The sequence below is a fragment of the Adelges cooleyi genome, unplaced genomic scaffold (genome assembly GCF_023614345.1).
Source record: "Adelges cooleyi isolate 19-005CV unplaced genomic scaffold, UGA_ACOO_1.1 ACOO_flye_CR_arks_rails_tigmint_CR_PRNA_23, whole genome shotgun sequence".
NCBI classification, from domain to species: domain Eukaryota; kingdom Metazoa; phylum Arthropoda; class Insecta; order Hemiptera; family Adelgidae; genus Adelges; species Adelges cooleyi.
In genome coordinates this window covers 14,056,424-14,921,352 of record NW_026095893.1, presented here as the reverse complement: position 1 = coordinate 14,921,352, position 864,929 = coordinate 14,056,424, and the positions used below count along the sequence as shown (strand labels likewise).

At 29.4% G+C, this 864,929-nt stretch overlaps 63 protein-coding genes and 4 long non-coding RNA genes across 118 annotated transcripts; 35 read left to right on the top strand and 32 right to left on the bottom strand.

The window, feature by feature from the left end:
- The first annotated feature begins 7,668 nt into the window (after positions 1-7,668).
- On the top strand, positions 7,669-30,079 carry LOC126835403 (LIM homeobox transcription factor 1-beta). Of its 3 annotated transcripts, none has more exons than XM_050567976.1 (6): positions 7,669-7,956; positions 26,958-27,147; positions 27,897-28,135; positions 28,200-28,544; positions 28,811-28,912; positions 29,723-30,079. In XM_050567976.1, the coding sequence occupies exons 2-6, from the start codon at positions 27,026-27,028 to the stop codon at positions 29,974-29,976; spliced, it is 1,062 nt and encodes a 353-aa protein (XP_050423933.1). In that variant the 5' UTR covers positions 7,669-7,956; positions 26,958-27,025; the 3' UTR covers positions 29,977-30,079. The 3 variants fall into 3 exon arrangements, with proteins under 3 accessions (XP_050423933.1, XP_050423930.1, XP_050423932.1); XM_050567973.1 differs by lacking the exon at positions 7,669-7,956 and adding an exon at positions 20,537-20,750; XM_050567975.1 differs by lacking the exons at positions 7,669-7,956; positions 28,811-28,912 and adding an exon at positions 20,537-20,750.
- A 2,911-nt stretch (positions 30,080-32,990) lies between these two features.
- On the bottom strand, positions 32,991-36,017 carry LOC126835984 (U6 snRNA-associated Sm-like protein LSm2). The gene is made up of 4 exons (XM_050568903.1): positions 35,788-36,017; positions 34,038-34,105; positions 33,881-33,971; positions 32,991-33,541 (listed from the first exon to the last, which is right to left on the bottom strand). The coding sequence occupies exons 1-4, from the start codon at positions 35,788-35,790 to the stop codon at positions 33,419-33,421; spliced, it is 285 nt and encodes a 94-aa protein (XP_050424860.1). The 5' UTR covers positions 35,791-36,017; the 3' UTR covers positions 32,991-33,418.
- Positions 36,018-36,254: 237 nt separating this feature from the next.
- On the top strand, positions 36,255-39,971 carry LOC126835980 (uncharacterized). Its single transcript, XM_050568895.1, has 6 exons — positions 36,255-36,753; positions 36,822-37,077; positions 37,168-37,290; positions 37,709-37,870; positions 38,022-38,257; positions 38,384-39,971. The coding sequence occupies exons 1-6, from the start codon at positions 36,557-36,559 to the stop codon at positions 38,577-38,579; spliced, it is 1,170 nt and encodes a 389-aa protein (XP_050424852.1). The 5' UTR covers positions 36,255-36,556; the 3' UTR covers positions 38,580-39,971.
- Positions 39,972-40,882: 911 nt separating this feature from the next.
- On the bottom strand, positions 40,883-43,983 carry LOC126835979 (60S ribosomal export protein NMD3). Of its 2 annotated transcripts, none has more exons than XM_050568894.1 (9): positions 43,846-43,983; positions 43,649-43,731; positions 43,162-43,582; positions 42,990-43,098; positions 42,098-42,248; positions 41,865-42,007; positions 41,651-41,802; positions 41,224-41,519; positions 40,883-41,134 (listed from the first exon to the last, which is right to left on the bottom strand). In XM_050568894.1, exons 2-9 carry the CDS (start codon positions 43,690-43,692, stop codon positions 40,945-40,947), a joined length of 1,506 nt encoding a protein of 501 aa, XP_050424851.1. In that variant the 5' UTR covers positions 43,693-43,731; positions 43,846-43,983; the 3' UTR covers positions 40,883-40,944. The 2 variants fall into 2 exon arrangements, with proteins under 2 accessions (XP_050424851.1, XP_050424850.1); XM_050568893.1 differs by having other exon boundaries at positions 43,802-43,967.
- Positions 43,984-44,156: 173 nt separating this feature from the next.
- On the top strand, positions 44,157-48,035 carry LOC126835981 (uncharacterized). The gene is made up of 6 exons (XM_050568898.1): positions 44,157-44,407; positions 46,387-46,685; positions 46,753-46,949; positions 47,028-47,106; positions 47,182-47,307; positions 47,370-48,035. The coding sequence occupies exons 2-6, from the start codon at positions 46,392-46,394 to the stop codon at positions 47,784-47,786; spliced, it is 1,113 nt and encodes a 370-aa protein (XP_050424855.1). The 5' UTR covers positions 44,157-44,407; positions 46,387-46,391; the 3' UTR covers positions 47,787-48,035.
- LOC126835983 (glutaredoxin-2, mitochondrial-like) lies at positions 47,869-50,568 on the bottom strand. Of its 2 annotated transcripts, none has more exons than XM_050568901.1 (4): positions 50,285-50,568; positions 48,409-48,626; positions 48,231-48,335; positions 47,869-48,154 (listed from the first exon to the last, which is right to left on the bottom strand). In XM_050568901.1, the coding sequence occupies exons 2-4, from the start codon at positions 48,541-48,543 to the stop codon at positions 48,059-48,061; spliced, it is 336 nt and encodes a 111-aa protein (XP_050424858.1). In that variant the 5' UTR covers positions 48,544-48,626; positions 50,285-50,568; the 3' UTR covers positions 47,869-48,058. The 2 variants fall into 2 exon arrangements, with proteins under 2 accessions (XP_050424858.1, XP_050424859.1); XM_050568902.1 differs by having other exon boundaries at positions 48,409-48,526; positions 50,285-50,547.
- Positions 50,569-50,671: 103 nt separating this feature from the next.
- LOC126835978 (Golgi-specific brefeldin A-resistance guanine nucleotide exchange factor 1) lies at positions 50,672-60,207 on the top strand. Of its 4 annotated transcripts, none has more exons than XM_050568892.1 (35): positions 50,672-50,920; positions 50,992-51,087; positions 51,377-51,476; positions 51,572-51,676; positions 51,749-51,976; positions 52,048-52,148; positions 52,230-52,322; positions 52,457-52,562; positions 52,625-52,735; positions 52,809-53,017; positions 53,118-53,295; positions 53,351-53,466; positions 53,550-53,691; positions 53,757-53,869; positions 54,049-54,251; positions 54,321-54,444; positions 54,505-54,713; positions 54,774-55,010; positions 55,087-55,186; positions 55,274-55,450; positions 55,516-55,639; positions 55,708-55,850; positions 56,429-56,544; positions 56,640-56,799; positions 56,861-57,059; positions 57,116-57,249; positions 57,312-57,495; positions 57,563-57,708; positions 57,791-57,949; positions 58,037-58,234; positions 58,304-58,417; positions 58,504-58,684; positions 58,748-58,991; positions 59,065-59,159; positions 60,056-60,207. In XM_050568892.1, exons 2-35 carry the CDS (start codon positions 51,001-51,003, stop codon positions 60,103-60,105), a joined length of 4,986 nt encoding a protein of 1,661 aa, XP_050424849.1. In that variant the 5' UTR covers positions 50,672-50,920; positions 50,992-51,000; the 3' UTR covers positions 60,106-60,207. The 4 variants fall into 4 exon arrangements, with proteins under 4 accessions (XP_050424849.1, XP_050424848.1, XP_050424847.1 ...); XM_050568891.1 differs by having other exon boundaries at positions 52,230-52,358; positions 53,763-53,869; XM_050568890.1 differs by having other exon boundaries at positions 50,674-50,920; positions 50,995-51,087; positions 52,230-52,358.
- Positions 60,208-60,250: 43 nt separating this feature from the next.
- Positions 60,251-64,032, bottom strand: LOC126835982 (proteasome inhibitor PI31 subunit-like). Of its 2 annotated transcripts, none has more exons than XM_050568899.1 (6): positions 63,895-64,032; positions 62,297-62,462; positions 61,285-61,434; positions 60,861-61,081; positions 60,585-60,743; positions 60,251-60,517 (listed from the first exon to the last, which is right to left on the bottom strand). In XM_050568899.1, exons 1-6 carry the CDS (start codon positions 63,930-63,932, stop codon positions 60,397-60,399), a joined length of 855 nt encoding a protein of 284 aa, XP_050424856.1. In that variant the 5' UTR covers positions 63,933-64,032; the 3' UTR covers positions 60,251-60,396. The 2 variants fall into 2 exon arrangements, with proteins under 2 accessions (XP_050424856.1, XP_050424857.1); XM_050568900.1 differs by lacking the exon at positions 63,895-64,032 and adding an exon at positions 63,483-63,598.
- Positions 64,033-65,485: 1,453 nt separating this feature from the next.
- On the bottom strand, positions 65,486-74,786 carry LOC126836207 (transcriptional regulator ATRX homolog). Of its 5 annotated transcripts, XM_050569409.1 has the most exons (9): positions 74,151-74,735; positions 67,966-68,105; positions 67,627-67,877; positions 67,421-67,556; positions 66,917-67,022; positions 66,671-66,847; positions 66,420-66,606; positions 66,128-66,351; positions 65,486-66,050 (listed from the first exon to the last, which is right to left on the bottom strand). In XM_050569409.1, exons 3-9 carry the CDS (start codon positions 67,847-67,849, stop codon positions 65,991-65,993), a joined length of 1,113 nt encoding a protein of 370 aa, XP_050425366.1. In that variant the 5' UTR covers positions 67,850-67,877; positions 67,966-68,105; positions 74,151-74,735; the 3' UTR covers positions 65,486-65,990. The 5 variants fall into 5 exon arrangements, with proteins under 5 accessions (XP_050425366.1, XP_050425367.1, XP_050425365.1 ...); XM_050569410.1 differs by having other exon boundaries at positions 66,128-66,306; positions 67,627-68,105; positions 74,151-74,741; XM_050569408.1 differs by having other exon boundaries at positions 67,627-68,105; positions 74,151-74,734.
- A 6,847-nt stretch (positions 74,787-81,633) lies between these two features.
- LOC126836208 (dynein light chain Tctex-type protein 2B-like) lies at positions 81,634-88,025 on the top strand. Of its 3 annotated transcripts, none has more exons than XM_050569412.1 (6): positions 81,634-81,882; positions 84,150-84,260; positions 85,593-85,726; positions 87,312-87,448; positions 87,721-87,803; positions 87,881-87,995. In XM_050569412.1, the coding sequence occupies exons 1-5, from the start codon at positions 81,854-81,856 to the stop codon at positions 87,766-87,768; spliced, it is 459 nt and encodes a 152-aa protein (XP_050425369.1). In that variant the 5' UTR covers positions 81,634-81,853; the 3' UTR covers positions 87,769-87,803; positions 87,881-87,995. The 3 variants fall into 3 exon arrangements, with proteins under 3 accessions (XP_050425369.1, XP_050425368.1, XP_050425371.1); XM_050569411.1 differs by having other exon boundaries at positions 81,637-81,882; positions 87,927-88,025; XM_050569414.1 differs by lacking the exon at positions 81,634-81,882 and having other exon boundaries at positions 84,007-84,260; positions 87,927-88,025.
- Positions 88,020-90,297, top strand: LOC126835910 (tRNA-uridine aminocarboxypropyltransferase 2). The gene is made up of 4 exons (XM_050568783.1): positions 88,020-88,025; positions 88,161-88,279; positions 89,152-89,338; positions 89,567-90,297. Exons 1-4 carry the CDS (start codon positions 88,020-88,022, stop codon positions 89,849-89,851), a joined length of 597 nt encoding a protein of 198 aa, XP_050424740.1. The 3' UTR covers positions 89,852-90,297.
- Positions 90,298-92,304: 2,007 nt separating this feature from the next.
- LOC126835756 (mannosyl-oligosaccharide alpha-1,2-mannosidase IA) lies at positions 92,305-98,415 on the bottom strand. The gene is made up of 8 exons (XM_050568550.1): positions 97,361-98,415; positions 96,362-96,580; positions 95,819-95,998; positions 95,529-95,742; positions 94,276-94,500; positions 93,349-93,632; positions 92,726-92,842; positions 92,305-92,661 (listed from the first exon to the last, which is right to left on the bottom strand). The coding sequence occupies exons 1-8, from the start codon at positions 97,853-97,855 to the stop codon at positions 92,536-92,538; spliced, it is 1,860 nt and encodes a 619-aa protein (XP_050424507.1). The 5' UTR covers positions 97,856-98,415; the 3' UTR covers positions 92,305-92,535.
- A 2,037-nt stretch (positions 98,416-100,452) lies between these two features.
- LOC126836162 (STAM-binding protein) lies at positions 100,453-105,670 on the top strand. Of its 2 annotated transcripts, none has more exons than XM_050569329.1 (10): positions 100,453-100,560; positions 100,845-100,943; positions 101,274-101,442; positions 102,312-102,478; positions 103,356-103,457; positions 103,796-103,958; positions 104,068-104,205; positions 104,290-104,402; positions 105,348-105,453; positions 105,531-105,670. In XM_050569329.1, the coding sequence occupies exons 2-10, from the start codon at positions 100,867-100,869 to the stop codon at positions 105,588-105,590; spliced, it is 1,095 nt and encodes a 364-aa protein (XP_050425286.1). In that variant the 5' UTR covers positions 100,453-100,560; positions 100,845-100,866; the 3' UTR covers positions 105,591-105,670. The 2 variants fall into 2 exon arrangements, with proteins under 2 accessions (XP_050425286.1, XP_050425285.1); XM_050569328.1 differs by having other exon boundaries at positions 100,457-100,766.
- Positions 105,671-105,909: 239 nt separating this feature from the next.
- On the bottom strand, positions 105,910-108,104 carry LOC126836161 (uncharacterized). The gene is made up of 2 exons (XM_050569326.1): positions 107,406-108,104; positions 105,910-107,335 (listed from the first exon to the last, which is right to left on the bottom strand). Exon 2 carries the CDS (start codon positions 107,318-107,320, stop codon positions 105,944-105,946), a length of 1,377 nt encoding a protein of 458 aa, XP_050425283.1. The 5' UTR covers positions 107,321-107,335; positions 107,406-108,104; the 3' UTR covers positions 105,910-105,943.
- A 91-nt stretch (positions 108,105-108,195) lies between these two features.
- Positions 108,196-112,611, top strand: LOC126836160 (golgin-84). The gene is made up of 9 exons (XM_050569325.1): positions 108,196-108,434; positions 108,504-108,678; positions 109,608-109,752; positions 109,823-110,060; positions 110,128-110,376; positions 111,640-111,952; positions 112,029-112,083; positions 112,164-112,324; positions 112,382-112,611. Exons 1-9 carry the CDS (start codon positions 108,319-108,321, stop codon positions 112,439-112,441), a joined length of 1,512 nt encoding a protein of 503 aa, XP_050425282.1. The 5' UTR covers positions 108,196-108,318; the 3' UTR covers positions 112,442-112,611.
- Position 112,612: 1 nt separating this feature from the next.
- Positions 112,613-132,460, bottom strand: LOC126836164 (uncharacterized). Its single transcript, XM_050569331.1, has 4 exons — positions 132,043-132,460; positions 131,883-131,988; positions 116,651-116,757; positions 112,613-114,418 (listed from the first exon to the last, which is right to left on the bottom strand). The coding sequence occupies exons 2-4, from the start codon at positions 131,983-131,985 to the stop codon at positions 114,191-114,193; spliced, it is 438 nt and encodes a 145-aa protein (XP_050425288.1). The 5' UTR covers positions 131,986-131,988; positions 132,043-132,460; the 3' UTR covers positions 112,613-114,190.
- A 292-nt stretch (positions 132,461-132,752) lies between these two features.
- Positions 132,753-139,401, top strand: LOC126836163 (spermatogenesis-defective protein 39 homolog). Its single transcript, XM_050569330.1, has 13 exons — positions 132,753-133,094; positions 134,226-134,268; positions 134,400-134,483; positions 135,017-135,069; positions 135,188-135,331; positions 135,400-135,536; positions 136,257-136,284; positions 136,351-136,474; positions 136,549-136,751; positions 136,816-136,992; positions 137,333-137,437; positions 138,430-138,506; positions 139,293-139,401. Exons 1-12 carry the CDS (start codon positions 133,026-133,028, stop codon positions 138,448-138,450), a joined length of 1,188 nt encoding a protein of 395 aa, XP_050425287.1. The 5' UTR covers positions 132,753-133,025; the 3' UTR covers positions 138,451-138,506; positions 139,293-139,401.
- Positions 139,402-143,819: 4,418 nt separating this feature from the next.
- Positions 143,820-144,184, top strand: LOC126835965 (uncharacterized). Its single transcript, XR_007685263.1, has 3 exons — positions 143,820-143,836; positions 143,906-144,001; positions 144,067-144,184. It is a non-coding gene; the product is annotated as an uncharacterized LOC126835965 (long non-coding RNA).
- A 3,234-nt stretch (positions 144,185-147,418) lies between these two features.
- On the bottom strand, positions 147,419-152,105 carry LOC126835515 (DNA polymerase delta subunit 3-like). Its single transcript, XM_050568166.1, has 7 exons — positions 151,771-152,105; positions 150,973-151,028; positions 149,941-150,376; positions 149,777-149,869; positions 149,255-149,534; positions 148,426-148,569; positions 147,419-148,253 (listed from the first exon to the last, which is right to left on the bottom strand). Exons 1-7 carry the CDS (start codon positions 151,816-151,818, stop codon positions 148,021-148,023), a joined length of 1,290 nt encoding a protein of 429 aa, XP_050424123.1. The 5' UTR covers positions 151,819-152,105; the 3' UTR covers positions 147,419-148,020.
- A 491-nt stretch (positions 152,106-152,596) lies between these two features.
- Positions 152,597-155,987, top strand: LOC126835516 (N-alpha-acetyltransferase 40). 2 transcript variants are annotated; one of them, XM_050568167.1, is made up of 3 exons: positions 152,597-152,744; positions 152,988-153,355; positions 155,340-155,987. In XM_050568167.1, exons 2-3 carry the CDS (start codon positions 153,036-153,038, stop codon positions 155,668-155,670), a joined length of 651 nt encoding a protein of 216 aa, XP_050424124.1. In that variant the 5' UTR covers positions 152,597-152,744; positions 152,988-153,035; the 3' UTR covers positions 155,671-155,987. The 2 variants fall into 2 exon arrangements, with proteins under 2 accessions (XP_050424124.1, XP_050424125.1); XM_050568168.1 differs by lacking the exon at positions 152,597-152,744 and adding an exon at positions 152,802-152,923.
- Positions 155,613-158,830, bottom strand: LOC126835517 (uncharacterized). The gene is made up of 5 exons (XM_050568170.1): positions 158,593-158,830; positions 158,294-158,518; positions 158,089-158,220; positions 157,916-158,022; positions 155,613-156,258 (listed from the first exon to the last, which is right to left on the bottom strand). The coding sequence occupies exons 1-5, from the start codon at positions 158,633-158,635 to the stop codon at positions 156,148-156,150; spliced, it is 618 nt and encodes a 205-aa protein (XP_050424127.1). The 5' UTR covers positions 158,636-158,830; the 3' UTR covers positions 155,613-156,147.
- Positions 158,831-159,200: 370 nt separating this feature from the next.
- On the top strand, positions 159,201-161,605 carry LOC126835538 (polycomb group RING finger protein 3). Its single transcript, XM_050568198.1, has 5 exons — positions 159,201-159,527; positions 159,611-159,763; positions 159,823-159,968; positions 161,092-161,235; positions 161,300-161,605. The coding sequence occupies exons 1-5, from the start codon at positions 159,242-159,244 to the stop codon at positions 161,423-161,425; spliced, it is 855 nt and encodes a 284-aa protein (XP_050424155.1). The 5' UTR covers positions 159,201-159,241; the 3' UTR covers positions 161,426-161,605.
- Positions 161,606-162,827: 1,222 nt separating this feature from the next.
- On the bottom strand, positions 162,828-164,172 carry LOC126835909 (DNA-directed RNA polymerase III subunit RPC7-like). The gene is made up of 2 exons (XM_050568781.1): positions 164,165-164,172; positions 162,828-163,515 (listed from the first exon to the last, which is right to left on the bottom strand). The coding sequence occupies exons 1-2, from the start codon at positions 164,170-164,172 to the stop codon at positions 162,828-162,830; spliced, it is 696 nt and encodes a 231-aa protein (XP_050424738.1).
- A 4,497-nt stretch (positions 164,173-168,669) lies between these two features.
- Positions 168,670-201,149, top strand: LOC126836159 (probable E3 ubiquitin-protein ligase HERC1). The gene is made up of 62 exons (XM_050569324.1): positions 168,670-168,881; positions 169,904-170,273; positions 170,337-170,508; positions 170,568-170,741; positions 170,814-171,061; positions 171,134-171,542; positions 171,625-171,801; positions 171,876-172,153; positions 172,216-172,368; positions 174,179-174,342; positions 174,609-174,731; positions 174,799-174,930; positions 174,991-175,141; positions 176,415-176,567; positions 176,644-176,778; positions 177,794-177,914; positions 179,745-179,897; positions 179,954-180,148; positions 180,219-180,495; positions 180,554-180,660; positions 181,345-181,474; positions 181,968-182,091; positions 182,199-182,297; positions 182,365-182,762; positions 182,837-182,980; positions 183,052-183,298; positions 184,332-184,458; positions 184,520-184,684; positions 184,806-184,941; positions 185,643-185,850; positions 185,906-186,055; positions 186,177-186,496; positions 187,391-187,511; positions 187,585-187,769; positions 187,830-188,075; positions 188,144-188,345; positions 188,412-188,643; positions 188,706-188,827; positions 188,886-189,354; positions 189,466-189,567; positions 189,641-190,233; positions 190,315-190,426; positions 190,486-190,628; positions 191,853-192,019; positions 192,102-192,295; positions 192,375-192,590; positions 193,041-193,165; positions 193,229-193,397; positions 193,466-193,788; positions 194,051-194,354; positions 194,434-194,550; positions 196,483-196,659; positions 196,723-197,375; positions 197,439-197,597; positions 197,651-197,839; positions 197,908-198,126; positions 198,199-198,459; positions 198,796-199,003; positions 199,065-199,258; positions 199,352-199,638; positions 200,512-200,665; positions 200,723-201,149. The coding sequence occupies exons 2-62, from the start codon at positions 169,920-169,922 to the stop codon at positions 200,930-200,932; spliced, it is 12,777 nt and encodes a 4,258-aa protein (XP_050425281.1). The 5' UTR covers positions 168,670-168,881; positions 169,904-169,919; the 3' UTR covers positions 200,933-201,149.
- Positions 201,150-201,567: 418 nt separating this feature from the next.
- LOC126835423 (mitotic checkpoint protein BUB3) lies at positions 201,568-205,393 on the bottom strand. The gene is made up of 6 exons (XM_050567999.1): positions 204,972-205,393; positions 204,395-204,464; positions 204,162-204,313; positions 203,711-204,015; positions 202,165-202,304; positions 201,568-201,845 (listed from the first exon to the last, which is right to left on the bottom strand). The coding sequence occupies exons 1-6, from the start codon at positions 205,170-205,172 to the stop codon at positions 201,727-201,729; spliced, it is 987 nt and encodes a 328-aa protein (XP_050423956.1). The 5' UTR covers positions 205,173-205,393; the 3' UTR covers positions 201,568-201,726.
- Positions 205,394-210,092: 4,699 nt separating this feature from the next.
- On the top strand, positions 210,093-219,742 carry LOC126835736 (U2 snRNP-associated SURP motif-containing protein). Its single transcript, XM_050568518.1, has 19 exons — positions 210,093-210,481; positions 210,914-211,030; positions 211,163-211,256; positions 211,326-211,512; positions 211,622-211,698; positions 211,754-211,848; positions 211,921-212,086; positions 212,170-212,336; positions 213,227-213,286; positions 213,570-213,613; positions 213,763-213,867; positions 214,786-215,176; positions 215,242-215,321; positions 216,422-216,611; positions 216,678-216,900; positions 217,905-218,139; positions 218,208-218,376; positions 219,031-219,188; positions 219,255-219,742. Exons 1-19 carry the CDS (start codon positions 210,455-210,457, stop codon positions 219,496-219,498), a joined length of 2,829 nt encoding a protein of 942 aa, XP_050424475.1. The 5' UTR covers positions 210,093-210,454; the 3' UTR covers positions 219,499-219,742.
- An 869-nt stretch (positions 219,743-220,611) lies between these two features.
- On the top strand, positions 220,612-226,125 carry LOC126835647 (calcium and integrin-binding protein 1-like). Of its 2 annotated transcripts, XM_050568375.1 has the most exons (5): positions 220,616-220,852; positions 224,221-224,255; positions 224,373-224,620; positions 225,655-225,856; positions 225,979-226,125. In XM_050568375.1, the coding sequence occupies exons 1-5, from the start codon at positions 220,802-220,804 to the stop codon at positions 225,998-226,000; spliced, it is 558 nt and encodes a 185-aa protein (XP_050424332.1). In that variant the 5' UTR covers positions 220,616-220,801; the 3' UTR covers positions 226,001-226,125. The 2 variants fall into 2 exon arrangements, with proteins under 2 accessions (XP_050424333.1, XP_050424332.1); XM_050568376.1 differs by lacking the exon at positions 224,221-224,255 and having other exon boundaries at positions 220,612-220,852.
- On the top strand, positions 221,261-224,170 carry LOC126835646 (uncharacterized). Its single transcript, XM_050568374.1, has one exon. The coding sequence runs from the start codon at positions 221,872-221,874 to the stop codon at positions 223,918-223,920; it is 2,049 nt and encodes a 682-aa protein (XP_050424331.1). The 5' UTR covers positions 221,261-221,871; the 3' UTR covers positions 223,921-224,170.
- A 4,834-nt stretch (positions 226,126-230,959) lies between the features above and the next one.
- On the bottom strand, positions 230,960-232,184 carry LOC126835188 (transmembrane protein 186). Its single transcript, XM_050567559.1, has 3 exons — positions 231,708-232,184; positions 231,481-231,626; positions 230,960-231,412 (listed from the first exon to the last, which is right to left on the bottom strand). Exons 1-3 carry the CDS (start codon positions 231,851-231,853, stop codon positions 231,108-231,110), a joined length of 597 nt encoding a protein of 198 aa, XP_050423516.1. The 5' UTR covers positions 231,854-232,184; the 3' UTR covers positions 230,960-231,107.
- LOC126835186 (pre-mRNA-splicing factor ATP-dependent RNA helicase DHX16) lies at positions 231,250-243,369 on the top strand. Of its 3 annotated transcripts, none has more exons than XM_050567548.1 (14): positions 231,250-231,452; positions 236,248-236,374; positions 236,448-236,631; positions 237,070-237,388; positions 237,450-237,566; positions 237,647-237,826; positions 238,024-238,315; positions 238,888-239,174; positions 239,238-239,378; positions 239,786-240,004; positions 240,063-240,193; positions 241,218-241,542; positions 241,605-241,921; positions 243,138-243,369. In XM_050567548.1, the coding sequence occupies exons 1-13, from the start codon at positions 231,441-231,443 to the stop codon at positions 241,911-241,913; spliced, it is 2,643 nt and encodes an 880-aa protein (XP_050423505.1). In that variant the 5' UTR covers positions 231,250-231,440; the 3' UTR covers positions 241,914-241,921; positions 243,138-243,369. The 3 variants fall into 3 exon arrangements, with proteins under 3 accessions (XP_050423505.1, XP_050423507.1, XP_050423506.1); XM_050567550.1 differs by lacking the exon at positions 231,250-231,452 and adding an exon at positions 236,053-236,190; XM_050567549.1 differs by lacking the exon at positions 231,250-231,452 and adding an exon at positions 236,054-236,177.
- Positions 242,936-246,368, bottom strand: LOC126835187 (enoyl-CoA hydratase domain-containing protein 3, mitochondrial). Of its 7 annotated transcripts, none has more exons than XM_050567558.1 (7): positions 246,308-246,368; positions 244,468-244,595; positions 244,268-244,403; positions 243,935-244,116; positions 243,707-243,867; positions 243,371-243,485; positions 242,936-243,283 (listed from the first exon to the last, which is right to left on the bottom strand). In XM_050567558.1, exons 2-7 carry the CDS (start codon positions 244,587-244,589, stop codon positions 243,184-243,186), a joined length of 816 nt encoding a protein of 271 aa, XP_050423515.1. In that variant the 5' UTR covers positions 244,590-244,595; positions 246,308-246,368; the 3' UTR covers positions 242,936-243,183. The 7 variants fall into 7 exon arrangements, with proteins under 7 accessions (XP_050423515.1, XP_050423513.1, XP_050423509.1 ...); XM_050567556.1 differs by lacking the exon at positions 246,308-246,368 and adding an exon at positions 245,505-245,889; XM_050567552.1 differs by lacking the exon at positions 246,308-246,368 and adding an exon at positions 245,331-245,463.
- A 1,391-nt stretch (positions 246,369-247,759) lies between these two features.
- On the top strand, positions 247,760-254,400 carry LOC126835988 (protein smoothened). 3 transcript variants are annotated; one of them, XM_050568913.1, is made up of 12 exons: positions 247,760-248,099; positions 248,176-248,397; positions 248,458-248,580; positions 248,869-248,979; positions 249,513-249,728; positions 250,406-250,473; positions 252,047-252,162; positions 252,230-252,656; positions 252,761-252,937; positions 253,002-253,165; positions 253,239-253,591; positions 253,648-254,400. In XM_050568913.1, the coding sequence occupies exons 1-12, from the start codon at positions 248,085-248,087 to the stop codon at positions 253,990-253,992; spliced, it is 2,337 nt and encodes a 778-aa protein (XP_050424870.1). In that variant the 5' UTR covers positions 247,760-248,084; the 3' UTR covers positions 253,993-254,400. The 3 variants fall into 3 exon arrangements, with proteins under 3 accessions (XP_050424870.1, XP_050424868.1, XP_050424869.1); XM_050568911.1 differs by having other exon boundaries at positions 247,761-248,099; positions 250,301-250,473; positions 253,648-254,398; XM_050568912.1 differs by having other exon boundaries at positions 247,762-248,099; positions 250,301-250,473; positions 253,002-253,147; positions 253,648-254,397.
- A 996-nt stretch (positions 254,401-255,396) lies between these two features.
- Positions 255,397-258,027, top strand: LOC126836243 (uncharacterized). Of its 4 annotated transcripts, none has more exons than XM_050569479.1 (7): positions 255,397-255,550; positions 255,609-255,703; positions 255,784-255,872; positions 255,942-256,053; positions 257,314-257,383; positions 257,536-257,679; positions 257,749-258,027. In XM_050569479.1, exons 3-7 carry the CDS (start codon positions 255,796-255,798, stop codon positions 257,853-257,855), a joined length of 510 nt encoding a protein of 169 aa, XP_050425436.1. In that variant the 5' UTR covers positions 255,397-255,550; positions 255,609-255,703; positions 255,784-255,795; the 3' UTR covers positions 257,856-258,027. The 4 variants fall into 4 exon arrangements, with proteins under 4 accessions (XP_050425436.1, XP_050425433.1, XP_050425434.1 ...); XM_050569476.1 differs by having other exon boundaries at positions 257,533-257,679; XM_050569477.1 differs by lacking the exon at positions 255,397-255,550 and having other exon boundaries at positions 255,557-255,703; positions 257,533-257,679.
- A 76-nt stretch (positions 258,028-258,103) lies between these two features.
- LOC126836241 (serine-protein kinase ATM) lies at positions 258,104-292,249 on the bottom strand. 3 transcript variants are annotated; one of them, XM_050569472.1, is made up of 51 exons: positions 291,971-292,249; positions 288,614-288,772; positions 288,419-288,539; positions 283,700-283,861; positions 283,502-283,625; positions 282,022-282,127; positions 281,329-281,421; positions 281,013-281,240; positions 280,819-280,946; positions 278,785-278,922; positions 278,613-278,717; positions 277,364-277,568; positions 277,022-277,292; positions 275,732-275,915; positions 275,432-275,646; positions 274,982-275,086; positions 274,695-274,798; positions 274,430-274,574; positions 274,216-274,370; positions 272,994-273,092; positions 272,792-272,926; positions 272,559-272,715; positions 271,854-271,978; positions 271,653-271,793; positions 271,197-271,445; positions 270,997-271,121; positions 270,154-270,619; positions 269,949-270,089; positions 269,288-269,531; positions 268,993-269,216; positions 268,766-268,916; positions 268,432-268,531; positions 268,256-268,357; positions 267,975-268,077; positions 267,733-267,892; positions 267,205-267,509; positions 266,514-266,842; positions 265,525-265,669; positions 264,788-265,125; positions 263,522-263,748; positions 263,339-263,445; positions 263,114-263,255; positions 262,933-263,043; positions 261,671-261,777; positions 261,491-261,607; positions 261,262-261,417; positions 259,390-259,535; positions 259,212-259,318; positions 259,030-259,144; positions 258,810-258,967; positions 258,104-258,708 (listed from the first exon to the last, which is right to left on the bottom strand). In XM_050569472.1, the coding sequence occupies exons 1-51, from the start codon at positions 292,076-292,078 to the stop codon at positions 258,530-258,532; spliced, it is 8,367 nt and encodes a 2,788-aa protein (XP_050425429.1). In that variant the 5' UTR covers positions 292,079-292,249; the 3' UTR covers positions 258,104-258,529. The 3 variants fall into 3 exon arrangements, with proteins under 3 accessions (XP_050425429.1, XP_050425428.1, XP_050425431.1); XM_050569471.1 differs by having other exon boundaries at positions 258,105-258,708; positions 268,993-269,225; XM_050569474.1 differs by lacking the exon at positions 291,971-292,249 and adding an exon at positions 290,250-290,374 and having other exon boundaries at positions 258,105-258,708; positions 268,993-269,225.
- LOC126836242 (39S ribosomal protein L46, mitochondrial) lies at positions 287,342-288,397 on the top strand. Its single transcript, XM_050569475.1, has 2 exons — positions 287,342-287,430; positions 287,535-288,397. The coding sequence occupies exon 2, from the start codon at positions 287,562-287,564 to the stop codon at positions 288,360-288,362; it is 801 nt and encodes a 266-aa protein (XP_050425432.1). The 5' UTR covers positions 287,342-287,430; positions 287,535-287,561; the 3' UTR covers positions 288,363-288,397.
- A 283-nt stretch (positions 292,250-292,532) lies between the features above and the next one.
- Positions 292,533-295,677, top strand: LOC126835488 (protein phosphatase 1 regulatory subunit 7). The gene is made up of 6 exons (XM_050568115.1): positions 292,533-292,754; positions 292,860-292,984; positions 293,455-293,651; positions 293,739-293,901; positions 293,977-294,285; positions 295,345-295,677. Exons 1-6 carry the CDS (start codon positions 292,733-292,735, stop codon positions 295,516-295,518), a joined length of 990 nt encoding a protein of 329 aa, XP_050424072.1. The 5' UTR covers positions 292,533-292,732; the 3' UTR covers positions 295,519-295,677.
- Positions 295,662-300,767, bottom strand: LOC126835487 (U3 small nucleolar RNA-associated protein 14 homolog A). The gene is made up of 7 exons (XM_050568114.1): positions 300,493-300,767; positions 300,200-300,398; positions 299,307-299,546; positions 298,681-299,031; positions 296,976-298,108; positions 296,684-296,906; positions 295,662-295,943 (listed from the first exon to the last, which is right to left on the bottom strand). Exons 1-7 carry the CDS (start codon positions 300,606-300,608, stop codon positions 295,752-295,754), a joined length of 2,454 nt encoding a protein of 817 aa, XP_050424071.1. The 5' UTR covers positions 300,609-300,767; the 3' UTR covers positions 295,662-295,751.
- Positions 300,768-305,233: 4,466 nt separating this feature from the next.
- LOC126835782 (26S proteasome non-ATPase regulatory subunit 6) lies at positions 305,234-310,222 on the top strand. Its single transcript, XM_050568598.1, has 2 exons — positions 305,234-305,397; positions 308,745-310,222. Exon 2 carries the CDS (start codon positions 308,752-308,754, stop codon positions 309,955-309,957), a length of 1,206 nt encoding a protein of 401 aa, XP_050424555.1. The 5' UTR covers positions 305,234-305,397; positions 308,745-308,751; the 3' UTR covers positions 309,958-310,222.
- LOC126835907 (EKC/KEOPS complex subunit bud32) lies at positions 308,086-308,385 on the top strand. Its single transcript, XM_050568779.1, has one exon. It carries the CDS (start codon positions 308,086-308,088, stop codon positions 308,383-308,385), a length of 300 nt encoding a protein of 99 aa, XP_050424736.1.
- A 7,740-nt stretch (positions 310,223-317,962) lies between the features above and the next one.
- LOC126835525 (uncharacterized protein ZK1073.1) lies at positions 317,963-344,496 on the bottom strand. Of its 2 annotated transcripts, none has more exons than XM_050568182.1 (9): positions 344,176-344,496; positions 322,185-322,235; positions 321,789-321,852; positions 321,599-321,716; positions 321,274-321,484; positions 321,118-321,192; positions 320,883-320,998; positions 320,642-320,804; positions 317,963-319,620 (listed from the first exon to the last, which is right to left on the bottom strand). In XM_050568182.1, the coding sequence occupies exons 1-9, from the start codon at positions 344,242-344,244 to the stop codon at positions 319,393-319,395; spliced, it is 1,095 nt and encodes a 364-aa protein (XP_050424139.1). In that variant the 5' UTR covers positions 344,245-344,496; the 3' UTR covers positions 317,963-319,392. The 2 variants fall into 2 exon arrangements, with proteins under 2 accessions (XP_050424139.1, XP_050424140.1); XM_050568183.1 differs by lacking the exon at positions 344,176-344,496 and adding an exon at positions 325,526-325,748.
- On the top strand, positions 339,340-341,425 carry LOC126835526 (uncharacterized). The gene is made up of 3 exons (XR_007685218.1): positions 339,340-339,868; positions 340,232-340,404; positions 341,294-341,425. It is a non-coding gene; the product is annotated as an uncharacterized LOC126835526 (long non-coding RNA).
- Positions 344,497-347,122: 2,626 nt separating the features above from the next.
- Positions 347,123-372,985, bottom strand: LOC126835720 (SAFB-like transcription modulator). Of its 2 annotated transcripts, XM_050568483.1 has the most exons (22): positions 372,867-372,985; positions 371,132-371,472; positions 368,576-368,655; positions 368,373-368,512; positions 368,146-368,311; positions 367,875-368,066; positions 363,192-363,405; positions 361,792-362,363; positions 361,011-361,106; positions 357,969-357,993; positions 356,705-357,059; positions 354,614-354,651; positions 354,408-354,514; positions 352,433-352,582; positions 352,156-352,357; positions 351,825-352,024; positions 351,375-351,508; positions 351,058-351,306; positions 350,798-350,992; positions 350,157-350,287; positions 347,752-347,947; positions 347,123-347,665 (listed from the first exon to the last, which is right to left on the bottom strand). In XM_050568483.1, the coding sequence occupies exons 3-22, from the start codon at positions 368,591-368,593 to the stop codon at positions 347,473-347,475; spliced, it is 3,573 nt and encodes a 1,190-aa protein (XP_050424440.1). In that variant the 5' UTR covers positions 368,594-368,655; positions 371,132-371,472; positions 372,867-372,985; the 3' UTR covers positions 347,123-347,472. The 2 variants fall into 2 exon arrangements, with proteins under 2 accessions (XP_050424440.1, XP_050424441.1); XM_050568484.1 differs by lacking the exons at positions 367,875-368,066; positions 368,146-368,311; positions 368,373-368,512; ... (1 more) ...; positions 371,132-371,472; positions 372,867-372,985 and adding an exon at positions 364,912-365,264 and having other exon boundaries at positions 347,131-347,665.
- LOC126835723 (SH2 domain-containing protein 4A-like) lies at positions 371,402-388,678 on the top strand. The gene is made up of 9 exons (XM_050568486.1): positions 371,402-371,596; positions 384,137-384,315; positions 384,382-384,538; positions 384,651-384,849; positions 385,098-385,245; positions 386,417-386,516; positions 386,601-386,731; positions 388,041-388,238; positions 388,351-388,678. Exons 2-9 carry the CDS (start codon positions 384,144-384,146, stop codon positions 388,473-388,475), a joined length of 1,230 nt encoding a protein of 409 aa, XP_050424443.1. The 5' UTR covers positions 371,402-371,596; positions 384,137-384,143; the 3' UTR covers positions 388,476-388,678.
- A 2,491-nt stretch (positions 388,679-391,169) lies between these two features.
- On the bottom strand, positions 391,170-391,866 carry LOC126835725 (uncharacterized). The gene is made up of 2 exons (XR_007685243.1): positions 391,574-391,866; positions 391,170-391,519 (listed from the first exon to the last, which is right to left on the bottom strand). It is a non-coding gene; the product is annotated as an uncharacterized LOC126835725 (long non-coding RNA).
- Positions 391,434-397,701, top strand: LOC126835724 (ras-like GTP-binding protein Rho1). 4 transcript variants are annotated; one of them, XM_050568487.1, is made up of 3 exons: positions 391,434-391,540; positions 391,611-391,728; positions 395,779-397,701. In XM_050568487.1, the coding sequence occupies exons 2-3, from the start codon at positions 391,723-391,725 to the stop codon at positions 396,358-396,360; spliced, it is 588 nt and encodes a 195-aa protein (XP_050424444.1). In that variant the 5' UTR covers positions 391,434-391,540; positions 391,611-391,722; the 3' UTR covers positions 396,361-397,701. The 4 variants fall into 4 exon arrangements, with proteins under 4 accessions (XP_050424444.1, XP_050424447.1, XP_050424448.1 ...); XM_050568491.1 differs by lacking the exons at positions 391,434-391,540; positions 391,611-391,728 and adding exons at positions 392,005-392,830; position 394,316 and having other exon boundaries at positions 395,939-397,701; XM_050568490.1 differs by lacking the exon at positions 391,611-391,728 and having other exon boundaries at positions 391,523-391,540.
- Positions 397,702-399,386: 1,685 nt separating this feature from the next.
- On the bottom strand, positions 399,387-402,689 carry LOC126835722 (WD repeat-containing protein 37). The gene is made up of 6 exons (XM_050568485.1): positions 402,137-402,689; positions 401,896-402,068; positions 400,455-400,662; positions 400,239-400,377; positions 399,887-400,148; positions 399,387-399,796 (listed from the first exon to the last, which is right to left on the bottom strand). Exons 1-6 carry the CDS (start codon positions 402,519-402,521, stop codon positions 399,674-399,676), a joined length of 1,290 nt encoding a protein of 429 aa, XP_050424442.1. The 5' UTR covers positions 402,522-402,689; the 3' UTR covers positions 399,387-399,673.
- An 85-nt stretch (positions 402,690-402,774) lies between these two features.
- Positions 402,775-409,540, bottom strand: LOC126836009 (nucleolar complex protein 3 homolog). Its single transcript, XM_050568950.1, has 14 exons — positions 409,374-409,540; positions 407,572-407,856; positions 407,334-407,508; positions 407,047-407,267; positions 406,811-406,967; positions 406,613-406,746; positions 405,977-406,177; positions 405,712-405,900; positions 405,467-405,648; positions 405,072-405,280; positions 404,790-404,971; positions 404,420-404,551; positions 403,096-403,196; positions 402,775-403,021 (listed from the first exon to the last, which is right to left on the bottom strand). Exons 1-14 carry the CDS (start codon positions 409,380-409,382, stop codon positions 402,847-402,849), a joined length of 2,352 nt encoding a protein of 783 aa, XP_050424907.1. The 5' UTR covers positions 409,383-409,540; the 3' UTR covers positions 402,775-402,846.
- A 693-nt stretch (positions 409,541-410,233) lies between these two features.
- Positions 410,234-412,471, bottom strand: LOC126835617 (erlin-2-like). The gene is made up of 7 exons (XM_050568313.1): positions 412,032-412,471; positions 411,879-411,959; positions 411,705-411,813; positions 411,230-411,336; positions 411,015-411,166; positions 410,751-410,932; positions 410,234-410,672 (listed from the first exon to the last, which is right to left on the bottom strand). The coding sequence occupies exons 1-7, from the start codon at positions 412,137-412,139 to the stop codon at positions 410,470-410,472; spliced, it is 942 nt and encodes a 313-aa protein (XP_050424270.1). The 5' UTR covers positions 412,140-412,471; the 3' UTR covers positions 410,234-410,469.
- Positions 412,472-412,594: 123 nt separating this feature from the next.
- Positions 412,595-414,616, top strand: LOC126835616 (WD repeat-containing protein 43). The gene has a single exon (XM_050568312.1). The coding sequence runs from the start codon at positions 412,772-412,774 to the stop codon at positions 414,407-414,409; it is 1,638 nt and encodes a 545-aa protein (XP_050424269.1). The 5' UTR covers positions 412,595-412,771; the 3' UTR covers positions 414,410-414,616.
- Positions 414,617-419,072: 4,456 nt separating this feature from the next.
- LOC126835621 (uncharacterized) lies at positions 419,073-541,558 on the bottom strand. 6 transcript variants are annotated; one of them, XM_050568319.1, is made up of 26 exons: positions 541,501-541,558; positions 512,261-512,290; positions 450,715-450,742; positions 432,853-432,959; positions 431,861-432,052; positions 430,549-430,836; positions 430,329-430,462; positions 428,354-428,514; positions 428,102-428,261; positions 427,542-427,755; positions 426,859-427,026; positions 426,453-426,791; positions 425,363-425,457; positions 424,579-424,674; positions 424,137-424,207; positions 424,011-424,066; positions 423,779-423,906; positions 422,987-423,502; positions 422,736-422,914; positions 421,796-421,951; positions 421,320-421,741; positions 421,060-421,248; positions 420,304-420,487; positions 420,082-420,220; positions 419,456-419,999; positions 419,073-419,374 (listed from the first exon to the last, which is right to left on the bottom strand). In XM_050568319.1, exons 1-25 carry the CDS (start codon positions 541,522-541,524, stop codon positions 419,948-419,950), a joined length of 4,128 nt encoding a protein of 1,375 aa, XP_050424276.1. In that variant the 5' UTR covers positions 541,525-541,558; the 3' UTR covers positions 419,073-419,374; positions 419,456-419,947. The 6 variants fall into 6 exon arrangements, with proteins under 6 accessions (XP_050424276.1, XP_050424274.1, XP_050424277.1 ...); XM_050568317.1 differs by having other exon boundaries at positions 419,874-419,999; XM_050568320.1 differs by lacking the exon at positions 541,501-541,558 and adding an exon at positions 534,628-534,874 and having other exon boundaries at positions 419,874-419,999.
- LOC126835627 (farnesol dehydrogenase-like) lies at positions 436,179-443,574 on the top strand. Its single transcript, XM_050568333.1, has 6 exons — positions 436,179-436,383; positions 437,619-437,787; positions 438,292-438,421; positions 440,462-440,591; positions 441,121-441,258; positions 443,388-443,574. The coding sequence occupies exons 1-6, from the start codon at positions 436,252-436,254 to the stop codon at positions 443,427-443,429; spliced, it is 741 nt and encodes a 246-aa protein (XP_050424290.1). The 5' UTR covers positions 436,179-436,251; the 3' UTR covers positions 443,430-443,574.
- LOC126835628 (farnesol dehydrogenase-like) lies at positions 447,111-663,843 on the top strand. Of its 2 annotated transcripts, XR_007685228.1 has the most exons (7): positions 447,111-447,348; positions 447,697-447,859; positions 448,685-448,814; positions 449,504-449,636; positions 449,919-450,056; positions 450,913-451,013; positions 663,834-663,843. XR_007685228.1 is itself a non-coding variant. In XM_050568334.1 (6 exons), exons 1-6 carry the CDS (start codon positions 447,217-447,219, stop codon positions 450,952-450,954), a joined length of 738 nt encoding a protein of 245 aa, XP_050424291.1. In that variant the 5' UTR covers positions 447,111-447,216; the 3' UTR covers positions 450,955-451,311. The 2 variants fall into 2 exon arrangements, 1 of the variants encoding a protein (XP_050424291.1); XM_050568334.1 differs by lacking the exon at positions 663,834-663,843 and having other exon boundaries at positions 450,913-451,311.
- LOC126835629 (farnesol dehydrogenase-like) lies at positions 460,343-463,166 on the top strand. The gene is made up of 6 exons (XM_050568335.1): positions 460,343-460,576; positions 461,202-461,373; positions 461,659-461,785; positions 462,052-462,187; positions 462,353-462,487; positions 462,953-463,166. Exons 1-6 carry the CDS (start codon positions 460,445-460,447, stop codon positions 463,004-463,006), a joined length of 756 nt encoding a protein of 251 aa, XP_050424292.1. The 5' UTR covers positions 460,343-460,444; the 3' UTR covers positions 463,007-463,166.
- On the bottom strand, positions 556,742-563,122 carry LOC126835622 (uncharacterized). The gene is made up of 16 exons (XM_050568324.1): positions 562,926-563,122; positions 562,486-562,831; positions 561,836-562,049; positions 561,479-561,765; positions 561,277-561,421; positions 561,044-561,171; positions 560,814-560,960; positions 560,617-560,741; positions 560,302-560,547; positions 559,849-559,957; positions 559,549-559,775; positions 558,769-558,931; positions 557,953-558,219; positions 557,501-557,839; positions 557,317-557,428; positions 556,742-557,234 (listed from the first exon to the last, which is right to left on the bottom strand). The coding sequence occupies exons 1-16, from the start codon at positions 563,015-563,017 to the stop codon at positions 557,032-557,034; spliced, it is 3,150 nt and encodes a 1,049-aa protein (XP_050424281.1). The 5' UTR covers positions 563,018-563,122; the 3' UTR covers positions 556,742-557,031.
- Positions 564,798-569,669, bottom strand: LOC126835623 (transient receptor potential cation channel protein painless). Of its 2 annotated transcripts, XM_050568325.1 has the most exons (4): positions 569,440-569,669; positions 568,344-568,423; positions 567,727-568,283; positions 564,802-567,666 (listed from the first exon to the last, which is right to left on the bottom strand). In XM_050568325.1, exons 3-4 carry the CDS (start codon positions 568,263-568,265, stop codon positions 565,359-565,361), a joined length of 2,847 nt encoding a protein of 948 aa, XP_050424282.1. In that variant the 5' UTR covers positions 568,266-568,283; positions 568,344-568,423; positions 569,440-569,669; the 3' UTR covers positions 564,802-565,358. The 2 variants fall into 2 exon arrangements, with proteins under 2 accessions (XP_050424283.1, XP_050424282.1); XM_050568326.1 differs by lacking the exons at positions 568,344-568,423; positions 569,440-569,669 and having other exon boundaries at positions 564,798-567,666; positions 567,727-568,281.
- LOC126835905 (uncharacterized) lies at positions 574,962-577,084 on the bottom strand. Its single transcript, XM_050568778.1, has 8 exons — positions 577,013-577,084; positions 576,837-576,945; positions 576,533-576,662; positions 576,303-576,452; positions 576,016-576,241; positions 575,399-575,678; positions 575,196-575,335; positions 574,962-575,138 (listed from the first exon to the last, which is right to left on the bottom strand). The coding sequence occupies exons 1-8, from the start codon at positions 577,082-577,084 to the stop codon at positions 574,962-574,964; spliced, it is 1,284 nt and encodes a 427-aa protein (XP_050424735.1).
- LOC126835626 (neuropeptide CCHamide-2 receptor-like) lies at positions 591,171-699,395 on the top strand. 3 transcript variants are annotated; one of them, XM_050568329.1, is made up of 4 exons: positions 591,171-591,353; positions 636,435-636,512; positions 692,117-692,471; positions 695,820-699,395. In XM_050568329.1, the coding sequence occupies exons 3-4, from the start codon at positions 692,119-692,121 to the stop codon at positions 696,598-696,600; spliced, it is 1,134 nt and encodes a 377-aa protein (XP_050424286.1). In that variant the 5' UTR covers positions 591,171-591,353; positions 636,435-636,512; positions 692,117-692,118; the 3' UTR covers positions 696,601-699,395. The 3 variants fall into 3 exon arrangements, with proteins under 3 accessions (XP_050424286.1, XP_050424287.1, XP_050424288.1); XM_050568331.1 differs by lacking the exons at positions 591,171-591,353; positions 636,435-636,512 and adding exons at positions 656,054-656,096; positions 657,434-657,601; XM_050568330.1 differs by lacking the exons at positions 591,171-591,353; positions 636,435-636,512 and adding an exon at positions 656,022-656,096.
- Positions 633,369-638,132, bottom strand: LOC126835630 (uncharacterized). Its single transcript, XR_007685230.1, has 5 exons — positions 638,118-638,132; positions 637,161-637,439; positions 634,574-634,718; positions 634,211-634,313; positions 633,369-633,562 (listed from the first exon to the last, which is right to left on the bottom strand). It is a non-coding gene; the product is annotated as an uncharacterized LOC126835630 (long non-coding RNA).
- Positions 699,396-707,954: 8,559 nt separating the features above from the next.
- On the top strand, positions 707,955-713,480 carry LOC126835624 (protein croquemort-like). 2 transcript variants are annotated; one of them, XM_050568327.1, is made up of 9 exons: positions 707,955-708,489; positions 708,900-709,053; positions 710,151-710,311; positions 710,467-710,608; positions 710,689-710,907; positions 710,984-711,198; positions 712,400-712,682; positions 712,745-712,818; positions 712,893-713,480. In XM_050568327.1, the coding sequence occupies exons 1-9, from the start codon at positions 708,440-708,442 to the stop codon at positions 713,122-713,124; spliced, it is 1,530 nt and encodes a 509-aa protein (XP_050424284.1). In that variant the 5' UTR covers positions 707,955-708,439; the 3' UTR covers positions 713,125-713,480. The 2 variants fall into 2 exon arrangements, with proteins under 2 accessions (XP_050424284.1, XP_050424285.1); XM_050568328.1 differs by lacking the exon at positions 707,955-708,489 and adding an exon at positions 708,577-708,832.
- A 3,381-nt stretch (positions 713,481-716,861) lies between these two features.
- LOC126835903 (cytosol aminopeptidase-like) lies at positions 716,862-718,472 on the top strand. The gene has a single exon (XM_050568776.1). It carries the CDS (start codon positions 716,862-716,864, stop codon positions 718,470-718,472), a length of 1,611 nt encoding a protein of 536 aa, XP_050424733.1.
- Positions 718,473-722,017: 3,545 nt separating this feature from the next.
- Positions 722,018-724,843, bottom strand: LOC126835465 (kelch domain-containing protein 3-like). Its single transcript, XM_050568076.1, has 8 exons — positions 724,536-724,843; positions 724,263-724,469; positions 724,036-724,194; positions 723,508-723,689; positions 723,220-723,433; positions 722,839-723,144; positions 722,678-722,774; positions 722,018-722,605 (listed from the first exon to the last, which is right to left on the bottom strand). The coding sequence occupies exons 2-8, from the start codon at positions 724,414-724,416 to the stop codon at positions 722,440-722,442; spliced, it is 1,278 nt and encodes a 425-aa protein (XP_050424033.1). The 5' UTR covers positions 724,417-724,469; positions 724,536-724,843; the 3' UTR covers positions 722,018-722,439.
- A 2,020-nt stretch (positions 724,844-726,863) lies between these two features.
- Positions 726,864-729,046, top strand: LOC126835414 (serine/threonine-protein phosphatase 2A activator-like). 3 transcript variants are annotated; one of them, XM_050567991.1, is made up of 7 exons: positions 726,864-727,360; positions 727,454-727,525; positions 727,609-727,812; positions 727,875-728,092; positions 728,208-728,332; positions 728,427-728,635; positions 728,701-729,045. In XM_050567991.1, the coding sequence occupies exons 2-7, from the start codon at positions 727,457-727,459 to the stop codon at positions 728,875-728,877; spliced, it is 1,002 nt and encodes a 333-aa protein (XP_050423948.1). In that variant the 5' UTR covers positions 726,864-727,360; positions 727,454-727,456; the 3' UTR covers positions 728,878-729,045. The 3 variants fall into 3 exon arrangements, with proteins under 3 accessions (XP_050423948.1, XP_050423947.1, XP_050423949.1); XM_050567990.1 differs by having other exon boundaries at positions 727,421-727,525; XM_050567992.1 differs by having other exon boundaries at positions 726,864-727,529; positions 728,701-729,046.
- A 448-nt stretch (positions 729,047-729,494) lies between these two features.
- On the bottom strand, positions 729,495-738,824 carry LOC126835961 (kinesin-like protein KIF20A). The gene is made up of 25 exons (XM_050568865.1): positions 738,459-738,824; positions 737,385-737,606; positions 737,235-737,308; positions 737,008-737,162; positions 736,739-736,935; positions 736,376-736,643; positions 735,723-735,906; positions 735,484-735,612; positions 735,139-735,422; positions 735,024-735,076; positions 734,350-734,456; positions 733,682-733,793; positions 733,437-733,568; positions 733,286-733,348; positions 733,114-733,224; positions 732,962-733,045; positions 732,574-732,777; positions 732,429-732,492; positions 732,300-732,360; positions 732,103-732,229; positions 731,993-732,034; positions 731,776-731,843; positions 731,678-731,697; positions 729,932-730,053; positions 729,495-729,860 (listed from the first exon to the last, which is right to left on the bottom strand). Exons 2-25 carry the CDS (start codon positions 737,589-737,591, stop codon positions 729,786-729,788), a joined length of 2,943 nt encoding a protein of 980 aa, XP_050424822.1. The 5' UTR covers positions 737,592-737,606; positions 738,459-738,824; the 3' UTR covers positions 729,495-729,785.
- A 5,171-nt stretch (positions 738,825-743,995) lies between these two features.
- LOC126835614 (zinc finger protein 664-like) lies at positions 743,996-747,400 on the bottom strand. The gene is made up of 2 exons (XM_050568307.1): positions 746,876-747,400; positions 743,996-745,392 (listed from the first exon to the last, which is right to left on the bottom strand). Exons 1-2 carry the CDS (start codon positions 747,118-747,120, stop codon positions 744,369-744,371), a joined length of 1,269 nt encoding a protein of 422 aa, XP_050424264.1. The 5' UTR covers positions 747,121-747,400; the 3' UTR covers positions 743,996-744,368.
- Positions 747,401-749,985: 2,585 nt separating this feature from the next.
- Positions 749,986-758,747, top strand: LOC126836055 (zinc finger protein 883-like). 2 transcript variants are annotated; one of them, XM_050569032.1, is made up of 3 exons: positions 749,986-750,325; positions 754,623-754,907; positions 756,270-758,747. In XM_050569032.1, the coding sequence occupies exons 2-3, from the start codon at positions 754,624-754,626 to the stop codon at positions 757,819-757,821; spliced, it is 1,836 nt and encodes a 611-aa protein (XP_050424989.1). In that variant the 5' UTR covers positions 749,986-750,325; position 754,623; the 3' UTR covers positions 757,822-758,747. The 2 variants fall into 2 exon arrangements, with proteins under 2 accessions (XP_050424989.1, XP_050424988.1); XM_050569031.1 differs by having other exon boundaries at positions 749,989-750,468; positions 756,270-758,744.
- Positions 758,748-765,528: 6,781 nt separating this feature from the next.
- Positions 765,529-795,786, bottom strand: LOC126835587 (neuropeptide F receptor-like). 2 transcript variants are annotated; one of them, XM_050568263.1, is made up of 5 exons: positions 795,493-795,786; positions 771,070-771,259; positions 770,411-770,818; positions 769,064-769,316; positions 765,529-765,929 (listed from the first exon to the last, which is right to left on the bottom strand). In XM_050568263.1, exons 2-5 carry the CDS (start codon positions 771,220-771,222, stop codon positions 765,568-765,570), a joined length of 1,176 nt encoding a protein of 391 aa, XP_050424220.1. In that variant the 5' UTR covers positions 771,223-771,259; positions 795,493-795,786; the 3' UTR covers positions 765,529-765,567. The 2 variants fall into 2 exon arrangements, with proteins under 2 accessions (XP_050424220.1, XP_050424221.1); XM_050568264.1 differs by lacking the exon at positions 795,493-795,786 and adding an exon at positions 772,741-772,843.
- A 45,186-nt stretch (positions 795,787-840,972) lies between these two features.
- LOC126835902 (sodium channel protein Nach-like) lies at positions 840,973-843,190 on the bottom strand. Its single transcript, XM_050568774.1, has 8 exons — positions 843,122-843,190; positions 842,814-842,947; positions 842,649-842,733; positions 842,491-842,589; positions 841,952-842,135; positions 841,396-841,507; positions 841,211-841,332; positions 840,973-841,136 (listed from the first exon to the last, which is right to left on the bottom strand). The coding sequence occupies exons 1-8, from the start codon at positions 843,158-843,160 to the stop codon at positions 840,973-840,975; spliced, it is 939 nt and encodes a 312-aa protein (XP_050424731.1). The 5' UTR covers positions 843,161-843,190.
- Positions 843,191-864,929: the final 21,739 nt, after the last annotated feature.

The window sequence follows — 864,929 nt, the reverse complement described above, 5'->3', positions numbered from 1 at the left end:
AAGCATCGCAGCGGCACAAAAGCTCCCGTATACGTTTATATACACATAGACACTGCGACGACGGTGACGGCAGAACCTTTGTAATTGTCATTTGACTCCGAACTCGTGCAGCTGTGGAAGATCAGTGGAGGGGAATCTATAGGGGAGGAAGCATAGACGTGTTGTTTAACGCTCGGTTGGGCCCATTAAATTCTCTTTCCACTACCCCCAATCATCACCTCCCCTCTTTTTCTCGCTCTTCACACAAACGATCCCGGGCAAAGATGGTACACGTATATATTTTATCTATATAGACCTCGCTCGATATTATATTTTAACGTGGATATATACATTTATGTGTATATAAATATATATATATTTCATTCCTTTTTCGTTTTTATTATTACTTTTTCACAGCTACCGGGCGCACTCGCCCCAACCCAAAATAACGATGTGTCAAATTATCTAAATGTTTATGTCTTCTCGCGTAGGACACTTAATTGCGAAATACAAAAATGAAGACTTATTTTTTTTTTCTAACGCTGGACCAAAATATACTGGACCGGCGATTTATCTCGAAAACCATAATAATTGTATTTAACCTTTATACATAGAACACACATTCGCAACACGTCTTGTCTTCGATTCCAAAATATACTCTGCCATAACTCAGGACTTTATAAAACCGTAAATTAAAATATACAGTCCAATAAATATTTGTTAAAAAGACTTATTTACACTTTTAACGACTTTTCTCCCTTCAGGGGACACAAAAAAACCATTGATGGTTTTACTCTTAATTTATTTTTGTTTAAAGATCCACTATCATAATTTCATTTTAAGGCCCCTGAATACCGACAGTTTTATTCAACCAAAACACATCATTTTTTGATCATTGCACAGGCCGAACCCGTGATCCGATAAGCAATCTAAAAACAGATTTGAATTAGTCATGAAGTTTAATTGAGATCGGTCAGAGTATTTTTTTTAATTTTTTAATTTTAACCCTTTCCAAATTGTATTTTAAATTTTGAAATTTTATAAAATATTCAAACGTGTTTTATGCGTAGTAGAAATAAGATATCAAAAAAGTACGCTGACTGAAAGTAAGCTTCATGAAAAATTCAAATCTGTTTTCAGATTACTTATCGGATCACTGGTTCAGTCTGTGCGATGGACAAAAAATGTATTATTATATTAACTAAAATGGCATTTACTCATAGAAACAATGATTTAAATTAAAATATATACTATGAAACTTATACAAAATAACCGGTAAATTAATTGACATGGTCGAAATTTATTAAAACCACTTTTATCTTAAATATTGCCTACACAAAACTCCTTAAAAATCGTCGCACTGGTGAGAACACCGGTAGATGAAGTTAAGTCGGGAGGATTAAGTAAGGAGGCCTAACCTAACTCATCGCTTCTGAATCTAACCGAACACCTACTTAATTGCAACAAAACGCATCAGTGTTTAAAACGCATAACGTCGCAGAGTGAAATTTTTTACTATCTGAAAATGATTTTCGGATGACTTTTACATTTGCCACTTAATGTTGATTTTGTATTTTTACAATACATAATTATTATGGTTTTATCGGTAACAGAATTATCGTTGCTCGGACGGATTGCCGTACGCGCACAATAGGATTTACAGGGTAAAGTACTGGAGGGTTACCGTTTATTATTTGCTCTGGCGTCGAGAATTTCATCCCCCATTACGCCTCCGTTTAACGGCTGATTATAATATATTATATGCTAGTGTGTGTGTGTGTATGTGTATGTGTGTTGGGTTGTGTGTATGTGTGGGCGAAAAGGCGCAAGGGTAAACGACGGTGACGACGATGTACGGTGTAAGGGATGTTGTGTATGCTCGATATGGCGTATACGGCGCTAGCAAAAATTCCTCGGCGTGACTAACAGCTCGGAAACAGCTGTCTACCCTTCGTCGAGTCTTTTGCGACCCCTGACGATATTAGATACAGCTCGTTTTGCTCGTGACGGATGACCCTCGACATTCCTGACCGACTGGAATTCAACGCCACCGCGCCCTGTTCTGTACACGTGATCGTCCCTGCATCCAGCTTGTCCGACCTACCCCGAGCAGCTTTTTTTCGCTTTTTTTCCATTTATCCGGCCTCCTTTTCGCGTAGGTTACGCTGGTTCAGTATTTTAGAAATACTGAACGCACGGAAGAAACTAGAACGCACGGCATAACATTTGAATACCTATATTGTTGTATAAAATATCGCTCGCGTTATGCACATTTCGAATCGGCCGTAAAATAAATTCGATTTTCCATTATGACTAAAATAGTTTTTCAGTATTTAAGAAATGTTGCAGTTTTGTAGGAAGTTTGATTGTGCGTGATTTTATTTTAAATAATTTCCAAGAATAAAAGCAATAGTAATAACAGAAACTAGTGATTTATATTTTAAAACACATTAAACTCGATTAAAATATCAGTTCATAAAAAAAAGAAGAAAAATAGAAAGCGTGATACATAATATTCCAAAACAACTAACATGTGGACCATTTACAATATATTACTTAATATTAAAATAATTGTATTATTAAAAATAACAAACAAAATAAAAAAACAATTATACTCTCGATTAGCATTATACACACTTCAAGGAACATTAAAAATGAACATAATGAATATACTATAATGCGACAATACAATCAAATACTAAATAATCATAAGACATTTTTAACATCATGTTAAATTTTTGCCATCTTTAATACCTAACGTTTTTTTCTAATGTTTTTAATGTCAGCTATAAAATACTATTTTGTTCCAGTTCAACAAATTAGGTACACGTTTTTAATAAATACAAACATTTTACATTTAGAAAATACAGATTTTGTTTATCCATTTTTGTTATAAACTTTTAAATAACGTATTAAATCAGTCGAGAGAGAAAGCGAGCCACACAGCGTTTTCCTCAATCGTTTTTGCCGATTTGTTAACTGCAGTTTCCCTTTTCCATTCCGACACATAACTACCCTATTGCGTGGCCTTTAAAGTAATCTGTGTATGTGTGTGTACATAAGAAACGGCCGTAATTTCTCTTTACGGATTTTTCGTATCCGGACAATCGGTTTTGTCCCGACCCTCGACTACTGTGTGTGATTAATGATTGAACTTAATTAAAAAACGCGTACACCTTGAGAAATTATCAAAGAAACAACACGTGGTACAGAAAAGGAATGGTATCAATTTTAAAAAGAAAAATCACCGCCAACAATATCTCCGCTTTATGAAATAGTTCCAACATATTCAGAACATTCATCGTTAAATTTAATAACGGGTACAACTTAATTAATAGGTATTAGATACAAATTACAATTACTTATATTATGATATATTTTTAAAATTATAAGACAGGCAAGTATATCGATTAAATAATAGTTAACATTATATTAAATATTTTAATTAGAGTTAGCCAGCGGACGTTGTGCAACAAGATTTCTAGCATAAAAATATGAACAATATAATAATAATGTTTATTAGCTCCGAAGTGGATACAAAGCAAAATCACCTGCAATAAAATCGAAAGAAGATGATATTTTAGAGGAAATGTCATATCGGTTATTAAAAAATGTCTTAGACAAAAAAGTTATAAAATATACCTCTTTCAAAATTGCATACAGGCCAAATAATGAATATAATTAAAATCGAATATGACATTCTTTCCTAAATGGCATTATCTTTCGACTTAACATAAGAGTTTTTGCTTTTAAATCATCATGAGCCAAATAAAACGCTACGTGTGTAGTTATATTATAGTAAAAAAATAATGAAATGCCGTTCAAAAATGTTACTGAACAATAACTAGCAATAAAGAATCCTAATTACTGTACAAATTAATTAGTTTACACAATAGCTTTTAATTTCAGTTTTATGGAATAATTGCTTATGTCGAACTCTTTAGTACCCCGTACACGGGAAAAACATATAGTTTAAATAAAAACACAATAACATTTTTATTACATTTTTTGTACATGATAAATTTATATTTACAAGTCAGTATCTACTATAAAAGAACATCAATTATATACATTTATATCTTCTAGGACAAATCCCTAACAGCACCACAATAACAGAAGTTCCCACAGATTCCCAAGAAGGGTAAATGGGATGGCACAGAAAAAACTTATGTTGGATGGTACAGACTTCTTAATCCCCAAATAGACGTTAGGAAGTAGTCCGGGCACGTGTAGTTCAAATGTTGAATAATATTTAAAATTATATATGTATTTGTTATAAACAAGGTGATCAACTTATCGTGAACCATTCAATATCTCACTGAGTTTAATAAGAAACTTAATTTTTTCTTTACATAGTAATTTTATGCACTGTGATCTCATTTTTTTTATTTTTACCCCCTCAACTTAGTTTTTTTGATACTAAATAGATATCTTCAGCTGGTTATCGACCAGTCAACATTTTTAGTACATTATTCTCAATTAAAAAAGTTAATGAAATGTATGCGTTACCATTTAAGTTTCTAAAGCTGCTATCAAAAAAACTAAGTTGGGAGGGGGGTAAAAACAAAAACAAATTGTGAGAAATTGAGATCACATTGCACAAAAACATTATGGAAAAACAAATTAATTAATTAAACCTAGTGAGATATTGAGTGGTTCGCGATAAGATGATCACCCTGTATATACATTTAAAGTAAATACTTATTAATTTAATGGAGCATCATTTTGTTTTTTACTCTAAAATGAGGTGTATTCCTCTATAAAAAAAGAATAAATATAATATAAATATATATATATATATATATATATTAATACATTTTATATATTTATAAATATTATACATAAAATGTATAAATAAATTAAAAAATATAATATTATATTGCTGTTTAAATATAGAGAATACTAAAACCATAATTATTATACTTTACAATAATTCTATATACCTCCGTACAAAATATAATATTTAACAATAATACTCATATAACCCAAATCCTAAGAAACCTCAAACCGAACCTTTTAGGCAGTGTATCGGTAGGTACGATTATCTAGATTAGGTATCTAGAAGTGCTATCAGGCGCGGATTCCAGGCTCGAGAGGAAATCATGGCCACGTAAATGATACATTTTGCATTTTGTTTATTGTTACAGTCTAATTTGGTAAATCCAACAATATTATAAAGTTATGTTGTGAACTACAACTAAACTTTTTAGTCAATCCAACCATAATATACAGTTGATCCAATTTTATATAATTAACTATTTCAGTTTAGTACTCCCAACTAAAAATATATTATGTCTCATATTAACCATAAATCATAGTTGGAATAACCATAATTATGGTTTTGCCAACTTAATATATAGTTTTATTTTGCTGTGACAACGTATACTTAATTTATATTTATATTATATTTTAATAAATAGGTATTATAAGAGAAGTAAAATAACTAATTTTATATTAGCTTATTTTATTTGTATTAGTCCTCGATTAAATCAATTATGCAAGTAGAAATACGTTAATTTAATTTATTTTATAAAAACTCAAATTTTAGAATTTACCGGATTAAGTTCATCCCCACTTATTTTGATCCACTTCGATCACTATTCATCGAAAAATAATACACCCATTAGGTACAAGCATTATACTATAAATAACTAAAAGTAACCAATGTGTACTACCATTTTGTATTGTCTGCACTCTGCAGAATGCCTATAAATTTAGAATCACGAGTATTCTTATAGAAAATAAAATTTAGTTGAACAGAAATTTAAGTGAATGAATTGAATATTTGTTTTGATTTTAAGGAATTATCTGGATTAGCATATTAACAGAATTTGTATTGATGTGCTACTTCACAGAAAGGCGTACATTATTATATATTATATTATATTATACATTCCGAAGTACTTGGAAAATAATACTTAATTGAACTAACTAAAATTATGGTTAATATAAGAACACAATAAATTTATAGTAAGAATAACTAAATAAATAGACCGACCAATTAAATACTTAGTTAAAGCGTATAAAAATTTTGTTGGTACAACAATGTATTTTTTTCCGTGCACGTGCCGTTCTATAATGTTAAGTACAGCCAACTGTAAATTGAAGAAAATATGGTTAAGGTCAAACTAAGAAGGAAAACTAGAAAGAAGGTAGTTATTAGATATCGTATTTAAAGTCTATATAGGTAGAAAAATCTAATCAAGTAAAACTAAATAAAATCCATTTGATAAGTAATCAGACCTTGGCATATGACCTTGGAAATTTATGGTTAGCAATAGTTATATATTCGGTAACCTTAGGTTTATTAATTGTTTATTATACTATTATTATTATTATTTATTACTTAAAATATATTATAATTAATTAATTATATAATTTGTTTAAAATATCAAAATATAATTTTAACTTAATTATAATAATAATAAAAATTGTATTTACGGAATTAATAAAATTTACATTAACTACATAAATAGTTAGAAAATTAATTATAGATAAAGTAATATATTAAAAAGTGTAGGAATTTGATTTTCTGTCTCGTATCTGCCGATTTCACTTTCTAAGAACACATATTTTGTATAAAAACGGTACAATACCGTCCTTTTTTTACACTTAACAGAATGCCGGATATACTGGTATGATATATTTCTAGTTATATTGAAATTCCCAGTTTCAATTAAAGTTGAGATTTGAGCAGTAGAAATTAAACTATTCACAATAATGATGACTTTAGTATGATGTATCGATTAAAAACTACATTGAAATATTCTATATAAATTGTATAATTTTTAAACATTTAATTCACAATATGGATTATTACAAGATGAATATTGGATTGTTAAGTATATACTTTAAAATTGAAATAGTACTTACACTGGCATTATACTCTAATGAAAATCAAAAAATACACGACACGTAGGTAAACTTTGTAAATTAAAAAGTTACTTACTTTAAATGTTAAGCATAACGCTTACACTACCTTTTCGCGATGATATTATGCTTGTTTTTTTATAACATTATACATAGATTGGATTGCCTGACAATTGAATTGAGGTTTTATTTCTTTATCCATTGTAAAAATCCACATTTTCTTTGACATTTACGAACATCTCGCTACCGGCAAAAGAGCGTTGTACAGTTAATTCGTGAGCCGCACCGTTGAGTAAAACAGTTCTATTCACTTGGCCCGTCCTCGAAATAACATTTGAAATTCTGTTGTGTGTATTCTGTAAAATGCGTTAATCGGGTTTTAGTTGTATAAATGTTGTTATGACCGTTTAATACCGTGCCATTTTTTCGTTTTTAATGAATAATTTGTGGCGTGTGACATATTATCGTATTGTAAATTCACATTTTGGGGAAACAAAACAATAACAATTAACAAGCGGTAGTTACAGATGATTACACGAAATCCATAGATAATAATTAATTATACTATAATATTATATTAATATTTATTAATTATATTCAAGGTGAATGTAATACACCCACCTTGATTATAATAATTTATAACACGTTAGATTATATAATCAATGTTATTCGTGAAAACATAACAAAATGTGTAGTTTATTAGGATATTGTGTTCCAAGAGAGACCATGGAGGAAAATAACCGACGGAAATGTTATAACACAGTAGGTATAATAGTTTCTACTTTTACACTCGTTTGGTTCATTTGCGGTACTTTAGATATCCCTGCATTTAGGTTTGTTGACCAACGCGGTTGTATTTTACTTTTACAACAACAACCGTGCGTAGTTTTACGGGCACGGTCATATTTAAATTTACATGATTATTATCAGTTTGTTTTTCGCGCGTTGTACATACAATTCTCTCTTAATCAGGAAAACTCATCAAAATGTTTACAAAATCGATGGCAATGATACAATATTAAAATACACAACGGCACCGGTGTTAATGCCAAAGTCCAAACAAATTATGCCTACACTTTACCGAAGCATAGCTTCTCTGAAAACGTGGTAAGTACATAACATTTTTAGAACATCAGTATCAGATAAATCTAAAATATATATTTAAATACTCGATGACCATCGAGTTAAAAACTAAAATGCAAAGTATAACTGTCAAAATATGTTTATTCTATTTCATTTAATATATTTTGGATATCATTGGTAAAGTGTACAACAATAGTGCACCCAAATTCGTGGTAACCGAGGATAGTTCGTACCTTTGACTATGCGGTACAACCAGATTGTTTACTAGGTATAAAATATAAATAATGGTTTATTTAGCTTTGAATACTCGGGAGTTCTGTGAATGAATGTTTTTTAACGGTTAGACTAATTAATAATATTAGGGTGCTCTAAAAAAAAAACAAATGATAACAATTTATTCCTTATACTCCACACCCCCCCCCCCCAAAGTTATTCTATATATACGAGTGTGTGTATATATGTATATTATGTTTTATAGTTAAAGCTCGTAATAGTTGTACAATATGGTATGTATAGAAATTAAATTTTCTAAAATTATTATTATATAATATGAGTAGTCACAAAAATTATTATTGTACAACGAAGATAATAATTATTGTTTATTCACTACTAATAATAATTGGGTTAGGAAGTCTGTGTTTGATCTTACTTAACTTAAACATGTCGCATCGATTTCAGTTTTAGTATTGGGAAAAGAAGTAAAAATATTACCCTGTATTAAGAAGAAATCATCAAGATAAAAAAAGTACTCACAATATATATGTGTAAACATCTTATTTCGGGTCCTACATAAAATAACATTTAAAAATAGAGCTGAACTTATCATATCCGAGAACTTTATTGAGAAACGATTAATACTTTAATATTATCGGTTTATGTTAACTATAATAAGATACATAAGCACGAGACTGTAAGTTGTCTAATTTCCGCTGGAATACTGCATCTATGACTTTGCCTGATTGTGTAGTACTCACTTGTCTATCTGAGTTTATCTGGTGGTTAAAAGTATATTTCAGAAATTTAATAAGACTCTCTCCTTCTGTGTATGACAGTAGTACAAAGTGGAGAAAATCTATTACTGATTGTACATGTTGGTTGAGCGAAATGTATACAACAATCATAAGTATTGTTTGACCATTTAGTATACTCATAGCTGATAGGCCTTATGGCGCTCTTCATATTTTTTTGTTGTTCTGAGTGTGTTAGGCATAACTTAATTAATGTTACAAAAGTTTTTTTTTTTTGGTTGAATCGGAAATCGGAACTCCAATTTATTTATTTTGCGTTACGACCTAAATAAATCTATTTTTGTCTATTCTTATTTATTTTTTTTTTTAATTTAAATATCAATTATATGTAGTTGTAAATTATTTAAATTTAATCACACAAAGAATTTATTAAAGAAAAGGGAGAAAAAAACAATTTAGTTAAATTGGATACAATTTTATTACTTAAGTACAATATATCAATTATAATCAACAAAAACAATTGTTTTTGGTTTTGTTACGGCATAAATGTTTTTTTTATAATTTTGTAATCTATTGATGTATTCACTGTTTATTAAAATTTAATTTATAATCTTTTATTAAATAATTACCTATTCATTTTATGTTACGATCTCTATAACGTATAATATATTATAAAATATTATATTAAGTATATTATATAATTCTAATTTTCTATTCTATTCTATTTATTTAATAAAATACTTACTTATATTACAATTTTTACATTGTAATAATAATAAAATTATTAAATAAAAAAACTTTACACTTAACCCTAGTCTCGTTAGGTGATGACAATATAAATAATAAAATTGTATTGACATAGATTTTAGCCCGTCTTATTACAAATACAGAGGTACCGCCAAAATTGGTTCAGCGTAATTTTCTAGTGTATTTTACATTGTCATTTCTTGACAACTTGTCACAAATTAATCACATCTGTCATATCAATATCTATGTTGTTTCCGTCAAGGTATTATACAGATTGTAAACTGTGGGTATTAGGGTAGTTAATAATGTGTTATCTTAAAAAAAAAATTTATTTCGGTTGAATAAATATTTTTGAAATTGCTGAAGCAGATTTTCAAGCGGACATGCTCATATTGGGGGGGGGGGCACGTGACTGGACGGGGACCCCCCCCGGGAATTTTTTCATTATGTTATTATTTTTAAAAAATAAGACGTCATGGCTTTATTCATTATTTTAGACTACTCCCAAAAAAAAAAGTTTACATACAACTGTCAAGTAGAAGAAATAGGAGGATAGATGTATTATAATTTATATTTAGATTAACAATAACTTAATGGAACATATTTTAATCTCCAGAACGTAAAAAATATTTTTACTATTTTAGTTTGTAAAGCCAAATTTGTTCTAGATTTTAATGTATTCAGCTGTATGTAATTGAAACTGCTTATATTATTGATTTATTGGCTAGCCTAAAACCCAAATGATCGCCCAATACATATTATTATTAGCTTTTTATATTTATATATATATATATATATATATATATATATATATATATATATATATATATAATATATACATTTTTACGTTTTTAAACAACTCTATTTATTAACATCTACCGTAGTGTAAATAGGGGCTAAGATTTTCTAAAATATAGTTATCTACTTAAATTGTATTATAGCGAATGTGAATAAGTTGAGTAAGATTTTCAGTGAAATAATTATGAGCTATTAAATTAGTGCCTACTACTAAAATTGTATATTAAAAAATTATGGGTGATCTATCTATGAGTATGTATATGATTTATGAATACTATGCTATTTTATACTATCAGAAAACTTGGGAATCGCAAACGTTTTGTTAACTTTAAACATGCAATTTCATAAATAATCATTTACATATTGTTGTTTTTAAAATGTATCGATATTGTATTTTTTGAGTATTTGTAATATCCGTTTAGTTATCATTCAATAACTAAACTTATAGTACGTTCAGTCACTTCAGTGTCTTGGTTAAATTGTATTTTTAAAATACAACTATAAGGCGTGTAGGATGCTGAACATGTTCAATTGACTCAACGCTTTTAAATACACTCGATTGTTGCGTCAATGTTAATTTAAAATTAAACATTTTCTTGTATGTGTTTTAAGATGGTCCGAATATAGTTCAGTAATGCCAATTTTAAATTGGCATTATAAACAAACCGTTATTTGTATTAAACAAAAACATTAACCCGTTCTTGGTTATTTTTTTTTTACCATACTGCGAAGTAGATAATCTACGATTATGTTTTACCTTTATTTTACTCTTTCTAAATTCTATATATAATATATTATATTGTATAGCTCATATTGTTAAGCCAGAACATAAAATAAAAACGGCGTGTTAAAAATATCAAACATATGTCTTAGAAAGTGCAACCATACTGTTATGTCAAGTGCGTTTTACTTGTATATAGTAGAAAACGACAAAAATAATTTAAGAACTCCCTAAGTTTTAGATTTTTTTCCAATATATACAGGGTATGGTTAAAAACGAAGATAAATTTTTAAGTTCTAATTTGATTGTTGTTGCGTGACAGTAGCATTGTGCAATTACGTGATTTTCGTTTAAAATTCGTCGTAATAAAAAACTAATTAAGCAAATTCTGGCTGCATGGCATTTTATATACTATAATAGTACATACCTTATAAACTTCGTTCACACGCTGTGACCGTTGGGAAAATAAAGATACATATTTAAAAAATAGTACAATTTTATTTTGTTTAAATTATGTTCAGTTGTACCATTATAAAACACATTGGCTTAAAATATTAGGATCAGAACAATAGCAACTTACTTTTGGTTAAGTATTATATTCTTGTAAAACAATTGTATTTTAAACATTAATTGGCACAGGCACAAGCTTAGAGCTTTGGCATGATAAGTACCTATCCCTACAATTAATTTTTTTCTTTGGCTTAAGCTGTTTGGCAAGGAGGGAAGGATTAATATAGTTTTAATGCACCTATTTTTTGCGTACGTGCCAATTTGGTACTATTTATTTTAATTGATGTCGTGGGAAAACATATTTGATATGGTAGAAGGACTTAGTCCGTCCTAAATTAACAGTGAAACTAGCCTCTTTCTCGCCTCTGTAATTCTAAAAAAGGAAGCATTAGTTGTGAAAAATATGCTGTTAGAAAGTACTTAAATTTGTATTTAAGTACTTAAATTTGACTATATAGCTGATATTAGTGCGATTCACTTAGCACTAACTTTACGACCAACAAAGGTTGTTTAAAATATCTTATATATTTGTATACCAATTTACCTACGTAATATTTAGTAATTACATTAATTTTTTTTCTGTATGAGCGCGTTCGAAAACTGATGTAGCCATGTTTTCTATATATCCCCTCGTGCAGGTGAATGCCCCATCTATACATTCTACAAGCGTATAGCATTTTAAGGAGTTATACATAAATTATGCCGTTCAGTGGAGCATACAAAAATGTAATCCAACTGCTTAGCAACCGAATGGGTTTAACAGTCAAAATAAGAACATACAAGGTGACCCAAGAGAATGCACAAATTGAAATATCTCTTAAAAAAATAACATTTTTGACATTTTTTTTTACTAAATAATAAATTTAACTATACCTAGAATACAAATATTTTATGTTTTTAAATAGATAAAAGTAATAATACAATTTTAATGACAACTTTGTAGTTTTTTATAACAACTAAGTAATTTAATGCTTTTTGTATCTTTTTTTTTATTTTCATATCTTTTTACTCTTATATTGAAAATATTGAATATAAATATATCAGCCAATTATACATAATTATAATTTATACACATACGTCTATCGATATTATTTAGTAAAAATATATTTAATTAAATATAACTATGTTATGGATATATATTATATATGTGTATGTTATATACCTATACTTTTAAAATACCATTGCAATACAACTAAAAACTATGAAAATATATAGGTATTAGAAATGTATAAAAGATATTAACAAATGTGTATAGACACTATTGACAAATATTTGTCTTATGCGGCCAAACATATTTTATACGTAGACACTTTTTTTTAATTTTTAATGGAGTACCTAATATTGTGTGTAGAACAAATTTAGTATTAGAACGTGAAATAAAATAATAGTTTTTTTAATTTTGCTATGCTATTTTGTTATAAATAATATAACCATAGATCTAAATATAACATACAATTGTATGAAATCTAATATAATATATTATACATACTATTTGTGCAAGACCAATTAATTCTACTAAACTATTTGTTAATTACATTTGTGATACATTTTGCTTTATATGTAGTACTACTTAATATGAAAATAATTTTTTACTATAAAGTATTTATTTTAATTGAATTCTGTATTTATAAAAATATAAAAAAAACGTTGTTTAGTTAAATTCCTACTTAAAATATGTTGCATGTTTTTTCGGGGAATAAATAATTGTATTATTAAAATATAAAAACCCTTTCGACAAAAATATTTCACTTTAACGCGAATACGTATTTCAGCAATTATGATGCCATTCAGAGCTAACAGCAGACTACCGGGAAAACTAGGGTTTTTATTTTATAATAATAAATTCCACAAATGACTCAAAGTTTGACTTCGTCGTAATTGATTTTGTTTATATTTAAAATTACGTGGTAAATGGTAATTATGAGGGCTTTGCTACTATTTCTACGTATTACTTACAAAGAAGTTTAAGGAGTTTTTAGAATAAATATGAAAAAATATATATGTGCCTCGATTTTTGATGATAGGTCGTTGCCAGTAGCGAAAAAAGTTTTTTTTATAAAATTACAATTACAAATGAGAATAGCAATAGTTGATAATTTCGTAAAAAGCCAGAAAATACAATGGCTGGGAAATGTAATGCGGCAAAGTGAGAATACCGAAATTCGTTATTTCATAATAGTACTGTGTTTTCAAATATAAATTATGCAAAATTTAAAAAACAACTTCCCATATTGACAGTTTTGAGTAAAATTTTATTTTTTAATAATAAATTTGTTATTTTTTGTAAAAAAATTGTTTTAAAAATTGTAATACTTATAAAATTAATTAAACTAGAGTAACTATGTGTTTTACTACCAGTAATAGTTGTTATTTTTAACAAATTAGCAATTCAAATTAGAAATATTCCGCTGCCTATGTTAGATGTTAGACATTTGTTACTAATATATTCAGTTACACAAGGTAATAATAATAATATTATACATATTTTAGATCTAAATGATATTTAAATATATATATTTAAATTGTTTCATATTTTGTTAAGATGTATATTTTCACATAGTTAATAATTCTACCAGAATTTAAGAATAACTGATGATCTTGCAATTTGTTATCTATCTATTAAAGATTCGAACAAGTTATGCAAAATATTAGTTAACGGAATACAAATATGCCTCTGACCTCCAAAAAAAAGGAGTACTAGTATTATGAGTTCTCATACAAGTTAACATGTAATTGTAATCCAAGGTCGAATGCAAAATATTAAATGTACCTATCTAGCATGGTTTAGACATATCTATACTATCATAGCAAAAACAATATTAAGGCGTTGCTATAGGCAATTAGCGTTTTAAAATTAAATACTATTACCATAAGAAAATAGTTTTTTGTAAATATTGATTAATTGTAATAGTCGTATGATATTTACATAAATGACTTATCTAAGTATTGATTCCAACGTCCATTTTAATAATTAATAGCTTAATATAGGCGGGACCTCGTGTATGCCCCAATAACCTGAAATCCAAAAGCCAATAAATTATTTTTAGTAGGCACACCTTTTTTTACAGTTTTCATTTTGTTGTTTTATTAAACAACAAATTGACTATTGTACAACTTGAAAATCTAAAGATTTACACGTTATTACCACACTTAATATATGCATTATATTTATAAATAGTTTAAGTAGGAGACCAACTAGTCTTCCACTTAAACTCTTAAAACTGCCTGATGTAACAAACAGTAGTATTGAAGAATTACTTACAAAGAGGATGCAAAAAGCATTTTCCTGCCAATTTTTAGTAAATGGGAGAAATCATTTTCTTTTGATCGTCCTGAACAATTTTAAAAAGTGTACTTACCTATCTGGTTGGTGCAATGAATCCGTCAATTATAATTTATGGTTACATAAGTACGGTTAAGGTCATTCATTTTTTTCTTGAGAAAATTAGACTACTTTAAAAATAGGGTTCTTTAAAATTATGAGCTAAGGTGTTAAATTACTAAGTAGTCTATGGTTAGTACTACTAGTTTCAAAGTGAAGATTATTTTAATATAATAATTATAATGGAAATATAACGATATTAAATTTGATTTTGTACACGTTTAGGTTATCTGGTAGATTTCATTTATTAATACAGACATTTAGTTTAAACAAATGATCGGCAAATAGATTAAATATAGATATTTTATAATAAACTGTAAATGTTTTTTAAAGTACGCCATTTTTCTGTTTTATGTAATTTTATATTTAATAATAAAAATTGATTGTAAGTATCTGGAAAATGGCTAAAAACTAAAAACTTAAATGTAAATATTATACAAAAACCTTGACACTATATCCTGCGGTGTAATTACAATTGTTTGTAGAGATCTAAATATTGGAAAATCGTTTTATTTTTCTATATTTTTAGAATGTAAGGGTTCCTATTATAACTCTTTATCAAATTATCAAATAATAACAAAATTAAGTAGCCTAATTTATAAAATTTGTTGCAAAACTCTCATGCAAAGTATAAGGTCGTATGGGTTTTTAAAATTTTAATTGTATAATCCTGCTTCAACCCACGATAGTCGCGTGGGACATTATTTTGTGTGAGAATTATGCAAGAAATTACGTAGTATAAGTAAGTTTTACATTAGGTAATTATTTAAATATTGTATATTAAACAATTTTTAATTTTTAAATGGAAAATAGAAAACTAGTTGGCAATTTTTAAATCCGTCTAACATAGTATGAAAAAACTAAGAGTAATATTACTTTCAGATACCTACAGGCTACACCCTTTACAAAATTCCATTTAGTAGGGAACCGGAATTCTAAAAGACTTGTACAAAATTCCAAAGAACTTGGACTCCCGAGTTATACTTTGGGATACTGTAAAAACACTACACCGCACGCCATTCAAAATTGAAAAAGTGCAAAGCGTATCTGAAGTAAAAGTAAAATCTGTTTTCAGATTTCTTATCGGTTTACTACGTTGGCCTGTAATAGTTGGTATCTAGAAAATTTCCCTAAAACGATGTAGCATTCCGCGCGTGAGGTGGACTGTAATGTTATTTTTATTCACGAGCACAACTCATCCGCTATTCATTCCACAACTACAACTTTTAATGCAAATAACTTCATTAGTATTATTTAAAAATTGGTTATCGATCAGTCATTGTTTTTAGTACACCATTTATGCTTTAACAAACAAATAATAGATGTTTAGATTTGTATAAGTATATTACCATTTAACTTTTAAAAGCCACCCGTGTAAATAATATGTTTTTACATTTTAGCTTCAATTCGGAGCTAAGAAGGTGTTAATTTTACATTGATTTATTTTTAGTTTTATGAGGACCAACGTTATTTTTTAAACCGCTGAACCGATTTCTTCGTGCAGCAACTCTGTAGGTCAGAAATTTAACCTGAAAGTTACATTATTGGGCCAAAAACTAAAAAAATATCACCTTTTCCCCTTCAAAATCGAGAAAAATACCCAAAACATTTACATATTTTCAACTTAAAATTATGATGCTCTTTAACTTTCTTAAAAATAGTCTAATTAGTACCAATTTTGTATAGAATAATTTTTAAATATCGGTAGTCTTACCGATAAACATTTACAAACCAAAAAAATATCATAAACCCTTTTCTTCAGAAGAGATATACATTATTTTCTTTATTTCACTTTTTCAAACAGTTTTAGGGATTTAGGTCTGAAAATTAGACCTAAGATCTAAAATCGAAGTAAATATCCAGGTTGCTGTGTATGAGTGAATCAACAGTCAATGCAAATATTTTCATTATATTGTTAAGGAATCCACCTGCGCGCGACCCGCTTCAATAGGCTAAACACGTGCATACGAAAAAACTCTCACTCCTCGTAGAATAGTCCAATTTTAAAAATTTTTTTTTTTGTTGGAAAGAGGAAGATGTCCTACATCGTGCATTGAACTTCGATTTTCAAAATTCTATTACTAAACGCTATAATATAAATTTAAATATGTCCAATTTGCGCATGTTTTAAATAATAATAATAATGAGAGTACGGGTCAAAGAATTAATATTATGTAGGTATAAAGTGTATCAATGAAAAAAATCCTAGTATAAATCCAAGTATAGTCCTGGTATAATAAAGGTTTTAGCATATCATTTTGGGTCGTACTATTTCTGTCAATAAATGGTTTCCATTTAGCGCTCTAAAATGTCGTCATCTCGTTAAATTTGATCTACAAAAATATTTAAATTATAACACCAGTTTTAATTTTATGTAAAAATGACATGTCATGTATTTCACGCCAAATCGTTAATTGACAAATATTGTAATTACACTTTAATTCATTTTTGTATCCAATGTTACAGTCTACACTGATTTTAGCTCCAATGCAAAACAGTTTTTCTGGACCTACGATAACTCCTAACCGCTGAATCGATTTCTTAATATAGCAAGCCCATAGATTAAAATTGGTACCTGAAAGGTTCTTTATTGAGCCAAACCGAACCTGAGTTTTTAAAATCGAGAAAAACATCCTAAGAACTACTTATTTGTCAACTTAAAATTTCGACACATTACCGATTGAAGGGTCCAGTGCAAGAACCGGCTCCACATTTTGAAATTGTTTAAGACCCTGGACGGTCAAAGAAAAACCATTGTCCCATTTATCATGCGGGGGAAAATGCGTTTTGTTATATATTTGTAGGTAATTCTCCACTTTTTATCAAATAGTCCGATTTTACTATTTGATAAAAAGTGGAGATTGCCGGAGCCTTCAAAATAGTATAACAGTTTCGAATTTATAGGAAGTATTCTTTAGTTAAGATATAGTACGCTATCAATAACCGTTGACAAACCAAAATAAAACCAGTACAGTGGGATTGGTACATAGTGAGAACAGATCATTGTGGGGAGGAGGAGGTCACGGGTCTACAGAAATTTGACTATAAATTATAACCCAAAATAAAAGTTTTACTATAGATTATTGAGAAAATTTGATATGTTAGTGCCCCACACTAGATCTATTTTGTCTTATTGACAATAAGACAGGCTTTAAGTCCTAAAAGCTTACTTGAAAAAAATAAATAAAGAAAAAGTTTCTGTTCCTTATAACAGAAAGAGTTTTTGATATTTTTGGTTTTTTTTTAAGTACATCGATATTACTTTATCTGAAGAATATACTACACAAATTTGGAATTAATTCATCTATTTTTAAAAAGTTATAGTGCTCCGTAATTTAAAGTAAAAAAACATGTAAATTTAATTTGTTGGGTGTTTTATCACGTTTTAGAAAGAAGAAGGGATGAAGTTTTCATTTTTTGGCTCAAGTACCTATCAGGTATTCATCTCTGATGAGTCTGATCTATAGAAGTGCTACATGAAAAAAAAACGGATCAGTGGCTTAAAATATATTGTGGTATGTTCCGATTTCCGCCAAAATAAATAAAAATGTATTACCTAATATTTTTTAAGAACCCCTGAAACTAAATATATATATATATATATATATATATATATATATATATATATACTGCTTTTCGTTTACAGGCTGAATTAATAATTTGTCTATCGACAGCTTCGGGCGACCCACCGAGACGCCTCACGTCCCAATCGCCGGTGTTGCACTCAAATCATTGTTATTTGTACCTAATGAAAGAGCATTGTACATACCTATGCTTTTATTGATATTTGTATTTTTATCTGTGAACACTGGACCTCCCTAACTTACTTATGTATAATACACCGTATGATGCGCATTTGTAACGAGCACCTAGGCTTCTCTTAAAATATTTTATTAATAGTACTGCAATCTGTTATTACTACTTTTTACCTTATGTTTACTTTTTTTTTTTTTTTTTCTTTATTTTCCATATAATTACCATTTGTTTATTTGATCCGTTGCATTGTTTGGTATTTGCTTACTTTAATTATTATGTTATATTGTTCATATTTATTACTATAAATTGTATTCTACTATTGGGCTCCTTGGCCGTTCATAAATAAATAAATAAACACTTTCTTACTGTGCTTGGTTTGGACTGTACTGATTTGAACATACTATCCACAGATTCGCGTCGAAGCGTTTATTTAAAGTGATTTTAACACTTTCAGTTATAATAATTCCTGTAAACCTCCCCGTCCTCACTATCTCCCACTGCACTGACTTTTTTTCTGCTTTACAATAAATTGTTGTAGATTAAACGAATATCATAATTGCAAAACATTTAATTAAAGTAGTATTTATGTTGCAGCAAAAATAAAAAGAGACGAAAAAAAAAATTGTATTTTTAAATAACTAATAGAGAATCTTTTAGATTTAAGCTTATTAAACAAAATATGTATTGAGACTAACCTACAAATAATTTACGTACCTACGTCGGATCCTAAAACCCACAAGTAAATTATAATAGACCATCTCTCATGGTTAAAGTCGTTATAGTAACTGATCTAATGGATAAAGAAAAAGTGGTCCACTACCAATGATAATTGTAAAAATTCGGGTGCATTTGAGTCAATGTTTTCCAGCGTTTTCTACTTAAAGGGGTCGTTTTCTAATGGATTTCATTTAAATTTTATTTTAATTGAGTAACGCCTCTGAAGTCCAGAAGACCTTTTAAAATTAAAGTTATGACGATGATTTTGTTATACTCGAAGAAGTTTTGTCTTCCAGGATAGCTGTACATTTGTACCTTCTAAAGTTTAGAAGGTAGAATCTAAACAGAATGAGTAGGTAGTATTAGTTATTACCCATGATGAAACCACCATATAGGTACCATAATACCAATCTACAGTGAAATATCGTACCTACACGTCAATGTATAATATAAAACGATCTGAGTAAATGGTCGTTTATCTGTCTGTGCACGCCTGGTGAGTACACATGTTGGCGCGACAGACCGAGGAGAAGCACATGATATTTTATTATTTTTAACATGGGTGTAAACGGCCGGGCACCGGCGCCTACAATTTAGTGTACCTAGGTGTCTCGTCGTACATCGTGATCCCGCTCTTGGGGTACCTAAACGTCAAGAAAAGAATAATATACATAGCATGCGGTATATACGCATATGTACATATTGCAAGTGAAGGAAGAAGAGGATAATTTAAGAGAAGTGTACACAGCGCGCACACGCCACATACACGCGCGGCTCTATGCCGCTCTACTGTCGCGGCGTCGTGCCGAGCAACTGACACTTCGGCGAGAGGAGCGCGCGGCACGCGAATCGGCCATTCGGCAATGTGGTTGGACGCGCTGCCGATCGATGGGTCGTGCCTACGACCAACGCGGACGCAGGAGGGCGGGCGCCCCGGCGTCCGCAAGCGCCATAGACGCCCGCCGTCTCAAGGCGGCCGAGCACCGCCGAGTAGTGTACCGTCAACCGTGGTGTTCGATCGCACGTCCGACGTCGTTGCTTGTGTGATCCCCTCGCTAATACCGTCCGTGCATTGTGGGCCCAACTACTATTTATATGTATATATATTTATGATAACGTCGCAAATCTCGAACTTGTAACCACATCATTCTAATGATGCTCGACATACTGCATCGGCAAGTCGTCAGAGACATGGACGGGTTTCCCAGACTATCCAATCGTAAGTAATTAGTTACCAATACACTGTTACCGAGTATACCAATTATGCCTTAAACATATAAGAAACAAAACCAGGGTGGACAAGCACGAATTCAAAGGGTCGCGGCGTGTCAATTATCAGTTCTAGATGATTAGACTGCAATTTGCAATGTTCATGTATGCAAAGTTATATATAAGAGCCCTACAAAAACTGTGCACGCGCGTAATAACCAAAGTAAACATGATTAAGTACTACCCCGCCCATTTAAAACAAAAATAGTAGCTAACGGAAACATGGTAAATGTACACCTAATGGTAATAGAGCTGCTACCACACTTAGTATACAATTTATCTAATTTTACTGACGCGAGGATTACTATTTCGCACTATTATTCTAGTCTTTATTATTAGTCAATATGATTCCCAACCAAAATCTATCGTACGAGACCCAACACAATCAGAATAATTTTTACCATCATTTTGAATGAAACTGATTTAATACATATCATAAGTACGAACCAGACTTCCGACGAGATCGAGTCGAACTAGCACAGTTATCTAGTTGGTAGGTACACATTTATTTTTTTTCATACCTATTAAACTAATTAGTAATTACTAAATATATACATTTCTATTTTATTATTAATTTGTTTGGGAAATAAATACAATAAAGAGAAGTTTTACTTAATAATAAACACATTTTATTTAGTTAAAAAAAAAATGTTTTTAAAATAATTATTATTGTTATTACTACAATACTAATAATAATTAACGTTGCTCCCTAATAATTAAATTTAAAAAAAATATATTACAAAAAGTTAACATAAAAGATTACAATAATTATCTAATAATCTTGACCAGTACATGGTTAAACCATGATGGTTTCATAAAAACAATAAAGATTTATAGTTCTCGATTCAGGGAGAGAAGCGCAAGAAACCCAGTCCCGGGCTTATCATCTTTCGATAGAAATATATTTCTTCCACTATATTTTGTATGAAATAGTAGAGAAAATCATAATTCAAAGAACATATCAAAAAAGTATACCTAATAACGTAATACATATATAAATTATCATCAAGCATTTAACAAATGTTTAATTTAATCTCTACTAAGAATAATAAAGTAAATAATGTTCGTTTTAAACTGTACTCCATAAGTGTTTAAAGTAAAATATTTAACCTGTTATTTTTTAATAACAATTAAAATATGTGTTATGTATAATTATTGACGATTCAATAGTAATTGACATAACCTATACTGTACTTAAATCATATTTTTAATAATCTAGCAACTATGTAAAAAATAAGAAATAAGTGTATGATCAAAATGTTTGGATAATATTAACAAGAACTATTGTCATTGGTGTGATATTAATTTTATAGCAATATGTTTATGGAACGTACATTTTTATTAATTATATACGTTTGTAAACTTAATAATTTGCAATTTAAGCTATATGTTTATAATATGACAAATGACATCTAGACAAGAGTCTAGACTCTAAAGGCAAATGCAATAAGATAAAATTAGTATGTTAAGGGAAACGGAAAGCGCTATTTATTAAGGGACAGATGATAGGCAATATTTGACAAAAATTAATCTAGTAGCCATTTTTAATATGCCGATTAACTATTTTAAGGTGAAAAAGTATTATGTTTTTCTAGTTGTAATACTTTTAAAGTTATTTTTTCTGAGTTATGGCGAAAGTTTGATAAAAAAAATTCCTCGTACAAATAATTTTCTGGCGTATTTATTTGTCGGATTAAAAAATTTTTTTTATGCGAAGTTTACTATTTTTTCTATTGGGGCGAAGAGGCCGATTTTTTACTTAGCAATAGTTAGATTTATTAGAAAAAAGTAAAAATATAAATGCTTATAAAATTTTTTTGGAAAACAACAGTACAAATTCGGCCTTTTAGCCCCTATAGAGTAGATGTTAAACTATATAACAAACAGTTGAAATCGGTTCGGTAGACAATTGAGAAAATAAATTCGCTAATTGATGCTTTCCGTTCTCCTTAAGAATAATAAAAACTAAGTTGTTAATATGTTTATAACTTGTTTTATTAGATATTTTATTTTTCTAAAAAAAAATGAGTTCAAAGCATACCTCTTATATTTGGTAAATAAGATATTTTCAATCGCTTAATCCTAATTCCAGCGCATTGTTTTGTTGTAAATAGCTGCCCGAATAAATTGTATGTTGTCATGTGGCTAAGTTTCAGACAAACTTTTAAATATTTATTGTTTCCGATCGTCAACTTTCCAAAAGTATTTGGCGATATTCTATTAAAATAAAATTGAATTAGTAACTAAAATGTTTAGCAAACAAATAAATAACGCTAATTTCTTCAGAAAAACATTAAATATTGCCAGTTTATCGCTTAAAATGTATACAATTTAACATAACATAAATACATTGATAAACTATTTTTTACTGTGAAAAAATGAAAACAGATATGTTAAATAAATAAGTTGAACATATATTTTATTACCTTGGTTTTTTGATAACTTACAGAAATTCCCAAGGGGATGTACATAAGCAATATTTAAGAAAAACGTGGTTTTAATAAATTTCGACCATGTAAATTGTTTTTTAGATTAATTTGTATAAGCGCCAGGGTATCATTTTTAACTTAAATAATTTTTATACGAATAAAAGCCATTTTGTTCCTACAAGGACCTATTTAGATCTACAAGCCTAACAAAATTATGCTTACTTAGAATGATCGGATTATAATTCTGTTAACATATTTGTGCTCATCGGCCTTTCTTTAAGGTTATTGTAAAATTAGATTATGAATAACTGTGTCATTAACTTAAAATAGACAATGAAGAAATGCTAAGTATTCGAGAAATTGAAATAGAATTTAAACACAATTTTAATTAAAATATTAAAAATCGATTCCCACAATAACGTCGTTCATCGTTCTACCATATTTACTGTTTCGTTATCTAACATGACATTCTCAAACCATCTTCATATAGGTATTCCGTTTGAGTTTTATTTTTTATCAGATAATATGTCAATGTATTATTTATTCATTCCTTCTATCCCTTCCCCCTATTCACGCTACCACTCCATCTTATAACTTTTTTATCTTACTGTCTAGCTCCGACTAGTATGATAGTAAAATACCTACTATTGTTTGCCTCAACTCCATTATTTTCAAATCTGCCCTTTAATGCCTTAAATTTAAAAGTATTCATTCATATAAAGTATCTATCAAAAATACACATGTTATTTTAAAATATTGAAAAAAAGCTAATGCAGAAGGAGTCGGGGCATATGGAGAGGTCACAGGTCTACAGGAATTATTATAACTGAAAGTGATAAAGTCCCTTTTAGATAAACACTTCGATGCGAATCTATGGGTGGTATGTATAAACCACACATAGCAACCTAAAAACTTACTACGGTCAAAGTGTAATTTTCCTCTAGTTTTTTGGTTTTTTCTTAATAAAAAAAAAATGTTTGATAAAAGATTTTTGAGAAAATTGTATATATTATAACCCCATTTTAGATCTACCTTTGGTCTAATTTTCATACCTAAGCCCGTAAAACTTTGCATGAAAAAGCGAAAGAAAGAAAGTCCACACCTTCTAAGAGAAAGGATGTACGATAATTGTTTAGGTTGTCAGCGTTTGTCGGTAGTATAAATATTCTATACATATTTGGAACTAATTGGACTATTTTGAAAAAATAAATGGAGCGCCGTAATTTTAAGTTGAACAAAGTTTTAATTGTTCGCGGGTTTTTCTCGATTTTGAAGGGGAAGGGATGAACTATAAATTGTTGGTCTAATAAAGTACCTTTATTAGGTACAATTTCTGACCTTACGAGCTGCTACTCGAAGAAATCGGTTCAGTGGCTTAAAAGATATCGTGGGTACAGACACAAAAATATAAAAATAAAAACACATCAATACTAAGTACAATGTACTATCAGATATATCGCATCGAAGCTAAAACTAATACACAAATTTAGAATCGATTTCTTAAAATAAAATAAAAAATGTACACATTTAAATTAGTATTTTAAAACAATATTTATTTAATGGATCACCAAAGTTTTCTGAACTTGTTGAAGAAAGTTTTCTTACTTGTTGTTTTGATGACTGATGTTTTGGTTGATTTTTTTCCAAAGCAATTATCTCACAGTTCTGGTGATAAAATATGCTGTCTGTTAAGTTCAAAGATGTAAAAATTCAACATTCCTTATTTTTTAAATATTTATCATACCTGTAGGGAAATGTTACTAGCGAGCCTAGTGATACCATCGCCAGTGATACTTTGATTTTTGAGTGTTATAGTTTATTTATTTATTCTTTTTTATTTATAGGAGGTCTCTGCACCATTTCCTTTTTAATCTACTTGGCCGATTATCTGGGGTATGATTAGAAGAGAAGTAGTTTATGTTAGGGTTAGGGTGAGTTGAATTTAATATGAAGTTTTTGGTAGGCAGTTTTGGCGATCTTGTTTACATAATTAATTTGGAGATCAGAATGAAGGGGGTTTTTTTAAATATACCAAGGGGAATTTGTTAGTGTGTGTAGGCAAATGGATTGAAATGGCTGGATTTTTGTATGTTGGATGGAGCGGCACAGCCCTAGATTTGGATACCGTAATACCATAGGGGAAAGAGAAGAGTGTTTTGAGTTCTCATTCTTTATAAACATATTTATTTTTTTGATTTATAGTATTGAAAAAAATATTGAATCGATTTAAAGCATGCTTTTTTTGCAAGCAAGGTCAACGTGGGGCCATGTGTGATGGGAACCTATCAAAACTTTCTACGCTTATTAAATCTTCTTCAGGCGCTCTTGCAGACGCCTTAATTTGAATTGTTTTAAGTGTCGAAGTCGAAATCGAACTATAAAGCTTCGCCTTGTCGCTTCAACTAATCTTCTCTGTTATCTGCATAGGCGCAAATACGGGGGGGCTAGGGTGGGCTTAGCCCCCCCAAACAAATTAGGTTATACATACAATTTTGAAATACAAAAATATATTTACTTATATATGTATATATATATATTTAAAAAAAAATTCCAGCCCCCCCAAATAAAAAATTGAAATTGCGCCTATGGTTATATGCTAGTCTTTTCATGTCTTTATAACTTGCTAGAGATAATAGCTTCTTCATATTCCCCAGGTTTGTTTCGAAATATTATATTGATGATTAAATTATTATGTGCATTGTAGGTAGATAGTAATACCTAACGCCATAGGATATTAGGGTCTCGAACACACTTTTAGCTTCGACGCGGAGCTGAGAAGGTATTATTTTTACAATGATGCGTTTTTATTAATTTTTTTTTTGTCTGGACCCTCGATATCTCGTAAACCGGTGAACCGATTTCTTCGTGTAGCAACTCTATAGATCAGAAATCATACACGGAAGGTACTTATTCAGCCAAAAATTAAAAAAAGTCACCCCTTCCCCATCAAAATCGAGAAAAACGCCCAAAAAATTTACAAATTTTTCAATTTAAAATTACGATGCTCTATAACTTTTTTAAAAATAGTCGAAAATGTTCCAAATTTATATGAATTGTTCTTTAAACATAGTACTATCGATAAACATTATTTTTATTAAGGAAAAACCCCCAAAATAGGGTAAATTTACACTTTGGCCGTAGTCAGTTTCTAGGTTGCTATGTGTGTGAATCAACAGTCAACAGGTAATGAAAATATTTTCATTATATTGTTTATTACGATGTATGGGTAACTATGACAGTACATTTGTATAGACAGACGATCAACCCTTATCGTATCCACCCTGCACAAGACTAAATATTAAATTTTAAGTACATTATTGCTGGTCCCACGGTATGTTCTAAACCACTATAACTATGAATGCGTTGAAACTTTCGCGGATTGAAATATCACATAACTATAACAAGTTTGAACATACTATCACAGATTCGCATCGAAGCGTTTATTTAAAAGTGATTTTATCACTTTCAGTTATAATAATTCCTGTAGACTTGTGACCTCTCCGTCCCCACTATTCCCCGACCCCGCTGTACTGGCTTTTTTTTTATTTATAGTATTGAAAAAATCATCGAATCGATTTAAAAGCATGCATTTTTTGCAAGCAAGGTCAACGTGGGGCCATGTGTGATGGGAACCTATCAAAACTTGCAGACGCGTATTAAATCTTCTTCAGGCGTTCTTGCAGACAGCTAATCAGTGATTTATATATTTTGTCAAATTATTGTTGCAGTGGACAACGACTGCGATGGTCCGGCGTGCTGCGAAGGATGCGGCCTGAAGATTGTCGACAGATTTCTGATGCGCGTAGGCTCCAGTAGCTGGCATGAACACTGTGTCACGTGTTCGGCATGCGGCATCCCGCTGTCCACGTCGTGCTACTACCGTCACAACGGGTTGTACTGCAAAAATGACTACGACAGGTAAACAAAAAAAAAAGAAATAATAATAATAACAACAACGACAAAATTAAATATTGTCGTCGAGTAGTCTCTGGGTGTGCAACGAAAGTATGCACGAGATGTCTCCGAAAAGTTGTCTGTTGCCAAAACGAGTGAAAAATCATTCCTATTGTTCACAGTCGGAGGTCGAATATAGGCTCTCCGGGATACCGGACATAATAATATTGTTGTCCCGGTAGGCCGTTTTTCGCGTTAACCTTTTTTTTTTAACTAAAAATTGTACTCCGTATGATGTATACTGTTATATTATAACTTTAAAGTCTTAAAACGCATTTTGTATTTTAGAAGACGTATGTTAAAAAAATGTTTTCATTTCACTATTAAGGCGATTGGGTACCGGCCTTAATTAAGGAGTTGTGGGTAGTAAATGAACATTAGTGTGAGTGTTGTTATCTTACCCTCCCGTCCTCGCACCCGTCTAATTCATTGTTGAAATGACTCTCGTACAAGTCGGTTAAAACGGCTACTGTTCATACAATTTTATGCAGCAAAACTACCCGTTTTCCTTCAATCGGTCCGATCGTCGTATTGATGCGATAAGACTTCTGAAAATCAATTTGAGTTCAGTGTGAAGTCTACTTGAGATCGGTCAGGCCACTTTTCACTACTACAAGATTTAACATTTTTCAACAAATTTAAATCAAACTTGTGGTATTTTGAGGTGTCATAGACTCACCACCCGGTCTGGTTATAATTTTTTTTTGTTGCAGATTGTTTGGCGTCAAGTGCGGTAGATGTGGCGACCCGTTGGGCCCCAGGGAGCTAGTGATGCGCGCCGGACCCAGTCATGTGTACCACGTGGGTTGTTTCGCGTGTGTGGCTTGCATGCAACCGCTGCAGAAAGGACAGCAATACGTGGTCAGGGCAGGCGGAGGACAGCTGATCTGCAGAACGGACTACGAGAAGGAGATCTTTTTGATGCAACAGTCGGCGGGAAGTCCGCAAACTGGTAAGTGTTGAGACTATTTCACGAAAAAAAAAACACCGTAAAATATATTCTCATCGCATTATAGCGGACGACCCACTGACCACAGATGAGAACTGCAGACCACGGGACGGCCGCCGTGGCCCCAAAAGACCTAGGACCATTTTGACTTCGGTGCAACGGCGGCAGTTCAAAGCGTCGTTCGAGGTCAGTCCTAAGCCGTGCAGGAAGGTGCGAGAGGCGCTTGCCAAAGACACGGGTCTGAGCGTGCGAGTCGTCCAAGTGTGGTTCCAAAATCAGAGGGCCAAAATCAAAAAGATCCAAAGGAAGACCAAGCAGGACGACAAAAACACCAACAACAACAACGCGATCAGCACAGACAAGAACGAGACTGAACACGCCACCAATACCACGTCCAGCGTTTGCTCTGGAGGTAACGTTACATAATATATACATTTCAAATACGGTTGCTGAATTGCACATACAAATGTAGCTAAAATATAATGCAAGGTACTAGGTAGTGAAATCAGAGTAAAGAGAGTAGTGTAAAGTAAGTAACGAACAAAAGTTTAAGGGATAGATGAGATAATTAAGATAGAGATGACCTCTGCCTCGTAAACGATTCCCCGTGTATAATGTGTCAGCAAAACTTTAGGAGCCATAAATTATTTATAAAATATGTTCCGATTGTGTCCCTAGATCACTATTTGAGCTTAAGCACGCTAAGTATGCATGACAGCAGCGACTCAAACTACCAGAACAGCCAGCCGCTTAACCCTAACAACCCGTACTCGCCCGAAGGTAAATCCAAAAAACCCAACACGTCTATGGTTTATATTAAAAAGACTCATCTAACTGAGATATGGACTGCGCGCAGAGAGATTAACTGGATTTTATTAAAGATCAATTCTAGTCCCGAATTACGATTATTTTCTATTGTCTGTTTTTTGTTTTCTACACCCAAACTGAGGCTCGATGTTAGGTGACCAGTTTATTTTTCTATAGTTGTTACAGATATTCATAACTTGAAATTTTCAATTAGACCGTCTCTGATTTGTTTGTCATAAAGAATTTGTAAATAACATTCATCGATACAGTGGTACAGGTCAAAGTTGTTTAGTTATTTAGAAAAAAATGAGTTAACGGGTTGTAAAAATAAAATCGAGTACCGCCTACTTAACCATACCAAAGAAACATTGCTAATAATCTGTAAGACGGGAAGTACTGATTTTATAAAATTGAAAAACATTTTTTAAAGGCTTAATTTAACTAAACATGAAATCTTTCTGCATGATTGAATTTAGTATTAGTTACTCAATATAGTTTGAATGTTGAGGCAATCTGGCATCGGTGTTGGAAGGATAGTTGGTGGAGGTTTATATTGATAAATTCACAATCTCCATGGAGTCTCATTAACTGTAATCAATTAATATTTACAAAGCATAGCCAACCCCTAGAAAGGTGTGTGGAGTGCGCAGTCCGTTTTTAGTGTGATGTTTCTGTATAAATCATAGGCATTTTGTCTAAGTACTTACTGTATTTGTACAGTAAGGGTTTACTACCCTTACGAACATACACCACAATAGTACGTTTAATATTACCATGTTTCAGGTACTTACATCGGTGACCATTCAGTAGACAGCTTTTGCAGTTCGGACGTGTCGCTGGACGGTAGCACCACAGCGGCGGACGAAATGGGTTCGGACACCATGTCACTTGATCTATCAGTGCACGGGACGCAGCAACATGTCATGCACCATCATCATGCGGGTAGCGCGTCCGTCATGTCGGGCCAACAGGTCAACCCCATCGACAAGCTGTACCTGATGCAAAATTCATACTTTAACGGTACCAACGAACACTAGTCAATGTTTTCCGGTAACGGAAAATCCAAAAATAAAAAACACGATAATTGTATTTTCTTCTCGTTCCCTGTCTATTATTATTAAACCTAAGTATATTAAAGTTTTCTGTTGTCTGTCGTTTATTAAAATATTATTGTTATATTTTATATGTAAATCGCCTTGCTCGAGCCCACGTTGCAAACCGTGAAGTAAACTGTAAAGTACATTTACATACAATGTCACCAAAGGGTATACATTTGCATTATCTCTCTGTACACTCAATGTCGGTGGCGTGACGAGCTATCAATTTTATAGGCAATTGCTTCTGACGTTTTTGGAAGCTTTTACATTAGGAATTTTGGGGACATGTTGGGCGTGGTTATTTGGTAGGTAATATTGAAATTTGTCTCCCTATATTTTTGGTTTCGTCACATCATTGGCCCTCAGGAATCACGGATTAGTAGTTACACGTCATAGTTATCCGACAAACGTTTGTACAAATTGTAATTTAAATGTATAAAATCAATATTAATATCAATTGTGTATTTATGCAAACCGGTTGAACTCGAAACGCGAACGCGTGAACGCATGTATTGAGTACAATTATTATAATTATGTTTAGCTTGCGCATTTCTCGGTCAAAAGTTATTTATTAAAGCAGGTATTTGAGAAAACAATCTTACTACATTAATTATGTCGCTTTAGTATTTATCGTGTGTACGAAAAGAAAAAACTCCTTCTGTATCGGTTGTCTCTACCGTATACAAATTATATTGACGTTTGTCAATGAAAAACAAATTGCTCTATTAAAATTTAAAACAGGCATACAAAATTTAAGTTTTTAAAAATATCGTGTAATCACAATAAAATATTTTACCTACAATTGCTTGAATCCAGAATTTATTAGTGTTATTTTATGAAATAATATTTATATGTATTCATTTTTAATGTTTACACGCGGTTTTTTTTTTTGTTTAATATAAATGCTGTTTAATTATTTTACTTGTGTAAAATAATATTGCGAGTCTATGTATTAAATTATTTGTGTTTGCACACTTATAACATTATATTTTGTAGAAGAATAATGAATGTTTACACTTTACAGTTAATTGTTACCAGCAGTACCATGATATTCGTGGATTATTCATGCCTCATTAAACCTCTTATATATTATAATAAAATTATTTCTTTGCTACTCTATATTTTATTATCCAATTATTAAGTATATTATTTTTGTTCCTAATATCGAAATTATTCGATTATTAAAAATTAAAATGCAGAGTGACGTTGTAATTTATTAGAAATTTATTTTGTCTTGTACTAAAATTATATTATAATCGTTATACTAATAAATAAAATATAGGTACAAACAAATGTGCGTGTACTCGTAGGGAGCTGGAGACATTAAACAAATGTATTTTTCATCTAATTATTTTCTCTAGAATTTTATCAAAACAAATAGGGTTTTTTTAGTTAGATAGAAATATGTGGATTTTGCCCGAAACTTTATCCGGGGACCTACCACCCATTGTTCATTGGGTAACGTTTTCTACATTTTTGACTTGACTTAAAATTGTATTATTTTGTTGATATAATAAATTATAACCATTTTACTTTTAGACATTACGTTTAATAATCTAAAAAAACTATGAAAGTTGTTTTCGCCTTATATTATACACCAAATTTCTAAATAGATGTCAGTTAATAACTTAACTATTGTAAACGTAGAAATGTAGATTATTATTCAGTTATTCCACTATAAAATACATATAACTTTTTAATCACTACCTTCTCAGTTGTCACATGATCACATCAATGCTAACGACGACATGTATATTATTATTTATTAACAAAAATCGATAACTTCATCGAAGATTTCAGGTATATCTAATAATTAGGTATCCGTTTTTTTTAAATAAAGTATAAAGCCTGGTTAAATAATTCATGTATACTTGATTAAAACGTCAGCGCATGACTATAAAACCTAACCTAATACATATCGGGTCTTGTAGCCATATATGTTTTAATCAATAGACGTTCAATATAGGTGTATAATTATGTATTTACCTAGTCCATATAAAGGTAAATGTTGCACAATAAGAAAAAAAAACAAAAGGACTTGGGTAGGTAGTTATTATAATTGAGGTCGGTTTGTTTTCCTGTCACCGTTTCGGTAAAATTTCGATATAAATAATATATATTAACATATTTCGTTAATCCAGATAAATTTGCTATTTGTTAACAAATCATTTAATAATTAATTTTATTCGTGGAACTATAATGAACCTATTTTAATGTGATGCAATTAGGTAGAGATAGCACAGATTATATGATCATATTAATCTGTCATCTGTGGTACTATCGCAAGAGTACTTTCAATTTTCATTGTGTAAATGGGCCTTTAGTTATACATCTAATAATTTGTATTTACTCAATTGTAATATATTTAACCAGGGATTAATTTACAGTATTTGTTATAAATACAACAAATGTTTATTACAATTAGTAATAGTATATTTCAATAGCTTAACCGAGTTTAAACTTGACTGGCCAACCCTCATAACGTGTATACATATATATATATATATATATATATATATATATATATATATAATTACTAATATGGAAAATATGTTATTTCATCTAAAAGTGCTTATTAAAAAATAACGTGAAACAACTTAAAATACTATTTTGTCAAAAATTGTCTTTATCGAGCCCCTTAATAAATATAACATCCTCTTAACCTTTGGTAACGTGCGCGGGGTACAAATTCACCCTAGTCACATAATATAGTTGTGTGACTAACGTGAAAAGTTTACCTGAGTCACACTTTATTGAAGTGGGACTTCTAACCAAAATGGCATTTATGTCCATGGATATTTGTTGAGGTTTTGTCATAGCACCTTCAATATATCAATGGTTAAGCCTACACATACTATAAGTACAATTTAAAAAATCTATTCCATGTTTAGCAAAAAGCCACTATATGACTATGTGTTTTGAACCTGCAAAATCAATAAACAATAAAATACAAATTCGATAAAAATTGTTTTATTTTTAACCTGTTTTATAATAATTTTATAGAAAAAAGCTATAAATTTGACCAACATGTATTTAAAAAACCCGGTCGCGGCCTTATTTTCGGCTTAAAAACACGACCAACGAGGAAAAAAATGATGGCATTGAGAACTGGATATTGATTTTTTTTTCTAGAAGAGATCCTCTAATTTACATTGATTTTTGATTTTTTTATTCAAAATTTAATTTTCTAACAAATTAACATCTCATATTTTGTAAGTATTTAAGGACCAATGCACAAAAACAAGATGCAAAGTTAAGTAACACAAATAACTTAATTTTCCACACCAACTATCAATGATGAAGTAATAATCTCAATTTGTTCACTTAATTAGTATATTACTTCTTAAATATTACATATTATTATAGTTTACAAACTTATATATTATCGAGCTATTGTTGCTTCTTTACGAGCAGCGTCTTGCAATAACTGTGTGTCAACTTCATCAGCAGGCAATTGTACATATCGAACCACTGACCCACGTATAAAACAATTTCTCACAGATGCCTGAAAAAACCATTGCTAAGAACTTTAACATTTCTTATGGCAACAAATTACTATGACTTATAATATGTTTTATGTACTTTCCATTTTTCTTTTAACCCTTAACATTAAATACTATTTTTTTTCTTCAATAATTACACGTGCAGTGGTATACTACACAGTTAGTTTTATTTATTAACTATTCACTTAAAAAAAACTTGATTTTTGTTTTTATAATTAATTATAACAATTTGGTTAATGAACTAACCAAATGAATTAAAATAGGGTAAATAAAAGTTTAGTGGATAAAATACACCAGCGCGTGTGGTTAAGGGTTAATTGTTTTAAATGTTTAATATTTACCATATGTGGGTATTTCTCAGGATCGGTGACGCTGATATCAACTAATTTAATATTCAAATACTGATCTACTGAGTGTAATGTTCCGCAAATACTGGAAAAATACACATAATACATATTTAATAAGAAAGAAAAAAAACAGATATTTGCAGTTACATACCTCAGATCATTTTTCAATTCAACTACAACATCCTTTCCAACAAGCGACTTGAAAAACGAATAAAACAACTAGAAAAACAGAGCACAATGAATATTATTGAATAACATTTTTGAAGATTGAAGACTATTTTTAAATACTTAATAAGAAGAGGATGTACATATGTATTTTTACAGTATAAAAACATGAGTTGGCTTCCTTGATACAGCTTTTCCAAAAATTGTCTTGCAGGACAGATACTTGTATTGATCTTAAACTTACAAAATTTATCTGTGTCACCTCGACGAGTCTTTTTTAATAACGCGATTAGTTTTTGATTTACATAAAGGTAAAAATGGTTTTTAAAAAAATGTTTTAATTTTCTCATTTTCGATTTAATAATTAAGTTATTATAAAAATCTGGTTGAGGCGATACAGATAAAGTTTTTATCTTTCAATCTTTCAAATTTATAAGTAACTCCCCGTCTGACAACTTTTAAAAGAGCTGTATTAAAAGCCAAGACAGTATTTTCTAAAAAAATTGAATATTTTTCATCGTCTGGATTGCTGTGATAGTCCGATATATATATTTTAAAAAAAGAGTCCTAATTAGGTACTGAACTAATTATACATAACAGATTACCTTTAAATAAAGAGTTTGCAAAAAGTTGCCTATACCTAACTCCTTAATAAATAGGGTATGCAACGTTTTCAAAATTTTAAATGATGTATGAACAGTGTTGCAACGTCATAGGAGACATTGATGGATTTTAAAATTCAGTAGAAATTAACAATCTACTAAGCTATAAAAGTACCTACTCATAAAAGACTTTATTATTTATTTATTTATAAGTTGACACTATAAAGTGCAAAGAGTACAGGTAGTGTTAGTTATACAAATAGAGAATTAATGATTTTTAAATACATTCGAAATAATACAAAAACAATTAAAAAGAAATATATGTAAATATAAATGCTTTAATTTTTTAAAAGGTAGCTTTCTATGGTGGCTAATGAATCAAAATAAAATTGATTTAATTATTAATTTATTCATGTATCCAGCAGACGTGAAAAATTTGGCGGCACTGGGCCAAACTAGTAGTTCTAAATCAAAAGCAACTACAGTCATAAGACCATTTATGACATAAGGTGATCTAAAAACATTTTGAGATATTTAAACATAAATCATTTACAACACACCAGTTGTAAAATCTGTTCAAATCGTCCTATAGATTGTGACTATCAACAACTGAATCAACACTTAAATATTTTAATATCATCAGCAAAAAGCAAAGAGCTAGAATGATGGAAACATCAGCAAGATCATTCATAAATATTAAGAATAGCAATGGAGATAGGTGCCCCTAGGGGTACTACAGGGGTCACATGAAAACCGGAAGAAATAACATTATTTATCCTAAATTGCTGCCACATACCTGAATGGTACGATGCAAACCATTTAAGTAATAGGTTCTATACTCCAATATTTTTTAATTTATCTATTTGAACAGCATGATTTACTGAATAGAACGCTTTTTTTCATTGTATCTACATGCACTCCAGTCGCAACAGTAGAAACAATATCTGAATACAAGTAGATTGATAATAGTTAATTTAGACCCAGAAAACAAGGTTGGCAGTTATTTAAGACATTTTTAAATGTCGATGATAATTTGGGTTTTAGAAGCTTCTCAAATAAGTGCACAATTTAGATATAGGCCGATAATTACAGATGTCAGCTTTGGCACTAGACTTAATAATATTATTATATTACCATTTTTGTATGTACGTATGTAAACTGATTCGTTCTTCTGGTTCAATTATTTTATTGAGATTAATTAGTTGGTAAACATAAAACTTGTATACAATAATAAAAATAAAATTACAATTTCAAGATATAAACCGACAAACGTATGTTAAGTGTAAACGATAAGTTAAATATTAATAATAAATAATAACTATTAACTATTGTAATTCAAAATTCGTAGGCATCATAAAATGAGATAAATCTAAGTTTAAGAGATTAACAACAGACAAACATTGAACTGCTATCACAGGAAAACCCGGCGCAATATTTAATACATGGGTTGTTTTTATGGTCCATATGGTGACACTGTCTTTTTATCATGGTTGGACTAAAAACTAAAAAAAAATACAAAAATATTTTTTAATTTTATGTACTCTACTATGGGTTGGACCTTAATGCTATGTTATAGTAGTATATTATAGTGGTATAATATAATGTGTTATCAATTTACAACAAAAATATTTATAAAGTACATACATTTTTAGTTTGGAATTTCGACGACTTGGTTTCAATTTTTTACTCCCTTTTTCTCGTCATCTATTTTTTTCCATTTTACTTTGTTACTGTAGTATATAATTGTATATAAATCTCGTACGCTATGGCTGCCGAATAGGTAAAATTATAAAGTGATTAGTTTTCTACTTGTAAATTATTCTAATCACCACAACCTGCAACGTTCCAATCGAGTACGAACCGAATAAATACCTAGTGGACGTCAATCAGAAACTTTTCAAATATGGATTCCAATAACAAAAGATCAATTGAAAATGATGAATATGATGAAAACGATTCGAAAAAATTTAAAGTTACGCATGAGCCCTTCGTGTCATGTGTGGAATATCCGACTGCCGTAAACCTAACAAGTCTTTGTGACGACGTGATCATGCATATATTCAAGTTCCTGACACATGACAATCTTGCCAATATGTCATTGTAAGAATACTTAAAATTTCATTACACCTGGATCATACTTTTTTTAATTGATTCGTTCATTGTTCTAGAGTATGTCGTTCATTATCACGAATCAGTAAAGACTGGACTCTTTGGAAAAATGTGTGCTTTGCTAAATATGAAAAATCTATGGAGAATGTATATATGAACTATTTAAAAGCATGCACTACCAATTTGGTTATAAGAGGTATGGATATTCCAAACTATGATGCTTCAGTTTCAGACAAGTTCATATCACATCTAGAACTCAGATGCCCCGAGTTGGTCAGTTTGAATTTACACAAACAAAAAATTGACAACAACGAGGTAATCATAGCAAAATTGATTGTAGAGAAGCTCTAGATGTTTCATTTATTGTACACTAAATAATTATATTAGAAAAAAAACTGTTTACAGATAAATATTAAATACTTTCATAGAGGTCTCAAAATATTAAAAATTAAACATACGACAGTAGAAAACATTCCAGAGAGTACATCATTCTTAAATGGTTTAAATAATTCTTGTCCAAATTTAGAAGTAAGTAAAAGTGAAATAAAGTCTCCATTATATGTTTCAAAAAAACTAATATAAATTGCCAATAACAGTAATCATTTGTTACAATCGTACAATTTACTTTTTTATAATAATTGTTTATTATGTTTTAATTGTAATAAATAAACTTTAAATACTTAAAAATGTATTTAAATAGCAATTTTGTTAAAAAGAATTATTGAAATGAACATATTAGCATATTAACATATAATCATTATTGAATGCATGGGAAAAAAATCATTTTCATTTTGTTCTTTTGTATTACTTTTTTCACATTAAATATAGCATAGGCCATTTTCATACACTCCAATTTTATGACATTGAAAGAGTAAAGAAAAATAATTATAAATTGTAGTTGGATTAATATTTTAATTGTAAATTATTTTTTTTATTATTATTGTAGATAGTCAAAATGCAATACAACGATTGGTTTATGCCACCATGCCTATATGCATTAGCTAAATTAGAAAAACTGAAGTACTTGAGTCTTAAAGGATGTAAACATTTTAAAGATTGTATTCCTTATGCTAGCGTTACTACTATTACAGGCTTTAAATTTTTGGAAGTAAGTTATGATGTAATCTTATAAATAAATTAACAAAGCTATTATATTTGAACGTTAATTTATAAATCTTTTTTTTCTGACCACTAAGCTTTATACAGCCCTCCTAATCTGTTATATGTTTGTATTTATGTGAATACCTTATGTTTTTCAGACATTAGATCTCCGTTTTACTCCGATTAGTGATCATGAATTGGTTTGCTTTCAAAGGTTAAAAGAACTAAAAAATGTTTATTTGGAAAGCCCACCTGACACTGATCATAATAGTGATGTGACAATTAGTGATTTAGGTTTATCCAGATTTTGCAATGATTTATTTAGTTTTCATAACCGATATATTAGAATATTAATTGGAGGAGGAGAAGTTAACGTACATCGTGTTCACGACAGGTAGGTAAACCAATTTGCTACTATTTTGTTATAAGTAAAAATTCATCAACACAATTTTATGATATTTTTAATAATATTTCTTTATTGTTATTTGTAATTAATTGATGGAAACAATCGATTTTTCAGAATCGATCAAATTGACAAAAGCAAACTGAAGAAACTAATTGTACGTAATTATCCAAAAGTAACAGATGCATTTTTGATATCTGCTGCAAAATCATGTCCATACATAGAAGCTTTAGACATTACTGGTACATCTTGTTCACTTGAAGAAATTGAAAGATATAAAGCTCAAAGACCTAAGGTCGATATAGTGTATTAAATATTCAGAAAAGACTGAGAACTATATTTTGTAGTTGAAATATAGTAAATATATTACTGTTTACACTAAAAATTGGTGAAACTAAAGCATTTAGTCTAAAGGATAAGGTATGTGAAAGAATTGGACATAAATTAACTCCAATGATGAGCTAGTTTACCTTCCGGTATATTATTTTAGATGCACGTTTCATTACAAATGTTAACCAATTTGAATTTTTTATGACCAGTGTTTTAAAGAGTTGGTTCCTAATTTCAATGTCTGTATTTGTTCCTTCTTGATTTACTTTCTGCATAATCAACTAAATATATTTAAAACAAATTTTAATCCTTATTGATATGATTGTTATTTTGACGTGTATTACCTTTTATTTTTTATTAATATTTAATTTTATTATTTGTTCAGAGTATATTATTAGTGCTTTTGTATTTAACTATTTTGTTAATAGAAAAATAGTATTTAGGTAACATTTTTTTAATGAGAGCAAATTTTATTTGTAAAGTATCTACTACTACTACTACTTTTGAGCGTTACAAGCCATAGTGGAAGCCCTTGGCTTCCAAAATAATTCTTCTCCACTCATCCCATTCTTTAGCAGCGTTTCTCCAGTTATTTATACCCATCTGTTGTATTTGTGTAGTATCAAAATAGCATTAAACAACTATTTTCCCAATTGCTAATAAAAACTGCGTAGTAAAATAATTTATTTGTTAAAACAATTAAACCGTTTGATATAAATTATCAAAACTAAATCATTGTGTCAAACTAGTCAATAAAGCCATATACTGTTGAATTTTTGTTTAAAAATCCCATTTTTACTACCAATACCAGTAATACATATAATAATGACCTTACTTTTTTTTTTCTTTTAAGATATTTATTTTGTTCGATTCAATACATTTAGAGCACTGGTTTTTCTGTATTATATTAATTTAATATAATTCATTAGGAAATTTGATTAAGATGTGATTAGTGTTAGCTAACCAGTTAAAAGATAACTATTGTTAAATATAAGACGTATGTAAATTATTTAAACAAATTGTAATATTTATTAATTGAAACACTTGTCAGTTTGTAATTTTATACTCACTTAAGTGAAACTGGTTATAATTTATTTACATTCTATTGCATTCTTTTGAAAGGGGGAAAGTAGAAAAAGAAGTTCCAAGTTGTTTTTGACTTGGTTTGTACATATACAAAATAAATGCATTATAATATGATAAGAAAAGTGACATGATAATATTTTTTCCTATCTAAATTGTATACTGTAGATAATAATTGTCTTTTTAAACGTATATCTGCCTAAATAAATAAGTTTTAATTAATGTAACTATCACATTATAATTTGATCTATATATTATTGTCACAAAAATTTAAGTACCATTTTATTGAATTAATATATATATATAAATTAACAAGTTGTTATACATTTCATATTTTACAAAATTAAAGTTTAATTTTTCATTAAAAAGTACTAATTTATATATCTTTTATATCCTTATTACTAAGAAGTACACATTCATCTTCTCCTTCGCCTTATCCCAACAATTTGAGGTCGGCCACCCTTGTCCTAAACCTCCACTCGACAAGATCTTCATCATTTTCGCATACACCAGCAGTACTTGTATCATATTCAATCTTATCTAACGACCTTTTTTCAGTCTTCTTTTTCTCCCCACTATGTGAATTTTGTCCGCTACTAAAGCCATGCCAATGCTACATCTTACGTATTTGTTCCTCATCCAAATTCACTCACCAACTTGAACATTCTAATTTCCGCCAAACTCATTCTCTGTTGTCTACCGCCCAACACTCTGAAATATACAACACGTCTCACCAGTCACCACACTCTTGTTCAACTTACCTTTAAGTCTCGTTGGAAATCTCTTGTCACATAAAACATTTGACGCATCTCCTCACTTGATCCAAGTTTCACATCCTCATCAAAGCCACTGTTCTTTTGTACTCTCAACCTCACCGCTTATTGTCATTACACACCTTGGCACATCAACCTTTATTATTCTTCCTCCAAACTCATAGTCTATGTATTATGTTTTATTTCTCCACTCCTCAAGCCTATTATTGACTTTTTCAAATTTTCTCATACCAATCCCTGTACTACCTTCATAACTTTATCTATTACATTTATCTTTTGTCATTCCTTATTATATTCATTGTTTTTTTACTCACTATAAAGAAATACACATTATTAATTAAAATGTATCTATTAAATCTATCTGACTACTGTATGAGTACAAGGTAAAAAAGAAATAATAAACACATTTGTGATTTTTCACAAAGAAAAATAAATATAATTAAAATTATATACTTCAAATGTTATTTGTTAAACCAAAATACAAATAGTGATTTACTCATAGACCTCCATAACATCATCTTCATAAATATATAAGTCTTCCATCATTTCTTCTAAATTTATTTTAGGCGTTTCTGGGTCATCTTGTACAGGCAATGTACCCGCATCAACATTTTTGTAAATGTTAACATTCTGTCGTAGATCTTTGTCTTCTTCTAAATCATCCATGAATTCATCCATATCACTACAAAAATAAATCATTATAAATTGAAAATAAATATTATTTACTAATAATTTATAAAACTTAAAATGTAAATAAATATAGTCACTTACTTATCATCACTTTCCAAGTTCATTTCTGTATCCGTTGTCATCCGTTTCAGTTTCCAATTACGTTTACGATGTCTAGGACGATCAGGATAGTGTTTTTTAATAAGAATGACATCTACCAGAGACGCTTTGGACAATTTATCAAAATTAGAATCATTAACATTACTATCAGCAATTGCATATCCTAATACAGAGTCCATTGGTTTTAGAATGTGTCCCAAATGTGAACGACAATGTATTGTATTTTCTGTCAGACCAAGATCAGAAGCTTTGATTACCCAAACATCAGCCAAAGTATGCTATACATAAACACAAAGAGTACCTATTACTATTGTAATATTTTTATGTTAAATAACTTAACTCAATTATTATTTCTTATTTCTGTGGGGACTATTAATTGATACATTATAACTTTGTGAAATAAACTAACTTTGTAAGAAATTTGGCCTTGTCCAGGGAATAATATTCTATCCTTGTCCATGATAGGCTCAATATCCATCACTATGTACTCCGTCAATTGTTTGCTGTTAAATATACTTTGAAAACTATCACGCCAATACATAGCACTACTAACATCTGCCACTGAAATTAGATTACAAGCGATTTAATGTTAAGTTCTTTTACAATATATAATGTCGTCTTACATTGACCAGTAGAAGGATCAATTAGTTTAATTGAGTTAGTAACTCTATAAACAATACTCAATGGACTAATACCACCTAATTGTTGGCTCATTTTCTTAGACAAGCAAACAACACTATCTTTCATAATTGGCACAATTTCAACGCTAAAAAGACAACAAAAGTAATTGCATATTTTATCAAAACATTTTACTAAGAACTTATACTTAGAAATGTTCATTTAAGTCAATATTTACCTATAAGTAAACTTGTAATTATAAACATTACTGTGAATGTCATGTGATAGCAATTTTTTAGAATGCTGATGACGACATGGCAACACAGCCGACATAAAATCAACAAGTTTACGCGCTTGAGATTCTGTCGAGTAAAAGAAATCCAAACCACCTAGAAACATAATAAAAAATATAAGCACAAATGTTATTGTTTCATTTCGTTTATGTCAAATTTATTTGTGTATTACAATTGAGTATAAATATTATAGATAGCCCACAGAGACAAATTTCAGTTCTGGATGTCGACACGGGACAGACACTAGTAGTAAAGAAACTGAAATTTGTCACGGTGGGCCATCTATAATATTTAATATAGCCCATAGAGACAAATTGCAGCTTCTTTACTACTAGCACCTGTCCCGTGTTGACATCCAGAATTGAAATTTGTCTCCGTGGGCTATCTATAATGTTTATAATCAATTGTATTACTACAACTAGAGATCCTTAAGAATAAATACATTTCATTTTATTAAAATATAATAAACTAAATTTAAATAAAATTAGAAAAATTCAGTGTGTTTTATTTTAATGCTATTGGGTACTGGCCAATTTTTCCGTCAAAAACTACCCAATAAATTTCAATTGGTCTGATCATTGTATTGAAGCGATAAGACTTCTGAAAACAGATTGGAATTCGACATGAAGTCTACCTGAGATCGGTTAGAATATTTTTTTCAATTTTGAATTTTAACTATTTTTTAATTTGGAATTTTATATAATGTTCAAACGTGTTTCATACATAGTAGGAATAAGATATCAAAAAAGTACTCCGACCGATCTCAAGAAGACTTCATGAAAAATTCAAATCAGTTAACATAATAATATTGTTAAAGATTATAAAGATATGCCTTACTTGGCTCCGGTTTTATAGATAGAGTATTTTGATGAGCCTTGTGTTTTAACATCAACTGTTCTAAATAATAAAATGTTTTCTTATTATCTGCTTTCTGTCTAACTTGAACCTAATATCAACATTAATGCTATTAAACATTTTCACTTATGATTTGACAAGTTAAACTATTTACCAAAGCACGCCAATAGTCTTGTGCTTCTGATCGATGACAATCATCACACATCTGATTGGCAACGGTAAACTCAACGACAAAGACTTGCTGTAATGTCATGCCACTTATAACTTCACCATGAACAGTAAGTTTAACCTTAATACGTTTAGAATGAGGTTCAGTCCAAATAAATCCAGCATCAACCAGTTTTACTTTGTTCAATGACTTTAGTTTACGAAGGCACAATCCTAAAAGTTCTTTAGATTCCAATGAACACGATATCCATTCAAATGGAGGTTGCAAATAACGTTCACAATTACGGCAAAACATCAGTGTCCCTTGTTTGGGTATATCTTGAGTGATGTCAACATGAGTACGCAGACACGACACACACATGTTAGCCGGATTTGGCTCCATGGCCACTCCACACTGACAACATAGTCTAAAAAATAATTAATGCTAGCTGTATCAAGATTAAAACAAATACTAAATACAGGTGAACACTTACATTTTGGCCACGGTCGCTGACACTGTGGTCGGAGTATAATCCATTATGGTGGCGTTCGATCAACTTTCTCATACAGCTAATCACTATATCAAACAAAATAATATTACAACAAAAGTCATCTAAATGCTGAAGCACATTTTTCTGTAACCACACCTGATCAGGATGTTGAACTTAGGACTTGACTAATGACTACTTACCAGTCCGGTATTCGGTATCACTAATCTAAGACCTATAAAAGAAAAAATAAGTATAATATACATTGACAGACACAAATGCAATTCACGTGCCACACTTTATCATAATTCAAAAAGGGAACACAATTGTAATAATTATCTTAGATCGTACATAAAGATGAGATGGGGCAGATACTGATAGTAGCACACAGGGTAACCAACAGACAATAGTTTGCCTGCACTGCTTTCTAATAGCGTGTTGTTTATGTTGCTACTCTAAACATGGTTTACGGTATGTTTGGACTCCCGGCAGAAGTTAATACTTAATAGTCGTTGGTTAATGATTAATGAATTTTATACAGTATACAGAGTTGTCGAATTTTCCGATTACAATTTACAGTTTACATTTTATACCAATTGGCCGCTTTTTCACTGTCGAGTGCTGTTTATTTATGAACGGTTATCTAATATTTAAGTGAAGTTTACTTTGTTTACTACTATTAATACCATTGACGATCGCTAAGCATTGTATTGCGTTGCATTTGACCATTTACTGACAATTCTACTTTTGTTTACAAACAATACGGTGAGTTAATCATATATACCGCCATTAACTATTTAAGTAATAAACTGTAATAATAATTAATTTTGATCTGTAAAGAAAGGGCATAGATTTCGATATCCTAACATAATGCCTAGCATTATAAAATAATAAGCAATTATAATTACAGTTTATTCCACCTATAACTTTCCCACAATTTTTTTTAACTAGGTAGGTCCTAACGTAATGCTAAGTATTATAAAATAATAAGCAATTATAATTACAGTTTATTCCAACAATTTGTTTTTAACTAGGTAGGTACTAAGATAAGGTTATTGGTTTTTCATAAAAACATCTGCAACTTGAACATTATGAAAATAAGATCCATTAATAATACATGTTTTTTATACTAAACTATACTTTTTTTATTACATTTTTAACCCGTTTATTGAAGAACACGATTGCTAAACTGAGCGCTCACGTTACTTTTTCCATTATTATTAATTACTCTATAAACTCAGAACATTGAATCTTACAAAGAAATATGTATCTTTTTACTCACTATCAATTGGTAATATATTTTTTGTAATAACTATCATTATAAAATAAATAAAAATAAAAAACTGCATTTTTTTTTTTTTAATTGTACAGTATAAAATAAGGTATAAGTGTTCTTTACCGGGCACCCTTTTTTTTTCGATTTTTTTTTTTTTAATCGATATTACGTTTAATGCTGATGAAATTTTGCTAATGAATTTTTTGCCGTACGAACTTAGTTTCGGAGTTACATACGTTTTAAGTTTGCGATTACGGCCGGGCGCGCACTATACAATAACACGGTTACAGCGTGGTGGACTACCTGCTCTCGCCCGTCGTGGTCTTTTTTTTTTTTTGCTGAATACCTTGTAGATATTAATATCATACTATATTTTACTTAAATTTAAAACTGTGACCTCCTCCTAGACTGTAGCCTGCAAACCTAGGATATTTTTGGTTTAGCGGAGCGAAGCGACGGCGCCAAGCGAGTGCCAAAATACTCGGTAACCTGCCATCCTTATTCACGACTTTAAGTTAAATCAAGTAGAATATTAATATTTATACTATATTTCTGATCGCGTCGCCTTGCATTACAGTTAATAAACTGTGAGCGCAGCGCTCATTTTATAGGTACAGTCAACTTTGTTCACTAATAACTCCCGAGGAAATTTAGTTTGCGGCTTCTTTTTTTTTTTGTAATTATTTGTAAACTTATTGTTTGAAGGTAATAATAGAATCAAGCTAATTAACAAACATTTATGCGACTGGCGTTCAAAACTCTATCTGTGTGAGCGCCACGCTCACATGTTTACTAACGACGTGTTAATAATACGTATTAATTACGTTTTTACAATATCAGTATCTAATGGGTTTTGAAAATAAAGCTCTTTAAAAAAATATTGTCTTATAAAATCAATTTTATTATAGTTTATAAGCATTAATTAGAGACTATCGTACTGAGAGCAAAAATTATATTCCAGGAACTTATCTATAAGCAATATTTAATGTTTTAGAAGTTCTTTTTATAACTAACTATTTAAACTATTTACAAATTTTGCGGTTACTTTCACTTGAAAAGATTGACTAGTCGGCCAACGGTTGGGTCAGTCTATAGACAAACATGATATGAGCAACATCCAAACCACAGCCCTGAAGATTGAATGTGCAGCTGGCAAACCAGTCAATCTATTCAAGTGGGAGTAACTGCAAAATACTCAAGTTTCAATATTTTTTTTAACAAATGTTTTTTTTAACTTTTGTACAACATACTTAAAGTTTATATTAGGTCTGATACCTATATAGCTATATCATGGTTAACATGTAATACGGAACGTTCATCTTAAAATTTGAATGAAATTTGTTACTTTCTTAGTAAATTAACTTGATACAAAATATTATACCAATTAATGTGTTTAAGCTTTAACACATAAATTGTATTTGTTTTATAAGCAATTTTTTTTATTTAAAAGATTAATTTTTGTTTTTAGACGTAATGGGTATTTGTTTTCTGTGCGATTCTAAACTATATGGGGAAAGAACACGCGTGTGTTCAAGCATTACTCCTCATAGTAATGTGCCATATCCTGAAAAAATAGCCGAACTTATGGGTGAAGAGTTTGTGGTTATTGTAACTCCTGCTGATCATATGTGCAAAAGATGTACATCACTTTTGACACACATGGATAAACTTGAAAACGACTTGAAATTGGTAAAAAATGCTATGTTATCATACATACAAAAGAAGTATGGAGTATTGCCGCCTGATCAACCAGTTAAAGCCCTTGATGTATGTAACAGTTTGCAAACAATATAAATACATTTGTATTATTTTTTTTACATTATCTGTCATTTAGATTGTTAACGGTCATTTGAAGACGGATGAATTAGAAGTAGGTCAGAGGAAAGTACCAAGTGGTTTAACTATCAGAGATAACTCTGTTAGCACTCCTTTAAAAATGCTGAAAACACAACAACAAGATAGTGCATCTAAAATGAAAATATATAAATGTGGCTTTTGTTCATTCCAGTCTAAAGAACTTGGACACGTTCGGTTAGTACTTAAACATTACTTTTATCAACACTCCATGCATTAGCTAGTATTTTCTTTTTAATATTAATGTTATTTAAGATTCCATATGCGTACTCACATGAATAAGAAAGGAGATGGTGAAAAAGTTAACCAGACAGTTGCCAAGACATTAACACCTGTTAGTAACAAAAATTTGAATTATTTGTTCCATTAGCTGTGTAAATTTTAATATTAACGTTTTATTTCTTTTCAGGCTACACAACAGAAGAAAAGATTATATAGATGCCAGGTATGTTCAACATCATTTGATAGCAGAGTGAGTTGTCTTGAACATATTCAAAAAGATCATAATCAACAAGCAGCGCAACCAGCTAATGAGGTATATTTACAGCTACAATAAATAAACTTATTTATTTATCCGTTTTGGGTTGCTTTGACCAGGAAAAAGAAGCTGAGGAAAAACAAGCAGAGGCTGAAGGTAAAGATGCTGAATCTGAAAATCATGCTACTGATCAACAATCTGAAACTCCTTTAGATGTTCCAGAAGAACAAGAAAAAGGAGCAGTTGATACGGACATGTTATTAAACGAAAATGTCCCAGCCGATGAGCCTGCTACTTCTGAACAGCATGAGCAAACACACGAAACTGGAGGAGCTCAGGAGCAAGAAGAAAGTATGCAAGTTGATCAAGAGCATACAGCAGAAAATTCTGAACAGAAAGGAGTGGAAGAAGAAATGGCTGCAATCAGCGAGGAGAACAAAACTGGTGATATAGATATAGAGTCCATGTTAGCTGCTATACACAATGATGCTCCAGCTCAACCCACGGTCGATTCAGATACTCAAAATATAGTCTAAAATCATTTTACCTTTTTGGTTTTAATATTATTTAAATTTTTTTCAAATTGAAATAATTTTATTTTAAGGAAACAACACACAGTTACAATTCTTCAATTTAAATGCATATAATTTTCAATATTTTTCTTACAATTACTATAATGCCTGTTCATTATGAAAATTAAACTTAAAATAATATACGTGTTACATAGTAATTAAAGCATTTAAAATTTTGCACATGGGAATAATAAATAACTAATATGAATATATAACTTGATTGACTTTTAATGTTTCTACTTGATCATCTCTACTAATTTTCCTGATGTATTCAACTTCTTTATATCAGATCCTCCGCCAATGAATTTACCACTAATAAACACTCTAGGCACCTAATTAATTTTAAAAATAAAATATATAAATATTTATGAATTATAACGCAAAAACAATAAGACACTAAGAACTTACTGAACGGGCGCCAGTAATTTCTTCCAAAGCGTTTTGTATGTCATCCATATCATCTCTATTATTCAGCTCTATTGCTGTATAATTAGCTTTGAGTTTATCAAAAATCTAATTAACAATTATAAATATATACATCAATAATACTTTTTAAATCAATAATTAAAGAAAAAATTATTTTTACTTCTTTTGTCATTTTACAGTAACCACAGTCAGTCTTGGAAAATACAACAATGTGATTGTGAGCAATTGCATCATTAACAAATTCTTTTGCCGCCATTGTAACTGGAATCAGTCTTTTGCTAGAAATTGAACCCATTAATTTTTATTAGTAACGATAGCAAATACTAAATGGTTCTATTAATATAGTTGTATAATCCACAATGATCTTAATCAGCCAGTCTGTTAAAACAAAAACTATTATAACCCATAAATTGTCAACTACTATCCGTCACTAAAATAAGATATGGAACTTATATTATTAATAATAATAATAATTATTAAATAAATTATTCTTTCAAGCACAACATTGCATCTCCCCAATGAATATAATAGATAGTGCATATAATATTATAAATAGTTTTAAAAATGTTCAGTTTAAATAAAAATAACTATTATAAAACAAAATTTATTTTAAAGTGTGTACGATTTGAATACAATAACACCTAAATGTCAAATAAATAAATATTTAAATAAACTCTTAATCCCAAAATTAATTCTCTATAGCGTATACGTATTTCAGCAGCAATGTTACCATCATCAGCATTTTATAATACACAACCACAAGAGTTGTACCAAGTTTGCCACCTTTTTTTTGCACAATTTTTATTTATATACTGCAACAGATAACTGCTACATTATTTAATATGTTTGCATTAGTAAAGAGTCAATAACAAACTTCAAAAAGCAACTAGATTCTACCCTTAGTATTCCAGACAACCACTTTTTTATATATAAAATGTAAGTTAGTTTTGGCTCAATACATTGAATGTAAATAGATTCAATATTCAAGAGCCATTCTTTAAAATGTATAGAAAAAATGCCTGTATATTTAAAATATATTCTAATTATAACCTAACCTAACCCAAGAGCAAAAAAAAATGTTTTTATAAACAGCTTATTGTCAATGACTTTTCCAAGATTTTTTACCCTTATCAAAAAACACATACTTAATAAATGATAATCAATAAATTAGTTAAAACCCTAAACATCCTACCCTACTACTAATAATAAACAGACTATCAACAATTCCAATATAAATAGATTATTAACAATAATAATTTTAAAAAAAACCCAACATCCTACATTTATATAAATATGTTTAAGCTAAAAGACTTAAATACTTATGAGAATACAAAAAAAATATTTTAAAAAATATATTGAAAATAGAATAGCAATAAAATTTAATTAAAAAGGATATTAAACATGCTTATTGAACTAAGTTATCCTATCAATAGTTGTAAAGATAATAAGTACAATAACATGGCCATTCAGTAAAAACTCTTTTAACATAATATTTTACTCTTTTAAAATATGTTATATTTTGTTGAACACCCTATACTATAATTTTTTTTTATATACAAATGCTTAATTATTTGTCTTGCTCAGTTGTCAAATGGGCGGTTCAATATCCATCTATTACCTACAATAATTTGAAAGTTTAAGGATCTAAAATGTAGACAAATAATGTCGTTAAAGTAGTATAGTGTACCAAGGAATACTATAAGGGTATGCTGCTTAGTGAAATTTCTGAAATATTGGATAGTGCATCCCTATAGATTTTGTCTTTTGGTAATGCACTAACAACTGTTTATATTTTAGTTAAAAATTAACTAAAAAGCGTTTTATTTATTTATTTTTTATTATTTGTAGGGTATATAAACCATTTTTATGGCCAAAGTTTAAACAGCTATAACTTTTGATCTAATGGAAACACTGAAGTGCTGAACATTTCCGATATCAAAATTCAAAATTTGCTGGACAATTTTTATTATTAAAAAAATGGATGTCCGGCAAAGTAAATTTGTTCCATACCTACTTTAATTTTAATAATAACTTACTTTAAAATTGAAAACAATTATACTTTGTTAGTGCACTCAACAACTTTAATACCGCACGACATACAAAACTACGCCAAAGATGGTTGCAAAATTAATTTCTAATCCTAAATTTCAGATTTCACGTATCATATCTATAGGCAAAATCACGATGTAGAGAACATTGATGACGCCACTCAACTTCTTATCAGTAGAAATCTAGAACACGATGCCTACTAAGCTGTCATGTGTCCCACCGTGGGACCTATACAACATTTTGAATGAATTATAAAACGATAGTTTATATTACCTATAATTTATTATAACATTATATTATGTTTAACTACATTTTGTATAAAGAATTTAAAAAAAATTAGCTTTGGCCCAAGTTCCAAAGAGGGTACAAGTTCAGCATTACAAAAATCCTTGTTTAATACGTGTTATCATTATTGACGTGTTATCAAGATATCAACCCATCCAATTCCTAATTATTAATTATTCAAAACCAACTATTACAACAAACTATAGTGATTACTTTTGAAGCATAGGGTGTTTCGACTAAATATTTTTATTTTAATACAAAAACAAATAGACAACAGATTAGTTCTTCACTATATCATGTCAAAGTTTTGCTAGTAAGGAGGAAAATAAAGCTCAAAAGTAATTGAATTGTTTAATATACCTAGTGTTTGACTTCCATTATTAACTATAGTTTTGTACTTTTTTTGAAGAAGAAGAAAATGTATGCAGCAAATGGATTGTACATTGTTCAGGGTGAGCTGTTGTCATTAATTTCTGCTTTGAAGAGAGACCATAATTCTTACCAGGTTAGTTATACTAGATTGGACACACATTTATTAAGAACCCATTATTATAAAATAAATAGTAAAGAATACATTTTTATAAACTTTTTTTAATTTAAATAATAAATGTCTTGACTCTGGTCATTGGCATTAGGTTTGGGGTACATGTATTGTACAGTCTTAAAAGATAAATCCTAGTATAATGTATCTTTTCTCAGTAAATTATTATTTCTTCTGTTAAAATGAATGATTTTGTTACTAAAATAAAAACTATATTTTTTTATGTGATTTTACTTAGTTGACTCATTTTTAGGATGAAGAAAGGTATTCTCCTTGTAAGAGATTGTTTAAATTACGAGATGCTACCAATCAAGTAGAAGATTTGATGTCACTTAATTTTGATCATGTTATAGGTAATTCTTAATTACTAATTAATGTAGTATAATTGTTAAAACTGCTTTAGATTTTTTGTAACTTAAAATACAATAAATTATTTATTGTTTTTTAGAACCATTTTTAGATGTCATTCGTTGTGAAGAAATTACTGGTCCAGTAACTAGCCTAGCTTTGATATCCATTTACAAATTTATCAAATATGGATTAATTAAAAGATGTATGATTTTTAATAACTTAGATATCACTGATTTTCATTTTAAATTTTTATCATAAATTAATTTTGTTTAAGGTGTTCCTGAAGTTAAATTGCTAACAACTGTGGAAAATATTGCGGACGCAATTACACACACGAGATTTTTAGGCACAGAAAAGACTAGTGATGCTATCGTTTTAATGAAAACATTACAAGTTTTATATTGTTTGATAATGTCACCAGAAGGGGAGTATCTCCCAAATGAAAGCGTTTGTGAAATAATGATGAGCTGTTTCCGATTTTGTTTTGAAGTCAGACTTAGTGGTGTGTAGAAATTATAATATACTGTAAAAACTTGTATTGATGATGTTATTTTTTAATATTACTCATCATAGAATTTGTTCGGTCATATGCTGAATACTGCCTAAAAGATATAATTCAACTGCTTTTCTCAAGATTAGTCATCTTAAACAAAGAACATGGCAATTTCCCAAAAGTTAGTTTTCAATTAAACTAACATAATTGATAATTTACATTATAGTATTTAGCAATAAAATTACTATCTATGATTTTTTAGAGATTAGGATTGAACATGAAAAATTATAGTGATCCATTGAGAGAACACAGCAACAGTACTGAAAATGTGCAGACTCCTGTTGACACAATCTCTGTTAAGTTATTAGACCATGATGTTCCTATTAATCATGTAACTAATATTTAATGTTTATATCCGATTACTAATAATTGTAGACATTTTCTTGGACAATTTCAATAAAATAAGCTTTTTTTTTTTTTTTATTGTAGTGCAATGTTACTTTTGGTAATGAATCTATTGAACCACTTCCAGAAAATATAAATTCTCAAACTATTAGCATTCCATCAATAGATGACACTCCTTCACTTAACAATGGTAAACAAATTATAAATGTTTTAAATTATTAATTTTTTTTATAAATTTTTTCTTTTTTTAAGGGGGTCAAACAAATATTAACAGAGACGAAAATACAATTGATAATGAAAAAAAAGAATATATAAATGGTCAAGGAGTAAGATTTACAACACAGGTGACAATGCCTTATACCAGTAAGTTGCTTAATTTATAATAATTATAGTATTTGAAAAAGTATTAATACATTCAAATATTTCACAACTTTAGAAGTTCCATACAATAGTGGTTGTGTTCTGGAGCTAATCAAATTTCTTGTGGACGCTTGTGATCCTCATGATCAGCAGAACACTGAAGTTATGATAGGAGTTGGACTCAATCTGTTGGTGATAGCTTTTGAAGTAGGAGCTTATGCTATAATGTGTCATCCTAATATGCACTCCGTCATAAAAGACCAACTATGTCGTAATATAATTTCTGTAAGTTTAAATGGTTTCAAACTGTTTATTTACTAAGATAAAAGAAATATCAAATTTATAATTTAGTATTTCACTAATTATGCACATATTCTTTTTATAGCTGTTATCTTATGAAAAAATGCCGATATTCAGTTCTAGTCTCAGACTGGCTTTTTTAGTATTTGAATCTATGCGTCAACTATTAAAGTTTCAATTGGAATACTACTTGTCTAGCCTGATCAACATAATTGTTAATGATAATTCAAAAGTACCATATGGAAAAAGAGAACTAGCCTTAAGTATATGTTTTATTTTAAAAATATGTATATTGGTCATAATGTATTTTAATTTTAGAATGTCTTGTAAAACTTTGGAAAATACCTGGACTTGTAACTGAACTATATTTAAATTATGATTGTGGGCTTTATAGCTCAGATCTGTATGATGATATTACTAAACTACTATCTAAAGTAAGTTAACAAAATATACAAACTGTATCAAGTTTAAAGATCCTTATGACACTTACCATATTGATTTTGGATTTTTCTTTTAGAATATTTTTCCAATAAGTGATATATACAGTATACATTTACTTTCAATGGATGCACTTCTTGCTGTGGTAGATTCCATTGAACGACACTGTCACAATCGAACACAATTTACTCAAAAATCAGAAAGTAGTTCAACTTATGATAGTAAGTTATAATTTGAGTAAAATAATTATAACATTTATAAATATAAGCAATTAAAACAATTTTAGTATCAGATGATCAAAAATCAGAACCTGAAACACGTGTAGAGAAATGGCAGATGGATTTTGGCATTAACATTCCAAGTCATGAAGAACTAATGGCTATTAAAAGAAAGAAGAAGGTATTATTTTTATAAAGATATTTCATGTTGATACTTCTTTACAAGAAGTGTAGTGAGTCAAAATAATTATCATACAATACATATCAAATATAATAATAAGATACTATTAATAAAAATATTTTTAACCTGTATTTCATTAAATCATGTAATGTAGACAATATTATTGTTTTATATTACAGTTATTGTCTTCAGGAACAGAAAAGTTTAACACAAAACCTAAAAAAGGTATTGAGTTCTTACAAGAGCATGGTCTTCTTTCGACACCATTAAATCCCACTGAAATTGCTACATTTCTAAAAGAAAATCCACTTTTGGATAAGAAAATGATTGGTGAATATGTTAGCAACAAAAACAATGTGGATGTTCTAAATAGTTTTATAAAGTACTGATTCAAAGTGATGATTAATTTATTTTTCTATTTTTGGTGATTAAATTTGTCATTTTTGTATAGCTCTTTTGATTTATACGGAACCCGTCTTGATGAAGCATTAAGAATGTATTTGGAAGCATTTAGACTACCGGGAGAGTCACCGTTAATATCATTTGTATTGGAACCATTTACAGAACACTGGCATGTAAGATTATTTTAATTTTTTCTCTACAGAATTATATAAAAATTAAGTGCAATATTTCAGAAATGTAATGGAGAACCATTTGCAAATGCAGAATGTGCGTTTTTGTTAGCTTATGCAATTATAATGTTAAATGTTGACCAGCACAACCAAAATGTCAGAAGAATTGATCAACCCATGACACCAGAGTCATTTAAACGTAATCTAAAAAAATTGAATGGTGGGGAAGATTTTGACCAAATTATGTTAGAAGAAATCTTCAAAGATATAAAGTAAAACTTTAATACTTGTTGGTTTTGCAATCAGTTCAATTTATTATATCGTTATTCTAGATCAAAAGAAATAGTAATGCCAGCTGAACAAAGTGGTGCTGTATTAGAAAATTATTTGTGGAAAGTGTTATTGCGTCGTGCAGCTGGCAAAGACGGTACATATATACAAGCACCTAGTGGTGTTTTTGATCATGAGTTATTTTCTATATGTTGGGGTCCAACTTTATCTGCTCTGAGCTCTATTTTCGACAAGTCTAACCATCAAGCTGTTTATACTAGAACTATTTTGGGTCTAAGGTATGGTTGATGAGACTAGTTTATTTGCCATTCAAAATTTTATAATTACACAAAATGTTTTTTATATATATTTTAGAAAATGTGCTTTTATTTGTGCACATTATGGTATGTGTACAGAATTTGATAGTTTGATTATGTCATTATGCAAATTTACTAATTTGCAAAATAATCCAGATGTAAGTATTTCGCAGTGTTTGAGTTACATTAAAATGTATTTACTTTTAGTAATAGTTACTGCTAAATTTTATATTCAAACTTATTAGTGTCCGGAAAATGTTACAATACTGTTTGGTAGTAATCCAAAATCTCAACTTGCCGCACGCACCCTTTTCAGTGTTACTCACATGTATGGTGATATTATTCGTGAAGGGTGGTCAAGCTTGTTTGACATAATTTTGCAACTATATAAATGCAACTTGTTGCCGACTATATTAGTCGAGGTAATAATTATTTTATTCATTGTTTGTGACGAAACGCTTAATATGATATATTTTGTGTCTATTAGTCTGAAGATTTTTTGGAATTAAGTGGCAAAGTTTCATTAATTCGTGAAGCAATCCCTCCAGGATCTCAAAAATCAGAATCCGGGTTGTTTAGTTCTCTTTACTCATACATAGCTTCTGGAGGTGGTAAGTTACTTGCAAGTCATCTTTACTGATAAAAACCAAAACTAATTTATATTCTTAATTTTAATTAGAACCAATTAGTCACAAAATACAAACACCAAATGAAGCAGAACTGATTGAGGCTTCTAGAATATGTGTGTCCGAAAGCCGTTTGGAAAGTTTGATTACTGAATCAAAATTTCTTACCATAGAGTCTTTAGAAGCTTTAGTTAAAGTATTTATTTATTTATATATATATATACATTTTTTATAATAACTTATGAGTAATAAACAGGGTCCAGCAAAAAAACCTCCCGTACTTCGTGGTGGTGCTGTGTGAGTTGTGGTGGAGGGAGTATCGATTGATAGCGGATCCATGCCATTTTCTCCGATGTAACCTAAACCAGTTTGCTTGGAACCATGAAGAGAGAGAAGTCTGGTCCCAACAAGACGAAGCAACAGCTCACACACGCGGCAAAAGTTCCTCAAAGTTGTCCATAGCTCTTCGTGTCATTTCCAATGTAATGGCTGATTGCCTCCTTAAGTCCCCAAAGACAAAAATCACAAGGTGATAAATCGGGTGACCTTGGGGGCCAGGTTACGTCTCTTCGCAAAGATAGAAAACGTCCAGTAAACAACTCTCTCAAAATTGCTTCATGGTTCCTAGCAAACTGGTTTAAGTTAGGTCGGAGAAAATGGTATAGATACCGCTATCGATCGATACTCCCTCCACCGTTGTACCACCATCTCTAAATACAGAAGGTTTTTTTGCCGGACCCTATATAAGCACAATTTAAAGTTTACATTTTTTAGGCCCTCGTTGGAACATTTTATAAACCTGATGGAATATTATTATTGGGGTCCCGAGATAATGAAAACTCTGCTTGTTTTTTATTGGAAATGCTTCTTAAAATAGTTTTACAAAATAGGTATTGATAATAAATAACTAAGATAAATATGATTAATAATATTTAAATAATGACCGTTTCATTACTAAAAAAAATTTAAAAAACTAAATACACAGAGATAGAGTCAACACTGTGTGGGATCAAGTGAGACAACACTTGTGTAATCTTATGATGGGTGCCATTGAATATAAACACAAATTTCTTTTAGAACGTACAGTTGTTGGTCTAATGAGATTAGCATCTCGTTTAATGAGACGAGAAGAAATCAGTTCAATGGTAAATAGATTTGTTGTTAATAGCCTAACCATATTTTATCTCTCATTTTTTTATTTTTAAGGTTTTACAATCGCTAAGTATATTACTGAAGCTCAATACAGAGTCTTTACAAATTGTCGGTAGACAAATAGCATTTGGAATGTACGAATTATTAAAAATGTGTGCACCAAATATTCATTCTAAAGACGATTGGGCTCTAATCTTAACAATTTTAGAATATGTGGGTGCAGGTGTCATACCTAATAATCAACATCAATTAGGTACCTATTATAAATAAATATCATTTCTAAAAGAACTATACAACATTTTTTTATAGACAGCCGAATCGATAACGACCCAGTTAATGTAAGTGATAGTAATGATGACAGTGGACTAGATGTTCAATCAGTGAATAATATACCTACACCATCATCTTCCCCGCCTGATAAAAATCAAGCAGAATGGTCAAAAGTAAATATACACGTAATATATATAATTATTTTATGAAATTTGTTCATATAAAGGTTTTACAGAATGAAGGAATGTTGGAAATTTGGGCTGAAAATACTATATTTACTCGTCATGATCCATTTTCATTTGTGAAGTGTTGTGAATGTTTGTCATTTTTGGTTCGTAATATTGCACATATTACACCATACAACTTTGCCAAATGTGTTTCAGTCCTTAAAAACTTTGCACGAGCTAGTTTGCAAACAAGTATGTATAATATGAATAGGCTCTATTTTAAGCAGAAGTCATAAAACTAATATTGTTTTTTTTATAGGAGATAAGAATATGCGTCAAAAGTTAAGTGAAAAGCCAAAACGCTTGCAACAAAAATCAAATAAGTCTAAGAATTCTAATCCATATGATGCCGATGACAGCGATTCTGAAGATATCCCCAGTAGTTATACTCAAATTTCTATCCAAGTGATTTTAGTTTATTATTATTATTATTTTTTTTAATTATTCTTGAAAATAAAGTGTTAATTACAAATTAACATACTAATAGCTATTGGATCTCATGCATACATTACATACGAGCACTGCTGATATTTACCGTTATTGGGCAGAAGAAAATCCTGACGTAGAATTCATATCCTTATGGAATCACGGTTGGTGTCCACTTCTACAAGGAATCGCTAGCCTCTGTTGTGACTGTCGTCGTGATGTGAGATAACAAAAAAAAAATATCTAAATAACAATACTATCATTGTTACTTAGTTGTAGTTTTTATCAAATCTCATTCTGTTAATAGGTAAGAATGAGTGCAGTAACTTACTTGCAACGAGCACTATTAATGCATGATTTAGTAACTTTAAGTGGTGATGAATGGGAAGCGTGTTTCCGCAAAGTTCTATTTCCATTGATGAACAGACTTTTGGTATGTGGTCAAGATATCGATCCAAGTGGATTAGATGAAACGAAAATGCGATCTGCTACACTCCTTTCTAAGGTACTTTAAATAAAATGACGTAAATATAATCTAATGACGTATATATAATCTCATATTGTCATATTGTAGGTTTTCTTACACCATTTAATTCAACTACAATCGTTACCAACATTTGTGGATTTATGGACTACAGTTTTAGATTTAATGCACAAATTTATGATTTCTGATAACAGCGATACACTGGTAATTAGAGAAGAAGACATTGGAGTAGTTTTTCATATTACAATTATCTTTATTTTTTATTTATATTTCAATAATTTTAATCTCAGAGTGAAGCTATTCCAGAAACATTAAAGAATATGTTATTAGTGATGTTAAATGGTAAAGCAAATAGCAAAGAAGAGTTGCACAGCAAGCAAACATTCTGGGATGCTACGTGGACCAAAGTTAATACATTTTTACCAAATATGTCTGAAGATTTATTACAGCATTACAACAGTAGACAAATAGGTAATCCATCAAAATATTTTTTAAAACTATGAATTTTTCTTTGTGTAATTTAAAAATTGTTAGATCCTCAAAATCAAATTATATCAGCGGTATCAGTTTTATCTGATGTATCAAACCCTCAAACACCCATTAATCCTGATATCACAATGACACCTCAGATGCCTTTGTCTTTGGAAATTTCCCAGAGAAATCTAGCATCTCAAATGCCTATTCTTCCACAATCTAATGATATTCATCGGCGATCGGTAGACATTCACTCTGAGATACCTGTTTCTAATATTATTGATAATAATAAGCATTGCATTGGGTAAGTACTAAAAAAAAAAAAATATTTCATTTTTTTAATAGAATATTTATGATATTGTATTATTACTCAAAAGGGATGATCAAAATGATGAACTGGTTGCTGTAATAACAACTGTCCCTATTTCACAACCATATATCCCTGTTAAAAGCGAGAATGCTAATGAAATTGGTAAGTAAAATTTTTAAAGTGTTTTTATAAAAAAATAAAGTATCTATTCTATTTGTTTTGTTAATTATTTAATATATTTAATGAAATATACTTACTATATAACAATAAATGTTAATATTCATATTGTAATATTTACTGTGTATACAACTAATAATTGTATAGTACAACAAAAGATGGTTATAATACTAATTAATTACTCTGAAATTCTAATTTTTTAATTTTTAATTTCCTTATTTAAGTCTTTAATATTTTCATTTTTGAATAAAATAAACTGGAAGTTTTATACACTTTAACCTATTAGCGCCTAGCGTTGCTATATGGCAACATCCAATTTTTTCAAATTTTAAAGTACACAACTTTGTGTTTTTTTTATTCTAAAAATAATAAAAACAAGCACCCAAGACACCAATTATTTAAAAAAAAAAGAACTCCGGCGTTAATGGGTTAAAGCATAATATATTTAGCTAAAAAAAATCAACGAAAAAAGGGACAAGTATTTAACAAAAGTTATGGTTATAAAATATTGTCCAAACTTTTCTAAAATAATCGTCATTGTTCTTTTAAATTTGAAAACATCACCAAAATAATTGTAATTCAATGTTACCATGATACGTATAACACCTTTTTAAATAATTAACCTATGTAAAATGTTATTTATAATATGTCAAGTCGACTATTTGAAAACTCGGCTAAATTTTTTTAGCTGATTTCAATATAGACATATAATTGCACATTTTGATATTTTGAAATGCATAATGTAATACATTTAAAGTCATTAACATCCAAGCTCTACTTGTTATTATAGTCATATTTTTACAGATCGCTTAAAACCAGTGTATCAAACTAAAATTTAGTGTTATATTTTTCAATCAAATACCATATGTTATTTATTTTAGATAACCAAACACAAGAATACGGAAAAAAACAATATCCGCCATGTGATTAGTAATCGATTTACAATTTTTTATTTATAACTTAAATGTTCAAATTTCATAATATTATTATTATTTTTTTTTTTGTGCGTGTTCATATTTCTTAATATATTTTACAAATGAGTTATTTATTGTTTTGACTTCCGTTTAACTAATGCATTTTTTAAAAATTAAAAAGATTTATTGAATCAGTAAGAAATTAAACACAGTTTAGTTACAAAATAAAATCTTAAGTAATCACAATTTAATTATTACCTAACAATTTATGTGAAAAATTGAATTAAAAAATACGTATCACAGCCATCCTACATGTACAAATTATCATCAAAATCTGGTGGTCTCATGTGATCAGGATTTGGTCTTCTATTGCCAAACAGACCTGCATTTGGTGGATGTATAGGATCAAAACGTGCACTTGGGTGAACTCTAATGAAATAGAATTATTAGTAAAATAAATATCAATCATATGTGATCATGAAAGTTGGTGATTTACCCAGGAAACATTCCTGCTCTGCCATTTCCTCTTGGGACAGGATCAAATAACATTCCTTCGCCTGGTTGACGTAAACCACCCAACGGATCTATATCTGGCATGCCATAAGTTGGATAAGGATCTCTACGCCCAAACCCAAACGGTGGTGTTCTTGAAATACTAAAAAAAGAACAAAATATCATTAATATCTAATTTTTATTGGAAAATAAAAAATAATTATTCACTTCTCGGCCTATCGACTAAGATAATAGTACAGGGTATTAAAATAATAATTACAGGAGAGGTGATTCCGTAGATTCGTATTCTTTTGGTTGTGTCTGAGTTTGAGTGCTTGCTGCTTTTCTATCCTCATACACTTTCTGCATAGGATCAACTAAATCTTTTTGTAACAGACCAACAATATTTAAAAAATATTCTGTGTTCAAATCACTGAGACAGTGTACAGTTGTATCAATATTTCCAAGAGCGGCACTTGATACTTGTTTTGTTTCTACATCCTTAAAAATAAACCACAACTTAATAATTTAATGTTTAACATTATTTTCTAATCAGTGCATAAATACAACAGTATGGTTAAAAAAAACATGTAAGACCAGAAGAATTTATATATTGTAAGAATATTATAATTATTGTGCTATTTTTTTAATTTATAATTTAACAAATGTGTGCAACTTAATAAGACAAATTAGTTTAAACTTACATAGAAATTAAAAATGAGACTTTCTCCTGCTTTAACACCATTTAAAATGAACAACTTCTTGTCGCGAGTATAACGAAGTTTATACGTTTCTCCATGTGACCAATTTTCTGGCAAAATATCTGAGGGTTGATCATCATCATCTATTCCATTCTACATCATAACATGGAAATAATAGATTAAAATATTAATTTTTCATAGTATGGACCAACCACTAGCCCTGCTGGGTTCTAATATAGATAAATAGTCGAGAGGAGAGGTGACTAGTTCGATGTAGAACGAGGATGTCAATATGCCTCCAAAGCGGCAAATTGTGGTCGAAAGCCAGGTGAATTGAGTAGTATAGGATGACTGAAGTGAGTGTTGGGGGCGGCCAACTAACACCCAGTCTGCGGTTGGATTCGTGGGAGCGGTCTCTATGATGGAAAGGACTTGCCTTCATGAGGAAACGAAAGTGATAAAGATCGCTTGCTGATCACACAAAACTTTTCAGTTGAGGTGTTAATTCCTGGAAGACTAGAGACTATAACATCTGACGGTTACAGTGAACCAAATCACTAGCGATTTGGTTGTGTCGTGGTATGTGAATTAAATAAATAAATAAAGCATGATCAATGCTAGGATAATATTTAAATAAAACAGTATAACTAATTGTACCTAAAAAAATTGTTTTAAAACTATGTCTAGTCAGTCATTTACCCTCCTTGCATTTTTTATTAGCACATAAATAATGTTACGGTGTGCTAAAGTTGTGTAAAACTTAGTACTAGAAGTATCAGGGTCAGATTATACTACACTGTGTAACAGACAGATAATCTGCTTATATGGTAAGGTATTAGAAATCAGCAGTGCAGGATTGGAAAAGAACAACCCACCAACAATCAGAAGAAACGTGCATAATTTATTACCCAAATTAATATACAAGAGGGATTCAATGTTCATACAAATAACCTATGTTATTTAAGTACTTTTTATAAAATATTTTTATATATCAACAAAAAGTTTTTAAAAATACCTCATTGCCAGGGTTAAGAACTTGAAAATCATTCTGTAGTAGCAGCCAATGTACTAGTACAGTTAAATTATCTTCCGGTTTTTTAAAATCTTTTTTGAAATAATTGGTTACTAAAGACCAAAATCTAGTATTTACTTCCGCCATGCTTCTTGATTGTTCACTGGGCCTATGTAAAAAAATTACTTATTAGTAGAAATAATTCATGGATAAATTATAACACAAAAACAAATGGATTTCAAAAATATTCTAAACATATTTCGACATTTAAAAAATGTGGTACTAAGTACTATAACCAAAGTTGTCAATCACCCTAGATTAGCTGGACTACTATCAGTTAACACAATAAGTTGTCTTGTTCCTCTTAAATCATAACCTGCGTGTGAAAGTGCAGTCCAGATCTTAAAAAAGACAATTTTAGGAATAAAATAAATACATTTCTTTCTGAGATGTGATATTAAAAATTCTTATGTACAAGAATTCCGAATTTCATAGCCCACCTGATTTTTTTGATGGTATCCATTAAATCAGTTTTTTAAATCAAGGGTTCGGAACTAATTCTAGAACAGGTTCGTTTATGACTCCCTGTAGTAATCGTTCCGGAACAAATAAAATGTAATTGTTCCTTGTTCATTAATGGAGCAAAATGTATTTGTTAAATACATTTTAAAAACTTAAATGACTTATTATTTGCAGTTTTTTGAAAGTACACATTTTTTTCATTATGAAAATGTTTACAGATTATAACAGTAGTAACTAATATCCATCAAAACGACCAATCTATCAGTCATGAATTTATAAAGTAAATATATATATATATATATAAATTAATGTATACAAGCTATAACATATGACTAATTTACTGTATGTTTTATACACAACATTTTCATAATAATATCACAACATTGAACATGTATTACTTTAAGCACTTACTAGAACCTATTAGCAAGTTAAAATACCTAATAAATAATAGAAAACAATTCAATAAGAATTGATTGATAAATGTATATAAATAATTACTAAATTAATAAATAAAAATAAATTAACTACCGTCATAAGCTGTAAACAGTTGTAAACATTTTCATAATAAAAAAGGAATTATAGTGGAGGATTTTGCAATAACTATTTGAAACCAATTAGAGGGTGCATTTCTCGTAATTCAAAAACAACTTGAATAAGAGCCACTCACCTATATATGTAGATCTTCTACAATATAAAACTTTAGGTTATTTATTTATTTGATCATACTACATAATACAAAATTTATATTTAACCTTTCTTGGTTAATAAGAGTTTTCATAACACGTCCCTAGAGCCTAGTGTACAATTTAAATAGCTTGCAACCCAACTAAGACTCCCAAACACAGAATAAGAGTTCTACTTTGTAATACTAGCAATTAATATAATAAATATTATATAGATTTTCCATTTGTTCGATCATTTATTTTAGGAGATACTATCCAGCTAAAATCGAAATTTACTTATTCCTCCATTGCAAGTGCAATATGTCGTAAATATAAAATGCTGTACTTTTAGTTATTTTATTTTATAAAGTTACACATTCACAATAATTCATACAGATGTACGCTACATATACATACCAGTGAAATGTTATGTTAAGCTTTGGAGTAAATAACATATACGTACAAATTCATAGGACAAAAAGTACTTTTTCACGAAAGTATAAATACAGCAACTAAACGTTTAAAACCGAAATGCCTTATCACTTATCAGTTATCACGTTAAGACGAGTCATTAAAATAGTCGCTAATCAATTTATGAATTGGAACATTAAGTAATGACTAATCAAAATTGACCGGTACAGAACACTAAACGATGATTCGTCATTCGAGGTTAACATTAAGGATAATATAATTGTAGACAAATGAAATATTCTCTTTCCTAAATTATAATTAATAATTACAGTACAGAATATGCATATTTTCTTAATATTATATGAATATTAAATCGTATTATTATTACGTCGTTGCCGCGAAAAAACCTCCCACTTGCTAAAACCTAATTGTTCAGGAGACGCTGAAACTTGTAAAACCAAAACGATTTATAGTAGGTAATACATAATGGGTTTTATTTTAGCTTCGATGCACAGCAGTGAAGGTATTGGTTTTACTATGATGTGGGCTTTTTTTTATCTGTACACACTGTAACTTTTTTAATACTGGAGTCTGGACCAATTCCTTTGAGTAGTAACTCTATAAATCACAAATTTCATCTAGTTGATACTTGGGTGGGGGGGGGGGGTAAAAGTTGAAAAAGTTTACTTCTTCACAGTTAAAATTTGAAAAAACATACCGAGTTTTTAAGTTAGCTTAACTGGCTATAATTTCGAGAAAAATAGTCGGATCGAGTTGAAATTTATAAGAAATATTTATTCGGTATGCGCCCGCACACGTCAGTTGTATCAAATTTAAATTATATCTATTTCCCATCCTCCTAGGGGGTGCAAGATTTTTATTTTTTGGGTTTTTTAGCCGTAGTTTTAAGACCTTTAAGTTGAAAATTTGTCAGTAGTTAGAACTCATATGTATTCATAACATATTAAACGAAGGAACAATTCGGCACTACATTCTTTCTTTAATTGCCGGAAAACTGTGTTTATCGCAGATTTCGTATATTTTAACAAAAGTGCCTAAAATCTTAAAAAATAATTATCAAGTCATTACAGCCATTTTATTTAGAACTATGCAGAATTGATACTCGAACTAGTATTAGCTTTTAATTTAATTAATTTTTTTTTGGCTGAGTGAAATTGAAAAATAATATTAAATTTGCAATCACCGACCCCAAAAACACATAATTTGGCCACTTGAAGTCTTTTACACAAAAATCCAGAAAAATATTTCAGCTTCGATGCAAAGCAGTGAAGGTATTGGTTTTACTATGATGTGGGCTTTTTTTTTTATCTGTATACACTGTAACTTTTTAAAATTTTTATTTATTTTAGAATAGTACAATGGAGATAGCACGTTGGAGATTTTATCATACGATAGTTTATTTTTTTCTGTATCCAGAGATACCAAAACCTCAAAATCGTAAAATTGGTACATAAAAGGTTTTTTCGCGGCAACGACGATTTTTTATTATCTATAGCTCATGGCTCATAAATATTTAATCTATGCCATGGTTTAAATAAACGGGGTTATTGGAGTAGAAATGCAATAGAAAGACTGGTTGCAGTTTTTTAATTATATATTTCAACCATGGCTACAAGAGTTCTTAATTAAAAACATGAAAAAGTCAGTCTCTGGTAGCGCTCCTTGTGGATCTTATTCTTAATATCTTAATTATCTTTCACTTATGATCCTGGTTTTATTATTCAGTTGCATTTATGATAATAGTCGGTTTATCGTGATTTGATCCACGATTTATCCACAGAGTGCTACCAGTCACGACTTTATTTTTTTAGAACTCTTGGCCCATCACTGAACTGAGTATAAAGTATAAAAATACATATAACTTTTTTGTATACACACTAATAATCACACATACAATATCATGTAATATATAAATTATAATGATTTAATTTAAATATCTCTTAGGTTAGATCAACTGTTTACTGATGAGTGATGGATATTAAAAAAAATGAATACATATGTAAATTTAATTAAAAAACAAAATATAATGTAACATTGTTTAATATCTGCTGACTATTATTTTTTATAATCATAATCTGTAACTAATAATTTTTTATGAGAAGTTCAACATATGAAGTTAAATTTGCCACATGAATCTTTTCCTGAAACATATTCATTATATTTTTTATAACAGCAAAAATTCATAGTTTAAATACACGTTATACAATTTATATTATACCTCTAGAGTTGTTTCTATACTCCTAAGCCCCATAATTCCATTTTCTAATGTAGACTCACTCAACACAGCTGTATAAGGTATACCAAGACAATCAGCATCAGTAAATTGTGTTTCAAGTGATTTTTTTGCTATGTTGGGTGCAAGCAATGTTGATACACCAGATTTTTTTAAACCTAGGCCTAGGTAAACAGATAACTGTCTCAACTCTTCAGCTTTTTTAGCATCTATTAAATAATCAACTCAATGATTATTATAATCTATCAACATAAATTCTATTTAATTATTTATTTACTTGACAAAGATGCAGCAAATGTAATTTTGTAAGGCGCTATTTTTCTGTGGAAACGGAATGTTTCTCTTCGTTCATTGTGATATGGTAAATCTGCATAACCATCACACAAGAAAACCATAGATGCTTTTTCTAGACTTGTTTCACTTTCAATTATATGTGGTAACAACTTTTTTTTACCTGCTCTCGCCTAAAATTTAAAAGACAATTTAAATCATAATTATAATAGTAAATTTCATTAACATTAAACTTACAAGAAATTTTTCTCGATCTGTAGGATCAAGTTTATCAAAGAATTTCGAGCCAACATTGCTGATGGTTTCAATAGTTTCTTGGCCCCAATCAAATTCGGCTCTAATTTCAGTACACTCTTGTCCAGTATCATCAGTCGATATTTCAGTTAATGAAAATTTTCCAGGGTTCGCTGAGAACTAATAAAACACAAGAATTACAACTAATATTAATTTAGGTCAATCAAATTAAAAAAAAATATTTATTACTTTACGCCACCAAATCTTTCGCTGTCGCTGCCAATGGTAAAAAAACTGTAGACCTTCTTCTGGTATACAAAATGCAGTACATTTGAGTCTTGTATAATGTCTGGGACTAAATTTATTTATAACATAAAACTATTATTATAAGGAATAGTTATGTATGTGTACGTTAATATTTATTAAATCCATATAGGCTTAAAAAATATAGGACAATGTTGACCTTACTGTAAAGTTAACTTTAGTACTCCAGTTATATAATTTACTACTATACTCATATGTAATTTAATTTAACAGGTTTTAACTAAACTATCGATCTGTTTATATTATGTTAAAACTGAATAATCTTTTTTTTAATTAAAGAAATATTGTACTCAGACCTACCCTGAATTAGAGTATTTTGGGTAATGTCTGAAATAGATAGGCAATATTTGGGTACCTATGACTTATAAGCTTCAATATAAATTATTGAACTTAAAAAATATGTTAAAATAATTAGGAAACATAATTTACTTGAAAAATTTGCTCTCTTCATTAATTATAGTATTATCTGCTATTTTTTGTTCACATTGACTTCTAGAATCAGTAATATTAAATGGTAGTTGACTGTTACAAAACAGTTTTGCATTTGTATATGGCTCTTTCAGACCTTACAGAAAGTAAAAAAATTATTCAAACTAGTTACATAAATAAATATACACTTATGGCCCATGTCTTACTTAATAAATCAGCAAACCGGTCTTTTTGCATTCCATAACATGTTTGAAAAACACTTTCATCTCTACTGGTAACATTACTGTACAACCATTCATTTCTAATGTTTTGACGTAACAGCTCACCAGAGGCACCATATTTTACAAAATCAACATGATTATTGGTCATGACTGGCCTTATAAAATCATATGCTTCACACATTGATAGTATTTTATTAATTAATCTCATATTGTGATATAAATAGAATGAAAATGAACTATAAAAGTAAGCAACTATTATGAAGATTTTTGAATATAGTTGTACAACATAACTATTTTTAAGTTTAATATTCTTTTATAAATAACCTAAAAGTGTTTAATCTTCTACAGTTGTTGTTTGGCAGGCAGGCGCAACAAAGTAATCTTCTTCAACTAATGATGCATTCAGTAATATATCTTTTCTTGTAGTTTTATCTGATGCTACATCCTGTCTAAGCGGCGTGTTCCTGTAAATTATATTTTTTATTGTAAATCAGCTTGAAACAAATTTAGGTACGTGATACAAAAGTTGCAGAACAAGGGACATGTCTTTACTCCAATTCATTACTAGATAAACAAAGTTAAAAGGAGATGCGTATTTTCAAATGTCACATATTTATTTGTTTACTACTTTGTAACAATTTCTAAGATAATCAATGAGAGCAAAGACATGTCTCACGTCAACAATTAAAAATTATAAAAATTACGATTTGTTATGTAATAAATTGCAATTAATTATCCAATTATATAATTTAATTTTGGAGTAGGGAAAGAAACTTTTGTTTAGTCTGGTTAATTTTTTTAAACTCATACTTTATTGGTGTATTTTAGTAGTTAGAAAAGTACATTAAGTATATACAAGTATTTATATATTACTATTATTATTAAACATTTTATTATTATTTTACTTTGCTAAGAGAATATTATTTGACTACTCATCAAACGTATTATTAAGTTTCTAAGTAGAGTGTAACTATATAAATCGACTAGAAAGAAATTTTCTGACTATTTACAAAAATAATATCCACAATCCTACACCACTGCATACTTATCTGCATTGCTAAAAATAAAAAATCTCAGTGTAGATGCGAAAAAAGTTAATCACAAAATGTATCATACAATTTAGATTTAATCCTACAACCTACACTACAGTGTGATATAAATAATATTATAAGAGTGCAATTGTAGAATGAATATTTTTATTTTAGGTATAAATGTATTTTACTTCATCCTACAGTACAAATAAAGAGAAATTAGTAAAATAAATAAAAAAAAAAATATATGTAGTGTAGAGTTTAAAATTTAACTTAATTCAACTCAACATTCATTTAGATTGAATTTCCTGTTATACATTGTCGTTTTTAAAAGTACTGTTTTTCTTCTTAACAACTACAAATAATTAAACTTTAGTATTATTTTAGTAAGTAGCTTTAAATCAGCAGTGGTATAACTAGGGTAGAGAATCTCATATATTTTCTGAATAGTTTAACACTAACACTAGCTCATACATTGTATTTGTTTATTCTATTTATAAAGCTAATATTTTTTGGCCTTTATAGGTACTCTTAATTTTTATATTTATATAAAAATGTGTTAATTTTAGAGATAGAGACCTAACCTCACCCTATTAAGAGTTCTATACTTCTTTTTTTGGAAAATTAATAAATGTTACCTAATATAGTAAAATCAAAAATAACGCCACTATAGTTTTTTTTTTTTGTAGTAGTAGTTTAGCGCAGATTGAACTATACAACTACTATTCACTCATACAGTCTTAATCAACACTTTTTTTTTAATATAAAATGTACCCATAAGTATTTTAACCTTTACAAACATTTCAAATAAAACATTTAAGTAAATACTGAATACAATAATATTATATTATAATAAAACAGCTGAAGAATATACAAAACCTTAATGAATGGTAAATAAAACTTATTCTACTTTTGAATTGTTTTTTGTATTCGAGTACAAACAACAAATATATAAACAGTATAATATTATGGAATATTTTACAGGTGTGCTTTGAACGTAGTTAAGGAAAATATACATTATTTGTTTAAAAAAAAAATGTATCAGTCTTCTTTTCATCTGGAATTTCCAGAACGATTATGAATATTATTGTTGTAATGTGTACGATTGTGGTAACTAGTGTACCGACTTTGATGCCCACGATAATTATTAGTCTCCCGTGATGGTCCATTTTCTTGTTGATTAAAAACTCTTGACAGATTATTTCGTTCTTCAGTTTGCTTGAAATAGTTTCTGGGTTGAATGTTTACTTCCGGATTCTGATTAACTGCTCCTCTTGCACTTGTATTTTGGTGATGTCTAAATGTATTTTTCGGGTGTGTCACAAATGGAAATTTTTTGTGTTGGCTAAAAGTTTTATTTTGAAAATTTCTAAATTGGTTTTGTATAGGTTCATCAAATGATCTATTTAAATTATCACACGCACGATAATTTGTATGAGTTCCAGTGGGTGTCGATAATTTTTTTCTATTAAATTCACTACAAGATGAATATGAAGAAGAACTTTGGTTAAAAAACTGTGGTAAAGGAACTTGTTCCAAGTTGTTCTGTGATATACTAAGAAAATCATTAGTTTCTAATCCAACACCAATATTTTCTGGGACTTTTATTCCCATAACTTGTTCAATTTCTTGAAGCATTGGACCTTTAAATTTTATTATTTTTGAACCTAATTCATTATTTTTATACGCCAACCAAATAGCTTTTCTTTCTTCGCTTGTTAACTGACTTTCCATAGATTCTACAAACATGGAATCATGTTCTTTGACATTATTAATTGACCCTAAGTTACATCTGATCAGCTGATTTAAAACAGGATCTTTAGTATTAGGTACTAGTGTGTTATAGCGATTAGACGAATCAAAGGTAAATAAATCATTAGTTTGACTAAATGAAACTTTTCTATTGAAATGTTGCAAATCAACAACACTACTTGCCATTCCAAGTTTTGAAATTTGCCGATAATATGCTTTTGGCTCAACAGTTCCTTTAGCTAAAACTCTATTTACAAACACATTTTTGGTTTGTCCAAAACGCAAACATCTATAAATTGCTTGTATGTCTACACTTGGGTTCCATGAAGCGTTGAGCAATAATACTCTGTTTGCACCAACCATATTATATCCAAGACCACCAGTACCCATTGACAATATAAAAACTCTAGCAGGATTTTCTGGTGTATTGAAAGCTTCGCACATTTGATTTCTAATAGATAACGGAGTTTTACCATCCATGCGAAAATATTGTTCTCCTAAAATCCAACTTTTTTCTTGTTGTAGAAAATACTCCAATGCATCCATGGCAAGAGGTGATTTCAGAAAACAAAGTAGCTTTTCATTTCTCTTTTGACATTCATCAATTATAGACAACACAAAAGTAATTTTATTACTCTGTCTAGCTTCAAAAAATCTTGGATCTTCTTTATAATCACTTACCCATTTCAAACTTTTAGTTAAATTTTCATCAAACTTTGTCATCCCCGGATCTGAGGCTTGCTTACAATTTTTGAGATGTATAAGTCTATATAATGTTAAAGGATGCAATGTTATTAGTGTTAAGACATGCAAACGCCAAAATACATTTGATTTATCATTTGATTTTTGATCATAATGTAAAAATTTCTCATACAATTCACACTGAAATTCAGACATATTAATCTCAATGGTATATTCAATTTTATCTGTAAATAATGGCTTTAAGTTCCTGTCATCTATGCGGTGCACCGTATTTCTTAAAAGCCTATGCAGTATGAATGTTCTTTCCTTCATTGTTTTAACAGCTTCATCACTGGAATCTAGAAATTGGCCAGAATCAATAGGTTTGATAAATATAGATACAAAATCATTGTAATTTCCTAAGATATTTGGTTTAACAAAATCTACCAGAGTAAAATAATCTTTCAATGAGTTTTGCAAAGGTGTACCTGTCAATACTATTCTCCTTTTGGTTTTTAACAGCGATAGATTTTTCAACAGTTTTGTTTGAGTATTTTTTATGTAATGTCCTTCATCTAGGATGACAACATCTGGTCCAGGGTCAATTAAAGTGTGACAGAAGGCTTCACGTAAATCACTTTCTTTGCAATTAACCAGTGATTTAAAGTTTTCATAACTAAGTACAAGTACACCACCTTTTGTCTTCCAAGTAGCTATATTAGTAATGTTGTATAGTTTGTTGGTTTTCGGTAAATCGTACACTTTCAATATTTCACTTTTGTCAATATCTTTCAACCATTTATATATTTCATCAATCCAATTATAAATTAATCCCGGGGGACAAATTATCAAAAATGTCTTAATATGTATTCTTGGTTCACAAAGTATTGTATATATTAAAGCAATTATTTGTAATGTTTTACCAATGCCCATACGATGAGCCAAAATACAACCAGTTCCTTCAGTCAAATTTGTTTTTTCTACAGACTCAAAAACCATATCCCATAAAAACCTAATACCTTCAACTTGATGTGCTTTTAATACTTTAGCCAATTCCTTATTTATAATAATAGATGGCTTCTGATTTGCTATATCAAATTCTAAAACAATATCATTTGTTTGAAGATTCAGTTTTTTTACAATATTCAAAATTAATGAGTTTTGTTCTTGTAAACGTTTTCTATGGTGGATATCTAATTTTCTTGCTTCATTTATTGCTTCATCAGATATTTTGGGTCTAATTAACTTTTTAGACGTTTGTATTGGTGTTTTATGCACAGAGACAGATTTTGGAACAGTACTTTCACGTTTTTCTATTGTTGGTGGAGTTACATCATTACAACCATCATCAGATAAAATTTCAGTGAAATCTGATCCTATAGCATAACTTTCAAGATCTTCAGCGTCACTTTTTTTTGGTTCTCCCCATAAACTTCTCTTTATATACTTGTCATAATACCTAGATTCATCAATTTCATCATCTGATGATAGTACAACAGTATCTTTTGAACCAAATATGCCCTTCTTCTTCGTCAAATTAGTATACATACTTCCATTTTTAGTTTTGATTTTATCAAGCATAGGATAATCATTATTTAATTCTGCTTGCGACCTAACTCTGATAGAAGCAGGTTTTTCAAAATGTAAAGGTATTTCATGATTTACATGATTTTCTTTAGATAAAACTGTTTCTTCATTCTGATTACTATTAATGGTGTTAATAGGATTAAAGCAACGAGCAAAAGTCAAAAAGGTAGATTCATTTATATTTAACTGTTGCACTACATGAGAAAGATTTATAGCAGTACTCTGTATTAATCCTCTAATCTTATAATTAAGATTAATGGTTTCAAAAATATTTTGAATATCAACTTCTTGATTTTGTAATTCTTCTAATTTTCCCATAAGCATTTTTATTATATTAAATACATCAGTTAATGTATGTTTATATTTATTAGAATATAAAACATACTCAAATGTTTGTTTCAGTTCTGGATGCTTTGTCACAAGCTCAAGTACAGCACTATCAGTTGTTTCATTGGTATCTTGAGCAACACCCTTTGTATTATTTATATTCTTAGTATTCTTGAATTGTTTTACATTCTTAACTTTTGCTTTTTTAGATTTTGTTGTTATAACTTTAGCCTGTTTAATTTTCTTTTCTGAAGGTTGTGCTTTATGTTTTCCCATGTTATGTGTCCAAAATCTGAATAACAAAAAAGTCTCTTATAGTATATAAATCATATTATCAATGTTCTCTAAAAATATAAACGTAAAAAATGTTTTGATCTTAAATAATTGTAGGTAGTTAATATATAATGCTATGAAAACTTAATAATAATTTTTTTTATGAGCTTAACGCCTTGACAAAATAACTAAGAAATCACTTAAAATACAAAGAACTCTTAAGTGATTATTAAGAAGAAATAAAAATAAAAATCTTATTTTTGTAGTGCCATTCATTAAATAGTTAAATACAGGTTTAGTGTTTACCATTTACTTATTTTTAGTCATACAAAATTGAAATATTTATAGACTTATAAACTAAATAAATAAATATACAAATTATTTTAACAACACCCTTGCTTAATAATAACTTAAATTAAAAATTGCTATAAAATACATTTTTTTTAATAAGAATTAAAAAGGTAGGTATACGATAATTACTATGATTATTTTGTCTCAAGCATAGAAATATTTTAGGTATAAACCATTAGCCAATATCATATATTACCATATAAAACAAATACAGATAAGAATTATATAAGGACAATGTCACCAGTTCGACACATAGTCATTGGCGATCTCTCTTTCTCTGGCAGGTGACTTTTAAACCAATTCCCAGTTAAAAATAATCCATACGATAAGAATAGTATTAAAAAAGTACTATTCACTATCAACTAGATTTTTTTATCATAAATATTTTCAAAATTGATGTAGGTATAATCTACCAACCAATATTTGGTTTTTAAAATATAAATGTGGTGCCACAAATACTAAAATTATCATAATATAGTAAATAAAAGTCAAAATATAAATACAAACCAAGTTTCTAGTACAGTGATTAGTGGCTTTACTCCTTTGGTATCTATTCGCGTTATGGAATCTGCGAATTCAATTGATGCACTTAAAACGTCAAACCCACTACTTTCTGAGAAACCGACCAACGAAACGGTTTCTAAACGTTTAACTAAATCTTCGTTTGGCGATACACAGTTTTTGATCACTGTACTACTGTACAATCGCACGCACGTGACAGTCTGTTTTAATATAGACGATAGTGTTTTGGACATGATTCAATATTATACTCATTTAAACGTGCATCATTTTCCACGCTGAAGCCGGTTAACTTTATTTACGTTAAAATTGGAGTATAATTCTAATCAGTTGATCAACTTACTCTCACACGAAATCTATATAATAAACGAACTGTAGTCTACTAGACTAGAAGTAACGCGTGAAGTACGTTTGATTTCATAATTAATATGTTGTTATTTGATAATGATTAATGAAACGAGAATCATCATGATGAGAAATGAGATTTTTTTGGGAATTTAGCATCTCAATATATTTCGACAGTGTGTCTGATAAACCTATTGATAATAACTACTGCGTTCTATGCTTGTATATCACGATGTAGAGAAGATAAGGTGACGCTACTCTAACCGAAACACAGATATATAATATAATAAACTAGATTGCTAACTAGCGATAAGAATTGAAGCCGACGGTCCGCCATCCTGGTGGGATTTATGTGTGTTATCAATGCATTTTATATACATATGTATATAATATTATATCAATATTATATAAATCTGTGATTGTTATAAACATGTATTATTCTCACGTGATAAGGCTCTAATTCCCACCAAGATGGCGGAAATTGGCTGCTTCAATCTTCTCTATTGGTGGCATGTACAGAAGTTCCGAATGTGGACACAAGTCCTACACCCCGGCTAAAGGTCTATGAGATTTCTCTCGTTACCCCAGACGGAGGCACCAGCTTCCTAAGAAGCCGGCATCGCCACATGAGACTGACGGCTATTGCCGGCAGCCGCCCCCGAGAACTCTATACTTATTTAAATTTATAGAACTAATCGATACAAAAAAATTATTGGGGTGTTAAGCTCTCTTAGCGTTCCTTTTCCTAAGAGTTACGCCTATGGTTTTGTAATTGTTATGTTAACATACCTTATACAAAAAAATCTAAGTATAGACTTATAAAAATCCCTAATAAGTTTAGTATTCTACGTATGTAATATTTAACAATATAAAACCGTGTGTTACGAGTACGTGCGTGGGAAGTGAAAATTCTTCGGTATTTTTTGAGAAAAACAAAAAACAAGTAGAATTAATATTATTTTTATTTCAGTAAGAAAAAATCGATTTCTAAGAAAAAGTTAATATTATCATTTTATTTTTTATTTTTCTATAATTATTATTTATTGTAATTCTTCAATGCCCATTGCAGAAAGAAGGCTAAATATGAACAGATATACATATATAGATCTAGAAAAAGCAATCAACACCGTAAATTAGAACTCTTTGATGAACACCTTGAAAAGAATTGGCGTGGATTGGAGACAGAAGAATTATTATGGAACTATACAAAGACCAAAAAACAATAATTAGAATAGAAGACTGTATCCACAGCCAGAATCTGCAGAGGAGTGAGACAAGGCTGTTACTTTACATCCTACTTATTTAATATATTCATAGGAGAAGTTGTTCAAGAACTCAAAGTAAAAGCTAAAGGTGTAAAAATAAATGGAAAGGTAATCCAATGTATCAGATTTGCTGATGACATTGCCCATGGTAACATAGACAGCGAAAGACATGCAACAATCTCTGGCTACATTTAAAGATTAGTATAAAGAAAACAAAAGTCATGGTAGTAAGTAAAGAGAGCAGAGTCCCCATCATTAATATACAATTGAATAACATAACAATTGATCAGGTACAACAGTATAAATATTTAGAAAGTACACTAACTAGTGACAGTAGATGTTTGGGAGAAATAAGACACCGGATAGCCGGATAGAAGATTAAGACCTATATAGTACCTACTATTTTTGGTAGTAACTGTACATTTCTTTTTTAATATATATTTTAATACGTTTTTTAAACACAAAACATAATATACAAAATGTTGTACGAATATTTATTAAAATATGGAAAAATTGGAAAACTGTCTTCCTATATAATGCCGCCCTGGGAAGATAACAAGAATTTCTTATTAGCTACCCAACTTCCAATTATAAAATCCTTGCTTAAGAACCATCGTAGCATATCTCAGTTTCCCCAACTTTTCAGGTGGAACAAAAAACTTATTACCAATAACATACTATTTTACATAACTTGTAAACCCTACTATAACAAACATCGAAACTAATAAAACAGTCGCACGCGTCTTGATAATACAAAACTATTGGTTTATAACATACAATTTCAAAATGTTTGCTTTAGGCCATGAAATGCGTGAAAATGTGTTTTACATTTACTGAATCACTAATATTTATAAACCATACTTGTAAAAACAATAACTTCTCGCCTACGAACTATAGCTAATAAAAATACACCATTATGAAAGCAATACCGTTTTCGTTTTGAATCGAAGCTATAATATTAGGTATAATTAAATTATTAAAATATGTACTTCATAAATAACTTAATTCATTGGTTATTAAATAAAAATGTTTTTGGAGAGAATTATCAAAGAAGGAGTAAGGGCAGCTTGTGTATTATATATTTGTATTTTCGAAAGACCTCATTACTAAACAATTTTTTTATCCTTTAAAGATATAGCGATTGCCGATGACACAGTTTGTACCTATGCTATGTATTATTGTATACAATATTAGTTCTAGAGTTTACGTCACTAACAACATTCATTGTCAACAAATAAAGAAAAATTATAGACTTACGTTCAATTCACATGTACAAATATACAGATTTGTTTTTATGTTTAGTATTAGTAGTAACTGTAAACATACTGTACGTGTATGCAGTAGAGATGATAACATTGTTTGTGCTTTATGTTTTAAAACTATGTTTTTAAAATGTATTGTGTTCTTGTTATTTAAATTAAATTATCATCGTGTAAAATAGTATACTTTTCATTACTCTGCAATACTACAATCAATGTAAATATTTTATATCCAGTGACCGCATTAAAAATTTAATTTAGAATAGAATATTATTATACACTACATAACCTGCTATATGTTCATTATTCGTATACGTATTACCTAACTAAAAAAAATCAGTTCAATGGTTAAAAAATCGGCAAGTTTTAAAATAATTTAGCCTTATACATAATTTACAAGCACTGAATTATATTATTAAAGACCACTTCTGTGTCGACTGTTGATTTTTTTATTTTATTGAGCAAAATTTCGACAAAAATATTAAGTACATGGCTAAAGCTAGGATTATAATTATTAATTACATTTATGAGTATATTTGTTTGATTATTTTATAGATTTAAGATGCATCAGCAAATTTGGCCTTATGGTTTTATTGCATTTTTGACAATTGGGTATTTTACAAATAATTTATTCGCGTTCAAAGGTAAGTTTTACTTAATAAATTATGTATAATATTATTATACCTTTCATTTGTAATTAGTACTATACTAGTTACTGGTTTATTATATAACTGTATAAACTATAAGCTATTACATAAAATCGTCTGCTTATAAATTAGTTGTAATATGTTTTATGTTGAGCAAATAAACGATAAAAAAGTACAGAAAACTACGCAACATCTAATATAAAATATTGAATCTAAAGCTCACGCAATTTTAATGACGAACGCTCCAAAAACTGAGGGATTAAAAATGTATTATTTAAATTATTAATTAAATTTAAAATTTATTCTGGACTGTCGCTGACAACATATTAAATAAATATTACATTTTTGTGAATGTTTTTTACAGCGTCGGAAATAAAAGAAATACAAAGCGGTAATTATACAAGCATAAGCATTTGTTATTGTTTAATAATAAATATACTAATGCTAAGTTTCACAAGACTATTGGTTTCATAAACCCTTATCATAGAGCACGCTATACTAATTGATCCAAACTACGGATTGCGCAACCAATAATGTTTTGTTAAAACAAGTGCAACAGTGGCGTAACTCTAAAATTTGGGCACGGGTACAAAATGTATGTTGAATTGATATGTAACATGATTTTTTGGTATCATGCATCCACAGGGTGGTCACCGAGTGGCCGTTATGTGACTAATACCATCATAAGGCATTTAATATAAAATAATTCTAAGGACACCACTGAATTGAGAATAACATTTTAACCCTAAATGATGTGTCGCATGCGTTATGGTCACATGCCAACAAGATTTTTTCTCTCGAATTCAATTATTCTATAATTATTTTTTTCGTAAGTCCATTTTTTAATAAGATACGAGTTCTATTTTAAATAGTTTTAAAGTTAAAAAAAATGAATATCATTTATTATTGCACCAATAGAGCATCCTAAATGTCCATTTAAAGCTCGGTAGAACTTTACATTACATCCTGTATATATACTTAAAAAAACTAGTATAGCTTTCGGGCCCCTAAAACAATTGTACCCTCTGAACCCACTTATTTACGCTACTGAAGTGCAACCCAACAAGAGAGAACCTCACGAATAGCGATTCTAATTTCCAACAGTATGACACGATGTGTGATCCGATTATGGTTATGAAAACGTCTATAGATTCTTTAAATTAGAAAGGAAATTCAAATTTGATTTTAAGTTCAAATATTAAATTAACACTTGCGTATGCTAAAATTATGTGGAAGATCGTGTCGAATGAAGGTTTAGAAGAAGGGTGGTCGACTCCAGATAGTTGGAATGAAGGCAAAGGAGAAGAAAAAGACAAATATTTAATAAACAAAAAAGAAATAGAAAATTACCACGATTGATTGCTTGTGGATTTCGGTTAAAGGAAAAAACTGTGTTGAAACGCATATGTAGCCAGGGTCGTCGTTAGGGAGGTGGGGGCTAGGGGTGATCATGTCCAGGATCTTGCGGTTAAAAGTTAAAAAGAGCATCAAAATCCAAAATAGTAGCAAATAACTTGAAATTAATATTTTCTGGAATGTAATCATACTTTAAAATGTTGGGGGAAAACATGGTGTCGACTCATCAAATGGTGTTTTCGGATGAGGCTGCCGTCGCTCTATAATGAATGCAGTGCAAAAAATCATTCACCATCTACACTCAAAATATGAAAAACCCATGTCCTAATAATAAAACAAAATTTGTTTTTGTTTACTTTTTAATACAGTGTCGACGGATCTAACCTATTTTTTTTTAAACATTTTTTATTTAAAAAAAAACAAAAACGCTATATATATTTAATAAATATTTATTGTATTAAAAAAATAAAAATAAACATTGTCATAGTAAAATGTGATATTATTTTTGGTTTAGGAGTAAAACGATAAAAACGATTTTCAAAATAAAAACTCATCCTATTTTTGAACATAAACAAAACATTTGTTTAAGTGTCGAGTTCCATAAAAATGTTCCACTCAATTTCAAAATATATAAGATCGCGGAGGAATATAAGAATTAGTGGAAAACTTTCAAAAAATTAGGGGTTTCAATTTAGGCCAAAACGAACCAAAATGCTTGTAAACCATTTATTTGTGCATGCGTGGTGCACAACACTATAATGTTCTCGCATCACTGCTCGTCCGCTTTCAATTATACTGCTTAAATATACAATAAACTTAATAAATACACTTAATAAACAATATTTATGTTTCCCGTTAATCAGCTGTAAACTGTATTCAAAAATGTTTAAGGTACTGTTGGTTTACTGTGCGAGAAGGTATCGGTTTCCGGTGAAGACACTAAACTATTGCGCAAAGAAAGAACGTGGAAAAAATGCGAACGAATTCGAAGTGTACTCAGGAAAAAAATGCTCGGAGTGGTGTACGAAGGAAAATCTGAAGAAGTAACCGAAATGTCTGATAAGACGGAATTGGCCACATGTTATAGAAGGAATTACAAAAGAAACCATGAAATATTAGAACTACTGAGTTTCTGCAAAGACATTCCGATAACTAGAGTATGTAGGATACAATTTTTTAATCCTATTAATGACGCAGGTCATACGTGGTTCATTATCGAGCCTAAAAAAGGGGAATTTTTCTTTCACAAGCCGCCGTGGACCATTAATTTTGCCAGTACAAACGATTTCGAAATGCCCGATTCTGAGTTCCGTTTCGACAAATTAATACAACCTAATGTTATTTATTTTAAAAAATTGTTTCGTCTACAATCTTTAATGGAAAAAAGGAATGCCCCACATTCAACTAAACATGATAGTCAGTTAGAGCATAATATCAATAACATTATTGAAGATATTTTTAAACACGACGATGATAATCTTGAAGAATCTAAGCAAACCGATTTAATAACAGCTATTGATGATGGTTTTGATAATGTCAACGATTTCAAAGAAGAATTTAAACAAAACAATTCGGCAATTATAGGTAATAGTTATGGAAATTATGAAACAGATGTTGAAGATGAAAATGATTCTGGCATTAAAGATTTCAATGTATTAAAACCCACTAAACCATAAGAAATTGGATAATTAAGAAATAATAACTTAATAAACGTAAACTACAATTATAACAAATGTAAGGCCATAAACACTTTTGAGTTATATTGTTTTTTTACAAAAAAAAAAAAAAAAATACATTGAGTATTACCTAAATCTACTTCTTTTTATTTATACATTAAAAAGCATAGTAAGATAGTTAGCAGCAGTAATTAATTAAACTAAAAGTGAATACAATATATTACAAATATACATACCTAAACTTTCATTATAAACATAGTACTATAGTACTATTTTTTTTTCATAGGACATCCTGTACAATTTAAATAATAACAACTAAATTAACTACTTATAAAATGTACAACTGATTTTCAAATTTTAATAATAATTAATCTATGAACATAATAATCACATTTATGGTTTAGGCAGTTTAGGAGTTTGGGGGCGTAAGCCGCCATCCTGACGAAGTCAGGTTATACCTGTAACAACTGTGAATAAGTGTGTAAGTCGATTTCAGTGATTTTACAGGGGAGCGATTTTAAACTGACCAGCTGCCAGAAATCAGCATGCAATAATCAGGAACTCACATTTCTCTCAAGGTTTTCTTGTTGGTCCAACGAGTTAAGACATTTATTCAAAGTGTGCTAGGCACTTCGAACTACATCCTAGCGTATTTGTCAATTTTGACCAAACTTCGACTTACACACTTATTCACAGTTGTTACAGATGGCAAATATGCCACAGTATTCATTTTAAAAAGGAATTTTTTCCTGTTCTAATCGAACGTAACCGTTTGTTACCGTACGTAAAATGATTATTGCCCTGCCCTTCGTAGTCGTTATCTTACTACAACTGAGTTGGTATAATATTTAATCATGATAATTATGATCATGTTAATTTGTTGATAACGAATTGGAAACGAAAAGCTGTGTTTTTCAATCGCGATTCGCGTCGCCGACAACAGCTGCATGGTGTTGCGGCCACCGACCGCCGCTACCGCTACTGTTATGTACGTGGAAAAATTCAAAGTTCAATTAGCTATAACTTTTGAACTAGAGGAGTCCGCCAAGTTCTGACTTCAGATTCGTAATCAGCGTACAAAACACCTCGAAATGACAAAATAAGTTTGACCAGCCCGTAATTATATTAATCACACCATGGTGGATGGCCAAAGTATATGAAATAACTAATAAGTAATAACTAAATATATTGAGTAATATGCTAATATTTAATAATTCCCGGCCCGGCGGACAAATGAATCACGGTATATGGGACGGCCTCTAGCGGTAGAAATTATGATTCATGATGTTTCTTAGGTTACCAGTCGGTAACTACTGCGGTCAATACTAAAAATCGTTATCATAAAAATTGTTAGAATTGAATTGCCATAGTTGTAGCACAGATTATATGAAAACAGATTGTTCACTCGGGCCTTTAACAATAGGACTGCAAATAAGGCTCTATGATTGGCCCGCCAAAATCAGTATGACCGTCTGAAGGGAATTTGTTTTTAAACGTGTTCGCGGGCTTTCGCATTTGTTAAATAATTGAGTTAAACAGAATGTTTCTCTTGTATTTACCAAACATTTTATAAATATTAATAACCATAATGATAATAATAATAATTTAATAATATTATTCTTACAATTACAGTTGTTTTATATTATCTTACGCACTATATAGTATGACTTATCCAAGGGCAATAATTTTAATTTTAATAATAAATTACAATTAATAAATAATAATACATTTAATAATAAGACATTTTAAAATTCCCAATAAGTAAAAATATAATGCGTTATAAACAATAAACATAACATATCCATACTTATTAATATACAATTTTAATTATTTCTAACATAGAGAAATAGTAAGCTGTCCACCATAGGGCATGACAACTGACAGAGCATTAATCAACTATGAATAGTATTGACACGCAGTATTTAATTACATTGTTATTGTAAAAATAATATCAATTCAAAAATAATAAACAAAAAATAATTATAAATAAAATAATACAAATTATTATAAAAAAGTATTGCATATTTATATACCTAGTTATACGTGTTTTAATATAACCAATTTTTTATTTACTCTAATTCTATAGGCTACTCAGATAAAAGTCGTGCCTTTAAAAGTATATTTGGCGTACAAAATGCGCATACGCGCCTGCTAATAGGTTAAAATAAATAAAAAATAATGAACATGAAATAATTAGTAAAAATTAATAAATCACAAAGTTCACATAAATAAAATAGTATAATTGTTAGTAAAATAGTATAAAAAACTGAAGTGCCGAATTGTTTTCCGTTTAACATGTTACGGATACATATGAGTACTAACAACTGACAAATTTTCAACTTAAAGGTCCCAAAATTATGGCTTAAAAACAAAAAAAACTTGTAACCATCCTAGGGGGTGGGAAATGGGAGTAATATAAATTCGACACCAGTCCATTTTTGGTCGTTTAAAAAAAATGTTTTGCCAGAACCATTTCCATTATTCTGAAAATGCAAACTGTATAAAAGACTTAGATGCTATTTTAAGTATTATGAATGAAAACAAATTTAAAAATAAAAATATGTTTTAATAATTTTAATTTTTTTTGGTCAGAATAATAATGTCAACCAAAAGATCACCTTGTATAAACTACAGGTGATTCATCTGATGTAAGACATTCGTTTTTTCAGAAAATTAATTCCTTTAAAACTGTTTAAAAAATGTTAGTAATTGATTATTTATTGTTCATCAATCTGTTCATTTGCTATGAAAAAATGTATAAAATATATCATAAATTAAATATAAATTAGTAAATTACAGTCAATTAAAAATTACTAAATTGCCATGAAGTGTTTCTTTTTTTAGAATTCATTCACATTCCGACATAAGGTTAATTAATTCCCATTCCTCATTCCTTAAAACTAAATGTAATACATTCATGATTGCATTCCTCTAAAAAGGAATGAAATCCAATAAATGCAATCTTTCCAACACTGATATATATATATATCAGTGTTAGTAATGAAATGTCTTTGAGATAATGATAGAGTGTTATCGACGGGATCAATATTATTACCGATATAACATTTATTATTTTTTTAACATTTAATTTGATAAATACACAGATTATATGAAATAATCATATAATTTGTGATTATATGAAATTATATGAGATTATATGAAATAATCATATAATTTGTGGTAAATACAAGTTCGATAATTTCGTTCCGGCTGACATGGTCACACTGGTTTCGGTGGAGTGCTTATCAGCTCATTTTTTGTTTACATCGAGAGTGAACAATCTGTTTTCATATAATCTCTGGTTGTAGTTTCAACTTTCATACGTTATTTAATAAGTCAATATTCAATACCTATTTTATTTCTTTTGTAGTCAAAAATCTATTATTTATTTTTTTGTTTATTATATTGATCGTATATGCTGTGTTTTATAATATTATAGTCCTTTTCAAATTATGTCAAGTAAATCTATAGTAAATGGCGAAGAACTGGTAAACGATAATCAGAAAACACAGGCTGACACTTTTCAAATCAGACCAACTCAAAATCAAAAGTAAGTTTTAAATCGAATCTAATGATTAATTAACTAGTAAATATATTATTTTATTGGAATAGGGTAGATGTGCCAGTTTTAACCACTGTGCCAAATACCATTAGACAATAGTAGCTCTTTTAATTTGTTTATTGATAGATTTGTTTAAACTAAAATTGTTTCAGAAAACGGGGTTAAAATAGTAAAGGGTATATAATTTTATTCTTCATATTATGAAATATTACAACATTGTATTTGATGACACTTTATTATCATGTAATGCCTTTTTACAACCGTTTTAAAGCTAATATTATTCTTTTTCATTTTTTAAAATAGGTACCTTTATTTATATAGCATATTTTTAATATGTATTAATTTTAATTTTGGATTTTTTTTAAATTTTAAATAAAGAAATATGGACAAATTTATATTTAAGTTTAACAAAAATGCATAGTGTTAAACATTTTTTTATAAAAAAAGGTCATAAATGAAAGGGCACACTCAAATATAAAACTCTAGTTCCGCCTATGTATACTATCCCGGGACAAATTTACTTAACCAGACAACTTTTTTCATCCAATTTCATTACTATTTTGTAATATTTTCATTATGAATCTGAAGACATATATCCGCGGAATCCTCTTGTTAAAAATTTATAACTACTTCAACTTTGAAAATAATTGGTGCTTAAAACACCTGTAATGCCATATAATCCCAGTATGCTGCATTGATCAACATTGTGATAGGAGTACATTATACACATTATATACATTATACTATTAATGTAATAAAATGGTAACATGCATTATAATAATAATAATAATAATATGATAATTTTCGAAGTAATAATAATTTTTATATTATTGTATTGAATTATTTGTATTCATCTGTTCAATTTTTTTAATATTAATTTGTTTTAATTAACAATTTGGGGGCACGTGATCAACAGCTCCACTCATTGTTTCTGTATGAAGAAAAAACCAGCAAAAGCAATATTGATCTCAGATATTTAATAGCTTTTAATCATAAGCCTCTTTTTGTTAAACTTAGAAAAAAATAAGTTGGTTGTAGATACCTATTACCTGATAGGTACAGCTGTTAATCTAAGAATACACAACCACAAATGTGAATGATTTTATGTAAGTTTACTGCCGTCTCAAATATCTCATCAATCATTGCAAAAATAGAATCTGGTATCAGCATTCCACCCATTTAAGATATGAATAAGAATCTCTATTGACGGCAAAATATACTCTTCAGTTAGTAGTTACTTTATTTACAGAAATGTTTAAAGTTAATGATTATATCAAATGTTTAAAAAATAATTCAGATCATTATCATTCTTTTTTTTAGGTTCAAAACCATATTAGCTAAAGAAATAATTCAAGAAACCTTACATAAACATCTAAAAGATAAAAATTATCACCAAATTAAAGCTGAAACATTAAGCAAGACGATTGCCAGTGAAGTCAAAGATCGCCTTAAAGGTAAAATATTTATTTCCCGTTTTTATTTTGATTGAGTCAAAAACTATATTATTATTAACTGTTGTATTTTTATTATGGGAGCTCATGCTCATGAGCAATAATCACAACCCCAACCAATATAAAATAATAAAATGGTGTTCCAAATTATAATACATAATTTAGATTTATAATTTATTTATAGTTAAAAGAATGAAAGAGGAAGTTATTGGTCACTGGATTTTTTTTTGTATCTATGTATCTTTAACCTATCTGTGTAATTCCTCTGGCTGAACCAAATTTTAATACAGTCTTTGCATATGAGAATTTTTTTCTTATTTTGATAGTTTATAACCCTTTCTCTTCCCAAACATCTTAAAAAAAACTCGGATAATTCGGATACGGATATCCGAAATCCGGATATCAAATAATATTTCAATTATCCGTAGAACCAAAATTATCCGAATAGTTAAAAACTATCCGAATAGTTTCGGATATTCATTTAATTTTTAACCAGCCGAATATATTTTTTTGAGTACTCAAATTTATGTATTTTTTGAAATTTTTACGGGTTGTAATATCACGTGGATGATTTTCAGATATATCCGTGTCAGTGGTTATTAACCGGCAGCGAAACAGTCGTGACAACTCTGCAAAGAGTCCGAATAGTCGGTTAACAACCACTGACACGGATATATCTAAAAATCATTCATGTGATAGTAAAATTTAATTAGGTGTCATTATTTTATTATTCGGTATGTTTAAAAACACTGTATATTATTAAGAAATATTTGTCTTATAAAAATGAAATGAATATCCGAAACTATCCGGATTTCGGATATCCGTATCCGCATTATCCGGATAATTCGGATATCCGAATAGGCCCAACCCTAGTTTGTAGTTGTACAGGCTATTATGATCAGCAAAAAAATTGAATATGCGAAGACTGCACTAAATGTTGGTTTAGCCGTACCATAACCCCTTTTTATCATTCTGCATTTTTTGCACTAAAAAGCAGTTACAATGAGAATTTGACTTGCTTTCCAAATTACTGGAAAACACAATTTTTTTTTTAAACTGCAAATACTTTTTTGTATTGTTTGTTTTTTTTTCAAGTTTTTTATATTGAAAATTTAAGTGAATTTATAAACTTAATAAAATTAGTAGTTTTTAAATTATTAAATAAAAATGAATTTTTAGAATTTTTTTTACATTTTTTAACGTTCTTAGGTTGCTTAAAAAATATGTACTAACACTTATATAGTTTAAAAATTGACTTTTTTGGCAACATTTTGTAATCCTTCAAACCTCAGGGCTCCGCTCTTGATCTAATGTTTCTCAACTACTAATGCCTGTTGGCCGTGATGTATGTTTTTTTACATACATATTTTTTTATTTTAATCAAAATCTTTGTGACAACTTTAAATAATACATAATATAGTTTTTAAAAATTATTATTGTGAATATTATTTTTGACTATAGTTTAAAAAAAAATAACATACAAGACAATTCAAAAGTAGTGAAACAAAATAATAGGAGCTTTTTTGCTCCTAATATTCCAGCTCTTTTTAAAGTTAATAATATCATACTAATTATTTTATTAATTTAGAACAATGTGTCGATAGTCGTTATAAACTGATGGTACAAGTGGTCCTTGGTGAACGTGCGGGTGCAGGTATTAAAGTCGGTGCTCGTTGTATTTGGGATTCTGATACCGATACTCATGTTTCTGATCAATTTTTGAGTGTAAGTATCTTAATCTAATTTTTTATTATAATATTATGTCTAAAATTTTCATTACTATTGATTAAAAATACATAGAAGACCACGGCAAATACTTAGATAACCAATGGACTCTTAAAATGTAAAGTTGTATGTAGTATCTGGTCCAAAACGGCACTGCCAAAAAATCTAATGGAACAGTCTATCTATTTATTTTTAATCTATGTTGTACTTATAAAAAAAATATATTGAACTAATGTTTATAGTTTAAGAATAATAATTGCTGTTTATTTTAGGAAACTATATTTTGCATGGCAGTGGTTTTTGCTGTATACTTTTATTAGTTTAAATATAAAGGAAATTTTAATTTAAAAAACCAGTAAGGCATAATACATTTTTATTTTATTTTTTTAATTATCATAATATGACTATTAATGATACATTATAATTTTCAAGGGATTTTAACTTGTACACTGTAAGAAAAGATTATTTGTTATTATAGGAAGATGTCTTTTAATGAAGAAGCTGATAATGTTTGGAGCGATATGTTAAATTTACCAGCAGATCCACCTGAAATGCGGCAAATTTGTAGTAAATGCGAGTAAGTTTTTAATTTAAATTCTTTAACTACTATCTATAATAATGTACATCATACCTACAATTCTCATATAATAAATACATTTTGTTTTAGGAGGCCTTCAAATGTATGTTGGTGTGGCTATTTACCCAAAGTTAGATTGAAACCAAAATACAAGATAATTCTGTTACAACATCCAGCAGAACAAAAAAGAAGTCTACGGACTGCTCCTATGCTTACATTAGGTCTGTCGGAAGAGTGCTGCATTGTTTACAAGGGTAAAAAGTTTCCCACAAAAAAGTATGTGATAATGATTTCTATTAGAGCCAACGATTCTACACGTGTATTTTAAATATACGTGTAGGACAAGGTTCGTGTAGTTCGGATTCACGTGTAGAAGTTAATATGTGTAATTAATACACGTGTAGGACCCGAGATTCCACTAACTTGACCCAATGGCCATAATACTTTATCTTAGTGACAACCATTAATTAAAGAATAGTATCACGTAAAATTTGAGGTCTTATTAAAACTAACAAACAGTTGTAAGAATACGTGTAGTTGCAGGTACACGTGTACTTATAACTACACAAACTTCTACACGTCAATTCGAACTACACGTGTTACACGTGTATTTACTTACACGTGTAATCGGTAGCTCTAATTTCTATTAGCACAAGCATACTAATGAGGTTCTCTATTAGCTGTTAATTTTTTGCCTTTTGCAATTTTTTTTTTCCCTTAATTATTGGTGTCTTGGGTGCTTGTTTTCTATTATGTTTTGAATTAAAAAAAAAAAAAAAAAACAACACAAAAATTGTGTACTTCAGTTTTGAAAAAATTTGATGTTTGATGTTTTTATAGATGATGTAGTCCAAATAAGTCTTAGTGTATTTTTTTTTTATGAATTTTACAAGAACTGTGTTTGAAAATAAAGTTCTGTTCTCCTATATTTATACTAAATATAAAAATCGTATAATGTTCAGTTTAGATAAACATTTTTAGATATGTACCTATACTAAAAATATTTATGTTTTACAAAATGTATTTTTATTTAAAATTGCTCTTTTAAAACATTTATTTTCATAATAATAATATAATTTAGAAGAATAATCATTTATACATTTTATTCATAATGTATTTTTTACAGACATGTAGGTCTTTGGGATATTTTAAATTCAAAACAATCCATATTATTGTATCCATCATTGAAAGCAACAGACATAGTAGATTTTCCAAAAGACGCAGAAATAAGAAATTTGATTTTGCTTGATGGTACCTGGCCTCAAGCTAAAGCTATTTACAACAATACACCATTACTTCATTCAATCCCCCACGTTAGTATTAAACATTTTTTATTATTTTAACATGGATATGTTATTGAGCTAGCACAAAACTGACTCCAGATCAATGGCCTAGTGTAGCCTAGTGTATGGCCTAGTATCTTAAGTACGACCGATTCAGTTCAAAAGTTTTCTTATATTATATGCCCATTTAGAATTTTATTTTACAAAAAATATATTCTTTTTATTTATATATTTATTATAAAATGTTTTTGTATATAGGTAAAATTGATGCATAAATATGTGAGTCATTATATTATACGAACACAACCAACAGATGGTTGTCTCTCGACATTGGAAACGGCTATTGAAGCATTGACTATTCTTGAAGATGACCAATGTTACAAAAATTTGCTTTTAAAGCCATTGAACGCTTTATGTGATTTCCAACTCGAGCATGGTGCTGTCACTCATCAAAGCAAAGAATTTCGAAAACGCAATCAAACTTATCCTAAACTAATTGGAAGACGTCTTCGGCAAAGTTTAGATATCAATGATGATTACTAGTTATGGTTTACAATAATACATTTCAATAAATTGTAAAGAAAAATATTATCGAAAACAGCAAAACTTGTTTGTAAAATAATTTGTCACCCGATTCTTATTAAAATGCAATGTAGTATAAACTTGACTTTTCACAAGAAATCTAAAAAAGCAGAATTTTAAATTCCTATCAATGCAATTATACTCTTTTAGCATAGCTTCAGGTAACACTCGCAGTTTTTGGGGGCAACTCATATTATGTTTACTTTCATGCGTAACCAAACTACACAAACTTCAAATCTAACCAATACAATTTATCAACAAGCAAATAACCATTAATGGCTTTTTAAAAAAAAATATATAATATGGGTCATTGTTTTTTCTGCTTGGGCGGTATATTATTTGTATCAGTACTTATTTTCTTTTTTTCAATTTAGTTTCTATACTTAATAAAAAAAAATTTGAAAACTAAATAAAGCATTTTACCGAGTACATGTAACATTTTATTAACAGTATAATATATATATATGTATGTATAAACGGATAAACCAAATAATAAATTTAAATATTAGGATAAGAACAAACTATCATTTTATTTAATAGTCTTGTACTTATTTATAAAACATGAATTAGGTTTTTTAAAAAACAGATCAGAGTATGAAAAAATTGTACAAAAAAAAATGTAGCAGAGTTATTAGTTCATATTTAATTCATGTAAATTCAATAAACTCTCCCATCTTCTCTTCATTTTTTGTAAAGTAAAGAGCAATTACCATAAATTAGTTATTAGTGATAACAAAATTTACCAAGGAAAAATGTATAAAAACAACGATTTGGTCGAAATGCCTTAACTTTATTTTTTTGCCAATTACTAAAAGTATAACAGAAACAACATTCAAAGGTACATATCATTATTTTAATGATCATGTTTAATTACAAAATTTTAAGGATATGATTATTTTGTTTTGCTATTTGTACCAATTAGATCAACAATAGCGGTTTTCTTTACTATAAATTTGAAATTCATATACATTACATTTTGAGTGGTTTATTATTTTAAAAAACAAAACACTATTTGTAATTAAAATACTTAAAAATTAGTTGGTCTTAATAGTTTAAATTATAATATAAAATATAATATTTTCTACCCAACACAATAAACGCTTAATATGTACATAATTATCAGCATTACAAAAAATGTTATCGCACACATCAAAACTATATTTGAAGAGTATAAATAATAATTTATTAAGGGGATTGCATATGGTCTGTTTTTTTTTTTTTTTTTAGACCCAAAATTTCTACTTAGGATAGTCCGATTTCAATTTTGTAAAGATATACCAGTTCATTGGCAACTTTACTAGATGAAAAACCTTTTTAGTTTTTTTTATAAAAAAAATTGCAAGTTTAATTTTTTTAATTAACAGAAACTGACATTTTTAAATGAAAATCAGTTTCTTTCATAATAGTTAAGTAGCCAAAGAACTCTTATCTTTTTATAAAATTAAAATTGGGCCATCCTATGTAGTCGCCATTCTGTCTAGATTTTTTGTCCAACATGGCTTTTACTCAAAGAAAAAAATATTTAAATTAAAAATGAAATCTTGAAACTTTAATACAAATTAACCGGTGAACTTTTTATCATAGTCGAAATTTATTAAACCAATTTTTTCTTAAATATGAGATATTTAAATAGAAATATAAAAAGAAGATTTAACATGAAAAATATTTTTTTAAGACTTTTATTAATTACCTACATTTATACATCACTAAATATAATATTTCATAAAATATTATTTTTAATTTATTATTCAACATAAAACAATAAGAAAAAATCCTTGATCAATGGTATTAAATAAAACCTTTTTTGATTTCTAATCATAATTTGTTTAGATAGATAACATAATTATAATTGTAATTAATCATAGTTATTATTTTGCTAACAACAATACACCTAAACCTAATTAGCTATAAAATTACTAATTAGTAATTGAAGAAACACAAAACAGTTTATTAATTTAATATCAGTAATAACATAATCGTTTAACTATATATATATATTATAGTTAGTGTTCAAATTCTTATTTAAAATAGCATAATACCAAATGTAAGCATTTGGCACATCATATCAAAAACAACAACACGGTATATTATTAAATAATAATTTAAAATATCTAGAATTAAAATTTTTAATTAAATAATGAATATATGTTAACATATACAACAATATGTTAAAAATTGGTGAACAAAATACATAAATCAGCCTTTAGAGATTTATGTTTTAAGACTGTAAGTTGGCAAATAAAATATTTAGCAAACAATAAAAAAGGCAATAACACAACATTTTTATATCTGAATTAAAGCTAAAGAATAAAATTAATTTATTATCACAGAAAATTAAGCATAAGCAATTATCATTACTGGGTTTTTAAAATTAGTGGTTTATAAAGAAACAACAACCAGTATAATAACCAATATATGTAAGTTAATATCCATGTATATAATTATCTAGTGAGATAAAAGAACATAAATAAGTTAACACAAAACAAATTATTTTGTTACCTAATATCATTGACTATATAATATAATAATATACAATATATACTCAATGCTAATATAATAGTTGATTTTTAAATGCTATCACTACAATGTAACAATTAACATTGTACCATCTGCATGTCGAATAGTTTAAAAAAATTGTAAATGATTTAATCCTTATTATAATGCCTATACATTTTATTTCGTACTTTAACAGGCAGGGGGTGTGCTTCAGAATTGAAAACCCAATTTTCTAATGGAATAAGTGTGTCGTCACTGAATATTAAATATAAGTACTGAAAATAAATAACAGAAATTAAATTTAATTTAAAATCAAGGTAATAGAGTAGGAAAAATTACTTTGAGTGTTTCTGCAAAAAAGTAACTTTGTTGCACATCATCTTTTAATGAATCTAGTTGATAAACATCCTTAATTCCGGTATATCCTCCTGAAACCTTGCAGTGTTTCTCAAATGCCTAAAATAGTTCTTAAGTTAGTTACATAAATAACAGTTTTATACGATAATCTCTGCCGGCGTCGTTTAACTTTATTCGGCCCTAGTCCGGTTGTCAAGTAGAGCGCATGGCATTTCTGCCACACTTTGAGGGGGAGGTGGTAGTCTCTTCTCCTGGACAGGTTACCCTGCTCAGTAAGAGAGACCACTTGTGACCGGATTTGAACCAGTGATGATGTGTGTAAGCAATGCCGCCTTAATCTACTCGGCCCTCTGTCCTCTTCCTCCACAGATTAGACAAAACATAAAAAATATTTTCTATCTTATCTGTGATCATACTATAAGTGTAGAAAAGTTACTAATTAAAAGATTCACAAACTTCTTCAACATAATCTACTCAGATAGTAAATTATTAGAAACTCACTCTATTTTTATCAGCTTAAAATACTATTACTTGTTAAATAAATAAAAGAAGATGGTAAGAGCTATTTCAGGTCTCATTTAAATTTTAGTAATTGAATTACTTACTTGAACAGCTTCCCAGGCCCAGTCTCGATATTTATTATTATGAGTCAATCTCCATAACACAAAGTATGATTCAACTGTTTCAGGTCTAAGTATATTGTACTTTTCTGTGCCTCGTACTGCTACAGCTTCATAATTTTCTGTAAATCTAAAAGCTTCAGGACCCAATTTTGTAGCAGTTTTGTCATAGGCAACATGGCAAGTTTCTGTTAATTGAGCTCCAAGTTCAGTATAATGTTTGGAAGAATCACTACCCAGTGTTTCACCAGCAAGAGCAAACATACCACCTACAAGGTATAATTGAAAATATTACACAGGGGTATGGAATTATTTTTTAAATGTAACCAACATATTATAATTTGTTCTGTAACAAACACATTAAATCATGTATTTTGACATAATGAAAACATTAAAAATATAAAACTATTAATAATCCTGAGAAACATATGACAAAGAAGATATTGACAGTTACACGGATAAAAACGGGTCTAGGCATGTTGAATGCACTATTGGATAGAGAAAAATGTTTTGCATGCAATTCACATGCGCAAAAATAACTGTGACAAACAATTAAAATTTTAAGTTTGCAGTATTAACAAAACTTTATACATTTTCTCCTCAAAAAATGGAATCTTTATGACAATACTAAGGAAAAGCATCAATAATAATGTAAAATATCCTAATGAGAATTAGTTCCTGAATACTTATTAGAACAAAACATTTATATCTAAACACAAATCTGCATTTTCTTTTTTGGCATAATCCAAAATTCTGAAATTGTGTACATTTGTTCAATTTTTACAAAATATTTATAATCTGAAAATTTGGTAAATAAAATAAAATAAAAACTGTATAAAATATTAGGTGAAACAGGATTATTTATGAATAATAATAAACTTGGTATAATGTTAATATAACATTTTTATTTACCCGCAAAACATGACAAATGATCCATTTTATGTTCAATTCGTTCAAAACGCATATCAGCTAAGTATGTAAGTCCAGAAGCAGACGTTTGAACCAAATTGTCCATAACACTAGCCATAGCGTCATCAAACATGTCACGTGCTATTGTATCTTCTCCATTCGATTGAATGTAGGCTTTTAAGAGATATTCATAAAAGCTATCGCCTAATCCTCCAAGAGAAACATGACCTGAATATTACAAGTAAATGTTATCATAATCGTCATACAAAAATTATTACTGTATTTTGTAAAGTTGATTCACATAAATATAGTTAGAAACTAAAGCATTTAATTTTTCTTTAATTTAGCAAATAAATTCTTATTTTCTTGCTAAACTAAAATTTCATTTCAAAAGTGTTGCAGTATAATTATGTTTATTGCTTTATAATTATTAACATTTACTTGAATCAAATAATTGTCAAAAACCGATTTAAAAAATGCAAATAATATTATTAACATAATATCGGTTATTTATAGTTTTAAGTAACAACAATGCAACATAAGTTGAATACATAATTTTAACAAGTTTCAATCAGACAATAGAACGTTTTGAATTTCAGAACATAATATCGCCGCCCCGGCAGAACAATGACCTAACTGCAAAATTTGGTAAAATGGACTAAATGCTTCAATGTGTTTAAATATATTGAACACATAAGATAGCAAATCAATGTAACTGTAGTTGTAATAATTTCCCAAGTACTCCCATTCCATTAAAGTTACATTCCATAACATTTTAGTGAAAATAATTTGATTTTTTCGTTCTCCTATAAAATTTCAATTTTTGCAGTTTAATCTTTGTTCTACCAGGGCGGCGATATATAGAAAAATAATATATAGAGTAACGGCACCAGTGATTGGCACTATAATCCAGTCTTTGGCAATGCAGTGTTTTTTATATCAGATAAAAACGTTTACATATTTTGTATTTTGAGTGAAACAGAAATATCAGGAATCAATTTGGATTAATGCCAGGAGGGTCAACAACAAAGTCAATAATTTGTTTAGGGTATTATTAGGAAATACGAGTGTTAAAAGTATGTGTTGCACAGAAAATTTTCATGTTAAAATAAGAGTTTATTAAACATAATATACCCTTAATATAATGCATCAGTTTTAAGCCCATACTCATTTGCTTTAATAATATGGATAACATATATTTTCAATACTAAATTAAAAATATTTACTCTAAAAAACTATAATTTTACTATACATACGTTGTCCCCATTTTCCAGATACAGGATTTAAAAAGTTTGGATATAAACCATTTGGTCGATCTAATCCTCTGACAAAATCTCTAATATGTTCAACTTTTTGTCTGTATATGTCGTTTCCAGTAATATCAGACAAATAAACAAATTCCAAATGTAATGTACCGAATTCGGATAATATACTACTTCCTCCACTTGCCCAAAAGTAATTTTTGCTACTCTGAAATAAAAAAATGAATAGAAAAGATTGTAAATAATTATACTTTGAACCAAATAAATCTTAAGTCAATACTTACACCAGTTTTTAAATTGACTAACGAATATGGAATACCAGTAGGTGTTTGAAATGCAGGTAATAATTTGTTTGCTACATATACAGCTTTATCTCGGAAAATAGTATCACCCGTCATGGCATAACATGACAAAAAACCACCAATATAACGAATATTTGTCTCAAAAACCGAGATGTCTACTCTCTAAGTACAAAAATGAGTATATTACAATTTATTTTTTTAGTATACAATTTATTAGCTTTGATGCGAAGCTGAGAAGGTATTGACTTTTTTTTTTTCAGGTATCAGGAATATATTATAATTTTGTTGTTATTTACGTATGTGGATAACAACGGCAACAAATTATTATTATAAACAGATGGTCAACCCTAATTGTATCCACCATAGTACTAAAAATACAATTTTAAGCACATTATTAACAATGATTTAATATATATCTACAGCTTTGCATCAAAGCATTTATTTGAAAGTTATTTTTTCACTTTCAATTTAAAAAATTCTTATAGGCCTGTGACCTTTCCATAATTTTTTAAACAAATAACTTACCACATTATCAAGAGTAAAATTATTAGCAACCCAATCTCGACCACGCTTGTACTCATCATTTAAACCCATTATGAGTAATGTATCTAATGAATCCACAATAGTTGCACCTATGCTTGCTGAACCAAAGACACTTCCAGAATGCTCACGTTTTGATACTGGTTTCAATTCATTTTTACCCCACGCATATTTAACGTAATTGTCCCAACCATGTTTCATCATCTAAACAACATAAAAAGAACATTTAAACTCTACTCTCGTCATTCAATATTAAAGCTTTTTTTTTATTATAAAAAATGATTTTAAAAAGTCTAATATCTACTAAGATATTGACTGGGTCATAGTTAACCAGTCATCCTGTATATTCAATTTTCAATTCCTGAACACTGTAAAAGATATTCTAGCTACCTTTTTCACCACTATTAATAAGCTCTGCTTATATAGATGGCATAAGATATTAGAAATATCATCAAAATATTAACAAATTATAGTGTACAGGTGTTATACGTGCAATAGCAGTAAATATCTAATAGTATTTAATATATTACAGTATGAATTATTACATAGTACAAATATTGGAAGCCAACAACTTAAATGTGAACTGTTAAAGACCAGTAAGAGTTTATACAATACATGGAATAATAAAGCATAATAAATCTCAAAATTATAAAAAAAAATGCACTTATGGCATCTAATATTCACACAAACAAATAATTTTTTATGCATTATACAATTCACAAGAATATTCTCTAGTTCTCTAACAGCTAATAAACTACTTTACGTTTTGGTATTAAATAGTACTAATACTATGGTATTGAATAATGTACACATAAATATGTTGCGTTTTTGAATAGGATCTGTCTTAATATTTACACAACTTTTAAGCGAGGTAATTTTATAAAAATAAATACATACAGCTGTTTAAATAATCAAATTATACCATGACTAAATAAACAACATTTCCTTTAAAAGTTTATTAATTTCTTATTGTATTTTACTTACTGCTTTAACTGTGTTCCTTTTCTCATTTAACATGTTATCGCCATAATTTAGACTAGTTTCTACATGTTCAATAGCTGTTTTGAGACTTGTACCTGTAATATTATTTAAACTGAAAGCAATGCCCAAGTCTGGTCTCTCCAAAACTTTTTTTTTATCGGAATCCTCTTCTTCGATTTTGGCTGACAAAGCTTCCTTGTCCCATGCAGCGTGAGGATCTTCTAGGACTCCGTCATGTCTAGCGTTGCTTCTCGCTGGTAACAGCAATTCAGGACCAGCATTTTGTATTTGCTTGTAAACATTATTCAGTGTACCACTGTAGGTGGCTTTAAACTCGGGCAAATAAAATAGAGCTCCAAAACAGATGACTGACAACGATATAAAAACCAATGCCACCAAGCACAATTCACTGTTTCTTCGTGTTCGACGACTAAACGGAACAGGAGCACCGTTTAAATACTTATGGTATTGAGGCAACAGTAAAGTTGAGTTAGTCATTGTCGTTTTTGTGCGGCGGCGATCCAAAACGAGTAAACAGTTTCACATAATAACCTAATCGTGGCTATGGGAAATAGTTTTACACGTATTATCATGAAAAGCTGTAGCGACGTTTATTGCTTCTGTGTATGCGTGATGCGAATGAGATATAATTTAATTACGGTACAAAAAAAAAAACTACTCGGGCGACGAGATAAAGCGAAAATTTCCAACAATAATTATGACTGGATGAATATTACAATAATAATACTATCAAATACCCATCATAATTATTTTTTTGGATAAGTACCTATATAACACGACTATCAACCCGGTGTACCCCAAATTTCACCAGTCCATCAAATAAAATATTAAATCGTATTAATTAAGGTTCAAGTACTATCTCTGTACTGATCAATATCTACCTAGACATTGAATGTGATTGCACTAATAGCCGCTCACATTAAAAACTGCAGCTGCGACAAATTAGATGATAAATAATAACAGGATTCCCGAAACCAAATACCGTATAGTCTGTACTGACTGGCGAGTGGTGATTGCGCTGATGCCTGAATTATCATTTATCACAAAACAGTAAAAGTGATTTTTTAGAAGTCCACCTCTGACCTCATTCGTGATAACTCAAACAGTGTTCCAACAGCAGTTTGCTGAGATCAGGGTTGAGTGATCGAGTTCAAGTCGAGAGGTTCTATATCATAGAATAAAGAATGTTCTGTATTATTATGTTTAACTGAAATGGTCATTGGTCAAATTCCGATTAGACTAACAAATTATAATAACTTGTAAAAAAAAGGTAATATTAAGGGTGAGGGTGCACCGGAGTTCACCATACCATTCATCAACATTGCGATTTAATAAGCTTTTACGCAAGTTGGTCAAACAAAAGAAGGTGAAAATAAAAATTCCGCATTATATCATGGTGTTAAGCGACTATTATTGTATTATGCAAAACAAAAATGTAAAGATGTGACGAATAATAGTTAAGTTATAATTTTATTGAAATCAGGACTAATCAGTAAAACAGTGTGACAAATGAAAAATATTCATGAATAGATAAAATATTCAATATCTGTAGAATACACTCGGAATAAATTTGTATTCTTGTTAAGCTTTTACTTTTAATTTTTACTGTTTTGCGTGTTAAACAACGTATAATACAAATTATAAAATCATAAGTACATTTCAATTTCAACCTAACCTAACCAATATAATGGTTTTCTTATACATTGATTCAATCATATTCATATTAGTCAGAACAGGGAAAAAGGGATTAGAAAAAAATAAGACTAATAGAGAAAATAACTTATTATTTTGATTACTTCGAATAAAACAGGACGGTTTTATATTATTCAATTTCTATTTTAAAATGTCGAATTCCAGTCTTCTGTAGGCTGAATGCATAAATATATATTAAAAACGAAAATAGTATTTTCCTATTTATAGAACTTAAAAAGTCTGAAGTTTAAACTTAAGGCATTTAATGCGACCTACTAAAATATATACATTTTTAAAGTTATAAATTATTTTATTTCTGAGAACTACTAAAATTTAAACAAAACAAATTATTTAAATAATTATTAGCAGAAGCTAAAATTAATATATTTTTCTGTAAGCTTCTATTAAGTTTACCTACAACTTTTAGTAAAATACAATTAACAATTTCAAAAAAAAATTGTGTGGGTCTTGGAACCCGCGGCAAAAGTGAAACTTCTAAACGGTTGAACTCGGTGTTACAAAAATTGTGTAATAAAATATATGCTAATGTAAATTAGCAAAAACAAAAATGTTTTTTTTAAATAGATATGTATAGTATATCGGTAATAAATACTTAAAAAACATTACAATTTCATTCAGATTTTATCAATGAGAACCTTTTGTTCTACTTTTTATAAAACGTGTAAGTATGTTTTGAAAAACAGTTTTTCTTTACAAATTCTATAGATAATTTATTGTTGGTAAATTATTATTATAGTAAAATACAGTTAATATTGTTTTACATACTATTAGTACCAATTGGGGAGTACCAATGCGAATTTCATAAAAGGAAATTGACAATAGATCAGTTGTCGGTGATTGGGCAGATTATATAAAAAAAAGTTTGAATACAAACAAAATGTGTGGCAAGTGCCAGGTATTTGTCGACTTAAAAAAAAATCAAATGGTTTGGGCACTTAATAAGAAGGACAAACTCAAGAGTACCTAAAAGCGGCCGTCGAGTTCCAATTATTACATTGGAAAACCATTATAAGAAATTAAACTGATGACAGTCCTATATTTACTAAGATGAATTAAAACATTTTAATATAAAAATTTCGTTATCGGGTATTACCATATTACTATTTCTCCATGATATAATATTTTTTATAATATTCTTCTATGCCATACCTAACCACTCTTTCTAACGATGTCGATATTCGGACCTCTCTCTCTATCAGTCCATTTCTTTATAGGTCTATGACATGAAAGCGTAGTCCATTGATAATAGCACAGATTATATGAAAATAATCTGTGATAATAGGATGTCAATGCAACATATTATAAGGAAACATCTTATCTTATGATATATTTTATCAGTAATAATTTTATCTTTATTAGAAAATATAAATTAATATTTAATATTGAGACGAGATTTGATAATTGAGTGTATAATTCTTTTTAATTATTCTTGTTTATATAATGATTTTTTTTAAATAGGTATCCAATAGGTTAGTGTAGTTTACTATGATATTTTAGTATTTCTCTTTTTTTACCTATACATCAAATATAGTTAAGAATTTATCGAAAAACATATTAACAATTCATACAATCTTAATGAAGCAGAAACAATCATGTTAACGCCGGAGGAGAGGATCAAACAACTTTCTTTGTTTAGTTCAAAAATCGATTTAAATCCTAATATTGCTGCTAGAAAGTTAGAGGATTGATATAAATATATATACAGTATACTCTTCAAAATGACAGCGATGATACATATTTTGGGGTTTTCTAGGTATTATCGATCAGGACAAGAAATGATACGAATGGCTGATGTATATTTAAAGGAAAACAACTTCGAACAGGCATATATTCTGTACATGAAATTTATGATGTAAGATAACTACAATATATTTAATTTTACACTGATTTTTTTTCATATCAAATGATCTTTTTTGTTGGAGTTGTCAAAATAAATTGAATTACATACTAGGGTAGTTTACTCTTTTGAAAATTACTATATTTGTAAATTGTAGTGAATATAAAACTATATTATAATATCTCATTAGTCTGTGATCACTGTTTTTTTTAATTTTAATTTTACCTTGATCAAGTATAAAAATATGTTAACCTAACTTAAGTATTTATAAATACTTCTTAATTAAAAAAATAATATTAATACTTTATAGTGATACAGTATAATTATAATAATATATTTGCTTAGATTATTCTTAGAAGCAATAACTGAACATCCGGATTACAAGAATGTGACAGTTGAAGAACGTAATTTAAATAATCAAATACTTCGAGGTGTCCTTCCAAAAGCTGAAAATTTGAAAAATTTATTGAAAGCACAATATACTAAGGAGTATGAACTGTATAAGGAGCAAAAAGTAAATTGTATACTATTTTTTTTTTTTGTATATTTTTATAAACAGTTAATAAATCCATAAAGTTATATTTATTAGGTTTTTTTTAACGGGTTAGGGGTAATTAGAAGGTTAAAAACTAGTCATTTCAAATATTTTTTAAAAAGTTGTAAAATGTTTTATTTTTACGTATAATTTCTAGTTTTTACACATATTTTAAGAAAATTGTAAATACATTTCATATCAAAATATGAAGTCTGGACCAACTTAGGTATCAGCTTGATTGTTAAATGCTTTCTAACAGATAAATTTTAAAAACAAATCTACGATTTTCAATGAAATTTATACAACATTTTTTAGGCATGAAAAACTAGTGCTAATCAAAGTTTTTTCAAATTTAATAAAATGTGGCCTCTAAAAGTTTGTGTATGCATTTTATGGAAAAAAGTCCCATGTTTATTGTTTATAAAAAAGTTTTGATCCACAAACAAATTCTTTGATTATACACTAGTTTTTCATGCCGAAAATATGCTGTATAAATTTTATTGGAATCCATCGAGGGGTTTTTAAAATATAGTGGTTACCGTCTTTAAAAACATAGTTTTGAGAAAAATGTATATCAAATTTCACTAAATGCATTATAAATTATGCATTTATAAAATTAAAAAAATAAATTTTTGAAAAATCCAAGTAATTCTAACCCCTTAACTTCGAAGGCAATAAATGTGACCAAAAATGATTCTTATGTGTTAACAAAAGTGGTTAATATACTAACCACTACCCCTTAAAGAGTTTGTAAGCTGCTTAAGGTAAAGTCCGATAAGTATTTATAAATAAGATACTTTAGTAACTTATATATTATAAAGTATGTAATACTACCTTTATTTTTGTAGGCAGTTCAAGACCTGAGAGATAGAGAAGCTTTAGCTCAAGGAAAAAATGACACTGGTACCATGCCATCAATTAATACTGATAAAGTCACAGAGGAATATTTAAGTACTATTGTAGATAATGCTCATCCAGAATTCAGCAATAGTTTTTCAAAAAATGGATCATCAAGGTTAATATTACCTATTTATAAAGATATTATTTGATTTTTCAGTTTTGCATAGCATTTTATTTCAACAATTAAAAAAAAATACATTTTTAAAAATGATAATATATGACATAAGAATAAACTATTAAATACCAAAAATAAAATTACAAAGCTAGTTTCCAGAATAAATAAAATAATTCCTTTAATAATAGTCTTACGCTTAGAATTTTTATCATTGAAGGAATGATAGATTTTACCAGTCAATATAGAAAGACATACCAGAATACTTAACAGAAACCCTCTCTTAAGAATTTTGCCTTTAAAACATTATCTAGCTGAATTAGTTGAATTCAAGTCACCAATCAAGACTCGTTTTAAGTATATGTTAAAATATATAAGATAAAGATGAAAAAAAGACTATAGGACAGAAGAAAGTGTTAAAATTTGATTTTGGATTATGAAATCTATGATAGGAAGAGCAAGGATAAGAAATTAGCTAAATTAATAAAATATATTTGTAAACATTAAGAAGATAATCTAAGGTGTAAGTAGGATCATGACTCACTAAAAGGAGAAAATATGTTGTCAAGACCAGTGGCAGAGGAGCGACGAGATAAGAAAGCATACCTTAGTATAAATAATATGAAAAAGAGAAATATTTTTTAATTAAAATGTTTAATTGGGATAGTAAGGTTAGTTGCATTGTTGATATATCAGTGAAAAAAAAAGATATAAAACAAAATATATATTTTTAATCATGAAAAGAAATGGAGTTCCAGTCATCTTTAAAGATCACTAGATTAATAAATATTATTAATTTTTAAAATATATTAAAATTATTTTCTTATGAATGATGTGTTAACAATTAACGTCAATGAAATTATTTTATGTTATGTTTTAGTTATAATCATACAACACAAAATGACTTTGAAATCAACAGTCCAACTAAAGTTATCCCGCCAAGTACAACAAGCTCTTCGTATTCCCAAAATAAATGTTCCGAGTACGTAAACAATATAAAATTGAATAAATTTACAAGTTTTAATATATTTTTTTTAATGTAAAAATCAAAATATTTTAGCTCAATGTTACTTTGCTTGCCAAGTTTAAACATCCAATGTTTTTATTTATTTCCTATTAAATACAAAAGTTGTTTAAATTAATAGGTTTTAAACTAAAAGTAGAAGATAAACAATGACTATCTCATTTAATAATTGACTTGTTTTAGAAACTCTAACACCAAGCACAAACATTGTTGAACGTATTTTGGTTATTTTTATGAATTCTTATAAAGTAATTACAAGTATAATAAGCAAAAAATTTATTTGTATTTATTTTCAGTGATAAACCTGTTGTTGACAGAAGTACAAAGCCATTGTCAAAAAGTCCATATGATCTGCGTAAAATAATAGTGCCAGCAGATTTAACGCAAAGATTCTTAGATCAAGCAAAAAGCAATACTATGAAAACAATAGAGACATGTGGAATATTAGCAGGGAAATTGGTAGGTATCTTATAGTTTGTCATATACTTTTGTAAAGCCATGTTACTTAAAAAAAAAAAAAAACAAATATTATATTCCTGATTTTCATTACATTTAATTTTCTTACAAGAGTTCAAATAGTCTAATAATAACACATTTGATGATTCCAAAACAAACGGGTACCTCGGATTCGTGCACAACTATGAATGAAGAAGATATTTTTGAGTTTCAAGATAAAAAAGATTTAATCACCTTAGGATGGATTCATGTAAGATTAAAATTTTAAAGTTACTAATTTATTTAATATAAGAGAATGAAAGCATTATAGTTCTACATAATTTTTATTTTTTAGACTCATCCAACACAGACATCATTTATGTCTAGTGTTGACCTGCATACTCACTATTCTTATCAATTGATGATGCCAGAAGCTATAGCTATTGTTTGTGCACCCAAATACAATAGGTAATATAATTGGCCTAAATCACAAAGATCTTACTCCACATTTTTTGATTTTGGGGCGATTTATTTTTTAAAAGGGCAAAAAAACCGAACAGTTTGATAAAGTTGAATGTCAACAGTATTCTCTTTGAAATTGATTAAGTCTTTTCTGGCTTTTGTTAACTAATAAAAACAACTTAAAGTTATTTTCGTCTCCTGAAAAATTTACCTATTTGGACATACGACTTTGCGATTTAGGCTGATGATATGTGTATTACATAATTCAATTTGTGCAGTTTTTGTTGTAGGGTAAATGCTGTGTGTACCCTGACAACAATGCCACTGCAACATATACAGGGTGTTTCACAAATATATGCCATATATCTTTTGTTCTAGTGAAGTATTTTTTAAAATTAATTTATACTCATTTATGCTATAAAACCCACATCTAATATTGCACAACTGTTTTACTTTTATAAATATATTTTTTTTGTTTTCAAGATGTTTTATTAAGAATAATTTGCTGAGAATGTTGACTGGTCGATAACCAGTTTTGGATTATCACTTTGTAAGTCATTAAGGTTAAAATTTAATACTGGAGGTGGAGTGAAGTGTGTTCAAGTAATGCTCGCAGATAAAAATAACTCTACGCGTATTACTCTACCACACTTTACCTCCCATCCTAAACTTTAAACATAAATAGCTTTAAAAGTAATTATCCAAAACTGGTTGTCGACTAGGCAACATTTTCAGCAAATTATTCTTGATAAAATGGTAATTTTAAATGAAAAAAAGTAAAACAGTCGAGAGCAATACAAAATGTGGTGTTTATAACGTAAATAATTATAAATAAAATTTAAAAAATCATAAATACTCACTAGAAAAAAAGTTATTTCGTTTGTATCTTTGTGAATTGACCTGTAATAAATTAATTTATATTGTACAACATTATTTTTGTTAAATTACTAGTAATAACATTTTCTACTTGACTCCTGATCATGGCCTTCAAATCATTGCCAACTGTAAATTTGTACGTGGTTTTCATACTCATAATACAGATGGTAATATATATACGGTAAGTTGTAGATCATTACAAAGCTTAATAAAAATGTATGGATGACACATAATCGAAATACGATTTTATTATTTCAGGTTGCTGAACACTGTATACTGGACAACAGTTTACTAGTTAATTTAGTAGACTTTAGATAATGATTAAATTATAGAAAACACTAAACACTATAACCGTTGTGTAATATTGCATAAATAAATTTAGTAAAATGTAAATAATAGCCATTATAGAAATTTGTTTTTATTTACAGTATACGTAAACATTTTTTTAGAATTATTAGGTAACATCAAACATTAACTATTTAGGCTAAAAGAGGACAAAAAACTATTTATTTATACACTTGCAATCAGTTTATTAATTTAAATTTATTATAAGTTTTAAAATACTGATAACATTTCAATTTTAATTTATTATAATACTTATATATAGGTACTGATTAATGTTATTTTTAGCGCCACAATATAATAATAAATAAAATATATTATACATCTATTTAAAGTTTTAATTTAATTTTGTTTTTTTGTAAGAAGTATACAGTAATATAAATTACACACGTGTATAGAGATAAAAGTGCTAAACTATTAAAATTGTTCATTTTCAATGTATAAAAACACATATTTACAGCACCAGTCATAAGATTTGAGAACAAGAAAAATGGTAATAAATTTTTATTCACACCTTCAATAATTAAAGAAAACCCTGTAAATTCATTAAACATTTTATATTTATGCAGCAGCACAGTAATAAAGTTTTCTATAAAAATTGACATAAATAATAAGTATGAAGATATCGATAATATCCAATAAACGTAACCAGCATTTGCTAGCCGCCTAGAAACACCAAATAGACAATCCATACTAATAGTAACAAAAAATAATGTAAGAGCAATAATAAAATTCTCAAGCAAAAGAAACAAGCTATTTATCAAGAATCCTTTTTTTATAAAATGTGACATGTGCCATTTGACAGACAAGGTATATAAAAATATTGCTTCATAACCAAAAGTAGACATGATACCCTCTCGATTTGCAGAAAAGAATGTATCTCTAGGTGCATCACTCATAATCCAGTCCCCTAGACCAAAGCTCAAAGATAACTGATAGAAGACAACTAATACTGTTGCTAAAATAGGGAGACAACACTTGCTAATAAATGGTAGTATCATTAAGTTTATAATTTTAAGAAATGCTAACGTTATGAAGAAATTCCAATGAACACCATACTCAAATACATAATGATTGTAATCTACCTTACTTACAAAATAGCTACGACCAATGCCTAAAACGAGTAATGGTAACACTTGTTTAAAGATTTTTAAATAATAATTAAGAAAATTGTGTACTTTTGGTGTATTGTAGAGAAGTGCATTGGAACACACGTACAATCCAACACCAATATCCATTATACTGTGACCATATTTCTCGGTTTTAGCGAATCGTCTTGGAAATATATTAAAGTCAACAGCAAGAATACAAAACACTGTGTAAGTGTTTAGCATAAATCTATATAAACTTATATAGGGAATTCTTTTAATTTTAATGTTGATTGATGACAAATAATTATGGTTTAATAAAAGATAACAAAATGGAAATAGAGCAAAAATAAAGTAACTTATAAATTGAGTAGTAACATAATTAGAAAAAATTGTGAAATTTAAGATAATTGGAAATATCAATATCATAAACTCAAATAAAAACTTTCTGATTGTTAACTCATTTAAATGTATGCAGTAATCAGTGGTTATGGATATCCAAGCAACTAAAATCACATGAACAGGTAGTGAAAATAGTGTCATATATATTTCTATTAGTGATGAACCTGTTTGGTTGGATATTGCTTCTCTGTGAAGATCTTTGTATTCAATGTCCATATTTCTTTAATATTACTAAAAAACACAACAGAGATATTAACCAGTATTTTATAAGAAATGTATAATAATATATATAAAAATTTACCAAACAATGGCATTATCTACATTTTGAAGTAAACCGTTACTTATTAAAGTACATAATGGAATTCGATCTTCTACAATAGGTAGAGGCCTTAAATCTTCTAAGGCCTTGATGGGTAGCTTAAACTTGTAGATAGTTGACGAATTGCCGATTGGTTAACACTTGACACAATATGCGTGATAATATAAATTTACATGGGAATTTATGGGATAATAATTTTGAAATACGACTTTATAAATCTATAATATAATGGTTGCTACTTTCTTAATGAGCTAACGGTAAACGGAGCTATAAAAAAAGCGGTCACTATAGAGTTCTTATATAAAAATATAAGGAGTAAGATACTGCCACAGATATATATAATAAACTAGATTGCTAACTAATGTATTTTTTTATAATTTACCAAAAACTATTTTTTTCATAGATATAAATAAAAAACTTCACGTAGGAATAGTGCTGTTGATTGGTATTTATAAACTTTTTAAAATGTAAACAATTCCAAATGACAGTTGATCCAAGTAATCGTTTTCCAAAGAACAAAATGCCTTGGGTATAAATTAAATTTGAGGTATACAATGTATACGTTGATCCATCGACCATTTTTTCCAATATCAAATTTCGCCATAGAAGGTTAAGCAGTTAATAGATTAACTGGTTGTTGTGGGAAAAAGTGTATAATGGAAAAAATGGTCCTTGGTAACACGCATGCAAATTGTAATTTAGTAAAAGTGGTGTTATCCCTTGACCTATTATCTCATTTCGATTCAATTGTGTGATAAGATAATTGTGTTATCAGTAAAATTTCACAACACGGTAGTAAAAGTAAAATTTAATAATAAAAAAATATATTTTTGAGTTATTAGGTTGTATTGAAAATCTTTTTTGTATATTAAGTAAATTATTGTTGAATTTAGATATGTCTTGGCTCAAAGACTTAGCTGGCCGAGCGGAACAATACCTTGACAAAATCGATCAAAGTACTGCCGTTGTTCTACAAACTCAAAAAGAGAAACTTGAAAAAGACATTTTCCAGTAAGTGTCCTTACACGCTTACTAATTCAATTTTAATCGTTTATTTTTATATTGATTTTAATTTTAAAGAGTACCGTCCGTCACAGAAAATGTATCAATTGAAATTGACAATAAACCTGTTGCATTAATACCAAGTTCACCTGCCACCAAGTCTTTAATGAAAAAACCTAAGCAAGATGCTCGGGTGTCAGATGAACATCTTCTGCAGTATTTGAATGGCCAAGAAACAACTATTAAATCACAAGTTTGTTAATATTATTAATTTGTATGGCATTATAAATAAATATATAAATATATGTGCATGAGTAAAGTACAAGGCAATATGCAAATTTTTTATCTAATTTGAGTAAGTCTTATGAAAAAGGTTATTTTCAAGTAATTCTGATATGAATTTAATTACAAATAACTATAACTTAATGTTTAGTAGAGTATTATCATAGCATTAAAATATACATTTTATGAGTTATTATTATTTGTCAGCTATAACATCCTATTGTGTCAGTTGTGAAGAAGCTTTAACTTATTAATTACTAAAAACTCTAATTCTAGTTAAAAAAAATAACTAGTTTTATCTAAAATACCAAAGTGTGGCGTTATTCATTAACTAATATAGATAGCCAACACTCTGTTTATAATTTACCACTTTTTGAAAGGTTTTGAAGTGGATGGATGTTAACAGGAAAAATATTTTCAAAATAATATATTAGTTTAATAAAAGATATGTATGAAGACTGAAGTGTAGCGAAGATGAAAAACTTAGGTGCATAGGAAAGGAATGAATACGCAGCATAGGCATGGCTTCGATAGTGGACAAAATGAGACTGAAATGGTTTGGACATGTTATGAGGAGAAAAGAATCAGAAGCAGTAAGAATGGTAGTGATAATAAACCCAAGAGGAAAAAGAAGGCTGAAAAGAGGTAGTTGGATGCAATTGAGAATGATATGAGGCCTGCTGGTGTGTGCGAGGATGATGGGGAGGTTGTGTCAAGTGGAGGTTTAGAACAAATGTACAAAAAACAATGGTAGTATATAGAGAAGAAGAAGATTGTCTATATTTTACCCCTTAATAATGTATGCTGTGTTCATGTTATAAAATGAAATTTGAAAAAATAGATGATTTTCTTTTGGAATTTTTGTATTATAATTTTATACATTCTAGATTTTGTTTTTAGTATGAAGGATACAGCATTGGAGTTTCATCTAATGACTCAATATCTGTATCACTGACAGAAGAAAATCTGATGCTTAAAAATGAAATTAAAACATTAAATAATGAAATGTCTTTACTTCAATACAAATTAAAGACAGCCGATAAAGGTGAAATTTAATTTTAAGTTTTGTTTTTGTTAGTTTACAATTTAATGTAATTTGCCATTATTATTTTTAGATATAAGCCAAATTACAACAGCATTGGAAATAAATAAAAGACACTCAGTTAATTTAGAAAAAGAATTAGAAGAGGCTCAAATTCAGTTAAAAAACATTCAAGATGTCATGTTTAACCTGAAAACAAAATCTGCTAATTCTCGAGAACAAACTATTGATGAAGGTCATATTAATTTTAACAATAATTTAGTTGAAGAAAATGAACTGTTAAAACAAGAAGTTTCTAAATTGATAAAAATGTAAGCTTGAATAATTAATAAGCATTTGACAATATTCTATAATATTAACTCCTTTTATATAAATTAGAATTGAAGTTGATGAACATAAGAAAGATGCACTTGCTGCCGAAAAATTAAACTTAGAAATTGCACTAAATAATATTCAATTTCAAAATAAAAGTTCTGTACAGTGCGAAAAGCTGTTAAACTTGTTTATTAATGAATGTGATGCAATAGTTATAAACTCCAAATCTGATCTAGGCAATGTGTCACAAAAAATAAAAGAATCTTTGGATGAATTGGAAATGATTTATGTCCAAACAACTAATCAAGATGGGTAATTAAAATTATCTTACAACAATTTTTTTAATGGCTCTTCAATAGTTACGTTAGACGATGAGTAATTTTTTTGTATTATTTTTCAAATATAGAAACTAAATGTTATAATCAACAAATCTATATAAGATTTGATTTTTTTTTGTAAAAATATATTATATAATTTATTAGGATGGTCTAAAAAAAAATAGTTTTTTGAAAAGTTTTGTTCTTATGAATGCGTTAAAACTTTTGTGGGTTGATATATCAACTGAGTGAGTTTCGGATATATCCACGTCGAATGTTTTGTGCCAACTTTTCGGACTCTGCAAAGAGTCCAAAACGTTGGCACAAAACATTCGACGTGGATATATCCGAAACTCACTCAGTTGAAGTTTTGTTCTTACCCCTCTTAATTGTTCTTTATAGTATCAAAATAAAAATTATTATTTCCCATAGGATGATAAAAAAAATTAAAGAAATATATTTTCTAAAATTTAAAAGTAATCTCTGAAATACAAAAAAATTGATACATGGACTTATTTCTAGAGGACATGTGGCCAAAGAGGCGAGACGTCATTGTGTAGTGCTCACTGTCACTTGTTAAACATTCCATCATTGGGCACTCTCTCCATGTAGGAAAATGTCTAGAAAGAGTAAGGCCTAGTTCATATGGGGCCACCATGGCGGCACCACTTTTCTGGTCGCTCATGCTTCTACGAGTGGCACGGCCAACTTAGTGGCGCTACCACGTGTAAAAACCTTAATTTAATTGTTAATTTTTTTATGGTGGCCCGTTGGAAAGAGGACTAAAACAAACTCCTAGAGGCGAGCAGCCTAGGCCTTTAACTAGCCTGTGCTTGGTTAAGAAAACCAAACATTTATTTAACCTCAATTCAAAACTCTAACCTTAACCTCAATCAATTAACCTGGGATTGGCCAAACATTTTTTTTTAAACTTAAACTTACTTTTATACTATAAAGAAAATTAAGTGGGGTAAGACCAAAACGTATCAAACTATGTATATATTTATATATTAAGAGCTTTATGCGTAGTTAAAATTATAAATATAGTATTATATTTATTATACTGCAAAAATAAAATTTGCTTGGGGTGGGATTTACAATTATTAAGGAGAGTAAAGCAAAACTTAAAAAAAAAAAAATTTTTAGACCACTTTAATGTTGAATAGAAAATTAATTTATACTGGTTATAAAATAGTAAGTTATACTTACAGTTATTTTATTTTTATAAATTAAAAATGTTTCAAATTTGTTCTTTAAGTACTGCAAATGATTTAGAGTTGAAACGTACCAGTACGTTGGCCAAATTAAACTCTATGAAAAGCAGTTTACTTTCTATCGACTGTGGAGTGCAAAAATCATTTCACGATATTGTCAACTTCAAAGAACGGTTAACCAATCTTAAAGTTGAATCTGCAATTGAAAACACTTCTTATAACAGCTGTGCTAACCAAAAAGACTATAACAATGAACAAATGATGTCACTCCAAAATGCTTTGACTTGTAAACAATCTGAAATAGATCAAGTGTTGGCCGAAAAAAAAGCTATGGCTATACAAATTGAGAGTTTAGAGGTATTGCTTGTTATTATTGTAAAATATAATATTCAAATACATTATTATTATAAATTATACAAGACGAACATTTTAGGCAAGGCTGAAAAAGGAAACGAGTTTACTCATTAACGTTAACGACACTGATGATGGTTAGCTATTGTTACTATATAGTAGAATACATTTTATTGTAGAAATATACAGTAAAGTACCTAATTGCTGATTTTTTCAGCTAAAGCAAAAGTGCCCAAGTTCATGTTGGAAAATGCATTTAATACAGGCGTAGCAAGAAGAGTAAAACGTGCCTTCTCTAGTATAGATTCTATTGGCCTAAGAACAGGGATGTATCTTCGTCGATATCCTCTGCTAAGAACTCTTTTATTTGTATATGTGGTAAGGTTTTTAAAATAGTCAATTATTTACAAAGAAAATAAGTCATTTTACTTTTAGGTAATTCTCCATTTTTGGGTTATGCTGATACTATTTTCATACACTCCAGAGACGAACTAAAACTAACCAGGTTAAATTGTTCATTTGATAATTTGAGTAATCAACACTCATTTAAGACTATTGTATCAACAATAAACATGTTATCGATATTATAATTATACAAATACGCTTTATATTTTTGTACAAACACATTTATTTAGAATTAAATCGAGGAACAGTGTGATTTTTTTTATCTATACATAATATATTATTAATCCTTAAATTTAGCATTCAATACTTATAATACTAGTCAGCAATTAGCAAATCCCATTTCCAATTATAATAAAGAAATAGCACTTTAAGTAACAATTTTTAATATAATTAAATTAATAAAATAAAAACAATTATTTTAATAAAGTTGTTAAGAATAGGCGTTTAACATCAATGTATGGAGGTCTACTTAAAAATAAATTACAATTAAAATATTATGTAGAACATGAGGTAGACATACATATTCAGGAAATTATAAGTTTCACACCTTCCTTGCATTTTAGTGCAATATGTTTCTTAGAAAAATAAGTATTATCTAGAGATAAGGTGATATGCGAGTTAAGCATTGACATGAATCATGATTGTCCATGACATAATCCAAGCAATCACGAAAGCTATAATTTATGTGGTGTCATTTTTTTGTGATTTACATATATAGATTGTCTATGAATTTATATATTCCTACCACATCAATTTTTATTAATTTAAATAATATAAAACAAATGTAGGACAATATACTCTACATAATTTCATTTTCAAAGACATATTATTTTATTATTAGTATAATATTATTTAAACTTATTAATAATTTAGGTATTTGAAGGCTTAACATGAGCAGTATTTAAGCTTTACATTATGTTATGTTTAATGTATACAAACAAATTAAAATATTTACTTCAAGGAATTCTGTAACTAAGTACAGGTTTTCGATCATTAACATTAAACTAAATCCCCCCTATCACATATTCGGCGATACAATGAAAACGCGCCATAATTTCTATAATTAGTGACAAAAAAAAAATATTTATACATATAATTTTAATCTAAGACTTAACTCGGCAATTGTTTGACAGCAATTGCTGGAAGTTAGTGTTAAATAATACCATTGATACTTGGTTTTAATTTGTCGTACTTATAATAAAAGTACAAATTTTCTAGAAATATTATATTAAAAGTATGTAAAAAAATTAATACATAGCTATACATTAGAATTTCCTACAGACATTTTAAGGACTTAAGACGTTGCAACAGTACAAATATAAATGTGTAGAATTTTTACAAAATATTAATTATACATATAATAATTTGTTATTATAATATAATTTTTAATAAATATAATTATATGGCAAAAAAAAATAAAAATAAAACAGCCGTTCTCATCCGTATTATTGCCTTATTATCCTTTGGAGTTCTGTTCACAACCGTATTCCTACAAATTATATTAGCTAATAATATAATATAATGCTTAACTAATAATTAATAAATGCTCATTGGTATATATTATTTGGTCTAATTTCTCCCTAGCTTGCCGTTGCGATTATTCGCTGAACGTGTTATCACATACATTATGATGAATGATCAGAGTTGATTATTCGTCTTTAATTGTCATTATTATTGTGGTAATTTGTTCGTTGTTTCGATTATCGTCGGAGCGGAATCGCAAATTATACATTCAATACAAACAGTAATAATGAGAGAATAATAAGTATCATAAATATTAGTAATTTGTTTTATAAATTAGTAGAGGTTATTTCGTTGTACGCTTATGAAAATATGTTTTCAATTTAAATCCGATTCTTCGGCCGTCTTCTTTGGATTAGCTCCTAACATCAACACTCTTTTTTGCAATTCATCGAGTTTGTTCTGCAAAACTTTATTGTGGTGTGACAGCGTCATGGTCTGCATGGTGATCAACAACAGGGCTTGTCGTTTTTGTAGCACGTCTAAGTGGTCATCCGTTACCGCCTCGTTTTTGAAGCTGCATTCAAGCAATTTCCTGACGTCAGACTGTAACAATACAAAAATCATATTGACAAATGACAACCATAATTTTAAGCTTTATTATTATTTACATAGAAGCATCATTGGCACGTGTCCCTTAAAAACATATGACATTGTACTATTTAGAGAGCTAAGCCCCCCCCACCCTTTAAATTACATTACAACTAAAAAATATTTGATATGAACGTTATTGTTTTATATTAAAAGCATAGAATAGATGGAAGCATAAGGGTAATTTTTCAATTTTAACAAAAAAGTGACGGCTATTCTATAAAATCTATTTAGTATTTTATGTAATATCTATACACAAATAAATACTAAAAATAATAATGTATATAGAGTAACCTGGGATAAAAGTGCGCATGAGGTAAGAGGTAAGAGTCCAATTTCGCTATTATAAATTTAACTTTCAATAATGGTCAAACTGTTAATTATTTATTAATGAATATTTTATCATTTTTCCACGCACGTGCATCCGTTTGCACATCGTTGGAACGTTATTTTGTTTAATATGAGGTAAGTTAAATTATTCAATCATCTGATGTTATACTCCAGTTTTTTCTATTAAGTATATTTTGTATACTAAATATACAAGAATACATATCACCATAACGCTTACTTTTAAACCCAACCCTTCTTTCCAGGCGCGTAAGGAGGGGGATGTTACAGGTGTTGTAACACCCTCCATTGGCCTCTGTTCCACACAATTTACTGTCGTTCAGTAAATAAATAAATTATAAATACTACAGACATGATTATGGGATAATATGGATTTGCCATAATAAATAAAACTAGCTGTGGAGGTTCTGAGGGCAATAGAGTCACTACGTACGGAAACCGAAGAGTAGTTGAAACATTTCACTCGATAGTTGAGAAGAACTGTGATTCACCCATTTAGGTATTAGAATTGTATTACATAGACTAGCTAATCATCAACAAATGGCGTTGATTCGACTTTTAAAATAATATTAGTAACTTCACCGTTGACAACAGTAAGAAGAGAAAGATCGTTTTCTACTCTACTACGTCTGAAAACTTATTTGAGAAACAACAGATGAAAGTCGTTTGAAAGGTTTGGCGATAGCGAATATTCATCATGACATAGATCATAGTAATATCTACAGAGGAAAATAACAATTGTAACTAAAATATCTTATTTTTTAAAAAATAAGGGGCTAAACTCTTTAGTAGTTCTTTATTTATATTAAAATGTCTATTTCATATCGTCGCAGCGAGACTCTCGATTGAGTGATAATATACATCATAATAATATATTACATTATCTTACGGACAAGTACGCGTGTGGCGTGTACTCCCCATGACTCATTACTAATTTATTAAAGGTAGATTTGTAAATGTAGTAATGACTGCTTATTTTTTACTTGTGTCGATAACCGTTAATTTATGGATATTGATGGCGGCAGTATAACATATTATAATATAAAACCAATTTCCCAGGAAAAGAAAAAGACACGTTAGTGACTAAGCAAAAAATACATTAATACGTAAACCCCATTTATTCATACAACGAACGATTGTTCCTTGTAAATCATTATGAAAATCTTTGTTGCTGAATATACGTAAAACAATGTTGTCATCTTCAGTGCAAACGACAGACTAGTCTGAGAGTGTATTATTATTATTATGGTCAAGGGTTTGAATATTCATTTCTTTACTACATTACGAAAACTTACCCGTCTCAGTCTATTTAAGAGACTCTGTGGTACAGGTATCGGTATTCGTAGGAAAATCGTTGCTAAAGAACGCGAGAAAAAGTTAACGTTAACACAGCCATATGCCAAGCACAGTGGAAACGGAACTTGCATGCTAGTTTCAGTAATAGCCAATTTTTGCAAGAAAGACATGCTTCAACGCGAATTTTGATTTGTCACACCTCAGCTCTTGTATTATTAATAGAACTAAAACTATACATTGCATTTATTAAACATAAGTTGATTAAGTTGTATTCTCAAAAATGTTTATTTATTTTTTATAATTGTTGAAAATATGTGAGAAGCGTCTAAATGCAGTAATGGTAATGTTAAAAATATACAGAAAGGTAAAGTAAATGTGTAATTAAAACAATAGTTTTTTTTTCTGTATAAAAAGAAGTACCTAGGTCTAGCGATAAAATATTGCGCCATTGCGGGAACAGGCCTAACAAAACATAATATTATTTATTGTACAACTTTTTTGAGCTTAGCATCCAAATATCTCATCTGCTATACAAACGCTTACCTTGTTGATAGGTGTCTTGCACGTGTTGGTGGCTCTAATGTTGAATTTAGAATGGTTATTCCGATGTACCCATGACTTTGTCCACGAGCTAGTTCGAGGTATTGAAACTGAAAAATCAAAACAAACATGACATCGACTTTGAAGTTTAAATTAATAATTGAGTTTACATCACTATCAATAAAAGTTATGTTATAAGTAATAAGAAGAGTTGTATGCTGTGCAGTTTGCATTAAAAACCGGGCGCACATTGAGACGCAGGCGACGTAGCGCAGCATAGGGCAGCGCAGCGTAGTTTTCTGTAATCCAGTAGTTAAAATCTACGAGCATATTGAGAGGCAGGGCAGGACAGAGCAGTACTGTACCTATGTCAGCCTGCGTCACGTAGTGTTCGCGACACAGTTTACTGCACACGTGCGGCGTGACGTGAACTTTAATTAGACAATTTGAGTCTTATTTCAATGTTTTAATAAAACTAACATTTTTTATTTGAAAAATCTGCGATGGAAGAACATTTAATTAAAGCCGTTCGACAACATAGTATTTTGTTTGATACTAGTCATGTAGACTATATGAAGGCCAAGCTAAAAAACGATTTGTGGGAAAAGAAATTTTTTACGTTTAGTTAACGAATATAACAAAATAAGTTCATTAAATTCAACATCAGAATCTGATTCAGAACTTAAATTTATTAAATTTTCAGCAATCATATCACTCATGACTATGTTCACGCTATGAACAGTGACACAAAACTGCATGTTAATAAGCGCTCATATGGGTGACGTAGTTTTTCCTGCTCTGCGCTGCCCTATGTCGCCTACGTCTCAATGTGCGCCCGGCCTAAAAGTAGAAAATCTTGTATTATGAGAAACTGTGGATAAAATGTTTAGAAACTATTTGGCCAAAATTGTACGATAAATAAAAATAAATACTCTGTGTAATAGTTAATACAATAATGTGTTTTCTAACCGAATTTATTAAGGCGATTGGATACCGATTATTCCCGTCTGTGTATACCTCACGCGCAACATAAGAATTTGGACGTATTTTAACCGATCGATAAACTGATGCGATAAGAAAATTTTAAATGATTTGAATTCGTCATAAAGATTACTTGAGATCGGTTTTCTTTACTTTTTTCAATTTCGAATTTTAACACTTTCTGAATTGGATTTTTTTTAGCATCATACTACGGTGTACCTAACATCGATGATGGTTGTTTAGCTACCGAAATACGTTTATACATAAACTAGTGTATATTTTTGGTTAAAGGTTGCTAAGTTTTTTCCGGCGGAGTACGATTGCGTGCGTTGTACCTTTTTGTGTATACGATTGCGCGCGGTGCCGGAATAACAAAGAACACGGTTTTGACCCTTCAAAGGCGTACTGTTGCGCGTGAAATTGGATGCAACGTTGCCGTTACACAGATAAATAATTAAAAAAGTTAAGTTTAATTTAAATTTGATTTAACATGTGACCTCCTCCTAGACTGTAGCCTGCAAACCTAGGATATTTTTAGTTAGCGGAGCGAAGCGACGACGCCGAGTGAGCGAAGCGAGCGAGTGCTAAAACACTCGGTGACCTGCCGTAGAATATATCAGCTGTTGTGGCTAATTTGTTATCACATGTGTCAGAGAGCCAATCAGAACTCGCGATTCTCTACAGGTCCTCTAACAATGTTTGGTATGCTTATATGCGTACAGATTGCTACAACTCGTATGGATATTTCTTATTTACCTAGGATATACCTATGTATTTGGCAACGTTGCATAGAAGTACACATAATATAGCGCGCGCAATCGTACGCCTAAAAAGGTACCGCCGATAAGGACCGCGCGCAATTGTATTGCGCCCGTTTTTTCTATACATCATTATATAGATTTAAGAAAAATATTTTTTTTTAGGTCGAGTGGAATATAAATTAAATGTAGCTCCCTATATGTATAGCTAAATATTTTGGCTGCGATATCTACGAAGCTCCGGTGGTTTTAAATTTATGACAAAGTATCCACACTATAAGCGGATACATAGGCACAGATGTCTTATGACCGTTTTTTGACATTTTAGACTAAAAAGCCAGACAACATTTTTAACTACTTAGGATGATTAGATTTGAATTCTGTAAATATATACGAGTTCTTTGGCAACATAAGTAGGTTATGCAGGAAACATTGTTTATTTTTTGCTTTTTTTATATAAAAAAGTTGGGTTTTAATATTGAAAAAATTTTAATTTAAATACAAGAAACTGACATTTTTAAATGAAAATAGACTTCCTACATAACGTATTAAAGTAACCAACGAACTAGAATCTTTTTACAGAATTGAAATTGGACCATCCCCATGTAGCAGAAATTTTGTCTAGCTTTTTGGTCTAAAATAAGCCAAAATGGCTTTTACTGATAGAAAAAAATATTTAAATTAAAAATTATACCATGAAACTTATACAAATTAACCGGTAAATTTATTGACATGGTCAACATTTATTAAAACCACTTTGTCTTAAATATTGCCTATACGAAACTCCTTAAAAACAGCATGCATCCCTAAACCATACCCTTAAACCTTTAATGTTGTTAAATTTAAGTAACCGTACGATTCATATGTCGACATAAAAATTATACTACTTCTTACAAAGTACCAGTTAGATAGATAGATTTCGAAAATATTAAATTAACACTATTTAATTAGCAAAAAGTTTTTTAATTTACAAAAGATCAAAAAGTACAGAGCAAAAAAATAGTTTCATTTTTTTAATAGTAGAAAAACAAGTGAAAACAAAATACAGCATTGTTAAATGATTATTTATTTAGTTTCGCTTATCGTCTACAATTATTATTACCGTCAGAGAACAGTTCATGCAGTACGTGGCCACCTAATTATAATAGTAGTATCCTTGAATTCATCACGTGTCATAAAAATAATGATACTATAAAACATGACATTGTATTTCAGTTTTAGCATTACCGTTCACCTATACTTATTACTTTATTCATATATGACCGCACCTACTTTAATCCAACTGAACAGGATATACTGAAATTTCGCTCGATTACTCGACTACACGGCAGGGACAGCAGGGTTCCGTGATTTTAACCTCTTCGGAGGTATGTTAGGTGAACTAAGATATTTATCCGATTCTCCCTTTAGGTTCATCCACTTGCTTAATATATGTAAGGAGAATTTTCGCAAAAACTTGTAACCAAGGGATAGGAGTCAATTCAAGTGTTCAGGAGATGCTTCTCAGGGCTCGGTTGAGCAGTACATCTATTTTTGAGGTGTGGCGAATGTTTAGCCACACCGGACTACAGTATTCAGCAGTGGTGTAAGCTAAAGCTAGAGATGCTGTTCTCAATATACCAACGTGTGTTCACCTCCCCAACCGGAACCAGCTAATTTAGAAATAATATCATTACGCGCTTAATTTTAGATCTAGATCAGATTTAGGATGTTTTTATAAATTGTATCGCTAAATTCAGAAAAATAACGGTTTCAATAAAAAAAAATCCTGGTTTTCCATAGTTTTATGAGAACGCACACGAGCGTTTTAAACTATTTTTAATAATTAAATATGATTCAAATACATACCCAATTACCCAACACTAAAAATAAACTGATTCATTTGTCTTATTCCTCTTTAGTCTTTGTTTATTTATTTATACATACTTATTATTTTATATTTTTACTGTAAAGTAAAAAAAATGCGTGTTACCTACTGATTTTTGCGATTGAAAGAAGTCCTATCTAAACATTTCATGCTTGCAGTGGCGTTTGATATTTTCTGCCCTGACCCGCAAAATACAAAACAAAAAATTTTCTTATGGGCTATATAATATCTTCTTCGTCTTATCACATACCTACAAAAAAGCTTGCCTAGCTAAATACTATTACGTTTACGATACCGAATTTATAATACTAATCAACTATTTTAATAGTAGCTAGTTTAATATCATTTAATGCGAATAATAAACAAGCTATTGTAAGCAAGCTCCGCGCATTTGGTTATGTAACGCTTTTATGGGAATTATTATTATTTTTATTTAAAAAACGTTTTTACGTATAATAACTGGTATATAACTTATAAGTTGTCAATATTATTATCATTATAACCAATTAGGGATTTATAAAGACTGACAGGGTTGTTGGAGAATAAATAATATTATAAGTGTACTTTATGAATTTACGATTTATTAAAATTTTTGTACGTTAGCCTTGTACACGTAAAACGGTTTTTTTATTTATATTTTTTGCATTTATAAGCAACACGTGCATTTTTCAAGATAGTAGTTTTATGCACACGCTGCAGCAACTGAAGAAGAAGCGAGACGGTACAAGTTTAACCTTAAGATGCATAATTTTTTAATTATTTTCACGATTTACTTGGTGATTATTCACAATTTTGCCAGATAAGTATTAACCTAATTTAACGTATATTTTGTTTATTCTTATTATTTTACAATAATTTGAAATCATAACAATATATATGTATATATTATAAATATATAGGCTATTACCAAGGCAATTTATAACATACAAAACATCTGTATTAATAATATTGATGTATACTCTTAAAATATGATTAAATTTTCAAATATGTATAAATTATACATACTTTGCTTAATGCTATTTGGGTTCAATAATAATTTTGTCTACGTTGTCATAACATTATAATCATGGTCAGGTCCAATATTAAATCGTAGTATGAAAAAATTGCAGTTCCAAACAACAAAAGCCAAAAAAATACATTTTAACCGGTCTCCGGTTAAAATGTATTTTTTTTTTATTTTAGAAAAAAACATAACATGTAAACTAAATATACAAAATACTTATTGATATCTTTTTTCTTAGCTAATCAACTTTCTATAAGTTTATAGCGCTCTGGAAATACTAAAAAAGTTAAGTAAGTATTAATTTTATATTTCTAATACTATAGTAATTGTCCAATGCTTCATAAATGAACTATACGAGCATTCTACATTCCTTAAGCCTTATCCGAAACTGAACAGTTGTTTCGGGACAACTCATAACATTAAGATTGTTTGGTAGTTATTTACATATTATATTTGATATTTCTCTATTTTTAAACAAACCCTTAACATTTGTCATTTTAAATTTTGCTCATGAAATATTTTATTTAATTCTTTGGTTGTATATTATTACTATAAATTATAGTTTTTAAGGCTAAATGTTAAGTTTAGGAATTTGAATTTGTTAGAAATAAATAAACAATTAATTGGAATTAGAAGTCTTTTAGTTAATATTTTGTTATGGGCTCTTAATGCCTTAGTGAGAATTCATAAAGACAATAATTTAATAGTGAAGAAGTCAAATTAAAAATTTCTCAATAATATGAGAAATAAATAAGGTTGAACAACAAATGGTGATAGTGGCGGAGATCAGAAAACTTTAATTAATTTCACATATTAAACGGTACAATGTTTTAAGTATAATGGTGGGAAAAATAAATGGGAAAAGAAAAAGTGGAGTGTGGATGACCGAGAGTTACACGAATAGGATACGAGGAAGAAAATGTATTTTGCAACAAGTGACGGAAAAATATGAAGATTAGCAAACGATAGAGATTACTGATTAGAGAACAATGGTTGGTTGTAACGACATATGACAATGCGTAACCATTAGTTGAAAATAAAGTGAAACTATTTAGAAGCAAACATTAACTATATACTTAAAGATAAAAATCTCTTATAATATTATTAATTGGTTAATACGATATATTTTCATAATAATTGTAATCAGTAAGTTAAACCATATCATTATAAAATGCGTATTTTGTTTGCTGCGCGTGCGAGAGATAACATAGATAAATGTTTTGCGTTCTTAAAACTCGTACATAGCCAAATATGTCATATATGAAGTATCTATAATTAATTGCATTTATTAATGTCACATCAATTTTACCGTTGTTAAAAATCGTTTGGCATTGCATAGGTGTTATTTTATAAACTGCTATCTGGTGCAATCGATTCCCCATCTTTGTTAATGCTGCTTAACTTTAGAGTCCCGTCTCGTTCAACTCGATTTCATGCCCCTTTTGTTGTCCCTTTTTCATCCACTAATTATTCCTTTAACTCCCCTATGTCTCGTCTCATGCTTATTGGTAATGAGGACCCATCGTTTTCAATGTCTTAAATTGTACAGCTTTATTTTAGTATTGCTTCTTTTTGTAAAAAATATAAATATAAATATTACTGTTAATTTTGTTTTGGGCACTTGTGCCTGTTAAGTAAATAAAATAAATAAATTTGGGCTATTCCACGTTTTGAATCGAGACATAAAAATTAAGTATCGATAAATTTTAATTAATACATATTTTATTCCATGGTTTATTGAAAATATTTTTATTTGTTTTTTTGTGGAATCCGATTTCAAGAATCAAGAAGTTGGACCGAGTTTTGTTAGTGCTTTGTTCATGTCACTTAAGATAATAATTATTTATTTTCATATGGCATATGTGACCGAGATTAGGCCCTATTCAGGTCTAGTTCGGTCGCCAACGGCTAACTGGGTGTATATTATATTATATTATTATATATGCATAATAAAAGAAACCTAGTAGTTTAATAACTAATAGCTTAAATTCTACAATAAAAAACATACATTTATTCCTGTTTTTATATAACTACACATAAATAATTAAATTACGTAGCGAAGAGCAGGTCAGCGCAGCTTTATATTGTTTATTTCAATAAATGACAATATTTGAAAGTCAAAACTACAAATCCAACCGCAGAGATAAGGAGAGCTAAACTTTTTTTTAAAAAAACACTCAATTAAAATCGAAAACATGAAGATTTAAAAAAAATAGTAACGACGTATAACAATATTGACCACGCATTAATGTTATCGTTTTATTAATGTTGTTATTTTTCTCCTGTACAATTATTTTTACTTTTATTTTAGCATGGGTTAAATAGCATAAAATTGTGATTTTCGATAAAGAAATATTGAAGGTTCAAGGTCAAAATGCTAAAAAATCTCTTTTGTAGAAAATTGTATTAGCTTTATTTTTGTATACCACTATCATAACCTAACCTAACCGTATAATCAATAGAAATCGAGATATTTGTAAAAATTCGATTTCTACGACCTTTGGGGCTATGTTTGTAATTACGCGTACAACATTCGAGAGACGTCCGGAATGTAAAGATACAAGCCCCTCCACGGCCGTAGGGACTATTGTTTTTGCTATGTCGGCCACATTGCCGTGTAGCTTAACTTCTCCCCTTCAAAACAAGACCAAAATGAGTTCAATACGTTGAAAACTTTGGTCACAGGAATTTTTCTCGCGAAACATGTCGATCGAGTCTACACGGCAATGTGGCCAACATAGCAAAACAATAGTCCCTACGGCCGTGGAGGGGCTTGTATCTTTACTTTCCGGACGACCCTCGTAACAATGGGGACTTTTCAGGATTCGTTTAAGACATCGAATAGAAGATAAAAAAAAATGTTTTGGGAAATATTTCTGACTCAAATCCCATATGTCTTGGACTAAATATTAATTTAAGTGAAACACGATAATTTGTACCTAAAATTCTTCTCGCGTGTCAAATTTTCGGGATTATAACATATATTTAAATAAACACGGCAATAGCTATAAATTAATACTAACTAGTTTAAAATTATATAGCGTGGGCCCCAGCGCATAATTATTAAATACATCCGCTATACCATTATCAATGTAAATTGGGTAATAACTTAATAAACATATTTTACCTTAATCATACGTAAAACGTTTGTAATAAGTGTAGAAAATTAGGTACTAGATAGTAGATGTTGTAACCAGTAGCCGTACAAGTCTTTTTTTTTTAATCGCTAGTCTAGATTAATATTATGAATAAACATAATTTTAGAAATTAGTATTTTTTAATGAAACCTATTAAAAAAAAACACATACAGCTCATCAAAGTATTATAGAGAGCGATTGAAACTTCACTTAAACTGAATTAAACTGAACCTACAGCCTCTCCTTGTTAAATTCTATGTGGGTCTTAAAAAGGCATTCTCTTTGGCTAGTCTTAGGTCTACTCTAATGTTTGAATGTAGGTACAATGTCAGCATTTCACGAGATATTAAAACCCATTTTTGTATACTATCATTGAATCATCCGTACGTTTAGAGAAAACTAAAAATATCAACATATTTTTAGTGAAAGATTAGTTGGAAAACAGATTAGTAATTAACCAGAAGATTTTTTGATAATAACATAACATAACATATAACATGAAATATATAAAACATAAAAGAAAAGCTTTCTTCCACGTGCAGTTCAGGCGATGAAGAGAGTGGGCAGATTTAATGGTTTGCCTGAATGAACTACTCGTGTGCGAGGGTAGAACGTAGTGTCACGACCGACGCACGGCTTATATCTGTGCGTGTCATGTATTCGGCATGAATTGCCTTAGTCGAATGAATTAGGTGCAATAAACGTTTGGCGCAATAACGTCATGCGCTTATCGGCACGGCGCACGCCTATCGCGTGTAAGCGTACGTCTATGCAAGCGTTGAACCCCGTTTTGCGTTTGCTGCGGCCCGCGTGTGCGGTAATGGCAGTACCGCGCGCGGATTTCGCAAATAGAGCGGTCGGAGAGCGCGCGGGTGGGAGGGCCTTCCGCCGGCACTTCGGGTTTGGTGACCGCACGGAGCAACCGCCACTCCACCACGTGCGACCTTGGCATGACAGGCCCGTAACGCGCGCGCTGACTGATCGGACGCTACCAAAGAAGACAACGACGTTGACGACGGTAGATCAACAAGGCCTGGGCGGGTAAAAAAAAAACCGCAGTAAAAATATTACGCGGCAGTATAAACACGTTTTATATTTTTTCTCTGACGATTTAAATAAATAAATTCGCTAAAAATTTGTTAAGCTATTATCGAGGAGGAAAACCGAAGGCTAGTCGTAAAAATCGACACGAGCAGGCTGTTGGTTTGCCGCGACTACAGACGATTTCACGGCACGTAGCCACGGCTTATGATATTTTTTATGTCTCCACGCGAAGGGTGCGAAATAAAGTCCACGTGTAGCGGACACGAGAAGTGAGTGACGTCACAGCCGCCGTCCGTTAAATGGGGTCGGGAACTAACGGCTCACTAAACAAACATGCGCGCGCGCGCGCATCGTCAACAAACGCACGTGTCATCGATTATTGCGACAATATTGTTAATTATTATTTTTTTAAATTAGTATTTAATTGTTATAATTATCGTGAGTTCCACATTTAGCCCGGCGTCGTTGTCATGCTGCGATCGCCGACGCCACTGCCCACCCGGAGAGCAAAAAAAAAATTGCGAGACATTACAACATTTGCTTGCAAAATAAAAAAACCTAACCGAGTAAACGAAGAAAACTACCGAAGTTTCGCTATTTACCTAATAAATATTTCGCTGAATTTTCTGTGCGTGTGTAAAAATTAAAATTTACCTATTAGCTATAGCCTATAAATACTAGTTTTACAACGCCGTAAAAAAAAAAAGAAAAGAAACAATACCGAAGACGAAAAATAAAATCATTCTACATAAATAATAACAAACATGTCGACACCGCGAGAGTGGTACTTGTTGGTATGTAGGTTAATAGTAATAATGTTATACTAATAATGGATGAATTCATGAATAACAGTAGCCGACAAAGTTTACATAGATAAACCGGGCCCCACGTTTCATACAAAATACGCCGCGCACACGAGCCGAGGATCGTATTGCCGAAATTCGGTGACGTCACAATTTTGTGTTCCACGTGGGGCCACGTGCAGTGAAACGCACACGCCGAACAGTGTCGGTGCGGTGGACGGTTGACGACACGACGGAGGGGCGTGGAAGGAATGAATGATGAGCGAGACGGCCGGTTTTTCGCGAACACCGTGTCAAGCGTATATGAAATAAAAAAAAAAAAACAAAAATAATAAATAACGACATGGCGGGCGGGTGACCTCTTTTCATCAAGTACGCGTATGTACGTATGTTATACACGTATAGAGTACGCACAGTCCACAGAGCCCGTATCCGTAAATCAAAATGTACACAAGAAGCCGTACCTCGTGCGCTCCGAGTCGTGCCAGTGAACTTAAACCGTTGCCGCAGCCGATCCCCGGTGGTTTAAGCACAGCATTTTATGTTTAAAATATACCATCTATAATAGGCAATAGCAACAGTGTATTGAAAACACACCTACATATATTCACTGTATCGCAGTGTATACAATAATAAAAGAATTCATAGGTGCGTATAAATTGTTATGTGTAATAGCATAGAATCTATGATATTATATGATCATATATAATACTCATATCCTACCGAAAACAAACCATAACATAAAACATTAAACGCGATGTGCATAACACATATTACGTGTCTATGGGAGACAGAAAAATATCGTCATATTATATAAGTGGATAATGTTCTTCGTTTATACATTTATATACGAAAGAAACGACTTTATTAGGTTTTAACTATGTTTATCATCTAAAAAAGGTTGAGTACATTTTGTTTTTCATGACTTACGCTGGATACAAGTTTTGAAGCACTGTTACATTTATAAAATATTAGCACCGCCAACAGAATAACAGTATAATAGAAAAATAGTAACATTTTGATCTTCCCCAAATCGATTCACATTGAGTACTATGAGTTATCTACACCGAATATACATCAATTGAACATGCTATCTCAGGGAAGACAGGCACCATTGAGAGAAGACAGACTAACGAAGTCTCCGCTTTTGAATTTGAGTTTTGTGCATTTTAAACATGCACATTGCGGCGAATTTCTTTATACAGTAGGTATATCAAATATTTACTCAAATAGTAAAACCAACAACACTTCGATTAGCTACAATCCATTGAACCGAATAATTGGCTATTAAAAACCCGTGATACCTATGCTTAAAATTATTTATACGTCATTGATTTAATCCCAGTAAACTGATTTAGTATATTACTGGGAGTCGATAGTTTTGTTAATTCTTTTCCTTAAAAACGATTACTACTGGGTTGCACCCAATAATATTATTATTAATAATTATTATTTTGTATACGTATAAATAACTCCCACTATTTAATTTTAATTCAATATTTATGCTCTTGTACGTTAATGTCCTTTAGTGAAATTTTCCCGTTTGCTTTAGTTGATAAAATACAATTTCATAATATTTTTTTATTAATAAGCCTTGTATTATTTGATCGAGTGGCGCGACTCTATTAGGTTGCTTTAAGTTTTAACTATGGACTAGCAAAACTGCTAGGATCTAGATCTTTATCGAGGGAGCTTAAGATACAGCTATATACGACATTACTGCGTCCAGTTATAACTTACGGAGCGGAAACGTAGCCACTACGAAAAGAAGATGAAAGAAAGTTGATAGTATGGGAGAGAAAAGTTCTAAGGAAGATTTCCCTTCCAAAAGCCGAATATATTGGAGACAGTAAGGAGTAAACGACTAAAGTGGGCTGGGCGTGCTTGGCGTAGTCAGAATCCCTTGTTACGTATAGTATTAGAAAAAGATCTAGTAGGGAAGAGACCACTGGGAAGACCTCGTATGAGATGGGAAGATCTGGTTAAAAAAGATGTAAGTGCCTTAGGTGGAGGATCAGATTGGAAGGTCCGAGCATCCGACAGAGATGGTTGGAGGGAGGGGTGTTTGACGGGATGGTCCTAGCGTCCGTTTACCCGAAGAAGAAGAAGAAGTTTTAACTGTCATCAAGTATCAACGAGAGTTTTTGAATGAAATCGTAGTCGGTAAGCATAAGGGGTCAATGTCACAAACAAAACTAAAAAATCGGCGATACAAAAGAAATAGAAAAAGGTTGAATAACTTTAATGACTTAATCAATATTATAAATATTACCTCTACTCTATAAACTCTATTTTTGATTGAATCCCAACATTACTAAGTACAAATACATTTCAAATGACCTAAATACATATTGGTTTTGTGATCAAAGAAAGTTTCGAAAGTAAAGCCCTTTTTTGATTTTAAACATAATATTTAGCTCAGCCAATAATATATGTATATTTTTTTAGAGAGAATTTTTTTTTGCAAAAATTATTATTCTGATAATATACGAAATTAACTGTATCATTGACTATGAATATAAGTGTTTACACTCAATGATATTATCGAAGGATTTTTCAATCAGTATAAAAGACGAAATACATAATATAAGTTACCTAACTCTAAATTAAATTATTTATTATTACAAATTAACTAATTTGATCCTTAAGAGATGTTGCTTAAACCATGATTGGTATCGCCAAAAGATGTCTTACCTATTTTTGTGAAAATTCATTAAAGAAAAGACTTCAATTAAAAAAAAATATATTCTTATCTCATGTTCTTAATTGATCAATTAAAAATGATGATAGTTGTAATAATAATTATACATTATGATAGCAACACAGATGTTTAAACGTTAATAAGCTAATATAACCGCAGTAATATAATTTAGTATTATTAAATTGATCCAAATATTTTATGGTGATCGATACATGTATTGCAAATTTTAGAAACGCTTAACCATTTTTAAACTGAATATACCGTTAAATAAACATCTTAAAATTTGGTATTGTCAACATTATGTTTAGGTATGTTAGTATGTATTTGTATACAACATAATGGGTTTTAATTAATACTAAAGTTAATTAAGTGTAATCAGAGTTTATAAAGTAAAACAATACTACTATGACTAATTAAAATATGGTTTTATCTCTGAAACATTAACTTCTATATTTATTCTTATGGTTATTAAAATTTAGTTATATTTATTAATTAATTATTACTGTTCAGTGAAAAGGTTAATTTTACAGACAATGTTTTGTTTCGAACAGATTTTTTTATTTTTCTCTTTCGATTATAAAACTAATGTAATGTATTACATTACAGTACATGAAAGTTGAAACAAATAAGAAATGTAAGAAATTAATAACACTTCTGCGGATATTTCTCTGGCATTTAAGTGGATCGTTAAAACTAGTTGCAATTATAATTTAGGAATAAAAATACAATTCTAATATCGGATTAAAATAAAAAAAAATCATAATTTATTAAGTGAAAAGAGACAGAAAATACTAAATAAAAATTAACATGATATAAAAGTAATATTAAGTATTAGCTAAATATTGCCTATACATAAATGATGGTACAACTTTTGCACTACAATAAATAAAAAATAAAGGTTGGAATTTTAAAGGTAAACCAATAAAAAAATGTGGAATTGATGTACCCATTACAGTTGTATAAAGAATAAAATATGAAAATTAGTGAAATACTTATACGTCTCATTTCACTTTTGACAAAGAGACAATGCGACAAGTTTCAAAACCCTTATTTATTATTTTGGTTCCGTAATTCACAATAGTTATTATTTTTTTCTATTTAAGGTTGTGAAAATTATGATAATCGTGGTAATTTTATTATATTGAATTATTTTTAAACTTTACTTAAATACGTCGAGAACAATAAAAACCATAACTAGTTTTATTACAAATGAACTATAGAGACTAATTACTATTAAATAAATAGGAAATGAAACCCTAATACAATTCTACAATAACTGCAAGTACCGTCTAGTCTAGACTATTGATGAACGGTTATTCAATTAATGTACTATACGATTATTTTAACAAAAACAACTCTTTTTAAATATACTTTTTACAACTTATTGTTAGGATAAATACAGTTATTATTTGTATTCCAATAATTTTTTCAATATAAACGTTTTTCATCATTGTAACAACGTTTGTCATTTAGAAGTAAAAAATAAGAGGACTATGTGCTTATTGTGTAATGTGTTCGAATTAGTATTATTTTTTTAAATAATGGTCAAATGATCAAAAATAGCAATATGATTTTTAAATCTGTAAAATACCATTTTAGAACTACTTGCAAAATAATATTGGAGCATATAAATACAAATTCGATTTGTATATATTATATATATTAACCTATTCTGTCAAGAGATAATAATGTGCTGTTAGAGAAAGTAAGAGTGGAACAAAATATTATAGCACAGATTTCACGGGTTCAACGATCTGAATCCACGCAAACGCATAACTACTCACGTGGTCTTAAATGATTACATTTATATAAAACAGTTGTTAAAATATTTCAATCGTTTTTCCTAAAAGGTTAAAATAATGTTCCTATCAAAAACGATTGAGAGGAAGCTTTTTCAAATAAATGATTTCTTTTAAAAAACAATTTAGAATTTGTTTAACGTATATTAAATATTAATTTGCATTGTATAATGGGGTATAGTATGGACATTATTTATAATCAACGGTATTGAGTATGAACGCAAGATATCCTTAATATTATATTAGTTTAAAGAGAGATAATTTTTTTGCATTAAAAAAAATTGAATACCATAAATATTTTAATTTAATTTGTTTACTGCCTAGTGCTTTTATCATATATGTACTTTTAAGCGGAATAAAGCGGTCTAAATGTTTTAGACGAAAAAGCCTGACAACATTTTGACCTCATGATCTGTTTTCAATTTTGTAAATAGATACCAGTTTATTGGCTACTTCACTAGGTTATGTTGAAACGGATTTTTTGGTATTTTGGTGTACAAAAATTGCGTTTTAATATTAAACAATTTTTTAATTTAATTTATGTAGTTACAAAAAAACCTTAGTTTTAAATGAAACCCGGTTAAGAACCTAGGAAAACAGGCCAACAAATTCTTATTTTTATACAAAATTAAAAATTATACCTGCGAATATTTTCCAATTTTGTCACAGCGAAAGAATGTTTACTATCAAAATGGCTTTTTCTCATAGAAACAATTGCGTACGTAAAATATAATATTTTAAAGCTTATACAAATTAACCTCAAAATAATTTATCATGGTCGAAATAAATTAATTTTTTTCTTAGAAATATTGCCTGTGTAAAATTCTCCAAATCCCAGCTTTCAATCCTCCAACACATAAACTTTTATACTTAATAACAAAAAAATGTGTATTAATAAATCTGTTGTCTAGGAGCTGATTAATGCGCTAATTTCCCTCCGATGGGAATTAAGTTTTTTTTTTATCTTAAAAAATTCTACAAATCTTTATATTTGTGTGGGTACATTTTTTAAATTTTAAATCTTGAAACGATTATTTTATATTTATTCATAAAATTTGATAATTAACTCAATTTGTCGAAAATTACTTAAATTGCGTTTATACGTGATAAAGGTAGTATTAATTAAACATTTAAATACTCACTGTTATTTGAATTCCTGTTGTTTGCCGTCTGACTTTCGTAGAGAAACAAATTGCATAGATCAGTAGGCGGCATAGATGGATCTTCGACATTTTGTATGGTCATTTTCTAGGCAAAAAAAAAAAATTACAACAGGAAAAACAACGATAGTTGTTTTTCTACCTTATGTTTTTAATATAAAATTGAACGAAACGTTTTAATTGCGATTTCATTCACGATTGAATTTCAGTAGAAAGTCATTTGGCATAACAGACTTTTATTTTAAACACGCGAAATTTGATTTTTTTATGAAATACTTGGGAAACCCCGTCACTGGAAAGATTTATTTAGATACTAGCCTTTGACTAAGTTAAACGTGTTAATTTATACGCGTTATTTGATATTATTATTTTAATTAACAACAGTAATAATTATATTATATTATTTAAATGGCAAGAGACTGATGTACGCACTAACGCGTGCTGTGGTTGTTACAAATTGACAAGGTGACTACAGTCTACAGACGTCTGACTGGTAACTTGGGGAACGATACGATTGAAAACGGAGAGCGGAATGGCGAATTTGTAAAACGTGCAGCGCGCGCGAACTCTTCGGCGGCCACCGTCACCACGCGCGTGACGGCCCAGTGGGGAAAACAATAACAATAATAGCATTGATTAAAGAGCTAAACATGGATGGCCCAAATGTGTGGGATTTGGGAACTCGTCGTATAGCTACACAGTTTACACATAGATGTCTCGCACGCCAACGTCGTTATCGATTTGTCAAATGCCATGTAATTAGTAGCCGGTTAGCGGTGCGCCCGTTGGCACAGATTAGATAAAATGTTATCTTATCTGTTATCAGGTTAAGAGCTACAGCTGCTGATTGCTGAAGCCTGCACACCACAAACTAAGAACGTTATAATATCTTATATTAATTATTATTATTCTTCTATCTTAGTGCGTGCTGCACAGTGCACACTACTCCAACAGGCAGTCGAATTAGGCGGCGAACGATATCTTATTTATTGTATTGTATTATTTAGGAGTTTTGTCGAGCTGATAACGTTAATTGGTAACAAAAATTATGAGTTAACGACCACTTAGTTTGAATTGATTGGAAGCTTTTGATTTTGCTATAATATTAGACAACTGTCATTTACCATGAATTCGCCGGAAAATGACGATTATTGGAATGAAAAACTATCGGAAGGATTCAGTTTTGAAGATGAAGTGAGTATTTATTTTTATGAGCATTTTTTAACAATGTCAGTATACGCCGTGCAGTCGCCAGTTTTTCGTTTGACTAGGCAGAAGTAATTGCAATAACAGTTAAAATAAACAACTTTTAATTAATTAATTAAACTTATTGTTAAATATCTTCTTCTTCTAGTCTCCGGCTTTGAAGACCAGACTGATAAAGCTAATTCCACCTCTCTCTATCTCTTGCCTCTAATCTATACCTGGATCTCTCCTTACTTTCCAATCAGATCTTCCTATCTTGCACGTGGGCGCCCTAATGGTCTTTTTCCTAAAGGATCGTTATATTGTTCGAACATTATCAAAGAACTGTCTTTCCTCCATAAGTATCCTGCCCATTGTAGTTCAACATATGGCTTATGATATGTTTGTTCAAGTTCTTTATTTTTTCTGATCCTCCACTGACCTGTATTTAAATTAAAAACGGATACAACGATTTGTCTTAAAATCTTTTTGTTGAAGATTAGCGACTTATGTTCATCAGTTACTTCAAATCCAAGCCTCACAGCCATACAATACAATCGGTCTGATTATAGTATGGTACAATTGTACCTTTAAATTCTCTGATAGTGTCCTTGATCATAATCACTTTGTTAAACCGAAAAAACACTAGCTGCTAGGTTGCACTCCCTCATTAATTTCTGTTACCATTTCATTTTTATGTGTAATGACTAATGAGTGAGCCCAGGTTTCAAATTTGTTAATCCTTTTAAAGTTATATCCTTAGTGCATATTTTGATTTTCTGAAATATGATCTCTGCAATATCATAAAAAATGTTTTCTCTTTATTAAATTGTAAACCAATTCTCTTTGCTGTAGCCCTGAGTTTCTTCGCTCCATTGTTTAGGCTTTCTCATCTTCTTCTAACAACACTAGATCATCCGCATAAACGAGACTACTAATTTTTGGTTATAATAAAATAACTAATTAATTATTAGGTATAAAGTCTGAAAAAATGTCTTTAAAAATATAACTTATCTTTTAAGCAATAAAAAAAAAATAGAAGTAATTTGCCTACTGGTAATATCACAGAAATACAGAGCTCACTGAGCAATTGTTGTTCCAATAGTTATTTATTTATAGTTAATTGTATTTTTTTTTCAGGTTAAAGAATCAAATTATAAGAAAATAAATCCTGAATGTGAAGGTAGGCTCTAAACGCTATTTTTAGTTACTTTTATGAAATAATGTTTTAAATATAGGAAATTTTAAATAGTTTGTTTTTTAGAATCCTATTTTTTATTATAAATTTCTATTTAAAAAATTGTGTTTTTATAGGTTTTCAAATTGGTTTATCAAAAACTAAATTAGAAAATGTGATTTCATTGAATAATATTTTACCAAAAGAAGTACTAGATAAAAGTAAGTTTTAGTTTGTCATGTGAGATAATATACCTTTTACATACAAAGTAGGGCTGTAATTACCCGAAGTTTGGTATTAAACCCAAAAAAAATGTACAAGAACTTAAAACCTGATATTTTTAAACTACTGGTAATCAATGGTGTGGCGAAAAGGGTAATTGAGAGGCCTCTGACTGTTTCAAGGGATGGTGAGTGGGCGGGTAATGAGAATAGCTGATGGGTAATAATTTAGTTTCATAATTATGAATGTAGGGATATAACACACAAACAAATATGTATATTGTTATTGATAAAAGAGGTATTTGCCATTTGGGCATTGGAAATATATACTTGCTTCTAAAAATATTTGAGTTCGCCACGCCGCTGCTGGTAATATGACAGTTCTTTTGCAAAGTTAAGAAAGTATAGTTTTGGTATTCCTCAATTATTTTTTTAGCATTGGAAGATACTATCAATTTTTTGTTTTAATTCTGAAAAAAATATAGTAAATACTTAAACAATGTGTAATACAATTTAAAATTCCCGTTGTTTAGTCTTTGAGTCGAAAAAAACGCAACATATGGCAAGGAAACCAAAAACATCTCAGGTAATTTTCTTATTAGTATTATGTGCAAATTTATACCAATCTCTCTAATGAATACATTTTTTTTTTTTATACATTTATATAATTTCTCGATATTTACAATTTATTATGTATTTTACAGGAAAAAGAATTAGACATCAAATCTACAATAGAAAAAATTCTAATGTCTTATTTTTACTCATTAGAACCATATCATAGCCTAGAAGATAAAAAAATGTTATTGAAAGAGTCTTTAGATACTGAAGATGGTAACACTATATTAACTGTATGACATATTTACCACAATATTATTATTTGTAGTTATTATTTATTTGAAATGGCAAATCATTTTAGGTTGTTATATTTTTATCGAATACTCTTAAAAAAAGTATTTTCCAACGTATTTTACGAGAAAATCCTGTTGCTGCCACTCATTATGTTCATTATTTATACTCTAGACAATCTATAGAAGAATTAGTTGACACATTAGAGTAAGTAATTGTTTTCATTTTTATTTCCTAACAGGGTCTCATTTATACGTACATTTTTACTAATTAAAATTTAACTTTTTTAAATATTATGATTATAAATACATCATTATCCCAATATATCATATTAATTATTATAAATAACACTGTACTTATATAACTCATAATAAAGCATAGGTAAAGTACAATTAATCAAACATTTAATAATTACAACTGCTAAAAAAAAACATAATGTAAAATAATTCAAAATTAAAACCTTAATTTTAAAGTAATCATAATTCTTAAGAAAATAATTTGCATACTATAATAACATTTCTTGGTTGCTGGCCATTATTCTAGCTGGGTGGGCAACCGTCTAGTTAAAGAAATGGCCACACGTTTAGTGAGGAAAGCCACGAGAAACTTCACCATATCCATTCCCCAGGATGCAATTCTTGTAGATAAAGAGTTGCAGTGATGAGGGGAAGCCTTTAGATAGAACAAATTATATATATAAATATATTAATTAAATTAACAATTGACTCTTTTAACTTGTCTTTTGGGGTAAAAGTTTATATTGCGGACACAATTATGTGGCCAGGGGGCTGGAAAGTGCAGTCCATTAGTAATTACCAACACGTATCTGACAAGGGTCTCCCTAAAATATAGGGCCCGGATCCCTTGGCCCATAGTAAATATGAGTTTGTTTCCTAATACTATATTTACATTATGACACCATTTCAGAATGTTGGGAAGAACAAAAGATGCCATGGTAAGTTGGTAGTTGCCTCTTTTATGAATTAATTATTATTTTTTTGTTTGATTTTAAATGTTTTAGATGATGCAATTTAATTTTGCTTGTCGAAACCCACAAAATTGCCTTCAGCGATTTAATGTCTGTTTCAATTTAGCAGATGATCCATATGATAAACAAACAATATCACAATATATTAAATTAATTGGTAATTAACTTTTTAAAATTATAGAAATACATGATTATTTTTATTTTTTGTATGACTTGATATTTTTATAACAGAGAAAAGTGACCCAAAGAATGCTCATTTGACATCGGTTGTTAGTTTAGTAGCTCAGAATTGTAAAGAGAAACAAGACATTAATTCGTGTCGTTTATTGGCCAGTGAATTTAATCTTAGTGCAAAACAGTTGGAAGCTTCTTTACTGATTACTTTTTGTCAACTCCAAAATTGGATTCAAATAGATGATATTTTTATAAACAAAGTAGTATAATTAATTGTGAAATCTAACATATATTTTTTAATATCATTGATTACAATCATTTTAGAACTGGCTAGGAAAAAATAACTTAGCAATATCATTACCTATTGGGAAAACTGTTAAATTATTGCATAATAATGGGGCACCGTCTTCATCATTAACCCGATATTTAAAGATGATTAAAGACTCGGAAGAACGGTTAGAGTTAGCCAAAAAGTTCCACTGTCATCATATAATAATTGATGTATGTAATGCATGAAATCAAATTTATGATAACTATTGATAAAATATAGATAGACAACAATTTTACCTATATTTCTAGATTCCACATTGTTAAAGTTATTATGAAATTAAAAAAAAACATTTAAGAAGAAGACCAAAGAAAAGATGGAATAGAGAATGATATGAGGATAGCTGGGGTGATTGAATGGGATGTAGAAGATTGAGCTGTATGAAGATATAGGAATAGGGTGCATATATATATAATAATATTTATGGGTGCGTTGTCTATCTATAATATATTTCTTAATCTATTTTACATTTAATTGTAATCGTTATTAATGGTTTTTTTTTTTTAAACCTAGGATTTTGCTTCTAAAAAAGATCGTAGAGGTTTATTAGTGTATAGAACTATTTTGCAGAAACAGACTGAAAGTTATTTTTATGCTGATACGATTTTAAAAAGTCCCGTAAGTTTTATTTATTTCAAATCAGAAGCAAAATAAGATATGTTGATGTACAATATTATAATATCTTGATATTGATGGCATAGTGCACAGGTATTGTGAGTGCATTTTTTAAGAATTGGTGTTATGTGTAGGCAGTAGACACCTACTATTATTTTTTTAAAGAATTACACATATTGTAAACATAAAACTTCAAATTTTTGTTCCGAAAGCTCATGCCAAGTTCATAGGCGCAATTTCAATTTTTAATTAGGGGGGGCTAGAATTTTTTTAAAATTATATATATATATATAAGTAAATATATTTTTGTATTTTTAAAATTGTATGCATAACCCAGTTTTTTTGGTGGGGCTATGTCTAGCATTGGGGGGGGGGGTGGCTAAACCCACCCTAGCCCCTCCGTATTTGCGCCTATGGCCAAGTTCATTAAGTACATGGAGTGATAAAGTGTTATACATTTTAAAACATTTTCGTAAAATTATTCAAAAATAATACAAATGTGTATTAAGCCATTAATAGCTATGTAGAATACATTTTACTGTGTTTTATAGAAAATTACTTATTTAAAATCAAAAATAAGAACATTTCAGAAACAATGTCGTATCCAATTTTGAAAATAATAATGTTAAAAAAGTTAGTTTTAAAAAAATGTAATTTTAAATGTTAAACATAAGGTTTATAAAAAATAGGATATGACATTGTCTTCAAAATCTTGCCATCTTTCATTTTGTTTAGGTATTCTTGCTCTAAAATCATCTCGGAGTGAGTAAAACACATTCTGCTTAGGTATGTTTTAACGCTAGAGAATTGGGTGTATAAGATTCTCTTAGTTGTTTTTTAAATGATTCGTCTTGTATGTTTTAAAAAATTACCAATTATAGCTTGTTTTACTAGTTAAGCTTTCATTCTTTTGTGTTTTCAATTAAATTTTCTATTAATTAACCATATTCACAATTACTGTTCTATCCTAATTAATTATTAAATTTGCATTTCAGATTATCAAGTGGAAAAATTGATGTTATGTCAATAAAGAAATTAGTGAAAACGTTAGAAGAAATTAAGACTGAATACAAAATGTTATTAAATATTCAGAAATTGTATTTAAAAATGAAATATAAAATTATTTTTTTATTTTCTGTAATTTATGTTGTAACATTTTGTTTATACAAATTGTATTTTTTAAACTTTTGATGTAATTGATAAATTTATAGTAAAAATTCCCTTGATCATAGGAGGTAATCATTGGCCATTGGCTAATGTTTTTAATTGTTCACCATGACACTGCATTCTCTAAATTATATCATTGTGCACCAAAAGTATACTTTATTAGACTTATAATTAAGTAAGCAAACGTAAGCTACTATATTCATCTTTCTGCTTCTTATCGCACCGGATTTTACAATACCTGTCCATCTGCCTTGTCTTATCGCCAACGAGCTGCGTCTTTCATTGTTTTGCCACTCAAATATTACAGATTCGCATAATATTATATTAAGCGATATACTCGCATATACAGAGTGTGCCCAGTGCAGTGGTCTGAGTCATACTTTTTTATACTCCCATCTATCATGCAAAAGTAGGATACTCCAATAAAACCTGTAAATGTCGCATCCGGCCACAGCAAAAAAGCTGTTTCTATTTCAAATGAAGATCTGATGGCCGCTCTAAAGACTTTCAAAGGGGAAATTTTATCCTCCCATAAGTCTCTATCAGACCTCCAGGCATCCCAATATAACGACCTAAAAGCCGACATCTCTCACGTGTCACTTCAAATGTCTGAATTGAAAGCTGAGAACTCTACCCTTCGTGCGGAAATTGACGTTCTCAAAGGAAAAGTCGCATCTTTGGAAGGTTGCAATTCGGTCGAACAATCGCAATCCATTATTAATCTAGTTCTTCAAGAAACATTCGAGCGTGAAAGATGTCAGACGAATTTGATTACCTTTGGGGTCCCTGAGTCTTCTTCTTTGGATATTTCCTTGCGAATAGAGCATGATAAAAAAACATTCTGCAATATACTCTCATCCCTTGGTAATGCTGTCCCTTCAAACTTCAAACTAGTCCGAATTGGAAAGTCAAGTACTTCTTCTTTCCGTCCACTAAAAGTTATATTCGATTCCAAAGAGGTGGCAGCTCACCTATTATCCACTTTCAATGCAGCTAAACGCTCTGGTACTGTATTCATGGAAAATTTTCGTATGACTAGTGACAAAACACTTTTACAACGAAAACTACTTCGTTCATGCCATGCCGAACTCGAGCAGAGAACCAAAGGCGGAGAAACCGACCTACGAATTGTTTTTGAAAATGGATTACCTGTAGTAGGAGTCACCAATCCAAAAAACGGAGGAGCTCGTCGTCACCATTCAAGCAAACATCCTTAGCTGATTCTACCAATTTCGCTCCGCTAACCGGTTTTTACCATAACTGTCGTGGCCTAAATACTAAATTAACTAATTTTAAATGTAACGCATCACCAGTGAATTATAATTTTTCCAATGATAGCTGTACATTTTGTTCCCATTCAAATTCAACTTTTACTCTATTCTTGTCTGATTTTAATAATTTTAAAAGAAAAATGGCTAACGAGCCAAATAATCTTTATACTAATAGTTTAAAATCACCTGTTTTGTATAACCAGCTAAATATTTATTATCAAATTATTCGTGGCCTTCGCACGAAAATGTTTAATTTACATACTAATTTTGTAACTTTGTCTTATGACGTATACATCTTAACTGAAACCTGGCTTTCTAGGGATATTACTGATGCTGAGTTGGGACTAGAAGGCTTCGTTATTTTTAGAACTGATAGAAATGCTTCTACTAGCAATTGCCTGCGCGGGGGTGGGTCATTAATTGCTGTGAAATAAAATCTATGTCCCATTTTAGTTGTTTCAAATTATGATAGTGTCGAACAAATATTTGTGCGTATTACTCTACATGGTGGTGTTTCTGTTTTTTTAGCGGGAGTTTATCTACCTCCAACTACGGATCTTATTGGCTATGGTTGCCATACAGACTCGATAGATCAGGTTTGGCGAGATAATAATTTCGATATTGGCATTGTTTGTGGCGATTTTAACCTTCCTAACGTAAAGTGGACAAGTAGTATTTCCGGGCCGGAGTACAGTGGCTCTATTACTGATAAAGTTCGCTCAATTGGTGATCAGTATGCTTTACTCGACTTTCATCAAATGAATAATACAGCCAACAGTCACGATTATTTTCTTGATCTTGTCTTCTCTAATAATGAGAGTGTTACAGTTGATCAGTCTCTCGATCAACTTGTACCATGTGATCCCTATCACCCAGCGCTATCCATATCGTACAAATATAATTCAGGTGTTTTAGCGCTTAATGATCAACATAATTATCGTGACTTTAAGAATGCGAGCTATGAAGAAATTATCAATAATTTAGGACATATTAATTGGAATAATAATTTAGACATGTTATCATCTGAACAAGCTGCTAATTTTCTACAAAATACTCTCCTAGATGCTATTCATAAGTGGGTTCCCTTGCGTACCTTTCGTACTTCAACTTTTCCTCCGTGGATGTCAAAAAGTCTAAAGTATCTTTTGGCCAAAAAGAAACGCGCCCATAAAGCTTACAAAACCCTAGGCGGTCCTAATCGCTACCATACATTTTCTTTATTGCGCGCTCGTTGCAAGGCTGAGTCAAAACGTTTGTACAGAGATTATATGCATACCTTACAGAACAAATTGCGTACTAATCCACGTTCGTTTTGGTCTTTTGTTAGTAGCCGCCAGAAAGGTCACGCCATTCCTGAAGAAGTACACTTAGATGCTGTCAAGGCTTCGGGCAATCAAATAGCTACTTTATTTGCCTCCTATTTTTCATCTGTATATAAAGCACCCACAATCGTCCCTAAAACCCTATTGGATGAGTTTACCCCAAGTCAATTTTCCTTCCTTCCGTCCTCTTTATCTATATCCATTGGCGAGGTAAACGCTGCTCTTAGCTCATTGGCTACTACTCTCGGTTCAGGGCCTGATGGAATTGCTGCTCAATTCTTATATCGTTGTCGCGATATTCTTTGTTTACCTGTCTGTTTGATTTATAATAAGTCGCTTTCTGAGGGTGTTTTTCCATCAGTTTGGAAAGTTAGTCGAATCACACCGATTTTAAAATCGGGTGATCCGACTAACATTAGAAACTATCGGCCCATTTCTGGGTTGCCCTTTTTAGGTAAAATATTTGAATTGATTGTGCTAAAAAACATTGACCGACCTCTTTTGTCAACTATTTCAATTGATCAACACGGGTTTATCCCGGGTCGCTCAACAACTACTAGCGCAGTCGATTTCACCTCCTTCGTTCACGAGGCGTTTGAATTAAAGTAACAGGTTGACGTCATCTATACTGATTTTAATAAAGCATTTGACTCTATCGACCATCGTTCTTTGATATATGTTCTGGATCGTCTTGGAGTTGGTGAACCACTTCTTTCATGGTTGAGATCTTACCTTATGGAGCGCAGACTGTTCGTAAATCTTTTTGGAAATGCATCAGATTATTTTCAAGCGCTGTCCGGAGTTCCTCAGGGTAGTCATCTTGGTCCCATTCTGTTTAATATCTTCATAAACACCGTTTATTCCTTTGTTTCCCCATGCCGTGTTCTACTTTTTGCTGATGACGCCAAAATGTTTTATGCAATTTCATCGCAGGAAGACTGCCTTGTACTACAAGCCGTTTTGGATAAATTTTCAATCTGGTGTAATTTGTTAGGTCTATCACTGAATACTAATAAGTGTAAAGTCATGTCCTATTATCGTACGCGTGCGATGTTGACATTTAACTATAGTCTAAATGCGATGCCTCTCGAGCGAGTTTACCAAGTAAAGGATCTCGGATTTTTGTATGTCCCTACTCTAGACTTTCGGCCCCATATTGATTTCGCTATCAGTAGAGCATTACGAGCTCTTGGGATTATTAGGAGACATTCGTCTGATTTCAATTCTACCGAATGTCTGTCTGCCCTATATAATTCCCTAGTTCGGTCTAACCTAGAGTACGGTGCAGTTATTTGGGCGCCATATACTGCAGGTGACAGACAGAGAATGAACCGTGTACAGAATAGGTTTTTAAGTTTTGTTGGGTATCGCTTAAAAATCTTACACCCACCTCATGATTACAGTCCCATTAATAATGTTCTTGGACTGCAACCACTATAGCAGCGGCGCAAGAACCTCTGCTCTCGGTTTATTTCGGGTTTGTTAGACGGCCGAGTTGACGCCCCTCGCTTATTGGAACAACTTAGTATTCGGGTCCCGACTAACACCAGACTTAAAAAGTTCTTTTATCTTCCTACCACCAGATCCAATTTCACTAAAAATGCACCTCTCATTCGTATGATGGGAATTTTTAACGATTTATGATTTATATTATTTGTGTTAAGGCCACACCTCTCAAAATTACCTTTTTATTATGTATATTTTTTGTTGTTTTGTTTTGTTTCGTTTTCTTTTGGTTGATTTGTGTATTTTAAATATCACTACATATATATATATATTATTGTCTAATTTATAAAAAGCCGTTAGGCGTAAATTACTATAAATTACTGTAAATTAAATTACTATAATTAAAACATTTAATTTACATCGTCAAGTCTAAAAAAAGACACTAAACGATTATATTTTCAACTTAAAAATATGGCATACCATAAAATAACAAAAATATAGTACTATTTGATTGTACTAACGAACCAGACGTCCGATTAGTTTCAAGTATATTTTGAGGTCCCCTTTAGATATAAAACTACAGATACGGTTGTGATCAGAATCAGATTACTCCAGACCTACGTTATTACTGTACTTCTGTATTTGTGTTATATTTAGAAGATTATGTTATCATTATTCATTCTATTACATGATCTAGAAAAAACTTGAGCAACTTATGGTTATACGTAATAAAATAATATTTAAAACATAAAATAATACACTCTCCGCGTATACGTAATTCACCAACAATGTTGTCATCTTCAGTGCGAACGACAGACGACAGTCTGTACTATTACATGATGTATAATTAATAATTCTAGTTGAATGAATTTATTCAACTTTCACGTGGGTCAATGAAACCTTAATACGGCACACGATACGGGATCTGTTTATGTTACTACAATAACCGTTTTACTATGGCTTCAACGCTCTATTTTTTTTTCTACTTGCAAAGTTTAAACATGAAAATCCGTTTTGGTAGATAGGTTATTGTTACATATTCATCCTGAACGATAACGTTTGCTTCTTTGGCAATATATATTTTATGGATATAAAAAATGATAAGTTTGACTTTTCCGTTTCCGATGAGCGTCGTGAAAGTGATGTTACAACTACATCTTCCTACAAAAGGACTGTTTTCGGTCGACAAAAAACCAGTAAATACAAATAATATTAATTATATTTTAATTTTTTTTTTCTAATATATTTTTGACGTAATGGTATAGTATCGGAGGCTTCGATCTACAACCCCATTAATCCAGAACTTCGAAATAGGCGAAGGAGTAAGTTTTGTACATCTGCAATATTACAATTTATAATAGGTACTATTGTCAGTAAATCACAACAATGCGCAATAACTTTTGATTTTTTTATTGTTTAATCATAGAATTTAGTCTGGCGGATAAGACTCTAGACTGCATTACTCAATGTTTTTGGCAATGTTCATCTTGCTACCAGTGCAATGACAAACATACTTGAATAAAATATTGGTATATACCAGCGATAAAACTCCTTAAGGTTTAAAAAAGAAATTTAATTATTCAAGTACCCAAATATTAAAATATGTATTCAAATTCTATAGAAAATCAGCCCTGTTGTTTATCTTAAAATGTTTTTATTTATTGCCTTATTTGAAATTTGATTTGAGATTATTATTTTAAACATAAAATAGTTTTTAAGTATTTCAAAAATTACAATCAAGCATCTTGATTTATGATTTATATTTCATATATTGATGTACCTATGTTTAAATAAAATATCTATATATACAAACATGTACACTTACAAGTATAATATATCTACTTATATATACATTGTATTTTATTGGAAATATAGATTAGAATTAAAATTAATTATTTTAGTAAATAGCGACCATAAGCAAAATTTGAGGGTGCTCTGCATTTAGATATTGCAGATAATGTTTGATTTACAGTTGCTTCTAGCACTGGAGTATCTTTTACGATAGCAATAATTGCTAAATCGTCTGCGAACACTACCAACTTGTCAACTTCTGGGATAGTGATCCTGAGAAGATTATTGTAAAATACGTTCCACAGTGCCGGCCCCAATACTGAGCCTTGGGGAACACCACTAGTTATACTCCGTTGTTGGCTGCCATTTCTGACCAGGAGAGACCAGTCTTCCATGTATGACCGAAGTATTCTCACAAGGTACTCGGGCGCTTTGCTTTCACAAAGCGCAGGGTCGATGTGGTGCCACGGGACAGAGATAAATGCGTTTTTAACATCCAGTGCTACTAATAAGCATAGTAGCTTTGGGCGCGTTACAACGCTAGCAGCAGTGTGAGCCATGTCAAGTACCTTTTGAATAGCATCTTCGGTGGATCGACCCCTTCTGAAACCGTATTGATTTTCGGCCGTATCGTTTTATGTGTATTTACAATCTAGATTAGAAGGTCTCTGCACCAAGATCGTTTCAGGCGTCGAGTAGGATTATTTGAAGAGTCCGAGTGCCGAGCTAGGTGACGAGATTTTTAGGGTGGTTGAGTAGCTTACTGTGGTAATTGGTATCTGTTTGTAGTACAAGGAGGCAACTTCTTTAACAGATTTTATTCTTAAGAGGGCGTCGCACCGCTCATTTTTAAGGAGTAAAGTATAGGCAATTTTTTACAAAATCTTAATTTAAAGGTTAGACTGTGGTATGTAATTATTATTAACTCTATTTTGGTAGTTCATTAATTTTTTGGACTATCACAGCATCCTTGAAAGCGATTTAAAAATGTTTTTTCATCTCTACATGTTTACGCAGACTGAAAATAACTTGCTTAATTTTGGTTTTAGAGTGAAAGCACCCATTATAAAATTAAAAGAGAACAATATTCCGGAGGGCAAGACGGTGCTTTTTTTTCATTATTCCATGTATAACGCTCAATACATAGTTTAGAAATAACGACTATTTTAACACTTTTAAATGACTAACTTTTCAAAAAATGAATTTTTTTAAAAAACGTACCGTCTTGCCCTCCGGAATATTGTTCTCTTTTAATTTTATAATGGGTGCTTTTACTCTAAAACCAAAATTAAGCGAGTTATTTTCAGTCTGCTTAAACATGTAGAGATGAAAAAACATTTTTAAATCGCTTTCAAGGATGCTGTGATAGTCCAAAAAATTAATGAACTACCAAAATAGAGTTAATAATAATTACATACCACAGTCTAACCTTTAAATTAAGATTTTGTAAAAAATTGCCTATACTTTACTCCTTAAAAATGAGCGGTGCGACGCCCTCTTAAGAATAAAATCTGTTAAAGAAGTTGCCTCCTTGTACTACAAACAGATACCACACATAGGCGGACTTAGGGGTGGGCTAAAGGGGCATTAGCCCCCCCGAACCTAATTGGTTTTTTTATTTTAGTAAAATTCTTATTTAATTTTCTATTACCTAAAAAAGTATAAAAACCATTTTTTTTAATATATATTTTAATACTTAGTTTTTTTTAGACTAGTTGGATAACGTTTGATTGTGGTTTATGTGTCATTTTACACAAGACAACTTCTAATGTTTTATTATCTTGGCGGCTGACCGCCAACCGTCTAGTGGCAAGACCTATTGGGAGGGTGGGGTGAAGGGTTGTTATTATCATTGTAGACTACTTTTCCACAGCTAAGTATAAACAAATACAAAATATAAACATTGTATATTTATCTATATATAAAGCGAACTTATCGCAGATAATGTGCCAAATTTCACGTTTCTACCTATACGGGAAGTGTTTTATGATTTTGATGATGAGTGAATGAGTGAATCAGTAACAAAAATGTAAACTTTGAAATTCTCCCCTTTTAAAAAGGGCTCAAATTTGTACAGTATCCTAAGTTATTCAAGCTTATGTATGTTTCAAAAGCTTATACTAAGAGGAAATAGAGATATATGGGTTAGAATTCAACTCCTCTTTAAATTCCACCCCTAAGAGGGTAAAAAGGGAACACGTAAACTCGAAACAACACAAACTCTTCGTTAGATAGGACCAATTTCAAAAAAAATAAACATATTGCATAACCCCTGGCGAAGCCGGTCAACACAGCTAATTAATAAAAAATTAATACTTTTTTCAGAAAGCTGAGATTATTTTACATTAGAAACTGATTTTTAATCATTTATATTGATGACCGAAGATACTATAAAAAAGAAGTGTCAAGAAACATATGACGACCATGCAGTGTAATTTTCAAAAACACCCTCGGGGGTCGCTCCAAACGTTCGTTCGTATTTGACGTTTTCACCCATATAAATTATAATTATAGTTGGCTTCTTCTTGAAATAAGAATTAATTTGTGTTATAATATCTTCTGTTATGCCGTTATTTGGCTCAATCATAGTAGGAAAGAGTAAAGTAAAATCGGGTAAGCCGGTCAAACCTTCCCTCTCCTATCCAAGTTTCAGATATCAAAATCCCTCGATTCGAATCTTTTTTAAAAATAATTTCGTCACCTTAGATTTTAAATATTTAATTTTTTTGTACTTTAAATGGGTTTCTTTACTTTATCCGACACAAGTAGAGTTTGACAATATTTCTTGTTCCAATTACATGTATTGTTCTTTATTTTCATATAAATTAATACCATACACGATTCAACAGTTTTATACCTACTATAAGAGGGCATGCAAAAATAATTGCAAAGATCAACGGTATTTAAAAAAAATAAATTAAGTACTTATCAGTATTCAATACGTATAATACAAAAATGTACGAGTTAAATATGCTGATATATTAATTATAACAAATAAATTCATCACCTAAGTCTTGAATCGTAGAATAAAAGATGGAAAAGATAAGATCTGTGCTTTATCTTTAAATTAACAAATTTTTATTATTAACTGCCCTGAATTGTTTGTAGTATGATACTTTCAAGTTCCAAGTCTTAGAACCTGACAGTTAAATACTGTTTATGTGCTTTTCAAGAGTTCAAACTATTGTCTAAATGCCCCTAAATTAGATTAATGCTTGTAAATAATTTTAATTTTGACTTGTATGCTAATAATTTAATGGATTCTTACAATAGATGTATCTAAATAGTTGATTAGAGAAATTCTTGTATGATATTTAATTTTAAGATATATTTAAAATATAAATTTTGTATACTTATTGTTGTATAATACTACTATAGTACTTAGTCTTATATTAACACTAGACTTAATTTCAAAATGTTAATTGGACGCTGCCCATAAAAAATACAATAAAATAAATTCCAGAAAAAATAACTTAAAAATAATTCAATCATATTATAATACCTATTTTGTTATTATTATTATACAATTTTTATAAAATTATTACCAAGTTCTTAAAACATATAATTGATAAATATATATGATAACTATTTAATTGACTTTAAAAAAACTAGTTAATGATGTTTGTTTTTTGCCTTGAACCGATGAATTATTTTTAGCCATCAATTTTGAATGTGATTTTTTTTTATTTATTTTACTCGTAACATCTGCAGGTTCACTCGTTTTCATATTTTTCAAGGTTGATTCGTTATTCACATTGATGGACTCAGTTAATGCATCATCTGGTATTTCATTTTCTACAATTTTTACTTCTTTGTTAGTACCTTGAAAATAACCAAACGAAATATATAACAAATTATATTAAGTTCATTATTTTATTTAGTTAGTAAACAATTACATTTTTTTAGATAATTAAAAATGTCCTAATTTTAATTCATAGTTGTGATAAAAAGTAATATTATTATGATCGTTCACATAATGGATATTTTTACTTACATACAAAACCATCATCATCAATATAAGTGCTTGTTGTTACTTGTTTTTCTTTTTTAAGATTTTCTCTTATTGTTGGGCGTGGTGGTGTAGGTAAGACAAAATCAACTTCTTCGTGTTCTTCTGTATATTTAGATCTTTTATTATCTAAAAATTATTAAATGACCGATTACAAAACAAAATTAAGAAAGAAAAAAAATATATTATATCAATTAGTATGTCTAGATAAGTGACAATTCAAATTTTTTAAGGTATGATAAGCAACTTTTTGCTTTCCAATCAACTACAAATATTTCTTGTTTTTTCAACAGTTTATAGAGTTATAACAGTTTATAGAGTTTATTATAATATTTAAGGCAAAAAATTAGGATTTATTTATTAAACTATTACTCTAAATAGTGGTTTTTTTTACTTTATTATTTAATATTAAACTAATTGACATAAATATATGTTAGGTATTTATAAGTTTAAATCAAATAAAACATTTTTGATAGTGTTTAACAAACAAACTTATAAATATAGTATGTATAGAATCATGATTCAAGTCAGGCTCTAAGTCCAAAAACTGCCCTCAAAAATGTTATAATACAAATTCTATTCAGTTAACTATAACATGGGATTTTTGTTTATAAATCAACTAACAAATAAAATTAAAATATACTAAGTAGCATGATAAAACTAGTCCCAATGTTTTTATGCAACAATCATAAGTCATAACCCTACTAGGCACTGTCCGTATATGACAACACAAAAGTAAAATTTACATATTTAATTCTATATAATAAATCTTAGTTAACAATTTTTTTAACTCTAAACAATATAAAATACAAACCTTCTTCTTCACTGTTTATTTCTTCTTCATCTGAACTATTAAATGTTTGTATACGCTTCCTATGTTTTTTTAAGCTTTCATTATTTGCTTTTCTTTTCTTAGTTTTATCTTTTTTAATGACTTTTTTTTTAATATCAGTTGACTGTGACACTGTTTCATTATCGTACGACATATTACATACATCTTTTTTGTTTTGCTCTTTTTCCATTGATAATACATCCTTATTTTCACATTCTGGACTTTTCAATTTAATAAAAAAGTCTGATGTTGAAGAGTTAGTCTGAAATAAAATAATTAAAAAGTATAATGGGTAAAGATGTCTTGGATTGAAATATTAATTTGATAATTGTCAGGTATAACTAAATATAACTATGTAAATAATGTAACTAGTAATGTGTTAGTTTATTAAATAATTAAGATTATGTTCTTTAGTATTTTCCTAATAGTACTAATTTACATAACATAAGGCTTAAATCAATTTTTCATTTCAAAGTTTGCTAAATAATCAGATTTAAATTTTACCTTTTTACATTCCACCATCTTCTTATTGATTGGTTCAACTTCAGTTTTTTGTGTGGTATTTGTTTTAAAGAAATCATTTTTATTTTTTTGAGGCTATAAAGTACAATTTAACTTATTATTTTTAAATTTAAAAACAGCCTAAAAACTACACAAAAATTGTTTACTTTTTTTATTGTTTTTTTAGATTCACTGGTAGAAAATATTTCTTTTAAATTTTCTTCTTCTTTGCATTCATTTTCTTGTTTTGTTTCTTTATTTTGTGTTTCATCTATTTCCATTGGTGTTCCTTTAACTGAATCGTAAGCAATTACCTTTTTGGTATTTTTCATTCGAATACTTGAACAAATATTAGTAAAGTTCTCATCAATTTGTTCAGCTAAGTATAAATCATTGCTGAGATCCGTAAACCGACCAATAGGCTGAATACTATAAATTTGTTCAAAAAGTATATTTTTAAAACGGCGTCTGATAGTTTCAACATGATTGTCATAACTGAGTACAATACAAAATTCATTTTTTTCTTTTAATGAACCACCAATAACTACAGTTACTGAGTATTTCTTGCTATCTGATATTTTGCAAATATAATCTTTTAATAGCCTAGAAAATAAACAATTTAATAAATTACTGTTAGTTTAAGTGAAACACAGACATAAATCTGAAGTTAGGCTAATCAAAATGTATAAAAATAATAAGAATAAATTAACATACTGTTAAGCTGCCAAAAAAATGTGAAGCATAGCACATTAATTAGAATAAATCTACACAGGGTTGGCCTAGCTAGGGTCATGAACATAACCGGGGCCCCCAGCTATGTTGAAGCCTTTAAAGCCTCGTAGGCCCTAACCGGGCATTCAACCTATTAACGCCCGTAACTATTTTTTTTCCTAATTTTTGAGTCTCAAAGGGACCACCGGGCGTTAATAGGTTAACACAATATGTACGATTTGCTAAGGTGAAACAACTGTAAAATTATGTAAAATGTAGATACAATTTTTTTATAGGGGCCGTTTAGAGATTTAGTGTCCGAGGTCTATGCGCCAGGCTGACCCTGTATCTACAAAAGCATATAAATACTTCTTATAAAAATCCTTATAACTGGAAAACAAAGTTTTATTAAATGTTTGTACATCAAAGAAATTAATCACTATAAAAAAAATATTACATTTTTATTTTATTTGTATAAATAAACTTACTGTTTTGCTTTATTTGGATGAATATTCAACATTTTTGTCAGAGTTTTGTAAGTAACCTAAAAAAAATACAATCATATAGTTACTTCTGGTATCTTTAATAGTTAAAAAAATAAACCAATAATTAATACGTAATTAATGAAATATTTAAATGACTCTCTACCACAAAATTATGTACATTATAATAGTGTATGTGCATTTTTTTTTTATTAATGTAACTATCATCATTGCACACCGAAGACTGATAGTAATATTGTTATTGGAAGACAAGTATACTGTTGTAAATATCATTTTTTGGATTCACTTTATTTAGGGGTGACCAAAAATCAGGTAACTCAAGGAGAATTATGCATATTAATACTGGTTTCCACTACATACTCAAATTCCATCCATCCTAATAAGAATTGTTAAATATTTATCTACAGAAACAGAAAGAACACAATGAACCACACACATATCTCTGAAGATCAAAGACGCATGACTTCCAAAATATTAAGAGAATAGTCCATTTTTACATATAGGAGTATTCTTAAGTTTAGTAAACAATGTAAGTGATACATTTTTCAAATATTTATTTTCACTTTACAGCGAAGCTGAGAAGGAATTATTTTATTACTAAGTAATTAAACTACTTTTAATAGATTGATCCAACACTACATGTACACTTATAAGGTATAACTTATAAGCTTGTGGTGGGAAGGCGTAAAAAAACACACATATATATTATATACATTTTTTTTAAATCTAAATTAGGTCTTTTTAATTAATACCACTACTGATAGAAACAAATATATAGCTTACTATTTGTTGTTTATCTTCGAGTATTTCATCAATTAATTTTGTTTCCATTATTCTAATTTTTAGTTAATGATTAAATGTACACAAATAAAATATATAATATAATGCAAGTGATATTAAAAAAAATCGTATATTAAGCATAAAACATTTTAGGCGAACATCGAAATCAAAATGTGAATTGCAAGTCCAAAACAATGAGTTTATCTTATGTTTTTCAATGCGTTATGATCATAATATAATTGTAAATATATGTAAGCATATTAAGGTCCATACACTATGGGTATGACAAACTAAAGTCTATAACTAACTAAATACATAATCTTTACATTTTTTATCTTTAGTTATAGAATAATCACTCATTATCATGATAAATGATAATAGTACAAAAACAAAACATTTTTTTGCCGCCAAAAAATTATGATTATCCCATTTAACCACGATGTAGAGAAGATAAGTTGAAACCACTCAACTTCTTATCAGTAAAAATCTGGGTTCGAATGCTTCAGGCATTTTGGTAGTTCAGCTTCGCTGTACAGGTGGCGCCACCATTTGCCCGGAGGCCGATGTTTTCTATGCGGCTTATGGACGATAAACGTTTTATTTTTTATTTTTATGTTAATTATTCTTTATTTGGAGTTTTTATTATTTTTATTGTCTTATTTATTAATAGTAATTATTTTGTTAACTTTTTAATTGCTAAAACTGTGTTTTACCCCTATATATACTAATAGTATATTACTTAAACGTGATTTTGGAGGGAAATAACCGATTATAATTTATATAAAAAAAAGTTGATAATAAAACATGTGCGCAAGGAGATTACGAATTATTTTTATGTATAAAGCCATAAATTAAATATGGTGTAACGATATATTATACAGCTTTCTTATCAACGTTCATATTTCAATTTCAAGGGAGCTGTGTTGAAATTAATAAGCGTATCCTCAAATTTTGTAAATAATATTATGGAACCCTATGTAAGTTTTAACCATTGATTACTAATACATAATTAATCAATTTTTCAACCAATTTTTTAATAGTGTTATCACAGTAAAATTCAACCGTATGGTAAAATCACAGATTATATGAAAATTATTTTTCCTTCATCATTTGCCTATTTAGATAATATATTATGATATTGTAATTGAAATGATTGGTATACTATTCTACTTTAAGTGTGAATTGTTGGTTGTAGGTAATTTTTTAAATATTTTTTCTAGAATCATTGAAGTATACAATAGAAAATCAAATGTAAAATACATAATACAATGGCAGATTCTAAAAAAACTCAGATTAAAAACGATTTAGCAAAATTAGAATCTTGCTCTGATCTGGAAAGAAGCATCCAATTAGCCAAGCAAGCTAATGAACTGTGTGATCCAACACTGCCATTCTTACATAGTATGCAATATACAGAAGGAGATCTAGACCTATCATTTTATTTCTCAAAGTCTTATAATCTCAAAAACATACACAAAGAGGAGATATTTTCTTTATTTAAAGCAAACATGTACGAATCTTACAAAAACTGTCCCTGGGGATGGAGGGAGAAAAAAAAACGTTCCGAAATGTTTCATCAAAATGCTAGGTAAGAACAAAATAGTATTATAATAAAAATGTTGCCTTTATAGTTAATTGAAATTGATCAAAACTGTAACAATATGAAACCATATTGTTTCGATGAAATTCGTATGGATTTTTTTTTTAGAATTTATTGACCTAGAATGGTCCCATTTTAATTCTGTAAAAATATTTGAGTTTATCAGCATCTAATATTAATAATAATAATCTTTAGTGTAAGGTTCAGAAATTCCATACAATAACATTTTTTACATATATGAATTTTAAAATAGATGATGCTACCTTTAAAGCTTGTATGTGAGTGTAGCAAGTTCATTAACAATAGCAAGGTCGGCCTGGCACTCAAAGGGCCCCGGGTTCTAAATCTCTTAAGGGGGCCCCATAACAATTTCCTCAAAAATAGACTCTAATTTAAAAACCAAAAATGAACAACATTATACAAAGGTGATTTCCCCTGAAATTAATATATCACTTTGCCCTTCCCCCAAGTCACGACCAATTTGGAAAACAAAATATATTTATTGATGGTTAACTACCAACTATAATTTTTTTAAATATTTGTTAGGTACATACATGTTTTTTTAACAACTTTAAGTTGAAAATAGTAATTTTTATGAATTAGCTAAACATTTCATGGATTAAACGAAAAATAATTAATTTTTTATTAAAAGGTGTCAAGACTGAATATAATAATCAATTTCCGTTTGTGCCATTTTTATAACATAAAAAATACAAAATTTTGAAGAAAAAAAATTCAAACAGTCAAAATTCACGAATTTATTGCACTTAAAAAAAAAAAAATAAACAATGTTTTTGATTACAACTTCAAAAGTAAGTCTGACTTCACTATCGTCATCAGCATTAAAAAGCACACATTTTGAAAAACGTGTATAATATGTTTCAATCAAGCTTTCTAATGTTTCTAACATAATTTGTCAATTTTATCTACATACAGACAATGCTTTCATTTCAAGGGATATCATAGATTGAACTTTTGGTTCCCATTGTTTGTTTCCCATACATCTGTGAGCCCCGGCCACGTTCGCGGCCCTGGCCAGGCCGACTGTGAACAATAGTGCAGTTCATTAAAAAAAACTAAAAGAAAGAAAAGTAACAATTTTACTAACATAAAACTATTTATACTTAATAGGTACAATGATTTAAGTCAAGATTATTTAATAAGTTATTAAAGAAGTACTTATTTCTTAATGAGTCAAGATTAATACTTAACAGTTTACATAATTTAATTCCAAAATGTACTATCATCCTACTATTCTCTGTTCACCGAAAGAATGTGTCCATCAGCCAACCAAATCTCTCATATATTCCTGCGCATCCCACCCAAAAAACATGCTGACGTGCCCACTGAATGCTCACATTGAAACCTACCAGCAGCCGTATGGTGGGGGAAATTTAGCCTGGAGACAATACCGTTATGTCATTTGGATGCGCTACGTGGGATGCATTCTCTCGGTAAACGGAATATACCAAAAGATTAAGAAAACATCTCTTCTAAGTTATTGTGGGAATATATTTTTTATATTTCAAGTGACATTGTGTTTAAATCCCATTTTAATTTCTCAAATTTTAAGTATTTACTTCATTGTCATTTTTAAGTAAATGAAACAGTTATTCAAAAATCTGGAAAAATGATTAAAATCAAATATTATTACAGAATTAAAACCCGATCATTCTAAGTACACATAATTTTGTCTGGTTTTGTGTAGGAATAAAATGGCTTTTATTCTTGGACAAATATTGTATAGGTTAAAAATATATCCTGGAGTTTATACAAATTAACCTGAAAATTAATTGACATAGCCAAAATTTATTAAAAACCACATAAATACAAAATATTGCTTATATAATACCACATAAAAATTCCCCGCTTTCAATCCCCTTATTTAAATGGTAATAAATTACAATATTTTTTTATAAATATTGCCGTTATGATTTTTGTAGTATTCAATAAAAATAATTTTGTATTATAGGTATATTCTAGTTCGTCAAACAAGCAGCAAGAAAGTACTTGTAGCTTTTGTGCACTTTCGTTTTGATATTGAAGACTTAACAGAAGTGTTGTATCTTTATGAAATTCAACTAAAACAAGAAGTTCGTAGTAAAGGTCTTGGACGATATTTAATGAACTTTTTAGAAACAATGGCAATCTACTATAACATGAAACGTGTTGTATTAACTGTTTTAAAAAATGACAATAAAGTCATTAATTTTTATTTATCACAAAATTATAAAATTGAATCGTATTCTCCCAAAAATTCTTTTTATTATATTTTAAGTAAACTACTTATAAAGAATGTATAACTAAAATAATAAGATATATTAATATAACTCAATTCACATTATTTTAGATTTATAATTAATTAAAATGTATTAAATTAAATATTCGGTAATATTAAGGTAACATTTTTTTTGTATTATTATTCCTATTCTAAGTTCAGTTAAAATATAGATAATTTGATGGTAGTTGTTTTGAAAAAAAGAAGGTAAACAAATCACAACAAACGTCTTAGGAACTTAAGTCTATAAACAACAATAGTTTTAATAAAAAAATATAAAGTGTTTTAAATAGATAAAATGTATACTAATCAAATAATACTAATAATTAAAAAAAAGAAATTTGAATGATATATACATAATAAAAAAATAATACTTGTGAATACTGTTAATAATGTTAAGCTTAAAAGTAAAATAATGTTTAAACATGTGTCATGTTAAAACATTTGTTATGCTATATAACACCAAGAAAACAAAATTAATAACTTAGAGGCTGTTACTTCTTTAAAGCTTTGTATGTTTTACGTTTTCAGTCCAATAATTTTGAATTGTCATGGCTTCTAAACTGTTTAGGAATGAATCGTTGTCCAAACTGTACATTTCATCTGAATTTTCCTAAAATAAATGAATTCTAAACTATTATCTTAGAAGTTATATTTGATGTAAATTAATTAAAAAGTGAAATCTTAAGATAAATTTACTCCAAATATTCTTTAATCTTTACTATAGACCTATATATTCTCAGTTTATTATTATTATTTTTTTGTAGTTCTATTAAAGGACAACTTACTTGCATCCATATATTGACTCCAAAGAAGAATATTTTACTTTTATTTCTAAATTAAATTCCTCAATGACTTTACACCTATTGGCTATTACTAATGAAGAGGGAAATTATTTTATTGATTAACTTTCCTATTTTCAAGTGTAAAAAAGCAAAAATCAAATTGCAATAATTCACAAGAAATTTCCTTTTTTTTTTCCGAATTTTTTTTAACTACACTGTGTACTATACTCTATTTAGTTTAAGATTAAACCGCTCAGCTGACTGAAACTTGCCAAAACTGCGTATTCTGCCTCTAGATAACCTGTGCCTAGGCTTAGACAGTTGTCGTCGGTGATTAACGACCAATTACAGAACGTATAGCAATCGCCAATAGGGTCCAACTATCCAATCTCGGTTTGTATATGCAAAAGTGGTTTAATCTTAACCTGAATAGAGTATAGTAATTTTTGTAATTATGTATTCTATAACAAAAAATAAACATGTAATGAATTGGTTAGCATTATGTATTACTATACAAGTTACAATATGCATTTAACATTTTTAAAATCAAACAGTGTAATAGGGGAAAAGTCATCATCACGTGAACTTAACAGGCCTATAGGCCAAACGTTGCCATCATTACATGGTTATTAGACCATTTTTTTTTTTAGTCGAATTTGCTATTCAGGTCAGCTTATCCGTCTGTTGCCAGAGAGGGGACGGATGTTCGCTCCTTTCAGACAATTGCTTGCCCTTGACCAAGTGTCGGACCAGCGACAATGAGCTTTAACACACTGCCGCCTTAGCCACTCCTCCTCTTTATATAGAGAAAAAATAGCAAAACATAATCATACAGTAAATAGCAAAGGCTACTCAGGATACCGAACAAATCCTGGTAAGCCCTTTACTTGGTAGGCTTTTTCTATATTTATATAGTATGCAGCGTTCGTCTCTCAACAAAACACATATACAAAAGCCAACCAATTTTATTAGTTACAGTAATTATGAATTTATATTTAACATAATGTTCATAAAAATGTATACTGGTAAAACCAGAAAAAAAAATTTGCACAATAATTATTCCTACTCTATACAACATTTAATTATTTCTCTCATGCGATGGAAATGTTCACAAAAAAAAATGATACTATTGTTACATTAGTATTTTGTTAACTACAGAAAAAAACTAGTAGTACTTAAGAAGAAGTGGTTCAAGGCAATTTTTAACAAATGTTCCGAAAAGAAGGAAATGTAATTTATTATAAAAAAAATTGTATTCTTTTTTATTATTATTCTATTGTGTAATCAGATTTGACATTATTAATTGGACTAACATTATTATATTTTTTAATTATTCACTTATTAAATTGTGGATAATATATTATATTATACTTGGAATTTTATACCGTTTACTATTATAACCTATTAAGCTTACATAAAGCACTAATTATCTTGAATGTTAAAATGTTAAGACGCCTTATTAAAAATGAATTATTTTATACTCACTTTAAACATATCATCTAAGTAACCAATGGAATCTGCATTGCTACAGTGATCTAATGCTTGTGGAGTGTTCCATCTACTTCTCTTGTACATTATGTATCCTAAAATAACTTTACAAAAATTGTATTTTAGGACAATAGACGGAATTAGTTACTATAGAACTCGGTTGCTTATACCAAATGATATAATAGCCACACAGCCAACAATCGATGCACCTGATATTAGAACAATTTGAGTGGTCATGTAGTTTGATAATTCAGGCAATGATGTAATATTTGCAATTGTGTCGTTCAATTTTATACTTATATCTATAAATAAAAAACACATTAAATAAACTTGATAGAAATGCAGTTTACATTATTTAAGTCCATCCTATTTAACCTGTATCATTTTGCAATTTGTATGGTTCTTTAATAGCAAAATTGGCGTTAATGGAAGAGTTATCTTCTAACAACACAATCTCAGATTTGTTAGGTAAATGCACTTGATTAATGCTTTCAAAATCATCTTGTGTAATCTTCACACCATCAAATGGTGTACTGCGAGTGATCCTAAATAATTTGTAGGACGAAATTACACTACTAGATATACCAAATGGTATAATACCTAAAAAATAATAGCATGTATAACTAGACAACCTTGTTTAACTATTTAGAAATATGATTATAAAATTGCTTTACATTTTAAGTAACTAGCCAAACATATGTAACAAATAAAGTGCATTATGTTAATAAAGAACACCAAAACATTTTACAACTAATATATTAATGTATTAAGTGACATTTTGTCAAAGCTAATACTTATGATAAATACTTGACTCTAAATACCAGTCAGCTAATATTTTTTTTTTTTCATAAGTCTTAAGGAAATTGATAGCTTGTAAAATTGAATAATTTACATTTTACTATTTTAGTATTCAACGAGTATGAAACTGAAGTATTGATAAATGAGTAATGATTACTAAATGTAAATTTTCTTATTTATAATTTGTATGATAACAGATGGCCAATTCTTCAAATGGTATAATCTTTGATAACAATTATTATAGATAGCCCGCCGAGACGAATTTAAGTTCTGGACGTCGACACGGGATTGGCGCTAGTAGTATCAATATCATTGAAAACGATACTACTAGCGCCCGTCCCGTGTCGACGTCCAGAACTTAAATTTGTCTCGGTGGGCTATCTATAATATTTATAATCAATGGTATAATGTGCTTATAACCATGGCTTATGTAGCCATGGTTATAACCTAGAAAAAAAAAGACCACGAAGGGCGGAGTCATTCCGCAATCCAAATTAGTCGATTCGTGGTTGATGGTTATGACTTATGTTTTGTTTAATATTGTTAAGAGCCAAGAGGATCCAAAAACCTAGATTGTATGAGTCTGGACTCTGGGTACTGACTAGTGACCAATACCAAGTACTAAATACAAACGCTAATTACTACATCGTACACTTTACAGTAGTTTTTTTATACATTTTAATCATAACATTATTTGTTAAAAATATGGAAAAACTTATAAAATTAAAAACTTTAAATTGTCATATCACTTGTAAAATATGCAGAGGATATTTAGTAGATGCTACGACGGTCACTGAATGTTTACATACTTGTACGTATAGCCGTGTATGACATTATCTATTTATTTAGGATAACATTATTTGTACAATTTCACTGAATTGTATTACTTTGTAGTTTGCAAAAGTTGTCTTGTAAAACACTTGGAAGAAAATAACAGTTGTCCTACTTGTCAAATTGTTATACATCAATCGCATCCTTTACAATACATTAGTTTTGATCGGACAATGCAAGATATTGTTTTTAAATTAGTACCTGGACTTCAATTAGGTATTTAAAAGTTCTTAATTACTTGAAATTGTCTTTTCAATAACAAATTTAATTTCTAGATGAAATTAAAAGAGAGCGAGAATTTTATCGAATTAGAGGTTTACCTTATCCAAAAGAGGTTCCAGCTGGTACTGAAATTGATGATGAAAAAGTGGCACAAGATCAAGCAGCAGTAGATTCAGATTTTCACAGAACTGATGAACAAGTAAATAATTATAGACCTAAAATATTAGATTACTGAATTTAAATTTTTTCTTATTAGAAATGGTCTAATTATTTTTCTTCTTTGCCTTCATCCCAACTATTTGGGATCGGGCACCCTTATCCTAAACTTCTACTTAACACTATACCTCCCACATCATCCTTGCACACCAGCAGTTCTTATATCATTCTCAATCGCAACTAACGACATCTTTTTTGGCCAAGTTCCTGTTTTTCTCTTAAGTTTATTTTCATTACCATTCTTAATGCTTCCGGTTGCTCTCTCCTTATAACATACCCAAACCATCTCAGTTTACTTTCTCTCATTTTGTTTGATACGGAAGCACACTACCTCTTATGGATTCGTTCCTTATTCTATCTTTCCTCACATCACTCATCACATTCACCTTATTATTCTCTTCTTCACTACACTCATTATCAGTTCTATTTTCTGGTCTTCTACCTAACACTACAAACCATACAACATAGTCGATCTCACCACACTCTTGTAGAACTTACCTTTAAGTCTCATTGGAATTCTCTTGTCACATAAAACAACTGAGGATTCTTTCCACTTGATTCAACTGCACCTGATCCTACGTGTCACAGCTTCATCAAAGCCACTATTATTTTGTACAAAAGTTCCTAAGTACCCAACCTCGTCTACTATGTCACCGCTTATTGCCAAAAATTGTTTTTATTATTTTTTATTTATGGATTTGAATTTGTATGTCTACTGTATAGGTATACATACTTCTTATGTAATAAATGCGACTAACGATCTGTTTTTTTGTTATGTTTGCAACAAAACTGGCAATAAGCAAACCCTCTCCCCCCCCCCCCAAAAAAAACTATTGGGTTATTTATTTTCATTATGAGTAGTATTTATTTTAACTTGCACATTTGTAAAGCCAATATTTGCTAAGATAGCAAATACTTTTTTAGTTCCATCTGGTCTGGGGTTAATAATCTAATTTTGGTAGTAGTTGGTCTGAATTACAAAATCATATTTTACGAGTTGCTCTGGTCCAGTTCCATTTGTTGAGGACCATTTTTCTATTCCTTTATTTTTAAAAAATATAAATATAAATTACTTTTTAAAATGTATGATTTATTCCATTTTTTAGGTTAATATTGGACTAGAGTGTGTTGCATCTCATTTAAAATCATTGAAAAAGAAGTTCTTAAGAGTTTCATCACAAGCAACAATTACACATCTAAAGAAATTTATTGCAGTTAAAGTACTAGATGGAACAGATAAATATCGAGATGTAAGTTCAAAATTGTATTTCTAACTGAAATAGTTTTTGACTGAATTGTGTTTTATGATTATAGATTGATATACTGTGCAATAATGAATTATTGGGAAAAGACCATACACTTAAATTTGTGTATGTAACGAGATGGAGATTTCGAGAACCACCATTAAAACTTCAGTACAGGCCAAAAATAGATTTATAAAAAAGTTTTTTTGATAAAGGTTCTTTTATTTGTGTTTGTATGTGTTAATAATTTATTAATATATTTTTTGTATATACGTATTTTATTGATCAATGATAAATATATAAAAATTATTAATACAATTTTAAGTATTTAAATTGTATATATACAAATGCTAATAAAAATTAAAATTACAAATTATGTATACAAAAAATATCTATAAAAGGGTGTTCCAGCATGAAAGGTAAGTAATAGGTGATTAAACATCTGGGGGACCCCAAATAAGCCCCCCGTTTTCATTTTATCTATTGAAGATTTCGACAGTTAAGTAAAAAAATAATGACTTTAAAAAAAAAAAAAATTATACCCTGTTATTCAGTGCAAAAAGCTCACCTTAAAAGAGGGGTCACATAATTTTCAGTCCCTTTCGGCTCCTAACTCAAAAAATGATTAGAGGCCAGAAATAAATGACAAGTGATAAAAGATAAATGCTAAGACATAATTGATAAGAGATAAATTGAGAGATTAAAGATAAATAATTAGAAACGAGATCAGAAATAAATAATAAAATATTAGTGATAAGAGATAAAAGATTACAGACTAGAGGTCATAGACTTATAATATTATAAGTCTGTGCTAGAGGTAAGAAAAAAATGATAAGAGAAGAGTTAGGGGCTGAACCCGGACCCCCCCAAAATTTCCTCGAAAAATATTTGTATTACCTTTCTTTTATGTCTTTGTTCCATTTTTATTTAAAGTATTCCTGAAAATGATGTAAAAAAAAAAAAAATATTTTGATGTAAGTTTTCTTTTAACTTTAAAGCCTAAAGTAAAAATAAAAACGTGATATTATCGTTATCGTCTGATTAGGCTTATGGACACACCAATGAATTTTAGTTTTTTCGAATTTCGTTGGTGTACCTTATTGAAAGACGTCAATAAGGAGGAATACATTACTTATACCAAATCAAGCACTAGAAAATTGTCTAGAACTAACAAACCAGACATATAAAAAAATGTTATTTCAATTATTTTATTTTGAATTAAAATAGTAAGAATTTTACTGAGCAGAGAAACTTAGTACAATTATTTCGTCTGTAGTTAATTCCGGACCCTTACTGCTGCATATAATTTAATTATTATTAATATTTAAAATAAATTACTACATGTTTTGCTTACCGGTTACTTCGTATTAGGGATTGTATACTCGTTTCCAAACCACCTATGAGGTAGAGTATTTGGCTCGTTTTTTTTAATGTGGTATCTCCATTTACGATGATGCTCAAATTGTATTTACTGTACAACCACCAGAAATGTGTGGTGGGGGCGTTTCAAGCAATTGTGGACTTACGATCCACAAAAACATAATATGATACATAAAAAAAAATAAAGCTCATTACACAAAAATAATAGTTGAATCGTATTAGTAGATGGCGTTATTATCATCCAAACCATCATCCTCATCAAATAAATATCCTTCCCCGTTATCAAAATAATTTGTATTGTAGTTAGTTCCATCATTTAACTCATCGTCGACATCACTTTCCAACTCATCATCGATATCTTTTAGTTCTCCTTCTTTTTCATCTTCCTCTTTCTTTTTTGGTTCTTCGCTATCTTCGACATTAATGTCTTCCTCTTCCTCGAGTTCTTTAACAACACTTTCATTAAACAATTGTGAAGTGGAAGGGCCGTTTTCAGTTTTTACCTTCTTTTTACTGGCTGGGTTGAGGAAATCGTTTATTTTGGTTTTCGTGGTAGTTACAATTTGTTTTAACGACAAATAAACATGGTTGGCTACTTCGGCTTTTAATTTATCCATCCACTGCTTGTCTGTTAACGGTTTTTCATTTGGTGAAATTTTCTTTTTTTTTGGTAGCAAGGACGGAGGAAAATAACTATGTGTTTCTACACTCTTGAGGTACGACCAAGGACTAGTAAACTCATCTTTAAGTATAAACGATGGAGCACTATGAAAATGCTTGGCTAATTGTTGTTCGAATGAAATTAAATCTTCGTCTTCACGGTTTTCTTCAATTTCGGTAACATTAGCTCGTAGCGGAGGAAAGAGTTCAAGTGCTTTGAAATCGAGTGAATCGTCTGGTTCAGTTCTTTCAGTTCGATGGATACGTGAGGTGCTTAAAATTCGATATAGGGGGGGGGGGGTACTGTTGAGGACAATTTTTTTCTTTTATATAATACGTATTATTATATTGTATGTATTGTTATAAAAGGATAGTCATCGATCGACCAAAAACGTCTTTTGTGGAATAGAAATTAGAATAAATAATACATTTAATTAGACTACATATACGAATATTGTGGTTTTTAAAATAATATATAATCAATTGTCCTGTATAAAATTAAATTACATGTAATATATTTTTATTTAGCAATAAAAATGACAGTAACGTATAATAATATGTAAAAAACCCTATTAGTTCCATATAAAAATCGGCCTCCGGACGAATGGTAGCGCTATCTACGTGACAACATTTTACTACCAAAATTCCGTAATTTTTTGACCCACTGATTTAGTTGGAGTGGCGTCACCTTATCTTCCCTACATCTTCCCTTCATCGTGGTCCTATCCATATTTTTATTATCAAGGATTGGAAGGGGTTGCTACAGTTACCACGAATGTTGCATGCCACGACTTGTAGTTACTCCGACATTGCTTTATCAGTCATTTGCCACGAATATAATCTACTTCGAATATACAATTGCTACGATTAGACGGTTAGTCCGAATTTAACATACTCCGACATCGTAAAGTAATTAAATGAATCATACAACAGTTTACTCGATATTGTGATACCATGAAAGTATTTTACTTCGACTATACATGATAAGAATACTTGACCACCGGGCACCGACTATTCCGTGAATTCTATGATTGTATAATGAAAATATATTATATATTATTGTCAGTATTTGTATGTCTTAGATTTGGAACTCGTTTGGTGTACAAACAGGGAAATTACAAATTACTAATTAAATATAGTTGTCGCTAGTACTGTATTGTGGGCCGAATGAGTTAATTTCTATAATGGGCCGAACACTGTCCATTCCGCAACTAAATCCAACTCTACACAAAAGTTTTTGACTAACTACTGATAAATTTAAAGACAGAATCGGGTTATTGTACATAATGAATTTAATGTATTAAATTCATTAATTACGTTTTATAGTGTATTCTTTATTATCAATTGCACATTTTAATTTACAGTATATCTTTCTTTTAATTATTGGTTAAAAACCTTTGGCAAGGGCAACAAAGGGCATTGTAAGGGTTATATTTAATTAGTTGACATACATAATTGAATACAGTAGGCTATACATTTGAAATAGAAAAGTTATACAAAAAAGATAGAAGAATTTTATAAACAATTTTTTTTATGAATAATAAGTATAAATCTGATTGTAATATATAATTTAGAATGTAGGTGATTGATTCAAATTAAGTCCCAAGGGTTTCAGATAGATTTTTGAATATATATATTGTTGTTAATCCGTTGTGACTGGTATTATAAACAATTTTGAGGTTTTGTATGACACTGAGAGACGAGAGTCACTTAAAATGGACAATAACTTACAATATAAAAGTTGGTTTTTAATTACGATTAATATGTGAAAACACTCAAATTGGTATTATAAAAAAGTAATAATATTGAATAGTTTGGTTCCTAAACCAGTGTTTAAATTTTAAATCAACGGTATAGAGTATAGATTATACCTTTTTTTAATGACATTATTAAGTGGTAAATTAAAAACATTTATATTATGCTGTTAAATTTCTTGACTTTTGGATATCTGCTTTTGTTTATCAAAAGTGATACAAACCATGAAATTATTTCTTGTTACTTTTCATCTTCTACATCAATGTTGTGTATCAAATATTTGTTCAACACCCCTCTAAACATTTTTTGTAGAATCGTCTCTGATATAATTCAATTTGTATTTTGTATTTGTATTGACTTTTGGCTTCAGTGATTGTACAAATAAGTAAATATTAACTAGGCACTATATCGCAACATAATGGATTAAGGGATACCAGAAAGGACCATGGCCCGCTCACCCAGGGCTCACAACATCATGGGATCTTTCAAGATCGAAAAAAGACAATTAACATAATTAACAACATTAAAATGTAGCTTTATCCCATTTAGTGATTAGATAGTGTAATTATTTTTTAAATATTCTGTCGAGGTTAGAGCAAACAAATTTTAAGCATAATATATATATTTGAGATTTTTAAAATCATTCATAAATAATTATTACATTTTTAGTACTTAGGAAATATCATTAACGGCCGTTTATAGTAGTTTGGGTAAAATTTAAGTACAGTTTAGCCTATAATTTTAATACTGGTTAGGAATAAAAATATTTGGTTTTTTTTTTTGTCAAAACAGATAATTTTAATAATATTATTAATTTCTGAAAATAAAATGATTTTATTAGTCGTTTGCGTGTTACAATGTACGTGGCGGTGGCAATCACGTTGTATATGATTATGTATTTACTATTTATAATAATAATTCTATCAAAATTAAAATGAGAAATCTTACAGAATCTAAAATATATAGATTATAGAGAATTTGTATAGGTTATTATATCTACATATAATCTAATTTCTAAAACAAAAATTGTTATAAACAAAACTGAATCACGGACGTACAATTAAAATATTATTAAATTGTTAATATTTTTTAATTTATTATTATAATATTCATTATTGAAAATAATAAGTATCAGTAAAATGTTATCATTTCTACAATCATTTATTTTGTAAATAACAAATTATTATAAAGAATATGCGTGTCCATGGAGATGCATTTTAATTTTATATTATGTTGTCTTTTGTAAAACTTACAAAATGTTACTTGGTATTGTTTTTTTTAACGCTCATACCAATTTTAATGGTGAGCCCCCCCCCCCCTAACAACCTAACGGGAGCCCCACTCCTCCATAAATCCGGCCCTGTGTTAAAATGTTAACAATACAAAATGCATAAATCACATTAAACCTACTAAAATTTTGTTAGGTCAGTCCTTGAATATGCTTTTATTTTGAATTATAACATAGTCTCCTTAGCAATCTGTAAAATCGATCCAGAAACTATTCCTATATTTTTTACTTTTTAAAGTTTTAAGAAAATAAAGCCAATTGTTGAATCGTCTATAAAATACTATGTTGACAGAATTTAAATGATATATTTTTAAATATATCATATAAATAAATAACTATATCATAAATTATATAAATATAAGACTGTTCTGAAAAATGATGATTGGATTCATTTATTGTACTAAATATTAGTTTACGATTTTATACGCAATTTTACGTTTCTACACAACGACAAATTTATCTCGGTCCAGTAAACCGAATTATAACTCGTGTAATTCAATTCAAAATGTTGGCTTATTGAGTGCTCTCAATAAGCACTTTTAACTTAGCTTATTTATTATTTACATTTTTTATTTATAGTCTTCTATTAACTCTACAAGTTTTTTATACTTATTTTATTTTTCTCTACAATTTTAGTTGTAATTGGTAAATCATTTGTCAAGTTTATTGCATATTGTTGTAAATATTTAAATAAATTATTGTAAAACTTGTTGTAAACAAATTGTAAATTGCCTCATTAGCGTAAATTTATTACTATTATAAATACATTATTGTTAAGGACAATTTTATCATTCGGTGGTTAAAATGTCGTTTATGTAATCTCGGTTTAAGATTAATCGGAGATTAAAAAAATTCTGAATTTATCAGTCAAATTTAATCCTAGCTTAAGTAAAGTGGGTTTTACAAACAGAAGGTTTATTTATTAATAATTATTAATTAAAGTATGTTACAACGTTAAAATAAAAATGTTGTTAACTTTATATTGGTAAATATCATCTGCTAGCGGTGCTTAATTAGACATACTTCCCAATGTTGGATTTTAATTTTTAATATATGTATGCATTTTTCGACAAATTTTCTAGGTTTTTTAGGAAGTCAATTTGCAATTTTCTCTTTTGAAGATCTCCAAAATTATTTTTTTGAAAATTCAATGATAATTTATTCCCGAATTGCATTTGAATTTATTTTAGGCATAACATTTTAAATAAAAAATTGAAAATATTGGTTTATAATATAATCTAAAAAATAAACTTCTGCGTCACTATTATGGTCGCTACTACTGCTACTAATCTAATTATTTCAGTCATCTAGAATTAAATATGCATACAATTTATATCAAACGTGTAGGTAATACAATATTTATAATTTAAGCATCCGTTTTGAATTGAATTGGTAGTTACATTGAAATAACTACCTACAATGTAACTGTTAATTCTATGTTTTGTTACATGCAATCATAAAGTATACCTCATCACTATAATTCGATAAAAGGTTTTAAGTGTGTAAAAGCAAGCAAATAACTAATAATAATATAGGAATATTATATTATAAAACAATAGATAGTAGATATTTCAGTAAAATTAAATATTACTTGATAATATTGATACTAATCTCAATTCTCAGTTTAAAGTTTTTAACTAACTATAATATGCTAACTAACTGTGATTAATATTCAGCTAAAATTTAACCGAAAGAGTCAAATAGATAAAGTCAATTTTTTAGTTTAACAACGATTAACATTAAATAAAGTTTAAATTATTTTAACAAGCAGTTGATAAAATTACCTTAAGTATACTATATTTGTATCGATAAAGTAACAGAGTGAATAAGTATTACAATTTTACAGTTTATCAATTTATTATTTATAGTTTTATATAAATTAGTTGTTGGGTCATGTCAGTGTAAATGGAATTTAAGGTCCATAAAATGTTTATCAATGTAAATGTCCTTTAAAATAGCGAAATCATAACATTAAGATATTTTGATAAGTCATGTCGATGTAACTGGAATTCGAGGTAAATGTAATTCGAAGCAATAATTAAAAATGGAACTTCGATGTAACTGTAAATCGTGGCATAAAAAAAATTAACGAAAACTTATTTTCGTTGTAAATGTACTCGTGTCAATTGTCGTCGATGCAATTGTCATTCGTAACAAAAATGTCGGAGTAACATAACATCGTAGCACGCAACATTCGTGGTAACTGTGTTACCCCGATTGGAAGTGACCCCTACTGCTTTTATCGATTCTGTGGTTCATAAATGATAAAGTGATAGTAATATTATTTTATGATAACATAACATTTTGTAATATTGGTAATAATTGTTAAATGGTAAATGTTATGTGATGGAAGATGGTTAATTGATCTTTAATCATTTAGTCATGATATACTGATTTTTTTTAATAGTAGAAATTTAATGTATACGTTTTGTTTACGTTTGTGTTATTAAGCTATTACATTTTTAAAGGGTTTAAAATAACGATAGTACTATGAACATTTCCAAGTGTCCATTTTGAAAAAAGCAACATTTTATTGGATAAAATTGATTGTTGGTTCTATAATGTAAAGGTAAATATAGAAATTTATGTATTAAAAAGTTAGCCGTGAAATTTATTTTCCTTGTGTATTATTTGTTTGGTAGTTTTTATATTATTCAACTAACAATAATACATATTATAGATTAAATCTAAAATATGTATTATCTATTAGATTTATACATTTTAGATGGTATTAAATTAGGTGTTAGTAATAACTAATTGTTACTGGTTGTATTTACTTAGTAACCTTTGAAGTTGAATTTTAATTTAATAATCTAATTTTTAAGTGTCACAGGAAAATCTCATCACTTATTTTCTATAAAATTTTTATAGTTCTTTTATTTGATTACCGTCCAAAATCCCGACAGACCATTTTCCCGACAGACCAATTACTCGACAGCACTTTTCCTGACAATAATTCTCCCGACAACAATTTTCCTTTCAAAATACTATAGCGAAATCTATGTGGAAGGTAAACTAGCCAAGGGAAGACTGGTTGCTGTTTAGGGCGGTTGGTGAAAGCAACGCTAAAGAAAAAGTGGCAAACAACCCAGTCTTAAATTAGAAAAATTGTTTTGTAGTACGAAGACTATAAGGACGAGGGCGAAAACTCTTGAGTTCCTTGGCATCTTGGCGCACACAATAGTCCTATAACCAAACTTAATAAATCATTTAACCAAAAAATGGATTTTTTGTCAGGGTAATAGCTTGTCGGGTAATTGGTTTGTCGGAATTTTAGATTCGGGGAAATTGCCGCGAACTCTTATTTTATTATAAACTAAAAATTATGGTTGTATACTTAACAGCAATCTGATTTTTTACTAAATTAATCATTTAATTTTCAATCCGGGGTAATATAGGAGTCATTATTTGGAGGTTGTAGTATAAGCATATAGCAAATATGAGTATAGTGTTAGAATATAGTCATTCATTTAATTTTATAATGATGTTTAAATATTTATACATAGCTAGTTTAAACATTTATGGGATGGTGAGTAAATTGTTGTTCTATTATTTTAATAAAATTGTGTTTTACTGTTAATAATGTTATAGATTTTCAAAAGTGAAAATGGAAGACATCGATGTAAATATATCAAAGATTCTTTCAGCATTTAACATGGAATCAGATGCTGAAATTGCTTCAAAGTTGCTTAACTTTGAACATTCAACATCTGATGATAATATAATGGAAATATTGAGTAGTGTTAATGGAATTGGATATGAAATTGATGAAAATGTATACTCGTTGCCAAGTATGTCAATGGATAAGCTAGTCGAACGAAAAATAAATATAATTAGAAGTCATCATGAGTTAGCGCAGAGATACTATGACAGTTTAACATTTTCAAAAATGTTACAAAAAAAACTATCATTGTTGAATCATTTATATGATTTACTTATTGTGAAATATTATTCGTCAAAAGTAATTTGAATTGAAATATTTTTATTAGTTAATTTTTCTAATAACAACTTAATTATTGAATAGGAAAACAAAAATGTGCAAATAGTAATTGCACCACAAAATTCAATTGATGAGACGGTTAAGCCTATTACCAAGTTAACTGGTTCACAAGTTCTTCTACAGATAGCAGTAAAAACAGGTCTTACTATGTTCTTTACTTTATTGAAGCAAAGTTGGGAAAACAAAAGCACTCATGGTAATACTATATTCTGGAAACTTAATAATATATAAAAAAAAGGTTATTTTTGTTGTCAGATATCAATATGGGTTTAGAAGTCCTTAGTACAGCATTAAGTGTAATGCGGCAATTAAGCCCTCTTTCCTTAGGCAGCAAAGCAGAACTGTCACAACTAGGTTTGGATTGCTTGGATAATGTCATGCATTTTGTAAAAGAATGTATCAATGCTGATTACATAACAAATATTCAAGGTATATATTTTGTTCATCAAAAACACTACACTGTTTTTTCTATTGACTATTAATAATCTTCTATTTTTACAGTTAAAGAAAAACTTGCTGAATTATCATTGTTACTAGCTTATCAACGTGAATCACTAATTTATTTGTTGGAATGGATTGATATGGCACTGAATATTACTGATGTATGTTTGCCATTTGAAAAACTTTATCATGTATTGGAAGAAATGTCATCAATATTAACGTTTGCTTTTGGATCGGAAGAAATTGAAAGTTATAGATCTAAAAATAATATACCCTTAAAAGATGTTGCTTTATTATTGATGAAAAAAGTAAATTACCATATTGAAATATATATTCTTATTTGTTTTACTATTATAAATAATGAAATTTTAATGTATTAGCTTGTAACTTTTGGTGAAACTTCAGTAGTTCGCACTCCCTTAAATCAAAATTGTGCTGAACTATCTCAACCAGTAAGTGAAGTATTCATGTGGGGAAGCAACTCATCAAATCAACATGCTGAAGGTGCAACAGAAGTTACAGATGTACCACGTCTTGTTAGATCACTGTCTGATGTACAACAAGTGGAAGCTGGACAGTATTGTACATTTATCATTGATACAAAAGGTTGTGTAAGCGCTTGCGGGAAAAACAGTTATGGCCGTTTGGGCTTAGGCAACTCGTCAAATCAACCAGTTCCCAAAAGGATTAATATTAATTGTAAAATAAAACAAGTATCTTCTTCAAAAGGATGTGACGGACATTCTTTAGCATTGAGTGGCACTGGTGAAGTTTATAGCTGGGGAGATGGTATATAATTTTACAATATAAAAATAAGCAAAAATGTATGTAAATTATATTTATTTAAAAAATTATAATCATATGTGTGTAGGTGACTATGGAAAACTAGGGCATGGAGATGTTGTAACTCACAAAGAACCTAAGTTAATTGAAGGGCCTTTTGTTGGTAAAGTTATAGAACTTGTTAGTGCAGGTTATAGACACAGTGCTGCAGTGACAAGTGATGGACAATTATACACTTGGGGTGAAGGCGATCATGGACGTTTGGGTAGTGTTATAAAAAAAAACAATAAATTATAAAAAATTAACATTAATTGGGAAAAAATTCATTTTTACTTTTAGGTCATGGTGATTGCAACCCGAGACTTGTACCAACTCTTGTTAAAAGTTTAAGTGATTTTCCTGTTGGTTATGTTGCTTGTGGATCTACTCATACATTGGCATGTTCGAGAGATGGCAATACTGTTTGGTCATTTGGTTCAGGTGATAATGGCAAACTAGGACATGGAAATACATTAAGACTTTATAAACCACAAAAAATTGAAGGATTACGACATTATAAAATAAAAAAAGTTGCTGCTGGCATACATTTTTCTGTTGCACTTACATGCACTGGTGAAGTAAGTAACTGGAATTTGAAGCATTCATATGTATTAACTAAATACTAAAAATGTGAGCATAGGTATTTACTTGGGGTCAAGGATCAAATCTTGGATGTGGTTCGGCTGATATAACACTATTTTCACCTGCAGTTGTTGAAGATCTCATGCAAACAATGATAATTGATATATCAGTTGGCGATTCTCACTGCTTGGCGCTAACAAGAAATTGTGAAGTAAGCCATCATAATATGTAACATAAAAATTATTAAATAAGGTGATTAATTTATAATTAGTTATTGAGTATTTTAATGGTACTCATTAGTTAAAAAAAAAAAAAATTATATATTAGCATTAAATAACTTAATAATTTATATAATTAAAGACATGTAAGTAAATTTTGCACATGCTATGCCTAAATTTGAATAAAAACAGATTTGTAAAAAAGAAAAATATAGGTAAATTAAATAATAATTTTTCAATGTTTTAACATAATTATTGTGTCAAAACATTTGTTATCACAACACAATTCATCATCAGTTACATGACAAAAGGATCTAAGTGACAAGGTGTGTATAATTCAGTCACTTAAAGAAGATACCCGGGCGGCAGACCGAAACTCATTGTCTGCCGCTCAAGTCGTATTTTAATGCACAGTAGGCGGTTCCGAACTACAAGTTTTATTAGTATATAATATTCGTCTATATACAATATTAGGGTTTATTCAGGTTATTGCTATTTAAAAAAAAAATAATAATAAAAGTCACAAAAAAACGTTTTTAGCTCTCCTGAAAATTACGAAACATATTGCTTAGACCCTTTTGCTATCTAACCAACAAAATTATGATATTATTAAACTGTAAAAATGTAATCATAGTTTAACATTTATTTTGAAAACAAAAATACAATACAGTACATGACTGAATGGAATAATGAATAAATGAATCTAATAAAAAATTAGAGTAATAACTAGGTTACATTTTCATAGGAGGTATTCTGATGCCAGAATGTACACGAAATTTTGGATTTACCCTAGGTTAATAACATAACTATGTGAAAATATATCAATAAAATTCATTAATTTAAATTGAAAATTTCTTTGCTGCAATAACATAATAATAAAATAACTCATGACAATTAGCTGTTTTAAAATCTATTCTTTGTTTAATATTGTTATCTGAAAGCGTAATTAATTCTAAATAGTGAGCTATGTCATCTCTACAGATAGTCTTAACCATTGAAATAGTTGCCGGTTTAGTTAATAAGTCTCTTTAATGTGATTTGCAATTTTCCAAGCAATGTCAAATGATGCTTTTGTAGTTTTTTTAATGAGAATGTTAGTGAGTTGGATGATCAATCTTTGTACGTTTTATTTTATTTTAGTGTTCCTTCCAAAAATATTATGGCTTATTAATCAATTTCGTATGATTAGAGTTAAGATGCCAATCAATATTTTCTTTCTTAGATCTGTTTAAAAAAATGTGCAGAAAGAACACATTCACGTCATAAACAAATTATAAGTTGTACCGACTATTTATATTTTCTTCCTCAATTTTTTTTTTCAAACTATTTTAGGATTTTTTTTTTTAATAATTGTAAAAAAAAAATCATACTGAAAAATAAATGTATATTATTTTTGAATAATTTGTTGCGACTCCAATTTGGGTCGAGAACGCTGCTGTATATAAATAAAGAGTTGAGAATTATTTATATAAACATTTTTTTTTATCTTTATAGTAATAACTTAGAATATTTTAAAACTAATACTTTTTCAAATTTTAATATTAAAATTATTATTTTATTCAAATTGAAGGTAAATAGTATTTTTATTTACTTTTTGTAAATTAAAGTTGGTACGTGACGGAGTGGGGTAAGGTGGCAGTGTATCAACGCACAGTCACCAAAATATTTTAAAACGAATGTTTTCAACAACAAAAACTACAAAATTGCAATTATTTTAAGAGAAATGAGTGTCTTACCCTTAATGAATCACTCTATTACTGCAAAAAAAGAAAAAATGGTTAAGATGAATGTGTATTTTTTTAGGTGTATGCATGGGGTTCTAATGGCAAAGGACAATGTGGACAAGGCCATTCCACAAGTCCTGTGAGTCGACCAAGTAAAGTCATTAATTTAGAAGGCAAACAAATTAATCAAATTTCAGCTGGCACATCACACAGCGTTGCTTGGACTACATTGCCACCAGACAGGTATAATATATTATACCATCATAATGCTTAAATAAAATATTAATAACCAATATGATTATAGTAATGTGTTGACTATCTAAAATTATTTTTCTCTCCTTATATTTTTTTAAGAACAGATTTTTTAATAATAAGTGTGTTAATTTGTAATTTACTTCAATAAAAAAAAACAAAGAATGTATTAAAATCTTTTTCCAAAAAAATAGTATTTGCTTTTATTCTTAATTTAGGTAACAATTTTTAATTCATATTATTTAAATTTGATATAGACAAACAAATGTTTGGCATAGTCCTTTTTGTATTGATCTGCACGAAAGTACATTCAAGTGGTTGAGACAATTTATTGAAAAATATTGTGAGCAAATTGAGAACCAACAGTCATCACAAAATGAGTTAGTATAAGTATATATGTATATATAAAATTTCTATTAATTGATTTCTGTAATTGTTATATTTTAGACTTAATGAAGAAATGCTAATTTTAAGTTTAAATATGCTCAATAATCATTTATACTTTGCTCGTGTGTCCGGTCATAAGTTTTCCAAACTTTTGGGTAATGAAACAAGCCAACTACGTACCCTTCTTCTAAAGTAAATATATGTTATGAAAATTTATTACTGTAATTAAATAGAATGTTTCTATTGTTTTAGGCTTGTGGATTTGCAAGTAAAGGAAATTGTAGAAAAAAGTTTAATGGATTGTTTGTCAACTGGTGCATCTCTTCTTTTACCTCCACTCTCAGGCCGGCTTAACATACTTAAGTCCCTTCTTGCACAAGACACAAAATTATCAAGAGGACAAGTAAATTAAAAAAAATAGATTAATTAGACAATATAAATTGTTAAATTTGTATACAAACAAATAACAAAAAACCAGTACAGTAGGGACGGAGCATATTGGGGCAGGAAAGGTCACTGGTCTATATGAATTATAACAACTGAAAGTAATAAAATCACTTTCAAGTAAACGCTTAGATGAAAATCTGTAATAGTTGAATTACAAATATCAATAAAGGTATTGTAGTGAGATAACGTGTTGTAAAATGTTTTTTTAATAAAAGGGTGAATACGATTAGAGTTGACATTCTGTCTATAATAATTTATTACTGTTGTTACCCATACGTCGTAATTAGCATTATAATGTAAAGATTCGCAATACTTGTTGACTGTTGTTTAACTCTTACATAGCAACCTGGAAATTACTACGGTGTAAGTGTAATTTCTTCTTCATAAAAAAAAGTTTGACTACAGGTTTATAAAAAAATTGTATATGTTATAACGAGGGGTCGAATGAAACAGTTAATTTTTACTTATACATGTTGATGTATAAAAGTTTTTTTATAACTTTGTTAAATAAAAGTTTTTTTCAAACAGTTATAGTTGAACTCATTTGTAAAAAAGTTTTTCAGCCGATTATGCAACCACAAAAGAGCATTTTCATGTCTGAATGAATTACCGAATAAATTTCGCTCCTATCTCTTACCCCTACCCTAATTCCCAACCCCCTATCTCATAACTCCTATATCTTACCCCCTACCCCCTATCTCATACCCTATCTCATATCTCTTACTCCTACCCCAAGCCTATTCCCACCCACAACCCCATTTCATCCCCATCCCATTCCCATTCCCACCCCAACTTTATTCCCACCCCCAACCCCATCTCCTTATGCTTTTTTTGTTACCAATTTGTTTGTAACACTTTTTTCGGATATGTGCCAGAGTTAAGACATGAAAATGTCAAAAAAAAAAAATTGTTTCTATTGTTTCTATTTATTGTTCCCTGGTTATAACCATTTTAAATCTTCCTTCAGAATAATTTTCAAACTTTAATTCCTAAAATCTCACCTAAAAATCGAAAAAAGTTCTACCCCTTGTAAGAAAAGGGCTAAACATAATCATAGTTTGGTTGGCAAAATTAATCGGTAGTACTATTTCTAAATTTCTTAAAATTTGGAATTTATTCAAGTATGTTTTTAAAAGTTATAGAGCCCCTTAATTTAAAAATAAAAAAAATATATATGATATGTTTATTTGAATTATAATTTATAAAATAATATAAATATTTGGTTTCAGAAATTGCTCTTAGATGTTACTGTATCAAGTTTAAATGATAATAGTCATGTCAGTTCATTATTTCGTGTTAAATCAACCGATTTATATGGAATTCATTATTCGTCCATTGAAGAAGTAATGAAGTTACTGTTGAAACATTTGACTGATAGTACTGTAAGTTTTAAATTAAACACGTGTATAAAAAAAAAGTAAGCATTATATTTTATTACTAATTACACTTTATTTACAGATTAACTTATTACGTTCAGATAATTATACTGCATTCAAAAAAGGCAATAAATTGGATACTATACTTTTTTCTTTGCACAAATTGCTGTTGTCACACTTATTAGTGTATAATTTAAAACCTTGTCATCATAGTGATGTATGTATTTTTTTTATTTTTGTATTAGTGATATATTTTTTTACTTAGCAAGTTTTTGCTTATACGAGCATAATTTATTGGACTCATTTTTTTAATTTGTATTTTCAAGCTGATTACTTTTATACAAAAATTAAGCATTACTCGCTATTTATTGTTACAATATTTTAAAGTTTGTGCATAATAGTGTGATACTCTGGTGACCTTTACTCTTATTCAACTGTCTACCAAAATAATGTTATTAAACCATAATGTTTATTACATACTTTAACTATATATTTATAATTATTTTTGGTCTAATACAAGCTAAAACAATCTAAATCTAGAGTGCATTCTATTATGCTCAAATTATAAATATCTAAAAACGAATTGCGAGTAGCACTGATTTGTTGCATTTTCGTAACTAGGTTTAAATAACTAGCAATAAAAATTAAAAAGAAGAGTGACCGGTAAAGTAGATATTGAGCCTTAATAGGCAAAAGGGCGTAAGCGACTCTTTTGGCTAAATTGACCTTTTGATATAAAAAATTCAGAAAAATCAGCTTTATCCACCATAAAAAGATGTAAGTGACTACTAGATTACAAATGGCTTATTTAAGCTTTATAAGTTTTGGGATAAACACCTGGAGTTATATTTGTTGTTAGCGTAAATGGTGTAAGCGACATATTTCAATAATATAATGAAAGTAATTTTTTTTATTTAAACTTATTTCAGATCAAAATATACAAAGTTCAAAATAAAAATAATTAACATCCATCAAGTACTACATTTTTTAAACGTGTTTTTGTGTGCCTCAACAATTACCAAAATGTCCCTTACGCCCTTTTGTCTATTAAGGATCAATTTATTCTTAAATTTTACTTAAACTTATGTAGAAATTTTACTATGGATTACGATTTTTTTCCATTTCATCCTTAGCTTACATACAATTGTGAAGCTAATATATCAACCTAAATTAGCAGTTAATTATTATATGAATGATGTCTTTGATAAATTTGTTTGTATTATTTATTACAGTTTTGTCTGAATTTAAATAGTTTGTTAGTAAGTCATTTGGAATTATATTTGGTGTTTGCTGAAAAACTATTTACAATGGCTGCCACTTTATATAAAGATGGAAGCTATCCATTCTATGATGGTAAATACTATATATTTATTTTACTTTGTACTTTATTATGTCACCATATTTGGCGCAGAGGTATAAGGCATAAAACTTGGTACCTGTGGAATTGAGTTAGATTTTTGGGGCTCTGTGTATTATACATCTAAATCCACTACACACAAGTTCTGCTCATTTTAAGGGGGGGGGGGAATGTAATAAATTTTAAATTAAAAAACATGTGTACAAAGCGCTGTGGGTATGGTGTCATGTGAATTTCCTCATACTAACAGAATAATAATATGTATATGTTTTATTTAAAAAAAAAAAATATATATATTTATGTATATTCAAGGCGGTCATTTTGACACCTAAAATAGAGGTTTTAAAAATAATTTTTCAAGAAACATCAATTTCGACCCGTTTAAAATGTCTGCAATTCTTATCATCAAATCAGAAACTTCAATCAGTTGTTTTGATTTAGTTTTGGGTGTTAAGAACCCCTTATTATTCTGTTATATTATAATATTATATACTGTATAGAGTATATTGAGTCGCCCGACTACAGTTGGCCAATTGGAATGTGCTGACCAAGGGTTTTAGCATGACACCTGACCAGCGGTCCCCCGTCGTCCAGTACCCTTCAGTCAGTTGCTGTATTGCTATTCACTTGTCTGTACTATTGTACCATTCGACGTCTTAATCTAATATTTTATACTAATTCATTTATATTATTCTATGTCGTATGTGTAATTAACATATTTGTGTCGTGCATATTAATTTAAATTGTAATACATTTATTCTATATCTTAAAAAAAGCAAGTGTTGCGTTCCCTTATTTATTTTGATAACCTTGGGTTCCTAGGCTCCGCATAACACAGGAATAGGCCGCGGTTCATTTCTATTTTTTTTTTAGAAAGGAATTTTTTTTTCTTCAAAATCTAAAAATAATATTTAATTTCAATTTTTATTATTATTTAAAAAAAAAAAAACCCCTAGTAAAGTTTAAACATATGAAAAATCTATTTTTATAATACAAATTCTATCATATTAAATAAAAATAAATGTTGATTGATTCCAACTAATAGTTCTTAATTAGGGCAAAATACTTAGGCTAGTAGTTCACCTTAAAATTATTATATTTAGTAGGGATTTCAATGTCATTTTTGTATATTCTATCGTAATTTATGTCAAAAACATAGCCAAATTTCAAGTCCCAGCAAAATTCATATGACTAATTCCTGTTCAGTACTTGGATCTAAATAGAACTACTTAATAGAATTACTCAAAATTTATTTTTACTTACAATTTTAGGGTTTGTTATAAAAATAGATTTTTACATTTTTGATGTTTCACTTCATTTGTATTTTGTTTAAATCATAAAATCAGCGAGATATTGTTTTTACCTTTTATATAGATTCCAATAAAATTATATCTTATAAAATTTTAATTTAAATCATCGATGATTGGTATTATGATTGGCGTTTCGAAGGCTTTGAGGATTGGTGTTTTTATTCTTCAGTTGAAGTTAATCATACTGATATTTTTAAAGATAATAAAAAAATTAATGCAGAGCTAAGTACAACAAATTAAAAAAGTTAGAATAAAGCTACCCTGTCTACACTGTGAAGGAATAATTTCTTTATTAGGAAATTTGAATATTAAGCTTTGAATACTTGTGCAGATAACTTAAATATATCTTCTTTAATTTAATTTTTTCCCTTCTCATTTTTTTTCCTTTTCATTCTACCAGTGGAGTTGGGCAGCCAAATCTGTTCTCTCCACAAATCACGTATCGCACATCAAATTAATATTATTTTTTGTTATTAGAGCGTAAAAAATAATTATAATTTTACTGTTTTGTTTTAGCTGTTTTAGCACCTTCTATAGTTGGAGAGACAATGATCAACACAATTAATTCTCTAATTTTTATCCAAAGTTGTCATATTCAACCAATTGTTGCTGCATTAATTAATACTGTTCAATCGTTACATACATTAAATACAAAAATGTGTCTTGAAGGCATGTATTTGAAATTTGATTGCAAAACAAATATTATAATATTCATATCTACTTAGTTACAGGAAAGACAAGCTACTATTCGGTTTGGTTTATTGAGTTAGAATCATCATTTTGTTTACTTATTGGTCGTTTGATAAGTCACTCGATAATTAGTTCTCCTTTATGCCCTTCTGAAATAAGCAATGAACAGTGGTTAAAAGATATATTGTTTTCTTCTGGCATTGAAAAATTAGATGACAATAGTATATTTGGTAATTTACATATTTTTATCAAGTAATAGTCATATTTTCATCAAATAAAATTGTTTTTTTTAAATATCAGATGATGTAGAAGAACATTTACAAAAAATCATAATAAATGGGTCATCATCAATAGATTGTGAACTTCGCTTTATACCACAGCCATACGTAGAATTGTTAAAATACATTTTAAATGAATGTGAACAAAATGAAGATGACTCAATAATATCTGTATGTAAAAATTTTAAGGATAAATACGATTGTTTCTTAAATGACCAAAAATATGGTATGATAATACGCTTAACATTGCCGTTATTTTATATTGCTCTGATTAAAATTGATGGAAGGCAACTTAAAGAGTAAGTTATAAATAATTTGAGGATTTATTCCAAAACAAGTAATTTTTTTTTTTTTCAGTTTTATACTAAATAAAAAACTTGTGTCATTTGTGAATGAAATGTGTGCGAAAATGTATTTTTCTCTTGTAAATAGTTCCGAAAAAACGGCAGTGTTCTCTGAACGTAGTAAGTGACAATTTAGATTAATAATACTTTTCTATTAAGTTGTATCATCAGAACTAAAACAACATAAAAATGTATTTTGTAATTGTCCCATTCCACGTCAATATGTATTTTTATAATGCCATATGTTATTCTTGTCTGTAATTGATTGTAATAAAAAATTCCATGGAAAAAATATTATAATTGTGTATTTTCACTAAAAATGTTTAACTAAGCTTTCTGTTTAGTTAGTTTCTATTTTTTATTGAAATTATTAATCATAGTTTTTCATTGTTTTTCTCCAAAAAAAAATATAATTTTACTAAAACAAAGTCTCTTTTTCTTTTCTCTGTCTCTTCATTACAAGAAACCATTATTAAAAATGAATTACGAACACAATATTTTTTTATGAGATGATGTATGAGTATCTAAATGTTTAAAAAAAATTCATAAATTATAATAATGTCCATTTATTTTTGCTCTTAATTTTAAAATATTTAATGTCACAAAACCTTCCAAAAGATGGCTGAAAAATTAAAAAAAATTAGGGGTATTTTTTAGGTCTAAACAAATCAAATGTCCATTGGTAATCAGAGTTCCACAGGGTCAGGCTCCATGAATTGACGTGGAATAACCCATTTATATACTTTGTTACTAAAAATGAATTTCCTTAGTAGTACTTAATTTTATTTTATTGTGTTTTTTAAGATAAATTTCCAATTTCAGTATTGGATGAACAACAGTGTTTAAATATTTCAAGTAAATGTTGTTTTTTATTGACTGCAGTCCGTGGAATGCACAGTGATCCTTCAATACCTAATAAACATCTTTTAAAAGAGTTAGTTTCATTTTATTAATTAATTATAAGTATTTGAAAGTTATTATTAAAAATATTTTTTTTCATTATTATTATTTTTAGTTTTTATTAAGTCACAACTAAATTAGTTATACATCCATTTTCTTTTTTTTTTAATGGAAATTAAAATTTTAGGAATTAAGTAGATTATTTCCATCTTCCCACTTATTTTGATTCACTACGACCACTATGTCAGAGTTAAAATGTTCACAATAATTTTTATCTGAGCTGACATGTTTTATAATTAAATATAATGAAGACATAGCTAAGTCAGTTAACATGGAAGTGCTTTTCTACAAAATTATTGTAAATATTACAAACATTACATATGTGACACATCTCTAGTTTTAGGAGTCAATATATTTTAAATAAAAAATCTTTTTCTAATTTTGTGGGTAGCTTTTAAGTTAAACCAATGTCCTTTGTAAAATTAAGTTAAAATTGTTTTGTTGTACGTATCCCTTTTTTTTTACAGCGATATATCTCCTGCCAATAAATCACTTTTGGAATCCGTGTTGAATTTTGTTTTGAATTCTAAATCAGCTACCAATCCATATACCTTAATACAAGCATCGGAAGTTGAAGAAATTAGAGCACATGTTTGTTTATTTTTTAGTTAATATTCATGTTTCTTCTAACTAAAATAGTTGATATTTAATTTTTACTTTAAAATATTTATCTTTATGTGATTAACAATTGTTTTCAGGATCGTTTAGCAGCTCTTAATAGAGTTACAAGAATGCTAAAAATTATTGATTTTATTCAAGATCCATCAGATGTCAATTCAATATCACATATGTCTAATGTAAGTAATAATATATTTAATAAACACAGTTAATATATCTAACTTTTTTATTATTAAATTAAATCAGGTTTTTGAAGCATTTACTTGTGGTTTACTTGGTCTGTACCACTCGCAATATGTTGATCATTATAATATTAGCCATTATTATTCAGCTATTAATACAGTACCTAAATCAATTAAGAAACACATTCAAAATGCTGTACTTAACATTTATAAACACTTCGAAATATATTTACATATGAGTGTACCAACTACCCATATATTTCGCTTACAAATATGTATACTATCATTACTCAATATGCATTTTACATCATCAGACTTTGAGTACTTATTATCCAATAACTTACCTCAAATGTTGGTAAATACTTGTGAATACCATATTCCGTTCATTTCAACTGACCATTATTCATTGGTTTTAATGAAAATGAGTAGCAATATTTTATATATATTAGCTGCATCTGGATGGTATGTTTTTTTTATAAATACATATTTTATTAGAGCAATTCGTTTTATTAATGTTTTTTTTAAAATTTATTTAGCAATGTAAATGTCAGCATTGAAAGTATAAAAACAGTTTTTATAAGCATACATAATTTGTTAGACACTTTAGTTAATGCAACAAAATGCACCATAATGGAACTTACTTTTCCTGAACTTTCAGGTAGCGGTATACTAAATGAAAGGTAAAATAAAAACCAATAATTTTGTAGACAAGAATTATAGTTTTTTTTTAATGTATGTATAATTTTTTTAGGGATATTCCACAAGAATCGTATCCAGTTCAAAATTATATTTGTGATTTACTATCCTTTGTTCTGCAATGTACTTCATTTTCACCGTTAGGTATCAGTTCTCAAGAATGGTGCGAAACACTTTTAAGTTTAGCCCAGTGCCCTAAAATTATGTTATTAGCTGACAATTTTAGATGCAAATTATTAATATTAAGATTATTACGTCAAATTTTGCCTAACATGAATTCAACTAGCAGTGACCGGAAAAAAGTATGTATTTTAATTGTGTTAATTTTGTATTAACTGGCTTTTATTAATTCACTAATAATTTATTTCTTATATCACACAAATAAAAAAATGTAATTATTCTCCTTAATAAGTTTAAAATTCTATATCATAATGTAGGATGGGTATTAATTAATTTTTGTTTCAAAGACAAATTTATGTTGTTTGAAACAACAGATTTTTTTGTAGTAGTAGCATACTTCTTATGTAGTTATTACTATGTTAATATGAAGCAATTAAAATTGTATGAAATTAAACTGTTTACAAATATTTTAAAATATGTGGAATCTCATAAACAATGGAGTGTAAGGGTAGATCTTTCAAAACGGTTAAATAATTTAAAAAAGGCTGAGTGTCATTTATATGGTAAAAATTATTTTGATTTTTAAAACACTAATCATTTCATATTAATGTTGTAAAAATAATCACATAACCACGTTGAAAGAGAAAGTTTATTAAATTATATAGGTTAAAACGATAAATACAAACGAATGTTTGGAGCGACCCCTGGCGGATTTTTTTAAAAATTATACTGCATGTCTGTTAATTGGTACAATGAAAAGAATGTTCTCAAATATTTTTTTTCAAATACTTAAGCCGTAGTCATAAAAAGTACGAAAATTTACACATTTTATGTTAACAATTTTTAGCTTTTTTTTTATTTGAACTTAGATTATGGGCTACACGAAAAAACCAAGTTTTTAGATTATGAGCTCAATTTTAATGACTTTTTGTTAAGCAAAAAAAATTGATGTAGGTAATTTTAATGCTGAGATTATTTTACATAAGAAACTTTAAACAAATTATTAAAAGAAGTGTCAAGAAAAAAACTAAAAACACCTTTTACGATCATGGTAATAGTAATTAAAAACAAATTAAGAACATTCTAATCATTGTAACAGACATGCAGTGTAATTTTCTTAAAAAAATAAGAGCCCTTTACTAGGATGTGTTGGGCTTTCTACAATAATTAATTAAAACTATATGAAAAATAGCTGTATATGTTTAAATTGTTTAGATTGTTAAAACATTACTAGAACAATTAGCTGCTAATATGTGGGTAGTTCCTCAAGAAGTGGAAAACATGACTGCTCTTATGAAACAAGAAGACTTGGACAAACAAATGGGAAATATTTGTCTAAATGGTAAATTATATAATAATTAATTTTTTTTAAAAAAATTTTTGTACTGTAAATAACTTTTTAGATCCTAATGAGACAAATATTAGTTCTCAACATATTGATATTGGTGACTTGCCATTTTCTTTCCACGAGGAAAAAAGTTTCAATTGTATAATAGAAAATGGTCATACAGTTATTCATGCACATGGAGGAAGGGCATATGCACTCGGCTGTACACCATTTGAAAATGGTAAATACATAATATTTAAAAACTGAAATATTCAGAATAAAAATCTTAGATAATCAAATCTATGTTGGTTAATTACTTATTCCTGGTTCCCTCTTCAGTATTAATATTAATGTTCTTATAGGTGTTTACCAATGGAAGTTTTTCATATTAAAAGAACACAAAGGCAATGAAGGATCGTGCATTGGTATATCAAAATACCCAATTAAAGATCAAAATTATAGAACTACCTCTGATATGTGGCTGTATAGAGCTTATAAGTTTGTATACCAATAGAATTTAATAAGATAACTTCAAATTAATAACTTTTTAATTGTCATTTTTCTTTTTCAATTGAACTCTCAACTACTTTGGAACCACTAATTATTAATTTCTAAAAAATCCGATGCTCCATACCCTCTGCACCTATACCTATATATTAAATATTACTGTTAAATGACTAATCATATTTTTTAATGTTTTTTTTACGGTTTCACCTGTTTTTTTATCCTATACAGTCTTTATTGCTATATTGTGCATTTTTTTTCTGGCACGCCATATAATTACCAATCTTAACAATTTTTATTATTGATGTGACTTAATAAGGTATGTCTTACATATTTCTTTATAACTTACTAATCTAGTCACACCATTTTTATATCTTAAAATACTCATTTCTGTTACAATTATCTTTTGTTCTGTATTTTGTACCCACTATTTTACAATTTATTTTTGAGAATTTACCTAAAGTCCGTTAATACTACACTAACCTAATTATAATATTTATTTATTACTAGTTAATACCCTCTCAAATACATCATAATACAATGTGTGCCCTTCCCTCTCCCTTCCCATGACTAAAAACAGCTTAAGTCCTAGTCAGGCTTCAAAAAAACACACTTTCACATTTATAATATTAAATTATTTATAATATGGATTAATTTATATTACTTAACAACAAATGTTATTATTAAACTTTTAGTGGTAGTTTATATCACGGAGGCCAAAAACCTCTTGTATTAAAGACATTCACTCAAGGTGATTACATCACAGCAATTTTAGACTTGGAGTCTAAAACACTCAGTTTTGCAAAAAATAATGATTATCCAGTTGTGGCATTCCAAAATATTGATACTAAAGCAAAACTTTACCCTTGTGTACTATGTTATAGTACAGCAGCTGGACAGAAAGTATAAACATTTTTTTTTTTTAAGAAACAATTTAAACAGATAAAACATTTTTTAGATTAAAATTAGTGATTTTAGAGCTGAACGAAATAAAAATTCGGAATTATTTACTGGAGAACCTTACTTAGCTCCAATGTTCTCATGCATTACAGAAAATTATATTATAATTATTAGAATTTTACATAATCTTGATCACTGGCTAAATGAGGTAATTTTTAACATATTATTTAATTTAACTATATGTTAAGTTCGATTTGTTAAATAATTTTATAGTATTATTAAACCTTATTTATATTGACATACATAAAATAAAATTTGTGATTGTATAGGTTAATGAATGCTTGCTGGAACAGCTGTCATACCTTAAAGAAGTTTTACCAAAAGTACAATTTAAAGATCGAAAATTAGACATTTCTGGGTCTTATCAAAAAGAGCCAATTTGTGAAAGTGTTGAAGAAATTAATGTTAACTTATTATGTGAAAAAGTTTGGCCAACATTAGCTGTTATTGGTGGATTTGATCGAGGCTTACGAGTTGATGGAAGATGTTACGATTTAGAAATAAAATCATTTGGCACAATTTTAGGAACATTAAAAAAAGGTTTTACTACAGCCAAAGTGATGTGGGAAGATAAAAAAAATACCATCGGGTAATTACATTTTAGTTATAGTTAAAAATGAATATATAATAACTGGGATAGTAAATATATATATATATATAAATTGAAGTAAATATAAAAATTAAAATCTACTAGGTTATTTTATCTGTAACATGCTTATTACAATCGTCATAAAAAAAACAATTTACAGATTGTATATAAATAAATAAACAATAAAATAAAAGTTATAATGTATAGCTATGAAGGTGTTAAATGTATTATACAGGATGATCCAATCATTTTCAAAGAAAATTATTGCAATTTTGTAGTTTTCACTTACATGGCATCAGCTTTGAAAGGTGAACACAGCAGTTCTTCTATGTACTAGTCGTGGTACAACACTCGGTTAGTTTCTTCTCACTAGGCAGGCCACTTTCTGGTATTAGAAATAGTCATCTAACTGGTATTTAAGGCAATGTGTAGCCACCGCACCATAAATTCCTTTCTCAAGTCACTATTGTTGACTGCACAGTCCATTTTATGAAGAGAGTTTTCACTTGGGGAGAGTGTGATTTGATTGATAGTTGCAGATAAATATAATATTACACACCATCATTTTCCTCGCATCCTAAATTTTAAAAAGTAATAACCATAAAAGAAATTATTCAAAGATGGTTATCTACTAGTCAAGATTCCAACAAATTAATCCTTAGTTAAAATTTGAAATAAATGTTTTCATAACTTTTAAGGGTAATAAGTCAATAACGCTCTGGAAAATACCAATAAAGGTATACTTGGCAATTTTAAAAATGTTAAACTAGTGTAAATAAAATTGGTTTCAAAAAGAAAAACTACAGAACTGTAATTTCTTACTTAGTTGATTGCCTTTTAGATGGTACTGAGATCATATTTTTGATAAAATAATAATAGTTTGTTTTCTTACAGTGACATACTGTTTCATACATTACTACCCTGTAACAATGTGAAATTCAATCCTACACGCTTGAAGCGCATACCATCTTTAGAATTGTACTCAATTGGACGATTAAGTGGAATTACAAATGAAGTATGTAGTTACTTACATAAATTAAATAAACTGAGTATTAAATAAAATATAAAAATCTTATTTAAAATTTTAGATAGTATTTGAAAATGGTACATTAAACAAAATGTCTGAAAATGCTCCAGAAGAAAACAATTCTAAATCATTAGATATGTTATCTAGTCAAATGGTTATGAATATCATGGATCAAATATCTGAAATAAAAAACACTAACCAATGTTCTAATAATGTTAATGAAACAGTTCCCATTATAAACATAAAGTAATATTGATTTTTTTTTAAATTTCAAATAATGTAATTAATTTTTTTCTGTATGCTTAGAGATACTTATAGTAAATTTTTAATTCATGAAACAAGAACGTTTAAAATGTGTGTTTTACAAACAAGTGCATTGAAAAGTTTAGAGATTATTATGAAAAGCTCTATGTTTATTGATATGCTAGTTAATCCAGTGCATTCAAATTTTTCAATCGATGCTAATAAAAACACATTAAAAGATTGTAAAAAAAATGAGGAGAAATTAAACAATGACGATGACACTAATGAAATATTATTATTTCTATTTAGGTAAAACATATTTTTTTTATAATAACTACATTTATAATGTATTAAGAAATTGTTATTTACTACTTTAGATGTGCTTTTGAAAAAAGTTTACATTCTCAAAATTTAGTAATCGAAACGGACATGATTGAATGTGAAAGACTATTAAGTATTCTTTACAATAACTATCTCAAAGAATGTGCAGAGAATAAGTATAGGATTCCCGATTTACAAAATCGTTTAAAAACTCTTATAAGTTTTCAAGAAACTAATAGCTTGCAACGTAGAGAATCTGTAAGTAATATTATAAATGATGATTTAATAATAATTATGAAAAAAAGTTGTGTTGAACATCAAAAGGTATCAGGAGAAACATCTAGAAATACGGATGATCCACCAAGAAGAATTGTAAGATCTCGTCGTAATATGCTGCATCGATCTAACACTATTTATATGTGTCCAAGTAATAGTGTTGCAGGAAGTAGTAACATTCCATCAAATGAAAATAATGAAAGAATTCCACCTATTGCTACTCCTTTAATTGAAATGGGATTTTCTGCTAGACTAGTTCAAAGGGCCATAAATGCTTTAGGTAAGAATAATATATTTTTAATTCTTTGTTAAAATATTTACGTTGATTGATTACCTGTTAAGGTAATACTTGGGAAACAATGCCTCGAAATGTCGCTATTAACAGTTTAGCTACCTGGATGATAGAACATCCGTGCATTCAAGAAACAAACTTTGAGGCTCCTGATAATAATATGGAAAACCAAGTGAGTATTGGAAATAAGAACTAATTTATTAATTTAAAAAATATATTATTCATTTTAGGTGTTATCGACTTCAGCTTTAAGAACATCAAACTTTGTATCTCGTAATGAACATCCAACTGAAGAAAGCACGGAGAGTCCTTTAGAACTAATTACACATAGGCGATTAGTAGCATCACGAAGACGTCAAAGAGAACACTCTACAGATCATACTACTTATAGAGTACCCACATTTTATGTCAATAGTGAACAACTAACTGAAGATTCTATAAATCGCGTAATGGCTAGTATGCATGCAATGACATCAGACGTAGAACAGCCAGAATCACCACCAGAGACTCCTCCACGTATACTTTCACCAAGTTTAGATGTGGCAACAGGAGTATATTTTGACCCTTATAGATCTCGACTTGATAGTACGATTTTGCCTTCTGTAAATCGAAACTCTGGATTAGGCACTCTTAGTGAATCAAGACAACCCACTGAAATAATATATCCAGAAACCACTAATACCCCAATTCAGAGATCTTGTAAGTATAATGATTTACAATTTCCCACATATATATATATATATATTTATATTATAATAGTAGTAAATTGTATACAAAGATTATACATGTATAATCATTTTTAATTTGCAGCAGTTGATGTTTCTTGTGTAAATTGTCAAGAAAAAATTGAAAAATTAAAAACTCTTGACTTTTTTAAATTAAAAAAGTCTTTATTGACAGATTCTAATCAAGGTAACTTAGAAATTTAGTACTAAATACTATTAATTTGTTAAAGTATTAAAATATGTTTATTTTTTGATTTTAGTATCAACATTATTGAACCATTACAACTACACTGATAAACCATTCAATTTAGAAACAGTTTATGAACAACTGAATTCTTGTCAATTTACACCAGATAGTGTAGAAGATAATACTATGGATCAACTTGGCATTGAAATAGTGCCACCTCTTCCTGCTAATGAATGTAGTGCAAATGATATTTTTCAAAACACTCCAATATTTCTCTCTGAATCATTGTCTTTGGAAGTTGCTTTAATGACCAATTCAGAAGAACGCAATAGAGCTATTAATCGAGTTTTTTCTACAATGTCAAATCTAGGATCAAGAAGTATTGTTCTTAACACAATGATATCCCTTATAAATTGGTCATTTGAGACTGAAGATGTAGTGGCTTGGAAATTAGATGAACTAGGTTTAACAAATGTTTCTAAAATTGTTAATTTCTTGAGACTTCTGCTTATTTCAAATGTTTGGACTGAAAGGGAGTACAAAGAAAATCAAACTCTGCCAAATGTGTTTAAAAAAAATTATCTTGCACTGCTTCCACGCATCATAGTTGCACTTGCAGATCATTTCCGACCAGCATATGATCTTGCAATATCTATTCCAGTTCAGGTTAGTAAAAACTGATATTTAGTGTATTTAATAATATATTATTATAAATTAAACTTACTAAAATCATACAACACTATTTAGGATCTATTTACTGTTGCAAGTGAAGGAAATCTGAATTTACGCCATAACTTAAAAGTTACTAAATTAATAATTGATGAACTAGTAAAGAAACTTGATATTTTGTCTAAACAGGGTATGTTATGATATTATATTATTAAGAGTATAAAAAACTATAAAACATTTTGTTATAAGATTTTTCAGAAGAATATAGTGTTGTTAGTAGTATTGAAAACGACAGAAAGCCATCTGGTAAAATGCTCATAAATGCTTTATCTGCTTGTATATTATCACATTTAGTTAGCAACGATATCAAACATTGGGCATGTAAACAATTAGTAAGTTTTAGTTATTCAATAATAGTTATTTCAATTCATTATATTATTGGACTACACTGTATTAAATGAGGAAATACAAATTTTTACAAATAATACACATGAATATAACGAAAATTGTTTCATTCCTTATTTAAATTTTGTAACATTGATACATATGTACATATTTATTCAATTTATTTTAATTACAAATGCTTCACGCCCCTTAAATCAGCTAAGCGTGTGTGAGGTGATGACAGACAAAAACTGTTTTGCAATGTTGCAAGAATTCAACCCATTAGATTGACAAATATGTGTAATACACTGAATACATAATATAATATTTAGTGATTTAAGCAGTAATGCTTACTTTAACAAGTCAATAATATGTGGTCAAGGTCGACAGAAAGGAAAGCTAAATCATTAAATTAAAAGTAAAGTGTTAAATGCACTCCATTAAGACAATAATCATAGCTAAAAATTACACGTTTTTGGTATTTATTTATTTATTCGTATGGCCAGAAACAATACATAATACAAAGTAATCATACATTATCAGGGTAGAGCAGTAAAGATGTCAGAGTACAGATTACAAATTATAAACAGCACACAACAATCCTAGTCGTAGATTGATATCCAGACTCCGCTTCCAACCAATAGCGTTTGAAGTTGCGTTTACAAAGTCCTCAAGTGTTCCGTTGAATTTACGTTTTGAGCACTCGCTTATGATGTGTGAAATAATCTGGCTATATGGGCCACAGTTGCATTCTGGAGCTGGGGTTAGACCCCTTTTGTACATCAGATATCCATATTTCATGTGTCCCGTCCAGATTCGATTAAGGGTGGTCCTATCTTTACATGATAGTGGTACCCTGAGATTTGGTAGCTGCCGACTTTGTAGTGATTTTGCGGAACCAGCTGTGATGCTACCCAATCTTCTCGCCAAGCTTTTAGAGTGTTAAAATTTGAAATTTCGAGTTCTATGGCACTTTTGAAAGGCACTTAAAAGGGTTTATTGTAAAAAATTAACAGCTTTATTAGTCAACAACAAACTCGATCTCAGACCAGTTGATAGAACTTAGTTCAGCATTATTACTAAAGTCCCGATATTTGTGCTTCATCTCGAACGCAGGAATGGTAATTTAACTAGAACAGGATGATCTTATATAATTATTATTTGAAAACTTTTATCTAAAAACTTTAAAAAATAATCATTAAAAATGAATTTATAAGTAACATATATTACAGGTGAACATTTTAGTAAACAAATCTATATCTCACAAGTTAACAATCTTACCAAATGAATCAGATTTTCCTGGATCATTGAAGCGCTGCCCAATAGTAAAATTAGAAGGACATGAAAACCGTATAAATCATGTTATATGGCAGCCAAAAATAAAATCCCTTGCATCCTCGTAAGAATTCCAAATGAACAAATGTTTACTATTTTGGAAATGAAGGTGAATTACTCATTCACAATTTTTTTTTAAACTTTAGTGGATTTGATGGAACAATGAGATTATGGAGTACTGATCTATGCTTAGAAACTACATTAATGTTTTTCAAATCATCGCAAATTTATGGTAATGACTTGGATGGAGAACTTATATCAAAACTTGCTTGGTCACCATCAGGGTTATGTATAGCTGCTTCAATGGAAGGAACTCTAAATATTTATACAATTAAACGACGTTAGTAGTAAACTAAAATGATAATTTTAAATTGGTAACTTATAACTAAATTACTATAATTTCTATGAATTTTTAATAGATGTTTTTAAAGAAGATGAAACTACTTTATCAACTCACACTAAAGATGCTTGGATAACTGCATTAGCATGGTCTGGAGCCGTAACCAAAAACTCATATGATTTTCAAACTCAGTACTTATTAGTTGGGGGAGTTGATGGATCAGTTAATATTGCTACTGTTGAGAGTTTATCTAAAATAAGCTATGAAAAATTAAATGACTTCTCCTGCCCCGGAGGTAATTAATATTTTAAAATAAAGCTAATAAAACATTTCAATCAGTCATTTAAGAAACCCCATAAATTAGTCAAACATTTTTTTTTATTGTTTTTGATTCTACAAGTGTAGACACACAGTCTATGGAGAAACACCTCATGGTCATGGAGTTTTTTCCCGTTCTGAATAGGGATTTGGATTTTCTATTCACAAGGCAAACACCATTAGTCCTGTTTTATGGTGTTTCTGCAAATAATGCAAAAATTTGTCTGTAATATAAACTACTTTGATTTAGGGTACTAAAAAAAAAATGTGTGTTTTTAAATACTTTCTTCCTCTGTTATTACAGAATGTACTAATGTAAAAGAAGTTTTTTCCTAGTCCAGTAAAATTTAGATTTTGTGACTTAAGACGTTTTTCAAATAACCGATTTGTTATTTAATTTATGCAGTAAATCATTTTTATGTTTTAGTTCCTGTATCTCATATAGCATGGCATGAAGATTTAACACCATTTGCCATAGCGTTTTCATCTGGTGCTATCACAATCGGTCAAATTCAGCACTCTACTCAACCAGAAGTGTTAACAATATGTCAGGTAAATCACATAATTAGATTAAATGATTATTGTTAATTTCTTAAGCTTTATGTACTTTTTTAGAGCCCTATAACAACATTGCAATGGTCTAAAGTCTTTGATATATTATCTGTTAGTAATGTAGAGGACACAACTATAAAACTTTGGGTAAAAAGACAAAATCATTGGGAAATATTTCATGAACTTAATCATACTAATGAACCAACTTGTGTGGTTTGGTCTCCTGTTGTTGGTAATAATATTTTGCTTATAATATGAATCTATGTTCATTTGTAAATAATAAACATTATTTTACTTTAGGCAATAAAGGGTTGTTACTTTGTGTTGGAACTGTAGTGGGTTCTATCAATGTTTGGTTAATTCCATCACCTTTTTCTAAACAAAAACCAAAAATTCTATACTCATTTCAAGGACATATGTTTAATTCAGTTACTTCAATGGCTGTTCATGATAGTGGCTTAGTACTAGCATCAGGCTGTAGTAAAGGAACCAGTGGAGTAATTAATATTTGGTCTCTTTTTGATGGCAGTTTACTTAATACTCATACTGGTTCTGGTGGTGTGGATGATTTGTGTTGGATGGATGATCAACTTGGCCTTGCTGTGTGTTTTGCACGATCTAAAGTATATAAAAACATAAAATAATTAACTACTAAGTTTATATAAAGGGATTAAACCGTTTTGAAAACTGAACTAGTTTAATACTATATGAACAGTTTTAAACTGTTTTAAAATATATAACGCTGCTTTAATTAGTAAGTAATTTCTATCCGTTTTGATTTATTTGAAAATGGGTTTCAGTTTCAAAACATTTAATCGCTTCAAATAAAAGTAGTAAATGCATTTGGATTATGTTGCAAACCCTTTAATATATTATGAAATATAGGATGTTACAGTTATTCAGTTCAGCGCTGACAACCTAATGCATAATCGTTTTGAATCAAATGCAAGAAGTACATTATACCGACGTGGACTTCATACTGTTCAGTATTTCCGAAAATTTGTCAATTCATTGCCTGAACTTTTGCAACTTCAAATAAACTACGAAAAACATAAAGTTTTAATGGGTGATCGACTTTTATATAGTGATTACTTAAAAGGCTTAATTGCTATTGCATTGGAAATTTGGCCTGATCAAACTTTTTGTTTTCCTTTTGTACCACCAAATTCTAGTCACAGTGTTGAATTTTGTAAGTATAAATTCACTTTCTGAAGAAATACATAGTATTTAATTATTACTTTCATATTATTGATTATTTTTTCATAAAGATGAAGAGTGGCAATGGTTACAAAGGTTAATAATAGTTTTGAATGTATCTAAAGCATTACTGACAAGAAAAAGTTTCCCAGAAACATTCATTAATTATTTTTCTTCTGGCTTGAATGGTAAGATATTAAATTTAATATTACACCCAAATTAAACAGAACTGAAAATGTGTAAAATTTCTGTACGTTTATAATTAAAAAAACATTCAGCGGTTGGTGGTATAAATCTAGTTTTATAAAGAGTATACAAATGAAGGGCTGCGGGGAAAAAAGATCAATATCAATTTTTGTTCGTTCTGAGAAAATCATGTTTTTAATTTCAAAACGTAATACATTTTGCCTGTATGCCTAAACTTTCAGTGGTCGTTACTCTCGACTAATCTGTTTTTTACCCTGGTTCGAGCGCACAAAAGATGCAATACGTCAATACAAATAATTTTGTATCAAAATCTCATTTTCAAAAAAAATTGACATTGATCTTTTTTCCCCGCATCCCTTTATATTTTTAGCGATTTTCATTTAGCTTAAATAGTTTTTTCTTTATCATAGTTCTGTACTCAAGAGCCTAAAAATAAGAAGAACAAAAAGTCGATTGGATTCTCAATGTGTGGTTTTAATTTGTAATTGTTTGTGTAAAAACTGTAGCAATACGTTTTGCCTAATAATCTAACTGTTACGTGACAAAGTTCAGCAAAATACCTATAGGAAAAACATGTTTTATGTTCAAAAACTGAAAAATTACTTATAGGTTTTTACTTCTTAAAATAAAACCTATTTATTTAAAATACAAATAGTACATTTGTATTTTAAATAATTCAAATAATTTAATTATTTTTATGAATTTTAAATATTGTAATATTATATAGTTAAACTGTTATTAAAGTGATTCATTTATTACATTTTATTTTAGATAATCAGTAGTTTTATAATCATTAATAAAAGAAAAGAACACATTTCTTTGCTGTTCAAACATAAAACCTCAATTACATGTTCTAAATATTAATATTATTAGACTTTTTATTAATATTTTAGTTAATAAAATTAAACTTTGGTAACTAAGAGTACATTGAAATTATTATAAAATCAAACTAATAGCATTTTAATAAATTCTGTTCTGCCAATTTTACTGTCCAGACTAGACTTTAGCAGAACACCCACTAAAAAAATTAGTACTATATCGCCTAAATCAGGATATCTAGTTACACTACATTTAACCTATCTTACATTTTATTTTATTTTCATCGTTGTTCTAATTAAATAATTGTCTAGGAGAATGAGGTTTTTGATTTTTAGGTTTGTTATTTCGTTGCATGTGTTTTGTCAAAAATGAGAATATGTGTGTGTTCTTGCTTTTTTATTTTATTTCAATGCTCTAAAATATTACATACACGTATTCTAGGTTTATGATGCATCACCGCGACAGAAAAACCAAACATTATTTATTTATATGAACACGTTGGGTTTGCTGCCCTTCTACACCTATTTGTTTAAATGTCTAACAACTCCTTAAAAAAGCAGAGCTTGTGTAAAGTGATGGCGGACACAAGTACCAGTGCACAGGAACACGGGGGGGGGGGATGCTAAAAGTGGAGGTACAATTAACTGTGAAACCTAGGGCGACTGGAAAACTGGGAAAGCTCCTGTTGGGGCAGTACGGGCCTGTGCACACCCAAAGATCTACTCAAATTGCACCTATGCCAATATTAAAAAAATATTCAAGTGCCCTTTTAAGCACTGAGTAGTCAGGCGGAGCAGACTGACATTAACTTTGAGTAAAGAGTTATAAAACTAGGACTTATTTACAGTGGTGTGACCAGTATAAAAAAAACCTATTAGTTTTTTTTAAATTACAGAATTATTAATTATTTTAGTCTATGATTTTTTGTCAAAAATGAACTGAATTTGGAATTAATTATTATAGCACAAGAAAAAATATGGCTGCCAATGCACACCGTGCCAACCCCCAACTAACACTTCCTGAAGCTAATATTAAATTAGCCCAAAAATATCCATAAACAAATTATAAATTATTTTTAATTTTTAAATATTTAGAAGAGAACCCTGATTGTTATTTGTGGTCGGAAGCAACTAATAATAGTGCATGGACAATTGAAGCAGATCAACAGATTATTCAATGGTTTAACACTGCTCCTAATGATTGGCAACCATATACAAAATGTGATGCATATCTTTGGGGAAATGGACGCAATGGACAGTTAGGAGAATTAGGTAAAGTAGTATGACTATGATTGTATGGTATATTATTATAAAATGTATACTTTGTGTGTTTAGCTATTGGTCAATCTTTGTGGACACCAAAACAAATGATCAATTTTAAAATAGCTCAAAGGATAATTTGTGGTCAAAATTGTACATTTGTTTTAACTAGTCAGGGCACAGTATTCTCATGCGGAGAAGGCAATTACGGTCGCCTCGGTCATGGCCATTCCGATAGCCTATCTAATCTTACTATGATATCAGCTTTACAAGGATTTGTTGTTACTCAAGTAGCTACATCAATTGGTTCTGATGGACATAGCTTAGCTTTAACTGAAACTGGGGAAGTATTTTCTTGGGGAGATGGGGATTTTGGTAAATTGGGACACGGTAATAATGAACGCCAAAGGAAGCCAAAGCTAATTGAATCACTCTACGATGTAGTTGTTGTTCAAATAGCATGTGGACATAAACATAGTGCTGTATTATCTCAAGATGGCGAAGTTTATGTTTTCGGTAGTGCAGAACATGGGAAATTAGGGTTAGGAGGACAGTCCAATAAAAAACGGCCAACAAAAATTATCCATAAAGGTTTCTTGAATGTTAAACACGTAGCATGTGGACAAAACCACACAGTTTGTGTTGGAGAGAATGTTGTTTGGTCATTTGGTGAAGGAGAAGGAGGAAAGTTAGGAATTGGAAGCAAACAAGATAGTTATATTCCACAAGTAAGTAATTTAATTTAATTTAATTTTTAAACTCGAAACTAATAAAATTATTTATTATACTAGCCTATAATTTCATTAACGGGTAAAAATATTAAAAAAGCATTTTGTGGAAATCGCTTTTCAATGTTCCTTTCTGAAGATGGTGAACTTTATTCTTGTGGAATGGATAACTTGCAGGATTCATTAGAAGTTTTATATTCAGAAAAATTGTACCCAGAAAAGGTAAATTGTTTTTAATTATTATGATTTTTTTTTAAAACTAATTTATTTTGCAGATATTTGAGTTTCAAGGACAAATTGTAACAGATGTTGCAGCTGGACCTGACCATGTACTAGTATTAACTTCTCATAGCGATGTATGGGCTTGGGGCAGTAACTGTGAAGGTATTCTTGGACTGGGCCATAATCTACCTGTTCATAAGCCTGAAATCATTCCTAATTTATCTAACAAAAATATCAAACAAGTAAAACACCAATTTATGTTTTTTATTTTATCTTCTATTTATAATAATGATTTAAAAATGTGTTTTAGATAACTACAAGCCGCACGCATTGTGCTGCTTGGACAGCAGAACCTTTTGCTAGAGATTCTACTAATATTTTTCACAATGATCTACCCACATCCATACCTTACCAATATGGACATCTTCAAGACTATAAAGTTACCTCAATATCCGCTAGAATGAGATGCTTACAACAGTTTTCAAACTTATTGTATACATGTTGGCAAATGATTCCATTTAATACTGCTGTAAGTAAAGTACATAAATAAAAAAATAATTTTATTGAATTATGTTGTTTTTTTATACTTCAAACTTTGTAGGATTTTGATTGGAGTAACATTAAACGATGGCATTGGTTATCAGACAAAAGGCTTAAATATTTATTTACAAATAAAATTGTTAAGCTTCCATTGATGAAAGTTATTAGTAGAACAATGAACCAAGGACAAAATTATGGACCTCAAATAATTGTTAAACGCTTAGGTAGTAATGGCACCACCATGTCTATTTTTGAACAAGTGGCAAAACAAATTGTTAACCTTAATGCTGAATCACTGAGACTACCATCAAGAGCTTGGAAGGTATATTTTATAATTATTATTTACTTATTTATGAGAAATGTTTAAAATAAATATTATTTTATAGAAGTAAAATATGCAAAAATAATACAATAATTCTATAAATTACTTATTACTTATAAAAGAAATAACAGGGGTTTAAAATAATAAATTATAACGTTTTCAATTCTATATATAGTTTTGTTTGGTCTATAGACATATCATGTTTGTCAAATAGAAAAAAAAAGTATTAATATAGAAGATTATTGAGGAATATGAGGATAAATGTCAATTTATTGGATGCAGTTGATTAGATCATTAATGGTTAAAAATTGAAAATATCTTGTATGTACTATTTAGGTAAAATTGGTAGGTGAAGGAGCAGATGATGCAGGGGGGGTATTTGATGATACCATTGCTCAAATGGTTGAAGAACTTCAAACTCAAACTGTTAAACTATTAATATTAACACCAAATGGACGGAATGAAACTGGTTATAATCAAGATCGATTTTTATTGAACTCTAAAATGAATCAATTTAAGCATCTCCAGCAGTTTCAGTTTCTTGGTAAGTGCAGATTATTTTTAGTCAACTACGTAACTTAATATAACTATTTTATTTTAATTAGGAATATTATTTGGCGTTGCTATCAGAACTAAAAAACCTTTAGCACTACCTTTGTCACCAATGATATGGAAAATGATCATAGGAGAACCGTTAAATATTTCTGACCTTGAGGAAAATGATACTTACTATGCCCAAAACTTAACCAGTATACAAAACATTCATCAGACAGGGGTCACTGAAGAAAATTTTGAGGAAGTATGTTAATATTAGTATGAATTAATACACATATTATACAATTTTGCTTTTGTATAATTACTGTTGATACATTTAACATTGACATTTTAAAAGGTGATACCATATCTAAACATGACTGGTACTGATTGGACTGACAATATTGTTCCATTAATTCCAAATGGCCAATATGTACCTGTCACATATTCTAACAGATTGAAGTTCTGTGAGTTGGCACTAAATCAGAGATTCCATGAAATGGATGAACAAATATTAGCAGTTCGGAGAGGCTTGGCTACTTTAGTTCCATTGCCATTACTTACATTTCAAACAGCAGACAACATAGAACGTATGATTTGTGGATTACCAAACATATCAATACCTGTATTAAAAACAATTGTTAGGTAATCTTGTTTTTTTAATAATTTATATAAATATGTGGAGTGCGATAGAGTAAGCGCGTAGAGCTATTTTTATCTGCGCTTATTAGTCTACTGCACTACACCTCCTACCCTTTAACCTTTAGTAACTTAAAAAGTAATTATCCAAATCTGGTTATCGACCAGTCAACATTTTCAGCAAATTATTCTTAATAAAAAATGTAACAAAAAAAATCAAAATAACTATTTAAAAAAGTAAAATAGTTCAGTGCAATCAAAAACGTGGTGCTTATAGCGCAAATGAGTATAAATTAATTTAAAAACAAATTTTTAAAAATATTCACTTAACAAAAGTTTTTATTGGTCGAATCATTGTGGGACACCCTGTATATATATATAAAACCTGGAACATAAAACTTGCTTGTTCTCCGGTTCACGGCAGCGTTTGGTTACCAATTTACCTGCGCAAAACCGGCATATTCTCTTGGCGGACGGAGACGAGTATAGAACTACTTCATTTGATTAACATTTTGTCTTTAAATTAGAAAATGGAAGGAATTTTAATTAAAAAAAGAGAGGAACATGACGTTTTATACAATAAAATGGTTCTCATAATTATCGCCTCAAGCGTTTGTGTAAACGATAAAGAAATAACTGGTTAAATACTGTGTAATGGTAAATGAAAAAAAAAAGCACAACAGTTGCGTATTCCTAAACATGATATCACGGTTTAGATTTGTCATCGTGATAGCACGTGAGTTCACATGACGTCTGTTTGCAGCTTTAATTGCATAACAAATTGTTGTTTTATAGAATAATTCAACATTTATTATTATTATATTAAATCAACAATTATATTAACTACTGTTTATAGTCAGTTTTTTTTTTATTTTTTAGATATAGAGAAATGGATGAAAATTCTCTAGTAGTTCAATGGCTGTGGGAAATTTTAGAAGGATTCTTAGATTCTGAGAAAGTATTGTTCTTGCGTTTTGTTTGTGGTCGGTCTCGTCTTCCATCAAACTTATCAGATTTTTCTCAGCATTTTCAAGTATGAAGTAGTGCAATGTTATTGATTTTAAATATAAAATAATATTATTACTTCCAGATCATCAAAGTTGAAGATAAGGTAGATGGCCTCCCAACTGCTCAAACATGTTTTTTTCAGTTGAGATTAACTGACTACAGTAGTCGCACTGTGTTTGAAGAAAAGCTGAAATATGCCATTAACAATTGTCGCACAATAGATATGGATAATTATATGTTATTCCGAAATGCTGATGTTGACTCAGATGATGATCTAGCCTTTAATCTTTAAATTTGCATACTTGAAAATATGGAAATACATTTTATTAATATTTAATTAAAATAATGATATAATTATATATGATTATATTGCTAACATATGAGATAAACATATATATTTATACATAAATACAAAAAATAAACGTTTTATGTAAAAACTAAAAGCCATTTTAAATGTATTATACAAAATAACGTGCAATATAAATAAACAAAATTAAATTTTACAGAAATTAGTTGTTTTCTTAATTACTTGGTTAATCTATGTAAGGCCGTGGATAAGGCATCTTGGTTCTAAAGTTACCGATTTAGATTCGTTATCCAATCTCACACACAAGGTGCACATTTTTAAATGAATATTATAAATTAAAAAATAATTGAAAAAATATTATGTATGTATCAGCTATACATATGTATAGCTGTGGTATAACTGTTTGTTCTTAAAACGTGTGAACAATTTTTTTAATATTTAAAAAAAAATTGTTTCCAGCTTGACAACACCTATAATTAAGCAAAATAAACAAACTTTTTGTATTATAGATTTTTTCAAATTAAAATGAATAGAATATTGTAATCATAAAAAATGTATTTCAAAGTAAAATAATACACAGCAAAACATTACTTTTTTAAAGTGACAATAAAATGAACTAGAGTATTCTTAAATGTAAATTGAGACATATGTATAGTTCTTAACGTTAAGTTATGTTATTATCTAAATCTAAATAATTAATAAACTTATTTATTAATCATACAGATTGAATAATTGATTTTTATTCACAAAAGTTACATTTTACAAGTTTTTACTTGAAACTATTTTGGCTTAGTTTCTTGATCTGTAACATATCTAATATAAACATTATTTTCTGGTATTGGATCTGGGTGCACATCTTGTTCAAACATATAAGAACTTCCTATTGCTAATGAGGAACCTATAAAAAAAAAAGAAGGACAATAATGGCATTTTGACTGAAACGCAAATAACAGAATTATTTATTTTCAAAGATTTATTGCAGGAATATGCCAAAACAGTAAACAATTATGGTTAAATGGTTTGGCAAGTCAAAGTTTAAACTGGAAACCTCTTTAATTTATCAAATAATTAGAATTTTTTATTGTAATACACTTTTGCTTAAAAAATTGTATAAATTGTTTACTTAAAGGGAGTGTGTATGTGCTTAGCAAATGTGTTAAGATAGTTTGTTAATTTCAGTGATAGGACATGTTATTATAGTTATTTTTATAACTTACCATCATGACTGAAACATAACGAAGTTATTCCTGTGTTGTAGCGATGAAACTGGCACAATCTTTTTTTATTAAACCCATCCCAAATGTTGACATATCCATCGGATCCTCCAGTAGCAAAAGTATTGAATCCTTGATGAAAACTATTGAATAAAATTAAAAAATAATAAAATTAAACTTATGTGAAGTTTTATAAGCAACATTACAAAATACGGTATAAAACTACTTTAGCAGAGACCTTTTTTTTAAAAAAAAAAATTTATCGATAGTACTTTTAATGCTGATTACATAACGACATACATCGACATAACGGCCGCCTATTATACTGAATACGCACATTAAGTATATTTTGATGATGCTCGGAAAAAACGGGCTAAGTCTAAATTTATTAAAATAAGTTTATGTCATACCTAGATAAAAAAAATTATACGGTGTTTTGGGTAAAACGACCAATTTAAACAACGATTCTATCAGTTGTTATACATATGTGAAAAATAAGACAGTATATTATTTCTTATTTGCGTTTGAACTTTAATTTTTGAATATGGAAAATTCCAAATTTCAGACTTGGTCGGTTTTTCCCGACCAACAATTAAATATTTTTTGCGTCTGAAAAAAAAAAAAAGGACCATGACGGGCCGGGAGGCAGGTAGTTGAGGAATCCGATCATAATCGACGGACTAACCGACTAAGTTCTATCGATTAAAAAAAAAAAATTTTTTTAAAAAGGGTGTCCGGTAAAGAAGTTTTGTTCCCAAAATATATTAAAATAGTTAGGCATCTTTGTATAAATTATTAAGCTTTGTTTATTTATAGCAATCTTAAATTTATGTATTATTATGAAAAAATAAATTCCTATATAAAAAAATGAGTTTGATAAAGAACTTATGCAAATATTTTTTTTAGATTAGTTAATAAGCATTAATGGTCAAGGGAAGTTAGAACAGCACGCTCAGTAGGAGGGACAATGAAAAAAATTATAAGATCGGGTATGGTTTATTTTCCAGGTATTTCAAGGAGGGTAAAAAACATTTTTAAAAATTACTGTATAACTCTAGTTGCATAGAAAAGTAATAAATTAAAATCTCTATTAGGTAGTACCAAAGATAAAATAGGGGAAGAGGAAAAATCCGGAATTTATAAAATACAATGTAAAGAATATGATAAATTCTATGAAGGTCAGACAAAACAAAATATTGGAATTAGGTTTAAAGAACACATAAGGAACATTAAAAACCAAAAAGTACACAAATCTTCTGACTCAGTATGTCGTTAGCGCTGAAGATGACAACATTGTTGCCGAAATATATATGCGTGAAAGTTTATTATTTTATGGTTAAGGATTTTTAAATATTCTTTATTATATATAACCATAAGTTGGTTAAGTTTTTCCTAGATCAAAACTCTTGTTTAAATATTTCAATTTTTCCATCTTTCAAAATATTCAAAAAAATCTCCAACCTATCTCTCATTTTACTTTTGCTAATGGTACAACTCTGAAATATTATCTTCATTGATGCCTAGATGCTGTATAAAATGAATACCTTACCTAATTGCATTAACTGGATAAATGCATTCAATTTCATTATCTTTTATCCGATGACATTTAAAAGCATATTTCTTTCTCTGCACTTCAGGTGCTGTATCAAAATACTCAACAGCTACTCGGCCCTCAATACTACTTAAAACATAGCCTTCTTTATTAGGCGAACATCGTATACATCTTGTTTGATACTTCAGATTTGATTCCCGCCTTTGCATTATGTAGGCTGTGTTTCTCAAGTCCCATACAAAAACTTTACGGCCAGCAGTGCCTACTACAAGTTTTTCACCTACATTGCTCATAGTGAACACCTATATTAAAATAAATAATAGGTTTATTAATTTATTTTTAATGCAACATCAAATACACAATATTACTAAAGGTCAGTGTATGTTTACAGATAGACTAACTAAATTCCATATTGATACAACTCAGTGTAAGACTCAATAAAACTTGCCTTATCGGGTTGTATTAAATTTCCCACACTTTGTGCCGTTCTTGTATCCCACATTTTAACATTTCCATCCCAGCCACCAGATAGTACTGCATTTATTTGATTAGAATATTCTACACATCGTACTGCATTATCATGTGTACCCAAAACACTTTCTGGAATATAAAATTTTACATACTAGTTGAAGCAGTCATTTGAATTCTTAATAACTGTTCCAACATATAAAACATACTTACCAGAATTGCTATTTAAGTCATACATTTTCAATTTGTTGTCAAGACCTCCACTAAAAGAATGAACTGCATCCTATAAGTAGTTAATTATACTTATAAAACCAAATTAAATTTAAATAGTATGTTATAATTAAGCCAGTACAGTGGAGTTGGGACAGTGGGAACAAGTTCTATGGTAGTTATTATAACTGAATGTGATAAAGTCACTTCCAAATGAATGCTTTGAAGCAAATCTGTAGATAGTAGAAAAACAAATAACGATAAAAGTGTTGTAAGGCAATAATGATCTTAATGATATAAGTGCGGTGATTTTAAGTTAAAAAATAAGTAAACTTCAGGACCTTTTTCACACATTTTTAGAGTTAGAGGTGAATTATTTAGATATATTGGCCCAATCTATGATTGAACCTAAATAAAATTAATTTTGATAACATAGAACTTTAAAACATCTTTCAATACCAAGAAAATTAATTTCATTAACTCAATAAGATATCATAAAATTGTGTTTAATACTAGAAAACTATAGTCATGATTCTAAAACTTGCATAATATTATAAATTGTGTCAATAATTTAATTTACCTGGAAGCTGACATCTAATACAGGACGATCATGTGTGTATTTTGTACGTATACTATTAGCTTGCACATCATACAGTCTAACAGTACAATCCCAAGAAGAAACCAATAAAAACTGTGAAGAACTAGGTCCGAATTTAACTGATGATATTCCATCTTCTGGCGGATTTTTTAGGCTGAACTCAGATCTGGATTCGCCAATCATAATTTTTTTAATATAATAAAGCGACTAGAACTCAATAAACTCAAATCAATTTTTTTTTTAATTTACAATTTTTTATAATATCTTATGACAACAATTTCTTTTTTTTTTTACCAACTAGCCTACTAGGATAGTTTTTAAATGCTAAAGCTGTTTATAATAATATTTGTGCCATAATTATCTGATTTTGTACTTTAAAGCTAAATGGTAAATATATGAATGTTTTGATAAACAAACCGAAATCCAAATAAAACGTTACGATAAAAAATTGATTTCAAAATATTTTAGGTTATACCAATGATCAAGGTTGAAACCATAGACCTTATACTACTAGATGGGGGGTAACACAGTTACCACGAATGTTGCGTGCTACGATGTTATGTTACTCCGACATTTTTGTTACGAATGACAATTGCATCGACGACAATTGACACGAGTACATTTACAACGAAAATAAGTTTTCGTTAATTTTTTTTATGCCACGATTTACAGTTACATCGAAGTTCCATTTTTAATTATTGCTTCGAATTACATTTACCTCGAATTCCAGTTACATCGACATGACTTATCAAAATATCTTAATGTTATGATTTCGCTATTTTAAAGGACATTTACATTGATAAACATTTTATGGACCTTAAATTCCATTTACACTGACATGACCCAACAACTAATTTATATAAAACTATAAATAATAAATTGATAAACTGTAAAATTGTAATACTTATTCACTCTGTTACTTTATCGATACAAATATAGTATACTTAAGGTAATTTTATCAACTGCTTGTTAAAATAATTTAAACTTTATTTAATGTTAATCGTTGTTAAACTAAAAAATTGACTTTATCTATTTGACTCTTTCGGTTAAATTTTAGCTGAATATTAATCACAGTTAGTTAGCATATTATAGTTAGTTAAAAACTTTAAACTGAGAATTGAGATTAGTATCAATATTATCAAGTAATATTTAATTTTACTGAAATATCTACTATCTATTGTTTTATAATATAATATTCCTATATTATTATTAGTTATTTGCTTGCTTTTACACACTTAAAACCTTTTATCGAATTATAGTGATGAGGTATACTTTATGATTGCATGTAACAAAACATAGAATTAACAGTTACATTGTAGGTAGTTATTTCAATGTAACTACCAATTCAATTCAAAACGGATGCTTAAATTATAAATATTGTATTACCTACACGTTTGATATAAATTGTATGCATATTTAATTCTAGATGACTGAAATAATTAGATTAGTAGCAGTAGTAGCGACCATAATAGTGACGCAGAAGTTTATTTTTTAGATTATATTATAAACCAATATTTTCAATTTTTTATTTAAAATGTTATGCCTAAAATAAATTCAAATGCAATTCGGGAATAAATTATCATTGAATTTTCAAAAAAATAATTTTGGAGATCTTCAAAAGAGAAAATTGCAAATTGACTTCCTAAAAAACCTAGAAAATTTGTCGAAAAATGCATACATATATTAAAAATTAAAATCCAACATTGGGAAGTATGTCTAATTAAGCACCGCTAGCAGATGATATTTACCAATATAAAGTTAACAACATTTTTATTTTAACGTTGTAACATACTTTAATTAATAATTATTAATAAATAAACCTTCTGTTTGTAAAACCCACTTTACTTAAGCTAGGATTAAATTTGACTGATAAATTCAGAATTTTTTTAATCTCCGATTAATCTTAAACCGAGATTACATAAACGACATTTTAACCACCGAATGATAAAATTGTCCTTAACAATAATGTATTTATAATAGTAATAAATTTACGCTAATGAGGCAATTTACAATTTGTTTACAACAAGTTTTACAATAATTTATTTAAATATTTACAACAATATGCAATAAACTTGACAAATGATTTACCAATTACAACTAAAATTGTAGAGAAAAATAAAATAAGTATAAAAAACTTGTAGAGTTAATAGAAGACTATAAATAAAAAATGTAAATAATAAATAAGCTAAGTTAAAAGTGCTTATTGAGAGCACTCAATAAGCCAACATTTTGAATTGAATTACACGAGTTATAATTCGGTTTACTGGACCGAGATAAATTTGTCGTTGTGTAGAAACGTAAAATTGCGTATAAAATCGTAAACTAATATTTAGTACAATAAATGAATCCAATCATCATTTTTCAGAACAGTCTTATATTTATATAATTTATGATATAGTTATTTATTTATATGATATATTTAAAAATATATCATTTAAATTCTGTCAACATAGTATTTTATAGACGATTCAACAATTGGCTTTATTTTCTTAAAACTTTAAAAAGTAAAAAATATAGGAATAGTTTCTGGATCGATTTTACAGATTGCTAAGGAGACTATGTTATAATTCAAAATAAAAGCATATTCAAGGACTGACCTAACAAAATTTTAGTAGGTTTAATGTGATTTATGCATTTTGTATTGTTAACATTTTAACACAGGGCCGGATTTATGGAGGAGTGGGGCTCCCGTTAGGTTGTTAGGGGGGGGGGCTCACCATTAAAATTGGTATGAGCGTTAAAAAAAACAATACCAAGTAACATTTTGTAAGTTTTACAAAAGACAACATAATATAAAATTAAAATGCATCTCCATGGACACGCATATTCTTTATAATAATTTGTTATTTACAAAATAAATGATTGTAGAAATGATAACATTTTACTGATACTTATTATTTTCAATAATGAATATTATAATAATAAATTAAAAAATATTAACAATTTAATAATATTTTAATTGTACGTCGGTGATTCAGTTTTGTTTATAACAATTTTTGTTTTAGAAATTAGATTATATGTAGATATAATAACCTATACAAATTCTCTATAATCTATATATTTTAGATTCTGTAAGATTTCTCATTTTAATTTTGATAGAATTATTATTATAAATAGTAAATACATAATCATATACAACGTGATTGCCACCGCCACGTACATTGTAACACGCAAACGACTAATAAAATCATTTTATTTTCAGAAATTAATAATATTATTAAAATTATCTGTTTTGACAAAAAAAAAAACCAAATATTTTTATTCCTAACCAGTATTAAAATTATAGGCTAAACTGTACTTAAATTTTACCCAAACTACTATAAACGGCCGTTAATGATATTTCCTAAGTACTAAAAATGTAATAATTATTTATGAATGATTTTAAAAATCTCAAATATATATATTATGCTTAAAATTTGTTTGCTCTAACCTCGACAGAATATTTAAAAAATAATTACACTATCTAATCACTAAATGGGATAAAGCTACATTTTAATGTTGTTAATTATGTTAATTGTCTTTTTTCGATCTTGAAAGATCCCATGATGTTGTGAGCCCTGGGTGAGCGGGCCATGGTCCTTTCTGGTATCCCTTAATCCATTATGTTGCGATATAGTGCCTAGTTAATATTTACTTATTTGTACAATCACTGAAGCCAAAAGTCAATACAAATACAAAATACAAATTGAATTATATCAGAGACGATTCTACAAAAAATGTTTAGAGGGGTGTTGAACAAATGTTTGATACACAACATTGATGTAGAAGATGAAAAGTAACAAGAAATAATTTCATGGTTTGTATCACTTTTGATAAACAAAAGCAGATATCCAAAAGTCAAGAAATTTAACAGCATAATATAAATGTTTTTAATTTACCACTTAATAATGTCATTAAAAAAAGGTATAATCTATACTCTATACCGTTGATTTAAAATTTAAACACTGGTTTAGGAACCAAACTATTCAATATTATTACTTTTTTATAATACCAATTTGAGTGTTTTCACATATTAATCGTAATTAAAAACCAACTTTTATATTGTAAGTTATTGTCCATTTTAAGTGACTCTCGTCTCTCAGTGTCATACAAAACCTCAAAATTGTTTATAATACCAGTCACAACGGATTAACAACAATATATATATTCAAAAATCTATCTGAAACCCTTGGGACTTAATTTGAATCAATCACCTACATTCTAAATTATATATTACAATCAGATTTATACTTATTATTCATAAAAAAAATTGTTTATAAAATTCTTCTATCTTTTTTGTATAACTTTTCTATTTCAAATGTATAGCCTACTGTATTCAATTATGTATGTCAACTAATTAAATATAACCCTTACAATGCCCTTTGTTGCCCTTGCCAAAGGTTTTTAACCAATAATTAAAAGAAAGATATACTGTAAATTAAAATGTGCAATTGATAATAAAGAATACACTATAAAACGTAATTAATGAATTTAATACATTAAATTCATTATGTACAATAACCCGATTCTGTCTTTAAATTTATCAGTAGTTAGTCAAAAACTTTTGTGTAGAGTTGGATTTAGTTGCGGAATGGACAGTGTTCGGCCCATTATAGAAATTAACTCATTCGGCCCACAATACAGTACTAGCGACAACTATATTTAATTAGTAATTTGTAATTTCCCTGTTTGTACACCAAACGAGTTCCAAATCTAAGACATACAAATACTGACAATAATATATAATATATTTTCATTATACAATCATAGAATTCACGGAATAGTCGGTGCCCGGTGGTCAAGTATTCTTATCATGTATAGTCGAAGTAAAATACTTTCATGGTATCACAATATCGAGTAAACTGTTGTATGATTCATTTAATTACTTTACGATGTCGGAGTATGTTAAATTCGGACTAACCGTCTAATCGTAGCAATTGTATATTCGAAGTAGATTATATTCGTGGCAAATGACTGATAAAGCAATGTCGGAGTAACTACAAGTCGTGGCATGCAACATTCGTGGTAACTGTAACAACCCCTAGATGGAACTGTGGCCTATCTATTTGTATTTAATGGTGATAGCAATTGTTGTCATAGATAAAACATGTATTTGTTATCTAAGTAAATTGTACAAATCTTAATAATAAACAAATTTAATTACTATATAGCACAGAAGAGATAAAAGCATTTTACATACTTATCTATGAATAAAAGTTTGTACTGTCTAGTCTTTAGTCAGTTACTCGGTGAAGTTCTTTAAATTACGTGTTCAACATTGAACTTGGAGTTTAATATAAAAGTGATTTAGTAATTGTAGCACGACACGACTATGTAGCTTGTTGTTTAATGATTATCATTAATGTACAATATTAAATACTATCTAGATTTTAACTAGTCTGATAAATATTTCGATGCTTGTTGTATTAATTTATTGTCCACTCTGAAAATTAAATTTTGAATTGTTTAGTTTCATATACTTTATAATGGCTGATTCGGGACAGTTTAAAAAAGTATGTATAAAATGATGTAATATTTTTAAAATTTTATATTGCTTTAAGATAAGGGTTATTTCAGATAAATAATTACCATTTGTTTAATCTTTTAAATGTGTACAATATTGATGTTAACATAAAACCATTGCATTTTATTATTAACTAATATGTACCTAGTTATTGAATCAACCAAAATTTCAACTTGTTATATGTTAATACTGCTAGAGGCAGTGGCGTAACTAGAAACTAAAGTGCTTTTTTTGCACCCTACATTAGATGTTAACTTTTATAGTAGACCATACAAAAACGCCCTAAAATAGAATGCGCTAAATAGTAGCTGCCCACCTTGCACTCACAGTATAGCTACGCCACTAGCTAGAGGCTACTTAAAAAAAAAATTATTTTTACTGTTATAAGGTTTATTATGTGTTAATATATATATTATTATAGTTTATTGCTGAGCAAAAACTTAAGGCATTTTCAATTGGCGCAATGGGAAAAACACAGCCGTCCAAGAAAGAGCTAAATGAACAAAAAAAAAAAGAAGAAGAGCATGCTGCTGCCCAAGTAAAAATTAAATTTTATTTAAACTAATAAAAAAAACACAAATTGATTAATTAATTTAATATAATAATATAAAGTAAGGAATACCTGTTACCAAAACACAGTAAACTTAACTTATAATTTTTCTATTTATAGGCTTTTGAAGAATTTGTAGCAACTTTCCAAAATGAAGGGAAAAAATCTAGTAAAGTCTGGGTTAAAGCTGGAACGTATGATGCTGGGAAAAGACGTAAGAATAATTAGTTATTAATTTAACTATCAATTTTGTAATACTAATATCTTGTGTATTTTAATTTAGAGGAAGATACTCGCGATAAAGGTAAATTATACAAACCACAAGCAAGAGGAAACACAGACAATAGTGATAAAGATGATCTAACCCGATTTATGGGTGAACGAAAAGCAGACAGGTCAATATCAAAAAAAAAGAGAGAAGGTGAAAAAAAGAAAAGCAATCTGGAACTATTTAAAGAAGAACTTAAAATGTAATATATTAATAAAATAATAGTTATGTTTAAACAATTTTTACTTCATAAATATGACTTCTTAGATTATATCTTTTAGCCATAGTAAATATTTATGGTATTATTACAGGATTCAAGAAGAGAGAGAAGAAAGGCACAAATTTAAAGGTGTCTTGCAAAAAACTATTGAAGATCCAGAGATCAAAAGTAAAACGGTTCTTGTATTAATATCTTATATATTACAAAAACTTTATATTTTTAGACTTGATTATGGTTGAACCCGATGAAATTAAAGGTTCATTTGATTCTGGTGATCCAAACACAACAAATCTATACCTTGGAAATTTAAATCCTAAAGTAATTTAATTATATTATTACTCAACATTGAATTTTAAAACTTAGTGATGTTTTATTTCAATTGATATATAGATTACTGAACCTCAATTAATGGAAGTTTTTGGAAAATATGGACCATTAGCTAGTATTAAAATAATGTGGCCTCGCTCTGATGAAGAAAAAGCTAGAGGTCGAAATTGTGGCTTTGTAGCATATATGAGTCGTAAAGATGGTGAAAGAGCATTAAAAAATTTAAATGGTAATTTGACTAATATATCAAAATTCAAGCAATATTTTTAATTATATAAAAATAATAACCAATTACATGTTTGAATTTATTAGGTAAAGATGTTATGTCATATGAAATGAAAATGGGTTGGGGAAAAAGTGTGCCAATACCCCCCCATCCTATTTACATACCACCAGCACTATTAGCAATTACATTACCACCTCCACCTTCAGGATTGCCATTTAATGCCCAACCGATTTTATCTTTTAAAGACAAAAAGGTAATATTTAATTTTAAGTCGCATTAATAATGAGTTTTTTTATATAAAGTTGTGATAACCAATTATAAAAATATGATTAATTGATATTGTTTTCAATGACAAATTTTCTCCTAAATTCTACTAAAAAATTTATTATATTTATTTATAAATTTAAAGTTATACAGTGTACATGAAATAAATAACATTTTACGGGTGGTACTACTCCTGAGGCCCTAAGGATAGATTTTATTAAAAATATATTTTGATTTGTTTATTACATTTTTTTTCATGAAAAATTTCCCATTATCTAATTTTACTGTGAAATACTACTATTTTTCTAATAAGATCATTTAGTAATTAATAAAATAATTAATCCCATGAAAATCTCTAAAAAATGTCCATACTATTTCATGTGTCACACCAAAATCATGATTTGGACATTATTAGTAAAAAAAAGCGGTGTATCATTATTACAAAAAAAAAAAAACAAGGGACCCTTTTTTTTATAGAAGAATTTTTATACAAATTTCCATGGTATAAATTATTTTTATTTTTGACGGATATTTCACAAATAAGCCCAGAAAACCCCAAGGTTTAGACATAAAATAAAATTTAAAAAAATCTATTTTTAGGGTCTTTTATGTACCACCCGTATAGTGCGACTTTTGACATTTACCTCTGGTACACCTATATATTATATTAAGCAACAGCTCAAAAAATAATTTTCAGACATAAGTGCATACATTATGTACACAAATCATGCATACTAATAAACTATAAGGCTATGAGTAAACTTATATCTTTTTCCATTTATTTTAATAATATTAATTTAATGATAATATTTTCCAAATTGTTTAATTATTTTTAAATAAAAAAATATCAGTTAAAATAATATATTCAATTACATACAGAGTCATGGACGTTTTCGTCAAGATGGAGGAAATTTTGACAGAAACCAACCATTAGAAAAGGTAAATGTCCTAAACTAATAAGCTTATTTTAACTTGGTGTCATTTGAGCTCCAAAATTAATAATTAATTAATCTAGTCTTACATACAATAAATCCTTTTGTATGTTCAGATTTACTTAAATATATATTTATAATATAGTCGAAATGTAGACAAATTATGAAGTGTAATATTATATATTAGTACTATAATTAAGAAAATTAGTCTATTGCACAACATTCATTTTTACGTTTTTAATTTATTATTGTTAAGTACTTTTTTTTAACATTTTGCTTTTTTATAACAGATTTTACCACAAACAATCATTAAAGTTGTTATACCAACAGAAAGGTAAAAATTATTTTGTACAACTTAATATAAACTACTCTTACTTTGATTACTTGTGAGGTAATTTATATTTATGATATATAAATTTACTAAAGTAATCTAAACTTACTTGTACATAAACTAGCATTTTACCATAAATAATAATGTTTTAGGAATCTTCTGATGCTAATACATCATATGATAGAGTTTGTTATACGTGAAGGTCCTTTGTTTGAAGCTATGATCATGAATAAAGAATTAAATAATCCAACATTTCAGTAAGTATTTAAATTTAATTTTTAGCATCAAACGTACGTTTGTACAGGTATTTTTCAAATCTTCCAAAATTAATTTAAACCACTTCTCAATATCGTAGAAGGCTGAAGTTTAACCCAGACACTCATTTTGGATGACAATACAATGTTCCGTCATAATATTGGGACCCAGACATCTAGGTCGCAAATGCCGGGGGGTCAAATATGGGACATTTCACTAAAATGTTTTGTTTTTTCAAATCTATCAAAATGAATTTAGTATCTATTCACCAAGTATTAAGTACCTTTAATAGGACTAAAAAGTAAAAAATAAAATATTAAATTAAAAAAAACTTTTTTAAAACATGCTTTTCTAAAAAATAGTAAAAAAGTGAACTAAAAAGTAAAAAATAATTTTACTATAAGAACATTTTATCAATCAATTGTAGCATATTTTATTTAAAATTTCAATTAATTTGAGAACAACCAAAAATTAACTACAGTTTAAAAGTATAATGTTAAACATCTTCATTTTTGACTGAAAAGAAAAGCATGGGCCCTATTAAACAAAGTCCAAATTCATTAACTATTATGAAATGTATGTGTGACATACTAAAATTTAACCAAATTTAAATTACAAAAATACTTACAATATAAAACATTATCTGAAATGTTATTTAATAAATTAATTAGGGACTTTGTTAAATAGGGCTTACACTTTTCTTTTTAGTCAAAAATTAAAGATGTTTAACATTATTTAAAACTGTAATTAATTTTCTTTTGTTCTCGAAGTAATTGAAATTTTAAATAAAATATTCTAAAATTGATTGGTAAATTATTCTTGTAGTTAAATTATTTTTACTATTTTTTATTTAGAAAAATGTTCATTAAAAGAAAATTGTATTAAATAAAATTTTTAAATAAATTGTTTTTTTTTTGCAGATTTTTGTTTGATAATTGTTCCCCGGCTCATTTATACTACAGATGGAAATTATTTTCTATGTTACAAGGTGATGCTACTAAAGAATGGCGCACTGAAGAATTTTGTATGTTTAAAGGTGGATCAGTATGGAGACCTCCACCTATGAATCCGTACACAGCTGGTATGCCAGATGAGTTACTTCCCGAGGAAGATTTAATAATGAGAACAAAAGGGACCTTAAGTGTCTCACAAAGAGAACGTTTTGAAGAACTTATTCGAAATATGACTCCTGATCGACTTAAAGTAGCTGAAGTTATGGTGTTTTGTGTGGAACATAGTGAAGCAGTAGAAGAGATATGTGATTGTATTCAAGAATCCCTTTCCAATATCAATACTGCATTACATAAAAAAGTAACTAATAAGCAATGTTACTATGTAAAAATACATTTTTATTATTTAACTATTTGATATTTTAGATGGCCCGATATTATTTAATATCTGATGTCTTACACAATTGTGGCCTTAAAGTTATAAATGCTACACATTTCAGAAGAGGGTAAGTATTAAGTACACATTTTTTTGTAAATTTTAGTTGAAGTATTAAATAGTAAATTAGTTACACAAATACTTTTTAATGTGGGACAGAGGGAGTTTAAGATGGCCAAAACTATTTTTTAACAGATAAATATTAAACCCTAAAAAATTGTACCATATTTTGACCCGACGCCCCCTAAAAATTTTCTAAATATAATAATGATAAAAAAAAATATTTGAAAAGTATTAATTTTAACCGTGCCCCACAAATTACAATGGTTGAAGTTTAAATGGGATTTAACATAGGACACATTTGCACAAATCAATGCATAACTTTTTTCCTACTCCTTAGTTTGAGCTGACATTTTGGTGGTTTTATATAGCTTATGAGTCTGCTGAACTCAAACACTTTACCTAAAAGTTCCCACCTGTCAAAATTGCTGGAGAAAAATAGGTGTTTTTTAGTAAATTGAATCAAAGTTATCAGAAAAAAGTATAAAAGTGAACTTTTGAGTAAGGTATTTGTGTTTAGCAGATTTGTAAACTATAAAACCACTAAAACTTTAGCTTAAACTAAGGAGTAGGAAAAAACTTAAGTATTGATTTGTGCAAAAGTGTCTTATGTTAAATCCCATTTAAACTTTAACCATTGTGGGTCACGGGTTAAAATTAATATTTTTCGAATTTTTTTTCTTTCTTATTTTTATTGTACTTAGAAACTTTTTATGGGGAATCGAGGTTAAAATTTCAAAATCGACTTTTTAGGAGCACCTTATTCAGATACATGGAAGAAATAATTTTAAAAATTGTAATAAATTAAAATGTATAGCAAATATATTATACACAAATGTATATAAATGTTTATTGCTGATATATCTTTCTAACTGTGGAGTCCATCTCAAAGTTACTGTGGCCAAATGCATTCTGTAGTTAGTCAACAAATGTCAGCAAAATTTAAATAACTAGGTCAAAGAAACACTTGAAATTGTTTCAAATATTTTTTCATTTTTCAAAAACTTTAAAAAAAATTTTATTGGCTAGAGTTAGTACTATGCTGTTTAGGTTAGGTAGTCTTAACTTAAGTGTTTTGAATTTTTATCTAAATTTGTATTTTAATTCTAGATTTGAGACTAGATTAATTCCTATTATGGACGAAGCATTAAAAACCTACAAGACTTTAGATTCAAATCAAGCGGCAGGTTTTAAATATCGTATGATGCAAATGTTTCAAGCTTGGGAAGATTGGGATGTATACCCAAACGAATTTTTAATTAAATGCCAAAACACCTTTCTTGGAATTTCAACAAATGAAGTAATTATTTTATTAGATTTTATACAATTAAACAAAAAGGACACAAAAAAAAACTATTTTTTCTAGTTATCCCAAAAAAAGTCAACAATCGTTCATGAAAAATCAAAATACGATACAAATTCTAGTTTTAAAGCTAATGATGTGGAAAATATAGATGGTGCTCCTTTATCAGATACTGATAATTTAGAAAATGAGGACTTGGATGGTGTACCATTAGATGGTGCTACACTACTTAAGCATGTTTATGATGATACTACACCAGGCGATACAGATATTGATGGTGTACCATGTAAGTTATTTTTTTAAATTGTATTCATTATTTTATATAGTGCAACATAATTTATTTATGAAACTATATTTTATTTACTTTGAGTACTTAGTTTTTTATTTATTTATAATGTAACATAACACAGGTTATACGAAATAATACTAAAAAAAAAAAGCCACTACAAATTGAATGGGGGAGATCACTGGTCTATTATTACGACTGAATATAATCACTTTTAAATAAACACTTGGATGCAAATCTGTAATGGTAGAAATACAAATATCAATAAAAGCATTGTACGTAATGACAATAATATGCTTAAAATTGTACTTTTCGTATTAGGGTGATATATTTAGGTTGATCACCTGTCTATTATAATGTCTAATAATTGATTGCCTTAGTAATTAGTTAACCATATATTATATTAACAACTAATGTAAATATTTACCTAACCTAGAAAATTGACTATGGTAAGTGTAATTTTCCCCTTGTTTTGGTTTCTCCACAATAAAAAAAAAGTTTGGCTACAGATTTTTGAGAACATTTTGTATGTATAAATCTACTATTGGTCTAATTTTCTCAAGCACTAAACCTTCACCTAAAATAGCCTAATAAAGAAAAAAGTTCTACACTTTCTAGGGGAAAGGGTTAATGATGTTTGGTTTGTCAAAGTTTATCGGTAGTAAAAGTCAAAAGAATATTCCATACAAGTTTGGATCTAATTTGACTATTTTTAAAAAAAGTTACAGAGTGCCATTATTTTAAATTGAAAAATATGTAAACAATTTTGGTGTTTACCTTGATTTTGAAGAGAAAGGAGTGAACTTTTTACATTTTTGGCCCAATAAAGTACTTGCGTGTACAATTTATGATTTATAAAGTTGCTACTAGAAACACATCATTGTGAAAACAATACCTTCTCAGCTCCACATTCAAGCTAAAATAATCCATAATATGAATGTTTATATTATTGTATAATATTCAATAATTTTAAACATTATTAATTTATTAATTTTTTATGTTAGTGATAGATGAAGATATTGATGGTGTACCATTATCTAGAGAACCTTTAGAAGAAAATATAAAGGCAGCCGCATTTGTTCCCTCCAGATGGGAAACTGTAGATCCTCATGAAGCAGAAGAGCAAGCAATGACTACTAGTAAATGGGAATTACATGAAAGAGAAAATAAAATTGAAATTGGGGATTCAGCTCGATCTCTAGGTCATGATTCACAAGATGATGATGTTAATGAAACAAGGTAATATCAAAAAATTGTAAGTTGATAATTATTTTTACTTAAACAAATATTGTACAATGTATATTTAGAGAAAAAGCTGATGATCGTAGAGCAAAGTTAAGGGAAATAGAGCTAAAAGTTATGCAGTATCAAGATGAACTTGAATCTGGTAAACGAGCTTTAAAAGGTGGTTGGAATATCTATCAACAAGTAGAACATTATAGACGAAAATTACTGAAAAAAGTTAACAAGTCTCCTGTAAGTAATAAATTCTTAATTTATTTTTTGTATAAAAGTAAAATATAGAACTCATTAAATTAATTTTGCATGAAACAACATTCCCTTTTTATATATTTGTTTACCTAGTGTTAGTAATATGATAAGCACAAATCCTTTACTTCTTAAATTAAATGTTTTCTTTTTATTAACTTCATTGTATACAATTATTTGTGAATACTTCAAATATAAATAATAAATACACACTTTCATAAATCAATTTACTTATTTTATTTCTTAGATTTATATTTATAAAAAAAATTATAAAAGACTCCTTTGACACCTGTAATATTTATAGCTATTTTGGTAATTTTGAACACTTCATTTGCCATCATAAAAAAAATCTACATTTAATAAATTCTTTTAATATTTGTTTAAATAAATATTTCTTCAGTGTTCTTTCAGTTATTTTAAAATACAAATTAAATAACTAAATCAGGAGTATTAATAAATGTAAATCCTCATATGTATAATATAACATATATTTATATTAATATGAAATACATTTGGCTATTAAAGAAATCAGTAAATTTGTGATTAACATAATTTAAAAAAAATACCAATAGTATAAACTAACAAATTCCAAGAGGTGCTACACATACAAGTCATTACTCATTATTTTATTTATATAAATAGGAAAAAGAATTGAAATTCGAAAAAGAAAAAAAAGATAAAGAAAAGACAAATAAAAGATCAAGTCCAGATGACGATTTTCGTGAAAGTAAGAAAAAGAAGAGATCTCAGAGCCCTACACATAGTCCTGCTTATAGTAAATGGTCATCTCATAGTATAAGGTACTAAAATAAATTGAATATTTTACCATGTTTATTACATAAAAAAATGAATTATATTTATTATAGAAGTGAAAGTCCAAGTCCACCTCCAAGGAAAAGATTAAATTCTCCTCAAAGGAATAGCAAAAAATCAAGAGCATCTCCAATTGATTCACCTCGCTCAATATCAAGAAGAAGAGAACGTGAGCGAGAAGAAAGACATGGTCACAGGCACAAAAGATCCCATTCACGTTCTCCTTATCGTCACCGAGGTCGAACACCTCCATCACCTTTGTCACATTCGTCCAGAAAACATAAACACAAATACTAAATGGTTAATGTATTTCAACTTGCCCTTAATATTGGGTTGGTTATAATGTGTATATTATATTATGATGTATGGTAGGTATGTGACATTTTTGGCAATTTGCTTAAATAAAATCATTAAATAAATCTCTATTATTTACTTTTAAGGTTTACATTAAAATTGAGTATTAAATATTAAGTGTTCACTGTTTTCTGAAGACTATGTAAACATTGAAATTATAATACATTAACATTCATTAAAATCGGCTTGCAAATTTAAACTCAGCATATTTTATACTTAAAAAAAAAAAGTTTTTAATTAGAAAACCATAGATTTAAATATACTGTTAGGAACACGAGTTTTTAACAACACATTACGATAACAGAAAGCTGAAAAATACTTCATATTTTTTTAACACTATTAATGTTACACTAATATTTAATAATAGGCATTTTTTTATTTTTTATTGGCGATTATGACACCAGAATTTGTTGTAAAATAAGTACTATGAAAATCGTATTGTAGACCTATTGCTGCAACTTATAGTGCAATATAACGCTTAATATTGAATGTTAATTTTAATAAAAATTGAAAATGTATAAAACGTTCCTCTAGTAATTTATCCGATAAACCTTGACAAGACGGGTGACAGTGTTTTCTATTAGTTATAAAAATGAATTTCCCTTCTAATAAGTGGTAATCAATAGCTGGATTACAATTTAAATTACAATCGCAAGCTGCTAGACGCGAGGTGTATCATCACCTCAAGGCTCAACATCAATAGTCTATACTCCATAGACAAGTATACAAAGCACAGCTGATTGTAATAAATTGATATTATCAATACACAGACTTAGCTAAAAGGTAGCCAAGAGTGTACTCAGTTGACAGTTCTGTGTTATTAGGCATATTATGGTAATAAGTAATAGCTATTGTCTGCGTGAATATTTAATTAAGAATCGAGATGTTCGTATTTTATAATTTTTATTTAGTATTTACTAACAATGCCACCATTTTGAAGTTTCAATAAAAACACAATACTATAGCGTAAAATAACACTGCAGAATAAGACAGCAGTTGGCAATTTTGTCAAATAATTTCCTCCATGATTATTGATCGTCTACCCTCCACTTATCATTATTTCATAATAATTATTTAATATTTATATTAATCATAATTCATTCCAATTGTGAGTAGTACTTATTTAAAGAAGATTCAAAGAAAATTGAGTAAATTTATCTTTTGAACAAAATGCATCTCTACAGAAAATATTATAACAGTTAAAAATAACAACTGTATTAATTCGAACATTAAGGCCAAAGCCCAAATGGGACAAAAATCCAGTCAGTTTTCAGCTGAAGAATTAAATGACTATCAGGTAATTTTAAAATGAATTGTTTATATATTTTATTTTAAATTATAATTGATTTCTAATTTGTGTATACTAATCTTCGTATACATGTGTATGATTTATGTTGATTTTCAGTTGTTATTTAATTGCTGTAAAATGTTTAATAAAGCTGTGGGTAATACGTAATGTTCCTATTTATAATAAACATTGTGAAAGCTATAATGAACGTATATAAAGTTCATATAAACTGTATCAAGACTAATTAAAAACCTAATGTTCTTTTAATAATATACTATTAACATTTGTTTGATTTATTATTTTTTATTTAAATGTTATTAACGTACAATATTCATAAAATGTTCTAACTTTTATTACAATTTTTGCTCAAGTTAAAAATTAAAATTAAACTGCTATTTTCTCGCTTCGTCCGCTGTACATTAGAACGCGGTGGTTCAATATTTAATTAAATGTGTATAATTACAGTAATTTATTTTATTTCTTATTTGATATGAAGGATGAAAACAATCAATAATCTGATTTTATGTTCCATGCCGGTTTGCGTGTACAGTTGGTAATCGTGTGACAACACGTAACTCCGAGAAGAAAGCGACCGTGTTTTTTTCCATTATTATTATTATGCGTCTGTCTCGTTTTAACGCTAGTAAACGGAACTGTATGAAATAACCCGCGTTTCCAAACTAATTGTAATCGGTCTCAGTACGGCAAGTTTGAAGTGACAAAATTAATTGTTTTGCTTGAAATTGTATTGTAAACATTATCAAATTGAACTACAACGGAAGCTTGAAGATTGTTTTCTATCAACGGGCCTCATGGTATTATATTCATAACAGCGTTTTGGATGGGTGGCGGGCGACATATGATGTAAACATAGTCGACCAACAAACGCCGATTGACTGTAAGTACGGTTTTCAACGATATTTTACTGATCTCCTTACATCAGGACTCGGTACCTTTCGGGCAAATGTGACACAAACACCGTCATTACGGATGAACGGCCTCCGATTAAGCCTCTCCGGTGTTTTGTCATGGCATCAATATTCGTACGTGTGGACGTAAAACGGCGGAAATTAATTGTAAAAATTAGATTTTCGTCTATGAAAACGTCTGCAAACGAGCCTTCCTTATTAGCGGTTACTCTACATAAAGTTCGCATGTTCAAGGAACCAGCCATGGATGACAATCCACCGTTGAAGAATGGCGATCCTATGGAATTGTCATCCGACGATATTCTGGGTGTGATGAAGAATATATCGATGGTTAAAAACGGACTTATGTCTTATGAAAATGATTCTGAACAAATTGAAATTGGTAATGGAGATGCTGATGCCATGTTTGCAATTGGAGATAATGATTTATGCTCTTTTGAAAGAGATCTACTTGACAATGTTATTGGAATAGCCGAAGAAGAAGTGGTTACTCAATATGATGATACACCGACAGTAAAAGAAAATTTTGACATGTATATGAACAAAGGAAAAATATTAAGAGAACGGCTTCAAAAAATAATTTCTAAACTTCAAAATATACAATTGAAAACAATGGGGAAATGTTCTACTCAAGAGATTTATAATGTTTTACAATCTCAAAAAAGTAGTGCTATAAAAAATATAAAATCAACATTACTTAAAGTTCAAAAACGGCAATCTAATCCATTTCTTAAAAGTTTATTATCTGATGAAATTAAAGATGGTGAAAAAGTCTTTGGTTTGCTAGAATCCCAAATAAAAACATTAAATGAAGATTATGATTCTGAAGCAACAGCCAGTGACTCTGAAACTGATACATTAGGCGAGTCGAGTGAAGAAGAAATTCAAGCATCAAGTTACCCTATAGAAGAAAGAACTGAATGGAAATGGCTTCATGAAAGAGCTGGAATAGCGTATCGACTAACATGGTTAGTGAATGTTATGTCTGACATAGAATTCAAAATTAATTTTTATAATGAAGCATTAAATCGATACACTACACATTCATTTATACAAGACCAAGAAGAAGAAACAGCCAGAAGAGTTCATCCTTATGAACCAAAAATACAACATAGAATGTTAACACAACCACCACTTATTAATTTGGCTGCCGCATGGAAAAAAGGTGACAAAGCCAAATTTAATCTTATTAATCCTTGCGATTGCTATGGTATTGATTCATGCCCTACTTGTGTAAGTCTTACCCACCACACAGACAATTCACCCCATCGTTTTAGTGTTACTTTCCATCCAGTTCTGTCTGACTCGAAAGATACATCTATAAACGTTGCACTATCTAATGAGCTAGGCAAATCGTCTTTTCAGCAAAAACAAAAAAATAAATCTAAACCTGATACTGATTTTAATAAATACTTTGTGGATAGAACACCTGAGCAAAGTCCTACTATTAGACAAGTTCAACCAGTAAAATTACAAAACGCTTGGCCAAATCGAAATGAACCGATAACAAAATTTAATCGAAATCCTAGACAATCAAGAAAAAGAAGAAGAATGAGATATGGTAAACATAAAAGAAGTCGAATAGATGAGGATTATAAGTATAGCAGTCGAAGAAGTAGTGAAAGTATATGTGATGATGATGAACTGGATGATGTTTATGAAGAAGATAATTATGACTCTGATCCAGATTACAGTCCATGGTTCCCAAGAACAGGTGACAAGACTTTTAATGCAAAGCGTGAATATGACATTGACAATATTGTAATACCATACAGTATTGCTGCTGCATCGAGAGTAGAAATGGTAAAATATAAAGAAATTGTAACACCCAAGTGGAGGATTGTCGAAGAATTAGATGTCGATCCAACAGAATTTGCTGCAAATATTCCAGATCCAGAACCTGAAGTAGTAGAAGATTTAGATGATGGAAAACGCAGTGCCCACCATGAAGCTTGTGAAATGGAAGAACGAAAAAGATTCAGAACAATGAAAAAGCAATCTGAACGAACTCATAAAAATAGTGGACATTGTAGCAGTGGCGAAAATACCTCTGAAGCTATGTCACCTCTCTTTGAGAGTCGTTCTCCCATGCCTACAGTTGAAGAAGAACCAGATGCAGGTCCTAGCAATCAAGATTGGAACCCATAAATTAATTTTTATTTATATTTAAGTAATAAATATTGTATATTAACAATTGTAAAAACCAAAGTTTTATGTTTAGGTTAGCTACATATAAAATTAGTGGTCATACTTAAGTATGTTATTTTTATGTAATAGTTATTGCTAATGTAAAATGTTTTCTTAATCTTGTTGTATTATACAAATTGTATAATAAAATATAGCCTGGCAAACATATACATTAATTATTAAGTAGAGAATTCTATTTCATTAAGACAATTTTTTTAAATGAAAAAAATGGTTTATTTTTTTCTTCTTTTTTATTTTTAGGATCTCACATACTTCACAAAAAAAGAAGTTTTGATGTGAGTATATTTCTGAATGGTTGGGTGAACATTCTTTATAAATATCTATTATATTGATTACATATATATATATTTTTTTTTTAAATTGTATTCTAAGTAATATATGAAAATGTTTAGTGCACATGAAAAGTTCAAATCGTTGGCTCCTGAAAAAGTCGGTCATAACAAAAATGCCAAATTGGCACTTAATAAAGTCCTAAAACTCCCTGAATTAGCTGCCAATCCTTTTGGTGAGCGTATATGTCAAGTTTTTAGTTCTAGTCAAGATGGTGATTGTACATTTGAAGATTTTCTGGATATGATGTCTGTATTTAGTCCTATGGCTCCAACAGATGTAAAAGCTGAACATGTCTTTAGAATTTTTGGTAAGCTTAACATATTGTTTTACGACACTTAAGAATAGATCATTGTAATAATAATTCTAATTACAGTAATGCCCATAAATTATTAAACATTTTTTTTTTGATAATCATTTTTATTTAAGGGTTTAAAAACTTGCACTGTTATATTTATACAACCTTTAGTAAAAGGGAAATTCTTAGCCTAATACTTGTATGCCTAATGCCGGTAAGATGAGCAAGAGAATGAACTCCGGTGAGCTCATGATCCTGTGTCAGTGTTTTGCTTAATTCGATGGACATGAGGCAAGAGTGTAATGCCAGCATTAGAGTACTCACAACCTAAGGTCTACAAGCGCCTGCCTCATATACAGAATAATTTCAAATAAAAATATATAAAATTTGATTTTTTTCGTGACTGAATTGTGAAATTAGACTTTAGAAGGGGGTAGTTGAATACACAGAAGTACAAATATCCCAAAATATGATGTTACTTTTACAATAATATAAAATAATAATTCAGTTTTCGTTGGTTATTAATTGAATCAATATTGGCTTAAAACTATATGTCTCTTTATATAATGATACAATGATAAATATACATTACATGTAAATTAAATGTTGCTAAATAACAGGAATAATATAGGAACTCACCTTTAATATTATGCCAATTCATGTTTATTTATTATTAAATCACTATATTGACATATCCAGAAGAGGAGGTAATATGGCTCTTATGCAATTTAAATGTCATGAGAAGTTGAACTTGTTCTTATTTCATAATCAATAATGTATTTCATTTATATAGATTTTAATAACCTCCTTCGTAAAGTACTTTTAAATACATGACTAAATAACTTAAATAATATAATATTATAGTCGTCTCCATACATTATTTTTTCTTCATAATAAAATATTTTCAAAAACTTGTAAATAGATGTTTAATGTTATTGATTTCTCATTATAATAAAAAATTGCCATTTTATTACCTTCTGGGTTATATTTCCTAATATAAATTGGTAATTAATTTTATAGTTAAATTCGTTCTTTTTTTTTTAAAGATTTTGATAGTGATGACATGTTGGGCATTGAAGATATAAAAAAAGTAATACGATGTTTGATTGGTGAAGACACCTATTTTAGTGACAACGATCTCAAACGCTTGGTACAACAAATATTTGAAGAAGTTGACTTTGATGATGATGGTGCTTTATCATTTTCTGAGTTTGAACATGTTATAGATATGTGTCCTGATTTTGTCAAGTTAGTGTACAATTTTATATTTTTAACTAATTATACAAATAGTGCAACAAAATTGAAATATGTATTTCATTCAAAAATAAAATTACTAACAAACATATTTTATCAACTTAATTTGGTTTCAGAATGTTTAGTATTAACTTGTAAAGAAAAGAGAACTCGAAGCTCTCAAATATGACATGAATGTGAATGATGGAGAAAAATATATATTTTTTCGCATAAATATAATTTATCTATTAGTCTTTGTAAAAATATATATTTGGTTAACTGAATTGTATTTTTTTCCCTAAACTTTGGCCCAGTAGTAATTGTAGGGTTAAATTCTAAATAAAAAATTATTATTGGGATTGATAAATAAATTATAATCCTATTTAAAATTAAACTGAGTAAATTTACTGTATACACAGAAAGTCACTTTTTAAACCCAATATTTACATTTAATATAAATATTTAAGTTAGAATTAAATTAAATGTAAAAAGTAATGAGTTAATTATGTATTTTAATTTGTGTTTGTTATTGATAGCTTAGTAAACAAGTGCCATAACAGTATTTTTTTTTTTTTTTTTGTTAAATTGAGTCATTCGGTAGCTTTCTGCAAATTGTATGATAAGAGAACATTTCTTTTTATATTTATATATTATTACTTTTATTTACTTTTTTATATGTATTTCCAATATATGTAAATGTAATGATATGACATTATTGGCAAACAACATTTCTGGAAGCATATTATAAAAAATAAATCTACTGTTAATATATTTTTATTAATTTTTACCTTACAGATTTTAAAATCTATGTTTTAATTCACAGTAATAAAAATAAGTGGTATACAAGAACAACATAAACTGATTTTATATCTTTAAATAAAAATGTATTATATTTGGTATATACTATAACAACATAAAAATTCATACTTAACAAAAAAACTTAAATAATAAACATATACAGAACATTGTCTATAATAATTATATAATATCAATTTACATTTTTATTCAAATACATTATTAAAGGCGTTAACCATAACGTTAGTTAAACCATTTGATGTTTCTATTTTAGTTCGATATTTTCCAATAATAATAGCTATTTTAGCAGCTAAGACATGTTTGCAACATAGTGCTTTATCTTTTAACACTTGATATTTGAAAAAATCACACATACAAAAATTAACAGTTTCCAATATAGTATATATATCACCTTTCGAACCAACTATTTGAAGAACACGGCGTTGCTGATATTCAATTAGATACACACTGTCGTCGTCGATTAACTGTAGGGCATTTTCTATAATTAATGAACTAAACAATGAGTTTAATCCCAATAATAAATCGTCAAGGCATTTATGTTGCTCATAGTCTTGCTTTAAAGCTACTAATGACTCGTCTACTAAAGTTGGCAATACTTTATTGGTCATTTAAATTGTCTAAAAAATAATAATACAGTACCAAAAATTATATAAAAACTGAGATAGCTTTAAAAAAATAACTTGTACACTTATGTTTAAAAGAAAATATATTTACCCAAGTACCTATTTAATTTAGTTAAAATGTATGATATTAAAGAATTTGCAAGTTTAAAGATGCTGTTAAATCTATAAAAATTAAAGCGATAAATTTGCTTAGTAATTTTTATAAACTATCTGTTTGAATGTATATCACCACATAAAGATCAGTTGAAATTACTAATTTGCCAAAAATTAGTTGAATTGTACCAACAATTACAAACATTAAAGATTTTTATTTTGAAAATCTTTTCTTTTTTTGTTATTTTTCAATAATATAAAATTACCAAATATTTTATTCAAATGATTCTACTTAAAATTAGTTAATTAAATATATATGTTCCTATACAAGTTTTAAAAGTTGATAGCACTGGAAAATACTAAAAAAAGTAAATATTTGGTATTTGATAATAGTGCATCATATAACTTAAAATGTTTTCAAAAAGAAAAATGAAAAAATTGTAATTATGTTCCAAAGAAATAAGCACAGATGTGAAATAAGTTTCTTACGTTAAATTTATCAACCTGTATTATATAGTATTGATTTTATCTTTATCTAATACATGGGCTCCTATGGGACGAGATAAAATCATGTCCGACATCTTGAAAATGATCGAGAAATGGGCAGTGCTGGTGGATGTAGGCAAATTCTCATGTTTTGTTCATTCTGGCTAAACTGTTCACTGGACAAACGCGGGAAATGGCGACGACATTTAATAAACGAAAAGTGTAGCCATAAGTCACAGAAAAATTAAAATAATCATTGATTAAATATACATAGATAGCCCAAGCTGTGTTACAAGCTAGCCGCTCATAAATGGGAGCCAGAAATTGAGTAGTATGGGAGCCGAACCATAGAGAGCGCTAAATCTGTAGCTCATTCGATCGAAAATGGTGCTCTGACACACGACATACCGGTTCAAAACTGGGCGGCCAATACACTTTTTTTGCAACTTTTTCCTTTATTTTTAAAATTTTTATTTACATTATACTTTATTATAATTAAAGTATAACTATTATAATAAAGAAAAAATAGTTTTTTTCGTATAAATTATTATATATTAATATATTTTTTTAATCATGCATAAATACAATATTTAGTATATGTCATGAGTTCTTGTGAATTTGTACGCACATTATTACCAATTTAAATTATATTTCTTAAATTTACATACTTGGTTATTTATATTAACCTACCTTTCGCCCTCAATACACCATTGTTGCTGTACGTAATTGGACTACAATATTACTTATTAGTGAATAGTTTAATATTAAAAAAAATATAATTACATAATGCCGTTTGTAAATATAATAAAAATATCATTTTTCCACCCTTCGAATCTAATTGGTAGGATTTTTTTACACAATATGTTCCCTCTCTTCCTGTACTCTCTTATACTACGGACGTCGGACATCGACGTAGACGACGGAGCCGTGACTTGTGTCCAAGTCTTATGATTTGTTGTTTTTTAAATACAATACAATATAATGTAATAAATAATAATAGTACAATAAGTAAATCGATAGCGTCACTAGACATTCTTTTGTGCGTTTTAAGCAAACAATTTTGTTTTTTTTTAGTCATTGATCTACTTTTTTTAAACCTTTATTACCACCACAGTTTGTGTTGAGCGTTTTAAGAGTCCTGAGCTCCTCTAGTCAAATTGTATATTTTATTCGTCTCTTTAATTTTTATATTTTATTGTTTTAAAATGTCTCGTAAATGCGGAATTAGGTACGAGTATTTTAACTGTGGTAAAAGCGCAAGTGATATTGAAAATCTTAAATTATATCGGTTTCCAAAAGACCAATCATTATGTTCAAAATGGGTTTCTAACTCAGGTATGAAACTAAATATTTTCATAAGCTTAAGAATTCCTTTAGTCTCTTGGATAGGTACCTTATTAGGACCAGGAAGTTGGAAAGTTACAAAAAAAGGCGAATGGTCAAAATTGAGTACATTCGGCATACGTAGGGTAGTCGGTAGTAATATTGGCTTCCTATTTTAAAAGTAAAAATAAAAAAAGTGAAATAAATAGATAAATTTTTTTTTTAAAAAGCTCACTTTTTTACTATTTTTTAGAAAAGCGTGTTTTTTAAAAAAAATGTTATAGTTATTTTTTTTTTTTTAGAAATCTGACAGCTCGTATTTTCTGGACGACATTTCGTATCAATGTTAAAATAAATCTTATGAGACCGTCTATATTTTCGAACTGCGAAGCAGATAATGATACTCATTTATTGGACAATGATAATCGCTATGAAGCAACCATGCATATTGAAGATACTAATGAAATTTTAGATAGCTCTTCCTCTGTATCATTGTCATCTATTTCGTTCACTGAAGAAAGTGATGATGGTTATACACCTAACGTAACACTAGAAAAATGTTCAAATACTTATTTTTCAGGTTACTTAGGCAAAAAATGTGTAGAAAAATTTAAGTGTAGATAATGTGAAAATAATTTTTTAAAAGAAACTAACGATGAGCAATTTAATGAAAATGAGTTTCTCATATTTCGTAAAAATTATGATTCTGAAAGCTCAAAATTGTTTTTAAGGAGACCAACTGACTCATTTAAAAAGTTTATTACCAACGCTCAAATAAATAATTATAAAAATAGTAGAAAAAATGCCTCATGTTAAATTAGTCTATATTTATAACTGTTTTATTTAACTAATAGAACTAAGATTCTAAATTTTGTTTGCAATAAACAAAAGCTTTAGACATACAATATAATTAAATTCTAAAAAGAAAAATATCTGAAATAATCTTATGGATAAGATTCATTTATAAATCTTTTATAATTTGTAAAAGTATAATAATTATATAATCTCATTCCGATAGCAAAACCGGTTTTACTTTGCGCATGACGGGTGGTCGCGGCCGACCGGCCGCGGCGGTGTCTGAAAATACGGCATAACAAAAAATATTATTTTGTAATATTGTACGACATCTATGAATAGTATAGAACACTAAATAACGTGTTTCCATATTTTCTATTGACATGAGCTATCTATGTATATTTAATCAATGAAATAATGAAATATCTGTGCTCAGGCGTCATTTCTCAATATGTCTGACCATACCCTATAAAGAAATCTTTATAGGTCTATGTGTCTGACCGTTTTTTTAATAACTCCAAGATTCCCTTCTGTTTATTTTGTGATAGTACTATCGCAAGAGTACTCTCATCGTGTAAATGGGCATTATCCCATAGGACGTTTTCTAAGCTTTTCAAATATATAAGTTTAGTTAGCAGACTCGTTTTTTCTTCCAACCGAAAAAGCTAGTCTTAATATTTTGCACAACAAATAATAATCATGTAAACTACTAAGAAACTAAAGAAATAAGACCGGTCTACAGTTATAAACAAAGGAATTTTACTAATCCTGTACTTGGAAAAATATTGTAATCGTCATTCGTCTATAATACAATTTGATATTAGGCCTAATAATAACGTACAGACCATATATAATTAAAATATTCAAATTTTTAAAAATTACATAACTCAACTACATGATTTTTAAACTTCAATCACAACCCTAGGTTATAAATTCAACAACAAACCACTGAATACATCTACGTGAAGAAGTATACAATAAGTAATCAAAAATAATTTGTATTAAATCTATTATTGATCATTAAACATTCTTTAATTTATAATATCATTAAATAACAGCAAATAAAAGATTAAAACACATCTATTTGTTTTCAATAAAACGACAAAAAGCAATTTAAAATATTAATTAAATTAAATAACCTCATCACCAAATAATATTCTAAGCTTTGCATTATTCATTATAGTAGAATTTGGTAAAACAATTTTAAAAGTTTTATTATTATTTTTTATTTTTACTTTGTTATTGAATATATCTAATTTTGAACACTGAATAGGTTGTATATCATCAACATTGCAATATAATTCTTTGCGGGCACCCCAAAATGAAATGTATGACATTCTACATTTCTTCTCGTCATCGGAAATATAAACAAATACTACCAAGTAATCTGAAAGAATCCAGCTAGAAGTGTACAAACCAGCTGTTAATCCAATACCTGAAATATTTGGAGTATATTATTATATATGTTATTGAAGGTATTATAAATAATTATTATTACCATACCTATTAATGACAAATACATAACTTCTGTAAAGTTTAATAAATCAAATACTTTTAAGCCATATGTTATTGGTAGAATAATAATATTAGATATCGTTTGTATGGTTTTCAATTTATTCAAACAAATAAAAATTGGCATGTTTGATGTTCTGAAAATGAAAATTGTTTCAAATTAATATTTAATTTTCTATAAAAATAATTATATGTTTATCAGTATTCATTAAACTTACTGAAATATTGGCTTATAATTAGTAATGCTTTCATTTAAAGTTTGATCAGTTTTTAATGTTTTAAAAATAGGTGTACTATATTTTAGAGTTTTTACTGTAGAGTTCAATATACGTTTTGAACTACTACTATGATATAATTTAAACATGTTAGTACTTGGTGGCTATTGTTATGTTCTTAAAAATAAATGGCACAACTTTTATATTATAAAATTTATATTATTAAGTAATATCTAAATAAATATTTTAAATATAAAGTATGAAACATATTGTATGAATAACAATAATTAGCCTCACTAATTTATAAAATAATTATGAAAATACAAAATTACGGTGTAAAACTCGTAGACCTTTTACCACGGAAAAAAAATAACATTTATTATTTAATCTGCGATTACTGCTAGTTATTAGTTACAGTTTACACCGAATGAGCATCCAGCTGGAATGCAAGCGGTGGGGCATTCGGTCATAAACTTCCAAGTTACCATAGTAGTTACTGTTATCACAAATGTTATCATAACCGTTATCACAAAATGTTAATGTCTTAACTTTTCAGCTCTCACACCGGTTACACCTCAAAGAGCCACTCGAAGGGGTACCAACATATACAATATTTATAAAAAATGCACGATTATTATTCGTGTATGTTGTGCGGCTAGTATTGTTTATTTAAAGGGGAAAACTTGTACATTTCATAATTAATGCAATAAGGCTTGAACTATTTTTAATTCACTGTGTGACCTGTCTCCTGTTTTGAGTTTTTTTATTTAAGTTATAATCAAATCAGTATTGAAATTTATATTAAAAAAACACTGAAAGTATATGAAACAATATTTACAATATTATATTATAGTGATAATTTACCAACAATAAATTGTCTCTTGAGTTTGTAAAAAAAATGTTTTTCAAAACATACTTACACGTTTTATAATAAGTAAAGCAGAATGTTCATTGATCAAATTTCAATGAAATTATACTTTGTTTTTAAATTATTTAATACCGATGTATTATACCTATCTATTTTAAACAATACATCGTGAATACCTCATACGAAACTATTCGATACCCGACAATAAAATTAAACACATTTACTTAAATACTTTACAACTTCCAATAGGTAATAACACAATAATAAATTATAGTTAAATATTATTTAATTCTGTATTATATATTTTCATATCTGTGTATTAGTTATCATGCTATATATATTAACCGAAAAATATTTAAGTCGAAAATAATATTTACTAAAACTATTTAGGTCGAAAATAATGTCATCGAACGTATTTTAGCTGACACTTGTTATTTGAACAGAACCTTATAAGTTATAAATTATAATAGTATACAAAAACACTGTTACGCGCGCCGTGTGACCGCGTTGTGTCTACTGTCTACGCTATTTTTATAACATCTGTGATAAGTTCCATTTGTTATTGAAATATACAGCTATTTTTTATTTTGTGGTTGACATTTTTTTTTCCATATAAACTACCAATGCTTAATTGTTAGTATTTGTTTATACTTAGCTACACAATAGTAAATTCAAACAGGGACAACCTATGGTAGACTGGCGCCTTGCCGATGCTGAATAAAATGTTTATATATTATTAAGCTGGCAGTAGTTTTTTGGGGTCTAAAATAAGCGGTATGGTTCTTTTGGATCTAGATATGATACACTCATCAGATTTATCACTAATGTCCAGCTAATATATAAAATAGATCACTCCAGTTTATGTGTAAACAAGGTCAGATACAAGGGGAAGGCTGGAGTTAATAGTTAATAGTTTATAATACAATCTATATTAAAATAAATATAAACCAAGTCAAACTATAACGAATTTATGAGTAGTAAATTCACATGACTTCTTAAAAACAATCCAAATTAACTCAGGTGCTATAATATAATATACATAATATTATCATTGATTATCATTAATCAAAGATATTATGTATAAATGCACAAACAACAAAAAAGTTCAAATATATTAAATTTATATTTATAAACACAGATTTCCTTATTTCACACTATTATAATATACAAGTTAAAAGTTAGCTATAACTTAAATTTAAGTGGCATGTGTACTGGCGTTGTCGATTGCATTATCTAGATGTTTTTATACATGTGCATAGAGTACACAAGGGTTTCACAAAATGATTGATACTTAGTGTGTGATATTATAATTAACGTGAAGTGGGTCTCATACGGTTAAAATGTTATTAACGAAACGTTAATATTACTAAGTTTACTATGGTCAAGTTTATACAAACTAACGGTTGGTTACCAACTGCGGCCATCCATCACTGATGTTAAATAATTATGAGATTCGAGCTATCAAAAAAAATATATAATGGTTCAACACGTTGGCGGTGGCCGGTACTTAACAAAAGACTGCAAAGAAATAGTTTTTACTAAAAAAATTGATGATTTTACGTTTTATCTATTTTTAATGTTATAATTATTAAAATTTATTTTATTATTGACCACGATTTAATAAAAAAAAAATTGTTTGGCTTAAGTATTCTAACAGCCTTGACAAAAATGTATTTTCTAAAATGATTATGTACATGTTTATTTTTAAAAGTTATTATCAGCAGTAATAAACATTTAATATTAATCATTTGTTGAATAAAAACTAATAGTGTACATATTATGAACACAACGGATTTCATACAAGTTATTTTAGTATTATAGTTAGAAACAATTGTGCATTATTAAAGAAAAATACTAAATTAATATAATCAAGTTTATAAAAAATGTTTACTAAATTATTGCCACTAGGCTTATAGTTTTTAAATTTTGAACATAGTTGGAAAAATAACAAAATATAGTTAGAACATTACAAATAATTATGGTATAAATCTACTTTACCGGGCACCCTTTTTTCGATTTTTTTTTAAATCGACAGTACTTTTAATGTTGATTACGAATATGTAAAAAATTTGCGCCGCTCGCACTTAGTTTGGAAGTTACAGACTTTTAAAGTTCGCCGAAATCGACATACGTGCGCGCCCGGCACTGCACGTCTACCCGCGCCCGCTGGGTACTTCGTCGGTCGATCGCTGCTCAATTATCATCGGATTCCTCGTCTACCTGCCTCCAGCCCGTCGTGGTCCTTTTTTTTTTTGCATCATAATTTCATCACGCTAATAATTGACTTGTTTGGGATTTTGCTATAGCGAACAATGAACAATTTTTGGCTCGCCCGATGCACATTGTTGAGACTTGAGGATGACTTAGTAGTAAATATTAATGTTTTATCGCGCCCCGCTAATATTATAAAGTATTACGGGCTATTATAAAGCAATACATGTTAATCATTTTTTATAATTTGGTTATTCATTTATATTTTATGATTCTACATATATTAACACAAAATAAATATATAATGCTGTTTTTCTACAAACTCTGATGAAAATTGTGAGGGACACACACACATACATTCATTTATATATATATATATATATAGATAATAAAAATAGAAATAATTAATCAGATAAAAAAATCCAATTTATATAGATGGCCTATAGCATAGGCCAAATGGGTGGAAAATATACACATTTGCCATTTAGCTAAAAATGTACTTTTTTTGGATTTTTATATCGGTATTTATCTAATTCTAACCCTCTGCTTCTGAGTTTTTAATAATTAGTTCTAAGTCAATAAAAAGTAAAAACCTTTATCAAATACTTTTTAGTTGTATTTATAATATATACATGCATAGTTCATTCCGATACTCATGAAAATGCACACAAATTAAACAATGTTCAATAACTTCATTTGTTTTATATTTAAAATATATTTGTAATTTAATTGGAATACATGAAAGCAAGTTAAAATATTATTCAATTAATATCGTTGCAATATACATAATTTTTTTACCTATGTATTATAAATAAGTATCAATAATATAAAAATGTATAATTATTTATAATAATAGAGTAAAAGTATTTAGAAACAATAATTATTATTAATAGCATGAGTTAACAATAAATCCTGTTGAGTAAATTGAAATGTTTACAATGAACATAGTAACAATGTCTACTATACAATAGGGGTTTTAATAAAAATATAATATTTTCTACAAAGTTACTGTTTTTATTTTTATTGATATACAATTTGGAAATTACATTTTTTGCTATTACTCCGTTATAATATGTGGTGTCGGTCGCACAACATACACAAATAATAATCGTACATTTTACATAAATAATGTACATGTTGGTATCTCTTCGGGTGGCTGTTTGTCGAGTGGCTCCGTGTCGATTTTCGGTGGCTGTTTGTCGAGTGGCTCCGTGTCGTGCTCCCGCTGAAACTACATCATTTTTAATGCGTTATCACTACGGCTTTGGTGATATGGCTATCATTTGGAAATAGAATGTTTTGCTTACATGATAAAAATAAAAATATAAATTATTTTGTCATGATTTGTTTACTGTTGTGAGTTGTCTGTTAGAACTTAAAACCTGAGTCTTGAGGTGTTGTACTGCGGTCTGCATTATATATATTTGTAATTAATTGAAATTTTATCGAAACTCAATATTACAGCATTTTTTAAGAATCAATATGGTCTCCAGTGATAGCGACGAGGATCGTAGAGAACGTGACAAATTTTCTGAAAGACTTAAAAGGAAAGATAAAGATAGAACGCGTAATATTGCTATTCCTCGATCAGGTACTAATGTTGAACATGAAATTTCTTCTTTTATAATTTTTAAGCGATGTAATTAATATTTTTTTTTAATTAGATAAAAAAGCTTATGAAGAGGCTGCTAAAAGGCTAAAATTGGAAAATGATCGTGAAAAAGAAACTGTCATTCCTAGATTACGAATTGAATCACGTCGTAAATATCTTGAAAAAAGAAAAGAAGATAAAGTTACTGAACTTGAAGCTGATATCTTAGATGATGAGTATTTGTTTGATGCTGAAGAGTAAGTATTTTTATTTATTAAATTGTCTGTACATTTTCTTTTACAATAAGTTTAATGAGTAAAAATTAAATTGCCTTATATGACATGAGTCCCTTTTGAACTTCAAGACATTGGTTCCACTGTTTTAATCAGTAGGTCACAATAAAATTAGCGTTTTGGCTGTTTGTGAGGTCACCAGGAATATTAGCTGAAGAAATTTCAGCTACTAGGTTTACGATGATTATGTAGACAAGATTTTAATGTTTAAAAAACATTTTTACAACATTATGGACTAACAACATAGAGAGATCATTGTGGAGTGTAAAAAATATTGTAGCATGTTTTTTTTTTGCAAGTTGTGCATTGTTCTAATATTTAATATTTCTATCTATTTTTTTTCAAAAAACAAGTTGATAGTTTACAGTTTGAATTATTTTTTGACTACATATTTTTTTCTAGTTTAACTAAACGCGAGCTTATTGAACGTGAACATAAAAAAAAACTATTAAATCTTGCTAAAGAACATGAAAAAGCTAGAGAACTTGAGAAAATTCAGCGGTATCATATGCCACAAGATCTTAAAGATGATCAAATGCAATATGAAGTCGATATTGACAAAGCTCCAACTACCGAACAGCAAAAATGGGAGGAAGAACAAATGTCTTCGGCTGTTTATAGATTTGGTGCTAAAAGAGAAGAAAAAGAACAGTATGAATTGTTGATTGATAATCAAATAGAATTTGTACAAACTGCTAATTTACCTGGTACACACGAAAAGGTATAACTTATTTCAAGCTTAAAGTGAGTATAGTATATAATAAATACATATATATCTTTAGTTGGAACCAGAAATAACTGAAAAACAACGCAAAAGACTGAATATTGAAGAAACTCAAAAGAGTTTGCCCATATATCGTTTTAAGAAAGATTTAATAGAAGCTATTAATGATCACCAAGTAATGACCATTAAAAATTAATTGATTATTAATAATGTTCAATACCTTATAAAATTAAATAATTAATGATTTTATTTTAGATACTGATTATTGAAGGTGAAACTGGTTCTGGAAAAACTACACAGATACCTCAATATTTATACGAGGCCGGCTACACTGAAGATAATAAAAAAATAGGTTGCACTCAACCAAGAAGAGTGGCTGCTATGTCAGTTGCAGCTCGTGTTGCTGAAGAGATGTCTGTTAAACTTGGAAATGAAGTAATAATTTATAAAAAGTTAATATTGAAATTAAGTTATTATTAACCCTTTGTTAATTGCCCAATGTTTAGTCTTACTTTATTTAAGTGTAACTGACCTACATTTCTTACCCAAGTCACATTGTGACTAAATTTGACTGCGAACATTTTGACCATAGTATGATTAACAGCGGATTAATAATAACATTTTTTTTTTAGGTTGGTTATAGTATACGTTTTGAAGATTGTACTTCGGAACGAACAATTATTAAATATATGACTGATGGTACCCTGCACAGAGAATTTTTATCTGAACCAGATTTACAGTCGTACAGTGTGATGATTGTTGATGAAGCTCATGAAAGAACACTTCATACTGATATCCTTTTTGGTTTAGTTAAAGATGTAATACGGTTTCGACCTGATTTGAAACTGTTAATTTCTAGTGCAACATTGGATGCTCAAAAATTCTCTGAATTTTTTGATGATGCTCCCATTTTTAGAATTCCCGGTGAGGCCTTTCTTTGTGTTTTCCACTTAACTAATTTTTATGTAATAAATAATGCATTAGTTTTAGAAAATTTAATTACATATACTGCTTTAATTTTATTACCACACTATATTGGTATTTAGGACTTTCACCCATAAACTTTAATTTAAAACAATAATGTACATTAGAGAAAAATTTTATATTATATATTTATATATTAATATATATATATATATAATATATTTATATATTTATATATTAATATATATATATATAATATATTTATGTATTATATATATTTTATATTATATTAAAATAATAAATATTCTGTCTTCACTGTGTTACAATGGCATATTGTTTTAGTCTTGCAAAAAGTGACCAAATCTTAATTGGCAACTATCCATTGTTGTTGAATAGCAATCAAAGTTATATTTAAAAGTATACTAAAATAGTATTTGGAAAATTATATAATAATGTATAGTTTTTAAACCTCTTTAGATAAAATTACATTTACTGAATTGTACTAGTCTTAGAATCTATAAGTTGAAGCAGAAGTCAATTTTAATTTTATTATTTTTTTGTGCTACACATAGGTAGAAGATTTCCAGTAGATATTTATTACACGAAAGCACCAGAAGCAGACTATATTGATGCTTGTGTTGTATCGATACTTCAAATACATGTTACTCAACCATTAGGAGATATTCTTGTATTTCTAACTGGTCAAGAAGAAATTGAAACTTGTCATGAGCTTTTGCAAGAACGTGTTCGTAGACTGGGTTCCCAAATTAAAGAGCTTATTATACTACCTGTATATAGTAATTTACCTACAGATATGCAAGCAAAAATTTTTGAACCAACACCTCCAAACGCAAGAAAAGTATTACCATCTAAAACTTACAAAATATAACTAATTACATTTTAATAATACCTAATTCTTTAGGTTGTTTTAGCTACTAATATTGCGGAAACATCACTTACTATTGATAACATAATTTATGTAATTGATCCAGGATTTTGTAAACAAAATAATTTCAATTCACGCACAGGCATGGAATCTTTAATTGTAGTTCCAATATCTAAAGTGAGTTGGCATACCATATAATATTTATAGAAATTATGGTTTAAACATTTAAATTGTGTGTACTAGTTAGTACTACTTAGGGTATAGCAAGGTGTTAAAATGTATATGAATATTTAATATGTTTATATGAAGCGATTAAACATTTTGAATTTAAACAGTTTTTAAGTATTACAAAACAATTTTAAAATCATAAATTACCCGGAGAGATTATTTCCAACCTTTCAGCTTAGAATTGTTTATAGGGTTATTACACCTTACTTGAAAATTACTATTTTAATACTCATACTTGTTCTAAAATAATTACAATTGGGCCACAAATCCCTATTTCACAAGAAAGAAACAATACTTTTTTGTTCAAGTTGCACTGCTGCTCTTTCAGTTTATTAAAGGTTTTATTGTTATTTTAGGCAAGTGCAAATCAAAGGGCTGGCAGAGCTGGTCGAGTAGCCGCTGGTAAATGTTTTCGTCTTTACACATCATGGGCTTACAAAAATGAGCTTGAAGATAATACAGTTCCAGAAATACAAAGAATTAATTTGGGTAATGCTGTGTTAATGTTGAAAGCACTCGGAATAAATGATTTAATACATTTTGACTTCCTCGATCCACCACCACATGAGACATTGGTTATTTAATTAAATTTTTTTAACCGATAATATATTACTAAACTAAATAATTTTTTAGGTACTTGCACTAGAACAACTTTATGCTCTGGGTGCATTAAATCATAGAGGAGAGTTAACTAAATTAGGTCGTCGTATGGCTGAATTTCCTTTAGATCCAATGATGGCAAAAATGCTTTTAGCTTCTGAAAAGTATGTTATTAGTAACGCATTCTGTAATAATAAATACATTCATATATCCATACCTCAGAGCAAGTGTATTAAGTCAAAAATTTAAATTTCCCAGTTTTTTGGCTCACCTAGATTTAAAATTTGCACTTATTCACTGATCTATCTTTTATGACGTGTGGAATTCTAGATAACTAACTAGCATAATACAAATATTATATAATATTATTATAAACAGTAAGAAATCTACTTTGCTTCTAGAGCAAAACAATATGTTCTTTATATCGCATGTATTAGGTCCACATACAGTTCAAACAAACTTTTTTTAATAATTTAATTTAGGCATAATTTTGTTCTCCTTTCTCCTGTAAAATTTACATTTTGTGACTTAATAAACATTTTTTCTGGGGTACAGATATATAAATATATTTAAAAATTTATCTATTTTTATAAATGTAAAAATAGAATCTTTATGATGAATTGGCTCTGGAACCACTTTTTGGATTGGCCTGAAGGTTTTTCAACTTATAGAGCATACTAAGGAGCAAGTTTAAAGTTATAAAACATATGAAGGGCTGCGGGGAAAAAGATCAATGTCAATTTTTTTTGAAAATTAGATTTTAGTATCAAATTATTTGTATTGAGGCATTGTATCTTTTATGCGCTCGAACCAGGGAAAAAAACAGATTAATCGAGAGTAACGACCGCTGGAAGTTTAGGCATACAGGCAAAATGTATTACGTTTTGAAATTAAAAACATGATTTTCTCAGAATGAACAAAAATTGACATTGATCTTTTTTCCGCGCAGCCCTTCATATGTCTGTTCATCTGGGTTAGTAATGTATGACCGATTCTGAGCCTAGTAATGTCTACTATAATATATAGATAAATAATCCTTAATATATAATCTCATTATTTTAAAATGGAGAGAAACTAAGATTTTATAAAAGAAAAAAATCTATTTTTAAAATACAAAAATATAATTTGCTTTACATTATGTAATTTATCTTTTTTAATTTAATTTGTAATTAAAATATTGTTTTTTAGGTATAGCTGTTCAGAAGAAATAGCCACTATAGCAGCAATGTTAAGTGTAAATAGTGCTATATTCTATAGACCTAAAGACAAGCTCATTTTAGCAGATACAGCTCGTAAAAGTTTTTACTCTCGTGGAGGTGATCATTTAGCTTTGTTGAATATTTATAACCAGTGGGCTAATACTGACTTTAGTACAAATTGGTGTTACGAAAATTATATCCAGCATAGATCAATGCGAAGAGCTCGGGATGTTAGAGATCAGTTGGTTGGCCTAATGCAACGAGTTGAAATGGAACTAGTTTCAAACCCTACAGAATCAGTTAACATACGTAAAGTGAGACTACACTTATTTTTATATAGTGTACATTATATTTAATTTTAAACTTTATTTTTAAGGCTATAACTGCAGGTTATTTTTACCATATTGCTAGACTTTCAAAAGGTGGTCATTATCGAACTGTAAAACATAATCAAACTGTTATGATACATCCCAATAGCAGCTTATTTGAAGAACTACCAAGATGGGTCTTATATCATGAACTAGTATTTACTACTAAAGAGTTTATGAGACAAGTAACGGAAATTGAAAGCAAATGGTTACTTGAAGTAGCACCACATTATTACCAAGATAAAGAACTTGAAGACTCTACAAATAAACGATTACCTAAAACTGTAGGGAAGACAAAGGCCGAACTTAAAAATTAATTTTAAAGGTATGTCAACACAGAACAATCAATAATTTATATATATGACATTTTCTCAAAAGTTGTATGATAGGTTTAAAAAAAACAATTTTACTGAATGCCCCAGAATGGGGTTTATAATCTTAAATTATTTTTTAGTTTTCCGTACAAACACTGTTGGATTCCCCTTGATGTAGATCCGACTAGCAAAGATATTTTTCAGAGACTTTATGATGTAGGCAACTGAAATTTGGAACGGTTGTCGTAAATAATGGCCCAAATATGACTTTCAAAAGTGGAATTTTGACTTAGGGGGTTATTCTGACACGAGAATTTTGGGGGAGTTAAATGAGTCTTGTGGAGATTGTGCAATTGGGTTTAGCCGAAGAAAGGATGTGGTTGACTTGTCCCTTATTTAATTAAACAATACTACATGTTGAAAGTATTATTTAAAAAAATAAGTCGACTTGATTTGAGCTTGTTTCTCCGGAAGATCACTTGTAAATTATATTTCGAGAAACTCCTGGAATGCATACAATGAGTGATGTTGGACACTGGGTGCAGAAGCAGAATTTGCTAAAACTTTGTCCTCACACTTTTTAAATTGTTCAAAGAAACGCATTCGATTATTAACCCGTTAGATATGCTATATTCTAATATAAAAATGTAAATCTATTAACTATACTTATGTAAACAACTAATTGCGTTTAATACAATTTGCACTTGCATGGTTTTTTTTAATAGCAACTCAGATTTGTAGTTTAGGGTTATAACTATTGGAATGTTTGTATGTGGAAACACATGTGGTAGGGTCATCATATGGGTCACTTATAAAATCCTAGGGGACCCTGTCTGGTTAGGATAATGATGGTAACAGCTTAAGTCCAGAGGTGCCAAGTGTTACTAGAGGCACACAAAGCCATTTGCAGTTTCAGCATAAAATTATTGTAATTTGAACATTTCATAAATACATAGAAGTTTATTTTGCCTTTATAGGGTTTGGAATATGCCAGTTTTAAGAATTCATAGCCGTCTGGTTGCAGCTTTGTTACTATTACAGACTTTATTAATAAATTAAACATTGAATAATTACTTTACATTCAAATAAAAAAAATTTAGACTTGTTTATTCTGCAAGGGTGTAAAGTATAGAAAATTATATAATATGCCCTTTTCGAATAAACAGCCTCAATTATATTATAATAGTATATAATAATGATTTTTGGAAATTTCTCCTTTTGTTTTAGTTTGACTTTACAGTAAGAGCGAGAAATACGACAACTTTTTCGATAATTAATTGGACCAGTTTGGTTTCCTCTTCTCGATGAATGATTGAAGACCTTCCTTACAATCATCAAGTTGTAAGTTTTCTAACATCGCTTTTTCTCCATTCCTGTACATTCAAACACATAATTTTACTGTATTATACATGTAATGACTGATATTTAGTTTAAAAATAAAGATTGCAATTAATTATTACTTGTAAGCTGTTTTTATATCAACATCTATTTGCTGGTTAAAAAATGTTTTCCCATGAGTAATTACTTCACGGCTCTTTTGATCAATTAACAAAGTTAGTTTATCAATTTCATCATCTAAAATATATGTAAAACATACCAAATATATCATCATTATAAAAACTATTATTAAAATGGAAAACGAGAGAAAGAGATAGCTAAAAATTAGTCTTTTAGTAGATAATCTGAAAAATAAAGCCTGAAAGTGAAGAGTTTTAATTACCAAAAAAGAAAGAAGAAGAAATTTATAATTTAGAAATTCATATAGTGTAAGAGGAACACTAATTTACAAGGTTTACCTAATTCCTTTGGATGTACAACCTTACTAACAAGACCATTTCTAAGGGCTTCTTCTGCATTGATTGATTCTCCAGTAAATAACATATAAGAAGCAACTTTTTTTGGTATACATCTACTCAACGGAATTCCAGGAGTGGAACAAAATAAGCCAAGGTTTACACTAGAAACAAAAAATTAATTAAAAATAACATAATGTTAATGAATACAATTCAATAGATGAATCATACCCCGGCGTTGAAAACGAGCTACGATTTGTACATATAGCTATATCAGAAGCAGCTACAAGTTGGCAACCCGAAGCTGCAGCTAATCCATCTATAGCAGTAATAATTGGTATTGGACAATCTAACATTGCATTCATTAGTTCTGTAGCCAATGAAAAAACTTTTTGCTGGATTTTCATGTCTATCTATAAATTAAGTTATACGTATAGAAATGTAGAAATATACATTTTGTTATTAAAATTTAATCTTATGGAAAAAATAGAAATGTAAACTTATCCATTTAAATTGTGATAAGTAAATAATTTTATTTATTTAAATTAACTAATATTACATTACAAGTTCTTTAAGGTTGTGTCCAGCAGAAAAAATTGGCCCATTGCCATTTATTACAATGCTTTTTAATGACTGGTTTTTACCAGCGTTTTTAATTTCATTAATTAAGTGTTGAAGCATAGTAACTGACAAAGAATTCCTTGAATAATCAAATGGTATTTATTATAAGACATTAGATAATGAAGTAATAATTTATTATATACCGTGTTTTAGGATTACATAAAGTAATTCGATGTGAACTGTTAACTCTGATTGATGTCAACATATGTACATGTAATGTAGTAGAAGACATAGATCTGTGTACTTGCCAGATAAACGATTTCATAATTTCCTACAAACAAAAAAAGTATTTTAATCATTAACAAATTTTATGAAAGTATAATCCGTCATTACTATAATTAATTCCAATTATTTAAAAATTAATTTAGTAATTATATGATTATAATATAACTATGGAAGTTATACATTGATTTTATCATAGGTATTTGAGTGATTGTAAGTTGTTATAAGTTCTTGGGATGGTTGATAATATTTCGGTTATCCGAATAACTAATAATATACAATACACATATTCCCGATATTTGTATCGGGTTTATAAGGTTTTTTTGTAATTCGACGATATAAAGGAGTTTACCTATTAAGTTTTTAATTTAATATATTTTTTTAGAATTCCGATTACGTTTTAATAGTTAAGTGTTAACCCGTGAAGCATTGAATAATTAATGGAATTGTAATTTGTAAGTAAATACTAAATAGGCATTTGATGTACCTATACTTCTTATCTATGGTATTTGCATAGAAAAGAGAATGGGTATTTAACGAGCTCATCGTTATCAATTATATTTAACACGAAAAAGTTTTACAAAACCTTTTAGTGCGACTGGTGGGATTATGGTGAGACTCAGTTCTTAATCGATTTTTTCAGTTCGGATAACAGATTGACTCTAACGACTCATACATTCATTTGAATATTGAACACATTTTGGTGTTTTTATAAATAAAACATAGTCTATAAGGTATAAATCTAGTTTACTGGGCACTCTTTTTTTTTTAAAATCGTCAGTACTTGTAATGCTAATTATGAATCTCCAAAAATGTTGCGTCCTTCGCACTTATTCTGGAAGTTGCAGACGTTTAAAGTTCGCGCGGTATACTGATTAGCTGATGAGTGATAACAGGCGGGCGCGCACTACACAATAAGTAATAACTAATGACGGTTACAGCCGACCCGACTACTTACTTGCTCCGCCCATTGTGGTCCTTTTTAGTTTTTTGCCGTACACGTGAAATACTGATAATGCTTTTGGCACACTTGACACTGCACACAGACTAAAGTACTCATAATTCATAACTCGGTAAGAAGTCTGTGGTGCGGCATTTAAAGGGTCCACACACGATCAGTTAAACTGCCTGTAAAACTAGTCCACATTCTTCTGAGCTCCATTCTTTAAAATCGTACAAATTTATAAACGTCTCTGTAGCCATTTTGAGAGTCGTAATCCGTATAGGTAATTGGTAAAGCGTTGTATTGCAGTAACAATAATTTATTTTATAATGTATTAAAAACGTAATCTGGAACAGATATTATTTTGGGATCTCGCCGCGCGTAGTATCACGACGTCTTGCACTTAAACATCTTTAACTTCCAAAATAAGTGCGAGCGGCCCAAAATTTTTGCAGTTTCGTAATCAGCATTAAAAGTACTATCGATTCAAAAAAAAGGGTGTCCGATAAACTAGATTTGTTCCCCCGTGTTCACTTTTATCAGTGTCCGAGGCCTGGTTTACCCATATAGAGTATAGACGGTAGACCTTCAAAATTTGATTTTATCGGCATTGAAAATTTGATTATCAGTCACTAGCCGCCACATAATCATACAATAATTTTTAAACCGTGCACCATATTTCTTAAATTAGGAACTCAAATGCGCATGATCAAATCGCCTCACGAGTCACGACTCACGACGTCATCGAGTGCTGCCGTCAGCAGTAGTATAAGGTCTATGGGTGATAAATTAAAATTTTGTAAAAAAATTAACTATACCTCCTTAATAAAAAGTAGTAAGACTAAGGAAAGAGGTAGTAAAAGGACTATGGTCGGTCCTCTAGACATCATAGACTATTTAGAAGTATAAATATAAAAAAAAGGTTGCTATAGCTAAACTATAATAGTGTTCATTAGTTTTATCTTTCACTCCATCCTAGTCATGACTGTCTCCCACTACGCTTATTAATTCAGTTGAGGTCTTAATCTTATTTAATTAAGAGCACATCACGTTTCTCGGTTCTACCATAGGTAATTAAATAAATTTAATTTTTCAGTTTATTTAGTTAGTTTAGATTATTTTGTCATGGGTTCTATCACACGACTGTAGGAAAATAGTGTATATATTTTTTATATGGTCTGCCCATAATCCAATGAATATTCAGCCTAACAAAATATTAAAACACTTATGTTTACTTATGCCTACAGTTTACACATGCCGAGGTACATAAAAAATTATAAATTGAATAGACCTATCAAGTGCCACTAAGTTATATTTAACAAACCAATAAACATCTATACATTTTGCCTGTATGTCTAGCTTCCGGTGGTCGTTACTCTCGACTAATCTATTTTTTCCCTGGTTCGAGCGCAAAGATACAATACATCAACACAAAAAATTTGATACCAAAATATCATTTTCAAAAAAAATTGACATTGATCTTTTTTCCCCGCAACCCTTCAAATAGTACGTAGGTGGTAATATGTATAGGTAATGTCCTAATATTGTCCGTACTCCTAGCTATATATGTAGCCTAGTTCGCACTTCGCAGTTGCCAAGTTAGTGGAGTATATTTAGATGTAATTTTCTGCGTAGTTTATCAGGAGTTGTGGCGTTCAATTTCAGTAAATATTCAGTTAATATTCAACTATGTACACTAGATAGAACAATTTTTTAAAATAATTTAGAATTTAGTTATTAGTTAAATACATTGGTTGATCACTTAATTTGATTATGTCATAATAGTAATCATGTCACGCTGCGTGGACAATTACTAAAAATAAAAAATATACACATTTACTTAGGATTACTATTCAATTGAATTGAAATTTAAGTGGCAACTGTTGGATGAAGATTGAAACAGGAATATTAATTATTGTACTTAGTAGTTTATAGATACTTAGGTATCATCTGGTATTAGTATTATGTATCACAATTCACTGTTCACATAAATCACAATATGATTATTTTATAATTCAAAAGGTTTGTTTTGCCTCTCGTGCACGGTCGACAATATTCGTTGATCCGGCCCGATCTTCTATGAGCCAGACGGGCTATTCCGACCAGCCATCGGTAACAGAATCTCCCCCCACTCTGCATGGACATTCCGATTACATCATGGTGCAGGTGCGCTCGTGTTCTATTAAATTACACGCAGTGCCATGGCCCATGAGACATAACAATAATATATATATATATATATATATATATATATATTATATAATTATATTGTAACATTTGTAAGGGCATCCGGCATATGCGATAGCGGGTGGACCACACACGTGGTCTGTACTCTCAGTCTCCCTACCCGTCAACTGTTGAGCTGACGGCCATTGCACAGTACGTTCAATGACGGCACTTGTCGTTAAGTCAATGTATTGATGTTTGCTAACTTTATTGTTTCGACCAGTATGTTAGAATTTGCTAATTTCATCGACAATAATCATTATCATGGATATCCTAGTGCGTTGTGTTGTAAGATAGTTTTGGCAGTGGCCAGTATTACAGTTAAACGAGTTACACATGTGCTGAAGCATCTTTAAACAAGAGTCGATTATGAGGATCAACAAAGTGAGTAATTCGAAAGGATTTGAAATTTTTTTATGTCGGCATTGATTATTGAAAGAATCTCTTTAATGATTTTCAGTTGAAACTGTTAAATTACCATATCGTTTTTTTACTTCAACTTCTGATATGCATTCCTCAAGTATGGAGTTTGCTGAAATCCAAAAGCAAACTTCAATACTGCGAAAAAACTCAGTCGAAATGTGTAGTTACGAATTATACGATGTGTCTTGGTGTAAAACTACCATACAACTCAACTTCTATAGATCTTGTTTCAGACGCTGATACTCTTGAAGAAGCTCAAGTATGTGTGGTTTTTTGAAGATTTTAGGATATTTTAACATCTTGTGTGAATTGTTCTTAGGAAAAGTTACACTATTGGCAAGGACTCAAGAAGGTTCCAAAATGCTGGGCAGCTATTCAACCACTTTTATGTGCCTTGTACATGCCTAATTGTGAAAACAATAGCATTCATTTACCACCTCAGGTATATGTTATTATCTTTATTGGGGTTTTGGTATAATAATGAAATACTTTAATTAAAATTCCTTAAGTGTATTCCATACTTTATTAGCCTACATAATCTTTTCTCCTGTATATATTGGCATCATACCTCCTACCGTGTAATCATTCCTAATTCTATCTAACCTAATTACTTTATAGTTATTCTTACATTGGTTATAATTATAATATACTTATACTCAATATAATTTAGAGTTTTCTATTATAAGTTGTTTGCATAAATGCATCTGTAAAATAAAATTTATCATTTTAGGAAATGTGTAAATTGATTGAAAATCATTGTCAAATATTGAAAATAGAAAATTCTTGGCCATCAGAATTTAATTGTGACAATGAAACTTTGTATCCTCCAAGATTATGCAAGGTCAGTTGAGAAACTTTAGATTTAAATATTTAATGTAGATACAATAAATAAGATTACATATAGCAACCTGGTAATTTAATGCATTCTAAGTGTAATATTCTCCATTTTTTTTTTCTTAATAAAATTAAAGGTTGATTACAGATTTTTATGAAAATGGTACATGTTAAAGCTGCACCTTAGATCTATCTTTAGTCTTATTTTCAGACCAAATGTCCCAAAAATATGCCCAACAATTTTTTTTTATGGTTTTCTCTATTTTAAAAGGGAAGGGGAGAACTCCATACATTTTTGGTTCAATAAAGTACCTTTTAGATAAAATTTCTGATCCATAGAGTTGCTACATAAAGAAATCAGTTCAGTAGCTTAAAAAATATCATAGGTCCAGACACAAAAAAAAAAAACTGATCCGTTGTCTTCTTAGCATTAAAGCTAAATTAAAAACTTATTGCAAAAACAATATATTTTTAGCTCTGCATCAAAAATAAAATCATATTAGATAAAACTAATACTTTTCAATTTTTATATTTTAACAGAACGATATACGTGAATTAAAATTTAACTCTACTGCTGGCCGATGTGAATCCCCACTTGTACAGACTTATAGACCCGAAGCATATCATTATCCTAATTTTGAAGGCTGTGATCTTCAGTGTTATGATCCTTTATTTTCAATGGATGAACATCGGCAAATACATAATCTAATAGCGTGGACTGCCACAATTGCTGGCATATGTAATACTTTTGCTATTGTAAGTATATTCATAACATGAAGCATTTAGAATTGTATTTATATTCTTTATACTTGTTATATTTAAATAATAAATATAGGGTTGGGTTATAAGACATCTCAAATGTTTTGAAAATACTAGTGTGGGCGGTATTGGTTAGGTGGGACTTGTAAGCTAACATAGTTTTACCTATAACCACAATTAAAAAAGTTTGAAATTCTTTAAGTTTGGTTTTTTGTACAAGTTAGCAACAACTCACATTGCAAGACGCACTTGCATCATTAAGAGAGATTTTTTCTGGCCTAGTTTCAATATGTGAAGACGTCCCTTGACTAAGCTTGCCACATATTATTGCATCTAGAGAATTTTCCATTAGGGGTATCTAAAAACTGAGGTATGCAAACAACGTACAAAATTTGAAAGCCAATAAAGCGGCGATTTGACTTTGCTTAAGCTTTGGAGTACGCCTAAAATAAAACATTTTATAAAATAAAAGTGATCGAGAATTAAAAACAATAATAGCTTATATTTTAAATTAATATATACTTCCACTCATATATTTACATATTTCTGTTTTATGTACTTATTTGTAGCTCACATTTATGATAGAATGGCAATCTTTAAATCGTTATCCAAATATCGTCATTCTTTATATAAATGTTTGTTTTCTGTTCATTTGTTTTGGATGGTTATCTCAGTTTTGGTCTGGAGCAAGAGATGATATAGTATGCAGAAAAAATGGAGCAAGAAAAACATCAGAACCTAGGTACTATGATCAATTTTTATCATTATAATTGTTAACTTTCTATTAGCCACATAAATAACAAATCAATATATGTATTATTTCACTTATATTTATACAATTTTAATTTTAGCCTAATATTTTGGTTGATACATTTTTAAATAAGTTTTTTTTTATTATTATTATTACCCTCGGTTATTGGGCTACATTAGACTATATTAACATAAAACATAATGCAATTTTTTTCATCAATTTATTGTTGATATTTTTATTATAAAAATAAAAGCAATATAATTAACAAATTAAAATTGTACTTTTTAAATTTATTTATGATACCTTAAGCAAAAAAGGTATTTTGTCAATTTTTTTTTTTATGTTTAATAATTACATTTTTATTTTTATATTAAACTAAAAAAAAATCACATAACATTAAAACACTCTAGACATAGTTCTATTAAGTAATTTTTGCATACTAGTGTTGCAAAACTTGCATACTGATGTTGTTTATATGTCACACCTAACTATAACAAAATTGGCATCACGGTTCTACTAGCGTGGGATTAAAATTTGTGGAGCTCATAAATGCACACTTCCAATAGTAGTATCTAACATACTAACTGATAAAATAGCAACACAACTTAACAGTATCTTATATTGATAAATTAATAAAAGTCGGCTAAAATTTCAACTCCTTTATTATCATCCTAACTAACATAAAAATATATTTTAAAATTAATAGGGTTGGGGTCAGTGGGGTTAATAATTATTAACTCCACTGAAAGATGACATTAATTTTGATAAACTTGTTTAATAGTTATAATTTACGAGGTGTGGCAATTAAATAACAAGAACTTTGTTAGAGCGCCTCATATGGTAAAACTTATGTTGTTGAAATGAGCTTTTTATAATAGTCTAGGGTTGTTACAGCAGTTTATCAAGTTTAAATGTGATGAAAATTAATTTTTTTGCTGTACAAGTTTTTAAAGTTAATGGTATTGTAATGTGTTGTCGGAAAAAGTGATTGAGGCAAAAAAAAATTGCTAACAAGTTGTTATTAAGTTTCTTGTAAAATCCTGTGATAAACCGTCCATAATGTTTAAAAATTGTAATATGTGTTTGGTAATGAGTGTCTGACCCAATTATACACATACGAATGGACTGTGCGTTTTTATTATAATTGCTCGAAAACAACATGAGACCAGTGCAACAGTTTTTAACCAGAAATAATAGCTCCCCCCCTACAGTTCTGATCTGACTCCACTGAACGTCTAGCTATCCCTCAAGCTCAGAACTAATGAAAGGTCACCACTAAGAGTATTTGGAGTTTGTCCAAAGTGCTGTGATGCCTGCTTTAAAGGGCTTAACTCCGGAAGCTTTCCAGTGATGCTTACAGAAATGGGAAGAGGGCTGGAACAAGTGCATCAGACTCGGGGAAGAGGGTATGGGTGTTGTGAGGGTATGAGTGCATAAGACCATATAAATGATAAGTAACTTGTTAAAACTAAATTTCTTGTTATTTAATTGCCACACTCTGTATATAAACATTTTTGTGATTATTTTTAGTATACAGTTATAATTTATATTTTGTTTATTTCAGTGATGAAGACTTATCTTGTGTAATCAATTTTATATTTTCTTATTACTTTTTGATTGCTGCATTTATTTGGTTTGTAATTTTCACCTATTCACTTCATACAACATTTCAATCTTTTGGTGAGTTACTTTTTATTAATAGTATATTAAATATTTGCATGGTATTTATGTATTATGATTTTTGTAGGTAAAATACAAGAAAAAGTTGATAAGAAAGGTGGATATTTTCATTTATTAGCTTGGTCTATACCATTAGTGTTTTGTGTCGTCGCCATGGTGATTGGAGAAATTGATGGCGATAGTGTTACAGGCACTTGTTTTATTGGTGTCAATAATAAAATATATAGACTTTTATTTGTCCTTGTACCAATATCAATATCAGTGGGAATTGGATTATTTTACTTAATTCGTGTACTATTTGGCCTTCTAGCATTAAAAAAAGAAAGCACTCAAGTTATTTCTAAACTAGCTAAGTCAAAAATTCATTCAGCAGCAATTAAAGTTGTCATGTTTATGATCCTCATTATAATATTTATATCATCAATGTTTATGTGTTACATACATGAATATAGTAATGATCAATTATGGAAAGATAGTCTCAGAAAATATATTGTGTAAGATATAATTTTCTTCTATATTTAATATAGGTCAAAGTTTTATTTTATTAAATATTTTAAAGTTAATTCAAGTAATCATCAAGTAATTGTTTCTCATTTAGGTGTAAATTAGGAATAATACCAGACACAGATGTTGCTAGTTGTCATATTGAGTTTAGGCCTAGTGTTTCAAAAAAACAATTGTATATTTTAGTGCTGTTTGGTAATGGAGTACTCATGTCATTTTGGGTATGGACAAATCAAATTGGAAATGCATGGCGAGAGTGTTTGATTAGATGGTTTGGATACAGTTTATTTTAGATTAGTTATTGTTTATAATAATTATTATATCTTCTATTTTAGGCTTAAAAAGTGGCGAGGGCAAGAGCAAAGAAATCAAGATTCAACTAAATATAATAAACATAAATTAATTGCAAGTGCATTTGCAAAAAGACATCAACTGAATAGTGACGATTTTACTGTTACTTTTTCAAAAGAAGATCCTTTTGGTAATTTATTCATAAACGGTTAAGCAAAAGTATATTATTACAAATTGTTTTGTAACTTTGGTTTGAACTTATTAATGATAATTTTATATAGGGTTGGTCTTTGGTCTAAATAGCAATTTAACAGACAATATTAGTTCTACTTGGGCTGCAGCATTGCCTAAATTTATACGACGTCGCGGTGCTCTGACTGGTGAAGAACAACTCTCAAAATCATCTTCATACATGCATTCTGATTCAGAGATTAGTTATAGTATGTGTAGAATTTCAGTAGAATCTCGAAGTCATTCATTAGACTCTACTATATCTGTGAAAGCATTTGAAATGACAAGAAAAGTACGTCGGTTTTCTAAGCATACTAAGAAAAAGCATAAACGTGGTAATAAGTTGGTATGTAAACTACCTTCATCTCAAAAAGGTAGTGTTACGTCACAGGATATAAATCAAGTAAGAAGTATTGTAAACAATTTTTTCTGTGTTTAATTTATATTTTGTTTACCTAGTTAATGTTGACGTTTCCTGCATTCCAAAATGTTTTTTCATTACCTGATGTCACATCTCAAGCAGCTCCTGTTCCTAATTTAGAAAGGAGAGAAGCATCAGCGGGCATTGACGAGGGACTTAAAGAGCAAATGAAAACTTTAAGAAATATTTCTATGTCATCTCTTAACTTAGTAAATAGTAAATTGCTACAAATGAGCCTTAAAGGATTAAGTGGTAGTGATCAATCAGAACAGTTTATGCTAGAAGACTACTTTAAATGTGATAATAATAGTTTGTACAAACCAGTAGCATTGATGGACAGTGATGATGGACAGAAATTATCTGACAAAACTGACTCTGATTGAAGTCATGGATGTATTTTTTCCTAAATTAATTAGGAATATAGTTCCTAAATTGAACGAGACTGATTGTCATTAACTATGTGCTCAATATTTATTGCTTTTGTACCATTGAAGTAACAATTTTCAGAATTGATTACAATTTGTATTAAGATTTTGTATAAAATTGATGGGACATAATAACTTGGCACATTTATTTTTATACTACCATTTATAACTACCCCCCCCCCAATTTTAAATACCTTTAAAATTATAGGTTGTAGTGATTTTTATACCTAAGTTAATAATTGAACTTTTAAATTGTTACTAAAAATTATGGTTATTTAAGTTATAATAATTGATTTTAAAATAGTTTTGTTCAAAAATGTTTGCTATATTATTGGCTACTTGATTTTATTAACACATTGTAAATATGTGGCTTGTATTTGGTATACATAAATTTGTTTTATTATAAACTTTGATTTGAAGTTAAAATGATAAATGGGTTTTACAAAATGATGTTTGTATTTTAGTGTCTAGACTGGTGAATAACTTCTTTATCACTGGACAACATTTTTCTTGTAGCAGGTCTAGAGATGAGATATTGTACCCTAAAGATACTTTACATGGTCAAAAATTGAAAAATCAAACCTATCCCTTCTCTTTTGAAATAGAGAAAAATATTTAATGTACACATAAAATAACGGCATTATAACTTTTTTGAAAAATAGCCTAATTATTCTTGAATTTGTATCAGGTTGTCCTTAGATATTGAATTATTGATAAACAGTGAAACTAACAAACGAACAGTACATTATAGATTCGTATTGCTTTGAGTGTAATCATTCGGTTATAATAATAATTCTTGAAACTGCGACCTACCCAAACCAAATATGTGGGTTACGTATTGTCCATTCTGTGCTAGATTTTAATTATTTTTTTTCAATATTAATAAGTATATTAAAAACGGGGGAAACGCGCTCTGCGTTATAGTGGTCTATTCAGTAAATGTTTTTGCCTTGTGTTAAGCGGGCAACTGAAAACGATGGTATTGACTGACCTTATCTTCTAAGACCGTGCATTGAATGGTCAATTTCATGATGTAATTTATTTCATTTTAATAAATCTTACCATTTATTTTAAAAAAAAATTCTGGAAAAACGGCTTTTTACACGACCCTCTCCCCCCCCCCTTAACATATTTAATACAGTCGAAGATATTGAAGATAAACTAAACAATAAATAGACTTTTATTATAAAATACAATCATACATAACCAAGTCTTATTATAATAATATGTAAAAAAAGCCCTAATAGCTTCATATAAAAGTCGGGCGAATGGTGGCGCTATCTACATGACAAAATTGTACTACCAAAATACCGTAATTTCGAGCACCACTATTTTGGTTGGAGTGGAGTCACTTTATCTCTACATCGTGGATTTACAGCCGTTGATGAAATATCACAAAAAATTATGGAGGAATCGGGAACATATCAATATAATATTTAAAGAATTGGTAACGGAAATGGAATAATATTCTTATCTCATTGACCAAACCTGTTATTATATAATGACTATTTTATAGGTATGAATAAGATAAATAAATACTAAATACTTCATAATGTCCATATATTTTTATTTAGATCTTAGTGGGGTAAAAGTGTGATCTACTATCTAGTCTATTTCATTTGATTTACGGAGTCTGAGTTGAGAAATTAGAGAAATAGAACTTGATTAGGTATCATCCATTTATTTCGTTTTTAAATGTTTTAATTTAGCACAGATAGTATTTATATTTATTTTTAAATACTTTTATAGTGGACATAAGTTATGGTGTTAGATTTAAATCAAATCCCAGCCGTACCGGCCAAAACTGCTTTTGTCATACATTTAATACTCATTACTTGGTAAGTTTTACGAGTGTGTAATCGTCTCATATTATTGTTTGGAGGAAAAAGACATTTTCTATTTTACAGGGGCGTACAAGGCCGATGGAGTCCAGACTCTTATCTGTTTTATAATGTCATTTACATGGGATGTTTTTTATGGGCGATGCATAATACAGAATCGGATAAACCAGCACAACTAGTATGTGAATTTCTCTGTTTCTATGCTATAATTTTATATACCTAAAACGGTTTCGTAGATAATGAGGTTCTAGTATTTCTGTGTAAAATTGAGTTTCTGCACATGTTTTCTTTTACTGATAACTAGATGGCATAAGTTCAGCTTATTAAGAAATTGAGTTAAGTATTCTAATATATATTGAATAGCAAACTTCTTACTATTGTGTACAAATATTTGTCAACAGAGACTCATAAGGAACAAACCTATTTAAGCGCCCAGCAATTTTTTTTTCACTGATAGTATTTGTAGACTTTTCTGGTCATGCTTTTTAGTTTTTAAGTTATAGCCATAAAATGTTTAAGAATTAGGCAGAGTGTCCGGAAAATGCAGCGGATGGCGATTAAAACAAATACTGCTGATTTCTCGCATTCCCTCGTCCTGTGTTATTTTTTTTTTAATTCCTCGAGAGGAATTAAGTATTTATCATAACCACCGCATTTTTGCGCCACATGCACTAATAATTTTCATAGGTTATTTTTGAGAGTTTACTCTAAAACTAAGTGCGCATTACTAGATTTTTACCATTAATTTTTTATGTTTACCAAATAAGCACAACTTGTATGTTAGTGAAAAAGGACAAGTTTTATTGTATTATAGATTACATATAAGGTGCTAGACCTTTTAAATCAAAGCTTAATTTCATTGATGCCATCATAACTTAAAAAAATTAGTGTAACAAACAATACATAGATTAAAACATCGAAGCTATTTTTATGTATTTTATATTTAACAATTTTACTATTAATCATGTATAATAAAATTATACATGAGATTGATGTGGTACAGTGGTTACTTCAGGTAGCGCTTGGCACCTGAGATTAGACTGCGTCCATAGTTGCTTGATCTTGGTTGGGTGACCATCGAGGATTAATTACGACTCATTATATGACATTTTCACACGTTTATTATGTTACCATACTTTTTAATTATATCTCATATTTCAGACGTAAGAGATCAAATAAATATTAAAGAAAAACATATTATGTGAAATGAATTTATGTCATAGTACCTAACATATGAGTAATACATACCTGCTGATATCAACTACGCTTATATTATAGATAGGAAAAATAAGAGAATTTGAGTACATTTTGTACAATAAATATGTAAACTTAATTTTGTTGGTTTTTATAATTTAATAAATGTATGATCTAAAATAGATATAATGATGTATACATTTTAAAGTGCATAATACTTATATATTATTGTATTTTATTATAGACAATTTCAGTAAATCTAGCAGCAGTATGTTTAGACATAATGACTGTGTTTTGTTTTTTGCCAAATTTCTGTAAGTATTTATATTATATGAATGAAATATATTATTTAGTTAACAAACTAATAGATTATGTTGATGAGGGAAAATGACTAAATAAAATATAATAAGAAAAATTAAAATAACATGACTTTATTATATGACAAATATTTTATAATGTTAAGTAGCTTTAGGTGAAATGTTCAGTGTTATAAGTGCTATGGGAAATCTGGTTCTACGTTTTGTAACATTATCAATTCTCAGTCGCATGTGCATCGAAAGTAGCAATGGAGCAAATGATGGCATTCCACCTTCTCTGCAAAATTTTATTAGTAGGAGTAGTTATTAAGAAAAATTTGATTGTTTATATTTTATTCTAATATATAAATTATGCATTAAAGGTAGAGGAACTGCCAATCCACAGTCATATGAAGACATAGACCAACCACAAGTTCTTCCACAACAGCAAACTCAAAGCAATGCTCCATTTTTTACACCATACCGTTAAAAACAAAATTTTATTTATTATTACAAATTAACAAGTAATATTTGTTTTTTCACTGTTGTAAATTACAGGAATTAATCTTTTTTGTGTGTCATATTTAACTACCATATTTTGTTTTATATAAATATATTTATTTAAATAATAAGAATGTATAATTATATATTTTCATACTCAACTTATTATATTAAATTTATTTTAAACAATTTAAAAAAAATGATTTATTAGATACATATTTTTAAAATAAATATCCTGAAAACTGCATAAAAAAGTACACAACTCCAACCCTTACAAAAGCTGAAATAGTTTGGGCATGATTAATTTCAGCCATTTTAAAAGCAATTGATGGAAATTTTTGACAATTTCTTTGTAAATATGTAATGTGTAAAAAACTTGTTCAAGCTTTGGAGTTTTTTTTATTTCAAGGGATAAAACAATATTTTTTTCAACTTTGGATTACTAAATCATCATTTAGTTTTATATTATCTGATTAACAGAGGTTAGGTTAAGATAAAGGTTTTGATAATTAGAACAAATAGATTAAATAAACAAAATAAGTTTTACTTTAAAAAATAAACTTTCTTTTAGCTGCATGAAAGCTAAAAAAGCTACATTTTATTATAGCACCACAATATTTTGAAAAACTTAAAACTACACATTTTAGAAACTTTTATTTTTGATCACAAATGTGCTTGCCAGCCATGGAATAGTAGTGACAAATTTTTAGGATCTCTTGCTTCTTGTATAAGTCTGTTGACTTGTCCACTAACGCTGCTTGTACTTCCAATATCTTCTATTCCGCATAACTTCACACGCACTTTGTTTAAAGATCTTTCTGCTAACTTGTTTACTTCATCAGCTTTTTAAAATTATATTACAATATTTTTTATTAATAAGTTATATAGTATTATTTTTATAATACTGTTTGTAGTATTATTAGTACTTAGTTACTACACTTACGGTTCTTCAAGTTTGAAACGATTGAGTGATCTTGTATTTTAGCTGCTTTTTCTGTAGTCAGTGTCCATTGATAACATGGATCATACAACAACACTTCAATTACAGTAACTATAACTTCTTGATTTTGTCTTAAGACCGACATTGTTTTCTCACAACATCTATACATAGGTATAAAAAAAAATGAGAAATCACATTTTGAAAAAATAATAAAAATGTATACTTTCGGAAAGTTCCTTCAATGCCACAAATACCCATGCCATCTTCTATATCTCTTGTCAGCCTAAAAGGCACAGTTTCTGGAGTATTTAATATAGAACCTTGATCAAATGCTATACCTATACAATAATATTAAAATGTCATAAACTGTTGTTTCAAAAAAAAAAGGTTAATAATATTCATTACCAAAATCAATGTGAATGAGTTCAGCTGTTTTATCATCAATTAATATATTTTGTACATGTCGATCACCTAATCCTAATATATATCCAACCATAGATGTAGTAGCGACACTAAACATAATTTTGATGGTAATATATGTTAGACTATAGTGTTATTAAATTTCAAATAATTATAACAGTACCTGTGAATATATGCTTGTCGTCTTTCAAACCAAATAGAGGGATACATAAATTTTTCAAAGAAAAAGTAACGAAATACTGGTTTAAAATTTTTGCACACTGCTAAATATTTTTTCTCTCTAGCAAAATTACTGTCTTTACGTGAGCTCTATTAGATACAAATAAAAAAAGTTATACAATTTAATACCAAATGTACAAAATACAAAATTGTATTTTATTTAATATATTCACAGCCATCTAAAAATTACAAAATAAGTAATATTGTAGATATAATAAGCATAAATAAACATTGTATATTATACCCAAATCTTAATTTTAGATACAAAATACATTTGTTATACAGTTTAGTATAAAACTGAACTAAGCAAAAAACCAAACAATTCAATGAAATAATGACAAATAATGCTAGAATTCTTTCTTTTATACTATACTTGAGAGAAATAAATACCCTCCATGTTATTGTACAAGCAGTGTGTGTGTGGGGAGAAATTAATGGAATTCGCAGGACGTCCCTACTATACTTACAGAACACCGTCGGTTAGAATAATATGGTATACAATATTGATCGTGTTCAAGACTAAAACGCGGTTCTGTTGGACAGGAAACAGCGTCAGGAATAATACCATTTCGGGTGTATCCAGTTACCAACACCGAACGATGGAGTCGATGAAATTTTATAAAAATTAATTGGACGTTTGTAACATGCTTAGCAAAGGAGTGAGAATCCCATGGGACACACGGTCCACCGTCTTGAATTATAGTAATACACGTATATCTATGTTTTCCAGGGAAGGCCTAGATTAGAATTCAATACTGCCAGTGCAGAGTGATGACCACTGATGCATTTGTTTAAAATTATAGCCAGTTGTGACCGATACATACTCCACAAGATGTGTACAAAACAATAATGTTTTTAAAAATATCGATCGTTAAACCATGCTTTTCAGACATTTACACATTTTTTGAAAACCTCAGAATGCTAGCAAATTATCATTTAACTGCAATTTTCAGCATTTATGCGTTAATTTTATTACAAATTAGCCACACAGGCCACACAGAAACCAAAATAATAAGTAATGGCTTGAGATTATTTAGGTCGTGGTCCGAAGATGGTTGTATTTCAACTAGCCAAACAGACACGTTACAATTTAGCAGAGGCGCCGGGCACCAAATTGTAACGAGCCTACTTGGCTAGCTGGCTAGAATAAACAGAGCGGTCGCCGATAGGACTAAATAAACGGATCTCTAAAAGAGAACGGGTGGTTAGCCTGTGTCTATGCTTAAATAAACTAAAAGTCCCTTTTTTTTTATATATCGCCCGAGAGGCTAAACGGGCGGTCATACCTTTATATGATATAACTCTAAAGTATACAACTATAAAGATGTATTTACAGGATAAACTAAACATATGTGTATATATATATATATATATATAATACACTTCTACTTGGGTCAGCTGGTCCTGGAGAAGCGGAGTTGAGCGAACACACACAATAAAATATGGAAATTGTAAGGCGATATAGCATGACTATAGAATAAGATTATATTATGGTATTTAGTAGTTGATCACGGACTGGTGGTGGCAAGGTCTCAACTGATTAGATGCGACGGCACCTAAGGGCATTGTGTGTGTCCACTGTCTTCCCTACCTATTGTCTAATTGACAAGTGCTTAGTAAAATTATTTAGGGCGAGTGGTAACGGGTGGCTGAATGTATGCGTTACACTTCTCTCATGGGCCGAAGTATATTTACGTTATAACTAACAAATATTTTAGTATTATTTCATAAATTATTTAGTTATACAGTTATTACAGAAATACGTAAACAAACTATATATGATATATACATAATTATTTATTTGTTTAATATTTACTTGAATAATACTTCTTGCTTCTCCCGGTGGGATGTCGTCAGGTCTATATTTTTGATGAGCACCTGGTTTTGAGTTTCTACCAATTAAATAATCACCAAGAGACATTGTATCCGTACACCATTCAGCTATACCACTTTGTTGTGAACAAGGTACAACCTAGAGTACCAGGATTAGTGATTACAAAAACTGTTGACAATAGAATATTTTCCTAACAGCGCAACTGATTTACTTTGTATGTTCTAATTGTTAATTTTCTCTGTGATGTTGATTTGTTTGCTTTAAGAAGTCTGTTCATCAAGACAAATACTTGTTGCATAATTGCATCTTGGCGCATGTCTTCATTCCCCTAAAATAACTCTACATATTTTAAAAAACAAAATAATTTAAAAAAAAAAAATTGTTTTTATACTTTTAACAAAAGTGGTCTAGTTTTGCCATCAGAACATATACATTCTATTTTTTTGGGTTGATGTATACCGCCAGCATTCATAAACGAGTTTTTAAAATTGACAACACCTAATAATAATAAAACAGCTTGATACAATTAATATATTAAAAAACAATACATTGTATTTTAAGTGTCTCATGTAAGCAGTGGCGTAACTAGATGTTTTGGCACCTAAGGTATAACTAAAATAATATTATGATACCCTGCTTGTGCCCCTTAGAATTTATAACACTGTTTTTGAAAAAGACTATAGTGAAATCACTTGCACTTTATTTTTCTAAACATAATTTTCATACCTAAACTTACATACCAGGTACATTAGTGATTTTATATTCATTTTTATCAATATCATGATTACCATCCTTAATAGACAGATTCATAGAAGTAAAAAAAAACAGTTTGTATGAGTGTACATTTGTGTATTCAGACATACCAAAATATTTGTATGCGTGTGATCACCGTAGCACCTTAGTTTGTGATAAATGAGTCTCTAAAGTGCGACTTTAATGTTCAATCAGAGTTAGATAATACAAGACCTTTTTATAAATTGTATCTTATTATTTACAAATTCCATAAAATAAGTTTTGGTGTTGAAAACTAATATTTTTTAATGAAACAGTTACTTTCATGTTAGTTTTCACATTTTTTAAAGAGCTGTAACTTTTTTGTTTGATAATTTTACAGAGAAAAACAGCGCGATGTCCTTGAAAATGTTCTCCTCATTAAATTTTCTCATTTGTACTAAAACTTTAATTTCTACCTAAACGCCACATATAAAATTCTATGTAACATAATTTTGCTAAATTGCCAGTTTGTTAAACTGAGACAGTAAATGTGGCGTCTTTTTAATGTAGGAACAATAAATATGAAGTCGTTAAAAAAAAGTGCTCTTTTGTCTGGTGCCCTGCTGTAAGTACCCACAACATACCCCCTAAATGCGCCACTGAATGTAAAATAGAATAAAATCATTCGAGACATGTTGTGAAAAAAACAAACTTAAAACCTATATAGGTATTATTTGTATGAACCATAACAATGAGATGCACTTTTAAGGTTAAAATTACCTTCTAAAGTTTAGAACAAATAAAAAATGAAAATGTTTAAAAATAGACTAGTTGGGACAATTTATTTATAATCTATGATTATATATAAACATTGATTTATAATTTAATATATACTAAATTTAGTTTATTATATTATTACAATAAGCTAAATTTACTTACTAATAATAATTGGATATTGTCCATTTTTATTTAATGGCAGTGTAACAGCAGGACATAGTGCATTACAATTTTTAATTTTCATAAGAGCTACATTATTGGGAATTTCAGCTTCTAAAAACCAAAAAAAAACAAAGTAGCAAATGTTGTTTTTCAAAACAGGTATTACAGTTTAAGATCTTACTTTCACCAGGAGAGCTTGCCAATTTAGTGTATGCTAAATTTATTAAAGCTTCATATAATGTCTCAATAGCAGTTACTAGATAACTAATATCTGAGTCATGTTTCCAATTAGACATTAGCAGTTTTGCAGCATTTATCCTAGGCTAATTTTCCAAAGAGAATAATAATTTATTAGAAATGCTTAGCACACAGAGAATATCACATCATATATCAACAAAAAAAATACTTCATCTACAGATTCTTGTCCTTCAATATACTTTTGATCTATACATGAATTGGCAACAGCATAAACAATTGGAATTGTCTGGTGAGGGTGTTCTTTAGCACAGCGATCTATAAAACAAAACAAAAATTATAACATACATATTACGATATATATAATTATTATTTTGTATCATATAAGGATTACTTATAAGCCTTTCTATTGTAATATGAAACTGATGTTCGAGATTGGTAGATAAATGAGCAACTAGTTGAGGAAGTATCGAAACAAACATATATGATGGGCTTTTCTCAAATCCCTGATTCACCATTAAGTTTATTTCAGGACTATCTTTGTTTTCCAACCATAATGATAAAATCCTGTAGATTGGCAGTTCACCCTCGCTCTCTAATGCGATTAAACGTAAATAGTTTCTACAGACAAATAAAAATAACTATGCAATAATATAGTAACAATTAACATGATAAAATAATCAAGAAACATTATTTTTTTTTGTTTTTATCAATATTTAATTGACTTTATATTGCAAATTATATAATATTTATTGTTTTGGTAATAAATATAACCATTTACAAATTATTAATATTGGCAGGTGGGTGGCTGAGGGAGATAATACAGTAGTGTAATACCGCAGTTGCTAGTTTTAAGTGTTAGGTCAGCAGCTAGCTGTAAAAACTCCTAAAAAACTGCAAAATCTGTGTATTTTGAAAAGGTAGGAATATAGGGGGGGGGGCACATGTAAATATAAAATAAATGACCCTCCCACCACTTCCTCGGCGCTTTAAAGAAAATGTTTTGTGAAAATTATAAAGGATGGCCAATTTGCCATACACGCGAGTGGATGAAGGTTAAGATTTCTGTTTTTTTTTTAAATCAATATTTTTGGTCAAATTTTTTTTGGCAATGTTGTGTTTATTGGTCCTCATTATTTCAAAATATGCATGTTAAATGAAAAAAAACTATGGAAATTATAAAAAATCACGGACGGCCAAATTACCACAGTCGCGAGCAGTAGTGTTACTTTAGAAAGCGCGAGCGGATAAAGATTAGTACCAATACTCTTTTTTTTTAATAATTAATAAGTGATTATGTCTTATAATTAAATACTGAGTGATATCTTTTTAAGTAATTATGAACAAATATATATACAATACAGTAAATATATTTTATTTCTTATTTAATTTTTAATTTTATAAGCTTGATATTTATTCTGTTATTAAATTTCAACTGTGTGTTTCTATTATAAAATATGATAGTATACATAATTTATTTAATATTTAACTTTTTTTTTAATTTCAAGACTTGAATGAATTATTTATTTTTAAGTTTAGCCATTTATTCCAGGAACACTATGTGAATATAAATATTTTAACTTCCATTCATACCAATTACTAGGATATGAGCTTGTTACTAATAAAAAAAAAAAACAGTTATTTATAATCGACATATTACCGTAGTGCAAGTTTTAAATAATTCATCCGTTCTAAGTTTGTGTTGCTTATATCACTTTCATCTATACAGCTTTGATTCATTAGCAAAGCACCAGCTTTAAGTTTTTCATTATTTTTAGTGGATTTAGCCACATTAATTAAAGCTCTAGCTTTTTCTTTAACTTCTTCTACTTCATGTAATCTCTTTTCTAGATTTTCAGTTTTTATATACTTTGATACTTGTTGATATAATGTATCAGTATATCTGGATAAACGTTTATGTGCATCTGATAATACTTTTTTGCACTCAAGCCCAAATTCTTCTTGTTGATCCAATTCAAAATTAAGTAATTTAATAGCCTATAAAACAAACAAAGATAATAAAGAAACATAGTTAACTACAATTTGGTTTAGTTTAAAATTTGAATAATTACAACTATTTGAATTGTAGAACATAAATATTTTTATTGTACTCGGTAAACAATCTTGAGATTGTAGATAGAAGGGGGGGGGGGAGAGCTAAAGGAAAATTTTAGAAAGACCCTTTATTTAAGATTATGTTTTAAATTTAAATTATAAAATTTGAATAATTACAATTTTTGAAAAGTTATTCAACTATACACCTTTTGTCGAGTAAATATAGAAATAAAACAAAAATACAGAAATAAAAACACATTACTATCGTATGTGCAGACAGAAGTAATGCATTTTTGTTTCAGAGTAATCATTTTCTCTCGCCAAACAAAGAATAAATATTACCTTTTCGAAGTATCTTTTTATTATATTTGAAATATTTTCAGATTTTGTTTCTTCAATCCAAGAGCCATAAAGTTGTAAGGCTAAAGAGTTTAAAAATGGGTATTCATAGTTTTCTAGTTCTTCAACAACATATTTTAATAGTACACTGAAAATACAAATATGTTAATTAATAAAACAATTAATTATGATATTTTAAAACTAATAACCATAAAAAAAATGTATTTTAAAAGAATAATACATTATCAGGCCAAAAAAACTGTGGTAAAAGAACAAAAAAAAAAAAGAAGCAAATTCCTAAACACAATTTTTTATATTGTATAGTTTCTTCGATGTAAGATCTAAAAATATTGGTTGTATAATTTTTTTCTTGCAGACTACTTATTTCCTTGAGTAGCATTTTGATCGATCAAAAATTGTATACAATTAGCATTTATAAAAAATTAGCTGGTTTTTTAACTTTGAGACAAATATGATTTGGAACATTTGTTAGGCATGCCCCTTATCGTTAATAGCTTTAAGCCAACATTTTGCCCTTCCTCCACGAGGGAAGTTATTTTATTATTTTTAGTTTTTAGGAGCAATTGTAGGATCAAAGAGCAACTGAATGTTTGACTAAAAAAAATATGTATACAAAATGCCAAATAAAACTTCTAAGCGTCATAATAATTTATTCAATTGTCATTTAGAAATTATTAGTAAAAATACCATATTAGCTAAGCTGTTTTTCTGTGGAAAATAGTGAAAATCACATTTTAACAGCAATATTTATAATATTTGTTTCATGTTCTATTTATAAGCAAATGTAATATGTATTTCTTATATTATCTTTATTGGTACAAGTAGTTTAGTGGTTTACTCACAATTGTTATGTTAGTGTTAAATATTTGTTTTAAAAAGTTTTTTGAAGTTTAAAAATTGAAGTACTCACTTTAATAATTAATCAAGTTTTATACTTTTAAATACAAATTTAACAACATTTTTAGTTATACCGTGCTATGTGGCAATCATTTCTTAGCCACAAAAGCCTTGCTTCTTCTACTTTGGCCCATAGAGTTGTGTGTATTTGATAGTTTTGTAAAGACACAATGGTTGCTAAATGTCTACCAGCTTCTTGAAGTCTGTCATCTTCACGTGCAAGTTCTGCTATATTTATTCGCAATATACCAGATTTATCATCACCATTAAAATCTAGAAGGACGGAGCGCTGTATGAGAATTTGATTGGAATGCACAAAATCATTTGTCCTAAGTGCTGTTCGATTACGCCAATTTAGAGATAAAGTACTTTTGTCTTTTATCATGATGTAGTCTTCAAGATCCTAGAAAACATTAATTTATAGATGAATTATTATTATACGTTGTTAATAATTACAAAAATAAAGGAATGATATAATACTAGATCTCTTTGTTTATTTAATTTGTTTAAATATTTGGTCTCTATAGTTGAATATGTTAGAGACATAAGTAAATTAATACTACAAATAAAAAAGGCTTATTTTTTGAAATATTTATTATATTATTAAAATTTACTTTTATTTGATAAATATCATGGAAGAAGTCGAAATGACAAAGTATGATAAATATACAAAACGGTGATTGAAATAATAATAACAAATTAGTGAAGTATCAAGTGTTTTAGACGCGGCTATTTACTAATCTACAACTAAAAGCATATATTTACCTCAAGCATTTTTAATTTCACGAGTGGAACATAGATAGTTGCTGTTGATTCTAAACTGGCGCAAGCTAGAGATTCAACTACTGCCAGCCGAGCTTTATTTATGAGTGGAATAACTCCTTGTTGATTTTTCTGGTAGATGCATTGCATTGCGTGATAGTGCAATGCTTCAAAAGAACTATCTCCTCTATCTGGCAAATTCCAATTGCCAAGCTGCCAGCAACATTCATATTTTGGACTATCACTTTGTACAGTTAGTGAGTGTGCTATGTTTTGCAGTCCAGAATTAGTAAGAGCACTCAAATAATCTAAAATAATAATATAAAATGACTATTTTACAACAGAAAAATAACCAAATATGTACATCTAAATGTATTAATGTGTACAATATACATTAATTTGTATGTTATATTTATATGTTTATACATAGCTCATACATGTATCATTACACTTAATACAATTAATTACAATTACTTACAATTCAAAAATTAAATAATAATTAATGTTAAAATATCTATTAATAATGTATACCTTGGTTTACTGTTCTTGAACAAAGTTGTAAATCACAACTTTCCATAACCCGATCCCATTTTCCGAGGAGCTGATAATAATGTGTACGAGAAGGAAGAGTGAGAAGATGAGCTGAACCACATCCTTCAATAGCATCACAATCACCAATATTTGTGTACGCCTAATTACAATTTCTATTATATATGATACACCACATAAAAATAAAAACTATTGTAAAGAATATTTCACTAAATTTATCTTACTTCATTAAGAATAACTTGCAGCAAGAGACCATCTTTAGGTAATTTTTCAGTGATTACATCTACAGGGTTGAATGACATGGTCCAACGATCTATGCTGATATTTCTAATAAAAATTTAGTATTATTATAATTATAATAATAATATGCATTTCATTTTTTTAATTTGTATTAGCAAATTGTTATTAAAAACCTTATTTAAAATATTTGGTTAATTATAAGATAGTTTACAAATGTAAAAATTAAAACATAAAACATATATAACATTTGTATGTAATTACTTACTCTGTTTCACACCAAATTTCTAAGTATAATATAGATGTGAAGTATGCAGAACAAAACTGTGCAGCCTGGGCCACATATAGATAATTGACATCTAATATATTTCTAAAAAAAGAAAATTGAAATATGATAATGATATTATTAACAAATAATGTAGGAACAAACACATTGCAACTTACTGTAGAAAATTGTTTTGTTGTAGTCTGACAAAATTGATTACATTTAAAATACATTGTACAGCTGATCTATTCCAGTAAATGTTATTTTCATTTTTGGCAACTAAAAATAAAATAGGTATAACACTTTTATTTATTAAACTATAAATTTACAACATGGTCAACACCATTCAGGATTTTGACTTATTTGATAGGCATGTATTAATCATAAATTCAAGCCTTATTGTTGTACTTTTTGAAAAGAGGCTTGAATTAATTAGGATTAATTGATGCCTATCAAATAAGTAAAAATCCTGCATGGGGTTATACATACAGTACATAATCTGCATAGAATTACCATTGCAACATCCATTAGTCATTACATTTCTTATTTCATAGTGCTTAATGAAGAAGTTATTCAAGTGTTTACTGAATACAGCCCTTGTTTGAATATTGCATTTTAAAATAAATAGAACTAGATGTGGTAAAATTTGTTCACAAAAAATTGGCTAAAAGTATGTTTATATTTAATTTTTTCAACATTTAATAATTTATTATATAATATTTTATACTCGATTTAATTACTTTATGTTCAGCAATTGGCAATAGGCTCTGACAATAGCCTTCGAAGGTACTAAGAAGGGCTTTTGTTATACGTGTAATCCAAGTATCAAATGAAGTTGAAACTATACCAGATGGGCACCAAATATTATTTTCATCAACATTTTTATTGAATTCTTCAAAGCTAAAGTTATTAGGAACATCTTCTGTTGTTTGAGTGTAATTAAATGGATATAAGCGACTTGCACCTATTTCCTCTAATAAAAAAATACTTGATGAACAAAACAAGAATCTTTATTTCTTATTTTATTTTCATTACCATACAAAGAACATCTTTCTTGAGTAGCCATAATTTTAATCAATGACTTGTTGCTTGCTTCCATAACAGAAATGTTACCGTCACTTAAATAATTTAATAACAACTCAACAATATGCTTAAGAAATGAGTTTTCTGGATTAGTATTTGGTTTAGGTTTAAATATTTCAGGTTCTGGTTGCAATATAAGTGTTGTTAACTCAGAGGGACCCAATATTCCAAGACAACTGGCTGCTAAAATTTTAATCTACAAAAAAAACAATTTGAGATTTTGAGTTAAAGCTGAGCTGTAGAAGCATGATATTGTTTTGGTTAGGGAGGAGAGGTGAATGGTGGGATGGAAAGGTGAAGGAACGGAGGAGAAGTGGGATTAAGCGTGACAAAAAAATGTTTCCTAAAAAAATCTCATACATCTTTTTGGTTACCTTCCAGCTTTAAAACATAATCATGTTAAAAAGGAATATGATTATATGATATAATAAAAATAAAACAAGTGAACATTTTGGAGCTTGAACAAGGATCGAATTTTGGTTTCCTGCTTGTCAGACTACTAATATTAAACCTGGGGCCTTACTTTTTACTAGCATTTTTGCACGTTTTAAACTGTTGCTAAATTTAATAATATATATAAAGTAATGATTGAAATTTGAAATATTAACCTTACCTCATGGTCAGCGTCAAACGAATATTGAATAAGTGAGCAAATAAGACAATGCAAGACACTTTGAGCACAGTCTTCTGAAAATCCCCTCATTTCATGTAGTTCTCTGTACATAAGTTGTAACTCATCTTCAGAAGCTTTTAGCTTTAAATTAATACAATATAAATTATTATAAAATTAAATATATGTAAGTTCCTTAATTAATTACTTTGTGCTTTAATAGTTTTAAGCTATGAATTGGATCAATATTTTCTTTTTTTTTAGAAAGAAAATCAGTAAGAGCTTTATGCAAACTACATATATTATTTGGATTCGTAGTAGTAATAGTGTTTGTGTTAAAGCCATTTAATTCTCGAAGAACATTTAAAATTTTAAACGATATTTTTCCAATAGCCGACGGTTTATTTGCATTATTTCTCAAATTACATGATAAAAGTTGATTAATATAAATATTCTTCTCATTTAATAACACTCGTTGTTGACTTATTACAAGCCACTCTAAATATTCAAAAACAAAATGTTGAATTTCAGAATAATTTTGATTTGTTAAAACTACTATTGCTTGAATTGATTGGTAAACAAGAAAAGACAAAAAGTTATTTAATTCATTGTCCTTTGTTAGTAGATCAATTAGAAGTTTCATAAATTGTGTATACTGGAAAAATGACTGGAATCTGCGAAAAGAAAAATTTCGTGCAACTAGTAAATAATTTATAAGTATAGTATGTGGTTTATTTAACACGTTCACTTCCGTATGTAAATCTCCGAACAGGCGCCAGTAGCCGTGATTTCCGATAAAATTTTGCTCGCGCTGTTCTGCGATCTCGTGATAAAAAATTAAACCAATCGCATAAATTTAAGTATAGACACATACTTCATAGCCGATGTAAAAAAAATGGTCGTTCCCGATGGCCGAATCATTTATAAACACATTTCTAGATATGTACCTAGTAACGATCACGGATCGGTGGGCAGCACCAGTGCCCGACTACTGCTGCCGATTAGAGATCAGTAGCGGAGGTGAACATGTTAATAAATCTTTAAATATTACCTTAAATCTTTTGATGTTCTTTTGTAAATATTAACATACAATGTATGGACAATCGTCTGGATAAGTTTAGGTTGTCTTTTTGACATGATTATCAAAAATGGAATGTTATTTTTAACATATGTTATCTACAATAAAGTTTATAATATGTTTATTATAAATTAACATAATAAATAGTGTATCTAAAAAATTAATTTTAATACTTGAAAATAGTCAAAAATGCTTAATAATTGTTTTTTGTCAATTTGCATCGGACAGTCTGTTGGTTCATTAGTGACAACCATTTTAATGCATTGTAATAGAATATTTGAGAACTGCATTTTGATTAGTTCATTAAAAAGTAGTTGGCCTAAATGATTTTCGACGAAAAATTGTATTTTTTCATAATCTATGCTAGTTTTATCTCCTGTTTTAATAGCCATTAAATGAGCATATATTACTGAAAAATGTTCCTGAAATTGTTTAAAAATTGTTAACCATTTATCTAATAAAAAAATAAGTATCATAATATATGTACCACATATATACATCATTACATGACAAACACAGATATTAATATTAAAAAAAAATAAGTGATAGATACATAATGACCCTGTAAAAATAATTATGGCTTTCAACTTATATTGTAAGACTAAAATTGTTAAGTTACTTATACTCACTTTTATTTTGTCATCTAGCATGTTTAAACAGTTTAATGATGCAATATCATTTCTAACAATGAAAATAGGCATAATATTGTACAAGTATTTATCATAAAACTTGTCTAAAGTTGTGCAGTTAAACAATACAAACGGAAATTCCTGAAATATTCAAATAACAGCGATAAAACAGTTAATTAAATATAATAAAGTAAAAATTACCTTTAGACTAGAATATTTAGAATGCCATTCCCACAGCAAATAATTTAAATAATCTTCTAACAAATCTAAATAACATTTTATTTTTAACTCTGTTTCTATCCCTTCAAATACACTGTAGACTAAATCTATAATTATAAATAATAATAATTCATTAGTTTATTAAAATTGAGATCGACAAGTCAAATAAGTAATCTCTTCCAAAATTCTCTACCTATCATTATTATTTGTTTAATTAATATCAAGAATCTCCTTCGATTCTAGGTGTCTTTATCTACATCCACTTACTTGATCTTTAGTCTAACTCTACTTCTAATTGCAGGGCCGGTGCAAGGTACAAGCAACATCAGTTTATTTCCTAGAGTGGCATTTTACAAAGGCAGCCATTTTTTTTACAAATTGAAAATTGTTATGAATTAATAATTGGGAAGGCCGCAAAATTGGAGTTTGCCCTATATTGAAATATTGTCTAGTCTTGTCTGGCCCTATCTAAATGCCTATACATGCATGACGACCCTTTATCGAAAATCTTACCCTTTGCTATCCCAAAAAAACATGAACATAATGATTATAAAACAAAATCCACAACGTCTGAATCTGATAACCCTCAAACCGAAGTCCAATACCATTGGTAGTAGAAACCACTCTACTTCTCAAATTTGAAAACTTATAATAATATTTTTATAAAATTATTATTTAATTATTTACTTAAACTTAGATTTTTGCTATTAACAGTATGTAGAATCTCAAACAGACAACGTTTCCTATATGTATTGCTTGAAACTATTAATGCTTGCATACACAGCATATATGTAGAAATCCGATTCATATATTCATCCTCCCGTTCATCTTCAGAAATATTACCCTGTATGAACAATTACATTTTTCAAGACCAAACTGACGTTTCAATTTATTTACGTATACAACAAATAAAGTATTACGTCTACAATGAACCCTTCTTGGAGATTTTCTAATATAATTTCAATCATCTCTTTGTAACTGATTTTGTAAGCTTTTGAATCATTTTCGTAGGCATCACATATTATGTATAAATATTTAATTACTGTAAGTCTAACCTAAATAAACAGAATGAACAGAATTAAGCAAAACAATTTATTAAGTTTGATTAAACATTTTACTTACTTCTAAGAATGAACTTTTTAAATAATTTAATATTGATTTAGGACTCAACGATTCTATATTTGCTGTAGACCAATTTGTACCAAAACTTCCATTGATTGGCTAAATATTACACAAATGAAAAGTATAGTTATAACTAAACACAAATACATCTGATTTTTTTAAACGAAAATTGTTATATGGTAATTAGTAGAAGTGTTCTTGATAAATATAAAGTTAAAAGGGTTTTTTTTTTTAAATATTTAACTACAAATTTTTAAGACCCCAAATAAAAACTTTTAGAAATTTATTTTCATTTTACTTTTTTTTTGCGTATGGCTTTAATGTTTGGGAGTAGGCCCGAAGGTCTAGTTCGGATGCCTGCTTGGCAGAATGGGCTGGTCACCCATAGGTTTCTGCAAAGTTTTTGGTGGGGGGATGGCAGCTCTTTTCCCTAGACAGTTATCTGCCCTGGGAGAGATGCTGACTGTGGCCGGATTCAAACTGGTGACAGTGCGCACATTGGAACCGCCGCCTTAGTCCACTCGGCCACTCCTTCCCACATTTATTTTACTATAATTTTTATTCAACCATTTAAAAAAAAAAATAATAGTTAAAAATATGATGTAAGATATACCAGCCACAAAAAAGTAAAACATGAAAAATTAAAATTAATTAATTAATTTTAATTAAATTAAGAATTTTAATTATTTATTAAAATGTTTATCGTAGGATTGCACAAGATGATCTGTCACTTCTTTCAACTTTCAGGGAAATACAACTTAATTGATACTAAAATTCTAAAATTTGTTTGTTATTTGATATTTCTATAAATATATTCCTTATAATACCAGTAATTTAAAACTGAACCAAAAATTAATTTTTTGAGGTGGGGGAGAAAACTAAAATTAACAAAAATTACACAGCAACTTTTATCTTCCTGCCACAGATATAAAGTAACAATAAATATGCTAGTGTTTGTATTTAACATTAATGTATAATAGTGTTAAAATATTATGTATACTGAAAATCATCTGTTGTTTACAAATGTTAAAAATATTCGATTTTCTTAGGAAATCTAATGCAGGCTAATTGGCGTAAGCACCAAAAACCCAAATTTTCCACGAGAGTGTTCAACTATGCATCATAGTGTCGCGAAAATGACAAGAAGTAAATTTCGATAAAATGATCGCTTACGCCAAATTGCCTGCAAACAGTCGTAGTATAGAATATCTTAGATGCTTACAAATGCAAAGTGACCAAGAAAATTGACAAAAGCACAAATCATTGTTGGGCCACATTTTTTACCAATTGATACTTTTTGTATAGACTGTATGATCATTAATAAATTACTGGTACACACTTTATTTGAGCTGTATTGGTTAATTCTAGTTACAGCACCTAAAAATAAAAAATTAAAACGTTTAAAAATGTAACTGAACACTAAATTTAAAACATACCCTGTAAAAGTTGTACTATCTTAATGAATCCATACTGGTGATTGCACCAATGTTTAGCAAGTTGTTTAATGAGTTTGTTTGTTTGAAGTAACATTTGTTCTGGTAAATTATTTATACTTAACACACCATGAATAAAATTTGATACCTTAAGTTAAATATTAAATAAAATACACATTGTTAAAAGATTTACTATTGTTTAAAATATTACAATTGTTTTATTAAAAAAGTAGTAAAATACTAATCTATATTAAAATGTAATTATTACTTTGTAAAAAGTGCAAGGCTGAGAAAATAAATGATCATCCAAGTTTTCAAATATATCAAGGAGATTTTTAAGAAATGATTTTTCATGATCAAAATTTGTACGACCTACAATAATACATATTTAAAGAGTAATTCAGTATGTGTAATGCTAATCACTTTTTATTTTACACTGTAAAAGTAATTTGTATTTATTATATTTAACAATTATATAAATATAGCATAAAATTTGCAATACTTTAGACTGGCACATTTGTATAAAAGACAAAAGTAGTTTACTTTAATACTTACATTCAACCAAACATACTTTTAACATAACTTTTGTGGCTTCTATACTCAATACTTGTTTTTTTGTGAGTAAATTGTAATCTAATACTTTAACAGTCTCTGTTGAATCTAATAATTTAATAATACAATTTATTGTATTTTCAAAATAGATTAAAACTTAATATATAAATAATAATAAAAGAATAAACATAATACCAAAAAATATCACATAAAACGTGAATAGTTTAAATAATTAAACTTTAAAAGAATAATAGATTTTACACAGTCTAATCACAAATTATGCCGGTGAAAAGCATAGAAATCTTGTGGTGTTTCTTTGTGATTACCGGCAAGTTTTCATGATGTTGACTATAGTCCCGATACTAATATGTTACTTATGTAGATGTTACTTTATTTAGAATGTTTTTCTAAATAAATTCCATACAGAAAAATGCATTTAACTAATTTAATTACCATTTATATCAGTCAAGCTATAAAGTTTTTTCATTATGTGTTTGTTTGAATTGTGATGTTTAATTTTATTTAATATTTCATTGTTAACAGAATTTAATCTTTCATAATATAAAGAACACATATTCACAAATTCCTTATTATCATTATCATTGAAATTCCATTCTTGTTCAGAAAATACACTGTTTAATCTTTCCAAACACTTTACTTTAAGTGGCCTAAAAAAAATGTATAAATATAAATACGTAAAATTATATATGTATATAAATATATATACATATATTACAATACAAATAATCTCACTCGAAAGATATAGGATTAATATCCAGCTGCATTAACTGATTTTCTACAAAGCACACAAAATTTGTATGAGTTAAAATCATTTCAAGGTATTTTATTGCTTTAGGATCCTCTTCAAATAACAACACTTCTTTGAAAAACTTTGTTAATTTTTGACATGTTAAATCATCAAATATTTGCTTTTCATCTAAAAATATGAATAATAATTGGCAATCACATTTTTTATTTTATATAAACACCATTTTATTGTCATTCATAATCAGGGGTTCGGAATTCGTTCCTATTTGACTCATTTCTCTTTTATGTTCCGGAGCAAATACCCGGAACTCGTTCCTCGAGATATTCGTTCCAATACAAATACCCGGAACTCGTTCCTTGAGATATTCGTTCCGGATCAAATACTCGGAACTCGTTCCTCGAGATATTCGGTCCGGAACAAATACCCGGAACTCGTTCCATTGATATTTGTTCCGGAACAAATAAAATGTAATTGTTCCTTGTCATTATTAATAATTTATTAATGGAGCAAAATGTATTTGTTCTACGTATTATGTTGTTTCGTTCGAGTTTATTGAAGGTGCACATTTTTTTTGTTACTTTAGCCTTTGTGTGTGGTATTTTAGAAACAATAGACACATTAATGTAAGTTAAATATTAATTAATTTAAGTTAATTGTAATTAATTTACCAAAAGATTATAGTTAATGCATTTAATATAACAATTAATGTTATTTTCAGTGTACATAAATGTATATAGTATATACATGGTGAAAATTAACAGAGTTATTATAATATATTTTTACATACTGAGAAAAATGTATGCAAATAATCCATCAAAACCATCAGTCCTTTAATTATAAATTAAACTTGCAAAGTTAAAAAACACTTAATTTATATTAATTTAATATTTTTTTGGCTAATTATTTATGATTAATTTTCAGTGTATTTTTTTTACACAGCATATACAGGGTGATTCTTTTATCATGAACCACTCAGTATCTCATAGGGTTTAATAAGAAATTAAAATTTATTTTTTCATATTGTTTTTATACATTGTGATCTCAATTTTTCACAATTATTTTTGTCCGGACCGAGTATCTCGAGGAACGAGTTCCGAGTATTTGCTCCGGAACGAATATCTTGAGGAACGAGTTCCGGGTATTTGTTCCGGAACGATTACAACAGGGAGTTATGAAGGAACTTGTTCCGGAATTAGTTCCGAACCCCTGTTCATAATCACGTTACTATATCATAGTACGAAATTCCTAACATCCTTAATACTAAATATTCTTACTAATAATTTCTAAATGTTCAATTGATTTTGGCATAACTCTTGGAATATCTTGAAGTTTCAGATAAAAATAAATATCCATCAAATAATTTGATTTAGTTTCTGCTGCTAAATAATGGTTGTTTAAAAATAATTTGTTGGTCATAATATTTGTCATCATATAGTAAACTATGTGTGAAAGTAGCTCAGGATCAATTTTTGAATGTGGCCAAGATAAGAAAGGTTCAACAATTACACTTGTAGGTAACAACCATTCAAGCAATATGTCTTTATTCTAGAATGTATAAAATTAAAACAGTGTTTCGAAAAAAAAAACATTTTTTTATTTTTATTTATTATACTTACAGACTTGTTAAAAGCTTTGTTCGAATATCCTCTTTTCTTGAATAACACAATTAAAGTTTTCAAACTGTTATCATTTATTTTAATTGTATTATTAAAATAAGGACGTAGTGTGTCAATATATAATTCATCATGCCAGTGATCCGAAATAATGAGAGCTTGCAGAAGGCTATGAGATGATTCCAAGTTTTCATTTGATGCAATGATTCTACATAAAATGTCTTACATGAATATTTTGTATTATATATATATAGGGTGATTTATTAAGGACGACACTCATTTTCTCATAAAATAATTGTAATTTTATAGTTTTTCTTTTTGAAAAAGTTTTTGTTTTTTTACAATATTACTAAATATTTACATTTTTTAGTATTTTTCTACTTTCAACTTTGGAAACTTATATGGGAATGTACATGTTTAACCAACTAAATTAAGAATAATTTTCAAAGTTAGAACAAGTCGTGTAGTGCAGTTGACTGTTAAGTAACATGCACAGATAAAAATAATACTGTCCCTTCTTTCCGTTCTTAACTTAAAACTTTAATAAATTTAAAAGTAGTTATCAAAAACTGTTAATAGACCATGCAAAATGTTTAGCAAATTATTCTTAATTTAGTAAGTTAGTTAAATACATACATTCTTATTTAAGTTTCAAAAGTTGATAGCACTCTGAAAAAAATTATACGAGATAAAAATATGAATATTTTTTTTTTAACAAGTTGATTGCCGAGCTAATTTTGATGTGGTGGTTATAGGTGTCGTGAGTACCAATAACGACGCTCATTAACTTTATCAGTTAGGTCGTCACAAATGTATTACGTGGGGCCCCAGAAAGCTATAAGTACCAAAAGAAAACATATTAAGATGTTTAAAAGAGTTTCCACTTTTAAAATTACATCATCTTTTAAAATTTCACCATAACTTAAAGAGAAATAACTTTAAAAGTTTTATAACTAGAAAAAATTAATATTTGTTTACCTTAAAAATATATTTAAAAAGGCTACTAGATCAATTTTTGTTAAATATTGACTATCTTTTGCCCCTTGATAAATAGCTCTTTCGAATCCCCTTAATTTAATAATTATAATAAATATTTTAAGTACCACTATTGTGAACACAACTAATTTAAAATGTAACTAGTATTTTTTTAAATTCTGATTTTTAAAAGAGTATTTTACTTGTTATCAATTATCAGCAAAAATATGTTTTACACATTATATATATAAATAAAACTATACAATATATTATTTACTTAAAAGCAAAAATCCAAACATTTTTGTAGAAAGTGTCAGTTTGACTAGAACTTGAAGCGGTTAAACACATAATTTTTTCAGCTTGAATTACAGCTTGACAACACCTACAAAAATTGACAATGGTTTGAAAATGTTATAGATATAATTTATCAAGTAGATAGACTGACTCACTTAAGGAGCCTTTCAGTTAAAATCTTATCTTTATTATATACATTTAATATTTTTGTGATGTATTGTAGTAAATTGAGGTATTCATTTTCACAGAATGCTACTAAATTACTGCCAAGTACTTTTATGATTATAGTGAGCCTGAAAAGTTAATTTGGAACATGTGAACATTTTTTTTTTATTGTCAATAATTAAAACACATTATTAAAGTTAAAATAAATAACTGCCTCTTATAATTTTATTTTAAATTGGAGTTATACATCCAAGGCCATACTCGGTGAGTGGATAATATCTTAAGTGTACGGAATTTACTGTCACAGGTTTGTAGTCGGTCACAGGCAGGTTTATTTACTGGGTAAATAACCGTCTATGAAGAGAATCTGCCATACCTCTCCCCTGTGATGGACTAATGAACCATACTATGTAGCAAATTCATTTAAAATCCTTATCCTTTAAAGAGGCAGTGATGAGCCACTTAACCTATGTTTGGTTGCACAGTGTCTGACAGATCTTTTTAAAAGTATGACCAATCAAGGGTTAAGCTAAAATATAATATAATAATACACGAAACTAGTCCCATTTATATCCCCCTCTTGTATATAGCCTTAGATGTTTAATATTTATAACTACAGCTAAAACATGCATAGATAGACAAGGCATATACATAATAGCTTTATAGCAACCCATTTTGATAACGAATGGACCTTGAAAATGTAGCTCAATATGAAAATATAATTTAATACAGCGTGATTAGTCCTATTTATGATAGCCTCATCTCCCAGAGCTTTTCTTCCCTTTTTTATTCTGACGACATTGTTCTCTTCTCCTTACACAGCTTCATCTCCAAAGAGATTTTCTTCCTCATTGCTTTTCTTACACTCCTTTCTTCTGATCTTTTGTCTTCTTTTTCCACAACGGTTATGTTTAATTATTCATTTATGATAACTCTTATCCAGCTCTGATTTCTTTACTTATAGTACATAGTACATATTTTTCCTTTTTTTCTTAGTCAAAAAAGCAAAGATACAGAACTGTTTTTCTATTAATGTTTAATCTACGATATTATTGAAGAGTTTATCAGTAAATTATTATTATTTTAAGTATCCAGTCAATACAAAAAAAATTAAATATATATATATCAGAGGGTGCCTTTTATTTTGGACTTTTTCGAAATGTTGTGCTTCCAAGGTCTCAAACTACTCTACCCAACTGAGTATTGGGTTGAAAAGCCCTAAAAGTTTCACTGCTTTAACTCAATATTTCCCCGTGCCTGTACGACAGTGAAGTTTCCCATTTAAAAAACACGGGATTATCGAAACTTATTTTTATTTTTCAGAAGAAATCTTAAGATTATAGCACCAACGTGAGTTGCTTGTGAATGACACATACTTTCAATGAAAAATTAAAAAATTAATTAATCAGAGAATATTTGAGAGGTTTTGTGATGCTTGGATTAGTATTGATGTAACAGTTTCATTCGTAGGAAATGATAATCCTACCTATATACGTTTTAAAAAAATTATAAAATGAAAAAAAAACTCAAAAAAGCGGGAAAACTCATTATTTTAACTGCATGCGCAAAATGGCCAACTAATTTATTTTTTTATTTTTCATTGAAAGTATGTGTCATTCACAAGCAACTCACGTTGGCCCTATAATCTTAAGATTTTTTTTTTATATCTTATGAAAATATTAAAAAAAAAGTTTTGATAATCCAGTGTTATTTAAAAGGAAACCTTCGTCATCGTCTTATAGGCACAGGTAAATAATGAGTTAGGGCATTACAACTATTAGGACTTTTTTTCCCACCCACTAGAGTAGTTTGAGACATTGGTATCATAACATTTCAAAAAAGTCTAAAATATGGGATAACCTTATATATCCTTAAATGGTTTATATAAGATATATCACACATTTTCATATAAAATATATAGATGGACAGTTTATCTACACAGTACACTACTCAATAGTATGACCATGAAAAATTATTACCCATTTAAAAAAAACTCAATGATTTAATAATATAGTAATATTTACCAAATACATTTTGTTTCTGTTGTTTTTAAAGGGTTCATGTTGTCTACAAAGTTTAGTAAATTAATATCAAGCTTTTGTCTTTTTGGCGCAGAACAACCATGAGATGTACTTAGTTTGCTATTATATACCTGGTTAAAAATAAATTCAATTACAAACTTTAATTATTATTGTTAATATAAAATATAATTAATTACCGCATTAAAAACTGTAATAGCTAATTTTGAAACATATTTTTGACAATTTTGAATGGAATAATTTTTTATTAGTTGAATTTCTTGATACACAAATTCATATATTTCAAGTAATACACGAGTCCAATTATTTGCATTACAGACGTATGAAGCTTTATGTCCAATACCCACAGATTTTGGGTGATGGATTTCAATGAATTTGGTTAGTAATTTGTACAAACATTTTTGAACCTGCATTGATTGCTTCTATAGTATGAAACTTTATGCTTCATATTGTAGAAGCATAAAGGTAAAAATACTTTTACATTTTAACACCAACCTTTTTAAGTCCACCGGTCTTATACAAATGCATTAAAGTGATAGCATTTTCTTCAGAAAACTGACATAATGATATGCGACATTCAACTCCCATCTTAATATTTGATTTAACAATAACAAAATATTTTATAATACTATAATACATAATAATCTATAACAGATTATTTACTATGGAATTTATTTTTTTGAGTAAATAGTTATTAAATTATATACTTTAAAGTACTGATGTATCATAAGTAAAGTCATAATTTGTTGGACAAAAAAATGTCTTGTAAGTATTCAATTAGTTAAAAACAATATACAAGATTGTGATTTTCGCATGTACATAAAAATGTGTGTATCTGATGGTTTTCGCTTGCAACAGGAGTAATAAATTATAAAGTTGAGATCATATTAAATAATTGTAGTCATTTTAATGAAGGAAATCTACTATGGTAAAATAGATTAAATGTATTATCAATAGTACCACAAATTAAAATTGAAATAATACTAACATAACATTCAAGTAATTTTTACAACATATTGGAAGTTCAATACATCCTGTAGGAAATCTGCTTTCAAACAAAATACCAATAATCAAAATCTGATCACTATACCCATGTATGGGCAAACAAAAATGTCCCTCTGAATGTCTTTGCTTAGGTACATTTTTTATGTACCTATATCCTATTTATTCAATACTAAAAATATTTACCGTTTTAAATGTTGACAATGTAAGACTAATAACATCTTCTCTGAAACTATAATCCTTGTTAATTTGAATACTATCTTGAATTGCTATTTTCAAGTACAAAAACAATCTAAAATACAAAATTTAATTAAAATTAAAAAAAAAAAAATGTATAAAACTAAAGATTTATTTTATTATTATTAAAACTGTATTCATATAACTAATATGAACCAAACAATTTAAAATTTTTAAAATATTTTATTTTGAACAAAAACCCATTATTTTTTTGTAGTCTCCTTTCCATTATAACAACACTTATCAGATAAAAATGAATTGGTTTAGAAGAAACCACTCAAATTTTCAGTTAAAAAAAAAATGTATAATATTGTAATAATAATAGTAGTGTTATTTATAATACAATTTTTTTTTTTTTGACCTCGATGTCAAAGGCTTATTTTTTACGACAACCCTATGGTCTTTAGTAAAACTTCATTTTGTGTTGATTTTAGTATATTACCAATCTCCTTTAAGTTGGGAGACATTTGGGTGGCATTGAGTATACTAGTTTATGGTGTGTGGATATCACTTCTGGCGAGTAGGTCCCTAGTGGGAGAAAAGGTGTAGTGTAATCGAACAACGATTTGGACAACGGCACTTGTTACTACAAGAAATATTACAAGAAATATTTGTCTGGGCTAGAAATCAAGCTGATGAGTGTATTACTAGCCTTTCTGAGTTCTCTCAAAGGCTAGTTTGATGTAAAACAATGTTGTCAATACCTCCGATGATGCTTCCAAAATGGCAAACTCATGCCATACCTGTGGTTGAAAGCCAGGTGAAATGAGTACTATGGGACGACAGAGGTGAGTGTCGGAGGGTGGCCAGCTAACACCCAGTCTGCAGTTAGATTCGTGATGGCGACTTGTCCGACTTGCTTTCGGTGAGAAAGGCGCCTTGAGAATCCGGGCCTCTCTGAGCCATGTAAGGGGAGAAATCTTATACATGGAGTACGGTGGAGTAGGGGTCAAATCTGCTTAGAAACTTCTGTACGCATCGTAGCCTGCTGTATGACCACTCTGCTACACCAGCTCCACATTTATATTATAATGCAAAAAAATAAACCTATAAATGCATTTTTATAATTTTGTTTATGATTTATTTTATAAATCCACTCCTAAAAAGCTCAAGTATACATCAAATTAGCTAATGTATCATACTACTATGTTTCAGTTTGGTAAAACAAAGTAGTGTCACTCGACACCCCCTATAATCAATCCCTTATATTTAGTGCATTAAAATAATTCTTTGGCTTATTGTATTGTTTATGTTTACAAGTTATAAAATATTTCTATTAAAAAAAAAACCATCATTAACAACAGCCAATATAATAATATAACAACTACAATTGATGCAGACCGTATTTACAGACAATGGTACAATTAAACGTCAAACATTAAATGTGACAACTAAGTATAACATAGTTAAATTTCTAATAGGTACTAACTTTTTTTTAGCAGTCAAAGTGATGTTAGAGTGATTGTGTCCTCTAAGTATAACATGATTCATAATTTTTATGGATATATTTGTAAATTTTTTTGTATAAATATCACATGCCAAATTAAATATTTCTATAAAAAATAAAGGTAAATTATAATCACATTTTTTTATCAAATAAGTTTCATATAACATATAAGTTACTCACCATTCCAATTCTCACCCAAAATTGGCCAATAATAACTTGGTGACAATACATTTTGTTCCAAGATTTTATAGTAAATTTCTCCAGTATATTTTTCATAAATAGTATTTCTAGATACATCCGTAATACAATTTAATAAGTCTCCACTCCGTAAAAATGGCCTTACTGTAATAGACATTAATAATTTCATATTAAAAGGACATTATACCCTTTAAAAATAATCGTAAAAAAGGGGTTTACGGTAAAGCGTGTAGGTCAAAGCGAATTGGTCATAGAATAAAAATGTTGGTACCATTAAAAAGAGGAGAACTTTAACTAGGTTCTCTCGTCGGTTTTTATAGAAAACTTTAATTTTATCTTAAATACAAGCCCTTAAAAAATATCAGAATTCAAATATAAATTGTGAATGTTGGGTTAATAATATCAAAAAAAGCAGACGAGAGAACCTAGATAAAGTTCTTTTTATTTTAAATATGCAAAAAAAATTGTCTACGATTGTTATTTAGTTGATAAGAAAGAATATGCTTAGCCAGTTTAAATGAAATTTCTTTTTTTAAATCGCTGTGTCAAGGATGCTGTGACATTTCGAAAAATAAATAAACTACCAAAAAAGAGTCAAGATTACTTAACTAATAATTAAACATCACAGTTTAGCCTTTATATTACGTTTTTACAAAAAAATTCCTATACCTAACTCCTTTATAAATAGGGGGTATAACGTCATCTAAAAATACATGTTTATATTATTAAATTGTTTAAAAATTAATATCTCTTAAATCAAATTAAAATTTTAAGTCAGGATTTAAAGGTCAGTATTTCATATTATAAAAGATGCGTAAATCTATACAGGGTGTTTCACAAAGATATGATAAATTAAATTACTTTTGGTCTAGTAAATATTTTTTTTAATTCATTTGTGCTATAAACAGCACGTTTTTTCAGGGTTCCGTTAACCGTTGTTTATTTGTTCAGTTCAAAATTATGTTCATGAACGTAAACTAGAAATAACGTTACAATTTTTTTTACCCCGAGAACGTTATTCCGAATAACATTTTTAATTTATTCGCTCCGAGAACGTCATAATTTGTTTTACCCCGAGAATGTTAAAACGAATTTTGCTAAGTTAGGTTAGGTTAGCAAATATAGTAACAAAAAACATTTTTCAGCCGAGTCTGCAACCACGAAAGAGCATTTTCATGTCTCGTTGAAGTACCAAATAAATTTAGAGTAGTGGTGGGATTATAGATAATATGACCTCCTAAATTATTAAATTAATGTTCTAGTTCTAGTTTGAAGGTTGTGAATACAACATATATAACCCCCAAAAAAATTATAACGTTTTTCGTTATAACGCTCCCGGAGCAAATAAATTAAAAACATTTTTCGTTACATCGTTTTCGGAGCAAATAAATTTAAAATGTTATTCGGTATAACGTTCTCGGGGTAAAAAAATTTTTAACGTTCACTAAACATATTATGTTATGTTTTGTGAACTTTATTTTGGTGAACGAAATAATTAAGTTTATAACGTTATGTGTATTTCGTTACATTACGGAACCCTGGTTTCTTTGTTACTCTTAACTGTTATACTTTTTTTTTTTTATTCAAGATAGCCATTTTATTAAGAATAATTTGCTGAGAATTTTGACTGGTCGATAACCAGTGTAGTAAACCCACTTATTGCACATGTGTCCCTATAAGGGCATGTCCTCCTTGAGTCTATGCATTGTTACTAAGACGTGACCGGTGGGTGTCCCCTTCAGTATAATTTAATTATACTTTTATTGTTTTAATTGCATTATTTTATTATATTCGAGTAGTGACGGCGTCGTTCAGGCAGTAGTCGATTACCAATCGATCATTGCACTACTCAGTTTTTATTATTATATTAACTGCAAATTTACTAAACATTTATTATATTGCTAACGTATTGGATTACTTATTGTAATACCAACCAATTACTCTACCATACTTTTCTTATAATTATTATATATATTACAATTAACTAAAAAGTGTTCAACTTCATTCAACAAAACTTACTCCTAGTTTTCCGTTACAAACGTTGGTCGTTTACGGTGTTTTGTACGCGGTCATCCGACCGGTGCACTACACCAGCTTTGGAAAATTACTTTTAAGTTATTAAAGGTTGTTAAAATTTAAGACGGGAGGTGGAGTGCAGTAGAGTAAGCGGGTAGTTATTTTTATCTGCGCGTATTACTCTACCGCAATCCACTTCCTGTCCCAAACTTTAAAGGAATCCATAATTGGTAGTCGACAAGTCTAAAGTTCCCAGCAAATTAATCTTAATAAAACGAGTGTCTTAAATAATAAAAAAAAAAAACTTAAAAAAGTAAAATAATTAAGAGCAATAGTCGTGTTATTTTTAGTGCAAACACCCACCTATAAATTAATTTAAAAAAAAAAATCTTAAAAATATTCACTAGAACAAGTTATTTTGTTTGTTATATATTTGTGAAACACCCTATATATTCTTAAAACTGTATAATGCCTAATTACTGGGATGAATAAGAAAAAAAACAAATTTATTAAATGTCGTCGCCCTTTTCCGAATTTGTCGAGTGAACAATTTAGCCGGAATAAACGAAAAATTAGAATTTCCCAACTCTGTCCATTACTCGATCATTTTCAAGATGTCGGACATAATATTATCTTGTCCCATAAGACATAGAATAAATACATAGTAATTTAATCTATGCATAAGAGCCCATGTAAAAATTGTATAGTTTCTTTTCTGTTTATTCTGTGGTAGTATCATCACAAAATAAATAAAAGCAGAAGGGTCATTTTTAAAGTAAACAAAAACGTAACGGCCATGTTGAATGGGCATACAATGACCGTACCCATACCTTTTCTTATCTATTTAGTACTATCAGTTATTTTATAATAATATTAAATTTATTTTTGTATTTTGTATTTGTATTATGTATTTTATGAAATATATTTGTTTAAATTAGTTGTAACTTAAATTTTTTTATTGCTAATACATATAAAGAGGGCGTCGCACCGGTGATTTTTAGTGGTAAAACATGTTTACGCCAACTGAAAATAACTCGCTTAATTTTGGTTTTAGAGTAAAAGCACCCACTATAAAATTAAAAAAGAACAATAGTCCGGAGGGCAAGACAGTGCGTTTTAAAAAAAAAATCAATTTTGAAAAGTTACAGTCACTTGAAAATGTTAAATAGTCGTTATTTCTAAACTATGTATTGAGCGATAAACTTGGAATAATGAAAAAACATTTTTAAATCGCTTGCAAGGATGCTGTGATAGTCCAAAAAATAAATTAACTACCAAAATAGAGTCCTAGTTATTGAATCAATAATTACACATCACAGTTTAACCTTTAAATTAAGATTTTCTAAAAAATTGTCTATACTTTACTTAAAAATGGGCGGTGCGACGCCCTCTTAAAGCAATTTTTCTAGTCATTAGATCAATTATTGTTTTGACTTTCGTATAAAAATTATTTTCTACATTTAGTTTTACGAAAATGGTCACACTGCGACGCTCTAAAACTATGGCCGTCGCGTTTTTATGTGATAAGTATCTTCCCCATGTGAATTTTTATTAGTGTCCGGGGCCGGTATCATTCCAATTTCCAATGAACATTTAATAAAAATTGATAATAATAATTACTATGATGTACTATGTAGTACTCTGGTGTCTGATATCTATAGAGAATAGATATTGTACGTCTTATACTTAGACAACTGGCAAGTATACCAAAAAAAAAAATTAATCATTATTAACTATTAAGTGAATCTTTGAATAGATATTAAATTATTGTAAGGCATAAATCTTATTTTTCATTTTGTAGATTTATGAAAGTTACATAAACTAAACTATGATTAGCATAAGGCATATTAGAGTTTTTAAAACAGTATACTGTAAGTTGTACACAACAAATCAATCCAACTGGGATATAATGGCAAGTATCTGTCTTCAACGAAAACCAATAATTACCAGATCATTGACAGATATTGATAGAGAATATCAAAAAATATTGCATGAAATTGAATTTGAAAGAAGCTTGAAATCAGGTCATGAGATGAGGCATGATAAAGATATTAAAAGAATGGAAAATTTAAAAAAAGGTAAAGTTAACGATTTGGATATTGATCAAGCAGCTAGCATATCGGCACAAGATTATGTAGATATGAATAAAGAAGAACTAACAACATTTAAATTTGCAAGTCGCATAACAGAAGCTGATAAACAAAATAATTGTAAATCTCTCAATAGAAAACTAGAAAACAATTTGATTTTGATTTGTAAACAAAAACTGGGTCATGACAGTTTTTGGTTATTACCTCAAGGTTTATTGAAAAAAGGTGAAACTTTAAGGCAATCAGCGGAAAGAGTTTTAAAAGAGTCTTGTGGCGACAATTTAAAAGCAAGATTTTATGGAAATGCACCCTGTGGGTTTTATAAGTTTAAATATCCAAAAGAGAAACGAGAACAATCTGGAGTTGAAGGAGCGAAGATATTTTTTTATAAAGCAAGATTACTGGAAGTCCAATTTGACAACAAATATTCCTGGGAAAATTATGAATGGGCAACAGAACAGGAAATTGTGAATAAATTTGTTCAGCCTTACATAAAAAGTGTAAAATTATTTTTATCAAATAATATTGTAACAGTATAAATTAATTAGAAATAAAGTAATTGTTAGAAATATAACTCAATTGTGTGTATACTTACTTTTATTAGCTTTGTTAATAACATTTTTCAATAAGCTAGAACAAGCATCCAAATTAGGTTGTTGAATTTTAATAGTAGTTTCTCCAGTTTTTGACTGCTTTTTATTTTCTTTTTCAACTTCCTAAATAATAAAAAAATATATATAATAAACATTGATGTAATTAGTAATTCATTTATTACAAGAAATATACTAACTACAATTAAACATCTATGGCAACCAAATAAAAGACTTTTCCATGTTGTTAAATTTCCATCAATATTATCTGAGCTTTGAGATTTTTGAATACTACTATTATTTAGAATATTAATGACGTCATCACAATCTAATAGATTTTGGAGTTCTTCTCTAGTAGTCTGTAAAGTAAATAACAGGTAAAATTATATCATAATTTACATTTTAGAACTACTTTTACTATTTATAAAAAATTCAAGAACAATAGGTGTTCTAATTATTAGAATCTGTTTACCACAATATATCGACAGAGAGACTGCAATAGCATAAGAGACTATTTTAATAACTGTTTGGTACTAAGGCATTGATGATATTTTTCTCCAACTATTGCTCTTACTATTTACTAAATTTGACGCTATCAAAAGATAGTAAAAATAAAATAATATTACTGAATAGCAGGTAAACTATATAAAGTAGAGATGGAAATTAAATTACTATTATAATAATTCAAAAAATTATAATTTTTAATTTGCATACAAAATTGTATAAAGGATAAGTCTAGTAAAGGTCTTTGAATGGCTATCCATTCAAAGATCTTATCCAGAACCTCTCAATTAGAAAAAAATTAGTATTCAAACACAAATACAACATTCAAATACATGCTAATAATAAAATTTAATATTATTTTGCATATAGCTTAACGGGTCTTGAAGGCCCAACACTGCCATCATAAGATGGTTTCTAGACGAATAGCTATCTGGGATGACTTGTCGCTAGAGAGGGGGATGTTGGCTCATTTTTACAGAACAATTTCTCTCCCAGCAATCGGAGCGCCCGAGACTGAGTGTCAAACCTGATACCTTAACTACTCGGTCAATTGTCGTCAAATTTAATATTTAAATTTGTAATATAAAAATGTCATAAATAATGAATATTAAAAAAAAAATTATTTTTTTTTTAGTTGTTTTACGTTTTCTAAATTTATTTGCAGCAAATATCTTTATTATGTAGCTCTTCAAAATTCATAAAATTGAGCAACTAAATTTACACTAAAACATCCTAAACTCAAAATCTTTTTATCTGCAATAGAATTGCTTAAACAATTGTTTGCTCTTATTTAAAATATTGGGAGCATTTTCAAATACACTTTTAGTGATGTGTCTAAGTATAGAACCATTATTGAAATCATTATCATTTCTCTTGAATTTTTTTAAATTTTGCTGGAGATTTATCTTTTTTATATTTTGTTTAATAAAAAATTGTTCAACAAAAATGCATTAGGTATTCACTTAATTTGTTTCTAGATTATTACAGTATTTACCAACTAATTTATTAGCTCTTTCTTATATTTCTTGTGAATGTAGTAATTTTAAGTCTGACAAAAACCTTAAAAAGTCATATAAGTTCATTGTAAACTTTTGACCAATTTGATAATTCCATTCTTTACATGTCAATTATGACAAATATATAAAAAAATTTCATAACTCATCCTTTTTTCCATCAAATTCAGTTTTTATATGATAAAAATTGATCATCTTATTGGACACCCCTAGCGACCCTACATAACTTTATTACAAATCTCGCCCTGATTTAACAATGCCATAATTTAATTCCTATAATTAAAATTGATCACGTTTGTAATAAACTGTAATGAAATACCTTAAATGCGTATTTCCACATATCTGTGACGGGTCCGGACCATTCGGGAACCCGGAGACAGAATTCTCTGGAACAATATTTTTTTCATCCCAGATTTCGAACGGACACCTGAACTGGAACCCCGGACTAGTGTGAATTTTGTATGTGTCACTTTTAATATTAATATGATAATAATTTTATCTTTTTCGACCGGACCTGTCATGGAAATGTGGAAATATACCTCAATTAAGTTTCTAAGTACTAATGGAAGTAAGGAAATTAAGAGGATGGAGGCCAGTAATTTATAGAAATTACTTTTATTAGAAATTATAGGAAATCACAATTGTGAAATTAGAAAATGAAAGGTCTAGGGGCAAAACTACTTTACAGCAATTTGTCTACAATTTTTTTTTATATTTTGATTTTGTGAATCATGTTATTTAGCATACTTCTTATAAACAAACAACTTGTACTACATAAATAAAATTAGTCAAGATGTTTAAGATAAGCTTTACATACATTTACATGTTTGAAACTTTCATATCAATGTTTCAAGTTGTGTGCTATAAAGTGGGTTTGTCCCTAAACCCTTCAAATGATCCAGTGACAATGCAACATAAGATGGACACGCATTTGACTTCAGGTCTCGGGAGCAGGCCAGTCATGATTCATCAATGCTCAATCTCTCCATTATTTATTTAACTAGGCATGTCTTATTTCCTAAAAAAAGGTTTAAAGGTTTGACCTCTTGCATGTAATGTGCTAGACAGGTAATAAATTAAATGGAAAAATAAAAACGGAAAACAGGTGTTATTTTTTCTAACCATTTCTTGCCAGATGGGACTTTTGAATAGGTTGCCAAATAACAATTGTATGTCTTAACTTTTTTTTTTAAAAATAATTTTCAGATTTTTCAGCAGCTGACTCTTGTCATACAGGAGCATTGCTAAAGTTTTATTAGTTAATTATTTATTATATTATATTATCAATAATGTAATATCAAAACTGTATTGAACAACAAAATAATTTTCTTAAGTTTTAAAGTTTTAAGTTTGTAAATCTTTGGAAGGAGGAGGAGGAGGAGGAGGAGTGGCCGAGTGGGTAAGGCGGCAGTGTGTTAGCGCTCACTGTCGCCGGTTTGACACTCGGTCACAGGCGCACCGTTTGCTGGGCGAGCAATCGTCCGGTAAAAAGGAACCGCCATCCCCCTCTCCGGCGACGGATTGACGACCCGTCCCGGAAGCGAATTCGTCAAGAAACCATTTCATGATGGCAGCGTTGGGCCTTCATGGCCCGTTAAGCTACATGATGATGATGAAATCTTTGGAGCTGATTTAGCCCCTTGGGACTCTCTGTTGAATGGGCCCCCAACCACCAGATAAAAAAAAAGCTTGCCTAAAGGACTAAACGAACCTAACCTACCGCTCCGGAAGCGACCTAGTGAGTCCAAACCTATCCTTGCGTCGCTTAAGTATAGGAAAACAATTATTTTCAAAAAATTCATATTTTCTGAGAAAATTAGTATTACATCAAATTGATTCACCCTGTATGTATTTATTTGTTTAACCACAATATTAAATTTTATTAGTTAATTTTTTTAAATTCAAGTTTTTTTCATCTATAAATACCAATTTCTATATTACGATCAGTAAACAGACTGGTTGCAGTTAAATATAATATATTATGCTATATTTTTAAACTAATAATGAAAACTTATCAATAAAAAAATATGCACAAGGTACCTTCCTTTCTGTAATTTTAGTCGAGTCCAACATTCGTAAACAATTACTTAAATCTTTATTCAGATCTTGTATACTTTTAGTATTCATTTTGTAATTATTTGTATACATAACATCTAATAACTATCGCAAAAAATGTCTATAACACACGTAATACATACACAATACACATTACACAATAGAACATAGAAATTAGACTAATAAAATATATGTAATATGTATACATTAAAATAAATACTTAAAAGTAATCATTCCTAAATCCTATCATATTTGTAAAAATTATTAATTGAAATTCACTAAAATACTAAAATGTGTGATACCGCTGATTACCGCCTATCGGATACGGTTCTAAAACCAAATTTAATTTTGGCGCTCAAATATAAACTCCTTAAGCTAAGTCGGAACTAACTTCAAACCAAATAACTATAATAATAATTAATAACCATAGACCTATACAAATTGGTCTTTGGTGTATTATAAGGTCTTTGAAAGCAGCTTTAAATTGTATTATAGCTTGATAAAAATTGAAAATAAAATATAATACTATTATATATCACTGTATAGATAAAGAAATCAGATTTAGGTTGAAATTTTAAATAAATTAAAACAAATTTAAATATTGTAGTACAAACAACATAATATAAATAATAATAATAACATAATACAAACATAACCTCTCGTATAGCCATTGATAGTGCATTTATTTACTTGGGAGTTGGGATACTTTATTCTTTTTAATTACTTTAGTATTTTATAAATTTTAAAATGGAAATAGATGAAAACAGAGGTAATTTATTATGTATTTGTAGTTATAAACGGTCTACAAATTATTTTAAATATTTTAACCTATAATTGACTACAATTAATTTTTAAATTTCAATTATTTAATTAGGCGGAGAAGAACCCCAGAAAAAAGTTGAATCCTTCGCTGAAAAAGCTGCAGAATGTGTTGATGAAAATGGTATTAAATATATTGAATATGAAGAAACTCCTGTAGACATCGAAGAAGATGCTGAGGTATTTTTCTTTACAAATTTCAGTAAAACATTTGTCCCTTACTCTTTAGTTATGAATTTTTCAAAAATATCCTTATTGTGATTGTTCAGTGGTAAAACACTATAAAGCTGTTACCATTTATTATTATGTATATTGAATTCTAATGTCTAGGATACATGCCTAGCCGTGACCATCTTTTTTTATGCCATACAAATTTTCTCAGTGGTAATTTACTAATAAAAAATAAATCGTTTAGATTCTTGCTTCATTCTTTCTATGTTATTTTATTACCTAATGTTACTGTCCTAATAATAGGGTTCCTTATAGTGATGTTTCCTTGTATTTTTATTTATATTCTCTACACTATTACACTACTTATAATCATTAAACTTCTTTGCTAATATTTAAACAATATTTTGCTATTGTTAAAAATGTTTTAATACATGTTGATTCATAATTTATAATAATATATTATTATTTTTTTGTTTAAGGAATTGGATTTAAATCACCAACAAATTGATAAAATTGAAAATTTTGAACGCATGCATAGTTTAAAATCATTATGTTTGCGCTGGAATCGAATTAAGATAATTGAAAACCTTCAAATGCTTGTTACACTTAATGAACTTGATTTATATGATAATCAGATTACAAAAATTGAAAATCTATCTTGTCTTACTAATTTGAAGTAATTTTTTCTTTTATATTTTATACATATACATTGACTAAATTGAGATTCTGTATCTTGATTTATATTTTTCATATTTAAATATAGAGTTTTAGATTTATCATTCAATCGTATAAGGGATATTGAAGGCCTTGAAGACTTAAACAATTTAGAAAAGTTGTACTTAACAAGTAACCGAATATCTAAAATCACCAATATAAATCATTTATATAATCTTCAAATGTTAGAGTTGGGTGATAACAAAATTAAGGTAATAAGCAATATTAAAAATTATTGATTATAGATTATTTTAAAGATTTTCTTAATTAATGACTTTTATTTTTAGACAATTGAAAACATTGATAAACTTACTGGTTTAAAAGAATTGTATTTTGGTAAAAACAAAATTGATAAAATACAAAACTTGAATTCTTTAAAAAATTTGAAAATTATAAGTTTGCAAAATAATAATTTGACTAAAATTGAAGAAATCGATCAGTTGGAAGCACTCGATGAATTATATTTGTCAGAAAATGGAATTACTGTTATCGAAAACCTAGAAAATAACAAAAGTCTTGGCACACTTGATTTGTCAATGAATAAGATTGTTACTATTGAAAACCTTTCTCATTTGGAAAATTTGAAAGAATTTTGGGTAAGGAGTGGTTTTATTTAATACCCTATGTCGTAGATCCAATTCAACTGATGAGGGATATAAATTAGTTTATAGACAAATTGTGAGAGGCACTGTCTTCAACACTTATTTTTTTGTAACCAATATTTATGTATATAAAAAAAGTACTTGTTGACTAATTGATATGACACATGATATTTTTTAGTAACATTCTTTTTTATTGGGAGGTTGTTGCACTTACATTTGAGTTTCATTTATGTGCAGGGATTTTATTATCAATTTTATGTCAACTGTGATGTCCTTTTAATGCAATCTGCATTATGTTTTACTAGTATTTATTTCCATGCACTACAATAAGTGTTATTATATAAATATAAACCTTTGAGCGCGTGCGGCCGGTATTTACCTTTAAAAAAACAAAACTCACCTAATTTAAATTATTGAAGTCAGCCTGGCAATACTGTCAAGTATTCTCTAGCTGAAAAAAAAACACTAATTGAAGTGCAAACATTTTCTCAATTATACAATGCGAGTATGAAAAGTCAAATACAGCCATGTAAACGTTAGTCTAACTTTCAAGCACCCAAGTGTTCAAAGGTTTTTACTCCAGCCTTATTACTTTATGGCGTTCATTATAATCCGCTCAGTCTTAAATTATGGTAAAATACCATACCCGGGGACCAATTTTTAATACCAACTATTTTAAATTGCATTCGACAATATTTTGTGGATGTGTTTCAAATAGAAAAACGTCTTGTCGTAAATTTATTGTTTTTTTTGGGGGAAGGTTATGATGATACGCAATAGTTCTTCAGGACTCGGGTGACACTCGAAATCTGAAATTAAGCTGTGTTTGTTGCTGTTTCACCCCAGATAGGGGTAATTGCTTAGAAGTTTTAGGGCCAGCCCATATCATGTTTCTACTTCATGTACCAATCCTACACAACCCAAAAACTCAAAATAAAAACTGATTGCTATAGTTTCAGATGTTACATACATTTTTTTTTTATAAATAACTTTGTAAGTGCATTATTAGTATTATTGGAAAATACCAAAAAATTAATTTTTTATGATTTACAGCTCAATGACAATCAAATAAACAATTGGAGTTGTATTGAAGTTTTGGGACAATTAAAAAAATTGGAGACTGTTTATTTAGAACATAACCCAATTAGTAAGGATAGCGCATACAGAAGAAAAATAAAGTTAATTATTCCATGGCTTATACAAATTGATGCTACATTAGCTAAATAAGCATACTGTCTGTTTTTAATAATGTATTATAATTTAGCGTAAACAAATAATAATAATAAAGTATAGTTATAAATTAATTTTTTTAATTGATAATATTAGTTAATTTTTAATTTATGAATTTTGTAATAAACAATAAAAAGGAGTTTTCTGTATTATGCAATTTATTACTATATAAATGCGTGTATAATTTATCAATTATAACTATTTTAAAATAATAAACATCATTATTATTATCAATTATTTATTTTAAGTTTTACAACAGAATCCTCATTTATTGGATCAATAACCTGGCCCATTTCTGTAATGACGGGTGGTGCCGTTAGCTTACGGAAAACAGTTTCAGGTACCCATGTTTGACCAACTGGCAATTTGATAGTTTCTTCATATTCTTCAACATCTCTAAAAGGATATGGTAATTCTGACACCTAAAATGTTTATTAGTTTTTGAATAACATTATTTATTATATAATATATTAATCTACATTATAATTTGTCCCATAAAAGAATGGTCCTGCATTGGAACTAAAACGCTTTACTCCAGTCTGCGCAGGTGCATATGAGAGTAATGCGTTACAACATTAATGCCTACATCATTACTCTACTGATGGAATAGTGCAAGGGGACATAGTTGACAGTTGTAATATCAAAGGATATATAGTTTATTAATGAACATATAATATGGCATTAATACATATAGCATTATGAATTTTCAACCACCTTGTAGTATTATTAAAAATGCCCTCAAGAAATTTGTTCATCATGCCATAAATATGATTTCAGAAGTTCCAAATTAAAAAAAATTTTTAAATCTGTAAAATATTAAAAAAGGTCAGTGAAGTATCGCTTTACCCCTCCTCGGAAACACTGACAACCCACCCATCCTGGAGAGCGAGGAGTTAATGCATTTAGAAACTACTTTCTTCGAAAGCTCTTTCGATGGCTCTTAATGGGCTAAAATGGTACTTAAACTCAAATAGAATAAACTTAGGAAAAACTACAAATTACAACTTATTAAATTTAACAAAAAAAGTTTGTTCAATAGACAAAAAAACTCGACTCATACGAAAAATAATATTGTTTAAAACAAAATTTACGACTAATTTTTATGAAACATATTATATCACAGTTAAACAATGTTTCCTATAAATGTTTAAATTTGACATACCATATGACATTTGATTGAATCATCAGATTTTTCATGAATTATTACTTTCTCTCTATGGAAATCCTTACGAGGTGGTTTGACAGGTGTTCTAAACATACCCATATTAGTCCTTCTTTTAAAATTTTTTTTTTTTTTTATATTTGGACCAGCCCAGCTTCCCCATCCAGGAAGTTCCGTTTCATTTTTTGGCTTAGATTCTTCTTCTAACTTTTTCTTTTCCTCTCTTTAAAAAAATAAATACATTTCATTAAATATATAATGTAAAATATATTTAAGTAAAATAACACAATACTTGAATTCATTAATTAAGTCATCATCAGCAAACGCTTCAGCAATTAATTTTTCTTGTTTTTCTCCATCGTCAATGCAATCTTCAATTTGAGCCAATTCTTTAGTATCCAAGTGAACAGGCGTCACTTTTAGAAACTCAGTAGGGTTAATATTTTCATTTTCCTTTTTTTTGTTTTCTATATTTATATTCAATTTTCCACTTTCTATATGGGTTGTACTTAATTCACTTGAATTTATTATATTTTCATTTAAAGGTTCATCTATTTTAGTTTTAGGTCGTTTACTATGCATCTTCAAATATTCTTCATCTTCTCTATAATTTTTACTTTTACCTTGAATATTTTCTTCATTAATTGGTTTCTTCTTTTCTAATCCAGTCACTTGAAGTTTTTTACTAACACTATTAAACTTTTTATCAATTTCATTTCTCAAGGCTTTTTCAACAGATTGAAGAACACTTTCAACATCTTTGTGTGTTTTTTGTTTTGTTTTTTTATATTCAGATGAAACGGTCCATGTTCCTGAAGGAGTATGAATCATTTCAATTTTATTACAAGATTTTTCAGGCATATGTATTTTATTATTAACTTCTGTTTGATAACAGGATAAATTATTGTTGTCTTTTAACTTTGTAACATCCTCTAAAGATTTATTGTTTTTTATCTTGACATCCTTAATTTTTAGAACTTCAACAAAACTTTCTTCTTCATTGAGGTTATCCAAATCTTCAATTGTGATTGTTTTTAGCTTACTTTTATTGCTAGTTTTACATTTTATATTTTTATTTGGCTTTGTAATTTTGTTTTTATTTGTACTTAATAATTTAGTAGGCGTTTCTTTATTAATTTCTGGTAACATTTCATTATCACTTTCACTTAATTCATAGTTTATTTGTTCATTTTTATCCAAACAATTTTTCTCATTATCTTGAACAAATTGTTTATATCCATCTATGAAATTGGTAAACTCTTTTCGTTCTGCAAGCCATGGATTGTTAGGATCAATTAATTTTTCAGAGAATTCAATACCATCTTCACTTGAATCACTACCACTATCTTCTTCATCCAAAGATGGCCCTGCTTTTTGTGTCAAATCTTTACTTTTACGTAACTGTTCTGCTAAAGCTATTCGACTCTAAAAAGTAAATAAATACATATTACACTTAAAAATTTAAATATTAACCATATAAATAGGGGTCTTTACTTTAATTAATCAAAGTCGTAACTTATGTTATCAATATTATACACATCTTTTTCTGCTTTACTTTATCCTATACAAATAGGGTAGGCCAGCCAAATACTCACTCCACATTTATCTATTCGTCACCATTTACTACTACCTTAGATTAAAAATACTATAGATAAACAATGCATATGGAATGGCTGGAAGCTCTTTTTGTAGTTAGTTTTTTTATCAATAAGGCTCAGAATAGATTTCAAACATATGCTTGCCTGAGAATCACGCGCGTTTTATTCTGTCTTTAGCTATGCCACACATTTTCACCATCCTTGCCACCATTGAGCGCTCCCAGTGTCCCAAATTCACAATAAAATATTTGTGTTGTGTGCATTTCATTTTATAACATGGGCATCGTTTATGTATAGTGTATTTAATCTATGCTACTACATACATTTCTTTGTCTTTATTTATAGTTTTTACTTTTTGAACTTATAATAAGATACAATTTTAATTTATTTTTTAATTACTTCTTTATCATATTTGGCTCGAATGACATGATTTCGTGCCCATTGCCCAGTTGATTTGTGCCTCAAGCTGGCACGTTCTTCAGCTCTGGTTTTTTCTATTTCATTAAGTTTTTCTAATGCAGCCACAGGATCTGTGTCTTGTAGTTTTTCAAATTCTTTTATTTGTTCTTTAGTTTTTTCTTTTCTCAACAACCTGTGATATTTTTTACTTTTGATTTTATTCTGTCTGTGTGCTTTAGCGTGCCTATAAGATTCTTGAGCTCTAAATTTTGCCATTGTTTTACGCTTTTCTAACAATTCTTTTAATGTTAATGGATATTTTTCTTTCTCTTTTTCTATCCAAGACATTTTCTTAAAAAAAAAAAAAAATTATGTAAAAATTACTGTTGTAGCTTGCATACATTGACTCTTAAATTACTTCTCAAGTTTTCAGTAATAACCAAAAATCCATGTTTTCTTTGTTTAAAAACTGATATTTAAAGTTTTCAAATATTAACACTGAAAGATACACTAAGTAAAAGCCAGTTCCTAAACAAAGACAACATGGATAAATTGATTATTTCGAAAAACTTCAGAAACAAAAAAATCACTTCTTATAAGTTTTTAAACATGAATAAATTATTCACTAGATCTTTTTGATGTTTTGAAGCTGTTTCACTAGACTGCAATAAATTTGTGATACTTTTCTGCAAATCTGTGGGCTCTACAGAATTTCTAGTGAAATCAATTGTGCGATTATCAAAAACTTGTACCTCGGAACTTCTCAAAGGAAACTTTAATTGATCAGCATCTTTATTTTTCGCTACTACAGCGGACCATCGACTTATATGTTTTTTAAAGTTCTCATACGCCACAGCCCTTTTTATCTAAAACAAATACAGTTGGTCAAAAAAAAAAAAATTACTAATTTCATACATCCTTATGCTACGACTGTTGAATAATAATTGACTGACACCCTTACAACAAACAACACTTATTTAAAAAAAAAACACAATTTAAAATTTAACATACTGGACTTTGCACCCAATTGTCCATGAAATTAAATACCTGTTTAAATCGCAATAAACCATAACCTATACAATCTATTTGAAAAAATGTCTACTAAACCATATTTACCTTTTAAAAAAAAATTGTGCATATTGGCATATATGTATACATGCCAGTAGGCCGACTATGATAATATTACAAAAAACAGAAATCAGTACTTGTGTAACATATTTTACTAATTTTATTTTTTAATTAATATGAACTGCTGTGTACAATTTATTATAATTAGTGTTGTGAAAAATAAATGTGTTTTAATATACTAAGTATGAAATTAAGTACCTAATTATTTATCACAATTTAATTGATATATTAATTATACTGATGATTAGATGGTTATTTGATGCATGTCATATTGGCCCTACTACTCAGAAGAGAGGTAAAACATTACAATTTTTTTTAAATTAAAATGTTACTTTATGTGACAGAAACCACAGAACATAATATAAACTATAATAATATAAATAAAATTTACTTTATCAGCATGAACTTTATCTAATGGCTTTTTTAATGCCTGTTTAGTAGATTTGGCTACTTGGATTTTTTGCCTGATTTGTGGTGCCTTTTTTTTCAATGCATCAGCCAAATCTTTGACATTTGTTGATTGCTGTCCACATGAAAGGTGGAATTCCGAAACTTGTAAACTGGGCTCGTTACGGACACTAGGTTGGATTCTAAAAAAAAAAAATTATTATTGTATAGTAGTTAGTAGGTATATGGAATGGATTGTAATTAAACTATTAGTAGTTAATAATGTTATATATTTACTTTCTGCTTGTTTTAGATGTAATTTTTTTTAATAAATTTCGATGTTTCTCTTCCGAAACATCATCGAAGTTTTCATCCATAAAAGGATCATCATTTTTGGTCTCAACAACCATCATGAATGATGAGAATTTAAATATTTATTTCTTCAAAATTAAAACACAAAATTGTCTAAATAAATCATTACAATCAGTCTTCAAGATTTACGAGACACGAGACAGTAATGAGTATATAGACACTACACAACGTGTTTACCATGATATATCCATAGATGAAATATCATGGATAATATACTTAGTTATATTATCAGGCCCCGGACACTGATAAAAATTAACACGGATAAGATATTATCGCACAAAAACGCGGCGGCCATTTTCTCAAGACCGCCACAATAATCTATACATATTATATTATTATTGTTTATAGTCTATAGGTGTAACATAATATAATAATACTAAATAGGTCATTACAAAATGGCCGCTACTTTTTTGCTTACATTAAAGTGACCCTTCTGGTTTCATCTATCCTGTGGTTATATCATGACTTAGACAAGACAGTTATATCGGTTACACCTCAAAGAGCCACTCGACACGGAGCCACTCGACAAACAACCACCGAAAATCGACACGGAGCCACTCGACAAGCAGCCACTCAAAGGGGTACCAACATATACAATATTTATAAAAAATGCACGATTATTATTCGTGTATGTTGTGCGGCTAGTATTGTTTATTTAAAGGGGAAAACTTGTACATTTCATAATTAATGCAATAAGGCTTGAACTATTTTTAATTCACTGTGTGACCTGTCTCCGGTTTTGAGTTTTTTTATTTAAGTTATAATCAAATGTTTCTATTATTGAAATTTATATAAAAAAAAAACTGAAAGTATATGAAACAATATTTACAATATTATATTATAGTGATAATTTACCAACAATAAATTGTCTCTTGAGTTTTAAAAAAAAAATGTTTTTCAAAACATACTTACACGTTTTATAATAAGTAAAGCAGAATGTTCATTGATCAAATTTCAATGAAATTATACTTTTTTTTTAAATTATTTAATACCGATATATTATACCTATCTATTTAAAACAATATATCGTGAATACCTCATACGAAACTATTAGATACCAGACACATTTACTTAAATACTTTACAACTTCCAATAGGCAATAACACAATAATAAATTATAGTTAAATATTATTTAATTTTGTATTATATATTTTCATATCTGTGTATTAGTTATCATGTTATATATATGCCAAAAATAACAATTCCGAAAATATTTAGAACCGAAACATATATTAACCAAAAATATATCGAAAAAATAGCCGAAAAATATTTAAGTCGAAAATAATATTTACGAAAAATATTTAGGTCGAAAATAATGTCATCGAACGTATTTTAGCTGACACTTATTATTTGAACAGAACCTTTATAAGTTATAAATTATAATAGTATAAAAAAACAGTGTTACGCGCGCCGTGTGACCGCGTTGTGTCTACTGTCTACGCTATTTTTATAACATCTGTGATAAGTTCCATTTGTTATTGAAATATACAGCTATTTTTTATTTTGTGGTTGACATTTTTTTTCCATATATACTACCAATGCTTAATTGTTAGTATTTGTTTATACTTAGCTACACAATAGTAAATTCAAACAGGGACAACCTATGGTAGACTGGCACCTTGCCGATGCTGAATAAAATGTTTATATATTATTAAGCCGGCAGTAGTTTTTTGGGGTCTAAAAAAACCGGTATGGTTCTTTTGGATCTAGATATGATGCACTCATCAGACTTATCACTAATGTCCAGCTAATATATAAAATAGATCACTCCAGTTTATGTGTAAACAAGGTCAGATACAAGAGGAAGGCTGGAGTTAATAGTTAATAGTTTATAATACAATCTATATTAAAATAAATATAAACCAAGTCAAACTATAACGAATTTACGAGTAGTAAATTCACATGGCTCAGGTGCTATAATATAATATACATAATATTATCATTGATTATCATTAATCAAAGATATTATGTATAAATGCACAAACAACAATAAAATTCAAGTATATTAAATTTATATTTATAAACACAGATTTCTTTATTTCACACTATTATAATATACAAGTTAAAAGTTAGCTATAACTTAAATTTAAGTGGCATGTGTACTGGCGTTGTCGATTGCATTATCTAGATGTTTTTATACATGTGCATAGAGTACACAAGGGTTTCACAAAATGATTGATACTTAGTGTGTGATATTATAATTAACGTGAAGTGGGTCTCATACGGTTATAGTTATTAACGAAACGTTAATATTACTAAGTTTACTATGGTCAAGTTTATACAAACTAACGGTTGGTTACCAACTGCGGCCATCCATCACTGATGTTAAATAATTATGAGATTCGAGCTATCAAAAAAAAAAATATAATGGTTCAACACGTTGGCGGTGGCCGGTACTTAACAAAAGACTGCAAGGAAATAGTTTTTACTAAAAAAATTGATGATGTTACTGTTTAATAAATTTTAATGTTATAATTATTAAAATTTATTTTATTATTGACCGCGATTTAATAAAAAAAAAATTGTTTGGCTTAAGTATTCTAACAGCCTTGACAAAAATGTATTTTCTAAAATGATTATGTACATGTTTATTTTTAAAAGTTATTATCAGCAGTAATAAACATATAATATTAATCATTTGTTGAATAAAAACTAATAGTGTACATATTATGAACACAACGGATTTCATACAAGTTATTTTAATATTAAAGTTAGAAACAATTGTACATTATTAAAGAAAAATACTAAATTAATATAATCAAGTTTATAAAAAATGTTTACTAAATTATTTACACTTGGCTTATAGTTTTTAAATTTTGAACATAGTTGGAAAAATAACAAAATATAGTTAGAACATTACAAATAATTATGGTATAAATCTACTTTACCGGGCACCCTTTTTTTCGATTATTTTTTTAAATCGACAGTACTTTTAATGTTGATTACGAATATGTAAAAAATTTGCGCCGCTCGCACTTAGTTTGGAAGTTACAGACTTTTAAAGTTCGCCGAAATCGACATACGTGCGCGCCCCGGCACTGCACATCTACCCGCGCCCGCTGGGTACTTCGTCCGTCGATCGCCGCTCAATTATCATCAGATTCCTCGTCTACCTGCCTCCCGCCCGTCGTGGTCCTTTTTTTTTTGCATCATAATTTCATCACGCTAATATTTGACTTAATTGGGATTTTGCTATAGCGAACAATGAACAATTTTTGGCTCGCCCGATGCACATTGTTGAGACTTGAGGATGACTTAGTAGTAAATATTAATGTTTTATCGCGCCCCGCTAATATTATAAAGTATTACGGGCTATTATAAAGCAATACATGTTAATCATTTTTTATAATTTGGTTATTCATTTATATTTTATGATTCTACATATATTAACACAAAATAAATATATAATGCTGTTTTTCTACAAACCCTGATGAAAGTTGTGAGGGACACACACACACATACATTAATTTATATATATATATATATATATATATAGATAATAAAAATAGAAATAATTAATCAGATAAAAAAATCCAATTTATATAGATGGCCTATAGCATAAGCCAAATGGGTGGAAAATATACACATTTGCCAATTAGCTAAAAATGTACTTTTTTTTTATTTTTATATCGGTATTTATCTAATTCTAACCCTCTGCTTCTGAGTTTTTAATAATTAGTTCTAAGTCAATAAAAAGTAAAAACCTTTATCAAATACTTTTTAGTTGTATATATAATATATATATGGATCGTTCATTCCGATACTCATGAAAATGCACACAAATTAAACAATGTTCAATAACTTCATTTGTTTTATATTTAAAATATATTTGTAATTTAATTGGAATACATGAAAGCAAGTTAAAATATTATTCAATTAATATCGTTGCAATATACATAATTTTTTTACCTATGTATTATATTAATAAATAAGTATCAATAATATAAAAATGTATAATTATTTATAATAATAGAGTAAAAGTATTTAGAAACAATAATTATTATTAATAGAATGAGTTAACAATAAATCCTGTTGAGTAAATTGAAATGTTTACAATGAACATAGTAACAATGTCTTCTATACAATAGGGGTTTTAATAAAAATATTATATTTTCTACAAAGTTACTGTTTTTATTTTTATTGATATACAATTTGGAAATTACATTTTTTGCTATTACTCCGTTATAATATGTGGTGTCGGCCGCACAACATACACAAATAATAATCGTACATTTTACATAAATATTGTACATGTTGGTATCTCTTCGGGTGGCTGTTTGTCGAGTGGCTCCGTGTCGATTTTCGGTGGCTGTTTGTCGAGTGGCTCCTTGTCGAGTGGCTCCGTGTCGTGCTCCCGTTATATCTTTTATTGATTATATCTTAAAGCATGACACGACCCTAGAAAATAAGGCAGTGGACGTAAAAAAAAGCCGTTTGTAGTTGCGGGGGGGATACTAATGTGAGGGGTACAGGTACCACGAGTTGCCAACTTTTGATTGGTTACTGAAGTCGTTGACCACATTTGATTGGCTACAGGCCAGTTGCCCAGTTGTCAAATCCCCGCAAACTGGCTTCCTCTCCGCGACAGAACGCCCCGTCACGGCTTTCCTATGTCTATGGTGACTTGTTGTTTCATGTATTTTACTTTTAGGTTAGTTCATTCAATGATAATGTAGGAATGACAATGCAGAAAGTAAACAAAAAAATTGGTTTCAATTATAAGTTTTTATTTCTTTAGAACAATTTTCGTTTAATATTTTTGTCTTGATCATTAAATTCTTATTGAGTTTATAAATTTAGCATTCATTAATCATTTGTTTATTATAATCGGTAAGTTAAATACCTAATTATTATTTGTTTGCATTAAAACTAGTTAAATATGTATTTAGTGTTCAAAAATATAAACCTTTATTTGATAGTTCTTTAAAATTGTAAAAGAAAGAAATGTTAATTAGTTTAGTTAAGCTGTAAACAATGAAGGTCAAAGTAAATTATAAATTTATTTAGAATTATCAAAATTTTAAATTGGTGGAACGCATTAACATTTAGTAATATTCAATTGAAATTATTCTCTGTTAATTATCCTTGTATGGAAAAAAAAAGAAACAAATATACTTTACCAGACACCCTTTTATTTTAATTTTCTTATTGCCATATAGTGTTTTTTATGCTGATTACGAATCTGAAGTCAGAATTAGGCGGACTCCGTTAGTTCAAAAGGTATAGCTAGTTGAAATATGCATATTTCTCCTATGTAACAGTATGCGGCGGCAGAGCCATGCGGCGTCGTTGGAAGGCGGCAATAACTGATAAGGACGGCAGGTTTCCAAGTGTTTTGGCACTCGCTCGGCGCCGTCGCATGACTTGAACTTAAAGAATTATTGTTACGTAATTAATAAGATCTATAAGTAATCTATTTTTTCCTTTGAGGTTTGGCACCCTTAGCCCCCATCTTAACAAGAGTCTCATAGAAATTCAATTTGGCTCCCGAAGCCGTGTTATGCACACCTGCTCTTATCGCTTCGTATACAGCTGACCATTGCAGCTCTCTGTGACTAAATTGGGAAGTAGGTGTCTGGCTCACATTATTCTCAAGTTCAAGTTGCTATAACTTTTATATTAAGATTTCTGTGGATTTCTAACTAAAGATTTGTAATCAGCATAAAAACAAAACAAAATAGCAAAAAAAGGATGCTAGGTAAAGTGCATATGTTCCAATTTTTGTTTTGAACTTTTGAACACCACATTTTGAACAAAATGTGGTGCCATTATTGTGGTAGCTTATACTTATAGTTACACAAATATTTTATTAGTGAATTGATTTTTTTATGTTCAATTATTTATAGAATATATTTAAGTTTTTAGATTAATTTCTAGTTAATTTTTTTGTGTTAATATATTTAAACTATTTATTATTGAATTTAATTTAATTATATCAATAAAAAACACCGTTATTATATTTTTTAAATTTATAAATTAGTGTAATAAATGTATTTAAATTTTGGATAAAAGTCGTTTGCCTGTTACTTTACACACACATTCAGATTTCAAAAATATTTCCAAGTCTGAAAACATTCAATAATAACTAGTCATTTAAATGTTACATTTGAATCACAACAAAAACTGTATTTTGTCCAGGGTAACAGTAATTTTTGTAATTTTTTTGTGTGACTAAACCTAGGACAAACATAAACTAATAAATATTTATATTTTAGTGTAACAATGTTAAATTTTTTAATGTGAAGGGATTTTGTTGTGATATCACTAATTTATATATTATATTTTACAAAGTTTCAAATGTGTGTCCAAGCTTTTGTATTACTAAGGAAATGTGTACTGTATTTTTTCTTACATTATTAAATACTAATTCACACTATTATATTATATCATACAGTTCAGTAAATTACGTGTAAATGAATAACTTAACGGTTAACCTTTTAAAAGTATATATATATATTATACTGTATTTTGTACAGCAACACTGGTATTTTACATTTAACAGTTAAACATACCACGTGTATAAAAAAATAACAAATAATACTAATGTCACACATAGAACTGCCTAGACAACTACACTAAGACTCAAATTATGATTAAATGACAGTTAACCTGGCATCCACAGAGCGACTAAGGTCATCAAGCAGCGTGTTTTAAATACTCAACCACCGCCGTTATTTGACACTATATTTTTACCTGAAAAAATTATCATGATTTGCTTCATAACTCCTAGCTAATTAATTTTACTACTCATTATTAAAATAAGTATTACATTATATTATTACAAAAGTATAATATGCACAATTTTTCTGATATTTTAACACATATTTGATATAAATCGGTTTAGTGGTTCATTAGAGAACTGTGTTGAAAAAAACAAAATTTACGTGTTTTAAATGGGCGAAGTCTGCTTCCAGATATTATGGAGCGTAATTTCCTTTTTTTATACTTAGCTCTCACCATAATCGTGGCACTAGATAACATAGTTTTTTATAACGTAGCAATTACTATGGCATATTATTTGAGAAATTGAATCTAACATTACGAATAATTGACATTCTGATAATATTAAATTTATATTTATAATTTATATTCTATAGTTTATTCATAATTTAGTGTTAACCATAATTTATATTTAATAACAGATTAATATTCAAGTTTTTCAAAGACATGACACTGTATAAACAAGGAGCCGAATCTAAAATATATTGCACTACGTATTTGAATCAAATGGCAATAATCAAGGAACGGTTTCAAAGAAAATACAGAAATGCTATTTTGGATCAATCAATACGAAAAGAGCGTACCAGAGCTGAAGCAAAAGCAATTTTGAGATGTAAGCAATGTGGCATTAACACTCCTGCTATATATAATTTGGATATAGACAATTGCAAAATAGTGATGGAAAATGTAAGTGGCCAAACTGTGAATGATTATTTGGCTGTTTTGAATCTAAATAAGGAAAATAATTTAAAGGAATTAACTAATTTATTAAATCAAATTGGAAATATAATTGGTAAAATGCATTTTTATAATGTCTTCCACGGAGACTTAACTACTTCCAATATTTTGTTAAAAGAAGATGGCACTTTAATCCTAATTGATTTTGGTCTAAGTCGGTTCAATCCTAGTAATGAAGATAAGGCTGTTGACTTATATGTTTTAGAAAGAGCATTCGTTAGTACACATTCTTATTATGCAGACTTATTTCCCGCCATCATAGATGGTTATACAGAAGCAAACAAATCTGGTTATCAAGCTGTCATTAATCAATTTCAGAATGTCAGAGCTCGTGGTCGTAAACGATTAATGGTTGGATAGTTGTTATCAAATTAAATTTATATTATTTTATTGTATTTTATAAAAAAGTGTTATTTTATATAAGATACAAATTATATTTGTAAAATGTTTTTGTGTACTAATTAAAATGATATTAGTTTAACCTTGCTTCTATTTATTAATTATAATTATACATTGACTCACAGCTCTAATATGCATTTATACAAATTTATCATTATGGGTTATAATGGTTTAAGTTCTTTAGAATGTATGTTTGATTTTTTTTTTAGACATTAAACAAATAAAGCATGCCCGACTATTGTGTAATTTTTATTTAATATTATTAAACACATTGGAGTATTCATTTTAAAAAAGCTTATTATAATTGTACATTTTTATAGGTAAAAAATGGATGTCGCAGAAGGTGTAACTCCAGTATACTTGAAATTGGCACAGATCAAATTCTGCCTCACTCTCCCACAATATAAGAATGATAAGGATCTTATTTCTTCCTTAAAAGCTGGTATTGTCTACAACAATATGGCTCCTTATTACAAAGAAGTATGCACTGATTTGGGATTGGATTTTGATCAAGCTCTCTATGATAACATGGCAGCAAATAATGCTAAGCGTATGGCTGAACTCGAGCAAGAAAAAAATCCAACTATGGTTGATGATGATGATCCAGTATCTGGAATATGGCAAGCTAAATTACAATATTTGTGTTCAATTGGCGATCGTGTTGAAGCTACAAAGTTAGCTGAGTCTAAACTGGAAGAAAAAAATGTACCCAAGTCTCAGCAAATAGACACTGTGTTTGCTCTATTTAGAGTTGCATATTTCCATGGATGTGATATCCCAGCTATGAAGAAAGCTATAGATAAAGCTACTGAGTTAATTGAAGGAGGATCTGGTGGTGATTGGAGTGCTAGAAATAAGTTAAAAGCATATGATGGTATTTGGAGTTTAGCAATTAGAGATTTTAACAGAGCAGCAAAGTTATTTGTTGACGTAGTGCCAACATTTGAATCCTACGAACTCGCTGACTTTAGTACAATAATCAAGTATACTGTTTATTCTTCAATGATAGCTTTCCCTAGATATGAATTGAAGAAAACACTTATGCACCACGGTGTGATGGCCCAAGCTTTAAATTCAGATTCTAAGGAATTAAAAGACTACTTTGTATCTTTATATGAAGGTCAATATTCAAAATTCCTTGTATACCTGGCACAAATTGAAAAAAATATGAAAGAAGATCCTCTATTGCATCCGCATTATAAGTATTACATTCAAGAAATGCGACTGTTAGCATACAAACAGATCTTGCAAGCATACAGATCGTTAAGTTTAGACTATATGGCTAAGTCGTTTGGTGTTACAAAAGAATTTGTGGAGAAAGAAGTAGCTAGATTTGCTGCCGCTGGACGCCTAACATGCAAAATTGATCATGTTGCTGGAGCTGTGGTTACTAGTAGTACATCAAAGTGCAGTTTACAACTAGGAGCACCAGAATCTAGGCTAGAAAGAGGCATTTTGTATCAAACTACAGTAAAAAAAGGAGATATATTATTAAACCGGCTTAAAAAACTAGCTCGCGTAATGGATTTTTAAGACAACTCCAAAATATTTTTTATAATATAATCTTGAAAAAAATACAGTTTTTAGAATATTTTATATAAATTGTGATTTTTCTAATTAATTGTGAATATATTGCTTCACGATTATTTGTATTATAACAAATTGTCATACAACTAACTATAACTCATCAGTTCTGTCTTAAAAGTCAAGTAAAAAAAATATATATATATACGTCATGTATGTGCTATTTAAAGTAAATTGCTATAATGTAAATACAGTTAAAATACACTTGTGTAAATAGTTTTCTTTTTTATACATTGTTATTTTTCAGTTTGAAGTTTAAACAATTAGTTATTAAAAAGAAAATCACGTAAAATATACCTATTGTAAATGTGGTTGTTATAGATACGGTACAGATAACAGATATTTTGCAAAACAAAAACAGTAATAATTGTTGGTATCGTAGATATTTAGATATATCTATTGGTAAAACTGAAAGCTTGTGTGAAAATGTTAAACCACGATTAAAGATAATATGGTTGCTCAACAGGCAAAGACTGATGTAGATGTAATTAAAGTGTAAATGATTCATAATTACCAGGCGATTCTTTTAACGCTCTACAATAGTTTACTCCTAAAATAATTGCAATTTTGAAGTGATTATTTTTGGAAAAAAATGATTTATGTTATAGTACAATATTGGACAACATTTTTATTTTTATCTTTTTAAGTATTTGCTAGAGCTCTATTAACGTACAAAACTCAAATAGCTATGTATATATTTAATTAGCTTTTTAAATTAAGAATCATTTACTAAAAAAATTGACTGGTCGATAACCAGCTTTGAATAATTATTTTTAAGTTATTAAAGTTTAAAATTTAGGACGGTAGGTAAAGTGCGGTAAAGAAATGCGCGTAGATAAAAATAAATCTACTCTCCACTCTTCCTCTCGTCCTAAATTTTAAGCTATACTAACTTAAAACTATTCATTCAAAACTGGTTATCGACTATTTAAAATGTTCAGCAAATTATTCTTAGTTTAAGAACTTTAAAAAAATTATACGTTAACATTTAAGTTTCAAAAGTTAATAAAGCTCTAGAAAATACTAAAAAAGAAAAAGTTTGAATATTGTGTCATATAGTGATATAGCATAAACAAAAATGTTTTCAATAAGTAACGCTACAAAAATACAATTATTTTAAGAGTAAAATAGTGTAGGGCGTTAAAAGAATAACTCGGTATTCATAGTATGGTATACATAACAATAAAATGTAAGTCAAAGTTACAACACTTTCCATTTATGTTTTTCTATCTTGCCTTGAGACTCTAAAAGTAGTTTTGCCTACACTGTGAGGTAGAGTGTATAAAAAATAGACAAATACAGCAAGTCATATTATGTATGTTAAAAAAATGAATGGAAATTGGTATCTAAATTGTATTATATAAATGCCACAGTCAAAAATTAAAATAATCATGTGTCTTTAGTCTTAAAAAATGGGGGAGTAAAATGATCTTTAATCGTGAGCAGAAGTAATTGACATTTTCTCTCATTATTAATGAAAATTAAATAAATCATAATATTATACATTATATATATAAAAGTCTAAAACAATATAGTAACTGTCATAATATAATTTAAAACATAAATACCTATTTTACATTTTGTAATTATCAAAATTTGAAATTTGCGGGCTAAGATGACCAAATGGTTTGGTAGCTGTAAAATTCAACTAACAGAGAGCGCCACAAAGCTGTCTGGACTTCAGTATCCATTTTAAGGGAATTGCATGCGGTTGGTTTTTAAGGAGTTTTGTATAGGCAATATTTTAGAAAAAAGTGGTTTTAATACATTTCGATCATGTCTATTAATTTACCGGTTAATTTGTATAAGCTTCATGGTATTATTTGTAATTTAAATTATTTTGTCTATGAGTAAAAACCATTTTAGTTAATATAACATACATTTTTTGTCCCATCGCACAGGCTGAACCAGTGATCCGATAATTAATCTGAAAACAGATTTGAATTCGTCATGAAGTTTACTTATTAATTGTTTGATACCTTATTCCTACTATGTATAAAACACGTTTGAATATTTCAAATTTTAAAATCAAATTTGGAAAGGGTTAAAATTAAAAATTGAAAAAAGTACCCTGACCGATCATAAGTAAACATTATGGCGAATTAAAATCTGTTTTATCTGATTATCGGATTACTAGTTCAGTCTGTGCAATGGAATAAAAATGATGTGTTTGACTGAAAAAACCGACCGCATGCAATCCTCTTAACCACGATTTATCGTAATTATAAAGATTATAATCGTGATTTTAACAATGTGCGGAATAATTAGCAGTCGGCTAACCATATTATAATATGATAAATGTTTAAGGGGTATTTACATTTATTAAGAGGACGCCACACCGCTCATTTTTAAGGAGTAAAGTATAGGCAATTTTTTACAAAATCTTAACTTAAAGCCTAAACGTTAAACTGCGATGTGTAATTATTAGTTAAGTAGTTAAGACTATTTTTTGGTAGTTAAATTATTTTTCGGAATATCACAGCATCCTTGACAGCGATTTAAAAAAAAAAAAACCAGTACAGTGGGGTCGGTGCATAGTGGGGACGGAACATAGTTGGGTCGGGGCATATTGGGGACGGGGAGGTCACAGGTTTACAGGAATTTTTAAATCTGAAAGTGATAAAATCACTTTCGAAAAAACGCTTCGATGCAAATCGGTAGTTAGTATTTTCAAGCCAGTACAGTCCAAACCAAGCACAGTACAAACCAACAAAGTTAGAAAGTTTTAAATGAAGGTTCTGTATTTACAAATGAGCATCAAAGCGTTAATTTGAAAGTGATTTTATCCGAGAGGACTAGTACAATAGAGTATTGGCATAATGTAATCAAAGCAATGAGGAAACGGAGAGGTCACAGGTCTACAAGAATTTTTATAAATAAAAGTGATAAAATTGAATAAAATCGCTTTTAAAAAAAAATTGAATTTGTGTAAACTTAAAGTCAAAAGTGGTACTCAAACACAAAACTTAATAGTACCTTTCTGCATAGATATACATCAATTTTTTTTAATGATTTGATCAATTTTTTTTAAAGATTTTAGGTGTTTTTGTTAAAATATACGAAATCTGCAAAAACACAGTTTCCCGGCAATTAAAAAAAAACTGTAGTGCCGAATTTTTTTCCCGTTTAATATGTTATGGGTACATATGAGTTCCAACTACTGGCAAATTTTCAACCCAAAAGTTTTAAAATTACCGCTAAAAACCCCGAAAAACAAAAAAACTTGTACCCCCCCCCTAGGGGGGTGGGAAATGAGTATAGTTTAAGTTTGACACAACTGACGTAAAAATTAAAAACGGCGGCGTTGCAGCTGCTTGAATTTGGTATTTCGATTTTACGCCGTACAGCGTACAGATCGGTCTAATTATCTAAAAAAAAATTCCAACATTTTCCTGTTAAAACACGTTCATACGCTCTGCGTGAACCTAAAATAAAAAAAAATTAAATTAAAAATGCAGGATCGTTTTTAACGAAAAATACTTATTTTTGTACATACAATATCCAAAAACCAGTATTTATTTCAATATGTTAAGCCAATAGATTAAGGAAAAAAATGCGCCAAACCACATGTCAATCGGATAAAAATTCATTAAGCTACCTTGCACGGCGTGCGAATTATTTCTTTTTTGAGAATTTCTTATCTGTAACAACTGTGAATACTGTCTTACTCGTTGGACCAACAAGAAAACCTTGAGAAAGATGTGAGTTATTGGCTAAGTTGGGATTTATGGCAGCTGATCAAAGTTTAAAATCGCTCCCCTGTAAAATCACTGAAATCAACTTACACACTTACTCACAGTTGTTACAGATATAGGCGCACAAATAGCGACTATTTGCAACTTAAAATGCGTTTTTCTCAAAAAAGAAATAACTCGCACGCCTCAACTTCATCCTATTTTTCACGTCCTCCTCTACCCTCCTCTTGGCTCTTTTTTGTACTACCGATTCTAAGTATTTGAACTTATCAACCTCACACAATTCATCATAACCCATCTGCATTACCTTTCTTATCCTATAACTTTCTCCAATTCAAATGCGATTGTTTCCGCTGTACTCCTACTAATCCTCAGTATTTTCTCTTCAAGCGCTTCTCTCCACTCTTCAAGTGTCTCACCCAATTCTTCCAAACTTTTCCCCACTAACACTACATCATCTGCAAACATTTTACACCATGGCACACCGACCTGTACATCTTTCTTAATCTCGTCCATTACTAAAGAGAACAAGTAAGGACTGAATGCTGAACCTTGATGCACATATATTCTTACACTAAAATCTTCCATTGCTCCACACACTCTTGTACTTACGCCTTCATAAATTTCCTCATAAATATTGAGAAAAATGCAAAATAAAAGTTGAATTTATTAGTTGTCCGTTTCACAAATCAAATTTTTGTAAAGACATCTTTGTAAGAGCATCATATACCTATTAGAAAATAAATCCATTTGCATCAAGTTCTGGATCTACTGCACGATAAAAATGATTCCCACGTAACTTAATAAAAAAAATGTTATTACCAAATAACAAAAAAAGGGATTTTCAAGTATAATTTCTTAAGTTTTAGCTTTTAAACTTAAAAAAATGTGATCGGATTTCAAGTAAGAATTGTTAAATGAAAAATTGTAATTTCCCATGTTCATTAAATGTAAAAATAAAATAATAAGAAAGGAATCTGATTTATTTAATTGATATATGTATGGGGCATTCTGAGTCAAACCACGTGGTCATCGGCCCGACCCCAAAATTGTCCGAAATTTGTTTTATGAACTTCTATAGGTCTACTATAAGACTTCAATTTTCTTTAAAGTTTTATCACTCATATTTACCCCAAAAATAGAGGTTTTTTATGTTATTTTTCACGAAAAATCAATTTCGACCCGTTTCAAAAGTCTGAAATTTTTATCATAAAATCAAAGGCTCAAACCAAATCGATTTTTCGTGAACAATAAAAAGCCTCTATTTTTGGGGTAAATATAAGTGATAAAAATTTCAAAATAATTAAGATCTTATATTAGACCAATAGAAGTTCAAAAAAATTCGGAAAATTTTGAGGTCGGACCTATGACCGCGTGGTTTGACTTAAAATGACCCATATATATATATATATATACATAATATGATGTTGTACTATATATAATATTCGTTGTGCAATATAGCTATGGAGAAAGCGGTTAGAGCGATGCAAGTTGACCAACCATGGCACTAGAGCGATCAGCCAGACAGATAGGTATACAAATTATGAGAAATTTGATGAGTTACAGTACCTTTAAGTGCTACTGAGTACAAAGAATGTCTGGTCGCGTAAGTTAAGGGCAAGAACCACTAAAGTTGAAAGGACGCTCTTTGCATTGTCCAAGATCTTCAAGTCAAATATAATAATAAGACGGTATACAACAATAATAAGGCGGGCCCACCCTTACGTATGAGTGTGACATGTAGACAATCATAAATGTTCCAGAGAGAAGATTGAGGACGTTTGGAAATAAAATACGGGGGAAGATATGTAGCCCAGTATTTGATGATAGGACGGCACAGTGGTGTAAATATTTCAATAAAGAGTTGCACAAGAAAAATGGGAATGGCAACAGTCAATAATTGCATAAAGAGCCAGAGAATACAATGGCTGGGCGTGTATGCGATGGGCGCATACTAGTTGCACCCGGAAAACTACGAATTGCATCCGATCCTTATCGTAACTAAAAAGGTCAATCTACAATAGTTGCCTCTCAGGCTTATATACGAGTTGCATCCGAAAAAATATTATTACTAATTGCAAAACTAAAGAAACAGATTTTCTAAAATTATGCCAATATTTTATTAAATTTTTCTAATAAAACTGATATTATCGTTATTACTACAGCTATCGTTTGGTACTATAAGTATAAAAGTTTAAAACTCCATCCTTCCCTCCTGCTCTAAACTTGAAACTTCAATAACTTTAAAAATTGTTATCCAAAACTGGTTATCGACCAGTCAAAATTCGAAGTACATTGTTTTCAATTTAAAAAGCTAATAAAATGTATGCGTTACTATTTAAGTTTTAAAAGTTGCTATCAAAAAACCTAAGTAGGGAGGGGGGAAAACAAACAAAATTGTGGAAAATTGAGATCATATTGTTTAAAAACATTATGGAAAAAAAAATTTAATTTATAATTTAACCCTATGAGTTATTGACTGGCCCATGATAAAAGAATCACCGTGTATACATAAACAATTTGATTGCATTAAAACAAAAAAATACCCAACTCTTTAATTACATTATAAATGTATTTTTTACGATATTGGGAACCACTGGTACTGAAAATAGACCTTTTAAAGTTACGGTAAGATTTGGGTTACTATTTAGGTGTGGTTGGGATGCAATTCGTGTGTAAAATTTGGTTCTACCTGGGCCACGGGATGCAACTAGTATGCACCGTAAGCGATGAAGTGAGGATGCCGCAGTTCGATGGACTGAATTCGTAAGGAAAAAGACCTGTTGAAATAATAATTAACATTTTATTTACTAGGAAGTATGTCGCAATATAAATATGTTGTTTATCTTTATAATAAAAATATTTAGTTAGTAAACAGGAAAATATTATTAAAAAAACAAGATTGTTTTTGTAAACACCGTGCAATTGTGCGCGCGTGTCACTTAGCTGTTTTGGCCTATATAGGGTTTGTTTGTAAATTGTAATAGCTCAGGGCTCATTCTATCTGTAACGTTTTTATGTGTATAACGTGAGTGTATTATTGTTACACTGATTTATTATATTCTATGTAATATTATTATCTATTATTGTAATTACTGTATGTGTTTGACAATAGTAGTGTGTTTAATTATTTAATTTATTCGAATACTATATCCACTGGCGTTCACTCAATATTTTATGCTAAACATATTAGTGTATAATATTTCATCAAGGCCACGAGGCCGTTCTCACTAGATGGGATAGACATCGCGACGTAAAAAAGGATGTGAGAAAATTTAGTATCGAATCGGAGACGTATAGTGCAAGATCGAGAGAAATGAAGGGATTTAGAGATGGCGGCAAAAACTCTTGGAGAGAAGTAGAATCCGGATAAAGAAGAAAACAAAAAAGTGTTTAAACACAAAAAAAAAATTGCATTGTGAAGCCAAAAGACTCTCTGCTCTATACCGAAATTTTCAATGAGTCAATAATACAATTACCATGGGTATACAGAGTGATTCAAAAAGAATGAACCGATTTCATGATCAAATATTTTGTGAGTAAATGTATGAATCAGAATGAGGAAGTGGCTGTTTGCAAGATTAGGTTTCTAAGTTTCAAATGGTTGCTACGTGACCGCGCTAGGTGCATCGATCTCATAGGGAAACCTTTTCTGTGCTGTATCCTGCAACAAGGTTTATGGCCCACTTTTCTTCGAGGGAAACTCTGTTATAGGGCAAACCATCGAGGATATGCTACGAAAGGGCTCTTCCCTTTACTGGAAGCTGATTCAAATTCGTTTTTCAACAAGATGGGCACCTCCCAACTGGAGCCTATCAGTTATCAGCATTTTTAAATGAAAAACTGCTTCAGCCCAGTAACAGAGTTTCCCTTGACCAAAAAACATCCATTATTGACACATTGCTCATTGGGGTGACATAACAATTTTAAATGGTTTACACGTTGATAATTATTTAGATTTTAGACTGTTATATTTTATATTTAACAGATGTTTTACATCTATCTAATTACATCTCCATTGGCATAACAATAATAAAGGAGATTTGTTTACCATTACGTTAACAATAATTGTATATTAATGAATACATAAATAATAATACAACTAATATTTGCATAAATAATAATCATATTTAAACACAATAATATTTTTGTATATATAATATTTATATATGTATATTTATTTATATATTTTATATATGTATTAAATATAATGCCTATTTATTATATTCGCCATAATATCATGACCGTTATAATATTATAATGTTATTATAAAGCTTAGCAACATCAATAACAACTACCTAAACGGTGTAAAAAGCTTAAAGACTACAAAAATGTATAATTTAATTAAATGAAAATATAACTATAATATAAATATTTATATGAATGATCTTATTAATAATGTATTTCATGTATAAATATTTAAAAATATTTGTCTTAAAATCTTTATGTATGTATATAATTTGTTTTAATGTATATTATTGTTGCACCTTTTTTAAATATAGTGCGTGTTATAGCCACTGAGCATTTTATTTTTTTAAGCTTCTACATAATTAAAATGTGTTCTAAATATTCGATCATCTAATATACTGATACTCAGTCTCTCTCGAACAATAAATGATTATTCACGCTACGACACTCTTTATCTAGTGGAGTCAATACATAGTCAGAGTTTACTAAAAATGTGACCTAAATTTAACATCATTGACAATATAGTGTCTAAACATATAACTTTATAACAAAAAAAAAGTAGCAAGAACATTCTTAATGCATAAAACAACTTTAATTTTAAAAAAATCCACTCTAATATTGAATTTTTTCTTTAGAAAAATGTCATATGTTCATTTTGTAAACAAATTCTGATTATAGCGTTTTTAAATATTCTATACGTATATCTAGATTATTTAAAAACGGTATAATTAGAAATGAGTTTTTTAAAAGTGATCTAATTTTTGTCAGATAAACAATTCGATTATCTTCGAAAATTGGCGGAGTCGTGATTTTGTGTTTTCACCCAACTAGTTAGTCTTACGGTCGTTTTAAGCATAAAATGAAAACATATACATGTCCCAAACTTATTATTTAACTTTTTAAGCAAAATTTTACGAATCCGCACAGTTTTCAATTGTTTTAAAACGTTTTAACTCATGTTCATATTGTCAAAATTTAGGAACACGGTCGTCATAAATATAAAAAAAATAAAAAATAGTCTTGCATTTTTTTTTGTGGATAACATAAAAGTAATGATTTTTTAGTTTGTTTAATACTGATATGTGGGCGGAAATCAGGTATAATGTATTTTTGGATATAGGTATTGAACATATTTGGCTAGATGATGATTATTAATTATACAACATGCAAAGATTAATGGACTAGTATCTAGGAGTAGTAGTAAGAGTAGTAATTATGTATAAATATATGAAGTTGTAATATAGAAGCTAATTACAATGACTAGTTTTTTAAATTAATAATATTATTAAAATGTTGAAAAATTACTGAAATATTGCACTTAAAAGCGCATATGTAACCCATTGTTGTTATTATTGTTTTAAAATGTGTGTGGTAATCAAACCGTATGCCTATTATGTTTGATTATTTCGGTCGGGTAATAATAATAGATCTATCTTTGTGTGTATGTGGTGTGTGTGTGTGTGTGTCTGTATAATATTTTTTGTCTGTACGTAGTCCTTATTTATTTGGGTGATGGTAGATTCTCGTTGACGGATATGGAAAGTCGTCGGACATTTGGCCGATCATAGTCCTCCATACTCATACCACGGGACAAGCTGCGCCTAGGACGTTCACCATCTGATGAGCTCCCTGAGAACGTGCGCTGTCTCTCGATGCCAGGCAACGTGACTGATGTAAGCAAGCCTTGTCCTTTGCAGAACAATAAAATGCTTTGGGCCATTTTGGCTGGCTGTTAAAACAAAAAAAAAAAAAAAAGAAGAAAAAAAGGTTCAGATCGAAGCACACATATCACGGAATCAAAAGTGTCTTTCTCTTGTAATTCTATAGGATTTATACAAGAGTACATGCCAGAAAAATGTTAATAATTATATACCTAGATATAGATAAAAAAAAAAGTAACGACAATTAAATATAACTATTTAAAGAATGCTGGACGTAAGATAGGACATGCCATCTATTGATCTCTGTGATCGTTATCCTCGACTAGTAGTTTAGTAAAGATGTTTCATGTTACTGTGAATGTTTGTATTTGATATAATAGAAAGTAACAGGAGAAGAGAGATACATTTAAATGTTTTATTTAATTTTGAGGTTGATAGATTTTGGTTAGAACGTTACGTTCGGCCAAATCAAGTGTCATTAGAATATAATAACACTCAATAAATAAATAGATATAAAAACAAATTAGTTAATAGGTAAACATAAAAATGAATAATATAAACCTTAGTAACACCAAATTGAAGCTAAAAAAAAATTAAATCTTACCTATGCCATACATTTTTGGCAACAAATAATAGTGCTGTGAACAACATTCACCAAAGTGGTCTAATATATTATGTTTTCACACATTGGTGAACGTATTAGTGCACGTTTATTAGATAATATTATAATCCAACATTTACCAAAATGGATGTCAGTAAATACCGGTGGTTATCAACTGTAGATATTCACCGTAATATACTCCTATTTATTGAACTAAGTATAGAAATTAGTTTATCTATTCTTATTGAGAACCTAAACAAATATGTTTATTAATATTTGAAGGATTAAGTAATAAACTATAGAGTATATGTCACGAAATACTAATGGTATGTGTATATATAATGAGAATACAAATTAGAATATTATTACACAGAAGAATATATTTTTGAATTTCGTTTATAATGGTTTTTTTTACTATTGAAAATGGCTATTCTACCATTAATCCTCAAAGGTTTTTTTGTTAACAAACTTGTATTGGATATACTTACAGCTTCTGCCAGAACGTCTCCCGCTCTCTCAATCTTCAATAAGGTAGCTTTATTCTTGTTCAAGTCGCGATGTAACTTTTCAACAACGTTAGCGTAAGATCCCAGCACTCCCGTTACCAGCAAAACGTCTTGTTTGTAGTCTTTAAGCATCAGATCCTTGCGGCTGTAAAATAATTATTGTTTACCGTTTTTGTAATGCGTGTGTGTAGGTATAGTAAAATATGATTTTTGTTTTATTCACTTTAGAAATGAGTTTACGTATTGTTTGAGATTCTTCGAATTAATAGTGCCTTGCAAACGTTTCACAAACTCGTTTATAACCAGCTCTTTGTCCGGATTTGTCTCGTTCATGAGTTGCTGTATGAAATCCCCAATAATTATTATTGATTAATACATTGTTCGAGTTGCGTACACACCTACCGAACCAGCGAGCCGAACCGTAGCAAGCGTATGCGATAAAACTAATGTGTACTTACGTGTCCAAATTTATGAAACACCAAGTAGTCCATCGCAGATTGGCTGACTTGCGCTTTTCCCTTCCAGTTAACGAACTAAAAAGTTTCAAAAAAGAATTTAAATAAAAACAATTTGGAAAAATTCGACGAGCGTTTGTCGTTTGCCGACGTACGCACTTTTGACTTGAAGTTTTCTTTGACGGAAACCGCTGATCCCGTGCAGTTGATGAGAATGAGTCCCAAAACGCGTGACGGATGTGCCAGCCCGAATCTCGCCACAACGTTGGCTCCAGCTCCTTCGCCCAGACCGATGACATACCGAATGTGCAAAGTGTCCAAAACGGCTACCAGATCTTCACCGAGTACTTGCAGAGATGGAAATTGAAAACTGTGGAAAACAATTTTTTTTTTTTTATATATTATTGTTATTAATATGATTACTTTGGACAAGTTTTTTTATGTATAAACGATAATTAGGAGAGCCGACAGAGTATGCACTTACGAGTCTGGAAGAGTATCTCCATTGTCTTCGTGACCGGGTACATCGATATGAATGAATATCGAGCGGTCCTTTATCTCGCTCATGCATGGTTGGTTTACGAAGTTCTCGAAGGATACATCTGAAAAATACTAACGATTTAAATACCTACACAGAAACAATATATTTTAATCTTTGCAAATTCTGGCCTTACGGTTGCATCCTAGGTCATGGACAGTGAGAAATATAGCCCTCTTGTCTTGCTGAGTGAGATCGCCCTGAAAATTAAAATAGTCAAGCAATCGACAAACTGCCAAAACAAACTAGTGTACATAATATACTAAATGATTGTCTGTTAGTTAAAATATATTAACGACTCAAACAACAAACTTGTTGGACAGCTTAACACGTCGTCATTTAAATTAAAAATAAAACAAAACAGTAAAACATATAATATTGGTAATTATGTTAATCAAAGCAGAATGTCATTTTCGAAAAAAAATGTTATCATATAATTACGGATAATTTATTTAGAGCAAACGCTCAAGAGGGCTCAAGTACAGTTAGGTAATACAATATTATTTTACAAAAAATATACTTTTATTATTACCTGGACATGAACGTACAAATTTCCACTCCGTTCCGTTTTGACTAGAAACCTCTATAAACATTAAAAAAAACACTCATTTTAGATATTTACATTTTAAATTCAAAGACAAATTAAATATAAACCATTATTTTGCCAAAGATTTGTACTAAAAATTCTATTGATGTGGTAACAGTAATTTATATTATATTTATAAAAAAACATATTTATCTTATTGTCATTAAATATCCCTCTTTTGTTATTTCATGATAACGTATTTTTTATCAAGTTTTTATCTTGTTATCAATTTCATTAGTTTCAATGGTATGTCATTTAATAGAACAAATGTTATCTTGAAATATCAGTTCAATTATATGTCACATTTTAGCTTTAAGAATCTTTTTTAAAATAATTGTAAACATTTTCAACAAGTTTTCAAATTTTAAATGTAAAATTTCCTAAGTTAATAAAATGCAAAAATATTAACTCGCGAGGCAATAATTAGAGTTACTCCAAATATTGTAGTTTCTATATTAAAAAATATTTTGTAAAAAAAAAAATCGTTTTTTTAACAAATAGATAAAATAGCTTTGAGTCACCTCTAAATATTATATACAATCAAGTACAAATTTTAATATTTTTGTCCTAAAAATAATGATTTTTTTAAATAAAATTATAAAAAGTTTTTTTGGTCGGTCTAATACGTGTATAAAAAAAACAAGGAAAAATTTAGATTTGAGTTGGAACTTAGAGGTCTAAAATTTTAGGTATTTATATTATATATTAGGTATATATATGTATATTAGGATGGCTCTTAAAAAGTAGATTTTCGAATTTTAACCTTGACGCCCTCTAAAAAGTTTCTATACACAATAAACTTAAGTTAAAACATTTTCATATAACTTTTATACCATGTGATCTCAATTTTTCAAATTTTTTTTTGGTTTTTACTCCTATTTAACTTATTCATAGCAACTTTTAAAACTTAAATGGTAACGCATACATTTCATTAACTTTTTAAAAATAGTGTATTAAAAATGTTGACTGGTTGATAACCAGTTTTGAACAATTATTGTTACAGTTAGAAGTGTTTAAAAGTTGGAATGTTAGGGGAAGTGTGCGCAGTTAAAAAAAATACTACACTCCCTCTTTCCTTTTGCCCTTAAGTTTCAAAAGTTGCTATGAATAAGTTGGGAGAGCGTAAAAACAAAATGTGACAAATTGTGATCACATTGTATAAAAATAACATAAAAAAATATATACATATATATAATTACTATATATTTTTTTTTTTTAAACGATTCAACATTTTTCTATTTTAAAAAAGTTTCATAATCTGATATATGACACTTGAAAATCTTTCTTTTGATAGTTTGAAATAAGTTTGTAATAATAGTTTTTTAGCAAGTTATCAGTTATATCAGTTGCAACTTGATAAAAACAATTTTGTCGTGAAATAATAAAAGAGTAATTTTGAAATGTCATATTTAATAAAATTGAAAAAAAATTGATTAGTTATTAAAAATTAGAAATTTGATGAATGTAAAATAAAAATTTTCCATGTTAATTGTAAATGTAAAAAAAAAGTTATGAAGGAAAACTTGAGAGTTGAGGTAGAAATCTGAAATTGTAGGGCTTTCTTATTTGAATAGACTACTAACAGTTTTGGAGGAGGGGGTGTAAGTAAAATATATTTTTTTATATACTGTTTAATATACATATAAAACAGATGTATTAAAGTAATTTATTTATCAATTTCGAAAACACTAGTAGGTAAATCGTGTTTGTAGTTTTCGTTAAGTTGGGCTAGGCGTTAGAAAAACAAGTCACAGAGTACGTTTTTCTTATCTGCTCATGAAGTTTACAGAATAGGTATTGCGACAAATGTAATTATTGATTACAGTTTTGTTCTTTTTTTTCTTCTCAGTAATCATATAATATAGTATTATAAGCAATAATTAATTTTTTTATTTACAAATTATAACAAAGCTAGTTTGATTTGGTAAAATTATATTGTATTCGTAACTATATTATAAAATGTATGTAAATAGTATTTTTATAACATAATAAACCACAAAGCCTTCAAAATGTATGTGTACGTTAATTAGTACATACATGACCAATGCAATGCAAAGTCTAAGGGGTTAAGTAACGCCCTCGATTAAGATGGAAATCCAATCATAAGGAATGTAGGGATCGCGGAATTAGATTGATGAGATTAACAATAAATAGAGTTTAATATTATGGTCTTAAAGACCCCGAATTCTACTAAGAATATTATTGCAACAAATATATTATAGCTATTGGCGATGGAGGCTGAAACGGGTGATCGTCTCTGTATTTTTATTTACATGTAAAATATAATATATTAGTAGCATAGCGCTCGTTGTTAGATGACTCCGCCCTGTTAGATGCATTCCATTAACAACTGAGGAGTAACAATGTCGCTAATAACACGACTACAGGCATGCCCCTATATTGCCTATTCAACGCGCCGTCCGATCATTCACAGAATGATAATTTATCAATTTACTGTAATGATAATTATAATAATTATACCAACCGGAATGACGGACGGGCATGCAATGCAAATAAGTATAAAATAACAATAATATAATATAGATTCAAATCAACAACACGCAACGTTGCGTAGCATCTCGTGCCAGATGTAGAGCTATAATATGCGCCGTATTTATTTATATATATATATATATATATATATGCGTTTCCCGCCATAGTACGTTCTCCTGGGTAAAAATAATCAATACCTTGAATGTGCGCCTTAGCAATAACGACCCCCGGGGAACACCCATCTACTTGCCCCCCCCCCACCCACATCAACAGAAACTCACGCCTACTCCGTTTGTTCGCCAGCCCAGTTTTCACCGTCTATGGCGCACATAAACTCACTCACTCACACACGCACACACACACACAAATATACATATATACACGCGGTATCATTTATTGATGCGTTCGGGTGTATTTATTGTAGCGGAGATTTATGACTTCCTCCAAGTTGTATGAAAATCTGGACGCGAGGAAGAGTTGCGTCGGTCGACCTATCGATTTGCCTTGTGAACTCCATTCGCTTTTTACTTTTTATACCAGCAGCCCGACCGTAGTGTTCATTCACAAACAAATTGATACGGTTAGGAAAGCGGGGGTCCGAGGAGAAATAAAATTAAAAAAACCAAATAACCGCCATTCCGTGTCGTGGTGACGGTGGTATCAGCGGACGGGGCGTATAAAATCCGCGATGGAGTGATAACCCGGGGGTAACATGAATCGTTATTTACCCAGTTACTATCGGAAACAGTTTATTATACTACGCATAACAATACAATATGGTCTCAGCTGCTTACTTGCGAGTCGCTCATGTTAGGTCAACGTTTGTCTTGCGCGTACGACTTCCCAATCGGTAAAAATCCGTGTTTACGTATTTTACGTAAACTGTGCCCGACGGCAGATTGGCGGCTTCGAGTGTTGTGCTCTGTATTTGGGGTATCGAGTAGCGCGGCGAGACCGAGTGTACGATTGGCGACGGTGGCGGCAGACGTTCGGACGACGGGTGCTTTACTGCGTTAATGTGGCTAGAGGGTGTACGACGGGATACGCGTATCCGACGGACTTAAGGGGCGCAGCAGTGTTACCAACCGGGGCTTGTCACAGTACGCCGCCGCCGGACGTTTATTACAAAAAAAAATATTATAGTAGTAGTAGTAACGAAAAAACAATCAAGTTCACCCCTCAATAGGTTTAAGTGTACGTACGATGTACATTTATTTACTTATTATTTAGCACCCGATAGCATAACATCCAAAAAATACACTATAAAAGAGGCGAGCAAAATTATAAATTAAATTATTAACTTCACACCTCATGTATTTTATACTTACTACAGCGATTATTACAAATATTATCTAACTGTAGTAGGAGCGAGAAATAATACAATTATGAAACTAAGCTATAAAGAACGTACAGATAGTAGTCACTGGATCAACTGAGTTTTTATATACAGTTTCCTACGAGCTTAGAAGCACTAGCCGTACATACAACGAAATTAATATTAGAATAATACTCAGGTTAGACCTATCAAGAACAAAATTTATTTGAGTGTATGTACCGTGCGTATATTGGACCTACTACGTATATTTTTTTTTCACACAACAAAATATAATATTCATTAAAACAAAGTTAAGTACAAAACAATATCATACGCAAATATACACCCCTCGTATATACGAAAGTGCCTCCCGACATAACATTTGTACGGCTTTAAATAATAGAAATAGATATAATTTTCGCTGTCTAAACAATTTAACCGTTTGCCATTCGGCCTAGACTCCTACTACACTTACATACATAAGTATGGTGAGTTTTTTTTAAAAGCAGTGGTCTAAAAAGAATAGTTTTATAGTAATTAAATTGGATAATAAGCATTCATTTTTTTTTTATGAGAATTATCTGCATAATGTAATTTACTTTGTACGTATCCTGTCTGCGATGCCCAGCTAAATCTACAGCACGCAGAGGTCTGACATTTTTAATAAATTGGACGGAAGCTGGTCCCATGCACATCGAGGCAGACATTGAGTTTTTTGCATTTTTTCGCAAATTATGACAGGTTATATAAGATTTTTCGTATATACACACACATAATTATTTAATATTCACTCGAAATTAATTTTTTTCACGGTTCGGTAATATTGCGGGTTTTAGCCAGATATAAAAATGGTTGACTTCTAGTTAAATAATATACATAGAGATGTGTATATTTTTCAAAGAAAACGGATTATATTGTAACCATGTATGTATATGTATACGAAGGTGAACTGACGACCCGTCCTTAAAGCGTATCATTAAGAAATCATCTCATGATTGAGCCTTTAAGTTGAGCTAAATTCATGTTTAGCTACATAATAACAATAATGTATAAACATGCTAATTCATTTTGCCCAAAATTGTGATTGGACTATTTATTAACTAACTAAGAGGTGAATGTACAGCAAATAAGTAATATATCATAGCTAATGTACCTAAAAAAAAACAAACATAACACAATGAAAATTACAAAAAAACGTCCACCTTCTGTGAAGGGTCGTGGATTTGATAAAATTTAGAGACTATGAGACTTCAAAACTTATATAACTTATAATTGCAATGTAAATTATTAAGGAGGACATATAGGTGACATAGAATCGATAGCTGTAGAAAATACTAAATAGATAACAATTTAAATACTGTCTAATAATGTAATAAAGTAAGAATTTAGCATCACGTTGGCTGTGAAACGTCAAAATGCCCTGGCCGACCACTTGCCTGATGGACTGCCACTTTGTGTAAATGTGTTTTTATCTTCGTGTCTTTGCCTTTAATCTCAATGATTTAGCTAAACGTCCGAGTATTTAAAAAAAAGAGTTTTAATTTTTCAAAACCTTGAAGTACGTTAGGTATATCAGGTTTTATGTATTGAAATCATATTTTATATATATATATAAATGGTTAGACAAACTGTGGTCATTAACCGAACTATGTTTCTAATAATTAAAATGATATTAATCACATTCGCTTAATTATTTTGATACTATTTATTTGTTTTTTTCAAGTGTATTTATATGAAGCGAGTATGGTAATTAAAACGAAACAAATTTCAGAATTCACCTTTACCCCTTGCACGGTATAAAATAATATATAATTCTACGATTTTTGGATGCTTGCATTATCGTGTAGTTCGTAGTGAACCTCTTATAAAACATCATATCGTTTAGCTCTTTATAAAGATTGTACAACATTTTATAGCTACTAGAGCTGAGACCTCGAATCGAATTTTTCTATTATTCGTATTATTCGAATATTCGAATAGTAATCAAATAATTCAAATATTCGGACTTTCGAATATTTTGACAAATTTATGTTTTTTTGTAATTTATTATATATCTATATAAATTGTTAAAATCTTATTTTTCGTAATAAGTAATAATATTTATTTTGTCAAAAGAATAATTCGTTATAATTGTATTTGTTTTGTTAAAAAATTATTAAAAATAGGTCAAGGACACCTTAGTTGTCTCTTAATTATTTTTTTTTTTAATCTAATTAATCCTGCAAAGAAAATGATAAAATATTTGAATAATCCATCGAATCTTCGATTTTTTTTTATTCGAATAGTCCCACCACTATTAGCTACTGGCCTTAAAATACTGTGAAAATTCCACAGAATGAGGAGCACTACATGTGAGACCCACTTTGCCTTGCGCTTATGTAATACAGCAGACAAGTGCTTACGTGAAGAAACCGAAAGGCAAAACCGACCGTGTGCGGAGCGCGTAATTTGAGAGTGCTTGCGTCGTCAAGCCAGGGATCCGGGGGCGGGTTAGGGGGGCACATAAAAATGGAAAGTGATGTTATATAACGAGTTCGGTTTGTCTGCGGCTCGCGGTGTGTCGTTTAAGCTGTCGCGGTGGTTAAAGTTGTATGCGTACGTGACGGCCATCACGTGCGCCAAATTCCGGAGCACGTGCGCAACGGCCTCCGTTGTTGGAAGACAATATTATTATTATGCGTCCAACGGTAACACTGGCGAGCCGGACGCTCGCCGAATACAAGTCGCAAAAGCCCGGGGATCGGTTGCCGTACAACAATAGCAACAGCACAAATACATACATACTGTAAAGCCAAAAAAAAAAAAAAACAGATGGTGACGCGACGGCGCGGCGGCGCGACGGTCACAACAACAACAAACGCCGAGCATCCGAAGCGCGTTGACCCAGATACCGCGCAAGTGCGCAGTGCGAGTATTCGCCGACACGTTAGACGCAGAAACGTGGAAAAACAACACCCCCCCATCCAAAGCGACCCGTCACACATTGCCCTCGCCCGGAAATTGCCTGAACGAAATGTGCGTTATTTGCGGATCGGCGCAATCCGTGCCCCCATAGTGTAAGCACACGGGTTAACGCCGCTTAACCCGTAACCGGCGATTACATCCGGGGGTAGGTTAGTTACACAGACCAAACAAACTCTTAACAGACCTCAGACTCTTAACAAAAAGCTACGTGCATCCCTTATGAAAAAATGATCAAAAAAAAAGAGCCATTGTACAACGAACGCATACGTGACGTGTTGACACATCAGAGGCGTATAACACACGGGGTCGCACTTGACACGCGTAAGCGGCGTGTACTTAGATCGGTGAAAGGTGGAAAATTATTTTCTTAAACAAAACAAAACCACAAAAAAAAACCGTTAAGTTTACAAGGCAAAGACGTATCACCCCTCGTATAACCCCACTATAACCGTTTTAACGCAACAACCATTATGCCGGTTTAATAACAAAATTGATGTCAGTAAAGGAAATATGATATCAGAACGTATTCTACTCTTGTCTGTGCGTGACGCGTGTCTTGTATGTAATTAGGCATCAGCAAATAGCAATGTAATAGCTGTGGTATTTATTAGTTGTGGTAGAATCATCGTTAATCAGAGCGATAATCAGATTTTTCAATTATATTTTATACTTACGAAAAACCGTTTTAATAACATGTATATTTAAAAGAACGTTTACGAACATAAAATCCAATGTAAATACATTTTACTGTATTGAACTATAATTAGGTTAGCCACGTTTGTATACTATATCCTAAACAAAAATAATATACACATGACAAAAATTTAATTTTTCAAAACTAATCATATATCTTAAAAATATATTATTGTTAAGTATGTCTACTTAAATAATCTTGATAATGTTCAATACTGCTTATCAATATACAACTACAATCTACAATCTCTGTAGACAATTAGCTATATAATTTCAATGTTACTTTTTTGATCTCATTAATGAATAGCTGAATTTGCATTGTTAATTCAATGTTTAGAGGTTATTCATATTACATTTACTTCACCATCTACGTATGTACTAAAAATAAATTATACCCAACACATAAGTTTTAAAAGATTGTGGTATTTAATGTTATAAATACTGCGCAACTATTATAGCATAATATTTTTTGCATTATTTGCAGAACGCATTAAGTATGCCAACCGGTATAGTCTTCAAACGTATAAGTTCATATTATAATATAGTAAATATAACTGTGTTTTGTCTTACTCATATTATGAAATTCCAACTAAAAAATCTAGTTATTTAAATTGTTGTTTAACTTTAATTTAACATCTTAATTTACCGGTTAATTAAAAAAAAAAACGTATATCATATTATTTACTTTCGTATTTATAATAATCATCACGGGTAGGTACTTATAAGCTCATAAGCTAAAATTTAGTTTTTTTTTAAAATCTGAATTTTTTAATTCTCATCACTAGCTGCAACAAATAAAATTACAAATCAATATAATATAAATAAATTATACCAACTCTATGTTATAGCGATAAGATGTTATTCTATATTATGTTAACAAATATAAGTTATAAGTCAATCGAATTAAAACGAAAACGGTGATAGAATATATATTATATTACAATTCCAATTATAGCCTACTGGAATCTTCGACTTATTCAATCATTATTGATATGGTCTATGTATACAGCATACATAACCTAGTTGGAACACACTAATTGGATATTAAATAAAATGCAAAATTGAAATAGCTAAAATGAGAATAGGTGAGACGAATGTGTGGAGTGATTATTGATAGGATTCAATTAAGAATGAGTACATTCTGGTTGCGTCAATGACAGAAAAAAAAATTAGATTTACTTTATAGTATAGAAAAACAGATAAGAGAGCGATTTAGAGATAGAAGTATACCGAAAAATAAGTGGGAAGATTTGAATTTGAACAAGTGTTATATTATCTATATAATTATTAATTGGATTTCGAAAATATCTTGGGCAAAGTTCACGGCGTATTTTCAAGAAAAAATAACGAATCATACGGTTCGACCATTAAAAAAATAATAATAACCTTAAGATTGTGGCCTACAGTAAACGCGTGATGTAAGGTAACTGGTTTTGTTGTATTTAAAGTGTATCGCTTTATTAGCGAAGTGAAGCAGTTAAACGCATTATTATTGTATTTCACTGCAAAAAAATAACGGTCACGGCCTTTTAGGTTTGCTGTAAACAAAAGCGTTTATCAAAACCAACTTAAATGTGCTTACATAGAATACCTTTTTTACAAGTAAAAACAACAACTTACCAAATTATTATTATTTTAACCTAAAATATGCTTAAACGAACAGCGTAGGTAAATTGTATTATAACAATATGTGTTTAGTTTAAACTTCAGTAGAAATAATTATCGATTATAATCAGTTTCTATATGTGTCACTTTCATATACAATTTTATATCATATCCATTTAGTATACGTTGTTGGATAAAAAAAACATATTATTGCTTGTCGACCCTTCTCACGGTTTATCGTTTTATTCCAAGCACGGCAAATTCAGTATCAGCTATATTATAGTTAGCGTTTGAAAGTTTTAAGGATTTTAAAATTTTCCTCGGCCTACTTGTAAATTACTATTTTACACATTAAGTGAAATATACCTACTACACAACTCACTACTTTAACGTATGTGAATGCCAATCATGGGAAAAAATCAGTTTTCAGTATTTTGTTTTTTTTAAGTAGGTATACATGAGTGTAGTTGTATTTCCACAGGATTTTTTTTATAATATAAAAATAAATATGATACACCCAACACTCGTTAGGTGTACCATACTTCTATAAAGAAAGGTAATCTGCTGGACGTCAGCAAAACACATCTAGACGTGGTAGACCTATTTATTAAGGAGACAGGTATAGGGATTTTTTTTTAGTTTATCTATTTTTCGGACTATCAAAACATCCTTGACAGCGATCAACATTTTTTTTTCATCTAAACTCATAATACGCAGAACGCGTTTTACTAGGTCCATGGTTGTTTTAGAACAAAAACACATATTATAAAATCAAGAGATAACAACATTTTGGTGACAATGTCATATTCGATTTTAAAAATAGTAACGTGAAAAAAAAGTTATAGCTATTTAAAAAAAAGTTTTAAAATGCGAATTGAAATGATAAATATTAGGTTTATCGATAAATGGATATGACATTATCTCCATCTTATGTTATTGTTTTAGGGATTTTGCTCAAAATCACGGAGTGAGTAAACGCATTCTATGTAGTTATGCTTCAACGCTGGAAAATTGGGTCTATAACGTCCTCTTGATGCTTTTAATTATAAAACCGGGTAATACATAATATTATTATTTGCGTTTTACAATACAATCCTTTATATTTATCCTCATAGATTAACAAGCAATAACTAGACGAGTGTTCGATTTTATTAGGCGTCCGTTGAAATAGTTTATTATATAGATGTTTAGCATTCGAAGAAATACGATATATATTTCATTACATTAATGCCTGTATAATTCATCGTGTGCATCAAATCTGACAAAAAAAAAAATCTAAAAAATATCGAGTTTAAAAAAATCAAACAAATATGTAAAAAAAAGTTATTTTAAAAAATGATTTAAGTCTATGATTTATCTTTTATCCAACCTATTATCCAAAAAAAAAAAACCAATATAAACCCTAATTTTAATAGTACTTATTATTTAGTGTAACTAGTGATTACCATCTAACAATAGGTAGCACTTAAACGTTTTTATACGGAGAAAGGATAATACCATCTATATTTACCAATATCTTAAACACTTATTTAAATATTAATTAAAATTAATTAAACAAATTGAAACGTCAATAAATATGTAATCGTGAATCATGATTAGCCTGTCAATTTCAATGAACCGTTTATTTTATTCGTTTCTTTATCGTTCTTTATATTGTTGTTTCCAATCCGGCATATTGAAGTATTAATGGTTTTAAATGTTGTATGACACCGAAAAAAAAATCGATTCTTAACTAAAAGGGTTTAATTGCTGCTAAATTATGTATATTGCATTTAAAACACCTCTTTTATACACCAGAAATCTTGTGGCTACACGTTTACAGTATTTCATTTTTATTTTTAAAGAAGAGGGAACACTTACCACTAGAATTTCAAAGGGTAAAAAACTATAAGTTGCAAACTTTATTTTTAAACAAATATATTTTTGGGGGATTCAGTTTATTGTGACCATATTATTTTATAATCTTCTATAGTTCTATATGACATAATTTACATACATTAATTTTAATTTAGTTTCAAAAATATATGTCAGTAAAAAAATAAAAAAGGAAGCAGAAGTTTTTTGATTCCAAAAAGTAAATTTAATGGCCATTTTAAAGAGTTGTAAATTAAATATAATAAAACATATAAATCATGTAATCAAGTATACAACATCTTTATACAATATATTATTTCAGTAACCGTACTACCGTCTTTGTAAAAGTATAGATCAAAATATGTATATTATTAAACGATAAATTAACCTTTGTAATATATCTTCAGGAAATAATTTTTTTTTTTTTTTGATTCTGTACCCACGATATATTTTAAACCGCTAAGCCGATTTTTTCGTGTAGCTCTATAGATCAGAAATTGTATCTAAATTGTACATAATTGGACCAAATATTTTTTAAAAAAACCCATTTAACTTCAAAATACAGAAAAACATCCAAAAACTATACATATTAGATTTTCGGTTTCCCATTACTACTACTCACGTATAATACTTTCTTACTGTGTTGGTTTATACTGTACTTAGTTTGAATTGTACTGGCTTGAACCTAGTATCCACAGTTTCACAACGAAGCGTTTATTTAAAAGTGATTTTATGACTTTGTTATAATAATTCCTATAGACCTGTGACTTCCCCGTTCCCATTATGCCCCTACCACACTGTACTGGCATTTTTTCTATACACATTTAACTATTATACACCACAAAATATATTTACTGCTGCATTTATCCTCTACGTCATACCTCACCTACGTTTTATAAAACGTTAATAACTGCAATAGTATTTACTCAAAACTTATTATGGACCAGTCAACATTTTTAGAAAACCATACTCATCGAAATGGCTTTTTTGATATTTTTTTTAAATATAAAAAAGTAAAACGCTTTTTAGAAGTTGCTTACTAAGTTATTTTGTTTTCATAAAAAAAATATATCATCAGTTTTCTATAGCATAACTACTTAATTGGAAGAAACAAATCTTTCCGGGACACCTGTGTATAAATAATACATAATATTTAAATATTAAGTATATATTTTAATCCATTGGTTGGGGATATTTCTTTATAGTAACAATTTAGACGATAAATATATTTTAATATCAACTCAGTAGTAAAATGTATAGATTTTAGTAATGCAGAAAAAGAAATTAAGATTTAAACTTTTTGTGTGTCTACGGACATAAAATCATAAATATTTCATTCGTTATAGCTATTCTATGTACTTTGTATGATTTGCTATTTTTTAGTTGTGTAACATATATTTATACCATTCTGTAGCTATAAAAAAGTCTTTAAAACCTTATGAACAGATCGTAAAAAACACCCGGTCGTTCATAATATTTTATTATCATCTGTTATTGTCACTGGACGTGTCGCACATCATCTATGTTGGTTTTATTATTTTTAACGTTCCGACATAAACAACGGTAGACTGTTACTGGTAAACGGCAACAACTATGTTTTGCACTGAATGCGTTCTAGACATGGAATAGTAGGGTGCTGTTTGAAAATTCTATAAATAGCGAACACATTACACAGTTGGCTCTGATCTAAATAATTAAAGCCGTAGGCGGGAGTTATATTGCTTGCCACAAGAGGAATCGCATTGGCAGGCAAAAAATGTGTTCCTACACACAAAATGTTTTTTTTACTTTGCGAAAAACAACACACTCTAATCTCTAGGTTCGAGGTCATAATATATTTAATGTGTAAACGTTTTTTATAGCGCTATGACACCACAGTCCACAAGTTTGCTTACATAAAAAACAGCAATTAAAATATCTTTTTGTAAGCAACCGAGTCCTTTGAAAAACAGGAAAACAGACGTGGGTTTATATCCATTGTGTTTGTATTACGAAAATATAGTAATTGATTTTCCTTGATACTTTTGACAGGTAATTTATTCGCCTCGTGTAAAATATTGTATTAGAAGATAATCCTTTCGCTTGACATTGATGAGCATTTTCTTCAAAATCTATTCATATAAGTAAACGCTAATATTTTTTATGATATCCTATTCGATTTTAAAAGGTGCACTTTGCCTGTTCAACATGCTCACGTTTATTGTTATTCACATCAAATATTAATTACAATATATGTATTGATTAAAATGTTCAGGGACGGACTAGACAAAAGCCGAGGTATACGATCGCATTTAAAAATGAATGACAAAATTATGTATTTTTGCCATGTACAAACATTAATCCATTATTCATTATCTAGTTGATTATTTTTAAATACTAGTAAATGCTATAACAGGGATAAACAATATTAGTGTATTCCAATTAATTAGTTCATAACACATACATTTTTGGTTTCAATCATTTTTTCCCCATTATTTATAAGCAAAAAACTTGTTATTTAAATATAAAAGTTGAAAAAACTTACCGGCTCTATCAAAATTACAAAAAAAACACTCAGATTTTTCAGTTACCATTAAAACGACAAAATTGTTTTAGAGCTTTTTCTATAGAGTCGAGTAGATTATAATATACCACTATAGTGAAAATAAAAAAAGAGCTTGTCAAGAAGATACAAAATATGAATTAAACAATTCAATACAAATTATTTAAGTTTTTTAAAATTAAATGAATTGTTAATTTTAACTAAGCCTTTCTCAAGCCACGCAGATCCCTGAAATCTAAGAACGGATTTAGTTATTTAGAGTCTTATTAGAACAATCTAGGCAAGTAGAAATGCAGTGAAGAGCTCCAGAACTTTATTTTATATAGTTCATTCACTACAGAGCTTTAAAGTTGTATATCATAAACAGTGACGGTTCATCCGAAAAATGGGCCCTTGCGCAAAAGTTAAAAAAGGGGCCCCTTCTTTTTTAATTCTAAATAATATAAATATAGATACATAAATTCAAAGTTACAGGGAGTGTCAAAAATAGCATACACGCTGTACATATTTCAGAAAATGTTGTTGTCAATGTGGGGGGTTCTCTATGATAAGTAATTCAGTAGTCGCTTTAATCGATGTTCGTTTTGAAATTTCTTCTTTAAAGGAAGTTCTGAACGATAAAATTTGACCAGCAAGAGCATTAGATAAATCAAAAACGTAACATCCTGCCAATTTATTAACAGAGTTATAAATAATAACTCGCTGTGCCCTTACCAGCTGGCATACTTAATAGTTTTTCTAATATAGGATCATGTTTTGAAATAAGGGTTTTTATTGATAACAAATTGCCTTTATATTTACTATTTAGGCGCCATTGTTTAAATATAATACAACATTGAATTATAAGATCATTTGAGTTATCGTGAACTGATCGTATCTCGAGTAGAAAACAACCAACAACACTGACAATATATTTATTTATTTTATTTATAGTTAATGAATAACATAGCCATGTACATTTTAAAGTAATATGATTTGATAAAGACTGATTTGTAAAATAGTAAAATTTTTCTGAAAACGATCTCCAATCACTGTCTTTTGGAAATGGACCCTTAGGCTGGCAAGGGCCTTGAGAAATTATAAATCGTTTTCCTTGGTGCCTGAGTGGTTCTTTAAAATTATCTTTGTCAGAAAAAAAACGGTCATTGGTTAAACTACTAAAAAATATTTGGTTCGAAATTTGTAGTGTTAATAATGTCATGACTAGATGTTTGTGTACTTACAGTTGGCATTATTATTATTATTATATTTTAATACTGACTGAATTTCAACGTATGAATTGGAATTTGGAACATTCTATGAAACCATTGACAATTTAACTAAAAAATATCAAATTGAGGACCATGCGAATAACCTTTTTTTCCGTACATAATTGTATTCATATATTTTTTTTTCCTGAACGTTGAGTAATACTAGGCCCCCCTAGCCAAGGGCCCGTGGCATTTGCACACATGTATCACACGCCACTGATCATGAGAACCCTTTTTTTCTTTAAATGTTCATACTTTTTGGAATAATCAGATAATAACTATTCTGGTGATAAAACATGCCGTTCTCCAAACAAAGGACACGATTATGACTATGTATTTTTACTTAACTTTTTGCACATTAAGTATATTATTATGGTGATAATTTTAAAAAATCCTATATATTTCATAAATCCACGAATAAACTATGCTATAAGGTCATAACTATTTTAATACATATTTTGTTTTAATGATTAATGTTAAAATATTTTACAATAGAAGTATTAAATAGTGATGGGAATCGGAAAATCCGAATTTTCACAAAAAAACGCTATTTAAGCTACTTAAAAATCATATAAGTGTTAAATAATTTTACAATATAAAGCTCTGTATCTAAGTAACATATTTTTGATAAATATGTGAAAATAAAACAAAACACCAAAGAGATAGACTGCTTTTGAATTTCGGATTTGTTGAAATCTGAAAATCCGGAATCCGAAATCCGAAAGCATTTCATAGACAAAGTTAAGAGTTTTTTAAAAAATTGTTATCAAAAAATTTTACTTAGGTACACATCTTTATATTGTAATATTAATTAACAATTATATGATTTTTAAATGACTTAAAAAGTGGTTTTTTTTGAAAAATCCGGATTTTCGGATTCCCATCACTAGTATTAAAACATTTTATTTGGCTTTTTCTCAAAGTTGCTATTTTGCACACCGGTCCCTTTGTCCAGAGAACGTCTCAATATGTGCCTGAACTATACATAATAACAAATAGATATAATATTTCTTTTCTTCGTTTGTCATATAATGTTTTATAATATTATATTCTTCAATCGATTCATATTGTAGCATAGCAATCATGTTAAAACATTTTTTAACCGTGGTGGTCTGAATGCGGAATTATCGGTCAGTTTGTATGCAACCTTGGCCATTTTTTCTATTGGCTCATAACAAAATGAAATGTTAATAAATTATATAAATCAACTGTATTTTATTATTATTCGCTTAAAAACATGTGTTACGTACATCCAGGCAACGTATAAACAAATTGAATATAATATATTGTGAATTATTTTTTGTCTTTTAAATGTTACTGTGCTACAAATAATACGAGTTGTACGCATTGTATTTTGTTTTATTTATTTTTATGATATTATTATCCTTTGTAGACTTTACGAAGATACGTTTCAGTATCATCTACTGATCCAAGAACTAGTTACCGATGACGGTAGAGGAGGAATCCGAAAATGTACAGTTGTTACAGTGTTTTGAATATTGAAACAAAATGTGTCTTTTAAGGTAGGTTAAAACACATTTTTTTAAAACTATAATATACTGAGACCAACAATGACGAATAGCAATTGATTGTTGTGCTTTAAACACAAGGTATGAACAATAAATGAGAGTAGTGGGAATAATATTGCCAAGATGTGATTAGACTAGACAAAATAGATTAGGAGCTAGTGGATTAGAATTATTAGCTGCGACAAAAACCGAAAAAATATCGATAAAGATGCAAGTGTTATAGCATTTATCTAAAGATAAACTTTTATATATGAATTATATATTTTATAATTTTATATTTATTTTATATTTTTTCTATGAATGTTTATTAAGAAACTAAATACATGGTTACAGCAATGAAAAATAAAACAATATTTTATAGGTTGTTTTAGCCAAAAGTTTAGTTAGTGTTTTCTTAGGCGCGTATTAACTATTTCAATATCAACATATTTCGTCCAGTCAAATGATCGACAAGCGGTCCAAATCGAAATCTATTACGATATACGCCTGTATATCTTGGTGGAAGTTAGTATTTAAGTAGAAAATAAAACACAACAATAATATGTTTGAACACAATACTATTAAACATAAAAAAACACTCACAGTATAGAGAATAATATATATATACAACGTACGTTACGGTTATAACAGCAGCCGTAATAGAATGGTAAATCCAACACCTTAATACTATGTCTTATATATGATATATTCTAGGTTACAGATGTAATTGGTCCTTGTATAAAACAACTTTTAAATATTACTCAATGATTTCTTCAGTGTACACATATAATACCATATAAGGTTATATAATATTTATTACTTATAACATACTTATATTCCATGACCCAAATAACAATATTAATTATATTCAATAAAATCAAATCGTAATCGACGGACATACATAGAAACGTAATTCACTTATAAATCTAATCGGTTATATTGAAGCTATGCTTCTTATGGAACGCCTGGGCGCTGGCGGTCAACGAAGAAAAACCGCAACGCATGCATATGTTTGTTTGTCCTTTGCGCATTACTATACCATTCATCCGATAAATTCACTTAAAAATAGTTAAACAATTATAAATCTAACCGTTCTATAACTTTATTTTTATAATTATAGTTCGTCAATACTCCACCGCTTCTGCATTATTGTTATCTGCTTCGAAACTGATGTACCCTGACGCTAAAGGAGTTTGTCCTAAGTACTACGATCGATGAAGATTTCGATAAAGATGTGGTCGGATTTTTAGATGAATTGATTGGACAATTATTTTATGAACTTTCGGTTGCATTTGAACCTTCTGCCTTGAAAACGGATGGCAAACTGAATTTGGACGAGCAAACTGACAATAAGTTGTATCAGACGACAACAGATGAACGCCATTCACAGACCGACAATCAAACAGGTATCTATGAAATGATTAAAGATAATTACAGATTAAGGTTCTAGACACACGTTTTTTATTTAAAAATGTAATAGTAAAACATGCATGTATTTAGAAATATTCAGAATAAACCCCGACCCCCAACCCCTACGTAATAAGAGAATAGTTTTGTTTTTGAGCAAAAATGTGTTACATTGTGCTTGTGCTTTTATTTTATTAAACAAAAATAATATACCTGCATACACATAGGCATATCCAAGAATCAAACCTCGGACCTACTCCCACCCTTCTTCTCGGGAATGGCCCAGTGTCAATAATTTTTATCTAAACTACACATTTTTTTTTTTTTGTAAAATATTTGATATTATACATTTTTTATTTCAGTTTTGATATGTTTATTAGTGTTTGATGCACAAGACCTTGTTCGAATACCGGATGTAATATCCCCAGTGCCAATTGAGTCTCAGTATTCCACATCTCACCCACGAGCCCGACGGTCAATGTGGAGACGGGCCAAAAGAGCTGTTTTTGTTCGGACATTAAAATTTTAATATAAGGTAATTATTGCGAATAATATTATAAAAATCCCCTCTCTCACTTGACCTTTTTTTTGGTAGTTAAGTTTTCCGTATTTCCCAATATAAACTAACGAGTATCCACACTACAAGCGGATACATAGGCACATGTATATGTCTTTATATTCAAGTATAGGACCCTGGAACTATTTGGTACTTTTCTTATCTCTAATCTCTAATAATTTAACACTTATCTTTAATCTCTAATTTTTTTTTTTTCAATCCAAAGATTAGTTTTTAACAAATTTTTCACAAATTTTTCTCTGTCATTCGCCATATTCTTGAGCTCCCTGTAGGAAGTAACTCCTGCATCCTGCATTACTTGGCTAATGTATCTCGTTCTAGGTCTGCCTCTTGATCTTGTTCCTTCTATCATTTCTTCAATTATTAAACTATGCAATTCATCCCCATGCCTCAACGTGTGTCCTATCATCTGCCATCTCCTTTTTTTTATAATGTCTATCAATGTTCGTTTTTCATCTATTGTCCTCAAGATGTCTTCATTTGATCTTTTATCAGTCCAGCTTATTCTCTGAATCCTTCTCTCGGAGAAGGATCCAGGGGACCCGGGGTACCTTCTAAACAGCTAAACCAATCTCTTCGTGTAGCAACTCAATAGATCAGAAATCGTATCTGGAAGGATTTTATCATTTTCAGTTGTGATTAATCATACAGACCTGTGACTACCCCATCCCAATATGCCCCGGCCCCACTGTACTGTTTTTGTATTAATTACACCAGCAATTCTTTAGTGTATTTTGCATTATTATTATTACTATTTATCATTATTATTATGTCCGATTAACTTATAATTAAGGAATTACATTTTAAGTTATTAAAATTTTATCTAACTTTTGAAAAATATTTGCAGGACGTTTCACCAATTAACACTTCATTATTAGACATTATACGACAACAGCTAAAAATACCGGTTAGATTAATAATTTAATTTTCTCATCATAAAGAACACATTTTTTTAAAATTTAATTCATACATACATTTATTGCAGTTTTTTCGTTTTTTTTACTTAATTTTGAAATGTTAGTAATTATTTTATGTTTTTTATATACTTTTGGGTTTCATCATAATACGGATTTTATATTTATACATTTTTGGTAATTTATTTGTATTTGTTATTAACTTATTTATATATTTTTTTTATTAAAAATATTCATTGATTGATATTAATAAATAAGTTTCCATCTTTACTCAACTAGTCTTATTATTATTTATAAAAAAAACATAGTTTGAATGTTTATGAGAATTACAAAAGTTTGGGATAGAATTAAGCGAACAGGAAACAATAAGAAAACATAATAAAAAAAATGATATCGTGTGACGTGCACTGTTTGTATAATTATTGTGTTTCATCTACAAAAATTCATTAGATATGCGACCAAACAAAATAATGTTTTACTGTCGATTCCCCTGAATACTAAGTTAAGTTAATTAATTGAAATTTGATTAGCCAAAAGCTCAGTCAAAAACTATTTAATGACTTATGCAAGTATTAAAAAGTGAAATATGTGGGTAGACGCCTCAACGAAGCACACTACTCTTTCATGTAGCTAAATTGCCTACACTCAACGCCGTTTTTAAACCTGGCGTGTTTCTTGTCAAATTCAAATAATATAATGATGTAATTTTCGATTCCAAGATTATAGTAAATACCATGGCTATAGCCTATACTTGAGTATAAAGGGCGTAGTTTAGTTACAGATGAAATCTGGTTATTATCTGAAATATGTTTGAACCAATTTCTTCGTGTAGCTTGTTCACAGATCAGAAATTATAAATGGAATGTACTTTACGCAGACAAATATTTAAGAATTTCACCTCTCTCCGAACCAGTACATCTCAAACTATGCACAGTTTAAGCCAGTACAGTCCAAACTAGTACAGTACAAACCAAGCTCAATTATAAATTAGCATAGTGGTTGTCCAAAGAGGTTATATAATTTGAAAGTTATTTAATCATTTTCGAAAGCTTCGATGAAAATCTGTATATAGTATAACCTACCACAGTCTAAATCAGTACAGCTTAAGCCAGTAGAGTATAAATTAAGTTCTATTTATATCAATACAGTACAAACTAAGTACAAATTAAACCAGTATAGTTCAAACCAAGCACAGTGTAAAACCAGTACAGTCCAAATTAGTAAAGTTTAAACCAGTATAATACAAATCAAGTACTGTCTAAACTAGTACAGTCGAAACCAAACACAGTTTAAACTAGCACAATAAGAAATTACTAAAGTGGTGTCCAGAATCCACAGATTTGCATCGAAGCGTTTTTTCAATGTGGTTTTATATTTTCTCTAAATAACTTAATTTCGAGTACTAGAGTCTAGAATCTAGTTTGGTCGATTTTTTTTTTCAATTTTGTACAGTTATATAGTACTCATATAATAGTCCTTGAACAATATTTTAAGTTCCTAAACCCTGGGGCCAGTCTCAGGTTTAAGACAAAACGTGTTAACTAGTCAGTATTTAATTTATAAGAGTTTAAAATTTAGGACGGGAGGAAGGGTGGAGTGTATTATTGATTTTATCTGCACGCATTTATCAATCGTACTCCGTCTCCCATCCTATATTTTAAACTAATAACTTTAAAAGTAATGATTCAAAACTGGTCATCGATCAGTGTACATTTTCAGTAAACTGTTCTTAATTTAAAAAAGGAATTAAATGTATACATTATCAATCATTTAATTTTCAAAAGTTACCCCCGCCCTAAATCTAGTTTCTGCCTGAAAAATACAAAAACTCAATTATTTTTTGTTTGATAAAAATTAGAATTGTTTTACATAGGTAATTTATTACCTGTGTATCATCAAAACAACAGGTGTCACCTTTAACTTAGAACATAGGTAGTAGGTACTGTATATAAAAATATTACATTATTTACACACACGCTTGTGACTTGTCCAATATTTAACTTAGATTCACGTTTGTCTTTTAAAAATTTAACATTCTTCTTAATACATTAAACTTAATAATTTATGCGTTCCTCCAATGTAGTAAAATAAAGTCAATGATTATTGGCTCATTGTACACCGAATTATATAGCATATCAAAATATAAATGAATATCAATGGCGGTTAATCAAGTGATATTACTTCCGATGAGAGGTTATACTACTATTATAATATAGTATGAAAACGATCACTTTCATTTTACGTAATGTATAGTCTAAAGCATATTAGTAGCTACTTAATTTACTTGACTCAAGCGAATAAATACAAAATAGTAATTTTTTATTTCAAATTATAGATTTATTTATTTACATACTTATATATGTATGTATATGTATATATATATATATATATATATATATATATATATAGGTAATGGAATATTGTTTTAGTGGTTAATTTGTTCAGTCTGAAAAAACAAATAAATTATATTCTTTTTAAGGATTACTTGGTTTTTTCCCCTTCAATTAACTAATATATAAATTCGTCAAACGTGCAGAGTAAATAGTGTCAATAAACATGTTCGTTAAAAATATTCTCTAAGACTTATACTTTGTGTCACCCGTTATGGAGGAGATACATTAATATTTTTAGGCATACAGAAATTGATGAATTTACCTTAAATAACACGGTTAGTATGGACATTAGTTATAATATTTTTAAGGTATAACAGTTTTCTTTGGCACATATTTATATAAGTGTAATTTTTTAAGATTCGAGTTCTCGCGAGACTTTTGGATGATTCGTTGTAGATATTTATGTATCTAATGTCGATTACCTTTTTGTTTATGAAGGCGCTGATGCTGCCTCTCCTTACATCGGAGAATCGGCGATCTTCAAAAGACATCCAAAATAATTTGCGGTACACAATAAAAACAAAATTAAACGTTGATCGAAAATAATCAATCGCAGCGGGGAAAGCCGAAATTTTTTGGTAATCAAACCTTAGCCTGATTCGTTCAAATATTTACATACACATACATATATGTTACGCGTTCACTTTAATTAATTTTTTTTTAAGCACTGCACCGGCAACGTACAAGTAGTATTAAACGAAAATAGTTTAGCTAGGGGCGTGCGAATCGTACTGACGCAAGCGGACCGCAAACGAACGGACAAACATTTTTTTGGCACCGTCCTGTCGATGCGGACCAAAATAGACGTCACTTGGCCTTCTGAACTTAAGCTCTGCTGCTGCTACTGCTACTGCTGCTGCCACTGCTACTGCTGCGGCCGATTGTCGTTAATATTGCCGCCGCCACGTTGACTCTCGGTCGCCGCTGTAGTGTATTTGAATGAGTTTTGAAAAATAAATGAACGGTAGGCCGATAAAAATTTGGCCCCACCCTATGAAAAACTGAAATGTCACCCCCGGCAGTGGGGCCGGGGCATAGTGGGGACGGAGAGGTCACGGGTCTACAGACTTTATTATAACCGAAAGTGATAAAATCACTTTTAAATAAACGCTTCGATGCGGATCTGTGGATAGTATGTTCAAACCTGTTATAGCGGTTTAGAAGATATCGTGGGACCAGCAATAATTTACTTAAAATATTTTAATATTTAGTCTTGTGCAGGGTGGATACGATAAGGGTTGATCGTCTGTCTATAAAAATGTATTGCCATAGTTACCCATATATCATCACTAACAATGTAATGAAAATATTTTCATTACCTGTTGACTGTTGATTCACACACACACATAGAAACTGACTACGGCCAAAGTGTAGATTTACCCTATTTTTGGGGTTTTTCCTTAATAAAAAAAAAATTTGACTACAGATTTTTGAGAAAATTGTATATGTTATAGTTCCATTTTAGTTCCTTCGGTCTAATTTTCAGATCTAAATCTATAAAACTTTGTTTGGAAAAGTGAAATAAAGAAAAAAATTCTATCCCTTCTAAGGGAAAGGGTTTATGATATTTTTTTGGTTTATTAATGTTTATCGATAGTACTATGTTTGAAGAAAAATTCATATAAATTTGGAACATTTTCGACTATTTTTAAAAAAGTTATAGAGCGTCGTAATTTTAAGTTGAAAAATTTGTAAATTTTTTGTCCAAGTAAGTACCTTCCAGGTATGATTTCTGATCTAAAGAGTTGCTACACGAAGAAATCGGTTCAGCGGTTTACGAGATATCGTGGGTCCAGACACAAAAATAAAAACACATCATTGTAAATACAATACCTTCTCAGCTCCGCATCGAAGCTAAAAAATCACTATGGACCAAACGTGTGCTAGTCGAAGCCTGAAGGAGGGAAAACCTATAAAATAGGTAAAATAGAAACGCATCGTTGTAATAACAATAATTTAAAAGTTCATCGTTCAGTTATAAATCGTAGGTAAGGGTTAACTCTGATATTCTCTGTTATAATAATATTATAAAAAATTATAAGATCGAGTTTGGTTTATTTTCTAGGTGTTTCAAGGGGGTTAGCAAACAATTTTAAAAATTCCGGGATAACTCTAGTTGCGTCAAAAAGTAATAACTTAAAATCGTTATTAGGTAGTACCAAAGATAAAATAGGGCAAGAGGAAAAATCCGGGATTTATAAAATACAATGTGAAGAATGCGATAAATGCGCCATGTAGGTCAGACAAATTGAAATATTAGAGCTAGGTTTAGAGAGAACACATAAGGAACATTAAAAACCAGCAAGTACACAAATCTCCTGTTGCGGAACGTTTATTGGATACTAATCACAGCATCAAATCGGTAAAATTACTAAAAAATGTAAATAACTCTAAAGAACTTTTAACATTAGGGAAGCAATAGAAATGTTGAGAAATAGAAAAAAAACTCGTTAAACTGGGACTTAAGTCATCATTTCCGATATGACGACGCTGTATAGGTATAGAGGGAGATGTTCCCAGTTAACCCAGTTTGACGGAGTCGCTTAAATGTAAGAGGAGCCCCCGTGGATTTATAAGTATTTAGTTTAAAAGCATTTTCACTTAAAGATAACCCATCAGTGTAATGGGAATCAATAATAGCCTTTTTCTCTCAATCGTGATTAGCTTTCGAAGGCATTTAAAAAAAAAAACACTACCAATCGTTAATACATAGGCATAACTGAAGAATATGAATTTGGTCAAAAGATAAAAGGGAATTTCGACTGATAACAGTAAAAATCACATATTCAAACAGCGTCAATCCCAAACAGATGGTAACATAATACCAATCATTTTACATTTCACAACAAAGTAACTTTGTTAAACCATGATAATTGAAACAATGTTGAATAGTAAAAAAAAAAATACTTTGGATAATACTTGGAGGTTCTACCACGTTCTATCACTGGATGGTCCCCCTTATAAATAAGACAATTATTTAATATATAAATAATTATCATATCATTATTATGTGTCTTGAAGTACAGAGTGTACATTTTCTTAAATAAAATACAAAATACGTTTCTATTCTGTACATAAATTTGATTTAATGTCAACAGTAACAACTCTAATTCTTTCATTATTGAACTGATTAAATTTTGATCTAACATCCAAGTAATGTATCTTCGCGAAAAGGAAACCACTAACTGATTTCAATTTTAAACATAAAAACGCTTTATAAAACTTCAAAATAAAATGTATACAAACAAATGATTGTATAATATATTTATTGACTTTATTAACTTCACAATTTGCACATTTTTTTCACACTAAGAACTTATATGTTGATAAATTATTATATAATAATAAATTACACAAAAAAAAAAAGTTAAGATTAAACTTAGGTAAATATATATATATTTATGTATAAAATGTATGAACATTACAAACTACTTTACATCTAATGTATGTAACTGTAAAATATGTAATGTAATCATAATATACTTATTAGTTATTACAATAAAAAAAAAAAAGACAATTTGTAAGTGTTTCAACAATAACATGCATCTTAAACAAAAATTATATTAAAAAAAAAAAAACTGAATTCAACTAAATTTTAACAAAGTTCACATTATTATCCAACTATTTGTCATTGTTGCTGCAAAATTTACTCACGGATTTGTATGAAGAAAGAGATGAAGAGGGAATGTTTTGTACTGCATACATCACCCAAACAGTCATCAATATTTTCTTGACATGCTACTCATTTTGTAGTTATCAAATCTATTATCAGTATACCCCGTTGATATATTCATGCCAATATTGGGTGGTAAAACCTGGTGGTTATTAACATACATGCTGTTGCTGCCGGAACTACGTCCACCACTAATCGACGACATTGATGAAGGATTGCTCGATGTAGTGTTCCAACGACTATAATATATATACATTTATTTAAAAAAAAGTTAACAAGCAATTTTAAGATCAATAACAAGAATCAGTACAAAAATGCCTCATACTTATCAGATGGTGGTTGGGGTGGACGTTGCCAAACAGCGGTTTCCATTTCACGATTACTGCTCGTCGACCACGGGTCAGGCCTCGTACCTATTGTCATACTACTAGACCCTGAACTTGATCCGAGTGAACTAAATGAGCCTTTAATTGGTGGTGTTGGCCAAGTGCTGTTATCACTGCTACGAGACATTCCATAGGCTAAGAAAAAACCAGACGATTTTTTTTAAATATTCGTGGTAATTTTAATTTTGTATTATAATTTTAAAAAACCAGTACAGTGGCGTTTTTGTTAAAAAATACGCAATCTGCGAAAACACAGTTTTCCGGCAATTACAAAAAAAACTGTAGTGCCGAATTTGTTTTCCGTTTAATATGTTATGAATACATGCGAGTTCTAACTATTGACAAACTTTCAACTTAAAGGTCCTAAAATTACGGCTAAAAAACTAAAAAAACAAAAACACTTGAACCCCCTTCTAGGGGGGTGGGAAATGTGTTTAATTTAAATTTGATACAACTGACGTGTGCGGGCATACCGAATAAATATTCCTTATAAATTTCAACTTGATCTGACTTTTTTTCTAGAAATTATAGCCAGTAAATGTTCTAACTTAAAAACTCGTACGTTTTTTTTTTGTTTATTCAAATTTCGACTGTGAATAAGTAAACTTTTTCAACTTTTACCCCCCCCTCCCCCAAGTACCAACTAGATGAAATTTGTGATTTATAGAGTTTCTACTCGAAGGAATTGGTCCAGTATTAAAAAAGTTACAGTGTATACAGATAAAAAAACACACATCAGAGTAAAACCAATACCTTCGCCACTCTGCATCGAAGCTAAAATAAAAGCCCTGATGCTACACTGTACTAGTGAAGTCAGGGCGAAGTAGGGGCAAAACATAATGATGTCAGTGTAGTCACAAGACTGTAACCAAAATAATAAATACTGATAAGAATCTGTAGATAGTACAAATATTAAATATCGATTAAAATCATTGTTAAGGCAATAATGTGCTTAAAATTGTTTTTTGATACATTAAAGTAGATACAGTTTGGGTTGATCTAACAACAAGGGTAATAGTCTATATAATAATATAGACTATTATATAATATAGTCTAATATAATATTTTTCTGATACCTGTTAACTATCGATTCACACACACATAACAACTTGGAAATGGAATATAGTGCAAGTATTGGTTCCCCCTTTTATGGGGGAGTTAAATCACTTTCAAATAAATGCTTTGGATCAAAAGTTTAGACTATATAAAGTATTAAATGGTGATAGTTTTATTGACAATAAATGTGTTTATAACTGTGTTATTTCAATGTTCATTAATAGTGAAAATAATTAATTTTCATTGGAAGGTACCAACAGGCAATCCGAAATCAACAAAATTTGTCAGATCACTGTTAATTGTTTATTCCTTTTTTTTTTTTTTTTTTTTTTTTTTAGTTTTTCCTTAATAAAAATAAAGTTTGACTACAGATTTTTGTGAAATTTGTATATGATATAACCTCACTGAAAACATACCTTCAGTCTAATAAAAAAAAAAAGGGTTAACCCTTAAATGCACGCTAAGCGGCACTGCATACTGCGTTTTTTCCACAATTTTTCATGTAAGGGTTAAAAATATGCACATTAGGATTAATATTTTCTTGATCGTTTGCTGTATATTGGTAGAAATTTATATTAAGCATATCTTACACAAGTTTGGAAATAATAAGACTATTTCTAATGAGTTTTATATAATTTTAAAATGAGAAACGTGTGAATTTTTAGGATGTTCTTCTTGATTTTTAAGGTAAAGAAGGGGCTATTTACACACGGCTATCCAGGCAACAGATCCTAAAAATTGGAAAAGCCTAGCGGAAAAGGCTTTTTTAAATGTTTTCCCTAATAAAGTACCTGTAAGGTATAACTACTGATCTTTTAGTTTGCTATAAGTAGATACCTGTTCAGCGGTTTAGGAAAGATTGTAGGTCCAGATTTAAAATTGAAAGATAAAAACACATCATTGTAAAAACAGTACCTTCTCGGCTTCGCATAAAAGATATCATCGTTATGTAATCTATTATAATAATATTGAATTTTAAGTTGTTAATGTTAAGGAGTTAATAGTGTTTATGTGTATTGCAAATTTAAAATTCTCTTAAGTATATATTGAATAGTATGGTGTGTCTTTAAGCAACCCACATGATGGGCTGCTCGCTTTGGATAAAAGTTGTTTCTCTCTCATTAAACAATATTTTTAAGGTCCATAAGCCTGAATAGGAATGCAAATTATTATAATACATAATTATTACACATTTTTCTAAACCAGCACTGATAAAAAGTTAGTTACTCAAAAATACTATTGCTGTCATTACAGCAACACTCTAAGTAGAATATTAATTTATACTTACAACTTTTGCTAGAATCATATGATGTATGACCATGCCGACTACTTGATTCTTTTCTACGTGAATCGTCTCTGCGATCTGATCGATCATCACGACTTCTGTAATGATGCTCAGATGGCGGAGGAGCACCATATCTATTATAAAATTTATAAAACTATTAAAATACTTAAACGTTTAATTATGAACATGTTCATGTAATGATGAGCGTTAAAATTAATTCATTATGAAACACTTCCTAATTACTAGCAATGTTACAATGTATCATAGGCCTGTACACACCGAAAGAACAATAAAAAGTCTCTTAGCTGTCAAATGGCTGAAATTACTTTACAAAATTCATGAAAACTATGAGCACTTAAGATTCATAGTTATAAAACAAGAACTTTGATTACCAACATGTATACTAATCATAAGTTTTAACATTTTAATAAAATATTTGATATGTTATGTATAAGCTTGTACAAACTAGATAATACAAATTATCCATCTGTCAAAAGCCAAATTTTATTTTATTAAGTTCTCTAAAACAATTAAATTTTAATAACTTATTGTTATAAAAGTAGGAACTTAAAGATTGGTTTATCATAATATTTCTTTTAAATTAAATTTTTGAAAAGTAACTATAGTATTATAATAGTTAGTACCTCATGCTAACGGCAGAATCTTTGGGCCTCGAAGCTGGAGGTGGTGGTGGTGGCGGAGATGGCCTAGTACGACGAGACTCTGAGTGTGATTCATAACGATGTCTGGAAGAAGTTATGTTTGGCGGGGGTGGAGCAGCTGGACTAATATATTCTGCAGGAGGTGGCCCACGAGAATTACGTACAGGTGGCTCCTTCCTGTAAAAATAAAAAACTTTCTTATACTAAAGTTCTTATTAAAATTTGACTCGGCATAAATTTACCTATCATCATATCGCGAGGAACTCGAGGATGAATGTCTCTTAATAGGAGGAGGGGGAGAGGGCGGCATAGCGCGCTTTAATGCTGCTTGACGTTTAGTTTCTTCAAGTTTTTCTTGAGCTCTTCGCAGTTCTTCTTTTTCTCTCTGCAATCTTTCACGTTCTAAACGTTGATTTTCACGTTCCAAGCGTAACAATTCGGCTTTTTCTTTTTCAATTCGCTCACGCTCAATTCGAAGTTTTTGCCTTTCTCTAAAAAATAGAAATAATAATCAATAATTATTTTAGATAATTGTGTAAGCATTTTGAAGAGTACATACTTTTCTAAACGTATGGACTCTTCCTTTTGTTTACGCTCAATTTCCATTTGACGTTCTTTTTCAATTCGACGCCTACGCTCTTCTTCTCTTAACGCTTTTTCGTGTTCTTTCTGTTTTTGTCTTTCTCGTTCAGTCTGTAAATACATATAAAATATGTTCAATATTTAACCAAATACACGAATTCTATTAGGTAGCATTAAGTATACCCAAAATTACATTTTATTCTTAAAAAAAACCCTTTTTTTTCTAATTCTGTAATTTGCTATTTGGAAATAAAAATGGTTATCAATCCTAATTATTTACAAAAAAAATAATTTCCCTCGTTAGTTTAGCTCCAAATATCTTTCAGATTACATGTTGTATAAAATATTTGAAGATCTATCATAGATATAACAAAAATTTGTGTTTATTTAATTAATATATGTATGAATAATTATAAAATAATCTTACTTTAATTTTTGCGTAATTTAACATTTCTTGTTGCCTTTTTTTCTCTCGTTCTATACGGTCTCTTTCACGTTCTAAGTCCCTTAGTCGTTCCCTATCACGTTCATTACTTTTGCTCTTCACACTTCTATCTCTACTCCGTGAGTCTGGTTTATCAATTACGATTCTTGATCGTTTTGAATCTTGGCTTCTATCTTTGGATACTAAACAAAATAAAATACTTAAACAATAACATATATTTACTAATGGTTAGTTGACATAGTTTTTTGTATTATGATATTAAATAATAATGAACAAATCATAATAGTTTGTTTATAATATCAATATAACTTACAAGACCGTTTTTTATCTTGCAGAACATCTGTTTTTTTGTCACCATCGTCAATAGTAATTTCTGGTCTTTTTTCCCTTTTCTCGTCTTTTTTTTCTTTCTTTTCGTCAGGTTTTTTATTCTTTCTTTCTGCGTCAGAACTATTGTTTTCTTTGGAATTATCTGTATTTTTAATAGATTGCTGATAACCATTATCTCGTTTTGCCTATAAATAATAATAACATATATAAAAATTTTTTTTAATTCTCAACTTAAATACAATTTATCAAGTAATACATACCCTTTCAACACTAATAATTCGACCATGCAGTTCAGTTTGATGTAAATGTTCAATACTTCGGTTAGCGTCTTCTGCTGAAGAGAGTGTAACAAAACCATAACAGCGGGCTCCTGGAGTTTTTGCATTTGTCACAACTTTAGCACCAACAACCTAATAATATAAATTGGTATAAAATTAACAGTAAAGAAATGAATAAAATTATAAAAAATAAATTATTGCAATCAAACCAAATTGTAAGAAAACAAACATTTAATGCAGCAACTGTAAAACTATTTACTCCTACAACTAAATTAAAAACAAAATCTCTAGTTTTTTTTTTATTTATAAATTATGTAAATAATAAAGCTTTTACTAAAAAAAAAAAGTATTGACTGGTTACCTCCAGTCACAAACTGACTGGTTATGTTCATACCAACCAGAGAACAATGGATATAAATTAATATAGCGAACATAGAAATAGAAAACCTATCATGAGGATAAGTCTCAGAGTGCAGTTCACATGATATACAAACATTAATAATTATAACGGAAGATATTATTGTAAAATCCGGTTACAAACTAATTGATTACAGTCACATCAATCAGAGAACAATGGATTTAAATTAATATAGCGAACAAAGAAATAGAAAACTAATCATGATGACAAGTCTCAGAGTGCAGTTCGCGTAGCCTTTTGTTTGATTTTTACCAATAATAATATATGGATGGAATTGTTAGACCCGGTCACAAACTAATCGGTTAAATACATGACAACCAGAGAACAATAGATATAAATTAATATAGCGAACATAGAAATAGAAAACTTATCACATAGTATGACAAGTCTCAGAGTGCAGTTCGCGTAGCCTTTTGTTTGATTTTTACCAATAATAATATATGGATGGAATTGTTAGACCCGGTCACAAACTAATCGGTTAAATACCTGACGACCAGAGAACAATGGATATAAATTAATATAGCGAACATAGAAATAGAAAACTTATCACAAAGATAAAGTCTCAGAGTGCAGTTCGCGTAGCCTTTTGTTTGATTTTTACCAATAATAATATATGGATGGAATTGTTAGACCCGGTCACAAACTGATCGGTTAAATACATGACGACCAGAGAACAATGGATATAAATTAATATAGCGAACATAGAAATAGAAAACTAATCATGTTGACAAGTCTCAGAGTGCAGTTCGCGTAGCCTTTTGTTTGATTTTTACCAATAATAATATATGGATGGAATTGTTAGACCCGGTCACAAACTAATCGGTTAAATACATGACGACCAGAGAACAATGGATATAAATTAATATAGCGAACATAGAAATAGAAAACTAATCATGTTGACAAGTCTCAGAGTGCAGTTCGCGTAGCCTTTTGTTTGATTTTTACCAATAATAATATATGGATGGAATTGTTAGACCCGGTCACAAACTGATCATTATTATTTTTAAAACGAGATAAGACAGTATATCCAAAATGTTGTTTTCTTTCATTACCATAACAAGTGTTTTTGCTCTAAAACAAACATGGACCTAGGAAAACACATTCTGCGTAGCTGTGTTTAGATGGGAAAAATTGTTTAAATTACTGTAAGGACGCTGTGAAAGTCTAAAAATGAAATTAATTACAAAAAACAAAAAGTCCTAATTACTAATCACACATTAAAGTCAAAGCTTTGAATTAAGATTTTGAAAAATATTGCCTACTCCTTAATAAATAGTGAGGGTACCACGTCCTCTTAAGACACATATTTTCTATCAGACATTTTTGTACAAGTCTAAAAGTGTTTAAAGTAGGAAATATCGACTGTCAACTAATTCAAAACATTTTAAAGTAGACATGGAAGACATTTTTACACTGTCATTTTTTTTGTAAAAAAAATTGTCATCGTGTGTGCACAGACAATTACAACAAGAAATATGAAGATTACACAGTATTAGACTTGTATGTACGACTAGAAGTTGCATATTTTTTATTATTTACCTTTCCATATTTAGAAAACAACTGTTTGAGATCTGTAGCCTTGGTAACAGATGACAAACCACTGACCCAAATATTTCGAACAAGGGAAGAAGTGGCATTTTTCTTTGCTATATATATAAAAAAAAAAAAAATGAATAAATACTTTTAACAAAATGTACGTTAGTACATATAAATATATGATATCAAAAATAAAAATAAATACATACATGAGTCACTAGAAGCTGTTTGTAACTTAGCGTCATTGCTGTAAAAAAAAAAAAGATACATACAAATTAGCTTTTAATGATCTCCGAGACGACTTTTTACCCATGGATATAAAAAAAATAAAATTTATATAATAATAACTAAGTATTTTAATTTGATTTAAATACAATTACTGTTAACAATGTAGAACACAAAATGCCTAACATAAACCAGTAAAAAAAAACAAAACCCCAAACATCAACCTAATATAAAACAATTAGTCAAAAGATTAGGATTCTCATGATACATATTTGTATCAGTCACTAATTTGATGACAATAAACAATTCTAAATACCAAAATGTTCATGTTACAGGAAGTCACTTAAAAAAGTATATTGCCATGTATGAGAAATTTAGTGAAACCTATGAATATCCATTCATCACGGTAGTTATTTTCACACTCTCTTCATTTTCCGATCCTTTAATTTTCATAAAACAAGTGTATAGCATTTTCATTGTAGTTGTGACTTCTTTAAACGAGGTGGTGACTTAAACATCTTGCAAGTTTATAAGTAACAAGCATGAAATATGTAGATATAAATACAATTTTTCAAACTGTAAAGCGTAATTTTTTGTTCAAGTTAAACAACTACGAAACATTTGATAAAAACTATTGTTTAATATTTTTTTGTCATAATAAGGTAACTCTTCTTCGTTCTTCCATTAGATTCTATGACCATTTTTATTTTTATATATTTACGACCACACTATATTCATTGAAAATAAATATATTAATTTAATCATTATTCATTATAAAAGCTTCTATTGATTTCCTCAGAAGCACAAACTGTAGATTGATTTCTGATTCTTCGAGTCACGATGCTTCACTCAATTTTAATTAAGCAGTAATTTACACTTTTGTAAACTCAAATTAGTATATCTTGTCAAGTAGATAGATGAAATGTGTAACTAAGAGTTTTTAGTTATTTAGTCATTATTCGCATGCATATTTTTGGTGAGATGTTTCAACTGAACCCAAAGGCAATATTTAATTACTTTTCAAGAGACACTTTTCTTTCCAATTTACTTTGTCTGTTTTCTTTGCATTTTTAAAAAAATTTGAAATTCTAAACAAAGTAACCTATAAAAGACATGTTGTTTAAATTTGCTTTTGATATGGCCATTATAATACAATGAAAAAAATGAACAAATAGAAAAAAATGTGGCCAATAACTGAACACGATATGACTTGAAAAATATATTTAAACTAAAGATGAAAAATGAAATATTAAGAACATAAGTTTCAGAAAATAATACTTTTTCTAATCATTTTAACTTGAATAATTATTGTACTAAATTAACTGATGAAATAGTTGGCTAAAGTTCGATACAGGAAAAAAAATCAATGTTAGATGCAAACAGAACCTTATTCTAACTTATTGAATATGAATACCAAAATCCTGATTTAATACAATTTTATCGATTATATGATTACAGTTTAAAATAAATTTAATGCTAATTGACATTCAAATGTATTTAATCCTGATTCTCAATGGTGGAAGAACCAAAAATATGTTTAATAATTGTATTTTCCCACCCGACAGACTGAAGTGGAGTTTCGTTACTCTGGATTAAGTTTACAATTATTGGCAGTTTACCTTGTGTTGAGCGAAAAAAATCTGCAAGACCTTGGGTGAGGGGTGGTTTTTTATTATCTTGACAAACCGTTAGTCCAGCCAAAGAAAATGCCACTAGTCACTAGTTAATTTGGCAACTGTGTATAATAGAACACTGAACTATACTTCCAATTTTGAAACAATACAATTTCAACATTTATACCGAAATTGTCAATAGAATGCTTGTAGAACATTCAAATAATATTGATATATTACGTTTGTTTAGAATAATACTCAACTAGAATTTGATTGAAATAAAAAAAAATACCCCATAAGCAGCAAAACAGTATTTCCATTCCTAATTTTATGAATAAACGTATAATGGCTATAAAAAAACCATTGGATTATTAATTTTTTTTTTGTAAGTCATTGATAAGTCCTTGGAATATCCGACGGAGGGGTAAAGAATCAGTAGTCGAGACCGAGTGCAAAACAAACCTCTGCTTATTGCCAGCATCCACTTTATCTTTTATTTGTTTCTCCTCTTCTTTTTTCTCATCATTGACGACACTGGCACTCGGTTTAACATTGCTGTTGTCCTTGTTGTCATCTTTGTGGCTACTGCGAGGTTTTTCCCCGACTGATGATCGCTTGTCGGTTGCACTTCGACGGAGTTTGGCTGATGCAGCTGGTGTTCTACTGGTGTTGTTGCTATTGCTGCTGCTGTTGTTGGTGGTGATGTTTTTGTTACTGCTGCTGCTACTACTAATGGCAGTTGTAGGACGTCGAGATTCTCGCACTTTGGATGGTGACAGGGCTGCTTCTTCTTTTGTTTGGTTCTCGTTCACTTCGTCTAGATTTCGTCAGACAAATTAAATATACATAAAATAAAAGTTATCTATGCAACTATAAAATATATGAATAAGCATAAATTGAACCTAAATTTAAATTTGTCTACACGAAGTTAACAGATAAAAAAAAAAATTTAACTTGTCTACAAAATTAGATATAGAAAATCGTTTAAAACATTAGTATCAATTTAAAAATACATAATTGAAAAAGCCTAAAATGTATGTATATTTTTATATAAATAAAATAGAATAATATAACCTACACGTTTTAGTGCAGATCATAATTATTATAAGTTTAATATTAAATAACTGAAGTTACATATTATCCTGTGGTATTTTTTAATGTTTCAAGTTATGCCATTTTTTGTAAATTTATAAATATTTATTATTTATAAAAAATTGTTTTATACAAAAACACTCAAGTAGTGGTCACACAATTGGTCTAGTGACGGTAATTATTTGTTTTCATTTGTTATTGAGTATTGCTGGATAACAATTCTTGTCATAAGTAAAAACCATCTCGATTCAATATAACCGCTTGCAAATTGTAACTCTTGAACCTTTTTTTATCAATCTAAAAATGATGCTAATAACTTCGTTGAATTGTGTTGATTTTGTGGTGTTTGTTATCTTTGAGTACATTTCCAATATAGTACAGACACTTCAGTCACGGACCACAAAAATTGCTCAGCACCGCACTTGATATAAATGTATACCGGTATATATAAATATACATGTAAATATAAGAGTATATATAACTACATATATACACATAGATACAAGACGCTAAATACCGACACATTTAAAACGCTTAATTATGCTTTGGTATAATAAAAATATATAACAACTCCGCAGACAACTGTTAAAAAAATTATAATAATCCAATAGTACAATAAAACATTTATAGTTACCCTCTTTTGCTATGTTTGTATCCTCCTAAAAAAAAAATCATAATAGTTAAAAAATGCAAGAAAGAAATTTAGATATGGTTATGGGTTTAAAATTTAAATCTTTCAATAGCGAAAATATAATAACAGAAAAATATTTAAAACAGTGAATAATAAAAACACAGTTGGAATTTTTTTTGAATTTTTAGTTATTTAATTGTATTTATTTATTTTTTTATAATTTAATACAATTTTTGAATTTATATATAATATTTGGTTGAAAACAAATTTCGAACTATTAATTTGGAAATATATTTTTAGTATCCTTCCTGAAAACCAATTTTATAGAACAAATGTTAGAGATTGAATAATTTAATAGCCAAGACTTTCTAACATAATAACAAATATGACTAGGTGGATTACTGGTAATGTAATATGATGGGGTTTTTATGTTTTTAATTGAATTGCTAATTTATAGTGTTAGGATACCTGGAAATTATTTAAATAACTTTTATATTTAAATAAAAATCCAATTAATTATTTATAATGAAAAATTAATAAATATAATTATATTTTTACATGTTCTTTGAAAAATGTAAATCAATAAAAGAAGGCTTTAAATCTCGTACCTATCTTATGACTAATGACGATGGCAACCTCATATCAGACCCTAAAATGATCATAGACAAGTTTCAAACGTATTTTGAGAATCTATTAAACACTAAATCAGACGATGAAACAAACAATACAGATGGATCTAGAGAACCGGCTGAGGATCAAATATATGTTACAGTGGAACCAGAAGTGCCGGAACCTAGTTTGGAGGAGATTAAATCAATAGTGGAGTCACTGAAGAACAACAAAGCTCCAGGAGAGGACAACATAAATCCGGAGTTACTCAAACTTGCTGGGCGAGACCTCCTGGAAAACTTACACAAAACCATCTCAACTATATGGGAGCAAGAAAAACTAGAAAAGGGTTGGAACACCGCTATTATTTGCCCGATTTACAAAAAAGGAGACCCCAATAAAGTGGAAAATTACCGTGGCATATCCCTTTTGGACACTGCTTACAAGGTCTTGTCAATAGCCATTTTACATAGACTTGAAAAATATTCAACAGAAATAATCGGTGAATACCAGTGTGGTTTCATGAAAGGAAAGTCCACTACTGACCATATATTCACCCTTAGACAGGTTATGGAAAAGTATTATGAGTATGACAAAGACCTACACATGATTTTCATCGATTTCCAGCAAGCTTATGATAGCATTATTAGAGACCGGCTATGGTCAGCACTTATACATTTCGGAATACCAAAGAAGTTGGTTAAGTTAATAAAGTGCTGCAATTCTGACACGCTTTGCAAAGTGCGTTTTCTTGGAGAAACATCAAAGGAGTTTGAGGTCAGATGTGGATTGAAACAAGGGGACGCGCTATCTCCCGCTCTCTTCAATCTAGCACTTGAAAAAGTCGTAAGAGATATGCAGGAAGACCAAGAAATGGAAGTACTGGGGCGCTCAACTCTCTTAGCATATGCGGATGACATTGTGTTATTTGGAGAATCGAAAACGGAATTAGAAGGGACAGTACGAAAGCTCATACTGACAAGTAAAAAGATGGGCCTTAAAATAAATGAAAATAAAACTAAGTATATGCTAATGAGTAGACGACCTACTCCGTTACAAAATGTGAGCATTGATCATTTCTCTTTTGAGCAAGTCGAAAATTTTAAGTACTTAGGCGCTAATATAAATCATAAAAATAATATGCATAACGAGATTAAGTCCAGGATAAGTGCAGCAAACCGAGGATAACATGCAATGAGAAAAATGTTCACATCGAAACTGCTTTCTAGAGACACAAAGAAAAAACTATACATTGCCTACTTGCGCCCCATTGTCATGTACGGATGTGAGACATGGTCCACGACGCAGGGTGACGAGAATAACCTATTGACTTTCGAAAGGAAAATACTTAGAAAAATATATGGGCCTATATTAAACCCCAATACTGGTGTACACGAGCGAAGAAAAAACGCTGACTTAAACAGTCTGTTTAATACAGCCAATTTAAAAGATTTTCTAAGGTCGAAAAGGTTAGAGTGGGCTGGCCATGTTTGGCGTGCAGAGGGTGGACTGATAAGACAGGTACTCATCAACAAACCAAATAAAAAACGACCTGTAGGAAGGCCAAGACAACGATGGTTGGACCGAGTTAAGGACGACCTGAAGAGATTACGCAATGGAGCAAGTATTGAGGATGCAGAGGATCGAGAAGTTTGGAGAGCTTTGGTAGAAGCTGCAAAGCGCCTAAATGGCGCGTAAAGCAAAAAAAAAAAAAAAATATTTTTACTTAAACAAATATCCAATAATAATTTCAAATAAATTTTCATTTGATAAAATTGTTTAAATAAAAGCCAGCACCATGAGGAGGTTGGGGTCATTATAGGGACTAAGAGGTCAGTCTTGAGGAATGCTCACTTCAATGTGAAACCATAGAAGTTGAAAACTATTAACAATATATTGATTTATAGACAATACATGTGTTTTTTGTGTAAAATTTTGGAATATTTTCTCGATTTTAAAGAAGAAGGGATGAGCTTTTAAAATTGTTGGTGTGGGTACCTCCCAAGTCACAGCTACAATTTCTGATTTAGATTATCTATATGAAGAAATGTATTAAGCGGAATATGAGATATCATGGGTACAGACACAAAATTAGAAACAAAAGTAATAAAACATCATTGAAAACACAATATTATTGAGACTAAAATATTATTTAAAATTATATAACTTCAATAAGTTTTATTTGATACTCAATATTTTCGAATTATTATTTGTTATCTCAATAAAAAATGCCCAGGTATTTTCAACTTTGGATATATCTCTTTCAAAAAAAATTATATATACTCCATTTAAAATAATAAAAGACCAGTAGCGTTATTTTTCTTAAGATAATGAATACCAAACTTATGAATTTTGCTTGCTGCACTGGTCACGTTTTTATAACCAATGGAATATAGAACACTAGTATTTTTTTTAAATTGAACAATATAAACATACCTCATCAGCAAATAATTTGATGTCATCATCTCCAATAGTCAAGTTTATAGAGTCTTCGTTATTGTCATCTTTATTTGTTTCTTGGATACATTTTTCCTACAAATTTAATACACATAGGCTATAATAAATTATTACAGTACTATGATCGAAAAATAAAAAAAAGATGTTGACAATTCAAATCAAGCATGGTAAGAAAATACTCTCGCCACGCAACTACATAAACTACTACTCAGATGAATTATATATTATGATGTCTAAAACAAAAGTACAATAAATATTTGTCTGTAAGAGTTTTCTGCATCTAATTAATTTAACTCATATCTGCGTTATATTATTATCTTTTAAAACATATTAAGATATACCAGATACATTTTAATGCATTTCTTCATAATAAAATCTGTCCTAGTAAGCGAATGAGAGAAAATAAGGAAGTTAGAAAAAAATGGAATCATTTAAATATTTTACCTAACACCCCTTGATAAACTTGTTTTATCATAAAACTGTGAAGCTAATGTGGAAAAAAATATATATTTATACAACAATTACCTTATAAAATTTGTGTTAAAGATAACATTCTTTATTTAAGTTAGTTATTCTTACAACTATTCTGGAAATAGTATAAGAAAACGTATTTACAAAATGAATTAAATAAAAAGTTAGACTGTAAGAAGTAAAGGCACTTCTTGATAAAATTGGATTTGGATTGCCTGAGAAGCATTATTTGTATAACCTACACATGATTCTATAAAAACTGCTCAGCTAAATAAAAAAAAAAACTTACCAAATCATCAATCTGATCAAAAACATCAGTTCTGCTTTTAATGTCTTCTTCATCAGCCTCATGGTCCAACTCTTCATCTTGTATGTAATCCTCATCGTCAATACCATTAGATTTAATTTCAGACTTTTCATTACTGTTTTGTTCATTGTTTATATCTTCAGCAACTTTGTTTTCATCAGAATCTAAACTTTTATTCTTCAACTCTTCTTCTGGATTATTTCCACATTTCAACTTATCTTCCTCTTCTTTTAAAACTTCACTCAAATTTGTACTATTGTTATCTTCTACTTCAACATCTTTATTATTAGAAACATTAGCTAATTCTGTTTCTCGTTTTAATTCATTTACACTCTCAACTTGATTTGAAATCTCTATATCATTATTTGACTCTTTGTCTTCAACTTCATTAGAATCTGATACTTTCTCATTAGTGATTACTTCATTTGGCAATTTACTTTCTTCATTACTTATTAAAGTTATGTTACTGGTGTCCACTTGATCCATTTTTGTTTCTTCATTTTTTTTCTTCTGAGGATCAATTTTTTCTATTTTTACAACTGGTACACAAGTTTCTAAAAAATAAAAACCTTATTAATAACAAGAATTTAAAGATATACACATAACTATAAACATTTAACTACTGTATCTATATAAAATATGATGTTACATTTACTAAGCAATTTAATAGTCCTAGACTAATTTTTCCTTTCTGTCCTTACTTAGAATTAAAAAAAATTGTCCAAATAGTATTGAAGAAATCATTTATAATCTATATTTTCATGTTATATTATTATATGAATAAACTGTATGAATACACATTGTACAATAATTATAAGTTCGTACATTAATATTAAAAATCATGGTTGCCACATTATTCCATTATTAATTTTCTCTGACATTTCTATTTTTACCAGATTAGATTATCAGATTTTGAATTAATTCTGTTGATTTCATTATTTTTGAATAAAACACTCTTATTAACAGGAAAATAAATAAACCTAACAAGGAACATGCTTTAAAAGTAATAGTATTTATAACTTATTATTAAAAACCCTTTTTTTCTTCAACAATTTTAAAATTTAATATTCACAAAAATAGGGATAGAATTAGAAACTAAAAATTCCAGAATTTTAAGCAAATTCCCTACTACTTCATGTTTTCCCAGACTTTCCAGAATGCTAAACAACCATTAATATTTTGTGGAATTTATTAATAACTCAGTATTTATTCATCTAGTGTATTGATACCCAATCAATTATAATAACCCTTTTTTTGTTTTCATGTACCCGTGGCACATGCAAGATACTGTAATTTTTCAGAAAACGTCTTTGGAACATGAGACATCAATTACCTTATAATAGGCTGCTTAAGCTGTAACTCAAAAATATAATATAACTTACTAGATTTTGGTCCAGGTCTTCTGCCAACAACATTTGTCTTAACTGTTTTTGTTGGAGTAGTTTTCTTTTCAGACATACCAATGGTTTTGCTATCTTTTTTTTCCAAACCAGGTGATTTTAAATTGCTTTCTGCAGCCAACGACTTATCATTAATTTTTTGTTCACATTTATCAAATAAATAACTTTCTGGATCATTTCCTTCATCAACAAGTGCCTAATGATATAAAAATAACTAAGATTTTATTTAACCAATCAAATTTGGAGTCTACAATAATAATAGCTAATTGTATAGTTCTTTAAGTTTAGAACTGTAATGCTATGTTCTAGCATTAAATCTGACTTTATTTTGTATTATTATTTTCATTATTTGATATCAAACTAAACCTAACTTAACCCAAACCAAAAAATAATAAGTGCTAGTCTAACATATTTATCTAATAATTTAATTATTACTAGAAATTAAACAAATATGCAAAAGTGAATACTTAAAAGTAATTAATACATAAAAAAATGTATTAAAATATTAAATATAGAGATAAAAAAAAACAGGTGAGAGTAAACCAGGGCGATAATGACCAGGACAACTATTTCTAAAGTTTTAAATTTAATTTTCTTTAATATTAACATAAAAAATTAATACACATTGCTGCATGTCAATAACGTGTACACATATCCCAATGCTGATTAAAATTACGTGTTTTTTTTTTTCATGACGCCAATCAGCGTTATTAGGGTGACCAAATGATTTTTTAGTCAAATGCTGTTTGACACCATTTGGCGTCATGATGGAAATATGTAAATATTAATAAATTTAGGTAATTCAAATACTTAAATACTTTATTAAAATAAAAATTTTAAATCAATTTTGTACAATTTGTCAAAAATTTCATCATAATAAACACTGAACTACGCTGCCCAAAAATAAAAAATGAATACATAACGCTGGCCGAATAATATTTTTTTTTAAATAAATTCAGAAATGAGGCCTCACGGCGTCATACACACGTCAATATATTTTAAAATATTATCAATGATGTGCTATCGATATTGTATAGAACAATATAATTTTTTTATGTTAGTAAATCTTTATGTACATAAAACAACTCCCTACGTCTTCCAGCTTCAGGAGCCGACTTTAGCCTCCAAACCCCCAAAGGAAAAAATAGCTTGCCTAAGAGGACTAAACTAACCTAACCGACTGCTCTGGAAGCGTCAGCGACCTAACGAGTCCGAACCTAATCTATTCTCGCGTCGCTGACAAATGTATGGTGTCGGGGGCCACACAACTGTTGCCGCATCAGTCGTCGCCCGCCGTCATCTATTATTGTAAAAGCGGATATATGCAAATTCAGACTTCAGATTCGTAATCAGCATAAAAAACACTAAAAGGCAAATAAAGGGTGTCCAGTAAAGTGGATTTTTGCCTAGAATACACAATTAACCTCTAAGGTTTTATGAACCACATACCTATTTTTATACCTATATTCTTTTTAATACAATACCTCTACACAAATTGTAGACCAATAGCAATATAAGCGTCTGCAGACTTACACATTTAGTGATAATTTATAACTTGAAAATGTACAAAATTAGAATAACGTGATATAATATATTATTATAACTATAGTAACGCAATGACATTCATAAATTAACTATGCTTGTTGTATTCTTTAGATTATTATCGTTATATACCGCAAACGGCATAATTTATATAATATACCTTTTGAAGACGATCCAACAAAACAGCCTTTATGCCGGTTTTGTCCAATTCACGTTTTTCTAGTTCTGTCCGGAGTTCAGGCACTTTTAAATCACCAATTTTACGGGATTCTAGTACATCAGACATCATTAAATGCGTACAATTTGTAAAAATTGATTATAGTTATAAAAGAAATGTATGCATTAATCGACCGAACGAGTTGTACTTTAAATATTCAATTGAAATATAATGTTAAATTTCTATTTTCCAACAACGCCAAACGATAGTCTTTTGGCGAACGCGACTAAAGAAATACCAAAATCAATTATCAAAATGGAGTTCAGAATTGTGAGTTGTGACTTGTGAAGAATTAATGTTTTTACTTTCCTTTCCATGCCTTGTAATTATGCGTCAAAATCTCACGCGTTATCATAAGACATAAATTTAGGTAGAGGTACCCCCCACAAGTGCTACACAACAACTGCAATATCAATGTCTGTGTCCTTAGTCCTATAGACGACCTTTTCATACCAATAGGCGGAGCATCCGAGTTGTGCGGTTACGGCTCGAAAATTAAATATACATATACTTATGACAAAATAGATCTAGTTTGTCATGCATATTATATACGTATACATACACACAACCAAACTGGGAATTCGAATGCGCATGTGTAAAGATCATCATGACATGACTAACAACGTTCTCTCGTTTGCCCGCTAGAACTACAAGCACACGCCGTCTATTATAAACAAATAGTAGGTCTGTAGTCTGAACGCGTGATTCACACTTGTAATACGTCACAATTCCAAAGAGGTTCGAAATAGTATCGTCAGTCATGGAAATAAAACATAATACGGCGTTTGGAGCGTAAAAGAATTCGCGGGATTGTAAATAAATTTCTTATAATACAACTATGACGCTAAATAGCTATATTTAATCGTCAAAAGCTAAGCTATAGGACCAAACCAGTGGCGTGTAACTAGGAGTAAATTCTGGGAGGGGGAGGCCGGCAGTAGTAAAACTTAAAACGCATTAATAAAAAAATTAATAGTTCAAACATTTTTTTAAATTTTACATGATAAAACTGATAAAAAGGTCATCAAAATCATGAAAAGTTATACGTATTGCATAGTAATTGATTTTTAACAGATGTCGGCGATCACGAATGGACGCGTCTTTGTCAAATTTGTCAATAATTGACGTTAATATTGATCAAGTAGTTATTACTTGATCAATTAATTGACCCTCCCTTGACTCTTTCAATATAAAACGTAGCAATACGCCTACTCAGTCTTGTTTAGCCCACTGTAAACCGTTTTATTTTTCTATGATAAAATATAAATTTAATTATAAATTATAACGGGGGGAGGAGAGCAAAACGATACTATCGCCCCCTAGCCTAGTTTATTTATTTATTTATTATTATTTTTTCCCGGACAAATGTCCACATTTGTAGTGATACACAATATAGAATAACTTATAGTAGATAACATATACATTAATAAACTTAGGAACTAGATTATAAAATAGATACATATATATATATATATATATATATATATTGATTAGATAATATTAACTATGGAATACTTATTAGATAGGGGAAAAAATTTACCTAAATAAATTATGAGATTTAAGATTATTGCCATGGAACATTAAAATATTTATTGGATGATTAAACATGTAGCTTTGAGAAAATTGATGAATACAAAATAAATTATTATTTCGAGTGTTGTGATGAGAGACTTTAAAGTTGATTTAGCTTAATAAAAAAGAATCATCAATGTCATTATTTAGTAGTTTGAAAAGAAAATATGTATATGCAGTAATTCTACTTATTTGTTGAGAATCAAGTTTTAAGATTTCTAGGATGTTTTCATAACCAGTGTGCTGTGTGGGGAGTTCTAGCTGTATTACATTTATAGCAAACTATAGAACAACTGTTGGTACTGTTACAACCAATTACCAAAGTTCTTATTCTCCCAGTCTGAGTCCCAGTTCTTCTACTATAATAAATAATTTTCCCATCGCAATTTAGCGAACGTCAGTAAATTAACATTATCAAATGTAAATGATAATAGCGGTAAACGGTAAAAAAGCCTGGGGTAATAAGGTCAGATTTAAAAAAAAGTCAGATAAAAGGTCTAGATGATACATCGATAGTAGGACAAAAGTTCCGAAAGTACTTTTAAAAACTGCATTTATTATTGAACAGTTATCTTTGTTTATTTTACAAGTGAAATCTGTAGGTAATTAGTATTGCTAATTATAACTATGTATATCATTTTTAGTAAAGGGTATATTCACTGTATTGTGTATATTAACCTACAAGTTTTTTTTATCAAAAAATGGAAGTTACCTATTATTTTAAAAAATGTGTGCACGAGGAACAAATGTACTTTACCGGACACACTTTTTTTTTTTGTTTTTTTTGTTACTATTATGGCACTATTGCAGTGTAATAATTCTGTTGAAATTATTTTGAACAGAATTATTAAAATAGTATTTTTATCATAAAATAAAATTGATGGATGGTCCTAATTTTAATTTTTTGTTATCATAGTGTAATGGCACTAACAGGATAACAAAGTGAATAAACATCGGTATATATTCAACTGTTAAAAATATATAAATAAGTAGATAAATAGATTAGTAGATAAATAGATTAGTATGTTGCCTAACAGATTACAGAATACGGGATCTGTTCTGTGTACACCTAGTCTTACAAATAAAAAGAGCAAGAGAGGGGGATCTATCTCCCATCCCCCCCATAAATACGCCACTGTGGTACTTACGTACGTAGAACCTTATAATCGATTTTATTTGATACCATTTTTTAGCCTTGTTATTATTTTATTGATAAATCTCTTAATAATATGTTTCCAATCATTAACGGTCAATTATAATTAGCTTAATAATGTTTAGTGCAGATAAAAGTATAAACTATCAAGTTATCTATAAGTAGTAAACGGTCATCTCACCTCTTCTTGATCCAACATAACCGATGACGCTTTTTTATGTTGTATACGCTCTCGAAGTACATCGAGAAATGCTGTTTGGTCATTTGGAATAAATCCCACAAAAGCTTTTTTATCAGGAGAGTAACAAATAATGAAGATTTTGAAGTCGCAGTTATGGGAAGTAGTAGCACAATTAAAATGAACACAACCAACCTATAAAAAAATTAGAGTATTTTCAAGAGTTTTTTATTTATTTACTAAAAAAAAAAATAACATAACTATTAATACATACATATCCGTTGCTCATTAATGTTGTTAAGGACCCCAATGAGTCGCAAGGCGAGGGTTGGAAAAACACTGGTTTCGAGTTTTTCAAATGTGTACCTACAATATCAATTCCCAATAAATGTTTAGGTATTAATTGTAGAATTAAAATTTCTGGCCACGTTTCTGCTTTCCTATAGATATAAAGTGTTTCATTATTTATAATTAATGGTATAAATGAAATAATTGTTTTACAGTTCTGGCTCTCCGTTTTTCAAACTTGCTAAAACTGTACACGGCATACTTCTTGTAATTGTTTGTACATCGTTAATACTTTTTGATTTTTCCAGCCACTGCAGTGTGCCTGTCCAAATGCTCTTTCTTCCAGATCCATTCTATCATAATTAAGTATTTAAAATAAATACTAAATAAAAAGTTATTTATTAAAAATTAATTACTTGTTGTTGATTAAACATTTGTAAGAATCCTTTGTTGTCGTTACTTGTTGCTGCAGCTCTAAAAAATTTCACACGTAACCCTAAAATATTATAAATTATCCAATTTACTCTAAAGTAATTTATAATTTGCACGAAGTTAGTTATTATTCTACCACCGAGGTTTTGATAAATATAACAATGTCGAATGGGCTATAAATATTAAATGTTTAACGCGATTACGTGTGCTTCTCATTAAGCAATCTGCGTTCAATACTGGTTAAATTATAATCAAAACAAGAGACAGTGTCCTATGTGCTAGGCACTGGCTATTATAAGCTTGCTTCCCCCCAAAACAAGCTTATGCCTAAAGGGGAGTTGCAAATATGTATCACGATAATTTTTATTTATAAGTGTATTAATGTATGTATGTTTTTGCTAAATAAAATTATAATTATTATTATTGTAAAGATTATAAAGATAAAACGACGAACATAATTTAAGACGTAGGTGCAACAACCAGACATGTCCTTTTAAAAAAAAAAATGTTTCAACACAATTTAAACTCCAAAAAAAAAATTCTTCAAAAAATTCTAAAGTGTTTTTACCATAGAGTTACGACGCCGAATGAACATATTAGGAATTATCATCGTTTTAAAGTTCACCACTTCCCCTTCGAAATCAAGCAGAGTAACCAAAAAATGTACATAATCTTCAACAACTTATGGAACTCTTATCACTTTTTTAGAAATAGTCCAATTACTTCCACTGTATTTGATATTCTTAAGACATTGTACCTACAGTATACTATAACCGATAACGATGTATATTAAAAACCTAAGAAAATATCATTAACCGTTTTCCTCCTAAGAATGGGTGAACGTTTTTTTATTTCAATTTTTTTACTGTAGTTTCGTAACTAAGGGTCTGAAAATAAAGCTGAAGAGTGTAGGTAGATCTAGAGAAATTTTAACATAATAATTTCTGGAGAGGTATGACGCTCCCCGGTCCGTATATCCTTATATCTCAGCCACGCCCCCACTATGCTCTGATGCCACAATTCCACTATGCTGGCTTTTTTCTGATAACTAACAATATATCAACTGCAGTGTGAACAGTTATTAATTATCAAATAATCAGTTGTAATAAGTATTAACTATGACCAGGCAATCAAAATTATATTATATTATAATATATTATCAGTTAATAATATCTCTGTAATGGAATAATTTTAAGTGAACACTACGATAGTGTATGTTCATTGTACATTATATTCAAAGCGGGAATTATGTGAAATCACAAACATATTATTAAGAAATATTATTGTATGTAATAATATTATATTATCTGATTTTTATCATCTATGGATTGCTATGAAGCAGTAATAAATGTTCGTAAGGCTTTATGGAATCCGGTATAATTTTAATAGAAACAATTATGATCATCCTAATATTAATGTGATGATCCGTAATCCGTTTAAGTATATTTATAACTATACATGCTTTAGCCTGTAGCGTGTACTCGAGGATTTTGGCTCCTTTGGGGGGCCCTTGAAAAATCCTAGCACCCTATTAATGAAACATTAACAATACCAATTTCCCAGATTTCATTTAACTAATTTTTCACATCTTCCGAGATGATGTTATTTATTTAGTCATGTTAAACAATATTACTTATGCATTTTATTTAGCGTCAACGAATGCAAATTTTGTAATTATTATTATATATGTACAATACTATGTTAATCAGTAATATTTAATTTGATATTTGACGATTAACATAGGTCAGGTTTAAATGTTACGAATGGCACTACGCTAAACACAAATAGAAGTATTGAATTTTGCATGAAGAAAAAAAAATCAGAGGTCATAAAAATACTTAACTTGACAAGTTGATTTAAGCAAATTAAACGCTCTTCCTACAATGTTAGGTGGGTTACAATTACGGCATTTTATAAAAACATTTTAAAAGATATTCGAATTAGTTTCGAGCTTGTGTGGGATATTTGTTATCTTTAGCTATAGTATTATAAATTATAATATATAAAGATTGGTAAACCAAAAAATATGCCAACTTAACTTGAATTTGCCAACATGAGAGGGGTCATTCCCTCCACTCCCCTCTAGATCCAGCACTCATCCTATGCTAGTTAGAAAGCTTAGAACATGTATCAACTTACAAGTTACAGTTATAGTCAGAATTGAGTAAAATGTGGAGAATTGCCTAATTGCTAGGTATCGAGGATTTTGACATGTGTCGCCTTTTTCTAGAGCATCAGATTTTTATTTTTTTTCGGCAAACATCCTATTAATAAATAAATTATTATTGGCACTTTTAAAGAAATTCCCTAGGCTCTAAGTGATGTATTATCTTTTATTAGCACACTTATCACAGACACAAAAAACCATCGCGGTCTTCATCATTGCGAAAATGTACATCATAATAATGTATATTTATTATTTATGTACCCATGGGCTATGATTATATTTAATGTAGAAATATTTAATAGCTACAATACCAAAAAGAAAAAGCCAATTAAACAAAACAAAACAAAAAATATAAAAAGACGTTTACTCATACCGTATTGAGGACACCGGTTGCTAATAACGCTGTTGAATATTTATTAAATTTATATTTATCCAGCAGTAGAATTTCGAATTTCTCCAAAAAAATAACACGATAATATGCTGTGAACAAAATATGTATACTATTTGAAAAGTATACAAAAGGCCAATATTTTACAACTGTGAACGGGTTGTCCGCGGTTGTTATGATGCTCGCATAGATAGACCGTATCGCTTGAACCTCGTACTGCTGCTGCTGCTGCTGCCTGCTCTCAGAGTGTCCGCTATTATCAGTCAGACTTTGGACGTTGACCCGTTAACAGTGCGTTGTGCGGCGTGTGTATTGTTGAGTAGTAGCTGCAAAGAAGTTAGTTTTAATAGTCTCACATAGTCGTTTGCGTTTAATTATTGCAGTATGGTCTGTTTATTTTAACCGTGCCTAGTGTTATAATATTGCCGTGGTCGGATTGCAAAAATTAAGGTACGTTTTTCTAATTAATGATATTATAATGTGTATTGTGTATCATATAGGCTGTCATTTCCACCGGTGAACTCGCCAAAAAAACAATATTAACGAAAGCGCGTTTGAATTCTAAAAGATCCTCGGGAATTTTAGCAAAATGTTCGTTTATTAATCTCGTGGTGACATAATTTATAATTTAAAAAAAAATGTACAATTACAATACCTTCTCAGCTTCGCATTGAAGCTTAAGCACCAATTTGTCACAAATGTCAAATATATAGTATAAAAATGATTATTTGCTTTTAATTTTTAAGTATTAATTTGAGAACAAACATTCTAGGTTAAAAGTGATTTAGATGTGGTTCTATAACTTTATAGTAGAAACAACAAACTTGAAATTTTATTTCAATAACTGTCATTAAAATTTCGTTTTACTACATATATTGTTTTATTTTAAAATATGCAAAATGCATTGTTTTTATTTTATTAGTTATTATATAGGCTTAATTTATTAATAAATGAGAAAAACAATCAGCAATATACCTTTGAGCTATGTAAATCCGTTTTAACATAGTAAATAATTTTTTAAACAAAGAACCAATTTAATATAAAAAGTTAAATACTCATTAACATTTCAATATAAAATAATAGTTAAAAAATGAAAGAAGAAAAAATGTTTAATGATTATTAATCTTGAACTTACACAACACTTAAATAACCCCTGTACATGACAATAACCTGTACATGTCATTTTGATGGCTACTTGTTCTATTTTATTATAATTTAAAAAAAAATACATATACTCTGTTCTTATTTCGAACAGAGTATAATTTACATTGAACTCTAATCTCAAGCATCATCGATAGACGATACCTAAGTACTTTTATCAATATTATGAAAATTACGTACACATTTCATTTCATTTTTTTATTATTTCCGTTTAAAAATTATTTAGAACACATATAAAACATTCTAGTCAATTTTTAACGCTCTGTTAATATTATTATCAATTTCAGCTGTCTGACATAAATGACATAAAATAAGTATTTAAATATAAGTATATACTACATTTTTTTTAAAAATATGTCTATAGCAAATTTACCCAAATGTTTTTTTTATTATTCGTATACCACGAAAATTGTCGTCCAATCATTAATGTGTGTTAGGTTATACACATTATAGATTGCTTGTATTAATATGTTATAATTGATAAGCCCAACACAACATTAATATTGATTAAGTTATAAAAGAATATATAGAATGATATTATATTAATAGATCTACTTACCAACTTAATTTTTAATATATTTTTCAATTAGTTCGATTTTCCAAAAACGTATGTTTCTTTCATTTGTTGTAAAATATTATTTCTTTCAAGAACTTTAGAAATATAATGAATATAACTGGTATATCGACCTACTTACGTGTTTTATCTTAAACATTTTAATGTATTTGTCTTTATGTCTTATGTTACCTTTATATCGTACCTATACGTCCTTTTTGGTGTATAGGTACTATTTTTTTTTTACCGAACAATGATGTCACAATATGGGATATTTTGCTGAATTGCTGTTTGAACAACTGTGCTAATCACATGTGTTTATATTTTAACGCCAAAAATGTATACATAACGTACGTGCTATATGGTTTTAAAATACAACTTGTAGACGCCTCGAAAAATGTCTTATGCTACAATATTTAAAACGCGTTTTATGTTGATATAGTCTGGTATTTTAGAAATAGGCTAATACATGTGCCCTCCACCTTGCGAACTCGGATCCTTTTTTTTTGCTGTCGGAAAAATATTTTGGACGTTGGGATTTTGCAACAAATAACAATAATCATAAATATCTACCAGCTAGAATAAATATTTGCTAGGTATTTAAGGGATTGCCGTTTTTATTAGAAATAAGAAAATAATGTCAAAATGTTTTGTTGCATACGTCTTGACTGGTAGCTACAGAATATTTAAACGAATAGCCGGGGGAATAGGTACTGTTTTATTTGGTCAATATAAGTGGTCAAGTTATATTGCAAAATACAGTATTCGTTTCGAAACATTAATAAAATAAACTAAGCCCATTTTTGTTTGCGATTAATGCATTTTTTTTTTTACTTGTCAATAGAACGATGCATAGAAGACGATCCTATTTGAGAATTATACTGTGTTTAAACGATAATTATTGTTACAAGGTATAGCTGTTTACATCGCTACATCGTGAACATTTGTGTATAGTGTGTCGTGAATCAATTCACGTTAGACTTTTATGTACAACGCATTTTTTTAAATAATAAATTATTTTCATACATAGCACAGCTGCTGTGACAATATCATTATTTCGTAATTGTCATTACGCTTACCCTTGAACGCGATCTGACAAATAGAGCCCATTTTCTTTATTATTGCCACTGTCAAGTGCGGTGCATTTGTTTGTGATTAACATTTGTCTCGGTTAGAGTAGGTAGTAGGAACGGTTGTGTACAGTAGGTACAAAGACAAATAAAGAAGTACGACACTGATAGGAACAAAGGAAATCGATTTCGTATACTGTAAAATTAACGATAGTTTTCGGTTCCGCATTTATTGAATCGTTTAGAAAATTCGATCGTGTTTGGCACATTTCATTTGTCTTAAGTCTTCTGACACAGGGAAGTCGACGATTCTCACATCAATTGATTTGTCAACGCTCACGTTAGTTGTCACGGTACGATGATCTTTTAGCATATTCCGGTAGTTTAACAATTAATTTTGTTTTCCTTGTCGGTAAATCTGGGACACTAGATGATAGCTTCCCACACTACAGAAAAAAAAAGACTTAAATCAACCTTTGTATATTAAATACTACAACGTTTTAATATTTTTTTACACGTGTTCTCTGTGACTTCAGAAGCAAATAGTAATGTTTTAATAAATATTAAATACAATACAATAATATACTACTTCATATTAATAAAATGAAATGTTCTTTTTTTTTAATTAGTGCGTATAGTTTTTTTAGTTTCCATAAAGAAGACTAGTAGTTATTCAAAACTAAGATTTCATACAAATTATCTGATATGTTGTTTTCTTTCTTTAAAATGTATGGACCCTTAATAAGACAACATAAGTTGATGCAGATATTGGGTTTCTCTGTTTTGTATTAAGTATCAAACGAGCATGACCAATATTTAAATTTCTGTCAAAATGATAAATATCAACAAAATTTCGAAAAAATCCTAATTTCAAAGAGCCATTTTATTATGGTAATAAATTATTATTATTTTTAATTAATTGTACAGGAAAAATGCACGATGAATTTGACGATAAATCAAAAGAAAGAGATTTTAAACTCACATTTTAAGGTGAATGGCAATATAAAAGCGTAGAACACAAGTATGTTTTACATACATAATATTATTATTGTTACATTTTACTAAATATTTATTCTTAAGTTGAATTTTCAAGGACGAAATTTCAAAATACGATTATAAGTATGTGGAATGATTGACCTTTATTTTTATTCCATATGTAAGTCACATTTCGTGACAATAATCCGATATTGGCAAATGCCAAAAATAAACAATTAATAAAAGTCTGTAAAAAGCTTTGAAAATCAATAATAATTTTTTCGGTATTAACAAAATATTTTTTTAGTATTACTTTTAAATTTATTTTTTCATGAAAAATTTTCTTAGGAATCTATTTATCAATACAGCAAGTTTTTCACATTTAAAAATGATATGATAAATTTTTTTGGAGAATTCGAGATTTTACTAAATACAATATTATTAAAATTATTTTAAAGCAAGTCTTATTTATATTAAAACGTCAACGATGGTTCATTTTAAGCAGTTGTGGTCACATTTTCATATTTTATTTTAGTTTAAATATTATATTCATGTCAGCTGCAAGTTGACTTTAGACAGAATTTTTGTTGATTGGATAGACTGCAGCCTGTTGTACCTCAGCCTGTTACGCTATAATACCTACTATCACGTGTCATCATCATTCACCATCAATGGCAATTTCATCGACAACAGACTCCGTCATGTTTTTATAATACTTATTTGGTATAAATATGTATATTTAAATTTAATAGTATTAAACACTATATTTCCACAAATGGCTCTAGTTTTTATTTTACAGTATATTCGTATTTTGCATTATGTCGTCATGAACATTTATTTAACAATAAAATACAACAGTTATCTTATTTACACAAGCATTATACAGACGTTTAAGCTTTAGAAAGTCGATAACATAAAACTGGATTTATCGCTCTGCATAATGTTCGCACTTTATCATCCTCAAAAGTTACATTGTTAAAAACAATATAGAAATTGTGTTTATTATAATTGTATCCGTATACCGTTGCCGTGTTGGTAATTACATGTCCTTAGTGTAAATTTTGGTAGATTGTTTTAACCGGTTCCACGTTGTGCAATTGGCTTTTAAATAACACTGTTATTATTAATAACGTATTTCGCATGAATCACAAAGAATACATAGTTAAACGGAAGTATTTTTTTTTTTTGCTTAACATATATGTGACGAGGATTCTACGCGCATAACATATAGGTAGGTACATTTATAAAAGTGATGTTTAAATAAATGTTATGGTCTGCTTCTGTTTGCTTTTTATTTTAAAAAATAGTATTTTAAAATTGCCATTTTTTTCAACTAACCAATTAAAATAAATTATAAAGTGTTCAGTCCAAACATATAAAGTAAAGCTTGTCAATAGATAAATCTTTATAACGGAATTACAGAGAAACCACAGTAATTTGAATGGCAAACTATATTGGTTTAGGACCTAAACTTTAGGATGTGAAGAAAATGTTTGATGTTGAGTCCTTAAAAGTAGAAAGGACACTGGGTAATTTATTTATCATAAAGCAATACTTTTCTATTAAAATAATTTCAATTTTAGTGTTTTTCTTTACAAAAAAAATGTTTTTTACGTGACTACAAAATTACAAAATACTTACCATTCTTACTATTTTCCATAGCGCTTTCGACTTTTAAAATGTAAATTAAAACGTATGTACCTTTTTAATATGAGAATAATTTTGATCAGTTTTTTAAAAAAATAATTACATTTGAAGTTGTTATGTTTAAAGTTATACGTTGAAGATCCATTTATTTTTAATAAATTTTTTTCACAAAAAAAAAACGAAAATGGAATAATTCAAGGGCGTTCCTCATGTAATGCATACCAACTAGCCACTACGGTCGTTGAACAGGATTTAGGCTAGCTAAGGAACAAGGATACTTTAGGTAGGTAATCATTTTGATTCCTAGACTGTACATGTCGAACCCTGATACACAAATTACACGAATCATTAAAACTCGTCTGTAAATAGTAAATACCTATTTAAAAAAAAAAAAAAAGTATAAACCATATTATGATGATGTAAGCAGAAGGTTAGGTTAAGTATGCCAAAGCTGTAACTAAATAGTATTAAATTAACGTTTAAAGTTACTGTTGAAAACCTAATAATTAAGTACACGGAAAAAATAAATAGTTAGATTCACTTTAATTATACACCATACATTTATTGTTAGAGTAATTAACAAATTATCACATTAGTGTTTTTAAATACATAGATGAAAAGTGAAATAGTAAAACCGACGCACGCACTTATCAGTTATCTATCACCTTATTAATTTATTAGTTACAATACCTATTAAAAAAATAAAACATGAATATAATAATAAGGATGCAGTAAAAATTTTTAAATATAATATTAAAAAAAGATCACTAACTATTCTCAAATCCCAACATTAAACAATTATTACTCGTCTCATTATGATAAACTAATATTTACATGTCATGGTATGATAATTATATTAAAAGCTAAAAATATCAAATAAGGAGATCAATGGATATTAAGTTAATACAAATATTATTGCGTGTGGCTTTATCCCGAAGTAGGTTTTAAGACTTAACTCGGTCGCCTATGAGGAGGATGACAGTCTCATTTACTTACAACTCTTCAGTAGGCACCTCAAGTATAACCATACATAGATTTTTTTTTTTTAAATGAACAATTTTTTATTTAACCTGTGATATAATTGATAAAATTATTGGTACATATTCGTAAATTATTGGTGCATATTGTATGCCTTTTTATTAATATAATACTTTGTGCCTACTTGTTAAAATAAAGCAATATTACAAATGTAAATTTATAGTCGTTGATAAAATGCTTAGGCGTGGGTTATTAGTATTGTAGAGGTAGTTCGTGCGTAGGGCGTAGACGAAGGGTGTGGTAATGTCAGTTATATTTATATCTTAAAAGAAAACAGACCGTACACTGAGTTTACTTAGTATAGATTTTGACACATCCGGTTTATGTTATTCCTATAAACAAAATTAAGCAGATTTATTACTTTTTATATTTATACATTATATTGGTACAAATTACCAAATAGTTTGTGTGTATCACTATTGCACGTAGTTATTAGCTTCCCATGTGATAGCTGAGAGAAGCCATTGGTTTTATAATGATGTGATTATTTTTTGTGTGTCTGAACTCTGAAGTCACGATAACCTTTTTCCGTATGGACCGATTTACTCGAGTAGCAATTTTATTGGTCCGTAATCGTATGCAATTTGGTTCTTAGGTGAATCAAAAGTAGAAAAAGTGCAACCTATAACTCGACAGTCGGTCTAGTCGAAATATGTGTAGAATATACCGCCGGGAAGGGGGAGGGGGGGTTGGAATTTTTTTTCCCGTAAATTTTAGATTTATAGGTTACAAATTATTATAGACATAACCCTAATCGTGTTTTCACTCTAATACTAAAAATAAAATCTTAAGTACATTATTGGTAATGCTACAAATACGCGTCGAGTCGTTTATTTGGAGTGATTATTACATTAGGAGGGCGTCGCACCGGTGATTTTCAGTGGTAAAAACATGTTGAAGCAGACTGAAAATAACTCGCTTAATTTTAGTTTTAGAGTAAAAGCATCCATTATAAAATTAAAAGAAAACAATTGCTCCGGAGGGCAAGAGGGTGCGTTTTTTTAAAAAAATTATTTTTTTGAAAAGTTACAGTTAAAATGTTAAATTAGTCGTTATTTTTAAACTATGTATTGAGCGTTATACTTGGAATAATGAAAAAAAACGCACCGTCTTTCCCTCCGGAATATTGTTCTCTTTTAATTTTATAATGGGTGCTTTAACTCTAAAACCAAAATTAAGCGAGTTATTTTCAGTCTGCTTAAACATGTAGAGATGAAAAAACATTTTATAGATCGCTTTCAAGGATGCCGCAATAGTTCGAAAAATAAACTAACTACCAAAATAGAGTCCTAGTTATTGAACTAATAGTTACACATCATATTTAACCTTTTAATTAAGATTTTGTGAAAAATTGTCTATACTTAACAACTTATAAATAGGCGATGCGACGTCCTCTCAAGATTTAAGTGTTTCCATAATATCCTAACTACATGCTCATCTGACGGTTGTTTCATATCACTGTTGCTAATGTTCCGGTTATGACGGAGTAAATAGAAGTGATAATAATAATTGTTATTATTATGCATACATGTGGGCGTGTAGAGTAGGCGAACGTGTTGCGATTACATAGTGTAGATAACGATGAACGCGGCTGAGCACAATAACATTTTTTCAACAGCCAAGAGTTACCGCGAATACCGGTAGCTGACGCGTGTGCTGATTAGTGTTTTGAATTTCCATGTAAGCCACCTAGCCAACGCTGAATAAAAAAAATAATTCTACTGTCTAGCACGTTGTTATGTCATTTTTATTTTTTATACTAACTAGACGCATACATTTTTATTATTATTAGTAGTAGTATTATTATGATGCAGCCAGCAGCTGTACCTAACTAATGCAAGAAACTATGTTGTGTGTGTGTATAGTGTGACTAACATCGTAAAAACTACTGACCGTATGGGCAACAATTAGTATAGACTTTGTTATCTATAGTAGACGTAGCTCAGTTACCTACTTATTATAGAATAATAACGCAACTAGTTTTTTTTGTGCTCACTAGTCACTACGCAAGAAGAATTTGGGAAACCTTGATTCGAAATTACTAAAAAAAAGTAAACGGAATAGCTAACAAGTGTAACCTACGCTGCAGAGAGAAATAATGGTTTGACACCAGACATTGGGTCCGAATAGAATTTTGAATTATAACATTGTTTAGAAAACGTGACATACACAAATTCCACAGGTGTTGTATATGATCATTAAATACTTACACATACAATTTTTACTTATAAGTAATATGTTTATACGATAAACCTTAACTGTTTGAGGGACGTTGGTTAGTATATTTACCAATTTCGTTATGGCTCTTGAAGGGTGGTTAGTGTAAATTACCGCTTATATATTTTGGGCGGTAGTTAGTAGTGATGACCAAATAAAATAGGCATCAACTAGACACACCACTAGAGCGCACGGTTGCTTATTATTTTGATTTCGAGCTCGTCATAGGATTTTATCTTTTCTGTATACCTTGCCCATTAAAATTAAAAAGTTTTTGTTAGTGATATATCATGCCCTTCAAACAGTTAACTGTTAAACATATATTAGCCACTCACTTTCAGGGGCGGTTCTAGGACTCAAATTTCGTACGGGCAATTTCTTTATTTTTTATACAAAATGTAGTTAAACATATAATGTTATTACAAATTATAGGTAATATAAACTTTATTTTTATAATCCATACAACATTTTGGTACGGGCACCTGCCCACCCAGCCCGTACGCTAGAACCGCCACGGCTCACTTTTACATAAAGGATGATTAAATTATCATTTCACCGTTCTTATATTATCTAAATTCTAAACAGAATACGCAGTATGGTAGCAGACAAGTAAATAGAAGTGGTTCCGAATGGCAGATGTTGGCATTTTCTATAATCCCCTACCTAATAAAAACCCTGAAGTTTATGAAAACTTCGATCTCTAAAATATCCGATTAGCTCTGCATCATGAACAGTTATTACTTGTTAAAATTGAGTATTCTATGATCACTCTTCCTGGTTCTCTGAGTGAATGACAGACAGAAATTTGAAACTCGTATTATGATGTCCGAGAGAAAAATATGCAAATTATACGATTTAAGCACATGTCCAAACACCAAACTAGCTCTGTCTACCTAGCACACGAGTCTCATGATTGGGTTTTCATACAATCATACCCATTCCATTTAGTTGTCTATAAGATTTATTAAAAACGGACACGTAATAATAATTGACACCAAGCATGATATTATTATAATTATAGTTAAAAAAAAAAATGGAGAAAATATTAACAATACCGCGTATCGCGTAAAATACGTGTGCGCCGTCAACATAATACGAATTGTTGACAGTCATTACGGCCAACAATTCTTATATCAGAGAAACTATTTCCAAAGAATCCAATATAATAATATATTAAATAGATATTACATAATAAGTACCGTTTAATGTACAGGTACTTGTTTCGATAATATATGAATTCTTTAGCTAGTTTGAAATTGATCTAACATTTACTGAATTAATTTTGTTTAATGACAAATCGTTAGAATATATAATTAATTTAAAATAAATATTGTGTTATTGGTTATTATAATATATACATAGTATACACAGTAATAAAAGAAATTGCATTGTATTAATATAGGTACCTACGTAGTATAATTTTGAAGACACACTAGCGTTTACCTTAAACAATATTTGTTTGATAAGTATAGAACATAAATAACTCGCCGAACTTTCAATCATTGACATTTTGTATTTTATAAATTCTAGTCAACAGATAATGTATTGAATTTAACTATTACTAATACTATTACTTTTAGAGGTGCACAAATAAATCCACTTGTAATTGTATCATGTTGCTTTTTGCGATTTTGCTTTTTAATGCAAAATATTATAGTTAAAACGATTATATTATAATGCATTTTTCAATTCACTTCAAAGTGTAACAATAAGACTATAGCGACAAAATCGATAATGACGTAAACATCTATAATATATCAGATCCTTATTATTGGCCCTGACACACTTTCTAGTCTCTATTTTTTATTTGGAATTAAGTGGCCCTGGTGTTTAAATGATCCCAACGGTGTGGCTATATTATCCCTACTTCATTTGTATTGTAGCATGTGGTCTACAATATAGATGCTGTTTGTTTATGCATAATAGGTAAATACATAAAATATACGAATTATATAAACATATTTTCCTATTTTCTAAAAACACTGAGATAGGCGTTACGAAAATATTATTTAAATAATAATTCGTTTTTTTTAATTAATCTACATATGTATAAAAATAAAATGCTGCTTGTTGGTGATCGCATCACTTGAGAACGGCTGGACCGATTTGCCTCATTTTTTTTTAGATGTTCGCAATAGTCCAAATAAGCTTAGTAAGTTTGGCACCATATATCACTACACCATACGCATTGAAATTGCTTATGAATAACTCCAATATTAAGGCAATTAGCAAATTGTTAATGTTGTATGACCATGTTAAATAAAAAGAGAACATCAATATAGTAAAGGAAATAACGGAAAAGATATGGAATAAAATAAAAAGGTATCACGGTTCTTAAGCCTGGTCCGCACTAAAGCCAACTCTTAACAACTTATTGTGTTGCAATATGTTGCTTCCATTTGTTTTGTGTTTGATGTTTCCATGTTTCGCTGCAAAGCAAAGCATGTAGAAACAATCGAATGTTGCCTTAGTGTAGATACGGCTAAAGGAATTTAGCAATGGAAAAAAATAAGATAATTTGTCTTGAATAATTTAAATAGTATTATTAATTATTATTCATTAGTAAATATTTTGTAATATTTAAAATAACTTAAAGAACATAAAATACTATCCTTTTTGAGATTAAATTGTATTTTAACTACAAAACATGCTTTTAGAAAAATACAATTTTGATAAATATTATTAGTATGACTAAACCAAATATGATAATATGATATGTACATTTGACATTTCTGAAGGTATGGTTTACAACATAAAATATACGATAGACTTGAAACATTACATAATATCAAGTTTTATAGATCTTTTGATGTAAGCCTTTTTAAATTTGTAATAATATTTTTACAATACAACACATAACAGAAATTCAAAGGAGTTGAAGGAATTTCATCCCCATACCATTGTTTATAAGACTATCTAAAAGTAGATAGAGGTGATTGAATGTGTCATTTGAATGACTAATGTATGTGTAGAGATTGGGGAGCGTCTGTATAAGAACTAAGGTGGCCAACCTAAAAAAATTGGAAGGGTCAGAGTAGTACGTATATTTTGAAATATTGTTAATTAAATGTTGAATAAAGATAATTAAAAATTAAAATAAAGATTTATCAAAAATAACTAATTTATTCTTTATTCATTAGTCGAGTAATTTTTACACAATTCGATTTGTAATTAGCGTGTATATTTTTTTTCAGAAATGCATAATCGTTTATAATTTTTACACTTGAGTACTATTGTGTTACTTATGTTGTGGATTTACTTGTTTATCTTGGAATTTGCTTTCTCTACGTGATGTGTATAAAATTGCGTAAATAATGTTTTAATGTTAATTTAGAATAGACATATTACCCGTTAAATTTATGTTATTCTCATCTGAGCAGAACGACGAATCATGAGATGGTAGTTTTTTGCGTTACACTCGTTACAGCATGTACAATGTAAACTCGCGCTACAGTGTAAAAAAATCATAATATTACTTCAAAACCCACAATATTAAAAAACATAAGTATAACACAATACAATATTTCACTGTCCACTAGCAAGTCAATAAAGATTTCTAGTCAATAAAGTTCTTTTTTTTAATTTTCTGTAACTAAAAAAGTCACCTTTCCCAGTTTTTACCATTTAATATTTAATATCAACATACTTGTTCTTATTTCTTTTAATATTACTTACTGTAAACACTACATTTTAGTGACAGCAAATGTGTTAAATAACTGTACACGATAAGATTAAAATTGAAAAAACCGTAATAATGTGTTTAGTGTATAAAGCCGGGTCCACACTAAAGTAACATTCATTAGTTGCCACATGTTTCGCTTTTTATCGAAACATGGATAAACAATGTTGGTCTATGTTACCTTAGTGTGGACTAGGTTTTAGCAAACTTAAAGCAGTTGGCGAGTCCCGACGCGTTTAGGAAACCCAATTTTCAATAATTAATTTGACATAATTACAAAGATTCCACTGTCAAACTCAACGATGAAAACACTAATTACGGCTGTTATAATTATTATTTATACTCTATTATATAATAATTCGAGTCATCAAATTCTGCCCTCCAAAATTAGTAATCAAATAGCCTTAACTATATTGTGGACGGTTAAAAAAAAATCAGTTGATCGTACCAGTTGTAGTACAAAAAGAAAAATACTTAAACGTAATTAATCTAGCGTTATATATTTTTACTTTCACCTCGAGTCAGCGAAACGGTGAGCGTAAAAAGAAAATGCGACGCAAGCGCGTATAAACCGAAAATCAATTATTCATAGTTTAACTGGTAAAAACTGCTATTTATTAATTAAACGTTTTTTAAAAATTTTTTTTTAGATTCGTCATGCTTCAGCAGATTCTCAAAGATATGTACGTGGACCCAGAGCTTTTGGCCGAGCTGGACGAAGCTCAGAGGCAGACTTTGTTCTGCAGGATGCGAGAAGAACAAGTCCGGCGTTGGAGTGAGTGGGACTTACGGGACGGCAATAAAACGACCAACTCCAAAAGACAACCGAGTAATGCAGAAACTCTTTAGCTTACAGAGTTTATGTTTACATATATATTTTATTATTTGCAAGCAGGCAAGAAAAAAGTGCAGTGGATGTTGGACGAGAGCGGTGAACCTTGGACGTGGGTCATGGGAGAGCATAAAGACGACAAAACCATCGAGCAGATAATTGAAGAGGAAGCCAGAGAAGCCGCTAGAGTGCAAGCAGAACATGAGACTGAACAATTAAGGTTTGTTGTTGTCTGTTCATGACTTACGTAAACAAGTGAATTTATGTAACAGTTTACAGGAACAACATTTTTGTTGATTACTTAACGGGCTTTTACAATTTTATTTTTCTAGATTGAAGGTGGAGTCGGAGCTGCTTGCAATGTTGGAGAACAAAACAAAGGTCCAGTATAGCGCTCAGGAAAAGATGCACTCACACGAGAGCGAGGACATTTACTGTTCGGTAGAAGACTTAAAGACCCGAACGACGAGAGACCCGTGCGTAACGACACAGCCGATTCGTGGAGCATTGAAAGAACTGTCATTCAACAAAGTATTTCATTTATGAATTTCATGTAATAATAATAAAACACTAGTCTGAATATATATGAATGATTGTTAGAACTACATGATATAATAACGCGACGGTGTATAGATAGGTAGTGAGAGCCTTCTGGCCATATTCTCGTTGTGTCTATATATACTTATATAGTTTTTTGTACTGCTATTTATTGTACGTGCGAGTGGAACAAATCGTTCGATGAGCTCTAAACATAAAAAGTTCGTTGAACTGTTGTACAGGTATCCGAGCGTGTGAGAAATTGGGAACAGAGACTTATGGAGGAACGGACCTCGGAAATCTATAAGAGGATGAAGAACAAAAAAGAGGAAGAAGCAAGAAGAGCCGAAGAAGCCGACAAGAAGCAAGAAATCGTTTGGAGAGAACGAGGTAAGTCCGCAAAACTTGCATTGAAATAATTATTCCATTATGGCATAGAAGTTGGCATCGACATACTTCACAGTTATTAAATCAGTCATACAATTTAAGCTATTTTGGAACTTTGTAATGTTAGCCGAAGTCGAACTATCAACTACCATACTTAATGTTCTCCCACAACCAAACCTAACCTACCCAAAACCAATCTTCTGCCATGCCTAATTCTCTTTGGCTGTCGTTATACTTCTACCACACCTTGTAATGTATATTGAATTTATTAATAACATATTTTTTCTTATTTGTTACCTATTAGAACTGAGACCTCGAATCGAATTTTTCTATTATCCGAAATATTCGAATAGTTCGAATAATTCTAATAGTAAAAATAGATTATTAAAAATAGATCAAGAACACCTTAGTTGTCTCTTAATTATTATTTTTTTAATCTAATTAATTCTCCAAAGAAAGTGATAAAATATTCGAATATTCGATCTGATTTTTCGAATATTCGAATATCCGTGCGAATAAAGTATTCGAATATTCGAATTTTTTTTATTCGAATAGTCCCACCACTATTACCTATAATCGGCAGGAACGCATTTAAAACCGTCGCCCTCTCCCCAAATGTTAAACAAAATTCTTTAAGTATATTTTGAAAAATTATAAAAGTATTGACCTTAAAAGTGACGAATTAAGTGCGAGTGAATATAAATAATTATTGAGTCTACCTCAGCACCCCCAGTACCTATATCTTTTGCTAAGAACTCAAGAAGTATTTATCCAAAACTGGTTATCCCCCAGTCGTTATTTGTATTCTTCATTCTGTTTTCAATAGGTAACTCTAATAAATATATGACTATCCGTAGTACCCGGTTATGCGTTAATGTATGGCCCTCCCCTTTAGATGATGATGATTTCAAATACGCGCCTGCTTCTTCCTCGGTGTCTTAAAGTTTTTCTTTTCTCGCTATTAGTACAACTCAAAAACTACCCCCTTTTACTTATAACTATAATATTATTCTAATATAACATATATTATGCCTATTCAAACCAGGTGTGTTATTTCGCACACCCATGTTTACACAATCCATTTAACTATTTCTAATTTTCTCTCATTTAACACTTTTTTACGTTATCATTATCATTTTCGCTAATTAAAAGTTCACGGTGGTATGTTTCTCAGAGCAAAGAGCAAAAGAAGCCGAGTTTCAGAGACGGCAGATCGCACGTCAAGCCAGAGAAGAACACAGAAGGTCGTTGCTGTGTACTGAAAAACCGTTTTGGTGAGTGTCATAAGTGTTGTGCGAATTTCACGCCGAAACCGTGTGATATAATATAGTAAAAAACAATTTATAACCTCATTATAGCGGCGTGTTAATACCCAACTCTTCTAAGCCGCCCAGTAAAAAGGCCGTCATTGAATGGTTCAGAGCGAAAGAAATACCCAGAAGAGCCGGTTTCGAGCAAGATAGAAACGCCATAGCCACATGGTTCCACGGTAATTATTTTTCCTTGGTACTACCAATTCATCATTCGTTTGATAACAGAATTTAGAACGATTATAACAAAAAGGAACATTGAGAAACGGTTCGATTTTGTATAATTAACTAGGTACACATGTAATTCCGAATGATACAAAACAGTAAACGCTTTAGATTTTATTTTTAAATTGTAAAATACGGACATAGTGTCAATGACCAATGTGTCTAAGGACGTTGTGCACGATGCAAATGTCAATGTTCTTCAATTTTGGGACAACGCTAAGCACACTACTATGTAAATAAATACAAATTAAATACTCGGTCTGATCGGCTCTTTTGCCTCAACTAAGTTTATCTATGCTTGTAATGTTATAGCCTGTAGGCAGTGTTAACAGTTAATTGTATCTGGTATTTTAGATTCGGGGAACAATAACGTGGGGAAACTGAAATAAGTTATTTTCCAAGGTGAACAAACTCCGATAGTTCAAAATTCAAAGAGATTATTTATTATATCATTAGTTGGTATAAGTATTTAGTCCCCAGTCGAATTTATCAAAAACCTAATTTTTTAACATTTATCATCTTTAGCTTCTAACATCTAAGAAGTTTTATATGACATTATTTTAAGTATATGCTAGTTACCACTAGTAAACATTTCCTTTCTAAAAACATTGCTCTCTCGGGGATAGTACTACTTATGAGGGGGGGGGAGCAAGAATACATTTTTGGAATATTTTCATGTCATAAACTTGGATTTTAAGCGTTGATTTGAGAACTATCCATTATATACACCAAAAATAAACCATATGATAAGTCATAAGCTCAAAATCGTAATTTCGGTATGATACATGAATGATGAATTTATATTATAGTAAAAACTCATTATGGGAAATTTCTCACAAAAAAGAAAACAAAAAAATCAAGTAACCCCTTTTTTTATTTAAGCATTTTTCAAAAAATTTCACGGTATGGTTTATTTTAATTTTTTATGGATATTTCACAAATAAAACAGGAAAACCCCAAGCTTTGTATATAAAAAAAAATGTATTCTTAGGGCCACTTATGTGCTACCATTCGTAGAGTGCTACATTTGTTTCTGGTTCATTCTATATAATATTAATTTTTGTTTAGCTAGCAAGTATATTGGGTGCCAGTTATTGATTGTTGTTATCATAAACATTATTATGGACAATAAAAGTAAAAAAAATCCTCACTTAGTATTTTTCCACTTAGCTATAGTAACATGAATTAATGATGCATTGAAAATAAAAATTGAACGTCCGACGACTTTATAAAAAAAAATGTTTTGTGATTTTTTTGTTATAGGTCTTATTACAAGACAAGAAGCCGAAATTTTATTAAACAAAGAACCAGTCGGAAGTTTTCTAGTGCGGTTATCCGAAAAGATCTGGGGCTACGCGATAACATATAGAGACTACGACTGTTGCAAACATTATTTAGTGGACGCGTCCAATGGCCATTATCAATTCTTAGGTGCTAATCAAATACCTCACAATACACTAAGTACGTTAACTCAAATGCATTTTACTCACCTGTTTTGATAATTCCCATAAATATCAAAAATAGGCACTAAAACAAACGAACTATTGTATTAAAATATTGTATGGATTATCAGGTGAACTGGTCAGTTATCATAAGAAGAAGCCGATTACTAAGACTGGAGAAGAATTTTTGCTGAGACCATGCAATCGCTCTACAAAAATACCACCACTTGTTTTTCAAGGTTTATTAAAAACTTGAGAACACGAATATCATTTTTAAGTCTTATTCAATTGTAATTTTAATTTTTATACCTCGTTCGATAGAAAATAATGTATTATTTTTAATGGTAATATTATAATTTTTATATTTTATACACGTACAAGTTATTTTTAAGTACCAGTTAGTACCTAATTATTCTAATTTTATAAAAAATGTTTTAAAATAAAATTCGTTTTTTTTTAGTCAGATTATTATTATTCGTTTATTCTTTTGTTCATTTTTTAATAAATTGTGATCTAATCATTTCTGTCTACTGAACAGACTCCATTTATGAGAATTAACTTGGGCTAATTTCGAATGTAGAAAATACTTATTGTACTTTTAGTTTTAGTTAAATGTATGAGTTAGCTATCAATTATCATAGGAGCAAATAGGGGAGGGGGGGGGGTGCTAGGAAGGCTTTATTTAGTACCCCCAAAAATTCAAATCCAATCCCTGAATTTTACGCATACAATTTTAATAATGTAAATACTCTGTTCAAATTTTTTATAATAGAACATTTTTGTTTTAAAATATTTTATTATATATCTAATGAAAGATATCTGATCTATAAAAGATAAGAATTATGTTTAGTAAAGTATACATCATTTTAGCACCTCCTAAAATTTAGGTTTAGTTGCGCCTATGTTAGGCGTTAGCTATAGCATTATGTTGAAATTAAACTGTATTGTATTCAATTATAAGGAACCACTAAACAATCTATAATGTCGTAAATAGAAATATGACATAATTTCATGAATTCTAGTGTACAAATAATTTAATATTTAACTTCTGGTATAAGAGACAATAAAATATGTAGTACTTAGATATTATTATGATTGAAACATGCACATATACATATACCCCTTCTTCTGCGAATATTTGAGCATAAAAACAAATATGTCAGCGTAACGGGCAGCTAATCAAAATAAAGTATATAACTTAAGTACAGGTAAAATATATAGTAAAATGGATATCCCGTTACGGGGATATCCCGAATGCGTCCCAAAAAAAAAATGTCATTTTTTTGACATGATCCGAATGTGCCCCATCTAGAGTTACCCAGGGTGCACCACGAGGAGATGAACTGGCTTGCACCCTAAAATAGTTTTTTTTGCTTACACCCAATTTTTGGGTGAGTGTTTTTAACTTATTTTCAATAATGTGCGTTTGTTATATTTTAATTACTTCCCTGATACTCATGTTGTGGCTGATGTGTATATGCCATTCTTTTTACAAAATCCAATCTGGTAATTTGACCAGCTTTAATTATTTGATGTTTTCATCAATAAAATGAATTATTTTACAAGTTGTAAATTTCGGTTTTCTTATTGTCTGCGTGGCCGTCCGCATTGTTATTTGTACAACATTTTTAATGTTTTATGAAATTTCAATTTGTATCCAATAATAATTAATATTTGCTTACCGTGTTGGCTCGTCATCTTCTCTGGTAATGACATTTTGAAAATTAAAAATCACTTGTATTTTATACAAATTATGTTAACTAATGATCAGTTAATACCAAAGGCTAAGATTAAAGTGAAATGTGATTTCTCCTAGGAATAGTTGCCAAAGTCATTGTATTATTATTACCTTTGTCGATTGATAACTATGGTCTGGGGACGCATCTGGGCTATGAAAAAGGTAAAAACTTTTAAGGGGACGCACTCGGGAAACTCCCCCCGTTACGCTACAATTTTATTTCTGAAGATAACAATACGAGACGATTTGATAGGGTCCAGAGCAAGAACCCGGTATCTCCATATTTTGTAATTGTTTAGGACAGTCAAAATTATCCCATTTACCACCATTGGCGGGAAAAAATGGGTATTGTAATATCTTTATAGGTAATTGTCCGATTTTATTGTATGCTGAACGAAAATGTAAATCATTTTTCCACATGAACAACTTCCCATAAAAAAATAATTTTTTATAAAAAGTGGAGATTCCTGGTTCTTAAGAAACATATTTACATTTTTTGTCATTTGATACAAATTACATTGAAATAACCTAATAATTATTGTGTTTTTACTTTTGCCTTTTGGTTAGTACAACAGTACATACCTAATTTCAAAGTTAATATGCATAATTTTAAATTATAATTGAACTAAGTACTTCAATATTTTAATTATTTAGAGAGAAAAGAAGGTATTGTTTATAAGTACAAAAGTATAAAGGTAAGTAAGTATACAAGTTATGATAATATTATATTATTATTTTTGGTATTACACTAGACTTTTGCCTTCAATGAAGTAGTCGTGGAGTAGATGAAATTTAGAAGGAAGGGGGAAGTTTAACTACTTAATTCGCTAAGTCATAGTTGCCAGTAGAGGATTAGAAAAGAGAGAGAATAAACTTAGAATGGTAAAAAATAATGTAAACAAAAAAGTGGGCATTAGACTAGCATCAAAACTCACAAGGTCCAAAAATCACATTTTTCAGAAAACGCAAAGAACTGGGAGAGGATTTTCCTAAATAACAAAAAAATCTATACATTATTTTGAAGTAGTTTGGACCGAAAAACTAAAATATGCCATCAAAATATACAAATTTAGTAGATAAACTTTTTTTTATTTAAGAATAAGTTTGGAACATGTGAGTTTTAACACCAAAAGGTTAAAAATTTAGATTTCCATTTTGTTGGATCTTGAATAGGGGTTTTAGGTCACTCGTCTGCTGTAATAAAACACTTCATAATGTATACATTTGATTTATTTCAAATTACAATTTAATGTTATATTATCAAACAAAATAATAAACAAAAAAAACATTCAGTGACAAACACAGTAAAATATTATTGTACGGATAATACCTATATAATTTATAGGATATATCATATCAAATGACAATCAATGTACAACGTACTAGTCCGTGAAGAGTGAGATTAGATTAGATAACATAATCTGTGATATTATTGTACAAACTCTAAAGTTAAAGTTGTGTATGCACTATGCACGCGTCATATGTGCACTGTGCAGAATACTTTCGCTATGGATGCAATGGCGTTTCACCTGAACGCTCTCACTTCTCCGGAAATCAACGTACTATAAAATAAAAGAACTAAGGTAAGCCGTCAAATTAGTGTTATTGATTCTTACAAAAACATTAGTGAACATTTTCGGTTATAAAATACAGTACACACGGCCGCCCGAAAACGCCGGCAGCCATTTCGCGATTATCACAATTTGCTGATTTGCCTGTTCTTTATTGCCGTGTTAACGATATTAGACGCTTTACGGAGTGAATAATGCAAGTGAGTACACAGTTAACACCTTTTGCATGGCTAACCCACTAAATATTCAAAACAAAAAATATTTATAGTTATTTAGTGATTATTGAAACTAAATCGGTAACATTCGTTAAAATTGTATATAATCTCATATGTAATAAATATAATAGTAATATTATCATTGTAACTATAATTGTATTGCGGTGAAAAACGTTAGTTTTTCTTCTGACAATTGGCATCACTGCAATGTTATTCCTCTTAATCGCACCACCCCGCCGCGCCGAGCCCGGATGTTCCGTCTGTTGGTATAATGTCTATGAGACTATGTGATAAATTGTCCAATAATTGGCGACCGCGATGAGCTCATACACTTGGTAAATTACTCAGACATTTTTTTTTATAAAGAATTTTAGTTTTACAATTAAATAAGACAAACCATCGAAATTATTAAAAAAATAGTTTTATATATTTTTGTATAATAAATAACCGTTGTAGTTTGTGCGTTTGAGATTGATTTTGCTGTAAAAATCGGAATAGAGCCAACGCCTAGTTTTTTTTTTTTTGATAAGCATAACATTCCGACGTAATGGCAGCAATCCGTAAGAAACTTGTCATCGTCGGCGATGGTGCCTGCGGTAAAACTTGCCTGTTGATTGTGTTTTCCAAAGACCAATTCCCCGAAGTTTATGTGCCAACTGTTTTTGAAAATTATGTGGCAGATATTGAAGTGGACGGTAAACAAGTCGAACTGGCGTTGTGGGATACCGCAGGACAAGAAGATTATGACAGACTACGACCGCTGTCATATCCAGACACAGACGTTATTCTTATGTGTTTTTCAATAGATTCACCAGACTCTTTAGAAAACATCCCTGAGAAATGGACGCCAGAGGTTAAACATTTTTGTCCCAACGTACCTATAATATTGGTGGGCAACAAAAAAGACTTGCGTAACGATCCAAATACAATTCGTGAGTTGAACAAAATGAAACAAGAGCCAGTAAGACCAGAAGAGGGGCGGGCGATGGCTGAAAAGATCAATGCGTTTGCATATTTAGAATGTTCAGCCAAAAGCAAAGAAGGTGTTCGTGAAGTATTTGAAACGTCTACTAGAGCAGCATTGCAAGTAAAGAAGAAGAAGAAAGGCAAATGTATTGTGCTGTAAGTTATGTCACTTTTTGAGAATATAAAAAAAATCTACTTAGAAAATAAAATAAATCATATTTTTATACAATTTTTCAAATTACCATGTCGTTTTAAGGATTTTGCAGCATTTAAAACAAATAGACCTGATTGTACAAATCATGGTGCGAGACAAGTATATTGTTTTATTTTTCTACAGTAAACACTAATTATTATAATGTATTCCTGTTATTTTTTTCAAAATATGTACAAAGAGAAAATGTTGGGGAGAATTTTTATTGGGTAATCACTAATCATAGTGCATTTTGTAACTTATTTTAACTTTTATTTTTATTAAATTATAACTGTTCTGTAAAAATAAAAATAATAAGTTGAATCAACAATTTTAAAGAAATATTAAGAAATGAGACTTGTTTTTAATACCCACAACAAACTACATGTATCGTATATTATATAGTTTTTTATGGGCCTGTTTTATCAGAGCTCCTATGATGTATTCCTTAGCTTAGTTTTTTTTTAAATACTATTATTATGTTTGTTCATTAACTAATATTTATATGCTTGTACTTTTTAAGAAATTACTAATAAAGTATAGATTTTTAATTAAAATCATTTATTTTTATTTTGTATTGTATAAAAAAATGTATATCATTTTATCTTGGTTTGTTTTAACTAAAAATAGCTGCATCACATACAATTTCTGCCTAAGAAGTATGTACTGGAAGTATATTTTTTGAATACGGGGGTTGACAAGTGTTGCTTTATAACTTGATAGTGATGATTTGCTGATTTACTGAAGTTGACGTTAAACCAATTCAATCGCGATAAGAACATTTTCAACATAAATTAAGTACCATTTCTTTAAAAATATTCTAATTTTGCAGTATGTTTACTTGTCAGTTGTTTTAAAACATATGTATTTAGAAGTATTATTGCAATTTATATAGAGGGAAAGAAATAACGTTGATTAACTATTGGGCCAACTGTTAATAACAGAACACCTAATGACCATACCTTACCCAACCTAACTATAAACACTAAAGATAATACCAAAATTTCCAATTCAATTGTATTAATGTTTATGATAATAATTGAAGTAACATTAAATTTTATGGTGTTGGCAAGCAACTTGGTGTGAAATGACAATTTGATAAATTTAATTAAATATTGAATAATAATTCATTTATCTAAGATACAAGTTTTATGTATGACCAACCACCAGTACCAGTTTGTATGCCTACATTCTCCACCAGTTATTAAAAAAATTGGCTGCATTCTCATTCAAATAAATTAGCTAGTTTATACTTGTTAAAATTTGATTAAAACTAAACTCGAGAAAACTTGAAGCCCTCACTGAAGAATAATGTATCGATTGTTTATGTTGACCAAGTAGTTTTGCATGTAAATCCTCTCCTTTTGACTCTCAAAGGATTCTCTCCCTCCCCCAAATATTCTGACTAATTATCAGGGTACTACAATTTAATTGATTTTACTCGACTATAACAATTATGTTTAATATGCCATCAATTTGTTTTGGCAGTGAATGAATTTAATTATCTAGTTTTACTGTGAGAACTGAGATTCTTCTTTATGACAAATAACTGTTGAGGACATGTCCAAAGCTGCTGATAACTATTACACATCAATTGTTATTTCTCTTCAGAAAATTGAGAATAGAGTTTTGACTGTTTTGGGAAAAAGTCATGTTCAGTGTTCTTATTCCTTGTCTGGTCTCGACCTCAGTCAACAGATTTACTGGGATCTTGTGGTTTATTTTTAAGTATATTAAGTAAATATAAATTATAAAGTACATAATAAAATGACAGCAGCGGTGTTCACTATTTCAGTAATATTAGACAGTATAGTTTGGTAGTAAATATTATATCGTTTTAATATATAATGTTTTATCTTACAATTAACACAATTGGGAAATTTATTACCACTATCTGGCGAGGTAGAAGTTGATAAGTCACTTCTTAACGATTTCGGAGTACCTAATTATAATGTCTGGGTGTTTTATTTATTTATCGATAAGTATTCGTTATTAAGCTACTATTGTTGTTTACGTGGATATTAATACATTATAGTACATCATGCTGAAGAACTTAAATTGTATTTTCCCAAAAGTTGAAAGAAAGGACAGAACAACTGCCATCCTACCGCAAAATTATTCTTTATTTTAAAAATAAAAATAAATTAGTTATTCATATGAAATATGTTGATAATCTCGTTTTTGTAGCTGTGGATAAGATTAAAAATAAAAACAGACAAAATTATACACCTAGTGGCTATTAGTAATAATAATAGAATATCTCAAGCGCCTTTTTGTACTTAAGAGTTCACGCCGTTTTAAATATTATACAAAATAATCTGTACATAATATATTTATTATGTGTATCTTAATTCTTTAAATATATCATAACATAGCCAAAACTGCAATGTCAAATAGGTAGTATGGTTATACAGTATACACATTTATATTTAAGCGTTGTCCGTTGCCGATAATAATTATTTCAAACATTAACAAACGAATTTAATGACATGAAGTTTGAGGTTATGTTTGCTTACACTACAAAAAAAAAAAGGTAAACATTGATATCTGATAAAATATGTTGTTTGCTTTTTTTTTTTCCATTAAATTATTTTAACAAGTTCTAACTTATTACTTATTAGTTAAAACTTAAAACGTATCAATTGGAAAAACGTATTTTCTTTTGTTCATTAGTGTCATAACTTTCATCGGTAAGTCGAATATAAAGGTCAATGCTGAATTGACCATATCCAAGTCATTGTTTAAAAACAACTGTATGGGTATTATTTTAATGAACTACTAACGCTCTAACATTAATGTATATTGCCAAGTTTAAATTAAAATTTATTGTTGAATATATTAAAAATTTATATTTTTAGAGTATTTATCGTGTTTTGTAGATCATGGCAGCAATCCGTAAGAAACTTGTCATCGTTGGCGATGGTGCCTGCGGTAAAACTTGCCTGTTGATTGTGTTTTCCAAAGACCAATTCCCCGAAGTTTATGTGCCAACTGTTTTTGAAAATTATGTGGCAGATATTGAAGTGGACGGTAAACAAGTCGAACTGGCGTTGTGGGATACCGCAGGACAAGAAGATTATGACAGACTACGACCGCTGTCATATCCAGACACAGACGTTATTCTTATGTGTTTTTCAATAGATTCACCAGACTCTTTAGAAAACATCCCTGAGAAATGGACGCCAGAGGTTAAACATTTTTGTCCCAACGTACCTATAATATTGGTGGGCAACAAAAAAGACTTGCGTAACGATCCAAATACAATTCGTGAGTTGAACAAAATGAAACAAGAGCCAGTAAGACCAGAAGAAGGGCGGGCGATGGCTGAAAAGATCAATGCGTTTGCATATTTAGAATGTTCGGCTAAAAGCAAAGAAGGTGTTCGTGAAGTATTTGAAACGTCTACTAGAGCTGCTTTGCAGGTTAAAAAGAAGAAGAAAGGTCGTTGTCGTTTGTTTTAATCGCTCTATATAAAAAAAAAAAATAATAAGTAAATTAAAAAAAAAAGATGCGATGTCATAACTTTAATTATTACATAGCAGTCTTCTGGGTATTTAAAAAAAAAAAAAAATTTCAGTAATCTTTAAGATTTTGGCATTCTAAGACTACATTTTATTAGCTGAAGATTGCAATAGTATTGTCAGTATTTGACAGTATATTGTGATTGTTTTTTTTACTTTTTTAAATTCTTTTAATATTTAGTTGTAAAATTTTACTTTTAGATTTTTCTTTTACGGCCCATGACTTTGTTAAACACGGACAGTTACTTTATTATTAACACCAAAATAAAAATAAAGTAGATACTTTAATCACCCAAACGCCCAAATCTAAATTTTGAAGATGCTTGTAAACCTAAAACTTAAACATGTTTGTCGAGTGTATGTTAGGTTGTCAAAATTCGCTCTGAGATTTTATTTTATCTCTTCAACATGGTATTTTTTTAAAGAATAAATCTGTTCTGTTGGTAAATTAACTTTTTAATAAGTATTGTTAGATTTGGTTACCTGTTTTTTAATTTTCGTTATAATTTTCTGTACAATTTATTGACATCCAAAACAGTGGTTTCTACATAAATGTTAATGGCACTTGAGTTGTTTTCATGGAATACTTAGAGCATTAAAAGTATTCATCTGTCATCTAAATATAGTGGTGTTATAATAAAAAACATGTCATGTCAAACATATTTATTTAGATTTTACAAATTAATATTGTAAAATATTTTATTTGATATTATTTTTTCTATTGTTAAAATGAACAGCAAAATGCATCGTAATAAAAGTAAATAAAATAATTACTTTATTCAGTGAATAAAAATAAGTATAAAATGCAGGTATTTATTTGTTTAAAATTGTATGAGGGTTTAAACGGTGCATTAGTTATCGGAGAACAAAATATGATTTATTAAACGTTCATTTTATTTTAGTATATAATATAAAGTAAAATATCTGACGTCAAATAATTACAAGTATAATTTATTTATTTATTGGTTGATAAATTAATAAAAAATGGTAAATACTATTGTTAAAAAAAAAAAAAAATTATTAGCACATAAATATTTTATGTTTTTCATTGTGTTGGTCGAATAGAAGAAATATATTTTGTATTATTTATGTATCTTTAATTTTAAGCTTAACATCTGCATTATAGCTATTGCAATGCTTGATGGGTTAAATTAGCGACCTACTCCAAAATGTTGTTTTTATAATATTTATTTTTTTACAGTTATTACTTAATATTAAAATTATATATATTATATTTATGTATAACGTTATTATAATATATTCAAGATAATATAAAGAAAATATTTGATTTATATTTTTCACAACAAAAGCAAAACAACTAGTAAATTCAAGTGCACTAATGGATATTATTATTTTAACAAAATTTCAATTAATTGAAACTTTTTTTAAATCGAGTACCTAATTTAAGTACGAATACCACTCATAATTAAAAATGTATACAATTATGTAAACGATTTTTTTTTAGTACAGTACTACGTGTTACTGTTATTATTATTATTACTATTTCATCACCATTGTTATTTTAATAACAATAGTTTTTAAGTGTTTATTCTTAAAAAAAAAAAAAAGCCCTAATGCACAGAATTACTTTATACATTTATAGTGGTTACGTAAAAGGATCAAATAAATTGTGAATATGTATTTTAAAATCAACAAAAGCTTAAAAAATCATTAATTTATTGATTATTATTCTAGTTTTTTTTTTTGTATTATTATTTATTATAAAACTAAATATATTTTATTCAGTTATTTATATGTATATATAAATATATTTTTTTAATGTATATTAATAAGCAAATATCATATTTCGTGCTTATAAAAAAAGTATTATTTATTTGACTATTACTGAATTGTCAAGCTAAGCATTTGTTAACTATCTAATAAGTTTATATAAATATATATCATATTCAACAAAAAATAAAATATGTATTTTAATATTTTTATTAGTGGTTCTTACTATGTAATTTTTTTTTATTTCTTTCGGGACATAGTTCTATTTTATGGTTACGTAAATAAATAATATTCGTATAGATTTGGGGCCATTTAGATGCTTTTAACCACATAGTCAAGTCACATTTAAAGTAAAAAAATAGTAAACAAATAACAAAAGATCATCAAAATGGATCCACATCTGTACTATTATTATTTTTACTTAAAAGCATTAAACAAAACGTCCAAAGCAAAATAAGACCAGTCTATTTATACTGCAGTAGTTGAGCGTTTATTATAATTTCAACACTACTAAAAATAAAAACTAATTTTGTATAATTTTGATTGCATTTAGGTATCAAGTTGTACTAAAACGGATATTTTGTGTCGCTTACTGAATTATTTGCAGTAAGTTACCAGCCTAATATGAATTTCCACTTAAGCTAAATTTTCAAATAATTTAGGTTTTTGTTGGAATTGTACATATATATATTTTTTTCTTAGATTAGGATTTTGGCACACTCCGCATGGAAAAATAGCCAAAGTTGGGTAAAAAAGTTTTGATTTTATACTATTTGAAAGTGAATGTTAGCTAAACAATTTTATGACATAAACCACACGCTTAAATACATTATTACATAATTAAATTTTTTTAAATCAATTACATTTATAAAATAATTAAATAATATTTAAAAATTAACTTGCATTAGGAAATAGCAGTTTAATTGAGTACTACGAAGTATAACTTATAATATTAGAAGTTCAAAATAGTGTAGATTTTATACTTACAACAAACTATACTTAAGTATAAAAGTTAACATATTATTTAAACAAATTGTATGTCTAATAGAGTCAGATATTTTGTTGTAACAAGACATAAATTATTTGGTTCTTAACAATAAATCATTTTTTTATATTAAGGAGTAATAAAATATGCGTAACACAATCAGTACAAGCATATCTCAAAAAAAAAGTTGCACATACAAATAAATAAAGTGTTTTGTTTGAAAATTATATTTTTATAATTTATAATAGTTGTGAAATTAATACATGTATAAATATAATTATTTTTTAATAAATTAATAATTTACATTCTTTTTATTAAAAACAAACCCACTATGTATATGACTTAACGACGTATTTTGAGATTCATAGAAAGAAACAAGAACACATGTTATGAATTTACAACAAACACACTAAACCATAAAATATAGGATACAGAAATAGGAAGAATAACTTAAATGAGAGTCTAGATTCAAAAGAAGGAGTTTTTTGGACGTAACATTGAAGTAATAGAAAAAATAATTATAAATTGGTAAATTAATTAACAGTCCTTACTCAATTGAACAGACCATCCTAACGCTAACCTATCAAATCCACACGAAAACAGATTTGCAAATGAATTCTCTTCGCTCCAAGCCACAGCAGTCACTATTCGGCGGTGTCTCTAAGAGAAAAAAAAACCATTAACAACGATTGGCGGACTAATTAGGATAGGCATAACGTATTTTGTAAAATTAGTTTAAATTATAATTACATTTCTGGCTGTTCTAGGTATTCTAGTTATTCGTTGTCCAGTCATATCATACAACATTACTTGACGATTATCGTGCGGTATTGCGATCACTCCGCTGGAGGCGATTGCAAAACGGTTGACGCCAGAGTCAGCTCTTATGGTAATTATCGGAGATCTCATATTACGCAATTCCCACACTTTGACACTTCGATCGTCTGACCCAGATACCAATTTATCCTCTCCTCCAAGACCGGCCGATGTGAATACAGCACACGTCACCGTGCTACACAATATATACGCAGTCATAAAACAATATTGTCAAACTTTAAAAATAATAATAATAATAATAGACAACTCAAGAGAGTACACTTACTCTGTATGACCTTGAAAAACAGAAACAGAATGTATAGATTCACGGAAATCCCACAATCTGAACGTAGTATCCCTCGACGCAGTCACAACTAATTTTTGGGAATGATGTGATGATGCATAAGTCAATTCTTCGTCGTGTCCTTTATGTATTATAGAAAGTCAATTTTTTTTATTTTCAATTTACTTTGTTTTCAGCCTGAAGTCAGATTGCACTTACCGGTAAGGGTATTTATTACTTCACTAGTTTCGACGTCATACAGATTAGCAGTTCTATCCCACGATGCTGTTATTATTTGATCACCACCAGGAAGCCAATCTCCCGCCATTACAGGCCCATTATGTCCTAAAAATGTGCAAGATGGTGTACGCAGCACGGGAACTACGCGATCGTCTTCTGTTTCTGTATCGTCAGATTCTCTATCTCCCTAAAATGTAGAATAAACTCAGCTAGATAAATGTTAAAGCTAATCAAACATGCTGATTATAATTGCGCATGTAATATAATATGCAGTGTGCGAGACGGAAAAGTACAATGAAAAACGTGATAGATCTTTAAGTCTGCAAGCCAATTCCATTTGCTGTTTGTGGTTGATTTATAAAAGGTTACAAATTTCACCATCAGAAATAATTAATATTCATTTTGTTTATTTTAAAAATATTATTGAGAAGGTATTAAAGATGTAAATGTCAAGTCTATAGAGAGTAAACATACCCAAAAGGTCAAATTACCAATTGTGTGTGGTATATTCTATGGATATAGTAATTAGTAGGTACTACAGCGATAAACCAAGAAAATATAATTTACCCTTTCCCCCAGAGTAGGTGGTCATTTTTTTCATTACTGCATTTCTTAAAGGGAGTTTTAAGACCTTAGGTCTAAAGAAAGGTCTAGGAAGAAATTTTTCAAAATCTATTTTTTTTTATTAAGGAATAACTGAAAAACCACCATACAGTTAAGTCTAATAAAATATTAATATTGACACCTGTTGATACTTAATTTTTGTGATTTATGTTTATATTGTAATTTTTTTGTCATGCATACAGGGTGATTAATTTAATATTATTATTTTGAAAACATTATATTTGTAAAAAATTATAGAAGCTAAGACTTGAATTGTATTATATTTAGTCATGTAAATAGTGTAAATTATATTTGTATATTAAAAAAAAAAAATATTTTTGTTGGTTTTTTGAAATTCTCAATCAGCCAATCAAATTGTTTAATAGATTATTCTTAAATTTAAAGTTAACATACAACACAAATTTTATTTTTAATCTTAAGTCACTTTTTTTGAAAAAAATCCAAAAAATTAAATAATATAATGTATAATACATTTCTTGTCCAAAAATTGATTTATATTTATAATCAATAGTTTTATTACCTATACAGTGTCAAATCAAAGCGTTTATTTGAAATTGATTTTATAAATGAGTGATAATAATACTAGACGACCTGTGACCTCCTGTCCCCAGTATGCTTCATCCAAACTGTGCCCCCCTCCCCTCCACTGTGCTGACATTTGGTGATTATACTTCACTCAGTGTAGTCCAATAGAATTGGATTTAAAAAAAACAAAATAATAAAAAAAATTGTGTTCAGTAGAGGAAGTATGGCTCAAAACTTAACTTAATTATTTGACAAAAAAAAATGTATTTACTAAATTGTCAAGATTGACCGCAGCTTGCCATATTTGAGTCGTTTGATCGCCACTAGACGTGAGCGCCAAGTCTTTGGATGGATGAAATCGAATTGAATTAATAGATCCAGAGTGACCAGTATATTGCAAAAGCGGCATTCCTGTCTCGATACTCCATATTCTAGCAGTATGGTCTAAAAATAAAAGACAAAAACGAGTTTATTAAAAGTAAGGAAAACCTATACCTATCCTGTAACATTACCCGCCGAACAGGTTCCAATCACCGGTTGGCCGGTTCGCGGCAAGCTAACGTCCCATAAACCATCTCTATGTCCACAATATTCTTTAACAAATTGACAATTGGCTGCTGACGGGCTTTTAAAACTCGATACTATTTTGCTAGTTTGTGCTTTAAGTTTTTCAGCAGTTTTCAGTTTCTGCCCCGTAGGAGGTTTCTGTTTGGAATTTAGTTGGAACTGTTCGGTCGACAAAAGTTTGTCGTTGACCTTCTCGGTGAGAGACTCCACTTTTTCTTGTAAAACAACGTTTTCCTGACATACCGTCTCAAATTCTTTTTCAATTAATCCAAATAGATGTGACAACCTTTTTCGTACTCCGGGGGGAATATCAGCATCAGCTTTGTGCATTGTTTAACGATAATATATCACAGATAAAGTTTATTACATTGTTACGATTTGGCACATTTTACAACTGTTTTAATCTAAAAATACTTAAATGGTCACATAATAATATATTTCTTAATACATAAAGACAAAATTTCTTTAATAATTATTGTAGTAATTTAGTATGCACTATACATAATACAAGACTTACTTTGTTATCAGCGCTTTAGATAGATAAAAAAATCAATATAGGGGTTACCAAAATAGCAATAAAAAATTAAAACAATTTAATGCCGTATTTATTTTTTTTAAATACATTTTATTTTATTAATAAAACAACAACATAAATTTAAAAGAAATCCTTAGAATAATTTACAACCGGAAAATCTTTATCGAGTACATTCGAGTATGATAAGGTCGGATAATAAGCCGGTATTCGTTGTGGAACTTTTACTGGCGGCATAACTGCTGGTTTAAAAGCCACAATCGATGGATCATATTCTGTGAACCACTCGGAGGGTGTCCTAAAAATTAAAATTGTTTATAGAACATTTTCTTTGGGATTTAAGCAAAAATTTTAATTGATATGATAACTTACATTTTTGCCAATTCTGGTCTCAAAGTGGTTTGATTTGCTTGAGGAGCCGTCAACGACGCTACAACCCTTGACAGTTTACATACTTCCGGATGATAATGCCTCTGAAATTGTGATAAATTATATTATAGGATGATTCATTAAGGTTTACGCACTCAATGTATCTCTAAGGCACTCTTAGAATAATTGCAATTTTTTAGTATTTCTTCTTGAAAACATTTTTGTTTATGTTATTTTACAATGTTACAAAATAACTAAATATTTCACTTTTAAAATTTTTTCCAGAGCGCTGTAAAAAAGTGAAAAAGATAAAAATTTTAATATTGGCTAATATTGTAATACAACATAAACTAAAGTGTCTCCAAAAAGAAAAACTGCAATTATTTTCAGAGAACATTAGTGTGTTATTCTTAATCTCTATATACAAACAATATATGGGTCAAAACGCAGTTTTATCAGTAGTATCTTCCATCAACCATAAATATCAGCCATAAAAAATAAATTGTTAAAAATTAGTTTCTTACGTAAAATAATCTCAGCTCTCCGAAAAAGATATTAATTTATTCTAGTAATATTTTTTCTAGAAACAGAGTCATTGAAATTGAGTTTGTATTTAAAAAGTTGGGTTTTTCAAAATTTGAGGATTTTTCTAATATTTTTATTAGATAGCTGAGATAATTTTACATTAAATGTGCAATTTTAAATTGGGTAATCCACAAAAACGGCGGTGAAATTTTATAGAAAAGTTTAAAAAAATACCACAGTAATCAAAATAGTTATGTGTATAAGTAAGATAATTTTCTGTTTTTCGACTTAACAAAATTTCACCTTTTTTTTTTTTTTTGTTTTTCTAAGCGTTTTTTTTAATGGAGAACTGAGTTTGAAATTCACACATTTCATGTAAAATTGTCTCAGCTTTCTGAAAAATTATTAAAAAAATTCTCAAATTTTGGACAACAAGAAAAAACCAACTTTTTAGGTTATTAACTGAATTTTAATGACTTTCTCTGTTACTCGAAAAAATAAATCAATATTTTTTTCAGAAAGCTGGGGTTTTATTACATAAGGAACTGTTCTTTAATAATTTTTTTTGATGTTCGAAGATAATATAACAAAAGAAGTGTCAAGATCAAAACTAAAAACACATTTAACGACTATGGCTGAATAATAAAAAAAAAATCCAAAAATATTTGAGAACATTATTTCATTGTAACAGACATGCAGTTTCATTTTCCAAAAAAATCGCAACAAAAATTGTTTGTATTTGGCGTTTTACCCATATATTTTTATTATAATCGAAAGTCATTCAAAGTTAATAGTTATGGACCTGCAATGTAGCCAGTTCCCAAAGAGCTGTACTTCCAGCATTGCAATGTTCAGGTTCTAGCAACTCCGCATCGTAAATTCCTTGACCGTATGAAGGATCTACATCCAACAGAGCTTCAGTGTTTTTGTTTGTCTAAATATTTTTAATATTATTATTAATAGTACACAACACACATTTAATTCATGGTTTTCTTTTTAACTATGATGTTTTAATATATAAATTTAACAAATGCATAGTATATATTGTAATAAGCTTGTTTTTAATTTTAATTCTATTGTTATAATATTTTATTGGATATTATTGTGTTACAGTTTAAACGTAAATTTGTATTTTACAGTATATAATGTGTTAATTAACGAATTAAAATTACTTGTATGATGGTTCTCATAGCAGATAATATCCCAAGCGCGGAATTATGAAGAGTGTGAAGTGTTAAAGTAGCCATTCTTTTGACAAATGACAATGTTGAATTTGCGGTTACTTTTTTGCGGCCCGTCAAGAATAGAGCTTCAATAGTACGAAGAAATGTATCCAAGTAAGTGTGATTTTTACCTAAACATTTAATACAATATAAAACTTATTTAACTAAACCTACTTAAATGTAATTGTCAATTTTTTTACAAAATGTATAAAAACAAATACATTAACTTACAACAGTCTAGTTCAGGTATAACTTTGTACAAATGGGAATAAAAATGAACAGGATCAATGTTTATCACTGAGCCTTGGCCGGATAATATAACAAATATGGTTTTAATACAACAAAGCTGTTCGTGTACGTTGAGTTGATGTTTTTTAATGACCGAGTCGAGAACTGTGAGAATATCATGATAAAATTCCAAGTTAATAGAATGACTGAATCTAAAAACAAAAGTAAATTAAAAATAGGATTTCAATGCTATGAAGCGGTTACTAGTGGTGATGTACAGCCTTTGTAACCCAACCCTGAAGAAGTTAAACCAGGTTTTTTTATGTCAAAGCTGAAAACCGTTTTGACAACACCACATAGTTTGTAAATTTTCATTTAAAACTTAAACTAACACTTACTTAGCTAAACCTTCAAGGCAGACTGAAAGCAGTTTAGAACGCGGAGCTGTTTTTAAAATTCTAAAATATATTAAAAACACAAGTTTAGTAATTTCAGTCAAATTGTTTAAATGACTTTTCACATTTTCCTCGGCTTTTGTCTCGAGCATCTCTTTGTCCAGTTTTTCCAGCAATTTACTACGCTAATATTCAAAATATTATATATGTATATTTATAACATTAATTAGGTATAAATAGTAAAATACCTTTCTTTCTTTTTTAGACATTGCTAGTAATTTTTGTTTTCTCGTCATAAATTTTTTCGACTTCAATATTTCCTCTTTTTCTTGATCAAGATTAACATTCCTAATTGGTAAAGCTAAAAGTACGGACAATAGTTCACTATGAACACAATGGCTACGTGTTTTTACAAGTTGGTTTATACGACGTACAATCTGTTAATTTCCAATAATATTACATTATTAGTATCCAAATGTAACTAATTATATTTTATCATTATTATAGACTTACAACTAATGAAATAGCTCCTTTTTTATCTTCTTTAAATATCTTGATAAACGTTTCTTCAACTTTTTTCCTGACATTGGCATTTTTATTGTCTAAATACAAAGTTAATAGATGGCCAATATTAATTGCAAAATTGAAGTATGAATGTGAAACTAGTAACTCGCATAAACAATCAACTGCAATTTCAGCTAGTTTAATATGAACCTAAAACATAAATACATTTGTTTTAAATGGTACTACAATCTTCAAAACTACATATCATTTTTTGATGGAAATCATGTTTAAATTTTTAATGACTACATACAATAACAACTGAAAAAATATTATAATAATAAATAATAAATATCATCATCATCAACATGTCAGTCTAACGGGCCATCATGAGATGGTTTCTTGACAACCAATTTGCTATCCGGGACGGGTCGTCAGTCCGTCGCCTGAGAGGGGGATGGCGGTTCCTTTTTACCGAACGATTGCTCGTCCGGAAAACAGAGCGCCCGTGACCAAGTTAATAATATTCAAGTAACACTACATCCTTAACATATGTGGAAGGAGCCACAGCACGGAACACATTACAGCAAAACGTAGCAAAGCGAATTTAATTCCTGTTTGACGTGAATTAATAATTATAATACTTACATTAGTTATGACTCGAGTATCTCCTTTTTTTTTGTGAAGCTTACTTGCCATTTTTTCTAAATTAGTGAGATAAACTTTATAGCCTTTAAGCAACTGTCCTTCATATCCGATTAACTCTTTGGTCACCAATTTTACTAGTAACACACAATAGATAAATAAATTGTGAAAGATTTTAAAGCTTTACGTTACAGAACTTACATTTCACTCCATCAAACTGGTCCAATTTTAATTGATAACCGGGCAGTAGATCTTTAAAAACTTCCAACAAAGTGAGAGTTACCAACTTTTTGATAGTGACCTGCAGTTCTGGATCACGTTTTTCCATAATTTCTAAAAGATGAACTATGTTTCCTATCTAGATTATAATAATAATTATTAAATACTAATGTGCAACTAATGTTTTATTACAATCATAATAAATTATAAAAAATTACTTTTAATTCGGGGTTTTCTAATAACGTACTGGCTAATAGTCCAATACGTTGCTTATAATTCTGAAGGGTATTTTCACGTTTAGCATACAATTTCGCAACACTAATCGGTTCTCCTTTATTTACGACTATTTCCTTTTCTGGTTCATTTTCTTCTAACCACGTGTACCCATCTTCATCGTTTTCAACTTTTTGTTTTTTTTGTTGTGCTGGTTTACTAGGTTCTACAAATTGATTAATTCTAAAATTGTATTCAATATAAAAATGCAATGATCAGTAGTTATACTAACCCATTTCTTCTTGTTTTAATGTGTACCGCCTTAATATGCCATCTTTAGTTTTAATTGGCAATAAAGGTTTTTTGAGCGCTATATCTTCTTCTTTCATTAACATATTCAAGTTCTCATACTTAGTTTCTAACTCATCTTCATCTACTTCATCCCTGGACCTTTTTTTCTCGCTTTCCTGAAAATGTATAATCCATTATCAAAATAGTTAGCTTAATAACTAACATGAGTAGACACTTACATTGAGCTCAATACGATTATAGAGTTTGTAATTTTTATTGCCAATATTTTTCTTCAGGAAATCCAAATCATCCTTATCGACCATTTCCAACATGTCATCTCCAATATCACTGTTTTCCGCTTCTTCTTCTTCAGCTTCTTCCGATGGATCATCTCGTCTTTGTAATGGAGGTTGGGGAACATTATACACTTTTGACTTATGCTTTTTAGTTTTTATATGACCTTTATTTCTTAAGTGATTCCTCCTTTTAACATCACTAGTCTTTCCACCTTTAGTTATCTTTTTCTAAAATAATAAAGTATACAATTAATGAAGGTGCATACAGAACAAAAATAAGTACAAAAAACAAAAAAAAAGTTACAGTCTACTTAAAGCCTAACAGATAAAAGCTATTTATGATGATAGTATAGTCTTAATTATATGTTCTGGTACAAACGTTAACATGACAACGACGACTCGTTATTATTTCGATGGCATCTTACATGTTATAATAAAATAATTGAGATAAACAATTTTTTGTTGTAATTTTTTTATTATGTATTAGTGGTTTACAATACAATTAATTTGTATCTAAATTATTTTCTAAATATAGTATATCTTATAGTATAAGTTGTGACTCACAACTAGTATACTTTCCGAGTATGCTAATAAAATCATATACTTGTCAAAGCTCCATGTAATGCTGGTATAATTTGGAAAATAAATAAATCTATAAAATTATGGAATGTCAAATTTAAAAATTAAAAAACGGATTACCAAAAAGGGTGTTGTTTTAAATTATTTCATAGGAGTAAAATTAGTAGTCTAATTTTTAAACTTGTAAATATAAAAAAAGTACTTTCATACGTATAAACTTAGTACTTGAAATTACCAAAACAAAACGCCTAGTTTATGCACTTGTGGTCCAATTCTCAAATTGGCTTGAGAAAAGTTTACTAATGATGGTTACAGAAAATAAAGAAAATATCTCTAACGGGCCTCAAATACTTGTTTGTTATACTTAATAGCTATTATACTATATCAAATTTAGTATACTATAACAAAATATAAAATAGTTGAAGGTTCAGTCCAAATAATATCCGAATATTGATCACTCTTTCAGTATTTGTTTTTTCTGTAGAGTACTGCGCTATGAAGCAATCTAAACGTATTAAAAGAATCACAATATCCAAAATTTTTTAATCGCACATAATCAATGGGCAATAGCATGAAAACATATCAAGTCCATTGATCTAAATTTTGTTTTATTTTGATACTCCAAAATGTACAGATTGGTTCTCAACATGTCATTGGGACCAAACCTTCAATTATATTACATATTATTTTATAGTTATAATTTTTAGGAAAAGATACTGTTACTAAAAGATTGATTCCTTTATAATTACAACTATGTGATATCATTAATGGTGATACATAAATGATGAATATTGGTCAAGCATGTGCAGCTCAAAACCGAATAAGATTATAAAAACTTAAAAACGTACAATATTGCCTTAAATAATGCAAACAATATGAATACAGAATTTAGTTTTAAACATTTCTTATTTACATAACACACATTTTAATTGGTAAATCCAAGTGGATAAACATGTGAAATAAATTGAGATAATCAGAATTTTAATGTATTATGAAGTAATCACAGGTGCGAATTGTGTAGTAAAATAAGCACAGCATAAGAGTTTGAAAAATGTAGACTAGAGGGTTTTTCTTAAGTATAGAACATTGAAATTATTTAAAATGCACAAATTAAAAATATTTCAGAAGAGGTTGTAAAGGGGAAATTAATATAAACAATAATTTACCTTAACCATCGTCAAACTGTTTACTTTAAATTACGAATTTTAAAACTTATAACGTTTCTTTATTCTTATAACAAATTTAAGATAACACATTTACCTACTAATTACAATTAACAAATCATGAAATAAAATTTTAAATATTTAATGTTTTTAAGGACTAAGGAAATGTGTTTGTTTTTATTGAGCTTATAACATAACCTTAAAAATTATCTTGAAATATTCATGGAAGAGAAGATTAGATTAAATAAAAAATACAATATTCTTCCGCCTGGCAATTCATTAAATAGTAACTACAACTGCATGACATATTTAAATTTTAATCAATAAATTGAATATTCATAAAAGGATATTAAATATTTAATAATAATAGCGGTAATCGTTACAAAAATTATGTTGTAGTAAATTCCCTTCGTCCTTGGCATTGCCTGTATAATATAAAGCCGGTCCCACACGAGTCGTGTACTTGACGATTATTGTCATCATGAATGAACTCCAAGTAGTGTGAGAATCTCAGGCCTTAGCAAAAGTTAATAAGAACATTCGTTATCCCTTTGACTCGTGTCACATTTACCGACAACCATAGAGAAACCGAGTAAAAATAATCGTCATACTTTACGATTAACTGAACATTGAATATGTTGATGTTGTTTAAACTTAAAATGTTCATTACTAAATAGTCTACTAAGGGACTACAGCAATAAAATCAGTTTTCAATATTAAATAATAAACACATAAAATAAATAAGTTATTAAAATTACTTTTGTATTAAAATCAAATCAAACACGAAACATTATTTTTTACTTTATATTTTATTTATAGTTTAGTAATAAGACTATTAATAACAAAATCTCATTACATAACCAATTTGCATAATAAACATACGTAGTACTTGCAATAAAGTTGTTTTAAAGTGAACAAATTGATTTAAAAAGAATTATCAAAATATACAAATTACCTGTTGGCAACATATCATGTGACAATATATATGACTAGTATCATAATACTATAATAGTAAAATTAATTTTTATTAGTCTCATAGCTAATATTTTTGTACAAAAAAAAAAAAAATATATAAATATACATTAGAGCTACATTGAATTCAGTGCATTGGGGCAACATTCTGCAAAAATATTTTAGGTATATCAGGACCATAATAAAATTTTGTGTTATTGCCTAAAGACTCTATACGTTTAATCTCCATAAATGCATTAGTAAACAAAAGTTGATTAGCTTCTGCTTCCTTTTTTTTCTTATAAAATTCAGCATCAGCAGCACTTTTTTCTTTTTCAAAGTGAATCATGTCTAAAAAAAAAAAAAGATAATATATTGGGCATAAGGTAATTTATTTATATGTTTTAAATTTAACGTTAAAATAAACACCTTCAATCAATGATATTTGCTTTATAGATTCTTTTTCTAATATTTTTTGTTCAAATTCAATTTTTGATACTTGTGCCTGTTTTTCTGCTTCAATAATTGCACGTTTACGTTCGGTTTCCGCCTCTTTTTCAACAACTTTCTGACGTTGTGTAGCAATAAGCAATTTTGTTTTTTCTGCTTCCCTGGTTGACAATGTCAATTTATAAAAATTACATAAAGATTAATTATAAATAATTTTATAGGTAACATTATTTTTTATTATACATTATTTCATAATTTTTGCGAATAGTTTCTGGTATTTTAGGTTTGGTAACACGAACAGAATGTACTTTAAGTCCAGGAGCCATTTCTGTTAAATCTTTCTGTAGGGCTATTTTGAGGTTTTCATCAATTTGATCAAACAAATCGATATACACCTGAAATTAATTATTAGGATTTATATTCAAAACACCTAAGCTGATAATAGTATACAAGTTTACTTCGTGCAAATTATGAACACTGCAAAATTGGTTAAGTTCGTGGTGTACTTTATTAAATATCAATGTTTTATCGTAGTCTGCTGTGTAATTTTTTACAATGTCGTAAACTAAAAAAAAATGTAAGTTCATTAGTTACTGATTAAAATTAAAACATTTTATTTAACAGTAATAATGTAATGCATTTGTTATATATTGAATTTTAATGAAAAAAAATTAATTATTTTCACATTAAATTAATTATTGTTTTCAAAGGGTTACCTATAAATACATGTATAAATCCTTTAAATTATTATTCTTTTATAAAAATTATTATGATAACTCTACACTCTCAATGAAACCATATTAATTTAATATTATAGTTAGGCGTTTTTGTGCCCAGTGTCTGGTTTTTGGAACCAACCAAATGGCGTGAGGCAAGAGTGTAGAACTAGCAAAAAATACCATCCCAACGGCATGTATATAATGTTATACTTACCACTATCCACACATAATATGTTAACAACTTCAATTCTGTCAAAGTATATCATGACTCCACCGCTGGTTCCGCAAGGGACATTTTTTACTTCATCTGTTTGGAGTGTTACCTAAATAATAAAAACGATAATTTATAATGATTTGGTTAACACTTATTAACATTATCTGTTCTTACTTGCACAGATCGGAAAGAGGTAAGAAATGGCATCATAATATGGTATCCAGGATCACTTATTTGAGATAATAATGCTCCACCCTATATTTAAAATAAAATGTATAAAATTCCTACTTTTAGTGAGATATTATTGTACAATGGAAAAAACTTTACCCTGTAGTAAATAGCAACATTTCCTTCCTCAACTTTATGTATACAAAAATGGGTCATAACAACGACTAATAAGAGTACCAACGGAAATGCGTAAGACAAATCGGCCATGTTTAAGTAAATTTGATGAAATTTAATGAGTTTAAAAAAATATATAAATATATTATTACAGTAGATTAACACAGAAGTAAGGTTAAATGGAAAAATTAATATTTAATACATAACTTATTTTATACACGTATATATTTACAATATTGTAGTACATAAAATAATACACCGTAAAATTAAAACAGGACACACGGATAATTTGAACAGCTGCGTCAACATTTGTATTAATTACTCGAATACATCTAGGAATGTGTAAGGGACAAATTTATTAAATTAAGTTTTTCTTGAAAACACAGAACCGAGATTACAGCATAGGATATTTTTTGAAAATCTGATGTGTATAAAATCAAAGTTACGTTCGTTGTTGTTATCAGTATATGGAGGTAGAACCATAACAATATTACAATACAATGTTATAAAAAAAGTGATAACAGAAAATTGTTACTACGTTCATTTTGAAGTGTTGCACCTCGTGGTGGTTAATGCGGATGGCGAACCGTAATCCGTGTGCCTCGTCGTTTAAAAATATTATGTGAATATATTTAAGAAATACAATACAATTTTAATTTTGTTTTATTTTATGCGATTGTCGTGCCCAGTACCCATTGAGAAATTGTCATCAAACGGATTCCGCCATGAAGGAAGTGGTCGGCGGTTTCTCGCATTCGGGTAGGTATTATGCCGAAATCAACGTCAACGGCAAGTTAAATGTGTGGGATACAAATGCCGGTGATCTGCAACATGAGTATTCGCCCAGCGGTCATTTGAGCGCATCAATATCCTGCGTCCAATGGATACAAATGGACAACACTGACGTTATGTGCGTCGGCACCCAAAAAGGCTTTGTCGAGTTCTACAACGTAGCCAGCGGCAGCGTCATGTCTAAAATAAATACGCAGTCCAAAACGGTCAAGAGCATATATTTGTCAGGTCAATATCTATATACAGGATCTGACGACGGGAGTGTCGCCAAATACTGTTTGAAAAATAACGTATTGGAAATTAAGAAAAAATTAGGTAAAATGTCAGCCTTGGCTGTAATGGGTGATGAAAGGGTTTTGACCGCCTCTAGAGAAATTAAACTTTGGAATTATCCATCAGGTGAACTGGTTCATAAATTCATTGGTCATAAAAATGAAATATTTTCATTACACATAGTCGAGGCCGACAAATGTTATCTTTTAACTTCTGCCCGAGATCGTTTCATAAATATTTGGTCTCTCAGCGATCTTAAACCAGAACCGTTAGCTACATTAATATCTGATGACGATATTTCATCAGTATATGTTTATAATAGCAGAAATAATATTACCGTCACGGTAACCACAGAAAGCGGTATGTTACATGTATACCATCATGTATTAAACGGCTGTGTTGCTTATCCTCTGAAACCTCAAGGAACTCTTCAAATAGCAGCAGACTGCAATAAAGGCGAAGAAGCAAAACAAATGCCAATAGTGTCTAGTAAAATATTTGATTCTAGAGTGTTTATAGCGTATGGTACGAGACCGTTTTTGGCATTTGAAAATATGGACTTAAATAAATTAAACAAAAGTATGTATCTAGCGAGACAGGACCCAAGAAAGTCAAAATCAGTAATGAGTGCACATGTTGTTCGTCCTAATATGGATGACGTAAAATTTAATGAACAGAAAAAGATAAGATCTTCTGCCAATTTGCCTCTAGAGACTAGACTTCAAAATATGTCTGAAGAGATTGAAAACACCGTTCAAACCAAAGGTGAAAGTATAGTGCATTTATTAGTTCAAGGCTTACGTAGTAATGATAAGAGCCTCTTGGAGTCTGCATTGTTTGTAAAAGATGAGCGAACAATAGATAATACTGTTTCACGATTACCACTTCAGTCTATTAATTTACTCGTGCAAAAGCTAATACGATTGTCACAAGATAGAACGTCAGTAAGTTCTATCAGTGTACGGTGGCTAATATCAATATTACGTATTCATGCTAGCGTGATTTTAGTAAATCCCAATATTCTAGAAACATTTTTACCATTAGAAGATGTTTTAGGAACAAGACTTAGTAATTTCAAGCAATTGGGTTTGCTAGATTTCAAATTGAAAGCGTTGGTAGACAAATTAAATAACGATAAGCGTCATAAAGAAGAGCGAGAAGCATTGTTGGTATATAATGATTCTGATGATGGTGATAAAAGGACAACTGATGAAGAAGATGCGATGGACATAGACTTGAATGGTGATAAGAAGTCGGAAGCATCTGATTTCACAGATGAAGAAATGGATGGTGATTAATTTATAAAAATGTTACATTTATTGACAACTTTGTTGAACTTAAATATTGTTTGTCAAATGTTTTATTTTTCAGACTGTTCTTGTTGTTATATATTATTTCCCTTATGAGATGTACATTTTTTTTTGTAAAAATATTTTTAAAAATTATTCATTTTTTAAGGAATTTATTTAAAATATAAAATTGTTCATTGTTTAAATTGTATTTAAGAAATACATTGACAAAAATACTATTAAAATTGTTAATTTGTTATATTTGACTAGCCATTATTAGTTTTGAATACTTTCAGTTAATAGCAAAAGTAGTAGTATTCAAATTATTTCTACATTACTATTAAGATAATTTTAGGTAACAAAATAAATTATTTATTTAAAATAAGTATGGTAAAAAGAAGTATATTTTATTTGAGGATATTTTAAAGTACTAAGTATTTTCCACATGGGTGTTCCGTGTTAAAAATCAGTAATACATTAATTTAATGTATTAATTTTGATTTTAATGATTAAAATGTTATGGTTTACTATATGGAATTATGTTATAAATTTAATGTTCTTATGTTTAATTGAAAACATATTCCTTAATGTTTTATAATTTTCCATAAAGAATTACGAATTGTTATTTTTTTAAATTTGTTGGCTTTACATATTTTTATTAATGTAATATGTTAACAAACTTAAACTGCTTATTTAATGCTATCATTTATGGTTTACTGTCTATTACATAAGTGTTACACAGTTAATAGAGAACAGTTATATGTAGTAATAATAGTAATAATTATGATTTTGAGGTAGATATTGTTCCAATATTATAGAAGCTCTTCTGTTACCTAGCACGGATACTAATCTCAAGAACTATAACCTTAAAAATCTATAATACAAAATTATATTAATGTATGTACATAAATAATTCTATTTTGTCGTTTTGACTTGAATGTGACCTATTATGTGGTCTCATTCAAATATACTTGGACCCTTTATTGGTGATAGCTGCAGTTGAAGTATAGACAATTATTGAAAAAAGGTAAGGACTGAATTTGCAAATAACCATCAACTTAACCCACTAACATAATAAGGAAATGCAGTGTGATGGGTTAAATATTACCCAGTTAGTATCTTATAAACATTAGACTTTTTAATGTTATAATTTTGTTAGACTTTTATAGTTAATATTAGTTATATAGTCAATTTTGATATATTTTTCAAAAAAAATATCCCATCATTTATGTGTTAAAACTTAAAAGCCTTTTGATCTTAAGCTTTTTAAATTATAACATATAAACTAGACCGTTTTTTTTTGTTTTCCTACAGCTTACCAAATTAATTGATAGTAGCCTATTAAAAAAAAAAATCTCTAAAATTTCAGATCTCTAGATCAACTTAAGTACCTACTTCCTCGTACATTTTACGTCAACTGAAACAATTTTTTTCCCAACAAAGTTAAATGATTTATCAGAAATTTATTTTTGCTGTGAGTTGTGATTATCCAAAAGGAACAGTGATCGCACTAGCTAATATGTTATATGGTACTAACTGATACTTATACATTAACATTTAACTCTATTACATTCAGTCGTGTGTTGTATTGTATTTCTGTTTTCGCGAGGGAAATAATTGTTTATAGTTATTTATTATTTTGTATTGTATCAATAACCATATTAAAACATTTAATTTTGGTGGTTATGCGGACTCGTATATGTCATTCCTCACATAGACTTTATCACTTTCAGTTATAGAAAATTTCTGTAGACTTGTGACCTCCTCGTTCCCACTGTGCTGGCTTTTTCTTTTTTTATAATTCCTATTTACTTACACCGTTATTATCGTGCTCAGTGTAAAAACTAATGTGTGAACAAAATGCCAAGTGGACTCACTATAGATAGCGATTAGTTTTGCCCCCACATTCTATTTTTATTAGTAATTGTTGGTTAAACAGAAAAAAACAGAGTATATGGTATTCCAAAGAGAAAGGTACCTCAAGACAATCAAAATAGTTGGTTGGAAGTTGAAGGTCACAAGTTTATAGAATAGTACAACAGTTCAAATACCTAGGTGCTATGTTAACACAACAGAACGAAATAAATAGTGAAGTAAAGGTGAGAATTCAAGCCGGTTGAAAATATTACTTCAACGAATTTGAAGATTTAAATATATCGGACACTAATAAAACCAGTGGTAACTTATGGGTCCGAAACATGGACGTTACGGAAGACAGACGAAAATTCACTAGTTAAGTATCTTCGAATGGAAGGTACTCAGAAAAATATACGGTCCATGTAAAGATGCAATTACTGGAGAATGGAAAAATAGGAAACATGAATATTGTAGAAGACATTATTACCAAGAAACGACTCATCTGGTAGGACACGCATGGTAGAAGGAAGGATCACTGCTAAGAACGGGGCTAGAAAATGCTCCACAAGGTAAGACCACTGGGAAGCCCAAGATTAACATGGGAAGACAGGGTAAAGCCAGGAGAGGATTGCAAGGAAATATCATTAGAAAGGGTAAGCTGGAGGCAAATATGCTGGACGGTATGGTCTTATAGGTCGAAAACCACGATGAAGAAGAAGAAGAAATGTTGGTTGAACAGCGGTAGTGTTAGTTTCCACAGTACCTATTCAAGATGGGAGTCTGGGGGGAAGGGGACATTTTTAGGATGTGATAACTTAATTTATTTAATTAAAATAAGATATATTATTAATATTTAATCAGTCTCGAAAACTATTCAATTACTCAGAATTCTATTGTTTATTACAAGCCGCACTGTAATCGCAAAAGAAAAAAAAACGTAAAGCTACATGTTAATAGTTTATTTATTGAGCATTATAACATTTTATATTTTTACTTTGACAAAAATGGACACAAACAATGTCATCAGCCCAATTATATCCAGCAGTTAAAATTAGGTAGGTGATATATAAGTATATATTTTACATTTATTATTATAATAAATAATAATAACTATATATGTATATATTTTGCATGATGTCCATAAACCTTCTTTAAGTCACAACTCTACAATATGTTTTTTACCAACAAAACTTAATAATAAACCAAAAGGTTAAACAAATTTATTATAATAAAAGGGTTAAAAAGGGCTTATATTTTGATTGTAAATTCATGGAGCAAATTTAATTGTATATTTTTTTAAGTGCCAATACATATTTTGTTTGTCAATAATTATTAATTTTTTTTTAAAAACATCTTTTTTTCATAACGATGCATTAGGTACTTAAGGAAATAAAAATAGGCATATTGAAAGGAAACTCCTTGGATTAGGATAAATCAGTGGCGCCGAAGTCAATACTGGGGTCCACCACTATTTCAACAATTTTGCATTTTATATATAAACGTTCATGCTGAGGCCGCTAAGTTTTGGAATTGTCCGACCACATTTTTAAGACTGGCGCCACTGGGATAAATAATCTAATTCTGTTAACAACTATAATAATAATTTCCTTGATTAATTTAATACTGTCATCTTAATTCTATATTTCAGTTATAATAGTAACATATATTAGTTAAATTAGTATAATTTTAAAACATTTCTATTTGCTTACCATTCAGTCAAGTTGTGGTTTAAATGTTCTGTAATTCTACATGTAATGAATAGTATATATATATATATTAAATGCTAATACCTATTGGTATTATTATTCGGGGATAATTTTACAGTATGCATTTAAAGTAGGTTTATAGTTAGGTACACTATAATTTATAAAGATATTGTATAGTATTGAATAGTTTTAGTCTTATACATAGAATTGTGCAAACTAATGAAAAGCGCCTAAAATGCATAGTAAATCACGTTGAGCGACCTGTTAAACTTTACAGAATGACCCCAATTTTAGATAAACTTACTTTTTTACTATGAAAATTAATTTTTAGTAGTGGGCTAAAAAGCACACCTTCCTTTTTTAGCACTGCCTTACTAGTCATGTTTGTCTAGTTTTATTAAAAACTATTAATGAAGTAATATGAAGGACATAGGGGAAAAATGGTATTAGTCACATTATGAAATTTTTTTTTTAAATAGTCTTTTCAATTTTTGCCATTATTTGTTTTTATTTATGTCACTAGATTGTTTAAATAAATACATTTTTTATTATAATATCATTTAATGTGTTTTTTTTTGTTCTTATGTAAGAGGCAGAGGAATTCACGAACTTTATTTTTGCTATACTCTAAAATTTTCATAATTTGACAACTACCCTGTGCCCTTCATATGTTTTATTTACACTTCTTTTTAGAAACTTACCTAGTAGATTACAGTTAAAACACTCACTCATTGGGGGAAGTTAAAGATTTAAGTAAATTAACTAAATCTAATAATATACAAATTGTAGTAGTAAAAAAACAGTCGCTAATCAATTTAATATAGCATACTACAACAATACTTCTTCGTGTTTCTAATAAAAATTATTTTATTCTTTATAGTTCAATCTCGATTAAAAGCCTAAAGGAACTTGTAGGAAAATAGTCTAAATCCTAAAAATTAAACTAATATTATTGATACGTAGATCAATGTACACATACTTAACTAATAATCACATTAAAATACATATGGTTTTTAACAAAAAATGTCCAAAAATTCTTCTTATATTTTTAATAAGATCAATAATAATACAATAATGATACACTTATCTTAATTATACTATTTGGTGTATAAGAATAATGTAAAGAGAGTGTTGAATATTGTTAATAAAATTAATAGTAATACAAATAAAATGACAAACTAGAAAGGAAACATTTAACATAGTACTTTGGTATGAAACGCAAGTTGGTTATTGGTGTATACTTGCATGGTATCACTATAACTTACAATCGGTAATAACTAAAATCTTTACATAATGGTTTTACAATAAAACATAAAATAGACGTAGAAGTCTGTGCGTGATGAAATTCGTTTGCATTGGCCAAAAATTATTCCTTGTGTGTGGTATCACAAATTGCTTTGTTTTTTCACAACTAAACAAATGACAAATAATTATTTGATTATAAAATCATAATTTTTAAAATAACAAAAAAACATGACACTTTATGATATACCGGTATAAATGATAAATGTTTTAAAAATCATATAGGGTCGGTTGTTTTAGGTATATCGAACAAATGCGGATGCTGGAGCACAGATAATTTTGTCATGTATAATATGTATGAATTTCTTTCCTTAACTATTTATGAAACCTGAGAAAAATTAATCCGCGCAAAGCAGTTTTGATTGGAAAAAAATTGTAATTTATCCTATAGAAATGAATGTGATAGTCTGACAAAAAAAAAAAAAAAAAATAGCAATCAACAAAAAGTATCCTCATTACTATATTATTAAGTATACTTAATTAAAGTTCAACCTCTAAATTAAGATTTTTCGATAAATTGCCTATACTTTACTCCTTAGAAATGGCCGATGTGGCGTCCTCTTAATTTGTTAAACATTTAGTAGAACATACTATTTGCATTTACATACTTCTTTAGAGTATAAATCAAGTTACATTAGTTTAACGTGTCTGTATGTTGAATAGAAAATGCATAATATTAGTATCATGAAACGTTTATCCACCGGTCTATACTGTATTCCAGAGCCGCTATCCACCTAGAAAAAAATCAATAACAAAACAATTAGTCAATTGATTTATTTAGGATGGACGTTTTCGATTAACCTAGTATTGACCTACCTTCTCTTATCTACTTCGGTATCGGTAAAAAAATAAAAATATCTAAATGATAAATCCGGCGGTATGAGCTCAAAAGCAAATTTTCTCATGCTAGCGTTGACGGAACTTTGCACCTTGTAACCGTGAAGGCATGCCATCCCTATGCAAGTACAATAATAGTATTGTTTTAGAGAGTACATAATATTCAAGTATTTTTGTTACAAGCAAAGAGACATGAGATACCATTAGCAAACCGAGTGACGCTGTCGACGAAAAAATACAACCTGGCGTCTTTGAGTACACAATAGTATTTTTTCCACGATTTACCACAGTGATGGACTAAAGTAGAGAGAAAACCCTGACAGTCCGATCGCGTATCGATATTGACCACAGATTTTAGATTATCTTCTTCTAGCCACTCGAATGACTGCAATTGGTAACATAATAAATTAAAAAGCCTATCATTTTAAAGCTTTAGTTACAAGTCTACTAGTTATAGTCTTAATTACTATTTAAAAAATAGCTGTACAATAAATTCCAATAAATTCTACTTTCTCATCATTTTTTTTATCTCTGCTATTTGGCGTCCATCAAGGTAGTCCTCGACCACCACACAACACGATTCGTCACATCTTTCACACACACGCATTAGCCATCATCATATTTTTTTTAATTATGCCGTCCATTTCATTTTGGACCTTACTCTACAGTCTACTTATTTTTCCTTCTTCGATAATTTTCATATCTCCCTTAAGGTTAGGTTAGGTAAGGTAGGTCCCTTTAGGTGAAATGCCCATCGCTTCAATCTACAGTCTCTCTTATCTTTTCTACGATAAGTTAAGATTTTTCTTATTATTTATACTAGTCACTCTACACAACCACCACCTCAACATTATTCTCAGAAATATTTATTTTTTGTTTTAATTTCTTGTCGTTATCTATAAATAATAGAAAAACGTGTTATAAAAATATAAGCTTAGTGGTTTACATGACACTCACGGGACATTTAGTAGCCTCGTTGAGCGCTTTGAACCAGCGGTCAGCGTTTTCAGTGCTGTCCGCGGCAATATGTAATCTTGTTTTCTTGAGATCTTTTTTTTCTAACCGAAAACTGTGCAGTCTCCCTGTATCCGATGTTCTCATTACGGTGAAGCCTTTAAGATTGAGCGCTCCCAAAGGATGACGATCCTAAAACGACAAAACTATTATAAGTTCACTATGTCATTGAGGGATTCAGCTGAAAGCAATCAACGGCGCACTTTTTTTAGAGAAGCAGATTTATAGTAATAGAGACAATTGTCGGTTTTCAGACAGAAGTATCTCGGTTGCCAGCAGTTTTTCATTTTTTTCGTGCCGATACTAAACTTCCAGAGTATGCTGGATATTATAATTCGGCTTTTGAACTTGGAGGGTTCGATTTTTGGCGTGAGCACGTCACACGTCCTGGCTACCTCCAGTTCCAATATGTCAGAACCATTGTGTGCCACGCCGACGAACTCCGAGTGTGATGCGTCCAGCACACACATGTTGTTGATGCTTATGATAATGTCTCCCACCTGTAAGCCTGAACTTTCCGCCGCCGTCCCTGTTTCTATGGCGGACACCACGACGGGCCTAGCTCCGTGTATACGAAAACCGAATCCACCGGTTTCCCGTTTCACCATGAGTCTTTTGTCGCTATCTGTCAATGTACAAAGATAAAGTTTGAGTACAAATAAGTGTGAAGAAGCCTTACCGAATGATTTCGATGAAAGCCTTCTGAACATCTCTAAACTAGATTTCCTATGCACCATTCGATGAGTGATTGTCTGATATTTTATACGGAAATCGTGTTCAGAACACGTGGACTCCATCGAATCTCTTCTTTGAAATTCTGGCACATTCTTATTATCTAAAAGAAAAACAATAATGTTTTGTATCAATATAATCTATACTGTAGTAACGCGTTACTATTAGTAATGGGAATCCGAAAATCCGGTTTAAAAAAATGCTATTTAAGTCACCATTTTTAATATTATTATAATATAAAGCTGTGTACCTAAGTAAAATGTTTTGATGAAAATTAAAAAAAGAAAATTGACTATAAATTGTTTTTGGATTCGGATTCCGGATTACAATTTTTAAGTTGCTTAAATATAATTTTTTTGTGAAAAAAAATCCCCGTTCCCCTGGAGTCCGTCCTGTCTTGTTGCTTAGTCTTCATTCTACATGCGCAAACCCGGCATGCTCTCTCAGCGAACCGGGTATAGTAAAGGTTGTCAAAGCTAAAGTGGATTCTATAAATTAGTTAGTTATAATCCTAAATGGCCCCTTAAGGAGTCTTAAAATGATTTAATAAGTTCTAGAGGCTGTCACACCTTTAAGAAGTTAAACACTCAAGTATTAATCCAGGTGTATTCAGGCATACATTGTGGAGTTGAGCAGATACACTCACAATGAGACGATATATATATATTTAGTGTAGCTAACGTAAATTAAAAATTAGCGTTGAGTTTTTATTGAAAAACCATGGTCCTAAGGTGAGATAACTGCTAAAAGATGTTCCGTTGCATAACTCATAAGTGTGTGTTTTACTTGCCTAACATGAATACTCGGAGTATGTCGTTACTTTGGCATACTTGTAGAGAAAGGAATAATGTGTTAAATAAGTTACGTTGATAGGCAATGGCATATACCTGGTAAATCTGAAGGTTTTTTCCACACAAAGAATTCTTCTACTTCGTCAATGTGCGCCCAAGAGAAGGAAGTAAAAGGTGTCGTGTAGACTCCCGACCAATCGTCGTCATCCGAGTGTAGACTTGAGCTGCTTCCATTTAATTTCTCCATACTAACATTGGTGGACCTCGTTAATGGCCTGATAAAAAAAAGACAGTAACAAAATAGCATAACGCAAACATAAATACTTATATTGTTAGTTTTAACCGACCTTCCATTCTCTCTGTGTTTTTTCACTCGTTCTTCAGATTTAGCTCGGGTTTGTTCCGACCGATTGCTTTTTTTCCTCTCTTCGGACCGATAACGTTTGGTTAACCGTTTTACTGGCATCGCGGGAGGTTCGTCTGGAGAATCTCCAAATCCTTCTGGTGGCTTAACAATTTCCATTAACTCGTCGTTCGAGTTTTTATTGAATTCCGAATCGACTTCAACGTTACATCGCGCACATCTGGATGATGACATAGGTATTCGATTGCACGAATCACTGTAAAATACCGAATCGCTTCCCGGACTAATTGAACGCAATGACTCGGCACTAACTGCCTTTAAGTTCAAATTATTAATTTGATTCGTCATCAACGTGCACTTAGGCTGTACTTCGTGATAATTGATTTCGGTTATAGGGTGTCCCGCCAAAGTCAAGTCTGGACACTTTTGGAGAATTTCAGGTAAAGATTCTCTTCTTTTCTCGACATTGGCTATAATCACCGACTTTTTATCTGTTGGACTGAAAATACAACGCTTTATCATTGATAGATCTTAACAATGAAAACAAAATCACAGCTGTTACACACATATGGGAAATTATAATGCATAGAATAATTTATATTTTACATTTGGAAATAAAGGCTGTTTATAGACTAATGAGAGAATCAGCTGATAATGGAGACAGAGGGCTAAGGAAGGGCGAAGAAAGAGATATTTAACATTATTTGGTATGATTCATCTCTGACTCTCTTTTGAAAAGTTTATAGTAAAATCGTATCTTAAAAGCCCATCGTACTTTGTATTAGTAACAGACCCTATGCTTTTCCTTCTTAAGCTTGTCCTCCGTTGCTCAGAGCCCATCAAAGACTCGTCTGAAGAATCAGGCACAGGTATCCTTGTAGTGAAACCGTTGCCCATTAATTTCTATACAAATGTAAAAATACTATCATTATTTTGAAAATTTTAAAAGTTTTTTGTTGTACGGGTTAAATAACAAAATAACCTTGTCCATAATAGAATAATACTACCTTAATTATATTTGTATTTTTTATATCTGTTGGTGTTTTAGCAGCGAACCGACTGTCTAAAAATTAAAAAAAAACAATACATTTTAAATATTATTTATATTATAGAAACAAAACAAAATGCTTTACTTTGAATGATATCTGGATCACTTGGTTTATTCGACGTTTCCTTCATTGACGATTTCATTCTTGGTACTGACCTATAATAAATTACTGTTATTAAACTTTAATAAGTTCCAATTGAGCGTACAAAAACAAGATTGGTAGGTATTATGTGTACGGATGAATGAAAAGCAATTAATGTTCAAGTACATACAGCAGGAAAGCTTTAGTGGCATTCTAGTTGTGCCGTATGCGCATGCAATTTCGCCTTAGTAATTCTGCTGCAATAATCAGTTGTTAATAATTTTCCATTCACAAATTCAAAACCTCCGATTCTCCTATTATTATAATATAATGTTCTATGCTGCACGCAACTTGTATCGAGCGTACCTTAATAGTATAAGCTCTACCTATGTTATTTTTCTAGTGTTTGCTGTTTTACAACAACCTATCATTACAATTTGCTCACTTAGCCAACATTAAGGAGGATTTCTGTTTCATTTTGATGTTCTCGTCTGACGACGTAGAGCTCTTTTTATCCTCAACACTGCACTTCACGCTGTAACTGAAATAGTTGTCGGTTTTATAATTGGTCGTAGATTAACGTTCACTTGTATATTTGTTCTAATAATTGCTTCAGCGTAAACGTATTTACGAAGTAGGTAGGTACTCGGAGAAAGAAAATACTGTGCTTTTCATGCATGATTATAAAAAATTAAGAAGAAAAATGAATGAATGATTTTTTTTATAAAAAAATAAGAAGAAGATCGGACCACACACAAATAAAATAATCTATATAAAAAACTATAATGTAAATGTTTCACAAAATCAAACATATCGTCAGGACTTCAAAAATTTGCATAGAAGACGAACCTCCATCTAGTCATTCTGTAATCATGGAATTACTCGATATGCTCGAAATAATTGATATTAATGTAGAATGTATATGTTTAATAAAATGTTAGTATTACTTCCTATTCTAAAATGCTTCCTGACTCATTATATTTTTGAGGGGATCGAAGATAGTTTTTTGGCAGAGTTTAAGCAATTTTTTTTAAAAAGTTTGTTCTTGAAGTTCTATATACAAAAATAAATGTTTCATACTAGACTTCTATTTAAGGACTTACCCATTTATTGATAATTGAGTATTTTTTAGAATTAAAAATAGTAACATAATCAATCTGTGTATTTTTGAAGTCCTATTCCTAATCGCCCAAAATAATGGCGTATGATAATACTGGTAGTTATTTTACCTTCCGGATGTACTACTCTCATCGTCGCTGGAGTCCTCCCCGTCGCCTAGTTCTTCGTCAATAGGTTCTACATGGTCGTGTATTCCCTGTAGATACTGCAATCAAAATATTATTTACATGGATCAATGGATGTGTTTTTAGGCTGGAGATTTGTCTGGAATTAGCGTCAACGATTTTCGTGGCACCATTGTATAGGTCAAGGGGTGAAAAGGGACACTGTGGGATAGGTCAAGAAGGCAAGTTTTTTACGATCATAAATCGTACCTAAAAGATACTTCATTGGGCAAAAAATGTGAAAATTTTACCCCTTCCCCTTCAAAATTGAGAAAGTACATAACATATTTAAATGTTTTTGAACTTTTGGAGCAACAATAATGCCGCGTTATAAGTTTTTTTTTTAAAATAGTGGAATTAGTTCCAAGTTTGTATGGAATATTCTTTCAATAAAGTACTAAAATGTAGTACGTCAAAAAACCAAACAATTATCAATTTGTTTTCTTCAGATGGGGTGAAAACTTACAATAGGGTTGTATTTCATCCCATCGAGAGGTGTTTTTTTACTTTTTCGAGTATAGTTTTAGGAAATAAGCCAAAAGGTCTGATAATAAGACTGAAGGTAGATCTACAGTGAGGCTGTAACATATTATATAATTTTCTCAAAAATCTGCAGTCTAACTTAAAAAAAAAAAAAATTAAAAAAGGGAAAATTACACTTTTACTATACTCAATTTCCACGTTGCGTACAATAACATTTTAGGTACATTATTGCCTTAATAGTGTTTTTTTTAATATTTAATATTTCTACCCTCTATACATTCGAATCGAGGCTATTTTGATCTTTGAACAGTGATTTCATCGAACTCACAATCAGTTATAATTATTCCTACAGCCCTGTTACTACACCTACCTCTCTGCACTGGTTTCATTTTTGTGAAATTTTTGTTTTACTCTAAACGCTTTATTTAAGATATTTATAATAAGTAAAGATGAATTAATAGATGGATTATTTTAGTGCATTGACGGAAAACGTTCTCTTATATTAATCAATAACTCTTAATATATTTAATAAGAATATTTTATTTTCTCTTACCTCGTGATCGAAAAGTGGGTGAGGTAAACTATACTTTGAAGACTCACTGTCAAACGAACTATTAGTAACCGACGGACCTTGTGTAGGCGTTGTAGTATACGAGGCACTATCAGTGGCCGTAACGTAATCTTCCGTCGAAGTAGACACCTCGGACTGCTCAACGTGTGCCATACTCGTATTGCATTCAGAGCCTGTTGAAGTATTCTGAGACCTTTGTTCAATAAGATCTGATGATTTTAAAGGCAGATTTGTGTATCTAATTATTCTTGTTTGAACTCCGTCAAAAACGGATGTGCTCTTAATTTCGGTTTTCTTAGTTCCTTTGTCGAATTGCAAAACCTACGAAAGAGCTTCAATGAAAACGCATTACAGTTATATAAAATGTCACACCATATTTTACACTTACGGTCGTTTGGGACTGATCGCTTGGCTCTTGTTCGTTGGAAGACGAAGGTGTTTTGACTCTGTATTTATTTGGCGAATCAGACAAGCAGATGCTGCTCTTAGATTTATAAAATTCGTCGCAAAGAATACTCTCGTTTTCGTGAAAACATTCTAAAGACGCTTCGGAAGCCTGTAAAATAGTAGTTTTAAATAAATCGTAACAAATGCATTTTTGGTATTTTTTCTAATGAAAATATTGATTGGATAATGAAGAAACTGATTTAATACGGTAATTAATCATAAGAAAATATTTAATATTAGTTTAAGCATGACTATATATAATATGGATATTTAATATGGCTACAGCAGTTTAGAATTTATTTTTACACCCTAACATTTTTTATACCTGAAATCAGTTTCCCCGAGAGTGACATTATCGATAAATTGAAATTTTAAGGGTGTAAAAACAATTTTTAACGTGGTTTCATGTTGGTCTCCACTTACAACCTGCACAAGAGTACTTGAAAAATTTTCGGAGCACTGTGTTATTTTTCCTTGACGTTTTTTTAATAGTAGACTTTAGTATTTTAATTAACTAGTCAGTTGTCAATGATGGGTATAACTTATATTAAACAATTTCAAATTAGCTCTACTAGTTGACTACACCGATTATGTTTTATTTTCGTTTACATTTATGTTACTTACGCAAGATGCCGCAACCAAATTTTTATAGCATTGTTCACCATCGGACACCGACGCCTCTACGTTTTCCCTGCTTCGGTTTTTAGCAGTGTCTCCGATTAGGATTTCACCGGCAGAAACCGTCTTTTGCAACGGAGTTTTGTGCTTTTTACGATATGGTGGATCTTTGGGTTCGAAATCAATTAAAATTTCATTACCACTGGGTTCAGTTGACGATCTGTTGAACAAATATATAATAAATAGTAATAACGTATCATTCGACTGAATCAAATGATTATGGTAAAATTGTTACGAATTAATTAGGATGAGACTAATATGTAAACACGACTTAATGAATAAAGCGACAAGGTAGGATCCTCTTCGAAGATTGGGACTTAATAAGTGACAATCGGTCGCCACTGAACAGTGGAGTTTAACCATAAATACCGAAAATAGTTCAAATACCGGTGTTAGAATGTCTCAACATTTAAACTTCGAGACACGATATGAAGAAGGTAACTTATTTAAATATTTATAATATATATAGAGGAGTGTACATGTATTAGTTGTTCTAAACGTTTCACCTTGACGGATCTCTGATTGGTGTCTGTAACTCTCGGTGTGCGTTTTTCTTCACTGGCGTTTTTTGGCTAACTAATTTTACCCTGTGCGGAGTGGCTGGACTCGCTGATCTCACACCATCGGTTTGCGTAGCTTGAACCTTCTGAGCTCGTGTAATTTTTTCTGAAAAACATAACAACGGCTAATAAACCGAAACTTGGGCACAATTTTGAAAACTATTATCAATGATTTTTTTTTTTCGGTCTTCGGCTTACCTAAAACGATGATTTTGGGCGATTCTGCACAGGCTGTAGGTTCCGGCATTTTTCTCCCGTCAATCAACCTCTCTAACGATTTACTGCTATTGGCGGACTTCAACGAGACGTTATCAAACGAATTTACTGTGTGCGATCGGGCAAAACTAACATGCCTCATTCTGCGTGCAAATAGTATCATTCAAACAACAACACAAAACAAATTTACTCTTTCAACCCCAGCGTAGGTGCCTGCAGTTGCGTGCCCTAGTAGCCATAGTTAATAGTAGGTATACTGTAGTGGAAATAGTTACAGTCTATGTAAAGCCTAACGGCTAAAATGATAAAACATGGAACATGCTTTAGTCTACTGGCTCTTGAATAATGATTATTATTTCCGATCTATAAACTCCTTGCGATATAATATGATGAGATGTATAGTTTTAATTTTATGTTGAAGCCAAATGTTTTTTAGTAGTTTTTTTTAAATTTAGCCTTAATCGGTTTATTGGAAACAAATATGATCAAATATAATTTTGATTTCGAAATCACTAGCGCTACTTTCGTGACGCTAATTCATGTCGTTTTCGAAGTGGGGGGCCAAGTCTAAAACATGTTCCATGCTAATATAAAGTGAGATTGACACCAGACAAAATACCTAAAGGCGTACGACGTACGTGATAAACTAAGAAGTTGAAAATTGTACTGTTAAACGTATAAAGAAAATATAAGAATAACATGAAAAAAAATAAGTTAGAATATTAACCAACATAATTAACCGTATAACAATGCAGTTAAAAATATAACTGTACACTTTTATAGGACCTTATAGGTTATAGTAGTATGGAATTTGTGTTGATGCTTAAAGTGAGTTACCCTTATGGACACTATTTTAAAGATAAAAATTAAAAATCTGGCTTTTGAATAATACCGGGTAATTCGTAATCTAATCAAGAATCTAGAAAAATGATATTTTTGAGCAGGTGGTGCTGTAAAGGTAAGCCAGCACCAACTATTTAAAAATCGTTTTTATGTGGTTCGAAGGGGTGTATATATTTTTCAAATGTGATTAATAATTTGTACAATTTAAATGGGAATTAAAAGGATAGGTTTTGAAATTGAACCGATGTACGGGTGTTAGGGTAAAGCGCTATGGTGCTTACGTAATTCTGTTGATTGATGAGCGTACTTTTGAATATTAAAGTTTCGGGTTCACCATAGTGCTGAATAATGGATTAATCATTAGTAGCTTGAAATGGAGCATGAGATAACGGAAACGCATAATGACTAAAATTCTAGCGTACGTTCAAATTTAGAGAAACAGTTTACACGACAGAAAAGTTAAGTACATCTTACAACAATATTATGTGATGTAATAAGTACAAGTACGCGTACGTCAGATTCTATTTGTGATTATAGTATTACGATTCAATTTTCATTATCTTTGCACTTTTACTCAATAGTACAGATTAAGTTCCAGGCAACATTCACATTGTATTTAAAAAAAAAAAAACGTTTCCTCAATTCAAACGATCGTTTAAAACATAAAAAAGAAGGTTAAAATACATTTTCTTTGAATGACTTATTTTTTCCGGAACAAATGAATCTATTTGTTCCAAAGAAGTAAGTAAAAGAAAGTAAAATAAAAATTTTCCCGGATTTTTATTCGTAATCTCTCTTTTAGTACTATTATGAGTATAATTTATCGCCTGTTCGACATGTTTGGAAACGTTCTATACATATACACGTAATTCGTTAGGCTCAATCGCATCTGGCAAACGAACCGTACAATCAACGCAAATAAGAGCTGAGGTATAAATGACAGTTCTATTGGACAAATACCCGCATGTTTTTCTCGTTCTAAGACTATTTACGGTTTAAAAGGTTTATGCGCTATCTAAACATAATTATTTCTAGCCGGGTGTGGTTTAACGACCATCTTTCTGACATCCGGACAGGTCGGTTTTTTTTATTTCAGAACTGAAAATATACGCACCTAGACGTCGAGTGAGGCGGTGGCGGGGGCGGCGGTAAATAATGCGGCGTGCAGTGGTGGAATTCGGAGCAATCGCCACAGCCTCCCGTTGCTCGACCATGACACATGGTGTGGCACGGCCTGTGCAAGCATTCCTGTAAACCGAAATGGATGAGTTTAGGGAATAGGATTTGCCCTCATTTGCTATGCCCCGCACAACGGCAGTAGCAGCAAGCTGTACCTCTTCCTCGGGCGGCCAACATTTGTGCTTCCTGACCGCAGGTGACCTTTGACACACGGGTGTTGGCGGAATTGTCGACTGCCCGTCGCCCGTATCCGGCTGGTGACAGTGGTGCACGGTGAACACGTCCGGGTGGCAATGATGGTACCGAGACCATTGCGGCGGGTACGGAGCGCAGTCAGCCGGCAATCGTTTGTAAAGGTCTTGCAGGTTTTCGTCGCTTGGAATCCGGCGACCGACGCAAGCGGTCAGTAGGTTTGGCGAACCCTTAGTGCCACAGGAAGTCTCCTGGTAACGGCGACATATTTTTAACATAATTAACAATTGGTAAAAAACGGCATTAAATCTAAAATCAAGAGGGCGTTTGTACCGGTGATTTTCAGTGGTAAAAAAATATGATTTATCAGACTGAGCACTACTCGCTTAATTTTAGTTTTAGAGTACACATATTGTTAAATTAAAAAAAGACAATATTCTGGAGGGCACCTCGATGCGTTATTTTAAGTTACAGTCATTTAAAAATGTTGTAATAGTCATATTTCTAGGGAGAAAGTGGCAACGAAGAAACGAGATATATAAAGGCTCACAAACCAGGGCTGGCCATCCAGTGCCAAGAATTAAAACTAGAAGGGAGTGAACACCATTTGATCTGCTAGGTATTTCATACACACTATAGTGTATAAATACTGTGATATACAGTTATTAAATTTAGGAAAGAAGATAAGAGAAAAAAAAGTAGGCATGACCTACGCTGCACGGAAGTACATATGAACATGGATATGGATATTTTTTAAGAAAAAACTTCTGAAAGAAAACAATAAATTTTATGTTTATTAGAGTACTCCAGGTGATCGGTCACCTCGTTCCTCGAGATTATCGAAATATCAGAAACCTAAAGATATAGATGTATTATATTTTGAATAAGAATCGGATTAATTAAAACATTATTATAATCGGCAGAAAATAGATATTGAAGTGAGCTAAGTATTGCATCAAATTCAACAGTATAAAAGAAATAAAGATGCAATTTGTCAGAGTAGGGAAAATTAAGCAATCAAATATTTAAATCTATAATTTTTTTTTATGTTTGAGTACAGAAAATATTTTAGATGAATTTAATTTAAAATTTGAATTTACTAATGAAATGTTTTAATGGTTTAAACAACGTGGATCACCTATATAGTTTATATTTATGTCATACATAACAAATTCTGTGTGCGACCAATATGGTTAGAATGATTAGTATGACATGTTTTTTTTTTAAACGAATGAAACAAAGCTATTTGTTTTAATAAACAATAATAATCATTACTCTGTGACTGGATATACATCCGAACAATGTTGGTGGCTGTCTGACCCTGTTTAATACTTGTAACTGTTTATCGCTTAGGCAATATTGTTCTACTATGTCTTGCTTCGAGTAAAGCTGCTGGCTCCGGCTAGCCTTCGCAACTTGTTTTTTACTCTCATCTGACTCCATTGAATCCGTCGAATTCATGTTAGCCTGTCAATCATATAATTAGTTATTTAAAAATAGTAATTATTGTAAATACAATTATATTAAATAAGTAAAACAACATTTAAAATTGTTTTCTCTAATAATCAAAATATTAATTAACATTTCATAATTAACGAAACCTAATGAGACAATGAAATTAATTCAAAAACTTCAGTTCATTTTATACTATGGGACAGCCTTTGATGAATGACATGACTGAGGAATGTAGCAGATAGCTTAAGAGTTGTTTCGATAATACACAAATAAAGAGGAGCGATATAAAGAAGCAGTAAAATCTGGAAAACAAGACTAAACAATTATGGTTAGAATCTGGAGTTGTATAAAAAACAGATGCGTGGTCACAGCGAGTTAATTGAATTCCAGAATATATGTATTTAATAAGCTATATTAGTGGCATAGAATATAATGATAAGACTGGGATATTAACGGGATTTGCTGAAATAGATTAAGACAGTAATCAATAGGTACCTATTTAAAGTGTTGATGAAAGTCACTTAGAGCCAATTGGCAGATCAGCCCTTATAGATTTCCAAAGTTTATTTCAATTTAGTCTCAGGACTGTTTACCCACCCATAATTCCCCCACATTTCTAAGCTTGCATTCGGCATTGTAAATTAATTACAAAAACACTAGATGGGCATTATTTAATACTTTATACATAATATATACTACATAGGGTCTAATGTATTTCATGATACGAATACTATATTATTGCATGAATACTATATCATGAAATTCTGAAGTTAACTGTATGATTTTAGACGGAATTAGTATTATTTTTTTACTTGAGCTGTCGCATGATTGTTCTTTGCACCTGTGCTAGCACTAGAGTCCGACGATGTCGTCACCGCCGGTGTTATTAGTATACGTTGTGATACCCGATTAAATGGCCCTGAAATCAAGCAAAACAAACAAACGGTTATCATATGATACAAGAATTCCATATCAAACCGTATTTTAAAGTAGTTCAACTTATAGTCTTATAACTTACAATCATGTTTGGTAAGGTGTATATATATATATATATTACATATATAACGGTTTTAAATATAACGCAACATGTGAACAGACGAACAGTGATTGTTTTCGATTTTCAACGATAATTTCATATACAATATGGTGGTGTATGAGAAGTGTCGTTTTAAATATTCCGACAAAACACATTTAACAACGTTTTTCTAACAGAGTACGTGTTACGACAGCAGTCGTTACGGTTATTGTAAAATGCATTTAATCAATAATATGAATAACTATCTGTGTGTTTTTAATTAAATACATCCGGGCGTAGTCGCAGTGTCCACCGGAGACAAACGTTTATGAATGTAAGCATTTTTCCTATTGACCAACACGATTTTCCCGGTGATCCTCTGTCACAGGGTACATAATATTATTAAGCTTTTCCGGCGGATCGATCTTTTTTGCCCTCATTTCCATTTACGAACCCAAATTAACCCGTTGTTTTGTGGCGGATTCCTATATAATGACATCTACACCCTACCCGAACCTCTAATCGACCACCACCGTTATTGCTGCTACAGCAAACCCACGGTCGGAATGGATGTTCCCGAAGCTCGTTTTTCAACTGCCAGCAACCACTCACGTCGGCGGCGGAAGAATTAATGAATGTGTCGGTAGCTGCTAATGTACAAAAGAATGTATGAAATCTGAGGGATTATAACGGCATAATATATCGAAGTAGGAAAAGTAAAAATATGATGGTGAATACGCGAAGGATTTTTTTTCTCGCGAAATTGTGTACTGTAATAATCCCAATACTATTGTTTGTTATTATTAGTCTTATTATTATTGCCATATAGATGTTGTAATACTTTTACTTGTTTGTAGCCGCGCGTGTTGGCCAATAGCCCAATCACGCGTTATCGTTATTGACTATTGTTATTATTATTGAGTAGTAGTAGGACTAACCATTGTTTAGTTTAATATAAAAGGGCATTAGTTATTAAGCTAGACACCTCAGTACTTAATTAGTATACTCAGTGGTCTAATTGATACTCTGTGTCACTATTATAAGTATTGTCTTGAATTATTATTGTGTTTAAAAGTGTTAATTAAACATTACTATAAACTTATTTATTCTCTGTCTGAATTACCTTTCCCATATCTTCTAAGTCTTATAAGTGTGCTGCTTAAATCTCTTGGTGCAGTACAGTACTGAATTTGATATTGCTAACTTTTCTATCATTTTAGTTATTTTTCAACTTGACGACACGGAAGATCCCAGTCCCGATCAAAGTTTACAAATATAAGTAGAAATTGATAAATGTGATTTAAGTCATAGTAGCCCAAATAAATATTATGTAGGTAACACATTTTAAAACGGATTAATGATTATATATAGTTATATATAGACTATAGTTTATAGTCATAGCTAATAAACAGATAAGTTAAAATAAAAAATCCAAACGTGAACATATTTTTAAATTTGTTATGTAATTAAAAACATATGTTGCCATTTAAAAAAACCAAAAGTCTCTCTTTTTGGCTCACGAGGAGTGGTGATAAAATATTCATAATATTGAAAAATGTAGTAAAATATGTACCTAAAAGTATAGGGAAAAACAAATTCTCAAAATATTCATATTTTCAGAGAAAATATACTGTCTTACGTTAGTTGGATCACTCTGTATATATATCATATTAATTGAATAAGGGAAGTATTAGTATCTCCCCATATTCACTCTCATCAATCACTATATGAGTAATAGGTGAAAGAAACTTTGCTCTTTACGTCTTAATTAATGGCTAACTAGTACAAACAATTAATACAAAACAGTAATTATAGACATTTTTAATTTGTGTAATTTCTGTTTATTTATTTAATAATTGAAACAAATTCTCTCATAGAAAAAACACAGGTAATATTCTTATTTGTAACTTAGTTTTTTATAAAACTTTTTTATATTTTGGAAAACAGAAACGTTGTTTAATACATATTTATTTTTAACTCATTCAAGGTGATAATGTGATCATTTTGTGTTTTATCGCTATTTGTTTTGGCTTAATTCTATTATGAAATTTTTCTTTCTAGTTGAGGTTCCCAAATATCCTTGTATTAACTTGGCGTTGTACGGGAAATCCCTGGAGGTTTCATGTAATACAATTATTATTTAGAACCAAAACGTCTGATGTAATTATGTTGCATGGTTTTAATGGAGGTACGATGGGTAGAACAACCAGGTTAGGTAGACTGTAAAACACAATTCGAATTCTGATTAATGATTAATTATATTTAACAGAATAGTCTTATTTCAATCGAATGATTTAGGACTAAGAGTTTCGAGTTTCAAATGGGAAATTTTGTTTATATTTTCTTCTACTTTTTCATAAATGTGTTTAGCTTTCTCGTTCTCTTTTTCTGATCATTTCCTACGTAGTTTTTGTTTCTGAACCAAAATATATTTATCGGACCTTTGTTAAAACTTTTAACCAATACGATGCAGTAGAGAGGCAGAGAGCCCCCCCCCCAAAAAAAAAACAAGACAACGCAAAATATCAGTCAACAAACTTAAACAAATTATGACGAATCTAATTGACTACAAAGCAAAAAATATATTTTGTAGGTATAGCATAAAAATTGTGTAATGGTATTTCATATTTGATACCCTTTAGATGTTAAATCTGTAAAATGTATTAAATATTGTTTATAAATCTTTAAAGCATTACTGATTTGCGTAAACCATAGTACAAAGTATATGAGTATATTATATAACTATAAAGTAAAATCATCGTAAATCGAAAATCATCAAAGATTGATACACACAAAACTTCGATAAAAACCAATACTTGTCTATACTTGTCATCTGCGATATTGTAACCGGTGATGCGGTAACATATTATAGTAATCCTTAAACTTAATATAGCACTAAATATTTATATGATAGTCACAGACGTAGGTCACGTCCAATACTAATTAAGTATATGTTATTTTAGTAAAAACGGTTATTTTATTTACATAAGTTAAAAAAAACTAATCAATCGTAATGTTATCAGTTAAAAGTTATGACCCAGTTTAGTATAAAAAAATAATTAAAGATTATGTTTTTTTAATCTAGTTTAATAATCATGTAATCAAAATATATAATTCATATTATATGATAGCCAGTCTGTAGTATGTTCACTGAAATAAACAATTATTTCATAAAAGTCTGGATTTTGTGAAGAAAATGGACCGATGGCAAGGAAGTGTGGCATTGGTAACCGGAGCTTCTGCGGGTATTGGTAAATCGATTGCCATTGAGCTAGCAAGACATGGAATGGTGGTAGTTGGTTGGGCTAGACGTTTGGATAAACTAAAAGTAAGTGTTTTATTGCAATAAAAAAATGTACGATATTTTGTCGACATGACTGTGTTATACTTCCATATTAAAGTAATGGGGATAAATAACTATGGTAAGGAGGTCTACCTAAAGCACTATGCTTTAGGAAGTGGCTGGATGTTATTAGGCGAAACATAGAGGTAAGTGGAAAAAATAAAGTGAGGGTAATATACAGAGATTATGAAGGGAGTTACTTTTGGTGTCCAACTTTTTTTTAGCGCTCCGTATGAAAACTAGCACGTTAAGGCGCCGAACGAGAAATAACACTTAAGCTCTGTGTTTTTCCAAGCTGAAGAGTTTTTTTCCTTGGCAATTTCGGAACGTGCTAGTTTTTTTTTTGCAAGGTGTGTCGTTATTAGTAGATCAAGACGAAGAAGTGACAGAAAATGTAGACAACATCTGGATGCAAAATGTTTTTTTGTGTATTCCCACAAATTTGAAAACTGGTACGAGTAAATTTAAATTGTCGTAATTTAAAAAAAAAATAGTTTTTGTAGTCGATTTTTGGTAAAAATGTCCTTAAAATGCATTATTTAACTTATCGTCATTTCCTTACTAATTATAACCTCTAACCCGTAGATGACTACCCTGCATTCTAAAATGTGTCATTCATTGTGTAAAAGTGAATTATCTCATTGTAATTTAATTTTGAATTGAATTTTTGTAAACCAATGCTCCATTAAGCAAAAATATATATATTTTTGCAAATTTGGAGTTACACCACTTTTACAATAAACGACCCAAATGTTAACTATGACAATACTTATATGCCATTCAGCTCTAGTGGAAACTGAAAAATCTATTAAGAAGGATATACAAGCTTTCAAACTTTGTAATAATTAACACTCGATGGTATACAAACAATATATGTGTGTTTAAATGTTTCAAGCAAATTATTTTGATACTAATAATTAATTAGTAGATGATAAAAATGAATTTAAATGCAAAGTAGGTAAACGCCTTTAGTCGCGGCCCTAGAATTGGCATAATTGTAAGTTATATTTAATGTAACGGAGTTATTTATATTTTTTTTTTTTTTTGGTAATTTATAATATTTTTTTAATGAAAACAACATTTGAAGTTGTACTCGTTATGGTTGACATTTAGAAAGACATTACTTGCGGTTTTATAGGCAATTTCAGTATTTGTATAAATTAGTTTGAAACAATGAGATGCATTTATGATTTATTATAATTATATCTTTTATTCCATAGACAATAGAAGATGAACTGTCTACAGAGGGAAAAACCTTTGTTGGGAGACAATGTGATGTAGCCGACGAAACAGCCGTACTTAACGAGTTCTCTTGGATTGAAAAAACGTATGGAAAATTAAACGTCGTTATTAATAACGCCGGTATAGGAGCTGTAGCTTATCTAGCAGGTACTCATTTTTTAATGGTATTATTTGACGTTTTTTTATTGCGCAATAAAATAGAGTAACTTACAGTGATATTATAATAGTACTGTTTATTTAGTAATTTAATGTTAATATGTATTTATATTTAATCTTGTAAAGATATTTCAGCATAACGAGAGAAACAATGTTTTTTGTTATGTCTGTCTTTTATTATTGTATTAGACGAAGTGATCTTATTATATTAAAAGGTTTCTAATTACACCCGTTAGTCGAGTACAGGCGAGTACAACGTTTTTTTTTTCTTCTCTTGTGGAAGACAAGAATTCGTTCTTATTTCAATTTTTAACTAAAACAAAGAACCGTATTGTTTTTTATCGTATAAAGTTAAAAATAAATTGGCGGAGTTTTTTTTAGGACAATGATTGAGTTTTTAAAAAAAATAGTACTCATTATGATGTTACTAATAGTTAAAAAATTAAACGTTTACGTCAGTGCTTATTAATAAACATGTTTATTTTTTACTATTAGATGGAAAAACAGAATTGTGGCAAAAAGTTTTTAACGTGAACTTGATATCCGTAGCGGTTATAACGAGAGAAGCTGTCAAATTCATGAGGAAATTTAAAATAGATGACGGGCACTTAATTTTCATGAGTTCGTACGTACAATTAACTGAGCCTTAATAGTTTGTCGACTAGATAAATTGTATACTCACACATGTGATATGTGTAACCTTAACCTACTTGACACGAGAGACTGAATGCCAAGAACAAAATAATGTATTACTATTTACTTTTGATTTTGGTCATTGTATCTTAGATTCAACCATAAGTAAATAGTTAAAAAAGGAACAGTGAAGTGTACACAATTAACTGAATTACATTATTTAAAAACACAAAAATAAAAAGTTCTATGAATACAAGAAGTATAAACAAAAAATATAACTATTGTGTGTAAGAACTAAATATAATATTGTTATAAAATACTCCATAGGTACATAGGGTATTAAGGGGATTATTATGAGGAAAAGTCATTTTGGTGTTATTTTAGACCTAAAAGTCAGACAATTTACGTCTTGAGTTATTTGACTACTATACAAGGTCATATAGGAAATAGATTTTCATTTAAAAAATTCAATTTTTTGTAAATATATAAATAAATTCAATTTGAACATTTTTTGATATTAAAAATCAATTTTGTTTACATAAAAAAAACAAAAAATCGGTTTCCGACAAATTCTAGTAAAGTAGCTAAAGACCTCACCATGTCTCTTTACAGAATTAAATTCTGATTTCTGACCATACTAAGTAGACGAACTTTTATCAGGCTTTTTGGTCTAAAACCTCAAAAACACAAACCGCTTTAATGTCTCTTTGAGTAACATTTAGGTATACTTGGTTGTTTTTTTTCCAAACTTTTTTTTTTTAGTTAGCGAAATAGTACCTATCTCTTAAACATTTTATTTGTGTTTTTGCTGGATTCATTAATCGATGTACGTTTTTAAGTGTATACCTAATATAGTTTATATTCTTTTAGAACTATGAGTCAGATGACTCTGCCAAATTTCGTTTAAAGCTAATTTGTTTAGTCCTCGAAATCGTTTTTACTCGGTCTCCCTTAAGTTTTAGGTGAACCGCCTTGGGACTAACAGTTCTTAACAAGACTGTTTATGTAGAGCACATAAACAGTAGTATTGTTAAAAAATTGGCTTTTGACGAAAAGTTAGTTTGTCAAGTAGACAAAGTTCGTTGCATAATTTGCGTCCGTTTTAATGATCTCTTTTTGTAGTTCTTAAGCTGTAGTCCTAACGCCATCAATACTATTGCCATTTTGACCCTATAACTTAACAACTTGTTATGTACTCAAGTCGATAAAATGAATGATTTTTATTTCTCTGCCTTTTTTCACACCTAACTTGTGTCATGCGTGGCGTCAGAGTTTAGGTTATCGTTTTGCCTTATGTTACAGGGTTTATCAGATATCTTTGTAAGCAAAGTCTAAAATATATGTTTATACCTTCTTAAAAATATTATTGATAGCAATCGCTTAAATGGCTTTTTTTAAAATTTGCAGCGCATTAAAATTAAGTCGAGCGTCATATAATATAATAATAATTAATAATATATTTGGTTTATGATGTTTTAGAATAAAAAGACGTTGACTGAGTTTTGTTAAATTGAAAGGGGGTTTCTAATATTTCATTACTAAAACCAACTTATTATACAAATTTTTAAATAGCTATAACTTTGTTACTAAATACAATTAGAAATTCGAAACAAACAATTTTAATTTGGGTAGATTTTACCAAATAGAACGTCTTTGTCTCTATAATTTTCTTGGAGCTTGTTTTCTTTTAATTATTTTTATATTTCACTTCGCTTTGTTGCCAACTCTTACCGCTTTTGGCAACATTAACCTTTTCTCCGAGGCCTTTTAATAAGGAAACCCAAAAGCATCTGATAAGTAATATAACCGTTTGAAATTATTCGTCTTGTCTCGTGTAAGAATAAAGTGCTCCAAAATTAAAAACTCTGCATTATGTGGTGATGGATTGTGAAAATTTGGAAGTACAATTTAGTCCCAAACCTATATTCAATTGAAAACATAAAAAGAGTCTAATAAAGATGTCAGACTACTCTAGGACGGTATTGAAGTATATTTACAGCCGCGCTACATACAAAATAAATAATGATTTCAGGATCGTGGGCCACATGATAACGCCATTAATAGGTTCGGGAATTTACTGTGCAACAAAACACGGCGTGACCCTCATGGCCGAAGCAACACGTCAAGAACTTAATGCCAGTGGTTCCAAAATCCGAGTTTCAGTAAGTGATTTTCTAGAACTAATAGCTAGGCGAGCGGGGTTAGTTATTCCAAGATCAAATTTGGTTACAATAACGAAAATGTTGTACTTCCAGCTGTAGTAATTTAGTGTAGTGGCATGAGACATCGAAGTATACAATAGAAGTATCGAAAAAATTGTAATTTTTAAAATCTAGTAATAATACATGTATATGGTTGCCATATCTGAGCAGATATGTATGTAACATAATAAACTCGTTAAACCAAAAAAGTTGTAATTTCGAAAGCTTAAAAGTTGCCATTATATAGACAAATAAATAAATGGCCCAAATGGAAATGTCTTGTTAGCTTCAATGCGTAGCTGGGAAGGTATTTTTTTTTACAATGATGTGCTTTTATGTTTATAATTTTTGATACGTACAGATAACCGACATTGTTACTACTTACTTGTCATCGTTTACTGAGTTGCCATCAAATTAGTCTGTGGCTGGAATAAAGTGGAATATAGTGTTGTATACATAAAAAGACGTGTAATTTGTACTAATTTTACAGAGCGTGAGTCCTTCATTTACAAAATCTGAAATATTCGAGAGATCGGGAAGGAAAATCACTGATGACATGCCATACTTGGAATGTAAAGACATAGCTGAAATCGTTGCCTGGATTCTGTCAGCTTCGCCTTCTGTCCAAGTAAACGCTTTTGTCTTTTGGATAATGCTAATAAAACATAACGCGTATACACTCCACCATAATAATTGTTGTGTGACAAAGACTATTTGTTTTAAGGTTCGCATAAAAAGGTTTAATAAAACATTCATGCATTTTACATAAAAATAAACTCGACTGATACCATTGCGCACTTGAGTGGGCTAAGACGTAAAGAAAGAGTCAGTAGTAATGGAGGTGACATTATAAAAAATATGGTCTATAAATTATTCATCAAATGGGTTTAACATAATATTTCCTTTTTATGTAAAGCCTACCATAAAGTAACAAAAAACGCACGTGTAAAAAAATATCTTACCTTTAGTCAGTATACTTTTTTTCTCTTTTATTATTTTTATTACACAATCTATACAATTTTTATGTACGATAGGCGTAAATGATAAAATAAAATAGACATAATATAATTTTTACATGATGACTTGATATGAGAAGACAGTACACTATACTTGTAATTTGTATTGTTATAAGTCGATCATTTTAAAACTAAAGCCCCAAATCCCATAAAGCATTAATCCCAAATGAGTTTTATTTTATTTAGTGTTGCGATTTTTATACACGTGAAGAGTTGCTGCGGAGTAATTTAATTTATTCAATTAATTTCGTTCCAATTTCACAACAGTAAATTATGTTTAAAAAACACCATTTCATCGGGTTCTCCAATTTCATTATTAGACAGCTGCATTTTATAAATGCTAAAACTTTATATTAACTTCGGTTTAATTTATTTGAGAGTCAAACTAGTCGTATATTTTGGTATTGTCTACGGTTCATCTTGCATTATTCGTTTTCCTCGACTTTATCCATTTTTATTTTTACCCTTCTGGATCCACTACTAATATTACAACAAACGGTTCATATATGAAAGATCTCTGACGCTACTGTTACTACGTAGAGCTCTTTCAAAATTCTATGGACTATTAATTACTTCTGTTTTAGATGTAATTAACTTTCAATTAAAGTCGTTATTACATTATTATATGATCAAAAAAAGTTTTTGATGCTCAAGTTAAAACATATATTTTATAAATGGTAATTTAGAGAGATTATACTTTAAAAGTAAAATAGCAACTTATGCATTTGATTTACCAAAGTAGAATGAATTGGTAATAAAAGTTCATAATTAGAAGTGTTTAAAATTATTGGCAGAAGAAAAAGGAAACAATAATTTTAAGTGTTAATATCGATTTTAAAACATATGGTATATATTGAAATCCATCATTATTGTTTAAATAAATGGATAGATTGAAATTTTTAATTTGTTTATGTCTTTGATGACAACGGGGCAAATTAAAATACTTATACTGTACAGTGTATACAAAGAAATTTTGAGCAAGGGTAGTTTTTTTTACTGTGTTTTATACATAATATAATATATTATATTATTATGTATTAATCGTTTTCAATTTCAAAATATAAATACGCGTACCTTAAGCCGTCTCATTTATTTTATTATGAAAAATAAAGCACCGAATCCCACTTGGAATATCAATAATTTCAAAAGGAATTACTTTTGAATGGGTTTCTCTTATATTTCAGTGTCCCTACCTACCTACTTAGAAGTTCCACCGGGGGTATTCATAATTTAAATCTTATATTCATTCACTATTATTAAGATGCTGAATTTAACTTTTAAACAAAGTACTGTACTTCAGCAATTTAAAAAATATCAAAACGAAATGGTATATTATCATTTATATCTTTACCCGCTACCCATACAATTTTCTTCTTTTATTGTTCACGTTTTGTAATCCCAATTATTAATTTATTATATCCAGCATAAACATTAAACTTTATTAGTTCTTTTATGTCAACACTGAAATCTGTATACCAAATCTAATTACTCAATTTTTAAATATATGGAATACTATGTATATTAGCTGTACGCACATGTATCGATTATATGTACATGTAGCAAAAAAAAAACGGCACTCTACTATAATTACTTTGCAGTAAATAGACATGTTGCCCATTTTTGTCAGTACCATTGACCACAATAATTTATAATGTGATACCAAAAGAGAACATTATAACTCATTAAAAAAAAAGTATGTTTTACTTTATTATACTCCTTGTGATTAATTTGTTGTTTACAGATTTCCGATGTTATAATAAGACCAACGGGATCTGAATATTGAGTAAGTGTGCAAAAAAAAAAAAAAATGTTTACTAATTTTAAAATGTTTTTTTCTTTTAACAATAAATTTACCGAATTGTAATCTTTTCATTTTTGTGATATTAACAAACGCACAATAATAAATCGTAAGTGAACAAAAAACGGAATTTCAGTTGATTTTTTTTGATTTTTTCCTACTTATATTATGTTGTATCCATTTTCCTTTTTGGTATTCACCTGCACAAACACCGTAGGGAGATAGGGGCTTTTTCAATGAAAACTTCGAAGTAATTAGCGAATTCTCCGTTTCTTTCCTCCCTGTACATGGCTGCTGCTCCTATTCTTATAATTAAAAATTGCCCTTAGCAACAAAAAATCGTTTTATTTATTGAATTCCCGTTTTTTTTTTTAACTGGGTCACAAGGAATGGTTTGTACATGATCGCTTATCGAGATATTATGCAGATATCTACCCTCTGTCACGTTTTCTTCCAACTGCAAGTATACCAACACTTGTGTGTGTGTGTGCCTCACATCCGAAATTCGTGAGTTATCGTTGTATAGCTACACAATGCTCATGACAGCCAGCTATAAGTGATACGACACTGAAATCCATCATTTACATGTTTTTTTCTGATCAGTTAAAATAAAAATAAAAAATGTTGTATGCTTAATTTCGCGTTTCTGAAATAGTTAAGAATTTGTTTTTCCCTCGTTTAATACAAGTGAAGGGGTCATGTTTAATTTTTCTTATCTAACAGTTTCAAATTAATATAATTTAGCCCTAGACTAATGGCTGGTTCAATGGATATTACTATTTATCACACATAAGCTTAAAACCAAGCGTTTTTTCAAGAAAAATAATTCAATTAGTTGAGATGTTTCCTAGCGGTCTATCGATTACCCGCGGTAAAGAGTTTCTAAATGAATTAATATTATAATGTATTAAAATGTATAAATTTAATGTATGATGTAAAGTGTATTTTCAACAAAAGTGAGTATATAATATCTAGAAAAGCAAAAAATTCCATTGTACCAGTTGACATAACATAGAAAACCAAGACAAAAAAAAATTAGCACTGTTTTTTATGGTTGCCAACGAAAACAATTAGATTTAATAACTTGGTTTATGTGAACTAGCTAAGTAAGTGCTGGTATACGGATAAATTAAATGATAAAAATCACTTTAGACGTTTATTGTGTGTTACGAACGAGTATAAACATTTATTACAAAGTTTTAGGACAATGAATTGAGAGACAAAGGTCATGCCAAAAGAAAAATTGCATCTCATTCGAGTTACGTTTTAACCGTGAACAAGTGCAGGAAAGGTTAATGTAAAGCAAATTTCTAAGCAAGAGTAAATTATGGTTGAACTAATTGGATTTACTAAAATAATACATGATTATCACAGACATAGTTTTTGATTCGTACAAGATGAGATGGATAACATTGAGGAATAATCATATTAATTGTTTACATCATAATTATTTATACTTCCACTGTAACTTGGACGTTTCTGATTTTAAATTGAAACAATTACTATTAACCAATGAGACGTGAAAATACATTAAACTAGAAATTGCATTTCCTTGGAAGGAATTTGCCTGGTATAAAAGGAATTCCACTACAGGTATTAGTAACAAGCATTAACCGTTTTAATACGAATTCACTTTAGCAGATTTGCTGCGCACTATTCTTCTTAAAAATTGACACTAGTAAATAATAGTCAGACTATAGACTATACAGGAAATTATGAATTTGCCCTTGGACTAAAGTTAATGAACGCAGATTTGGGGTTACATTACATAATTAAATCAATTAATTATGTTTTCATTAAATTGTTCTTAATAAGCAACATAAATAATTTATAAAAAAAAAAGTTATATAATCTGTTTATAGGGTACGTTAAATAATAGTTCTTATTTGTAATTATTTATTTTCATGATGTGTTTTTAACACAAAGCTGAGAAATTATTGATTAAGAAGTTATGGTTTTTTTTTTACTAATGTCATCAAGGAAGTTCATCAGTTATGAATGTATACCTGCTATTATAATGTTTTACTAACTCATGAACTTACCAGAAACATATTCTTCAATGATTAAAAATTGTATCTTAGTGAACGACAGTATAAACAAGTATAGATGAGGAAGTATTAGAACTTCAAAGTGAGTATTGAACCTGTGACGCTTGGTGAGCAAATTTATAAAAAAACTAGAATAATTTATTTGGGATTAATTACGCAAGAAAATGGTGGATTTGAAGGTGTGACGACTAAAATTAAGTTTTATTACATTTGCAAAGAGGCAACAGTTATTATGTTGTATGACAAAATATTGCTATGTAGGGTAAATATTTAAAAAAAAAAAAATAATTTAAGGGTATCCAACAATGATATAATTATCAAAAAATAAAATCAGATAGACATTAGGATAATTGGTTTTATCATTTAAGACCCCCGTTGACGAGACCAGATTTTTGGGGCAGTCGTTTTAACGGTACTCGCAGGATACAATTTTACGAGTAACTATTATAGAAAACAATATTATCTTCATAGTGTCTTCGAGTAATTGAAATTCAACTGTTTACCATAAATCTAAAACAAGATTTTTTCTACCGATTTTAAATATATAATTACTTTTTTCGTAAGATCATTTTTTAATGAGATACGAGTTCTATTCTTTTTATCCTTAATGTCTCATTTGAAGCTTTGTACAACTTTACATTACACCCTGTATATATAACTATCACTTACTTTTAGATGTGCTCTGAAGATTTATGTTACTCTAAGACGATTGTAGGTTTGATAATCTCATGAGATGATGACATGAATATCACTCGTGGTTTAGATTTGATTATTTAAGACGTTACCTTTTTTTTTTTTTATTAAAGTTTAAACTAATGAATTTTATGTAATCGATTTCGAAATTCTACTGCCCATTAATAACTGCACGAATGAGTTTTCTAGTCTCTGATCCATTGTCAGATACCTATTGATTCTTTTCCTAGTATACTCTATAGGTCTCTACTGACGTAAAGCCAAGCAACAACCATAATATGAATGTAAGACTCGAATAGCCAATAAAATTGGATATTTTTTAAACCTAACCTAAACACAATTGCTCAAACCTTAACATATAAAAAAATAATATACTGGTTTTAAATTAAAAAGAAGAAAAAAATAATAGAAAGTAAATAATCCGAATTTTGAGTTGTATTCATATAATAAAGAATATTAATATTACAACCCCAATAAACTTTTATTTTGATAAGTACACCAAGTATCCAAATTTAATTTTTTTTTCAGTTTAATAACCATACAAAACTCGTTAATCTGTTCTATAAGTTTAGGTTTTCTTTTATTTAAATATTTTAAAACTTTGGAACCACTTAAAATAAGAGTTATTAATATCAACAAAATGCGTGGCGAAGGTAGATTTTTTATAAAGGTCAGAATTGATAAAATCGGTTAATAAGTTTTTGATTAGTACATAATTATATGTATATTCAACATGGATTTTTATTAAGCGCCCGTCGCTCCTCTAATGTAATTAATCCGTTTCTAGTATTTTTTTACCGCCTTTGAGCGGTTTTTAATCAAGCAATAATGTCGTAGGTTATCTGTAACATTAATGTTATAAAAACGAACCGTGTTCACGTAGAAAAAAATTAAATCGAACTCTTACATAATTGCCTTTTAGATGTCAATGTGAATTATTATAATAATAACATCGCGGGTTGGTTGTGTTCACGGTAATCGCTGGTCCGAGTTACCGACTGTTTGTGTAAGGTAAAAACAATAGTATTTCCATGGATAGATGGAAGAACCGTGTGGCTGTGGTTACGGGTTCGACTTCCGGTATAGGAAGAGCCGTGACCTTAGTGTTGGCCGAGCAAGGTATGACCGTTGTTGGATTGGACTTGAAGGCAAACAATATTTGGGTAAAAGTTACAATAAAAAACAATACACAAAGTTATAAGATCTCAAATGATACAAGTGACCATTTATCAAAAAGAAGTATTGGATTTTGCAATATTTGCCAATGAACTCTACTTCTTTTTGTGTTTTTTTTTTTACATTTTGTCATAAACTTATAAAAAAATCATTGATTAACTCTAATTAATGTCAAAAGCATCACCCAATAGAAATATAACTTTAATTTTGGTCTTGTAAAATTATACAAAAGTAATTTATGTCTTTTTGATCCTAATCACTTCATGCCAAATCCATTAATTCCCATTAGAGTAAATAGACAAATAAATTAATAATTTTTTTAAAACTTTACAAAGGAGTTAAAGCCACGGTTAGAAGAAATCAGATTGCATTTCAAGCAGTGTGATGTGACCGATGAACCGGCTGTGGTGAAGGCGTTCCGATGGATCGAAGAGACTCTGGGAGGAGTGGATGTGCTGATTAATTGTGCGGGTGTCAACAAAAAAAACTCTATGTTAGGTAGTATAAAAAGTTACTAATTATTTTTAAGTGTCAAAAATAATATGTATAACACGTGTAATATTAATTTCTACTACCAGTGGCGGATTATAAATAAAATGTACACAAGAAGTAAAATTTCATCGGCTCAAAGTACTCACATCTGGGATGGGGAGGAATATTTAAAAAATCTGATAAGTTAATATTTCAGTTTTGCAGCGAGAACTTTTCTGTTATGTGTTATATCATAACTAAAATTATATTTATTTAGCACACTGATACATTAATGCAGTTAAATAAGATTTTTATCTATGTGGAAGTTAGTTGATTTTCTGAGTCCTTTTGGCAACGAACTTTTGAATTTATATATTAAAATGTTGTACAAAATATTATAAGCTCCTTAAGAAATAACTTTTTAGGAGGGAAATCTCATTATTTTTTGAGAACCTAAATCGTAATAGTTTGAACATGTTAAAAAGGAGAAATAGATATGAAATCGTAAAATAGGTAAGATATTAAAGAGGGATCTAGAGGTATATTTGAAATGAATGTGGAAGTAGTGGATATGTAAAATCGATGTGTAGAGTGAATAAAGATATGGTAGTGGATAGAGATTTGTAGAGAGAAAGGGTTAGGATCGTAGAATCAAAGACGTTTGTACTAGATAAGGTGAATAAAAGAAAGCTAAATTTGTATTATTAAATTAAAATTACATAAAAAGTAAACAAAGAAAACTTGTTTCAGCTAAGTTAGCATAAACTAGCAACATACTCAAAAATCGAATAGTACATATTTTTACCATCAATGGGTTTTCATATTTTAAAGATCATTTTTGGTCTGTTTTAGATGGAAAAACAGAAGACTGGCAAGACATTTGTAATGTGAACGTAGTAGGTGTTTCGACATGCACCCGCGAAGCTGTGAAATCCATGAAACGGCATCAGATAGACGACGGTCATATAGTTTACATATGTTCGTAAGTACCCATAAAGCTCACGATTTTGCAAATTGATTCCAAACACTCAAAATGTTCATACTATTATCTAGTAGCTAAATATGTAATTTAACTACAAGGCGATGACATCGATGTAGAGGACAGGGGATGAGATAATGTAAACACGACCAATATGACTTGGAATAACGAAATTAGGTTTATTATGTAATCTTTTTCTTCACTATCTTCGCTTGCTCTTTAAAATATAGAATACTATATTTGCATTTTTTAAGATGAATTATTATAATTTTATAATAAGACTTGCGTTAATACTATATATTAAATAAAATATTTAACGTAACGTAATTCCAATACATAAAGCAGAAGAGTAGTTAACATTCAATAATAAATGAATGGCATAATATTATATTATGGTCTCTCGCTCCTCTTCTTTTACAAGTTCTTTATTTTATCCATACTTTGATAACTCATCGACAAGCTTGTTTAGACTTAGGTGTCATGGGGATTTAATAAAAAAAAAAACATTCAGGATAACTTAGCCAAAGTATTATATTAGTTTTTGATTTCAGAGTTTAAATTGTAAAATTATATATTGATATATCAATACAAGTTCATTAGTGTCGATTTGTTAACATTTGAAATATCATATTTTTTTTTATTTGAATGACTATGACTTTAAGTAAAACATTTTTTTGGGGACTTTTTTACAGGTTAGCCGGTCACTTTGTTGGTGACCAGGCCAGCGACTCGATGATGTACAAAGCGACCAAGCATGGAGTTCGAGTGCTGGCCGAATGCCTTCGCAAAGAATTGGTGGCGCAAAAAACAAACATCCGAGTTACTGTGCGTTAGTAAAACAAACAATGCTTTGGATCACAAAGGGAAAATTGTAAACAAATGAGATAAAAGTTTAAGTAATTTTTTTTATAGAAATTAAGAATAATTTTAAAGTGTTAATGTTCTATTATTTAACGCTATTCATAAAAATTATTATTTTTTAAATATAAAATTAAATATACTTGTATACCATTAGTTAAAATTACCCCCATGCTTGATCCATAGCAAACAGTTTGTTCTTGATTTAGCTGTATAACATTTTATGTGTTATTAATCAAACATTTACAGAATATAAGTCCATCGTTGACAAATACAGAAATGTATAGAAACTCCGATAAAAAATTGCCGGACAACGAACCTATACTTGAACCAGAGGACATAGCCAATGTAGTTGTGAATGTCTTAAAAGCGCCGCCAAAAGTACAGGTAAAAATTATAGTTTTTGATTTTAAATGATTAGTAAAACTGTAGAACATCTAAAAGTTTATCGAACTAACGGAGTAGATAATTATGTATGTATAAAAAATGTATTTCACATAAAATATTGTATTTTTCAAGAGGCATATATTTCCAAATCTTAATAATGTAATCTGAATAATATTTTTAAAAATAAGGGCGAGCAGAAAATACTCAGGGGTCGACAACAGAAAAGGGAGAGTGGAAAAATATGTTAGACACTGAGAAGCTCTGTTGAAGTCGTTCTTCGAAAACATAATGTTCTGTACACGGTGATGTTGACAGGATGATAGCAATACATTTTTTCGAAATTATTTTAAAACTGATTTTAATGGAAATGTTCTTGTGTACAACTATATAAACATCTCGAAGAAAAGAACGCAAAATATATTTAATAAATAACTGAAGATTGGATTCCGTTGATGATGGTATACGTTCAGTTATATTAAGTTTTATTAAAATAATAATATTGATATATATATAATATACTATAATTATAGTATATATATATATGGTTATGAGCCATTTAATATTAATAGAAAAATAAAATAATTTAAAAAATATAAGCCCTTAAATGTAGGTATAATATTCTTTAATAAATAATTAAATAATATTGAATGCGACTTACCGTTATTGTTCGACGCGTTTTCTCTGACCTAGAAAATAAAAATTAACATTATTAAATATTAAAAATGCAAAATGTAATGATTTTTAATGGAACTAAAATAGCTTAGTTGCTTCTGTTAAATAAAATTATGTTTGACTAAACTCAATCAAACAACACTAAACAAATTTAGTATCTAATAAGTCATATTTTTTATTGCAGATATCTGAAGTCATCGTACGTCCCGTCAATTCTCGTTATTAACAAATTTTTAATAATCATTCTTTTGGTATTTACCGCTGATCAAGTAGCTCATATGGTCACAACAGACACGGTGTAAACAAAAATAGTGTATACATTCAAGTTTTAGTCGAATAATTTTATTTTTTAACTTATCTAAAATATATTTTCTTGATATGTCAATATTACATACGTTTAGACGTTTAGTGCTGTCATTATCAAGAGAGAGATACAAAACTTTACTGTGAAATTATATATATCAAATGATTGGTCTTAAATATAATTATTAGATATATATTATTATTAATTAGATATTGTGTTTGTAATTATAGTAATACTCAAGACGCTAAGTCTTAAATAATATTTTTTGGGGTTGCTCATACATTATGTTATTAATAAAAAAACTATTGTAATAATATACTGTGTTGAATAATACTTATTATTATTTTCGAAACCTGTATTTTCTTAATCCATTTAGAACAGGCTATACTGTGATGTCTGTGATTGTACACAAATAATAAACATTCGTACACATAGTAGTGAATTTTATTTTGCTATTAATTAACAAAAAACGAATAAAAAGTTTCCAGAATTATCGATCGAGTTTTATAACCGAAAATATTTCTAGAATTATTTAATTATAATTTAATATGTCCAACGAGTGTTTTCGCGGATTTAATTATATTTATTCATTAAAAATATGTCATTTTCGTTGAAGACGCACAAGGAATTCTCTCCACTATCTTTGCCGAGCACATTCTATTATGGCAGCACTTTAATTTGGAATTTGTACGTTATTTACATCACTATGTCGTTTAATAAAGCTCACGACCGTTACCGAATTTAATATGGTCGATAAGGCGACGAAGACGTTATAGTGGGGTACACCTTAGCTTACATAGAAATTACTATTATTATGATAATGTTTTGCGGTTTTGCGTGACCCTAGTGCGAGTGAATAATAGTAGAATAGCGTCGGGTAATGTCTCTGGTACACAAAAAATGCAAACAAAATGAAATGTCCTAGAATGTCCTTGTGAAATTAATTAACTTCCAGTAAAGTTTAAGCAAATAAACCTCACGGAAATAACATTTCTAAGGTCATACCACTTGTGACTCGGCTGTCTGGAAGTAGTATATAGTTATGACTCAACAGTATTGTCGAGAAAGATTAAAGTAAATACATTTGCAAATTATAATACATATTAACTTCAACTTCTGTTATTGATAATGCCAGTCAAATAATCTAACCTCAGCGCCGTTTAGTAAAATATTTGCAGTTGCGTTTTTAAAATTAACTGGAGTCACCAGTGACCATAACATAACTAATATCATAATTCATATTATATGATATTGTTATATTTCATTTTGACCTCTATACAAATATCTAATTTTGTTATAATACATTTTATACTGTAAGTCTTATACTATCTTAATATAATTGTAGTTTATTTTTTACATTTTTTTGTTAACTATAATATATCAATATTAATAGAGACCATGTGCTGGATTTGTTCCGTTCTTTAGAAGTTAAGTCATAGCATAAAGACAAGTGAGAAAAGTGTAATTTTTAAATAAATGTGAGAAACTTAATTAACATAGAATATATTTTTGCTGACTTTAGGTTCTATCAAAAAACTGAATGGAAAAGTTTAACCAAGGAGTGAATACAATTTTCCCTCAGACCCCTCATTTTTTTTATACTCTGATTCACTCTTATCAATTAATCATCCTTTATAAGCCAATTCTCTTTCGTTAACAAAGCCTCAGTTTTCAATAAGTTATTATTTAAAGTATGATCCCAATAGTCTTCTTCTTATAAGTTGCATAACAGTCTAGAATGAATTTATTTTAAAAATTAAAATCTTATTGTTAATCTTATGTTTAATAATAATTTGACATAGATAAGTGTGAAACTACTAAGTGCCCAACATTTTATTGAAGAATTGTTATAATACATTCCATATTACAGAGGTCATGCGAGTTGAAAGCAAATTACTACGAGGACCTGGTATATCTACAAACATATAGCTACCATTTAACTTTTTAAGGAACCCTCATTCACCTACCATACCTTTGGTTTCTCAAAATGTTTGAAGGGCTCTAGTAAATGACATAAAAGTATCCCGATAAAAAATTAATTTATTGTGTTCCTATGGTATGTAAATTAACAACTCTCAAAAGTATTTAATCCAGATCGTACAATGTAAACAGTAAAAAGAGTTTGAATAATAATAGAAAAACATTAAATTTATTTATAAACAAATATCAACAAAATTAGTACATTTTTTCATACATCAACAAGTTCAAATTTCTTTTTAGCATCATCTTATAAGTGTAGGAAGAATTCAGTTTAGTGGCTTAGAATATGTGGTTACCTATCAATTATATAAGTACCCTAGTAGCTAGCACTCCTCAAGTTCAAGTCGTCACAAAACAGTCAATCCTTTTATAACATTATTATTTTACCTTTACACTGATTATAGCATTTTTCCGTTAGTAAAATTATGTTTGCAACAAGCATTTTATTTTTAAAATATTAAAATGTTTTACCTTTTGGATTTGGCATAGGTAGATAAACTTAAAATGTCATAAAAATATGGTAAAATTAATATTTACATTTATCACACGATTGAAATATTCCTGTCACATAAAACTGTTACATGACACTTGATTTTTTTCGTGTTAACAAAAGGTGTCAAATAAGCTTTACCGGGAATTTTATTTATTTAAATAGTTTTGGGTTTCCTCCATTTCAAAAGAGTTTAGCAATAAACTTTCTCACTCTCTTTTTGGCAACTACCAATAAAAACATGCTACCCAAATGTTATTTGATGCTTAAAAGAGAACACATTGTTCGTTTGTTATAAACATAACCGTTTAATCACCTGTTGGGTAAATCCTGATACCCATAACCATATTATTATCTCGTTTCAAAAAACCTCATGAAAAATAAACGACCTTCTATTCTCTTTAGCGTTTCTGTTTTATTTACTCAGTTAAAAGAACGGTCGATCGCAAAATTATGCTGTTCTCAGTTTGATTAATATTTATTATCTTTGTCCAAAACTTTATAACGCCGTGACTATTGAATGTTTGATCTTTGAAGTACATTTTTTTGGTTTTAGTTAACCAGTTATCGTAGAATAATAATAATTTTGACAGCTAAATTATACAAAACGTTGCAATTTGCATCAGATCTAACCTGACGTACCTTATCGAAAATATTGATAATTAATTACTTTTTTTTTGTAGTCGGTGGAAGAATGTAAGACTTTTATTTTAGATTCCCTTACTCGAGAAAGAATTAAACATGCCATAAACAACCTTTTTGACATTTAAAAATGGCATGTAATTTTCATTACACGACAGTGTCAATTTATGTGCTCATTGATTTTTAGCGAACACTTTTTTTAATCAAGTACTACATTCTGCTTACATAATATATTATAACGGCGCGATTTGTTATCAGAAATTATTATCCGACAATAGGGTTTACTTTACACGCAGTCTTGGTATTTATAATTATACATACTTGTCAATTATCATACAAATATTTTCTAATCGTCTTTAACACTTATAAATTATGATATTATAGTCAAGTAAGACATAAAAGCTAAATTTTTTTTCCCTATAATTGACATGCTTTTCACAAAGTCGGATTGTATTCAATTTCAAATCTATTGTTGGTGTTTATTGGAAGGCCAGAGACTACATTATATGTTTGGGAGATTATGATAACAATTATTGTGTTTTTTACGGTATCGTTAAAAGTACAAACCATAATTGGACTTTTGAGACCATAGTAAATAAAAAACGAAAGCAGCCGCGAAAAATATAAAATGATACTGTAAAGCCCCCAGGTGCACTGAACGGTGGAGGATATAATTTTTAAATAAACAACGTTATACTGTTTTCAAAGCAGACAAATTACAAAACGTTTTTTAATATACATTTATACAATTATTGTTCACTTTACTTTCCTGTTTTGTCGCCAACTATATCTCTCTCTCGCATACCGGTAATTTTTGTTATGAATTCAAAAATAAAGGTACATTCGAAATTTTATACCGAATAGTTTATAGGTACAATATACGGGTGGGGGATAATGAAAAACTCAACGTTTTCACACGATCAATTAAAATACAATTGTTCGTGGGAAATGCTGACGACAGAAATAATTACTGTTCTTCACAACAGTGTCTGGGGACTGATAATAAATTATAACGCGTACAGATTGTTTTTTTGCCTTGGCCGAAGCTTAAAATATTATATATAACAATATAATGCAGCGGGCTCGATTAGATTTAACTATGTAGTAAGTACTGTAACATTATGATGTCATTTTTAAAAATAACGCAACGAATAATATCACATTGACTTGTTTAAATAATATTACCTTAAACTGTCTTTTACATTACTTCAATATAGGTTTGGTCCAATAGCTACAGAGTATAGATGCTGCGGGTATTATTAATACAAAATACCGGAAATACTTTTATATAATATGTAAACAACAAGTTCGTTCAGGCGATTACTTGGCGGACACATTTAAGATGATAATAATATACAAATGATAATGCTATTATTGTATGAGATTTATTAATACCACTTACTCGTGTCTATCATATGCAAATTTATCTTTGTTAAAAATGAAATAACTCTCAAACAGAAATTGAAAACTAAGAGTCAATCGCTTTAGTCATTTAAAATAAAGTTAAAGTTATAAAAACAAAACATAACTGGACATCAAATGATTTTAATTTATACTAAAATAAGCCTTTACCTACACTTTTTGTCTTTGCTGTATAAATAATGTTTAGAACTGCTTACAAAAACTTTTTCCGTGTTTGATTTTCCTGCTATGTACATTTTGAAACAAAAATGTTTAAAATTTAGAAATTACACAAATACTGACTTGAGTTTTTTAAAAAATCAATTATTAAATTTAATTAAACTATCCCCGTGGTCAGGGTGTACAACTTGAGCTGTTTAAATCAACTTTATTGAAAAAAACTACCTACAGTTATCTATTTATTTGTAAAAAATTATACGGGACGATTTCTTTATAAATATGTTTTAAATGGTTTATTGATAATAATATTAATATTTGTTGAAATAGACAAATTATTATTAAATTAAATTAAGTTTCTTATTGAATCGAATCGATTAAGAATGATAATTTAAATTCCAATTGAACAATGAAACATAATATGACTTGATCTTCTAGTTAAAGAAATGACATTACGTTTATTTATGTTAAAATTTAATACATTTTAGTTACATATCGTCTGTAAAAATTACAGTACACTTGGACCTGTGACCAAACTAAATATTCTCTTTTTGTGTAACATGAGATTGTAGGTAGTATCAGAAAGATTAAATTCCTTTATTGTTAAGCAAACTCTATAGTTTCTATTTGTCGGATCATTTTTTATAGAGTAATTTATTATGAACTGGTCGCTGAAATGCTAAATTAATATTATGTTGTTAAGTCGAGTCTTTTAGATCGTAGATATTATTAAGTAATGTTTTGTTTAATATTATTTTTTATGAACATAAATTATTAAATTAAGTTACAAGTATGTGCCAATACGACATTAACCGGTTAAAATGAATCTTTAAATCAAACTTTATTGTTTTTAAGTATGATTGTTATTTATTTACAATAGAACATATTTGATTAATTAATTGTACATTCATTATTCCGTAAACAGTGTAATACACTATTAATTATAATAATTCCTACAATTCTGTGACCAAACCGACCTCCATGTCCCGTCCCACCGTGCAGACTTTTTGTACTGAATACTTAATTGTATCTATTGACGTTACAAACTATGAAGCGTGAGCGCATAATGAGTTTAAAATTTGAATGCACTATATTATATATAAATATTATGTACACTGCTTCCTGCTAAACTAATAAACAGTTGTTTTGTGTACCACGTGTCACTAGACTATGCGGTAGACAGCAGACAGTAATAATTGGGATGTCCTTCATTTCGTTTTTTTTTAAATTAGCAAAACAACAGTTGACTTCAACGTACTAATTTAAGTCATATAAATCAAGGGGCAAGGTTACAAACGTGTCCTAGTTTAATTTAGCCTTATCTGAATAAGTTATTTAGCCATCATGAAGTAGACATTTATATTACATTTAATATTTGATATCCACAGCTGGGTAAAAATATTAGAAATGGGTTTGTTCAATGCACATTCTACAAATTCAGTTTTACATATGGATATAAGCATAAAACTACACATTCAGATTACTTGACAAAAGATGGTTGAATAAAACATAAAATAGTTTTAAACGATTTTTAACAGTCTTTTACGATTAATATTTTTTATCAAAAACTACTTGCCAATAACTTTATTAATAAACTTTCATATATTTTCTTACACTTTATGTCGGCATAAATGTTAACCCGTCATTGCTCGCATGTGAGATTTTCCCTCACATACTTTTTAAGTTGAGAATCACTGGCTTGCTCGTGGTTATATTTTTCCGACGTTCATAGTCCTTACAACGAACTATTTAAAAATAAGTTTATCGATAAACGGGCAATTTATCGTTCTGATTAGGAAAGATATTGCATTCCGAAAGCAACAAGTCGTAGTTGAGTTTCTATTGCTTTTGATTATATTTTTGTAAAATATGAGTGAGTTGATTGCTTCGTGGTTAAGGGAAGATATAGAGTCACTAAATGATACTTGTAGTGATGACAGTGAATTACATGAAGAACAAAAATAATGAGGATAATGAGAGTGACGAAAGTTCTTTTAATAAAATACGTTTTGATTAATATATATATATACATTCTATATTATTAATTCATATATAAAAAATCTCTGTCAAATCATAAGCACATAACTTCCTTAAAATCGAATTGTTCACATTTTAATTTAACTAAATGGATGAATTAACGACCCGAGAACAAACGCTTATTAAGCGATTGTACCATTAAAGTTTAAGCAGTTGTTTTAGATCACTGGAACACGTACTAGTAAAAAATGTAGGAAGTAATGATCTTACTATCAACCCGAAGATAGAAAACAACATTTTCTAGGTTCTCTTTGAAGAAGTAAAAACATTTACATATTATACCTATCGGTTTACGTGCTCTAATGCTTCTATAATTTTATAGAAATGTATCTACAGTACAATATTATAGTATATTTTTTAAACGCAAATTTTTTTTTAAACGCATTAAACTATTAGTTTGCAATTACGTCGGTCTATTTCACTAATGATTTAATAAAAGCAATTGTTGTAATTACATATTATTTCAATAAAGTAAGACTAACATATAACGTGTCAATCTCAATGTAGTTATAATAACGTAAAAACATTTACATCAACAGCTTTAGAAATTATGATTTTAGAAATTGTTATTTTTACAGTAAAGATATAGGGGATATATATAATTATGCTAATTTCTAAACGCTAACGGAATAAAATGACAACATAATTACATAGGATAAATTGCCAGTAATTTATATAGTATAGACTTAATTCAGTAGACTTTGTTTCCTTTAGTAAATAATTGATGTTTACACGAGTTTAGTGGTTCAGTGTTGCATGCAAAACAATTTTTTAATGTGTAGCGTGTACTGCGGTGATTATTTAAAACTCAAAACAGAATTAAGATGCTTCCTGTGTCTTTTTGCAAACCGTGCGCTCACGATACGGACAATCCAGCTTTTGATGTTTCGTAGGAAAATGTCGTATCCATAACATTATACACCTAATTGAAAACATTATGTTTGTGTTAAGTAGTTGAACTTTTATTTACAAACTTTTAGTTAATTAAAATATGTGCTCACTGATGACAGTGTTTGAATTTTAACTTGTTAACTTTAACTTCTTTGAGGAAGTTCGTTACCATAATCCACTCTCTCTCCCACAATTATCTGTCCGTTAGTCGCATTACCATCGCAATGTATTTCTTACAAACTCTAATTCTTATATCCAATTCGAAATTCTATCTAAACTTATCAGTTTATACATTTACATGTATTATCATAATGTGTTAAATTATTATACTTGATCATTTTTCATCGAGCCTGATATTTCGAGATCTATTTATTTTCTTGTCATTAATGCAAACAGTGAGTATTTACGACCTTTGTCAACTGTTTACATGGTAACTAAGTTCGGCGCCATTGCGATAACAAAAGTTTTAGGAAAGTGGTTAGCAATAAAACTGAGCATTAGAGTGGCGGTAGATGATAATATAACTAATTATATTTTGAAATAAATTTTTGATACAAGTGCATTTGTTCATCGTAATGGATTTTGCTTAAACATTTTTTAATTTAATTAATTTAATTACACTTCGGCTCCTAGCTCTAAAATTGTAAAAGTTATGAATAGTTTTGCTGCTATCAGTCGAATTTATCTTATAATTTTAGACCCCGATAAGAGAATTTTTGGGTTATCTAAATAATATTGAAATTTTAAAAACAAATATATTGAGAAAGTCCGGAGTTATATGCCAATGATTTGGCAGCATTTTTTTGTTTTTTGTTACTGCATATAATTTTATTTGCTTAAATTAAAATAAAATTTTCTTTTTTTCGTGCGATACACACGATATTTTAATCCTGTTATTTTACTGTACTTTGCTTTAGCACCATTTTTGAAAAAAAAAAAAATAAATAAAATTGTATTATTTTCCATACGTGTAATACATTTTAATAATGGATGGGGATTGGGGATATTATCTAAATACCTTTTGGTATACCACTGTTTACCCTGTTATGTATATATATATATATACATAGTTCAAATTCTCTCTGCTTAATATTCTACAAATACGCCCCGCTTTTAAACCTATTTTGACTAATACCTCGCCCAAGGCCATAACTTTGGCCCGTAAAGGTTTTAAACTGGGTTCAAATTTCTGGCGTTCGTTTCTCTACAAATTCGCATAAAATCTCTATGCGATAAATTTTTAATTTATTTTCTTGTCACGATGTACACTTTATAATATTCCGAATAACTTAAATACATTTTTTTTATATAGAAAAGCTAGTATACAGTTGAATTCGATAGACTGATTATAAAATTATGCTTTAAAATAAATACTAGTAATAGTAATAAAAGTGAAATTCAGCTACAAGAAAAAAAACATTTTTTATTGTCAAATATTCACATTAATCGACCATAATTTAATAATGCATTTTAAGTTTTAATGAACTAAATATTAACTAAATTCTTCTGCTAAAACATCAAACAGTTTCCGTTCCACGTTCACCAGACTATGTAGTAGACAAACGGTTGCAATGAGATGCCCTTGATTTTTTTTTTTAAGTAATAAAACTGTTGGGTATGATAATATTCACATGCACGCACACGCACACTTTATAAATATATATCTAAACCTGATACCGGCGCTATAGCCTCTCTGACGCACTCGTTCCATTCTCAGTTGGTGTTGGGCCATCGAGGAACTCTGATACAACGCGATTTTTCTACTCGTGTACTTACCATTCAACAGAACTAATTATGGACAAGTGGGTCGGTAAAGTGGCTGTAGTAACAGGAGCATCGTCGGGAATAGGGGCCGAGACTTGTAAGAAACTAGTGGCCAGTGGTATGATTGTTGTTGGGTTAGCTAGAAGAGAAAATCTACTCAAGGTAAATGCCATGTCAGTTTGTTTACTTACATCATTATACATAAAACTATGATGTTGGACGTGTTCGTTATTTTGGGTCTTGTCCAATTTGAACTTGTTGTGGTTTTTATTATCTATAACATGACTTTTGGCTTGATAAAAAAAGTATTTGAAACTATGCGAATCCCTTTCAAATAAGTAGACATTTGAAGGCACATTTTCATTTGAGCTCTACCAAAGTAAAAATTTGATTATTTTAGCTGTTATTCCATAGATCACTTTTTACATATACATGTCCATAAATATTTTGCGTTATTACACGTCATTGAAAAAATTATGTTATGCATGTTTTTATGTTAAAAAGCTCAGTTTTTCCTGAAAAAATAAATTGAAATTATTGGACCTCTGTAAACTGGTGCAAATTAAATTAAAAAAAAAAAAAAGGTATTTTTTTGCCAAAGTATCAATTTTAAACATTTTGAAAATACTTTTTTAAAAAGCCGAGAAAATTTGACTTTTTCCAAAAAGTTGGGATTGCTGTAAGAATTCATAGTAAACAAATATTTAAAATAATAACAAGAAACATTAATTTGTTATATATTTTCCAAATTATCATTATTACAGTTAAAATTAAATCTATTTAATAGGATTTAAGTACCGAATTGAATGGGCAACCTGGCGAATTTCATTACTTCAAAGTCGATTTATGTAACGAAGAAACTATTTTAAAAGCTTTCGAATGGATTAAGAGTACGTTCAAGTCATTGGATGTCCTGATTAATAATGGCGGTGTTCTTAAGAGCGCTGACTTATTGAATGGTAAGTTATTATTTTTACTGGTAAAGTAAGATAATTTTATTATTTTTATTGGCAAGGTTTTTATTTAACTAAAATTTATGTACCTCGCTGATAGTCAAATTACAGTGCGGAGCACTTCTGTGATTGAATATAAAATATCACCGAAAGTAAAGTGTTGCATGACCAACATTAAACAAAGTAATATGTATATAGTAATAATTAAGTATATAGTAAAAGCGTTTATTAAAACCTTATAATGGTATTATGTTTTTTTACCCAGTGTCGGATTGTTGATATGTTTTTTAGGAAGTACTACTGATTGGAAACTAATGTTTGATACGAATTTGATCGGCTTAAACATTTGCTCGAGGGAGGCGGTAAAATTAATGCAGCATTTTGAAATCGAGAGAGGCCACATAATTAATATAAACAGGTATCTAAGAATATGTCAAATCTAAACACTCTTAGCCTCGATCGGTGGAAGTAACAGATGTAAAAACGCTAAAAAAAAAAATCGATTGTAACGTTTCCTGTCAATATTGTTATCTCTACTGTATTTTCTTTTTATTACGCTCTCCAAGTATAAAGTAATTTCTCTCCATTTTTATAAAACCACTTTATTACTAAAATATTAATTTTCAATCATTACAATCAAAATTGTTTAGCTAAAAGACACTTTAAAATAAATTTGTTTGCTAGTATTGCAGGACAAATGCAGTTACCGGGAAATTATGCCGACTATGCCGTGTATAGCGCTACGAAATTCGGTGTCACTGCTTTAACAAAATACTTAAGAGATACACTCAGCATAAATAAGTTGCCGATCAGAGTAACGGTAATATTTTTAGTTTTCAAACGATGACTTTTTTTTTTCATGTAGTTAAAGATATCAAGTAATTTTATGTTTAGAGGTGGAATGGTTTGATGAAGTTGTACTCTGCACTTTTCTTAAGTTTTTTGAACCTTATGTATTATAATTTATAAGTATTTATGTTTGCAGAGTATCAGTCCGGGAATCGTAGAAACTGAAATGACAATAGATTTAACAAGGCCTACTGGAGGCATAGAAGTGTTACAACCCGAAGATATTGCTGATGCTATACTTTATGCTCTGAGTGCCCCACAACGCGCAAATGTAAGTGAAGGATGCAGAGAATAACACATAAATATTAAATATATCCTCCAATATTTCATCATACCTATCTGTGATTATAATATTAGTGTTTAATGGTTTTTTAACGGTTTCTCCGATGAGATTCCCAAACTTTCTCCATCTTTTTCTATTGGTGTTGAATAATGATCCTCGGATCTTTTTGTACTATGAGTCCATTTTTTATGGAAAAAATCCAGACATTTTTTGTTCTCAGAATAGCAATTTTGGTTTAGTAAAATTTGTTTTGGCATACTATATTTTAAATTTTAAGTTTAAAATATTTTTAGATTACAAAAAAGATTATGTTATAATATTAGTACTTACTCACGTTGCTTAGGTATAATTTCCCCGTCCTACGAGAGTTATATACATTATAAATTATTGTAACTATTATCATATTTGTTGATAACCAATAGGTACCATAATAATTCTCCAATTTTTTTTTAGGTATGCGAAATTACAATTAGACCGACAGGTGACACATTTACACCAAAAGATTAATCTATGATTTCATCGTATGTTCAATAACATATCAAGTGAAAGCAATAACAATATATTTTGAAATTTCTAGTTTTATATTTTTATACTTTAAAAACAAATCAATGTATTTTTCACATAAATATATGAATTATTGTTTGGTGACATACCTAATACTGAATAATCTGATGAATATATAATTTTTAATTCTTTCGTTAAATGATGACATTATACATTATTATTTTATCTGTGTATCGGGTGTAGGTGAATCATGTGTACCATACTTTGTAAGTAAAATTAACCACTTAAACAGTTATGTGGGTTGATTTAAAATTAAAAGTTCTTTATAAATGTGTCCGATTTCCACTACCTACATAATAGTTCAAGAAAGCTTTTTGGTAGGTACAGAAAAACAAGTATTTAAAAGGTTTTCGGTTTTTCGAAGATATGTTTTTGTCTAATCCATCGCAGTCGTAGTAATTATAAATATTAAGAGTTACTTATTATTTATTATATACCAATTTTGACTACTCGAACAATCAGTTTAAGAATTATTTACAAATTGTAAATTACATAGCATTAATAATATAACTAATATGGTACATATTGTAACGTGCGATTTTCTTAAAATATAATAAATATGATATCTGATTGACAGTTTGTAAGCAAATTAGACAAGTGTTCCACATAAACAGCATAGTAAGATATTTTGTCTGCTTGTTATAAATTTGCGCCCACTGAGCAAAGCAAGTACTGAAACACTTAGAGAATGATGCTGTTACATGTTAAACTATATTTTGTGAGGCTAATGAACTGCTATTCGAGAGAACTTTTCTTTTTCATTCGTTTTTACTGTTTTATAGAGTTTATACAATTGTGCATAGGGATGGGCATTGTAATAATATTGATAATACTGATGAGCTCGCGAGTGAGTATAAACAACCATTAGTAATTACCGAGGTATACCGTTCTTTAGGGTATGTAATTATTAATTAAGCACACCCGAGTACCGTGTTCGTTCCAAACGTTGTTATTTTAAATTCTACGGCACAATAGCTGGCATAAAATTACTAAAGTATCACGTCGTTTGTTACAATGTATGTTTTACAATGTATAGCTATATCAAATAATTTTAACAATGTACAGAGCTGCAGTGTGCCTGTAGATACGTTACAATAAGACAGCAGTTTACGCAAAATCATAACCGCAAGGGCAATGAAAAAGCCAGACTTTTTTTTTAGAGAACTACACACTTAAGTACGTTGACGCTTTTTGAATAATTTATTAGGTTAAGTAACGAAACTAATTTGTATTGTCGGAGAGCGTATGGTCTTTTCTATAGGGTCCAAAAGGTCTAATTTTAATTTTAACTTACAAGTCTCATAATTAAATTTAAAAAACGTTACTTTAGCGATTGTGCAGTCTTTTCCTATTTGGATTGTTAGGAGGAAATTTAATATAAAAACTACTTTTTCCGTGGTTTTGATATAAAAGAAAAAAAAATCGAATAATCAGCCGGGATAGTGTGTATACTAGTGATGGGAATCCGAAAATCCGGATTTTTCCAAAAAACGCTATTAAGCCACTTGAAATTCGTATAAAAATTAAATACTATTACAATATAAAGATGTGTACCTAAGTAAAATTTATTAATAACAATTTTAAATAAAAACTCTTGACTTTGTCTATATACATTTTTTGTTGTTGTGATTTTGCAGAAATTTTAGTGGCATCACAGATAAATCATAAGGAGTATTGTATTTCTAATGCTTAATTTTACAACCGATCTCATATTATGTTCTTAAAGACATTGTTGATGTGTACGCTCATCTTCTCTCTAATTCTACAGTAATAAACTGAGCAATTCCGATCAAACTTATACCATCTGTCATAAAACTCAAACTATAATCTTAATTTTATTTAAGTCCGACTCTTCTGTAATATAATATTTTTATGGACACTTTTGGTTCCGGAAAAGTTTAACATTTCTATTCGGTGCCCGTTGAACATACAGCGAATGTTTTCAAATCAAGTGCAATCACGTTCTGAATTCATTTGATATATCTTCTAAACGATATCTCAATACCTCCAATATAAGCTGGGGTGCTTCCTACAGTTTCGATTTGTTTTTCAGAGAGGTAAATTATTGTTTCAAAACATCTATAAATAAATTTGTCAATTATTATTATCATTAAAAGTGTAGTACCCCATTGACGATATGATTATTTTTTTAGATTTAAGATTGCATTAGGTATGGAGGAGTGGGAAGGTGGTTTAATCTATGTAAACAGTTTGGAAAGTTTTGAGCAGAAAATAACTTAATCCAAAGCAGTCTCGATAAACGCTTTGGTGCCCCTTGAAGTAATAAATAAATTAAATTGATAACATCGACATCAGTTGAGGAGTTATCAAACTTACAGCCTTAGATTATTTAAAAAATACAATAATAATTGAAAGATGACGTTGAGTGTGCCGATTAAAAAAAAGTTTAAATCTTAAGTCAGTGAATAGATTTTGCTTGTTTTTATCTATTGTACTAATAATAATTTAGCTCTTAAACGTTTAAATTCTAAACCGTTCATGTTCGTAGCTCTGCACAAGCTTGTCCTAGAGTAATCGGTGAAAAAAATCATGTCAAAATCAAAAAAATTACCCAATCGACACCAACATTTATTCAAACCTACCTCTGGTGAAATAATTTTAATCAAAATCTGTTGTAATTACAACAAGTAGTGTAAATTTTGGCTTTGAAATGTTGTCAATCGCTTGTTTTATAGAGTTTAGTTATCGAAAGCTAAACGGTGATTAGCGATCAACCAATAGGTACATTTTAAAACCGATGTTTGAATCACCAATAACAACGAGTAATTTTTTTAAGTTTAATAAAAATACCACTCAATAAAGTGGGTTATTTATTTTAAAATTAGCTATCTCGGTATTAAATTTAAAGTTGTAGTATTGATATTTTCTGTTGTTTTTTCTTTAATTAATAATAATAACTATTTATCATTGAATTATTTATATGAATTCAGTATTTTTTTAAAAACAATAACATTATAGAGTTATGTTAAAGATAAATTAATCTATAGCTTGTGTTTAATTAAATATTCAATCAATAGATTAATGTCCCATTCAAATAGGAAAACTAGCTGTACAAGACTTACCGATTTAAAATGATGGTTAGGTAACATGTCCTATAATTTAAGTGTGGATGAAACTAGACCTATTAACTATACCTATTATCGTCGGCCTATTTGGGTGTAACTCCAAAGTACCAAATATTACACTAAAAAGAAAAAACGTTTAATATATTCTAAAAAATTGCTTACTGTTTATCACACATTTCATGGAAAATGAACAGTTTTTTTTTTAATACAAACAGCGTAATATACCGAATATTGATTTTTGGAGATAGGTCCTATGCTAAATAGGCCGACGTTATGCAATATTCGATAGAACTGTGGGTTTTATTGCCGAACTTATCGTTTTGAATAAAATACATTTCGAGGAGGACCTAATCTTATTGGTCCAGGCGATTATCATCGTCCGTCGGTCCATCAATTAATATCCCGGGAAACCATTTAATTTCTTTACCTTCTTATGTATTTTGTCCTGTTTTCCAGTTGGCGTAGCGGAAATGAAAAAACTTTTACTTTACTTTTTATTAGCGTTTCGGCAAAACTTTTCGGGAGACACTCGCGACACAAGAGAAGTGCTAATGAGCTAACAAATTACGAGTCGCCCGTCGCTGGAAAGAGTTAAGACCAACCGTTTAAGCAAGTCGCTTGTCAACAGAAAACCGTGAATAATCTGGCGTTCTTTCATAGTTGGGACGACGAAGTGGAACATCCAGAACGGCTATTATCACAGAGATAATATTAAGAGATAAAAACTTTGTAAAAACAAATCCGCCCCCTCGGTAATGGATAAAAAAAGTCCATTACCGAGGATTCGTGGATTCGTTTTTTTTACTTCACTCATTAAAAAAAAAGTTAATTACAAAAATAATAAACTAATAAATAACGGAAAATGGCAGTGAGTGCGCGAAATATCATTTTTTGTTATAATATATAAGCTATAATATACACTATATACACTACCAACAAACTTCCGACCAGCAGAAGTATATAGAGTTAATAATATTTAGTCGAGTTAGAAAGTTTCGCTGTTCCGCAAACTGCGCCAAAGTGATTTTAAATTGAAATCGTTCTTGGCTAACGTCGTTTGCTTTTAACTAGACCCAGGTTAAAGGAGAACTAAGGTAAGGGGACGTTTATATGTTCCATATAGTTTTTTGGCTGCACCAAACGATATTCAAATAATCTCAGTTTTGAATTTCAATCAAGAACATATAAAAGCAAATGATCAAAAATGGATACTTGTATTTGTTTACGAAAAATCAGAATAAATGTTGGTAATTAAATTATTTGTATAGTTCAGTAAGTGTAATGACTAATGAGTATACAGTGAGTCCTATTCTTGTTGTCATGTTCAAGAGCTACAATTAATATTTTAAATCCTGACTCCTGCTGGGCACAATTTTAGTAATTACTCATTTAAGCCAATTATTGTATCATTCTTTTACGTGAGCAGTTGCGAAAAATTAGTAAAACATATTTTCTTTTATTAAAGTAATATTGTAAAATGTAAATAATATAAGTTTAACATATATTGTGGTAGTAATATTACATAACGCTGACGCCTCATTAAGTGATAACCAATTAAGTCATTGAGTCAATTAACTCATTAAGTGGTACCTATTTTATTTTGATAAATAATGAATTACCAGTTCTATAACAATAGTAGGCAATATCACTAAATATGACAGTATGAAAACGTGCATCGTATAAATCTGCAATAAATAATTGTAACGTTAAAATTCGAAAACATCAATGAAATAATATCTATTTTTATAAACCCTCAAATGTTACGTGTCTTGAGACAAACAGGAAAATTAAAACGAGAGAAGAACTGTTTGAACATAATTTGCATACAACATGTTTTGTGGATTTGATTCGATTCGTAAGAAACCCATAGTAGCAAATTTCTGAATCTTATAAATAAAAAGCAGTCATCCTTGGGCGTTTTCCTCAGTGTCGCATAAATCAGTGCAATGGAACGCCAATGCATTACCAAATGTGCACTGGTCGTGTTTCATTTAGTGATATATTTCAACAAATGGTAATACTTATAAATAATAATGATTCAATTAATGATTTTATACATTATAATAAACAATTACACATATAATGATTACAACTTCATTATGATACCATATTATATCAGGCACAGTGCTACCATATACACAACACCTTCCCCTTAATTATTAGTACAACAAAAACTTAAATTTGATTACAGCTTAACTATTGTCTAAATCTACTAGGTAACTTAGTTGTTCTTTTTGGCCTGTGTTCCCTCTCAACATTATTAGTCTCACTACCTTTCTTTTCAGAAATAGCCTTGTTCGCTCTTAAAAACGTTTTATTTCTCCTTAAAAATTTACCTTGACCCTCTTCTACTATATAAGACCTAGGTTCTTTACAAACTTTGACAACTTTCCCAGGTTCCCACTTTCCACTATATTTTAGTATATTCACCTCATCACTTACACCAAAGTCCACTCTCTTTTTAGCTGTTTTATCATACTAACTTTTACTTTTAACCTGGCTATTGCTTAACAAATTAAAAAACGTTTTGGCTACATCTTTACATTTAAGTTCAGTACTGGGACATTGGAATCTGAGTTCGCAGTTTCCTACTCATAATAATTTCAACTGGGGATATAAGAGTCCCTTTAACTGGCAAACTTCGATACAACAGAAGTCCATCTTCGATATCACTGCCTGAGTCCAAGCATTTTTTAACAATATTTTATGCAAGTACTTTTTCCAAATCATCTTTCTCGGTTTCAGCAAATACTAACGAGTTATCATATAACTCCAGTGCTTCATCCCCGATGAAACTGAGAAACATATTTAACTTACGGTCTTTGGCTATATCATTGTGACCCATTGCGCTCAACCAAATCTGGATTCGACGTTTGAACTTCAACCACACTCCTTAGCCATATTTGACGCACTGAGGTTCAGGGCCGACGGCGTGTTAAACTTATCCATTTCAATCGATTCGCCTATCCGGAATTAGCGTTAACAATTACTAACTTTATAACCACTTAAAATAACGGTTTTTAATTTTACCCAACTGCGTCATGTTTCATTTAATGATATACTTCATAGTGTACAACAAATGGTAATACTAATAAATAATAATGTTTCAATTAATGATGTTATATATTATAATAAACAATTACATAAATAATGATGACAACTTTATTATGATAGCATATTATATCAGGCACAGTGCTCCCATATACACAACATGTTGGGTGTTATTTAAGCACTTTAAGTGCATTTAAAATCAAATATTTAACACAACTCTGTGGTCATTAAGCTGTATATTATATTTATATTTATTTTAACAAAATATCAGTTGGAAATAAAAATAACAAAATATTTCCTTATACTGTACAACTTATTTTTTTTAAATATCTTAGATTATTTCACTATGATTATAATAGTAAAAATACGATTTGAGGTTTCTTTTACATTTAGGGTAATCCATCAAACGCAGACAGTCGTGTTTCCGGAAAATAATTACAATTTTGCAGGTTTTTTTAATAACATTTGTATTTATGTTATTGTACAATACTCTAAATCTACCAAATATTTACCTTTTTTAGTTTTTCCATAGCTCTATCAATTTTTGTAATAATAACGTACACATTTAAATAACTTTTTAAAAAAAGAATAATTTGCTGACATTTTTACTGGCCGATAACCAGTTTTTAATAACGTCTTAAAGTTATTAAAATATAAAGTTATATTAAAAATTGTTATAGTACCATGGAAACAATTAAAAAGATAAATATTTGGGTAATTTTGTATAATTGTACAAAAAATCAAATAAAAATGTTTTCAAAACGATTGTAATGATTATCTGAGGTTCTGTATCTGAGGTACTTTTGGAGGTGTATTTTGTTACGATATTTCTTTGGGTTTTTTTGTACTTGTGACTTGTCTAGGGTGGTCTGTTATTTTTTTATTATTTTTAGACTGTTAATTCTGTAATTATTATGTTTTTTTTTTAAATCTAGCACAGTACAAACCAAGTACAGTATAAACCAGTATAGTAAAGAATTAGTACAATTTAATTTAAAACATTAAAACTGAAAAGTCATTTTATAACTGTAAGCACATCGATGCGAATATTAGTATTCAGTATGTTTGACAATTAAACCAACATAGTAAAAATATAGCTATCTACAAATTTGCATCGAAGCTATTTCTTGTTGAATACTTTTAGTTGGTCTATTATCGCAATACAGTAAAATAGAACGCTCCAGTTACAAGGTTGGAATAATAGCCAAGTCTTTTATGCTAAAATAAAAAAAAGACAAACAATTAAAAGGAATCATTTTGATGACATTAATATCATTATCAAAAGTTGATTTACATACACAAAATCATTTATATTGCTTATTATAATACAATGCAAAACAAGTTAAACGTTTGATATTCAAATTTATATTATTATTCTTGTTTTTGCAGGTTGTAAATTATTTACTTTCAAAAAAACTGTTTAATACATTGTAGTATGAATAAGCCTTATTGATTAATTGTCAGTTTACGCTATTTTTAAAGTTTTAAAAATGAATTATAATTTTATGAGTTATTTACAGTCTATATATTATAGTTTACCTACTACTATATTATAGACAGATCATTTATTACCTATCAAATTATGGACACATTCCATTTTCGTGTTATGCTTAGAGATAAGTGATAACAGATAAGATATTAGAGGTATGGGATAAGTGATTACTGTCTTAAATTTTGAACTAGGATCCGTTTGGTAAAAGTTTTTATTTGAATTGCCGTTACGAACAGGAGAAATTAATCGATTCGACCATTTTAATTCTCTTCTCGGCCACCTATCTCTCTCTCTATCTTTTTCTCTTACTCATTCACTCGCTTTTCGCCTGACTTACTAGCCTAATGATAACTGTGCAAAACCATCCATTTTACTCGAGTGTAATTACCTGTAACTCTAATATGACGATAAAAAAATAATGATTAACACCCATAGAATATAAGACGTATACTACTGCTGGTATTGTATAATATTTTTTTTTGTCCACACATCACATTAGCTCTAGTCTTGTACAATCTGTAAACTTACCGTACACCATACGGAGTAGTGCGCTTGACACATAATTACCTATACGCTTAGTGTCCTCATCACTCAACCGCAGACAAAAGCTTAAGTTTGATTTTTTGTTTATATTATTTTGAATAAAACATTACATAGTAAGTCAAACTAAACAGTGTAAATGTAAAAAATCGGAAAAAAACGAATGGTTCTTTAAAATGTTGGAACGAGTTAGGTTGATCAATATTATCATTTGTAATGTTACTTGAGGGGGCGTTATACTATGGAGACAACTTAAATACATTCAATATTTGTTAACACACTATATATATGTATACTTATGTCGTTGGATGAAAATATCGCAATCATCAATAACGAGACTATTACAGTTAATATGACTAAGAGTCTTGGGACAAAAATAGACGTTTGGCTACAGTTTTTTTAAAATAAAATTTCGAATAACTTGGTTGTGCCTTGTGCTATATAGATTATGAAAATATTTCATCGTACGGTAGCAGCTGTTCAAAATAAATTCATAATATGGTTCGTTTGAAAACAATATTTGCGCAATAGTACTCCCATTAAAGCAATAACGAAAATACTTTACAGTTAAAACGATCAACATGTTTTGTTACCTCAGTTATTTTTATGTGGTATTAAAATAAAAATAATTAAACGCTAAAAAACCCGAATTGTTTAAATTTTTCGATTCAAGCGTATATATTACACCAACTTGTATTAAATTTTTATGTATAATGTATGTATTTTGTATACTTAACCATCGCCTGTTTTATAATTTATTATAACCAAAAAAACACGCCGAATGTAGTAGTGGAAACAATATATTATTTTTACACGGCTATCGTACAGTTCGTTAGGATATAGGATTTTTGGAATTTCAGAAGAACTGTCTCGAGGCAGTGATTAACGAGCGAACGCTTGGACGAACAGTCAACAGATCTCTTGCGCCAGAAAAACTTCCGTACAGGCTAGTTGTGGTGGCAAAATAACTTCGACGGCTCGAACGCGCATTATGTGATAACGTTAAGGAGTGTTGTTATTTTTATTTTCTTTGAAAATACCGTCAGTGTTAACAATGTTAATTTAAATTGGAGAGCGATAAGTTATTTTATAATGGGATTCCGTTCCGAAGAAGTTTCCTTGCGTTGAATAAATACTTAATATTTATTCGTTTCGGAAAACTTTTGGAGGGTATCCAATTCCGCAATTAATGTTTTCACCAAAGAAATACCTATATTTATTTGCAAAGAGGAAAACGTTGTTTCAATAACGATCGGATTGCAGTGTGTTCAAAGCGTTTACAATTGCACAGAATACTGCTCGTTTTTTGTATTTTTAATAAAAGACATTATTGTGTCATAGTTGATTTCTATGTGCATTGTAGTTTATTCTATTTCTAATTACACGGGTCTAGACGAGACCAACAATGGCGGGGAGATTTAAATTTGACCGACAAATACATTGACTGATTCATATCACGAGGAAATGACAACGGTCTGTGGAAAACATTGTACTAGACGGTTTGGAACGAGCTTTCGGAAATGGAAATGGAAATGAGAAATGTAAAATATGAATTGCCGCAGTCAAGCGAAATCGGTAGCGAGTTACGAGTCATTGTTACAGAGAAAACCAATGACATAGATTGTGTGTGATCTTTGTAAAAATAAAACAAAATATTATAATATTGAAATGAAATCAACTTCATTTCTGGGAAAAAGGAAATATTTTAATAACATTTCATAGAAAGGAAATAATGGTTTTTTTTTTTGTAAGTAGAATATTTTAATGTAAATAAATCATACTTGGCAATACGTTGACAGAAAAATATCATGCAAGAATAAAATTAAACTCTAAAATATGAGCCACTGACTTTCCTTGATTTATAAAATCAAAACGTTTATTTACAAAATAAATAATATAGATGTATACTTCCATGTTTAAATTAAATTGATCATTAATGTATACTCCATTTAAAAAAACAGATTTGTATACTAGAATAATATATAACTTTATAATAGTTATAAACAGTATAACTATGCACAGTTTTTAACAAGAACAAAAATATTATAATACTACATTTGTAAAATACAAAACGCATTTTAAAAGGAAAGAAGTTAGGCGACAGTGCTTTCTATAATAGCTATTGTATAAAAGTACACGAACGGACAAGTCACTATTATCAGTTCGTAAATGAGCAAATATAAAACAATAGAGTACGTTTAAAATGTATTATTTATTTAAGACTAAAATATCTGCAATTTGTCATTATCAATGCACTTAAATAAAGCAGGTTGTATGTAAAAAACAATATTACTGAGTATTAATAAAAATAAAAATAATATTTTAATGATAAAAAGAAAAAATTAATTATTTAAATTTATTAAGACATTTTATTTTATCAATAACTTTAAAGAAATTATTTTATTTTAAAATAAAATAAGTTTTTTTGTTATTGACAATTTTTTTTTTGTACATAAAATGTTTAGCTTTTTTAAACCTAGTCGTCTGAGCACTTAAGATAGATTATATTATTATAATAAAATAATAAAAACAAACGAATATAGAAAAAAACTATATTAGATTTTCATTAGATAAAAACTAACAAATCATTATAAACTTATAACAATATGTGCTGTTTCTAAGTAGTAAGACGTACTATATTATATTATTACATTTTTTTTTTTAATAAAATAGTAACAATGGTCCTTATACAATTAATCAATATTAATTGTACTTCAATAAATCATAAATTAGCTTTAATTCAGAGATCGGATGGTATTGGGTATTGGGCATAAGCCATTTTACAATGCAAGAATAAATGATAGAGCCTTGAAATAAAAATAAGTATATTTTAAGAGTAACCATTCACAATAAAGATGATATGAAGTGCTAAAGCGCTCGGTAATGGTTAACCGAGGATAACGTAGTAGGAATGCTTTATACGTTTAAATCTCGTTGGTAATTAGTTTTACTAGTTGGCTTAATGGAGCTGTAGTTGGCCCAAGGGCTTATAATAATAATACATCCGAGCAACGACAGAATCATCTCTTTTATAATTATTTTACTTTGCTGTTTACACGATAAGTTTTTACAATGGTCCAGAGTGTATTGTTCTACTGACTAGCATTGTTAGTGACAATTTTCCAAATAGAAAAATCATGTTTTTCTGCTATTTTTTTTTCGAGTTATAACAATGGAGTTAATACAATACCACAGTATTGTTTTATAACGATGCCAGCAAAGGACACTTTTTTTAAACCGATAATAGAGATCTTTTCTTGAACTTGGATATCAAAGAACAAAAACATTCTGGTATCTACTTAAACATACAAAACGAATCAGATTTCATTTGGCTATGAACTACCGAAGCAAAGTACAAAAAGGAAAATATATTTTGAAAGTTTTACCGTAAAAAAAAATAATTGGCTATTTGCCGTACTGCATTGACGGCCCGAATTATTTGAAAGTTTTACTGGCATTGTATTAGATCATATTGCCAAGTCATTGTATGTACATTTCTTTAAAGTACTACAAAGTGAAGTCTATTTTTTTACTAATTTGTTTAGTATGCCTATAGGTAAAATGAAGTTTTCAATTCATTTTTCCAAATTTTTGACCCGTTTCTTTTTGTTGAATATTAATTCTATTTTTTTTGCGCTTGTAATTTTAATTCCGATTTCCTTTGAATGTGTAATATTACCTTTATATACCTATTAATTAATTTTATTGGATTTATATTAATTTATGGTATGGTATGTATTGTAGTTTATCTAGTTTAACTCAATTTAAGTACACCTACTTGCATTTACTATAATCACATACATCAGCTACATTTATCATCACTTAACTATATCTTATTTTTTGCGATACCTTGTAAACTTATAAACATAGAGTAGAAATACTAGTAGAAAATTGAAAAATTGCTGAGTTTTTTGTCAAAATACTTTTCTCGAAAATTATGTGTAATAAGTGCTCAAACAGAGACTAGAGAAAATGTTTAACGACTTTTTACGCCAAGCTAAAAATAAATGCTACAAAAAGTGCCGTAGCCATTGGAACTCATTAGCGGACAACAAACTTTGAGAGGTAACAGACAATATAATTCCAACATACTTTCTACCAAATTGTAACAGACGAGAGCAAACCAAAGCCTCGCTGTCAAGCACACAACGTAATCACATTATCTTCACTGACTGCTGGGAATATACAACGGCTAGGGCAAAGCATGACACAGTACCAGGTATGTTGAAAGAACCGATCAACGAACAAAATGTAAATAAAATAAATCCGTTTTTTAATGTGATACATTGTGCAAATTTAAGTGGAAATTAAGAATTTAGTAATACTCAATATTTGTAAAAAAAAAGGTTAATAACCTAGTCGTTAAAGCTTTAAGCTCAGTACAAAACTTGAATTTGAAATTTTTCCTACATGTAAACGTATGAAAGGTTTATCAAAAAAACTTTGTAAAATTTTTTTTATATAGTAGGTACAAAATGTTTATTTATAGGAAAGTATGGTGTATAACATGTTTTAAAAAATACAAACAAGATTATAGAGAAATCACTGTAAAGTGGTTTTACCCCGGGACAAAGGTAAGGTATGCGCCGATATTATCCTAATGTAAATTCTAAATTAGTTTGCCCAAAAGCCAAAGTATGATGATCCAAAATACACGAATAATTAATAATTAATAATTATTAATGTATAATATTCGTAAAATTGTTTGCGATAAAACAGGAAAACGGTTTTATCAATTATTAAAAATTTTGCCAAACCTTATGTGTTGTAGTGTACCAGGGGTCACGTGGGTCACGTGTAGCCGACATCGCATAATTAGAGATTAGCTATTACTATTGGTATATTAGACTATACACGTAGATATATTGTAGTTGTAATTATAGAATATTCTTTATTGCGCAAATGATTATAATTTTTATTAGCTAGCTGCACACAAATTGTTGTCTTTTTGAAAATGTCGAGAAAAATCACGTCGCTGTAGTTTATGATATTTATTTTTATTTTTGCTGACAAAAATGTAAGCATTATATGTATATTAAGTACAATGGCGGTGACGTATTGTATTTCATGGACGTGGGACGTGCCTTTACGTTTTATGGTCGGAAACAATTCGTGCCACCGTGCATATTCGAGTTGACTGTATTTTGTAACATCAAATTTGTAACAGGCAAATGAAGAGATTTCTAAATTAACTAAAAAAAAACACTGTTTTCGTACCTAAGTCCGATACCAATATATTTTGTTATTAATGAACTAAGCTGTTTTGACTCCAACGGATGCACGTGTTTGCATTGCTACGCTAGGTGTTATTTCAAAACAACTCAACTAAGTCAATTAGACTAGGAAAAATTACCAAATATTACAAAAACGGTATATCTCTGAACGTTAATTTTAATAACTTTTTGGTTCTGATAAGTTATAGGTTTTGAATTATTGTACCCGTATAGAGTTTCCAGGTTGTTGAACAATAATCGAAGTTTAAACAATATAGAATATAAATGTTAACGGGATAAAAAACCTTTTAATTATAATATATTAACTTGTTTAAAATAAAAGAAGTTGTTAATATACATATCCATACATATCATAATATATTTTTACAATTATTAACAATTACTTTATTATTTACAAGTTTCACATAACTTTCTAGTTTTTACTGATATTGATATTTAGAATTTATTATTTTTTTCCATTAATTTATTAATTAGTAACTGGAAATATGCAAGTTTCATAATATTTTTTTTTGTCTAAAAGACTTCAATTGTTGAAATAATTTTACTAAAAATAGATGCAGTTAAAAAAAAAAGTTCAGTTTTTTAAGGATTTAAGTTTTAAGAAGTGTACACTTTGTACGTTCTACGTAAATTGAATACAAACATTCTTATCTTGAGACAGTACACGAATATCTATTACTTGTAATTAAACCATTTTTTGTTATTTACAATGACGTTAATGATGTCCGTCGTATCTGCACAACGATATTTCACGTTAAATATACAGCGATGCACGTAATACTGTTGCCGGACTTTGTCTTCGAAACACAATGCTTTTTGTTTTGTATAAAGTATAAACAAGCAACTGCACTCTAGCATTCTCATTATATTTCTTAATGCCTGTGGATCACACAAAAATGGCAAGTCCCTCGAGTTTTGTTGGCTAAGCACCGGTGATTAAAGATTACCATCAAAAGAAAAGGTCTCGTAAAACCATTAAAATAAACTAGACAAGATTGTTGTAAGAGAAATGTAACGTTTATTTATTTATTTTTTGTATTTTAGTATAGACTATTAGCCGGCATTAACATCGTTATATACACATATTATAATTACTTTTTTTTATATTAGCTATATTATTAAATAGATAAATATTTGTATATAATATGTGTCTATTTTGTTTTAAACAAACGTTTTTACAACTTAAGGCGGCTGTATTACTGTATACGATTCATCAAAACATTCACAATCTGTACATAAAGAAAAATATACAATAAGCAAATAGGTGAACAATGTAAATAATGACACGGAGACTACGAGGAGGCAAGCTATCCAGTGATAGGACCCTTAAGACAGGTTTCGGCTGGAAATCAAACAGTGGCATTGTTGCAATATAGATAAATCACGACCCAACGGCGAGGGTGGTTGTCCGGAATAGTGGCTGTGTGCTGGCTTGCGATTAATGGATAGTATTTTGGGTTTGAGGGATGTCTGAAGTAAAAAAGGTTGTAGAGGTCGGGAGAGAGATTACTTTCTCGAGGAACTCCTGCTAATACAGGAAAGGGGAGGAAAGGCATTACCATGACGAACTTTAAAGGTACGATTTTCGAGTAATGGTCGAATTAGTAAATAAAGGGGCAAGGAGGAATGATTTAATTTTATACAGCAAGCCGGTTTACCAAACTTTGTCGAAGGCTTGAGCCGCATCCAAGGAGACACCCGGACAGTACTTTTTGTTGCCTGTGCACTTGTTGTACAGTGGAATGTATTGCACGGAATCCAAATTGTGCATCAGGTATTACATTTTGTGTTTCCATAATTAGTCTTAATATTTTCAGGACGTTTTTTTGGAATAATTTTCCGAGCACTGGGAGTAGACTCTTAGAATGAAAAAATATACCAGTTAATGAAGTGAATGAAATTAAGTAACTAACAAGAAGGTCAAACATAATTTTGATACGAAAATTAAACGAAAAAAACTAGAAAAATTTGTACAAAAATTGAAAAATATGAGTTTTAAAACAATAATACAATTTGGATTAGTTCGACGTTGATAGCTTATTGTTATAGTTTTCATGTTTAAAGCAAGTACATAATGTAAATAACAGACTAATGACTACAACTTACACAATGTTTATTTGAAAGTAAACTCTTAGAAATCACCATTGTAATATATTTTTTTTTGTGGAATGCAACGAGAAACGACCAAATCAAAATACAATTTTTTTATGATCACAACTCATGTTGGTTACCTATACAAGTTGTAAATCTAACCTTAGTGTTATTTAAAAAAAAATTAAATGTTACACCGTTTAATTGAATCTTTAAATGTAATTATCGTTGTAACTGTTTTTAAATACAGTGTTGTTCAATATGTTTGAACAACTTTACTTGTTTGAATACCATGGAAACTCTTTTTAATTTTTTTTTTAATTAAAACTGTTGCATTTTTTGTTTTAATAGGTTTGTAATATTTTAGTCGCCTATCGGCACTGATGATGGCAACTTAGTTGTCGAAATACGTTTTTGCTCTAAGTAAATTATTTTTGTAGATTTGGTTTTTTTTAAATAATAAATTATAATATTTTGTTAATTTTATAGTTGTTTGTAATGTTTGATCTATGTTAACAATTCAATAAACAAAATATCCTACAATAAATGCATATTTATAGTTGATAAATATAAACATTTTAGATAATATTTAGATCACTAAAGCGTAGCTATATTGTTATAATATAAAAATGGAATGAAATTTAGTATTAATTATTGTATTTTTTATTCTAACTTTAAATTATGTTTAGTAGAATATAGTCTCAAGTTGGCTGGTATCAGCTGTTAAGCTTTCTATTATAATTACTCACTATTATACTATTTATCATGTCTGCCTTCGTTCTAAGGGACTTAGCCAAAAACCACGGGCTGAATTTTTGAGTTGCCTTCATTCTGTTTTATCGTGACCTCGACCATAGCTTAAATTTTTAATGAAATAAAAAAATGAAATAGCTCTGTTTGAAAATAAAGTGGAACATTACCGATATAAGTTATGTGATAAATCATAATGCTACACATTTTATTGCATAGAATAAAACTAACGCAACAGTTTCCGTTGTCAAAATTATTAAGAGAAATTTGTTTGAGTTTATCAATTTGTTTTTTTGCTAAATAAAACCATTTATTTATACTTTTTAAAATATATTTACATTAAAATATGAAGATTTTGATTAGCTCTGACATCTGGCTTGAGCATTAAAAAATGACTTACATTTTAATTTTCTAAACGTACATATTTTCTTTGGTAATGTATTTCATTTCAATCAACCCAGTAATTAAATGCAATGGCGTTATCTTTTTTTTTTATGAAGAGCAGTGCCATTTTTAAATTTAATTGCTTTAATTAATTAATTACATTTCTGCCTGTCAAATATTTTACTATGCAATGTCAACATTTCATAAATAAAAATATGCAAATCATAAATAATTGTTGGCTGAATAATCCTAATGGATAGGGGATGAGAAAAATGTAATTAACGTTCAAATTCAAAGTATTTGTTGCAGATAGAGAGTGCCTACTATTTGGTACTTATATTAATACTCGCCTGCAAGCCGGTTAACGCGAGGAACCTTATCGGCCTGACCTTTTTGACTGATGACTATCGTAAACGTAACACTTTGGAGGTATTTCATTTCAAGTCCCGTAAACGATAACTTAGACCCGACTTTTTTGATAAAAGAGCTCTTTTGATTTCCATTTAGAAATTGCGATGAAAAATCTGTCGAATGAATAACGGACGTGAATTGAACGGAGGATTAGTCGCAAATGTCGCTCAACTTTTAAGCGCTAAAGCCGAAAGAGAAAAACGGACGTTAATGATAATATTAATATAGATTTTCATCCTTTTTATGAAAAAAAAAAAAAAAAAATAGTGATGGTCTGGGGAACGATGTGTTTGGTTGAAAACAATACCGTGTAATCTTTCAAAGTTCAATTATAAAAGAATTAGTGACCGTGTTGCTTGATATTGTCGGTTATCCTATCCATTTACGGTGGATGACCGCAGCATATGGAAACAAAGTGGTAGGCCGACGATGAATTCTCGACAGCTACAGCGTGGGACGTACTATTGCATAATGTAATAATATTGATGTTCTTGTCCATCTATCTACAGCGAAAATTATACCCTAAAGCCCCGCTGGATTGTTCTGATAAGAAACCGGGTTAAATCCACTGAAAAATAACTAGTTTACTCTAGGGGGAACGAGTTGCGAATTTATAGCAAAGTTTGGATTTCTGAACATTTAATACCACACAAACTACAAATATTAGTAGGTTAACTAGCGGCTCTTCAAATGTTTGACCGCCGATGGCCTGAAGTGATTGAGCCTTAGTATTTGTAAGTGTTGAGTCTTGAAAAGATTGAACAATATTTTAGGTTTGTAGATTGCAAGCGTCGATTGATTCATAACACATTTTCATTAACATCATGTTACCGTCATTAAAGTATATGATTATTTAGTACACGATTGACCGACCTCTATAAAGTTCACACAATGTTTGGCACTACGTTACGGCTGGACTAGCTATCAAGGTACAAAATAAACAACCACATTGGTATCAACTAATCTCTTTGAGCTTTCACAACACAATTATATCAATAACTATAGTATGTTCTCAGTGTAAAACTCCCACAACCATCCTAATTAATCGTTCGATACCTTTACTGGCCTTTTTTTATTTGGGAGGCAAATTCCAAAATATTTCATTTGCCTTTTGTGAAGCCTCGCGACTGGATTATAATATATATTAATATATTTTCGTTGTGGAATTACTGTAATAACCAAGGGTCTGGATAAAGTTGATAATAAAACTCACATTTTACTCGCTTGATAATAACAATGTTTTCCAAAATTAAATAATATATTTTTGCCCGGAACTTTATTCGTACCTTGGTAATAACAAATCATGTTATTTGTAAATCGTTTAAGAGCAGAGATTAAATTTCAAGTTTTGCGATACATTCTCGGTGCGACTATTTGTTTTTAATTAAGATTAATTAGAGGATTTATTAAAATATTTCTAGAAAAATCGTGTAAGGTTGAAATTATTTTGAAAATTTTCAAAAAATGGAAACAAGTTCGTTATGTTTTTATTATTTTACACAATATTATTCCTTATCCGAATGCGATTTTTTTAAACAAAAATTAAAACATTTTGAAGGAATTGAACTTTTTGTTTTACAACATCATTGACAAGCGTAAATAAATTAACGTTTGTTTGGTATGTGCATAAGTTGTGGACACTACTAATAATGAGTGCGCATTTTATTTTCGAGACTTGAACATTTTTAAGAGTTTTACGACTGTGAATAAACATATTAACATATTAAGCTCTTTATAGACACAAAAGGAACTTGTTTCCTCCCGGCCGACAAAATTATATATATATGTGCTGTTGAGTTTTTTATTAGTATTTCAAGCAAATACAATATAATTCGGTAAATCATTTTCATTTCAGGTTTGTATTTATTATTATTACACAAATAACTAATGGAGAAACAAATGTTAAAATATGACTGTACAATGTACATTTATAATACTAGAGAATAAAGATACACCTGTTATAGCGTTGTAATATCCTATTAAAATAAATGCATTTCATTTTAATCCAACAGTCCGAGGATTAAAAATTATTAATGAATAATTTTCCTAGTATATATGCCTATACGAGTTGATAAATGACGTATCTGTTAGGCACGGCCTTTGTGAGTAGCTTAAAACCGGTGAACACTCAGAAACTTAATGTTGCGCTAAAATGTGACACACACGATCCTTTTATCTAACAACAAAAGTGTCATAAATTACATTTTCAGCGTACCTATGTATATAACATCTGTGATATGTTAATTTTATTAAGCAATACACTCATAACATTTATTATACCATAATAAGATTTTATAAAACAAGTTACGGCTTGTCTAATTTCTGTGAAAAAGTATAGCTCAAATTTAATAAAATAGAATATCTGCACTGAAATTAATTGTATTCCAACTTTTTAAATTGAAGATAATATTTGATGCTGATTTATATATATATATGTATAATTTTTTAGATAGTTCACCGTCGATATTTTCAAAACCATTCTGCAGCTTTTTCGAATAATATGTTCTTCGAATCAATCAAAATATATTCTTGTGGTAGTACTCAGTAATAAAATCGTTACATACCCACTTGTGTGCTTATAAGATGGTCCTCCTGTTTGAGATAATGGCGAAATACCGCTTGACCGTTTCCGGTTGCCCGGATAAGACAATATGATAATTTTCGTGAAGATGAAAACTAATTACCATTATTCCGTTCCGCTCGTGATTATAATCTTATCTTAAGTTTTCAGTACTCGCACACTAAATGATTTTACCATCTTGCATTATCACTCTTATCTACGGGTCCGTTCGACGTTTTAAATTATTTTCAATAGCGTTTCCAAGACCTGCGTTTACACATTGCTAAGTCCCATCTCTCTGTCTACGGTCAGCACTCGGCCCACGATTATTTCAAGGTTTTTTTTTTTTAATTTGGGCTGTCGATCTACAAAAAAGACGTTGTAACGACGCTGTACTGTTCAACTCGCTCATGATCATGCCTTTTTATCGTTTTGTACATCTGCCATCGATCAAAGTCACCACAATACGCCGTACCGCGGACAGCGCGTTATCCTTCTTTAAATATTCCTCGTCACAAAATTCAACATTGATTCATCGCGGTTTCACTTCACCCTTGACATGACCGACTAATCCCACACGGCACACTAAGCGAACAGATCCGCCGAATTTTTTGGAAACTGCCTAACCGCATAATCTAAATTATGTTTCTTCTTAGGGATCAGATATTCGTTATTATATTAGGTAGCAATTATGCTTCGGTCAAGTGATGCCTGGACTAAATCATTTGATGTTCTATCAACAAGTCGCCAAGATTTTTTTTAACCAAAATCTTCTACTTCCCAGACTTTTTAGTTCTTTTGCAAACGATTTTTCTCTGTAATATACGCTAGAGTAGTTTATATCATTGATTATTCCTTAAGAAGTTGGGATAAGTTATTATGCTAAATAGCGTGTGTGTATAACGGAGACGTTTATAATGGTCGTTAACGATAACCATAGATAACATCGACAGCCGTTAAACATATTATACATTTTAATGTCTTCTTGCCAAATAAGCAGATCCTGTGTGTCTCCTTATTTATTTTTATGGTTTTGATTGTTTTACTAACAGATTTTACCATACTTATAGAAACCTCTCTTAATGTGTATTCATCGATATTAAGCTCACAGTTCAGTAAACTAAACCTCCATTTTCTATGTACACTGCAGAGCAATCTGTGTAAGCTGCATGAAGCCATAATATCAATAAACTTATTATAAATACACTCATGCATAGTAAAATATTTTACACGCCATTAAGTATAACGTGAAATCATATGTGTGCATAAATTACATTATCAAAATGTAATTTTTATATTATTATAACTCAACCTGGTGTTTTTAGGATCAATACTTTCAACTGACTGCGCAAAGGTGATGTATCATAATTATTTTATTATCATCTGTGATTAACATATACATGTGATTATGTATCATGTCTTGTACATGTAAAATTCATTGACTTACAAACTAGTTATATATCATTGATAATAATTTAAAAAAGACTCTATTATCATAGGTTTTCACATAGGTATTACATATTATATTTTAACAGCTTGCGTACGAGTCCGCAACACCACGGGATACATTTTTATGGCTAATTAGCTGGCTAGTAAACATATTAAGTTTCTGGCCAATATTTTAGTGTTTTCATAATATCTGGCCTAAAACAATTCATAGAGAATTTGATCCCTTAAATTATTGAATTTATTATTCATTTTTATTTTAAACGTTGTGAATACAAAATATATGCCCCCAACCCCAACTCCATCCCTCACCTTTAATCTCCTATCTCTTACCCCCTATCACATAAATGTAACACCCCCATCCCCATTCCCATATGTACTTAACAATACTAAAAATATGTATGTATAATAATGTTATAAGTCATTCGTTTATCATGAAAGGGATCATTTTCGGTTAGGCTACTTTTTATAAAAAAAATTTAAAAATTTATGTTTAAAAAATGTTATATTGAACTGTAGTAAATTTAAATACAGTTAAAAAACAATAGTTTAATTTTAATCCAGTAAAGAAAATCCCTTTTTTAATTATTCGTATAAAAAAATTGTATTTACTCCGCTTAGCTCTAAAGCCGCACATTAGTGCGTAATGTACAAACCAATATTATATTGTTAAGTTAGCATAGCGCGTTAGTAATTTAGATATATTTAATTGTTAATAACGTTAAATAAATTAATAATATTATCACGAATTTATTATCTATTTATAAAACAATAAAGGCGAGACTAATATTTTGAATAGTTTTATTTTCCAGGCTGCAAGTTTATTAAAATAAAATACAAATTATACATATTTTATTAAAAATGTATACTAAGCGCAAGGTTAACTATAGTAATTCTTTAAAAATGATTTATGCAAACAGTTGAATTTACCTATACTTATTTCTGACCGTCTTGGGTGGCATTTGACCATGAAAATAAGGTAGTCCTCGTCTCCGTCAACTAGCTTAATTTGAGGAAAAAAAACCTTAGTTTTGTAGAATATTAAACAAGGATACTTAAATTATAAATATTTTATTGTGCCGAATATGATGAATATTTGAGAGTCAAATTGTGTTTGGCTCCTCGCGAAAAAAAAACAATATTAAATTAAATTACAGAGAATTCTGAGCTAAAAAACGACCGCTTGCATTCCACTTCGTTACCATGTTAATTACGGTCTTGATTTTATGTGCATATTAAATGAAAAATAATTAAAAACGAATCTGGTACTAAAAATACTTGGATAATAATTAATAAAGTAATATTATCTCTGTGGCTTTAAAACCCCAGAATGTTTCAACCGACAAAAACAATTTATAATTCTACAAACGAAGAAACAACTATACTATTCTATGTATTTTAAATTAAAAAAAAATTTAATAATTTATACGAGAAAGAAATACTGTAATAATGTGTTTACACTGTACAATTAATAATTTAAATACAATAATATCATTTGGAACAGAGGTGAAATGTGTCTGTGAAACTCGGTGAGAATTTTAAACTTCTGATAGGCTTATGGAGTTTAAGATCGACCGCAAAGTTTGCTGTTACGATAAAAAAAAAAGTTTCGACTAACCAACGTCAGAAAAGTTACTTTTTATTTGAATTACTTTATTTTCCGAGAGGAGCAAAAATTATTTTAATTTTATCTTGTTTTGCAACTGTAATAGTTGGAATAAACATTTTTTTTTACTTGCTAAGAGCACAACCGTATTCGTCCTTCTCTAACTAATTTAAAAATTATACACCAACCATTTTTTTGGAACTGTCAAGGAAATGTAACAATTTTTTTAGGCAACCGAAATGATTATTTACATCCGTTTTGCTACCAAGATTGTCTCAGATCTACTTATTTATTATATGCATCACTACAAAGTAAAAAGAACAAACATTACAACAGTATTTGACTATTGTTTAGTTAAAATATTAGACTGGAAAGTTTATTTTAATAATTACTACCTCGAAAAATGGTTATAAATTCATTAATCAGACAAACGTTTTGCAGAATAATTTTAGAAAGATATCTATTTTCTAAAATCTAAATTACCGCGTTAGTATAACCTTAAGAGCCTAAGAGAATAGGAAATCAAGCTAAATGGTCTTAAGAAGAGAATGCAGTGTCTCGAGAGTCGAGATGGTTAACCACTGAGATTAAGTTAATTAGTATTGTATTTGCAGTCAGGAAACTTCCTAGCTACTGGCAAAGTGTATTCTGTGCTTTTAATTACTAGTATAAACTTGTAAAAAAATATGTTTTGTACAATTGAATTTGTTTTATATTATTGAGATTTAAATAGTTACATTTTGTTAATTAATTAAAAAATCTCTTATTTTTAGTAGTATTCAGCTAAAGTGAATACGTTTATAATTGTTTAAAAGAGAACGTCAGAAAAATATTTAAAAATTTTAACATTCACACTTCACCCATGTTCCAGATTATGTAGTTATGTTTAAATTATTATTTGAATCTGCATTCCTTTATGTAATTCTTTATCGCCTTTTTTTAATTGTTTTTGTAGGACAACTGTTTAACACAGTTGTCTTACAAAAACAACCTATAGTATTATAAATTTTGTTTTTAGTCGTTATGATATTATAATAGGTGTTAAATATGTAATAATATTACCCAACGGGTAGAATTATTATGCATTTTTAAATTATAATTATCACTTTTCTGGTTTTCTTTCTACCAGCAACTCTTGTAATAGACAAAACTCTTGCAGTTTTATTTTTAGGTTTTTTGATTTAATATTGTAAATTATATTTTTCCCTTGAACATTGTTATGATAAATGATAAGTAATTTTTCTCGAAACGCTTAGGAAAATTGCTAAACTAAATTCACTTTTTTAAGGGTTAAAAAACAATTTATGATCTAGAAATTTAGACTATAGAGAATTCTGTACATAACATGTTTGCTAAAATTAAATTATTATAGAGTAAAAGAAAAGGGAGCTTATAATTTAATAATCTGTTAACAACGCGTTGTACTCACTTTGATTATACCTTAACGGGTTTAAAAAGTCAGTAATATAGAAAAATGTTAGAATATTTACTTAAAAAATATTGCTGCCGACTCCAAATAACAAATAAATAAACAAAAATGTAATGTGCTAAAGCGTAGCAACAGTTTTATAGTATTCGCCGTTAGATGATTCTCAATAACATATTTATAATACGGTTTATAGTATTTATACATTTTTAACAGCATGCATTGGTAATGTAGTTTAAGCGAGAAAATTAAAAAACCTTTTTGTATTTAAATGTAACATTTACCATTTACTATTTTATTTTCACTTACTGTAAATAATAAAATCGAGTTATAGGCTTGTTTAAAAAAAAAGTCATTCAATTATTGTTTAAAGTTGTAACCCCCATTTCCGGCTAATGACCTTTGAAGTAGAAACCTTGATGATAAAGACATTTTAAGAAATTCAACATGCAAAAACTTGGTAATCAACTTAAATTTAAGTTGTTTACTACGCATAATTTATGCTGATCTTGAAAAAGTAAACGTTTGGAAATTTTAAATGGTATTTCTGATGCAGTTTGTAATAGTTATCGTTTTTACTTTACGGCGACAAATGCAGCCTTGAATTAAGTAATATTTTCAAGTAAGTCCAAACCAAGCACAGTATGAACCAAAGCAACAGTATTGAATTGCATATAATCATATTACAATATTTTATAATATATGGAAATAAATCTTTATTGCTAATATTTGTTTTGTTGTTGATTTTCGACTTAATGTTATAATTATGTATAATAATATGTATGTATACATTTGTTTTGGAACATAAAAATGTTTGCTTTATTATCCCTATTATTTATGCATCTTGTTTCAAGTTATGTCTTTCACTTGTGACTATACGTAGTTAACTTATTATTTAACTGCTATCATTTTTTAAGCTGTCTACACCCTTCAATGTTAACTCCCCTGACACCAAAATGGGTCCTTGTGTACAACAGCTAAATATTATAAAGCGCAGGGCGTGGCGGTACCCACACACTCTACGCATCTCTTTATTTTATTCTCTTTTACTCAGTTTGTTTGAAGAGGGTTGTAAATTAAACCTGTCAGATGACTACGTTGCTGGTGTACAATAGGAATCCACGCACTTTTCTGAGCACATCGAAAGCGGCATACACATTAATTACGTCAAAAGTAGAGTTATACATTTCATTTCTAAAAGGACTAGTCTCTTCCAAATATACATTGAATATATACACTATCTCATTGTAGTAAATATTGTATATATATATATATATATATATATATATATATATATGACAAGTTGCAACCAAAATTAGTCGTATATCTACCCTATTCAACCGCTATTACACAAATTATATTGAGCACATTGTATTGGAGCTATTTTTTTAACAAGTTTTTATACATAAATTACCTAATATATTTCATACAGCACAAAACAAATATATTAATGTATAAAAAAAAGGAAGTTAAATGATTCTTAAATTAAATTACACATAATATTTTGAACATTGAGATTATTTTAGCCATTCGATTTTATAGGTCCTTACACATAAAAAATTGTTTTCTTAATGAAACCCATAACCCCATCGGGGTATAAATAGTTTATAACCTTTTAAAAGATTCAATTAAATTTATTCCCTGAATGTCTATTGATTCCATATAAAAAAAAAACGTGACAATGATTGTAGTTTTGTGTTAATTTGTTTGCCCATGAGAATTGTGTTAATATTCTCATAAGATATATCTAAGCTTTAAGCGCGAATGATGTGTTCTTGCAATAATACGTTTTTTGTGTCCTCTAAAAATCGCAAAAATTCACTTTTTAGACCTAAACCAAGTGCTTTACATATTTTTTCTCATTACCTAAAGCCGTTACCGCCTTCAAGAAAATTAATAATACTTTTTAGTTTTAAATTTGCTTTTTTATAACAAAGTCCCAGTTCAAAATTGCAATCTATGTTTATTCGCAAATAAATTACCTCAAATATTTTGTAGTGTTATTATTTTTTTTAAATATTTGATTAATTATTGTCTAATTAAAACCTAATTGTTTGTATTGGTTTAGATGTATCAATATAATTTTAAATGTTAATGTAGACACACCTAAAATATATGATTTGTAATCAATGATAAGGTTATTATTAATAAAATCGGTTCAGTGACTTTAAAGTATACTTGTAAAAAACCGGACCGTTGTGTAATTAATAGTTTGTCAGCTACGTGCTAAAGCTGTGAAAGCTACTAACGGTGTATTATTATTATACAGGTAAAACATTGTAGCACATTAAGGAAAGATTCCGCTTGGAAGCTCCTCGGTAATATATTTTAACATTAGCCGTCATAAAACTAAAAAAATGTCCACAAATAACGCAAAAAGTAATTTTTTCATTGTAAAGTATCTCGAATACCAGCAGCCATTATTTTTATTATTTCCGAGTAATAATTTATCCTGCTCAAGCAGGACTTGTAAAAGTTATTCAGAACTTCATGGTTACTACAGTGCATGTATCACACACATTGTTTTAGGGTGGGTGGATTATGTCCATCAAAATGTTATTTTCTCAGTAAGGTTTTACCGTAATTATTATATGTAAACCTGTGATTTTTTTTTAGGTATACATAAAAAATGACTTACATCAAATATTTGTCTATGGTTTATGATATTGGTTTCAGTATAACTATCCTCTCTTTAATAAATCGCTGAAACTACTAAGAAAACGACAATAACATTTTTGCCGAGAATTTCTTTAGGCGTCATTAATTATTAAATAACAGTATTGATTCTTCTGTGCTTACATTGAAACGTGCTTTGAGTATGTAGCATAAAAAAAATGCTGCTTATTGGCCAACACATCATCGAAAAATATATTTAAATACTGGCTACTGTGTAGTTGTAAAATATTAATAAGAATGTCAGTTTTTTCCATAAATTATATTTTTTTGTTAGGGTTTTTTAATAGATATCCGCCTGTTACTAATTTCGTAGTGACTTATTTATTACTATTTTCTTTGTATCATTACAACTCTTATTGTTTATTACTTTTAGATTATGCAATAACGGTTCTTCTCGGTGGAGTAAGGTTTACAATTTCAAATGTAATGTTGCTCGCGTTAGCGGTCGACGTATCACCGAAATAATAATGAAACACATAATAATATATATTGTGCTCATAAATATTGAACGTTTGTCTACTGTTGAACGTTATACCTATAAGTGTAGTGCGTTGGATATTTTTATTACACACTTTGCGACCATGTGCCGTGTACTCGTCGAGACGTTTCCTATCTTTTGAACTGTGTAAATCGCATGTAAATCTGATAAATAATAATAATAATATTAATGCGGTAGATAAGAAAATGTATAATGTTTTTCTTTCCCTAATAGCCCGTTTCGATTTTATTTAAATCAGTCGCTCGGTCGCACAGCTTTCATAACACATACTCGAGTTGCTTCGTACGGAAAACGGTACGGCCCATACGCTAAAGGTTTATTATTCGGAGTTTATAGTCTTGCAGAGATAAAAAAAAAAAAAACGTACGCTCAAGTCGTAAAAGCTTGTGTTTATATATTATTTAAGAGAGTTCTGTGCGCACTCACAGAAATATTTTGCTTCTCCTCCTACTCACACTCGCAGTCCGCACATTGCACACACTCAAATAAATAGCTATGGCCGAGACGATTTTTTTATTGGAAAACAGTAATAGACCGTCGTATTGGTAGCGTTGACGGGGACCTTGATGTTAAGTGCGTTCGGTCCAAAAAACGACGGCAACGTTTATCTTGAAAAAACCCACTTAAAGCTCTTAACACTTCACTTTTTGTTGAGTACAACGTTTGAAGATTATAACGGAAAAATATCTCAGCTTTAGAAAGTTTACCTAATTGGTAATAAAAATCAATTTTTTTGCGGCGAAAACAACGTTTTCGCCGCAACAATATCTCTGCAAACAAACATAATAATATTATAATCTTTCAACGAACAACTCACTAACCAAACCAACCGTTCAAACACATCTAAATTCTGAATGAGACCGAATTTAGTATTATTTAATTTATAATCTACTAAAATAATACAAGGAGACATTATGAAAATTAGCTATGGTAGATTAAGAAGAAAATAAGAGTAGCGTTAAATACTTTTTCCTAAACATTAGAGATTAAAACACCTAGATAATACGACCCTGTTCTATAATGTTCTATAATCTGAGGAGTAAAATGTCGGTTGAAAAAACAATGACCCTAAACATACCCTGTAAACTGGCATTACTAAAAGGTTTGTTACTTCAGCAAAAATATATAAAATTGATCAATTTTCCATCCATAAGCCGAACATATTACATAGTTTACTGGCTGAGCGAAATTGATAGGGAAAACCAATCATAAGTGAACTGAACTTTATACCGAGATAAAATTGGGGCCATTAAAACATGCATCGGACACAAATGTTTTATAGAAAGGTCTAACAATGGGCTAGGCAAGATAAAGAATATCGTTTTATTTCTTCAATATACAATAAAAAAAATATCAGGTTTTACAATTGTTTAATAACGCAGTATTATTAAAGTTTTGATAAAAAAAAAAAAACTTTAAACTTGGCGAAAATAGATGGACGGACAGGGTGAAGATGGATCTCACGGAAATCTCAGAAGAAGCAAGGATTGAAGACAGAGATAGGTGGCGAGGAGTGGTTGAGGCAGCGAAGGTCCTAAACGGACTGTAAAAGCTGGAAAGAAGAACTTGGCGAAAATAATAATTTTACTCAGTCAAAACTCTTGGTTTTCGATTAAACCAATTGATTATTTTTAGGTCAACATATTTCTTATTGTTTTCAACCGCCGACAGTTCGTTTAACCGTATATTTATAAATACATTATTATTATATTTTATATATATATATATATACATGGGTGTGCGCCATATATAACGCCATGTGCCGTAAAAAGCGTTTACAGCCTTCATATTGTTGTTTTGCTCGTAAATTTCCCGATCATTTTTCAAAAACCATTTGCCGTGTTACGCGTTTGTGTATAATAGATGGATTTTCTAATTTAAAAACGTTTTATATTTTATTTATATGTGTCATACTTGTATGTATATTAAAATATTGAACACGTACGTCTGTTGCCAAGACAAAACAATCTAAAATAAAAAGGTAATTGCTTATAAAGTACTCACCGATGAAATATCAATAAATTTGGATACATACATATGCGAGGGCGTCCGCAGGTGAAAATTCAGGGGAGACCGCCTGTGATTTTGTAAGAGATTTTACAAATTTGGGATATTGAATAGACATTTTTTAACTTGTAGAAAAGCAAGGGGGGTTGCTCTCCCCTACCCCTCCCCGTGGGCGCCCTTGTACATATATATAGATTCCATGCGAAACCGACAAGATATTGATTTCAAAACGATGCGGAATTTGTTTGCCTGTTTTCGCATGATATCTCTGAAATCGCTGGATCATCTATTTATCGATGAATACAATTATCGATCGGCGCAATGATGTGCGATTAGTTCAGTGGAATAAAAAAAAAACACTTGAAAACACACGAATTTTCCAAAATATATTCTGTCCAAATTTCATAAAAAAAAAAGTTTTACTTTATTTTAGCCATTTTTAGAAATCAATTATTATTTTAGGGGTAAATATATTTGCTACATATTTAATATGTATATAATGGCCCTACATATAGCTATGAACGAACAAGCTAAGAGAGGGGAGATAATAATTGTGTTTAAGAGTAAAATCGAGAGCCCGGTGGTTGTACTTATTATGTTGTACACATTGTTCCTTTTCTTAATTTTTTTTTACCATTTTTAAACGCAGAAAACTGCCTACAGCTTATGTTTTCAATTATTCTATTAAGTGAAACTTCCGACCGGAAAAAACATCTGTTCCCTGTAACACTGTGCTTGAAAGACCATCGACCTTTGAGATGAAAAAAATACAGCAGAACGACTTTTCATTTATGTTCTTTTCCTCTTCGAATACTATGTACAATATTGTATTTTTAATGGCTCTAACTGACGCGACGGCCGACGGTGGTTATACTTATAATTATGTCATCGAAAGGAACTCCATTTAATAATACTGTTTTCAAGCGAATATCTATTTATTTGTGTTATATTACTTAGATATTATAATATTTAGCACCGGGTAAATGTAATTTGATGTAGTGTAAAATTGACCATAGCACCCATTGTAATACTAAGTACCTGGCATTGACGGGCGTGGCTGAATGATAGCTAGACGTTGTAATATCACAAAAAGAATACTCACTTCAGTCATTTACACCAGTGGCAAGTTATGTAAAACTGGCTGGAACACTTAATACAATTATTGATCGTTTTCCAATTATCGCAAAACTCTCAATGCGAGCACAGTGCCACCCTATGCTTCATTTCTCTCCTGTAGATCTCCGACAACATTCCTACGACTTCCAATAACAAAATAAAACCATTAAGACGGACAGTCGGTTTGTTTGTTTTATGCTTTATGTCTGAAATGAATTTCATTTTGAATACGGATCAAACTACGACGGATACCTACGCTTTTATAAAATATATATTATCTGCCTCCTCATTTTCTCTTGTCGCCGTTCGTAAACGATTGTGTTTCCTTAACAAATTGCAACACCTGCGAATTGTATATGAACGTGTTCTCGACGTTTTCCGTTGTCTTTACCGAAGGAAAATCCCTTCGGTAAGGTCGTCTTTTTTTTTTCGTTTCGCCTTGTAACAAATCTGATAATTTTCGATGATTTTTATCAAGCACAGTCTTACACGTTTTTCCAATACCCCAACTGAGACTACAAGATGGTCGTGTGTTGTTATTCTATTATAGATATCAATCCCTGTCGCTCAGCCATTTTATTTGTTCAATTTTGATTTAGAAAAATTACAGAAAATAAAAACAACGACGCTAATGAGAAAATAACGAAAAAATATGGCAGCAGAGTAGCAAGACATGTCCCAAGTGGGCAGTTAATGTATTTTTCACCGCCGTAACGGCTTTAGCGGTAAAACAATAATTGGGGTAAAAATTGTTTTCAAAATTATTCTGACAAGTTAATCGGGTTTTCCCCCTTTTAATTTGATTAACCTTATTTTTTAGAAGAACGTGCGCAGTCTTAGCTATTGGAAATTATCGTGCGGGCTGATAAAATTACTTATATCTTTTCTCTAGACATATATCCGACTCAATGATCTTAGGTAGTTGTTTATTTCCAAAACTATTTCACGCTATTATCATAATGGGCATTGCGCACAACGTTTTCCAAAACAACGAGGTCGCTAATTTTAAGCTGCATTAGAGCTGTCTCTTTGTACAGAATATTTCACGGTTTCTGATCACTCATTCGAACGAAACTGATGATAACCACATTGTAGGTTAAACTTATTTCATTTATGAAAATTAAAACTATCTAGCCTGCAAAAAAATAACACTTTCAAAACGTGTTAACTATTATGCTAACTTAATATTATATCTATTGGCCCGCACCGATACATTGTAATAGAATCCAGACTGATCGAAGTCAGATTTATTACAAAACGATCATACCAAGTACAATTAACAAAGATGTTCAGTTATTACTAAATCTTCGACAATTGTGGGATTTTATTCGACCCATTGAAAACATATTCTCAATCAACAAGATACTTTTAGTTGAGAAATTATTGATTTTAGCGTTTTAGACTTTGGCGGATTGTTTCATGAGTTTATGCGGTAAAGATAAACAAACATTGCATTCAACATTAGCCATAATCGGCCATCCACACTTCATTTAACTTTAACTAAAACTATTCATGTAAATTATTTTAGTTCTTGACTTTAAACTAAAAATGTTGTATGAACTATTTAATAAAATGTTGCTGGTTTAACGATATTTAAATTAATTAAATTTAATGATGTTCAAATATATACTCCTAAAATTAAATCTTTTTTTTTTTCATTTGTCATATTAATAATGATTGCAGGGGAGTATGATTTTAAAATCATTAACATATTTCAACGATATTTATGTGTAGTGATATTAATTTAACATACATTAAGACACCCATTTTCTCAAAAAAATAGTTACAATTTAAAAGTTTTTCTTTTTGAAAACATCTTTATTTATGTTATTAAACAATGTACTAATACATTACCAAATACCAAAATTTTAAGTATTTTCCTAGGCGCAATAAAGTTTCGTAACTTAAATGGGAACGTATATATTTAATTAACTTTTTAAAAGACGAATAATTTGCTGAAAATGTTTACTAATCGATATCCACATAGGGTGGAGTGAAGTATTATTTTTACCTTTGTGGGTTACTCAATTTTAAATATTAGTAACAACTAACTTTAATGGTAATTATCCAAAACTAGTTGTCGACCAGTCAAAATATTCAGCAATTTATTTTTAACTTTAAAAGTTAATTAAATATATAAAAAGATAATGCAATATATATAGTGCATATTGTAACATAACATAAAATAAAGTCTCCCAAAAAGAAAAACATAAAATTATTTTAAGAGAAAATGTGTATGTATATAATATTATTACTTATTAGAGTATATTATATATTATAATATATAATATTTAACAAAAGAGAGAATTTTATGCATATATATGTAATTCTCTTTGTTGTTACTTGATTGTGTACGTTTAGCGAGTTGTTCTTTTTTTCAATTATCAGCAAGAATCATCAAAAGACATTTTAATCAAACAATCTTCGGTAAATTTAAACGGAAATAAAGAGAGCTTTATACTTCTGGTATTGCTGGAAAAACAGCTTCAACTGTAGCTGGTTCTTATAGATTCGCTTTATTGTTAGTATAGTAACAAAAGAAAAAACATATTAATTATTTGGTCGTTGGAAAATAGTACTTAGGAAGGCTGACATTAAAATACAATACAATATTTTTACAATACTTATAAATTTGTTAAAAAACATTTCACTGTGGGCTTTTAACGTTAGATAAAATAAATATTCACACAGAGGAAGTAATAATTTTTCCGCTATCACTTTAATCGATTTAATTTTTCGTAAAATGACTTCAGAGAAATGCAGCAGTACAGTAGACTTCGTTTTTAATCCTGCTGGTTTTTTTTTTGTGGTCCCTAATCGATATTTCTTGATAAAAATTCACTTAGGTTTTATTACCGATACAAAATTGAAAAGGCATCAAATCAAGTTTTGTTGCTTTTGTAAGAAACACTACACCGACCATCGATCGTTCTAAGAGTTTCTTATTTCTAGACAGCTATTGTTGAAATGACAAATGTACTTCAACGGGGTAAAAACATTTTTTATAAAACTCAATCATTTAAAATCTCGAACGATATTTTTTCTTGTTTAAATACTTTTAATATGATTGCTGCTATAGCTACCAACAAAAGCAAAAGTGGGTAATGGCATTGGTAAAGCAAACATATGCTTACGTAAAATGTTTTGATTTGCAAGAGTCAAAACGGTTTAGTTTCAAAACGTTTTAGTTGCTTCATGTAAACAATGCAATTGGATTTATTTTCATGATAAATAAAAAAGGGCACACCTAATAAATGTTTGATACTAAAATAGAAGGATCCGACGAAAAGCAACCAATACGACTATAGGAGGGCTCGTTATCTGTAACAATGCTGACTGTTGTGTTTGAATATTCTTGGCCGAGTGGTTGGTTGGAGCTCAGACACAAAATTTGCAACAACACGTGTCTAGCGTATTTTTGCTACTTCACAGAACAGTCAAATTATTGTCAAATATTGTCAAATGAATACCTACCTATATGTTATCAGTTAAATCGTTTTGTAGAGAAAACGGCGAATGTTCTATAAACATTGATACTATTATAATTAAATTATTACTAGTTTCATTCACTTTGTCTATATGTCATCATTAAACACATTTTAATCCATGTATATAAGATAGTAAGTAATAAAATAAATATAATACAAGAATAAACACAAAATATTTAGGTGGTAACAAAAAAAAAGTTCTTTGATTATGTACTTGAGATGTACTTAAGTAATCAAATTTAACCAATTTCGTCAACTTTGAATCGTAAATGAACGATATAGCGACAATGATAAGTTCAACATACTTCTTTTCGATGTGGAATTTCTAATAACCCGTAATAAGATTACCATTATGAGTACTATCTCTGGTCACTCAGTTTTTTTTTATTTGATTGCTAACTTTTTTTCTCAACACGTTAAACTGAAATAAACTCTATTCCGAATTGTCTTTTAATTGGCGCAACTCTCTTACTTGTAAAACCGTTCCTTAACTTTCGAAATCCAGTAAAGTAACTTTTTATATTAAATTTAACATTCACAATGTTCTCATTTTTTTCAGTTTTCTTTTTTAACTTTTAGTGAAATTTCCACGTTCAATTTTTCATAAATCACCATTGGCTTTATATAGTGTTTTCACAGGTATGAATACCAATAGAAAAGTTTGTCTTTTTCATATTACCTTACTGAAAAATATTGCTAAACACTCGATTCGGCTAATATATTCTACATAATTCATCGTAGTACAGTAAGTCGAAAGACAGAAGCTTTCTAGCTTTGCTCCCCAAATTAATTTCTTCTACTAACACTATGCTCCTGTCTAAGCCGTTTTGTTCGGTGCACTTAGTAGCCGATTTGACTTTTGACGGCGGATTGAGTGAATGCAATGGGGTTTCTAGGTAATTTATTAGGTTCACCGGCGGTATAATTTCAGTGAGCAAGCCAACCGTAATTATTATAATTATCAACATTTAGCTGCTAGATTAGAGCGTTAGTAAATCGGTTATTAGCTATTAATTATGATGTTTCAAATTCTACGCCAGCATTGAATGGAAAATAAGAGTTACTAGATATGTTCGTTAAATTATTTACTAAAGGACTACAAAAGGTGTTCAGATATTTTGACATGGATATGTTCTATGGCTGGGGAGTAATGCAATTATTGCATTAAATAGAGCACCGGTATTACAATTAAAACCATTGAGAGTGACTTGCATCTTGTAGCCAGTAACAGTAAATTGAGTACCTTGTACCCACCGTGAACAGCCCGTTAATTTATTCGTTTTTAAAAATATTACCTTAAAATTAAAATAAACTTAATACCTTGATATAAAAGTAAAATTGGGTTTTCTTATTTTATCTATATCTATCGAAATACCAATAGTTTTCTCATACACAGGTTTTGTCTCTTGAAATTAAAATAATTATGTTCTCAGACAATAGTGGCAGATAATGATGTGCGAAATGTACGGGGAACCTGGAGCAAAATATAAAATAATTGTCAGAGATTCGTCCCTTGACCGGCAATTAGAAAGTATAGAAAACAAATTTAACGATTACTTGTATCATAAAGATGCCCAAGAACGCAAGGGGTCTTCTATGAATTTCTTTTTTTTTTTACTACCACACCACACCGCTTTGGAAATATCTTAAATAACCGAAATAATACCGAACGTTCGTCACTTCTGTTGAGATATTGCGACAATTAGATAAACGCTTCTATTGGGCCTCGTTAGAATGTTCCTCCAGTTATTATTAGCCCAAGTTTATGCGGGTGATTATAACATTGATTAAGAATACCTTATTACCATATCTTTTAGCTCTCGGTAGTAAAAGAGTCTTCAATCTTAGCTATTAACCATAGTAAGTTATTATCGATGTTGAGCAAAATATGACAACGATCCGTAATTTACCCATTTTGTTTTATAAAATAATTATATGTATATACATGTAATATATTTTAAGGTATACTTTTATATGTACATGTTCCCAAAGCTGACCTGTCCCGCGCTATTATATTTTTACTGAGATGTTCACATTTTAAGTCATAGTTGCGATGGTTCTCATAAGTTTATTTGATTGGAAAATAGACAAAATAATATATAATATTACTATTATATCGACAATGGCCAATAAAAAATGAAATACGTCAGGAGATTTGTAAAAAAAGGTTCAAGATTTCCATTGACCGTAAAAGAACATCCCGGGTTTTGAAAAAAAACTTATAGAAAGCGTTTTTTCAACCTATCTTCATGTCGGACATATACTTTTATGGCTCCGAAATAATAGTTTCAAATTGTTCACGTGGTCTTTTGTTGGCGAAAATCGCTGTCTTTGACAATTGTATGACAGACAAACTTATACTCCTGACACAATTTGTTACACTTATGAATGGCGGCTCTAGTTATAAGTAGAAATGTCGCTAAATTTGTTCAGAAACGCGGACACTGAAACGACTAAATCGGGATGATTAATCCTATTCTAATCAATTCGAACTTAGAATGACAATTAATTTAAAGTCCGGGTTGTACCTAGACTAATCCATACAATCAGAATTACTTAGACTAATCCATGTACCGGGTTTACCACCGACATGACGATCCGGATTAGAAAACTATTAATAATCGTCGTTTGTACATTTATTGTGAAATTTATCCTTTGAATGATTTATGCTCTTAGAAATGCAAAAAAAATGAATCTTAGTGACCTAACCAATAGATCTTATTGAGACGATTGGACAAAAAGTGTGAATATAAGGTTTTGGATTTAAAATCTCAAATGAATCCAGTTCCAATTTGAATCACATGTTTATCTGGACGACTGAACAACATATTTTCTAATGACAGACTGATAAATGATAATATATTATATTGAAAGTATGTTTAACATTTTTTTTCTATTCAATGGCGCAACAAAACCAACTTAAATGAAACTATTTTTCTGACGTTAACCTTTTTTTTCTCTCTATTGGTATACTTTAAGACGAGGAGGGACCGCTTTCGCATTACTTCTTCTCGGTGCAGGTCTCGTTTATTTCCCGTTCACACATTTTCTTATGTACTAAACATTCAGTTTTTGTTATTTACATCTTTTCTTAAGGCTACTTCACAAACATGTAAGAACTTATTTTCTATCATGGATGCGCACTTTTTTTTGTTGCCGTCTTCTATCGCCGTTCCTGCCACCGTTAACCTAGTTTCTTTGCAGATAAGCATTATATAAAACATTGTATAGCTGATAAAAGCGAATGTATCACTTTACTTTTAGCCTTTAGGTACAAAAATTTTTTTTTTTACATAGCGCGTATTAGCTGCATAAGATAAAATTTCAATAAATAATGTTCTACTCTAAGCTTTTACCATAATATGTAATCAGGAATACTGATTACACAATTAATCATATCGAAATGTAAAAATGCACTTTTATGCAACATAGTTAAATAGTAATATTTCTTTCAAAATAGCAGCTTATTCCATGATTTGTATTGTTTATTTTTTTAATACAAATTAAACTATTTACTTATAGAGAACAAGGCCGAAAATAATAACGTTGTTTAAATAAGATTAAGTAAGTTAATTATAAACAAATGTAACATAATAAATATAGGGTTAAAATTTTGCAATATTATACAATTAATAAAACAAAATAAGTATTATCTAACTGCCGTAATTAATAACAATCGAGCAACGATATACTTGTTTATTTCTTCTAAACATTATTTTTAAATTTTTCCCTTTTCTTTACAATTTACCCAGCTTTACTCTCTAACATACGAAGATATACAAAAGCTCGTTACTGGATAGTGACAAGAAGATTTATGTTATATTTCCAAACAAAGACAAATTCGAAGAATACGGAAAAATAATAAAAGGATTCCAAATTGAATTTTTATATACTCTGACGTTTTTAAAGTTTCTTCCAAGTGCCTGAACTAACTGACTTATTGTCAACTAATGACTCATGTATCTGAAATGTCTGTCAATCCAGTTCAATGGTTTTCGATTTATATATTTATTTAGTGTACATGCATAAAAACTTTTTCTATTAAGAGAAACTCTATGAATAATTTAACTTAAATACAAATTGGTCATGTCAATAAATTGACATAACTTTTAAATTTCTTTTATATGCTTAATTTTAATATAATATTATTAAATTATTCACCTGTTATATTTTGTTTTTTTTCTCGTAACTTTATAGCCCGTTTACACTAAGTAATCCATTTAACGTAAAACACTCATTTTCTCGGAAAATATTTACAATTTTGTACTTTTTTTCTTTTTGAAAACATTTTTTATTTTGTATTATTGTACAATATTTTTAATTTATTAAATATTTACCTTTTTAATTATTTCTCAGTGCTTTATAAACTTATGTAAGCCAGTACATAAATTAAGTTAATTAAGTTTTTAAAAAAGGAAAATTAATATATTCTTTTATGTGCGCACCTTACTCAATCGTACTCATTCTCGTCTTACATTTTATGTTCTTATAACTTTAAAAGTAATTATTCAAAACTGATTATCGACCAGTCAAAATGTTAAAAACATTATTCACATTCTAAAAGGTTAATTAAATATGTACTTTACCATTAAAGTTTCAAAAGTTTATAGAGCTCTGGATAATACTAAAAAAGGTAAATATTTGGTAATATTTTATAATATCATAAAATAACATGAATAAAAGCGTTTAAAAAAAAATACTATAAACTTTGTTATTACTTTCAGAGAAAATGAGTGCCTTACGTTAGATTGATCATCCTGTATTTAACTTTTATCTTTTAACGTTTTTAAAACCAATTTGGTATAAAGTAAGAGAATCGATATAATAGTATAGTTTAGATAATTATTTTAAATTGTTAGTCCGAATAGCGGAAATTATAAGAGTTAAAAAATATGGTATCCTTTTTTTTAAATTTTTAAATGTTTTTATTGTATGGTTAAAAAACTTATTTCTCTACTTGCTTCTTATGTTTTTTTTCTTTGTATTCATAGAAACATTTTTTATAAATATAATATACGAAGGAGAAAATGATCCAAAGAGGAAGTTATTAAAAAAATTCAGCGAAGAGGAAATAGCAGACAGCCTTTTACTAGGATTATGTAGGTCATTATTACTACTTACTGAGAAGGAGATGCGATGTCAAAAAAAAAAATATTTTAAAAAATGTGAATGGCAGACAGACACGAATAGAGACAAAGTTTGACCGAATTTACTCGTGAGAGAATATTATAACAATAAAAAAACCTAAAATGTATATTGTAATCCGAAAGAATTTTTGTTTAATAGTTTTTTAACTATCAACTTAAATATTTTACTTCATTTTTTTTGGTATAGCGATGGTGATTTTTTAGTTTAATCTCCTTTATAATTTATTTTACCTATAAATTGTAAATGAATTGTAATTACTACTAAGTATTGTGGTGTGAAAGAAGGAGTGTCCAATGTCCATTAACACAACTTTAATATGTTAACATTTACATAATATTATGTGTTAATATTTTTTAAATAAATAACTGCTTTTTTAAAACTTAAGATGATATTATTTAACAATTGGATCACTGTTTTTGTATTGATCAAACAAAGTTATATAACACCTAATAATGATATGATTATCCAGCAAATTGTATTTGACGATTTCATAACGCTCTAGAAGTTACTTAACATGTGTCACTTTATATAATGTATTGTATGCATAAAAACACACCCCTTCTGAAAATATTAAATTAAAAACAGAAATTATCTATTGTAAGTCATGAAGATTTAATTATGTAATTCAAAAGTATGACCAATTAATTTACTCATGTGCTTCTGCGATAAGCGAATAATGTTGTAACATTTTGAAAATTAATATGTCAAACAAATTCTTATCATACACAAAAGACTATATGACAGTTGAGTTTAAATCTGTTAGTATATTTTAGAGAAATAATATGCTGAGTTCATGTATATGCCTGTCATTAGTGCACCTATCCTAATCACCTAAACGCATATCAGTTGCAAACATATTTCGGTAAAAGTAAAAAATACCTATAATATAAAAACCATTTAACACAGTCGGTAAACACACTAGATTATTATATTTAATCAAAAATAATCTAGTCAGAACAATATTGCCAAAGGCCAAATATGCCGCAACGTGCGAATAGTAGTATAATATACCGAATTGCTTATTGAAATGTTAAATAATGTCTATTGTAATGATTTCCTTATTTTTACTAAAGAAATATTATTTAAAAAATACATATAGTTGAATTGACAGTTCGAATTTGTTAAATTAATAAAAAGATTTAAAAAAAACTGCTTTTAATAATAGATAAATAAAATATGTTTATTACCATGTATTATTTATAATATTTATTTAAATATACTGTTGACTATTGCCGGCTTAATTTTCATACTAAAATGTTTGCATTTTTTGTTTAGCTAACACTCATTCAACTTTTAAAAGTTATATGATACGCTTTTTTTGTATTCATTAATTAAAATTAGGACGCTTGGCAGAAAATAATGACTGGTCAATATCCAATTAATTTATTTTTTTGATTACAATCTTCTATACATTTTAAATGCTTTGATGTAGTGCATCAAATTTAATCAATTTGTCCCAGCAACTTTACTTTTTTTACCCGCCTGGCCAACGTTTATCATTTAATATATAAGTAGTCAAATGTTGTTAAAAAATATTAAGCTGTTGTTCATCGTCTTAAGAAAGAATATTTTGTCTTACCTAACCAATAATGAATGAATCCATTTTTTTGGAAACGGTAAATCTTGAGTTAATATTATTTTGATTAGTTTTGTTACATAATTTTTATTGTTACCCGAATTTTTGGATTTAGTTACGCCTTTTATCTTTTTGATATTTATTTTCATAAAAAAAATTTTCTTCTATAGTTCTGTTGGTACATTTTCATTGTGGTTATTTGGCCGTTATATTTCAACGCCCAAATTAGTTACTATTATTTATAACGTGATTTATTTTTATTATCACCAAGGCAAGAATTGTATCTTAACTGTAATGGATGGTAATTATTCAAAATTCAACTTTTTAATCAGTTTCGGTTGGTGAACTATTTTAATTTTAATATTATGCAATTTTTACTGTCTATAAAATCCAAAAAGTTAAATAATGTCATGTTCATGTCGCATTTAATGTTCTATTCTAATTCTATTTCGCACACCATGTAATCGTTTAGATGTTTTTTTACACCAAATACAATAGCACCATTGGTTCGTGCTCAGGCGCTAAAGCAGCAAAAGCTTCGTCCGCATAAGGAGCAGCACCGTGCAGGTTTGTTTTTTTAAATATTAAAAAAATATAATATTTTCGAATGTAGTTATAAGCATTTATTTCAGTGGCATCATTTGCAGTAAAACTTCCGGTTGAATTCGGGTGCATAAGCCGAGAAGCTGCAATAATTGAGTACACACGACTTGCATGGGCGTATAAATGACTTCTGATAGAAATGTAGACAAGTATGTTGACATTGTATAATATATGCACAAGTTGTATAATAATGTGCATTGTGATAAGTACAACATGCGAAACAAGCAAACATTTTACAACTACAAATACAACAAAAATGAAAACCAAGACCTTTTGCCCGAGTGGATTGATAGCACACAACGTTAAATGCTGATAAAACATTGCCTACCTTTCGAGCTCATCGGTTCTCGGCTCATACCACGGCCGGTATGTATGCTAAACAACAATCTGTAACATAAATTTGCAAAATCCCATAAAATTACGTCGTAGGCACGGCCAAAACCGCTTTACAGTACAACCGACTCGGGCTTTCGGTCGATAGTTAAGAGGCATACGCGTTTTTGTTGAAAAGCCATGTGTAATTAATCGCACGTTATTGCGCGACGCTTTAAAACGATATCCGTACCTTGGTAGCACAGTCAAGTGTATAAGAAGATAACGTTTAACAAATATACCAAGATAAAGAAACACGCATTGGTGACCAAATAAAAGTTGTAGCCGTAAAAAAAAAGCGTTTGGGTGTGTGTGTGTGTATAACAATGTATGTATAACCGACGAGGGGGGGAAAAATTGAACAGAATGCGGATAAACGTATAATCGGGTCAGTAGTTCAATAAAGCGGGAGCGTAAAAGATGGATGGAAAAAGAGACACGGAGAAAACAGCTGTACTTAGGGAGCAAACGAGCATCCACAGCCAGTTTGCCGGTAATGCGGCTAATGTATGACGGGGTAATGCAACGCGTAACGTCGTTGCCATCTCTATGGTAATCCGATTTTGTTTGTTTTTACAGCAGCGTGAAAAATCTATATTATTTATTCATAGTATTCCGGCGTATCAATTTTTTATCAGTTTTCAGTGTACCTACCCGTCTTTGTGCGAACCGCCAAGAGCGGACTTTGTGCGAACCGTCGATATCGATGTGCCGAGGAGTACAGCGACTTTATCAGCCGGCGTTCACCTTTACACGAGGATGCAGTAAAAGTGTCTCCGGGGAGATCCGGCCGCGCACTCGGGTCATACATTTTAAACGCGCCATGTTCGCGTTTCTTCTCACACTTCTTATACCAACTACTCGAGACGTCGGGCATTTATTTTTTAACCGCATCGATGCGCTTTATAACCGTGTAATGGATGTCGCAGCACAGATATCGTCGTGGCAGACCTTTGGCTCGCCGACAAAATGCGCTCACGTATTGATTTTGGTCGTTCGCACCGCCGCCATCGGCACCGCCAATCGTCCCTGTGTGCCACCGCTTGACCCTGGCCGCATACACAATCTTGCTCATGAGCCTCCTCTTCTTTCCGTTTGAAATCCCCGTTTAATTTCACATAAGCTCGACGGCTCTCCCACCCTCTCCCGTCTGTCGTTCAGCTCACGACCGGTGTAATCTCTACTCGTGGATCGACTTCGGGCACATTTATTTTATGATTATACGAAGATCTATGGATCACCGCAGCCCTAATCGTACAACACTATAATAGGTGCCGCTTAGTCATAATCGGTTGAAGCTGTCGTCGATAATACACCAGCACCGTGCTGCCTCACTACCCGAGTTCCTAAGCACCTCGAGTGTCACCGGATGCTGGTACGTGTATTTATCGCCGCTCTTACCATTAAAAAAAAAAATTTAAATCCTCTAGTAGGTAACCGATCATAAGTTGTCATAAAATTATTCAAACGAGTAAGTATATGAATTTGTTTACCTGGTTATAATTATTTATTTTTTGAAAAATGCTCACAATTATACGAATGTATCCATAAAACATTGACTATAAAATCATTTCCCCTGGTTTTCTCTATTCGATAAAATATATTATTTCCTATTCATTTTCATCAGTACATTATATGAACTAACTCTGGCATTTCAAGGATTTAAACTCCAAGGTCTCGGGGGTGCTAATAAAAACTATCAGGTACATTAATACCAATTTGACAAACAATTCTTCTGCCAAATTTCAACATTTTCTGAACACGCTATAATAATAAACATCAACGGAAATAACAATAATGTATCGACATATTTTATTGATATTCCTATAGCCTACGCAGTTTTCAAACGAAACGCTGACTGACAAAATCGTGTCGTTAATTTGAACAGTAAAGATTTAATAAACAAACATGAATAACCTATACGGTTCATTTTGATCTTTCTCTAAAGTCAGTTGACATAGTACATAAAATACAACATTTATAATTTAAATATAACAGTTTTACCATTATACCTAAATGCACACATAGTTGTTCTTAAGTGTAAAAAAATATAGATACATTTTTTATTTTAGGTATCGATAGCCTTCAAAGAAAATAGTTGTGTTAACTATAGAAGCTGAAGCGTTTTGAGAGTATGGTGAAGGTACTGATAAGAAACAGTTAAAAAATATAGTCACAGTTCAAATCCATAGTGCACAGTTTTACTAACCCTTAATAATTTAACGGTCACTAATATGAAATTGACGGGTTATACCAATGTAATATATTTATATAAACAGAAACTAGTGCTGAACGAACACACGCGTGAAACTTACAAAAACTCCACACGTTTACCTCCCTTCTTTCATAACATTGTCATTACATATTTTCTCATAGTTAATAACCCACATAATAATTTTTCCTATGTTAATTTATTTTCGGAAGCACTTAACTCGATAACCACCAAAAACATTTTTACGCGTGTATTAGAGAAGAAAAATTTATTAATTTAACACATTTGCAAACAAACGACAATCTATGCTTGGAACAAGGCAATTTGTGTTACACACATGATCCAAATGCAGGATATGCGAGTCAACATTGGCACAGTGTTGGCCATACCAAAGAGGCGTGTGTATATGACATGTATACAATTCGATCACTTTGCAGAGCCTTGTGCATACCAAAGGTCGAATGCGTTTAAATAGATCCTGGCGGAATTGAATTAGTCCATTTTGTTAAACCAACGGATCTTGTATTATTCACACTGTATACTCTTGCCCGCCGTTAAGTGGCTCGCACCGTACAAAAGTTTGCTATGAAATAAAGGTGGCGAAAAAAGCGAAGACAGTAAAAACTGCAAAACACATGAAATAACGTACGACCGAACCCAGAGATGCGCACCGCCGTTGTCGGTATTACTCTCGGGAAATGAGAAAATATCTTAACCGTCAAAAAATGTCAACAATACCTCCATAAATCTTGACGACGTGATTCAACGACTATGTGTGTTGTGAATGCATGCGGATTGAATGTGCTTTTATTTATTTTTTTCTATCCAGGCACGGCCGCGTTCTTCTTGGAGCTGCAAATAATGTGGCCTTCTTCTTCTTCTGGCCAACTCTCCAAGAGTTTTTGCCGCCATGCAAATAATGTGGTACATGCATATTATAGATACATTAGTATAAGGGACATGGGCACACATATGTAGGATAAGCTTTATGCGTCGATTCAAAATACCTAATCTAGTGTCAAGATTAACATATTATAATATTATCACGTTTAGATGCAGCTGCTTTTTAATCTAGTTGATCTCGGTAATTTTCCATCAATTTAGCTTGTTATTTTTATGTTCAACGAACGTTATAATATATATATTTTTATATTCTCCTGTATCCTTTGTGCTCACGTCCACGTACAAGTAAGTAGCATAACTTTTAAGATCCGTAGAATATCGGGTTTCATCAAGAAGACTCTTTGCACAAAAATGTTATTATATTAAACGGACCCATCAAAAATTCTTGACATTTTTGAGCTGTGCCTTTAGATTAACTTCTTATAGTATAGAAATTATGTTTACTTCGACCATAAGTTAAACTTCATTAGTTGACCTTCGGCGTTCATCAACTTAATTGTTCGTGCTCAGCCATTCAAATACAAAGTAAACATATAAAGATAGCAACGCGGGTAATAGAGAAGTTGGGAATATTTGAATCCTCTTCAACACTTAAAGAAACTTACAGCTGGTCTCCTCGATCATTTTTATTGATCTTACTAGTAAAAGTCTTCTGATGTAGGCCGAGCCTTTGGTTGATTCTGTACATGATATTATGAAATGTTCTAATTATACGTACGGTCTACTTCCAGCTAACTGGTCACTAACTCTTTGCTTGATGGAGGGCACCGACGAGAGCTCATACTTAGAATGACGCCATAAGACATCACGAGTATGACAATACCACAATGACACCGGCAATCGAATATTATAGAATCTAGAATAATATGCTTTATACTAAATTGCGTGCTCTTGCTCTTCTTATACATAACACAAAATACGTTTGTTTCTGATGAAGTCTAGGTACCTACTCAAAAGCCGAGTAGATGCTTTCTGAGATATCTAATATGTTCACATCCTGAATCTATATATGCATTAATGTATAGACAATTCGGTTAATGAAATATTCTTTGACTCTAACCGACCTATTGCTGGTCTTTGACCATACTGATTTGATATTTGGTTTTTATTTTTTTCGTCGCAATAATGTTATTATTTTGTTTGTACAGCAAAAGCCTCTTGACGCATATACACAATTATTTGTCAGCACCAAAGGTTTTCCCCTGATATTATCGAGCGGAAACCCCGTGATCTTTAATGGCTTCATCAAAGGAGAGTGGGAGTTATGTAATAAAGTCAAAAATAGCAGCGTGTAATTTTTCATACGAGAGGAAACCATTTGACGTTTCGGTTATTTTATCACGGCTCATTTTCTTCATCTCTTGCACCCTCGTCATTTCCTTTTGACGACGTGGCCAGACCACCCGGTGAACGAAAAGCGATTGTTCCTTTGGTCGGCCGGCGACAGAATCTGCTGTATAATATAGGACGGTTTCGCCCTTCTTACAAAACACACACACACACACACACCTCGCTACCATAAACTGGGCAAATTGGACGTGACCCATTTCACTGATTATGTACGTAAAAGGTAATATTGTTGTGGCTTAACTCAGCCGGTGCCTTACCCGCAAAATCACTAATATTACTATTGACGGTTTACTTTTCTCTGGACCAAGTGAAATTATTCATTGTTTTTTTCTTTTATTCCTAAAACGTACCGCAAGAAAATAACAGTAATATTATGCCCCTACTAGTTCCCAAATTGTCATCGGTTACACGTCTAGTTACGGCTATGTCCAAAAATGCGAATGTTATACATACCATTATAGGGTATGAATGAATAATTATCGTACCATTCGACCTGTTCGTTGAGTGTAACGAATTCAGTCTACATTAAAGTATATACAATCTTTTGTGACATGGTATTTTCCAGTAAATACCGCTCTAGAATGCGATTTAATTAACGGGCCGAAACAACGAATTATTTTGCTCTGAAAGCAATTTCACGAATATTTGTTGTGTATTTCAGACACAAAAAGCTAAATAAACGAAGCCGTCAACGTTCAGTATGGCTTTTTCTTTAACCACACCCTGCACGCAACCCGACACTTGTTGAACGCTACTACTTATATTATTATTACTACTTATGTGACCGGCTTGTGTGTTTCACTGCAAAACGTTTATGACCTCGAAACCACCGCCGATAGTTCATAGTTTCCTTGTAAATTATATTCATGAAGTTTCTTACCAGAGCGCGTGGTATTTTAATTAATTTCAATTCCAACAAAACTTTTGTTTGAAATTATATATTGAAAGAGTGTACTATATAAAAAGTAATTTGAATAAATTAAATATTATAACGAGTAGGTAGGGTCTCTTTAAGTAACGCGCAACGCTCTACAGTGTAGTTCATTTCTTTTCGGTTTTTTTTCTTTTGACATAATAAAAGTTTTGTTTCTGCTCTGAATACAACAGGATAGACTGTAGCACGCAAGCTTGCATAATAATAAGTATAAAATATCGGCCTATTAAGAGTGGACTAAGTGATAATTTCTAACGTTTTATCTTATTTGCTATACATTCCTACTAGGTGACAGTTTCTCAAATATCTTTCCATAAACATTTTTTTTTCGAGTTGTTTTTAATATAACGCAGTTTAAACGAAAATTCATGAAAATCACTATCATCGTCAATTCATATTTTATTTTAACTATTGAATATTAGTGAATGTATGGCATGAACTATATTTGTAGTATTATTGTAGGTAATGGTCAAAATGTTGTACAATCGAATAAGATTAAGTATACCAAGAATAAAATATATAAATAGAGCAAATTGTGAGGGTGAGTTACTAACAAGTGTATTGTCTGATTACCATTTACACTAAAATAGAAGCGGTCGTTTAGTTATTAGTGGATCAGCAGCAACATGTATGTCTTGTCATCGCGTTAAATTACCATTCATGTGAATCATTTTACAACCGCCAAACAAGCTGTTGCAAACATTTACTGCAATCGACTAAAACACTGACGGGAAATTCAGCAAAGGGTTTTCCCGTTTTGTTGAAGGCAAAACGTTTCAAAATGTACTTCTAACCCGCATGTCAAACGTTACACTATTCACTGTAAATAACAATACTCGCGTCGTTCACGTTATAGCAGCATACCACAAGCCACAAGGCACGTTTTTGCTGGATACAACTGTATAAATGAAATCTATGTTTTAAACATTACTGGTTCACTATCCGTGTGTGTTGGGGGGCTCCTCGGAAATTGCTTTTATGTCATATAGTACAGCTTATGCCATAGGCAATCGTTTGTGGCTTTGGTACTTATGTCAAGGCACCGCGATATTACGAATATGTCTCCTCCCCTTAATCTCACAGCTTTCAAATCAAACTAAAATCTAGATAAAATAATTATAATTAACAAAATTGTCGAATGACATGTACTATCTATTGGCAACGAATTCGGTCTACTTTAATTCTACTACTATAGGTCTACTCCTAGTTATAAATATGAAAAAAATATTCGACTATTCTAAGCGAAAGATAAATAAAATATTATGATACACATAGTTTTTTAAATTGTTTTTAGTAAAGTATAACCAGTAATACCGTTACACCCGCAGACAGCATCGCCTCTTTCGATTACAATATTGTAATAAATCCATGTTTCATTTTATTATTATACTTGATGTTATTATTCTGGAACACAATCTAATGTCTATGGTTATGGAAATTACCTTGTGCTTGGGAAAATCAATGAAATAACGATGTGCGGATTGCCATTATAGTCTGCAAAATGTAATCATGGTTTATCTACACCATGGACATAAACAAAAGCGGCGTCCTTGTTAACCGTATACATTTTAATGTTATTCGACCGAGAAGATAAATCTAAAGAAATACATATAAATAAAAGGCACGAGACATTTTCAAATTAAATGGTATTACATCAAACTTTCATTGCGAAAAGAAAGATACGGATAATCGATTCCACCTCTGTAGCACACTTTGTAACAGAATGAAATAATAATTATTCACCAAATTAAAATAAATTACTTTGTACACTACGTATGTAGATTTTTTTTGTTTAATCATTTATAAATATATCGACTAGTCTGGACGTTAAATTAAATAAATGGTTTTTGAACAATTTTTCGACCAAATAAAACTAATACATTTTCATAATATTATTTTTTTTATTATGTTTACTGCCTTCTCGTATTTGCATTGAAGCTATAATGCTATAACGAAACCAAACGTTTGGAGACATCAAAGCGATTCTGTAGTTTCTAACAACAGCCATGAAAGTTCCAATCAATATATTTTCATTTTTGTGTTCGTATGTACCTAATTTATTTGAAAGTGTACCAAGCAGAATAATAAATACAAATGAAAAGAAAAAACGTGCAAATAGAATTATGTGTGGAGTAATAGTTATAACGTAATAAACATATGGAATATAAATGATTAAGCTCTTTTTCGTAATAATATATAAACTAAAAAAATTAATAAATAAGATGAAAACACTTACCCTAGACGAGACAAAAACAGGCGTCGTCATCTGTAAATAAATAAATGTATAACAATTAGTTATCGAGCCATCAAGTTTACTCAATAAAGGCTAAAAAAATTAAAATTATTTATTATACAGGGTGAATCTTTTATCATGACCCAGTCAATGTCTCACTGGGTTTAATTAATAATTGACATTTTTTTTTTTTTTATAATGTTTTATAAAACGTGATCTCAATTTTTCACAATTTGTTTTTGTTTTTACCCCCTTCCAACTTCGTTTTTTTCGGTAGGAGCTTTTTAAACTTAAACGGTAAAGTATATATTTTATTAACTTTTTAAATTGAGAATAATGTACTACACATTTTGACTGGTCATAAGTCGCCACCAAAACACGCTTATTTTTTGTTAAATTTTCATTTTCTGGCCACAATTTTGACAGGTATGAACTTTGATATGATAAGAAAAGAGCTTATAGATATAGCTTTAATAAATTAAATTATGACTAAAGAAACGACAGTTTTCTTAACATTAATTAAATATAATTTTTTAAATTATAACTCCATCCCTTATGTGTTAAATCTTTTAAACTTGAGTTTTTTTTAAATATAACGTATATATTTGATTAACTTATTGAATTGAGAATAATTTGCTGAAAATGTTGACTGGTCGATAACCAGTTTTGGATAATTAGTTTCAAAGTTATTAAAGTTTAAACTTTAGGACGGGAGGAAGGGTGGAGAGTAGAGATGTTTTTATCTGCACGCATTACTCAACCACCCTTTTCCTTCTATCATAACTTTTAAAATTGAATAACTTGAAAATTAATTATCCAAAACTGGCCACTCAATTACTTCGATCTTTTTTTTTATTTGACAATACATATTTGTAGATACAATAAAATTAACTTTTGTTGAATTTAACAGTTGCTAAATGATTTGCCCAGTTGTTAAAATAATAACTATATAAAGAGAAAGTTGTCACTACTACTATGACCGCTTTGCTCGTTCATAAATTATTTTCAATTCCATTCAAGTTACTATAAGTAGATTCTTTTTTTTTTATTATTATAAAACGAAATTTTCAATGTTGGCTACAAATAATTGTAATAATAATAATAATTATTATTATTTACATTTTTTAAAGAAAAATATTTCTGTTTGTTTATTTATTTGTGTATGATTTTGTTGATAGAATTTATTTAAATATTTGACAACTATTGTGTTTTAATTCAGTTAAAACTTGAAATAGAAAAGTTAATTTAGGAAATAATATGAGAACATTTTCTAGTTAAAAATAAAAATCTCCTACTATTGAGCAATGTGGATATAGTATGGCCAATTTACAATTGTGGGTGGGCAAATTCATTTTCTGGCAATAATTTTGACAGGTGTGAACTTTGATATGATAAGAAAAGAGCTTATAGATATAGCTTTAATAAATTAAATTATGACTAAAGAAACGACAGTTTTCTTTACATTAATATAATGAGCTTCGTTGAATATTACTATTATTAACTCCGTTGTTACTTTTAACTGTTGTATGTAAACAGAATATCATAGTTCTAACTACAACATAGTTCTAAACCTACTCATAAGACTCATTTGAGTCTATGACATTACCAGTCGTTTTATTTTTAAATAATTTATTGATATTCAAAAGTAATTTATAAACAACAAAAAAAGTGGGAGTAAAACGAGTACGTAGTATGCTAGATATATTTATTTGATTTTAATGTTATTTCAAAAACTCCATTGTCTTGAGTTAATACAAACATTTTGTTACCGTGAATGAATACAAAAAACGTAGCAATTAATATTTGTATACTGACAGGTCATCTATTGTTTTAAAATTGTGAGTCAGATGCTTGCTATAAAATATACTGTTTGAAGGATATGAGTTATTACAAAACATGTTGTTATCTGAATATTATGATAGTGCGCTTCTCAAAATATATATATTAATTAATACATTTTTTTTTGTCCTATCGATGTCCTATAACATTTTGTCCTATAACAAAGGCTTGCCTTCGAGCAGAACGAGTAGTATTAACATAAATTGACTTTAATCCAAGTTCACTTTGAAAGAAAGGAAGCATTCTCGTTTTTATGCTAAAATAAAAATAAATTTCAATAAGAAATCCCTGCATAATAATAATACTAAATTGATAATCAATCACGAACAAACGAATAAATGCGAGCTACTAGTCTTATATATTATTTAAATAATATATTAATTCATGTTGTAAGTTTACAAGCATTCATTTTTAATTATTTTTTATAAAATTCAATATGTGTAATTACTGATTAAACCAAAAACCCAACAGTAATTAATACAAAAAATTGACAACATTTCATTTTATTTTATTTTATAGGTATTATCAATATTTATATGGTTAACAGTGTATCCTCGGTATTCATCATAGTATTCAATATTTAATACTACTTCTAATAGTTATGCTTAGATTAGACTATGCTTTGTCCGAAAACTAAAAGTTAAATTATAAAACTAATAGTCTGATCAAATGGCTGTAAATGCAAAGTGTTTACTATTTCAGAGTAATCACTCAATTCCGTTAATATAAATATAAATGAAGCTCGGAAACGTTTAAACTTTTAATCACTTCTATTATGTATATAACCACATACGGCTTATCAAAAATTTGTAAGGATTATATTTTATAAAATTACTATCTTCTCTAAAAAAATGATCAATGCAACAGTGTTATTAACTTAAATATTATTTTCTTTAATTTTAGCTTTGTTAATAAAAACAATAACACTAATAATGTATTAGTTTGGTGATTAGCTTTAAGATTTTTTAAGTTGACATACTTATTAAGCAAATTTTTCTTTTTATTTGTTAATTTTTATATTCGTAAAAATGCAATGTATTCAATTTGTAACATAAGTTCTAGGTAAATTAAATGGCAGTCCTAAACCCCAGTTTTCAGGTCATAAATTATTTGATTAATACGAGTGAAGAAAAATAGTTAAACAGTAAAAATATCCATACTAAGAACAACATAAAAAAAAAATGATAATCAATTTAAAGAAAGAATAGAGCTGATATAAGTTAAAACCGTCTACCATCTTTAATATACCATTTGAGTAAAAATTCGAAATTATATCCTCTAAATTCTAAAACTACTAATACGAGTACAATATTGTGTAACCGATGACATTCCTGTAGCTATATTGCCTATGCACAACGCCAGATAACATTTTAGTACAGTTAAATTTTTAACACAATACATAACAGTTATAACAGTTTAAAATGATAATTATCTAAAATAATAACAAATCAAGTACATCCAATTTGAAAACAATTTTTTATTCTTACACAATTTTAAATAATAAAAAAGTGAAATTTTACATTTTTCAATGCTTTCTTAAGGGACTAACATCTTGCGCCGAGTGTCCTCGTGCACGGTGTCTATATACAGGGAAAATTCTTACAATTGATGAGTAGGTATAATTATCTTGACAGCAAAATTAATCTAGAGTTTACTGGTAAATAATAGTTTGATTGATACATATGATATACATTTTACTTTTAGTATGATAATACTCGTGTCAATTCAATTTTAGAAGCTAATTTCAAACATTTCAATTTTCAGAGAGAAAACTTTTTAAATTATTGGTGTCAATTCAATTCACAGTTTGATTAACGTGAAGTAATTGCATTTGAGCTGGCGCTTTTTAATTGAAATAAAATATTTTTGACGTTGCAATATTAATTACTGAATGGCACGTAATTAACTAGATTATATTAAAACATATATATACCAAAAATTATTATCCAAAAATTGAATTATCACAGCGTCATAATATTATTAAACGTATTGTTTGCATAGTATAAAAAATATTGTTGTTCATAACAAGATTGCCAAATTTGGATGGTATATAAAAATGAATGTTTGTCTGTCTGTCCTTTATGCATATTAGTACACTATTTATCCGATCGCCATGAAACTTTGGGAAGTTGTTGAGTACACTCCCGCGAAGATAACTGGAATAGTACTTTTCGAAAATTCCACCCCTAAGGGTGGCCTCAAACACGAATTTTGCACTTTAAATTCGAAATATTTTTTGTTGCTAACCCAAAATAAACACTTTGTTTGTAACCACGGTAACCACGGTACTCGAGCGAACGGTAGGTGATGATTAAAGGAACAGGCCGATTCTATGTACCACGATTCTGGACAAGCTTTTAACTGTTGGAACGGGATCTGGGACTGGGGCCCTTGAGTAAGAGGGAGATATAATCAATATAATGTTATGTACATAATATGTAGATCCAAAGTAGGTAGTTTTACAATATACAGCCTGGAGTACTGACTTTTTTATCTTATTTGTAATTATTTTACTCAGCCCTAGCAAACTAAATCTCGGGCAACGCCGGTTCGCGGGACAACTTGTAACTTATAAAATTTGAAGTCACCAGTCATCGTTTTCAGTGAAATGTACATGAGAATATAACATTATTTGTATTTACTTACAATAGCTTATTTTCTAATAATTATCACAGATAATAAATGATAATACTTAATACTTGATGTGTATTATCATAAGAAATAAATTAATTCATTTCAAATCAGTGAAGCTTTAATACGAATAAAAAAATCCACGAATTAAGGTTAAACATACTGACTTATTAAAAACAGTATTCCCAATATACTTATTGATCAATGAAATTTTAATAAAAGTTAGATAATTCGTTGTTTTTATTGAATTGAAATATCCTTTTCAAGTAAAATAAAATGAAACATGTGAAATGTATGACATTTGAACGAGTAAAATAGTTTGTATTAGACATCGAAGAACGGTTTGTGTAATAACAAAAAGTAATTTTCAGAAACAATTTTACCAGCATTTAAATGAGCTCCGTTTATTTATGAAGTTTCCGTCAAACTCATAAACGTAAGTACTAACTTTTGAAGTATTAGTAAAATAGAACTTTGTAGCTATTTGAAAAGTATATTATTTTCTCGTCTCCAACTCTTATCTAGAATATAAAACTTCCAAAGGAATCAAACTATTCAAAAGCACCAGCCGGAGAAGCAAATTATTTCTCTTTCTATGGAAAGAAGAAATAAACTATCGCTTAACTTCAAGTTTGTTTTGTTTAAAATTAAACGCGTACATGCATCATCAACAGACTTTATAACAATCAGCCACTGCACGTTTATGTGCTAAATATCTATATATAGATTTCTACATTGAATTTTATGGCTGTTTTTTTATGGAAATAAATCATCTTAAATTTGTTTAAATAAAAAGAGATTCGAATAAATTATCTGTAGTGTAGGAATTAATAGAAAAGACGAGGTAACAAGCGGGACCTATTGGAAAATCATGAAGGGTGGTCCCCTAACTAACATACTCGGAATCCCACCCACACCATATGCTAATTTTTTTTAGAAAGGGTTGAACACACCCAAATTTTTTTTTTTTTTTTAAATTCTTGAAGTGAGCGCTAACACAATGCCATTTTACCCACTAGGCCACGCCTCCTCAATCGCGCCTATGTCACACTTAAATTGGTAGTCGCCATTTTTTGATGCTGATATATTATGTATTTAGCGCAAATAAACGCATTATGCATTTACAACATTACTACTAGCTACTAGGCCATTAAATATAGTCTAGAAATACGTTTCCGCCAATGAAATATAAACAAACAGCGTAAAGGTTATACAATTTTCAAAAATAGTCAACTTCGAGCTACTTTTACTGACCTGACACTATTGTTAACAAGTTTTGTGGTAAGTATAATATTTTTCAAGAATTTTGAAGGAAAAAAAACTATTTTGAGGGTGTGCATTAATTATCCTCTATCGTCTTACCCCACACATTTACCTTTACATTATCGTTTCCACTATAGTCATCTATACAATATTCTTGTCCATTGCTTCATATATTAACACCGGCCTCGTGACTGTCAGTAAATATAGTATGGTATTATAACAGCGAAGGGGAAACGACACTTATATAGAAACGTGCAAGCGATATTCAATAAAAAAGTTTATTTTTTCAACTGTCCCACCCGGATGTCACGCGTTATTTCCAAGCACACGGCAAAGCTTTTATTTTATAATATTGTCAAGACCTTTCAAGTCAAAATTGCGTTAAAAAAATATAGGCTTCCACTGTAATATCCCAGCTAACACGTTGCCTTGAATATAAACAGAATGCACGTATAAGAAACGTTCAGAATGTCTTCTTCGAGGTGTATATATTAATGTACACAGACTGGAAAACATTGTTCATCGTTGTCACTGGGCTTGTAATATTGTCGCGCAGGTTTTTAAAAAAATTCTAATACCTACTTCACAATAGGAAAACGTTTATTGAAAACCAGCTATTCTGGCAATCAACAGTGTGTTTTCAAACGAAATGTGAACAGCGTGCATATTAAAACGGTGGCATGATCAATAAAATAAGGGATAGGATTAATGGCTACGAATAATAATAAACGGTTTTTTTTTCTCAAATGGAAACAGCCCATGTAGAGCCATTGCTGCCCTCCGTTCACTGTCCGAGACGGGCGGTAGTCGTCAGTCCGTCGCCGTCGCGGTTTGGCATGCCCAACACAGAGACCATGGCTCCTGTTTTTCTAGGCAATATATCCCACTAACAAACAAAACCGCCTGGCTGAATATCGAACAGTTTATATAAAACGCATGCAAACACTGCATAATGACACAATTATTTATCTGCTGCTTCTTATTCTCCAGTAAGTACGATACCGCACGGTGTAACGTTCAATTTAGGTAGACTATATTTATTATTTAATCATCGTCAGTGAATTTACGCTATTAGTAAATTTACAAAGAAACCCAACCGCCAAGTTGGCGTGCAAACTATGTATTTTTTTTAGATTAATGACAACACGTTCGTGTGATAAACATTTTTAACCGAGAGGTCATGTTTCCACCAAGCACTCGAAACGTGTTTTTGATTTAAGCTTCAGAAGTAATTTAATTTTCACTGTAGTTTATTATAAAACGATAACTTTGGCGTTATAATTGCCAAAGCAAAACACTGGCTTAGCAATAAGCCAACGAGTTCCTGATTTCACCTATAAACAAAAACTTTGTACAGGTTTAGTGTTATGCTTGTTTCCGGTACACCCACTCTAGATTTTCATTAGTTTTAATCAACGCACGTAGCGTGGCATCTACTTACATCAACGGACCCGGCAGCAGCTTCAAAATAATATCTATATATATAATAATGTACACTAATACCGATTAAAAAAAAAATACAACTAGAAAATAAAATTTCCTCTGGAATGTTCTCATAGTATTTTACAAGTTTTACTCGGTATTTGTGTTGTAATAAAATAATATGATACTTTGTTTGCTGCTTCATTCCAAGGAAATGCTTATTAAAAGTAAGAGAGAAAAATATTGTTAGCGTTTGAAGCTTAATTTAGCATTTAGTGGATAATCTAGAACGTTTCACTTGAGATATTCAATTTGCGCAATTTGTCGTTAAAAAGAGAGAAATAAATTATACAATATTATAAAATACAACTTAAGCTATAATATTATTATAGCTTCAGAAAATTATATTGCATCGGGTAAGTTGTTATTAGAGTTGAATATAGCATCGATAGCATAGTGCACAGGGGTGATAAGTGCAATTTTTGTGTTTTGGTTTGAGAAATTAAGTTATGCTTAGCAATATATACCTAACAACCATCGATATACATGTAGATGGAAGGTGTACAAAATGGCCATAGCGGGTAAAGTGATCTTTTATTATAATTCTGTTATTAGTGTTATCAGCTATTCAGTTCTTTTTCCATATGTTTATAGTTATCATTATTATTGATTGATAAATCATAAATGATAATAAGATTCGCTGTTGATGGGTGATAACAGAACCATGATTTGCGACTGGCTGTTGTAAGGTAAGAGTTACGTTTAAACAATGTTATTAATTATTTTAGCCACGCAATTACTACATATATGTGTTACTACATAATTACTACCTACATAATTTCTACATATTTGTAGGTACAATAAAATTAACTTTTGTTGAATTTAACAGTTGCTAAATGATTTGCCCAGTTGTTAAAATAATAACTATAAAAAAGTTCACTACTATGACCACTTTGCTCGTTCATAAATTATTATCCAATTTCATTTAAGTAGATTCTGCTTTTTTATTATTATAAAACGAAATTTTCAATGTTGGCTACAAATAATTGTAATAATAATAATAATTATTATTATTTACATTTTTTAAAGAAAAATATTTCTGTTTGTTTGTTTATTTGTGTATGATTTTGTTGATAGAATTTATTAAAAAAATTGACAACTATTGTGTTTTAATTCAGTTAAAACTTGAAATAGAAAAGTTAATTTAGGAAATAATAAGACAATATTTTCTAGTTGAAAATAAAAATCTCCTACTATTGAGCAAAGTGGATATAGTATGGCCAATTTACGCTTGTGGGTGGGTAAAAGGGTTTCAAAAGGGCGTCTAAACAAATTAAGCTTTGTATTAAATTAAGAAATGCAATAAAATAACGTTTACTTCAAAACTTATTGTACAGTTATAGATAAAAACAAGTTTACAATAAACGTGCAAAATACATATAACGTAAGCACAGAATAAATGAAATCAGAATGGAAAGCTATTGTGTAAACAAAAAACGGCAGCCATTTTCTGAGTGGGTCCGAAATAATTGAATTATATTTATTTCTATATTAGATATAGATATAATAATAAAAGAACAACCCACTCAGATAATGGCTGAATGTCATAGACAATGTCATCTTATCTTTCCCACGTCAAATTATCAATGTTTCCATTCTGATTTAATTTATTCTGTGACATAAGTAAGCATTCAAAATTAATCAGTGCTACAACATTTTGTTATGTAATTAAACCATTAATCATTTTTGGAGTTACCCTGCTGTTTGCAGTTTGATTAAATTTAACCTTTACTATATTTCAGCAATCTCTGTTTTTTTTATAAATAATGAACAAAAGCTCGTATAAAACATAGCATTTTAACTTTAAAGTAACTCTGAAATGCTTAACGGAATAGCCAACATTTTATACAATACTTTTTCCACTCGATTCAACGGGCTAAGTCATAAGATGGCAAATAAATAAAAAAAGAAATCATTAGCCGATCATTTATACTAATTACTAAAAAAATCGTAAATTATACCAAAAGGATTTAGTTTAATTTATAAATGGCCATTAGGTTTCTTTTTTCTTAAATAAAAAGTGAAATGTACATCTACGTTAAATTCCTACGGTAATTTCCTAATTAAATTTAGTTAATAAACACTGATATGCAAGACATATTTGTTTCAAAATTAACCACTAAATAGATAATTTTTTTTTAATTGTCAATGTTTACAATAGTATATTATAACGTATAGAGTTATGTATTTTTCAGAATATATATAAAAATATATGGTGAAGAGTATCACTACATGCATAATGTTACAATGGTAAAACAATCAACTGTGTATTTTGGATTATATAATAAACATTTGTGAATCATAATTACTTGTATATTAAATTGTGCTCTCCTTTCATACTTAACGCCAACAAAAACTGTACATATTTTGTTATAGTGAACTTTAAAATAATTCATCTGCGATTTTAATCTGAGCGCACGGCAGTGCACCAGGCCAAGTTCCAGCAATAACACTGTATCTTTACCAAGTTTTTTTAACCCACATATCTATGTTTTCTCTTAAGATAAGCTTTTGAAATTTGAAACATAGATTAAGCTCGAGTAGCTTAGGTTACTATAAAAATTTGATAATCATTATTAAATGTACTCATTTAGAAGTTACATGGGTGATTGGAAGGAGATAACTCAGAAGATAAGAAAAAAGGTTCAGATCCCCTCTCAAAAAAGTCAGCCAATAAAAGACCAAAGTAGTGAAAGTATTGGTATCAGCAAAGTACCAAAGTAGTGGTATCTACATTGTGGCTAAGTCTTTTTTATGCCTCATTCAGAAAGGTCACGTTTCATTCAGAAGCTGGCCAAGTGTTAAGCAATACAAATAAAGAGCAGTGTTGCTCATGAAAGTAGGTGGGAAGTGAGGTTATGAACTAAAAAAATAGCAGACTTGGCCATAATGTAAATATCACTACTCTGATAGACTGACTTTTTTGGGAGGGGGTTTAGAACTTGGCCCTTTTTCATTGTTAGGTTTTTGTTGGATATTGATATTTCAGTTCAGATATTAAAAGTAGAATTTATTAAAACTATATTATATTTTTCTGTAGGTAGTTTCACTTTTTTTATGTACCATTAGAAAAAGTTAGTAAAAACAATACATAAAATACCTGGAATTTCATTTTGAACATAAACTTTGATTTGGTTAATAACAGATGTAATCACATGCTACCATAAGGCACCGCTGAATTCTATACAATTATAACTAAAGCATTTTGTCAATTTACAGCTATTCTAATAATACATTTTTTTTAAAATTACCATTGGACAGCTTTCACAAGTTTACATTATTTCATAACAGATAGAGCAGATATTGCGAATAGAATGAATTTGTCAGGTCGATTCCACTGACATGGGTTAAGGATAAAAAGTAGATAAATAATACATAACTGCAATATATTAAGAGTTTAGTGCATGTCGGTACAGCGCCATATTTTATCATTAACGTTTGGCAAATAACTTCACAGTATTTTGTGATAAATTGTTGTTTTGTCTAAATTAAGTGACCGATTATTTTTGTTAATAATAGTTTGACAATTAATTATACTTTTGTCATGCCGGATAAGTGTTCTTTATTTTCATACTCGCGAGATCATTGATCGAGTATCAGCATTTCGAGATGCCATTCCTAAGTTTCAGTTCAAGCTGAAAAGCCACATTACTCAACCGTCACCAAATGTTTCAAAGCGACAATTTTGCAGCACTTAAGAATTCATCAGCAGAATAATTTAGTTTTGAAACTATTTGGATAATGACTTACTCAAGCTAATATTAAGATACTCTACCCCATATCATCACCACACTCCATAAACAGACAACTATAATAATATAGTAAATATTCAATTTTAAATCAATTTTCGAATACACTTTTCTGTGTTTAACATTAGCTGTTTGAGTGTGATTATTAACTGTATAGGTAGGCCAGGTGTACTTTAACTACAATATTGAATATGAAACTAGCCATATAAGTTGGAAGACTTAATCTATTACAATTAAATAGAGTGTTTTAGTTTTTTATTAGTGATAACATGACAGGCGAAGTGAGTATTCGTGTCTTTAGGTTTTAACTCTGTAGTAAAATATAAGTCTCGGCAAAAGGGTAGTTGGCAGAAAGTAATTTCAGTCAAGAGCTCTAAATGTATAGCTAAATTTCAAGTGTATCACATAACTACCTAGTGTCAAGAATACATTACAATCTGTCAAAACTTAAGACACATTTCAGGTTCAAAGTGTATGAACCGTTCGACTGTAATAGTTGATCAACTTTCTGTACACAGATGGTATGAAGTCAGAAACTGTATTTACATATCACACAGTACTCATCTTTAAATATTTTGAGTCTGATAAGGTTATAACCATATAGATGTAAATATTAACATCACTGCAAACGTGGTGTCTTAGGTATGTACCTTTATGGTAAAGGGACGTAGCTAGAAATACCGATCGTACCTTAAAGCTTTAGTATTTGATAGAGGAAATACCAGAGGTTTAACCTCTAAAATACCTAAATAGACCGGAATAATTAATAATATAACACTTATAAGTAATAGTATAACTAATTAACAATAATCTTTTACCGAAGATATTTTTCAATACATCATAATTCTTGTGTTCTACCATTATACATTAATGCTTTATATATTATTAGCTATCACTTTCTACAAATCTGTGATCACCCCTTGCGCTAGTGTTATTTTTTTTTTTTTTATTTATGGCGCAAGCATAAGAACCGGGTCAATTTATAGGATACAGCTTTGTTTTCTCTCAGACAATCTAGACCATTTTCTAATGGTCGGTGATGTTATTTCAACGGGAGTGATTTTATCGCTAACATAGTCGACAGTTGAATCCCAGTATACAAAGAAGTGAATAATGTTTCAGTGGTAATTTTCGTTAGTGCGTGGATGTGATCGATTTTCGAAAAAGCATGTATGTTTGTTTATCTTGTAGGATCGAGCAAAACAAAGTACTGCAATTCCACGGGGATATTATACAAAAAAAAAACACACCATGGTGATATAGTTTTTTTTAAAAATAAATATTCTGTATTTATTAAAAGCATATTACTTTATTGTTTGTTCAATACAGTTAGTAATTAGCATAATACAAATTTAATATAATTGTTGTTTATTAATTTGTATCAGCTTTCAAGCTATACACAAAGATTTTATATTAAAATGTTTTTGATAATTTTCCTCTCTACCTACTTTATTCAAATTTTAAAACTTGTACTAACAATGTATAAAAGCGTGTTTCGTATTATTCAATTGCGGAACTAGTGTCCAATACTACATATATAAATATTAAATATATAAACAAAATATTGATTTTCATTTTGTTAATAAAATATAAAAAGGTAACATCTAATTAGTGAAATTCATAATACTCTTTTAGGAGTTGGACAATAAATAATTTGAAGCCTTATGTTAGGAAATAATGTATTGTTTAAAAAGAGACACAACAAAATGTATAGTTGACTAAATAAGTGGCAGGTTTTGTCTAATTAAATGTATGATTGCTTTAACTAAACATTTAGTTATTATTATTAATCCACCTCCTGGTTTACCGCGTATCCGTTACGCTGACAGTGCCGGGGTGTCGCGGTGACAATAAACTTTTTATTAGCGTCTCATAAATTCAGAGACATGTCGAGATGGAAGCAGCGATGGGTAGAAGATCACAAGAAGAAGACAGGAAGTTTTGAGGCTAACTCGTAGTCCTGTGTAATCAATCATCGTCTTGTGTCGAGTCGATTTCCCCCGGAAAAACCGGAAAGTATTTTTTTCATGTATATAGATAAATTGATCGATAGTAGGACAGCCACTTCAAAAATAAAAAATAGATTGACAAACTAAATGAGTTAAAGAACGAAAAAAAAAAAGGTTATCTGTCTAACGAGACTCAAGATTAACAGCCAAAAAAAATGGCCATTTTGAAATATTAACTTTGCCATAATAACTTGTACACAAATAAATTCACACTGATTTAGGTATTTTTAATTACATAGGAATCGCGATACAGTAGTAGTAATAATATTTTTAACATTTTTGAAATTATTTTTTTACTATAACTTCAAAAAATTATCCGATTTGGGGATGACTTTATGCGATCAACATAAATAATAATAAACCATTGGCGAATTTATTAACTAACGTTTCTACAAAAGTGAGTTTATATTGTTATAGTTTTATATTAAAATTAAATTTAAAACTATTTTGCTATATTTTTACATGCGCTCGAAATGTCTATTATTGATACGAGATTCTTTTTAACCAGTATTATTTGAATACTTTCAGAAGAAAATATAAAGCCTAAACGATGTTATTGGAGGAAACGAATCTGTTATTAAACGTTTACTGCTACAGTTATAACATAAGAGGTGTATTTCAACGAAAGTTCGAGACGCAATTAGTTTATGATGAAGTTAACTAGAACGAGTTTGTCGTAAGTTTAACGAAAATGAGGATGAAAAAAGTTCAAATGGCTTTGTTGTAACGGCACTGAAGTAGTATGCTATTATTATTATGTTCACATTTTTAATGCAACATTTTAAAAGTTTTATACGCTAACAGTTGTTAAACAAGTAAGGTTCAAGATGAAAATTTAAAAGTTTAATTCCGTAAATAGTACATATAGTTTACTAAGGATTCACCGTACGAATAAAAACACTAAAACAAAAGTTGAATGATATTGTTATTATTATTTTAGTATTCTGTTTAGTGTGTATGTATCATCATTACAGATGTATTTAGGCATGTTTGTGTTGATATTAAACTGAAATAATAATCGCATGCGATAATAATGTAATAAGTATGATGTGTAATATTATTATTGGTACTCAAACGGCGCACCAGCCATTAGACTCATTACGACGGTTTTATGAAGATTATTCCATGTAAAAACGGTAATAAAAGAACGTCAATAAAACTTCATCTTATCGACGAATAATAATACTATACTGTACATTTCGGTCTTCAAAAAAAAAAGTTATTATAATTACTAATGTCTGATAATGAACTCATAATAATATTATCCGATATAATAATAAGCTATTGATGAAAACAAAATATATTGGATCTGTGCGTTATGCTTTGACATTTCGGCTGGTCTTTTTATTAATTTTAATGTTTTTTTTTAAACAATTTACGCTTCAACTGTACTCGCAATCCATTATTTCACAACAACAATATGACTTATTCATTACATACGTCCTGTGTTGTGTTAAAAAAATTGTTATGTGCTGTTAACGAGAAAACTTTAGTGTATGAGAAATTATATGAAAAGCTGTGTACAAAATTAACGTTTCTAGGGACTTTATGTTTGGGGATCTCTGAAATAACTTATGAATTTTTAATGGAGACTTCCACGCTACTGGTGGGTTATTGTAAAACTTTTGCGGCCTGCTTCTATTTTTCGCGTACACTAAAGATTCGTTTACTAACTTACTACTGGCAAACAAAAGGAGAGTAAAACGCGCAAGCATTATTATAGTCACAACGATAAGCACTTGTATCGACGGCAACAAAAAAAAATAACAGCTGTAAACGTTGTTTAACTGCAAAAAATATCGTTTCGCATTACTAGGAAAACATGTTTTTATTTTAACTAAAAAAGACCCAAGTAAGCATTATAACGATTACAATACTATTTTTTTTTTTATCAATCGCTATTAGGTTAGTTTACAACATTTAACTTTGTTCTCCATTTTAAACGATCTTCAGCTAGCCTTTGTAATTCGACGTATGTATCTATATGTGTATTCCTGCATCTTTTTTCAGTTTAGATATGTATTAGAATTGCTCCGTCTATTATAGTGTAGTGTAATTCTTCTCCATACATATAAATGGAAAAACAACATTAGAGTAGAAAATATATTTTGAATACTAAATAATCAATATATTAGTTGTAAAAAAAAATTGCTTAGAATAATATTGACGTTGTATTTAGTGTAAAATATTTAGATTAGGTAATGTTACATATTATAGGAAATACATTTTCAAAATAATTATTAACAGAAGTGTGCCGAATTAAGTAAATAATATTCCAACTAAATATTGTTTCAATTATGTACCTATTTCATGTATTCATATATTTTCAGTTGTATATTGTTAGACTACTTTTTTTCTTTAATTTGTGTGTGGATTACTATATTATTAATCCACACACATATTAATTAATATTTAATGTTAATAAACTAGAACAGTTTTATCTTGAGTGATGTGCTCGAATAATGTTTACTTAAAAAGACTATATGTATAATGAAAAATTATGTTTGCAAGTGACTAAAATTATGCGTGCATTATATAATACATGTTGTGGTATGCTCTACATGGGGTGTATACATAGGATAGTTATAACCCTTATTTCCTTTTAAATTATCTACCTACATGCGAGTATTGTAAGGGCATATAGAACTATATGTATCATGTAAACACTTATAAACTTAATAACTGAATAAAGCTACAGCACATACCTGTAGGTACACTTCTCGCCCTCAATGTTCCTTTCAAACACCATTTTATATCCTACGCGCTTTATTATTGAACACTTTTTCTTTTTTTGGTTAATAATGTAATAAATTATCTATTTAAAATTTGGATGTCATATTCGTTCACTTTAATTTACTATATAGTAATTTGTATTGTAAGTAATTTAATACAGAGCATTTTTTTCTGGTAATAATTATAACAAAACCAAGTAAACACAATAATATAGAAGAATTTAATTACTTTGTATTGTTAAGATTTTAAGTCTAACAATAATGAACACTATTGACATTTTCAAAAAAAATTCCAATATAATATATTAATGTCACGTACTTTAATCAAATAGACGATCGTTTGAATAATAAATATCTCGTTATGCTTATTGTCACTCAAAATGATAGTATAGAAGAATAAAAGTAAAATTCGTTTTTAGAATTGTTTGTATTGCGCGATTGCCGATTTGCATAATAAAGTTTAACCAGAAATTCGCATTCGTTCTCGAAACAATTTTATTATTTCAACATTTGATCTGGAAGTATGAATTATTAATTAACTCATTATACTGTTGGGTCGGTACACACGGTCGTGATAACGCTTATAATTTATAACATTATTTTGCTTAAGTATAAATGATACGTGTAAGAAACCAGGAACTCTCCGTTGCCGGGAGTAGAATTCTAAGAAATTGAAAATATCCTCCGGTGGTGTTAGGTTAATTCCGGGTAGCGTGTCATTTTATACCGTGTATTCGAGAAGGTATACACAAACAAGCAATATTGCTTTCAGGGATCTCATACGTTAAGTTTCGTTGATAGTAATTCAAAAACACACAAGACTCAGGGGAATACGGGAAATTTAGGTCCGCCGAAATAGAACAAGTTAAAGAACAGAAATAAATTTGAAAAATAAACGAGCAAACATTTTCCATTACAAGACTGTTATTGTACGCGTGGAGGAGGGTAAGTATTCTAATTTAAATGTGTTTTTTTTTTTGTCATGGCCACATAAAATGTATTATGTGTACACCCACCCGAACACGTACAGTCGTGCTATACCTAATATGACATTACCATATTATTTGATACAAACTTCATATAACGTTGCACGTCACGGAGGGTATTTTTTTGTTGTGTCTCTGAGGATCAAAATAACACGTAAGTACCGTTATAATTAAATTGTGTATCCAAATAACACAAAAATAATATATTTATATTATATTTCAGCATTGTTGTTTAAAAAATCGCATAAACCGACCGATAGAAAATAACGATAACCCTACTTAACGAACGTGCTGTGACGTTGAAAAAAAATGCATTTCTTCCAGTTTTAATAACGAACCCTGGTTGAACGAAACGACGACCGTGTCTAATCCAATTCGAAATTTCTAGAACTTCAAAGGGAAAACAAAAAAGAAAGAGAAAATATGAAAATATTATGGTACTAACGACAGACCCCGTTTTAAACTCTTGAAATTGCATGTTTCAACTATTTGAATGGACTTTAAATACACACAAGTATATATAACATTCTTTGAGCAAACATTTGTTATGAAAGCTGTATAATAATTGTTATTATAAAACAAAACGTCGGTATACTGTATTCTCGATTATTGTATTAGTAATTATTTTAGTATTCTGCTATATAAGATTTCAAATCAAGCAAATTATTATTATACTTTATAATGATATTCTCCAACAACATATTATAATATTTTTAATTAACGGATAAAACATACCTTATGGTTTGATTTAATTCTTTTTTTTGCTATAAGAGTTGCGATAAAATTTTAAAATGAAATTATAAAAGTTTTCTCACACGATAAACTTGCATTGCGTGCATGTGTATATGTGTTTTAACAAAAAAACCGTAACAAAATGGAAAATACTTTAGACGACTACAACATATTTTATTGGAAGTAATCCGTATTCGTTAACGATCAGAAAAAGTTTTTGCGCCATTTGAATGGTTGAAAAACTGCGCTCAAGCATCCGTGAAGTTTTTTCCAAAATTCATAGTCAACCGAATCATTGAGTCAAGTATACATTTTTCTCATAATCCTAATAAAATTGTATATTATCGTTTCAAAAAATCTTAATATTATTATGAACGGGTTAATTTATTTGAAAATCTATATTATAGATCATCCCAAGTACTGACACACAGAACATTGACTTAAGTATTTTTAGTACACAAAATGACTAAAAATATATGAAGAGAGAAACAATTTTTATTCAAAACGTGCTGCCCACCATGTGGGTTGCCAAAATACATAGAGTACTATTCAATATACAAATAAATTAAATTAGACAATTTTTAATTCCACAATACAAATAAACACTATTGACTTCTTAACATTAACGACTTAGTATTCAATAATATATTAGATTACGTTATGGTGATGTTCAAGTTTAGCAAACAAATAAAATGATATTTAAATCGATTTTAAAAAGTCTTCTTTTCAAAATACCACTTGAAAACAATTTTTTTATCAAAACATTTGTAGAAAACATTACAAACTGACATTACAAAATACATTTTGTGTTTATAAATACAAACATTTGAATTTGTTAAAAAAAAAATAATAGAATTTGTTATTATTTGGTAATTTCGATAATATTGGAAATAATAAGCAAATTCGTCAGCTTGGCAGAAACCTAAATGATGCAAACTAAAAATTCTGCCCTGTCGGCAACCGAATTTGGCCTAATCTCGGTTATAAGTCCATACAAGTTAAAAAACCACATGCAAAACAAATGTATATAGATTATAGCTACATCATATGAATTTAGCTGTTTTTAATCTAGCATACAATAGTTTAAGAAAACTCAACCTAGTCTGACCTACCTCAAATCTTAAGATGAACAATAATATTTTTAGGTTAATTTTTGTTATTATTTTAATAATAAAGTTTATAAAATGATAATATATATTCTCGCGCTATTTTCTATTCAAATAAGTTACAGTTTGAAGGGAAAAAACATTGAACATAATAAAAGTACCTACTTAGTTTGTATTTATTCCAGAAGCAGCTACCTTAAATAAACACAATCGTACCTATTTATAATATTGGGAAATAGGTTTTTCATATAACTTTACAACTTATTATTATTATTATCATTATTACTCTTAATTACAATGTTAGCAATTAGGATTTATAAAAACTATAATATATGTAAATACTTACTCTATAAAAAAAAAAAATCAAATAACTATTCGAATCGACGGATTTGTATAGTCCTTATAAGTTAATTAAGAACTATTAAGCAGACTTTGTACATCATAAATCAATACGCCAAGGAATAAACTAACTGCAAACTTTAGCTTTTAAGCCGATGTCAAACAGTCATAATAATATGTAGATAATAATTCCCCATTAGAGTAATTAAAACAAATACGGTTGAAGTTTTGACAAAGCCGCATACAACCGTAGTCTGTGGATGAACAATATTGTGTTATTTACAAATATTAACTTGTAATTTATAGATTTATCGTACTAATTACAAAGACATATAAGTTATAAGTTTAAATATCCACCGCACAACATAGTCACACTGAACTGTCGACGGTATAATTAGACAAACATATTATATTATTTGCATTGTACAAAGAAAAACGTTTAAATTTCCTCGGTGTTATACAAGCGTGTGAATATACTAACTATAGGTTGAACATCTTTGTCCCCGAAGGGCCGTAAAACAATTTACTTAAATATTTTATTTTGATTATCTTCATTTAACTGAACATGTGCTGGTAAAACTCGTTTGTGGATAGCTTGATAAAGATACGGGTTGTTATTTAAAACAAACGTATAAATACATAACAATTAATTAAATTTAGTTTTCGTTAAAGTTTATTCAAACTGTCTGATTAATAGCATGCTCTTAGTTAGACCGGGAGAACTAAATAATTCATAAAAATGGAAAATTGAGCTAAAAAACGATGACAAGATCATAATTCTCTTCTTTGTCTTTGCTTTATCCCACACAAGTGGGGTCGGTTACTCTCATTATCAACTTCCATACTATGTTGTCTAACATCTCAAGTTCTCTATCTGCTCTATTCTTTTTTTTATTTTTGGCCAACTGTTTTGCTTCCTACCTTTATAATTATTTTCTTTACTCTTACGTTTTAGGACCATTATTCAGTCTAGAACTTTGTCTTATTCGACTACTTTTAGTTTCCCCCTGTACTTCTTATTTTTGTAATTATATTTAAAGTGTATCTTATACAATATGATAATTGATATACTAATGTTTTATTTAAAATCGATTATCTTTTTGTGAGATTCTATTGTCTAGTTATATTAATTTCCAAGTGCTGGATGATATGACGTACTTTAATTCTAGATTTATTTGTATCGTATAAAAGAATGTATAATAAAGGCTATAAAAAAGTGTCAGGGTGCTGGAGAAACATTGTGAATTTAACGAGGTCTTAAACGTGGTATTTGTACACTATAGTAGTAGAGAGGAATTGTTATGGAGTCAAATCCTAAATTAAAAAAAATATGATAAAATTATGAAAAAGTAAGACAGCGTTTAAGGTTGAATTTCTTGACGATGTGTCCTTAGAATTTGAGATGGAATCTGGTTTGCGACAAGAGGATGCACTATCCGTAATCCGTTATTTACCTTGGGATTTGAGAAAGTCATGAGAGAAATGAAAAGAAATGCAAAGAGTAATACTTGACGAAAAAACGATACTAGTTATATTATGCGGATGATAATATAGTTATCCTATGAAATGCCAGGTAAGATAAAACACAAACGTTCAAAAAAAACATCACTAAATGTAAGTAGGAAGAAGAAACTAAATTTATTATTTTTTCAAGACGAGGAGACAGAGGCAATAAGCCTAGTTTACAAGATAATTTTACATTCGAAAAAGTAGAAAGTATTACATGTTTAAGAGTCAGCATAAATAGGAAACCATTATAATCGAAACTGCTGACGAAAAAATCAAAAACTTTATACTTTAATGTGAGTTTATTAATAACATATGCGTACAAGACTTGGACAACGACGAAAGAAGATAATAAAAAGCATTTGAAAAAAAATATCTTAACATTTTTGAAGCAGTATACAATACTACTTGAAAAATATTCGGAAGAAGAAAAAACTACCTATAAGTATTACACGGGAAGCCAAATATCCTAATTAAATAATAATCAAAAAGGCTGGAACGGTTTGCAACAATATGCGTGTATCCATCGACATAGGATTCAGCCTAAGTGGTTGGATAACGGTTGAAGAGAACTACAGATGATATTCGTGGTCATACCTACATACATATTCATGGTTGTGCGACGATCGACGCCTGTACAAGAACGACTTCCTGTTCAATTTTAACTTCGCCCTGGCTATGAAAACTCCCGTGGAGACATTTTCCACCGGTGGTGTGTATAGGACATTTGTAAATTGGATTGAAGCGACCGCTGTTCTATTATTGCCGCAGTGTGTGCACTGTGCACATCAACTCAATCACAACTCAGAAGACATTAATTCTAGGGGATTATAGACCACGAGAGTTTAAACAATTTTGTTACTTTTAACCTCTAAGAACCCGTTTAGTTGTATGAAAAAAGGAACGGTTTGTCGCCGTAGGCCCTTTTTCCGCACAATTCGTAAATAGCAATCATCCTTTTCGCCATGGTTTGGCCGGTAAAGGATAACACAATGATAAATACAATTTCCTTTGTGTTACCCAACTTAACGAAATCACTCTAAACATAATGGATAAAACTATGGGTAATATTTATAGTACACAACACCATCCCTTTTACCTTGTAACACTATCTTTGATATAATAATATGGACCTTCTTTTGCACTCATTCGCTTAGGCAGCAAAATATGGAACGCCATAATATTATACAAATAAAATAAACTATAACAATTTGTATATATGTTATTTAAATATAGTCGATTTTTCCGCAGTACAACAACGAAGAAATAATCGTTAAAAGCCTATTGGGAATCGTCTTCTGTCTGTCAAGTGTTCAGAATTCAGATTTAAATAATGAAAGAATATTATTAGTGTAAGCTTATTTTTTAAAAAACTGCGTTAATATGGTCATTCTGGCCAGTTCGCTTAACACGCTTTAAATATAGTTTAAATTAACTTTACTTATATTTTAAGCTAAAGTAGTGAGATAGCGGTCATTCCTAGCAATTAGAGCAAGTCTTATGCATATTTTTACTGATTTTTCACTGCAGACAAGTAGGTTTTTAATACTTTCATGTACATCGCACACTTAAAAAGTAAAATGTATGTAAATTTGTATGTTTTTAATCGTTTTTTTTTAATCCTAGAAAGTTTGATTTTTTTTGTAATTTTAAGAATTAATCATTATAATAAAACTCAATTATTTAAAGCATTTTTTCGAAATAAACCTATTTTTATTAAATAACGAAATTATTGTACGTCCGGTAGTTTAATTATTAGGCCGAGACATATCAGTCAGACTCGGTTGGGTCATTAACTGATAAAGTAATGACTTTATCAGTTAAGTTCAAAATGTATAGTTAAAAAAATAACAAGAGTATTGTGTGCGCTGTAAAACGGAGAAGGGACGACGCTTTGACGTGTTTATGGATTCCAGCTCGCAGTCAGCAGTAATTAAAAATCAGGATTTTGTTTCACTGCTACTGAGTACCTATGTATTTAAAATCGTGCAATTACCTGGGTACTCGAGAGAATTGCGCGTGCGTCGTGCGACTGGCCCCCGGTGGTGTCGGATGCGTTCGCGAACCGAGTCGGGCCGGTGGTGGCGGCGGTTGCGGCGGGAGGATATATTATGACAATTTACAATGTATTTTTTAATTGAATTAAAAAATTAAAATTAAAATTAATTTGTCGCGTAAAAAATGTGCCAACACCGTGTGTTGACGGGCCGGACGGACGAGTCGCACGTGATATGCCACGGCGGCGTAGGACGCCGGACTACTAACGGGGAAAGACCGCCGAGAAAACCGCCGCCAGCCAGCTCCAGCATTTGCGACGGCTGCCTCGGAAAACGCAAGCGCTATGCTGTAAACGCGCACCCTCTTGCCGCGCGATCCACACACACGTCCCTTAGACTTTCATCTACCCGCCTTTCCCTTGCCAGCCTCCCGCTCTCTATCACACACACACACACACTCACTCGTCGCCAATGATATTTTTTGCGCGTTCCTACCTGCAATCATGTGTACACACACACACACACACTAGAGGAGTTGTCGCTCTTGTACTAGTAATAATAATGATTACTATTTTAAGAGGTGATTTTCAGTAGTAAAAACATGTTCAAGCAGACTGAAAATAACTCGCTCAATTTTGGTTTTAGAGTAAAAGCACCCGTTGTAAAATTAAAAGAAAACAATATTCCGGAGGGCACGACGTTTAGAAAAATGAATTGTTATTTTCAATCTGCTTAAACAAGTTGAGATGAAAAAACATTTGTAAATCGCTTTCAACGATGCTGCGATAGTCCAGAAAATAAATTAACTACCAAAATAGAGTCCTAGTTATTAAACTAATAATTACACATCACAGTTACCTTTAAATTAAGATTTTCTAAAAAATTGCCTATACTTTACTCCTTAAAATGGGCGACGCGACGCCCTATTAATCGGCTGGCAAACTTATCGGGCACTCCACTTTTAGTGTCCGCACGGGTTTACAAAAAAAAATTGCGAGTTTTTGCTTAATGCAGAACTATTTATGACATTTTTTAGTTAGGGAATGACACTGACATTGTTGTTTTACATATGCTACTATTAGAAAAATAACCATAAGGAAGTACCTGGGTATTCCTTAGATATACGCTTTCAATGGAGAGCCAACACAAAACTGGCTAACTTGTTTGGTAGCGTTAGGTCGGCAGCCAGCTATAAAAAACCCCAAAAATGTCAAATCTTAACCGTCTAAGCCCCGATCACCGGGAATAACGGACGTTAAATGCAAAAGAGAATTTCACAGGGGTGCGTTTTCTAAAGTGATGTTATCAGTTTGAGTTTTTATAGTTCCTGAAGTCTTGTTACCTCTCCGACCCCACTAAAATTCATCCTAATTATGTTCTGATCTCACTATGATGGCTTTTATTATAATTATATATTTACCAAATACACTACCAGCAATGATTTGGGGGTAGTAATAATAATAATTAGTTAGTTAGTTTTATTAGAAATTGGTATGTAGCTATTTTACTTTTGTTATTATAATTGTATTATTGAGAAACTTTAATCAACCCCAGAGTGTGTATTATTCTACTAATTAGTAATTACTAGTATAATTTCAAAGTACAAAAACCCCAGCATAGTGAATCCGAAAAGTCACAGCTATTTAGGAACTATTATCACTTTCATCAATGCTATAGATAATAATGAGTATAAAGTATATATAAAATAAGTAATTTTACAGTCCTGTTCATAAACATCATGGTTACAAAATTGAAACCATTCCGTTTTTTTTAAGTAAGTTATATCTGCTGTTTTATATTGAAATAGAAAAATATGTACATTTTTAGAGGGGAGTTTCATAGATTTTGACGAGGAAGGGGTAAATTCATTTAAATTTTAATCTAATAGAGTATCATTTGTGACTTCGTAGTTAAAAAATTCTTGTTTAAAACTTGCTAGGATATATTATTATATTTCTTACTCTCACAGAAATTGAAATCCTGTACACACAATAATTCTGCCTATAATGTCAGCGATGTAGAAAAAATCTTAGCAAAAGTCCCGTTGACGATACAATAGAATTTATAGTATTGTTTAATTGATACAAATGTACAAATGCATTAAGTACATTCGTTTAGTTAAACATATAAGTATAATTTTGAATATAGCTTACAATGACTACACAATCGTTTAATTTGTTACTCCAAATGCTAAAATTAATCCACGTTTTTATTGATCTGCATGCTCCAGAGAACTGAGATACTCGATAATATTATCAAATTACTCATTTTAGTAAGGACTAATACAAGTCAGTCATAAAGAGTTGAGTAAATAAACAACGATTTGATCTGAATCTGCAGAAGGTAGATTATTAATTATATAATAATGGTATAAAAGGCCAAATTAATAAACTATAAAGACAATACATATTTTTAAAATCGTTTAATACATTTATCTTAGATAAAGGACCTAATTTATGAAATATAAAATAATACATTATTACCTGATCAAATACAAAGTTTTCATTCAATAGCGAATTAATCTTACATGCTACTTGAATAAGCATCTAGTTACAACTTACAAATACTGGATACGATTTTAAACAAAAAATATCCAAACATTGTATCTCTAGATGTGTTACGACCCCGACTATACGCGTTCCATAAGGTTTTTGACAATAAAAACCTGGAAAAGCTGGACCACTACAAGGCTATGCGTTTAGGGGCATAATAAAAGCATCACCGCGCTGTTAACTACACGAGGTAAACACAATTAATTAACTTCAACATACAATAAAAGGTATTTAATACCGCAACCCGACCAGTAGTAGACGGTCGTCTTGTGTGCGTTTGTAGGGACCGTTTGGGCGCACAAAAACTGTTCACATTACAAAAGACAAGACGTCACTTGTGTATTTATACACGCACACAAGTTGAAATGTTTTTGCTGCGTTATAGCTGCTGTTATATTGTGATTTTCTGACATAACGACGAACGTTATTATCAATTGCGAACAATGGATTAGGCGGCGGCGACGACGGTGGTGCATTCATTATCGTTATGGTGTCACATCCTTCCGCCAACGACAAAAACACCACCGTACCCCGGCAAAATAATAATGTTATGATCCTGTCAAAAGGTCACCGGGCTTTAGTATGATTACCACTTAACAAGTGTGATTGATTGTTCTACAAACCGACCACGGCCAAATGATTGTTATATCCGTATTGTAAATATTATACGACGGGCAAAGACGTTCTTAATGCAACGTTAGATTTAAAAATCCGATGATGTGGAATTTTTATTAATATTTGAAGGGCACAGGAGAAAAACGGTAGTTGTCACATTATGAAAATTTATTTTTTCAAATAGTATTTTTCAATTTATGCCAATAGTTTTTTTTATTCATGTCAATAGATTGTTTAAATAAATACATTTATTATTAGAGTAGCATTTAATGTGATTTTTTTTGTTCTTATGTAAGAGGTAGAGGATGTTCACGAACTTTGTTTTTGCTATACTCTAAAATTTTCTTAATGTGACAACCACCGTTTTTCCCCTGTGCCCTTCATTTGTTTTAATACAACTAGCAATACTAAGTTAAATGTATACATAAATATATATATATATTAAACAGTGTAAGATAATGAAGTCTTTGCTAAGAAACCAACGCTGAAAGATATACTTCATTAATTATGCAGCGAGTTTGGCAAAACTGGGTATTAACGATTTAGTTAAAAAGCTAATTTAAACTTTTTAACTAAACTAGTTTTTTTTCTCGAATCTAAATAAATAATCAACTTTATTGGTCTCTCGAATAACTCAGTTAAGTTCATCAAATTATACATGCTCTGTATACTTGGGGGTGTTATAAAATTAAATATATAATCTAAAAATCCTAAGGTTAGAAACGTAAGGTACAATAACACGTAAGAATGTCTGTGCTCATAGAATCAATAATATTTAAATGTTTAAAAAAAATCAAATTTTATGCGTTCAAGAAATGTTGACTTCTAAATTCATATACATAGTATTGACCGTAGATACTTATAAGTATACGCATATCTTGACATAGGTGAAGATCGGGGGAGGCTTACGGGGGCTTAGCTTCCCCCCCCCCAAAAAAAAAAAATTAATTCGTAACTGAAGCCCCCCTCCAATATTATATAAACTAGTGGTTTCCTTTTTTTATTTTAATCGCTATATTAAAAGAATTTTTCACGCCATTGAAAAAAGATTTTAAAAAAATATTCAAATACCATAACGATCTTAAATACATTTTCTAAAAAATGTAATAGAATAATAAATTTAGATATATTTAACAATTGTTTTAATTCATTCATCAAATTGGTATGTTGTGTTAAAATATTTTATAACTAAACTTTTTGTTGGGGGTGTAGGGGCGAAGCCCTCGCGGGTCTGTTTGCTACACTTAAAATTAAAAAAATTAAGCCTCCCCCCCCTCATATTAGATAGGATCTTTGCCTATGTACTTTTTAAGTAGTAAGACGAACATGAAATAGAAGAACTCTTTTAAAAAGCATCTCCGTGTGTTATTCATACAAAAACTATAATCGATATCATCTTGTTCTAGTAGAGGTTAAGACGAGTCAAGCAACGTATTAATTGGCTTCTTTTCCATTATTAAGTACACATTTTTTAATAACTATACATTTAAATTATTTACATCCAAATGATATTGGAAATATAGAGAGAAGTGTTCGTCTATAATTATACTATTAGATGTAGTCGAAATGATCTTAATATGACCGTTTACCGTTTCGCAATGGCTAAACAAAAACTCCAAAATGTTATAGAATTTTGGGGGCGGTTGTAATATATTTTTTATTGTTGAAAATTATGTAATTTTTTTTATTGCTAAACGACTAAATAGAGTATAATGTTATGTACTTCAGTGAACGCAGGCGTTAGAGCATAAAGGGAGAAATTAAGGGCACGCGGGGAGGTCAATCGGGGGTTAGCCGTGGGAGAACGGGGGAAAAAATGATACCGCGTACGTTTCTGCCGGGAAATCAATTACCCGCATGCGGCGGGTAAGTCATTTTTTATAGGGAAACATCAAAATATATATATATTGACCATATACATATACAGGCAATGCTGTCACCGTGCCCCTTTTCCAGTTTAATAACACTACTAGTACGTACGCGTTCAGCCCTCGGTTTGCTGGTTGATGGGATATAGGGTAAGAGTGTTCAGCAAAAAATTATAAAATGAACAATCCAACATTTATCAAATACATATACACACACAAGTGTATGTTTATATAATATATAAACATATTGTTACATAGTGTATAGCGTTGACCAGAAATATGTAACTCACAGTGTGCCGTCACCGCTGACCCATTTCATGCGGGTAACGATGTTTACGACGGCCGTTTCCGTTTAAATACGGATATATTTGTGTGTGTGTGTGTGTTTATGTGTATGTGTACACAATATATTATAAAGTGATGCGAGGCCACAGGATTAAGTGAAAAGTTTGCCAAATCCTCTGCCGCCAACGCTGTTTGGTAAGCAATCGATTCGAAACCATTAAACTAACCCCAGACATAGTAGCATGACGGCTCCGAATAAATATGCTAACGTTGCATCACTAAGTACTACCTAACCTAATTACCTTTTGCATACAACATAATTTAAGCACACAGGCATAGTGTGGAACATCTTGTTAGAACTATTTCTTGTCCGCGACATACGAACCTGCCGACGAACCTTATCGTTAATAACAGCTGTTTGTCCTACCCTCGACACAAGGATCCCACAACTACCCTAATCATCTATGCATTCGTACGTTTTGCTCGTCTTCCTCCCCATTCTACAAAACTTCACGACCTCAATAAAAACATCTATTCATTGCCACTTTGAAGTAACTTGACTAGGTCTGCTCTCTAATTTGATCTTACCCCAACCGACTAAAAATAACACATTAAATTGCTAGTTTCCTAACAGGCTATTTTTCTGCCATTTTCCTATTTTTAAGGTCATTCACAAGCCCTCTAATCTTATAAATTCCTCCTTGACGAGCATGGTTAATCAAAAACTATTGTATTTTGAAACATTGACTGGTAATAATTATTAATTATTGAATTACATAATAAAATATTATTGTATTCAAAAGTAAAAAAAAGTTTGAATACTCTAAACCATTTTGGCGCCGATGAAAACATTAACATTAATTTTTTTATTTTTGTTCTAAAAAAGCTTTTATGAGTAATTTATAACATATTATCAGCTCTGATTCAATTAAGTTTATTCGTAAAGAATTACAAAAATAAATAATAGTAAGTTGTAAAAATAGTTTTCCTGTTGTTTTTTTGCTTATAAGAATTTAAATATGCCTGTTTGAGTCATTTCTGTGGTTGACAGGTTAATATTATACTGCTACAGTTTAGAAAAAACACGTTGAAGTAATGAACCGTATGAATTATTTAATGTTAATGGAGATTTGTTAATGGTGTTTAGAATGATCTACAATTCTAGTATTAGTGAAAATGTGCAAAAATAACATTAATTACTAAGTAGTAGTAAGTACTATTCATGCCTTGTCGAATACTTGAGGTTATTATAAAAAATAAATATGATAATGCACTATCGTCATTAAAATGAAATGTTACCCCAAATACTGTTAGCATTAGTTACTGGAATATTAACGTTAATAGGTGTAGTCTATATATATATATTTTAGAAAGGTGCTTGTAGCAAATGAACATGATTTTTCGATTAGTTACATTCTTGAAACAAAGTACCTATAACTACTGCAAAATTAACGTACACCATAACTGCCTCCCTTCCAGAATCTCATAGCATAATGTCATCGATTATACAATTTTAACCATAAATTAACAACCACACTACATACATACTTACATAACAGAGATTTACTGATGACATTGAGTGGCAATGGATTTGTCGGCGGTTCACTAAGTTCTTGCAAATGTTACTGATTGCAAAATCATATTAGTATATTAGAGATAAGGAATTACTAATTAGATATACTAGATTATAGATAAGAGATTAGAGATAATGGAATAGCAATATAAAATTAAAGATAATAGATTACCGATAAGATACTAGAGATACTAGATTGGAGATAAAAATAGAGATAATAGATTAGATACTCAACGTTACAGAGGACAATTTGTGCGTATGGTGCGATCTAGCGGTCAAGCTTAGAATTACAAACATTTTTACAGTTTTTTGTGGTCAAAATACAAAAACCTCTACTTAAATTTCCAGTATATATATAATTGTACCACATAAAAAAATCATGTTTGTTATACGGACCGTATTGCTATAACATATCCATGATTCAATGTTTCCGGGGAGCGGAGAAAATAATAATGTTTTTTTTTTTCAGACCATTCTGGTTATTCAACTAGTGGCCTAATACAAATAGTCCTATTATAGTTTCAAAAATTGAACAAACGTTATCATAGAAGCCAAAAAATATCCGTAGAATTCTATATTAGACTACATAAGATTTTAGAAACAGCCGCCAGTCAACAATAATTATAATACCTTTATAATTCATAAAAAAATAACTATTTCCCTTTAGGATGAATACAAATTAAATATTAGGTATAAAATATTTTACCTTTAACCTTATTTTTTTTTTATAGGTATTTATTTTGCACTATTGAAATCTGATGAGATTATTGAAACGTTCAACAGCATTGAACAGTATTCTTTTGTTTGCATCAGCTGACTTTACGTGGAAAATATCGATGAGTAATAAATGAGTTATTTATTTATAATTGAAGCGTTGCGTGGCAAAGTCAGCAATGTCCACTTGTTTTGAAATAAATGTTTTTAACATTTTCTTATTATATTTTTCACTCTGCATCGACTGGTGACACTGATCGTTATCACATACAATTGTGATAACGATTCCCGCGACAATTCCCCATAGAGGTAAAACGTTTCAAAAATAGGCAATTGCGGCAAAGAGAGTGCAAAAGAAAATCAGATTTTATAAATTTACCAAAAATCACTGCGCTTGGAGATTGTCAACTTTGCCACGCAACGCCTCAATTAGTCTAACGTTGTTTAACCAAACTTAGTATCATAGTTTAATAATGTTTTCAAGACAATTGAGTAGTTTTAAAATGTATGTACAGGCTGCTACAAACGTCATGCACAACAAGCAATTATATGAAAAAAAAAACTTCTACACTGATCAGTTTTGATAAAAACAATACATGTCGCACTCTTTACCTATATTGTATATCATGTACGTGTAAACAATAGCAATTTCCCCTTGCAATACTATTAATTCTCATTTGATTAATGACAGTAATAAAATGTCATGGTAGGGAAATCTAACTATGATTATGATATTGTTAATGATACACTGTTAGGCCATTCAATAACGGAAAAAGGAAATTCCGGTGAACTACTGTGTCGCTCTCTTGAAACATAAATTATTATTAATTAACATAGCTCAAATAAATCAAAATTAAATATAATAAATATTTATAACTGTTTGATTTTGTTCGTACATAAAACATTTTAAAAAAGTAACGAATTATAATAAATTAATTATTAGAGGCGCCTAAGTCCGAAAAATCGTCCATGACATTCTAAAAATGTTTTGAATAATAGGTAGTTCGTTTGTACGCTATAGTTTATTTATTTCATTGATAAACATAATAATTTTATTTATTACTAATATATTAGTAATAAATAAAAAGTCTTACTAATGTTATAAAACATGTATTATATTTAAACAAATCTTATAAAACACCAATTAATGTTGATTAGTTGTTATTACTAAAAGTCAATACTTAACTAATATTTGATTGTAATATAACTATTATAAAAATTAAAAAAAAAAAAGTCGAAATATCGATGGATATTATTAAAACCGATTACCATCATTGACCATTGGCCGTGTCATTAAGTATATTATTACGATTTATGCTTATTATTTCGATTATTGAAAAATATTATAAAGCATTTTTTATTGGACATATTTTAGCATACTGCGCTGTATTTTATAAACTAAGTCCCTTTAAAATTTCAGGGGAGGGACCTGCACTCTCCCGCAATACGATACTGCTTTACTTTGCAACTCTTCGTTTTCTATTCGACACTGAGTTGGTATATTATAATTAATTATGATGACACATAAATGACGGTGTTCAACGACAAGGACATTTTCGTGTCAAATTACTAAATCATTAAAGTAGACAAAACGTTAGAAAAAATACTAAAGTCAAACAATGACAGAGAAAAGCGACATACCAAGATTTAAAACCGCAGCACCGAGTAGGCAATAGCCAGTATGTACAATGCCCCAGAATACAATAAGCTACTAGCAAGGGCCGTTGAGAGAATGTATAATTAATAAGAATAGGCGACACATTTATGATAGGCAAACAGTGCGATATTGTTGAATATACATAATATTTGCATCAGGGCGAAGTGAAAATGTAGATTAAGAGAAGACGATTAAACAACCCACAAATACGGGACTGCTCAGTCTGCGGATGACAATTGAATACAAAATAAGATAATGCGTGTGTCCTTTAAGTTCACCATATACAATTTGTGGTAGTGCGGCGATACTCTTTCCAGGAACTTTGGTAACTTTAACTTTGGATACAAGCTATATAAATCCCATTGAGTATAGTCAGATTAAATGCAAAACGTCTACTTCAGATTGTCCATTATAATATTTTGAGTCTATATTATAAATATATAAAAAATACACTTTGGACTGCCCTAATTGATTTGTCACGAGGTTATCACTTCAACTATACTGTTTTATTGTTAGAAAATATTAAAATTTTTATAATCGAAGTTTGTAACATGACATGTTATTTTAAAACCTAAAATTTAGGGTTTCAAATAGGAGTATATTTAATTTTAAAAAAAATATGTTTAAAACATGCTTTTCTAAAAAATAGTAAAAAGTGATCTAAAAAGTAAAAACTAATTGTATTACAAGAACAATTTACCAATCAATTGTAATTGAATCATATTTGATTTAAAATGTCAATTACTTTGAAAACAATAAAAAATTAACGAACATTTTTAATAATGTTAAACACCTTTAATTTTTGACAAAAGAGAAAGGCGTAGGCCCTATGCAAAAAATTTATCAGATACTATTTTATATTGTAAGGTTTTTTTGTAATTTTAATATGGTTTAATATTAGTGTGTGACACATATATTTAATAACACTTATCTCAATGAATTTGGAGTATGTTGAATAGGGCCCACGCTTTTCTCTTTAGTAAAAAATTAAAGATATTTAACATTATTTAAAATTGTAGTTAATTTTTTACTGTTTTCAAAGTAATTAACATTTTTAATTAAATGTGCTACAATTGATTGGTAAATTGTTCTTGTAATACAATTATTTTTTACTTTTTAGATCACTTTTTATTTTTTTTTAGAAAAGCATGTTTTAAAAAAGTTTTTTTAAATTTATTTATTTTATTTTTTACTTTTTAGACCTTTTAAAGGTACTCAATAATTAGTGAATAGATTACAGTGAAATTTAAGATTTAGTAGATTTGAAAAAAAAAATGAAATTTTAGTGAAATAACCCCCACATTTGACCCTGTGTAGGGCGACCTGGATGTCCGAGTCCCAATATGATTACAGGATATTGTATTGTCATCCCGAAATGAGTGTCTGTGCCCAGTTTCAGCCCTCTGCGACATTGGGAAGTGGGTTAAATTAATTTTTCAAGATTTGAAAAATACTTGTACAAACGTACGTACGACTTCTTTTTAAATATGATAAAATATCAAAAACACAAATCGTAGGTAAAAGGACAAATGGAATGAATATCACTAATAATAATGATAATACAATTTAATTTCCCATCGTCTGCATCGACACGCTCCTTACAAGAACTTGCACGTTTCAGCTACCCAACGAAAAGGCTCTTTGTTTATCCAAGCTGAAGTATTGTTTTTCGTTGGCTTTTGAAACGTATAAGTTTTCGAAAGGAGCGTCTACATAATACACGGTATGTTTTTAAATGTTTAAAGCTCACAAGTATAAGTATTTATAATATTAAGGAAACTTTGCTACCACATATTAACCGGAATTTTAAATTTATTGTTTTCGCAACACAAATTCCTAAAGAAACATAAGCGAATTTAAATAATAAAGTAGTTGGGAAAAGTAGCGGGAAAAGGTATGTACTTAGTTCGATCCCAGTGAAGCGTAACAGACAACTCTAATAGGGTTATTCAATCAAAAATAAAACCCGCAGACAATGCTAAGAAGTCATAACGTATAGTTAGGTGACTTATCTTAGGATTAGGAAAATGTATAGTTGCAAGTAATATGTACATTAGATAGTCACATTCAAGAGTGTGTTTTAATGAGAAACAATATAAGAAGGACATCATCAGACTGCAAACTAAAATTAATAAATATTTAATAGAAATCCTGAACGCGTTTTTTTTTTTATAAACAAGCGCTTTTTTCCTTTAAAATGCATACATAACCTTTCAGAGGTGTAATTTAATAATAAAAAAAAAATCTTCGTTCGGACAATAGTTTTTTATGTTTAGAATATGCTGTATAAACTCATTGAAATCGGTTGAGTAGGTTTTAAAATATTATAGTGATCACAGCAAAGCACTGTTTGTAAGAGAGCGTTCAACAATCAAGCAGATAACAAGGTCCAGACTTTGATTTGAAATTTAAGTACAATTTTCTTGAAATATATTGTAAAAAATTGTTATTGTAAGTCAAACAAAAAAGTATTTGATAACATTTTTTACTCGATCCGACCGGTTTTTGCTAAGTTTATAAAAAGTTGAAAAACCAGAATTTTTTTGTTTTTGTTTTCCCGGTTTCGAGGTTGAAAATGTTTGCTTTTCTTACTTTTCACCTGCCAAAGTACCAATCCCATACGATTTCGGATTTATAGAGCTGTTACTCGAGTAAATCGTTCCAGAGGAAAAAAGTTATTCATGTTTACTGACACTGAAAAACTCACATCATTGTAAATATAATACCTTTTCAGCTCCGCATTGAAGCTAAAACATTTTAAATGTCTATTTTTTCAACCCTCTGATTACCCCTAATCCCTTACTAATGGAAAAATATATTCTTAAGTTAAAACTAATAAATTATATTCGTAATGGTATTATTAAATATGATTATCTATAGCACACACATGGCACATTTTAAAAGATTATTATAAATTTAATCTGGGCGGGTTTACTCGAATCATTCTTAAATAATATATTACGCATATAATACAGATGTTCTTTGTATTTTTCTGTGCGATAAGATAATCTCTAACCATGCGATGGTTTTTTAGTTCTTATACAGGGTGATTTTTTAAAAGTGACCCACTCAACATCTCACAGGATTAATTAGTAATTAAATATTTTTTTACATTGTGCTTTTATATAGCGCAATCACAATTTTTACCAAACGGTTCTTAACTTTCTTACAAATTAATTATTTTTCATATGAACTTTAAAAACTTAAATGGTAACATAAATATTTTATAACATTTTAAAATAGAGAATAATTTATTAAATATATATTTTGACTGGTCGATAACCGCAGTTTTGGGTAATTATTTTAAAGTTTAGGAAGGGTGGAGTGTAGTATTATTTTTATCTGCGCGCATTACTCAACTGCACTTACTCTTCCGTTCTAATTTTTCTTAACTCTTGTAACTTTAAAAAAGTAATGACTCAAAACTGGTTATTGAACTGCCAATATTTTCAGAAAATTATTCTCAATTCAATAAATTAATAGAATATTTAACTTTCAAAAGTTGGCATAAAATATAATCAATTTGGAAGGGGGTTTAAAAAAAATGTTCGTAAAAATTGAGATAACACTGTATAAAAAACATTACGGAAAACAAATACAATTCCTAATTAAAAACCATATGAAATATTGAGTGGATCACTTTAAAGAAATCACTTTATATTATAAATTATGTGTATATATATATATATATATATATATATATCATTGAAATCATACCGAATACACTCCAGAGCCAAGTTAGGCATATTTTATCGCGTCCCGGCGCAAGCGTGCAAAATAAATTTAAAACCACCGAGTCGAACGGAATTTTACGATCCGCCATTTATAAGGCCCGGAAATGGTAGATCTCTACGTTTTACGGTTTTACGATTTTATATTTCCGGGGCTTCGTGAATTGCACACTCGAATAACACTGTCTGCTCGCTACACACACAGTGTATATTCACTATAATACATACATATAATCGATATACCTACGCAGTATCTGTGATTTGTCCGAATAAAAATAAAATATGTAAACAACCGCAATGGATGATTGAATTTATGCGAAAATTACATGTTTACTCGACCAGAGCGATATGGTGACAAATTTGAAATTTAACATAATATTTGTTTTAGAAATATCCTTATGGATATCCACCTGCAACACATTTAATGTTGATCTTGTCGTCGGGTTACATTAGTATTATAATATATACATATACTGAATGGCAACATAACACTCGTACATCCTTTATCTTTATAATATTTGTTTTTCGCAATCCGTATTACGGCTCGAGGGTTATTAACATGACTCCAGCACTTTATATGTAATCGATAAACAATTTAAATTTGTGTTTGGGATCAATTTGTGTGTGTAATATATTTACTGAAACAATACAAATACAAAGCTCGTTAAACGTCCCATAAACTATAATTTAAAATGTTTAAATGGTTGAAAACCAAATTCTAAAATACGTTTTGGCATTTCATGGGAATGAAACTTAATCGCTTTCTCAGTTCCCGACATAAAATTCGACCGGCAAACGAGTAAGTACTATCACGATTACTCATCCTAAGTAGTTACCAGAGACACTGGAGGCGCCAGGCTTGACAAACAGTGCATGTATACGTCTATCTAGAATATTCAATTTTTTTTTTTAAAACAAACAATTTCAATATGTATACTAATATGTACAGCAACAAAAAAGATACCATAAAAATGAGAAACATAAGTCAGTAAACAATTAATTTAGCCCAGATTTAAGTTTTTTGACAAAATATAAAATCCGAGAAAATCGAATATGGGTCAGTGGGAATTAAAAGTTATACCATTTTCTAACAAATTTGTATTTTGATAATATTTTCTAACGTTAACGTTAAACAAAAATTTGAAAATAACCGAAATCTACTTTTCGAATATTTATTTCCTTTAAATGTATTTACTGTACATACGTTATACTTTAAAAACCGAAAAAATCAATTTTTGTGTGTATACATTGAACTGGCTCAAAAATGTATTTAATTTTGTTTTGCCTCCACAACGAAAAATGAGTATCTTGGTAAAAAAAGTGTTTGATAAAAGGAAAAAATGTCCCATTTTTTTTTGGCTATTCGCAAAATTATTCTTAATTTTCCATTTAAATAACGCCCAAGATGTACAATGTTTTTTTATATGACGAATAACTTTGTAAATTTTTAAGACACAAGGATCTAGCTACCGGCGTTTAAAAGCTTATGAAAAGACCTTCAAGATTGATTATAACTATAATTGAGTTTTGACACGTAGTTGAGCAAATAAAATCTTTGAAATATTGAAGAAAAAAAAATTGTTTAATATAAGTAAAAACTTAATTATAGTTATAATCAGTTTTTCAAGGTCTTTTTATAAGCTTTTAAACGCTGGTAGTGAGAACTGTGTGTTTTAAAAATGTACAAAGTTATGCATAATTAAATACATTGTATATCTTCTTTTATTTATAAAAAAATGGAGAATATTTTTGCGACTAAAAAATCGGAAATCTTTTTACTTTTACCAAACACTTTTTTCATTTTTCGTTGTGGAGGCAAAATAATTTTTGAACCAGTCTAGTATAATACATGGGATAGTAAGGGTGACTATCTTCTGTTTCGCAGTGCAAGACATTTCAACACTATATCTCAAACTTAAGACACATTAACTAATCTAATAAGCCTTCCAATTTTTAAAAAAAATTATTTTACATTGGTAAATTCACATTTGTGTCACCGTTCAATTGTTTAATAAGGTTTTAAATCGATGATTCTTGTTATTGTTGATTGTATATATAAATATTATAAAAAATGTTTATCGAAGTTGGTATATTTTATATTTATGAATGGCTAAATTGTTATTATTTATACAAATAGTTTTGCGAATAACAACTCAAATGGCCGTGTTTTAAAACATTGGCGTATAAAAACATTAAGCTTTAAGATTACACAATTCATCAAGCGTAAAAATTAATAATATCATCATGTAGCTTAACGGATATTAAAGGCCCAACGCTGACAAATGAGCATAGTCCATATAATATATAATATTATGACTAAAGTCTTATGATTTCGAACTTCAAGGTTTCCACTGACAAAACTATCGATGTTTGTTCAGAGCACACGAGTTTAAATAAGTGGAAGTTTTCAACCATGAATTCCACCATATAATATCAAACTTTGCCGGAGGCAATTAATAAAACGGAACCTGGGGGGGAGGGGGGAGACGTTTCCCGTGGTACCCGGAAATATTGCTGTACCTACCTACTGTATTACGATTATTCTTTCTACTGGAATTATCTAGTCGCGAGAAACCCGAAATAATGTAATAAATAGTGTATATTGCAAACCTTAATCATCTGTATCCACGGTCGTCATGGCGACGGCACCAGGTCGATAAGGTTAGGTGTGGACGGGGGACGATGGTTTGAAATTAATATCGTTTGTTATAATATTATTATTTTTATCGTTGTACGCTGTCTTTCCTCGGGGCCAGCGCTGTTCATCCATCCGCCACACCGGCCCATAACTGACACTGATGTCGTAGCTATAACCGGCACAACCAATTTCATGCAGCAAAACGAATTAGAAGAATTATTATTGCGAAAGCCATAAAATATAACTTTAGGCTAAAAGCCAATGTCTAAAAGTCGTGCTTTTTCCAAACCTATTTCTAGCGTTAAAATGTATTTCGTGTACCATTTATTTCTCAGAAGCCAACGGAAGTGCTATACTTTCTATTTTGATACGTGCAAATATAAATAACACAGTAAAATATGCAAAATTATTGGCATGATTATATAACATGGTGGCTTGAGTGACCTCAGTGGCGTAATTTAGTCATGTTTGTGGGGGAGGGGGATAAAAATAAATTGTATACATTTTTCTCATCATCCCCTCCCTCCACCAAATTTTTTTTTTTGTATGTATACCATTGTGATAACGTCAAGGGGGGAGATATGACACCCGAATCCCTATATTTTTACTATTTTAAAGCCATTAGATAATTAAATTAATGTATTTGTTTACTTACAATAAATATAAATTGCAATCAATCAATTAATTGTTGTACATATAAACTGTACAAAGATAACGTTAGTATAGTAAGCTATAGGCATGCGCAGAGTCATGAGTTGGTATACCGACCAACCGACAACAAAAATTTTGATCCACAGAATTTTCCTCCTAAAAAAAGCTGCTACACATAGCTGCTGATCACCATTATAAAAAATTGCTTTTGCTATACTTGCAAGTTACGTCTATGGGGTTTATAAAGTGTAGCAAATTTTCTAAAAACAACCCAACTTTAAAATTTTAATTATACCAACATTTAAAATTCATGGAATTTAATGAAAATTAATAAGAAATTAATTACAGTGGACAGAGAAATAATTGCTTTTGTAAATCGATGAAGCGATAAGAAGTACATCGTTTTTACCACTTCTCGGTTTATTAAATCACCTAATCCACTCTTCACAATAGTTAATTAAATTACTACTAGGAGAAAATTACACAAATGTTCTCATATATAAAGTATAAAAACCAGAAGTGTTATAATTTGTATTTGAACTATTCACCGATATTTAATATCATGGAAAGTACTAAAAAAACACTACTTACTTCAAATTGAAGTATAATGGCTCTAACAATTTGTTGACCTCTTGATATTTAAATGTAACGGTCATTTAATGGACATGTATCATGGTGAACTGAACGGATTATAGCGCAGTTTTGATTGTTCCTACTGATACTTGGTAGACTAAAGCACGGACTGCTTATAATTGAAATGTTTTGATAAAAGTCACTTTCAATTTCATGTTTGTCAATGTGAGTCGTGTCTTACATATGGGCTATGATATGCCCGTATACGTCTAAAACAGCTATTTTGTTTATCACTGGTCCTTTTTTTTTTTTTGCTATGTACAAAAACTTTTTAGTTTTTCCATTACATTTTCGAAAGTTTCCAGTTCATTAATCGTACACTCATATACGTCATGTAAACACGACTTTTCACGCCGAAAACTTCACAAGCTTCTAGCCTTGAGATTAAACGATAGCTGTTGCCGTCGTAGGTATAGATAACTTTAAAAACGTTACCATCTTAAAAGTCTCTCATAGTATACACAGATAAACTGCATAGGTACGCATTGGTAAAATTTACCAATACCTTTTAAAAGTCCTTAAGAAGTCGATTTTCGAATATTTAACACAAAGCCCCCTAAGAAGTTTCTAAATATAATACAAATTAAAAAAAAAACGAAGAATATTAGTTTTAACCCGTGTCCCACAAGGGTTGAAGTTTAAATCAGATTTAACATAGGTTTTTGACACTTGTGCATAAATCAATGAATAACCTTTGATGTATTTATAGCCTAGAGTCTGCTGAACACGTACACCATGTCCAAAACTCACTCTGTCAAATTTGCTGCTAAAACATGAAAATTCATCGGAAAATAGGTGTTTTCGGTTAGGTTAACATTTTTTTAATATAATTTTCGAAAAAGAAAAATCATTAAAGAGTTGTTTTTATTTTTTATAATAAAAATTCAAGTTTGTTCCATCATTGTTAACTTTATTTCGAACATCGTTTTATGTCGCTAGTCGAGTCTATACTCCGTGCTACAAGAGAACGCATCTGCGCAGAAACGAAAACGCGTTACTCCTAAATGCGCAGAAGTATATTAATCTTGTACTATGTTACTAAAATGTATAATATAAACCGAACTCAAGTATTATGTTTTTGGCCACTGCGACGTTCCACGTAAACAACAATAATATTTAATTGGTTATTAAAAATAGGAACTTTAGAAACTTTTTAGTGGCGTCGAGGTTGAAATTCGAAAATCGACTCTTGAAGGACCACCCTAAGTCTGCTGGCAGATATTATATTCTTCGTGACGTTGTAACCATAGTGACGGAGATGACATTTAGGAATTGAGATGTACGCAAACATCTCAATGACGGAAGGGCGAGGGAATATGAAGGTGCTGCTACCCGCGTGAACGTCGGGCCAAAAGCTGAATTTCCTTAAAAAACACCAAAATACTTTTTAAGTGCTCGCGATACGGTTCATTAGGCTGAAAAAAACGGTTTTATAAGTACGACAACTATAATATTATACTGTATCGTCAACTTTCAACTGGCATCACCCACAGGCCACAGTCCACACGTGCGTGGTGGAAAAGTTGAATAGATTACTAAGCGGTTATAAACCGAATATTTCTCCATACATGTTAACGTGTAAACTTTATTTCACAAATTCTACAACGTGTTTTATACGTCTTGTACAATGATAATAGGACGTAGCTTCTCAAGTAGACACAAAATAAGATACCAAAAATCCATCATAGGTTTATCCTGCTGGGTTTTACAAAAAAAATACAAACCATAGGATTATTACTTTTTGCTAACTTTGTCCATGTGTTTTTTAATTTTGCTACGATTAGATCAATTATTATTAAATATGGTAATCCAATGTACCTAATAACCTTGTAACTTGATCTATAGGTAGCACATAACTATAATATGTTGTTCGTATATATTTTCCATATACATTACGACCTTTTAGGATGCCAAACACACTATTTTGTTTGCCAAATTTAAAAATGATATTTTTCCAATTATAGTGGTCGTAAATCCTAAATTTTGACAACACTTAAATACCAATATTTTAGCATCGCGCTTATTGATACTATATTATTTTAGTATTTAATGTGTTAATTTTAAATTTTAAATAAACTCCGTTTTATTCGAAATAATATAAATAAAGCTAAGAAAAATATTTTACACGACCCCTATATGACGAACGGCAATAGATTACTTTTTAAAATGTTTAAATTTTACTATTATTGAAAACAAAATAGAACTGTTGGGTAGATTTTTTTATCCAAAACAACAATCCTAAATGTGTTATAACAGTTATCTTTGGTTAGGTTAAATATAATTTTATTTTAGCAGCATGATTGGCAAAGTGACGATGCTGAAATACATAAAATAGATATTAAAGATCGTTATTGTTCAAAAACAGTTAAGAAAGAGAAAGCCTTTTCATTACAATGATTAAAAAAGAAAACATGCAAAGGCTTTCATTGGGGCGTAGGGCTTAAAATTTATAACTGTGCTTGCATTTTGTATGGTAAGTTATTATATTATACTCAAATAATCCAAATGAATTGTTTAACTATTTCAGTGTTAGTTAGATTGGTTTAGATAATGAATATTATCGCTTTAATATATTATGTTTATGGAACTTATAACTGCCATGTTATTAATGAGGTCTGAAAATAGAGTTCAGCAGTGATCGCTTATTCATTTATCAGTTAACGCTGACTTTTATTGTAGGTAGACTTTTTTTTCAATGCAATTAGCTTTAATCGTTTTCATTTAACCGGTGATTAATTAGTTTTCATGGAACGGTTATTTTTCCAATTGAGTTGTAGTTATATTGATTAAGTTGTAGTAGAAACTTCTATTTTTTATTTAACAATATGCTTTTATTTTTTGGTAGGCTCAGGACCATTATTTTATTTTTCCAGCTAACTTCTTTGAAAAATATATTGGTATTTTATCGACTTTGCTTAGCATCAAGCATATTCCAACTCATTTTTCCGTAATCGTGTATTCTGTAATCACATAACTTAGTAGTAAGGTAGGTTCTTTGCTACTAAAATGATGCAGTTAAAGTAATACCTGCCTTAGAATTTACCAAGAGAAACATTGAATTGTCTTTTATTTGGTGCATTTTTATTTAATTACAAAAAAATGTTTGATTTGAATCACTTTTTATTAAGTTCCGGTATTTGTTTTAAAAAAAAAAAGGATACATATACTTACCCCGATACAAAACAGATAATCAGCTAATGTCATAAGTACCAACTTAATAATAAAATAAATAATATCATAGTAATTATAACATAATATTGTTAACATAGTTTTTGAAAATTAAAAATGGTAAATTTATATAAAAACTAAAAAAATGTCATTATACTTATAACATAGATTAACTAAATAAATCTTAATTAAATGGGTGTAAGTGTATTTGCAATAGATAACAAAATATTTAGAAAAGAGCAAGACATATTGTAATTTTATTTTATTTTTTAACTGTGAAAGCTAATGAATTTACTACTTGAATATTTTCTTGATACACATGACTACATTGTAATTAAAAATTATGAATTCCGCTTAATATATACATATTTATAGTATATTAATTTGTAATACTTATTCTGCATTTGAAATATATTTTTCCTCTGGAGGACTTATAGTTTCATAAATAACTCACTGGCGCGAAAAGCAAAAAAGCAAAAAATAATAATAATAAAATGTGTTATGGATATAATATAAAGTGTTACCTTTTTTTATTTCATTAAATTCTCTTTTACTCTGCACACCTTTTTTTTGTCGAGTGTCTATATTATATGGACTTTTTTTTTAATATAGAAAATGTTAGATAAATATTACCTTTGAAATACATTTAAGAGAGTGTGTAAGAAACCGTGAATTTTTTACCATTTCAATAACCAAACGCTTGAAGTTGTAGCCTGTCCAATGTACATGATATATATTATATCCGTGAAAAGATGTACATTTTATGTAGTAAGTTTGTGCTGTCGGTTTGGTAGATTCCTATTTTTTTATTGATAGTGTGCATTTGCGAAATGGATTTTGTTTTATTTTTTCTGCTACGGGTCGACATCACGTTGTTACTGTGTCTATTGCCGCACATAATGATCAAAATATATATACACCTATACAATATTATATTGACGGGCTTTACGGTTTATTGTGTCAAAATAATATATATATTTTTTTTTTATTAATACAACCTGTATAAAAACGAAAATATTACAAAAACTGACATTACAAAATACGTTATTTTTCCTCTTCCCAAACACATAACTGAATCTGAATTTGTTTTTTTACTAATAGGATTCGTTTTACTGAAATTGCGTTACATAATTACTATGCTGGATTTTCTGAATATTTTACAGAGTTTGTGTAGTTTAATAATATTAAATAAAGCCTTTTAGCAATTCAAAATGAATAAAATTGCCAACTAGCAGTTTTCAGATCTAAACATTTAATAAAAAAATAATTACATTATATTCTAATAAGTGTATTTAGAAAAAAAAATAATAATAATTCCACGCACACAATATTTGTAACAGTAAATCCAATTTCCACGGGTATTGAGAAAAACGAGTAATTTTTATTGTTAAATATATGAAAAATATTTTAGTTGGAACTAATCAATGAAAACAAACAACTGATCGAATTAGTGAATGGACAACGGAGGTCCTGGATGTGTATGAGCACACATAATAAACTAATAACAGTAATTATTGTTAATTTACATTACATACATATAAAACTATTTTAGAGTAAAACGAACTAACTCATAATATTATGTTATTAACGTTTAAATGATCGTCGGTTTATTAAAAAGTCTAGCTACTCAAACAAAACGTCAGAGGTCTTATACATGAACTAACTTAATTTATGATCCATCCTACTAGACGACACTTTCCAAGAACCACACAATAATTATTATATTATTTTACAAGCGAGCGCTATGTGTTATGAAGGCTGAAGCTAATAGCATTGATAACATAATTAATGCTAATAGTATGAAACACAAACCATCGCTTGAGGCCAATAGATTTTATCGACTGCCTGACATTATTCAACTGTCTTACTCTCCACAAAGATATGTAAGCTTGGCAAGTTGCCCTACTTAGTTAGTTTTACGCTCAGGAAAAAGTTATACGAGTCAAATTAATTTTGATCATTGGTATGAACAAAATATTATCATAACTTTATAAATAATATTTTATTGATAGATACAAAAAATGGAAATTTGGGTCAGAATGTCTTGAGAACATTTAATAAAAGTCATACAAATCAATTAAATTATATAAAATATAATTTTTATTATTTGAAATGGATGTTTTGAATGTTTTCATTTGATTAAATTGACAAACAAAGACGAATAAAGAAATGATGCAACTAAATCTACTATTTTTTTGTGCGCTTAAATGAACTAGCCTTAAATGTTTGCATGATTCGTAATTTGTGCCAACAATGGTAAAAACAATGTAGACCAAAACAAACAATAAAAATGTAATGAAAATTATGTATGCTATCTTCTATTTAAAACTAAGTGTTGCTAAAAGCTGTTGACCGGTGGCCATGACCATTGATTTGATTTGATTGGCTTGATTTATTTTTTGACATGTAATTACATAGTTTTGGTACTCATCTTGAAGAACGGTATCATTTGTGGCTTCTGCTGGTAAAGTGTTACACAAGTCTTCAACGGACATGTTATGCGATAAGTAATCTAATATATCTAAAATATGAAATAATTGTTATAAATATATTTTCATATACTATTTTCGAATGAAAAGGGTTTAAAGTTATAGTGAACTCACCATGTAAAATCTCATTATACTTTGAATGACATTCCATTTCCGTTTGACATTTTGATTTATTTTCTAATAAATCAATTGTGTACTTCCAATCGGTCACAGATTTTAGGCAATCCTAAAAAAATAAATAATGTTTATTTAAATATTAATATTTCAAAAAAAAAAAAATGATAATAATAATACTTACAGTTGTATACTTAAGAATAGCTTGAGGACATTTGTCTACAATTATTTCTATAGTATATTTTGTATTTGGCGAGGACATAATTTCTAAACTTAGCTGAGGCTTGTTCAACATAGGAAGAACTTGCTTAATATCTTCTACAAAATCGTTGGTTAACCAGTTAGTATAAAATAAACTTTGCAGTTTGATTAAGTTTTCGTTATGTCTATTAAAGCATGGTAACACTTGAATATAACCAGGTATTTGAGAGTGGTACATGTTTTTCCAATCGTTCATATTATTTTGTTTATTGTTTTCGGTCATTGGTTTAGTGAGATCTGTTAAGTACTGACGAAATAATATCTAGAATCATAAAAAAAAAAGAATTAATTACTTAAATGTAAATTTTATGAATATTAAATTGACTCAAATTAAGATATCACTAAAAATATGTTGAATATTTAAGGGGAAAATACCTTAATAGCATCACAGACATATTTCTTAGTAAGGTCAGGCTTTTTATCGGCACTGTAGGCACATGAAAAGTGTAGCTCGAGAAATCTCTTAAAAGTTTCAGTAACACATGTATTGTATATATGAGATCCAATGTACTTTTGAAATGCTTGAATGATTCTTCTTAATTTTATAGATTGATTAGATGTGACTATTTCAGCAAGACCTTTGGCCATTAAAATTGAAGTTTCTTGCATTAAAACAATAGAGAAGTCTGAAAATGATGTGTCCTATAAATAAATATTAAATTAGACATAATTAGACATAATTAGATATTACATAATCCTAATATTGTATAATACTGTTTTAAAATATTTTTTACATTAAAATATAGATTCTTAAACCAAAATCGAGCACTTCAAAATCGGCCACTTGATATTTTACAATAAAAATTGTCTTTATCAAGTTAAAGCCCATTGAAACTGATAACTGATTACTTGATAACTTAATAAAAAAAACAATTTTACAAAAAAATACCAAAAGAAGAATTTATAAGTATCATCTAAAGATGATACTAAAAAGCATTAATATTTATTTAAAAAATTTTGATGATTTTTTAAGTTGGATTTTTTTTAAATGAAAAATGAAAAATTTCCAATGCAAAAAAAATTCATAAGGAAATACTTAGAGTTGAGCTAGGGATCTGAAATTTTACAGATTTTAAACTCAATAGCCCGCTATTGATTAAAAAGGTAAACATAGGGAAAATAAGATAATTAAATGAATACACAAGTAAGAATTTATTAATAATTGCCAATTTCTATAAACAATAATCTCACCTGTTGAATTAGTAAATTAGCATGAGATACACAAAACTGTACAAATGATTTATTTGACACTTCATCAGCTTCATTATACAAATCAATAACATTTTTAGTATCAATACTAGTTATTGAATATAAAAAAAGCAAAGTAAATGTTAAAGCGCCTTTACTCTCATAACTATAACAAAAATAAAAGAACAAATTATTAATGTTTAAAACTATTTAATTTCAAATTTTTCTGGTTACAGTACAAAAATTTATTTTTTTATATTTTATGTGAGGTTAAATATGATCAATATTAGTATAAAACGTTATTATGCAATGATTTTTTGTTAGAAAGTGGGAGGATCAAGTTAAAGAAGATCTAAAAAATCTTGGGACTGCTGAATGGTGAAAAGCTGGCATTACATAGAGAATTGTAGAGAGATATTGTGGAAGCCGCAAATGGGCCTAACTGGCCAAGAATAAGCCTTAAAAAGAAAACATTTATAAGTTTATCATGTTTAATGATAAGTTTAGTCAATAAATATTTTTATTATTCCATTTGTTTTCTATTTATTAATTATATTTTTAATTTTAAATGTTATAATAAAGTTTGGAGCCATGTTTTTATAGTTTATGTGTTACAAAAATGACTAAAAATTTAAACTTGTATACTATTTTAAATTATTGGACCCAAAAATGATCTGATAATAAGATAATGGTAATAATTATACGGCTGTAATAAATGTATAGCTCAATACATTGGAAAATCAATAGCTTCTCAGCTATGTATCAAGACACATTCTTTCTTACCTAAGTTCTAAGTTTTTTTGTATGTGTTTGATGGCAGTACTAAGGGGTAGTTTTCTTACAGCCTCCTCAGACAAAATTAACTCTGAAACGTACAGTAAATCAGAACTTTTTTCAGCCATTCTAATTCCGTATGTTAATGTTTTTAAATCAAATATATCGCTATGATCACGTATCCAACAGCGAATGTAATATTTAATTGCCGGCTTCGTATCCACTGGTTTTTTAACCTAACATTTTTAATCAGAATAATGCCAATTTGATTATCAAGTTAGAAAATAAGAACTTGAAATTCTAACTTACATGTTTGTACATATCTTCCAGTTGTTTCATTCGAACAAATACATCCATTGGTAATAATTTGGCAATTTCATAAAGTGTATAAGACCAATCCCATCCCAACTTTTCAAACCTACATTTATATAACATAATATACCTTGAAGCACACAAGTGCTACGTCCATTTTTTTCAAAATCGTGATTTTGGGTGTCCCTCAATTTGTGATGAAAAACTGAATCAAATGAACACCAGTGGTATGTCCAAAGAGCATAAATAATTGTTCAACTACAAATGACCGTAAAATTCTATGTCCTTAGTGGATTTTTTTTTAAGAGCTCAAGAGTTAAACCTCAAACCCATAAAAAGTGGACATAGCACTTGTGTGTTTTAAGGTATCAATATCATCAATTTTATTATAATTAAAATTGTTTTTTAACATAATTTTTAGTTATTGAATAATTTAAATATAGTGCTTACAAAAAGTAATAGTCAGCCACAAGACAGCAAAACTTCTTAAAATCATTACTACCCAAGCGGGCTGTTCCACATCCACAATAAGTGTACCTTTCTACAATATCCGTAAGGTTTAATGCTTCTTTCATTAAATGAATGTACTTATTTGGAGTTTTGAACCTAGAAATCCTTGCCTTAAACGTGAGAACTTTACAAATACTAGAGGGCGAAGGCAACATTAATGTATACATTGTCCAATTATTGTTTGTTCTAAAAAATAAATAAAAGAATATTAACTATCTATTTATAGTTATTTTTTTTTAGAAATTTTAAACTTACTTATGATCATTATTCAGGCTTGCTGAAGTGAAAATGATGAGATTGTTTTCTAAAAGAACCATGTCAACAGTTCCCAAAAAAGGTTTATGACCAATAAGAGTCACTCGCTCCGACAGAATTTGCGACTGTAATTAACCAATAAAATGTAACGCAAGTTTATTACGGTTGCTTTAAATATATAAAGCCTAAAACTAAACTTGTACAGGACTCGATGAAGGAAATAAACGTATCGTGTAAGTTTCTAAGCTAGACGTGGTTAAGACATGCAGCACTGATCGATCCATGGAAATGTTAACCACTGGTGATGTGAAGTTATATACTGTTATACATTTTGAAGGAGTTATCTGAGGAAAAAATTACATACTATTATATTTTATAATATAGTTTGAGTTACAAATTAAACAAATTAAACAAAGATTATACAAACTTTTTTGTTAGTTTTATCGTGTTTCACTAAAGAATGAAATACAAATGCTTCTTCTTTCAAACTTATTAAGCAATTTACGCAAGTTAAGTGATCATATGATGGTGAACGAAAACTAGAAGAATTTCCTTCTGAAACATTGAAAATCATAGAAGTCAAAGAAAACTACATAAGTGTTACCAAATATTATGATTTTATTTTTGTTATTAAAGAGTTAGTGTAAATTATTAATTTACTTGATTTACTGGAATTTTCGTGTCTTTTATATATCAAATGCAATAGTACATTTTTTATATGCTCATCTGTATTATGACATCTGCTTACATCTAACTCAAGTTGTAAAATTATTTCGACAGTCCAAATTACTGGATCAGCCCAAGGCTAACACAAAAACTACTGTAAATTCATAAAAAAAATCAATGGGTGTATAATTCCTACCTCACTTGCTTCAGACTCATTTACAGCAATAGGCAAATTCACTATATTAAATGGCGCATTCTCTTCTTGCAGAACAAGAGCACTATCGCCAAAACTTGGTGTCAATGTCATAATAGGAAAGCATTTTGGACTTATAAGATTTCTCAAATATAAATCATCTTTAGACTTGATTAGATGTGATAAGTCAATTGGCGTAGATAACAATATGCTTGCTTGTTTGTTTTCTTCAATGGCAGGTTTTGATGAAGTCGAACTGGATTTATTCCAATCTGATAATTTTGGACTTGCTAAAATTATAATAAATTAAGCTAGTATAAAATCATAATAATGCAGTACTTTAGTACTCGGTCTATTTACCTTTATGAATACGGAACATTTGAACTCGTCGATCTCCATAAGCAGAAATAATATCTTGTTCCATTTGGATACCACAAACATTAAATGATAGGTCTAACGCCATTACCCAAGGTTCAAAATCCAAAAATCTTAATCGTGATATATCATGTGTTTTCATAACCATTCTAAAAATATTAAGAGTACTAGCAGATGCAACAACAATGTTTGCAGTTTCCTAAAAAAAAAAACAATAGTTTAATAGTAATAATTTTATACCACCTACTCATCCTACAAAAAAAAAATGTTAATAGCATTTCGATAATACATTTATCATCAAGTGCATTTTTACTGTTTTAATAGAACAACGTTTGAAACTTTAGTAATAACTGACATTTTTTTCAGCATTAAAAACTCAAGAAGGCTATTATTGTATAACTATCACCTACAATACTAACTAGATTTCACAGAAAAAGTATGTATCACTTAGACTAAATAAATGTATACATATTAATTTATGAGTAATTATAAGTTAAGTTTTAAATTATTTAATAGTAGTGTATGGTATTTAATTGATTTACTAAATGAGTACAACATATTTTAGTATTACAGTAATGTAGGTAGTAGTATGTTTTTAATTATTTGAGAATGGGATTTAGTAATGTTAACAATACCTGACAACATGTAAATGTGTTTATTCTTGTCAACTTTAAAGGTAATTCAATCATATCCAGTGCATTGTCTCCAATCTGAGATCCTGTAGGTGTAACTCGGCCAGCTATTCTGGCTCGTAATGGTGGATTTCCCTGATGACATTGTTCCCAATTACAATAAATTCTTATGTACTGTGTATCTTGACCAGAACGTTTTTGCTTTGTCTCCAAAGTTACTATAAAGTTGCCAGTAACACAGTAAATCAGTTCGAGAGCTTGATCAACTGTAGGAATTGTGTACGTAGCTTGGGGATTCTTGGATAAGTCTCGAACCTCAATAGCATTATATGGCAGAGCGATTAGTAATCTATAGAAATGAACACATATTTTTAAGAAAAATAGATATATTTCGTTGTTCAATGGCGTAGGTATAATATTGTAAGTGACAAATTATAATTTACCGATTAGAAGGAGCTGATGTAAATGCAACGGGGTCCGCACAAGTGTCTACTTTTTGTCCTTCAAAATTATACGCAGTTATAACGCGTACCATTTTAAAATAAAAAACTAATTATTAATTGATCATAGTATTTTCCTATGATTTCTTGTTTAAAAAAAAAATAAACAATACATAAGTATTACAAGTGACAATGCTATCGAATGTTATCACTATTGTTATTGCTTATCATTTAAAGCATTACAATTGCAAAATTGATAAGGAAGAATTATCATATCAATAGCTACAGTCGCTGTAGAGTATTGAGTGTAGCTTGTAACTTGTAAGCCGTAGCTCGTAAGTATACAATGGTTTGGTATATTCTAGTACACCTACTATAATCTATTTATTTTTACTATTTGGTGTATGAAATATAATAATAATAATTTAAGTACTTAGAATAAGTTATAGTTAATACTAAAAAATATGTTCTTTATTTTACAATTGCAAATATCACGGGGCCTGTATAGACGAACATGTTTATAGCTAAATAGCAAAAATAAAAGAAAAAAATATATACCTAATATCAATTCCAATCTAAAGACGATTTCTTGACCATGTTAGTACTTAACAATCTAGTTAATAATTAATTATAATTTGTATGAAAATGTAATATCATTTTTGTCAGTTATTAAATCAAAAGGCCTACCGACACAGTAGGCATACATTATTTCGCAATTTTGTACGACGAAAGGTATAATTATGAAGTACCCAGTATGTCTATTGTATGTCTATTGTATGTCTGTCATCTGTGGTGTGGAATGTACCTACTATGTAGACGTTTTAAACGTCAATTGTCAGAAATATAAGTAGACGAACACCTAGGTTTTAGTTAAAATTAAAAATTTTTGAGTACTATTTTTGGTATACACTACCTATAGTGGCTAGTCGTGATAGGTACAGTAACCACACAGAATTGGGTATTTCAAAACCTTGACCACTTTTTACTGCCTACACACCACCGTCAGTAATGCGATGATCACCACTATTATTATTCCATACCATCAACACATACTGTTATTCTGTATAGTTGCTGAAATATGACACATCTTTTTTTATCATATAGTGTACAATAGGTCAAGCCGGTCAAGGTTATTACATCTTAAACTTTCTAAAGCTAAGTAATTACGTGACAATTATAATATTTACGATTGCATGGAACTCTTTTTATTATTTATTTAATAGTATCTAATTGAAATAAAACATGTATTACAAATAACTTAATTAATGTACATTATCATTTGCTTCAAAATTACGTTTGTTAAATTATTATTAAGCAAGAGAGAGAAACAACCGTTTAATAAAATGAATAAAACAATTTAAAAAAAAAAAAACCGATTGTTCAGGCAAAATCAGCTGTTGTAAGTAAATTATATGTGATAATGGGAGGGTCAATTCGACCCCAGTGACCGCTCTTCTATTATTAACAAGTTTTATCACACCCAATTGAGCTAATCCTGTCTAATTTTCTATAAACTAATTTAGGTAAAATTTGATCTTGCTCTAATATACTCAAAAACGTATTTTTGGAGACGTAAGATTTTTGTAATGTACCTAGTAAATAGTTTAAACTAATTTCAAGTAGCAAGAAGTTTATAAACTTTTCTTTCACTAAAATACCTAAAAAAAAAAATAATATTTCTAATTAAGTAAAAATAAAAAAAAAGAAACAAGTAAAACAAATTTAAAATAAATGTCGGTAGAATAATAGTATTTCAACGACGAATACCATTTATAAATAATTAATGCATAGAATATAATAATAATTACAAAACAAACAATAATTTTACATTTATATAACAATGATAAACGTTCTTATTCAATAACGATTAACAAATACATTTTAAATAGTTTAAAATTAAACACTTTTACGTTAGTATATATCATAAAAATCGACTAAAAATCCAGGAATATAAATGTGTTATAAGCAAAAATCACTATATAAATGAAATGAACAATATTTGTACATATATTAAAATGAACACAATTATAAAATAAAGATTTGGCAAATAAAAAAAATAAATCAATGATGAATATGCTTTGTGTTCAGTTATACATTGTTTCCTAGTTTAATTAGTTGATTATAGAAAGCTAATTAGTCCATATCTGACTTGTTAAAAAATATAATTATATATAATTATTTATTATAATTGTATTATCAATTTAATTATTTAATTCGGAGACAACTTTATATTTTAAATGTATGTAAATATTTTGTAAAAAGTAAAATGAAACACAATAATTAAATTATTTATGGTGTACATAATGGTATATTTTTTAAGTTACTTTGTTAAAAAGTCGCAATTAGTTCACTATTATGATAATTAATTGATTCATATTGAACATTGTTTTGTGCCCTTGTTTTCTGGTATAATAGTTCAACAGCATTCTAAAATAATTATTCATTATCACCAGAACCACTAACAACGGAAGAGTCGTTTGACGAAGGCAAGGAAACGGTATCTTCATCTTTGGTGTTTTTCATATTTTTTAACACTAATCTTATCTCGTTTATAGTTTTTTCTACGTGATCAAATCTTGCTATAAAGTTTTCTAATATTTCTGCGCATGTCTTTTCACTTACCTCCGAGTTGGCTACGATCACCGTTTTAGCTTCTTTGACGATATATTTATCTAAATAGTATCCCCGACAATTAGTAAAACAACCGACTTCGTTTTTAACGCTTTTCCTTGCTAAGGTCCCGAAATTGACCATGTTCCTTTGATTGGGTAGGATTCTTATCTCAGAATCTTGAAGAGCATCTGGGAATAGCCTTATTTTCAGGTAAAATTGTTTGGTGCATATTTTGGAAATTGGCGGAATAACCCTCCTAATACAGGCCATTTGGTTTTCAGAATTTTTAATCCACGAAAACGGATTGCTCACTGCCATTGTTTCAAAGTAGTGGACTAATTTTACTCGAGACACGTGTGCTACGATTTCGGCATCTGCTCGAATAGCCACTGTGTCACTGACTGCTAAGCCGTTCAACAAATTCACTAAGACGATTGCTATAAGAAATATAAAGAACAGAAAAAGAGCGTGACTAACGATTGGATGTAAATTAAATGGTAGCGAACCAAATGTATCAAACTCTCCTGTCAACATTACTATTGTCTTGAACATGGCAGAACTTGGATCGTTAAATTTGTTTTCGATGTCGTTGTCATTTCTGAACAACATATAGAAACTTAGAGCAAACGCAATGATCAGTATCGAGTACCAAACGAGGAACTGCAGGAAGTTCTTGGTAACTCGCTTAAACATCTCCAAATGTGTTGCCAGCGCAGGGTGTCTGCCAACAAGTAGGATAAGTTCTCCCCACGACAGCAAAATAACGATTGCAGAAATCTGATTCCTCCATAATATACAAGACATTTCACACAACATTAGTATTGACGTAAGAACGATCAAACATATTTCAAGCCAGTTCTCCAAGCTTGTCAAATACGTGATTGGAGACGATACCAACTGAAATAGCTCTCGGAATGATAAGGCTATGAGGAATCCTAACACCATAACCCATAAGTACACTGCGGCATCATTGCTATATGGAATCTTGTTTGTGGAAAACTGCGTGACGTTCTCCTGTGTCAGTGACATATTGCTGTTTTGCACTCCTATTTTGAAAGTTAACAGTGTGTATGAAGTTAATAGAGCCCAAAACGCTATGTAAAATGATAAATTTACTTTGTAATAACGTTTGATGGCGAACCATTTCAAATGCAGGAAACTGGTCAACACAGGATGTTTAAGAAGATGCCGGAGTTCTGGTTCTTCACTTATATATAACAATGGAGCGGTTTCAGGTACGCTTTCTGGCTCATAAGTTTGGCCTTCCAACTGTGTTTGAAGGTTGTTGGTGTTTTTTTTATAATCGTAAATTTTAGGCGGACATAAGAAATTGTAAGTAAATATGATTTCATAGTTAACGTCTTTGGGCGACTTCCCGTTGGTTTTGACGCATTTATCCATGTACTCTTCTAATATCTTAGAACTAAGGTCGGCTAGCGGTGGATCTCCTAGAATATTTTTTTTCCCTACGTAAGCCCCATGTTCTAACAGCGTCATTATGTAATCTCGATCACCTACTTTAGCTGCATAATGTAGACATGTATTGCCTTTGTCGTCCTGTTGATTGATGTCGAGTTCGAGTGGGTTGACTTCACTTTTATTTAACAATATGTTGAAACACTTCAAGTGATCGCACAAATCTGTGTTAACATCCAACGAATTGTGATTTTCGTCGGAGCCTTTGACTACTTCGTGTAAAGCTGTACCGCTTTTAGAACTATAATTGATATAGAGATGACTGTTAATAAATAGCTCTACAATATCTGCAAAACCTCTGAACGAAGCTATTAAAACTGGAAATTTCTTGTTCGATATGCACGTGGCATTTGGATCAGCGTCAAGTCGAAGAAGTAGTTTGACAACTTCCGGTAGACCAAAATCGCAGGCGTATTGTAGGTAGGTATGCCGGCCATCGTGCGCGTTCAGATCAGGTTGTTTCAACGAAGATATATGAGATATGAATCCTTCTGGGTCGTTTGAGTACAGGAACGCGAAAGGATTTTCACTACGTTCGACCACTTTCCTTGCACCTTCAGACGGCATGAGTTCTATTAGATCTGGATACTTCTCTTTGATTATATTTCTTACAGGTTTATCCCAAACACACAAATCCAAGTCAACCTCAGGGCATCTAAAAAAATTAGAACATTACAAATAGATTGTTAAAATAACATAATAGTTAATTCATTACTTGATGAACACCTTTACTGCTTTTTCGTTACTACTTTTCGACGTGGCTGCTAAGTACGCCGGAGAAAATCCTTTTCGGTTTAACTGATTGGCTTTTACACCATCAGCGTCCAACAACAACTCTATACATTCTACATTCCCAGTTTTTGCCGCGAGGTGCAGAGCTGAATTTCCATCACCATCCAATAGATTGACATTAATAGGAGGATGGTTCAGTAGTACATTTATCGTATCTTTACATCCGTTAGCCGCTGCTAAGTGTATAGGAGCTTTTTTTCTATTTTTGTTCATTACGTTCACTTCCATTCCAAATGACAACAGCAATTCAACAAACTCGGACCTACCGATGGACGAGCTACATATGTCCAGTATATTTCCATGGTAAGGCTCCTCGTACTCGTGTTCTAAATCTATGGACGAATTGTCTAGGCCAACTTCTAGCAATCTTTTGAATAAGGTCAAATCATTAGACTGAATGGCGCTAAGAAGATGGTCGTATGGTCCAATCGTCCGCGCGTCTTTTAACTCCATATCCGACATCGTTTGCAAGTAAGTTATCTAAACAAAGCGAATAACTTATTTACCATAATAATTTAAGTATTAGAAAAAGAGACATACCTATTGTTGTCTAATCAAAAGAGACATGAACTGGAACAGGAGTTGAATACTTGTTATTCGCATGACGGCATATAAGGCACCTAAATGAAATAGCATCAATTAAAAATTACTATTAATATCTCATTATCAACATATACGCTTGAACACAACCGCTATTAGTTTTTCACATAAATATTAGTGAATAGTGATATAATTATAGTCGCGGTGTTTTATGATGTACGTTTTTCATTAGGCATTTGTATCCATGGAAATGTGCGTCCAAAACAGGACATAAAACGACAGTTCGCTGATCGAATATTTTCAGGAACACAAATGATTAACATCAGCAAAAGTATCAAGTAAAATAGTATATTATATATAAAGTATAAACACACGCAACTATAATTATATCACTATACACTAATATTTACGTGAAAAGCTATACAATGTAATTTAAATAGTATGTATATATTAATATATTACATAATAATATAATGTGGAGTAACAATACTCCCTTGACTTTATGAGTAGTTGTAAAATAGCTCATTAAAATATACAAAGACAAGTCGTTACATTTAGTCAAAATTGTTGTCTATATAAATCATTTTATAGTACTATAGAAAAATTGAATGAATTTTGTGGTACAAAATATAATATGCTTAATAGCGATGATGTAATGGAATCCCGCCTTGGAATTAGTAGTATTAGAAATACATAAATCAGCATCCGTTACGTCACGTCTATGATAAGGTTTGTTTTTTTACGTCCACACTAACCAAAACATTAATTTTTTAGCAATTTCCTATAAACGTTCCCTATCTAACAAGCCAATTTTTTTTTCAATTTATTGCAGCGTGTTATTTGTAGTTATTTTTATAAACCACTCGCGCTATTTCAACTTATATTACACTTAATTATTTATGTATTTTTTTAAATAAATAATACTAGTATGTTAGTATGTCAAAATGCATCCATTATTAGTTACTAATGTATCAATATACGATTAACATAATAACAAGGCCTTCGAGATATTTTGAAATTTGTCCAATAATTTCTTAATTTTCTAATGTATTTACTATAAATTTGTTTTATATGTCTAATTTTGAAGAGTACTTACAACAAATATCTTAGACAGCTGGTTACTTTTTTGCACCACTAAATGTACGAAAATGTAATGTATGGTAATAGAACAGCACTATTATGTGGTACTGGTTGTATGTGGGTTTGAAGTGAATGGATGTAACACTCGCGTTTCTCTATCGCACACCGTGTTGAGCACAACTGAAATGATTGTGGAACCAAACAAGTAGCTATTCATGCTACGGGCTCTACGTCGATGCATGCAACACAGTACAGGTTAACTGATGCCCCACCACAGTGTAGAGAGTTACCGTGCAACATATTTTATACCGAATGTGCTGGATCTGTTCACTGAATTCAGTTTGGATACTGCGACGAACCTATTTTAATTATATTCAATGCCGTCGCCATTGTCAAACCAATTTAGTAAACCACGGGTGTTTTTTTTAAGTATGTACCATGCAACGCGTAAATACAGAAATCATATATTGAATCAGCTAACTATCCCATAGGTAAAACACAACTAGAGTATGAAACTATCATTGTTAACAAGATATTTTTGCCTTTTAACTCATTTTCGTCTTTATCACGTCTAATATAAATACAAAAAAAAATCCATCGTATCTTTAAACTAATATTATAGGTGAAAGTAAAATTATTTAACTCGCTCTATATTATATAGTAATATTTCAATTATTTTTTTTAACAGTTAAGCTACAGTATTCGTAAATGTTATATTTTTATACATTTATACACAATGGCTATTCTACATTAGTTTGTTATGGACACGCGTTTGTTTGTTTTGGTTTGTAATGTACTAATATATTTTATGCCATTGCATTTTAATTACTCGTGAATTTTAGTTATTCAAGAAAACGAAAATGAATACAACTAATATATTTAAGTAATTCAGTAGTACTTCATAGATTTTCTTTACTCTTATAATAACAAATTATAAACCCTAATAAATGTATTGGACTTAATAGAAAACAAATACCACACGCATATCATAGAAAGTTTTTCGAAGAAATTGTAGAAGAAAGGAAATTAAAATGTCAAGCAGTCGCCAGAAAATTGTACTTAAAATCAAAACGAAAGTATGATGTATTTAGATCAAAACAAAGCAAGTACATTTTAATCTTGTTTTTTTAACATTTACAATATAATAATTGATTTGTATTTTTCTATTGTTTTAAGATGCTTCTTTTAAAGTTAACGAAAAGGATGTTAACGAACCCCCTTGGTATCATGAGCTATCTAACTATCAGGTTAGACGCGTAAATAAGAAATATTATTCAATAATGTATGCAATAAAAGTACATATTAATTTTTTAAAAAAATAAGGTTTTTTTCAAAAATTATATTCTGTGGAATGAGTCGTATGCGATAACTAATATTATTAATTTAAATAAAATATTGACCATTAAATATACTGTAAGTAGTTCAACTAAGTTACATAAACATATGGCATTGGATAGCAATAAAAATATTGTTTGGCCTTGATTTATCTATAAAGAATAGTTATTTTTAACTATATTATTTCTCCATAAAACTTGTAACAGATGAATACATTACATGAACTGCGGTATCTTATAGAACGAGATTACAAAGAGAGTAGTGTTAAAAGAACGAGAATTGCTCTATTAAAGCTCGGCGTAAAAACAAAAATTCCCAAAAATGTGATTTACGATGCAATTGTTTATAGCAAATTGTATCCTATTGATTTTTTACTAAAAATAAAAGAATATGTCATGGAAAAAGATACCGGAACAACCAATAATAGTAAATATTTTAATGGATGTATGTTTAGTTTTAACATGAATATGCCTTGTGGCTGGAGTCTGTCAAAAAATTTGCAATATACGTCACACTCCTCGCCTCGTTATGAGAAAGAGATAAGAGATAAAAGATAAGATCCAGCTTGGTGGGACGATAGAAGAGAATGTAGGAGACTATAAGTAAAGGAGAGAATAAAGTAGAAATCCCTCCCCTCCCCTGATATTTACCAACTGATCCACTTACCATATCCGTCCTCTCCCAGTCAACATGCTTGAAGCGAAACGAAAGTTAAGTTTACATTTAAATAATAGAAAAGTATGTTTTTTGATTTGAATGTGTCATATACTCGTCTTGAATCCTCCCAAGTACCATTATATATATTCATGATCTAATGTCTTTCCTTCAAGGGAAAAGCTAACTCTTTTCATAACGTTATTATTTTTATAGATCCACTGATGTATTCATTTTACGCCAAGCTTATTACAACTGGAATAGTGTATCTAGGAATGCCGAGTCTATTATCAAAACTTGATTATTGCCTGAGCGATCCAACCCCAGATCCAAAATGTAAATATTTTATTACATGGACTACTTTAAAACTCTTCAGTATTATTTTTTAGTCGAGTACGTTGAAAAAAAGAGTGGCTTGCATTCCAATTATTTATCGCCTTTTGTGGAGCCACCCAAAATACTTCAAACGATTTGGAACAAAAATGAAAAAATTAAAGCACATAATTTGATTGTAAAACAGCAAAAACAAAAAGAACGAATAAGAAATAAAATAAAACCTATCAAGAGACATAATGAAGTATGATACCGTACACTATATTACGATTGACTTCAATTCACTTCTTGTTTATCGTAGGAAACTAAAATTAAAAAAATGGAACTAGAAAAAAACCATGGACACTCTTTACATCCTTTAGATATATTATTTTATAAACCTGTTTTAAATGGTGCTTTTCGATCAGCTATAAACTGCAAAGAAAAAGAAGATGAATTTCAAGATGGTAAATAGTGATTGATTATAACTAAAATTACATACTTTTAATTAATTTTAAGTAAACTACATCTTCTTTTAGTTTGTGTGTAAAGTATATACTATGATGCAATACAATTTTAACGCATTGCATAAACATCTGCATAGCATATCGTATGATGGCGAATCTACATTAATTCATAAGTGATATCTATTAACTATCATTTTTCAAACTGACTACAAAACATAAGTTATTCGTTTACATTACGCACAACTAGAATAAGAGAGCACAACATTAAAAAAAAAAAAATTAGTTGATCCTTAACCAGCACCTGCAAAGAAATAACTTTTACTAGATTATAATTTTATCTGGAGGAATACATTATAAAGCATTCCTCCAACCGCTGCAATTAAAATATTTGATCATTATTATGTAATATTAAATGAAGTTTTTTATCTGTATTATTTTCAAACACTAAACAACTCTGATGACTTATATATGGAGGTGAAATATTTAATAAATCATAGAATACATTATGAGACTTATTTGAAATCATTTTTTTAGACAAAGTATTAACCGTTACGTAGAAACTAAACAATTTAGTGTATGACATGAATTTGAATCAAGAGCACCTCAGTACATTTTTTTCTAATCTGTTACACACTTAATACTCATAGCTGTGAGACTGATTTTGAAGTAGCTTAACTCTAAACTATGCGTATAGTTTATAATATAATATCTACTTTATTTAGGTATAAAAAATAAATTGGAAAAATCTATTACTATTGGTGATAATATACTCGTAAAAAATGATAACGTAAACAAATATAGTACTGCTAATAATACACCGAGTTTAACCAATATGGATGACACTCAAACCCTTGATGAAACTCTTAGTTTTTTGCCAAGTTCAAATAGTCGTATGCTTCAGGAAATATGTCCTGAAGGTGTCAAATTTGGCGCTTTAATCCGGTGTGGTTCTGAAAACTTAGAGTTCGAAGATGTGTTCGAAGAATCAGAACTAGAAGAAGAAATTGAAGACGAAGATTTTTCTTTTTTGAATGACGAGGTAATGAATGAAAAAGACTATGAAACTTTTTGTGAACAATACAACTTGGATAATGAAAACCAATTAGTGGGCGATAAGGTAGACACGTACCTTACGCCTAAAATGTTAATTATGAGCATTATGAAGAGTCAGGCAAAACCGGAAGCGTCCATGATACGGATGTTCAACTGTCGTGTTAATGCTTTTCCTGGTTTTAAGCTCCCTACATTAGGTGGTACGGAGGATAACAAAAAAAATCAAAATGATTGCACGGAGTATGATGTTATAAATTACCATTAAAAAATTATCTCAAAAAGAAAATATGTTTACAGCAGAAACGTCAAACGTAAAAGAGTTCATTTATTACTACATGATGAGACGGAGCAAGACAAAACTAATGAAAAAATTGCGCCATTCAATCGAACTTTAGCAGAGTTCACATCCAATCAGTTTATTAACGAAACCATCTCTTTAGATGAAGCGAAAAATGTAATTTTCAACTATAATATTATGGGGTTTTTATTTAGTTTTTTGATACTATCGATGTTGGCTTAAGCTTATGAAGTGGTAACTATTATCAGCTATATTTTTTTAAGGATACCGTTCATATCTACGATGAAGTTTTGGCGGAACTTCGAAACCTCCCATCGTGTACACAGTTTAAAGTAATAAAATACGTAGTTATAAATATTGTGATTTTATAGATATTGACCCATTTTAGGCGATACTTGAGTTTTTAGCTATACTAGGAGACCCAGTAGCTGGCTTGCCAAAATTAACTCATTTGGAAGTGTTGAAAAAATGGTACGAATCTCGATTAAATCAACACAAACCTTTAACGAAGAAACGTAAAGGTAAGTTAAATGGCATATGTACAACTTAACTATTTATATGACGTGCAGTTCATACATAACATTACTCTGACTATTCAGCGGAACTTTTAGAAAGCTCAATGCGTTTGTGGCATATGCCCAAACCTAAAAAGCAAACAGTATCGATTTCGCTTAATCCAATCGACAAACATGGTAGTAAAAGGGGAAAAAAATTAACGTGGGACAATGAAAAGATGACTTCCAATATAGTTTATGCAGAAAAAGAAGACTTTAAACAAAAGATGAAAGCGTTACGTTTGAAAAAGGCCAAATACTTGTATGCTACGTTGAAAACTGTGCATTACAAGAATAAGCTAAACGCAGAATTTAAGAAAACTTTTTATTGTTATTTCCCTGCTAAAGAAGATGACTGTATTTTTGTAAAATTACCCAATTATCTTAAATCTCCGCACTCAAGAATAATTAATACAAAACCGCGAAAATAGAAATAATAAATATGTACATGCTTAAATTATTTATAAAACGCTTTTGTAGTGATCACATTTCTGTTGTTCTCCAAAAAAAAACATGATGGCAGCGTTGGGTGTTTAAGGCCTGTTAAGCTTCATGATGGTGATCATTTTTTATTAGATATGTGAAATGATTGCAAATCTTCCCAGTATACTCATATAATATGTGAACATAAACAGCTCTGTATATACAATTAAATAGGTTAAATTGATAATATTTTTATTTCGCACTCTCCTTCGTGAGATCTTGTGTAACGATAGATGCTCTATTCGGTACCTAGTGAAACTATTGTTGGTGAACTGTACACCTTTTAACTATTATGATTATTATCACTATTCACTTGCAAGTTGAAATAATAATAAAGATGACAATTTTGTATAATATTTATATTAGTACATGTATAAACTATTCAGTCTATAGTTTCGTGTGCGATTTTCTGTAATATTTGTCTAAAAACTTCCACGCTGACTTGGTCATTATTTCCGTCGCATTGGTAAGCATAATTCCACACTTTGTTAAATATTTCATCTGGTAGTACCACTCCGATACTTTCAAGTATGTCTTTAATTGTTGTTTTATCCCTACCCTAAAATGTTGGACGCCAGTAAATCAAGCGTTATACTATTATCGTGTTGCAAGTTACTATGTAGAAGTCTCTATAAGTCAGTCCGTAGTTTGAAAAGATCGAAGGATTTAACAATGTTTTAACATCCGTTTCGTACCCAAAGCAATCTCGATAAGCCAATATCGGAGGTTTCACAGGTTTATACACAACTCTAGCACCTAAAACCGCAAAATATATTATTACCTGTGTAACAATACATAAACTATAGGTCTCAATAATACTGTTTTTTAACACGAGACTTTGACTAATTCCGTCATTTTCGTAGTCGGTCTTATAAGAGGTTTTAAATCTTTCTGGCTCGATAGTTTTATAATTATTAAGCGCATCTGGGAGACATACGTTTGGATCAATCAATTCCATAAACACTTTATAATTTACATTATTCTTATCGATTGCATTTAGCATATTTAATGCCCGCTCAAATACATTTCTTTTTGGTCTTATTCGATAGGCATAAGATATCGCATATACCTGGTCCAAAGGTAGCAATCCAGACTGTTCCTATGCGTGTAAATGATGCGTATCATGTCGAGTAAACATCAATTTTTAAAAAATTTAAAAAAAAAATTAAAAAATTTAAATATGTGTTTAATATTTAATTTACATATTTATATATTTATTATGTATAATACCATTTAATTCACCTAAAACGAATTGAAACAAAGTGATAATATCGTAAAACGTAGAACACTATGATAATGATACTAAATATTTTTGTTCGATAATGTTTTAACCAAAAATAAAATAACAAAATATATTTGTATTAAATAGTTTTGAAAAACATATTGTAGATTAAATACATTTTACTTTTTGAAATACTGTTAACACAATTAAATACCGTATCCATTTCCGCGTAGGTTTCTCGAATTTTTCTTAAGTCACACTTTCGTTTTTTTACGTAGTTTTTTAATTTATTAATGTTGACTAAACATTCGTTTTGAAGAAACTCGTTTTCGTTTGGGTCGTTGCCAGTTAAGGTGTCCCAAGCTCCAAAATAGGATCTTCCGGGAAACTTCCCTTGTCGATAATCCACATATGGAAAACGACAGTCATTACTCTCAACGCTGAAATATCGACATTTAATTTAGTACAAATCTGACGGTTACTTAAAAAGTATGGGCATACCTTTCTAGTACTTTGACGATTTCTTTGATACCCTGATTGGCATTTTCAATACTCGAGGATTCATCTATATTCTGCTTGAACCATATCCCAGCCGGTAGAATTTTATTTAAATTTCCATAACGGTTGTTCGGATCAAAATGGTTTGTATATCTAGTATAAGTTTTATACTCAACAGTCTACGTACTTAAAACAAAAAATAAAAAAATATTATATAAACCGTTGCAACTAACCTCCGTTTTAGTTGCTCTCCCGATTGAAAACCGTGATGGGACACTTCATACAACTTAGCCCCTAGCCTGTCTTCTTGGAATATTTGACCTGGTAATTTGTGCGGGAACACTACGTCTCCTAGTGGCATTGCTAAAATAATATGGGAAGTACATTATAAACAAATTACAGTGCTTTTGCCGTTCTTCAGTACTATTTAAACAACATAATTACTTAAAATATATCCGCAATTTTCCTTGACTTTAAGTATTTATACAATTGTAAACCTACCCCCACAGAATACTTAAATTTTACAATAATGTGTACCTTTTGTTTTAATTCCATACACGGTTTCTTCGTTAACGTGCTTAGGCAAATGTGGATCGTTAAACATTTTTCTTCTAGCCAATATATCTTCGCACGTATTTAGCGAACACTACATGACGTTTTACATGTAATACTGAATACATAAGAGTATAATAGTTGGTTTTAACAACACATACTCGAGAAACTTGAGATGGCTCCAGACATTTGCCATGTTTGTACTGAAAATCGCCCAAACGTGATTCCTCCATATTTAGCCAATACAAATTTCTTAATTTCCATAGAACACCTACTATACAATTAATAATGAATTCATTAAAACAATTATGTTTCTTTAAGTTACGTTGCCGAGTGACTGTTGTGAGGTAATTGTTGATTTGGTGACTACGCAAAATTGCTTTTTAACAATGAAATAATTATTTGTTTATTTTTTATATAGATATGAAAATTGTTAGGAAAATTCTTTTGCGTCAAAAATACTAAATGATTTCTAACTCTGTGGCACAGTTCTCCGCAGGCACTATTCACGCAACCTCGGGTAACGAGAGGACAAACATAAAACGCCAAGAAGTAATGGATTGGATCAAAAAAAGGGCACCGCATTCTGATGTTGATGACGACTCGGAACCAGAAAAAATACTTGACGCTTTGATCGCGTGTACACCCACCGAAAAGTCAATTATCGTTAAAAAAAAAAAGGTACACGATTTAGAAGTACAGTTTGAGTCGATCAACAATATACCTAAAGAAATAATCGGTGAGATGGACAAAATTCACCGTTTAGACGAAGGTAGAATACATCACGAAAAGAGAATACGCTTTATGGAAAATATTCTAGGTAAATGTAGTAACGCTATATAGCCGTATAAAAGAATATGACAATAAAAGATGTAATAATTTTGTTTTTACAATATTACATTATTTTAACGTGTACTGGATAGTACTAAATGCTAAACTGACCGTGGTCATTGTTGCCAAGTATAATAAGTAATAACTAATATGGAAAACAATAATAAAAAGAGTTAAATACGCAATAATATGACCCCTCAGTTATCTCATAGTTGAAGAGCAGACAGTGCACAAAGAACGCAACGTAATTATATTTTTTCAGATCATTTTTTTTGACGGTGTCTTTACTACATCAAATATATATATATAAATATATAATACTCGATAAAGTTACTTGTAAAAAAAAAATAATATATGCGTAATAGAAAATTAAACAAAATGGTATTACATTTATATTATTATAGTACGAGGTAAAGGTTGATATTATTTCAAAAATGTCAAATAAGTACTTATATTATTATAAAACGTTTTAACTTTCAATGTATACTGGAAGCGTCAAAAAAGTAAAATACAAACAAAAGTGGAACAGGGAGTTAAAGTAAAATTATATTCTACTATTTGTGTCAGGGAAAACAAAAGCAAAACATACAACAACATAAAAAACCACTATTTACAATACACAATGAAGTACTTTACTTGGATAAAAATATTTGAGTAGAGGAATTGAAATAGCATAATGTTAATGTGAAATACTTTTTCCATTAGTTTGCTGTTGTTTTTAGGTTCTGTATAAAATAAGTTATTGTTTTTATTCAGAATGACTAAACAGGCAATTTTTAAGAATAGAACAAAATAAACAACATCATATATTACGTATATATTATTATACAGCGGTAACTATATAACTAAGATATAGTGGGTATTTTTTTCATTATTCCAAGTATAACGCTCAATACATAGTTTAGGAATAACGACTATTTTAACATTTTTAAATGACTGTAACTTTTCAATAAATGAATTTTTTTTTAAAACGCACCTTAATGCCCTTCGGAATATTGTTTTATTTTAATTTTATATGGGTGCTTTTACTCTAAAACCAAAACTAAGCGAGTTATTTTCAGTTCGCGTAAACATGTTTTTACCTCTGAAAATTACCGGTGCGACGATAACAAACCTAAGAAAATGTTAGTATTGTATACACCAGAGCAAATGTCAAAAGACCAATTGATTATCTTGGTTCCATTCATATTATTAATAAAAATCATTTTTTATTTGTGCAATAAAAAATAAAATACTGGACACATTTTATAAAAAGGAAATTCGTACAATGACATAATAGTTTTTGGTATTGATTAATGTGTTATAATTCACTGTATATCGCCAGCTTACAAATAAAACTCACTATTGAGAAGAAACAAGAAATTAAATAAACGACATAGAAAAAAATGCTGATATTCAAAGCTACCCGAAATGTTTTAGTTAGGAACATTTTGAATTATTTTAACTATTTTGCTTTTTTTTTATATGAATAATATTAAATATACGAAAACAAAACAATCAAGTGATTAACGTCGTTTTCAGAGTGTTTCTGCCAAAAAAATGTTCAACTCTCATTCAAGAGAAATATGCCACAGTGAATTTCACTTATTTATTATGATAAAATTGATATAACTTAATATATTCAAGGAACACGCTAAACATACTTTTGTTGAAAGTGTTTCCATACTCAGATTTACCTTGACGACGTCTAAAAATGCAACATTGGCATTAGATTGGCAATAGTGCTTATTGATGAATTTAATCTGGGCACAGAATTGGCATCACGGTGTAGGCTCTGTAAAGTTGAAAAGTGTATTCATAATAGTATAAAATATTCTTTCACTCGTCCCAGGAAATATCAAGTCGTCCTAAACCCGGTTATGGCCAGTTTTTTTATTCAATCATTGTTCTTAGAGAAGTAGAAATCCTTTTACACTTGAGATGTTTTCTATGAGCGCAAAAATGTCTAGCTTTTATACGATTACTTATGGTAAATGCATTGAAACACAAGCAAAAATGTATCAATTCGTATATGGTTTTGTAGTTCTGTGTAGTCCCACATACATTGTTCAGGTACACCAACGTCTCTTTTTTCCGGTATCTCATTTGCAGGCGGACATTGCTAAGATAAATAGATTCGTGCATATCTTTTATAGTAAATCTCTTGGCACAAAGCCTCTCACGTAGCATTTCCTATAAATTATTTCGGATCAAACCTCGGTGTTTACTTATTAAATAACACTATTATAAAGGTATTATTGGCTTATATTAACATCCAAACAACTACAGAATTCATGTTGGTGACTAAAAACCATTGTCGCAGAACGACTATGCAGGAGGATACTAAAAAGTGTTTCTTCGTAGTATATGCTGCTAAGATGCACTTTTGTAATATATAACTACTTCTTGAATCTCCATTTATTACAATTTTTTCTTTTATCTTATCCAAAACCCTAACCACTATAATACCATAACCGGAACAGTTGGACGTGGGCTTTATGATCCAAGTACTTGTGTTTCCGTCATGTTATTTTGCGAACGATATATGCCCACACAGTCTATCGAATATACTTTGTATCTTGCAAAAAAAAATATGTTCTTATTATATCTTCTTTAGACCTAAAGTAATTGTTAATTATAAATTACAAGTATTAAATGCATAAAATCTTTTTAGGCATTACATCATAATATAAGTAAATATGTTTCGAAAATGCATAATTATTATAAATGATTATTTCTATTTGATAGCTGTACTCGTTACGAAAATTACCATTGCTATTGATCAATTTCCAATAATGACTCATGAGATCTTTCCATAATTCTGTTTGATTTTCAAACATCCACATGTGTTGATTAGTAAATCCAGTCTTATAATGTACTTGTAGATACGCCGTTGTACGAAATTAATCATTTTATTTCATAAAACTATTACGTTTATCATGGAAATACTCGTAGGTTACATTTAGTACTAATAATGTATACAGGCATGATTAATACACATATGATTAAAAAGATTAAATTAAAATATTTTATTATTCACTCGCATTGCTTATAACTACTCCGATTATAAAACCATTTCATGTAAACCTATTATACATTATAATGAATGAATAGTTCTCCATTGTTTCGAAATTTAACGAGCGTTTTTTTTCATTCGTTAGCTTTGACTTATAAATCTATAAGCGTCAAGTTGTAATCTTATAATTTGAATTTCGGTAATTACAAAATTAAATGAAATACTTAAAAAAGCTGCGAAAGAAATCATTAAAATATGGAAATAAACAATAAGAATAATTTGGAAAACATTTTAGTCTTAATTTTTTGTTTTTCGCCAAAACCCTGGCTAAACAATGCCTTGAACGGTATATCCGATAATCATCATATTTTCTTTTATATTTTGATGTACAAACATAAAGTTTCAAGTTTAGTAATGTGTATAAAGCGCGAATAAACAGCGCGTCATAATGAATTAAACGCAAAAGTTTATTACGAAATTTCCGTGTTCCACATTTACGATGTGCCCTGGTTTTGGTAAAATAACTTGCTTTAATTGCTTTTATCGTTTGATGAGTGACGCTGCTGGTCTAAGTATCCGAGTAAGTTCACTGTTCAGCGTTGTATTTAACGCACGAAAATCCAATAAACACGTACCTAACACATTTTCACCAGTGTTTTCTGGAGCTAATTTATATACATTTTCAAATTTAGCTGATATGTATTGCTTCGAGCTTTTCATTTTCGATTCCATTAATCGGTTGAGTATTCACCAAGCAGTAATCACGTTCACAACTATACTCGCGCAAAGTTATTTTTCTTTACTTCAGAAATGTTGTTAAATAGTTTTTTTGTATTAGAAATAACTTTTTCCATCGTTTAGTTTTTTACTACAATAATTCTTTGCTGCGACGACTTACGTTGTGCCGATGCTATTTGGGGGTAACTTTGATTTAATCTGTTTGAAGTTATTATTTATTTTAGTTATCCATCAAAATTTCTTATTTTATGTGATTGATAAATAACTTATTTGTATTTTATTAATGGGTGGTATTATTATTAACATCCGAGTTATAATTTATTAATTGATGAATATTCGCATGTTTTGCTATGCTATTTCGTTCTTTAATCCTATATGTATATATATATATATATATATATATATATATATATATATTATATATATATACATTACAATTTGAGTGTTATACCCTAAACATGTTTTTTTTTTCTAAGTGTTAAATCACAGTTGTTAACTAGTTTTTTGTGTTTCATAATTTATTGTTTGCGCCACGCAATCGACTAGCGTGTAAAACAAGTGGACTGTATAAATCGGAAAACTCTTTGGTTACACTTTTTAATATTTTTAATAATAATAACACATAATTCTTATCTAATTAAAAAATAACCAATTTATTGTTCATTAACACAATTACGAAAAAATCAATTATAATATTAATATTTTCGCCGGCAACGCGCCTATTTTGCTTGACCATCGAGCGGTCACTGGTCGCGAATCGACCCCTTAACGCATACCACTATTAATCAGCTGATTGTGCCTGAACATTTGTTAAGAATTAAAATTATTCATCTCCTTAGCTAACCCTTTGTTTTTATATTTCAGACAGCGTCACAACAACAAAGAATTTACTATAAAATGATTACAATTCCCAGCTTATCAACTAACAAGAATTTTGGAGTATAAATTACACTATGCTTGAGTAGTAATAATCAATTCATATTATTTTAAATGTCATACTTAGAATGCTTTTGTTGTAATTTTTGGAGTTGAATTGTTTGTTTCAACCATGCCATATAAAGATATCATAACGCATAATAATTATAAATTATAGTTATTATTTATGATTAATTTGTTTTTAAAAATCGTATAGATTATTTTTAGATAGAACTAATTGCGTTTGAACAATTGTTCGCTTAAATGAATACGTATACTGCAGCAAGTAAATGCAAAATTAACCATGAAAATGTTCACAGAAATTAATCGAGTGATCATCTTGAAAATGATAAATTTATGTCTTATTAAGTCTATTAATCTTTTTAACGTTCTTAAAGGATTGCGAATTATGAGGATGCGTACGTGTGTTGAGTACGTACGTGGGATAAAGTAGGATAGTTACGGTGGCTGTCGTTTACGGTAATTGAAGTTAATTAAACTTCGGCAAGACAAACTCATATACCGTTAAATACGTGATTCAATAAAGTGTTTGACTTGTCAGAAATATCTCTGGCTCTGTTTATTTTAAACAATCATATAAGCTAGCCTAAGAAAATATTAAACTATATCACTTATACGCATTATAATATCTCAACAATATCGCTAAATAAAAATTAAAAATAAATGGCTTGGCTTAAAGTTATTTTTCTAACAAAAAGCTATTACATAATATTCCGCATCGATATCATTCGACATATTTTTCGTTGCTAACCCAAAATTAACACTTGCTTTGTGAAAATGGTAACCACAGTACTCGAATGGCGGGTGAGGATTAATTTTATGTTGTGGCCAAAAGTTTTTTAGTAGTTTTTTAATAATTGGCCTTAATCAAATTATCGGCTAAACGTTCACTTGGCTAGTTATTTTCAATCAATTCATTAAGCATTCATTTAAGTTTGTTCGTTGTGAAAACAACACATAATTTAAAAATTTAACATCCCCATCCCTACCCCAACCTCATCCTCATGCCCATTCCCACCCCCATTCCCATTACCACCCTCATCACTTATCTCTTATCTCTCTTATCTTATCAGATAAATCAGCTGATTTTTTCGTTATGAGTGTCGGTGTCGATTTTTCCGGTTGTGTTCCAAAGTAAAAACATATTTCTAATCTCTTATATCTCTTATCTAAACAGATAAATCAGCTGTTATTTTTCGTTATGATAACCGGTGTCGACAATTGGTGTCGTTTTTCTGTGTGTGTGCCATAGCAAAGACATAAAAATGTCAAATGCATTTAAGTTAGAAATCTTGTGATATTAATTTAAGGGCTAAGACCAAAGTAATATCGTACACAATTGTATTTTATTAAATAACTGTATATACTATTATATAGAAACAAAATAAATTAACTTAGCTTGGCGATATGGTTGGCTTATACTTGGCCGCCTAGCTTAGTTAAATTATTTCGGTTCTATACTTCTACTTTAATATCATCCCAGCTAACACCTTTCTTACCATGACAAACAATATATTAAGTACTATAGTGAGATGATACTTTGGGGACAGCTTACCGAGTTTAACCTATAGTGCTTGTAAATGTTTTTTCATGTCATAAAATAAGTATTTATTGTACTTTAATAAGTATTAACAAAAACTTAAAACTGTTAGGGTCTCCTTGGAAGAACCGAACTTAAAACTTTAAATAGTACGTCTGATTCAAAAATGTTGACGATTTGTTAAGTTATAGTAATAAGTGCACAAAAAATGAATTTGTGAGCAATTATTTTATAAAACGGCTTAAAAGGGAACATATAGGCAACACAACAAAGTGTAAACCACTGTACATAATTACCAGGAATGTATTATATAATATTAACTGTGACAAGGTCTACATCATCAATTATTACTTATTTATATTTTATAATTTTCAAACCGATTTCAATGATATCCACGGGGTATAGATTCGGACAATATCATTGAAGTAGTTATTTATACTTTTTCCTATGTTCTATAATCGTTTAAAATGGTCGTAATCCCTTGATTGTTTTTTCACTTTATGCAAATGATTTTACAGTAACTATTGATTATGTCATACATACATGATTGTAAAATCATTACTATTCAATTTCTATTCTAGTTTTTTTAACGACTGTGCTATTAATTATAGTTTTGGTAGGTAGTCTGGGAATTTCAATAAAAATATTATTTAAGTTTCTGATTTTGCGTGCATTTCGTATGTTGTAATATTTAAATATAATGATATAAATTACTATTTGTAATATTTTAAAACCACTATTAATTTGTTTATGGTACATATATATTTTTATAATGCATTTTACCAAACAAAAATCGAAAATCAGTACAATTGAAATTTTACATTTGCAGAGTTTCGCATCTTGCTAAATGCATTTCAGTTTAAAATGCTTTATGAAAAGTTAATAGCATTTTACGTATATTATTATAAAACAACAAATTACAATTCTTGTACATAATAATAATTAATCGTCATCGAACATTTTCTCCGTTTATATTTTATTGTCATAAGTTTGGTGATTTTTAGCTATCTACTTTGTTTTTAAGCACTTTATTTACATCGGTCGCAGTGCAAATGGAACCTATAAATCACTTTTAACTTTGAATTAAATTCACCTTCGTACGTCCTTTTGCATTGTTGTGGCTTTGGTAAATGTTGTGCGCTCTATTTTCGTTGGACATCTTATAAGCGTTTTTCTCATCTTCCCGTAATAATGTGCCCCGCAAACATGGTCTACCGATAGAGACTTGAGGCAATTTTTCACTGTTGCCAGCTCAAAGTGATCAATCACAACCGCAAAATAAAAATATCACGACATCCGAAATAAGAAAAACGCGCAACAACAAACGTGATTGTAAATAGTAATCGTTTTCCAAAAACGATTGGAATTGTGTGGCGGCGCGACGAGCGGATTACATTTCCCCCCCTTTATACTGTAACAAATTGTTAATAAACCCGTAAGTACAAAATTAACTTAATATGGATTTTGTTGATGAAAAACACCACACGAGTGACGATACAATCCCCCTAATTTGTTCTTGTCTTAGTTTTAAAGTTTACAAACGGATTCATATTTACAAATGTTAGCGTTGTGTAGGTATTGCACCAGACAGTCTGCAGTTTACACGTTCTACAATTAAATTTGCTCTATTAGACGATTTTTGAAAACATTCCGACGGTAGCTTTGTCGGTTGTGATATATTTTTTCCCACGCCGATAGTTTTTGGCGCTACTACTTTTTACACGTCGATAAGAAAGCATTGTCGAGGGTAAGAAGCGGACACCAGCAGCAAAACTCCAAAGTCGAAAGCCCTAACACCTTTACAATGAAATTCCCGTACATCACTAGTATGTCCGACACGATTACAAATGTACATGTATGCATGTTTGTGTACCAAGTGGATAATATATTTGTATATCTATATACTCTGTGCATTCGAAAATCCCACCGACCGTTCCGTTATAAGCCAACTAGACCCTCGCGTCGACCATTCCAGAGCATTTATCATTCGCTCCTATACAGCAAATGTAATGTAACATTATGTGCAGATTCGAAATTTACTTTACATGTTGCGACTATATTGATCATATTTTTTTTATTTGCCGTCACTATGAAATATATACAATAATATTTTACGAATAAACTGGATAAATCGTGACATAATATACATATACTTCCATCCGGAGGAAATTTTACTTTGTTAAATAGTCAGTTCGCGGAATTTAAACGTTAGTAATATTATGAATATGAACTTGTATATAAACGAGTACATACAAACGTTAATATTTAAACATTGAGCAAAAATACATTGTATGTTTACAAACGTTGGCAAGTAATCAGGAAACTTAAATATACTAGTATGTTTAATCTACGATATTATGTTAGATGCTCTAATTATTGAATCTAATAGACTATGACGTATATTGACTTGTTCCAAAGTACAGGATTATTACTATACTATGTAATACTGTAAAAAAAAGTTTGATTTGTATAATGTAAGAGGGGTAGGGGGTAGTGTTTCAAAGGAACGATTTACACAAAATTAAGTTGTCATCTCATCAATGGCGACGGATATTTTGCTACATCAATTTAGCCCACTGTCTAGGCTTGAGCATACACGCGTGCAGTAAAAATGCAATTGATCATATTTCAACGTCATGCCGGTTCTTACGGAAAAATAAAAAAAAACTGAAAAATTTGCATTAATCATTCTGTCTCTTTTGTCGGTTTTATTTACTGACAAACACACGTCGCGTCGGTAGTATCGAACTATATATTATAACAGCTATAGATTTATTTAAATATTATTATATGTTCGATGTTCCATATAGTTCCATCCATTCCAATGTAATAAAAAGAAAATTAAGAAATATAAAAAATAAATCGCAAGATTTGATAAATAACCGTACAAACGTACTTACTTAGGTCCTTTCACACTTACACGGCAACACGGGTATACATGTCTACTGTGTTAACTTTGAACCGTGTGGACTCGCAATTCGGACACGGCACCACTCGCGATAACATATAATATTACACAAGTAAACCGTCACGGGAACTGTGTATTTGTGAAACAGGCCTGATTAAGTTACTGGAAAGCATGTAAAAAACATGTGCGTTATGGAATTCCCCTTAATATATAAAACTCTCAAACTGAACAATATTTTTGAGTGTAATTAGAAGTATTCCCCGAGCAATGATATGAAATTAAGCTGTATACCAAATAATAATATTATTCTTTCAATGCAAAATAATATAAATGCAGGTTATGGTTTAAAATAATACCCTGAAGCTTATACAAATTAGCCGGTAAATTTTTTCTTAAATATTGCCTATACAAAACTCCTTTAAACAGACCGCATGCAATACCCTTCAGAGAGAATTTCTAATAATTTGTCTTTTTAACTCATTACAATTTTGAATGAGGTAAACCCCCCCCCCCGTTCATAACACTTACATGTTTTCGGGTAATTTTATAGCGGACGGTAGTCTTTTTCAGATCGTGGGGGTTTTAGTATTTTAGGATAATATTATTTATCTATAGGCCTATTTAATATAAACTGGTTATCGACCATTCAACATTTTTAGCAAATTATTCTTAATTTTAAAAATGTATAAAATATGTACGTTACCATTTAAACTTTAAAAGTTGATAAAGCTCTAGAAAATACTAAAAGAGGTAAAAATTAAAATAGTGTCTAACATTGTAGTATTAGCATTAACAAAAAGAAAAAATACAAAATATCATGTATTTTAATAGAAAAAACTGGTGTAGTATGTTAAAAGATCACCCAGTAGATTAAAGACCGCTTTTGATTTTTAGTTGATCAGAAAGACGTAGTTTCTTCTGTGTTCTTGTTCTTTGTATGCTAGTTGATCATTTTTCGGAATGTCGAAGACCTTAAACACTTTGTTTAATTCAACAAGCTTTTCCTGTATTTCATTTAAAACTAAATTCACCCAACGGTATTCCTAAAAGAATATTTATTAACGTAAATCATATATTCCAAAATCTATGACTTGTTTTCTATTTTACTCAAAATCTATAGAAAATACAATAACTAAATGTAATGCAATTCCAGTAAAATAAATTCCTACGAGCCGTTGAATATTTTACAGAATATCCTGTACATAATATCAAGTAATGCTTTTCATATTTTTGTGTTTGTAGTATACAGCTGTAAATTAATTAATGCAAGAAGAAATGTAAGTTACTCGTTAATATGTTATTAGTTCGGCTACAAACTAAACATTATTGTGTTATTCTTTAGCCGATAACAACGTATTTTGAAATTCTATTATATATGTTGTTTTAACCAAACGCAAAAGAGGTCTGCTCTTTAATGATTTTGTTTGATGATGGAATAATTAAGCCATATTGCAAGCTTGTGAACGGAATGGTTTCTGGCCTCTGGGTATATGTTCGGTGTATATTAACAGTGTTCCTGGTAAACTTTTACTACCGGCAATTTTATCCTGGATTTTATTTTGTATTTGATAATTCCAGTCATACTCCGAGTTCTTGTTATTAAAGGATGGTTCAGTCTATTTTTCGTTTTTCTCAGACTTTTGTCGTGCCTCTCGAAATGGTGGAGGTTTTTTTATAATATTTCGTTCATTAATGTCTACTGTGTTTTTGGGCAATCATATTTTCTTTTTTAATATTTTAATTTATTAAACTATATAAGTATCTTATTTTATTACTTTCCATACTATCATATAGTAGTTCTTCTAAAATGGTTAAAATAGAAAATAACGAATCATTTTGCCAACTCTTCTGTGAACAATAGGTTATGTTAATTTTTAGTTCAATAATCTGTAGATTTCAATCACAGCAATGTATAATAATGCCATAAATATTATTATTAAAACTAATTTTCCAGTACAAGTCTATTTTAGCTTTAATGCTAATTGAAACAACGTATTAATTTTACTATGATGTTTCCTTTTTTTTCTTTTTTTATTTGTGATGATATTGACTTTAAAAAGTAATTTAAAAAATATAGTGTTATGTGAGCTATACGCGAAACGTTACCTATTTGATTTACATATTTATGAATTATGTAGTTTTATGTAGATTGGATACATAGTTATTACTTCTATATATAGGTTTTTGAGTTTCGAACTATTCAGGTTTTAGCTGCATGATATAAATAGCTGTACCTAGTTGGTAGCCAGTACTAAGTATAGTACATAACAGTTTTTTGTATCTTACAGTAATTTCATTTATAATTTGGCGATGAAAATACTCTATAAGAATGCGATTCATTCATAAAAATAACAATTATGTAATGCGGGCAGTATAAAAAATTGTTTTTATTTATTTATCAATAATAACTTTTTATTTGTACTCCTATATAAATTCCTAATTTAGTCATTTTGCAACCGTGTTGATAAATGTGGTACATGTTTGACTACTAGAGTTTAAAAACTCACCCTTTCGTCGAAATTCTAATTTGGGGACAGGACATTTGTTACAGCTGTATAAACTTAAAATGAACATGTTATTATCTTGATTTCATATATTATGTTAATTTGTTAAAACCAACATAGAATTTGTTTAAATTACCCCTCGTTAATTTATTCCAAATGGTTATGTATTCGTATTGTGTATTGTTCTCTGAAGTTAAACATCGTTCATTCACTTCGTTGGCTAGAAAATGGGCTGTAAACATTTTTTGACAATGTCAACAAGTCTTAAAAGTCACGTAGCCTAAAATATAAATGTGCTTTTTAGCTACATCACTACGGCATAGTCCGTGAATGTGGAAAATTTCACAGAAAATAATTTTGAACATTTATAATACCATACAGATACATGTACGTCATGAATAATATAATCAATTCCACACATAATAGCTCATATGCATGTATCACACCCGTGCATTATTATTCCATCGATATAACGTACATACACGTATATAGGCGTTATTTTTGACAGTATCTTAAGTACGATTTATAAAATAGCACTAAATACTGTATACAAAGTCCGAATTTTGGAGTTATTTTAGCTTCGATGCCGAGCTGAGAAGGTATTGTTTATACAATGATGTGTTTCTTTTTTTAATTTTTTTTTTTTTGTGTCTGGACCCACAACATTACGTAAACCGCTGAACCGATTTCTTCGTATAGCAACTCTATAGATCAGAAATCATACCTGGAAGGTACTTTAGCGGGCCGAAAATTAAAAAAAGTCACCCCTTCCCTATCAAAATCGAGAAAAACACCTAAAAAATGTACACATTTTTCAACTTAAAATTATGATGCTCTATTACTTTTTTAAAAATAGTCAAAAATGTTCCAAATTTATATGAATTATTCTTCAAACACAGTACTATCGATAAACATTAAAAAACCAAAAAAAATATCATTAACCCTTTCCCTTAGAAGGGATAGAATTTTTTTGCTTTATTTCACTTTTTCAAGTAAAGTTTTAGAGATTTAAATCTGAAAATTAGATCAAAGGTAGATCTAAAATGGAACTATAACATATACAATTTTCTCAAAAATCTGTAGTCAATTTTTTTTTTTTTTATCAAGGAAAACCCCCAAAAATAGAATAAATTACCACTTTGGCTGTAGTCAGTTTCTAGGTTGCTATGTGCGAGTGAATCAACAGTCAACAGGTAATGAAAATATTTTTATTATATTGTTAATTACGATATATGGGTAACCATGACAGTAGATTTGTATAGACAGACGATCAACCCTTATCGTATCCACCCTGCACAAGACTAAGTATTAAATTTTAAGTACATTATTGCTGGTCCCGCGATATCTTCTAAACCACTATAACTGGTTTGAACATACTATCCACAAATTCGCATCGAAGCGTTTATTTAAAAGTGATTTTATCACTTTCAGTTATAATAAAATCTGTAGACCTGTGACCTCTCCGTCCCCACTATGCACTATTTTTTGACAACATGTTTTTTTAACTTTAATTTTGCATTTATCAAATATATATCTTAACAATTCGGATGTTTGCCTTTTTTATTTTTGCACAAAACTAAATAATTAATTTTAAGTACATTATTTTTTATTATGTATTTTTTCAACGTGGCGGGGCAGATAAACAATGAAATCGGCTATACGTTCTTCTCGCACTGCTAATATTGATAATATACCATCGTTTAACTATTAATGACCACACTCACCGCTGAGACTCTATATACGGATGGTTCGGCCGGCTCCTGGTGACCCGACGTAGAGGCCGTGCAGTGGCGCTAGCAACGAAAATCCCTGGCGCTAGTACGGCATAGACGACACGACGCTTTACCCAGTCGGTAACTGGCATTGCGACACGCGGTTTTGACGTTTTGCCAATCGCACGCGTCTCGTTATGTCCGCACGTTCACGGAGCGACACGAAAAGTATTCAACGGCCGAGCAACAGGTGTTTTTGATAACAATTATTATTGCCCCGGCCGTTCTTGTGCGGCGGTCACCGCGCTCGTATTACACACAAAAAACACACACTAAAGGTAAATATCATGTTTGCATAGATTATCTAAAATGCCCGTCTTATATACACATAATATGTATGGTGTGATAGACAGTAATAATAATAATATTTTCGGCAACAATCGCAAAGAGTCGATTTTTACAAGTGAGTAAACTGAAACGATGACTTTTTTTTACACAGTTGTGTATGTACGAAAAAAAAACCAGATACCTAATTCTGACAAACTAATTGATTAACTCTTCGCTGTCTTATTTCTATCGACTTTATAATTGATTAATTGTTCCCTATCGCAAAACCGCGAAAGTCTCATTTTCGAAAATGTTTGCACTTAGGTCGTTGTTCTTTGTGTAATATAAACATTTGAAAACCTAATAAACCCTTTTGCAAAGTTACGACAGTCCGTTGGGATGCCAATAACAAACGAGATAATTACCATTATTATTTTTCGCCCTAGTCCAAAGTTTTCTAAAGTGGTAATGAAAATATGTGTCAATTGGTTTATTTAAAACATACCGTAGATACAATAAAATGCGGTACAGAGCCGGCTAACTTTTTTTTGAATACTTTTAGTTTTCATTGTTATTATTATTTTTTTTTTATCGAATTTACCTAAATATGAGCACGTACTACGGTTTTAAGGAGAAACTAAGCTGGCATTGGCATTTTACCAGGAATCTGCTTAGTAATTTTTTAAGCTGTTCGAACGATACAAATTTTCTTTGCAGTCCCCGTTTGTCATACTTCATTTAGTTTTACTTCGTATAATAATATTGTTTCCGACGACATTGTTTAAGCTTCTCGCGCGTTTTCAATAATTTATATTGACACATAAGATAAATTATTTTAAATGTGTTTTACGATATGTTAAACATTTTGAATTAGAAAAAAGTAAACTATATAAATTACATTACAGCAGCGTCATTTCAGCCTTTTCATTTTGAGCAATATAGTGACAGTTCTATGGGCTTATGGTAAAGTTAACAATCATAAATCCGTTTGCAACTTATCTCCTTACTGAGATTCATGTTAAAGATGGCGATCATTTTTGAAGGACTCACATAGTAGTTAGTTTAATTTTTTCTTCTCCCTTCTTTGTATGTCATTTAAACATCTAATACAAATAATTGAAATAGCATTATATAACAAATGACACACGATTTTGCATAGTTCCCACATATAGAAATGCAAAAGTTTAAGTTTTTATTAAAAAATAACTATTATAGTCTTAGTTACTCAAATGCCTACTATATGTATATTTTATAAAAGAAGTAACTATTAAATAAGTGGATGAGCGAATTCACTAATGATAAATCAAAAGTTACACTATCTATATAATATAGGTGTAAACTACAGTATGTTGGTATAAATTGTCATTATTAAATAAATATTATATAATCTATCGTTAGTTTTAGTGCATAATTGATATGTAATAAATACTAACCTTGAATATTATACTCATATATTATACTATGAAATCTACAAATTCAGTGTTCTGTTCACATTAAAATGTATAACATTTTTACACATTAAATAAATATGTATTATGCGGTTTAATAAAAGGAAACGAATTGTCTTCTTAAATTATGCAATTATGACATTTAAGTAATTAACTTTAATCAAATATAAAGAATTACCCATTACACGGGTCCACTCGATTTATAACTATAATCTAAGTGTGATATAACACAAAGTACGAGTATTATAACTGGTTTTATAATAATATATCAATTTATAATTCCGAACATTATTTCCCAAGTTCTGGGTAATTTGTTTAGTCTAAATCAATGAAAAATCAAAATTCCTGTTTAATATGAAACTGAATTGAATAACTGAGTAATATAAGCTCATATTAAAATGTTTCTCTCGAAACGAACAGTGATACTTTTTATAATAGTTTTAATATAATTTTATGAACAAATATTTAATAACAATGTATTTTGCGTAAATTTATGAATATTAATATTAAAGTTCACAAGCATTTAATATGAATATTATATTATATTATTGTGTGATAACACATTCTATACGTATTTATTTTTTTCTACGATACAATACAGTTGTTTGAAATTATTAAACAATATTTTATTTAATACATATTATCGAGAAAAATATTATGTTTAGTATAAAATCTAGACAATAAAACACTTTATTTCAACACGGAAAAACATTTAAATACTCTTTTATACTTCTACTTAATATCAAAATAATTAGTTTATTAAACAGTACTTGAAAAGCTAGAACGCGAGACGGAGGGGGTGGCGGAAATTAGTTATGATCATTTTATTACAATGTGTACAAGTACAATTATTATTGTTGTATTATAAATAGCTTACTGGTTGTACACGTAACTGTGTTACGTCGTTTATAATTTGTACAGTTCCCAATCTAATCGCAATAAAAAAATTTTATCAAATTTTTTGTGACGCCGAAAAAATAAACTTGTAAATTATTTATTTAATGGTGTTGGATAAAGTAATTCATCCCTTTAGTTTCCTTTTGTAAATAACCTAATGTGTCATGACTAGTTAAAAAAATCAAAATAGATTTATTTTCGGAGGAGACCTTGTGGTTATCAAGCATGGAAATGGGCTTAAACTTTAAAGTTTAAACCGAACCGGTGGTAATTGTATCGTAAAATGATCATAGATTCGACAATAGTTATTACTTATCAGTCGACATTTACGAAGCATATTTGGCAATCATATTGTCTGGTTTTATCTTATTACATGCTATATAAAACAAATACATATTTATACAATGTAAATAGTATTTTTGCTCTAATGCGGAGCTGAGAAGGTTTTGTATTTTTAATGAAGTGTTCTTATTATTAATTTTTTTTTTGTGTCTGTACCCACGTTATCTTTGTTGATCGGCTGAATTTCTTTGTGTTGCAACTCTGTAGATCATAAATCGTACCTGTAAAATCGAGAAAAACATTAAAAAATGTGTATAATATATTTTCAACTTATTGGACCACAGGTTCGCATCGAAACGTTTATTTAAAAGTGATTTTATCACTTTTTTAGCATTTCGGTTTAAATTTACCATATCCAATTCTCTAAAGGTAATATGTAACACTATTTAGAGAGTGCCCTTTTTCCAATTAAAAAATAAGTGAGAATAATTACACATTACACCTCCTTGTCGTTAGTTCCTGCTATCGGTAGGAAATAATAACCAGAACTAGGTAATAATGTCATTTCCTTTTTATATTAAGTATTGTCATTATATTAATAGACATAACCCATTCAAGATAAACGTTAATAAAATTTGCCATTGACGGTGTGTGGACGTGGACGTATGTTTTTTTTTAACCCTCTCCTAAGAGGAATAAGGAAACGTGGCATTATTTATAATTATATAACACAATTAATATTACTTGTTCGTGTGCCTTAAATGTTGTTTATCGTCTATATTAAATGTGTGATACTATTATCTGCACTCCAGGGCTCCTATCTCGATTTTCGAGTAATTTGGTGCTAAATAAAGACATGCTGAGCGTTAATGCTCTTACTCCGTGGATTTTAACAATATTATTTTCTTGTCGTGTCGGTAAAATTAATCAAAATCATAATCGTATTACTTAAATAATTATTATTATTTATATGATATTTTATATTATCATAAAGTGTTATAAACAGTGTTATTTGACTTCGACGTATGCTGAGAATAGCTCGCACTTAACACAATATATATTTTTTGTCATTACGATTGTTTTTAAGTATCATATATATGGGTAACTCTAATTCTGGTGTTCGTATGATTTAGGTCAAAATACGTCAGTTCCATTGTAGATTGTACATACTGTTAATCCACTTTGTTTTCTTTAACACTATGTGTTCTGTCGGTAGAGTATACTGTTAATTCAGAGATTTGGGCATGAACCCAAGACGTTCATTTCTCAATCTGCTAAAAACTAAAACTTTATTATAAATTATTCTTTAGGAATTGCTACTTATTGTTAGTGAAACATGAAAAGAAATTCAAATAACGTTCAACGCTTCTTTTCTGTTAAATAATTATAATCTAGGTAAATTAGTACTGATCTCAAAGTAAAACTTGTAGAATTTAGAAATGTATTTATATGTTTTATAGTTCTAATAATCTATTTAAATAAAAAAATAATGTTTTGATAAAGTTCAACAGTTTAGAATGAAAACGTAATTTGTTCTAAACATATTTAAACTTATAAAATTAAAATAATTCGTAATTGTTTCATAATGGCCCGGTAGGTTGATTGTAAGCAAATACCCAAAAAGCGATATTTTTTTATTAAATAATCGCCAATTTCTAAATTTAACTGAAATCGTTTAATTATAAAATACTCATGAATGATACAATTAAAAGTGAGCAAAATGGAAATTATATTTGAAATGACTTCTTATGGATGATGCTCATTGATTTTCTTCGATAGCTCTTTCAAAAATTTATGAAAAATTAAAAAAAACACCCACATTAAGTAAAAGCTCTCGTTGATAAAATATGTCTTGATCAAAGACTTCTTTTTAAATAATGTCACTGTTATCCTCTTGGTTCTCATCACTTTAACATTTATACTCGCATAAACTTTTTTGGTTCTTTTCTACAAAATAGATTGTATATGAGTTAATAACTACTCCCTTTTCTACTAGACGATCCGGTTTCCACTCTTTAAAACTTCTCATATTTTTGTAAAAAAAGTTATGGCGTTATTACTTAATAATGATAAAAGTATGTATGAACTATATATTCTTTTAGGTTGAGTCAAATTAAATATTGTTTTTAGCCACAACGTTTAATTACTTATACAGTACACTTGATTGAGTAAAATAAATATAAATGTATAAATTAACTCGTTTATTTAAAAAAAAATGTATCCTTTTTTTAGGGAGACTACACCTACATGTTTTTAACATAGAAAAAATAATTATAAATGACTTTTATTCAGTTAAATTAAATATTATTAATTTAATTTAAAAATACGTATTAGAACTTCAATAAAATAGTTTAAATATGTCAGTATTTTATTGAATATGAATGCATGGCATTATATAAGTTCATAGTGTACATACGTTTATAATAATATATATCAATTAAAACTAGTCTGTATGTCGGATATAAGCCAACATGATAGAAAAAAGTATTAGTGTATAGAAAAACTAAAATTATTTGAAAATAGAATGGAGAATGTAAGTTTGGACGGAGAGAGGGTATTGAGTAAAATCTATAGCAACAACAATCAAAGGATATATAACTGAAATCAAATGTAACTGAATAGCTGATATTAGAAGCGCTAAGTGGAAAACCGTTTAGGGGCAGTTTGAAAGAGTGAGGAAGAATATATCAATGACCTAGCTTTCACCATGTTACTTAGATATATTAAATAAGCCATACCTAAAAATTTCGTGTTTTCATCATACATTCTAAATTTCTTTAGTTTCTTAAAATAAATGTAAATTTTGTTTATATTAAAGAGTGACTCATAAAAAAAGCTGGATTTGAAGTGTTTAGAATTTTACTATTTTTTTTATATTGGCAGCATTATTATTATTTTCGCAATCCATAATCGTTATAGTTTTATATGAAGTATTCAAGACTTATGGCTTCAACAATCGATTTGTTGCATAATAAGTTCCCAAACCTACTTATCACACTTTATGGCGACCAAAACACTAAGCACAATATTGCAATTTAACTCCCAGGCTTTTTTTTTTTTTTTTTTTTAAGGGGTTATGAAGTCGCAGGTTTCTTGGACAAACGTACGAATTTGGTGGAACTAATATTATATTCAAATTAATATTATAGCCTAGTTTATAAATTGATTCTGTAGGTAATAAATATACCCACTTTATTCTTGAGAACATAAGTCAGTGACTCACAAAATTTCAAGAATTGTTTAGAATGTCAATGAGTCAGTTTAGTTAATTATCATAAAATACATATTATGTAAATTTTACGTTTCGAATAAGTGTGGTTCAAAGTTGAATAAACCATTTGTAACAATAATATTTTTCGCTTGAAGTGAGTTATACAATGATTTACGCTTAAAATAAAAACTTGGGACTTGTTATTGTTATAATATTAAAATAATATTTGAAGCTTTCTTTGATGTTGAAAGTTTTACAATGAATTCGAAAAATTGAAACCATTATATTCGATTTTTTTAAATATAGCGCTGACTGCATTAATAACGTGTTATTTTTTTTAAGTGTTAAAATTAAATCTCTTACTACCCTAACTTCAAACGAAAGAACTTAAGTTTATTCTAACGGTCTGTAATAGTATAACTGGACTTAAAATAGTATACACTGATGTAGTATTTTGCTAAAACTAAGCAAACATAAAAACTGTAGGTGGACTTTTAATCTAACTAACTTTTAGATACTACAAAATGTATTCTTTCTATCATGTACAATTCTGTGGTAACCGGGTAAAAGTAAAAAATTAAAAGTTAAAATGTCTTATTTCATTTTAGCGATAAAAAAAAAAATATTTTTATATATTGATTATCAACTCCATTAATACAATTTTTGGACTTTCATACTATGTAAAAAAATCCAAGTAGATATTTATTTTTATAGTAGAATTGATTTGGTTTTACTATTATTTCAGTTTAATACACATAGTTCGGTAATTTTCCTTTTACATTCTATCTTAATTTTAATTTAAATACCAATTAAATAAAATAAATATTTACAGATTAACATATTTTAATATGCCTTATATATATTTTAACATATTTTTACTTTAAAATGAAGTATAAACAGTTGATTTTTTTAATATGACTTTTTTTTTAGTAACTTGTAAGTCACTGTTTTCATTTAATTTGTTTCAAATTAATTTTCTGGCTGAAATCCGAAGCGTCGAAATTGATTGTCACTGTGTTGACTGTTATATTTTCTCCCAGTTTATTGGCGTTGTAGAAATTCTAAGAATATGTGTATAATAGTCATTTGGACACTACTGTATAAGGGATTTTATTTGGACATTAAGAAACTAGGTTATTCCTGTGTATACGATTCTAATCCTGGTTAGTATTTTTGCTTACTTGATGTTTATTTAGGATTATTGTTTGCCGTCTTGTCTGTGATCCCTTGATTTTATTTATTTCAATCAATTGTTGGCTCCAAAAAATATTTCGTTTTTCTATTGTGGTGAATGTAAATTGGTTTTTATAGTTATCAGTCATCACATATTAGGTTATCTATATTCTTTTCGTGGCAGGTCTATATATATTTCATAACCATTTTTGTCTGGTTATTTTATTTATATACTATATATACATTATTAATAATATATATATTAGTATCCAAATAAGTGCTGTCAATTCGCTGTTTGTTTAAGATTATTTTTTTTGAATTTGTAAAACGATACTTAACGAGTCGCTTACAATGATGTAATTTTTTTTGTTCCTCTTGTATTATAATTGGCAGCGCTATTATTGTGATAAGAATGGTTACTGAAGCTGTAATTATTTTTTACATTGTTAGTACCAGTTTTGACAGTGGTTTTTTTGGCTCTTTAATATCTAGTATTTTTTTTTTACGTCCTAAACCATTTTTATAAAGACATTATTTTATAACCCTTGGTGTTTTTTTTGCTGTCCAGTTTTTTAGTATGCTTTAAGTAATGATATACATTACATATTATGTTTATAATAAATAAAATGTTGCACTATATATTGATTGTGTATTAGTAAGTTTTCTAGTTATTATTTGTATACTATTTTTCTCTATTTTTTTAGTTCTAGTTTGAGTAGTAAGAAAAAAATATGTTGTACATGTATAAAAACGTCGAATCTATTAATTTCTAATATCGCTTCTCTATTTATAGTATATAATTAATTACTGTAAACAAGACTGATTATTTAAATGTTTCTATCACTGTTCTTAGACTAGTATGGCTTATAATGTCTATAATTTTTTAATGTGGCGTTAAAAGTCATTCAAGCCGTCCAAGGCTTGAAGTTAAGTTCAGATCGCATATAATTGATTTATATATTGTAATAGATTAAGGTTCCCGTTTACTCTTTACATTATATTTATGTAAATGCTAATTACTTGTAATAATAATTTATTTTATGTCGACATGACTGGTCTGTCAATTTAAAATCCTTAACATTTTTACAGCTGATGTGTTTTGATTATTTATGCACAGTCTCATTTCTACGGTTTTTTTTTTTTTAATGAAAATAATTCGTGATCTTTTTATGTTGTTAAGTAGTTCTGTCGTTATTGTAGTTTGATATATTATTGTTTTTGCTTATGCTTTACAGTTTACATAATATATAATAATTGTAATCATCCCGAAGAAGAATCGATAAGTATATTTGTTTTATTTAAGTAATAAAGCCAGTTAGTCTTTATCCACAAAGTTGTATAAAGCTTAACAAGGTTTCATAGCTTTATATGATAATAATAACACCTCTATTATCGAGCCCATTGCCGTATCTAACATGTATGGAAGTCAATTCTGACCCCTCAGATAACAATAAATATGATCTGTGATCACGGTGATAAGTACGAAGTAAGTCCTAAATAAGCCAATAAACCGTATTTTAAATAATTGTAATAGATATTTATGCAGTTTTTATTTTGTTTTTTTTTTATGAAAAAATGGTTTATCTGTTAAATTATCATGGATCAAATTTAGTATAGAATTAGTTATAGTAATTGTATAAAGTTATTACTACTAGTATTTAAACCCGTGGGTGTAAGAAATTTAGTAAATAAATAAACAATGTAATAATATATTTACTGTATTTAAATAAACACAAGACTAATGTAAGCAAATTATTAAGATGATCATAATATTATTATTAATTATTATTAATGAAAAATTAGATTTGAGATTAAACATTAACTGTTACATTATATGAAGTACATATGTCATTTTGATAATATGTATATGTATAATAGAACGTGCATTTAAGAAGATGTATCTGTTGTAAAAGGTAAATAAAGATTTTGCTTAAAACAATTACCGCACTCGTGTACATACTACAAAAATGGGTTATATTTGTTTATATAGTTCTGTATAATTGTCATTAATTGAACAATCAATAATCCAAGAAAATTGTTCGACAGGCACGTAAGATAACGTGGTACGTGCCTCTGGTCGAGCACATGTCAAAAACATTATACCTTGAAAATAAAGTATAGAACGATATTATTTTATAATAATACTGTTAACCTCCAATTCAGAAGTAAAAAATGAAAAAACAAATAATAATAATATAGCAATACACCGTTATTGGTTTTAATTTTTAAGTGTGTCCCATAAACAATAATAATAGGTAATAGACATTAATTATGTTTTATATAAATATAGATTTTGATTCTTGTCTTTCGCTTTTTTTTGTAGTCGCTTAAACTTTAATTTAAAAAGTTATGATTGGAGTGCATTTTGTATTCTAAACAAACTTCCGAATAATGCTTTAGGCCTTGCAATTATATTATTCTAATTTAAATTTAGTTATTTTTTTTTTTATTCTATGATTTAAGATTTTACACTAAGATCAATTTATAATTTTATTTTCCAAACAGTTACTTCTTGTTACTTATTATGTTAACGATCTAAAAATTTCTAATTAGGTATAATGTTTTTATTGTGAAAACCTAAACGAATATGTTTACTGATTTGATAAAGTTATAGTTGTTCTCTAATTTCATTCAACACTGCTCACGTTGAAAAATCGTTATCGTTTGAAGCAGCGTTAATTTTATCACGAGGGATTGGTTAAACGTTATTAATAATAGCAGTACTTCAATTGTTCAGTTTATATGTAGTCAGTTATGAAATACCTTGACGTTAGATAATTAGCTTTGGTTTTTTTATGTGACATATTGTAATTTATTTTATATTTACTAACCTCGAGGGTAACAGTATTTTTTTTTTTTATGAGCTTAAACATTATACAAAAAAATGTATTTAAAAATAGCCGTTGCGGTATGAGTGATTAAGCGTTAAAGAATAACCATGTTTAGTTTTACTTATCTATAAATCAAAATTTTACTGTCAAAGAAGTGACTGTTGGAAATATTAGTACAATCAAGCAATTTTATTGAGACAGCATTATTCTGAAAATGGCCATATTACATACATGTTATAATGTTTAATACAAATTAATTCTTAAAAACCTTGTATCTTTGGGATCATGATAAAAAACAACGGTTTCAATATAGGCAAATAAAGCCACTAGCTTTTTATAGTGCTTTTATTTCTTATACGTAGCATAAACTATGCTGCCGCCTCTGATATTGTATTTATTTTAGAAGTGGGATCTCAAATACACTAGAAACCAATTTTGTATGCATTACTTATAAGTTATAATATATCTGTTGTATATTACATTCTATACTATATCAGCATTAGAATAAACAATAAGGGTCGTTTTAAGTAACTAGTATGGGGAACATTTTATTTGGAATGGACACCGTGATGAAGTAAAAAAGAGATAATTTGTAATATTATAAAACAAAAGTGAAACAAATTGTGTGTTTTACAATGAACATTAGGGTTGGGTAGTAATTGTAATTTACCAAATTAATTTGAGTTATTCTAGGTCCTAGGATGTTATAATTGGAAAACTAAATTGATTTGGTGATAGCAATCCGTTAAAGGAATTATTATTCGATTAATTTAATTGTAAATAGATTTATTTAAAATCTTATGGTTAAGAGGCTAAATATAAAGTTTTCTTTTCAAAATTCATTTTTATGTCCATTGGGTAAACCTAGGTGGTTGCTATAATACCGCCAAGTATACAAAAATCTGAGCCTATCACAACGTTGTTATTTTTATTGTAACTTTTTGTGTAACTTTTGACATTTTATGACACATTTTTGAATTTTTCAACGGACAAAGACGACGAGTCCAAAAAACGCGATATGCAATATATTAATTATTAAGTATTGACATTGGTATGAATCGTATTTGGACAGATATAACATCAATTTATCATATTAACCCTTAACGTATTACGATCAATATAGAGAATTTGATTATTGACATCCACATAACATCTGTGCTAACTTTATTTCCAAATAAAGATACTAACTCCGATTTTTTGTTGACTGTGTTCACAGGTCGAACATTATACTATACATATAGTTACCGATAATTAAGTAAATAAAAGGCTTTGGCGGGATCACAATTAATCCTGGGAAAGGCATATAAATACTTGATGCGGGTTATTTAGTTACACGTCACACTTTCTGGCTGCTAGACAGTAAACCGATAGGATTTGTGTTTTACGGCGCAAAATCTCTTGATTAAATTTAATTTAGTGTTTCCCGAGAAAATGGCAGAAATTAAACGCAAATGACGCTGCGTGTGTCGTTTTGATCCGAAACGGGGTTTAAGGTTTATCGCGAGAAGAAGAGATCGAGCTAAACTCAAAATAAGGCGCAGTGAAGATAAAAAAAAATCATGTTGGCGGACAACTAATGGAAACCCTAAGTCGTCGTCGCTGTAAAAACAGGTATCGTCACGGCTACTAACAAAGCCTGTAATTTGCTGGTTTACACTTAGTCACCGTAGAATCATAGTGACCTATCAACCAAAAATATTTTTTTATTTAACAAATACTAACCAATTTTTTTCTGTTGAGTTTAGTGCGGTTAAAGCTTTAAGAGTACGTAGGAAAGTAATTTTACATTTTTAAACGTATATATGCGTATGAATCTATATATTTTCAAACTGAATGTTGTCTCTCATAAAAAATATTATGTATTTGATTAGTACAGACAGTGGCGTATTTTTTTTGGGGGGGGGGGGGGTGTTCGCGGTGTCTGGGCAAAAAAAATGTAGAACTGGCCCGGCAGTCGGCACCCAATGGTCATTAGCAAAAACCGTAATCATAGAGATCGACGATATACTACAAGAACTAAATAAAAAAAAATTACTTTTTGATTTTAGTTTAATTAAATTTAGTTTTGTTATAATAAAACTTGTATATAAAGAATATATTATAATCAAATATTAAATTTTATCAGTAAAAATCTTTAATTTATAATTATATACAATAATTATATTATAAATATTTACTAACATAAGTAAGTTTTTAGTGGTCGAAGGAGGGGGGAGGGCTTAAATTAATAGTGAAAAAGAGTCTATACAAAAAATAGGAAAATAGAAAATACGGACTTCAAGGAGGTACATAAAAACATCCCCCAACATGTTGTTCAAAATAGTCACTGGGTACAGAGGTCTTTATTTCACGTTTAGTTAAAAACACCAGATAGCCGTATTTACAAGGATATTCAAAACATTAAATACACGGATATCCGAATTTTCAATACACTTGTATTTAAGAGGACGTCATGTCACACCGGTCATTTATAAGGAGTAAAGTATAGACAATTTTTTGCAAAATCTTAATTTAAGGGTTAAATTGTGATGTATAATTATTAGTTCAGTAATTAGGTCTATTTTTTGTAGTTAATTTATTTTTCAGACTATCACAGCATCTTTGACAGCGTTTAAAAAAAAAATCATCTAAACATAGCTACGCAGAATACGTTTTATTCGGTCCATAGTGATTTTAGAGTAAAAACAACTATTCGAAAGATAACAGCGTTTTGGAGATGATCCTTTCCTATGCATCCAATCATTCATTAACAATAAATAACGCAAAAAAAAAATGTTTTACTTTTTTTTAATTGCTTTAACTTTTTTTCTAAGATCACATATAATTGACATTTTCTTATTATTTAATTGTTTTTGTATCTTGTTTGCAATTCAGTATCATTTGCATGTACCATGCACTTTAATCCTACATTCTACTGTTATGCATTATTATATTTCATGCAGTCGCATTACCATAATAGTCTTTTATTATATTATCATCAATAATCACACGATTTTTGTATTTACCTAGTTATTATGTTAAATAAAACAGTCCGCTATTCATAGCGGAACTCGAAACTCGAAAACAAAGATATACAAACATATTATGTGTATATTCCACGCAAAAAAAAAATTCACGTATACACAATCTATGTAAAATAATAAAAATTTAATTTGCTACTCTCTATTTTTTTTATTTTTCTACTTCTTAAGTCTTGTCAATGCGAAGTAATGTCAGAGAATAAAAATCCTGCCGCTCAAACGTCCAAAACTTCTATCTTTGACCATCATACATCATTTATTGTGAAAACTGTAGCACGTGCGGCCGTCCGGAAATAAATATGGTTTTATCTTCCAACTCGTGTTTCGCCTTTTCGCTAAACTCGGCTCTTCATTATGTAATTCAATACAGGCCAGGAAACAATGGTAACATCAGTAAAATACCATTTGTTATTACGTCCTACCCGAACACAGAGTGCAACGTCTAAAGCTTAACACAGGAAACAACTGAAATCTTCGAAGGGTAAATTATTATTGTTGTTATTAACCGCCAACGCCGATTAAACCACATCACCTACAACGGTTATATTACATTACGTGCCATCGACAGTGGTTTAAATAACGATTAGCCAACTACACAGTAGGCGAAAATCTGAGTGCAACTAATTGATCTTAAAAAGAAAACAACAATCTTTACAAAAATAAAAAGGCGAACATCCGAATTGTTAAGATATATTTCATAAATACAAAATTGAAGTTAAAAAAACATGTTGTCAAAAAACAGTGGGGTCGGGGCATAGTGGGGACGGAGAGGTCACAGGTCTACAGATTTTATTATAACTGAAAGTGATAAAATCACTTTTAAATAAACGCTTCGATGCGAATCTGTGGATAGTATGTTCAAACCAGTTATAGTGGTTTAGAAGATATCGCGGGACCAGCAATAATGCACTTAAAATTTAATACTTAGTCTTGTGCAGGGTGGATACGATAAGGGTTGATCGTCTGTCTATAAAAAATGTACTGTCATAGTTACCCATATATCGTAATTAACAATACAATACAAATATTTTCATTACCTGTTGACTGTTGATTCACTCGCACATAGCAACCTAGAAACTGACTACGGCCAAAGTGTAAATTTACCCTATTTTTGGGGGTTTTCCTTAATAAAAAAAAAACAAATTGACTACAGATTTTTAAAAAAAATGTATATGTTATAGTTCCATTTTAGATCTACCTTCGGTCTAATTTTCAGATTTAAATCTCTAAAACTTTGCTTGAAAAAGTGAAATAAAGAAAAAAATTCTATCCCTTCTAAGGGAAAGGGTTTATGACATATTTATGGTTTGTTAATGTTTATCGATAGTACTATGTTTGAAAAATAATTCATATAAATTTGGAACACTTTCGACTATTTTTAAAAAAGTTATAGATCATCGTAATTTTAAGTTGAAAAATTTGTAAATTTTTTAGGTGTTTTTTTCGATTTTGATAGGGAAAGGATACGAAGAAATCAGTTAAGCGGTTTACGAGATATCGTGGGCCTAGACACAAAAATAAAAACACATCATTGTAAAAACAACATCGAAGCTAAAACATGTTGTTTTTATATTAAGAAAGAATTTTGAATGTATTTACTTAAAAATTAATAAATAAACTTACAAATATATTTAAGCGTATTTACTTGGAGTAAGTATTTTAAACGTTACAATCTCAATAAATATTTTTTTTGTCTCTACTCAATGTATGGAATTTTATTTAGTCTATCGATCAATTTTAATTGTGCTTGTTTCCTTTGTACAATGTACATGTAGCTGTTTAGCGTGTCGTACTGCGGTAAAGTTGTAACTAGTGCGAAAAACGAATTAACTCGAAAACCGAAATAGTGAATTTTATTTTTGTACGTTTTATTTAATTTTAAACCCAAAAATCAAAATTATTTATCGAAAAGGAGATTTGTAATAATTTAACTTGGATGCAAGTTGAAGAGGTTTTGGTTTTAATTTTAACTGTACAATATTAACATTAGTAGAACATTGTAGTACTCATTTTTTGCGACAACAAAATATCTAGACCTGGCCCTGTATAATATGCATGATTGATGGTTATTTATTCACACATAATAAATAGTGATTTAAATTTTGCATGAAATGCGTATTGTAACCTTATATAAAAATTCCACGGGATTCCTCACCTTATAATTCAAAATCTATATTTATTTTTAACTAAATCTTCAGGTTTGCTTTTTTTATACATAATTTTTATTCTTTACCATAGAAATATATATGTTCTATTGTCAAGCAACCACTTTAAATAATTCTAAACGACCAAATTGACAACTCACTGAATATAATAAATCATACAATTGGTATATTTTTAAACAGCTTTGCCTAATTTGAATTCATACAATTCGTTAAATCTACTATTTAAACATTTCTTTACGTCGTTCTTGTTTTAGTTATTAAATATATATTTGATACGCCTTTACTCTATTTTTGGTATCCTTTACAATATTTTATACAAATAAACGTATTTTCGTCAGCTTAAGTACCTACCTCATAATTATTGTCGTCGAGCTGTTTTTCATTGCTGTATTTTTAACAAATAAATCGTCTTCTCTAAATTATTGAAGTAATTGTACACTATTAGGGTAGAGTTCAGTAAAATTAAATTTGATGTTGTTTGAATTAAACAATTAACAATCGATGCTAATTCTGTCTTGGCCCACATTTTTTTTTATTAGCTCTTTAAGCTATATTACAGTTTAACAATTCATTAATTACATCAAAATTGCAGAACTTAGGTAAAAATAATAAAATTGTCGACAAATCATACCTTAGGAATGTAGAACTTAGAAAATGTTTTTAATAGTAAAAAAAAAAGGCCAAGTTAGAAAAATCAGGAGCTCACATCACTCTTAAGGTTCTCTTGTTGGTCCAACGAGTTAGACATTTATTCAAGGTGTGCTAAGCGTTTCCGGCTACATACTAGCGTATTTAGTCAATTTTGACCAAAATTCGACTTACACACTTATTCACAGTTGTTACAGATATTGCGTTGCATATGCCGGTCGAACCTGACACGTCTGTAGGTTATTTATAATTTGTTTTCTTCTAACGTTTTCCCACATACAAATTAGTTGATTATAACTCCGTTTCGCTATTCCGAAAACTTTAAATTCAATCTATGTTAAAATTACTTTAATAGCTATGCGCAAAGTTTGACTTTGGGTAGCCCATTCTATTGTGGACTCCCAGAAACAGAGTTTACCCCTATTAATCGATAGACAGCGATCCCCACTCTCCAGCAGACACTGCACAGTGATTAAATAAACACGTTGTCCGATCGTTTCCGAATTACACAAAGTTCGGCGTGCGTTAAATGTCGCCGTTTTAATTAACTCGATTAAACTTTACCCTCTAGCGATAATTGTGATTATTATACCCAGTAAACCCAATATACTAAAAGATTACTCGTTCAGATACGCGTACAGGCTTATAAAAACAGCTGGTTGACCTTTGATTTCCGATCCTTTGAAAACACCGACGTCCGTGCTATTAAATGCAGATAATTTAATTGTACCTACATAATAAATAAAAAAAAAAAGTTTTTATATAAAAATAAATATAGGCTATACCGATATCTGATTACTGAATTCTTGATTTCATGTACATAAATATCAGTAGTCGGTGGAACACTAATAACGGCCCTAATGATAAATAAAGCATACAACAAACAAAAACAACTTGGTCGCAACTATGTTTTAATTTTGGGGAGACTATATTTTTAAATATTAGGGAGAATACCGTTATAAGTAAAATCCATGATTTTAGTACAAAAATAAAAAAGGTTTTACCTTTGACAATGACGAACCAAGGTAAATTTTAGTTACTGGTTAAGAGTAATAATATCAGTTTCGTGAAAATGGTTCGATGCCGGTATATAGCTAAACAAAAATCCATTAATCATTTTGAAAAAAAATGTTAGATAATCGTATAGATTTGAAATAATTGTTTTGACAATACCTTCTATGTTCTTATATTATTTCTAATCAATACCTTCTTAACTCCGTACAAGAGTAAACAAAATATTTTAAATAGTTAAATAATTACCCAAATGCAAATAAATAGATAATTTTTTTTTTTTTTTAAAACATCACATCACACTCAAACTTGATTAAAAAACATTAATTTACACACCTGAAATAGTGTCAATGGACACCTCCTTCACTCAAGCCGTCCAGCTTTGTAAAATAAAAAAATTAGCCATTATACTTATTGTACATATTAATACAGATTGTAAATATTTTCAATAAAAAAAATAAAATAAAAAAAAGTATATCTAGTTATGTCTTGATGGATATTATTTTAATCACAAGCATAATTTCTTACAATCTATATTTAAAATCCAAAATCGCAAATAAATTTGAACCGAGTAAAATAAAATAATATCATAAAGCACTTTTTTTTAAATATTCACGTTGTTAGACGAGTTAAATAATGAAATAAATATTAACTTCAATATTATTAATTTGGGTTTTCACCAGTTTAGCTTAACAGTTAATATTTAGGCAAAGTTTTGCATTTAACTTTAATACTGTTAAACTACATTTAAATTTTAACTCATTAGTAACTTTAAGCTTGAAAAATTTACTTTAGCTTGTAGTATTTAACTTCATTTAACTTAACGAAATTAATGTACCTAAATCATAAATTTTCCATCTTTAATCAAAAACAGCCTTTCTACTGAATATTATCTTATTTCTTATTGTTTAATTTATTTTTAAAAGCCATAAACTTATGTAATTGTCAGTCGAGGTAAAGAATTCTGAACTACCACGTGGACTTATATTTCTTTTGAATAAAACCACTTCCTTGTATGTACTCTCCCTGCTTATATAAACTACATATACTTTTAAACTTTCAATAATAATTTAACAATAGAAAACATTACTAAAGTTTGTTTTCGTGGTCTTTTCATTTGAACGTAGAAACCTAATAACAAATATAATGGGTATCGATCTAATGGTGATTCATTTTAAACAACATTTTAACACATTTCATTACTTAGAAAAATATATTAAATAACATTAAAAGTTCTAAGTTGATAATTTAATTTCCTAAGTGAAATAAACAATTTTTTTGTTCAGAGAAATACCACACAGCGGACTCGAAAATCATTAACCTTTGTGATGATGCCGAGTTTTATAATATTTTTTTCAAAATTACTATATAATATGCACATAATACAGAGAAAACAATGACGTAGCTCATAATATATTGCAATACGATACAAACCTTTCTTTTGGGCGCTCAGAGTAATGTCAAGTAAAAGTAAAGTGGAGTAATTACCTGCACAGCGTTTGACACAGGATGGACTACTACTATTATGCTCTAGGATATTGGGTTACAAAATAATATGGTATAAAAGCCTGTTCCTGTGTTTACTATGCAGACGCTAATGGATAGATTTTATTATGGATACGTGACATCAATATAAACGCCAAAATACTGGAGATGACCTAAATGGAATAACTAAAAAAGAGACAGTTTAGTGGTATTTAGTAATAATATAATAAAGCTAATGCTTGCAAAAAAAAACCTATTTGAATAAAAAAAGAAATCTACTTAACCGTTTACTTTGTTAATGTTTGTAAGATTAAAATATGATCTGGGAAACAAGTTCCTTGCTAACATTGTTTGCCTTTCATAGTAAATTATTGTCTATTTTTTATTACGAGTACTTTGTCAAGACATTTTTAAAACATAATATTTCTGGATTCAGGCCATGTTTAGATCACCATTGTGTCGATACATTTCAAAAAAACGCATAGGTTCGAAAAAGTGCAAAATTAGTTTGCCGACAACTTATATTATTATAGTTTACAATAAAAGTTTACAGAAAATATTAATTTAGAAGTTTCCTATAGACCGTAAAGTAATGTTAATATTGTGTTTTTCAATTGCTGTGGATGTTGTATATGAGTAGGTCACTGTGTAGTGTCTCCCATATTTAGACAAACTTCTCAAGTAACAATCTTATATTTGTGGATATTGCGTTAAGTGATATACATAACTCGTACAAAATTCCTTTTGGAAATCTATTGCACTTATATTGCCAATTTCGAATTCTGTTGCATTTATGTTGCCAATTTCGAAATGACACTTTAAGAGTATTTCAATTCAGTATCATTTTGTATCGCAAACACGTTTGTATTATAGTGTAATGTTGTGCTTAAGTAATTCAACAGGAGTAGACTGACTTCTTATGATTTAGGCGCCGATAGTATTTATGTACTTGAGTTTAGATTTTGATATAGATTTCGGGAATCTAAAATGTAAAAGAACAAAAATATGAATTCTATCAATCAATATTACACCTTGAATCTAAAAATTACCATCATACTTTTTAGCAAAAGAATTGTTTTTAATTTTTTTCAACTTATGGGTGAACAGGAACACAGGAAAACAGGAACAGGAAATTAGGTGGAAACAACTTTAAAGCCTGACAATAAAACTCGAAGTTTCAACATGGACAAAGTAATGTTATTATCAACAAGAACTTTGGAAACTAAATTGTTTTATACTTTGAAGTTTGAATTTGGAAAAATAATTAACTTTTGGTAACACGAATTACGAATCCCTACAATTCAGTAAAAAAAGTATTAACCATATGGTCCAACATAAAAATAAGAGAGGTAATTAAAGAGGTAATCGGAAAGACATTTAATGTGATTTATAAGATTTTCCTATTCCTAATTAGAAATGTCTAATTTATCTATCTGCGAAGTCTCACTTCTTACTCTCCTTTATCTCCTAAACCAATTTTTCTCCTAAATTGTTTTGAGTTCTGTGTCATTGGTTTGTTATCTTTAGTTTGATGTAAACATATGAGTATTAAACATAGTTTCTCTTAAGAAATGTATCGTCGAATTTGGACGTTTTTTCCTCTCCGATGAAATCCCCAGATCATTGGAATGTCCTTTCAAATTCAATTCATTTATTTTTACATTCCTCCGTCCGATATCTAAAACTCTAAGACACGTCGTTGAACCAAAGTTTCTCTTTGCAAGGGAAAATAGTCATCACAGTTGATGGAACAAAGAAGTCGGAGTTTTTTTAGTATGGAACATGCTTTAGCCTTGGTCCCCCAGCCCAATAACGACACTAAATTGCGATACTAAAGTAGCGCGCCTAGGAAGGTGATGAGGTGGAGATTTCGGATTCCCTATTCACTCGCCGGTTTCGTTTTTTGAACAACGCGTCGTCGTCGTCATGCACGAGGTTCATTACTTTGACCGAAATGTTAAATATTGATGAGTGTTGCCATCACATCCATTACAACAGTATGTACTTTTCTGAAGATTTGTTTGGACAAAACAATAATGCAAAATCCATAAATGCACTCACCGCGGGAGTATAATAATAAATGGACTACAATATATAGTATTGTTCTAGGTTTATATCTAATAAATAGGGTTAACATTACAAATGATAGTACAGTCTTAATCCTAAGAGTATTTTTCATCAAGACGAGACATAGTCCGACGAGCATCGATTTATCAAATATAAAAAAAACTCGCTCTAGGGAATGTGTCGCGAAACCTAGAGATAGGGGTTGGTGATAGGGGTAGGAGATAGGGAGTGGGCGATAGGGCTATGAGATAGGGGTAGAAGATAGGGGATGAGAGATTGGGGTAAGATATAGGAGATAAAGATAAGAGATATGTTGTACGTTCAACGTTCAAATTAGAACTAAATGATAAATTCAAAATAGTTTTTAATTCTCTATAAAAACTATGTTAAGTTACTTTTGGCCAGATATTAAACACTACAATATTAGCCAGAAACTTGATGTTTTAATATACTAGCTTGTTTCTGCTTCTTAATATACTATATCATTATCTATAATTCCACCACTACTCTAAATTTATTCGGTACTTCAAAGAGACATGAAAATGTTCTTTCGTGGTTGCAGACTCGGCTGAAAAACTTTAGTTTTATTTTTAAAGAATATTCCAAACAAATTTGAAACTCATTTGACTATTTTAAAAATAACTGATAGCGTGCGTTAATTTTAAGTTTGAAAATATGTAAATCTTTTAGATGTTTTTCTCAATTAAAAGGAGAGATAACGTTTGGATCAATAGAGTACCTTTCAAGTACGATTTCTGATCAATAGACTTAGTGCATGGAAAAATCGGTCAAGTGGTATAAATAATACCGTGGGTCTAGACAAAAAAAACACATAATTGTAAAAAAAAAGTTATGCACATTACAAACAATACAGTTTCATACAAATGTAAAAGTTACATTTATAAAGTAATTATGTTTCCAGGACCTTTTGCATATTATGATACGTCGTGTCGCAAAACATTATAATTTAAATAAGTTTCGGTGTTCATTTTTTGTTGACTTTTTTGTCGTCAAAATCCGTTTGAATATTTTATCACCCTTTTGAGAATACAAAACCCTAAGGATAGTTTTTTAATCCTATCATTATAGTTTTGATAAATGTGTTTTAAAAAGAAATCCTATTTATTTTAAATAAATATAATAGTTTTATTACCCTAAATGGTAGTCGTTTGTTGGACAATTTTTCAAGATAATAGTTTAGATACGTCGTTGATGCTTAAGGTAACATTCGACAATTTTGAATCGAGATGCTTAAAAGACGAAATTCTCGTTTTATAGCTAATATATTTACCAAAATAAAGAAAAAATACAGTGTGATGTTAAACTTATAGCGTCTGTCGTAGAAACAGTAATATGTAGTTAAAAGAATTAGGACTATCTAAACACAACGTTACTATACCTCCAACTGTTGTTCAGAGAAAAAAAAAAAAAAAAACGAAGTAAAATTATACCGCACTAAATTCGGTTATATAATTATTTATTTTTATTACTGAATTTTACAAAATTAACTTAACAGCTTTATAGTTAGTTAACGACGTATAATGTAGTATAAAGTAATATTATTATACATTTGACATTTCTATATACAGTTTAATAATATTACATTGTCATTAGATTTTAGGACTTTTCAGCTTTCAACTTTTAATTGCTATAACTCCTAAACTAGCAAAGGAAATAAGTGGAGTAGAAAACTTGACTAGTAAACCCAAACTAGCACAATTTAAATTAAGCACAGTATAAACCAGTACAGTAAAATGTTGGCAATGTGGGTTTAATTAGTAAATCTGAAAGTGATTTCATCACAATCAAACAATTCAACGCGAATTTATAGATACTGGACCCTTCTTTGGCTTTTCTTACTGTGCAGGTTTATACTGTACATAGTTTAGATTGAGTAGTAGACTATGCTATACATAGTTTAGACCATACTTGCTTTAGATTCCTTTGTTTTATACTGTGCCGTTTTTTTTTAAATTTGATTCTATCGTTGGGAAATGACAATTAAAAAACTAATTAATAAATACTACTTTTCGTGTAATGCTTTCTTATCGTTGCCAGTTATAATTGACATAATTTCCGGTATCATGTAGTATTTTAAAGAAAGCCACACGTTGCGATATTCGATAGAACTATAATAAATGAGTATTGTTTTTAATGATAACAATGTTTAACTAACGCGAACGATGCAATGTTCGAATTGTAATATAATATATTTATATCAGCTTTGTTGTCTTTCACGATCACGTTGTGTTCAATTAATTTAATCGTCGGTTTTTTTTTATGGAAATGCCACTTATGACGTGACTGATTAAATGGAAAATAAACAGATTTCCGCTCGATTGGCGCCAAACGCGGTGGTGTTGTAGTGATTATTATTTTTATTACTAAAATAAGTTCACGCAATTATTATTAAAAAGACACAACTTTGACGTTCATAAGAATCGCTGGTTCGATTAAATACGGACAGTTTCGCATCCTGTTAAAATGGGATCAAGTAGTATAAATTATAGTTGACTGACGCAAATCTCATAAACTTCTCATGGGCCCGTTATTAAAGCAGTAAACAAACAAAAATACACATAACAGTCACTCTCATAAAGTTTTTATTACATTTAAAACGCTTCGTGTCCGTCGGTTTTTTTGAATTGATGTGTCCGAAATACAGACGAGATTTCCGCTTGTATTTGTTCGTATTATATTTTTATTATTTCCATCTCTTAAACACTGCTTGCCGTTTAAAGCTCGCATTATTTCATGAAACGCTATTAATAGCGAGGAAACTTTTTTTTCCTCTATCAATTAACTGCCGTTGACTGTAAGCCGTGTATGAGATTGCTATAAATTATATGCATAGTCATACAAAACGGAAAACCATCAGTTTAATGATGCAACTAATAATGTATCACGTTTTGTATACATTGGTATATATATATATATATATATATTATATATAAAATTTTATGAATTTCATTCAACTTTTTTATTGACTTAAGGTCAAAATTTGGAAACTTTTTATTCTGATACATCATACTATACTTGTTTGATTTATAACTTTTTTTAACAATTTTTTTTTTATGTTTAGGTAACCTTAAAGATTGGCATTTTACTAAAAAGTGATATATTTAAGAACCTATAACTTTTTATGACATGAACCAAAAAATCTGAAATTTGTACAGCACTTATTTATATGTATGTAGAACATTTGATAAAAGTTTTGTAATGGAGACTTTCTTTTACTATAAGCTGTTATGGAACTATTTGTATAGGATATGTAAGTTTGAGGCATTTCAAAAATCCATATTAGGTGATTTGGCATGGAATGAACTCAGTACAGTATAACTGAGCACAGTCTAATCCAGTCCAGCCCAATCCAAACCAACACAGTAAAATTGTATCAAAATGGGGTCCAGTATTCACAGATTTGTACCTAAGCCTTTTTTTTATCAAAAGTTGTCATTTAAAAAATAGGTCATGGTTTTTTTTTTAGGTTTTTCCTAATTTTAGGGCGAAGAAGTTGACATTTGCTAGTTTTGACCCACCATAGAACCAATCACATACGATTACGGATCAGTAGAGAAGTTATCAAATAAATCGGTCAACAGTTAAAAGTATTTTAAGTCAGTCATAAAAATTAATCATGTTTCCGTACTAGTTCATTATTTACTTCATAGTTTGTGCTATATTATGTAGTATTACTACCTAGTGTTCATTGTACCTATTACTATGTTCAATCATTGTTTATTATTTACACGATTAACTATACAAGATACATTTTGGAGACAAAACGCAGGATATAATATCGGTCTTATGGCATTAATCATGTTTGTCTTCACATGAAAACATAATGTTTCTCCGTGAACAAACATTGCTATTAACACTGTTGACACGTTAGGTATTGCGTTTAATTGAATTCGTCCATGCAAATAATGTAATGTTAAAATACTATATAATCTTTGCTATATAACTAATGTAGAGTAACATTAGTTTACTCTACGACAATAATAATTTAAAACGTGAAATTAGTTTTGAATCAAAGTATTGATTCAAAACTATTTATGATAGTTTTTAACAATAATCGGCTGTGTTAACATATTAATACCATAATGTCTAAGATAATTTAAAAAACAAAAGTTTTACCAATAAATTATGATCCAAATAATTATAAAAATGCTTTTCTCGTTTTCATCAAACCGATTGCTCAAAGAGTGAATTGTTTTGTATTTTACCCGAATTATAGTAAGTTCACTAATTGGTCATTCTCGAACACTACATTGTATAATAAAAATATATTATGTTCTAGTTGTCTTCTAAAGAACTAACATTCTTTTCTTATATAAATGTTTTTTTTTTTTTTCTAAGAGTGCTGCTTTGTCGTGCGTTTTTGAGAAAATTATTTATTTCTCTCTCGAGAGAGCGGTCTAATTTCCTATTAAGGAGTGGTTAAAGGGACGTTTTGTCAAACAGTGTAAAACGTCAACATTTATGAAACGTTTTGATATTTTCACAACATCTCTTCGCACACGCACGGGGCTTGTCGCCCATTCAAATAATCGTGCCCAGAAAATAAAGAGCGGAAAAAACCAACGAACCCTATAACAAGATTTATAATGGACTCTTAACTGCTTCGGACGGGTTGACCGTTGAGAATATTATTAATTTATAGCCACCACCAGGAAACTATGCATTCAGCGTGACCCATTGTTTTCATCCGTTATTGTCGTAGCATGTCCGTCTTAGTGCTGCCAACAGTAAAGGGCGGCGGCACCGTGGGGGTCAGTTAAGAGAACGGACACGAATAAAACGATATTTACATAATAATTGAAAACACAATGGAATGTCAAGAACTCTGACAACCGTGACGGTGGTCGAGGTCTGGCCAAAAACTTTCAGAGTACTCCAGCGGATTTTAGAACACCAAAAACGTGTCAAAACTGTGTACATTAATTGCGAATAAACTACATTACGTTAACATCAGCATAAAGCCAACTATGAAAATGTTTGAACATATTGTATAATTTACTATATGTAATTGAAATAATTATATGTAAACGATTTGGTGTTTATTGGTCGAGTTGCGCTTGACTTTGGTAAATGAAAACAGCTTGTTGTTATTTTTAACCGGGTTTGGGGGCTTCAAATAATTTTCAGGTGGCCAGACCGTTTTTTTATTACAAGTGTCGAACATATATTTTGTATGTTTGGCGGCTTTCGCTTGTCATGGAATGGAATCATCGATTGTCCCTCGTTTAAAATGTCCAAAGCCACCGGAGAAATTGAAATTTCGGGCTATAACACATGCTATGTAAAATTGTAAGCATGATACGTTTGGAATATAAAAAAAAATGTATTAATACTCAACAGTACAACTTATAATTATTGCAGTATAAACGGGAAACCCTAAAAAGTAAAATACAATATATTTAATAACACCGCGTACAAGCTATACATTCATGTCTTCGTCATATTATTTGACAATGAGCACAACGAAATAATAATTTTTATTATACAAAAATGTAAATATTGTCTCTAGATAAAATGGTTACAGTCTCGTGGGATACCGAAATAATATCCATAATATCTGTTTTAAAAATGTTTAGTTCAAAATTATATTTATTTTCCAGTTGGCGAGAATCGATGATAAAATAATAATAACAATATTGTGCTCGGCAACTTTTAGGTATTTTTTAAAACTAGCAAAATGACGTATTCTTTAAGAGTGACATTTAATATAGATAATTCGTAATAATATATCATATAACTTATTTTTAAAGTTTCGTAGCATGATTTTTTTATAAATTAATTGAGGATAAAATAATTAATAATAATCTAAATTGAATAAGGATATTAAAGTATGTACAAAAGGGTATATTTTCGATAACTCTTTCCTGACTACATTAATTATCATAGTATGATTATAACACAAATGTACATAAAATATTTAATTATCAAATAAATATTGTACACCTAAATCATTATCTTGTTTAATAAACAAATATGAAATTGTGTTTAAGACGTATAAATTTCATCTATGCAGTCGTAATTTTGAGTACTTTTTGGTAAAAACATAGTTTTTTTGACTGTACGTCGACGTGTAACATTATAATGTTATTTTTTCATACTTTTACAGTATTTATAACTTCAAGAATAAAAATTTGATAATCCTAATACGTGTAATACGCATATTATTATTATAAAATAAATTACCTATTCATAATAAACGGCACTTTCCAGATTATGCAGTCAATGACTTTTAAATCGCAAACGTTTCGCGAGCCTATTTAACTATTACTTTTCCGTTAAAAATTATGTTGCTGACAATCGATGATAAATCGTATCAACTACATTTGTATTTATATGAAATCGTTTATGTCATACACTCAATGCGATATTTGTTTTCCTTCACCAAAAAGTTTCAAACTCCATAATTTTGGAATATCTAGGGCTGTACGCGACATTCATATATACACAGGAAGTTGTAATAATGATTTTTGTTTATAACCGGAAATGGAATTGACAGAGGTGTAAAATATCATCGGCATAGACATTCCGGAGTTCGAAAAAATAAATAAATCGAAGTTCAGTATATGTACATATCAAAATACAGTCATAAATTCAGTTTAACTACACTTAAAACCAACAAAACAAAAAGTTACGTTTATGACAAGATTTATTTTGTTTTTTTTTTTATGTGAAACATTTCAATGTTTTTTCTATGGAACTCAAAACTAGAACAACTACTTTTGTTATAACAGATAAAAGCTTCTGTTGTGGTATTTTTTACGTCTGCTTTCTTTACGTTGATAACTCTATACAATTTTATTCACTTCTACAATTCCATTCACAAAAAAACTACCAATCTATTTTAGCCCATTCTTTTTCTTATATATTTTTTGACATTTTCATGTCTTAGCTCTGGCACATAACCGAATAAAGCGTTACCACACGGAGATGGGGATGGGGTGGGGGTTGGGGACGGGAGATAGGGGTGGGAGATAGGGGGTAGGAGATAGGGGTGAGAATTAGCCGGTACATAACCGAAAAAAAGTGTTACCAAAAAAAGGGTTACGCTGTTATCTGATATGAGATAAGAGATAGAGGTGAGTGATAGGGTGGGAGATAGGGGGTAAGTGATAGTGGGTGGGAGATAGGGGAAGGGGATAGGGGTGAGTGATAGGAACGGGATATAGTGGGTAGGGGATAGGGGTAAGATATAGAAGATAAGAGATAAGAGATATGTTGTACGTTCAACGTTCAAATTAGAACTAAATAATAAATTCAAAATAGTTTAATTCTCTATGTTAAGTTACTTTTGGCCAGATAATAAACACTACAATTTTAGCCAGAAACTTGATTGTACATAATATTTTAATCTCCTTGGCCTTATGCTGTAACTGGAAGCTCCATGTAATTTTTTTGTATGTATTATTCTCTCAATGCGTGGTTTAACTTTTGCCAGGTTGAACTTTAACACACATATCCAACTCGAGTTATGACTGTAACTTAAGGTAATAAACAAAATAAGTTCAGTGACATCAATGTTTTGATATTACCTTTTACAAAACCAAGACATATCAAATCTCTACCAACAACAATGCTCATCATTAAAATTAAAATTTCTTTTGTTTCGTCAATGACACAAAAACTATTGCTGAATATTAGTAAACACTATAATATATTGGATTTTATTATTCGTTGGATTTTTTTTTAGCGTAGAAACATTTCCAAGATAAATAAAATGTAGAATTATTTTGACGCTTTTCCGTAAATTTATTGTGTGTCAAAATGTTGGATTTTGGAAAATCTGTTTCGTTGAACTCTTGTCATTGAACGCAGTAACTTAAACGATATGTATGTTCTATAAATTATAGGAATAAAGAAGTCGACCTAGTGGTTAAAAAGTTTTGTGTCCAGTCACGAAAATAAATAAATAAATAAACAAACAAACAAACAAAACATGTCAAAGTGAAACCAAAACATTATTTAATAATATCTTCTTGGCTTTGCCCATAAGATAAAACTTAAATTCGGCTTCTGGTCAATTTCAAATTTCTGAATTTAGTATTTGTTTTTTAATTATTTGTATACTTATTCACGACAATATAATGTTCAATTTTATAATGTTTTTCTTAGCAATGTACCATTTTCCATGAGCAATTAATGTACCAAAAAATGGTTATAATATGGCAACTATTTACTTACATATTTTGCACAACGCCCCTATCTCTAAATTAACGCCGTTTTCAATGATACCCCTTCAAATATATCAATTAAACATTAGGTATATTGATATATTCATTTTAATAATTATTTAAATTGATATATTTTATTATATAAATCATAAATAATACTTAATTAATGATAAGTAACGTTTGTTATATTTATTAGTATTATATTACTGATTGTTTATAAATATGTTGTTAATATAGTTACAATTGAAATTCGTATTCTAGAATTTTTTAATAATATAAAATATTATTAATGTCCACCTCTGACTGAATGTAATGGTTAGTAATTGTATGTTTTGAGTAATAATAATTGTTCTACAAATTACAAACATTGAAATGTATAGGCAAGGGGAGACGCAATACTATTGTTATCTCACGCACTGGTTGTTTACTTATTCACTACTCCCCCCCATCACAAAACATTTAAATATTTATAACTCTTACTTTTTAAATTACTTGAGTTACTTTTGTAAAATTAGATAGTTTTACATATTTTGAGTTGTAATAATTTTCAAAAAATAAGCTACAAAATTACAAATCCTTAATAAATGTATAAAAAATGAATTTTAAAAGTTTTTACTCCAAAGATATTATGATAGGTTACTCAATATTATCAAGGTTTGAGTTGTTCTATATTTGTCTACAATTGTATTCGATGTTCAACTATTACAATTTCTGTGATTCATTAAATAAAGCATTAAAATTGCACCCCTAATTAAATTTAAAAAAAATAGCGTCTCAGCTTCGCATCGAAGTTAAAAGGATATAACCTAACCTCATTTGTCACACCATTGGATATTCTCAGAACTTTACCTTCATCCTATATTCTTATACATGCATCTAATTTAGCAACAGCGCAAATTTATTGTCACTCCTTTAACCTCGTGGGAGCAGACCTAATTCTACTTATATACACTTTTTCATTTCCATCGTTATTTTTCGTAACAGACAACTGAGTCTTTATATACAGGGTGGGGCGTGTTTACTTCCTTATTTTAAAAAATCGTAACAAAAAAGTATTGGAAATATCGATTTAATTTTTTTTTCATTGTACAGGGGTACATTTAAAGTTTTATTTCACTGGATTTTAAAAACGACATCTCGAAGGTGGCCACCGTCCTCGGCAATGCACTGAGATGGCCGAAATCTTTTTAGCCGCCGAATGTTTGCGTGCAGATCGCCTAGAGGATTTCAAAAGCGCCGCCCTTACCCTCCCGATGTTTTCTGGCGTCCTGAAGGTTCTGGAAGGTCCATCACATTTCTTTCTCACAGCTAACAGTATCCCAAAACGTGTCCTCCCATAAACAAATTGATTTCTGATCAAGCACACGACCTACAAGCACGATGTTGAAATGCTTTCTGAAGTTGAGTTGTGATGACCGAACGGCCGAAGGATAAGTAGGCCTCCACGGCAAACGCGCGCTCCTCCTTTGTCCACTGCATGTTGACATTGAACTAGTCATAAAAAAAAACTTTAGATACCGAGCTTTCGAACGCGCCATATACATAAACTCTAGGAGTAATGGTCACTTTGTGGCGCGATTTTCAAATAAGGAAGTAACCGCGCCCCACCCTGTATTTGACTTCTTCTATTTAATATACCAATAAAATAACTCTGAGCCGAACCTTACTATTTACGTATGTTATTTTTTTTTAATACAGCGTGTTTAAAATGACTGTGCAATAATGCCCCTCACCTTAGGTAGTAAACAATTCCATGCTTACAATAATTGAGGCGTTCTCTGGATAAAGAGCACATAGATTTATAGGGCTTTTGTCCCGAGGATGGTTTTAAAATTAATACTATAATGAAATATATTTATGGTAATATTTTTTTTTTTTTATACTTGTGGCATCTCCGACCAATGTTATGTCATAATTATAATTAAAATATACTATTTCGGTGATAAAAATGCCGTCACCCAGACAAAAGATTCATCGATTAATATGCTTATATTTTATTCTTACATAACATTTGGTTAGAAAAAGTTTATATTTTTAAATTAAATTGTTTTTTAATTTGTTTCTTTTGATTAGTTTTTTTTTTTTTGTTAAAAAAACTTTTGTTCTTTCAAAAGGGCACATGTATTATTAGGGAAAACATTTTTAAAAAGTAACCCATAATACCACATGAATCTACTAATAAATTAACAATAAGTCGTATAATATGTTCTAAAGAAACGATATTTAACAAGGATATATTTATTGGAGGTATTATTAATGTTCTAATTCAACGTCTCCGAAAAATGCCCAATAATATTATAAACTCCGTTAGCTAAAAAAACACATTCTGACCTAAAGAATACAAAGTTATAAACCATATTTCCGTGTATGAAGGGGAGTGTCTAATGTCTATATTGAATATTTTCCAATCCATTTATTATGTTTTATACGAAACCCAATGTCAAATGGTAATGACTTTTATTTAACGATACAACGTTAATATAATGAACTGCATAATATTGTATCGTTTTACCTAAATTATGGCGACCAAACTCTAATTTTGACTAATTAGACATATAATTCTGTTGAACTCCTACGGTTGCACAGAAATACTTCATATTTTATAAATTTTACATTTCAATTATAAAATGTTTTTTAAACGAGTAAATAGAAATTAGTGACGTGGATCAAACACGATCAAATAATCATTTTTGAATTAAGTACGAGGTACTTTAATCCCCAAAACGTTTGCCAGATAAATAACAATGTTATTTTGTTGGTATAAAAAAACACGTGGAAAAAGGTTAAAATGCCTTGTTCCCCATTGATATGATATATAGATCCACAATTTAATCCTATGCATAAATCGCAGTGTCCTTTATGGAAGAAAAAATATGCACAATATCGCTGAGCCAGGTTATGTATATCAACATAACAACGAACTTATAATAAAACATACCAATATGTATGCATTTAAAATATAATTAATTGGAAACTAAGTGTTCACTAATCTGAAACGCACGATAAGCTGTATAATTATTAAAGCATCTAAACTATTCATCTAAACAAAACTTTTTTTTGTTAATTAGTCATTTTTTTAAATTATTTATCGTTAACAACTCCTATAAGGTGTTGTAACTGTAGGGATTGTTGTTAACTTTATTGTAATCAAAATCCACTATTATTTATGTATAACATTAATTAAAGGATTAAAATGTCACTGGAAAATATATTATGAGCAGTCTGTTTTATCTATAGTCTACGATTGATGATTTAACATTTATTTATGATACCTAACAATTGTAGTGGGTTTTTTTTAACATAATAATATTGTTGACATTTATAATATTCTTATCATATATTTAAAAAAAAAAAATTTTTTTGTAAACACATTTTACTTGTTGTATAATAAAAATGTATTACAATAATTCATTAATAATATTATAGAAAACATTATAAGCAACCTTCAAGTTAAACAAAAAAAACTCATATAAATATACATTGTTTCAAGTTATTTTCATGGTTTTGAGCTAGTTTCTAGTGTTCCCTGTCCTAAAACTACTTGACCAGCAGTTCTTTGATTCCATTGCGAAGACCATTAATTTACATTTTATTTAGAATCCCGAAACGATCACGAAACCGCTAACTTCTAAATAAAACAAAACAATGTTTATTAAGCGACAAAGTTCGGTGTTAATTTAAAGGGGAATTTTCTGTAGACAATTATTCAAAATCACTTCCTTGAACTTGAATAATGGTTTATTTACAGTTAGTTTTCACTTTGTTCATTATTAATTCGAGTTCATTTATAAAATGTATTTTACTTTACGGACAGTTTAGATTACATTATTATCTAATGGTAAATCACAGGCACAACGTATTAATATACTGATACATATACACCACTGATGCGGTTGATGTTAGTAATAAAATACAGATCCCGTGCTATCTCTTAATACAGCACTTACCGTGGAAAAATTATAATTTATTCCTCACAATGCATACGGAATTTATGAACAAATTGAACAATTCTACAACAACGTGTTTGCATCAGATGACAGAACAACCGTAATATTTCCATTAATAAACCCATTAAAAGTAAGTTGTTCAATTTTGATTAAGCTAATCAATACACTATAATTTTTCACGCCAGCACGATATAAAAAATTGTTTTGGAACTTTTTTGTTTTCATACAAATGTTGAATTCGATTTATTTAGCCTGGTTATACCTTACACAACAATTAATCCTCATCAATAGAGCTTACATTCTACACACAACTATATTTCATAGTGAATATTATATTATTACAACATGTTGTTTTATACGAAACACGACCTAGTTTTCCTAGTTTTTTAAATTTTGTTTTTTTAATTTGTTAAATACAAATCGAAATCAATGTTGTGTTATCTTGCTACAATAACAATAAAAAAAAACATAATGATTTAAAGTTAAACATTTATTAGTGTCAGTGTTATTATCAGCATTAATAATGCGTTTCGGCCTGAAATACATTTATGACCGCGATAACCATGGCTGAAATAAGTATTGATATTTTATCGCAAGCTCCAAAATTTCTATCGATTTGCGTATCTACAGATAAAGCTTAAATCATGACATCTTAATTTTCTACAGTATGGACAATTACTTATGGAAGAATAAATTATAGTGTTTTTGGCATTACAGTTACACATACAAAATGAAAAATAATTAATAAGTAACAAAAAACTAGCGTTATGAGAAGTAATGGCCAATTCAAACTTAAAGCGGCTCACCTATAAGCAAGTAGCTGCTAAGTACTACTTAATAAACGAATTATTTATAGTGTATATACCCTGTGTTTTAAAAAAAAAAATCATAGACGTATGAGGAATATTTTCCGATAAAAACTAATTGTGTTTCATGTTACCAACGATGTCAAGTTTGTTGTTATTGGTCTATTGACTTAGTGTCTGTTAAATAAAATAGAAAAAAATTGACGGTTTATTGAAAATGAACATATTAAGCACAGTCATTGGCTGATAGTAGATGTAATACAGCTTAGACTGACCAAACGTTAAAAAACGCTTGGGTCTACTGTCTCTGACGTCATGACGACAAAGGAGACGATATTATTATGTTTGTACGAAAACCACTATTAATGTTTATCTTAAGACGTTTTATATGTACATGTACTTTTTTTTTATCGAACTCAAAATCTTCTTAAAGATTTTTTTAGGAGAAACGCCCAATGACAAATTAAAAATAAAACCCGCCTTAGCAGTCGACATGATGCGACGACCAGATTTTTGTCGGTCAAAAATATATTTTTCGTTACAAAACACGAAAAACTCACTCCTCTTGCACTTGGCTGTTATTCTAGTTGTTTTTTCTGCAGTTTCTTTCTAACCTTTTTAAGGACAACCAATACGTATCAGGGAAACCCATCAGATATTCACGAAATGAGCAAATACGGGCTTTCTTGTCAGTGGCACGGTTCAAAGTTCCTTCCCACACTCTCACCGCACTCATAATACAACAAGAACATATCTTGTTTACCGTGTTTGTGCGTATCAGTTACCTACTATATTGTATATAGGTACATCGATATTCTATAAAAAAAAATCTCTTCTTTTTAAATGACCTCCAAAACTCTTCTTATAGCAGTTACAATAACAGTTAAAATATCATGTCGTTGTTGGCATAGAAAACTCAAACCATGTTTAATATATTATTTGCTATGTACTGTATACTTCCACCCCGGCGAACAATATGAGTCCCTTGACGATTTTTCTGATATTAAAGTTATTAGGGAGCTGTAAAATAATATATTTGCCGCCTGAAAAACAAAATTTTATTTTAGTAAAAACAGTCGAAAGGAATGTATAATAATTTATTGTTCTAACAATTTGCTCAACATATTTAAAATAACGGCCTAAACCGCATATTTTTTCAAAAAAAAAAAACAAATTCGGCAATCTCTTATCTAGGATAGTGATTTACATTGTAAAATATGGCTGCCACACATGGAAAACTTGATTTAAACTTTATTCTTTATCATTTGGAATTAAAAGAATCTATTTTACTATTTGTATATGTTTTAAAAATTGTATGAGTTACATTAATTACAATTAATGAACATCGCCTCTAAAATAAAATATTGAGTATTATTATATTTGGCTTACCCGTAAATGCGTATAAAAGGTTTAAGTTTCTTACACCCTTTTTTGATTTTAACTACTTCAATTATTGTGTAAACTGCGGAAGTTTTTACTTGTTTTCTTTATCTAACATCGTCTAATGACGATGATAAAATATGATGTCAGAATATTCTCATGTTATGATTTTCAAATATTGTACTGAGGTTAAATTGTCAAATAATATCACGTGATACTGCGTTTAACAGTTCAAGTACGATTAAATTATTAAATACACATAACACTGTTATTTTATACACATGTCCAATTATGGTTAAAGGTATATGGAGGTCAGAATAACGATGTGGCAGGATTATTGTGGGAAAGGCGTGATGGAAAAATAACAGACTATAGTATATTATAACCATTAGAGTAGTGGCTCGGGATGTTCTGTAATAGGTCTACGGCGATACTACTGGATAAGAATATTATGAGAAATTCGTGCGAAGGCATGTGTCATTTTTACATAGTTAAAGTAGTCGTTAGAGCTCATTGAACAAAAACCGAATGGCCACTTGATTATGTTTTGTACCGTAGATATTTTATTAAATACACCACGCATGGAAACCAAATTATGTTACCGAAATATGCGCGAAAGAGACAAGAGATAAGTCGAGTATGTGTCTTAATCTTATCAGTTTGCCCAAACCAACTCTGTCTATTTTTTCGGCTATTGTTAATATTAATTTAGTTGTAATTTATCAATTTATTTTAAAAATAAATGATCTCAGACTGGGAGAGAAGCAAAGCGAAAGCGTCCCCTTCTCAGTCTGGGCGATACCATGACAAAAAAATTTACCCATTATATGTTTTTATATTAGAGTGACACAATATTGGTTTTTTTTCGCCGACCAATTTGTTTTAATACTTTTATATTCTATTATTTCTTCGAGACGCGGTGCGCAGACAGATGTTCGAAACAGACCAATTAAACATTAAAATTTTAACAAAACCTATTAAAAACAAAACATTTTTCATAAAATTAGAATTCGTCTTTATTTATTATATTTTGAACAGGCGAAATTTAATTAAATTTAATGTTTTACTTACTTAAAAAATTAAACCTTTATTATCTTAAGAACAAGGCTATATTTTAAATGCTTACATTGTTTTTTATAACATGTGAACAATAATAATATATTGTTACTCGTTCTTTTTAAGAAAATATGTCATTCATTTTTAACATTTCTTATAGTTTTTTGAACACATTCATGATGAATTTACATTTTAGCGCTATCAACAGTTTAGTTTCATTAGTGACTAATTAATCACTTGTAATACCTGCGCAATGTCTGTACTGCGGTGGTTGACGGCAATTTTGCCCAAAAAAACACAAGAGGTATAAAATATTGTTTAATACATCCGGTAAAGTTCAAAAGTTTCTTTGCCATCGTGATGAAAGTAGCTAATTGAAGAAAATCTTAATTTGTTTAAAACATTTTTGTTAAGGAACTTTAACACAATAAAGTAAAATTATAAAAACGTAATAAGTAATAACTTCGATAACCTTGTCAAACCCAGTCTCTTTCTCAGCTTATTTCGTTCCTCGGTTTAGTTTATGTATCTAGTGTACGATTTTTGAATTTAGATTACCTATTAAAATTGATATAATATTGCAACAGCTGTTGGTGAAATGGTGTGACTTAAAACGCTTAGCTGGCATTTCAACCGAATCGCCGACATTTTGTTGGACGAAAAATGCCAAGCACAAAATGTATCATCCAAAGGCTAAAGCTTAATTCTAAAATACTGAAACTTTGTACGTGCAAAAATTCAATATGTTAAACCTTTGTTCTAGCAAAATAATAATATTATGGTAATCATTCATTATGACTTTTTTTTTTTTTACTTTGACCGTCTGCTAAAGTTTTGAGATTTTACAATAAAAACACTGCCGGTCAATGTACTTAAATCAAATTACTTTATTTGACTATAAACAAAGCTGCCGTCAGTGATTTAATATTTTTAAAGGGCAAATCAACCGTATCCCGTTAAATAAAGTCGATATTTTCTCCCAATGGCCTAACCTTACCAACCGTTACAAATCACAATAATTCATCTTCAGCTAGAGTTGTTTACTTTTGGATTCTAAGGTACATTAATTAAATGCTCGGGGATCGATTTGGGTGTCGGAAGGCAACGTTACAAATAACAAGTTGTTACAATATTTTTTTTTGTGCCTATATGGACGGTGATAAAGTTTCAATTTGCTCGAGTCAACCTATACGTTATCGATACGTTGAGTTAGTTTTCAAACTAATCGATCACTGTGAGTCACTGAAGAAATCAAAATTGAAATAGAAAAAATAACCGACGAAATAGTATATTTTAATACCACTATATTGTGAAAACATCAATATTTTTTTATGGGATTATTAGGTAAATAAATGTCTTTTAAAAATTAACAAACTTGAATATTATTAACAGGTTTTATTACAATGAAATTTTTTTCCATTCCAACTGCTTCTATTCACACCAGTCGGAGAAATATTCAAACACAATATTATATTTTTTTTTCCTGAACGACTTTTGCGTACTTCAAAGCATATTATGTTCTTTTTGCTTTGGTCACGTTGGACATCGTAGCATTGTGCCTTCTTTGAAAATCATAATCTGTTTCCTCAGCTCTATGTGTATTCAGTAAATTAAAATGATATTGTACACTGTGATGTTACTATTTAAGTTCCAATTAAAACCACATTTGCTTGTAATTTTAAACTAATGAATAAAGTCATGTTTTTTTAGGCCATTATATTTTATATATATTTTTATCATTTTTTAGGCATGTAATACACCAAATGCTCCAAATAATCGTTGTGTTTCGTTCAACGTCGGGTGTCGAACTTACTGTGTATTTATTTGTAAAAGTATTGCATTTACACAAATACCTACATTTTGTGTATATACATATTATATTTATAAGTACGTATATTTATATATTGCAAAATCAGTGTATCCCCCTGCTAAGCGTACTAAAGCGAACTATAAGTTATCTCACCTGTATCCTCCGTATAACCCAAGAGATAAGTTCAACTTCCGGACACGCATCCCTAAACGCACGTTTAATGAAGTCCGCGTATTCGCTATGGTCAAAGTGTTCGGCCTTGAAAAAAGTTTTTCGTCACAGACCGTTAACCCCTGTTCTTTGAACCGAAAACAAATGCATTATACTTTTGAAGATCTGGCTGTACCTTTTGATTGTACTTAAATACGATTTATTAGATATTAATAACAAATAAACCAAACCGTTTAAATATGCATGTTTATTACTGCGTTTAGAAATTTCAGAAGTATACTGTGTATACAAATTATACTTAGTTACGTTTTAAAGCCTAAAATAGCTAATAATGAATTTTATCATAATCGGTGTTTCGTTTAGGACTTTATAGTTATTGACAAACACTTCAAAAGCCAAAATATTATTTTATTTTTATGGAAATTTTGCTGGACTATTGATTTATGTTTCAAAATAATACAATTCATATTTTGACTGGCCATTTGTTTATTTATTTTTTTTAAACTTTATAATTTATATTTGCTATATTTAAACCATTATGAATGAACGCAGTACAATATTAAATTACATTATAACATCGAAGATGTTAAATTGTTTACAGTAATCATAATTGTGTAGTGTACATTTAATTGAATTCCATAATTTAAAGTAAGATTTAGCGTTTTCCGCTTATTTGTATGTTCTGATCGGTTCGAGATCTTAATTAACTCACAGCACAAAAAAGGGAGTTTTTGCAGCCGTCTGAGAAGGTCCAAGTGAATCTATAGGCTTCCGAATTAACGAGTGTGGGCTCTTCTGAAAAAAACCTGAACTCGGACACTCGAAAGCCTATATAGAACTTTTAGACCTTTCTAGATCGTGGGAACTCCTTTTTTTTTTGTGCTGTTGTAGCGTATTCTAGCTTCCATTGTACATAATTCATAATAAACACTCAAACAAAAACTGTTTAAGTAATCTAAAGATTATAAGGTGAAATTATTACCATCATAATTAATAAATAACAACCTAACACATGCAACATGACATAACTGCTGTTAAATTGCCTACCCGAGTCGCCGTACCACAAGATAAATTTAGAATACCAGTTATTTAATACAAAACACGATACTTTTCCAAGCCCTACAGATACTTAGACTAGTAATCCAGATTTCAAAAACTTATCCTAGTTACTGGCCCGGATTACATCGTTTTAACTATTTTATTCTGTAAATTAATTCCTTTTTAATAATAATAAGTAATACTAATATGACGTATAGCATATTGACACATTAATATCATTGGTATTGGTCGGTTTTGTGTTCAAATGTATACTTTGTATGTACTCATTCTGTCTATAAACAACAAATACAGTGACAAGCAAAAGGTTTAATTATCTAAGTGCAGTTGCTTTTGACCCGTCATCGGGCTAACATCCTTGTCAGATTAAACCCCTAACAGTGCGTAAAATTACTATTTTAAAAACCACTGAACTTTACATAGCTTTATGACAGCGTTTTTTTTTTTGTGCTAGCGGTTAAATAGAATTTTACTTTCTAGAACTTTTTATGAAACGTATTTATCCTTTATAAAAATTTTAAATCAGTTAGGATTAATAATATTTACATGAATAAAACTATTGTCCATGTCTTGAAAGAAATATGTCAAACAAACTTCAAAACCAGCAAAACTTTTTTTAAAACGGTTATTTCTTAGAATAGAATCATGTCACCGAACATATTATTATATTATTGCTAACACAAACAGAATACGTTTGTCGAATCTATTAGGTTGGCTTGAACTGTTGTATTGTCCTCCAGTACCGTACGATTTTAATTTAAAACGCAGTTTACTAAATAATTATATGAAATCTATTATACTAGAACATAATATTAGTATGTGTATATACATAACAGTCGGGATGTTGAATATATCAAAATATACCATCATTATTAAAAATTATTGTAAGGGCGCCAAAACCGTATTGTTCGGGATTCTGTTTTATATTAAAGTTTTTTTCCATCGTCCCTAAAGACCTGCCTACTCGGAATTCGTGAACCTAACCGAAACAATTGTTGAATGCCAAAAATATCATCATTCAGGACAACAATAACGCTTTCAAACCATTGTGGAAATAATTCCATATCGTGTTTTTTTTTTTATCGCACTCCACTCGACCCAAATACACGTCGTCAAATCATTATTCTATTATTATTTATTGTTATCCTCGACTGGCAAACTGTAATTATTAATCTACTCCGTCAAAATTCAGAGATTATAATAGATCGGCACTTCATGACCAACAACAATTAAAATAATATCAATGGTGGTCGTATTGTGAAAAAGTTCCTCTTCTTACGACAAAGTATACAACCCATTGGTCAGTAGTAAAATTAAAATGTATATACATTCCGGAGTACGGTAGTAAAAACATTAACTCAATTAAAATTTTTAAAGCATTAATGAAGTAGTACTTTGAGTTCACTACTGAATACTGACTTAAAAAGACACAAGTTATTTTACATTATTACACGTTACCATAATAATGTTATGTGGGTTGACAATACATCGTTTAATGGAACAGTTGGTAAATGCGGCACAATGAAATCAGGTCGACTTACAAGTACAGAATAATCCATTTTTTCCGTTTAGTAAATTATTTACATAAAAATACATTTGCAGTTGGACGTCTTGCCGTTTGAGTCAAGATATTAAACGTTGTTGCAACATCATCGATTTTTTACCCTACTATACCCAGCTTATAACTGACAAAATACCCCACTACACTTTATCAAATTAAGTACATCAAAATTATGATTGAAGCGTATTGAAGTGTCGATATAACAAAACTAAAATGCAGAATTTTTAGACACCGATTGTGTAGGTAAACTCGTAAATTATTACATTATAAAATATACATCATTATTGCACACTCATTGGAATATGATGAAACTGTTTGTTTTAATTTCTTAATTATTATCAAAGCATTATTTTGTACGCCGTACCGAATGACTTATCAATATCGGCTTTGATAGGATTTTATTCAATTTGATAATAGTCTAGAGACCTCTCAGTAGCTTAGGCAATAATATTGTATGCGGTTAAATAGTATTCAGTTATCATTAAACTAAGCCATTAATATCTGTAACAACTGTGAATAACTGTGTGTATGTCGAATTTTGGTAAAAATTGACTAAGTACGCTTGGATGTAGTCCGAGGCACACCTTGAATAAATGTCCAACTCGTTGGACCAACAAGAAAATCTTGAGAGAGATGTGAGTTATTGGCTCAGTTGGGATTTATGGCAGCTGGTCAAAGTCGCTTCACTGTAAAATCACTGAAATCTACTTACACACTTATTTACAGTTGTTACAGATATTTTACATGTTATAGTTAGTTGATGTTAAATAAAATGCATACAAATTTAAAATAAGTTATTATAACTGACAATGTTTATCGTATCGAAAATATTGTTTAATAATATTTCAGTTGTATTGTTATTCGTGTAAATTAGTCATAACGCTGTTTTCATCTAAAATAATGCGTTATAAGCATACGGATCGTGCTTCAACGGGTCCCGGGTTTTGGTTTCTGTTGCTACTCAACCATAATAGCAATAATTGTTTGCTTTCAAGTTTAGAGTTAACTAAACTATTTCAATCGCTTAATTGATTCACTGACTAGACGATAATAGTTTCTGATAATTTCGAATCGCCTAAACATCACACTTACAAACATACTAAAAGTAAACTTCTTGACTACTTTATTTTACACAACAGGTTTTATACACCGTCTTGACTTTTTTTGACAGTCACTACTAATTATATATCTTCTAAAATCTCCATATCCCAAAATGTTATATTAATAACATCTACATTTGTATCAATGAAAACTAATTAACGTTTAAAATCAAAATAACTACATAAAATCTTCTTGGTAAATTAATTGTGTCCTAATAATGTATTTGTACAATTTGTTTATTCTTAAAAATATTCATTATAAACTACACATACACGTATATTTGTACTGTTTACCTACACAATACAATTACAATGTTTGCTATGTTATTTTCAATTTTTGATTAGCTTTTATGTAAAATCAAACTGTGTAATTTTTAAATACAAATTATATAAAAGTCATCTCCATTTTGGTTTTCTTCTTTGAGCTAAATCGTTTTTGTTTTTCTGATTAGTTAAAACAATAAAAACATATTAAACTGTAATACAAAACATCGCAAACAAACATTTCTTAGAAACGTCTATTAAATACCATTTTGATACATTATCATAGCATATTGGTTAGAAACGATAAACCTGTATAAAATATATGGTCGTCAAGCTCAAAAGTAAAAATGTACGTCCATAAGAGATCACTACAGTGATCGTTTTTGCAATACAAAACATTACTTCCGGGGATTAATTTTTATAAAGAATTGGATGAGTAAAAATACAATTGTACTTGATATAATTCAATATATTATTTAAACGTGAAATCATAATATAGTTATATGGTACAATGTAACATTTTAATCAAAACATGAAGTATTTATTTAAAATAGTTTATAACGTAACATATAAAATAATAAAACTGAGATTTAATGGTATATTTTTAAATTATATTAATTTATGCCAAGCAATGCAATATTTCTGAAACAAAATAGTTTTACAATACAATTAATTTTTAATTAATAATTATATTAATTAAAATACATCGTCTAATAGTTCATAAAATAAAATTATTCTACGCGCCTAAGAATCCAAAAATGGAACCAATACAAATACAATTTTAACCACTTTTAAAAAATAAATTTCCAATAATATTATAATAAAACATAAATTAGAAATAACTTATATATTTTAAATTTCAATCCCTGATAGTTATGTTTAGAGTAAGTTAAAATTTGATAGGATTACAGAGACAGACAAGAGTACTTATTAACAATTTGGCCTAATTACTTGAAAAGTTATACTTCAAAAATTCAGCCTAAAAAATTGTTTATTACGACACTATTCTTTATCCGGGCTTATAATATCGCACGTGTGTTTTAAAAGTAACACAAGTCGAAAATTAATGTTTTGAGAAAATTGCAGAAATTTGTCAAGTGAGCTTTGCTAAAAACCTTTACATAAATCGACTGCTGCTTTCTTCTTAACAATAAAAAGTTTAAATCCAATTTTAACTGTTTTTTTTTATGTATAAAAATTGAGCCATTAATGTGCATTTAGTAAAAATATCACGGTGGCTTGTTATGTATGCCAATCATATTATAATAAATTGTTAAATTGCCCACTTACATTCATAGTTCACCGGCATTATTTCTTTGAACCGGGTCATAAGATTTTTTAAGTAATTTGTTTAACTTCTCAAAGTTAACGTCATTGTTATCGCCGTCATTGCCTAGAAGCACAATGTTTAATACGAAAACATAAATAAAATATAATATATTAAGTTAATTAAGGGAGTATACAGACATACTGTAGTAAATATGTATACAAAACAAGTGTGGAGTTCTACTACCAGTTAAGTAGTCCCATTGTTAATCTAGTATATATATATATATTAAGTGAAATGGCATCAGACGTTTCTTAAATTAGTGAAAATTTACAGAAATGTCACTAAACACCACTTAACATTTAATTCTTCATAGATATTATTACCGTCAGTTTGCAGAATCTTTTGAAATTCTTCCATATTTTCTGGCGTTAGGTTTTTTGTTAAATTTTCAATAGCTTTCATCATTTCATCTATAGACAATTCCGCATCTTCTTCCTTGGGGTGAGACTTGTATGCACTTGGGCTTGACTATGGCAACCAGATAACAAATCATAATTAGAATGTAACAAGATGCCAAAATAGTGGGAACGGAAAGGTCTCAGGTTTTCAGGAATTATTATAACTGAGAAACTATGATCACACTCGAATAAACTTCGATGCGAAACTGTGTATGGTAAATGCTATTATATATATATATATATATAATTATATATCAGGTAATTCTTTTAACGTCATACACTTAAAAAAAATTGCAGTTTTGTTGTGTTTATTTTTGAAAACATTTGTATTTATGTTGTAGTACAATATTAGGCAATACAACATTTTTATATTGTTTAATATTTGCTAGAGCTTCATCAAACTCTTGAAACTTAAACGGTAATATACAGGATGATTTTTTTATCATGGGCCACTCAATATCTCATAGGATTTTAGAAATTAAAATATTTTTTTTCATATCATTTTTATACAATGTAATCTCAATTTTTCACAATTTTTTTTTGTTTTTACCCCCTCCCAACTTAGTTTTTTTGACAGCAACTTTTGAATTTTAAATGGTAACGTATATAATTTATTAAATTTTTTAAATTAGAATAATGTACTAAAAATTTTGACTGATTGATACCCTGTTTTGGACAACTATTTTTAAAGTTATAAGAGTTTTAAAGTTATGATGGGAGGGGAAGTGCGGTTGGAAAATGTGCGGATAGTTGTTGAGAAATGTGTGTAGATAAAAATTACTCTACTCTTCACCTTTTTGAAACATCAATAACTTCAAAAATAATTATCCAAAACTGAATATCTACCGGTCAAAATGCTTAGTACATTATTCTCAATTAAACAATTTAACAAAATGTATGCACTACCATGTAAGTTTCAAAAGTTGCTATTAAAAAAAAACTAATTTGGAAGGGGAGTAAAAACAAAAAAAATATGAAAAACTGAGATAAAATTATTTAAAAACACTTTGAAAAATAAAATGTTATATCTTATTAAATCCTGTGAGATATTGAGTGGTTCACGATAAAATATGATTACCTGTAAGCTACTATTTAAGATTCAAAAGTTGATAAAGCTGTAGCATAATATATATATAAAAAAAATAAACATTTTAATATTGTCTAATATTATAACATAAGATAAACAAAAAAGTTAGACAAAATACAAATGTGTTTTTTATTTTATTTGAGTTTCCTCCAAAACAAAAGTGTAACTTCAGATATTTGAATTTAAAAAAAATTAGTTAAGTATATAATAGTAAATACGTATTACCTAAGTTGAAAATAATCTAACGAAATGTTAACCAGTCGATTAAAAAATGTATAATATGGCAAAATATCCGATATTTAAAAAAAACTATGTCTTAGAATTCATTTTATCGCCAATATCAAAATAAACAACATATTATAATACATTAAATAAGCAATTGTTTGTTTAGAATCAGAGCTGATTTTGTTTACTTAACATCTTTGACAAAATTTTTAGTAGATGTTGAAGTCTTAATACATATGAGCAAACAAATATTGAAGAATGAAGTCTAAAAATTAGGTACCTGAGAGTTTGAGTTAAATAATAAGAACGATCAAGCTGGAGTTAGAATTACGTTGTGTTTCAAAAGCTGACTTAATATTATGAACACTTTTAAGTATTCAAAATATTAAAACAACTTTAAATATTAGGTATATTATATTATTTTATAAGCTATGACGATATTCACAAAATAATGAAATTTATATATATTTTTAGAGCAATCGCATATACGGTCGTCGACTCAATTGATCTCAAATCAGTTAAAATACTAGATTTCGAACCTGGTACTATCGAGTGAGTAAAAATATATTATACCGTTATACTTTTTCATATATACATTTTTTTTTTTTTTTGAAAATGTAGAAGATAATATACAATTATTAATATAATATATTATATTGTTGATAAATTTACATTAGATTAGAGAAATTGTAATGTACTCATAGTTTTATATGTATTAAGTTGTTACATAAAAAATATTAATATTGGAGGGAGACAGAGAGAGATTGTCGAAATCGGTTCTATATTAGGCGAACCGCGAATGGGAACCGTTTGAATCTTAAAAAAAATAGATCTACAAAATTGTTTTTAGTCCCATAACTATGTGTCTCAAAATGTTTGAATTCTACATTTTTTTAAGTTCAAACTTTATACTTATTACGCTTTAATATTGAACTAAGCTATCTAATTGTATCTCATTTTACTTATATTTTACAATACTATTATAAATACGTCAACGATCTAGCATTAAATATAAAATGATATTTCAAATTGTTTTATAGAATAGAATATTGTTGATCGGTTAAGAAATCCAAAGAAAATAATTTGATTATCTCAACACGATCGGCAAGTTACTTATTTACTAATAAGCAACCTATCATCTACTTTGTCCATGTTGTATAATTATTAAACAATATAAAAAAATAAAACTGTAATATTTACTGTATCCTCTGTAGAAAATTCAGAAGTCTGCACGGTTTCGGCATCATAACATTGCACGAGACAGAATATCACACAGAAAAAAAGAGTAGTATTTTTTGAGTACATTTTGGTTTTTAAATGATCCACGATATTGCGTTAAGAAGACTAAAAACACAATATTGCGAGTGAAACGTTCCAAAACCATTCGACACTTTTTTCGTGTTTACTTTGCTAGCAAGACCACATTTTATTTTAACAATATGCAGTTCAAATACCGTGTAAAGACAACGTTCTTAACTGCTGTAATAAAAAATATTCACCGACTTTAAAAAACCTTCTGTTGAATTTAAAATGTGTTATTCCGTGTTTTAGTTTCGGTGTATCGCATATTTTAAAAGTTTAAAATATAGAATATACAGGGTGATCGGTTTAACGTAAACCACACTTTTTTTTAAAAAAATATATCGAATAAAATTAAAAATAATGTTTTTCTAACAAATTTAATTGGTCAAAAGCAGGTTTTTGAGTAATTATTTTTAAAGTAATTAAAGCATAACATTTAAAACGAAAGGTGTGAAAGGAATACGGACGAGTAATTTTCGTAGATAAAAATAATTCTACACTCCACCCATGCTCCTGTCTTATATTTTAAATTTCAATATCATAAAAAATAGTTATTAAAAGCTGGTTTTCGACCAATCATTATATTTAATCGAAAATTCCTAATTTAAAATGTTTATAACGTATATATTATGCCAACATTTAAGTTACAAAAGTTGATACAACTCTAAAATTTAAGAAAGTACTTAAAATGCCACAAAAGAAAAACTACAAAATTGTAATTATTCTTAGAAAATACGAGTTTCTTGCATTTGATTGACCAATACAATTAAATAGTAAAAATTACCACCTATTTTTCTAAAACTAATGCTAATACTAATGCTACATAGTAAAAACAGAATTTTAACAAATATTTACAATTTCAAAAACGAATACAATAGTAAAATGAACCAAAAGTCTTCGTTTTTTATCCACTACAACTAATAGAATTGTTTTATATTTAAAAAAGTGATAAAACCTCATTTTAATGGCAGTGGATATTAATTTAAACTATGTATTTTATATAAAAGGTTATCTCAAGGTTTTGAGAATTTCGATGAATCATTAAATACCACAATATTATTCACTGTCTACAAAATTACTATTATAATCATTTTTTTTCTTCTACTTTTTGATAATAATAATTTCAAATAAATTATATTATTAGTCGCCATTTGAACTTAGATACAAATCTATATATTTTTTTTAACGAGTGTCTAATACTATATTATGATACACACATTACCATTTTTTTATGAATAACAATCCGATCGTTTAGAATAAATAATTCGAAAAACGGTTAAAATCTATAACTAACTTCTAAGTCCCGATTTAAAGGCCTAAAGAACCGTTTAAGAGTATTAATTTATAAGTTATCGCGAAAACCGATATTAAACTATACAATTTTTATAGTTTTATCGATTTATTAAATCCGAATGCTACATGTAGGTATTATTTATTATTTATGCGTGTATTTATTCACATAAATATACTTCAATACGTGCAACTGAATATTTTATAATATCGACCCATTAAATTCCTTCACACTAAACTGTCATCATATTATTTTAACGATAATTGGTATTTATTTATATTAAATCTACTTAAGAAATGTTAATCATATTTCCAAACGAATCCTAATTGTCTGCACGGTTCGGTTATCAAATAACAGGCTTAAATCTAAAATCCAAACAAAACCCCTCTCAATCAAAAGTCTCTACTTCTTCCCAAAACCTCTTACTATTTTAGCTTTAATTTTTGTTTTGACTCAATTTTTTTAATTGTATATAATTGGTGTATACTGTTACCTTTTAGAATATTCATTTAGATTTTAAAGATGAAGGAGGAATATTTTAAAGTTTGAACTTCAGCGTACCTTCTGGATATAATTTCTGAATGACTGATGTGCTGCTCGAATATATCATTGTAAGAGCCATTTCAAAATGATTTTGTTTCCAGAAGTAAAAATAACATCATTATAAAATCAATACACTCTTTAAGCTCTACATTAAAACTAAGATATATAATAAAAATAAATTTCAGTATTACTGTAGAAATTTGGGTTGTAATAATAATATTATAACATCATCATAAAATAGCGAATTTGCATAAGCAAAAAAGAACTCTATTTAATGTAATTATTATGGTAATAATGCTTACTGTAATAATTTATTTCTTTTCACTAAGATACAATATTATGTTTGGGACCGATTCATCTTAAATATATACGAGTATATATAAAAATAAGTCTATCTATGTGTGTATTTATAGGCGTTCGAATGGCTGCACTTATTTTGATCAAACTTGGCACAAATAATATTTGGAACGTGGAAAGTGCATGCGTAGAGTACAAATCTCCCTCCGGTATTTTGCCTCCCCCAGAACCCAAAAGGCGACCAACAAAATAGAAAAATCGAGATAGAGATTTAGTTGAACAGCAAATCGGGGGATTTTCTACTGATTGGGTATTTAGTATTTACCGTAGATAAGAGTGGGTCAAGAGCATGGGGAGGTATGGAGGGGGCCTAAAATAGAGAACTTTGAAAATGGATGTATATATGTGTGTGTACGTTGAAGCATAACTCTGGGAAGTCTGGAGCAGTTTAAATCATATATAACTTCGAACTTGGAAAAAATCCTATGAGTTTAGACACCACTCATACTCCAAGGAGTGGGGAGTATAAGAAGATGATTTTTAATAATAATTGAAAACGACCAATTTGTTATGGTAGAATTTATAGTTTTAGTCCCAAACTCTGTTCGGTTAACATTTTTTCCTAAAAATTATAATTTTCTTATAAATAAAACTATATATGAAAAAAAGTATATATATATATATGCATATTGTGGCACATATAAACTGTTCAACTATTTCAATAAACACTTAGATGTTGTCATACGTGTATTTTTATAAGGCAAATATGTAAGTTTTATTACTTATAAACTTAGTAGATATTTATGCGTTTTTTTTTAATACATAAATAATAACACACGCAATAAAAACAATAATAAAAATATTTTAAAACGAAATAACAAATAAAAGGCCATGAATTCACAACATTAAGTCACAAATGCATTTAATTCCACCATGTATATATTGGGCAAAAGTTAGACACATAATTTACCAAGCTATTTTCGAAGATTGTATTGGAGTTTGCATACATAATGTATCATATAAACTGAGGTTACATCATTTATCAGCTACACTATAATATAATAGTATACTTGTTGTATTTACTAGAGACTTTAAAACCATAAAGAACACACTATAATACAAAAATATATGTGTATATATTATATAATATATTCCATTAGCATAAAATAAACAAAAATATTATTTTATGGACATTTATAAATTTTTGATAGAGATCAAAACGTCAGTTTATTATTTTGTTCTATATGCCTTTAACTCTTATCTCCAATAATAATGCTTTTATAGTTTTACGAAAATATTACCGTGTCTACGGCAATGTATTTTAAAACTCATTATCAGAAGACAATTTAAACTTAACATATAAAATAGATTCAGTACGGCGATGAAAAAAATGATGTTGGGTTGCAGACCATATAGTTTGATAGTCGACTTAAAAAATTCTCAAACAAAAATTTCGTTATACTTCGGTTATTTTTCTTTACAAGTTTAAAAGTATATTAAATGCAATTTGTTCCATATTTTTTCGTATTAGAGAAAAACCAGAATTGACTTTTTAACTTAGTGTGTGTAATCTATACCATGTATATATGTATATATGATCAAACTACAAATTACTACCAAATTGCTATGTTAATAATATAATTTCCATCATAGTTTTACCTTTGTAATAATAAGTTTTAAATAGTTTAAGTAATTAATATTCTAACATGAAACATGACCCATACACATTTTATTTCGATTTCAATTTATACTTATTTAAACAATCATCATAATTAACGTTTGAAAATTGTTTATACTATTATTATACTGCTAGGAGGACGAATGGCCAAGTTTATGTTAGTTAAAATAACACAGATTTTACTCATTATGAATGTAGGAACAATTTTTTTCTTCTATACAAATACATTCATTAATTTTATATAATAAAAAATATTAAAATGACCTAAAAATATATTTAAAAAGTAAGGTATAACTTTTAATTATACCAAAATGTAATGTATTAAATGTCCAAGGAACATTAACGCAGAACGATCATTATCATTTGTGTATAAATATATATATATATATATATACATTTTTTACATTAAATATAAAAAGAAACCGCTGTTTCTTATGTAGCCGTTTTTTTAAGGAGCCTTAAGAGACCAAACTTTTAATATATAAATACATAATAATACGGCTAAACTATACTGTCTCAATTCGAAACGATGTCTTATGTCATAAAATCAAAATCTGCTAAGTAAAAAATAAGTTGATATCACAATAAATTTACTGTTTTATACTATTATATAATTATTATTATTCAAAGACTTTAGTATAATTACAAACATTTTTATTCAACTACCAGTTATAGTATATACCTACAACAGAATAACTACACTGTATAGCAGTGCCAGACGGCCACCTGTGCAAGCATACAGCGCGCGGTATTACAAATGAAGATGTTATGTTCAATAACACCTATGAACTAACTGAATTTATTGTTAAAGTTTCCTACTGACTACTATCTGCAAATCATATTGACTAAAAACCATAATTTCCATACGGAACCTAATTGCGTTCAATGGATTTTTATTTTTTACACCGTACATTTTTTTCGTAAACATATTTACCGACTTCATCCGGTGCTACAAATTAGGATAACGACTCTCCGACTGCAGCAACTCGATGTTGCAAAATATTTTTTTTTTTTTTGTGGCAATGTAATCGCAATCATCGTTTAATAATCAGTACTCGCACGTACTCGAATCCATAGGAAACGGTGAGAGAGAAAATGTATTAGTATGCGAATGTGTCATAAATCTTGTTAACATCTGCAAGATAATTAATAACGTTAAAGGCATTCGGATGCTCCGGTCTCGCACGTTTCCATTTGGAGTGTTATTACAAGCGACGCGAATACTACAGCCAGTGATAATACCATGTAATGGTACCTACGACATGTTAATGTGCAATGTCCACCTCCAATTTTTCTAGGTATAAGTGTACTTACAACGAAAATCATGGTTAGCGAGTACCTTATGTCCAAAAAGGTGAAATAATGGAAAGAAGGATTTACTTATAATGACATAGCCGTTAAATTTTCGGTTATTTTCAATGGTTGTTCCATTGTACAATGTATTCTAAAAATAAAAACAAAATACTCCCAAAAATATATTCGCTTCAATTAAATTCTAGTTTGTGCAATTAATAGTTTTAAAATGTGCATTTAAATAACTGTTACCTATTAGCTTTTTTTCATCTCTGAAAAATCTTAAAAATAAAAGTATTATGCGAATAATCGCTTGGTGGTTTCTCAAGCTTGGAACGCATTATACAAATTAAAAATCAGTTTTCGCTAGGTTTTGGCCTTCGATAATTCGGTCGGACGAGTGAAACTAAGAAGGTTTTGGCTTCCATTAATATAACATTAGGCAGATTCATCTATGCGCATTTGCAAAAAAATGTTAAGGAGCAAAAATCCTAATAACGGTTTTGAATACTGTATTACTGTATGACTACTTCGATGTTTTGTTAAAGGATAAAAAAAAATCGTTATATTTTAAAGTTGGAAAATACATCAATATAATATAAGGATTTTTTGTAGATTTCTCAAACTGAGAAACACTTGAAATTTTTAACTTTTGGTTTTATTAAATAATTTTGGGGTCAAATTTCTAATTTATAGCTGGCTTTATGAAAAAATCAGTTAAAAATAGATTGTTATAAATACACAAATAATAAATACGCATCATTAAAAATCACTACTTTCAAAAATGTATACTATAAATCAAAGGGGGTTTTTTTGGTATTGAATTATAGTCATCTCAATTTCAGAAGTATTTAACTATAATCTATAATATTCAGGATTAGATGACGATATGATTGTTAAGATAAATATTAAGAAATTTGAAGAAAGGTTTTGGGACCCGCATAATTCTGCCAACGAATTAAGTGTGTAGCCATACTTTCAGTACTATATCACTGCATGTAATTTATCTCGGCTTACGGACCCATAAAAAAAAAATTTACAGTTTTGTCAAAAGACAAAATAAATAAGTCAACTATGAGAAATACTTGGCTATAGTTAACTGATATACTATAAACTTTATATGATACAAAACACAATTTAAAAGAAAATGTATTACTAATTAAAATACATTATTTTTTATTTTAATGGTAAATAGTTTTCCACAGAACTTTTTTTTTTAAATATTTTTACATAAAAAAAAATTAATAAATAGCTAGCATGCCACGGTTCATAATATGGTATCCTCGTGTAAAGTAAACTATTTGCTACGCATTACTGAAAGTTGAAACTTATATTATTATTGTTTTTATTGTAAAAATAGATATGATATTAAATAATATTGCTCATTCAAGTGTTAATTGTACATAGTTTTTTTTTGGGGGGGGGGGGCTAATACCATATATGCCTTTAATCAGATAAGACAAAGAACTTCTTTGAACTCACGCGTACAGCTATTATAATTAAAATACCTTAAGATATCAAGGGCTACATAAATCAAAAGATTATTTAACTAAATAACAACAATTTAGTAATTCCCCTTAGATTTTATGTGTCCATTGAGACGGGTGTTTTATAGCATGCATGAATCAGGAAGTAGGCAGACAACATACTGTGTTTTTTAGCGTAGGACTATTTAAAATTAATATTATTTCAAAATTATCACGGCATCGTTGAAAATAACTCTGATGCAGTTAAATAACTTCCGTATCACATTTAAGAGGGGATTCGGTAAAACTGCTTAACAAAAGCCTGTTCAAAAATTGCGGTAGAAAAGTTTAGGTTTGATCATAGATGTAATTTTTATTAGCTCTTTTTCTGATAGATACTAAATAATTTTATCAAATAAGGAATTTTATGGTCTGATTTTTTTTGGCATCGGCATCACTGGCTATTAGCTTATTAGTTGGTTTTTGGATAGGTTTGCGTACTGTGTAGATATTTAGAACAAATTGACGATTTTACAGAAAAGCATTTTAAAGTTTTTCGCTTAACATTTGTTGAGAGTACTTACTGCGATTTAAATATGGACTATTTTACAATCACGTTTTTTCAATACAAAAAGCCTACCTATCATTATCATATTTTACAGTAAACACATTTAAATAAAAATATACTTAGAATATTTTTTCATTAAACCATCGATAAAAAATATGCTTGAAACAATATAGTTACCACAAAAAAAATTGATTATCCAAACTTGTTCTTTGACTTTCCATTTAACAAGTAAAAATCTTTCTACATTTATCTTTCCAAACTACTCGTTTAAGATATTTTAGTCGATACTTAAATCTCATAAGTCCATCTCTACAACATTGTGATAATCATAATAATGTTTATTTTTGCGTCACTTCACGTTTAAGTATTGAAATTTTACGAACAAATTTGAACTTAAAAAAAAAATCAATCATCCTTTTCTTTATATTTTTTATTTACCAAATAAACACATAAGCTGGATTCCAATAGAGTTGAGGCACAGGATTTTGAGCATTTCCGTAGAAACTGTGGTTTTCTTGACTGTTTTGGGAATGAAAATATTGAATTTTAATGATAGGGATCTACTGCCAGTAGATAACGCCTTAGGATAAAATAACATACGTGATGTAACGTATGATTGACAAAAGAGTGCTTTGAGTGAAAACGACATCCACAAATTCATCCCATCACCACGTTTTTACTGATAATAAGCTCTTTTTCAGACAAAGTCAACATTATAGTTGGTTTTGAAGGGAATGAAGCAAGGAGGCCAACTCCTTCAAAAAATATTTCTCAAACCTGGCGACAAATTCAAAACTTGACAGAGAAGTCCAATGCTAGGACACATCTAAAATATGATCCTCGTCATAAGAATCATCCTTTAGTAGACAATGCTGCCATACTATCCTAATATCGCTTTGTTTCAAGCGACCTATCACTATGTCGAGGACCAGGTTCAGCCTTACCTTTGTCTTTTAAGCATATTAATGATTCTGATTGACACATTTTATTGACCTGAACAATTCTCGAGACATGCAAAAAATAATGATAATGACTCATGAAACCTCCTGCCTTAGAAGGAAAGTCAATGACCAACGACCGCACTCAACAACACTGCTATTTTAACTTGGCCACGCCACGCCATCTACTCTTACCTAAAATAATACATTAATAACCCAAATTGTATAGTTTAGATATTGATAATATTGCTTTCAATATTAACATACCAAAAGACGATAAGAAAATATCTATCTCTCGACTTCCAATGTAACGGTCTTTGTTTACTGTAATTTTTCATCACACTACCTGAACAAATGTTTTTGCAACAGGTCATTCATCCCAGTCAAAAAAAAACACAATAATATAACAACCACCATAACTGCTTCGACAAATTGACCATTATCTCCATCATAGACATCAATACATCCATACGTCATGCCGTCGTTATTCCAAGATGATAACAATATGTAAACATTAAAAATATAACGTACTTGTGGACCTTAATACTCGTGTAGCTCATCTATAGATCTGAAACTGTATGCAGTTGGTACTTTGGTGGGTCAAAAGTAGAAAAAATCAGCTCCGCATCCTCAATACCGGGAAAACCCAAAAACAAATTTCACCGGATTTTCAACTGTCAACTTTGATTTGCTATATCTTTGCGGAAAACGTTCTGATTGAGTCGAAATTTGTATATAACATTGATTAGGCATGCCTCTAACTTCCAATCTAAATTTTGACAACCCTCGCCCATAGGGGGATTCATTTCGAAACCCTAAAAATTATTATTAAAAACTCGACAAACAAGTTGTTCAACTATAAACTGGCGTTGGTACATTTTAACTAGCAACAGCCAACACCGTAAACTTAAAAGTAATAAGTAATAACACAAAACTGTTGTGTTCTTGAAGGATTATAAACCACTATAGTTAAGTGTCGCAAGTGCTTTAACAGGGAATGTAGGTATTAGAATATACAAAGCTGAATGTCAGACGTGAAAAGCCACTGACAGACAAGTGTACTGTCACAGATAAGAGAGACATCAAGCATAATAAACGATGATTTGAATAAAAGGTGAGCTGTATTTAAGACTAAAAGCGCATTAATGCGCATAGCGGTAAGTAATTATTATACCATGCCATTAAGATATAGTACTGTTGATATACACCATAGTATATCAATATATATTTAAGTATGAAATAAAACACAATACAATAAAAGATATAGAATAAGCACACTACTGTTAGTACATACCCAATTTAAATGAAATTTAGTTAATTTAAATAAATTAAAGTTAATATCACGAAGTGATACTTAATGCAGTCTATCAATACAATAAACGGTGAACAGATATTGGCCCTGAAACATAAAGTCAATGCTTTTTATACTTTAAATCTAGGTCATATTTGGTTTGACCATTTGATAAACAGCTTTCAATATTATTAATAATGACCATTACACTTTTCCGCACTTACATAAGACAACCAATGGAATAAAATATTTATCATAACAGCAACAATATAATAATAATCTTATAGAAGTACAGCTGTAGCACGTTACGTCCATTAGATTATATTCACTGCAAATAAGTTCCAAGTTCACCAAATCGTTTTACTGTATATGGTGCAGATTGAAGAAAATGTCCATATTTTTTTATATCAATTTAATATAATTATAAAAAACATTAAAATAATCTATGGCGTGACAAATTACTAGTTTCTAGAATTTATTTATAGATAATATGTACGAGTTTTATTAAAATTGTTTATTATAACCTATATACTATATTCTGCTCTAGTTTTTTCAAGAGAATAGTCACACATGAAATTAAATTATAAAGTTATTATTTCACAATAATTTATTAAAATGAATAGACTTTAAAAACTAGAATTCGAAAAAGTAGGCATAAAAACAATGGATGTCAACATTTTCTAGATATATAAAACGAACTAATTATATAAATATATATATATATGAACCGCCATACTTAGGCATATATATTATCGCAGTGTATATTATGATTGCGTCCAACAGGTGTACTTACATAAGTCAAAAGCGGATAGTAGGTACATCAAGCGGCATATAACGTTTTTGTTAATTAAGTATTTGAACCTAAAATATTTTTTTTCTAACTTTTATAGATATGATACAAAATATCACCTTATGTTAATTTTTACTACCATTACGCTGTTAATGTTTTCCGCATTAAGCATATCATCGAAATCAAATAAAATCCATTATCAGTTTAGACAAAGGTGGACTTACCTATTCAGCGTCTTCTAGGTTAATAATGAATAAGTTCGCCTCGATGAATGAGGAGGAGTAAATATAAATATTACAGATGTTAAAGGTTTGGAGCTACCTTGGGCCTGACATTACACCCCTAGGCTTAGCTTTGTTGTTTCAACCATTAGTTTAACCAAAATGAATATAATATATTTGACTACCAAAATGGGTTTTTATACAAAAAATATATACAAAAACTAACCGGAATAATAAAAAATACTTAATAAATCGCCTTTTAATGTACAAATTTTTGTATATAAACCTTAAGAATCACTGAAACAGTTGTATGTTACAAGTTGGAAATGTTTAAATATTATTTTATGTTTTATCGGTAACTGACATTAAAATCGCTTGCTCTGAAACTTTCTCAGTCGAAACTAAGAAATATTAATGTATGTTATTGTTTAAAAACGTTTTAAGCAATAACAACCAGGCTATAAAAAAAAATGAAACAATAAAACATTTTGCTAACGATTATGCCAACATGTTGTTTTAGATGTTTAGAACAATTATTATAAAAAGTTAACTTCAATATTAGAGTAATGCAATTCTTAATATCTATACTCCCCTTTTATGATTTAATTAAAATATTTAATCTATTCTTTGTCTCTGTTTCTAATTTAAATTTGTTCGCTCTTTCGAATAGATTTGTGACCTCTATATACAGGGTGATCCAACTAACGTAAGACACTCATTTTCTCTGAAAGTATGAATATTTTGCGAATTTTTTTTTTCCTAAAATTTTAGGTACATATTTAGCTACATTTTTCAATATTTAGAAAAATTTTATCTTCAACCCTTATACGTTAAATAAGTACGAACCTCGTTTTTTCAAATGGGAACATATGTTTTAAATTCCATAAATATAAAGACAAAAAATTTAAAAAAATGTTAGCGTTTGAATTTTTAATTTTCATCCATTTGTTCGCTGTTTATGACTTTGTAAAGATTTGAATTTTTGTCTATATTTCTTAATAATTTCATTCGATTCGACAAAGACAAGTAGTTTTATTACGACGGTCATCACATCAAATATAATAATAATTTGATGTTAACGCATTCCGTATCATAATCAGATATAATAAATAACCATACATTATTAGACGAAAGGTAGACTGTTACGGATAACGGACTTTACACTTTAACCTAATCTAGCTGGAGCTAGTCATTAGCTGGTTATCTCGGATAACAATCTAGTATCTAAACTATGCATCAGTTACCACGGAATAATCGAGTGACCAGTACCCATAATATATTTTATTATTTGTACAAAATCGCATTATATTTATTATTTGTACATAACCTCATCGCTAACAAATTTCGACTTCGAAGTTCACACGTTTTCCATTAGTGAAATGAGAAATTGCAAACTTAATTAAAAAATGTTAGTAAATGTACATTATACTTTATAGTAAATATGATAGCATGCTTATTGTAGTTATGTCATAACTCGTTATTTTATAATTTTTTAAATATATCAATTGATAATATTTGCTCTCGACTTTATTTTGACGTTACATTCTTGGACACACCATTAATTTAATAGGTAAGTGTATTATATAGTTTAATAGATAATTTAATACAATACGAATTCAATTAGCTTTTTTATTTTAGGTTGAATGCTTTTTTCCGAAAATCTTTTATCATTTAAAAATCAATGTTATCATGTCAGAAATATCTATGGCGTTGAGAATATACCAATTACTATGGAAATGTCTTTTCAATTGGACCCAAGACTGAAGACCTTACAATTGTATATCAAGGTGTAAATTATAAATATAAAGCATTAATTTAATAGGTAACTTTATTAGAGTTTAATGGGTAATTTAATACAGTACGATTTCAATTAGCTTTTTTAATTTAGGTTGAATGCTTTTTTACTGAAAATATTTCATCTTTTAAAAACCAATGTTATCATGTAAAATTGGTTTTGAGTATGACATATCAATTGCTATGGAAATGTCTTCTCAATCGGATCCAAGACCTTACAATTATATATCAAGGTGTAAATTATAAGTATAAAACATTTATTTCTAATGTGACATTTTTTCATGTGAATGTATAATATCAACACTAAGCAATTTGAATGAAAAGTGTGTTGTGTTAACTTAAAATAATTATTAATGCATGTATTTGTGTATGTGGGTTGATAATACTCATATACCCGTTTCATTTATTTTTAAAAATATCAGTAATTAATGTATGAATTTCATACTACTACATACAAGGAATCACTTCTTGATTATACCAATATTTATAATAATATGTAAGTATATTATTTTTATTTGATTAAACTTATCTAAGGTAGTTCAAATGTCTGCTTTCAGTTTAGTTATTTCTTACAATGATATAACCCATATATTGTGTGTCTGACATACATTACGGATATTTTATCATAAAGTTTTAGCTATAACTGACACAGGTATTTGGCTATCAAAGTTAAATTTTATATCAAATTTATTAATGTACAATAATTCTCTCTTAAAAAAAGTAGTAATTCTATTAATTTGTATTTAATGAATTCAGTAAATCAAGTAAGTTATTTTTTTGAACTTGCCTAAGATAATTCTTATAGTTAATTTTATTTATTGAATTTTGATTTTGTTAGATTTGTTTAATTACCAACGATTGTTAAAAGAAAAAAATTTAAATCAGTATTATAGAAGTTGAACAATTTCAAATGTATAGATATTGTTTTTTGTTTAATATTTTTGATTGAATATTTTCAAAATAGTAACATTTGTAATTTTTTAATTTATTGTTGTATTAATAATTAGTTTATGAATATTTTATAAGTTAAATACTTATATTATCAGACAAAAGATTATTATTGTTCTTTAAATGTTATACTATACTATATATTTATCGTTGAAATTTATCAACACAATTGTTTGACTATGTGTTATCAATGTTCAAATTTTGTAAAGTACACAGTAAAAATTAATAAAAATTGTTTTTTAACTCTTTAAAGTAGGAAAATTGTCGCATACGCATTACAGCAAATATTCTTTTAACCATTATTTGCATCATTAAAGGTAAACAAATTTTATTTTTAACAACTATGCATTATAAGTTAGTATAATTGATTTTATAATTATTTGTATTTATACATAAATATAGTATACATGTATGTATGTGTATAAAATCAGACAAACTTGTCGCGTACAAATTCCATAAAATTTAAATCTTTAAAAATGTGTTTTATTACAGAATAATTGTTAAATTTAGATACTACAATTTAGCTAAGGCTATTTTTGATTTAATATTGCCACTTTTACATAATCTTAGTAAAACGTACCCGTTATAATAGTTTAATAATGTCAATACTTTAATTTGTATAGTACACAAGGAAATATCAAATAATGGTTTTCTTTTTAAACAACTAAAATCTATTAAGCTTTTAATTTTCTAGATACTAAATAGTGAAGAAAATAATAAAAATAAGAAAATACTGATTATACATAAAATCAAAATAAGCAGATTCAACTGTAAAAGAATTACCTTTTCAATTTGAAATTTTTGAAACGGACATATTTTATTATAAAGGCTTTAGAACCACTATTATTATAACATTATACACCTTATAAGTTATAATAATAATTAGTAAGTACTAATAAAAAGATTAGAAACATATAAACTATTTAATTTAATAGTTATTAATAAAATAAAAAAGACAAGTTCTGATAATTTAATGTTTGCGTGACACAAACCCTAAATTTATTTCTGAAGTTTGAGTATCACTGTGTGATTTTGTGTAATTGAGTCACAAACTATTGATCCATATTTTTATTAACGGGATCTTAATAAGAAATAACTTGACTTAAAAAAAAATGAAATATCAATGATGTTGAAAAATTTACCATTACAGAAAAATCAAATCTTTTTTGCCAACAGGATGGGGAAAACAGAAAAAAAGTAAAAGTACTTTGAATCACAGTTTGGAACTACCGGCTTAAGTTAAGTCGATAATTAATACAATTTCAAACTTAACTGTGATTTTGTTGTAGGTTCCTAAAACACTGTTTACAAACATCTAGTCTTTAGACATCTTAATCATTTAAACACAGTCCACTTTATTGCATTATTTTTTATTAATAAAGTTGTTTATATAATAAAAAAAAGTTAGTTATAAATGTAAAATAAGCAACATTTTAAATATTTACTGTAGAATTAAAATAGTAAGCAAATTAAATCCAAAATTCCTTATTTAGTGTAAATTGTTTAAAACAATTATTTGAGCACAGAACATATTTTGAATAAATTGAACATACAAAACAAATAATAGTAACGCTTCACGACACTTGTCCATTCAATGTATGCACTTATGAGATTGTAAGCCAAATTTTAAAGCTATTGTTTACTACCTATAAAAACTAAAAATTATAATTTTCAAATAGCATAATAATGATCTGTTGTACTGTGCTGTTACTTGTTGAATGTAGAACATAGATAGTAGAAAAATATGATAACTAATGATAATAATATTTTGTATTATCATCATAGCAGCAGTTATCAACCTACTTGTACCACGGTTTTTGATTGTTGTGGTTAAATAGCCATTCGTTAGCTGCTGTCAATATAGGTCTGTCAACCTACCTGTCATGACGGTGTGTTAGAAAAGTCGGTAATCTATAAATATGAAACGCTGGTCAAACAAAATATCACAAAACATTTTATTGTGTTTGGTTATCTGTGTACTCATCTATCGGACAATGCGATCATAAATAAGTATTTTATTGGCTCCCGGTCTTTGGAATACCAAAGAAATATAACAATATTTAAGAGAAAATGTAATATCTTTACAAAGTCATAGCTAACGACTAGATGGATAAAAATTAATAATTCAAACGATAACATATTTTAAAATTTTTTGCCTACAAATTTATGGAATTAAAAACATATGTTGCCATTTGAAAACGTGAACTTAGACCCTTTTTATCGTATAAGGGATGAAAATAAAAATTTTCGAAGCATTGAAAAATATAGTAAACCTTATACCTAAAAGAATAGGAAAAAATCTTTTTTCAAAATATTCATATTTTCCGAGAAAATGAGTGTCTTACGTTAGTTGGATCACCCTGTATATATTAACTGCTCTACTTAAAAAAAAAATTACTATACCCTTTCATTGAAATATAATAACACATTTTATAATTATTGAATACATGATATGACATTAGGGTTCTAATAACTATTTATCCGTCGAGGAATGTTATGCACAGAGTATTAATTATATAACAACATACAAAAGGTATGGTCATAGTACTACTTTGCAAGGTCTGAGTAATTAAGCGAGAAGATTAGTTGAGAATCCTAATTTTGTGTAAATATAAGATGGTTTTTACTATATTATCATCACTGTGTAGACTGCACTTCAGTACCCTATACAATAAATCACTAGTGTGTAGCTTTGCAAGTTGAACTAGATTAACTCAAATAATAATTTTTTTCAAATCAATTCCGTATTATGAGAGATAGTAAGCCTCAGATTGTTTTTTTTCACTACTTAGATGTTTGAGCCGTTACTTGCTTTAGGTATACACGATAGTTTAAAGTTTGTAAACATACATTATACGTTTTTATTATTTATCATAGAACATAAAGTACAACAGGCAAACATGACTGGACCATTAAACTTTAAACAGGTAGTCCTTATGACCCTCCATTTCTACCACATGGTCAATATTAGTAGCATTTTAATAATTTAACTAAAATAAGCATTGAGTCTACTTTCCTATGTAATATCCATTCAAACAGTGTCCACGCACATCCGTGTTGACCAGCAGAACATCCCTCAAACAAACTCAATTATTTTATACCACCCGCGAGTTTGCATTAATATCACACATATTGAAAACTTTTGGCCATCCTGCTCACAAATCTCATTATAAAACACTATATACTGTTATTGATAACAACAGAGAAATAACTAAATCACGTTCTGTCTACAGTATATTAATACCTATATTCGGTTCAGCCAATTGGTATAACAACTATAAACTATGTTTAATAATATATAATAAATAGCTATTTCTAAAAAGCCAACTGTCGTAATCCCTACTTTGGTCATAAATGAGGTTACCAAAAAGTATTAAATTACAAATTTTGTATAATATTCATTTGTTTTGACCAAATGTCGTAACCCACAATACAATTTTTTCTATAATAATTTCACTATTTTCCTTTATTTAAAGTTCCTAAGCCAATTTGATTATAATTGGAAGTCGTATCTCTTGTAAAATTATGGTTTTGCGGGTTACAAGTTACAATAGTTGGTCTTTTATTTTTACCATCAACATTGTTGATGACTTATAAAAATAACATAGAAAGAAAAGTCAAACTCTCCACGTTCCCGATTGAAAGTAAAACAATGTAACATATGTTTGGAAAAATATACTATAGTCAAACATTTTTTTATTGTTTTTTTCGCCTTCCACGAGCCGTATACAAAAGTCACAAGGCTCTTTGAGATTGAATATATTATTAAACAGTGTTTAACTTGTTGTGAACGTCAAAAGAATTCTGGAAAACAACTTTAAAAAAATCGACGACCATTGAAGCATAAACTGAGCTTAGCCTTTCTCCGTCGCCATTTACCATCTACCATCAATGTGTTTCACAAAAGATTTTCTACAGAAATTTACTTTTTTCCCTTTCTATTTTTTAATTTAATCCATGTGATTTCGATATAGAATCACTATCTAATCGTTCTTGTATAGAAAGTAAACAAAAACACCTATGTCAAAGTACTATATCAAAATACCTATGTCCTATATCAATAATTAAATTAGTTTTCAATGCATAAGTTTTTATAGTCTTTTGCATGCTTTGTGTTTTTGAGTGTTTCACTCAGAATTCAAGACACGTGATAATTGTTAAATGTAATCTGATCTCAATTAGATTATAAAGTGCTTAATTATTGAACCTAATTATGTTGAGCAACCAATCCTCAATTACGACTTGATTAGAAGATATTTGTTTTTGAATTTTGTATATATATTTTTTAAAAAAATGTTGATGATTTCAAGTAACGAATTTTATTTTACTGTAAATATCTCAAGTCCTAGGCATCGTCCTTTATTTTAATACATATAGTATATATTATATTATATAACAATAATTATTGAATATACACTTATATAATGATGCACAAGTCACCTTCGAACATATGAAGAGTGAAAGTGTCAAACGTTCCAAGTGCCAAAGTATAAAAATTGTACTTTATAATTTGATTTGTATTTTATTCATTACCGGAAACAATTTTGTACATTTTTCAAGTAAAGAATAGTTATTTATAAAAAAAAAAACAATCATATTTAAAACTCAAAAATATGTTAAAGTGTTTCCGGTAATTAATAAAATACAAATCAAATTATAATGTTCAATTTTTATACTTTGGCACTTGGAACGTTTGACACTTTCACTCTTCATATATTGCAATATACTTCCAATTTAAGACGATTCTGTGGTTTAAATCATATACTGTGTGCACTGAAATTCAAGATTCTTTGTTGGAACATACATAAATAATAATTTTTAATAAACTTGCAAACAAAAAAGTGCTATATGAGACCTTAATTATTCGCCCTTCTTAAACTCCCGGGGCTCTGTAATAGAGATGGTTTCTTATTTTCTTTGAGCTGTTATTTTGCCTTAGGACAAAACGCTGTAATTAGTTGTTTATGGTATAAAACATGTATATAGCTGTTTTTGAAAATCCAGTAACATCAACACAAAGGGAATACACCCTCGACTGGTAGGAATAATATTATTACAGACTAACTTGTATGCTGATCATAGACATAAAAAAACAAGTGTACTGAATGTACGCATAGTACAAAAGTACATACTAAACTGAGATGTAGAAGATGATATTCAAATACATTTTTTTTTTTTTAAACAATTTTCAACTAATAATGCAGTGATTAATAACCATGTCAACCTCACAACGAATTTTGCATACTTAAATATTCTTTCTACGCCAAACTTGATACTTTGTTAGGTAATTTGTTTTTTTTTCTGAAATAATCTTGTGTTGTTTTATACGGAACCCGTGTAAATAATCAAAAAATCCATGATACATTATCGATGTTGAAAATAATGCCGTGTAGTATTTTAGGAGTCAAATTGAGTTATAAATCGGTAAACCATAACTACACAAATAACTACTGTGGTAGGTATTTCCATAAAATGCAACAGAAAACTTTGAAATTTGTTTTGTTTTTTTATAAGTCGTGTATCAAATAAAAAGTCATGTACGGTAAACAGATTATTCGCATTTTCTCAAAATATGTTGTTTGTAAATTTAATATTTTTCAATTCAATAACTTAATCCAAAATGAAATGTATTTACTTTCAGATTTTTGATTCGATTGACTAAATTGTTGGCGTCTCTTTATTTCGTTATCCCCATATTACAAGGGTATAGGTTTAGGTAAGTATGCTTTCTTACATAGTAATAATATGTTAGATTTATATATTTAAACTTTAAAATTTCCTTACCTACCTATGATATTTCAAAACTAAATAATATTACATAGAATATTATTTTCATACAACTGTTAGTAGATTAATTATGTATAAATAGTAAAATAAGCAAACCGAATGTAATTGCCTATTTACTTTAACATTAGTTGAACAAATGTATTTTTATTTATTTATTAAAGTCATCTGTAAATAAAAATATAAAACTAACATTACAGTTTTTTTTTTTTATTAAACAGGTTAACTTAAAAATTATTATTAGTTTTCTATAAAAACAAAAGAAACAAGATAAAAAGAAATAGTTAAATCTATTTACGCTGCTGTTGGAATGACGTTTTATCTAATGGCCCATTGCTCTTTTCTTTAAGAATCGAATATAAAAAAATGATCGTAAAATTATTTTGTACAAATATAAAAAAACTAGAATTTTTCAGACTATAACTCTAGAAAATGAAATAATTCTTTCACATCTCTTTTACATGTTTACCTATCATAACATTCAATTCAAGATATACATCATTAAAATAGGAACAATTATTTTTTTTAAAAATGTACCGGCCCGGATTACAAATGTTTTAAGGAACTCTGATCAACCCAGCTTCGATTAAAAGTGTTTTAAGAAACCCGGGTCAGAACAATGCAAACCGGACCAGGCTAAGAAAACAAATATTTTTTTAACCTGCAGAAAACAATTTATAAAACATTGAAAAATTATTAGTTATTAAAAGTTTTCAATTAAATGATAAAATTAATAACAATAAAAATTGAAACTCCAAATTTATTTTACTAAAAAAATTGTTAAGCCCGAATCGGACAATTGCCATTTTTTGACTGGACCGGACCAGACCGTTAACCTAGTTACTGGTTAGACCAAACCGGAATAATTATAAAAACTGTAGCTAGTAAACTGATCGGACCTACTCGGAAAACGGTTCGGTGTGGGTAATCCTGGGACCGGACTGATCTCTAGTAGCTGTCATTTCTGAAATAAATTATCGTTTCAATATATATTTTTTAACGCTTGTCGATAGGAATTAATGTATAAAATTATATTCTGGCTAAAATGTGGAAATCTAAGTGAACAGGTCCTAAAACTTAACTTATCATTTTTTAAAACTCAATGGCGGCTTAGTAGTTTTTTTTCTTAAGTAAATAAGGATGGTCGTTTTACAGTACTCAGACACCTTAACCAATAGGTATACAAGCGATTTATTAAAAAAACATATTTCACAACAGCGGTCGTGATAAACACTTGTATAATAATTTATTAATTGTTTTCTATTACAGTCCGCAGATCACTTTTTAACGAAATTGACATCGTTACTAGAAAAATAATTGGTCACTAGTATCAAATAAAAAAATTGCGAACAAGGAAATAATATATTCCGAGGGTATTTACATTTCAAACGTGGCTGTTCGAGCGATGACACTTTGACACGTATGAGAAGTTCGTAGGTAGTTTATCTTTTTTTATGTAATTTATCTTGCACATTTTTACGCTTTTCAATTTTCCTACAATATATAACCCGATAATTTACAGTCGGACGGCCAGGAAACAACTCGACTCGGCATCTAAGGGGATATAATAATATCCCGTATAGTATGTTTTTATTATGTCTGTGCACTCGGTATGCTGTTGTGTGGGTGTAAACTTTTCGAATATTGACAATTAACCTCACTGCGTGACACTATCGTTGCCTATTTAATAATATCAATATATTGTTATGTTTGTCGCCATATGTTTTATCATTTTGCCATCGTCTAATTCTAAATGTTTCGTCTGAAAATCTTTGAGAAAAAATTTTAGATCCAAGTTATGCCTACATAATAACAAAACTAAATACCTAGAATTTCTATTTAAAATATCTGTTATAAAGAAATCGACAATGACCCCGACCATTTTTTAGTTGTGAAAAAAAACAAATTAAACATTTCAACATCTTTATAATTGTAAAAACTGGTTTGTGTTAGTATATATTTCAAACGATATTTGTTTTTTTATTATTTATGGAAAAGTAAAGAAAACCAAATATTTTGGCAAAATTTTGTACGCATTGCGGTTAACATTATTTACAAACCGTTAGCTATTAACCATTAATTTATAAACCTAATGGTCGTTTAAGTGCTTTGGTCGGATGACTGCTTTAGGGGTTGGACGGGATATAGTGAAAATGTTAAGTTATATTTTATTTTGCTTGATATGTATTTTCTTGTATAACGAATATAAAAAAAAACAATTTCCTACACCTGCAACGTATAATATCAATATCGAAAAAATAGCCAGTCCTTTTTTTATTATGCTTTTGTTTTCATTGATATAATGATATAGTTATTGATATTATATTGAAACTTTTATGATAATAACTCCCGGAAACTCTTTATTTATTTCTCTTTTTCGCGTGAAGTTTTATAATTTACAGTCCAACATTTAGACTTAAGGTAGATATATAGTAGGGCTTAACATATACAGTTTTCTCAAAAGTCTGTAGACAAAAAAGGGGGAAAACACTTTGGCCTTATTAAATTTCAATGCTGCTGATGTGAATGTATCAGAAACAATTTTTCATTTTATTGTAAATGGGTAACAATGGCAATATGTTACTAGGATAAGCAGGCCATCTACCCTAAACGTATACACTATCCATCCTATCTATATAATTATAATTTTAAGCATATTATTGCCTGTACAATGATTTTATTTAATGATTTCAACATTCTCAGTAATAATAATTATTCTTACAGACCTATGACTACGCTTAACTCATTATGCCCAGACCCCACTGTGCGGGGGTATTTTTAACATAATAATATTAAAATAAACAAGTTCTTTAAATCGATGCGGTGCTTTTATTGTATTCCACCCACCTACGATTTTATTATTATGCGACTAGCCACTTAGTTAAGGACAGAACAGTCTGCCCTTAAGAAATTGTATTGTACAAACAATATCTCTAGTGTATACGGTTGAATCGTGTGACTTGAGAGAGTGCGTGTGTTAAACAATATTTGATGTGTCTCTCTCCACATCGTGTAACGCTACATGATGTGCACCTTAACACTATGGGTATAGCGCTCCGCAGATACCTAACCATATATTATTCTGTCGCTAAAAAAGATATTTTTTATTCTAAAGTATGTTTTGATTTAATAACGCAATGAGAAATCCGAAAGCGGGTTCATCAGTTTCCTCCGTTGATATCGCCTCTCTCTAATAATCTCTCCTAATTTTCAGGTTGCAAATTTAATTTTTATTTAATCTAATTAAATTGATTACGTTTAATTGTTTTTAAATGTAGATGAAATGTTAATCTAAAATAGATAAAAAGTCATGACAAATAGAAGCAGCGGTGGGCTAATTCTTAACCTACAAATGTACTTCTTGATTTATTTTGATAGCAAAATAACCGCCTAACCAGACAGTTGGCCTGAAACGCACAACCTACATACTATGATTTAATACATAGTATCACGTGTGTAAGACACGGCCTACATTGGATTCCGCATTTTGTTGATGAATTTCACGTCACGTTTCATAAAGTCTAGCCGGCAAAGATGACGGAAGACCTTCTCCCGTGGGGTTGTTCTGTTGTTGTGAATTATCTTTGTTATCTGGTCTTCGAGTAGACTCTCTGAGCTTGTGCGCTTGTTCGACGACACTTACGTCGGTCTCCAACGGTATAAGCAGAGAAGTCAACGAGTCTAGTTTCTGATAGGCCGAGAATATTCGCTTGTGGTCTGCCGCCAACTTAACCTGTAGCGTCTTGGCTATCTGAGCCGCACTCAAAGCTTCGGTCTCAGCTTTTGCCAATTGCACGCTGGCCGCGAAAACCTTATTTCTGGTCTCGGTTAACGCAGTCACGGCACTGTTCAAACTCTGCTGAGTCTTTTCCGCTTCGGCATTGCTCAGCTGCACTTCCGCTTTAGCTTTGAAAATCTCTTCAGTAATTTCCTTGGTTAAAGCCTAACATAGGTAATTCATTCATTAATAACGCTAATTGAAAATGGTTTAATTTGTAATGAGTTTTTCATCTTACTACTGAAATTTACCGGTTAAACTTTCTTAGTAATACCACACGAATTTAGTGTTAGTATAAAAAAAAATTTTAATTGATATATTAAGGTTAAATAAACAGTTATAAAATTTATATTATAAAAAAAAATACTTATGAATACATCCATGCCTTACAGAACTGTGATCTATTAATGTAGTAAGATTAACCATAATAAGCCATTTTTTAAATATTTTATTTTCATTACGTTGTCAACTTACTAAGTGAGTGTCTTCACTATAAAAATACTTTGAAACTTACCACATTAAAAAAATAACTTGTATTCTGATGGATAACTATTAAAAAGAAAAAAATGTATCTACAACCTATAATATACTAGACGTTATTGTTAAGGCCAATATTCGAGGTCACCATAATTATATTTACAGTTATTTATGGTTCCTCTTAAACAGACTAACGTACAACACAATTATGGGATTGGCCTAATACTATTGAAGTTAAATTCTAGTACCATGTTTCTAGAGCTTTTCAAAATTAACTCGGATTGATTTTCAATTATACAAACACCGTTTCAATTACGGTAAATAAAGGACTGGCCCCTCAATGGGTCATGGATTGCCGTCATTAGTATTTAGTCGCATAAATGTATTTGCATTTACCCTGTCACGGGTATGCCTTCCAATTTTGTCAAACGAAGGTGAACGTATAAAGTTTTGACTCCAGTACGCATGTACGGTTATTTTACGAGATAGTTATTGTATATGCCTCGCATTAATCATCGCCAGAAGATACCGTTTTACCGTCAGAGTAATAACGATTCCTCACTCGAATTGTTTTCCAAAATGTAATAAACTAATATTGCATCAGATTATAATAGAGTGTATATGACGTAACGTAGCGTCCTTTGTTTTCCATTTTCGCTATTTCGATGTAATGATAAAGCTAAAGAAATCTAATACAACGTATAATATGTCAACAACGGCAATGAAATTACATTTTATATTTCCCAACTCCTAGCAAATCGTTTATGGCCTACAACCGTCTAATGGTCCTGTGACAATACTCCAAGACACTCGCATTCTCTCTCTACATTGTTAATTGGACATGGCCAAAATGCCAAACCCGAGCTCACTGACCTTTTTCTTTTGGATTTCTTGGATTTCTTGGTTCGTGTCATACCGCGTAGTACGGTTTACAAGTCCAGAAGCTGATCTGACCGTCAATGTCCGGCGGACAGTGGTCGTCAGGGTCTCGGCCACTACCGTGAAGTCACGTTGACTTACACTTTTCGTCAAACACCAACAGGACACCAATGCAGTGAGCCGGAAGAACAAAAAATAATAACTTTTATCATTATCCGCAGAAAAGCGCATAGTTCACAAAAAATGTAACACTCGAGGTAGCCGTTGTCAACGTCAACACACCGTTGAGTATTTTTTACCTCGGAAACGATACACAGATAATATATATTTTATTTTTCTAGGATAATGGTGTTTACTCGACTGTATACAAGCGGCCGCCGGTGTATAGTAGTAATTGCAGTATTGAGTTTAAGTGTCTAACACGATGTCCAGACATTTCAAAAATCGAACTCTTAAGTTTGACAAGGGGTATTTGAGTATACAATCAGGATATCGTTACTTCAGCGCGATTGGCTCGCAAACGGATAAACGATCACCAGACTGGCAGTATATAAAACAATTTTGTACATTATTTTCAAGTTAAACAAAAATAAAACACAGAATTTCCAACGTTTTAACGACCTATATGAGTCGTTTCTAACTAAAACGACTCAAATACACAGACTGCCGGCTAGGTTTAATAGTCCCAGAAAGAAACGGTTATGTAACATATATAAAACGTGGCATCAAATAACGGCTAAACAGACGGAAAAAAAATTGCTGAAAATATGGTGTGTTATCATAGGGGAAACTCAAATAACAGTACAAATTTGTCGGATACAAATCCCAGCCGAAAAAAATATATAATCTCATCGCAAGGATAATTAACGGAAAAGAGGATTTATTATATAAAAGACCAAAAAAAAAAAACAGTGTTCATATGAATAACGTTGTAGACCCGAGATGGGTTTTATTACAATTTATTGCGGTGGAATCCCTCGCCTATGAGCTCATAAAAACGTTTTTACTTATATTATAAAACTGTATGCTTTTAAGTATTACGGTTTATGTATTTTTCTCGTCATATCACATAAAATGTACTAAAAGCGTCAGGCGTTACAACAAAATGTTTAAACTGCATTGTAAGGCCGTGGAAGTTCAATAACGTGTAACGCTGTAAACGCTTATGATAAAAAAATTGTTGTTTTTTCTTTTGGTGGTATTTAAAACGATAAAAATAATTAATCTGAATATCACAAATCAGATGCAAAGCATAGGTAAACGTGAATTTTTATTAAAAAAACAGTATATTAAACCGTTAGGAAATAATAAGGTAACCTGTAAAAGGAAACCGAAGAAGTTGCGAAAGCCTGTTAGATAGTTTACAATGCTGGATAAAAATAGGTATTTTTATTTTGGTTAACATGATTTACGTTCAAAGTACAATATGTTTATATAGTATCTGTAAAGTTTTTTTTTCATATTGTCAAATTTCACGTTTACTTATGATTAAGTCCATAACTATGATTCTACAAATCTCACCCGTCACCTGTTAAAACACAATTGGTAAACCTGTTAAACAATACCCGAATACAGATAGAAATATTAATAAGGGGAAGACCTCGCCAGCGATGGTTAGATAGAGTGAACTGTTCAGATACCGATGAATCAAAGCGATTGGAGGATGCAATGGACCAGAATGTATCTCCATACATTACCAACTTACCAACTTCTCCAAGTTTGGTTGAAGCGTGCAAAATGCCTTAATGACCTGTATAGCACTAAAAAAAAAAAATTATATTTCAAAAAACCCAGTTTTGGACTTAAGTGTTTTGCGTGAACAGGGAAGATTTATAGTGCAATATTTAGATTGTCACTTAGCTTTAAAGATCTCATTTTGAGTTTTGTTTGTACATTGTAGTGTATGAATTACATTGCAGTAATAAATTACTATTAAATAAAGTAATAGTATATAAGATTAAAAAAAAAAAAAAGAGTCGATCTTCAATAGCAACAATAAATACAGCACAAAATAATATAACATGAATTACTAAAAGGAGAAAAAATTAGGTATTAAAAATTCATTATTTATAACTTTTTTTTATGTTTGGAAACTCGAACATTTGCTCAGACGCCATATTTTTTAATCGAGTGTGTCTCTTAACACTCCGGTTGTTACGGAAGTATGCATTAGCATCGCGATGACTAAAAGTAACAAAATAAGATTTTACTAAAGACAATGTTCCATTTCATCGCCCCCGAGTAAGTAGTTCATTCAATTTAATTAATTATACAATTTAACTCATAATTACATTATTTACACACAGTAAATATGATCATTATACATTTTGCTTCAATATATAATCTGTCATTTTCCACTTAATAAACGTATTAAGGAATTGTCTCAAACTGTGTATTATTTAATTTGTGTATTAAATTTTACTGAAAAATTATCTAGATTAAAATATAGTTGTGAGCTGTTCAGACAATGTAGCTCTTTCGTTAATTTAAACTTAACGGTCAACATATCTTTCGTACGCGAGATCAACTTAAGCTGACACAACAGCATATGTTTTGCAATTTATAGAATACAGGGTGATTTCTTTAAGTTATCCACTCAGAATCTCATTGGGTGTAAAAAGTAATTACATTTTTTTCATATTGTTTTTATACAACGTGTTCTCATATTATTTTCACATTTTTTTTAACTAATGATTTTAACCACCCTATTCCCCTCTCAAATTAATTATTTTGTTTTAAACTTTTTCTTTTACCATCTTCGCACGTACCAGCAGTCACCATATCATTCTCAAACAACTTTTTAAATTAAGAACAATGCACTAAAAATGTCGATAACCAATTTTGGATAATTATTTTTAAAGTATTAAAAGTTTATAGTTTAGTTATTATTCAATAGTACCTAGCGTTATTAAGATTATGTAAATTACACTATCACTTTAGAAACTTTATTTTAATGTAAACACAAAAAGGTGTAAACAATTTACAATAGCGATAAAACTCGATCATACCCTATCCGACACCACATAAAAAAACGAATTTCCACAAAAAAAAGTACATGAATATTTTTCTTGAAAATTGATAAATATATAATATATAAATACGAGATCGCTAAACCTTTTACAAATTACCCCAAATTTGTGCACACTAAATTTTACAATAAATAAAATATGTGATGCGAAAAGGAATTTCTTATTGGCTAAGTTCGTTTCGATAATAACGCCAAAAAATACGTTTTATTTTTGTTAGAATTTTTTGTACCATTAGCTTATAGCGATGTGAACAAAGTTGGATATTTTCATCTTGGTTGACCGGTATGATGTAAAGACCTGTGATCGCTTAGTTAGTTATTGATGGTCGGCCGAGACTTTTCGGTCTTTGATTTCAATAAGTTACACGGAAGTGTCTCGTTACATGTCGACCATGATTCTTATTCTCCCGTATCCTCTCACAACGGAAATCCGAAGAAAAACATCTTGCCATTAAACTTCATACCAGGCGACATTATTTTTTCCAACTCAAGTCAACCGAGGTCTATTTTATCGGATAACGTGACACAGAACACGCGAACCTTCGATTGTGTAAAATTTACCGTAGTACACTTCTTTTATTGTGGTCAAATAAGTTTTTTTATTCACTAGGTATTATTGACGTTTTGAAAAAAAAAAATATATATATATATAAACACACGTCTATTCGTAGTGCAATAATGTACTCTTGCTTTAAAAACGACCTCGGTCGTTTATTTTACATTATATTACAAGTAGCCGACAGAAGTAGTATGCTGCGGACAATAAATAAAGAGAAATAAATAACAAAAAATATAATAGAAAACTAATCAAATGCAAACGCGAGAATAATGTAAACGCCAAATATAAAGAAAGAAAAAATAGAAAAAACATTTACACACAAACTTTTAACAGCTATATTAATATTTATTCACTTTTTGGCGAATAAAGAAACGCGACTTAGTCTTCCTTTGAATAGAGTTTATTTAAGTATTCCCACTATCAAGATGGCCCCGATATTCGAATCCATTTTAACATTGAACAAAAACTGGCATACTATTAACCTAAAGAGATGCTTATCAGATTTAATTTATATCTGGTTAAAGAATAGATTCACTGCTATGAGTTAAAAATAATTATTATTTCTAATAGTGCCTCTTTATTCAAACTAAAAATAAAAATGTATCTGATTGTTTAAATTATATTTTTTTAAAACTGAAAAGAATAATTTTTCTACTTGCATTCATAAAATACTATTATTTATTTTATTAAAGTTCGAAGGATTTAGGTTTACAATGTGTTTTTATTTATTATCCCTTTGTTTTACTTCTACAACAATGTAGATCATTTAATAATAAATAGACTAGAAATCAGAAATTAATCATCAAATGTACTTTACATATGAATTTAAAAGATTACACTCATTACTTATTATATTTTTTATACTTTTTATTTATTTATTATTTCGTGTTTTTTTTTTTGCAATATTTTGGGCTTAGAACCTAAAATTTAGAACTCATATCTAGTATATATTTTTTTAGAAAAAGTATAGTCAAAACTCAAATTTTTATCATGTATATTGAAGACAATATTTTGAAACCTAACAACAAAATAGTAAATGAATAATATTATAAACATAATAGTTGATTTTTATAATATTGATTTTTGCATTGTTATTTTTATTATATGTTTACTACTCACATATTAGTATAGAATCGTTTGAGGATTTTATCACACTTAATCGGTATAATCTTTTGAGATCTATCACCGCCTTACCCCACTATGATTTAACTTTAACATTCGTACTGTGGAAAGCTAATAACACAACAGCTGTCGTCTGTCCATTAGAACGATCACAGCTGTTTTTCACAGTTGATGAAGATTTCAAATCATATCAAAACAATAGCAACAAATTCAGATTAATAATTGTCGATGGTATATTTCCTGTTGGGAACACCAGCTGCACAATTTATGTTTAACGAGTTTTTTTTAATCTGCATATTTTAAATGTACATTTTAAAATATTAAAAATAGAACAAGATCGGCGGTGGACAAACACTGGTAATTGGAAGGCGCATTTCTGTTTTACGTTAACTATTGGATATTTATTGTTAATACAAATTACACCATCATAACACAATTTCTGGTGCCTAGGTTCTCGGTGATATTTCTCAGTACAATACAAAGAGTGTGGATAAATCATGTTTCCTCATTCATTCTTATATTTTGAGATGAATTTTTTAACTCAGAATAAAATCGGATTTCAAGGATTAACTTAAAAAAAAATCACCCCAATAGATAAGAAAAAAGCTTGTAATATAGATAAAAATCCTTTCAAGTTTTTAGATAGCCAAAAACGAGGATGAAAATATCCATGTAATTGGTCATGTCTTCAAAAATAAAAGTACATGTCACTCACTACAGTTGTGCCTGTGAGGAGTGTTACTTGTTAGTGATCAAGACGAACCGATTGAAAACTTTTTGACGTCGACTTCAGTACTTGTCAAAAGCCACGGTAGTCGTTAAAGTCTTAGCAGTAGCTCAGGCCACGGGTCATTTGGCAATGAAATTAAAATGCCAACGTCGCGGGTACATCTCGATTACCGCACATGGTAATATTACCGCAATAATTATTATCATCATCATTGTCATTGTGGTTGTTATCATCGAACAAAGACATTCCTCGCGGTACTCCGTTGCCGGTACAACTTCTCCCGGAATTCCGGTTGAAAGTTCCACCTTAGAACCTCAGAAGGTGGGATGTGGCCCGCGGTGTCATCGGTGCAGTTACGGCGATAAACTTAGGAGCGCGATAAATCCGACCGGCGAGGAGATGGAGGCGGTAGCACTCTGATAAGGCACGTTGATATTTAATACTGTGTTCCCGCGTGTATAACATATTTTGTCAGCGATAAACTTGCATTACAGAGTTAAAACATCTAAAAGGTAATGCGGTCTAGATTAATAGCCACAAAAACCTCAAGTCGGTTGTCTCGTGGGCGGCAACAGTTTGTCTCCCGGGAACAACCGCTCGCTCGGTCGCATGATAATACTGCCATAGTAATTATTATTATTGTGCAGACAACAAATTAGAAGGGCAAGGCGATGCTCGAGCTGACGTTATGACAAACGTACCCCGATAGAACTTGAATTTGCCGTCATTTGTTTACTTAACCGTTTACGGACTACCTACACGAAATCAAAGTGGAGTTCTTCAAACGTTTAATGGCTGTTATTTTTCGATTTCGATGATTTAGAAATAAATCGTTGCACAATGGAACAGTAAAGATTTAGCTATAATACATTATTGTTATTAAACAACCATTATTGGAATAACAAAAGTATCAAAAGACAAATCATATTGATAACAACGACAATTCATTAAGTGCTATAATAATATTATAGTGGAATGACGACTTTTTAAGTTTGGGTGTAATTTTACAGAAAATAAATATGCTTTATTGTACATTGGACTGAGTCTGTACAAAATAATATTTGATTCATTAATCTGATGATCGAAAAACTGATGAAATCGATTTGTGGATTGATGTGTTTATGAACACAATACATTTTTATTATAAAATTTCGATCATACAAGTTTTTTAAAAATTTGTTTTATAATTATCTGTCTACTGATAATTCGTCTATTTCAATGTAGCTGTAATGCTTCTATCCGTTTTTGTGGAAATTTCGATTTTCATATATTTTTTGATCTGTAAAACACCGAATGTATCACGTACCGAAAGTTTTTTCATCTAAACTTGTTTAAACTGGATCACAAATTACAACTAGCCCGAAACATTTTTTTTTCACTGACCGATGCGAATTTTTGCCATCGATAGCAACTGTCATTCGCAAAGTCATGCCAGTGGAATAACAAACAAAATGCTAGGGGCGTCACAAGGTACCTAGATTAAGTTTTGCTTTGATTGCAAGTTCGCCGTCACTGATGACAAACTTTTAGAAATGTTGTACCTATTCCACTGACCGTCCTTATTATTGATCTTGCTAAAGCCTATAGGCATTACCTATTCCCCAATAAAACTTTTAGTGAGTTATACGTTTTCTCTAATCTGTACAACAGAAATAAGAACACAATCATCAATTTAAGTTAATAGTCTTAAGAGGGCGTCACACCACTTTTTTTCGGCGCGTAAAACATGTCTCAGGATATGCAACTTTCTGGGAAACCGAGTAGGTTTAGCGTATACTTGCTAATGAACAAAATTAAAGATTAGAAGTTTATCTACATATTAACATAGGTTTTTTTCGATTATGTTACTAGGAACCGAGTTATAGATCTTTGAAGTTTTCATTTTTCAATAGCGTATATCTTCGTTTTAAAACATTTTATCGAAAAAAACCTCTGTTAATATGTAGATAAACTCTTCATCTTTAATTTTGTTAATAAGCAAGTATGCGCTAAAACCACTCAGTTTCTCAGAAAATTGCATATCCTGAGACATGTTTTAGTCAAATTTTAGTAGTTATTAGTGCCAGTTTGTGGCGATCCTAGCGGCGACTTTAAAACACATGCGGTGTGACGCGGCGGCGGCAGTGGTGGTGGGGGCAGCTCCTAGCGGGTTGCAATTCACGTGAACACGAAGGCGGCGGCCGCCGACCACGACCAAAACCGGTTTTAGGCGGCAGGTAATAATATTACATATTTCCTCTTATCTACAATAGTTTTTTTATTATTTATATTGCATTTATCGATATCCGATATTATTTCTGTTACTTTATAATATTCTAAAATACTGATTTTTAGCCCGGACCGGGTTAGGTGAGCTGTGCTGTGCTATCCGTACGCTGTACCTAACTTTGAACTACTGTAACTTTTAACCCGATATACCGATTTAATCGAGTGGCACATCAATCGATCAGTAATTAGATATAGTTGGTACATAGAGGGGTAAGATTTGGAAGAATCTACTCATTTTCCCCCAAAAATGTTAAAACACAAAAAAAAAAAGACCGGGTAGGTGTTGACTGCGGCACTGCGTTATAACACTCGCTATTGCGCAAGCTCGCGCGCATGTCTCGGAATAGTATTTAAAATAGCTACTGTTTATTCAAATGTATGAAACAACAAACAGAATAGAAAATACAATATCCAACATAGTTTGAATCATTTTGATAGCTTTATTACTTTTGTTATAATAATGTATCATTGTTGGATAAACGTATTGGTACCTCTTTTTGATTATTTTGTTTTTTACACAGACTTGCTGTAATTTAGCTAAAAATAGTGAAATCGACTCAAATCTAGTGTGGTAATTTTATATGTATTATGATAGTAAATAACGATACATTAAAAGATCAAAAATATTTAATTTACAACTATAATAAAAAAGTATAATTTAAGTACATTTATACATATATATTATTTATAAAATATAAAATAGTTTCAATTATAATTGACACACAAAATAATTAAAACTTTTTTTACATTTATAGTAGGTATATAATAATATATATTGATATATAAATATAAAATAAAATACAATTAATTTTACGTTGTACATCATGACTTATTTTTCGCGCATAAAATTATCAGGTGCATAATTTAAAGGGTTATTAATGGTATCCAAAGGATCACGTCTACCTAATTCTATGACCTGAACATTTGAAACTGGCTTTTTATTTACAAAATATTTATAGTATATTATTATACGTATTAAAACAAGGATTATAATTATAAAAAAAATAGTCACAAAAGAAAAATCTAAGGCCTTATCAATTAAATATTTATATATATTATCATATAATTTTGTAGCTAATTTTCCTTCCTCATCTAACTCTAAATTTAATTTGTGTAAAGACTGTTCATTAATTTTTATATTTTTTAGAACTTCTAAGTGAACGGGTTTAGGAATTGTTTTATTTTTTATTTCTGAACAACATTTATCCTCTATCAGCGAAATCATTATAGGTAAGGATTTGTAATTAGAGGTATACGAACTAATGGGGTTTAAACTACTACTGGGTGTAGAGGCCATGCAGTTTTTTTCTAACCACAACTTGCCAGAATTTTCTATAATTATTTTTTTAATAAAACTATATTTTTTGCAAATAATTGTCAGTAGAGTAGGCTGACTACAAACGAAATACCAGTGGTTATTAAAATATGATGTATACCACGTCTCCGATGTAAATTCTGTAACATACATATTACAAGTCGACGGTATTTTATAATAATTATTAAGTAGGTCAATTTCACAATTTGGTTTATTCTGTCTATTGTACTCTATGTGTCTGTTTCGCAAATAAAAAAATTATCTATTATTTTACAAACGCTTTTTATATCATTAATTTCTACATACGTATCTACTTTTATATCGGTAATTAAATATTTGTTATGCTGAACTAGATGGACAAATTGGTTGTTCTTATTGATAGGAATATATAGTGGTAAAATATGGTACATGGTGTAATTTTCGCTATTACATAAGGGTAATTTAATTTCAAATATTAACCTATCGTTGATGATGAAACATTGTACTCCTAATATATTTAAAATATCATGAAAATTCTTTATATTTACAGGAATTTCCAAATCTTTAGGGATATACTGTAAAATGTTGTTAATTTCAATTAATAATTAGTAAGTTATAAAAAAAATATAAACAATAAAATTATGACTAAGTTTTGTATTTATTAATTATAAGGTTCTACAAAGAGTGTTTACTCCCAGAAATTATTAATCCACAATACGGGAAAAGGCTGCAAACAAACGATATAAAAGATCCAAAACTCATAATGGATTGTATAAAAGAAAAAAAAGGGAGGTAATACATAGTTATAAAAATAACATACATGTAAATAACATACATAAAATAACTACATGTTCATTTTGTAGCCTTTTACTTAGTAGTATATGTATTATACTTTTTTTTAGTTTTTTATAGGTACAATATTATATTTTATGTTATAATTACTAATACTAAATATTTCATAACTATATATATTATACTTATTATCATTTAAATCAAATTAAATTATTATTATATGTTTCTATGTTTGAGTATTTATACGAGTAACTATACAACTCAACATAAGTTGACGTTTTACATTACTAACAACTTCCCATGTATCCGGTTTCGCCCGGAATTATACATACAACTGCCACAAAGTACTCACAAATTATATTTAAACTATCCTCGTGAAACACTCCTTTTATCAGTGAATACTAGAATACAATTCGTTCAGTATTTACTGAAAAAATCGTGCACAGACACAGTAAACAAATTTGTTTTATAAAATGTAGAGATTTAAAGTAGATAATAATTAAGTTCTTTTTGAAACTGGTCGACGTGTATTCGCATATAATAAGTAATAACTAATAAGGAAGTACGAGGTATCAATACGTTTATTCTGATTTCTAAGAAAATTATTCATAGGTTATATTGTCATAACAACAAAAGTAATAAAGCTATCAAAGTTATTCAAACTATGATAGCTATTGTATTTTCTATTTTGTTCGATGTTACATACATTTTAATGAACAGTATTAAAAATAATACTCTAGTTTGTAACAAGCGGGCGAGCGCAATAGCGAGTGTTATATTATAGTGCCGCGCCAATGTCCAACGTGATAGAGCATACGTTGCGCGCGCATAATATTAGTTTTTACTAGAACGGCTGTCCGTAAAAGAATGATGTGCTACTCCGCACTGGCTGCAACGCGCAGCGTCGCAGCACTCGTATGGGCGTGGCTATATGCCGCCGCCGCCGCGCCGATATGGAAAATAACGCCATCTCTTGAGCGTTGGTTTCGTTTCACTTTTGCTTTGACGCCCTCTTAATGCATGGTAAGAATCGAAGCGTTAAATCAAGTGATTGAAAAAAAACTTTTTCCAATGGATATACCTGCCCGTCAAAAAAAAAATAGTATTTTCCTTTTAGCGTTAAAATACTGAAACCTTAACTCATTATCGTTAAACGAATATTTTTTTTTTATTTCCATGATATCTTTTGAATTGTCCACTACTGCTTCGAAGAAATAACTTTTCAATTAAAAATGTCCAACACAATTATGTAAAATAATTAAAAGGTCCAATATACAGAAATACATAAGTTTGGAAAATGTCTGGCTACCTAGAACGTTTTCTAATTTAATTAATGTTTTTATTGTAATATTTTAGTGTGAAAATATAGAAGATTCTAATTAGCAGAAGTCACTCAAAATAATGCTCAGAAAAAAGAAAATACTTAATATCAAGTGAATACTTGATACATAAAGTCATAAATTATTCATTCAAAGAGATGGTATTATATGTATCAATATAGATTCTCAGGCTCGCATTAAAACTAAAATTAGTTTATTTAAAACATTTTTCAGGCTCATTTCTGCCTACGCGGCTGACATGTTTACTGACTGACGTATAGAAAATATATTATACATTATGCTGTAAACATCATATTAATAAATGTGAGCCGAGTTTAATAATAAAGCAGACGGTTGCAATCGTCAAAATATTTTAACTCGTTTTCCTTGTATTCGAGTACACGCAACAGCCGTCTGTGGGGATAAATGACGTTAAACAATTATTATAAAAAAAAAAAAAAATGAATACAATCGGGAACCGACATCACTGTTGGAGTATACTGGATTTTAATAAAACCTGTAAACTAATTACAAACTGTAAATGTACTAAGATTGGATTAACACTGACAACGGATTTTCTAACATTAATTACGCCGTAATTGTATTATTCATTAACTGTCGAGGATTTATAGGACGCGAACAATTTTATTGAAAGTAATTTAATAAAACCTATAACGCCAAATGACAATTCAGAGTTAATATTTTATATGGATGCACCGGTTGAAAATTTAAACAACATGAAATTGTAAAAAAATAATAATCAACATGCATTATTATTTAGCTAAAATAATATGGAGGGTGAAATCGTTGGATTGTCCAGGTATTTATATTGTTTTGATGGAGCATTATAATATACATAGTAGGCTACCCCAAAGTTAATAAGTCTGAATAAGACGTTTCTACAATAACTATAGGTGGTTCAGATACGCGTATAGCAAACCAAATAAGAAATATCAGAGAATTTGAAAAAAAATATGTTTTCTTTCGATAAAATAGGTAGATCTGTTCAAGGCAAATTAATTTATTATGAAACAGAAAAAAAACCCTTAAGGGAATTGCATGCGGTTGGTTTTTAAGAAGTTTTGTATAGGCAATATTTAAGAAAAAAAGTGGTTTTAATAAATTTCGACTATATCGATTAATTTACCAATTAATTTGTACAAGCTTCATGGTATTATTTTTTATTTAAATCATTTTGTCTATGAGTAAACCTCATTTTAGTTAATAAAATATACATTTTTTGTTCCATCGCACAGGCTGAACCAGTGATCCGATAAGTAATCTGAAAACGTATTTGAATTCGTCATGAAGTTTACTTGAAATCGGTCAGCGTGCTTGTTTGATATCTTATTTGAGGCATCTAGTTTCAAAACTAGCCCTAAGACATTTTGACAACATGTTTGTTTTTTAAGTGACCACAATGTATTACATGTTATGTAAAACTGTTATAGAATATCAAATAAAGAATATAAATAATTCAAACTGTGTTTGTTTAAAAACCTTGGTTGGTTCTATCTAAAGAAATTGTTTGTTGTTTTGTGGAAATTTTCAAAAATTGTATAGCTGGTTTTGAAACTAGGTGCCTCATTTCTACTATGTATAAAACACGTTTGGACATTATATAAAATTTCAAATTTGGTAATCAAACCGCATGCAATCCCCTCATTCATTGTATAAAAATATAAACTTTGTTGTAATGGTATGCCAAATCAACGATTTTCTCGTATAGACTAGATCAAGTTGTGCTTTATCAAACATTGAGGACTCCTGCCGTGATCAGAATTATTTCATTAATAGCTTTCCAATCAGTTAATACACAGTGTGCATGCGTAATAAACGCTTGAAAAGAAAATGAGATTAGATGAATACAGTTTTAGAGAAACGGATGAACTAAATTATTGGAGCGGTAACGAGAGACGGAATGATCATTATATAATAATTATGCAAAACTCGATCGAACAGCGTTCCTTGACGGCCGTCGTTAATTCACAAAGAAAATGTTTAATCATTAATTACTTCTTTTTTTTTTTTTTTTTTGTCCGCACGTTAACGAAAATCCAAATAATTATAAGGTACACTTAATTAAACGGGACATCAGACAACAACAAGAAGGACGGGACAAGCTTCCATCTAATTGGATCGTGACTAGATTTGACGAAACCGATTTTACTGATTATGGTAACGTCTTTCGAGATGTCCAAAGATAATCTTTGGTTGTGATTTCCAGTTGTGCATCGGTTGATCACAACGGTGCAAATAGATTTTGACGGGACGGTAACGCGCGCACTTTGGTGAACGGTGTTTACTGTTAATGATTAATGTGATAATATTTTCCCATGGTGCAGGTCGGCGTTTCCAAGTGCACTGAGAAGGGTGGGTCTTTTTGCATTTTACACGATTTTGCGTACAACCAGCTACTGTCATACCCGTTTTTCGGGTAAAATTTATGTGCGCGCTTATGACAAGACATACTATTCGCGCGGCTAACCCGTCCAAGGGTCAAGCCTCTCAAGATTTCATCTTCAATCGTGTGGTTAATGCGTCGATTTGTTACAATCTTCCAAAATTCCACACGAGAACCCAAGTTGTTGTTAACAAGAAAAATATGTTGCCATTAAACTGTAAAGGAATTTCATTATTGCTAATACAATATATTGCAACGATTGCTACTGGCTTGAAAGGAACGTACAGTGGCGCTTTATAAAATGTTTGCCTGATCAAACAATTAAACAACTCAAGCGCATTAAAATTGATTTTATCTCCGGTTTAAGTCTCATTTCAAAAAAATATACTCCAGAGATCTATTCAGAATACATTGTCGACTAAATTGCTTTCATAGACTACACCTTTTGACTATTGTGATTCCACTATACATTGTCATTACATTGGTCATTATTTTCAAACATTTCAACAGCTCAAATTTACTCGATACAGTCAAAAAGGTTAGCGGCCTGGTTTGAAAGTAATAATATGTTTTTATCTCAGAATAGTAAATACAATACAAATCAGGAATTATAACTAGAATTTGTTATAACTTATAACCTTTTATATCAACATTTGTATTATCGTATTAATTCTACGCTTTCGAGTGGCTTACTGGATTATAGCTTCTACATTATTCATAGTACAAAGCTTTTAATCCAATTTGGTCTGTTCGAGTCGTTGTCCGTCGAACCGTATGTTTGATTTTCGAGCCCTATCCTATTTTTTAACCATGGCTTTGTATCCATTCTAATATGCAATTTATCTTCGTTGTAAATATAATATTGTATAATATGTTGACATAAAAAAACCTATGACTGTCTACTAAACACTATGATTTTTTAAAAAATTGTTTGTAAAATCGTTTTTTGTAGCGAAGTGCTTTAATATATACAGAAATTATTTAACGATTGATTCATTAAATTAAACTACTTTAACAGTTTTACACTCATAATATTTTTAAATCATAAGATGAAAGTTGAATTTTATCCTTTAAATATAATTAATAATTACTAATTTCAGGAGTCCTAAAATCGTTTGAGTTATTTTTTGTATTAAGTTTCTAGTTGATTGTAGGCAGATTTTTAGGTCACGCTAGTGGTAATCAACAAAAATGTTTTAATTATTTAATATTCACTATCGACTTAACGAGTGATTGTTTCCTAAGTGGTCTGATGATAGCATAGGAATGTTTTATGCTATTGTTCTAAATTGTAATCAAAAATACTTAATATTTTCTAAGAATAATTGCAATTAAATTAATTTTATCAATACAATTAATTTCGAGGGCTCTTCTGGGTCATTCCACGTGAAATCACCTAATGGGTGTGCGACTATACTTCAAAAATGTTTGAAATTTTTATCATTCATTCTTTATCGGTCCTTAATAACAAACAATTTTTTATAATTCAAGCTTTGTTCTTATGACCCAATATCATCTTTGAAACAATTAAGTTTTTTTTTGCTTTTTATTTACGGGTTCAAACATAAGTGGTAAGCTTAAACGAAAAGTTTTCATAAGAATATAGCTTGAATTTTATAAAATAAAAACAGTTTTAAAATGTTTTATGTTTTAGAATTTTAACTATGCAGGTTTCATGTCTATACCATTATCGGCACTAAAGAGTCGGGAACATGAGGTGTTTGTGGATATTTTTTTTGAAAAATTGACCTAGCTAGGTCAAAAAAAAAATTTGTTTGTTATTAAGGACCTATAAAGAATGTGTGATAACAATTTCAAACACTTTTGAAGTATAGTCGCACACCCATTAGGTGATTTCACGTGGAACGACCCAATACATACATATTGTAACATTCAAATAACCATTCTACAATAATTTTGGTATGTTAGATTATAACTATTATAATTGTAATGATCAAATTTAGATAATATTTCGAATCTACCTTTTAGACATTGTGTCCAGACACTTAAAATAAAACAACCCTTTTTATTTGGATTCGAAAGATGGCCGCGCGCGCTGAGTAAACAAAACGACAAATGGTTATAAAACCAATATATTTCTCAACTGTGTGTCGAAACCAAAATAAATAAAAACAATATTGTTTGTCTTTAAGATTTTAGCATGCAGTCTACCGCATACAAACCGTTAGTGAGTTATGCGATTTTCATTTTTTTGCCACCGCAGTTGTTTAGTTTTTCAGCGAATTTTACTATAGAATTCGGTAGGTATTAGGACCTACTAAGCTAAGGATGTCGGTAAAATCGAGATCTACAATGTTTTCAGTACACGTGTTAAACAATTGTATTTCTCGGAGATACGTCTTGAATAACAAGAAAGGACGTGGTGTTTTCTTAATGTAACGTAATCACAACTGTAAGTTTTTTTATTCAAATAAAGTTATCATATTTTTTTGTTAAGTAATTCGTTAAATTCGAATACTAGTTTTAAATATGTTGGAATTTTATTACGAAGCGTCAACATTTTCATGGCTTTCAAAATTTTAATAATTATTATTTTTTTCTATGAAACATTTATTATAGCTAAAAATGTGTCTATGTACAGTTATATAAAATACCTGTTGAACATTTCAGAATGTTTCTCAAAACCGTTTGGTTTTCCATTTATGCTTATTTTTTCTTATATAATATTATTTTATCCTCTCGGTCGCTCGTTCCAACGATATAGCCTACTTTATGTCTAAACATTTAACCGTTATGTAACAAATCGTCCAGCTTTGACCGTTATGATTAAATGGCTCAAACCGTCTGAAGTTTTCAGAAGTTATAAAGTGTCCAAAATCATCATGACATAAAATTATGAAATCTCTATAAAAACAACAATTAATAATGCTTACAATAGTGTGAGTAAATTGTATGTTTCATATATTTAGGTACTCTGATGATGTTTTTAGGCAGAACCCGTAACGTTTTTATTCCGAGTACATATACGCCTCTCCTTCTTCACGCTTAAGTACGGTATATCGCACAATAAATCATATGATTTAGCTCTGTCCACGCCATTCAGTTAACGATCGCAAAGGTTTCCTTCCTGAAATACATTTGGCACTTTACGACGTTGCTCTAAACGCTTTCAGTAAGTGAAAACTATGTTGCGCTTAGAATATACATTTTCTTGATGCTTAAAAGAGATAAACATTGCCGGTGAAACTCGTATGGCGTAAAAGCTCATGAAATATATTCAAGTGATCATTAGGTAATCTCTTCTTTTGTCAGATTTGCAATTATCACAATTTCTCTTTTCACAGATAACTTATTAATCGGTTTGAAGTTTATTTGATTGACTAATATGAACGTTTTTCATTAATAAGTTCTAGTATTTTAACACAAAACGTTAATGACACATGTTTTATAAGTGTAATACAATTAAAATAATATCTAACATAGCTTGTATTTTATTTGTATGACTTACTTCTTCAACGTCCATCGTAAAATTGAAATTAACTGATATTGTAACATATTATTGATACATACATCGTGGAAATACATTTCTTTAACATTCGTTCACTGCCTAAAATTGACTTTCAGTTGGCGGCATTAAAACTGTTGTTTATATTTTTTACTTTCCAAGTAGGTATACAAGCGAACCAATCCAAATGTGTTGTTAGTGCGTTTGAATGCGATTCAGGAAATAACTCCTCTAGTTTTGGCGCGTCGTCAATAGTTGTTAGCCGCAAGTCTCGGGTTTGATTAATATTAGTTTCCGGACGACTTGACGTAATACACTAAAGTGTATATTATATAAACGGCCTTATATGCTCGCCGAGAGCTGTTTTTGTCTTAAAAGCAACGCCGTCGAACCGCCGAAAAGAAAACAACGGTCCGAGGATAATGTTGGCCGTCGTGGAAAAATAATGATATTAATAATCCATTTTCTTTTGTAAACGATAACGTGTATTGTGCGTCGGTAACACTCCAATTACTATTTATCTACAAAAATATACTGTTTAACATAAAAATAAGCATTCAGCATTTTATTAAAGTCGTTATTTACCATTTTTCCACATAACGGACACCACCAGCCCAAATCTAGCTAATTAGGTACACCTTTTCAGTCAAAACTAATAAAAAGACGGTAAATTAACATTGTAGAGCAAATAATTCAATATTTTAAAAGCAGAAAATTTGTCTGATAGGGTGTGGTTTAGTTGTTATCTAAGTTGTTACTCGACACCTGGGGGTTAACTGTATTCATCGTTGCTTTATTCCGGATGGAAGACCACCCGGGATTCTAGCGGCGGCCCTTATCATGCGTTTCATACCTACACAAACTCAACCTAACCATATTTATTAACCAAAAAGTCAATAAAAAAAATCTACAAAAAATGTTACCGTAATTCATGTTTTTGTATGAATTGTATTTTAATACTCAGACAATATTTGAAATATCAAAGCTGAGTAAATTAATGAGCAAGGTTAAGTTAAAAGCGCATAATAACTCAGATTGCAATTTTTCTTCGCTACAACTTAGTGTACAAATATTCGAATCGAGTCAACATTTGTGTGGATTATTTATCAGAAACTATTCAACATAATAGCTCTATCAAACAAAATCCCTTAATCCAAATTTAGTTAAGTCCACTCTCCCCATGTAAGGTTAACATTTCCTTATGATGTAAAATTGTAATTTTACTTAAAAAACTCAAAAATACAACTACCTCCTCACCTTGTTAACCTTTTACTGTGTATTTAGTGATAGTGTGCTTATAGTTTGTTACTTGAAATTAATTGGACTAAATTGCATGATGGTTTTGACACCGAAAAGGGTCTCGCCCACTGCCACTCGACTGCCAACAAAAAATCGACCACAACGTAGACGCACTTTCTACATTTACATTAACGGCGGCGCAAAGGATTGACGGAGACTCGTGGCGTTGTGTATGCTATTAGATAATATAATAATAATGCGACGACGTGTCTCTATGTTGACACCAGATAGGATTTATGAAATTTGTTAGCTCCCCGGGCTACCGATTATAAATTTGTTTACCGCAAAAGCAAATCGCTGCTCGTATCCAACAAACAATCCAGTACAGCAGCAGCAGCAACCCCACACAACTAAACGGTTGGGGCGGCAGCGCAGGTGGTTGATGGCTGTTGACGGACGCTAGGGTTAACGAGCCCGTCTATTAATCACTCGTGTCGCAGCCTTTTTAGGTGGGTGGGAGCGTGCCGACCAACTCGATAACTGAATTGATCGTCGACTTAATTATGGCGAAACGGATGTAAACACGCTGTCGTATTAAAACACAAGTATAACAGTAGTATATCCGACATCGTCGCGCCCGATAGATTTGGCTTGGGAGTTAATAAAAGCAATTTATACCTGAAGAGGACTGTACGCGTTTATACCGGGTGGGTTGACCTCGAGGGATTTCACCTGCCTTATTTGGGTCACCTACGACACGGCGACCGGCCCAAATCAAAAGCTTCTCATTAACGTCCAAAGCAGCTGTACATATTATTATATAAATATACTGCCTATACACCGGGTAAAGGGGTGAGCGGCGTGCATGATTAATGGCGATCCCGCAGCGTTGGCGGACAAAACATATAAATTGACGAGTGGTAACTTTCATAAAAAAAATTTTAAAAAAATAAAAAAAGAATCAGTAAAATAATATTTTAATTTTGATTACCATAGCCGCGTGGCTGTAGTTTATTAACAAGAGCAATAGCGATAACGACGACGGTGAAGATGATGATGATGATGATGACAACAAAGCAGTCAGTCGTACACGGGGTTAATTGTCCGTGGATGATTTGACATAAACTATTTTATGTATGTATATTGATGTGCTATAGGAGGAAGACGGGTAGGTGGCGAAAAAAAAATGAAATCTTAGATGAGATAACCATAATAAATCAGTGGCTGCCGGCGTTATACACTTCCTTTCCTGGGCGTGATGATTGTTTTTTCCCTTAAACTCTATCCCTCCTCACTCACTCAACTAGAAGTTTCAGCGGTTTAACGATTGAAACGGTTAAACTTATTTTGGGCACACCATTCGATTAGCCTAAAAAAAAAAAGGATTTTTATTTTTAAAGCATCGAAATCAAACCATTTACGCAATCGCATTTTGGCTAATAAAATGTACACCAAAGGTCGTCTAACCTAAAACATTTAATTCAATTTCTAATAATTAAAAAAAGCCATTTTTTATGGTAAATCTTACTTAACCATTGATTAAAAATGTTTTAAGTATTGTTTAAAAATTTTTACAGTATGTGGTATTTATTAAACCCAATTTTATCCACAAAAATATATTTGCAAATGTCATTGTATTATTACAATCTAGCATGATATATTTGTATAGTTAGTTATTGGTTCCTTTGTTTATTTTTATCAAGACTTAATAGTGTATTAAAACTTTCATGAATTTATAATATGTTACAGTGTAGCCCCGTGTATGCAGTGTTTTGTGAACTAATTGCAGTTTATGTTTAAAAATGTACTCTAATTAAAAAAATACTATTTTAAATTTACCACTAATTACCTTTTCATGTATATTTTCATTTTAAGTTTTTATAACCAAGTTTTAACTGTTTCGCGATATAGCAACTAACAGTTGATTGAACGATATTCATAATTTAAGACTAATTAATATACAATATGTTATGTTTAGGCTTTAGTTAAATTGTATATTATTACATTTATTTATATTGTTATATTTAATGCATGTCAATTATAAAGAATTGATGGAAACTTTGGATCATTATTTGTAAATCCAAATATTAATATAAAATAATATTATCTGTAACCACAACTAGTCGTGCATATTATACGTGAGTGGATTTTCTCATTGCTAAATTATAATATAAATATACTGTAGACAATAAAATTATGTCTAAACAGCCAAAATAAAAAGAAACACGTACTGTAGTCGTGACACCCTGTATTTTTTGAATTTGGCTTAACGTGGGCTTGTACCAATGACTAAAACAAAATTATTTTAAAAAATTTATCAATTATGACAATTTGTAGGCCAATCAATTATTACATCTGAAAAAAAAAAATTATTATAAGAAAGTTAAAAAACAGAAAAAGTATTATTTCACTAAAACAATATTAGTCCTACCGTACAAAATTAAATTCTTTTATAATCATATATATCATAATATGACTGAAAATTATTAATGAATTCTGTTGAATAAATAAGTTCCGTAAATATTGATAATACATAAGTGGAAACACTTTTGATGTACAATAAATTACATCAGTCTAAAACTTTCATAAGCCCTTTAATATAGGGTCTCGGTTGTTAGCAAGTATAATGTAATTCCAAGAAGGTAAACATTATTAAAATCATTGTAAAATTTAGCTCTTCGTTAACTAACAAATGTCTTTCATTATATCCTCATTAGTTAACTAATGAACTTATTTTAATGCTTTTAAAGTAATTAAAGAATCCCTTTTAAATATGGACTGCCATACAGCAGAAATAGATATAGAGATACCCAAATATGAAGAAATTGAGAATTCAATTAAGAGGCTTAAAAACAACAAAGCCCCAGGAGAGAACAGCATAGAGGCGGAACTATTAAAAAAAGGTGGTACAATATTGGCGAGCAAAATCAGAGAAGTTATTAAAACAATATGGAAAACCGAGACTATCCCAGAAGAATGGAAAACTGCAATTGTATGTCTAATATTTAAGAAGGCTAAATCCCACTAAAACAGAGAACTATAGAGAAATCTCATTACAATCAATAATGTCAAAATATTACGAATTCGGAAAGGACTTGCATCTAGTCTTTGTGGATTACAAGTAGGCGTATGATAGTGTAGACAGAGAAGAGCTTTGGAAGGCACTGGTAATTTCGGGAATAGCCAAAAAATATGTGAACTCAATAAAAATATGCTACGAAAAGACAGTATGCAGAGTGCACTATTTGCAAGGAATCTCAGATCCTTTTATAGTTAAATCCGGCCTAAAACAAGGAGACACTTTTTCACCCGCATTATTTAACTTGGCTCTTAAAAAAATTATTAGAGACACAAACGACGACCGAACGATGGAGATAAGTAATGATCAAGTTATGTTAGCGTATGCAGATGGCATTGTTGTAATAGGTGAAACCAAAGAGGAAGTCATCAACGCAACATCCAAGCTCATAAATGCAAGTAAAGCAATGGGACTGCATGTAAATGAGAGCATAACTATGTACATTCTATAGGAGTTGATAATAATTATAAATTTGAAAAAGTTGATAATTTCAAGTACTTAGGCGTGAACATCAATAACAAAAATTACATACATATTTCTATATGCATTTGTTATTTCAGTATTATTAAATTCCTGAAGTCTAATAGCTGTTATCTAGAGAATCAAAGATACTACTATACCATAGTTACCTTCGACCTGTAATACCATACGATTGTGAAACCTGGTCATTGACCAAAGGTGATAGCAGTAGACTTATCGCGTTCGAAAAGAAAGTGTTACGAACCATATATGGACCAATCTTTAACCCAGAAATACAGGCATATGAAAGAAGAAGTTATGAAAATATAAAGAGACTATAATATAGCCTCTTATATGTCTGGCTTATTATATAGTCGCTATATAATAAGCCAGATATACTCTCCTTTATCAGGAGAAAACAGCTAGAATGGTTCGGGCATCGATGGACAGCTAATTAAAAACGTGTTAGTCGACAAAATAAATACAACAAGATCCCTGGGACGACCCAAAACCCGACTGATTGACGTAGTTGCAAAGATTTATTAATGATAGATCAGGACGCAACCTTACATACAGCGTATCAGAAAGATAGATGGAGAGAGATTTTTATGGTAGCGCTGGTCCTGGATGTACCGTTAAGTCGATGAAGAAGAAAAATAAAGAATCCCTTCAGTTCTAGCATATTGCTAGACTCAGAGTACCTGAAACAAATGAACAACTGAATTTCTATCTCTTTACCGAGTCATCCGAGGATATTGATTTCCTTCTTATCACCAAATTCTCTCGTCAATAATCTCTATTTAGTTGTCCAGAGCACGATCCTATAATCAAGTCTGGTATAGTTATACACGAAAACACGTATTCGGTTTTTTTCCAATATGGCGGCCAAGTCGTTTTCTTTTCATGTGTAAAATATCACTGCCGTGGCTACCGTAATCCGTCATCACACAATCCCATTTTTAAAATGACATCATTTCCAGATTAAAAATATGTCAAGGTGATAAAACAAATAACAGAGAAAATGTTTACATTGTCTACGGTTTTATCCCAATCTAACATTTTTGATAAACTTTTGTCTTTATAATTCAACTGTTAAAATATCATAATTTATTACACATTTTAACTAACTAAGACACTAAATAATTAAAATATCATACGACCAAGAATATAATATGAAAACAATGTTCGGATCTAAACGTTATAGTGTGTTTAAAATAGAGAGTCAATATAAATTATGTAAAATATAATTCTACTTTTTTTAAGACAGTTCATCAAAATAGGTCGTTAGATAAAAATTTTTAAAAAACAGATCTCTTGTAATTTCAGAGAAACGGTGAGCTCCCGAGAATTCTAAATTTTACGTAGTATAATTATTTTTTGTCAGTAACAGACAAAACCCCGCTTTTGTTTGGTTTTGAATAATTTTTCAAGTCACATCGTTAAAACTTGTTTATTGAGTAAAAATAATATGTTTTGGAATACAATTACCGGTTAATACGAAAAGTCACTTCTTATGTGTGGTAGATTTTATCTATCCTTTGTTTTATTTTGCAACTAAGGTAATTTGTTAACTGTTTACCCAAATCATTATTTTTTTTGTTTTGGTCGCTGCGGGAGTTACAAATTTAAAAATGCACGAGCCATTATCATATTAATATAATATACAAGTTTATGCAAAACAAAGGTTTTTTTCTAAAACATGACATTGTATCGTTTTTTTTGGGGGTATTTTTGTTTTACAACACCTACTTGTATTCTTTTAGGAATATTGCATAGTAACTTTTTGATCATCAACAAGAATACCTTTTTTAGAATTTTTATTGATACAAAAGAGAATAAAAGTTCTGTGTGCAAATATAATACAGTATATACAAAAAATAGGGATAATCTATTTGTTTATACTTCATTGCGAGACTAAAGAAATGAAGATAATGTAGGCAAACTAATTATTTAGGCAAAATAGTCTTTAGAATTTCAATGTCAGGGCGTTCAATTATAACACTATTTCGACCGAAAATAAATAAATCTATGCAATAATTTAATAGAAAGCGTTAAACATATATTTAGATGAACTTACAGTATCATCTATATTTCATGAAAACATAATATATTTTTAAAAAATGTATTGACAAAAAGTTATGAACTGGGAGTAATATTGCCACGTTTGGACACGGGAGTTAAATACACCTTGCTTATCAGGAAAAGAAAATTTACCATAAGTCACCAAAACGCCTAATTTAGTTGTTTAATAAATTACAGTGAAATAAGAACCGTATTGAATTAATTGCTTACTGCGCTTTTTAATTTTCACTATTTGTTTTTTAATCGTCATATAATTAAGAAAAACATCCTTATTAGTGCAGTTGAAAATTCGCATTTTAACTGCAATTTTATTTAAATCAACTTTGAAAAAAAAAACAATGTTTTATGGCGTCTAATGCAATATGCTATAACGCAGTATCCGACCGAGTCCTCGGTAGAACTTTTAATCATTCAAATACACGTTTTATTTTATTTTTGCAACGTGCCATGAACACGAATCTCACATTTTCTACTCTCCAAAACCTTACAAATATAATTATCAAATATAAAAATAAAATAAAACTGTATTTGAATAAGTGTTACTTTTTTATTTTCAACATCAACGCGCCAACATAAATATTCACTGTCCGACAGCTATACAAATGAACCACATATTTGAGAAACAACGCAAGTCCAAAAAATGTAATTAGGAGAAAACAATAAAAAACTGTTTTAACGCTACCAGTGTTATATATCGGCGAAACTGAAAAGTCCAATGGAAAGTGCTCGTTTAGGATACACAACTTAAAAAAAAAAAAAATATATTGACCTCGTTCTGCCCTTGGGGGATGCATTTGAAATTGCTGGACTTACGTCATTTCTCAAATACATGATTTTCCGTCATGCAAATGTGTGGTTTTATTACTGCAGTGAACACTCTGGACTTATGTTCATTCTGAAATACACGTAGTTAATCATAAATAGGCGTGTTTACCTATAATACTAAATTTAAAAATATTAATTTTTCACCTTTATTCCAATGATGAGTAAAAAAAAACTACTAATTTACTGCAATACAATATTTTTTATTGATAATTAATATAAATCATTAATGTTTTGTTAAATTTAATTTTGATATACAGACTTAGTATTTCGAAAAAGAGAAAACAAAATTAAAAACAATGAAAAACTATCTTAAAATTAAATATTTCTCTCCAAAACTTTTACACATGATGCGTATATCAATATAAAACGTATCCCATGTGTTATCTCATTTTTCAATATTTGGTGACTTACGTTGTTTCTCAAATATGTAGTTCAAATGCATTACTGACTAGTTTTTTTTTTTTAAATTTAATTTTAATTTCATCTTCCTCCTTAGCTTCTAAGCTATAGTCTTAAATGCGTAAGCGGTCGAGTCAACTACCACTGTAGGAATCAATCTGCGTGGCAGAGCGTTCTGAAGTTTGACAATAGCTTACTTGTTACTCTGTAATATGTACTCGAATATGTTTACTAAATTATAAAAGTAATGTGTCGTTATCAATAAATGATAAAATAAGTAAATAATTTGTATTTGAAACTTTTAAAATATTGACAATGTAGAGAGCCACGTGAATTGAGTAAATCATAAGCTTAACTTGGACGTCGTTTTTTCCAAAAATGAAAAAAGTTTTTGAGATCATACATTGACAAATCACTTGACTTATAATGGGGTTATTCTGAAGTCAACAAGCACTTCCAGTAAGGTCGTTACGCAACGTTATCTACGTGTACAATGTAATTCGTTAATACTTACCAACCGAAAGTTTGCCTACAATTTGTTAACTATTTTTAAAAAAAAAAATTGTTTTATCTTTTATTCTTCTTGCTTTTTTATTATTGTTTTATACAACGCTGGAATAGTAGTATGATGACTAACTATGTATAATTTTCATGTTTTAAAATCATATTTTCCAAGCGTTTTAAGAAATCTGGTGGCGGGCGAGCTGTAGTGTTTAACAAGTACGGTATTTAAAAAGTACCAATAGTCACAGCGTTAATAAATTGTTATTTGGAATTTAATTACGCACTACATCAACTTGCTCGACTGGTATGTTAAAAAAAAATTCGTTGACCTGACCGTTTTTTGGACGGTTTATTTCAAAATAAAACGGTTACTATGTGAATAGTTAAATTTACTATACGACCATACCTGTAAATAATTTTATATATAACCCTAGCCGATGCCGATTAAAATTTAATAACAACGGTTCAATAGTTTATAAGCGATTTTCATTTATAAGCTTCGCAATGTGTAACTAACTATCTAATATACAGCCTTGTGCGATCCGATCGGTTTTGTTTAAGTTCAACCGCAATGTCCTAGCGGTGTTCCCATTAAAGCGCATTAACAGCTGTAGTTTCGATTAATGTTTTATGTTAATTGAAGCTCCGAAGGAAGGAAGCAGAGAGTGTGTGTGTGTTTTACGCTGTTCTGTGCTTTGTAGCACTTAAGCACTTCAACTATAATCATAGCCTACCCATTCGCTTAGGTTTTCAAAGGCCATATAAGGTTTGTGGCAGAATAACGTATGACTTGTCAGCGTTGACTATAGCATTATACACATAGTCCTCGGAGGGTTAGCAGCACCTCGAGGACTCGTTCGCTATGTCCTACAGTTATAACAATCCGTTTCCACAGAGGTTGGTTTTTCTCGACCGAACCACTGGCCGGGGTCGTCCCGGGAGACAAGGCGTGTCCTCAACATTATCGTTACGACGTCATAATAATAATATATTATTACTGTTTTATGTGCATTGTATCTTGGTCGAATTGGCCATCTCGATTGTAAAAAACAGTTCCGAAACAGCGCAACTCGCGTGCTCCATTTGTAATCTCTGCATCGCTCTTTTCTGTGTTCCAAAGCGTTTTCATTGTGGCATCTACACAACAGCACAAGAACGTCGGTTGAACGGCCGTTCATTTTACTTGTACGACCGAGGAATTCTCCCAAGATCTCACTTTCAGCGGTGGAAAATTATCAAATTCCGGGCCAGGACACGCACGTTACCGCGAGCAAGCACGAAACCAGAAACAAATGGTTTTACACGGGTATACGTCCTGAGGGTATTATCCGGGGCGAACAGGGCAAAAGGCTGTGACTTTGAAAGATGTTAGGTGATTCGATTACATTTCTCAAAACCGTGTACCGCCGTCGCCACCACCGCGTGACAATCGAACGGTCGAGGTCAGTTTTTCGACAGCGCGACCACGAATAAAAAATTCGATTCTCCGTTGATCCACCGCCGAGGGATGTCTCGCAAATCGCCAAAGTGTACCAAGCAACAATGACTTTTTTTTTTCATTTCGTTCGTATTATGTTTTCAAATGAATGGTGTTATGCAGAAAACAACCAACCCACAAAAAAAAATAATCGAGATTTTAGTTTAACTAGTTTAGTATACACTATACCACACTAGTTAAACTAAAATCTCGTTTTTTTTTTGTGGGTTGGTTGCTTTTTGCATAACACCACTCAAATTATCATGAGGGTTAATAAAGTAAAACTATTAACGTTGAAGTATTGTCAATGTTATTTTTTTAGCTTCGATGCGGAGGTGAGAAGGTATTGTTTTTACAATGATTGTATCTGGATCCCAGATATCTCGTAAACCGCTGAACCGATTTCTTCGTATAACAACTCTATAGATCAGATATCATACCTAAAAGGTACTTTAGTGGGCCAAAAATTAAAAAAAGTCACCCCTTCCCCATCAAAATTGAAAAAAACACCCAAAAAATTTACAAATGTTTCAACTTAAAATTACGATGCTCTATAACTTTTTTAAAAATAGTCGAAAATGTTCCAAGTTTATATGAATTGTTCTTCAAACATAGTACTATCGATAAACATTAACAAACCAAAAAAATATCATAAACCCTTAGAAGGGACAGTATTTTTTTTTTTTATTTCACTTTTTCAAGTTTTAGAGATTTAGATCTGAAAATTAGACCAAAGGTAGATCTAAAATGGAACTATAACAAATACAATTTTTTTTTATTAAGGAAAAACCCCAAAAATAGGGTAAATTTACATTTAGGCCGTAGTCAGTTTCTAGGTTGCTATGTGCGAGTGAATCAACAGTCAACAGGTAATGAAAATATTTTTATTATATTGTTAATTACGATACATGGGTAACTATGACAGTACATTTTTATAGACAGACGATCAACCCTTATCGTATCCACCCTGCACAAGACTAAATATTAAATTTTAAGTACACTTTTGCTGGTCCACGATATCTTCTAAACTGCTATAACTGATTTGAACATACTATCCACAGATTCGCATGGAAGCGTTTATTTAAAAGAGATTTTATCACTTTCAGTTATAATAAAATCTGTAGACCCGTGATCTCTCCGTCCCCACTATGCCCCGACCCCACCGTACTGGCTTTTTTTAATTTCGTTTTTAGTGGTTATTTCAAGTAAATAACTACTAAAAATGTGAACACAAACACTATTACGATAAACAAATAAGTCTGCTTGTTTTCCGTGCAAAATGTATGACATAAGATCAAAAATTATGCACGAGTTACTGAGATCCAAGAATGTGTTTTTTTGGATCTCCGAATCCTGACTTGTTGTCACGCGGGTTCAAGATAAACTAGACGGGTTGTATTACCTTTGATTTTTTTTTTTGCCCACGAATCTCTTCTATATGATATTGTAATAATCGATCTTCGAAGATAATACTACTAACTAAACGAGCTATAGAATATTGAGTTCTACATTCAAAATTAAAATATAAAATTAATATAAATATTACATACCTTTAATAAGATAAAAGACTTCCCAAAGTATTAGAACTACTTATAAACAGCCTGGTAATGTGATTATAATAACTAAAAAAATAGTACTCTTATGATATTTGTAAAGAATTATCATTGAGTATACATACTTAATAGTATAATTATCAAGTGTATTTTTTGAGTATATATATATATATATATATATATATATATATGCAATGGTATTTTCAAGTGTAACGCTCAGACGATTTCTAGGTATCTATATTTATATTATTGCCCTCAAAATATGTAAAAGTAAATATTATCGGCTATAAATTAATCAGATATAATAATTATCAGATACTTAATAGTCTATGTTATTAATTATGACCAGAAATACAAATAATTTTACAAAACAATAACATTCTTTTTGTGATTATTTGTTCGTATACATTTACACCAATATTTACTATACTAATTACAAATGATTGAAACAGATATTTTTTTTCCAAATGAGTTCAACTATAACTGTTTAAAAAAGACCTTTATTTACAAGAGGTTAATTAAAAAAGTTTTTTTCCAAAACTGTTATATAAAAGTTCTAGCTTAAAACAGTTTTTACTTTTTAATATCTATATAAATGCCACATAAAAGTTTTTGTTAAACTTTTATTTTTTCCCTCTAAAATAAAAGTTTTAAGTACAAACAAATTAAATTATCAAGTCGTTAAGTACTTGGTTGCTTTTTCATAAAATTGATTGTGTTCAAAAAAATTACCTGTCACTTGTGCTATGAAATTGTATTGATTATACTTATATTATATTGATATATTATCATCATTTGTTTATTGAAATTTCAATTTTCAAACTATTTTAAAAAAAATGTGTATTTTAAATACATAGTATAGTAAAACTATTATTAAGTTTTCTATTATTGATATTGATGATTACATTTCCTATTAATAAAAATGTAAAAGTATAATACTTTTTTTTTCGTAAAAACCCTATTCATGCAAACGGTTTATAATAACGGTTAAATAAAACAAAATTGCAAATCCAATTAGAAAATAAAAGTTATAAAAAAAAAACAGTGTTGAAATAACCTCTATCAATAAAAGTATAAGTTAAAAAAAAATATTTATACATTATCATGTATGTATATAAGTTAAATTTTTACTTTTATTAATAGCAGTAGACCGTTTTATTTGAATCCTGCTAATTACTATACTGTAGCGCTAATAAAAAATATTGTTTAATTTCCACAGCATTTATTATATAAAGTTACACATATCGCTGAACTAATATCACAACGTAAATAAGTGCCCCTGGAAATAAATAAAAGAGAGATGTTTATAATTTTTGGAACCAGACACTTTTCGTTAGTTCCACTTAAATATGAGTTATGAAATGTCAATTTTTGCAAAAATAATATTTTTCTTTCTTATACTATCATTAGGTTGCCCTACGTAACACGTTTGGCATGCACTGAACAATTAAAACTCAACGTAAGTAGAGATTTTTTTTTCCGCTTATAAATTTCCTTTATTTTGGATGATTTTTTTAAATAAATCACAAACAATTTGTTCTTTTAAACTAATTTTATAATGAACTTGACCAAAAAAAAAAATACAATAATTTGTGTCTTGTTCACGCATACTTTTGTAACCGCAGTCGGTGTGCCTGTGATTTAGAATGAGCATTTTTCAAAGACTTAAGCAGCGTCACTTACTCACTACGGCGTATCGTTTTTTTTCTCTTAGTGTTCTATCATCATATTATGATATCGTTAAGCTGATGATAAACGCGTCGGCTAATATAAAACGAATGTGATTGAAAATCATATAATTACTATTTTTGACAATCGTACACCAGTTTTGGTACAAAACCGGTCCGGCATTGATATTTGATAGTATTTTACTGCGAGTATAACTATTATTATTTTAATTTATGTAACACGATCCGTTTGCACGAGACCGTACATCATAACCGTCATGTATAGGCTACGTCACACATATAGGAACTGGACTTGTCGTTCCCCTTGACCCCTCCAGACGCGTTAATTACAGATACATATGTAGCAACAAAACATTAACGGAGGGGAAACGGTCAAATCGTTCGGATGTAACATAATATTTTGTTTACCTACTTTGTGCCGATACTAGATTTTCTACACTTAATTTTAATTAATAATGTATATTGCGCTCTTTGGTGGTCACACCGAGGATTCCATCAAGCTAACCCAACCCAACCGTTTGTGTGTTGCAGTCATGAACGTGACGGCGGATACCGAAGACCAGTACGTGCCGTATTCGGAAAGGCCCGAGACCTACATAGTGCCGGTGATTTTCGCCATGATATTCGTGGTGGGAGTCCTTGGCAACGGCACCCTGGTGTTGATATTCGTCAGGCACAGGAGCATGAGGAACGTACCCAACACTTACATGCTGAGCCTGGCGCTCGGCGACCTGCTGGTGATCCTGACGTGCGTGCCGTTCACATCCACCGTTTACACCGTCGAATCGTGGCCGTACGGCGAGCTCATCTGCAAAATAAGCGAAGCCACGAAAGACGTTTCCATCGGCGTATCGGTGTTCACTTTGACGGCGTTGAGCGCCGAGCGGTGAGTACTTGCAATAGGAGAACAGGCAGTTTCCGTGTGGATCCTCGTCTACTACTATGTTTATCTCGGTGGCCCCCATTCATTTTGTTTTTATAAAAAAAAATTTCAAGCGAGTTCAAAGAAGATTTATGTAAATTTTAACATTGACCAAATCGATTTAACATCTATATCTTCAATTCAGACCACTCTCAATGTGGATTCTCTTATAAATAGACGTAGGTATTTTGATATAATATGTTTTTTGTCCAAACTAGTCAATGGTCTGATATGTGGTCTCGTGTTCCTCAATATAATTCACGCTATTGTCCCACCTTTGAAATTCCTTTCCATCGTACATCCTATGGTTCCAATAATCCCCTTGACCGCGTAGCCAGAGAGTGTAACGTGATGAAAAATTTGGATTTATTTAATATTACAGATTTGTATTCTACAAAAAATTGTTTTTCAGTCAGTTAGTGTTATCTAGGTCTTGTTATACTTGATTTACACTTAAATTCCAATTCACATTATGTTGAATGACAAGTATTGTTTGTTTTTATCATTTCTGTAAGTAAGTTATAATTTATATACCAACGCCTATCCTGCCTTCTATATATGCTACAAGTTTATTCTTATTCTTTCAGCAACACAAGTAAGCTGTGAGCGTGATTCCTCGAAATTAAAATATTTAAAATCATATTTAATAAGTACCTTGTTACAAGACTTATTAGACAGTTTTACGCTTATGATTATTGAGAAAGGATTGTTCAACCGCGTAGATTCAGATGAAACAACTAATACAAAAAAACTCTTATTGTTTTAAGAATATTTTCAACAAAATGATTTGTATTATTGTTATTGTTACAGTTTCTCACAATAATTGTATTATGTTAATATATTTCGCTGTATTAAACAAGTAATGCAAATAGCATGCGAGCCAAACGATCAAATTTATTTTTCTATTTTGATGGCTCTTTTAAATAAATATTAAGATAAATAAATTTAAATAAAGATACTTGGTTGTATAGTATAGCTTCAATGTGGACCTCAGAATGTATTTACTTTACAATAATGTGTTTATTTTTATTATTTTTTACCTACGATAACTTACTTACCATTAGACCGACACTTTTAAGTCACAAAAAATCATACCCAAATGATTGTTTTTAAGGACATAAGTTTAAAATATGTACCCGTTTAATATAAAGTAAAACGCCCTAAATATTAACATATTTTTCATCTAAAAAATACGGCACGCCATACATTTTTTAAAAATAATCGGGTAAGTTTCATGTTAACAAGTATTCCTTAAATCTAGCATTACAGATATACAGTCAACAACCAAAAGATTATCATTAATAAAGCGTTTATGAAAGCCCCCAGAAAGGATTGAAACTTTTACTTTATTTAACTTTTTCAGAAGTGGTTTTAAGACAGGAATCTGAAAATTGTATTAATTTTTTTATGTTGATATTAATTATTAATAAACTACGTTCACTTTTTCCTTAATCTAATTAAAATGTAGGCTGCAAGCTATATATCTGAGCTCGACAAATTTTACTTCATTAATGGTCATCGAAAACCGTATTTAAAATATAAAGAGATATTAGCCTTAGAGAGACTATATTAGAGAGTGCTTAGTCGAATTAACACACAACTATTTTTTTTAATAGATATTATACTTCTTTGTTAATTATTATATAAATAGTTGATTTTAATACTAAATAAATTTAAATACATAAAACAAATTGATTTAAGTACATTTTTTTAATAATTTATCTAGATTAAAAAAATGAGTTTCAACGCGAATCGTTACATGAATTCACAGTTTACATTTAAAAATCGTATTAGCAACATAATTTTTTATGTTAGTTGACGTTCTTGAACGTATTTTTTTAATATAACCTATAATTTTAAGTTGTAATTCGTTTTGTGACGTAGGTAGACTGAAACGCAATTAAGTATAATCTATGTTTTCAACACAATATTATCTTTTTATTATTATTTTTTTTTTAAAGTAATTGCTTATGGTATCTTTTTATATATAATTATTATAAAGGCTTCAACATTAAATATTATTAGCCTTTTTTTTGCTTTTAACTATTTACAAATTGTTATTAGCATGAAACATGCTTTATCCTTGGTACCCCAGCCCTAAAACGCCACTAAATTGCGATACTAATGTAGCGCGCCTACTTTAAATGTGTAATAATTAGTAACATATAAGATGCCATCGAAATAATAACGAGCCGTCATCGTCATGCAAACGTTTGCACACAAAAACACTTTATGTTTTCAAAAAGACAAAAAATTATTAATTTTTCAAAAAAAAATGTTTTTAAACTTATTTAACATGTTTGTGAGTGTATGCCATTTATTTTATGGCAATTTTCGAGAAAAAAAAATTATTTAACTTGATATTATGTAATATTGTGTTTGTGGGTATAAGCCATTTACTTCAACAGACATACTGTTTAATAACATTTACAGAATAACATTATTCCTTATGCACACTTTACTTAGACACCATAACGTTTCTAGATATAGCTATACGTAGTTTTAGATCATTCTCAAAACTAAAAAAAAATAAAAATTATTTACGAAGTAAGATGGCAAAAGAACGTCAATTATTTCCATTGAAAATAAGAGAGCACAACAATCAAAATCAGAGGAAGTCATTGATAGGTTTGCTCAAATGAAGGCTAGAAAAGTTATTTTTTAAGTATACAATAGTCAATAATCACTCAATATACAATGTTATTAGTTTTAAATTTTAATAATATGATACTAAAACTTTATATATTAATATATTATAAGTTATAACATTTACACTATTTACATGACTTGAGGTTACTCCCACTTGGATGTCTTGACTAGTTCGCCAAAGTTCCGGAACACTTGCACGTTCCATCTTGTGGTTCGATGTTGCTCGTACCGCGCTCTCCTGCAGATAGACCGATTCGCTTCCGTGGGCGTAGGTTAAATACTACACCCCCCATCGCATTCTCCGCTTCCTCTTGCCACTGCCAGCTGTTTTCTACGGCCACGCCCCTTCGCCTTGGCCGGCTACCGCATGACTGATTACCGTTATCAATTATTTCTTGCTGCCAGCTGTTTTCTACGGCCATCCTTCTCCTATAGGCCCTAGTGTCACCAAGTTCGTCACTACATCACTGTACAACACCAATTACTTTTTACCTTACACTTGTACACACAATATTTGACCAAAAGTTAACCATAAAAAACATTTCAAATATATGGATGCATTATTTTTTTTTCCTTATCACATACAAACAAGACTATGCGGCCTGTTTGTTTTCTCTTCTTGTCACTATAGCTCACGCTAATGGGTTTGTTTTTTGTTTACAGTTATTGCGCCATAGTCAATCCAATTAGACGTCACGTGTCGTCGAAGCCGTTCACACTGATCACTGCCGTGGCAATCTGGATTCTGGCCATCGTGTTGGCCATCCCGTCTGCTACGTTCTCGTACGTGGCCACCGAAAATTTACCGACCGAAAACGTCACGTTGGAATACTGTTACCCGTTTCCGTCCACGTTAGGCAACGGCTACGTCAAGAGCATGGTGGTGTTCAAGTTGCTCACGTACTACGTGATCCCGCTGTTCGTCATCGGCGGTTTCTACTTCCTAATGGCCCACCACTTGATGGTGTCGGCCAGGAACATGCCGGGTGAGCTGCAACACACCGGCCAGTCCGGTCAGATCCAGGCCAGGAAAAAGGTGGCGAAAATGGTGTTGTCTTTCGTCATAATATTCATGGTCAGCTTTCTGCCGTACCATGTGTTCACCGTGTGGTTTCACTTCTATCCGTACTCAAAGGAAGTGTACGACGATTATTGGCACGCGTTTCGCATAGTCGGCTTTTGCCTGAGCTTTCTCAACTCGTGCGTCAATCCCGTAGCCCTGTACTTCATCAGCGGCGTATTCCGTAAACACTTCAACCGGTACTTGTTCTGTTGGTTCCCTTTTGCCCGGCCCATCGGGCACATCGGCGGCGGCGCCATCCTAGGCACCGCCGCCGAGTCAACCGCTCAAGACATCAACCTCACCCGCGTGAACAGCACGTCATGCCGCCGCCACAACTCGGTCATCACCAGTCACGTGACTCTCAACAGTTGCCATACATGACGAAAGCGCCGAGCCTCGAAAATCGCCGCTGGTAGAATCAGACAGTCTCGGCCGGCGTCCAAGACCAGAAATTGTAACGTCATTTGATTCGATAGTCACCCAGTAACGGCTTGCCCGAAGTGGATCGTTCGTTTTTCGGTTTGTTCGGAACAAACAATCACGATTATACTCGCAAAGGTCGTTTGGATTCTGACGGCCATTTTTGATTTCATTTCGATGCGACGATATCGGGACAGTGGTGTTAATCTATTACCGATTACTAGTTATTGACATAAACCGTCTTGATATGTCTTGATACTTCTTTGACTTCGAATAAGACCACCAGATCAGTGGAACTTCGCAACCAAAGCATTGGATAGTAATTGTGTTGCCACAATTCCACGGTCCTTATGCCATACAAAAGGAATCGGCAAGCCAAATTCTGTCTTTCAACAAATCTCTATCCGCCATTGACTGCGTGCATTTATTTACGAAATCCATCCTTTTCGAACATTTTTTCGGGTTAATGCTACTTCTAAATTTCTTTAAACTAATATTTCTTACTTAATCGTTTCACTGTTTTATTCTTTCATTACGCCCAAATCATCTTTATCAATTTTCTCTCAGTTTACTCCTTTTTCCCTCGTTTATACTTTATCATTTATTCCTGATTTTGTCTCACATGGTCAATTTCTCTCAACGCCGAACGGTTAATACAAACAAAATTATATGATAGAACCCTTTTTTAATTGTACAGATCTCTACTGTCCTTCCTTAAGGGACCAAGGTTAACTGGATAGGGTATGTACTATTGGTAATCATAGAATCTGGAAATTTCCAATTATACCTGCCTTTCTTACTCCGACGCATGAAAACATCCTTACTCACTGCCATCTTCACCTCTGTATCAAATTATAATATCATTTATTATTATAATTTGTACAGTGTTAAAAAATTAATAAAAATATTTTATTTTTCACTTTAATTTCTTACTACTGGATTATCATTCCGGGTTTTGCAATACATACTATTGTTTATTCCTAGTTATAATTTTGAATAGCAAAGTTAAACCTATTTCATGTATTTCAATGTCTACATACAATAATAATCTTGATATTATATAATATTTGTTTTTAAAAATATTTTAATAGTTTAGTTGGTGAAAAAAGCTTTTAATTCTGTATTTACCGTCCATGCAAATTTGTATGAATGCATCAATTATATAGTAAGATTGTGTAATAAGATTATGATCTGAAATTGGTTGGACTCAAGTTGTCTGTTTGCCTTTTAAACAAAAGATGCAAATTTCAATTGTTTTTTTTACGGAAATAACCAAAAACTTATACTCTGACTTAGCCCATTAACATCACAAGAATAATAGTTTTAATAAAAATTGATTTATTTCTATAAATATATTACATTTCTACGTAATAATATATAATATGTAATACAACGTTATGTACGTTTTATCAAATCTATATTATCTGACCCTATGCATTATAGTTTAACCTTTAACCTAACAATATAAATCCTCATTCTTATTCTCTCCAATCTGTATAAGGCTAAGTAGAAAAATGGTTTCATCTCCCTATGTTTCTCGTTGTATGGGTTAACTTAATTTGTTATGTTACGATTATTAAGTATTTATGCTTGTATGCCATTGTTTGATTAAACTCTGAGGCACTGGTCCTTCAAAAATAAAAAATAAATGCAATCACTAAAGAGATTTCCAAAACTTGGATAATCACCAAAATTTATAAGCATAACGATCAAATAAATAGTTTCCATATAAATGCGATAAAGAATTTTATTAAACGAAAAGAATATTACATTTTTTTTTATTGACAGTGTTTAAGGATATTACAAAAAATATTTCATGAAATGCCTAAATATTTACATTTATTTTATAAAAAAACAAATAATACTGCTTTATTAGTCTGAGAAATTTAAGAGCATTTGGTATCCTTACAGTTACCAATAAAAGGATAGTTCATTCATCAATGTGAACAGTTTATTTTATAATAGAATTCCTCAGAAAACCGATTTATAATTTTAATTTTCAATTGACATTTTTAGAAAACAGCATAAAAACTAAGTTTTTCTTATAAACTGAACAATATATGAACTTTTACATAATATTTTTTTCCATTTGCCATTTGCACACAAATCATTTAAAATTCAGCTCAGTTATAACCAATGTAGGCTATGGCAATAATAATTGTTCATTTGATAGACAATAACTCTACCCACTTCCCAAGTCTATTTATTTTTAGGCTCAATTACAAAATAAGGACTATGACAACCAGTCAATGACGAGATCCTTTAGATATTGAAATTTTAGGAACTTTTGCGAAACTTGACTGACAAAGTAAACTTTTCATGTAAACTATTTATTTTGGGTTCGTGTTTGAGGCCATCCTTAGGGGTGGAATTTTCGAAAAGTACTATGCCGGTTACCTTCGCGGGAGTGTACTCAATAACTTCCCAAAGTTTCATGGCAATCGAAAGAATGGTGTACTAATGCATAAATGACACACACATACATTCATTTTTTTATAAATAGATAGATAAATATACTAAACCCAGTAATTTAAACATTTCATTTCTTTAGAGCAAGTCATATGCCATATTTTTCAAAGATCCTTAACCTTAATAGTTTATTAAGATTAAGAATTCTGCACAACGTTGTATTTACGAGTATATCTGTGCCAAAAAGTTTAGGTAATAAATAGTTCCTTAACTTTGTGAAAAAAATAAGAAACTTGGTATTTTTTAAGTGTTATTTACTTTTATTTTTGAGCCTTGAAGTTAAAATATGTGGGTTTTTTTCCGACAATGTGAAACAAATAAAACATAATATTAGTAAAAGTATATTTTTCAAGGTAGGTGGTATTATAATTTTGAAATTCAAATTATTACGTTTTTACATAACTGTAAAACACGTTATGTACATTAATTATAATGCTCACCTGTTTTTTAAACGATAAAAAATATGCATAAAGTGTTTTTAAAAAATACAAACATTAAATTACAACCATACCGGATTTTATTAAACACTCAGTAGCGCTTATATCGGATTACACATTAACAATTAAACAATACAACTTGGTAACTTATTGAAACTAGATCTACTGTATCAAATTATATACATACACATACAAATTTATTATACAATTTGTATACATACAAAAAATCATAATAGGACTTTATAGGATGGTAGAACGCATTTTGAGTTTTTATTGATACTATTTTAAATAATATAATAAAACGTCACTAAATTTCAAATAGTAGTTATAATAACTGTAAAACTGCTTTTAATATTCTGTTAATAGTACATCATTTTTAAGATCAAACGATAGCAAATATTTTTTTTTTTTTTGTGATCAATATACAATGCACTTAAATTAATTTTTTATTTTGACAATTTCGTCCATTAAAATAATATGACATGTACATACTTATTTGAGCATAGTATTGTTTTTTTTGTGTGTCCAAATCAAAATATTCATTCCATGATTACATAATTCAATTATAAGTGTATTATTATTAGTGATTAAGAAAGTTTATAAAGACAATTAAGAGGGCGTCAAAGCAAAAGTGAAACGAAACCAACGCTCAAGAGATGGCGTTATTTTCCATATCGGCGCGGCGGCGGCGGCATATAGCCACGCCCATACGAGTGCTGCGACGCTGCGCGTTGCAGCCAGTGCGGAGTAGCACATCATTCTTTTACGGACAGCCGTTCTAGTAAAAACTAATATTATGCGCGCGCAACGTATGCTCTATCACGTTGGACATTGGCGCGGCACTATAATATAACACTCGCTATTGCGCTCGCCCGCTTGTTACAAACTAGAGTATTATTTTTAATACTGTTCATTAAAATGTATGTAACATCGAACAAAATAGAAAATACAATAGCTATCATAGTTTGAATAACTTTGATAGCTTTATTACTTTTGTTGTTATGACAATATAACCTATGAATAATTTTCTTAGAAATCAGAATAAACGTATTGATACCTCGTACTTCCTTATTAGTTATTACTTATTATATGCGAATACACGTCGACCAGTTTCAAAAAGAACTTAATTATTATCTACTTTAAATCTCTACATTTTATAAAACAAATTTGTTTACTGTGTCTGTGCACGATTTTTTCAGTAAATACTGAACGAATTGTATTCTAGTATTCACTGATAAAAGGAGTGTTTCACGAGGATAGTTTAAATATAATTTGTGAGTACTTTGTGGCAGTTGTATGTATAATTCCGGGCGAAACCGGATACATGGGAAGTTGTTAGTAATGTAAAACGTCAACTTATGTTGAGTTGTATAGTTACTCGTATAAATACTCAAACATAGAAACATATAATAATAATTTAATTTGATTTAAATGATAATAAGTATAATATATATAGTTATGAAATATTTAGTATTAGTAATTATAACATAAAATATAATATTGTACCTATAAAAAACTAAAAAAAAGTATAATACATATACTACTAAGTAAAAGGCTACAAAATGAACATGTAGTTATTTTATGTATGTTATTTACATGTATGTTATTTTTATAACTATGTATTACCTCCCTTTTTTTTCTTTTATACAATCCATTATGAGTTTTGGATCTTTTATATCGTTTGTTTGCAGCCTTTTCCCGTATTGTGGATTAATAATTTCTGGGAGTAAACACTCTTTGTAGAACCTTATAATTAATAAATACAAAACTTAGTCATAATTTTATTGTTTATATTTTTTTTATAACTTACTAATTATTAATTGAAATTAACAACATTTTACAGTATATCCCTAAAGATTTGGAAATTCCTGTAAATATAAAGAATTTTCATGATATTTTAAATATATTAGGAGTACAATGTTTCATCATCAACGATAGGTTAATATTTGAAATTAAATTACCCTTATGTAATAGCGAAAATTACACCATGTACCATATTTTACCACTATATATTCCTATCAATAAGAACAACCAATTTGTCCATCTAGTTCAGCATAACAAATATTTAATTACCGATATAAAAGTAGATACGTATGTAGAAATTAATGATATAAAAAGCGTTTGTAAAATAATAGATAATTTTTTTATTTGCGAAACAGACACATAGAGTACAATAGACAGAATAAACCAAATTGTGAAATTGACCTACTTAATAATTATTATAAAATACCGTCGACTTGTAATATGTATGTTACAGAATTTACATCGGAGACGTGGTATACATCATATTTTAATAACCACTGGTATTTCGTTTGTAGTCAGCCTACTCTACTGACAATTATTTGCAAAAAATATAGTTTTATTAAAAAAATAATTATAGAAAATTCTGGCAAGTTGTGGTTAGAAAAAAACTGCATGGCCTCTACACCCAGTAGTAGTTTAAACCCCATTAGTTCGTATACCTCTAATTACAAATCCTTACCTATAATGATTTCGCTGATAGAGGATAAATGTTGTTCAGAAATAAAAAATAAAACAATTCCTAAACCCGTTCACTTAGAAGTTCTAAAAAATATAAAAATTAATGAACAGTCTTTACACAAATTAAATTTAGAGTTAGATGAGGAAGGAAAATTAGCTACAAAATTATATGATAATATATATAAATATTTAATTGATAAGGCCTTAGATTTTTCTTTTGTGACTATTTTTTTTATAATTATAATCCTTGTTTTAATACGTATAATAATATACTATAAATATTTTGTAAATAAAAAGCCAGTTTCAAATGTTCAGGTCATAGAATTAGGTAGACGTGATCCTTTGGATACCATTAATAACCCTTTAAATTATGCACCTGATAATTTTATGCGCGAAAAATAAGTCATGATGTACAACGTAAAATTAATTGTATTTTATTTTATATTTATATATCAATATATATTATTATATACCTACTATAAATGTAAAAAAAGTTTTAATTATTTTGTGTGTCAATTATAATTGAAACTATTTTATATTTTATAAATAATATATATGTATAAATGTACTTAAATTATACTTTTTTATTATAGTTGTAAATTAAATATTTTTGATCTTTTAATGTATCGTTATTTACTATCATAATACATATAAAATTACCACACTAGATTTGAGTCGATTTCACTATTTTTAGCTAAATTACAGCAAGTCTGTGTAAAAAACAAAATAATCAAAAAGAGGTACCAATACGTTTATCCAACAATGATACATTATTATAACAAAAGTAATAAAGCTATCAAAATGATTCAAACTATGTTGGATATTGTATTTTCTATTCTGTTTGTTGTTTCATACATTTGAATAAACAGTAGCTATTTTAAATACTATTCCGAGACATGCGCGCGAGCTTGCGCAATAGCGAGTGTTATAACGCAGTGCCGCAGTCAACACCTACCCGGTCTTTTTTTTTTTGTGTTTTAACATTTTTGGGGGAAAATGAGTAGATTCTTCCAAATCTTACCCCTCTATGTACCAACTATATCTAATTACTGATCGATTGATGTGCCACTCGATTAAATCGGTATATCGGGTTAAAAGTTACAGTAGTTCAAAGTTAGGTACAGCGTACGGATAGCACAGCACAGCTCACCTAACCCGGTCCGGGCTAAAAATCAGTATTTTAGAATATTATAAAGTAACAGAAATAATATCGGATATCGATAAATGCAATATAAATAATAAAAAAACTATTGTAGATAAGAGGAAATATGTAATATTATTACCTGCCGCCTAAAACCGGTTTTGGTCGTGGTCGGCGGCCGCAAGTATACGCTAAACCTACTCGGTTTCCCAGAAAGTTGCATATCCTGAGACATGTTTTACGCGCCGAAAAAAAGTGGTGTGACGCCCTCTTAAAGTATAACTATATAAGGTTAACTAATAAATTTAAAAAGCGATGATATAATAAATTGTACAGTTTCAGTTGTACTGTTGGGCAAGTTAGTTTGTTGGTGAGTCACTTAAAGTAGATTATAATAAATTAGTAATTAGTAAAATATCTATTGTCTAAAATGTAAAAAAGTTTTGTAATTTGTGTCAACTGAAATGTGTGTTATGTACTAAGTTGTTATAATAAAATAAAATATTTAATTTTTTTTTTTTTCTATTTTAAAAACAAATATTATATTCAATTTTCTGATCTCATGGCTGTATGTTAGCTTATATGTTTTTATCATTTAAACTCTTAATAATATATAAAAACACTTACCTACATATGAAATAAAAAACCGCTATCTGCATTTTGATGATTTTGTTTTTATTGATTTTATTAGCAATTTTTCACTAATACTTTACATTGAACTAAAATTTGTTAACTCGTGCAAAAACAATACAGGAAAAAGGTATCTATTTTGATATTTCAGTTAATTGAAAAAAAATTCAAGTTCAACTAACATTTCAAGTCAAAAAAAAACAAAATTTAAATTTGTTCAAGTAAGTATTGAAAAATCTATATCTGCTTTGAAACTTTTATCAGATCACTTGTTTTAAAGTAAGTACGGTTAAAAATAGAATGAGTTATTTTCGACCAAAATTACACCCCCTTGAATAAAACTTATTTTATTAACTGTGTATTAACTGTAACGAAATTGTTCATACTGCTTTGAAGTTTGAACAATACAATTTAAATATAACAAGAAAAATTACATAACCTAAAAATAAATTGCTTTTATAAATTCAAGAAGAAGAAAATAAGAACGTTAGAATTTCAATACTTCTTTGACAATAATATAATTTTAATATGCAGCATGGATTTATTTAAACATACTACTCGGTTCTATTTTTTTTTATTAATATAATGTAATATTGACTTGTACAAATATGCATAAATTATAGATATGCTATCAAATCGAAGAAAATTAAATTTTCTATTATTTTATGTTTTACCTATTTTTACGCTTTTAAAACAATTTTATATATTCCAGAAATTACAATTTTTTAAAAAAAAAAGGCAAATAGAGTAATCTAAAAAACTCAGTGTTGTGATACAATTTAAAACAAAAAAGTTGTTTTATTACTGTTATATGACTTATATGTTATTAGGTATTACTGTTCAGCTCATGAGCGAACACGCATGTTGTTAACAATTTGTTCTACGATATTTAACTGTGCAGATTTTTTTTTTTTTATAATGTCGCCGAGAAAAAAAATCTTAGTTGGTATTAAACGAACTTGATCAGGTAGAATGGCTATGAAAAATAAATAAAGAGTGTTAAAAAAAAGTGTTTTTACGCTGTACACGAGGTAGGTTTCTTTTATGTTCTTTTTAAACTGTTGTAAATGAAAATCAACGTTCAGATTTGGCTCAAATGCAGTTATAAGCATTTATACTCTATTTTCTAAAGTAGGATTTAATTATTACCCGATTCGTTTGTACCCTTACTTAAATGTGTGGACAACACCGAAAGCGCACAAAAACCTATTGTTAAATAAAGAACCATTTTAAAATTATTGAGTTTTCCCAGAAGAACTCACCGACGTTCCTAAATAGTTGTTATGTAAAACGGCAATTTATCATTTTATTATAATATTATCTTTAGAGTACAGCCAATACAAAGGAATTGTGTATTTAATACAGAATATATCTATATTTAGTTATGAATATTGTTAATATTGTCAACTAGCTATGTGTTTGTAATTAATAAATAAGTCTTGTTGCTACTTCTTAATAAAAATATTACCCTCGAACCTTTGGTGGATATTAATCATTGGACTCATCTTTTGAGTCGCGGGAAATAATTATTTCTGATTGTACCATGATAGTATGTTTAGAAATGTACATACAAATTAATGTCAAAGCCTGTTGCAAATAATTATAAAATCATTTTTAAAACATTTATATCCGACACCAATAATAAGAAACAACAGTTTTTTTAGCTGATAGGGTATTGGTATTGGAGTGATTTTATCACTTCCAGTTACATTAATACCCGAAGATCATCATAATACATCGGCGATTTAGTCAACAATAATTTATTTGAATGGTTGAAAAATTACAAATATAATTATTACAACTAGCTTGTGTCTCAAGTCTTATAACTAGTAGCTAACAAACTATTGTTGTAACTTGAACGAAAGTAAATTTCATTTATCCATCAGTTTTCATTAGAGGCAGAATAGTATTTACATAACGAAGAAAAGATGTACACCGTTGTCTAATTAACTATTAAGTTTGCATATTATACAATATAAGTTCAAAGGTTTAGTTTTCTGTTTTTTCCATACGTACTTTTTATTATACCCTTCTTTTATACAGTTTTCGTGTAATTATTTCACCGATATTTATAAAAAAAATTAAAAAAAATTAATTATTATAAAAACGGTTTTACAATATGACAAAAAACAATACTATTTATTTAACTTTGGTTTTAATCAAAAGGCCAACGTGGTTCAATAACAAATAACCACGTTTCAGTAAATGCTTGAAAAAACTAATAAAATCTATTGTTCTGGATTACTATTTGATGCGGGAGGAAAATTCAATGAAAATTAATTAAACCCCCCCCCCTCCCATCCACCCACAAAGAGGAGAAATGTTAATTTATTTTTTTTAATTTGAATGCGCAATTTTAAATGTTACTAGTCATTGTGTTTTAATACGTTCATTCTAAAAAGTAAAAACTAAATTTAATATACCGTTATGATATTTAAAAATACGTTTTAAACGTTAAAAATGTTTAAACCTCTCTCCCAGATTAATGCAAAATTACCGTCAAACATCTACAAGTTATGATACTGATCTTAAAACTGCAATTGTAGATAATATAAGACTTATTGTATACAAATCTGAACTTATCTTAGAGCTTTATTTATATGTACTGTGGCCTGAGATTTAATTAAAATGTCAAACTATAGTATTTGAGAGACTGTGGAATACAGTTCTCGCGTAGGCACCTTTAGTGCCACAATGGCCATTAGTTGGGAACCATGTAGAAATTAATTACATGTTATAGCAAAAGTATATTAATACTTTCAAACTCTTGTCAAAAAGTTTGTAAGTATTTTTTATATATTTTAAAATCACGCGAGTTTATATATTTCTAAATTAGTATTTGCAAATAACTGTTTAAGCGTTGTAAAAATATTTCCATTAAATACTGTCAAATTATGACAAATTTTCTGCACTTTTATAAAATTTGCACAATATTATTGTAATAATAATTATTAAAATACGCTTTACTAGAAGAAATTATAAATAAATAATAAACACAATAGCAAAAAATTATATTTTGTGTATTTCACCTTGGTTTTATTTTTTTTTGTAATACTGAAACTTACAAGTATTGGGAAAAGTTACCAGTACCTTTACAAATGGAAACAATATTTATTCAATTGGACAAATCCAGAAGCTACAGTTATATCAGATGTTTATTATCATTTATTTTTTTACTCAGTAGATTTTTAATCATTTATAGATAATTATAATTTCAAAAATTCGAAATATACAGTGTGACTGATATAATACAATTTTTTTGGTTAAGTAATTAAAATTTGAAATTTTTTTTTAACAATAATAAAACAGAAGAATTTCTGAAAATGTTGACTGGGCGATAACCAGTTTTGTATAATTACTTTTAAAGTTAATAAAGTTTAAAACTAATGATGGGTGGAGTGTGATATCATTTTTATCTACGCAACTGCATTCCACTTCCCGTCCTAAATTTTAAACTCTTAAAACTAAAATTAATAATTCAAAACTGGTCAACCAGTCAACGTTTTCAGCAAATTATATATAATACCTATATACAATAAACTAAACTGTTTCCCTTGTGAAAATTATAGTTTAAACAAAACCGTGTGTATATTCGATATTTCAATGGTTTGCGAACATTTTGTTTGGATTTTATATAATTTTTTTTTTAAATTGTCAACTACCTACCGTTGAAAAGAAAATAAGAAACAAAAGGCATCAGGCATGCAATTTCTTAGCATTTTTATTGACTTGTTGGTTTGAGGTTCGTGGAGCGGCCAGACAACTCACTGGATAAACCCTACGATTTTTAATGACTACACAATTTTCATTATGTCTGAACTGAAAAAAACAATTATCGTAGAATATTCAACACAATGTCATGTTAATATAGTTGGACTTTGACTGGGAATGTTGATTAAACGCTAACGTTTTTATCGATAAGTGGGTATTATGAAACATAAATAAGATAATATAATATATTTATAATTGGCCCGATGTGTTGATTGTCCGTTGCGTACGGCATAAAAGGTCCACGGTCATTGAGTTTGTGTTTTATTTTTCGAAATGCTTTTTTTATTATTGTTTATTAATTATTAATGTATTTTTTTCGTTATCAGTAGCACCTAATGTTATCAACTATAAAACTTGGGAGTAGGTCTCACTTCCTACACGTACGATTGTTAACAACGATAATAGTGTGTTTTTGTACGACTTCACAGTGCACGAGATAATAAAAAAACGCCAATAATAAAAAATATATATACATATATATATTATTACAACTGCAATAACATAATAGTGTGTCATACTATAGGTATTATGTACGTTTAGGTTTGATGTTATTACAGAACGCCAGCGGCCAGTCGCTCATACGCACTATTGAATTAAACTCGGATTTTGTTAGTCACTGTTGTTGTATACTCCATTGTATACGTTTGTAATTGGTATGAGTTCTGTAGAGAAAACTATAATATAATATAAAACTTAATATAATATAATAGTAATTCGACTCGAACGTTTCGGCGGTGTCAAGTACCATCGAACTTGATTTGTGCATAAGATGAGCACATACGATTTTAACCTCTATCATTCTGGTCAAGTATTTAATTTGTCACCAACTATACCCACTCAAATCTAATCTCGTTTGTGGCCTCTAAAACTAATGGTGAAATTATATCAATTGACAATGAATCATGACGAAGGAGAATTAGAGTAAGTTATGTTTTTTAATTATTAATTGTAGTTATTTTATCTGCAGGCCGCATATTGGTGTGACGACAATTATCTTGAGTGTGATAGCGTTGAGCATTTTTTTTCTCACTCGGTTGTACCTTTGCATACGTAAAATGTGTGTGTGTGTTCTCACTAAATGTTAACAAAGTCTGTAACAATACAAACAGTTTGGTAGTTTATTTACGGCTTAACAGTGCGCTTAATGAAGTTAGTTATGCAAGTCCGAATAATAATGCCAAAATGATATGTGAATATTTTTATTTGAAATTGTTTGTTTTTAAATTCTGTTTAAAACTATGTGTAAAATTATGTGTAACAAAAGGTGTTTTTGGTTTTTTATGCTTATTAACTATTTTATCGGTAATATTAATTGTAATTTAATTTTACAGAAGGCTGATAGCAGGCGATAAAGAACATAAAGATTCAGAATGTCCTAGCTTTTGGTGTCAGCTGATTTTGTCATTGTTTGGCGTTCTGTTTTTGTTCACCGGAATTATAATGACTGGTCTGTGGCCACAAATATTTGGTGACGTTATGAAACATGTAATATATTTTTATTTAATTATCCATTTCTAAACCTTGGTAAACTTTGGTTGAATAACATTGGGTTGAAACCTAAACTAAAGTGAACATAATTTCCTTTATATTGTGTTTTTAAAGAAAAACGGTAGTGTGTTGTTAAATTATAAAAATATTTTAAAACCCCCATTTTCATTATATTTGTTTATTTTTTAGATCATGGGTAATGTTCAGTAATTTCAAATAATAAACTCATGATCAGGTTCAAGTATTTTCCAGAACTCACAAATCATTTATTAGCTAGGACTTTTCATTTTTCTAGGTTATCGACATAAATTATCATACATACTAACATTTTAAATTGAAATTATGGAAAGCAAACACTCTCGTAAATTATCTTTCTGCCATTTATTTTAGATTTAACTGGCTTAAATTTTAAAAAAAATATTAAGAAGTAAAGCAAAGCACAAAGTCAGAGCTCCAAAAACCCCCTAAGAAAATTAAATAACGACCACCCTATTATAGCTTGAACAAACCTAGTTTGTGGAGAGCCTATATGTCAGTTCACTGTACTTTTCTTCTCATTCCGAAATATTCCACTCTAGCATTCCATGTATTTCTTCTATCAATTGTTGTGTTAACATTTTTCTATGAACAAATTAAATATATATAATATAATTTTTACTAGACAATCAAAATATGATAAGTGCAGTAACTCTATCTTCATATGCAATGGTTGGATTTTTTTTTTTTTGTCGAAACATAATGCAACTGTAGCTTAACTACTCCATGAGTTAAAGCATATTTTTTAAATTTATAAAAAAAATTTTAAATGTTAAAAAAATAGTAATTATACCCCAAATCTAATAAATATGATTGTATTAAATATGTTGGTAATTTTATTTTTATTTTTATGTATTAATATTGGTATTAAGTCAAACATTGAATTTGGAGTGATTTTTATATTATAAGGTAATGTTTTTCTTTCAACCACTGTTCTGAAAACTTGTTAATAACTTGTTGTTTTTTGGCTTTTGAATATAGTTAATTATTATACATAGATAATGTAATGCATTGTATTCATCATTATACATCAATCAAGTAATCAATTTTTTTTTTAGAAACTAGAATTGAGAAATAATACTCAAACTTACAAGTATTGGGAAAAGTTACCAGTACCTTTACAAATGGAAATATACTTATTCAATTGGACCAATCCAGAAGCTACTTTACAAAATAAAACTAAACCTGTATTACAACAATTAGGACCTTATGTTTTTACGTACGTAATATTTATTTTATTTAATACAAAATTATGTAGATCAATTTTAAATATGAATACTGTATTTATCTTTTCTGCTACTGTTGTAATTGTATAACTGTTGACTTACATCTTGTTGCTTACAAAGTATTTTAATTGTTTTTTTTTTTTTTTAGGGATAAACGATTAAAAGTTAATCAAACTTTTAACAAAAATTCAACCATAACATATATGCAATTAAAAAGTTGGTACTTTGAACCTTTGGCTTCAAATGGCTCATTGACAGATAAAATCACCACAGTCAATGTTATTCTCAGCGTATGTTTATTTACATACTCAAACTATAAGCTGTAAGCTTAACAGTTACTTCATCATCTTTTATTTATTTCTCTTTTTAGGTATTAGGAGAAAAACTGAAAAAAATTAATAGACACTGGGTGTATATTCTTGCAAACTACTATTTAAAAATTAAGAAAATCAATCAACCATATGTGACAAAAACGGCTGGCGAATTTTTATTCGATGGCTATGACGATCCAATCTTGGATGTTATTATAAAATTACAAGCATTTATACCTATAAATGTACCAATCAAGAAAGTGGGATGGTTCTACGGGGTAATCATTTAAATAGTTTTAGATTGCTGCCTTTTTGACAATGATTGGTAATAATAATGTAAATATTTCGTTTTAGATGAATATGAGTACAGCCGCAGATGGTTTAGTTAATATGTATACTGGTGTAGATGATATATCCAAAGTTGGTATTATACATTCGGTTAATTATAATACAAAATTAAATATATTCAATAAAGACTGCAGTTATAGTAATGGCTCTGTCGGTGATTTATGGCCAGAACACTCAGCCTCCCAACCCAATATTTCGCTTTATGTTCCTAGTCTCTGTAGGTATGACTGATCTTTTTTTTTTTCCATTAGTACATAAATTGGAAATTTTTAGCATAGAACATGTTTTAGCCTTGGCCCCCAGCCTGAAAACGACACTAAATTGCAACATTATATTGCTATACTAAAGTAGCACACCTATTTCAAATGTATAATAACATAAAGATGCCATCGAAATAATAACGATTCGTCATCATGCTAATATTTGGCCAAAATATATAATTAAGACTATACTATCATCATAAATCACAAGAAGATTATAGATCAGAATTAATCACTTTAAGATTCAGGAGCTAGCAGGCTAAAGCATGTTCCATGTTTTATAATTTTAGATGTTATAGGCTTTAAGTAAACTGTAACTTTTTTAATTAACACATCATTAGTTGAAAATAATGAGTTATTTGAGATTCATTTTTATTATTTAGCGCTTAAAAAAATGTATTATTTAAATAATACCCAGGTTTAGTTTCTACATAATTTGGGCATAACTATAAATGTCCTTGATTTTATGTATTGATATTTTTTTTAAATTAAGAAATTATTCAATAAATTTTTGTGAAGGTTCGGGTGTTTTTATTCAACTACAGTAATTAGTATTAGAATTTAATGATAAATTGTGATTGTTATCAATATATCACAACATATACTGACATATATTGATTAATCGACATATATATCGCAATTTTCGATATTACATTGTTTTTCGCCATATCACGTTAGTCAATATTTGAGTAATTTCAGTTTTGCCAAATGCTTTTTATTTGATTTACGATGGTTTTGGAACAAAAAATACCTATTATTAAATCAAATTATGTCATGTTTTTATAGTAAATGACAAATCCTTTTCCAATATATTCATTATTTAGCATAATACTTTCTTTCTAAGATATAATTCTAAAAATAAATATTATGTCATTGTCTCCAAAAAAGTTGTTCTCCTTTGTTTTCGTTAAAGGTGGTTTTGTTTTAAAACTATATCATAGGCCGAGTATACCAGTAAAGCATTCTACGTTGTCAAATTTTTACAATTAAAAATTAAGGGTATGACGCCCTGTTAATTTTTCGATCGTCGTAGTACTGAGAATTAGGTCATCTAGGTCCAAGTGGTGACATAATAAGTAATCTATTAGCCTTTAACCTAGTGCTACATCTAATAAATTATTATTTATATGTATATTAACTGACTAAACATGTACTGTTTTAGTGCCGTTACCTTGACGAATACAAACCATGCTTATGTTAATGAGATTGAAGGAATCAACTTTGCTGCAGGATCCGACGTTTTCAACAATACATGCAATTGTCCACCGTCTGGTTGCCAACAACTTCCTGGTGTGCGATCATTGAATTTGTGTGGAAACAACAACCCACTTCCTTTATTTGTATCATTTCCACATTTTTATTTGGCAGATCCTTCCTATGGCCAAATGATAAATGGAATGAAACCAAATAAATCATTACACGAGTTCAAAATCATTTTAGAAAAAGTATTATAGCATATCATAGTATCTATGTCGTGTTATTTTGTAAACTATAATTTTTGTTTTAGGACTATTCCATACCACTCAGTGTAGATGCTAAATTTCAGTTCAATGTCAAAATAAGTCCAATCAAAGAATTCTCGTAAGTTTTAAATTAATATTGATAAACTAAATATGTTGTACTAATTATTAGTATTGTTCAAATTTTGATTGCAGTATTTTGAGAAATGTACCTGAACTATATTTACCAACATTTTGGTTTTCTGAATCATTTGTAATTCCACAAAATATGTCTGATCAACTCACAATTGTTACTAACTTGTTACCAAACATTGTTCCTTATGTATGGTTAATGATGGCCGTAGCTGGATCTGTTATGTTAATAATTAGCACTTATTTTTGGATAAACAGAAAAAACAAGTCATTCGTCTTAGATCCAGTAGAATGAAAATTTCCCTTTTAATTATCATAACTTAAATGACTGTCTAGAAAAAAATGAAATGGTTCAACTCAAGTTACACTTAGAATAGCAGGTATCTATAAACAATAGTTGTAATCTCTGTTAAGTGACATCTAAAACTCTATTATCAAGTTTATCACTGTTCATAAGTACCTTTTAAATTAGATAGTATTCCATTTGAGTACATAATTGACATAAATCTATAAAAATTACATATTTTATAACCATTTAACTTACCTTTAGATATTCCACTATTTTTTTTTTTGTAATTGTGTGTATACATAAACATGTCTTTTTAATTTTCTATTTATTAATATATCATAATTTGATCATTGTGTATGTGATTTGATTTAAACTAAAATTTTTGTTTTCCTATATAATTGTATAATATATTTGTACATAAAAACTCTAATAGGTAATAAATTATATTATGACTGATAGCTTAACCTCTACCATTGGTTATTTATATATATATATATATATATATATATATATATATATATATATATACATTTTTTTGTTATAGAACTATGTCTATAGAACATTACAATGATTTATTTATTACTCATTTTTAAAAAATAAAATGTTTATTAACATTGTAATATATATTACGATTGTAACACAATTGATAAAGCTTTTTTTTCCTTCTACATTTACATATCATTGTCGTCATGCAAAAACTGACTATGTGTAAGAAGTGACTAAGTAAAAGAGCAGTATAAAATGCGTTATTTGAACTATATTTTTGTACTGAAAAAACATTATGAAAACTATAAGAATATACTTAGTCAGTTTTTGCATGACGGTGATGATATGTGTGATCATTGGTAGTTTTTTACAGTTAGATTTGGTACTTTTGTGGGAGGTGGTATAACTTGATCGCCAAAGTCGTCGTGTGACTTGAAAACATAATAAAAACTTAATATTTTAAAAACGTTTCGGGATAAATCATTTCAGTAATGAACATCTGTATTAATATAAATGGACATTATAAAAACCGAGTGAGCCGTGGAAATTACTCACTCAATAGCTATGTGTAAACATTTTTAGTTTTTAAGTGTGGCATAATAAGTACTACATACAAGATCCGATAACATGCGATATTACTAAAAAATATGTTTGCATAAAAAAACAAACGAGTAAACTTGTGAAATACAAAATCATTTTATTTTTTCAATATTATATGGTTTGTGTTCCAAGTTGTATAAGACGGGTTAAGTACCATGGTTGTGGTGTACAGCTGCTTGGAGTATATACAATTAGTTTATACAATAATAATATAAGTTATTGTTAATGTATGATAACATTATATGATATGTGAACGTTTCAAATGAATAACGATATAAATTACAATGACACTGGCGATTATCCACACTAGTAACAGCGGCAGAAATACCATGATAGTAGCTTCAGCAACAGTGCAAAAGAAGTCAATAGAAACAGCAGAGGTGCAATAGCCGTGAGTAAGAGAACCAGTATTACAATACTAGCAAAAAGCAGCACAATAGCTACTATACTGACCACAACTGCGTAACGCACATTTGCGAATAGGCCTTTGCCTATTTCTAGGATGCCAGTCAGAAAGGTCGTTCTAACAACCTGTTAAATACATTTGAAGAATACAGCGATAGAGTTAAATTTCAAAAATTAATTTTACACTTACAAGTTCTGGTTGGTGGGGTAGGTATATAACAGATGACTGTTAAAAACAGAATAATATGTAAATTTCTATGAGAAGTTTATTACTTGTGTGTCGACCTGCAGGTTCGACGAATCCGGTTTTCCGCATTCAATAAGTGAAGTTCTGTCAGGGATTTTGACTTCGGGCAACACAACGACCATCACAACACAAAAACCGTAGAATATAGTTTATACATATTGTATTAGCTGTAAGAAATCCTTTGAAACAGGAAAAATTAGCAAAAACTGTTTGGAGAAATATGTTGTTTTACACTGAAATGGTGCGGTGAAACAAATGTAATATTAACATCAACAATAACAGTTACGATATAAACAAGCCGTTTTAATACATATGTACCTATATATTAAGAGTATTTGCCAGCATATAAATAAGTATATAATATGTTTTTATAATAACATATGTGTTACTTTTTCTTTTCTGAGTGCCGTATTCGTATACGTTAGACCTATCTTCTAAGACTAATTTCCAACTCATAAATTCTAAAATTGCGCATAAAAAGAAAAAAACCCATAAATTTTATGAAAAAAGTTGTGTTTTATTTTATAAAATATTATTTTACACCAATTTCTTATAACTGTATAGGTATATTGTAGGAAAATGTATTAATTATTTTATCGGGTGAGCCCTGCATTAGAGTTCACTATCAAAATAATTGTAATTTTTTAGTTTTTATTTTTGAAAACATTTTTTACTACAATATTGAACAATATTTAAATTTTTATCTTTTTTTTTTTTTTAATTTTCTGGAGCTTCATCGATCTTTGAAACTATATATTTATTTAGTTAACTATATAAGTGTTTAATTAAAATTTTAAAATAAGAATAATTTACTAAAAACATTGTTCGATAATCAATTTTGAACAATCTTTTTAAAGTTCTTAAGTTTTTAAGATTAATCAACTCTTATCCTAAATTTGTAGATCATTATTCTCAATTTAAAAAAACCAGTACAGTGGGGTCGGGGCATAGTGGGGCCGGAGCATAGTTGGGTCGGAGCATAGTGAGGACGGGGAGGTCACAGATTTACAGGAATTTTTAAATCTGAAAGTGATAAAATCACTTCCGAAAAAACGCTTCGATGCAAATCGGTAGTTAGTATTTTCAAGCCATTACAGTCCAAACCAAGCACAGTCTAAACCAGCAAAGTTAGAAAGTTTTAAATTAAGGTTCTGTATTTACAAATGTGCATCAAAGCGTTTATTTGAAAGTGATTTTATTCAATTTTATCACTTTTATTTATAATAATTCCTGTAGACCTGTGACCTCTCCGTTTCCTCATTGCTTTGATTACATTATGCCTATACTCTACTGTACTAGTCCTCTCGGATAAAATCACTTTCAAATTAACGCTTTGATGCTCATTTGTAAATACAGTGATCTTGAGACTTTAAACTATTTTCAAAAAAGTGGAATAAAAAAAAAAGATTCCATTCCTTTTAGGAAACAAAATGTTTGTCAACGCCTATTGTTAGTATTATAATATCATACATAAGTTTGGAAGTAATTGGGATAATTTTTTTTTAAATATAGTGCGCCGCAATTTTAAATAAAAGTATTTCTAAATTTCGTGGGTGTTCTTTTCGATTAAATTAGGGTTTTGGGCTAATAAGCTCACCTTTTGGCTTTCTAGGTACGATCATTAATTTATCATTTATATAGCTTCTACATAATTAAATCGGGTCAGCGGCCAGGAGATATTGGGGGTGCAGACAAAAAAATAAACAATTACCATAATAAATACCTAGTAATAGCTATTAGCTAATACAATCGAAGCTAACAAAATAAATTACAATTATTGTTCTTTTTCAAAATATTCGTCCAAACACTTTATAAAAAAAATCTGCACAAACGCAAGTGTGCCTTCTGTGAATGGTTGCTGGCCCATTCAATATTAAATCACTTAGCAATGCGTCAGTAACCGTCACGACGGTTACTCGTTTAGAAACCGTCGACCGTCACTCAGTCTATAAATATTCGTCCACGTGAAACGTTTGTATTTGTTGTGTGGCGCGACTGTTTTAAAATGAGACCGATTTTACAATTGTGTAGCCGACTCCTGAGACCTTTGAACGTCAGTAGTTTTGCTCCGTCAAAAACCAGAATTTTCAGCCGGTTGTATGCAAACGAGTGTAAGAATACCAACACCCGGAACGGCGTAGTGTTCGGCGTATACCAGGAGGGTTGTGAATACAAATATTCTGTAGACGCGCAGGCCTTCAACGACAGACTGAGTGGTGCGATAAGTAAGCTGTTGGCCGTGTCGCCGATACCGCCCGGCTCTGCGCAGCTATTTAACAACCTGGACAAAGATTACCCGAACTTGGTGGTGGCCAATATCGGGTCACAAAAAGCCGGGTACGACAGCGTCGAGCTTTTGGACCTGGCCAAATCGAATGTCCGGCAGGCTATCGGCCAGGCAGTGTTGCTGTTGGACAACGAAGGCTGTACAAAGATATTCGTCGACGGTCTAGACTGTCCGGACACCGCGGCAGAAGCGGCCTTGCTAGCCTCGTGGAAGTTCAAGGCCATGAAGTCTGGTATCAACCAGACGCAGCAGGCGACGGTGGAGGCGTACAGCAAGGACGACAAGGATTTGTTTGATCGGGGCGTCGTGTTCGGCAGCGTGCAAAACCTGGCCAGAATGCTCACCGAGATACCGCCCAACGCGCTGACGCCGACTTATTTCGCCGATCAAATTATACGGATGTTGTGCCCTTGCGGCATAACCGTGGACGTGCACGATCGCGACTGGATGGAATCGAAGAATCTCAATGGCATTCTGGAGGCTTCCAAGGGGTCGTGCGAGGCGCCCCTGTTCGCCGTCATCGGATACTGCGGTGGCGATAAGAATCAAAAACCGCTGACATTAGTCGGCCACGCCACGACGTACGATACTGGCGGCGTATGTTTGCGCGGGTGTGACGACATGGCGTACAAGAAGCGGCACGTCGCGTCTGGCGCCACGCTGATCGGGCTGATGAAGGGAATCTCGTGCCTCAGTCTGCCCGTCAACGTGTACGCGTATATACCTTTGTTCGAGAGCGGCACGTCGGGTTCCGGCATCAAAGCCACAGACGTGTACACCGCACTCAACGGTAAGTCAGTCAACATAGACAACACCAAGTACATCAGCCGGTTGGCCGTCGCGGATACCATAACGTACGCGACGCGCAAAGAGGCCGAGCCGCAGGCGCTCATTAACGTCAGCACACTGTGCGGCGTCACGTCCAGACTGTTCGGCGAACTGGCCACGCCGCTATTCACTAACAACGTGGGCATGTGGAAAGAACTAGAACGGGCCGGTTCCATCACCGGTGACCGCGTTTGGCCGATGCCGTCTTACGAGCGCAAGGCGCAGATGATCACCCGTGACGATATTGCAGACGTGGCCATGCTAGGCGAGGGCGGCGTTGACCTGGATGACCTGGGCAAGAGCGCGGCATTTGTCGCACAGTTTCTCACCGACCCCAATATAGAGTTTGCACACCTCGACATTGGAGGTGTATGTCGCAACAACGACGTGGTCACGTTTCCATTCCTTCGACCAGAGTTCGCCACCGGCCGTCTAACCCGAACGCTATTGCAGATGATTTACCAGATGGCATGTCCACACATACCGCCGCCACATAAATGATTTTTTATTTTATGTCAAAATGTGAATAGTGACCATCGTTTCGAATAAATTTCTTTTAACAACTATGGGTTACGTCTTTACCCTTGAGAAAAGGTGAGTTCAAAAAACTTCGTGAGTTGGATGCACTAAAAAAATATTTTTCGTTGCTAACCCAAAATAAACACTTGGTAACCACGGTACTCGAAAGGTGATGATTGTTGTGGCCAAAAGTTTTTTAATAGTTTTTTGACATTTTCATGTCTTAGCTCTGGCACATAACCGAAAAAAGCGTTCGTTACAAAAGCGTTACAGGGGTAGGAGATAGGGGGTGGGAGACAAGAAATATGTTGTACGTTCAACGTTCAAATTAGAACTAAATGATAAATTCAAAATAGTTTAATTCTCTATGTTAAGTTATTTTTGGCCAGATAATAAACACTACAATTTTAGCCAGAAACTTGATTGTACATAACTTTTTAATCTCCTTGGCCTAATGTATTCGGTACTTCAACGAGACATGAAAATGCTCTTTCGTGGTTGCAGACTCGGCTGAAAAACTTTTTTAATAATTGGCCTTAATCGATTTATTGGCAAAACATTCACTTGGTTATTTTTAATCAACTTAACCATTCATTCAAGTTTGTTCGTTGTGAAAACACATAATTTAAAAAATATAACATCCCCACCCTCATAAGAAGGATATATCTGTAACAACTGTGAATAAGTGTGTAAGTCGATTTCAGTGATTTTACAGGGGAACGATTTGAAACTTTGACCAGCTGCCATAAATCCCTACTTAACCAATAACTCACATCTTTCTCAAGGTTTTCTTGTTGGTCCAACGAGTTAGATATTTATTCATGGTGTGCTAAACGCCTCGGACTACATCCTAGCGTACTTAGTAAATTTTGACTAAAATTCGACTTACACGCTTATTTAGTTGTTACAGATATATAAGGATCAAAGCGTTTTTATTCAATTTTATCACTTTTATTTAAAATAATTCTTGTAGACCTGTGACCTCTCCGTTTCCTCATTGCTTTGATTACATTATGCCAATACTCTACTGTACTAGTCCTCTTAGATAAAATCACTTTCAAATTAACGCTTTGATGCTCATTTGTAAATACAGAACCTTAATTTAAAACTTTCTAACTTTGCTGGTTTATACTGAGCTTGGTTTAGACTGTACTGGCTTGAAAATACTAACTACCGATTACATGTTTCAATCGTGTACTCCATAGTTTAAATTATAATCGCTTATTCTCAATATTTATGTGTTATATACTTCCATTAGAGCAATCTCACACAAACTATTTATACTTCATAGATTATATTATTTCAAAGCTATATTATACTTCTATTTTACTAGATTGACAATGTACAAAATAAAATGCAACTAAAAAAACCTTTTTATAGAATCTTAAAGTGTAAAGGGTGGGATAGTGAAACGGGTTTTCCCATTTAAATACATTAGAAAATCGCCGTTTACTGCCTCATCCTGTATATTAATTTCTTGGTATTTTCTAAAGAAAAATCAATTTTCTTACATTTAAATTAAAATAAATCGTATACTGGTACTGTGATGGAGAAAACAATACATTTTACCTACATATATTACTTATTAGTTAAATATTACTAACGTGTAGGTTACTAATGTGTAAAAATTTTTAGTTTTTAAGTGTGGCATAATAAGTACTACTTACAAGAGATGATTCGATGTTAATACCAGGAAATTCACATAAAAGAATATCTTTTGAACAATAGGGGGCAGTGGAGGTTTTTTTAAATCGTTATCATACCAGAATCTATCACATACACTACATACATACAGCACCAAAGTTATTGTTTAAGAACCTTGATTGAAATTGAGCGTGAGCTTTGGAACGTATATAATATTCATCATATGAGGCGACAGTGATATATTCTAAAGTTTCAATAGTAGTTCTATCTTCTAATGATTGTTCCAGTTCTGATGAAGTCGATAACATTTATTGAGGCGAATGGGATATATCTGGAGGATGCATTTTTGACAATGTAGTAGAAGTACTAGTAGATGCTACTTGAGAAGTTCTGAAAATAGATTTTTGGCGCTCTTTGAATTCTTTTTGTCTCTCCGCGTTTGTCTTAGGCACAGCTAAAATGTTACAAAAGTTTGTTTTTTTGTGTGAAACGGGATCGAAATCCAAGTTATTTATTATCTATTGGTTATTTATGTAACGATCTAGTTTTCCAATGTTTGGTTTTCTAATCAACTTATTTACTTATTGTATAAAATATGAAATTTTTTATACTAGATAATTAAAAAATTATTTTTCTTACTACTCTCCTGCACTCGTAGATGGTACTTGGTACAAGATAGTATAAGCTGGTTCCAGTCTTATTTTTTTGGGCCTTATGGCTCTCTTCGTATTTGTTTTGTTGTTCCGCGTATGTGTTAGGCATAGCTTAAATGTTACAAAAATATGTTTGAGGTGAATCGGAATCGAACCCAGTTTATTTATTTTACGTTACGGCCTAAACGTATAAATATAGCTATTTTTTTTTTTTTTTATAGCAATGATATGTAGTTGTTGATTATTTAAATTTAACCACACAAATATATAACATGAAAGTAAAGAGAGAAAAAACTAAAAAAAAATTTTCGGATTAAACGGATTGGAACTCCGATTCGTGAGCGTCTCTTGCAGTACTGCATTACGCAGCACTTGTCGATGCATCTAATTTAGTTAAATGGATACAATTTTATTTCTTAAGCACAATATATCAATTAAAATCAACGAAAAACCATTTTTTTTTGGTTTTGTTCTTATTTTTTATCTATATTTATATCATCACTGTTTATTCAAATTTCATTTATAATTTTGTATTAAATAATTACCTAATCGTTTTTTGTTACGGTCTATAAAATGTACAATATACATATTATAAAATATTATATTAAGTATATTACCTAATTCTAACTTTCTATTTTAATTAATTTATTTTATTTAATTAATAAAATACTTACTTGTACATTATAATTTTACTTATACAATATAATTATTATTTTTACATTTTAATATAGTAATAAAGTTATTAGATAAAACAACTTTAAACTTAACCCTTGTCTTGTTAGGCGATGACAATATAAATAACAAAATTGTATTGACATAGATTGAAGTCCGTCTTATGAAAAATACACAGTTACCGTCAAAATTGGTTCAGCGTAATTTTTTAGTATATTTTACATTGTCATTTCTTTACAACCTATCACGAATTAATCCCATCCGTCACATCAATATCCGAGTTGTTTCCGTCAGGGTAATGTACAGATTGTAACTTGTTGGTACTAGGGTAAGATGCGCGGATAGAATATTTATAATATACAGCGATCAACCACATCAAAACGGAAATTAATTTTGCTATTTTATGGATATTAGGAGATATGAGTGCAACAAAAATTAAATGAACACATTTTTATTTCATTCATAGGTATTATTGTTTGAAATTTCACACGTTTTAAGCAAACTACAAATACACATTAAGTACTTTTTTTTTTGTTCTATACAGAAAAAAGTTGCTATTAAATAGACTTTATACAATACAAGGTTTTATTCGACAATTATACTATAATATAAAAATTATATACAAACACATTTTATTGTTAATAGTAGTCGTCAATGTGCTAACAGTTAAATATAGTTTTGACATTTTACTTATATCTTCTGTAGACTAGTTACACAATATAAGCATGTATTTTACTTTTACACAAGTAATTGTTATTTAATTGATTTAAACATTTTATATAAAATAAATTTTACAATACGAATAAATAGCAAAAGGTTTGTCAGAATTCTTACAGGTTTTTAAAAAGTATTTGTATTAAAATTTAAAGTAAAAATTCCCTATTTTCGTTTATCATTTAATAATAAACAAAATTAAGAAAATTAATTTGTACCAATATTCTTCTTTTAAATTTGGGTTTGACATGGGTATTAAATAAGAATTAGTTTTCAAACACACGCCATTGATATCGTTCAGGAGGAGCAGGTGGAGCAGGTGGAGCAGGAGGAGCAGGAAGAGCAGGAAGAGCAGGGTAATTCTCTTCAAATTCCCTTCTGGTAGTGGCTACATCTGTTTTTTCAAATGGATCGACCTCGGCTAAATCGTTTCTAAAACATTTTATGACTTATATAAATATTGATTCAATAGACCATATTATTTACTATATACATTATACATACCTCAATGTTTCAGGGATAAGAAGGTTATCCGTAGGACGTTTCCCTTCTTCAGCATATTCCCACATATGAACAAGGCACATATCTTTTAAACTGGGATCTAAAAATAATGTATTAAATAAAAAATTAATTTAATTAAAAATATAGAAAAAAAGCTGTCTTACTCAAGTTTAAAACATGAAGATCATCATGATCTTTGAGTTGATTCATAGATGAATCAGTCAAATCATAGTCTTGTTGTCTTGAAGAGATATCGGTTTTACGAGGATTCGGACTAGTTCCACCGGATATGAATACTTGGTCGTTGATTACTAAACAAATCTGTCGTCTTCGAGCGCAGGGAGATGTACCTTTTGGTGTGATCATCATCCACGTGGAACTAACAGGATCATAACGGTTAATGTCTTTAAAATGGAGATTCATGTTTCTGTTGAATCCACCGAATATATATAAAAAGCCATTATGAACAACTGCAATGAATTTGACACATTTTTTCAATTAAATAATATAATTTGTTACGCATAACTACACAGTATACTACATACACGCAGAATGACTCCGTCGTCCTGGAGGTTTAACTCCATTGAGTGTAGGATGTACCCAACGATTTAAAGTCGTATCAAAGTAATATACTTCGGAACAGTATACTTCTCGATCGGTTTGTCTAGGGGCATACATATCGCCACGACCTCCAAATATGTACATCTTATCATCAATTGCAGTTGCCGTATGAAAATCTCTAAGTGAGGGTGGAATACCCTACAAATAATATTACATGCTAATTAAATACACAAAATGAAAATGGTATTATGGAATAATAGGAATTACCCTACCTCAGTCCTTATGTTATGCCATAACATTGTACGAAAATCCAACTTATATAAATCTTGAGAAAATTGACTTTCTTGAAATCCTCCATAAATGTACATACAATTCTTAATGATGCAAGCAGAATGGCCATCTCTGGCCACAGGTATGGTTCCGCGTGTTATCGGCTTTGACCATTTTAAGGTACCTAAATGCAAAATATTATATTTAATAAGATTGATGTTTTATATCTATCTATATAATTGTGTACACACTTTATATGTGTACTTGTATCTAGCTATCTAAATGTGAAATGAGAATCTTTGTCACGGACTGGCTCCCGAACCACTTATCCAATCGACATGAAGGTATTTCAGGACTTATAGTGCATATTGCAGAACAGTCAAACGGACCTTAATTTATCACTTTTAGAATGACAATAAGGAAGAAATCACAGTCAGCAGATTACAAGTAGAATGTGCGTTATACAACCCACCAATGCCCGATTTAAAAGAAACAATAATAACTGCAAAAGTTTTTGAAATTACACTTACCAGTATCGAAACAAAACAGGTCGTTGCATACTTCGTTGTCATTACGTCCACCCCACAAATATACTTTACTACCATAAGCAACTGCTGTATGTCCATATCGCTGAAATGGAGTGCATGTGCAATTCTTGTCCTGGTCCAACTTCCACCATTTAAGTTTAACTAAAAATTAATATAGTACATGATTTATTTAACTTTTGGTGTTCAGATTAGATTTTTTTCAAATTTACCCGTGTCCAGTACGTGTATATCAATTGGCTTAAAATTTCTGTAGTCGGCACCGCTACAGTATCCACCAAACGTAAAGACACTCGTTCCGATTGAAACTGCCGCATGATTTACACGACGAGGACCACCTTGCATGTGAACAGTCCAATACATCATGTTATAATAATATTATTATGATGGCTATTGTCACTAGAGAATCGACACTTTTACTGCAAACAAAAATTACACATACATTTTTAACTTATATTACTTGTATAAAATTTCACATTGATTACTTTTTTATTATTATTATTAATAAATTGTTTTTCCGAGATGCATGACGTTGTATAGAATCCCGTCCATTTTTCTTAACGAGTTATATTATTATTAAATATTATAAAACAACAAATAGTACTCGGTACTCCGGTCAACGTACAGAAAATAAACAAATGGTGGTTACAATATTAGTACTTCGAAAAGTTGAAAAGTAGCAAGACGAAAAATAAACAATAATTATATTATCGTGTCAAAAGAAATAGTATTGATCGCGTAGCGTCATCGGAATTAAGCTGGAATGGAGAAGGGAAGTGGCATCTCTTTGGCCAGATAATAATATTATCATTGATAAGCAAAATATACCTATATAGATTGGCAACAGCCGCTCAATACCACAGCCGCTGCTGCTGTAGGGGAGCCAGGCCCAAAAAATTAAATGGTATGAGAGCGGCACCACAGAGAGCGCTAAAACTGTAGTTTGTCGAAAAGGGTTCTTATATGGCTCTGACACACAAGTCACACGACATATCCATTCAAAACTAGGCCAACTTTTTTTTATTTTCATCTACATATAATTAAAGTATAACTGTTATAATATAAAATATAATCTACTTGTTTGGTCATTATTTTGAATAAAACAAATGTAAACACACATTATAATATTTGATATGAGTATAAGTTATTTTTAAAAGAAACAATTCTATAGTATAAAAATATATGCTTCCAAATTAAGCATATTACCGTTAATCATTAATATAGCATGAGGAAAAAATAAAAAATATATTTAACATTATCAGTATAACAAAACAGTTTGGTTCGGGTTAACAACACACAAAGTGCATTTGAAATTAATTAACTCTAATAGGTAAATTCGCATTACGCTTTACGGCCTTCGCCATTCATAGGACGACATAATTATTGTCAACTTGTTTTTAAAGTACACTATCTAGACAAACGCCAAGTTTTGCTAATATTTGCTGATTATTTTTAGTTTTTTTTGTTATAACCTTGTTTAAAAAAAAATAATTAACAAATTTATCAAAATTGACTAAAATTAAGTAAAATATAATATAATAACAATTCGTGTAGCCTTGTCACCGGTCAATTGAAATTTTTAAAACAACTTCATACAATTATTTTCAACACACATATAGACCTATACCGATTGCTCGACTAATTTGTACTTGTCGATTAATTTTATACGAAAATAGATTTGAATTATTTTTATTTGTTAGCACTTTTGTGTAAAATCTAAATATTTTACCTTTATCTTTGTTAGCACTCAAATTATATACTTGTACTTGTACAGTTTTCTAAGTCTTTGTGTTTAAGCTGGTAAGCCTTATATGATGTAGATGGAAAATGAATTATGTCTCCATTTTTGACTCAGCTCATTTAATCAAATTAACTTGTACTATATTATTTAAACATAGAATGTAATAATTATGTTAATCGAAATTCGTAGTTGTAAAGTATGTGCTTAAATAAACGTATTTTTTTGTCGGTTATCGTATACTTTCGTAGGATATATTGTTTTAAATAGATAGGTATAGGTATATTGGTATCACACACATACATATTATACACATTTCTTAATGGTGTAAATAAACTAGAATAAGAACTATTCTATAGCCAAACAAAATAAATAGACATAACACAACAAGAGAAACAATTAAGAGGGCTTCGTTGTGCTTAGCAATCCAAGTTTTATAATTGTAAGCAAATATCGCTTATACTTAAAATATTTTTTTTTTAAGCTCCTGAGAGTCGGAGAACATTTTTATCAGTTTTCAGACAAGTAAATTATATTTTAGTTATTTTGTAGATTACTATTATTATGACAATTATTTAGTTTATTCGTTTATATAAGTATTTCTTTATACATTATAGGTATATATAAAATACCTACAAAATAGGTTTTATAAGAGGACATCAGTAAAATTAAAAACCCTATAATCATTTATCATTTTTTTCATCAATAGTAATTTTTTTATTTATTAAACATAAACATATTATAAACACAAAGCAAATATTATTTTGATTTCATAAAAATAATCAAATAAGTTATGCTACTCATAATATACCTCATATACGATAATAACTCAATATTAAAACGAGTTGTGAAATAGTAAATTTAAAAAAAAAATTTCTTTAACGCTAAATAAAATTGTATTATGAGCCATGAGGTAATAACTAATAAAATTCGATATTTAAATAAAAATTAATTACAAGTTTTTAATCTAAACATTTTGTTATCAGGCATTATCATATTACTAATTTCTATGGAACACCTAACAAATCTCTCTATCTCTCTTTAACGATATCGACCCATAGAATAATTCTATAGAGTTACTCTATGTAACGACCCTAGGACCTCTCTCTCTTCTATCAGTCCAATTCTTTATAGGTCTGTGTAAGAAATACACAGAGCTACACGAGTTTCGAGAACACCAGCAGCAGTTTTAATACAAAATCGTAATGTTCTCTGTTTTTAATATTATCACAAGTTGCTAACTTACCAATATTTTTTTTTGTCTTGATATTAGAAAACTGTTAAGTGTTGATATTTTGTTCTGCAGCTAGTAGCTAAAGCTATTTAGTCATTCTGCATAAACATACTATACAAAATATAATTTATAGTATCTGATTCTGTTTTCATCATAATGTAAACAATATGGCTCGTTATTAATTTGTAAAATGACTTTTAATAAAGTGGTTACTTTAATATAATATAACATAGTACATAATTTTACTAATTAATTAACAACATAATAATTTATAGTTACGTTGGGTTTAGAATTTAGAGTTTTAGTCCCAGTGGCGATAAGAGTTAATATTGCACGAGGCAAGTGATTTTCAGTAAAACATTATTAGCAAAAATTCTAAAACTTACGATTATTTCTAGCAAATTATTTGTTTGTGTTTTGAATGAATTAAGATCATGGAATTTAAAACTAGAGTGAAAAATGAAAGTGACATTGATGCGTGGGAAAAATCTGAAGCATACGAAGTAGGTATATTTTTGCGTGTGTATTAAAATACAATTTTTAAACAATATAGTTATTTCTGTACAAATTAAATTTGTGTTTTTAGGACTATGTTGGTTTTATCATAGCTATGAACAAATCTGTGTATGCCATTCCCTTGACTAAGGCTTTAACGTTATCAGATGAAATAAATCAGTTTGTAAATATATTGGATACTATAAACGAATGGATTACAGAAATTGAACCGTTGAAAGAAAGTTGTAGATTTGGTAACAAGGCTTTTACCACTTTTTACAATATGCTAAAAATTGTAAATGCGTATTTATCTTAAATGCAAAACCGATAATACATTTAAATAATTTTACTATTTAGAAAATTCCTGATATATTATCTAAAGTTATACCATCTGTAGAACAACAAAACTTAATAGAGTTGGCAACATATTTTATCGAAAGTTTTGGTAATCCAACTCGTATTGATTATGGAACTGGACACGAATTATCATTTTGTATGTTTCTGTGTGGACTATTTAAAGTAAATGTATTAAAACAGCAAGACAGTAAAGCTACAGTAAACATATTATTTACAAAGTATGTCTTAGTTAAATATTGTGTTAATGTCTAACAACTATAAATTGTTAGACTATGATAATAACTGCATACTTACTATAAATTGAGTCTAATGGAATACAACTTTTCCTTTAAGGTATTTAGAAATAGTTCGTAGACTTCAACTTAGGTACCAAATGGAACCAGCTGGTAGTCACGGAGCATGGAGTCTAGACGATTACCAATTTGTACCTTTCATTTGGGGTAGTGCACAGTTAATAGGTAAATTTACATTCTTGTAATAACAACCTACCTACTAGTAAGTAAATAATTTACTTATTATTAACTTATATGGAGTATTGAACAATGCTTTCAGAAAACCCCGATCTTACTCCTAATTTATTCGTCGAGGAAAAGTGCGTTCAACAGTTTAAGTCAAAATATATGTTTCTTGGATGTATTGATTTTATAATGCAAGTGAAGAAAGGGTTGTTCCATGAACACTCAAATCAACTTTGGAACATAAGCGGTGTTCAAAATTGGAATAAAATTAATGACGGTTTAATAAAAATGTATAAAAAAGAGGTAACTTTTGACTTGTCCCACCCCCCAAAAAAAAACAACTATATTGTATCATACTTTCTATTTAGGTGTTGGGAAAATTTCCAATTATTCAACACGTACCTTTTGGTAATTTGTTTCAATTCAAACCATCCACAAAACAAAAACTTTCTTCTTCATCATCGACATTTAAACCTCCGTCGTCATCGTTGTTGGAAAAATTAAAAAAACCCCCAACGCTAGAAACAAGTATAAATAAACATTAAAGGAAAATTTATTTGATTTAATGTAATAATTTTTATAATAAATATTGTAAATATTTCTTTTTATTATACGAGTACATCCATAGCTACATGTGTTCGCAATTTAACTAGTACCTGACATAATTATTGAAGCATTAAACACGACTAGCTATATTCATACATAACTTTTTTTTTGTCTTTATTAATTACAAAAATAGTTCTGCGAAATTATACACAAAGATTATTAGTATAATGTATACATGAATATTTAATCAGTCAGAATAATGTCTAGAAAAAGTCTACAATAAAAAATAATATTGAAACAATAGTTATTTTCAAGGATTTTGCATTAATTTGCACTTGAACCCTGACATATCATAATATAATTTCTTACCAAATATTTTAATACATTTTTATATGGTTATTCTCTTTTGAAACAAAGTACAACTGTGATTGATTAGAACAAAAGTGAAGAATACTATAATACTATAATACTTTACTAATCAATAATGCCAGTAGTTGTTCTACTAGAGTATTTTAACTCCAATTTTTGGCAAACAGATGCATTCCATAGTATAAAATATTGTGTACATATAAGTCATAACACAGGAGAGAACAAGGTTTTAAAAAAAAAATTTCCATATATGTATTACTGTTGTAATTTGTAAAAGTAAAAATTAAAAAATACAAGCATTAAAAGAGCATACAAAATAATATAATGTAATGAAATTACAACGAAGAAAAAAACACAAATATATAACATACATCTTACACTAGTCTTCTGTAAGAGCTTAAATTATATAAAATTCTAAATTACACAATGAAAAAAAAGAAAAAGAAATAATATTAAGTCGATACTTGATAAAATTAAAAAAAAACAAAAGTTTATAATCATCAGTTTTAAATTTTAAGTACAAAATAATGGTATTTGCTTATTTTTTTTGACGAAGTTTTGCCATTTGATGAAGAGCACGTGCCGGAGATGGTATAGTATCCAATGTGTGATCCTGCAGTTGTATAAAAAATAAACCAAATTAATACCAAACTTTTATATTTCTAGAGTAAATAGAGTACTTACAGATGTCATATTACTGCTGTCCGTTAGTGGAGGTTTGCTATCAAATAGTTTGCGTTTTCGTGTACTTATTGGAATATTGTTTATTGCATCGTCTAACAGTTTATCACTCATGTCGGGAGTACCTATTTGACATTATATAGTTAAAATATAATACAAAAACTACTAACAATTTTCTATTAAATTAAAGTATATAAGCAGTCACTTTTTTAAAATGGCAATTTTTTGTTATAAAATTCGTTTTAATACAAAACAAATCTGTTCTTTACTTTTAAGCACCACTATAAACAAAAATATACAATATTTTAAGTATTTCTTAAACATTTAAAAACATATTTTAGCATTACTTAAACATGTTTTTCTTAGATTAGAAAAAAGTGACTTTGCTGGTTTTTCCCCGTACCCTTCATATAACAAGCTGTATTACTCGTACTACAAGTATAAAACGTGGATTCCCATTTGTTTTTAAAGGCATTCAATTCAAGTGGCTTTTAAATAAATAATTTCTTTACTATTAGTATTGCAATTTTTTTTAACTTTATTGTCATTAATGGGTAACATTTGTTTGGTTATAACATAAAGGCAAAGTAAGGCAAAATTTAAATACAAAAATCATGGTCTAAAATCACATAAAATTTCTCAACAATACATTACATTGCAATATATTGTTGTTAAACTGTAAACATTTAGTTAAGATTCAACATTTATTTCCATTGGGAAAAACAGAATACAAACAGATATACAACACAACACACGAGTGAATGAAATCTAAGTAAATGATTAAATGAATAGAATATTAATTAGGTTACATTTAGGTAATGTGACAATGTCAAAGTAAATTTTGGACTGACCCCCCCCCGCTCAGGCTAAAATATTTCCATATAGTTAACACATTTACTGCGCCTGTCACAAACACACACAACCAGGGAAAGAATGTCAAGTGTTCTATTTTTGATTACAACACATATGGTCTTACCCCCAAATTTTTTTATGAAAATAACTGTCATTTGAGCAGTATTGGGTGTAAACATTACTAATTAAGAATTAAAAATGACTAAGTGAAGAAATATTTGTGTTCTTATGGTTTTGAGTAAGAGCTATTGCTTAGCTATCAATTTAGTAAGGTAGCTTAGTAGGGAGAGATCCCTCAGCCAGTAGAGAAAAATAAAACATAGGAAAAAATGTTTTTTGAATCATTTCTTTTGATGCAGGCTAATGTTGCAACGTAGTTTTTTAAACGATAAAGCCTACCTAAATTTGTTTTTTAGTTAACTTTAAAAGGTTTTAATTAAATATATTGAATAATTAACTCAATAAGAAATAATACTAATAATAAATGTTAACAACAAAATGCCTAAAGTTGTATACTATTATAAAATTGTTAAACTTTACTTGTTAATCAATTTATTCATTCTACGCTGTAATATTCTTTATTTTATTAAAAATATTTTAAAAACCAATTCGGAAATGTTTATATATAGCAGCCTCGGTAGAACATGACACAACTACAATAATTGAAATTTTACAGGAGAACCAAAAAACCAAATTATTTTTCACTAAAATGTAAATAATTCATGAATGCACAATTCATCTAAACACATTGAAGCATTTAGTCCATTTTACAAAATTTTGCAGTTGTGTCATTGTTCTCCTGGGGCGGCGATATGTAATTAAACAAACAACATATTATCTTTTGTTAATTTTAATTTTGAAACAATTAGTTACTTTTATTAAACATAATCAAATTACCTTTGTTCACCAGTCTTTTCCTGAAAAAGAAATATACATTATTAAAATCATTAAAAAAAACTATGATATAACAATGATAATGTTTTATTATTACTTACTTTTTATTTGACACAGGTGTCTTAGTAGCTTTGCATTTGCGTTGTGGTCTAAATCCCGACTGAGTGAGCTAAATTATTAAACAAAATATAAATATATTATTATTTTTATTATATTTTATTTCTATAAACATAATACTGGTCTTCACCATAAGATCTAGCGCAAATAGTGTTTTTATTGATTAATAAATTAAATGTTAAACAATTTAAATAGCGTTACCTCGTTTTCTTTGCCTTCTCTTTCAATTACATGGTCTAAAGGCTGTAATGTTAAAAAATATATACAACTTAACTATAAAATATTATATTTAAAATAAAAAATAAAATTACCATATGCAAATTGCTAATATCAGTCAACACAGCAATACTTTTCATTTCAGGTTTAGTTGCTTTTAAATTAAGTTCACTCAACACTTCGTTGGTACTTTGTAGCTCCTGACATTTATTTTGATATTCCCTATAAAAATAAATACAAGTTAGTAAATATAATTGTAATTTTTTTTATTTTAAAATGTTTCAGAAATTACTTGATTTTTTTTTCAAGCTCAATATTGGTTTCTTGTAGCTTAGAAATACTACCTTCTTGGTCTGTAAACAATTTTTTTCAAATTTAGTAACAATTAAATGTAAATTATTAAAATAAAATTAATATATACCAGGCAGCACTTGGGAAGAAATATTTGAATCCATGGAAAAATTAGTCATGTTTGTATTTTTCAACTAAAATAATATAAAATATTTTATGGTAAAAAAAACTATACGCAGACAATTTTAGAACAGGTTTCATCATATTGAACTCACCACAATTTTGTAATTATTCCTCAATAATTGATACTTTTTTGCTATCGCTATTTGATCTTCGCGAGCTTTTTGACACTTTGTTCTTAGTCTTGTATTTTCTTCAGTCAATGTTTTTATTTCTGTTTTAAGGTTGGCTATAATTTCGTTTAACTCACTAGTTTTTACAACATATTCTTCTATGTATGGGTATAGCTTTTGTTCCACCTAAAAATGTTATGTTATAAATTATATAAATTTTTTTTTAATAACTGAATTATTAAGTAAATTCTAAATTAAAACATATAATATAAATGTTATACAAAGGTTTATTATAAGACATAATGAAGTTTTAAATAGTTTATTAATAATTATGAATTATAAATGACAAAAACTATTTAAAATAACTCACGAGTTCATCTTGATTTTCCTCCATCTCAAATATTATGTTATCTTTTGCAAATACTGCTCCGTTAAGCCGTTCAATTTCTAAATCCTGAAAACATAATGAATTCTAAAATACAATATTCTTTAAAACATAGAATTTGCTATAATTTATAATACCTTATCTTCCAATTCTTGTGCTAACTCATCATATCTATCATTGAAATCTTTAAGGGCAACTTCCAATTTTTCATATTCCGTATTTGCTTCTATTAACATACCTTTATACATCTATAACAACAACAAATTATATTATACAACTAATTACTGCTGTTAGAAGTAATGTACATACTTCAATTTCTTCATTTTTAACTTTTACATTTTCTTGAGACAATTGTTGTTGGTTTTTCAGAGTCTACAAACAAAAAATTAAAATGTTATCGCAATAAAAACAATTGTTTTTAAAAAATAAGGTAAGGTTTTTAAGATTATTAGTTATCTACTTTTATTTCAGTAATCAATTCTTCTTTTTGAAGCTCAAGTTCGCCGATTCTAAACTCGAAATTTTCCATTTCACTTTTATTGTTAATTAGCTCTTGGGTTTCTATTAAAGGACGGTTATATCCATTTTTGTTCTGAAACAATTGTTTTTTATTGTTTTTAAAAAAATGTATAAAATATATATAGGTGGAGTTCACCTAACCATCCTCATTTCACATTAATACTAATACTACTTTAACTTGCTTACTGCTAATTTATCGTCTCTTTCACGAATTTCATCCAAATAAAATTCTTTTAAACGTTTTATTTTATTTTCATACATTTCAGTTTTGTTCTTCAACATATTTTCTCTTTGTTTTCTATAAACAAAAACAAAATCTTTTATAAATTTTCTTGATGCTACCCACATTTAAAAAGGAGTTAAGTGTAGGCAATTGCAAATTCCTTATTTAGAGCTTATAATATACTGTATACTTAATAAAATAGTAATACAAATTTATTACTGTACAAAAATTCATAACTTAATTTTTATCAGTCATTTTTATGGACAAAATTAAAATTATTTCCCATCATAATAGATTTGTACGAATCAAAACCTAAGTATCTTGGAATTGTTGTAAAATCACCAAATTTTCAGAGTAACTAGAGAAAAACATTATCTGATTTCAAATTTTCAATTACTTAATTCAATAATTTTTAAAAATTTATTGAAAAATACAAAAAACAACTTTAAACATACACAGAAAAAAAAAATTCTATCTATCAAAAAATTGTCACGCTTAAGCACATATAATAATCTTCTCTATTGTTCTATGAAAATTTGGTGATTCTAGTAGTACCACAGCTTCTACAGTATTGATTCATGTGAAGCGTCCTTCTAAAATTAACATTTTTAACATTTGTTATGTGACTTACTGACAAAATGTATTATTATCTTCTAACATTTTTTGAAACTGTCCAACCAGTTCTTTTCGTAATTTGGCTTTTTCCTCATTTAATACAGTTTCAAAATCTTCATACAACTACAAGCCATAAAGAAAAATAATGTTATATACATTAATAAAATATATACACAGACACACAAGGTGATACTGATGTAAGACACTTATTTCCTTGAAAATATGTATATTTTGATAACTATTTTTTTCCTATACTTGTAGATCCATATTTTACTATATTTTTTAATACTTTGAAAATTTGTATCTTCATCCCTTATACGTAAATCAAATATGGACCTCAATTTTTTTAATAGGAACATTTGTTTTTAATTATACTAAGATGTAGACAAACAATTTTAGCGTTTTTCAAAGCAAATGAATAGGCTGATGAAAATAAAAAATTCAAACGCTATTATAATTCAAAACTTTTAGTCTACATATTAATGGAACTACAAACACATGTTCCCATTTGAATAAACAAAGTCCATACTTCTTTAGCGCATTAGGAATGAAGGTGAAAATATTCTGAGTATTGAAAAATATTCATATTTTCCGAGAAAATGGGTGTCTTACTTCGATGTATCACCTGTATGTACATATATATATATGTACACCGTAAAATAATTTAATTATATTTATTTTTAGACATACCATAGATTTTTTTTCTAAGGCTGAGTTATCCTCTTCATCTTCATTAATAATATCTAAACGATAAAATAATTTTTAAAAAAAAATCATGTTTTTGAAATTTATAAGTATATATTACTGTTTTCTCCTTTAGCACTAGTCAAACTCTTGCGGTTGTTAGTAACCCATACAGCAAAACTGGGCCTAGGTTTGACTTTTGGTTTTGTTTTAGCAATAGAGCGTACAATGGCCGACATCGTCAAAACTTGTTTTGTTTCTTCCAACAAACTTGGAGACGTATCAACGTTTACGGTCATTGAAATACCTGTCTTGTTTGTTCCGGTTAAAGCCGTCTGAAACATCTGCGTTAGTTTGGATTCTCTGTATGGAACAAGATGATTTTCTCCACGCTTTTGGTTCTCTCTGCAAAAGTTATAATATACATTATAAAATATCACAAATTATTATTTTTAAAAATACTTACCGCAACACAGAGAAACACTTGTTGAGTACAAGTAATGATGTGTTTATATTTTTGGATTCTTTAAGTCTATCACCAATATTCAGAGTCTTTTTAAGACGCTCAGATCCGGCCAAATCGCAAAACGATATGCTAGGAAAATAAATATGCACACACATATTACATTCTTTGTACTTATATTAATTCAATTTGTTTAATAATATTTAATAATAAGTATTAAATTCTAAAATTAGAATAAGTACCTGCTTATTACAGCTGTTTTAGGATCTACAACATTTTCTACTCTCATTAATTTCAAAGTAAAAATACAATGAGATCTACTTGAAAGTTTGTTCAAGTTATTGCTAGCAATTTTTAAATTATTTTTACCAAAAGACATAACCTTGTATGCTTCTTCGGCAGATTTAATATAAATGTGTGTCAGATCTGAAAACGGAAATAGTGTGTAAAAATAATATTTAAAACTTTATAAAAACACAATAAGCTAATAAGGAGTTGCATAAAATGTAATATATAATTTTAATAAAAATAAGTTTTCCTTAAATCTTGTTATAAAAAATTCATTTTTGACCCAAATTTGATTTTAATAAGCTGTTGGTTTTTTAAAAAATGTTGTATTGCCTCAGTTTAAATCTGCTGTACTTTTTAAGGCAATCATCATGTAGTAGACATCTTAAAGTAAATAGCAAGAAACATTGGATAGTACGCAAAACTTTGTGTAAAAAAGAGCTTTACTTTTTGTGATATTAGAAAATAGTATATCGCTGAAAAATATATTAAATTTTTTATCGATTAACACGAATCTTTCTTTTTTGTTTATTGTTTGTCGATAATAAATGTAGGTTTATTTTTATGCAGCTTCCCATTAATTGATTGATGCATAAAAACCCAATACCTCTGACATATACATTTTTGTTTTGATCATGTGAAAGTTTTAACGGTATTCGCTTTTGGTTAATTGTGTGACTGACCAAAAGATCATAAATAGCTTCATTATATATTTCTGCATAGGTCACCCAAACTGTGTATAACACATCACCGTGATTCAAAACCGCCTTTTCGTCACTCTTCAACACATCAAACATTTTGGTAATATTGATATTAGACAGTTGATCAAGACTTTGCATCGATTGGACATCATCATTCTGTGACACGCTGGTGCACTGAAAACAATAATAAATACAATTAAAAAAAAAAAACTATAAGCATACTCTTACAATGATAGAGTTTTTTATTTAATAAAATAGTAAACATATACTTGAGTCTTGTCAAATGCCCAATTTGTTAAAATGTTTTTTCGCATGTTTTCTTCAATTTCCATAAGATTTTCATCTAAAATATGAGCTGCTATAACTTTATCAGGCTTGTATTTACATGTAGGCATAAGTTTGTCATTCAAAGTACTAAACACTAACTGTAAAGTTCTTGGAATAAGGCCAGGATCGTTATGAGTTCCTACAAAGTAAAAATAACATACATCGTTATTGTTTATAACTAAAAATATATTTAGTTTGAATATGAATTTACCGTGAATGGTAAATGTTTTTCCAGCATTTGTCGTTCCGTATGCAAACAAAAGTTCATTATTTCCATTTAAAAATCTTAACACTTTATCGTACACCCAATTGTCAAAAAATTTCTTTTGATCCACATTTGGTCCAAAGATACTTGAGAATGTATACCTTTTAAAAATACATAAACAGTTAATACTTGTAATAATTAATTTACACTAAATTATAACAATTTATACATACTCTGTAACATCTTCTCGTGCATTTCCATTGTTGACAGCAACTGTAGTATCACTCAAGATTGTAAGTGTATTATCCTGGAAATTACATAATTTTAAAAATGTTAATATTTAGTTATAGGATCAATAATAAATACAAATAATATAATCTTACATTAAGTAATTTGTTAACTGTACGTGGTTTAATACGAAGGCAGACATCAATTTTCGGAATTCCACTATTATCATTGCTTCGCTCCATAGAATAATCCAAAACTTTCTTAGGTTTACCAATCAACTTTCTTTGCCCAAAACCGGTTATGCTAGGAATTCTTGGTTCAACATAAGAACCGGTTGAGTGATGTTCTTTTGAATCATCCATTGTGTGTGTTTAAATCTAAATTTATAATATTCACATTTTAAACATTCTAAAAAATAACTAAATAAATAGCTAAAAAATGCTGTTGAATTAACAATAAACATATTTTTTTTTTACTGACAGATTAACATGTTTGATTTTGATTGATGAAAAATAACAAGTTAATATTACGGCCCACAAATTTTATTTTTTTGTTTTCCAACTAAGATTAAAGCAGAGCATAAACTTGATTACGTTAAAATAACTTAAGATAGAGAGCAGCCCTACACCATTCTGACAAGGTACTTAATGCCTCTTAATCACACACATTTTCCTTAAGAACTCTGTCACACTGCTTTGCCCAACCGACTTAGCCAATGCTCAGCTTAAATTATATCAGTCTTCTTTGGAACATCTTACGTAATTGTTCTGTATGGTACGTTGATATAATACAATATTACAAATGAAGAACTGCGAGGAAAAACAATCATAACCACAAGCCAATTTTTTTTCTAAAATTTAGATTATTTTGTAATTAAATTTATCAATAAAGAACAATTTTATTTTAAGTGCGTTATCTTATTCTGAATCTCAGAGTCTTTTTTGAGTTCTGAAACTTTAAAACTGCAATACTGAAAACTTTAGGTATAATGACTATGATTGTTTTTTCCCGCAGACCTTCAATTCTAAAATCATTCAATACATAAGTAAAATGTATACTTAAAAATAAGATTCGCGGTAACCACCACGTATTACGCCAACAAATCGGTTAAAACAAGCACACGAATTAAACTCGCATTCCTTTATACTTCATGGAGAACTTATTAAAATAAGATAAAAATGTAAACAACCAATTGTTAAAAAAAACTTAGAAACCTTAAAATACAGTACCTGTTGTTGTTAGACGTTGTCGACGACCGAAATAAAATACAAGAACAATTATTATAGATGCCGAAAGACGGGCAACGGATAGTGAGTAATGGAAAAACCTTTTTTGCTTTTAAGTCGATTACAACGGACAATAAATGTACATAAGCGATGATTAAAAAGTATAAACAAAGAAACCCGAACTCTAAACAAAAGAAACAAGAATAAGGAATTTATCCATTCTGCAGACACATTAACAAGTCAGTAATCGTAGATTGTCGATTACAATTTATATTTTACACAGTACACTTTATTGTCAACGTAAAACGTACGGACATTTCACGTTAGACAATAAACAACAGTCCGCAGTCGTACACATTTTGTAAATTTTTATAACGGTCAAATTGTCGTAATATTCCCCATGCTCGGGCGACGGACCAATCAGAAATCAGATTAGAACTTGAAAAATCAATCAGTGTGGCCACTTTTTGTAATTCAAATATTGTTACTTGTTACGTTATCTGAAACTCGTCCGCATGATTGTTACGTTTTCCCGCTTAAACTGTGCACTGTCCATTATCAATAAATAAGTACCCACCGTAGTATCATTGATTAAATATACAGTATATTTAATCAATGGTAGTATTAAATCATAGACCTATAAAGAAATCTTTATAGGTCTATGGGACGGATGACTTCACGTTTTATCACTATAGTCGACGCCATGAAAACTGCCGGGTGACCGTCGCGCACCAAGCGGATTTTTTTGCGATAGTGGTTGTCAAACCATTTGCCCCGCTTTTTTAAATATTTGAAAAATTATTCTTTTTTTCTAATTATTCATTTTTTTTAGTTCTGTGTTCATATACACATGAGATATACAATTTTAAATTGTACAATAATGTGCTATTATTCACGGTAAGATGCCTGCGCTGCGGTGGATAGTTGCGGTGAAAGGAAAACCACTGTATATCAAAGTATATGCTAGTATTGGCAATGGCCTCTCCTTATATTATCTACTCTAAGTTGCATCTCTACGACATAGATTAAATACATGTATTGTAAAGGTGAATGCCAATCAAATTTATTTTGTTAAGATACTATATACGTATATATTTATCAATAAAACAATGATGTATTTTGTGAATTGATAATATAACAAAGTGGGGATATATAAACTACCTTGGGTACTACATAAATTATAATTTATTAATAATATTATAACCGATATTACATATTACCTATCATTGATTACTATTTATTATTTTTAACTTGTTTACAGTTTAAACTCAATGATATTAGCATTAAAATAGTATGTCTTAATTACAAATACATTGTAATAAATAATAATATAATGTAGTTATACACCTAAATATTAAAAAAAACTACACTAACGATTAGAATTCAATATGAAATAACCTACATTATTATATTAATATTTATTCTTCTTCTTCTTCTTCTTCGGTTTTTCAGAGGCCATTGAGGCCCATTACCGCAACATAAATTAGCTTCCACCTGTCTCTACCCTGTGCTACTGCTTCCATATCTTGTATTCCAATTTCTTTTAAAGTCTTTTTTACTTTGTCTATCCATCTTTGCTTTGGTCTGCCTAGTGGTCTTTTCCCAAGGGGTTTCCATTTTTACCGCTTTCATTAGGCTATTTGACCTCCATACGTGGCCAGCCCATGCGATTCTTCTATATTGTAATACTGCTACTATGTCCGGTTCTTTGTATAGCTGTTGTAATTCTATGTTGCTTCTATTTTCATATTGTTGTGTGATATTATTTCTTTTTGGCCCATATATTCTTCGTAATATTCGTCTTTCAAAGATTGCTATTTTGTCTTCATCTCCTTTGGTCGTTGGCCATGTTTCACAAGCATATAAAAGAACTGGTCTGATAATTACTTTGTAAAGTGTAATTTTCGATTTGATTGATACTTGCTTTGATTTAAATATGCTCGTTAACCCATAATAGCATTTATTCGCTGCAGTCGTTCTTATATTAATTTCTTCGTGATTATTATTTTTGCTATTTATTGTAACACCCAGATATTTAAAACTATGTACCCTTTCAAACTTAAAATCCTCAACTTCTATATGTTCTCCATGATTTTCTCGTCTTGATATTACCATATATTTAGTCTTTGATTCGTTGATTTGTAATCCGATGTCTTTACTATTTTTTATTAGCTCCTTCGTGCCCATTATTACTTCTTGTTTATTTGATCCTAATATAATAATATCATCTGCATACGCTAAAATTCCGCATTGTCTTATGTTATCATCCAAGTTTAACCCATCATACTTGCTCTTCGTTTTATTTACTACCGTTTCTAGTGCTATATTAAAGAGTACTGGGGATAATGCATCTCCCTGTCGGAGTCCAGTCTTAACTTCAAATTCATCTGACATATGTTGGTTGAATTTAATTTTACATCTCGTTTTATCCATGCATAGTTTAATCATTTTCACTGTTTTGGACGGTATTCCAAAGGTTATGAGTGTATTCCATAGCACTTCTCTATTGACTGAATCATATGCTTGTTTATAGTCAACAAACAATAGATGTAAGTCCCTGTCGAATTCATAATGTTTCTCAACTAGTTGTTTAACCGTGAAAATGTGGTCTATGGTGGATTTTCCTCTCATAAAACCACACTGGTAGTCTCCAATAATGTCTTTTGTATAAGGCGTAATCCTGTTTAATATGATACCTGATAATACTTTATACATTGTGTTCAACAATGATATTCCTCGGTAGTTTTGATAGCTTGAAACATCTCCCTTTTTATAGATTGGACAGATTATTGCTAATTGCCATTCTTTTGGTAATATTTATTATTATGATAATAATTGTAATGTCCGGGTCCGATGCTCCAAACTGACTATTATGATCTATGATCACCATGATAATGTATTTCATGTCTATCAAAATCCTCCTGACTACCATAAAAGCCTTATATTAAAGGCCAGAAGTGCATTTTTTTAGGTAAATTTTGAAATATAAGCGCGAAGGTAGATATATCATTTATAATTATATTATATAACCTTAGATATAGATTAAATGCATAATCTATGAAATAACTTAGAGAAAATTGCAATAAAAATTGTTTTTTGTAGCAATAATAATTGGTAACACAAAGAAAAAAGCGTTACATATATTTTTGGTAAGCAACTTGCCAGTATAAAAACAGTAAAATCTTCAATAAAATATAAGTTTGTAGCAAAAGTTGCCTACACAAAACTCCTAATTATTAAATACAGGTGAAACGTCGATTGTAAGCGAGAGATTTTTAAGGAGTTTTATATAGGCAATACTTTAAAGTAAATTTGCATTAATAGGTCATATTCAAAATTAGTCGTATTATAGCGCTCAGAAATCCTAATGCGACCTGTAAAAACTTGTGTGAACGATTATTTCAGTCAATTGTCACCTCTTAGTTAAGTAGCTTAGTGAAATAATTTAGTACACTTAAGTCATTATTATTGTATTGTACATTTTATGGTTAAAAAATCGTCAGTTTTAAATTACTCAATTTTAACACACGCCAGTTGGCTGGCCCTCGCATAAGTGTTAAATGTTAAACGTCCCAACGACTAATGGTCAATTAGCCTAAAACATCACATGATTTGACGCATGAAGTGTCAAGGATAGGTTAGGTGTTCAATTCCACTACTTTATTTTTTACTTGAGCCCATATAAGGGCGATAGGATTGTACTGGCAATGGTACGGTAGCAAACGCATTGTAATAAGGAAATAGTTTGTGTCCGAGAGTTATAAAGGGATGTCAGGTCATTGACACCAAGTTTCATGACGATGTTTGATAGCGATTCAAACCGAACATTAATAGTACTGAGCAGTGAACTCATAACCGCAATAGAAAATAAAAAATGTTATAATCAACATTACAAATACAAAGTAAATTTATAATTGAGTATTAATTTTGTACATAGAAATAAATAGAAAAAAAAAAAATTAATTAAACTATAACTACAAATAACAGTGCTTGATTTTTAATAAATTTTAATGTTTTCCTTTATAAATACATTTTATGTTACAACTCGTATTTTCAGTCACAAACTATATCATTCGATATAATTTCCATGTCTTCAATTATAACTGTAATGGATATATTAAAAATTATCATCGATCGCAGCAAATGTTTTTAATAGATTATTATTGAAGTTAAAAAATGTATGTTATCATTCAAGTTTTAAAAGTTAATATATTCCTCTAAAATATACATTATTATTATGTAAAATAATCTTATCTAAAAATGTTGTAAGTTCAGAACATATTATAAGTCCAAGATGAGATACAAATCTACAAGTACTACCTAGATCCTAGAGGCTCCAAGTAGTATTTTTTAGTCATATATACAAAAATGTTGCAACTAATATTTAAACACAAAAGTTAGCTTAAACCAAAATTACATTTTGTTATATAGAATGTATGACAAATATCTTACATACGAGACACTGTACATTACTGCCTAAAATATTTTAGTCCCGTTTCCATGAAATCGGCAGTAATAAAACATTTATTATATTTAATCTATTATAACTATGGTAGAAGTAAAAAACCAAACAATTATAGTGATACCAGTTAAATGATTTACGTTAGTATATGTACAATATTTTTCCGATGCTTGAAAATTGTTGTCATTTAGCACACATAGCAACCGGGAAATTAAATTCAGTAAAAGTATAATTGTCTCTATTTTTGTTTTGTATAAATTTATAAAAAAAATAATATATATTAACATTTTTTAGATCTAACTTAAGTCTAATTTTTAGACCTTGAGTTTAGCGGTTTAAAAACTACGCTCAATAAAGTGCACTAAAGAATAATGTTCAACTCTTTCTAGGGGAAACAGTATTTTATATATTTTTGATTTGTCAATGTATATTGATAGTACTATATCTAAAGAATATTCCATACAAATTTGGAACTAAATCAACTATTTTCAAAAAAAGTTGCAGCGTGCCGTAGTTTTCATAGTTAGATTTCCAGGAGAGTAGATTAAGGAGAAAACCCTGGGGTCTAAATTTTAAAAACATCGTACAAATAAATATGAAATTATTACCATAAGTTTAATTACTAGGTTTTCTAACAAGAACCAAAATACATGAGTTTTTCATACTAAATTCTATTCTAGTTTTAGTTTTTCCATAGCACGTCAAGTGCTGTGTTCAAATGAATTTTGAAAATAATTTAGGATTTTAGTTTTAATACAAAACTGAAGTTATTTCATTTTTTTAATGTACAAAATATATAAAAATTCTGATATCAGTTATGAGTTTTAATTGTCCATACAAATATGTTTTGTTTTGTAAAACAACTTAAAAAATAATCGATACTGCACTCATGTTTTAAAGTTCCAAAACTCTTATTTTTATATTTAAATAAAAATTGGTTCTATGAAAACTTTCTTAAGGTCATTTATCATTTTTCATTTTTTTTGATACCAGTGTTAAACTTTGAATAAAAAAGTTTTATTAAAAGAAACAAAGGAATAAAATTATGTTAATTTAAACTTTAGAAACTATTTAACAATTTTCATCCATCCTGTTCTATTATGGTTGTATGTGAACATGTAAATTGTTTACTTTATTTTATTTAGATTAAAATGCTACCACAGCCAGGTTTAATACACTGAATTGCATACTGCTTTCAACATAAGTATTATTATTGTTTTTTTTTAGGTTTCAACTATAAAAAGTCATTAACTAAATACGTTTTTTTTGATTATTCTAAAATTATTTTTTTCAAAATCATTACAAAGTACTTAAAAAAAATCAGTCTATGAAAAGCACAAAACATACATGATTAAAAAAAATAATAACCCGTTAAATTGTTTTTTAAAAATTAGTCTTTGCCGATTTACTGTAGCTAAACATGTATGTTCTGAATAAAGAATGACAGAACACTAAACAGTTTTATTTTTCTCATTGATATGGATGCGAGCATGTATTTTTAAAGTTGAGTCATAAAGAAATGATTTCTGACAAACGTCACATTTAAAAGGTGTTTTCCCAGTGTGTATCTTCCGGTGATTAATGAGGTTAGACAAACAATTGTAGCTTTTAGAACAAATTTCGCATTTGTAGTCTTTCAGGTTTGAGTGTATACGTTGGTGTACTTTTAAATTTGAGTTGTGGGCAAATAATTTCTGGCACGTTTCACATTTATAAGGTTTCTCGTCAGTATGTATACGTTTGTGTATCTTAAGATGCATGTTTTGGGTAAATGACTTATGGCACACACCGCATACATATGGTTTTATTCCGGTGTGAATCTTTCGGTGATTATAAAGATTGGACGAGGAGATGAAACATTTATTACAGAGTTGACATCTGTAAGGTTTCTCGTGAGTGTGAGTACGTTCATGAATCTTGAGAGAAACTTTTTGAGTATATGATTTCTGGCATATGTCACACTTGTATGGTTTTTCTTCACTATGTATATTCTGGTGTTTAGTAAAACTGGATAAACAAGGAAACTTTTTGTAACACACTTTGCATTTTAAAAGGTTCTTGCCAGTATGAAAGCGCTCATGTACTTTGAGGCTGGAGTTTTGAGTAAACGATTTAAAGCATACGTTACAAGTAAACATTTTCACTTTACTATGTACGGTTGTCTGGTGTCTAATGAGATTAGATGAGCGTGAGAAATTTTTAAAACAAATGTTACATTCATGGTTATTCTTACGGCTTCTTTTATAGAGATTATTTTCTGTCGTTGAGTAGCCATTGTGTGATTTTGAAAGGTGATGGATCAATTTCCTTTTAGTAGAAAATGTTTTTTGACATTTATCACAGATAAACAAGTTTCTTTCACCTGCAACATTGTTCAACTGTTCGCCGTCTACCTCTATTTGTGACACGAAATACCAACCATCAATTTCATCGACATCATTTTTCAATTTTGTTACTTTATTCGTTTTGTTTAATCTAAAAAAGTATAATAATAATAATAACAGTATGAAATAGAACAAAATTGTATTTAATAAAAAAAGTATATAATAATAGGTAGTAATAATAATAAGGTTATATTAACTGTCAACAAACCATTATAAACAGTAAAATAAACAATCTATTTTCTCTTTTAGACTAGGCTAGGCCCACTCAAATGTTCGCAAACTGCCAAAAAATACGAGCAAAAATGTCTGGTGTTTTTAGGATTGAAAAATCAGAGCATAAAAAAAAAATTTGGTATATATTTCATAAACATTTAGAATAGAAGTACAAAATAAGCAGTATTATCTTTTTAGAAGAAAATTTTACAATTTTTGGTCTCAAAATTGAAGTACAATCAACATAAAATACACAAAAAAAAACAAAAAATAATGACTTCTCATAGTTATTAGATTACTCATTTTACTCAATTTTTTTTTGCTTAAGAAATAAAAACTCTTACAGTCTATGTGGGGCTTTGATTTTGAAAATTTAAATTGAATATGTCGCAATAAGAGTTTCAATACGACCATTTTTTAAACGTTTTCCGTTGTTTTTCTTTATTTTTGTAATGTAATCAAAAGTTGTAGCCTTAAGGGGACTGTAAAAAGTTTTTCTCTATTAAACAAATAAAACATTAGTAAAATCTAATTACACTATATAAAAAGTCATCACTTTTTTAGTAAAGTTGTTGATCACCACCAAAATTCCTATAACTCTGGTAAAAAAAAGGTTGAAAACATATTGTACTTAATAGGTAATAGGTACAGATAAAGTTAAAAATAAGTTGACATAATTAAAAATTGCCTATAATTTGGAAATTTGCAATTTTCAGCATCGAAGGTTAAGTGATCATTAACCACAATATGTTATATGGTAACAAATAAAAAAAGCACTAAATTGTATTGTAATTTTAAAGAAAATTTCAATTACTACCCTAATTTTTTGTTAGTATTTTTTTTTATAGCACCAATAAGATTTGTTCATATTTTATAAATAATAAATTAACATTTGGCCTATTCCAAATAGCTTATAAAAGAAAATCAATTATAATTGTACTGTTTATTTGTACTTAATATTCATGGTCAATGTTAAACAGCCAAATTTTTTATTAATCTCTGCAGTTTCCGAGTTCCAAATCAATAATATTCATCCAGGTGAGCAAAAAAAGTTACGCACAATTTTATGAATGAGATGGTGAACTACGCCTGCGTGCCCGGATGAAGGTTAAAACAATAACACTAGGTAGAATTTGGCAAAATTAAAATGAAAGAATTTATTTGAAGAGCTATAGGCCTTAATATATTATTAACTAGTAGAGCATGTTATAGGTACCTTAAAGGTTTAACCTTTTCATCTGATATTTACCTTTATTGAATGCAAATCGCTAATTGCCAAGTTGCCGATTTTTAAATTTGTTATCAATAGATAATTTTTATAGATATTTTTTAATCAATTTAGTTTAAAAACATAAACTTACCTGTCTGAGTTTTTGTGAAATTTCGCTGTATGTTGGACAACTTGTCTACTGGTAGCGAATGACTTTTTACATAATTTGCACTCGAATTTTCCCACGACTCGCTGCTTTGGTTGTACTTCCAACAACTTGTTATTCTGTTGTTCTACCTCTATAAGACTCTCGTAGTAGAAATAATCATCAATTTCATCAATTTCAACTTTAATACACATTTGATCGTCTAATTGAATACTCTCCGTATCGTTCATTTTTCGTATACTATTAAAATATTATCATAAAAAAATTAAAAACTGATGCTGAGTATAAGTCACGTGTAAAACGTAAATAATTTTTTAGAAAATGTGTTCTATTAAAAAAGATCCGCAATAATAAGTTTAAACAACATTTTAATGAATACGGTTGAGAGCCGAGCGGAATCAAAACTGATTATCGAACAACAATAACAATACAACAATGATATTATATTTTGCTTTTAGCGCAGCTGCAGAGCATGCTGGCGGTTCCGCTATATAGTATTGATTGAATTTGGGACGCTGTAAAAAAACGCGGCAGCCGGCAAATAAGTAGTCCTCAGTACTGTGATAAACAAACAGTTTTATCACAACATTATCTGTGGTTTTATTACTTTTAAGTTTTATCACAAAATATATCTCTGCATCTCAGAGTAATAATGATACTGCATCAACATCTGTGACCTGACTCAAACTACATTAATAAAATATAGAAAATACTAATGTATGATGACTGTCTTAGAACATCTTTTACCTTTTTTTTTCTAGTGTCATAATTATTCATAATGTTATAAATAAATAACTAAATAATCTGTACATAACGAGATCTTAAATCTCTAATCGTACCGCCGTTTTTTATTAGCTATCTAGTATCTACAATTATATAGTTCCTGCAGAACTAAAATACGGTTGTATTATAATTTTATAGAATTCTACTGTTTATTGTAAGATTACAACGATTAATGCCCTTTTACCCACGGACTATAAATTATTGCCTATACTATAGACTAATTACAATTATAATATAGCACTGGTAACAGATAGGCCGGAAGAGTGCGGGGTCTGGCGCGATTGTACATCGGTTCCATTGATAAGAATGGAGTTTTCAGTCCTGCATATAATCTGTGTTCGGTGCTCTTATCCATGATTGAAATATACAAGGTTATTGCACAAAAGTATTTAATTTAATAATTAAAATCAAATATGGTAGCATAACGAGCAGCCAATCAAAATCAAGTATATAAGTACACGGTAAAATATATATAGTAAAATTGATATCCCGTTACGCTGTCATTTTATTTAAGATAATAATTCAAGAAGATTATTAACATTTATTTACTAAAAGCTACACGAGGGGTGGGTGTTCAATGAGATCAGGTTTCAGCGTCACCGTCCGCCTAGAGACTTTTTCATTGTGCTGGAAAATGGAAATTTACATTTGCGATTGTACAATAAATTTTAATATCCAAATGATAATCTCTCTGTTATTCATTTGTTTGAACGCTTTTCTAGCAATTAGCGTAATCAGAAAATATTTCTAATATAAAACTTGATAAAAGGGAGGAAAATCGATATTGTCTACGCTTGGAAGCGTGAGCAAACTATTATAAAACGGCCATACGGGCATAGATCCGCTCGCGTGAGAGGGGTCGTTTACTGCCAAAAGGCAGGTGGTCTTTACTCTTTTGTTAGAATTTCATAATGGAAAGTAACGACAGCTGCTGGCCCCAACCCCTACGGATGTTGTGTGTAGGTTCCTATTTTTTTGTATTGAAATCCTATATCCTACAGCTTTAACGCATGCGCGTATATAAAAACGCACATTGAAGAGAAGCCATACATATAGGGTTGGGTGTACCGTGTATGCCAACAATCGTTTACCTTGAACTCAAATTTAAAGGTACACGAGTGTCGAGTGATGAACGAAAATTAGGTACCTACATTAACTAGAAGACCCACAAAACAAATATTAAATTTGTTTAAAAGATTTCACTCGGTAGATACTTTGACCTTAGTTTAAATATTCCAGGAAAGAAATCATGTACACAAATGCGTTGTGTACTAGAACCATTTGAATGAAATACATGTGGCATTCGTTGGAAATAAATAGTGACTTAGAAAAATAAATAAAGCGAATGATACGACCCAAATTAATACCGATACCGCTATTATTATTATTTTATCACTCATGTGTTTACCGAAAAATAAGATTTTCAAATAATTGCAGCATTTAATAATATTTATAACACATTTTTCATTGCATATATACTATTACTATTTATTGCGTCGTTAACAAAATGTAATTGTATTGAAAGGTTTTTATTATTGATTATGATATATTATTTACTACAATTTATTAATAAACATGTTTCGGAGTAGGTTAAAGCCTCTTAACATTTTTAATAGAATTAAACAAAAATCTGGATCGCTTGGTTTGATATGAGAAATAAATGTATTTTGGTTTACTATGTAATATAATGCGTTTCAACGGACAGCTACTCACATCGCGTCGCAGCTCCAGTATTTTAAATCAACCAACAAAGACTTTTAATATAATGGACTAATAAACAATAATATCCCTTGTAATTTGGATTGCCAGATTATCTAGAGATCGTCGATCGTCACCGTTTTATGACCATCCAAGAGCTGATCACGGAATAAATTTAACCTATTCTATCCTATTATAAGCTGTCATATCAATTACATATTTTGTTAACGATTATTCGTAATGTCAGACGCCAAAACGAAAAAAAAATCGGCCATATTTCAAACAGTTGCAACATTTTATTTTAATTTAATATTATACATCAATATTATTTGATACATTAATCGTTTCTCACTTGGTTCATCTACTTAGTTTTTAATAAGTCGCTTGTTTTATATTTTTTCCGTGTTAATGAACGCGCATTTTATTTCAAATTATTTGAACAATTTCAAGGTAGTTTATCCACTTTGACCACAGCCTTTGTATAGTTATCACTCTTATCGTTATCACTATGATTCCTTATAGCCAGTAGCTGGCCTGCTGCTGTACATCTCAGTTACGAGATTTGATATGGGTATCCGTTTTACCTTATAGGTATAACAATCTATGATGTTATTCGGTTACCTGTACAAGGTCCGTGGTCGAAACGGACCTATTATCTATAGAAACGCAGCTGTTGTTGTACCGGTACGTCGTGCATTATTAGCGGGATTGTTTGAATTATTCTGCAGTAGGTTGTCCGGTCTTAATGGTCCTTAGCCGTCATGGAAAAAACGTTTTGAATTTAACGGCCGTGTTAACTGTATACAAAACGTAGTTCGTCAAGCGCCCGCCGTTGCCGTTGTCGCCAGTCATTTGAGCGTTGTGTTGCCAAATGCCAAACTTGCTATCGATTATTAGACCCGAGAGACGAGACCGGCCGCGCCCGCGTGTGTGCTGTACTGTGTTTACTGTATAGTATGTATAGCTATTACCGACTAATTTATTGTAATTGTGTTGTTTCCTGTCGATTTAATTATCAAATGTTTTTGTGGTGATTGGTGATTATTAATTCTTATCGTGCACCGCTTTGGATTGTACGCGATAATAAAAACTTGCAGGTATGTTTAAGAAATTAATAAATCGAATCATTTTAAAGAGAACGTGTGTTAACACCTTGTATGATTAAAGAACATTGCCTTCTACTTAGTAACTTTTGTGGTATTACAAAATAATCTTATGGAAAACGAGAAAAGATTACTTAGCTTAAGCAAGCCGATAATATCGTTAATGTAAATCGTTTCGGATTAGAATCTGTCTACCTAGAATAAAAAAAAAAACACTCATGGTACGGCTTCAAAAATTTTGATTATTACACTATTATAATTTGGATACAAATTAAAATTACTTATTTCTGTGATGTTGAAATATGAATTATAACTTTTTATTATGACAATTTTCCTTATTAATGGTATACATTTACTTAACCTGGCCTTCCCCTTTTTTGTAAGATTTTGTTTTATAAAATTACAGTGTTTTTAATGTAGTTTACTTATTATTTTTTGTTAGTTTGATTCGTAATCATTAAAAAAATATTATATAAAAATAAAAAATAGAAATTAAATTCCAAAATAATAATTGGTTTGAATATTAAAAAATAAATGGGAATAAATCAACTTTACTACCACAGATCCAAATTTCGATTTTTTTTTCAACTGAAAATGATGGTGCAATAACAAAGTTGTGGAAACGCTTAGTTTTTAAGTTACAGCTACTTGAACTTAGAGAATTATCGTTGCGGAGACGACCGTGGCGCGGCGTCTACAGCCCGCCGCGGATGCAGGCTCTAGAAGCCGTGTCACGTGCCCGGCACTAAATAAAAAAAGTAACCAATCCACTTGTAAAAAAAATGCTAATGCAATTGATTTTTTCAATTTAGTTTTAATTAAAAAAAACTTAAAACTATAATATAAAGCAACTCGAGCCCCTACGTGACTCTTCGTTGGATGAGGGCTCACGCCCCCAAACCCCCTGAGGTAAAAATAGTTCACCTAATGGGAATAAAAAATCCTAACTTGATACTTCTCTGGAAGCTGTCAGTGACCTAATGAGTCCAAATCTAACTTAACCTAACTAACCATAGTAGTTAATCGATAATGAATTTTTAGCAAAACTATGGGTTGCTTTTTTATTGCATAAATTACCAATGTCTATGACGAGTTTCCTATCTTTCCTGGGCGGAATTCAAACTGATAGGACTGTCTCTGAGTGTTTTGGCACTAGCTAGCCTCGCTCCGCTAAACTAAAAATATCCTAGGTTTGCAGGCTACAGTCTAGGAGGAGGTTACAGGTTTAAAATGAAGTTTAAGTAAAGTTTTTTTGAAAAGTTAAAAAGACTTGATAAGAAACTGGTCATTGTAAAAAAGTGTACAATGGAAATTTGTGTCTTTGGTAAAAGTGATGTTTTCTCACAAACTACTGTGTTCTTCAATCGCGATTCATGTTGACTGCTGCATGATGGTGGCTACAGCGCGGGTGCCGTGGTCGTCTTACACAACGATAATTCTCTAAGTTTAAGTAGCTATAACTTAAAAACTAGGCGTTTCTGCAAGTTTTTGTTTGCACCATCGTTTTCAGCTTGGAAAAAAAATCGAAAAAATTGAAATTCATGTCTGGGTTGGTAAAGTTAATTTAAGCCAATAAATGTAAACAACATAAAATAAAATTGGATAAATAAATAGAACAATGTATCTAAGGCATCAAGCTGAGGCGCTACTACCTATGGCCATCAGTTTCAATAAAAAATTTAGAGGAGTTCTAGAAGCACTTCAGCATGCCTAAAAATCCAAGTTTTTTTTTCTATTATTTTAAATTAAATTATTTAACTAAATATTTTTGTTTAATTTGGTTCATTATTACTATAAAGTCACAAACAAAATTTTATTTGTATGATAATTTATTGGATAGTTTATTTTTTAATTTGTGTAACTGATTTATACTTAAATTATATAAAAAATTTAAAGTAAAGAAGTAAAATACAGTGCCGCTTATACTTTTTTTTGATGAGAAGATGACCTCTTACTTTATTTATGTGCATCTAAACTAAAATGTATCTTAGAGAGGAATAGCAACTGCACCACTGATTGCTCGCCCAGCAAACAGAGCGCCTATAACCGAGTGTCGACCAGCGACAGTGAGCGTTAACACGCTGCCGCCTAACCCACTCGGCCACTCCTTTTCCACTGTCCTCCAAAATTTTGATAGGATTAGGTCTAAAATACCACCAAAATGGCGTTTACTCATTAAAAAATTGTATAAGTTAAAAAATAATCTTTTGAAGCTTATACAAATTATTTTGTAAATAAATTGACAAAGTCAAAATGTATTAAATCATTTTCCCTTAAATATTGCTTCTATAAAAGTCCTCAAAAGCCATCCGCTTTCAATCTCTTTAATCAATTATTTAATGGTTTTACTTCACAAACATCTTCGATTTTCTTATATTGTATAAATACTACACATTTTTATCATTTGTGTTTGTGTTAAAGCTTTTCTGGATTGAAATATTAATTTGATAATTAACTGATTTATCTATGTTTACAGTTTTTTGCTGATATTTCAGACCTATCGTTGAGTCTATTTTCAGAGCGATAGTCACTGTTCCATTGTGGTGATTATAGTCGTGACAGTAGAACAGTGACTTTTGCTTTAAAGATGAATGGGTCTGAAACGTCAGTAAAAAACATAAGACATGGGTGAATCTGAAAATTATCAAATGACTTAATATATTTTATTTTTATTAATTTTTCATTAAATACTTTTAGCTGACACTGTACAGATTAATGACTATTTCTGGGTATTAGTTTTATCACACTACTATTCTGCTTTCCAAAAAAGAACATACCGGGTGGTGACCGGTTTACGTTCGGCAGCGCGCATAACCCGCCTAGCATCTTCCACCGCTACGTGCTTCGGTTAGATTGGTATCTCGGACGGCGACCGTCAAGTACTATCGGCACAACATTTCAGCAAGAGTAGGAGAAATTTGCTACTTGGTGGTCCTAATACCTATAGGAGATAAAAGCCCCTTCAACCACAGAAATTAAATTAAACAATAAATAAATATATTTATAATTATTATAAATAATTATAATGATAAATACATTTAATTATGATGCTAGAATCTCATAATAATAATAAAAAAAAAAACAGATGTTATGTTTCACTACTTGAAAATGTATTAAAAACTATAAAATAGAATATGTATAATATTGTATACCTAAAATTTAACTTTTGAGCCTTATTTTGAGTGAACTTGTTAATGATTTCTTTTAATTTTAATAGAAATAATTGATAAAAACCACTCAGACATTATTCTGCCACTATCATACTATAGTCTCTAGAGTAAAAATCATAAAGCTTAATAAATATGATAAGGTAATAACTACGATTCACGACCATTAATAATCCTAATAATAATATTACTAATATATACTTCCAGTCGTCGCTAGTTATCTTGACACGATGGTAACACAACTACTATAACATTACCTACCATCGTCAGGCATAAGCGGTTGCCGATAAGCCCTGATAATTCTTATAATTTTTATAATTCAACATCTGGCAACAATCAACTGAAAAATTGAAAAAATACAGATTAATTTTAGATTTCATCAAATTATTTTCAACATACATATTATTATAATTATTTAAAAAAAAAATTTTCATTGTAAAATTTTTTGATTTCATGATTTTAAAAGTCTTGTGGTCTACCTACTTCTTCATACTTTAAAAGGGGGGGATGGACTAATATATATGCCACTAACTACTACCAACACATTGTGAAAAGTATTACTAAAACCAAAACTATTGTTGCAACTAACAAGCATTTAAAATTTGTGATTATGGAATTTGTTAATTTTTAAGTAGGTATTCCTTATAATCTTATATCCCTACAGACATAATTCTTTAAACTAGAAAATTTGGGCAAGAAATCTTGCCCAAATGTATCCACTCTGTGATTCTAAATTATACTATATAATTTTGCACTGATAATTTGTTTGTACTTATACATTTTCCCTCCTCTTCCTTTTTAAAAATAATTTTGATGGGTTATTAGTATTATAAAACAAATTTTATAACATAACGATAATAACTGTTAAGTAGTAAAAAACACCAGTTATTGATGAAATTTTATTACCTACTTATTGTTGTTTATAATTATATATAGCGTATCTATTAAATTGAGCTAATTTAATATTATTTTATTTAACAGAATGAATGATAATGAAAGTATTGAGGTGGATGAAAATAATTGTATCAAAGTTGAAGTGGATGAAGTTGATGATTATTTTTACATTGAAAGCCTTATAGAAGTGGAAGAAGAAGAAAATGGGTTATTGGATGTGGAACCAATAGAAGAAAACAATGTAAATAAAACACTTTTATATGACTGCAATATTTGTCAAAAGGCATTTGCTACCAAAAATCAAATCGCACATCATATGAAAGGATTTCACCCTGAGAATGTCCAAACAGGGCTTGATGAAAGTTCAGATAAGTAAGTAAAACTGTTATTTATAATTATTATATGTACAGGATGTAATGTAAAGTTCTACCCAGGTTCAAATGAGACATTCAGGATGCTCTATGGGTATAATAAATGGTATTCATTTTTTTTATATTTAAAAATTATTTAAAATAGAACTCGTATCTCATTAAAAAATTGTCTTACGAAAAAAATAATTTCAGATTAGAAATCGGGAGAAAAAATCTTGTTGAATTGATATGTAACATTGATTTTTTAGTATCTGGCCACACATACGTCCACAGGGTGGCCGACATGTGACTAAAACCAACATATGGCATGCGACACATAATTTAATATAAAACAATTCTAAGAACACCACAGAATTTAGAATAAAATTCTAACTCAAAATGATGTGTCACACGTCATATGTTGGTTTTGGTCACATGCCGGACAGTTTTTTACTGAGATACGAGTTATATATATGTATATAGTGAGTGTCAAACAACATTTGTTTTACCCCCAACCCCTAATCGATAGTATCCTATTCAAATAAGAAATTCCTAGCTTAATTCAGTGAAACTTCTATTTAACTTATATTTTAGTGAAACCATTAGTAGAGGTTGATTATTTGTAAATGACCGCTATATGGAGTAGGTAAATTAAAAAAAAATTCCATATTATAAAGTAAAATTTAAAAAATATTATATTTATTAAATTGTGTAAACTTATGTACAATTAGGTGTTTAAAAAAATTGTTGTATATTAAAATTAAATTTTTTTTGTAATTTTCTTTGTATTTCCTCATAAATTTGTTTTTAAAATTGATAAGCTTGGAAAATTTTAAAATTAAAAACTAGTAAACTAATAAAAAATGTTTATTATTTATTAAGCCAGTACAGTGGGGGTCGAGACATAGTGGGGATTGTTATGTTACAGCCCACACTAGATCTACCTTTTCTCTAATTTTCAGACCTTATATCCTAAAAGTTTGCCGGAAAAAGCGAAATAAAACAAAAGTTTCCATCCCTTCTAGGTGAAAGAGTTTATTATATTTTTTTGGGTTTGTCAAAGTTTATCGGTGGTACTATATATATATATAAATAATATTCCATACAAATTTGGAACTAATTCTATAATTTTTAAAAAAGTTATATAGCGCCATAATTAGTTGAAAATTATGTAATTTGTTAGGGCGTTTTTCTAGATTTTGAATGGGAAGGGGTGCACTTTTTAAATTTTTTAACCCAATAAAGTATATTGCAAGTTGCAACATATGATGCTAGTCTTCAAATTTATTTGATTTACCAATATAGACTTAAAGTTAGCAATACAATGTTCTATCAAATTTTAGCTCATAATTTCATTAATTAAAATATGCATTGTTTTTTTTAGGATGAGCAAAATTCTGTTAGAGGAAGATGAAATAAAAACGGAAGTGGATGAAATTGATGGGTGGTATTTCACGTCACAGATTCATGTTGAGAACACAGAGCTGGATGACACTGTCAACGAAGAAGAATCATTTATATGCAATGTGTGTAATAAATCATTTCCCACTAAAAAGAAAATGGTACATCACTTGAAAAAAACACACAATAATTTTTATTCAACATCAAAGAACTGTCTCCCAAAAAAATATCATAAAAATCATCAAGTGTTCATACACAATGGTAGGAAATATTACCAATGTGATGTTTGCGAGAAACGTTTCAGTTGCTCGTCTAATCTCAATCAACATCGAAAGGTTCATAGTGGAGAGAAACCCTATGTATGTGGCACATGTCATAAACCGTTTGCCCAGAGCTCTTGTCTCAAAGTACATGAGCGTATGCACAGTGGAGTGAAACCATTTGCATGCAGTATTTGCGATAAAACATTTAATCAGAATATAGAGCTGAAGGTTCATGAACGAATGCATACAGGCGAAAAACCGTTCAAATGCAATGTCTGTAGCAAATGTTTTACATGCTCATCTAATCTCATTAGACACCAAAAAGTACATAGCGGAGAGAAACCGTATGAATGTGATGTATGCCAAAAAACATTCACTCAGAAGATATCACTCAAAATACATCAGCGTATTCACACTGGGGAGAAGCCCTTCAAATGCCAAGATTGTCCTAAAAGCTTTACTTGTTCTTCAAATTTCACTAAACACCGGAGGTTGCATAGTGGAGAAAAACCCTATGTGTGTAGCGTTTGTCAGAAATGTTTTACTCAAAAGATTTCGCTCAAAATACACGAGCGCACTCATACTGACGAGAAACCCTATAAATGTGAAGTTTGTTTAAAATGTTTCACATCGTCGTCCAATCTTATTAATCATCGGAAAGTTCACAGCGGAGAAAAACCATATAAATGCAATGTATGTTTTAAATCATTTGCCCAAAACATGCATCTCAAGGTGCACAAACGCATGCATACTGATGAAAAGCCGTATAAATGCAATATTTGTGAGAAGTCTTTTGCCCACAACTCAAATTTAAAAGTACACGAGCGTATTCATACTGAAGAGAAATGCTATAAGTGTCAAGTTTGTGTTAAAAGTTTCACTTGCTTGTCAAATCTCATTAGACATCGTCAGGTACACAGCGGAGAAAAACCATATAAGTGCACAGTGTGTGAAAAAACATTTGCCCAAAACATGCATCTCAAGGTTCACCTTCGCATTCATACTGGTGAAAAACCTTATAAGTGCAGCATATGCGAAAAACCGTTTGCGTCAAATTCAAATTTAAAGGTGCACGAACGGGCGCACACCAATGAAAAATCATATAAGTGTGATGTGTGTAGTAAGCGTTTTACTTGCTCTACCAATCTTATTAGACACCGGAAAATACACAGTGGTGAAAAACCTTATAGTTGCTCTATATGTCAAAAAGCATTTACATATAGCGCTTATCTTAAAGTACATGAGCGCACTCATGCTGGAGAGAAATCATAAATTGTAGACCACCTTTGCTTCCTAAAAACATATTAAACCATATGAAAGCATGCACTTTTTACAAAAAAAAAAAATTGTGATTCACTAGCTCTTAATCTCGCTTTACCAGCAAGTGCGCCGTGAAAAGTTTAGTATTGATAAATTATTGCTTGCACAAGAAATTATTCGATCAAAATATTCACATTAATTCATATTTTATTTCATTATTATAACTTTTTTGTATTGAGTGTGTTTAATGTAATATTATTTGTCCAAGTCGTCCAGCTGCAAAAGTTACGAGTTTTTTTATGTACCTTTTATAAAATTAATGGAAAAAATACTCTAGTTGTCTAGCCATAGACACGCATTTTTATAAAATTTTATCAATGAATAAAATAATCAATAATCATCAAATAATAAGTACTACGTTTTTAAACATTTTCTGTATATACCAGCTCGAAGACCTATTAGTAATAGATTTACTAGAGCAAGATATTAATTTCAGTAAACAAATAATTGTATTACCTTTAGCATCTGGCCGATTCATTTTTTTACTTTACAAATTTGAAATTTTGTAATTATTTTAATTTTAATTTTGTCTGCCATTATTCGATTTTAAGAGGACAAAAAAATAATGACATTATTTTTGATAGTATGTATTTTTATGTTCATGGAATTAACCAATTTGTAATCGACCGTCAAACGGCAAGTATATTATTTTTCCTTTCCTGTACTCTACACAGCATCAACTTTAATTGATAGCAAACGTCAAACATAATATTAAATTAAAATGTATTATAATATAATCAACACGAAATTGTATGTAAAGACATTAAATAATCGTGTCACAATAAATTAATAAATACATATGCACAAGTTATATAATTATATTGTCAAATCATGTATGAAAGTTTATTCAACAGTACTGTATTTTTTTTAATTAAATAGCATTTTTAATATAAAATATATCTTCAAGAGTATTTTTTCAAGAAAAAGTTCTGAATAATTAATGGTCAAAGAACTATAGTACAGGGTGGGGCGTGGTTACTTCCTTATTTTAAAAAATCGTAACACAAAAAGTATTGGAAATATCGATTTAATTTTTTTTCCATTGTCCAGGGGTACATTTAAAGTTTTATTTCATTGGGTTTTAAAAACGACATCTCGAAGGTGGCCACCGTCCTCGTCAATGCACTGAGATGGCCGAAATCTCTTTAGCCGCCGAATGTTTGCGTGCAGATCGCCTTGGGGATTTCAAAAGCGCCGCCCTTACCCTCCCGATGTTTTCTGGCGTCCTGACGGTTCTGGAAGGTCCATCACATTTCTTTTTCACAACTAACAGTATCCCTAAACGTGTCCTCCCATAAACAAATCGATTTCCGATCAGGCACACGACCTACAGGCGCGATGTTGAAATGCTTTCTGAAGTTGAGTTGTGATGACCGAACGGCCGAAGGAAAAGTAGGCCTCCACGGCGAACGCGCGCTCCTCCTTTGTCCACTGCATTGTTGACATTGAACTAATCATAAAAAATACTTTAGATACCGAGCTTTCGAACACGCCATATACCAACACTCTAGGAGTAACGGTCACTTTGTGGCGCGAGTTTCAAATAAGGAAGTAACCGCGCCCCACCCTGTATTTAATATGATAAAAATTAAACTGTATAATATATAATGTTACTGAAAAGGGCTGTCAAGTGTCGTTAATTTTCGACCAATTATAAAAGAGAAAATGCCCTTGAGACTGGATATCTAAATTATTTAAATTAAAAATAATAACTAAGTGCTAAAAGTGTTAATAATTATGTTTTTTTATTCGTTGACCTCTTCCGAAAAGGTTTTTTGGAGTATGGCTGTATGCACATTATTTGTAAATTGTATATACCAGTTATCGACATGTTTCGATTGTTTATTTGAGTGGTGTGTCCACCGAGAAACCTTATTTTTAATTGTTGTTAATTAATATTTTAATGTTCCAATCCGTAATTTGTAGTTTGATAACATGATTTGTGCGAATGAATACACTTTAAAGTCGGTGATAGTAATAAATTCACCAAATTTTAACAGAAAAATAGAGGCAAATATCATCTATGTTTATGGGTGGCAATTTTTCGATGGGTCGAATAATTTTTTACCTGAATGAATTTTTAAAGTTAACATTATTTAGTATTTATTAAATAATTTAAAAACACCTGAGCACAGATAAGTTCTCCTCATTTTACCTACTGTGACATTAGGTGATACTGCAACAATATTCCAAGACACTATAGTTTTGATTTGCGCAAACCTGTCATTTTGTCATTTTAGAAACGACTATGACAGTCTGATAAAAAAAAAATAACAACCTATAAAAAATCCACATTACTATATTATAAAGTATACACTATAGTTTATGTTAAAAATTGACTGTACTTCACGCCTTAATAAATGTGTGGGTATTGTATATTGTGGTTAGGTTGCTTAATGTCCTTTCTTAGTGATATTTTTTTCCGCATTAACATGGTGCGATGAAAGCGTAGGTATTATAACGACATCCAAAACAATCCGGATTACCTCTTAACAAGTTTTGACAAAGGAGCGTGGGAATAACTACGGCCTACTCAGGTTAAACCCCTAATTTTAAATCGTAAACACGTGTTTAGCGAGATAGCGTTTTACTTGTTCTAAAATGGGTTTTGAATAAAAATAATTAGGAAATCGAAAGAGGGTGATAATATACTTTTTTTTTTTTTAACTTGTCCTAGTAAAAGTAAATTGAAGAATGCCTTTTAACGTTGATTACTAAAAAAACGTTAACGGATCACGGATGACATTCCCTCAACAATGGTCATTACATTATTAAATTACATATTAAGGGAATTGCATGCGGTCTGTTATTTTAGTTGAAACACATCATTTTTTATTCCATTTCACAGACCGAACCAGTGATCCGATAAGCAATCTAAAAACAGATTTGAATTCGCCATAAAGTTTACTTATGATCGGTCATGGTACTTTTTTCAATTTTTAATTTTAACCCTTTCCAAATTTGATTTGAAAATTTGAAATTTGATATAATTTTCAAAACGTGTTTTATACATAGCAGGAATAAGATATCAAAAAAGTACCCTGACCGATCATAAGTAAACTTCATGACGAATTCAAATCTGTTTTCAGATTACTTATCGGGTCACTGGTTCAGCCTGTGTGGTGGAACAAAAAATGTATGCTATATTAACTAAAATGTTTTTTACTCATAGACAAAATAATTTAAATTAAAAATAATACCACGAAGCTTATACAAATTAACCGGTGAATTAATTTACATTAGCAAAATTTATTAAAACTACTTTTTTCTTAAATATTGCCTATACAAAACTCCTTAAAAACCAACCGCATGCAATCCCCTTAAAGGGATTTTGTGTAGGCAATATTAAAAAAAAAGATGTTTTAATAAATTTCGACAATGTTAGTTAATAAACCGGTTAATATTTTGTATAAGCTTCAAGGTATTATTTTTTATTTAAATAATTTTTTGGTAAAAGCTATTTTGGTTTATTTTAGACCAAAATGCCGACTAGGTACATAGAATGATCCAATTTTAATTTTGTAAAGAGATTAGAGGTCTTTGGATACTGTAACTCTTAAACTTAAATGTAACTGTAACTTAAATGTAAACTCTCATGTATCGTAGAGCTGTCCAATTACAATAATTTATTTTTTGTTGGAAAGAGGAAGTTTTTCTACACGGTGCATTGGACTTAGATTTTCAAAATTATATTTCTCTATAATATAAGTTTAAATAATATGTCCAATTTGTGCTCAAGTTTTACACTTATTTTTTTTCTTGGTTTTCAGTAAAGTAATCGAAGTCCAATAAATAAATTACACTAAATAAATAATAAATAGTCTTAATAGTAATTAAAATGTAATAATAATAAGAACACCGGTCAAATAATTAATATTATTTAGGTATAAATTGTAGATATAAATAAAAAAAAAGTCCTAGTATCAATAATAAGTCGAAGTATAGTTCTAGTATAATATACGTCTATATGTCTTAGTATATAATTTTGGGTCGTACCATTTCTGTCAATAAATGGTTTCCATTAAGCGCTCTCAACTGTCATCTCGTTAATTTTATCTAAAAAAATAACACAAGTTTTAATTTTATGCAAGAACGACATGTCATGTATTTCACGCCAAATTGTTATTTTATAAACAATGCACAATCATTATAATTTATTTTTGTATCCAATGATAATATACTGATTTGGTAACTTTAGTATAATAAGGATGTTTCAGCTAAATCATATATTTAACAGAAATATACACTGGGCTATTAAATTCTGAAGACAATAAATATGTGGTGGCGTTTGTTTTTTTAACCACATAAATTTTCTTATATTGCTTAGATTTGTTTAATGAAAAAAGTTTAACCACATTTTTTACAAAAATAACTATGTATTTAACGATTAGGTTACCTTACCTTATCATTAACAACGTTGATGAAGATGATGATAATGACAACGATGTGAATCTGAGATTTGATTTATTTCCCGAGTAACAATTTCAGTGCCCTATAACCTTTTGCCCAATTTTTTTTTACTATTGTATATCGTTCTATATCTTATTGTGTATTATTTCTTTTATTTTTTTTTTTCAATAAATTATTTATATTATAACTATTTTGCTTGCATAATTTAATATGTATTTGAGTTTTTATTTAGTTGTCAATCTGAAAATAATTATCTCAGCCGTTGTCTAGGTACCCTCGATCAACAAGATGTTTTGCGCTTTTGCCGTTTTGAGATGGTCCTACTTGAATATCACTGCTTAACTATTTATGAGTTTCGCCGTGTAAGTACGCATTTACTACCATTGTGCACTCTACGCAGTTGTCTAAACGCTATAGTCAAATTTTGCCTGAAAAAAAAATGGGTCTTTCCCCTTTGGATGTACTGAGGATGGATAAGGAAATAGTCAGGAAATGGTCTTCGATAAACCACCACCAGCTTCTCTTTTGTATAGGTACGTGGCACCTCTAGATTGAGACAATGGTCTTAAATTGGAAGAGTTTTTTCAATCCTTCATGGAAGAGCCACCAAAAATGTTCGAGCTGTAGAGCCGTAGTACTTTACATGAATTTTTAATTTTCTATTTGATTAACCCATTTTAATAATTAATTTAAACAACTTGAAAAATAATCAAAATTTTTACAATTTAAAAATAAAAGATTAAAGCTGAAATATGATATTTGAAAGTCCTTCTTGTGCTATATGTTAATAACATTTTTTTTTAGCGAATTTTCAAATTATGAGTTTTAATGAGCTCTAACGTGAAAAAAAGAATATGTATCCCGAAATATCAAAAGAGTGATTTTTTAGGGTAATATTTCTTTTTTAAAACTGTAAAAATTGTAATTAGTTTTCAAATAGAATTTTTTAAATGAAAAATTCAAATTTCCCTTGTTAATCATATGCAAGTAAAAATTAATGCAAAAAGCACTTAGAGTTAAGCTAAGGATCTGAATTTTTTCTTATTTTGAACAAACTAATTTTTAGACAAAGTCGAATTATATAATACAGGGTAATTTTTTTATCATGAACCACTCAATATCTCATAGGGTTTAATAAGAAATTAAAATTTTTTTTGTTTTTACCCCTCTCCCAACTTAATTTTTTTTTTGATAGCAACTTTTAAAACTTAAATGATAACGTATATATTTTAAAGGACAAAAGGTTAAAATTCAAATTTTAAAAGTTGCTATCAAAAAAAAAATTAAGTTGGGAGGGGGGTAAAAACAAAAAAAATTGTAAACAATTGAGATCATATTGTATAAAAACAGTATGAAAATTTTTTTTTTATTTCTTATTAAACTCTATGAGATATTGAGTGGTTCATGATAAAATAATCACTCTGTATATATTTTACAAAATTGTGTTTTGAATAAAATTTCTTTTTTAAAACCGCAAATGCATTAATTTAAATTTACTTCAATAATTGATTATTTGGATTACATTTTATTTGAAATTTAACACACAAATTTTTCCATAAAAAAAAACACCTCTAAAGGAAAACGAGATTATGAGGGGAAAATTTGCTAGATAATAAACTAGTGTTAAATGTTAAATTGTTATTCAATATTCGTGTTCTAAAAAAATGAGGTTAAATTAAAATGGATGAGGTTAATGACCTCATTAATTTAAATTTAAATACCTGGAAAAAGCAGAGCTTAAGAACCCTCAAATTTGTTATTGAAATTGCGCCTATGACTATAACATGACTCTATTATATGTTACTAGGTATACAATTTACATCGTAGGCTAGGTAATTTTACATAATAGACCTAATGAAATTAATTTTACTAATTTTTTTAGTATAATAGTTAATAATAATTATAAAATAATATGTAAATGCGAAAAATGTCCTAATTCGATACTCATTACAATACCTACAAACTCATCTTACTATTGTTTACTTGTATTCTTTGATAAAGATGATTATTATGTGGGTACCTATCTATAATTTATGATATTAATAGTTATTGTCAAATTAACAGAAATAACGATTATTTTGCGTTTATTTATTTATGCTAAACGTTTATTTTTCAGTGTTTTTTCTAATAAAATAAACATACGAATAATATAATATGTGTATAATTATGTTTATATTATTCAATTTTATATAGCCCATATAGGTAAACAACAAAAACATAATTGATATTAAAAAATGTTGAGAAAATACTTAAATCATTTTTAAAGATCACTTTTTTTACTGTATTATACTATTTTAAAATATTTTCTAAAATATTAAAAAATAATTAGTTTTAATTTAAAAATGTTTTTAATTGTTCACGAGTCCACTGAACTTAGTAACTACTTCGTTCATAATTGTAAAACGTACCTTTTGTTCATCTGTGTATTGAAGACACAATTTTACATGTAAGTGGAAATCCATTTTAATTTTAGGATCTTTGTTCTAGGATTTTAGTTTGTATAAGTTGTAACTAATGTTGAAAATTGGATACCCATTTCTGATGTTAAAAATTGATGTTCCTAATAAGTAATAATCCAAAACTACAATTAAACTATAGCGATTTTAATATATCGTGATCTATAAATATTATTATATGATTATGTGCCGTATTAAAAAAATGGTCGTGCTTGAGCAATGACCAGTTATTAAATAGTGAACTTGGTAATTAGTTCGCGTAATTCCAATGCGCATGCTATGCACATTACACAATTATCATAAAAAGAACGCAACAATTGAATTCAATTAAAAAAAAAAGAGGTACTTAAAAATCCAATGGAAAATAAATTTGAAACTAACATTCAATTTTCAAAAAACATTTTTAAATATATTATTTACATTTTTTTTGTTGCAATAAGTAGTATCTTATAAAAATAAACCGTAGGTCAATAAAAATAATTTAATTTAGCGTACTCGATAGTGATGTTAAGCTATATATTATGTAAATAATTATATTTTAATGGCCAACGTGCAAATATGTTTAAAACTATTTCGTTATAAGTTATGTATCAATAACACTCGTACTTTGTAAAATACCACAAATAGATAAGTTGAAACTAACCGAAGTACCTTTACTGTTCCTGCTTATATAATAATATATTTGTACACATAAAAATAATTTTCTTACTTTGGTGATAAAAACAGCAATGTACGCAACGCGAGTATTATAATATCACTACACGTAACTCGTCTTCAATTTATATAAGTCATCAAAAAAAAAAAAAAAAGCTTAAAACGGAAACGCGTTATTCTAGAGCACTGTCACGCCCCTGGAAAACATATCTTGGCTACCGGGTGCACAATTTGATGTGTTGTATGTTATTAATGGCCTTGCTCTGTTTCGCAAGCCCGTGGTGTTTGTAACCATCGATCTGGTATCATTTTGCCTTCCCCACAGACTGGAGTTGAACAGTTGATAAAGCTCATTGCGGATGTTGGAATTCATCCACCCGTATATGATAGGATTGGAAACGGCTGAAGTCATAGCTGTCAAATGGCAGATGGCCAGTATCACGTAAAGCTGTTTGGTCGACATCGGTGTGGTTATCAAGTCGGCAGCCAAAGAAAATACGGCTAAGGGAAGCCAACTCACTGTGAAGACGACGGCCACACCTGAAACAAAATATGTATCATATGTATGATAAGTGTATACTTAAAATAGAAAACAGAGTGGAAATGTTGTAAGTATTTTTTTTCAAAACAACATTATTTTCATACAACACTCTTATTTTGAACACAAATTAATGCCCGAAAGTTAAGGCCCCTGGATACCGACCGTTTTTATCAGCCAAAACACATCTTTTTTTGTCCATCGCACACGTCTATCAGGCTAAAATGGCTTTCACTCACAGACAAAATGATTTAAATTAAAAATAATACCATGATGCTTTTAGAAAATTAACCGGTTAATTAATTGGCATGGTCGAAATGTATTAAAACCACTTTTTTCTTAAATATTGCCTATACAAAACTTCTTAAAAAAATGGTCGGTATCCAGGGGCCTTAACATAAAAGTATAAATATTTCTTAACAACGTACAATACAACAAAGGTGTTTAAAATGTATGACGTTAAACTTTTTTTCCCTTCAAAAGAAAAACAAATAGTAAAACGGGTATGAATGATTTTAGCATACATAAGCATTTAGAGGTGCAGGTGGGTGGCGGAGTGGGATAAGGCGGCAGTGTATCCGGGCGGACAACTGCTGGGGAGAAAAATGGCCACTTGCACCTTTTTCTGGGGCCAACTTGTTTGGTAACGTTAGATCGGTAGTCAGCTATATACCCAAAAATGCCAAATCTAAACGGTCAAAGGCCCGATCGGCAAGAATAACGGACGTTAAACGTAAGCGAGAGGGATTTAGAGGTAGACGTTGACTGAAGAAAAAGTTGTAAGGTCAGCAAGTATGCACTATAGTTACAAATGTATAGAAATGACGATAATAGTAGAGAGAGCATTTGACTGGCTGATCACATTTTCATTGGATCAGGCTCAGTGCTAAAAAAAATATTGGAGGTAATGAATAAATCAGGCAAATTATTAAAATATTAAATGGGACAAAAGAGATATTGCTCAGGGAGGCAAGACGACTTCAGTGATAAAAAGAAGGGGCAAGGAACAAGGAAATAGACGAAGTCCTTAAACTGAGTTAACCTCAAACCTAAAGCGAGAAAAGTATGCGATTTTTGTACGATTTAGATAAAAAAAACCCAGGAAAAAATTAAAGTGAGAGGCCGTTAAGCAAAGCATAAAGTATATTAATGGAAATAAAGTATAAAATAATGAGTAAAGGATTGTATAATATAATACTTATGCGAAGATGGAGAAGATCTCTAAATGGAATAAGAAAAGTGTAATAACTCAGAAAAAGTAAAATAACTGATTGGGGAGTAGGCTAAATCATTTTGCGCAGAAAATTATTTTTGGAAAAAGGGGACTTAATGTATTAGAGGCGATATCCGAGAAACAAATGGATTGGACATTCGAGCTAGAAGACAAAATTGAGAGTAACAGTGCAGATAAAAATATTTTCATTATTAAATGTGATGATAAAGTGAAGAACATAAATTATGTTAGTGCATTCTGCTGTAAACGATAAAGTTTTTACTTATACATATTACCGAAAATGATGACAATTTCTGGAAAACGATAACAATTCCTGGAAACTAGAATTCAACTAGAAATGAACTAGAATGAACTAGAATTCATTGGTTTTATAGACTTCAGTCAACATTTCCAGAGTATAGGTATTTATTAATCAACTTTTATATGTCACAATTTAAATCCATACGATACGTTAGAAGGTGACTTATACGAAATAATATGTCATCAAAATTTGACGTTATTCAGAGAAAAATATTTAAAAAATCTGTTTAGCTAAAAAAACGTAATATTCATTTATCCGTGAATTAGTTGACATATTTATAATACTCCTAAATCAATTTATTTCATATGTTTCCTTTATTTTACCCCTTAATAAATAATTACATTTCAAAGTTCTTAAGGATTAGTTCCTAATATTATTATAGTTTCAGATCACAGATCCGAATTTCAAGACCGAACGTAGAACGAGAAATTTCGTACAGCTTTTGCAAAAATACATTCTTAAAATATTTTGAAGTATTTTGAAAATTAGTGTCAAATAAGAGGTTAGATGAAAATGTAACGCCTAAATTTATTACATTGTTGATTATCGATAACCGGCAACAATCAATGTAAACAGCAATAAAAAGCAATTGAGTTTCTCTACTAAAAAAATTATATTTGCTTACACTTATTTGTATATAAGAACATGCCTTAAAATCAATCCTTAGAGAATCCACACTGCCGTGCAAAACGTTTAAGAGTATGTTGTGGGCCTGTACACATCAGTGGGCACAAAAACACATATAAATGACAAACGTTTCCTAACCAAGTCCAGGGTTAAAGTCAGTTATGTTAGAGAAACACTAATCACTGAACCTGTTGATGTGGAATCTTTATACAACCACCAGTAATTGATAATAAGATTTTGAGGCCATCAGCAAATAATAAAAATTGATAAAAAAAAACAGTTAAAAATAACCTAACATCGTTGAAGAATATTTAAAACATTAGAATCAATAAACTTGAAGTACAACCATGGGTGGTGACACTTGGTTAAATCGATCTGAATTCTGTCGAAAAACTGACACCCCATTGAAACAAAATCCACCATCTCCAAATGTTCATATCGTCGAGATAAAGAATGACGTCCTGCTTAAGGATCCATTAATAATATCAATATCTTAAAAATAGAAATATATCTAACCCATAAACACAGTATTTAAAAATACCCGGAATAGAGTGTTCCCTATTGGTTTCAACTTTTAACCCGTCAAACATATTAAACTCAGCATAAATTGGGAATTCAAATAATATTTTTAAAAAATTTAACGTTCTCGTAGATTAAGTACTTAGAGAAGAGACGGAATTAACAGATGAAAAAAAAATCGCCAAATAAATAATTAGCAACTGTAACCGAATCATTAGCAACAAATGACACTGTTATTTCACTTTACGTTAAGCCGCATCTCGATAAGAATACAAATAATCGTAATTTAAGTTCGGTAAATCGTGACTAAGTAAATATAATTTTGTTCTGCCGCCTTTTTCAAAAAAAGGTTTTTCAGCGTTGTGTTAACACGAGTGGAGAACACCGCCTATTGTTAAATGTAAATCCTAATCTAATATTGGTCTATTCGAATGTTAGCTAGTTGCTAACAGTACCTATTAGTAGTAGAGTAGTGCGCTTGTTTCTCTGTAGTTCCCGCTGGGCACGTCTTGGGTCTTTTTGAGAAGTTGTGTGTGCATGTAAGTACGTGGCGATACGAATGTGTACGACCAGTAGAACAGTAGCCGGAAGTACTGCTTGTATGAGCACAACTGCTATGTTGTAAGCTACTTTGATGTCAGTCGAGGGCCATTTCTCACGGCAAGATTCGTACAGGACAACTTGATGGAATGTCACTGGCTCGACTACCTGTTTATTTTAAAGAAAACGCAAATTTAATCAAATATGCAACCAAAAATAAAATAAAAACAACCATAAGAATTTTGTATAAGTAGTAAGTATTATTAATGTAGAATTGCTTAATGTACCCAGTATCTATATAACATAACATGTTGAGAAAAATGTACAGATTTTTTATCGAAATTCAAAGCGAAGACGATATGATGCGAGCAAAATTTATAAAAAATAGTCGAGTGGTTTAAAATGCCAATCATTTTTTTAAAGTTTTTAAGTTATAAATTGGTTTGTTTGAATATACAATCAGATTAAATGTAAAACGTTTAAAAGTCGCCGAATAATAAACATTGAACGTGCATAATGGAGTTTCTGGATTTTTTAATATTCCTACTTTAAGAAATCGTAGAAAATATTTAAATTTCGTTTTTATTTTTAAATTATTAAACAATTGATTGCCATCAAATATTAGAAAAACTAAATTTTAAAGTTAAGTCTAACTCTACGAGAAACAATAATTTATTTACTTAAAAAAATATACGTACTAATTATAATTTATCCTCAGTGATAAATATTTTAATGTCTACTGCAAATTTAGTAAAATTAGATTTATTTTCTTGTTGTATAAGTGACATTAGGTCAACATTTAGTGTGTAGTTGTAAAAATGTTTTTTTGTTAGTTTGTAAGTTTTTCTTATACTGTTTTTTTTTTGTCTATACTGTAATATTATATATTGTAAATGGAATTAATTCCATAAATAAATAAATAAAAAATAATAAAAAAAATAACTATGAGCTTTTTAGCTTTGATGCGAACCCGAGAGGGTAATGTTTCAAATATACATGTTTAATGTTTGGTTAACCCAAAAGCAAAATAATATTAATTTTTCAACAAAAAAAAAAAAATGTATGTAACTTATGTAAAATGTTTGTGTCCGTACGCCATTTATTTTACTGCAAAAATTACATTTGTTTGTAATATTGTACAATTTGCGTTATTGTTTTAGATGTTTGTAAATGCTTTGTAATTGTTTTATGTAGTTTCAGCTGTTAGGGCGGTAATAGGATTGTTTACATACAGATACTAATGCATTTAAGTATAGATTTACCTGATAATAAGCCACCGGCGAAGCGGTAATGACTGCAAACAGCCAAACGAGGACGATCGACGTATACACTGACCGTCGTTCGTTTTGAGCGGATCCACGTACGATTACCCAATACCTGTCAATGGCGATTACCGTGATTGTACCCACTGAGACCATGATGTTAGTTCCTTGTAATAAAGGTACCAGCTTGCATAAAGCAGTCCCCATGGTCCATTGGTATTTTAATATAGACGTTAAAGTTAATGGCATGCAAACTAAACATAGGGTCATGTCAGAGATGGCCAAGTTCACTATGTACATATTTCTAGACGTGTGCATCTGAACGCGTCTAGCTACCACATAAATCACAGTCAAATTGGCTGACAGTCCAACAGTGATTAGGCCCAAGTAAACTGCAATGAGAATTGTCTATAAAAAACAAAACAGAAGCATGTTAGTTGTCTATGTAGATTAGTGGCGTAGAAATTCGCACGAGGAGGGGGTTCTAAAAAAAGTTACATAGAAACTTCCAAAAAAGGAAAGCCAAAGGAGTTCAAACTCTCAAAACCCCACACCTACGTCACTGAAAGAAATAGATCTAAACATATACATAGGTGTACATAGTTGATATAAAGTCATTATTTTTGAAAGTTTATTTCACATAATGATTTAGTATTTACCTCAGTGGTTTTATCCAAATTTCGAGCATCTCTTCTATGCTCTAATAAAATAGAATAAACTTCTTCTAAACTAAAGTTGAATGTAGAGTTCATATCTGTATCATTACACGTTTCCATAAATGTACTCATTGTTTCGTCTAATGAGCAAACCATTAAGGGCTAAGGCATCGTCAACCAAAAGTTGTTGATTCTGGAATGAATAAAAATACAATTGTTGTATCTTTTGTTAAAATTAGTTTAACAATAAAACATAACGTAATAAAGATGTTTTAAAGATAATTAGCGTAGTATAATAATACAAATCTATAAATGTATATATATAATAAACACACGTGGTTTTACTATTTTAATTTTTTTAATATTATATAATATTTTATATTAAGTCCTATTAAAAAAATCCAAGTGTTTGTTTTCAATGTGAACGAGGTAGTCTCTGTATTATTTGTACTACGTTGTAGTCAAACTCTACAATTATATTCAAATACAATTGAGGTAAATTGAGTTAAAATATTTTTTTGTACTAATATACTATTTTTAGCTAAAATAGTGGGAAATCGCAATTTGGAATGCCTTCAGAACTTTATTACCAAAATCCTGCAAAAAATGTATTGTTAGCCAAATTTTATAATTTATTCTGAGTAGAATTACAGAGTTATACTTCCAGTAAAACAAGTTTATATAATAGCCACTAGGTAATAAACATATCAATATCGTCGCATAAATATATATATCACAATCTTAAATAAAACAGCTAAAATAAGCACAAAAAAATATATATATATGATGTAATGTATTTAAATTATTAGTAAACATAATTTTATCTTAATACAATAAAATATCAATTCTTTATTATCAACCGGTAGTAGCTACATACTTAATCGAGTGAAGTGCTAGTAAAGGTGTGAGAGATCTCGATTATATTGTTTGTTAGCTTTAAAAAAAAAAATTAATTATAATACCTTCAAAATTAAATATTAATTAAATTTTCATGCCGTTACATCACATGACATTTTTTTGTTTAAAATTTATGTAAAAAAAACTATAGGAATTAAATTAATTTTACAATAAATTAATAGAAGTACTAATGAAAAAAAATCGTTAGAAATGCTCGTAAATTCTGCTTTAAATCGTTTTACGTACCACTCAATTAGATATATCCTTAAGTGTTTTAAATGATTAGTTACCAACTTCATGTTACCAGTATTTTATAAATAATGACTGTATTTAGTAGAATTCCCAAATATAGCATTATATTTAACCATAAAATGTGTAAAATAAACAAATATTTAGTTTTTAACATAGTCGTATTGATATTCCTTTATTTTTTATCAATTTAAATATGTAATATTAAGTATGGAAGTAAATCGCTTTGTATGAATTCGATTTATATAAAATGTTAAAAGATAAATATGAGTTGTATTCAAAATATATTTTATCAGAAACTTAATTAGATTACATTTTTCGAATATAATATATTTTTCATGGTCAAATTGACAATGCATTCAAATTAATTAGTTGTTAATTTTAGAGAACCGCTGGTTGTCAAAATAGAGATTTTTATAGTAATTTTTTCAAGTTGTAACATTTTTTTATTAATATAAATTGGTAAAAATTATTTAAATATAAATAAGGCAATTTAGAAAGAAAATCAAATATTTTCAAAAGTATTACCTTTAATTTGGAGTCAACGTTAGCATGATTTATAAAACCAATTAATATGGAACTAACAAATAAGTTTTTTTTCAATTTGTCTATTATGATTTATGAAGTATCTAAAAAAAAAAAAATGAAAACAGGTATTGCATAAACCGATAATGGATATTGGTATAATGTGATATTATTTTAATTTTAACATAGGTCACAGTACTGTTTAAAGGTTATGTATATTCATAATATTTCACTGTCTATATATTTAGTAAATCCAGCAGTAAATTATTCAAATACGAAAAAGCATTTCGAATAAAAAATAATTATTTGACGGGTCTTTATAAATAAAAACGATAAATTTTCATAAAAATAAATGAATTTACATTTTATTTGACAGGGTTAAAATTAAATTACTTTCCCCTCATGACGGTGTGAACAATAATAAACAGGAACGTGACTGAATGTGTTACGGTTCGTTTTTTACATGACCCTTAAACAACAAGTTCAGTGCCAATATTTTATTGTATGCTACGAAAAAATATTTTTTTAATGGTAATATAGATATTGAATTAAACGAATTTATTATTCTAAAAATAGCTAAGCATAAGATATGTTAATAAAATACATAATAATTAAAGCAGTAACGACGAAAATGAAATAGATAACTAAATTATATTGTAACAGTAATGATTTTATTAAAACAGTAGTGGCTACCCTAAAAATATTAGGTTTTGCTCAATTAACATACATAAATATACTACCTCCTCCACCTACCACTTACAATCTTAGTCCATACTTAGTTTTACTTTCGATTTAAATTTTTGATTTACCTAATTCATAAACGCAAAATATGTTTTTTGCTTATTTTATTTTACTTTTTGCTTTTTTTATATAATCTTCATGGTCAAAACTAATTTAATTTGAAATTCATAAATCAAAACTACGCAAAAGCTATTGAATTTTATAATTAAAATTTAAATGCATTTACCACATGAAAATGTATTAGTCGCAAAGCATTATAGTCGCATTAAAAAATATATTTTTTTTTATCTAATCGTTATTTATTATGTTTAAATGAGAGTATGCTAGGCTTATAATTAATTAATACTTGAATAATAATACAAAAACTCATAAATTATTTTCTTACTCTAATAAGAGGGATTTGCATAGATTTAAAGTACTTGAAGATAGATAAAATTCCAATTTCCAATGTTGATTAATGAATGCGAATGCATGTCCACGAATTAATGTTAACACCTAAAAAATTACGTACACACGCATAATAAAATAATTTGTGTAAATAATATAGATTTTATGTTCTAAAATGTGAAACTCAATTTATATCTTTAATATCTGCGGGATGATTTAATAACAAAAATATTTTTGGCAAAAACAAAATATGATATTATGTCAATAAAGGATGACTATGTTATAATTTTGTTACACGTTGTTTCGGTTAGTAATTATTGTACTTTTGCGTTCATGCTTAACAGATATAGATAATTAATATTTTTTTTTTGTAGCTCAATTGCATTAATTAAAATTACATAAAAATATATGGGAAATAATAATTGTATTCCAATTGGGGTTAAACGACGTTAATCATTTTTAAAGGAAGTTACTGAATAAAATATTTTTTTATTAAGACTGGGTTTTTTTTTTATTGTATGTGATGCAGTGAATTATTGACATAAGTAAGTCTCTAGGCTGGGGACTTTTAAAAATTTGCGTCAAGTTGCGTTTTGTGTCCGATTGAATTACTAATGGCTTTATACGTACAACCAAGCCGTTGCTATGTTAACAAAGGTATCAAAAGACATGTTCATGACCCAATGTCTTTCCTACAAGAGAAATAATCTACATTATTATTTATATTTACATCCAATCGCTATAGAATAGCCAATGACGTGTTTTCTCTATTTTTTTTTTTTTTTAGACGATTTTCTTCAGTTTTCTATATAATATAACTATATTGTTTGGTTTTGTTCAATGATGTTGTAAACGTTTGGTAAGTTTTGTCTCAAATCTGCAATGACTCGAATAAAAAAACAGGGCAAATAACAGTTAATAACGGCAATATGCCGTTTGGAAGGCTATTCTGAAACACTCACAAGTTGGTAAGCGAATAGTTATTTTATACTTATGACACTTGGTCTTATTATTATTCATTAATGCATTCGTCCTGTATATTCCATAAATACATTTACTAAATAGAATTTACCACCCCACAGCCTCTATTCTAATTCCTTTATCCCATCCTTTCTAGTAATATTATCCCACTATCATTTCTATTAAAAACTTAAAAATAATGCATATGCGTGGGGTGGGTTTACCTACCAGGACACCCTCATCGCTTGTAATATTAAAAACCTAAATAAATATACACTTTTACTTTCCTTTTGCTAACAAATGTAATTTAAATTCAATTAGATGAAATCACTTTCAAAAAACAATTCGATACAAATTTGTAGATGGTAAAAATATTAAATATTAAACAATGATAATATTTAAGTAGACATTTTTTTTTGTATTTTTTAGAGCTTTATCAACTTTTGAAACTTAAATGATAACGTATATATTTAATTAACTTTTTTAATTAAGAATAATTTGCTAAAAATGTTCACTGGTCGATAGCCAGTTTTGGATTATTACTTTTAAAATAATTAAAGTTTAAAATTTAGAGCGGTAGGAAGGTTGTAGTATTATTTTTATCTGCGTTCATTACTCTGTCGCTCTCCACATCCCACCCTAAACTTCAAACTATAATAGCTTTAAAAGTAATTATCCAAAACTGGTTATCGACCAATCAATTTTTTCGACAAATTATTCTTAATTTAAAAAGTTAGTTAAATAAGTACGTTATCATTTAAGTTTCAAAAGTTGATAAACCCCTAGAAAATACGAATAAAGGTAAATTCTTGTTAATTTTATAATATTATTGTAGATCATGTAATATAAAAATATATTTATACTGGGTAATTTTTGCCTATTTTGAGTATTTCATCGAAATTTCTGCTGTAACATTTGAATAACCCTGTGTGTATATAGAGTTGAAATCGAACGAGCGGTTCATGTTAGGGCAAAAAAAAAAATTAATAATTTTGAAACGAGGACATATAAGCAAAATAGTGTTTTGAGCACAAAACGATGTAGTTTAAATCACCAGGTACTTGTTTTAAAACTACAAAAACTACACCGTGTACTTGAAACAGTATTTAACCATGTCCACGGACATTTTTTTGACAGTTGCAGAGGCACAAAGCTCTTAGATATCAGAAAGCAAACATTGCGGTGCCGACGACGACGATAAGTACCTATAGCTAAGTCGTATTTATCGGTTTACTCGTATGCACACAAGCGTACAAATACTCATGTAAACAGATTATGTTCTGTCGGGGAGACCGCGGGTGAGAGATGTAACGCGTTGGCGGTGGCGGCAATGGAAAAACAGAAAAATATATTCAAATCGATCGTTACGCTTTCGTCAGTGGAGTGATACGGACAAGGAATAAGCTGGTGCCTGCCAATGTTAAACCACCTTTTGTTTTCTAAAAGCGAAGCGCACGCAAGAGATTATATTAGCCAATTGCCCTCGTTTCAAAAACTTGCGGTGCACAAAATCTTCATTGGCACCTATCTGTACACTTACAGTGTGCCATTCAATATGCTCAACTAGTCACAGTACCTTATCCAATCGTGAGAAATCCAACCGGTGGCGGCGACTGCACCGCCGCATTGGGAGGAAATGTGGGTTTTCGATTTCGTTTCCGTTTTGTTATATGTGCGGTAGGTACCAAATATCGTATCGAAAATTCACCGAAAAGCCTTCACAGAAAATACCATGGGAAACGTAAGAATAACATGAATTGTCAAAAGCTAATCATTTTACAATTCAAGTTCTCCCGCTAAAGGTGGTGTGTTCAAAAAGTCTTAGGTACTTACTACTTATAACGAAAAACCATACACCGCGAATTCACATAGGTTTCAATTCGTTTCGTAGAAAAACTCTGTAACATGTATCAGTTACCTAAAGACAGAGTTGGGCACTATTTAGATAGTTATCTAAATAATTTTGTATGTTCCAATGTTTTATTCGAATGACCGACTGATTTTTTTTCCTATGCTAATTATTTTAATGTTAACATATTAAGTTAATTAAAAAAAAACTTTATTGCAACTTTATTTGAATTAGCTAAACAATCATTAATTTTTTAGTTCTTAATGGATTTAAGCTTTCGATACAACTTATTCACATTATGGGTTTTTCAAAGCTTAACTGAGGGAATTGTATGCGGTCTGTTTTTTGACGTTTTAGACAAAAAGCCAGACAAAATGTTGACTATTTAGGATGGTCCGATTTCAATTCTGTAGGGATATATGTACCAGTTCTTTGGCAACTTAACTAGGTTATGTTGGTAGCGGATTTTTTAATTTTATTATGTGAGAAAATTATGTTTTAATATCGAAAAAATTGTAAATTTTTTTTATTTGATTACAAGAAACTGAAATTTGTCTGCGTTTCTGTGTCGTTTACATAAAGAAACGATAAAAGTTTTTATAATTTATTTTATACAGTCATATTTACGGTATTATTTCATTTTGGACCGTACGACCGATTTTAGAAGCAGGTGTTTCTTATTGTTAACCTACCTTATTAGATTTTTAATTAAAGGTGTACAATGTTTTTTATTGTAGCTATTCCTCTTCGATCAGAAACAACTGTTGAAAGTCACTACATTAAAACATTTTATTATTTTAACAATATAATTGTTGACGACAATATTTTGGCTGGAAAACTGATATTTTATATAAACTTTAAAATAAACAGTGTTGTTAGAAATGATTTTAAAATTTTTATCAACAGAGTTTTTAACATGGCTATGTTATTGGGTTGGATACAAAAAATTTCATGTCACCATTTTCGCTTAACAATATTCAAAAATATTAAGAGATCATAGATTAAAAATAAGTGATAAGAGATGAATGATCAGAGATAACAAATTCATGATTCAATGTTCTTTCTGGAGCGGAGAAAATAACTAGGTTTTTTTTATCAAGAATCTGTCAATTAGTTATAAAAATAGTATGACCCGTAAAAAACATATTTTGTAAAACAAAACCTTTTAAGTTATGCATGGAAGTTAAAGCATGTAACTTTAATATCTATAAATACTAAATTATAATTATTTTATTGTTAGTCAATTTGAGCGGTTGTTATTTTATTCACATCATTAAGCAGTTTAAACGAATTTTTTTACACATCACATGTTTTTAAACGTCTGTTTGATTTTCGGAAAACCTACAAATAGCTGACGTAAAATTCATTGAAATAAAAACATATTAATCAATAGGTTACCTTTTGAAAAGTTAATATATATTTAATTAGTTTGTTCTCATAAAAAATCTAACAGTGTTTAAATATGTATATAATTGTTTTTAAATTGTTTTTATTGCTTTTTATAATGTAAAAACAACTAATTAGTTTATAAAGTAGGTAGTGTTGATTACAGAGAAGTATTTTAATTACAAACAATATGATTGTGAAAAGTTTAAGCTGACAGTCATGGATTGTATCTGACATACAAATTGCAAAAATAAAAATAGATTAATACTCACTTCTACTACAGCTTTATTGATCATTTAATTGTACCTAATAATATTAGGTACAATTAAATGATCAATAAAGCAGGCTGCAGCAATTCGAATACAAGAAGCAATGATAATTTTTATTAGCTTATTACTTTATGTACATAAAAACTTAAGCCTTATAAGTTCAGAAGAGGTATCCAATAAGTCGTGTGATTACTTTTACATAATTATGTTTATAAAAAAAATTTGTTAGTTTTTTTCAACACTTTATTAGAGTTTAAAGTACATATTTTTAAAACCTAAAATAACAAAACTTAATTTATTAAAAGTGTACAATACCAATATCATAATTATTTATGTAAAACAAATTTTTAGGGTATTGTTCAGTAGACAATAACAAATAACCTACAACTACTTTTTAATAAATCACTTAAATATCAAGCGAGTGTATTATAAAAAACTTACAATTAGCAACGCTTTTTACAATTTATTTTCAAATTTATCTAATTACATAGATGTATCTGCAGACATTATTACTTAGCTACTATATTCATTTTGTCATGTGTCAATTTCAAAGAAGTAAATCACCAATTAATGATAAGCTTAATAATGGTTTGACAGAATTTACTTGAAGTGTTCAAGAAGTACACTAAAAATATCATCATAAGCAATAAGAGTATAAAATATAATGGCTGGCATGAACTAATGGTAGCTATTTCCTATATTATGTAACCTAAATTGGTTGGGATACACGAAGTATTAATTAGTGTTAGTTGTAAAAGACTGGTTACATTCACAACATCAAAGAGGATACTAATTAATCCTTTACAAGTTTATTTAAACTTACTCGGATTCGTGGAACAGACACTGAATAGTAAGAAACATTAGAAATTAGAATAGTGGATATGTTTTAATTATTTGTTGTAATTGTCTTAAAATTATGTATATTATCTTAGAACTAACTGATTTTCAGCATCGTGACTATTTGAACAAAAAAATTCAATAAATAATGTGTTAAAAAAATAACTTATAAGTATAGTCATTTGGAAGATATACAGGAAAACAAATTTAGAGGCTCTATAATAGTACGTTTCTATAAACTCATAAAGTACCTGTTAATGGAGTACAGGAAATGTCGAACATCTATTAAAAGATAAGAGAGAAAAAAAAACAAACAAAAGATGTGTTGTCTTAAACGATGGTTAAAGTAAAACAATTCACGATCATAATGCCATTGGTTTAATTAATTAAACACAAATATGTAATTGTAATTTTTGATAATATGAATATTTATAAGTTGAAATAATTATTTTAACGATGTTTGAAAACTAAACAGTTAATTTAGTTAGTTCATTTATTAAAATACTGAATCTTTTTTTGTCTGCTTCTCACTCCACGAAATATAATAATTTATACAAGTATTTCATAATTGATTATTATTAAATAATCAAAATTATTATTTATTACTAATAAATCACCATATTGACTGTTTGAAATTGTTAAGTATAACTTCAGTCTTATGCTCAAACGTTGGAAGAATGTAATGCCGACCTATTTACATTAGTTTAACCAGATGAAAGAGTTTCTTACATTTATAATTACTTTTATAATAATTCACTTCATATTTATTATTTGTTTTTGTTTAATATATTTCTATAGTTTAACTGTACAGCGTTTACATACATTTGATTAATTGCGTTCTATGCTGCTCTTTGTCACTGTAACTAATGTATAAGTATCTATAGTTATGTTATTAAAATAAATTATAATAGTACAAACCACAAGGTACAATTATAATTTGAAAATTTCATAATTTAATAAAAAACTTTTTAGGGGCGAAAAAAAAACACATATTTACAGTTTTATCATACAGGATGTCCAATTATAAAACTTGAAAAACAGTTAAAATTTAAATGACTAATTATTAAATTATACTAATATAATTCTTTATGACGTTTATTTGTTTCACTTCACTTTTCACTGAAATAGTTTTATTGAAGTTATAAACTGTTCATTTTAACATGATCGAAATATACAATGAGATTAGTTGGTCATTGTCAAATTGTCAATAATAACGTTTTTAATGGTTTCTCTTGACTACTTTGACAGATGTAATCATTTACATTGTGGATGTACCTGTATCTAACGCGTATCAAAAGACTAGAAAACACAATTATTTGCATAAAGGGAACATTCGTAATTAGACTTAGTGGTAAAATTAATTATATTCTACTATAATATAGACTTTTAAAGTATATTATGTTCATTATTCTCTAGTAACTTGTTCGGTAGAAATTCAGAGGGGAGTAAAATACTTGTGGAAAGTGAAAATACAACAATTCTAAACTGGAAGTATGATGAAGTTGATGAAACGGAAACTTTTTTTAAACATACTTTTTCTGGAAAATAAATTGCGAGTTGATTATATACATTGTAGCGATAGATTTGTTTATTCTTGGAGTTTTCAACAAATGTTTAGACTTTAAAGTTTCCTCGACGTTGCATGTACCTACATGCTTTCCAAGTTATAAGGTTATCTTTATTAACACACATAATATTATGAACAGGGTAATCAAGTTAAAGTAATTCAATAATTTTGTTGGATAATAAATACAATTTATATAGTTTTTATTTTAAAGATTTTTAGCTTCGATGCGGAATGGATAATGTATTGCTTATACAATGATGTGTTTTGTTTATTCATTTTTGTGTCTGGACTGCCCATATCTCCTAAACCGCTGTGATAATTTCTTAAAGAGGCAAAATAAAGATCAGAAATTGTATTTATGAAGTTCTTTACAGGGCCAAAAATTAAAAGATCACCACAAATAAGAAAACTACACTTCGACTCAAGTAAATTTCTAAGTTGCTATGTGAATCAACTGTCAACTGATATCTAAAAAATTATTTTATTGTGGGAAACAACAACAATAAATTAGTATAGACAGACGATCAAACCTAATCTTATCCATCATAATATTTATTACTAAAAATATAATTTTAAGTAAATTATTGTCATTACAATACACATTTATCGATATGTAACATTTTTAAAATCTACAGTTTTCAATCTAAATTTTATACTTTGAATTCTAAAACTAAGCCTAAATAAAGATAAAGTTTTAATCCAAAGAATTTTGTTATTTTTATGGTTTATCAACGCATATCGATAGTATTATATAGATATACATATATAACGTGTAGATTCTTCACGTTAGCATCGAAGATTTTATGATAGTTTATATTTTAAATTAATTCCTGAAAAAAAAACAGTGATCCCCTGATCCTAATATGCTCTGCTCCACTATGCTACAAGCCCTGTACTGGCTTTTTCTTGTATTAATATTTATTTAATTAGGCTTCGACAAAAATGGCATTAGCCTAATACAAATTTAACAATCTTAGTTTAAGTGAACATATTATCTCAATATTGTTTAACTCAATATTGTTAGATGGTAAGAACGTAAAGAGGACACCACCCACTATTTATTATATTAAGAGGGCGTCGCACTGGTGATTTTCAATGGTAAAAACATGTTATCGCCAGCTGAAAATAACTCGCTTAATTTTGGGTTTAGAGTAAAAGCACCAATTGTAAAATTAAAAGAGAACAATATTCCGGAGGGCAAGAAGGTGCGTTTTTAAAAAAAAAATTCATTTTTTGAAAAGTTACAATCATTTAAAAATGTTAAAATAGTCGTAATTTCTAAACTATCTATTGAGCGATATACTTAGAATAATGAAAAAACGCACCTTCTTGCCCTAGGAAATATTTTTTTCTTTTAACTTTATAATGGATGCTTTACTCTAAATCCAAAATTAAGTGAGTTATTTTCAGTCTGCTTAAACATGTAGAGATGTTAAAACATTTTTAAATCACTTTCAAGGATGCTGTGATAGTCCAAAAAATAAATTAACTACCAAAATAGAGTCCTAGTTATTGAACTAATAATTACACATCACAGTTTAACCTTTAAGTTAATATTTTGTAAAAAATTACCTATACTTTACTCCTTAAAAATGGGCTGTGCGACGCCCTCTTAGTACCGCGAAAATGCTTAAAAATATTCGGTCATAAACAGTTTATGAAGTTTTAACAACATTTTTACTGTATTTTAAAAATATAATTTTTGTGCTGCATGGGTTTTTATATTTATATTCTATATTTCGTTATCTTTTTGTTACAAAAGACCAAACATTAAAAAAAAAATAGCGACTTTCTAATAATAATGTTTTTCTTTTCTTTCCTCCTCACCTAGCAATGATCTAATTAAATTTAGGTTATTTGAATTATTTATAGTCGTGAAAACTTAATCTACCTAGACATAAACCGTTACATTCAACCGTTTTGATCACAACATTTTTGCAATACACTCCTTTGCTCTTTTTTTCTCACTGCAGTACATAATTTAATAATATAATTTAGAGATATATCTGCGAAACCTTTTCTAATTTTTCATTCGTTTGAGACAATTGCATCTGTGTTACAATGTACCCATTTGAAAATTACTTATTTTCTCCGGAACTCATAATTAACTTAAAAAAATCCCGTCTGTACAAATAGTTGAAAGTATTTAAATTTCTTTAAAATATGATAAAATACCGAAATGTAAATACCTGAATGTTGCAGTCATCTTTACCTTCATAGTTTCGTGTTCTTTTAGAAATACTTCTATTGCTTATTTTTAAATATTTTTAACGGAAGACATAAATTAGAGCACTTGGCGATTGTAACATTTAATTTCTATACTCTATTACTATCATTTTTTTAAGACATTTTAGTGTTGAAACAATAATTAGTTTTATTTTTACAGTTTTTTTTTTAATTTATTTAAACTGTGTCCTTTCACTTTTTTTGTAAACTAAAGAAAAATGTAAGAATACAATCCTGTATTAGCATAGATTATACTTAAGTTTTTATTAAAGTTATTTTTGCAGCTTTATATGAAACAAACTTCGTCAAAGAAATGGTTAAAATATTAATGAGACTCTAAGGAACATTTTATTGGTCAAATTCAATAATAACCGATCGAAAAAATCAGTAAAAAAAATAAGATTCACCACAGCCAACGCTACTTTTTGCACTAAACAATATAAAAATGGTGTCGTCAGACGTTGCATCCGATGAGAATTTAGATTCAGTCATTCAGAGATCTAGTTTTTTTTATTTGATGGAACTAAACATAACCTCACAATTATTAAACCCAGCTAAGAACACTCCGAGGAATTCACAGACTATTTTAGTTTTTATCTCATCGGTTTTGATAGTTCGGCTCAGTAGTTAATCTCTCCTCCTTCCACAGTCGGGTAAAAAGTGGGACAACCATTTCTTAGAAAAGCTGTCTAAGAATTCAAATATTTGTTCAAATGTAATATGACCTCATAGGATCGAAGGATATAATAGAAAAAAGGGGGTTTTAACAGTAAAAAAATATGAAAAAACTATAAACTCATAAAACCGTTGTCATGTTATTGATATAATCATGTTATATGTACAATGTAATTGCTTTGATGGTCATTAATTTAAACCTAGCACGCGATTAACCCTTTCGTTACTGACATCCTCGTACGAGGATTCTACTTTAAAAATCGAATAAAATATTAACAACAAACTATCATTATCAAAAATGTCTTTAAACACAAGTTCTAGTATAGATTGATGATAAAAAAATCGACACAGCTATATTGATAATCAATATCAGTCCGATATTTTTTTAAAAAAAAAAAAATCCCAGGAACGAAAGGGTTAAGATATTTTATAAATACAACTTCTTGATGATAATAGACCGTTTGCGATTTAGGAGAATTATCTTGAATGCAGTATTTCGGGTTGGCTACTGAATACTGATTTGTATGTTGCAATACATTTTATGTGTACAGAGTAAACAACATTTTTCTTTAGAACAGTAATTTTTTTTTTAAATAATCTTTAAAATTACCTAAAAAAATTCAAATTAAATATTTATTTTTTTTAAATTATCTAAAAGTGTTTAATTCCAGTTAAAATATTGTTTTAACTAGTTGTTTGAGAGGATAACTTGTGTGTAAGTCAATTTCAGGGATTTCACACGGTTTAAAAAAAAAAAAATTTGAGCGATTTTAAGCTTTTAAGAAACCACTTGAGTACCTCTAAAGTATTTATCAATATATGAGGGTCATAAAAAATCAAATGAAATCCTGATTTATGGCAGCTGGTAAGCGGTTCTATATATTCGGGAACAATAATAGGTTAGGTTGATAGACCGGTGGATTATCTACTATCTGGTCAAGTTCGAATACGAGGGAGAACATTGTAACAAAACCTAACCATCTACTTCTTTTTTTGAGTATTAACACTCATTTAATTAAAAAATGATTCCAATTTTGTAGTTTTTCTTTTTGAAAAAACTTCTGTCGTTTTTGTTAACAAAAAAATTAAGAAATCCGGTATTTACGCGTCAGTGTTTTCATGGAAATGTCACGTCTTCGCTGTATTTTTTTGTTGAAAAACTTTATTTAAAAGTTATTTAACCTTAGGTTTTATGAACTTTTTGAAGATTTGAGATATATATATTTATACAAGTATAAAAGTACTAAGTGTAAAAGTAGTCTTTAAGGGTAACGGTAAAAAACAGACTTAAACGCGAAATAACTTTTCAAAGTGTCCACCAAACGGATTTCGTTTTTATCATTTCATCTAAGTAATTAATTGTCCGACAATTAAATAAAAAATCATCTTGTTAGCTCCCGTAGAGAGAACTTTAACGTTTTAAACAAAAAGAAAACCCTTGCACAATAGATACTTCAAAAAGCAAATATTTGTTTTATTAAATATGTGAAAGCGTATATTGTTTGCTCGATTTTGTGAAATTTGGTATGTAAGCAAATATTTAAATAAAATATGAGTTGTAAAAATCATGGTAACTGGTAAATAAAAAAGGAAATTTAGAGCAGTTTTAATGTTACTGATGACTATTACTTAACGAGGCTAAAACCGTTTCAAAGCATCGTCGATATAAGTTACAATAATTGTAACTTGTATTAATTAATATCAATAAGTAACGTGCGTTAAAAAATATACATTTTTTTTTTAAATTGATGTCTAAATTATATAAGGCGCGTAGTTCCATAACAGTTAAGTCAACCAATTTTACATCAAATATGGGAAATAAATTGCTATTTTTATTTGTGTTTTTTAATTTTATTTTTTAGAAATAAGAATACTGAAATATGTGTATTTGCTTCTAGACGTGTTAATATTTTGAAATGTATAAGAATCAAGTAGCTTGTTTTATTTTATTTTTTAAATTTGTTCTTTATATTTTACTCATAAACTAAAAAATGCTAATTTTACTTGTCGAAACTTGTATTTAAAATTTTACTTTGTACGTTTTAGGTTTTATAAATGTAAAAAACGAGACAAGTTTGCTGCAGTAATATTTTCCTCTGCTCTCTGTTATATTAGTCGTATTCTCTTGTTTATAATATTATGCGTACTGTTCTGCTTATTGTAACTCAAAATTATTTTACATATTTATCTCGGAAAATAATCATATACACTGTTTTGATCACATCCTGTCAAAAGTATTTAATACTAAAAATGGTAAAATGGAATTTCTCATGTCAGTCAGTTTATAACGAAAGTCTGAAGATTGTTTGATCTCATATGCATAAGGAAAATGTAATTAGCACTCAGAAAAGTAGGTAACTCTTAAACGTTTTTGTACACGACAAAAAGCCATGTAAAGTATTTATTTTATTTAACCGAGAAATATTGACATACCAATTACTCACTATTTAGTGAATATTTTGTGCATTGGTCAACGATAGTTTGTAATTTTAACAATAAGATTTATACCAAAATGGTTTATATATAATTGCATTACTGAGATAATAAGAGATACAACAAGATCCATCTAATAAGACTAATAAAAGGTGAACTCTAGCCGAGTGTCAATGGAGTGTAAACATTATTATCTTAAATGATTTTCTATGTAATAAGTTTATCGACGATAACTTATTAAGAATGTATGTTAAAAAATAGGTCACGACGACTGTTGGAGAGCAAATAAAAACATCAGAACAATAAATAAATCAATTCCACTATCGAATGTTCGGCTATAAAAGAAACAACGTTTAAAGAACAATAAACGAAGTTGTAATGTTGTACTGTGTAAATATTTCGCCATCATCCAAGGATCTTCTGCGCTGAAAATAATAAGACGTTTCCGATGTAAGTAACCGGACGCGGATAATTGCTTTTAACTTTGTCTGGCTTCCGGCGGAAACGTTGTGTGGAAAATGTGCGATGGTGTAAATAGCGAACTCACGTCGTGAGTGAAATAGATGTTATTCACAACAGCCACAAATTTGCGTGACGTGAATATATTCCGCGGCCAATATATTGTATAGACATTAATCCTGGACATTTGTATGCTCGGCATTTATTGACTTAAGTATGTATAAAAAGAGTGATGTTCGAGCGTGGTGTTTTGTAATATTTTTCCACAGTGAAAGTGTTGGTTGTACATTTTTTTCTTTTAAGCAATTTTAATCGATTACCTCCTGGTAAATGCTATTATTATACTCGATAATCTAAAAACGGCGGTATTAATACGATATTTTAGTCCCAATACTTCGAATGATTTGAATATAGCGTTATTCTCTAGAATACCGTGTTACATAAATATTATTATAATAATAGTTAATCTATTATTAGCTATTTTCAGGTTATTAGGTTGTCTTAATAAGAAATAGCTATATGTTTTTGAAGTTTCTGATTTCACAGTGAAGTTTTTTTTTATCCTTATTAAAGTATACACTAGCAAATTAGGTAGGTACGATATGGAAAAAAAAATATACCACACTTTGAAGTAGATAAATTGTCGTCACGTTACTAAAAAAAACAATAAATTATGACTCATGTTACACGAGAGGAGAGGAGGGGGGTTGAACGAAATTTGTTTTTCCAGCAGTTGACTATTCTCCTAACATATTATTGATACCTTGTGCTATAATGGTGTATGAATTTTTTTTCCGCGTATGCTTAATGTTATAATAACCGCTCGAATATCCTTTATACGAGAATAATATTAGATGTCATAAGTATAGGCAATTTTTTACAAAATCTTAATTTAAATGTTAAACTGTGATGTGTAATTATTAGCTCAATAACTAAGACTCTATTTTGGTAGTGAATTTATTTTTTGGACTATCACAGCATCCTTGAAAGCGATTTGTTTTTACATCTATACATGTTTAAGCAGACTGAAAATAACTCGCTTAATTTTGGTTTTAAAATATAAGCATCCAATATGCATGGGACGGCATATTGTTCAATTTAAAGTTTTGTAATGTCATTAATCATAATATGCTGTTTTGATTGCATAATCTGTTTATTTTACATTACATCTTTCTAAGTATATTTTTATTATTACAAATTTCATTCAATTTTTTGTCAAATATACCCCAGGGAAAAATGTTCAGCTGCTAAAATTATCAGGTGAAATGTACAAAGATCCAAGGGACAACCGTTACAAAAGGAAGGAAGATAATATGACGAGATTTGGTAGGTTACAGTGAGTGTTAATAATATCAAGTATTATAGTTGCAAAAATAACATTTTTTGGAAGACCCGGTTTGGGTATATTAAAATGTAGTAAAAAAAAAGAAAATAATAAATTATGGCATCCGAAATTGTTTAAGAATTACCAGGTCTAACGGAACTGTAAAAGTGTACGGTCATCGATTTTATTCAACTTTTAACATGTAAATTTAACGATAATACTTTAAAGAAACTAGTAAAACGAAAAATCTTTCAACTTTAACAAGCACAACTAATTGTATTTATTGATTTGTTCAAAGTTTCAATAAAGATATAGATATATTTTGACAACATTGGAATTTAAGTGATAAATTAATATCCTTATACAATACAATTTATCAAGTATTGCACAGGTGACGGTGATAGAAGATTTATCTAACAGGGCTAACAAGAAAATATCAAGTCTAAGTTCAAATAAATTACTTAAGATGCTGATAACGTTATTAATCAGTATGTCTTATATTAAGTCTGTCAAGACAACTTGCCTCTTGTATGTAATAAATATTAGTTGCGGGTCTGTTTATGACTTTAATTTGTTTAAATATCACTAACAAGAACAAAACAATTTCTATGAAATATGTTACAAGCAAGTTCATAAATATATTATCTACGCGGACGTTTTAATTTGAAATAATAAAAACAGAATATAATGGTGTTTCTAAGTTCGTATATTTTACTAAACTACTGTTTTAATTTAGTAATCAGCTGAAAGGCTTTTGTTGAAATAAGATTATTTTAATATAAATTTGAGTATTGTAATAATGAATATGTTTTTTGACGCGCGATACGAGTAAGTAATACATTTCTGGTATTTCAAAATAATAATTTTTGTAAGTATAATGGAAAAAAAAATTGTAGATAAAAACCTCTATATTCGCAATGATATTGTTGTAAATTTATTTTATTAAAATTACCAACAATTGCATTGTTTGCCCTTGCATAAAGTAAAATCTATTCCAAACACTGTCGATAATCTGTGTTTGTAATTGAGTTGTTTTTTTTAATGGTAATGAATATTAATATGTTCTACTATAAAAGTTTCGCGTGGTTGTTCTTGAAGTACAGTCTGGCTTTGGCACAAATCGATTATATTCCAAGCAATATTTTCGTTCTCTACAGCCCATTTTTTCTATTTACTATTATTGTAGTTTTAACTTTGTTCTTAATTTATTGTATGTACGACATTAGTTGTAGTTGTAAAATTACAGAACTATTAAACATAGAAATAGAAACAACATCAGAATCAAAATATGCTTTGTTCTGTATCATCTATGAATTTTAGGTGCAATATTTATTGGTATAATTTTATTCATTTTGTAATTATTAAATGATTTTAATTCAAACTTAAAATTGTTAATTACTTTAGTTAAATGTATTCCATTTATTTTTAATAACTTAAACAGGATGTAATACCTTCGAGTAATGATAATATTTATTACCGATACTTGTTTTCAATACATTAAATAATGGGTGCGTGTAAATGAAGAAATACAATGAAGAAAACTATAAATATAGCGATTACTTAACCTCCAGTTTTATTGTATTATTCAAATAAATACAGCCACTACTCGACCAAACGACTAACTAGCCGAGTTTTTGTTTAATCATTTTACGATCTTAACAGTTTTTTTTAAGTCTATACCTAGTATAAATTCATATTTTACCGATAAATTCTCAATGTATAACAATTACCTAAATTACAGCTTATTATTAAATTTTTTTGCCTACATTTTTTGGTTTATTTTTCAACCATTTAAAGTTGTTTTTTTTTCTCTTAATATTTTTTTTTGTTATTTGTTTTTTACATTTAAATTAATTTTTACCTTTTACGTGTATTTCTAAAATAAAAAAAAACTTAAATTAGGGGTTTTGGTCGTTTGGAAACATGTATAAGTATCAATTTATTATTTTTCTATAAAACAACTTTAAGCTTCTTCGGATATTTAACGTTTACTGATTGATTATATTTTTAGTTTCGGAACTAAAAAAGTATTTGTTTTTTAATGGTGTGTTTTTATTAGATATTTTTATGTGTGTGTCTTGATCCACAGTAACTTTTTAACTACTAGGCCGATTTCCTATCTAACAAGTTTATAGATGAGAAATCGTTTCCAAAAGATACTACATTGAGTCTAAAGTTGAAAAAGCAATCTAAAAATGTACTTATACATTTTTTAATCTAAAATTATGGCACGCTATAAATCCTTGAAAATAGTCCAATAACAACATGAATACAAACCCAATAAAGGTGTTAACTAATGATGTTTACTGTAGTGATTACTGATGTTGTTGTTGTACATCAGTGATTTTTATTTACTCCGTTTTACCTTTATATTTTGAGGTTTAACAATAAACTTAAGTGCGAAAACAAATATCATAGTGTAAAAAACCGATATATAAGTCGGTATAAATAATATATAAACAAATCTCAAGAGCACTAAATTATATTTATTAGTTAGTAAACATAAAATTTGTATTTAGATAATCTATATTACTATAATTCAATTACACAATGGTATTATCACAATTATAAACTATTATTAATATTTTATATAGTTTATTTAATCATTTTTACTTTCTATAGATTACATTGAAGCGTTTATTTGAGAGATATTTTTAATTTTAACCGCTGTAGAGCGCTTTATACTGTTTTTAGTTATGGCGGTGGATTCTTGTTAATAGGCTAAATATCAGTTTTGAATAATTATTTAAGGGTTGTAATGGTTTATAAGCACGGTTAGATATAGGTAACGATATTGTAGTATGCAAAGACTAATAACTAATTATAAATCTATTACAAACGATGGTTTTAATTTATCGTTTTAGACTTTTGTTTCTAATTTTTCGAGTAGCAGCTTATCTCAAATAGCAAAAATATTATCAAAATGTTTTCCAACATATTTTTTTAAGTGTGTTAAAAAAGATTTGGCACAAAATTTAATGTTTCGAAGATTTTATTTACAATATGTTTTAAAAATATTTCTTATATTAAAATAAAATTTTGTAGATAACATATTTAAAATATATTGCAAAAAGCGAAGAGTGTCTACACTTCAGGCAGATACATCAATACTTGGATATGTCCTGATAATTATATGATAATTTCCCATCTATATATCTCCTTGAGATATATGACGATAGTATAGTCTTAATTATATGTTCTGGCCAAACGTTTTTTTGGTAGTTTTATGATATCTGGCCTCATCGATTTACCGGCAACATTTATCAATATTTAAGATTCTTATAAATCAATTTCCGTGGTTCGACAGTAAGTAAGGGCCTACCTAATAAATTTATTTGACTATCCTTATATAAATCGTTATATCCTAATATATCCTTATATTATGGAGTACCTAATTTGGAATACCCAATTAGGTGTACCCAATTAGGAGTACCTAATTTAGAGTACCCAATTAGGTGTACTTAATTTGGAGTACCTGATTAAGAGTACTTTATCTCTTATCTCTTATATATAATCACTTACAACCGCTAAATCGCACCACACGCACAAATTTTCCTCGGTAATGTTCAACGTGATGCACGCACAGATTTTCGTATTGACCCACAGCCAATAGACATATACATGTCAAAATATTTAAAACATAGTTTAGGTTCTTTTAGCATCTATATTTTAGATCCACACGAAATTATTTTTAATTAGTTATTTTGTTACTTCGGAAAAATACACTTTACATTCATTATATGTATTCAATTATAGGATTTGTAAAATAATGTACAATAAGTGTGTACTTTCATATTGTTTAAATTTGTTTTATACTATTTTGTAAAATTAAACAAGTATTATACATAACGTTTAACATTTTTAATATTGAATAGAGTTTTTATAATTAAATAATTTAACGTGTATCATATTCACCAAACAATAAATCGTACATATTATCGGTTGAATAAACATTTTTCAAATTCACTCTCAATTATTATCTAAGTTTAATTTGTAACTTTGTATCATTATAAACAACCAGCGTTTCGTGTCTGCTCGGCAATTTTTCTTAGAATTGCACGGTATATACTACATTCTACAATAATTTAGATGAATAATGTTGACAGTTTTTATTGTAATACTATTCTATAAAGAATTTCTCCGAAATCCATCAAGTCTTATTTAAGTCTGACATTTTTGTCCTTTGTTAATTGGATTTTCTACTTACAATTGTTAAATTACTAAACATGATATGTCTAGTTGCTGCACCGTGATTTTTAGAAGAGGACAAAACTACAATAATATGTAAATATACATTGTATTTTTAATTTACACGGTCACTATGTTAAAATCTATTTAGGAGACAAAATCTCAATTGATTATTTGTAATAATTCAATTAAAAAAAACTATACAATTGTTAATACGTTTTGGATACAGACAACGCCCTTGTTAAAAATTCAGAATAGTTCCATAAATAATATTATGAAGTCTGAGCCATGGTTTGCCTCTATTGTGTAATAGTGGGAGGTAATCATAACATATTCCTCTGGTTTTTTGACTTACTAGATAATCAGAGTATTATGGTTTTTGGTTGTCCGTAATTTTAGGCGTAATTAAAAAGGGTTTACTTTTTAATTAATCTTATTTTGAAAACAATTATAATTAATTTAAATAACTGTACACCTGGAAGAGATTGTCGTATCTGGATAATATCGAGAGAGTCCTTCCTCTCCTACCCTGTGATGTTGCATAATTGACCATTTTTAGTCAACTGTTGCTCCATTATTTGTTGTATAATAAGTAAAAAATTATAAATAATAAATAAAAAGTCATTATTTTTTGTGAAAAATTAAAAATTAGTACACTTTTAGACTCAAAAGTATACACTAAATAAATTCTGTAGTTAGTACTAATATCCTAATACTCATAACACGAATTACTAGATTTTAATTTACAGTTCATGTTTAACAATTAATTAACGCCACAATTCACAAATAATGACATTATAATCATTGAAATTTTTAACACGTAAGTATTATAATTATGTACAAAAATACAACGCCAGTTTAAAATACAAATTACAATATGAGTATTAATTTTTTTAAATGCCACTATATTGAAAAAAAAAATAGCTCGGAAATTACTCTGGTGGGGTGTAAAGGCCACAAGCTTTTCACGCCATTCTTTAACGAGGAACTTCTCAAGTTAGTAATTTCCTATAGCTAAATAACATTCGTTGGCAACTGACTAATGAAATTTTGATTGTTTTCGTTTTGTATTTTCAGTAATGTATCAAATCTATGCTCAAATTGATATATATATAAATGACACGTAGTTGTGTCTTGTTAGGTTTAATGTCCTGAAATAAGGGCAATTATACGCTATCTTAATTTAAATTATTTTTCGGCACTAATAATTAATATATAAAATTCATATATATTTATATATATATGTTAATTTATTGTATTTCTTGTGATTTTATTTCATTTTGAACCTAATTTTTTAATATTAATTTTTTTAGAATTGAGTTAGCGTCTAAAAGTTTTTTCGCCTTTTATGATATCCGTCTTTGAAATATGCAGTTTTCTCTACTTTATTTTCTTTACCCAATCATAAATAAACCTATCTATGTACATAAAAAACGGTAGGGGGAGAATTGCATGAAAGGTAATTTTATAGGGTACACCGTATAATATAAAAAGTCATACGAAAAATGTCTACAAAAACACCGAAATAGACATTTTATGGGAAAAAGATAGGTACATTTGCATATTAGATGTTCTGAAAAAAATCATAAGACTTTGTAATGTTAATTCTGATCCAGTTTTAGGGTATTAGATTAATTAAAAAACAAAAAATATGGTTTAAGAGTAAACAATGTACTAAAGTTTTTTTTTTGTATGAAAATTACATTTTAAAGTGATATTGCGACAATCAAAGGAATTTTTCTTAAGAGGGCGTCGTACCGGTGAAACTTGTTAACGCAGATTGAGTAGAACTCGCTCGATTTTGGTTTTAAAGTAAAATAACCTATTATAAAATTCAAATAGGATAATAGTCCGCAAGGCATCATGATGCATTCTTAAAAAACAATTATTTTACAAACATATTTTTGTAAAAATAAAAAAAAAACATTGTTTCGTTTTAGATAAAAAATATCATTATAGCCATTTTGAAAATTAAGATTTTTTTTCTAAAATGTTAATGGGACGATAGCAAGTAATTGGAAAGTACTTTTGGGGTTATTAACGTTTTACAAATATCTACTTAAGATATTACGAACAAAAGATATTTTAGACGAAAAATAAATGTTGAACTATGAATTTCTCTAAGAGTTACTATAAAGATATCCTGTATATTTAATGAAATAAAAATAACTATATTAAGTGAACACTAATCTTGTCTGTTTTTAATTTAATTTGATGGTAACACAACATGGTGACAACAAAATAAAAAAAATATATTAACTTTTGTTCCTGACAAGATCAATATTAATGAAAAAATATCCTTTATATCTCGTTTTTATACGGGTGTTATTTTCGAAAAATGGAACATGAAATAGTTTGTACAGAAATGTCTACCGCCCAAGTATGTTATCCCTTTCAGCACTTGGGTATAGTTTTATGTGTGTAATTAAAATGTTTATTACGGACTTCATACTAATTTTGGTTTGTAACCAACTTTCTAGTGTAGGTAAACTGTTAAACCTTTAGAATTCTAAAGACACGAGTATTATTGTTCCTTAACTGTTACATACATTAAAAATATTTAGAAATTTTCGATATTGTCTTTCTAAATGGGACATGTCCAAAAGAAATAAAGTGATAATCTTGCCATGAAACCACTGCAAGTTCAAGTAGGTAAAAATAAAGACTGTAATATCTAGGGTAAAAATGTACATTTTGACTTTTAAACAAATACTATGTGTCAAACAACTTTATTCACTTGGTACTGAATGGGTTATGCGCGAAAGACAGGAAGCGCAACTCTTCTTGTTTAATTAAATTTATTATACCATAAAGAAGTTCACTACATGTAATTGCAACTACACACTGCACCAGTGGTGAAATAGGAGATGAACTATAAATATTCAATCAACAGTTAATAAAACGTAAGTATTTATGAAATTGATAACAAAAAAGACACTACTTGCCAATGTATTACTTACAGGTTGCATTAAAATCAAATTAATTTATAAGGTGAAACATGATGATAAGTTACAGACATTTGTGGAAAATAGATATATGAGAGACTTCTTCCTGGTTTCTTATGGAAGCGTATCTCTGTAATTTGGAAGGATAATAATCCGACAAAGTATATAATTAATATTACATAAATATTGTGGAAATATTTTGTTGGGTCTATTTTGAATAATTCTATAATTTGTTTCACGTTATCACATATTGTTTTTAGTAGTTTAATAATAATAATCATAATGAACTATCTGTTGACTTTTTTTTACTGTTCAATTTAGTATGATTCGGGTCTTAAGTACATATTTTAAAATTTGACTTTCTAACTTCGAAAGTCAACGTTTTTATAATTCTATTGCAAAATATTAACTTATAATTCGACCACCGTGTCCACAAGAGTTAATAATTGTAGGTTTCGAGAGTTTCAAAACACTATAGCACGTTTTGTGTTGTAAAGTACAGAACTCACCTTGTCGTTTGAACGGCGACCACCCTAGTGACGCGCTTAGGTGATTTTTATCCGTAGAATTTTATGATTTTTTCTGCTTTATTTTTTTTAATTGTTTTTTTTATTTTGAATTTAATATCGCGAACTTGCAAAAAACGGTCGGCGGTTGAAAACGTAAAAAATAAATAAAATCGAACGATAAGAAAAACTGTCAAAAAAAAAAACTCCTCTTCGTCCGGACAACCAAAAAAATGTCGTGACGAACGATAACCGGTAAAAGTGTTAAAAGCTATTTGCACACATTAATATTCACCCGTTGCCAGTCCACCGAGTACTGTCCGGATCAGCCCTTTCATCCGACGAGCGCTGCTGTTCGCACTAGATGTGTGCACTCACAGCGCTCACACTTGTTGCCGCCTGGCGTCGTCGCACCTTTGTTGCCGTATACGAGCGCCATCAACGTGACGGTGACGGTCTTACTCGGCCGGCCGGTTAGGTTCAAACGGTAAGGGAACTGTTCCTTAGGTGCAGTGAACATTTTAAGGGCATCGGTGGATTTAGAGTAACAGTTGAGCGTGATTCTAAATCCGTGACGTTTTATTATATTAAAATAAAATAAAAATTCCAATCTTCGGCACGCAGGCCGTTTGATTTCTCAGCTACATACCTTAACGCCTTAAGAGGGCGTCGCACCGCCCATTTTTAAGGAGTAAAGTATAGGCAATGTTTTACAATATCTTAATTTAAAGGTTAAACTGTGATGTGTAATTATTAGTTCAATAACCAGGACTCTCAAACGAATGAAAAATTGGAAAAGGTTTCGCAGATATATCTCTAGATTATATTATTAAATTATGTACTGTATTGAGAAAAAAAGAGCAAAGGAGTGTATTGTAAAAATGTTGTGATCAAAACGGTTGAATGTAACGGTTTATGTCTAGGTAGATTAAGTTTTCACAACTATAGATAAATTCAAGTGACCTAAACATAATTAGATCATTGCTAGGTGAGGATGAAAGAAAAGAAAAACATTATTATTAGAAAGTCGCTATTTTTTTTTAATGTTTGGTCTTTTGTAACAAAAAGATAACGAAATATAGAATATAAATATAAAAACCCATGCAGCACAAAAATTATATTTTTAAAATACAGTAAAAATGTTGTTAAAACTTCATAAACTGTTTATGACCGAATATTTTTAAGCATTTTCGCGGTACTAAGAGGGCGTCGCACAGCCCATTTTTAAGGAGTAAAGTATAGGCAATTTTTTACAAAATCTTAATTTAAAGGTTAAACTGTGATGTGTAATTATTAGTTCCATAACTAGGACCTCTATTTTGGTAGTTAATTTATTTTTTGGACTATCACAGCATCCTTGAAAGCGGTTTAAAAATGTTTTAACATCTCTACATGTTTAAGCAGACTGAAAATAACTCGCTTAATTTTGGATTTAGAGTAAAAGCACCCATTATAAAATTAAAAGAGAACAATATTCCGGAGGGCAAGAAGGTGCGTTTTTTCATTATTCCAAGCATAACCCTCAATACACAGTTTAGAAATAACGACTATTTTAACATTTTTAAATGATTGTAACTTTTCAAAAAATGATTTTTTTTAAAAAAACGTACCGTCTTGCCCTCCAAAATATTGTTTTCTTTCATTTTTATAATGGGTGCTTTTACTCTAAAAACAAAATTAAACGAGTTATTTTCAGTCTGCTTAAACATGTTTTTACCACTGAAAATCACCGGTGCGACGCCCTCTTAACGGAAAAAAATGGTAACGCCTCGTTCAGTTATCGGATTTAAGTATTTTTTTTTCTTTTACTCGAAGGTGAATCCTATTGACCGCATTAGACATTTAATTTTTAATAATTTATTTTTTATGCATCACAAATTACAATATAAGTTTGAATTTTACAAAATTTGTTAAGATACAGTCATTTCATATTTTATAATTATTTAAACATATATCGCTAAACATGAGATTTTTAAGTATTAATGCGGGCTCGATTACAAGAATACTACCGATAAGACACAACTTACAAGAATATTCTTAACAATACTAAAGTACATATTATAATAACAACAACAAAATCTTAGTAATTTCTGTGAAAACTATTTGTCAGGTTTATAGGAGGAACAATGGGTTCCTAGTCGTATTTACTTATCTACTATTTTGATATAAATATTGCCTGCCTATACTTGTGATTGATCTATACTGAGTAAACTATCATTTTGATGATTCACAATCGCGAAAAGCAGTTAACGCAGTATTTTTTTCTACAGTGGCTTTGCTAACGTTTTATTTTTGTTTACAAGACAGTATTGCTCGTCATTTTATTTTCACATTAATCAAGTCCTAATGTTAGATATTATACAAATAGTTACAGTCCACTTAAAGCCTAACAGCGAATTAGTGATAATTCTGATGATCTATAATCTCCTTGCGATTTATGACGATAGTATAGTGTTAATTATATTATGTTCTGGTCAAAACGATTGCATGACGACGACGACGACTCGTTATTATGTCGATGGCATCTTATATATTATTATATGTTACACAGTGTATATAACACTGCATATGTTACATTTAATTTAGTAAATAAACACATAGAAAAAGTTGAAATGAAAAGAATTAAATTCAATAATATCACAGGAGTACAAGAATTGTTCGACATTATTGGTTACAAAAAAATATAGAAAATATTTCTTTGAATACAAAAAATGGAATTATGTGATTGTAGTATGTACCTACAACCCACAAGAAAGTTTTGTCCTTAATATGGAAGTACACTCTTTAAAATATTATCATCGAATTTCAAGAACAATTTGAAATAAATATTTTTTTTAAGATTTCACAGGAAGCTATTCTTGTTATTATCATAACTCCTGTTAGGATACCGAATGTATCAAATGATACAGGATAGCGTAGCTGTAGTGGTGTACGCTTCGCCTTCCGGTTACTCGTAAGTAGTATACTTGCTCAAAGTTAAGAAAAACTTTGAAAAACACAGAAATCGCCAAAAAACATGGTCTACCAATTTGACCGCACGCGAACCGGCATCTGATCGGTAATTGCGAGAGGGTTATGACTATATTTTTTCCTGACCCAATTTCTATAGTGCCAGAGACCAAGGCAATCGCCAAAGTATTTTTTTATGCTTTATTAAAAAGTTATTTTTACCTGCAACCTGTAACGAAAACACACCATAAAAATGATACTATTAATTTATGGTCAAGTGGCATGATTGTAAACAAACATAAATTATATTTTTGAAATACAATTATTGACAATTTGTAATTTTTACCTTTTAATTATAAAATATTTGAATAATATGAATAGTTTGGGCATCCGTATCTCTTTATATACAACAAAGTACAACAGAGATAAAACACGGCCAATTTAGTACCTTTCACAATGAATAAAATGATTAGCTCCAGAATGTTTTCATGGAAAACTAAAAAAAAAGCTATACATTTATTACTTCGGATCAATTTTCATGGATGTCATATTGTCAACAATAAAAAGCGACGAATAAAAAAAAAAAGTATTAATATTTGTAAAGAAAGTACTAAGAAAAATGTATGGACCAATAAGGAATGCAACTACAGGAAATTATGAAATCGAGAAAAATGCAGATTTGGAGCAGTTGTAAACCAAATAATAAAAATATCTTGTACGCCGATTGATTGGAATGGATCGGATATTTGTGTCAAGCTGGAGGAGGACTAATAACAAGTGTGACGAACAAAAACTTCCAAAAACGACCACAGTCAAACCGCGACAACGTAGGTTGGATAGAGTGAAGTAAGATATCTGAGCTGTTAATAAATCAGTCTGATTGGACGATTTGCTAAAAAATAATTAAATCCTATTAGATGGAGAAGTTTAGAGGAAGCTGCTAAGAGCCTTAAAGACTTGTTATTGTAATTTGAACACAATTCTGAATAATATTGTATTTACAAAACACTATCAACGGTTAAAAAATACTTTCTTTATGACTTCTTAGCTAAAATAACCGTTATTTATCGCAAATAAATAATATTAATGTTGAAGGTGTAGGAAAAGAACATTTATCTTCCGCTAAATTATAATACTCGTGCGCGTCGTTTATAAATAATGGTTGATTTTTGTCATTCATATACATTTGGTATTATAAAATTATAATCAATATAATAATGGAACGTCTCAAAAAAATCACTAATAAAAACTTATTTTATAACAATGTTATCATGATGTCGGCAATCAAATGTTTCAAATTTTAGTTAAAAATGTTTAATTGTAAAATATTTATACATTAAAAAATTAAATATACATAAAAGTTATGGTAATTTTTTTTTAAAATTGTATTTATATTATTTTATAGTTTACTCTATTGGATTACAAATATATGTCTTATAACCTAGTTAAAAATGTGCTATCATTAAAAAACAAAACAGACAATTTTAATATATATATTTAATGAATTATGGTACATGATACGTGTTAAATTTATGATGTTTGTTTAATTATTATTATCTATGATTTCTATATTTAAAAAAACATAATTTAAATCGAAGTTTTATAAATATTTTTAATATTAAAACTGTTTGTATTTGCACAAAAAAAAACAGGTCCTTAGTTAATATTTGTTGTGTGTATGGAATGGTTATTTTCATTTTTTCTTGCGTTTAAATTGAATCGTGCCAAAGCCGGAAATTTTATGGTTGAGTAAATATAAAACGGCAAAATGCGTTTACTTTTGCTCTATAAAAAAAAAAAAAAAATACATCATTCGGTCGTTTTAACTATGCCACCACCAGTCAGTTTTCGTTTGTCCTGGTGAAGTTGACAGCATTGAAATACACATATTTCCAGAGACGTATTTACATTTTTGGTGCCCTGGGGCACTGTTTATTTAGAGCCCTCGCATAAAAACAAATGCGACCTAAGAGATGGTGTAGTTTTTTTAAAAAAGGTTGTATTTTGAATACAAGTGTATATATTTACTTAACCTAAAATATAATGAATAATGACAATGAATATAAATAAAACGAAAATTAAAATGTAATATAAATATATTAACATTTAATTCTAACAAATTAAAACTTATAGTAAATTAATAACTTAAAATATTTTAACAAAATTACATTTTCTGGGCCGAATTTTACTTTGTAAATAAACAAATAATCTCATCTAAGTTTATATCCATGGTTATTTCAGATTCAATAGAGAGAACTGATAAACTACTCAGACGGTTATCAGTCATTCATTATCTTAAATAAGATATAGCTCACTGCAGTGTAGAAAAAAATCTCTCGGCTGAACAATTGGAAGTTGGACAACGTATGGAAAAGTTTCTCAGTCCTGATCATTTTATAAATATTGGTTATGAAGTTATAGGAAATTTATTTACAAATAAATTCGTTAAGTAACTATTGAGTTGTATACATCCATTAGCAAATGAAGAAGACAGACCATTTGTATAATGGTGATAGTTTTTTATTTGAAACAAGAAGTTACATTTTTATTACATTCGCCATAGTAAAATATTCTTCTTTCTAGTTCTGATTGTAACAGGCGTGGATACAAGGGGGGCCATGAGAGCAATGGCCCCCTCCCCAAATCTAAAAAAAAGGGACTGGTGAAAATTATTATAAATATACATATATAGTAATAATACTATATTTAACTTTATCTTATATACGATAATATCAAAACTTGCATGAGAAGAATATTAAATTATAAAATTATAAAATATAATGGAAAATAACGATTATTTAGTGCACGTAATATTTTCAATTTTGGTCTACTTAAATAAATAATTTCGAGGTAAACTTCGTCTCAATCGTCATTATCCTGATGTCAAACAATTTTAACATAGTAAACCCTGATTATTTGATGCCCCCCTCCCCCCAATCAGACATCCTGAAGCCGCGCCTGGATTGTAGTCTCTTAATAATAGTATGGTAAAGTTCATTATTAAAACATGTTGGAATAATATATTAACATGGACATGTTATTGGGCTGGGGGTAAATCGGAAAGTCTACGCATGCGTGCACCACGCTGAATGTTACCGAGTATATGTGTGTATATATAAGATTAGAGATAAGATATTAGAAATAAAAAAAATAGAGATAATATATTATACAGGATTATTCATAAAGGACAAGTCACTCATTTTCTCGGAATATATTAATATTTTGAACAATATTTTTTCCAATTTTTTGGTATACATTGTACTATATTTTTCAATATTTAAAAAAATTTTATCACCAATCCTTGAAGGCCAAAAAGGGGGATTTTAGTTTTTTTAAATGGCAACATATGTTTTTAATTACATACATTTGTAGACAAAAAATATTTTTGCGTTTGAATTTTGAATTTTCATTTATTTGTTCATTTGTTATGACTTTATAAAGATTTGATTTTTTGACTGTATTTATTAATATTTTCAATCGTTACTACAAATACGAGTAGTTTTATTACACGCATAAAAATAATTTGATAAAGTGGGTTTGTGAAACCAACCTGTGTATCTGTGCTGGAATAGGTAATCTATAGATAAGAATTTTTTGTCTATCATTATTTCAAAGTCTTTTATACCAGTGACGTTTTTTTGTTAGAGTGTTATCGCAAAATGGACAATGCGAACATAAATATGAACTTTATGTACGTTCTAAGATGTCTCGCGACTTTTTATTTGCTCCAGTAAAATAGGAATTATGTTTTTCAGTATTAAACCAAGCATGAAATATTATATTTGCCTAACAACCTTTTTTAATTTATGAGTGGAAAACCTTTTTTCTTCAACGATTCCGAAATCCGTTATGAGCACACTATATTTTAACAATTAAATATTACCCAAGGTTTTAGGAGAAATAAAAATGTAATATTCAGTAATTAGAATACTTAGTATACAGTTTTTATTTGGTATAAGGAAACTACATTATACTACAGAGTAAACGCGGTGCAACTTTGACACGGGGTCTTGTGTATGCAATTTAACAGCATTCGTGCCGAGGAAACAACATTACTTGCATACTCGCCCAATGTGTTGTGTACGTTTCCTGTATTAAAATTGCTTTTTAATTAGTGGAAGCTATGTGTCAACTGGTCGTACCCGAAATGTTCGTGCCCAATAGCCATACGTATAATAGCCATAGTCATTGATAGAAGTAACTGGAAAGTGCTAGGGTAGGTAGTAGGTACTTATAAATAAAACATAACGGCCCGTCACGGCTGTCTGCTGGCGCCTGCTTTTTGTTTATTTGCCACGGTAATATATTATATTAATCAAACAAGTTAATTCTATGAAATTATAATATTTGAATACAGACTACGGAGGTATATTTAAATAACACCAAAGGTATTATGAGGTAGACAGCGAGTTAGAGGTGCTTATGGGTACAATACAATAGAGCAAACAATAATACAGAATAATTATTATTGTTCGTCAAGTATAAAATTGTGTTTGCTAAGTACCGGGAGAACATTACTTGATAATGAGTACTCATATGAGTATCCGCATATTACTCGAATCATTTATTCATGAAGAGGAAAAGTGATTAGAAAATTAAGTCAAGAAACGAAGCATTATACTACATAAACAGTATGAATAAATTACCAAACGTATTGGTGTTATTCAAATATACGTAAAATAAGTGCAGGTGAAGCGTTAAATTGCTTTGAATATTATTACTACTTCGTTAAAATTAAATCAAATTATCGTACGCACGTCTGACGAATTTTAAACGATTAAAAAATAGGTTGCGCTACACGTAATCTTCATTACATTTTCTTACAGCCATATCACTACTTCTCATTAAAAAAAAAAATATTTTAAAGTGATGTTTGTAAGAGTCGCCATCATCCTTACAGCAAAACAAATGTATTTATAATGTATATATTATAAAATATTATAATATTTTAACGATCTTTTTTTAATTACTTTTCTATTTGGTTAGTCGGGTTAAATCCTCCTCTAAAGTTTCATTCGGTATAAATCAATAATTATTTATTTTTACTATCTACTGTTCATTTTTATTAGTTCAATTTACCAAAATAAATCTATAGATACAAAATATGCAAAGATATTTTTTAACACCTTGATTGAGCAAAGACATAATTTTAAAAATATAACAAAATCATATTGTGGCAGTAAGAATAGATTATAATAACCATACCATACATGTATATTACTATGCTTAAAAGCACTGAATGTTGCCAACTCTGAACGTTTTTTTAATTTTTATTACAATACTTTTGAGTTGATTTTTAAAATGTTTAGAAAGTAAAACATGGCTTACTGTTAAAAATAAACTGTAATTGTTTTAAATGTAAATTGAAATATAAAGGGTTATTAGATCTTTTAGTGAACTAATTAAATTTGTCGTTTAAAATTCTAGCAGATTCGGACAAATGGAGAAGCTCAATGATATGACGTGTTTTATTCATATTATATTATGTTCGGTTATAAATTAAATGTAATTTAATTAATTTACAATGAAATCGGCGCTGCTCGCATGTGTAGTTTGTATGGCTTTGGTTTATTAAGTAGATGTGAGATCGATATGTATTGATTATATTCCAATATGTGACATTCATATAGACAATACAAAACGGTACAAAAGACTAAATTCAATTTCATTATCGCTCATCTATAATTGCTAGTACACTATACAAATCGGAAAAAAATTCACTTATTTTGAAATATTTTTAAAAAAGTAGTTATATGGGTAATGACTATTACAACAAAAAATTAGTAAAACACACTAAAAAAAAAAACGATGTAAGATGCAAAATTATATTACAATTTTATTATATTAAACAAATTATAATATACTTAACACATTATTAACTGTGTCAGGCCTTGGCCATAAGCAATATCCAATATAACAACTAATAAAAAAAAAAGACGGAAACCTATTCGGTTGAAATAGACCAAAATCTTTTCGTCTAAAGTTGATAACAACTGACTCCCCTTTCACCCACTTCAAATAGATTACGGAACTAAGCTATTTAATAAATTTAATTTTAAGCCATAGCTGAACACGTGGGGAAGGCTACAGCTTCAACTTTAATGAATATAAGAGAATTATTCAGAGAATCCCATTACGCAAAACTCTTGGTGAGAGAAGGCATAAAAATAGAAAAATGCACATCAAATTTCAACCGGAAAGATGAATGGGTGCAGCAGGAAACTATTGATAACGGAAATGAAAATCAATCATACGATAGACGGCTAATACGAAGAGACGTGGCCAAAGAAAATAGCTGGCAGCGTCGGTAGGCTGAACAACAGGCCTGAAGATAGAATGTGCAAGTATTCCGAAACGTTGGCAAACTCAAAATTTAATAATTAAAATAAAAAAATGTCCAAATTTTATGGTAAAATTGTTTTAAAATAAAATCAAAATAGTTAGTAAAAATTAAGTACATAAAGGAACATTGTCTAATAAAATGTACTGTTATGTCTAGGCTGAAGTTCATGGCTAAAGAGAAAGCATAAGATCGGTACTTGCTTATATCTATACACAAATACACTAAACGGAAATATCACTCGGATATATATTTTTGATGATACTTGTGGTAGTCAGAAAGAAACAATAACAACAAGTCTAACTTGTTTAGTTTTTAATTTATATTTATCAAGAAAAAATACTAAATATTTTATTATCTATAAAAATTAATAGAATAAGTTTTTATAAATTTGTAACAAGGAAAAAAATGTATTCCATCTGGAGACATTTAAAAAATGTGTGAAATTTTCAAATGCTTATTTTTTAAAATGAAGAATTAGGATTTAAATGTGTTTTGCATGAATAGGGTCGATAAATGGTTTTTTATATTATTAGTTCCCAATTTTTTTGGTAATGGTTTAGTGTTTTAATTGAAATGGTCGAAAAGGAAATCTGTTGTTACCAGTTTGACAGAAATGTATATTAGCAAAAATGTTTATTTTGATCGGAAAAGGTACCAACCAAATAAATGTTTTTTTTTTTCACATGCACTCATAGAATACTAGGGGGGACGCGCCCTGTGAGGAATTACTTCCCCCCAGTCTCCGATGCCATTTATTGGGTAACCAAACAAATGTTGGGACTTCAAATTTTATATTTATAATATTTGATAAGTTTTCTTTCCATTGTCTCATGCCTGTAAATCTTAACTCGTTTTCTGAAACTTTTTAACGCAATAAGATTGAAAGTAAAGATATAAAATCTACTTGAACCCTAAACCATAAAAATTATACACTTCTTGCGTACACGTGTTACGACAACGATGTTGTCATCTTCAGCGCTAACAACAGACTGAGACCGATTACGGGCGAACATCTCTCTCTACACATATATACAAGGTCATCATACCGGGTGTGACGGCACACCGGAAATGATGACTCATTGTCAACACATTTTATAAATTTTAATAAAATGTTTTGTAATGGACTTAAGTGCCAGTTTAACAAATTTGTCCTATTTTTTTGTTTTTTTTTTAAATTACGGTGTAACTCTAGTCGCATCGAAAAGTACTAATTTAAAATCTTTGTTAGGTAGTACCAAAGATAAAATAGGGGAAGAAGAAAAACCGGGATTTATAAAATACAATGTGAAGAGTATGCTAAATGTTATGTAGGTCAAACAAAAAGAAATATTGGGGTTAGGTTTAAAGAACACATAAGGAACATCAAAAACCAAGAAGTAAACAAATCTCCTGTTGCGGAACATTTATTGGACACTAATCATAGTATCAAATCAGTAAAATTACTAAAAAATGTAAATAACTCTAAAGAACTTAATATTAGGGAAGCAATAGAAATGTTAAAAAATAGGACAAATTTGTTAAACTGGGACTTAAATCCATTACAAAACATTTTATTAAAATTTATAAAATGTGTTGACAATGAGTCATCATTTCCGGTGTGCTGTCACACCCGGTATGATGACCTTGTATATATGTGTAGAGAGAGATGTTCGCCCGTAATCGGTCTCAGTCTGTTGTTAGCGCTGAAGATGACAACATCGTTGTCGTAACACGTGTACGCAAGAAGTGTATAATTTTTATGGTTTAGGGTTCAAGTAGATTTTATATCTTTACTATATAATTAACCATAAGTTTGTTTAACAGTTTTTTCAAGATTTAAAGTATCTGCACTGAAATTGTGACTTAACCCCTGCTATTTAATACTATTGTGATGTTAAAGTTATGTGGTTAACATTTTGAAAACTAGTCATTCCCATTGTCCTAGCAATGTACGTTTGGAAATAATTAAGTTTTATTTCTACAGGATTTATCATGCATAATACATGTATTATTCAATATATAAATACTATTGGTACATTGTTATTTTCTTTACAGTGTTAAAAAATGAATACTTACAAGGAGATGGGTGTATATATATATATATATATATGTTTTTATATTAATGCTGTATTTATTTAGTGAAAGATGATCAAGCTAAAATTGAGATTTAAAATAGAGTTTTGTCGTGTCAAAAAGGCAGACAAGTGGATTAACTAATAAATGGTTGTAGTTTTTTATTGAAATATACAAAAAAAAATAAATCTCGACATTCGCTTTATTATGATGGATGCAGTGTCAAATTTCTGGTGTAATACTTCTATACTCTAATTTGATTTGACAATGTCAGTACAAGAACAAGCATGATATGAAAACCGTAAATAATTTAAATTTTTTAGTATGGCCTACACAGTAATTAAAGAATATTAATATTAATTTATATTAATATTATTACATTATTTTGTGAAAACAGAATAATAATATTAAATTTATAACTTTATACGTAATTAAACAAAAACTAAATTTCATAAAACTTCATCCTGTAACATCACAAAATTAGTTTATGTTCCCACCGAATACCCGGGACACTCTGGGACGGCTTTAAGTGAGCCGGTAGGTTAGGTTAGGTCCGCTCATTGTGCTGTTAAGGTAAATTTAAACTTTTAAACCATTACAAAGTATTAGAATGAGTTTTCTTTGCAAATTACTAACCTCACACTTATGTATAAACTATTGTTATAATTATACAATACACAAAATTATAATATAACATTTCTGAAACTTTTTTATCCTATAGTTTGGTGATTAATATTTGAGCTATGTTACTACTTTAAACACAATGCAACTAAACGTATGGGCCATGTGAGTTTTTCACAAACTATTTGTAAACATATGAAGTGCACAGGGGAAGAAGGGTAGTAGTCCATGTATGAACATTTTAGAGTATAGCAAAAACAAAGTTCGTGAATTCCTCTCCCTCTTACATAAGAATAAAAATAAATACATTAAGTGCTATTCAACTAAAAAATGTATTTATTTAAACAATCTATTGACATCAATAAAAAAATTAATGGCATTTATTTAAATAACCTATTTGAAAAAATTGTTTTTTATAAATGGACTACTACCCTTCTTTCCCTGTGCTCTTCATACGGCATAAATGAAAAATTATAAGTATGTAATTCATGACGACGCAACTTTGTTTTTTCTTTTGGAGGAATCTTATAAACTTAAATTTGTTTAATATTATATTAATTTTGTTGTATATACGTGTGTCGACATAAGTGAATAACTAAGAGCTTGAGGGGATAATCAGATAATGCCTTATTCCGTATAACTTTAAACTTTGGTATACAAAACAAATTACAAAGTTCTACATTCTAATTTCATAAAATCTGCACAATTCGCAATGCTATTATTTATCGTCACTTGTTCAATTAAAAATTATAATATTATTACTTAAGCTCCATTTAAAATATAAATAGCTTTACTGTTATTCAATTGTTTAAAAAGAAAATGTGTTATGTAAATTCAATTAATGCATCAAAGTCTAATTATTAATTTATTTGTTATTCAAACCGTTTCCCAGGGTTATCAAAATTGACCGTTATTGTGTCATAATTAGTGTTTTGACAATAGAATTGTTTCATTAAGTATTTAATCGTTTTGTAATTATTTTATTAAACAATTATTTAAAATAATCACATTTTATAAAATATGGTATTATAAATACTTTCGGAATTCATAAAACTAAAGTTAAAAGCGCATTAATATCTATTCAAGCGATATATATCTATTGTGCTTCAATGGGAAAATGAAAATACATTTAAGACCGTAATTAAATATTCTAAAAGTGGTTCTATGATTCGTACCTTCAAGCATTTAATAAATAAGTGTTATGATTCTGTTTTATGTTTTTTTGTAATTTGATTATTAATATATTCTTAAATCATTTTTTGACATGATGTAACATTAGTTACATGCACATTTCAATAATAACTTTTAAATTATGTTATAAATTTAATAACTGTAAAATAATTATTTTAAAAATATTGTTTTATACTATACAAATATTTCCCACTAAAAAACAGAAAAAAATATTTACAGTTATTATTGCTATGCATATTATATTATTTTAAAATCTAACATAAATTTTTAATTTTCAAGATTTACATCATTTGTATTATGCCACATAATATTTACTTGTAAGTCTTGTAAGTGCTTAAACTTTTGTCGTAAATTAAATTACAGTATGTATTATTAAAACATCTTAATGTGTTGATAAAAGTCTAAAGCCGCGCCTGGATTGTAGTCTCTTAATAATAGTATGGTAAAGTTCATTATTAAAACATGTTGGAATAATATATTAACATGGACATGTTATTGGGCTGGGGGTAAATCGGAAAGTCTACGCATGCGTGCACCACGCTGAATGTTACCGAGTATATGTGTGTATATATAAGATTAGAGATAAGATATTAGAAATAAAAAAAATAGAGATAATATATTATACAGGATTATTCATAAAGGACAAGTCACTCATTTTCTCGGAATATATTAATATTTTGAACAATATTTTTTCCAATATTTTTTGGTATACATTGTACTATATTTTTCAATATTTAAAAAAATTTTATCACCAATCCTTGAAGGCCAAAAAGGGGGATTTTAGTTTTTTTAAATGGCAACATATGTTTTTAATTACATACATTTGTAGACAAAAAATATTTTTGCGTTTGAATTTTGAATTTTCATTTATTTGTTCATTTGTTATGACTTTATAAAGATTTGATTTTTTGACTGTATTTATTAATATTTTCAATCGTTACTACAAATACGAGTAGTTTTATTACACGCATAAAAATAATTTGATAAAGTGGGTTTGTGAAACCAACCTGTGTATCTGTGCTGGAATAGGTAATCTATAGATAAGAATTTTTTGTCTATCATTATTTCAAAGTCTTTTATACCAGTGACGTTTTTTTGTTAGAGTGTTATCGCAAAATGGACAATGCGAACATAAATATGAACTTTATGTACGTTCTAAGATGTCTCGCGACTTTTTATTTGCTCCAGTAAAATAGGAATTATGTTTTTCAGTATTAAACCAAGCATGAAATATTATATTTGCCTAACAACCTTTTTTAATTTATGAGTGGAAAACCTTTTTTCTTCAACGATTCCGAAATCCGTTATGAGCACACTATATTTTAACAATTAAATATTACCCAAGGTTTTAGGAGAAATAAAAATGTAATATTCAGTAATTAGAATACTTAGTATACAGTTTTTATTTGGTATAAGGAAACTACATTATACTACAGAGTAAACGCGGTGCAACTTTGACACGGGGTCTTGTGTATGCAATTTAACAGCATTCGTGCCGAGGAAACAACATTACTTGCATACTCGCCCAATGTGTTGTGTACGTTTCCTGTATTAAAATTGCTTTTTAATTAGTGGAAGCTATGTGTCAACTGGTCGTACCCGAAATGTTCGTGCCCAATAGCCATACGTATAATAGCCATAGTCATTGATAGAAGTAACTGGAAAGTGCTAGGGTAGGTAGTAGGTACTTATAAATAAAACATAACGGCCCGTCACGGCTGTCTGCTGGCGCCTGCTTTTTGTTTATTTGCCACGGTAATATATTATATTAATCAAACAAGTTAATTCTATGAAATTATAATATTTGAATACAGACTACGGAGGTATATTTAAATAACACCAAAGGTATTATGAGGTAGACAGCGAGTTAGAGGTGCTTATGGGTACAATACAATAGAGCAAACAATAATACAGAATAATTATTATTGTTCGTCAAGTATAAAATTGTGTTTGCTAAGTACCGGGAGAACATTACTTGATAATGAGTACTCATATGAGTATCCGCATATTACTCATATTATACATAAATTACAGTATGTATTATTAAAACATCTTAATGTGTTGATAAAAGTCTAAAGGGTGCAATATTTCGTGAATATACATTTTCTAAACCATTTAAAACCAGAGTAATGATTACCGATTCTTAAATGATATTTTAAAAGTAGTAATGCTCAATCACTTTAATAAGCTAGCTGTGAGTATAAATTATATGCACGTGTCACGTTATTCATCTATTAACGGGTATTTTAAATGATATAAAATGCAATTTTGATTAACCCATTCTTGTTGTTTTGCTATTGAAAGCCATCACAGTTATCTACAATTAATATTGAATACTAAACAACTTGAATTGGATTAAAAACCATGTGTTCAAGCAATAAAATAAATTATTAATATAAAACAATCATAATAATTATATTAACTAATCAAGCGGACAGGCAAGTATGTATACGACGAAGAGGGGATTTTAACCGTTCGACGAGGCGTGGACCAGAATAATGAAAGGAGCTTGTGTAAGGTTTTAAAATAACGAAATGGGAAAAGATGACAAGGAAGTTCTTGTGACCTGTTTAGCATGGCATTAATATTGTTTTGGTCAGCTTTGACACGGTAGGAAATATTTAGCGAAGTATCTGCGTTTAGCAAAGCACGTTTCTGCGAATAATTTCTACTTAAGCAGTTTTGCGATACCAGCGGTGGAAATATCTTGATACTTATTTATAACACGTTTAAAATGCCAGTCACACTCAATAGGTTACGATAATGGTGTCGAACAGTAACTGGCGAACACGCTTTACATTAAAATCGATTATGGTACATATAAGTTGAATAATAGTTGACCACAAAGGGTTTATATCGATTTTCATTGTATAATAATTGTTTTGCAACAATTTCTAAATTGTATATTTTAATTTCACATAAGTTTATGTATAAAATAAAATGTATTATAGTATTATGTACAGAATTGGTATAAATTATATTTATACCATTTTTGGCCGTTGTAATATGAAAGTCTTAATCTTACACTTAGTTAAAAGTTTAAAGTATTTGATAGTCATAAATCTTGTCAGGGCCAGGTATAACCAATCTTTAGTTTTTAATTGATATCTTTCAGTAAAAAAATGTCAACGAAAAAGATTTGTAAATTATAAAAAAAATATTTAATACCGTAGACATAAATAATCAGTGGCATAATTAAAAAAAGCCAATACACTTGGTAGCATGGCGCCAGGGCATGGTGGGTTTATATTGGGATCAAGGAAGTCACAGGTTTTTAGGAATTATTATACGTGCTATTATATGTGTTTAATTGTGTATTATATTTTGTCTGTAATCAAGGGCGCATGCCCGTATGTATCCTAATAAATAAATAATGATAGTTTTTTTCTGTTGTTATCCATGTATTGTAATTACCAAAAAAAATAAAAATATTTGTTTTTCTTACTTTTGATTAATTTACATATAACCCGAAAATTTAATACGATTAAAGTGTAATTTCTCCTTCTTTTTGGGGCTTCTTTAATAGAAAAAAAAGTTTGACTATTCATTTTTAAAAAAATTGTAGGTATATGTTATAGCCCCACACTATACTTACCATAGAGTTTGTTTCTTCTATTTTGGATACATTTGGAAATTTTTATTTTTAAATAGTAACTAGACAAACTAATAATTTATAAACATGTTCGCCAAGAGTAGGCCAATTAGCCTAAAATAACAAATTTTGTTTAGATTTATTTTTTTATGTTAACGGCATGTTTCTCCTCCGAATGAGCGGCATTTTTACAAATATATGCCTGTAATGAAATATTTTAAAGAAACTTAAATTCTGTTTGGTTTGTTTTTTTTTACATTAACTAGATAATAAAAAATTAAATTATAACACCATGCTCGTTTTATTTACATGTTTTTTTTTTTTTAAAGTCCCAGTTAAAAAAAAAATAGTATAATATAACAGTCTATTACACAAAATGAGATCTTAGAGACAAGAAAGAAAAAGTATAATGAAATTTTTTTATTGATGTTGAGGCTAAGACATCTAGATCATTAGCCGGTGTACAGTTTACAATTTAGACAAGTTTTAGGAATATTTTGATATATACATTTTTTATAATTTAACTAAGGTTACCTAAGAATAATTATTTATTAACTTCACTCATTATACGATTTTTTCCATTGTTTAAAATGAAAAACATTTAAAAATAATATTAATATGCATTACAACGGTGTTGTAAAAATAATTTCGTTGTTACATCATTGTTTAAGTAATTTATAAATATACTGCATCTCAAAATCAAGTTAGGTAAATTATGTTATTTTTTTTATATCTGATCATTTTCAAATGTATATATCTTCAATATAATCTTTAAACTTTCAAAAAGCCCTAAAACCACGAAAAAACTGTGAACATATAGAAAAACCATTAAAAAATAAAATATTACGGTTATAATCGTAAAATGTTAGATTTACTTTAACGTTTATGGACATAAATTCGTAACCAGGATTCTTTCAAGGGCAAAAAACTTTGCTGTTTTATGTTTAATGTTGTTTTTAGGTCCTAGCACGTCGTGTTTACTTAGAATGCAATTAAGCGTGATTTCGGAGTGGCATACTCTTTAGTTTAGTCAATAGTAGCCAATAAATACCGATGGTAGACATTTAACAGTGTAAAATTAATTTTGACTTGATAACTAAGAATTGGGCTATTATTACATAATATTATAGAACTATAATTTTTGGCAAAACTATGAACATACTATTGAGCTTAGTCATTATTTCTTAGTTGGTCGATTTCTGTGTTTAGAACAAACTATGCATTTTTGTTTATTGTAATCAAAACTAAAGATTGTGCTTTTTCCGATAGCTCTGACGACTTCTACGTAACAGAAAAAGTATTTTTTTATGATGAATAATACATAATTAATTGATCCTTTAATTAATTGTGCATACAATTAACATGGCTATTTTAAAACATATTAACATTAGATTGATTATTATGTTTATTTCCCATTTCTGATTTTTGTTCGCCGTATAAATTTCAAGTATCAATGCAAATACAGTTAATATAACAAAATAATAACTGGTAAAAGAAGAAAATATTTGATTCATTTTAATAAATATGTCATAAAAATGGCTCATTTTATGTAGAACTAACACAATGTAAATTGTAATGAATTATTTTATAAATCTCACAATAATGGGTATTTGCGCATTTGGCTTTCTAGCCACCATATTAATGTCATTTAAAAATCTAGCATTATTATCTATTGAACTGTGTTTGTATTACGACTAAACAACGAACTCATTAGGATTATGTAACAAGGTTCAAAATCAATAACTCCATTTTGTGATGGCGAAAAACATAGAAACTGAATCAAATGAAATGCATATTGAGTTCTGTATACTTACAATTAGTAGTACCCGCGGATTACTAGCGACAAAAAAAGGAGCACTGTTTATAATAGGGTTCATGTGAGATAAACCCAACAAGTAAACACATTATAATAGAATGTTGCAAGTAGAGCATGCAACAACAACCGTAATCATCTCAACATTTCCAAACAACATCTCGATACAACTTAAAACTCCAAGTATAATAAGGAATCAAGGTATTTCCAAATCCTAGTATACAATTAGATAAAAAAAGTGATCTTAATTACGTAATACACATGTTTTAGTATTATATAAAACAAAAATCCCGTTCCTAATTTGGGCTCTTTAATTCTGTTTTTAGGAAAAATGGAGACATATTGAGTATTTATTAAGAAGTTTTAGAACTTAGTTTGAAACCGGAATTTAACGAAACAATTTTGAAACGTTTCTTTTCAACTTTTATAATGTAATATAATAATAACGATTATTACCTATAATTTCATGTCAGTTATTCAACTCAAAAACATTAAAATTCACTATATCAATTAATAAAAAATTAGTTCATCATTATTATTTTAACAAATAATAATATTACGGGTTTAGACAAATGTGTTTATAATCGAGCCGGGTTTAAATGTATTTATTAAAATACAATAATATCAGAACACAATAATTGCTTACATTTCTAAATTAGAAAGTTTAAGTAAGTTTCCGTAGGTAGTTCCGTGTACAATGTACATATCGTTCGAGCTATACTTGTGTACACTCAACACTGTACATACATGTAAAAGGTTAGTAAATTATTTGTATATATATAAATATAAAATAATGTTTATTTATACATTTTATTAAACTAGTTTTTATTTTTTTAGCATTCTTGAGGAAATAAAAAGGTATTGTTTTTAAAATCAAGTGTTGTTATTGTTGTGATACGGTATCTTATTAACCGCTGAAGCAATTTTTTTATGTAGCCAGTTTACAGGTTAGAAATCAAACATGAATGGTACTTTATTAAGACAAAAATAGTAAAAGGTCATCTTTTCCACTTCAATTTTCAAGAAAACAATAAAACAAATTTACGGATCTTAAAATAACAGCAAATAAAACTATTTTTTAAATAGTCGAATTTCTATGTGATTTTATTTAAATACACTAAGTTACTCGGAAAGTGGCGCACTTGAAATAAACTATTAATTTTAAATGTTATGACTTCCACTTGACATTTTTATGCTTAAAATAAATAAAATTCAATTTATGACACCGTTATTAATGTGCTAGCATATGACTTTTTCGTCTTATCACATAAATTCCTACAGGTTAAGCAAAACAGATCTGAAAAGGTTATCTATGGATAATTCAATGGTTAGTTCATTTTACGTTCTCGGCCTTCGAACACGAAAAAAATAATTTTGGTGGACAATTAACAATAAATAAACAATTTAAAGTGAAAAAAATTGTGTTAACTAGTGAACAAATAGCCCGTGCTGTGGCCTTGATCGAAGATGGGCGCAGTCAAAGGTACGCGTCCCGTATCCTGGATGTACCGGAAAGTACACTTCGTAGGTGCGTCCGAAGATACAGGGAGACTGGTCTCTTAACCCGTAGACCTGGTACAGGTCCGCAGAGGGCCACAAATAGGGTGGACGACCGTTTTATGCAGTTATACGCATTACGAAATCGTGGCTCTGTTCCTGTGCAGATAGCCCAAAGGCTTCATGCAGCTCGGGGAGTGGATGTTTCTGCCCAAACAGTACGAAGAAGGTTGGCAGAATATGGACTGCATTCATTTAGACCAGCAAATGCACCCGCATTGACGGTAGCGCAAAAGCGAGCGCGATTGGAATTCGCGCGTGAGTATAGTGCGTGGACAGAAGCAGAATGGAGTGACGTCCTGTTCATCGACGAGTCCCGCTTTGCCCTTTACGCATCAGATGGACGTCAAAACATCCTAAGAAGACGTGGCGAGCGTTACGCAGCCTGTAATTTCGTCCAGAACGTTCAATTCGGTGGTGGCTCGGTCATGGTATGGGGTGGAGTTTCAATGAACGCAAAAACCGAGCTTCATGTGTTCGGTAGGGCATCCCTTAATGCGGAATCCTACATAAGGGATATCCTTGAGATGTATGTGGTCCCTTACGCCCCGTTTATTGGGGAGAATTTTGTTCTGATGCAGGACAACGCACGTCCGCATGTTGCAAATAGCGTGCAGGAATATTTGGAGGAGACAGGAATCCGAACTTTAAGGTGGCCAGCTTGTAGTCCGGATCTTAATCCCATCGAGCATGTCTGGGACCAGCTGGGACAGACCGTAAGAAGGGGACCGAACCCCCCCCCGACACCCTGCGGATCTGTACCAGGTCTACGGGTTAAGAGACCAGTCTCCCTGTATCTTCGGACGCACCTACGAAGTGTACTTTCCGGTCCATCCAGGATACGGGCCGCGTACCTTTGACTGCGCCCATCTTCGATCAAGGCCACAGCACGGGCAATTTGTTCACTAGTTAACACCATTTTTTTCACTTTAAATTGTTTATTTATTGTTAATTGTCCACCAAAATTATTTTTTTCGTGTTCGAAGGCCGAGAACGTAAAATTAACTAACCATTGAATTATCCATAGATATCCTTTTCAGATCTGTTTTGCTTAATCTGTAGGAATTTATGTGATAAGACGAAAAAATCATATGCTAGCACATTAATAACGGTGTCATAAATTGAATTTGATTTATTTTAAGCATAAAAATGTCAAGTGGAAGTCATAACATTTAAAATTAATAGTTTATTTCAAGTGCGCCACTTTCCGTGTAACTCAGTGTATATCGTTTTATCGATATACGTCGACAAACCAAAAAAAAATATTAATAAACCTTTCTTTTAGAAAATTTGAAAACTTTTTCAATAATTCACAAAATTCCTTGAAATGAAGAGAACATCACACGCGCATCTTATTCAGTTTTCAGGTTGCAAAATGAATTAGGTTGAATGGATCAATAGTCATAACAGGTATTAGAAAAATATTTTCATTATACTGTTAATCACGATACATGGGTATTGGGTAACGATGGCAACAAATTGTTATAGACAGACGATCAACCCAAATCATATCTAACCTATACCAAAAATTTAATTTAGGAAGTGAAGACTACGTGCTGAAAGCACGACCCTCAAATTCACAATCCCCCGCTTATTAATTTAACCGTTTTTCAGCTCCTCGTTAAAGCTGAAGCAGACATATTAAACGAAAGATTTAAAATAAAATGTATAACTTATGGAAAAATATACTAAATAGTATTAAAAAAAAAATATGTTTAACTTCTTTAATAGTTTCTATAAATCATTTCCTGTAAATAGTATAATAACATTAAAATTTTAAAAACATTAGCGCATGAAATGTATTTAATGCTAAACTAAGCCCTAACTTATTAATTGTGAAAAAATAGCGGTAGTATACTAAAAATTGAATTTTTTTTTAATTGACTCGTATAATATTACACATAAGATTACTAAGATTACAATAGTCAGATAAAAGTTAACAATTAGTGTGATGTATTAAGCCATCAATTCAACTTATATTTTCCAAAGGATCTTTTAGTTTTAGGCCTTATTTCCCATTAGAAAAGAGCTTTCATAATTTCCAAGTTATTATAAAACATTGAGGGTTTCTTTTTCACCTTAAATTATTAAATTTTAATGAACTACTCCCTCCCATTTAGGACATTATTAATAATAAAAACACAATGCACATATTTATAAATAATATATACATTTTTTCCTGCACACTGTGCCCACAGACAATAGATTTATTTATGTTTGTAACTTTTTAAAAACGATGTTATTTGGATAATATTTTTTGTATTTTAGTTGTAAAATTAAAAAAGCGGCAAATCAATTTGCTAACAGACAGTTATTCTATGCTATTTAATTGCACTAAATCGTCTATCATACAATTATTATTTAAAAAATAATGTATTCTATTTTCTTTATTTTGGTTTTCTGGTGTATATTAATTGCAGATTAGTCGTTTATAATGTCTTTGAGTTATTAAAAATCAACGGTGTTCTTGTCTTATCCTATTCATGAATCATGAAATTCGTGTAACCCAAAAGATCCATACGGAAAATTGATTTTTATGGGCATACGATAGCCCATACGTTATATATCGAAGTGAGTTGAACTCAGTATTGAATGGGAGTTGGAATATAAGCTGATTTCTATTTATTCGACGAGAAAGAACAAAGTTGTAGATTTTCGCATGAACACTGCTACGTAAGATGTTCGCCATATTGATTTGAGAAAACTTTTAACTCGAATTTCAAAATACTTAAGTTGTTCTGTACTACATTTGTGGTTGTTATTATTTATATATATATATATATATATATATATATATACAAGTGCCTTTAGGTATATTGTAAAATATTATGTACATCGAAAATGTCGGTATCCTAATTGCAAACAGTAGGTACATAATGTTAGAAATCTATAGAAAGGGAAAAGTAAGTTTTTTCGAAAAATAAATATATTATACTCAACAGATATTATATTAAGACGAGTCTGTATTTCCCAGGAAAAATGAATTTTATATATTAATATCAAATATATTATTCAATATATTAGTATCATATATCTTATGGCAATAAAAAATTGGGGGGGGGGGGGGGGTCTGCCATAATATAAGCTTAACTTTTTTCTTTTCATTATAAACAAGCTGTCCGGAGCCGTCGTTGCCCGAGATTTAGTCTGCCAGGGCTGAGTAAAATAATTCCCATTCCCCCTTCCCACCCATATCCTCATCACCACCTTCATTCCCATCCCTCATCCTAATCTCTAATCTCTTTTCTCTTATCAGATAACAGCGTGACAGCGTTTTTGTGACACTTTTTTCGGTTATTATGACCTCCTCTTACTCAAGGGTCCCAGTCTCAGTCCCAGATCCCGTTCCAACAGTTAAAAGCTTGCCCAGAATCGTGGTATATAGAATTGGCCTGTTCCTTTAATCATCACCTACCATTTGCTCGAGTACCGTGGTTACCATGGTTACAAACATTTTATTTATTTACAATTCGTATTTAAAGTACTAAGTTCGTGTTACTTTGAGCCCTATTCAACAAAGTCTCTAATAAATTTATCAGATAATGTTTTATATTGTAAGTTCTTTTGTAATTTATATTTAGTTTAATATTTGTGTGTGACACATACATTTCATAATATTTAACTCAATGAATTTAGACTTTGTTGAATAGGGCTCACGCTTTTCTTTTTAGTAAAAAATTAAAGATGTTTAACATTATTTAAAATTGTAGTTAATTTTCGGTTGTTTTCAAAGTAATTGACATTTTAAATAAAATATGCTACAATTGATTGGTAAATTGTTCTTGTAAAAAAATTATTTTTTACTTTTTAGTGTTATGATATGATAAGTGTAAAGATATTTTATAAGAATATTTTTTTCACAATTTGAAGTCTTTTTGAAGGGTGTCAGCTAAAAATAAAAAAATAAAGACCTAGTATATAGGTATAATATATGTATTGCCATTATATTAGACTGCATTGGTCTAAACTCTAAGTTTTTTAAATATATGACACAGGTGGGTCACGTTTAGAAGAGTCTGCAGAGTTTTGAACAGGCAATTCCTTCAAATATTATTGATATTATTTTAAAAGTGATTTCGTGAAAAAAGTAATGACAGACAGATTATTCTTAGTAGTTTATACCGATAGTATACTCTACAGATACGTATCGGTATGAATCATCTGTATTTTATCTTTTTACGCTGACTCACATGTTTCCTCCTCCCCTACCTATTACATTTACTTTTAGCCTAATTTTTATACGTATATTAAGTTCTAAAACTCAACCAACAAAGAGAAAATTGAGTTAAAACTTTGTTCTTTTGAGAAAAAGCGTTTACATTTTTTTTTTGATCGTCATGTGATAAATGAAACGTAATGAGTACATGGGTTTAAAATACATTTAAAAGAAGTTTTAATTATTTTTCACTAAGTTTAAGTGCTTTAAACTTAAAACCCAAAAACCTGTAAACTTTTTATCGGGGGGCTTATGATTTAAGTAAGATAATAAAAAATGGTTTTCAACTTTCAATTACCCATTCAAATTTACTCTAACCATAAACACTTACTTACTCCAAAAATTAAAATTATTTTAGCCTTTCACCTAATTTTAAATTTATTTTTTGGATTTAGTATCACATAATTCATAGTTTTATAAAATCTACCTTTGACCAAATCAAACTAAAACTTAAATATAAAACTCACTTGACTGATATTGTGTTTGCAGGGAATAATAATTTATTATATAAAAATTAGATCGTAAGGTCAATTTGCTGCTTAGGTAACAGACGTATTTTTTTTTTAATGCAATAATTTATAATGTAAGTAATAGACAACCAGCGGCTAATCTGAAAGGGTTAGAGGGTCAAACCAATCCCTTACATGTATAACCAAATAAAAAGGTAAACATGACATAGGTATATAATCAATACTGGTACATTTTTTTTTTACAAAACGATAACAACATTTTTACAACATTATAATATAATAGAATAATATTTTCAACTAATAAACACAATTAAACGAATACAGGAATGTAATTCATATTATTGTACAAATTTGTTTTTTTCTTAAACAAATTGATAACAAAGATGCACACATCATTGTAGAAGTGCAGACTAGAAGTTCAGAATACTTAACTTAAAAATCAGTAATAAAATTGAATTACTATTAAACATAACATAATACAAACAAATAAATAATAAACGATCATAGTATCTTTAACATGTTGTACAATATATTAAGTATTAACAAACACGTGATGTTTGTAGTGATTTTCAATGTTTCTTAAAGTAAGTATCGAATTCTAATACCTATGTTTGAATTAGAAACTGTTATTATTGATGATGGTTATTATTACTTGTTAAGCTTTTCATAAAATAATAAGACAAAGGATAATATGCATTCGCATATAATTATTGTCATTTTTTCTTATTGCCGTAATTATTTATAATAAAATGTTAAACATAAAAATATATTTTAATAACAAAAGTAAAAATGTATTACGTATTGAGTTTTAAGAAAAAGGTTTTCCGATATTTCTTGCTATTTTTAACATAATTAGTGTGCGGTCACAAGCTCATAACCAATGAAGTTTAACTTTAGCAAAAATGAGACTAAATTGTTTTGGATCCAAAAAAAATAATCTTTAAAAAACAATTGAACTCTTTTTTTTCCTTGAATTGTACTGAAATAAGATTATATCTGTCCACTGAAGATACCTGTTTACCAAAAAAAGTAATAAGTTTCTTTATTACAATTAGTTGCACGGTAAAAACAAAATATAAAGGTTTTCTTTTTATTAAATAAAAAGAAAAATTGTATTTTACGTTGTTCTTGTAAAAATCTAGCGTTATTAATATTTTTTGTATTGAAAAAAAAAACATCAAACGTGGTTATTGCTTTCAAGAGCCTAAGGGTATGCGGTTTTTTTTAATATTCATGTTTGTGATCAGATATTTTTTAATCTAATATTACCGTGGTGTTGTAGTAGTAGTTGCAAAATTAGGTTTTTTTTGCTGGATTAATTTGTTTTAAATGTTTTCGTTGTAAAGGATTTCACGTTTTTCAGTTGTTACATTTTATTTTATGTCGTACTATGATGTATAATTGTCGAAACTGCTTAAGACACCCTATATGTATGGTAAAGCAATCGTGTCGGTTGGTTTAGGTTTGCACCAGTGTCCAGCACATTTACCCCTTGCACGTAACACAATGAATCAATGTTATATGAAACCAAAAACAATAACAGTAACAATAATGAGCGGTGGTACAACGTGGCAATAGCCAATTATTTTGACCATGGGCCACCAAGGACGAGCTATTCTCATTATATCCAAAAATGCACCTGGTATACTCTTTGTCATCTTTTATTGTTATTTGTTGGGCGTTTTTCGTTCTTCAATTATTATATTTTCCCAGCGCTCGGAACTTCCCAAAACAAGTTTGCCTGACGAAACTAATAGATAATCATGACTTTTGCGCTTTCAACGCAGTCCGCCGTTTCTAATTAATTTAGTAGGCAAGTGACGGGTCGTTTGATGCTATAAAGCCTCGAGAAAAAAAATTTTGTTACATTTCGTTGTAACGAAATAAATTATTGTGTCTCTTTAGTGTAACATAACTCATAACAAAACGATTGTGTTGTTTATCAAAATTTGCACCTAAGATGCCAAAACAAAAAATAACCGTCAACGTGAATATTATTATGGTGTAACACTTCTTATTCGTACATACTAGGATGTTTTTTTCGTGAAAGACAAATTAATTGTAGAAAATGCAATGACGTCTCGGATATATCACAGTGATCGCAGTTAGGAAGCTTGTTGTATTTGTTAGAAAGGGGAAGACTCTTTAGGAATGGTTTTTAAAACCTCTGATATACTTTATACGCTGTAAAAAGGTTTGACCGGAAATATTACCAGGATGCTAATTTTTGAAAATTGTGGAAATCAATGGATTTGTTGACGTTTTGGATTTCCGTAGTACGTCTTGAAGATATTTGGAAATTTTAAAAATCCCCTATTTGCGCCATAGCATTAAAAGGGTATATTTTCTTGAAATTGTTGATTGGTCGATTACAGGCTTCAATATTTATCATCTTCCCGGTGTTTTTAGGGTGTCTCCATGCTAATAAGAGAAATATCATTAATTTTGAGAGTAGAACTAATATAATTCAATATTATTCCATAGTTCCGATGTTCATTTAGGTACAATATTGTCTTACAAGCAGAAAATGCGTTTGCTATTTTAAAATGAAAATGATCGTAGTCTCCGTGACTGAAACGTATGTAGGTCGGAAACCTTCAAGTTGATTTTACTCTAACTTATCGTCTCAGTTATTATAATATGAGACTAATGCTGTAATTCCCTAAGTTCCGTGCGATGAAATGATATCCTTGTCAAATTACACCGTCGTCTTGGCTCAATAAATCCGTTACTCGACTCTTTTGAAAATATAATTTATTGAAAATTTTAGTATTCCCACTGCCTATAAAATGCCAGTAATGACCTAGGTTCATAATCCGTGAAATTCGATAGTTTCATTGTAACATAGTATTTGACAAATGATTATCACATTTTGTTGCTAACAGCTAGTCGAAAAAATCGTGAATTTTTTTATTATTTGTTTCAAATCTACAGTATGATGTATTTCAAACAGACACGTCATATAATTTTTAAAATGAAATCACAATGAAATCGTAGAATCTCGCGATCGAACTAATCGTGTATGTAAGAGTATTGAATTTAAATATGTTTCCTCGCGTAATACTAAACTATGTTTGCGTTAAAACAAAATGTTATACAAATGAAATAAGTTAGACAGAGCTCCACGTGGAAATTAAAATATTTAAAGCAAAAGAACACTAATACTTTGCCACTCGTTTTGAAATTTTTGTCGTTTGTCAGTAAATCTATTACTACTCCGCCTCCCGATAAATATCTTTAATATACCGCCAAAAATGTTAAGAAATGTTGCAGCACCTGTTCAGTCAACAAAACTTGTGGTGTTACATAAAATATTAAAAAATATCCTTCACCGCGAAAAATAGTAAGTACATTTCAATAATAGTGGTACAACTGAAATGTACAACAATAAAATCAACACTTTTCATTTTCTCTGTAGATCTATCGATAGGTTAGATTCACTAAATCTCCTTTTTACTAAGTTCTTCATTATACTCTTAAAATTGTATTTATAAGTATTGTACTTGAATAAAACAAGTGGAGCTTAATTAATTATGCGGTGTTTGCTCGAATTTTTTTTTTTAGTTATGGAGGAAAAAGTTATAATTTTTGTTATTAATATTATATTATAATAATAAAAATATATGTAATTATAGAGATATATACATTCAGTTTTCTAGAGTAGATTTTAAATATACGAAAAAAATGCGCCATTGTAAAATTAATTCCTTAATACCTTTTTAACTTTACATCATAACAAAAAATCAATAAAATATTATTACAAGTAATGAAAATAATTTATTGTTTTCGAAAAAAATGTCACCGAGAGACTCTTTTAGTACGGTGTAGTAAGTATTGGTTTAATCGCGTTATATATTAACATTAACAAACCAAAAAAATATCATAAACCCTTTCCCCTAGAAGGGATAGAATTTTTTCTTTATTTCACTTTTTCAAGCAAAGTTTTTGAGATTTAGATATAAAAATTCGACCGAAGGTAGATCTAAAATGGAACTATAACATTTTCTCAAAAATCTGTAGTCAATTTTTTTTTTTATTAAGGAAAAACCCCAAAAATAGGGTAAATTTACGCTTTGGCCGTAGTCAGTTTCTAGGTTGCTATGTGTGAGTGAATTAACAGTCAACAGGTAATGAAAATATTTTCATTATATTGTTAATTACGATACATGGCAACCCTTATCGTATTCACCCTGCACAAGACTAAATATTAAATTTTAAGTATGTACATTATTGCTGGTCCCACCATATCTTCTAAACCGCTATAACTGGTCTGAACTTACTATCCGCAAATTCGCAGCGAAGCGTTTATTTAAAAGTGATTTTATCACATTCAGTTAAAATAAAATCTGTAGACCTGTGACCTCTCCGTCCCCACTATACCTGGACCCCACTGTACTGGCTTTTTAAAATGTGAATTGCTTTTCAATTATTTTTTAGCGTAAATATAATAATTACTACGCTTATGTGATGGGACATCCGCCATATAAGTAATTACATAATGTAGTTGAACATTGTGTTATCACATTATTAAAATATTATATAAACACTTAAAACAACACAAGTCGTCAACCTATGCCGCTTACATAGCTTAACAGTATTATTTTATCATCCGCTTCAAATCTTAATAGGTACTTCGTCTTGTCCCAGTTTGTTATTCTCGGTTTTCACATAATAGACAAATCGCTATCTTATTTTATTGGGTTAATGTCGTAAAAGTATAAGTGAATATTATATCGAATGGGTTTCATTTATGCGTGTCACGCGTGCTAATATTGTTTATACCTTGATGTATCAAAACGATTTCGTGGCCGTGTCGCTCCATTACCTTGTATGTACTCTCCTTGTGTTTAAATTCAATTACTTTTGTCCCTTTTGTCCCTTTCTAGAGTAAAACGTACACGCTATATACCTATTGTTTTAGTAAGAAAAAAATACAATGCAAGCCACTTACAATCTAAGACCTTTATCGAAGAGTATGTACACTACTTTTACGTGCTGAACATGTGCGCCATATCCTTCGTGTGATTTTCTCCCTATAAAACTACTTTAATATTATAAATAAGAAAACAATGATATCACAGTGGATCACATCCCATCTGGTACACTGTTTGTCCAATAGTACAATGCTATTATTCATTGGTATGTCCTGATCGGTTAATAAATGTCAGTTTTGAGAATAGTATGGGGGTTTTCAAGAGTTGAACACAAACTGCTTCTAAAACGAAAATTTATGGCTTAAGCGTCCTCTTAAAACGGCAAACATGCTGGAAATACTTTTCTTTATCTTTTAAGTTTGTACAACTTTTAGCTAACTTTCGATATCTATAATATATTATTTCTCAAACAACAACGCTAAGGATAAAATAAAAATAAATGTTGTTTATGTTTGGATTTTTTTATTATTCTAAACATTGTATTAAAACACTGATAAATAATAGCTTGAAATAGCTATTGTCGTTGAGTATGTTGTACAATAATATTATGATATAAAAGTAATATTTTTAGTACTTGTGGGCTATCGCGACTACTATACTTAACATATATTATTGACATCCGGCTGCGTAACATTGTGGGCTAAGGTTATAACATATAACATAAGTTATCGATCCCTCGAATCTCTCCACTGTAATTGCTGGAATTTATTCTTATAATTTTTTGGATCCAAGTACAAAAAACATAAAAAGACTGGGGATCGGCCGAATGACACTATTTGAAATAACCTTTAGGTAGTAAACCCATGTATGTTGTAATTTTTAACTAATAATATCAGGCATATATTATACACCCTTATGTTCAATATAACATACTGATAGAAAACACCTACGTTCTGTTAGGGTTCGATTTTTCATTGTACACGTTTATTGGTTTTGGACGCATGCAAAAACTTTAATCATTATCATTTTGAACTCTCAACTGTTTAAATTTGACTTAATTTTAAATTCCATTAATTAGAATTGGATAATACTTGGAAAAGATAACTATGAACCCTTGAATTTGGAATCGATAAATAAGAAATAAACATTATTTTGACACTATTATTGGAACCAAAATTCTGGAATTTATTTTACTTGACAACGATTATTTAGAACTTGAGCATCTGGAATGACGGTATTTAATAAAAATTAGTAACTAATATAGCATATACAGCTATACTAATTAGCAGCATCTTTAAATTGACTTTAGTAGGAAATTATGAAATTGGAAATAAATCAACCCCTACGAAACCAGTAGAACTAGTCATTTCTTTTTTCGGCGATCAGGCCTTGATTTATGGAGATAGTTTGGTAAAATTTGTTTAAGGAGATTTAGAATTAATTTTTTAGTATATCAATTGGACGGATTCAAATTTTGTCATGGAAACGTCACGACTTTAAGTTCTGGCGTGGATTTAATCATTGCTGTAGGCATAGTTGGGCATTATTTAGAAAATGTTATATCTAGATAATTATCTAAATCATTTTTTTATTCAAATAACCGTCGAATAATATTTTTTATTCGAATAATTTATACGAATGACCGACGAATAATTTTTGTATTCAAATAATTATTAATAAAGTAAAAAAACTGATTAAATTCTTTATTCCTAGTTGTTTTGAATATTTTTTTTTTCTATGCTAATTACTTTTATGTTATCATAATTAAAAAAAAAACTTTATTGCGACTTTATTTTAATTAGCTAAACAATCATAATTTTTTTGGTCTTAATGGATTTAAGCTTTAGATGCAACTTATTCATATTATGGGTTTTTTAAAAGATTAAAAGAGCCAGACAAAATGTTGACTATTTAGAATGGTCCGATTTCAATATGTACGAGTTCTTTGGCAACTTTACTAGGTTATGTTGGAAGCGGATTTTACAATTTTTTTATGTAAGCAATTTGTATTTTAATATCGGGAAATTGTAAATTTTGTTTATTTGTTTACAAGAAACTGAAAATTTTAAATGAAAAATCGTCTTCCTAACATATTTATAATATATTTCTAACATAATTAAGTCACCAAAGAACTCGAATCTCTTTACAGAATTTAAATTGGACCATCCTAAGTAGATAAAATTGTGCCATTCTTTTTGGTCTAAAATAGGCCAAAATGACTTTATTAACTCATAGGAAAAATTATACAAATTAAAAATAGTACCTTGAAGCTTATACAATTTAACCGGAAAATTAATTAACATCGTCGACATTGTTTAACCCTTTGTTGCCCAAACAAAGAAAATACCAAATGTCACCAACTTTTGTTTCATAAATTCGTTTAAATACATATTCTAAACTATAATAAATTTTAATAATAATAAAACGTACATTAGTTTTTTAAATATAGTGATGGTACTAGAAAGTACCGCCGGTCACAACAGTATTTTTATGTGGTACTTATTTGTACCGTCGGTCTTATAGGTACATTTTTTTAACATTGGAGGTATAGGAAATAATTTTAAAAAAAAATAATTCGAATAAAAAGTGCCCAACTCTGGCTGTAGGTCGATATACCTCTATTTAATACTGCCCTGCTTAATCTTATAAATAGTGATAAAACAAGAAAAACGTGTATCAAATTGTTATTTATAATAATTTTTTTGGAAATATTGAATTGTGAACATAAAGAATGCTTCATTTATTACTATCGTCGTGTTATTCTGACACATTAATGCAATATTACACGTACATTCTATTTAAAAATAAAAATTGAAAATTGAAGAAAAAACTACGTTTTAAATAAAAAATATTTATTATAAATTAATTCTTATTTTTCTATAAGAAATATAGTTTCAAAAATAAATAGATTTTCATTCGCTTGATTCAATATTTATCGTCTCTAGCTTTATCAGTTCCGTTTTAAATAGATCCCCCAAATCAAACAGTTTTAATGTCTTTTAAAAAATATTAGTTTCAAGTATTGGATTTCCAATATGTTATAATCGTCAAATCAAACGTTGCTCTGTTAATTTATAGTTTATAAGCAGAGTTGTGCATCATTCATAAAAAACTTTCTCTAAATAATTTCAAGTATGATTATTCGAATAATTGTCTAAGTAATTGTTCTAATAACGTTCTATTTAAATAAGAATTTGCCCAACTCGGTTTGTGAGAAATATCCATTATGCAATATTTTTCTTTAAATGACATTGGAGTTATTGTTACATTTCAATCCATATATTTTTTAATTTGTAGCATTCGCTCGCCGTGCAGTGAAATAGATACCACAGAGTGATTCTCTGCAATATTTCTTAACGATTTTTCTTATTTACCCGAACGCTGTAATGCTCATGTTGTAATTTTAATAATCCCATCAAGACTTGTTTCGGGTTTTCGGTCGAGAGCTAACTTAATAACATAATATTTCGATATATCGTCGATACTTTACAAATAGGGGTTCCACACAAATAACCGTTATAAGAAAAACAGGCCCTCCAGATGAGCTATTTCCGTTAATGATGTTCCATTTGCCGTTGTACTCGTTAGCTATGATGTTAATTGAGTTTATTCGAAGTTAAGGGTGAGGCAGTGAAACGGGTGATTTTCCCATTTAAATATAATTTAATGGTTTTTTTGCAAAATAAAATTATAAGTATAATACTGTTTATTTTCTTATTCAATTAAGTCGATGCGTTATTATTGTTGTCGGAGCCATACGGTCTAATCTCTAGTGGCCTTTGATAATTATTTAGGTTAATCTATCTACCTGTTATGACGTTTTGAAGAAGATTTAGCGGCGTTCTCACTTTTCTACTCTTTTTGTCCAACATCTATCGTTCTACAATGCCATTCAGGAAGTCATAATTGTTGTAACAGCTTACAACAACAGACTAGACATAATGTATTATCGATAAACATTTTTAATGTTGTCATACTAGGTGGCCCACGTGATTGCGTAGAACATATTAATGTGAAATTATATTTATTTGAAATAATGTTACATAGAAATCACTGAACAAGAATAAGAGCAAAGAATGTTTCCTTTTGACTGAGTAAAAATTGAATGAGATCAACCGTTATATAATGTCAAGTCTTAATATATGTGTTATGTAACCGCGATGTTTGAAATACGTTACTTATTAAATATACTTTATAATTTATAATATTAAGCACACAACAGGCAGAACTTCGTTAAATTCATTCTTTAGAGTTGTCAGCATGTTATTCACATACTTCCTTTATTTATAGATTAAAATCCTATATTATCATACGCAAATCGTACACTAAAATGTACAAAATTCGCTTTGCATTAATATTTGGTTCTATTACTATTGGTCTTAGATCGTTAGACGTTCTCTTGGCGTGATAACTTTTTTCTCCGGTGTGTCTTGTTTTTTTTCAGATAAACTTGAAAACCAATTTTTTCAACACAGTAAGTTAAACAAATTTTCCGTCGGTCAGGGCACTGTCATGTCACTGATGTGTGTAAATAGACCTTAAAGCTTTTGGATGGATAAGAACAACGCATGCTTCATCTTATTAGCTATAATAACTTTACAATTATTTTACTTTACTTTAAAATTACTTTACTAATATTTTTATTATTCAGTATTCTAGATTATTTAACTACCTATTCATTCGCCTTTTGGGTGTTATAACTTACAATTTAAATATTTACTATTCCAATCGTCGTTTAATACTCGTTAGCGAATAGAATTTAAATACTATAAGAGGCACGCGTTAATGGCAATAATCTGAATATTTTACTGTAGACATTAAGGAACGCTCACGTTTTAAATTAAAGACATTTTATTGTATATTTTACAAATTCAAGAAATCGGCTAAATTTAACTTAAAACTGAATGCAAATAAATCAACTACTTTTTGGAAATAAATATTCAGGGTGTTCTATCCAAGATAGATGATATGTTATGCGTCTAAGTAAAATATCAGGAACTTTGATTGAGATTCTATTATTTAGTCATGTTTTCAAGTTTATTATATTTTTTAAAAATACATTCTGATTTATATATATTATTTGTACATCAATTTTAGCTTCAATGCAGAACTGAGAACGTCTAAATTAACTGTGACACCCGTAATATTTACATTCACAGCCAATAATCGGTTGTCTTTGGCATAAGATAATAGTTTTAAATGAGCTTTTACGCATTAAAAAAATAATAAAATTATTGTAAGCAGCTGCAGTTAAATGATAAAATTTAGGCTAAAAATTAACATTAAATGTATGTGAAAAAAATATATTATAACGTCATGTCCTATGGAAAGCACTATTGTTTATTATGTAGCTAACAATCGTATACTTTTATAAAAATTAAAATGATATTCCTTTATAATATATCACAATAATAGGTACATGTATTAAAGTGTATATTCACAGATCTACTCATAAAATATATATACGCATTTTAACTTTTCTCATTTTAATAGAATTTTTAAAACGTTTTGCTTGTACAGAAAACTTAAAGAATAATAAAATTAAAAATACTCCATTAAACAAATGTTTATGATTGTTTCTGTCAACAACAGCTACTATAGGAATGGTGATTTTTATAAAAAAAAAAAAATTAATAGTTTACATTGTTGTTTTTATTTTAATACTTTATACAAGTTGACTGAGAGCCTCTAAGGCAGCAACAGTCAGATACAATAATTTAGAAATTTAATCTCTGACATCGCTTTAGAATTAAAAATGTATTTATTCTGATTGTTCTGCGATGAAAGTATATATTTAATTTTAAAAAAGCCACTATTTTACATAATATAAACGACAATAGTTTTAAAAGTAGTTTTATTATTGTTTAAATATTATGTTAATAAATAAAGTTACTATTTGACATAGAAAAGTTACATTACATTATTTGAAATTATAAAATTAACTTAACCTTCAAAAACTGATACTTAAAATGTTTTAAGATAGATACGATTAGGGTTGATCGTCTGCCATATCAATTTGTTGCCGTACTTATCCATTTATCATAAATAGCAATATAATGAAAATGTTTTCATTGCCTATTGAATGTTGACTCACTCACAAATAGCAACCTGAAATTGACCACGGTCAAAGTGTATTTTTCCCCTATTTTTTATGGGGTTTTCTTAATAAAAAAAATGTTGACTACAGATTTTTGAGAATGGTTTAACCCCATTCTAGATATACCTTTGGTCTAATTTTCAGATCAAAAATCTTAAAACTTCGCCTAAAAAAGCTAAATAAAGAAAAAATGTTCTACCTTTCTAGGGAAAAGGGCTTATGACATTGGTTTGTCAACGTTTATCGGTAGTACTATATCTTAAGATTATTATATACAAATTTGGAACTAATTGGACTATTTTTAAAAAAGTTATAGAGCGCCGTAATTGTAAGTTGCATAATATGTAAATTTTTTCGGTGTTTTTATCTATTTTGAAGGGGAAGCGGTGAATTTTTTTTAATTTTTGGCCCAAGAATAATCTTACAAGACAGTGTTGCCAACTCATTTTATCATTTTTTTGGATTATGTGAGTTTTGATTTTAGCCTATTCATTTTGATTATCCAGTTTTTATATTAATTAACCTAACCAACCAGGGATGTAATTTTAGTGACTATTGGTAATAGAATAAAATAACTACCTATATCATATTTTTATTAATTAGTATTATTTTAATAAATCAGTAAAATTATTATTCGATAAATATATTTCAAACTAATATTAACAAAATTGTGTTTATCAAATTTCATAAAATAATGAATAATTAGGTTAGGTTAAATTACATTTAACTTTATCAATTAGTATAAATCAAGCAGGTTACAAACAATGAGTTCAATTTAATTTGTTAAATGAAACATTACTGAAAAAAATACTCGACAATTGTTGATTAGATAAATAACATTTTTTTAAATTCAATATTTAGTATCCTTGTTGAAAATGCGGTGGAATTAACCGGCGTTTACAGTTATAATAAATATTGAAAATATAGCTATAAAACAAATGTAATGTCTTTAAATAGCACGACTACTTTTAAATAAATAAAAGGGCATTACAATATATCTAGCCTGGAATGTTAACCTAGAACGTTAGCATCTCATGAATTTAACCACCTAAATCGTCTACACGTGCTTTCAACTATAAATCTGGTGTGGGAGACACGATAAACAAAGATAAAGACGACCATAAGGGGGAAAAATTACACTGAGGTAAACCCTCTACAGAAGTTTTCACAAACGGTTCTTATCGACCACTTAGTAGACATTCATTTTGTTTCGAGAAAATAGTTTCGTTCTTTTGATAAAAGGCTGTTTGCGATATCGAAAAGTACTGCCCTTTATCACGAACCCGTGAATTTATTGAGGTGATTTCCGTTAGCTTGCTTAGTTATCTTGTTCTTTTCCATCAAAATCTCTAGACGTTAAAGTTTTAAAATCCTACAATACAGTTGTTTGTGGCCTTATTATATACTAACGTCAGATTTGTACATGAAATATTTTCTAAACATACCAACTATAATAATAGGAACAAAACTACCCAGGTTTTTTTTAAATATTTACTTAAGAGCCTTCTTAAAATTTATATAAATATTACATAACATAATATACAGATTTATGAACGAAAAGTAAGTGATGAATATTTAAAAAAAAAACCCAAAGTAGGAAGTGTCTATCTTTTGTCGAGAACCCATTATTTTTGAAAACTTATAATTATTATTTATTTTCATTTGCTAAATAAACAAAAAAAAATTGTCCCATGATTTTTCCTGTAATTATGCAAACTACAAATTGATGTGTCACTCGACAGTAATATGTATTGCTAATAAACTTATCTGAGAAAACCGTTTTTCTCATTGAAATACCCTTTTTTTAGTTCAAAAGTTTCAAAGTTGAGGAAATGCTTACTGAGTTTTTAAGGTGTTTCGTTTTGTTTCAGTAAAAATGGCAATTTATTTCTTGCATGTTTTTGTATATTGTTTAGTGTAAATGTTAGCGATAATTTTTATTTTCAAAACTTCTCTTGAGAATTATAAGGTCGATCACTCTTGTCTTGAACACAAACGCTTTACTTGAATAAAATGTAGCGTTTTTCAAAAGCATTTGATTTACATTAATTTAAATTGTACAGACATTTACAAATTGATGCGGTTATAAACATAGAAATCAAATATTAAATTACATTTTTGTTTTTCTCGGCGAACTCATCAATCCATAATCATGTCAAAATATTAATCCAAACTATTTATTTGTTTTAACCGTTTTTTTTTTATTACTGCAATAATATTTTTACTACCCTAATACCTCAAAAATACTAGAAGTTCCACTGAGTTTCCGGCCAGGCTAGAATGGTCTATTGGCTTCCGAATGTCCACGTTTGAACTGAACCAGACGTTCAGTATTTTTCGTTTGTTCGGTAACTTAGTGCTGATTAAATAAGTTGAATTTAGGAAAGGGATTTTTTTTCTCACCTAAGATTCTATAGTAAACGACCGATTGCTTTATAAATTAAGTCGTCAGCTAACAAGAGGTGAACCGACATTGGTGTGCCAATTGCAGACGTTACCCAAGTGTTTGAGACATTAGGGCACTGGTCATTAATTTCAATAAACTCTGTGTAGCGTTGCGGATATTTAGTCCGAAATGTACGGTGCTTGGCAAGCGAGACAAAGGTTGTCCAGAGCGGACACCTTAGTAACAACTCTCCCTTATTTTGAGTGAGGAACTTAAGAAAGGATCATATTAACGCCGTGTCTAACTAAGAAGGACGTAACTCAATTTTATTTAAACTGATAACTTTAGTTTTCTGTATTACCCGCGAAAAAGGTAGTAACTCAATTGTGTTATTCAGAACTTCTGATAGATTCGAGCCTTTTTTTGGGCTTTTTCGCCAGTAAGACAGAATACAAGTGCTGTCAGTTAAACATTTTTTTTTTAAATCGAGTTCCGTCCTTCTTTGCTGGACACGGCGATGTATATGAATACAAATTATCTTACTGTAGGAGGGACATGATCGGGTCGAGACGGTCACGGGTATGATGGAATTACTTTGACTAAAAGTGATTAAATCATTCACAAAGATAGAAAAAAAAAATATCAACGATTGTTCCAAAATTTTTAATTCCAAAAATTATACCGATATTAAAATAATTTAGACAAACAATATAAATGGTGGGTTTCGTGAGTTTCCATTTACAATGAACGAATCCGTTAACATTGAATACATCTTACACATTGAATAGCATCTGCTATTATAGGGTTAATTTAATTTTTGAAATAAACCGTTCAATTCATTCATTTTTTACGCAACCCGACGTGGGTAATTTTATTTGTGGAATAGTGAAGAATAGCGAACGACTTGAGTTAAGTTCCCTCGTTTATCAAGTGCCAAGTGGAACCTGTGCGATAATTTACTACAGTCGTCGGTATAATTTATTCGCATCTAAATGTTAAATATACATCAAAGTAACTTAGCTTTGACAAGAGGTAAGCCACTAGCCAATGTGTGAGTTGATAAATCAATCCGTTAACTTGTACATCCACTCTGACTTAATGAAAATTATTATTAATTTGCTTGTTGAACGTTACTATTTTTATCATAATAGTATAATATACTAGTAAAGTTCTTTAATGACATAATAAATCAATTGAAATTATCCCGCAATCTTTAAACATAAATTTAGGGAAAATTTAATTAATCGTTTCACGCATCAAATATAATATCTATTACTTAAGGAACAATTAATAGAATGCTATACGGTTATCATCATTATAAATTATAATGTTGCGATTATTAATATTACAAATTAACGTGTTTTCATGGAACTCAGTCTAAACTGTAAAATCATAATTTATACCCACATTTCATGATTAATACCCATAATTATCAATATAAACTCAAAACAATTAATTATGTACGCAATATATATTATGATAAATTAAGTACCTATAATAATACTATTATAGGTACTTAATTTATCTTAATTTATCTATATATATGGCTGATTTTATCAATGATGATAAATTTAAGTAATGTAATACTGTAATAAACTGAAGTACAAATAATTATGTATTAATTACGAATAAAAGGAATATGCGCAGCAAAACAAAACAAAAATAAATCAATCATTGTACAAATTTATGTCTCTTCGCATTTTAACAAAACGTGGGCATTTTTTATTTAAATAATAAATAGCAAACAATTATTTAAAAATAATGAGGTATTTTGAATAATTTTTTTTTAACTCATCAAATATCTTAGCTTCGTTGCTTAGCCAAGAAAGTATTGTTTTTGTAATAGTATGGGGTTTTTTTTTTAACCCACGATATTTTCTAAACACTTAACCGATTTTATCATAATATTGTAGTAGAAGTCTTCCCTAAAAAGATACTTTATTGAGCCCAACATTTAAGAAGCTCACTATTCCTTTTCAAAATTGGAAAATATTTTTCAACATAAAATTACGATACGCTCTAATTTTTTTAACTTAAATGCTTAGCACTATCGATTTCATACTTATACCGTATACGTTGAGAATCCCAAAAAACAAAAAATATTGACATGGATATGTCTTATGTCTGGGGGACATTCTGAAAATTTGGCATGTTAAATGTCACAGTGCTGATGTCATTATCATTACGTCATTAAGTATATATATATAAGATTAGAGATAATAGATATGGATCGAATATGTGTCGAATCAATGTACCTAAAATAAATAATAGCCGAGGTAAAACACTAGTATGCAATTCAGTTAAAATTTTAAGACAATTTGCACTACAACACATTATAGAAAACAAAAAGTACAAGTATATGATCTACGGTGGCGTTAATAAAGTAAACAGATGAAGCGTAACTCGTAAAATGTGAACAAAGACTATAGATTAAACTTTTATTAAACGAGACAAGAAAAGCCCATTTCACGACTTGGATTGTCAAATGTTATTTATAGAACACCTCGACGTACCTAACACTAAGCGTGCTATGTTATTACTCTGAAAACAAACTCAATTACATAACATTTACATAAGACAATATTCGACTAACTTATTAATGTTGTTTACTTAGGTATTATTACATAATGGATAATCCTTAATTATAGGTTTTTTTTTTGCACGTATGAAGCCATTACTTTTTTGTGAAAAATAATTGTATTTATATACTTTGGTGACATTTTGAAAGTCTCAATCTCTATGGTGAATTTGGTTCGCTACAAAAGTTTTTGCTTATTGAGAGTTGCATTGTAGTTTTTAAGAGTTGTATTGATGTACCCGCATGAAGTGATACTCTTAACTAAGAGGATTTTTTTCACCTGTAGGCATGGAAACTTTTTCTTTCTTACTATGTTTGGCTCTTAGTTTTAGGACTTAAAATTTGAAAATTAGACTGAAGATAGACCTAGCGTGTCCAAGTTGTTATAGTGTGAATGTACCAACAATCAACACGTATTAGAAATGCCTACAGTATTTAGTCCTACGGTTACTAAACTGAACTCACTATGATCTATCCCTACTATAGCCCGACACCACTGTTTTGACATTTTGTCCATTTTAATAGGACATAATATACATAAAATATTTAGTTAAGACTTTGGGATTCTCATGTAATAATCAATATTTTATGCGAACAATTAAAGAGCATTTCCAGAGAAAATCATAAACGTAGCCTTAGATCGGATAAAACTGTTAAATCTTCTATTTACATTATAATATAATTGCATACCTAGTATATTTAGTTTGTATGATTAGTGACTACATTAAATTCCATTTAGCCATTGACGAGTAGGTACAATTATAAACCGTGTTAATAAAATTTACTTATACTATGCATGAACCATATTATTATTTCGTACCATTTTTTTTACAATTGGTATCACTGTAATAACAGCTTCAAATGATCTAGTAATATCAGTGACGTCTCAATGCACTTAAATATTTAAAAATATATCGTGCAAGTTATTATATTTGTTAAGTTATTATACACCAAAATAGGTTAGCAACTGTTTGTGTGATACTAAATCGTTTTGATGTTTAAATGTTATAGTTTTATTAATTGTTACCGTCGCTTCATACATAAACGACAAGTAACAAACAAAATTTCGTACTACATATTTTATATTATGAAATTTTTAAAGCAATCACCTTATAAATAAGCATATCTCTATTATTTCTATTTCTTTTCATTCGTTAATATGTATTGTTATTTTCATGCTAAAATATTGTGTTAAAGATTCGTACAGTAGTCGTGGACACACTTTCTATACGAGTAGTGCGATTTAAAAAAAGGACACAAAAATTCCTCCATCAGGGTCGGGAGGTCCATATTGGAAAGTATTATCAATCAGAATTGATATAATATGTTACCCAGGTCTTAACTTGGACCCGTAGGTAGGGCAAAAACATAGTTTTTCTTACCCGTAGCTACACCTTAATAAATTAAAATGTTTAAAAATGAATAACACAGTAACATGAATTTGGAGGGGCACGTACATTATTATTTTGGTTTTATTTGTTCGCATCGAGGGTTATTTGAGTTTTCTACAGAAAGCTCGATATTTTACAAAATACTGGTTACCGTTGTATTCGGTTTGCTTAACGTTAATATGTGAATGAAATCGATATAGCCATCTCATTGAATGTGTTTGCACAATTATAAATCCAATTGCGAAGGCCTAATTTGAAGCCATTCTAATTTCGCGTTGTGTGTATAATAATAAATATTGCGGAGTGTTTGCATTCGCCGGCCAAGTCAAAAGACCGCAATAATGACCGAATAATAAACGGGCTACGCTATAAATAATGCTGACCAGCGACCCGGGAAATGTAAACAACACTAACTACCGGCGTAATCGGACGACAATTATGATAATATTCATACTCGGGTTCTCAAATCCTTAACGTTTACAATATAGAGTCATCGCATTAATATTCATTCACCAGACTCGCGAGTAGTCCAAAAATGTGTTGGAGATCCTGCAGTCAACACACCAAGGATGTATAAATATAATAGGAGCATCAACATATGTACGCGTCCAAGGTTAATTTTGACAATTCACACTTTTATAGTAAAAAAAAAAAATCATATTTTATGTGAACTGAAATCTTTATCTGCTTCCCAACATACAAATTTATTTAGTATCGTACCCATTAATAGTGTCTTCGACGGACCGAAAAAGGTAATCAAAGAAGACATATCCATAACAATTGAGCCGTCGAGAGCAAAAGTGTCGTGAATTACACCACTTTTGCTTTCGACGGCTTAATTATGGACAAATAAGCTTACTGTCTGAAGGTTTCTTTTTTTTTTGTCTTTTAAAGTTCTTATAAATACAATTCATACTTTAGGTACACACAATGTACATAGTACTCAGGAAAAGTATAAATATATACAAGTATATAAAACATGTGTTGGGTTGTCACACCTGGCGAGGAGGTGTCCGTCCTTGTTTAAGAATTTTGTCTGAGTAGATTAATGCCATCTGATTATCTAGTAGTTTTAGACTGACAAAACCCCATGGAATAACATCAATCTTACTGTGAATTTTTTTAATTTTTGTCATTGTTTAATTTTGAATGTTTTGAAATTATAAAACCTTCACTTTCCAACCTTCGTCATCATTGTAGCGTATCATTGTATATTTTTAGTTTCATATCATTAATCATCATTGATAACTAGTTAAGTCTTGTAAAATTATGTTATCGATCGTCTTGATTTGCTAATGAGTGGGTGGTGACTGATGACGTGTCTCTCAGTGAAAAGTCTCTCTGGTGACTACCTGAACAGAAATGTTGTCCACCACTATTGTATGAATCTTTTAGCATAAAAATAACTATACACGTTAATGAAAGAAACGAAGTAGGAATAATAGAGATGAGCTGCTTATAAGTTAGTTGATTTAAAATTTTCCAAGTATAAATGTTCTACGAAATTTTGTATGTTACTTTATGCTTATATGAAGCGATTAAAACGGTTTAAAACTTTAATGTTAAACTAAATGTCTTATAAGATATTTATTATGCTTAGTTCTTTGGAATTTAAGAGTTATAATTAATATTTTAAGTGAATTATTGTATTATTTTAAATATCAATTTATTTTACTAATAAAATAGTTTATCATTAATTAATAATTGTCATACACACAGCTTTTGTTCGTCAATATGATATTGTTGTTTTCAGCCAATTTTAACGCTCCCTCAAGTGTATCGCTAATAAATAACTCATTATATACCGTAAACTTTTAATGCATTTTAATAATTAACTTAATGAAGACGTTAATTAGTCTTTTTGAAAAATTCCAGGTAGAGCACATCAGACAATTAACTAATATTGATTGGACGTTTTAAGCGACGACTGTTTTATGTCGAGCTAATATTATGCTTTTTTACGACTAAGAAAAACATTTTATATTAAAGATTATTTTTTTTTATAATGAACAAAAATATTATTTAACAATTTTTAAAAGTATAAAACTTTTGTAATGGACCAAGAAGCAATTTTAACATCTATTTTTTGTTTTGTTTGGTATTTTAGGATTGAACCAATTCAAAACATTCGGTTCAGCGGTCAGTAGCTATTAACATCAAACACATTCGAAATTCAGAAGAAATGTTTTAATAACATATTAATTTCTTCTTATTTAGCTTTACTATTAGTTATTTGATTTATAAAATGTGAAAATCATTTAAGTATGTAGAAAAAGGCTCTGGATTGTGGTCCAAATGCAATTGATTACGTTTTAAGGTTATTGTTAATATATAAATCAAATTACGCTTTCTGACTCTGAAAAGATAGTATTCACATTTCACATTTTGAACTTAACTTAAACATTACAACTTTTGATCATCGGTAAAATTGCATAGTCCTTCCAGCAATGTTTGGAATTTCTTCAGGTTATGTGTATAGCATTGTTGCCAAACGCTTATTATTGGGTAAATTAATTTATTAATTTGAAGTTATTATAATATTTACATACTGGTCTCAAAACTTGAGCTACTACTTACGAGGAATAAGTAGATAAGAACTGTAGCACTGTTTTGATATTTAGGACACCATTAATAATTAAAGTATACATTAAGTTTTAAGAAAATCTTAAATAGCTGTTAATCCTTAAAAATTATTTTTAATTTAGCCCCATAATATAGTTTACAGTGACTATCTATTGGTTCTTTTCATTATTTACCATTTGGTAATTACCAATGAAATATTTATTGGCATTTTCTTAAAAAAATTAATAATTCAAATAAAAATATTATTATTTTTATATAAATGTTTAAACTTAATAATTTATCTTTTAACTTTTACTTAACTTATTAATGTTGATTTCTAGAATAATTAATCAAATTAAATATGTACAATTTTTTCCTTATAAACTTTTCCTACAATTTGCAATAGAGGTATACTTGGAAAATATGTTTAGTATAATTGAAGACCTTGGGGCAACAACAAGACATGTCCTTTATTTCATTGACATTGTCCAAGTATTCAAAAACAATTTTTTTTGGAATTTTAAACGTTTTGAAAAAAGGACATGTCTTGTTGTTGCCCCAAGGTCTTCAATTGGTTTACATTACTTTTTTATTGACAAACAAAAAACAAATGATTATTATTATTAGGTAGGTAAATAATGAAAAAATGTATATTTACATAAGTTAATATTATTCTTTTAAAGTAACCCAAAATTAGGTAATGAAATGTATGTACATTGTTACATTTTTTTAAACTATAAAGCGCTGCCATTGTTTACATTTAGTACCGGGGAATTTTAATTATAAGTTGCTTAATGCAAAAATGGCAGTTTGTTGATATTCCTAATCGGACGGCGTTGGTTTTTGATTCTGATATTCGGCTTGGCGTCAGTCCAGATAATAAAATAGTAAACTATTTCTACGATGCTCAACAGACTCACTCCCAAAAATAATGCTAACGTACTTCCAGTTGAAACTGTAGCACAGTAATAAGATAACGATTTAAAAAATGTCATGCCATAAATTATTAGTTGTTCATATGCCACATACCGATTAGATCCATACGAGATCGGACCACTTTTCTCTTTAGCCTTTGGTTTGGAAGCCTATCCATTGTAATCACAATTTTCGATATGTAATTATCGTCTTCGAATCTCTGATCATCTCTTAAACTTATTACAATAAATAATTACAGTTCTATATTATCGTTTTGTTTCATTGTAGATACTACTCACATTTCCGAGTTAGCTGTTAAGACTTTGATTTCTTGTTCCGTACAGCTAGATACACAGTTGCAAACAAGTCCTTGTTTATTGAATCCATAGGTTTTCAGTGCTCTAAATTTTTCTAAAACCATTGATTTAACAAATTAAAAATAAGGGTTTTCACGACCTACATAATATTATTAAGTTAGTTTTGCACAACAAATTGGTATAGGTACAACTAGGTTTCTGCTTGAGATGTTCAGGTTTCAATTTTTCAGACTGATCGTCTTTATCTTACAGATAATGTTGACTATTATAAAGTGACGGAAGTTGACAACTATAAATGTGTGGATATTTGATACATGTTGAAGAAATGCGATATTTGATAGTACTTTATTGAAATAAGAAAACTTTTAGGTCTTTCACAATACTGTTAACAATATTTATTACAAACCTGCGTGTTTGGTTATGCAGCTGAGGCCGTCGATGCCGCACATAGGCGTTCCGGCTATGTACATTTTGTTAAGAGGAAAATGTGATGTTTAGATATAAGTACATTTGTAAGTGCACGTGAAAGCATACTTACGGATTCTTAAATAGTGCGGAGTACAGTTACACATTTGATATTGGGCTTCTGCTCTGCAGTTTACAATACAAGCTGAATTGCTGTAAACGTTATAAACTTTTAGATTGTTTTCATCTGGAAACCGGCAGTTCCTTTGTTGTATTTCCACGTCTTTCAGAATGGGATCGTTCTCAATTTCTAGAACCTAAAATAATAGGGTTTTTTTTTTTTATAAAAGGGTCAAATGTATGAAAAAAAAAAATTCCGATCATGTCAACTTGTGTTGAAATACATTTTTTTTTTTTTGGCTTAGGGTATAACTTTTAACGTTGGAAATTGATAAGTTATTTATAGTAAATTTCTGAATGGAGGGGGTAAATTGAGTAGGGTTTACACGATATTTATACAATTTTCTGTTCCTCTGTATCATATTGTTTGTTTCCAAAATAGTTCTACAATTTTTTTTAACAAAATATGTAATAAAAATTAGACGGTTTTCGGTCCCTAGTCACAAATTATTCACGTTTCGTTTTTTATCAGTCTCCACATGATTGCCTTGCCTGGTACTCTAAAGTAAACGACGCGCCCCAACTGAGTATGAATTTTTCTTCCGGTGGATGATTGACATAGGGCAGATCTTCTGGCGAGTGAACGAATAGCTGTACAAATAAACGGATTAATATGTATACAGTTTACAACACCTTCATTTATGCATTACTTTTATAGATTCAAATGCCGAGAACTCTAGTCGCCCTGGCCCGAGTCGCCGGCTGGATATCATGTTCAGCTTTTCCTCTTTAAGTCTAAGATGACATTTATTAAATCGATTCGTTGCGCTGAATAATATATCAGATTATAGTCTAAAATTCAAACGAACACTTACTTAGCCGTGTGTAAAGAATTTATAGTAAAGCATACGCCACTTTCTGTTGCTAACGGTAAAAATTGTTGACAGCATTCGAACGGTTCGTTGTTCCAGGAACAATTGCCGATTAAGTCCTGACATTTCGCCCTTACCTGCAATAGACCACACGGAAATATCACAAAAATGTTAAACAACTTTAAAAGATAAGGACGATAGAACTCCGTCAACGAGTCTGAACACTGAAAGACCATATTTCATTATGTAAATTAAAACTCGACTTTGGCATGGAGTTATTTTACAAAAGATTTTTGAATACGAAAACTTACTTCACGTATAATGGTGTTGTAGTCAGTCGTACAATTCATTGATTTTTTTTTGCAATGTGTACTGCACGAGTAACATGCACCGTCATAAAAAGCGATATCTCTCAGGAAGAAATCTATGCTCATGTCTCGCTCCTCTCCGTAAATCCTGTAAGCCGTTTGAAGTACACAACAATTCCAACGAAATCAAGTAAAACTTAACGTTTTTAAGCCTTTATACATTGTTAATATAACATATTTTTGTGACTAACAGATCACACCGTTACGCCGATTATACTTCCAGATAACAACGGCAACCGTATGACCCGATTATCTTATCTACACTACTGGACATTTTCAAAATAATTGTAAATACCACAAAAGTTGACTACATTAAGAGCGTAAAATCAAATTTTAGATAAACGGTTGTAGACAATTTAATTTTTATCACACGTCTCTGTTAGATAACTAGGATTTCACCTGATTAAAAATCAGAAATGGCACTTTTAAAATTCTTAAATTCCATACTTTGTGGCTGACCTATACAGCCTGTCTGGCGATTCCTGTTCGCAGATTGACAAAGACAGGAAACTCGTGTTCCAATGCAAGTATGTTGTGTCCGCAACGAAAGTGACAGCGTTGTGACTGTAAGCATACCAAGTAGCTTGCAGGTAGCCCCACATTCCATAACCTGATGTTATACATGTCAAAGCCCAAAACCACCTGTGTGGATGCACAAAAAACATTACATTTGATCATACTTACAACTAATATAAGGATGTAATCAAATTTATAGAAATTTAACTAAAAACGCTTCGAAAGGCGGTGGTTAATATATTTTCCACTTTGGTTATGACCTCTGAGGGTGGCGGCTAATGTAGACAACCACTTATATTTAATACATTTTTTGAGAGGTTATGATAACATAAAATAGTCGACTGTATTAGACACACCACTAAAACGCGCGGTTGCTTATTATATTGATTTGGTGCTCGTATCATAGAATTTTATCGTTTCTAGCTTGCCGCCTAATGTTTTTTTGTTAATGACATTTCTTGTCCTACAAAGAGTTAAAAATAATAAAATACAAACGGGATGACCAAAAAAATAAAATATAAAACAGTTAAAAAAAGCGTTGTACAATGCTATAGTCGTTAACCAGTATTTCTCTTCAACCACTTTACATAGGTGATACGAATGGAAAAACACTTTCTCCGCTTCGCATTGAAGCTAAATATTGTAAAAAAAAAAACAACAACATATAAAATTGTTTAATGTTATGTTCTCCAAATATTTCAGAACACGCAATTCTGTCATCAACACACGACCTTAATTTTTGCCGTCATCCACAAGGATGCATTGCTCCTTGCAAATTATACATGTAAATGTCCTTGGATACGTTTATTTCATATGAAATACAATTTTTTAGTCGTAATTGTCAGAGTTATATTATATTATAACATTTGTTTTTTTCTTCATTCTTAGTCATGGTTTCTAGGTCATTGACTATTTATTGAACATAGTACGAGTACATAGCCAAACAAAAAAAAAATCTAAGACTGTCGTAAAATTGAATATGATATGAGTTGTGGCATTCTAGTGATGTACGGTAATGTAAGAATGATTTAATTTAGTTATACCTACATAGAAGATTTAAAAAAAGGATAGCTAAATTAGGACCTATGTAATAGAAAATATGACAATGCAGACCTATGCGAAAAATACAGAGAAGTAGTGAACAAGATAAAGAATATAAACACATTAATTTACACAGCAATTTAATATAATAAATTCTTTCTAAATGTTTTGTTAAGGTTAAATGGAAAAAAAAATTAAGATAAATATGCGCTATGAATACTTAACTTTCACCAAAAATAGGATGTACAAATATTTTGTCAATAATATTGTCATAATTATTTTAAAAAAATAATATTTTTTGATGTACTATATTATAGTATTTTTAAAATATATTATAGCCCGTGTTGTATTGATTAATGGCGGTAAAGCTGGATTAAGCAAGGGCAAGTACATCACATTGCTCCGGGCAAGTGTTAAGCCCGAAATTGTTGTTCTTCTACTAAAAGCGCACGAAAGTAAGGTAATAGAAGACGAATTTAAAGAAAACACATACATAGGTACAGATAGATGTTGAAGGGGTGTGGGTCATCAAATAATTGTAAATTGTTGCCAATGTTTTACATTCCTTTTGAAATTATTTCTATGTTTCGTCAAAACATTTATTTTTGTAATTTATTGAAAACAAAAATATATTTCATAACCACCACAAGAGGACTTGTGTCACGGTTATTGTGCAATAAATGTATTTTTTGCAGAAAACGTGGGACGTGACCAAAGAAATTCGGGCACCAACACCCTGCGGCGCGTTCTCGTTGAAAAAAATATCATTACAACAGTCGATAATATGTTTTACCTTTCGGTCCAGTGTCGTTGCCCGTCAGCGATGTAATTAAATCCGTGCACGGTACTGTTGCTGAAGTACGTCCATATCCTGTTCATGGTCGGACGATTGTAAAAGCGCGCAACAGAACATTATTGTTCGACTGGACTTTATTATTATGATAATATAATACTGTACTATTGTATATTACAGTGCGATTATCGTGGCTTTTTATCGGTTTTCCAAAACCTTTTAGCCGTAATTACATCCGGTCTGTCCGGCCTCTTGTAGCTTGGCGACAGTAATAGAATATGCAGTCGAACTGCTTATAAATGACCAGGTTGGGCCAAGCAACAGTCGCCGCGCTCCTAGTGAAATCAAAAAAAAAATTGTAAATGCAATTTAATTTCTATGTTGAATTTTGTTCCCCAGTCGGGCTGTGATAATCCTGAGCTATCCTAGAAAACGAATAATATGATCACATGGCTGATAAACGCATCAATGCTGATCATTGCGCGTTAATAAGTTTTAATTTTATCTTGATCTTTATTTTTTTGTTCGAATTAACTTCCCATTGGTATATGAGATAATAGATAAGATTAAGAGGCAACACACGTGTAATAATGGACCGATTGGTGTTTTACAATTTTATCATACATTACCCTAACAAAGATATCGCAAATCCATTTTCATATTTTAATATTTAGAATTTATAACCAACACTGTACAACGTCATTATTTTTGCACAATACTATTGAGAGATGTACTCTTCTAAAGAACTAAGCGAAATGTCTATGTAAACAAAATTAAACAATACCTTAACTAAAACATGGTCGATTTTCAATTAAGTTTTTGCATACTAAATTATATGTCATTTAACCATTTCCCAAAATATGGAAATTTTCCATATTTTGCTTTTTTAGGTGTAGTATTAGAGTTCAAGATCTGAAAATAAGACTGAAGGTAGATCAACAGCGAGGCTATAATTTATCAATTTTTTTAAAAATGTATATTAAAACTTTTTATTAATTAACCCATTAGCGCCTATATGGTAACAATCAATTTTTTCAAGCTTTTAAGTACACAATTTTTTTTTTTTTTTTAAATAAAAAATATAATAAAAAAACAAGCACCCAAGACACCAATTATTTAAAAATAAAAAAAATGTTCAAAAAAATTCCCCCCAAAAAAAATGTTGGAAAAAATTCCAAAAAAAACTCTGGCGTTAATGGGTTAAGGAAAAACCAAAAGAATAAAATTACACTTTTACACTTTGACCGTAGTCAATTTATAGGTTGCTACGCGTGAGTGAATCAGCAGTTAAAAAGTATTTGAAAATATGCTCACTATATTGTTAATTACGACATACGGATAACAATAGCAACAAATATTATAGACTGATGATCAACCTTAAGTGTATTCACCCTAATACTAAAAATGCACGTTTAAGCACATTATTGTCTAGGCTTTTGTCGATATTTGTATTTCTACAATTACAGATACGCGTCGAAGCGTTTAGTTGAAAGCGATTTTATCGTAATTATTATAATAATTCATATTATAGATATATTGTGACCTCCCCCGTCCTAATAAGTATTATGCTCACTTCCACTATGCCCCGACGCCACTGTACTGACTTTTTATATAAACATATAAGCACGAATTTGAAGATAAAATAATGGAATTAGTCACACGTTTGTGTTATTATTAGTTGTAGTATAATTAGAAATTTTTTGGGTTGGAAAAAATTGACCTTCAGTTGAATTTTCATACTTTATACACTCAACAAAAGAGGTATAATTATTGTACTGGGTTTCTAAGTATTGTAAAGGTTTTATTTTTAATTTATAAGGGTCTATTTTCTTATATTTGACATAATATAAAAAACCTTTGGTTAACCGTTTCTAATCTAATAAATAAATATATAAATAAAAAAGTCGGTTGAGTAGTCAATAATTCATCGAGGAGCCGGCAAACACATGCAAAAAATCCATTTAAATTGTAAATTCTATGTTTTTTAAATTTTACAACCAAGTCAAAAATTAGTTAAAAAATTACTAAAAATAATAAACTAAATTAACACATTTAACGAAAAGTTTTGACTGGCCGTTAAAAAGTTTTGAATTATCACTGTTGAAATTTAAAAGTCCGCGAGGAATGTAATTTGCGGTTTGATGGCGTATGCCGATAAAACCTAATTACATTTAACTATTAACATGATTATAACTTAAACGTGTCAATGTATATATTGTTCAGTGGCAACACATCATATATAATTATATTCTAGAATAGTTTGGTTACCTAACCTAACCGGAACTAAGCAATTCAACTGAACAAATATACAAATGTCTATAGTCTATAGAATTCATATTATACGAACAGTGAACAGTAATTATAATTAAATAAGATTATAAGTTAATTAGAAATTGCTAATTTAAACATCATAACTATCGAAAAACAAGCGTATCTAATATTATCTTGTATTTGTTGAGATCAACAATAATTGATATAATATTGCAAAACCAATATAATCTACAAATAATTTATAATTTTTCATCTGATCTGATGAAAGTTCTATAAATATTAAAGCTTCTAATATTATATTTGTTTTACATTTCAACAAAATCAACTAGGTACGAGCACAATATCTATTTTTTTTTTAAACAGCATGATACCAAAACTTATGGAAACTGGTGAAATGGAACAACCGCAAACAGAGCATATTTTAACTACTACAGTGGGTGATAAGAATGTTGTCTAGTAGATAATGTTTTTAATAACCGTATGACATAAGTTTTTTAAATAATATACATTTAAAATTATAAGAAAAACCATAACATGATCTTCACAAATTATTATTTATTATAAATGAAATAACAATTTAATGAAGATGTTCAAATACCATAGCACAATGGATAGTTTTCTATCTTGATCGATCATTATAACTCATAAATAGATCCTTATCGATCAATTTTGCACTAGACAACAATAATACCCTAAACGTTTTACACTACAGCTTTAAAATTGCTGCACAATATTTATTAAATTATTGAATTCACTTTTAGCAGTCAGAATTCAGGTATGCCGAAAATATAATTAAAGCCCGAATTTGGATAAGGGGGAGGTGAGGAGCGAATTCTTTTAAGAATATTGCCTTGTGAAATATTCATAAGATATGCAGTGCCTCGCAATCGGAATCCGGTTTTGAAGGGGTACAAAATTTAAGCTCAATAACACTGAACGTGTACAATATTTAGTATACACAAAGAGTGGTTAGTAAGGATGAGGTTCACTATTTTACCAAGCTTCAACCGGCGTCAGTTGTTACACAATTTTTAACTTTGTATTTTCCTTATTGAAATGTGTTGTGCTTTACCCGGAGTTAGCAGATACTACATTTTTAACTTACTGTTATTTTAATTTATTTTTTTAAGTTTTTGTATCCCTTTAAATACAAAACTCTTTTGGCAAATATGTTCACGCTTATATCAAAATATGTATTTATTAGCGAGCGCCGGTTAGACCTGAAATCAAATTTACGAAAGTTAACATATTGGAATCGTTATTAACTACATTGTGCCGTTCAAGATAACCGTCTCTGAATATTAATTATTAAATTATAGATTAAAATTGTTTCAGTAAATCGAGAGATATCATGGACTACGTCTGGATTAGACAACGTTTCGTCTATGATACAATTTACCGACTCATTTCCAGTAACTACCCTTTGTCTGATTTCTGAATGATTATTTAACACAGCAAACCCTTTACAAGATAATAGAAATATAATATCACGGAAGTTTCAATATTATAAACTCAAACATCAAATAAGTATTATATTCATAATATTTCGGATCTTACCTTAACAAAACAAGGAACAATTTTAATAATAATTATCATGCTTATATATAGCTGTAATGATTATATGGCGAATCAGAAATGTGAACGGAGTCGTTTTTGATATATTATCCAAAATTAGTAGTTAAACGTCCATGAAAAGTTTGCACGATGATTAAAGTTGAACGTGGATGTTGTCAGATGCGACGTGTAGGAATGTCGGCTATATAGTACAATTTAATACACACAGTATCCACGACGGCGTTGAGTAAAGTCATTAAAACCTTTACTTGTACTACTTACAACGCACTACGGTTTTCCGCTGCTGGGCGAGTGTTTAAATAACTGTGCATAAAGTTACAATAATTCCCCGGGTAAACTTTTTGTACGAAAAGACACAATTTTCTACATTGCTATGGTACTTAAAACGAACAATGTCGGAACGTGTCCGATGTCCCGTCAAACAATAACAATATAAAATACAATTAAACATCCAGTAAACAACATGCTAAAACGTACTATAAAGAAAATATACCCTAATTAATAAACTCGAACTGTCATTGTTACACTGGTGTTATCTTTTGTTTCTATTTATTTGCTAAGGTAAACAATGTTATATTTGTTTTTACTTTGTATATAGCGCTGGCGACTCTCATCATCACATACACCTAAACATTTTAGACCGAATGATCTTCTAAGTAATTTATAACTCTTGTTGAATAATTTTCTCTACAACGAATCATATTTCATTCAACTTGTCTATTTTAGCTTCGATGCGATAGCGGCAAAGGTATTGGTTTTATAATGATATAATTTTTTTTTGTATCTGTAGACATGATAACTATTTTCCATGTAGTCCGAATTACTCGTGTAGCACCTTTACAGAATTCTGGAATTGTATGCAGGTGGTACTTTGGTGGGTCAGAAATAGAAAAAGACAACTTCTTTATTCTTAAAACCGGGAACACCCGACAAAAAATTGTGTGTGCCACGTTTCCTGAGAATAAGCGGGGTATCCTTTAATTTGTCCAGGGCGTTTCAAACGGAGTGGTATCGCAACAGTGATACCGGTCCCAGTCAAAATTGGCTTTTGGCTTTTTCGCCATCGTCCCAGAAACGTATATTGTGTTTAATAGCGCTGTAAGGTCGACAATATACAAAACTGCCCTCGGGAACACGGTACAAAAATCGCCAAAAGTATTATGAAACAACAATGCGTTGTAATTTGTAGCGAATGAAGATTAGTACCAGTCAGACGAACTCCTTTACGGCACTGCTTACCGATGTGGAAGCCTGCTCGTTATATAAACAAGATGACGGGACGGCGATTAAGATGTCGTCGTAGCGTTTTGTTCTCTAGAACGACAGCAGCACAGTAATTATTATTGCATCGAGGAGTATCGAAGCGTTTTATCAATGTTGTTTAATGTTTGTGACGTTATTTTATTTATGGTTAACGTGCTCCACATTTCGCAAGACTGCTATTGTTGTGTCTTAAATATTGGCGTAGTACGGACGCGGGTCTTTATCTCATCATGAAACGTATTCGCATGACATTTTAAAATGTCGGTGTATATAATATCTTTAATATATATATATACATATACAGGGTGATCAACTTATCGTGAACCACTCAATCTCGATTAAAAGTTACATTTTTTCATTACATAGTGTTTTTATGCAACTCAATTTCTCACAATATAATAATATATTGATATAACAATAAAATATGGAAGATAAAGATACAACGATTTTTGAAAGGAGTTGTGTCTATAATATAAGAAAAAATATGATTTTATCATATTAGAATATATTTATGAGGCATTTATAATAATGATTGAACATTTTTAAATGATAAATTCAGATTTTCATATGATGAAAAATTCAATTTAGGTATTCAATGTTGTAAAACGATATGTATACTCTTTTGTTTTAGAATAAATTAAAACTGATCCTGTTATAGTAGATGATATTATAACTCACGGGTGTTTGTGTAGTTGCGAAGTTAGGAAGTTCCTGAGTGTACAGTTCAAAGGTCGTAAATCTTATAGAAGAGCGCGTAATAGTAGTTGAAGAAGTTTAATGAAAGTGCGTCTATTGTTAAGCGAGAAAGTGTAGGCTGTAGCGGTATAATTTGATACACATTGCACTAGTTAGAGTACTGTGTACACAGTGTTTTATGTCATTTTACCTCTTTTTAACAATTTCCCTTCAAACCTGTCTACTACCGCTGTTATTTACTGCGTTCTTTATATGATAACACAACTGTAGATGTAAGTAAACATTAATTAAACTTTAAATTACAAAATTAAACAATGGTAATATTGAAATTCTAAAGTTACCGTAATATTATTATTAGACAAAACGCGTTTATAGCTGATACATTTGTTTAATTTTTTTTTATGATTTACCTATTTCTTTATTTAAAAATGTAGATAAGTGTTTAGGTACTTCTCCGCTGATTATAAATTTTCCTTCTAAAATTGTCCAACGCTATTTATTTGCTAAAAATAAAGAAAATAACTGGTTAAGGCGACGTTTAGGTATATTTTGTGTATAAGAAAGTCGGATGAATTTGTAAACATTTTATGTTTGTAAGCTATTTTATAAAAATATTTAAATTGTTTACTTAAACTCCCAAGGATAACTAGTCAGAACATATGACTATTATATAAGTTGACAATTTTACAACATTTTCAAAAGTTATCGTATGAGACATTCTAAGCTTAGATTTTATGTATTTATAATCATGGGCGTCATTAGTAAATCATAACTTTATTAACAACGTTTTTTTTTATTAAGTATGATCTTCATTTAAAATAAATTATAAATTGTCATGTTTATAAGTAGTGTATGCGTTACCCTAACGAAAATAATAGGATAAATGACTGTCAATTTAAAATATAATCTATTCGGAATTGACAATCATTATTAATCATCATTATCATCTAGTTATTGGCGTTAGAAACTATAGAGCATGTATTCATAACAGTCAGTTATGAACTTCTCTGTACATGCCTTTTATCTAAACTAAAGACTTATTTATGTATGATAGGTGTAAAATAGGAGACGGTCTAATAAATATTCAAGTATAGACACTCAACTCAAGAGTAAAGTAAAATCCATCGGAACATCGCATCGTAAAATAAAACTATTTAATGTTAAGTTAAAATTACAAATTGAAATATTCTCTCAACATTTCGTTGATGCGGTTTAAGTATTTATAATTATTTTATATAAACCGTGTTAGTAAAAAATTCTTTTGAGGTCCAAGTGTTGACGTATTTAAATAAGTAAATACTATACTATAAGAGATAAAAATGTCCTCTCTTAAAATAAGTTACACAGCCCGTAATGAACAATATAATATGCAGTCTAATTTGAACACTGATAAAGAAAACTTATAAGAAAAATTACTTAATATTTGTTTCTAAATCTAACAATGCAGTTAATCAATAATTGTGATGTAATATTTATTATAAGCATAGCAATAATTCAGCCGTATAAAATACTCGTATTATTTAAGAACACATTTTACAACCTTTTTACGGTAGAAAAAATGTCTCGGACGATATATTCTTTTCCGCGCTGCACTTAATTATAAGTTGATATTTATCATCACGAACCGCCACTGCCGCTAATCTTGTGTCCTAAACTTTTGCTGATTTACTACAAGCCTACCCGATTATCTTTCAAGTGTGCTTTGTGTGCGTCCGTTTTGACTTGAGCCATATAAATTGTATAATTGTGTATTTTATTTAGCAACCTTAGTTTTAGAACAGAACAGCCTTGTACAGCTTACAGCTGAGAGTGACTATTTAATATTTATCAGTGTGACCGCCCGTCTTAGCTTCCCGGGTGATATATTAAAATTACAAGGCAGACTTTAAGGCCACTTAGACGTAGATAACGGCCTAGCAAACTGTTTCCTGTGATGATCCGTCTACTTTAGCCTTATTTTTTTTTTTTTTTTTAGAGCTTACAGGCTCTGAAGGCCTTTTGCCGCTTTTACCACGTCCCCCCACAGTTCCCGATCTGCATCTTCAATTTTTGTCGTTCCCAAGCTTTCCAGATCTTTGTTTACTCTATCGAGCCATCGCTGACGGGGCCTTCCTCTTGGCCTCTTTCCGTTGGGTTTATTGATTAGTACTTTATGAATTAGCTTATCCTTTGCCCTCCATACATGGCCAGCTCACTCTAGCCTTTTAGCTTTCAGACATGCTTGTATGTTTGGTTTATTGAAAATGCTTTCAATGTCCTCATTTTTTCTTCTTTCATAACTTCCTGACTCCGGGTTTAGTATGGGACCATATATCTTTCTTAATATTTTCCTCTCGAATATTAGAAGTTTTAGTTCATCGCCTCTTGTTGTCGACTAGGTCTCACAATCGTACATCGCATTAGGGCGTAGGTAGGCTATATACAGCTTCGTTTTAGTTTCTCTTAATAGTAATCTTGATGACAACATGCTTTTCATTGTGTGGTATCCTCTATTTGCCGAACCAAATCTCAGCTTAACTTCATTGTGCATGTCATTTCTTTGGTTTATATTAACCCCCAAGTATTTAAAATCTTCAGCTTGTTCAAATAAATATTGTCCAATCCTGAGACTTTGCATAATTGTCGGCTTTCTCGTAACAATCATATACTTTGTTTTAAATTCATTAACTCGGAGTCCCATTTTTTCAATATTTTTCAACAACTTAAGAGTACTTGTTGTTAACTCAGCTTTAGATTCTCCAAGGATAACGATGTCATCAGCCTTATAGACGGTCATTTGCCTAGCCTAGCCAACTAGCCGAGCAGGTATATTACAGAGTTATAAGACATTCAATATTTTCTTCTGTGGTCGTTTTGACCTCTATTGTACGTGTCGAAAGTTCTGTCAGTTAATCCGACTAGTACAATTTTAATATCTTCGGAAATATTTGGTTATTCAATTTCTTCGAACTTTTGAACTTTGGACTTTGGGTAAAATCGAGTTCATTGCATAGAGAAATGCTATAAAACAATATCTTTGAAATTTCAAAGGTAAATTCGACCGGATCGCCGGAATTAACCTCCACATCACACTATCCTACGAATTGCCATTTGCAAACTCTACAGCTGGCGGGACTTTAGCCGGTATTTAGAATTGTGTCGACTCTATTGTAATAACGGGCCCGTCAAATTTTGCCTCCAGTAGTACCTTGTCGTGAGCGGTTTTAACACCTTCTACCACCACCGTTTATGTTTTTGTAAAAATCTTGACGGTGTAAACCGATCAGAAAGGTCAAAAACACCACTCAGCATTAATGAAGTTGAGTGGCGCATGGAGAAACGACCCCAAGGTGGTATAGACTACTGTCGTGGCCAGATAACTTGACATGGCGGTGTTTATCAGTAATAAATTGCAACCAAAATCATTTTTTATTATTAATTTCTTTATTAATACGATTTGAACCAAAAAATGTTGCAATAAAAAAAAATGATCTATAAGTAGTTATCGGTGAAATTATCGACTTCAAAATGACTCCTGCCCAAAAAACTTAAATGCTTTTCAAATCGCATTTGTAAATGATTACACCTAACGAAGTATTTAGCTCATAGCACTGTAGTTCATAGCACAAAACAAACAAAAAAACAGTCTAATGAGTTTTGGGCATAGCGAGGACGGAACATAATAGAAGATAACGAATTTTTAGGATTTATTATTACTATTATTATTATTTATTATTATTATCCCTTTTCAATCCTAAATGTCCTAGGATTTTTGGGTTAAAAATATATGTAGTATTTCGAAGACATTATTTCAAAGATGTTTGATTTTAATATGCTAAAAAACTGCTTCTAGCATTCCCTTTGCGAACTAACACTTTGGCATCTGTTTAAATATTATTTGTATGCAATTAGATTGCTTACAAAATAAAAAAAAACATGATTAACCTTACTTTACGACGTGATGGCGTTAGAAGATAATACGGTTCACATAATTCTTGAAATTGATATTTGATCTACAGAGCTTCTGCTTATCCGAACATAAAATTGAATAAAAGATGTGTATTTGTTGTTTGTACAAGAAGGGTTTTAATATATTTTGGGTTGAATGATATCGTTTGACAAAATGCTTCAATTCCTCAATAACCAATGAGTTATACAAAAGAAAAAAAATAATAACTCGAATCGACCTAACCAATTTTGAAATATGTATTGCAAATCAAAGTTTAGACATGAAAAGTCGGTACATTTTAAGTGCTTTTTAACATTCGGCATCTAAGTAACTCTCCAGATATATATTTTGACCTATAAAGGTGGTACTGTTTAAAAAATCGGTTCAGTGATTTCCGAGAACATCAAGGATGCTGACAAAACAATTTATATGAAAAGCACATTATTGTAAAATCAATATCAAAATATATTTCATAACCGTTGTTTGAATTTAAAATATTATGAATAACCGCTTAATGTATAATATAAATATAGTAATTATCCACTCAATTCATCATCCATACTTCTATTTAATGATAAATTAATAATCAAGAATAGTGTTTAAATCTTCATAAAATATATATATTATTTAATAAAAAGAGTCAATATTGTTTTACAAAAAATGTATGAATTACATATTTTAAATCTGCAATTACTGCTGTTGCTAATACTCCAAAAATTATCGACTGTTTGTGCATAAATAGAAAATGTCTGTTACTATTATTTAAGTAATTTATTATAAAGCTAATTTATTCTGCCGACGGACAAGCTTACATTACCTCTAGCGTTAAATGACATGTATGCCACAATAAAAGTAATAATTATTAACATAATATTAAAAAGACCATCTATTTCATTATGTATGGTTAATTTTTTTTTTTTTTTTTAATGTAAACAGCGATTTGCTATGAGGATAATAAAGATACATAATAGTATAAAGATAATATTTAATATAAAGAGAAAACATTTTCAAGCAAAATTCTTAAGTTCAAACTGTCCTGATTTAGACTATACTTGTTTTGGACTGAGCTGGTTTATACTGTGCTTGGTTTGGACTGTGCTGGTCTATACTTAGCTAATTATGAGTTATAAGAGGTATTTTATTTTTATTTTTTAATTAACTTTGACTATTTTACGGTTGCAATGGAAGGATTTTTACAATTAATACGATTTACATTAATTAAACTTACTTATTCTATTTTATTTAAAAACGTTTTTAGAGACTAGGTATAAAATGGATATAACAGCTTTATCAAAGAGACAGAGGGGATAGATAAGTCAATGTTTATCAAAATGGTGGTTTTCTTAGTGTGCTCTTATTAATCAAATTTTGCCACGAGTCTTGTTACCTTTTTAATTTTACGGTGTTATGTATATATTTACGGAAATTAATTTTGTAAAAACTAAAATAAACCAAGTCTTATTTATATTCTTAAATTTCGATTGAACATTTCAATAGCAATTTAAACTTGTAATTACATATCTTACATAAACAAAATCAGTAGAAGTAAAAAAGTTTTTAACGTTTCCTGGTGGCTGAAATGTTATAAGCTAATTTTTAGTTAATAAAGCTTTTTGGGTACAGAAAAATAATTATCGTTGTAATTTAATCTTTTTTTTTGAGAAATGAAAAAGTTATTTTTATTTGGCATCTGCGAAGTCGTGGAAATATGCCACGAATGCTTGTTAATTCGAATTTTATGCAGTATTTAGAATACTGAATTTGTCATATTATATTTATATAACGATAGATTTTATTTTTTAACATGCATTATTAAAACAGATCATATTTATAGTAATACATTTCTGGTGAAACCATTGAGTTACTTGATAACATTTTTATAATAAATACATTTTTGTATTATTAAGAAATTGTAATTCCTATCAAGTTAACGTTATGCTTTTATCGATTATAATAAGTCATGCACAGCTGACTTTCTAGCCATACCATTTGGGTATTCCTTGAATCGAAATATTTGTTTATGATGATACATAATCTGATTTTTACTTCAGTAATTTTAACTAGAACATACGAAATACAATTCTTGCTAACAAAATAATTTAGTTTATTATTTTATTTATTATATATTATTGTTATAAGCATTAATTAGTAATTAATTTTATAATCACGTATTGGTCTACCCTATATATTTTAAGAGTATATACATTCAGACTTATCCTTTCGGTTCATCATTTGTTTGCCTTGTCGTAATACACTAAACTGCCTGATTGAGGGTTAAATTTCGGCATACACCTTATATAAAGGGCACCGGAATTCTGTTGTATTGTACAGGTTTTTGTTTTGCACTGCTTGATTAATTATCATTACCTATTGTTTTTGTAATGAAAGAAATGTCCATTATCTGAATATAAAAACAGCTATTAATACTATCATTGTTATAGATTGTTCTCAAAATTCTATGGTGTAGAAGCTTAAATTCATAAAATAATAATGTTCCATGCTGGTGACACTGCAGTCAATCTATTGTTTGATAATTGCGTTAAAAACCCTCATAACTTATAAGCTACAACTAATTTGTTTACTTTGTTGTAAAACTTTGTCTTATTAATAAATGTCGATATACATACATAATATATATAAATACACAGAGTGTTTCACAAAGATTCGACAATTGATGTAACTTTTGTTCTAGAGAATATTTTTAAGATTAATTTATACTAACTTGCTCTGTAAACACCGCGGTTTAACCGTTTTATTTTTTTAAATAATTATTTTATTTTTTCGGCTACCTTTTTGTTAAATTTAAGGCCGCCATTTAATTAAGATTAATTTGCTGAAAATTTTCACTGATCGACAACCAATGTTGGATAATTACTTCTAAAGTTATTTAGTTTAAAGTTTGGGTGTGAGGTAGATTAATGCGCACAGATAAAAATAACTTCGCACATTACTCTACCGCACTTAAACTTTTACCTTAAAAGTAATTTTCCAAAACTGGTAATCGACCAATCAAAATTCTCAGCAAATTATTCTGAATAATATGGATATCTCGAATTAAAAAAAAAAAATGTAACTAATAAAATAAAATATTAATTTTAAAAAGTAAAACATTTAAGAGAAATACAAATTGTGGTGTTTAAAGAGCAAATGAGTACAAATTACTTTTAAAAAAAATCTTTAAATTATTCCCAAGAACAAAGTTCTTTAATTTTTCAAATGTGTATGAAACATTCTATATATATATTAATTATACATTTTGCATGTATACACAGATAAGCAGGGGATATTATAAGTATTTTTTATATTTTAATTTAATTTAAATACAGTTATTAATAAAATTAATTTTCATACTTAATACAAGTAATATAATATTCTAAATGTAGGTACTTTTAAATTCGACTTTGTAATTTTTTTGATATTCTAATACACTTTGTGTACACTTTATGTAATGCTCAATGCACTAACCTGTACCCATACAGCAATAATATATTTTAATAATACTTAATTGTAAAATTATTATATTTTACAAATATTTTACAATTATTGTTACAATATATTATTTGAATCTTGTTTAGTCGCAAGAAAAAATATTATAACGAAAATTTATCAGTTATATTTCCTTTAGGGGAATGGAAAGCGCTATTTATTAAGGGCCATAGGATAGGCAATATCTGACAAAATTGATCTAATAGCCATTTTTCATATGCCTACTAATTTCAAGGTTAACACATATTACAATTTTCTTATTATAATACTTATAAAATTATTTTTCACCGGGTTATGACGGAAGTTTGATAAAAAATGACTTTCGTAGAAGTCATTTCCCGGCGTATCTATTGGACGGATTTCAAGTTTTTTTTATTTTTATGTGAAGCTTTCTTTTTTTTTTTATGGGGGGCTACAAGGCCGATTTTTGATTTAGCGACTAAAAAAGTAGTCTGATGTATTAGAAAAACTATAAAAAAGTAAAAATAAAAATGCTTATAAATATGTTTTGAAAACAAAAATAAAAAATCGACCTTTAAGCCCGCATAGAGAAGATGTTAAACTATATAAAAAAAAAAAGTATTGAAATCGGTTCGGTAGACACTTCGGAAAGTGACTGCGCGTTTTAGTCTTTACTTGTAAAAAATTGACTCTTTTCCTCTTAATGAAATGTACATTTAATAATTACACATAAATTATTTACAGAATAGTTATATTTATATAACATTTTTTTACAAATCCTCAACAAAATATTTAGAAACTATTAGGTAATAGTTCGACTTTCCTATGTTGGTCAGGATCTTGAACTTCCATAACACTAGAGTTTGCGTATTGAGCCATGCATGTATGATGTAATTAATACATTGTTTTATGTATATAATGGTTTCTAAAATCACTTCATCATTTTCTCTCACTTGTTACTTTTCATCAGGGATATTTCGCCGGTTATGGTGATGAAAAACATTGTGAGTTGACTGAGTTACAGCTTAACTGTATATAATAATACTATACTCGTATAATGCCAAAGAGCGTGACGACGAAGAAACACCGTTCGTCGGCAACCATTAGCGGTATACTCTCTCAAAAGGGAAAATATATAGCAGTTCTCGTCAGATCGATTTTTCCGCATAAAGAAAACCTGGTATTTAATGAAACTGCATATTAAGTATGTATTTCATCTTTTATCGGTTCAACCCCTCAGGGCTCGTATCCCTTCCGCTATGGTTCCCTAAAATCACCGGCCTACGTTTTGTAGAGAGAGTTTTTAAACCAAACGGCAAAATACCGTTAACCAAACGTGTATCCAAACAAGGAAGGTTTCATATTGCTAAAATTTTGATCGACTTCACGCAAAGAGTAGTAGTGACCAACGGTAAAAAATGAACTTACTGAATGAATAAACACCACAAAAGTATAGCTGTAAAATAGTCCAAATTATACATTTATATTCTAACTAACATTGTTCAATTAATCATTCTTCTTGTAGTTAGCCTTTAACCAAAAGTTCCTGAAATGTACTTTGACGCGCCAAAATTGTAACAAATTCACCCCTTCTTCTTAAGATCGAGAAAAGCACAGAAAAAAATGACAGATTTCTAAACGTAAAATTATGGCGCGCTACTTCCAAATTTATATAAAATATTCTTTAGATAAAGTACTATCGATAAATGTTAATAAACCGAAAAATATCATAAACCCTTTCCTTTTAGAAGGGGTGGAATTTTTTTGCTTTATTTCTCCTGCTTCGAACAAAGTTTTAGCACTCAAGGTCTAAAAGTTAGACTAAAAGTATATCTAGAGGAGGCTATAACATAGACAATATTCTTAAAAATCTGTTGTCAAACTTATTTTTTTATTAAGGAAATCCAAAAAAAGGAAAAAATTACACGTCAACCGTGGTACATTGCTAGGTTGCTATGTATAAGTGAATCAACACTTAACAAGTGTTTAAAAACATTTTCAATAAATTGTTAATTACGATGCATATATATTTTTTGGCTCATTATAGTTTTTTTGATACTTTTATCGATTTTTGTATTCGGATTGTTTATTTAATTCTTGAAAATGTTTGCCCACCCTGACCCCTAAATACTTCATTCCTTATGTGCCCCAAACACATTTTATTGACTAATACAATTAATCTACACAAGTCACTTTTTTGCTGTCATATAGCAAATCGTATAGGGAAGAAAACTTACCCTAAAGGTACTTAATAAGGCTAAAAAAGATAAAAATATATTCTTTTTATACAATAGCAAACAGAACTCCTTAATATACTCCGTTTTAAGTTTTGGAAAAAATTTGAATTCTTCATTAAATTTCCAAGGCATATTCGAATTGTTCATAACATTTGCAAGGCATCGATCGTGGCACAGTTTTAAAATTATTTTTAGTTAAATAATTATTTCAATGTAAAAACTGAAATTATTTAACTGGAATAATTTATTAACAAAAAATAATTTTAAAATTGTGCCACGATCGATGCCTTGCAAATGTTATGAACAATTCGAATATTTTTTTAAAACTTAAAGCGGAGTATTTTTAGGAACAGTAAAGTATGTTTGAAGTACTTTAATCAGGAGATAATTGTAAATACAAGCGTTGATAATAATCCATAAAAATAGTAAAATGTTGGAAATTGTAATTTAGTATAAAATTAGTGTTTGTTATTTTCTCCTAAAACTACAGACTGATTGCAATATTATCCTAAAAAATCGAGTGTTACAAAAAAAAAAAAACAGCGAGTAACTTTGTTATTTTTGTTTTGTAGGCACATAAGGTTAGTATACACGATCAACTATTATTTGTACTTATCGTGGTACCTATATTTAAAAGTGAATAAATTATACAACGTTTAAGATCTGTAAATTCGGTTTCAAAACGTTTCGTGATGTTTTGGACGCAATATGTGTTATGATTGTCATCGAGTTGTTTTGTTAATAACTTTAAGTTATAACTTATATTATTTGTGTAAGCCAATAGTTTCCACCCGTAGCAATAAATTCATCTTTCTACGACGGCAAAAGGAATAGGGGCTTGTACCATGTTAACAAGAAAATAGATTAATCAAAATTCCAAGAGTCTTAGTGGCTCCTCTCATTAGTCGGGTGAATATATTGTGATATAATAGATAATTTCAAATCAATATATTTGAAATAGTACATTATTATGATAACTATGGTAAATAACTTTATCTAGAACAATATTGTAGTCTATACATTGTTTTCCGTTAAGCATCATTAAATCAGCTTGGCTAGAATAATGTTGTAGGAATAATGTTGATGACGTTCAATTTTAGAGACTTTATTAATTATCGTGTACTTATTTTTGAAAAAATAGCGAATTAAATGGTTTTTACTGAAAATTAGCAACAGTCATTCACTTTGTTCTAAAATTATTCTGTAAGTTAACTTAAAATGAAAGTTTTAGCTTCGCATCGTAACTAAACCTCTAAGAACAAGTATATCATGGAATGAGATATAATCGAATAAAAATAAAGAATATAGCTATATTAATGTCCACCGCCTTTGTTCCAATTATATAAACTATGTATTATTTTAATTTTTTTTTTTTTTTGCTTAAAACTACAAACTTTCGTCACAATAGTAAACACATTAAGTGATGTAGTCAAATTGATGCCAAGTGGCTTTATGTATTTGAGTGGATAACTAATAACACCCATGGGGAGTACTTAAACCAGTAATCCTAACAATAACTGATCAGGAATGCAATTTTAATTTCAATCGATAATTAACTAACACCCTTCCTACTGCTCAACTGAGCATAATGTTATTGTATTCTGGCATTTATAAAATGTAATTAAAATATTATTCTATTTAAATAACGCTCAACTCTGCGTACACACACTTAGAAAATAAATCATTTATTCAATAACGTAACCAGTCGTTTAAACGTTTACTATTTCGCAATGAGTGATTTTTTTGGTTTATTCTGATATAATCTTTTTAATTTGAAAAAGAAAGTAGGCATCTCTATGGCATCGTTTTGTTTTCCAATTAAATCCATTTTCCGGCTTATTTTCACTAAACTCAATGTCAATCATTTATTTTGTTTATTAGCGCTACATAATATACTAAGTCTCCTTATTATTTCGTTTGGAATTCTGGTATTAAGAAACATAAGGCATAAGCAATAAGAGCTAAATGAAGGCTCTTAATTTAAATCAATCCTTCCAAACATTATAAAGCTCATTTGAGCAAATCAATAAAGTATCATGGATTAAAAGACAAGATCAAATAAATAAACACCACAGATATTGTTATTTTAATTATTATTGAAATTCTCACAACTCTGTATTTTCTTTTTAACAATACGGTTTTATATATATTTAATAAATATTGGTTATAAGTTTATCAAAGATTGAAATATAACCAACGTAAACAAAACTCTTATTTTCACAACTTTCTACAAGTAATTAAACCATGTTTTGAAAATAATAGTAATTATTAATTGTTATGACGTTAAATGAATTTACAAAAATAATTACATTAGGAGAATATGTGGAAGGAAGAGTGTGTAACTGGAATTGCAAAAGATGTCTATTCAGGTTGAGTGTGATGAGTGAAGACACTTTTAGCAGCTTACAACGGAGAAGATCTTTACGCTATAAAGTGTCACCAAAAATAAATTTAATTCGCTTTGAACCAATTGCTTTTATATTTTCGATACTAGATCCGGGCAAATTCTGTAGAATTCAAGATCTTACTTGACAGGGTAAAGACTATCAATATTAATAGAACCTATAAATAAAAGCAACCCTTGAAAGAGACTCTAAAAGCCATTTGGTAAGCTTGGTGTATCAGCTTGTCTACGTTTATTATTATTAATACAAGTAATAGTGGTTGGATCATAAAAATTTAAATTTTTATAAAAAAAAAAAATTGTTATGTCTAGCTATATGTAAAAGTCTAATTAATACTTATTTTAGATATAACTCGTAATATATGTACTATGTATATGAGTTACAAATGTAATATTAAGGAAAATGATTAAAAAGTCAAAACTGCGAATAAAAAATATCTATAATATTAAAAAAACATAGATTTTTTTAAATATTATAGATTTTTTTGTTCAGCATTGTTTTCAGACATATTTGTTTGTACTATGTTTTTTGTTTTTACTTTTGTTTAATACTGAATTTCTACAAGACCTAAAAATATTAACATATATCGTTTTTTTTTTTGTAAAAAGAAATTTTGAAAATTTTAAGTGAATTGTTTTATTATAACGTTTAAAACGGATAAATATTTTTTGTTAGGGAAGCACTACGGATAATATAATCGAAATACACTTACACATATTTTGTATGATGTAAAATTATGCTGACGTTAATTTGGACAATGTCATGAACAACAGTTAGGAAAGGATAATCGTTCCAAACCGAGGCTGAGTCGAAGGGAAAATAATATAAAATATTAAAAATTCAGCTACATCACGTTCGAGATTGTGCGTTACAGTCGTCAACACCTCATGAATTTTTATATTATCATGGATGATCAATAAGTGTGTTTGGCCAATACAATTATTAGCCATTGCTCGTTGGGGTTCCAAGTTCCAACCACATTCTCTTTATCGTGACAATGATTAATCTGCGTCGTCGAAAATCAGTTACCATGTAGTGTAGTCTGTAAAATATAATAATGTAATAATAATAATGCTGCAGCTGATGCTCGAGTAATAGAAAACAGCAGAAAATAAAACCAACTTGTTATATAAAAACAAATTAGGAACATCTACATTATACGATCATACTTGAGACTAATATAATAACGTTTCAAGTTTTATTGACTATTGTTCTTTTGAATAAACACTTAAATGAATTTAGTTGGCGAAGTACAATATTGTGCTACTTCAGAATTAGTATTGTCATAGCGATTTTATAAATATTATTTAACTGTGGACGTGGATATGAAAAGAAACAGCATGTTATTCAAAAAAATATGTACTAATAAATGTACATACATTTTAATTTTATGATAATAATACGTTATTTATGAAATAAAAAAAAAATCTTCATTCGAATGTATTATATGAAAACTACCCTGTATTGCTATAGTATTATTTCGCCGATACTTCACTGAAGTACAATATTATACGTTATACAAAGTAAATCTGGATTAAATGTGACACAACTATAAAGACACATAATCTGTTTAACAGAT

Bases quoted from the DNA above. Each gene is read 5' to 3' on its own strand.
- LOC126835988 (XM_050568911.1), top strand. The intron at 248,581-248,868 runs GTATATGTTATT...TTATCATTTTAG, and splicing joins GCATTCATTTACCACCTCAG to GAAATGTGTAAATTGATTGA. The intron at 248,980-249,512 runs GTCAGTTGAGAA...ATATTTTAACAG, and splicing joins ATCCTCCAAGATTATGCAAG to AACGATATACGTGAATTAAA.
- LOC126836009 (XM_050568950.1), bottom strand. The intron at 406,968-407,046 runs GTAATTTTTTAT...ATTATAATCTAG, and splicing joins TAGAAAACCCCGAATTAAAA to ATAGGAAACATAGTTCATCT. The intron at 405,901-405,976 runs GTAAGTCTATAA...GGAAATTAACAG, and splicing joins AAGGAGCTATTTCATTAGTT to ATTGTACGTCGTATAAACCA.
- LOC126835980 (XM_050568895.1), top strand. From the start codon at position 36,557: ATGGATTCCAATAACAAAAGATCAATTGAAAATGATGAATATGATGAA. The intron at 37,078-37,167 runs GTAATCATAGCA...AACTGTTTACAG, and splicing joins AAAAAATTGACAACAACGAG to ATAAATATTAAATACTTTCA. The intron at 38,258-38,383 runs GTAGGTAAACCA...TCGATTTTTCAG, and splicing joins GTACATCGTGTTCACGACAG to AATCGATCAAATTGACAAAA.
- LOC126835902 (XM_050568774.1), bottom strand. From the start codon at position 843,160: ATGAATTGTACGACTGACTACAACACCATTATACGTGAA. The intron at 842,590-842,648 runs GTAATGCATAAA...TTATTTGTACAG, and splicing joins CGGCATTTGAATCTATAAAA to CTATTCGTTCACTCGCCAGA. The intron at 841,333-841,395 runs GTGAGTAGTATC...TATTGTAATAAG, and splicing joins TTAACAGCTAACTCGGAAAT to TTTAAGAGATGATCAGAGAT.
- LOC126835403 (XM_050567973.1), top strand. From the start codon at position 20,684: ATGATGCTCGACATACTGCATCGGCAAGTCGTCAGAGACATGGACGGG. The intron at 20,751-26,957 runs GTAAGTAATTAG...TTATTGTTGCAG, and splicing joins GTTTCCCAGACTATCCAATC to TGGACAACGACTGCGATGGT. The intron at 27,148-27,896 runs GTAAACAAAAAA...TTTTTGTTGCAG, and splicing joins TGCAAAAATGACTACGACAG to ATTGTTTGGCGTCAAGTGCG.
- LOC126835515 (XM_050568166.1), bottom strand. From the start codon at position 151,818: ATGGAAACAAAATTAATTGATGAAATACTCGAAGATAAACAACAAATA. The intron at 150,377-150,972 runs GTAAGTTTATTT...TTTATTTTCTAG, and splicing joins CATCCAAATAAAGCAAAACA to GCTATTAAAAGATTATATTT. The intron at 148,254-148,425 runs GTAAGTAAAAAT...GTTATTTTCAAG, and splicing joins TGATGATGATGGTTTTGTAT to GTACTAACAAAGAAGTAAAA.
- LOC126835756 (XM_050568550.1), bottom strand. From the start codon at position 97,855: ATGACTAACTCAACTTTACTGTTGCCTCAATACCATAAGTATTTAAAC. The intron at 93,633-94,275 runs GTAAATAAAAAT...TATACCTTGTAG, and splicing joins TCATTTGTCATGTTTTGCGG to GTGGTATGTTTGCTCTTGCT. The intron at 92,662-92,725 runs GTAATTTTTCCT...ATTTATTTTCAG, and splicing joins TTTTTGCAGAAACACTCAAA to TACTTATATTTAATATTCAG.
- LOC126835626 (XM_050568329.1), top strand. From the start codon at position 692,119: ATGAACGTGACGGCGGATACCGAAGACCAGTACGTGCCGTATTCGGAA. The intron at 692,472-695,819 runs GTGAGTACTTGC...TTTTGTTTACAG, and splicing joins ACGGCGTTGAGCGCCGAGCG to TTATTGCGCCATAGTCAATC.
- LOC126836164 (XM_050569331.1), bottom strand. From the start codon at position 131,985: ATGACCATACAAAATGTCGAAGATCCATCTATGCCGCCTACTGATCTA. The intron at 116,758-131,882 runs GTGAGTATTTAA...TTGATTTTTCAG, and splicing joins CAACAGGAATTCAAATAACA to TTTCAATACCTCGAACTAGC. The intron at 114,419-116,650 runs GTAAGCGTTTGT...GTATTGTTACAG, and splicing joins GCAAGACACCTATCAACAAG to TCTGACGTCAGGAAATTGCT.
- LOC126835723 (XM_050568486.1), top strand. From the start codon at position 384,144: ATGCTTCAGCAGATTCTCAAAGATATGTACGTGGACCCAGAGCTTTTG. The intron at 385,246-386,416 runs GTAAGTCCGCAA...TATGTTTCTCAG, and splicing joins AATCGTTTGGAGAGAACGAG to AGCAAAGAGCAAAAGAAGCC. The intron at 388,239-388,350 runs GTACGTTAACTC...ATGGATTATCAG, and splicing joins AATACCTCACAATACACTAA to GTGAACTGGTCAGTTATCAT.
- LOC126835617 (XM_050568313.1), bottom strand. From the start codon at position 412,139: ATGGCCGATTTGTCTTACGCATTTCCGTTGGTACTCTTATTAGTCGTT. The intron at 411,960-412,031 runs GTAAAGTTTTTT...TTTTAAATATAG, and splicing joins ATGTTGCTATTTACTACAGG to GGTGGAGCATTATTATCTCA. The intron at 410,933-411,014 runs GTATAATAAAAA...ATTGTCAACCAG, and splicing joins CGCAAAAATTATGAAATAAT to GGAAGCAGAAAAAACAAAAT.
- LOC126835979 (XM_050568894.1), bottom strand. From the start codon at position 43,692: ATGGATTATACTCCGACCACAGTGTCAGCGACCGTGGCCAAAAT. The intron at 42,249-42,989 runs GTAAGGCATATC...TTATGTTTCTAG, and splicing joins ATCTATAAAACCGGAGCCAA to GTGGTTTGGATTTCTTTTAC. The intron at 42,008-42,097 runs GTAAATATTGAC...TTGTCTTTTTAG, and splicing joins AATTACAAGTTTACTTATAG to CGTTGAAATTGTGCCAATTA.
- LOC126835186 (XM_050567548.1), top strand. The intron at 236,375-236,447 runs GTACTAATGTTG...TTTTTTAATTAG, and splicing joins TATTGCTATTCCTCGATCAG to ATAAAAAAGCTTATGAAGAG. The intron at 237,827-238,023 runs GTAATAATTTAT...TTTTTTTTTTAG, and splicing joins CTGTTAAACTTGGAAATGAA to GTTGGTTATAGTATACGTTT.
- LOC126835423 (XM_050567999.1), bottom strand. From the start codon at position 205,172: ATGATTGGCGAATCCAGATCTGAGTTCAGCCTAAAAAATCCGCCAGAA. The intron at 204,314-204,394 runs GTAAGTATGTTT...TTTATATTCCAG, and splicing joins TGACTTAAATAGCAATTCTG to AAAGTGTTTTGGGTACACAT. The intron at 201,846-202,164 runs GTAAGTTATAAA...TTTTTTTTATAG, and splicing joins GTTATGTTTCAGTCATGATG to GTTCCTCATTAGCAATAGGA.
- LOC126835624 (XM_050568327.1), top strand. From the start codon at position 708,440: ATGGTGAAATTATATCAATTGACAATGAATCATGACGAAGGAGAATTA. The intron at 710,312-710,466 runs GTACGTAATATT...TTTTTTTTTTAG, and splicing joins TTAGGACCTTATGTTTTTAC to GGATAAACGATTAAAAGTTA. The intron at 710,609-710,688 runs GTATGTTTATTT...TTCTCTTTTTAG, and splicing joins CAGTCAATGTTATTCTCAGC to GTATTAGGAGAAAAACTGAA.
- LOC126836159 (XM_050569324.1), top strand. From the start codon at position 169,920: ATGGAAGACATCGATGTAAATATATCAAAGATTCTTTCAGCATTTAAC. The intron at 171,062-171,133 runs GTAAATTACCAT...TTAATGTATTAG, and splicing joins CTTTATTATTGATGAAAAAA to CTTGTAACTTTTGGTGAAAC. The intron at 172,369-174,178 runs GTAAGCCATCAT...GTATTTTTTTAG, and splicing joins CGCTAACAAGAAATTGTGAA to GTGTATGCATGGGGTTCTAA.
- LOC126835646 (XM_050568374.1), top strand. From the start codon at position 221,872: ATGGCATCAATATTCGTACGTGTGGACGTAAAACGGCGGAAATTAATT.
- LOC126835616 (XM_050568312.1), top strand. From the start codon at position 412,772: ATGAAGGAAGTGGTCGGCGGTTTCTCGCATTCGGGTAGGTATTATGCC.
- LOC126835903 (XM_050568776.1), top strand. From the start codon at position 716,862: ATGAGACCGATTTTACAATTGTGTAGCCGACTCCTGAGACCTTTGAAC.
- LOC126835984 (XM_050568903.1), bottom strand. The intron at 33,972-34,037 runs GTATGTAACTGC...GTATTTTTCCAG, and splicing joins GAATTGAAAAATGATCTGAG to TATTTGCGGAACATTACACT. The intron at 33,542-33,880 runs GTAAATATTAAA...TGGTTTTTTCAG, and splicing joins CTGAGAAATACCCACATATG to GCATCTGTGAGAAATTGTTT.
- LOC126835623 (XM_050568325.1), bottom strand. From the start codon at position 568,265: ATGTCGGATATGGAGTTAAAAGACGCGCGGACGATTGGACCATACGAC. The intron at 567,667-567,726 runs GTAATGAATTAA...TAATTTTTTTAG, and splicing joins GCAGTAAAGGTGTTCATCAA to ATGCCCTGAGGTTGACTTGG.
- LOC126836055 (XM_050569032.1), top strand. From the start codon at position 754,624: ATGAATGATAATGAAAGTATTGAGGTGGATGAAAATAATTGTATCAAA. The intron at 754,908-756,269 runs GTAAGTAAAACT...TGTTTTTTTTAG, and splicing joins CTTGATGAAAGTTCAGATAA to GATGAGCAAAATTCTGTTAG.
- LOC126835621 (XM_050568319.1), bottom strand. From the start codon at position 541,524: ATGTCATCAGTAAATCTCTGTTAT. The intron at 428,515-430,328 runs GTGCGTATATTT...ATTTGCACGCAG, and splicing joins CCGCCTCACTCGACGTCTAG to AATGAGGCATGTTAGTTTTG. The intron at 421,742-421,795 runs GTAAGGCTTCTT...GTACATTGACAG, and splicing joins GCTTTCATCGAAATCATTCG to ATAGCGACAAAAGACTCATG.
- LOC126835907 (XM_050568779.1), top strand. From the start codon at position 308,086: ATGCATTTTTATAATGTCTTCCACGGAGACTTAACTACTTCCAATATT.
- LOC126835488 (XM_050568115.1), top strand. From the start codon at position 292,733: ATGGAAATAGATGAAAACAGAG. The intron at 292,755-292,859 runs GTAATTTATTAT...TTATTTAATTAG, and splicing joins GGAAATAGATGAAAACAGAG to GCGGAGAAGAACCCCAGAAA. The intron at 293,652-293,738 runs GTAATTTTTTCT...ATTTAAATATAG, and splicing joins TCTTGTCTTACTAATTTGAA to AGTTTTAGATTTATCATTCA.
- LOC126836241 (XM_050569471.1), bottom strand. From the start codon at position 292,078: ATGTATACAAATAATTACAAAATGAATACTAAAAGTATACAAGATCTG. The intron at 271,979-272,558 runs GTAAATAATTAA...TTATAATTATAG, and splicing joins TAGCAAAAATCTAAGTTTAA to ATTTAGTCTACAGTGTATTT. The intron at 259,319-259,389 runs GTACTGTTATAA...AATTATGTTTAG, and splicing joins CGACAAGCATATATTCACAG to TGTCGCTACTACATCTATGG.
- LOC126835910 (XM_050568783.1), top strand. The intron at 88,280-89,151 runs GTAAAAAGTTTC...TATTTTTTACAG, and splicing joins GTGCTGCATTGTTTACAAGG to ACATGTAGGTCTTTGGGATA. The intron at 89,339-89,566 runs GTTAGTATTAAA...TTTTGTATATAG, and splicing joins TACTTCATTCAATCCCCCAC to GTAAAATTGATGCATAAATA.
- LOC126835517 (XM_050568170.1), bottom strand. From the start codon at position 158,635: ATGCACTTTATTTGTTACATATGTTTGGCTAGTTACTTAAAAT. The intron at 158,023-158,088 runs GTATAAGCAACC...ATTTTTGTAAAG, and splicing joins TGTGGCTATTATATCATTTG to TTATTTTAGGATACATAATG. The intron at 156,259-157,915 runs GTGAGTATAAAA...CATTTATTTTAG, and splicing joins ACTTAGATGATATGTTTAAA to GAAAATTCAGATGAAATGTA.
- LOC126835629 (XM_050568335.1), top strand. From the start codon at position 460,445: ATGGACAAGTGGGTCGGTAAAGTGGCTGTAGTAACAGGAGCATCGTCG. The intron at 461,374-461,658 runs GTAAGTTATTAT...TATGTTTTTTAG, and splicing joins GAGCGCTGACTTATTGAATG to GAAGTACTACTGATTGGAAA. The intron at 462,188-462,352 runs GTAATATTTTTA...TTATGTTTGCAG, and splicing joins AGTTGCCGATCAGAGTAACG to AGTATCAGTCCGGGAATCGT.
- LOC126836160 (XM_050569325.1), top strand. From the start codon at position 108,319: ATGTCTTGGCTCAAAGACTTAGCTGGCCGAGCGGAACAATACCTTGAC. The intron at 110,377-111,639 runs GTAATTAAAATT...TTGTTCTTTAAG, and splicing joins CAAACAACTAATCAAGATGG to TACTGCAAATGATTTAGAGT. The intron at 111,953-112,028 runs GTATTGCTTGTT...CGAACATTTTAG, and splicing joins TACAAATTGAGAGTTTAGAG to GCAAGGCTGAAAAAGGAAAC.
- LOC126836208 (XM_050569411.1), top strand. From the start codon at position 81,854: ATGGCCAAAGTATATGAAATAACTAATAA. The intron at 84,261-85,592 runs GTAAGTTTTAAA...TCTTTTTTTTAG, and splicing joins AGACCAACTCAAAATCAAAA to GTTCAAAACCATATTAGCTA. The intron at 85,727-87,311 runs GTAAAATATTTA...TTATTAATTTAG, and splicing joins AGTCAAAGATCGCCTTAAAG to AACAATGTGTCGATAGTCGT.
- LOC126835961 (XM_050568865.1), bottom strand. From the start codon at position 737,591: ATGGATGATTCAAAAGAACATCACTCAACCGGTTCTTATGTTGAACCA. The intron at 737,163-737,234 runs GTATGTATAAAT...TATTTTTAAAAG, and splicing joins GCACGAGAAGATGTTACAGA to GTATACATTCTCAAGTATCT. The intron at 732,035-732,102 runs GTAATTTTATTT...TTAACATTACAG, and splicing joins ATATTAGCAATTTGCATATG to CCTTTAGACCATGTAATTGA.
- LOC126836242 (XM_050569475.1), top strand. From the start codon at position 287,562: ATGATTAGCATAAGGCATATTAGAGTTTTTAAAACAGTATACTGTAAG.
- LOC126835981 (XM_050568898.1), top strand. From the start codon at position 46,392: ATGGGTATTTGTTTTCTGTGCGATTCTAAACTATATGGGGAAAGAACA. The intron at 46,686-46,752 runs GTATGTAACAGT...TCTGTCATTTAG, and splicing joins AACCAGTTAAAGCCCTTGAT to ATTGTTAACGGTCATTTGAA. The intron at 47,308-47,369 runs GTATATTTACAG...TGCTTTGACCAG, and splicing joins CAGCGCAACCAGCTAATGAG to GAAAAAGAAGCTGAGGAAAA.
- LOC126835736 (XM_050568518.1), top strand. From the start codon at position 210,455: ATGGCTGATTCGGGACAGTTTAAAAAA. The intron at 213,868-214,785 runs GTAAGTATTTAA...TTTTTTTTGCAG, and splicing joins TTAAATAATCCAACATTTCA to ATTTTTGTTTGATAATTGTT. The intron at 216,612-216,677 runs GTAATTATTTTA...TATTTTTTCTAG, and splicing joins TTGGAATTTCAACAAATGAA to TTATCCCAAAAAAAGTCAAC.
- LOC126835724 (XM_050568491.1), top strand. From the start codon at position 392,291: ATGGCAGCAATCCGTAAGAAACTTGTCATCGTCGGCGATGGTGCCTGC.
- LOC126835627 (XM_050568333.1), top strand. From the start codon at position 436,252: ATGGACCGATGGCAAGGAAGTGTGGCATTGGTAACCGGAGCTTCTGCG. The intron at 440,592-441,120 runs GTAAGTGATTTT...CTAATTTTACAG, and splicing joins GTTCCAAAATCCGAGTTTCA to AGCGTGAGTCCTTCATTTAC. The intron at 441,259-443,387 runs GTAAACGCTTTT...TGTTGTTTACAG, and splicing joins CAGCTTCGCCTTCTGTCCAA to ATTTCCGATGTTATAATAAG.
- LOC126835614 (XM_050568307.1), bottom strand. From the start codon at position 747,120: ATGAACGATACGGAGAGTATTCAATTAGACGATCAAATGTGTATTAAA. The intron at 745,393-746,875 runs GTAAGTTTATGT...ATACTTTTTTAG, and splicing joins TTTCACAAAAACTCAGACAG to ATTAAACAAAACGAATAAAG.
- LOC126835525 (XM_050568182.1), bottom strand. From the start codon at position 344,244: ATGTCTTTTGAAGATCGCCGATTCTCCGATGTAAGGAGAGGCAGCATC. The intron at 320,999-321,117 runs GTAAGTACACAT...GATTTCATACAG, and splicing joins TGTTTCATAAATTTGGACAC to CAACTCATGAACGAGACAAA. The intron at 319,621-320,641 runs GTAAGTATATCC...TTGTTTTAACAG, and splicing joins GAGACGTTCTGGCAGAAGCT to CCAGCCAAAATGGCCCAAAG.
- LOC126835414 (XM_050567991.1), top strand. From the start codon at position 727,457: ATGGAATTTAAAACTAGAGTGAAAAATGAAAGTGACATTGATGCGTGG. The intron at 727,526-727,608 runs GTAGGTATATTT...TTGTGTTTTTAG, and splicing joins AAAAATCTGAAGCATACGAA to GACTATGTTGGTTTTATCAT. The intron at 728,636-728,700 runs GTAACTTTTGAC...CTTTCTATTTAG, and splicing joins TAAAAATGTATAAAAAAGAG to GTGTTGGGAAAATTTCCAAT.
- LOC126835628 (XM_050568334.1), top strand. From the start codon at position 447,217: ATGGATAGATGGAAGAACCGTGTGGCTGTGGTTACGGGTTCGACTTCC. The intron at 449,637-449,918 runs GTGCGTTAGTAA...AAACATTTACAG, and splicing joins AAACAAACATCCGAGTTACT to AATATAAGTCCATCGTTGAC. The intron at 450,057-450,912 runs GTAAAAATTATA...TTTTTATTGCAG, and splicing joins AAGCGCCGCCAAAAGTACAG to ATATCTGAAGTCATCGTACG.
- LOC126835538 (XM_050568198.1), top strand. From the start codon at position 159,242: ATGTTTTGTTTAATATTGTTAAGAGCCAAGAGGATCCAAAAACCTAGA. The intron at 159,528-159,610 runs GTACGTATAGCC...ATTACTTTGTAG, and splicing joins CACTGAATGTTTACATACTT to TTTGCAAAAGTTGTCTTGTA. The intron at 159,969-161,091 runs GTAAATAATTAT...TCCATTTTTTAG, and splicing joins TTCACAGAACTGATGAACAA to GTTAATATTGGACTAGAGTG.
- LOC126835465 (XM_050568076.1), bottom strand. From the start codon at position 724,416: ATGATGTATTGGACTGTTCACATGCAAGGTGGTCCTCGTCGTGTAAAT. The intron at 722,775-722,838 runs GTAAGACAGCTT...CATTATTTTTAG, and splicing joins TCTTCATGTTTTAAACTTGA to ATCCCAGTTTAAAAGATATG. The intron at 722,606-722,677 runs GTATGTATAATG...AAAATGTTTTAG, and splicing joins CTTATCCCTGAAACATTGAG to AAACGATTTAGCCGAGGTCG.
- LOC126836162 (XM_050569328.1), top strand. From the start codon at position 100,684: ATGTTAACGCCGGAGGAGAGGATCAAACAACTTTCTTTGTTTAGTTCA. The intron at 100,767-100,844 runs GTTAGAGGATTG...GGGGTTTTCTAG, and splicing joins CCTAATATTGCTGCTAGAAA to GTATTATCGATCAGGACAAG. The intron at 101,443-102,311 runs GTAAATTGTATA...TTATTTTTGTAG, and splicing joins AACTGTATAAGGAGCAAAAA to GCAGTTCAAGACCTGAGAGA.
- LOC126835982 (XM_050568899.1), bottom strand. From the start codon at position 63,932: ATGTTATTTACTCCAAAGCTTAACATAACATTTCACTG. The intron at 61,082-61,284 runs GTAAGTTTAAAC...TTTATTTTTAAG, and splicing joins GTCTCATTTTTAATTTCTAT to GATGTAGAAACAAAACAAGT. The intron at 60,518-60,584 runs GTAAATCACCAA...CTATTTCATTAG, and splicing joins AGAGCAGGAATGTTTCCTGG to AGTTCACCCAAGTGCACGTT.
- LOC126835587 (XM_050568263.1), bottom strand. From the start codon at position 771,222: ATGGTTTGCTCATTAGACGAAACAATGAGTACATTTATGGAAACGTGT. The intron at 769,317-770,410 runs GTAAATCTATAC...TAAAATAAACAG, and splicing joins CGCCGGTGGCTTATTATCAG to GTAGTCGAGCCAGTGACATT. The intron at 765,930-769,063 runs GTACTGTTAGCA...ATTTTGTTTCAG, and splicing joins CACTACTCTACTACTAATAG to GTGTGGCCGTCGTCTTCACA.
- LOC126835782 (XM_050568598.1), top strand. From the start codon at position 308,752: ATGGATGTCGCAGAAGGTGTAACTCCAGTATACTTGAAATTGGCACAG.
- LOC126835187 (XM_050567558.1), bottom strand. From the start codon at position 244,589: ATGAAATCGTTTATCTGGCAAGTACACAGATCTATGTCTTCTACTACA. The intron at 244,404-244,467 runs GTATATAATAAA...TGATTATTCAAG, and splicing joins TTATGTAATCCTAAAACACG to GAATTCTTTGTCAGTTACTA. The intron at 243,868-243,934 runs GTATGATTCATC...TTTTGTTTCTAG, and splicing joins AGCTCGTTTTCAACGCCGGG to TGTAAACCTTGGCTTATTTT.
- LOC126835188 (XM_050567559.1), bottom strand. From the start codon at position 231,853: ATGTTTAAATTATATCATAGTAGTAGTTCAAAACGTATATTGAACTCT. The intron at 231,627-231,707 runs GTAAGTTTAATG...TTTCATTTTCAG, and splicing joins AATTATAAGCCAATATTTCA to AACATCAAACATGCCAATTT. The intron at 231,413-231,480 runs GTATGGTAATAA...CAAATATTTCAG, and splicing joins TATGTATTTGTCATTAATAG to GTATTGGATTAACAGCTGGT.
- LOC126835720 (XM_050568483.1), bottom strand. The intron at 368,312-368,372 runs GTAAAACAATTA...TTATATCTATAG, and splicing joins AAAAACGGAGAGCCAGAACT to GAAAGCAGAAACGTGGCCAG. The intron at 357,060-357,968 runs GTAACTATAAAT...GACGAAATCTAG, and splicing joins TACAAACATAGCAAAAGAGG to ACGAAGTGAACGAGAACCAA.
- LOC126835722 (XM_050568485.1), bottom strand. From the start codon at position 402,521: ATGCACAAAGCTGATGCTGATATTCCCCCCGGAGTACGAAAAAGGTTG. The intron at 402,069-402,136 runs GTAATGTTACAG...TTTTATTTTTAG, and splicing joins GATTGGAACCTGTTCGGCGG to ACCATACTGCTAGAATATGG. The intron at 400,378-400,454 runs GTAAGTGCAATC...TAATACATAAAG, and splicing joins AGTAATAAATACCCTTACCG to GACACGACGAAGAATTGACT.
- LOC126835905 (XM_050568778.1), bottom strand. From the start codon at position 577,084: ATGGAGGAATCACGTTTGGGCGATTTTCAGTACAAACATGGCAAATGT. The intron at 576,453-576,532 runs GTTAGTTGCAAC...AACTTATACTAG, and splicing joins GGAGAGCAACTAAAACGGAG to ATATACAAACCATTTTGATC. The intron at 575,336-575,398 runs GTATTATTGAGA...TTGCGGTTTTAG, and splicing joins AAGTCTCGTGTTAAAAAACA to GTGCTAGAGTTGTGTATAAA.
- LOC126836161 (XM_050569326.1), bottom strand. From the start codon at position 107,320: ATGGACATTGAATACAAAGATCTTCACAGAGAAGCAATATCCAACCAA.
- LOC126836163 (XM_050569330.1), top strand. From the start codon at position 133,026: ATGAATTCGCCGGAAAATGACGATTATTGGAATGAAAAACTATCGGAA. The intron at 134,269-134,399 runs GTAGGCTCTAAA...GTGTTTTTATAG, and splicing joins AATAAATCCTGAATGTGAAG to GTTTTCAAATTGGTTTATCA. The intron at 136,285-136,350 runs GTAAGTTGGTAG...TAAATGTTTTAG, and splicing joins GAAGAACAAAAGATGCCATG to ATGATGCAATTTAATTTTGC.
- LOC126836243 (XM_050569476.1), top strand. From the start codon at position 255,796: ATGGTGTTAGATTTAAATCAAATCCCAGCCGTACCGGCCAAAACTGCT. The intron at 255,873-255,941 runs GTAAGTTTTACG...TCTATTTTACAG, and splicing joins CATTTAATACTCATTACTTG to GGGCGTACAAGGCCGATGGA. The intron at 257,384-257,532 runs GTAAGTATTTAT...TATAATGTTAAG, and splicing joins TTGTTTTTTGCCAAATTTCT to TAGCTTTAGGTGAAATGTTC.
- LOC126835487 (XM_050568114.1), bottom strand. From the start codon at position 300,608: ATGATGGTTGTTGAGACCAAAAATGATGATCCTTTTATGGATGAAAAC. The intron at 298,109-298,680 runs GTAATTAAAAAA...TTTACTTTTTAG, and splicing joins GAGCCAAATATGATAAAGAA to AGTCGAATAGCTTTAGCAGA. The intron at 296,907-296,975 runs GTATTGTGTTAT...ATTTTTTTAAAG, and splicing joins GACTTAATTAATGAATTCAA to AGAGGAAAAGAAAAAGTTAG.
- LOC126835978 (XM_050568890.1), top strand. From the start codon at position 51,001: ATGTATGCAGCAAATGGATTGTACATTGTTCAGGGTGAGCTGTTGTCA. The intron at 51,677-51,748 runs GTATGATTTTTA...ATTTTGTTTAAG, and splicing joins ATATGGATTAATTAAAAGAT to GTGTTCCTGAAGTTAAATTG. The intron at 52,563-52,624 runs GTAAACAAATTA...TCTTTTTTTAAG, and splicing joins CACTCCTTCACTTAACAATG to GGGGTCAAACAAATATTAAC.
- LOC126835516 (XM_050568167.1), top strand. From the start codon at position 153,036: ATGGCAGATTCTAAAAAAACTCAGATTAAAAACGATTTAGCAAAATTA. The intron at 153,356-155,339 runs GTAAGAACAAAA...TTTGTATTATAG, and splicing joins ATGTTTCATCAAAATGCTAG to GTATATTCTAGTTCGTCAAA.
- LOC126835622 (XM_050568324.1), bottom strand. From the start codon at position 563,017: ATGGTACGCGTTATAACTGCGTATAATTTTGAAGGACAAAAAGTAGAC. The intron at 561,766-561,835 runs GTAAATAGACCG...TTATAATTTTAG, and splicing joins AATGTTCCGTATTCATAAAG to CAAGTCCAAAATTATCAGAT. The intron at 557,235-557,316 runs GTGAGTTCACTA...TTCATATTTTAG, and splicing joins GTATAATGAGATTTTACATG to ATATATTAGATTACTTATCG.
- LOC126836207 (XM_050569406.1), bottom strand. From the start codon at position 73,295: ATGGGAAAACATAAAGCACAACCTTCAGAAAAGAAAATTAAACAGGCT.
- LOC126835983 (XM_050568901.1), bottom strand. From the start codon at position 48,543: ATGGGTTCAATTTCTAGCAAAAGACTGATTCCAGTTACAATGGCGGCA. The intron at 48,336-48,408 runs GTAAAAATAATT...ATTGTTAATTAG, and splicing joins ACTGTAAAATGACAAAAGAA to ATTTTTGATAAACTCAAAGC. The intron at 48,155-48,230 runs GTAAGTTCTTAG...AAAATTAATTAG, and splicing joins AAATTACTGGCGCCCGTTCA to GTGCCTAGAGTGTTTATTAG.
- LOC126835647 (XM_050568375.1), top strand. From the start codon at position 220,802: ATGGGACAAAAATCCAGTCAGTTTTCAGCTGAAGAATTAAATGACTAT. The intron at 220,853-224,220 runs GTAATTTTAAAA...TTTTATTTTTAG, and splicing joins AAGAATTAAATGACTATCAG to GATCTCACATACTTCACAAA. The intron at 224,256-224,372 runs GTGAGTATATTT...GAAAATGTTTAG, and splicing joins ACAAAAAAAGAAGTTTTGAT to TGCACATGAAAAGTTCAAAT.